This window comes from Pelophylax lessonae (assembly GCF_965119305.1).
Source record: "Pelophylax lessonae genome assembly, chromosome: 4".
In the NCBI taxonomy this organism is placed as follows: domain Eukaryota; kingdom Metazoa; phylum Chordata; class Amphibia; order Anura; family Ranidae; genus Pelophylax; species Pelophylax lessonae.
Window position 1 is genome coordinate 134,840,263 of NC_138771.1, and position 1,153,433 is coordinate 135,993,695.

At 44.4% G+C, this 1,153,433-nt stretch overlaps 5 protein-coding genes across 11 annotated transcripts in view; 2 read left to right on the forward strand and 3 right to left on the reverse strand.

The window, feature by feature from the left end:
* Nucleotides 1–9,720, reverse strand: part of NR2E3 (nuclear receptor subfamily 2 group E member 3) — a 13,853-nt gene extending 4,133 nt beyond the window's left edge. Inside the window, exons 1-7 of the mRNA XM_082256589.1 lie at nucleotides 9,365–9,720; nucleotides 7,450–7,600; nucleotides 5,496–5,599; nucleotides 5,147–5,395; nucleotides 3,086–3,267; nucleotides 2,566–2,806; nucleotides 2,353–2,458 (exon numbers count right to left, since the gene is read on the reverse strand). Coding sequence (XP_082112715.1) covers nucleotides 2,353–2,458; nucleotides 2,566–2,806; nucleotides 3,086–3,267; nucleotides 5,147–5,395; nucleotides 5,496–5,599; nucleotides 7,450–7,600; nucleotides 9,365–9,419 — 1,088 coding nt within the window. The 5' untranslated portion in view covers nucleotides 9,420–9,720. The remainder of the gene's footprint in view (nucleotides 1–2,352; nucleotides 2,459–2,565; nucleotides 2,807–3,085; nucleotides 3,268–5,146; nucleotides 5,396–5,495; nucleotides 5,600–7,449; nucleotides 7,601–9,364) is intronic.
* A 112,114-nt stretch (nucleotides 9,721–121,834) lies between these two features.
* Nucleotides 121,835–677,187, reverse strand: VPS13C (vacuolar protein sorting 13 homolog C). 5 transcript variants are annotated; one of them, XM_082257055.1, is made up of 86 exons: nucleotides 677,007–677,184; nucleotides 676,699–676,818; nucleotides 652,065–652,108; nucleotides 648,567–648,609; nucleotides 646,518–646,613; nucleotides 622,244–622,345; nucleotides 622,058–622,120; nucleotides 602,490–602,552; nucleotides 600,381–600,490; nucleotides 596,513–596,572; nucleotides 596,103–596,162; nucleotides 595,782–595,862; nucleotides 565,693–565,738; nucleotides 555,156–555,283; nucleotides 541,183–541,289; nucleotides 537,853–538,024; nucleotides 528,722–528,784; nucleotides 513,730–513,874; nucleotides 512,272–512,366; nucleotides 508,446–508,588; nucleotides 496,769–496,961; nucleotides 494,247–494,361; nucleotides 491,327–491,463; nucleotides 474,484–474,610; nucleotides 464,567–464,684; nucleotides 463,806–463,941; nucleotides 463,101–463,191; nucleotides 459,727–459,887; nucleotides 459,481–459,637; nucleotides 445,276–445,355; nucleotides 440,043–440,102; nucleotides 436,729–436,879; nucleotides 432,171–432,287; nucleotides 431,062–431,165; nucleotides 430,467–430,634; nucleotides 395,997–396,298; nucleotides 387,853–388,000; nucleotides 383,149–383,257; nucleotides 382,799–382,935; nucleotides 380,807–380,957; nucleotides 380,603–380,682; nucleotides 379,760–379,819; nucleotides 371,307–371,475; nucleotides 371,028–371,144; nucleotides 369,339–369,442; nucleotides 355,935–356,102; nucleotides 351,855–352,159; nucleotides 345,757–345,904; nucleotides 333,164–333,311; nucleotides 327,708–327,835; nucleotides 304,173–304,342; nucleotides 303,220–303,464; nucleotides 286,044–286,273; nucleotides 283,136–283,228; nucleotides 282,679–283,044; nucleotides 279,377–279,466; nucleotides 279,039–279,194; nucleotides 278,424–278,688; nucleotides 278,105–278,265; nucleotides 272,952–273,073; nucleotides 270,541–270,838; nucleotides 267,621–268,010; nucleotides 266,657–266,761; nucleotides 256,107–256,271; nucleotides 255,789–255,917; nucleotides 255,560–255,693; nucleotides 255,335–255,461; nucleotides 248,127–248,362; nucleotides 241,349–241,490; nucleotides 241,135–241,269; nucleotides 238,597–238,678; nucleotides 237,309–237,378; nucleotides 231,121–231,232; nucleotides 221,175–221,288; nucleotides 220,168–220,307; nucleotides 217,478–217,559; nucleotides 217,047–217,160; nucleotides 215,172–215,247; nucleotides 207,836–207,999; nucleotides 176,932–176,977; nucleotides 175,176–175,299; nucleotides 167,788–167,902; nucleotides 146,583–146,671; nucleotides 145,882–146,005; nucleotides 123,969–124,058; nucleotides 121,835–122,564 (listed from the first exon to the last, which is right to left on the reverse strand). In XM_082257055.1, the coding sequence occupies exons 2-86, from the start codon at nucleotides 676,793–676,795 to the stop codon at nucleotides 122,466–122,468; spliced, it is 11,307 nt and encodes a 3,768-aa protein (XP_082113181.1). In that variant the 5' UTR covers nucleotides 676,796–676,818; nucleotides 677,007–677,184; the 3' UTR covers nucleotides 121,835–122,465. The 5 variants fall into 5 exon arrangements, with proteins under 5 accessions (XP_082113181.1, XP_082113182.1, XP_082113183.1 ...); XM_082257056.1 differs by lacking the exon at nucleotides 622,058–622,120; XM_082257057.1 differs by lacking the exons at nucleotides 602,490–602,552; nucleotides 622,058–622,120 and having other exon boundaries at nucleotides 677,007–677,183.
* Nucleotides 677,188–739,482: 62,295 nt separating this feature from the next.
* On the forward strand, nucleotides 739,483–748,487 carry LOC309555203 (C2 calcium-dependent domain-containing protein 4C-like; the record flags this gene model as incomplete). The annotated part of the gene is made up of 2 exons (XM_082257074.1): nucleotides 739,483–739,582; nucleotides 747,266–748,487. Exon 2 carries the CDS (start codon nucleotides 747,336–747,338, stop codon nucleotides 748,485–748,487), a length of 1,152 nt encoding a protein of 383 aa, XP_082113200.1. The 5' UTR covers nucleotides 739,483–739,582; nucleotides 747,266–747,335.
* A 190,064-nt stretch (nucleotides 748,488–938,551) lies between these two features.
* Nucleotides 938,552–940,174, reverse strand: LOC309554017 (C2 calcium-dependent domain-containing protein 4C-like). The gene is made up of 2 exons (XM_082255537.1): nucleotides 940,090–940,174; nucleotides 938,552–939,824 (listed from the first exon to the last, which is right to left on the reverse strand). The coding sequence occupies exon 2, from the start codon at nucleotides 939,794–939,796 to the stop codon at nucleotides 938,588–938,590; it is 1,209 nt and encodes a 402-aa protein (XP_082111663.1). The 5' UTR covers nucleotides 939,797–939,824; nucleotides 940,090–940,174; the 3' UTR covers nucleotides 938,552–938,587.
* Nucleotides 940,175–1,049,922: 109,748 nt separating this feature from the next.
* Nucleotides 1,049,923–1,153,433, forward strand: part of TLN2 (talin 2) — a 477,844-nt gene continuing 374,333 nt past the window's right edge. The window contains exon 1 of one of the 3 annotated variants that reach the window (XM_082253081.1): nucleotides 1,049,923–1,049,994. The gene's annotated coding sequence lies outside the window, so the exon portion shown is untranslated. The remainder of the gene's footprint in view (nucleotides 1,049,995–1,153,433) is intronic. The other 2 variants (XM_082253079.1, XM_082253080.1) reach the window with 2 other exon arrangements.

Consider the following 1,153,433-nt stretch of genomic DNA (forward strand, 5'->3'; position numbering starts at 1 on the left):
GAAGACTTCTGAAAGAGGTAAGTATAGAAAAAGAGCAAAACATGTGACAGGTGGAGAGTGGGAGCCAGAGAGAATACATAAGGTATGTAAAGAGTAGAGGGTGGGGTATTTCTGGGGATCACAGTAAGGAGCCATAGGGGTTGATTTACTAAAGGCAAATATTCTGTGCACTGCAGGTGCTCTAGATCTGAAGGGAACAAGCAAGGAAAATAAAAAAAAATTGCTTGCACTTGATTGGATAATAAAAATCAGTAGAGGTTTCTCTCATTTCAGAGATTCCCCTCAGATGTAGCACAACTACATTTGCAGTGCACATACTATTTGCCTTTAGTAAATCAACCCCAGTGTATTTATCCCATAGTTTGAGAAAGTGTTGATCAAAGTCTGCAGTGAGGTAGTTATCCACCCAATGGATCCTGATTATTTTGAATTTCAGCATTGTAGCAATCAATTTAACAGTCATCTTTTTGCTATGTTTGTTTGGCATGGATGCATGGTTTGTATTTCTTGGGTGTGTAGAGTTGAAGATTTCCATCCTCTCATAATTGTTTTGTCACCATGAATAAAGCCATTGTTAGCTAAATTAGGAATTGAGATCCTTTTGATGGGAGCATCCCGGTTTTATCATTTGGTACACGCTGATCAAAAGCTTACAGACCACGGAGCATGTCCTCCATATATGGTAGAAGATGCCAAGTTTATTACAGCCACAAAAAAAACATTTAGACGAGGCTTCAGATACAAATTTAATTATGCAAGAACTGACTTCCATAATGTAATCATGAACAAGCAGAAATACTGTTTGTTATTTTAAATTTTCCTTGCACGTTATCTGCAAAATTAATCTTCATCACATTTGCTAGGCTAAGGCAAAATTCCCTTGTAAAAGTGAACAGCCTTTTTGTCTTTAGTAAATCAACCCCCCGGAATATGAAGGAAAACAACTACTGCTGTGTTTTTTCTTTAGAAACCTTATAGTGCTTGGCGAATCCTTTGTCATAATGCTACCTTAAAGTGATAATAAAACCACATTTTTGCTGTAAAGTTAAATGCTGACAGCGGGACTTGTGTGCTGCCGCTGTCTTTTTTTACAATTTTTCTCTTCTGTGCTTGCTCCTCATTGTCCCATGGGTGCACTGCCTTACTTCAGTTATGTGTGTAACCCCTCTGCCGGCTGGGACCCATGCAATCCTGATGGATTTTCCACTTTAAGCGTACTCGTATTTTGAAATACAAGCTTATGTGCAGCGGCTGCTCATACCTCACATACAGGCAGCACAAAAAAACAAGAACAAAAGTCAAAGTATGGGAGCCACTGTCAATCAGCACTGTAAAGAGGAGGAGAGGCTTGGCCTGTGTGTGCGGTGCTGGGAATGGCTGCACAAAAGCTTATGGTTTAAAATGGGAACATGCAGAAAGTGGACACTCTAGCGGGACTCCATAGGTCCAAAGAAAGCACAGGGGTTATACGCATACCTGTAGTTGAGCAAGAACAGAGGATTAAAAAAAAAAAAAGTAAGCGAGTTCCCTTTCAACTATGTTCCACACACATTAGGGGGCGCACATACAGCAAAGTAATCAGTGGGAGAATCACCGGTATTTATGAATTGCAAAAATCTCAGAAAATGTTAAAAACGTGACAGCAACTACAAGCTACTTAGTAGCTGAAGCCAGGTTTTTAAAGTTTTCTGAGAAATAAAAAAAATAAAAATAAAAAGCATTAGCATGTAAATCCTGCTGTAATCTTATTATTCAAATAAAAATGGCTTTAATATCACTTTAGTTAAATGTTTATTTGTAAAACAAACTATATAAAACACAAAAGGGCAGTCTAAAAACATAAATGATATACAAAATGTATGATATAAACAATTACCCCTCTTAGAGTCGGTTCACACTAGCGCGACTTGTCAGCCTGACAAGTCGCGCTCCCTCGCGGTCCATTGAACGCTACAGGACCCCTTCTAATAGGAGCGACACAAGTCGCTCCGACTTAGAAAAAGGGTCCTGTACTACTTCGGGGCGACCTCGGAGCGACTTGCATAGACTTCCATTATGTGAAGTCCCTGCAAGTCGCTCCGAAGTTGTGGTGCATGGTAATGCACAAGTCGCCCCCGAAGTAGTAAGGAGTCGTGTCGCCTCAGTGTGAACCGGATCTTAGAGCTGAATTGTTTTATGGTAAAGCTAAAAACAGCCTAATTACTGGCTGGGAGGAAACATCTTTTTGCAGCTTTCTGCATATGTGACTTTTTACATCATATTATAAACAAATGTGATCAATAATTGTGTACATGGCAAATGTGCTAGCTAGACATTATTTACAAATTAAGTTGTTGGTGAATGTTTAGTTACCTGACTGGCTGGTTGGGATAATGGTTTCTAGTATGTTGAGCCAACATCATTTGAGACTGATCTTGAAGGTTTTCCACTTGTTCGGGGTCTTTAAGGCCTCTGGTCTCTGAAATACAGCAAGATGTACATTTTAATAAAAGAGATTATGCTAAATGCATACAATACGTACATTTCAGTGTTTGACTTGAGTGTTTGTCAGAATTCATAACCTACCTGGTTTAAAGAGGAGCACTGCTTTCATGCAAGCAAATTCTGTTGGGTCAACACTTAGCGATTTAAAACGACTGATTGTTTCTTGAAGGATTCGTACATCCAGACTGGAGGAGATAGCTTTTCCATGAACACTGGAAGATAAGTCTGGCACAGACAGCAAGGGGCAGCTGTCAAGTGGCATAGACCACTGGATGGCACAGAGAAGAAATAGTTCACTCCATGCTTCTTCTAGAAGGATGACCTACATGATGAACACAAAGAAAAGGTGATCAAGTCTTCCGCAAAGCTGGATTCACAAAACATAGTAGTACAAGCATGATGGTTTTATTGAAAAAAAGGTCTACGCAAACATGGGCACTTTGGCAAAAATGGCACTCTCCTGAGTATTAAGTTACACGGTGAAATTTAAATACTGTACTCCTGCTCTGAATAATCAGCCCATACCGTTCTTTGAGGTAGCCAAAATCTCCCTAAGTCAGCACACAATTGTAGCTTTTTCATTAGCCGTTTCTGATCTCACCTGGTCTCTAAATGGAAGGTTGGAGAAGACTGGCAGGTTCTTTGCCCATTTCACTGCCATGAAAAGGAGTCGGGCAGAGGTCTCATACACCCCTTCTGGACTGGATGTGATAAAGGCAGACATCTGAAAATCATTAGGTGTGCGTTCTGGCTCATTACTTGTAACATCTATGTTCTCATCGGCTGGAAGAAAAAAAAAGGTATCAGCACTTTTTATCATTGAGACGAGTTGGCAATAAACTGAGTTGTCAGTAATTGAAAATTGATTGCATAGCAATTCTGTGACCATAAAAAGGCTCTTGATCAAGCAGCTTCATTTATGGGACTGGTTTACTAATGGCTGAATCGAAGTGAAGTAAACCAGTGTATATTTTAAGCATCCATGAAAAAGAAGAGAAGCTGTAATTCCTAATACACATTTTTATTTTTTTTTCAATATTAACTTCACACTTTTGAAAATCAAATCTTTTGAGTTCCTTATTTATATGGGTTGTGCATGGAAAATATAAAACAAAACTCTGTGAGAAATTCAAATAAACATTATGGTCAGAGGTATGCTTCACACATTAGTGCCTGTCTTTTTATTCTCCCCACCTGTCAGTCACTAGTCTTATGGCCCCTACACACGACCCGAAAATCGGATGACAGATTTTGTTTTTGATCGGATGACAGGTTTTTGTTTGCATGCTAGTCGCATATCGAAAATGGAGAGGTTACTAAAGTTATGAAAATTCTCGTATGACAGAATAAAAAATCAGAAGTGATATAATGTGAACTACATTTGTATTGTACATTCGGACAACAACTGTACTGATTAAACGAATATCGTACGAGAAAAATGTTCATGCTTGTCCAATCGGATAATATTGGATAACCTGTCGTGATCGGCTCTCAACAGCTGTGTACAAACAATCAGATTATCATACAATCGCATCGAGAGCTGTATTTTTTATCCTATTTTCGGATCGTGTGTACGGGTCTTGATGAGAAAATCGAAAGTAAAATTTTAAAAGACGAGCGATCGGCTGATTATCTGATAATCATTATGGCCTGTGCATACGATCCCAAAATGAGACGAAAAATACCGGTTTCGAATCGATCGTACGATAATCGGATCGTTAGTACAGAGCTTTCGAGGGGCGATCACAACAGTTCATCTGATATTATCCAATCAGATAAGCGCAAATTTTTTTCTTGTACTGTACTAGATTGTACAATTTTCGTTTAATCAGTACAGTTGTCCAAAAATACATTACAAATATATTTACAATTTTTTATTCTGGGTTACAAGAATTGTCGTAACTTTAGTAACCTCTCCATTTTTGATAAGCGGCTAGCATGCAAACAAAAACGGACGATCTGTCGTCCGATTTTTGGATCGTGAGCCATTAGTATAGTGCTTTCAACAGCCGAATCCAATTTTTGGATGACAAAAATTTGTAACAGATGTGAACACAAAATCCGATTTTCGTTTAATTATTACAGTTTTGGTCCAAACAAAATCGTAAGAGAAAGACAACGCATGCTTGGAAACTAAAGAATACATTACAAAACAATTCAACACATTACATCACTTCCGAAGTTGTGTTCTGTCATACGAGAATTTTTGTAAGTTGAGTAACCTCTTCTCTTTTCATATGAGACTAGCATGCAACAAAAAGGACAATTAGTTGTCCAATAATCTCATCATGTGTAGGAGGATTTAAACCCTATTGCCCAGGGAAAGGTACGAGGAAACAAGGCTGCCATCACATAGAAAGCAGCAGGGATCAGATCACACACAGTCTATTCCTTCTTTGTTTTTGTCATAGCATAACATTAGTTCAATCTTCTTATGTAAAACCATTTAAAATGATTTTCTGCATTTTCAGTAGTTTATAAATTCTCTTTCTTCTAGTCCTAGCATTAGAATTATAATCCCAAGTTGAATACCTGAAAGGAAAAAATCATCTCTGAACTATAACATTATATGACCTTACTACTGAGAGTGGTCTTGGATTTATGAATAAGGTAATATGCTTGGATGAATATGTATCTCTATCCACAATTAAAGGACCCATACCTTCTTCTGGCTCCAGTTTGGCGCAAGTCTCTGCGGTCATCAAGCTAGCCATGAATCGGTGGTTATGGGGTGGACTGAGGGTTCCTGATATGTGATTGGGGACAGGGGTTCGTAAGTTGTTCACTGGTGGACAGGACGGAGGAGGCTCTCGGGTGGTTGCCAAGTGTTCAGAGCGGCTGTCTGTCTCTAACTCAATACTATCCAGTCGAATCTGTGCTGTGCTGCGAGGCTGACGCTCATTCTGTACAGCTGAAGATAAAAGAAAAAAATCACATAGTTCTATCACCGATCCTACAGAGCGGTCATATATTATAGGCCAACTACCTAAGAAAGCAGGCAAAAAGCTTACCATCCTTGTTCATGCCCGTCTGAAGGCATTTTTTTAACCTGCAAGCCTGGCACTGATTTCTATGTGCTTTATCCACTGGACACATCCCTGTCCCAGCCTGGCATCTGGAGCATACACACAAAGTAAACAAAATGGCTGTTTTTTAAAATATATTCTTTATTTGTTGATTTAAAAAAAAAACACCTATGTTGTAGCTGTATTAGTTTTTCTTTTTTTCCTTTTATTTTCACCTGGTGATCCTGCCAGTAAGTCTGTTGTTTTTGTTTTCAACATCCTTTTAACAGACCAAGCTGTCCAGAAACTGTAGCAGTTAGAGGGTTGATCAAACTATTTGATACTGACAGGTGTGCTTACAATGGTAAGCATTTAATAATTTATTTAAAACGTTTATCCAAAAATGAAAAAAAAAAAAAAACTGTTGGTGTATCTGCTCATAAAATGTTAGCTGAGTTTGGCTTTAATTTGTTAGTCAGGTCCATCTAAATCTGCTAGTGCATCTAACACCACCCTCTCCCCAGATTGACAATTCTGCGGTCTAAAGGTGTCTGCATTGCTCCTCCATCCAAGACAGGAAGTGTATTACTGGCCGGATAGCAAGGTGAAAAAAAGACCACAAAAAGAAAATGAATGCAGTCACCACATTAAAGGATTAATAAACTGCAATACACTACTTTTTTGTTTTTGGCCTTAATACTGCTTTAATAATATGAAGTCATCTCAATGTGCATAAAGTGCCTCTGTGCATATTACTTTACATTGAAAGGCATCTTCCTTTCCTGTACATTTGAGACAGCATTGAACAATCCACAAAACTTTAAAGCTTATGATGCACCCAGCACTAAGAGCCCTTTCACACTGAGGCACATTTCAAGCACTTTGCCACAAAAAAATCACCTGAAAAGCTCACGAAAACCTATTCCCATTAAAATCAATGATTACTTGCACACTGGGGCGGTGCGCTGGTGGGGCAGTGCAAAAATCTTGCAAGCAGCATCTTTGGAGCATGTTTGGAGCCCTAAAAAAAAGCGTCTCAAAAACGCCCCTCTCCATTAAAATGAATAGGAAGCGCCTGAAAAGTGCCGCAAAAGTGCTCAACGTTTTATGGGCATTTCAAGCACCTCAGTGTGAAAGGGATCCATCAGTAATGCATAACCCTGCAGCAAATGACAACTGAATACTTTCTTGTGTAGTAATCATCATACCCTATTAAACAATGTATTAATAACTAGAATACTAGGTCAGAGTAAGAAAAAAAAAGGCTTTTTTTAATGCAATATTTTTTAAGCATAAAAAGGTCTTAAGAAATCTAAATAATAGATTGCATGCTTGCTTCCCTTAAAACGTAGCCCCTGGACAGGCCAAATAGCGTATCCCTAAGGCATCAAATACACTTTTTTTTTTTTTTTTGCAAATGCACACTATTTACTAAGTTCAGTTAAGTCAGAAAGAAATCAAAGATTTGTGAATGAGATATAAAAGTAAGTAAAGTATGCAATTTTTTATGCATTTTCTTTATTTCCCCAAACTGCCCAGGGTATGCATGACATTGTGCTAACCGATACTTCTGTACAATATTCCCCCCAATACTAACAAAGGGACTCCAATGTTTTGGGCTCAGAATCAGAATTTAATCTTGCATATTATATGAGGTGGATATACAACAAGTCACTATATGCAAAATGTACATGTCCTTAATTAGTTAGACACGATTCTTGGTGAGCTCATTGTAACAATCAACACCATTTATTGGTGCACGTCGCCATTTTAGGGTGTATTGTTCAGCAATCATTTCAATCTTTTGCTCTTTATTTAAATATAATTTACTGAATATGAAGTTAAAGAATTGACATCTTATTATGTACAACCCTTATTAATGTTTAATTATACAATCGTTAGATCGTAACTCCAAAATGAACAGAATTTCAAGAATTCAAAGTTCTAAGAATGGACCTACCGGTAGATAAGCTTTCTGCGGACACTTCTTTTAAAGAAACCACTGCAGCCGTTGCAAGCAAAGATGCCGTAGTGCTTTCCGCTGCTGCTGTCACCACATACTCTGCACAGCAGAGCTGGGCTCGGAGCTGGACCTGACACAGGACTTGGAACTGGAAGGAAAAACAAAGAGTTAAGCTGGATACACACTATACAACTTTTGTTGTTTTATTTCCTTTAGATTTACCTTGAACGATGTAGTGTAAAGGCCCATACACACGATAAGAAAATCTGAAGGGAAATTTTGTCCGACGACCGATCTGCCGATTTTCGGCTTGTTAGTATGGTGCTTTCGACAGCCAACTCAGACTTTTCGGCCGACAAAATCCTGATGTGCAGGCTATATAATTTTTGTCGTCCGTCAAAACAACGTCCGATTTTCATCTCATTAGTACAGATTTCGAGGGAAAAAAATCTTAAGAGCAAGACTGGGCATGCTCAGAGACGAAAGAACACATACAAAGCAATCCAACACATGACATCACTTCTGAAGTAGAATTCTGTCGTACAGGAAAATTCGTATGAAAATAACCTCTTCACTTTCCACATCAGACTAGCATGCCACAAAAAACGGACGACAGATCGTTCGATAATCTGATCGTGTGTACGGGGCTTAAGGGTCTGCCTGATTGCACACACATTGGAATTGTTTAGGTTTGACCTCATATTATATGGTTTTGGTAAATCTAAAGGAAAAAATCCAAAGAAATTTGTATAGTGTATTTTTGTTAAACGCTTTAAAAAAAATAAGACCCATAGGCAATTTTAGCTGCATTTGATTTTTTCTAGCTTTTCTGCTGGGGAATTGACACATGTATACATCAGTAAAAAAAAAAATGTTCACCACTTTGTATAAACATAATCAGTATGATGCTGTAAAAATAATTCTCCCAATGTATTTCTTATAAGAAAAAATTCACCAATGCATTTTATAGAGATACAGTAGCTAAGAGTTTTGAACTAATGTTCATTAAAATTACAAGACACATGTTTTTTCTTCATGCAGTAAAAGAGGCACACAATAACATTTTCTCAGTATAAGTAATAGAAATGCTAAATGTACCTACAGAATATATAGTATCTGCAATTGCGCAGCCAAAAATGAGGTTCTTTGAAAACTATGTACAGGTTTATCAGTTTGATTGCTTTTTTATAATTGCTACTAAGATGATATGTAGATATACATATTAATAATGCCTTTTTCTACCCGTATCTTTAAATGAGACTGTTTTTTTATCTCAATAAATGTACAAAGGAGGTGGACAATGTATTTTACTGTTTTGTATACAATGTATTTTATTGTATAAAAAACAGTTATCCATGCATGTAACCAGGTGTGTTCCCAATAAAAAAACAAAATAATCAATAAATAATACAAAGGGGCTACAGCAAAGTAAGCATAACCTATAGTGTAATAAAAAAATAATACAGTAACTTCAGGCATCCCTGCCCTCTTTAATTACTAACCTGCACCATGCGGTAGAAATGGAGATATAAGTGTTAAGGTCCTAAGAAGCTTCCTTATATACAACACTTGAAATACTAAAGAGGTGTAACCACTTATTAACCCTTACATAGCAAACTCTTGTTTAAAAAAACAGGGATTCTTAGTTTGCATATATTACAATACATATTCAAGGTGTCAAACTGCGTCAAAGTGATCCCTCTTTTCCCATTTCCTAATTTATCTTGCAGATTGCCTGCCTCTTATGTGTTAAAAAACATATATGTGGTTTTTAAATCAGTTAAAATATATGTTTAGCTATAAAGGTATGTGTATTTGTTTTTTTTTATAAATCTTCATTGAAAACAAATTCTTTGCAAAAACATGGATGGAATAAGATAGATGGAGTAAGAGTTTAATAACTGTGGCTTACCTGACTGGCTTTCTTCTGCGCTGGTACTAAGAATGGATCCAGTGGGTGAACTCATATCACCTTAACTTTCTAGAGTATTTCCTCAGATGATTCTCCTCTTATCAGGTTCTAAGCTTCTTTCAGAGGTGTGAACAGTCTGTCAATTTGACATGTGAGCCCTGTTTCGCTAAATTAGTTAATATATTGATTGAGGCAGCTGATATGTTGTATCATACTAGGATAGATCCAAAAATCAGATGATTCTGCAGGGAGGTGAAGCTCTACAGAATGGAGAGCTTTATTATTCTCTTGGTCTTGTCTCCGTTCAGGAGTTTTCGTAGGGCCTGGAGATTAGCTCCTAACGCTGTGTAAGCAGATGCCTCTTGTCATCCTCTTAATCTTTACTGTCTATGAGAAGGTGGAGCAGCCACATATCTTTATGGAGAAGAAGCATGGAGCCTATTCTGTTATGTGAAGGTTTGGTATTGAAGTTAGTCAGAAGATCTCTGACAGACTCCTACCGATCTTTGTCTGTTAACCTCATATCATTCCAAATGCTAATATTTTGCACAACATAAACTATTGCATGTTATTTACCTATTAAAATGAGAGGGGCTGCTAGGAGGTCATTTATCAGATAACTACACCGTATTTAAAAAAAATGGTAATAAACTATATAATTGCAATACACATCATTTTGTTATGTGAACATTTTCGAAATCACGTTTTCATTTCAATCTGCATCCAGCAATGACTTTTTAAAGTGTATCTGTGGTTAAAATTTCTTATATATATATATATATATATATATATATATATATATATATATATATATATCTTATATATTAATATATAGTTATATTCACATTCACATTTTATTTCAATTATTTCTAGCCTACTCCTATTAATCAGCCTTGAAGCTTGTAAAATTACTTTGTAAAGATCCCCACACATTTACTTTTTACATTTACTTGAATTCTGTGATATGTATTCACTATGCCCAGTGAGTAGGTACTGTTGTGTCACACATTTTACAGAGCCTGCCTTCTGAACTACAGAGGTGCTGAGAGGAGGAGTTACAGGAATCACTGCGTGCAGACAGAAATGTACTATGGGATATATAGTCTTTAAATACATTAAAAGTAAAGCTGCAAATCATGCAGGGGTTCGGGAAGTTGTGGAAAGAGACAGCCTGCAGACAGGCATGAAAAGAAATTTAAAAAATCAAACAAAGATAACCATGGAAGCATTAGAAAATCTATGTATGTAGTAGGCCCCAGAGATCTAATTCCCTGCTTTTGAAATAGGCGCTGTGCTTTTTCCAGAGATCTGGACAATGGTTGAGAAGAAATTGTAGGCACCTCCAGCGTATCCTCAATTTGTTACCCCAGGTAAGATATTCTCAAACGGTACTGGACCTCTGGAGACAAGTTGTGGTTATCTCTTTTTACAACACTTGAACTGATTCCCATTTAGCATTCTGTGGAGAAGTTAGTACAACGGCCTATCATGTCAAATTAACACCTCAACGTAAGAATCAAAGTTTGCTAAGATCCATGAAATGTACACAAGTGAGGAAAAAAAGGATTACTTTTTTTTCCTCAACAGACACAGAATTACATTTCAAACACATTAATAATTAATACTTCAGATGATGAAATGCAAAAAATAAATTGAGCAGACTCAATGGACCACTTAGTCTTTTTTTCTGCCGTCACTTTTCTATGTTTCTAAATGCAGTTGTGTTAGAATTACACAGATAAATAAAAGATAAATATATTATCCTCAGTCACTACCCTGTCAATTTCTGTTTACTGAAGTTAACAAGAGGCCCTCAGCAGTACACAGAAAACCACAAGTACAAGTACCGCAAGTACACATAAAATATGTGTATAAAGTAAAGTCTACCTCATACAAATTATTTCATTCAAATGTATGTAACTATATGGAAAACAACTGCACAACTCTACAGCAATTAAGGCTCGCTATAAATAACTTTTGCAATGCTATGGTTCTCAAAACGCTTGCACAATTATTTTTAGGTGCTTCTCTGAACTGCTTTAGGGGATGAGAAGAGGCTGGTTAATTCAAACACATTTAGTGAGATTGCCCTAATGTGTCTAACATCTTATCTATGCAGTAGTAAAGGAATATGGAGAAACCCAAACTGTAAGAAGGCCTTCTTGGACTACAAAAGGAGGAATGTAATAACATTCAAATTCAAACTCTAATCTAAACCACAGCTAAGCCTTGGAGATCATCTATACCTACGATAATAGAGGTCAACAAAATTGACAATGGTACCTAACAAACAAAAAAATTGTCATAAGTAATTTTTCATTATTATTTTCATTATTTCATGAAAAAAATTCAAGGAAGTTTGGTCACCTTGGATCAAGAAATTTATGTCTTGCAATATATAACAAATTCCTTCATCCTCTGCTTACATACATACTACTCTCCTTCTGAATGTTTGCTATTTTACTATACTCCTATTTCCTGATTTTTTTGCAATTCTTTATTTAGACATTGTGCATTTACATAAGATTGTGCCATTACTACAATGAACAAGAGCTCCACAAAGAACGAGCAATAGCTTGCAAAAGCACAACCTGGAGGTAATTTTCCAGTATCCAATAACACTAGACAAGGTACATAATGTCTACATAAGAGACTTGTAAAATACCAAACAAATTAGCTGGAAATGAGGGGTAATGATCCCAAAATACACAATGTATGAGTCTGAACATTTTACTGTGGTAAACCACCTCGTTCTCTTAAACCATGGGAACAGGAAAATATTGTCAAAACAGATGCCAAGGGAGAACAAAAAAAAGTGGGGGGGGGGGGCGGACCCTAAGCAGCATCAACAGAGAGGTAAAAAAAGGGGGGAAGGAGGGGGAAGTGTGAAGGGGGGCTAAGGGAAGGAGAAGGGAACGCGCAGACAAACCCGGAAGCAGATCCAGGGGTGGGAGTGACGAAGAAGCACTCCCATTCTCTTATATGCTTTTTTTTTTTATTTTTGTTCTCAATTTTTGTTTGGTATAATATGCCATGTTTACATACAATGAATGTCTATGATACATTGAAATGTAGCTGCATGTCTGCTTCCTATGGGGAATGTAAGATGCACTCCCTGATCATTCCAATTGTTAAAGATAAATATGGTCTCTGTTAGAAATATTGTAATATTTTTTATACTTTTAAGATTTAAAAATAAAATCTTTGATATTGAGGAATTATTAACACCAGTATAATATGACAGTTTCTAAGAAATACAACATTATAAAGAAACTAATAATTTTAGCATTCAATATCCAACAAGTGATATGGCTACCATCTCCCTCCTATGATTTTTATAATCTCTCTGGAAGCCTCTCTAACTCAATAAAGCCATCCAAAACATTACTAGGCTTGTTAATCACTTGCAGGCTTTAGTCCCCTAAAAAACTTCAACAAAGTACAGAGGTCATAGGTCCTATGCCCGTCTCTTTCATCATACTTAAGCTTCCCCTGCCAATTATGCCAAAACCTTTTCAACCTTTTTTTTTTTTTTTTCATTTTTGTTTTTGCTGGGTTAAAAATGGAAAAATGCATTTATTAATTTTGAAATAATTTTTCAATGTTTTGTACCACATTTGTTATGTTGGTGTCATTCCCTTTTTATGAGGATACAGAACAGCAATATTCAAATATTTGCACTCTATAAATAATATTAGGAATATAATAGCAGGCATTAAACTTATTGTAGGTCCAGCAGCTATAGAGCATAGTGCTGCATATTTGTTAAACAGAAGTACGCACACAGGCATTTTCCCCTGCCCTGCAATGCAAACTATCACTGACAAGGCTAAACAGCAGTGGACATTTAATAATCAAGCAATCAAATTGAGAGGAACAGTTTACATTTTAGTTTATTAGACAGCCTTGAAGAACTATTTTACCCTGGAGGAACCCTTGGAAAAAATGTAATGTCTTAGGAAATACTTGCATAAAAACATATTTTTTAACAGCTTTTTGTACATTAGCATGACCAGTGAGTTGTAGATATACGTAGTAATCAAATGATATTTGTAAATGTCATTTTGAGTGGAGAATGATATGTTTTTTGAATCTGTTTATTTTGACAAAATCATTAGTCAACTCTTTTTCTTTGGTTCCCCCTCTTCCACCAAATCTAGTCTTCCAAAAAGTCAGTAGCGTAGTAAGATACAATGTCAGTTTTTCTTTTTGTAATTACTTGCTTGATCATTTATTTACCTTATCCAAGTAGTTATACATTCTTTTTTATTTTTATTCAATCTTTATAAACAGAAAGTGCCCCCGAAGGGGGTTAAACATAAACATGAAAGGTAGATATAACTCAGATTAGATCTGGCCATCATGTCGGTTAGCTTTTTATACCAAGTGCTTCCACTTAACATCAAAAACCTGTAAATGGCTGAGTCTATATTACCTTGATGGTGAGATAACCAAGCTTTCCAATGGGAATTACATTTTTATGAGAGTATTTTCTGTAAGCTATCAGAAATATTTACTCTTTATGAATGACTTTTTGATTTTCTATTACATCTGTAGAGTTTGTTTGCCTGTTTCAGTTCGTTGCATGTAAGAGAAATTTCAGGATCAGGATGACATCATTCTACGATCCTCCTCTTTCTACAATTCAGCTTTTATCAATCCTTGGCCTGTGAACCAAATTATTATATTTTAGCTGTGCACTACCACTGCAAGGGTTTGAAGACGTTTAACAAGACTACCACGGCTGCTCGGCCACCAATTTATACATTTTCATTGACAGAAAGAGCAGTGAAGCACAACCATTGTGTTGCGCTACAAAGCAAGAAGCAGAGTCTACACATGCCCTGAGCAAATATGACTGTCCACATAGCTACACATACAAAATTTGAACATACTTTGATATGATTATTTACATCAATGTAATCACTGGTACAAGTTAACCTAAAAAATTAAAAGATAATAGTTAGATAGGTTGAAAAAGACACAAGTCGATCTAGTTACACAAATAGAAAAAATACATGGAAAACCTTTTTATACAGAACCCTATACCCACAGTTAATGCAGATGTAGTCCACTTAGATCCTTCTCAACCCTAGATGTATTCCCTGTAGAACATATGTTGAGTCCATGTTTTTAGCCTCCAAGTGCATACCTTTACATTTACCAACATTAAACCTTATTTGTAACATAGTTGTCTAATAAAACAGTGCTTAAGGATCTGCTTGCAAGTTGGAGACATTCTATATGAATGTTATTCCACTGCTAGCTTGGTGTCATCTGCAAAGACTGAAATAGTATTTTTTTTAATCCATAACACAATATCATTTATAAATTCATTAAAAAGTAAGGGTCCCAACACTGAACCTAAGGCCATTCAGAGTGTAAATCATTAATCACTACTCTCTGAATATGGTATTTTAGCAATCTTTCTATCCATTTGCAAACTGCATTTTCTAAGCCTATAGACCTTAACTGACACCTTAGCCATGCGTGGGGAACTGTGGCAAACATTTTTTGAAAATTTCAAGTATATATCCACAGCCACTGGTTTTTGCTTTCTTTCTCATGAAAAGAAAGCAGATTTGTTTCACAGACTTTCGTGAATCCATGCTGACAATTGCTTATAATATTGTTTTGTAACAAATACTCTTCTGTGTGTTTCTTTTTATCAAACTTTCAAGTATTTTTTCCAAACTTAGAAGTTACAATAACTGGTCTGTTGTTATTTGGTAAAGATTGATCCTTTTTAACAATAAGCATCACATCAGCCTTGCGCTAATCTAATAATACTATACCAGTCAATAAAAATCTCTAAAAATGAGAAACAATGGCTTTTAAATGACAGAGCTCAGCTCTTTGTGGACATGTCGGTGTAAGCCATGTGGTTCAGGTGCTTTATTCACCTTTATTTTGTCTAAATGCTTCTGGCCCATATCACTTTTCAGCCATTGTGGTCTTTTGGCGCTATGTCACAACTATCCCCATTATGTCCTTGAGCTGCCCCATTTTCCTTTGTATACATAGACCAGAGGAAAGCATTTAATACATTCGTTTCTCTTTATCCCAGGTCACAAAGTCTGAATTATCTTAACATTAGAAGTAGGGTTGCCACCTCATTCTTTTAAACCCAAACACATATGAATTACACTGGTTTGGAGGCTAATTTAATGCATATGAGGCACCAAGTGAGTTTAAATACCACCTTAGTCAGTATTTCACCTTATCTTTATATTTAATATGTGTTTGGTTTTAAAGGGATGAGGTGGCAACCCGATATAAAAGGCCTACATTCTCAGACCTGATCATTTTACAAGTAATTTATTTAAAACATATTTGGGGGTTTGTCTAAGGCTGGGTTTATACAACAAAAGGAATGACCGCACTTCCGATGAGTTTCAAAAAGGAGTGTCTTTATTCCACATCAATCGGCAAATACAGATACACACTGTGAGTGCAGGACAATCGGTGGACGCGTTTCACGACTGGATATGTCGCTTATTCATCACCAAGTTCACTCTGGATGTGCATCGGCCATATATACACCCCATACATACAGCTGGCAACAATTGGAGTCATCAAACTAGTTGTTCCTCCCCTTGGTCAGCTGTTGGGAATCTATAGCTAGATTGCACAGACAGAGTGATCCCAACAAATCCAAACTTCAAAACACTTGTGCAAAAAACATTTTACATATATAAATGTCAATCAAAATGAATATCCATAGTGGTAAGTGCTCAAGTAAAGAAAAATAGAAAAACATCAATAATAAAAACATATTCAGTGTATGTGTACGTTTATCATATATATAATAAAAAGAGAATGTATGTGTATATGAGGTATGAATAAAAAGAATATGTATTGAAGACCTTGTGAATAGCCATAAAATAAAAGTAAATTAAAAAAGTATAAAGTGATAATAATATATTGTTGTAAATAATAATAATGATGATAATGTGACGTGTCACAAGAAAATTCTTGATGTTTAAAGAAGCCGTTTAACCGGCCAAGAAGAAACATATGTAGTGTATTAAAAAACGGAGCAATATAATTATAAAATATATAAAAAGTATATGAAAAATATAGAGAGCTCCGGTCATTCCTTTTGTTGTATGAAGCTATCCTGGATTACGGATCCGACCGGCACCTGATTCCAGCCTCACCTAGAGCGGTCTTCCCTGTTTGGATTCTGCTTAAGGCTGGGTTTATACATGTCTGGCTGCCGTTTTCAGTTCGGTGCGTTTTTGTTCACCAGTTCAGGTGTGAATCAGCGCCAAATTTTTCCCTGAATTCGCACCTGAATCGGACACAAAAACACACAGGACCTTTTTCAAAACCACACTGCCCCGAACATGTGTGAACCGCCTCCATTGAAAGCTGATCATATTCACATGGTATTCAAATTGGATGTGGGTAAAAATGCATCCAATTCGCATACATGTGAAGACAGCCTTGCTCTCTTTAGAAGTATAAAACTTGTTGTTTTATACTTTACATTTTTATTACCTTGATTTCCTCTTAACATATTTTGTTATATTCTTTGTAACTTTCAAATGATGATAGTGTTCCTTCATTTTACATTTTTAAAAGCCCTTTTCTTATTCTTTATGACTATTCTAACTTTGGATGTGTGCCACATAGGTTAATATTCATTCTGTATACTATATTGTATATATTCATAGTTAACAAAAAAACAAAAACAAAATCCAACCATTATTTGGAAGGTTTTTTTTTTTTGTTTTTTTTAGCATTACTACATTTTAGGCTGCATTTGTTATGTTAGATAAAGCTGACCTTACTACTGGTAAAGGTAGATTCTGTAACTCTTTCTTATTTTCTTCATGACACATTTACCGCTGTTCATAAAATGTTACATCATTGGTAATTAGAACATGAGGCGATAGCTGTATTTTTGTTTTGGTTTATTTACAAAAAACAAGAAGAGTTCTTTTTAATTAATGGTATGTTGTTCTTTTTCACATAGTGACAGCTGTAGGGTCAGACAATAAATGTAGGTAATTAGAAAAATCCTTCAATAATCCATTTATCTAGAAATTATAGACCCAGCAGAAAACACACAAGACAATTAGCTGACAAATGTGTTCAAAGCTCAGGAATCATGCAGCAGATGGTGGGTTTAAAGAATGGGCACAGTGACTGAGGGGCTTTTTTACCTTGTGTGACCTCAGTATGGATTTCTACTTACTACTTTTATCTCTGGTAAGAAAACCATTATTTTGAGCCTAAATGATTACATACCATACATTTCTAAAAACAAAAACAAAAAATAAAAGTGATGTTCAGATGTGCAAAGAAATAGGGTAGTTTCTACATACCCTAACTAATGTTTGGCGATTCGAATGGTTTGATTTACTCAAGTAGAAGAGAATGTTCATTTTACAAAGTAAGTTTTCACAAAATTGGGCGAAGCTAAGTGAAAATTTACTTTTCAAAGAATAATGTGCAAGGAAAATTAAAAAAAAGTATTTCGCACATGATTGGACAAAGTCCGCACAGCCTTAACCTATTTGTTAGCCTAAGGGAAAATTCAATTTGCAAAGAGAACATGCTCTAGTGCATTAGTGTGAACACAAACTTTCCAGGTTTTTTCAAGGCGCAAGGTACAGTTATCAGAAATCTTTCAGGCTTATACTTGGGGTAAACTAAATCTAAGGTTCCTAGGTTGCTACAGTTTGCCCCTTCCACTTTGCTTTTTGCCCTGAGAAAATGAACATGTCTGTCAGTGTGTTTTCTACACTGTTTGCGGTTAGAGGTTGTTTCCACTGAGAATACGAATCTTTCTGCTTTATAAAATATAGAATGATACGTCACTAACCATAGCTATGTAGCAGTTTACTTTCACAAGTCTGCATAGTATCTTTTGTCTTCAAGGAGGAAATTGGGAGATGAATATGTACATATGTAAAGGATATGCATACTGTACAGTTATCCTATTAGGTATAAAGATACCAAACACATTAACAAACTAGAGTTGAAGGTCAATAAAAAAATTCTAAACTCCTAAGCACTCCTTGTATGTACTGCTGGCCCTCACCCCCACGGTGAAGGGATCAGAAAGGAGTGTGTTCAGAGCCAACGCTGTTGTAAATCCCATAATCCTCTGCTAATACGTTTACACATTGCATTAAAGTGAGACGCAAGCAATTACTGTATGAGCAACAACAGCACAGACCAGGACCCCTCCCAGCATCAGTAATTATAAGTCTTATATACTGATAGGATAAATTGGCTAAGTCAGGATACTTCTCTCAACTCTGTGCTGCGCTTAACAATAGGAGATCACAGTGTAGCTGCAAGTCAGAAATATAAAAAAAATATATACTTTTTTTGTGTTTTGTTTCCAGTGCTAGATGTAAACATACAGTATCTCACAAAAGTGAGTACACCCCTCACAACATGGGTTCCATTAGCTGAATGTTTGCCCCAGCACATTTTGTCACTGCCTTTGATTAAAAAAAAAAAAATCCTGACAATTCACAATAAAGGCTTTTTGAGTTCTTAATCTGCTGAAAGAGAAAAAAAAACTACTAGATATTAATATATGCCATGCTGACTTAGCAATGCATCTGAATTCTACTAGATAACATTAAAACTTGATTGGTACACTTTTATTAAGAGCAATATGTTCCTGGAAATTATTTCAAAATACGGATAACAATGAGTTTAGGTAAGTAGAATGGATGAAAGGGACCGTTCAATCATAGTAAATAAAGCCGTGGCCAAAAGTTTTGAGAATGACACAAATAATAATTTTCACAAAGGCTGCTCATTCATTGTTTTTAGATCTTTTTGTCAGATTTTACTATGGTATAAGAAGTATATTATGAAGTATAATTACACGCATTTCATAAGTGTCAAGGGCTTTTATTGACAATTACATTAAGTTTAGGCAAAGAGTCGATATTTGCAGTGTTGACCTTTTTTTTTTTTTCCAAGACCTCTACAATTTGACCTGGCATGCTGTCAATCAACCTCTGGACAACATCCTAACTGATGGCAGCCCATTCTTGCATAATCAATGCTTTGAATTTTGTCGGAATTTGTGGGGTTTCTTTTGTTCACCCGCCTCTTGAGGATTGCCCACAAGTTCTCAATGGGATTAAGGTCTGGGGAGCCACTTAGTTTTCACCTTTGCTTTATGGCAAGGTGCTACATCATGCTGGAAAAGGCATTGTTCCTCACCCAACTGTTCTTGGATGGTTGGGAGAAGTTGCTCTCGGAGGATGTTTTTGTACCATTCAAGCAACCCCACACATGAATGGTCTCAGGGCGCTTTACTGTTGGCATGACACAGGACTGATGGTAGCGCTCACCTTTTCTTCTCCCGACAATGTTTTTTCTGGATGCCCCAAACAATCTGAAAGTCATCAGAGTAAATGATTTTACCCCAGTCCTCAGCTGACCAATCCCTGTACCTTTTGCAGAATATCAGTCTGTCCCTGATGTTTTTGCTGGATAGAAGTGGCTTCTTTGCTGCCCTTCTTGATGCCAGGTCATCCTCCAAAAGTCTTCGCTTCACTGTTCGTGCAGATGCCGGCTTCCATTCCTGAGCAAGCTCTGCACTGGTGGTGCCCCGATCCTGCAGCTGATTAAACTATTAGAGACGGTCCTGGCACTTGCTGGACTTTCTTGGGCACCCTTCCCAGATGTCTCAAGTCTGCTGGTTCCCAGAGGTTAGCCACTTCCATTTATTCCAACTTTCGCACTATTTAAAATCACTACCATCCGCCCCTCCGTATGACCGCCGTCCGACAGATTTCGAACAGGAATGCAGTCTAAAGGGACCTGCTTAAACATTCTCTCTCCTTTTCATATAAATCTTTGCTTGCAGAAACCTCTCACCCACCATTGGGTTTTTTGGAGGTAGAAGAGATCTAAATATAGAGTTGTCTGCTAAGGACCACTCTAAAGTCCTCTCCTTGTCCTACAAATCCTCTATCAGTAATAAGTACCAGGAATCTGGACACAAAATTATGACTAGATGGTACCGCGCTCCTGCTATCTTGCACTGAATATACCCAGATTTTTCAGATAGATGTTAGCGTGATACTGAAAAGGAGATATGCTACAAATATTTTGGTCATGCTCTGCCCTCCAACTCTTTTGGAAACAAGTCCACAATGCTGTCCAAATATTTTCAGACACCCATGTTCCTTATATGCCTAATTTTTTCCTTCTACACAATACCTTGATGATCGTTAGGGTGTATAGGAAATCAGTAGTCCAATATTTGGTCAACATGGCCAGTTCATACATCCCCTCCCTATGGAAAACCGCAGCAGTGTCCACCCTGTCCCAGTTGTTTCCGTAGGGTCCAGGACACCTGATACATGAAAAGTTTTACTAGCGGGGGACTGAAAAGAGGACAGAAGAGGAATTTAACAAGATGTGGTTCTGCTGGCTACAGTACTCTTGCACTTCTGAATTCAGTTCATATTGGTGAGCCATTCGCTTGATCTATCCACGTAAAGCCCTAGAGGGAATGAGTTAGTGAGCTTGCCGTCAGGACTGACCTGGTTGTGTGAGGGGTGGCCCCCTGATATTACTGGGGCTATTTCTGCTACAGTGGTGCTGGCTTGGAGGGGGGGAGCTTGTTTAGATGTGATTCTACTTGTTCTCATACTTACTTCCCACCTTACCCCTTAACCTCAGCCTCCCTTGCTACTCCCCACTTTTTCCCCTTTCTCTGGTGATCCACCACAATGGCATGGTACACCCTGGCAAAGACAAGAGAATTGTATGCCTAGTGATCTTGTCTTTGAACTCCGTTGCTTTGTTGTAAGGGTCCCGGGGCCCAATGCTGGTTGTTGCTACATCCTGATTTCTTTTTGCCCCCAATATAGGGTGTTTTATTACTTGGCTATTTTTGTTATATTTGTTTTTTCTCTGGTATGTCAATTTTTGTTTGGCTAAAAAATATTGAAATATTGTTTTGTAAATAATGAATGCAAAAAAAAACGCACACACACTTTGCACAGAAAGGTATTTGTGGGTAGATGTTACATTACAGATTATTAAAACTATATATTGAAACTTTAACCTCTCCCCAGCCCTGAGCCCCATGTTCCCTATCTTAGGTTCTCCCAAACTCCAGGAAGGCCCCTCAGACCCTGCTAAAGCATACATCCTAGCCATGTGGAAACAGAGAACTTCCCCCTCAAAATTACGATGCTTTGACAGAATTAGGGAGAAACAGGTTGACCCATGAGGAGAATGGGCTACTGGAGCAGAAGACCCATGCTGGTTTACCCTCCTGTCAGCTAAGAAAAAGAAAACAAGCCTACACAGAGCTTCAATGACATCTGGAATGCACTTTATTGCACTTCTAATATGGCAGTTTTATTGTCAGCTTGTCTACAGAAAATGTCAATGGGATAGATAGTAAGTAAGACAGTAGTAATGATCAATAAAGACCAACAGCTCTTTCTTAAGTCAATTTTGTTTTTTTCAAAGTTATTTCTGTTTTTTTTTTTTATATAAGAACGAAGTCAATTCCCAGCTTTCTTTTGCTTTTTGCTTTTTTTTATCTCTTCCACAGCTGCAGCTTGGCTAATTCCAGAAAAGTTCCATTCATCCAAATGGGACTGTACTCTGTAAATTCTGTCACGCCCTGCAGGTATTTAGTTTATTCCATATCTTTTGTATGGGGTTATATGTCACATATATTTTATGTGGTTTACCGAAAACCTGAGCTTCAAGAGCCAATGGGACAGACTCTCCCTGCACCAGGTAGAGCATCATGGCTTCAGAAGAGCTACTACTAACAGCCTCCTGCTCTACTCCTGCATGCAGTGCACCTATCAAGTGCTGAAGTTGTGCGGGCAAGTAATATAACCAGGGGTTCAGTAAGGCCAAGCCACAGTCATCTTTAGGGCATTGCAGATGCTCTAAGTTTATTCCAAATCAAGGTATGGAATAGAGACTTAACCACCCTGAAAGTCTTCAGAGGAATCATCATTGGGGAATTATGGAGAAAATAGAACAGTTGGGGCATAAGAATTATTTTAATTAGATTTTTTTTACCAGCCACTGACAAATGGAGAGAGTTCCATGTTTTAATACATTAATGAAACCTTTGTAATTTTCAGGGAGATATTAAGCTGGCAGCAACCCCAGATACAGGATGTCACCTGGACTGTCCCCCTGGTGGGTGCTCTCAGCATCTATTAGCATTAGAGCCGATTTTGTCCAGTTTATCTTAAGGCCAGAGTTTTTGTTCCAAATTCTGTGATAGTTACCATAGTCTCTTTCAGATAAACATCTGTGTTTCCAAGTAGAATAATTGTGTCATCCACGTATAGCATCACTTTTTCCTGTCTAGAAACATAATAGAAACCAGTGATGTTCGGATTAACCCTAATTCCAATTGCCAGTGGTTCTATGGTTAGGGCAAACAGCAAGGGTGACAGTGGGCACCCTTGCCTTGTGCCCCTACCCAAGGTAAAAGTGTGGGACAGTTTACCTGATGCCCTAATGGCCACCTGTGGATGACATTACAATAGTTTAACCCAGGAGATATAGGTCCCTCCAAAGCCAAACTGTTTAAGCACCGCCCATAGATATCACCACTCAATGCTATTAAAGGCCTTTATAGCATCTAGTGGGAACAAGGCCCTGTGCCCTATATAATCAGCCAGGGATTGCATATTAAGAAACAACCTTCTAAAATTGATCACAGTGGATTTATTGGGCAAAATTCCAGCTTGATCAGAGTGCACAATAGATTTAATAACCCCGTTCAGTCTAATTGCCAATACCTTCACTAGGAGCTTAATGTCACTCTGTAAGAGTGAGATAGGTCTATATGATCCCGGGTCAACCAGGTCTTTCCCAGGTTTTCAAATTAAAACAATATTGGCCATGGACATAGAGGGAGGTAAAGATTCTTGTTCCCGGGCTGCATTAAATACCTTCAGTAATTGTGGCAATAGGACCTCAGCATACTGTTTATATATCTCCATGGGAAGGCCATCCTCCCCAGGTGCCTTATAGTTAAGAAATGCAGCAAGTGCTACCTGCAACTTCTCCAATGTAAGCAGAAAGTCTAATTCCCTCCTTTGAATAGAAGCAAGTTGTGGAAATGTAATTCCATTGAAATATTCTTCTAGTGCTGAAGAAGTATACCCAGAGGTGGGGGAAGTACAGCGTTTCATAAAATACCACTAGTTCTTGCATTAGTTGATCTGGGGAGTGCTATATGCGGCCCGTCTGGTCTCTAATTGCTCCAATAGCAGGGGAGCGCCAGAAAAGGATCATTTACTCAACTGAGCAACTGAAATCTTGATTTACTATTCTTTAAAGTGAAATTCAGGTGTTGGTAACATATGCTGGCCAAAATCACTTTTGAACATTTGTAATTTTAAATGGTGAATTATTGATTGCTATGGAAGACAATATATTGAATTTGCCCTCTGTACTGTCCCAAGAAAACATTACAACTAAAGCAAGAAATGAGGATGAATGAGATCACATCCAAGCACAAGAATATACCTGCATTCAAAGTCTTTTTATAACAACTAGAACAATGTATACTCCAGACTAAGAAGCAACATTTAGGCCTCATGTACACAGGGCATTTTTACAGATGCTTTTAAGAGCGTTAGGCTTTTTTTTTTATTTAATGCCCCTCTATGTTATTCTATGGCCTCATGCACACACAGGCTTTTAGAAGCTGTAAGTTGCGTAGGCGTTTTTAAGCTGTAAAAAAACCCAGGGCCAGCGCGTTCTGGAGCAGCAGCATTAAGCTGTAAAAACGTTTGAGGCTGCTAAAGACTGCATACAGCGTTAGACCACGTCAGACTTTTTTAAACTGTAGTAGTTGGATTTAAGGTTGGAATATAGAATAGGGCAGAGAAAGGCTGCTAAACGCTAACGCTGGTAAACGTGGCTAAAACGTGCATTAACGCCAGAATACAAAACGCTTCTAAAAGCAAGTTTTTACAGCTGCTTTTTCCTGGCGTCAGAACTGGCTTTGCAGCTTGTTTTTTCAAATGCCCTGTGTGCATGAGGCCTTACAGTAGCAGAATCTAGTGGATATTCAAGTTAATATGTTACTGCCTCAGTGCTCAGGTACACAGGCCTATTGAAAATACAATTTTTTATGATCACTGCCAGAAAAATACAGCTTAAACAACAAAAGCATGCAATGGCGTGCAAAGTACTTGCGTTTATGTACGTAAACATGTATACAGCTTTTATAAGCCTAAGAATTCTTTTTTATTTTTTTAATAACTAGAAAGGATTTACTCGCAGATAGACACCAAAATACTCATCTTAGAATGCAGAATTTGATTACTTGAGTTTCTGTCCTTGAATGCTGATCTATATTATGGAGCTAAACACTACTATGTGTATGGACATATTGGGGTTGATCAAATAAAACTGAAGCGTGCAAAATCTGGTGCAGCTCTGCTTAGAAACCAGTCAGCTTCAATTTTTTTTTTTGTCAAATCTTAATTGAACAAGCTGAAATTAGAAGCTGGGAAGCCGTTTGGCTAACATGCACAGCTGCACCAGATTTTGTACTCTCCATTTTTAGTAAATCAACCCCTCAATTGAGATTCATAGAAAATGCTGTACAGATCTGATCTTTTTGCATCCATGTGCATAAACCCTTATCAACGTACTGTTGAACATGCCTAAAGAGAAGGTGGCAACTAGTTAGGTGTATAAAAATGACACAGATGCACAACCTGGTGTTAGCCCCTTGAGTAGTAAGGCAGTTAAAGTGGACGATCTCTCTTGGAGAGTGATAACATTATAAATTATAAATTTAAGTTTAAATTAAAGGCAAAACTTTGTTTTAATGGTGATGGGTTAGAATCACAGTCAGGTTTTTAAAGCCACCTGTGGCTTATTTTGCCAATGTTTTGGCAAAAAAATAATTTTATTACAATTCTTAAAGAATACAAAGTGTTCCTTCTGATCAGTAAATGCCACACTAAAGACCTTGTTGACATTTGTCATGTCAGTTCAAAATTGTTCTACACTTTTTTTTCTGAGGAGAACATGTTCAACAGTACAGGAGAAAAGATTCCGCGCTAAGGTTGAATGACGGCTGCGGCCTTCCTCAAATATAAACAAAGGTTATACACAAACAGAAAAAAGGGACTAATCAGGTGTATAAAAATGACAAAACTATAAATGAATAAATAAATTCCAATGGTGATGGAATAAATATGAAATGTATAAAATATATGGCTTTTTATACACTTCGTTTCTGACGCTTCTGATGACATCTGATGACAAAACGCGTAGAGCACCATTACGTCACTTCCGGTCTTGGGAACGCATTGCATTCCTGCAACTTTGTTTATTGTGCCTGATGTCTCGTCATGCTATGTGAGTACTTCTATTTATTTATCAATAAAATCTTTTACCACGGATTTACACTATATGGTCCCTCCCGGTTTGTGTTTACTTGGGGAACATATTACATCCTGAGGACCCTTGATGCGTGAGATCTAGCCCGAATATAGGATATCCTATCCAGGTATTGGGGTTTCCCACTCATAGGAGGACCCAAGATGGATCTTTATTAAGGCGAGATACCCCTACAGGGGTTACTTGTTCTGGTGAGTGCATATTATAGCAAGAAGGAACACGGGCACTTCTTTATCTCACCATCCCACCCAGCGCTGCCAGGGATCAACACCTAGATGGACTTTCCACTTGATTGCACGGCTATATTTAAGCACGGACTTTTTATTGCATCTTTTTACCTGATTGTTTTATATATTGCCACTTGTTTCAGCACTTTTTTAAGATATATGATATATCACTGCCAATTTATCTCCTTTTCATTTATCTGATCATCACTTTGCACAGAATCATTTTATTATTGTCACTTTATGAGTGATTTTCCACGCATTTACCTATTACATTTGTGGTGCAAATTATTGTTCTTTATATATCACTGTCATTTCATTCAACCTTCAATTATTCTCACATCACTTTGCACAGAGTTACTTTATTATTGTCACTTCATGAGTGATTTTTCACATATTTATTAATTTATGGTATAAGTTATTGGTTTCATTATCTGCTATTTGTATGGTCACAGCTATATATTTTATACACTTCATATTTATTCCATCACCATTGGAATTTATTTATTCATTTATAGTTTTGTCATTTTTATACACCTGATTAGTTGCCACCTTCTCCTTAGCCAGCGCCAATATCCCTCCTCCCCCCCCCCTTTTTCCTGTTTCTGTGTATAACCTTTGGTTATATTTGAGGAAGGCCGCAGCCATCATTCAACCTTAGCGCGGAATCTTTTCTCCTGTACTGTTGAACATCTTCTCCTCAGAAAAAAAGTGTAGAACAATTTTGAACTGACATTTCAAATGTCAACAAGGTCTTTAGTGTGGCATTTACTGATCAGAAGGAACACTTTGTATTCTTTAAGAATTGTAATAAAATTAGTTTTTTGCCAAAACATTGGCAAAATAAGCCAAAGGTGGCTATAAAAACCTGACTGTGATTATAACCCATCACCATTATAACAAAGTTTTGCCTTTAATTTAAACTTAAATTAAAAAAAAAAAATAGTCAGTTAAATAATTATTGCATAAAACATTTATAATGATATCACTCTCCAAGAGAGATCATCCACTTTAACTCCCTTACTACTCAAGGGACTGACACCTGGTTGTGCATCTGATTGGTATGAGACAGTTAAACACCTCCAAAAGCCCATAAATATGGGTCTATACATTGAGAGAAACTTTTACCAGCTATAACTTTACTAATAGAAAAAATACTTTTTAGCCTAACATTGCAATGCCCTCATACCAAGCCTGGATGCAATATATAGGAGGTTGGGCTTAGCACAGTGGGCAGGATTTAGATAATTAAGGGGCCAATTTATAACCGAACTAAAGATCTGCTATGTTATAAGGAGCACTTAGAAATCTTAATTGTGCCAAACAGCAACCTGAAAAAAAACTGATCTTTTGCACTCTGCCTGCTTTTTGGGCACAAATTAACAATGATACAAACAGTTCACATTGCAATTCAATAGGCAGTGTGTGGTTCCCTTTAGGTATAATAGGGTAAAAACTGACACTACTGACACTAACTGTTATTTTGATATATTTTATTATTATTTTTATTATGTTTATTGTGCATAAAACACAAATGACATGTAGGTGTCAAGCCCCCAGTATAACCCGGATTTAATGCTTGTTTAGTCTAGGGTGGGAGGTAATAGAAAGAATTGCATACCTTAATCCTTGATCCTGCGGGCTTCCTTTCTACTTGTTCTACTAATCTGGTAGTGAAGACCGGTTCCAAGAAGCTCCTCTCCAGTTGTGTCCTTGTGCATCTTGCAACGCCATTGTGTACAGTGTAGAACCAGCATCACTATAGCCACAGTAGATTTTTTTTTTTAAGCCAACCAGAGTTCAGCTTCAAATTATTTTGCAGAAGCATACAACAAAATCTTCATGCAAAAACATTTTTAAAAAAAAGTGTCTTCTCAACCTTACCAATATCCCTGTCTTAGCCATTTGTCTTTTACCTTTTCTATGGACTCTGAAATAATTGTTTGTATACAGCAGTGGTACCCATACTGTGGTCCTTTGCTTTCCTTTATCTGGCCCTTGGGGGACTGTTCCTTCCACTGACAGCAATGATGGGGCAATTTTCCTTCCACAAACACCAACTATGGGGTACTATTCCTTCCACTGACATCAACAATGGAGAACTATTTCTCCCACTGACACCAAAGATAGGGCACTATTCCCACTAATATCAATGATGGGACACTTGGTCCTCCAACTGACCACAGACACTATGTAATCTTTTTACTCCCATGGACAACCAAGCCTGAGACATTGTCCACTCCCACTGAGGCTGGAGCATTTTCTACTCCTACTAGCCACAGGCTGCCCGCCCTAAAATATAAAGGACAATAAACTGGTCCTTTCGTGTAGAAAGTTTAGAGACCCCTAGCATAGAGCCATACATACAGTATATGTGCCCTCTAACTGAAAAATAAAAAAGTTAATCATGAATATTCAACATTTGAGATTATGGCACCTATCTCTTTGTCCCTTAACAATTTCATAAGACGCTGTGTCTCTCAAGTTCTTTAACATAGGCCAATGCAGAGGGCAAAATTAATTTGATTTTGTATTAAAACAAGAACAGTAGCTCAAAGTAGTTTCACTCATTATTTTTGTACATATAATACAAAAATTTGATAAGACTTTTAAAAATTATGTCTTTATACTCTATCATCTGTGTATTTTATTTATCCTGACAGATTTTTGTGTCCTAAGATATTTGGCAATTGGATAAAAATGTCCACACTCAAATGTATATGAAGGCGCTGTCTTGTACAAGACTCTGGCTAATTCATTTCCTCCCTTATTTCAGAATCTTCTACAGTGAGTTGAAGCATTAATGGAGAACAATTATTAGTCAGTCTTGGAAACAAGGATTTAGAAACACATCTCAGGATTTGCAAAAGCATCCCCCCACTTGACAGTTATCAATGAGATTATCAACTACAGTGCTCAGTATTAATGACAACAACCCCTTTGAAAAGTAAGATTTTACTCAATAGCTCAAAAAAAACAAGAGAAATTTCCAAAATGTTGATAAAAATGATATAGAACATTTATTTAGCTTGTTACGTGAAAGTAAGGTTAATGATATAACATATTACAAAATATCCAGTTTTACTCAAATTAGTTGATGCAAAATTGAATACAGCCCACAAAAAAAAAAAACTACTACATCTAGAATTTTGTATGGCCTCCATGATTTGTAAGGACAGCACCAAGTCTTCACATGGAATGAACAAGTTGCCAACATAACGCAACATCCATCTTATTCCATTCTTCAAGAACAACCTCTTTTAAAGCCTGGATGCTGGATGGAGAGTGATGCTCAACTTGTCTCTTCAGAATTCCCCACAGTTGTCCAATTGGGTTAAAATCAGGAGACATACTTGGCCACTGAACCACTTTCATCCTGAAAGGCAACAGTGACTGTGTGTTTTAGATCATGTTGAAAAAGTCCAAGATGACCAAGGGCACGTAGTGTTGGTAGCATCTTCTCTTTCAATATAGAGCAGTACATCTGTGAATTCATGATACCATCAATGAAATGCAGCTCCCTGACACCAGCAGCACTCATGCAGCCCCACAGAAGGACACTGCCACCACGTTTCACTGTAGGCACCATGCATTTTTCTTTGTACTCCCCACCTTTGCGACGCCATACAGTTTTAAAGCCATCAGTTCCAAAAAAAATTCTCTTGGTCTCATCACTCCAGGGTACAGAATCCAGTAGTCTTATTTTTTCAACATGGGCCCTGGCATATTCTAGGTAGGCTTTTTTTTGCATGGGGTTTAGGTGAGGCTTCCTTCGTGGACGACACCCATGCATGCCAGTCCTCTGCAGTGTATGCCGTATTGTGTCACAGGAAACAATCACCCCAATTTGGCTTTCTACTTCTTTAGCTAACTACAGTGAACTTGCATGGTGATTTTCTTCAACCCAACTCATCAGAAGACGCTCCTATCGAGGTGTTAACTTCTGTGGAAGGCCTGGGTGTTTCTGTCAGATGGTTGCACTTACATCTTTGTTAAATTTCTGGATCATTTTTGATTTTTTTTTATTCTGAAAGGTAAGCAAAGCTTTGCTGATCTTCTTTTAGCCTTCACCTTGCTTGTGTAAAAAAATGATTTTATTTTTTCTCAGGCCTTGTAACATTTCTATTCCATGAGGTGCCATTGATGACAGCATGAAATGGGAAGGGGTTTTCTTTGCAAAATTGTTACTAAACCCAGGACCCTGCATTCACTATATCTGGTCTCCCACAGTACACAGAACACGGAAATGCAATAGTAATCATCATAGTTGGTTCTGATCTAATCTTGGGAGCGGCACCACTCCTCCACTTCTCCTCTTCATATTCACCCACAGAAAGGGCTTCCCTTTGGTTACATTCTTTCTTTGGACTCAAGGACTGGCTATCACACTTTCTTTAAAAGCTGATATGTATTTTGAGCACTCAATCTATATATATATTGATTGTGATTAACAATTTTTGTGGTGCTGTACCCCTTTTGTTCTCTTTACTGTCTGGATTTGAATCATGTCCTAGGTACTGGCAGCCTATTCTGCTCATCATTTATTTAGCCTACTATTCATTTAAGTGTGCTCTCAGCCTATTTGGCATATAATTTATACAAGTGTGTGACTGAGCGCGGTTATTTGATTTTTAGATATCAAAGTCTACCCTTGGGCCCCCTTCCACACGCCGGCTCAATGGAGAATCTGTTTACTGATCCCCACTAAGAGGGCAGATGGTTGGTCTGTGTCCACTCCCCTTATGCAGAACAGACACAATGCGCTCTCCTCTATGGGTGGTAGGATGTAAACAAACCGCCGATAGGTTTACATCCGACTGCCATCCAATCTGTTATATGGATGGGGAACAGATCCCCATGGAGAACAGATCCCCATCCATCTGTTTTTAGCGGATTGGATGTAGGCAGGTGTAAACGGACATAAGTCGCTTACACGCCGCTCCACAGAGGAAAAACGAGGATCCAATTGGGTCTGCCTTACTATGTTTTTTATGTTTTTTTTGGGGGGGGGGGGAAGGTCATGTTTTTTGTTTGTTTTTTTTACAAGCACAATTTTATTTTTCTTTATATTTTTTTAAATTTTTACAGATTTTTTTTTTTTTTTACAGGCACAATTTTATTATATATACATATATATATATATATATATATATATATATATATAGTGATATTTGGGGTGATAGCTCCAAGGGATCACGTGCACAAGCCGGGTAAACTTAAACAAGATGTGGTTTATTTTCTTCCATAACAGAAATAAGGCTTCCAGCTGCAAACAGTTCAGAAAATAGGCATAACGCTTAACTTCAGCATAAATGGTAACTTATAATATAATACCGGCTTTTGGCAGGGGATTTACCCCCAGGTATGTCGTCCCAAGCAGCAGCTTGTCTCCAGCCACCATGCAGCACACAAACACACTTGTTTTAGCAGCTCAGTCTCCCAGGTGTATGTCCAGCTCCTACTCTCCACACCCACTGACACTACTTCCTGTCTTTAAGAGCTGGTCTCTCTGGGAGACAGCTTAACCCTTGCCTTCCTGTGATCCCATACTTCCCTTAAAGGGACCATAGCCCAAATATTGGTGCAATGTAAGACCCATCCAGGACCCTCTATGACCTCCACAATATATATATATATATATATATATATATATATATATATATATATATATAAATGGATTTTTGTAAAATCTTACCGTAAAATCCTTTTCTCTTAGCTCATTGACAGACGTAGTCCTTGGTGATACAGCACCTTCGGGTTATGTTGCCTCCACAGGAGTAGGACTAGACAGGAAATAAAATGCTCTGGCCACACCCTATGGGCAGTCCTAGAGGGTATATCCTCTCTCTCTCTGCCTTAGCAAATCAGTTATGTCATAAAAGCAGTCTTTAGAGAATTTAACCCAACCCAACTCAAAAAAACAGAGGGGCGGGTACTACGTCTGTCAATGAGCTAAGAGAAAAGGATTTTACGGTAAGATTTTACAAAAATCCATTTTTCTCTATCGCTCATTGACAGACGTAGTCCTCGGTGATACAGCACCTTCGGGAAGTCCCAGAGCAGTATCACAAATGAGGGGTGGGAAAATGGAAATCAAATCCAAATCTAGAAGGCCCAACCGGTGCCAACTAGAAGTTTACAATGCTCATCCTTAATGATGAGACTCAACAAAAAAATTTTCAAACAGAAAAAAACCCTCGAGGTAGACCAACAGTCTCCTCAAATTGCGGCCTGCAAAACCTTGTGGCCAAATGAGGCATCCGCCGATGCCATCACATCAATTTTATAAAATTTTGTAAAGGTATGTACCGACGACCAGGTGGCCGCTTTACATACCTGGACCACTGACGCCTGATGGCGAAAGGCCCAGGAAGTACTGAGCGCTCGAGTGAAGTGCGCCCTAACAGGGAACGGAGGATTCCAACCCTTAATAGAATAAGCCTGTACCACCGTCTGACTGATCCATGTAGATATGGTCGCGGCAGACACAGGCAACCCCCTTCAAGGGCTATCCGTGATCACAAAAAGTGAGTCCGTCTTACGAAAACCACTTTAGGAAGGAAGGATGGATTCGGAAGAAGAACCACCTTATCCCTATGAACCACCAGATCTGGGGAACGACAGGATAATGCGGCCAGTTCTGACACCCTGCGTAGAGAAGTAATGGCCACCAAGAAGGCCACCTTCTGGGAATGTAAGCAAGGGAATCTCCCTAATATCTTCAAAGAGAAGTTTCTGAAGAACCGACCACACTAAATTAAGATACCAGGCAGTAAGGGTGCGCGCACTGGCGGAGCCAGATGTCGCACCCCCTGGATGAAATTCCGCACCAAGGAATGATTAGCCAAAGGTTTCTTGAAAGAAGATTGCTAACGCCGAAAACCTGACCCTTGATCGTGCTCAAGGATAGTTTCTGCTCAACCCCTTGTTGCAGACAGACCAAAATTCGGGTCACCGAATAGGTATGTGGGGAAAATCCAATAGATTCACACCATGCAATATAAGACTTCCATGTGCTGGAAGTCGCTTTCCTTGCTTTAACTGGAGGTAGGAATAACTGAAGCTGACACTCCCTTGTCCTTCAGTACCTGGGTCTCAATGGCCAGGCCATTAAGCCAGCGACTGTAAAGCAAGATGGAAGATCGGTCCCTGAGACCGCAAATCCTCCCTGAGAGGAAGTCTCCAAGGAGCGTCCGCGACTAGCCTCGCCAAGTCGGCGTACCAGGCTTGACGAGGTCAATCCAGAATTTCCAGAATAACTGGAATTCCCTCCACCTCTATCCTGCGAAGAAGTTCCCGCAGCAACTTGAGAGGATGGAAGGCATGCCGTAGCTGATACTGCCCCCACGGGGCGATCAGCGTTTCTGCTGCGTCCGCTAGAGGATCGTGGCGTGAGCTACAAACCTCCGCACCTTCCCGTTAGGCCAAGGTGCCAACAGATCCACATCCGGGATGTCCCAATGAAGGGACAGCTAGGGAAAAAACCTCTGGATGAAGAGGCCATATGCGATTGGATCCGAATCGGGCTGCTCTAGAGCTGCTCGATCCAGTAAATCAGACAAAATCTGATCGCTCTCAATTCCGATACCCTTATTGGTAATCTGGATACTATCGGAAGAAATGACTTCCCCTGGTTGAGCATCGGAGACTTCCTGGTCCGCTCGCTCAACCGGATCCGATTGTCCAGGGAATCGGAATTCTGATTCCATTAAAAAAGAATCTCCTTCAGGAGAATTCGGTTATGAGACTGGGTATACGGTACTGCCTCTAAGAAGGCCCACCATCAGTCCCAGCCAATTGACGGACAGCAACATCCGAATCGTTGACTGAACCTTCTGGAGTTTCCCAGCAAGGAGAAACTCTCTTGCCCAGGATGTATCCAACCTTAGGCCCAGATAGTTCAGTCTCCTGGTGGGAACCAGGGATGATCTTTGGGAAAGCGAAAAAACGCTGATGTCCTGCGATGATGGGGATATAAAGATAGGCATCCTATATGTCTATGGACGCCAGGAAATCTCTTTTATGCAGGGAGGCCACCACTGTACGGATGGACTCTATTTCTTCCCAAGTCCAGATTTGGACGCACCTTGCCCTCTTTCCTGGGCATTGTGAATAGGTTCGAATAGAACCCCTGAAACCGTTCAATGTTAGAAGGGCAGAATCGCACCGGTGGAAGTGATCGAAACTCGATCCTGTGTCCTCCAGAAACCGGTGAAGACATCCCCCCCCCCACCCCAGAGATGGGTAGGGGCGCATCAGGCTATATTCTTCAGGCTTGGCTGAGCCGGACTCTTTGTTTACCCGACCAGCGCCCTTTGAAACCCCTCTAAAGGGGCTTTGGAGGGTTTTGCCTTATCGCCCGCCCTCGCGGAACGAACAACTCTATATGAGCAGAAAAGGAAGGTCCTCGTTAGTTACGAGGTCTTTTTATCCTAACAGTCTGTGGCAAGACAGCAGGTGGTACCGTCTATCCTATAAAGATGAATTCCTCAAACGGATAGCACCTAGCCATGCGTTTGGAAATAACAGGGGTTCGTTTCAAAACGACCCCATTTGGGTAAAGGAAAATCCTTCGCCCTTTTGGTAGGCTAACAAGTACCAAAGGAATCTCAGTCTCAGCTACCTCTGCCGGTGTAACCTCAAGACTAAAGGTTTCCCGGACGGACACAACTAGTGCATGCACCACTCTTGTGCTATGGCGGAGGCAGAAACGTGCTCCTCACTGCTGAGGAGATATTACCTGAGACAACAGCCCCCTAAGAGGGACCTGCAACTGCATTGACCAGTTCCGAATCCGTATCTGAAGTATCTGATAAACAATAGGGGTAGGCGGGGGTCGCTACTTGACCCCCGTCCCTGACAGGCCACCTCCACCCGGGATACCAAAGACTCCAAAATTGCCGATAATGCATTAAAAACAAGTGGGGTACTGGAGCGTCCTGCGGCCACCTTGAGGGGATCAGGTGGGGATACCTATGCGGCAGGGTCAATGATTATACAAGACACTTGCCAGCGACAAAAAATGACAAAGTAAAAAAAAAAAAAAACTTTTTTTTTTTTTTTTGTGTCCCCCAGTCGCAACAGCGCCCCTCAGTGTTACCTGCCTTTTTGGACCCCACAGAGAGAGAGACAGACCCCAAGGCTCATCCCTGATGCACAGAAGTTTTCATCAGCTTGCTCAGTGCTTGTCTTGTTACAGACAGGAAGTCTTTGGCCCTATTTCCTGGGTAAAAGAGGCGGCTCCGCCCCTTAACACGCCTGCCAGCTCCTCCCCCTGGCTCCATGAGGTGTTTGAGTCACCTCAAACATGGCCGCCCCCATGCTGGAGACACGAGGCTACACCAAAATGGCGGCCTCGTGCGATCTACCAGACAATGGCGGCGGCCTGCACAGAATAGCGGCATGTCTGTAGAAGGATCTCGGCCTCACAACCCTTCACCCTCATGGTGGTCAGCGTGGTCGGAGGTACCGGACCCTAGCGGGCCGTATGCGGTCCGCTGCTTAGCTGGAGGAATGATCTGGAATGCAGTATACATGTATAGACATCGCCCTGTGGCTACTGACAGGTAGGATACCTTATACTATCACAGTAAAGTTCTAGTACTGCCACTGACTACAATCCTTTACACATCTTTACAATTAGATTGTCAGCTCCCAAACCAAGCCTCCTGGCTTCTTGTACACAAAAATCACACTCAATTAGGGGGATCTGTGACATGTTATAGGATAGAGGGGAACCCATCCTTACCATTACAGAGAGGGGCCCGCGTTCACCACAAGACCCGTCAGGGGGAAAGGGGGAACATACTACTCACCATACCGGAACCAGGCGGGCGCCAACTCCTGACAGTACCCCTCTCCACCGGGGTGGGAGGGCTGTCGACCAATACGGGCGCCGTGACTCATGGTCTTTGGCGTTTCAGCGAGACGTTTAACTCGCAGGGTCAGTCCCCGTCCAGTGGAACTATGTCGCGGCCGACCCAGCGCGGAGCTAGGGCCTGCACGCGCTCGTAGGCTGAACTGGGGTGACCACTGGATCTCAACATCCAGCCCGTCGCCCAGTTCAGCTTTCTTGCTTGAAGATCTCACAGGAACACTGGAGAAAAAAAGCTGTCTTAAAAAATTATTTTCTAAGAAAAAAATCCTGCCAGGACCGAAGATCCCAGCAAGGTATCTAGGTCCTTACTCCTGACTAGACAGAAAAAAACTGATTTGCTAAGGCAGAGAGAGAGAGAGAGGATATACCCTCTGGGACTGCCCCTAGGGTGTGGCCAGAGCATTTTATTTCCTGTCTAGTCCTACTCCTGTGGAGGCAACATAACCCGAAGGTGCTGTATCACCGAGGACTACGTCTGTCAATGAGCGATAGAGAAATTTATTTTTTTCAAGGGGGGAGGGGTTTGGAGAGAGATCAAGGGTCTGAACAGACCCCTAATGTCTCTTTTTTGAAGCAGACGAAGGGGCTCGAGACAGTCCCTTTCTCTGCAGCCTGAGCAGCACTGTAATGAATGAGACAGGAATCTGCATAGAGACTCTTGTTCATTCACAAACTGAAATATAGTAAATAGTGTTTACTATATTTCAGTAATGAATAGACAGAAGTGATCGGTACCGATCGCTCTGTTCATTGAAGAAATAAATGTGATTAAGCAAATGGAAGAGCACAAAAAGCCGCACAACCGGTTGAAGATGCAAAAAGTTAAAATCCAAATTTATTTTGCAGGCAAAAAGATAAAATCATCCAAGATGAAACCAAAACAGTCGGAGACATGGGGGGGAAAAGGGGAGCACGGCGGTTGACGCGTTTCACGGAGTCTTCCGCTTAGTCGTAGTTTATCTTTTTGCCTGCAAAATAAATTTGGATTTTAACTTTTTGCATCTTCAACCGGTTGTGCGGCTTTTTGTGCTCTTCCATTTGCTGCTATCAGGACTGCGGATCCGTGCCTGCACCTGGGTTGGATGTGTTTGGAACTATCCCCTCACTTGAGCGGTTCTTTTCCCTCTTGACCGTTTGTTAAATAAATGTGATTACAAGCCCCTCCGCTCTGCATCCTCACACTCACCGATCTCCTGGGCAGCAGCTGCAGCCGGCAGGATGGGGTGCAGGGAGAGCCGGTCTGCAGCGCTGCATTTACAGGGCCCAGGGGAACGGTGAGGGGGGCGATTCTGTGGGGGGGGGGAGGTCACAGTGGGGGGGCTCTTTTTTTTTACATTAAAAAAGGAGGCTGGTAAACACATTATCAGACACCCCCCCCCCCACCTCCATCCAGACGGTCACCGATTCCTCCAGGAAGCAGCTTCAGCCTGCGGGAGGAGGTGGAGGGAGAGCCGGTCAGCAGCACTGCATGTACGGGGTGGGGGGGGGTCACAGTAGGGGATATACACCTTTTTTTTTACAATTGTGGCTTGAATTAATGCAATTATTGGCAGAAAGCTGACAATTGCATCCAGGCACAGTGATCGGTGCTGGTGGATGGAGGGAGGGGGTAAGCAGCTCCTATTAGGGGTGGCAGGTGTGCTGGGGAGGGGGTGACAGTGGCAGAGGAAGGTGGGGGAGGCATTTTAGCGGCCAGGGCAGCATGTTGACTGGAGGAACAGAGAGCATTAGGAGATAGGTAGGCAGGGGCAGTGGGGGGGGGGGGGGCATCCGTACGGCCCTGGCCAGCTGCAAGCAGTTCTGTAGGTCCATACGCATACGGATCTGTCAGGGAAAGGGTTAAGCAATGCCCTTTTATAATCAACTGTCTGATGGACACCTGTTTAATAAATAATTATATTCAACTGCAGTTGCTAGTTAATTAGGATTTTGTTGTCTAAAATTTACGTGCTTTTAAAAGTGTTTTTTATTGGCGTTAATGTACGTTTTAGTCGCGTTTAGCAGCCTTTCTCTGCCCTCTTCTTTTTTCCAACTACTACAGCCTAAAACATCTGTTGAAGCCTAACGCTGTATGCAGTCTTTAGCAGCGTCAGGCGTTTTTACAGCTTAACCACTTAAGCCCCGGAAGATTTTACCCCCATTCCGACCAGGGGGTATTTTGCGATTCGGCACTGCGTGACTTTAACGGAGAATTGCGCGGTCGTGCGACGCTGTACCTAAACGAATTTGGCGTCCTTTTTTTCCCACAAACAGAGCTTTCTTTTGGCGGTATTTGATCACCTGTGCGATTTTTTGATCACGCGCTATAAACAAAAAAAGAGCGTCCATTTTGCAAAAATAGCAATATTTTTCCCTTTTTTTTATATGAAATTCCCCCCAAAAAAAATGTAAAAATCAAAATTTTTTAAAATTTTCGGCCAATTTGTTTTATGCTACCTATGTTTGGTAAAAAAAATCGCAAAAAGCGTATTTTGATTGGTTTGCGCAAAAGTTATTGCGTTTACTAACTAAGGGAAAGATTTTTGTCATTTTTGTTGTTTTTTTTTTTAACGCGTAATGGCGGCGATCTGCGATTTTTTTTGCGGTACTGCGACATTGCGGCGGACAGATCGGACCCTTGACTGACATTTTTGACACTTTTGGGGTTACCAGTGACATTTCTACAGTAATCAGTGCTATATATATGCACTGTTACTGTAAAAATACACTGGTAGTGAAGGGGTTAACTTTATTTGAGAGGGAGGGGCTGTGTGTGTCCCTAGGGGCGTGATTCTAACTGTGATTGGCTGGGGCTTCAGCTGTATGCAGAGTGATCAACGGATCTACATAGTAGATCCAGATGATCAGCTCTCATACAGCGAGGAGAATGACAGGCAGCTTGTTTACACAAGCTGCCTGACTTTCTCCCTCTCCCCCGCCGATCGCAGAGTGGCCGGCGGACATCGGGTCCGCCGGTCACACGCGCGGGGGGGTCCGTGACCACTCGGGAGCGGGAGCGCGCCTCCGGGGGCGCGCGCTCGCTCCCTAGACCCTCACAAGCTAGTGACGTAGCCCTACGTCACTTTGCCTGTGAGGGGCTGACCGCCGACGTAGATAGTCGTGCGGCGGTCGGCAAGTGGTTAACGCTGCTGCTCCAGAACGCACTGGCCCTGTTTTTTTTTTTTTTTTTTTTTTTTTTTTTTTTTTTACAGCTTAAAAACGCCTATGCCACTTACAGCTCCTAAAAGCCTGTGTGCATGAGGCATAGAATAACATGGAGGGGCGTTTTTAAGCTGCAAACAAAAACGTCTGACGCTCCTAAAAGCAGCTGTAAAAATGCCCTGTGTGCATGAGGCCTTAGCCTTGCTCCTAAGACTTTCATTGGGGTGTATTTATTTTTGCAACATGGTCTTGAATTAATTTGTTTAAAAAAACATTTTTTTGTGTGTGCAAATGAACAAATCTTGGTTGCAATCAATGGCCCACATTTGTGTGAGTATTTTGTAGTATAGTGTCCCATAGAAAATGTTGATTCTGAAAGGAAAATAAAAGTTTTCTGTTAAATCTGTTGGGGTGTACTCATTTATGCTGAGCGCTGTGCCATTTTTCTGGCACACTTCTGTCTGACATGATGAAAAAGTATTAACTGCTTGCCGAAGGCCCGCCGCAGTTTTACGGTGGCAGTCTGGCGCTCCCAGGCAAAGCGTCGTACATGTACGGCGCTCGCCTGGGAGGAGCTAGGGGGGATCGCGCGCCACCCAAGGCGCGCTCCTGCCCCCGCTCATCAGCTGGGGAGCCAGCGCGTGTGCCCGGCAGCTCCGATGGCCGCCGGCCACTCATGATCTCCCGCACCAGTGAGAGAAGGACAGACGGCTGATGTAAACACAGCCGTCTGTCATTCTCAATGAAGTAATGACAGAGGCTATGTGATCCTGCTGTATAGGATCGCATGTCTATGTGATTATTTCACAAGCCACGCCCCCTGACAGTTAGAATCACGCCCCTAGGGACACATTTAACTCCTTGATCACCAGTAAAGTTAACCACTTCCCTGCCAGTGTCATTTTTACAGTAACAGTGCATATTTATAGCACTGATTACTGTAATAATGTTACTGGTACCCCAAAAAGTGTCAAAAATGTCAGTTAGTGGTCCGATGCGTCCACCGCAATCCCGCAAAAAAAAATCGCAGATCGCCGCCATTACTAGTAAAAAAAAAAACAATAAAAATTATATAAATCTTTCCCGTAGTTAGTAAATGCAATAACTTTTGCGCAAACCAATCAAAATACGCTTATTGCAATTTTTTTTACCAAAAATATGTAGCAGAAGACAAACTGGCCTAAAATGTTAAAAAAATGTTGAATTTTACAATTTTTTTTGAGAATTTCATATAAAAAAATGTGAAAAATATTGTTATTTTTTCAAAATTGTCGCTCTTTTTTTGTTTATAGCGCAAAAAAATCGGATTTTTGTAAGATCTTACCGTAAAATCCTTTTCTCTTAGCTCATTGACAGACGTAGTCTTCTTGATTCACAAGAACTGGGTTATGTTGTCTCCGCAGGAGTAGGACTAGGCAGAAAAGAAAAAACGTTCTGGCTCCACCCTAGGGGCAGTCCCAGAGGGTATATCCTCCCTCTCTCTGCTACAAGGCATCAGTTCTGTCACAAAGCAGCAACAGAGAATTTAACCCAACCCAACTCAATGATAGAGGGGCGGGTACTACGTCTGTCAATGAGCTAAGAGAAAAGGATTTTACGGTAAGATCTTACAAAAATCCGATTTTCTCTGTCGCTCATTGACAGACGTAGTCTTCTTGATTCACAAGAACTGGGACATCTAGAAGCAGTGCCACAAATGAGGGGTGGGATTGACAGAAATCAAAATCCAATCTAGAAGGCCCAACCGGTGCCAAACTAGAAGTTTTAAAGGCTCATTATAAACAAAGAATGAGACTCAAATAAAAATTCCAACGGAAAAAAACCCTCGAGGTAGACCACTGGTCTCCTCAAATGGCGGCCTGCAAAACCTTGCGGCCAAACGAGGCATCAGACGATGCCATTACATCAACTTTATAATGTTTTGTAAAGGTATGCACCGACGACCAGGTAGCCGCCTTGCACACCTGGACCACTGACGCCTGATGGCGAAAAGCCCATGACGCACTAAGTGCCCGAGTGGAGTGCGCCTTAACAGGGAACGGGGGCTCCCGACCCTTAATAGAATAAGCCTGTACCACCGTCTGTCTGATCCATTTGGAAATAGTCGCGGCAGATGCAGGCAACCCCTTTTTGGGTCCATCCGGGATCACAAAAAGTGAATCCGTCTTGCGAAACGAGTCTGTCGTTTTCAAGTATACCCTGATCGCCCGGACCACATCCAAGGAGTGTAAAGCAAACTCCCGAGGATGACTGGGCTTAGTACACAGGGAAGGTAATACAATTTCTTCATTCAGATGAAATTCTGAAACCACTTTTGGTAGGAAGGATGGGTTCGGACGAAGAACCACCTTATCTCTATGAACCACCAGATATAGGGAACGACAAGATAAAGCGGCCAGTTCTGACACCCTGCGTGCAGAAGTAATAGCCACCAAGAAGGCCACCTTCTGGGACAATGTAGGTAGAGGAATCTCCCTAATATCTTCAAAGGGAGGTTTCTGAAGAACCGACAATACTAAATTAAGATCCCAGGGTGGTAACGGCGCGCGCACTGGCGGAGCCAGATGTCGCACCCCCTGGATGAAATTCCGCACCAAGGAATGAGTAGCCAAAGGCTTCTGAAAGAAGATAGCTAATGCTGAGACCTGACCCTTGAGAGTACTCAAGGCCAGTTTCTGCTCAACCCCTTGTTGCAGAAAAGCTAATATTCGACTAACCGAATAAGACCGTGGACGGAACCCCAGAGGTTCACACCATGCAATGTAGGACTTCCATGTGCGATGATAAATCTTTCTGGAAGTCGCTTTCCTTGCTTTAACTAGAGTAGGAATAACTGAAGCTGACAATCCCTTGTCCTTCAGCACCTGGGTCTCAATAGCCAGGCCGTTAAAGCCAGCGATCGTAAAGCAGGATGGAAGATCGGTCCCTGAGACAGTAGGTCCTCCCTGAGAGGAAGTCTCCACGGGACGTCCGCCACCAGTCTGACCAAGTCGGCGTACCAAGCTCGGCGAGGCCAGTCCGGAGCTACCAGGATTACTGGAATTCCTTCCTCCTCTATCCTGCGAAGAAGTCTTGGCAGTAACCCGAGAGAAGGGAAGGCATACATTAGCTGGTATTGCCCCCACGGGGCGATCAGTGCGTCTGCGGTCTCTGCTAGAGGATCGAGGGAGCGAGCCACGAATCTCTGTACTTTCCTGTTGAATCGTGATGCCAACAGATCCACATCCGGGGTGCCCCAACGTAGGCACAACTGGTGGAAAACTTCTGGATGGAGGGACCATTCCCCCTGATCCAGAGTCTGACGGCTGAGATAATCTGCCTGCCAATTTTCCACCCCCGGAATGAACACCGCAGAGATCGCTGGAACAAATCGTTCCGCCCAGCGAAGAATGCAAGCCACTTCCTTGGCCGCTCGGACACTCTTGGTGCCCCCCTGGTGATTGACATAAGCCACGGCCGTGGCATTGTCCGACTGGATCCGAACCGGGCTGCCCTGGAGCTGCTCGGTCCAGTGAATCAGACAAAGTCTGATCGCTCTCAGTTCCAATACATTTATCGGCAACCTGGATTCTTCCGGGGACCAAAGTCCCTGGACAGATAACTGACCGAGAATTCCTCCCCAATCCGGATAGACTGGCATCCGTGGTCACTATCGTCCAATATATTGGCAGAAATGACTTTGCCTGGCTGAGCATCGGAGACCGAAGCCACCAGACCAGAGACTCTCTGGTCTGTTTGCTCAATCGGATCCGATTGTCCAGGGATTCCGGATTCCGATTCCATCTGAGAAGAATCTCTTGCTGAAGAATTCGGGTATGGGACTGGGCAAATGTGACTGCTTCGAAGGAAGCCACCATCAATCCCAGAACCCTCATGCAAGTTCGAAGAGAAGACCAGCTGTTGGATAGTAACAACTGGACTGCTGATTGAATCTTCCGGAGTTTCCCAAACGGAAGGAAAACTCTTGTCCTGACTGTGTCTAGAATTAGACCCAGATATTCGAGCCTCTGGGTGGGAACCAGAAATGACTTTTGCTGGTTCACCAGCCACCCGAATTCCTGTAAAGAAATTATAGTAATTTCTATGTTTTGTAGCAGGGTCTGAGGAGACTCTGCATGAAGCAGGAGATCGTCTAGGTAACCTAGAATCGATATGCCTCTTTGGCGCAGTAGTGCCAACATTGGGGCCAACACCTTCGTGAAGACCCGAGGAGCCGTGGCGAGACCGAAAGGTAACACCACAAACTGATAGTGGTTCTCTCTTACGGAAAAGCGTAGAAACCGCTGATGTCCTGCGAAAATGGGAATGTGAAGATAGGCGTCCTTGATGTCTATGGACGCTAGGACATCCCCTGGATGCAGGAAGGCTGCTACTGTGCGAATGGATTCCATCTTGAATTTTCTTATGTCGAGAAAGGAATTGAGTGCCCTTAAGTTCAGAATTGGACGCACTTTGCCCTCTTTCCTGGGTATTGTAAATAGGTTTGAATAAAACCCCTGAAAACGTTCTGTCCAAGGAACGTGGACTACCACTCCTTGTTGTAGTAAATCCGTGACTGCTCTCCGCAGATCTTCTAGACGATCCGGGGATAGTCGGATATTGGAAGGGAAGAATCGCGCCGGTGGGAGAGATCGAAACTCGATCTTGTACCCTGACCTTATGACTTCGCAAACCCACTTGTCCGGGATTCTGGAAAGCCATGGATCCGGGAACCGGCGAAGACGTCCCCCCACCCCAGTTATGGGTGGGGGCGCACCTTCAGGCTTTGGACGATTTATCTTCAGGTCTGGAGGGGGCAGGCTTTTGCTTGCCCGACCAACATCCCCTGAAGCCTCCTGAAGGAGCTTTGGAGGACTTAATTTTTTCACCCGCGGGACGAAAAAACTTTTTGTGAGCAGAGAAAGAAGGCCCTCGTCTTTGACGAGGTCCTTTACCTTTAACATTTTGCGGTAAAAAGGTGCTCTTTCCTCCCGTGAGATCCTTAAGGATCTCATCTAAGTTGGCTCCAAATAGACGCTCTCCTAAAAAGGGGATATTAGCCAATGCTTTTTTGGAACCTTGGTCGGCTAACCAACCTTTTAGCCACAGTGTACGCCTGAGAACCACTGCTGAAACTGATGCTCGAGCCAATAATGGAGTGGCGTCTAACGCCGCATCACACACAAACTGTAACCCCTGTATCATTTGTTCCAACAAATCTGATACCGCCTGAGGGACCTCTTCTAAGTCCCGGCGTAACCACTTGGTCCATTCAGTTACAGTCTGCGAAACCAGTCCAATAGCAATTATTGGTCTGAAAGCTGATCCAATCAAGGAAAACATGGTGCGAGACATAGCTTCTATCTTGCGATCCACTGGATCTTTAAAAGACGGAGCGTCTTCTAAAGGAATAACCGTGGCTTTATTCAATCTAGCAATTGGTGAATCCACCACAGGTGGTTCTGTCCATTTCTTAATGAGGGTTTCCTCAAACGGATAACGCCTGTTAATGCGTTTAGAAATAGCAGAAGTGCGTTTTGGCAGACTCCATTCTTCTTTGATTGGATTGCCAAAACATTTGGGCAATGGAAAAACCTTCGCTACTTTGATGCGTTTTTTAGTCCCAAAGGGGATTTCAGTTTCAGCTATTTCCGACGGAATACCCTGTAATCTTAAGGTTTCTTGAACAGATACAATGAGTGCGTTTACCAACGCTTCCTCTCGGGCTATGGCTGATGCCGAAACATCCTCCTCACTGTCTGAAAAGACAGTACCCGAGACACCAATCCCAGATGAAGTACCTGCAACTGCAGAAATAGGCTCAGATTCTGAATCCGAAGTTTCAGATAATAAGGGGTTAGGCGGGGGTCGCTTTCTTGCGCCCTGTCCCTGACAAGCCACTTCCACCCGGGACACAAAAGTTTCCATAATAGCTGACAATGATTCAACCGTCAGTGGGGTGCTGGAGGATCCTGCAGACACCTCGAGGGGATCCGGTGGAGATACATGAGTGGCAGGGTCCATGTTAATTCAGGACACCTCTGCCAGAAAAAACAAACTTTTTCTTTTTTTTTTTTTTTAAATAAAAAATACCTCTTTTTTTTTTTTTTATGTGTATCCCCCAAGCGCAATAGCGCCCCTCAGAGTACCTGCTTCTCGATCCCCACAGAGAGAGAGAGGGACCCTCAAGGCTCACCACCCGATGCAGAGAAGTTTCCAACCAACTGCAGTCAGCGTCTGTCTTTTACAGACTGGAAAGAGCTGTGTTCGTTTTCCCGGGTAGAAGGACGTGGCTCCGCCCCCTGTGTACGCCTTCCGGCGTTCCCAGCTCTCCACGAGGTAGCTGGGCTCATCAAACATGGCCGCCCCCATACGGGAGACAATAGACTCCAAAAACAAGGCGGCCGGCGTGACCTGAGGACATTCATGCACCCGGTCTACGGCAAAATGGCGGCGGACTGCCGAAATCGTTTTTCCCAGCACATCCACCTGCATCTCTGCTAAATGGCGGTTTATCGATCTGCAGGAAGTACACTACAATTAAGGTAGGATTATACCTCCTATGTCTGCTGTAATACTACAGTCTGCTGGGTAGAGTGTTAGCTCTCAAACCAAGTCCACTTCCCACCAAACACATGCTGTATTTACAAGGGGGACTTTTAGTGTCAGACAGATACTGACCATGTATGGAGGGGCCCATAATTCATACTGCCTCATAACGAGGAAAAAAGGGAACGTTTACTCACCATACCGAACCGACAGGCACCCTCTCTTCACAATACCCTCTCCACCGGGGTGGGGGGTTGTGGACCACTCCGGACGCCTCGACTCTCTGGTTCCTGGCGTCCAAGCGAGACTTTTAACTCGCAAGGTCAGTCCCTCCAATGGGACTCCGTCGCGGCCGACCCAGCGCGGAGCTCTGGTCTGCACGCGCTCTTAGGCAGAAACCGGGGTGACCACTGGATCTCAACATCCAGCCCGTCGCCCGGCCCCGCATACTTACTTTAATGTGTCGCGGCCTGACCAAGCGCAATGCAATGGTCTGCGCGCGCTCGTAGGCCGGCTGGGGTGACCACTAGTGTCGCCCAGTCCGGCGTATTTGCTTGAAGATCTCACAGGAAAAAACACTGGAGAAAAACTACCTAAAAAATATTTTTTCTAAAAAAAAAAATCTTGCCAGGACCAGAGATCCCAGCAAGGAACTTAGGTCCTTACTCCTGACTAGACAGAAAAAAACTGATGCCTTGTAGCAGAGAGAGGGAGGATATACTCTCTGGGACTGCCCCTAGGGTGGAGCCAGAACGTTTTTTCTTTTCTGCCTAGTCCTACTCCTGCGGAGACAACATAACCCAGTTCTTGTGAATCAAGAAGACTACGCCTGTCAATGAGCGACAGAGAAAATAAAAATTGTACAGGTGATCAAATACCACCAAAAGAAAGCTCTGTTTGTGGGGAAAAAAAAAGACGTCAATTTAGTTTGGGTACAGCGCCGCACAACCTCGCAATTGTCTGTTAAAATCACGCAGTGCCGAATCGCAAAATAGGGCCTGGTCTTTGAACAGCAAAATCCTCCGGGGCTAAAGTGGTTAATCAAAGACATTTTAACCACTTGCCGACTGCCCCACATAGATTTACTGCGGCAGGGAGGCTCGGCTGCGCATAATCACATAGTTCTACGTGATTATGTGTACGCAGTTAGACACAGTGGGAGCTAGACAGCGGGAGGAGCGGGCGCCGCTGGCCTCCCGCGATCTCTGGCGAAACTGACAGGAGAGGCACCTGCCTATGTAAACAAGGCAGGCGGCTCTTCCGTTAGACAGGTACAATGGGATCCTATGTCTCAGCTAAGCTGAAACACCGATCTCTGTGTGCCTGTCACAGAGCCCCCCCCCCCACAGTTAGTAAGCACAAATAGACTCACACTTAACCCCTTGATCACCCCCAGTATTAACCCCTTCCCTGCCAGTGTCATTTATACAGTAACAGTGCATATTATTTAGCACTGATCACTGTATTGGTGTTGCTGGTCCCCAAAAAGTGTCACTTAGTGTCAGATTTGTCAACCACAATGTCACAGTCTCACTAAAAATCGATGATCGCCGCCATTACTAATAAAAACAAAAACAAAAAAAAAAGTCCAAAAATCTATCCCATAGTTTGTAAACGCTATAACTTTTGTGCAAACCAATTAATACAGGCTTTTTGGGATTTTTTTTTTACCAAAAATATGTAGCAGAATACAAATTGGCCTAAACTGATAATAAAAATGTGATTTTTAAAAATTTTTTATTGGGAATGTTTTATAGCAGAAAGTAAAAAATATTGTGTTTTTTCAAAAAAAAAATTTTCTTTATAGCGCAAAATCTAAAAATCGCAGGTGTCAACAGCGTCCAGGTACCTTTCCCCTTCCCCCCATATATATATATATATATATATATATATGTGTTTTTTTTTCTCATTCCTCTCCACCTCATTCTCAACACTCTCTAACTCCACTCTTTCCTACTCACACCTCTCAACTTTCAGAGACTAAAATCCTATTTTAAAAATGTTGCTAGGTATGCAACGACGGAAGTGACTCAGTGTAAAGAACGGCAATGCCGGTGTTTTGTTACCGCTTCTCTTTTTTGTCAGCTGGGTCTTTGTTGATAGCTCCAATATAGATTCTACCTATGGTTATAACGAACATCTGAAATGAAGGAGAGTAACTGTGCTAAAGGCAATTTTGTGAATGCTGTGACTTTTGAATTGAGCCTGTTGTTCAGACGCTGTTGTTCCTGCTTGATGGTATTACTATTCTGTTATGTGATATTGCATACCTTTGAATAAAAAAAATAAATAAATAAATTGCAGAGGTGATCAAATAGCACCAAAAGAAAGCTCTATTTGTGGGGGAAAAAGGACAGCAATTGTATTTGGGTACAGCGTTGCATGATTGCGCAATTGTTAAAATAACGCAGTGCCGAATCTCAAAAAATGGCCTGGTCATTAAGGGGGTAAAACCTTCGGGAGCGGAAGTGCTTAATTGACAATAAAAAGGTGTACTGGTGACATTTTCAAATCAACTTTAAGAGCCGGTTCACACTGGGGCGACTCAAAGTCTCCCCGACTTTGAGCCGCCCCGTGCAACACGACTTCATCACGGCTTGCAAACGACTTCTATAACAGAAGTCAATGCAAGCCACTCCGATGTCACCTCCGAAGTAGTGCAGGAACCCTTTTCTAAGTCGGAGCAACAAGTGCACAGATGGGGTTCAGTCTACGAGAGGTGGCAGCCTTCTCTTTTGCAGGACTTTTAACATTTTAAATGGCTAATAGGTCAGCTTTAAAAAGCGAAAGAACCTACGCTCATTTACAGCACACTGCCTCTCAAACATAGATGCACTTTAACACATATTAAACAGCAACAGCATGTATTCTTCATTCTTTTTTTTTTTCAAATGAAAACGTTTTTGGGGCAGACTGCTTCAGGTTTCAAGTCATCGAGGAAGATAGCTGTGCAAATTTGATTGAGACTCTTTTACAGGAGAACAAAAGTATCAAAGTTGTTCAATTAAAAAAAAAAAAAAAAAAATCAGACAAAGTATGGATATTTTAAAAATCCCTTTTATTGAAACATTTCTGGAGTTATAATAGGCCAGACACAAGTGTGGGATTATCATTTGTCTGACATATGGTCCAACGTAAACTAAACAACAAGCTGACGTCTTGCAACAAAATGATGTTGGAACGTCAGTGTACGCAGCGTGAGAGGTTGGTAGGAGATATAAGCCTTTTCATGACAGCTGGGCAGTTTAGCCTGTTACTTGCACTGGAGTGTGGTGTCTATAATTCAACCTCATGTCATTCTCCATCTGATCTGGATTACTATCACCTGTCAGGTAAGTGTGACTGAGAGCTCAGAGAATCAGGGAACAATCCTCACAATGAAGACACTTTACCATCACACCAGTCTCACAGAGGGACAAATTATATATTTTTTTTAAGAAAAGCAGATAGAGCTTGAAGAAACCCTTATACTAGAATTATAAGGCAAAGCCACATCATTGTGACAAGTCACATGCAAGTAAAAAAGATCAATATAGGAAGTTTCCCAATAAGGGTTTGATTTTATAAAACGAGAAGACTAGCTATAATAGACAGAAATACAAATATTTTGGGAATAAGTCGATAAAGGGGAGGAAAACAAGAAAAATGGAAAAAACACACCCTTTGCCATCTAAGAATCATAATTATTGGACCTATTAGGTTTACTTGGTGATCATTTACATACTGAATAACAAGAAGATTTGTATTTTACACAGACATTGCTACACCAGTTTACTGAAAAGGGAACAATAAAATAAGAACTGATAGATTACCAACACATTTTTTACCCAATAATACTACCCAAACTCATAAACAGAAGAGAATAAAAAAAAAAAAAATCCTGTCTCAACTTTTTTTTTTTTTTCAGTAATAAAAAACAGTAAAAAATACAATCGTCATGACTGGTACAACATTCCTATAAACTGAGTAGAATAAAAATAACATTTAGATTTGGCACAGCATTGCGTTTTTTGTCTTTAGTAACTAGCTAGATCAAACGTACAGACAACGATACATTTTCAACACTGCAAGTATGTATCAATCAGAGCATAATACAAAAGCCATGCATGGAAAACCTATGCACACAATAACAAGTAGTCACCCCAAAATGTACAGCAGATTTTATGACAGCTAGCACACAATCCTGACCTAGATCTCTGACAGCCACCATCTGTGGACAGTCACCATCTTCCTGCCCTCAGCAGATTTCTGACGCTCAGACAGCTGAGGCTGTCAGATCTGTGTCTCTCATCCCTATGATGGGGCTTAGCTACTCCCGGTTGATTTAGAACATCCAAAGCTGATCAAAGCTATAGCACTGTTTTCTTATCCTCATGAACACTGCAACTTGCTAAAAGAAACCCATACTATAAGATTACTTTAGATAATGTGATTTATTTACAGAATGAATACATATAACACACCCAAATTTAAATAAGATTTTGGTATAAATTGGCATATACAGTATATCACGTTGTAAATTGCTGCGCAAACTGTTGACACTATATAAAACCTGTATAATAATGATAACAATAATAATAATATAGCTTTGTGAAATGTATAACAAAGTGGCCAACCCTGGCAATTGTATAAAACTTGATATACAGATGCATTCAAAAAATTTGAATATCATCAAAAAGTTAATTTATTTCAGTAATTCAATTCAAAAAGTGAAACTCATATTCTATAGATTCAATGCACACAGAGTATAAGTACAGTATAGTATGTACTTAATACTTAATCGGGGCTCCTTTTGCATGAATCACTGCATCAATGCGGCGTGGCTTGGAGGCGATCAGCATGTGGCACTGCTGAGGTGTTATGGAAGCTCAGGTTGCTTTGATAGCGGCCTTCAGCTCATCTGCATTGTTGGGTCTGGTGTCTCTCATCTTCCTCTTGACAATACCCCACAGAGTCTCTATGGGGTTTAGGTCAGGCGAGTTTGCTGGCCAATCAAGCACAGTGATACCATGATCATTAAACCAGGTAATGATACTTTTGGCAGTGTGGACAGGTGCCAAGTCCTGTTGGAAAATGAAATCAGCATCTCCATAAAGCTGGTCAGGAGAGGGAAGCATGAAGTGCTCCAGAATTTACTGGAAGAGGGCTGCACTGACTTTGGACTTGATAAAACACAGTGGACCAACACCGGCAGATGGCATGACATCACTGACTGTGGAAACTTCACACTGGACCTCATGCAACATTAATTTGATTGGAAAAGAGGACTTTGGACCACTGAGCAAAATCTCCCTGAAATTCTTCAGATGGTTTTATCAAGTCCTAAGTCAATGCAGCCCTCTATCAGGAAAATTCTAGAGCATTTCAAGCTTCCCTCTTGCTGACCAGCTTTATGGAGATACTGATTTTCTTTTCCAGCAGGATTTGGCACCTGCCCACACTGCCAAATTACCAATACCTGAATAAAACGATCATTGTATCACTGTGCTTAAATGGCCAGTAAACTAGCCTGACGTAAACCCCATAGAGAATCTGTGGGGTATTGTCAAGAGGAAGATGAAAGACACCAGACCCAACAATGCAGACGAGCTGAAGGCCGCTATCAAAGCAACCCGAGCTTCCATAACACCTCAGCAGTGCCACATGCTGATCTCCTCAAAGACACGCCGCACTGATGCAGTATTTCATACAAAAGGAGCCCCGATTAAGTAATAAGTACATCCTATACTGTACGTGGACATACTTTTCAGTAAGCCAACATTTCTGTAATAAAAATCCTTTTTTTTTAAAATTGGTCTTAAGTAGTATTCTAATTTTCTGAGATACTGATTTCTTGGGTTTTCACTAGCTGTAAGCCACGAACATTAAAATTAAAAGAAGGAAATGCTTGAAATATATAACTCTGTGTGTAATTCATCTATATAATATATGAGTTTCACTTTTTGAATTGAATTATTGAAATAATTAGACTTTTTGATGATATTCAAACTTTTTGAGATGCACCTGTATATTTGCAATTAAACAGAGGATTGCTAAAATGACAGGTAAATGTAGACACGCTAATATGTCCAGTCGGCATGGAATACATCTAATCTAGGCAGCTGCTAACCAATGAATAATACTTGTACTCTTTATTCTATTTAATTCTAATGCTAATAAAGCTCTAGTGCAGCCTTTTTCATACTTTTAACTACAGAGGAAAGCCTGATATAGTTTTCAGGTATAAAGCTGGCCATACATTAAACAATTTTCTTATTCAATTTACTTTAGATTTACCTTCAACTTTATAGTGTAATTGCCTGTCTGATTGCACACAAATTGAAAGTATATAGGTTTGACCTCATATTATTTGGTTTTGGTAAATCTTAAGGAAAATTGTACAAGAACATTGTATAATGTATGGCCAGCCTAAAGCAGGGTAGACACATTCATATTTATTTTTTTAGTTCATCCAGTGGGTTGCATTAAAACAAATACCCACAGATCCCCGCCTTAAGACATAGAGATCTTTTCTACTGCACTATTGTATTCCGACAGGCAGGACTCCAGAATACACAGATAAGTGCTGCAGCCACTGGCTGCAAGCACTGATCGAATGCTGGTTTCCCCAGCATGACCTTTCGATAGAAGCCAATCATTAGACCAGCTTCTGCAGAACACAGAGGAGTACACCCGTACCAAAAGTTGGCCGGTTCCTGCTTGACTTTTGGGACGTTTTTACCTTAAGAGAACCCCTTCTAAAGTTATTTCATCTTAAGCTCATGGTACATTGGCATGAAAAGTAAACTCTATATATAACTATTTAAACAATAAAGAATGTGATGTACCTAGAGAAGCTAACTCAGAGAGGGTTTTCCTAACAATTATTGTGCTATATGACAAAATAATTTTTTGGAGTAATCAAAATATAATAATAATAATAATAATGGCTAAAAAAAAGAAATGCAGAACAATTTTATTGTGCTTTTCATTTACTTTAGTGGTCAGTCCTATTGAGGGACATGATTCTAAAAATAACTGCCAAACAAGAGGATTGAACATTAAAATACAGAAAACTGTAGGCCAATGCTAGGGGCTATAAACACACCTACATCCATCGTGCTCAGTTAATAGCAAGCAGTACCAGGGGCAATGACCACAAACACAGAGGGGTTGTACCTGTGTCCATCAATGGATTTTGAAGAAGATATTTTATGTTGAGTACAAAGACCTCAATCTTCTATCTTCCGTTGTTGAGGGACACAACTCTAAAGACAACTGGGATGCCCAAAACAGAAGGGTGGGTAACACAGTACTCAAGCTAACAGGCCCAATAAGAACAAGGAACTGTGGCTAACATTGGGAACTTTTGAACAGAAGACCATGTGGTAGCTGTAGAGATTGGGGACACAAAGGTCTAATGCCGAAATGTCCAAGAAGTGCTCATATCCCTAGTGGAGTGAACTCACACAGGTAAGGAGGGAACCATGTCCTCCAAACCCTGTTTCCTTTGAAAGCCTGTTGGATATATGAAGGGTTAGGCCTCGTACACACGCAATGAATTTCCGCCGACCAGTCGTCTGTCTTTTGTCCAGAGTGGTGTCTGTTGGTTGGAATGTGCTCTAGACTGCACACGAATTGTCCCGCACGACAGAATTCTACTTCAGAAGTGATGTCATGTGTTGGATTGCTTTCTTTGTGTTCTTTCATCTCTGAGCATGCCTAGTCTTGCCCATAAGATTTTTCCCCATCAAAATCTGTACTAATGAGACGAAAATCGGACGTGTTTTGACGGTCGACAAAAATTATATAGCCTGCACACCAGGATTTTTTCGGCCAAAAAGTCAGAGTCGGTTGTCGGAAGCATCATACTAACAAGCCAAAAATCGGCAGATCGGTCGTCGGACGAAAATTCCCGGCCGAATTTCCACTCGTGTGTACGGGACTTAAAAGCCCCTAAGGCTGGCCTACAGTTTTTCAAATTCTAGTTAACACAGTGAAAATGTTCAACAAATATCTTTCTGACAGCACTAAGGTAAATCGACAAGCTGATAGGGAAGTATACAGACAGTGGCAGTATGTTTCCATATTGTCTTTCATGTATGTTTAATTCATGTTTATGTGGGGTTCAATACTGAGTTGGCCCACCCTTTACAGCTATAACAGCTTTAACTCTTCTGGGAAGGTTCACAAGGTTTAGAAGTGTGTCTTTGAGAATGTTTGACCATTCTTCCAGAAGTGCATTGCTGAGATCAGGCACTGATGTTGGACGAGAAGGCCTGTCTCACAGACTCAGCTCTAATTCATCCCAAATGTGTACTATCGGGTTGAGGTCAGGCCTTCTTGCAGGCCAGTCAAGTTTCTCCACCCCAAACTCGCTTATCTATTTCTTTATGGACTTTGCTTTGTGCACTGGTCCAAATAATTTGGTGGAGGGAGGATTATGGTGTGAGGTTGTTTTTCAGGGGTTGGGCTTGGCCCCTTAGTTCCAGTGAAGGGAACTCTTAAGGCGTCAGAACACCAAGACATTTTGGACAACTTCATCCTCACAATTTTGTGGGAATAGTTTGGGGATGGCCCCTTCCTGTTCCAACATTACTGTGCACCAGTGCACAAAGCAAGGTCCATAAAGACATGGATGAGTGAGTTTGGGGTGGAGGAACTTGACTTGCCTGCACAGAGTCCTGACCTCAACCCGATAGAACACCTTTGGGATGAATTAAAGCAGAGACTGCGAGCCAGGCCTTCACATTCAACATCAGTGCCTGACCTCACAAATGCGCTTCTAGAAGAATGGTCAAAAATTCCCATAGACACACTCCTAAACCTTGTGGACAGCCTTCCTAGAAGAGTTGAAGCTGTTATAGCTGCAAAGGGTGGGCCAACTCAATATTGAACCGTACGGACTAAAACTGGGATGCCATTAAAGTTCATGTGCGTGTAAAGGGAGGCGTCCCAATACTTTTGATAATATAGCATATGACTGATGACTAGATGGGTGTGTGAGGATCAACTACACAAGCATATTGATGCATAAGATATAAGATTTCCATTCTCCTGTGGGTGGCAGTTTAAGCCAAAAGTCTTTACAAATATGTGTACCTCGATGAACAATAGAGAAATACCCTTTTACATTGGTGGTTAGTGCAGAAATGCATTCTTGTATTGATGGCAAGTGGAGAAAATGCACCTTACATTGCTGACTGGCTGGAGAGCGGTGCTTCCCTTACAGTGGTGATCAGAATAAAAGGACTTACACCAAACCCATTTCAAATCTACCAATATTCCTAAACTGAGCAACAGACGATTTCCCACGGTCTACCATGGTTGCTTCTCTGAATCGAAGTCCAGAGGCGTTAGTATCCTGATTGCTAGCCGGACTCCGTGGTCTTTTTTGGATTCATGGAGCGATGACTCGGGTCGAGTTCTATTTGTCAAAGGTCGTCTTGGCTCTGTGCTCGTCACTTTGGCGAACTTATACTTACCTAACTCTGACCAGGTGTCGTTCCTTGAACTGATGTCCTCTAAATTACATGACTTTATGGAGGGACAGGTGCTGTTGGGTGGCGACTTTAATCTAGCCTTGGATCCAGAACTTGATGCCTCCCGAGGTACCTCCCACATCTCCTATGCGGCGTTACGGCGTATTAAGGAGACCTTTCATGCTTTTCGGCTGGTGGATGTATGGCGGGCTATGCATCCGACGGACAGAGATTACACTTTCTACTCTCCTCCACATGACTCCTACTTGCGCATCGACTATTTTATGTTGCCCCAGGCCCTGCTGAGCAGGACGGTGTTGGCTTCGATAGGCAACATCAAGGTCTCGGACCACGCTCCGGTGGTCCTTGATCTGGATTTGAGGACCCCCGAGCAACACCAATGGCAATGGCGGCTCAAAGACAGTCTCTTGCAAGACCCTTCCATCCTGTCTGAGCTACGCTTAGAACTGGGTGGGTTCTTTGCTTCTAACGCCCTCCCGGATAGTCCCCCTTTGATGGTATGGGAGGCCCACAAAAGCTACATGCGGGGAATTCTGATTAAAATCGGCTCGCGCCGCAAAAGAGAAAGGGTCCGCCAAATGCAGGATCTTCTCTCGCGCATCGGTAAGCTGGAAGCTGCTCATAAGAGGTCTTTAGCACTGGCTGCCCTACAGGAGCTGACGGTCCTCCGTGAGCAACTGCGATCTCTGACCCTCTTTAAAGCGAAGGCCTCTCTCTCCAAATGCAAACGTATCGAGCATGGGGACAAATGTGGTAAGATTTTGGCGCATGCGCTTCGTCAACAGAGGGCGCAGACATTTATCCCTGCGGTGCTTTCCCCTTCCCAACAAAAGGTCCAGGCTATGGAGCATATAGCAGAGGTGTTTCGCCGCTACTATGCCTCCCTGTACAATCTATCCTCGGACTCTTCGGCCTCTACTCAGGATGCTCTTCGGACACGCATTCAGGAGTATATTCGCGCATCGGGCCTCCCGAGTCTCCCAACGGAAGCCTTGGAGCAGTTAGATGAACCGCTTCGGCCAACCGAACTTTCCTGCGCGTTGGCGGGGACTCAAAGGGGTAAAGCCCCAGGTCCTGATGGCTATTCACTCTCATATTATAAGTGCTTTGAGGATGTCCTCTCCCCTGACTTCCTGGCTGCCTATAATGCGGCGGGTCTGGGTGCAGATTTTCCATTGGACTCTCTCTCCGAGCTCATATCACGGTGATAGCAAAGGAAGGCAAGGATCCTCTTCTTTGCCAGAATTACCGTCCTATCTCGCTCCTCAATATCGATCTGAAGCTTTTTACGAAAATTTTAGCATCACGTCTAGCCCCCTTTCTCCCACAGTTGATACATGACAATCAGGTAGGCTTCATACCCTCTCGGGAGGCTCGCGATAACACCACAAAGGCGATTGATCTCCTTCACCTGGCTTGTTCCTGGGGGACCCCAATGCTGCTTCTCTCGACGGACGCCGAAAAGGCGTTCGATCGAGTGAATTGGCACTTCCTCCTGGAAACCATGGAGCATATAGGCTTAGGACAGCGTATGATGGCTTGGATCCGGGCGATTTACTCGCGACTGTCTGCTTGTGTTAAGGTTAATGGTTTCCTCTCTGATCCGTTGGAGATCAGGAACGGTACGAGACAGGGTTGCCCTCTCTCCCCCCTGATTTTTGTGTTGACCCTCAAGCCCTTCCTGCGCTTCATCAGAGCAAGTCCCGATGTCACGTGCCTACCACTTTCAGCGTCGCTCACCCCTAAGGTGGCGGCCTATGCGGACGATCTCCTCTTCTTCCTTACTAAGCCGCTGATCTCCTTACCGAATCTTATGCGGGAGTTTAAGGTGTTTGAAACCTTGTCCTCGTACAAAATCAACTTCCAAAAATCGGAGGCCCTCCCGGTAGCGATGCCACCCGCTATGTCGCAGCTTCTCAAAAGCGATTTTCCTTTCAAGTGGAGCTCCTCCCATATCACATACTTGGGCATATCCCTCCCCAACTGCCCCAAACGCATCTTCGAATGCAATTTTCCTCCTCTTCTTGCCCGCCTATGGAAAGACCTGGACGGTTGGCAGACAGGCCTGTTTTCCTGGTTTGGGCGCTGTAACATTATTAAAATGACTGTCATGCCCCGTTTACTTTATGTGCTTCAGGCCCTCCCGATAGTTATTCCTTTGCCCTTTCTCCGTACGGTGAACGGGGCGTTTCGCAAATTCCTGTGGACTCGAGGCCCCCCCGGTTGGCATTGAAACTTCTTCACATGCCCAAGCTCAGCGGCGGAATGGCTTTCCCAGATGCCACCATGTATTCTGCTGCATGCCATCTGGCCAGGATTCTGGACTGGCATCTGCATGGCTCATTGAAACAGTGGGTGCGGATCGAACAGCTTTGCGGGGGATCTCCCCCGGAGTCTCTACTGTGGGGATCATCCCCCCTATCACAAAAATGTTGCTCATGTTGCATAATCCTCAGGGTGCCACATCCCAAAAATGCAAAATCAAACCAAAAGGGGTTCCCCTTGGGTGGGACTTTAAAGGCACCAAAACATATGACAAAAAAGATATATAAAAAGAGAAAACTTTATTCAATATTACAGAAATATAAAAACAGTAGGCAAGCTATAAATTACTCCACATAGAACAGTGAAACTTAGACCACTTGACCCCGGGTTTGACCCGACGCGTTTCGGAGTGTAAACTGGACTCCTTCCTCAGGGGTGCCCTTGGAGGGTGGTCTGTAGGTAGTTAACATATAATAATTACTTATCACATATTCCAAAGGATATACAATACATTGAAAGTCAATTTCTATGATAAACTTACACGGTTCACTGGAGTGGGAGATATGGGTTGCCTGCCTGGTATTTAAAAGCAAATGGTCAGCATGCCAACGTTGTCCACTAGGGGTGCCATCTGGTTATCCTAGAAAGTCTAGGGATCTTAAATGAACTCCTGAATACACGTTATCAGCAATTGCCCGCTGTCTAGTCTCAAGGAGAGGCTAGATGGGAGTAGCTGAAACCTGGTCACAGCAATTCTGCCGAACAAAAAAATTCAAGCAGTTATTCAAAATGTAGGATAAAACAAAAAAATAAATAGTAATTAGATGCCCCCCAGAAAGGAATAGCTCAGAACCTCTATGGAAAATGACAGCCACCAGTTTATAGGATAAAAAGCAAATTATGTGGGAATAAATGCTGGATTTATAGTGTCAATAGCAAAGAAAAAAACCCCATGTATTGGGGAGGTTTTTAGCATTATCACACATGCAACATAAAAATGTAGCTTAATCCAATGCAATTTGATGTACTTAATGCCAGTATCCCGAGGCTGTCATCACAGAGTGAGCTGGGCATGATTGTGCTGAATAGCAGATGTAATTGCTTACCTATAGCCACGATAGTACAAATGTCTCTGGTGGGTGTTGGTGCTTAAGAAGTCCTGTGTGTCCGGCGAGGGAGCAGGCAGCTCTCATGTCGGACCAACAGGGCTTAAAAAGCAGCGCCATCAGCTGAAACGATCATCAGCTGTGTGGCGCCGCTTGCTCAGCTGATTGCCTATTAGGTTCCCTGGAGCCCATCAGCCGAGCGCGCCCCCAACCGGAAGTGATCCAGCGGAAGCGCGGATGGCCGGTGCGTTCCACCGGCACGGAATATACTCTGTCTGTGTGGAACACAAACAGAGTGTGATGAGCATGCGCCGCCGATTTCAATGAGAGATCAGGATGAAAATGTGCATGTCATTCAAGCGGGCGCCACTAGGTGGCGTCCGCTGTTACCGTGTCGGGTTACTCCCAAAGCAATTCTAGAGGGACAGAAAGGGTTCTCTCTAGGAAACAACTGCTGAACGTGTAAAGAAGTATCTGAAGGAAAAAGAGAAACATACATTCTGTGTCTATAATGAAAAACAAAACTTAGATTGCACTGAACTTTCTATTGTCCAGGGTTGCATAATCCTATATAGATAGGCATGTATGCAAAATATATGAATGTATAGAAGTAATCAGAATGAATTGTAGAGACTTATCCTCTAATGTGGCAACGTATAGCATACTGTCCCAATGATGTCAAATGCAGGAATGTCTAGGCAGAATGCAGATGATGGACCACAAATCATAAAATATAATAATCAAAATAATATTATAATAGGGAAATGATAGGGTGGGGAAAGGGGGAAGGAACACAAGGGTAGGATAAAAAACAATGGAAGGGGGGGGACAGGGAGAAGATGGAATGGGAAAGGAGGGGACATAAGGGGACGGCCCACTTATTAAGCCAGTTGTGATTCCAGTCTGGTATATACCAGATTTGTCAGAGCATGTGCTAATGATAATCCCATCAAGGGCCTATTTTTCCATGCCTCCAGAGGCAAAACCCTCAAGAAATGGTCTAAAGGATATTTGATCGTTTAATCCTGGTGGTTCAGTTGCTTTTAATCGATATATCCATCGTAACTCCATTTGGAGGAGGGACTTATTCCAGTCCCCTCCCCTGGGGTTAGGATGTATTCTGTCTAGGATCAGGAATTTGATTTTGGGGATTCTATCTGGATGAACCAAGGCAGCATGGCGTCCTAATGGGAGATCAGGGTCACGTGTTGTGATACTTTTTATATGTCTGCATGCGCGTTTTGTGAATTCCAATTTGGTCTTGCCAACATAAAAACAACCGCACCCACAGAGGAGCAAATATACCACTCCGTGGGTTCGGCAGTTGGCAAAATGTTGTGGTCTGAAGACCTGTCCATTCGGTAGTATTGGGTTTTTGGCCGTGTACATGTATCTGCAGTACTTACATGTCCCACACATATATGTCCCTTTAAATTTACAGTGTTCTTTTCCTTTATTGGCTACAAACTCGCTTTGCACTAGTTGATCTCTAAGAGCAGGCACTTTTTTATAGGTCAGTTGGGGATATGCCGACACATGCTTGCCCACGATGGGGTCGAGGGAAAGCATGTGCCAATATCTCGTTATAATTTTCTTGATTTCAGGATGTTGTTCTGAGTATTTTGTAATAATTCTCAGGCTATTGTCAGTAGGCTTAGAGGTCCTAGGAATCAACAATTGTGCTCTGTCACTAGCCAGTGCTTTTTTGTATGCTTTTTTCAAAGTAGATTTCGTATAGCCTCTGGATAAGAGTCTGCATCGCAGATCATCCGCAGCTTTTTGAAAACTAATAGGGTCAGTGCAGTTGCGTCTGGCCCGCAGATATTGGCCGTAAGGGATTGAACGCACCAAATTTTGTGGGTGGAAGCTCGAGGCGTGGAGTATGGTGTTTCCAGCAGTGGGCTTTCGGTAAAGCCCACTGTGGAGAACACCATCCTCGCCCTTGTAGACCTCCACATCTAGGAAGGTGACGTGGTGTGTATCGCAGTTCATGGTAAAGTTAAGATTAAATTCGTTTTTGTTCATCCTGTCCATCCATTTTTCCAAAAGGTCCACTGGTCCATGCCAAAGCATGAACACATCATCGATGTATCGGGCCCACATAATAATGTGGTCCGTGTACATCGATGTACTGTCATCATGCAAGAGAGCGTGTTCCCACTCCCCCAGGTACAGATTGGCGTAGGATGGGGCACAACATGTGCCCATCGCTACGCCCTGCACCTGGAGGTAGTGGGAACCATTGAATGTGAACACGTTGTGTGTTAGTATGAATTGTAGGATGGACAGGATGAACTCACCGTAGGCATCAAAACTTTGTCCTTGTGTTAACGTGCGTCTTATCGCTGCAAGGCCCTGATCGTGCGGAATAGAGCTGTATAGTGCCTCGACGTCTATTGTAACCAATAGACAATTGTCGGGGACAGCCACATGTTGTATTTTTTGCAGAAAATGTATTGTGTCTCGCACGTAGGATGGTAACGCGACTACAAATGGTTTTAGAAATGTATCCACTAATTTACTGGCGTTATCTGACACCGAACCTCTCCCCGAGATAATAGGGCGCCCTGGTGGATTAGTGGCGTCCTTGTGTATCTTGGGGAGGGCCTTTACCGAAAGCCCACTGCTGGAAACACCATACTCCACGCCTCGAGCTTCCACCCACAAAATTTGGTGCGTTCAATCCCTTACGGCCAATATCTGCGGGCCAGACGCAACTGCACTGACCCTATTAGTTTTCAAAAAGCTGCGGACGATCTGCGATGCAGACTCTTATCCAGAGGCTATACGAAATCTACTTTGAAAAAAGCATACAAAAAAGCACTGGCTAGTGACAGAGCACAATTGTTGATTCCTAGGACCTCTAAGCCTACTGACAATAGCCTGAGAATTATTACAAAATACTCAGAACAACATCCTGAAATCAAGAAAATTATAACGAGATATTGGCACATGCTTTCCCTCGACCCCATCGTGGGCAAGCATGTGTCGGCATATCCCCAACTGACCTATAAAAAAGTGCCTGCTCTTAGAGATCAACTAGTGCAAAGCGAGTTTGTAGCCAATAAAGGAAAAGAACACTGTAAATTTAAAGGGACATATATGTGTGGGACATGTAAGTACTGCAGATACATGTACACGGCCAAAAACCCAATACTACCGAATGGACAGGTCTTCAGACCACAACATTTTGCCAACTGCCGCACCCACGGAGTGGTATATTTGCTCCTCTGAGGGTGCGTTTGTTTTTATGTTGGCAAGACCAAATTGGAATTCACAAAACGCGCATGCAGACATATAAAAAGTATCACAACACGTGACCCTGATCTCCCATTAGGACGCCATGCTGCCTTGGTTCATCCAGATAGAATCCCCAAAATCAAATTCCTGATCCTAGACAGAATACATCCTAACCCCAGGGGAGGGGACTGGAATAAGTCCCTCCTCCAAATGGAGTTACGATGGATATATCGATTAAAAGCAACTGAACCACCAGGATTAAACGATCAAATATCCTTTAGACCATTTCTTGAGGGTTTTGCCTCTGGAGGCATGGAAAAATAGGCCCTTGATGGGATTATCATTAGCACATGCTCTGACAAATCTGGTATATACCAGACTGGAATCACAACTGGCTTAATAAGTGGGCCGTCCCCTTATGTCCCCTCCTTTCCCATTCCATCTTCTCCCTGTCCCCCCCCTTCCATTGTTTTTTATCCTACCCTTGTGTTCCTTCCCCCTTTCCCCACCCTATCATTTCCCTATTATAATATTATTTTGATTATTATATTTTATGATTTGTGGTCCATCATCTGCATTCTGCCTAGACATTCCTGCATTTGACATCATTGGGACAGTATGCTATACGTTGCCACATTAGAGGATAAGTCTCTACAATTCATTCTGATTACTTCTATACATTCATATATTTTGCATACATGCCTATCTATATAGGATTATGCAACCCTGGACAATAGAGAGTTCAGTGCAATCTAAGTTTTGTTTTTCATTATAGACACAGAATGTATGTTTCTCTTTTTCCTTCAGATACTTCTTTACACGTTCAGCAGTTGTTTCCTAGAGAGAACCCTTTCTGTCCCTCTAGAATTGCTTTGGGAGTAACCCGGCACGGTAACAGCGGACGCCACCTAGTGGCGCCCGCTTGAATGACATGCACATTTTCATCCCGATCTCTCATTGAAATCGGCGGCGCATGCTCATCACACTCTGTGTTCCACACAGACAGAGTATATTCCGTGCCGGTGGAACGCACCGGCCATCCGCGCTTCCGCTGGATCACTTCCGGTTGGGGGCGTGCTCGGGTGATGGGCTCCAGGGAACCTAATAGGCAATCAGCTGAGCAAGCGGCGCCACACAGCTGATGATCGTTTCAGCTGATGGCGCTGCTTTTTAAGCCCTGTTGGTCCGACATGAGAGCTGCCTGCTCCCTCGCCGGACACACAGGACTTCTTAAGCGCCAACACCCACCAGAGACATTTGTACTATCGTGGCTATAGGTAAGCAATTACATCTGCTATTCAGCACAATCATGCCCAGCTCACTCTGTGATGACAGCCTCGGGATACTGGCATTAAGTACATCAAATTGCATTGGATTAAGCTACATTTTTATGTTGCATGTGTGATAATGCTAAAAACCTCCCCAATACATGGGGTTTTTTTCTTTGCTATTGACACTATAAATCCAGCATTTATTCCCACATAATTTGCTTTTTATCCTATAAACTGGTGGCTGTCATTTTCCATAGAGGTTCTGAGCTATTCCTTTCTGGGGGGCATCTAATTACTATTTATTTTTTTGTTTTATCCTACATTTTGAATAACTGCTTGAATTTTTTTGTTCGGCAGAATTGCTGTGACCAGATTTCAGCTACTCCCATCTAGCCTCTCCTTGAGACTAGACAGCGGGCAATTGCTGATAACGTGTATTCAGGAGTTCATTTAAGATCCCTAGACTTTCTAGGATAACCAGATGGCACCCCTAGTGGACAACGTTGGCATGGTGACCATTTGCTTTTAAATACCAGGCAGGCAGCCCATATCTCCCACTCCAGTGAACCGTGTAAGTTTATGATAGAAATTGACTTTCAATGTATTGTATATCCTTTGGAATATGTGATAAGTAATTATTATATGTTAACTACCTACAGACCACCCTCCAAGGGCACCCCTGAGGAAGGAGTCCAGTTTACACTCCGAAACGCGTCGGGTCAAACCCGGGGGTCAAGTGGTCTAAGTTTCACTGTTCTATGTGGAGTAATTTATAGCTTGCCTACTGTTTTTATATTTCTGTAATATTGAATAAAGTTTTCTCTTTTTATATATCTTTTTGTCATATGTTTTGGTGCCTTTAAAGTCCCACCCAAGGGGAACCCCTTTTGGTTTGATCCCCCCTATCAGGGGAGGTCTTGGATCACGCAACTGTTGGGGCCACGTTGCAACTGGGCCGTAAGCTCTGTAAGGAGGGCCTCATCACGTCTTTGCCGTCCCCTTTGCTCCCGATCATGGGAAACCCGGATTTCTCCCCGGGCCTCCATGACCCGGCCTTCCGTAGGCTGCAGGCCAACTGGGTCTACCAGGCCAGACATTTTCTCAGCGGGGACTGTTGGATGTCTCGCCAGATGCTATTATCGAGTGACGTGTTTGCCGCCCTGTCGTTCTGGCAGAAGGTACAACTTGCCCATTTTCTCCAATCGTTACCGCCGGCGAACTCGTTTGCCAGACGCCTCACGCCGTTTGAAGAGTTGTGAGCATCGGATGCTCCGGTTGCGCCATGCTATTTCCCTGCTGTATCGTATCGTGACATCACCCGGACAGTCTTCCAGGCCCCCCTATATTTCTCTATGGGAACGTGATTTGGGTATTTCCCTTTCGGACTATCAGGTGGAACGTATCCTTTTCTTCACCTACAAAACCTCCACATGCTCTAAATACCAGAAGATGGGTTATAAGCTCTTGACCAGGTGGTATTATACCCCGGTTAAACTTCGCAGGATGTTCCCCTCCTGTTCGGATCTTTGCTGGCGATGTGGTGTGGAGGTGGGTTCCCTTCTCCACATCTTTTGGTCTTGCAAAAAATTACAATCTTTTTGGTCGGAGGTCCTCCGTATTATCCAAAAATTTACAGACCACACCCTTACCCTGCAACCAGCCCTATTCCTTCTTCACCATCACAGCTTCCCAAGGGCGTCTTATCGGAAGTCGATCTTGCCGATACTGCTGACAGCGGCCAAGAGCTGTATTCCTCTCCTATGGAAGCAATCCCGCCCTCCTACTGTGGCGATGTGGCTGCATAAAGTAGCGTTTATTAATGAGATGGAGGACTTGCTGGCGGCCGATCGGGGCACTAGGGAAGGGTTCCTCAAGCGTTGGTTTTACTGGCATGAGTTCAGCTCGACCACAGAATACCGGGACCTTGTCGCATAGCTGACTCGCTCACACTGGATGGCCTTCTCCCCTGATCGCCTTTTCATGTGTTTGTCCTGTCTTCCCTCTCCCCCCTCCCCTCCTCCCGGTCTTCCCCCTCTTCCAAAGTGGCACTTCCTGCTCTTTGCTCTATCCTTCCTCTACCTGTTTTTTCTTTTTTTTTTTTTTTCTCTCTTCTTTCTCTTTTTTTTTTTTATTAAAAATTTCTCCCGTTCTTGTAAGGCATACATGACACTACGACCTCTTGTGGTTTCTCGGATTGGTGACCCCGTCAGATGCCCTCCGCACTCCGGTATGCCGGCCATGTGACAGATGCCGGTAGGAGTGTGGGTCTATCTGGGGACCTACCGTCCTGAGACATACTTTGATGCATTGTATATTTTCATTTCTCACATACGGCTATGTCTATATGATTTACGCCTCATGTTACGCTGTTTTCTTGTTACTCGGCTGTATTTCAATTCACTGCCTTAGTTGACTTGTATGCCTTTATCTCCTCAATAAACATTGAATTTGAAAAAAAAAAAGGACCCTTAACCCTTACACCCTTAAAATGGTGGTCAGTGGTAGAACATGTCTTTTATCATCGTGGTGAGTAGAAGAAAGGTGCTCCTATACAAGTGGTCAGTAGAAACAACAACTCATTACCTTTATGGTCAGGATGGTACCAACATACAGTGATGGTCAGTGGAAAGAATTCCATGGAACATCGGTGGTCAGTGGGAAGAATGCCAAAGTACACTGTAGTAGTCTGTGAGAACAACGCCTATTCCACATTGGTGGTTAGTGGGAAGAAAGCCCCTTATAAATTGGTCTCAGAGTTTACTTACTTGAGACAACAGATAATCAACTATTCTGGCTGCTGGCTGACACTGATGCCTGTGCTATGCTGACACCATCAAATAGAAGATTATTCTGTCACTGCTCCCTGTTTAAGGAACCACAAATGAAAAAGAAAAAAAATTAAAATGATTAAGTCCTTGCAATTATGTTAGCAATGGTATCTTCAAGGGGCCTGTATAAGTGTTCATATCAGGGATAGCAGGAATAACACAAGAGGATGGTGCAGTCAAATACATTTTTCAAATACTGTAAATCAATATTGTTTTATATTGTACAAGTGTGCTTATGGGCATGGGTTGCAGCTGTTACTCCACAGCGTGTCTAGGGTTGTGCCTCTTCATTGTTGTAAGTTAGAATTATTTTTACATTGACAGTAGTAAATATATATACACATACAGTATCTCACAAAAGTGAGTACACCCCTCGCATATTTTAAAATATTTTATTATATCTTTTCATGTGACAGCACTAAAGAAATTACACATTGCTACAATGTAAAGTAGTGAATGTACAGCTTGTATAACAGTGTAAATTAGCTGTCCCCTCAAAAAAACTCAACACACAGCCATTAATGTCTAAACCGCTGGCAACAAAAGTGAGTACACCCCTAAGTGGAAATGTCCAAACTGGGCCCAAAGTGTCAATATTTTGTGTGGCCACCATTATTTTCCAGCACTGCCTTAACCCTCTTGGGCATGGAGTTAACAAGAGCTTCACAGGTTGCCACTGGAGTCCTCTTCCACTCCTCTATGACGACATCACAGAGTTGGTAGATGTTAGAGACCTTGCGCTCTTCCACTATCCATTTGAGAATGCCCCACAGATGCTCAATAGGGTTCACGTCTGGAGACATGCTTGGCCAGTTCATTACCTTTACCCTCAGCTTCTTTAGCAAGGCAGTGGTCATCTTGGAGTTGTGTTTGGGGTCGTTATCATGTTGGAATACTCCGAATGGAGGGGATCATGCTCTGCTTCAGTATGTCATAGTACATGTTGGCATTCATGGTTCCCTCAATGAACTGTAGCTCCCCGGTGCCGGCAGCAACCATGCAGCCCCAGGCCATGAAACTCCCACCACCATGCTTGACTGTAGAGCAAGACACACTTGTCTTTGTACTCCTCACATGGTTGCCGCCACACACGCTTGACACCATCTAAACTAAAAAGGTTAATTTGGTCTCATCAGACCACAGGACTTAGTTCCAGTAATCCATGACCTTAGTCTGTTTGTCTTCAGCATACTGGGGGCTTTCTTGTGCAACATCTTTAGAAGAGGCTTCCTTCTGGGACGGCAGCCATGCAGACCAATTTGATGCAGTGTGTGGCGTATGGTCTGAGCACTGACAGGCTGACCCCCCACCCTTTCAACCTCTGCAGCAATGCTAGCAGCATTCATACATCTATTTCTCAAAGACATGCTCTGGATATGATGCTGAGCATGTGCACTCAACTCCTTTGGTTGACCATGGCAAGGCCTGTTCTGAGTGGAACCTGTCCTGTTAAACCACTGTATGGTCTTGGCCACCATGCTACAGCTCAGTTTCAGGGTCTTGGCAATCTTCTTATAGCCTAGGCCATCTTTATGTAGAGCGAGAATTCATTTTTTTTCAGATTCTCAGAGAGTTCTTTGCCATGAGGTGCCCTGTTGAACTTCCAGTGACCAGTATGAGGGAGTGAGAGCAATAACACCAAATTTACCACACCTGCTCCCCATTCACACCCGAGACATTGTAACATTAACAAGCCACATGACACTGGAGAGGGAAAATGGCTAATTGGGCCCAATTTAGACATTTTGACTTAGGGGTGTACTCACTTTGGTTGCCAGCGGTTTAGACAATAATGACTGTGTGTTGAGTTATTTTGAGGGGACAGCAAATTTACACTGTTATACAAGCTTTACACTCACTACTTTACATTGTAGCAAAGTGTAATTTGTTCAGTGTTGTCACATGAAAAGATATAATAAAATATGTGAAGGGTGAACTCACTTTTGGGAGATACTGTACATATACAGTATCTCAGAAAAGTGAATACACCCCCACATTTTTGTAAATATTTTATTATATCTTTTCATGTGACAACACTGAAGAAATTACACTTTGCTACAATGTAAAGTAGTGAATGCACAGGTTGTATAACAGTGTAAATTTGATGTCCCCTCAAAATACTCTCTGAGGATCTGAAAAAAAAAAAAAAGAATTGTTGCTCTACATAAAGATGGCCTAGGCTATAAGAAGATTGGCAAGACCCTGAAACTGAGCTGCAGCACGGTGGCCAAGACCATACAACGGTTTAACAGGACATGTTCCACTCAGAACACTGCATCAAATTGGTCTGCGTGGCTGTTGTCCCAGAAGGAAGCCTCTTCAAAAGATGATGCACAAGAAAGCCCACAAACACTTTGCTTAAGACAAGCAGACTAAGGACATGGGTTACTGGAACCATGTCCTGTGGTCTGATGAAACCAAGATAAACTTATTTGGTTCAGATGGTGTCAAGGGTGTGTGGCGGCAACCAGGTGAGGAGTACAAAGACAAGTGTGTCTTTCCTACAGTCAAGCATGGTGGGGGGAGTGTCATGGTCTGGGGCTGCCTGAGTGCTGCCAGCAATTGGAAGCTACAGTTCATTGAGGGAGCATGAATGCCAACATGTGCTGTGACATATTGAAGCAGAGCATGATTTCCTCCCTTCAGAGACTAGGCAGCAGGGCAGTATTCCAACATGATAATGACCCCAAGCACACCTCCAAGAGGACCACTGCCTTGCTAAAGAAGCTGAGGCTAAAGGTGATGGACTGACCGAGCATGTCTCCAGACCTAAATCCGATTGAACATCTGTGGAGCATCTTCAAATGGAAGGTGAAGGAGCGCAACACCTCTAACATCCACCAGTTCCGTGATGTCGTCATTGAGGAGTAGAAGAGGACACCAGTGGCAACCTGTGAAGCTCTGGTAAACTCCATGCCCAAGAAGGTTAAGGCAGTGCTGGAAAATAATGATGGCCACACAAAATATTAAAACTTTGGGCCCAGTTTGGACATTTCCACTTAGGGGTGTACACATTTTGTTGCCAGCGGTTTAGACATTAATGGCTGTGTGTTGAGTTATTTTGAGGGGACAGAAAATTTACACTGTTATACAAGCTGTACACTCACTATAATAAAATAAGATATAATAAAATATTTACAAAAATGTGAGGGTGTACTCACTCTTGTGAAATACTGTGCGTGTGTGTATATATATATATATATATATATATATATATATATATCTAAAAAATATATATTATAAAAAAATTAATTTGCATATTATTTTTCTTTTTTTTCCCATATCTACACATTAAATCACAGTTATTTCAAAAGTGAAGAAAATGCTGCCCAATACATTATATACATTTTCTACACACTTTGGAGTCAAATATGTAAAACATTCTAGATTACGGATTGCTTGTATAACAGGTTTCTAATTTGTTCAAAAATCAAGTTTAAATCAGATGACTCATTCATTAGTTTGAAAAGGTTTATGTGATTCCGCGCTTAGGATGGAGGGTATATAAGTAAAGAATGACACCACACCTGGCTGCTGCCCACTTCAGAAAATGCAACCCTAAAAGGGGAGCATTTAAATATATGGAAAGAAGAAAGGAAGTGATTGGCGCTGCCTAGTGGGGTTTTATATAAAAGTCTATGCAATATAATTTATATTCAGACCTGTATATAACATACTAAAATCATATACCAAATGGCAAAACTGTGTAAAATCAGAGTAGGTCTATGTGCAAAAACCAAACATAAAGTAAAAGCCTTTTAAAATTAAATCAGCAAATACATACAATGTGTGCAATGTGCAGAAAAGTGCAATAGTGAATATCAGGAGTGAAGTGATAAGTATTAAATATCGATTAAATAATATCCAATAAAAACTTAGCAACCATGAAATAACAATCAATAGATATAATCATAAAAATCCTAATAAATATAAGTGAAATTAATATATATATATATATATATATATATATATATATATAACTGCCAATGAATAAATGTGTGCAAAAGTGCAAGGGTGAAAAATATCCCTTCTTATAAATAGCTGTGCAAAAATGGCAGTATAAAAGGTAAAAAAGTGTCCATATAGATTATCAAATGAATAAATCCAAACACATGTGCAATCTCGGTGATTTCAGATCCAGAAAGAGTCCTAAATAAGTATAGTCCGTATATGGTGGTGAAGGTGCTCTTTTTTCTAAGCCCAAAGTGTAGTGGGTGGGCCGAAGGAAAAGTGTTCCCCTGAGCCTGGGGTCCTGCGCTTACCAGATTCCCTTACCCCTACAGGGGTAAACAGCGGGTCGATTTTTAGGGGATCGCTCCCACACACTGGCAATCAGGATCTCCCCAGACCTCGATTTCTCTCCTTTGTTGGTATTCAGATGTCAGCTCAATAAGTATATTAAACTCCAGTGCAGTACCCGGGTATGTGGAAGAAAAGGGAAGGAGCCTCCGATAGTTGTAGTATTGTTTTTTAAAAGCTTTATTATTGAAAAAGACATGTACTCACATAATAGTAAAATCCAATGTATGCCCGTCTGGCATAGGAGCCGCAACCTCCTCTCTCGCGGTGCACGCTTGGGAGTAGCGTGTGTGCCAACCGCCGGATGTGCGTTCCAAGCCTCGGGTTCAGTAGACGGAAATGACGTGGTCACACTCTCAAGTGTAGTATTGTTTTTTAAAAGCTTTATTATTGAAAAAGACATGTACTCACATAATAGTAAAATCCAATGTATGCCCGTCTGGCATAGGAGCCGCAACCTCCTCTCTCGCGGTGCACGCTTGGGAGTAGCGTGTGTGCCAACCGCCGGATGTGCGTTCCAAGCCTCGGATTCAGTAGACGGAAATGACGTGGTCACGCTCAGCGTGACCACGTCATTTCCGTCTACTGAACCCGAGGCTTGGAACGCACATCCGGCGGTTGGCACACACGCTACTCCCAAGCGTGCACCGCGAGAGAGGAGGTTGCGGCTCCTATGCCAGACGGGCATACATTGGATTTTACTATTATGTGAGTACATGTCTTTTTCAATAATAAAGCTTTTAAAAAACAATACTACACTATCGGAGGCTCCTTCCCTTTTCTTCCACATACCCGGGTACTGCACTGGAGTTTAATATACTTATTGAGCTGACATCTGAATACCAACAAAGGAGAGAAATCGAGGTCTGGGGAGATCCTGATTGCCAGTGTGTGGGAGCGATCCCCTAAAAATCGACCCGCTGTTTACCCCTGTAGGGGTAAGGGAATCTGGTAAGCGCAGGACCCCAGGCTCAGGGGAACACTTTTCCTTCGGCCCACCCACTACACTTTGGGCTTAGAAAAAAAGAGCACCTTAACCACCATACACGGACTATACTTATTTAGGACTCTTTCTGGATCTGAAATCACCGAGATTGCACATGTGTTTGGATTTATTCATTTGATAATCTATATGGACACTTTTTTACCTTTTATACTGCCATTTTTGCACAGCTATTTATAAGAAGGGATTTTTTTCACCCTTGCACTTTTGCACACATTTATTCATTGGCAGTTATATATATATATATATATTAATTTCACTTATATTTATTAGGATTTTTATGATTATATCTATTGATTGTTATTTCATGGTTGCTAAGTTATTATTGGATATTATTTAATCGATATTTAATACTTATCACTTCACTCCTGATATTCACTATTGCACTTTCCTGCACATTGCACACATTGTATGTATTTGCTGATTTAATTTTAAAAGGCTTTTACTTTATGTTTGGTTTTTGCACATAGACCTACTCTGATTTTACACAGTTTTGCCATTTGGTATATGATTTTAGTATGTTATATACAGGTCTGAATATAAATTATATTGCATAGACTTTTATATAAAACCCCACTAGGCAGCGCCAATCACTTCCTTTCTTCTTTCCATTCATTAGTTTATGCCTAAACAAATGGATTGATGTAATTTATTAATCACCTGTAGCGCAGCAGGCAGAAATGTAAGTGCCTTGTGAAAAGGACAGGTCAGAATATAGAGCTAAGGTGCAATAAAGTGGAAGGTGTAAGCAGTGGGCAGGTCTAAGCTTTGCCTTCCATCTGTTATACAGCCAATAATCAGCCAAAAGATTTAATCTTATCAGCAGTCAGGATGAGGGATTGCAGAGATGGTGTTATCGTCTCACTGAGCCGTCACTCTTACATAACTGCTCCCCCCGCACAGTGGGAAGGTTCTAGTTATTTAATATCCGAGTATTTGATAGGTTAGGTTACTATCAGTTCAAGTTTTTACATTCCTGTTACACTTTTTCACATATTACATTTTTTATAAAAAAATTATATATATTTTAGCAATAGCATAACTGAGAGTTTTTAAATTTACTAATATTATTTGGTTTGTAATGATACCCAAACACAAAGAAATTCAATCTGCACAAGAGATCAATTGTGTTAAGTCTTCTGCATTCTTATAAAGCTGCAATAATTTATACCATGTATCTACATGGATCATATCAGTCTCTAGGTATTGGGAGATTTAAAGCTCAATTCCAGACAAACAGTTAAAGCTTATGTTTAGTCAAATGTTGTTTTTTAAATCAGCACAAGGGACAGTACTATCATTGAGTGTGTCCCTTATGCTTGTCTCCTGGCTCCTATTTTAATTGAAATCCAAAGCACCCCCCAGCTGTAATCTTCCAGTGCAAAGAACCCTGTAGATGGATATAGATAGAGGCACGCTCAGTACAAAATTTCATCATACTGGAGGGTATGTTTAAGAATTTAATTGAAGTTCACATGTCAGAGATCAAGCCAACACGCTTTAGGGGAAAATGCCTCCCCCTTCATCATGGCTGTAATGGTGGAAATGAATGGAAAGAACCTGGGACAGCGGTGCATCTAATGCCCCATACACACGTGCAGATTATCTGCAGACTTTTGTCTGCAGACTTACCTTTTCTATGTAGTGCAAGGGCCTGCCGGATTGCATACAAATTGAAAGTGTTTAGATTTGACCTCATATTATATGGTTTTGGTAAGTCTGCAGACAAAAGTCTGCAGATAATCTGCACGTGTGTATGGGGCATTAGTGTGAGGACCGTTAGAAGCTGTCTGCTTGCAGACTGGAGACATGGAAATGACTTGTCACAGGCACTCATCACAAATGCAGACACTGCCCTCCCCTTTTTTCATTCATAGAAGCTGTATTATAGCTTCCATGAATGAAAAGTGATCTATAAATGTATGATTGGAGGACAGGCAGATGAATGAAAGGTCTACAAAGTGGACCTGCACATGTGAACTGTCTCAACTGCCAAAGGATGTGTAATTCTTTTTTTTTTCACGATTTTTGAGATTTAAACACCTTTTCCAAACAGCACAGTCTAGGTTAAGAAATATAGTGGGGTCACATTACAGCCTTCTGAGTGAACAATAAAGGAGCAGCAACTTACTGATAAATCACACTTTCTATTTCCCCCGGTAAACATGAATATGACATGGACTTGCTCATTTGCAAGACTGGGATTTTTCCTTTTAAAACTGATCTAAGTGTAAATTTGTGCTGTTGGCAGTTAGTGATGGGCTTGATTTTTGAGTCAAACGTAAGTTTGACTCGAATATCGGGTGTTCTTGTCTTTGCCGAACACACGAACATCCGGGGCGCTCGGCGGCAAGTTTGCCCGCCGATGAGCACCCCATAATGCACTGCGCAATTGCAGTGCATTAAGTGCTTGTGATTGGCCAAAGCATGTATCTGACCTGTATGCCTTGGCCAATCACAGCACAATATCCTGTCAGAGCCATGATTGGCCAAAGGCAGGGGGCCTTTAGCCAATCATCGCTCAGGGGCTAAGTCCTCGCCCCACACTATATAAGGCTGCTACTTACACGGTAGCCATGTATAGTGTGTGAGAATAAAGATTAGGCAGGTAGTTAGTGGATAGTGTGTTGAGATAGATTAGTGCAGTCAGTGTAGTGTACAGGCATACCCCACTTTTAAAATGGATAGATATGTTGTAGTCCTGGGTCCCTGTCACTTATAATTCGTGAGCAGTGCCATGCCAAGCTGACCAATATTTCCCATAGATGCCAATGAGCACTGTAAGCTGAAAATTGGTCTATGCAGGAAGGGGGTGAAAGTGCCCTGTATTTAGGTGGTAAGGGGAACCCTATAACAGAATAAAAAAAAAAAAACGGCATTGGGCCCCCCCCCCAAAATCTATATCAGGCCCTTTGGGTCTGGTAAAGATTTTAAGAGGGACTCCATGCCAAAATTAAATAAAAAAACGGCGTAGGGACCCCTTCAGAATCCATATCAGACCCTTATATGAGCATGCAGCCTGGCAGGTCAGGATAGGGGAGGGATGAGCAAGCACCCCCCCCTCCTGACCCATGGCAGGCTACTTGCCCTTAACATGGGGAGGGGTGCTTTGGAGTGCACCCCAAAGCATCTTGTCCGCATGTTGATGGGGATAAGGGCCTCTTCCCGACAACCCTGGGCTGTGGTTGTGGGGATCTGCGGGTGGGGGGCTTATTGGAATCTGGAAGCCCCCTTTAACAAGGGGGCCCCCAGATCTCGCCCCCCCATGTGAATAGGTATTGTGTATATCGTACCCCTACCCATTCACCAAAAAATGTAAGAAAAGAAAAACCACATAAGACAGTTTTTGACAAGTCCTTTATTAACCACTTAAGCCCCGGAGGATTTGGCTGCTCAAAGACCAGACCCCTTTTTTCAACTGCGTGACTTTAACTGACAATTGCGCAGTCATGCAATGCTGTACCCAAACGAAATGTACGTCCTTTTTTTGGTGGTATTTGATCACCTCTGCGCTTTTTATTTTTTGCGATAAGAATAAAAAAAGAGCGAAAATTGGGAAAAAATTACATTTTCAACTTTGTCTTTTAAAAAATATCCAATATACTCAATTTATGTCATATATTTTGGCCAAAATGTATTTAGCTACATGTTGTTGACAAAAAAATCTCAATGAGCGCATTTTTATTGGTTTGCGCAAAAGTTATAGCGTCTACAAACTATAAAAATATATATAAATACTGGAATTTATGCAGCTTTTACTTTCTGACTGCCTATCTCATTTCATGAAGTGCTAAAATACCTGGGCAGTACAACCCCCCCCCCCCCCAAATTACCACTTTTTGGAAAGTAGACATCCTAAGGAATTTCCTGAGAGGCATGTTGAGGTCAATGAAAATTTCATTTTTTTGTCACAGGTGTTTGAAAAATTATAAAAAAAAAATGTTTTTTTTGTTTTACACAAAGTTGTCATTGAAATGATATATTGCTCACAAATGCCATGTAATTGCACCACAAAATATATTCTGCTGCTTCTCCTGAGTACAGGGATACCACATATGTGAGACTTTTTGGGAGCCTAGCTGTGTACGGGACCCCGAAAACCAATCACCACCATCAGAATTTCAAAGGGCGTACATTTTTCATTGCATTTTCTCACTACCTATAATGGTTTAGGCGGCCCTGAAATGTCAAGATACCACAACCCCCCCAAATGACCCCATTTTGGAAAGTAGACACCCCAAGCTGTTTGCTGAGAGGCATGGTGAGTCCATGGAGTATTTTATATTTTGCCACAAGTTTTGGGAAAATTAAAATTGTTTTTTAAAAATTGTTTTAACACAAAGCTGTCACTAAAAGATACATTTCTTACACATGACATGGATATATGTGGAATGACACCCCAAAATTAATTCTGCTGCTTCTCCTGAGTATGGGGATACCCCATGTGTGAGACTTTTTGGGATCCTAGCTGTGTACGGGACCCCGAAAATCAATCACCATCTTCAGGTTTTCTAATGGCGTAAATTTTTGATTTTACTCCTCACTACCCATCACAGTTTCGGAGGCCCTGAAATTTTAAGATGGCACAAAACCCCCCAAATGACCCCATTTTGGAAAGTAGACACCCCAAGCCATTTGCTGAGAGGCATGGTGAGTCCAGGGAATATTTCATATTTTGCCACAAATTTCAGGAAAATTTAATTTTTTTTTTTTTTTAACACAAAGATGTCACTAAAAGATAAATTGCTCATACATGCCATGGGTATATGTGGAATGACACCCCAAAATACATTCTGCTGCTTTTCCTGAGCACAGGGATACCACATGTGTGAGACTTTTTTGGAGCCTAGCTGTGTACGGGACCCCGAAAACCAATTACCACTTTCAGGTTTTCTAATGGCGTAAATTGTGCATTTCACCTCCGCACTACCTGTCACAGTTTCGGAGGCCCTAAAATTTCAAGATAGCACAAACCCCCCCCAAATGACCCCATTTTGAAAAGTAGACACCCCAAGCTATTTGCTGAGAGGCATAGTGAGTCCATGAAATATTTTATATTTTGCCACAAGTTCTGCGAAAATTATTATTTTTTTTTTTGTTTTGTTTTTTTTACACAAAGTTGTCACTAAATGATATGTTGCTCACACATGCCATGGGTATATGTGAAATGACACCCCAAAATACATTCTGTTGCTTCTCCTGAGTACAGGGATACCCCATGTGTGAGACTTTTTTGCAGTCTAGCCGAGTACAGGACCCCGAAAACCAATCACCACTTTCAGGCTTTCCAAGGGCATAAATTGTTGATTTCACTCCTGACTACCTATCACATTTTCGGAGGCCATGAAATGCCAAGACAACACAACCCCCCCCCCCCAAATTACCCCTTTTTGGAAAGTAGACACCCTAAGCTATTTGCAGAGAGGCATGTTGAGTGTTTTGCAGATCTCACTTGTTGTCACAAAGTTTTGGAAATTGAAAAAAGAAAAAAAATGCATTTTCCTGTTTTTTCTTAATTTTCCAAAATAAATGAGAGCTGCAAAATACTCACCATGCCTCTCAGCAAATAGCTTGGAGTGTCTACTTTGCAAAATGGGGTCATTTTGGGGGGGTCTTGTGCCATCTTGGCATTTCATGGCCTCCAAAAGTGTGATAGGTAGTAAGGAGTGAAATCAACAATTTACGCCCTTAGAAAGCCTGAAGGCAGTGATTGGTTTTCGGGGTCCTGTACGTGGCTAGACTGCCAAAAAGTCTCACATATGGGGTATCCCTGTACTCAGGAGAAGCAACAGGATATATTTTGGGGTGTCAATCCACATATACCCATGGAATGTGTGAGCAATATATCATTTAGTGACAACTTTGTGTAAAAAAAAAAAAAAAAAAAAAAAGTAATAATTTTTCCGAAACTTGTGGCAAAATATAAAATATTCCATGGACTCACCATGCCTCTCAGCAAATAGCTTAGAGTGTCTACTTTGCAAAATGGGGTCATTTGGGGGGGTTTGTGCCATCTTGAAATTTCAGGGCCTCTGAAACTGTGACAGGTAGTGCAGATGTAAAATAAGCAATTTACGCCATTAGAAAACCTGAAGGTGGGGATTGGTTTTCGGAGTCCCGTACACAGCTAGGCTCCCAAAAAGTCTCACACATGTGGTATCCCTGTACTCAGGAGAAGCAGCAGAATGTATTTTGGGGTGTCATTTCACATATACCCATGGCATGCATGAGCAATATATCATTTAGTGACAACTTTATGTAAAAAAAAACAAACAAAAAAAAAAACACCTTCACGAAAACTTAGGGCAAAATATAAAATACTCCATGGACTCAATATGCCTCTGAGCAAATAGCTTTGGGTGTCTACTTTTCATAAAGGGATAATTTGGGGGGTGTTTGAACTGTCCTGGCATTTTATGCTCAAGCTTAGCCACACATCACCCACTCTTCTAACCACTTGAAAACCAAGCCTTTTCTGTGACTTTTTGTTTACATGAAAAAATATATATTTTTTTACTAGAAAATTACTTTGAACTCCCAAACATTATATATTTCTTTAAAGCAGAGGCCCTACAGAACAAAATGGTGGATGTTGTAAATTTTTTTGTCACACGGTATTTGTGCACAGATTTTCCAAGCGCAATTTCTGCAAACAAATACTTTTTTTTAAAATTTAATGCATAAATACACTATATAATTCCAAATTGTTTGGTAAAATGTAAAAGATTATCTTATGCCGAGTAGATAGATACCAAACAGGACATGCTTTAAAAACTGCGCACGCCTGTGCAGCGGCAGCAAACTACGTACATCTTTAAAAGTCTTTACAGATTACCACTTTAGACTTACAGAGGAGGTCTACTGCAAGAATTACTGCCCTCGACCTGGTGTTCGCGGCGATACCTCACATGCATGATGCAATTGTGGTTTACATATGACACTAGGCCTTTGCGCACAAGCACGGGGGGACAGGGGGGGGGCTTGATTTTTTTTATTTATTTTGCTTTTTTATGTTATTTTGACACCTTTCCTTTCATTTTTTTTTAAAATCATTTTTATTGTTATCACAGTGAATTTAAATATCCCCTATGATAGCAATCAGTAGTGACAGGTACTCTTCTTTTAAAAAATTGGGGTCTTTTAGACTCTAGATCTCTCCTCTGACCTTAACGCATCTGACCACACCAAAATTGGTGTGATAAAATGCTTTCCCAATTTCCCAATGGCGCTGTTTATTTCTGGCAAAACAGAAGTCATGAAATGCACGTAGCTTCCGGTATCTTAGGCCATAGAGATGATTGGAGCCATTCTCGTCTCCAATCAGCTCTATGGTTAGATAATTGAACCACCGGCTACACTCTCGGGTTAACTGGTGGGACAGGAGAGCCCCAGAAAAACCCCGGAAGGCGGGAGTCCCCCTCCCACTGCATGTAAAAGCAGTCTAGCGGCCAATTATCCACTAGGATTGCTTTTACATGTAAGCCTCCCGCTGGCTGTAAAAAACGATACAAAGATGATGCATAAATCTGCAGGCATCATCCTGGTATAACCACTCAAAGTCCAGCAACGTACCAGTACATTGCTGGTTCTTGTTTGGCATATAGTGTAGGTTTTTTTTTTTCATGCAGCCTGTGGGCTGAATGAAAAAAAGAGAACCTAACAGAAATCACCACAGGAAAATTGTGTAGTATACACACCATTAACCGCTCAACATCCAAACCCACTTATTTATTGGTGGGTATACATGACAATATTCCACGTATACCTAAAGGTATTTTAACTGCAGTGGTGAAATCAACCTACCACAGCTGCTGCCATCAGAGGTATCCATATATGCTGAGCGCAAACGCTGTTTGTGTCAGAATATATAAAATCAGTGTGGCAGCCGACGGGTACCTGCAAGGGAAACAGGTTAACAAAAGAATGAAAAACAAAGTACAGTAGAAGTACAGTAGGAAGAGTAGAAGAACATAAAAATAACTGACACGACAACTGTTTTGGGCTTTTTTTTTTATATTTTTTTTTTAACACTTTTTTTTGTGAACTGCAATTTTCCAGCTTAGGGTCTCTCAAAATGTCGATAGCCATCGAACATCTCTTGAGACCCTGTGTTTGTGTGCCCTACACTATGTTGTGCTGTACCCTACACTAATACTTCACTAGTGTATGGTAGCGTTGGTCAGGACAGGTGGGAAAATAATAACGGGTGTCACGCCTAAATCCACGTCTGCTACAGACACGACATCTTCTTTGGGGGCGTCTTTGGGTAGGGGTACTCGGGAGAATATGTGAAAAATGTCTCTCATGCAGCCGGCTCACTGCATCTGGAAGGGAAAGTTGGGCAGGAACACCTCCTGGGTACAGGTAGGCATTGATGATCGCTTCCTGGAATTCTAGGAAGGATCCGGTTCGTCCTGGCGCCCTGTATAGGACAAAGGCGTTCAACATAGCCAATTGGAATAAATAGACACTTTTTTGTACCAGCGTCTGACTTTACGGGCAACTAAATACGGCACAAAAGCTAGTTGTTAAGGTCCACCCCTCCCATATTAAGGTTGTAGTCGTGGACACAGAGGGGTTTCTCCATAACGCCAGTTGCCGTAGGAATTTGGATCGTCGTGTCTGCATGAAGGGAGGACAGAACGAAAACATCCCGTGTATCCCTCCACTTCACTGCAAGCAATTCATCCGTTTTCAAGCAGGCTCTCCCCCCCCCGACTAAGATTGGAATTTACAAGCCGGCAATTAGGTCGCACGGTGCCACATGCGCCAATCTGTAATTCAAGAAGGTGACTAAAAAGTTGTCCACGTACAAATGGTACCCCTTTCCGGATAAGGGTGAAACCAAGTCCCAAACTATCTTGCCGCTGCTCTCTATGTAGTCTGGGCAGTTGGGGGGCTCCACAGAGCTCTCTATGTAGTCTGGGCAGTTGGGGGGCTCCACAGAGCTATCTTTTCCCTCGTAGACCCGGAAACTAACTGTATAGCCTGTGGCCCTGTCACACAGCTTGTACAGTTTGACCCCGTATCTGGCACGCTTGTGGGGAGGTACTGTTTCATAGCAAGGCGGCCAGTAAACTTAATCAGGGACTCGTCAACGCAGACAACTTGTTCAGGGGTAAACAAGGCTGCAAACCACTGATTGAAGTGGTCTATGAGGGGCCGAATTTTGTGGAGCCGATCACATTCAGGGTCTCCCCGAGGACGACAGATTTCATTGTAGTTGAAATGCATAAATCGCAGAATTTGCTCATATCTCGCCCTGGATATGGAGGCAGAGTACACACGCATATGGTGAATTGGGCTAGTGGACCAACATAGCCGCAATTCATTCTTTTTGGTTATGCCCATGTTGAGGGAAAGGCCCAGAAAGATTTTAAAATCAGGAACCGTTAAAGGTTTCCAGGCGAATGGTCTGGCAAGTGGCAAATTTGGGTTGGCGGCGATGAATTGTTGTGCATATAAATTTGATTGATCCACAATAGATCTGAAAAGATCTTCCTTGAAAAACTCAGGGGCGTAAAACCAGTTGTTTCCACGTGGATTCCAGGTTGGGCAGTGAATGGGGGATGTACTGGCGGTGTTGTATCAGTGTGTTGCCAATTGGGATATGCCAGCGCATCAGGGAGGGCACTATGGGCTCTACGGGCCTGTCTTCTAATACACGGTGGCTGTGGGCCACTACTTGTGCTAGCCACCGCAGCAGCTTCAACTGCACTTATGGGACTCGCCACGTCACCAAGTGTTACTGCAGTGCTGGTTGTACTAGGTCCACGGTGTACTAGGCCGCTGGCGCTTGCCAGGCCACAAGAAGGATGAGCGGCACTAGTACCGACACTCTGCTCCATACGAGCACGCTGCGATCTCTGCATCTCAGCAACTCCAGAATGGGGTCGGGTACGCCTGGGTTTAACAGGGACCCATCCGTCGTCAGAGCTGTCTGTCAGGGAGCCGCTGCTCTCTTCAGGTTCGTATACTGACCCTGATTCTGCCAGTGAGGCTTCCCCATCGCTCTCATCTGACATGGTCAGTATACTGTAAGCCTCTGCACTACTGTACCAACGTTTGGACATTTTAGTAACTAAATTTACCGGTACAGTAGTGTGACTCACAGGTAAAAAAAAGCACCTGGTTGTCAAGGACTATTTCAACCGCTACCAAAAAAAAACTGCTAATGCTAGCAGGGATCAGGCCTGACTCTGCTAACACAGCGGTTTTGTGTGCTGTGTTTTTTTGTAAGTGACAATAATCTATTGATTACTTCACTTGCCTGGGTGGGGTGGGGTGGTCTGGGCGGAGGGGTTAAACGCAGGTGCTGGCAGGAATCCGTGCTGATCATGCAAACACCGTGTTTTGGGAACCCTAAACTATGGGGATTCTTTCATGCTAGTATAGTTCTGATCAGATCAGATATTGATCTGTTCGAACACTATACTAGTAATGGTGGAAGTGTGTGTGTGTGTGTGAGTAAATCAAGGGGTTATTTCTGACTATGCGCCGGGGATCTGCACTATCTTAGACTGACGCTAACACTAACACTAACTAATGTCACCTGTGTCACTAATAATAGTGATCACAAAAAAACTGTACACTATAAAAGTGACACTGTGACAGGGCAATGAAGGGGTTAACTGGGGGTGATCAGGGCGGATCAGGTGGTAAAATCTTTATTGGGGGGGTGGCGGGGACCCTAAACCTACTTGCGTCAGAAAATAATTCGCTAGCGCTAACTCAAGTCATAATCACACTAATACAAAAATACAGTAAACCACTATATTACCTGTGTATAGTGTGCAATGTGACAGGGGGGGAGGGGTTAACTGGGGGTGATCGGGGGGATCAGGGGGTTAAATCTTTATTGGGGGGTGGCAGTATCCCAAGTATAAAAGGAAGGGGCCGCAAGTGCTAAACCTGGTCACAAGTCACACTTATACGGGTATATAGGAAAATGCTATATACTGTATACAGCGTGTGTTGTGACAGGGGGTGTAGGGGTGATCAGGGGGTTAAATCTTTATTGGGGGGGTGGCGGGCACCCTAAACCTCCTTGGGACGGAAACTAACTCGCTACCGCTAACCCAAGTCCCAATCACACTAATACAAAATACAGTAATACACTATATTACCTGTTTATTAGTGTGCAATGTGACAGGGGAAGGGGTTAACTGGGGGTGATCAGGGGGGGATCAGCAGGTTAAATCTTTATTGGGGGGGTGGCGGGTATCCTAAGTGTAAAAGGAAGGGCCGCAAGCGCTAAACCTGCTCACAAGTCACACTTATACAGGTATATAGGAAACTGCTATATACAGTATACAGTGTGTGTTGTGACAGGGGGTGTAGGGGTTAACTGGGGGGGGACCCTAAACCTACTTGCGTCAGAAAATAATTCGCTAGCGCTAACTCAAGTCATAATCACACTAATACAAAAATACAGTAAACCACTATATTACCTGTGTATAGTGTGCAATGTGACAGGGGGGGAGGGGTTAACTGGGGGTGATCGGGGGGATCAGGGGGTTAAATCTTTATTGGGGGGTGGCAGTATCCCAAGTATAAAAGGAAGGGGCCGCAAGTGCTAAACCTGGTCACAAGTCACACTTATACGGGTATATAGGAAAATGCTATATACTGTATACAGCGTGTGTTGTGACAGGGGGTGTAGGGGTGATCAGGGGGTTAAATCTTTATTGGGGGGGTGGCGGGCACCCTAAACCTCCTTGGGACAGAAACTAACTCGCTACCGCTAACCCAAGTCCCAATCACACTAATACAAAATACAGTAATACACTATATTACCTGTTTATTAGTGTGCAATGTGACAGGGGAAGGGGTTAACTGGGGGTGATCAGGGGGGGATCAGCAGGTTAAATCTTTATTGGGGGGGTGGCGGGTATCCTAAGTGTAAAAGGAAGGGCCGCAAGCGCTAAACCTGCTCACAAGTCACACTTATACAGGTATATAGGAAACTGCTATATACAGTATACAGTGTGTGTTGTGACAGGGGGTGTAGGGGTTAACTGGGGGGGGGGGCGATCGGGGGTTAAATGTGCCTAAGTGTGTGTGAGTGTGCTGGTGCAGTACTCACAGTTTAGATCCGCTCTCTCCACTCAATGAATCCAAAAAGGATCGGACGGACGGATTATTGGGTGGGGCTGGGGAAGACCCAGCTGTCATGGTACACGTGGGTAACAATGCCATAGGTAGAGGAAGATGGAGAGTCCTAAATGATTTCAGGGACTTAGGCACTAAGTTGAGGAGTAGGACCTCCAAGGTAGTATTTTCAGAAATAGTACCTGTACCTCGAGCCACACCAGAGAGGCAGCGGGAGATTAGGGAAGTTAACAAGTGGCTGAGGAGCTGGTGTAGTAAGGAGGGTTTTGGGTTCCTGGAGAACTGGGCCGACTTCTCAGTCAGCCACCAGCTCTATGGTAGGGACGGATTGCACCTAAATGGGGAGGGTGCAGCCGTACTGGGTGAGAAGATGGGCGAAAAGTTAGAGGGGCTTTTAAACTAGGTGATGGGGGGAGGGTACAGATGTAGAATTAGCCAGTGGAAAGCAAGATTCAGAGGGCACAAATGGGGACATTAGCAGTAGGGTGTTCGGAGCTCCTCAACCCAGGGTGGGTATGGGGAAAATCACAAGAGCAGCCTAAAAACATCAAATGAGGATATATGTAAACGGCCAAAATTACGAGGTTTGTATACCAATGCCAGAAGCCTGGCCAACAAGATGGGAGAGCTGTTTGAGGAGGACTTAGATTTTGTAGGTATAACAGAGACTTGGTTCGACAACTCTCATGATTGGATGGCGACCATTCAGGGGTATTCCCTTTATCGCAGAGATAGAGAAGATAAAAAAGGGGGAGGGGTATGTCTGTATATTAAGAACAGTGTACAGGTAAATATGAGGGATGATATTAATAATGGAGCTATGGACGAGGCAGAATCCCTATGGGTAGAACTTCAAAGGGAAGGCACTGTGGGGAAGGGAATATTGGGCATATGCTATAGGCCCCCCAACCTGAGGGAGGAGGGGGAGGCGGACCTCCTTTTACAGATAGGATTGGCAGCAAGGATGGGAAATGTCATTATAATGGGGGACTTTAATTATCCAGATTTAGACTGGGCAGAAGGAACCGCACACTCAGCCAAGGCTCGGCAGTTCCTAAATGTTTTGCAGGACAATTTCATGGGTCAGATGGTGAATGCACCGACAAGAAATAATGCGGTACTTGACCTACTGATTACCAAAAATACAGACCTGCTCACGGATATAGAAATACGGGGCAACTTAGGAAACAGTGACCATAGGTCAATTCGTTTCAGTATTAAACATAGTAATAGGAAATATAAGGGTAATATAAGGACACTGAATTTCAAAAGAGCCAATTTCCCCAAACTGCGCTCTCTGCTAGAAAATATCAAATGGGACAGAACCCTGGGAACAAAGAACACGGAGGGAAAATGGGAGTGTTTCAAGAGCATTCTAAACAAAGGGATTGACCAGTGCATTTCAAAGAGAAATACATTTAAAAGAGCAAAACTAAACCCTGGGTGGCTAAACTCCAACTTAAAAATGCATATTAATGCTAAAGAAAAGGCCTTAAAAAAATACAAGCCTGAGGGGTCATTGGCAGCATTCAGGCATTACAAAGAGTGTAATAAGAAATGTAAAGGCGAAATCAGGGCGGCTAAAATAGAACACGAGAGATATATAGCGGAAGAGAGTAAAAAGAACCCCAAAAAATTCTTTAAGTATATAAATAGTAAGAAAGCGAGGCCAGAACACATTGGCCCCATAAAAGACGACAAGGGAGATTTGGCCACAGAGGACAGGGAAAAGGCGGTAGAGTTAAATAATTTCTTCTCTTCAGTCTTTACAAAAGAATCGGGGGGGGGGGCTACACTAACCCAGCTTGTAAGGCCAAACTAAATAATACACCTCAGGAAGTACCGCCATGGCTAACAGAAGATAGACTTAGAACTAAACTAGAGAAACTTAAAATAAATAAATCACCGGGACCGGATGGCTTGCACCCGAGGGTTCTTAAAGAGCTCAGCCAGGTGATTGCCAGACCATTATTCATGATTTTAAGGATAGTTTACAGACGGGTATGGTGCCAGCTGATTGGAAAAAAGCCAACGTGGTACCAATATTTAAAAAAGGGCCGAGATATATCCCGGGTAACTATAGGCCGGTCAGTTGAACATCAGTAGTCTGCAAGATTTTGGAGGGGATGTTAAGGGACTACATACAAGACTTTAGTAATGAAAATGGTATTATTAGTAGTAATCCGCATGGATTCGTGAAAAATCGTTCTTGCCAAACCAATCTATTAACCTTCTATGATGAAGTGAGCTGCCACCTAGATAAAGGTAAGCCTGTGGATGTGGTGTATCTGAACTTTGCAAAGGCCTTTGACACCGTTCCCCACGAACGCTTACTGTTCAAACTAAGGAAGGTAGGTATGGACCATAAGGTGAGTACCTGGATAGAGAACTGGCTCCAGGGGAGAGTGCAAAGGGTGGGGATTAATAGGGAGTTCTCGGATTCGGCGGGTGTGGAAAGTGGGTTCCCCCAGGGTTCTGTCCTGGGACCAATCCTGTTTAATCTATTCATAAATGATCTAGAGGAGGGGATATCTAGTACAATCTCAGTATTTGCGGATGATACTAAACTAAGCATGCCAATATCTTCTATGCAGGATGTGGAAACCTTACAAGCGGACCTGAACAAAATAATGGGGTGGACAACTACATGGCAGATGAGGTTTAATGTTGAAAAATGTAAAGTAATGCACTTGGGTGCCAGAAACCAAGCTACTCACTAGGGGGGGGGGGGGGACCTCTGGGTGAATCTAAGATGGATAAGGACCTGGGGGTACTGGTAGACAACAGGCTTGGAAGTGGCATGCAATGCCAAGCCGCTGCAAGCAAAGCCAACAGAATACTGGGATGTATAAAAAAGGGGATTCACTCCAGAAATAAAGAGATTATTCTCCCACTCTACAAGACTCTGGTCCAGCCACATCTGGAGTATGCTGTCCAGTCCTCAGGAAGGATGTGCTGGAACTGGAAAGAGTCCAGAGAAGGGCAACAAAAAAGGGGAATGGAGGACATCAGCTATGAGGAAAGACTACAAGCACTGAACTTATTCTCTCTGGAGAAGAGACAATTGAGGGGGGATATGATATCAATGTACAAATACTGTGCTGGCGACCCTAGCATAAGGAACAAACTATTCAGAGAAAGGGAATACAATAAGACACGTGGCCGCTCACTAAAACTAGAGGAAAGGCGGTTTAACCTTAAAGTACGTAGGGGGTTCTTTACTGTCAGAGCAGTAAGGATGTGGAATTCTCTTCCGCAAACAGTCGTATCAGCAGGGAGCATCGATAGTTTCAAAAAACTATTAGATGGGCACCTTAGGGACCACAACATACAGGGGTATACAATGTACGGTTAACAGCAAACACACACACACATCATAGGTTGAACTGGATGGACTGATGTCTTTTTTACACAGGCACAAGTCAGTATCTGATTGGGCAGGACCGATTAACAGGTCCAGGCCAAAAATCTTCGGCCTGGACCTGATGACTGATTGGTTCTGAACCCAATCAGATCATCAGCCAGGCTTGGGGCACGCGGGAGCGCGCCCCAGAGCGGCAGTAGCGAGCGACGTACCAATACGTCGCTTTGCCTGTAGGGGGCTGACTGCCGCAGTATATAGTTGTGCGGCAGTCGGCAAGTGGTTAAAAAGAAAAAAAAAATAATGTCCCTCGATGTAAAGTAATTGTCAGTAATGGCGGTGATCTGCAATTTTTTTGCGGGACTGACATTGCGGCGGACAGATCGGACCCCTAACTGACATTTTTGACACTTTTGATGCACTATGCACTGTTACTGTAAAAATGACACTGGCAGGGAAGGGGTTAACAATATTGGTGATCAAGGGGTTAAATGTGACCCTAGGGGCGTGATTCTAACTGTCAGGGGCCGTGGCTTGTTAGATCATCACAGAGACATGCGATCCTATATAGCAGGATCACATAGCCTCTGTGATCATCTAAGGGAGAATGACAGACGGCTGTGTTTACATCAGCCGCCTGTCTTTCTCTCTCAGCTGCAGGAGATTGCGAGTGGCCGGCGATCATCGTCACCCCCAGTCACACGCACTGGCCCCCAGCTGATGAGCATGGGCGGGAGCGCGCTGCCTGCGGCGCACGCTCGCCCCTTAGTCTCCTGAGCAAGCGACGTTATATTGCATCGCTTTGCCCAGGCGCGGCTACCTGCCGCAGTAAAACTTCGGTGGGCGGTCGTTACGTGGTTAACAGAGTTCGCTGGAAATTTTTCCCTGTTCGAGATGTTCTGGTGCGAACAGAATCACTATTGGCGGTTCCTCTGTTTCATGTTTTCCCTAATGCCCATGTTTTAAGCTGCGGTTCATTCTGGGTGTTGAAATGTGAACGTAAAGCTGCAACCACTGCTTTAGAAGATGACTATTGCCAAGAGTAGGTCCCTTTTGAAATTGAATGTGTTTCGTGATGGAGATTATGCTAAAGTTTGAATTTACGTGGATACAAAAATGTTTACTTTATGCTCCTAAATTAATTTAAAAACATTTTTTTGGGCTAGAAGTTATGGTACATTATGATTAACATTGCACTATCATTACACTAAACATTCACTTTGTTGTGTTTTTGTAGGCAACCTGGTCACTGTACAAAATATTCTAAGTAAGCCATACCTGCAAAAGAAGAGAGACCATACTCCCTTTTCCTGCTGCAAGGGTCACCATACTCTGTACCAAGGATGGGCTCTAACATTGGGTCTTCATGTGTTTGATGAACACACGAACAAACGGGGCGCTCGGTGGGAAGTTCGCCCACTGATCTTGCAGTGCATTGATTGCAGCTGATTGGCCAAAACATGCACCTGACCTGTATGCTTTGGCCAATCACAGCACAATGTACTGTGAGAGTCATGATTGGCCTAAGGCAGGGTGTCTTTGGCCAATCATGGCTCAGGGGCTAAGTCCACGCCCCACACTATATAAGGCTGCTTATACAGTAGTTGTATGTAGTCTCTAAGTGGAGATTAGGCACGATAGTTAGTGGATTGTGTGTTTAGTCAGTTTGGTGTAGTGGTGCCACTGAAGTGTTGATGTATACAACTTGACTTTATCGATCATTTTTTTACAGCATCAGGTTCCGCTGCTGCATTATTAGTACTCCCCCTTCTGTGTCACAGGTGCTATTCCTTCTGAGTCAGCAGTGGTTTTCTTTTTTTTGGCACAGTAGCACTAATAATATTTAGTTCATAATTGCTGTTCCCCCTTTTGTGTCGCAGATGCTCCTCTTTCTGCGTCAGCAGTGCTTTCCCTATTTTTTTTTGGTGCAGCAGCACTAATATTATTTAGGGTATAATTGCTGTCCCCCCTTCTGCGTCGCAGGAGTTCCTCTTTCTGTGTCAGCAGTGGTTTCCATTTTCTTTTTTTTTTGCCACGGCAGCACTAATAATATTTAGGGCATAATTGCTGTTCCTATAAACAATTTTGCTGCGCCAAGTGAAAGAACATATATAAATAAATGTGCTTAGATCAGAAAGCAACTCAATGCTAATAAATCAACTCTCATAACAGTGATGATCAGTGGTAATTGCAGTCCCAATCGTGAAAAATTAAAAGTGAACAATAAATCCAATGAAGCAATCAATCTTCATCTGTGATCAAACAATATAGTGCTGCATGCTTCACTCCAGTGCTCCCAGTGGCTACTGCAAGATAAGCAGCTCACCTTAGGACGAGACTCATAAGAGTCATACACGCTTTGGGATGTAATAGATAGATGTATGGATAACAGCCTGGTGTCCCTTCTTTCACCTCCTCTTTCTGCGTCAGCAGTGCTTTCCCTATTTTTTTTTTTGGTGCAGCAGCACTAATATTATTTAGGGTATAATTGCTGTCCCTCCTTTTGCGTCACAGGAGTTCCTCTTTCTGTGTCAGCAGTGGTTTCCATTTTCTTTTTTTTTTGCCACGGCAGCACTAATAATATTTAGAGCATAATTGTTGTCCCCCCCTACTACATCGCAGGTGTTCCTCTTTCCTCTGTCAGCAGTGCTTTCCTTATTTTTATTTTTTTTTTTTGGTGCAGCAGCACTAATAACATTTAGGGCATACTTGGTGTTCCCCATTCTGCATTTCCTTTTTTTCTGCTTTTTTAAAATTAAATTTTAATATACACATATATATATATATATATATATATATATATATATATATTTTTTTTTTCTTCCGCAGCAGCACTAAAAATATTTAGGTCATAATTGCTGTTTCTTCATTCTGCATTGCAGGCATTCACCCATCTTTTTTGTTTGGACTGTCTTAATTTTTTTTACACTTTTTTTATTTTATTTTTTTTGCAGCAGCAGCAGTAAAAAAAAAATTCTCCACAGTTGCTGCACCCTTATTTTTATTATTAAAAAAAAAACTATAATAAAACGATTTATAGTGCACCAAGCACAAAATTATTGCACCCAAGCACCAAATTCCCTTCACACACTCTATATCAAAAAGTTATAAAAATCCCCCCGAAAAAATAAAAAACAATAATAGAAAGGTTAATAGTGCACCAAGCACATAAGTATTGCATCCAAGCATCATATTTTCCATATCACATCCTATCTCAAGCCTTCTCAAAAACCTGCACTGAGAGGGATGATGGTATAGTGATGGGCGCCACAGGTACTTGCACCCAATCTGCTAGCAGTACACCCTCTATTGATTTCACCAGGCAAGTTTTGCTACCCCAGTTGCTGAACCATAAATAAAAATAGTGTCCCAGCCATCCACATGGTCAGCGTCTAAATGCTAATTTGGCCAAATTGCTAGCACTACAACTGCTGCCTTTTTATCTGGTAGACTCTGCCCCCTTTCGTGAATTTGCGCAATGTGCTAAACTACAGTGGCAGGTTCCAAAAATAAATGTATTTTCACGTAAGGCCATTCCAACTCTGTACCATGATGTGGAGGGCAATGTTTTGGCCTTGCTAGACAGGGCGGTCAGCAGCAAGGTTCACATTACTGCTGACTTGTGGTACAGCAGGCATGGTCAGGGACATTACATTTTCTTCACGGCGCACTGGGTAACTCTGCTGGCAGCTGAAAAAGATGCAGGACAGGGTTCAGTGCTGGAGCTTATTCCGCCACCACGCCTCCAAAGAGCTGGTGGTGATTCTGACACATCTGTCCGCTCCACCCCCTCCTCCTCTTCTTCTATGGCCTCTTCTGCTGAATTGTCCTCTGAACCAATTAAGCGTTCAAGGGGCTACACAAGCAGTCAGGCTAAAAGATGCCATGCTGTGGAGCCACACCACTACAGAGATTCTGTCAGCTCTGCAGTAGCAGGCTCAGAGGTGGTTGACACCATAGCAGCTTGAGCCAGGAATGGTTGTATGCCACAATCGCACCAACCTTCTCTCCGCCGTCTTACAGAGACACTTGACACATGTTCCATGCTTGGCACATGTCCTGAATTTGGTAGTGCTGCGTTTCTTGAACAGTTACCTGGGCTTACAAGATGTTCTGAGGCAGGCCAGAAAAGTCTTTGGCCATTCCGGCGGTCATACAATGCCAGTGCTTGGCTGACTGACATTCAATGGCAATTCAACCTGCCCACCAACCGCTTCATTTGTGACCTGCCCACCAGGTGGAACTCAACATTGGCAATGCTGAAGTGGCTGCACACTCAGCAGAGGGTCATCAATGAGTACCTGTGTGAGTATGGCACAAGGACAGACTCAGGGGAGCTTGGCTTCTTTTCGCCACGCCAATGGCTGCTGATAAAGGATGCATGCACTGTCCTGTCACCATTTGAGGCCGCAAGGATGGGGAGCCACAAAAATGCATGCATCAGTGACACTACCCCTCTAGTTTTCCTGCTGCAGCACATGCTTAGTGGAATCCTGGACAGGGCACTTGAGGCAGAACAGTGGGAGGAAGAGGAGGACTTCCTTTCCTCTCAAGGAGCCCTTTATGCAGATACCATTCCTGCTGGGCCGCAAAACACACAGGAGGAAGAGGAGGATTGTGGCAGCATGGATGTAGAGGTTCCCCCCAAAGCATCTTGGGCCTCTTCCACACAATCCTGGGCTGTGGTTGTTGGGGTCTGCAGGTTGGGGCTTATTGGAATCTAGAAGCCTCTTTTACCAAGGCCCCAGATCACAGTGTCCCATGACATCAGAAGGGGCGGTGCCACCAGGTGGCCCCGCCCCTTGCCTATATAAGAACTGTCAAAGCGGAGAGGAGGCAGATGGTGGGAGCATGTTAAGGGGACCCAGGACTATGACATGGTAGATTACCTAGGCAAGCTGGCCGGCCACAAAATAGGATATGTTGTAATCCTGGGTCCCCTCTCGGTGCTCCTGGTATCCCTGTCACTTATGGTTCGGGAGCAGTGCTATCAAGCTGGCCAAGATTTCCCATAGACGCCAATGTTAGACGGGGCGCAGTGCCATATCAAGCTGGCCAACATTTCCCATAGACGCCAATGTTAGACAGGGAGTAGTGCCATGTCAAACTGACCAAGTTTTCCAATAGACGCCAATGTTAAAAACCAGGAGTAGTGCCATGCAAAGCAGACCAAGCTGTGTCCGTACTCACGAGTGTATATAAAGTGAGTGTACGTAAAACGGGGTATGCCTGTAAAGGACTTGTCAAAAACGGTTTCCTGTGTTTCTTACATTTTGACACTTTTTTTGGTGAATGGGTTGGGGTACGACGTACCCAATACCCATTCACATAAGGGGGGCTGGGATCTGGGGACCCTCTTGTCGAAGGGGGTGCTTAAGGGTGGGGGGGCAGAGTCCCCCCTGCCCCAAAGCACCTACCCCCCATGTACAGGGCATGTGGCCTTTTACGGTTCAGGAGGGGGGGGGGGTGCGCTCGCTCATCCCCTCCCTTTTCCTGACCTGCATGCTCAGAAGGGTCTGGTATGGATTTTGGGGGGGACCTTACGTTGTTTTTTTCGAAATTTTGGCATGGTATTGGACTATGGAACGGGGTACTCCACGCCGCTTTTTTTATTTATTTTTTTTACCTGTATTGCTGGGAGCCGACAATACATTACAGCCGTGAGCAAGTTTAAATTACATTTTTTCCTTTAGAAATGTCAGCATTGCTGCAGCCGGCTCTATACATTGTACAGATGCGTCACTTTACAGGCAGACCAAGGGGACCCCCCAGGCACGATATTTAAAGGAGTTTTTCATTTTTATTGTTTCACTTTAAGCATCATTAAAATCACTGCTCCTTTCAAAACGATTGTTTTAAAAAAAAAATGTTTGCATTGATACATGGCCCCTAGGCAGGGCTGTCTTTAACGTGGGGCAAAAGGGGCAGCAGCACAGGGCCAAGTCATAGTTGGGGGGCCCAAAGCAACTTCCCTTGAGCCCACGCTGCCCGCAAATATTTTTCCTGTGTAGCAAGTGCAGCCGATTCCCCCGCTTGCTCTCAAGTCCGGTTGATACAAGCGGGCCCACTGTGAGTGTGACAGGGGAGAGGCAAGATGTGGGCTGCATGTGCCGGAGCCTGCTCCTTCAGCTTCTCCCGCTGTTAGCACCAGAGCGACTGTTACAGGAAGTGAGGCAGAGCGGCTCAGTATTCCCTGCTCGTGCCTGTCCCTTCTCTGGTCAGTAGCGCTAAGATAAAAGACCCAGAGCAGGCTGTGAGGATTGTTCTCCTTCACCCTTCTCCTGTTAGCAGTGGAGGGGGGTGGATTAATAAAGCAGCGGCTGGACCAGAGCAGCTTACAGAGGGGGACACTGAGTTACAGGAATCAGAGAGAAGCAATGTGCAGTAACCTATAGCAACCAATCAGTGAGTGGTAAAATGTGCATTAATCTCTAGCAACCCAATTAGTGAGCGGTAATGGTGTGCAGTAACCTCTGGCAACCCAATCAGTGAGCGGTAATGCGTGCAGTAATCTCCAGCAACCCAATCAGTGAGCGGTAATGCATAGTTGCCAACATTTAAAAAAGTTTTCCAGGGACTCTTTGCAGCACAGCTATCAATTACCACACCCACTTCCCTGAAGCTCCACCCACTCTGCATAATTAACCTCGCCTACTTATCAGATTATAAAGTCTACTCACTATAGAGAGAATTACAGGAAATTAAAAGGGGAATTTCAAACTTAAGGCCACAGTAGCAGAGTTGGAATAATTCTCCCATTCAGCTGCACTACTTCCGCGTAACATTTATAGGCAGCCTGATTAACAGGCATTTCCAGGGACAATATAAATTACCTAGGACAGGCTCCTATTTGCAGGGACTGTCCCAGGAAAAAAGGGTCTAAAAAAAAGGACAGTCTAGCAACCCAATCAGTGAGCGGTAATGGTGTGCACAAATCTCTAGCAACCCAATCAGTGAGCAGTAATGGTGTGCAGTAATCTCTGGCAACCCAATCAGCGAGCGGTAATGGTGTGCGGTAACCTTTAGCAACCAATCAGTGAGCGGTAATGGTGTGCTGTAATTTCTAGCAACCCACTCAGTGAGCGGTAATGGTGTGCAGTAACCTCTAGCAACCGACCAGTGAGTGGTAATGATGTGCAGTAACCCATAGCAACCAGCCAGTGAGTGGTAATGATGTGCAGTAACCTCTAGCAACCAATCAGTAAACGATAATGATGTGCAAAGCAGTATGTGAGATACAATCCCTGCTATCCTTCACTTTTTAAATACTGTGTCAATATTTCAGTATACTCAATAATTATATAAAATTGCTGCTGTACACTCCTAGTGATTCAACCACATTACAAATGTAGCACCCTCCTAGGTAGGTGCTAGAAAGTGAGTATAATTTTGGCTCTGTCTGCCTATCAGAGGAGCAGCAGGTATCTCTTGTAGCAGCTCAGAGAATGGAAAAAAATAGTTAAGATGGTTACTTGTTCTATGGTTATGAGTTACTTGTGCATTATACTTTGATTCCTTACGATGAATGGTAAAGTTAAGGTTGGTTATATACAGACTGTCTTTCTCTTTTTTTTTTCCATGTCTGACCTACTTGCTCTGTCCTACTTTGGAATGTCATGTACCTTACCTGTGTGTGTGTGAATACTTTTTTAAACTGCGATTACTATACAGTGAGTAGATCTTGTTTTTATTAGACTAAAACTTTTAAATATACTACACAATGGGGGTTTTTTACTACTCTTCCATGTGTGAGCTGTGATACCATAGGAAGCCGTTAGGATAAGCGAGGAAGACCAGAGGGACCTCCTTACTGCAAATAAGGCTATATACCCCTGCAGGGGTAAGGATATGTGGTGAGTGCTTGACCATAGGGGGATAGCACCTGTACGAGCCTTCTATGCACTAAGGAAAGAAACAAGGCAGCACAAGTCACTTTAGCCATTGGTGTATACCTGCAATTACTACAAGGTCACAGGGAAAGACCCAGTTTTATGGATTGTGAACTGCTACAAGCACGGCCACGAAATTTGAAATAAGCACCTTAATATTTATGGACTTGTTAGGAGTGTCACAACTATCATTTCATGTGATTATATGCATTGACACTTTGTATTGCTTTTGTTGCACTATTTTTTCACAATAAGTTATAAGTTGAGCCAACCAAAAGGGTCACTCACTCTCAGCACTTTAGTAATTTATTTATATATTTGTGGATTCCACAATTCCCACCTTAATAGATCACGCACTATTGATTTATCCACAAAAAAGTGTGCCCATTTATAATATCATTTATTTGTACATCACTCCCTCTAGTGGTGGTAAAGGGAAAATCTAATATCAGCACGGTCTGTTTGCACATATTATTTATTGCACTTCTGGCACCTTATTGATCATACATTATTGATTGAAACTGTTTACATTGTTTTAATGATTTTTTTTTACTGAGTTTACACACCAGGAATACACCCCCTTTTTTGAGCACTTTATATATATAACATGTTCTCATTGAAACAAATTTACTGACCCACAGTAGCGCCTACCCCATACGCCCTTTATTATTATCCAGATTTCCCTATTGGGAAATACAGGGGTGGCAGCAAACTCTTATGATTTCTCTTTTCAACACATGGTGATACATATTCCTCACATATACCAACGCCTTTTTTAACAACTTTACATACATTTTCCAGTGCGCGGGGTATTTTTCAGTTATTTCTCTTTGGCGTTTTGAATGCTTTTAAGTGCAGAGGAGGGGGTTTGGGGTCTTTTAAACCCCCAGATCCCTCCACAAGAGTACCTGTCAAATAAAAAAAAATGTTTTTAAATGTACGAAAATATCGGCACATATCGGCCGATACCGATATGCAATGGCCAAAATATCGGTAACGAAAAACCGATATCGGTCGATCATTAATTTGGACGACATCTTGATTTACTCGGACTCCATTGAATCACACTACCTGGATGTCAGACGGGTGCTGCAACGGTTGCGCGAGAATGGGCTTTTCTGTAAGTTTGAGAAATATGAATTCCACCTGTCTCAGGTTGCCTTCTTGGGCTACATCATTTCTGCTGAGGGGTTCTCTATGGACCCTCAGAAGGTTTTGGCTGTTCTACAGTGGCCTTGCCCTAGTGTTCTCTGTTCCATTCAGCGTTTCCTTGGGTTTGCCAACTATTATCAGAAATTTATCAGGAACTTTTCCTCTTTGGCCAAACCTATCTGAGATCTGACCAAGAGGGGCAGCGATCCCCACAATTGGATGCCTGCTGCTATCCAAGTTTTCGAGGCCCTCAAGTCTGCTTTCGCTTCGGCTCCCATTCTGTCTCATCCCAATCCTGATTTGCCCTTTGTCCTAAAGGTGGATGCGTTTGAGACGGGAGTAGGACCTGTAACGGACCGTTTCAGCAGACAAGGGGTTAAAATCCGTTTAGGCGATATGCCCCTTTCTGAGAGACAGGCACAGCTACTTGCAGGAGATCAAACTCCCGAACTGCATACAAAATAGCACTCCAACCTGGAACCTCACGAATAGCTGCTAGCAGACGAACAGGAGAAGCATACATCAGCTTACATTCCTAGCAATCAGTCTACAGCAGCATACAGTGAATCCCCCCAAGAACGAGACAAAGCTCCGTGTGGAAGGTCAAGCAGTGGTATATTTATTGAGGGCTACCTGCCCCCGTATTTATACAGGTCTCCCACCTGGTGGACACTCCCTTAGGGGACCAAATGGAAGACTGTAACACAAACAGACATGTATCACATTACAGACTCCCAGAAGCAAAACATCCCCACAATGCATCCTGGCTTCCTCCCTTAGTAGACAGCCAGGTGAGCTCATTAACATGTTTATCAATAGTCTCAGTTAATCAGTAGACATTCCTCAGGAGGGGGCTGCTGGAAACCACCCCCCCCTCTCTCTGCAGCTAAAGCTAGTTTTCACAGCGAGACTCCATTACACACATGGGGACCAAAATACAGTATTATGCTTTAAAATATATAAAGTTACTTTTTATACATTAAACATAGACATGTCACATATCCCCAGATAGCTCAGGTCTGAGTGCACATTATTAGGTGAATGGCACTCAGACCCCACGAATACAGTTTAATCGCCACGGAGCCAAAGTCTTTTAAAACCTGGTCCATAGTCCAAAGGCAGCAGGCGGGCAACCAGGCTCCTCCAATGCAATGTGGCGAGGTTGGTCTCGTCACATCTCTCCCCCTTTCCAAAAAGACTAACAGGGTACCTGACCTCCTGCCGGTCAGTGCCCTCGTTAGTCCAGCAGCCCACCCACAAAGCAGAAAAAACAGTACAGCCCACCCACAATAAATGGTCACTACACCTGGGTAGAGGAGAAACTTGTCCATGTCCAGGTGCCTCACCACGGCTGTGTAGGGGACTGGTAGGCTGCCTTGGTGGGTTGCTGAGTGCGCAGAGACCAGCGGTACTCTGTCCTGGTGCCAGCACTACCACCGGAGTAGTCTGGTTGGGGCCTGGTTGCTGGAGACGGACTGTCTCCCCCTTAGGTGCATAGCTCTGCTGCGGAATGGGGAGACCGGTTGTCTCCCCCTTGCATACACAGCTCTGTCGTGGGGGGGTAGGACCGCCCATCCATACCCCCTGTGTGGTAAGTGCAGAGACCACGGTCCCATCTGCACCGGTGGGGGGCTTACAGTCTCCCCCTGGTACATTAAGCTGCCGCTGGGGAGAGGGGGTAACAAGCTCCTCTCCCGATAGAACACTCTGCCCATCACTGATCCGCCGCTGGGGAGAGGTGGTAACAATCTCCTCTCCCATACATACTTCCAGTCTTTGCGGAGGGAGACCGACTGTCTCTCCTCCCAACACAGAGTCCTGCTGCTGGGGAAAGGAGACTGGGCTCTCTATTCCCTGCTGGATACTCTGCTGCTGGGGACTGGAGACTGGGCTCCCAATTCCCAAAAAATCACACTGCCGCTGGGGAGGGAGGACACTGCTCTCCTCTCCCTGCACTTCACACTGCCTTCCTGGCATATCACTTTGCTGCTGGGGGGCAGGAACAACTACCTCTGCCCCCTGTAACTCAGCCTGCCGCTGGGGAGGGAGGACGCTGCTCTCCTCTCCCTGCACTTTACACTGCCGCTGGGGAATGGAGACTGGGCTCCCAATTCCCTGCAGGACCGGTGGAGAGACCTCGGTCCCATCTCTACCGGCCACCTGGGGTTCTTCCCAGTAAAACTTTACCATCTCGTCCCCTCTGAATGGGTCTGGCTCTGGGTCTGTCCTGCTGCTCTCCTGCTGAGCCTTCTCATAGTATTGGAACACCTGCTGGTAGCCCTGTTCTAGCTCCATCTCCCGGGTCACCAGGTGGACCAGGTCTTGCTCAATTTCGTGAGCGTCGTCCCAGTCATACCTGCTCTCCCTCCACTCCAAGAGATCATTGAACCGGGCTTGTGTAGGGCTCCCAAATTCCAGCTCTGAAAGACTCCCATAACAAGCCAGGACCATCAAACTCCTCTCCCTCTGGCTTGTCATGCTCGGCTGTCCAGGGCAGGTACTGTGCAACACACCACCAGAGCGCCTGGTAGGCATCCTCCAGCCACATCTCCTGCCATACCCGGAGCTCCAATTCTTTTACCCATTCCTCCCGGGGCTGCTCCCCCAGGAAGGGCATCCGCAGGGCTACTCGCTTCTGCAACCGCTGGTCTTCCTTGGGGAGTCTCTCACCCCGCTGGTACTCCACAATGCCCAGTGCCTGGTACCAGATGCCTTTACGGACTGCATCTCGGTCATCCATGGCACCCTCATCAAACTCCACTGCTGGTTCCATGCTGGTGCTGTCAAGGTCGCTGTACTGGGACATGCGTTGCCCTCAATTGTAAAATCCAGAGCAATGGTGTCTCCTGTAGCTGTCCTTCTGGCTGTAGGAACGATCATGCCGCTTGCCACCAAATGTAACGGACCGTTTCAGCAGACAAGGGGTTAAAATCCGTTTAGGCGATATGCCCCTTTCTGAGAGACAGGCACAGCTACTTGCAGGAGATCAAACTCCCGAACTGCATACAAAATAGCACTCCAACCTGGAACCTCACGAATAGCTGCTAGCAGACGAACAGGAGAAGCATACATCAGCTTACATTCCTAGCAATCAGTCTACAGCAGCATACAGTGAATCCCCCCAAGAACGAGACAAAGCTCCCTGTGGAAGGTCAAGCAGTGGTATATTTATTGAGGGCTACCTGCCCCCGTATTTATACAGGTCTCCCACCTGGTGGACACTCCCTTAGGGGACCAAATGGAAGACTGTAACACAAACAGACATGTATCACATTACAGACTCCCAGAAGCAAAACATCCCCACAATGCATCCTGGAAACCACCCCCCCCCTCTCTCTGCAGCTAAAGCTAGTTTTCACAGCGAGACTCCATTACACACATGGGGACCAAAATACAGTATTATGCTTTAAAATATATAAAGTTACTTTTTATACATTAAACATAGACATGTCACATATATCCAGATAGCTCAGGTCTGAGTGCACATTATTAGGTGAATGGCACTCAGACCCCACGAATACAGTTTAATCGCCATGGAGCCAAAGTCTTTTAAAACCTGGTCCATAGTCCAAAGGCAGCAGGCGGGCAACCAGGCTCCTCCAATGCAATGTGGCGAGGTTGGTCTCGTCACAGGACCCTTACTTCCTTGTGAGTTCTACTCCAGGAAGCTGTCTCCAGCTGAATGCAACTACAACAGAGTTCTTGGCCCATTATCCTGGCTCTCAAGGAGTGGAGACACTTGCTCGAAGGTTCTGTGGTTCCAGTTCTCATTCTCACCGATCAGAAGATTCTGACGTATCTCTCGGAGGCCAAGAGGCTCACACCCCGTCAGGCCAGATGGGCCTTATTCTTGTCTCGTTTTAACTATGTGGTCTCCCATTTGCCCGTCTCCAAGAATTTTCCTATTTGCCCGGCTCCAAGGCTGATGCCTTGTCTCGCCAGTATTCCGAGTTGTCCATGGAGGACTCCGTGCCAACACCGGTCATACCTTCAGGTCATATCTTGGCTGCTATCCGCACCAACTTAACCTCTCCTCTTGGGGAACAGATCTTGGCTGCCCAACCTGTTGCTCCCACTGAGAGACCTGCTGTCAAATGTTTTGTAAGAAAACAACAAAAGAAGGGCGCACCGACCTTGTGCATTACCACTTAAAAGTTTATTAAAAGCAAAGAAGGGTAGCGTACAATATACTCACAAACGTAGCATATGAACAAGCATATAGGAAATGGGCACCGCTCGCTTCCAGGATACTTCTCTACTGCTGGATAGCGTGATGGCGTCCTCAAAACCTGATGTGGCTTACGCGTTTCAAGGGAGGACCCTCTTCCTCAGAGCCAAAATAGTGGCGATTTTGGCTCTGAGGAAGAGGGTCCTCCCTCGAAACGCGTAAGCCACATCAGGTTTTGAGGACGCCACCACGCTATCCAGCAGTAGAGAAGTGTCCTGGAAGCGAGCGGTGCCCATTTCCTATATGCTTGTTCATATGCTACGTTTGTGAGTATATTGTACGCTACCTTTCTTTGCTTTTAATAAACTTTTAAGTGGTAATGCACAAGGTCGGTGCGCCCTTCTCTTGTTGTTTTCTTGTAGTGCCTTTTGGATACCCTTGGTCCTGAGGGGGCAGCAAGACCACTTCATTTGTGTCATAAAACCGCCTAGAAGATTCACCTTCCTGCATACCACTCAAGCGCAGGAGAGATATTGTTGTCAAATGTTTTGTACCTGAGGAGTTGCACATCAGACCGCTGCGCACGTACCACAATTCCAAGACTGCCGGTCACCCTGGTAAGAACCAGATGTCCTGGGCTATTTCCCATCAGTTCTGGTGGCCATCTCTCCGCACTGATTTTGCTGTGTACGTGGCTGCTTGTTCAGTCTGTGCCCAGAACAAATCTCCACGGCACCTTCCCTTGGGCCTACTGCATCCTATTCCCAATGGGGAGCATTCCTGGTTTCACCTGACCATGGATTTTGAGGAACTTCCCGCATCTCGAGGTTACACGGTTATCCTCATGGTTGTCGACCGGTTTTTCAAAATGTGCCACTGTGTTCCTTTTAAGCATCTGCCTACCGTTTAGGAGCTTGCCTGGGTGTTTGCCAGGGAGGTTTTTCGCTTACATGGGTTGCCTAAGGAGATTGTTTCGGACAGTGGGAGTCAGTTTGTCTCTAGGTTCTGGCACGCCTTTTGCTCCCAGTTGGGTATTAGACTCTCCTTCTCCTCGGCCTACCATCCCCAGTCCAATGGTGCTGCTGAACGTTCCAACCAAGCTCTGGAGCAATTTCTCCGCTGCTATATCGCTGAACATCAGGACAATCGGGTTAATCTGCTACCCTGGGCAGAGTTTGCCAGGAACTCTGCCGCCAACTCTTCTTCCGGAATTTCACCATTCATGGCCAATTATGGGTTCCAACCGGCTGTGTTGCCCGAGTCGTTCTCGCCACAGAACATTCCAGCTGTGGAGGATCACCTTTGTGCCCTCAATTCGTCTTGGGTGCAGATTCAAGAGTCTTTACGGGTATCTGCACAGGGTCAGAAGCTCCAGGCAGACCGGAGACGTTTATCTGCTCCTTTGAACCAGGTCGGGGAGAGGGTGTGGTTGTCGGCCTGTAATCTCAAACTCAAGGTGCCCTCTCCAAAACTGCCACCTTGTTTTGTTGGTCCTTTTCGCATCCTCCATAAGGTGAACCCGGTGTCCTATGCCCTTCATCTTCCTCCTGGCATGCGTATCTCTAATGTCTTTCACGTGTCATTTTTGAAGCCACTGGTTTTGCAATCACTATACTTCACTTCCTCGCCCTCATCCCATTCCTGTGGGCAATCATGAGGAGTAAGTATGAGCTTACCAACATCTTGGATTCTCGTCTGTTCCGAGGTCAGGTTGAATACCTGGTTCACTGGAAAGGTTATGGTCCTGAGGAGTGCTCCTGGGTTCCCTCCACTGATGTTCATGCTCCCGCATTTCTCCGCGCTATGTTCTCTTTCCTCAGAAACCGTTTTTTTGCTCCGCGGAGGAGGGGCCATTGAGAAGAGGGTACTGTCAAGGTCTTACCTTGCCTTCCTGTTGGCAGCTATCTTGGACATGTGCAGACTGCTGTCTCTTATAAACTCTGTTTGCATCAATTGTCTGCTGCCTGGGCGTCGCTCTGTGATGATGTTGCACACCTATTTATATCACCTGATGGTTTTCAGACCTTGCCCTTGCGTTTGTGCTCCAAGGTGCATCACTGCTAGCAGTCCTCTGGTCTCTGTGGTTTCTCCGTGCATGACTTGGCTGACGACCTTCCTGGCTCTGGATTCTGCATCGGCAGACGACCCCGCATCAGACGACGACCTGGCTTCGGCTGACTACCCGCTTCTGGACTCTATCCGGCTTGGATGACTACCAGCTTCCAGATTCAACCCCGGCTGTTCTTGATTTTGCTCCTCTCTATTGCTGTGCGATTGTTGCATAAATAAATCGCTTTATTTTACTTGCATCTTCGTGTGATCTGGTTTCCTGGCACTCTGACAGCAAGCAAGTCCAGAAGATAGGCTTGGTATGTGCATGTGTGCGCGCACACGTTCGTGAACGAATTCGCACATGTGCACAATTGTGTGCGCGATGAACTGGCACTGCAGAAGTGATATTGGTCTTTTGATTATAAATTTTAGCACCTGTGCAATGTGCACCAGCATAAGCACGAATCTGCACTGGCCTTTTGGTGGTAGAAATCCAGTTTGCCTTAACGTGGTCTTAGAGGAACTTTGAATTGTGCTTTGAATTTTCGCCTGAATCCCTCTACTACATTGAGTTGTCTGAGTTGCTCTACCTGTGAGTACATAAGCTGCCCTCGTGGGGGTTGCTACGATAACTGTATCTCCTCCGAGACAAACTTTTCCTCTTTGATCTTTCTTTCTTCCCCTCCCCCTTTTATTTCTCACTGAGTTGGTCACATGATGGATACCCTATGTTTCGTGTCTCTCAATGCCAAGGGACTCAATACACCAGAGAAGAGAAGTACGCTTCTACCCAACCTGAAACTACAAGGGGCAGACGCAGCATTTCTCCAGGAAAAACATTTTAGAGATGACTGCCTTCCCTTGCTTAGAAACAGGTATTATCCTTTGACTTACAATGCTACGAATACCTTTGCTAAGTCCAAGAGAATTTCTATTTTGATTTCTAGTAAGGTTCCATGGAAGTGTTTGGGTACTCTTGTGGATGCCTGGAGTTGTTTCTTGTTCCTTAACCACTTAACCCCCGGAAGATTTTACCCCCTTCCTGACCAGGCCCTATTTTGCGATTCGGCACTGCGTGAATTTAAGGGAAAATTGTGCGGTCGTGCGATGCTGTACCTAAACTAAATTGACGTCCTTTTTTTTCCCACAAACAGCTTTCTTTTGGTGGCATTTGATCACCTGTGCGATTTTTACTTTTTGCGCTATAAACAAAAAAACAAGCGTAAATTTTGCAAAAATAACAATATTTTTCACATTTTATTATATGAAATTCACAAAAAAAAATGTAAAAATCAAAATTTTTTAACATTTTAGGCCAATTTGTTTTCTGCTACATATGTTTGGTAAAAAAAAAAAAATCACAATAAGCGTATTTTGATTGGTTTGCGCAAAAGCTATTGAGTTTACTAACTAAGGGAAAGATTTTTGTCATTTTTGTTGTTTTTTTTTTTTTTTAACGTGTAATGGCGGCGATCTGCGTTTTTTTTTTTTGCGGGACTGTGACATTGCGGCGGACAGATCGGACCCTTGACTGACATTTTTGACACTTTTGGGGGTACCAGTGTCATTACTACAGTAATCAGTGCTATACATATGCACTGTTACTGTAACAATGACACTGGCAGGGAAAGGGTTAACTTTATTGGTGATGCAGGGGTTAAGTGTGTCCCTAGGGGCGTGATTCTAACTGTAAAGGGATGTGGCAGGTGGTGTAACAGCAGAGACATACGATCCTACATAGCAAGACCATATGATCTCTGTTCTTACACGGGAGAATGACAGGCGGCTTTGTTTACATCAGCCGCCTGCCTTTCTCCCTCTGCACCGGACGATCGCGAGTGACCGGCGGACATCGCGTCCGATGGTCACACGTGCGGGGCCTCACAGGCTAGCGACGTAGTCCTACGTCGCTTTGCCTGTGAGGGGCTGACTGTCGCAGTAAATATACTGTGGGCGGTCGTCAAGTGGTTAACCACTTCAACACAGGGCACTTATACCCCCTTCCTGCCCAGACCAATTTTCAGCTTTCAGTGCTCTCACACTTTGAATGATTATTACTCGGTCATGCCACACTGTACCTAAACAAAATTTTTAGCATTTATTCCCACTTTCTTTTGTGGTATTTAATCACTGCTGTTTTTTTTTTATTTTTTGCGATACAAGCAAAAAAAAAAAAAAAACCGAAAGTTTTGAAAAAAAAAAAAAATACTTTTTTTTAGTTTATATTATAAAATTGTGCTGATAGGTAATTTTTCCTCATACATTTGGACCAATATTTATACTGCTATATATCTCTGGTGAAAATAGCCAAAGTTATGCCCAGTACACACGATCCGAAAATCGGACGACGTTCCGTCCGTTTTTTTTTGTTTGCTAGCAACTCTCAATAATATTCGCAAACGGGAGAGGTTACTTACGATACGAATTTTCTCGGACGATGATTCTTAGCTTCCGATATGCTTAACCATGCTGTAACGTGTGAGGGGAAATGATGTCATGTGCGTGTGACCCCTCTAGCCACGCCTTGGGCGCCTTCGTGACGAGCTGTTCGGATTTTTCGTGTCTGGCCAGGTTTATTCTCTCGTTTCCTCGCACGTTCTGTCTGATAACTGCAAATATGGAGGATTCCAGCCTTCTAGTTGATATGCTCGGTGTTCTGGCTATCCAGAATGTTCTCAAGCAGAAGAAACAGAGAAGGCGAAGATCGTGGAGTAAAGAATGGCTCCTCAACCGTTCAAAGTACTCCCACATGCAACTCATCCGTGAGATTCAGGAAAGCAACCCAGATGATTTTCGGAATTATTTGCGAATGGATGATGAGTGCTTCCAGCATCTCCTGTCATCTGTCACTCCCCGGATACAGAAACAGGACACAGCCATGCGTGAGGCCATCAGTGCAGAAAAAAGGCTGATAGCCACCCTGCGGTATCTGGCAACAGGGCGAAACTTGCAGGACTTAATATTTATGACTGGAATATCCCCGCAGGCCCTTGGCAAGATCATCCCTGAGACCTGCAAGGTGCTAATCTCTGCTCTACAGAATGAATACATAAAGGTAATTTTTCTAATTACTCTCAGCTATTACCAATACCAACTGCAATTGTCTAAAATAATACTTGTTAACTGTTGTCTGTCTGTAGTGCACAGATTTATTTTATTTTTTTTTTTTTACAGTTTCCCAAGAACACAGATGAATGGTTGGAGGTGGCCAAAAATTTCCATGAGATGTGGAACTTCCCAAACTGTGGAGGTGCAATAGATGGGAAGCATGTTCGCATTACCCCACCTGCCAACTCTGGATAATTTTATTACAACTATAAGGGATTCTTCAGCATTGTCATGATGGCAGTTGTTAATGCAAACTATGAATTCTTATATTTAGACATTGGTACAAATGGGCGCCACTCAGATGCCAGTATTATCGAGCATACCGAATTCTATAGGCGTCTCCATACCGAATTCTATAGGCGCCTCCAGAATGAGACACTTAGGGCCTGATTCATAGTACGGCGAATTGGCGTTTCGGCGGGATTTTGCGAACCGGCGAATTTTTAAGTCTGAAATTGGTATTCAAAGAACGGCGGGCGGAAAATAACGCCAACTGTGAGATTCATTAAGATCAACTAATGTCAGGACTGGACTTAAAAACAGTCCAGCTAAAAGGTGGACTAATTTTTTCAAAATCACAAAATATGGCAGGAAAAAAATAAAAAATGTGTGGGAAAGATGTGTTATATGATTTTGAGCTAAACTGCTTTTAAACTGTGTGAAAATGTTAAGTAGAAAAAAAGATATTAATAAAAGTGTAAATTGCAAAAATAGCTCCAGAGTCAATTTCTGGCAGATAGCTCATGTGAGCATGCTCCAAACCAAAAACTAGGCTGAAAATAAAGTTTTTGAAAACGTTAGTGGGAGTTTTATTGAATTTGCGGCAAATACCGCCGCAAATTCGCGGTAAAAAGGCGCTATTCCGGCGCTAATAAATGTTTTTTTTTTTTTAATTTTTATTTTTTTACATTTTTTTTTTGCACATATCTATGTATGTCTATATATATATATATATATATATAGATATATATGAATCACAAAAATATATATATATATATATATATATCTATACATAAATATATATATATATATATATATATGTGTGTGTGTATGTATATATATATATATATATATATATATATATATATATAAACACACACACATATATATATATATATATATATATATAGATACCCAAAAAATAATTATATGTATATATATATATATATATATATATATATGTGTTTTTTATTTATTGATTTGCCTATGTGTATATATATATATATATATATATATATATATATATATATATGAAAAGGAACACTAACACGGCTCCTCCCCGAAAATTAAACATTGTATATGTGTGAAATTAATATATTTTTGGGTTGGTTAGATATAGAAAGTAACAATAATATATGTTTTTTTGCATATGTATATATATATATATATGCAAAAAACAATATATTATTGTTACTTCCTATATCTAACCAACCCCAAAAATATATTAATTTCACACATATACAATGTTTCATTTTTGGGGAGAAGCCGTATTAGTGTTGCTTGTCATATATAACAACATACAGTTGTAGGTAGTTCAGGGATTCGAACACCCAAATACACTGTTGCAAGGCAGCGGTGCTAACCACTTAACTACCTAAAGCTAATGACATTTTTTTCAAAGCATGTGTGATTTGTACTTTAAAAAAAAAAAAAAAAAAATTATATATATATATATATATATATTCTATTTAGACCCAATTCAAGCTCAAATAATTTTTATTTATTAAAATTTTTTGATGGACTAATTTAATCAAACTATATTAATCTTTAGAGCCCATTCACATTAGCGCGACTTGTCAGGCGACTTGTCAGCCTGACAAGTCGCGGTATGTCACGATCCATTGAGTAGTACAGGACCCGTTCTAATAGGAGCGACACAAGTCACTCCGACTTAGAAAAAAGGTCCTGTACTACTTTGGGGCGACCTCGGAGCGACTTGCATAGACTTCCAGTATGTGAAGTCTCTGCAAGTCGCGGTGCACAGCGGTGCACGCGACTTCACAGGTCACCCCCCGAAGACGTGTCACCTCAATGTGAATGGGCTCTTAAGGTGCCAGTGCATGTATGCTTGGTATAAAGATGACAAGAAACAAAAAAAAAAAAAAAACCTCAGAGACCACAATTCCCAAATAATTAACCTAGTTTAGTAAAACTGTATATAATCAACAAATTTTTAAAAATAATCCTGCATGCTGGAAATTATATATAGGTGTTTAAAACATTTATTTCTGTGAAAAATTAGTATTTTAAACTTAAATTGATAGGCTAAGAAACTATCAGTGGCATATATTATGAAATAAATGTAACAAAGTGATTATGTTTGTGTAAATTGTGTTTTGCAAAAATGTTGCAAATATGTATTGAGCTTGAGCTTGATTAAATAAACTGACCAAAATATCCAAGTGGTTAGCACAGCTGCCTTGCAACAATGTATTTGGGTGTTCAAATCCCTGAACTACCTACAACTGTCTGTTGTTATATATGACAAGCAACACCCCAAAATAAAACATTGTATATGTGTGAAATTATTATATTTGTTGAGTGGGGAGCCATATTAGTGTTGCTTCCTATATAGAGCCACATTACACTCTGAAAAATAGCAGTGTTTGAGCTTGCAAATCTGAGAATTTGCAAATTGATTGAACATATGCAGTGCAACCCCAGATCTCAGAATTCAACAACCCCAAAAAAGATATATAGATATATATATAAAAAAATACTACATCAAGTCAACACACATAGGAAATGCTTTCAATAATCTCAGAATGAGCACAAAGTGGCTTTTTCATTTAGACTAATGGGCCATACACACTATAAGATTTTCTGAAGTTTTTTTCCTTTAGACTTACCAAAACCAGATAATATGAGGTCAAACCTAAACACTTTCAATTTGTATGCAATCTGGCAGGCCCTTGCACTACATAGAAAAGGTAAATCTGAAGGAAAAAGTCTTCAGAAAACCTTATAGTGTGTATGGCCATACATGATCCAATTTTCTTACAATTTTCTGTCCAATTTTCTTGAAATTTACCTTCAAGTATGTAGTACAAAGGCCTGCCTAATTGGATACAATTGAATAGATACAAGTGAAAGTGTTGTTTAGCTTTGACATCACATTATGTGGTTTGTGGTTAATCTATCAGAAAATTGTACAACAAAAATTGAACATGTATGGCCATACACACTATAAGATTTTCCGAAGACTTTTTCCTTCAGATTTACCTTTTCTATGTAGTGCAAGGGCCTGCCAGATTGCATACAAATTGAAAGTGTTTAGGTTTGACCTCATATTATCTGGTTTTGGTAAATCTAAAGGAAAAAGTCTTCAGAAAATCTTAAGCTCCGTACACACGTACTGATCGTCGGCCGAACGATCGGCTGTCTTTTGTCCAGGGCTGTCCTGTCTGTTGAAAACTGCAAAAGACTGCACACGAATTTTGTCGACCAAAAACAACGACTGCAGAAGTGATGTCATGTGATGGTTAACTTTCCCTGTGTTTTTTCTTTTCTGAGCATGCCCAGTCTTGCAAATCAGCCGATTGTCGGCCGAATTCTGTACTGACTGGCGAACAATCGGCCGTTCTGGTGTTGGCCAACAAAAATTTTAATGCCTGCACGACAGATTCTGTTCGGCCGAAAATGCGCTGTCGGAAGCATCATACTAACAAGCCTACAATCGGCCGATCGGTCGTCGGCCGAATATTTACGGCCGAAGATCGGTACGTGTGTACGAGGCATTATAGTGTGTATGGCCCATTAAGCTGGCCATACATGTTCAACTTTTGTTGTACAATTTTCTGGTAGATCTACCACAAACCACATAATGTGAGGTCAAAGCTAAAAAAACACATTCACTTGTATTCAATTAGGCAGGCCTTTGTACTACATACTTGAAGGTAAATTTCAAGAAAATTGGACAAAAAATTGTAAGAAAATTGGAACATGTATGGCCAAGCCTTAAGCCTCGTACACACGTTCCCGATTGTCGGCCGTAAATATTCGGCCGACGACCGATCGGCCGATTGTAGGCTTGTTAGTATGATGCTTCCGACAGCCGACATCGCATTTTCGGCCGAACAGAATCGGCCGATTGTTCGCAAGTCAGTACAGAATTCGGCCGACAATCAGCAGATTTGCAAGACTGAGCATGCTCAGAAAAGAAAAAACACACGAAAAGTTAACCATCACATGACATCACTTCTGCAGTCGTCTGTTGTTGGCCGACAAAATTCGTGTGCAGTCTTTTGCAGTTTTCAACAGACAGGACAGCCCTGGACAAAAGACGGCCGATCGGTCGGCCGACGATCGGTACGTGTGTACGAGGCATTAGTCTAAATGAAAAAGCCACTTTGTGCTCATGCTGAGATTATTGAAAGCATTTCTTATGTGTGTTGACTTGTAAGAAACTTGGATCATGGATGGCCAGCCAAACACTCATTCATTAGTGAACTGGTGATTTTGGTTTAGGAACCAACAGACCCAATTAATTACTTTGCTGGGCGTTTCCTATACTGGGTGGGTGTAGTTTAACCAAGGTTATATAAAGGGATGTATGAGATCATATCATTTGGCCTGTGGAAGGGCCACAGGTCTTTATGTCCGAATTTGCTTTTGGGGGTGGGGGGGGGTTTGCTGGCATGCCTAAAGATCCATATTGCAGTAAGTGTATTCTGTTGGATGAATACTTTTCATGCTCTAACTGTTTGGTATAGTTTTTGCAAAGTGTGTCTTTATGTACTCTATACATGTTTTTTTTTTTTTATTTTCATGCCTCTGTAGCTGTATCTTCTACTGATTTGATGGTATTTAAATGAAAAGGCAGGCTCATGCAAACAATTAACATAAAAGTATGTTGGGTATGTTTTATGCTTAATACTAAGGTGTCTACAACTTATTTTGCTTGACTTTTGGATATTGTAAGCTCTATCTATCCATCATATGTTGTATCTTTGCACTGTAATTTGAATAAAAATTACTTGATTTGGGGGTTTTGGGGGGGGATTGCACATTTCACATGCTTGCGTGATTACTGATGTTTTATACATGTTCAATAAAGCTTATTCATTTGTACACAGCTCCTGGTTTTTTGTTTTCTTTTCTTCATATTTGTCTAGATGTAATTCAGATATCTTTTGTGTCTATTGAATGTAATCCATTTCTTGTATTTTTTGTGTGTGTGCAATGGTAGTACAGTATGAACTTGGGTAGGGTTTCTACCTTTACTCCAGCGAAGTGTGTGCGCGGGGGGGGGGGGGGGGTGGTGTGTGTGCGGGGGGGGTGGTGTGTGTGTGTGTGTGGGGGGTGGTGTGTGTGTGTGTGGGGGGGGGTGGTGTGTGGGGGGGGTGGTGTGTGTGTGTGTGTGGGGGTGGTGTGTGTGTGGGGGTGGTGTGTGTGTGTGGGTGGTGTGTGTGTGTGTGTGTGTGGGGGGGGGGGGTGGTGTGTGTGTGGGGGGGGGGGGGGGGTGGTGTGTGTGTGTGGGGGGGGGGGGGTGGTGTGTGTGTGTGTGGGGGGGGGGTGGTGTGTGTGTGTGTGTGTGTGTGGGGGGGGGGGTGGTGTGTGTGTGTGTGTGTGTGTGTGGGGGGGGGGTGGTGTGTGTGGGGGGGGGGCTAAATTGTAAGAAAAAATTAAAGTGTTTATGTATATATTTAGCTAAAAATATATAAATTAAGGAATAATACAAAATTTCCATTCAGTCGCTGTGGATGAATGTAACCAAAACATTTAATAAAAAAATCACTAAAAATGATTACTAAATAAAAGATTGCTACAGCGCTCACTCACCTTTTTAGTTGGCTTAGGTCAGTGATGATGAACCTTGGCAACACAGGTGTTTTGTAACATTTTCCATGATGCTCACCTACACTGCAGAGTACATGAGCATTTTGGGAAATGTAGGGCAAAAACATCTTGGGGGGGGGGGGGGGGTTAATGGTTACCATCACTGGCCTAGGTAAAACATTTCCAATACATTTTAGTTGTCTGTGTGCGCCATTTTTAAAATAAAGCAAAATCTCTTTACAATAAATTGCAAATGGCACATTGGCGTTCGCCCTGGACCAGAAATGACACCAAATTGGCTTGCACACATTCCAGCAAGTGGTCACAATCAACTGGCTAATCATGGTGAGGGCCACTTTCAGCTGTGAAGAAATGGCATTCATATGCAAAGTAAGTGTGTGTGTGTGTGTGTGTGTGTGTGTGTGTGGGGGGGGGGGTCTGTGCTTGTAATCAGAGCATTGATTACCAGTGCAGACCCTTGGGGGATGCCACTAGAGCCACCAGGGATGCCCACCCATGCCACCATTGATGCCAATCAGTGCTCAGGGAACCTGTTAGTGCCCTCCTCATCAGTGCTGCCCATCATTACCATCTTTCAGTGCTGCCCACCAGTGCCAATCATTGCCCATCAGTGCCACCTGTCAATGCTGCATATCAGTGCCACCTATCTATCTATCAGTGCTGCATATTAGTGTCTCATCAGTGCCTGCCAGCGCAGCCTCATCAATGCTCGTCAGTGCAACAAAAAACATATTGATTTACCAAATTTTATTACATAAACAAAAACACATTATTTTAGGGGTCAAACATTTAGGTCTTCTTTTTGCCAATAGAAAAAAAACCTTGCAGTGATCAAATACCACCAAAAGAAAGCACTATTTTTTATGAAAATACTGTCATACATTTGTGTTAGGTACAGGGTTGCATGACCGCACAATTGTCATTCAAAATGCAACAGTATAAAAAGCTGAAAATTGGCCTGGGCAGGAAGGGGTGTAACTGCCCTGTAAGGAAGTGGTTAACTATTGAAACATGGGAATAAATATTCCAGGGGTAATCATGCTCAGCTCAATGGTTTAGTGGTTAGTGTTCCTGGCTATAAACACTGAGAGCATGAGTTCAAATCCCAAGTGTGCCATCACCTTCTTAAATTTTAGACAGCTATAAATAAATACTGAAACTTGGCAAATGCATAATTGCACCCTGCACATATGCATGTTTGTTTCTTGAATATACAAGGCCATTGACATGCAATTTTAGGTGATGTAGCCAATGTATTACTATGTGGCCAAAAAAAATTATGGCACACAGGGTGTTATCATGGTTTGGCCTTGAACTCATGACCTAGCAATCTTTGGCTGTGAGCTTAGCCCACTACACCAAAGTGCTTGAATACAATCAGACATGCCTGAAAGTTTCAGATGAATAAAGAATGAAGACTGCTAATTAGACAGCTGTGTAGTCTGCTATTAGAAAATCTAAAGGTTAAAACACATGAGATACATAACTATACCTTAAAATTAAAATAAACCATGATAAATGACATTGCTGTGTAATAGTGATTCAGAATAGACAAATTTCCTTTTATGAAAAACACAAAGGGAATTTGGCTAACTCCAAACTCAAATTCAGCCTAAGTTAACTCCAAACCCGAATTCAGTCTAAGTTAACTCCAACTCCGAATTCATTAAAGCATCTAGTTGATGGTTTAACTCCAGCCACTTACCTAATTAGGATGCAATGAGTTTAGGCTGGAGTTATTTCTCGAGAAGTGAGCAGCTCTACTCCAAACTTATACTGAATTAGGCCCTTAATTTGCCAAGCAATGCTCAGAATGTGGAAGGTCTGAATTTTGTTTTCATAGCAGACGATGCCTTTGCGTTAGGAGAACATCTACTGAAGCCTACTGAAGATCTACTGAATTATAATTTTATAATTATAGGAACCTGACAATTGAATCCCTACAATTCCTTTAGCACCACCAACACTCAAAAGAAAAAAAAGGGGTAGCGTGGAGGATGCCACATCATCCTTCTTAACAAAAGCAACGTCGGCTCTAGAACGTAAGCCAGATGACCATGATGGATTTGGAATCATAACAGCCAACAAATTGCAGAAAATGACAGATGAACAACGCAATTTGGCAGAGAGTTTACTGCTTCAAGTCCTACATAGGGGTGTTAGTGGTCAATTGTGTGCAAAAACACATTTGTCCGACGATCAGGTCACTACATCACCACCAATACCAACACGAAAGTGGGGGGTGTCATGGCGCTCTTCTAATATCCCAAGGTGGTACAAGGAATGTGGGTGGATGGGAGGGGGGGGGGGGTTATGGGGCTGCGTGGGGGGGAACAAAGTTTGGTACTGTAGGGAAGCTATAGTCCGCGGCAGCCGGCTGAAGCGTGGAGAAGCCCTGAGAGATGCAAGAAAGGAGAGAGCGGCGCCAGCTTAGTATAGTACAAGTTTATTTAACACTGTTAAAATTGGTGACTCACTGTCCGAGGTTGGGTGAGACCGGTACACAAAGACTGTTAGGGTCATCCATCTTCCTCTTCCAGGATAGTGGTCATAGGAGAAGGTGGTGAGGTTCCAGAGGTATAGCCGAGCCGCTGTGGGGCTGCTAGTTGTCACTGGCCGCGGCGGAGCATGCACAACAGGGCTCCGGCTGCCGACTTCTGATCCCTGATGACATCACTTCCTGGCAGGAGAAAAATAGGGGTTGCACGCGTTCAGAGCATCCGAACTGATCGCCTGACGAAGGAGCACGGATGCTCTGAACGCGTGCAACCCCTATTTTTCTCCTGCCAGGAAGTGATGTCATCAGGGATCAGAAGTCGGCAGCCGGAGCCCTGTTGTGCATGCTCCGCCGCGGCCAGTGACAACTAGCAGCCCCACAGCGGCTCGGCTATACCTCTGGAACCTCACCACCTTCTTCTATGACCACTATCCTGGAAGAGGAAGATGGATGACCCTAACAGTCTTTGTGTACCGGTCTCACCCAACCTCGGACAGTGAGTCACCAATTTTAACAGTGTTAAATAAACTTGTACTATACTAAGCTGGCGCCGCTCTCTCCTTTCTTGCACCAATACCACCACCACAGCCATTGCAACCATTTTCTCCAACCATGCCATCCCATCCCATCAGCAGGCACCAAGTTGGCAATACCCACACTTGGAAAGGCAACATTCCACCTGGTCGCAAGACTACAGTTTTACACAATTGTAATGTTTTGGGTTGTATTTGCCAGAGTTTTGCTGTAATGCACTTTAATGCACATTGTTTGATATGTTGTTTATTCAGTTACATGCTGATTTGTTAAATTTGTTAAATTTTATTCAATAATAAATAAATTGTTTTGTTAATAAAGATGCCTGCTTCTTTAGAAATAACTTTGTATTTTTCAGTACTGACACACCATAGAACATACAACATCATTAACAAACATCTTTAACATAGAGGTATCAACCATACCATTTATATATATCTATATATTATATATATATATTTATATAATATATATTACATATAGTATAAATGTATATATATATATATAATGTAATAATATAAAATATAATATAGTATATATATAGTTGTGTATATATATATATATATATATATATATATATATACACACACACACACATATGTGTGTGTGTGTATATTTTTTTATATGTTCATTTATTTATATATCATTTTCTTTTTTGCACAAATTTCCATCTATAACTTTTTTAGCGTTTACAACTTGGATTGCTTTTCAAAGAACAGAAAACATCCTATTTTAATCATATTAAATATATATATAATTTAAACAATTTTTCTTCTTCCCCTGGTTTACTTCCGGGTCATTCTTTCGTTTCCGCACATGCGCAGTCTACTGCTCACCATTTTTTTCGGACGAACAACATACTGATAATACGATTATCGTACGATGTGTTATAATACGATCAAAATTTTTATGCTTGCACGACCGGATAATATCAGGCGAACTGTCATGATCGCCTCTTGTAAGCTGTGTACTAACGATCAGATTATCGTCCGATCTTTTCACAAGCGTTATTTTTTCCCCGATTTTCGGATCGTGTGTACGGGCCATTAGTGTATATTATTTAGTCTGTGTGAAAGTTATAGAGTCTACAAGCTATGGTGCCAATTATTGAAATTTGATCACACCTGATGTACTGACTGCCTCTCTCATTTCCCGAGGCCCTGAAATGTCAGCACAGTACAAACACCCCCCAAATGACACCTTTTTGGAAAGTAGACAATCCAAGGTATTTAGTAAGAGGCATGGTGAGTTTTTTGAAGTTGTCATTTTTTCCTACAATTCTTGGGAAAATGAAGCAATATATATTTATTTTTACACAAAATTGTCATATTAACAATGTATTTCTCACACACAGCATATACTTGCAATTACACCCCAAAATACCTTCTGCTACTTCTCCTGAGTATAGCAATATCACACGTGTGAGACTTTTAGCGCCGGTTCACATTTGTGCGATCACAGAGATCGCATGTAATTCAGAGCGCACTGCTCCTATCTCTGTGCGGTGCAAATTCAACCATACAGTTTGTATGGCTGAATTCGCACTGCAATCGCACCTAACTCACACAGGACCCTTTTTTTGGTCCGCAGCAGAATCGGATCGCATGTTGGTTCACACTAATGCGATCCGATTCTGTGCAAACTTTCAGATCGCACTGCGATATGTGATCTGATCTGGGGGTGTCGTTACATTTTAATTGACACCCCCAGCGTATCGCATATGGAAGTGTGAACTGCCAGGGGTGCGGATGCGATGCGGGAACACGCTGTATATTTGCAGCATTCCTGCATTGCAGAAATGTAAACCGGGACTTACACAGCCTATCCACAAACAGAGGCCGAACATCCAAGTAGCACTAGGCGTTGTAGGAGCATAAATTACACATATCATTTCATGACAACCTATCACACTTTTGAAGGCCCTGGAGCACCAGGATAATGGAAATGCCCACAAAATGACCCCATTTTGGAAAGCAAACACTCCAACATATTTTCCATGAGGCATTTTGAGTCTTTTAAACCTTTCATTTTTTCCACAAGTTTTTGGAAAACGTCAAAAGAAAATGAAACCATTATATTTTTTTTACACAAAGTTGTCAATTTATATGATATTTCTAACACATTGCATGTACATAGCAAAAATGACACCCCAAAATATGTGTATGGTGATACCACATGTGTGAGACTTTTACACAGCCTGGCCATACCTTCAGACACCTTGAGTCACCTTCAGACGTTCTAGAAGCATAAATTATACATTTAATTTCCTGACAACCTATTGCATTTTTGAAGGCCCTTCATGTTTCTAACACATTGCGTGTACAATTACACACTAAAATAAATTCCGCTGAGCAAAGGGTAAACAAAAGATTACCTGTGGTTTTAGTAGTGCAGTGATCCACAGAGGAGAGCATCAATGTAGCAGGCAGGGATCTGGTCAGCGACAGCAAAAGCAATCATCCAGGCAGCAGGCAGGAATACTGTCCATAGTCAGTACAGGCAGCAGGCAGAGATACTGTCAGCACAGCCAAATCATTGGTCCAGGTAGCAGGCAGAGATGTGGCCCATAAAGTCCTGGGTCATTACAGGCAGCGATATGGTCAGCACAGCCAAAGTATTGGTCCATGCAGCAGGAAGACCATTAAGCTTAGGTCCTCTGTCAGGAAAGAATGGGGATAGGGGTAGAGGCTTCTCCCACCCAAATCTCTTTGAAGCCTCCGGACTCCAGACCCTGTTGTGGGAACACAGAAAACCAGAAACTAGCATTCTCTACTCAGAACACTATTCTAAAGCCCCTCACATATGCGAGACCCCTGTGCACTAAAGTAGAAGGGCAAAAGTTCAGTCCAAGTGGCAGGCAAAAAGCGTAGTCAATTACCAGGCCGAGGTCGGTGCACGTGGAAGTCAGAAACGTGGTTTAAAACGGCAGGCAAATGCATCGTCGGTAAACAGGCCAGGGTCAGTTAACACGGAATTTAGAAACGTGGTAGCAGGCAAATGATCCACACAGGTATTTGAAACAGGGAAATGGCAGTCTGGTAAAAATAAGGGGAATTAATATCTTACGGATGTGTAATAAATTCTGAAGCATTCTCCGATGCATAGGTCAGGTTGGAAGGGACATTGGGGACAATGATTACTAGTGTCTCTTAACTCCTCCTCTGCTACACACACATTTCTTTTGGCGTCTTCTTCCCGATTCTGTGGGGGAAATGTTGCTCATAAAGTCGACTCACACGATCAGAGCGAATTCTTACTGGGGCGGGTCCTTGTTGGTAAATCAGGGCAGTGACGATATCTTCAATATATTTGAGGTAGGTTATGGGTTGGCCTTCTGTTGACTTCTGATAGCAGATATACGAATTAAACATGGCCATATGAAAGAGATGAAATGCAACTTTTATATACCAGTAATGGGACTTTCGGGTTAATAAATATGGTTGTAGCATCTGATAGTTTAAATCCAACGCCAAGGGACTCAATACTCATGGGCACATTCAGGCTTTACAATGGGGCCGCATCTTCTGTGAATCTCCACCAACGTGTCATTGTGGATGGTGGACATGACAAACATCTTTCTTGTCCCTCCACTTCATGGTCAACACTTCCTCACTTCTAAAAAATGCTGACCCCCCCCCCCTTTGGAGCCTTTTTGTGACTAAATTTTGTGGGAAGCCTTTCCTTTTTTTTCTGGAGGTACCACAGGCCAAGGTTTTTTCACGGAGAGAGAGAGAGAGAGCCAAGCGCCGATCTAAGTGTAGCACAGCAGTAATTTATTGACACACAATAAAAATGTTACTCACAAGAGGTCCATAAAAGCAGGCATCGGTAAAAGGTTTTTTCACAGTACAGGTGACGAAAAAAGGGCAAACTGGTGTAATAGTTGTCCACATATATAGGATATCCTTTTTTGAACAGGGTGTATGGCAGGACCCAGACAATTTTCCCACTGGTTCCGATATATGTTGGGCATTCAGGGGACTGAAGCTGGGAGTCTTTGCCTTCATAGATGCAAAAGGCGTGCACATATCCAGTGGCTTTATTGCAAAGTTTGTTTAGTTTCAACCCATACCTGGATCTCTTACTGGGAATATACTGGTTGAATTGCTGCCGGCCAGTAAAGAGGATAAAGGTTTCGTCTATACAAATATTTTGGTCTGGGCCATACACTTCAGAAAATCATTTGGCAAAAGAATTAGGGGGTATATTTTATACAATTTATTGTGGTTGGGAAGGGGGGGCGTGTGGTGCACAATAATGTGTACAAGTAACAGTAAAATAGATATCACTCACTGATCCCTGTGTGAGGAGAAGAAGCTGGGAGTAATGGCTCCTTTGTTGACTGTTGTGACCGGCTGTGATTGGACACAGCCGATCACGTGGTAAACAGCCAATTTCATTGGCTGTTTACCATAATAGGGGATGGGCTGTGTCTGAGATACGCGTCATCCATGATCATCCAGTGCGCGGCCCAAGGGGCACTCATTAGCGGCGCATCCTGCTGGGCGTCATATGATGCCCAGTCAGGATAACTTAACCACTTTGCGGGCCATCATATTGCTATATGACGAGCAGGAAGTGGTTAAAGGTACAATTAGTGGTGTCAAAGTAACTCTGGCCACTATCTATGCTCCTCCTCAGAAACGCTCTGGATAAACTCATGGAATTTGCTGAGGTGCAGTTGATCCTGGGTGGCGAGCTTAACGTCCCTCCGATACCCAGCGTACACACCTCTTTGGGTTCTTCTTCGATCCTCCCTGTATCACATTAGCGCATCTTTAAATCTCTTCAAGGAGCATAGCTAGTCGACCTATGGAGGCTGCTCCACTCAGGAGAGAGACTACACTTCTTGGAAGCCGGGAAGACAATTTTGGAAGATGGGTTTCTGACCTTCTCTATAAGGCTAAAGCAGCATTGCAAAGGGGTAGAAAGCACTTTTTTTTATTTTGGCAACAAATGTGGCAAGGTTCTTGCTAGATCCCTCCGCGACCACCACTCAACCACATATGTTTTGCAGATATCTTGCCCAGATGGAGGGAAAGCCACTCTTCCCAAATAAATCGTCCAGTCATTCCATTACTTTTATTCTTCTCTCCACAATTTAAATCTGGAACCTCCCTCCCAACCTAGAATTAATGACTACTTGGCGACCTCTGGAATGCCGCGCATTCCATCCCCTGTGCGGCATTAATTGGAAGCCCCAATCATGCTGGAGGAATTGCAAGCAGCAGTAAGTTCAGCCAAGATCAGTAAAGCTCCGGGCCCTGATAGCTTTACAGTACAATATTATAAACTCCTATCACCTACTCTGGGTCCCTACTTGGTCAAAATGCTAAACAAGCTAGAGGATTCGGCTTCCTTCCATACAGAGTCTTGGAAAGCTCTCATCTCAGTCATCCCTAAAGAAGGCAAAGACCCAATGCAATGCAGAAGTTACAGGCCATTCTCTCTGCTAAATGCTGATCTGAAGTTCTTTACCAAGATACTGGCCTCCCATCTTCTACAGCATCTACCCTCCATTTGGACCAAGTAGTATTCATCCCGACACGGGAAGCAAAAGATAACACTAATAAAGTCGTTAACCTAATCCATTGCGAATCTTGTACTCCATGTGTATTTTTGGGAACGGATGCAGAGAAAGCCTTAATGTTTGGCGTCCTGAGACATATCGACTTAGGGGACAACATGCTCCGCTGGATCTCGAGTATTTACTCTTTACCAATGGCGCAGGTTAAGGTGAACGGTGTCTCGTCATCCCCCTTCCCAATCACAAATGGGACTAGGCAGGGTAGTCCATTGTCACCCTCTTTGCTCTTTCCTTAGAGCCTTTCCTCTGTACTGTTTGGTTGATCCCTGACATACAAAGATTGTGCGTTGGAAGGTCTCAACATAAGGTCTTGGCTTATGCAGATGACATGCTTTTCTCTTTGACCAGTCCTTTAATCTCCCTCCAAAACCATGTTCAAAGAATTCGAACTATACGGGTCTCTCTCATTCTAAAATCAACGTTTCAAAATCTGAGGCTATGGATGTGAACGTCCCTTTTCTGCTCTGGTCATTGCAGCTCAGCTTTAAATTTAGATGGACAGACCGAGCCTTGAAATACCTGGGGACCTTTATCCCTGCTGACTTCTCCAGCACCTTCGACCTTAACTTTCCTCCCCCTTTACGCAATGTGCGCGCTTACTTGGAACCGTGTAACTCGGGATTACATTCCTGCTATGGAAGATGCAATATTGTAAAAATGAGTGTGCTACCCAAGTTTTCATACTTCTTTCAGGCTCTAACTATAGCTATTCCTAAGGGATATTTTAAGCTGGCCCATGTCCTTTTCACCAGGTTTATTTGGGCTCAAAGACCCAAGGATCAGAAGATCCTTGTTGTCCCTCCCAAAACAATTTGGGGGGCCTCGAAGTCCCAGATCTTTACAAATATTAAGCAGCACACTTGGGATGTCTTATTGATTGGTGCTGTCACCGTGATGTCAAACTTTGGCTTTGTATAGAGCAAGACCAGAGTTGGGTGTTGCTGCATAGATTCCCTTGGTGTTTTGAGGATTTTCCCCCACCTCTCAAAAAACAACCGCTTAAAGGGACCATGACCCGCCAGTGCTTTCAGCTTATCTCTACAGGTAGGTGGTCCCCTTTGGAGTCTCCACTGTCCGTCATACTGGGCAATCCTTGATTCACTCCAGGTCTGTGTGTGGGACCTTTTAACCCATTCAGGGCCTTCAGACCTTCAGAGTCAGGGCATTATCAAGCTTCACATTTTGCCATATTGGGGACTTGGCCCTCGTTACAGACCCTAAAAAGATTGTGGTGGCCCTTTACGTCTTGATATCTGAAGAGCTTCGCAGTTACACCATTTCCTACAGACTCTTCCAGCCCCCGACAATATTCGCAGCAACATGACTACACTTGAAGTGTACTGCTCTGAGAGTGGCACATTTCCTCATGCCCTTTTCGGAAATGTACATCCTTTTAGTAACTCCACATGATGATTTTCTTTCCCCCCCCCTACTTGGCAAAATGGGAATCAGACCTGGGTAGAACATTCTCAAAGGCACAACGTTCCAATATTACCCGATTTGCTTTGGAATCCTCAATCTGCACAAAAGTGCATAAAACCAATTTCAGGAACTCTACCCGGTGGTATCCTACCTCTTCTCTCCTTCATAAATACTTCCCGACCACCTATGCTCTATATTGGCGATGTCAGGAGGAACATGGGACATTGCTACATATCTTCTGGTCCCGTAACAAGTTGGGAAGTTTCTGGAAGGAGGTCTGTATGATTTTTCAAAAATTTACTGACTACAGAGTCCCCGAGGATCCAGCGCTTTTCCTATTGCACGCTTCCACAATCCCCGCCAAGGTCTCAAAGAAATCTATTCTTCGACACCTTCTGAATAGGGCCAAGTCTTGCATTCCCCCTGGAGGACCTGGTTTTGACCGTCCGTCAGAAACGAGTGGCCTACACATACACCTGGATATTATGGAACATGTTTATCTATTCTGAGAAAGTGAAGGCTCTCATTGAGGTGACTTCTACTGGCTGATGGTGTTCTCACATCTCACTGCAGATTGACTAACTCAGAATCCACTTTTCAAACCTCCCACCCAAATAACCCTCCCTTTTTTTTCTCTTCCCTGTTTTCAGATATCTGTAAAAATTGGGCAGTTTTCCAATCACTTAAAGAGTTTTCTTGGAAGCTTCCCTGTTTTGGGATTACTTCCCAAAATTAAATTATAACACGCCAGCCTGTTAGCACTTGGGGATGTTTCCCCCTACTCCCTTTACTGGTCCCAGGTTATCATTACAGTTGGTATCTTTCAGGACCTGTATTTCTTTTTTTTTTATGGTTGGTTCCGGTCCTCTTTTTTGTACTGTTTGACATGAATCAGTAACAATTGTGACTCACTGTCATAAGATCCTTTGTATATTTCCTATTTTGCATGTGTATGTATACTTGGAATCTGCCTTTCTCATGTTTTTTCAATAAATGTAAAAAAAAAAAAAAAAAAATATGAAAAATGTGAAAAGTATGGCTTAGATGACACTGGTGACAAAAAATAATAGCTGGAGTAGGCGACAAGAATATTGTGGCTGAAATTACTATAAAATTATGTTCTGTATGTTTGCATTCCTGACTTAAGCCCCTCCAAAAAAGCATATTATGGGTACATGTGCTATTGTTTACAACAGTGGACCTCACAAAACGGTGCTACTAACTGCCATGTCTAGGGACATACAGACCATCATTACTTTAATGTCAAATAGTAATCACATTTGAACTCTTTCACCATTCAGCCAAGTTATAGATTATACAGTACGTAGTGGTAGCTGTGGAGAACAGAGGATTTATGTGACCCATAACACTAAGGAGGTCAGCCTAGCAACACAGGAAAAAAAAAAGACTTTATGTTTAATCAAATGCAATTTCTTTATTATGGCAGTGCTTTCTCCATTAAAACAAAAAACTGAACCAATCTGAATATCAAAATACATTAATGAACCATCTTCGACTTTCAAATCATAGTACAAAGTGAGCGCTAAATGAAACAATCCACAATGCAAATGTACATATAGACACAGCCTGTCATAACAGTGCAAATTGTCAAGAGGACAATCTCTCCGAAAAGAGATTCATATATACCATGTCAGTGGTAAGAGTAAGACAGCATATGTAACAACATGCGTTATGGAAAATATTCTGAATTATATGTTTCTAATATGAAAAATTACTAACAATAAAACACTGTATGTTAGTTGCTGAATTGCTTGATAAACCTCTCAGACGTTTGCCTCACTAATGTGTGTTGCTGATGAGTATCGCATGCTTCATCTAAAGCTTTGAGGACTTCCTGAAACAAAAAGCCAAGAAAAAAATAGTCACTGACAACTTTGTAAAACAATTTCACAGGTTGAATAAAATACCAAGAAGATGTATGCAGCAAAAAGGCATAAGCAGAGGGACTAAATTGGTTATAGCAACAACATTTTTAAAAATAAAAACAAGGTATACAGCGCTTGACACAGTGATCTCAATCTCAGCAAAAGCTTAAGATAAAGGTGAGTCCATACAAACTATATGTAATTCCATAAATCACTTAGTAATAAAAGTCCATATAGAAAAAAGGAGTCCAAGAGGAATTCCCGCAGACCAGGTGGTAATTAAAGAGATAAAGCCTCCACCAAACACCAATAAGTGTGGCCTCTTACCAGAGTTGAATGATCCCCATTACAGGGATCTCAGTACTCCTTACAGGAAATCCTTATGACCCCCAATGGATACACAGATGAAAGGTTCTTCTTCAACAGGTTACAGCCTTAATGATCTTAAATTGTATTTCCTCTCACAGAAAAAGGTAACAACCCGAGTGTCATAGAAATGAGAAAGGAAAAATCCTCATGGTGTAGTATGTTACACTATGTACTTTATTAGGTATTGAGCAAAAAACACACTCACATTTTGAGCAGACAATTCGGGCATCAAGGATCAATCCTGTGGAGGAATCATGGATGGATTGTGTGGTAGCTGCACCCGCTCGGCTATCTTGCTTCTAACTGGAATCAAAAAAGCATTTTTGCTTATTTCTTTTTGCTCTATACCTAATAAAGTACATAGTGTAACATACTACACCATGAGGATTTTTCCTTTCTCATTTCTATGACATCCAGGTTGTTACCTTTTTTTGTGAGAGGAAATACAATTTAAGATCATTAAGGCTGTAACCTGTTGGAGAAGAACATTTCATCTGTGTATCCATTGGGGGTCATAAGGATTTCCTGTAAGGCGTGCTGAGATCCCTGTAATGGGGATCATTCAACTCTGGTAAGAGGCCACACTTATTGGTGTTTGGTGGAGGCTTTATCTCTTTAATTACCACCTGGTCTGCGGGAATTCCTCTTGGACTCCTTTTTTCTATATGGACTTTCATTACTAAGTGATTTATGAAATTACATATAGTTTGTATGGACTCACCTTTATCTTAAGCTTTTGCTGAGATTGAGATCACTGTGTCAAGCGCTGTATACCTTGTTTTTATTTTCTTATAGTTGAGGTTTTACAACTGTTTATACTAGCAGCTGATACTTTATCTTTGTAACCCTATCTATCAAGCGCAGTGTAATTTGTTTTTTAACAACATTTTTGAGTCAAACTCACTTGAGTAAACTGAAAAAAAGGTCAGGCAAGAGTCAGGCTAAGAATGTGTATGTGTGCTGGAATGCATCAGCGACAAGCATATAATTAAGTAGCTATGTACCTGGGCAGTCGCACTATTTTGGAGCATAATCCTTCTTTGAACTTCCTGACTCCTGTTTTCCTTTTTCTGAAAGACATTTATACTCTTGTCCTGTGAAAAGAAGGATAGGCAATGAGCCAAGCTATTGGTGCAGATTGTTATTTAAAGTGATTGTAAATGATCACCTTGTAGAACAACCCAATCCGTTTAAAATAGAAATGAAAAGCAAAGAAAAGCAAAATATTTTTGTATGGATATAAAAATGTATTATAAATACCTTTTTTTTTTAGAAGTTATCACATTCCCTCTGTTCTCAGCTGCATAAGAGCTAGGGCAGGAGAAACAGCAATACACTGAGCGGGGGCATGTTAGGACAAGTCTGATCATTGGAAGAGAGTGCACTGAGTGCGCTCCTGCTTTGTGTGGTCAGTTTTTAATAGGAAAGCAAGGGGACTAGCAGGAACACCAGGGATTTCACATAAAGGAAGCAATACAAAGAGAACAGAATACTTTCTCATACAAGTATATGGTACAGCAAACACATATCAGGAATATGACGTTTTGGGGTAACAAACGCTTTCGGTGGAGACTAAATAGAATTTGTTGTTGGTACCCAGTAATGACATTGGGATTCAGAGATCTTTACAATGTAGTAGAGACATGCAATAATGCTTCTTAGACATTTATGGAAGTTTGTAATCTGTAACTAGTAACATTACGCACATGCCAAATTATTACAGATAAGCAAGGATTTATAGGTTAGCCATGAGGGCCAATGCAGTGAAAGGCTAAACAGCAACACAAATATATTTAAACAGAACCTCGCTAAATCAGTTACTCTACTTGGCCAAAACACCTGACCTATATGAGCCTGCTGGACATCCCAATCCTAAACCTTTATAAGCTTGTTGGACATCCTATTCCCAAACCATAGGGAGCTATAACAGCCTCCACTCTTCTGGAAAGGCTATCCACAAGATTTTGGGAGTATCTGGGGAGATTTGTGCTCATTCAGCAAACAGAGCATTTCTAAAGTTAGAGGCTCATGTTGGATGAGAAGACCTGCCTTACAATCATTGTTACACCCTCCCGGGGGTTGCAGCCAGACAAACTGACTGCCAGCTGTCAGATAGAAGCAAGCTGGCAGCCCCCTCCCCAGCCATGTAACCTGGGCTCCACTGGAGGAACATTGGTTTCCTTCTTCTTGCTGACCTGGTAGCATCTTTCTCTTTCTTCAGCCTTTATGACTGGAAAATAATCTAATGCAGTCCAATATGGAGGACAGGTGAGACATCCGGGGTCTTTTAAACCCTGGATGTCTCATTAACGAGAACCTGGCTCAAAAAAAAAAAAAAACATCAAATGGGGGACTTTTTGTCCCTAATTTAAAAAAAAAAAAAGTTTTAACTTGTAAGCAAATAAAGTTACATCCCTCCAAAAGTTTTGAGGCCCCCCCCCCTACAAAACAAAGATGCATCGGGGGCGCCTAAGCATGAAAATTTTGCGCTGCACATGTTACATATCTTTGCACACGACAGAGTGAGCAATAATTCTAGCACCAGAGGCCCTGGTTAACTCTAAACTGATAACCTGCAGGGGCTTTTTAAAGTGTTGCCTATGGAAAATATGGGGCTCTGCAGTTTGTCGCTGTTTCATGGGTGCAGACAATTTTAAAGCTCGACATGTTGGGTATCTATTTTCTTAACGCAACCTTATCTTTTATAGTTTTCCTAAAAATTGGATAATGTATTGCGTTTGTGTGCCCTAAAATGAACTTTAGGGTATTTTGTTACTGGAATTTTGCATCTCTAAACGCTAATATCGTGTAACGTATAAAAATTGGAACTACCACCATTTTATTCTCTAAGGTGTCTGCTTTCAGATAATATATATTTTGGGGTTTATGACTTGCAATTACATTGAACAAAATTATAAACGCAAAACTTTTGTTTTTGCCCCCATTTTTCATGAGCTGAACTCAAAGATCTAAGACTTTTTCTATGTACACAAAAAGCCTATTTCTATCAAATATTGTTCACAAATCTGTCTAAATCTGTGTTAGTGAGCACTTCTCCTTTGCAGAGATAATCCATCCACCTCATAGGTGTGGCATATCAAGATGTTGATTAGACAGCATGATTATTGCACAGGTGTGTCTTAAGTTGGCCACAATAAAAAGCCCCTTTCAAAATGTGCAGTTTTATCACACAGCACAATGGCATAGATGTCGCACGTTTTGATGGAGCGTGCAATTGGCATGCTGACTGCAGGAATGTCCACCAGAGCTGTTGCCCAAGAATTGAATGTTCATTTCTCTACCATAAGTCGTCTTCAAAGCAATTTCAGAGAACTTGGAAGTACATTCAACCGGCCTCACAACTGCAGACCACGTGTAACCACATCAGCCCAGGACCTCCACATCCAGCGTGTCTTCACCTCCAAGATCGTCTGAGACCAGCCAACTGGACAGCCACTTCAACAATCGGTTTGCATAGCCAAAGAATTTCTGAACAAACAGTCAGAAACCGTCTCAGGGAAGCTCATCTGCATGCTCGTCGTCCTCATCGGGGTCTCGACCTGACTTCAGGGAAGCTCATCTGCATGCTCGTAGTCCTCATCTGGGTCTTGACCTGACTGCAGTTCGTTGTCGTAACCGACTTGAGTGGGCAAATGCTCACATTCGCTGGCGTCTGGCACTTTGGAGAGGTGTTCTCTTCACGGATGAATCCCGGTTTCAGTTCAGCTCATGAAAAATGGGGGCAAAAACAAGTGTTGGGTTTATAATTTTGTTCAGTATAGTTTCTGTCTGAATATAAATTCAGACCAATTTTTGGTTATTGGGAGATTAAGATGTATCCGAATCCCACAATTTCAACAGTAATGGATTTTGTTGAAATGTGTTTAGTTTAATTTCGTATTTTCCTTATCTAATGAATTTTTACATTTTCAGAACAATTCGAAATTGGTCAAAAATGTATCTACAATCTGAATTCTATTTGAAGAATAGCTGGTTGCTAAGGAGCGGGCCAGCAAGCTGGCCGCTGTGTCCTTAACAACTGATGACTCATCAGCTGTTACCGGGGTTCCCTGAAGCCTGAACCTTTGAGAAAGCCCATTGGGCGCAATGCATGAGGTGGGTGGTGATGTAATCGCGCTGGGCGGAGCTGTGAACGCCGAGAATGATACTGAGATAACCGGATTTTTGTCTTACCGTAAAATCCTTTTCTCTGAGGTTCACTGACAAGACACAGCTTCAAGTCTTCAGACCATTGGGCTTATGTTCTTGCTCTCTAGGAGTAGGATTAGGCGGAAACTTTTTTGGTTATGCCCCGGGGCTGTCCCAGAGGGTATACCATCACTTCCTGCTGTAGGACTTCCAGTTTGTAACAAACAGTGTCAGAAGAACAAAAAACTCAACCCCAAATGAAGGGCGGGTGCTGTATCTGTCAGTGAAAAGGATTTTACGGTAAGACAAAAATCCAGTTTTCTCTTTCGTTCACTGACCGTCTTCAGACCATTGGGATGTCCCAAAGCAGTGCAACATGAGGAGTGGGAAAAAAACACAGCAAACACAGAATTTCCAGAAAGGCTAAACATAGCCAATCAGGTAACAGCAGCAGCTCAACTAGGAACAACTGGAGTTCACCACCAGAATTTTTTCTTACCCTCAACAAGTGGAAGCCTCCGCAACCGCAGTCTGCAAAACTTTGTGGCCAAACACCGCACCCGAAGAAGCAAGTACATCCACTTTATAACATTTTGTGAATGTGTGTACACCTGAACCACTGAAGCCTGATGACGGAAGGCCCATGAGGCACTAAGCGCCTTTGTAGAATGCGCTTTAACAGAGAAAGGAGGAACCTGACTCTTAATGGAGTAGGCCTGCTGCACCGTCTGCCTGATCTACTTGGAATTGGTCACAGCAGATGTCCCTTACGAGGTCCATCCGTAAGAACAAAAAAAGAATTGGATTTCCTAATCGGTTTAGTCACTATCAGGTAAACCTGAATCACTCTTACCACAGCTAAGGAATATAAGGCAATTTCCTTAGGATGTTTAGGCTTAGGATACAAGGACGGTAGCACAATGTCCTCATTTAAATGAAACCCTGAGACAACCTTAGGAAGGAACGCCTGACAGGGTCATAACACCACTTTGTCCCTATGAATCACCAAGGTGACAGACAGGACAACGCAGCCAACTCCGACACGCGGAAGTAATAGCTGCTAAGAAAGCCACCTTCTGCGACAGAGTGAGCAGAGGAATTTCTCGAATATATTCAAAGGGAGGCCTTTGAAGCACAGACAGAACCAAACTGAGATCCCACGGATCGCACCGGAGGAGCCAGATGGCGAACTCCCTGCACAAAAGTGTGAACCAAGGACTTTGCCGCCAACGGCCTTGGGAAAAAAAATAGCCAAGGCGGAAATCTGGCCTTGATGGTGCCCAGAGCCAAATTTACTTTGGCTACAAGTGACTGTAGGGCTGCCATCATGGCTGCCAGGGCAGACTCAGACCCAGAGGGTCCCGCAGCTTCCAGGAGTGGATCGGGTGGTGAAACGAGCTTCCCAGGCTCCATAACCATAAGGGGTTGAGCGGAACCGCTGCTCAGCAAAGAAATTTTTTATTTTTTTTTTAAACAGGAGGCCCCTACCCCGTGCACCGCTGTGGCACTACAAGAAGCAGTGCACCGGTGGTGCTGTATACAGCAAGGAAGGATAGTGTACCCCCAGAGACTCATGATTGTAGTTCACACAGGAACCAAAATAATAAAGAAAAGTAACAAATTCCATTTAAATAGGAAAAAATACGAAGACTGCAGATTCAAGGAGAGAGCCAGGTCCTTACTCGTGAACTGGGCAGAAAAAACTGGAAGTCCTACAGCAGGAAGTGATGGTATACCCTCTGGGACTGCCCCAGAGGCGTAACAAAAAAGGTTTCTGCCTAGACCTACTCCTAGAGAGCAAGAGCAAGAGCATAAGCCCAATTGTCTGAAGACTTTAAGCTGTGTCTGTCAGTGAACGAAAGAGAAACGCCATTTTTTTTTTTACTTCTGAAATGTGAGTGTATTTTATATGGAAATAACTGGGTTTTTGACTTACCGTAAAATCCTTTTCTCTTAGGTTCATTGACGGACGCAGTCCTCTGATGCATATCAGTAGGGTAATACCACCCCCTACAGGAGTAGGACACAAGGCAGAACATTTCTGGCTACACCTATGGGCAGTCCCTGGGGGTATACCCTTTCTCTTCCTGCATAGGATGTCAGTTTTGTATCAAAGCAGTGTCAGAGAAAAACACACCAACCCACTCAAAAAATTAGAGGGGCGGGTACTGCATCCGTCAATGAACCTAAGAGAAAAGGATTTTACGGTAAGTCAAAAAATCAGTTTTCTGAAGCAGTGCCATAAAATGAGGGGTGGGAACCAGAACAAAGAGAAAACAGTCCCCCAAGGCCAATATGGCCAACCAGGCAACACAGGACACCTCAGAACAATCAGATGAGGTCCACCTGAAAACAAACAGAAAAAACACCCTCAAGGAAGGCCAAGAGGCCCCCTAAACCGCAGCCTGCAAAACCTTGGAGCCAAAGGAGGCATCCGCAGATGCCATCACATCCACCTTATAAAATTTGGTAAAGGTGTGAACAGACGACCAAGTCACCGCCTTGCAGTGGCGTAGCGTGGGTTGTCAGCGCCCGGGGCAATGCAAGTAATTTGCGCCCCCTACACAAACCTACTAGACCACTACACTGACACCTACACTGACCTAGCTGACCACTACAGAGACCTACCTTATTTCTACACTAACCTACCTGATTACTATACTGACACCTACACAGACCTACCTGACCACTACACGGAGCTGCCTAATTACTATACTGACCACTACACTGACCTACCTGACACCTTCACTGAACCCCCTACACTGACACCTTCACTGACCCCCCCGCCCTACACTGACCACTACACTCACCCCCCCTACACTGACTCCTTCACTGACCCTCCCTACACTGACCCCCCATACACTAACACCTACACTGACCCCCCATACACTGACATCTACACTGACCCCCCTACACTGACACCTACACTGACCCCCCCATACACTAACACCTATACTGACCCCCCTCTACATTGACCCCCTCATACACTGACACCCCCCTACACTGACACATACACTGACCCCCCTACACTTATCCCCCTATACTGACACCGACACTGACCCCCATACGCTGAGCCCCCCATACATTGACCCCTTTACACTGACCCCCCTACACTGACACCGACACTGACCCCCCCCACAATCTCACACTGACCTCCCCTACACTGACCCCCCCCCCCATACACTGACACCTATACTGACCCCCCCATACACTGACACCTACACTGACATCCCCATACACTGACCCCTACACTGACCCCCCCCATACACTGACACCTACACTGAGACCTATACTGACCCCCCCATACACTGACACCCTCTACACTGAGACCTATACTGACCCCCCCCCATACACTGACACCCCCATACACTGACACCTACACTGACATCCCCCCTACACTGACCCCCCCATACACTGACACCTACACTGAGACCTATACTGACCCCCCCATACACTGACACCCCCTACACTGAGACCTATACTGACCCCACCCATACACTGACACCTACACTGAGACCTATACTGACCCCCCCATACACTGACACCTACACTGACATCCCCCCTACACTGACCTCCCCATATACTGACACCTATACTGACCGCCCCCCCCATACACTGACACCTACACTGAGACCTATACTGACCCCCCCCCATACACTGACACCTACACTGACCCCCCCTATACACTGACACCTATACTGACCCCCCCATACACTGACACCTACACTGTGACCTATACTGACCCCCCCCCATACACTGACACCCCCCATACACTGACATCCCCCCTACACTGACACCTACACTGACACCCCCCCTACACTGACACCCCCCCCCCATACACTGACACCTACACTGAGACCTATACTGACCCCCCCCTATACTGACACCTATACTGACACCCCCTACACTGACCCCACCTCACCCCCTCCCATGTCCACTTTACTGGGCCCCCCGGGGGCAGGCAGCACATCACTTACCTTGTTTTGTGTCCAAACACTGGCGACTCGAGAAGGCGATCCGGAGTGGAGGGAACAGCGTGTCGGCGGCCGGCCCGGATAGCAGGGGGAGACTCCAGAAGCAGTGCTGCACACGCACAAGACTGTCATCTTCACCCACGAGTCCGACCAGCCCCGCCCCGCCCCCTGGCCGCACGTAATACCTTCAGCGGTCCGCCACTCTTCCTGCACCAAGCAGCAGTCACAGAGCCAAGAAGAGAAGTGCGGGCGGGCGGGCCGCTGGACGGGACATCATCAAAATAAAGGGACACTATGATCCCGCGGATGGCGGGCGTGGGATGCGCCCCCTACATTTTGCGCCCGGTGCGAGTGGCCCCCTCAGCACCCCCCACGCTACGCCACTGCCGCCTTGCACACCTGAAGCACAGACGCCTGATGGCGAAAAGCCCAAGAAGCACTAAGCACCCGAGTAGAGTGCGCCTTGACAGGGAAGGGCGGAACTTGACCTCTAATGGAATAAGCATGCACCACTGTCTGTCTGATCCATCTGGAAATAGTCGCAGCAGATGCAGGCAGCCCCTTCTTTGGGCCATCCGTGAGCACAGAGTCAGACTCGCAAAAAGACTCAGTAGATGCCAAATACACCTTGAGCGCCTGTCCTAACATCTTAGGACACAAGGAAGGTAACACAATGTCCTCATTTAAGTGAAAACTGGAAACCACCTTCGGCAGGAAGGATGGATACGGCCGAAGTACCACCCTGTCCCTGTGAGCCGCCAGATAGGGAGAACGACAGGACAGCGCCGCCAGTTCCGCGCGCAGAAGTAATAGCCACCAAGAAGGCCACCTTCCGAGATGAGGTAAGCAGGGGGACCTCCCGAATATTCACAAAGGGAGGCCTCTGGAGAACCAACAGCATCAAATTAAGATCCCATGGTGGTAGCGGAGGTCGCACCGGAGGTACCAAGTGTCACACCCCCTGGATGAAACTATGCACCAGGGAATGTGCGGCCAATGGCCTCTGAAAGAAAATAGCCAAGGCCGAGACCTGACCCTTGATAGTACTCAAGGCCAACTTTTGATCAACTCCCCGTTGAAGGAAAGCCAAGATCCGAGCCATCGAAAAGGAGCGAGGGTGGGTCCCAAGGGACTCACACCATGCAATGTACGACTGACACGTACGATGATAAATCTTCCTGGAAGTCGCCTTCCTCGCTTTTAGAAGAGTGGGAATCACTGAAGCAGATAAACGCCTGTCCTTCAGCACCTGGCTTTCGACAGCCAAGCTGTCAAAGCCAGTGACTGTAAAGCAAGGTGGAAGATTGGCCCCTGAGACAGCAGATCCACCCTGAGAGGAAGTCTCCATGGGGCGTCTGCGACAAGCTTGACCAGGTCAGCGTACCAGGCGTGACAAGGCCAGTCCGGAGCCACAAGAATGATCGGAATCCCTTCCGCCTCTATCTTGCGAAGAAGTCTCGGCAGCAACTTGAGAGGAGGAAAGGCATATATCAGCCGGTACTGGCACCAGGGGGCCACCAGCGCATCTTCTAGAGGGTCCCGGAAGCGGGCCACAAACCTATGTACCTTCCTGTTGATTTGAGATGCCAACAGACCCATGTCCAGAGTGCCCCAGTGAAGGCACAACGGTTGAAACATCTCCGGATGCAGGGACCACTCCCCTGCATCCAAGGCCTGGTGGCTGAGGTAATCCGCCTGACAAATTTTCCACTCTCGGAATGTTGACCACGAAGAGAGCCGGAACATGGCGCTCCGCCCAACGTAGAATGTCCTCCACTTCCAGGGCCGCAATTACACTCTTGGTGCCCCCTTGGTGATTGACGTAAGCCACGCCGTGGCATTGTCCAATTGAATGCGCACGGGACAACCCTTCAGACGATCGGTCCAGTGCGTCAGGCAAAGCCGGATCGCTCTCAGCTATAGGACATTGATCGGCAATCGAGATTCCTCCAGGGACCAGACTCCCTGAGCCGAGTCCTGATTGAGGATGACCACCCACCCGGAAAGACTCCGTGGTGACAACTGTCCAGTATATAGGGAGAAAGGATTTCCCTGACTGAAGCATCGGGGACCGAAGCCACCAGACCAGAGACTCTCTGGTCCCGTGGCTTAACCCAATCCGAGAATCCAGAGAATTCGGGTGTTTGTTTCACTTGAGAAGAATTTCCCTTTGAAGAACCCTCGTGTGGAACTGAGCAAAGGGGACCGCCTCAAAGAAGGACACCATCAGTCCCAGTACTCTCATACAGGTCCGAAGGGACGGCCGGTCATTGGACATCAACAAACAAACTGCTGACTGGATCTTCTGGAGAAAGAAATACCCTGGCAGAGGACGAGTCCAAGGTCAGGCCAAGATTGACCAGTCCCATGGAAGGGGTCAGAGACTACTTTTGAAGGTTCGCTATCCAACCGAACTCCTCCAGAGTACGCATGGTGACCCCCAAGTTTTCCCTCAGCAACGCAGGGGGACTCCGCACAAAGAATCAGATCGTCCAGGTAGCCCAGGACCGATATCCCCGGCTGTCGCAACAGTGCCAGGACCAGTGCAACACCTTTGTGAAGACCCGAGGAGCCAAGGCGAGACCAAAGGGTAACACCACAAACTAATAGTGATCTTCTCCCACGGCAAAATGGAGAAACCGTTGGTGAGCAGCACAGATTGGAATGTGAAGGTAGGCATCCTTGATGTCTATTGAGGCCAGGAAGTCCCCCCTGTAGGGAGGCCACCACCGTGCGAGTAGTTTCCATCTTGAACTTTTGAGCACGCACAAACACATTCAGTGCCTTTATGTCCAGATCGGCCGCACCTTGCCCTCCTTCTTGGGAACCGTGAACAGGTTGGAATAAAACCTGTGAAAGTGTTCCATGTGCGGAACAGACACTATCACTCCTTGCTGGAGCAAGTCCTGCACTGCCCCATAGAGGGCTTGCAAGCGATCCGGGGATAGGCGGACATTGGAAGGGAAAAACCTGACCGGAGGAACGGATCGAAACTCGATCTTGTATCCGGACCGCACAACCTCCCGGACCCATTTGTCTGGGATCAAGGCCAGCCACACGTCCGAGAACCGGCAAAGGCGTCCCCCCACCCCAATCACGAGTGAGGGCGCACCTTCAGGCCGACGGGGCCTTGTCCGGAGGTCTGGCGGAACCGGACTTCTGTTTCCCAGCCCAGGGACGCTTGGGAGCACCCGAGGGAGCCTTGAAGGGCTTAGTCTGCCCCCCCCCCCCGAGGGATGAGAATACTTTCTGTGAGCCGAAAAGGACGGACCCCGCCTACGGCAAGAGTCCCTACCCCTGGAAGCCTGCGGGAGAAAGGTACTCTTACCCCCCGTAACACCTTTAATAATGTCGTCCAGGGTAGCCCCAAACAGACGGTCCCCCTGAAAGGGGAGTTCCGTCAAGGCCTTCTTAGGAGCCTGATCCGCAGACCAACACTTCAGCCAGAGCATACGCCTCATGACCACCACCGATAACGACAGACGACCCAAAAGGGAAGCAATGTCCAGCGCAGCATCGCAAGCATACTGCAGCGCCTGCTTCATCTGGTCCAATAGTTACCCAAATTCAGGAGGGACAGGCTGGTCCTCCACGTCACGGCGTAGCATCTTCGCCCATTCAGTCACTGTTTGGGTGACAATGGCCGAAACAATGGCAGGCTTTAGCGCAGTCCCCGCCATAGTGTACATGTTGTGGGCCACAGCCTCCACCTTCCTATCCACTGGGTCCTTAAAGGACGGGGAATCTTCCACCGGAATCACGGTAGCTTTGTTAAGTCTGGAGACCGGGGGATCCACCTTAGGAAGCCCGACCACTTCTTCACCAGATACTCCTCAAAAGGATAGTGCCTGGTAAACCGCCTAGACACCCCGGGAGAACGTGTCCGCCGCTCCCATTCTTTGGCGAGTAGGCCAGCAAAATAAGTGGGGAAGGGAAAATACTTTTCTACCCTCGGAGGCTTATGGGCGCCAAAGGCAACCCGCGCTCCAGGAGTGACGACAGCCGCATCACCCAATTTTAGGGTTTCACGCACCGAAACAACCAGTGCGTCCACCCACGCCTTATTCTGCGCAGCAGAAGAGGCAGAAAGTTCATCCTCACTATCAGAGGAGGTACCTCGCGGGGTACCCTACCCGGCCCGGCCACCCGCGTCTGCGGTGACTGGGTCAGACTCAGTCTGAAACATTAGAGGAGGCAGGGGTGGGGGGGTCATTTCATTTCATCAGTGGACAGTTGTGACCTGGAGGGCCCTTTGGGTCATTGCAGTGGAGCCTGTGCTGGTTTACTTTGGACACCTTTTTCTCCCCTTGCGGGTGTGGAGCCATTCCTCCATAGGTGCTCCTTGTGACCACCACGTGGACACGGCTTGTGTGGGGGAGACGGGACACACTCTGTGAAGCTACAGAACCACTCGGATACAGGGGGGCTCATTTTGCCCTGTAGGTTATACCACGCCAAGCGGCCCTGTATACATCTCCCTAAATCCCTTTCTCCATTGGTGCAACTCAAGTGGGCCTCATATATGTTTGGCATTGATACGGCTATACAGATATTTACCCTATTATATATTTTTTTACCCATTGCTGCAAGGATCTATGCATAGGCATCTTGCCGTTTGGATGTTGATGTGGTGATCGCATGGTTGTGTATATTTTCCCTGAAGAAGGAATTTTCCAAATTCCGAAACATGTTGGATACACTTACCTGTCTCAAGAACCTCTGATCTGCATTCCTCACCAGGATACGTGTAATATCCATTGAACGTGTTTACATCATCATGTTCCTTTACATTTTATTCTAGTGTTATATATGTGATTTGTGATTTTAAATGGATCAATAAATGTTTACTTTTTACCTACTCTTTTTCATTTTCTTTACTACCTCTATTATCTCCAGCCTGGTTCATACAAATTCCCCAGGGACATTGTTTTCTGTTTCTTGCATGAATTAGTTTGGGGAAGGGACCTTTGGCTGGTTTGGCATATCCCTGCATCAATTTTTTATCTTTTGTATCTGGGGCCTCTGTGAGGGGATCAGGTGGGGACACATGGTCTGAGGGGTCCATATTGCACTAATAGGACCCGCCAGCAAACTTTAAGAAAAATGACAGAAATTTAATTTTTTTTGTATGAAAAGGGAATGTGCCCATAGCGCTACAGCGCCCCCCGGAGGCAAGGCCCGCAGAGAAAGAGAGAATAAGCCCCCAGAAACTCACTGTCCTTGGAAAGCAGCAATCCTCAGGAGGTCTGCACGTGTCAGCGGTGGCTCAGAAAGGGAAATCCAAGCCAGAAGCTTCCCAGGCTGATGAGAGGGGCTCCTTCCCTGAAAAAAACGCCTCCAGGCACACCCATGGGCCATCCCAGCAAAAATCCACTGCAAAATGGCCCGAAAACCACCCCACCAAGATGGCCGCTGCCATAACTGCAGACAAAGGCTACAACAAAAATGCGGCCAGCGCGGAAATCGGACACCCCCACAGAGACCCCAAGCCAGCCCTACTACCTCATTCAGCCCTGGAGGGCCCGACCGAGGCCCCCCCTGCACCAGCGACCGAGCACCACAAACGGAGCACCCCCCGGCCCCCCATGCGGCCTGCACACCAGGCTCCAGCCTCAGGTAGGCCCAGAACAGTCCCCCAGCTGGGGGAGGGGGTAGAGGGGGCAAGGAGGAGGGTCATAACAGGACAGATGAAAAACCCAGGAGTGAGAGGCGCCATCGCATGATAGGACCCCACGCCACCAGAGTAGGGGGGCTGTTGGCCAAATAGGAACGCTGTGACATAAGCCTAGACCCTGTGGTGTGTGTCCTGGTGAGATGTTTAACTTGCGGTGCCAGTCTCCATCCAGTGGGACTATGTAGCGGCCGACCAAGCGCGGAGCCCAGACCAGCATAATTGCTTGAAGATCTCACAGGAAAAACTTTCCGGAGAAAAACTAGCTAAAAAAAAATCAACATAAAAAAGTACTCCCATGCCAGGACCAAAAATCCCAGCAAGGAACTAGGTCCTTACTTCTGACTAGGCAAATTAAAACGGACATCCTATGCAGGAAGATAGAGGGTATACCCCCAGGGACTGCCCATAGGCGTAGCCAAAAATTCTTTCTGCCTAGTGTCCTACTCCTGTAGGGGGCGGTATTACCCTGATATGCATCAGAGGACTGCGTCCGTCAATTGAACGATAGAGAAAACTACTTTTTATTATCGATCTGCACTATGGTCTTTCCCTCTTGCCTCCTAAATGAATGACATAATGCTGAGATCTGCAAACTAGGACTGAACAGCCAGTGGAAGCAGTGCCACCTAAACACTGCAAAAGCGCACATTGACCTCCTGTAGTTAGTGAGGTCTGTGTAAGCAGGTGAGAGGACACCCATGGGTGGGGTGGGGTGAAGGGCACAGTGATGATCAGAGTCAAATACTCAAGATTTTTTGGTGTATGGGACTGCACTATTCACAGAGACTGGATTTATCTTATTTTATGGACTTTGTTGAAAGACCACAATCCGCACGTTCCTGTAGAGATGGCTGTAAATATAAGTGGGTGCCGAAGTGACCACTGGCTGGAAATATGATTATTCAGATAGAGAGATGTCACCAGCACAAAAATGGGTCCAAAGATTTATTCAGCAATCGCATCATTACAGCAAATTGCAACGTTTCGGAGCCATGCAGGACCCCTTCATCAGGCATGTGTCTGATGAAGGGGTCCCTGTGTAGCTCTGAAACGTTGTGATTTGCTGTATTGATGTGATCGCTGAATAAAGATTCTGACCCATTTTTGGAGAACTTGGTGTGCTGGTGACATCTCTCTATTTTTGTTGAAAGATGGACTCACTTTGATTGAATATATTTATTTCTTATATATATTGTATACTTTTATAGAAATTGATGATTTATGCACTTTATTAATTGAAAATTGTATGCACTGGATTTATTGAAGGAGAGTGCTGCACCCTTATGAGATATTAAACAAAACAATTGCTGGCAAAAAAAAATAAAAAATTAGAAAAAAAAAAAAAATGATCCAGACACAGTGTGATTGCTCGGAGTTCCAAGACACTGATCGGTAGTCTGGACTCTTCCAGAGTCCAGATCCCCTGAGCAGAATGCTTGCCGAGGACTCCTTCCCAGCTGGACAGGCTGGCATCTGTGGTGACCACTGCCTAATACAAGGGGAGGAAGGATTTTCCCAGCCAAAGACCCCGAGAACGAAACCACCATATCAAGGACTCCCTTGTTCCCCGCTCGCAGAAGCAGATCGTCCAAGTAGCCCACTACCGTGATGCCCCGTTGGCGTAGCAAGGCTTGCCTCGTTGGCGTAGCAAGGCTAGCACTGGGGCTAACACTTTTGTAAAGACCCAAGGAGCAGAGGTGAGACCAAAGGGTACACCACAAACTGATAATGCTCTGATAATAATCTCCCACAGCAAAGCAGAGAAAACATTGGTGACTGGCACATCATGCAATGTGAAGGTAGGCATCCTTGATATCAGCACAAAGCAGTTTAGCGCCTTGAGGTCCAGGATTGGACACACTTTGCCTTCCTTCCTGGAGACTGTGAACAGGTTTGCGTAAAAACCCTGAAAACGTTCCGAAGTCGGAACTGGGACAATCACTCCTTGAAGCAACAGGTCTTGTACCTCCCCTAACAGGCTCTGCAAGCGGTCTGGGGACAGGCGCAAGTTGGAAGGAAAAACCTTGCCGGGGGACAAGAGTAAAACTCGATCTTGTAGCCGGACCGAATGATTTTGTGGACCCACTTGTCTTGCACTAGGGTAGTCCATGTGTCAGAAAACTAGCGAAGATGTTCCCTTACCCCGATATGGCTGAGGGTGTACCTTCATGCTGAAGGAGCCGGGTCTGAAGAAACCTGATCTTGGCTTGCCAGACCAGGTTCGTTTGGATCCTCCTGAAGAGGCCCTGAAAGGCTTCGAGCCCTTGTCAGTCGAACATGAGGGATGAAAAAACTCCTTAAGAGCTGAAAAGGAAGGCGCACGTCCGTCTAAGACGAAGTTCGTAGCCCTTAGTAGCCTGCGGAAGGAAAGTACTCTTCCCCCCTGTGAGACGTTTAATGATGTTATCCAGGGTAGATCCAAACAGGCGATCTCCTTGGAAAGAAAGATCAATCAAGGTTTGATTTTTTGAAGTCTAATCCGCAGACCAGCACTTGAGCCAAAAGACACACCAAAGGACCACTGCCAAAACAAAGAGGCGAGCCATCAGGGGAGCCGCATCCACAGAGGAATCACAGATAAACTGCAGCACCAGGACCAGCTGGTCCGCCAGCTTGGCAAATTCAGAGGGAAGCTGTTCCCCTCCAGGTCATGGCGTAAGAGCTTAACCCACTCGGTCAGAAAAGCGATGGTGAATACTGGCATCTTTGCCGAACCAGCCAGAGTGTACATATGGCGGGCCACAGCCTCCGCCTTTCGGTCAGCCGGATCCTTAAAGGCCAGGGACTCTTCAACCAGAAACATGGTTGAGTTGTTTAATCTGGAACCCGGAGGGTGGCACAGTCCACTTCTTAAGAAGGGACTCCTCATAGGGGTAACACCTAGTAAAGAGTAGCTCGTCTGCAGTTAAAGGAGCATCCAGTCCCTCCGCTTCCCGGGCAGAGAGCGCCGGCAAGTCGCAGGTGTCCAGGAAGTCCTCCACCACTTGTTGGGGGGCCGACACCTTAGAGGAGTATAGGTCCGAGTAAAACTCTCGCAGGGCCCTAGAGATCTCAGGAGTGGAACTCAGCAGGACACCCGAAGGGTCCCTCAGAGCGGTAATAAACGCCGCCGGCTGTTGGGAACGAACCAACATAGCCAGCACATGACCAGTACTCTCTCCCTCCTCAAAATGTTTCTGCTGTAGGAAAAAACGCTCGTTTTCAGCCCGCTGTAAAGCCACCGTCTTAGAGAGGGACTGGGCTGCCAGCCAGGAGCATTGAGACTCCTCCGAAGGGTCAGTAACATAAGCCGCCTCCGCCTTAGTCACCTCTTCCAGTACGGTGTTTTCCCATGCCTTAGAAGGTTTAATGTTATTTATCAGGTAACTAAACTGCCCTCGCAGGAAGGCCTTTGCAGAATCCCACACCACCCCCAGTTCAGCCGTTACCAAATTAGTTGTCAGAAAGGAAGTTAGTAAATCAGGTATGGGGTCAGGACTAGGAAAAAGCGTGAGCCAGAAAGGGTTCAGTTTCCATAGGGTGAGGGGAGGGTGGTAACCAGCGCTATGGATAAGAACTACCAGGCTCGTGGGGTATTTAGATTGCAGCCACCAACCGTCCCCTAAGAAAAATCTTAGGGGCTGATATAAGTTGTGGGGATAGGAAGTTGGAAACGGAGCTACCTAGCGCATGTGCAAAAATGCCGGTGAGATAAAAGAGGAAAGTGCTCTAGTGCGTGAAATACAGTGAAAACATAAATCTTAAGCCTAGTGAAAGATACCCAAAGACTGGCTAAAAGTGTGGACAATTTGAGTCCAAAATTATAAGGAGTAAAGTAATATAGTGTGATTTAAAATGGTTCCAATAAATATGGTATAGTAGTGACAAATAGTAAATGTGCAAAAAGCTGATTCCAATCAATAGATGGTAAAAACAGTGCTTGAGTATGGCAAGCAATGAGAATTACTAGTGCATAAAAATTACTAGTGCATACAAATAGTAAATGTGCAATGAGCTGATTCCAATCAATAAATGATAAAGACAGTGCTTAAATATTGCAAGCAATGTGAGTTACTTGTGCATACCTGCTATAGGGTGTAATTCCAATCTGACCACCAGAGGTCGCACTTACCCCTTGGTAACAAATGGAGTTTTTTTCTCTCTCTCAAACCTTTTTCCCCAGTCCGTCCTTACGGACCGAAGGGTCCCACCTGGGTGTAAAAAGGAGGAGAAAAAAAGGACCTCTTAGTGTAGAATATACAGCAGGGTTTATTGGGGGCTAGTAGTAACTCACGCTTGGATGCAGCAGATCGTGTCAGACGTTTGCAGGCTGTGCCGAGGAAGCTTCCGCGTTCCAAACTGGGACTAGCTGCGGACCGGAAGTGACGTGGGGTTCCGCCCTACGTACGTTTCGTCATAGGACGTCTACGGGAGCACTAGTAATTCTCATTGCTTGCCATACTCAAGCACTGTTTTTACATCTATTGATTGGAATCAGCTTTTTGCACATTTACTATTTGTCACTACTATACCATATTTATTGGAACCATTTTAAATCACACTATATTACTTTACTCCTTATAATTTTGGACTCAAATTTTCCACACTTTTAGCCAGTGTTTGGGTATCTTTCACTAGGCTTAAGATTTATGTTTTCACTGTATTTCACGCACTAGAGCACTTTCCTCTTTTATCTCACCCGCATTTTTGCACATGCGCTAGGTAGCGCCGTTTCCAACTTCCTATCCTCAGTTTCCATAGGGGTCTCCCCGACCTAGACGGCAGGGACAGGCTGATTCGGAGCGGAGCATGATCCGAAACCAATCTCGGCCCATACTCAGCCCCAACAACCAGAGGCAAGAGGGCCGGATTGCCAAACCCCAAATCAATGCGGGAGAGGCCAGACCGTGCAGCCGAGTAGCAAGAGTATACCCGGTCACCCGGATGCCCCATCCGCCAAACATCCGTCAGTCCCAACTCCCCCATCAACCGAGCAAAGGGAGACCCATTACCGGTCGACTGAGGGGGCCCGGAGCGAGGGGTGAACCTGTCCCAGTAGGGGTCCAGGGTGGCGTTGAAGTCACCAATTACCAGCAGAGGGACCGCCGGATGGCCAGCAATCCTCTCCGCCAGCAACCCAATCACCCCAGCCGAAAATGGAGAAGGCACATACACTGTAATTATTGCACATGACAGACCCCCCAATAGAACACACCCACATCACAAATCTACCCTCCGGATCAGCATAGGCCGATGAGCAGGCAAAATTAACCCCCCGCCTTATCAACAGACTCACACCTCTAGAATACCTAGAGAAACTAGAATGGTACTGATGGGGATACCAGCCAGGGGCCACACTGGGGGGGGGGGGGGATCAGCAGCTAGGTGGGTCTCCTGTAAGCAATCCTGTAAGCAAACCACGTCCGCTTTCAGTCTTTTCAGGTTTCGGTGGACAGCAGTTCTCTTCAATGGGTTGTTCAGGCCACGCACATTCCAGGAAACAATGCATAAAGTATCAGCCATTATAGAGCCAGGGGCAGGACGGACATGAAAGGATTTTAGAGTAACGGAACTCACCGCATCCTAGGACAGCAAAAAGGGGCAAAAAGGCACGTTCAAAAGAGGGGGGCATCAACCAGGCACTGCGAATAGTGAGGGGCAGTCCAAGTCTCCAGCAGGCACAGACAGGGTTCCAGGCATCAGGGCAGGAGGCCCATCCCGGGACAGCAAGGTTGCAACAGTCATCTCCAGTGGTGAGGAAGGGGGTGTAGATTGGGAAAAACAGGGGTGTCAAGGGGTAACAGTCAACAGAAGGTCTGGGATCCTCAGAGCGCCCACCGCCAACATGGCTTAGTGAGCATCGGTCATCAGCAAAGTCCGTCCAACCAGGAACCATAGGGGGGAGAACGGTGGGAGACGCAGCTGTCATAGCATTCTCCACAAGAACAGCATTCAAAACCCAACAAAGGTGGTAACTGTAGTCCGTGTATATAGGGCAGCTTCCACTCATAGAGGGGTATTGCAGGAACCACCCGATCATCAGCTGCAAAAACAGGTCGCAGCTAGGCCCCAGGTCAGACTTCAAGGAGCCCCCGGCCGCGGAGACCGGTCAGGGCGCTGCACCCTTCCCTCCACCTCCACCCATTGTGCCGCAGCCGCCGGGCTATCAAAGAATTTCACTCCATCCCGCGCCACCACTCGCAGCTTAGCAGGGTAAAGCATAGCGTATTGCAAGTTCAACTCTCTCAACCTCCTCTTTACCTCCCCAAACTTCGCTCTCTGCCTCTGCACCTCCGCCGAGTAGTCTTGGAAAAGAGAGATTTTGGAGTTGTCCATCACCAGCTTGTCTTGTAGGCCACGGGCCTAGGTCAGGATAGCATCCCTGTCTTTGTAATTAGGCAATTTAAAGATGAAAGTGCGGGGCGGTGCTCCAGGAGGGAGGGGGCGCATGGGGACTCGGTGCGCTCTTTCCACTGAGAACATGGGAGTGAAAGAGTCCTGCCCAAAAGTTTCCAGCAGCCATTTTCCAATAAATGTAACAGGGTTCTTCCCCTCAGCCCGCTCCGGAATGCCAATAGCCCTCACATTGTTACGTCTCATCCGATTCTCAAGGTCCTCCAACCTGGCTGCCTGCTGAGCAGCCAGGAGCGCAGTATTTTTAACCTCCCTCTGAAGGGGGTGTAAATCATCCTCAATGGAGCTGACCCTGCCTTCCACGGCCGCAGTACGTTCCCTGAGCTTCTGCATGTCGTGTCTTATAAAAGTGATTTCAGTCTTAGCTCCCTTCAGCTCCACAGTGAGAGCCGCAATGGAGGTGTTGCAGGTTGTAACTGCGGCCATTATGTCCCTCAGGGTGGGTTCAGCATCAATCACAGGGGGGGAGACTGGGGGTTACCTGCAGTGTCCCAGGCAGAGAGTTGTGCAGAAATGTCCCCCAGCGGGGCTGTGTCATCGGCATCCGACTGAGGAGGAGAGGATGCAGCAGGAGTGGTCCCCACACTGGGAGCAGATTTCGTGGCAGGCTTTGAGAAGAGCTTCTGGGCAGCTTCCTTATGGGAAGGCTTCTGAGTGCCTCGCTGCGGCTGGGCGCCATCTTGGGCCTGGCGGTCCGGAGCATGGCGGCCTGTCGTCTGCCGAGATGACATGTTGCAGTGGACAGAATGACTCATCGGGTAGTCCAGGTGCTCCGGGGATCACAGAGGAGCGGGTGCCGAGAAAAAAACACTTATGCCGCTCAGGATGGCTTGTGTGTGCCAAAGGGTACCTGCGCCTTCGTCACAGTTTCATCTTCAGGGTCTCATGCACAGATACAATCAGTGCAGCCACCAGCGCCTTTTCGTACACGGTCGCAGAAGTGGAGGAATCATCCTCACTATCAGAGGATTACAGGCGCGTGGTTGCAGACCCAGCAGGGTGACCCACGTCTGTGGCAGCCGAATAAGATTCAGGATCTGATGAGACAGATGAGGCAGGGGAAGGAAAGGGGGGGGGGGGTGGGCACTTTTTGCCAGCCCGTCGCCCGCAAGCAACCTCCATCCGGGACACAAGAGACTCCAGGACCACCGATGGTTGGGACCAGGAGGGGCCCCGCAGCCTCAGAAAAGGGAATCAGGTGGGGGAAATGTGCTCCAAATACTCCATGACTCACCAGGGGGACCCTACAAAAAAGTGTAAAACACTGCTAAGGGACAACCCCCATCGTGCTGGCAGGACCAAGCAATCCTCAGCAGAGAGGGAGCGGACCCACCAGACTCACCACCCGCAGAGACATGCACCTGCAGCCACCAAGATAATCTGCATTACATGTGCAGCGATCAGGAAGTAAAATGATCCAGAAGTCAGCACAAAGGGATGAGGAGGGGCTCCCACCACTGAAATCGCCGCCCACAGGGCTCCACTGTCATGGCCGCTGCTATTTTCAAGTAAACCACAGCAAAATGGCCGCCAGACTACACAAACATGGCCACCGTGTATAGAACACAAACAGGATACAACAAAATGGCGGCCCCACAAGGCATACAGGGACCCAGGCCTTAAGGACTAATCCAGGCAGGACGAGGGCCCCTGGCAGGAGCCCCCACCAGGTACAAACCCCCCGCAAAGCCGATCGTCCGGTCACCGGCGGCGCACCCCCCCCTCCGCCCCAATCGCCAGTCAGTGCCTGCCCCCACTCCAGAAAAGTGGCCAGACCACCCAAAATAGCCCCAGCGTATGTGGAAGGCGGGGCAGGATAAGGGACTTGGTGGGGGGGTGCCTGCAGTTAGGAGGGGAACCTGGCAAGCCAGGAGGAAAGCTTGCCAGGTTCCCCTCAGCTTTGTTCCCCAGTTGTATGTGACCTCACGAGGCGTTTAACTCGCAGGCCAGCCCCCGTCCAGTGGGGCCATGTCACGGCGGACCTAGCGCAGAGCAGAGGTCTGCGTCCGCTCGTTGGCTAGACTTGGGTGACCACTGGATCTAGATTATCTAGCCCGTTGCCCAGTCCGGCAATTGATTGTAGATCTCACAGAAAAAAATCCAGGAAGAAAAAATGTTCTATCTAAAAAATGTTTCCAGGACCAAAGATTCCAGCAAGGAACTAGATCCTTACACCTGATTAGGCAGAAAAAACTATAGTTCGCTATAGCAGAGAGAGGGATTATACCCCCCTAGGACTGCCAGAATTTTTCTGCCTTTTTTCCTACTTCTGTAGGGGGCAGTAAAACCTAATGGTATGAATACCAGGAGCTGTGTCCATCAATGAGTGAAAGAGAAATACTTTTTTTAAGGCACTGTATATACACAAGTGCGCCTGATCTTCTTGTTTGGGGTGCACACCCTAATGCAGTAGGCTGCACACACCTATGGTTCCTGTTTTTGGACAGAGAACTTGTGTGACACGAGAAATTGCATCGCATGATTGCAAATCTTGCATAATGTATGAAGGACAGAGCATGAAAAACACATTTTAAAAAGGAAGTGAACAGTTGTCAAAACTAGCACTTTGTGGTGAGTATCAACATTCAAGAAAGATTGCATTAACTGCATGCTATTGGTATTTACACTTTGCACAACACATCACCTGCCTGGCTGCATTTTTATCTAGAAATGTTTCTACTTGCATATTCCACTGCCAAATACCCAAACAAGTGAACAGTTCTGTACCTTGACTGATAAAGTCAGTGCATTCTCCTCCACTTTGGGTGGACAGATGAACTCCTCAAAGGAGTAATCCCAATCTATGCTCCTATGACCCAAGATCTCCATTTCCTTCACAGACATGATCCGCCTATTCAAGAAAAATTAATTAGTTTAGAAAGATAATTGCATTGGTCACAGCTTCAGCCTTCAATTAGATCCATATGGTAAATTCAGTAGATATTAGGCACACATCTGCCTGCAAGTTGTATTTCAATAATAAAGTAAAACTGCCATAGACCAGAAAAAATGCATTATTTTACAGCCATTATAGTACATGTGCACATACCTAAACATCACTTGTGTCCGGTAGGAGAGTGCTTCAACTGAGAGGCAGGATGAGCCAATGTCTGACTGGCATTTGTCTGGTTAAAAGCAGTTGTACACTATTTTATCTTAGACCTTATTTATACTAGATGTGATAACCGTAGCTTTCCTTGATTTGGGGGGACTTTACTCACTCCCACCCTGACTGTAGGTAGATATCAACATTGTGTAATGCATTCACAGCTTTTAGAGCAGACACGTTTGCACTGCCAAAGTGTCTGGTTTCAGGCAACATAGCCAATGGCATAACAATAGCCATAGCAGCCCATGTATATTCATTGTCCAATGAATATACTTACCGCAGGCTTAATTCAAATATGTCAACCGAAGATGAAACAAACCTGTTGGTGACGACAAGGTTCGCTTTTCTATTATCAAGAGGGCAGGAGAATCTGTAAATTTCTCCATCCAACTTTTTGATGTTTGAGTTCTAGAATATAAAAAAAGATAATATTCATGTGTCAACATTATTCCTCTATCAAACTGCAACATATTCTTTTTATAAATTTCCAAAATCTATGAATATGCCCATTTATGTGGTTTTTATATTAAAATGATAAAAGTATTATGTATTAATAGTTCATTACATGTACGACTGGCATATCTTTTATAGTTAATCACGTCAAAATGTTATTGAGAGGATGCCCATATAGAAATATACATTTCTAGCATAAAAAAAACAGGCGATGGATTAAAGAATGAGGTCTGAATTGACCAGTCAAAATTGCAGGCTGTATGTGACTTGAAGACATTTGCCTTAAAGAAACAAGCTGCCACTACATTTTTTATAAAATCCCAAGGCTGTGATAATCGCCTTTAAACTTAAGTAACTAGTGGCCTAGAGACGTAGACTTCACTGGCATTCAAGCTAGTAAAATCTGAGACCAACTAACAATTTCTGTTAAGACTGGATCTCTTAAGGTTTATTGCACAATAACTCCATACAATAGCTCAAAAAACAATTCCGCACATTGGAATAATAATTTTCTGTATTCCAAAAGACAATTGCTTTGCAGGCTTGCATACATTCACTAGCTAATAAACTAACGTACTCAGAGAGCAAAGAATTTTCCACTGAAAGAAAGGATCCTCATATCTTTATAACAAAAAAAATACGGAAATTTTCAGTTACATACAGCAAGAACTATCCTGTCACTACATAAGAAGACAAGCACTTTCTAAACGGCCTCCCATCTTAAAAAGAGAGGATTTTCCACCTAAAAAAAACTAGAACACAATTTTCAAATATGCATCATCTCCTTTAGGACAAACCTGACACCTTTAAATAAATCCAAACTCCTAACAGGAAGGCACAACCTAAATCTCTTGTTAACACATCACACCAAAAATTAGTCCAGATATAAAAACACAGAAATATTATTTGAAAGGATATAAACCAATAAGAGCCAGGGCCTGATGAATTAATTGTTCCATACTACAATGTTGTATAAGAACCCCTAACCCCGCTACTTGTAGACACTGGTTCAAATATAAACCCACCTCTCATATCAATATAGAAATAAAAATACTAGCCATGATCATAGCGGCCATATTAAACTCAATCAAACGTCTATAGTTAAACACCAAGTAGGGTTCATCGTGACCTTACAGGCTAGTAATTTTAGAAGATGAACTGTGCTTACACATATAGCCAAAAAGTATGCATATTCCATTGATGCGTTTTTTTTTTATAGATATTAAAAACGCATTTGATTCTCTTTCCTGGCAATACCCATTTGATGTGCTATGTAAATGGAATTTTTCTAAATTTGAACTCCTCTCTTTACCAATATTCAAAGCATTTGTGAGATAATCTGGTTTTAAGTCCGCTTCATTTAACATCTTATTCAACACTAGTCTGGGTTTCCCTTCATCCACCTATTATTTGTGCTTGAAATAAAGCTTCTGGTTCAACTGATAACCAACCCCAATATTCAGGGTCTTGAATTAGTGGGCCCATCCCAGAGGTTGTGTCTTTTTGCAGGCGATGCTCAACTCTTTTTGGCAAACCCCCTTATCTTGCTCCCAAACAGGTTACTATCTTCCCCAACCTGCCCAGCCTAGCATACTGTATAATAAAGAATTGAAGGCACTTCCTCCCTCCCCCAAACTCTCAACATGTTAGGACAACTGAGATTCAACAGACTACTGACAAACTGTAATATTTGGGTATATACTTGCCTGATTCCAATGACAAAATAATTTTTCACAAACTACCTGGCCATGTACAGTATCACAGTACTGGCCATAGACAGTATCTATAGTATTCCCTCCCTTGTCTAAGCTGCATTACTCATCTACAGCTCTCCTCTCCAGAGTCCTTCAGACACTGGATTTACTGCAGCAATACATACAGATACAAATTCTGTTCTTCTATTCTAAAACTATTCCAATGTTTTAGAGACATACACAGACTTCCTGCCTCTGAATGTTTCTAATATCTTTAGATCAGGAATTCTATCCTTATCCACAACTACCTTTCATTTCATTGCTACTTTTCTCACTTTTTCTCTTTACTCCTATTTTCTCTGTCTTTTTCAAACTAGCTTGTATATACCACCAAGGTCTTTGCCATAAATCATTCACCAACTGTAAATTCCCTTCTGGTTGCTCTCTACATTAACATTTAAGTGTCAGGTAAGAGGACAGCTGCTTGGATAATCTGCTTTGTACTCTGTCTGCTGGTATTCAAGCCTTATTGCACTTGATCTTGTAAAAGAAAAAGGTTGTAGCGGAAACCCCAAATAAATATATAATTGAAATGAAAGGAAAAAAAAAAGGCACATTATTCACCTCCTATTGATATTGATTGGACATAGTTGCACGGTACCGGCACAATGCACAGCATTTTACAGGATGTTCACAGACATGCTTTCTTGCCTCAGAGTAAAGCATTAAGCCTCCACCAAAACCATGCAAGCATGTATACTCACTGGGGCCCGTGTGAATAGACACCAGGTGCAATCGCAGAACAAAGCAGGAAAAGAAAAGTATTTAGAGAATGAATACTGCAATATCAGACACACAGACTGCTTGCTTTAATGTAGAGTACAACCTGGAGGAATTTAAGCTTCATATCTATATTAATGTCACAAAAGAAGCCTTAAATCATGATTTAGAAAATGCATTTATTGCTCACACCAGAGACAAAAAAATTCACAATAATTGTAAAATCAATTACCATACAGAAAACTTTATTATAGTACATTGCTACATTAAAGGCCTTAGGGGTCCTATTTATAAAAGCCAAAAATATACTGTTTATCAGATTGTTATATTGTTTTAGTCAGTTTTGCCTATTAAAGCAAACCTGACAATTGCTCCACTTACTTTTCCTATACATAGGGGAAAATTATTCGATCCCCTGCAGCTTTTATAAGTTTGCCCACTTACAAAGAAATAGTCTATAATTTGAATCATAGGTGTATTTTAAAGACACATGATACAAATGTTATAAATGGAGTTGCAGTTCAGTAAAATAAGTATTTGATCCCCTAGCAAAACATGACTTAGTACTTGGTGGATAAACCCTTGTTATCAAGCACAGAGGTAATAAGTTTCTTGCAGTTGGTTACCAAGTTTTTACACATCTCAGCAGGGATTTTGTTCCAAACTTCTTGTCGCTTGGCAACTCAAAGTTTCAGCTCCTTCCATACATTTTGTATGGGATTAAGATCTGGAGACTGGCTGGGCCACTCCATGACCTTAATGAGCTTCTTTTGGAGCCACTCCTTTGTTGCCTTGGCAGTATGATTTGGGTCATTGTCATGCTGGAAGACCCATCCACAACCCATCTTCAATGTTCTGGCTGAGGGAAGAAGATTCTCATCCAAGGTTTTAAATATGTGGCACTATCGATTGGCCCCTCAATGCTACAAAGTCGGCCTGTACCTGTAGCAGAGAAAACAGCTCCACAGCATAATGTTTCCACCCCCGTGTCTGACTGTAGGGATGGTGTTCTTCGGGTCATAGTCAGCATTTTCCTCCCTCCAAACAAGGTTAGTCAAGTTAATGTCAAAGGACTCAATTTTGATTTTATCTGACCAAAGTTCTTTCTCCCAATCCTTCTCTGAATCATTTAGATGTTCATTGGCTAACTTCAGATAGGCCTGTACATGTACCTTCTTGAGGAGGGGGACCTTGCGGGTGCTGCAGGATTTAAATCCATGGCATTATATTGTGTTACCAATGGCTTGTTTGGGGACTGTGATCCCAACTGCCTTGAGATCATTCACAAGCTCCTCCCACGTAGTTGTGGCCTGATCCATCACTTTTCTCATGATCATTCCTAGCCCATGAGGCCTAATCTTGCATGGAGCTCCAGATCAAGGATGATTGATGGTTATTCTGTATTTCTTCTATTTGCGAATAATTGCTTTAGCAGTTGTCTCCTCACCAAGCTTCTTGCTGGTGGTCTTGTAGCCCATTACAGCTTTGTACAGGTCTACAATCTTGTCCTATGACAGTTCTTTGGTCATGATGGTGAGGTTTGAATGGAAGAGAGATTCTGTAGACAGGGGTCTTCTATACACATAACGAGTTGTCCTTAGGAGCACCTTCTTTAATTGAGAGGACTAAGCTGTGTACCACATGAGTACATACTATAGCTAGTCTGTGGGAGCCAAAATTCTTGTTGTTTGGTAGGGGATCAAATCCTTATTTTACTCATGGAACTGCAACTCAATTTATAACATTGGTATCATTGATTTGATTTTTGGTTGATATTCTGTATTTATCAATTTAAATACTCCTATGATAAAAATTATAGACCCTTCCTTTCTTTGTAAGTGGGTAAACTTAGAAAATCTACAGGGGATCAAATAAATATTTTCCCCACTGTAAATCCAGGGAAAGCCCTCTATAGACAGACAATGCAAATTTATAGACACTTTCCCTCATTTATATTACCCCAATGGCCTGTGTAGATGGATTTGTGTTGATGTCATCAGTTTAAGACCCTTCTGAGAAAATCCATAATTCATGGACAGGGTGCATTCGACTTGAAATTGATCTCCTTCTGGCATGCATTTGATCTGCTTTAGGTGCTGCACTTCCAAAGACTTGTATGGGAATGCAAAATTCATTTGAAGAGAACAAAAGTCCATTGACACAGGCCAACTGTAAACAATAACTTTCAGGGAAAATCATTGAAGAGACCTGCCCCAAGATGGAGCAAATTATTTTACGTCTAACAGTTCTTACAATATTTTTTAAATGTCAGTCTTACAACATTTGCTTTTTAGATATTTTTCAATGAAAATTTTCTATGAAAAAAATTATCAATAAACAGGGCAAAACAAGATTCAATTATTTCATAGATTTTTTTTATAAATAGGCCCCTAACTTTTGGTTACAAATTCAATTAAAAAAAAAAAAAAGTTAACTTAAAAATGGTTATAATAAAAAATATCACATTCTAAAAAATGCATGATCTTAAAACAAATAATACATGTAATCATAGTATTCACTCTACTGATCTCTTTCACAGATCTTTATTCATATTTTACTCCATATTTACTAGCAGACTAGCTTATCAGCAAATGTGACAGAATGTGTTGGGATAAACTAAAAGGGATTATCAGTAATGTTTAATGTGATATGAAACCACAATATTTTATTGTAAACGTAGGTTCCTTAACCTCTTTACGGCCGCCCGCCGCAGATGTACTGCGGCAGGCAGTCGCTCCAGCGCGAATCGTCAGCGGGGAAGCCGATGCAGCGGACAGGCGGCTCTGAATGCCGCCTGACACCCGCGATCGTTCCCCGCAAACACAGCTGACCGTTCTCCCTAGAATTATCATAGAGCTCCTGTGATCCTTCTATATAGGCTTACAGGTCTCTATGGTCATTCCACAAGCCACACCCCCCCACAGTATAATCACTCCCCTGGGCTCACATTTAACCCCTTGATCACACACAATGTTAACCCCTTCTCTGCCAGTGTCATTATTACAGCAACAGTGAATATTTTCTAGCACTGATTACTGTAGTAATGTCACTGGTCCCCCCAAAAGTGTCAAAAATGTCAGTCAGGGGTCCGATATGTCCGCTGCAATGTCGCAGTCCTGAAAAAAAATCGCAGATCGCTGACATTACTTAAAAAAAAAAAACACATAAATCTTTCCCTTAGTTAGTAGACGCAATAACTTTTGCGCAAACCAATCAAAATACGCTTATTGCAATTTTTTTTACCAAAAATATGTAGCAGAAAACAAATTGGCCTAAAATGTTAAAAAAAAATTAGATTTTTAAATTTTTTTGGGTATGTTATATAGCAGAACGTGAAAAATATTGATTTTTTCAGAATTGTCGCTCTTATTTTGTATATAGCCCAAAAAAACAGTAGAGGTGATCAAATACAACCAAAAGAAAGCTCTATTTGTGGGAAAAAAAGGACGTAAATTTAGTTTGGGTACAGCGTCGCACGACTGCGCAATTGTCAGTTAAAGTCACGCATTGCCAAGTTGAAAAAAGTGGCCTGGTCATTAAGGGGGCAAATCCTTCCGGTCTTAAAGTAATTAACAATAGCAATGACTGGGAATCACATCACAGCCACATTCAGCCTTGATGGGTATACAGTTCATGAGAATGCGGGGTCATATCACCCAGGTGTATGTTGCAGACAGACGCTTGTGAGAACCTTCACCACATATAGCCTCTTACCAGAGAGAGACGGGGCATACACGGTAAGTAGTTAGAGGACTACTTCGCCTGTATCCAGCAAGTCAGCTCCGGTACGAATCCAATCATCCGGTGTTCACCAATATAAAGGATGTGCTGGCACTTTAAGGACCCGCTCTCAGAGTGTATGCTTGATCCGCCGTGCAATTCCTTCTCAGTGCAAAAAAACAATAGTGTGCCACCTAGATGTGCTCCACCCCCTAGGTGGCACACTATTGTTTTTTTGCACTGAGAAGGAATTGCACGGCGGATCAAGCATACACTCTGAGAGCGGGTCCTTAAAGTGCCAGCACATCCTTTATATTGGTGAACACCGGATGATTGGATTCGTACCGGAGCTGACTTGCTGGATACAGGCGAAGTAGTCCTCTAACTACTTACCGTGTATGCCCCGTCTCTCTCTGGTAAGAGGCTATATGTGGTGAAGGTTCTCACAAGCGTCTGTCTGCAACATACACCTGGGTGATATGACCCCGCATTCTCATGAACTGTATACCCATCAAGGCTGAATGTGGCTGTGATGTGATTCCCAGTCATTGCTGTTTTTCTTCTATGGGATTTATTTACTGTTCTATTAAGCGCGACTCCTTTCATATCAATTTTTGTATACATCCAGCTGTATGAGTTCGCTGCTATAAGGGCGCGGGTTTTATATGTATATTTTAATTAACAATAAGCTTAATCAGTAAGCCTAACCTGCTGTTTCCAAGCTCTTCCTTTATATTCTTTCTTTGTTTAAGCCACTTCCGCTGGTCTCCTCTCCAGTGTCCCCATACCACACCGATCTGAGGGGGGCACCTGTGCGTGCACGCTCCCAGGCTTAGGATTACACCAGCATCCTAACACTAACTGAGCCTGTATACACAACGACCCTGGGGTTGGTGGGACACTGCAGCTGAGAGGCAGGGAATGGGCATGCCTGGGAAGAAGCACTGTTAACTTTCTTTCTGCATGTGACGGGGAGTCTGCTTGTCCTCGTGTTAGCTGGCCTAAAAATGAAGAGGAGTGCATGTGCATTAGCGCAAATTGTGATGAGACATGCAGTCCCAAAAATTGTTCACGTGTACCCAGGAGCGCGCTCTGCTGGTTGTAAGCTCATTTAAAAAGAGCAAGGATCCCTGATAAGCTGGATAATAACGGTTAGTAATATACGATGAAAGGCATATTGTTTTTGATATTTTCGATCACGATGGATGTAACTAATCGATGTACTTAATGAAAAAGGAAGTTTTAGAACTACTTTAAGCTTTGGTCATGTGATATTAAAAATTAAATACACTGAATACTATAAAAACATGTACTAACAGCAAAAAGTCATCAAAATATATTACTTATAGCAACGTTTTTTCTTTTAAGTGCTTGGTGAATACAATTATAGATTTGAAACAAGAATAACTGGTCCTTTATTTGCATATAAACATTCATTAGTTTAAATAACAGAATATGAAATATTTAAAAGTATCAATATTATAATAATCATATATAATCATATAGACATGCTAAAGTCTTATTTTATCATATTTTGGTACACTTATATAAGCAAGGGTTTTAATAGTAAGAACATAATATTATTACACAAAACTACAAATAATATCTAAAAATTTCCATGAACTTATAAAATGTCTGTGCTTTAAAACAAATGTCATTGTTATTGTGCATTTGACAGTTGCGTATATAAACACATATTGTATAAACTCATCAAGGTTCATTATACAATGTCTGAAATTTTGTTACAAGCAGGGACGAGCTACAACAGATCACTTTACCCACTGCAAGTATTCAGCATATTAGTTAAAGTTAAACTCTGAGAAAGTAAAAATCCTTCCTTGGAATGAAGCTGCCCCTACACTACAAGGGTTAACTGCTCGTTTAGATCTAAGTGACCTAGAAAAATTTTGATTTTTGTTTTACATTAAAATCCTTTTCTCTGATGTTCATTAACAGACACAGCTCCTGATCTTCTTGACCATTGGGTTATGCTGGCCCCTACAGGAGGAGGACACTAGGCAGGAAAAACTTTACCACGCCTATGGGGCAGTCCCAGGGGGTATACTCCCACTTCCTGCTATTGGTATTCAGTTTTGTTGCAAGCAGTGTCAGAAGAAATATAACCCAACTCAACAGAGGGGTGCAGTGTCAGAAGAAATATAACCCAACTCAACAGAGGGTGGGTGCTGTGTCCGTCAATGAAGAACAGAGAAAAGGATTTTACGTCAAGACAAAAATCCAATTTTCTCTTTCGTTCATTGACGAACATCGCTCCAGACCCTCTTGACCATTGGGACGTCCCAAAGCAGTGTCAAACATGAGAGGTGGGAAAAAACACAGCAGAAAAAATTCCCAAAAAGGCTAAACCTAGCCAACCAGGTAACAAGAGCTCAACCAGGAACAACTGGAGCTCACCTGAAAAATACACTCTCAAAGGGGACTAGTCCTCTCAAACAGCAACCTACAAAACCTTGCAGCCAAAGGCAGATGCCAACTCACCCACTTTGTAAAATTTTGTGAAACTGTGCACAGACGACTAGGTGGCCACCTTGCAAACCTGCATCATGGACACCTGATGACAAAAAGCCCAAGAGGCACTAAGCGCCCTTGTAGAATGCACCTAAAAAGGGAAAGGATGATACTGACCCTTAATGATATAGGCCTGCACCACGGCCTGCCTGATCCATCTGGAAATGGTCGCAGCAGACGCAGCCAGCCCTTTTCGAGGTCAATCCGTAAAGAACAAATAGGTAGTCCAATTTCCTAAACTACTAATTCACCACCAGATACACCCCGATTGCCCAAACCACATCCAAAGAATGTAAGGCGATCTCCTTAGGGTGTTTAGGCTTAGGACACAAGGAAGGCAATACAATGTCGTCATTTAAATAGAAACCAGAAATGACCGTAGGAAGGAACGACTGAGAGGGACGAAGTACCAGTTAGTCTCTGTGGACCACCAGATAAGGTGAACGACAAGACAGTGCAGCCAACTCCGACACCCTGCCTGCATAAGTAATAGCCACCAAGGCGGCTACCTTCAGTGTCAAAATGAGCAGAGGAATCTCACGAAAGTTTACAAAAGGAGGTTTTTAAAAGAACCGACAGCAAAAAGTTGAGGTCCTACGGAGGCAACGGAGACCTCACCAGGAGAGCCAAGTGGCGGACCCCCTGAATAAAAGTATGAATCAAGGAGTGCGTAGCCAACAGGCATTGGAAGAAAACCGCCAAGGCTGAAACTTGGCCCTTGATGGTTCCCAAGGCCAAGTGTTGATCTACCCCTTTTTGGAGGAACTCCAAAATTCTAGCCACTGAAAAGGGACAGGGGGAAAGCCCCCGAGCCTCACACCACGCAACGTACGCCTTCCAGACGCAATGATAAATCTTCCTAAAAGTAGATTATTTAGCTTTTAACAGCATGGGAATCAGTGATTCCGACACCACTGTATCCCTCAGCACCTGGATTTCAATAGCCACACCGTTAAAGCCAGCGACTGTAAAGATCGGTTCTTGAGCCAGAAGAACTTCTCTGAGAGGCAGTCTCTAAGGGATGTCGGCGACCAGCCGTACCAGGTCTAAGTATCAAGACTGGCAAGGCCATTCTGGGTCTTTGCAGAAGTCTTTGCAGAAGTTTTAGAGGGGGAAAGGCGTATATCAGATGATACTGGTCCCAAGGGGCCACCAGAGCGCCTGTGGCGTCGGCCAGAGGAACCCGAGACCTTTCTTCAAACCTCTGTACTTTCCTGTTAAGACGAGAGGCCAACAGGACCACTTTGGGAGTTCCCTATCGGAGACACAGTTGATGAAACGCCTCCAGGTGAAGAGACCATTCTCACTGGTCCAACACCTGTCGACTGAGGTAGTCTGCCTGCCAATTTTCCACCCCTGGAATATGCACAGCACTCAATACCGCTCTGTCCCTCACCCGCTCCATCTCCCACACACTTGCCCTAAGTGACACCCGGGTGATACCGCTCTGTCCGGCATACGATCTCGGAGGTCACGTGGTCAAGTTTCCTCATGGCTCACTAGCATCTGCTAGTGAGCCATAAGGGGAAAAAAACAGTCAAATAGTTTTAGAAGGAAAGGAAAACGTATAAAACAGAAAAAAAACATTCTCCAAAAGAAGAAGGAGTCCATCACCAAAGAACTCTAGCCTCACAGAGCAGGCAGGTTTATATGGATACACTCGAGGACAGTCCCGGCAAAGCTTTTTTGGCAGTGTCCAATCACCCGCACTGTTGCTCCATATAACCCATGGTTCAAGGACCAATTGCTATGTCCTGTAATGTATGATTAAAACAATATTTACCTGATCCCCCTCTAATGCAGACTCCTCTGCACTGCAAGATGGCACCCTGCAGCCTCTTCCCTACTATGCTCTGGCGGTCAGATGCCCCCGATGTAAACAAGCCCTAAAATGGGCATGAGGACACTGAGGAATAGCCCACTGCTAAAGCATAGGTGAGCATTGTCTGCTATGGGAGTGTTGGATCTGAATAGTTAAATAGTATTTACTTTCCCCTGGACCTAAACAGGCCACGCAAGGGGCATCCCTACTGCAAGGGAGAACTTTTACTTTTCGGGGCTTTGGGCTTAAAGAAATACTATGAAATCACAGATTTACACAGATCCAGATGATTCAATTCACCTTTCTCACCTAATACTTTTGATTTGCGTATTTTTAGCGGCAAGACAAATCTGGCATTGGCCATAGACAAGTAGATTTATCAATCAATCTGACACAAGCTGCGATAGGTATTCATCCTCCCAAAATTAGTAGAACATAAATATAATTATTATTATTATTATTGGGTCTAGTCTGTTTTTACGTGAAAACATCTCAGCAGTGCCAGGTTTTTTTGGGATGCTGGAAGATTTTGTTTCTATTTGTTACCCAGACATAAACACCTGAACTTTGTCTTATTGCCTGAAAAATCAGCATGTTTACATGTTTTACAATTGGGCTTCACACAGCAGAGACAATATTGTGCTGGCTGAGTAACTTTTTTGAAAGGCCTGGATGTTCAGAGAGTTACAGAAGGGTGAGCAATACAGATGTCATAATATAAAATATGCACATTAGCTAATCACCTAACCTGCATCTACCAGCTGTGTCTGGCCACCATTTACTAAATATTTGGTTGATCACAACTGCAGTCTTTCTTCTGCCTACAAACACTAACATTCTTAGCCAAATATATTTACATTACTGTTAAGAATCTGCAAATGTAGTTACTATTGTGCTTACATAAAATTAGCTATAAATGTGCTTCAAGAAAAGGGTTTGAACTGGAAAAATAACATCTGTCATCAAAGCCTGATATTCATGTTTCTGTGATTTAACATATCACAGCACAAATAAGGTAACTGATCATTTTTACTGTACATGGCTGGTTGGTCTGCCTTGCACCGCAGCTGTTTTAAAAACTATATTTTTAAATATCATAAAAGGAAACCGACCTGTAGGTTACCCATCAACCATTATTTAATGTACAATTACCAAGCTCATCCAAATGGGAATAGAAAGATGCCTTAAATAAAGAATTATCATATACTGTATAGACCTATTATCAAAATTAAAATATTGCAAAATATAAAAATATTTAACGTTATCAAAGTAGCCAGACGATGCAAGCATAATTATGAAACCAGGCCACAGACAGCACAAAACCAGCTCAAAGTAGATATTGTGTCAGGTAGGTATCGCCCGTCATTATCTTATGTATGACATGTGTGGACATGTAGAATTTCTTGCTAATACGTTGACATGATGTGCATTCTACAGATTAAGGTTAGCTTCCTCAGACACAGTTATCCAAATGCACAAAAAACTCTAGGAACTAACTAAAGGACTTTCTCTGTACCATTAAGATAAAACATAAAAAAAAAAAAAAAAAAGGATTGTACAAAGCTTAAAATTATGTCTATAGCCTGAAATTAGACAAATTTATTCATATGTTTCTGTATTAGTATTGAAAGATTTTTTCGTTTATCCACCTTGCTGCAGCGGGGTGGATGAACAAAAAATTTTTTAAGAGTAATACAGAAACTATTGAATATATTTGTCAATTTGTGTTGATTATTTGTATATTTTCATGCTAAAGACACAATTTTAAACTTTGTACAATAAACATTTTTTTGATGTTTTATCTTAAAAGGTACCAGAAAGACCTTTATTTAGTTCCTAGGTTTTTTGTGCAGTATGTTGTCAGAATGTGGAACTGGACACAGATTATCCAAATGTAGAGGGTTCCCTTAAAAAAAAAAAAAGGATTGTACAAAGCTTAAAATTATGTCTATAGCCTGAAATTATACAAATATTCAACACAAATTGACAAATTTATTCATATGTTTCTGTATTAGTATTGAAAGATTTTTTCGTTTATCCACCTTGCTGCAGCGGGGTGGATGAACAAAAAAATTTTCAAGAGTAATACAGAAACTATTGAATATATTTGTCAATTTGTGTTGATTATTTGTATATTTTCATGCTAAAGACACAATTTTAAACTTTGTACAATAAACATTTTTTTGATGTTTTATCCTAAAAGGTACCAGAAAGACCTTTATTTAGTTCCTAGGGTTTTTTGTGCAGTATGTTGTCAGAATGTGGAACTGGACACAGATTATCCAAATGTAGAGGGTTACCTTAAAAAAAAAAAAAAAAAAAGGATTGTACAAAGCTTAAAATTATGTCTATAGCCTGAAATTATATAAATATTCAACACAAATTGACAAATTTATTCATATGTTTCTGTATTAGTATTGAAAGATTTTTTCGTTTATCCACCTTGCTGCAGCGGGGTGGATGAACAAAAAAATTTTCAAGAGTAATACAGAAACTATTGAATATATTTGTCAATTTGTGTTGATTATTTGTATATTTTCATGCTAAAGACACAATTTTAAACTTTGTACAATAAACATTTTTTTGATGTTTTATCCTAAAAGGTACCAGAAAGACCTTTATTTAGTTCCTAGGGTTTTTTTGTGCAGTATGTTGTCAGAATGTGGAACTGGACACAGATTATCCAAATGTAGAGGGTTACCTTAAAAAAAAAAAAAAAAGGATTGTACAAAGCTTAAAATTATGTCTATAGCCTGAAATTATACAAATATTCAACACAAATTGACAAATTTATTCATATGTTTCTGTATTAGTATTGAAAGATTTTTTCGTTTATCCACCTTGCTGCAGCGGGGTGGATGAACAAAAAAATTTTCAAGAGTAATACAGAAACTATTGAATATATTTGTCAATTTGTGTTGATTATTTGTATATTTTCATGCTAAAGACACAATTTTAAACTTTGTACAATAAACATTTTTTTGATGTTTTATCCTAAAAGGTACCAGAAAGACCTTTATTTAGTTCCTAGGGTTTTTTTGTGCAGTATGTTGTCAGAATGTGGAACTGGACACAGATTATCCAAATGTAGAGGGTTCCCTTATTGGCCCCTCCTCCCCCTTGTCATACACCTTAATAATGTGTGTTGTTTGAGGGTGCTGACGGGGGCTATTTAGTGGGAAGATGTCAGCAGGCATGTCTCTCCTGCAGTCCTCTCTGGGACTAACTACAACTTGCCTGCCAAATTGGAGGCTTTTGTCCGTGCATATTCATTCTTCTACCATTTGGTAAATATCTTTTCCCCTTATGGGAACTGTGATCTACCTGGGATAGACATTATCATGATGAAATTGTTGGGGCTATTTTGGAGGGTTTGCATATGCCTTTGTGTGTATGAACTGCCATCTTGACTCCCTTGTAACTATTTTTCCCTTCCTACTGTACTAATGCAGCATGAATCAATCTGGGGGCATGCAGGGACAGGATCTGTGAGAGGTGCACGACTGCTTTCAACAACTAATATATAAGCACTTAGTTGTTTGTAAGTACTAACCTATAATAAAAGGTTCAGATGCTATTCAGATATGTACACCTTTATTGGTTTATTATATTTTTGTGTATGATTTCTTTATATACGTTGTGTTTGAAGAAGCGAACTTTGATCTGCAAAAAATCCCTCCTCAGATCCCCTTAGGTCAGTTTACATAGGAAAATGATTGGTGACACTTACCGAAGATGGAAGGACAATATTTATTTGAAAATAAGTATTGGGAGGGGGTTTTAAGCTTTATGTGACCTGGATTTATAATCATGCTTGACCAATGCGATGACAAATCTTCTAATATCACAAATAATTCAGTGATATTAAAAATAGGATGAATTGTTGAGAGATTTGATAATAGGTGTATCTAGGATAATTTGTGATTTAAAAATTAACTACAGGGATGCTGACACCTCCACTAGTCTCCTAGTAAAATATCAACGAGAGAGTAACATCATTTAATCTATATAAATTTAGACAGTGCACCACCCATAAAATGATATGCAATTTTGGCTTGAGACCATTAAGACACAATATGTGCAGTCAAGAAAACATCTTTTCTTTTACCAAACAATTTCAGTTAATTTTAACAATGTTGCTTGTGCATGTACTGCCTCCCCCCCCCCCCCCCCCCCAAGGATGTAAAACCTGAGAAGTTCTTATAGGATAGCCCAAATATTAACAACCTGTATACCCATGAACTGAAGTATATATTTTTCCATGCTGTTACCCTGTATATCAAATTGGTTCTATATAATGGGAGTAAAAACAAAACCACCTGAGTTGGAGTATGGTCCTGTCAAACATTCCTGAATTCTAGATCTATGTTGAACTCCCAGTGGATTGTGCAAAGTTCAGACCTTTTCCTCTTTAATAACAAAGGAAGGCCTCTACCCTTATTTTTCACTAGCTACTACTAAGTTGATGACTACATTTTGCACAATACAATTATAACATATAGCTTACAGATACGCTAAAATTCCATTATCCCTTACTGCTACTCAAAATGTTTGTGAACCTATTGGAATGACTTGGATTTCTGCATGAGAGGCTCCTAAAATTAAATCTGATCTTCATGTAAGTCATGGTAATAATGACAGACTTCTTTAACAAACATGCACAACAATTTTGAAAAGAGGGTAATTGGATTTGAGAACTCCTATTAATGATATGAACGTATGTGTGATTTGATGGTTTGCCTTATGGAACGAGCAAACAAAATTAGAAGTGTTACATGCCCCAATCAAAATAATTTTCATGGGACCTCAGAAGAATAAAGGGGTGCATAAGACTGGAAAAGGAAAACAAGCATTTCTTTAAGCCTCAATGTTCATCGGTCCATAGTAATTGTCTACAAATTGAGGCAATATATTACTGTCACTACTCTCCCTCAGAAGTCACAATCCAGACCTCAACCAGATTGTTCTTTGTTAGGAATTCCAGAAATGATCAAAGAATGGATAAAGTTTTATAAGGAGGAATAGGTGACTTATTGGCAGCTACACAAAATGTTTGGTTATTGCTGATAAAGTTAAAGAACTAAAAATACAAAGAGTAAATAATAGAGAGTTAACATACTTTTTTATGCATAAATGTGAATGTTAAACAATAAGGTAAGGGTATTAAAGAGCTTTTGTGTTATTAGCTGCAGATATCCAGACAATTCCAACATATTCACATGCATTTTCTTTCAACAGTGTGAATGTACATATAAGTGTTTTTTTTTTTTTTTTTTTCACTTGTTATTGTTTAAAATGTGAACTAAACATTGAGACACTAAACATGGGTATACACCCATAGCTTTTTTTTTGTTAATCCAGCGGGTGATGTGGATGCAGGGATCTCTCCTGCTGAGCTATTGTATTCTGACAAAGGGCACTCGCCTCCTGCCATAACACACTGGTCAGTGCTCGCAGCCACTGGCTGTGAGTGCCGATTGAATGCTGGATTTTTAGCACAACTGTCTGACAGAAGCATGTCGTTAGAGCAGCTTCTGTTGAACAGAGAAGATTACACATATACCAAAAGCCTGCCGGATCCTGCTGAACCAGCCAACGCTATGTACGTGTGTAACTGGCTTAACTCTCATGGACACTCTACAGAAACACATGGGAGAATTAATTACACCCAATTCTTACATTCTAGTCTGAATTACACCCAATTCTTACATCCTGGTCTGAATTACACCCAATTCTTACATCTTAGTCTGAATTACACCCAATCCTTGCATCCTGGTCTGAATTACACCCAATCCTTGCATCCTGGTCTTATGTCCTTGAATCTTTAGATGTGCTTTTTTTAAAGTGATGTCAGAGGCTATACTCATTCCCATATCCCCATGGAAGAAACTGAAGTACAAAACAATAAAAAACCCCTAAGCTTTTTTTAAAGCATACTATTTAAAAGAGGTAAAGTCAGAAAAATCGAAGATCAAAAGAGCTACAGTTATAGGCAAAACATACCATCCAAAACATTCTGTCCAGGCACAAATAGGAATATCTATACTCAAAGAATATACCAACAAGGCACGCACATTTGACACCAGAATAATTATAATCAATACAAGACTTTGAAAATCAGAATTTCACCTGTAATACATAACTACATATGTGTAGCAGCAATTGCTTTAGATGACACAAATGATTAATACAGTACATATAAAGTATATAATGCAATGGGATCATATACTAAAAGCATCTATGCTGGAAAGAGTCTAAAGGAGGTTACATTGTGCATATGGAAGAAGCCATGGGTTAATGAAGTGCTTAAGACCAATGGGTCCTGGTTCTTAGCGTGAAATCCATCCTAAACATGAACAGAATGGAACTGTGGAAATTAGAATGAAGATAAGGAAAAAAGTAATTTACTCTCCTTCATTCCAGTTATTGCTGCATATGTGAAAAAAGAAAGAAAGAAGATAGACAACAAAGTTAGACATTTTTTTTTTTAGCTTACTCACTTCTTGGTATAAGTCTCCTTCACATACAGACATTATACTAAATATTGTGTAAAGCACAGAGCCACCACTGGGCCAATATGCATCTAAAGGTCTACTAGAATCAAACAGAACCAATTTAAAATTATTTCTTAATATTATATCTACAGGCGTTATAACACAGTGTCAGAAATAGTTAAAGCTGGACTCTGGGATAAGGAAATGTGTAAACACAAGCGGCTGGTATTTTTCTTTCAATATTGGTGTGCCTTGTGTATTTATTTCAGATCTGTGCAGTAATCCAATGTGAAATGTTGCCTCTATGCAGGAGCTTCCTGTAATGAAGACACTGCTCCTCTCTCTCTCTCCTTGTGGAGGGTGATTGGTCTTGTATCTGCCCCCCCCCTCCTTCTGTAGTAGGCGGGGCCTATTGGGTCTCTTCCACAGCTCTGCTATCTGCAAGGGCTATGCACAGTGATAATGTCACCATTACGTTTACAATTGAATGTCTAGGTTTGCAAAGGCAGTTGGTGCACACAGATTTAAAGCATAACTCCACTTTTGTTGAGAGAAAAACATTGCCCTCTGGGTGATTTGTGTACATTGCAAGGATTATAACAACCTTTGTTGCAGATTCCTACCTTTTGCCCCATCTCACTGCATTTTTAGAAAATTACAGCGGCTGCAGATTGGAAAGGAAAGGTACATTTTTAATAACATTCAATTACAATATGACTTGTGTCGCAATTGTATACGCTATATTATATTTTTTATTTATTTGCTTTTTTTCCCCCCCACGAAAGTGGAGTTACCCTTTGGATTAATCTTTCCATGCCCAGATTTCAGCTTTGATGTTAAATAATGCGTTGGCTGTACCGGTGGTGCCGATTCTGGATCCCTATCACTTCAGCCTCCCTGCATCACTACGGTTTCCTGTACTGATGTAGGGTCAAGTAGGATAGGCCACAGAGCACAGATGGGGAACAGGCTTCCGACACATTAAGGCATGGAACTGTTGGATGAAGAAGACTCATCACACTTTGAGAGGGAGCAAAGATTAGCACTGCAGGTAGGTATCAACAATGTTCTTTTACAGGCACTGTGTTAATTTATTTGGAGGAGACAGGGTCACCTTAATAAAACCCAGACCAGAGCAATTGCTAAATAATGTTGGAATAGGATATCCTTCAAAAACAATACTTTTTGTTTTCAGCTACACTGCACATGGCATACCAGAGAGCTAAACCAAATAAATACACTAAGGTTGGGCTGTAGAGTTGGAAAACCCCAAAACGTTAAAACCTAGCTCCAGTTTTACCAAGCATATTATAATCTTATAAATGAGCAAAAGTAAACCCTAGAGAAAAAGGAAGCTCCAAATACTATCTGCCCTCTTTCCCCCAGGAAGAATTCTTCCTGTTCCTGCTACAAGCTAAAATGGGACAAGAAAGAACTCATAACTGAGAAAGTGGTAGGCAATTTAAACTCTTACTGTTCCTGTAACCTTGCAGGTAGTTGGGTCTGCACTCTAGATGTGCTATTGTAGAATATTAACAAAATTCACTAATAGCAATTGCTCAGACTCTGGAATAAAGGGCATGTATAATGTATTTCTCACAAGTACAGATTTGTTCTTGTGAGATGTGTACATGCTTTGTTTTTCTTTACAGCAATTTTGGACATTACTCTTACATTTTTTAAAGCCATTCTATACTTTTTAGACATGTGAACAGCGGAAACATTTGTTTAGTTTAAAACAGATTTGTTATGTTACTAATTTAGTTTTGTTAATTCATTTTTGAATTTAGTTTAGTTTTGTTTAATCTAGTTTAGTTTAAATTTAGTTCTGTTTATTAATTTTCTAACGAATTCCAAATTTTCAGATCAATTTGAATTTGGATCACTTGAATAATTATCGACCGATCCAAATTCTGTGTGAAGAATAGCTGGTTGTTAGGGAGCGGGCCGGGAAGCCGGCCACTACGTCCTTAACATCCGATGACTCATCAGCTCTCAGTGGGCTTCCCCGAAGAGAGTTGAAATGTAAACAAAATAATGCTGACAATAGAAAGGTCAGAAAGATACAGCATGCTCTGGTATAGATTTTTTTTGGGGGGGGGGGGCTGGCACCCAGAAGAGTAGATTTTGGCACCAGCGAGGTGCTAATTATGCTCTAATTCAACCTTCCTTAGTAACTCCTGCTGAGATATCAGCCACACAGGCAGTTACCTGCATTTTACTAAAAGAGTACACGGACTGAAAGAATTGCATTGTGACAAGGAACAGTAACGCACAACCCCTGTACGGAACTTTTCAGCACAATGCAGAGCTTGATAATGTTATGAGCTGGCTCTATGTACATATAGAATTACAAACTACACATAGAATCAAGGTTATATAAATAAATGAAAAATAACTCACATTGACACACTTTATTAACACCAAGCTGATCTCCCTTTACATGCATATGTGAAAAAGATTGAAAAGACTATACATTCCCTTTAAACTTGAAATAAGTAAATGTATCATAAAATAAAAGACTCTGGAATTAAATCAATTCTAAATATATGAACCAGGACACCATTTTGCACACATGGACAATTTAACAAATTCTTACAATGACCGATTTTAGAAAAAGTAAATACATCTTTGCCACAAATTCCAATCTAGCTGAGCAACAGCATTATAAATAAACATAACTGTCTAGATATTATTGGAGAATACTGAAACCCCAAGTTATGTGAGGTTTACATAAGGATAGCAGCTGACACAATTTTAAATCCCATTAAAAAACGCATAGGTTGTATGTAGTTGCAATGTTTTATTAAAGTGAAACTCTAGCTAAAACTGTTTGTACAGAATCCAGAAACCTCAGTTTTTTTTTCTGTAGTCTCCTCTGAGGTGTTTTCCCATATCCTCCTATTGGAGCAAGGCAAATCTCCCCAATGGTGTAGAGATAGTAAATATAATCATAACATTTCTAACCTTTCCCAAGTTGCTAATTGTGAGCTGTACTAAAGGCTACCTAGCAAACAGACAGACACAGGTTTGCGATCTAGCCATTAATGGATCAGACGGGACGGGACCGGTTGTGATGGTTTGTTTTTGCCCATGTACAGACAGAAGTTGCTGTTAAAATTTACTATGAGTATGTCATTAAAATGACAAATCAACAAAAAAACACATTCTCTCTAAGGCCTAGTTCACACTTGTGTGATTTCAGATGCGACTTGAGGCTCACAGGATTGCATTACAATGGAAATCACATTGGTTTCAATAGTGCGCATTCCCATCAATGCAGCACAGCACCATTTTGGAAAATTGTATTGTGTGATTCCAGAGGGATTTTAGCCACATAGAGTAGAATCAAGTCGTACTACACAAATCAAACCATATAAAAGGCTACCAATAAAAACTGGTGGCATGGTGTGGACACCACAGGGAATATTTGGAATTATACATGGGCTCTCACTTTGCCTTAGTCCCTGGTTTTTATTGATAATGTTCTCCTCAGAAATTTGTGATACCAACGTTAATACTTGTTAAAGCTTTAGGCCCCTTTCACACAGGCGGACCGTTCAGATCCGCCTGTCCGTTTTTTTGGCGGATCTGAACGGATGCCCCATGCATCTCAATGGGGCATCGGATGTCAGCGGAGACATGTCCGCTGACATCCAACCCGTCAAACCTGGACGGATGGAAACCCTATTTTCCATCCGTCCAGCAGAGGGGATGGGATCGGATGAGAACGAACAGACGGTCCGTTCCCATCCGATTCCCCCATAGAGAACAGCGAGGACCTGATAGCTCTGTCTGCCCACACAGCGCGGAGACAGAGCTGCCATCCGCCTGCTCAGCGGGGGATTGGCGGATCGATCCCCCCGCTTAGAAAAATGGAGTCCGCCGACGGACTCCCCTGTGTGAAAGGGGCCTTGTTTATGATAGAAGTGCATCAGAATTCCTGATATTAGGACAGACAAACAGATACATGACAGACACAAATCTAAAGCCTACTACTGCCAACAGAATCTGTACGGTTTATGAACCTACCTCAAATAAGTTCAGACCCTGAGCTTCATGTTGATTGTATGGTCGAATTATTCCATCTTCATGAATGAAACGAGGCGGTCGAAGAGGAGTTACATCTTCAGTAGATTCTGCTACTCTGAAGGTATACGGGAAAAAGAGACATATGAAAACACTTTACTAAGATATTAGCCAATTGTTTCTGTTATGCAAGTAAAGCTGGCCATAAACATATAGCAAAAAATTGCTACACAGCACAAATGGGCGAATCTTCCACTTGCAGCTACTGTATCAGGACAGCAGTCCCTGCCAGCTGTTAGAATACCCGAACAACACATGCACCTTAAAAAATGCAGGCGCTGTTTAGCTGACAATTTTCAACACAACTTCTGATTTTTAAATCAAGGGATGTTGGGTTAATCAGGAAGCGGATGAAATTAGCTCTGTGTATGGCCAGCTTTAGTTGCCTACCTGATATAAAAGCAATCAAAATTTGTTTTATTATATGAACCTTAAAAAACAGACAGCATGTGTAAAAAGTATCCTTCTTCTAAGACAGTGGTCTCCAAATTGTGGCCTGTGAGCTGGATACAGCACTTGGGGAACTTTTCCTTCCACTGAAACATGGCACTATTCCTCACACTGACACCAACAATGGGGCATATTTTCTTTCACTGACGCCAAAGCTGAGGCATACTTCCTCTCACTAACACCAAAGATGGGGCACTTATCCTCCCCCACTGACACAAACAATGAGGCACCACTCCTTTTTATGACACCAACTGTGGATCATTATTCCAACTTACAACAATGATGGGGCATAATTTCTCCCACTGACACCAAAGATGAGGCATTATTTCTTCCACTGATGCGAACAATGTTCTACTATTCCTCTCACTAATACCTATCATGGGGCGCTATTCCTCATCCTCCTGACCAAAGGCATTAGGTAGTTTTTTTTTTTTTTTTTTACTCCCATTGACCACCAAGCCTGAGGCATTGAATACTCCCCACTGATGCTGAAGCATTTTCTAATCCCACTGGCCACAGTCCGGCCCTCTTAATGTCTGAAGGACAATAAATTAGCCCTTTATACAGTACGTTTGGAGACCCTGTTGTAAGAGATATTATTATAAATTATATTAAAAGAAAAGCACAGGCTTTGCAAAAAAGAGAAAAAAGATTATGCTCACCTAGGTGGATGCAGTATCGATATGATGCTGCATCTGTCCCCTTCCAACTCTGCAGTGAGAAGTGATCAAAGACAACGATCGCTCAGTTCTCCCTCTCTGCTTTGAGCAGAGAGTTGTGACTGTCAGTCAGCAGCTCTCTGCTCTCCCCTCCAGTGCTCACTGGAACGCTGGGCTGGCTCAGGCTCTCTCAGATGGCGGAGAGGCTGAGCCAGGTGCTGGTCCAGGCTTCTTAATGGATCCCGACCATATGGTCGGGATCTTTTCAGAGCCTTGACTGACACTGTGATGTCAACCGACAGTAGGCTTTAACAGGAGTACAGAACGAACTGCACTCCTGTTAACAAGAGAAATACAGTCAAACAAGTATTTGGCTGTACTTTTCCTTTAAGGGTTACTTCACTTTTATTGACTATTGCCAAAAACATCCTCAAACATTACTGCGTACTCTGTACTTTAGCATGCACAGCTCTGTTTTTATAAAAGAATGCTTACTTTTCCACTTGCTTATTTCACTCCTCTCCACTCTCCATTCTGCAGATGGCAGGACATACAGAGCATTGGATTTTCAGAAACTCACGAGCACTCCTTGCTTCATTCCCCACCCATGCATACGCAGTCTGCTTTCTAATCCTTTTCACAAAACGCTGAGCTTCGAAAGAGAGTGGACTGCATATGTGTGGGTAGAGAACACAGCCAAGTACAATTGATTACTTTTCGGGCTTGCGCATCCAATGCTCGATACGTACTGCTATCTGCAGGACAGATAGGAGAGGACATTAAAATGAGCATCTGAAATTTTTGTACTGATCATAAAATCCTTTTCTCTGAAGTTCATCGACAAGACGCAGCTCCATATCTTCTTAGACCATTGGATTATGCTCCTCCAATCAGGAATAGGACACTAGGCAGGAAAAAGCTTTACCACGCCTATTGGGGCTGTCCCTGCAGGCATATTCCCACACACACTGCTACAGCAGCCAGTTTCATTGCAAGCAATGTTTAGAAGACAAAAACACCCCACACACTCAGAAGCAGAGGGCCAGGTGCTGTGTCTGTCGATGAACTTCAGAGAAAAGGATTTGACGGTAAGTACAAAAATCCAGTTTTCTCCATCGTTCATCGACAGACGCAGCTCCATATCTTCTTAGACCATTGGGATGTCCCAAAGCAGTATTTCCATGAGGGGTGGGAAGACAACGCAAAAAAGAACGTAACTTCTCAAAGGCTAAACCTAGCCAACCAGGAAATATGGAGCTCAACCAGGAACAACTGGAGTTCACCTAGCAAAAACATACACCTCCAAAGAGAACAAAAAAGATTTGCTTTAAAAAGCAGCCTGCAAAACCTTGCAGCCAAAGGAGGCATCCGAAGATGCCAACACATCAACTTTGTAGAATTTCGTGAACGCATGCACAGACGACCAAGTTGCCGCTTTGCAAACTTGCATCACTGACGCCTGATGGCGAAAAGCCCAAGAGGCACTCAGCACTCTAGTAAAATGGGCCTTCACTGGGAAAGGAAGAACCGTCTGTCTGATCCACCTGGAAATGGTCGGAGCAGACGCAGCCAATCCCTTACGAGGGACAAAAAGAGTATCTGAAAGACTCAGTAACCGCCAGGTAAACCCTGATTGCTCAAACCACATCCAAATAATGCAAGGCAATTTCCTTAGGATGCTTGGTCTTGGGACAGAGTGAAGGAAGCACAATAGAGTACCTCTTTAGCTCTGTGGACCACCAAATAAGGTGAACGGCAGGACAAAGCCGCCAATTCAGACACTCTGTAAGCAGAAGTGATAACCACCAAAAAGGCAACCTTCTGAGACAATGAAGGCAGAGGAATCTCCCGAATGTTTTCCAAAGGAGGCTTTTGCAGAACAGATAATACCAGATTTAGATCCCACTGAGGTAGCGGGGATCGCCTCAGAAGAGCCATATGGCGCACTCCCTGAATGAATTTACGAATCAAGGCATGCGTAGCTAAGGGGAGTTGAAAATATATCACCAAGGCCAACACTTGGCCTTTGATAGTGCCCAAAGCCAGCTGCTGTTCAGCCCCTTTCTGCAGAAAGCCAAAAACCCTAGCAAATTTCCCTATTATTGCTAAGACCGAAGTCCCAGCAGGGAACTAGGTCCCATTCCTAAACTAGGCAGAAACAAACTGGCTGCTGTAGGGGTGGGGTTATGCCTGCAGGGAGAGCCCCCATAGGCTTGGTAAAGCTTTTTCCTGCCTAGTGTCCTATTCCTGATTGGAGGAGCATAACCCAATGGTCTAAGAAGATATAGAGCTGTGTCTGTCGATAAACGATAGAGAAAGTAAGCATTCTTCTACAAAACAAAGCACTGTGTAATATACTGAGGTTGCTGTAATTAATCATAAGAATGTTTTTGGTAAGTCAGTAAAAGTTAACTAACCCTTTATATAACCTAAGTCATAGATTATTGACCACACAGAATTGGCTGTAGCTAAATTCTAGACACTGATAAGTAAATTTTTGATCCGTATTATTAAAATCCCAGCTTTTTTCCCAACAATATTTCCAAACACTTATTAACAATTGCTTCCAAAGCATTCTGCTAAAAATCTGGTTGAGAATAAAGATTCCAGGATGTTAGGACATGATAATTGCCATTCTAAGGAATTCTAATGAAAAAAACATCATTATCTAAGTCTTCCAATTATGTTGTTTTTGTAAGTGTTTAAAAGGAATAATATAGACATTTAAAAGAAAAGCTGTTATAAGACATAAAAGGGTCTGCCTTTGCTAGGGGATTTCTGGCTAGCTAGTCTCAGGATTCCTAACTTTATCAGAACGCCTGATCTACATACTTGTTCCAAGTATTAAAACCAAAGGGTCAGCATGAGAACCAGGAAACTAGCATTTTCAAAAAGAGAACAGCAAAGTCAGCCCCTGAATTTCTCACTGGGCAGAGTTTTGTTAAGTCCATATACCTCACACCTAAAACTGGATGAAAAGCTTACAGTTATTTGGGAACTTTACCCATACCAACTTGATAAAAAAATAATGTTCTTTAGCAAGGACCATACATTCCATGCTATCAAAATTAGTGTGTGCTGTAAATTGTCTCCAGCATTGCTCCTGTTTCTTTTCTTGCTGGAGGCTGAGTATTTTGTTGAAGCCCAGAGCCCCTGAACAGCAGTAAATCATAAAGCGGAATTAAACCCATCGATTTAATGGTTTTAAAAAAACAATTATATTCCCAGAATGTTGGGATTGCTAACTGTCACATTTGCTTGTGTCCTCAACCATACTTGTCAATGGTCAAATGGCTGGTGGCATAACTGATCACATGTGCAAGCACACCATGGCAGTTGCAGATCAAACAGAAACATCTTCCTTGACTGCACAGGATAGGAGGCTTTAATTCCGCTTTAGGGCTGTCAGCAGATCGGCCTCTACAAACTCAGCAGTGCCTGAAAATGGAGAGCAACCAAGCTTGTGCAAAGCAGGGTGAGACAGTGTATTACTGGATTTTAAACAGTATAGACACTTCTTTTTAATGTTTTACATAGATATACCTGCAAAAGGGGCCAGCCTAAAATGATCTAGCAGGACTTAATTTTCTGATTAAAGTTCCACTTTAAAGAATTTCCATATACCACAGCCTCTGAGATTTATGGGCGTTACAATAATTACACATTCTTCAACACTTTGCATTTATTTGCTTTGGAGATTTTTAAAACACTTATCAGACTCTCTCACACGACAAAGAAAAAGCTTTACAGAAAGGAGTAATTTTAAACAAGCTTTTGACAGGCAGATGTACATCCATTAGACAAACACAAACCAAATGTTACTAGGCATCTGCTTAATAAAGCTTACAATCTACACAAAATATCCAGGACATGAGAAACACACACACAGAGGGCATGCTGAAAGCTGGTGGTGTAGAAGTCTTTTAGTTTTGTAATTCACTGATGACTTGAGGGCACATAATAAACATACTGGCACTGAAGATGGAAGAATAATAAGCCAAGAAGGGTCATAGTAAACGTCTCTGAGCCAGAAAAATCTCAGTGATTACTTAGAATTTGAAGAATCAAGGAAGAGATTCCCAAAGAAGAAAAGTCCTGCAAATAGAATCTTGACAAAGCAAGAATTATATATGGCTCTGAGGGTTGAATATATAACATACTTTATAAAATGTATTGGATATTAAACACATTGCTAATAGAAAGGAGCTGTGGGGAGGCAAATGACCAAGCAGCAGCGTTGCCAATGAGCCGAAGCTGGAATATTATCAGCTATCAGTGAGGTTGTGAATAGAAATGGGGACCAAGTTGGTCAGAGCATAGTTGGTACGCCAGGTATGGAAGAATGCAGGACTAGAAGAGGGGACTGTGCTATAGCTGCAAAAAAACTGAAATCAGCAAGCAGGTGAATTAGTGGCACAAGATCTAAGACTGATCCAGGAACTAGTGATGAAATACAAGTGAGGGAGAAAATGTCTGATCTATAAGGTTAACATTTAAACTTGCAGAAGCTTGACCTAGCCACATTCTTTTTATGTCTAAACAAATAGCATAGCGAATCAATGTGAATTTACAAATGTGGGAAAAAAAGAAAACCCTTTCACTAAATTTAAATGTGGTGGCTGCATTAGTTTTATTTTTTAAGGCTTTTTTCTCCTCTATTTTTACCTGGTAATCTGGCCCGTAAAACACCTCCTGTATTAGGGTGTCTCCACTCTGGAGGAAGGAGCACAGGAGGCACCTTTGGACAACAGCATTGTTAGTCTTGGGGGGAGGGGAGCGTTAGATATACTAGCAGATGTAGATACACTAGCAAATTGAAGCTGAACTCCCAACTAACACGCTAAAAGCAGTTTAGCTAATTGGGTTGTAATCTGGTACACATTAGTGTTGCACCTCAATCCCTATTCAGCACTACGCAACATGATATATTTTGACCATGGGATTTTAAATGCGGTACATCACTAAATAAACAAATCAGTTTAACATAAAATTTCAATGTATTAACCACTTGCCACCCCCACTCCTGCAGATATACTGTGGGGGGGGGGAAGCACGTGCAGGCACACACACACGCACATTATTGAGCCTGCTGCTGTTTAGGAGCACACTGTGGACACAATAGCTTTCTATTCAGGTAAAACTTGCTTACTGTTGTGATCTGTGACTGGCTCAAAGCAATCACATGGTACCTGGCTACCTGTACCATGTGTTTAGCTTGGCCAATCAGATCACAATCAAAAGCAAGAAAAAAACCTTAAATCCTTACTATGCAAGGAAGACCATAGCTATGAGATGGACACAACACAGTCCCACTTCTAAAGTATGTATGGCTAAATTTGCAAAAGTATGAACAACAAGGATAGACAACCTATCCAGAGGAACAACTAAACACTGACTGATACCATCTGATTTATACAACTGGTCGAACGTACTGCTAGTCTTTTCCACCGGTATAAACAAGTAGACTGAATACATTTGACTGTACCTAAAAGTATTTCAGTAGTGACACACTTGGCCTCATATTGGTCTAGCTATTGAGGAGGGCAAAATGGTTTTATGGTTTAAAACCTGCAGAACCAGGGAATAAGGATTAATTAACTAGGACCCTAGGATATGAGGGCCTTGTACATCATTTCATAAATCTTGTCTTACAAATTAAACATACATTTGTTTGCTGTGGGTACCTTCAGTAAAAGGGACTGACTAAACTATTCAGCTTTAAAACAGGCCAAAGGCAAGTCAGCAAACATCAGTGGAGGTCTTTGGGCAGAAACAAGCAATCACTGGGGTCGAAAAAGAAAAACTGATCAGGTGGTAGGTGCATGCTAGGACAGGTCAGTGTTAAGTGATATTTTGAGTAGCAAAAGCATGATCAATGCTAATTCAGCCATATTGTAAATGAGCAAACAGATTAAATGTAGGGGGTAAAGCTTTTGCAACCAAATGAAGCACATGAGGCATGCAGAAGCAACAAACAAATACTTGCTAATCTACAAAGAACACAAATTAGATGTACATGTGACTACCCCAACATGTTTTTTTTTCTTCTCTCCAAATTAATTATTGTCGTTTGTTAACGAGACTGCCAAGCCTGAAGAAGCAGCTCTTGAACAGAGTAGCTCAAGACACATATTATCATGTCTCTTTATTCTAGACTCATCGCTGTCCTGACAGTAAAATCAGTGGTAGTTGTGCTTCTCCTTTTCTATGGAACATTCATACCTCTGAATCCCTTGGAAGGTGCTGCTTGCCATGTCAATGATTCCACCAGTAGGCCTTGCCACAACACCCACAAGGCCCTTTCCAATTCCTTTGAAGAACCCAGCAGCGCCTTCTTTTTTGGCTCCTGTACAAAAAAAAGTAAAACAAATATGTACACTTCATCACTCTTTACCATTATATAAAAAAGCCATAGATAAGCACATGCAGGTTACTATGTATGTATAGAGCTATCTAGTACTACAATTATGGATTTTAAGATTTTCAATAACAACATTAGTCATATTTAGTATGTTTTTTTTTTGGGATTGATGAAAGCGGAAAAGGGCAAAGTTGATCTAAATCCAACATTTTTTCTAGTTTCGTATACAGTGATTAAGGAATAGAATAGTGACAGATTTTTATTGACATCCAGAATAAAAAATTCTAAATCCCTATTTGTCTCCTGAACTTAAATAGGGGGGAATCTTCCAATGGGATCACTTGTTCTGGTAACAACTGTTTAAAATGACATTTTCCTATCTTTGGAGAGAACTCTTTTTAAATCCTGTTGCATTTGCAAGGCAGTAAATGAAGAAAAATCTCCAAATGGGACAGATGGCAAAAAATACATCTGTAAGGCTGAGTTCACATCTGTGCAGTGTGCTTTTTTTGTGTTGTGTTTTCCTGCACGTTTTACTTGCTTTTCAGGTGTGCTGCCATTAAACTCTATTACAATGTGTATTTTATGAAAGTTCATCAAAGGTGCAGCATGCAGGACTTCGCTTTGCTTTCATGAAAATGCTAGTTCTAATAGCGTTAAATGGCAGTGCACCTAGAAAGTGTAAAACGTGCAAAAATGCGACGCAAAAAACACTGTTACAGAAAGAAAGAGAAAATGTCACCAAGGACACAGACAACTAGAAGATTATTGGGAAAGCAGAAATATGACTGTGTGTCTACCCGGCCACCTGAAGCCAACATCGCCACCCCCTCTAAAGCCCCCCCTATTCCTATTTCTAGCAAGTCCGGTAAAGTCGTGGGAACTTCCTTTTCTTTCTCAGGTGCACTGCGTAATTTGCCAACATTGGTCAGTCCTGGAGTACCGGGTGACTGGGTGAATTTCTGCTCGTATTGCCTACCAAAAGTGGAAGAAGGTACCTATCAAAACCAGGTACCCGCTTCCCCTCCCAAAAAACAATGTTCCAACTGTTAAGAGGGTGGGGGGAGGGGGAAAACAAGTGGAACTTCTCCTTTTGGTTGAAGTTCTGCTTTAAGGTCTAATGAAGGTCCTGAAATGTTTGTTTATACACCTGGAAATGCTTTATATAGATGTAATTTAACTTTATTTGCTCTTTAACAACTCTCTTTTATGCCAGATTTTTTTTTTTCCTGTACAAATAAAATAAAGCAATTAATGAACTCTCAATTTCTGACAGGAAGCCACAACTTGATCAATAGATTAGAATAAACCATTCGAAAATGACTTGGCTTCAAAACATTTCTTATCTGTAGCATGCATATAGCAAACATTCCTAAACTCTACAGAGCATTATAGCATGTAAATGATCTTCCTTCCCAAATCGGCTAGAGCCATCTGTTTGCCATAAAGAATATCTCTATCTCCCGCAGTAATGTGAACTATTCACCCAATGCTGCTAACAGAGCTGCCATGCAGTCATGTCAAATAAGCAGTTATGGAAAAGACAATTTGAATACATTCTAATCTCCAGGAACAACGTGGGAGACATACCAGTGTGTGGATCCAGAATGTACCTACCTTCTACCGGCTTGGTAATTATGCCAGTCACTCCACCGACAACACCCTGAAAGAAAAAGTAAAAGATTTCTAAAGATAAAACAATAGGTTAAAAAAAAACTGTTACTTTACCATTATATTGTATAATTAGGAATTTAAATGTAATGAGATTGAGTCTCTGATAGATAAAGTCCTGACATTCTCTAGAATGAATCATATATTTGTACTCAGGACAGATGTCTGTGCATGCCAAACATTGATTGGCATCTTTTAACCATTCCTTTTTAGTTTCAGATATACAGTGGGTACGGAAAGTATTCAGACCCCCTTAAATTTTTCACTCTTTGTTATATTGCAGCCGTTTGCTAAAATCATTTAGGTTCATTCTTCTTCCTCATGAATGTACACATAGCACCCCATACTGACAGAAAAACACAGAATTGTTGACATTGTTGCAGATTTATTAAAAAAAGAAAAACTGAAATATCACATGGTCCTAAGTATTCAGACCCTTTGCTCAGTATTTAGTAGAAGCCCCCTTTTGATCTAATACAGCCAGGAGTCTTTTTGGGAAAGATGCAACAAGTCTTTCACACCTGGATTTGGGGATCCTCTGCCATTCCTCCTTGCAGATCCTCTCCAGTTCTGTCAGGTTGGATGGTAAACGTTGGTGGACAGCCATTTTTAGCTCTCTCCAGAGATGCTCAATTGGGTTTAAGTCAGGGCTCTGGCTGGGCCATTCAAGAACAGTCACGGAGTTGTTGTGAAGCCACTCCTTCGTTATTTTAGCTGTGTGCTTAGGGTCATTGTCTTGTTGGAAGGTAAACCTTTGGCCCAGTCTGAGGTCCAGAGCACTCTGGAGAAGGTTTTTGTCCAGGATATCCCTGTACTTGGCCGCATTCATCTTTCCCTCGATTGCAACCAGTCGTCCTGTCCCTGCAGCTGAAAAACACCCCCACAGCATGATGCTGCCACCACCATGCTTCACTGTTGGGACTGTATTGGACAAATGATGAGCAGTGCCTGGTTTTCTCCACACATACCGCTTAGAATTAAGGCCAAAAAGTTCTATTTTGGTCTCATCAGACCAGAGAATCTTATTTCTCACCATCTTGGAGTCCTTCAGGTGTTTTTTAGCAAACTCCATGCAGGCTTTCATGTGTCTTACACTGAGGAGAGGCTTCCGTCGGGCCACTCTGCCATAAAGCCCCGACTGGTGGAGGGCTGCAGTGATGGTTGACTTTCTACAACTTTCTCCCATCTCCTGACTGCATCTCTGGAGCTCAGCCACAGTGATCTTTGGGTTCTTCTTTACCTCTCTCACCAAGGCTCTTCTCCCCCGATAGCTCAGTTTGGCCGGAAGGCCAGCTCTAGGAAGGGTTCTGGTCATCCCAAACGTCTTCCATTTGAGGATTATGGAGGCCACTGTGCTCTTAGGAACCTTAAGTGCAGCAGAAATCATTTTGTAACCTTGGCCTAGATCTGTGCCTTGCCACAATTCTGTCTCTGAGCTCTTCAGGCAGTTCCTTTGACCTCATGATTCTCATTTGCTCTGACATGCATTGTGATCTGGAAGGTCTTATATAGACAGGTGTGTGGCTTTCCTAATCAAGTCCAATCAGTATAATCAAACACAGCTGGACTCAAATGAAGGTGTAGAACCATCTCAAGTATGATCAGAAGAAATGGAAAGCACCTGAGTTAAATATATGAGTGTCACAGCAAAGGGTCTGAATACTTAGGACCATGTGATATTTCAGTTTTTCTTTTTTAATAAATCTGCAACAATGTCAACAATTCTGTGTTTTTCCGTCAATATGGGGAGCTGTGTGTACATTCATGAGGAAGAAGAATGAACTTAAATGATTTTAGCAAATGGCTGCAATATAACAAAGAGTGAAAAATTTAAGGGGGTCTGAATACTTTCCGTACCCACTGTAGGTTGTTTAAAGGTGAACTCTGGGTATGGTTACAAGCACATGGGTATGAATGGGGGGTGACAAGCGCTATGGAGTGATGGAGACAAATGTATATAGGTGTAGAAGCTGCCACCAACCAGCCCCTAAAAAATTAGGAGCCAACAATGTTTGGGAAAAAAGGAGAGGTTGGAAATGGCACTACCTGGTATTATAGATGTGCCAAGATGCTACAAAGTGATCTTATTATAAAACATGTCTCACCATTTATATGTTTTATAATAAGATCACTTTGTAGCATCTTGGCACATCTATAATACCAGGTAGCACCGTTTCCAACCTCTGCTTTTTTCCCAAACATGGTTACAAGCACCCCTTCCTAGGGCCCCTTGGAAACTGAACGTCTTTTGGCTGCAACTTTTTCCCGCTCATGATCAAGTAGTTACACAGATACAGCATTTTTTTTTTTTAATCTAACCCCCTGCTAGGGAATGAGTTGATGTGTAGGGAGGCATTCAAAGCTTCCCTACAGGGAGTTTTTATAGCGGAAATAAATGCCATAAAGCAATCTTCCTCTGAATTTATATTACAGTCTAAAAGCTAGGTGCAACAGCTAGAGTTGCTCTATGTGACTACCTCACAGGATTCCACGAGGGAGGCATGGATGTTGGCCCAGGACTTGCTGGACAGGCTGAGAGCCTCCGTCCCGGAACATTAACAGTTCTTTTCCAAAATGGCATTCTACTAGGAGGGGGAGAAAACAGGCCATTTATTGGCTAGGACAGCTCGCTCACACCAGGCTTCTCCTGCCATAGGTGCACTTCGTGCTTCAGATGGTCATATACTAAGTTGCCCTGATCTTATTGCAGCTGAGCTAAACAGGTACTACAAATCCCTTTACCAATCGCAGTGTCACTATTCCCTGGATGAGTAAATACTTCCTACATTGTCTCAGGCTCAGAGCTCCAAACTTGATTCCCCGATGACCTTGGATGAGGTGCAGAGGGCTGCTTGCCTCCTTCCCAGCGTCCAAGGCCCCCAGTGATGATGGTATCCCAGTAGTACACTAGATATAGGGAATGTATTTTACCACGCCTCCAAAAAGTCTTAAATGCCGCATAAGACGCCAAGTTTCTCCCAGAATCTATGTCCAGGGATAATATTGTTCTGCTTCTGAAACCGGGTAAGGACCCACTGGAACCAGGGGCCTACAGACGGATATCATTATTGCAGAGTGATGTTAAAATCCTGGCAAAGATACTTGCCCAATGAATTAATGAGGTAATTCTGTCCATTATACACACAGTTCAAGCGGGTTTTATGCCCCACAAGCCCACATCCCTGTGGAGGTTTCTTCTTTACAAACACCCACTGGCAACATGGGACAAAGGGTGCTACTATCACTGGACACTAATAAAGCGCTCAATAGCGTAGAATGGAAGTATTTATGGGAAGTGCTGACCAAATTTGGCTTTGGAGAGGGGTTTCTTTTGTGGGTGCAGCTTCTGTTCAATGCTTCCAGGGCCACTATAAGATATGCTGATAGGGTTTTTTTCTGTCTTTAGGCTGGGATGGGGTACTAGACAGGGGTGTCCTGTTTCCCCCCTGCTGTTTGCGGTTGCCAAAGAACCAATGGTTGCCTGATCCACTGATTTCTGGATTCCGCTATGGTGATTTCCATGAGAAGCTCACGTTGTATGTGGACGACAAGCTGATCTTTCTGGGTGACACTAATGTGTCTCTGGAGGCCGCCATGGCTATGATTTCCATATTTGGATATTTCTCTGGCCTGCCATAAATTGGACAAAATCTGCTCCTTTTCTATTAGAGGGAGGCGAGGGCCAGATAGTCTCAACAATCTGTCCCGTCCCCACCATATCCTCTTTTAAATACCTGGGGGTACATGTTACCGCTAATCTGCTTGATTATAGTCGCCTTAACGTACACCTCTTATTGTCCAGATTTAGGGATAGGGTCAATATTTGGAGTAAGTAGACGGTAGAACCAACTTAATTAAGATGATTTTAATGCCCCAACTGCTCGATTCAATGCATAATTCGCCCGTGGTGATTCCTTTGAAAACATTCAGAATAGTCAATACGATTTTCCAGGAGAGGTTCTCCCTTCCCTCGCACATGAAGTTCTACTACCTTCAAACACAGCATACCTTTAGGGCTCAGGGGAAGGGGCTTGTGTGGACCCTATTGCAAACCCCTATTTTGCATTTAATTTCCTTGGTCACTCATGCCAAGGGCTCTATTTCCCAGTGTTAATGTATGTTGCTGAGTACACATTTGGATGGCCACCCATCCAATGCCCGGAGGCAATGGTAGGAAGACCTGGGTCAACTGTGTGTAATGCAAAGAAAAGAAAAGCGCTTCTAAGTGCAGTATTTATTAGAAGATCAAGCAAGCAGACAAGTTAACACTCACAAGATATGCTGTATAAAAGGGGCTCATCAGGAAACTAAAAGCCTGGTACCAGTTAACCTCCAGAAGCTTCCTCTATCCGAAGCTGTGTCAGCTGTGATGCCACGGGGGGCGGGAGAATGGTCGACAAGTCCGTGTCTTATGGGTACAGTTCGAGGTGGACCAGCTTGGAACGCAGTGCCGCTCGGCGTAGGACGTCACCAGGTAGAGGGGGAGAACCATAATGTGTTTCAGAGCATGCGCGCTCCTTTGTCAAGTGATCACTTGACAAAGGAGCGCGCATGCTCTCTAGGAGCTTTGCGCATGCTCTGAAATGCATTGTTCTCCCCCTCTTCCTGGTGACATCACACACTGAGCCGTGCTGCGTTCCAAGCTTGTCCTCCCCGAGCTGTACCTGGAAGATGCAGACTTGCCGGCCCTTCTCCCGTCCCCCGTGGCATCACAGCTGACACAGCCTTGGACAAAGGAAGCTTCTGGGGGACAACTGTTACCGGGCTTTTAACCCCCTGATGAGCCAATTTTTCTTGCATATCTTGTGAGTGTTCACTTGTCTGCTTGCTTGCTCTCCTAATAAATACTGCACTTAGAGGCACTTTTCTTTTCTTTACATAGTACCTACAGAGCTTCACTCTTCAGAAGAGCTTCCTTTGCCCTTAGTGCATAACGCTGATCTTCAGCACACTGACAAGTGTCGCCCACCTTTTCCAATGGACTTATTTTTATGGACTAATTTAGTTTTGTTCTGATCGTTGTAATCCCTTGTGCGCCAATAACATACCCTTCCTGGGTTAACTGTCTGGAGACCAATGGGAAGAAGCTTCACAGGCGGTGGTTACTAGCTCCCTAATCTCTTCACAAAAACTATCCAGGCTCAATATAATCTTAACATCCCTTTACACTCCTGCTCGCCTTCACAGCATGGGTGTACTGGCCGACACGATTTGCTATCAGCGCAAATGAGATAGGGGTGTGATCTTATTCATCTCCTCTGGGGATGTTCCAAATTACACCACTACTGGTCGACAGTTATGGGTACCCTTAACAGGGTGTTCCAAACACAGGTACCCTTGGAGCCTAAATGTGGTCTACTGGGCACCCTAAGTGACGACAACACTGAAGAAATTACACTTTGCTACAATGTAAAGTAGTGAGTGTACAGCTTGTATAACAGTGTAAAATTTGCTGTCCCCTCAAAATAACTCCACACACAGCCATTAATGTCTAAACCGCTGGCAACAAAAGTGAGTACACCCCTAAATGAAAATGTCCAAATTGGGCCCAAAGTGTCAATATTTTGTGTGGCCACCATTATTTTTCAGCACTGCCTGTATCCTTTTGGGCATGGAGTTCACTAGAACTTCACAGGTTGCCACTGGAGTCCACTTCCACTCTCCTCCATGACGACATCACGGAGCTGGAGAGACCTTGCGCTCTCCCACCTTCCCTTTGAGGATGCCCTACAGATGCTCAATAGGGTTTAGGTCTGGAGACATGCTTGGTAAGTTCATCACCTTCACCCTCAGCTTCTTTAGCAAAGCATTCTGCTAAGTCTGCTTGTCTTCAGCAAACTGTTTGCAGGATTTATTGTGCATCATCTGTAGAAGAGGCTTCCTTTTGGGACGACAGCCATGCAGACCAATTTGATGCAGTGTGCGGCGTATAGTCTGAGCACTGACAGGCTGACCCCCCCACCCCTTCAACCTCTGCAGCAATGCTGGCAGCACTCATATGTCTATTTTCCAAAGACAAAATCTGGATATGACGCTGAGCATGTGCACTCAACCTCTTTGGTCGACCATAGCGAGGCTTGTTCTGAGTGGAACCTGTCCTGTTCAACCGCTGTATGGTCTTGGCCACCACGCTGCAGCTCAGTTTCATGGTCTTGGCAATCCTCTTATAGCCTAGGCCATCTTTATGTCGAGCAAAAATGATTTTCCTTCAGATCCTCAGAGAGAGCAATGACACCAAATTAAACACACCTGCGACCTTGTAACACTAATGGATCACATGACCCAGGGGAGGGAAAATGGCTAATTGTGCCCGATTAGGACATTGTCACTTGGGGTGTACTCACTTTTGTTGCCAGCGGTTTAGACATTAATGGCTGTGTGTTGAGTTATTTTGAGGGGACAGGAAATTTACACTGTTATACAAGCTGTACACTCACTACTTTACATTGTAGCAAAGTGTAATTTCTTCAGTGTTGTCACATGAAAAGCTATGATAAAATATTTACAAAAATATGAGGGGTGTACTCACTTTTTTGAGATACTGTATATCAACATAGGGGATGTCCTAGAAAATTTGAAAGATTATGGGCACCATGGTTGGATACCAAGGGTTTTAGTCTGTGCAAACTTGTACAGACGCATCTTTTGCAGCGTCCTGGTAGCCCAACATGATCCCCATATGTTCTTCAACATCCCTCGTGGTTGGTTATTTCGATCTGATTAAAATGTTATACCCAGTTTACACTAAATTGTGGGCTGGAAGCGGTTTTCATTGTACCTATTGATGATATATATATTTTTTTTCTTTTCTTCTTTCTCTCTATGTCAATGCCAGATGTAATGCTGGGGTGGAAAGTGTATTTTTCCCTTACAATGCTTTGTACCAATCTGTAATGCTATCGGACTGTGTTTGTACTGAACCTTTTCCTTTTTATATGGAATATAAAGAACCTGTTTGTTTAGAAAAAAAATAAAAAAAGGAGAACTCTGGATCAAACAATAAAAGACAAGAAAGCTGAATTCATATAACTGCAAAACCTACAGGTAGATTACTACAATAATGCTGAAAAATACTATATTTGTGTTACCTAAATCTGCATTCTGCGTTACTTTGTGGCTGGTTGATTTGAATTTTGTCAGGCTGGTAGGTTTAGATTTAAAGGTGGTAAATCACAGGCTAATGATAACGCATACCACAATTCCCAGGAGCTAAGGCTACACTGTGTAATATATAAATGGATTTTTGTAAAATCTTACCGTAAAATCCTTTTCTCTTAGCTCATTGACAGACGTAGTCCTCGGTGATACAGCACCTTCGGGTTATGTTGCCTCCACAGGAGCAGGACTAGACAGGAAATTAAAATGCTCTGGCCACACCCTAGGGGCAGTCCCAGAGGGTATATCCTCTCTCTCTCTGCCTCAGCAAATCAGTTATGTCAAAAAGCAGTCTTTAGAGATTTTAACCCAACCCAACTCCAAAACAGAGGGGCGGGGACTACGTCTGTCAATGAGCTAAGAGAAAAGGATTTTACGGTAAGATTTTACAAAAATCCATTTTTCTCTATCGCTCATTGACAGACGTAGTCCTCGGTGATACAGCACCTTCGGGACGTCCCAGAGCAGTATCACAAATGAGGGGTGGGAAAATGGAAATCAAATCCCAATCTAGAAGGCCCAACCGGTGCCAACTAGAAGTTTACAATGCTCATCCTTAATGATGAGACTCAACAAAAAAGAAATTTTTCAAACAGGAAAAAAACTCTCGAGGTAGACCACCGGTCTCCTCAAATTGCGGCCTGCAAAACCTTGCGGCCAAATGAGGCATCCGCCGATGCCGTCACATCAATTTTATAGAATTTTGTAAAGGTATGTACCGACGACCAGGTGGCCGCCTTACATACCTGGACCACTGACGCCTGATGGCGAAAGGCCCAGGAAGTACTGAGCGCTCGAGTGGAGTGCGCCCTAACAGGGAACGGAGGACTCTGACCCTTAATAGAATAAGCCTGTACCACCGTCTGTCTAATCCATTTGGCAATGGTCGCGGCAGATGCAGGCAAACCCTTTCTGGGGCCATCCGTGATCACAAAAAGTGAATCCGTCTTACGGAATGATTCCGTAGCTTTCAGGTATACTCTGATTGCCCGAACCACATCCAAGGAATGCAACGCATGTTCCCGATGATGCTTGGGCTGAGGACACAAGGAAGGTAGTACAATATCTTCATTCAGATAAAAATCTGAAACCACCTTAGGAAGAAAGGATGGCTTAGGATGAAGTACTACCTTATCCCTATGAATCACTAGGTATGGGGACTGGCATGATAATGCAGCCAGTTCTGACACCCTGCGAGCAGAAGTGATAGCCACCAAGAAGGCCACCTTCTGGGATAAAGTAAACAAGGGAATCTCCCTGATGTTTTCAAAGGGAGGTTTCTGTAGAACCGACAGAACTAAATTAAGATCCCAGGGCGGTAAGGGCGCGCGGACTGGTGGAGCCAGGTGCCGCACCCCCTGGATGAAATTCCGCACCAAGGACTTGGTAGCTAAAGGTTTCTGAAAGAAGATTGCTAATGCTGAAACTTGACCCTTGATGGTGCTCAAGGCTAGCTTCTGCTCAACCCCTTGTTGCAAAAAAGCCAATATTCGAGTCACCGAATAGGTACGTGGAGGAAATCCTAAAGATTCGCACCACGCAATATAAGTCTTCCATGTGTGATAATAGACCTTGCTGGAAGTCGCTTTCCTTGCTTTAATAAGGGTAGGAATGACTGAAGCTGACAAACCTCTGTCCTTCAGTACTTGGGTCTCAATGGCCAGGCCATTAAAACCAGCGACTGTAAAGCACGATGGTAAATTGGTCCTTGAGACCACAGACACTCCCTGAGACGAAGTTCCCACGGAACGTCTGCGACTAGCCTGTCCAAGTCGGCCAGGCCGGCTTGACGAGGCCAGCCTAGAATTTCTAGGACCACTGGTGCTGACTGGATCTGAACCAGGCGTCCCTAGAGCTATCTGGCCCCGACCATCCGAGAAAGTCTGGTCGTTTTCTGTTCCCACACATTTTTTAGATACCTGATTGCTATCAGGAAGGGTGATCTTTTCTGGTTGAACCTCAGGGACCGAAGTCACCCGGCTAGAGGCTTCTTGGCCTGTCTGGTCAACCAGATCCGATTCCTGTGGGGAATTGAGACTAATCTTAGGAAAAGGTAAAGGAAAAGATCTATTCAGGGAACGGTGACTACCGCTCCCTGTAGTACTTAAATGTTGGAAGGGAAGAATCGCACCGGTAGTAGTAGTTGATGCTCGATCTAATGTCCTGAATACCGGTGAAAACGTCCCCCCACCCTCAAACCGGGTGGGGGTGCACCTTCAGGCTGTGTACTCCTTTGCTTCGGGTTTGGCTGAGTTGGTCCTCTGTTTGTCCGACCAGCCTTTCTTGAACCCTCCTGGAGGAGTCTTGCCTTTCCCGCTTGTTCCAGCCGGGCGTGCGAACCCTTTATGGGCGGTAAAGAAAGGTCCTCGCTTGTTGCGAGGTCCCTTAGCTTTAGCAGCCTGTGGCAAAAAAGTGCTCTTGCCCCCAGTGGCATCCTTAATGATTTCATCTAGGGTGGCCCCAAATAGACGATTCCCCTGAAAGGGGAGATTCGTCAAGGTCTTTTTGGAACCTAGGTCAGCTGACCAGCATTTTAACCACAGCACACGTCTGAGGATTACTGCTGACATAGATGCATGCCCTAATAGGGGAGTAGTGTCCAAGGCTGCGTCACAGATAAACTGTAGCCCTTGTATAATCTGTTCCATCAAATCAGATGTTTCCTGGGGAATATCTTTTCCCCTAAGGTCTTGGCGTACCAATCTCGCCCATTCCGTAAGTGTCTGGGAAACTAGACCAATAACAATTACTGGTCTAAATGCTGACCCTATCAGAGAGAAGATGGTGCGGGACTCTGCTTCCATCTTTCGATCCACCGGATCCTTAAAGGACGAAGTGTCCTCCACTGGGATAACCGTGGCTTTATTCAGCCTGGAAATAGGTGGATCCACCACTGGTGGTACCGTCCATTTCTTAATGATGGATTCCTCAAACGGATAGCGTCTAGCAATACGCTTGGAAATAGTAAAGGTACGTTTAGAATGCTCCCATTCTCCTTTAATCTTATTACCAAAACACTTGGGTACAGGAAAAACCTTCACCGTTTTGATGGGCTTGTTAGTACCAAAAGGAATCTCTGTATCAGTTGCTTCTGCCGGTAAAACCTCAAGTTTTAAGGTTTCCTGCACTGCCACAACTAGTGCGTCCACCAATGCTTCTTCCTGAATTATAGCGGGAGAAGAAACTTCCTCCTCACTGTCTGAGGGAGCTTTACCTGAGGTAACAGCCCTTGCAGAGGGACCTGCAACTGCAGTGACCATCTCTGAATCTGAGTCAGAGGTGTCAGATAATATAGGGGTAGGCGGGGGTCGTTTCCTTGACCCTCGTCCCTGACAGGCCGCCTCCACCCGAGCCACCATAGACTCCAAAATTGCTGTAAATGCCTCTACACTCTGTGCACCGGCGGGTCCCGTGGCCCCCTCGAGGGAAACAGGTGGGGGAATTTGTGTGGCAGGGTCCATGATTATTCCAGTAACTTCCCGGATAATATAATTCAAAAATAAAAAACTTTTTTTTTTTTTTTTCACAGACCCCCAGCGCCACAAAAGCCCCTTAGTGTTACCTGCTAGGGATCCCTATCTATCGAGAGAGAGAGAGAGAGAGAGATAGACCCCCAGGCTCACCACTTGATGCTCATAGTTTAACTGCAACAGGTTACAGCGCTGTCTTGACAAACAGGAAGTCTTTTGGCTGGCTGCCCAGGAAGAAAGGAGGCGGCTCCGCCCCTCTGCACGCCTTCCGGCGCCTCCCCTAGCTCCACGAGGTGTTTGGATCACCTCAAACATGGCCGCCCCCATGCTGGAGACACGAGGCTACGCCAAAATGGCGGCTCGTGCAATCCAGCAAAAAAAATGGCGGCGGCCTGTACCGAATAGCGGTGTGCTGCAGGGCACACAACACTATCTCTGCATGGGGATTTTTGGCTTGGTTGGCGGTACCGGCCCTGGCGGACCTCATGGCCGTTCGGAAGGCCTGCTATAGCTGGAGATTTGACTAGGAAGGCAGTCTACATGTCCGTGGCTTCTGACTGGTAGGTACCTTATTCTTATCAAAGTAAGATTCCCAGACTGCCACTGATTACAATCTTTTAAACATGTATACAATTAGATTGTTAGCTCCCAAACCAAGCCTCCTGGCTTTTTGCACATAAAATCACACTCAAAGTAGGGGGATCTGTGCCATGTTATAGGATAGAGGGGGACTCTATCTTACCATACAGAGAGGGGCCCGCGTTCACCACAAGACCCGTCAGGGGGAAAAGGGGGAACATACTACTCACCATACCGGAACCAGGCGGGCACCAACTCCTGACAGTACCCCTCTCCACCGGGGCGGGAGGGCTGTCGACCAATATGGACGCCGTGACTCATGGTCTTTGGCGTTTCAGCGAGACGTTTAACTCGCGGGGTCAGTCCCTTAATGGGACTTTGTCGTGGCCGACCCAGCGCGGAGCTATGGCCTGCACGCGCTCGTAGGCTGAACTGGGGTGACCACCGGATCTCAACATCCAGCCCGTCGCCCAGTTCAGCTTTCTTGCTTGAAGATCTCACAGGAACACTGGAGAAAAAAGCTGTCTAAAAAATCTTTTTAAGAAAAAAAAAAAAAAAAAAAATCTTGCCAGGACCGAAGATCCCAGCAAGGTATCTAGGTCCTTACTCCTAACTAGACAGAAAATAACTGATTTGCTGAGGCAGAGAGAGAGAGGATATACCCTCTGGGACTGCCCCTAGGGTGTGGCCAGAGCATTTCAATTTCCTGTCTAGTCCTGCTCCTGTGGAGGCAACATAACCCGAAGGTGCTGTATCACCGAGGACTACGTCTGTCAATGAGCGATAGAGAAATATATATATATATATATATATATATAGATATGGCCACAGTTTGTGGAGGCAACTAGCATTATGGTAGGGGTGTCAATCCAATAAGGGCAGACATGAAGGTGCACATAACTAAATTTGCTGACATTCAAAAGAAATATACTTACCAGTAAGCATCCCAATGAATAATAGTTTTTCCACTGAACCTTGAATTTAAATTGATATGTATTCCACCATTCGTGGCAATACCAGTTCTATAAGCTTAACATTTCAGTCTGTCTCCTAAAGAACATGAGAATTCTGAGAAAGCTTTCAACATCTCTGCATCAAAACTAAAATGCAGTGCGATAATCAGCGTGGACCAACTTCTACTGATATGGGAACAGGGGGTCCCCAAACATTGGGTGTGTCACTGCATACAATTGTTAGTATAGATGCATCACTGATAAAAGCAGGCCCACCTGCCTGCCTTTGTACATTTATAAAGGTCAGTTTGCATGCTCAGGATAGAAAAAAATCAGATAAAACACTTTCAATGTGGGGAAGAGACCAGAATAAGTAGTTTCAGTGTCTCAAGTTTACCTAAGAAAATGTGTCTGGCTAGATGAATGCAACTTTATAAATAAAAAATATATTATAAATGGAAAAACTACAGCTGCACACACCTATTGTAACATACTGTAGATTTAGATACAAGCTTTGTTTGTGAACATAAAAGGATTAGAGTGCTGTATGGCAGTGGTTACTTCTGCTTAAATATTCACATCCTCACGAGGGCACTACCGTTACATAAATAAAAACGGCCACTACAGAACAATAGAAGGATCTTCTCTAACAGACTTTCTCAACCTTTTCCATGCAGGGGAACCCTTGAAATAACTTTCTAGATTTAGCGAACCCCTGCTAAAAATTTCTATATCTACAGCTCATTATACATTAGTGTGATGGTCAGTGGGAAAAATGACCCCTTTACAGATAACTAAAAAGATCAATGGGGTCAGTGGGAAATTGCTCATTGCTCAAGGAACCCCTAGAAAACTCTGGAGGAACCTTGGTTGAGAAACCCTGGTCTATAATATGCCCTTTTAAATGTTAATAACATTGCCTATAAGCCTATAGCAGAAAACAAAATGATTCATAGCAATTACAAATGAACAAATAAAATATAACTTCTTGTCAGGGGAGGAAGGCTGATTGTAGTGGATACAGATAAAAAATACATTAGGAATAAAATGAAGACTGGGAGCAAAAAAGAAAACCGGTAATTCTGATTTCTGTGGTTGTGCTAATCTGAGATGCCACCAAAACCTGTACATAATTTAGCATTTGTTAGAAATGTACATTTTATGAACATCTGTTCATAGCATGAATAGCTAACTGTCTCCACACAAATTCCAAGTTATATTAGCATGTTAACTAAAGCCAAAGGAGGAATATAATTAAATGGCTCTATTACCATTATTTTGTTACGGTAAGTCAAGGCTTTTTAAACATTTAGCAGTGAAATCACTAAGAGGTCTAACATGCAAACAAGCATTTGCCTAGAAATATTTCTATTACTGTACTGCTAACAGGTAGGTGTCCTGTGACAGCCCATTGGAGCTTTAAAGTGAACTTTAAACAATGTAATAGGCACCTCTAGCGGTCTCAATGCCATCTTTTAATTCGTAAAGAACTTTGGGGTCCCTGAATAACACTGTCTATTGCACAAACAGCAACCAGCTTCCATGGTTGCTGGGTCTGGCCCACCTCATCCGGGCAAGAATGGACTAGGCTAGGGGGTCAGAACAAAAAAAGATATGTTGGGCTGATAGCTCTTAAAGTAGATAACTTAACCATTTAGATATAGACCAGAAGGGGACCCACAGTGAATGACACATGCTGGAAATTATACAGCTGCTTGCTCACAATCCAGACTTGCAATTGTCTGTCAGAGGGAAGTCTTCCATCACCAACTTCCTTTGCGGCTCTGAAATTTCATGTGAATGATTTCCAGCAACTGCAAAGGAGACTGCTAATGGAAAATGCAAGGGTATTATTATTATACAAGATTTGTAAAGCACCAATAGTTTATGCAGCGCTTTACAACAAGTAAGTACAGTAGGAATCAGAGAGCCCTGCATGTTCGAGCTTACTAAGAATTGGGTATACAATAAACCATGTCCTTTAGGAACACCCACCTTTCACCATACCCTACCACCATATACCTCCTAGACAAAAGTTCCCATCTCTGCTCTGCTTCCATGCTCCATTACTGTCATCACTGTGATAAGCAACCAGTGAGACACTAGAGGGAGGCCTGAGCCACAAACCACAGAAGTTAGTCACGGTTTGCAGATTAGAGTACATTGCCATTTTGGTGATTGCAGGGCTCCACCTGATCTAACAAACAGAATAGAATTCTTTCCCATTGGTTTCAAGTTATGTTCTGTGCGTCGCTCCTATAGGTTTAAACAATGTAATCTTATGTCTTTGTTTTACAGTGGTGCTAAGAGTTCGATCTCTTAAAAAAAAAGATGCTAAACACAAGGAAAAAATAAATGTCCTACTCAATTCAGAGGTTTCAATTGAACCTGATTTTGCTAAAAAAAAAAAAAAAAAAAAAAAAAAAGCTAGTTTATGATGAGGTATGGGATGACCATTTCACTTAAATACTTTAGATTATTGCAATTTTTTTTAGAAAGATTTAGTAAAATAAAGTACAATGATGTTAAACAATATACAGCAGCGGAAACACCGGCATATTTGTCTACACAGGTAAACTTTCTTTTAAGTGCCGGTTCACACTTCCGCGTGTGCGGCGATCGCATGTAATATCGGAGCGCACTGCTCCTTCATTACATGCGATCGGATGTGCAGTGCGAATTCAGCCATACACTTTGTATGGCTAAATTCGCACTGCACCTGCACAAAAGTCGCCATGAGGCATTTTTTCAGCCGCATCAGGATCGGATCGCACAGTGCTTCACACTTGTGCGATTCGATCCTGTGCGAACTGTCAGATCGCACTGCGATATGCGATCAAACTGGGGGTGTCGTTAACATTTCATTGACACCCCCAGCGTATCGCATATGGCAGTGTGAACTGCCAGATGTGCGTTTGCGATGCGGGAACAGGCTGCGAATTCGCAGCCTTCCCGCATCGCACAAGTGTGACCCGGCACTTAAGGTCTAATGCACACTGCAGCTTAAAAAAAGCTCAGTATAGCATTTTTCACTGAGTTAAAATATAACCCATTATTTGTAATGTGCCTATACACACAAGCGCATAAACAAGCGCCGCGCATTCTTCAGTAAAAAAAAAAAAAAAAAAGGAAAATATGCCTTTTTGATCAGTAATTTACATCTCAAGTGCACGAATGCGTGCAAATGTGCGCAGGCGGGAATACAGTTGTTCAAAACAACAAATGTTAATATTTTACAAGGGTTCCATATTCAAGGTAAATAAACGGCTGGAGAAAAACTGCAGATAGCTTAACACACCACTCTCTTGAGCAGGGAGAAGCAAATACAGTACAAAGAAAAGGTGCCAAAATGTGCATTTGCATATTGTACAACATAAGAACAAGTCAAAATTGCACATACGTGCAGATAAATACAAAACAAAACTCCGGAAATTATGTCTGAAAAAGTAGAAGCTCAAAAAGGAGTATTGTGTGCAAGAGGCCTTATGATGCCTCCTTTCATCATGATTCTTTGCTCCTGGATTCTTTTTTGCATGATTATTTGGCTTCTGGATTCTGACTCCCTGGTACTACACAAAACTAATATACAGTATAAAAACTTCAATGTTCAAAATATAGATTATGTAGATTTGGGGTTATAAAACCCCAAATCAGAGTTATGCTACCAAAACAGAAATGAAAACTGCAGTACTGTTTCACTGAGGTTGAATTGTAAATCATTCCATTGGAAGTTTTATCAGGTCCACAGGGGACCAAAAGCTGACAGATGAGGGTAAACAAAGCAGCAAATTTGTAATCCAGTAAAAGATAGCAGAATTTGGTCATTTAGATCTGTAACAGTTTCTGTCTAGAGTCTAGACAATTTGAACAGCATGCAAGTGTAAAGTGGAGTAACATGAGAGAAAACGTGAGTTGTTTTTCTCAGTGGAACAGATTATTATTAAAATAAAAGAGATTAATTTCATGTCATTATAAAAGTGCTATTTTAAAAAGGAACTGCTGGATTAGACAGGATAAACAACATATCACTAGCAATAGATCATGTGATATAGAGAATAGAAGTTCCCCATTTCCAGTCATGTGGCTGAAACATGATATATAAGTAATAATGCAATCTACATTTTGAAATAATACATTCGCCTATAACTGGAATGAAGCTTGGATCATTGTGTCCAACAAGCAGTAATGGGTTTGACGGCTCAGCAGGCTTTTAGTTAAATACCAGCCTATAATCCCTTACTGCATATAATTTATCATAGTATACAAAAAAATATTGTTTTTTTATGCTAGTTCCTGACAAAGTAAATATTTCCTGTCAACACACTTAAACAGCACAATGGCAGGAGATCACATCCCAGATGCTCCTTCAGTTCATTAGATAGATATGCTAGTACATTTGCAGTGAAAAACTGAAAAATGGCATTGTTGACCCCCTTGTTGACCGTAATTACTGTGTAATAATGAGCTGAATCAATCAACAATAAGCAAAATTTAAAAGTTCACTTTAATGATGGATTCTGATCTAAAAAAATCTGTTACTTGAAAGTTTATGTAAAACCAAAATCTATTTGTTAATATGTTTGGCATCATGCCTCAGTACTTACAATGTTCTTAAGCCATACCCAATGAGCGTATGCATATATACGGACTCACAAACTGGGTCTTTATTCATGGGGCTGCATATATGCATATGTGTGTTTATGCTGTGTACGTGCTGCACAGTGTACTCCCTACACAAAGATACGGCTCTGAAAAAGAGCCCTGCACCTCATACTAATGATCGAAAACTGGGAATTCCCATTAGAGACACCCTGTATCTATTTTTCCGCTAGAGTAGAAAAATGTAAATAAAGTAGCGTGTGGAAAAATAAATCAATAAATCAATAAAAGTATAAAAAAATACAACTAAAAATTTGGTCTAGGTCATTGTCAGAGTCAAAGGTCAAGGTCATTGTATTTTAGGTGGGAGTAAAAAAAAAATTTACTTACCGTAAAATTCCATTTCTCTGAATTCGACGTACACAGCGCTCCATAAATCATAACTAGTGGGTTATATTGTCTCCTCCAGGAGTAGGACTAGGCAGAACAAAAAACACCTGGCTACACCAATGGGCCATCCTCAGCTGGTATATAACCCCCTTCTCTGCTCTAGGTAATCAGTTTAGTAGCATTATTAGAAGTATCAGAACTCCATAGAGGGGTGGGTGCTGTGTCCGTCGACGGTAAGTACAAAAATCCCTTTTTCTCTTTTGTTCATCGACAGACACAGCGCTCCATAAATCATAACTACTGGGACGTCCAAAAGCAGTGACAAAAGAAAAATGAGGGGTGGGGAATAAAACCCAAGGCTAAACATAAGAGCCCTTAACCAGGACACAGGAACCCCATCTGAAAAATAAAAGTTTAAAGATAAACACCCTTCAAGAGGGAACAGCCGAAGAAGCGGCCAGCCCTTTCCTTGGTCTGTCCGTAAACATAAAAAGCGAGTCTCACCTCCGAAAGCACTCCATAGCTGCCAGATACACCCGAATCACACGAACCACATCCAAGGTGGGCAAAGCAAATTCCCTGGGATGAGTCAGCTTGGGACACAAGGAAGGCAAAACAATGTCCTCATTCAAATGGAAGTCAGAGAAAACTTAGGGCAGGAATGATGGACAGGGACGAAGAATCAATTTATCCACATGGACCACTAAATAAGGACTGCGACAGGATAATGCCAATTCCGATACCCTGTGGGCCCAGGTAATAGCCACCAAGAATGTCATCTTCTGGGAAAACATAGGCAAGGGAATCTCCCAAATATTCTCAAAGGGAGGTTTCTGGAGAACCGAAAGTACTAAATTTAAATCCCATGGCGGCAAGGGAGACCTTTCAGGTGGATCCACATGTCGAACCTCCTGAATGTAGGCACAAACTAATAAGTGCATGGCTAGGGGTCGCTGAATGAAGAATGCCAGGACAGATACCTGGCCCTTGATGGTACTCAAGGCCAACTTCTGATCAAAGACTTGTTGAAGAAAGATCCGAGCCACAGAAAAGGATCGAGGATGAGTGCCAATCGACTCACACCAAGAAATGTACGCTTTCCACGTACAATGGCATATCTTGCTAGAAGATGACTTCCTCGCCTTCACCATAGTAGGGATCACTGACAGACAGACAGACCTCTATCCCTCAGTACCTGGCTTTCAATAGTGAAGCCATTAAAACCAGCGACTGTAAAGCAGGATGGTAGATCAGCCCTTGGGACAACTGGTCATCTGTGAGAGGAAGCCCCCAAGGGACGTTTATGGCTACCAGACTGAATGGAAGATCCTCGCCACTGATTGCGGAAGAAGCCTGAGCAGAGGATAACATTGGCCTTCCCCTGGTCCTTGGACGCCTGCGGCGTCTGCCGGAGGAACCCGTGATCTCGCCACGAACCTCGGTATCCTCTTGTGGAGACGGACTGGCTAAAAGAGCTGCATGTAGGACTGTGCAAACAGAACATTCTTGAAGGTGGATACCACTAGACTCAGAACCTGTATGCAAAATGGGAGAGAGAACTATCTGTGTGACAGCAGCTGGTCAATCACAGCCTGTGGTTCCTGAAGTTTGTCCAGAGGAAGGACCACCCTGGTCAGAATTAGAATCAGACCTAGGTAAATGAATTCCCTGGACAGGGATAGGGGGGGCCTTAGTTAGTTCAGACATCACCCGAACCTTTGCAGGAATTAAATCCGCACAAGGAGACTCAGGACCTAAAAAACCTGAAAAGGACAAGCTTTGTCCCCCTTTCTGGGTACCCCCAAAAGAATCATTTCGTGGATCCCCTTAACGCTGACGAAGGAGGTCCAGGAGGCTGGAAACCAGCAAAGATGTCCCCCGACCTGGGTGAGGGCAGACCTTCATGCTGAAGGGGCCTTGTCTGCGGGTCCGGAGAAGCTAGCTCTAGGCTTACCAGTTCAAGGATGCTTGGAACCTCTCGGGGAAGAATTGAAAGATCTATTTCCCTTATTCTCCGTCCCAGAAGCACATAATTTTCTATGTGCTGAGAAGGAGGGCCCCTGTCTGCGACTAGGCTCCTTCCCTTTCCTGGACTATGGCAGGAAGGTACTCTTCTCCCCCGTGCTACCCTTAATGATGTCATCCAGGGTAGCCCCGAACAGACCATCGTCTTGAAAGGGCAGATCAATGAGAGCTTTCTTAGAGGCTTGGTCTGTGGACCAATTTTTAAGCTACAGCATGCACCTAATCACCACCGCTGAAACAGAAAGTTTGGACAGCACAGGAGCTGTAACCAAAGCTGCATCACAAATAAACTGCAACCCATGGGCCAACTGGTCTGCTAAATCAACATAAGCAACAGGGATCTGCTCACCCCCCAGGCCCTGGCACAAAAGCTTTGCCCATTCAGTTAAGGTCTGAACCACCTGGGCTGAGGTGAAGACTAACCGCAATGTCGAACCAGCCAGAGTAAACATGCTGCGTGCCACAGCCTACGCTTTCCTGTCAGCTGGGTCCTTAAAAGGACCAGGATTCCTCTACTGGGATTATGGTAGCTTTGTTTAACCTGGAAAGGGGAGGGTTCACCACTGGTGGACTAGTCCACCTACCGATCGGAGGAGAGCCGAGAACTCGAACCCAGTATCACCATGGACACCATCCCTGTTCATATGTCCCGGGCACAGGAAGAGAAAACTGAGACGGAAGAGGAGGAGCTTTGACATCCCCACGAGGCTTCAGTCGTCTCCAGCGTCTCCCGGACTAAAGAAAAATGGCCCTTGTGACATCATTGGCTACACAAACATGGCCACCAGCTGGAGACCAGCCAGACTAAGGAAAAATGGTCGCCATCAGCTACAGATGCTGAAGCACGCCGCCAGGATTTTTCCTGTGCCCTCTGCAATGCTGCACCTTCTGCAAGGGGACCCCTCCCTGAAGGTAGGACACACGTTAAGGGAGACTCCGCTGCACACTCTGCCCCGGTCTCTGCACTGGGACCCCCCTGCACTATACCCACACTGCAAACAGTAGGGCATACACCTAGGGGTCTCCTACACTGGGACCCCTCCAGACTACCAGGGCAGGATGTTCACTATCCCAGGACCCTTACAGAGTGGGGATAGCGGGGGAGACCCCAGGGGTCTCTGCTTCATCCTCTGCCCTTTGACCCCCACTAGACTCCAGGTCCAGACAGGGGGAAAGAGAGTGAGGGAAGCCCAGCTCACTGAGGGATTTAGCGATGGGAGGAGGGAACCCGCAGGCACAGGCAAGTCCAACACCCCTGGAGGTTACCCGCGTCCACCCCAAAAAACTGCCAAAAGGGGAAAGCAATAACTGTGCAGCAGAGAATGAAGTTCCGCTTTAAGATTTGTTTTACCCTTCTTTAAATCATCAAATCAAATAAAAAATCATTTTACGTGAATCTGTTGCAAAGTTTATTACCTGGAGGTCCTACCACTGACATTTCCTGTTGCAGACTGACAATACTAACAGTGGCGTAGCGTGGGGTGAGGCAGCCGGGGCAGTGGCCCCGGGCACAAAGCCAAGAGGGGCACTAAAAAGTGTTCCGAGTGAGTGCTCACTGAGTCTCAGCCTGTCATTCCTAGTTGTGTGTGTGTGTGCTCTTCCCCTGTTCGATCGTTGCTCTCCACTCAGCCTGGCTCATTGCCAGCAATGGGTGTCTTGTCACTGTGGTTGGCCAAACTGCCTGTCTTGCTATTTGTGACAGTTCTCACCACTGTGCCAGGCCTCGCTCGCTTCGGGTTTTGTCTGACTGATGTCTCTCCTGTCACGCCTGGCATGGGAGAATGGGAGGCAGTGGGTGTGCTGGGCTGGTCGGACAGTGCACCAGTGGTCGGGGAGGAGGGCGGGGGAGTGCACTGGATCATGATGGACGGAGCCTGCTGACTGGAGCAGTAGCACGCAGCACTGCAGACAAGGACAGGCAGCCGCAGGCCCATGGTGGTAGGGCCCACAGCTGCCAGCGCATGCTCTGGGGGGGATTCATGCGGTGGAATGGATCATGGATGGAAGATGCCTGGATGGAGGGAGCACTGTAGATGAGCGGAGGCTGGCTGGGCGGCCCACAGCCTACCACAATGCGAAGAGGAGGGGGGGTTGATCAGTGGCATGTAGTGGTTGGATGTGGAGTGCTGCAGACTAGAAGAGGCTGGCCCACGGTGGCTGTCCCACAAAGCTGAGCAGCCACCACAATGCTCTGTGGGGGGGGGCTGGGGGGGGTTTTGGCAGTGTGTGGTAGTCATGGATGGAGGCCTGGATGGATGTGGAGCTTTGCAGACTACAAGAGGCTGGCCCAGGCCCATAGCGGCTTTATCACACAGCTGAACCGTCCACCATAATGCTCTGTGAGGGGGGGGGGGGGGGTTGGTTGTTGGCGTGTGGTGGAGATGGATGAATGGACATGGAGCACTGCAGACTAGGAGAGGCTGGCCCAGCCCCCCCGTGGCTTTACTACACAGCTGAGCTATCCACCACAATGCTCTGTGGGGGAGGGGTTGGTTGGTGGTGTTTGGTGGAGATGGATGGAAGGATGTGGAGCACTGCAGACTAGGACAGGCTGGCCTAGGCCCACCGTGACTTGGCCACACAGCTAAGCTGTCCACCACAATGCTCTGAGAGGGGGGCTTGGTTGGCAGTGTGTGATGGAGATGGATGAATGGATGTGGAGCACTGCATACTAGGAGAGGCTGGTCCAGGTCCCCGGTGGATTTCCCACACAGCTGAGTCCTCCACCACAATTCTCTGTTAGAGGGGTTGCTTGGCAGTGTGTGGTGGAGATGGATGGATAGATGTGGAGCACTGTAGACTAGGAGAGGTTGGCCAAGGCCCACAGTGGCTTTACCACACAGCTGAGGTAGAGATGGATGGATGTGGGGCACTGCAGACGAAGTACGAAGTGAGTACTGTGTGTCTGACGAGTGGAGGCAGACAACTAGCTAAGGGTAATCATGATGGGAGCAGGCAGCTACTTGCTTGGCTCCCACTGCCTCGCTGTCTGGGCCCCAACAACTGACCCCTTGGTCTCCCATTCATTTCTCCTTGTTCAACGCCCGTCACAGCTTGGGAGACAAAAAGAGCCCTATCGCTATCACCCACAGCCAGCTGTCTGCCACCGCACCATCAGACAAACAGAGCATTGTGGGGGGCAGCCTCCCCTCGTCTGCTAGCTGTTCCATCACCCTGGTCCATCCAGGGAGGGGGGGCTAGGTGGTCAGCGGTGTGGTGGAGCAGCCACCAAACCAGGAGAGGCCGCCCACCAGAATGCTCTGTAGGTCTGATGGTGTGGGCCTTTTTCCCCACAGAATGAAGCGGCACATGAAACCCTAGTCAGACGAAGGCTACTGGGACTACAGTGTGTGCACCCTCAAGAACAGTGCCGAGGCCTTCAAGTGCCTAATGTGGGATCATGTGCGTACGTGGACTTCCACTCGGTGAGTTTCTCTCTCATTTACCCTGCCATCATCTTCCTGCACCTCCTGGGGAACACACTATCCCTCAGGGCTGACATTGTGGTAGGTATGCTTTGGCAACCAACCAGGTAGGTGTGTATGGGGACAAGGCTGGCCGTCTAGGGAGGGGGGCAGTTGGCAGTGTGGTGGAGCAACCGGAGAGAAGCCTTGTTGTGTGCTCTGTGTGTCTTGCCCACGGACTGAAGCCCTTTGAGTCTACAAGTAATATTAGATGCTAAGAAGTGCTAAAAGTCCACGGATTAAGCCTGGTACACTCTGCTAGTTTTATTTTCCATTCAATTCAGTGAGCTGAACGAAAAAAAAAAACTGACAGTTCAGGAGGAGCTTTTGTACTAACAATCCGATGTTAGTACAACAATGTCCCCTGCTGAGATATTGTGATCTGACAGGGGGACGCCTGCACCCCAGCCAGAACACTCAGGTCAGTGCTCTCAGCCATTGGCTGAAAGCGCTGATCTGGAGCCGGTTGGCAGGCCTTTTTCAATTATGCCACTTCGACATAACCCGGCTAAACGTCAGGCTTCTGTCCTACTGGCTGCAGTACACATGGGCCGAATGTCGGGCGGTTTCTATTGAACTGACCATTGCCGCCCGACATTCGGCCCTTGTGTACGGGGTTTTAGGGGGCACAAACTTACACTACGCCAATAAATACTAAGTCACTGCCTTGAAATTAGCAGCAATGTTTTTGCCCTGCCATGCGCACATCTTCAGTTGATCACAGGGCTGTCTTTAAAGCGGACCTCCACCCAAAAATGGAACTTCCGCTATTTTTGCATCCTCGCCCCCTCCGGTGCCACATTTGGCACCTTTCACAGGGGAATGGGTACCGTTTTTGACAGGGACCCCTTCCCCTCTTCTGGGACACCACACCGCGGCCGGCCGGCCATCCCGGAAGTTCGGCCCCCTCCTCCTTCCCCCGCCGCTGAGCCAATAGGAATGTGCAGCACGCTTCGCGCATGCATAGTAGGGACCTGGCCGTGAAGCCACAAGGCTTCACTGCTGGGTTCCCATACCGGCAATGGCGGCGGCAGCACCCGACATCGCTGGACTCCAGGACGGGTAAGTGCCGAAAACGCTGGACTCCAGGACAGGTAAGTGTCCTAATATTAAGAGTCAGCAGCTACAGTATGAGTAGCTGATGACTTTTAATTTTTGGAGGGGAAGGCGGAACTCCACATTAAGGTCTGAAGAAGGCATGCCCAGACTTGATAGACAACCAATTGACAAACTGAAGTGCAAACCACAGGCTGACAACACTTTACATATACAAACTTTGCATGCACTTTAGGTCCTACATTACCTGTTTATTCTCTAATACCCCTCATAAAAATTTACAGAATAAATGGATTTTTGTAAGATCTTACCGTAAAATCCTTTTCTCTTAAGCTCATTGACAGACGTAGTCTTCTTGATTCTCAAGAGCTGGGTTATGTTGTCTCCGCAGGAGTAGGACTAGGCAGAAAGACAAAACGTTCTGGCTCCACCTTAGGGGCAGTCCCTGAGGGTATATCCTCCCTCTCTCTGCTACAGGGAATCAGTTCTGTTCTAAAGCAGTAACAGAGAATTTAACCCAACCCAACTCAATGATAGAGGGGCGGGTACTACGTCTGTCAATGAGCTTAAGAGAAAAGGATTTTACGGTAAGATCTTACAAAAATCCATTTTTCTCTATCGCTCATTGACAGACGTAGTCTTCTTGATTCTCAAGAGCTGGGACATCCAGAAGCAGTGCCACAAATGAGGGGTGGGATTGACAAAAATCAAAATCCAATCTAGAAGGCCCAACCGGTGCCAAACTAGAAGTTTTAAAGGCTCATTATAAACAAAGAATGAGACTCAAAAGAAAAATTTCCAACGGAAAAAAACCCTCGAGGCAGACCACTGGTCTCCTCAAATGGCGGCCTGCAAAACCTTGCGGCCAAACACGGCATCAGACGATGCCATTACATCAACTTTATAATGTTTTGTAAAGGTATGCACCGACGACCAGGTAGCCGCCTTGCACACCTGGACCACTGACGCCTGATGGCGAAAGGCCCATGACGCACTAAGCGCCTGAGTGGAGTGCGCCTTAACAGGGAACGGGGGCTCCCGACCCTTAATAGAATAAGCCTGTACCACCGTCTGTCTGATCCATTTGGAAATGGTCGCGGCAGATGCAGGCAACCCCTTTTTGGGTCCATCCGGAATCACAAAAAGTGAATCCGTCTTGCGAAACGAGTCTGTCGTTTTTAAGTATACCCTGATCGCCCGGACCACATCCAAGGAGTGTAAAGCAAACTCCCGAGGATGACTGGGCTTAGGACACAGGGAAGGTAATACAATTTCTTCATTCAGATGAAATTCTGAAACCACTTTTGGTAGGAAGGATGGATTCGGACGAAGAACCACCTTATCTCTATGAACCACCAGATATGGGGAACGACAAGATAATGCGGCCAGTTCTGACACCCTGCGTGCAGAAGTAATAGCCACCAAGAAGGCCACCTTCTGGGACAACGTAGGTAGAGGAATCTCCCTAATATCTTCAAAGGGAGGTTTCTGAAGAACCGACAATACTAAATTAAGATTCCAGGGTGGTAACGGCGCGCGCACTGGCGGAGCCAGATGTCGCACCCCCTGGATGAAATTCCGCACCAAGGAATGAGTAGCCAAAGGCTTCTGAAAGAAGATAGCTAATGCTGAGACCTGACCCTTGATAGTACTCAAGGCCAGTTTCTGCTCAACCCCTTGTTGCAGAAAAGCTAATATTCGACTAACCGAATAAGACCGTGGACGGAACCCCAGAGGTTCACACCATGCAATGTAGGACTTCCATGTGCGATGATAAATCTTTCTGGAAGTCGCTTTCCTTGCTTCAACTAGAGTAGGAATAACTGAAGCTGACAAACCTTTGTCCTTCAGCACCTGGGTCTCAATAGCCAGGCCGTTAAAGCCAGCGATCGTAAAGCAGGATGGAAGATCGGTCCCTGAGACAGTAGGTCCTCCCTGAGAGGAAGTCTCCACGGGACGTCCGCCACCAGTCTGACCACGTCGGCGTACCAAGCTCGACGAGGCCAGTCCGGAGCTACCAGAATTACTGGAATTCCTTCCTCCTCTATCCTGCGAAGAAGTCTTGGCAGTAACCCGAGAGGAGGGAAGGCATATATTAGCTGGTATTGCCCCCACGGGGCGATCAGTGCGTCTGCGGTCTCTGCTAGAGGATCGCGGGAGCGAGCCACGAATCTCTGTACTTTCCTGTTGAATCGTGATGCCAACAGATCCACATCCGGGGTGCCCCACCGTAGGCACAACTGGTGGAAAACTTCTGGATGGAGGGACCATTCCCCCTGATCCAGAGTCTGACGGCTGAGATAATCTGCCTGCCAATTCTCCACCCCCGGAATGAACACCGCAGAGATAGCTGGAACAAATCGTTCCGCCCAGCGAAGAATGCAAGCCGCTTCTTTGGCCGCTCGAACACTCTTGGTGCCCCCCTGGTGATTGACATAAGCCACGGCCGTGGCATTGTCCGACTGGATCCGAACCGGGCTGCCCTGGAGCTGCTCGGTCCAGTGAATCAGACAAAGTCTGATCGCTCTCAGTTCCAATACATTTATCGGCCACCTGGATTCTTCCAGGGACCAAAGTCCCTGGACAGATAACTGACCGAGAATTCCTCCCCATCCGGATAGACTGGCATCCGTGGTCACTATCGTCCAATATATTGGCAGAAATGACTTTCCCTGGCTGAGCATCGGAGACCGAAGCCACCAGACCAGAGGCTCTCTGGTCTGTTTGCTCAATCGGATCTGATTGTCCAGGGATTCCGGATTCCGATTCCATCTGAGAAGAATCTCTTGCTGAAGAATTCGGGTATGGGACTGGGCAAATGGGACTGCTTCGAAGGAAGCCACCATCAACCCCAGAACCCTCATGCAAGTTCGAAGAGAAGACCAGCTGTTGGATAGTAACAACTGGACTGCTAATTGAATCTTCCGGAGTTTCCCTACCGGAAGAAAAACTCTTGTCCTGACTGTGTCTAGAATTAGACCCAGATATTCGAGCCTCTGGGTGGGAACCAGAAATGACTTTTGCTGGTTCACCAGCCACCCGAATTCCTGTAAAGAAATTATAGTAATTTCTATGTTGTGTAGCAAGGTCTGAGGAGACTCTGCATGAAGCAGAAGATCGTCTAGGTAACCAAGAATCGATATGCCTCTTTGGCGCAGTAGTGCCAACATTGGGGCCAACACCTTCGTGAAGACCCGAGGAGCCGTGGCGAGACCGAAAGGTAACGCCACAAACTGATAGTGGTTCTCTTCTACGTAAAAGCGTAGAAACCGCTGATGTCCTGCGAAAATGGGAATGTGAAGATATGCGTCCTTGATGTCTATGGGCGCTAGGACATCCCCTGGATGCAGGAAGGCTGCTACTGTGCGAATGGACTCCATTCTGAATTTTCTTATGTTGACAAAAGAATTGAGTGCCCTTAAGTCCAGAATTGGACGCACTTTGCCCTCTTTCCTGGGTATTGTAAATAGGTTTGAATAAAACCCCTGAAAACGTTCTGTCCAAGGAACGTGGACTACCACTCCTTGTTGTAGTAAATCCGTGACTGCTCTCCGCAGATCTTCTAAACGATCCGGGGATAGTCGAATATTGGAAGGGAAGAATCGCGCCGGTGGGAGAGATCGAAACTCGATCTTGTACCCTGACCTTATGACTTCGCAAACCCACTTGTCCGGGATTCTGGAAAGCCATGGATCCGGGAACCGGCGAAGACGTCCCCCCACCCCAGTTATGGGTGGGGGCGCACCTTCAGGCTTTGGACGATTTATCTTCAGGTCCGGAGGGGGCGGGCTTTTGCTTGCCCGACCAACGTCCCCTGAAGCCTCCTGAAGGAGCTTTGGAGGACTTAATTCTTTCACCCGCGGGACGAAAAAACCTCTTGTGAGCAGAAAAAGAAGGCCCTCGTTTTTGACGAGTTCCTTTACCTTTAACATTTTGCGGTAAAAAGGTGCTCTTTCCACCCGTGAGATCCTTAATGATCTCATCTAAGTTGGCTCCAAATAGACGCTCTCCTAAAAAGGGGATATTAGCCAATGCTTTTTTGGAACCTTGGTCGGCTAACCAACCTTTTAGCCACAGTGTACGCCTGAGAACCACCGCTGAGACTGATGCTCGCGCCAATAATGGAGTGGCGTCTAACGCCGCATCACACACAAACTGTAACCCCTGTATCATTTGTTCCAACAAATCTGATACCGCCTGAGGGACCTCTTCTAAGTCCCGGCGTAACCACTTGGTCCATTCCGTTACATATCGGGACTGTGGACCTCGCGCTTATGGGATGTGTGGTATTATCCTATTAAGTGTTTAAAAATTAGCTGCCTGCTGCAATAAAAGTGCTAGTGCTTTGAATGAGTGAGGGTCAGTGATTGCAGCGCTGCTATTTAAATATATAAATAAGTGTTCATAAAACAATTTTTAGAAAATGGTGATTAAACCATTCATGTAAACCATCAATAAAGTGCTATTCGGTGCAATTATTGTGCAAAATACCAAAAAATATTAAAAATAAAAATTAAAATATAAAGTGCAGATATTACAATGTAAAACTCCAAAAATGCAAACTGAGTGTAAACAGTCCATAAAACAGTTCTTTGCGGTAACAGAAGCAGGATGCTTGATCTTGCAACTTCGGGGTCTCCCCCTTAGGGTATCTACTTACCACTATGTGGTGTTTTTAAAGCAGATTAAAGTGGAGTGAGCTGTTGTTTCTTGCAAAGCTGTTTGGACTATGTTGGAAGCGATCCTTCTTCTTTAAGCGGTATTCTCAGGTGTCCTCATGAAATAAAGAATTGCTCATTACAGCAACTAGCCCGGGATCCCTAGGAATCTACTAGATCCTCTTGATTGGTGACTGTGACTTTGATTTTGGATTTCTGCAGCAATGGACTGGGGATTTTCCAGCTGCACTTGCTTCTAAGGACTGTCACCTTATCACTTCAGGAGCATGCGAAACCATCAATTACAGCCTGCGAAACCAGACCAATAGCAATTATTGGTCTGAAAGCTGATCCAATCAAGGTAAACATGGTGCGAGACATAGCTTCTATCTTGCGATCCACTGGATCTTTAAAAGACGGAGCGTCTTCTAGAGGAATAACCGTGGCTTTATTCAATCTAGCAATTGGTGAATCCACCACAGGTGGTTCTGTCCATTTCTTAATGAGGGTTTCCTCAAACGGATAACGCCTGTTAATGCGTTTAGAAATAGCAGAAGTGCGTTTTGGCAGACTCCATTCTTCTTTGATTGGATTGCCAAAACATTTGGGCAATGGAAAAACCTTCGCCACTTTGATGCGTTTTTTAGTCCCAAAAGGGATTTCAGTTTCAGCTATTTCCGACGGAATACCCTGTAATCTTAAGGTTTCTTGAACAGATACAATGAGTGCGTTTACCAACGCTTCCTCTTTGGCTATGGCTGATGCCGAAACATCCTCCTCACTGTCTGAAGAGACAGTACACGAGACACCAATCCCAGATGAGGTACCTGCAACTGCAGAAATAGGCTCAGAGTCCGAATCCGAGGTTTCAGATAATAAGGGGTTAGGCGGGGGTCGCTTTCTTGCGCCCTGTCCCTGACAAGCCACTTCCACCCGGGACACAAAAGTTTCCATAATAGCTGACAATGATTCAATCGTCAGTGGGGTGCTGGAGGATCCTGCAGACCCCTCGAGGGGATCCGGAGGAGATACATGAGTGGCAGGGTCCATGTTAATTCAGGACACCTTTGCCAGAAAAAACAAAAAAACTTTTTTTTTTTTTTTTTATGTGTCTCCCCCTAGCGCAATAGCGCCCCTCAGAGTACCTGCTTCTCGATCCCCACAGAGAGAGAGAGGGACCCCCAAGGCTCACCAACCGATGCAGTGAAGTTTCCAACCAACTGCAGTCAGCGTCTGTCTTTTACAGACTGGAAGGAGCTGTTGCTTTTTCCCGGGTAGAAGGACGTGGCTCCGCCCCCTGTGTACGCCTTCCGGCGTTCCCAGCTCTCCACGAGGTAGCTGGGCTCATGAAACATGGCCGCCCCCATACAAGAGACATTAGACTCCAAAAACATGGCGGCCGGCGTGACCTGAGGACATACATGCACCTGGTCTACGGCAAAATGGCGGCGGACCGCCGAGATCGTTTTTCCCAGCACATCCACCTGCATCTCTGCTAAGTGGCGATTTATTGATCTACAGGAGATACACTACAAATAAGGTAGGATTATACCTCCTATGTCTGCTGTAATGCTACAGTCTGCTGGGTAGAGTGTTAGCTCTCAAACCAAGTCCACTTCCCACAAACACATACTGTATTTACAAGGGGGACTTTTAGTGTCAGATATATACTGACCATGTATGGAGGGGCCCATAATTCATACTGCCTCATAACGAGGAAAGAAAAAAGGGAACGTTTACTCACCATACCGAACCGACAGGCACCCTCTCTTCACAATACCCTCTCCACCGGGGTGGGGGGTTGTGGACCACTCCGGACGCCTCGACTCTCTGGTTCCTGGCGTCCAAGCGAGACTTTTAACTCGCAAGGTCAGTCCCTCCACTGGGACTCCGTCGCGGCCGACCCAGCGCGGAGCTCTGGTCTGCACGCGCTCGTAGGCAGAAACCGGGGTGACCACTGGATCTCAACATCCAGCCCGGCCCCGCATACTTACTTGAATGTGTCACGGCCGACCAAGCGCAATGCAATGGTCTGCGCGCGCTCGTAGGCCGGCTGGGGTGACCACTAGTGTCGCCCAGTCTGGCGTTTTTGCTTGAAGATCTCACAGGAAAAAAACACTGGAGAAAAACTACCTAAAAAATATTTTTTCTAAAGAAAAAATCTTGCCAGGACCAAAAAGATCCCAGCAAGGAACTTAGGTCCTTACTCCTGACTAGACAGAAAAAAACTGATTCCCTGTAGCAGAGAGAGGGAGGATATACCCTCAGGGACTGCCCCTAAGGTGGAGCCAGAACGTTTTGTCTTTCTGCCTAGTCCTACTCCTGCGGAGACAACATAACCCAGCTCTTGAGAATCAAGAAGACTACGTCTGTCAATGAGCGATAGAGAAAAATAAACTAGCTAAAAAACAAAAAACAAAAAAAAAAACAATATATTTTTTCTTCTATTCAACGTAAGGACATGGAGTCTTTGAAGTTCCAAGTAATCTGAACAGACTTACCCGCAAAAATCCTTTACCTCCCTTGGCAAGACTTTCTCCAAAGTCTTTGGGTTGTCTACCCATCTCTTCCCTCCGCTTTTGCTGATACTCTTTATCCATGGTGATGGCTGCCAAACCCTTCCCCACAGATCCTGTAATTCGTGACACCACTCCAGCTGCTCCCCCTGTGTGCAGAGAAGATAGGGTGCCATCAAGTCGGACAATCGAATATATTTGATCACTTATATGAATGACTTAATTCTCAAACCAGCCCGCCCCAATCATAAGGAGTAATATTTCACATTTGGTTACATGACCCAACATTTTGTAATTATATACATGTCTATATAAATAAACAAGTAAGGAAAAGTGTGAAAGCATATCCTAAACCAAATAGAAAACTTAAAGAGTAACTCCACTTTGTTGAGAAAAAACATTGCCCTCTGCTTGATCTATGTACATTGCAAGGATTTCATCAAACTTTGTTTCAGATTCCTACATTTTCTTAATCTGAAGAAATAGATATTTGTTTGTCTGTGTCCATGTGGAAAGTGAATTTTTATGAGAGTGGTTTTGTAATTATCAATCAGCTGCTGCACCTGCAGGGCTCCAATGAGGAAAATTGCAGGGTCTGCATCCCTTTAGACGTGACTTACCTTTGGGAGTAGCCCACCAAAAATGCCATTTTTGGTGCAGGGGATGCTCAATATTGAATTTGTATCTTAGTGCAGACTTCTGGGAGAATCAGTCAGCCAATCACTCAAGCAGGAAATGACAAATCTCAGGGGGCATTCTGTACACCATCTGTATACAGAATGCCTCCAGGTAGCCATATTTCATTGCATTTTACAGAGAATGACAGTGCTGCAGATTGAAAAAGAAAGGTCATTTTAATAGCATTTAATTACAATATAACTTGTGTTGCAATTGTACACGCTACATTATATATTTTCATTTTCTAATTTTTTTCCCCACAAAAGTGGAATTATCCTTTAACATAAAAAATAGATTTAAAAAAAAATACAACTGCTTCTTGGACAGCACAGTTTTTTTTTATCTTTTATTTTTTTACAAACTAAAAAACAAAACAAAAACAAACAAAAGAACTGGGTTATACTGCCACCTAAGGCCTCTTTCACACGGAGCGGACCGTATTGCGATCCGCTCCGGCACTTTTTTTTTTTACGGACAAGTGTCATCTGGTCCGTATGTCCGCATATCATCCCATCCGTTTGCGGATGATATACGGACATAATGTATGTCTATGGGATTGCGGATGTCAGCGAATGACACCGCTGACATCCGATTTTGCGTCCTTTCCGTTTTTTAAACGGAAGAAAAAATAGGGTTCTGTTCCGTTCTATAAAACGGAACAGAACTGAAAGGACGCAAATCGGATGTCAGCGGATGGTCATCCGCTGACATCCGCAATCTCATGGACATGCATTATGTCCGTATATCACCCGCAAACGGATGGGGTGATATACGGACATACAGAACGCCCGTGTGAAAGAGGCCTAAAAGAGGATTTGAACACTGGCAAACAAAAAGCAGTGACCAGCTTGGAAGAACCCTTCCCACTCCCAGCATACCTGGGACAAACAAGGAGTAACAAGAGCAATAACTAACAGAGAAGGATGGGGCTTGTGGCCTATGTGATTTTTTCGGAGAGTACAAAAATCCAGTGTTCTTTCTTGTTCATTTAATGACATGGGATTTAGAGGCAACTGAGACTTCCAAAAACAGTCAAACTAAGAAGTGGCAACACTGCAAACAAAACACTAACAGGCACAACTATAAAATAATCTAGGGACTGTCTAGAACACCTCTGAAGGGATGCCATGTTTGGCATAACATTAGCAGTACCTGCAGGGACTCCCTCAAGAGCCAGGCAGTCTTGGGACAGGTGCTCTGAGGAGGCGGGGCTCTGATTTCATCCAGTGGAGCTTGGCAAAAGGGAAATCTCCGATACCTGTGCTATATCTAAGGTGAGGTCAGCTGCGAGGGGCTGTGCAGAATATGATGGGGGGCTGTGCAGATTAACCACTTCCCACCCAAGGACGCACCTGTACATTCTTGGGTTTCAGTGGTTACATTGGGATGATGCCTCTACCCACAGGCATTATCCCCGTACTATTGTTTGCAGCCGGCGACTCTCTACAATGCAGAAGTTATCCAAGTGGCTAATTAGCCACTCAATCACTTCTGAGGGTGGCAGAAGGGAGTCCCACCCACCTCCCGGCCGGCGGCAATGGCTGCCCTGTACAGAGAGAGAGGAAATTACATTTTTTCCCTCTCTCTGTAACCCTGGAAACTGTATTCGTCACTTCCAGTTTCGCCGCTTTGTTTAACTGGCCACCAGCGGCCAGAAAAGCAGCCGATCGGACCGATCTCAGTCTGATCAGTTGCATGGGGGGGGGGGGGGGGGGGAGGGGAAGGAGAGCTTTAGGGTAGAATAGATCCTAAATCTCCTGTCATGGCCCATGCTGTCACAAGGGATGTTGTTTATCCCTTGTGATATCAATAAAGTTTGTAGAATTTTTTTTTTGTGTAAAAACTGTATTTTTGACTTACCGTAAAATCCTTTTCTCGGACGTTTACTGACAAACACAGCTCCATAGTCTCCTTAATCATTGGGTTATGGTGCCCCCTACAGGAGTAGGACACTAGGCAGGAAAAAACTTAACCACGCCTATGAGTCAGTCCCTGAGGGCATACACCCACTCACTCTGCTATAGGATTCAGTTTTATTGCAAGCAGTGTCAGAAGAAAAAAAACTCCAACCCACTCAGAAATAGAGGGGCGGGTGCTGCGTCTGTCAATGAACTTCAGAGAAAAGGATTTTACGGTAAGTCAAAAATCCAGTTTTCCCTATCGTTCATTGAAAGACGCAGCTCCATATTCTTCTTAACCATTGGGACATCCCATGAGGGGTGGGAAAACAACGCAGAAAAAAAAAATAATTTCCAAAGGCTACACTTGGCCCACCAGGTAACATGGAGCTCCATCAGGAACAATTGGAGCTCACCTAAGAAACAACATATCCCTTTAAAGAGAGAAAAATAAATATTTTAAACAGCAGCCTGTAGAACCTTGCGGCCAAAAGAAGCATCCAAGGATGCCAGCACATCTACTTTGTAGAATTTTGTGAACGTGTGCACAGACGACCAAGTTGCCACCTTGGGACTAAAAGCCCAAGAGGCACTCAGCACCTTAGTAGAATGCGCCTTCATTCTACTAAGAATGACCCTGGAACCTGACCCTTAAGTGGATATGCCTATACCACCGTCTGCCTGATTCATCTGGATATGGTTGCAGCAGATGCAGCCAATCCCTTCCGAGATCCTTCTGTGAGGACAAAGTGTGTCTGACTTCCTGAAACACTTAGTAACTGCCAGGTAAACCCTAATTACCCCAACAACATCCAAAGAATGCAAGGCAATTAGCTTGGGATGCTTGGGCTTAGGACAGAGTGAAGGCAGCACATTGTCTTCATTCAAATGAAAATCAGAAACCACCTTAGGAGGAAGAAACGACTGATTAGGTAGAAGTACCACTTTATCTCTGTGGTCCACCAGATAAGGTGAACGGGTAGGATCGTACCACCAATTTAGACACTCTGCGAGCAGAGGTAATAGCCACCAAAAAGGCTACCTTCTGTGACAGTGTAAGCAGAGGAATCTCCCTAATATTGGCCTTTAATATCCCTCTTTGGAGAAAAAACAAAATCCTGGCCACTGAAAACGAGCGTGGACACCTTAAGCAGTTCACACCATGAGATGTACGATTTCCATGTACGATAATAAATCTTCCTGGAGGTAGATTTTCTAGCCCTAAACAGTGTAGGAATCACGGAGTAAGAGACCCCTTTCCTTCAATACCTGGCTTTCAACAGCCACGCCGCTAAAGCCAGCGACTGTAAAGCAGGATGGAAGATTGGCCCTTGAGACAGCAGACCTTCCCTGAGGGGAATTCTCCAAGGAGCATCAGCGACCAACCTTACCAGATCTGCGTATCAAGACCGGCGATGCCAGTCTGGGGCTACCAGAAAGTTCGGAATCCCTTCCACCTTTATTCTGCGCAGAAGCCTCAGCAGAAGTTTCAGCAGAGGAAACACATAGATCAGCCGATACTAACCCCAAGGGGCCACCGGTGCGTCCAGTGATTCAAGCAAGCATTATTGCTCTGAGTTCCAGAATATTGATTGAAAGTCTGGACACACAGCTTTTTAGGTACTCCCCCACCCCAGCCGGACAGGCTGGCATCCGTGGTTACCACAGTCCAATACAATGGAAGGAAGGACTTGCCCTGACGCAGGGCCAAGCAACGGAGCCACCACAGAAGAGTACTTCTTGTGTTTAGATTCAACCGAATAAGATTTTTCAAAGATTTTGGATCCTTGTTCCACTTGACAACAATATCTCTTTGCAGAGGTCTCGCGTGGAACTGAGCAAACGGAACCGCCTCGAAGATAGACACCATGAGGCCTAGAGCTCACATGCAGGTCCGCAATGAGGACAGAGTGCTGGATAACAGCAACTGAATCGCCCTCTGCAACTTTTGCAGCTTTTCCGGGGTAAGAAACAACCTCGCAGAGTCCAGAGTGAGACCCAGATACACCAATTTGGAGACTAGGACCAGAGCAGATCTTCTGAAATTGATGGTCCAACAGAATTTTTGCAGAGTCCGTCCAGTGATGGACAGATCACCCACCAGAACTGAGTGGGAGTCTGCTAAGAGGAGATCGTCCAGGTACTCTAGTACCGCAATCCCCTGCTGTCACAGTAATGCCAATACCGGAGTCAACACGTTGGTGAAGACCCCCTCAGCCTAAAACCACCGCAGGAACTCCAAAGGACATCCCTGCCCCAGTCACTAACCCCCTGGGGGCCGGGAACTTGCTCAAAGACCCCCGTATTCGATCCGGACAGCCTTGTCAGCAACAACCACATCCACCCCCCTTACTGAAGTGGCAAAGCCAGCTCCTACCTCACCCCGAGAAGGGGGGGGGGGCGGACGTTGGAGTAGGTTGGGCCCAAAAGACCACCGTGACTGTTAGAGGGGCTGGGGGGAATGGAAAGGAACCTGAGGATCCAATCATCCCAAGGAGGGACCCACGTCCACCCCGAGGGACCACAAAGGGGGGGGGGCACTACTTCGCACACCATTGACCAGACGGGCAGACCACCTCCCCATCTTGGAATAGGGGGTGCTGACGGCCAAGGGGTATGCTGCGATTTAGGCCGAACTAGGTCAAGTGTGTCCCGGTGAGGTGTTTCACTCGTGGGCCAGCCCCCGTCCATTGGGGCTCTGTCGTGGCGAGGCCTAGCGCGGAGCTGTGACCTGCACACGCCCTCTGGCCAGACTGGGAGACCTTATGGATCAATACAATATCCAGTCCGACGCCCAGTATGGCACATAATTAGCTAAAATATATATATATATATGTGTAAAATAACTAAACAAATTCCCACTAAACAAACCCGAGAAGCTTACCAGAGTGAAGTCCCCCCTAACCCCTTATTGAGTTCAGTATTTAGTATTATTTTATAGTAAACCAATGTTGAAGGTAGAAGTTCCCGGGAACCCATTAGACTATCCCATTGCTTCAACTGTTCCCATGTGTCTAAGATATTAGAATCCACTCATGCTCCATTTATGGGTTTTCAGCCACACAGTGTCAGAAGAAACCACCCATCTATACTATATTTTCTAAATTTCTTTGGGCATCCTCTAGCCTCATATGTCATCTCATATAGTGTGATATCAGAGTTAACTAGTTTTTTCCAAGCTAATAATTCAAGAGTAGGAGTACGTATCCAATTTATCGGTATCAATTTTCTGACATAAAAGTATAAGAGCTTCAAGAAAAGCTTAGTTGCCGTATCCATTGTTTCATCTTCCAAAACCCCCAAAAGACACACCAGAGGACAGCATATATTTGGTAGATCAAAGGTATCGAAAATAAATTCGATAACTTTTGACCATAAGGGCCTAATCCTGGGACACTTCCACACCATGTCTATAAATGATTCCCTGCCGGTTTGAAATTTAGGACACCTATCTGTATCCCTTTTTCCCCATTTTCAAGAGGCACTGTGGTGTTTAATACATTTGATGCAAGTACCTTATCTGTATCATTTTGTCCCTAGATGGAATAACAGTGCCTACATAACTCTCAAGGACTTCAGACCACATTTCCATCAGATCAGGCACTGCATCCATCCACCGTTTTGGTCTCAGATTTAAGTGTTACTATGGCCAGTGGAGACACAAACCGCAATAAACTGACAGGTGTTTCATCTTTCCCTACTCTAGAAATAATTGTCTCAAGGTGACCAGGTCTTTATTCTAGCTACAAAAATGCCAAACCTACTCTAAGGGTACCTGCACATGGTACTGATGTTTTTTTTTAAGAAAACATTTATTGGTTTTTCAAGATTTTAACAACATAGTACAAAAGGGTAACAGTTACAATGAACTAATACACTGGGTTGGTCACCCACAAGCAACTGATGAAACTATACCCATGTAAACGAAAATTATCACCAGAACATGAGGGGGGGGGGTTTAGGAGGGGGGGGAGAGTCATGCAGATACGTGGGACGTATCAGGAGATTATTTTAGTAGGACCACCGACTGAAGCCCCTCTCGGCGACAGAAGGGGGGGGTGAAACAGGGAGAAACAGTGAACAGGAGAGATAAGAAGAAGTGGAGTAATAGGTAAACCTGGTGTAGATCACCAGCTGACATTGGCAGATGACTGCTGTATGGAGGAAAAGGAAGTTAGGGAGAGGAAGGGGGAAGGGGAGAGGAGAAAGGGGTATTGGTCCGAGTGATATGTGACCTAGCAGATATCATAACCTAGACCCAGTAAGCATTGCATTTTAAAGTAACAGACAATATAACATACTCGACAGGAACTTGGATGAGACTATAGACAGGGGGAATGATGGGAAGGATAGTACTGATGTTTTAACATCAGTATTTGTGGCCACAATTTCTTGTGTTTATTCTGCATGTATTTGCACGTGTGCACATACACGAGTGAGATGGAAGAGATTTTCAACCTCTTCAAATTAGCATTTTGTGTGCATAGTACATGCGTACAAATACTGGCCCAGCAACCTAAATCTTTTTGGTTACTGATCTTTACGCAACACATGTTTATGTGCCTGAGTGTACAGGCACATTAAAAACAATAATTTGCATTTAGATCAGCAAAAAAAGAAATGCTTGTATGAATAAAAACACTGAATTTTTAGGAAGCAAAGCGCAAGAGGCCTAAGAGTTGTGAATTCAAAATTACATAAAACATATGTCCACATATCTGCACAAGAAACAAACTGGAGCTTACCAACAGTGTGCCCAAGAAGACTCCTCACACCGATGGCTAAGCCTTCTGCAAACTCCTCTGGGCCCTGCACTGCTCCCTACAATCAAAGGCAAATATAGAGCAGTTAGTTTAGTAGATCAGGCAAAGCATTAGAGGGCTTAATATAGTGCTGAAACACAATATGTAAAAAAAAAAAGGATAAGAAGGAATATGCCTATACTTCCGTTAATAATCTTACCAGCATTAACATATGAGCATAACTAAATATTAAATGTTTCCAGCATAAAATAGATTTAAAGGATACATTCTCCCTAAGAAACATGGGTGTTTTTAAAGCAGCAGCCCTGCACCCCCCCACTATCCCTGATTGTGACAGCAGGTGGGCAATTCTCTCACCACAGACCCTGTCACAAGTGTAGTAAAAAAGAGGATGGCTGTGCAGGACTCCACCCACACAGCTGCATCATCCATTCAGTACTGTGAATTAATGAACTACAAGTCCGGTCTGTCACCACGGCAAATAGCTTGCAGTTCTCAAACTGCAAGGGCGCTGGTGAGCGCCCTTGTAGTTCATCGATTCTTCCTGCCCTCCAGTAACTGTGTCTGTACAGAAGGTATGAGCAGACAGCTGTACTGAGAGTCTGCCAGAACCTGCTGATTGCAGGTGCAATGCTCTGCAAGCTCATAAGGAAAGTTAAGTTTTTACCTGCAAAAAAATGTTTTTTTTTTTTACACAAAGGTAAACTTAGCCTTTAACCACTTCAGCCCCGGAAGGTTTTACCCCCTTAATAGCAGCCATTTTTTTGCGATATGGCACTGCATTACTTTAACTGACAATTGCGCAATCGTGCAACGCTGTACATAAATATTTAAGTAATTTTTTTCCCACAAATAGAGCTCTCTTTTGGTGGTATTTGATCACCTCCGCGGTTTTTATTTTTTGCGCTATAAACAAAAAAAGAGTGACAATTTTGAAAAAAAAAAAAATATATATATTTTTTACTTTCTGCTATAAAATATCAAATAAAAAAATATAAAAAAACTAATTACTTCATCAACTTAGGCAAATATGTATTCTGCTGCATATTTTTGGTAAAAAAAAAAACCCCCCAATGAGCGTACAACATTGATTGGTTTGCGCAAAAGTTATCGCTTCTACAAACTACGTGATATTTTTATGGAATTTTTTTTTTTCTACTAGTAATGAAGGCGATCAGCAAATTCCAGCGGAACAGCGACAATGCGGCGGACAAATGGGACACTGACACTTTTGATACTTTTTGGGGACCAGTGATCAGTGCTAGAAAAATATGCACTGTTACTGTACTAATGACACTGGCAGGGAAGGGGTAACATCAGGGGCAATTAAAGGGTTAAATGTGTTCCCTGGGAGTGACTTCTAACTGTATAGGGGAGGTGCTGACTGAGGGAAGCCAGAGAGGAACACATGATCTCTGTCTTCCACCCCGTCAGAGAGGCAATCTGCCTTGTTTACATAAGCAGACCGCCGTTCTGTGTCTCTCGGGAACGATCACGGGTGGCTGGCGGTCATCGGGTCTGCCGGACCCGCTAATTGGTTCCCCCTCTAGCCAATTAGTGCGCAATTGCGCATCCGGCAGGGTACGCCCCCTGGAGCCCCTGCACGAAATGACTTACACGTATGTCATTTCGTACAGGGGAGCCGACTCTCTGCAATAAAAGTACGTTAAGTGGTAGGCAAGTGATTAAAACAGAGTCAGCAGGTGCCTGCTGATCGTCGGTGCAATTTTCTGCAGGCTTCTAAAGAAAAAAAATTCACATTTGTTTAACTGCAAAAATATGCATTCATTTCCTTTTTTATTTTTATTTTTTTTACAAAAGTGAACTTCGCTTTTGAAAAAGATTGATCAAACTTACCTGAAAAGGCTCATAAAAAAAAGCCTCCACACCTTCTGAGAGCCCGCGAATCAAGCCAAAGGGATTTCCTAAGACATCCAAGCCCAGGACAAGGACGTACAGCTGCTTCAAGAACTACAAAGGATAAGAAGGCATTAACCAGAGACATTAGGAGAACCTGTGCACTTTTTAACAAAATGAAAAGACTTGCATTTATGCCACATGTTCAACTTAATACGTTGGGTTAACTTAACAGATTCCATATAAAAAATACGTAACAACCAGAGTTAAAGAAATATGGTTTTGCAAGACCATCACCATTGGTAAAATACCTCCTCAGCGACAATATCTGTAAACATACATTCTGTTCGTATACCACCACTGTTATAAATTTATAATAGCGCCAATGAAGCACATTTAGAGAAATATTGACAGCAAAGTTTGCAGATTACCTGCTCGCTATAATGCCTGACAACAAGATTCCTCAGTTGGTCCTGCTTGTAGAACTGGTACCTCACTTCAAAACAAGCCAACCTATAAAGAAGTATAGAAAAACAAACCCGGAATAAATTATTTAGGTTCTAATAAAAACCTATACAGTATCTCACAAAAGTTAGTACACCCCTGGATGGAGGTGGGTTGGGGGAAGTTTGGGCTGCTCCCTCCCACCTGTCTCCTATCCACCCATTAGCAGCCATGTGCTCCCAGAGTGGAGACACTCAAATTTAAAAGTGTTAGGGACTGCAGATAAAACAGGGTGCCGTGTCGTGGCTCTGCAGCTTACACATGCGTTTGCAAATGCGTGTCAACTAAACCTCTGTTCTTTATTTATATCGAGACAGGTCTACTTGGTTGGTGGCAGACTGGAGGGTGAGTACATCAGACTGGGGGCTGGCTGGCTTCCATGCACCTCTTTTAATCCTTTACAATTTGTTTTTTTATATATTTTATTATATATTTTCATGTGACAACACTGAAGAAATGACACTTTGCTACAATGTAAAGTAGTGAGTGTACAGCTTGTATAACAGTGTCAATTTGCTGCCCCCTCAAAATAACTCAACACGCAGCCATTAATGTCTAAACCGCTGGAAACAAAAGTGAGTACACCCCTAAGCGAGAATGTCCAAATTGGGCCCCAATGTGTCAATATTTTGAGTGGCCACCATTATTGTTCAGCACTGCCTTAATCCTCTTGGGCATGGAGTTCACCAGAGCTTCACAGGTTGCCACTGGAGTCCTCTTCCACTTCTCCATGACGACATCACAGAGCTGGTGGATGTTAGAGACCCTGCACTCCTCCACCTTCCATTTGAGGATGCTCCACAGATGCCCAATAGGGTTTAGGTCTGGAGACATGCTAGGTCAGTCCATCACCTTTACCCTCATCTTCTTTAGCAAGGCAGTGGTAGACTTGGAGGTGTGTTTGGGGTTATGTTGGAATACTGCCCTGCAGCCCAGTCTCCAAAGGAAGGGGATCATGCTCTGCTTCAGTATGTCACAGTATATGTTGGCATTCATGGTTCCCTCAATGAACTGTAGCTCCCCAGTCCCGGCAGCACGCATGCAGCCCCAGACTATGACACTTCCACCACCACGCTTGACTGTAGGCAAGACATACTTGTCTTTGTACTCTTCACCTGGTTGCCGCCACACACACTTGACACCATCTGAACCAACTAAGTTTATCTTGGTCTCATCAGACCACAGGACATGGTTCCAGTAATACATGTCCTTAGTCTGCTTGTCTTCAGCAAACTGTTTGCAGGCTTTCTTGTGCATCATCTTTAGAAGAGGCTTCCTTCTGGAACGACAGCCATGCAGACCAATTTGATGCAGTTTGCGGCGTATGGTCTAAGCACCCCCCCCTCCCTACCCCTTCAACCTCAGCAGCAATGCTGGCAGCACTCATATGTCTATTTCCCAAAGACAACCTCTGGATTTGGCCCTGAGCATGTGCACTAAACTTCTTTGGTCGACCATGGCGAGGCCTGGTAAACCGCTGTATGGTCTTGGCCACCGTGCTGCAGCTCAGTTTCAGGGTCTTGGCAATCTTCTTATAGCCTAGGCCATCTTTATGTAGAGCAACAATTCCTTTTTTTTTTTTTTTTTTAAGATCCTCAGAGAGTTCTTTGCCATGAGGTGCCATGTTGACATGTTGAACTTCCACCTGCTCCCTAATCACACCTGAGACCTTGTAACACTAACGGTGGACAATTTCACTTTGGTGTTGTAACGGACACCCCAACACACACTGTGTTTGTGGGCTTCTGTCAGTATACGGCTTCCTCCAGTCTGGACATATATAGAGATTCCAGCCTCCCCACATACAAAAACTAGAACTTAGCTTGTATGTTTCTGAAAACAACTAACTTTATTGAAACACAGGCACAAACAGATATACACTGTGGGACAACCCCCCTCCCCCTTAGCAGCCAATCCACATATACATCCCATAATAAGTTTATCTTAAGGCAGACAGAACAACAATAGAAGAACAATGGGATGCAGGTACTTAACAATAGCAAACCCCACCCCACTAGCAAGGGTCTCCTGCAATATTCTAGCAATCTGAATAGTCAAATTGTTCATCTTCATATATTTCCTGAGGGACACTGTCCAGAAATATTATTGTCCCAAGTGAAAGAGGCCCTCACTCTTTCAGCACAAATCACACATATAGAACCCAGGATAACCGGGGTAACACCAAATCCGGTGTGGTTGTACAGCGAGTCTTGGTCACCCTGTGCCCCTAATAGACACAGGGTGACTAACACATAAGAGGGGCTGGGGAAGCTGGACAAGGAGTCTCCCAACCTCCCTAAAGCAATCCGGGTTCCACAAACCCCCCAACCAAAGTGACTCCCGTCACAAGGGTGTACTCACTTTTGTTGCCAGCAGCTTAGACATTAATGGCTGTGTGTTGAGTTATTTTGAGGGGACAGCAAATTCACACTGTTATACAAGCTGTACACTCACTACTTTACATTGTAGCAAAATGTAATTTCTTCAGTGTTGTCACATGAAAAGATATAAAATATTTATAAAAATGTGAGGGCTGTTCTCACTTTTGTGAGATACTGTACATGATGAAGGAAGTGATACAGGATATATATTCTGGAAGAACAAAGGAAAGTTTTACTTGAAAATGAGATCATCTACATCTGTGAGAGTGGCTCCGATGCTTTTTAGAAGGAGGTTGACTGAGCTGATGGCAACAATTTCACGTTCCTCCTTGTTTGATTCTTCTCCTCCTGCTCCCAATGAGAGGCTGAGGTGTAACTAGAGATGAAGAGCAAAGGATAATTCCAACATCATGTGACAGATGCATGTTATTTTTGTGCAAGTTCTAGTAATGTAACAAGCAGACGGTATAATAAAAAAAAAAAAAAGTTGAATAACGTCTTTGGCTTTATTAGTAGGTCATTTACATATCTCCCAAAGGATGTTGCCTAGAGAGGACTAGTCGTTACTGCTCATCTCCACCATCACAAGAGTGAGCTTTTTCTGTGATCCAAAAACCCTCACATGCCTTCTGTCCCCCCTGATCCAGTAGCCCTGAGCTCAGCATTTGAGAGCTCACTTCTGTGATGGAGAAGGTGAGCACTAACGACTAGGCCTCACTTAGCAAAACCCTAGCAACGTCCTGGGAGCATTCCAGTCAGGTTTGCGGTACGTAAATGGCTTACACCAATAGCAAGGGCATTATTCAACTTTGGTCAGAGCTGCACAGTTTGTTGTTATCTACAGATGACCCTTATCTGCATAGGCAGTTTTTGGTAAAGGTTAACTAACTCTTTTAATATTACTGAAGAGACACCACTATTGGTTTGTGAAGGTGAGCAATTGTGCCCATCTATAAAATAATGTAAAGCCTCGACTGGTCCCTATTTATTGCTATTTCATATATATGCAAGTACCATGTATTAAATTTGCTTATTTTAAGGATTATTTACATGTTATGTACTATAAACTGTTAAATACCACAGTGTGAATAAAACATTTTTAGGGACTCAGAACAAATACTGTATGAAACCTACACAAGAATTGTATAATATATTTTTATAATTTGTATCTCAAAATGTGGTCATAAAGCCAACAAACTTGGTTTCACCGTGAGTTATATTATTATATATTATATTCTGATACCTTCACAGGAGAAATATGGAAGTGTTCAAAGAAGCTCAGGGTGGTGATATCTGTCAGAGAAGATTCCATCAGCTCTGTGTTCAGAGAATCTAAATCCTTCTGGATTATCTTTGTCTGTACCAAAAGAAAAAAAAAAAAAGAAAAGTGAATGAGGTATACTGATGAATAACTAAGTTAAATCATCTCATAAAGTGTATCTCTAGCCAAAACCTATTTTTTAGATATGGATGCATTTTTTTTGCTGTCTATGTCCTCTTAAGGAGTAGTAAGAAAATGGCAGGAGGTAAGGAAAAGTCTCCACTGAGGAGGCAGACAGCAATAAATAGCTAACAGCAGTCCTAACTAAATTAAGTCTTTTTACTACAATGCTATAGATATGCATGGGAGATTTACCCATTACTTCCTCCTCAGGTAACAACTTTGCCCATTGAACAAAAGGCAAACTTTGTATGTGCAGTATACAACTTAGTCCCAAACTGATGTGCTCTGCCTCTTTTTTGAATCAGGTAATTAATTTGATTTTCATTTTACAACAGCTTATACAGAAACACGCTTCTGCAGAATGAATAGAAGCATCACAAAGATTTGCAAATAGAAATAAAATACAAAGTACAAAGAGAACATACAATTTTGAGATTGTGCAATAACAGATATAAGAGACCTTGAACTCTAACAAATATCACACAGCGAAAAGCACTACTCAAGTATCGGTCAATATTTCAAATTAAGGAGTCAAACAGTGCATCATTGTCAGACAGAATGACATTTAACTTCTTAGCCCACTGGCAGAGCAACCACCTAGCTCCCCATATCAGCTCCTAAGGACATTAAAGAATGATTGGATAAGTTAGAATCCAGCCATCGGGACAATGTCAAATTTTTTTACGCCAGTCCCCTTTTTTCTAAGTTAACTCCTCCCTCCGTATAATAATCACATCAACCCATTGATTACATGTAGATAAAGCAGGTGGGATCAATTTCTGCAAAATTAGTTAACGAGCTAAATATAAAGATCTCGTCCACATCAATTGTATGTCAGGCAGAAAAATATCTTCCAGAACTACTGAAGGAGAGCAACTTTCGGGTCAAATTTACTGCGTGGAGCAGATTGTATTTAGGGTAGTAAACATAAACATTTCCCAATATCAGTGAAGCTTAGGGCAATGCCATAACATGTGAATGAGGGTACCCGTAACACATCTGAAATATTGTGGGGACTTCGCCCATCCCCAAGAGTGCAATTTATGTGGCATGTAGTGTACTCTGGGGCAGACGTTGTGAAGAGGATAAAGAAACCAGTGTTAAGGTTTCTATAGCCTGAGCCCACCCTTCATCATACTGACAAGGTGATTAAAGCGGAGTTCCGGGCACAAAATCGACCTAATAGATTTTGTGCCCATCCGCTGGATCTTCTTCACCTGAAAAGGAATTGGATAGTTAGGTATATTTTTTTTTTTACTCACCTTGTAATTCTTGAAAATACTCACCTATTCTGCACTTCCTCCCTCTGTGCCGCGGCTCCGCCGTCACTTCCTGTCTTGCGATGATTCCTGGGAGCTGAACGTCATCGCTCCCAGGAATCAATGCGACGGCACCGGCCCCGCTCGTCACTTCCGAGTGACGAGAAGGGCCGGTGCAGGCGCATTCTGGGAGAAGACGACACGGAAGAGGACACAGAAGAGGATCGCGCTGGCTTCAGCTGCCCACAACAAAGATGGCAACGCTGGAGAAGAAATTTTATAAGTGAGTATTTCTTCTTGCAGGTAAGTGCGAACCGGGACAGATCAGAGGCTAGCGATTGTGGAATGTACTAACCCTGACTGTCCCGGGGGTATGTTTAGTGAAAAAACATTTTCGTGCCCGGAACTCCGCTTTAATGCATTCATTTGGAGTGAAATATACCTGGTTGATCCTGCCTTCAGCTGTCCCTCCCATCTTCTCTGTGTCCCCACTGCAGACTGACATTTTGAAGACCAGCTGTTGTCATCTCTTAAGCATGCTATAGTTACAGTTCCCTCATAAGCCCTTTTTTTCCTCCTTTTTATTATCTGTGCAGCCCATGTGACCATAGAGTCATACATGTGGAATTCTACACTGTGGTAAATGACACTACCCTCCCTCCCTCCCTCCTCCTCAATGTCCTCCTATTGCTAGACACAATGGGGGCGGGATATAGTATGCTCTTTAATTGCCGTCACTAAGAAACTCCCATAAAAACATTAGTTTTAATATAAATCCGTATTAAATCTATCAGATGTAATTGCTAATACCTGTAAGGCAAAAAAAGTGCCTTGGATGCAGATGCCATCTGAACAAAGTGAAAGCTAGTGTCAGAGTCACTAAGGGAAACCAGCAGTGAAGCCTTCTGGTGAATGCACTTTGTGAATGGTCTTGCAGTCTTCTGGGACCTGTGTGTGTCCCAGAAGGCTTTGGGTGGAAGGAGGAGGAGCCAAAGAGAGGGTGCAAACAAGCGGAAATTCCCCTTTTGGGTGGAGCTGCAATTTAGGCTGCAATAGGTAGTGGATAGGGTGCCGATGCCGTGATGCTTCCAGCCCACAGCAAAGTTGACCCAACTTATAGCGAAGTCATCCAAGAACACTACGCGTTCATGTCACCGAGGAAGCCCTGCAAACGCCCCGCAAACTGGTGCAATGGGATGTGCATTAATATAGTGTAGGCAGAGTCAAAGGTGATTGACACTAGCTTTCACTTTGTTCAGATGGCATCTGCATCCAAGGCACTTTTTTTTTGCCTTACAGGTATTAGCAATTACATCTGATAGTTTTAATATAAATCTGTATTAAATCTAACGTTTTTATGGGAGTTTCTTAGTGACGCAATCAACAAGCATACTATATTCCGTCCCCATTGTGTTTAACAATAGGAGGACATTGAGGAGGAGGGAGGGAGGGTAGTGTAATTTACCACGGTGTAGAATTCCACATGTATGACTCTATGGTCACATGGGCTGTACAGATAATAAAAATGGAAGAAAGAAAGGGCTTAGGAACGGAAACTATAGCATGCTCAAGAGATGACAACAGCTGGTCTTCAAAATCTCAGTCTGCAGTGGGGACACAGAGAAGATGGGAGGGACAGCTGAAGGCAGGATCAACAGGGTATATTTCACTCTACACAAAATGAATGCATTATGAACACTCTGCTACATAGCAGGTAATCAGAGTTTTACAAAGTCTGGGATTAATGACACTATAACCACTTGCCGACCAGCCGCCGTAGTTTTACTGCGGCAGGTCAACTCTGTCCCGCGAAACGGTGTACATGTATGTCGCTAAGTGTAACAGTTAGTGTGGATGCACGTACGCACCGATTGACTAGAGGGGGAGCCAATCAGCGGGTCCGGTGCCCGCGATGTCCGCCGGGCACCCGCGATCGCTCCCCATGGAGACAGAACAGCGGTCTGCTGATGTAAACATGGCAGATCACTGTTCTGTGAGAGATGAACACAGGGATCCTGTGTTCCTCCTATTTAGAAACACAGGTTTGTGTGTTCATCCAGTGAGCCCATTCCCCAAACAGTTAGAAAGCACCCCCTAGGGACACATTTAACCCTTTGATTGCCCCTGGCGTTAACCCCTTCCCTGCAGGTGTCATTAGTACAGTAACCGTGCATATTTTTAGCACTGATTACTGTAGTAATGTCACTGGTCCCCCCAAAAGTGACAAAAATGTCAGTTAGGTGTCCGATCTATCCACCGCAATATTGCAGTCCCGCTAAAATTCGCTGATGGCCATTACTAGTAAAAAAAAAAATAAATAAATAAAAATTACATAAATCTTTCCCCTAGTTTGTAGCCGCGATAACTTTTGCGCAAACCAATCAATATACACCTTTTGGGATTTTTGTGACCAAAAATATGTAGCAGAATACATATTTGCCTAAAATGATGAAAAAAAAATGGATTTTTGTAAAATCTTACCGTAAAATCCTTTTCTCTTAGCTCATCGACAGACGTAGTCCTCGGTGATACACCACCTTCGGGTTATGTTACCTCCGCAGGAGCAGGACTAGACAGGAAATTAAAAAGCTCTGGCCACACCCTAGGGGCAGTCCCAGAGGGTATATCCTCTCTCTCTCTGCCTCAGCAAATCAGTTATGTGAAAAAGCAGTGCTTAGAGAATTTAACCCAACCCAACTCCAAAACAGAGGGGCGGGGACTACGTCTGTCGACGAGCTAAGAGAAAAGGATTTTACGGTAAGATTTTACAAAAATCCATTTTTCTCTAGCGCTCATCGACAGACGTAGTCCTCGGTGATACACCACCTTCGGGACGTCCCAGAGCAGTATCACAACTGAGGGGTGGGAAAATGGAAATCAAATCCCAATCTAGAAGGCCCAACCGGTGCCAACTAGAAGTTTACAATGCTCATCCTTAATGATGAGACTCAACAAAAAAAGAGAAAACAATTTTTTTTTTTTTCAAACAGAAAAAAACCCTCGAGGTAGACCACCGGTCTCCTCAAATTGCGGCCTGCAAAACCTTGCGGCCAAATGAGGCATCCGCCGATGCCGTCACATCAATTTTATAGAATTTTGTAAAGGTATGTACCGACGACCAGGTGGCCGCCTTACATACCTGGACCACTGACGCCTGATGGCGAAAGGCCCAGGAAGTACTGAGCGCTCGAGTGGAGTGCGCCCTAACAGGGAACGGAGGACTCTGACCCTTAATAGAATAAGCCTGTACCACCGTCTGTCTAATCCATTTGGCAATGGTCGCGGCAGATGCAGGCAAACCCTTTCTGGGGCCATCCGTGATCACAAAAAGTGAATCCGTCTTACGGAATGATTCCGTAGCTTTCAGGTATACCCTGATTGCCCGAACCACATCTAAGGAATGCAACGCATGTTCCCGATGATGCTTGGGCTGAGGACACAAGGAAGGTAGTACAATATCTTCATTCAGATGAAAATCTGAAACCACCTTAGGAAGAAAAGATGGCTTAGGATGAAGTACTACCTTATCCCTATGAATCACTAGGTATGGGGACTGGCATGATAATGCAGCCAGTTCTGACACCCTGCGAGCAGAAGTGATAGCCACCAAGAAGGCCACCTTCTGGGATAAAGTCAGCAAGGGAATCTCCCTGATGTTTTCAAAGGGAGGTTTCTGTAGAACCGACAAAACCAAATTAAGATCCCAGGGCGGTAAGGGCGCGCGGACTGGTGGAGCCAGGTGCCGCACCCCCTGGATGAAATTCCGCACCAAGGACTTGGTAGCTAAAGGTTTCTGAAAGAAGATTGCTAATGCTGAAACTTGACCCTTGATGGTGCTCAAGGCTAGCTTCTGCTCAACCCCTTGTTGCAAAAAGGCCAATATTCGAGTCACCGAATAGGTACGTGGAGGAAATCCTAAAGATTCGCACCATGCAATATAAGTCTTCCATGTGTGATAATAGACCTTGCTGGAAGTCGCTTTCCTTGCTTTAATAAGGGTAGGAATGACTGAAGTAGACAAACCTCTGTCCTTCAGTACTTGGGTCTCAATGGCCAGGCCATTAAAACCAGCGACTGTAAAGCACGATGGTAAATTGGTCCTTGAGACCACAGACACTCCCTGAGACGAAGTTCCCACGGAACGTCTGCGACTAGCATGTCCAAGTCGGCCAGGCCGGCTTGACGAGGCCAGCCTAGAATTTCTAGGACCACTGGCACTGATTGGATCTGAACCAGGCGTCCCTAGAGGTATCTGGCCCCGACCATCCGAGAAAGTCTGGTCGTTTTCTGTTCCCACACATTTATCAGATACCCGATTGTTATCAGGAAGGGTGATCTTTTCTGGTTGAACCTCAGGGACCGAAGTCACCCGACTAGAGGCTTCTTGGCCTGTCTGGTCAACCAGATCCGATTCCTGTGAGGTATAGGGACTAATCTTAGGAAAAGGTAAAGGAAAAGATCTATTCAGGGAACGGTAACTACCGCTTCCTGTAGTACTTAAATGTTGGAAGGGAAGAATCGCACCGGTAGTAGTGGTTGATGCTCGATCTAATGTCCTGAATACCGGTGAAAACGTCCCCCCACCCTGAAACCGGGTGGGGGCGCACCTTCAGGCTGTGTACTCCTTTGCTTCGGGTATGGCTGGGTTGGTCCTCTGTTTGTCCGACCAGCCCTTCTTGAACCCTCCTGGAGGAGTCTTGCCTTTCCCGCTTGTTTCAGCCGGGCGCCCTTTATGGGCGGTAAAGAAAGGTCCTCGCTTGTTGCGAGGTCCCTTAGCTTTAGCAGCCTGTGGCAAAAAAGTGCTCTTGCCCCCAGTGGCATCCTTAATGATTTCATCTAGGTTGGCCCCAAATAGACGATTCCCCTGAAAGGGGAGATTTGTCAAGGTCTTTTTGGAACCTAGGTCAGCTGACCAGCATTTTAACCATAGCACACGTCTGAGGATGACCGCTGACATAGATGCATGCCCTAATAAGGGAGAAGTGTCCAAGGCTGCGTCACAGATAAACTGTAGCCCTTGTATAATCTGTTCCATCAAATCAGATGTCTCCTGGGGAATATCTTTTCCCCTAAGGTCTTGGCGTACCATTCTCACCCATTCCGTAAGTGTCTGGGAAACTAGACCAATAACAATTACTGGTCTAAATGCTGACCCTATCAGAGAGAAGATGGTGCGGGACTCTGCTTCCATCTTTCGATCCACCGGATCCTTAAAGGACGAAGTGTCCTCCACTGGGATAACCGTGGCTTTATTCAGCCTGGAAATAGGTGGATCCACCACTGGTGGTACCGTCCATTTCTTAATGATGGATTCCTCAAACGGATAGCGTCTAGCAATACGCTTGGAAATAGTAAAGGTACGTTTAGAATGCTCCCATTCTCCTTTAATCTTATTACCAAAACACTTGGGTACAGGAAAAACCTTCACCGTTTTGATGGGCTTGTTAGTACCAAAAGGAATCTCTGTTTCAGTTGCCTCTGCCGGTAAAGCCTCAAGTTTTAAGGTTTCCTGCACTGCCACAACTAGTGCGTCCACCAATGCTTCTTCCTGAATTATAGCGGGAGAAGAAACGTCCTCCTCACTGTCTGAGGGAGCTTTACCTGAGGTAACAGCCCTTGCAGAGGGACCTGCAACTGCAGTGACCATCTCTGAATCTGAGTCAGAGGTGTCAGATAGTATAGGGGTAGGCGGGGGTTGCTTCCTTGACCCCCGTCCCTGACAGGCCGCCTCCACCCGAGCCACCATAGACTCCAAAATTGCTGTAAATGCCTCTACACTCTGTGCACCGGTGGGTCCCGTGGCCCCCTCGAGGGAAACAGGTGGGGGAATATGTGTGGCAGGGTCCATGATAACTCCAGTTACTTCCTGGATAATATAATTCAAAAATAAAACTTTTTTTTTTTTTTTTTTTTTTTCGACCCCCAGCGCCACAAAAACCCCTTAGTGTTACCTGCTAGGGATCCCTATCGATCGAGAGAGAGAGATAGACCCCCAGGCTCACCACTTGATGCTCAGAGTTTAACTGCAACAGGTTACAGCGCTGTCTTAACAAACAGGAAGTCTTTTGGCTGGCTGCCCAGGAAGAAAGGAGGCGGCTCCGCCCCTCTGTACGCCTTCCGGCGCCTCCCCCAAGCTCCACGAGGTGTTAGGATCACCTCAAACATGGCCGCCCCCATGCTGGAGACACGAGGCTACGCCAAAATGGCGGCTCGTGCGATCCAGCAAAAAAAATGGCGGCGGCCCGTACTGAATAGCGGTGTGCTGCAGGGCATACAACACTCTCACTGCATGGGGATATGGCGTGGTTGGCGGTACCGGCCCTGGCGGACCGCATGGCCGTTCGGGAGGCCTGCTAATAGCTGGAGATCTGATTAGGAAGGCAGTCTACATGTCCGTGGCTTCTGACTGGTAGGTAGCTTATTCTTAACCCATAAGATTCCCAGAATGCCACAGATTACATCTTTAAAACATGTATACAATTAGATTGTTAGCTCCCAAACCAAGCCTCCTGGCTTTTTGCACACATAAAATCACACTCAAAGTAGGAGGATCTGTGTCATGTTGTAGGATAGAAAGGGACTCTATCTTACCATACAGAGAGGGGCCCGCGTTCACCACAAAACCCGTCAGGGGGAAAGGGGGAACATACTACTCACCATACCGGAACCAGGCGGGCACCAACTCCTGACAGTACCCCTCTCCACCGGGGCGGGAGGGCTGTCGACCGATACGGACGCCGTGACTCATGGTCTTTGGCTTTTCGGCGAGACGTTTAACTCGCGTGGACAGTCCTTTAATGGGACTTTGTCGCGGCCGACCCAGCGCGGAGCTATGGCCTGCACGCGCTCGTAGGCTGAACTGGGGTGACCACCGGATCTCAACATCCAGCCCGTCGCCCAGTTCAGCTTTCTTGCTTGAAGATCTCACAGGAACACTGGAGAAAAAAACTGTCTAAAAAAATCCTTTAAGAAAAAATTCTTGCCAGGACCTAAGATCCCAGCAAGGTGTCTAGGTCCTTACTCCTAACTAGACAGAAAATAACTGATTTGCTGAGGCAGAGAGAGAGAGGATATACCCTCTGGGACTGCCCCTAGGGTGTGGCCAGAGCTTTTTAATTTCCTGTCTAGTCCTGCTCCTGCAGAGGTAACATAACCCGAAGGTGGTGTATCACCGAGGACTACGTCTGTCGATGAGCGCTAGAGAAATTAGATTTAAAATTTTTTTTTATTGGGAATGATTTATAGCAGAAAGTTTTTTTTTCAGAATTGTCAATTTTTTTTGTTTATAACGCAAAGGATAGAAATCGCAGAGGTGATCAAATACCACCAAAAGAAAGCTCTATTTGTGGGGAAAAAGGGGTACAGCATTGCGAGACCGTGAAATTGTCAGTTAACATATCGCAGTGCTGTAGCGCAAAAAACGGCCTGGTCGTTAGGGAGGTAAAACCTTCCAATACAAAGAAGTAACAATACGCTTCCCTTATTTGCTCCCTTTTGGGCTGTTAAATAAACCATTTAATTAATTTTGTTTTATCTGTTTAAACACAGAACAAGAACCATTAATCTTGTCAGAAATTCAAAGCTGTCTTGTGTCCAGTTTCAGCGCAAGCCCTCCTAGTTTCTATCGTGGAGTTCAAAAAACGTACTCCCTTTTCTGTGGAGATGAGAAGGGGAAAGGTTCAGTAGTTCTGCAGAGGACAATTAGGCAGGGATAACTGTATTCATTGTAATATCAGTCCATATAAAAGGCATGTGTTTTCTGTCCACAACAGAATGTCACGAACTGTGTGCATTTCTGACAGATCAGTTGGTATTTTCCTGTACTTGCAAGGTCTTTAAATGGGTAAACCAAGGGAAGAGGTGCATGTATTGTGGATGCACTGCATACAGTATGCATTTTTTATTTTGCATAGACATTATGTACATTTTAAAAGGATTCTGCCAGAACAGAAATATACGTTTTCTGTGAAAACAGAAATATACATTTTCATTGCCGACTTATTTTTTAAGGTGCAAGCTCTTGGGATGTCATCTTTAATATTGTTACTAGCACAGAATAAATGTGTAAGGCAAGTGTCTTGACCCTTTATGGCTGAATGCAATGCTTTGCTAATGGCTTTGCACTTTTTTATATCTCAACACTGGTTCCCAGGTTCAAAATCAAACTTTTATCTAGACTTTTTCAACAGCACTTAAGGTGGCTATAGGTGGATCGCAATTCACGCAGTTCAGCAGGGACTGGACGAATTTTGATTCAAGTGTGGCCGCTCCTGTTGAACCAACTGACTTCTGTTCAATCGCCCAGTTGGATTAAAGGCGCTCAAACAGTGGCTGCGGCACTGACGTGTATTCTGAGAGCGGGGAAGTCTTCCCACTGTCAGAATACAAGAGTGCAACAGGGAGGATTTAAAAAATTGAGTCATCTATGGCCAGGTATATTTTTGCAACCCCACCTCCCCCTCACACCCAACACACACACAACTTACGCGTTGTTTCTCCACCTCAGGAGGAGTGGCTGGAGTAAACAGCCCCATGATTGCAGCAAGGAAACCCTGGTCAATCTTTAAAGCCATACACTGGATCAGAACCATGAAGTACCTACACAGAAGAGAAGCAGGTGACATAGGCAATTAACTATAAATAGTTATTAAGAGCAATTCAATAAATAATAGAATGTAAATGCTTACTAAAGCCTCATACACACGATCAGAATATAGGACAATTTTTTTTCAGAACGTTTGTTGCCTGCTAGTCTGATATCGAAAGTGAAGAGATTACCTTTATATGAAAATTCTCGTACAACAGAATTCAACTTCAGAAGTGATGTCATGTGATTGTTTTGTATGTATTTTTATTTGTTTCCGAGCATGCATAGCCTTGCTCTTACGATTTTCGGACGAAAACTGCACCAATTAATCGAAAATCAGACGTTGTGTTCACGCACAATAAAAATTATATAGACTGCACATTCAGTTTTTGTCGTCCAAAAATTCATAATCGGCTGTCGAAAGCACCATACTAGCGATCTGAAAATCGGCAGGTCGTTCATCAGACAAAATTTTACTTTCGATTTTCTTATCATGGCTACGGGCCTTAAGAGTTTTTCAAAAGTAGAGAAAACTATGCAAGTAAAGCATTCAGTACAGCTCCACTTAGACATTCAAACGGTTTATAGGAAAAAAGCGAGTTTTACAGAGCCGATAAATCTAAAAAATATATTTATTCAACAAGGCAAGGCAGGGAGCACCAATGACTGTTTCGATGTCATACTTTTTTTTTTGAAGAGAAGAGGAAGACGCTTTGTGAAACATTTTTGTGCATTGATAGGGCATGGAGCACAAAAAACGGTGTGTGTGATAGTAATGCACTGTGTATGTCTGCTATAACTAGGATAGTTACCTTCATGAGCTCTCTTCTGTATTGTCTGGATTATGCAAGGTGTACATGTGCTACAAATATATACAGTATCTAAATGCGTTGAGGTTTTATCATTATAAGCATCTGACTCTTTATTACTTTCAAACAGACAGTATTAATTTTGAGGTCAAATTTAGATTTATTTTTAGTCACAGTCTTTTGACTAAAATGCCATTTTAGTTTTAGTCATCTAAATGGTTTTTGTTTTAGTTGTATTTTAGGCAACTGAAGTCTTCAAGACATTTTAGCCGACTAAAATCGAATGGGTTTAGTTAAATTGTAATGCATTGTTTAAGCATTTCTCTAGAATTTCCAAACTCAATATATACTCCTGGAGTAAAAATCTAAAAAGATATCTTTTATGATATTACATTTTGAACATGCACTACAGACACAGATTTAGCCGTTGTGATATATAACATCCTAATAAATAAAACCAAGTTTCATAAACAAACAAAAATACTGCTTTTTGACAAACAGAAGTGCAAAAAAAAAAAAAAATGTATATATACATATACAGTGGGTACGGAAAGTATTCAGACCCCCTTAAATTTTTCACTCTTTGTTATATTGCAGCCATTTGATAAAATCATTTAAGTTCATTCTTCTTCCTCATGAATGTACACATAGCACCCCATACTGACAGAAAAACACAGAATTGTTGACATTGTTGCAGATTTATTAAAAAAGAAAAACTGAAATATCACATGGTCCTAAGTATTCAGACCCTTTGCTGTGACACTCATATATTTAACTCAGGTGCTTTCCATTTCTTCTGATCATCCTTGAGATGGTTCTACACCTTCATTTGAGTCCAGCTGTGTTTGATTATACTGATTGGACTTGATTAGGAAAGCCACAAAACCTGTCTATATAAGACCTTCCAGATCACAATGCATGTCAGAGCAAATGAGAATCATGAGGTCAAAGGAACTGCCTGAAGAGCTCAGAGACAGAATTGTGGCAAGGCACAGATCTGGCCAAGGTTACAAAAAGATTTCTGCTGCACTTAAGGTTCCTAAGAGCACAGTGGCCTCCATAATCCTCAAATAGAAGATGTTTGGGACGACCAGAACCCTTCCTAGAGCTGCCTGTCCGGCCAAACTGAGCTATCGGGGGAGAAGAGCCTTGGTGAGAGAGGTAAAGAAGAACCCAAAGATCACTGTGGCTGAGCCCCAGAGATGCAGTCAGGAGATGGGAGAAAGTTGTAGAAAGTCAACCATCACTGCAGCCCTCCACCAGTTGGGGCTTTATGGCAGAGTGGCCCGACGGAAGCCTCTCCTCGGTGTAAGACACATGAAAGCCCGCATGGAGTTTGCTAAAAAACACCTGAAGGACTCCAAGATGGCGAGAAATAAGATTCTCTGGTCTGATGAGACCAAAATAGAACTTTTTGGCCTTAATTCTAAGCGGTATGTGTGGAGAAAACCAGGCACTGCTCATCACCTGTCCAATACAGTCCCAACAGTGAAGCATGGTGGTGGCAGCATCATGCTGTGGGGGTGTTTTTCAGCTGCAGGGACAGGACGACTGGTTGCAATCAAGGGAAAGATGAATGCGGCCAAGTACAGGGATATCCTGGACAAAAACCTTCTCCAGAGTGCTCTGGACCTCAGACTGTGCCAAAGGTTTACCTTCCAAGAAGACAATGACCCTAAGCACACAGCTAAACTAACGAAGGAGTGGCTTCACAACAACTCTGTGACTGTTCTTGAATGGCCCAGCCAGAGCCCTGACTTAAACCCAATTGAGCATCTCTGGAGAGACCTAAAAATGGCTGTCCACCAACGTTTACCATCCAACCTGACAGAACTGGAGAGGATCTGCAAGGAGGAATGGCAGAGGATCCCCAAATCCAGGTGTGAAAGACTTGTTGCATCTTTCCCAAAAAGACTCCTGGCTGTATTAGATCAAAAGGGGGCTTCTACTAAATACTGAGCAAAGGGTCTGAATACTTAGGACCATGTGATATGTCAGTTTTTCTTTTTTAATAAATCTGCAACAATGTCAACAATTCTGTGTTTTTCTGTCAGTATGGGGTGCTATGTGTACATTCATGAGGAAGAAGAATGAACTTAAATGATTTTAGCAAATGGCTGCAATATAACAAAGAGTGAAAAATTTAAGGGGGTCTGAATACTTTCCGTACCCACTGTATATATATATATATAAAAAAAACTGTAAACTGCAATGCCATTGCACACACTGTATTACCAAAACATATTACCAACATTAAGTATTAAAAAAAATAATTTAAAAAAATTATGAAAAGCCTTTTCTTAATTTTTTTTTTCTTTCAGCAGCCTAGTGGATGCCCCCTACCTATTCTTATGTGGTTGTGCAGTGTTAATTTTGACGGCACATTTCAATTTTGTTTTAGTCATGGTCTTTGGCTAAAATGGCATTTTAGTTTTTAGTTGTATTTTTGTGATCTGAGATTTTTTTTTTCAGTTTTAGTCGTATTTTAGTTAACAGTGTTAATTTAGTTGATGAAAATATTTTCGTCAACGCTGCTAACACAGTCTAAATGCTGATGCTTATTGAGAGTGCAATATATTTAAAGCAAACCTATACGTATCCAAATATTACTAAAAACTGTACCTGGCAGAAACCTTTAGATGCCCACAAGTAGCGTAAACATTCTTTGAGAACTTTCTGAGAACTCCAACACCTGGGTTGCTCTCTTATGCAAATAATGACTTGACCTGTGAAGTATGTGCTTTAGCTAGCAGCCTCATAACTCCCAGGCATTGTTTTTGGACATTTAATGTGATGAACACCCCAGTCATCCAAAGTGAGGTACAGGGGGCAGGACATAAAGCCTTACTAGATGAAGTGCTTCAGTTTTTAGACATCCCAGGTTAATCTTTGCAGTCCCCCCCATGTCTGCGGTTACATCATTATTCAGCTTTTAAACACCTGGGATGAGGTGATTGTATATTAGTATTAGGGCTCTTTCACACGGGCGTTCCGTATGTCCGTTTTTCATCCCATCCGTTTGCGGATGAAAAACGGACATAATGTATCTCTATGTAAATACCAATGTCAGAGGATGACCACCCGCTGACATCCGTTTTTCATCCGTTCAGTTCAGTTCCGTTTTTTTGAACGGAAGAGAACCCTATTTTTTCTTCCGTTCAAAAAACGGAATGGACGCAAAAACGGATGCCAGTGGTGTCATCTGCTGACATCCGTACTTACATAGAGATACATTATGTCCGTTTTTCATCCGCAAACGGATGGGATGAAAAACGGACATACGGACCGGATGACACAAGTGTCATCCGTGTCCGTTTCAAAAAAAAAAAAAAAAAGGAACTGATTGGGCATAAAAAACTGAACGCCCGTGTGAAAGAGCCCTTAGGTGTATTAGTGGACTTGTGATAGAAACAATTGAGTACTGTCCCCGTTCCTTTTTTTATTTGCACTAACATACAATTTTTCAGGACAAGCTTTCTGGGGAGGGCCCTTCCTGAAGAAGGGGACATAACCCGTAAGCTTGTCGTTAAAAAAAAAAAAAAAAAGAACCATGTACAGTATTCAATTGTTTGTTTCTAAACATCTGGGAGAGTACAGACACACCTTAAATTTTTTTTCCTGATTTAGCTGTACTGTTTTACCCAACCATAGTGAACTCTGCACTAATGCAATAAAATAACATATAAAGAATATCAAGAAAAACAATATAAACCAACCTAAAATATCACTGTGAAGATATCTGCTTCCACTAGTACCCATAAACAGATAATTATAACTATATAAAATATATAACTGTATACATAAATAAATGTGTAGCACTATCCCTTTATGATTTCTGAATAGAATACACATATAATAATAAATGCAATGCAAACAAACTCAGTGCAAATTGTGTCGAAACACAATCTCAATATAAACCTAAAGCGGGGGTTCCAACCAAAAGTGGAACTTCCGCATAGGTATCCCTGACATGCCACATTTGGCATGTCATTTTTGGGGGGGTTACCCACTCCCACTTCCGCTCAGGCCACCTAGGCGGCTCAAGAGGAAGTTCTCCTTTCCCTCTCCCTCCCTTTAATCTCATGGGACATGTCACAGAAAAAGAATTTCCAGTGTTAATATGCAGTCACACCCCTTTAGCACCTGATGGATAATATACATGTACAAGCTATTGAGATTTGAGCACAGGTATTTCTTATTTATATTACCAAATCCATGCAGACAATTTATAGCAATCCCACTGCACTCCTTTTTTTCTTTGCATGGCTCTTTACAGATTAAGTTGCTCTAAAATTAGCACCATTTTTACAGCTTAAAAATAGAGAGATTGACAGATTGTTTCCAACATTAAATTGCTGAATTACATAAGGGCTTTGGTACTGATCACTCACTGTGTTCATTCATAACTGAAACATAGTAAACTATGTTTACTATGCTTAAGTTAGTGAAGGAACAGGAGAAACTGGGAAATTCACGTCCTCAGTCTCTTTCTCTGTCTGAAAAGTGAGACATCGACGGTCTGCTTGGACCCCTGATATTTCAAGTCCCTCCCCCAAACAGCTTTGAAAAAAAATTGTAAAAAATAAAACATTGTCAAAAATAACTAAAAAATTGTAAAACTAATAAAACTTTTTTTTTGTAAAAAAGTAATTTAAAAAAAGTTAAAACAAAGTACCAGACACTTCAAAGGTGACACTGAATTGATCGCCTGAAGGACTCTTGGACAGACATACTTTTGATACCTTACTCTTCTCTTCTCTTTCCTCTCCGTCTTCGCTTGTTTTATTGTCTCTATATACCCCTTATTATTCTCATCCCCTTATTATGGATGGTCACAAGCGCTCTTTAATATTAGCATATTTTCATGTAAGCAGACAGTAACAGACTTGTAGGCCTAGGTTATTCCTCTTCACTTCAGGGAATGCTCATGTTACAGTGTATGCATTTCCTCAAATAAAAGGCCAAACATAGCATAACCCCATAAATTATTCTCCCACCCTATGCAAGTTTCATTAAAAAATATGTATTCAGGGGAACCAGGAACCTTTTTTCCCTAAAGACATAATTTCTGACAAAAAGTCAGGGTGGTGGATTTAAGATTAAATTGATTGTTTGATTTTGCATGAAGTTGGTTTGCATTGCATATATTATTGTATGTGTATAACGTTACATTCACTATTCCTAAAGGGATAGCACTACACATTTGTTCATGTATAGGTGTAGTATTTTGTTTATGAAACATAGAAATTTTATACCCTGAACAAAATAAATGACTTACTTAAACTGCTTGACTTTGCTGAATTCATTAAACCTGGTAATAATGCTAACATCAATAAAAGGCTTAGGTTCTAAAAGACAAAAAAGTCAGGAAATTAGTTTTTCTTATCTTAACAAAACATTATTAATTACATGAACTGCTTATTCCACTGTGCTGTGTTGTTGGAGTATTAAAAAAAAAAAAAAAAAACTAGGATATTTATTTAGGAATACACTATTCATATAACAAATATCAATTCAAATTTTTGGAGATGTGGCCTTGGGCAACCTAATACATTTACCATGTAGGAGTCTATAACCGGTAAGGTACAGGAGAAATATAATGCCCGTGACATCACAATCCTATATGGAATTAATTTAAATAATGTCCATAAACACCGGTGTTTTCACACGTGTGCACTTTTGTGAATCACTCTTCAGAAAGAATCCTCTGTAAAAAGTGTCAACATTGATGTGCCTATGATCCGCCACCGGTAAAAATACCTACTCACCGGAGGCAAGCATATATCTTGTATAAGAGGGTCACACACAAGTTCTCCACTGAAACCTCAGCAATAAGGCCACATTGAGTCGATGTACTGGGACACTTGTATCTCCTCGATACCTCACATTAAAAAAGGACAAGAATAGAAAAGCCTCCATAGTGTGATACCGTACGTTTATTAAAAAATATTGAAGTTAAAACACTTACATTGTGCAACAATATTTTTTTAATAAACGTACGGTATCACACTATGGAGGCTTCTCTATTCTTGCCCTTTTAATGTGAGGTATCAAGGAGATAAATGTGGAGATACAATAAATGTGGAGATACGCATGCACAGTAGGGAACCGCCCGTGAAGCTGCAAGGCTTCACTGCCGGGTTCCCATACCGGCAATGGCGGCAGCAGCACCCAACAGGCGATGGAAACATCGGCTGCGGTGCCGACATCGCTGGACTTCAGGACAGGTAAGTGTACTAATATTAAAAGTCAGCAGCTACAGTATGTGTAGCTGCTGACTTAATTTTTTGAGGGGGAGGCTGGAACACTGCTTTAAGTTACAAGAACATAATTTTGCCCAAAGCCCTGATTCAAAGATATAGAAATTTTTCAGAACTTAATAAATCATTTGCACAACCTCAGGACCATTATTTGTTTGATTGTAACAACATTATTTTGTAATGAGTCTAATTTAACAAATACATTTTAACATTATTTTATATAATAATGGTTGCATTACAATGGTTAAGATTCACAGATGAAAGCATAAAAATACATTTGACAAATAGACACATAAAGGTCTTTACCAGAGTCCAGGGCAATGGATTTTGGAGGTGCTACTGGGTGAAAGACTGCAGGGAACATTGAACCAGGAAGCTGGTTATCCACCTAACAAAGTAAACACAACAGTAAGTTCTATAAATTCTCACTATCATAGCAAAATTGTCCATCACTTCCTGCCAACCAAGTACATCTGTAAATTAAAAGCTTTATTAAATAGAGTGCAAAGAGAAATGTCATCTAATTTCTACCCGAGCCAGGCTCATAAAATATCTGTTTGTTATGAATCACTGCTCAAAATTAAATTTTCAATTACTCTACCTCTGAATTAGCTTTTTCTCTTAGTGAAAGAACTGGATAACCTGTTCTAACAGAAATTGTGTGGAATGTGTGCAATTTTGCAACCTGCATTAAATTTCCCTGATCAGACAATCGCATGTGGGGAAAGATGGAATAAAACCATTTGTACGTGTTTATGTTAAAACTTTTTTTTTCCTTTATAATATATTGTGTTGGTACTGGAAAAATTCATATAATGAAGCTGAGCATATAAAATGTAAAAAGCCAATGATTTATTAGAAATGAACATAAGCATAAAATTAATAATAGCTACAACTACTGTACACTTAAAATCGGAACTTCACTCTCGCTCAATCAGCATTGACTATTTTAATCCTTATGCTGCTGGCATTAGCAAATATACATATTTACTTGTTTTAACATAATTTTTACTCTTTTTTTCTACATTTCTGGGCAAAAGATATCTCACACATCCCAGGAGTCTTCAGGAGGGGTTTTCTCAGCTAAGCACATCCTCCTGCATGCATGCCTGAGCTAAAGGCAGATGGATTCTAGGAAGTAAATGCTGCATGAATCATCTGCTCTTACTCAAGATGGCCCTGGCCAGAAATGCTGGGGGGAGTGTTTTTCAAAGTGATTTCTCAGCATAATAAGGCATGGAAACCTTGATTGATGACTTTGTTTTGAATTTTGAAAATTAATTAAATTGTTTTGGTGCTCAGATGCAGTGTAACTCAGCTTTAACAACAGCATCTAGATATGAGTTTAAAAAAATAACATTGTGTACAAAACCATGCTGGATTCACCTAAAGGGCAAGATGTTTGTACACCTCCTTTGTACACTTAAAATCGGAACTTCACTCTCGCTCAATCAGCATTGACTATTTTAATCCTTATGCTGCTGGCATTAGCAAATATACATATTTACTTGTTTTAACATAATTTTTACTCTTTTTTTCTACATTTCTGGGCAAAAGATATCTCACACATCCCAGGAGTTTTCAGGAGGGGTTTTCTCAGCTAAGCACATCCTCCTGCATGCATGCCTGAGCTAAAGGCAGATGTATTCTAGGAAGTAAATGCTGCATGAATCATCTGCTCTTACTCAAAATGGCCCTGGCCAGAAATGCTACTCAGCTTTAACAACAGCATCTAGATAGGAGTTTAAAAAAATAACATTGTGTACAAAACCATGCTGGATTCACCTAAAGGGCAAGATGTTTGTACACCTCCTTTGCTTTAAAACACATAGGTAAAACCAAAACCCTTGAATTCTGCAGTATGATCTCATACATCCATAAACAACATGACTAAGTACTCCTACTTATTAGGGATACCTTATTCTCTTGTGAAGAATTAAGAGAATTATGAATTGTATACGGTAATAACAGAATTGCACAGGAAAGCAGTTTGCATTCCTGTTTGATGCCTGCAGTGCAATCTGGCAGCCTATTCATTTGAATGGGCTGCAAATTGCTCCAGGCTGCACAAAAAGTAGTGCATGCGCTACTTTTAAAAAACTCACCAAACCAAATTGCATGGTACTGCGGCACCATGCGATCTGGTGCCTGCAAGCACACTGCGTTTTGTGATCTGTGTTTGGGGTACCGTTAACAATGCAAAGGCACCCACAGCAAAACACAAAGGCAGTTCATTTCAAATGCAGTGTGGGAAACGCATCTTTCTCGTATAGTGTTCTGGTTTGAACCGGCCCTTAAAGTAGATGTAAAGGTTAGTTTTTTTTTTTTAAATAACAAACATGTTATATGTACCTGCTCTGTGCAAGAGTTTTGCACAGAGCAGCCCTGATCCTCCTCTTCTGGGGTGCCCCAGGTGTTGCTTCTGGCTCCTCCTATGCATCGGATGCCCCCACTGAAAGCTACTTTCCATGGGGGCACCCGTGCGGGCGCACTCACGAGTCCCGCTGCTGTGTCCATTGGCACAGGCAGCAGGACTCGGCCCCCTGTCACTGGATTTGACAGAAGTGGAGGCCAATGGCTCCTGCTGCTATTAATCTATCCAATGAGGACCCTGGACAGCGGTTAGAGCTGCTGGGCTTGTGCTCGTCGCTGGAACATTCGGGTTCAGGTAGGAATAACGGGGGGTCTAGGGGCAGCTACAACTAAGGTGAAAAACCTTGAGGCTTTACAAATCCTTTAAGCATTTTCATTATCAAGTTTGCACTTACACCTTTAATTGGTGCTCCTTTTAGAGAAATTGTTACTTTTTTACTCCGATTCCAGGATAGTATATAAAATCTGTACCTGCAGCCAGTATAGTTGGGCTCGTAAACTTCTTTGGTGTGGTGACTGCTTGAATTCTACTCGAATTCCAGATAGGAAACTTCTTCTTATCTTGTAATTAAATGGCAAACGCATTTCCATGGCACTGAAACTGACCTAAAGATGCATGAAAAGTATAAGTAAACTGATGAAAGGATAGAATATGTGTGCTATGCTTTATTAACTTTAGACTCACCTCAAAATTATTGTCAATTTTAGTCCATCTGCTTTGCTCTCCTGTAAGATATTTCTCATAGGCTTGTTCAAGTTGTAAGATATGTTTCTGGTTAAATGGCTTCCACTTCTGTTTTGGCATGTGCTCCCAGATGATACCTGAACTGCAAAACCAAAGCAGCGAACAAAAATGTTTAAAACATACCAAAATGCATGCAGAAAATGTATAGCAGTCCCAAAGCACTCCTTTTTTTCTTTGCATGACTCTTTACAGATTTAGTGGCTCTAAAATTAGCATCATTTTTACAGTTAAAAAATATAGAGATATTCAGATTGTTTCCTACATTGAATTTCTGAATTATAGAAGGGCTTTGGTACTGATCACTTACTGTGTTCATTCTTATTGAAACATAGTAAACTGTGTTTACTTTGCTTAAGTTTGTGAATGAACAGGAGTAACTGGGGAAATCATGTCCTCAGTCTCTTTCTCGGTCTGGTCTGCTTAGACCCCTGATATTTCACCAAATTCTCTCCCCCAAACAGCTTTAAAAAAAAATTGTAAAAAATAAAACTGTCTAAAATAACTAAAAAAAATGTAAAACGAATACAATTTTTTTTGAGTAAAAATGTAATAAAAAAAAAAAAAGGTAAAAAAAGTACAGGACACTTAAAAGGAGGCACTGGATTGAGCGCCTGATGGACTCTTGGACAGACATACTTTCGATACCTTACTCTTCTCTTACCTCTCCATCTTCGCATGTTTTGTCTTCAAATAGTTTGATGCATTTTTGATTCTGTTGTCGGACCGCTAGTAGTGACTCAAGGTTACTGTCTAGGCTCTATATGTGACAAGATATCTTAACCACTTCAGCCCCGGAAGATTTTACCCTCTTCCTTACCAGACCCTATTTTGCAATTCGGCACTGCAGTACTTTAATGGACAATTGCGCGGTCGTGCGAAAGCTGTACCCCAGGGGTATTGAATTAAAATTCAGAGGTCCGATTAGTAAAATTTTCTTCCAGCAGAGGTCCAGATTGCATTTTTGTGTGATGACTCGGATTCTTTACATCACAACCCAGGTGTGCAGGCACGACAGTCCATTTATTTGAATGGGCTGCTGTGTCTGCGTATTCTGCTGGGGAAAAAGCCCTGGCACCTTTTTAAAAATGCAGTCGCATGGAAACTGCATGGTGTGTTTGCATGCTATTTTCATGTGCGGGAAACCACATCTTGGTTTTTATTGGGTTTAAGACTCAATGGTACCCCTGCACGTTTTCTGTGCAGCTGCTTATCCCCCTTCACATCACCACCCCCACACACAGTACTGTCCCCCTTCACATCCCCACACACAGCACTGTCCCCCTTCAAATCACCACCCCCCACACACAGCACTGTCCCCTTTCACATCACCACACACAGAACTGTCTCCCTTCACATCACAACCCCCCCCACACACAGCGCTGTTCCCCTTCACATGAACCCCCACACACAGCGCTGTCCCCCTTTACATCACCACCCACAGCACTGTCCCCCTTCACATCACCACCCACAGCACTGTCCCCCTTCACATCATCACCCACCACACACAGCACTGTCCCCCTTCACATCACCACCCCCCCCCCCCCACACACAGCACTGTCCCCCTTCACATCACCACCCCCCACACACAGCACTGTCCCTCTTCACATCACCACCCACCACACACAGCACTGTCCCCCTTCACATCACTCCCCCCCCCCCCCACACACACAGCACTGTCCCCCTTCACATCACCACCCCCCCACACACATCACTGTCCCTCTTCACATCACCACCCACCACACACAGCACTGTCCCCCTTCACATCATCAACCCCCACACAAAGCACTGTCCCCCTTCACATCACCACCCCCCACACACAGCACTGTCCCCCTTCACATCACCACCCCCACACACATCACTGTCCCTCTTCACATCACCACCCACCACACACAGCACTGACCCCCTTCACATCACCACCACCCCCACACACACACAACCCGGCACCCTTCACATATCACCCCCCCCCCAGCACTGCCCCCTTCACATATCACCCCCCCCCCACAGCACTGCCCCTTTCACAACCTCCAACCCACAGCACTGCCTCCCTTCACATATCACTCCTGCAGCACTGCCCCCTTTACCTACCCCCACAGCACTGCCCACCTAATATCCCTGCCTCAGCACTGCCCCCCCCCCCACAGCACTGCCCCCTTCACATATCCCCCCAACAGCACTGTCCCTCTCACATCCCCAAAACAGCACTATCCCTCTCACATCTCCCTCACAACACTGCCCACTTCACATATCACCCCCAAAGCACTGCCCCTTTCACATCCCCCTCACAGCACTGTCCTCATTTACAACACCCCTCCTCCCCCCCACAAACCACTGCCCCCTTAACATATCACCCCCACAGCACTGCCCCTTTCACCCCCCCCCTGCAACAGCACTGTCCCCCTTTGCATCAGCCCCCCCCCCACACACATACACAGCACTGCCATGTTAACACACACCCCCATAGCACTGCCCCATTCACCCCCCCCACAGCACTGTTTCTTTCACCCCCCACAGCACTGTCCCCCTTTACATCCCCCCCCCTTCCCCCAAACACACACACCACTACCCTCTTAACATATCACCCCCACAGCACTGCCCCCTTCACCTCCCCCCCACAGCACTGCCCCCTTCAAATCATCCCCACAGCATTGCTCCCCTTTACATGAATCCCCAAACACCGTACTACCCTCCTGTACATGACCCCTGCTACCCCCTCCTGTACATGACCCCTGCTCCCCATCCTTCACAAGTTCACAGCCATGTCCTCCCTTCACTCTCCTACCTTACACAGAGCGGAGAGCAGGAGGCGGGACAATCTTGAACCAAAGGCAGAGGAACAGCAGCACTGCATTGAGAGAGGCACCTGACTGTGTGACTCCCAGTCAATCACCTCCCGCCTCCCATCAGCCAATCACCTCCAACGTGAAAAGTTAATTCAGGCACCTGCCTCTCTCCAATCCAATGCCGGTCCCGTCCCAGTCCAGAACCTTCCTGCCTCCGGCCGTCCGCCCTGCTCTGCTAATGACAGCGGCAGAGGCTGGGAAGAAAAGCAGCTGCCAAATGGACCGCTGTTTAGTGATGCCCGCTGTACCTAAACAAAATTGACGTCCTTTTTTAACCCACAAATAGAGCTTTCTTTCGGTGGTATTTGATCACCTGTGCGATTTTTTTTGCGCTATAAACAAAAAAAGAGCGAAACTTTTGAAAAAAAAAAAAACAATATTTTTCACATTCTGCTATAAAACATTCCCAAAAAATTAAAAATCAAAATGTTTTAACATTTTAGGCCAATTTGTTTTCTGCTACATATTTTTTGGGGAAAAAAAAAAAAAAAATCGCAATAAGCGTATTTTGATTGGTTTGCTCAAAAGTTATCGCGTCTACTAACTATGGGAAAGACTGGTCATTTTTATTCATTTTTTTTTAACTAGTAATGACGGCGATCTGCGATTTTTTGCGGGACTGCAACATTGCGGCGGACAGATCAGACCCCTAACTGACATTTTTGACACTTTTGGGGGGACCAGTGACATTACTACAGTAATCAGTGCTATAAATATGCACTGTTACTGTAATAATGCCATTGGCAGGGATGGGGTTAACCCTGTGGGTGATCAAGGGGTTAAATGTGACCCTAGGGAAATGATTCTAACTCTATGGGGGTTGGGCTTCTGAAATGATCACAGAGACATGCGATCCTATATAGCAGGATCACATGAGCTCTGTGATCATCCCAGGGAGAAGGACGGTCAGCTGTGTTTACAACAGCCGACCGTCCTCTCTCAGCGGGGAGCGATCGCGGGTGTCAGGCAGCAATCGGAGCCGCCTGACACACGCATCGGCTTCCCCACTGACGAGCAGGGGTGGGAGCACGCCACCAGCGGTGCGCGCTCGCCCCCCTAGACTCCCCAGAGCGAGCGCCTTACATGTACGGCGATTTGCCTGGGAGCGGCTCCCTGGCGCAGTATAGCTGTTAAAGAAAATTATACAGATTTCAATATATTATCTGATGATCCTATGGTGGATGTGCACACCTATTGGTTAGAGCCTCTGTGGTTTCTATATACTGTATGCTATAGTTTGTTTTGAACCATTATTATCACCTGCCCAGGTGGTTGGGTGGGCAGGTGTAGTCCTACTCGAACCCTCTGCCAGGTCTACAATGTTGTTCTGTCTCGTAGACTGTTGATTGGCCTTACCGTAGAATATGGCCTGTTCTACACTACAGCAATTGACCCTTAATTGTTTACCACCTTTGCAATGTTTTATACAACTACTGCTGGTCTTTTCTTTGGACTTTGATTAAAGAAATGGCGCCGGCTACAGCAAAATGGCTGCCATACGCAACAACCATGAGGCTACCAGGGACCCCGGATATCAGCCACTGTGGAGAGGGGGGGGATCGGGTACAGGACAACCATCAGCAGCCAGTGCTCCCCCTTACCCCAGCTGTGAAGCCCATCTGCCGATGGCATGCCCCCCACCACAAGTACAGTGCAGCACACCATTCCCTGCCATTTACCAACCCATCACGCTACCCTGGGGAAGGAGGAGTACTTGCAGGTCCGACCATCCCAGAGAGGGGCCTACGTCCACCCCAAACCCATCCAGGGGGAGAGGGGTGACAGCTACTTACCAAACCAGGAACCAGGCGGGCACCACTCCAGACAGAACCTTCTCACCATTGAAATTGGGAGAACTGTCAGCTAGGAGGAACACTGCGATTCAGGCAGCGACCCGGTCGTATGTGACCTAATGAGGCGTTTAACTTGCAGGCCAGCCTCCATCCAGTGGGGCTATGTCGCGGCCGATAGAGCGCGGATCTCTGGTCTGCGCGCACTCGCTGGCCAGACTTGGGGGACCACTGGATCTAGATATCCAGTCTGTCGCCCAGTCCAGCAGCTGATTGTAGATCTCACAGGAAAAAAACAGGAGAAAAAATGCCATGCAAAAAGAAAAAAATGCCAGAACTCGAGGTTCCGGTAGGGAACTAGGTCCTTACTCCTGACTAGGCAGAAAAAAACTGAAGGCCTATAGCAGAGAGGGGGATGTATAGCAGCTAGGACTGCCCATAGGCGTAGCCAAGTCTTTTTTATGCCTAGTGTCCTACTCCTATACGGGGAAAACTAAACCCGTGGTTCTGAATAATGAAGAGCAGTGTCCGTCAATGAACGAAAAACATGGTTTTGATATTTTCGGGGGCGGGGGGATGTAGGGTAGGCTGTTGTTGGCAAGTTCTTAAAGCGCCAATATTTGGAACTACTGAAATTTGTCACTGGCGTTGGCAATGTTACCAAAACCTGCATAAATGCTTGCCTGAATTAGACACAGGTAGTTCTAAAGGAAATTAGCATCAGGAAAGTTTTCTCAAGGCTTTATTAAAATCACCTCACTGTATCTCTACTGCAAAATGGAGTTCTTCCCTTCCTTCCTGTAATCTTCTTTACATTATACACAGAGCTGTGCGTGCACAGCTAAGTGTGAAATTCAAGCATTAGAAGATATCACCCCTGCGCATGTGTGGGAGTTACATAATTCCAATACATAAACATATAGTGTGGGGATGTGACAACAAGCCAAAAGGCTATGGTAATATCCTGGGGGTCATCACTCCAAAAACTGACAAGGGAAAGAGAATGAAGAAAAAAGGGGCCACCAGGTGAATATCCAAAAAGTATAAAACTCACATTTTTTATTGTTACACAATGATTAAAAAGATCACAAAGTCATATAAAAGTTACATAAAACAGATCACAAAACACGTTATCCTTATAGGTCTATGCATTTCATGGGTTCTTCTTGAGGACTACACCCAGGGAAATGCATATATTATTTACTTATCACAAGAACAGGGTGGACTGGCTATACCGTCTTGGGCTGTGAAAATAGCAAGGATGAACCACTGAATCCAAGAAGAACTTTCAAATACTGAGATACAGGTATATCACACATTACAAGGTTTCCAATATCTTGAGCCAGTATAAAGACAAATACATATATTTCAAACAGGTTAAATCTGCCACAACATCAACATTATATACTAGGAGGTTTCTTTCCACCAGTTCTTCTCGTCATAAAAAAAACATAAAGGAAGGGGGCCAAAACTAGCATCTCAAGATATAATCTTCAACATGAAATTCTGTAATCAGCACGTCCTATTGTTCCCCAATATGCTCCTGCAAGCCAACCACTGGCATGAATCATGATCACCAAAACTAAATACCCAAGATGGCATAGCCAGTCCACCCTATTGTTTTGATATTGAATATACGTATTCTCTTGGATCTAGTCCTGAAGGGCAGACAACCCACAAAACACTTGGACATTTAAGAATAAAGCATTTTGTGATATGTTTAAGATGTAATTGATATAGGACTGTTATATTTTTAATCATTGTGTAACAATAAAATATGTGAGTTTTATACTTTTGGATATTCACCTGTGGTCATCCTTGAAATCTTTTTTTTTTTCGTCAATCTATTTCCCTTGGAGTTGCGTAATTCCACAACGGCCAATCAAGACAGCTGCACACCTTATACCTAGAAGAAGCTAGAGAGAAGAAGTTGGATGGCGGAGATAGCATCACTGGAGCAGAGTTGAGCATATGCAGACTTTATGTCCACTTTAAGTCAAAGAACAGCCCCAAAACAGTTATTTTCTTATCACTTACATTTTTTTTTGGGGGGGGTAGAAACTTCCTACCCGTATAGGACAAAGTTACCTTGTAATTCCTATGTAAGAAATTTCTTGCTTGCTCTCATTATTGATAAGGGAAAGGCCCAAACTGTGGATGGAAATATTTATTTCTTGATCTGGCTGCTCCATTTCCTCAGCTTGACGTGCTTTGGTCACCAAAGCCACATCTTCTGTAAAAAGCAAAATCCGCTGGCGCCCATCGAGGAATGACACCCAGTGTATCTGAGTATCCTGGTTAAAAGCAAACTGACCACTTTCATCCTGAAAAGTAAATATAAAAATTCTGAATGGCATTATCAAGTACACTTTAACTAGCTTATAAAAGATACTAAATCAAAAAATGAACCTCCAGACAAGACTTTTTTTTACCCAGTTTTAGGGTTAGAGTCTCTGCCAAGTTTCTACTGCTATTTATATTAAGGCTGGGAACAATTCCCTCCACCCCCTATCTTCGTAATCACAAAGGAATTGCACAAAATCTGTCCAACAGGGAAACAGACAGCATCAAAAACCTGGCAGAGGATTGAACTTTTGCTCAAAAGAACTTAAAACCAAAAAGAAAAAATGACTGGAGTTCAACTTTAAGTATAAATAAAAGAAAAACTTTTTTTAGTTTTGGAAAGAGTGAAGAAGGATTAGACGATCTAAAGCGATATACTGCATTCACGATAATGCCCTTGGACTGGTATAAGAAATGTTGTCTGCAGTGATTTCCTTGAAAACATATATACAACTTCACCTAATAATGTGCTCACATTTACTGCTTAGGATATAAAGACTAAAATAAAAAGCGGTGACTGTGGTTCTGTCATAGTGATACATGGCTATTGTTTCTGTGCTTTAAATGTTTTTATATATATGTCTGGGGTGTGGACGTCACTGATTTCCCTAGGTATCGGTCGCCTAATAAAGTATATATATATATATATATATATATATATATACATACATACACACACAGTATCTCACAAAAGTGAGTACAACCCTCCCATTTTTGTAAATCTTTTATTATAATTTTTCATGTGACAGCACTGAAGAAATGACACTTTGCTACAGTGTAAAGAGCTTGTATAACAGTGTAAACTTGCTGTCCCCTCAAAATAACTCAACACACAGCCATTAATATCTAAACCGCTGGTAACAAAAGTGAGTATACCCCTAAGTAAAAATGTCCTCATTGGGCCCAAAGTGTCAATATTTTGTGTGGCCACAATTATTTTCCAGTACTGCCTTAACCCTCTTGGGCATGGAGTTCACCAGAGCTTCACAGGTTGCCACTGTAGTCCTCTTCCACTCCTCCATGATGACATCACGGAGTTGGTGGATGTAAGAGACCTTGCACTCCTCCACCTTCCGTTTGAGGATGCCCCACAGATGCTCAATAGAGTTTAGGTCTGGAGACATGCTTGGCCAGTCCATCACCTTTACCCTCAGCTTTTTAGCAAGGCAGTGGTTGTCTTGGAGGTGTGTTTGGGGTCGTTATGTTGGAATACTGCCCTGGGGCCCAGTCTCTGAGGTGAGGGGGTCCTGCTCTGCTCCTGTTGCTCCCCAGTGCTTGCAGCACTCATGCAGCCCCAGACCATGACACTTCCACCACCATGCTTGACAGTAGGCAAGACACACTTGTCTTTGTACTCCTCACCTGGTTGCCGCCACACACGCTTGACACCATCTGAACCAGACAAGTTTATCTTGGTCTCATCAGACCACAGGACATGGTTCCAGTGCCCAGCCGCAATTACACTGATCCTCAGCCCGGCAGATGCCCAAAGGAAGAGTGGGGGGCTTCAGCTACAAGCACTGGGGCCAGCCCCCAACAGCGGCACCTGACTCAGCCGCATTGCCTAGTAGGCCGCAAGCCACGGCCTAAATTTTTGTGGGCACCCGGCTGCCAGGACGCGAGCCCCAGGAGAGTCAACCACCCAGGGCAGCAGAGGGGAAGGTGGATGCCCAAACGGAGGCAATGGCTTCAGCCATCCTCACAGGGGCTGCCTCACATAGGTTCCTAAATGTTTGGCCGGATCCAGCCACGTGAGTCAAGTATCCGCGTATGGTAAAAACATTCGCTCCCCAGCTCAACAACCGCCGCAGGGAGCCCAGAGGACATCCCTGCCCTAGTCACCAACCCCCAGGTGGCAGGGAACCCTGCTCAACCTCCTTGTTGCACACCCGAGAAAAAATGGATTTTTGTAAGATCTTACCGTAAAATCCTTTTCTCTTAAGCTCATTGACAGACGTAGTCCTCCTTGATTAATATCAACTCGGGTTATACTGCCCTCTACAGGAGTAGGACTAGACAGGAAAGAAAACGTTCTGGCCACACCTTAGGGGCAGTCCCAGAGGGTATATCCTCTCACTTCCTGCTACAGGATATCAGTTATGTCACAAAGCAGTGTCAGAGAATTTAACCCAACCCAACTCAAAAACAGAGGGGCGGGTACTACGTCTGTCAATGAGCTTAAGAGAAAAGGATTTTATGGTAAGATCTTACAAAAATCAATTTTTCTCTGTCGCTCATTGACAGACGTAGTCCTCCTTGATTAATATCAACTCGGGACGTCCCAAAGCAGTGCCACAAATGAGGGGTGGGATAACAGAAATCAAAATCCAGAAGGCCCAACCAGAGCCAACCAAAAGCATCAAGGACTCATCGAGCAAAAAGATGAGACCCAAGTGAAAAAACCCAACAAACCCTCGAGGTAGACCAACGGTCTCCTCAAATTGCGGCCTGCAAAACCTTGCGGCCAAATGAGGCATCCAACGATACCATCACATCAACTTTATAACATTTTGTAAAGGCATGAACCGACGATCAAGTAATCGCCTTGAAAACCTGGACCCCTGACGCCTGATGGTGGAATGCCCAGGAAACACTAAGCGCCCGAATAGAGTGCGCTTTAAACAGGGAATGGGGGATCCCGCCCCTTAATAGAATAAGCCTGTACCACCGTCTGTCTGATCCATCTAGACATGGTCGCGGCAGAAACAGGCAGCCCCTTTCTAGGGTCATCCGTGATCACGAAAAGTGAATCCATTTTACGAAACGAGTTCGTAGTAGTCAAGTGTACCCTGATTGTCCGAACCACATCCAAGGAGTGTAAAGCAAACTCCTAAGGATGGCTAGGCTTAGGACACAGGGAAGGTAACACAATATTCTCATTCAGATGAAACTCTGAAACCACTTTAGGAAGAAAGGATGAATTCGGACGAAGAACCACCTTATCCCTATGAACCACCAGATATGGGGAACAACAAGATAATGCGGCCGGTTCTGACACCCTGCGTGCAGAAGTAATGGCCACCAAGAAGGCCACCTTCTGGGATAATGTAAGCAAGAGAATCTCCCTGATATTTTCAAAGGGAGGTTTCTGAAAAACCAACAATACCAAATTAAGATCCCAGGGTGGTAAGGGCGCACGCAATGGCGGAGCCAAGTGCCGCACCCCCTGGATGAAATTCCGCACCAAGGAATGAGTAGCCAGAGGCTTCTGGAAGAAGATTGCTAACGCTGAAACCTGACCCTTGATAGTGCTCAAGGATAGTTTCTGCTCAACCCCCTTTTGCAGAAAAGCCAAGATTCGGGTCACCGAATAGGTACGTGGGGGAAAACCCAACGATTCACACCACGCAATATAAGCCTTCAATGTGCGACAATAGACCTTGCTGGAAGTCGCTTTCCTTGCTTTAATTAGAGTAGGAATAACTGAAGCTGACAATCCTCTGTCCTTCAGTACCTGGGTCTCAATGGCCAGGCCGTTAAAGCCAGCGACTGTAAAGCACGATGGAAGATCGGTCCTTGAGACCGCAGATCCTCCCTGAGAAGAAGTCTCCAAGGAGCGTCCGCGACTAGTCTGCCCAAGTCCAGGTTACCAGGATATCTGGAGTTCCCTCCACCTCTATCCTGCGGAGAAATCTCAGCAGTAACTTAAGAGGGGGGAAGTCATACAGTAGCTGATACTGCCCCTATGGGGTGCTCAGCGCGTCTGCTGCGTCCGCTAGAGGATCGCGGGCACGAGCCCTGTTGAGCCGACATGCCAACAGATCCATATCCGGGGTGCCCCAATGAAGGGACAGCCGTTGAAATACCTCTGGATGAAGAGACTATTCCTCTTGATCCAGAATCTGACGGCTGAGATAATCTGCCTGTCCCCCGCAAAGCTTTTTAAGCGACCCGGGGATGTCGAATATTGGAAGGGAAGTGATCGAAACTCGATCTTGTATCCCGACCGTATGACCTCGCGAACCCCTTTATCCGGGATTCTGGAAATCCCTGGATCCGGAAACCGGTGAAGACATCCCCCCACCCTAGAGATGGGTGGGGGCCCATTCTGTCAATCCAACGGGATAACAGTGGCTTTATTTAGTCTGGAAATCGGTGAGTCCACTATTGGTGGTACCGTCCATCTTATAATGAGGGATACCTCAAACTGATAGCGCCTGCAATGCGTTTGAAAATAGCAGGGGTTCGTTTTCGGACGACCCCATTTAGGCAAGGGAAACTCTTCGCCATTTTGGTAGGCTTGCTAGTACCAAAAAAAGGAATATCAGTCTCAGCTACCTCTGCCGGTGTAATCTCAAGATTTAAGGTTTTCCGGCCAGACACAACTAGTGCCTCCACCAACGCTTCTTGTGCTATGGCGGAGGCAGAAGCGTCGTCCTTACTGTCTGAGGAGACCGTACCTGAGACAATAACCCCCGAAAAGGGGCTGCAATGACCAGCTCAGAATCCGTATCTGAAGTATCAGATGAAATAGGGGTAGGCGGGGGTCGCTTTTCTTGACCCCCGTCCCTGACAGGCTACCTCCACCCGGGATACCAAAGACTCCAAAACTGCTGATAATGCATCATCACAAGTGAGGTACTGGAGGGTCCGGCGGCCACCTCGAGGGGATCAGGTGGGGATACATGTGTGGCAGGGCTCATGATTAACAAGACACTTGCCAGCAAACACAAAAAAATTGCAAGAAAAAACATTTTTCTTTTTACTTAGTCCCCCAGCGCAATAGCGCCCCTCAGTGTACCTGCTTGGACCCCTCAGAGAGAGAGAGAGAGAGAGAGAGAGAGAGAGAGAGAGAGAGAGACCCCACGGCTCACCTGATGCACAGAAGTTTCTTATCAACCTGCTTCCAGCACTGTCTGTTACAGACAGGAAGTCTTTGGCTTGCTTTCCCGGGCCGAGGAGGCGGCTCCGCCCCTTTACACGCCTTCCGGCGCCTCCCAATTACTCCTCGAGGTGTTTGGTCACCTCAAACATGGCCGCCCCCATGCTGGAGACACGAGGCTACGCCAATATGGCGGCCTCGTGCGATCTGCAGGAAAATGGCGGCGGCCTGTGGAGGATGGCGGCGGCTTGAGCAAAGTAGCAGCGGCCTGCGGGACTGTGCGCTCGGCCTGTGCGCTCGGCCTGTGCGGCCTGCGGGAGTGTGCGCTCGGCCTGTGCGGCCTGCGGGAGTGTGCGCTCGGCCTGTGCGGCCTGCGGGAGTGTGCGCTTGGCCTGTGCGGCCTGCGGGAGTGTGCGCTCGGCCTGTGCGGCCTGCGGGAGGTAGTCCTCGGCCTGTGGAGGTGACCGGCTTTATGGAAGGATGGCGACCTGCGGATGCAGTAATCCAGGCATAGGCATCGGCCTGTATACACCTTATGTCAGGTAGGATACCTCTATACCTTAATAGTAATGCCTCTTAGCAGTCTGCCACTGACTTCAGTCATCTCCCTTATAGTGTCATATAGTGACTATAGATAGTCCGCTCCCAAACCAAGCTTTTAAGGGGGGGGTCAATGACACCTGCTAGGATCACGTCCATCCATCCCAGAGAGGGGCCCGCGTCCACCAACAAACCCGACAGGGGGAGAGGGGGAACATTTTACTCACCATACCGGAACCAGGCGGGCGCCCACTCCTGACAGAACCCCTCTCCACCGGGGTGGGGGGGCTGTCGACCAATACGGACGCCGTGACTCAGTTTGCAACTGGTCATTGGCGTCCAGGCGAGACGTTTAACTCGCAGGGTCAGTCCCCGTCCAGTGGGACTATGTCGCGGCAGACCCAGCGCGGAGCTAGGGCCTGCATGCGCTCGTAGGCTGAACTGGGGTGACCACTGGATCTCAACATCCAGCCCGTCGCCCAGTTTCAGCGTACTTGCTTGAAGATCTCACAGGAACACTGGAGAAGAAAAGCTGCCTAAAAAAGTATTTCTAAAAAATCTTGCCAGGACCAAAGATCCCAGCAAGGAACTTAGGTCCTTACTCCTAACTAGAGAGAAAAAAAAACTGATATCCTGTAGCAGGAAGTGAGAGGATATACCCTCTGGGACTGCCCCTAAGGTGTGGCCAGAACGTTTTCTTTCCTGTCTAGTCCTACTCCTGTAGAGGGCAGTATAACCCGAGTTGATATTAATCAAGGAGGACTACGTCTGTCAATGAGCGACAGAGAAAAAACGGTCAGCAGCAACTACAACCAACCCTCCTTAAGAGCATGTGGCAAAGCCAGCTGGGGGGAAGGGAGGGGAAAAAGGGGGTCCGACCATCCCAGGGAGGGGTCCACATCTACCCCAAAACCCTGGGATAGTGGGGGGTGCTGTCAACCAGGAGAAAAACACTTCGGCTCAGGCCAAAGCCAGTTCTTTGCATCCTCGTGAGACATTTAACTCGCAGGCCAGCCCCCGTTCAGTGGGGCTATGTCAGGGCCGACCTAGCGCAGAGCTGCGGTCTGCATGCGCTCACTGGCCGGGCTAGGGGGACCCTAAGGATCTTCATTATCCAGTTCGTCGCCCAGTCCGGCACTAGATTGTAGTTCTCACAGGAACAAAATAATAAGAGAAAAAAAAAATTCCATTTAAATTGAAAAAAATTGCCAGGTCCTTACTCCTGACTAGGCAAAAAAAAAAAAAAAAAACTAAGTGTCTATAGCTGAGAGTGGGAGTATACCCCCTGGGACTGCCCATAGGCGTAGTCAAGCTTTTTCCTGCCTAGTGTCCTACCCCTGTAGGGGGCCGTATAACCCAATGGTTAAGAAGAATCAGGAGCTGTGTCTGCCAATGAACGAAGGAGAAAACATGACTATTTAATGATTCAATACCCAAATATAACAAAATATACAGACTATTTTGTGTCTTCAAACTTCTATCAGAACAGCTTTACATTTTACAAACAAAACAATGGCAGCAATGTACTAGGTTTTTCACAGTAACTGTGTTTAATTTGGTAAGTTTACGGAATTCACATTAAACTGCTAACCTTTAATAAGTCAAGCTCGCCCTTGGTATGGCTGTATGTCCATGTCAGCTTTTTTGTTCCTGTTGGATCTTCCCAGGCAAACAATCTTGCTTCCCCAGGGCAAAGCTCCTTCTCCTCTTCTGTACCACTGCATGGGGAATACTATCTTAATAAACGTTTACAATACAAACAGCAGAAATTGTATTTAAACAGAACTGAAATTACTGTAATAATTTAATAGCCTACCTCTGGCCATATGTCAACTTAGACCGAGGCGTATGGTTCATGATCAGAGCAGGAGCAGCTCCTTCATAGTAATCGGAGAATCTAATCACTATAGAGTGATCGGCTATGTTGACATCTGCCATAAGTCCTGTATTCTGTAAATAAGGGCAAGCCATTGGTAAGATGAGCAATAAAGTAACTGAAATACACAAATACTTTTTTCTTTAGGATAAAGAAGACCTGAACTCACCATCTTCTCCAGGCTGAGCAGTGAGCCATTGTCCTGCTTATTAAAAAAGAAAGGCTTGGATACCGTCTCACAGCCAATGACTCTGACACACATCTTTCCAGAGATATTTTCTGGCCAGAATGGTATACACTGGAAAACAGAATAAAATATTGGTGTTGCATTTACTATTAACTAGAGGGTTTTTTTTATTATTTTAATTAAAATAAATGTCTAAACTGGTGTTCAGAAATTCTAAACCAAAAGTAAAGGATGTATATTGGGTGCATTATAAATTCATAAATGAGGCCTACACTTAAAAAAAAAAAAAAATCATTATACCTCAGATGACCCAATGTAATGCCACTTGAGTTCTGGCAAAGAACCATCAGCTTCAATTTCCCCCACCTCGAGCTCCAGTGTGCAGTTATTCACAAGAGTATAGAACGGTGTCAAAGTAACAATCCTTGTTAGGTTAAAGCTACTCATTTTAATGTTTACTCCAACCTTAAAAACAAGAAACACAAAATATTTTGTAAGAAAAGTATATATAATTTACTCGATACAATTTTCACTCCATGCATTATAAAGAAAAATACACAGTCACTACCAACAAACGTTAGCAGGATAGCATTTTACACACTTTCTTCTCCATCTCTGTCCTCTTTATCAAGATAGAATATTCTATGCAGTTATAAGCACACATCATAGAGCCTTATATCTAGTCAAACATTTATTTTTTGCACTCAAGACTTTTGATGTTTGTATACTTTATAAACAGAATGCAATTTATGAATCCAGATAACCAATTTTCTTGTAGATTACTACGTGTACATCTAGTGCAAACCTCATATTGGTCAGATTTTTTCAAAGCTCAAAAAAACAAATTGTGTTCTTTATATACACGCGGAAAATTATAGGGTGATCCTCGTATGGGCAAGTGCAAAAGGCCTAGTTTACCACAAAGTCGGACAAATTTTCTCCCTACAGCTAATAGGAAATGTTATGGGGGGAATGGGGAGGAGGTAAGTCTGTGTGGGGAGGCAAAGGGGAGGAGAGCTCCACAAAGGACATTTAAACCTTAGTTGAAACTAATCTTCAACCCCTCCCCCCTTAAGTCTGTTACATAGTCGTAAAGTTTTTTTTTTTTTATTGCCACAGTACAAGTACCTTTAAGTGGTAATCCCTCCCACTTCCTTAATTACCAGCTAGCCGAGAATGTCTGCCTGCACGGTTTCTACCAATTCTCCTCGTCTGTAGCCTCCTGAAACCCAGGTGGTTGCAGGACCAGCCTTTCTGTACTGCCCTGGTCTTGCACCTGCACAGTGGGGAGTCGGCTGTGAGACATCAGGAATTCACAGCTCCCAAATCCAAGATGAGGGTGCCAGAGATCAGAAGCCCTGGCTATAGTAGGTGAAATCCCTCTTTAACAAAGGATATTGCCTGAACAAATACACAAACAATGAAAAAGTAGGAATTTTGACAAACCATTACATAAAGTGAAGGCCACAGGAATAAATTCTTAGATTATGGGTTGTATGTCACTACTTTCAGATCATTGGACACTAGCAAAAGCTTTGCTGGGATTGTCCCCCAGTGTATCCATACAGCTCCATCAACTCAGTTTGTTAGCAAGCAGTAAGGAGATCATAGCGAAAGGAGGCGAGGGACCTGTGTCCTGTATTTTAGGAATTTACAGGCACATCAAAATTCCTAATATCTTAATCCTATAATACAGGACCCAGGAGTCAATGCTTAGACCATGGGATGTCCCCCAGCAATGTGGTGGGCAAAAAATTAGCCAAAACAGCAGCAATAGGCCCACAGGAAAAAAAGGTTCAACAAACCCGAACAGACAGGTGACAGCAGAAACAACATTTGGCTGAAGCACACATCAGCAGAGAATCACCTGGCAACAAATAGTTTTGAAAAGATGAACAGAAGATCAGGTGGTGGCCCTGCAACCTGTGTAATAAACCCTCACAAAAAACACAGATGCTTGATGCTTAAAAAGCCTAAGAATTCTGACATTTTCTTGTAAATGGATTCAGGTAGGGAAGGATGACTTGTTACCTGAGGGGCTTAGATAAAACAGCAAAAAAAAAACACCCAGACAGGTTGAAGAGAAAGGAGGGAATCTCATTGATAGGACACCTTGCAGGAACACAGAGAACATAAACAAACCAGAACAGAAACAAATCCCAGAGGGAAGACTTGGTAGGCAGCAATCGGTGACAGTCCTGACCCAACCCATAAGGCAAAGCGAAAATCGTGTGACATGCCTACAAGGCATAACATAAGGAAGAGAATGAAATTCTCACAAAAGGCGATAGGATGAGCACCAGGGATGCCAGAAAGACTGCCTCTCAGGAAATTTAGTCCCCAAGAAAATAGGGGGTGACGAGGTAGAACCACAGCTGTAAGAGGCAGCAAAAAGCAAAAAGAAGGACTTTTAACGCTTTTGATGTCACCAATGTAGGGCATATGGCAGCACAAAACCACTAACAGCTGGCCAGGTCAGTATGCCTTACTTTCACTGGATTTCCCACTTCACTATTAGCTCATGGTTGCTTATATCAGAATGATATATTGTATGTGTGCCCATACTAGGTAAAGCCTTGCCTGATTTCATAAAGAAAAAGCTAAATATATAAAAAAGAATAACTTTCCTAAGTAAATGAATAACTATGATCAGTGACTGTCAAGCCGATGATCAGAGCAGTTTATTTAAAAAATTACCCCACCACACCCCAGGCTTCGCAGGGGATCTTCAATAACAACAACATTTTTACCATTTAGATTTCTCATAAACATATCAAAATTTAAATTAGGAAGTACCTCTAAAATCATCTAAAATCATTATTAAGCTTGCCAGGCATATCTCCACGCAAACATTTAATGTGATGAAGGATAAAATCCTGGTATTCCAGCTCATACAAGGTTGGCTGGAATAGCATAGCAATTATCAAATGAACACCTACTAGTGATGAGCTGTTTAGCAACTAGGTGCAATAGAGCATCTAAAGATTCAAACATTCAAGCAACAGGATGTAAAGATGAATGACTCGGGGGGCGTGGTCTGGACATGGCCGGCTGAGGACGTCTTTCTGCTGAGCTCCGTGCCTTTCCTCCCCAGCCCGACTACAATCAGCCTTGGCAGTGAGATATGCGGACGTCCAAGAAGAGGAAAACCAAGGGGACCTCTGGAGGAGCCGGGACATCGACGAAGTCGCGTCCCTCGGGGGAGATACAGCGCTTTTTTGTGGCTTCCCAACCCTCTTCTCCCGTGGGCAATATGGCGGCGGTGGAGAGCCCTGGGCCTTCTGGCGGGAACGACATGGCGGCCTCCCCTGCGTCCTCAGCAGACACAGCTCTGACCACTCCTGCAGCCTTCCGCCCGTTGCCGACCGGCATGGTTCCATCGCTGGGCATGGACGAGGAATTGCGGACTATTTTACGTTCCCTGCCTAGCACGCGGGACATTGAATCTATTGTCGGCCGCCTGGAGGCCGCGCACCGGCGGGAGGTGCAACAAGTGCGGAAGGAGGTGCAACAGGTGGCGGACAGGGTGTCCTCCGGAGAAGCGGCGTTGTCCGCTATGGACGCTCGCCTTCTGGCTGTGGAGCGGACCCAGGCAGCACACAGGGACACTGCTATGGCCATGCAACTTCACATGGAGGACATGGAGGACCGCAGTCGGCGGAACAATGTCCGCCTTAAAGGGATTCCTGAAGCTACAGGACTGGAGGACTTGGCGGCATCCGTGACGGCGATCCTTGGCATTCTGTTGGGTGACTCTCTCCCCCCAAACCTGGAGTTCGATCGAATCCACCGGGCCCTGGGCCCCCGGTCACCGGATCCGGAACGCCCACGGGACGTTGTGTGCCGTTTCCACCGTTATTCGCACCGGGAGCTGGTGATACGGAAGGCCTGGGAGGCGCGCACAGTGGACTTTGATGGAGCACAGATCCGGATCCTCCCGGACCTCTCGAGGGCCACATTGTACCGGAGGGCGCTGCTTCGCCCTGTCCTGGACCTGACTCGCAGGGAGGGAGCCACCTACCGATGGGGATACCCGCTAGCCCTGACTGTCCGGAAGTCTAACACCTCATTCACCTTACGCTCCCCCTCGGACTTACCAGCCCTCTTTGCCTTCCTGGGGGTGCAGCCGGTGCAGGTCCCGGACTGGCTGGTACTCCTCCCGCGCCCGTCGGATCGCCGGGGCAGGAGCCCCGCTGGCGGTGATGCACCTCTTCCTCCTCGACCACAGCGACAGCGGCAGCGCTCGAGTGCCTCGGTGGCTCCCAGGGAGGACTGAGCTTCTTCCACTACGGAACTGTGAGCTGTGTGAGTACTTATCCCCCCCCCGGTTTGGCCCCTACCCCCTCCATCCCTTCCACGTGCTGCTGGTGCCCGACCTGCATTGACTTCCCACTGCCCCACTGGTGCTGTTTACCCGCCCCCCTCTCCGGTTTACCCACGAGGCGTTTTTTGCCCGAGCGCCCGCGCTGACCCCACCGCCTCAGGATGGCCTCCCCTGCCATGAACTGCCGGAGCCCCGTGGCGTGTGGTGCGCTCCGCGAGCCGGTTGTAGCGGGAGCCTGGGGGTATCCCATCCCCCTCATCTGGACTGTTCTACCGCTGCCTGCTCTGGCCCTCCCGCCGCCTCGTGACCCTGGGCTGAAGTCCTCTGTGGGGGGGGTTCCCGTGGGATCCCGGGACCCCTTCACCTGCGATGGATAATGTCTCTGATGGACGGGGGGGGGTGGCGGGTGGGGGAGCTGGGTGCTGGGATGGGGTCCGGGGTCCGCGCGGCGGCCGCGGGCTGCGCAGTTTTACTCAGGGTTCCTGGTTGTGGGGGGACTGTGGACGTATGCTTTACTCGGCTAGGCGGGGTGGGGAGTGTGGGGAGGGCGGGGGGAGATGGTGGACTTTGGTGGACGCTGGGTCTTTACGGGTCTGTGGATTGTGGGGGGGGGGGAGGGGGGATGCTATTGTTACTGTTCCTTATACTGCAATTTAGAGTTTACATTTAAGTTTTGGTTTTTTGCTGCTGATTTGAATGTCTGTGGTCCTGGAGCGGCCCTCTGGGATGCCTTGTCTCGGGGCGGTCTCCGGGGTCTCTCCATGTGCTGCTTATCAGAGGCCTCCATGACGGCCCCCTTGACTGTTTTACTGCCTCTGTCTCCCTCTCCACGCTGCCATCTCCTGGTAATGGGCTGGGTGGGGGCCGGAGACAGCGGTTCGAACCGTGCCTGATCTACCCACTTCCCCCCACAGGCCTGCACTTGTGTACCCCTACGGGTCTCTGAGTGCCTGGTGGCTTAGCTGCCTTTAGCTAGAGGGGGGTGGTACTTACCCCGACCCCTCTCTCTTTTCGTTTCCTCTCTTTCTCTTATCTGTCTGTCTCTCGTTGTCTTTTTCTATTGTCGGATCCATCTCCTCCCTGACCCCCCCCCCCCCGCTCCCTTGGTGTTGTTCCCTCTTTCTCTTTCCCCTTGCCATGGACGAGCTCACTGTGGTCTCCCTTAATGCCAAGGGGCTCAATGTCCCGGAGAAGCGCAAGGTCCTCCTGAACGACCTGCATCGCCGGCGGGCTGATATCGCGTTTCTCCAGGAGACGCACTTTCGTACAGACCGTATTCAGAGACTGACTAATAGATTCTACCCTAATTCATATCATTCCACGCATGCGGCTGCCAAGTCGAGGGGGGTGTCCATTCTTGTGGCTGCCAGGGTGCCCTGGACCTGCCAGGACTCCCTGCTGGACCCCAATGGTCGCTATGTGTTCTTGCGAGGTACTGTTGGGGAGACTGTGGTGACGCTCGCGAGCGTCTATGCACCGAACGACGGACAGGACGTGTTCATCGCCCGGGTCCTCAAACGACTGGCCTCCTTCCAGATGGGACAGTTGATCTTGGGCGGCGACTTCAACGTCCCGCTGTCCCCGGGGTTGGATACCTCCTCCGGCAGCTCTTCGGTGTCCCACGCTGCCCGGAAGCGGATTCTTCGTGCTCTTCATGATTCGCAACTTGTCGACGTATGGAGGATGCAGCACAGTGGGGAGCGGGACTACTCCTTCTTCTCGCCACCCCACAGGCTGTACTCCAGAATCGACTATTTCCTGATCCCGCATGGACAGCTTCACGCGGTGATAAACTCCACGATCGACACGATGATCTTCTCCGACCACGCACCAATCTCACTTGTATATAAACTATCTGAAGGGACACGGGGTAGGACGCGCTTCTGGCGTCTAAGTGACTCCCTCCTCAACAACGAGGAAGTCCGGACGGACGTCCTGAAGGAACTTACTGAGTTCTTTCGCACCAACACAGCGGAAGACTGCGACAGGGGGATTATATGGGAGGCCCATAAAGCGGTCATTCGCGGGGTGTTTATGAAGCATGGGGCTCGGCTCAAGAAGCAGAGATCGCAACAGTTACAGCGCCTCTTGGAGGCGATCCACAAATTGGAAACCTCCCATAAGCAACGTCTGGACAGGACGGAGGAACAGGAACTATTTGTACTACGTCGTCAGGCGCAGGACCTTATGTTTTCCAGGGCCAGGGCGGATCTCCAGAGGGCGCGCCATGCCTTTTACATGGAGGGGAACAAATGCGGGAGGCTGCTGGCAGCCTCGGTCAAGGCGCAAAGACTTGCGTCTTACGTACCCCGTATTCAGCCTCCGTCGGGGGGTGCGGCTACGTTGCCCGAGCAGATCGCGGGCGAATTTCGGAACTTCTATGCCTCCCTGTACAACCTCCCGGACCGTGGGGGAGCCTCGCCCGTTGTGGAGGACTACCTGGCCTCGGTGGACCTCCCGTCCCTGGGGGCTGAGGCCAGAGAGGAGCTGGAGGCCCCTATCACCTTGCTGGAGCTTCAGGCGGCGGTGGGCGCGTTGCAGGCTGGGAAGGCCCCGGGTCCTGATGGCTTTACCCTGCCTTACTACTCCACTTACATGGACGTACTTGGGCCTCACTGGGTGACTTGGCTCAATTCGCTGGGCAGAGGGGAGTCGTCCTTCCCCCCCGACACGCTTAGAGTTCATATTTCAGTTTTGCCCAAGGACGGAAAGGACCCCTCTTGCTGTGGCAGCTACAGGCCCATTTCTCTGCTGAATGTGGATCTGAAGGTGTTTACAAAAATTCTGGCCAATCGCCTCAGCCAACATATGCCGCATTTGGTCCATTTGGATCAAGTGGGCTTTATTCCCTCTCGGGAGGCGAGGGACAACACCTCCAAGGTCCTGAGCCTTATCCACGCAGCCCAGACGTCAGGCACACCCTGCGTTCTACTTAATACGGACGCGGAGAAAGCATTTGACCGCGTCAACTGGCGGTTCATGCTTTCCACATTGAGGGCAATGGGCTTCGGTGACAAGTTGATGTCTTGGATAGGGCACATTTACTCCTGCCCATCGGCCCAAGTGAAGTGCAACGGGATACTTTCTAGCCCTTTCCACATTTCAAATGGCACCCGGCAGGGCTGTCCCCTGTCCCCGTTGCTGTTCGCGCTCTCTCTAGAGCCGCTCTTGGGCAGAGTACGGGCCAATCCGGACATCTCGGGCATTCGGATTGGGGACTTGGAGTGTAAGGTGTCGGCCTACGCCGACGATCTGCTCTTCTCCATTTCGAACCCGGCGATCTCGGCACCCAACCTAATGAGGGAACTGGACCTGTACGGCCAGTGCTCCAATATGAAGGTGAACTTTCACAAATCCGAGGCTTTGGGGGTGGGCGTCCCGGCCCCCCTACTGACGCACTTGTCCTCTACGCTGCCCTTCAAGTGGACTCGGGGTGCCCTGACATACCTTGGGACCCAGATTTCATCGGATTTGTCCAAGATATACGAGTTGAACTTCCCTCCCCTCCTGGCCCGTATTCGTGGCCTGCTCCAGACCTGGAATGTCGGTCTTCATTCCTGGTTCGGACGGTGCAATTTAATAAAAATGATGATTCTCCCTAAGATCTTGTACCTACTGCACGCTTTGCCGGTGCGGATCCCGACCTCTCTCTTTACTCAAACCCACAGTGTATTTTTGAAATTCATCTGGGCTCAGGGGAGGCCTAGGATGTCTCGTGCCCAGCTGACTTTACCGAAACACTCGGGGGGCCTGGCCCTTCCGGACGTTGCTAAATATCATCTTGCGGTCCACCTAGGCCGGCTGATTGACTGGAGGAGACATAGCGAAGGCAAATTGTGGGTGCAGTTGGAGCGGGGGCAGTCGGTCGCTTCCCTGGAGGGTCTGCCATGGATCAGGGGGGACCTGCCACGGGACCTTCGAGAACACCCGACGATAGGCGTGACGCTTGCGACAGTTCGTCGCGCTTTATCCCACCCCTCCATTTCCACACAGACGTCCCCGCTTTACCCGGTTCTGGGGAACCCGGAGTTCTCCCCGGGGCTGAAGGAAGCGGCATTTCGCGGACTGATGTCCCGGGGCGTTTCCCAAGCCACTCACTTCCTCAGGGGGTCTCGGTGGCCAACTATAGAGGAGCTGATGTCGCCTAGCGGCCCCTTTGTGCTGGGGTTCTGGCATGCAGCCCAAGTACACCACTATCTTCGCTCCCTGCCGGATCCATCTTCTTTCTCCAGAGATCTCACTCCGTTTGAGGAATACTGCGTGGGGAGCGGGAACCTACCGGGCACGCTGTCTAAATCGTACAGCCTGCTGATCTCCCCGGGGGAAGACTATGTCCTGCCGGGGCTGGCCAAGTGGGAACGGGATCTACGGCTGCACCTTACTCCGGCGCAGCGCCTCAAGGTGTATACCCTGGCTTTGAAGACTCCGACCTGCGCGAAATTGCAGGAGTTAAATTATAAAATTCTCACCCGGTGGTATCGGGTCCCCTCTCTTTTGGGCAGATTCTACCCCGGCACGTCGAACCTCTGCTGGCGGTGCCAGGGTGAAGTAGGCACCATGCTCCATGTCTTTTGGTCCTGTCCTCGAATACGCCCCTTCTGGCGGGACGTCCGGGCCCTTTTGGGGGAATTGTCGGATCGGGAGATCCCGGATACCCCGGAATTCTTCCTGCTCCAGGTTTCCCCCATGCCTATCTCGAAGTGCAAAAAATCAATTATCCCCCATGTTCTGAGCGCCGCGAAGGCTTGCATTCCGGTACTTTGGAAGACGACAGGAGTGCCGACTATTGGGGACTGTATGCGCAGGATGGAGGATATAAACAGGATGGAGGACCTCACCCTCACGAGGCAGCATCGCAGGGAACGATATACTCAGATTTGGGGTTTCTGGAATGCCTTTGTGCTATCCGACAAGGGCAGGTCTCTGATTTGCGGTTGATTATTGCTCCGGGTGTGCCCGTGGGTTCGTCCATGCGGGGAGTTTCCCCTTCTGGCCCTCTCACCCCCCTTCCCCCCCCCTTTGTCCTTTTTCTCGTCCTCTTTCCTCCATTATCCCTTCTTGTGGTATTTGTTTGTGGTCCCGTCTGGGACCCCGTTCTCTTTCTCTTTTTCCTTTTCTTTCTCTTAGAAAAAAGTAGGGAGCGGCGGTTGGGAACGGTTCTTCCTTTCTCATATAATACGGTTTCCTCGCATAGTTGTGTGGGGCCTGGTCATTCATGGCTTAGGGTGGAGGTGCCCGCACCTTCCCCGAATCTAGGGTTGGTTATTGGATTATATCGGGTCATCCTGTGTATTTCGATGTGATGTTATTGTTCACCTATCTGTGTTATGCCATTTCAGTTACAAATATCTGTATGGAACGTGTTTCAGCTTGTTTCTCAACTGTGGTTCCTTTTCTAAAATAAAATATTTGAAAAAAAAAAAAAAGATGAATGACTCATTAGCTGCATAGTGTGCAAGGGGGATTAGTATACATAGGCACATTTCATCTATGCATTTTATATAGCACATGTATTAAGATCACACTCCTGGGATTACGTTAACGCTTGTGCACAAAAGACACCAGTATAAACAGAATCAGAATGGGCGATTATACTGTATACCCCAGTAATAACAGATGCCTGGTACTGATGTGGAAAAGAGGACCGCAAAACTTAAATTTGTAAATGCTAAAAGAACATTACTTGCAAGACCAAATAAAGAAAAACAATAAATAGGGAAAAAGCACAAAAAAAACAGATTATCCCATAACCTGTGCCTTCAAAACTGCGTGTATGGTTAGCACTGCAGTGTGTCTTGTAGGATAAAGGATATAATGTAGTGTGTAATACATATCCAAGTAATGATCCAACAAGGCACAAATAGCCAAGACAGAAACCCTGTCTTACCTTGTTCACGTAACAGGTCCAGGCTACGCCAATCATGGTGAGCATACATTGGAAGGGGTCTTTCAGAGTCAGGATAGTATAGGAATGGGCTACAGCCCTGGAATTGTATGGCACCCTGTGGCTAACTACACTTGTTGCACCACATGACAAAGTGACTGCCTAATGCAGGATCCAGTGCCTAAAAGAAACATTAAAGGCTGGCCCTGGGTAGAATTTCCCAGGTATACACTGGGGGTAAATGATTCGGAAACTGCTAGAGAGCGCTAAGACAATAAGCAGTCAGGTCTTGATAGAGGTCAGTCTAAGGGGAAATAAAAACAATAATTTCTCCAACAGGAGTAGGGGGTCCATTATCTAAGGACTCTAGCAAACAATTGGGGCCTCAAGAAGTGGGAAGGATTATAAGGATACACTCAGGGGCAGTCCCAGCAAAGCTTTTGCCAGTGTCCATTCACCTGTAGGTAGCAGCAAATGACCCATGATATAAGAATCCATTTGTGTGTCCTGTACTGTACGATTAAGATAAAACCACTTACAGCTCTTTAAATCAGATTAATATGAATATTTAAACACTTCATCCAGTGAGCATGCAGAAAAAGGGAGACCAGGAGAGTTTTCCTGGTCCTAATAACAACTCACCAAATATTCCATTTTGCCAGCAGGGCATTTAACACATCCATAACTTCCAACTGTGTCTAGAGAAAATGCAGATGACCAGGAACTTGTGGAAATACACAGTTGTATCTGTTTCAGAATCAAAATAGTAAGATTAGCAACTATAAAAGGGTTCTTCATAACAGAAAATTATCTCTACCCCCCCCCTCCCCGTGTTTATCCCCCCCGTGTTTATTAACAGTAAGGTATCCCTGTCTTTACTAACCAAATGTTGCCATAATAAGAAAGTGTTAATCATTATTTACCTACTGAACCCAGTTTGATTGACACATAAGCTTTTTAAACTTTAGTCACTATGGCCCGGCCCCATTTAGACCATACATTGCATTGGTCCACTCCCTTGTCAAACATTAAGGCCCTGTTCACGCTGGGGCGACGCTACTTTGCAGGGCGACCTCATAGGTCGCGGCGCGCTGCTCACCCCGCGACCTGACAGGTCGCCCCAGTGTGAATGGGGGCTAATGCATGTCAGTAAGGCAGCACAATATTTTTGAATAGTTAGGAAGCACATTATTTTTTAATAGTTACGCAGCACAAAAAAAAAAAAAAACACACAAAGCACAGAAATTATTATTTTTTTTTTTTTTTTTTTTTAAGCGTGGGTGCGCTGCCTGTTACTGTAACAGCATGTTTGGGTTCTATTCAGCATAAAGAACTGCACAACAGTTTGTTTTATTACTGCATATTATTGCACCACAAACATTGCAAATGGGCACATACAATGGCACGCAGGTTGTTCGGTTAATTAAATTGTATTACAAAAATAGACTCTTATGATATGATTAGAAGAATAACTTTACGAACTTCTAAAATCCATTTTATACTCCCTAGAGAGAATATAATGTACAAAAGTATTTTTTCATTAGTAAAAACAAGAGCCAGTTATTAACGGACAAGCCTTTTTATCACATACACTACTTTGTAGTACCTTGTTCTTGCTGAATATGTTCTTTTTCTTGAATGAGAAAAGAATGACATCTCTGTAGTCTGATGGATGTTTAACATGAATGTCTTCTGCTTTGTATTGCAGGATACGAGATGTCTTATTGATGATCCAGTAGGGGCTAAACACAGAAAGCACCATGCGGTTCCCCACCCGTTTCAAGTGTACAGAAAGGTCTACAGCCATAACTTCAGCAGTGTCCGCAGTGAAACTCACAGCGAAAAACTCAGGAAGATTTTCATGGACTCTGAAATATCCATTCCAATTTCTGCCCTGGTACTTGATTAAGGAAAGCTCCATAATTTCACCACTGATACGTGAATGAAGGACATCACAGGAGCTTCCTTCTGGCAGCATGTGGGCATCTGCAGTTCCCTGAAAAAAGATGTTATCAATGAATAATTACATGAATAAGTACATTATCGCTACACAATCAACCTATTTTTTTCTGAATTTTATTACGCATCATGGAGAGATAGTATTTTTTGGTACTCGCCATAAAATCCATTAATTTCTAATAGAGTGGTATAAATAAAACCCAACCAAAACCTTCATTAGGGCTCATTCACACAGATTACTGTGACTGATTTCTGTTTGCATTGGCTAAATGTTAGTTGCCACTGCGGCACAAAGAAAACAATTGTTTTCTATGTGCCTGTTCACACAGCAATGCAGTCCAGATGTCTGGTGCAGTGAGCTGTGGTAAAATGCAAACAAGTAGCATTTTATCACAGAAAACAGGTAGGCACCACGCCACTGCACAGCAGCTCAATGCACTGTGCTAGCATGTATAGACATGAGTGGAGTGTCACTTTTTGTGCTTCAAATAAAGTTTAAATAAATTAAAAAATAGTGTGATGTGCTATAACATGCATTATACCTCCCCCTTGCCAGTATTAACTCCAGCTGGAGAATGACAACTGACTGCACACTAAAATGGAGCATTTAACATGTGGGCAATGTGAACAAGCCCTTAGCAATCATTTCAACAAGGAAACAGGTTGCAGTTAAAACCTGTAAGAGAAACACAGCCCTTCTTGATTCTCTCCAAGATTAGAAAAAAATAAGCTTTCGATGAAGTTCTACTTTAGGAGATTTGTAGGACTGTCCATAGCTTTGATGGATGGCAATATTATAATTAATAGGTTTCACGTTTTTTTTCAGGAATGCATATATATTTTACTGGTCCTAGACCAAGGGAAAAGATTAAAGTAATTCCAATTGAGTGATATTTAGTTTGCTGTAGCACTGTGTATCATTAAGTTAATCTCAATATAAAAGTGAGTGGGCATCATTAATTCAACCCCGTTTACATCCCTAGCAGGAATGAAATAATTCCATATTTTATAGCCCTGAAGTGGGAAGTTTTTTTTATCATGTTGTAAAGCATTGCGCAAACTGTTGGCGCTATATAACAATAATACTCTTCTTATTTGACTGGAAATACTACACTCTCTTGAAGTCATACTGGCTTAATTTAACGTTTGCTCGAAATAATACTGTTGGCAGTTTTGTAGCTCTCCATCAGGTTTAATCAGTTTTGATAGAGGACTGAAAAAAAACTTTCAGCCATCACTGTGAAGTTTTAAACAAATTTTGCACTACAATTTTAAATGACTGATTGAAGCAGGTAAAAAAAGTTGTAGGTTGCAGATTGATGGAATTGAAAGCTGATGGAAAACTCTGAAACTCAATTTAATTGCAAAGAATCTTGCCATCATTACACTGGCCTTCAATCTTTCACAAATCTTTGAATAAAATTTGAGCTCATTATCACTCCTTTAAGTACTATATATTACCTCTTAAGGTGGCCATAGACGAACCATGTAAGGGCAGGCTGAATGTACCTATGTTGATCGATTAATCTATGGCCGACCTTAATGAAGTATCATTGGAAAGGATTGTAGGTGTTAATTATACCTCTGCACTGTCTTTTCCAAGGTACAGCGTTCTTAAAGCCTTATGTTTCTTAAGCAGACAGTTTCAGTCCCCATGTGTTTTCTGAATGTACTTAGTCGCTGTACTAAGAGTCTATGACCCATTAAGTAACGGATATATATTATGTGTAGGGACCAGAAGCAGCCAGGTGATGGTACTACTGTGCTCTCATTAGTTTCAGAAGGCTATGTCTTGAAAAAGACAGCATAGAGGTAAGTATAAGGGCTCATTCAGACCGGTGATTAAGCTTGTCCTTTACGCAGAGCTGCTGGCAGGCAGCCCATAGAAGTGGATGCACGTTCAGCACCAGAACCGGCACAATTGCAAGTCAAAGTTTAACATTTGAGCAGGAGCTCCAAGGTGGATGTGCACACATCTGCCAGAGGCTCTGTATGGCTTTAAAGTGATTGTAAAGTCTTGTTTTATTTTTCTATTACAATAAAAAAAAATGTTGCACTTACCTCCTCTGTGCAGTGGTTTTGCATAGGGCAGCCCAGATCCTCTTCTTCTCGGTCCCTCTTTGGTGGTCCTGAACCCTCCCTCTTGAGTGCCCTCACAGCAAGCAGCATGCTACTGGGGCCCCTGAGCTTAGCTGCAGCTCCGTGTATCCATTCAGACACGGAGCTGCCATTCGGCCCCGCCACCCTCTATCTTGATCGGCTGAGTTTGAATGACAGCAGCGGGAGCCAATGGTGTCGCTGCTGTGTCTCAGCCAATCAGGACAATCATTGACATCAATTGGATACAGAGAGGGGGCTCAGGTAAGTATTAGGGGGGCTGAGGGGAGCAGTTGCACACAGAAGGTTTTTTATATTAATGCATAAAATGCATTAGGATTAAAAACCTTCTGACTTTACAACCCCTTTAATGCCCATCTGAATGAGCCCTAAGCAACAATCTACACATAAGTATGACAGTCCTTTCCAATGATTGCTTTAACAAGCCAAACTTGTTTGTGTATACTCACTTCTAGAAGATATCTCAGGGAATAAGGCAGAAGGTTCTTGATGGTCAGTGATGGATAGAGATGAATAATGTAGGCTGGATCCCAGTCTCTCTCACCATTACTGGTGATGGAGTTGATTTCATCAGGAACAGCAGTACAGTTCACTATAAATGGCAAGAAGTTTATCTGGGTTGCTGGACACTGAAGGGTGCATTGAACCTCACTGCTCCTGTGAAGCATTTCCTTCCACATGATGTAACTAGTGGACTCTTTAAACTGCCCATCCAGAACACCTGTCGGCTTCAAGAATAGCTGGCACCTAACAAGGATACAAAAGTGGACAGAAAGATAAAATGATGCAAAAGCTTATTAAGGGCACGGTAGGTTCTTATAAAAAGGGCATAAAGATATTTAAATGGTTTACTATTACACAGAATTAAACTAGACATTAGTCTGAGAGTAGAACACCAGGAAACACGGGTAATGTATATATGAGCAGGTGTCAAAACAATATCCAACTGCAATTTCAGAGAAATATGCTTCCCTGGCTGAAAACATCCTATTGATTTTTTTCCATGTCTAACAGACCATTAGATACAGAAAAGCATGTAGCACTCTCGTGTGGCTCTTCCTGCTCCACCCACCATTACAGACAAGCTAGAGTCAAGGAAAAATTATGAACCAGATATCCCTTTGTCTCCTACTGACAATCTCATTTGCTACAAGAAATTTCTAGCGAGGTCTCATCTCCAGCACAAAAAACATAGAAAAGTCATAGTAAAAAAGCTGGTAGGCCTTCCAACCCTATTCCTCCCACAAAGACCTAGGTACATGTAAGTTGTTAATGATAAAAATTAAGCAACATCAGAATGAACTATCAGCAAAACTAGATGAGTCATTTAAACTGCAACCGATCAACATGTTCTAACTGGAGCTTCCACAGTCACCTATCACTTCTAGTTAGTTCTGCCAGTCTGTCACTATATTTGATTCACAGATTTAGGGTCCATGCCTACTGGACTAAAAAAAAAAAAACAAAAAAAAAAAAACACCATTTCTTTTGGAAGAGTTCTTTTTTCACAGGCGTTTAGGAGCGTTTAAGAGCATTTACAGTTTTTTCTGCCAAAAAACTCCTCTCAAAAACTACCTCTAAACGGTGAAGTGGCTGTAAACCCTTAATGCCTTGAATGGGCCATGTCAATCATATGCAATCACTAAACATCTCTGTATGTCGCAAAAACTAAAAATCGCTGTTTTTTTTTTCTACTTTTTTTAGGTAGTAGTTCTCCCTGTCACATGACCACAATCCCCCTGCATTCCCAAAAAGGCAGGTCGGTGGGCATTCACATTCTCTTCTAGCTCGGACATGCCTCCCTCACAAGAAGGGGAAGTGGGAGGCTGGACTGAGACAGAGTACAGCTGAATGGCTAGGGAGAACAGGAACTAACACCAGTGGGCATGTCGATTTTCTTCTAGATCCAGCATGTCTGCATCACAAGAAGAGGAAGTAGAAGGCAGGACTGAGAGGGGCAAAACGGAGATGGCTGGCTGGGGAGAACAGGGACCGACAACAGTACAAGGAAGTATTAGTAAGCAGCCACACTTGGCTGCACATATTAGTCGTTGTCGGAATGAGAGAGGAGGGCTCCTGAATGGCTGGATAAGATAGGTTTTTCTAAACAGGTCATTTCTAAAACTAAAAAGTGAACAATACAAAAGCGAATGTTATGAATCATAGAAATCTAAGATAATACAAGATAGATTATCATTTTACATGGAATTCTACTTTAAAATATGCCTCTAAATGTCCTAATGTGCATGTAACACTGTGCTGCTTCTATAGGCAAAGCTCCTGTAGAAACAGCATTTTTTATGTCCAATATGCGCAGACTCTTAAAATCTGGACATTTGTTATAAATGCAAAAAGTAACACATAAAAAAATGAACGTTTTTTGCAACTAGCATATATATATATAAAATAATTGAACCTTGAAATATAATTAAAGAATACAGACATAAAAGCCGGCCATAGATGGAGCAGTCTTCTTTTCTACAACCACGGGATCCCCGATTTTCCCATCAACACAGTTAGTGTTGATGGGGGAATTCCTCCCGTGGAGCCATTGTGTTCTTCTGGGAGAATGCTGTCCCCCCCAGGAGAACACAGTGATTATTGCTAATGGCCACAATAGCCACATGTTAAATACAACAGGCTGGTTGTAACCAAGTTGATCGATCGATCGACCGATCTGCTGAACTGGCCAAGATCAGAACTGTCTATGGCTGGCTTAAGACTAATTTAGTGCAACTTATTTTTTTTTTTTCTTCCAGCTAAGATTTTGATATAAACTTAGAAAATGAAGAACACTGTAAGAATGGACCAAAGGTTAAAAATTTTCACTGCTGATGGGATAAAAAAAAAAAAAAAATACCTGTAAGAATGTAGAGGTACATGGAACTCTTCATCTGGTTTACATATACCAACTGGCTCCAGTAGCTTGGCATTTGGCACAAACTTATACACAGTAAAAGGCACTGAGAAATGATTCATGATCTGAAATTACATTATTATTTTATTATCTTTTCATAGTAATGTAGGCTACAAAACAACAAAATCCCCCTCTCATGACAGCATGAGAAAATACAGTAGTAAAAATGGATTTTTGTAAAATCTTACCGTAAAATCCTTTTCTCTTAGCTCATTGACAGACGTAGTCCTCGGTGATACACCACCTTCGGGTTATGTTGCCTCCACAGGAGCAGGACTAGACAGGAAATTAAAAAGCTCTGGCCACACCCTAGGGGCAGTCCCAGAGGGTATATCCTCTCTCTCTCTGCCTCAGCAAATCAGTTATGTGAAAAAGCAGTCTTTAGAGATTTTAACCCAACCCAACTCAAAAACAGAGGGGCGGGGACTACGTCTGTCAATGAGCTAAGAGAAAAGGATTTTACGGTAAGATTTTACAAAAATCCATTTTTCTCTAGCGCTCATTGACAGACGTAGTCCTCGGTGATACACCACCTTCGGGACGTCCCAGAGCAGTATCACAAATGAGGGGTGGGAAAATGGAAATCAAATCCCAATCTAGAAGGCCCAACCGGTGCCAACTAGAAGTTTACAATGCTCATCCTTAATGATGAGACTCAACAAAAAAGAGAAATTTTTTTTTTTTTTTTTCAAACAGAAAAAAAAACCCTCGAGGTAGACCACCGGTCTCCTCAAATTGCGGCCTGCAAAACCTTGCGGCCAAATGAGGCATCCGCCGATGCCGTCACATCAATTTTATAGAATTTTGTAAAGGTATGTACCGACGACCAGGTGGCCGCCTTACATACCTGGACCACTGACGCCTGATGGCGAAAGGCCCAGGAAGTACTGAGCGCTCGAGTGGAGTGCGCCCTAACAGGGAACGGAGGACTCTGACCCTTAATAGAATAAGCCTGTACCACCGTTTGTCTAATCCATTTGGCAATGGTCGCGGCAGATGCAGGCAAACCCTTTCTGGGGCCATCCGTGATCACAAAAAGTGAATCCGTCTTACGGAATGATTCCGTAGCTTTCAGGTATACCCTGATTGCCCGAACCACATCTAAGGAATGCAACGCATGTTCCCGATGATGCTTGGGCTGAGGACACAAGGAAGGTAGTACAATATCTTCATTCAGATGAAAATCTGAAACCACCTTAGGAAGAAAAGATGGCTTAGGATGAAGTACTACCTTATCCCTATGAATCACTAGGTATGGGGACTGGCATGATAATGCAGCCAGTTCTGACACCCTGCGAGCAGAAGTAATAGCCACCAAGAAGGTTACCTTCTGGGATAAAGTAAGCAAGGGAATCTCCCTGATGTTTTCAAAGGGAGGTTTCTGTAGAACCGACAAAACCAAATTAAGATCCCAGGGCGGTAAGGGCGCGCGGACTGGAGGAGCCAGGTGCCGCACCCCCTGGATGAAATTCCGCACCAAGGACTTGGTAGCTAAAGGTTTCTGAAAGAAGATTGCTAAAGCTGAAACTTGACCCTTGATGGTGCTCAAGGCTAGCTTCTGCTCAACCCCTTGTTGCAAAAAGGCCAATATTCGAGTCACCGAATAGGTATGTGGAGGAAATCCTAAAGATTCGCACCACGCAATATAAGTCTTCCATGTGTGATAATAGACCTTGCTGGAAGTCGCTTTCCTTGCTTTAATAAGGGTAGGAATGACTGAAGTAGACAAACCTCTGTCCTTCAGTACTTGGGTCTCAATGGCCAGGCCATTAAACCCAGCGACTGTAAAGCATGATGGTAAATTGGTCCTTGAGACCACAGACACTCCCTGAGACGAAGTTCCCACGGAACGTCTGCGACTAGCATGTCCAAGTCGGCCAGGCCGGCTTGAGGAGGCCAGCCTAGAATTTCTAGGACCACTGGCGCTGATAGAATCTGAACCAGGCGTCCCTAGAGGTATCTGGCCCCGACCATCCGAGAAAGTCTGGTCGTTTTCTGTTCCCACACATTTATCAGATACCTGATTGTTATCAGGAAGGGTGATCTTTTCTGGTTGAACCTCAGGGACCGAAGTCACCCGACTAGAGGCTACTTGGCCTATCTGGTCAACCAGATCCGATTCCTGTGAGGTATAGGGACTAATCTTAGGAAAAGGTAAAGGAAAAGATCTATTCAGGGAACGGTAACTACCGCTTCCTGTAGTACTTAAATGTTGGAAGGGAAGAATCGCACCGGTAGTAGTGGTTGAAGCTCGATCTAATGTCCTGAATACCGGTGAAAACGTCCCCCCACCCTGAAACCGGGTGGGGGCGCACCTTCAGGCTGTGTACTCCTTTGCTTCGGGTTCGGCTGGGTTGGTCCTCTGCTTGTCCGACCAGCCCTTCTTGAACCCTCCTGGAGGAGTCTTGCCTTTCCCGCTAGTACCAGCCGGGCGCCCTTTATGGGCGGTAAAGAAAGGTCCTCGCTTGTTGCGAGGTCCCTTAGCTTTAGCAGCCTGTGGCAAAAAAGTGCTCTTGCCCCCAGTGGCATCCTTGATGATTTCATCTAGGTTGGCCCCAAATAGACGATTCCCCTGAAAAGGGAGATTTGTCAAGGTCTTTTTGGAACCTAGGTCAGCTGACCAGCATTTTAACCACAGCACACGTCTGAGGATAACCGCTGACATAGATGCATGCCCTAATAAGGGAGTAGTGTCCAAGGCTGCGTCACAGATAAACTGTAGCCCTTGTATAATCTGTTCCATCAAATCAGATGTCTCCTGGGGAATATCTTTTCCCCTAAGGTCTTGGTGTACCATTTTCACCCATTCCGTAAGTGTCTGGGAAACTAGACCAATAACAATTACTGGTCTAAATGCTGACCCTATCAGAGAGAAGATGGTGCGGGACTCTGCTTCCATCTTTCGATCCACCGGATCCTTAAAGGATGAAGTGTCCTCCACTGGGATAACCGTGGCTTTATTCAGCCTGGAAATAGGTGGATCCACCACTGGTGGTACCGTCCATTTCTTAATGATGGATTCCTCAAACGGATAGCGTCTAGCAATACGCTTGGAAATAGTAAAGGTACATTTAGAATGCTCCCATTCTCCTTTAATCTGATTACCGAAACATTTGGGTACAGGAAAAACCTTCACCGTTTTGATGGGCTTATTAGTACCAAAAGGAATCTCTGTTTCAGTTGCCTCTGCCGGTAAAGCCTCAAGTTTTAAGGTTTCCTGCACTGCCACAACTAGTGCGTCCACCAATGCTTCTTCCTGAATTATAGCAGGAGAAGAAGCGTCCTCCTCACTGTCTGAGGGGGCTTTACCTGGGATAACAGCCTTTGCAGAGGAACCTGCAACTGCAGTGACCATCTCTGAATCAGAGTCAGAGGTGTCAGATAGTATAGGGGTAGGCGGGGGTCGCTTCCTTGACCCCCGTCCCTGACAGGCCGCCTCCACCCGAGCCACCATAGACTCCAAAATTGCTGTAAATGACTCTACACTCTGTGCACCGGCGGGTCCCGTGGCCCCCTCGAGGGAAACAGGTGGGGGAATATGTGTGGCAGGGTCCATGATAATTCCAGTCACTTCCTGGATAATATAATTCAAAAATAAAAAACTTTTTTTTTTTTTTTCAGACCCCCAGCGCCACAAAAAGCCCCTTAGTGTTACCTGCTAGGGATCCCTATCGATCGAGAGAGAGAGAGAGAGAGATAGACCCCCAGGCTCACCACTTGATGCTCAGAGTTTAACTGCAACAGGTTACAGCGCTGTCTTGACAAACAGGAAGTCTTTTGGCTGGCTGCCCAGGAAGAAAGGAGGCGGCTCCGCCCCTCTGCACGCCTTCCGGCGCCTCCCCTAGCTCCACGAGGTGTTTGGATCACCTCAAACATGGCCGCCCCCATGCTGGAGACACGAGGCTACGCCAAAATGGCGGCTCGTGCGATCCAGCAAAAAAAAAAATGGCGGCGGCCTGTACTGAATAGCGGTGTGCTGCAGGGCACACAACACTCTCTCTGCATGGGGATTTGGCGTGGTTGGCGGTACCGGCCCTGGCGGACCGCATGGCCATTCGGGAGGCCTGCTAATAGCTGGAGATCTGATTAGGAAGGCAGTCTACATGTCCGTGGCTTCTGACTGGTAGGTAGCTTATTCTTATCACCGTAAGATTCCCAGAATGCCACAGATTATAATCTTTTTAACATGTATACAATTAGATTGTTAGCTCCCAAACCAAGCCTCCTGGCTTTTTGCACATAAAATCACACTCAAAGTAGGAGGATCTGTGTCATTTATAGGATAGAGAGGGACTCTATCTTACCATACAGAGAGGGGCCCGCGTTCACCACAAGACCCGTCAGGGGAAAAGGGGGAACATACTACTCACCATACCGGAACCAGGCGGGCACCAACTCCTGACAGTACCCCTCTCCACCGGGGCGGGAGGGCTGTCGACCGATATGGACGCCGTGACTCATGGTCTTTGGCGTTTCAGCGAGACGTTTAACTCGCGGGGTCAGTCCTTTAATGGGACTTTGTCGCGGCCGACCCAGCGCGGAGCTATGGCCTGCACGCGCTCGTAGGCTGAACTGGGGTGACCACCGGATCTCAACATCCAGCCCGTCGCCCAGTTCAGCTTTCTTGCTTGAAGATCTCACAGGAACACTGGAGAAAAAAAGCTGTCTAAAAAATCCTTTAAGAAAAAAATCTTGCCAGGACCTAAGATCCCAGCAAGGTATCTAGGTCCTTACTCCTAACTAGACAGAAAATAACTGATTTGCTGAGGCAGAGAGAGAGAGGATATACCCTCTGGGACTGCCCCTAGGGTGTGGCCAGAGCTTTTTAATTTCCTGTCTAGTCCTGCTCCTGTGGAGGCAACATAACCCGAAGGTGGTGTATCACCGAGGACTACGTCTGTCAATGAGCGCTAGAGAAAGAAGTATTAATGCAAAAAAATCCAGTGATACTAAATCTTTCACTGGTACTCAAAAGTATAGTTTAAATAAATAGGTCTACTAAAACTTCATAGCATACATAAGGCTGGCCCACAGGGATAGCACAAATATAACAAAACAACATTATTTTAAGCCAAAGAAAGAAAAATGTAATTCACCTGCAGAGGAGATCTAATAAATAGTACTTTGTTCCCTTCACTGGCATCAATTTGGACAACAAGAGAAACCGAATTCTCCTCTGAGGGACTGCGCACATTATAAAGGCGTCGAGCTGGCTTTGTGACTGGGACGTTTGTCACCTCAGTATATCCTTGAGGTACTAGAAGGAAAAGTGAATGACAACTTATAAAGATCCATATTCAGATTCAGGCATTTCTAAAACTCTATTCTCAATGATCTGATATCCTATTTGTACATGAATAGAGGAAGAAAATAGGTGTATATCTTGATATTTTCCAATGGGATTACAGCAATTACCTATGCCAAGCGTTAGTAGGCTACTTTCTTGCCGACGTAGGGCCGACAATTTACCACGATGCAAAGGCTGTACTTCAGAAAATTCAAGCTCCAGTGACTGCCCTTGATTAACATTGTGAACATTATTGTGTGTTGATGAGCCAAACTGCCGTAAATTTCGGCCATGCTGTAGTACAAGAGGGACACCCAGTGCATTTATGATGATCAAAGGGGCTTTGTCCTTCAGAGAATAGTCAAAAGTTGAAGCGGTACCTTCAGAGAAAGCCTAGGGAAGAGAACATAAGTTCACAAATGTAAAACGCCAGACCTTTGAGTAGAATTAAACATTCCTAATTACAGTTAATTCAGATTTGTGCGAAACACCTACTGTGAAATATTAAAAAATAGCAATTATCAATATCATCTCATCAATATCATCTCTCTATATTTTTTGAAGTTCTGGAAAAACAACCATAAAAAAAAGCAAATCTCTCCAATCTGTATAATGCACGGACTGAAAGTCTTATCAAGACCATTGTCATAGTGCACTTTAAGCCATGCTATACAATAGATTTACCACCAGAAATATATGCTAACTTATGAAACCCACTGTAAAATTTTAGTCTTCACACTTACCTTTGACAAGTTACTGAACACTCCCAGAGTACATTTAGAGACTGTGATGTTCATGGTATCTTTAGAAGTAATATTAATAGCAGATTGAGGCTCAGGGACCACTATGAAATCGTCTCCTGGGAGAAGACCTTTGTCCTGAACAGGGTTGTTTTTCATCTGCAATCAAAAAGAAACATATTGCAGTATTTATTATACTACACGCCATACGTTCAGTTCATAAATATTAGCAAAATCCATAAAAAGCTAAACCAGACGTGAAAAAAAAAAAAAGACAAATCATACTTTCACAACATTAGAAAAACTACTAGACATTGCATTATAATTTAGTAGTCTCTAACCTCAAATTTCAGACTCCAGCGCCGATTTCCACTGTCAACTCGTTCAATCAAGGGCTCCCACACGGCATACATTTCATTGTAGTAATGAACCTGTAAAGATGTGTGGCATCAAAACAGTTGTAACACACTGCAAATATTGGTGCGCTTATGGGATGTCTTCATGAACAGATGTTCATAGGCTTGTTTTTCTATTGAAGATGTTGGCCAAACCTATTCAAGGGAACCTTTAGCTGCACAAGCCATTAAGGGTGCATTCAAACCTGCATTCTTTTCATTGATAAGGGTGCATTCAAACCCAAAAATACACCCTGCCTGCGATTAGATGCAAAAACACCAGTGGGGGTTCCCGCGATAATTTGCCCCATTAAAAGCAATGGGGGGGGGCGTGGCCTGGCACGGTAAGACGTGAGTAGCTGGAGCTCTGTCGGATACACATCCTTCACTTTACATCCTAAACCCCCACAGCGCCAGAACGCACCTTGACTTCCACCAGGACACTGCAGGCACCCGCCGGCCATGTCACCGCTGAAAAAATCCTCCGAAGCAGCAGCAAAACTGGAAAAATTCCGCCGCCAGGCCGGAGAGGCCTCTATTCTAGATGGCACCGAACCAGGCACAGAACAGGCACTGCAGCGGGAGCAGATACGGCGGTAGTGCTTGAGGCTATCTCTACATGCCAGGCCACCCTAACGTTAAAAATAGACGAGGTGAAGGTGGACATTTCACTCATACGCCAGGACATGAAGCAGCTGCGAGAGAGGGTCAGAGAGGCAGAACGTAGGATAGGTGGCGTGAAGTACTCCCTGCCACCCCTGCAGCATTCTACAGACAGGCTTCAGCAACAGGTCACACTTATTCTGCAGAAACAGGACGACATGGAGAATCGCCTGCGACGCTGCAACCTGAGATTCATTGGTCTCCCCGAGGGCTCTGATCCCAATACCTACCTTGAGCAGCTACTAATCCACACCTATGGCAGGGAGTCCTTCTCTCCTACATTCGTGGTGGAGAGGGCCCACAGGCTATCGGGCCGCCCGCCACCACAGGGAGCGCCCCCAAGAACATTTATTGCAAAATTTCTGAACTTTCAGGACCGTGACGCCATCTTGCGATTGGCGAGAGAGAAGGGTAATATTCCCATTGGTAATAGCAGAGTAGCTATTTTCCCGGATTTCTCAGCTGACGTCCAACGGAGGCGCAAGAGCTTCACTGAGGCCAAACGAAGACTCCGGATAAAAAACATCTCAAGTACGCCATGATGTACCCCGCAAGATTAGGTGTAGAAGGGGAAGACCGCGTTAATTTCTTTGAGGATCCTGAAGCACTGATCACCTGGTTGGAGCATCTAGAGGCCGTGGCTGACTTACCTGCAGTGAACTTAACCGATGACAAGGCCGCCTCTGCTCCTTCAGATGAGTACTGTGTCCTGTTGGCCCTGTTGTTTCACTACTTGTCAGCGCCTTTCCCTTTTCTTGTTGCCCTCCCTGTACCACACTTCCCCTTCTCCCTGGTCTGCCATTATCCTGCTGGCCTGGTGATGGTGCTGTGTACTGTCGGACTATGGATCCTCTTCATACTGGTGCCTTTTCCCACACATTCCTGGCTTGCTGTGGGGGCACACCTCTGCTGGACCCGACGGAGGGACTAGGCCCAGCTGAGAGCCATCTCTGAGTCTGAGATATGCTCTACTCATGGCATGTCACCCAGCGATTTTTCGCCTCCGACACCAGCTTGGGTCAGGTGTCAGGTCCCTGTGATGTTTTTGTTTCCCCTTTTTTCTTTATTTCTTGAATTTTTTCCCCATGTTTTTTATGTGTGGCCCACTGTGCTGACCTTCTTTTTGAGCCCTGTTGGGCTGATGCAGTCTTCCACTGTGCGGCCTTCCTCCCTTCCCTTCCAGTTTTTTACCACAGGGACTTTTTTTCAGGGTTTTTCGGGAACCTATGCCCACACAAGTTGGGGTTGGTGCAGGGCGGGGTGGCGGGGATATGGTTTTCTGGACTGTGCTCTTTTCTTGTTTTTTTCATGCAACCGAACTATATTGTACTGCCGATGTATGTTTGGGCTTCGTGGGCAATGGTAATATGCTTAGTGTTCAGTTCTACTGTTATTACATTTGCGCTTTGTCCTGTGCTGAGATGAGACCCGAGATCCCTATGCTACACAAGCTTCCATTTACACCCCTGCATAGATGGCCGCTCTAAAACTCATGATTTGGAATGCCCGAGGCTCAGGGATAAGGTTAAACGCTCTGCAGCCTTTACCAACCTTAAAAAGCACCGGGCGGATATCCTTGTCTCGGTTGAAACCCACCTTAACGGCCGCTTGCACCTAGCACTTAAGAGCCCCTGGATTGGCTGCGTGTATCATTCTGTGTATACCTCCCATTCCAGGGGAGTGGTGATATTGGTGGCCAAGTCTGTCCACTTTCACCTCCTGGATTCTCGGGTCGACTCTCAGGGCCGGTTTATATTTTTACATGCACTGCTGTTTGGAGAACTCTGGTTGATACTGGCCTTTTATGTCCCCCCTCCTTTTTCTATGTCTTTGATCACTGAGGGCCTATCATACATGTCACACAACCCGGCGGTTCTAGCCGTCTGGTTGGGAGACTTCAAAAGCAATGGGAGGATGCCAGCTCACACAGCTAATCACTCATGCAGCAAACACATGCAAGTGATCGGCCCTGGGCACAGAGTGTCTGCATCCAGGGTTGATCACTCGCATGCACTTGGTGCTTGAGAGGTTTCATGCGAATGGGCAAGAATAGCTGCGAGAAGTCTCTCATTGCTTTCAATGGGGCTGCTTACTCACAGCTAATCACGGGAACCACTGCTCGGGATCTCGCATCTAATTGCAGGAAGGATGCATTTGCAGGCGTGAACGCATTCTAAATCTTTTGGCTAATGGGAGGTTTAACTGCCTATTCACAGTGACCTCATTAGAATGAGTTTACTGTGAACAAAAAGTAACTCTCTCAGTAGCAAATTCGATTTTATCGCCAATGTAGTCCTGTTTCCTGTATCCAGTCTACTGTACCTAATTAGTTGGTCTGATTGATTCCATTGCGACTAAAGATAAACATTACTTTAATCATGGACAATGTATTGTAGTGCCACTAAAATAAAAATGTTAACGTATACACCCTAGTGCCTCAATCTCTTTTGGTACTAGTATGTCTACACATAAAGAACTTACCGTCTACATCATTTACAAAGAAATATAAATAAAACAGAACTGTTATATTTAAAAAATTTGTAAAAATTGATATCAATAACAGAAATGGGCAATTGTCAGGATACCTCTAAGGTGGTGTCAGCAGTCACGTTCATAAGCGATGTCCAATTTTTTACAGTTCCAGTGAATGTAGATTCTACCAAAAGCAAGGGCACAGTACGGTGACCCAGACCACATTCAAGTGTCACCTGCACAGACTTCACTTGAATACTAAAGCTCTCTAGCTTCTTTGAGCATTCTGTGTTCTGAAAGCATTCCGTAACCTCATCAGCTGACTCCACCCCCAAAAACCAGCTATTGCAGCTTTCTGTTGTCCTTGTGTCCCAAATGTTCTTGTGTTCAACCACATTTTCTTTGCTTTCATCCTCCTTGGGCTTTGGTTTCAAAACAGCCATGATGGTCAACACAGTATTGAGAATTATAGGTGAGATCTGGGAGAAAGAAAAACTTATGATTACTTATTTTTTTTATTGGTGGTATCCCCTGCCAATGTGTTACTTTGTTCTGGCAACAACGATTTACCTTAATAATGACTTCTTCCACAGTAAGATTAGCATTCTGGCTACCAGTTTCATCAGTTGTGCTTTCCAAATGCAAGGAACATGGCTGTACAACCTATGTAATAAAACATTTTACCAATGTTACAGGTATTTCACTGGGGAAAGATGATGTACATAGGGATAGAAATTAAATCCAAACACAACAAATTCCATGTAAACAGTCATAGAACATCAATTTGGCATTTGAGAATATTTTGTTTCAATGTGCTGCAAATATGTTAGGTTCAAGTTATGATTACAGTCAAAATTAAGATTAGGATAATTTTTAAAAATCTTGTGTTCACAAGTTTTTTTTTTTTTTCAAGGTTGTGTTATTATTATTTTAGGCTTTACTACATATTTTAGAGATAATTCTGTAAAGATTTCAAGAACTAAAACACACACATACATACAACTTAGCAGTATAATATACTCGATAATGTAGCATTCATTCAATGAAGGAGAAAATAAAATAAAAAGAGGAAAACATTTAAAAATAAGAGATCTAAGGAAGAAAAATAATAGGAAAGGATTAGAAAGTATAGCTGGTGTTAAGCTCAAATAGAGATAACAGTAGTGGACAGGATAAACACATTAGCCGATGTGCAACTTGCACCCAGGGTGTCCAAATCTTTACAAACTTTTTATAAATATTAGTTAATATACTGGGTAACTTCCTAATTATGAATCTGCAAGTTTGTTGGTTACTGTGGTTAAATCACACAACAACATGAATTTTTAACCTTTCTAGTAGGGTCATGGCTTTTGATTTTCTTGACAATGAGTGGCTATCTAGTCTTCATTGTTAATTCAATTCACAGACAATACTAAAACTGGATATACACAGTTTTATATAAACTATATACACCAGTTGACCAAAAAAAAAAAATGATTCCACCATCCACACAAGTGAAGTGGATGGAGGAATCCTTACCACTGTGAAATAATATTCTGGCAGCTTGGACTCTCAGAATACACTGATTAGCGGGGCTTCAGCTTCTGAAGAAAGTTTTCAAGTGTGAACGTTTAGCAGAACATATAAAAAAAACAAGGCAATGGTCATGGGACGCAAATCATTCTAATGCATAATTGTTTATTATGGAGTTTGTAATAAATCATTATTTGTACTTAAGTTACATCTATCTAGTGACCTACCTCATTTAAATTCCCAAGACCATTGCCTTGTTTATCTAACTCTATACGCAGTATCTCACAAAAGTGAGTACGCCCCTCACATTTTTGCAAATATTTTAATCTATCTTTTCATGTGACAACACTGAAGAAATTACACTTTGCTACAATGTAAAGTAGTGAGTATACAGCTTGTATAACAGTGTAAATGTACTGTCCCCTCAAAATAACAACACACAGCCATTAATGTCTAAACCTCATACTGGTCACTGGAAGTTCCACATGGCACTTCATGGCAAAGAACTGAAAAAAAGAATTGTTGCTCAATATAAAGATGGCCTAGGCTATAAGAAGAGTGAGACCCTGAAACTGAGCTGCAGCACGGTGGCCAAGACCATACAGCGGTTTAACAGGACAGGTTCAACTCAGAACCGGCCTCGCCATGGTCGACTAAAGAAGTTGAGTGAACATGCTCAGTGTCAAACCCAGAGGTTGTCTTTAGGAAATAAGACGTATGAGTGCTGCCAGCATTGCTGCAGCGGACGAAGGGGTGGGGAGTCAGCCTGTCAGTGCCCAGGCCATACACTACATCAAAATTGGTCTGCATGGCTGTCATCCCAGAATGAAGCCTCTCCTGAAGAAGATGCACAAGAAGACCCACAAACAGTTTGCTGAAAACAAGCAGACTAAGGAGATGGATTTACTGGAAACATGTCCTGTGCTCTAATGAGACCAAGATAAAATTATTTCGTTCAGATGGTGTCAAGCGTGTGGCGGCAACCAGGTGAGGAGTATAAAGACAAGTGTGTCTTGCCTACAGTTAAGCTTGGTGGTGGGAGTGTCATGGTCTGGGGCTGCGTGAGTGCTGCCAGCACTGGGGAGCTACATTTCATTGAGGGAACCATAAATGCCAACATATTCTGTGACATTCTGAAGCAGAGCATGATCCCCTCCCTTCGGAGACTGGGCCGCAGGGCAGTATTCCAACATGATAACGACCCCAAACACACCTCCAAGACAACCACTGCCTTGCTAAAAAAGTTGAGGGTAAAGGTGATGGACTGGCCAAGCATGTCTCCAGACCTAAACCCTATTGAGCATCTGTGGGGCATCCTCAAACGGAAGGTGAAGGAGCGCAATGTCTCTAACAACCACCAGCTCCGTGATGTCGTCATGGAGGAGTGGAAGGGGACTCCAGTGGCAACCAGCGAAGCTCTGGTGAACTCCATGCCCAAGAGGGTTAAGGCAGTGCTGGAAAATAATGGTGGCCACACAAAATACTGACACTTTGGGCCCAGTTTGGACATTTCCACTTAGGGGTGTACTCACTTTTGTTGCCAGTGGTGTAGACATTAATGGCTATGTGTTGAATTATTTTGAGGAGGCATGAAATTTACACTGTTATACAAGCTGTACACTCACTACTTTACATTGTAGCAAAGTGTAATTTCCTCATAGTTGTCACATGAAAAGATATAAAACAATATTTACAAAAAATGTGAGGGGTGTACTTACTTTTTGTGAGATACCATATATGTGGAGGTAGATCACTGTGTATGCCTCAGATCATTTACCTTTGTCAATGTTTAACAGATGTCGACTGTAAGATCGAATTTTGTGGAACAAAGAGGCCACACAGATCAAAATTCAGCAAATTCCTGCTGAACCAGTCGAATTTTGATCCGTCTCTATCGACCCTTAGTCTTTTTGAAGATAAGGTACCTCAAGTTGAACAGTCAAGACCAAGAAAATATTCATACCGTAGTGATGTTATTGCCTCTCAGTTCTCTGAGAAATGGACAGGCTAGAACTTTGAATTCTTTCACAATGCCAGTTACTTTTTTCTCTGAGTTCACATCAGAAAGTAAGAAATTGCCCTGGAAGGATACAGCTAAGGCAGGGGCATCTGCTTTTGTTAAGCTGGCCACAAATACTATTTCAGGATCCATGATCAATGCTTTCACTTTTAAGTTCTGGGAGGCTGCCTGTTCTAAAAAAAAAAAAGAACAAAGTTTTAAATTGCAGGATACATATATAGAAAACATATACATAAGCTTATGAAAAGTTTTTTTTTGAAAACCATATTTTCAGTGAATACACTTAAGCCGGACAGATTGATGTGAAGTTTAACAGAGTACTATTTATGTGCCAAATTTGACAGAAACAAATTAAAACATATGGCATACATGAAGTTCATCCACTAGTTTTATTAGGTTACAGGATACAAAAAAAAAAAAAAAAAACTTTAGCCCAAATCCAACAAGTTTTGTTAAAAATAATTCCCTAGTGTTGTCATTGCACAGGATGCAATACCTTAATACTAAAATGTTCACAGTAGCGTGAATGTTCAATACAACATACATACATAGTGCAGCAGTTTGTGGTATGTGTTTGTTCACACCGTAGAGAATTGCAATGTTACATTGGCAGTCAGTGGAGAATTGAACAAAACAGTGGCATTCAATGCAACAGTGTGTTGGTACTAGGGATAGACCGATTATCGCCCCCCGAAACTTGCCAAAATTTTTGTGACGTCATTCTGCCTTCTTTCTCCCTCGCCTTGGAAAGCCTTGTTTGGAGTTGGGACTAGTCTCGCGGGAGTGTATCACAGCCATTCACTCACCCTCAGCAGCCCGGTGCCAGCCAGCCACCCACATCCACAGGCCCTGTACCAGCCAGCCAGCCACAGGCACTGTACCAAAGAGCCAGCCAGCCACCTACAGGCCCTGTACCAGCCAGCCACCTACAGGCCCTGTACCAGCCAGCCACCCACAGGCCCTGTACCAGCCAGCCACCCACAGGCCCTGTACCAGCCAGCCACTCACAGCGCCTGTGCCAGCCAGCCACCCACCACATGTTGCCAGACAGCCAGCCACCCACAGACAAGGTGCCAGACAGCCAGCCACCCACAGGCCCTGTACCAGCCAGCCACAGGCAGTGTACCAGCCAGCCGTCCAAAGGCCCTGTACCAGCCAGCCAGCCACCCACAGCCCCTGTGCCAGCCATCCACCTACCACAGGGTGCCAGCCAGCCATCCACCAAAGGGGGCCAGACAGCCAGCCACCTAGTCACCACAGGGTGCCAGCCAGCCACCCACCCACCACAGGGTGCCAGCAAGCCAGCCATTAAGCATTAAACAAAAATTAAACACGTTCAGTACCAAATTTGTGTCAAAAATGTTAATTTTTCAAAACTTTTACACAAAATTTCAGCCCATATCGGCCGATACCGATATGCAAAAACATATCAGTCTATCCCTAGTTGGTACAGTGAAAAAAGCACTGATGCAGTGGTGGTCAATGAAGCAGTTCACAGATAGGGGCAGTTATTAGAGAAGTACAAGGCTGCAGTGGTTGCCAGTGGAGAGCAATGAGGAGGGTATGATAGAAGGTAGTATGGAAAAGCTAGGAATGCTGAAGGGTATAAGAGGGAGCATTATGTGCAGGATGGGACTGTAGAGGGCATAATGGTGAGCAGTATGTGCAGGAGAGAAGTGTGCACTATCATGAGACATTTGTGGATGCTGCTACTATTATTATTTGAGTATGCACCCCTGCACCCAGCCACTGAAAGCAGTAGCAGGAATTAGAATCTTCCTGCCACTACAACTCACACTGGCCGGTGTAAATGTAGCCTAAAAGGTTTTTGTTTGTCTTTTTTTTTTTTTTTTTTTTGGAAGCAGGCACATTCAAAGTAGAAAAGCCACTGGAACTATGCCTGCTCTCCGTGTGGAAGTAGTGGTCTCTTTGCAGAGGTTGGAATTATGGGTCTCCAACCAGCAAATTAGAAAGCTCTATATCAAACTCAGCAGAAGTGCATCTCAGACCTCTAAATACCACGGTCTTGATGCAGAGAATGAGGGTTCTTCTCTGCAGCGTGCTGGCAGGGGCAGGCTTTTCTACTCAGAACGTGGCTGCTTTCTATAGAAAACAAGCTAAATGGTAAGTAATGGAAAGCCATTACACTACATATCAGTAATTGCTTTTCATTTTGTAAATGTTGCACGCATATTATTCTAGGATATTAACCAGAGTAAAATTAGTAAAGTCAATTGAAGTGTCTATTCTTAGTCTATTTGTCTTTTGTATTACTAATTTCCTTAGCAATAAAACAATGTATGCAAAAGGTACATGAATCAACAGGAGAATTTACTAAAACCTGTCTATGTACAAGACAGAACAATCTTCTTTCCTCAGACATTTATGAAATTTTAAGCCTAATAGATTTTCAAAGTGCAAGAAAAGCATAACAAATTATTCTTAAAACTGTTCCCTTCCTATACCTCCTATCTATCCTGTATATTCTGTAAAAAATAAGATCTGTATACCTACCTATTTTTAACCACTTGCTGACCAGCCTCCGTACTTATGCTGCGGCAAGTCGGCTCTTTCCGGCAAAACGACGTACCTGTACGTCGTGTCGCGGGACAGTTAGTGGGGGCGCATGCACGCGCTGATTGGCCACAGGGAGAGCCATTTAGCAGGTCCGAAGGACGTGATGTCCACCGGGCACCCGCGATCACTCCCCGTGGAGACAGAACCTCGGTCTGCCGATGTCAACATGGCAGACCGCTGTTCTGTCAGCGATGAACACAGGGATCCTGTGCTCCTCCTATTTAGGAACTCAGGTCTCTGTGTTCCTCCGGCAAGTCCACCCCCTACACAATTAAAAAGCACCCCCTAGGGACACATTTAACCCTTTGATCGCCCCTGGTGTTAACCCCTTCCCTGCCAGTGCCATTAGTACAGTAAAAGTGCATATTTTTAGCACTGATTACTGTAGTAATGTCACTGGTCCCCCAAAATTTTTTCAAAAATGTCAGTTAGGTGTCTGATCTGTCCGCCAAAATGTCGCAGTCTCGCTAAAAATTGCTGATTGCCGCCATTACAAGTAAAAAAAAAAAAAAAAAAAAAATTGACAAATCTTTCCCCTAGTTTGTAGACATAATAACTTTTGCTCAAACCAATCAATATACACTTATTGGGATTTATTTTACCAAAACTATGTAGCAGATAACATATTGGCCTAAAATGATGAAAAAATTAGATTTTTTAATTTTTTTTTTACTGGGAATGTTTTATGGCATAAAGTAGAAAATATTGTTTTTTTTTTCCAGAATTGTTACTCTTTTTTGTTTTATAGCGCAAAAAATTTAAAATCGCACAGATGATCAAATACCACCAAAAGAAAGCTCTATTTGTGGAAAAAAAAGAACAATTTTTTTTTGGGTACAGCGTCGCATGACCACGCAATTGTCAGTTAAAGTAACACAGTGCAGTATTGCAAAAAATGGCCTGGTCATTATGGGGTTAAAACCTTCCGGTCCAGAAGCGGTAGTAAACCCTTTTTTGAAACTTAGGTACAGTAAATAACTTGCACTGTTTAGGAGATATTTACACTGCATGCAGCCAGTGCCATCCCTTCAGTGCTCCGTGCCATGATCCCCGATGTCATTGTGGCTCCGCCAATCAGATGCCCAGGGCACGGGAACCTGGAAGAAAGACCGGGTGAAGATGGAAGCCCTGTCAGTGATGACCGCTGGGGGGCTTTGATCAAAGGTAAGTATTTCATAATGTGCTAATTTGCAATGCTTGACAGACCTCCCACATTGTAAAGGAAACAATGGAAAAAAACAGCCCTTAAAGAGATTGCAATGGTAAAAGTAAAAAAAAAAAAATATATATACATATATATATATATATATATATATATATATATATACTTACCTGCTCTGTGCAATGGAGTTGCACAGAGGGCCTGCGAACCTCCTCTTATCAGGTCCCTCCTCTCTGTCCAGTGCCTCCATGGGAAGTCGCTTCCCATGGATGCACTCATGGGTGCTCGCTCTCAAGCCCTTCTGCTGCATCCATTGACACAAACAGAAAAACTCGCCCCCCATCACTGGCTTTGATTGGCTCCTGTGCAAAGCCAGTAAAAAGTGATTAGGGAAAAATGTTTAGGCTTTAGAACCACTTTAAATTAAAACTATTTTATTGTGGTTGCTTAATACTTTAAAAGGTCTTTCTCGGTTTCAAACTTTGGCTTGGAGCAATACAATGAATGACTAAGTATTCGTATAAAAAGGTAGAAAGCAGCCTTCATCTTTTAACAATATACATCTATTTGGGCATCTATACTCTGCTTTTTGATATTGTAAAGCAAGACACTCAAACAAGCTTTGCTAATTGGGTAAAATATTTTTCCCCTTACTTTTGTTCCATGGTAACAAGAAAATGTTAACACTACTCGCTGGAGGCAAAGGATATTTCTAGAGGTCATGTAGGTATAAAGAAGTCAGGTAAATAAACACTAATTTCCAAATTTATTTATTTTTTTATCCAAAATATGCCACCAAGATTCTTTGTTTCTAAAGAATGCACATATACAGAGGCTGTTTCAGCAAAATGTGATATATACATTAAAGTGGATGTTTAAAAATTATTTACATTAAAAACCTTAAGAAATCAGCATTTAGGGTCAAAGAATCCTGGATGTATATTTTTTCATTAAATCCTGGATTAACAGTGGCAGTTCTACTAAAATGTTATGACAGCTGAATAAAAGGGGTAAAAATGATATATCACCACCACTGCAATTCTGATAGGAAATAGAGTTTTGAATAAAAATTTTTTTATAGAAACAACATTGTGCCTAACTGCTAAAAAAAAAAAAAACTAAAATGATCAATTTCAAAGGTTTTGGTGATTGTTAAAAGCCATTTATTTTGTACCAAAGCAGTCACATGGTTTTTATGTTAAGTTACAGTATTTATGGTTTTGATTAAACAGGCTTTAGGTGCAATAAAAAGAACATTCCATACTGTCATTTTATTTCCCTTAAATATTGAAACGCTCCAGTTTCAGTCTGAAGAGAATAATGCTATATTTCTTACTGAGTGGCTTTCAGAGTATATGTGCCATGTATCAATCCAATGTTGTGAATTAATGACGAAATAGGGTTACTAGGTTTCATAAAGCAGGTACGGAAAAGGCTGTTCTGTTCCTCAGAAGCCCTAATTAAATCTGCCATGGAGTGCTTGACATCAGGAGTATTATTACAGGAAGTAGCTAGGTCACTAATTATTGTTTACTATAATGAAACACCGTCGCATGAGCAGGAAATAGAGGAAGCCGTATACAAGCTTGATGTTTATTAAAATGGTCCATAAAAGAGAGACATCTGCTACCTTCAGAAAGCCAATCACCTATGTCGCTAGACCAACTCTACACCTACATCTTGTTTGCAATGGTTTGCTGCAACTACACACGATCTAAACATTTTTCATGTGCAGAACTCAACATTTCCAAAATTCTTTGAATGCATAAGGTGTCAGGCCTACTGATGAACAGTGAGAAAAGGTGGTTGATAATTTGAAAGGAGGAGGAACAGAAGGATCAAAGCACACCACTGTAATGGGGAAGATAACTGGGTCAATTAATTAGAATTTGTGTGTGGACTTAGTGTGGACAGTAGTAGAAATGGACAGACTGAAAATAGTTAGAAACTGTTTGGCAGCTGGCGAATACAATTCCTACACATTATGAAAGAATAGATCAGTTTTGCCTCATTAGTTAACTCCTAAGCATTATCACTTTCCAATATGGTGTAATGAAACAAGCGTTCTTTTGTGCCTGGGATTCCTAGTGCTGTGTACAGCTACCCATTGAGACGAACAGTTATAGGCAGTTGTACACAGCACCAGGAACCCCAGGGGTCTCCCATGCATTTGACAGCGCAGGTATGGGGATTTCAGATTTCAGGGTGTCTGTGCATGAACGGGAAACCCTGATGTGTGCATATGTGCTACAGGTCTCTATTGGGGCCCAAGGACCAAGCAGAGCCATTCATCATATCTGCACACTGGCTGGATTTTCATATAGAACAGTGCTGGGGGAGGGGGGTAGGGCAAAAGTTAAGGGAGACAAAGTTCCTCTTTAAGGAGCATGAGAATTCAGTGCTGGTTAATGAGAAGCTATCCAGTACCCTCAATGCCTCAAAAGCCACATGTCTTAACATATCGGAGCCATGGCTTACCTATAAATTTCCATTTTGAACTCTTCTAGTCTAGAGTTATTAATAGTAGAGATCAACCGATTATCGGCAACGCCGATATATCGAGGGCCGATATGCATTTTCCCCAATATATCGGAATCGGCTTTTGGATTTACCAATATTGCCGATATTCGTGACGTCATCGCGTATGTTGTGCCACGCGGCTCCCCGCACTGGACAGCTCTTAGGCCGCCTCCTTACAGTGTCTTTTACCCGCCGCTGCGACACTGGAGTCTGCATGCGGCACAGGCGGTCGGTCGCTCGAGTCGGGACAGTTCTTCTACATCTAGTGAGTGCAGTGACCAACAGTCTGACACATGTTCTGTATTTTGTTCTGTGATAATTGATAACAGTGACCAACAAAACACACTCTCTCTTACACACGTTCTGTATCGGTTCTGTAACACAGCCACCACCCACAGCTGCCCGGTGCCAGCCAGCAACCCAGTCCACAGTGTAGTGTGCCAGCTACATGCCCTGCCTGAGTCCTCCTCCTGACTGTACCAGCTCTCCAGCCACAGGCCCTGGGCCTATACGTGCCAGGCCAGCCACCACACAGGATGCCAGCCAGCAAAAAAAAGGGTGCATGCCAGTCAGCCAGCCAGCCACAAAAGGGTGCAAGCCAGCCACCAAAGCTTGATGACAGCCAGCCAGCCACAAAAGGGTGCAAGTCAGCCATGAAAGGGTGCCAGACAGTCATCCACCCACCCGAGGGTGCATGCCAGCCACCCACCCACAACACAGGGTGCCAGTTAGCCAGCCACCCACCACAGGGTGCCAGCCAGGCAGCCACCCACCACAGGGTGCAAGCCAGCCACCCACCCACCACACAGGGTGCCAGCGAGACAGTCACTACAGGGTGCCAGCCAGACAGCCACCCACCACACGGTGCTTGCCAGCTAGACAGCCACCCACAACAGGGTGCCAGCCAGCCACCCACCACAGGGGGCCAGCCATCCACCCACCACAGGGTGCCAGCCAGCCATCCACCCACCACAGGGTGCCAGCCAGCCATCCACCCACCACAGGGTGCCAGCCAGCCATCCACCCACCACAGGGTGCCAGCCAGCCACCCACCCACCACACGGTGCCAGCCAGACACCCACCCACAACAGGGTGCCAGCCAGCCACCCCAGGGCGCCAGCCAGCCATTTTGTGTAAGCCTAAATTAGTGTCTGACTCTTTCTTGTTCCAATGAAGATGGATGGAGATAGAAAAATTAAAAGTGTGGTCTGGGAGTATTTCTCTTCTCCATCGCCAAGAAAATCAGTAGCACTGTGCAACAAATGCAAAAACATTGTGAACATGGGATCAATAACTGCAAAAACCAAAAATACGTCTAATCTTTGGGAACATCTAAGAGTTCATCATCTTGAATTGTATAATGGTTTGAGTCACCAAACCCAAACACATGAATTGTATAATGCAGCACAGAAAAAAACAAAATGAATCACAGGGTGAATCATCCCTATCCCAGGCAACAATAACAGATATGTTTCAGAAAAAAAAAAACAGGTGGCTAAAATCTGATGGAATATCACAACTGCTGGACAGAGTAATCACTGAGATGATGGTCACTGATAACCATCCATTTACAATAGTGTCTGACTCTGGATTTAAAGAGGAAGTAAACCCTCCTCTACAACTTGTACCTATAGGTAAGCCTATAATAAGGCTTACCTATAGGTACTGTAAATATCTCCTAAACATGTACCGTTTAGGAGATATTTACCTTAGAAGCATCCAGTGACGTCACTGGCGCAGGCGCACTGAAGGAACGGCCGCTCGTGCCGTTCCTTCAGAACTCCGTGCCGTGACTGTCGGCTCCTGCGCGCGTGCGCGGGAGTGACGTCACCGCGGCTCCGGCCAATCAGATGGCCGGATGCCGCGATCCCGGAAGACGGGCGACTAGACATGTCGCCCGTCATCCAGCTAAGCAGACGGCACGGCGGGGGCTCGTTCTAAGGTAAGTATTTCATAATGAGCTAGTATGCATCGCATACTAGCTCATTATGTGTTTCTCTTGCAGGGTAAGTAAGAAAAAAGAAAATAAAAAAAGAGTTTACAACCTCTTTAAGCGGTTGATGTCCATACTTGAACCAAGGTACACACTGAAGAATGACAAGTTTTTCTAACTGAAATGCTGGTCAGGACAAACAATCACTAATGAGTCTTACATGCCACTACATTGACAGTGGATGGACAAGAAGGCATTTGGTGTTGAATACAAAAGTGATGCAAGGATCCCACACTAGGGAGTACATTAAAGAAAAGTTTCTAGGCATGGTAGAAGAATGGGGAATCAGCAAAGACCGAGTGATGCTTGTGCTGCGAGACAGTGGAGCGAACATTGTTAAAGGTATGAGACTTGCTGAAGTGTCAGACCTCAGTTGCATGGCACACACCCTCCAACTGGTGGTAAATGATGGTCTGTCACACCAGAAAGCTTTGATGGACATTATTACGATGCTGAAGAAGTGCGCAGGCCATTTCCACCATTCTGTTCTCGCCAAGCAGCGACTGAGGTGCATTCAGGAAGACCTTGGCTTACCCAAAAACAACCTGACACAGGCTGTTCCAACACGATGGAAATGATTGCAACAGATGGTTATGAACAATTGTTTCCTTGACTTTGTCCCGGGTTAATCTACTCCCACTTTGTTCTAACCTGTCACGAGTTGTGGCGAGAAACCCAGTGGGATAGTACCTTGGTCTGTAATCACACCTGCCTGTAAATGGGACTAGATCTTGACTTCCATCTCCCCCACAAAATAGTTTCCCCCCCCCTATTGGTTTCTCATCTTATGCTTTTGCCATACACCACCCCCCCTCCTTTTTTTCACCAACTCTTCCATTAACCACATTGGCGGGTCGATCCCCCTCCAAGGGCAGGCCATGCTCTCATTATAGACCTATCTTTCCTCTTTCCCTTACTCCCCCTGCTATTCTGGGGAACCAGTTAAGTCCCTTTTGCTTCTGGTTAAAATGTTGGATGGCATTGCAACATCTAGAATACATTTTTATTTCCTGGAGGTTGTAATCACTTTGTGACAATGTATAGTGGTTTCTGCATCAAACGTTTTCATAAGTTATACTACCTATGAGATCTGCAATACGTTCTTCCTGCTGAGCATGATTTGTACTACAACTCGGTGTTTGATGTATGAGATGTAGCCCTTTCTTAAATTAAAAAAAGTCAAAAGGGAACAAAAATTGGAAAAATAAAAGACAAGTATTAACCACTTAAGCCCCGGAAGATTTTACCCCCTTCCTGACCAGGGGGTATTTTGCGATTCGGCACTGCGTGACTTTAATGGACAATTACGCGGTCGTGTGATGCCGTACCTAAACGAATTTGACGTCCTTTTTTCCCCACAAACAGAGCTTTCTTTTGATGGTATTTGATCACCCGTGCGATTTTTTGATCATGCGCTATAAACAAAATAAGAGCGTCAATTTTGCAAAAATAACAATATGAAATTCCCCCCCAAAAAAATGTAAAAATCAAAATTTTTTAACATTTTCGGCCAATTTGTTTTATGCTACATATGTTTGGTAAAAAAAAAAAAAATTGCAAAAAGCGTATTTTAATTGGTTTGCGCAAAAGTTATCGCGTTTACTAACAAAGGGAAAGATTTTTGTCATTTTTGTTGTTTTTTTTTTTTTTAACGCGTAATGGCGGCGATCTGCGTTTTTTTTTTGCGGTACTGCGACATTGGGGCGGACCTATCGGACCCTTGACTGACATTTTTGACACTTTTGGGGTTACCAGTGACATTACTGCAGTAATCAGTGCTATACATATGCACTGTTACTGTAAAAATACACTGGTAGTGAAGGGGTTAACTTTATTTGAGAGGGACGGGCTGTGTGTGTCCCTAGGGGCGTGATTCTAACTGTGATTGGCTGTGGCTTGTGCTGTAGGAACAATGATCAACGGTCCTACATAGTAGAACCATATGATCAGTGTTTCTACACAGGGGAGAATGACAGGCGGCTTGTTTACACTAGCCGCCTGACTTTCTCCCTCTGCAGCGACGATCGCAGAGTGACCGGCGGACATCAGGTTCGCCGGTCACACGCGCGGGGGGGTCCGTGACCGCGCGGGAGCTCCCCAGAGCCTCACAGGCTAGTGACGTTTATTTACGTCACTTTGCCTGTGAGGGGCTGACCACCGCAGTATACAGGGGGTACGGAAAGTATTCAGACCCCCTTAAATTTTTCACTCTTTGTTATATTGCAGCCATTTGCTAAAATCATTTAAGTTCATTCTTCTTCCTCATGAATGTACACATAGCACCCCATACTGACAGAAAAACACAGAATTGTTGACATTGTTGCAGATTTATTAAAAAAGAAAAACTGAAATATCACATGGTCCTAAGTATTTAGACCCTTTGCTGTGATACTCATATATTTAACTCAGGTGCTTTCCATTTCTTCTGATCATCCTTGAGATGGTTCTACACCTTCATTTGAGTTCAGCTGTGTTTGATTATACTGATTGGACGATTAGGAAAGCCACACACCTGTCTATATAAGACCTTCCAGATCACAATGCATGTCAGAGCAAATGAGAATCAGGAGGTCAAAGGAACTGCCTGAAGAGCTCAGAGACAGAATTGTGACAAGGCACAGATCTGGCCAAGGTTACAAAAAGATTTCTGCTGCACTTAAGGTTCCTAAGAGCACAGTGGCCTCCATAATCCTCAAATGGAAGACGTTTGGGACAACCAGAACCCTTCCTAGAGCTGGCCGTCCGGCCAAACTGAGCTATCGGGGGAGAAGAGCCTTGGTGAGAGAGGTAAAGAAGAACCCAAAGATCACTGTGGCTGAGCTCCAGAGATGCAGTCAGGAGATGGGAGAAAGTTGTAGAAAGTCAACCATCACTGCAGCCCTCCACCAGTCGGGGCTTTATGGCAGAGTGGCCCGACGGAAGCCTCTCCTCAGTGTAAGACACATGAAAGCCCGCATGGAGTTTGCTAAAAAACACCTGAAGGACTCCAAGATGGTGAGAAATAAGATTCTCTGGTCTGATGAGACCAAAATAGAACTTTTTGGCCTTAATTCTAAGCGGTATGTGTGGAGAAAACCAGGCACTGCTCATCACCTGTCCAATACAGTCCCAACCGTGAAGCATGGTGGTGGCAGCATCATGCTGTGGGGGTGTTTTTCAGCTGCAGGGACAGGACGACTGGTTGCAATCGAGGGAAAGATGAATGCGGCCAAGTACAGGGATATCCTGGACAAAAACCTTCTCCAGAGTGCTCTGGACCTCAGACTGGGCCGAAGGTTTACCTTCCAACAAGACAATGACCCTAAGCACACAGCTAAAATAACAAAGGAGTGGCTTCACAACAACTCCGTGACTGTTCTTGAATGGCCCAGCCAGAGCCCTGACTTAAACCCAATTGAGCATCTCTGGAGAGACCTAAAAATGGCTGTCCACCAAGGTTTACCATCCAACCTGACAGAACTGGAGAGGATCTGCAAGGAGGAATGGCAGAGGATCCCCAAATCCAGGTGTGAAAGACTTGTTGCATCTTTCCCAAAAAGACTCCTGGCTGTATTAGATCAAAAGGGGGCTTCTACTAAATACTGAGCAAAGGGTCTGAATACTTAGGACCATGTGATATTTCAGTTTTTCTTTTTTAATAAATCTGCAACAATGTCAACAATTCTGTGTTTTTCTGTCAGTATGGGGTGCTATGTGTACATTCATGAGGAAGAAGAATGAACTTAAATGGTTTTAGCAAATGGCTGCAATATAACAAAGAGTGAAAAATTTAAGGGGGTCTGAATACTTTCCGTACCCACTGTATCTACTTGCGGCGGTCAGCAAGTGGTTAAAGTGGTTGGAAAGGCAGAAGTTTTATTTTTATCTTAATGCATTCTATGCATTAGGATAAAAAAAACCTTCTGTTGCACCGGCCCCCCTACATTTTCAGTAAATATTATCATCAAAAGATTCTGAGAATCTGGAGAAAATCGGTATGCTCGAGGGACAAGGCCGAAACACAATATTGGATTCCCATGATCTTGGGGCCCTCAAACAGCACTTCTTTAAAAAACAGGCATGATTCTGTGATGGACATCATTGCATGGGCTCAGTACTTCCAAAATAAACTGTCTGTGAACACAATTCACCAAGCCACCCAAAAATGCTAGTTAAAGTGGTTCTAAAGGCGGAAGGCTTTTTTTCTTAATGCAGATCAGCTCAGGAGCCCCTAAAGCACGCTGCTTGCTGTGGCGGCATTTAACAGGAGGGAGGGGCCTGGAGCACCGAAGAGGGACCCGAGAAGAGGAGGATCGGGCTGTTCTGTGCAACACCACTACACAGAGTAGGTAAGTATGACATCCTCCTGAGGAAGACAGGTGACCCTGTGTCAACACGTGTAGGGGAGGGGCAAGGACTGTGAAGGCAGCCAGAGTACTCATTTACCTGGATATGTTATAATAAAGTTAATTTTTAAATGTTAGAAGCAATTTTTCAGCTCTTTTCTCATATGTATGTCACCACATTATCATCAACTGACTGGGGGATCATTACACGGGGGAGAGCAGAGCTGCCAGGAGATTTACAACTATTGGATTGAACCCAGGGGAGGTTCACAGGCGCATTCTGACCCAGCCTATATGTGGGGTCACACTTTTTGAGGTGAGCATATACATAGGGGGGGGGGGGTGAGCACGAGTGAGGTGGCACATCACTTTAATTTTGGAGCACATCGGTTTTTGAACACAATATTGGATTGAAGGTATGGATTGTGTCATGCCGGAATAATCACAGCACAAGGGGAAATATATGAACTGTGGATTATACCACAATTGGCACTGCATGTTGTTAATACAAATTGGACTTTTATTTGGATGTTGTATTTACTTTATTTGTTGTATATATTAACGTATTATTTGTTGGAACATTTTAGGACAGCAAAAGGAATGTAGCGCAGCAGGTATATATTTTTTTTTAAAAGGTGTTTATGAATTTTCAACCAACAACACAGAATACAGGTACAGACAATGCCAGTAAGAAAATTATATATATATATATATATATATATATATATATATATATATATATATATATATATATATATATAACAGGCAATGAAAATATACCAGGTCAATGGAAGGCACAGAATAAACATGACAAGAAGGCCAACAGGGCCCAGGGGGAGGAAGGAAGGGAAGGGAACGGGGAGGAAAAAGGGAGGGGCACATAGCGTTATTTCCCCAAAATGCCAAACAGCGGCTTTGGAGCACACCAGCAGAGCACCATAAGGGAGCCCCACCCTAGGATGGATAAAAAGGGGGGGGGGGAACAACAGAACAAGACAACAACACAAACAAGGACACATGACCACACACACACACCCCCAACACTCACACTAACACAACCACTCACACACACCTCCCTCTACCCTCAAGTACCCACCCCCACGGGGGGGAGGGAGCAGGTAATACACAATATGTTAACCAGATAATCCCTCAGTACACCCGGGACCACAACAGTCTCAGTCAGCAGTCAAGCTCGAGGGCAGAGGGACATCTGCCCAGAACGAATCCTCCACATCAAGCCAAGGCTGCCAAATTTTAGTAAACTTATCAGGACACCCTCTACTCTTATAGATCAGTTTATAGAGTGGTATATCACCTCGTACTAAAACATAGAATTGTTGCATGGTAGGCGGTTCAACACTTTTCCAATGTAGTAAAATAAGCTACCTGGCATAGAACAGTAGGATACGGAGCAAGATCCTAGGACGCACACCATGTATGATATCATTCAACACACCCAACAGGCCCACCTCAGGCGTGTGTGGGACTGGTAAATGTAATTTATCATTAAAGAAAGCAAAAGTAACCGTTAATATGGGGACAGGACCAAAACATGTGGAGGAGGTCTGCTGCGGGACAGCCGCACCTAGAGCAGGCAGCGCCCGGGGCAACCCCCATACGGACCAACTTTTGAGGTGTGTAATGTAGATGGTGAATGAATTTAAACTGTATCAATCTGTGGTTGGAACTAATAAGGTCCTGGAAGCACACCTCTGAGGCCTCGTCCCATACCTCCTCCGACAGCTCAGGAAGGAGTGCGACCCATTTGCACATGGCCAATTTAAGTGGGTCGGCACCCGCCGCCTGCAACCTCGAGTAAAATGTAGTGACCAGTTTATTTATCTCTGGAATAGACAATAGCTTCTCTATTGGGGATTCCTCGAGCTCTAGGGTCAACCCAGCAAATTGCGTACGGGCGGCGTGGCAACAAGTATTTAAAAAAGAAACGGTTGCTCACACCGTGGCAGACCTTCAGGTCATCAAAAGAAACAAAGACAGTTGACCGAAAGACATGGGAGACATGAGTCACTCCAAGTCCAGACCACCAGCCCGAGTCCGGATGACCGTAGAGCTCCGGGAAGTTGGGATTTTCCCACAATGGGGCATTAGGAGACACCACCGGTGCATCCCACAGCATCGTGTTGCCAGCATGCTAGGCCAGCCACCCAACCTCCACAGGAGAGGCGCAAGAGCAGCGCCTGGGGACCGACCTGTGCAGAGCATCTAGAGCCTGCATTCTGGAGCCATGCAAGGCCCATACAAGGGTAGTGGAGGAGTTCCCAGGAGAGTCACCAAGCCAGCCATACAAATTAGGTAAGCTGTGATGCAAGAAAATATTTGTGGAGATCCGGACATGCCAGGCCCCCTTGAAATTTGGAGGCCTGGAGAGAGGATAGAGCTATGCGAGGGCGGGAGCCCTGCCAAAAAAAGGAAGTGAGGGTGGAATCTATTTTATGGAATAAACGTTTGGGCGGAAAAACAGGGGAAGCACGAAAAACGTAAAGGAAAACAGGGGAAGCACGAAAAACGTAAAGGAATTTAGGTAAGTAAATCATCTTAAAAATATTAATCCTACCAATGAGATTCAGTGGCAACGAAGACCAGGTGCGCAGCTGAACCTCCATATGCGAAATTATAGGCTGGACATTCAGGGGGCTGTAAGTTTGGAGGTCAGAGTGCACCTGAATCCCAAGGTATTTAAAGGTGGGAGACAGGCGGATTCCAAAGCGCTGCAAAAAGCTAAAGTCTGTGGGCGGGCCAAGCGGAAAAGCCACAGATTTATCCCAACCCACTCTAAGGCCAGACACCCCACCGAACGCAGCAGGTACAGGTCCTTCTCAAAAAATTAGCATATTGTGATAAAGTTCATCATTTTCTGTAATGTACTGATAAACATTAGACTTTCATATATTTTAGATTCATTACACACAACTGAAGTAGTGCAAGCCTTTTATTGTTTTAATATTGATGATTTTGGCATACAGCTCATGAAAACCCAAAATTCCTATCTCAAAACATTTGCATATAATGAAAAGGTTCTCTAAACGAGCTATTAACCTAATCATCTGAATCATCTAATTAACTCTAAACACCTGCAAAAGATTCCTGAGACTTTTAAAAACTCCCAGCCTGGTTCATTACTCAAAACCGCAATCATGGGTAAGACTGCCGACCTGACTGCTGTCCAGAAGGCCATCATTGACACCCTCAAGCAAGAGGGTAAGACACAGAAAGAAATTTCTGAACGTATAGGCTGTTCCCAGAGTGCTGTATCAAGGCACCTCAGTGGGAAGTCTGTGGGAAGGAAAAAGTGTGGCAGAAAACGCTGCACAACGAGAAGAGGTGACCGGACCCTGAGGAAGATTGTGGAGAAGGACCGATTCCAGATCTTGGGGGACCTGCGGAAGCAGTGGACTGAGTCTGGAGTAGAAACATCTAGAGCCACCGTGTACAGGCGTGTGCAGGAAATGGGCTACAGGTGCCGCATTCCCCAGGTCAAGCCACTTTTGAACCAGAAACAGCGGCAGAAGCGCCTGACCTGGGCTACAGAGAAGCAGCACTGGACTGTTGCTCAGTGGTCCAAAGTACTTTTTTTGGATGAAAGCAAATTTTGCATGTCATTCGGAAATCAAGGTGCCAGAGTCTGGAGGAAGACTGGGGAGAGGGAATTGCCAAAATGCCTGAAGTCCAGTGTCAAGTACCCACAGTCAGTGATGGTCTGGGGTGCCATGTCAGCTGCTGGTGTTGGTCCACTGTGTTTTATCAAGGGCAGGGTCAATGCAGCTAGCTATCAGGAGATTTTGGAGCACTTCATGCTTCCATCTGCTGAAAAGCTTTATGGAGATTAAGATTTCATTTTTCAGCACGACCTGGTAAAACCACTGGTAAATGGTTTACTGACCATGGTATTACTGTGCTCAATTGGCTTGCCAACTCTCCTGACCTGAACCCCATAGAGAATCTGTGGGATGTTGTGAAGAGAAAGTTGAGAGACGCAAGACCCAACACTCTGGATGAGCTCAAGGCCGCTATTGAAGCATCCTAGGCCTCCAAAACACTTCAGCAGTGCCACAGGCTGATTGCCTCCATGCCACGCCGCATTGAAGCAGTCATTTCTGCAAAAGGATTCCCGACCAAGTATTAAGTGCATAACTGAACATATAATATTTATTAGGTTGACTTTTTTTGTATTAAAAACACTTTTTTTTTTATTGGTCGGATGAAATATGCTAATATTTTGAGATAGGAATTTTGGTTTTTCATGAGCTGTATGCCAAAATCATCAATATTAAAACAATAAAAGGCTTGCACTACTTCAGTTGTGTGTACTGAATCTAAAATATATGAAAGTCTAATGTTTATCAGTACATTACAGAAAATAATGAACTTTATCACAATATGATAATTTTTTGAGAAGGACCTGTATATTTAATAGGTAAATATAACATTTGTTATTTTTAACGGAAAAAAATTAGACATTAGTATCACTTTAAATAAAATTACATTCTGCACTTCTTCACAATTGATGGTCATAAAACATACCTCCTTTCTCTGTTTTCGTCTTGGCAGGAGTGGATTGTTTGAGTTGGCTGTGAAAATGTTTATCTGTGGTTGGAGACTGAGGCATAGCCTTAACGAAGAAATCACCAACAGTCATCAAGAATTCCACACTGGCACAAACATACAGCTTCTCCATGATGGCGGAGATTGAGCGGTCCTGATGATTTTGTTTGTAGCCTATATCAATCATATTGCGTGAGCTGCAGGAATCTTTTTGGTCAATCATTCTAGGAAAGAAAATATTGTTTTTACATGACTGCCCAGCCACAAGAAAGTATATAAAGAAAATAAACTTCATTGGTACAGCATTTTACGACTGTCTTTTGAAGTCTTAGCGCCGGTTCACACTGCAGCGACGCTACTTCGCACCGCGACCTCCGAGGTCGCGGTGCGAGCAGCGCGCCGCGACCTCGGAGCGGCCGCCACGGACTTCATAACATAAAGTCTATGGCGGTCGCCTCCGGGTCGCCCCAAAGAAGCTCCGGACCCTTTTTCTAGGTCGGAGCGACTTGTGTCGCTCCTATTAGAACGGGTCCGCAGCTTCCCTATGGGAGGCGACCTGCGGCGACCTGTGAGGCGACCAGGTCGCCTCACAGGTCGCCCTAGTGTGAACCGGCACTAAAAGCATAAATTTAGCTTGTGTTATGTTATCCTCTGGGAAAACACACTAGATCCATGGATATATAGTGTTCTATAATCTACTGTATATAGTTGAAATGCACATATGTTTACTTTCACCGTAATATCTGTATGTCACTATGATCTACTCAGGTGACTCTATGCACTACCAAATTTAGTTGGCATTGCCTGGTCAGCTTTGTTTACTCTGTAAAAAGCAGAAGCGATCCTTCAAGGATTGTGAAAGAACTGTTGAGTTAATAAACTACATTGACTAAAGGCAACCTTTGTTGGAACGAAGGATGAGAATGACAAACCTAGATGTGGCTTTGGTAACATCTTCCCTAAGGTCATCAAGAGTGCAAGTCTTGAGACAAATGGAAAAGTCCAATGAACTATCAGCACACATAATTCCTGAGGAGGACAGACATTGGAGTCTCAGTTCTCCCAGGCGCAGATTTTCTTGATGCAGCCATTCGGAAGCGACCTGCCACAAAGCACAAAAAATAGACATTAACAGAAAGGTAAAATAGCAACACTAAGTCTATGGAGTACAAGTTTTAACAGAGATGCAAGCAGTAAGACAGACTGTAATTATTCAATACATAATATTACAGTAAAAAAGTGATTAAGCAGGGCTGTAGCTCAATGGCGAAGACCCAATCAAAGTCGCATTCAACTCTGATCAGGTCCCCATGCAAAAACCCGGAAGTGATGTCATGACGCCAGAAGTAAAAAAGACAGCATTCAGAACAGCCAAACTTGGCATTTTGAATGCTATAAGGTGCAGAGGAAGGGTTTGGGGTCTTTTAGACCCCCAGATCCCTCAAGAGTACCTGTGAAGTAATAAAAAAAAAAAAGTTTAAATGTATAAAAATATCGACCGATAACGATATGCATTGGCCAAAATATTGGTATCGGCAACAAAAAGGTGATATCGGTCGATCACTACTGCAGACCATCCAGGGATATCAGTTCAAGGATTCCCAGAGGCACAGCACCCTCATGACGGTCTCCAACAGCAATATTATGGTGAAAAATCAGACTGAGACAGCCTTCAGTGACCATCAAAACACTGAGCAAGATAGTGGTGGAGCATGTGCATTTATATTCCAGCTGGGATCAAAGCACTCAGGGCACGCTGGCCAATCCGCAGCACTGAAGCAAATTGCTCCTATGGACTCACAGGCTGAAAACTCTCTCTCATCTGGCCTAAATTGCTTTCAGACTCTAGGCGGAAGTAAACAAGGCTGAAACACAGTCAGAACATACACTTCTCCAGATCATAGACACTATTGACTATAGACTACTTTAAAACCCCTCTGACTACATAAGATTAAAGCCATACACAGAGACTTTTCTCTCCTTAACCACTTGCCGACCGCCGCACGACTATCTACGTCGGCGGTCAGCCCCTCACAGGCAAACTAACGTAGGGCTACGTTGCTTGCTTGTGAGGGTCTAGGGAGCGAGCGCGCGCCCCCGGAGGCGCGCTCCCGCGTGGTCACGGACCCCCCCGCGCGTGTGACCAGCGGACCCGATGTCCGCCGGCCACTCGGCGATCGGCGGGGGAGAGGGAGAATGTCAGGCAGCTTGTGTAAACAAGCTGCCTGTCAATCTCCTCGCTGCAAAGACACTGATCACATGGATCTACTATGTAGATCCGTTGATCAGTGTCCTTACAGCTGAAGCCACAGCCAATCACAGTAGAAAGCACACCCCTAGGGACACACACAGCCCCTCCCTCCCAAATAAAGTTAACCCCTTCACTACCAGTGTATTTTTACAGTAACAGTGCATATATATAGCACTGATTACTGTAGAAATGTCACTGGTAACCCCAAAAGTGTCAAAAATGTCAGTCAAGGGTCCGATCTGTCCGCCGCAATGTCGCAGTACCGCAAAAAAAAAATCGCAGATCGCCGCCATTACGCGTTAAAAAAAAAAAACAACAAAAATGACAAAAATCTTTCCCTTTGTTAGTAAACGCGATAACTTTTGCGCAAACCAATCAAAATACGCTTTTTGCGATTTTTTTTACCAAACATAGGTAGCATAAAACAAATTGGCCGAAAATGTTAAAAAATTTTGATTTTTACATTTTTTTGGGGGGGAATTTCATATAAAAAAATGTGAAAAAACGGAATTTTTGTAAAATCTTACCTGTAAAATTCCTTTCTCTGAGTCCTCCGACAGTCGCCGCCTCTTCATATTCGTCACATATGGGGTATTAGACTTTGCTCCGAAGGAGTAGCTAGGCAACAGAATATGTTAACAATAAAGCTTTAACATATCCCACCCTCAAGGGGTGGTCCCCTCAGTCAATACCCTCCTACTTCCTGCAACCATATCTCAGTTTTAGTGGAATAGCAGTAGAGTATACATTCAAACCCCAAAGAGGGGCGGGGGCGGCGACTGTCGGAGGACTCAGAGAAAGGAATTTTACAGGTAAGATTTTACAAAAATTCCGTTTTCTCTTACGTCCTCCGACAGTCGCCGCCTCTTCATATTCGTCACATATGGGGACGTCCCAAAGCAGTGCAAACATGAGGGGTGGGAAACGCATCCGCGCCGAAAGGCAACGCAGTCTCCACATCAAAGAAAGGAACCTTACCAAAGGAAGGAAACCAGCTGGGCAACAGCAAAAATAAGTGCTCAACAGGAGCAACAACCCAGGAAAAGACAAAAAAACCAGGGGATACAAAAAACTATCCCAACAGCCAGGAGTCCCCAACAAGGGACCCTATGGAACAGCCGCACTAAGAACCTTGCGGCCAAAGGAAGCATCCGCCGATGCCTGAACATCTACTTTGTAGAATTTTGTGAAAGTGTGTACGGTCGACCAAGTCGCCGCCTTACACACCTGGGCTACAGAAGCCCCATGACGGCAGGCCCAAGACGTACTCAGTGATCTAGTAGAGTGCGCCTTCACAGGCACAGGGGGAACCTTCCCCTGCAAGGCATAGGCCTGTTCAATGGTCTGCCTGATCCATTTGGCAATGGTAGAGGCGGAAGCCGCCATGCCCTTCCGAGGACCCTCTGGAAGAACAAACAAGGAGTCAGTCTTACGAAAAGACTCAGTCGATTTAAGGTAAACCCTTATCGCCCGAACAACATCCAGAGAGTGCAATCTCACCTCCTTCGGATGTTTAGGCTTCGTGCACAACGAAGGCAAAACAATATCCTCGTTAAGATGGAATTCCGAAACTCGTTTCGGTAGAAAAGAAGGATTAGGTCGCAAGACCACCTTATCCAAATGAACAACCAGGTACGGAGACTTGCAGGACAAAGCCGCCAGTTCCGACACTCTGCGAGCCGAAGTGATCGCCACCAAAAAGGCGACCTTTTTGGACAACATAGACAACGAGATCTCCCTGATCTGTTCAAAAGGAGCACGTTGTAACACAGATAGAACTAGATTCAAGTCCCAAGGGGGCAAAGGATCCCTCCTAGGAGGAACCAGATGCCGCACACCCTGAATAAAAGTGCCAACCAAGGAGTTGGAAGCCACGGGACGTTGAAACAGAACGGCCAGCGCCGACACCTGACCCTTAATCGTAGCCAGCGCCAAACGCTGATCGACACCCGTCTGAAGGAAAGACAGCACACGGGAAACCGAGTACGTGCGGGGTGAAAACCCCCTGGACTCACACCAGGCAAAATAGGCCTTCCAAGTACGGTAATAAACCTTCCCCGAGGAAGACTTCCTCGCGTTGATCAAAGTATGAACGACCTCTGGAGAGAGACCCTTCTCCTTCAGGACCTCGGTCTCAACAGCCAGGCCGTCAAAGCCAGCGACTGTAAAGCAGGATGGTAAATCGGTCCTTGAGACAGTAGATTGTCTCGAAGAGGCAGACGCCAAGGAGCGTCGACCGCCAGATTCACGAGGTCTGCGTACCAGGACCGGCGAGGCCAGTCCGGTGCCACAAGAATCACCGTGCTGCGTTCCGAGTGCAACCTGCGAAGGAACCTGGACAGCAACTGAATCGGTGGAAACGCGTACATCAGCCTGTACTGATGCCACGGGGCCACTAACGCGTCCGACGCGTCTGCCCGAGGGTCGCGCGTCCTTGCCACGAACCTCTTCACCTTGTAGTTGAGGCGAGACGCGAACAGGTCCACATCTGGAAGACCCCACTTCGCGCACAACATCTGGAAGACAGCCGGGTGGAGAGACCATTCCCCCTGATCCAGGGTCTGGCGACTCAGATAGTCCGCCTGCCAGTTCTCCACTCCCGGAATGTGAACCGCCGTCAACGCCGGGACATGAGTCTCGGCCCAAGACAGAATGTCGGCCACTTCTCGAGCCGCTCGGGCACTCCTGGTGCCCCCTTGGTGGTTGATGTAGGCCACCGCCGTGGCATTGTCCGTCTGCACCCGAACCGGGCAGCCCTGCAGCCGGTCCGTCCAGCGATGAAGACAGAGCCTTATCGCACGCAATTCCAGAATGTTGATCGGAAGGGAAGACTCCCCCTCCGACCAGGTCCCCTGGGCGGACAGAACGCCCAGAACACCACCCCAGCCCGACAGGCTGGCATCCGTGGTGATTATCGTCCACGAGATCGGACGAAACGACTTGCCCCCGGACACCAACGGGGACTGGAGCCACCACAGAAGGTTTTCCCTGGTGCGATGACTCAACGAGATCTGAAGATCCAGAGATTGAGGTCGCCCGTCCCACCTGGACAGGATCTCCGCTTGGAGACCCCGCGTGTGAAACTGCGCGAAAGGAATCGCCTCGAAGGCCGAGACCATCAATCCCAGACATCTCATACCCGTCCGCAGAGACGAGTGTGGAACGTCCCTGAGGGACCTGACTTCCTCCTGAAGAGTCCTGAGTTTGTCTTCCGGCAGGAAGACCTTCGCCTGCACCGAGTCCAGTATCATTCCCAGATAGGGGAGACGAACCGACGGACTCAGTGTCGACTTTGGAACATTTATCGTCCAACCGAACTCCTGCAGAGTTTGCATTGTGACAGACAGGTCCTTCTCCAGACCCTGGCTGGTCGCAGACCGAACCAGAATGTCGTCCAGATACCCCAGGACAGAAATGCCCTGGGCTCTCAATAATGCCAGAACCGGTGCAAGCACCTTGGTGAAGACCCGCGGAGCCGAGGCGAGCCCAAAGGGCAACGCCACAAACTGGTAGTGATCCTCCGCAATGGCAAATCGAAGGTACTTCTGATGACCCTCGAATATGGGGATGTGAAGGTACGCATCCTTCAAATCGATGGAGGCCATGAATTCCCCCGGAACCAGGGCAGCCACCACCGAGCGCAGGGATTCCATGCGGAACTTGCGAACTCGCACAGAGCGGTTCAGAGCTTTCAAGTCCAGAATCGGACGAACCTTGCCCTCCTTCCTGGGCACGGTGAACAGATTGGAATAAAACCCCCGAAATCTGTCCCGATGAGGCACCGGAACCACCACTCCCTGAGCCCTCAGGTCCCGCACCGCCAGGTGCAGATCCCGCAGGCGCTCTGGAGACAGTTGAAGATTTGAGGGAAAAAATCTGCTCTCCGGCCGAGAGAGAAACTCGATCTTGTAACCAGATCGAACGATTTCCAGAACCCATCTGTCCCTCACACGGGCCAACCAGGGCTGAAGAAAACCGAGCAAGCGTCCCCCCACCCCAAAACTGGGTGAGGGCGCCCCTTCAGGCCGAACTGTTATGGGCCGCAGGTCCGGATTGACCGGACTTCTGTTTCCCAGACCAGGGCTTCTTCTGAGAGCCTTGGCCCTTGAACGGTTTGCCCTTGTAGTGCGGCCGAAAGGCACGAAAGGACCCCTGAGGGGGCCGAAAATGAGCATGCTTCTTCCCAGAAGCCCCCTTAGCCTTGGGGAAATGGGGCAAGAGAGTGCTCTTACCCCCGGTAATCCCCTTAATCAACACATCCAGGGACTCCCCAAAAAGGCGAGACCCATCATAAGGCAGATTGGCTAAGGTTTTACGTGAAGATTGGTCCACCGACCAACATTTCAACCAAACCAGGCGGCGAGACAACACCGCCACACTGTGCACACGCGCGGCCAACGGAATCAGGTCCAGGTCCGCATCACACAGATACATGACACCCTGGTGGATCTGATCCACCATATCCAGGGTCGCCGCCGAGGCCGAATCGGCCACTAGGACGCGCCTAAGCATCTGCGTCCAACTTGCGATCGCCTGGGCCGCCATGAGAGAAGCAAACAGAGCCTTAAGCATAGAACCCGTAACAGAATAAGTATGACGGGCAAGAGACTCCAGTCTCCTATCCGTGGCATCACGGAAAACAGGGGATCCCTCTGCAGGGATCGCAGTGGCTTTGTTCAAAACCGCAATAGCATGATCCACTGGCGGAGGCACACACCACCGTTCATCAGTGGCAGGCGAGAAAGGATAACGCAGCTTAAATTTACTTGGTACCGCAAAAGGCTTGCGCAAATCGCGCCATTGGTCCTTAACAGCGCGCTGAAAATCAGCATTGCAGGGAAAAACCTGCGGCGTCCTGCGTTTTCTCTGCGTCCCATAAGCCGCCAAGGCAGCTGGGGGACACACCTCGTCCTGCAAACGTAGCGTCTGCTTAATGGAAGCAATCAACTCATCCATGATTGCAAGCTCATCAGGCGAGCCAGGGGGAGAATTATCAACCCCCTCAACTTCAGCCTCTACCTCAGACCCCACTAGATCAAGAGAGGAGCGGGACCCCGATAGGGGGGTCCCCGCCAGAACAGCCCCATCACCCTCACCCTCAGAATCAGAGGACAGAGCAACTCTGGGCCGTTTAGTAGATTGAGCAGCCACCAGCATTTGCACCTGTGCAGCAAGGCCAGCCACAATAGTGGCTAAATCCCCCCCTGGGGGGGAAACAGCGGTCCCCTGGCTTTCCACCAATACTGTGGGAAACTTGCCCTCCTGAGAATCCATTGCCCCTGTATGCCAGACAACCAAGGGTTAACTGCCCCCTTACAGCAAGCGCGGCAAGCGCAGCCCACCGCACCACACTCAGGCACAATGAGACCCCCACAGGGAATATACAGACTGAATACAGGCAATGGAACACAGGAATAGAAGGATAAAACCTGAGGAGACTCCGCTGCTGCTGCTGCCTCGATCGGTGCTTCCAGGAGAGAGGAAGTGATGCTGCCAGGGCGCTCTATGTAAGCCTATGGAGGCTACAAGAAAATGGCCGCCGTGCATGTAAACCATGCGGCCGGAGCGGGCGCCGGTAAAATGGCGTCGTTTGGCGCCGAAATCGCCGCTCCACAGTGCATAAAATCACACACAATATTATCCCATTATATGGATACATGTTAGATCGCCGCAGCGATCGCTGTATATGCCCCAACATGCCATTAAAAACATGCCCCACAGCACACAGCTCCTCACACTGCCCAGCCTGACATACTCAGTGTCATACAGCTCCCCCCCCCCCTTGCAGCCCACAGCATGCAGCCGAGAGATAGGGAGACAAGCAGTGTGATTAAAGGCAGGTTACACAGTCCCAGACTGAGACCCCCCCCAGACAGACAGGTCCCCACATAGATACACTTACCTCACATGGCGTGGGGAACCCGCACAGGCGAACAAGCCGCTGCACATGAGGCAGGGAGAGTCGCAATTCAAGACGCACACAATGGCGGTTCAGAAACCGCACAGCGTCCGGTGAGGTAGCCACCTCACCAATCATCCCTGCACCGAACAGGGATGGGTCGTTCACTGTGCCAGGAGCGTTACCTGGCTGAACGCTCGATGGCAGACTGGGAAGCCACTGACCCACGACCTGCGACCAGGGGGATCAGCCCGAGACCCAGTCCGCATGATCCTCTTCGTCCGAAGAACTAACTAATGCTGACAAAAATAACAGCTAAGTAAAGGTAGAGAGAAAACTCAAACAAAATATCAAAAAGAAGAAAGATTCTGGGACAAAAAGTCCCAGCACAGAGAGAGCCAGCCACTCCTGACAAGCTAGACATTAAAACTGAGATATGGTTGCAGGAAGTAGGAGGGTATTGACTGAGGGGACCACCCCTTGAGGGTGGGATATGTTAAAGCTTTATTGTTAACATATTCTGTTGCCTAGCTACTCCTTCGGAGCAAAGTCTAATACCCCATATGTGACGAATATGAAGAGGCGGCGACTGTCGGAGGACGTAAGAGAAATATTATTTTTGCAAAATTGATGCTCTTTTTTTGTTTATAGCGCGTGATCAAAAAATCGCACAGGTGATCAAATACCACCAAAAGAAAGCTCTGTTTGTGGGGAAAAAAGGACGCCAAATTCGTTTAGGTACAGCGTCGCACGACCGCGCAATTGTCCGTTAAAGTCACGCAGTGCCGAATCGCAAAATACCCCCTGGTCGGAATGGGGGTAAAATCTTCCGGGGCTTAAGTGGTTAAACAAGACATCCAGGCCCTCAGAGGACATTTCCTGGCTGAAGAAGAGTGAATTAGCATTCTTGAACATACTGTTTCTTCTCTCATTGCATTCTCTAGGGAGTTCACAAAAGAAACGGCTATTAAGCTTAAACTGGGTGATCTTGGAAATAGGCAGAGTAGCAATAGCCTATATTTTGTGATCTTTCCTGAAAAATCAGAGTACACCTCTCATGTAGGTATTCTGCTACAACATCTTTGAGACAGCTTGTCTGATTTAAACGCATTTTCTGCATTTATCATGAAAGGCCCACTGTACATACCTCAGACAGCCACCACCAGGGGCTCCCCCTACGCCTTTAATTGCAAAATTGCACATTTTAAAGCATCCTACCTAAATGGGAACACCAACTCAAATGGGAACTGAGTGGAGATCTGGCCTTAGCTTTCTGCAGAGGTCCAGAAACAGAGGGTGTCTTTCACTGGTGAAGGGAGTTCAATATACTATCTTATTCCCAGACAAACTGTGTGTGATCAATGACAGCAAGCCACCCTTTTTTAACGACCCCATGAAAAGTTTCAGTCTGGCTGGATGACTGATTTGGCTCAGTACTCCACAGATGCCACCCATGAGGATCCAGATAAAAAATGTTTTAAAAGTAGAAAGAAATGCAAACTGACATTTAAATATTGATTCCCCTTTTCTTGCCATGGCCCTTCGTCAGACATCACTGCATAAAAACCTTTTTTTTTCTTTCGTTTTTTTCAAAACTCCAGGTCCCCTCAGTTTCTGTAACGGCTGCTGTGGCTGGTGGGAGGAGACTCTTCTCCATCTCAACAACAGAGGAATGAATGCTGGAGGGTGATGTCACTGCCCTATCTGATCCACCCAACTATACAGAGAGGACACGTAGCTTTGCAGTAACATGATCGGATGTAAAACACACAAAAAAAAAAAATTATATTTACATAGTGATTTGTGAATGCAGGGCCACTGGGAGAAAAGGAGAATGAATATTTAAATGCTGGTTTGTAGTTCGCATTAACTGCTATATTAATTCACACTCTTTTTTTCACAGTTTTCAGAGGGCAGTCTCATTGTCATGTAAACATGGGCCCGATGGAAAGCCTCCTAATAGAGACTTCAATTAGTACTTAAATGAGGTCCCTCGTTCTCCTACAGCATAACCCTGTTCCTCCTGAACACCCTTTTATTGTCTCCAGTGGCACCCTGAGATTCTCAACGTTCAAATAGACTAAAAGGGTTCAGGAAGTTGGGTGTCATTCCCAGTGACCCTGCTAAAGAATGACTAAATGCAGTCATTATGGCACTTTGTACTTCTGAACCTGGGTTTTTCCTATTTTTTAAATTTGTATCTTTCATCCTGTACTTTACCTGGATGTTTAATTGGTCAATCTTTCTGGGTATTTTTCCTCATTACCTGTGCACTTCTGCAGCTGGATTTAAGTTGATTTTTACCTAATATGCAATTATCAGCTAATATTGCTACCTATAGCAAATCGACACATGTCCGTTTACATCCCCTGCTACATAGAGGGTAATGGATGTTCTGCTCGGGCCTGCCTAAATAAATTGACAGGTGGACACCATCGGTGTGAAATGGCCTTTAATGGTCTGGCCACTGTTTTGATTGAATGCTGACTCTTTTAGAGGCCAAAGAAGCCAAGCAGTGTGAGATGGCAAAACTGCATTATTAAACACAAATGCACTTGAAAGTGTTTTTTTAAGGAGGAGCCTGAAGAAGCATACAAGACAGCATATAGACAAGCTAGAAACAGTCATAAGTGGCAGTTGGAATCTCATAAATGGAAAAAATGAAAATGCTCTGAAGGCAGAATGATAGTATAGAGGGTGCTATGGAACTGCAAAGCTTTGGATGATTACAGATAACTGGCTGTGTGAAATCCACATAAAAAGAGAATGTAATATTTGCAAATCTCATTAACCCATATTTCATTCACAACAGAAAATGTATCAAATGTTTAAAGTGAGAAAATGTACCATTTTAGGGGGAACAAAATGCAAGATCTTCCCTGAAAAACACATTGTCTAGCTGGGAGAATATATGCTGCAGATTTTGTAAGTTAGCTCACTTACAAAGAAATGAATGGTCTATAATTTTTATCATTAGGTGTATTTTAAATGAGAGAGAATATTAACCATAAATACAGAAAAAACACAGAATACAAATGTTAATAACGAAGTTGCAGTTCAGTGAGTAAAATAAGTATTGGACTCCCAAGCAAAACTTGACTTAATACTTGGTGTTAAAACCCTTGTCGGCAAGCACAGAGGTAAGATGTTTTTTGTAATTGGCTACCAGGTTTGCACACATCTCATCTCTTTACAGATCTGCCTTAAGGTTTCTTGCCTGTCGCTTGGCAGCTCAAATTTTCAGCTCCCTCCATACATTATCTATAGGATTGAGGTCTGGACACTGGCTAAGCCACTCAATGACCTTAATGTGCTTCTTCTTGAGCCATTTCTTTGTTGCTTTGGCGGTATGTTTTGGGTCATTGTTATGGTGGAAAACCCATCCATGACTTATCTTCAGTTTTCTGACGGAGGAAAGAAGGTTCTTATCCAAGATTTTACAATACATGGTCCCATCCATTGACCCCTCAACGTGGCAAAGTCGGACTGTACCTTTGGCAGAGAAACAGCCCCAAAGCATCATGTTTCCACCTCCGTGCTTGACTGTAAGGATGGTGTTCTTAGGGTCATATAGTCAGCATTTTTCCTCATCCAAACAAGGCGAGTAAAATGAATGCCAAACCATGTGATAGATGCCGGCGGAGGTGGGACCCCGCCGTCCAGGGTTTGCAACTTTGTTTTGCTTCTTTATACCCGTCTGCTGCTCTACTGTATGCCATGCTGGTCATTTGACCTATATCTGTCTACACTGTCTATTGTAGCATTTGTTTAACTCGTTTTACTCAATTGTTAGATATCCATGGCGTATCCTATGTTCTTGGTACCCTCTCTGTAATTGTACTGTTCAGCCAGCAATTTATTGGTTATTGGCGACTGTATTGTATGTCTTTCTTATACAAATAAAGAATTTATAACTGAATGCCAAAGAGCTAAATGTTGGTCTCATCTGACCACAGCACTTTCTCCCAATCCTTCTCTGAATCAAAATTTAGGTCTTTGGCATTAACTCGACTTGCTGTGTTTGGAGGAGGAAAAATGCTGACTATGACCCTAAGAAAAACCATCCCTACAGTCAAGCACAGAGGTGGAAACATTTTGCTTTGGGGATGTTTTTCTGCTAAAGGTACAGGCTGACTTTGCTGCATTGAGGGGCCGATGGACAGGGCCCTGTATGGTAAAATCTTAGATGAGAACCTTCATGGGTCGTGGATGGATCTTCCAGCATGAGAATGACCCAAAACATACCGCCAAAAGGAGTGGCTCAAGAAGAAGCACATTGAGGTCATGGAGTGGCCTAGCCAATCTTGTTTTAAAATTTCAAATTAACCCATGTATTTCAGATTATTCATATTAATTTGCATATGTTAATACAATTATTATTATCATCAATTATTAAGATATTTATTATTAGTATTATCATAGTAGTAGTGGAATTATCATCAATATTATTATTATTCAATATTAAAGCAATAGTTATTAGTCTTTAGTAATGTATACTATATTTCATAATATAGAAATCTATATGTAAAAGTTGAACTGTAGATGACCTCTCTGCTTCATACTGGTATTTTTTATTATAAGACAGTCACAAGTTTACTGGGTAAAAGCTTACTAGTATAAAAGGTCAGACAGTTTCAGACATTGGTGTCTGAAACTGCAGATGTCCATTGTTTTTTTATTTATGGTAATTACATTGACGTAGGTTTTGACAACCAATCATATTGTATCACATGTAATTCTATGGTCAAAGATTGTTATAAGAAGGCCTGCATGCCTTTCATTTTTTGAACAAATAATACATTTATTCGCAGCTGCAGCTGTTATTAAACCTCCGTTCTTTTTTGGAAATGTATTGCCTGGTCTTTATCTCAAGACTTTAATCCTATAGAAAATGTATGGAGAGAGCTAAAACTTTGCGTTGCCAAGTGACAGCCAAGAAACCTTAAGGATTTAGAGAAGATCTGTAAAGAAGAGCGGACCAAAATCCCTCCTGAGATGTGTGCAAACCTGGTCACCAACTACAAGAAACATCTTACCTCTATGCATGCCGACTAAGGTTTCAACACCAAGCACTAAATCATGTTTTTCCTGGGGATCAAATACTTATTTTACTCACTGAACTGCAATTTAATTTATAACATTTGTATCATGCTTTTTCCTGGATTTTTAATTGATAATTCTGTCCCTATCTTTTAAAATACACCTATGATAAAAACTGCATTTTTGTACTTTACTGTAAAATCCTTTTCTCTGAAGTTCAATCGACAGACGCAGCTCCATATCTTCTTTAGAGCACTGGGTTATGCTCCTCCCATCAGGAATAGAACACTAGGCAGGAAAAAGCTTTACCATGCCTATGGGGGCTGTCCCTGCAAGCATAACCCCACACACTCTGCTATAGCATCTATTTTAGTTGCAAGCAGTGTTTAGAAGACAAAAACCCCATTTCATTCATAAGTAGAGGAGCGGGTGCTGCGTCTGTCGAACTTCAGAGAAAAGGATTTTACGGTTAGTACAAAAATCCAAATTTCTCGATCGTTCATCGACAGACGCAGCTCCATATCTTCTTTAGACCATTGGGATGTCCCAAAGCAGTATTTTCATGAGGGATGGGAGGACAACGCAAAGAAGAACGTAACTCCCCAAAGGCAAAACGTAGCCAACCAGGAAATATTGAGCTCAACCAGGAACAACTGGAGCTCACCTAGCAAAAACATACACCCTCAAAGAGAACAAAAATTATTCTCTTTAAACCGCAGCCTGCAAAACCTTGCGGCCATAGGAGGCATCCGAAGATGCCAACACATGAACTTTGTCGAATTTTGTGAACGTATGCACAAATGACCAAGTTGCAGCTTTGCAAACTGGCATCATTGACACCGGATGGAGAAAAACCCAAGAGGCACTCAGCGCTCTAGTAGAATGCACTTTCACAGGGAACGGAGGAACCCGACCCTTCAGCGAATAAGCCTGAACAACCGTCTGCCTGATCCATCTGGATATGGTAGCAGCAGATGCAGCCAAACCCTTACGAGGTCCCTCAGTAACCTGACTATACGTGATTACCTGTCTGAGGAGGATTGATTAGGAGGATCTATTAAGAGTGAATCACCAACCTGCATATTGGATATACTCTATATAAAACAAGCTGAACTGCTGGTTTATAATCTTACTAGCCACTCTATCTGGTGAGTAAGTTTGGGGTGATTGGTGGAAGCAGCACATAGGGTGTCTTTTGGCGCACACCTTCCGTTGAAGATTTGTCACTAGATATCTATTTGCACTTTTTTTTGCACTTTATTGGACTTTTCTTGGAACTTTTTTATGATCACTAATAATTTATATTAATAATTTATATTTATGAATTTTATGTACGATTATTGCACTGAATTGATCACCGATATTAATTGTAGATAATTTACACAGAGTGTTTGTATATATCTGTACATATATTTTGCATAGTAATTTTTTGCACATTGCAGATGGTATGAATATTTGATCGCTATTCATCTAGCGGTGTCATATGTATACTGTAGAAGCTATGTAGATTTAGTCACTATATCAGCACTGTGCACTTTTTGTATCAAAAATATTTTTAGGTGATATAGAGATATATATATATATATATATATATATATATATATATATATATATATATATATATATATATATAGTAAAAACGTACAGTATTTTTGCGCTGATTTTTTTTTACCTGCATCCTTTTGCAGTCAATTAGGAGCAATTATAGGCTAGAAATAGTTTTTTAATAGTTACAGCCTTAAATTGTCCCGGCGCTGGATCACATTATTTTTTCCATTTTCCTTGTCGCTCTTCTGAGCACAATATGGAGAAAGAGAGGGAAAGTGGTATAACATGACAATAAAGCCATCAAATAGGTCCCTATGAGTTATGAACACAGTAGCGAGAAGCCAAAACAACAGCCAGGGTTCTGCCGCATCCTCTCCCACACTTCACTTGTGGCATAGTGTCTCTTGTATACCTTACTGGCAGATAAAAAAAGAACAGCTTTCTACTTTGCAAGAGAATTTTAACCACTTCAAGACCATGCCTATTTTTGATATTTGTTGTTTAGAAGTTAAAATCAGCATTTTTTGCTATAAAATTACTTAGAACCCAGCAAACAATATAAATATTTTTTAGCAGAGAGCCTAGAGAATATAATGGCGGTCGTTGCAATATTTTATGTAAAGTAAGTCAATTTTTTTTTTGATTCTGTGAAAGATGATGTTATGAGTAAATAGATACCCAATATGTCACGCTTTAAAAATGCGCACGCTCGTGGAATAGCGACAAACTATAGTACTTAAAAATCTCCATAGGCGACGCTTTAAAACATTTTACTGGTTAAATGTTACAGAGGAGGCCTTGTGCTGGAAATATTGCTCTCGCTCTAACGATCGCAGTGATACCTCACATGTATGATTTGAACACTGTCTACATTTGCGGGCATGACTTACGTATGCGATTTCTTTGGCGCGCGAGCACAGAGGGATAGGGTGCTCTAAAGAATGTTTTTTTTTCTTATTTATTTTTTACCGTGTTCCTTTAAAAAAAAAATTCTGATCACTTTTATTGTTGGCACAAGGAATGTAAACATCCCTTGTGACAGTAATAGGTAGTAACAGGGACCCTTTATGGAGGGATCTTGGGTCTAAAAGATCCCAAACCCCTCCTCTGCATTCCAAATTTTTTAAAACTGGCGGCGTTGGCTGCAGAGTAAGCCGTAAGTGACGTTGCATCGGTTGATATCACAAGATAGGGTTACTACTGCATCGGTTGATATCACAAGAAAGCCAACCGTTCGCTTTAAAAAACAGTACCGGTGTAATGCCTGCACCTCCAGGCATCACCCCCCTAAGCAAAATGATGTACAGTTATGTGATTTTGTGGCAAGTAGTTAAATTAGCTTTGGCCCAGACAAGATGGTGGTGCTTTTTAATCATGTTCAGTTATGGCTTTTTTTTTTTTTTAGCATGATAGAACTTTAAAGTGATATTAAAGTCTTGTTTTTTTTTTTTGTTTAAAAATAACAAACATGTTATACTTACCTACTCTATGTAATGGTTTTGCACAGAGCAGCCCAGATCCTCTTCGCCGACACCCCTGGCCCCTCCCTCCTGCTAAGTGCCTCCACAGCAAGCAGGTTTCTATGGGGGCACCCGAGCCGAGAACGCTGCTCTGTGTGTCCATTCAGACACGGAGCTGCAGCTCAACCCCTAACCCTCACTCTCTTCATTGGCTCACTGACTTTGACTGACAGCAGCGGGAGTCAATGGCGCCCACTGCTATGTCTCAGCCAATGAGGAGGGAAAGTTCCGGACAGTCAAGGCTCTCGTGCAAAATCACTGGATCGAGATGGGGCTCAGATAAATATTAGTATTAGAAATTAATGCATTAAGATAAAAAAGCCTTCTGCCTTTAGAACCACTTTAACTTTCATTTTTGGATGGCATGGCGAACTGTGTTCACAGACAGTAAATTTTGGAAGTATTTGCAATGATCTCCCATCACAGAATCATGCCCGTTTTAAAAGCAGTGCTGTCTGAGGGCCCAAAGACCATGGGCATCCGATATTGCATTTCGGCCTTGTCCCTTGAGCCCAGAGATTTCTCCAAATTCTCAGATTCTTTTGATGATATGTACTGTAGATGATGATATACCAGTATTTAAAGTCTTTGCAATTTTAAGTTGAGGAATAATATTCTGAAATTGTTCAAAAATTTAGACACAGCCTTTGACAGATTGGTGAACCTCTGCCGATCTTTACTTCTGAGACACTCTGATTCTCTAAGATGCTCTTTTTATACCCAATCGTGTTATTGACCTGTTGCTAATTAGCATAATGTTCTTCCAGCTCTTCCTAGTAAGTACAACTTACTTTGCCACTTTTTTTTTTTTTTTTTAGTCTTGTCCCAACTTTTCTGAGACGTGTTGCTGCCATCAATTTCAAAATTACCTTATTTTTTTTTCTTAACCACTTGCCACGGACCCCCCCCCCCCCCCCCGCGCGTGTGACCGGCGGACCCGATGTCTGCCGCTCACTCTGCGATCGGCGGGGGAGAGGGAGAAAGTCAGGCAGCTTGTGTATACAAGCTGCCTGTCATTCTCCCCTGTGTAGAAACACCAAAAGTGTCAAAAATGTCAGTCAAGGGTCCGATCTGTCCGCCGCAATGTCGCAGTACCGCAAAAAAAAAAAAATCGCAGATCGCCGCCATTACGCGTTAAAAAAAAAACAACAAAAATGACAAAAATCTTTCCCTTTGTTAGTAAACGCAATAACTTTTGCGCAAACCAATCAAAATACGCTTTTTGCGATTTTGTTTACCAACCATAGGTAGCATAATACAAATTGGCCGAAAATAAAAAATTGATTTTTACTTTTTCTTTTTGGGGAATGTGAAAAAATCGGATTTTTGTAAGATCTTACCGTAAAATCCTTTTCTCTTAGCTCATTGACAGACGTAGTCTTCTTGATTCACAAGAACTGGGTTATGTTGTCTCCACAGGAGTAGGACTAGGCAGAAAAGAAAAAACGTTCTGGCTCCACCCTAGGGGCAGTCCCAGAGGGTATATCCTCCCTCTCTCTGCTACAAGGCATCAGTTCTGTCACAAAGCAGCAACAGAGAATTTAACCCAACCCACTCAATGATAGAGGGGCGGGTACTACGTCTGTCAATGAGCTAAGAGAAAAGGATTTTACGGTAAGATCTTACAAAAATCCGATTTTCTCTGTCGCTCATTGACAGACGTAGTCTTCTTGATTCACAAGAACTGGGACATCCAGAAGCAGTGCCACAAATGAGGGGTGGGATTGACAGAAATCAAAATCCAATCTAGAAGGCCCAACCGGTGCCAAACTAGAAGTTTTAAAGGCTCATTATAAACAAAGAATGAGACTCAAATAAAAATTCCAACGGAAAAAAAACCCTCGAGGTAGACCACTGGTCTCCTCAAATGGCGGCCTGCAAAACCTTGCGGCCAAACGAGGCATCAGACGATGCCATTACATCAACTTTATAATGTTTTGTAAAGGTATGCACCGACGACCAGGTAGCCGCCTTGCACACCTGGACCACTGACGCCTGATGGCGAAAGGCCCATGACGCACTAAGTGCCCGAGTGGAGTGCGCCTTAAGAGGGAACGGGGGCTCCCGACCCTTAATAGAATAAGCCTGTACCACCGTCTGTCTGATCCATTTGGAAATAGTCGCGGCAGATGCAGGCAACCCCTTTTTGGGTCCATCCGGGACCACAAAAAGTGAATCCGTCTTGCGAAACGAGTCTGTCGTTTTCAAGTATACCCTGATCGCCCGGACCACATCCAAGGAGTGCAAAGCAAACTCCCGAGGATGACTGGGCTTAGGACACAGGGAAGGTAATACAATTTCTTCATGAAATTCTGAAACCACTTTTGGTAGGAAGGATGGATTCGGACGAAGAACCACCTTATCTCTATGAACCACCAGATATGGGGAACGACAAGATAATGCGGCCAGTTCTGACACCCTGCGTGCAGAAGTGATAGCCACCAAGAAGGCCACCTTCTGGGACAACGTAGGTAGAGGAATCTCCCTAATATCTTCAAAGGGAGGTTTCTGAAGAACTGACAATACTAAATTAAGATCCGAGGGTGGTTACGGCGTGCGCACTGGCGGAGCCAGATGTCGCACCCCCTGGATGAAATTCCGCACCAAGGATTGAGTAGCCAAAGGCTTCTGAAAGAAGATAGCTAAGGCTGAGACCTGACCCTTGATAGTACTCAAGGCCAGTTTCTGCTCAACCCCTTGTTGCAGAAAAGCTAATATTCGACTAACCGAATAAGACCGTGGACGGAACCCCAGAGGTTCACACCATGCAATGTAGGACTTCCATGTGCGATGATAAATCTTTCTGGAAGTCGCTTTCCTTGCTGTAACTAGAGTAGGAATAACTGAAGCTGACAATCCCTTGTCCTTCAGCACCTGGGTCTCAATAGCCAGGCCATTAAAGCCAGCGATCGTAAAGCAGGATGGAAGATCGGTCCCTGAGACAGTAGGTCGTCCCTGAGAGGAAGTCTCCACGGGACGTCCGCCACCAGTCTGACCAAGTCGGCGTACCACGCTCGGCGAGGCCAGTCCGGAGCTACCAGGATTACTGGAATTCCTTCCTCCTCTATCCTGCGAAGAAGTCTTGGCAGTAACCCGAGAGGAGGGAAGACATACATTAGCTGGTATTGCCCCCACGGGGCGATCAGTGCGTCTGCGGTCTCTGCTAGAGGATCGCGGGAGCGAGCCACGAATCTCTGTACTTTCCTGTTGAATCGTGATGCCAACAGATCCACATCCGGGGTGCCCCAACGTAGGCACAACTGGTGGAAAACTTCTGGATGGAGGGACCATTCCCCCTCATCCAGAGTCTGACGGCTGAGATAATCTGCCTGCCAATTTTCCACCCCCGGAATGAACACCGCAGAGATCGCTGGAACATATCGTTCCGCCCAGCGAAGAATGCAAGCCACTTCCTTGGCCGCTCGGACACTCTTGGTGCCCCCCTGGTGATTGACATAAGCCACGGCCGTGGCGTTGTCCGACTGGATCCGAACCGGGCTGCCCTGGAGCTGCTCGGTCCAGTGAATCAGACAAAGTCTGATCGCTCTCAGTTCCAATACATTTATCGGCAACCTGGATTCTTCCGGGGACCAAAGTCCCTGGACAGATAACTGACCGAGAATTCCTCCCCATCCGGATAGGCTGGCATCCGTGGTCACTATCGTCCAATATATTGGCAGAAATGACTTTCCCTGGCTGAGCATCGGAGACCGAAGCCACCAGACCAGAGACTCTCTCCAGGGATTCCGGATTCCATCTGAGAAGAATCTCTTGCTGAAGAATTCGGGTATGGGACTGGGCAAATGGGACTGCTTCGAAGGAAGCCACCATCAACCCCAGAACCCTCATGCAAGTTCGAAGAGAAGACCGGCTGTTGGATAGTAACAACTGGACTGCTGATTGAATCTTCCGGAGTTTCCCTACCGAAAGGAAAACTCTTGTCCTGACTGTGTCTAGAATTAGACCCAGATATTCGAGCCTCTGGGTGGGAACCAGAAATGACTTTTGCTGGTTCACCAGCCACCTGAATTCCTGTAAAGAAATTATAGTAATTTCTAAGTTTTGTAGCAGGGTCTGAGGAGACTCTGCATGAAGCAGGAGATCGTCTAGGTAACCTAGAATCGATATGCCTCTTTGGCGCAGTAGTGCCAACATTGGGGCCAACACCTTCGTGAAGACCCGAGGAGCCGTGGCGAGACCGAAAGGTAACGCCACAAACTGATAGTGGTTCTCTTCTACGGAAAAGCGTAGAAACCGCTGATGTCCTGCGAAAATGGGAATGTGAAGATAGGCGTCCTTGATGTCTATGGACGCTAGGACATCCCCTGGATGCAGGAAGGCTGCTACTGTGCGAATGGATTCCATCTTGAATTTTCTTATGTTGAGAAAGGAATTGAGTGCCCTTAAGTCCAGAATTGGACGCACTTTGCCCTCTTTCCTGGGTATTGTAAATAGGTTTGAATAAAACCCCTGAAAACGTTCTGTCCAAGGAACGTGGACTACCACTCCTTGTTGTAGTAAATTCGTGACTGCTCTCCGCAGATCTTCTAGACGATCCGGGTATAGTCGGATATTGGAAGGGAAGAATCGCGCCGGTGGGAGAGATCGAAACTCGATCTTGTACCCTGACCTTATGACTTCGCAAACCCACTTGTCCGGGATTCTGGAAAGCCATGGATCCGGGAACCGGCGAAGACGTCCCCCCACCCCAGTTATGGGTGGGGGCGCACCTTCAGGCTTTGGACGATTTATCTTCAGGTCTGGAGGGGGCGGGCTTTTGCTTGCCCGACCAACGTCCCCTGAAGCCTCCTGAAGGAGCTTTGGAGGACTTAATTTTTTCACCCGCGGGACGAAAAAACTTTTTGTGAGCAGAGAAAGAAGGCCCTCGTCTTTGACTAGGTCCTTTACCTTTAACATTTTGCGGTAAAAAGGTGCTCTTTCCTCCCGTGAGATCCTTAATGATCTCATCTAAGTTGGCTCCAAATAGACGCTCTCCTAAAAAGGGGATATTAGCCAATGCTTTTTTGGAACCTTGGTCGGCTAACCAACCTTTTAGCCACAGTGTACGCCTGAGAACCACTGCTGAAACTGATGCTCGCGCCAATAATGGAGTGGCGTCTAACGCCGCATCACACACAAACTGTAACCCCTGTATCATTTGTTCCAACAAATCTGATACCGCCTGAGGGACTTCTTCTAAGTCCCGGCGCAACCACTTGGTCCATTCAGTTACAGTCTGCGAAACCAGTCCAATAGCAATTATTGGTCTGAAAGCTGATCCAATCAAGGAAAACATGGTGCGAGACATAGCTTCTATCTTGCGATCCACTGGATCTTTAAAAGACGGGGCATCTTCTAAAGGAATAATCGTGGCTTTATTCAATCTAGCAATTGGTGAATCCACCACAGGTGGTTCTGTCCATTTCTTAATGAGGGTTTCCTCAAACGGATAACGCCTGTTAATGCGTTTAGAAATAGCAGAAGTGCGTTTTGGCAGACTCCATTCTTCTTTGATTGGACTGCCAAAACATTTGGGCAATGGAAAAACCTTCGCTACTTTGATGCGTTTTTTAGTCCCAAAGGGGATTTCAGTTTCAGCTATTTCCGACGGAATACCCTGTAATCTTAAGGTTTCTTGAACAGATACAATGAGTGCGTTTACCAACGCTTCCTCTCGGGCTATGGCTGATGCCGAAACATCCTCCTCACTGTCTGAAGAGACAGTACCCGAAACACCAATCCCAGATGAAGTACCTGCAACTGCAGAAATAGGCTCAGATTCTGAATCCGAAGTTTCAGATAATAAGGGGTTAGGCGGGGGTCGCTTTCTTGCGCCCTGTCCCTGACAAGCCACTTCCACCCGGGACACAAAAGTTTCCATAATAGCTGACAATGATTCAACCGTCAGTGGGGTGCTGGAGGATCCTGCAGACACCCCGAGGGGATCCGGTGGAGATACATGAGTGGCAGGGTCCATGTTAATTCAGGACACCTCTGCCAGAAAAAACAAAAACTTTTTTTTTTTTTTTTTTTTATGTGTATCCCCCTAGCGCAATAGCGCCCCTCAGAGTACCTGCTTCACGATCCCCACAGAGAGAGAGAGGGACCCTCAAGGCTCACCACCCGATGCAGAGAAGTTTCCAACCAACTGCAGTCAGCGTCTGTCTTTTACAGACTGGAAAGAGCTGTGTTAGTTTTCCCGGGTAGAAGGACGTGGCTCCGCCCCCTGTGTACGCCTTCCGGCGTTCCCAGCTCTCCACGAGGTAGCTGGTCTCATCAAACATGGCCGCCCCCATACAGGAGACAATAGACTCCAAAAACATGGCGGCCGGCGTGACCTGAGGACATTCATGCACCCGGTCTACGGCAAAATGGCGGCGGACTGCCAAAATCGTTTTTCCCAGCACATCCACCTGCATCTCTGCTAAATGGCGGTTTATCGATCTGCAGGAGGTACACTACAATTAAGGTAGGATTATACCTCCTATGTCTGCTGTAATACTACAGTCTGCTGGGTAGAGTGTTAGCTCTCAAACCAAGTCCACTTCCCACCAAACACATGCTGTATTTACAAGGGGGACTTTTAGTGTCAGACAGATACTGACCATGTATGGAGGGGCCCATAATTCATACTGCCTCATAACGAGGAAAAAAGGAAACGTTTACTCACCATACCGAACCGACAGGCACCCTCTCTTCACAATACCCTCTCCACCGGGGTGGGGGGTTGTGGACCACTCCGGACGCCTCGACTCTCTGGTTCCTGGCGTCCAAGCGAGACTTTTAACTCGCAAGGTCAGTCCCTCCAATGGGACTCCGTCGCGGCCGACCCAGCGCGGAGCTCTGGTCTGCACGCGCTCGTAGGCAGAAACCGGGGTGACCACTGGATCTCAACATCCAGCCCGTCGCCCGGCCCCGCATACTTACTTGAATGTGTCGCGGCCGACCAAGCGCAATGCAATGGTCTGCGCGCGCTCGTAGGCCGGCTGGGGTGACCACTAGTGTCGCCCAGTCCGGCGTATTTGCTTGAAGATCTCACAGGAAAAAACACTGGAGAAAAACTACCTAAAAAATATTTTTTCTAAAAAAAAAAATCTTGCCAGGACCAGAGATCCCAGCAAGGAACTTAGGGCCTTACTCCTGACTAGACAGAAAAAAACTGATGCCTTGTAGCAGAGAGAGGGAGGATATACCCTCTGGGACTGCCCCTAGGGTGGAGCCAGAACGTTTTTTCTTTTCTGCCTAGTTCTACTCCTGCGGAGACAACATAACCCAGTTCTTGTGAATCAAGAAGACTACGTCTGTCAATGAGCGACAGAGAAATATTGTTATTTTTGCAAAATTGACGCTCTTTTTTTGTTTATAGCGCGTGATCAAAAAATCGCACAGGTGATCAAATACCACCAAAAGAAAGCTCTGTTTGTGGGAAAAAAAGGACGTCAAATTGGTTTAGGTACAGCGTCGCACGACCGCGCAATTGTCCGTTAAAGTCACGCAGTGCCGAATTGCAAAATACCCCCTGGTCAGGAAGGGGGTAAAATCTTCCGGGGCTTAAGTGGTTAAAATTGTACATTTTCTCAATTTAAACATCGGACATCTTTTCTATTTTCTATTATGAATAAAAATATGGTTTTATAAGATTTAAAAATCATTGCATTCCGTTTTTATGTAGATTTTACACAGGCTCTGAACTTTTTTGGAATTGGGGTTGTACAAAGCCTTCTAAAACTCTGCCCACAGGTATATCACCAACCTGTTCTGGAATATCACCCATACCATCTACTTTGTTTTTACCAAGATCTCCTGCTCTCTCTAGCTTCCTCGTGATCTTCTACCGTGTTGCCTCCAGGCCTTTTCCAGAGACTCCCAACCCCTATCTGTCTGGCTATCTCCTAATCTGCCTGCCTTTAAACTGATCCCTAAAAACGTATCTCTTCAGGGAAGTATATCCCACCTCCACCTAAAAACTGTATTTCTACCCTCTCCATCAGTTCATCCCTCAGTGGTTACCTTTTTGTACTTCTTGCCCCTCCCATTTAGAACAGAATAGTAAGCTCCACAAGCAGGGCCTTCCCAAATATTTTGTATTGAATTGTTTCGCAACTGTTGCTTCTTCCTTCCCTCCATTTTGTAAGGCTGCACAAACTGTTAGCAGTATATAAATTCTGTACAGTACAGTAATAATACCACACACTACAGGTATACCCACCTTACTAGTGTCATTGTTGTACAGCATGACAGAAAGGGATTCAAAATTAAAGCTAAATTTCAGCATGATATCTGGAGTCTCATCACTGGAACTTTGGGGTGACTCAGAAAATGTAAGGTCTACATCATCTAAAGAGGAAAAGAAACTCATGTCAGAAAGACAATGCAAAAAAGTGCTTTACATTAAACGATTTTAAAGTGGAGTTCCATCCTGTTTTACAACTTAAAAGTTTTAGTTCGGGCTGTCCCTTCTCAACAACAATTGGGCATTTTTTTTTTTTTTGGTGTTTCTTACCTTATTTTTTGGGCATTCTAATGTTCACTTCCTCCTTCCTCCCCCCTCCTCGGCCGTGGCCGCCGTCATCACTTACTGTTCTGCATTGCCTCATGGGAGCCGTTTGTAATCACTCCCAGAAGGCAATGGGCGGCCGTCCTCTCCTCATATCGTGTTTTTTCCAAACCGGAAATGACGCATGAGAGGCAGAGTCAAGCGCTTCCGGCGCCATCTTTAAGAAGGGAAACACTGCTATTTTTGCCAGTGTTACCCTATCATCCTCAATAGCAGAGTGGGAGTCAGATCGTTGCAGATCAGATCGGCGCTTTTCACATCAAATAATACTTTACACTTTTTTTGTCAGTCGGTGAATGCACTGTTGGGCACATTGGTGGACACTATAATTTTGGCACTGTGATAAACAGTGTAATTTTGAGCACTATGCTGGAAACTGTAATTTGTGCACTGTGGTTGATGGCACTGTCGTTGATGGCACTGTCATTTTGGCGGCACTGTGATGGGGGCAAAAATGTAATGGCACTGTTATTTTTGCAGCACTGTGATGGCACTGTCATTTGGGCAGCAATGATTTTTGCAGCACTGCGGTGGCACTGTCATTTGGGCAGCAATGTAATGGCACTGTTATTTTTGCAGCACTGTGGTGGCACTGTGATTTGGGCAGCAATGTAATGGCACTGTTATTTTTGCAGCACTGTGTGGCACTGTGATTTGGTCAGCAATGTAATGGCACTGTTACTTTTGCAGCACTGCGGTGGCACTGTGATTTGGGCAGCAATGTAACGGCACTGTGATTTTTGCAGCACTGTGATGGCACTGTGATTTGGGCAGCAATGTAACGGCACTGTGATTTTTGCAGCACTGTGATGGCACTGTGATTTGGGCAGCAATGTAACGTCACTGTGATTTTTGCAGCACTGTGATGGCACTGTGATTTGGGCAGCAATGTATTGGCACTGTGATTTGGGCAGCACTGCGGTGGCACTGTGATTTTATTTTTGCAGCACTGTGGTGGCACTGTGATTTGGGCAGCAATGTAACGGCACTGTTATTTTTGCAGCACTGTGGTGGCTCTTTGATTTTTGCAGCACTGTGATTTGGGCAGCAATGTAATGGCACTGTGATTTTTGCAGCACTGTGATGGCTCTGTGATTTTTGCAGCACTGTGGTGGCACTGTGATTTGGGCAGCAATGTAATGGCACTGTGATTTTTGCAGCACTGTGATGGCTCTGTGATTTTTGCAGCACTGTAATTTGGGCAGCAATGTAATGGCACTGTTATTTTTGCAGCACTGTGGTGGCACTGTGATTTGGGCAGCAATTTAATGGCAGTGTGATTTTTGCAGCACTGCGGTGGCCCTGTGATTTGGGCACACATCACCATACACACATATACCATGTGCTGACCCCATTACAGTGTGACATCCATCCATCAACAGTGCTGACCCCATAACAGTGTGACATGCATCCATCCATCCAAAGTGCTGACCCTATAACAGTGTGAAATGCATGCATCCATCCATCCATGCATGAATGAATGCACAGTGCTGACCCCATCACAGTGTGACATCCATCCATCAACAGTGCTGACCCCATCACAGTGTGACATGCATCCATCCATGCACAGTGCTGACCCCATTACAGTGTGACATCCATCCATTAACAGTGCTGACCCCATAACAGTGTGACATGCATCCATCCATGCAAAGTGCTGACCCTATAACAGTGTGAAATGCATCCATCCATCCATGCATGAATGCACAGTGCTGACCCCATTGCAGTGTGACATCCATCCATCAATGCACATTGCAGACACCATCACTGTCCTGCCCCCATCACTGTGTTACATCGATCCAGTCATACTTCTACAATCCTGCCCCAAATCAAAGGGTGCCATCACAGTGTTGCTGCCACAATAACCATGCTGCCCCCATTCATAGTGCTGCCATCCATCTGTTACATTAAAGTTCCCCATCAGCCAGACAAGAGCTTTCTTGCCGTAATAGCTGGCAGTGTGTTTCTATCTGACTCTCTCTCTCTCTCTCTCTTGTGTCTTCCTGGAGGCGTGGGAAGGGATATAGAGGGCGGTAACTTCCTCCTGAGCCGACGTCTCTACCTGTACTATGCCTAAAGCATAGTACTGCCCATGTGCGGGATTGCCTTCTGCATTCTGGGTAGCCAGAATGAACAGCAAGCAGAAAGAAGGTCACTAAGTCTTACACTGCGGCTTCAGATGCCCTTAGTAAAGATGACAACGCACAGGTAGCAGTTTTAAAAGTAAGATTTTCACGAAACAAATACACTGTTCAAATCATAAATATGCAAATAGCGGTTTTGTCAATGTATTAATATTAATGGGCTATTTTTGTTAAATAAAAATATTCTGAGGGTGGAACTCCGCTTTAAAGTATTTTTTTTTTGTACTATAAAATTATATACATAGAGTCCTTAGAGGGACACAGGAAATTTAAAACTGTTAGTTGTAGTACTGCTTACAGGAGAGGTAGAAACTGCCAAAAGACATTGTAGGCCATCCCGCCTACTACCAGCATGCCTCAGTTCTGTGGCAAAAGACTTATCAAGAGCATGGTCATAAATTCAGAGGGGTGGGACCTATGTCCCACTTTGAAAACCAAGAAAAAGATTTTACAGTAAGTACAAAAAAAAACTGGATTTTTGACTTACCTTAAAATACTTTTCTCTGAAGTTCATTGACAGAAGTAGCTTCATATTCTTCTTGACCATTGGGTTATGCTGCCCCCTACAGGAGTAGAACACTAGGCAGGAAAAATCTTTAGCACGCCTATGGGGCAGTCCCTGCATCCATACACCCACTCACTCTACTATAGAATTCAGTTTTGTTGCAAGCAGTGTTTAGAAGAAAAAACTCCATCCCACTCAGAAATAGAACGGCGGGTGCTGCGTCTAATGAACTTCAGAGAAAAGGATATTTTGGTAAGTCAAAAATCAATTTTTTTTCTATTGTTCATTGACAGACGCAGCTCCATATTCTTCATGACCATTGGGACGTCCCAAAGCAGTATTTGCATGAGGGGTGGGAAAACAACACAGAAAAAAAAAACGTAATTCCCCAAAGGCTAAACTTAGCCAACCAGTAGACATGGAGCTCTACCAGGAACAACTGGAGCTCACCTAGAAAAAACATACAGCCACAAAGAGGATATTTTCTCTTTTAAACAGGAGCCTGCAAAACCTTGCGGCCAAAAGAAAATAAATAAATAAAAGTCAGATGACCTCTAGACTGAAGAGTTGAGTCTGAAAGTGGATGGTTAGAAATTTCTCCTGGGGAAGAAAAGCTCAAGTGTAAGCTGTGTTTAGGACACATGATCTAAATGAACCTTCGCAAACTCTGGATGGTCAAAGCCGCGTTGTTATCATGAGGTGGTCTAGATATCCCACAATGGGAATGCCCAGAGAGCATTGTAATATCAGAACAGGGGCTAGCACTTTGGTAAACACTCACAGTGTAGAAGATAAGCCGAACAGCAGTGCCAAAACTGGAAGTGCATATGACCCACATTATAAGTGTAGCACTACCCCCTTGAGGGCTGCTGGTTGATGGGTGTTCATCAGCACTCCTTTGACCCTGTGAACTGTCCAACCCACCTGACACTCTAGGTTCCGACATTATGAGTATACCTTTAACAACACACTGACACAAAATAAATGAAGTTTTGCTATTTACTGAAAGGATAAACAGGTATAACTATCAGTCAGTCAAATCTCACCTAAACTGGTGAAATTCAGCAAGACTGATATAAAGAAATAGCAAACAAAGAATGACAGTATCAATGCACAGTAATAACACAATATTCTGAGATTAGAAACAGTTAACTGTTGCCCTATGCAATACTGCTGCTACTATTAACTTAGAGGAAAGAACTTGGAGCTGTTCTAATGCTGTTAATGTTCTAACTAGCACTACTATAACACATATCAAGTGTGTTCCCCTTAAGATGTGACCAGTATCAACACCCTTCCCCTAGCAAGGCCTTGCTCAGTCTTCACCTGCAGTTGGAGCTCTTATCACAGTCCAATGTGATATTTGTAATCCCAAGGAAAATGATAAGTGCAATACTATCTGCGGTCAGTGTGTTGATGGGAAAAAGGTTATACTTGCAGTTAGGATTCCACATGTCCAGAAGCTGTTTAGCAGGGAATGATGCACCTGCACCGGAAGTGACGAGCGGGGCCGGTGCAGGCGCATTGACTCCTGGGAGCGATGACGTTCAGCTCCCAGGAGTCAATGGAAGCAGGAAGAGACAGCGAGGGCCGCGGCCGCAGAGGGAGGAAGTGGAAGGAAGGTAAGTATATTTTCTTTAAAAACAAGGTAAGTAAACCAAAAAAAAATTGTGATTATTCAATTCTTTTTCAGGTTACTTAGAGCAAGCGGATGGCAAAATTTCCTTTTGAGGCTGGAACTCCACTTTAATACAACTAAAGTAAGTTTGTTTAGCTAATGTTTCAAAAAATGATATAGCTAAATGTTAGAGTTGTGGATGCATGCCTAAATTCAATAAGACTGGGTTTGTATCCCAAGATTACTCATGCAACTAAAATAAAGCAACATAGCACCATTCATGAATTACAGGTAAGAAGCACAGTTAAAATATTAATGTAAATGTCCAGGCATTACCAAAATGTATCCCCAAATACCCAGTAAAGCATGTCCCAGCTTTATTTTTCTTTTAAAAGTCTTTTTCTTTTCAAAGGCTTTAACACTATATCACTTGACTAAATTCTTGCATGGGCAACTGCTCAGTTTGTAAAGATACAGACACTCCTTCATAATTACATCTCCCAAGAGCCCTTTCCCTATACACAATGTTTTGGCAGGCCGTTGGGTGTCATGGAAGTGCCACATGGAATGGGATAGAGAAGGGTGTTAGTTCCCTAGTCAAGCAGGCAAGGCTGAAAACACTGGTTGGGATTCTGGTGCAGCAAGCACTGTGCTGTCAACCCAAATAGGATCTTAAAAGCACACTGGCAGATAAATAAGTATTTTCTACACTTGCAGCATTTTCAAAAATTAAAACATGAGGATATGTGGATTTACTGCAGAGATAAACTGAGCAGGCACATTTTAAAATCAAACTTTCCCTTGTGCTTCATTATATGAATATTTGTTCTAGAATTTAATTTACCTCTTTGTTCACTGAATGTACTTGCTTCCTTTACTGCCTTTGCATCCTCTCCAGATTTGTGAGCTGTATTTTGAAGTAATGGTTTTTCTGACAGGTTTTCAAATAGGACATTCATAAGAACAGTAAGATCATCTTGGCTCAAAGCAATCTGGAAGAAAAACAAACAAACCATCTGTAAAGGTGTCTATGCATGTTTTCAAGTACTTACAAAATCGTACTGACGGTAAATAGTAGTAGCTGCACTGCGTCAAAGTTCTGTATACAAAAAAAGATCTGCAAAAAAAATACCAGGCTGGAAAAATTCCTAAAGTTTTAATTTTTAAAACGTATCTACAGTCAAAATGTAAAATCATTCACTTTTAAATTGTACTTCAATTATTTCTAGACTATTCCTATTACTCTGGATGTTTATGAAGTTTGCAAATACTCTGTGAAGTTCCCCGTATATTTACTTCCTTGAATTCTGTGACACATATTCACTGTCCCCTGTTGATAAGCACTGCTGTGTCACAGAATTCACAAGCCTATCTTCTGAACTAAAGAGGTGCTGATAGGAGGAGTATCAGGAGGTTGAGGCAGTGCAGGGATCAGACAGCAAGTTACCATGGGATATGTAGTCCTTATAAACTGAAAGTAAACAGCAGAGGAGAAACTTCAAAGCATGCAGGGAATACAGGAAGTTGGGAAATAGGTGCATCCAAGCTACTACCTCCTATGCAATGTCTGGTGAGTGTCAGGGTGCCAGGAAACCAGACCACACGGGGATACAGGTAAAAGCAGTTTATTGGAGGAAACAATAATAAAAGCACAGCAAGAGTGAGGGAGTGTGAGCAGGAACAAGCCGGGGTCAAGTCCAGAAGCAGATAGTCTGCCGATACCGGGCTGTCTGCCGATGCCGGGTCGTGAGCCAGGAGAGACGTCTGCTGATGCCAGGACGAGAGCCAGGAGAGTAATCAACCAAGCCAGGTCATACACGGAGAACAGAAGACTGCTAGCAGAGATGCTGCACCTTGGAGCACAAACAAGGGCAAGGACTGCAACCCATCAGGTGATAGATATAGTCAGGTGTGCATCATCATCACTGTGCTACGCCCAGGCAGCAGGCTAGTGATGGTGCAATCAGAGTCTATAAGAGGCTGCAGTCTGCACATGTCCAAGATAGCTGCCAACAGGAGGGCAATGTAAGACCTTGACAGTGAGCCTCAAACACACAGCAGCTAGCCTGTGAGGTCTCTGTACACCTCCATGTAATCCATACAAAAAAGGAGAAAGGCTGGTGCTATGGACGTCGGCTAAAACATTGTTTATTTTAGCATATGAACAACAGCCAAATAAAAAGCCAACGCATTTCAGCCATTAGGCCTTAATCATGGCTAACACATTAGTGACACAAAACAGCCTAAATGGTGTAGACTAAATCACATGGTTAACCCCAAAGGTCACATGACCCAAAAAAGGAGTGGTGGCAAATATCAAAACATACAAGAACACTATAAGCATACAATTTGACTGAATGTATATAAAATCATGTATCGCAAAGATAAAAGAGGAACAGCATTAAGTATACTGAAAAAGTATTTACCTCCAGATATCGGTTTCTATTTAACCACTTGCTGACCAGCCGCCGTACATATACTGTGACAGATTCCCACGAAACAACGTACCCGTAAGTCGCTTCGCAGCAGCGCTAATGGGGCTCATTGGCCAGGGGGGGAAGCTGATCTGCGAGGCCGGCGGCTGTGAACACAGGGCTCCTGTGTTCCTCCTATTTAGGAACACACGTCACTGTGTTCATTCCATAAGTCCACCCCCCACACAGTTAGAAAGCACCCCCTAGGGACACATTTAACCCTTTGATCGCCCCCTGGTGTTAACCCCTTCCCTGCCAGTCATTAGTAAAGAAACAGTTCATATTTTTAGCACTGATTACTGTAGTAATGTCACTGGTCCCCCCAAAAGTGTCAAAAATGTCAGTTAGGTGTCCGATCTGTCCGCCGCAATGTTGCAGTCCGGCTAAAAATAAATAAAAATGACATAAATAGCCTAGTTTGTAGACGCGATAACTTTTGCGCCAACCAATCAATACTCTTATTGGGATTTTTTTTTTACCAAAAATATGCAGCAGAATACAAAATTGGCCCAAAATGATGAAAAAATTAGATTTTTTAAATTTTTTTATTGGGAAGGTTATATAACAGAAAGTGGAAAATAATTTTTTTTTTTTTCCAGATTTGTCGCTCTTTTTTTGTTTATAGCACAAAAAATAAAAATCGCACAGGTGATCAAATACCACCAAAAGAAAGCTTTATTTGTGGGGAAAAAAAGGACATCAATTTTTTTTTTTTTTGGTACAGAGCTGCAGGACCACCCAATTGTCAGTTAAAGTAACAGTGCCGGATAGCAAAAAAAAAGGCCTGGTCATTAAGGGGGAAAACCTTCCAGTCCAGAAGTGGTAAATGTCTTGTGTGTGTTGGATGGTGAGCCTAGCTTCTACTTATTAAAAAGTTTGTCGTTTATGTGATACCACACAACACATTTATTATGTGTCTATTCAATATTGGTGCACTAGTTTTGGGTTTATGCATTGTTTTATTATATTTGTGTTCTAGACCCTCTGGCGGTCATATGTTTCATGATGATACTTTTGAATTGAGCAGTGTGGGAACATTTTAAATGTCAGCAGCCGCATTGGCTTTTTACCTTATCGTTTTTACCAATGGAGTATAGGGAGAGTGGGGCTAAATAAATCTAAACAAATCTAAATTTGTGTATACCAACCAAAATACTTAAATATGATGCAAAACCGGCAAAAACAAAATTATAAGCATATATATATTATATATATATATATATATATATATATATATATATATATACACACACATACATACATATAATTTCAGATTCAAATCCACATCCCATCTATGGTGAAGGCCAAGAGGGATGTGGGTCTGTAATCTGAAAATCCAGTAGACCTCGTGCTCTAAAAATCTATGATACCTATCACCACCCCGCGTTGCCGGCAATACTCTCTCAAAGATGGCATATATAGGTGCAAAAAAATAAATAAAAAATCAGAAATGGAAGATGTTGAGTGACACAGTAAACAAGTTTGAATCCACATAACATATACAGCTTTAGCAGAAGAATCTGCAGCTAGCAAACTTCTCTCATGTAAGGAATGATTCATCTACTTGGGGACTGTTGAGTATATTCTCTATATACTCTAAGCCTGAGAGTGTTCTCTACACAATCCTGTCACTGATGATGGTTAAACAGTATTCCAGCACATGAGAATTACCAGGGGATTGATGTGAGGACTCAGAGTATCGTCCGTCCTTACCTACCCTGTGAATATACACCAACCCATTGGCGTACACCAAACTGAGTCCACTCACTCTGGAAAGCCTCCTAGGTGATTGGTGGAGGATTTCTTCACAATATCTCCCTATCTTTACTCATTTGGAGCACGATTTGAAGATTTGTTCATTCACATTCACTGTGATACACAGACTTTTTTTATTTTAGTATAAGTTATGTGAATTCAAACTTGTTTACTGTGTCAATCAACATCTTCCATTTTTTGATTTTTTTTTGCACCTATATATGCTATCTTCGGATATATAGTTTTACATATGTTAATCATTTATTAGCGCTGCACGTATTATTATTATCGTTTGTACTAGTTCGGTGTTGTGCTGGCTGCTTATTTAAGACATTAGCGCGGTATTATACAAACTTCTTGGTTCTCAGGCCAAACAAAAGTGGGACTTTTAAGACGATTATATGCAATTTTTACATAAATGCGATTCTAGCAATTTATGCGATTTTTATATAAAATAATTTAAGGTATTTTCAAGAGATTTGTACATAAAGTGGTGCTACAATTGGGCTAAGGGCCCAAAAGTGAGGTGATAAAGTAAGAAGTGACACGTGTGAAAATGGTGACTTCAGAATGGCCTACGTGTTTCGGCTGTGTGCATAAAAAAACAAATGTAAGCCTTTTGCATAATACGTTTCACTACAACTATGGAATATAGATACATATAGACTAATAATTATATATGATTGTATTTATATATATATATATGGTGAATCCTTGACAAAGGCACAAAGCCGAAAGGCGTAGGATTAGATGCCCTCTGTACATACTAAATCTAAACAAAGCATGGATTACCTACATGGAGCAGTTTCTTCTGGCTCTAGTAAACTCACCTACAAGGATGGCCTCAATAGTGTGGGCTGGATGACAACTACTGGCCAGCAAAGCAGTGTTCCCCGCAGTGGGTTTACAAAAAGTTTTAGTGGAAATTTGGACAATGGGATCACCTTCCAAGGTGGCATCAAGGAAATCTATGACTCTGTTGGGACAATTACCAGTAAACTTTAAATTAAGATCATTGGCATTTATGAGGTGCAAAAATGGCGTGATACCAAACGTAGCGTTATCCTTAACCCAAATGATAAGCAGTTCATCAATGAATCTGCCATAGCAAAAAAAAAATTGCTATGAAAAGGATTTAGATGGGAAAAAATAGAAAATTCCTCCTACCAACCCATATAAATATTTGCCAGGGAAGGAGAAAACCTGGCACCCATCAATGCACCACAGAATTGCAAGTAATAGGTATTGTCAAAAATAAAAAAGTTGTTGGTCAAAACAAAATCTATGCATCTTAGAAGATAGTCCTGAAGTTCTAATGCATACGGACTATACTTCTGGAGGTGATATTTTACAGCTTCCAACCCCAGTGAGTGAGGTATGGAGGAATACAATGCAGTGACATCCAAAGTTATCCAGACTAAATCATCCATCCAGTTGCATTTTGAATTTCATGTAAGACATGTCCTGTGTCGCGGATGTAACCTGGGAGCCTCTGGACGAGAGGTTGAAGGTGAAAATCAACCCACTTACCAAGGCGCTCTAAGAGAGAGCCAATGCCAGCCACAATGGGACGCCCCTGTATAGGGACTTGGGATTTGTGTAGTTTAGACAAATGATGGAAAGCAACAGTGATGGGGTTATGTACCTTTAAAAAATACAGTGGTCTTCACATTCAAAAGTCCCATTTGCTGACCTTCATCAATAAAACTAAACAAAGACATTTTGAAGGTTTCTGTGGGATTGTATCTAAGGGGGGCGATGTGCATTGGCAACACTTAATTGTCTCAAAACTTCAGTGCAATATTGTTCAGCGCTGAGCACCACCACTGCACCACCCTTATCAGCCTCCCTAATGGCCACATTTAATATTCTCTTGCAAATGTTAAATGGCATTGAACTCTTCCCTACTCAGGTTGGGTCTATGGGGGTTGCCAGTATGTGTTTTCAAAACACTGAGTTCTCTTAATTATTTCTTGGAATGCTTCAACTCCTAAGCCTCTCGCATGGACAGGGTAAATATTTTTATCCCCTTTCTCCACATTACTACTCCTTACACCATACATTCCTTGTGAGGATTCTAAATAAAGCTGATCCAAGGTCAATCTAGTGGATAAATCCTGAAAAGAAGTAAAACTATTGCTATAAGAGCTATATGAAAAACACCCCCTCATCTTGCCTAAATTCTATTGTAGTATCTGTCTCGCTGCTACCATCCTCACTGTCATTAAAGACATTTTTTTTAATAATATATTTCTAATGAATTTATTGACATTGAGAAGGGTAGAAAAGACATTGAAGTAAAAAGTTGGGGCCAAAGACAGGCCCTTGATAGCAAGGAAATATCAAAATCAGCAAGAGGAAAATCTGACAGATTGATAACGTTTGTAGCCGGCGAAATCTGACTGTTTATGGTGATTTCCTGTGGGTCTTCTTCCGAATGGGGTACCTTTTTACTTCTCCTGCCCCCTTCTGTGTCTTTTTTTTTTCTTTTGTGTTTTGCTGACCGTGGATGCTTGAAGTAACTTAGGGATGGATCGTTTGATGTTTCATTGGCACCATCATCCCGTGAAAAAAACAGAGCTTACTGAGCTTCTCGGATCTGGAGTAGACTCAGCTCCCCCAGCAACTGATATTTCTGATGGAGAATCTGATATATCAGGTGAGCTGAAACTGACACTGTTATGGGATGCATCACGTCTGCGTTTCCACCTTTCATTTCTGTTTTTTAAAATCGAACGTGGAGTGCGGAATATATCCTGATCCCACCGCCCCCATTCATAAACCACATCCCATCTGGTAATATTTCACGTCTCTAAGGTATTTGGATCTTTTTGTATTTATTATAGAGTTTACAGGAAGTTATGTAGAGATGACCAGCAGACAGCAGGAAACATAAAAGGAGATTTTTCAAGTAAGCCTATGTTGGATTGTCAAAAATAACTACTGTTTGCATTATTACAATGCTGATGTTACAAAATGTTGTGAACATAAATTTCAATTTTTTTGTTATTAAATTGCAAAGCTCGTCTTAGGATAAGGCATCTTGTTATATACAAACACTTTTCACATAAGATTGTCAAAATAAAAGTTGTTGTAGTGGTGTTGTACTATAAAAACCTCTTCCAATTCAAAAATTATAATTTTATATGAAAAAAATGTCAAGGACCATGACCAGTAGTAATTGCATAAAACATATACCCTGGAAAAACTCCAAAGACATGCTGGTAGGTTAATTGGATCCTGTATAAAAAAAAAAAAAAAACTTGGCCCTACTGTGTATGTATGTGAGTTAGGGACCTTAAATTGTAAGCTACTTGAGGGTAGGGACTGATGTGAATGTGCAATGTATATGTAAAGTGCTACGTAAATTGACAGCGCTATACAAGTACCGACTGGCGTAGACCGATATTGCGAAAGTGTCTCACATGCATTCTAAAAGTAGCACAGCGTGTTCCAAATTTATGTATCAGTCTAGAACTTGTACTTGAATTCGAGGCATACTGTGCCGCTTTTAGAATGCATACGAGACAATTTCACATAATCTGCCTCTGAACATCAAAAGAAAGTTGGCTTTAATTAGTTCCACTTTCATAAGGTGCAACTGTTGGTATTTTATTTTGAATTTGGCACAGGTGTTGCTCCACAAAGTAGAAGTGGAGCAGATTAGAACTACCTGAATTTGGTGTTGGAAAAAAAACTATCACAGATGTTTTTTGAAATGGGTAACTAGAGCAATTAAACGCCAGAAAAGTGGCGTAGCAACTTTATTGAATTCCTTCCATACTGGAGTATGTGCATATGGAAGGAACGTTTACTTTTTGAGCACCAAGCATAAAATCAACAAAGTTTATTCATAACATAGGCCTCTTTCACATGGCTGCTCCGGTTTTTTGCTCCGCTGCGGGACTTTTTTTTTTTCCACGGAGCGGATGACACGTGTGTCATCCGCTCCGTATGTCCGCATATCATCCCATCCGTTTGCAGATGATATACGGACATAATGTTAGTCTATGGGCATTGCGGATGTCAGCGGATGACACCGCTGACATCCGATTTTGCTTCCTTTCCGTTTTTTGAACGGAGGAAAATTAGGGTTCTGTTCCCTTCCAAAAAACGGAACAGAACTGAAAGGAAGAAAATCGGATGTCAGCAGATGGTCATCGGCAATCCCATTGGCATTCATTATGTCCGTAAATCATCCGCAAAAAATAGGATGATTTGCGGACATATGGAACGCCCGTGTGAAAGGGCCCATAGTTTACAAGTATAACTATAAAAACAAACAAAAATCAATCAGATTATTATAGTTGATGTCTGACCAACCCAACTCTGGTGACTGGACTAAGGCCAGCTGATAGGCCAGAAACCTAGGATGATCCCCAGCAGAGTTGGTAAAGTTTAGCATAACAGTTTGGAGATCGACATGTTCTGCGATAATTAGCTTCTACAGGATAGCACAAAACATATCAGCTGGCCTTAGTCCAGCTACCAGAGTTAGGTTGGTCAGATATCAACTATAATAGTCTGATTGATTTTTGTGTGTTTTTATAATTATGCTTGTAATTTATGTTATGAAAAAACCTTGTTGATTTTATACTTGGTACCTGAAAAGTTTATGTCCTTTCCATATGCCAATGTTTTTCTTTATGCACCCACAGCACTACCCTGTGAAGGTGTAATTGTCGTTCAAAATTCCTCTTATACTGAACAGAAACCACCGTAAAAATGCACAAAAATCATAACATGTTTTGCCAGCACTTCATGAAAGTAAAAACAAATGTTTTACCACAAAGTGAAAACCATTGGCATGTCTCAAGAAAAGAAAGGCCAGATAAAACTTTATCAGAAAACATCTTAAAAAAAAAAAAATCTGCCCAGTTATAAAGCAATATATTTTGATAAGCAAAACTAAGATCAACATGTACCAGAATGATGGGAAGAAAACAGCATGGAGAAGAGAAGAAATCACTTATAATCTGAAACATACCACATCATCTGTAAAATGTGACGAAGTTGTTTTTCCTTACACATAAATGTATCACCTTAAAGTGTCTCTCCTCTCTCCCTCAACTCTTTAAGATTGGAGTACACAGGTCAATTCCACTCTGCATAAAGAGTGGCATATCTTGCAACAAAAGATATCCCTTGGCAAATTTGATTGTTAACTTTTTGATATACTTTGTGTCCTGCATGCGCCTATAATTTCTTATCTGCTGAAGTCACTGCGCTTGTGTAACTGGTAGGCACGATTCTGACAATAGTCAACTGTACTTAAGGCATGTTATAGTTCTGACTAATTCTTAATTCTTCTTGGTTGAGACAGTGGTACTTTTTCCTTAAATATTTTTGAGATATCTTATTTTGTTACTCTTACCCCTTTTCTTTTGTAAGAAGTGGGGAGTGAGAAGTGTTTTGTATAATTTTAGGATATATTGCTCATTATAACTATCTTATTTCCATCCCTGAACTAAATGTATTTACGGTAAAACATTCTTTTGACTCCAAGCACTGCTCACCGCCTAAATTCTGTGGGAATATATGCTACTTTCTTTACTATGTATTTTATGTTCCCTCTTTTCTTGTTTTTTCTTGTGTTTTTCGTAAAACTAAAAAACCCTTTAAAAATGTGATTGAGGCAGTGCTATGGCTTGGGCATTGTATTGTAGCCAGTAGAACTAGGTCATTAGAGTTTTCTATTGATGTGACGGCTTACAGAAGAAGCCGGATGCATTGCGAAGTGTATAGAGCAGGTTTTCTCAAACTACGGCCCTCCAGCTGTCGAAGAACTACACATCCCATGAGGCATTGTAAAACTCTGACATTCACAGACATGACTAGGCATGATGGGAATTGTAGTTTCTGAACAACTTGAGGGCCATAGTTTGAAGACCCCTGGTATAGAGTCATACAATTTGCTTAGATTCAGCCAAATGCTGCAAAACTGTTAGTACAGGCACAATGGTACAAATTGACAATGACCCAAATATGCTACAAAAGCAACCCAAACCCTTTGGATGGCATTATCAAATGGCAGAGTTTGTCACCCAACCACATCCTGAGAGCACATTTCATTTTCGGAAGGCAAAACTGGGGGCGGAAAGCCCTACTAACAGGTAGCAACTGAATACTGCTACAATAAAGGCCTGGCAAAGCATTGCCATTGTCATGGAAGAAGCCCAGCATTTGGTGTTGTTCATAGGTTACAGGCATCAGACAGTCACAAACTCTAAAGGATTTTCAACAATATATTAAAAGTGATCATTAGATTTTCAAATATGTTTGTTAATACAGTTACATTTGAGCCCTGAAATAAAGGGGGCTATGTTTAAAAATGGCTGTAATTTCTACAAATGATTAATGCCATATTTATCAACAAAGGAAAGCCACTGGACCATATACAAACTTGCTCACCCGGCGCTCAACCTAAAACCTAACTAAAACTAAGCAGCTGCTATAGGATAAAACAAAATGTAAAAGGGTGTATACTAAAAGTGCTAGAGCATAAAAGCTAATAATAGGCCCTCGGTTGAAGTCATTTGCTGACGAAACGAGTTAGGACGTGGTCACGCGGTCACGTAGGAAGCTGACGTCAGACGCCATACCCGGAGGCTCGAGGCTGGGTACCGAGCAGCGAGCCACCACGACGGGGAACGGCTACAGGAAGCAGGTTTTCCTTTTTTCACTCTACGCTGATACGTATACACGTCTGTAAGTGCAATGTGTGAGGGATTTGTATGTGTGGGGAAATAAAGTTTGTTATACAGGATTATGCTATGTGACCTCATTACGGATGCTATGCTAAGGAGATCATCTGGTAGACACCTACTTTTCCTGACCCTACACCAACTTTTCCTGACCCTGGTCAACTATCCTGCTTTTGGAGGTCGGGAGGTTGAATCCATTTGATTTGGCGCTCTTACAGTTTGTATCTGGTGAGTTCCCAATCTTAAGGGTGCACACGGTGGTGAGGTGGAGGTCTCCTGTACACTCGGTTGGTGACGAGTTCTTGAGGATTCACAGTCTTGGGATTTACATCCTTTGGATAACACTGGGACTTTATTCATGAACTTTATTGTTTCTCCTGCACATATATTTTATGTACTTATTTATTGATTTGCAGTTCATATAAGTTGTGGACTTTTTTAGCGCTGCTAGTGTGTCGGTTTAGTGGGAGCTTTTATGCTCTAACACTTTTAGTATACACCCTTTTACATAATGCCATATTTATGTTAAACTGCTTAACTTAAAATCCACTATGGTATCTTTACTCGTTCACACTATCTGCACACTAATCTGGAGCAGCATAGTGTGTGGGGAGCTGTCCATTTTGGCTGCAGTGAGGGAACGGTGTGCTGCATGTGTTACCACAAAGAGTTTCCTTGTTCCCAGTGCAGAATTTTTACAGCTGGTCTGGGTTTTCAGAAAGCAGGGGGTGAGGAGCTGAAGTTACACTCTGCAGAGCTCAGTGGGAGTGGACTGGAAAGAAGGGACACACACCACCTTACACCGCTCAAAGGAGCGGAGCTGAGGCTGTCAATCACAGGCTGTGCACTGAAGCGCCCTCCTGTGTCACCTTTTTACCTATAGGTGTCAGGAAAATCTGTCAAAAGTAGCTTATGTAGATTGCAGAAGAACAAGGCAGCAAACATAAATGACACCTAATGCTCTGGACTGAGATAAGTACTCATAACAGAGGAATAAGCTTTGCTCATATTTCATGTCAAAGGTTTACAACCAATTTAAAGTGTTACAAATAACAAACATGTCTAAAATTAGCTGCTCTGTGCAATGGTTTTGCACAGAGCAGCCCTGATCCTCCTCTTCTGCTCAGGTGCCTCCACAGAAAGCTGCTTCCAATGGGAGCACCTGTGCATGCTCACTCCCGAGTCCCGCTGCTGCATCAATTGACACAGATAGCCCTGCCCCCAGCTCCTGATTTACATTGGCAGCCGGGAGACAGCAGGAGGGAGACATCGGCAAGAGTCGCTACTCTTGTGCACGTCGCTGGATCAGATCGGGCTCAGGTAAGAATAAGGGGGGGGGGGGAGGTCCAGCACAAAAGGTTCTTCACCTTAATGCAGGGCTCAACAAACCCCAGGCGCCAGGTCCCATTGGCAACTAGAATTAGCGGCCTGGCGCCTGGGCTACACTGCGTGGACTAAGATGCCACACCGGCCGGTAATTGAGGCCACGGCTTTGCGGCCTGCTGTAGAGAAACGCTTCCATAGGGGAACTGGCGCCCTCTTGTGGTGGCTGGGGATGCAACAAGCAGTCACTGGCGGCACTGAGGGGTTCCCCTGCATGTTTTCACTGCTCAAAAAGGTTGAGGGCTTGATCTGGCGCCTTGCCCTGACCGGTGAGTAGACAGGGAGTGTGGGGCAGCTGGTCGGAACAGCTTCAGTTCCATTTACAACCCCACAAAGATGGAAACCGTTTTTTTATTTTATTTTTTTCCATTAAAATTCATTTTTTATTCTCTCCGTCATGCCACACAGCCGAAGGCCCCTTTCACATGGGCTGTATGATCAGGTCCGCCTGTCAGTTTTTTAGGCAGACCTGACCGGACCCTCCAGTTTCCTCTTTGGAGTAGCAGATGTCCTCTGACAACCACTGCCATCCGGATGGCGGTCCTACTTTCCCTCCATCCGACAGGACGAATCAGATTGAAATGGATAGGCATTCCATTTCCATCCGACTGCCCCATAGAGGAGAGCGGGACTGTGTCCATGTTCGCGATGCATACCGGAGCGGACAAGACCTGCCATCCACCTGCCCAGCGGGGATTAGCGGAGGAGCACGTGTGAAAGGGGCCTAAGGTGGCATGAAATACAGGTTACTGCACTGTCCTTCCCTAGTTAGCCACTGCCCATCACACCAACAAGCCAAGCAAACACGGGCCAAATGCCGGGCAACACAAGCCGGTTCATTAAAAACTGGCTGCCATTCGGCCCGTGTGTATGGCAGACAGTCTGAAAAAAGTCAGCCATTCAGCATGCGTGAAAAAAAAACTGGCTCCTAACTTTTTTAGCTGGCTCCTAGGATTCAAGCAAATTTGTCAAGCCCTGCCTTAATGCATAGAATGCATTAAGATGAAAAGTATTCTAAACACAGCAATAAAAATAGAAACATTTTTACATGAACAAACTGCAACTTATTAATGCCACATAACGCTAACACCATGTTACAAATTTACATTAGGCTACCATACCTGCATTGGTTTTAAATCTCCATCAATTTGAATGGCTGGTATCTGGGAATACCAAGAAGAAGAAATATTCCTTTGTACAGATACAATTAGATTTACAGGTTGCAATATCTCTAGCTCTGGCTGCGGGGACCCATTCTGAAGTGCTGTCCTGCAGAGATATAACACAGTTCAAGCAGGTCTACTTAATATATATGTATATATAATGTAATAAATTAAATCTATATTATCTTTTCAGTGAGTTAAACATTTAGAGTAACTGTACATTTCATAATTTTCAAAAATGTAGATTCTTCTTCTAGTGCCAAACACTGTGACTAGATATTAAACAATGTAGAGTGTCCACAATAAGTCCCAATAGTCCAAAAGAGATGAGAAGTAGTGGAGACCAATTCCCAATATCAGAGCCGTGCGGATGAAAAGGAGCCAACAACAGAATGTAATTGAATGATCGGTAGCAAGGGCGTACCCCTGAGCGGAGTGCTGTGACTGTGGATTGCTAGCAGAGGAATCGCACATCTCTCAAAGTGCAGCGATCCCCATTGCCTTCCATGTGTAGTAATGACTAAGGATTGCCCACCACAGCCTACTGGATCCGTTTTTCCCGAGAGATCCCTCTCAGTGGATTACTAATGGGACTCTCCATGAGCTGATCGTGCACTGCCTGTGTTCCCAAGGTGAATTGACTATTGCTGAGATCAGTACTCTATCTGGTGGTACGATTTGAGCCTTCATTGCCCTTAAACCATGATCTGTTGAGACACTGGGAATCGATGAGTTATACCGTTGGCACTGTCTGTCATTGATGGCCCAATTTGAGTTTATTGCATCGCCCATATCCATCTAATATCTGGTAAGCAGTTGGCATATTTCCACGCTTGGGTGTTGGCTCCTTTTCATCCGCACGGCTCTGATATTGGGAATTGGTCTCCACTACTTCTCATCTCTTTTGGACTATTGGGACTTATTGTGGACACTCTACATTGTTTAATATCTAGTCACAGTGTTTGGCGCTACTACACCTTTTATATATGCCTATATGATTTGTAATCTATCATTTAGTTGGCTGCCTTCACATTTATCTTCAGGATCCTCAATATTATTTAATTTCTTGTTGTCCGAGCGCAGATTCTTTTCCCCTTTTTTATATCTTCTTCTAGTGGCTCTCTCTATTGTTGCAGAATAACTGCTAAGATAAAACTATTTACCCATATGCATTTTACTAAAAATGGTAAAACATGAGCTTCACTTCTAATTGTTAGCCTTTCTATGGACACCCTAAACAGACTGATAGTGTCAGTGAAAGACAGAGAAACAACCAAAACCAACAGTGCCTTGTAAAAGTATTCATACCCCTTGAAATTTTGCATATTTTGTCATGTTACAACCAAAAACATAAATATATTTTATTGGGATTTTATGCGATAGACCAAAACAAAATAGCAAATAATTGTGAAGTGGAAGGAAAATGATAAACTGCAATTACATTTGCAAGTCTTTTTGGGTATGTCTCTACCAGCTTTGCAAAATATCTAACCCATTCCATTGTAGCTCTGTCTGTATGTTAAGGATTGTTGTCCTGCTGGAAGGTGAACCTCCGCCCAGTCTCAAGTCTTTTGCAGACTCTAACAGGTTTTCTTCTAAGATTGCCCTGTATTTGGCTCCATCCATCTTCGCACCAACTCTGAACAGCTGCCCTGTCCCTGCTAAAGAAAAGCATTGCCACAACATGATGCTGTCACAACCATGTTTTATGGTGGGGATGGTGTGTTCAGGGTGATGTGCAGTGTTAGTTTTCTGCCACACAGAGTTTTGCTTGTAGGCCAAAAAGTAAAATTTAGGTCTCATCTGACCAAAGCACCTTCTTTCCCGTTTGATGTTTCCCCCCACATGGCTTCAAGCAAACTGCAAACTGGACTTATGGCTTTCTTTCAACAATAGCTTTCTTCTTGCCACTCTTCCATAAAGGCCAGATTTGTGGAGTGCACCACTAATAGTTGTCCTGTAGACAAATTCTCCTACCTGAGCTGTGGATCTCTGCAGCTCCTCCAGAGTTATCATGGGCCTCTTGGTTGCTTCTCTGAATAATGCTCTCCTTGCCCAGCCTGCCAGTTTAGGTGGACGGCCATGTCTTGGTAGGTTTACAAGTGTGCCATACTCTTTCCATGTTCAGGTGATGGACTGAACACTGCTCTGTCAGATGTTCAAAGCTTGGGATATTTTTCTATAACCTAACCCTGCTTTAAACACAACTCTCCACAACTTCATCCCTGCCATGTCTGGTGTGTGTTCCTTGGCCTTCATGATGCTGTTTGTTTACTAAGGTTCTCTAACAAACCTCTGAGGGCTTCACACAGAACAGCTGTATTAATACTGAGATTAAATTACACACAGTTGGACTATTTACTAATTAGGTGACTTCTGAAGGCAATAGGTTCCATATATTTTAGTTAGTGGTATCAGAGTAAAGGGGGCTGAATGCAAACTTTTCACACTTTTCACATATTTGTAAAAAGATTTTGAAAACAATTTATAATTTTCCTTCCACTTCCCAATTTATGTGCCACTTTGTGTTGGTGTATCACATAAAACCCAATAACATACATTTATGTTTTTGGTTGTAACATGACAAAATATGGAAAATGTCAAAGGTTATGAAAGGCACTGTACAGGCAGTGCAGAATTATTAGGCAAATGAGTATTTTTGAGGATTAATTTTATTATTGAACAACAACCATGTTCTCAATGAACCCAAAAAACTCATTAATATCAAAGCTGACTATTTTTGGAAGTAGTTTTTAGTTTGTTTTTAGTTTTAGCCATTTTAGGGGGATATTTGTGTGTGCAGGTGACTATTACTGTGCATAATTATTAGGCAACTTAACAAAAATCAAATATACAGTATACCCATTTCAATTATTTATTTTTACCAGTGAAACCAAAATAACATCTCAACATTCACAAATCTAAATTTCTGACATTCAAAAACAAAACAAAAATAAATTAGTGACCAATGTAGCCACCTTTCTTTGCAAGGACACTCAAAAGCCTGCCATCCATGGATTCTGTCAGTGTTTTGATCTGTTCACCATCAACATTGCGTGCAGCAGCAACCACAGCCTCCCAGACACTGTTCAGAGAGGTGTACTGTTTTCCCTCCTTGTAAATCTCACATTTGATGATGGACCACAGGTTCTCAATGGGGTTCAGATCAGGTGAACAAGGAGGCCATGTCATTAGCTTTTCTACTTTTATACCCTTTCTTGCCAGCCACGCTGTGGAGTACTTGGACGCGTGTGATGGAGCATTGTCCTGCATGAAAATCATGTTTTTCTTGAAGGATGCAGACTTCTTCCTGTACCACTGCTTGAAGAAGGTGTCTTCCAGAAACTGGCAGTAGGACTGGGAGTTGAGCTTGACTCCATCCTCAACCCGAAAAGGCCCCACAAGCTCATCTTTGATGATACCAGCCCAAACCAGTACTCCACCTCCACCTTGTTGGCGTCTGAGTCGGACTGGAGCTCTCTGCCCTTTACCAATCCAGCCACGGGCCCATCCATCTGGCCCATCAAGACTCACTCTCATTTCATCAGTCCATAAAACCTTTGAAAAATCAGTCTTGAGATATTTCTTGGCCCAGTCTTGACGTTTCAGCTTGTGTGTCTTGTTCAGTGGTGGTCGTCTTTCAGCCTTTCTTACCTTGGCCATGTCTCTGAGTATTGCACACCTTGTGCTTTTGGGCACTCCAGTGATGTTGCAGCTCTGAAATATGGCCAAACTGGTGGCAAGTGGCATCTTGGCAGCTGCACGCTTGACTTTTCTCAGTTCATGGGCTGTTATTTTGCGCCTTGGTTTTTCCACACGCTTCTTGCGACCCTGTTGACTATTTTGAATGAAATGCTTGATTGTTAGATGATCACGCTTCAGAAGCTTTGCAATTTTAAGAGTGCTGCATCCCTCTGCAAGATATCTCACTATTTTTGACTTTTCTGAGCCTGTCAAGTCCTTCTTTTGACCCATTTTGCCCAAGGAAAGGAAGTTGCCTAATAATTCTGCACACCTGATATAGGGTGTTGATGTCATTAGACCACACCCCTTCTCATTACAGAGATGCACATCACCTTATAGACTTAATTGGTAGTAGGCTTTCGAGCCTATACAGCTTGGAGTAAGACAACATGCATAAAGAGGATGATGTGGTCAAAATACTCATTTGCCTAAAAATTCTGCACTCCCTGTATATACATTAAGAGAAAATATACTGGCCCCCCATGATCCTATATGATTACATCCCAACAGGTGGTAATAACCTTAATTGATAATTAGTTCACAGTAAAACAGTATTAAAAGGCAAAAACAAACAATTATATTGCAGTTTACAAGTTCCTAAATGTGGTGGCTGCATTATTTTTCCATTTTTTTAGGTTTTTGCCCGAGCCCGGCAAAACATTTGAATGGGCTGTCATACCCTCCTGAAACAGAGGGAGAAGGTCACTGCGCAATTTCTGGAATCGCAGCACGCATGGGAACTGCAAGTGCAGTGCGTTTCCCAGTGTGAGTGTGATGTCCTTAGGACTAATCCAGCGCATTTTTATGTGCAGGTGGTTGCACACCCACAGTGGGAATCATTCACACATGTGAACCTAGCTTTAGGCTTTTTTCCACCTTTGATTTCACCTATTGATCTGGCCTGTAAGTTTTTTTTTTTTTTACAATTCTCTTTAACAGACCAGATTGTCCAGCAAAAGCGGCAATTAAAGGGTTGAGACAAACCATTTAACACCGACAGGTGAGCTTGCAATGGTCAACTTTTATTAATTTATGTAAAACCTTTATTCCAAAAGGAAGAAAAAAGCTTTAACTGCTTAAAACATGTTATTAGAAGTTCAGCTTTGTTTGTCAAGTCAATATAAATCTGCTGGAACATATAACACTACCCTTACCCCACTGACAATGCTGCTGTCTAAAGGTGTCTCTGTTTCTCCTCCTCCCAGAGTGGAGACACCCTAAAATAGCAAAGTATGTTACTGGCAGGATCACCAGGTAAAAATAAAGGGGAGAAAAAAGTTTAAAAAAAGAAAACAAAGGATAGATTTATGGCTGGAATACACGGGCCGAATATCGCCCGATCATTCGACCACCGACTTATGAAAAAGTGTTCGTTGGTCGAAAACGTTGCCAACATACACAGGCCGAATATCGCCTGACCACCGACCATCGAAACAGTGCATGCGTGATGATGTTCTACAGATTTTAAATGAATGACCTTAACACCAACGTATAGAATATCGTTCGTTGGCAAACGAGACGACAGAATTTTTCGTTTTTTTCAAACGGGATTTTTCGTTCACAATATCGATATCGGTCACTGATGGCTGCGCATTAACGAGTAGAATATCGGCTGAACCTTCACTGAACGGAAATTTTCGGCCGATTTTCTTATTGTGTATTCCGGCCATTAGACTTGCTTATGAAGCCCAATCGGCACTCGGATCGTGCTCCAGAGGTTACTGACAGGCGATGAGGAAAAAATGCAGAACAGCCTCACCCTCTGTTTTAACCAAATCTTTTTGCTGACAAAGGAGCCGCAACCGCACGCATTGCATGTGGTTGCGAAGCGCTTGCGCTGCTTTCCCACTGACTTGAATGTGTAACATTTGGCGAGCTTACCGCCCACCAATTGCTACAAGTCGGGTCAACTTTGCCGTGGGTGTGAAGCCTCACATCTACCTACCTATCCTTTTCAATCTGCAGTGCTGTAATGGTCTGTAAAATGCAATGCAACATAGCTGCATGGAGGCAATCTGTACACAGAATGTGTACAGAACGCCCCTCAGAAACATAATTTTCTGCTTGTATGATTGGCTAATTTTCCCAGAAGTCTGCACTAAGATATAAATAAGAATTATGAAACTACTCCCATTAGATTTACTTTCCACATGGGCACAAACACACAAAACAAATGATTTATCAAGAATAACAAAAGGTAGGAATCTGCAACAAAGTTTGTTAAACCCAATGGGAAATGTTTTTTTTTTTTTTAATAAAAGTGGAGTCACTCTGTAAGGATTAGTAAGCTGCAACGTATAGTATAATCAGACCTTAATAATTTCAGCTCTGTCAGGTGGATATCCATCTTATCAATGACCGGCGGAAGAGGACAACTGACATCCTGAACGAGGGTGAACTTGTTTCGGACTCTTATTAAGCCTAAATCTGCAATAATGACATTGTTGGAGACTGAAGATTGTGGTATATGGATAACTGGGGCTTTCAAGTCTATGTCCATTGCAAGGCGGAAGCTTTTCTGTGACAAATCCTTCATGCTTGATGCAGCAATTTCCGCAGCTTGAGCTGTTGCTGTGCTAACAGCCTCTTTAGCTGTTTGGAATGTGTTAAAGAAATTCTGTGAACAAAACATACAAAAAAATTAACACTAAAACATTACTTGGCCTATTTAAAACATACAGAAATTGGGGACAGCAACCAATTCGATATCAGCTTCCACTAACTAAACACATTAAGCTGTTTAAATGCTATTGTTTTGCAGTCTAAATCCTGTAATCGTTAAATTGGAACTACAGTCCAGCATCTAAAGACACTTTTCCTGGTTTTGTATTAATGTTTCCTGGGTTAGCATGCTGGACAGCGGTGATAATGTGGGTTTTTTGTCCAATGAGGCAGCTGACATTAAAAGCGGAATTGCTGCACCAGGAGGAAGAAATGATTGATCAGAAACATCATCAGTTTGACTAAAAAGTTGCTTTTTCCCAAAAATATTTAAGATTTACCTATCAAGTGCTTGATAGTCCTATCAAGATCAAAATCAACCCCCCTTTTACATCACCACTGCAACAAGATGACAAAGACACAAAACGTGTCTCAAATTAGCAACCAATAATCCAGAAACGTGTATACCACGGGTAGGCAACCTCATAGAGGTGGACATCTACTTGAACAACATGGGAGAGATCAAAGATCACCGAGCACAGTGTTGCCTCCTCACACCTGATTTAAAACTTCTAACTGCCATACTACAATGCACAGCAATCATAGGTTTAAATCAGGTGGTGAGCAGGCAACATATCGCCTCTTCACAACCTGTCAAACACACTCAGATCGCTTTTCAGAGGCGCAGCAGTGCCTGCTGCACTTGTGAATAATCCCTTACTGTTTTGAGCCCTCCTATAAGGCTACTTTCACACTTATGTGCTGTGGTTTACCTGCACCGCAGGTGCAGAACAGTGCGTCTGTAACTTTCCTGGGCTAGCTGCACTTAGCCATAGACTTCTATTATATCCTGCATGTGTTGCACTTTCTGAAAGAACACCAAAACTTCCGCATTCAGAAAGTGCACCAACATGCAGGATTTAATAGAAGTGTACGGCTAAGTGTAGCGAACCCGCAGGAAATCTGCAGGTACACTGCACTGCACCCACGGTGTGGGTAAAACGCAGCACATCAGTGTGAAAGCAGTACTATATTATTATGCCCCATGTATTGCTACTACTGACCTGAAGTTCTCTTCTTTCTTGCTCCTGGCACCACTTTGGAGACCACTAGCCGGGATAAGGCGTGGAGTGCATTTACTAACACTCCGCATGGGACAGGAGCCAGCACTACAGAGGAGGCATCGGCTTATGCAGCTCTTGCTCCCTACTACAACCCCAACTTTACAAGTAGTTCCTCTGCATTGCACTTTCTTTGATGCCCTAGAATGCTGGGTCAGCAAGCCCTGACCGCGATCTACCAGTCACCTGTCTGCGATCTTCTGGTAGATCGTGATCCACAGGTCGCTGACCACCCGGTATATACTATTTGGCTATTAGAATATTATTAAACCAATATTATCTAATGCTTTATTTTGATGTCTATGACTGAGCATAACGTCTAACATTTAGACTAGATACCAACGTAACACTTAGCAAAGTGTAGTCACACAACCTCGATCATTTATAACATTTTATGACACCCCCCCCCCCCATATGTATAGCAGAACTGAAAAACGTGACCATGCAACTGTGCCTCTCAGTTTACATAAAGTTACATCACATGAACATGATTATATACATGGAGTTGGGTCCTACACATCCTATTCATGCTACAATGCAGTCTGAAAGCCACAGGAGAATTTAATTGAAAGCTGAATTTAAGGCACATAAAAGATACCAATACATTTGTTGGTTGCTTACATTGTTTTATATGCATTTAGTATAAGTATCCAAAGTGGTCTTTATGGCTTGGTATACATATATGTGGTTTACCCACAGCTGCGTTTTCAGAAAATGCGGGCGCAGGGAAACTGCATAGCTTTTATAGTTTCCAGTGCGTAGGGGTGCCATTCGGATTAAATGGTACCCATACGCATCTCCTGAGTGGCAGCACATTTTTCTCTGTGGGTGGTTGCAGGTGCAGGAACAGGTGCAGTCCCGCAGATGCAACACAAGAGTGAACCATTTCCTTTCTGCACCAATGCATTCAGACTAGAACAGCCAGCCCAAGCTGTCAATTATACTCTATGCAGCGGTGTTATCTACTTGCAGTGAGTCGGATACTATCTTTATTTTTGTTGCAAGGCTGTACTTTGTGAAGGGTTAGGTTATTGTTTGTTCCTAATAAAATTTGAGGGGTTAAAAAAATAAATAAAAAAATAAAAACAAGGGAAGGGGAGGTGCGGGGGGGGGAGGTTTGTTGGGTGCTGTACTTTCTGTTTATTGTAATATATTTGGTGTAATATTGTTTTATTGGCCTGCACTTCGGTCTGTATGATTCCTGGAAATAATTAGTTTTTTTTTTATTATTTCCTCTGCTGCACTTCTTTCCCTGTATCGGATTTGTTAATTTGTTATTTGTGTTTTTGTGTTCTATTAATAAAATACCTTTAAAAAAAAATATACTCTATTGCATGGTGTAGCTCAGACAGACACACAGAGCTGGTTGACAGCAGGAGACACTCAATAGTGTGCTGAATGTGTGTCCTGAACAAGCTGTAAGGCTTAAGCCTGGATGAACTAAAACATACACATTATGCATTTTATATATGTATTTTAACTTGCATTCAGCTTCTGGTCTGGTGCTCAGCTTTAAATTGTATTGATTGTTAAAGATCACCTTGTAAAACAACCCATTCAGTTTCAAAATAGAAACGAAAGTCACTCATAGGATTAATGGTGGCTTCTTGGTCCCTAACTTACAAGCCGATTATACGGCAGCAAACATTCCCCCATTGTCTCACCTTCATGAAACCTACCAACTGCCATTATGAGCCACTAGTGACCTGGTAGATTCTCACCCTATCCCCTTTCCTCTTGACTCTTCTTCTACTTTCTAGCTTTCCCTTCAGTTCTCCTTTTATGTATTACAGCCTACCAGGCCGCCGAGCAAGGTTCTGGTGAGGATGGTTACAATGACCTCATGTTTTCATTAGTAGATTATGTACTCCTTTACATAAATATTCACTTTCAACTAGTTGCACTGCCTTGTGTCCTCCATTAATAAGTTTTGGTGCTTAGGTTATAATTCACCATTCATCACAGTCTGGATATCAAGCTTTCTCCGTCAAGAACTCAGGACTTAAATCAGTACGACATACTGCATTAGGAAATTACGTAATTTTATTTTTGCGTCCCTCTGTTGGGAGCCCTTCCTTACGCCATATTTGAATTAACCATCTCATTGTTGAACTAATTTGTAAAATTTTTATTTGCAATAAAATTCTTTTGTAAAAAGAAATTAAAGTCAAACATTTTTTTTATAAATATAAAAAAACATTAGAAATACCCCCCCCCCTCTTCACATTCCCTCTGTTCTCAGCTGCATAAAAGCTGGAGGGAGGAGAAGCAGCAGCACATTGAGCTTCCCAGTGAATGGCTGTGCAGCGGGGGCACGTCAGGACAAGTCTGTACATTGAAGGAGAGACCACTGAGTTCCCAGCATAGCTAGAGAACTGACCACAGTGTGCTCTCCTGCTTAGTATGGTCAGTTTTAGTAGGAAAGCAGAGGGACTGGCAGAAAACCAAGGATTTCACATAAAAGAAGCAATACAATGAGAACAGGATACTTTGTCATACAAGTAAATGGTATAGCAGGCACATATCAGGAATATAAATTGTTGGTGTAACAAACGCTTTAAATCTGGATATTGAACCAATATACTTAATTAGAGCACAAGGAATACTCACCAAGAGGGACATGAGGAACTTATATAAACACACAATGTGTATACAGCCCACCCTCAGTAAGACCTTGCCATCTACTGCAGACATATCTGTGTAAGCAGCACCTTCTGTAGCATCTGGGAACAACGTCATTTGTAAGCTGAATACTTCTTCTCCCAATATGTAGACAGCCTATGAAGGCCAAATGATAATGTTTAGGCTATTTAACAATAGAACATAAGTACCACAAAAACACACATGTTCAACATGTATATCAGCACAAGTGACCAGCTCCCTTGCCACTCAGGTCATGAGTTTTAAGGGTAACTATACTTTCATGGGAAAAAAAAAATGGATTTTTGTAAAATCTTACCGTAAAATCCTTTTCTCTTAGCTCATTGACAGACGTAGTCCTCGGTGATACAGCACCTTCGGGTTATGTTGCCTCCACAGGAGCAGGACTAGACAGGAAATTAAAAAGCTCTGGCCACACCCTAGGGGCAGTCCCAGAGGGTATATCCTCTCTCTCTCTGCCTCAGCAAATCAGTTATGTCAAAAAGCAGTCTTTAGAGATTTTAACCCAACCCAACTCAAAAAACAGAGGGGCGGGGACTACGTCTGTCAATGAGCTAAGAGAAAAGGATTTTACGGTAAGATTTTACAAAAATCCATTTTTCTCTATCGCTCATTGACAGACGTAGTCCTCGGTGATACAGCACCTTCGGGACGTCCCAGAGCAGTATCACAAATGAGGGGTGGGAAAATGAAAATCAAATCCCAATCTAGAAGGCCCAACCGGTGCCAACTAGAAGTTTACAATGCTCATCCTTAATGATGAGACTCAACAAAAAAGAGAAAATTTTTTTTTTTTTTTTTTTTCAAACAGAAAAAAAAAACCTTCGAGGTAGACCACCGGTCTCCTCAAATTGCGGCCTGCAAAACCTTGCGGCCAAATGAGGCATCCGCCGATGCCGTCACATCAATTTTATAGAATTTTGTAAAGGTATGTACCGACGACCAGGTGGCCGCCTTACATACCTGGACCACTGACGCCTGATGGCGAAAGGCCCAGGAAGTACTGAGCGCTCGAGTGGAGTGCGCCCTAACAGGGAACGGAGGACTCTGACCCTTAATAGAATAAGCCTGTACCACCGTCTGTCTAATCCATTTGGCAATGGTCGCGGCAGATGCAGGCAAACCCTTTCTGGGGCCATCCGTGATCACAAAAAGTGAATCCGTCTTACGGAATGATTCCGTAGCTTTCAGGTATACCCTGATTGCCCGAACCACATCTAAGGAATGCAACGCATGTTCCCGATGATGCTTGGGCTGAGGACACAAGGAAGGTAGTACAATATCTTCATTCAGATGAAAATCTGAAACCACCTTAGGAAGAAAAGATGGCTTAGGATGAAGTACTACCTTATCCCTATGAATCACTAGGTATGGGGACTGGCATGATAATGCAGCCAGTTCTGACACCCTGCGAGCAGAAGTGATAGCCACCAAGAAGGCCACCTTCTGGGATAAAGTAAGCAAGGGAATCTCCCTGATGTTTTCAAAAGGAGGTTTCTGTAGAACCGACAAAACCAAATTAAGATCCCAGGGCGGTAAGGGCGCGCGGACTGGTGGAGCCAGGTGCCGCACCCCCTGGATGAAATTCCGCACCAAGGACTTGGTAGCTAAAGGTTTCTGAAAGAAGATTGCTAATGCTGAAACTTGACCCTTGATGGTGCTCAAGGCTAGCTTCTGCTCAACCCCTTGTTGCAAAAAAGCCAATATTCGAGTCACCGAATAGGTACGTGGAGGAATACCTAAAGATTCGCACCACGCAATATAAGTCTTCCATGTGTGATAATAGACCTTGCTGGAAGTCGCTTTCCTTGCTTTAATAAGGGTAGGAATGACTGAAGTAGACAAACCTCTGTCCTTCAGTACTTGGGTCTCAATGGCCAGGCCATTAAAACCAGCGACTGTAAAGCACAATGGTAAATTGGTCCTTGAGACCACAGACACTCCCTGAGACGAAGTTCCCACGGAACGTCTGCGACTAGCATGTCCAAGTCGGCCAGGCCGGCTTGACGAGGCCAGCCTAGAATTTCTAGGACCACTGGCGCTGATTGGATCTGAACCAGGCGTCCCTAGAGGTATCTGGCCCCGACCATCCGAGAAAGTCTGGTCGTTTTCTGTTCCCACACATTTATCAGATACCTGATTGTTATCAGGAAGGGTGATCTTTTCTGGTTGAACCTCAGGGACCGAAGTCACCCGACTAGAGGCTTCTTGGCCTGTCTGGTCAACCAGATCCGATTCCTGTGAGGCATAGGGACTAATCTTAGGAAAAGGTAAAGGAAAAGATCTATTCAGGGAACGGTAACTACCGCTTCCTGTAGTACTTAAATGTTGGAAGGGAAGAATCGCACCGGTAGTAGTGGTTGATGCTCGATCTAATGTCCTGAATACCGGTGAAAACGTCCCCCCACCCTGAAACCGGGTGGGGGCGCACCTTCAGGCTGTGTACTCCTTTGCTTCGGGTTTGGCTGGGTTGGTCCTCTGTTTGTCCGACCAGCCCTTCTTGAACCCTCCTGGAGGAGTCTTGCCTTTCCCGCTTGTTCCAGCCGGGCGCCCTTTATGGGCGGTAAAGAAAGGTCCTCGCTTGTTGCGAGGTCCCTTAGCTTTAGCAGCCTGTGGCAAAAAAGTGCTCTTGCCCCCAGTGGCATCCTTGATGATTTCATCTAGGGTGGCCCCAAATAGACGATTCCCCTGAAAGGGGAGATTTGTCAAGGTCTTTTTGGAACCTAGGTCAGCTGACCAGCATTTTAACCACAGCACACGTCTGAGGATAACCGCTGACATAGATGCATGCCCTAATAGAGGAGTAGTGTCCAAGGCTGCGTCACAGATAAACTGTAGCCCTTGTATAATCTGTTCCATCAAATCAGATGTCTCCTGGGGAATATCTTTTACCCTAAGGTCTTGGCGTACCATTCTCGCCCATTCCGTAAGTGTCTGGGAAACTAGACCAATAACAATTACTGGTCTAAATGCTGACCCTATCAGAGAGAAGATGGTGCGGGACTCTGCTTCCATCTTTCGATCCACCGGATCCTTAAAGGACGAAGTGTCCTCCACTGGGATAACCGTGGCTTTATTCAGCCTGGAAATAGGTGGATCCACCACTGGTGGTACCGTCCATTTCTTAATGATGGATTCCTCAAACGGATAGCGTCTAGCAATACGCTTGGAAATAGTAAAGGTACGTTTAGAATGCTCCCATTCTCCTTTAATCTTATTACCAAAACACTTGGGTACAGGAAAAACCTTCACCGTCTTGATGGGCTTGTTAGTACCAAAAGGAATCTCTGTTTCAGTTGCCTCTGCCGGTAAAACCTCACGTTTTAAGGTTTCCTGCACTGCCACAACTAGTGCGTCCACCAATGCTTCTTCCTGAATTATAGCGGGAGAAGAAACGTCCTCCTCACTGTCTGAGGGAGCTTTACCTGAGGTAACAGCCCTTGCAGAGGGACCTGCAACTGCAGTGACCATCTCTGAATCTGAATCAGAGGTGTCAGATAGTATAGGGGTAGGCGGGGGTCGCTTCCTTGACCCCCGTCCCTGACAGGCCGCCTCCACCCGAGCCACCATAGACTCCAAAATTGCTGTAAATGCCTCTACACTCTGTGCACCGGCGGGTCCAGTGGCCCCCTCGAGGGAAACAGGTGGGGGAATATGTGTGGCAGGGTCTATGATAATTCCAGTCACTTCCTGGATAATATAATTCAAAAATAAAAAACTTTTTTTTTTTTTTTTTTCAGACCCCCAGCGTCACAAAAGCCCCTTAGTGTTACCTGCTAGGGATCCCTATCGATCGAGAGAGAGAGAGATAGACCCCCAGGCTCACCACTTGATGCTCAGAGTTTAACTGCAACAGGTTACAGCGCTGTCTTGACAAACAGGAAGTCTTTTGGCTGGCTGCCCAGGAAGAAAGGAGGCGGCTCCGCCCCTCTGCACGCCTTCCGGCGCCTCCCCTAGCTCCACGAGGTGTTTGGATCACCTCAAACATGGCCGCCCCCATGCTGGAGACACGAGGCTACGCCAAAATGGCGGCTCGTGCAATCCAGCATAAAAAAAAATGGCGGCGGCCTGTACTGAATAGCGGTGTGCTGCAGGGCACACAACACTCTCTCTGCATGGGGATTTGGCGTGGTTGGCGGTACCGGCCCTGGCGGACCGCATGGCCGTTCGGGAGGCCTGCTTATAGCTGGAGATCTGATTTAGGAAGGCAGTCTACATGTCCGTGGCTTCTGACTGGTAGGTACCTTATTCTTATCACAGTAAGATTCCCAGAATGCCACTGATTACAATCTTTTAAACATGTATACAATTAGATTGTTAGCTCCCAAACCAAGCCTCCTGGCTTTTTTGCACATAAAATCACACTCAAAGTAGGGGGATCTGTGTCATGTTATAGGATAGAGGGGGACTCTATCTTACCATACAGAGAGGGGCCCGCGTTCACCACAAGACCCGTCAGGGGAAAAGGGGGAACATACTACTCACCATACCGGAACCAGGCGGGCACCAACTCCTGACAGTACCCCTCTCCACCGGGGCGGGAGGGCTGTCGACCGATATGGACGCCGTGACTCATGGTCTTTGGCGTTTCAGCGAGACGTTTAACTTGCGGGGTCAGTCCCTTAATGGGACTTTGTCGCGGCCGACCCAGCGCGGAGCTATGGCCTGCCTCGTAGGCTGAACTGGGGTGACCACCGGATCTCAACATCCAGCCCGTCGCCCAGTTCAGCTTTCTTGCTTGAAGATCTCACAGGAACACTGGAGAAAAAAAGCTGTCTAAAAAATCTTTTAAGAAAAAAATCTTGCCAGGACCGAAGATCCCAGCAAGGTATCTAGGTCCTTACTCCTAACTAGACAGAAAATAACTGATTTGCTGAGGCAGAGAGAGAGAGGATATACCCTCTGGGACTGCCCCTAGGGTGTGGCCAGAGCTTTTTAATTTCCTGTCTAGTCCTGCTCCTGTGGAGGCAACATAACCCGAAGGTGCTGTATCACGAGGACTACGTCTGTCAATGAGCGATAGAGAAAATAATAATATAGCATATCCAATTGTGGCAAAAGTCATATTATTATATAAAACAATATTAAAAATTACAATTCCTTTTCAATTTGCAGTGCTGCAATTTTCTGTAAAATACATTGCAGTATGGCAAACTGGAGGCATTCTGTACACAGATGGCATACACCACACACCCTAGAAAGGTTATTTCCTGCTTGTGTGACTGGCTCAGTGCTTTTCCCAGAAGTCTGCAATAAGATGCAAATTAGATTTTGGGCATCCTTGCATACTCTGCAGCAAAAATGCACCCTAGAGCTTACCTTACACAGCAGTTTCTTCTCAGGGTTTCACTGGCTGAACAGGGCAGCAGGGGAACTTAAGCATCAGCAGCAAGAAAGTAGGCTAACAAGTAAACCGTTACTTTACCCTGAATAGACGAAGTATGCACGTTATGGCATGCATCAACATGTGCGGTGTTAAGACAATAATTGTCTACCAACGCATCACAACAGATTAAAAATAAAAAAAAACACACATGACCCTTTTTAATATTACAGAGCACTAAAAAGACAAGCTATATTGTGGTGCGCTGCAGTGCATTGGGCTCCACTATACAATGCACGTTTTTTGGCAGGCAATTAAGCTGGAGCACCATTTGAAGATTTCTCCACTTTTAAATACGGACTATTATTTCTGATACACATAATACCTGGGATTACATTGTGCAATATATTTATCAATATCTTTGTCATATGACATCACTAATGGTCATTTGCACTGGTCACCTTTAATTTTTTATAGTTCTACTAGTTTTTACACTCTTCAACTCCCACCTAGCACTGATCACTTCATAATTATCTAGGTTTTCAACTTCCAACTGCACAGAGCACCAGCCACTATTATATTATATATTACACTGATTTTTTGGATTTATCCTTTATCAGCACAATTTATATTTATTTATATATATGTTATGTGATCAATATTTATTCGATTGCATTATTTATCACTCAGTCACCTTACTAGGCCAGCCACTGGGCCTAGATCACATCACTCAATCACTTTATCTATACATGTATGGAATGCTTAGAGTACATGTTTATATTTATTGATTTATATTGGTCAATTTTATATGTATGAATCACTCAGAGTTTATGGTTTATAATTTTATTGATTTGTATTACATGTCTTTTGATTTATATCATTGATAGAGTTGCACTATCAGTCAACACATATTTATTATATTTTCCAGCTATATTTCCAGGCAGCGCCACTTCCCTTCCCCTTTAGTTTTTATTCTTTTGATATAACCGTCGGTTTTATTTAAGGGAGGCTGCAGCATATTTTCCCATCCCTTTACCCATAGCGCAGGACTTCTTCACGTTTTTACTCTGATGACAGGTACTCGCATACTCGGAGAACAGGTACCCAGAGTACCCGAGTACCCGTCTCCAGCCCATCAGGGCACCCAAGTACATATCTGCAGCCCAATAGAGTATCCGAGTACCTGTCACCAGCCCATCAAAGTACTCGAGTACCTGTCTCCAGCCCAGAGTACTCGAGTACCTGTCTCCAGCCCAGAGTACCCGAGTACCTGTCTCCAGCCCAGAGTATCCGAGTACCTGTCTCCAGCCCAGAGTATCCGAGTACCTGTCACCAGCCCATCAAAGTACCCGAGTACCTGTCACCAGCCCATCAAAGTACCCGAGTACCTGTCTCCAGCCCAGAGTACCCGAGTACCTGTCTCCAGCCCAGAGTACCCGAGTACCTGTCTCCAGCCCAGAGTACCCGAGTACCTGTCTCCAGCCCAGAGTACCCGAGTACCTGTCTCCAGCCCAGAGTACCCGAGTACCTGTCTCCAACCCAGAGTACCCGAGTACCTGTCTCCAGCCCAGAGTACCCGAGTACCTGTCTCCAGCCCAGAGTACCCGAGTACCTGTCTCCAGCCCAGAGTACCCGAGTACCTGTCTCCAGCCCAGAGTACCCGAGTACCTGTCTCCAGCCCAGAGTACCCGAGTACCTGTCTCCAGCCCAGAGTACCCGAGTACCTGTCTCCAGCCCAGAGTACCTGTCTCCAGCCCAGAGTACCTGTCTCCAGCCCAGAGTACCCGAGTACCTGTCTCCAGCCCAGAGTACCCGAGTACCTGTCTCCAGCCCAGAGTACCCGAGTACCTGTCTCCAGCCCAGAGTACCCGAGTACCTGTCTCCAGCCCAGAGTACCCGAGTACCTGTCTCCAGCCCAGAGTACCCGAGTACCTCTCTGAAGCCGATCAGTGTACCTAAGTACCTGTCTGCAGCTCATCAGAGTATCTATCTGCAGCCCATGCCTCATAGATTATGTGTTGGGGTCATTTTGTGGGTAATTCCATTGTCTTGGTGCTCCAGGGCCTTCAACAGTGTGATAGGTTATTAGGAAATTATATGAGTAATTTATGCTCCAGAACACCTGACGGTGCTCCTTGCATGTTGGGCCTCTGTATGTGGCCAGGCTGTGTAAAAGTCTCAAACACGTGGTATCGCCATACTTGGGAGGAGTAGCAGAATGTATTTTGGGGTGTAATTGCAAGTATGCACATACTGTGTGTGAGTATTCTCTTGTTATTTTGACAAAAATTAACACTTCAAAAAACTCACCATGCCTCTTACTGAATACCCTGGACTGTCTACTTTCTAAAAAGGGGTCATTTGGGGGTATTTGTACTGTCCTGACATTTCAGGGCCTCAAGGAATGAGATATGCTGTTGGTACATCAGGTGTGATCAATTTTGAATGATTGGCACCATAGCTTGTAGACTCTATTGTTAACTTCATGTACAAGAGATATAGTTGTTTAATATACTGCCATCTTGTGGTCATTTCGGTTACTGCATCTTTTTCAGTATTCCCTCCTATTCTATGATGTATTTCCCCTTCCTGTCTAGTTTGGTAGAATTTCCTTTTCCTGTTTAGTTTTGTGTGGAGGTGAATTAAAGGACGGATTGATGAACCACGTCGTGTCTGTGGATTATTTACATGGTAGCAGAGGATGGTTTCCAACTATAGAGTACCGCCTAAGTTTGACGAAGCCAGACCATACGAGTGCTGGAAGAATGAAATTAGTATTTGGAAACTTGTTACGGATCTGGACAAGAAGAAGCAGGCACTCGCGGTTGTGTTGGGGCTTGAGGGGCGAGCCAGAGAGACCGCTTTGGAGATACCTGCGAGCGATCTAAACGAGGACAATGGGATGGAAACTTTGATAGCTAAGCTGGACTCTGTATTTTTGAGAGAAGAAAAAGACCGCGCTTATGAAGCGTACTCTCATTTCGACTCGATTTCTAAAGACAGCGAGGTGTCCATGACAGACTACATCATAGACTTTGAGCAGAGATACAACCGCATGAAGAGGTACACCATGACCTTGCCTGATGCTGTGTTAGCATTTAAACTACTGGACACGGCTTGTCTTGAAGAAAAGAGTAGGCAACTAGCACTTACAGCGTGCACGGATTTAACATTTGCATCCATGAAGTCAGCGTTAAAACGCATTTTCGGAGGAAAAACCAGTGGAGTGAGCGGAGGCAGTGAGACTCAAGATGCAGCGTTTTTCACGGAGCAGAGGCCACCGGGTAAATTCAAACGGAACAACAGCCAGTCACAGAGCAGACAGTGGCAACCACAGCAAGGTACTAACCCACTCGACAAATATGGTAAGCGATCAAAATGCGCAATTTGTCAGAGCACATACCATTGGGCCAAAGACTGTCCTCATCGGAGAAATGAAGTAAAGCTAGCAGAAGATGAAAATGTTGAGGAATGTAACATTACACTGTTTACAAAAGTTATGACGGACTCTGAGATTTTCCTAACTGAATCACTGGGATCAGCTATCATTGACACAGCATGCACACGTACTGTCTGTGGTGAAAAGTGGCTGGATAGTTACATGAAAGACCTGAGCCAAAGCCAAATAAACAAACTGATGCAAACAGAATCTTCAAGCTGCAGACCTTTCAGATTTGGTGATGGTCAGGTGGTACACTCCAACAGAAAGGTAAAGCTTCCCGCTAAGATCGGACCAACAAAATATCACATTGAAACGGAAGTTGTTCCTGTTGATATCCCTTTACTGCTGAGCAAAATGGCTCTAAAGAGAGCGGGAACTGTCTTAGACATGGAGAATGACAAAGTTGTCATGTTCAAGCAACCAGTGCCTCTTGAGCTCACTAGTTCGGGACACTACTGTGTTGACATTAGAGATGGTAATACTGAAGTGGACACCAATGTAAGTGAAGTCCTTGTCATCACAGCAGCGATGTCTACAAAAGAGAAGCATAAAGTCCTTTTGAAGCTTCACAAACAGTTTGGCCATGCCTCTGCAGACCGGCTGCAAAGGCTTATCCTCAGCTCTGGAAATACTGACAAAGACTGTCCAGTTATTCTGCAAGAGATCATCCGTGACTGTGAGGTATGTCAAAGATACAGCAGGACCAAGCCCAGGCCTGCTGTCGGTTTGCCTTTAGCCTCAGAGTATAATGAGACGGTGGCAATGGACTTACATGAGCTGGAACCTGGCATATGGTACCTCCACATCATCGACCATTTCACACGCTTCAGCGCTGGAAACATTGTGAGAACAAAGAAAGCATCTGAGATCGTCAACTCTTTCATTCACTCGTGGATAAGTGTTCATGGTGCCCCAAAACGGATATACACTGACAACGGTGGTGAGTTCAATAATGAGGAGATAAGAGAGATGGCAGAAAAATTCAACATCGAGATGAAGACTACAGCGGCATACAGTCCTTGGAGCAACGGGCTGCTGGAGAGACACAACATGACTCTGACTGAGATCCTCCTGAAGGTGAAAAGGGAAAATGGGTGTGGCTGGCAGATTGCTCTAGACTGGGCTTTAATGGCCAAAAACAGTATGATCAATGTGCATGGTTATAGTTCACACCAGCTGGTGTTTGGTCACAGTCCTAATCTTCCCTCCATTTTGGTTAATAAACTGCCTGCTCTAGAAGGCACTTCTATGAGTACTAGAGTAGGACAGCACCTAGCAGCATTACATGCTTCCAGAAGAGCATTCACAGAGGTGGAATGCTCAGAAAGAATAAAAAGAGCTTTACGAAAGCAGCTCAGGCCTACAGATGAAAAGTATGAGACAGGAGACCGAGTGTACTACAAACGAGCAGACAGTACGGAGTGGAAAGGTCCAGCTGTAGTTATCGGTCAAGATGGCTCTGTAGTGTTTGTCAGACATGGTGGTATACTTGTCAGAGCACACCAGTCCAGGCTGAATAAAGTTAATGCACAGGATGAGGATACACCTGTACTACCTGATATCACTGAAAATAGTAAAGAAAAAGAAAATGTAATCCACACTGATGGGTCAGAGAATTCAGATGATGAAATGAGTGCCAATAGCGAAGTGCAAATCCCTGAAAACACAGAAACTGACGATAGAGAAGATGTGAGACAAACTACTACTACTAATACAGGGGGTTCCACGGGTGTCCAACTGAGAAAAGGTCAGACAGTGACATTTACAAACAGAGATGATGGTGCTAAACACACTGCCAGAGTCTTAGGCAGAGCAGGGAAAGCAAGAGGGCAATATAGAAACTGGTACAATGTGCAGTATCTAGAACCAAATGGCAGCGAGGGTCAAAAGGAAGCTTTAGACATGTCACAAGTTGACGATCTTCTCACTGGGTGTGAAAACACCGATGGCGATGTACTTATCACCAAAGACATTTCTTTTGATGCTGCTAAACAACAAGAGATTGAAAACTGGCAAATTAATAATGTTTACGAAGTAGTCACAGACAAAGGTCAAAAATGTATCTCCACTAGATGGGTCTGTACGTTAAAGGAAACTTCTAGTGGTGTTGTTCCCAAAGCCCGTCTTGTGGCGAGAGGTTTTGAAGAGGCCAATATGCATGAACTACAGAAAGATTCTCCCACATGTGCATCAGAGTCACTCAGGCTGCTGTTAGCTGTTATTTGTCAAAACAAATGGCAAGTGAACTCTATGGATATTAAGTCTGCTTTTTTACAGGGAATGGAGCTCTCAAGAGACATTTACATTCGTCCCCCACCAGAAGCGAGCGTGGACAATGTGTTGTGGAAACTAAAGAAATGTGTGTATGGACTTGCAGATGCTTCCCTCTACTGGTACAACAAGGTCAAAGAACTCATGCTGAACAGTGGGGGTAAAATGTCACGGGTTGATCCTGCAGTGTTTTATTGGCAGAATGAGCAGTCTGAGGTAACAGGAGTACTGGCATGCCATGTGGATGATTTTTTTTGGGCAGGTTCAGAGCATTTTGTAACCAATGTCATCCCTGTGCTTAAATCTGCATTTCACGTGGGTCGTGAAGAGTGTGAGAGTTTTTCATATGTGGGGATGAACATTGCTACTGTGGGTGGTGTAGTGCAGGTGCATCAGCACAGTTATATTGAAAACCTACAACCAATTCATTTGCAGGCAACACGTGCTGTACAGAGAGAGGCCCCACTGAATGAGAAAGAAAGAGAACAACTCAGATCCAAAATAGGACAGGTTCTGTGGGTTGCTAAACAAACAAGACCAGATGTTATGTTTGACACATGTAGCCTAGCATCCAACATTAAGAATGCTACTGTTCAGTCCATACATGAAGTGAACAAATTGATCCGTAAACTAAAATCCGAGAAGGTAACACTTAAGTTTCAATACTTGGGTAACAGTGAGGATTTGAGTTTGGTAGTATTCAGTGATGCTTCACTGGGCAATCTTCCAGATGGAGGTACACAGGGTGGGGCTCTAATTGCTCTCATGGAAAAATCAGGAAAGTTCTCTCCACTGTTTTGGCAATCTAAAAAAATTAGACGTGTGGTAAGAAGCACACTGGCAGGAGAAACCCTTGCCATGTCTGATGGTATTGACAATGCTATGTTCTTGGCTATGCTCTACTCTGAACTCACTACTGGTAAAGCTGATCTTAATGCTCTTCCTCTTATCTGTGTTACTGATAACCATTCCCTGTTTGACGCTCTTAAGTCAACAAAACAGGTCACAGAGAAGAGACTTAGATTAGAAATAAGTGGTGTCAAAGAGCTCATACATGCTAATAAAATCAAAGAAGTGCGTTGGTCAACAGCCAAGTCGCAACTTGCTGACTGTTTGACGAAAAAAGGTGCTTCCTCTCTTATGCTTCTTAAAGCGCTGTATGAGGGTGTATGGAAACTGTAAAATCTGGTCCATTGAGCATATATCTTGGTATTTTTTTGTTTGCTTAAATACACACACTTACTTGAATGCTACTGTGTTCTGAAAATCGTTTTTAGGTGACAATGTTTTATGTCAAACTCACCCATTCTTTTATCTTAAGAAGAGAGTGAGATTGTTAACTTCATGTACAAGAGATATAGTTGTTTAATATACTGCCATCTTGTGGTCATTTCGGTTACTGCATCTTTTTCAGTATTCCCTCCTACTCTATGATGTATTTCCCCTTCCTGTCTAGTTTGGTAGAATTTCCTTTTCCTGTTTAGTTTTGTGTTGAGGTGAATTAAAGGACGGATTGATGAACCACGTCGTGTCTGTGGATTATTTACATCTATAACTTTCACAAAAAGAGCTAGCATTGGGCTTCATGTATCTGGTAAGTTAATGTAGCAGCTGACTTTTTAGTTTACCAATGCTGGTAAAGTTGCCCTTTAAAAGTCAAAGTTGCTGGCAAGTTGGACCACATGCTAACTTCTTTTTTTTTTTATTGGCTTTTCGGGAACTCCAGTGGTAAGAAATACACATCAGATTTGTATCTTTTGTCCAACTGTTACAGACATTACAAACCTAGAATGACCAGGGAACCTATGCACAAGAGAGTCATACCTATATAGCCATATAGCATAGCGGGTGCACTCAAATTACTCTGGGGAACTTTTGCCACTGAACTTGCAGTGAGATTTAAGAAGCCAGCAAGGAATTCAGCCCACTTGTGTCCACCAAAAATGAAGCAATTTTTGGATGGAGGTGGTTAGTAAACTGAAAATATATAGTCTTTTCAGAAAATACATATGTTGAATATTTTAAATGTTTACTAAGGGGTAGTTTGATATGACTTTTATATTTTAAATATGTATTAGAAAGGCAGCGTTAAGCTGATCACATTTACATGTATATCTAATAAAAATAAATAAAAAAAAAAAAAACATACACACGATGTAATACTAATGCAGGCTTACACCAGCAAAAACAGTATTATAAATGATACCCACCCGCAGAAAAACTTATTTTAGAAATCATGCTAATTGTGTGCCTGTCAGAGAGCTTACAATTTACAAATATGACCTTCAGGTAACATTTCTTAAAGATCTTTTTTTACCTTACGATGGATTGTTTTTGGATCCACATTGATGACTACAATATCTCGAAGACGGGCATAGAGATCCTTCTTACTAGCTTGCACAGCATAGGATGCATCCATGCCTAAGAGCAAATTAAATCAATTTGAGCAATAACAACAATTTGTGCCATATGTTCAATATGTGCAATATGTAATACCTTAGCCTCCATGTATGATCAGGTCTTATTTCAATGACTTCCAGAGGCTTACACAACACAGTGAGCAATTATTACTACATTGTATTGTAGACTAAAAAAATAAGTTACTTTATTGTGTTACACAATGCAATTATTGTGACATTTCATGGTGATGGCCTTTAAAGGCACATATTTTAATATTAAATATAATGTGATTCGATTTTGCCTAATTATACAGAATATTTAAAAATGCTTTGCAAGCAGTTCAATCAGCAATGCTAAGGTGCAAAGCGCTTTAAACTTGGGTGTGTCAGTTAAAAGAAATAATAATGTGTAAGTTAAATATAACTGAGACCAAGAAGATTTTACTTTGTACTAAAGATCGACCGATTATCGGCAATGCCTATATGCACTTTCCCAGATATATCGGAATCGGCCCCTGAGGTTATCGATATTGACGATATTTCGGGAAAGTGCTTGTACCGGAGTGATGCCTGCAGCTAGAGGCATCACCCCGGTACCAGCCTCCATAGCCGACGGTCGGCTCGTCCGGGTCTCCCATCCCCCAGGGAGACCTACCTGCACGGCCGCCGAAGAGAAGACCCGATCAAAGCTGCATTCGGCTCTGATCGGGTCTCCATGTAAAAAACCCGGAAGTGATGACTTCCGGGTACCTGGCCGCACATAAGAAAAAATGCAATCATTCAAAACAGCCAAATTTGGCATTTTGAATGCTTAACGTTCAGAGGAGGGGTTTGGGGTCTTAGACCCCCATATCCCTCCACCAGGGAACCAGTGGAAACATTTTTTTTAAAATGTCCGAAAATATCGGCCGATACCGATATCCGATGACCAAAATATCGGTATCGGCTATTAAAAAACGATATCGGTCGATCACTACTTTGTACTGCAGTTAAAAGATACACTTTGCCTGGTCACATACTGGTTAATACACTTTGCACAATGTTTTTTGCAATATTACACAAGCATTTACTTGTTTGAACCCAATAATCTTCAGACTGCCAAACAACCTGGGGCTGTACAACCTCCCTCTGGATGCTGGTAGCAAGATTAATACCTGGGCTGGTCTACAGTTTTTGGATAAGAAAGAAATATGTTTTTGGGGAAAAAAATTCTAAAATCCTTTGTTTCAACAGTACAGCCAGATTAACAAAAGGCATTAGTGAACTGGATCATCCACAAGCAAAGATTATGTTTATCTGGTTTGGCTACATGTAGGATTCATATGATGCCGATATTCTGTTGTAATAGAAACATTTCTAAGAAATCAGTGAACTTTTTGAATTAACACCAATGCCCATAGAAATAGAGCTGGGTTTGTTTTAAAGTGTTTTTTTACTGCTTGTTTAGAATATGAAAATACATTAGTCTGGGTACAGGTTCACTTTAGGAAACATATTTTAGCTTTGTACTAAGGAACATACTGCAGTGTTCACTGTCCAGCAAACAACTCTGACCTAAAAATACCCATGTTTATACATTTACTACTAGGCAGCTGTTAAGGACGTACCTTGGATCCTAATATCAGCAATGTTACACGTTTCATCACAAATAAAAACATTAAATGCATTTAATGTGGCTGAAAGCTTCATGTCAAAAATATCTTCCTCTGTTGAACCAGGAACAGCTGAAAACACAATTCCATCCATGTTACTTCAGTTCTTTCACTTATGTGATCTACAATAAATATCTAGATAAAGTAGTATATTTCTCCTGTAAGAAAATGAATATAAGACCCCAGTTACTTTTTTCCCAGCCCTACCACATACTGCTATAGTACCAGACGTACCAATATCAGGCTTAGTGCTGATAGTCTTCTGTCTTCCCAAGCTTGACTTTAATTCCTTGGTTCTCTCAGCCACACTGGCCTCACCAGATGGGATGGCAGCAGACAAAAAATTCAATAAGGAAAGCAAGGCTTGAGTGTGAAGAGTTAAGTCAAGTGAAGTCATGGAAGCCTGTCAAAGCACAGTAATATATATATGAGCAACTGCTGCACATTCAGATACCTTACTTCAATGATACAAATATGAATTTCAAAAATGCAAGATGTTTGTACTAAACCTCTAAACCCTCAATAACTAGACAATTTATGTAATGTGCAAATTATCCCAACCCAAGAACATCAAGTTTAAAGAAAAGCTGACTGGGCAAGATTTTCAAGAGAACTATTTGAATGAGTGGAGATAGTCACCACATAATTGATCACCACATAATTTATAACCTATGAAAAGAAAAGTCTACTATGAATATTTAAAAAAAAAAAAAAAATGTGATTTTTTTACTCACAGTAAAATCTAGTTCTCTGAGTTCATCGATGAACACGGAGCTCCATAAATCATAACTAATGGGTTATATCGCCTCCTCCAGGAGTAGGACTAGGCAGAACTAAAAAGAGAATTGGCTACGCCCATGGACTGCCCTCAGCTGGTATATAACCCCCCTCTCTGTTCTAGGTATTCAGTTTAGTAGCAAGCAGTATTAGAAGTATCAAAACTCCTTAGAGGGGTGGGTGCTGTGTCCATCGATGAACTCTGAGAAATGGATTTTACAGTGAGTAAAAAATCCCATTTTCTCTGAGTTCATCGACGGACACAGCGCTCCATAATTAATAACTACTGGGATGGCCAAAAGCAGTGCCAAAAGGAAAATGAGGGGAGGGGAAAATAACACAAGGCTAAACACAAGTGCCCTTAACCAGGACACAGGAGCCTTGTTTGAAAATAAAAATGTAAAGAAAAACACCCCTCAAGAGGGAACAGACCCTCTTAAACTGCAGCCTGCAAAACTTTGCAGCCAAAAGAAGCATCCTCAGATGCCAAAATAACGGAATTTTTGTAAAATCTTACCTGTAAAATTCCTTTCTCTGAGTCCTCCGACAGTCGCCGCCCACTTCATATTCATCACCAATGGGGTTATGTCCTCTATTCCGTAGGAGTAGCTAGGCAATAGAATATGTTAGTACAAAGACTTTTAACATATCCCACCCCCAGGGGGTGGTCCCCTCAGTACATAACCCTCCACTTCCTGTATCCAACTCAGTTTCAGTGGAATAGCAGTAGAGAGTACATCAAAACCCCAAAAGAGGGGCGGGGGCGGCGACTGTCGGAGGACTCAGAGAAAGGAATTTTACAGGTAAGATTTTACAAAAATTCCGTTTTCTCTTACGTCCTCCGACAGTCGCCGCCCACTTCATATTCATCACCAATGGGGATGTCCCAAAGCAGTGTAAACATGAGGGGTGGGAAGAACGCAGCCGCGCCCAAGGCAACGCCGTCTCCCCATCAGAGAAAGGAACCATACCAAAGGAAGGAAACCAGTTGGGCATAAGAACAAAACACTCGCTCAACAGGAGCAAGAAAACCCAGGGAAAAAACAAATATCCCAAAAAGCCAAAGAACCCGTAACAAGGGCTCTAGGGAACTGCCGCACTAAGAACCTTGCGGCCAAGGGAAGCATCAGCCGATGCCTGAACATCTACTCTGTAGAATATCGTGAAAGTGTGTACGGTCGACCAAGTCGCCGCCTTACACACCTGGGCCACAGAGGCCCCATGACGACAGGCCCAAGACGTACTCAGAGATCTGGTAGAGTGCGCTTTCACAGGTACAGGGGGAACTTTCCCCTTCAAAGCATAGGCCTGATCAATGGTCTGTCTGATCCATTTGGCGATTGTAGAAGCCGACGCCGCCATGCCCTTCCGAGGACCTTCCGGAAGGACAAACAAGGCATCCGACTTGCGAAAAGACTCAGTCGATTTGAGATAGACTCCAATCGCCCGGACAACATCCAAGGAGTGAAGCAACACCTCCGTCGGATGCTTCGGCTTCGCGCAAAGCGAAGGTAGGACAATGTCCTCATTGAGATGAAAGTCCGAAACCCTTTTTGGAAGAAAAGAAGGGTTAGGTCGCAAGACCACCTTGTCCAAATGCACAACCAGATACGGAGACTTGCAGGACAAGGCTGCCAGCCCCGACACTCGACGAGCCGAGGTGATAGCCACCAAAAAGGCGACCTTCTTGGATAACAAAGACAGCGAGATCTCCCTGATCCTTTCAAAAGGAGCACGCTGCAATACTGATAGAACTAGATTCAAGTCCCAAGGGGGAAGAGGGTCCCTCCTAGGAGGGATCAGATGACGTACCCCCTGCACAAAAGTGCTAACCAAAGAATCAGATGCCACAGGCCGTTGAAAAAGAACGGCCAAAGCAGACACCTGACCCTTGATCGTGGCCAGCGCCAGACGCTGGTCAACACCCGTCTGAAGGAAGGGCAACACCCTAGACACCGAATAAGTGTCAGGAGAGAAACCCCTGGATTCGCACCAGGCAAAATACGCCTTCCAAGTACGGTAATAAACCTTCCCCGAGGAAGACTTCCTCGCATTTATTAAGGTGTGAATGACCTCAGGGAAAGACCCCTGTTCTTCAGGACCTCGGTTTCAACAGCCAGGCCGTCAAAGCCAGCGACTGTAAAGCAGGATGGAAGATCGGTCCTTGCGACAGAAGATCTTCTCGAAGAGGCAGACGCCACGGGGCGTCGATTGCCAGATTTACGAGGTCTGCGTACCAGGACCGGCGAGGCCAGTCCGGTGCCACAAGAATCACCGTGGTCGGTTCCGCGAAGGAACCTGGACAGCAATTGAATCGGTGGGAACGCATACATCAGTTGGTACTGATGCCACGGGGCAACCAACGCGTCCGACGCGTCTGCCCGAGGATCGCGCTTCCTTGCCACGAACCGTGGTACTTTGTTGTTCAGACGAGACGCGAACAGGTCTACCTCCGGAAGACCCCACCTCGCGCACAACATCTGGAAGACAGCCGGGTGAAGGGACCATTCCCCCTGGTCCAGGGTCTGGCGGCTCAGATAATCCGCCTGCCAAATTTCCACCCCCGGAATGTGAACTGCCGATATTGCCGGGACATGCGTCGCGGCCCAAGACAGAATCGCGGCCACTTCTCGAGCCGCCCGGGCACTCCTGGTGCCCCCTTGGTGATTGATGTAAGCCACCGCCGTGGCATTGTCCGTCTGCACCCGAACCGGGTAGCCGTGAAGATTGTCCGTCCAACGACGAAGACAGAGGAGTATCGCTCGCAGTTCCAGAACGTTGATCGGAAGGGAGGATTCCTCCGTCGACCAAACACCCTGGGCGGACAGAACGCCCAGAACACCACCCCAGCCCGACAGGCTGGCGTCCGTGGTGATCACCGTCCACGAAAGGGGACGAAAAGACTTGCCCCCCGATACTGAGGGGGATTGAAGCCACCACAGAAGATCCCTTCTGGTCTGAGAACTCAATGACATCTGGAGATCCAGAGACTGCGGACGCCCGTCCCACTTGGACAATATCTCCGCTTGGAGATCCCGTGTGTGAAACTGGGCGAAGGGAATCGCCTCGAAAGCCGAGACCATCAATCCCAGACACCGCATGCACGTCCGAATGGACGAAGATGGAACGTCCCTGAGGGACCTGACTGCCTCCTGAAGAGCTGCGAGTTTTTCTTCCGGCAGGAAGACCTTCGCCTGGACAGAGTCCAGAATCATACCCAGGTAAGAAATCCGAACCGATGGGCACAATGTCGACTTTGGAAAATTGATCGTCCAACCAAACTCCTGCAGAGTCTGCAACGTGACGGACAGATCCTTCTCCAGACTCTGGCTGGTCGCAGACCGAACCAGAATATCGTCCAGATACCCCAGAACCGAAATGCCCTGGGCCCTCAACAAAGCCAGAACCGGTGCCAGCACTTTGGTGAACACCCTCGGAGCCGAGGCGAGACCAAAAGGCAACGCCACAAATTGGTAATGATCTTCCGCTATGGCGAATCGAAGGTACCTCTGGTGACCCTCGAAAATCGGGATTAGAAGATACGCATCCTTCAAGTCTATGGAAGCCATGAACTCCCCCGGAACCAGGGCAGCCACCACCGACCGCAGGGATTCCATGCGGAACTTGCGCACCCGCACAAAGCGGTTCAGCGCCTTCAAGTCCAGAATCGGACGCACCTTGCCCTCCTTCCTGGGCACGGTGAGCAGATTGGAATAGAATCCTTGAAATCTGTCCCGATGAGGCACCGGGACCACCACTCCCTGAGCCCTCAGGTCCTGCACCGCTAGATGCAGGTCCCGCAAACGCTCCGGGGATAACAGAAGACTTGAGGGAAAAAATCTGCTCTCCGGCCGAGAGAGAAACTCGATCTAGTAGCCAGATCGAACGATTTCCTGTGAATTGGGTGAGGGCGCCCCTTCAGGCCGCACTGTTGTGGGCCGCAGAACCGGATTGGCCGGACTTTTGCTTACCTGCCCACGGCTTCTTGCGGGAGCCATGACCCTTGGACGGCTTGCCCCAAAGTGTGACCGAAAGGCACGAAAGGACCCCTGAGGGGGCCGAAAGAAAGCATTCTTTTTTCCAGGAGCCGTCTTAGTCTTGTGGGATTGAGGTAAGAGCGTGCTCTTACCCCCCGTGACCCCTTTAATTAGGGCATCCAGGGATTCGCCAAAAAGGCGAGAACCATCAAAAGGCAGATTGGCCAAGGTCTTACGTGAAGATTGATCCACAGACCAACACTTCAACCAAACCAGGCGGCGAGATAACACCGCCACACTGTGTACACGTGCAGCCAACGGAACCATATCCAGGTCCGCATCACACAAATACATGACACCCTGGTGGATTTGATCCACCATATCCAAAGTCGCCTGGGGGGCAGAATCAGCCACCAGGACACGCCTAAGCACCTGCGTCCAGCTCGCGACCGCCTGGGCCGCCATAAGTGAAGCAAATAAAGCTTTCAACATAGAACCCATAATAGAATAGGTACGACGGGCAAGGGACTCCATCCTCTTGTCCGTGGCATCCCGGAACACCGGGGTGTCTTCAGCAGGAATCGCAGTGGACTTGTTCAAAACTGCTAACGCATGGTCCACCGGAGGTGGGACACACCAACGCCCATCAGTAGCGGGCGTAAAAGGATAGCGCAGCTTAAACCTACTTGGTACAGCAAAAGGTTTGCGTATATTACGCCATCGTTCTTTCACAGCGCGCTGAAAATCATCAGTGCATGGAAACATCTGCGATGATTTGCGCCTTTTCTGCGTCCCATAAGCCGCCAAGGCAGCTGGAGGACATGTTTCCTCCTCCAAACGCAGAGTTAGCTTGATAGAAGCAACCAATTCATCCATGAGTGCAAGCTCTTCAGACGAGCCAGGGGGAGAATTATCAACCCCCTCTACCTCAGCCTCCATTTCTGACCCTATAAGGTCCAGGGAGGAACGAGACCCCGATAAGGAGATCTCTGCCACAGCAGCCCCAGTACCATCACCCTCTGAATCAGAGGAAATTGAAACTCTGGGCCTTTTAGAGGATTGAGCAGCCACCAGCATTTGCACCTGAGTCGCAAGGCTAGCCACAATCGCAGCCAAATCCCCCCCGGGAGGGGAAACCGCAGTCCCCTGGCTTCCCACTAAATTGGCAGGAAACTAGCATTCCTGAGAATCCATGCCCCTGTAGTAGCAAAAATAAATGGGTGACCGCCCCTTTAAGAGAGCGCTGCGATCGTAGCCCACTCACACTAAGCACCCCACACAAGGGACCCCCACAGGGACAAGTATACCAAGGCAGGATACAGGGAATAGAGAGAAATGAACCTGGAGAGATCGGTGCTGCTGCTGCTGCCTGCGGTGCTCCTGAAGGAAAGGAAGTGCTGGCATACAGGGCGCTCTATTAAAGCCTATGGAGGCTACAAGAAAATGGCCGCCATGCATGTAAAACATGCGGCCGGAGCGATCGCAGCCAAAATGGCGCCGATTTGGCGCCGAAACCGCCGCTCCCACACCCCATGAGGGTGAAGTAAAACACACCATCTGCCCAAAAAAGGAACATGGTAAACCGCCGCAGCGGCGCTGTAATGTGCCCCAAGCATGAGAAACTCAAGCCCCACAGCACACAGCCGTTCACACAGACAGACACAGAGTGCAGCCAGCCCCCCCTCCTGCAGCCCACAGCATGCAATGTAAGAGATAGGGAAAACGTAATAGTGTGAACACAGGGCAAGGTACACAGTCCCAGACTGACACCCCCCAGACAGACAGGTCCCCACATAAATGCACTTACCTCTTACATGGCGTGGGGGACCCGCACAGGCGAACAAACCGCTGCACATGAGGCAGGGAGAGTCGCATCCAGGATGCATCAGAAGGTGGGTTGAGAAACCGCACAGCGTCCGGTGAGGTAGCCACCTCACCTAGCATCCCTGCACGGAACAGGGATGGGTCGTTCAGATAACTCAGGAGCGATACCTGACTGAATGCTCAATGGCGGGCTGAGAAACCACTGACCCACAGCCTGCTACCAGGGGGGTCAGCCCGAGACGCAGCCCGCATGATCCTCTTCTTCCGAAGAACTAACTAACGCTGGTAAAATAACAGCTAACAAGAAAGAGAGAAAAAAACTCAAATAAAATCCAAAGAAAGGAAAGAGAGCTGAGACAAGGTGCCCCAGCACAGAAACTTCCAGCTACTCCTGACAGCTAGACAAATGAAACTGAGTTGGATACAGGAAGTGGAGGGTTATGTACTGAGGGGACCACCCCCTGGGGGTGGGATATGTTAAAAGTCTTTGTACTAACATATTCTATTGCCTAGCTACTCCTACGGAATAGAGGGCGGCGACTGTCGGAGGACGTAAGAGAAATCAACTTTGTAGAATTTGGTGAAAGCATGCACCAACGACAAGTGGCCCCCATGCAAACCTGAAATATTGACGCTTGACGACGAAAGGCCCAAGAAGCACTCAGCGCCCATGACAGGGAAAGGAGGAACCTGACCTTTAAATGAATAGGCCTGAGTCACCATCTGTCTGATCCATGTAGAGATGGTAGCCGAAGAAACAGCCAGCCCTTTTCTTGATGCTTGTGAAACCACAAAGAGCGAGTCTGACCATCGAAAAGGACTCCGTAGCTGCCAGATGCACCGAATCACCAGAACCACATCCAATGTATGGAAAGCAAATTCCTTCGGATGAGCAGGCTTGGGACACAAGAAAGGCAACACAATGTCCTCAATCAAATGGAAGTGAGAGACCACTTTCGACAGGAGTGACGGACAGGGACGAAGAACCACTTTATCTCTATGGATCACTAAATAGGGAGCACGACAGGATAGTGCCGCCAACTTTGATACCCTGCAGGCGGAGGTAATAGCCACCAAGAACGCCACCTTCTGGGACAACGTAGGCAAGGGAATCTCCTGAATATTCTCAAATGGAGGTTTCTAGAGAACCGAGAGTACTACATTTAAATCCCATGGCGGCAAAAGAGACCATGCAGGTGGAGCCATATATTGCACCCCCTGAATGAAGGTACAAACTGAAGAGTGCATGGCTAGGGGTCGCTGAAAGATGATTGCCAGGGCAGACACCAAGTCCTTGATGGTACTCAAGGCCAATTTCTGCTCAACACAGAAAAGGAGCAATGATGAGCGCCAATTGTCTCACACAAAGAAATATGCGCTCAATGATAACAGCAAATACAAACCTGACAGTGGTTATAAGCCTTTGCCACTGTCCAAAATTAGAAAAACAAAACGTTTAACTGGAGTTGTGATTTAATAATATATTGAAGAACTAACATTTACTGTGTAGAGCCAGATTAGTAGAGCATGTAACTAAGGGCCAAATTGGAAAATCCAGTGTACAAAAAATGAAAAACTTTCTGCAATATTAGATTCCTAATATTATATTTGGAATTTTAAACACACAAGACAGGACACAGTGCCCATTCAGAATGAAAAGAGGTGCAAGAAACTCTCGCATTCTGTGAGAGTCTCCCAAACCACATTCCACATGCACTGCGTGTGCGATCTGCTCTAGGTGTCAATATATTCCTAATGACACCCCAAACACAGAGCGCTTGCCTGTATCAGATCACATGGTACTGCAGTACTATGTGATCTAGTTGATGTGTGTTTTAAAAGTTGTGCATGCACTACTTTTTTTGTGTGATCCAATGTAATTTCAGACCATTCGACTGAATGGGCTGGCTGAAAATTCACATCGCACTAAATCGCACAGGAATGCGGAGCACATTTCTGTGTGATTCCAGTGTGGCACTAAAATTTGATGGAGTTAAAGAATTGCAATAAGTTTCAAAATCTTTTTTTAAAAAATCAAATTAATTTGAAGTTTCACACTAGTTGACAAAATAAAATAATAAAAAAAAAAAAAAAGTTGCATTTACTTACACTCAAGCGCTGAACAGTATTGTTGTGGATGGTTTTAAAACCTGGTCCATTACGATCAGCCTAGGGATAGAATAGCACGAATTTAGATAACCAAGAATAAAAATGTTTAGGGGTATAAAATAAAACAAACTGAACATTAATCGGTTGCAAAGCCACGGTAAAAGTCTAAATAGAGTTTGCCATTGGTTTTGTGTCAGTTATAACACAGCCTCTGCGGGGGGGAGGGGGGGAACCATGAAGATGGAAACCATAAAGGCAAATCATCACAGTCTCCTCCGACTTCAATCCCCATATTCATTCATAAATCCCACCCAGTAAAATCCAACAGTACAAGCATTACAAAAGCCAGCATATAATAGTTAACACATGAGAAACGAATAAAACCATTACCAGTACCAAAAACACTCACCTTCCTAACACCTATACTAAGTAACCTGTGTAATAAAGATGTATATACTTACCAATTTTAAGGCTATTCCAGTCAGGTCACTTGATCTCCCCTGTGACAGCCAGCACCGGCTGCAGGGCAAAGGAGAGAGCTCTTGACAATGGCTGGATATGCCTGGGAGTTATGACGTCACCCATAGGTTCCTATGGCTCATTTGTTGTCAATGCTCCCTCCTCTCCCCTGCAATGTCCACAGCTGAAAAAGCCAGAGCACATAACTAGGCTGGAGCAGGCTGAAAATAGGAAATTATAGGCATCTTTCTTACACAGATTAGCTAGAATATGTGTTAGAAGGGGGGGGGGGGAGCGTTTTTAAGACTGAAATGCACAAACTGTGCTATATAATTCCTATATAAGAATAACAGGTTTCCACCCAAGCAGAGATGACCAACAAACCTTCACATATTCCATTTTTAGAAGGTGTTCTTTGTTATCACCAGAGGAGTTAACAAGAAGCAGTGGTCCTCCAGCCGGACCTACATTGTTACACAAAAAAAAATAAAAAAAATGAGTAAATACACAAATTTAATTCAACACATAAAATGGGCATCTTAATTAATCATCCTGTAATAGAAAAACAGTAAGTGTTTAAAAACTCACCCTTGAAGTCACTGCAAGTCATACTGATCTTTCGAAGATATACTGTTGCTGTCATTTCATGAATCCCTACTCTTGTCTCTGCTCCAAGCTGTGAAATCTGGACAACATGCAGAGGGGAACCTCTTGATTGCCTCATCAACTGTACAATAACCTTGAGAGAGAGCACACAAGTTAAAGTGATTGTAAAGTATTTCATTTTTTGCAATTAAAGTAACAAACATGTTTTGCCCAGAGCAGTCCCAAACCTCCTCTTGTGGTGAGCCCCCATAGCAAGCCACTTGCTATAGGGGCACAACTGTGGGCTTGCTCCCGAGCTTCGTTGCCTGTGTCCATAGACACACACAGCATTGCACCATCCCCTGGTCCATCCTCACAGCATTTGATTGACACTAGCAGAAGCTAATGGCTCCTGCTGCTGCCTCAGTCACTGTGAGAAGAAGAGAGGGGAGAGAAGACTGCAGACGGCCACAGCGCTGACAGGCTCAGGTGAGGTGGAGGGGAGGCAATAGTTCGTGGGGTGTTTTTACTTTAATGCAGGGAATGCATTAAGGTAAAAAACATCCAGCCTTTTGAACCACTTTAATTGTACACACCAAACAAGCAAACTTATACAGTAATATATTTTGGGTAATGTATTCACTAAATACATTGTGATTCTTAGAACTCCAAATAGTCCCAGATTTCATGGGATTGTGCTGAGATTTCAAAATCCTGACATCCTGTGGATCCAGGCCATATCCTGCCACAGGCTAGTTGCTGGAACAATGATTCCTGCACCCAGCTTCAGCTCTGGTGAGCGGAGAGATCGTCTGATGACATAAACAATCCAATCCCGGCAAAGGGAGGCAGCAGAAAGCTCTTGGTAGATATGACCAGACCATTTCTCTTGTGAAGACAGTAGGCCATAATGTAATGTGAGATACAGGGCGTGACAGTGCAACATGGGGAAATAGACAGTGCCAGGGTTACCAAAGTGACAACTGATTGTGCGGGGCACACTAAACTCACAAATACTGTATAATCCAGGGATATCGGTGGACCACTGTGGCTGTACAGAAGGAGGAAAGTGTACTTAGAACTGTTTGGCCTGACAGCCATCATTCAGATTCACTTTCATTCTGTTAACTGTGGTTTTCCAATGCACATTTCCTTCTAACAATTGGCTGTGAAGCAGTATAGACTGTCAGTACTGACACTGATGCTTAAGAATTACAAGAAGAGTAAAAGCTTAATAGCGCAACATCAGAAGGCCAGAGAGCTGTAGAGTGGCATACAGGGAAGACAGGATTTAAAGAAAACTATATGGGGGTTGATAGAGGTAGAATAGGGACATTAGGAGATGAAAAAGTTAACAATGTGCTGTCAGGAGAACCTAGGGTTTTATAGTAGGAGAAAGGAAAGGATAATGACAGTTATAAAGAGGTAGTAGAAAGAGATAAGAAAGGGTGGGGTTAATGGGGAAGTTATGGAAAGGTGTATGAAGAAAAGAGTTAAACTGGCAGTTATACAAAGCTTGTACAGGGTTAAAGAGGTAGGAAGGGGTTAATTGAGCACTTAAGAGGTACTGGAAGGGTGTGGGTAAGAAAGGGGCTAATGGGGCAGCTATTCACCGACAGTGACTATATATCCTTTAGGCCACGCCAAATATTCAGTGCAATTAGGCCACAATCACTAGAGATGGGCTCAGGCATGTTAGGGATCCTAGTCCCAACCCATCTGCCCAATCCCACCATGAAGCCGACACTGCACACTGCTAATCACAGGCAGTGAGGCATTTCCCGGTCTGTAGCTGCACAGACTGGGAAATGTCTCAACAACCCACCAGGCAGGTGGGTTGGGACTAGGATCCCGAACACGCCTAAGCCCATTTTGAACAATCACTTTCCACAATGGTGTGCCAAGCAAACTGAAGGTTTGCTCCTTTCCAGGTTGTCTCTCTTCTTCACTTCTTATATTATGAAAAAAAAGTTAAGGCATAACATCATAAATTACCTTTTTAATTTCAAAATTAAGCAGAAGATTAAGTGCAGTGGATGATTTCACTGCTCCAAGCTCCAATGACGACTCGTTAGAATGTTTCAAACTAGTCACAGAAGCTTGCAAATCATCCCGTGTAGATTTCACAATCTCTGCAAAAAGATAATCATGCATCTATCAAAGTTTACACGGACAACAGAATTCGCAATTATTATGGAGAAATTATGTTTCCATTACAGTCAGAATGTATGAAAACATACCTGCAGCACATAACGGTATCCAATGTTCATTACTAATCAAGCAGAAATTTACCTACCCAACAGTTGCTCCCCCTTATCCAAACCCAGAGCATCATTCAAACATACCACTTTGGACAGGAGCTCGTTCTAGGTCTGCAGTACTTTCTCCACCTTCGCCAAGGTTTTCCACAAGTACACTAAACAGAACATTCAAATCTTCCTGGCTTAAACAAACCTAATGAACAACAAGAAATATTTTATTTATCGTATGTTTTTCTAATCAGAAAGATATTCCTCCAAATATGCTTCATTATTGTACCATATGCTTAAGCAGGGCTATGTAGGCACTGGTGTTTCCCATGCATAACATAGCAGCTAGAGTCACCCAACCAAGAACACATAGGGATTGATTTACTAAAACTGGAGAGTGCAAAATCTGTTGGCGCTCTGCATAAAAACCAATCAGTCTCTAAGTTTTTTTGTGTCAAAGCTTAACTGAACAAGCTGAAGTTAGAAGCGGATTGGCTACCATGCACAGATGCACGATATTTTGCATTCTCCAGTTTTAGTAAATCAACACCATAGTGAACAAATGTAAGTCAGCAGGTAACACACCTGCTTGCCCTCACACAGCTCATTTGCTGTTAGAAAGCACAAAGCTGCCTACACTATACAAATCTGATCCCAGCCACTATTGTGTTCTTGCTGGGTGTCCAGTGTGTGCATGTGCTTTTAACGAGGACTGGGCTCCCTCCAGGCAAACCTTCCCTTTATATACCCACTGATATTAATGCTCCAACTTGGAGACTCTCAAAAATATAGAGTTTGAACCGCAGTATACAGAGGAGCCTTAGGCTCTGTGAGCTCTGCCAGCATTTCCCGTCAGCAGTACCAGCCAGTAGTACCCACCAGCAGTACATAGAGCAGTACCAGCCGTACTAGCCAACAGTAACCGCCAGCAGTACCCGCAAGCAGTAACAGCCAGCAGTAACAGCCAGCAGTAACAGCCAGCAGTAACAGCCAGCAGTAACAGCCAGCAGTAACAGCCAGCAGTAAAGTAACATGTGCTAGGGATGCAACTAGCCCCCAGCACATAATTGTAAACATGCCAGCATGTGCAGTGTGTCTGACTCCTACCACCATGACCACTTCAAATCACTGAAGTGGTCATGGTGGCTGGAATGTTCCTTTAATATCTCTCAGAAGAAGTAAATAAAGTACACAGGGGTCGAATACAGGGCAACATCAGCCGGTTCAATAAAAACTGTCCGCCATTCGGCCTGTGTGTATGGCAGCCGGTCTGACAGAAGCCGGACATTCGTCATGCAGGAAAAAAAACTGGCTCCTAACTTTTTTTAGCTGGGTCCTTGATTTCAAGCAAATTTGTCAAGCCCTGATTAAGATAAATCAACACAGCAGAGCTGAAAAAAAGATGTCCATCATTCTTAGGTAGTAGTAAAAAAGTCCTGCTGGCAAGTAAGAAAGTTTATTCTGGGCTGGCCTACATTTTTTTTTTCACCACTGTCCAATCCTCCCATAGGTGGCAGTATAGCCCCCAGGTCAAAGACTACCTGTGTCCATCAATGGAGGGCGATGGGGGGTTATTAGGGGACAACAGGTTTTAAGGGAATTTTAAGAAATATTTGTTATACTGCCACCTACAGAAACTAGCCAGTAAAGCCCCTCTCACTCCTGTCCTGCTTACGTTTTGTGCATAAGCAGAAGTGATCATAAGAAAGAGGGGTGGGACCTGTGTACTTTAAACTTCAAGAAAATAATCAGATTTTATTTAGAGATATTTATTTTTGCATTTAGAAAACCTGCCATGCAGGGCGGAACAGACATTAATCCAAGGAAGAGAAAAGGAGTGGCATCTCAGAAGCAAAAGAAACAAACCGTATCCACAAAAGACTTCCAGTACATTAGACATAACAGTGCCCCAATATTGCAGATTACGACCAGATAGGATTAGTTTAAAAACTCAGAAAGCCACTTGGAGGTTTAGGAAAGAGTAGGGCAAATATAATCTTTTAAAGAGTATGTATGCCAGTGTAAGTCAGAATATGAGCAGCTTGCAATATAGGTTTATATATTATTTAAAGATAAGTGCAACAATGCTTCTTCCTTGGTTAGTAAAAGTGCAAACTCACCAGAAATAAGTGCTGCTAAATTATTACCTGCGAAATGGCAAAAAAACCCTTCATTCAAAAATTGTGATCCACTCCTTTCACTCTGTGGTAGAAGTGCGCACTCACCCCTTAACTTCATGCTGCTAAATTATAGGTGGCGAGACAGCATATGAAGCTTTGCAGGTAAGAGCAGAAATCACTTCTCTCCTCAACTGGGTACAACAGTCAGAACACACTGGTCCACATGAGGAAAAGTAATCGACCTAAACAAGGGTAAATTTCAAACTATAAGATCGTATCCTTTGGGTCAGCTACTTTTTCCCATTGTGGACAAGTGTGGTAACACTGCCCCCAGTGGAGGAGAGGGGAATGGATTTCTGAGCTTACCTGCTCTATTATAGCACATTGATGTCATTTATACACAAAGCACTATTTATTGTTAAATTATATTTAAGATATTTTTGAGCACTGCATATTATTTTGACACATATAATCTATTCATTGAGGCCATATGGCATCAAACTTTTGCATGGAATTCGTAAGGTAGTAAGTTTGCTTTTCATAAGAAATAAATCTATTAGGACCCGTTATCCATTAAGAAACAGTGGGTAAAACATTATAAAGGGACACAGAGACATATGGGATGTCCAAAAGCAATCCAACTGAGGGACAGGTAACAAAGCAAACAAAAGATTAACAAGCCCACAAAAACAGAGCTAAATTGGGGCTACTTGCAGCTCCAAGAGCTGCCTGAAGGACCTTGTATCAACAGAGGCCTGAACATCTACCTAGTAAAACTTAGCAAATGTATAAACCTAGTACCTGAGAAACATCTGAAAATCTCAAAAGGCATATCCTGATCCAGTGGAGCATAACTTGACAGGAAGAAGTGGGACCTTGTCCTTGAGACTTTAAACATCTGCTACTTGAATAATGGAAGAGAGTCAGGAAGTCTTTGGGCTGGCATCTGTCATAAGATTTTTCCATAATGATAGAAAGAAGGGTTTACCCAACACCAGTGCTGGATTTGTGACCTTCCAGGCCAGGGATAACCTGGTCGTGGATGCCAGGTGCCCATGATTGTCCAGAGTATGTGCCTTCTTGTCCTACAAAGACAGAATGTTGAGTTGCAATGGTGGTGGCTTGGTTGGAATTGGGTGAAGGGGACTCCATCAGGCACCATCAGGCCCAGAACTCCCATGCAAAAGCAGAGTTGGACAGCTATGGGAACAGAGTCAGCAGTCTGTCTTATGGAGGTAAATCCCTACAACAATATCTGGAAGGAGACTTGCATCCTCCAAGCAATGTATTGGTAGCACTGCTCACTTTTGGAGTTCAGGATCTAACAAAATCTCTGGAGAGCTTGAACAGTTCTTTGGATATTGACAGATAAGGCATGCGCCTTTCAATAGGAGGCTGTCCAGATACCCTATTATGGGTATGCCCTGCGGGTGTATTAGGACTAGCACCTTGTTAAAAACTTGAGGTGCAGTGGACACACTAAAAAGAAGAGCAATGAATATGCAGTGTTGCTTGCCCAAAGTAAAATACAGGTAGATGCCCTGGAAAGATAAAGACATGCAAATGCAAACCTTTGATGTCCACTGAAGCCAGAAACAAACTGGAGTGAAACAATGACTGACTGGGTATATTTTATATAGAACTTTCTTATTTGAACAAAAACAAATGTCAAAATCATGTTCCACAGAGTGCTTGTGCCCCCATATATTGTGTCATAGCACATGATACCAAAGTGTCAGCCTCACAAGTGAATAACAGGAGACCAAGAGTAGACTTCCAGGTGTGTGCAAAACTTTAAAAGAATGTTTAAGCATCAGCCCCTCGGGATGCCTATGGTAATGGAGAGTCTACAAAGTATTAACTCCTGGGAGAGAGAAAACTAGGAGGCAGTACACATGTCAAGCGCCACAGGAAAGAGGGCCAAAGTCCTCGTTTCTTACTGCAACGGTGGTCTGGAGAGAAACCTGTGGCTAACAGAAACTGCAGTAAGGTACCAGAACCACTAGTTGGAAACAACTGTGGGAATGTCACATGCCAGATAGTCTTTGCCCCTCTGGTGAGCATACTCCAAAGGAGTCTTTGGGGAGAATATTACACCAGATGGGTGTATCATGGTCCTGGACCTGCAAAGCATTCTGTGGCTAACAGTACACTGAGTGTCTGGAGAGTGCCACACGCAGAGTCCAGTGCCAAAAGGTCATATTGCAGGCAAATCCTGCATCTTCATCATGGTGGGGTCCAGGTATAGCCTTAAAAGGCAGTGACAATGATTATCCAATCCAGAAAACTGGAAAGGGAGCTCTCTTGGGTCTGTAGTCAACAAATAATATTGACTAAAGGAAAAAAATGTCTTTATAAAAAATTTTTTTCGCTTTTCTCTGGGAAGGAAGGATGTCTATTCTTCTAGGACACTAGCAATAAACTAAATCATGCTGGGAGAGGGATGGGTTATACTGGTCGACTAAATTTGTTGTCAGTGCCCAAATCTCCTGTAGGTGGCAGTATAGCCCATAGGTCTCAGAATTCCTTCTGACCCGGTGTTTCGTCATGAACATTAACGCAGGTGAATAAGTGTAAACATATGACATCAAAACACATGCATTTACATTTTATGTAAATGTTCCACATATTACCCAAAACAATTTGTGACAAAGTACACCACATGTAAATGAACACTCACATCCATGGAATTAAGGTGACCTTTTACTTCTAAGACAGGAATCTGTTGGTACCATGATGCGGCAAGATTTCGATTAACTGCTAAACTCAGGTTGATAGGATAGAGCATCTGTATATCAGACTGCGATGGAGTGCTGCTCAACACTGTTCTGCAGAGAAGTAGAAAAATAATATTTTTAAAGGGGAATCATAACAAGGGAGTCAGTGTTTTGTGTTTTTTAGTTTGTTTTAAGTTCAAAAGTATTGAAACAGTTGTTTCTATATATATATATATATATATATATATATATCGGAATTTTTGTAAAATCTTACCTGTAAAATTCCTTTCTCTGAGTCCTCCGACAGTCGCCGCCCCTTCATATTCATCACCAATGGGTTATGTCCTCTTATCCGTAGGAGTAGCTAGGCAATAGAATATGTTAGTACAAAAGACTTTTAACATATCCCCACCCCCAGGGGGTGGTCCCCTCAGTACATAACCCTCCACTTCCTGTAACCAAACCAGTTTCAGTGAAATAGCAGTAGAGAGTACATGAAAAACCCCAAAAGAGGGGCGGGGGCGGCGACTGTCGGAGGACTCAGAGAAAGGAATTTTACAGGTAAGATTTTACAAAAATTCCGATTTCTCTTACGTCCTCCGACAGTCGCCGCCCCTTCATATTCATCACCAATGGGATGTCCCCAAGCAGTGTAAACATGAGGGGTGGGAAGAACGCAGCCGCGCCCAAGGCAACGCCGTCTCCCCATCAGAGAAAGGAACCTTACCAAAGGAAGGAACCCAGTTGGGCATAAGAACAAAAACACTCGCTCAACAGGAGCAAGAAAACCCAGGGAAAAAACAAATGTCCCAAACAGTCAAAGAACCCGTAACAAGGGCTCTAGGGAACTGCCGCACCGAGAACCTTGCGGCCAAAGGAAGCATCAGCCGATGCCTTAACATCTACTCTGTAGAATTTTGTGAAAGTGTGAACGGTCGACCAAGTCGCCGCCTTACACACCTGGGCCACAGAGGCCCCATGACGACAGGCCCAAGACGTACTCAGAGATCTGGTAGAGTGCGCCTCCACAGGTACAGGGGGAACTTTCCCCTTCAAAGCATAGGCCTGATCAATGGTCTGTCTGATCCATTTGGCGATGGTAGAAGCCGACGCCGCCATGCCCTTCCGAGGACCTGCCGGAAGAACAAACAAGGCATCCGACTTGCGAAAAGACTCAGTCGATTTCAAGTAGACTCTAATCGCCCGGACAACATCCAAGGAGTGAAGCAGCACCTCCGTCGGATGCTTAGGCTTCGCGCAGAGCGAAGGTAGGACAATGTCCTCATTGAGATGAAAGTCCAAAACCCTTTTTGGAAGAAAAGAAGGGTTAGGTCGCAAGACCACCTCGTCCAAATGCACAACCAGATACGGAGACTTGCAGGACAAGGCTGCCAGCTCCGACACTCGACGAGCCGAGGTGATAGCCACCAAAAAGGCGACCTTCTTGGATAACAAAGACAGCGAGATTTCCCTGATCCTTTCAAAAGGAGCACGCTGCAATACAGACAGGACTAGATTCAAGTCCCAAGGGGGCAGAGGGTCCCTTCTAGGGGGGATCAGATGACGTACCCCCTGCACAAAAGTGCTAACCAAAGCGTTAGGTGCCACAGGACGTTGAAACAGAACGGCCAAAGCGGACACCTGACCCTTGATCGTAACCAGCGCCAAACGCTGTTCAACACCCGTCTGAAGGAAGGGCAACACCCTAGACACTGATTAAGTGGTAGGAGAGAAACCCCTGGATTCGCACCAGGCAAAACATGCCTACCAAGTACGGTAGTAAACCTTCCCCGAGGAAGACCTCCTCGCAGTGATCAAGGTGTGAATGACCTCAGGGGAAAGACCCCTGGTCTTCAGGACCTCGGTTTCAACAGCCAGGCCGTCAAAGCCAGCGACTGTAAAGCAGGATGGAAGATCGGTCCTTGCGACAGAAGATCTTCTCGAAGAGGCAGACGCCACGGGACGTCGATTGCCAGATTTACGAGGTCTGCGTACAAGGACCGGCAAGGCCAGTCCGGTGCCACAAGAATCACCGCAGTTGGTTCCGAGTGCAACCTGCGAAGGAACCTGGACAGTAATTGAACCGGTGGAAACGCATACATCAGTCGGTACTGATGCCACGGGGCAACCAACGCGTCCGACGCGTCTGCCCGAGGATCGCGCGTCCTTGCCACGAACCGTGGAACTTTGTTGTGCAGACGAGATGCGAACAGGTCTACCTCCGGAAGACCCCACTTCGCGCACAACATCTGGAAGACATCCGGGTGAAGGGACCATTCCCCCTGGTCCAGGGTCTGGCGGCTCAGATAATCCGCCTGCCAATATTCCACTCCCGGAATGTGAACAGCTGATATTGTCGGGACATGCGTCACGGCCCAAGACAGAATCGCGGCCACTTCTCGAGCCGCCTGGGCACTCCTGGTGCCCCCTTGGTGATTGACGTAAGCCACCGCCGTGGCATTGTCCGCCTGCACCCTGACCGGACAGCCGTGAAGACTGTCCGTCCCACGACGAAGACAGAGGAGTACCGCTCGCAGTTCCAGAACGTTGATCGGAAGGGAGGATTCCTCCTGCGACCAAACACCCTGGGCGGACAGAACGCCCAGAACACCACCCCAGCCCGACAGGCTGGCGTCCGTGGTGATCACCGTCCATGAAAGGGGACGAAAAGACTTGCCCCCCGACACTGAGGGGGACCGAAGCCACCACAGAAGATCCCTTCTGGTCTGAGAACGCAAGGATATCTGAAGATCCAGAGAGTGCGGTCGCCCGTCCCACTTGGACAATATCTCCGCTTGGAGACCCCGAGTGTGAAACTGAGCGAAGGGAATCGCCTCGAAAACCGAGACCACCAATCCCAGACACCGCATGCACGTCCGAATGGACGAGAACTGATTGTCCCTGAGGGACCTGACTCCCTCCCGAAGAGCCCTGAGTTTGTCGTCCGGTAGGAAGACCTTCGCCTGGACAGAGTCCAGAATCATTCCCAGATACGGGAGGCGGACCGACGGGCACAATGTTGATTTTGGGAAATTGATCGTCCAACCAAACTCTTGCAGAGTCTGCAACGTGACGGACAGATCCTTCACCAGACCTTGGTTGGTCGCAGACCGAACCAAAATATCGTCCAGACATCCCAGGACCGATATGCCCTGGGCTCTCAACAAGGCCAGAACCGGTGCCAGCACATTGGTGAACACCCTCGGAGCCGAGGCGAGACCGAAAGGCAAAGCCACAAATTGGTAATGATCCTCCGCTATGGCGAATCAAAGGTACCTCTGGTGACCCTCGAAAATAGGGATGTGAAGATACGCATCCTTCAAGTCGATGGAAGCCATGAATTCCCCCGGAACCAGGGCAGCCACCACAGACCGCAGGGATTCCATGCGGAACTTGCGCACCCGCACAAAGCGGTTCAGCACCTTCAAGTCCAGAATCGGACGTACCTTGCCCTCATTCCTGGACACGGTGAACAGATTGGAATAGAACCCCCGAAATCTGTCCCGATGAGGTACCGGGACCACCACACCCTGAGCCCTCAGGTCCTGCACCGCTAGGCGCAGGTCCCGCAAACGCTCCGGGGATAACAGAAGATTTGAGGGAAAAAATCTGCTCATCGGCCGAGAGAGAAACTCGATCTTGTAGCCAGATCGAACGAGTTTCTGAACCCACCTGTCCCGAACCCGGGACAGCCATGGCCGAGAGAAACCGAGCAAGCGTCCCCCCACCCCAGACTCGGGTGAGGGCGCCCCTTCAGGCCGCACTGTTGTGGGCCGCAGAACCGGATTGGCCGGACTTTTGCTTACCTGCCCACGGCTCCTTCTTACCAGGAGCCGCCTTGGGCTTGTGGGATTGAGGCAAGAGCGTGCTCTTACCACCCGTGACTCACTTAATTAGTGCATCTAAGGATTCGCCAAAAAGGCGAGAACCATCATAAGGCAGATTGGCCAAGGTCTTACGGGAAGATTGAACCACAGACCAACACTTCAACCAAACCAGGCGGCGATTTAACACCGCCACACTGTGTACACGTGCAGCCAACGGAACCATATCCAGGTCCGCATCACACAAGTACATGACACCCTGGTGGATTTTATCCACCATATCCAAAGTCGCCTGGGGGGCAGACTCAGCCACCAGGACCCGCCTAAGCACCTGCGTCCAGCTCGCGACCGCCTGGGTCGCCATAAGAGAAGCGAATAAAGCTTTTAACATAGAACCCATAATATAATAGGTGTGACGGGCAAGAGATTCCATTCTCTTGTCCGTGGCATCCCGGAACACCGGGGTGTCTGCAGCCGGAATCGCAGTGGATTTGTTTAAAACAGCTATCGCATGATCCACCGGCGGTGGAATACACCAGCGCTCATCAGTAGCAGGCGTAAAGGGATAGCGTAGCATAAAACTACTAGGTACAGCAAATGGCTTGCGTATATTACGCCACTGTTCTTTTACAGCGTTTTGAATCAGCAGTGCAGGGGTACACCTGCGACGTTTTGCGCCTTTTCTGCGTCCCATCAGCCGCCAAGGCAGCTGGAGGACATGATTCCTCCTCTAACCGCAGTGTTTGCTTGATAGAAGCAACCAATTCATCCATGAGTGCAAGCTCTTCAGACGAGCCAGGGGGAGAATTATCAACCCCCTCCACCTCAGCCTCCATATCTGACCCGACAAGGTCCAGGGAGGAACGGGACCCCGAAAAGGAGACCCCAGCCACAGCAGCCCCAGTACCATCGCCCTCTGAATCAGAGGAAATTGAAACAATGGGCCTTTGTGGATTGAGCAGCCACCAGCATTTGCACCTGAGTCGCAAGGCTAGCCACAATCGCAGCCAAATCCCCCCCATGGGGGGAGAGTACAGACCCCTGGCTCCCCACTAAAGTTGTAGGAAAATTGTTTTCCTGAGAATCCATGCCCCTGTAGCAGTAAAATAAATGGGTGACCGCCCCTTTAAGAGAGCGCTGCGATCGTAGCCCACTGCACACAAACACCCCACACAAGGGACCCCCACAGGGACAATTAAACCAAGGCAGGATACAGGGAATAGAGGGAAATGAACCTGGATATCGCTGCTGCTGCTTGCGGTGCTCCTGAATGCTGGTATACAGGGCGCTCCATTAAAGCCTATGGAGGCTACAAGAAAATGGCCGCCATGCATGTAAAACATGCGGCCGGAGCGATCGCAGCCAAAATGGCGCCGTTTGGCGCCGAAACTGCCGCTCCCACACCCCATGAGGGTGAAGTAAAAGAAACATCCTAATTGCCCAGCAAAAGGAAACATGTTAAACTGCCGCAGCGGCGCTGTAATGTGCCCCAAGCATGAGAAAACTCAAGCCCCACAGCACACAGCCGTTCACATACAAACTGACACAGAGTGCAGCACAACCCCCCCTCCTGCAGCCCACAGCATGCAACATGAGGGATAGGGAGACAGTAATAATGTGAACACAGGGTAAGGTAACACAGTCCCAGACTGACACCCCCCAGACAGACAGGTCCCCACATACCTACACTTACCTCTAACATGGCGTGGGGAACCCGCACAGGCGAACAAACCGCTGAACATAAGGCAGGGAGAGTCGCATCCAGGACGCATCAGGAGGTGGGTTGAGAAACCGCACAGCGTCCGGTGAGGTAGCCACCTCACCTGGCATCCCTGCACGACACAGGGATGGGTCGTTCAGAAAACTCAGGAGCGATACCTGACTGAACGCTCGATGGCGGGCTGAGAAACCACTGACCCACAGCCTGCGACCAGGGAGGTCAGCCCGAGACGCAGCCCGCATGATCCTCTTCTTCCGAAGAACTAACGCTGATAAAATAACAGCTAACAAGAAAGAGAGAGAAAAAACTCAAACAAAATCCAAAGAAAGGAAAGAGAGCTGGGACAAGGTGTCCCAGCACAGAAACATCCAGCCACTCCTAACAGCTAGACAAATGAAACTGGTTTGGTTACAGGAAGTGGAGGGTTATGTACTGAGGGGACCACCCCCTGGGGGTGGGGATATGTTAAAAGTCTTTTGTACTAACATATTCTATTGCCTAGCTACTCCTACGGATAAGAGGACATAACCCATTGGTGATGAATATGAAGGGGCGGCGACTGTCGGAGGACGTAAGAGAAATATATATATACATACATACACACACACACACACACACACACTTTTTGTTTTACAAATAAACATTGAATACATGATAAAGGATTTCCAGAGCACTATGGGTTACCTAAAGAGACAGCATACCAGACACCACTTGCTTCCTGCCCCATTTGACTAACTTCCATCTAAGCTGTCCAATATGGGAGGAGTTTGTTGAGTATATAATATGTAGTTTGAACTACTGAGTCCAAACAGCAGGTCCCAACAGGATGCACATAAATGGAGATAAAGATTTAAAAAAAGAAGGATAATCTTTCACGTTCTGGTCGAAAACTACATACAATTTAAATGTAATATTACCCATTTACTAGATTTAATTATATTTTGCCTATACCACAATAAAAAAACACAATGCATTCCCTTTCAAAAAAACACAGGATAAAGGGTTAGCCTGTGGATTTTTGCTGCCTGTTCCATATACTGCTACTGGGGAAGGGAATGGCTTTATGTAAATGGCCCTGCACCTCGTTGTGGAAGATCAGGGATGGCATGTATTTTTGCTGGTCAGCGCATGATTCTGGTTGGAGAAATCACCAGGGTACCGGATAATGTTGCTGGCAGGGTGCTCTATGAGGTCACAGTAGTGATCCACCTGAGGGGGGTTGTGTCCCTGAAAGCCCTTTGAGGCATGCCTGCTGTGATTGCTGAAGATTGCACTAAAATAGCCCTATGGCCCAAACTGGCAAGTACCTTTTTGGAAGTCTCCATAGGTGGTTGTAATCATTAGTCTGCGTTCATTTAATGCAGATGCCCTTTAGGGGGTATGCTGCTGGTGGTGGTGTGGCTGCATCAATGCAGCCTATACTGGGGAGTGCAACTGTGTCTGCACAGTGGACAAGCTGCTCACTGCTAAACAGATTGTTACAAGGGTGTAGTGGTGTTCAAAGGGGGCAAGTTTGGCAGCACCCCTGGACACCTGAAGCATACGTGGAAGCACTCTCCAGGTCCTACTTGACACCCCTCTGCACAGGCTCAGCAGCACTGGGAGTGGTGTATTCCTCTGCTAGGCACAATTTATTAAGAAAAAAGTATCCCTGTATAGACACAGGAAAAAAGAGGCTATCTCGTTGACAAATTCTTGGCAATGGGATATATGTGTAAGAAAATATTATAATTTTATTAATCACAATAGATACATATCTGAACAAAATGTTACTCCAGATAGGAATTATCAGAACCACATCTGCTGGTGCATGTTACCACGCTAACATAAAAAAAAAAAAAAAAAAAAAAAAAGTACAATTTATTACCTATTAAGGGTATTAACTACTTGGATAAGATAATATTCAGTATTTACATTTGAGTACTTGAATAATCGTTTTCTATAAAGAATCAGTTCATAAACACATTAAATAGAACTGAAGATTAAATAAACAAGGTAGGCCCATGTCCTGGGGATTTCTGTCTATTGGATCAATCTCCAGGTCTCCCTAAATGAGTATTGAACTGACACTGGTTACGAGAAGCCCTAATACATTTGACTATTCTGATACACTGTATGACCACTGCAAAACGTTATGTATAGTACAAAGGATTATTATCAGAATCTTTAGTGTAATGCGGTTTCCATTGACTGATGTGTAATAAACAAAAATGTAGAAATGGGTGCAAGGCATTCCAAAGACTTCAGTTTCCTAGATAAACGTTATTGAGCAATGCAGTTAAGTTTAAAACGTAAGCAAAATCTTAAACTACTTAGGAGTTGTGCCCTTTTACACTGGATAACCCAAATGTTTATTATTGATTTCACACACCTGGTTTGCTGGGCAGAACTGAGCATTATGGGGGAGATGTCTTGCCAAAGAAGGCTCCCAGTGATATAACTAGCAAACATGTTATTTAACTTCCATACAATCATGCCAAACTCTCCTTTTAAGATGGCAGATGTTTAAAAACAAACTGCACTTTTCTTTTAGGGTAACCTTTCTGCTAAATGATGCACTTACCTTGATAACTTGAACTCAGTCAAGCTGATGGTCATGCAATCTACAACTGGGGCAAGTTCTTTATCCGAAGATATCAGTTTAAATTGATTCTGTATTTTGATTAACCCCAGATCTGCCACTATGGCATTATTGGACACAGAAGACTGAGGGATAACTATCACTGGAGCTTTAAGATGAATATCCATATGTAACCGAAAACTCCTCTCTGCCAGGTCCTTCACACTTGTGGCTGCGCGGTGTGCTGCATGTGCTGTGGCTGCACTCAACCTCTCTTTTGCAGCTTGAAAGTTATTTAGGAATCCCTGTCAAAAAGTAAATAATTAAGGACACATCACTATGCATCTAATAAACTTCAAGAAGGCAAGATGCAACATTGGAGACTGCACATAAACCTTATATACTTTTCATTACTAAAAGCAGGAATATGCAATAGTAACACTCATCAGATAAAATTATAGCGGGCAAATCATCATTTGGAAAGGCATATTCCCAGTCTTTTTGGCTACAGCTATCTTCCACGTTTTAAATACATTAGCAGACAGTGTCTCTCACTATTAAAACCTTTTGTATATTTTAACATCAATTTGTACTCTTTCACAGCAGATTACACTGGAGAGAGCCTAGCAAATCACCTTTACTCCATAACCACTTTAAAATTAAAAGCCAAGCAAGGATATTATCTGGATAATAAGATTATTCAGAAAAAAAACTAGCAGTCCTTTCCTTTTCTCGACAGACTACAACAGCCGCATTAGTGTTCCAATCGTCACACAACATAGTACTTAATTTATTTAAAGCATACAGATTGAATTTTATCATGGTCACTTGAAGTTTTCTATAACAGATAAATCTGAGACCTAATTTCTGAAATCTTGAAGGCTGTAAGACCTTTAAGCTGTTTTCGTTTTTTTTTAATGCCCATGAAAAATAAAGGCCGATATCTTGTTTGATAGACTCTCTTGAGCAATTACTATTTTATGTTTTTTGCATAATCTTGTTTTACTGGATTTTATCAGGTCAAAGGTCAATAAACATATTTTATTAACAAGAAACCATTTGGTAAATTAGCTCAATCATAGAAGCAGTTCATTGAGGTTACAAATGTGACTGTATCAGTGAGGGAGGAATGGGTGGTTTTTGATGAGAAGAAGGGATTATTTAGTGTGGGAAGCATCATTTCTTATTTCCTGTATGTAATAAGCATTGTTAATATTTTTGTATATATCTGAGCTGGAGAAGTAATACAGAATAAAGGGGTAAGGTGGGGAAGTTGACATATTTGGTAAGTAGGGTAATCATTGGATAAACATAAAAGAAAGAAAATGATTTCGAGGACAGGACTAAATGGTGGGATATGGAAGGAGGAATGGGTGGAGGGCAAGGGGAAGAAGTGCCCCCCTGCTGTCTCAACCACAGCCAGTCAGTAGCTGTGCAGCATAAATGACATGGATAAGATATTACAGAACTCTTTGGAGCTTCTGAAGACTGCCCGTGTAGCACATGCCAGCGTGTACAGTTCAGTTTTATCAAGTGCCTCAGCGGTCAGAGGTTTGAGGCACATGATGGAATCCAACTCTGTGACCTACTTGGCAACTGAGGTTATGTGTTGAGATTGCCAATGATGGGGGATGAAAGCTCTTGCTACTGTGAGGAAGTAGCAGATTGTCTTACTTTTGTATCCGACACCGCCAGAAATTATCTGTGAGGTAGGGACAAAGAATGTGGAGGGTAGTGTGGCATTTATTTATTTATTTTTTTTTAAGTGCTTTACTGGCTATGGTTACGGATTACATGAACAGGTCCAGAAAATTGCAAGTGCTGTGCTCCATGATTCTGTCTTGGGGCCAATGCTGTTCAATTAGTTTATTAGTGATATAGAGGTTGGAATTAGGAGCTCAATCTCAATGTTTGCTGCTGATAACAAATTATAGGATATAGAGCTCTAAAGACGTCACCGGATGTGACGAAACATGTTAGCTGGGACTGCATAGCGAGGTCACGTCAAGTTTGTGTGGTTTGGAAGCCGGAACCGGAAGTCGGAGGCCGTTCCGAGAGGACGTGCAGCCCGTACCGTACCGCTGACCACCAATGCAAATGATTGGAGAATCTTTTTAGGCTGTTAGGCCTATTTAGGGTCAATAAACGCACGTTTTTACTGCACTATCTGGAGCATTTTTCTTTTCCCTATGCATAAAACTGGACCCTGAGGGATTGTCGCCAGCCCAGGGGATACTGTGAGGAGACCCGTCTGAGCCCAGGGGGCTCATTAAGCTTGATTGGTTCTGGTGCCATAAGGCATTCAGAACCCACCCTATCTGGTAAGTGACCCAACTACATTATTTATTTGGAACAAGGAATATCTGAACCCTATATATCAAATCTGAACACAAGCACCTTATATGAATTTTGGACATTTATTGGAAGGACACTATTACTATATCATTTTAATTATCATCTGATGGGATAATTATAAGAGTTTTTGCACGTTTTAGTATTGAATCATTGTATTTATTTTTTACCACTTGTGTTAATTTACACTATTGCACTTTATTAACCATTTGAGTATTGTCATATATTTGAGCAAGCGCTGTACTTTTGGTCTTTTGACCAAATACTCACCAACACTATTGCACCAATTCATACAGCAGCTGCTATTTCACATATTTATTTATTTATTTATCAACACTAAATTGCACGATATCACTTTATCCAACCCTTTCCAAAGGCGCATGGAAATACACTTGTATTTTTTTTGCAAAATTATAGGATATGTAATAAAAAGAAGACAGCGCTAGCAAAAATGATACATACCAGAATTCATATACTCAAAACAAATCTACATAAAGTGCACAGTGCTCGAAAGCATATAGGTGAAATCCTTTGCAGTGAAATGCAAGTGCACAAGTGCTTATAATTAATCAATAATACATAAAAATAAAGTCCAAATCTTTTGCAGCTAAATGTTCAAAATTCTTAAGAGTGCTGGTAATGCTTTAGTGCTGGGGTGCTGAGATACATGAAATCCGTGCTGGGTGCCTTAGATCCCTCCAAGTGCCGCACTCCCCAGATATGGTGGACCCCTATTATGAGGTCAAACAAGTTTGAAATATGAACGATCACCCGGGACCACAGACCACTCCAGAACTGCCTTATCCTCTTGTTGTAATTCGGGGTCAGCACCGGACACCGTTGGACTCAAGTGAAAAGGAGTGGACCACATAGTGAAGCCAGTTTCGATAAGGGTTTTTTAATAGTATTAAATCTACTTACAACAGAGATGTAATATATTGCATGTAGAGGAAGGAACCAGGCTGGAAGCCGCAATGTACAGTGACTTCCGGGAAAGCTCGCGTGTGGGAGGGCAAAACGCGTCAACGCATTTCCGGTGCAGTAGAACCAGCTGAAGTCACTTTCTGGTCCCGTGGAACGCACGAGCGAGCGTTCCCGGAAGTCACTGTACATTGCGGCGTCCAGTGTATAGAGAAGAGAGGTGCCTCTAAGTGTATCAATATGGTTACATTTAACCTCCCTGGCGGTATTCCCAAGTGTGGCTCGGGGTCAATATACAGTGTCAAAAGCCTTAACCCCGAGTCACATTCGGGATTACCCCACAATCACACTTACCTTCCACTACGATCCCCGCCGTCCTCCCGCCATCCTCTCACTGTGTGCCCTGGCCGATGCCGGCACTTGTCTTCCTGTTACCTTCCCTGTGAACGCCGCGACGCAGGGGGGGTTTAACGGCGGGAATTTCAAAAAAAGTAAATAAAACAAATGACATGATACAGTGTGATCTGTTAGGATTACAACTTGGCATCAAGCCATTTCACCACAGCTTTTCACCTAGAGGCTTTTCCAGCGCCCTGCCTGTACTATTGCATTTCTTTGTGCCTGGAAAATTGAGAACGTCCAAGGCGTTCTTTTAGCTCAAAAGCGCTTTTAGACAAATTGGAAAACACCAGCAGTGAATCGGAAATATTTTAAGAACTGAGCGATAGTGATTAGTGGGAAAATTCGTCATCAGGTACTGAAAGTTGACGACCGCTATGATTCCGCAACTGAGCTCAGCGATGTAAGAACATGCTCTATTGACTGCGGTACAGATCAGGCAGCACCCCCAATATTCTCATTTACTGGAGCACCTGGTATGAAAGTTGAAGTTGACTATGACAACCCCTTGGCATACCTACAATTATTTCTGACTGATAAAGTTACTGAAAAAATAGTTACCGAGATAAACTGGTACAAAGAGCAACAAGTGACTACGCATCAGAAGTTTGCAAGATGCAGAAAGTAGGAACCAGTGACCAAAGATAACATTTGGAAATTTCTGGGCCTAATAATTCTTCAGGGAGTGGTGGGGAAACCCCTGCAGAAGTGGTATTGGAAACCAATACATTACTTGCCACTCCATTCTTTGGCACGGTCCTGTCAGAGTACAGATTCTCCCTCATAATGAAATATCTCCACTTCGAAAACAATGAAGAATTTGATGAAACTACTCATCCTGCATCAAAACTAAAGAAAATTTGGGAAGAATATCAAATGATTCTACAGAATTTCCAACGGAGCTTTGTGCCAGAAAGAGACATCAGCAAAGATGAAAGTCGAATGGCCTACAAGGGAAGGCTCAGCTGGGTGCAATACATTGCATCAAAGAAGGCATGATTTGGCGTCAAATCCTACATGCTATGCGAATCGTCAACTGGCTACATTAGGAATTCAGCTGATATACACTGGAAAAGGAACAAAGTTCAATCAAAAGTACAGCAATTAATGGAATGGCAACATCTTCTGTTCTTTCACTAATTGAGCCATTGCTAAATCAGGGCTATTGTGTAACAACTGACAACTTTTTTTTTTCAAATTCTTTATTAAACAGAACAATAAATACAAAGTGCGTACAGACAAAATAGGTGTACATCAAGATTTGGCAAATTGGACACAATAATACAGAACATGAATTGACCACATAGGGCAGGGGTACTCAAATGTAAACTTGAAAGGTCCACTTACAAATTTTCCATTCAGTCCGAGGTCCGGAAAAGTGACCGTCAAATTCCAAATACAGAACGCCAACAACAAAAAAAGGCATTCCCCAAAACTTGCCCCTATCCAATGCAGAGTGACCAACGTGCGTGCCCCCATTAATGCAGAGCGACCATATGCGTGCCCCCATTAATGCAGAGCGACCAGTGACCCATGCCTCCATTAATGCAGAGCGACCATGTGCGTGCCCCCATTAATGCAGATTGACCAGTGTGCGTGCCCCCATCAATGCAGATTGACCAGTGTGCGTGCCCCCATCAATGCAGATTGACCAGTGTGCGTGCCCCCATTAATGCAGATTGACCAGTGTGCGTGCCCCCATTAATGCAGATTGACCAGTGTGCGTACCCCCATAAATGAAGAGTGACCAGTGTACATGCCCCCATTAATGAAGAATGACCAGTGTGCATGCCCCCATTAATGAAGAGTGACCAGTGACCCATGCCCCCATTAATGAAGAGTGACCAGTGCGGATTAGAGCAACATATGATTATAAAAAGTCAAGTCATCAGCGGGGGGGGGGGGGGGGCAGAATGGAGAGGATCGGAGTGGCTGTGTCTTACACTGGCAGCGCTGCATGATTACAAAAAGCCGAGTTCTTCTGCTTACCCGACGGAGAGGATGTCCTACAAAGTCCCGCCTCCTGGACACCAGCTCCTATGATAGACATCACCAGTGTTCTGTCTATCATAGGTAAGAGCCGGCCCAGGTGGCGGGACTTTGTAGGACATTCTCTCCGCCGGGTAAGCAGAAGAACTCGGCTTTTTGTAATCATGCAGCGCTGCCAGCGTAAGACACAGCCACTCCGATCCTCTCCATTCTGCCCCCCCCCCCCCCGCTGATGACAGAAGGAAGGAGACCGCTTCGGCGGTCCAGATTTAAGTCCGTGTGGGTCCGGAGGCGGCCCGGAGTCCGCCTATTGAGGACCCCGGGCCCTTGAGAAAGGAGTAGCGCCCCCCGCGAGCTCTCCCCGCCCCCCAGTGCGGGCAAGGACAGCCCCGAGAGACTAACCATACTTAGGTATCATGAATAACAGCATCGACAGGCAACATTGAAAGGAGAATGTGGAGTAACCCAAATAATACGTGAGGTACGCACATCGCCATAGTTAAACAGTTCCAGGATTTTCAAGGAAGTAACAGAGGGAGAGGCGTAAAGAGCCACAAAGGATAAGATAAAACTACCGACAAAGGAAAGGAGGGGGAAGAGACTCCAGGAGGTGAGAGCACCTGGGAGTAGGGAGGAGGGAGTAGGGAGGAGGGAGAAAGGCTAAAGTGGGGGGGAGAAGGAAAGGATAGGAGAAGGGATGAAAGAGAAGAGGGGGAGCAGGAGCATCCTGCGCGGGTGACCCCTCGCCCGGTTATCCCATCAATCAAGCCGGGGGAGTGCTGAGAGCCTGACCTTCGTTGGAGAGAATGAACGCGTTCCAGCAGGCCCAGGTTTTAGAATACTGCTCCCTTCTACCCTGTGCAGTGAGTACCATGTCCTCCAAGTCATTTATCCACTTCACTCTCCGGAGCCACAGGGAGATGGTTGGCGGGGAAGTGGACTTCCAGCAATGGCCAATACACGACTTCGCAACATCAGTAAGGTGTCGAAGTACGGAACGTTTGTAACGTCTCGGGGCAATACCCGAGCAGCGGAGAAGGAAAAAGGCCGGGTCATCCGGAATGGTGCGGTCAGTCATTGTCTGGGAGATCCTTCGCACCTCGGTCCAAAAGTCCCGGAGTACAGGGCAGCTCCAGAAGATGTGGGACAGAGTGCCCCTTTCCCCCTGGCATCTCCAAAATCTGACCCAGGAAAAATACGACTGAGCCGTGCTGGAATATAGTACCAATGGGTGAGGATCTTATAATTAGATTCCTGAATGCGCGTGCATATAGAGGACTTAAAGGAGAACCTGACCATGTTACGGTGTTGGGGCTCGGAGAACACCCTGTGAAGTTCTTGTTCCCATTTCAGAATTCCCGCAGGACAAAGTCATCGGGGGGGAGAGAGTAGGGCAAAGATTTGAGAAAGGGTATGCGGAAGGGGGCCTGAGGCATTCAGAAGGCACTCGAAAGGTGTCCGGTCCCTCAAGAACGGAGATGGTGGTCCCAGTTCCCGGAGGAAATGGAGGAGCTGGAGAGCCGGCCAGCGAGATAGTCTGAACCTACCAGACTGAGATTTAAAGTGAGAAAGGGACGGCCACGCATCCCCCACCAGAAAGTGGGAAACCTGGAATGTACCCTCCAGCAGGAGGTCCCCAAATCTACCCCTCTCGCACCCGGGCTGAAACCGTGGATTCCCCAAGATTGGGAGCAATGGAGACTGACCATCCGACAACCCCTTGCTGACCACCAGCGCCGAGCACGAACGGAGTGTCGGCCCGACCGTAGGATGCAGCCTAGCCGAGGTCAGGAGGTCCCGAGAAAGTAGCGGTGCTCTGGGCAGATACCGAGAAAACAGGGACATCTCCAATTGCACAATCAAACTTCAGATCAGCGTGACGGGCCCAGTCCACCCACCGCGTCAGCATAGCCGCTTGATGATAGCATCGGGGATCCGGGAGCGCCACCCCCCCATATAGTTTAGGCAGGACCAGGAAGGGGCGTGCCATCCGCTGCCTCCTGTTCGCCCACACAAAAGACGTAAAAAATAGAGTCAACCTTCCGAAAGGATGCTGGGATGGAGACCGGAACCGCCTGGAGCATGTATAGAAGTTTAGGCAGAATCGTCATCTTCAAGATGTTATAGCGGCCGAACCATGAGTGGAGTCCCGAGGCCCACTTCTCAAGGAGGGAGCGGATCACAGCCAGTAGGGGCGGGAAGTTGAGACGGAATAGGTCTGTCGGGTCCGGGGACAGCCAGGTGCCCAAATAGCGCAATCCCTCCGATGCCCACCTAAAGGGAAAGGAATGCGAGAGCGAGTCCCTCAAGGCCGGGGAAAGCGCAACTCCCATGATCTCGGACTTAGAGAAATTGATTTTCAGATTAGAAAGCGCACCAAAGGAATCAAATTCCCTCAAGAGGCAGGGTAAAGAGATCAGGGGTTGCGCAAGAGAGAACAAGAGATCATCGGCATAGGCCGAAATTTTATAGGTAGAGTCTCCCACTGAGATCCCCGAGATATCCGGATTCGAGCGAATCCTCGCCAGAAAGGGTTCCAGGGATAACGCAAAAAGCAGGGGCGAGAGTGGGCACCCCTGGCGAGTACCATTAAGAATACGAAACGGGTCAGAGAGGACCCCGTTCGCCTTTACCCTCGCCCCCAGATTAGTATAAACACTCGCTATCCAGGACTGCATCTGCTGACCAAGTCCAAATCGGCGGAGGACCTCAAACAGATAAGGCCAGCTCACCCTATCGAACACCTTTTCCGCGTCCGTACTCCGGAAGATCACAACTGACAACTTTTATACATCTCCTGAACTTTATGAGGTTCTACTGCAAAACAAAACCAATGCCTATGGAACCGTAAGGGCTAACCGGCGTCACATGCTGCCAATGTTTGGAAAAAAGAAGCTCAAGACAGGAGAAATGGTTGCCTGGCAGAAATGCAAAATTATGGCATTGCGGTGGCGGGACAAGAAAGATGTGTGCCAAATGAGTACAGTGCATAACACCTCCACTGTTATGGTACGCATGAAAGGTGGGAAAGAAGTCATGAAGCCACAAGCAACGCTGTATCTTGGCCTAGGCCAACTAGGCCTAGGGCGGCAATTTGCAGGGGGGTGCTTCCCCGCGCGAAAAAAAAAACAGCTTGCTCCCGAACAAAATATTCCCTTAGTCCGGCCTAGGGCAGCACAAAAGCTAAATACACCACTGGCCACAAGTAGTGATAGACTACACCACCATGAGAGGTGTCGGCAGAGCCGACGAAGCAATGAAATTCTACCCAGCAATGAGGAAACAGCAAAAGAAGTACTATAAGAAGATCTTCAGACATCTTCTTGAGCAATGCTTGTGGAAGGCCTACATTCTGCTAAAAAAAAGAAAAAAAAAAAAGCCTGTGGTTCATTCAGAATTCATTTGAAAAGTTGCCGAACATATCTTTCTGAATCACCAAATACCATCAATGACTGTGAATAGATCTGGACGTCGTGCTGTTGGCATTGTCAACCTGGAACTCCTGACTAGTCGACTAATAACTTTATCCACCAACTGAGAAAAAGTCAGCACCTACAAGGATGTGCGTGGTTTGTTGCTCGAAGAGAGATGACAGTGGAAGGTAAATTAGAAAGGAAACCAGATTCTATTGTCCCGATTATGACGTCAAACTTTGTGCAGTCCCATGTTTCAAAATCTTTCATACCCGAGATTTTTACTAAACCACTATTACAGTGACTAGTTTTATCGCACCCCTTGTTTGTACACATTACATTGCTTTCGATTTGATTATATTATTCAATATTTTTTTTTTTTTAATTTAATAAATTATATTGATTGATATTATTGAATAATATTGAATAAAATGCATTATTATTATATTATAATTATTTTAGTGTTTCAAACTACCATAGTAGTCTATGGTCCACCATAGACCAAAGAGGATGGTCTATGTGGACAGCTTTAACCCGGATGCCTGCATACTACGATGTGCCCGTTTTAATCATCAACCATGTGAGTTGCTAAATTTTGGACCTTCAATAAAGGTAACCATATTGCTACACTGAGAGGCACTACTCTTCTCTTTTATACTTTGTAGCTCCTGCTGGAATTTGCTTCTAATCCCCCTGTGGAGAGGACCATTTGTGGATGTTCATTTTATAGTTACACAGCCAATCACATTGCGATAATCTTTTTATATGGACAAAATGAAAGATTTATGAATAAATGGTTGTGGAACAAATCCTTGGAGTTTCTATTATTTCTTATGGGGAAATTCGCTTTAATATAAGAGTGCTTGGATTACAAGCATGTTTCCAGAACTAATTATGTTCGCAATCCAAGGTTTTACTGTATTTTAAATAGCTACTTGCAGCATTTTCCTTTCATAAATAATATTTATCTCCCTCCTTGCATGGCAAAGCCATCAACTCTACTGGGAGATTCTAATTATTGTCTCTGCTGGACCAGCTAATCCATCCCTCCAATTCCCTCGCTACATTACCTTTTATGTACACAGTGAAAAAAAGTGAATACTATAGAGCAGGGGGTGTCAAACTCCATTTCATCATGGGCCGCATTGGCATTTTGGTTGCTATGAAATGACCGATTATATCTGTAAGACTAGATGTCCAGAGCACACCACCTTCAGAAGTCAAGGGTCCACCACCCTCCCTTTTAGCACAGTGCACCCCCTTACATTGTTCTGCTTCCAGAAAGATGCTGGGGGCGAAGCTGGGAAGCAGAAAGTGCAGGGTCTGGAGGAGAAGCAGAGGAGGGCTGGAGTCAGCTGCCAGAGTCTGCTGAGACCACAGGAGGCAGAGAGGGGTGCTGCAGCAGCAGCACAGAGAGGTGCAGGATCTGTAGGAGGAGTTCTGTCCTCCTCTCTTTTGCCAACTACTAAGACAAGGTGGGGCCGGAGATGAGAGGGGTGCAGGAGAGGTGCGAGGGCCACATAAAATGGCCTGGCAAGTCAGATTTAGCCCCCGGGCCTTGTGTTTGACACATGTGCTATAGAGGGTCACTTGAGTTACAGATGCTGGTTAACCTGACACAACAACCACCAGCAGTCTCAGTGCTTTTGGATGTCTATACAGGACAGGGGTTTATGGGTAAATAACATAATATTATATGGGCACATATGTTCTGCATGAGAAGATTTTTGTTGAAATGGTCTGGCGACAGGATCTCTTTAGAGGACAGCTCCTTTGATTCTTCAACTGAAGTTTGTCAAGCTGGGTGGTGCAAACAGGGTCAGCCACAGCATGAATTTAGTCCAATTCAGCAGCAATAGGATGACATTTAAGCTGTGCATAGCAGGCTTTACTTAACTGGGTGAACTAAAGACTAATTGTCAATAAAGTATGTTGGGTGTTTCTATGTAGTTAAGAATCAAATTAATAATGAAAGGCATTTTTTTTTTATTTTTGAAAGATAACATGTCATACCTACCTGCTCTTTGCAGTGGTTTTGCACAGAGTAGCCCCGATTCGCCTTTTCTCAGGTACCCTGCAGGCGCTCCTGGCCCCTCCCTCCTGCCGAGTGCCTCCATAGCAAGCAGGCTCACTTCCGATCCGCTGCTTTGTGTGTCCATTCAAACATGGTGTGACTCCGCCTCGCCCTCGCATTGGCTCTCTGGCTGTAATTTACAGTAGCGGGAGCCTAAGGCTCCCGATGCTCTTTAGGCCAAAGAGGAAGAAACAAGGGAGAGCCGCTGCTCTCGTGTACATCGATGGATCAAGATAGAGGTCTGTACTGGAGGGGCTGCTGCACACCAAACGTTTTTTTACCTTCAGGTGTAGAATGCATGAAGGTAAAAAGCCTTGAGCCTTTAACAACCACATTAACTTGTGAAATACTTGAGACTATTAAATATTTGTGAAAATCGACAAATACCCATAGAAAGGCAAAGTCCTATCAGGGTTAAAGACATTATACTACATAAGCCATTGTGTCAACATAAGTAATTGCTACTTGAAACAGAAGAATGCTAGAAGTAGAGGTCAGAATGCAAGAGAAAGCACAGAGGGTAAAAAAAAGGTAACCAAGATATGTTTAAATACTGTAAGATTAAATAAGAATTATAACAATTTTTTACATTAGTTTCTCATGGGACAATGTAGATGACCCATCTTCCTAGGTGTCCTAAAATACTAGCTGCGATGTCGAAGAGGGTGCCTCCCTTGGCGAACAGGCACTCCACACCATAACTAGCAAGGAGATGGCTGCTTTGATAGCAAGCACCTGTTTCCGGCTCCCAGCACTTGGCAAGGTCCAGCATGACCAATGCAGAGTACTGTGATGTGTGTTAGCCTTACCTTCCTCTGCATTGTTTGTTCCAATGTGTGCTAAAAAGCTAAGCAGCCGTCTCCTTCCTGGCTGCAATGTTTGGTGGCTAGTCTTTTAGGGCACCTAGAGAAATGGGGTGAAGTACATGTACTCTAACTCATCAATAACTAAAAAAAAAAAAAAAAAATAGTGATAATTCCTCTTTAAATTCTATTTTAAAAGCTATTTTTGATGGAGAAAAGAAATGCTTCCTCCAAAAACGGTTCTATTTACGTTGAACAAACTAAAATTTGCATTATATGCCTCGGTTTTAATAACCTTATCTTTCATTGTTTAAATTTATTTTATCAGTGTCAGTTGGGACTAATTTAGAGCAATGTTATCAAAAGGTAACATTTCCATGTTAACAAAAAAGCTGATATCGTCACTAAACAGCGGCCATCTTCAAACAACAGGGTGAATCAGTGCGGAAGATAGGTGAAGCAAGCAGCTCATAGTGCACTGTTCTGGAAAAAGAAGCCCACGAACACAATATAACTGATGACATAACAAATTAGCTTCACTTCGCTCACAAATGCGTACACATTGTCTACTATAATGCACTATACGTAATCACAATGAAGAACTAATTTTTTAAAAGGATTGTGGAAAAAGGTACGTTCAAGAGGAAAAATTAAGTCTCAATGTTCTAATGAAAAATAAATTAAAAATACTGCAGTGTAGGAGTGCCAGTTTCTAATTAAAGCATCTTCAGTGAGAAGCGATTTCTGCTATTTCAAACTACCTTCAAATTTAGCATTTCAACTGCAAACAGTTATACTACAGTCTAAAATACTGGACATGAGGTTAGGAGTGCATAGACAAAATTCTGAAATCACTTGGAGGGTCATAGGTAATATTTATTGAGCAGAAACATTAGATCGAGCCAACACATTTGTGGGGGATAGAACCCCCCATCCAAAAATGTATTTAAAGTTGTACTTAACTACTTATCGCCTTTATAAATGTCACTACAGAAATCCCCCTGGGAAGGCCACAGTGCCAATTAATAGCTATGAATCGAGCTGTCCTCAGGTGGCTCAGTTCACAGGCACTGTGTACAGAGCTGATCCAAGCGCCTCTCTACCATGTGATGGCCCATCACAGTGATCACCAATATTAACAGTGTTTACATTAGTAAGCCCACCCCTCCTTCTCATAACAGAAGGAGTGGGGGGGGGGTTAGAAAGTGAGGAACTACTGTGGTAACTGCAGCAGCTGTATATCTAATTTCCATTTCGTCCCTTCAGTGACCAATAACCCCTTCACCTCTTATTCTGCACATTTGTACATTAACCCCTTCATCTCTATCCTCCCACTGTATTTGACCTGTACATTAACCCTTTCTCCTTCTGTATAGAACCTGTACATATAATGTATGCAGTGCACCAAAACCAAGCTCCATGTTTAAAGTGGAACCAGTGGCGTACCAATGGGGGGGGCGGGCCGCCCCGGGTGCCACGCTCTGGGGGGTGTCAGCCGGTGTCCTGCCCGGTGTGTTCAGACAGATCCCGCAGTGTGAAGGCAGCTGCAGTGGCAGCTCCTTCAGTCCGTGCTGCTAGCGGGGGGCGGGGGGGGCTGCGGAGCCGCGGCGGGAATACGGGGGCGGAGCCTCGGCGGGAATACGGGGGCGGAGCCACGGCGGGAATAAGGAGGCGGGGCCTTGGCGGGAAGAAGGGGGCGGAGCCTTGGCGGGAAGAAGGTGAGTGCCCATTGCCCAGGTGTGTGTGCTGGATAGGAGGGGGATGGGGCTGCTGCATATAGAGGAGTTCATCTTTCTCTATTCTTCCTGCAGCTTCCTGCTGAATAACTGATTCTCCTCCTCTCCCTCCTGCAGGAAGAATAGGGAAAGATCAATTCATCTATATGCAGCTGACCCATCCCCCTCCTATACAACTTCTTTTGCTGGCCCCCCTCCAGTGCTCCTAATCTCCCCCCCTCGGTGCTCTTAGCCCCCCCAGTGCACTAGACCCCCCCCCTGTTCTTTAGCCCCCCCATGCTCTTCAGCTCCCCACAGTGCTTTCTCCCGCCCCCAAGTGCTCCCTGTCCCCCCCAGTGCTCTCCACCCCCCTGGTTTTCCCTGCCCACCCCCCAAGTGCTCCCTGTCCCCCCCAGTGCTCTCCACCCCCCTGATTTTACCCTGCTTGCCCCCCAAGTACTCCCTGTACCCCCCAGTGCTCTCCACCCTCCTGATTTTCCCTGCCCACCCCCCCCCCCCAAGTGCTCCCTGTCCCCCCCAGTGCTCTCCACCCCCTGGTTTTCCCTGCTCGCCCCCCAAGTGCTCCCTGTCCCCCCCAGTGCTCTCCACCCCCTGCACCTTCCAACCCCCCTACAATGCTTTCCAAACCCCCTCTTAATTCTCTCCAGCCCCCCCCCCCCACCGTGCCCTTCAGCTCCTCCAGTGCTCCCTGCTTCGTCTGTGCTCTCCGGCCCCCCTAGTGCTCTTCTATCTTCTATCATGTCCTCAGTCTCTGAGCATCTCCTGTATCATGTCTGTAGTCTCTGACCATCTACTGTATCATGTCTGTAGTCTCTGACCATCTCCTGTATCATGTCTGTAGTCTCTGACCATCTACTGTATCATGTCCTCAGTCTCTGACCATCTACTGTATCCTGTCTGCAGTCTCTGACCATCTCCTGTATCATGTCCGCAGTCTCTGACCATCTCTTGTATCATGTCTGCAGTCTCTGACCATCTACTGTATCCTGTCTGCAGTCTCTGACCATCTACTGTATCCTGTCTGCAGTCTCTGACCATATCCTGTATCATGTCCGCAGTCTCTGACCATCTCTTGTATCATGTCTGCAGTCTCTGACCATCTCCTGTATCATGTCCTCAGTCTCTGACCATCTACTGTATCGTGTCCTCAGTCTCTTACTATCACCTGTATCATGTCTGCAGTCTCTGACCATCTACTGTATCATGTCTGCAGTCTCTGACCATCTCCTGTATCATGTCTGTAGTCTCTGACTATCTACTGTATCATGTCTTCAGTCTCTGATCATCTACTGTATCATGTCCTCAGTCTCTGACCATCTCCTGTATCATGTCTGCAGTCTCTGGCCATCTTCTGTATCATGTCTGCAGTCTCTGACCATCTCCTGTATTACGGCTGCAGTCTCTGACCATCTACTGTATCATGTCCTCAGTCTCTGACCATCTACTGTATCATGTCCTCAGTCTCTGACCATCTACTGTATCATGTCTGCAGTCTTTGAGCATCTCCTGTATCATGTCTGCAGTCTCTGACCATCTGTTGTATTATGTCTGCAGTCTCTGAGCATCTCCTGTATCATGTCTGCAGTCTCTGACCATCTACTGTATCATGTCTGCAGTCTCTGACCATCTCTTGTATCATGTCAGCAGTCTCTGACCATCTCCTGTATCATGTCTGCAGTCCTGACCATCTACTGTATCATGTCTGTAGTCTCTGACCATCTCCTGTATCATGTCTGTAGTCTCTGACCATCTACTGTATCATGTCCTCAGTCTCTGACCATCTACTGTATCCTGTCCGCAGTCTCTGGCCATCTACTGTATCCTGTCTGCAGTCTCTGACCATCTCCTGTATCATGTCCGCAGTCTCTGACCATCTCTTGTATCATGTCTGCAGTCTCTGACCATCTACTGTATCCTGTCTGAAGTCTCTGACCATCTACTGTATCCTGTCTGCAGTCTCTGACCATCTACTGTATCATGTCCGCAGTCTCTGACCATCTCTTGTATCATGTCTGCAGTCTCTGACCATCTCCTGTATCATGTCCTCAGTCTCTGACCATCTACTGTATCATGTCCTCAGTCTCTGACTATCTCCTGTATCATGTCTGCAGTCTCTGACCATCTCCTGTATCATGTCTGCAGTCTCTGACCATCTCCTGTATCATGTCTGTAGTCTCTGACTATCTACTGTATCATGTCTTCAGTCTCTGATCATCTACTGTATCATGTCCTCAGTCTCTGACCATCTCCTGTATCATGTCTGCAGTCTCTGGCCATCTTCTGTATCATGTCCTCAGTCTCTGACTATCTCCTGTATCATGTCTGCAGTCTCTGACCATCTCCTGTATCATGTCCTCAGTCTCTGACTATCTCCTGTATCATGTCTGCAGTCTCTGACCATCTCCTGTATCATGTCTGCAGTCTCTGACCATCTCCTGTATCATGTCTGTAGTCTCTGACTATCTACTGTATCATGTCTTCAGTCTCTGATCATCTACTGTATCATGTCCTCAGTCTCTGACCATCTCCTGTATCATGTCTGCAGTCTCTGGCCATCTTCTGTATCATGTCTGCAGTCTCTGACCATCTCCTGTATCATGTCCTCAGTCTCTGACCATCTCTTGTATCATGTCTGCCGGCTCTGACCATCTCCTGTATCATGTCCTCAGTCTCTGACCATCTACTGTATCATGTCTGCAGTCTCTGAGCATCTCCTGTATCATGTCTGCAGTCTCTGACCATCTGTTGTCTTATGTCTGCAGTCTCTGAGCATCTCCTGTATCATGTCTGCAGTCTCTGACCATCTCTTGTATCATGTCTTCAGTCTCTGACCATCTCCTGTATCATGTCTTCAGTCTCTGACCATCTCCTGTATCATGCCCTTAGTCTCTGACCATCTCCTGTATCATGTCTGCAGTCTCTGAATATCTCCTTTAGCAAGTCTCCAATCTCTTACTCAAACTTAAACACATTGCTAATAATATTAGCTATCTATTTATGCTGAAGGTAGGACTGTGCAGGGGAGGCAGAGAGTGCAAAAGGGGGAACTGTTATTAGAGAGACAGAGGGCAGACTGCAAGGGGCACTGTGATGGGGGGGCTGTGAAATTTGTGCAAAAAATATTCTTGAACACATTACAATTTTTTGTGGGTGTTTTTACATTTTAAAGTTGGGGGGGTGCCAGATATAGGATCCGCCCCGGGTGCCAAATGCTCTAGGTACGCCACTGAGTGGAACTAAAGTCATGCTGTAAAAAACTGCGAGCAGGAAGGTTGTTATTGCAAGAGAGCTATGCACTGTCCCTTTTGCAATAAAATGCCCCCCCCCCCGCCTGCTCGCTGTATCCTCCGGCACTGTAAATTGAGTTGTGCATGCGCAGCTCAGCATACAGTGCTGGGACGACCACGTTCTGTGCATGCACAGGAGTGACGTCATCCCTCGCTGGCCAAGAAAGAGGCCTGAAGACCAGCGCACAGAAGAAGATGCCATTGCTGGCGTAGGATTGTTGGACAGGTAAGTATAGAGACTTGAGTTCTGCTTTACATCCCTCAAAACCAGCATGTTTCTTTATTTCCAAAAATTGTGGCAAAAAATTAGGTCATTTTGGGGGTGCTTTCTTTCCAAAAAACTGAATTTTTGTAAAATCTTACCGTAAAATTTCTTTCTCTGAGTCCTCCGACAGTCGCCGCCCACTCACAAGTCTTCACCAATGGGTATTGACCTTTGCTCCGTAGGAGTAGCTAGGCAACAAGAATTATTAATACAAAGCTTTTAACATAGACACACCCCTAGGGGCTGTCCCCTCAGTCAATACCTCCCTGCACCAGCATTCCCAACTCAGTTTGGTAGCATAGCAGTAAGAGTACACAAAAACCCCAAAAGAGGGGCGGGGGGCGGCGACTGTCGGAGGACTCAGAGAAAGGAATTTTACGGTAAGATTTTACAAAAATTCCGTTTTCTCTTACGTCCTCCGACAGTCGCCGCCCACTCACAAGTCTTCACCAATGGGATGTCCCAAAGCAGTGTAGACCTGAGGGGTGGGAGACGCAACCATAGAAAGGCAACGCAGTACCCACATCAGAGAAAGGAACCTTACCAGAGAACCAACTGGGCAACAGGAAAGAAAAACGTGCTTAACAGGAGCAACAACCCAGGAAAACAAGTAACCCAGGGGTAAAACACCCCAACAACCAAGGGCCCATGAAAACAAGGGTCCCTAGGAGACTGCCGCACTGAGAACTTTACGGCCAAAGGAGGCATCAGCCGATGCCTGAACATCCACCTTATAGAATTTTGAGAAGGTGTGAACGGACGACCAAGTCGCCGCATTACACACCTGGGCCACAGAGGCCTGATGACGGTAAGCCCAAGACGTACTCAAAGACCTGGTAGAGTGCACCTTCACAGGGAAGGGAGGAACCTTCCCCTTCAAGGCATAGGCTTGTTCAATGATCTGTCTGATCCATTTGGCGATGGTCGCAGCCGACGCCGCCATGCCCTTCCGAGGTCCCTCAGGAAGGACAAAGAGGGAATCCAACTTGCGAAAAGATTTAGTGGATGACAGGTAAACTCTGATCGCCCGGACAACATCCAAGGAATGCAAGGCAACCTCCTTCGGATGCTTAGGCTTCGCGCAGAGCGAAGGCAAGACAATGTCTTCATTCAGGTGAAATTCCGATATCCTTTTCGGAAGAAAATATGGGTAGGCCGCAGGACCACCTTATCCTTGCGGACCACCAGGTAGGGAGAATTGCAGGACAAAGCTGCCAGCTCCGACACCCTGTGAGCTGAAGTGATCGCCACCAAAAAGGCAACCTTCTTGGACAATAGAGACAACGAGATCTCCCTGATCTTTTCAAAGGGAGCCTGTTGTAACACGGACAGAACCAAGTTCAAGTCCCATGGAGGTACAGGTTCCCTCCTAGGAGGGGCCAAATGTCGCACCCCCTGAACAAAGGTGCTAACCAATGAATTAGACGCCACAGGGCGTTGAAAGAGAACGGCCAGCGCAGAAATCTGACCCTTAATCGTGGCCAACGCCAAACGCTGGTCCACGCCCGTTTGAAGGAAAGCCAACACCCTCGACACCGAGTATGAGCGAGGGGAATACCCCCTGGACTCACACCAGGCAAAATACGCTTTCCAAGTACGGTAGTAAATCTTCCCCGAAGAGGCTTTTCTAGCCTTGATCAAAGTGGGAATGACCTCAGGGGAGAGACCCCTATCCTTCAGGACCTGGCTTTCAACAGCCAGGCCGTTAAAGCCAGCGACTGTAAAGCAGGATGGAATATCGGCCCTCGAGACAGGAGATCTTCTCGAAGTGGCAGACGCCACGGAGCGTCGACCGCCAGATTTACGAGGTCTGCGTATCAGGACCGGCGAGGCCAGTCCGGCGCTACCAGAATCACCGTGTGCGGTTCCGAGGCTAACCTGCGAAGAAGCCTGGACAGCAGCTGAATCGGTGGAAAGGCATACATCAGACGATACTGATGCCAGGGCGCCACTAACGCGTCTGCCCGAGGATCGCGCGTCCTTGCCACGAATCCCTTTCCACCTTGTTGTTCAGACGAGACGCGAACAGGTCCCAGGCGAACAGGCCCAGAACACCACCCCAGCCCGACAGGCTGGCATCCGTGGTAAGTACCGTCCACGACAATGGACGAAAAGACTTGCCCCCCGACACCGTCGGGGACTGGAGCCACCACAGAAGATCCCTTCTGGTGTCGTGGCTCAACGAGATCCGCAGATCCAGAGATTGCGGCCGCCCGTCCCACTCGGTCAGAATCTCCGCCTGGAGACCCCGCATGTGAAACTGGGCAAAAGGGATCACCTCGAAAGACGAGACCATTAGACCTAGACATCTCATGCATGTCCGGAGAGACGAGTGCCGGTTGTCCCTGAGGGACCTGACCTCGTCCTTTAGAGTCCGAAGCTTGTCCTCCGGCAGGAAGACCTTCGCTTGGACAGAGTCCAGAATCATTCCCAGGTAGGGAAGGCGAACCGAAGGACACAGAGTCGACTTCGGAATGTTTATGGTCCAACCGAACTCCTGCAGAGTCCGCATCAAGGTGGACAGGTCGGTCACCAGGCTCTGACTGGCGTTTGACCGTATCAGGATATCGTCCAGATACCCCAAGACAGCAATGCCCTGTGCTCGCAACAGGGCCAGAACCGGCGCCAGCACTTTGGTAAAAACCCGCGGAGCCGAAGCGAGACCGAAAGGTAACGCTACGATTTGGTAGTGATCCTCCGCAATGGCGAATCGAAGGTACCTCTGGTGACCCTCGAAAATGGGAATGTGTAGGTACGCATCCTTCAGATCGATGGAGGCCATGAATTCCCCCGGACTCAGGGCAGCCACCACTGAGCGCAGGGATTCCATGCGAAACTTGCGAACCTGCACAAAGCGGTTCAGAGCTTTCAAGTCCAGAATCGGACGCACTTTGCCCTCCTTTCTGGGCACAGTGAACAGATTGGAGTAAAACCCCCGAAATCTGTCCCGATGAGGCACCGGGACCACCACCCCCTGGGCCCGCAGGTCCCGCACCGCCAGGTGCAAATCCTGCAAGCGCTTCGGAGACAGCTGAAGATTCGAGGGAAAAAATCTGCCCGCCGGCCGAGAGAGAAATTCGATTTTGTAACCAGATCGAACGATTTCCTGAACCCACCTGTCCCGAACGCGGGCCAGCCAAGGTTGTAGGAAACCGCGCAGACGTCCCCCCACCCCAGAAACGGGTGAGGGCGCCCCTTCAGGCGGAAGTGGTATGGGAAGACGAACCGGACTGGCCGGACTTCTGCTTCCCTGCCCACGGCTTCTTATGGGAGCCTTGGCCCTTGAAGGGCTTGCCCTTTGGACTGCGACCGAAAGGCACGAAAGGACCCCTGAGAGGGCCTAGACGAGGAATTCCGCTTTCCACGGAAAGACTTCTGCTTGAAAGACTGGGGCAGGAGAGTACTCTTGCCTCCCGTAACCCCTTTTATCAGGGTATCCAAAGCTTCGCCAAAAAGGCGAGACCCCGCGTAGGGAAAATCCGCCAGCGTCTTGCGAGAAGATTGGTCGACCGACCAATTCTTCAGCCAAATCAGACGACGGTTCAGTACCGCCACGCTGGACAGGCGCGCAGCCAAGGGAGCTAAATTCAAGTCCGCATCACACAAGTACATGACACCCTGATGGATCTGGTCCACCATAGCCAACATGGTAGGCGGAGCGGAATCAGCCGCCAAGGTGCGCCTGAGCATCTTGGTCCAATCAGCCACAGCCTGTGCCGCCATAATGGAAGCAAAAATAGGCTTCAGCATAGAACCAGCCACCATATAAGCATGACGGGCAAGAGACTCTATTCTCCTGTCCGTAGGGTCCCGGAAAACCGGGGTATCCTCGGAGGGCACCGCAGTAGCTTTGTTCAAAACGGCTACCGCGTGATCCACCGGAGGCGCCACACACCAACGCTCCTCGGTGGCAGGCGCAAACGGATAAAGTAATTTAAACTCATTTGGCACAGTAAAAGGCTTCTTTAAATTGCGCCACTGTTCATTAACCGTATGGTGAAATTCAGCAGGGCAGGGAAAAACCTGCGCTGATTTGCGAGCCCTCTGTGTTCCGAAAGCAGACATCCTAGCAGGAGGAGTAGGCTCATCCTCCAGGTGCAAGGTGTCCTTTATGGAAGCAATCAGCTCATTCATGAGTGCAAGCTCTTCAGGCGAGCCAGGGGGAGAAACATCAACCCCCACCACCTCAGGCTCTCCCTCAGGCTCCACAAGGTCCAAAGATGAGCGGGACCCTGAGAAGGGTACGCCAGCCACATCGCCCTCTGAATCAGAGGAAATGGATAACCTTGCCCTTTTTGCGGATCGTTCAGCCAGCAGCATCTGCACCTGAGACACCAAGGAAGATACTACAGTGGTCAGATCGGCCCCTTCGGAGGGTGCAGCAGCCCCCTGGTCCCCCACCAGGGCGGGAGGAAACTTGCTATCCTGAGAATCCATGCCCCAGTACAGAGAAAAAATAAAGGTACTGGCCCTTTAAAACCACGGCGAGCGCAGCCCACCGCACACTGCTGTATGCACTGACCCCGCAGGGATAGACAATACTGAGCAAGGAATGACAGGACAGAAAGGTAAAAACCTGGAGAGAGCACACCAGACTGCTGCCACTGATCGCTGTTCCCGGGGAAAGAGGAAGTGATGCAATGCTGACTGATTGATATAGCCTATGGAAGGCTCCAGCAAAATGGCCGCTCGGCAGAGGGAAAAGACTACAATAAAATGGCGCCGCCATGTGCATGAGTAGTATCGCCCGCCAAAATGGCGGCGAATGGCACCAAAACGCGGCGCTGCATAGAGACAGGGCCGGTCACAGTATATAGGCAAATAAAATGGCGGATCACCACCGCACACACACACACACACATGTCTGCACACAAACTGCACCCAGAGCATAATAAACAGCAGAGCAGGATGGCCCCCCCTCGCAGCCCACAGGGACCTGACAGGGAGCCCGCAGTTACACAGACATGGAGGGTAATACACAGCCACAGACTGACACCCATACAGAAGGTCCCCACACAGAAGGTGCTTACCGTACCAGATGGCGTGGGGAGCCGTCTCCAGCGACAAACCGCTATCAGGGCAGACAGGGAGTGCCGCAGCCAGGACGCTCGTGGACCGCAGTCATGGCGTCCAGTGAGGTAGCCACCTCACAGGCAGCATCCCTGCAGCGAACAGGGTAAAACCTAAGCTGAACGCTCGATGGCAGGCTGGGGATCCATCTGGCTCTCAGCCCTGGGATGCAGGGCGGCCAGTCCGAGACCCAGCTCCGCATGATGATTCTTCATCAGAAGATCCCTAAACTAAGGCTGACAAAATAACAGCTAGCAAGGAAAAGAGAAAAATACTTGAAATAAAATCAAAGAAAGGGTAGAAGGCTGAGACTGAGCCCCAGCACAGGATAGCCAGCTACTCCTAATCTAGGCAAAGTCAAACTGAGTTGGGAATGCTGGTGCAGGGAGGTATTGACTGAGGGGACAGCCCCTAGGGGTGTGTCTATGTTAAAAGCTTTGTATTAACAATTCTTGTTGCCTAGCTACTCCTACGGAGAAAAGGTCAATACCCATTGGTGAAGACTTGTGAGTGGGCGGCGACTGTCGGAGGACGTAAGAGAAAAGGATAATTTTCTGGGTTGACCTGGCATTTTTATATATAGTCAGGTTGAAAAAAAAATACACTACTCCATCCAGTTCAACCAATAAAACCCAGCAGCTCCCGCTCTCCATCCAATGCTGCTGTGCCTCTGCCTTCAGTTCAGGTTTGTCCCACCTCCTGCTCTCTGCAAGGTAGGTGAATGAAGAGAGGAAAGGACATGGCCGTGAACTTGTGAAGGATGAGGAGCGGGGGTGATGTAAAGGAGGATGTGCTGTGTGTGTATGGGGGGGGGGGGGAGGTTGTGTACAGGAGGGCAGTCCATGTTTGGGGGGGCATCATGTACAGGAGGGCAGTGCTGTGTGTGTTGGGGGGTCATGTATAGTAGGGGGGCAGTGCTGTGTGTGTGGGGGGGGGTCATGTAAAGGGAAGCAGTGCTGTGGGGGGGGGGGTTGTAAAAGGGGTAGTGCTGCGGGTGTAATATGTGAAGGGGAAAGTTCTGTGTGTATGGAGGGTGATATAAAAGGGGGACAGCGCTGTGGGATGAATGTGAAAGGAGAAGAGCTGTAGGGGTGAAATGTGAAGGGGTAGGGGCAGTTCTGTGGTGGAGAAGATATTAAGGGGGCATGCAGCCGCACACAAAATTAGGTGCTGAACAGAAAACTTGCAGGGGTACCACTGACTCTTAAACGCGCTGAAATACATGGTGCGGTTTCCTGCATATGGAAATTGCATGGTACAAACACACCATGTGGTTTCCATAAAGGGGTTCATTTTTAAAAAGGTGCAAGGACCTTTCTCCCAGCAGAAAACACAGGCACAGCAGCCCATTCAAGTGAACGGGCTGCAGTGCCTGCACACCTGGGCTGTGATGTAAAGAATCTGAGTCATAGCCCAAAAATCCAATTTGGACATCTGCTGGAAGAAAATTTTACTAATCTGACCTCTATGAATTTTAATTCAAACCCCCGATACATACCCTCCTATACCCACAGCTGACCTGGATGTAGGTTAAAAAAATAAAAAATATGATCCAATTCACTGCAGTAGGGGAAAACATTGATCCCCATGAGGCAATGGGATATTCCCTGGATCAACTTCCCCTGTCGTTATTGCTTCTAAATGTTAATATCCAGTTCTATTTTGTGCATTTGAGAATGCATCCAGCTCTTTTTTAAAACAATCTACTGAGTTGGCCAGAACTAGTTATTGAGGAAGTGTATTCAATATTTTCACAGCTCTTACTGGAAGAAGCCTTTATGTATGTAAAGGTTAAATATCTTTTACTTTTCTAGCAAAAACTCTTCCATATGGTACTTTAAACTCTCAAGTATCTTCTGACTATAGAAGTTAAAGTGAATGTAAAGTCTCGTTTAAAAAAAAAAAAAACATGTTATACTTACCTCCTCTGTGCAGTTGGTTTTGCACAGAGTAGCCCAGATCCTCCTCTTCTTGGGTTCCTCGTTCCTGCTCCTGGCCCCTCCCTCTTGTCGAATGCCCCAACAGCAAGCGGCATGCTATGGGGGCATCCGAGCTGAGCTGCAGCTCCTTGTTTCCAGACATGGAGCTGCCATTTGGCTCCGCCCCCCTATCCTGATTGGCTCACTGACTTTGAGTGACAGCCACGGGAGCCGATGGCGCTGCAGCTGTATCTTAGTCAATAAGAAGGGAGAGTCCCAGGACTGCCGAGGGTTTTGTGGACATCGCTGAATAAAGATGGGGCACAGGTAAGTATTAGGGGTTCTGGGGTGGCTGCTACACACAGAAGGCTTTTTATTTAAATGCATAGAATGCATTAAGAGAAAAAACCTTCTGACTTTACAACTCCTTTAACTTAACTGTAGTAACTTCATAAAGACTCCCTTTTCAAATATAAGCACCCAATTGACCTTATGCCAACCCAGTGGTCCAATGCCTGTCATTAAAGAGTCTCGAAACAATGGTTCAGATATAACAAAGCTCAGCTTTTTGAGTCGCCTTGGGTGTAAATCAGCTGCCAGCTGCTTTATTCCCCTTTCTTTTTTATAAAGGTTTCTGTACCATGTTAATTTTGAGCCATTGTGGACCACTTGGGGTTATGTAAATACCATCCCCATTAAGGATTTGAGCTTGGGGGTGTGGCCGGGCAGCCAACGTGCAAGAAAGCTAATCTTCTTACTGCCGCCACAACTCAGACCTCTCACAGTGACTTTCTACAGCTCCATCTGCTCCTTCTCACCTGCTCTCCGTCCTAATCTATCCTGCAGCAGCACCCGAGCATGAGAGCCATAACGAGGAGGAATAAGAGGAATAAGGAGGGAGCCGATGGGCCAGATCAGAGTGTGGTTATGATTAAGTGATTTTTATCGTGAAACGCGTCAACCCGACACGTCTGTCCGTGTATTGCACTGTCTGTCTGCTGTATTAATGGAGAATAAAGGAGTTCTATTGATTTTTATTCAACATATCTGAGTGCGGTCTTTCTCTTTTTGGATGTCTATATGCTTGGATGGCGGATCTGACCTGCACCGAGTGCTGAACTTGCACCTGAGCGGCTTCTCTCCTTGTTTTTGCCAGATCAGAGTGGCCAAGATGGAGTCTACCTGCTCCCTCCTCGTACTCAACCAATGGACAGAAGCAGGGATGCAGCTGCCAAACGGAACACTTTCGCTCATGTGCCTGCTGAGGAGAACGCAACCACTTATGCATCTACCTAAGCCGCCACTTCTATCGATGGTGAGCTGCTGCAATCTGGTGAGTCTGCCTCAGATATACACGCTGCAGCCCATGGGGATGAGAGGGACTCCCAGTCTACTGTAATGGAGGGAGACTCGGCTGCCCAGACACCAGCTCTCTTGAAAGATTCCACACTAGAGCCCACACTTAAAGATGTATTCCTGGCTGTGCAAAATTGTACTCTTCACTGATGACACTCACTACCCAGTTCCAGCATCTAAGGGAAAATATGTCGCTTATTCACCACAATGTACAGAAAGAACACTAACGCACCTCGCACAGAGGATGAGCTGGGCCCAGCTAAGAGATATTGCTGCTACCAATTTAGTTGTTCAACGTCACGCTAACTGTATGGATGATATGGAAAACAGATTGCGGAAGAAAAACATCAGAATTCTGGGTCTGCCTGAGAAAAGGATGAAATCAAACTGCATATATTGAGCAATGGTTTCTTGATACCGTTGAATGGAAGAACTTTACACTTTTTTTACTCCCTCCAGGGAATCATCCTCGTCTCTTTATCCTAAAGTTACTTCATTGCAAAGATCGTGATAACGTTCTTGCCATGGCTCACATCAAATGCAATGTTGTACCCAGCTAAGCTGTGTGTAGAGGCAAAATGGGGAACTCACTTTTTTGATACCTCCAAGAGTGCTGCTCATTGGCTGGATCGCAATGAACACCACCTTCCAAGATCTCGTACCCCTTCCTGAGGTTTAGTTGCTCTCTTTATAACAGCTACTCCATCTGGGTAAGAAGCCTGCTCAAAAATGTTAAAAGGTGGTAAATGTACCCAAACTGTTTGTTTCTATTGTCTACACGTTTGCTGGATGCAGTTAATCTGGGGTAATTGTTTACAGAAGGCCTTGGCGAAGCCCAAATCCAAAAACAACTACACCATTTGCACATCAGATTTCTGTGCTCGGTCTTAGAGACCTTTGGAGAATATGTAATCCCTCTACTACACAGTATTCCTGTTGCTCTAGTTCTTATCAATTCCTTTCAAGGATAGAAAAAGCGTTGGGCACAGATTCTATAATGCTATGTATAACAGATGTTACATATCATGCCAGAGTATTGTTGGACCACTCTCCCCTAGTCACTAGCATTCATATTTCACAGCCCTATAAACGCCCCTCCTGGAAAGTCAATCCTTTTTGGTTATGTGTGCTCCTTCGGGCTGACGCCATTAATGGGTTGCTTGCAGAATTTTTCACAATAACAAGTCATCTGCCTCATCTATTATTGTATTTGGGGGCCATGAAGGCATACTTAAGAGGGTTGCTAATTATAGAGATTTGTGTGTACAAGAAATCTACTAGGGAATGGGAGCGCTTCCTGGCTGATGAAGTCTGTAGAACTGAAGAGCAACACTTGTATGCTCCCTCCCCGCAGGCCCTCCATTCTTGGAAGCATGCCCCATCAAAACTTGCATGACAAGGCAGAAATTAAGCAATTTTTTTAACCAATGCCAGTATTTTGCGTATTGTGAAAATACAGGGCACCTGCTAGCTTCTATTGCCAGCTCTCAAAATCAACCTCATTGCTTCTATTACCAATACTTCAGGTATATATACTCATGATCCTGTTGAGATATCTGGGGTCTTCCAATCTTTTTACAGCAACTTATACTGCAGTAAAGTGCAGTATCCTTGACAAAAACTGACAATTTTTAAGCCCCCTTCAGTTGCCATTTTTCACGGTGATGGACAGGAAGCTTCTGAACTCTCCCATTACTCTTGAAGAACTGAGTGCGGTGGTGGGTGAGGCCCCTACTAATAAAGCATCAGGCTTGGATGGCCTACTGCCTAAAAAATATAAACCATTTAGGGAAATTTTGATACCGGAACTGATAGCAGTTCTTTGTTCTCCCGTAACCAGGAAAGTATATTATATGCTCAGAAACCTACTGTCCTATCTCCCTTTTAAATTCTGATGTCAAGTTGGTAGCCAAAGTTCTAGCTAATATACTCAGTTTGGTCATGCAGAAACTGGTGCATCCTGATCAATCAAGGTTTATGCTAACCAGATCAACAGCAATTAAACTTCTGCCGGGTCTTCCTTAATCAACAGTTGGCATCTGACAATATAGGTGACAGGGCCATAATATCATTTGACGCAGCTAAAGTGTTTGATAGTGTGGAATGGACCTATCTTTGGTAGGTTTAGAACGGATATGGTTTGGGATAGTTTTATAGGATGAGTGAAGTAGTCATATTCTGCTCCCCTGGCTACAATGCTGAATAATGGTTCCCACTCTGTCCCATTTTCTCACGCCAGGGATGCCACCCTCTCCTCTTAGCACTGGTGATTGAACCGTATTCGTCAATCAGAGTCCATTGTTGGCTTTCGAAGGGGAGATAGGGAGGACAAATTAGCTCTTCATGCGGATGACACATTATTTATGAGTGATAGAGTTTTGTCCCTCTCCACCCTTATGTCCACTATCAACATATTTGGGTCCTTTTCTGGACTAGTCATTTGGATAAGTCAGTCCTTCTTCCACTAGACTCCCAGCTTGTATTGCTTTCCCATTGTGCTAGTCAGATCCCAAGGTGGAAGATTCTTTACAATTTAATTGAAAACCCTTATTGGATAAACTTAAACTTCAGAGTAGGACATGGAGTAAGCTCACTTTATTTATAGTAGGTCAGACCTAACTAAAATGATTTGGGCCCCACAATTACTCTATGTCATGCATAACTCGCCAGTATATATTCATTTGCAATGGATTAAAAAATAGATTCCTTTTTTAGAGTCTTATTTCGAAAAGGTAAAAATCCTAGAATCTACTTGCCTATCCTGAAATTACCCAAAGATGAAAGGGGCCTTTCCGTTTCCTCTGTAAAACTTTTTTTTCTAGCAGCTCAACTGCAGCACTTTTTAGGTTGGGAAGTTATAAATGATAGAGAGACCTCATTCAGGGTATTTTGTTGTCTAGTTCATGTAAATACTCTGATAGCTCAACTAGAGGCAGGGGGATTTTGGAAAGATTCCCTTTACGCCACCTTAATCCTTATATCCAAGATATGGAATGAGATGAGGTGCATTATGAGATATGATTGGATTATGCAGCATTTACCTATCTGGGAGGGGGGGGGGGGGTTGGGAGAACTGCAGAAGTTACAGGCCTTTGAAGGATGGCATTCCAGGATCCAATTACTGCACCAACTATATACTAATGATCAACTGAAATAATTTTAAGATTTACAGCAGGAATTTGGTATACCCGCTCGGGGATACTCAGTTTCTTCAGCTCCATCATGCCCTCTCAGCACAAGCCAAGCGGGCTAATTTTCCACTCCACTTATGGACCAGTTAGCGTCTACTACAGACAGGAGGGGTCTCATTTCTTTCCTTTATAGATTATTGTTGAATAATTCCCTTGGTAACATACAGCTCCCTGGTAGGACAGACTGGGCTAAAGATATGGATTAATTGAATGGGAAAACCTGGCAGGCTATTTTGAAACAGGTCCTTCTGGTATCTATATCACTGAACCAACGCTGATCTCAACTTTTTGTCATACATAGAGCGAAAAGGACACCGCTTAAAGTATATCAATGGTGCCATAGACAAGAGTCCGGAATGTCCTAGATGTGAAGGTTCTCCTGCAGACCTTTTTCATATGCTCTGGAAATGCCCCAAGTTAATACGCTATTGGCAGAGTATTATTGTTACCAGTAATCAGGCTTTTCAGTCTGTTACACAATGATCCATTGACATGTGTACTAGGTTTCTTAGACAAGGAATTATTTACTCAAGTTCGGTCCTCTTATCTTTTTGTAAAATTGAAAAACGTAAAGTTATTTTGGAAAAAAAAAAAAAGGGATTTGAACTTCCCCATTTTCCTTTGTATACACAGAGCTGAAGTTATGTTATAAATCTGCTTTCTTTATATCCCCAGTAACATACTTTAAATGATCTAGGAAAGGGTCTACATGTTTAGACCTGACCGTTTTACTGTTAATGTACAGTATTTGAAGAATCTTTGGGGGTCTGCCCTAGTCACTTTTGAAACCGGCCATTCGTTTTCACTGTTTGCGGCCTTGAATTGCATTTTATTTTTATATTCTTTGTAACTTTTAAATGACGAAAGTGTTCTTATATTTTTAGATTTTTTAAATGTTTTTTTTTATTATTTTTTATAGCTACTTTAACTGGACATAAGCCATATATTTTTTTTTTTTGCCTTTTAAACGTAATGCCCATGCAAATACATTTTGCAGTGTCTTTGCATATAGTCGATTTGAAGCATTCCTATTTCTGTTCTGTGTTCTTTAATTACAACATTCCTTCTGGGTCTAAGGCTGGATACACACTATACAACTTTTGTTAGATTTCCTTTAGATTTACCTTCATCTATGTAGTGCAAGTGCCTGCCTGATAGCATACAAATTGAAAGTGTTTAGGTTTGACCTTGTATTATAAGGTTTTGGTAAATCGAAAGGAAAAAATCTAAAGAAAATTGTATGGTGTGTATCCAGCTTAAAACGTGCACAGCAGCCATCAGCCATGGAAATTCTGTTCTTATGTTTGTAGTTTTCAGAAACTCCACTGGTCCAGCTAGTGGAAGCTAACAATTTTCATGCTAAATGAAAATTTTCTACATTTCAGCTGATACATAGATTGCGGGAGAAGGTACTATATATCACATGGCATTAAGGGTTCACCAAACACATGGCCATATGGGATAATTTGAACTTCTGTGAGCTGAACAAGTTAACAGGGTTTGATGGCTGGAAAAGAGCTGTTATTACTTTTCTTCATCAGTTGTACGATAAAGATGTCCTTTTGCCTTTTAATACTCTTAAAGAGCGTTATCAAATTTCTAACAATAACTTCTTCCAATATCTGCAATGACACCATGCTCTACAGAGTCAAGACTTCAGTTTCACAGCTGCAATATAATACCTCTACAGTTTTATCCATGAATATTTCTACATCCTGTACAAAAAGGGGGTTAATAGGAGACATATACTCTGCTTTACAGACTGCCATTAGAGCTCAGACACAGATCAACAGTTTTTTTACATGGCAAGGGGAATTGGATTCTCTGGATGATGAGGAATGGACTCCTGCCGAAGGTTTCTGGCTCACCCTCCAAGCCTCCGACTCAGTTGCTTATTGTTTATAGAGCCCACTACACCCAGCAGAAACTTTATACATGGGGAAAGTCTACATAGCATGCAGTAACAACAAAAGAAGAAAAAGGTACCTGCCCGCTCTAATTACTGGGTAATATCACACCAATATAGTATGAGATACCGACTTGGTATTGGTGGTGCGTCCCCCTTCAGACTCATGTAACAAGGAAAGGGAATGACCCAAAAGAGAAAGGAGTTCTATAGAGGAGGAACGGGGCATGGCAACCGCGGTATATACTCAAAAATTCCTTTATTAATGCAAAACTGAAAAATTAAACACACATCAAAAATACACTAAAAGAGCAGACTAAACACAGGGTAAAAAAAAAACATTGTCTCTAAAAAGCACCTATCCCCAACATATACCTGCAACCAAAGTTACAAAGTAATGTAATGCACAGGAACACATGGAATAAATATAGAATGATCTGGCTATACCAAGTTGAAGGTAACTTTGGCGGAGTCAGCTGTACACCAACTGTACAATCACACCGAAGACATCTGCGCTTGTATTTACCATTGATTTAACACATGTAAGTGGCAATATCAGAACAGTGCTCAGACTAAATAATTGTGCACATAGAGGAGCCCCTACAATACCACAAAATGTTGGGTGCACAATTAGTGCCTAATTTATGCCAATTGACCAGGTACGCATATGTAACGGGGAGAATGTGCAGAGACTATTTACATTAAGGAGTCCGGAATACCTGGAGATCCCTTTATGGATACTTGAAACTCAGTGACGCATGGTAACTTCCTGGTATCCACATGCTGGTTTGTGTTGATCTCTCTCCCTGCGAACTATTTGCCCTACAAGCCTCGAGCTGCATCGCCCCAAGGAACTGACTCTCCGCTGGTGACTCTCACCCCCCAGGACACGCGAGTACCCCGCAGCCAGATTTAACTTTATCCTGCAATACACGGCAGTCACTCGCCTGCGGTGGTGACTCCGGTATCCATCCCACCATACTGAGATCTCTCCTGTTTCTCATGATTCAGTTGATTACACGTACCTTCCCGGATCTGCGTCTGGACATCAGTGCATCTGACTATATGACTTGCTTCTACTGTACCACATACTGCAACGTTTTGTGCTAAGAGGAGTGTCTGCTCATTGCACCAGTTATCCATCTGTACCTGACAGGAGTGAGGATTGCCTTTTTTCCCTTGCTTCCAACAGTGCACTTTCAATGATCATCACCTGATTAGGATGCCTATGGACCTACACTTTAGGGCAGGGGTCTTCAAACTATGGCCCTCCAGTTGTTCAGGAACTACAATTCCCATCGTGCCTAGTCATGGCTGTGAATGTCAGAGTTTTACAATGCCTCATGGGATGTGTCAGGGGGTAATAACCCAGGGACCCCGCCCCCCCCGGGCGTGTCAAAGCCTTTGGCTCTACCTGGTCACTCCTAGTGGGAGAGGCTTATTACCCATGTGTCTATGATTTAAAGCAGCAGCTATGTCCGTCGGTGGACGAAAGAAAAAATAATTTTTTTAACAAAGGTTCCCTTTAAAATAAAAAAGACAAGCTAAGACCGAAGTCCCAGCCGGGAACCAGGTCCTACTTCTAAACTAGGCAGAAAAAAACTGAATCCTATAGCAGAGTGAGTGGGTGTATGCCTGCAGGGACTGCCCCATAGGCGTGGTAAAGATTTTTCCTGCCTAGTGTCCTACTCCTGTAGGGGGCAGCATAACTCAATGGTCAAGAAGAATAGGGAGCTGCGTCTGTCAATGAACGATAGAGAAACAGTGTTGCTGCTCTGTAATTTTCTCTCCTTCCCCCTGTGTGCCTTCAAATTTTTAATAAAAAGCTTTTCAGCTGGCACATTTTCTGTATGCAGATGCCTAGTCTCCAACGAGACCCAATGACTGTGTTAGGCTGTCGCTGACATGCCCCCTGGGCTTCAGGGGGTTGTAATCACTGCTGTTGGGTCCTATGTGATGCACAAAACCTCCAAAGAGCCAGTTTAATCTGCATGAGAAAGCTACTGCAGTGCCTACTCCCTCTGCACACTAAATCATACTTGGATCCCAGGAACAGCAACAAGCAAGTGAATTTTAGGTTGCTGTGTTTCTCGATATGTGTGAATGCAGTGTTTATTCTCAGTACAGATGACTTGCTGTTTTCCTTATTGTACTAAGTAATGTGTGCTGGATTATCTACCTATTCAGGAATAGTAAGGAGTATGGATGTGATGCTAAGACTGGTTTTCGTGCAGAGTAATCTGGGCTGTAAATACATGTAACACATAGCATCTGGTTTACACTCTTATAATGTTAACATTTAGGTAAAGCTGTGTGTATTAGTTTAGATAGACATGATGTCTGCTAAATGTCATTAACTTATGTGGGTGTTACTGCAGAGATACTCAACATAAATGTGCTTTTCTGTTAGGCCGCACTACCCACGGTCAGTTTGGAAAATACCTTTTTTCCAGGTTCACCGAGATCCGCTCACTGACAGAATTTGCAAGCAACGTATGATGGAGCGCTCTCCATTAGGTCTGCATAATAAACTGCATTTAATTGGCAGATGTTCTAATTACATCACTAGAACTATATATGTACCATGACCTATACCAGTGATGGCCAACCTTGGCACCCCAGATGTTTTAGAACTACATTTCCCATGATGCTCAACTACACTGCAGAGTGCATGAGCATGATGGGAAATGTAGTTCCAAAACATCTGGGTGCCAGAGTTCGCCATCACTGACCTATACAAATGTAAAAGTTTTTAAATTTATTATAAAAATTAAATAAATTGGAGTTGTACAGAGACAAATGACACAATCTCAGGGCCAGTTCACACCACATGAAGTCCAGTGTGTTTTTTCTGCATCTAAAGCACATGGAAAGCAGGTTAAAAGGGTTTCCAATGGCATAGTTCACACCAGTGTGGTCAGTTCCAGGGTGTTCCAGTTCCAGAAAAAAAAGTAGAACATGCTGCATTTTTTCCTGCACTGGAACGCGGTAAAACGTATCAAAAAATGCACCGGGATGCAACAAAAACGCATCAAAAACGCACCGGACCCCAGTACAGTGAAATAAAAACAGGAGAAAAGAAGAAAAAAAAAGAATCTGGAATGCATCCAGAAATGCATCAAAAACGTACATGCGGAAATGCATCAGGAACGGATCTGGAGAGTTTTTGTGGTGTGAACCAGCCCTAAAAGAGGGAGCTAATTAGGGCCTCTGTAGGTATTGCTTTACTATTGCCTATTGGAGTGCATGTGGGAAACCATATTGACAGAACAAATTTGTACTAACACTAACCACATACATATCTTCTTTTCGCATACTAGTTCGTTCAATCCCACTGAAATCTATGCAAAATCAGTGGCTGACCGATGCCCTGGGACTTAAACACAGCTTGAAAAACTCTAAACTACAGTAAAGTCAATCACCTGTACGCACTCCATTATGGGACATACATAGAGTGCCAGGTAGAAGCATGATTTAAAACTTATGAGTATGGGGCTGTATGTTACCTTTCCCTCCTATTCCCAAGATGCAGGCTCAAGTGTGAGCTGCCCATTGCAAAAACACTGTGACATGAAGGAGAGAAGGCAGCAATTTTTGAGCTTACACAAAAAATTAGACCCACAGGTCCAGCAGACAGTGTGTCAGCAAAGAATGGTAAAGGTAGAAGTATACATGTGCGTGTAGTAAAAGTTAAAGTTAAAGTGAATAAAATTAGATAGAAGATTTTAAAATCTTGGACTGAAATTTGATCAGCAAACATTGTAAACTATATATATAAGTAGCATTACTTACCAAAAGCGATACAAGGAACTTGTTAAGAAAAACAATCTTCATACAACCAACTCGCAGGGACACATTTCCGTCCACTTTAGACACATCCTTATAGGCTTCTCCTTGTGTGGCATCAGGATATAGTGTCAAATTGAAGTTGAAAACCTCTTCTTCCATAATACAAACAGCCTAACACAAAAACAAAAGAACTTATGATCACATATACAGTATTTAAACTGGGGTAGTAACAGTGCATTCCTTCTCACTTCTATTAACCAAGGTCTTCTTAATCCATGCAGCCAGGTAGTATAAAAGCCCAAAAAATATCACAGCATGCCCTTTAACAGCTTTAAACCTTCCTTTTGAATTAGAACACATGGCCTTTGGCTCCTGCAACAGGCTTTTGGCTTCTGGATCCTAAATCTATCTTCAATGTATCTAATGACAAAGCTGTTAAGGTCTAATAAAATAATTATGACCCAGTGTGCCTCTGGCTGGGCTCCATGTTGCGTCCTCTAGTACTTTTCTTTTATTTGCTTGCCTGCATCAGTTTCTTACTCTATATATAAAGTAAAAAAGGGCTATAATCCTGCACAAGGTCCCATGCAAAAATAACCTTCTTATGGATGGTTTGTGGGTTGACATCATTGACAAGAATATCTTTCAGCCTCGCAAAAATGTCTATCTTGCTAGATTCCAAGAAAATGGAGGAGTCAAGTCCTGAAAAAAGAAGATTTGTTCTATTAAAAACAGCATACTATCAAGTTGTATTCAACATCTCAGTGTTTAAGAAAAAAAGTAAAAACTCACAATTAAAAGAACAGATTATTTATATATGCACTTTGATAATGATTGGAAAGTTTTAGGACTCATTCAGATGGGCACTGGCATCTGTGTTTGTTTTCACATCTGCATCCACCTTGAGCTGCATGCAGGCAACCTACAGACGTGGATGTAGATACAGTGGCTGCATGGACACAGCCACATGTCAAAATTTAAGAGGCATGCAGGAGTGGGTGCATGGTCCTAAAAACAGTGTGTCAGTGCTTGTCTGAATGAGGTCTTATATTCAAAACATGTATTGGGTCACAACGACCCAGGACAACGACCCAGGCCCCTTTCACACAGACAGGCAGATCTGAACGGTCACCCCATGCATCTCTATGGGGCATCGGATGTCAGCGGAGACATGTCCGCTGACATCCGATCCGTCAGATCTGGACAGATGTAAACCCTATTTTCCATTCGTCCAGCAGATCGGATGAGAACGGACAGACGGTCCGTTCCCATCCGATTCCCCCATAGAGATGCATGGGGACCTGACAGCTGTGTCTCGGCACACAGCGCAGAGAACAGCTGTCATCCTTCTGCTCAGCGGGGGATCGGCAGATCGATCCATCGCTGAAAACAAAGTTCCAGGTGTGAAAGAGCCCTTTGTCCTGAAAAAGAGAGAAGATTGTCCTGCTAAAATACATGTTAAGCCAATTGAACATATTCAGGTTTAACAACAATGGGACCAAATTTGCCATCTTTTGCTAAATATATATTGATCAGGAGAACTGACTATAAACTGTACAAAGTCCAATTATCGGCAAATTAGATCTGCAACTAGTTCAGCTGATAACTGTTCTACGTAATGGGTATCTTTATTTTATGTAAGCCACATAAGTCAGCCAAAATGTTACTATATAATCGGTATTGCCCACAGACTTCTTGCACACATACCCAGTATCTTGATTTCAGCAATATGACTGTTCTCATCCCACACATTCATGCTAAAGGAATTCAACTTTGCAAACACCTTGAAGGCTATCAAGTCCTTATCTTTGGAGGTCTTTGTTGCTGAAGAAAAAAAAAAAATTGTATAAATTAATTTGATCCAACTGCGTCATAAACATTTGTTCAACTCCAAAGTAGCTGATATAACAAACTAATCAACAGACAACTCTTCCACACCCAACATGTTGCTATAATCTATGATAAGGTTTTAGCCCATTTGCTATTAGTAATAGATAAAGCAAGTCTACAGAAAAATTGCTAAATAAATTGTGTAACTTTTGTTATTAAATTTCTGTCATAAGACTCGCATAGTAAAGTATTGAATGCTATCAACTATCATTTTGGTGCAGCAGTATGATACATGAGGGATGCTCAACCTGAAAAGTTCTGTGAACAAAAAAAAAGGATGATATCAGGCTCTCTTGTCTTTACAATTATACCTGAGAGAAACATTGCTCATTACTGTGAAGTTCCCCCTGTATGCTGCATGGTACTTTCATAGAAATTATTTTTTTTACATAAACTGTATATCCTGAAGTAAAAAAAAAAAAAAAAAAAAATCTAATCTACTTTAAATGCATTTCACTGAAAGTAACCAACTTTCCAAGGTGGGTGCGACTTACACTTTATTACCAAAAGTATTGGGGCGCCTGCCTTTACACACACATGAACTTTAATGGCATCCCAGTCTTTTATGGCTGGAATACGCGATAAGAAAATCGGCCGAAAATTTCCGTTCAGCGAGCGATCAGCCGATATTCTACTCGTTAATGCCCAGCCATCAATGAGCGATATCAATATTGTGAACGAAAAATACCGTTTGAAAAACACGGAAAATTCTGTCGTCTCGTTTGCGAAAGAACGATATTCTATACGTTGGTGTTGAGGTTGTTCAGTTTAAAACTGTATAACCTCATCACGCATGCCCGAAAATATTTTCCCGACGAACACTGTTTCGATGGTCGGCGGGCAACGGTTGGGCCATATTCGGACCGTGTATGTTGGCAACGTTTTCGACCAACAAATACTTATTCAAAAGTCGGTGGTCGAATGATCGGGCGATATTCTAATCGTGTATTCACACCATTAGTCTGTAGTGTTCAGTATTGAGTTGACCCACCCTATGCAGCTATAACAGTTTCAAATCTTCTGGGAAGGCTGTCCACAAGGTTTATGAGTGTGTTTTTGGGAATGTTTGAATTGAGGTGCAGGAATTGAGGTGATGTGAGGTGTGATGGTGCAGGAATTGGGGTGATCTGAGGGGTAAAATGCAGGTTTCAGGATGATCTGAGGGCAAGGGTGCAGGTATTGGGGTGACCTGAGGGGTGAAGGTGCAGGTATTGGGGTGATCTGAGGAGTGAAGGTGCAGGTATTGGAGTGAAGGTGCCGGAATCGGGGTGATCTGAAGTGTGTGTGTAGGACCCACTGATAATGGGGTACTTTGACGCAGTGGTGGGCTTGACCACGATATGGCCATATGGTGGGACTAAATCCCCATTTTTATTTATGGATTGTCTCCATATTTGATAGTCATTTCTTTTGCATGTGTGCGCTATTCTTTTTTAATATACATGTTGCTTGGTCCATAGCTGCACTGGCTTTAGATATACATGTTCAGGGTTTGCTCCCCCAATTTTTTGCTTGTTTAAGTGTGTGTGTATGCCTGTTGTAATCTACAAAAAATAAAAATAAAACATAAATAGATCACAGTGGTCGGGGACATATCCAGAAGGATTAAGGCTGCTTGCGGGGCAGAGGGGGTTAAAATACACCTTCGCCTGAGTAGAGAAAAATCCTTGCACCAACTCTTTATGGGTCAACTCGTCATCTTTTGCAGGATTGACCTGCAAGGCAGTACCAATAGTCAGTTGATCTGGAAAACTGCAAACGTAGCCCTCTTGACATTGCAATTAACAAAGAATATTCAATAAAGAACAAATGTCTCGATAAAAAGGAAAAAATGGTTTTCTTTTCTCTGGGGAGAAAAAAAGTTGATTCTGCTAGGATTCTAGCAAAAAAATGTAAGCAAGACTGGAGTTGGAGATGTTAAGCCAGGGCTTGACAAATTTGGCTGAAATCTAGGAGCCAGCTAAAAAAGTTAGGAGCCAGTTTTTTTTTTTTTTTAACTAACAACCAAGCTTTATTTAATAAAACGGATACTAAATTTACACATAAATACGACTAGAACCCCACTCTCCTCTATAGCGCAATTGGATGGAAACTGACTGTCTGTCTCTTTCCATCCGATGCCATCTGATCCAATCCACGGGATGGATAGAAAATAGAACCACCACCCGTCTGTTTTTGGCGGACAGGATCAGATGGCGGCAGATTACTGCTCCATAGAGGAGAATGAAGGGTCCGATCAGGTCTGCCTGAAAAACTGACAGGCGGACCTGATCAGACAGCCTGTGTGAAAGGGGCCTTCGGCTGTGGCATGGCGATGAGGAAAAAAAAAAAAAAAAGTATTATTATATATATATAAATAAATAATTTTTTTTAATAATAATAATAATTGAAAAAAAAAAATGTTTTTTTTACTTTTTTTTAATAATTAAAAAAAAAGAAAACAATTATAATTATTTTTTTTTTTTTTTTAATTTAAAAAATAAATTAATAAAAATAACCACTCTCCCTGTCCACTCTCCTTTAAGCAAAGGTAAGTGGACAGGGAGATGAAGCCTGCAAAAACTTCCCTCTCATTTCCTCTTGGGAAGGAGATGAGAATGCATTGAGAACAGGCAGTGGAAAGTCATTACTCCCGGCCACCACAAGAGGGCGCCAGTTCCCCATTGGAAGCCTCTCTCATCTCACAGAAGGCCGAAAAGCCGGGGCCTCAATTTTCGGACGGCGCGGAAGTCCGTGCACTCGGGGAGGAGGTGGGGGCGCAAAAGGGACAGGACACCTCCTGCAGGGCACCCTAGGCGCCAGGTCGCTAATGTGACCTGGCGCCCGGGGTTTGTCGAGCCCTGTGTTAAGCTAACAGTCTTTTTTTATTGCCAGTGTCCAATTCTCCTGTATAAGGTGGCAAAATTCTTTCTACCCAGCGTTCCCTTATGAACGATTAACAAAAGGTGCTGGCAAAAAAAAGGTGTTAGTCTTCAACACAGCAGTGCTGAAGAGCCAGAAGTGAAGCCAGAGGAGAGTCTAGTCTTTGCATGAAGTAGCCATTGACACCATCTTCGACCTGATCATAATGAATTAAAGCGGGCACTAAGACTTTTTGCACATGAAATGGGGGACTACATTGTGTACACTGTGCTGTATGTTCCATATACAGGACTGCTGAACTTGGCACAGTGTTGTATATTATATAGTCTGGACTACTGCACTCTATACACTGAGCTGTACATTGCATACTTCTGGTCACATCTAAGTTTTACATGTCACACTACACAATTATTTTATCTGTACCATGATGCTGTGTGGCAGATCACTAAATCAACGTGTGCTGTTTTGCATTTTACACACACAGCACACCTGTCTGCTACATTCTCCAAGTCGTGCTGTATAATACAGACTCTGGACTACTGCACTCTATAGATGCACTCCGAGTCTGTATGCTGTTCTGTATGTGACAAGCTTGGGACAGCTGCATTCTTTAGGTTGTGCCCCACATTTAATACTTCAGGGTGCTGTTCTTGGTGTGCTGTGTATAACATACTCCTGACCAATGTAATCTGTATGCCATGCTGGACGATGTATATTCCAAACCACTGGTTTCTGTATGCCAAACTATATTTTATATACTCCAGACTGATGCATTTTGTAAAATGTGCTGTAAGTTAGATACCAAGAACTGATGTACTCTACATACTCCTGGCCTTTGGGTTCTATGCACATTACACAGAATGGGCTACTGTGTTGTGCATGATGTGCAGTATATTACATGCTCTGGTCCACTGCAATATTAATGCAATGCTATATACCCTAAACTCCTGCAAATTGTCTTTTGCGCTGTATAATACTTTACCCAGACTTCTGAATCCTGTCCCATGTTCCTACCATTAGGAATCTTTACATAAATGTTAAATGTTACACTGTTGAAAAGGAATTCACATTACACAGAATGGGCTACTGTGTTGTGCATGCTGTGCAGTATATTACATGCTCTGGTCCACTGCAATATTAATGCAATGCTATATACCCTAAACTCCTGCAAATTGTCTTTTGCGCTGTATAATACTTTACCCAGACTTCTGAATCCTGTCCCATGTTCCTACCATTAGGAATCTTTACATAAATGTTAAATGTTACACTGTTAAATATTAAAATTTGTAAAACATAAAAGTCCATGACAATAAAAGGAAAAAAAAACGTGGTTTGAAAGATGAATGTTCCATGATAAAATGGCCCATGTCACTAAAGGAGGAGTTAAACAGATCAGCTCCCACACTGACTACACAATGTTGTTTCACATTCAGCAGTAGGAGGAAGAGCGATAAGGTTTACGCCACATCAGACCTGGTTTCCACAATGAACCAATATTTGTCTTGGGTTTTACCTTTCTTGACAAAAGTGTCTTTGTTCTGTTGCTTCTGTGCAGAGGCTGGTTCTGCCTTATCAGGGATGCTTGGAATGGCTTCTGTTATGAAGCTGATAGCAGACAGCAGTGCCTGAGAGTGCAGCAGGAGCTCCATAGATGAAAAGGCCACCTGTTGGAAACAGAGACAGGTTTATGTGCATCTTTCTAGAAACCAGCACTCCACGCAAAGTATAATTCATGACTACATGTCCCCTGCGGAAAATTAAATCAGTGAATGCCTTTCACAAATCACCTATTAAAGCCTCAATATAGAAAGAAGTCGTGACATCCAGAGAACTAGGAAATTTACATAAGGCAGGATTAGGAGATAAAAGCCAGCTCTGCTAAACATTCCCATTACTAGCTATATTACAGACATAAGGATGGGTTAACTTAAGCTGGCCAAGAAGGATCAAAATTAAGAATGTCCAGGAGGGACCCGGTGAATTTTAATCCACGTATGTCTGTGCCTGTTCAAAAGAAGTTAATCGGTAGATCGACATCTGTCAAACGGAAATGTTGAAAAACGTTTCTTGATCAGTGGCTGCAGCCATTGATCAACGTTTTCTGACTGCAGAAGTTCCAAAGGGAAATATTACTCTATCCACCTCGCTTGAGTGGATAGCGGAATCTGTTCATTCTATTTTTGATCATCCAGCTTGCTGATCAAAAAAAAAAAAAAAGTCATCTACTGGGCAGCTTAAGATAGAGGAGTTATTTTATTTATTTTTTTTTGCCATCCTCATAGATGGCGATTAAAACTTCCAGTTTTCACTTCACTGAAGTTAGTGATTACCTGTCTGCTAATACTTGTAATTTTACATTTAATTTTTTTTCATGCACTATGCAAATTTTACTACATGGTCCTGTTGGCACCCACCCACTTGACATCCTTTCAGTGAAAAATGGAAGGAGACAGGCAGAAAATGTTGGACTGAACAGTGGTTGCATACAGATTCTAAAACATATGTTGTGCTACTACCCTAATTATTTAGTTTAGTAGGAAATCAATCAGATTCAGCTGCTGTTCAGGTATTCTGACAGCCACTGGTACCAGCTGTCAAAATACAATGGAAACAGATAGAGATTCATTCATCTGCATTGTACAGTAAACATCTGGGGAAAAAAATAGTGTATGGGAAGTTTAAGAATGGTCAGGGCTGCACTGGCCATTTCCTCATACTAAAGCTGGCCACAGATGGATCGAAATTTGTCAGATTCAGCAGGAACCGGGCAAATTTCTATTTATGTGTGGTATTTACTATTCAACAGAATTTTATTGTTAAACTGATCAGTGTATTCTGACAGCGGATTCTGCTAGCAGTCACCTGAACAGACTACACAGCTACCACGGAGATTCTTAACAGCTCAATTCTCTTACTAAAATCGATAGCAATTTAATTACTAGGTTTAGTCAATAAACACTAAACAAATGGCTTCCTATGCAGCAGGGTATACCAAAAGCACGCAGTAGCGATAAATATCACATGTTGACACAATGCTCCATTAATGTATAACTGATCAGTACAAGATGATGCTGCATGCGGTTTGTGTAGTCTGTTCCATAGGGAACAATTTGCTTGATTGCTACACCTCAATTGCTAGCAAATTTAATAGCAGGATTAGAATACTAAAAATCTTCTGTGTAGTTTTAGCTTATTCAAAATACTTCCAGCATAAGTTAATGCTCCTGATGGCAGGATATTAAAACCACTATGTAGCTCTAGCCTTAAGAAAGTTATGCATCTTTGTGAATTGAGATTTAAAGTATAACTAAAGGCAAAACTTTGTTTTTAGCTTTGGATAGAGTGGAGAGGGGTTAGAACATGTGTCCGTTTTTATTGCTGTCTGTGCCCCCGTTAAGGAGATTCCCCCTCTTTATTGGTCCTATTTACTATTATTATTAAAAATGAAAGTAAGAAGCAAATCCCAAATTTTGGGTTGTCCGCAAAAAAAGTAATAGTATGGAAATCTTCCAATGGGGACACTAGTTCTAGTGACCTAGGGGTCCCCAAGGAATTACCTTAATTTGCAGGGATTTCCTTTCACTTCCCATTTGGCTATGGTACAGGAAATGAAGCGAAATCTCCGCAATGGGACACAGATGGCGAAAAAAAGATCCGGCAGGGGTTATAACTTTCTCCTACTCTTATCTAAAATGAAAAAAAAAGTTTTGCCTATAGTTCTACTTTACCACAGTGACAACAATCAATGGTCATCAGTGACACCAATCAGTGATGCCAGTCAGTGCCTGCTCATCTGTGCTGCCCATCAGTGCCACCTATCAGTGTGGCTTATTAGTGCCTCCCTTTATCAGTGCCATCTAACCTGTGCCCTTCAGTGCCACCTCATCAGTGCAGCCTACCAGTGCCCATCAGTGCCGCCTTATAAGTGTACAGCAGTAAAGGAGAACAATTACTTATTTACAAAATTTATGACAAAAACAAAGAACAACTCTTTTTCTTTTTTTTTTTTAGTCAACATAGGTGTTAGGAGTGGGGAGGGGTATTCTTAAGGCTTGTTAGGTTAAAGCTGGAATTCCACTTTAACCTTCAGGTTATAGTATTGCCTACAGGAGGATTGGAAACTGGCAAACAAAAACCTGTGGGCCTGCCCAGGATCACCCTTCCTAATACCAGCATGCCTTCATTTTTTGCTAGTGTCCTAGTAGAATGGATGGCTTTTATTCAGCTAAGCACTGTTAAAACTAACCCAAATTTTCTTCTTTGATTTTTTTCTCTCCAAACAAGACTCTTGTCTACATTGCAGTTGGAGCGTTGACTCCTGGACTGCAGCTATAAATCACAGTCATCTATTGGTGTATTGTGTCCATAGCCCGCTCGATTGGGCATTGCAGGGATAATCCTGGAAGTGAGCCTTGGACACTGTGTTCCACCTGGCAATTTCCAGACTTCATCCTGATAAAAGTAAGCTTCAGAGTGCTTTCCAAGTCCAGGCTGGCAATGCTTTAGCACTCGCTCTATATCCAAATACTTTTTTTTCTGAAGGGCCTACCTCATTTGGATTGGTTACAGGTTGCCTTTATGTATTCCTTATTCCCGACAGTTTCTGCCACAGTGGAGTTAACACTGGAACTGAGCACTGACATCATGTTCTAGTGTTGAGCACAAGCTCTCTTTCCCACCATAAGGCATAGATGAAGCACCTCACTGCTGCTGTTCCTGCTTGCAAGAGCCATATTTAACCCAAAGGTTTAAAATTCCTGTGTATCTCCATGAACAAGAAAGAAATCAAGATTAAAACAGAATTGTGTGTATTTCACAGTTTTGTACCTTTAGGGTCTGTTCAGTGTTCTCAAAAGTAGTTTGAAAATCTGGACCACTTTTGTCAGCCTGGGAAAAATAAAAATAAAGAAAAAAAATAAAAAAGAAGGTTACCCTTGCTATGTGCATACAAAATAATAATAAAAAAAAAATGACGGAAAACTGGATTTTTGACTTACCGTAAAATCCTTTTCTCTGAAGTTCATTGATGGACGCAGCACCATATTCTTCTTAACCATTGGGTTATGCTGAACCCTAGAGGAGTAGGACACTAGGCAGGAAAAAACTTTACCACGCCTATGGGGCAGTCTCTGAGGGCATACACCCACTCACTCTGCTATAGGATTCAGTTTTGTTGCAAGCAGTGTCAGAAGTAAAAAAAACCCAACCCACTGAGAAATAGAGGGGCAGGTGCTGCATCGGTCAATGAACTTCAGAGAAAAGGATTTTACAGTAAGTCAAAGATCCAGTTTTCTCTATAGTTCATTGACAGACACAGCTCCATATTCTTCTTAACCATTGGGACATCCTAAAGCAGTATTTGCATGAGGGGTGGGAAAACAACGCAGAAAAGAACATAATTCCTATAGGCTAAACTTAGCCAACCAGGTAACATTGAGCTCAAACAGGAACAACTGGAGCTCACCTAAGAAACAACATACAACATATCCCTTCAAAGAAAGAAAAACATTTTCTTTTAAAACAGCAGCCTGCAAAACTTTGCAGCCAAAAGAAGCATCTGAGGATGCCAATACATCTACTTTGTAGAATTTTGTGAACGTGTGCACAGACGACCAAGCTGCCACCTTGCAAACTTGTGTTGCTGACGCCTAAAGGCGAAAAGCCCAAGAGGCACTCGGCGCCCTAGTAGAATGCTCCTTAACAGGGAAAGGTGGAACCTGAACCTTAATTGAATAAGCCCGTACCACCGGCTGCCTGATCCATCTGGATATGGTCACAGCAGATGCAGCCAAACCCTTCCGAGGTCCTTCTGAGAGGACAAAGAGTCTGATTTCCTGAAAGACTCAGTAACCGCCTAATCCTAATTGCTCGAACCACTTTAAAAGAATGCAAGGCAATTTCCTTGGGATGCTTGGGCTTAGGACAGAGGGAAGGAAGCACAATGTCTTCATTCAAATTGAAATCAGAAACCACCTTAGGAAGAAACAACTGATTTGATCGAAGTACCTCTATGTTTGTGGACCACCAGATAAGGAGAACGGCAGGATAGTGGCGCCAATTCAGACACTCTGCGAGCAGAGGTAATAGCCACCAAGAAGGCTACCTTCTGTGACAGTGTAAGCAGAGGAATCTCCCTGATGTTTTCAAAGAGAGGTTTTTGAATAACAGACAGTACAAAATTAAGGTCCCAAGGAGCTAACGGGGACCGTATCGGAGGAGCAATATGGCGAACTCCTTGAATAAAAGTGCGAATCAAGGAATGCGTAGCTAAAGGGCGTTGGAAAAACACAGCCAAAGCTGACACCTGGCCTTTAATAGTACCCAAGGCCAACCACTGTTCAATTCCTCTTTGGAGAAAAGCCAAAATCCTGGCCACTGAAAAGGAGCGTGGATGCACCTTAAGCGATTCACACCATGAGATGTAGGATTTCCACGTACAATGATAAATCTTCGGGGAGGTAGATTTTCTAGCCTTCAACAGTGTAGGAATAACTGAGCCAGAAAGACCCCTCTCCTTTAATACCTGGTTTTCAACAGCCATGCCGATAAAGCCAGCGACTGTAAAGGAGGATGGAAGATCGGCCCTTGAGACAGCAGATCTGACCTGAGAGGAAATCTCCAAGGAGCATTGGCGACCGACCTTACCAGATCTGCATACCAGGACCAGCAAGGCCAGTCTGGGGCCACCAGAATGACCAGAACCCCTTCCACCTCTATTCTGCGCAGAAGCCTCGGCAGAAGTTTCAGTGGAGGAAAGGCATAGATACAGCCGATACTGACCCCAAGGAGCCACCAGTGCGTCTGTGGCGTCAGTCAGAGGATCCCGAGACCTGGCTACAAACCTCTGTACCTTCTTGTTGAGTCAAGAGGCTAACAGATCTACAACAGGTGTCTCCCACTGGACACAGAGTAGATGAAACACTCTTGGTGTAGGGACCATTACCCCTGATCCAACACCTGACGAGTCAGGTAATCCGCCTGCCAGTTCTCCACTCTGGGAATATACATGGCAGAGAGGTCTGTAACAAAATTTTCTGCCCACTTTAGGATCTCGGCCAACTCACGGATTGACATAAGCCACAGACGTGGCATTGTCTGATTGAATCTGAACTGGACAACCCTGTAGGCGACTTGTTCAGTGACTCAAGCAAAGCTTTATCGCTCTGAGCTCCAGAATATTGATCAGGAGTCTGGACTCTTCCAGAGTCCAGGTCCCCTGGACACAAAGCTTTCCAAGTACTCCTCCCCAGCCGGACAGGCTGGCATTCATGGTTACCACGATCCAATACAATGGAAGGAAGGACTTGCTCTGAGGGCCAAGGATCAGAGCCACCACAGAAGAGCACTTCTCGTGTTTTGACTCAACCAAATCAGATTGTCCAAGTATTTTGGATCCTTGTTCCACTTGACAAGAATTGCCCTTTGCAAACGTCTCGTGTGGAACTGAGCAAACAGAACTGCCTCGAAGGTAGACACCATCAGGCCTAGAGCTCTTATACAGGTCTGCAAGGAGTGCTGGATAACAGCAATCAAATCCGAAGTCCAGAGTCAGTCCCAGATAAACCAATTCGGAGGTTGGGACCAGAGAAGATTTTCTGAAATTGATGGTCCAACCGAACTCTTGCAGAGTCCGTACAGTGATTGACAGATCACCCACCAGAACAGAGTGGGAGTCTGCCCTTAAGAGCAGATTGTAGCCTAGTACCACAGTCAACACATTGGTGAAGACCCTGGGGGCAGAGGCGAGACCAAAGCGTAACGCCACAAATTGATAATGTTCCTCTCCTACCGCTAAGCAAAGAAAACACTGGTGTCCAGCGTAAAATAGGGATGTGCAGATATGTGTCCTTGATATCGATAGAGGCCAAAAAGTCCCCTTGGTGTAGGGACACCACTACTGTGCAAATGGACTCCATTCAAAACCCCTGTACCCGCACAAAGTGATTAAGAGCCTTGAGGTCCAGAATTGGACACACTTTTCCTTCTTTCCTGGGAACAGTTAACAGGTTTGAATAAAACCCTTGAAAGGGTTCATGAGAGGGTACCGGCACAATCACCCTTTGCGACAGCAGATCTGGTCTCGCCTCTCGTAGATCCCTTAACTGATCTGAAGATAGGTGTAAATTGAACGATAAAAGGGGGTACCTTTGCCGCTTTAGGGGATCTGTAGGCCCCGAGGGGACCGACGCCCCCATGTTAAAAGTTTTCTGCGCCGATACAATGAGAGCATCCACCAGCACCCTTGCACTCGCATGTGCAGTAAAAAAGAGGAATCATCCTCACCGTAGAGCACCCAAAATGAGTGGATGCAGACCCAGTAGAGTCGCTGTATGCTAAGCTCACCCTGAGAACATAACAAGCAGGGGAGGTCGCCGACCACAGTCCCGCAAGGAGACGCTGGCTAAAGTTCCACAAAAGGACCCCTATTAGACCTAAGGGTCACCCCCCCCCCTAAAGGACATAACCCCCTATAAAGGGGAAGAGGAGGCCCACCAAGACGCAGACGTGCAGGCAGAGTACCCCCATGGTGCCCCCCGGTTCAAGGGCGGTGCCAGGTAGTCATTATGTCCAACCCCCTGGGGGGGGGATACGAGGCCTACATTTTTTGCCCGATTCGGCCACGTGAGGCGATCCGTCAGCATCCGCCGGTCAGCTTGTTCAGGCTCCCGAACAGCTTAGTAAGCTCCTCGGACAGCTTGGCCAGGTACCCGGACAGCCTCAATTCTCGGCCTGATTCGGCCGTGTGGAGCTTGCATGCGTCGGCAATACCGTCTGCTCTGGTTAGCTCGGTCAGGCACTCGGTCAGCTTGGTCAGGTACCTGAACAGCCACAAATAGGCCGCAAAGCCACGTACTAAATTTTTGGCCTGATCCTGCCACATGAGGAGCAGACCCGCAGATGAAAAGACATACACTCCCCCCCAAGGACTAAACCAACCACAGGGAGCCCAAAGGACATCCCTCATCCATGGCCCAGTCACTAACCCCCAGGGGGCTGGGAACTTGCTGAAAGACTCCCGTGTGCGATCCGGAGAGCCCCGTCTGCAACACCTGCATCCCCCCCCCCCCACTTACTGGAGCAAGTGGGAAAGCCAGCTCCTACCTAATCCCGGGAGGGGGGCGTGGGAGTAGGTTGAGGCCAAAAGACCAATCTGGACAGCCCGGTCAGCAACAACCGCATCCACACATCCCCCTCACACTTACTGGAGCAAGTGGAAAAGCCAGCTCCTACCTAATCCTGGGAGGAGGGGCATGGGAGTAGGTTGAGGCCAAAAGACCACTATGGAAGGGAACCCGGGGGTCCAACTATCCCAAGGAGGGGCCCAAGTCTATCCCAAGACCGCAAGAGCTGCTATGGGGGTGGGGGGGGGGGTGGGACACTAGTCACCATACCAACGACAATTAGGTGGGCGCCACTCCGGACAGACTACCTTTCCATTCGAGGTGGGGGTGCCAGGGGCCAAGGGGCACGCTGCGACTCAGGCCGAACCAGGTCGTGTGCGTTCGGGTGAGGTGTTTTACTCGCGGGCCAGCCCCGTCCATTGGGGCTCTGTCATGGCGAGGCCTAGCGCGGGCTATAACATGCACACGCTCGCTGGCCAGACTGGGAGACCTTAAAAATCTAGAATATCCAGTCCAAAACCCAGTCTGACTGTTGATTGCTGTTCTCTCAGGAACATAACTAGCGAAAAAATAAAGTTTTAACAAAAGGTTCCCTTTCAAATAAAAAAAACATGCTAAGACCGAAGTCCCAGCAGGGAACTAGGTCCTACTCCTAAACTAGACAGAAACAAACTAAATCCTATAGCAGAGTGAGTGGGTGTATGCCCTCAGGGACTGCCCCATAGGCGTGGTAAAGTTCTTTCCTGCCTAGTGTCCTACTCCTGTAGGGGGTAGCATAACCCAATGGTTAAGAAAAATATGGAGCTGCGTCTGTCAATGAACGATAGAGAAATATTTCATTTGAAGTACTTCAATTTTCAGAGACTAATTCAACTGCAGATGGATGTACATGCGCCAAGTTCCATTAAAGAAGAAGATGAAGGACAACAATATCTTACCTTAATATACTCCACTTTCAAGAGATCTAGCCCTTCTTTATCTGAAGAGTTTATAAGATGAAAAGGCTGTGTGCGGAGACCTAAATAATGATAAAGTATGGTTATGTCAATCACCTTGTTATGGTTAAAGCATAACTAAATGCAAATTTATTTATTTTTCATGTTTTGGATAGAGTGGAGATGGATTAAAACAGTGTTTCTCAACCTTTTTTGCAGTCACACAGTACACTTTAAAATTATGCACAATCTCAAGGCACCCCATTTTAAAATGTAAATAAATAAACTAATTGTTTTAAATAAGGCATCAACATCCATAAACATAGGACACCCAATGTTCTAGTGTTTTTTTTCTTCCAAAAAAAATACACCTTTGCACACTGGTACTGACTGGTATTCCAATTTTTCTCTTCCCACTCAGTTTTTCTCCATCATTCAGCTAATGTGACCCCAGTGCTGAGAGAGAGGGGCAGAGCAGGGGCAAACAGGGATGCTGCGCAGGCGCTCGACGTCTTCCTATTCAACCAATGTCATTGATTGTTAAGACACTGGCAGCTGGAAGGTTGTAATGATGCACAATGAAAATCTGTGGCTTTGTGTAACTAAAAGGCAGGCATTATCCAACTGCTAGCCTGTATACAATTGTGCGAAATAACTGGATTTTTGTCTTACCGTAAAATCCTTTTCTCTGAGTTCATTGACGGACGCAGTCTCTGATCTTCATATCAGTAGGGTTATACTTCCCCCTACAGGAGTAGGACACTAGGCAGAAAAAAGTCCTGGCTACGCCTATGAGCAGTCCCAGGGGGTATAACCTCTCTGCCCCCTATCTATCCATTAGCTTTCATGTGCTTCCACTGTGAAGACTCTCATAAATTTACTAGAGTTAGGACTGCAGTAATACAGGGTGCCGTGGAGTGGCCCTGCAGCTTACACATGCGCTTGCAAATGTGTGATAACTAAACCCCTGTTTTGGCGCAAACTGTTAAGACAGGTTAATTTGGTTGGTAAACAAACTGGTTAGCAAATTGAACTGGGAATTTTTATTTATTGTTGGTCTCATGTGCATTGCCCTTCCATGTGTTCTTTGCTATGAAGGCCAGTTATAGGTGGGGGCAGAGGCCATTTCCTTTGGTATACCCTCTCTCCCTGCTATAGGATCTCAGTATCAAAGCAGTGTCAGAGAAAATAACACCAACCAAACTCAAATAGAGGGGCGGGTACTGCGCCTGTCAATGAACTCAGAGAAAAGGATTTTACGGTAAGACAAAAATCCAATTTTCTCTATTGTTTATTGATGGATGCAGACTTTGATCTTCATATCAGTAGGGATGTCCCAAAGCAGTGCCATAAAAATGAGGGGTGGGAACAGCATAAAAATAATTCCCCAACGCTTAACTATAGCTAACCAGGCAACATAGGACTCATCAGAACAACAAGATAAGACCCACCTGAAAAAAAACATTAAACACCCTCAAGGGAGACTAGAACACCCTAAAACAGCAGCCTGCAAAACTTTGTGGCCAAAGAGGCATCAGCAGATGCCAGCACATCTGTAAAAGTATGAACAGACGACCAGGTAGCCACTTTGCAAACCTGAAGCAAAGATGCCTGATGGCGAAAAGCCCAGGAAGCACTAAGCGCCTGAGTAAAATGCGGAACAGGACCCTTAATTGGATAAGCCTGCACAACTGTCTGTCTGATCCACTTGGAAATAGTCGCAGGCAGCCCTTTCTTTGGGCCATCCGTGAGCACAAAGAGCGAATCTGACTTTCGAAAAGACTCAGAAGTTGCCAAGTACACCCTGAGTGCCCGAACCACATCCAAAGTATGTAATGCAATTTCCTTAGACTGTTTAGGCTTAGGACACAAAGAGGGTAAGACGGTGTCCTCATTTAAGTGAAAACTGGAAACCACCTTCGGAAAGAAGGACGGAGCCAGACAAAGTACCACTTTATCCCTGTGAACCACCAGATAAGGAGAACGACAGGACGTCGCCAGTTCCGACACAGTGCACGCAGAAGTAATAGCCACCAAGAAGGCCACCTTCTTGGATAGGGTAAGCAGAGGAATCTCCCAAATACTTTCAAAAGGAGGTTTCTGGAGAACCGACAGCACCAAATTAAGGTCCCAAGGTGCCAACGGATGTTGCACCAGAGGTGCCAAGTGTCGCACCCCCTGGATAAAACTACGCACCAGGGAATGGGCGGCTAGTGGCCTTTGGAAGAAAATTGCCAAGGCCGAAACCTGACCCTTGAAAGTACTCAAGGCTGTTGATCAATTCCCTGTTGAAGGAAAGCCAAGATCCGAGCCACCGAGTAAGAGCGAGGGGGAACCCCAAGAGACTCACAACACGCAATATTCGACTTCCATGTACGATGATAGATCTTCCTAGAAGTCGCTTTCCTCGCTTTAAGCAGAGTAAAAATCACTGAAGCAGACAAACCCGTCCTTCAGCACCTGGCTTTCAACAGCCAAGCCGTCAAAGCCAGCGACTGTAAAGCAGGATGGAAGATTGGCCCTTGAGACAGTTGATCCTCCCCGAGAGGATGTCTCCAAGGAGCATATGCGACTAGCCTGACCAGGTCGGCGTACCAAGCTCGGCGAGGTCAGTCCAGAGCCACAAGAATGACCGGAATCCCTTCCACCTCGATCCTGCGAAGAAGTCTCGGCAGAAACTTGAGAGGAGGAAAGGCATACATCAGCTGATACTGACCCCATGGGGCCACCAGCACGTCTGCGGCGTCTTCCAGAGGGTCCCGGGAGCTGGCACTTTTCTGTTGATCCAAGACACCAACAGATCTACATCTGGAGTGCCCCAATGAAGGCACAACTGCTAAAACACCTACGGATGGAGAGACCATTACCCTTGATCCAAGGTCTGTCGACTGAGGAAATCCGCCTGTCAATTTTCCACTCCTGGAATGTGAACAGTGGAGAGAGCTGGAACAAAGCGCTCCGCCCATCGGAGGATGCCGACCACTTCCAAGGCCGCAAGAACACTTTTGGTGCCCCCTTGGTGATTGACATAAGCCACTGCCGTGGCATTGTCCGATTGAATGCGCACTCCCGAAGGTACTCGGTCCAGTGGACTAGGCAAAGCCTGATCGCGCTCAGCTCCAGTACATTTATCAGTAACCTGGGTTCTTCCACGGACCAGACTCCTTGAGCAGAAAACCTGCCGAGAACCCCTCCCCACCCGGACAGACTGGCGTCCGTGGTGACAATTGTACAATATATGGGAAGGAAGGATTTCCCTTGTTTGAGCATCGGGGACCGAAGCCACCAGATCAGGGACTCCCTGGTCACCTGGCTCAGCTGGATCCGAATGTCCATGGAATTTGGATTTTTGTTCCATTTGAAAAGGATTTCCTTCTGGAGGATTCTCGTGTGGAATTGAGCAAAGGGGACCGCCTTGAAGGACGACACCATCGGTCCTAGAACTCTCATACAGGTCCAAAGGGATGACCATTTGCTGGACAGCAACAGCTGAATTGTAGTCTTTAGTTTTGGAGTTTTTCCGGAGGAGGAAACACCCTGGCTGCGGACGAGTCCAAAGTCAGACCCAGATAGTCCAGTCTTATGGAAGAAACCAGGGACGACTTCTGAAAGTTCAGAATCCACCCAAACTCCTCCAGAGTTCTCATGGTGATCTCCAAATTTGTCACCAGCACCGTGGGAGACTCCGCACGGAGAAGCAGATCGTCCAGGTAACCCAGGACAGATATCCCCCTCTGACGTAACAGTACCAGGACCGGAGCCAACACCTTTGTGAAGACCCAAGGAGCACAGGCGAGACCAAAGGGTAACGCCACAAACTGATAGCGATCCTCTCCCACGGCAAAACGCAGAAACCGTTGATGTCCTGCACATATTGAGTGAAGGTAGGCATCTTTGATGTCTATGGAGGCCAGGAAATCTCCCTGATGTAGGGAAGCCACCACTGTGCGAATGGATTCCATCTTGAATTTTTGAACTCTCATGAAGCAATTCAGTGTCTTCAGGTCCAGGATTGGACGCACCTTGCCTTCCTTCCTGGGGACTGTAAACAGGCTTGATTAAAAGCCTTGAAAACAATCCACACATGGAACCAGAACTATTACTCCCTGTTGTACCAGGGTCCTGTAGAGCCCCAAAGAGTGTCTGTAAGCGATCCAGGGACAGTCTCACATTGGAAGGGAATAACCTTACCGGTGGAATGGATTGAAACTCGATCTTGTACCTGGACTGTATGACCTCGTGAACCCATTTGTCTTGTATCTAGGATAACCACAGGCCCGGGACCAGCAAAGACGCCCCCACCCCAGATACGGGTGAGGGCGCACCTTCAGGCCGAAGGGGCCTTGTCCTCAGGTCTGGAGAAACTTGATTTTTGTTTGCCAGACCAGGGTCCCTTGGAACCACCCAAAGGGGGCCTTGAAGGACTTTGCCTTTTCAACTGACCCTGACGGATGAAAAAACTTCTTATGTGCTGAAATGGAGGGCCCCCGTCTGCGACGAGGGTCCTTACCCTTATTAGCCTGTGGGAGAAAAGTACTCTTAACCCCTGTGAGACCTTTGATCATGTCATCCAGGGTAGCTCCAAACAGGCAATCTCATTGAAAAGGCAGATCAGTCAAGGCCTTCTTTGAGGTCTGATCAGCAAGCCAAAAATTTTAGCAAAAGTATACGCCGGGGGACCACTGCCGAAACCGACAGTCGGCCCAAAATGGGAGGAGCATCCAGCGCGGCATCGCAAACAAATTGCAGCCCCTGCACCAGCTGGTCCAACAGCTCCTCAAAGGCAGGAGGAAGAGGTTTCCCCCCCAGGTCACGGAGTAGTAACTTAGCCCATTCAGTCAATGTTTGCAAGACAAGGGCAACTGTAAACAACGGTCTTAGTGCAGACCCTGCCAGGGAGCACATATTGCGGGCCACATACTCCGCCTTCCTATCCGCCGGATCCTTAAAAAACTGGGAATCCTCGACTGGGATCACTGAAGCTTTATTCAGTCTTGAGACTGGAGGGTCCACGTATGTGGCGCAGTCCCCTTCTTTATAAGGGACTCCTCAAAGGGATAGCATCTAGCAATCCGCTTAGGCACCACAGGGGAACGCTTTGGGCGGTCCCATTCTTTTTTGAGCATGTTGTCAAAATACACGGGAAAGGGAAAAACCTTTGCCATGCTGGATGGCCTGTGAGTGCCAAAACGGAATCTGCGCCCCACTCGCAGTTGCAGCTGCGTCCTCCATTTTAGGGTCTCACACACAGATACAACCAGTGCGTCCACCAGCGCCTTTTCTTGCGCGGTGGCAGAGGTAGAGAGGTCATCCTCACTGTCAGAGGAGACAGGGCGTGAGGTAGTAGACCCGGCAGGGAGACCCGCTTCTGCGGTGGCTGAATCAGACTCAGAATCTGACACATCAGATGTGACAGGGGTAGGCGAAGGCGTTTTTTGGCACCTCGCCCTTTAAAGGCCAAATCCACCCGGGACACAAACAATTCCAGGACCACAGAAAGTGCATCTATGGACATCTGGGATCCAGAGGGCCCTGCGGCCTCCTTGAGGTCGTCAGGTGGGGACACTTGTTCTGCAGGGTCCATGTTGCACCAGGGGAACCCGTCAGCCAAAAGTTGAGAAAAAAAACATAAAAAAAGCAGAGAGCGAGAGAGAGAGAGAAAGAGAGAGAGAGAAAGAGACCCCCCCCAGACTCACCACCCTACACCAATGATGCAACAGGAGGCCCAGAACGTATGCACAGCACGTGTTTGCAATGATCTTGATCCAGAAAGAAGATCTGAGGATCAGAACTAGGGTATAGGGAGGGGCTCCACCAAGAAAAAACGCCTCCAGGAACTCCCAAAAACATGGCTGCTAGTGATTTCTTACTTGAAATCCACCGCAAATTGGCCGCCGAGTGCACCTATATGGCCGCCGAATCTTGAAGAGCACATAGGCTACAAGAAAATGGGGGCCTGCGGAGCTACTGAGGACCCTTGTGGGGACCCCCCAGCCTCCTGGACAGGACCAACAGGAAGGGGACCCTGGGAGTGACAGTTAAACCCCCCCCCCCCCCCCGCACAATCGCTCGCCCGGCGCCGCACCCCACCACCCCCAACTGCGGCTTGACGCTCAGTCCGAGCCCCAGGGAGTAGTTAAAACCATCCCACAGCCCCAGTAGTGAGGGGGGCAGGTAGGTGGGGGGTGCGCGACAGGACAGAGGGGAACCTGGGGTTGTGAGGGTCCGACTGTCCTAGGGAGGGGACCGCGTCGACTCCAAAATCCACCAGGGGAAGGGAGGGGGGACATTTGCTCACCATACGAGGAAAAGGCGGGCGCCATCTTCTGACAGAACCCCTCTCCGCCGAGGTGGGGGAGCTGTTGGCCAACAGGAATGCTGCGACTCGGGCCTAGGTCTGGTCGTATGTGACCTGGCGAGACGCTTAACTCGTGGGGCCAGTCCCCGTTCAGTGGGACTATGTCGGGGCCGACCTAGTGCAGAACTGGGGTCTGCACCCGCTCGCTGGCCGGCTTGGGTGACCACTGGATCTATATAACCAGCCCGTCGCCCAGATCCAGCGTAGCTGCTTGTAGATCTCACAGGAAAAAGCGAACTAGAAAAAGAACCAAAAAAAAAAAAAAAACTGCCAGGACCAGAGATCCCAGCAAGAAACTAGGTCCTTACTCCTGAGCAGGCAGATTAAAACTGACACCCTATAGCAGGGAGAGAGGGTATACCCCCTGGGACTGCCCATAGGCGTAGCCAGAACTTTTTTCTGCCTAGTGTCCTACTCCTGTAGGGGGCAGTATAACCCTACTGATATGAAGATGAGAGACTGTGTTCGTCAATGAACGATAGAGAAACAAAGATTATTATTGGAGTTTGTTACAAATCTCCCAGTATTAATGAGGTGGTGGAGACTCAGCTCCTGGCACAGATAGAAATGGCTGCAAGGGCTGGGACAGTGATAATAATGGGGGATTTTAACTACCCAGTCATTGACTGGAGTAATGGCACTGCTGAAACTGTTAAAGGGCAAAAATGTATAAACCTATTACAAGACAATTTTATGGTACAGTTTATTGAGGCCCCGACTAGAAATGATGCTTTGTTAGACCTGGTAATCTCAAACCATGCAGAGCTTAACATTAATGTTCATATAAAAACATCTGGGTAGCAGTGACCATAACATCATTTCATTTAATGTTAGCTATAAGCAAAAAATGCATACAGGAAATATAAAAACACTTAACTTTCAGAGAGCAAATTTTCCAAGGATGAAGGCTGCTCTCCAGGACTTAGACTGGGAGGGAATATTGGCATAGATGAACACAGAACAGAAATGGGAATTTTTTTAAAAAGACTGTATGCAAACTCACTGCAAAGTATATTCCCATGGGCAATAAGTTTAAAAGGCTAAAAATAAAACCTATGTGGCTCACGGCCAAAGGTAAAAGAGCTATAAATAATAAGAAAAGAGCTTGTAAAAAATATAAAAATGAAGGAACACTATCATTGTTTAATTGTTCTAAAGAATAGAACAGAAAATGTAAAAAGAAAATCAACGACGCAAAAATTCAAAATGAACGACAGATTGCAAAAGATAGTAGGACAAACCCCAAAAAATTATTTAAATATATTAATAGTAAAAAGGTTAGCATGTAGGCCCTTTACAAAATAATCAGGAGTTGGTGATTGGGGACAAAGAGAAGGCAAATGTATTAAATACTTTCTACAGCTCTGTGCATACAAAGGACCATGGGGGAGCTCATGACCATAATGAGGATGTATTGACACAGCCCCAAACGATCCACAATGGCTGAAAAAAGATATGGTCCACAAATATTTAGACAGAATAAAGATGGATAAAACACCTGGACCAGATGGCATCCACCCACGCATCCTAAAACAATTGAGCGCTGTAATTTCACACCCTTTGTTTCAAATTTTTAGGGACTCGTTAAGGACTGGAATAGTACCACTGGATTGGCATAGGGGCAATGTGGTGCCTATATTTAAAAAGGATCAGTCTTTGACAAGTAACTATAGACCTGTTCGTTTAACTTCTATAGTCTGAAAGATACTGGAGAGTTTATTAAAAGATCACATAGATGAGTTCTTGCTGGAAAAAATATAATTTTTGTAAGAAGTCCTCTGACAGACGCAGCCACTTCATAGTTTCCTCACAAATGGGTAATGCGCCTTCTACAGGAGTAAGACTAGGCAGTGAAACTATTAGAAAAACCTTTCACTAGACACACCCTTAGGGGCTGTCCCCTCAGACATTACCCCAGACACATTGTGATTACAAATCCGTTTCATAGCAAGCAGTGAAGGAAAAAGACAACCAACCCCAAAATAGAGGGGCGGGGGCTGCATCTGTCAGAGGACTAAGAGAAAAGAATTTTACTGTAAGTTCTTACAAAAATTCTATTTTCTCTTATGTCCTCTGACAGAAGCAGCCACTTCATAGTTTCCTCACAAATGGGATATCCCAAAGCAATGTAGGCATGAGGGGTGGGAAGAATGCAACCAACAATATGGTAACGATCCATCAAGGCAAGAAAACAACGTAGCCAACAGGGCAACAGGAACTCAACCAACTGGAGCTAATCCCAAAACGAAAATTCACCCCATGAAGAGAAGACCATGTTTCTTCAGCAAACAGCAGCTTGCAAAAATTTGCGGCCAAAGGAAGCATCCGAGGATGGCATCAAATCAATCTTATAGAATTTTGTAAACGTGTGCACAGACCACCATTTCGCCGCTTTACACACTTGAGCAACCGAAGCCTGATGGCGAAAAGCCCATGAGGCACTCAGAGCTCTAGTAGAATGCACCTTCACAGGGAAAGGAGGCACCTGACCCTTTAGTGAATAGGCCTGAACCATTTTGAAATGGTTGCAGCAGACGCAGCCGAGCCCTTACAAGGTCCCTCAGGAAGGACAAACAGGGAATCAGACGTCCGAAAACATTCCGTGGCCGACAGGTAAACCCTGATCGCCCGAAACACATGCAGCAAATGCAGAGCAAATTCATTGGGATGCTTGGGCTTCACGCAAAGCGAAGGCAAAATAATGACTTTATTAAGGTGGAAGAAAAGATTGGTTGGGCCGTAGAACCACCTTATCAATATGAACGACCAGATAAGGCGAACGGCAAGACAGAGCCACCAACTCAGAAACCCTGCGAGCAGAGGTGACAGCCACCAGAAAAGCAACTTTCTGAGACAGCAAAAGCAGAACAATATCTCTGAGATTCGCAAAGAGAGGCTGTTGCAGAACGGACAAAACCATATTCAGATCCCACGGCGGCAAAGGGGAGCTCCTCGGAGGATCCCTGAATAAAGGTGTGAATCAGAGAATTTGTCGCCAAGGGACGTTGAAAGTAAATGGCCAAGGCTGACACCTGATCTTTAATCGTGACCAAGGCCAAATGCTGCTCCACACCTTTCTGCAAGAAAGCCTAGACACTCGCCACCGAAAAAGAGCAAGGATGCAACCCTTGCAACTCGCACCAGGCAATGCACGCCTTCCAGGTACGATGGTAAATCTTCCTGGAAGTAGCCTTCCAAGCTGTCAACAATGTAGGAATCACAGCATCAGAGAGAACTCTGTCTCTCAACACCTGGCCTTCAACAGCCAAGCTGTTAAAGCCAGAGACCGTAAAGCAGGATGGAAAATTGGCCCTTGAGCCAGCAGATCTTCCCGCAGAGGCAGCCGCCAGGGAGGATCTTCGTGAGGTCTGCATACCAAGACCGACTAGGCCACTCTGGGGCCACCAGAATCACCTACAGCTTTTCCAACGCCAATCTGCGGAGGAACTTCAACAGCATTTGAATCGGGGGAAAGGCGTAAATCAGCCAATATCGGTGCCAAGGCACCACTAAAGCGCCTGTGGCATCTGCTAGAGGATCTTGAGCCCTGGCCACAAACCTGTCCACCTTTCTGTTGAGACTAGACACGAACAGATCCATGTCCGGTGCCCCCCCCCCCCGGGCACATAGGAGACGAAACACCCCCAGATGCAGGGACCATTCCCCCTGATCCAAGGATTGACGACTCAGGTAGTCCATCTGCCAGTTCTCCACTCCAGGAATGTGAACAGCGGAGAGAGCTGGAATGTGCGCCTCCACCCAAGTAAGAATTTCGGCCACTTCCTTGGCAGCTCGGGTACTCCTGGTGCTCCCTTGGTGATTGATGTAAGCCACAGCCGTGGCATTGTCGGTTTGAACCCGAACTGGGTGACCGTGCAGCCGAGATGCCCAATGGAGCAGGCAGAGTTTGATTGCCCTGAGCTCCAGGACTTTTATCCGCAAGGAAGAATCCTCCCTTGACCATGTCCCTTGGGCACAAAGAGTGCCCAGTACTCCACCCCAGCCCGTCAGGCTGGCATCTGTGGTTATCACCGTCCACAACAGCGGTAGAAAAGATTTGCCCTGGTTCAGGTGACAGAAGCCACCACGAAAGCTCCGACCTCGTGAGGCTGCTTAAACAAACCATCCTGTCCAAGGACCAAGGGTCCTTGTTCCATTTGGCAAGAATCTCTGCTTGCAGAGTTCTTGTGTGAAACTGGGCAAACGGGATCGCCTCAAAGGCCAACACCATCAGCCCCAGGGACCTCATGCAGGCCCGCAGGGAGGAGAGATCGCTGTCCCTGAGGGCCCTGATCTCGCCCTGCAAGTTCTGAAGTTTTTCCTCTGGAAGAAAAACCTTTGCTTGAGCGGAGTCCAAGACCATGCCCACATAATTCAGATGTACTGACGGGGTCAGTGCCGACTTCTGGATGTTGATGGTCCACCCAAACTCCCTGAGCGTCTGAACCGTGACCGTCAGATCGCCCGACAGAGTGGCACATGAACTTGCTCGTAGCAGGAGATCGTCCAGATAACTGAGGACCGCAATCCCCTTCTTGGGCAGTAGAGCCAGCACTGGGGCCAGAACCTTGGCGAAGACCCTGGGAGCCAAAGCTAGACCAAAGGGTAATGCCACAAATTGAAAATGCTCCGACCGGACGGATTCCATCCGAAACTTCTGCACCTGTACAAAGTGGTTCAGAGATTTGAGGTCCAGATTTGGACGCACCTTGCCCTCCTTCCCAGGCACCGTGAACAGGTTTGAGTAGAAGCCTCGAAACCTGTCCTGTTGAAGAACTGGGACAAAAACACCCTGTGCGAGAAGATCTTGCACAGCCCCCCTTGAGATCCTTTAAACTATCCAGGGACAGGCAGAGATTTGACGGAAAGAACCTGTCTGCTGGACAAGATCGAAATTCGGTCTTGTATCCTGTACGAATCAGTTTGTGAACCCAATTGTCCTGAATCAGAGACGTCCAGGGTTCCTGAAATTAACGCAGACGTCCCCCCACCCCTGAGCCGAGTAAGGGCGTCCCTTGATGTGGAGTTAGACTTGGCCCCAGCACCGGACTGACCGGCCTTGGGCTTACCTGACCGAGCCTTCTAAGTCATGCTGGAGGCTTTGAACGATTTACACTTTTCCTGTGCCCCTGAGGCACGAAAAAGCCCCCGGTGAGCCTTGAAGGAGGGACACCGCTTACCGCGGGGTGCCTTACCTTTCGCAGACTGGGGGTAGAAGAGTACTCTTACCACCTGTGAGACCCTTGATTAGCTCATCCAAGAAGTCACCAAAAGGCCCCCTGATGAGGACACGCAAGAGCCCTGTGTCGATATGCATGGGGGAGGGTCCATACGTCGGAGTGTGAGTACAGCTGAGAGCATTTTCACAGCTCACTGAGTGGATAAACCAGAACAGTTGGAGACCCCTGCCTGAGCTTCTGGGCCACTATTTGCAAAATAGCCATTATAGTGTGGTGCACTGCAAGCACCAATTAAATCTAAGTGCAAAACGTTTATTTTTAATTAAGTCTGTTTACAAGACGTTACTTGCACCATGTATATCTTTCTTCCTATCCATGTGAGCCATCCGTGAGGGATAGAAGCACCCTGACCGCATTTAAGAAAAAGCAACCCATATCCATATCTATTGGATTGAGCACAAGGCCATTACTGACCAAGGTTAAGTGCGAGGTCACAGGCATAAGAGATTGGAGGTGAAATCAAGTTTGCTCACGACCATATTTGAGCACTGGTGATTGGGATTTAACCTCCATACAGAGGAGCATACTTTGTTTGGACACTTATAATTTGGATACCAGGCATAAGGAATTGGACACCAATTCACTACGTTGCATGATTTATATGTGTTTGAATATTCATTGTACAGTTATATTGCATATAGAGAAGTATTAACCACTTAAGCCCCGGAGGATTTGGCTGCTAAACGACCAGAGGGTATTTTGCGATTCGGCACTGCGTGACTTTAACGGACAATTGCGCGGTCGTGCGACGCTGTACCTAAACGAATTTGGCGTCCTTTTTTTCCCACAAACAGAGCTTTCTTTTGGCGGTATTTGATCACCTGTGCGATTTTTTGATCACGCGCTATAAACAAAAAAAGAGCGTAAATTTTGCAAAAATAGCAATATTTTTCCCTTTTTTTTATATGAAATTCCCCCCCAAAAAAATGAAAAAAATCAAAATTTTTTAATATTTTCGGCCAATTTGTTTTATGCTACCTATGTTTGGTAAAAAAAATCGCAAAAAGCGTATTTTGATTGGTTTGCGCAAAAGTTATTGCGTTTACTAACAAAGGGAAAGATTTTTGTCATTTTTGTTGTTTTTTATTTTAACGCGTAATGGCGGCGATCTGCGATTTTTTTTGCGGTACTGCGACATTGCGGCAGACAGATCGGACCCTTGACTGACATTTTTGACACTTTTGGGGTTACCAGTGACATTTCTACAGTAATCAGTGCTATATATATGCACTGTTACTGTAAAAATACACTGGTAGTGAAGGGGTTAACTTTATTTGAGAGGGAGGGGCTGTGTGTGTCCCTAGGGGCGTGATTCTAACTGTGATTGGCTGTGGCTTCAACTGTATGCAGAGTGATCAATGGATCTACATAGTAGATCCATGTGATCATCTCTCATACAGAGAGGAGAATGACAGGCAGCTTGTTTACACAAGCTGCCTGACTTTCTCCCTCTCCCCCGCCGATCGCAGAGTGGCCGGCGGCGATCGGGTCCGCCGGTCACACGCGCGGGGGGGTCCGTGACCACGCGGGAGCGGGAGCGCGCCTCCGGCGGCGCGCGCTCGCTCCCTAAACCCTCACAGGCGAGCGACGTAGACCTACGTCACTTTGCCTGTGAGGGGCTGACCGCCGCCGTAGATAGTCGTGCGGCGGTCTGCAAGTGGTTAATTGTGTTTAAATTGGATTTAATCAGTGCACAACTGTTAATATATAGATATATACACATATATATTTTTTCTACACAGAGTGATACAAATTTTTCACTACAAATTCATTATTTGTTTAAATTAATTTATTATTAATATAAGCTACACAGGTTTGCGCAGCACATATTTATATTAGGTCACTAGATTGCTTTAAAAAAGGCCTTCTTTCCTAGGTGTACATAATATAAATGGGTACCAATATTTATAGGTAAAGTTGATCCAGGGAATATCCGATTGCCTCTCGGGGGATCATAAAGGACTTTTTTTTTTCCTGCTGTATCATGTATGGTTTTTTTTCACCTTCCTCTGGATCAACTACGGGTATAGGATTGTGTATATGGGATTGTATGGTTGGGTTTGCTTTACTTTTTTTTTTTTTTTTTTTTTTTTATTGGTTGATCCAGATGGACATGTGTCTTTTTCCAACCTAACTATGTAACTATGTAACCTTGACATGCCTCATCAGGCTTTTTGGTTTGAGTACAGCACTAACTTGTCAGTAGTATCTAAGATTTAAAGGGTGGATCAAGTCAAACCTCTCAAGCCCTAAAAGAAATCTTTTTAAGTCCTACAATCAATAGAATAAGCTAAACAGACATCATAGTCATCAGCAATGATATTGCGCTGTTCCAAAATAAAGAGGGATTACAGTAAGCAAAAAGGGGCAAGCAGAATTATATATAAATCAGAATTCTGCAAACAGCCTTACTAAAATTATCATGAAAATATTATTTAAAAAAATATATATTATGGACATTAATATTCACAGTATTAAGTATGAAACATATGAGAAGCAGGCAAACATGAACATTAAGCAATGCATTCAATGTAACATTGGAAGAGTATTACCCTGAAAAAACATTATTTTCACATTTCAATTAATATGATAATGTGTAGTTTGCTTTACCTAGAACATCATAGTAGTCCAGACTAATTGTTTTTAGATAGGCCACAGCTTGAAGATTGTAGGTCTTAACACAAGCATCAGTACCCAATTGCTGTATACTGAACACCAAGACTGTGGTCTCCTCTTTCTGTTGTTGTTTGGTCAATTCCAAAATAACCTAGAGAGTCAAAGAACCATATGGTTTAGAGGACCACTACAACACATTTAATAATACATGTATGAAGAGAATTGTGTACATTAACTTACTTCTTTAACTTCAAATTTTAGGTGCAGATCTGTCAGTTCCTCAGGAGTAGACTCTGCTGCAGGTTTGGAATCATCCTTAGGTGAGGGCTTTTTTAGAACAGGGTTAGGTCTCACAAAGGAAGGCTGAACATCTTTAGTGTCAAAGAACTCTTCATCCGAGTCTGGAATATACAGTAAGCACACAAAATAGTAGAACGTGTATGGCAAAAATGACTGTTTCATTAGCAAAATCTGCACAAAAAGCCTGGCTGTCTCTGGCTTCAATAAGTTTAGCAAAACTGACCCAGAATAAGCATGCTGCAAAATCAAGTGAGGTTAGAGTTCTGAAACCGCTAAACTGCAAACTCATTCAGCACTTGCGATTCAGAAAGTACTTGAGGTGATTAAAACTGTATTAGTGCACTTGCAACAAGAACAACTGAGTACTGTCCGTGACACTTTTTCTTTGTACTAACGCCCACATTTTTAGGACAAGCTTTTGGGGTGTGTCCCCATTCTCCAAGGTTCAAGCAGTACTAATACACAAAGTTTGATTAGAATGTTAAGTAGGACACTGATAAAAAAAAAAGTGAAAAAAAGAGAAAAACACAAACGTGTACAAAGCAATAGTTAGCAATTCATGGGATTAGCTCAATCTGTTCTATGCCTTTCGGATTCTTTCATCCCTACCTTCTTGAAGGCTAGGATTTTGACTACTTGTAAAGCCTTCCATCACACCTTAAGGTGAAGATAAAGCTGAAATAACCTCAATGGGTCCATATTAATGCACTTGTTGGATGCATTGTGATTTTGTTAGTAATATTTACAGTTTTTTCACTTATCTTTTTATATCACCTGGTTATTGAAGTTTTTTTTCTGTGAAATGAGTTTAGTGAGAGCAGTGCAGCAGTACATATTTTGTTAATTATTACACCTGAAGGATCCATTTTGTATGGTGCATGTCAAGGAACTTTCACCCTAGAAATTACTGTGGGATGTATCCTTTCCTTTCTTTAGTCTGGTCCAAAAACTGCCCTTAAGAACCCATTAAGGAACATTTAAATCTCAGCCTTGTTTTTAAGAGACCTGCAGCCTCTCATTCTTGCCTTTGTTCAGGCTTTATTCAAGCCTCTTCTGGTGCCAGTTTCAGGTGTAAGGTGCTGAAAGCCGCTGCTCTCCGCATCTGTTCAGCACTTCGTGAACTGTTATGTGGGCCAGTTTTACAATCCCCCCTCATCTCTGTAATTGTTAGTTCGGCCATACACATTGCAAATACACGGTTCCCATCTCTGTCGGGAGAAGACAGTGATTATGACTAGAGGCTATAGCAGCCACTAGCGATAATCGTAAGACAATCCAGCAGGCTGGTTGTGCACAAGTTGATTGATCATCTTGGTACATTCAGCCTGCCCATTAACGATTTGAATCTGCTGAACCGGCCGAAGATCAAATCATGTATGGCCGACCTTACTCACTTTCTCCCTACCAGAATGTGCACTGTGAAGGCCAAAGGGTCACTGGACGACAAACCTGTCTAGTATTTGTTGAATATGGACAACAGAAGGAGCACATTGAGTGTTCCCCCATCTGTGGCGAAAGGGTTGAAACCCCTTCCGGATAGACAGCCCTTCCCCTGAAACCAGATGCTGATGAATAAGAAACCATAACTGAGATGTGGACATCAGATGGGCCAGACCATGAAGTTATATCCAAGACAGATTTAGGTGTGCTTCCCTTAGGAGATGCAACTCATAATTCTGGCCATGTTGGACAAATGGCAGATTACCATTCTGGTGCTGAAGTTAAGTCAAGCTATTCCTCCACAGTCATAGACTGTTCTCACAATGAATGCTAGCCTGTTGTGCTTGACACCTTCTTGGTGCAGGGGTTGGTTGTCAGAAGACACAACTCCTAGTGCCACCTTTATGGTTGACGTAAACGTTAGCTGAGGGATTGTCCAACTGTATTCTTGTCAGGTGTCCAGCACTAAATTGACAACAAAATTCCACCATGTTCTAGAATGTTGATTTGAAGGTAGGCCTTCTGACAACCAAGTGACCTGCACTGAGAAGGTGCTCCTCAGGTAAATACCCCCATTATGCATTTATCACTGAACTTATATACCTATGATACACACAATAAAAATAATTTGATTAAAAATACCTTCTGTAATTTAATGTTGTTTTATAAATTATATTATATATATATATATATAGGTGCTAGGTAAATTATAGTGGGGCCTTGCCTGCTTAACAGCAGGGCCATATTGTTCAGTTAGGCTGACATGAGCTCCCAGGTGTGCTAGTTGTGCTGGGGAGTCTCCCACTGTATCCCAATGAGGGCTCTCATTGGGCAGTGGAGGAAACCTGGCCAATAGCCCACCAGGGCTTGTATCCATCCTGAAAGGGCAGATTCTGCCACACAGCATTCTGGGAGGGGGTATAAGTCTGTGGGGCGCGCATGTCAGATTGTCTTTGGCGGGAAGCAGAGTCACAGGAGGGAGGCGACGGCTGTCTCTCCTCCTGTCAAGAGGAATCGGGTATCCCAGGCGGCTTGCCTGAGGGGGATACAGGGCTGAGCTGAGCTGCAGAGAAGGATCCAGTGTGCTGAGGACAAGCAGAGCTGTTGGGGGATGAGTTTTAGGAAAGCATTCTGAGTTGTGAGTACTGCAAACTGCCCCTGGGGTCTGCCTAAGACAGGGGACCACTCCGGAGAAGGTCAGAGGGATCCTGGAGCTAGCTAGCCGGGCAGCGGTGACAGTAAAGGGGGTGCCAGAGTTAACCCTGAAGAGTAAAGGGGGTGCCAGCGGTTGGGCCCTGAAGTGTGAAGTGTTGCAGCAGTAATTGCAAGTGGCTACCTCAGTCAGGGAGGACTGGAGGAGCAGTGAAAAAGGACTTTTGAGCTAACTGGAGTGTCAGAAGTCAGTTTCACAAGCGCCAGTAAGCGTTGGTTGGCATTCAGCCGGCGTCAAGTCAGCGCTAGAAGGCATTTTTTCTTATGTGTACCATTCTTGTAACTAGTTGAGCCAGAGGAGTATCCCCCTCATTCCCTTCTCCCATCCAAGTTCCTAAAATAAAACTAAAAACCAAAGATGCCGGACTGATCATTGTCTCAGTATTCACACTTGGGCAACGAGCTTAAATGTGCTGTTGGTGTTAACGGTAACCATGGCAGACCCATATCCAGCACTGATGCTGGAAATACAGATTCATACATATATATATATATATATATACATATATATATATATATATATATATATATATATAGTGGAAAAGGGTGTGGGTAATAAAGTTTAAATGTAAAATGTAGGTCAGCACACAGCAGCAAAAGAAAACAACCTAATCCTTAGGAGGTAATCATGCATAACAAGCATAAATGCAATATGTTACTACCTGATGAGTCCTCTTCCATAAAAAGAGACTTTGCAATTTCTTGTTTTAAGAGTCTTTCTGGTCTTCTGGACAAAATTGGGACAGCAGAGATCTGGATTTTTCAGAGACAAACAAATCCCTATTAGTAGTTCACTAAACATAGGAGTTTCAACACACAAATGCATAAATGATGTGTTTCATTGTCTCTGTATTATTTGCTTTTTTTAATGTACACTTCAATTGACTAAAGACGTTCCTGTATGCTGGTGAATCTAATACACACTTGAGCTCCTCCTCTTCTGTGTCTGTCCCCATAGCAAGCTGTTTGCTATGGTGGCAGATGTCTGGACTCACTTCAGAGCTAGGCCATACCTATCCCAGCTTTGTACTCATCCCTAAAGTCCTTCAGAGGGTCATAATTTCCGTATTCTACATTAAAGATAACCAAAATACCAAACAGAGTGAAAGCAAACTGAAATAAATGACCCAGTGAATTTAAGCTGCATCTGAACTCTAAAATAGCAGTTCTGGATGCATGGTTGGCTACAGGGGCAGAAGACAGATCTCCATGGCTCCACAAACTATCTAAAATTAAATCATAGGTTTTTTTTTTGGGCTTTGTGACAGAAGTGAAAACAATTACATTTTATTTTAAGAAGTAATTATTGTGCTTAGTGTATTAACTGTTTCAGTGTCAAATACTCAATCCTGTAGAAACATATTTACCCTCTTCTCTTTTGTAGCTGGAGTGACAGCATGCTGCTGAGGCAGAGGGATGCTGTTAACAAGGTCAAACACTCCTTGGAGTTTGTGGTCAGAGGCCTTGAGGCGCAACAACGGTAACTCTCCAGACACTTTAAACCTACAACAAAAATTATCTCAGCCTAAAGCATTTGGCAAAGCTCTCAGTATTGCATTTGAGCAAGAAAAACAAAATGTAAAACACCATGTAAAATAGTTCAATGTGCTCATGTTTTTATATACAAAACATTTTCCAAGCCAAAGATATTAAAAGCAATTAGTGCTGCTGACCTCAGTGCTTACCATCTTTGTTTTTCCTTTCTTTACCATCATGCTTTTCTTTTACACCTTTGCTTTGCTTCGCATTCCTCTCTTGTAAAAACTCTTCCCTAGGTCCTGTCCCCCTAAAAAGTCCTATAGAGACACCTTTGCATGTGCACTCCCAGCTGGCATTTACATGCATCCCCAGAAACAGAACCTATGCAGTCCTTTCTTATTAGTGCACGAGCAAGCAGTACTGTGCTATCAGGAGTAAGCAGTGGTGTACAATTAGTAATGTGTTTGCAAATACTGCATTTGAGCTTACACATTTCAGAAAACAATTTAACAAAATATTCTGGGTCTTAATGTTTGGTTACAGCAAACTGGTGACAGAAAGAACACAGTAGATTAATCAAACAGTGGGTTTGGTACAAAGATTTATACAGAAGAAAAAACAAACGGCCAAAACTGCACAAGGATCTCACCTTGGCATTCTGCTGTCTCGCTCTACCATGGCCTTTCCAAGCTGCAAATCAATGTCCAGAGGCTGCAAAAGGTGGAGAGATGAGGAATTCATAGCCCGGGCCTTCTTCCAGTCCTCACCTACACTCATGCAAAAAAAAACAAAAATAAATTTTAAAAATGTCTGCTAATCATTCTATTTTGGATAATTTCATTCAGCCAATCACCCCTGCAAGAAAACAAATAAAAAAAAATATATGAGCACTTAGGACTGTGTGTTCAGTGCATTATAACCATTGCAGTATGTGAAAAAAGTATTTATTTATTCATTTATTAAAGTTTCTGAAAGAACGGTGTGTGCTGCACAGCAACCAGATTCTAAATATTTTTAAAAGAAGTCATATGTTACTAAGGAAAAACTGATTTTTCTTTCAGATACTTTGATAAATGAAGCCCAGTCCTAATAAAATTTGCTCTTTAATTTCGGTAAAGAAAGTAAGTGGAACATGCTTACAGTTGTGGCTTTTCACCAACATTGTCTGTTTTAAAACAGTTTACTCCAATAATATATCCCAGTGATGCTGATGAAAACAACAAATATGACAATGACGTCTAGCAATTTAGCAAAGAAGTCAAAGTATCAAAGTATACCTGCTGACTGAACAAATATAAAAAAACAGAAATGGAAAATGCCATGTTCAATCTCTGCTACTACTTGTAAAACATGTAAAAAGCTGTAAAAAAGGAATCAAACTAGAATCAGATTAAACATTTTAATTGGGTTTTCCATTTTCATTATAAAGTAGATATAAAGCAAGAGGATTGGTGTACCTTTCCTGAACATCAGCAGTAATCCAGTGTGGATTCTCATGAATTAACTGTTCCAGGGCTTTGGATGTGCCGTTCCAATGCTTTCATGGTGCTCAAGCAGCCTCAGAACTGCTTTTACATTATTTAAAGCTAGTGACTAAAGAAGGTCACCCCCTGCCATTAAAGGGCTCTTACCCTAAAATATCCAAATAGTTTTATAAATGAAAGGTGGTACGAAGCAAAGGGCTCTTGAGATAATCAAAGGGTAATCCGCAGCAGATATACTATGTTTATAGCATATAACTAGAAGACACCACCTTTTAAAGTCAATGACCGCTAAGAATTTAAATAGATCATGGAAAATTAGCCTTAGATGGGACTTTGTAGGCACTGAATATGTACTACAGCTATATAAAAAAACATTTTATTTAGGTTACAAAATGAAAAACATTTTAAGCACAAACAATACATGGAATGTGCAGTGGTAATTGCACCAATGTATACAATATACATAGACCAATGTTTTTTTTTAACCCGACGTGTTTCAATGCTTTCACAGCTCGTTCCTCAGGGTGCGATAGGCGTCAATCTTCTACAAATATAAGTGTATGCATTGGACAATCATAAAAAGGTTCCCCCTCGAAAAGTGTCAGCCATTTGGAAGGTCCACCGGTGTGCTGGACACCGTCCTGGTGACATGGTAGCTTTGAGTCCATTATGGACTGATACGCTTTTCAGATTTTTGTGTTTGTGAGTATATCTCTTTCTACTTCATTTTAATAAAACTCGATTTGGGTAATGCACAAGGTCAGAGCACCCTCTTTTTGTTCTTTTCATAGGTGTTTCTATTGGGTTTCCCCTGACCCTAGGAGGGCAGCAAAATCTGTGCTAATACCCGGAGCCATAGAGACTCACCGCCGCCACATCTCTTTTGAGCACAGGAGTATTTGTTAGTCTGTTAATTATAATAGACAGACAGAGGCAGGTGAGCCTGGAAGGAGCTCACCCCTCAAAGGCACAGGGGCGCACTGGACACCCAGCATATAGCACAATAACAGCAAAGGTGACCAGTGTGTCCCCTCACCAGTATTGCCAGCAGCAGGCTGGCTGGCAAGTTGAGCCGGGAATTTTATGTGGTTTTGCTTTACATGTGTTGCCCTTCCATGTGCTCCTTGCTGTAAAGGCGAGTTATAGGTAGGGGCAGTGGGCATTTGTTTGTACTGTTGGAATACTGGTGATCCACAGCAACTTTTATATTTCCTCTATGAGGCGGTTTATTTGCTGATTACTTTGTTATTACTTAAGATAAAGTAATACATACAGGAGATTTCTGGGGGGACAAACTAGGCTTTCGTTGGCAATAATGTCTTGCAAAAACTATTTTCCATGTAGTCCACAGCCCAAACAGAAAAAAAAAAAAGTTTTTTCCCATTTTACCAGTGTTCGTTTTAAAAAGAAGAAAAGTGTTCTGTCCAAGCTCTTCTGTAGAAGCAAAAAGAAACTGTCAATGTTTAAAAATGAAAACGCAGTTGTTGGCCAAGGAAAAAAGGAGTGCAATAAATGACACACCATTTGGAAGAAACTAGTGGGACCCTGGTACACCCATCTACAATTCAGAGAAGTCTGGTCAGAGGTGGGCTTCATTGAAGGCCATCAGCTGAAAAGCCAAAATCCAAGCAACTTGCCTATGCACACAAGAACTCAGCGTGTGGAGTAATGGAAGCAGGTGCACTGGACTGAGAAATCTAAATTTGGAACATCTGGCTGTAACAGTAGGCAGATTGTTCACTGAAGGTCTGGACTGGAGAGTGGTAAAAGAATAAGAGGCTGCAGGGCCTGCAATTCTGCACATGGAATTGGGGATATGGTCAGAATTAATGGTCTCCTCAACCCTAAAAATGCAGATGCAGGGAGATACAATTTCATCATGTAATACCATTAGGCAAGCTTCTGATCTATCCAAAATTAATCTGGCAGAAGAACGACACAATACCTACAGCCAAAGTCATAAAGAACTATCTCCAGTAAAATTAAAAAGGAGTTCTAAGATAGTATAGTCCCGATTTCAACATCATTGGGTCTGTCTGAGATCACATGATGAGAGACATGCAACTGGATAGTTCTCCTAAATGTTTTGTACAACATACAAGCCAAATTCCTTAAACCGAGTGCAAGTGAACCCAGGAGAAATTATGCAGGCTTAGCCTAGGTTCATATTTGAGCTTCAGCATTTTCAGTCTTGAGTGTTTTTGTAATAGCCAATAAAAAACGATTCACTAGTAGAAGGAAAAAACGTGCATTTTCAGACACTGCCATTTAAGTTTGCCTTAAAGACATGCTGGTAGGTTAATTTGCTTCTGTCTAAATTTCCCTAGTATGTGTACGTGTATGTGCAGCCTCTCCAAATGGCGTCAGAGTGACCAAACGCCTAGGGTATAGTATAGCATCATAGTGTCACTTCCGGTTTTCGTCTGTGGAATGCACCGGCGAACTCGGCCTTCCTGCTTCATCGAGGAGGAACTGCTTTTACTTTACTGTTCGTGTATGCTTTATTAATAAATGTGATAATATTACACTATGGAGGATTCTCTTTATTCATGAGGGGCTAACACCACCGTAAGGAAAATTAGGGGAGTGGAGCCGACAGAGCGGGGTTTCTTGAGGATCTGATCCTTAAAGAGGCTTACCAACCTCCACTGGAGACAGGGAATTAACCCCTGAAAGGCTGTTTTCCCCTATAAGGGAACTTCAATCTGGTGAGTGTATCCCCAAAAGGGGTCACGAGTGAGCGCACGGGGAACCTGTCACAGCACAAGGGATTTATTTTGGGATTTCATTTAAGATCACGATTATACTGCAGCACTTTGATGAACTTTATGGCACCTTGAAGATTTTATGTCACTTAGCACCAGCTTATGGACTTTTCAGTGATTTAACAAGCACGGACACTTTAAAAGGGACCTCCACGCTTCTTAGGGGTTTCTATTTAGGTTTTTTGGATGTTGTATATGAACTTTTGAATTTTACCACGGGTAACATTTATTGTATTTATGGCATAAGCTGACACCTTATTTGCACCAGCACTTTAAGCAATTTTGTCACTTTTTATATTTAATTGGTTTCTCACTTGTATTAAGGTTTGACTTATAATAACACCATATTGCACCTTCTGAGTGGATGCCACTGCCTGTGGTAATTTTAGGGAAATCAGCAGCCATGTTTATTGATTTCATCTAGGCAGCGCCAATACTCACTTACACAGTAGCACGTTCAGACACAGCCAGAGAATGCAAGGCAACAGAATGCCTAGGCTTAGGACACAGGGAAGGCAACACCATGTCTTCATTCAGATGGAAACCAGAAAACCTTAGGAAGGAACGACTGACAAGGACGAAGCACCGCTTTATTTCCGTGAACCACCAAGTAAGGTGAACGACAATACAAAGCTGCCAGCTCCGACACCTTACGTGCAGAAGAAAAAGCCACCAAGAAGGCTACCTTCTGGGACAACGTAAGCAGAGTAATCTCACAAATGTTTTTCAATGGTGGTTACTAAAGAACCGACAGCACCAAGGTGAGATCCCACGAGGGCAATGGAGAACGCATTAGGGGAGCCAATTGGCGAACCCCCTGAACAAAGGTGCGAACCAAAGAATGTGTAGCCAAAGGACATTGAAAGAAAACCGCCAAGGCAGAACCTGGTCCTTGATGGTACCCGAGGCCAGACGCTGCTCAACACCTCGTTGGAGGAAAGCCAAACCCTGAGTCACCGAGAAGGAGCGGGGGTAAACCCAAGAGATTCACACCCGCTAAGTACGCTCCTCAAACGCAAAGATAAATCTTCCTAGAAGTAGATTTACTAGCCTGCAGCAGCGTGGGAATCACAGATTCAGACAACCCACTATCCTTCAGCACAAGGCTTTTGACAGCCAAGCCGTTAAGCCAGCAACTGTAAGGCAAGATGGAAGATTGGCTAACAGATCTCCTCTAAGAGGAAGTCACCAAGGAGCATCGGCGACCAACCGTATCAGATCTGCGCACCAACACCGGCAAGGCCAGTCTGGAGCAACTAGGATGGCCGTAACCCCTTCTGCCTCAAACCTACGCAGGAATCTTGGCAGAAGTTCTAGAAGAGAAAAGGCACCAGTGTGCCTGTGGCATTGGCCAGAAGATCCTGAGACCGTGCCACCAACCTAAGCAACCCCCTGTTGAGAGGAGAGACAAACAGGACCACCTCGGAAGTTCCCCACCAGAGACTCATCAAATGAAACACCTCCAGAGGAAATGTTCGGTATATCGATCGGTAGTCTGGATTCTTCCAGAGTCCAGACCCCCTGAGCCCAATCCGTGCCTAATACGCCACCCTACTTGGACAGGCTGTCTTCTGTGGTGACCACCGTCCAGTACAGGGGAAGGAAGATTTTCCCTGTCAAAGCACAGGAGAGCGAGGCCACCTAATCAGAGACCCTCTCATACCCCGGCTCAACAGGATCAGATTGTCTAGAGACTGTGGATTCTTGCCCCACATGGAAAGAATCTCTCTTTGCAGAGGTCTCATGAGGAACTGTGCAAACAGAACTGCCTCAAAGGTAGACACCATCAGACCTAGCACCTGCATGCCAGTCGTGAAAGACGACCAACAGCTGGACAACAGGAGCCAAATTTATCCTGCAGATTTTGGAGCTTGTCCCATTGGAGCAAACCCAGATAGTTCCACTAGGTGGAAGGAACCAGAGCCAATACCTGGAAATTAAATTTACAAACGAACTCCTGCAGAGTCTGCACAGTAATCTCCCGGTAGTCCGTAAGAGCAGTCGGAGACTCTGCTCGCAGAAGATCATCCGGATACTCCAGTACCGCAATCCCCCGCTGGCGCAACAATGCCAACACTGGGGCCAACACTTTGTGAAGACCCGAGGAGCAGAGGCAAGACCTCTTGACAATGCTCCTCACCCATGGCAAGCGGAGGAGGCTGCCATATCAGATTATTAGGGTAAGCGTCCTTGATATCGGTAGTGGCCAGAAGATCCCCCTGATGTAGGGATGCCACTACTGTACGAATAGACTCCATTCAGAACATCTGTACCCGCGGGTGAAGCGGTTCAGAGCTTTGAGGTCCAATATTGGACGTACCTCGCTTTCCATCCTGGGATCTGTAAACATGCTTGAATAAAACCCATGAAAAAAATGTTCCGATTATGAGACCGGAAAAATCGCCCCTTGTAGTAGCAAGTCTTGCATCGCACTGAAGAGACCTCACAGGCGGTCTGGGGATAAACGCAGGTAGGAAGGAAAAAACCTTTATGGAGGACAAGCCCAAAACTCGATCTTGTAGCCAGACAGAATGAGCTTGTGGACCCACTTGTCTTGACTCCGAGAGGTCAACGGGTCCAGAAGGACCCGCTCTCAGCTTACCAGACCAGGTCCTTACAGACTTAGATCCCTTGTTTTGAAATCCTGCTTAACGATATCATCCAGGGAGGATCCAAACAGGTGATCCCCACAAATGGAAGATCAGATAAGGCCTTCCTGGAAGTCTGGGAAGTCTGGGCCACAAACCAGCATTTCAGCCATATCCTGTGCTGAAGGACCACTGTTGTCACGGACAGCCTAGAGACTAAGGGAGCCGCATCCAGAGAGACATCACAGACAAACTGCAACCCCTGGACCAACTGTCTGCCAGCTCCGCAAAGGCAGGGAAAAGCTGTCCCCCCTCCACATTCTGACGCAAAAGCTTTGCCCACTCCAATAAAGTCTGGGACACCAATGCTATGGTGAACACCACCCTAAGGACCGAACCGGCCACAGTAAACATGTGGCGGACCAAAGTCTTGGCTCTCCTGTCAAAATTTTTTAAAAAACAGAGACTCCTCCAATGGAATTAGGGTGGATTTATGCAGCCTGGAGAGTGGAACTGCCCAATTTATTCAACAGAGACTATTCAAGGGATACCATCTATCAAAGCGCTTAGGCACCGGCATATAGTGTTTAGGACCACCGACAATTTTGTCACAGTAGGAGGGAAAATCTTTGCCGCTTTAGAGGATCTGCGGGCACCAAGGGGACCGCCGTCTTTGACGCAGCAGCAGCTGCATCCCCCATGTTTAAAATGTCTCACACCGATACAATCAGTGCATCCACCAGTGCCTTTTCATACGAATATGCAGTAAACGAGGAATCATCCTCCCTATCGGAGCACTCGAAGTGCGTTGACGCAGACCTGGTAGGGTCGCTATATACTAAGCTCACCCTGAAAACATAACAAGCAGGTGAGGCCATCGACCTCAGTCCCACAAGGAAAAGCCAGCCAAAGGTCCACAAAAGGACCACCTATTAGACCCCGAAAAAAAAAACAAAGGGTCCCCCTCCATAAGAGGACATAGCCCCTTTGAGGGGTTGGGGGCCACAGTGACTGTTTAGAGGGGCTGGGGGGGATGGAGGGGAACCCAGGAGTCTGACCATTCCAGGGAGGGGCCCACGTCCACCCTAAAAGACCCCCAAGGGAGAGGGGGGGCACTACTTACCACACCATGGAACCGGGTGGGCACCACTCCAAGCAGACCACCGCACCATCTTGGAATGGGGGTGCTGCGGGCCAGAGGTATGCTGCTACTCAGGTCATGATCAGGTCCAAGCATCCTCGCGAAACGTTTAACTCGCCAGCCAGCCTCCATCCAGTGGGGCTATGTTGCGGCCGACCTAGCGCAGAGCAGAGATCAAGTCCATTTGAAATAAAGCTATGACTAGGATTATCCCCCCTCCACTGTCATGATAATAATGGGTTAAATATAGGACAGCTCACATTTAAAAAAGCATGGCATGAATGTACACTTCACAGAGAGGGATGAAGGGTGCAGTGTCCCCGGGGTCTATGTCTGAAGAAGAAACAAGATTCCGCCAATCCACCGCATCACGTTGTCTCTCAGCTGATGTCAATACCTGTATTGGCGCCATTTGCTTTCCAAGCTGGCTCTGCCACAGCCGATGGCTTCCCCTCCGGTCCCGGCTACCTTAGCAATCCCGCCACAATACCGATGCCAGCATCCCGGGGACACCCTTGATCCCAGCATCTACACAAATGTGAGCTGATCATTTTTACTATGCAGACATCCCAACCTGCAAAAATGTATTTAAAAGGGAGATGGCACTCCGCGCTCCCTCCCCCCACCAATTTAACAAAACTAGAGGATGATTTTTTTTATTTTTCTTTACTTACCGTAAAATTCATTTCTCCAAGTCCACCGACGAACGTAGCTGCTGCTTTAAATCATAGATGGATGGGTAATAAGCCCCTCCCACTAGGAGTGACCAGGTAGAGCCAAAGGCTTTGACACGCCCAAGGGGGCGGGGTCCCTGGGTTATTACCCCTGGCCTCACCGTTGCATCTTCAGTTTAGTTGCAAGCAGTGAATAATAACCAAAACCCAACTCTTCAGAGAAAAGAGGGCTGGGAGCTATGTCCGTCGGTAGACTCAGAGAAATAGATTTTACGTTAAGTAAAAAATCAAATTTTTTCTTTCGTCCACCGATGGATGTAGCTGCTGCTTTAAATCATAGAGGGTGAATTCTGAAGAAGCGATAGAACCAAATTAAGGTCCCAAGGAGGTAACGGAGACCTCCTGGGGGGAGCCAAATGGCGAACCCCCTGAAGAGACATAAGAATCAATGAGTGCGTAGCCAAAGGGCATTGGAAGTACACAGCCAAGGCCAAGATCTGACACTTAACAGTGCCCAACGCCAATGTTGGTCAACCCCTTTCTGTAGAAAGGTCAGGATCCTGCTGATAGCAAAGGATCTAGGATGCAGCTTCAGCGATTCGCACCAAGCAATGTACGCTTTCCACGCACGATGATAAATCTTCAGAGAAGTGGACTTCCTAGCCTTGAGTAAGGTAGGGATCACAGAATCGGACAGACCCTTGTCCTTTTAACACCTTGCTCTCAACAGCCAAGCCGTTAAAACCAGCGACTGTAAAGCAGGATGGAAGATCAGACCCTGAGATAGAAGAAGTGTCCACAGACCTGCAACCTTCAGCCGAATCACATCAGCGTACCAGGATCTCCAGGGCCAATCGGGAGCCACCAGAATTACCGGAATCCCCTCCAACTTTATCCTGCATAGATGGCGAGATAAAAGTTTCAGCGGAGGAAACACAAATTAGCCCATACTGGCTCCAGGGAGCAACCAGGGCGTCTACTGCGTCGGTCAGAGGATCTCTGGACCGAGCCACAAACTTTGAAACGTTCCTGTTTTCTCCTAAGACCAGGCAGCTAAAATTGAAGATGCAACGGTGAGGCCAGGATTAATAACCCAGGGACCCCGCCCCCTGGGCATGTCAAAGCCTTTGGCTCTACCTGGTCACTCCTAGTGGGAGGGGCTTATTACCCATCCGTCTGATTTAAAGCAGCAGCTACATCTGTCGATGGACGAAAGAGAAATGGGGGATTGGGATCGCAGGGGGGGGGGGTGATTTGAGATTGCGATCATATGAATAATCGTGCAGCTCTACTCATAGGGATCCCCATAAGTAAGCTCCAGTGGGTGGAGGAAAACGCATTGGGGCGTGGCCTGACAGGGGTCAAGGCTGAGACTGTCACTTGTCTACACACAACAGGTCTTGTTCTGATGTGTTGGCTCCCAGGATCTTCACTTCTTATCAGTTATTGTTTGGAGCATGTGAAGGGCTCCCTCCCAGCCAGCACTCACAGCAGCAGGCACAGGACTACAATTCCTAGCAGTATGAGCGACTCACACACATACCATGGGTTTGAACTAGCGCCAGCTGACAGATAACCCCACAGTGCTTGCAGATTTTTGGCTGCAGACACTGCTTGGCCAACAATTTTTGGAGCGGCTCCTTTAACAAAAGTTGATTGAATAATTCTTATTTATCGAGCCATTAAGGACATCTACAGAATTTCCAACAGTGTATGACCAGCTTGTAAAAGCCTTGCTGAAACTGAAAAGATAAGCAAAGGAACAGGCAGGTGCGTTATACATTTGGGGAGGGGGGGGGGTTAATACAGGTTTTCTCTAGGGCATATACTATATTCTGGCAGAGGATTCACACCAGAGAAAAAAGAAAAAAGTACAAAATACTTCTGTTAAGCTTCTGTTTATTTCATTAGTACCTGAGGTTCCAAACAGCATTTGCACTTTCTTGATCTGAATATGAAACTTATCATAGGCCTTATCCATCAGCTCCTCTAGAGATGAGGTACCCACAGACTGGTGTGATCCTTGATTAATGCTGTTTAGCTGTGAGATAAAGAAAGACGTTTAGAAACCAACTCATTCCTCCTTGAGAGCGGCACATTGGTTAGCACTGTAGCCATAAGGCCTCATGCACATAGACAGTGAGAGGCTAAAAATATGCTGGGTGTATAATTCCAGCATTTCCCAGTGACCGGGAAGTCACAGGTGCCACACACACAGCCTGCCATATGGCTTTGGCATGCTTTGGCATCCATACTCTTGTAAATGTATTTAACAAATGCATAACCCGTGCATGCATGGGTAAATGCAGATGCACAGAAAGCAAGTACAACCGCATACACGACACCTGCAGCATTTACACCCAGCATATTTTCAGGCTCTCACCATTTTTGTGCATGAGGCCTAGCTGTCAAAAACAAAGACAGGTTCACTAAATACCAAGTAACACATGCACTAGTGTGTGCATTTAAACTGTAGGATTTCAGAATTAAAGATCCACTGCAAAAGAATATATAATATACCTGCACTATTTATTTTACATTACTTTCACAAATTATAAGGAAACAAGGACAAAATAAAGAAGCAGAAACTAACATTTCTATAATAATACAGTAACAGTTTCTGCATGTCATATTATTTGCTTCTTTGGATCTGTACTCTGTAGTTATCAGACAGTATAGTAAATGACAGTATAAAATGCCTGTAAAATTGAAATAGGTTTACAATAGGGGTCTTATAACACAGTTCAATATTTTCTTTTGTTGCTTTTCATGTTATCTTTGCTGGAGTAGATTTCAATAGAGTTACCACTATAATCTAAAATAATTGGACTTCAATTCAAGTGACTTTTCAACAATCCCGGCACTGACGTGGATCATGCAGAAGCATGATATTATTTGACTGTTCATGCGTCAGCAAGAAGAGAAGGAATGTACCACACTCCTGCTAGGTACTTGGCAGACCTCCCTCTACCAGTAAACTTACTTACACACTAAAGAGTTGACTTAAAGGATAGCTGCAGAAATAAAGAATTTTTGCGGACCAAAAAGGCAAACTACCGTATGTGCAAAAATACCTATTACAGCAAAAATATTGGTTTAGAGCTGGTCATCCTACAGTAAGAGGTTTTAGTTTCTGCACTGTATCTCCGCTCTTTTCACTACTGCCTATCCTTTTGTGCCTATGGAATAAGGAGAAACGAACCCTGTGATATGCTGGTTACCACTGAAAATTTTACAAAAAGCTTACATAATTCAATATCAATGCTTGACGTGGGAAGTAGTAAGGAAAATCGAGGTACACGGTAACCGAAGCATTTAGATGTCACAGGCAACTGAGTCTAGTTTTTTCTATTGTTTACACTGTATACACTAAATAGTTTGCATACTGAATCCACCAATTTGTACTATAAGTGCAGTCATCCTTTAAATAATCCAGTGCCTACCTATAAATTATTTTTTTTTACGTCCATTGAGAGACACATGAATTTAGATACAGTAGGACTTTAATTCTGCTGCTTACATGAGGATTTGACACTGGCAAACTGAAAAATTGTAAACCAGTCCCCATATAACCCTTCATCTGCCCAACATGGCTTAGTTTATTGCTAGTGTTATAGGACGACAGACATCTTTTCTACAGCTCTGCTTTCAATCAAAATTTCTTCCTACATCGCTGCTTGATTCGGTCTCTTTTTTTATCTAGGTTGGTCTTTCCTAAGCCTGACTTTGTAGTGCTGTACCAAGAAACCACTGGATTAGACATACAGGGCCAGCCCGGAATGTAACGTTCAGGCACTGGGCTTTGCATTGTGGCACTTTACAAACCAATCTTTACAGGTAGAAGTTAGTCACAGAGCATTTTCCAGGCCCAGACCCATGGTACTGCTTCGGCACTTGACCCGGTCTCTAGAACTCCATTTTAAGCAAGGCAATTTACACTGATACATTGGAAACTACTTTTACCACCCTAGCCCAAAGCTGATGATACAGGATGGTAAGCCATTTGATGAAGTTGGAACCAAAGCCAAACCTATGGAGACATTGCCAAAGGTAGTGCCACTCCACAGCATCAAATGCCTTGGCGGCGTCGAGCGTCACTTCCACCCTGGAACCTACACAGTCGTGGGGTGCCTGAAGATTCATAAACAGACATCTAGTATTAAAGGCTGTGTTCTTAGCGGGCATGAAGCCAGTCTGGTCGGGATGGATGAGGGAAAGGATCACCTTGTTAAGGCGCAGGGCCAAGATCTTGGCCAAAATCTTGATATAACTTGGAGCAAGGAGATAGGCCTATAGGATTCCGGGAGGCGGGGATCTTTCCCCGTTTAAGGGATCAAAACAATTAATGCCTCACGCATGGATTCTGGCAGGGCACTGCGAGCAAATGCAGCCTCACACACACCGAGCAATCTGGGAGCCAGTACATCAGAGAAATGGGAGTAAAACTCCACCGGCAGGCCGTCAGTCCCGGGAGCGCTGGCCTTCGCAAACTGGGAGACAGCCGTGACCACCTCAACTGATATAGGGGCTTCCAGCATTGCGACCTGTGACGGGGTCAATGTGGGGAACTCGAACTAATCCAACAGGCTGGCGAGGTCAGGAGGATCATATTGCACCTTAGAGGTATACACCTCACTGAAGTAGGAAGCAAACGACTCAGCCACGGCGACGGGTCGGTCGAGTCCCCCAGCAGCGACGGATGGAGGGATATGACCACAGGAGGTCTAGCATCCATATGAGCCAGATAAGCCAGTAGCTTGCCCGGCTTCTCTCCGTGTTCAAACGCCCATTATCGTCTAAAAAAACAACTTACGATTGGCTTGCTCACAGGAGAGAAGATCAAAGGCCCTCAACTGGAGCTTAAGTTGAGCTAACAGGTCCTGGGTCGGGGATTGTGCGTACCTATTTTCCAAGTGAGTCAATTGTTGCTCGGCCCGCCGCAGGTCGGCCCGCGACGCCCTTTTAAATTTAGAAATATGGGTGGACAGGAGCAATCGGCATGTTCCTTGAAGGTCTCCCAAACAGCCGAGGGGGCAGAAGAGTCAGTATTAGAGCTAAAGAAGAAATTCCATTCCCTAGTCAAGGAGTCAAGGTCCAGTACAGCCGTGAGCCAAAATGGGTTTAGGTGCCAGTGCCGCAGTGGAGGGTCTGTAAATGGGGACAATTCGATCCAATACGGGGTGTGGTCAGACAGCAGACGGGGTCCAAAGCGGGCGCAACGCAGTCTGGGAGAAATAACTTGAGAGATCCATATAGAATAAATCCTGGACATAGTAGAGTGGGTCGCCGAGTAGCAGGAGTAAGCCCGAGTCGTGGGATACAGAGGTCTCCAGGAGTCCAACAATTTAAAGCTACTAAGGAGTCTACAGAAGCGTGTGTCATGGTTAGGGTAGTCATGTGTCGTGGGCGGACCCGTCCTGTGCAAACTGGGGTTGGAGACCATGTCGAAGTCCCCCATTCAGACAGCTGGGACAGAGGGGAACCTGTCATGAATGTCAGCCCCTCACTCAAGAGCGAAGCACTGAATGGAGAAGGCACATACCATACCAACGATAAGATTGAATGCCCACTGATCCAGCCACATATAGAGATATACCTGCCCTGGGGGTCCGTCACCACCTCCTGAGTATCAAAGGCCACTGATTTGGGTATGAGCAACGTAACTCCCCTGGAATACGTGGAATGAGAGGCATGAAAGGACTAGCCTACCCACAGACGGCGCAGAGCGCCCAATAAATGGTCCTCTGCATGAGTCTCCACCAAGGCAATAATATCCGCCCGCTGTTCCTTCAGGTAGGAAAAAACAACGGTCCTCTAAATTGTTACGCAGGCCACGCACGTTCCAGGTGAGCAATTTCAACTGTGCCATATCAGTCGATAGGTGGCAGTGTGGAGGAGGAGGGCATCAGGACGCCCCAGAACAAGCAATACCCCCACTTGCTGCATAGCAAAGAACCTATAGTAACATTGTAAAACAGCAGTAAAGGATAATGTACCAGTCACAATGAGGAGAAGTAAATGCACAGTACAAGACTCATAAAAAACAGCCCTAACCCCCCACCCAGCCCAACACAAACCCCTACACGTGTGGGCATGAGTCCCAAACCAAGTAACAAAAACAGTAGAGGAAAAATGTGGATCCAGTTGCCAACAGAAAGCTAGGTAAGGCAAATTGCAAGGCCACGCTTAGCGGGACAGGGCATCCACAGGCAGTGGTGATAGCAAAAAAGTTGAAGATCGGGGGTGAACAGTCTCCGAAGAAGGGTCCCAGTTATGGGATACAGTAGTAAGCGAGCACACAATGAAAAACAAAACAGTGTCCAGTGTGAGCTAATAGGCCTCCTGGCCAGTGATCGGGTAAGTGGAAAGAAAATTAACGATAGCTGTCACTCAATCCAGGGAACAGGAACTGCACAGAAATTTACCTACAGGTGGAAAAGGTGCATGGAACAGAGGTCCCCTGGGTCCCAAAGTGTCAGGAAGGAAGCGGGTCCCCACAAAAAACCCAATATCAGAGGCAGGATAATAGTACAGCAGGGTCCAAGCAGCCCAAGGCACGTAGTGGGGGGGAAAGCAGGACAGTGCCACCATTGTCAGTTCTCACGGGAGATGATCCAGCCCGGCCACAGCAGAATCCGGGTCCTCAAAGAAATGGACTCTGTCCTCGCTGACAACCCACAACCGGGCCGGAGTATTTCTAATTGACCCTAAGGCGCTTCTTGACCTCCGTGAAACGGCTGCGCAGCAGCTGGACTTCTGCGGAGAAGTCTGGGATGGCCAGCACATAATGGTTCTCCATTATGTGGCAGGGATGGTGCCCTCTGCACCCTCCGGTAAGCCAATGAAGCGGAGGTTATTGCACCGAGCGCGATTCTCCAGATCGTCCTGTTTATGCAAGAGGTATTCAATGTCGCGGGAGGCTTGCTCCACCTCGTTCCTAACCGGGGGGATATCATCCTCCACACGGGTAAGGCGATCCTCCGCCTCTGACACGCGGCCCCATAGCTTCTGGAGATCCTGTCTGAGAAGGGATATGTCCATCTTCACCTCCTCCAATTTAGAGGTGAGTGAAGCTTTGCAATCGGTGATGGCCTCCAATATCTTGTACTGATCGAATGGTGGCGTGGCTGGGGCGGGAGAGGAAGACGGGAAGCCGCCATCTTGGGCCTGCAGGCCCCCCACCTGGCGCCGGAATCTGTCCAGTTTCGCCACCGCTTCTGAGGTTTTCCGGGCGGCGACATGTTCCCTGGAGGCACCGGAGCTTCAGCCATGAGTAGCGGGGGAAGTGTAGCTCGATATAGCGAGTGCAGGATGGTGTGAACGGATGAAAAACGGAAGAGCTCCGTTCACGCACGTCTGCTCACATACAGCTTCATGCCCCGCCCCCCGATTGGGAACTACCTTACTATTTCCCCCATAGGCCTCCTTCAAATTAGCGGACACCACCAGTTTCACCACAGTAAGTGCATATACTAAGGGGCCGAGTGCTGAAGTCATCTCTGGGGTGGAGTGTCCTGCATGCAAACTCTCTTTTCCACCATTCATCCCAGAAGCACCATCCCATTGCTGATCCTGCAAAGCACTACGTGGAACTTTAATCTGTTGCCACTGTAGCTGCCTGGGTTTTTAATACCAGAGGTATTGCCTTACACTTTGGGCCTTGTTGCATTACCACTATGTGGAACCTGGTGCCCTATAGGTTCTAGAGTCTTCATCATCAGAACTTCTGCAGCTCTGCTAGATGGGGCCAAGTCTCCTCACCTGTCACCAAGGACCTCCATATCCAATTGGGACTTTTTGCCCGACAACTCTTGATGAATACGGATTTTAGAGCCTCTAAATGAGCTCCAGAACCATCCCCTGCAGAGTCTGACTCTTCTAAGCCCTTAGATCAGGTCAAGCCACTAGACATAAGCAATTAATTTCAGTACAAATCAAAATTCTGACAAATGTTTGATTTAGAGATTCGGATGTATCCGAATGACAATAGTAACAAATCTCAACGAAAGGGGAAAACCACTGACAGCTGATGAGTCATCAGTTAAGGATGCAGCAGCCAGCTTCCCGACCCGCTCCTTAACAACCAGCTGTTCTTCACACAGAATTCGGATCGTCCGATCATTTTTTGACCAATCAGAACCATTACGAAAATTTGGAATTTGTTAGAAAATGAATAAACAAAAAGAAACAAATTGAATTCTGAAACAAATCAACTAAACAAAATGAATAACATATCAAATCTATCTGAAACTTAACTAAACAAATTTTCCATTCTGCACATGTCTACAAATCACTGGTCTTTGTGACCATCGCTGACTCAGATTCTGAGTCACTACAGTCTATTTCTGAAGACACCATTTCTGAGGCACTGTAGTCTCCTGCTGTCACCTAAGAATTGCAAGGATTCATTGAAGCAGTGTGCACTACCCTGAACTTGCTGAATCAGCCTGCTGTTTGCAATTTTACGATTTATAGAGTTCTTACAGCTGCAAAAACCTCTCATTACACATGCTATTCAAGTTATTCCCCTATGCCGACTGCAAGAACCCTAATGGGTCCTGCGCTTAATTTGGCATGTGCTGGAATGGTTCCCCTTTGAGAGGGAAACTGTTGGATGGTGGTCTATTCCCACTGTGGCTCCATTGGTGACCCACCTTAACAGGCAACACCACTAGACAGATGGCAAGCTCACCTTTAAGGTTTCTACTGACAAGTAGCTAGAATTCCTCCCTAAATTCGTTTTAATTGGCTGGTTCTGCCCTCCATCAAAAGGATCTCTTCACCATCATAGTGAACCCTTGTTTCATGAAGCATCTGGATTAGAAATCTGGAAACGTATGCGTCAGTTGTGATGACTCATTACTTAGCATAGGTCACGTATGATGAGTCTGATGTCCATACAAATGTATTAGTGCAGGGACGCTGATGCCATAAGGACCATCAGACTCACTTGGCCCTCAAGGGAAGTCATCTTTTTGGCTTTGCACTAATGCCACAGAAGGCCATAGTTACATAGTTAACCTGGTTGAAAAAATACACAAGAGTGTACTCCTGACTCAACAAAGAAGGCTCAGGGGAGGTCTCAACGCCCACAAACACCTTAAGGCTTGAACTCAAAGGTCAGAAAATGACTTGCAAAATCCTTCTGAGTATGCCTTCACTTCTACAAGTGGGGTCTGTAGAAGTCCAGTCCAGCAAATGGAATGCTCAGCCAGTAATACCTTATTATATCTTACATCTTTATTCAGAAAAATAGCCAACAGACCAGCAAAGATGAACCTCCACTCTCCAGATTTATTAAGGTTCCATTTACAAAGTGCATAAATGTACAGTGCAAGAAAAAGTGCAAAAAATGCAAAAATAGAATTTTTGTAAGAACTTACCGTAAAATTATTTTCTCTGAGTCCTCCGACAGTCGCCGCCCACTCATACAGTCTTCACTACTGGGATGTCCCAAAGCAGTGTAGATGTGAGGGGTGGGAAACGTAACCATCTCAAAGGCAACGCAGCACCCAAATCAGAGAAAAGAACCTTATCTGAACCAGAAAGGTAACACACTGGGTAACAGGAAAGCTCAACAGGAGCGAACAAACCCAGGAAAGCAAAAAAAACAGGGAAAAAAACCCCAACAGGAGGGGACAGGCTAAAAAACGACATGTCTCTCCTAAGGCACTGCCACACTCAGAACTTTGCGGCCAAAGGAGGCATCTGCCGACGCCAAAGCATCAAGTTTGTAAAATTTTGTAAAGGTGTGCACTGACGACCAGGTCGCCGCTTTGCACACCTGGGACACCGACGCCTGATGGCGGAAGGCCCAAGACGGACTCACTGCTCTGGTAGAGTGCGCCGTGACAGGGAAGGGCGGAGCCCGTTCCCTAAGCGAATAAGCTTGACCAATCGTCCGTCTGATCCATTTAGAAATGGTTGCCGCAGACACAGCCATACCCTTCCGAGATCCCTCAGGAAGGACAAAAAGAGAATCCGACTTTCTGAAGGATTCAGTAGACGACAGGTAAACCCTGATCGCCTGGACCACATCCAAGGAATGCAAGGCAAACTCCTTAGGATGCTTAGGATTCGCACACAGCGAAGGCAAGACAATTTCCTCATTGAGATGGAAATCAGACACCACCTTTGGAAGGAAAGATTGAGGAGGTCGCAAGACCACCTTATCCCTATGAACAACCAGGTAGGGAGAGCGGCAAGATAGGGCCACCAACTCCTACACTCTGCGAGCAGATGTGATTGCCACCAGAAAAGCGACTTTCCATGACAGCGCAGGCAGAGGAATCTCCCGAATGTTCTCAAATGGAGGACGTTGCAAAACAGACAAAACCAAGTTCAAGTCCCAAGGAGGCAAGGGTGCCCTCCAAGTGGGAGAAAGATGACGCACCCCTTGAATAAAGGTGCGGATCAAGGAGTGACGCTAAAGGGCACTGGAAAAGAATGGCCAGCGCAGATAACTGACCCTTGATAGTCGTCAGTGCAAGACGCTGGTCCACACCAGATTGCAGAAAGGCCAACACCCTCGCCACCGAAAAGGAGCGAGGATGGAAACCCTGCGATTCGCACCAGGCTAAATAGGCCTTCCAGGTATGATCATAAATCTTACCGGACGAGGCCTTCCTTGCCTTGAGTAAGGTAGGAATGACCGCCGACGAGAGACCCCGATCTCTCAAGACCTGGCTTTCAACAGACATGCCGTTAAAGCCAGCGACTTTTTAAGCAGGATGGAAGATCAGCCCCTGAGACAGCAGATCATCCTGTAGTGGGAGCCGCCAAGGAGGCTCGACTACCAGTTGCATGATGTCCGCGTACCAAGACCGGCGCAGCTAGTCTGGGGCCACTAGAATCACCAACCTCGGTTCTGAGACCAACCTGCGAAGGAACCTGGACAACAACTGAATCGGGGGGGGAAGTCATAAATCAGGCGATACCGATTCCAGGGCACCACCAGCGCGTCCGAGGCGTCTGCCAGAGGATCGCGTGTTCTTGCCACGAACCTTCCCACCTTGTTGTTTAGACGAGATGTGAACAGATCCACGTCCAGGGATCCCCATCGCGCACACAGCATCTGAAACACCTCCGGGTGTAGAGACCATTCTCCCTGGTTCAGGGTCTGACGGCTCAGATAGTCGGCCTGCCAGTTCTCCACACCTGGAATGTGAACTGCCGAATGCGCCAAGACCTGCGTCTCGGCCCAAGACAGAATCTCGGCCACTTCCTTGGCCGCCTGGGCACTCCTGGTGCCCCCTTGGTGATTGATGTAATCCACCGCAGTTGCGTTGTCCGCCTGCACACGCACAGGGCGGCCCCGAAGCCAATCCGACCAATGGAGCAAACATAGTCTGATCGCTCTCAGTTCCAAGACATTGATCGGTAGAGAGGATTCCTCCTCCGACCAAGTGCCCTGGGCAGACAAATTGCCCAGAAAGCCACAGGCTGGCGTCCGTGGTGATCACCGTCCATAACGGCCGGAAGAATTTCCCTTTTGTCAGAGCTGGAGACTGGAGCCACTACAGAAGATCCGCTCTGACTTGGTGGCTCAAAGATATCCTCCTGTCCAAGGACTGAGGATGCCTGTTCCACCTGGCCAGAATCTCCGCTTGCAGAGATCGTGTGTGGAACTGTGCAAATGGTACCGCCTCGAAGGCTGACACCATCAATCCCAGGGACCGCATGCAGGTTCTGAGCGATGAGGATTCCTTGTCCCTGAGGGACCTGACCTCGTTCTGTAGAGTCCGGAGTTTGTCCTCCGGCAGAAGACTTTCGCCTCCGCAGGGACCATGAGGGACACACGGGAACCATACAGACAGTAATGAAGGGGGATAACACAGACTCCAAATAGACTGCCATCCCCATAACAGAGGCCCCACATACACCCCCCGACAGAAAATGCCATAGACAGAGGGGTAGCATGGTACTCACCGATCCAGCGAAAACGTGGGTGCCACTCTGTGGCAAAGGCTGAGACTGCAGCCCCAGCCAAGGGAAGCCTGCCTACTCCTAACTAGGTAAAAGACAAACTGAATTGGGAATGCTGCTAGCAGGGGGGTATTGGACCAGAGGGACAGCCCCCTATAGGTGTGTCTATGCAAAATTTTTGTGAATGTTTCTAACAAAATCTTCTGCCTAGCTTACTCCTGTGGATAAGACCAATACCCAGTAGTGAAGACTGTATAAGTGGGCGGTGACTGTCAGAGGACGTAAGAGAAAGTAAACATGTCCACCAACATTGCGAGGCCTCATTTCTCAAGTTGAAAGTCATATCAACATTTGCTTATCCACAAATATACACCAATCATCTATAACATTATGATCACCCACCTAATATTGATTAGGTCAAACTTTTACTACCAAAACAACCTTGACCCATCAAGGCATGGACTTTAAAGTAACTTCCACATGAATGGCAAGACCCAAGACTTCCTAGTGAAACATTGCCCAAAGCATCATCCTGCCCTTGCTAGTTTGCCTTCTCTAAATAGTGCCTCCTAGTGCCATCTTTTCCCCAAGAAACAACACACACACATACTCCACATCCACATGAAGTAAAAAGAAAACGTGATTCATCAGACCAGGCCACCTTTCTCCATTGCTCCATGATACAGTTCTGTCCATTGTAAGCACTTTTGTCTGTGGACAAGGGTCATCAATGGGCACCCTGACTGGTCTGCAGCTAAGCAGCCCCATATGCAACAAACTGCAATGCACTGTGTGCTCCGTTTGGCTAGAGGGGGGGGGGGGGGGAGGGCAATCGATCGCTCCCCATGGAGACAGAACGGCAGTCTGCCGATGTAAACATGGCAGAGCGCTGTTCTGTCAGTAATGAGCACAGAGATCCTGTGTTCCTCCTGTTTAGGAACATAAGTCATTGTGGTCATGCAGTGAGCCCATCCCCCCGAACAGTTAGAAAGCACCCCCTAGGCACAGTGTTAACCCTTTGATCGCCCCTGGTGTAAACCCCTTCCCTGCCAGTGTCATTAGTACAGTAAAAGTGCATATTTATAGCACCGATTACTGTAGTAATCTCACTGGTCCCCCTAAAGTGCCAAAAATGTCAGCTGTCCGATCTGTCCGCGGCAATATCGCAGTCACGCTAAAAAAAAAAAAAAAAAAAAAAAAAAAAAAAAATCGCTGATTGCCACTATTACTAGTAAAAAAAAAAAAAATGAAATCTCTCCCCTGGTTTGCAGACGCAATAACTTTTATGCAAATCAATCAATTTACATTTTTTTTTACCAGAAATATTTAGCAGAATACATATTGGCCTAAAATGATGAAAAAATTAGATTTTTACATTTTTTTATTGGAAAGGTTTTATAGCAGAATTTTTTTTTTTTTTTTTTTTTTTTTTTTCAGAATTGTCTTTTTGTTTATAGCGCAAAAAATAAAAATCGCAGATGTGATTTGTGTGCACATGTGTATATGATCACTAAGCCCAGATTTCCAGGGAATATTATAAGGAATAGATCTGTGTACTTAGGATATTTATTAGCATTTGTTTGAACATAATACATTTTTTCATATACAGTAAAACCTTGGATTGCGAGCATAATTCGTTCCGGAAGCATGCTTGTAATCCAAAGCACTCTTATATCAAAGCGAATTTCCCCATAGGAAATAATGGAAACTCAGATGATTCGTTCCACAACCATTTATTCATGAATCCTTAAATTTATAGTCCATATAAAAAGATTTTAGCATTGCGATAGGTTGTGTAACCATAAAATATCCATCCACAAATAGCCGCTTCCACAAGGGGATTGGAAGCAAAATCCAGCAGGAGCTACAGGGTATCAAAGAGAAGAGAGGCGCCTCTAAGTGTAGCAATATGGTTCCATTTAATGAAGGTACAACATTTAGAAACTCACGTGGTTGATGTATAAAACAGGCACATCTAAGTATGCAGGCATAAAGCTGTCCACATAGACCATCTTCTGCACCGCCGGCTGCTAGTCTGTAATCCTGACCAGGAAGACCACCCTGCAATAAAGCGATCTGAAAGCGAGGGGCAGCATGGAAAGGATGACGTAGATGACGGTGCGGAGGATGGTCTATGTGGACAGCTTTACCCCGGATGCCGGCATACTTAGATGTGCCTATTTTATTAATCAACCATGTGAGTTGCTAAATGTTGTACCTTCATTAAATGTAACCATATTGCTACACTTAGTAGAGGCGCCTCTCTTCTCTTTTACAAGTGACTTGAGGCTACTTGTATATCAAGACATCGCTTGTATATCAAGTCAAAATTTATTTGAAAATTTTGCTTGTCTTGCAAAGCGCTCTTAAACCAAGTTACTCTCAAACCAAGGTTTTACTGTATTCACTTTTAATAGTAGGTGTTTACCATTAACAGTGGTGCAGCAGTTTCTCTCATTGCAGTTTATTATCTCACATAACAGCGCATAAGTAATAATAAAATGTCTAGTATACTTTGCTTCGCGAGTTTGTTTGCCTGGCTGGGGATTTTGTCATGGAATACTATCCCCTTATGCCCAAACACCAAGCAACGTTTAAAATCTTTTAGAAGCCGCCTCCCTTGCATCTGTTCTAAACATAAAAGAGCATCACACTTACACTACTCCTTTATTAAGATAATCCTATCTTTATTTCACATGTGACATAATTAAAAAGCTGGTATCGTAGGTCTGGGCAGCAGAAGCAGGTGGAAAGTGTTGGAAAGGAATCTTACGTGGCTTTCTGTGCCCTGCCAGACTACAACTTCCAAGTGCCCCTGGGCTACACAGTCATTATAAGCCAGTTCTTAGGAGCTGTTATACTGCTGGTGGGAGGCCAAGTACATGACGAAAGATGAGCAGAGAACTCCCCTGTGATCTCTTCAGCAAAGTTCAAGACAAATAAATAAAACCTCCTGCTCGGGCAACACCTCAGATGACTGGAAGCTGGAGGACTCTTTTCTGTGGATTGAGGAGCAGAGATCAGAGAGGGTGGAGAAAGGTAGGCTTAGTTTTGGCAAAAACACTACTCTGCTGTCCTGATATAATGTGCAATGTCCTGTAACTGGCTGCTGCTTATCAACACGGGACACTAAAAGCTCTTGTGAAAGGCAATAGTGGTATGGCTAAGAACTAAACTTACCTTTTTCCACCTGCTCTAGCACTTAAGATTTCTGCAATATCCTTATAAACACTGGCTGAGGTCTCCTCCTTGCACACCAAGAACCAGTTTAAAAGTTCAGTTTTATCCCTAAAGGTTAGGGGTGCAAGCTCTAGGGCCATACTATGTGGACCAGCTGGTTTTTCATGTTTTTGTTCTAGGTCCCATCTTGGGAACCGTTCTCTCTGGGGGCCATCTCTAATTTTATTTAGACCATGTTAGGTCAGTTTTTTCTCCACTTGAGAATTTATTGCTGTTTCATCTGTTTTTGTCGGTTCTGGTTGCTCAGCTTTTTCGCTGGTTCAGGTTTAGTGCTTCCTTCCATTTTAAGTCATTCCCAAACTAGGTTTACTATGCTTTAGTCTGTATAGGGTGCCTCCTGTTCATTCATTCAGTGCAGCGGAGGCTGCAGAGAAAGGGACTGGGGAATTTATGTATTCAGTTTTTTTCTTTGTTTCAAAAGCGAGACATCAAGGGTCTGTTTAGACCCATGATAATTCAGATAATTCACCAAATCCCCTGCTCACTACAGCATTGTAAAAATAAAAATGTAATAAATAATTTAGTAATTGTACAAAAAAAAAAAAGAAAAAAAAAGAAAATAATTTAAGAATTAACTGCTCATTTACACGGGTTCCCTGACCCATACAGTGTTATGGCACTTTTCCACTGCAAGTACCGGCTCGGCTCTACTCTGCCCTGTTTGGTTTTCCACTGCATGGTACCGCATGGTACGGTGTTGGAACAGTTCGGTATGGTTTGCTTTTCCACTAAAGTAGTACTAAAGTAAGTGGGTGGGATAACAATGATTCTCTGACCAATCAGTGGCTAGTAGTGACAAACAGTCAAGGCTGCATGCAAAGGATTGTGGGATATGGTACCGGTACGGCCCTGTTGGAACCACAACTGAGGTGGTACTGTTTAAGCGAGCCGTACCGTTCAGTTCCATGTAGTGGAAAAGTGCCGCCGTACCGTACCGAACCGTTCCTACACCGTACCATGCGGTACCAGCAGTGGAAAAGCACAAAAGCGAGCCAAACTGTTCGGTTCCATGCAGTGGAAAAGCGCCATTAATGAGCATTTTTTGTGTGGCTGGATCTGCCTATTTCTCTATGGGGAGACTCAGGGGCTGTGTGAACACAACCGCAGGTCTTGTTATGACAGGTGTGCAGGTGCAGATGACTGGCCCCAAATTCACACTGTCTGTGTTCGAGGCTGTACACCTATACCCACACGTTCAAGGCGAGGTTCAAGGCTATACACCTACACTTCAGCCACACTAAAAAAAAAAAAAAAAAATATTGATTCACACTGTACAGCCCACAGTACCCATGTGAATAAGCCCCCCCCCCCCGACCTCATTTACACACAGATTTATTAACTCGGGTGAGGGCCCTGTGATTACTTTTCCAAAGGTTTTTATTGAAAAGAGATTCAGACAAACAATGAAGTACTTCATTGTACAAATAAATGTCAAAAGGTGTTACAATGGGGATTATCAAAGCCATCGTATTCTGATCATACCACGACTTAACCAGATTATAGTAACTGTCCACAACCATTTCCCAGAGGTGCAAGAGGGAAACATGCTAAAAGCAAGAAGTGCAGTGGTTGGGGTGGTCCATTCACTCTAGGCATAGTGATAATAATACTAGCACATACGACAATTCAGGACTATTATTAATATATGGCTTCTGTAAAATGGGACCAGCATTGCCAATGCTAAACTGGAGAACACCACATCTCCATGTATAAACTGGACTAAAAGTAGCCCCATAGCCCACATCAAATGGCACATAAAGAGAGAGAAGTTATAAATTGTAGAAAAAGGTGGAAAAAAGAAAAGAAAGGGATGACAGAGAAGAAAAAGAAAGATGATTTACAGCCGATCACAATGCTCCAGACCTCTGACACCCCCCCACCTTTCCCCAAGGGGACTGGAGGTATCTAATCCAGAGGTCCAAACCTTTTTCAAAACGATGTTGGGGCCCCGTGATTTCTAGCAGTAGCCCTGATTACCAAATTCCTTTTTCAAAGTGCAGGTGAATGTTAAAAATAGCTGGTGCTTCTTGCCTAAAACACTAAATAAATTAAAAATTGAGAGGCATTCATAGCGCTGGACCGAGATCAGGCTCAGATGAGTGTTGTGGGGGGTGGGCTGGGGGATCTGTTGCGTGTAAAAGATTTTTTTTACCTCATAATGCATTAAGGTAAACAACTTTGCACCTTTACAGCTACAGTCATTCTTTCCCTGCTAGCCAAAGATGAGCAGAAAAAGTACAGACTATCGAAGGCATTAAAACAAGCTCACCACCATTTACATTTTCCCTGAGCCAAATTTGAGACTAGCCTGGTATTTGCCTTTCCTTATGTTCAATGGTCATATTCAGTTAAATACTCTTAGCAGTAGGATATTTCTTGTTGTCTAGGTCAAAGGCAATGGTGAGAAAATCAATATTCTGAATAACCCATTTGGTGCATTTAGCAACAATGGTCCAGTATGTAAAGGTGGAAGACTTGCATGATTTCTTCTATATACGGTGTTGGAAGAGGTATTTTGCAAAGATGGTTGCAAAGGATATAATGACCAATCCAAAAATAACAGGAATTACCGTTTATATGTCTGTATACATCAAGGCATCGGACCTTTTTTGTGCTGGAACCCACTTAAACAGTACAAAATGTGTAAATAGTAAGAGACTATTAGCAATGTTACATAACATGACATGTTTACATGACCCCAAGGGCATCAAAGGAGATACACGTTCATACACAAAACATACAGAGTGATCTAAACAAAGTGATCCTTTACCTCCTTTTACTAAAAAAACACATCAGCACGCAGCTCTTCATGAAGATATAAAATCATCTTACAACAATTAGGTAAATTAAACATTGTAGCAGTTTACTTAACTTCAATGTGTTCCTTTTTCCTGGTTTCTTGAGGCACTGTGATGTAATACTGGCATCAAAGCTGCCACCTGGGAAGGCTACATCACCAGTGCCTTTAAGGGACATCTTGTCTCTAGACTGAGATTTTGAAAGATCTTGGGTAAAGGCCTTTTTAAGTTGTTATTGTTTATATATAAGCTTAGGCAATGGGAGGTTCAGGTAATATAATTGCGCTTTCCTTTCAGTAGCCATGGCAAAGGATGAACAATAACTAAATTGCCAGATCTTATATTGCACATGTTATCAGTGGGCTGACACAAGGAGCAAAGAAGAAGCAGCCAGCCATCGTTATTTGAAAAAATGTTAAATACCAGAAGGTGAAATTTTTTTTTTTCAGAATTGTCGCTTTTTTTGTTTATAGCGCAAAAACTAAAAATCACAGAAGTGATCAAATACCACCAAAATAAAGCTCTATTTGTGGGGAAAAAAAAGGAAAAATTTTATTTGGGTACAGCGTCGCACGACCATACAATTGTCTGTTAAAGTAACGAAGTGCCGAATAGAAAAAAATGGCCTGGTCATTAAGGGGGCAAATCCTTCCGGTCCAGAAGTGGTTAATAGCTAGTCAATTCTAAAGATCAAAAAAAGAAGGGTTGTGTAATACCTCCGATGTTCAGGAGTTACTGTAGCTGACATAACTAAAGGATTTATTAGCGATTATGATGAATATGGTAATGTGTACCTGAAAGCTACCAAAATCCACAATAACGACATCGGTCTTCTCAGAATAGAAGCCAAATTTTGGAAGCAGCAAAAAGGATGGCTGAAGATTAATCTGCAAGTCAAGAACTTTTCGGGTTTCAATCATATGGGTGAGTCCTGTATGGCACAATAAAAGTAAAATGTAAAACAAGTAAAGGCTATTTAAAGTTTAAATTGCTTATAATTTGCCTTCCTTGGTTTCTTTCTTCTTCTCATCAACACGGTAATGAAATGTTTGAAACAAACCTATATATTTTTATTACATACCATATTTTAGACCCAGTAACATCATCACTTCACATTATCTCTGCTTCTCTGTGCAATGTAGGCACATCATGGCTGATGGGAGGTGTCAGCAGGGTGCTGTACATGGTTTCCTGAAAACATTACATCACCCCACCCATAGTTGTTACTCTTAAGAGCCCTCAGTTCTGATACATTTGCATGCAGACCTCTCTAGGTAATGGCCACAGGTGATGAGCCCTCCTGATTTAAAAGAACTGAAATCAATGAATGAAAGGTTTGGACCAGGGAAATTCAGGCTGGGAAGGAACAGGCTAGATCAGGCATGTCCAACCTGCGGGCCAGAACTGCAGGCAATGCGGCCCACTGCCCCCTGGCATCTTCTTTTTTTTTTTTTGCTGGGGAGGAAGAAAGTTGAGTCAGGGGCACGGCCACAGCAGTTTCCAACTAACTGTAAAAGATAATAAAACGTGCAGCGCTAATAAACAATTGCATATAAATAAACATAAGCAATCATAAGTGTCCAAATAAAGTCCATGGTGATGTATCCATAACAAAAATTCCCAGTGTCTATTGAAGTGAAGGAAATGATGTCCAAAATATTACAATAGGTGATTGTATTGCACGTGAATTCCCAACACCGACAGGAGATGTTATAATGAGCTCACCAGAAGTAGAGGACCTAGAGTACTATACAGTACCTAGATCATGGGTGTCCAATCTTTTGGCTTCTCTGGGCCACATTGAGTGTAGAAAAATTTTCTCGGGCCGCATATAAAATATATACTATAGTCAAGATATATAAGTGCTAAAACGCTGCCGCTGCCTTCCCGTGCCGCCGCGCCCCGTTCCCCAGCACTAATTTAACGCAACTAGAGGATGATCAAATGAAATGGAATCAGTATACAGAGGTTTACTTCTGAGAGATATTAAAGGAACACTCTAACCACCATGACCACTTCAGTGATTTGAAGTGGTCATGTGGTAGGAGTCAGAAACACTGCACATGCTGGGATATTTACAGTTATGTGCTGGGGGCTAGCTACACCCTTAGCACATGTAACTTAGGCAGCCAGAAAAGGTCATGTCCTTATTCATACATGTATGAACAAGGACATGACATATTATGACAAAACACAACTAGTTATTAAAAAAAGATATTGCAACAATTTACACACGCTAATGCACATACCTTTTCTACTTATTTTGCAGACTGCTGGCGGGCACTGCTGGTGGGTACTGCTGGAGGAAGCAGCGGCTGCAGTAGAGAGCAGAGCCGCTGCTTCCTGTATTGCTCCTATCACAGGCGGAGGAGGGGTGTATTTCATATAACTTCCCCTGTGACAAAGCCGGAACTAGACAGGAAGCAGCGGCTCTGTCACTGACTGCAGACATCCTAAGTCTCCAGCAGCAGCCGGGAGATCGCACGGCGCCTGCAGTCTAGTGCGTGCCCATCCAATGCAGCCTAAACATTGCCCATCCGATGCAGCTTCACCAGTGCGTGCCCATCCAATGCAGCCTCACCAGTGCATGCCCATCCAATGCAGCCTCGCCAGTGCAAGCCCATCCAATGCAGCCTCACCAGTGCGTGTCCCTCCAATGCAGTCTGCAATGAAGAGAGAGGAGAGCCGCTGAATTACACAGAGCGGGAACTCCAGCTTACCCAGCACCGCTGTCATACAAAGTCCTGCCTCCTGGACCGGCTCCTATGATAGACGTCATCAATGTGCTGTCTATCATAGGAGCCGGTTCAGGAGGCGGGGCTTTGTATGACAGCGGCCGGGTAATCAGGAGATCCCCGCTCTGTTTGTAAACCTGGCGGCGCTTGCCCCCCCCTCCTCCCCTCCAAGGCAGCCTCTTCCTACAGTTAGTTGGAAGCCGCTGTGGCCGTGCCCCCAACTCAACTTCCTTCCTCCCCAGCAAAATAAAAATCAAAAAATTGTCAGGGGGCAGTGGGCCGCATTGCCTGCAGTTCCGGGCCACATTGCCTGCAGTTCCGGCCCGCAGGTTGGACATGCCTGCTCTAAACGGTCCCCTGTTTAGTGTACATGCAGCATGAATTACTTACCTTGTGACTTTCTTGTCCAGCGCGGCCATCTGCGGTTTGGGCAGCTAAAGCCCCAGTGTTCCTCTTCCTGGATTTTGCAAGTCCCAAAATGCTATACCCTCGTCACTTCCGGGGCAGGTGCGTCATCCCACAGCTGGTTCCGCGTCATTGCGCATGCCCAGAAGCTGTTCTCCATCCATCGGTAGAGAATTACGCCCCTGCACCGGAAGTGACGAGGGACACCGGGATTGATGACTCCTGGGATTGATGACACTCATCTCCCAGGAGTCAATGTAAAGCAGGAAATGACATCGGCGGCCACGGCCGCATAAGGAGGAAGTGCAGTGATTTTTCATTAAAAATAAGGTAAGCGAACCAAAAAAAAAAAAAGATCCAATTCGTTTTTAGAATGTGATAATCTTATGTATGATAGGAAGTTGAAAATGTGGCCGGAACTCTGCTTTAAAAGTTTTTTTTTTTTTTTTGCCTTCCTCTGTGTCATCTTTAGATTTGGGTTTTTTTGTTTTTTGGTTGAACTGAATGAATACATCTTTTACAATAAAAAACTTGTAAGAGAGTACAAGTAGGGTAGTAAGTAGTAAAGGTTTACTGGCAGCTGTTCTTTCTTTGATCTCCTCCAGTTTTGACAATGTTGCAGATGTGAGTTGTTCTAAATCCATTCCTCTGTGAGTCTGGAAAAAGTCTACAAGTGCATTTATGGTAACCTATAAAACACAACATAAATGTGAAAATAATATATTCCAGTAGAACAGCCTCAAATACATATAGATAAAGACAGCCACAGAGGATTAGCACTTTATAAGGGGTCACTAAACTACCATAACAATTAGCTGTTTTAGAGTACACACAGTAGTTGTCCAAAAGGCAGGAGAGAATGCTCGGAAATGACGCAATGTGATCTTAGCTGTACCAGCTGTCAACTATTCCAGCTGTAGGTTTAAATCTAGATCTAAAAATCCTTGACAATATTGAACTGAATACATTTATGTTTGCAAAGCAGAGGTAATCTGTTTTAAAATGGTTGTTAAGCCACTATATAATGGTGGTACGTACGGTTCAGTTCAGTACGGTACGGTTCGGAACGGTACACATTGCGTTTCCACTGCCAATAGTACCCTTTCATGATAGGTGTGGTGTAGCAGGAAAGCTGTGATAGACGATTCTCTGTCAACCAATCAAAGTTCTGCAGAGTGTAGCTCCACCCTGTTGGTACGGTACTAATGTGCTTGGTACCCCAACGAAAGGGTACCAAAAAGTGGTACGGTACGGTTCGGAATTAGGGTACCAATTATAATGGAAATGGCATAAATAGCGTACCGTACCGAACCGTACCAGAAAGCTCAGTGGAAGCGAGCCATTATATTTATACCACCCCATACAACGATATGTGACCCAGTGCCTGTGCTGTATTAAAAAAATAAAATGCAGATTCTACCTTATATCAGAGCGTCTCCCAGGGCTCACATAACTCCTCCCCCCGGCTCTCTCCTCCCCCCGGCTGACCGCTATAAGCGGGAGGGGCCGATAACTTCCGCTGACATCAGCCGGGAGGAGGGGAGGGGAGGAGCATAGAGCTGAGGAGTCATCTGAGTGCTGGGAGATGCTCTGAGATAAGATAGAAATCTGCATAGTTTTATACAGCACAGGCACAGGGATACATATTGTTATATAACTGATGGGATGGTATAACTATAATATAGTTATTTTATAGCAGCAGGAGCAGAGGGGTGGGCAGTGTCTCAAGCTGACAGGCAGGGAGGAGAGAGGGAAGAGGACAGGGAGAGTAGAGAGGAGAACTGCGGATGTTGTCGGCACGTAAACTGACCACAGTGTCAGGGCTCAGCAGCCATGATAAACCGTGGTCAGTTTACAGGGAGACCTGGGGAGGGTAAAACCCGGCAGGATCAGTCAGGTATTTCAGGTTATACAGGGGGCCAAATTACACAGCACAAGCACTGTGCTGTTATTTATGCTTTAGGGAACAGGATCTATTTTTTTTTTTAGGGTAACAAACACTTAACTATTTAAAACTAAAACACTATAAAAAAAAGTACAATGTGCCATGTAACCAAATAATCATGGTCATATGCAGGTATATGGGTAAAGGTGCATACTCAATTATGACAAAGACAAAAGGGGCCAACAAAAAAATAAAGGTAGAAAAACAAGGGGTAGGGAAGTGCGAGATGTGTAAGAGAAAGGGGATGCTCAGCCAGGGGGGCGACTAAAGAGTAATCTGGCTTCAGTCAGTTGTAGTAAAAGAAGGGGCAAGAGGTGGAGGAAGAAAAAGCAACCCAGATGCTTCAGGTGTTAGGCTGGCCATACTTGAGTCGTTTAACTAGCAGGTTGAATAAAATAAAATTACTCCATTCCCCTATCCACACACTCTGTGTGGATGGGGAATCCCTCTTGCTGCGATATTGTTTTCTGACAGCGGAGAGACTGCCCCACCATCAAAATACATGGATTAGCACCGCTGGCTATAGCTGGCATCGCTGATCGAGAGACAATGTTTCAATAGGCCGATTGTGCACAAGATGATCAATAGATGGGCTTGTGTATTGCCTATACATTGATTGAAATTCGGCTGGTACCTGCTGCTGTCATTCAAATCAGCCAAGGAAGGAGCGGGGGGCTGGGCCAAGCCAGGCTGGGTGTGTCTGCGAACACACCCACCCTGGCTCGGGAGCACGCTTGTGCAACTGCCCCAATAGCAGCCGGCTTGCTACAGACACCCGAAGAGGCACGAGGACCTTGGAAGAGGAGGTAAGGAGCCACTCTGGGCTTTAGACTGCTTAAATGCCTGGGCCACAATGATGTTATTCCCACATATGCACACGCGCAGCATTAAAGATTGGGGACGTAATAGGTCACTGAGGTAGCGCATGTGTGGCTCAGTGCTATTGACAGCTGACAGGCAGGGGGAAGCATACCGATAGGGTCTCTTCTTTCAAAGATGCACTGCCTGTCAGAAACTTTTCAAAAAACAAAGTTTACTAGCTCTTTAACAAACCAAAAAGGAAGCAAATTAGAGAAGTACATTGTTAAGGTTTACAAACACTTTAATACAAGACATTAAACAACTTGAGGTTTTTAGTTGTATTTACTTACAGCATCATAAATAATCTCCACAGGCTGGGACTGAAGTATCAGGACTTGATCAGCAGTGCTATTTTCAGGGTTAGTTTCATACTGAATTTTAAGGAGAGATGACTCCTTGGAACCAATACTGCTTACAAGTGACGGAACAATATTTTGTTGCTTGAGGCCAGTCACATACCAATGGTCCAACTTCGCATCAACCCTAAAAGATGTATTGAAGGTTATAGTAACTAATAAAGTGCAAAGACTAGTATACTGATATATTATGTATCGGAGTTCATCTGGAACAAGTTTGACAACTTAACAACAAGATGCAATTCTAAAATACAGGGGATTTACCACACACAGTATCTCGCAAAATTGAGTACACCCCTCACATTTTTGTAAATATTTTATTATTTGTTTTCATGTGACAACACTGAAGAAATGACACTTTGTTAGAATGTAGTAGTTGAAGTAGAAGTAGTGAGTGTACAGCTTGTATAACAGTGTAAATTTGCTGTCCCCTCAAAATACCTCAACACACAGCAATTAATGTCTAAACCGCTGGCAACAAAAGTGAGTACACCCCTAAGAGAAAATGTCCAATTTGGGCACAAAGTGTCAATATTTTGTGTGGCCACCATTATTTTCCAGCACTGCCTTAACCCTCTTGGGCATACAGTTCACCAGAGCTTCACAGATTGTCACAGGAGTCCTCTTCCACTGCTCCATGATTTTACGGAGCTGGTGGATGTTAGAGATCTTGCGCTCATCCACCTAACATTTGAGGATGCCCCACAGATGCTCAATAGGGTTTAGGTCTGGAGACATGCTTGGCCAGTCCATCACCTTTACCCTCAGCTTCTTTAGCAAGGCAGTGGCCATCTTCGAGATGTGTTTGGGGTCATTATGTTGGAATATGGCCCTGCGGCCCAGTCCTTCGAAGGGAGGGGATCATGCTCTGCTTCAGTATGTCACAGTAAATATTGGCATTCATGGATCCCTCAATTAACTGTAGTTCCCCAGTGTCGGCAGCACTCATGCAGCCCTGGTTCATGACACTCCCACCATCATGCTCGAATGTAGGCAAAGACAAACTTGTCTTTGTACTTCTCACCTGGTTGCAGCCACACACACTTGACACCATCTGAACCAAATAAGTTTATCTTGGTCTCATCAGACCACAGGACATGGTTCCAGTAATTCCAGTAATTCATGTCTTTAGTCTGCTTGTCTTCAGCAAACTGTTTGCGGGCTTTCTTGTGCATCATCTTTAGAAGAGGCTTCTTTCTGGGACGACAGCAATGCAGATCAATATGCTGCAGTGTGCGGAGTATAGTCTGAGCGCTGACCCCCCACCCCTTTTACCTCTGCAGCAACGCTGGCAGCACTTATATATCAATTTCCCAAAGACAACCTCTGGATATGGTGCTGAGCACACGTGCACTCAACTTCTTTGGCTGACCATGGCGATGCCTGTTCTGAGTGGAACCTGTTCTGTTTAACAGCTGTTTGGTCTTGGCCAACTTGCAGCTCAGTTTCAGGGTCTTGGCAATATTCTTCTAGCCTAGGCCATCTTTATGTCGAGCAACAATTCTTTTTTTCAGATCCTTAGAGAGAGTGCTTTGCCATGTGATGCCATGTTGAACTTCCAGTGACCATTATGAGACAGTTATAACACCAAATCTAACACACCTGCTCCCCATTCACACCTGAGACCTTGTAACACTAACGAGTCACATGACCCTGGGGAGGGAAAATTGCAAATTGGGCCCAATTTGGACATTTTCATTTAGGGGTGTATTCACTTTAGTTGCCAGTGGTTTAGACATTAATGGCTGTGTGTTGAGTTATTTTGACTGTTATACAAGCTGTACATTCACTACTTTACATTGCAGTAAAGTGTTATTTCTTCAGTGTTGTCACATGAAAACAAATGAACTGTTTACAAAAAATGTGAGGAGGAGTGTACTCACTTTTGTGAGATACTGTACATGAGCAGATGAGTTTAAGAAAAGGCATGTAAATATTAAATAATTAATGCTACCCTCCCAACATGGTTTCCTTCAATTTATTTTCCAACAAATTAACATTCAGAAGTTTTAAAAATTACAAACATGATTTGTTTGTGGCTTAAAATATATGCCTGAAATAATGTTTTACTAGCCACATACATTACAATCTTGTTTTACAATCTATTATTATTGTAATTTGTATAGGTTCCCATAAAATCCAGTCAATCCTTATGAGACTGTATAAAATAATAAATGAAATTTGATTGTTTTTAATAGATTTATATATCCTGTAGATTATAAAGATAACCACACACACGATTTTACGATCCATTTATAAAATATTTTACTTTAAGATATCTTTAGCAAATCCAGTAGATTGTACAACCAGAATGTAACATGGGTAGTGGGATACTATAGATACACAGCAGCTAGAATTCTGACAAATTGTACACTGGACCCAACTGTCCCTCATTTGACACTCGCTTTGGGACAGTCTCTCATTTGACACTCAATCCTGAGTCTCTCTCTCAGGAATGATTGACCCTGTTCAACCATTCCTCTGGATCAACTGTGGGTATAGGATTGTGTATATGGGATTGTATGGTTGTTTTGTTTTTTTTGGTTGAACTAGATGGACTTGTGTCTCTTTTCAACCTAACTATTGTAACCAAATAAGGCACTAGGTAAAATATGTTCCCAATCCTTCAGGTTCCAGGTTTGCAATACCATTGGCAGAGTATTCATTAGACATATGCTTGAAGTTCCAGTAAATAAAAATCACTTTTACAGCGTTCACCCTTCCTTTCCGGCACCACCCACTGCTGTTCCCAAGCTCTACAGTTCCATCGGGGAGCCGGGACCGCTATAAGCTGTCAGGTAGGGATGGGCTCCCTGCTCAGGCGTGTTCAGGTCCTAGTCCCAACCCACCTGAGTAATCCTGCCAGGAAGCCGTCACTGCACATCGCCAATCATAGGCAGTGAGGCATTTCGCATGCAGTGACTAGGCTGCTCATGCACGGCGGTGTGCAGTGATGGGTTCTTGGTGGGGTTGCTGAGGTGGGTTGGGACTAGGATCCGAACACGCCTGAGCCCATCCCTACTGTCAGGTCAGTTACCCATAGAGGAGATGGATGAAAATCCATTTCAAGTATCTCCTCTGTGATGAATGAAGCTGGAAGAATTTTGTCACTTCCGGTTTCAGAGCTGTTTACCTGACCATTAGAGCAAGGGAAGCATCTGATCAAACAGATCTGCGTTTGTTCAGATGCTTTGAAGGGCAGGACAGATATCAGGTGTCTCAATAAAGATTCCCTGTCACTGCCCAAAGCTATCACAAGCGGTCTTGTTCACCTGTTGCGAAAGCAATAAACTTTAATTAAAAAAGAAATAAATGTAAATATTGTTAGAAAAAAAAATGTAGATAAAATATAAATAATTTACATTTTTTTTTTTGAAGTTTCCCCGGTGCTCATGCGTAAATACAAGTGCGCACATAGGCCCTGCATGAATTTGTAAAAAGGGATTTTTGTAAAATCTTACCTTAAAATCCTTTTCTCTTAAGCTCATTGACAGACGTAGTCCTCCTTGATTAATATCAACTCGGGTTATACTGCCCTCTACAGGAGTAGGACTAGACAGGAAAGAAAACATTCTGGCCACACCCTAGGGGCAGTCCCAGAGGGTATATCCTCTCACTTCCTGCTACAGCAAATCAGTTATGTCACAAAGCAGTGTTTAGAGAATTTAACCCAACCCAACTCAAAAACAGAGGGGCGGGTACTACGTCTGTCAATGAGCTTAAGAGAAAAGGATTTTACGGTAAGATTTTACAAAAATCCATTTTTCTCTGTCGCTCATTGACAGACGTAGTCCTCCTTGATTAATATCAACTCGGGACGTCCCAAAGCAGTGCCACAAATGAGGGGTGGGATAACAGAAATCAAAATCCAGAAGGCCCAACCGGAGCCAACCAGAAGCATCAAGGACTCATCGAGCAAAAAGATGAGACCCAAGTGAAAAAACCCAACAAACCCTCGAGGTAGACCAACGGTCTCCTCAAATTGCGGCCTGCAAAACCTTGCGGCCAAATGAGGCATCCGACGATGCCATCACATCAACTTTATAAAATTTTGTAAAGGTATGAACAGACGATCAAGTAATCGCCTTGAAAACCTGGACCCCTGACGCCTGATGGTGGAAGGCCCAGGAAACACTAAGCGCCCGAATAGAGTGTGCTTTAACAGGGAACGGAAGATGGCTTCAGATGAAGAACTACCTTATCCCTATGAATCCCCAGATATGGGGAATGACACAATAATGCAGCCAGTTCTGACACCCTGCGTGCAGAAGTGATAGCCACCAAGAAGGCCACCTTCTGGGATAATGTAAGCAAGGGAATCTCCCTGATATTTTCAAAGGGAGGTTTCTGAAGAACCGACAACACCAAATTAAGATCCCAGGGTGGTAAGGGCGCGCGCACTGGCGAAGCCAAGTGCTGCACCCCCTGGATGAAATTCCGCACCAAGGAATGAGTAGCCAGAGGCTTCTGGAAGAAGATTGCTAACGCTGAAACCTGACCCTTGATAGTGCTCAAGGATAGTTTCTGCTCAACCCCCTTTTGCAGAAAAAAACAAGATTCGGGTCACCGAATAGGTACGTGGGGGAAAACTCCTACTATTCACACCACGCAATATAAGCCTTCCATGTGCGATAATAGACTTTGCTGGAAGTCGCTTTCCTTGCTTTAGAGTAGGAATAACTGAAGCGGACAATCCTCTGTCCTTCAGTACCTGGGTCTCAATGGCCAGGCCGTTAAAGCCAGCGACTGTAAAGCACGATGGAAGATCGGTCCTTGCGACCGCAGATCTTCCCTGAGAAGAAGTCTCCAAGGAGCGTCCGCAACTAGTCTTGCTCAAGTCGGCGTACCCGGCTTGACGAGGCTAGCCCGGAATTACCAGGATAACTGGAGTTCCCTCCACCTCTATCCTGCGGAGAAATCTCAGCAGTAACTTGAGAGGGGGGAAGACATACAGTAGCTGATACTTCCCCTACGGGGCGCTCAGCGCGTCTGCTGCGTCCACTAGAGGATCGCGGGTGCGAGCCCTGTTGAGCCAACCTGCCAACAGGTCCATATCCGGGGTGCCCCAATGAAGGGACAGCTGGTGAAATACCTCTGGATGAAGAGACTATTCCTCTTGATCCAGAATCTGACGGCTGAAATAATCTGCCTGTCCACCCCCGTGATAAATATCACGGAGAGAACTGGAACAACTGTTCCCCCAATAAGAATGTTGGCCACTTCTATGGCCGCCAGAGCACTCTTGGTGCCCCTTGGTGATCGACATAAGTCATGACCGTGGCATAGTCCGATTGGATCCGAACCGGACTGCCCTGGAGCTGCTCGGTCCAGTAAATCAGACAAAGTCTGATCGCTCTCAGTTCCAACACATTTACCTGGAATTTATCAGAAGAAATGACTTCCCCCTGGCTGAGCATCGGAGATCAAAGCCACCAGACCAGAGCCTCCCTGGTCCGCTCGCTCAATCGGACCCGATTGTCCAGGGAATCGGGATCCCGATCCCATATTAGAAGAATCTCCTCTTGGAGAATTCGGGTATGAGGCTGGGCAAACGGTACTGCCTCTAAGGAGGCGACCATCACTCCCAGCCAGTTGACGGATAGCAACATCCGAATCATTGACTGAATCTTCTGGAGTTTCTCCGCATGGAGAAAACACTCTTGCCAAGGATGTATCCAAAATTAGGCCCAGATAGTTCAGTCTCCTGGTGGGAACCAGGGATGATCTTTGGGAAAAGCAAAGAAAAACGCTGATGTCCTGTGAAGATGGGGATATGAAGATAGGCATCCTAAATGTCTATGGACGCCAAAAAATCCCCCTGATGCAGGGAGGCCACCACTGTTCGGATGGACTCCATCTTTCCCAAGTCCAGAATTGGACGCACCTTGCCCTTTTTCCTGGGCATTGTGAACAGGTTCGACTAGAACTCCTCCAAGGAATGGGAACTACCACTGCTTGTTGCATCAAGCTGTCCCCCGCAAAGCTTTTTAAGCGACCCGGGGATGTCGAATATTTGGAAGGGAAGAATCGCACCGGTGGAAGTGATCGAAACTCGATCTTGTATCCCGACCGTATGACCTCGCGAACCCCTTTATCCGGGATTCTGGAAAGCCATGGATCCGGAAACCGGTGAAGACGTCCCCCCACCCTAGAGATGGGTGGGGCCCATTCTGTCAATCCAACGGGATAACAGTGGCTTTATTTAGTCTGGAAATCGGTGGGTCCACTATTGGTGGTACCGTCCATCTTTGTAATGAGGGATTCCTCAAAATGATAGCACCTAGCAATGCGTTTGGAAATAGCAGGGGCTCGTTTATGGACGACCCCATTTGGGCAAGGGAAACCCTTCACCATTTTGGTAGGCTTGCTAGTACCAAAAAAGGAATACGAGTCTCAGCTACCTCTGCCGGTGTAACCTCAAGATTTAAGGTTTCCCGGACAGACACAACTAGTGCTTCCACCAACGCTTCTTGTGCTATGGCGGAGGCAGAAGCGTCCTCCTCACTGTCTGAGGAGACCGTACCTGAGACAACAACCCCAGAAAAGGGACTGCAATGACCAGCTCAGAATCCGTATCTGAAGTATCAGATGACATAGGGGTAGGCGGCGGTCGCTCTTCTTGACCCCCGTCCCTGACAGGCTACCTCCACCCGGAATACCAAAGACTCCAAAACTGCTGATAATGCATCATCACAAGTGGGGTACTGGAGGGTCCTGCGGCCACCCCAAGGGGATCAGGTGGGGATACATGTGTGGCAGGGTTCATGTAACAAGACACTTGCCAGCAAACACAAAAAAATGAATTGCAAGAAAAAAACATTTTTTTTTTTTCTACTTAGACCCCCAGCGCAATAGCGCCCCTCAGTCTACCTGCTTGGACCCCTCAGAAAGAGAGAGAGAGAGACCCCAAGCTCACCTGATGCACAGAAGTTTCTTATCAACTTGCTTCCAGCACTGTCTGTTACAGACAGGAAGTCTTTGGCTTGCTTTCCCGGGCCAAGGAGGCGGCTCTGCCCCTTTACACGCCTTCAGGCGCCTCCCAATTACTCCACGAGGTGTTTGGTCACCTCAAACATGGCCGCCCCCATGCTGGAGACACGAGGCTACGCCAATATGGCGGCCTCGTGCGATCTGCAGGAAAATGGCGGTGGCCTGTGTAGGATAGCGGCGGCTTGCAAGCTAGCAGTGGCCTGAGGGAGGTGTGCATTCGGCCTGTGCGGCCTGCGGGAGTGCCTCGGCCTGCGGGAGATGTCCTCGGCCTGCGGGAGGCTGTGCGGCCTGTGGAAGTGACAGGCTTTCTGGAGGGATGGCGATCTGTGGCTGCAGTAACTCAGGCATAGGCATCGGCCTGTGTACACACTATGACAGGTAGGATACCTCTATACCTCAATAGTAATGCCTTTTAGTAGTCTGCCACTGACTTCAGTCACACTTACAGTCATATAGTGACTTTAGATAGTCAGCTCCCAAACCAAGCCTCCTGGTTTCTATTCACAAAATCACACTCAAATTGGGGGATCTGTGACCTGTTATAGGATAGAGGGGAGACCCAGAAACTGAGTGTCCGACCATCCCAGAGAGGGGCCCGCGTCCCCAACAAACCCGACAGGGGGAGAGGGGGAACATTCTACTCACCATACCGGAACCAGGCGGGCGCCAACTCCTGACAGAACCCCTCTCCACCGGAGTGGGGGGGCTGTCAACCAATGTGGACGCCGTGACTCTGCTGGTCATTGGCGTCCAGGCGAGACGTTTAACTCGCAGGGTCAGTCCCCGTCCAGTGGGACTATGTCGCGGCCGACCCAGCAAGGAGCTATGGCCTGCACGCGCTCGTAGGCTGAACTGGGGTGACCACTGGATCTAAACATCCAGCCCGTCGCCCAGTTTCAGCGTGCTTGCTTGAAGATCTCCCAGGAACACTGGAGAAAAAAAGCTGTCTAAAAAAGTATTTCTAAAACAAAATCCTGCCAGGACCGAAGATCCTAGCAAGGAATTTAGGTCCTTACTCCTAACCAGACAGAAAAAAACTGATTTGCTGTAGCAGGAAGTGAGAGGATATACCCTCTGGGACTGCCCCTAGGGTGTGGCCAGAACGTTTTCTTCCCTGTCTAGTCCTACTCCTGTAGAGGGCAGTATAACCCGAGTTGATATTAATCAAGGAGGACTACATCTGTCAATGAGCGCACAGAGAAATGATGATTGCATCACACATGGGGGTATTGTCACAAACATCGGAGTAAGAGCAATACAACCTCAATTCCCAAAAAGATTGGGATGCTGTGTAAAATCTATATAAAAACAATTTGCAAATTTCATAAAGTCATTATTGATTTGATGGCAGCAACACAGATCTCAAAAAAGTTAGGACAGGGCAACAAAAAGTTGACAAAGTAAGTGATACTAACAGGGAAGAGCTGTCAAAATATTTTGCAACTAATTAGGCTACTTGGCAACAGGTCAGTAACCTGATTAGGTATAAAAAAAAAAAAAAAAAAAGGGCATCTTAGAGAGTCAGAGTGTCTCATAAAAAAAGATGGACCAAGGTTCCTCAATCTGTGAAAAGCTACATTTACACATTTTCTGAAAAATGTTCCTTGACGAAAAAAAAAAAAAATGCAAATATATCATCATCTACAGTATATATGCAGCACTGCCGAATGCTTCCTCTTTCGCATTCCCCTGGGTTACCGTTAGCAACTGCATGCATGAACTTAACACTTTACTTTCCGGCTCAGTCAAAGAACAGTATAGGGGTTTTGGTTGTTTTATTATAAATAGGGATGGGAGAAGGAAAGAGTGGGATTCTCCTGAACTTGAACTATTCACAATCCTGAGGACTTCTATCTGAAGATGCAGCCAGGCTGCGAATTTCACCTTGCCACTAGATGAATTGTAGATACTGAGTCTCTGAACAAAAGACTTGGTTGCACACTATCTTCAGGGTATTCGCCTAGAACCCCCTTTCACTCCACAAGCAGACACCCGTCCTCTGACTACTCTACTCCGGGGTGGCCCCCCTCCTGGTCAGGCCTTTAGACACAATCCCCTGTACTAAGGATACTGTTTTTCCAGGTTCTCCAGTGTCTCAACCCCTCTAGTCAGCTCTCCTGGACCTCTGGGCTCAGCTCCTTCCTTCTGGCTCAGCAGGCCGACTGCCTGCGACCATACACCCACTGCTGCAGAAGAGGAGGCCCCCTCCACCCTCCTTCTGGGACTCTGCTCACCAGCCAAAGACCCCGAGCACATGTGCTCCTGCATTTTATACCACACCCCAGAATGCACAGAGACTACCAGCCTGTGCCAATCACTGGGGCTGTATCAAAGCCTGTGTAACCGGTAACCATTGGACAGGTTTCCTCCACTGTCCAACATACCTCCCTATTTGACCAGTGAGGACACTCCCCAGACCAGATGAATTACACACTGAGCACCATGAGCAGACCTAACTCATAGATCCTGCTCCCTGTTAAGCAAAGAGCCATATAGATTTTGCCTGCTGTTCCTCTGATAGGCAGACAGAGCCAAAACTATACACACTACCTAGGAGGGTGCTACACATATCATCAAAAGATTCAGAGAAACTGAATATGGGCATTGCATCCTCTGGACCAGGGCTTCTCAACCAGGATTCCTTCAGAGGTTGCTAGGGATAGCTTAAGAAATGTGCAATTTTTGACTCTCAGATAAATTCCCACTAACTCCAGTGGGAACTGCTAAAGTGGGTAATTCTTCCCACTGGCCATAACACTAAGGTATCGTGAGTTGTAGACATAGTAGGTTTTAGCAGGTGTTCCCTGAGACCGTAATGTTATTTCAAGGGTTCCTCTGTGTTAAAAAAAATGTTGAGAAAGGCTGCACTGGACTAAAGAGGAGAGGGACCTTCCTGCTTGTTATCAGTGCTTAGTTCAAAAGTATCTCTGATGGTGTGGGGGTGCATTAGTGAGTATGAAATGGAGAAGCTTGCACATTTGGCAAGGCACCATTAATGCTCAAAGATATATCCAGGTTTTAGAGCAGCATACGTTGGAGAAAATATTTATGGGATTCCCTGCAGATTGTGTAAGCGTGCACACTTACAAAGAAATTAAGGGTTTATAATTTTTATCATAGGAGTATTTTAAATGATAGAGACAGAATACGGACCAAAAATCCAGAAAAAAAAAAACATGATACAAATGTTATAAATTGAGATGCGACCTCGCAAGCCGTTTACCTCGCAGACCAGCCTCCGTCCAGTGGGGCTATGTCGCGGCCGACCTAGCGCGGAGCTGAGGTCTGCGGGCACTTGCTGGCCAGACTGGGGTGACCACTGGAGATAGATTATCTAGCACGTAGTCCAGTCCGGCAGTTGATTGTAGATCTTGCAGGAAAAACCACGAGAAAAGAAAGTTCTATAGAAAAGGAAAAAATCGCCAGGACCAGAGATCCCAGCAAGGAACTAGGTGCTTACTCCTGATTAGGCAGAAAAAACCTGAGTACTTATAGCAGAGGGAGGGAGTATACCCCCTGGTACTTCCCATAGGCGTAGCCAGATTCTTTTTCTGCCTAGAATCCTACTCCTGTAGGGGGCAGTATAACTGAATGGTTATGAAGATCAGGAGCTGTGCCTGTCAATAAATGAAAGAGAAATGCAGATTTTCATATGTATATGAAAATTGTCAAAACTGTCCCAGGTGGCAATCGGTAAAGCATGGAGTTCAGGGGTTAAGATTAAGTATCGCAGAGAGTTCGGGTGTCAAGATTTAGTAAACCAGACATTGCAGTGGTCAGGATTAAGTAATGCACGGGGTCCAGAGGCCAGGATTAGGTACCACACACAGTTCAGGGGTCAGGATTAAATAAAGCAGAGAATTCAGGGGTCGGGATTAACAGAGTTTAGGGTCAGGATCAAGGAACACAGGAGTTTAGTAATGCACAGTTTAGTGTTTAGGATTGTATTAACCAGTTTGGTTTATAAGTTTGGGTGGTACAAACGCCTTCCTAAGCCTCAGCTTCACTCTTACTGGCTAGCCTACGGACTTCTGATTTGTAAATGCACCTATCCTGTCTACAATCTGTCTGCACCTTTCTGCCTTTATCTACACACACTTGAGCCCGCCATTGGCCCGGCAGGACACCCTCATCCTCTGGTGTTTACTAACAAATGCAACTCATCATCTGCTCAGATGTCATCCCAAGTCAGCTGTGCAGGAGCAGACGAGGAATTTTTTGCGATTGGTTGGGATGCTGTATAGCAGCCAATATCAGCAACAATTGGAAGAATAGTAGGCAGAGAATGTTTGAGCAGGTAAGTTGGTCCGGATCACGCAGTATTGAAGTCTAATGTGTGGAATGACATTTGTGCAATGTCATTTGGGTTGGAGCCTGCACTGCAAAGGACTACTGTGCCTGGCTCCTGGGTACAAATTTGGTGACAGACCTCATACAATGGGGACTGTCCCCAGTAAAGAGGGACAAATGGAAACCTTAAGTTAAGAGCATTTGGGGTTATTCCACACCAAAGTTGGCACAATGTGGAATTTCATTTATACCATGAAGCACTTTCATATCAATTGACCCATGAAGGCATTTATGTCCACAAAAAAAAAAAAAAAAAAAATACAATACTCACTTCAGAGCCTGTGCGCCTGGTCTCTGGGAGATTTTTGTGCTGAGATCAATTATCTGAATTTTCAGTGTCTCTGGTGCATTGTCATCCTCTCGGATAGTTATAGATGTGCTGAGAAGCTTGAAACCCAGTATGTGAGCAACGTACTAGAAATAAAACAAATAATAAAAATTATTTAACAGACCAAAGGACCACCAATTTTTAAAAACTGTAGTTTTTTATTATTAGGTACTTTTTGGCAGCTATCTGCAATTCTCCATTGAGGTTAAAGTGTACCTTCATAGAGCCTGGTTCAGTGTCCTGTATTTTCTGCTTGGATTGGATCAAATTTTGAAAATTTACACATTTGCATTTAATACTCTAAACAACATCTCACAGACTCTCAGAAATGCCACTGTAGGGTATACAACAAACCAACAGAAGGTTCACAAGGTGTGCTAAACAATGGCTTGTAAAAAGTGGATTACAAGTATACACTGATTCAACCCAAAATAAAAATCATTGAATGATCGCATACAAGCTTGGTATAATCATATAAACATTGGTAATAACATCTTAATTTAACCCAACTACAAAAATGTATTACAGTACATTGCAACTTACCAATTTTTAGGTATGGTAACTGCATTCTTTTTTTTTTTAGTCTTTTTTCTTTTATTTTTAGCTGCCAGTAAGTCTGTTGTTTTTCAATTACCTTTAACAGGCCAGGGTGTCCAGCAAAAGTCGCAGTTGGAATATTAAGACAAGCAATTTAAAATGGATGCATAAAATGATCAGGTTTTATTTGTTTTTCTAAAACTTATATCCCAAAAGAAAAAAAAAAACTTGCTGTAACTGCTTATAAAGTGTTAGTAAGTATAAAGCTTAAATATGTTAGTCAAGTGTATCTAAATCTGCTAATGTGAAGCCTTCCCTGTATGCCTCCCCTGGGTTGTGTTTCTCCTCCTCCTCCTCCCTCTTTATTCCATACCCCCCCCAACCTTCCTTCTCTACTTCTTATATTTTATGTTGATTCCTTTGCACTTTATGCAAAAAATATTTAAATAATCATAGATTGAAAATAAATCTGCAAGTGCATCTAACACTACCCTCTCCCCAGATTGACAATGCTGCTGTTCAAAGGTCTCTCCATTGTTCTCCCATCCAGAGTTGAGACACTCCAAGACAGGAAGCGTGTTGCTAGCCATATCGCCAGGTAAAAATAAAAGAAAAAAAAAGCATAAGAAAGCCAATTAATGCAGCGTCCACATTTTAGGATTGGTAAGATGCAATATATTTCAGATTTTAGGTTTAATAGTGCTTTAGTATTATTACACACATGACAAAGTTGCCAAGTTGCCTGTGTCACATCATGTTTGTATACCCTTTGTGAACATTTATTCTAAAACTGTCATAATAAAATGGCCCAAGACCACATATAGAAATCTTACTTCCTGTTTTTTTTTTTTTTTTTACCTCACAGCCAATAAAGTCTCATGTCCCGTCAGAAATACAAATCTTTGGAGGCAAGGCCAGGGGAAAGGCAGACTCCTTAACATCAAACGACCAGTAGACCACCAGTCTAGTCTGGTTGTTTCATACGTTTAGCAAAAAGACATACTGAGGTGCAATCATTAACATGCAGGAAGTGTGGACAACTTTTTACACCCAGTAGAAAATATAAATTATACTGTAAAGCTATTCATTTCTTAAAATACCACTTGTAAGAACCTCAATCGTCTATGATCTAAAATTCAAAGGCATAATCGTTCTTTTTATTATTGTGAAGTGACGGCTTTTAAGTTGTGGCATGGTGAGCAAACAGTGCTTTGACATCTTATGAGGCATGTCTCCCACTAAGGATCAAGAGTCCATCAGCAAAACACTTAATATTACAGTAAACAGAAATGTTATAGGAGGAAAGGATACATTTTACATAATTAAGTTTAAAAAAAATTATATCAGTTTCATAATGTGGCTTATGTTGGCGGTTTAATTCATATTTATGGATAAATGTGCAAAATACTCAGCAGATGTTTAAAAAAAAAAAAAAAAGATATGAAGGCGATTACCACAATACAGATATTTTCTAACACATATTCTCCCTCCTGTAATCCTATAGAAGAAAAACAACCAAACACAGTTTTGCTTCTAATTTTAGCAAATAAAGCAGAAGTCTGTACAATGACAGTGTGTAAATATCAACCTTCTGGATTTCTGTGCATGTGTAGGCAGCAGAGTGGATAGAAACAATGCTGGGTAAAACTTATGGGTCATTAAAGCCTAACTCCAGGAGTTAAAAAACCCATTGCAAGGATGGATTTTTGGATTAAGGAGCTGGACTTCAAATGTAGTACTAAAATAAAGCTCATATCCAGGAAATAAATAAATGTGCAGGTATACTATGGGTTAAGTCCAAGGAGGTGCATGTCACCTTCTGGACTTAACTTTATAACACACAGCACAGCTATGTCCATCCCTCCCTTCTGTTGCCCATTTACAGACACCTTTGTATTTTGTGAATGGGTTCACATAATAGAAAGGCCTCTGTGATTGGGCAAGAGGAGGGGAGGGATGGGCATAGCAGCTGCATCGACCCTGCACTTGAAGGAGCTGAGACAAGAGCGCCCAGTGTTGGAACTCTGGAAACCATCTTCCTGGTGCTGCATAAATCTGTCACATGTATATAAAGAGATAAGTCCATAATGTGGCATGCACCTTCTTGGATTTAACTCATAGTAAGCCTAGATAGTTCAGCTTTAATTGTAAAATATACACATACTGCCTGATAATTTTACTCACATCCATTGTACTTTGCAGTGCCTGCCTTTCATTCCCAGCTAACAGAACTTCAATTCTTTCACACTAAACAGATCTGCTTTGTACTGCAGATTTTCACCCCTTTACATGATGAGAAATACTTGAGCCCATGAAGGGACTTATGTTTGGGTTGAAAACTGCAGTAAAAAAGTAACAAAGCACATTTGTAAAGGCAAGTCTATGGTCGAGGGATTAACAAGGGGGACACTCCATTCAAATGAATACACAATGTGCATTCACTAAAAAAGCAATTTAAAGTGGAGTTCCAGCCATTTACTCACCTGTCCAACGGTCCAGCGATGCGGCCGCCGGAAGCCTCGATCCTCTCCCTCGGCGCCGGCATCACTGCTGTGGGCACCCGGCTGTAACAGTTTGCGGCTTCACAGCCGGGTACCCACTGATTGGCCGGCAATCTTCTGGGACCTCTGACGTGTCCCAGAAGATTGCAGGGAGGGAGGGGGAGAGGAGAACTTCCGCTCAGGGCGCCGCGGCGCTCCGAGCGGAAGTGGGAGCGGGTACCTGTCAAAACTAGGTACCCGCTCCCCCCCCCAAAAAATGACATGCCAAATGTGGCATGTCGGGGGGTCAGGACTCCCTAAAGCGGAAGTTCCACTTTTGGGTGGAACTCCGCTTTAACACAGTACTGCCTGATGGATAAATATAAACAAAGTCTTCCCCTGAAATGATTGCGAGGCAGGCACAAAAGACATGGCTTGGGACATAAAAAGCATATGGGGAAAAAGGATACTATGGAAGCAAATATGGATGGACATTGGAACTAAAATATAGAAATGTATGTAATATCACTAGAGGAAAGGGTGGTAGAGGTGGATCTCTATTAGTGGATGGGTAAACAATGTAATACCAGTACTCAACTGGTAGCAAATGTGTGATTGTTCCTAGTAGTGATGCTCACCTGCAACCCTTAATGCATCATTCCTCATATGAACACAGCTTGTTTAAATACATTTCAGCATCCATTATCTATTAGGCATTTCCAAAGGTGCTCATTAGCATTAGAATCACTTACGTTTTTAGGCAAAGTAAGATTGTAGGAGCTTTCACTGTACCCAATAGCAGTAAATAGCTTTTTTTTTTCCTCTGGAGTCATAAGGTCATCAATTTCTGGAACACAATGTGACATAGTACATTCTCACATAAATACTTTTAGGCCTGCATTGAAAATGATCAGATCTAAATTTAAACCTACTATAGGGTGCACACCTGCTCTGCGAATTCTTTGCTCATAACTTATGTTTTCCCCCCTAGTCCAGCTGCATCACTATAAATCAGTGTTTCTCAACAGGGGAGTCTTCAGGGGTTCAGTGGCAATAGCCCAATATGAGTGATCGTCTGTTAGCTCCTGTGCGGAGGCAGAGAGCACTGTAAAATATGGTGTGCTCTCTGCATCTTACCAGCAAAACAGAAAGCTGGCCACCTGACCGCGTCCTACAAACCGATTTCATCATCGCATGCTAAGGACTTACTGGTAAGAGTACAGAGAGGAGCAGAGAGTGGGGGAGGTGCAGGCTGAGCTCTCTGCCCCTTGTATACACAAGACTTTACAGAGCTCTCTGCCTCATGTAGCACAGAAGCTAACAGAGGATCGCTCAAATTCGAATGTAGAGGAAGAAGAGTAGTTTGGAAGGGGGGAGGGACAGAGAACACAACCCACACCCCCTTCCTGGCTCTCTCCCCCTCGCTGCTGCTGTCACTACTGTAGGGACAGAATTTGTGCTAGGTAGAGGGGAGATTAAAAAGGGGAGGTGTTGGGTGTTGCTAGGTGGGGGAATTTTGGGGGGTTTTGCTGGGAAGGATTGTGCTGGCAGGGTGATTTGGGTGATGGTTTGTGCTGGCAGGGCAATTTGTGTGGGGAGGTGTGTGCTGGCAGGGTGAATTGGGTGGGTGGGGGGCTGGGTGGTGCTGGGAGAGTGATTTGGGTGTGTGTATGCGTGTGTGTGGGGGTGGGGGGTGTTGTTCTAGGAGGCTTGGAGGGTTGTGCTGGGAGTTGTGCTCGGAGTGGTTGTGCCCCTGGTGTGAACGAGCTCTTAGACTGGTGTGCCCTGCGCTAGTGCGCGATTCTAAAAAGTGCCTTGGGTGAAAAATATTGAAAAACACCGCTATAAACAATGCTGCTATAATGCAGGTCAAGCTGCCTTTTTCCCACTCTACCAGCAGTCTTTTCTCCTCCCACCACTCACTAATATGTCGAGCTGTCTCCCCTTATTCGAAGATTTTCCCTTTTCATAAAGGTCAATAATAGGTAATGAAGACAGGAAAAAGGTAGCACTCATCAACTAATCAAATACTATTTTATCACTATACTGGATTCAGAAAGATGCAAGATGATTTCTATGGCTTACAACATTTGTCACATTGTTCACTGCATTATCAAAAATAGGGCAACATGTGAACCATATTTCTAGTGCCCATTCAGAAATCCTCATATAGTTTTCGTTTTTTGCAAACCACAAAATAAAATAGTTACTTTCTGGAACAGAAAGTTCATCAGAGTCTTCTTTCTTAGAGGATGTATCCTTTCTCCCCCATAATCCTCCAAACCAGCCTCCACTTTTCTTCTCTCCACTTTGGGCAGCCTTCTTTGCTAGTACCTTTTGTCCTGACCTTACTACCTGAAAATAAAGGGTATGATTGATTAAACAAATCACAAAGGAACAAAAAAACTGAAAACAAATTTTACATACAGAACATTTACATTAAGGCTCCTTTCACATGGGCAATGCACCGATCCCCGTTGAGCATGCAGATGACAGCTCCGTCTCCGCTCTGTGTGCAGAGATGGAGCTATCAGATCCCCGCTCTCCTCTATGGGGCGATTTGATAAGAACGGGCCACCTGTCCTTTCTCATCTGATCCTATCCAATCCGATCCTCCAGACCGATGGAAAATAGGGTTTCCATCCCTCCGGATTTCGCGGATAGCAGCGGGCATCAGCGGAGAGGTCTCCGCTGACATCCGCTGCTCCATAGGGCTGCATGGAGCATCCGATCCGGTCCGTCAGAAAAACTGACAGGCAGATCGGATCGGAAAGCCCGTGTAAAAGGTGTCTAACAATTTAGCAGGCAGATGAGGAAAACACCAAGTCCTAAAGAGTAATTAAATCCTTGTCATTAAAAGCCATCGGTATATGCTAAATTGCATGCTGTTCATAATTACTCAGTCACTGTGAAATTTGTCTTCTGTATTCTGCAAAAACCTGGTTGATTCTGCTGCTTGCTATCTTCACCTTCTGTCTATGTCCCCAATGCAGTTGGGGATTTTGCAGAGCAGTGTTGGCCGCTAATACACATGCTCAGTTTTGGTGTATTTCTACCCCGAGCATTTCCTCCCCATCACATCTAAGCAGCATGCGTGACTATAGAGAAACACATGTCGGCGTATGCACAATGGTAAAAGACAGGCCATTCCCTTCCTCCTCCTCCATGACTACTAAAGAGCTAAACACAAAGAGGGTGGTATATTAAATCTTGACTGGTGGAGGCTTCATCTCCCTGCTATTCTAAGACACAGGACAGAGGGGCCTGACACAACCTGTGACTGGCAGGTATCCACCCACACCAGATTACTGCCAAAAAATAATAAAGATTTGATTTCAAATATTTATATACTGTGGATATACAAGTCTAAACACCCCTGTTAAATGTCACGTTTCTGTGATATACAAAAATGAGACAAAGCTAAATAATTTTAGAACTTTTTCCACCTTTAATGTGACCTATAAACAGTACAACTCAACTGAACAACAAACTGAAATCTTTTAGGTGGAGGGAAGTAAAAAAAAAAAAAAATGAAAATATTATGAATGCATAAGTGTGCACACCCTTTAACTAATACTTTGCTTAAGCACCTTTTGATTTTATTACAGCACTCAGTCTTTTTAGGTATGAGTCTATCAGCATGGCACATCTGGACTTAGCAATATTGCCCACAAAATCACACCAAATCTGTCAGATTGCGAGGAGCCCTCTTTGGATCCCCCAAGAGATTTTCAATCTGATTCAGGTCTGGGCTCTGGCTGGGCCATTTCAAAACTTAAATCTACTTGTGAAGCCATTTCTTTGGTGATTTGGCTGTATTCTTTGGGTTGTTGCCATGTTGAAAGATGAAGTTCCTCTTTAAGTTCAGCTTTCTAGCAGAAGCCTGAAGGTTTTGTGCCAACATTAACTGGTATTTGGAACTGTGCATATTTCCTTCTACCTTGACTAATGCCCCTGTTCCAGCTTAAGAAAAACACCTGAAAGCAATTCTGCCACCACCATGTTTCACTGAGGGTATGGTGTTCTTTAGGTGATGTGCAGAGTATTTTTTGCACCAAACAAATCTTCTGGAATTATGCCCAAAAAGTTCAACCATGGTTTCATCAGACCATAACACATTGTCCCACATGCTTTTGGGAGACTTCAGGTGTGTTTTTGTAAAATTTAGCTAGGCTTGGATGTTTTTCTTTGTAAGAAAAGGCTTCTGTCTTGCCATTCTACCCCATAGTCCAGACATATGAAGAATACAGGAGATTGTTGTCACATGTACCACACAGCCAGTACTTGCCAGATATTCCTACCGCTCCTTTAATGTTGCTGTAAGCCTCTTTGCAGCTTCCTGGACCAGTTTTCTTCAGGCCTTTTAAAAGTTTTGGAGGGACGTCCAGTTCTTAGTAATGTCACTGTTGTGCCATATTTTCTCCACTTGATAATGACTGTCTTTACTATGTTCTATGGTATATCTAATGCCTTGGAAATTCTTTTGTACCCTTCTCCTGACTGATATCTTTTAACAATGAGATCCCTCTGATGCTTCGGAAGCTGTCTGCGGACCATGGCTTTTGCTGTAGGATGGGACTAGGAAAATGTCAGGAAAGACCTACTAGAACAGCTTAACTTTATTTGGTGTTAATCAGGGGCACTTCTGGACCATAAGGTTTTACCCCCTTAATGACCAGGCCATGTTTTGAGATACGGCGTTACTTTAAATGACAATTGTGCGGTCATGCGGCGCTGTACCCAAATAAAATTGATGTGCTTTTTTCCCCACAAATAGAGCTTTCTTTTCGCTGTATTTGATCACCTCTGCAACTTTTATTTTAGGCGCTATAAAAACAAAAAAAAAAGCGACAATTCTTAAAAAACAAAAAAACGGAATTTTTGTAAAATCTTACCTGTAAAATTCCTTTCTCTGAGTCCTCCGACAGTCGCCGCCTCTTCATATTCGTCACATATGGGGTATTAGACTTTGCTCCGAAGGAGTAGCTAGGCAACAGAATATGTTAACAATAAAGCTTTAACATATCCCACCCTCAAGGGGTGGTCCCCTCAGTCAATACCCTCCTACTTCCTGCAACCATATCTCAGTTTTAGTGGAATAGCAGTAGAGTATACAGTCAAACCCCAAAAGAGGGGCGGGGGCGGCGACTGTCGGAGGACTCAGAGAAAGGAATTTTACAGGTAAGATTTTACAAAAATTCCGTTTTCTCTTACGTCCTCCGACAGTCGCCGCCTCTTCATATTCGTCACATATGGGGACGTCCCAAAGCAGTGCAAACATGAGGGGTGGGAAACGCATCCGCGCCGAAAGGCAACGCAGTCTCCACATCAAAGAAAGGAACCTTACCAAAGGAAGGAAACCAGCTGGGCAACAGCAAAAATAAGTGCTCAACAGGAGCAACAACCCAGGAAAAGACAAAAAACCAGGGGATACAAAACTTATCCCAACAGCCAGGAGTCCCCAACAAGGGACCCTAGGGAACAGCCGCACTAAGAACCTTGCGGCCAAAGGAAGCATCCGCCGATGCCTGAACATCTACTTTGTAGAATTTTGTGAAAGTGTGTACGGTCGACCAAGTCGCCGCCTTACACACCTGGGCTACAGAAGCCCCATGACGACAGGCCCAAGACGTACTCAGAGATCTAGTAGAGTGCGCCTTCACAGGCACAGGGGGAACCTTCCCCTGCAAGGCATAGGCCTGTTCAATGGTCTGCCTGATCCATTTGGCAATGGTAGAGGCGGAAGCCGCCATGCCCTTCCGAGGACCCTCTGGAAGAACAAACAAGGAGTCCGTCTTTCGAAAAGACTCAGTCGATTTAAGGTAAACCCTAATCGCCCGAACAACATCCAGAGAATGTAGTCTCACCTCCTTTGGATGTTTAGGCTTCGTGCACAACGAAGGCAAAACAATATCCTCGTTAAGATGGAATTCCGAAACTCGTTTCGGCAGAAAAGAAGGATTAGGTCGCAAGACCACCTTATCCAAATGAACAACCAGGTACGGAGACTTGCAGGACAAAGCCGCCAGTTCCGACACTCTGCGAGCCGAAGTGATCGCCACCAAAAAGGCGACCTTTTTGGACAACATAGACAACGATATCTCCCTGATCTGTTCAAAAGGAGCACGTTGTAACACAGACAGGACTAGATTCAAGTCCCAAGGGGGCAAAGGATCCCTCCTAGGAGGAACCAGATGCCGCACACCCTGGATAAAAGTGCCAACCAAGGAGTTGGAAGCCACGGGACGTTGAAACAGAACGGCCAGCGCAGACACCTGACCCTTTATCGTAGCCAGCGCCAAACGCTGATCGACACCCGTCTGAAGGAAAGACAGCACACGGGAAACCGAGTACGTGCGGGGTGAAAACCCCCTGGACTCACACCAGGCAAAATAGGCCTTCCAAGTACGGTAATAAACCTTTCCCGAGGAAGACTTCCTCGCGTTGATCAAGGTATGAACAACCTCTGGAGAGAGACCCTTCTCCTTCAGGACCTCGGTCTCAACAGCCAGGCCGTCAAAGCCAGCGACTGTAAAGCAGGATGGTAAATCGGTCCTTGAGACAGTAGATCGTCCCGAAGAGGCAGACGCCAGGGGGCGTCGACCGCCAGATTCACGAGGTCTGCGTACCAGGACCGGCGAGGCCAGTCCGGTGCCACAAGAATCACCGTGCTGCGTTCCGAGTGTAACCTGCGAAGGAACCGGGACAGCAACTGAATCGGTGGAAACGCGTACATCAGCCTGTACTGATGCCACGGGGCCACTAACGCGTCCGACGCGTCTGCCCGAGGGTCGCGCGTCCTTGCCACGAACCTCTTCACCTTGTAGTTGAGGCGAGACGCGAACAGGTCCACATCTGGAAGACCCCACTTCGCGCACAACATCTGGAAGACAGCCGGGTGGAGAGACCATTCCCCCTGATCCAGGGTCTGGCGACTCAGATAGTCCGCCTGCCAGTTCTCCACTCCCGGAATGTGAACCGCCGTTATCGCCGGGACATGAGTCTCGGCCCAAGACAGAATGTCGGCCACTTCTCGAGCCGCTCGGGCACTCCTGGTGCCCCCTTGGTGGTTGATGTAGGCCACCGCCGTGGCATTGTCCGTCTGCACCCGAACCGGGCAGCCCTGCAGCCGGTCCGTCCAGCGATGAAGACAGAGCCTTATCGCACGCAATTCCAGAATGTTGATCGGGGGGGAAGACTCCCCCTCCGACCAGGTCCCCTGGGCGGACAGAACGCCCAGAACACCCCCCCAGCCCGACAGGCTGGCATCCGTGGTGATTATCGTCCACGAGATCGGACGAAACGACTTGCCCCCGGACACCAACGGGGACTGGAGCCACCACAGAAGGTTTTCCCTGGTGCGATGACTCAACGAGATCTGAAGATCCAGAGATTGAGGTCGCCCGTCCCACTTGGACAAGATCTCCGCCTGGAGACCCCGCGTGTGACTGCGCGAAAGGAATCGCCTCGAAAGCCGAGACCATCAATCCCAGACATCTCATACACGTCCGCAGAGACGAGTTCGGGACGTCCCTGAGGAACCTGACTTCCTCCTGAAGAGTCCTGAGTTTGTCTTCCGGCAGGAAGACCTTCGCCAGCACCGAGTCCAGTATCATTCCCAGATAGGGAAGACGAACCGACGGACTCAGTGTCGACTTTGGAACATTTATCGTCCAACCGAACTCCTGCAGAGTTTGCATCGTGACAGACAGGTCCTGCTCCAGACCCTGACTGGTCGCAGACCGAATCAGAATGTCGTCCAGATACCCCAGGACAGAAATGCCCTGGGCTCTCAATAATGCCAGAACCGGTGCAAGCACTTTGGTGAAGACCCGCGGAGCCGAGGCGAGCCCAAAGGGCAACGCCACGAACTGGTAGTGATCCTCCGCAATGGCAAATCGAAGGTATCTCTGATGACCCTCGAATATGGGGATGTGAAGATACGCATCCTTCAAATCGATGGAGGCCATGAATTCCCCCGGAACCAGGGCAGCCACCACCGAGCGCAGGGATTCCATGCGGAACTTGCGAACCCGCACAGAGCGGTTCAGAGCTTTCAAGTCCAGAATTGGACGAACCTTGCCCTCCTTTCTGGGCACGGTGAACAGATTGGAATAAAACCCCCGAAATCTGTCCCGATGAGGCACCGGAACCACCACTCCCTGAGCCCTCAGGTCCCGCACCGCCAGGTGCAGATCCCGCAGGCGCTCTGGAGACAGTTGTAGAATTGAGGGAAAAAATCTGCTCTCTGGCCGAGAGAGAAACTCGATCTTGTAACCAGATCGAACGATTTCCAGAACCCATCTGTCCCGCACACGGGCCAACCAGGGCTGAAGAAAACCGAGCAAGCGTCCCCCCACCCCAAAACTGGGTGAGGGCGCCCCTTCAGGCCGAACTGTTATGGGCCGCAGGTCCGGATTGGCCGGACTTCTGTTTCCCAGACCAGGGTTTCTTCTGAGAGCCCTGGCCCTTGAACGGTTTGCCCTTGTAGTGCGGCCGAAAGGCACGAAAGGACCCCTGAGGGGGCCGAAAATGAGCATGCTTCTTCCCAGAAGCCCCCTTAGCCTTGGGGAAATGGGGCAAGAGAGTGCTCTTACCCCCGGTAATCCCCTTAATCAACACATCCAGGGACTCCCCAAAAAGGCGAGACCCATCATAAGGCAGATTGGCTAAGGTTTTACGTGAAGATTGGTCCACCGACCAACATTTCAACCAAACCAGGCGGCGAGACAACACCGCCACGCTGTGCACACGCGCGGCCAACGGAATCAGGTCCAGGTCCGCATCACACAGATACATGACACCCTGGTGGATCTGATCCACCATATCCAGGGTCGCCGCCGAGGCCGAATCGGCCACTAGGACGCGCCTAAGCATCTGCGTCCAACTTGCGATCGCCTGGGCCGCCATGAGAGAAGCAAACAGAGCCTTAAGCATAGAACCCGTAACAGAATAAGTATGACGGGCAAGAGACTCCAGTCTCCTATCCGTGGCATCACGGAAAACAGGGGATCCCTCTGCAGGGATCGCAGTGGCTTTGTTCAAAACCGCAATAGCATGATCCACTGGCGGAGGCACACACCACCGTTCATCAGTGGCAGGCGAGAAAGGATAACGCAGCTTAAATTTACTTGGTACCGCAAAAGGCTTGCGCAAATCGCGCCATTGGTCCTTAACAGCGCGCTGAAAATCAGCATTGCAGGGAAAAACCTGCGGCGTCCTGCGTTTTCTCTGCGTCCCATAAGCCGCCAAGGCAGCTGGGGGACACACCTCGTCCCATACTATGGATACATGTTAGATCGCCGCAGCGATCGCTGTATATGCCCCAACATGCCATTAAAAACATGCCCCACAGCACACAGCTCCTCACACTGCCCAGCCTGACATACTCAGTGTCATACAGCTCCCCCCCCCCTTGCAGCCCACAGCATGCAGCCGAGATATAGGGAGACAAGCAGTGTGATTAAAGGCAGGTTACACAGTCCCAGACTGAGACCCCCCCCAGACAGACAGGTCCCCACATAGATACACTTACCTCACATGGCGTGGGGAACCCGCACAGGCGAACAAGCCGCTGCACATGAGGCAGGGAGAGTCGCAATTCAAGACGCACACAATGGCGGTTCAGAAACCGCACAGCGTCCGGTGAGGTAGCCACCTCACCAATCATCCCTGCACCGAACAGGGATGGGTCGTTCACCGTGCCAGGAGCGTTACCTGGCTGAACGCTCGATGGCAGACTGGGAAGCCACTGACCCACGACCTGCGACCAGGGGGATCAGCCCGAGACCCAGTCCGCATGATCCTCTTCGTCCGAAGAACTAACTAATGCTGACAAAAATAACAGCTAAGTAAAGGTAGAGAGAAAACTCAAACAAAATATCAAAAAGAAGAAAGAGTCTGGGACAAAAAGTCCCAGCACAGAGAGAGCCAGCCACTCCTGACAAGCTAGACATTAAAACTGAGATATGGTTGCAGGAAGTAGGAGGGTATTGACTGAGGGGACCACCCCTTGAGGGTGGGATATGTTAAAGCTTTATTGTTAACATATTCTGTTGCCTAGCTACTCCTTCGGAGCAAAGTCTAATACCCCATATGTGACGAATATGAAGAGGCGGCGACTGTCGGAGGACGTAAGAGAAAACATTTTTTTTTTTTACTTTCTGCTAAAACACAGCCAATAAAAAAAATTAAAAAAATTTAATTTTTTCATCATTTTAGGCCACTATGTATTCTGCTACATATTTTTGGTAAAAGAAATCCCAATAAGCGTATATTGATTGGTTTGAACAAAAGTTATCGCGTCTACAAACTAGGAGATAGATTTATGACATTTTTATTTATTTTTTTTTCTACTAGTAATGAAGGCGATGTAGTTTTTAGCGGGACTGCGACATTGCGGCAGACAGATCGGACACCTGAAACTTTTGAGGGGACCAGTGACATTAATAAATGTAATCAGTGCTAAAAATATGCACTGTTACTGTACTGATGACACTGGTAGGGAAGGGGTTAACACCAGGGGCGAACAGAGGGTTAAGTGTGTCCCTAGGGGGTGCTTGTTAACTGTGTGGGGGATGGACTGACTGGATAAACAGAGATCTGTATCCTGCATAGCAGGAACACAGGTTCCCTGTGGTCATCTGTGATGTTCTGTCTATATGGGGAGTGATCACAGGTGGCCAGCGAACGTGACCCACTGATTGGCTCCCCCTCTGGCGCGTGCCCACTTGCTATTACACAAAACAACGTACAGGTATGTTGTTATGCGTAAAAGAGCAGCAGCTGGTTGGCAAGTGGTTAAATGATGGCAGGTGCATACTGACTCCTATTTAACATGAGTTTGAATGTGATCGCTTAATACCGGACACAGCTACACCCCCAGTTATAAGAAAGTGTACAAATGTATGCAACCATATTATTTGTTTTATAATTTTACACACCCGGCCCCCTAAAAAAAGATTTCAGATTGTTTTTTAATTGAGTAGTAGTACAGTGTATAAGTCACATTAAAAGGTGGAAAAAGTTCTGAAATGATTTGGCTTTGTCGCATTTTTTTTACATCACAGAAACTTGACATTTTAACAGGGGAGTGTAGACTTTATATCCACTTTATATTTTAATTAAAATAATTACAGTGCCATCCTCCACATATAGAAGAGAAGGAACAATGTAAATTAAACAGTGTGCGTTTAGTATCACTTTAATACTTTATTTTACTCTTGAAGCTTTTTAACATTGTTAAAGTGCCTATAAAGCAATTATTGTACTGGTTTATTTGCAGGAATTTGTCCTGCACGTCTTTGTAAAACTCAGGGATGAAAAGGATTTTTTCATAGACTCTCAAATCAGGGGGTGGAGAGCTGCAATTACACGTTGTACAAGAGCTCTTAAATCAGAAAAAAACCCTTGAAAGAACTTGGTGAGGATAGCTCCGAGTGCTGATTGGAGGGAGGGGACACACTTCCCTTCACAAAACACAGAGGAACAAAGCTGAGGCTGTTAATCAGCTGGAGCTCCCTTCCCTGTCACCATTTTTCTCTTGGGGGGTCAGAAAATTTTGTCAGAATACCATGCAGATAACAAAGGAAATAAACAGCAAAGAAAAATTACACTTAGGGCTCTTTCACACGGGCGGTCCGATCAGATCCGCCTGTCAGTTTTTTAGGCGGATCTGATCGGATCCTCCATGCAGTTCTATGGGGCAGCGGATGTCAGCGGAGACATCTCCGCTGACACCCGCTGCCATCCGTATCCGATCCTGTCCGTGAAATCTGGACGGATGGAAACCCTATTTTTCCATCCGTTCAGTGATCGGATCGGAAAGGATGAGAGCGGACAGGCGGTCTGCTCTCATCCGATCCCCCATAGAGGACAGCGGGGGCTGAGACACCTCCCTCTCCGCTCTGCAAGCGATCGCGGATCGATCCCCGCTGAGCAACACGGATCCGCCTACGGAGGCGGACCGTGTGAAAGAGGCCTTAGTCCTTTGAACAAGGCAAGTAAACACTATAGAAATATGTGCTCATATGTTTGCAGGAAAAAAAAATGTGCATTATTTTTTTCCCCTCAGGAATCTGCAAAGCATTGCACCCCTGAAGAATTGATCAGGGGTGCAATGTCAGGTTCCTGCAGGCAAGCCCTGCAGCTTTCCAGCCACACTTCCGTTACCAGCTGACTGCTTACAAGCTGCAGGGCTTGTGAATGAACTACAAGAGCGCTTATCAGTGTCCTTGCAGTTAATTGAGAACTTTAGACCGCCAGCCGCCATGGCACAGATCTCAATGGTACAGATCGCTGTAAATGAATGGCACAGCTGTGTGTTTCAATTTGTGACAGCTGCTGGGGAGAAAACTCCCCGCGGGCTGTCACAGGTGGGGGGGAATCACAGGGGTGTGGGAGTTCAGGTCTGGAGCATGTTACATTATACCCAAAGTATGGGTGTAATGTGTAACATGCTCTGAGAGGTTAACTTAAGCTGGCCATACACTAGCTGAAAAATTGTTTAAACTATTTTTCGAAAAAGAAAAATCGGCCGTAAGAGCAGACGATCGTGCTATCATGTAATGACCGAATTTTGAACGATAAATCGTTCAATATACATAAATGAATCCGTTTTTCGTTCAGTTTGTCACATATAACTAGTACAAACAGTTTGGGCGAGAAATACAGTAACCTTTCAATTTATCGTTCGTTCGGTAGAATTTTCTAAACTGTTCCTTCAATTTTTCGGCTCTGAAAAGTTAAAACCGATTTTCTTTTTGTGCCCATTAACTGGACGAAAAACAAACGAATAGACCAAATGACAGATTATTGAATGATTTTTCGGCTAGTGTATGGCCAGCATTATACATTAAGTCATTTCAAATTTGCCAGAAAGCCAATGTTAACAAAAAATTGGCAACACGGTCTGATTGCATAATATATGTACTTTGTTTACTACATTTACCAATAACTAAGATGTGTTAGGGCCTTTCTAAACAAGTCATTCAAATCCTATTTACTTGGTAAGTCTTCACCCTATATAGAGGCCTATAAATCTGAAGGGGATGGATAGTGTGGAATCACAGGACTGATTTGACTCATGGATGAAAAGATGAATTTTCACTGGCACTGTGTGCCACTTCTATAACTATTTGAAATATTTGCAGTAATTATCATCTAATGGTGTAATAGGACTTTTTATGGCTGTTTTTTTTTTTTTTGTATTTGTGTATAACTTTTTTACCATGAGCAATATAAGATTCCATTTCTGTTTGGGTGAATATTCACTGTAAAATAACTTATGCACAATTTTGATATATTTTTAGCACAGCACATACCTTTTATATTTTCATTTACATCAGAATAAACTACCCATGTACCATCATCATCATCACAGCTGAACAGCCCCATTCATATACCAGCCAAGTAAAACTATCAGACTGCATCTTCTCTTGCAGATGGGGACGTGTCCAACATAGGGTACTAATGCATCTCTGAACACTGTTAGAAATTAAATGATGGCTCAACAATGTGAGTATTTCCTATATTTCAAGTAGTAATTGTACTGTGGTACTGCAACTCAAATATAACAAGGAGTAACCAAGACTCTCAAGAATATGCTACAGCCACATAAAAAAAATGTAAATCACTGATGAATAAATAACATTATTATATTATATTTTTTATTATTATTATTATAATAATGTTATTTGTTCATTAGTGATTTACATTTTTTTTATGTGGCTGTAGCATATTCTTGGGAGTCTTGGTTATATACAGTATATATATAAAGCTATAAGAGAACAAGGCACAGCGGCTCTTGATTGATTGCTCAAGCAAACCATATATACATTGGATTGAAACAATCCAAGGCTTCTCTATATCTAATGATCCATGGGTTGTGCTATTCCACTGTACAGACGAACCAGCAGGCCGAGAGAAGCGCTCCATCACATCATACCACACCTCCTACATGCTGCAAAATCACTTATCCCCCGCCATTGGAAGCACTATTCCCACCATCCAACAATGTCTGCAAGTGGTGGATTAAATCTACCACATGGAAGACCTTACATTTGAACACAGGGACTTAGCCCCTACTGCGCATAAGATATGGGCCTGCTGGATCGCCTTCACCTTTTCCCTGCTTTCTCTGAAATTATGTCTCAAATAATTTGATAGGACTTTTTGCAATTCAGGTTTGCAGTCCAGATCTTCGGTCTTATTTCTTATATGACTAATGTAGGAGCCCCTAAACCTGATACCCTCCCCCTCCTCTCCCCCCTCCCCTTCGCTGCCTCTACCTCCTATCTCTTTTATTTTACTCTCTATTTCTCTCCTTTAAGGCTGCATTCCTTTGGGTTGCCAAATCTCTACCCCAGAAATGGGCACTGATCAAGGGAACATGAAGCTCCGACCAGGACAGGATGCATTTGACTTTAGTCGCTGCCTCACTCCTGCTGCAAGCCATAGATGTAGCATTGCTCCAGTGAATCAGAACAAGATGGCCAGTCAGAAGCAATGAAAGGCAAATACCTTTCACCTTCAGGATGCTGATTGGAAGTTTGGAGTTTTCCAGACACCAACAACCTCGAACAGAAAGATGTTCCAAAACTGGTCCCCAACTCAGAAGCTAGCATCCATACGGACAATCTTTCAATGTAAAGGAAGGAAAAATTTGAACTCTAACCATGCAAGGGACAGAAGCCACTATGGCAGGGACACCTTGGTTTGAGAATGTAACTCGATCATTTTATCCAAAGAATGACTGGGCTTGTCCCAAACCATGAGGATTTTCCATTGTATTGTTTTGCAGTGGAATTGAGAAAATGGAACTGCTCTGAAGGTAGCTACCATTAATCCAAGAACTCGCATGCAGCAGAGCCTTTTCAGACAGACCAAAAATAGAAAATACCCAGTGATCGCCCTTCCGTTTGGAAATGGATAAGTTGCTTGCACGCAAAAAAGGTGTATTTACATTTATAAAGCATATACTAATCACTTAGGACTCACAGACTCAGAGCAGGCTACCAAGAGTTAAAGCAGAAGAGACTGTAGACAGAGGCAGGAAATAGAAGTCTAGAGACTTTAAGAGCTTATGAAAATGCTATAAAGTAGCGAAGGAGAATAGATGTGATCTTTGCAAAGTGCGAAAAGGAAGTGGCTGCTGTGCACGTGCTGTACAATTGACAGAATAGCAGATCATGTCCAAGAAATTGCCAGAAAATGCTTTCCTCTATATACAAACCAAATAAAGGAAGACTAACTAGGAAACGGCTGGCTCAAGCATGTGCAGAAACAAGAACCTATGTCATCAAGACCATAGTGTCCCAGCTGTAGTATGCAAATTGTGGGGAACTTCAAAGGCCACAGGCAACATGAGAAAAACACTGCTCAAATGCCAGCACAGATACTTTGTATACTGTATAAGGGAAGTGTCAGAACATCCAGCCATCCCCCTGAAAATGTCCTTTTGGATGAAACGTATTGGAAGCGGAGCCTGTCCTGACTTCATCATGCCTGCCGGGGTTGGCGGTAGCGGCATTTTACACATGTGATATCTTTCTATTTTAAAGTGATTGTAGCATTAAAAAAAAAAAACATCCTTTAAGACATGAGATATAGCACAGTGCTTTTGCCATGTCAATTGTCCCTTTCTCTGTTACCTGGTTGATCCTGCCTGTTCCTGTCTTCCCCTCTGGGTACTGACCACACTTATAATGGTTGCTGATCCCTGATAGTGTGGTCAGATTACGTGCCTCTATCATCCAGGCTGTGTATTCAGCATCTCTCCTTCCCCCTCTCCCTGTCATTTCTGTAGTCTGTGATGGGCTAATGTCCTCCATCTGCTAGTGTGCATACGCCAGAGGGTTATTTCAGCTCCTCCAACTGCAATACTTAGATCGAGAAGGAGAGCAGAGGGAGGACATGTGACCACACAGCAGAGTTGGGCAAAGAAGGTATGTAGCTAAAACAGAGGCTAAAAGAATATAATAGAAGTGATTTTACAACCTATTTAATGTGAATAGACATCCAATACATTCATTTGAATAAATATGCAGTATGTTTTGCATACTGGAGAAGCATCCAGGATTCAAAATATCCAGCATGAATTACTGAAATCCAACTAGTGCTTGTTGGCTTAATGGAGAGACTGCCATGATTTTAAATGTACGGCATCAAACAGCTAATTCAAGTGAAAAATCCATCAAAAAGGAAGGAGACAACCCTTCTCCAGAGCACACCAAGTGCAACTGGCATGGTGTGGGATGGGAGGAGTTGCAGCCTTAAAGGGTAGGCCTTCAGCTTTTATATGCCTAGGGTCAATTTCTTCTGTAGGACATTGGTTATTATTATCAAGCCGTATCCTCTCAATAAACAGTAGAGAAGGTGCACAGTCAATGTGCTTTATGTCCTTTAAGTTTCTTTAAAGGTTGAAGGTCAAATTTAAAACAGTGCTAGCAAATCTGATATAACAACAGTAAATTATTGTGAACAATCAAATTTTGAAATAGTAAAATTATAAATAATGAATATAAATTTAATATATAAGTCCATTAGAGGTGAATGAAATCCAAAAAAGTGCTCGAGTGCAGATAGTCTATTCAAAAGGTGCTCAAGGTGACTGGCAAACCCTCTTGGTTCCCTACTCACCACAATGATAGATCTTAATCGCTTTAATCTATCATTGTGGTGAGTAGGGAAGCAAGAGGGTTTGCCAGTCACCTTGAGCACCTTTTGAATAGACTATCTGCACTCGAGCACTTTTTTGGATTTCATTCACCTCTAATGGACTTATATATTAAATTTATATTCATTTTTTATAATTTTACTATTTAAAAATGTGATTGTTCACAATAATTTACTGTTATATCAGATTTGCTAGCGCTGTTTTAAATTTGACCTTCTATTTTTATCTAAGATTTACTTGGAGACACAGCAGATGCATATATTCTACATTCACCTATTTACAATTTAGATATTTTCTCACTCTATACCATAAGCGCGGGTTTTAATTTCATATTTACACATTCTTTAAAGGCTGTAATGCAGAAGTATCTTATAAATGTATAATGTGGGAATGTCAAATTGTAAAGTAATTTGCCAAAATATTCAAAAACAAGGACTTGGCTGTACTGGTAAAAATACAACAGTCTCACTTTATATATGACGCACACATTTTATCAGCACAAAATATAGCAAAAATATAATTTTTACCTCTGCTTGAGCTTGCTGCCTGCATAGGATTATATTAAACACATCAAGTTTGTTTTCCAAAGCCTGCAAGGTTAAAAAAAAAAGGGTTATATAGCACAATGTTAAGATCTGTGTTCACAATCCTTCACAAACACATACAGGTGTATTAAAAAGCCGAATCCCAGTGCCCTGGGCTGGCCGTGTGTGCGTCTGTGTATGTATGTATATTTTATATATATATATATATATATATATATATATATATATATATATATATATATATATATATATATATATACACACACACATACACAGTATCTCACAAGAGTACACCCCTCACATTTTTGTAAATATTTTATTATATGTTTTCATGTGACAACACTGAAGAAGTGACACTTTGCTACAACGTAAAGGAGTGTACAGTTTGTATAACAGTGTAAATTTGCTGTCCCCTCAAAATAACTCAACACACCGCCATTAATGTCTAAACCACTGGCAACAAAAGTGAGTACACCCCTAAGTGAAAATGTCCAAATTTGGCCCAAATAGCCTTTTTTCCCACCCAGGTGTCATGTGAATAGTTAGTGTAACAAGGTCTCAGGTGTGAATGGGGAGCAGGTGTGTTAATCTTGGTGTTATCACTCTTACACTCTCAGACTGGACACTGGAAGTTCAACATGGCACCTCATGCAAAGAACTCTCTGAGGATCTGAAAAAAAGAATTGTTGCTCTACATTAAGATGGCCTAGGCTACAAGAAGATTGCCAAGACCCTGAAACGGAGCTGAAGCACGGTGGCCAAGACCATACAGCGGTTTAACAGGACAGATTCCACTCAGAACAGGCCTCGACATGGTCGACCAAAGCAGATGAGTGCACTGGCTCAGCGTCATATCCAGAGGTTGACTTTGGGAAATAGACGTACGAGTGCTGCCAGCATTGCTGCAGAGTTTGAAAGGGTGGGGGGTCACCCTGTGAGTGCTCAGACCAAATGCCGCACACTGCATCAAATTGGTCTGCATGGATGTCGTCCCAGAAGGAAGCCTTTTCTAAAGATGATGAACAAGAAAGCCCGCAAACAGTTTGCTGAAGACAAGCAGACTAACGACATGGATTACTGGAACCATGCCCTGTGTTTTGATGAGACCAAGATAAACTTATTTGGTTCAGATGGTGTCAAGCATGTGTGGCAGCAACCAGGTGAGGATATCAAAGACAAGTGTGTCTTGCCTACAGTCAAGCATGGTGGTGGGAGTGTCAAGGTCTGGGGCTGCATGAGTGCTGCCAGCACTGGGGAGCTACAGTTCATTGGGGGAACCATGAATGCCAACGTGTACTGTGACATACTGAAGCAGACCATGATCCCCTCCCTTCGAACACTGGCCGCAGGGCAGTATTTCAACATAATAACGACCCCAAACACAACTCCAAAGGAACTGAGGGTAAAGGTGATAGACTGGCCAAGCATGTCTCCAGACCTATATATACACATACACACTGTATCTCACAAAAGTGAGTACACCCATTACATTTTTGCAAATATTTCATTATATCTTTTCATGTTACAACACTGAAGAAATTATACTAAACCGCTGGCAAAAAAGTGAGTACACCCCTATGTCAAAATTTCCAAATTGGGCCCAAGTATCAATATTTTCCAGCTCTGCCTTAACTCTCTGTGGAATGGAGTTCACCAGAGCTTCCCAGTTTGCCACTGGAGTCCTTTTCCACTCCTCCATGAAGACATCACGGAGCTGGCGGATGTTAAGAGACCTTGCACTCCTCCACCTTCCGTTTGAGGATGCCCCACAGATGCTCAATAGGGTTTAGGTCTGGTGACATGCTTGGCCAGTCCATCACCTTTACCCTCCGCTTCTTTACCAAGGCAGTGATCATCTTGGAGATGTGTTTGGGGTCATTGTGTTGGAATATACTGTGCTGCACTCCAGTATCCGAAGGGAGGGGATCATGCTCTGCTTCAGCACGCCACAGTACATGTTGGCATTCATGGTTCCCTCAATGAACCGTAGCTCCCTAGTGCCGGCAGCACTCATGCAGCCCCAGACCATGACACTCCCACCACCATGCTTGACTGTAGGCAAGACACACTTGTCTTTATACTCCTCAGCAGGTTGACGCCACTCATGCTTGACACCATTTGTCTTCAGCAAACTGTTTGCAGGCTTTCTTGTGCTTTATCCTTAGAAGAGGCTTCCATCAGGGAAGACAGCCATGGAGACCAATGTGATGCAGTGTGCGGCGTATGGTCTGACCACTCACAGGCTGACCCCCCCACCCCTTCAACCTCTGCAGCAATGCTGGCAGCACTCACGTGTCTATTTCCCAAAGACATCCTCTGGATAGGACGCTGAGCAAGTGCACTCAACTGCTTTGGTAAACCATGGTGAGGCCTGTTCTGAGTGGAACCTGTCCTGTTAAATCGCTGCATGGTCTTGGCCACCATGCTGCAGCTCAGTTTCAGGGTCTTGGCAATCTTCCTATAGCCTAGGCCATCTTTATGTAGAGCAACAGATTTTTTTTTTTTTCAGATTCTCAGAGAGTTCAGATTCTTAGAGAGTTCTTTGCCATGAGGTGCCATGTTGAACTTCCAATGACCAGTATGAGAGAGTGAGAGAGATAACACCAAATTTAACAAACCTGCTCCCCATTCACACCTGAGACCTTGTAACACTAACGAGTCACATGACACCGGGGAGGGAAAAAGGTTAATTGGGCCCAATTTGGACATTTTCATTTAAGCGTGTACTCCCTTTTGCTGCCAGTGGTTTAGATAATATTGCTTTGTGTGGAGTTATTTTGAGGGGACAGCGAATTTACACTGTTCTACAAGTTGTACACTCACTACTCTACATTGTAGCAAAGTGTAATTTCTTCAGTGTTGTCACATGAAAAAAATATAATAAGATATTTACAAAAATGTGAGGAGTGTACTCACTTTTGTGATATACTGTGTGTGTGTGTGTGTATATATATATATATATATATATATATATATATATAAATATAAATATAAATATATACATATACACACACACACACACACGCGGCCAGCCCAGGGCGCTGGGATTCGGCTTTCTAGATGTACCGGTCTTCTGTCCCCAGGGTTGCGATAAGGCAGTACAGCCCTACTGTATCAGGCAACTGCCCTGTTGGTTCAAAATAATGGGATTTTTCTATCTACCGTAAAATCAATTTCTCTGATTTCATCGATGGACACATAACTAATGGGTTATATTGCATCCTCCAGGAGCAGGACTAGGCAGAACAAAAACACCTGGCTACTCCCATGGGCCGTCCTCAGCTGGTATATAACCCCCTCTCTGCTCTAGGTAATCCATTTTGTAGCAAGCAATTATAGAAGTATCAGAACTCCATAGAGGGGTGGGTGCTGTGTCCGTCGATGGACTCAGAGAAATGGATTTTATGGTAAGTACAAAAATCAAATTTTCTCTTTCGTTCATGGACGGACACAGCGCTCCATAAATCATAAATAGTGGGACGTCCAAAAGCAGTGCCAAAAGGAAAATGAGGTGTGGGGAAAACAACCCAAGGCTGAACATAAGAGCCCTTAACCAGGACACAGGAGCCCCATTTGAAAAATAAAGGTTTAAAGAAAAAAACACCCCTTGAGAGGAAACAGCCCCTGCAAAACTTAGCGACCAAAAGAAGCATCCGCAGATGCCACAGTATCTACCTTATAGAATTTCGTGAAGGTATGCATGGACAACCAAGTGGCTGCCTTAAACTTGCAATAATAAAGCATGATGATGGAAGGCCCAAGAAGCAGTCAGCGCCCGAGTAGAATGCGCCGTGATAGGGAAAGGTCGAACCTGATCTTTAATGGAATAAGCCTCAGTCATCGTGTGTCTGATCCATCTGTAGATGATAGCCGATGAAGCAGCCAGCCCTTTTCTTGGTCTGTCCATAACCACAAAAAGAGAGTATGACCTCCGAAAAGACTCAGTAGCTGCCAGATATACCCGAATTGCATGAACTACATCCAAGGTTTGCAAAGCATATTCCTTGGGATTAGCTGGCTTGGTACACAAGGAAGGCAACACAATCTCCTTGTTCCTATGGAAGTCAGACAACTTTGGGCAGGATTGACGAACAGGAACGAATAACCACTTTATCCTTATGGACCACCAAATAGGGACTGCGACAGGATAATGCCACCAATTCTAATACCCTGCAGGCTGAGGTAATAGCGACCAAGAATGTCCCCTTCTGGGATAATGTAGGCAAGGGAATCTCCCGAATATTCTCAAATGGATGTTTCTGGAGAACCGAAAGTGCTAAAATTTAAATCCCATGGGGACAAAAGTAACCGTACAAGTGGAGCAACATATCGAATCCCCTTAATGAAGGTACAAACTTAAGAGTGTGTAACTAGGGGTCGTTGAAATAAGATTGCCAAGGCAGACGCCTGGCCATTGATGGTATTCAAGGCCAACTTCTGATCAACGTTGAAGAAAGGTTAAGATCCAAGCCACAGAAAAGGATCGAGGATGAGCGCCAATCGACTCACACCAAGAAATGTACGCTTTTCACGTAGGATGCTATATCTTGCTGGAAGACGACTTCCCCGCCTTCACCATAGTACGGATCACTGATCCAGACAAACCTCTATCCCTCAGTACCTGGCTTTCAAAAGCTAAAAAAAAAGTGTATTTCACTTGCGCCAATGAATAATTAAAAAAAGAATAAGTAAAGTAGTGGTAATGAGCAGCTGCTTTGGACATATGCTAGGTGTGTGAAATAGTAAGTATGACTAATACACGCTTCCCATAGCGTTTGCTATATGAAAAAATAGGTGTACTAGTGATTAAAATAAATATAAAATGTGCACCATACATGTACTGAATTATAAATCCTCTGCAACTGACAATTAGAAAAAGTGCATGATGCATTTAAACAATCCATAACAATAAGGTGCAGATCAGTATTACATAAAACTCCATGGACTAAAACCATAAACATATATTATAAAGTGTTGGATAGTGTCTGTGTAGTTATATTAAAGTGCTTAAACATATACAAAGTGCTTCTTGTGCTCAAAAGTAGGAAACAAGTAGGTCATCCACCAATGTTCTTCCTAATGGGTAAATGGAGATCAGATAGAAAATCACCCCAAAAGTAAAAGTGAGAGATGAAATTCCTAACTCACCAGATGAAGTTGATCTTGCTTGCCTTATAGCAACGAGATCAAGACAGGCTTGAATGGCTCACTATAGCCAAATAAATGATATCCCTCAAGTGGCAACCCAACTGGTTCCTTACTTAATACGGGTTGTGTATGGTCTTACATAACTTTAGTGATAATACAAAAAGAAACCAGGCTCCTCATAGTGAATTCCATTTAAAATGGTTTATTGACCCATCATGGGCTATGGCAAAAAATGATTCCAAAAAAGTAAGCAGTGTACAAAATACAGTTAATTTTGCGGTGGTATCCCCGTTATAGCGTCCGAAGCCGGTCCGAAAGAGCCAAGCACGCAGCCACTTCTGGTTTGCGTTCCAACTTACGGCCGATGAGGTCACCGCGTGTGTTCCAAGCAGTCCGGCTTCGGACGTTATAGCTGGGATACCACCGTTTAATATAACTACACGGACACTATGCAGCACTTTATAATACATGTTTATGGTTTTAGTCAATGGAGTTTATGTAATATTGATCTGCACTTTAATGTTATGGTTTGTTTACATGCATCATGCGCTTTATCGAAATGTTAATTGCAGTGAATTTATAATTCCGTACATATATGGTGCAAATTTGAGGTTTATTTTAATCACTAGGGCACCTATTTTTTCATATAGCAAGCGCTATGGGAAGTGTGTATTAGTCACACTTATTATTTCAATAGCTAAGCCATTAAAACCAGTGACTGTGAAGCAGGATGGCGGCTCAGCCCTTGAGATAACTAGTCTTCTCTGAGAGGAAGCACCCAAGGGACATTTACAGCCACCAGGATGATTGGAAGATCCTCGCTCTTGATTCCTCGCAGGAACTGCGGAAGAAGCCTTAGCCGAGGATGATACTGGCCTTACTGTAGCCCTCGGATGCCTGCAGCATCTGTCAGAGGACCCCGTGACCCTGTCACGAACTTCGGTATCCTTTTGTGCAGCCAAACCTGCTAAAGGAGCTGCATGTAGGGCTGTGCAAACCGAACTGTCTGAAGGTGGATACCAGCAGACTCAAAACCTGTAAGCAAATCGGGAGAGAGAACTGTCTATGTGAAAGCAGCCGGTGAACCACGGCCTGTGGTACTTGAAATTTGTCCAGAGGAAGGACCCCCTAGACAGGGATAGGGGGGACGTTAGGTAGTTCAGACATCACCTGAGCCAGGAATCCTCAAACTACGGCCCTCCAGCTGTTGCAGAACTACACATCCCATCGGGCATTGTAAAACTGATATTCACAGACATGACTAGGCATGATGGGAATTGTAGTTCTTTAACAACTGGAGGGCCATAGTTTGAAGTCCCCTGACCTGAACCTTTGCAGGAATTAAATCCGCACAAGGAGACTCCGGACCTAAAAGGGACAAGTTTTGTCCCTCTTTCTGGGTACCCCCGAAAGAAACATTTAGCGGATCTCCTTGACGCTCACCAAAGAAGTCCACAGGGCCGGAAACCAGCGAAGATGTCCCCCCACCCTAATAATGGGTGAGGGCAGACCTTAACGCTGAAGGAGTCTTGTTTGCTGGTCCAGCGAAGCTAGCTCTAGGCTTAACCAACCAAGGTTGCTTGGAACCCCCCGGGGAAGATTTAAAAGATCTATTTCCCTTGTTCCATGTCGCAGAAGCACAAAATCATTTTCTATGGGCTGAGAAGGAGGGCCCCCCATCTGCGACAAGGCTCCTTCCCTTTTCTTGACTGTTGCAGGAATGTACTCCCCCCCCCCCCCCCGTGATACCTTAAATTACGTCATCCAGGGTAGCCTCAAACAAGCATTCGCCTTAAAAGGGCAGATCAATGAGAGCTTTCTTAGAGGCTTGGTCTGTTTACCAATTCTTAAGCCACAGCACACGCCTAATCACCACCGCTGAAACAACGTTTGTACAGCACAGAAGCTGTATCCAAAGCTGCATCATAAATAAACTACAGCCCATGGACCAACTGGTCCGCTAGATCAAAATAAACAGCAGAGACCTACTCACCCCCCCCCCTCCCCCCAGTCCCTGGCTCAAAAGCTGGCCCATTCAGTTAGGGTCTGAGACACCAGACTGAAGCAAAGACTGGCAGCTACTGTATGCCGAACCAGCCATAGTAAATATGCTGCGTGCCACACCCTTGCTTTTATGTCAGCCGGGTCCTTCAAGGATGGGGATTCCTCTACTGGGATCATGGTTGCTTTATTCAACCTGAAAACAGGAGGGTCCACTACTGGTGGACTAGCCCACTTTTTTTAAAAGTGACTCCTCAAAAGGGTAACGTACAGCAAATCGTTTGGGGACCACAAAGGTTAATTTTGGATGTTCCCAATTCCTTACAGGTAAACCTGTCAAAATCAGAAACATAAGGAAACACCTTTGGAGTACGATGTGACTTGGGCGTACCAAACGACACAGCAATGCCCGTGGCTACATCAGACATTTATAATGTCTCATGCACTGCAGTGATGAGAGCGTCTACCAGCCTTTTTTATTTGCTGCTGAGACCATGGAGGAATTATGATCAATATCAGATGGATCAGGGGGTGTGATAATAAATCCCCCTGGACGGGCCACGTCCACGGCGGCATCAGATGAGACAGCCTGAGTAGGGGTAGGATGCTTCCTCATGGGCCTTTGCCCACACTTCCACCCCGGACACAGGAGGTTTCAGTTGTCTCCAGCATCTCCCAGACTAAGGGTAAATGGCCCCTGTGACATCATACGACTACACAAACATGGCTGCCAACCGGTGACCAGCCAGACTAAGGGAAAATGGTCACCATCAGCTACAAACACTGAAGCATGCTGCCAGGATCTTTCCTGCACCCTCTGCAATGTTGCACCTTCTGCAAGGGGACCCCCCCAAAGGGAGGACACACATTTAGGGGAGACATTGCTGCTCATTCTGCATTGGTCTCTGCACTGGGACCCCCCTGCACTATACCCACACTGCAAACAGCAGGGCATGCACCTATGGGTCTCCTACACTGGAACCCTTTCAGACTAACAGGGCGGGACACACAATATCCCAGGACCCTTACAGAGTGAGGATAGCGAGGGGGACCCCCACCAGACTCCAAGTCCAGACAGGGGGGAAAAAGAGTGGGGAAAGCCCAGCTCAATGAGGGATTTAAAGATGGGAGGAGGAAACCTGCAGGCAGACCCGACTGTCCCTGCCCCGTGTCCCCCCCCCCCAAAGAAAAAGGGGAGGGGGGGTTGTACTTACCCTTTCATGGTGTGGGTAAAGCTCCAGACAGAACTTCTCACCACCGAAGTAGGGGAGCTGTCGGCCAATAGACCGTTGCAACTCATACCCAAGACCGGTCGTATGCGACCCTGCGAGACGTTTAACTTGCGCGCAAGCCTCTGTCCGTGAGGCTATTGTCACGGCCGACCGAGCTCGTAACTGCAGTCTGCACGCGCTCACTGGCTGGGCTGGGGGGACTGCCTAGTCCTACTGGAGGAGGCAATAAAAACCACTAGTTTTGATTTATGGAGGGCTGTGTCCGTCGATGAACGAAAGAGAAATACTATTTACGTATTTGTATTAAGTTCCTGAAGTTTCTCCTGATAGGTTTTAACCCCCAGACCTTTCATAATGATTGATGCCCGTCTCTGGACTCCAGAAATGGACACGGTATTCTAAACAAAGCCTAATTAAAGATCTACAGTATATGGGGGAATCTGGTCCTCCTTCCTGCTGATGTTTCAAGTGATATATCCTAGAATTCTATTTGCTTTTCTCACTGCTTGCATACACGGTTTTCTCTTTTTGCAATAATCTGAAATAAGTACCCCCAAATTACAATTTCAACAATTAAACCTAGAAAAAAGATTAAATCAGGACTGAAAATGTACATGCAAAATAGACATCTTCCAAATTATGAGGTATAACAGTGCTATCTTGGTAGCATGTGTTCAACTAGGCTTGCCAAATAACTGTATTTTTGAGGCCACAGTAATGCACACTGGTTACCTGCAGTTGCTTTAGAGTTTCCTCAGGAACCTTGGTCTGGGTCAGCTTGACCTTGTAAACACTTTTATAGGCTTTTAGGTTTTCCCTGTGTTGCTCTATGTTGTTCCAGGTCCACATATTTGCCTTTCGTCTAATATTAACTTCCAGAATGCTGGTTATGGCATAGTTCCACCTGCATAGAGAACCAAGTATATTAGGGAGAAGGTTGCCTCAATGCAATTAGTATTTAGCATAGCAAAGTGAAATAGAATCTGGACCCTACATTTTAAATCTCTTACAAATATACACATGTGAAGGTTAAATATTTAAAATATTAAAATATGCACACAAACGCACATCACAGGTAACATAAAACGTCACCTAAAGTGAGATTGTAAATTCTCTCTTTTTTTTTTTTTTTTAGTTAAAAATGATGTTATACATACATGCTCGGTAAAGTGGTTTTGCAGCCCAGATCCTCTTCTTCTTGGGTCCCTCTTCGGTGTTCCTGGCCCCTCCCTCCTGTTGAGTACCCCCACAGCAAGCAGCTTGCCATGGGGGCACCCGAGCCGAGCCACAGCTCTGTGTCTATTCAGACATGGAGCTGAGACCCGGCCCTGCCCCCTTTCTCTCCTCATTGGCTGACTGACTTTGATTGGCAGCAAGGGGAGCCAATTGTCTCAGCCAACGAAGGAGTGGCGGGAGGAGGGGGGGAGTCGGGAGTCCCGGGCACCTGAGACACTCCTGCAACATTGCCGGATCTAGATGGGGCTCAGGTAAGTATTAGAGGGGCTGAGGGGGACTGCTACACACAGAAGGCTTTTTATCTGAAAGAATAGAATGTATTAAGATAAAAAACATTCTACCTTTACAACAACTTTAAAGTAGATTTAAAGGCAAAACATTTTTTTACAGTTTTGGATAGAGGAGAGAGGGATTAGGACACCTAGTGTGCTCAACGTTAGGAAGATTCACTCTCTGCATTTGTCCTGTTTACCATCATCATCGATGGTGAAAATAAAAGAATATCCCAACCTGTGGGGCCCTAATGGATTCTCTTAATTTGCAGAGATTTCCTTTCATTTCCTGTTTTGGCTATGGGACAGGAAGTGAAGGTAAAACTCCCCAAAGGGACACAGATGGTTAAAAAAAGTTATCAGAATATCGGACAGGTTTCATAACCCTCTCTTACTTAATCCGAAATTGGAAGGAAAAAAAAAAAAAAGAAAAAAAAACAGTTTTGCCTATGGTTCTACTTTAATCACAACCCAACAAGACCACTGAATAAATAATAAAACTACATTCTAGAGATAATTTCAAGGTACCAAAAATACAGTTTACTCTTGTAACTGCACCCTGTTACCATTTTTTAAATCTTTACTCCCAAAAGCACTGCTTGATGATTGGCCAAGCCATGGCACTGATCGCCACAGGTTTGCACCCTGAAAGATGGCTCTGGTGAAAATGTGTCTGTGTGTAAAATTCCCTTTTAATTATTCTCCTATGATGACCATTTTAGGAGTCTCTCTTCCCCACAGCTCCCCTTCAAGTATTACACTTGCCTGTTCCCACTCCTTCAAATGTTTACAGACAACCACACAACCTTTAAAATTTGTTCCAACCAGGCTTTTTTTTTTCTCCACTTGTGTGCCCAATCTCCATTCATTCGTATAGGAAGACTACTGTATGTCTCTTTGATTCAAAACAATGAATGACCATACCTTATGGAATGAAGGACAGTGCTGTTTTTAAAGTTTTGAGGCTGTCAAGTCAATTTATTAAAAGGAGATGTACAACCAAAGCTTGTTTGGCTGTACATCTCCTATGGATCACAGGAGTGCAGTTCGTTCTGCACTCCTGTGACCCATTTTCAGCAGAGAGCGGTCTGAATTCTCTCTCTGCTGGCATCACAGATGTCGGTCTAGGAATCGTGTCATCACAACGATGGAGTCAGGATCCACCAGATGCTTGGACTGACACCCGACTCAGCCTCTCAGCGAGCTGCTGAGTGTCTGACATGGCCGCTCCGCCCCCCTCCACAGGCCAGCGCTCCAGTGAATGAGGAGAGGGCAGAGTGCCTTTGTTAGTCAGCAGCTCTCTGCTCACTTAGCTGTCAGAACCAAGCGATCAGAGGTGTTTGATTGCTCTTAGTGTAGAGGTGCCGGGGGACAGATGCAGCATTGATCTGATGCTGCATTCACCTAGGTAAGTATAACTGGGGGGAAAAAAAGAGAAGCCCATACTTCTTTTTTAAAGCTACAACTTATGTTTTTGGGTTTAGCTACGCTTTAAAAGAGAAGTATGGGCTTCTCTTTTTTTTTTTTCCCCAGCTATGCTTACCTAGGTGAATGCAGCATCGGATCAATGCTGCATCTGTCCCCCAGCATCTGTCCTCCTTAGATGTTAGTTTTATGCTTTTTTCCCACCTCGTGATTTGGCCATTAGCACACTCCATGTCTTAAGGTGGCTTTTCTATCTATCTATGGAGAAGAAACAGAGGCCCCCTAGGACAGTAGAGATAAATAGACTAGTAGATTTAGGTGGGCTTTACATACTTGTGATTAACAAAGTGAAGCCTAACTCCAGCTAATAATTTAAGCAGTTACAGAAACTTTTTTTTTTTTTTTTTCAACCCTCTAACTTTCATTTTTGCTGTACAGTGTAGTGTCTTAAAAGAAGCCAAAAAATAACCAGGATCAACTAGTAAAAAAACGAAGGAAGCCCATAGATGGATCTTGTGTTTTTTTTCCGGAAAAAAAAAAAAAAAAAAAACCTGATTCCTCTGTCCACACACTCCGTGTGGATGGGGGATTGCTCCCTGCTGAGCTATAGTATTCTAAAAGCGAGGATACTTTCCAGCCATCAAAAATACAATGATCAGAGTTGCAGGCTACAGCCTGCAACACTGATTGAGCAGGGCAAATCTGAGAGGGTAGTTGTACAGAAGTCGATCAGTACCCTACACAAAAAAAGGATCGAAATTCGGCTGGTACCTGCTGGACCATTTTAGATTATTGGAAAAATAAAAATAAATAAGAGACTACTTTGTTAATGCTACTGTACATTATATAGGTAATTTTTTCTTTGATGCCAATTATTATTGTTGCGTTTACATGCATAAATATTGTCAGGTAACAGTATCACAACCATTATACATTTCTAGCTTTTAACATACTTTTTTCCATTTAGATTGACATGTTACAGAAATGAAAAACCTCCTTCATATACTGCAATCATTTCATTTTTTTATATTTTACAGTACTTGTGTAATCCAACAAGTAGAGGAAGACCAATTGTATGTTGTTAGGACTGGTATAATATAGGAAAGAACAAAAACAAGTGCCTATGTACCATTTTCGGCAGTCTTCTTTTAGCGTTACCGCTGGTCTGTATTTCCGGTATGGAACATTCCTCACCATATAATCCACAGACTCCAACAAGTCAATCATACTGAGGTACTGCAAAAAAAGGTTTGTGGCCATAAATAGGCAAAATACATATAAAATAATGATCATAAACAAGGAATATTTAGTGCTTAAATAAAGAGGGAGCACTTTAGAGCAATAACGTGATTTTGGTAATTACCGTAAAATCTTTTTTCTCTTTCGTTCGACAGACACAGCGCTCCATAAATCATAACTAGAAGGTTATATTGCCTCCTCCAGGAGTAGGACTAGGCAGAACAACAGACACCTGGCTAAACCCATGGGCTTTCCTCAGCTGGTACATAAACACCCTCTCTGCTCTAGGTAATCAGTTTAGTAACAAGCATTTTTAGAAGTATCAGAACTCCATAGAGGGGTGGGTGCTGTGTCCGTCGAACTCAGAGAAATAGATGTTACGGTAAGTACAGAAATCCCCTTTTCTCTTTCCTTCGACAGACACAGAGCTCCATAAATCATAACTACTGCAACGTCCAAAAGCAGTGTCAAAAGGAAAATGAGGGGTGGGGAAAATAACCCAAGGCTAAACATAACAGCCCTCAACAAGGACACAGGAGCCCCATCTAAAAAAAATGGATTTTTGTAAAATCTTACCGTAAAATCCTTTTCTCTTAGCTCATTGACAGACGTAGTCCTCGGTGATACACCACCTTCGGGTTATGTTGCCTCCACAGGAGCAGGACTAGACAGGAAATTAAAAAGCTCTGGCCACACCCCAGGGGCAGTCCCAGAGGGTATATCCTCTCCCTCTCTGCCTCAGCAAATCAGTTATGTGAAAAAGCAGTCTTTAGAGATTTTAACCCAACTCAAAAAAACAGAGGGGCGGGGACTACGTCTGTCAATGAGCTAAGAGAAAAGGATTTTACGGTAAGATTTTACAAAAATCCATTTTTCTCTAGCGCTCATTGACAGACGTAGTCCTCGGTGATACACCACCTTCGGGACGTCCCAGAGCAGTATCACAACTGAGGGGTGGGAAAATGGAAATCAAATCCCAATCTAGAAGGCCCAACCGGTGCCAACTAGAAGTTTACAATGCTCATCCTTAATGATGAGACTCAACAAAAAAAGAGAAAACAAATTTTTTTATTTTTTTTTTTCAAACAGAAAAAAACCCTCGAGGTAGACCACCGGTCTCCTCAAATTGCGGCCTGCAAAACCTTGCGGCCAAATGAGGCATCCGCCGATGCCGTCACATCAATTTTATAGAATTTTGTAAAGGTATGTACTGACGACCAGGTGGCCGCCTTACATACCTGGACCACTGACGCCTGATGGCGAAAGGCCCAGGAAGTACTGAGCGCTCGAGTGGAGTGCGCCCTAACAGGGAACGGAGGACTCTGACCCTTAATAGAATAAGCCTGTACCACCGTTTGTCTAATCCATTTGGCAATGGTCGCGGCAGATGCAGGCAAACCCTTTCTGGGGCCATCCGTGATCACAAAAAGTGAATCCGTCTTACGGAATGATTCCGTAGCTTTCAGGTATACCCTGATTGCCCGAACCACATCTAAGGAATGCAACGCATGTTCCCGATGATGCTTGGGCTGAGGACACAAGGAAGGTAGTACAACATCTTCATTCAGATGAAAATCTGAAACCACCTTGGGAAGAAAAGATGGCTTAGGATGAAGTACTACCTTATCCCTATGAATCACTAGGTATGGGGACTGGCATGATAATGCAGCCAGTTCTGACACCCTGCGAGCAGAAGTAATAGCCACCAAGAAGGCCACCTTCTGGGATAAAGTAAGCAAGGGAATCTCCCTGATGTTTTCAAAGGGAGGTTTCTGTAGAACCGACAAAACCAAATTAAGATCCCAAGGCGGTAAGGGCGCGCGGACTGGAGGAGCCAGGTGCCGCACCCCCTGGATGAAATTCCGCACCAAGGATTTGGTAGCTAAAGGCTTCTGAAAGAAGATTGCTAATGCTGAAACTTGACCCTTGATGGTGCTCAAGGCTAGCTTCTGCTCAACCCCCTGTTGCAAAAAGGCCAATATTCGAGACACCGAATAGGTACGTGGAGGAAATCCTAAAGATTCGCACCACGCAATATAAGTTTTCCATGTGTGATAATAGACTTTGCTGGAATATACAAGAAAAAGAAGGTGCCATGCCTAAACTGGCCAATGTACCCAGCAAGCCAACACCACATCCCTATTGATACATAGAACAGAAAAAAAGATAAAATGGTATCACTATCCCTGCGGACTCTATTTGTGCCCCAGAGTGACCGCTATAGGTGGGCGTGAACCAAGATGATGGGATTTTAAGGGTGAGGCTTGTAAGGGTATATGTTTAAGATAAATAATTCAAAAACAAGATAAAATAATGATTTTTATTACAAATTCATAAAAACAGTCACATACAGTGATACATCTTGATATCGCAAAGATACTTAAATGTATATAGAACCATTGAAAGGTGCTAGGGGTCACTCGTGTCCAACATGTTTCGCCGAGAGGCTTCTTCTGGGACAATACAGGAATGGTGACCTCTACTGGTTCTAAGTATGAATAACATACAGTCAGTTTACAAAAATATACCAAGTTAATTACAATCAAATATAGAAATTGCAATATAATAGGGCTCACCACAAGTTGTATCTAGAGCAAAGCAGCCATATCAGCGTCCGTGTATCAGGGATCATAACGATCCATCCAATAGCGGGTAATAACCCTGAACTACAAAGTCCAGCCAGACCTGATCCCGCTACTTTAACAGGAACCGGACCGAGCTCGGTCGAACGGGAATAAATCTGAAAGAACCAGCATTCCATAAAGGAAAAAGCTAGTTACTAAAAATTCCACATAATACTGAAATCAAGTGTATATAGGTACATTACCCACGTTCTCCAATAGTAGGGCAATAGCAGTGAAAAAATCATGCTTAGGTTGTGAAAGAAAACAGAGAGCTACATAGAGTGATAAGGCAAAGAAATAAGAGGGGTTAATGAAGCCAGGGGTGCATAGACACCATGTGAGGGATCTAGATGTAACATATAGTTATAGACCAGGTGCAGACCAATGGTAACCAACGGTTAAAAATGTGCAAAGTTACTGGGAGTGAACTAGAGGAGGTGTCCGATGAGAATCTACCCAAAGAGTGAGTATTTAGAGGAGAAGGTGGAAACACATGTAACCAGCAGAAACTGTGAAAGATAAATGCCATTATTGCCGTACAAATGGGAGATCGTTGTAGCGAAACTTACCTCATATGCTCCGGTTGATGGTAACAGACAGCCGCGCCACTAGTCGTGGCCTGTCTGTGCCAAGTTCCGCTCGGCGTTATAAGCGCGGTCCCACCGGAAGTGATGAGGTACCTCATGACCTCCGACTGGTCACTTCCGGTGCGGGCGCCATCTAGCGGTCCCAATCAGAGCTGCACCGCAACGAAGAGGTACAGATGAGTGGGAACGCTGTACATCCGCTATCAAAAGAGAACGGACTCGGGGAAAGAATGTGGGAGGAGAAGAGTAGTGTAAATCTCAACAATCCCACCCCCGGCTTGGCGCCCGAGCCCCTGTCAAAAAAGAGATAAGCAGGAAAAGAGCCGGCACATTGGATTTAGTCGCGATCTGATCCTATATTGATACACGGACTCCGATCTCATAAAGCTACAAAAATAAGAGGGAAACAAAAAAAAAAAGAGAAAAATATAAATATCATAAGGGAATATATATAAATACTTCACAGCACATGACCAACATGTGCTGTGATTAATTAGTCATAAGAAACATATGATTATTGACATGGAAGGTATACAATAGTATCCTATCCTAAGTTCTGGCATCACAATGGATTCCTGTGATGTTAATACAGTATTACGGTTTGTCTAAATGCTGAATCAATAGGTACATGGACAATATAGACAATACAAAGCATAATCACATAAGGAGTTTCAGGAAGAACAGAGGGTGGGGAGTGTTTTTATTAGTCTTATGGTTACATATATGTAGTGGGCAATAATGCAGTCCTAGGTTCATTCCAAAAAGGGTTTAAATGATAAGGCCGTATTTAAACCTGGTGGCCTAGTGGCCTGTAATTTATAGATCCACTTTACTTCTGCCTTGAGAATTGCATTATCATAGTTACCCCCTCTGGGATTCTTCTTAACTGCTTCTAATACAATAAATTTAATACTAATCTAATACTAATGATGAAACAATCCAGGGATTCCCTTTAGGGACCCCTCTTCCCACGCAACTGGTAGACGAAAGAAAAGGACCCATAGACACCTTTGTAATAAGAGGACAAGCAATAAATCTGGAATAGGACACACACACAGTGATACCCCTGTTTTGGCCCCTGCAGCACTCTTGCATGCAGGGATCAAGGATGGACTATCAAATTCCACTCAACAACCAACATACAATCAAGGGGAGAAAAAGAATCCTCTTGATATTATCAATCTTTCCTCCCGATCACTCTCACAAACCGAAAAAGAAGTTCTACAACTAGGCCTAAGTTTCTGTCCAGATCAACAAATAAATAAATTTGAAGTGGTCAAAGACCTTCATTTATTTGCAAGGAATTTGACATATAAATATATCTTTGACAAAAACAAAGGCCAAAACAATATACGGGACGAGGATCTATACAAAGGATTCAAGGCCCAAGATTTTAGAAATCTCAAAACAATGATGCAGTTAATCGAGGAAAATAAACAACATCCAGACTATTCATCGTCTGATTCCTCTTCTGATGATGAGGAGGAATCACGCGATGAAATAAATAAATTCAAATCCAGATCAACACGTTTTCCCAATCTCCAAACTTGCCCAGCTATCTGGGCTTTTGTGAAGCACACCCAGAAGGAGATCGACAGATTGGAGGCCCCCCTACCTGGGGCCTCTAACCTGTCGGCCCCCCAAAGGACTGCTTTAGATGACCTTGTCCATGACGACCTCGTTGTCATTAAACCCTCGGATAAGGGTGGCAACGTGGTCGTCATGGACAGGCATCAGTACGAGACCATGTGTCTCGATATTCTAAAAAATGAAGAATGGTATAGACCAGTGTCTATCGAGGAAGTTGATATCATGAAGGGTAAATTCAAATCTATAATCTTCAATGCCCTACAGTCTCATGTGATTAACCAAGAACTGTATGACTATTTAAACGTTAAATGGCCAATCTTGCCAACGTTTTATGCGTTACCCAAAGTACATAAAAGCCTTGAAACACCTCCAGGGCGCCCAATTGTTTCAGGTATCGGCTCTATCACTGAACCTTCCAGTAGGTTCGTTGATGACCAATTACGCCCACATGTCATGGGCCTACCCTCATACCTCAGGGATACTTTAGAGCTCCTGAGAGTTCTGGAGGGTCTCAGTGTCCCTGGTGGCTCTCTTTTGGTCACCCTTGACATTGAGGCCCTCTATTCTAGTATCCCCCACAACAGAGGTATTGAGGTTATCACCACCTTTGTTAAGGAACAGACCCATCGCACTTGGGCGTTGGCAGATTTTACACTTCAACTACTGAATCATATTCTCAGATCCAATATCTTTGTATTCGGCGAAACCACTTACCTCCAGGTACAGGGGGTAGCGATGGGGACTGCTTGTGCCCCATCGTATGCCAACCTGTGCCTGGGGGGGTGGGAAAGGGAGCTATTCGCCAATGATGGCGCTTCGATGTACCTGCGCCACCTAGCGTTGTGGCGCAGGTACATCGACGACGTCATCGTTGTATGGACGGGCTCGGTGTCCACCCTTCTGGAATTTATAGATTTCATATCTTACAATAACTATAATCTAAAATTCACTGTTCAATATGATACCCAAAAAATAGCCTTCCTTGATACTACAATATATCTTACACCTGAGGGCAATATTTACACTTCCCTATACCGTAAAAATACGGCAGGAAACACTATACTTCATTATACTAGTAGTCACCCGCGATCCCTAATACGCAGTATCCCGTATTCACAATATCTTAGAATACGACGCAACTGCTTTCTGGATGATGACTATAAACAAGAAGCTAAGGCCCTACAGCAAAGGCTTTTGGTCCGTGGCTACAGCAAAAAATTACTTAAAAAAGCCTATCAAAGAGCCAATCTCCAACCACGAGATAGGCTTATTTTTGGGTCACGTCAGACTAAACCTTCAAATACTACTAAACTAGTTACCAAATACAGCTCCCAACATCAAACCATACGTAAAATCTTGGATAACAATTGGCACTTCTTAGCAGACGATATTACGGTCTCAAAATACATTAAACCCTACCCAGAGATAGTTTATCGTAAATCTGCCTCACTTAGAGACAAACTTGTACACAGTCATTACAAACTAAAGAAGGATGAAGATTACCATGGAGCAATGGGGGGCTATGGTACTTATAAATGTGGCCAATGCTCAGAATGCCCCTGGGTAAAAGAGGGGTACACCTCCCCTCTACCTCGGGGAGGAACTTTGAGACCTAGGTTTAGGGCTACTTGCCTTACTGAGGGTGTTGTTTATTTAGCTACATGCCTCTGTGGGGCGTTTTATGTAGGGAAAACAATTAGACCCTTTGCGAAACGCATCCAAGACCATCTGTATTATATGGACACTGGACTTATGTCTACACCCATCTGCAGGCATATAGGCCTAAATCATAATTTCGACCCCCATTTTATTAAATTTATTGTATTAGAAGCAGTTAAGAAGAATCCCAGAGGGGGTAACTATGATAATGCAATTCTCAAGGCAGAAGTAAAGTGGATCTATAAATTACAGGCCACTAGGCCACCAGGTTTAAATACGGCCTTATCATTTAAACCCTTTTTGGAATGAACCTAGGACTGCATTATTGCCCACTACATATATGTAACCATAAGACTAATAAAAACACTCCCCACCCTCTGTTCTTCCTGAAACTCCTTATGTGATTATGCTTTGTATTGTCTATATTGTCCATGTACCTATTGATTCAGCATTTAGACAAACCGTAATACTGTATTAACATCACAGGAATCCATTGTGATGCCAGAACTTAGGATAGGATACTATTGTATACCTTCCATGTCAATAATCCTATGTTTCTTATGACTAATTAATCACAGCACATGTTGGTCATGTGCTGTGAAGTATTTATATATATTCCCTTATGATATTTATATTTTTCTCTTTTTTTTTTTTGTTTCCCTCTTATTTTTGTAGCTTTATGAGATCGGAGTCCGTGTATCAATATAGGATCAGATCGCGACTAAATCCAATGTGCCGGCTCTTTTCCTGCTTATCTCTTTTTTGACAGGGGCTCGGGCGCCAAGCCGGGGGTGGGATTGTTGAGATTTACACTACTCTTCTCCTCCCACATTCTTTCCCCGAGTCCGTTCTCTTTTGATAGCGGATGTACAGCGTTCCCACTCATCTGTACCTCTTCGTTGCGGTGCAGCTCTGATTGGGACCGCTAGATGGCGCCCGCACCGGAAGTGACCAGTCGGAGGTCATGAGGTACCTCATCACTTCCGGTGGGACCGCGCTTATAACGCCGAGCGGAACTTGGCACAGACAGGCCACGACTAGTGGCGCGGCTGTCTGTTACCAATCAACCGGAGCATATGAGGTAAGTTTCGCTACAACGATCTCCCATTTGTACGGCAATAATGGCATTTATCTTTCACAGTTTCTGCTGGTTACATGTGTTTCCACCTTCTCCTCTAAATACTCACTCTTTGGGTAGATTCTCATCGGACACCTCCTCTAGTTCACTCCCAGTAACTTTGCACATTTTTAACCGTTGGTTACCATTGGTCTGCACCTGGTCTATAACTATATGTTACATCTAGATCCCTCACATGGTGTCTATGCACCCCTGGCTTCATTAACCCCTCTTATTTCTTTGCCTTATCACTCTATGTAGCTCTCTGTTTTCTTTCACAACCTAAGCATGATTTTTTCACTGCTATTGCCCTACTATTGGAGAACGTGGGTAATGTACCTATATACACTTGATTTCAGTATTATGTGGAATTTTTAGTAACTAGCTTTTTCCTTTATGGAATGCTGGTTCTTTCAGATTTATTCCCGTTCGACCGAGCTCGGTCCGGTTCCTGTTAAAGTAGCGGGATCAGGTCTGGCTGGACTTTGTAGTTCAGGGTTATTACCCGCTATTGGATGGATCATTATGATCCCTGATACACGGACGCTGATATGGCTGCTTTGCTCTAGATACAACTTGTGGTGAGCCCTATTATATTGCAATTTCTATATTTGATTGTAATTAACTTGGTATATTTTTGTAAACTGACTGTATGTTATTCATACTTAGAACCAGTAGAGGTCACCATTCCTGTATTGTCCCAGAAGAAGCCTCTCGGCGAAACATGTTGGACACGAGTGACCCCTAGCACCTTTCAATGGTTCTATATACATTTAAGTATCTTTGCGATATCAAGATGTATCACTGTATGTGACTGTTTTTATGAATTTGTAATAAAAATCATTATTTTATCTTGTTTTTGAATTATTTATCTTAAACATATACCCTTACAAGCCTCACCCTTAAAATCCCATCATCTTGGTTCACGCCCACCTATAGCGGTCACTCTGGGGCACAAATAGAGTCCGCAGGGATAGTGATACCATTTTATCTTTTTTTCTGTTCCCAGACTTTGCTGGAAGTCGCTTTCCTTGCTTTAATAAGGGTAGGAATGACTGAAGCTGACAAACCTCTGTCCTTCAGTACTTGGGTCTCAATGGCCAGGCCATTAAACCCAGCGACTGTAAAGCATGATGGTAAATTGGTCCTTGAGACCACAGACACTCCCTGAGACGAAGTTCCCACGGAACGTCTACGACTAACATGTCCAAGTCGGCCAGGCCGTCTTGAGGAGGCCAGCCTAGAATTTCTAGGACCACTGGCGCTGATTGGATCTGAACCAGGCGTCCCTAGAGGTATCTGGCCCCGACCATCCGAGAAAGTCTGGTCGTTTTCTGTTCCCACACATTTATCAGATACCTGATAGTTATCAGGAAAGGTGATCTTTTCTGGTTGAACCTCAGGGACCGAAGTCACCCGACTAGAGGCTACTTGGCCTATCTGGTCAACCAGATCCGATTCCTGTGAGGTATCGGAACTAATCTTAGGAAAAGTTTAAGGAAAAGATCTATTCAGGGAACGGTAATTACCGCTTCCTGTTGGAAGGGAAGAATCGCACCGGTAGTAGAGGTTGATGCTCGATCTAATGTCCTGAATACCGGTAAAAACGTCCCCCCACCCTGAAACCGGGTGGGGGCGCACCTTCAGGCTGTGTACTCCTTTGCTTCGGGTTTGGCTGGGTTGGTCCTTTGCTTGTCCGACCAGCCCTTCTTGAACCCTCCTGGAGGAGTCTTGCCTTTCCCGCTAGTACCAGCCGGGCGCCCTTTATGGGCGGTAAAGAAAGGTCCTCGCTTGTTGCGAGGTCCCTTAGCTTTAGCAGCCTGTGGCAAAAAAGTGCTCTTGCCCCCAGTGGCATCCTTAATGATTTCATCTAGGTTGGCCCCAAATAGACGATTCCCCTGAAAAGGGAGATTTGTCAAGGTCTTCTTGGAACCTAGGTCAGCTGACCAGCATTTTAACCACAGCACACGTCTGAGGATCACCGCTGTCTTAGATGCATGCCCTAATAAGGGAGTAGTGTCCAAGGCTGCGTCACAGATAAACTGTAGCCCTTGTATAATCTGTTCCATCAAATCAGATGTCTCCTGGGGAATATCTTTTCCCCTAAGATCTTGGCGTACCATCTTCGCCCATTCCGTAAGTGTCTGGGAAACTAGACCAATAACAATTACTGGTCTAAAAGCTGACCCTATCAGAGAGAAGATGGTGCGGGACTCTGCTTCCATCTTTCGATCCACCGGATCCTTAAAGGACGAAGTGTCCTCCACTGGAATAACCGTGGCTTTATTCAGCCTGGAAATAGGCGGATCCACGACTGGTGGTACCGTCCATTTCTTAATGATGGATTCCTCAAACGGATAGCGTCTAGCAATACGCTTGGAAATAGTAAAAGTACGTTTAGAATGCTCCCATTCTCCTTTAATCTGATTACCGAAACATTTAGGTACAGGAAAAGCCTTCATCGTCTTGATGGGCTTATTAGTACCAAAAGGAATCTCTGTTTCAGTTGCCTCTGCCGGTAAAGCCTCAAGTTTTAAGGTTTCCTGCACTGCCACAACTAGTGCGTCCACCAATGCTTCTTCCTGAATAATAGCAGGAGAAGAAGCGTCCTCCTCACTGTCTGAGGGGGCTTTACCTGGGATAACAGCCCTTGCAGAGGAACCTGCAACTGCCGTGACCATCTCTGAATCAGAGTCAGAGGTGTCAGATAGTATAAGGGTAGGCGGGGGTCGCTTCCTTGACCCCCGTCCCTGACAGGCCGCCTCCACCCGAGCCACCATAGACTCCAAAATTGCTGTAAATGACTCTATACTCTGTGCACCGGCGGGTCCCGTGGCCCCCTCGAGGGAAACAGGTGGGGGAATATGTGTGGCAGGGTCCATGATAACTCCAGTTACTTCCTGGATAATATAATTCAAAAATAAAACTTTTCTTTTTTTTTTTTTTTTCGACTCCCAGCGCCACAAAAGCCCCTTAGTGTTACCTGCTAGGGATCCCTATCGATCGAGAGAGAGAGAGATAGACCCCCAGGCTCACCACTTGATGCTCAGAGTTTAACTGCAACAGGTTACAGCGCTGTCTTAACAAACAGGAAGTCTTTTGGCTGGCTGCCCAGGAAGAAAGGAGGCGGCTCCGCCCCTCTGTACGCCTTCCGGCGCCTCCCCCAAGCTCCACGAGGTGTTTGGATCACCTCAAACATGGCCGCCCCCATGCTGGAGACACGAGGCTACGCCAAAATGGCGGCTCGTGCGATCCAGCAAAAAAAAAATGGCGGCGGCCCGTACTGAATAGCGGTGTGCTGCAGGGCACACAACACTCTCACTGCATGGGGATATGGCGTGGTTGGCGGTACCGGCCCTGGCGGACCGCATGGCCGTTCGGGAGGCCTGCTAATAGCTGGAGATCTGATTAGGAAGGCAGTCTACATGTCCGTGGCTTCTGACTGGTAGGTAGCTTATTCTTAACCCATAAGATTCCCAGAATGCCACAGATTACATCTTTAAAACATGTATACAATTAGATTGTTAGCTCCCAAACCAAGCCTCCTGGCTTTTTGCACACATAAAATCACACTCAAAGTAGGAGGATCTGTGTCATGTTGTAGGATAGAAAGGGACTCTATCTTACCATACAGAGAGGGGCCCGCGTTCACCACAAAACCCGTCAGGGGGAAAGGGGGAACATACTACTCACCATACCGGAACCAGGCGGGCACCAACTCCTGACAGTACCCCTCTCCACCGGGGCGGGAGGGCTGTCGACCGATACGGACGCCGTGACTCATGGTCTTTGGCGTTTCAGCGAGACGTTTAACTCGCGTGGACAGTCCTTTAATGGGACTTTGTCGCGGCCGACCCAGCGCGGAGCTATGGCCTGCACGCGCTCGTAGGCTGAACTGGGGTGACCACCGGATCTCAACATCCAGCCCGTCGCCCAGTTCAGCTTTCTTGCTTGAAGATCTCACAGGAACACTGGAGAAAAAAGCTGTCTAAAAAAATCCTTTAAGAAAAAATTCTTGCCAGGACCTAAGATCCCAGCAAGGTGTCTAGGTCCTTACTCCTAACTAGACAGAAAATAACTGATTTGCTGAGGCAGAGAGAGAGAGGATATACCCTCTGGGACTGCCCCTGGGGTGTGGCCAGAGCTTTTTAATTTCCTGTCTAGTCCTGCTCCTGTGGAGGCAACATAACCCGAAGGTGGTGTATCACCGAGGACTACGTCTGTCAATGAGCGCTAGAGAAATAAAGGTTTAAAGAAAAAAAAACATCCCTCAAGAGGGAACAGCCCCTCAAACTGCAGCCTGCAAAACTTTGCAGCCAAAAGAAGCATCCGTAGATGACAAAGTATCTACCACATAGAATTTTGTGAAGGTATGTACGGAAAACCAAATGGCCGCCTTGCAAACCTGTGATATTGAAGCCTGATGACAGATCCCTGGAGGTTACCTGCGCCCCCCTCCAAAGAAAAATGGGAGGGGGGGATCTGTACATACCCTTCTATGGTGCAGGTAACCCTCCAGACAGAACTCCTCACCACCGAAGTAGGGGAGCTGTCGGCAAAGGGACCCCTGCAACTCAGACACAAGCCCGGTCATTTGCAACCCTGCGAGATGGTAAACTCGTGGGCCTGCCTCTGTCCATGAGGCTATTGTCGCGGCCCACCTAGCGCGTAGCTGCAGCCTGCACGCGCTCGCTGGCTGGGCTGGGGGGGACCGCTGAATCTGGATTATCCAGCCCATCGCTCGGCAGTTGATTGTAGATCTCCCGAGAGAAAAAAAACAAAAAAAAGGATGTAAGGAAGGAGAAAGTTGCTAGGACCAGAGATCACAGCTGGGAGCCTAGGTCCTTACTCCTGACTAGACAGATTAAAACTTTTTACCTAGAGCAGAGAGGAGGGTTATATAACAGCTGAGGACAGCCAATCGGCGTAGTCAGGTGTTTTTTGTTCAGCCTAGTCCTACTCCTGGAGGAGGCAATATAACCCACTAGTTATGGTTTATGGAGCGCTGTGTCCGCCGATGAACGAAAGAGAAATACTCTTTATTTGTATGCTAAACTTAGAACAAAACCGTACAGGTCTCAGGGTGATTTGGATCCTTTTTTCACTGAAATCACATCTGCAACCCCAAACAACATTCTAAAATTAATATCATATTATTGTTAAAAATGAATGAAACCTTAATAGAGGATCTGCCTGGTTTACTGTGAGTGCTCGATGCACAGATTAGAGTGATCAGATCTGTTAAACTGCTCACACCATCTGTGATTCTCTGCCTTCTCCCATTGCTCAAAATATTGAGAGTCTCAGGCTTGACCAGCTGCTTAGCGGTCATGCGAGTCTCAATTCTTAGTGATGTGTGCTAGAAGGGAGATGGTAACTTTCACTTTCTACCACAAGAATAAATGTGGTAGGAACCCACCATCCACACTACATTCTCTGACAGCTCTATCTCCACTGTCCACACTACATTCACTACTAGCACTGTAATGGCCAGGAATCATCAACTGGTCAAATGAGGAATGCACAGTAACTTGGAGTTAACTAAATAAATGCAGAGTAGGATTAACATTGCATACTGGATAAAAAAAACAAAAAGCGGTGCTTACAGTACATACAAAAGTGTAACAACTACAGAAGCCACTTGGAGCAGTGTACAACTGGCAGCCCAATACATTAGTGTCTTTGTGGAAGCTTTGTAGAGATAGGTTACAAAAAAGAATTATTAAGACAGTATTTCAAGTAATAAATTACAAACAGCTGCTTGTGTCTCCCTTGGAACAAACACCTCTCTCACAGCAAGGGGAGAAGAGGTGGGGTGAGGCTATTGTGGATTTTCATGGTACCATACAAAGGCTTGACATATTCATTGGATAAAATTAGACTTTATTCAAAAACATAATACAATTAAAAAAAAACTACATATCTAAAACATACAGACATTCCTTTCAGTCAATTCAGTCATTTTCAGCAAATACCATCTGAATGTTGGACGCTCGATATATTTCGTGCTTTTTCAGGAGCTTATAGGACAGTATTATAGAGCAGTAGACACATTTAATGCTGTAATGTAGGATAATAACAATGGTTAAGTTGAATTGTACATAAATTTGTGAAGCTGTGATTTAATTGTGGTGCAAACTCATGCATGCTTTCTTACCCAAGGCGGGGCCACAGGGCAAATGTCTGTGGGTGGTATCTGGTAGGTGTTTTATACAGGGCAGTACCTAGGTGGTTAAATATGTCCAACCTACCTACTTCTTCATTATCACACTGTATTATTACCTACCTGTGGTTTAGTTAGTTCTATTGCAACATGTTGAACTTCCATGTTCCAGTCTAACTTTGGTGTCTGTAGTTCTATCTCTGCATTAGGGTTGATGTAAAGCTTCGCTGATGCAGAAACTGGCTTAAAGACTTAAAATACAAAAATAAAGATTTGGTCAAAATGTATTCACAAACTATATATCCAACAATAAAAAAAAAAAATTACTACTGGCATAAAATAAATCAGAAAGTTGCATGTGTTTCCACTGAAATTACAAATAAATATATTTATTATAAACATTTTTTTTTATAGTGTAAGTAGGGTGTTAGAACCTCTTTTAGGGTATTTTTAAGCTAGTGTCTCCATTTAGAAAATGTATTTTTCCTTCATTGTCCAGTGACACCCACCCCCGGGATAGGAAAAGCTGGGTACACAAAGATCGAAATTCCTGCTGAACCGGCCAAATTTCAATCTGTGTGCGGTCTTCCCTGTTCAACAGACGCCAATCATGGTTACGGCTTCTTATGAACAGTCCGGCTAGAAAACCTTTAATGGCTGCAGTCGCTGATTAGTGTATTCTGACAGCAGAGGAGTCTCTTGCTTACGTGGATGCAGGAATCTGTAATTTATTTTTTGTTTAGCCGCCTTCTTAAACCAAAAAAAAAAAAAAACTATTAGTACGTACCCAGCTAAACTTTTAATTTGGAACACATACTGCAATAAACCAGAATGATATTCTAACCTTCACCAAACTACTAAAAATGTGGGTTTTGCAGATTGTATCCAGTTAAAGTGGTTGTAAACCCACTTTAAAGATTTTTACCTATAGGTAAGCCTTTATTAAGGCTTATTTTTAGGTGTTGTAAATATCTCCTAAACATGCACCGTTTAGGAGATAGTTACAATGCATGCAGCCGATGACGTCATCGGCGCATGCGCTCTGAAGGAACGGCCGTGCCGTTCCTTCAGAGCCCTGTGCCATGAATGGCGTCTCCCGCACGCATGCGCGGGAGTGATGTAATCGCGCCTCCGGCCAATCAGATGGCCGGAGGACACGAACCAGGACGGCCGAACATGTCAGCCGTCCTGTCACTGAGCGGATGGCACTGCGGCTGCTTCGTTTTAATGTAAGTACTTCATAATGAGCTAGTATGCGACGCATACTAGCTCATTATGCCTTTGTCTTTACAGGTTTTTTTTTTGTTCTCATTTTTTTTCAGAGGGTTTACTTCCTCTTTAAGAATACAACTTGCCTAATTAAGAATACAAATGCCTTACTGTGGAGACAATCTTTTCAATAGGGTTACATTAGTTCTACTGAAGGCTCAGAGAGACCAACTTGCAGGTAAAAGCACAGAAGAATCAAGCACTTTAAATTAGGGATAGACCAATTATCGGGGGCAGATATGCACTTTCCCCTATATATCAGTATCGGCCCCAGAACTGGCCTATATTGTCAATATTTTTGTGACACCATCCTGCCTTCTTAGGCCGCCTCCCTCGCCTTGGACAGCCTCGTCTGGAGTCGGGACTAGTCTCGCGGGAGTGTATTACAGCCATACACCCACCCACAGCAGCCCGGTGCCAGCCAGCCACCCACATCCACAGGCCCTGAACCAGCCAGCCAGCCACAGGCACTGTACCAGCGAGCCAGCCAGCCAGCCACCCACAGGCCCTGTACCAGCCACCCACAGGCCCTGTACCAGCCAGCAAGCCACCCACCCATAGGCCCTGTACCAACAAGCCCCCCCACAGCCCCTGTGCCAGCCACCCACCCACAACAGGGTGCCAGACAGCCAGCCACCCACCCACCACAGGGTGCCAGACAGCCAGCCACCCACCACAGGGTGCCAGACAGCCAGCCACCCACCCACCACAGGGTGCCAGCCAGCCAGCCAGCCACCCACAGACAGGGTGCCAGACAGCCAGCCACCCACAGACAGGGTGCCAGACAGCCAGCCACCCACAGACAGGGTGCCAGACAGCCAGCCACCCACAGACCGGGTGCCAGACAGCCAGCCACCCACAGACAGGGTGCCAGACAGCCACAGGCACTCTACCAGCCAGCAGTCCACAGGCCCTGTACCAGCCATCCACCCACCCACAGACCCTGTGCCAACCATCCACCTACCACAGGGTGCCAGCCAGCCATTAGGCATTAAACAAAAATTAACATGTTCAGTACCAGATTTGTGTCAAAAATTGTCTTTATTTTTCAAAACTTTAAATGTTCAAAATATCGGCCCATATCGGCCGATACCGATACGCTGTGACCAAAATATCGGTATCGGCCCTGAAAAAAGCATATTGGCCTATCCCTACTTTAAATGCTTGCTTGCAGCGTTTCTCCGTTCCACAAAAAAATTTATTTTTAACGACATGCAATGTGCTCTTTTTGTTACTGGCAAAGTTGACTACTTCAGAGTTTTTTATAGCACAGCCTCCTTTGTACTTTATAGCTCTCTCCTTTCCTTTGATTGTCTAAAAACTGTGTTAGTAGTTCTTCTGCTCCTCCTTTCACCTCCCCATATAAACATTTATGGAGCAGCCTGGGGAGGGACAAAGGAGTATATTATAGAGCGGAGGTCAGCAACCTGTCACAGGCAAGTGACAGTAATTTGCATTGCTGCTTGGTTGACCCTCTCTTGGCAAGACAGGGATGTCAGCGTTCCATCTTAACTTGAAGGCCTCATACACACAGGGCGTTTTTGCAGCTGCTTTTAGGAGCGTCAGCTCTGTTTTTTTTTGCAGCCTAAAAACGCCCCTCCGTGTTATCTTATAGCCTCATGCCCACACCGACGTTTTGAAGCTTTAAGTGGCATAGGCGTTTTCAAGCTGCAAAAAAAAAAACCCAGGGTCAGTGCATTCTGAGAACTGGCGTTAGAGATGTAAAAACGTCTGACGCTGCTAAAGGCTGCTTAACGTTGCTTAAACAGCGTTAGGCCACGTCATACGCTTTTTTTTTTTTATGTAAAAATCTATGGTTCCATATGGGAGCCCATTGATTTGAATGGAAGTCGCATCCAAGTCGGATCAGGATGATCCGACTTGTGGTGCGACTTGCGCTCTGAGGATCTTGAGGGGGAACTCTACACCAAAATGGGAAAAAAAAACAGCGTGGGGGTTCCCCCCAGGTTCCAAACCAGGCCCTTCGGATCTGGTATTGATTTTAAGGGGAACCCCACTCAAAAAATGGCATGCAGTCCCCCCCAAAATCCATACTAGACCCTTATCTAAGCATGCAGCCTGGCAGGTCAGGAAAGGTGAGAGGATGAGTGAGCAGCCCCACTCCCTACTGGACCATACCAGGCCACACGCTCTCAACATGGGGGGTGGGTACTTTGGAGCAAGGGGGGCTCTGCACCCCCCACCCCAAAGCACCTTGTCCCCATATTAATGAGGAGAAGGTCGTCTTCCCAACAACCCTGGGTGGTGGTTGTGGGGGTATGCGGGGGGGGGGGCTTATCGGAATCTGGACACCCCCTGTAACAAGGGGGCCCTCCAGATCCCGGACCCTCCCCCGATGTGAATGAGTATAGGAGTATTGTACCCCTACCCATTCACCCCAAAAAAGGCTGTGTAGTGTAAATAATGACAAGAGACGGTTTAAAGAAGTCCTTTATTAGAAATTTTCCTTCGATCTTCTCCCTCCTGTGATTATGCCGGCTCCGCTCTTTGTGGCTTCTTATATAGCCATGGGAGCATGGCCACCTGGTGACTTTACACAGAGACCCCGTCCCCTTGTGTCGTCACCTTCCAGGTTACTAGATCCGACACCCGATGAAAGCGGATTCTGCCTTCGTTCGGGTCGCTGGCCAGCCAGCGGACATGCCAGCTGGTCGCTCAGGCCTCCTGGTGGGGCAGAAGAGCCCGTAAGTGGACGGTACAACCTCTAGAAGCCAAGGTCGCATATTTGCATACAGTCGGCATAAAGGGGTTAAAGTAGTTGCAAAGCCTTAAGGTTTTTCACCTTAATGCATTCTTTGCATTCTATGCATTAAGAAATACCTTCTGTGCTGCAGCTCCCCCCCCCCTCCCCCAACCCACCCCTTTTTCTTACCTGAGCCCGATCTGATCCAGCAATCTGCATGAGCGCAGCGGCTCTCTCCTCATTGGACAGAATGATAGCAGCAGGAGCCATTGGCTCCTGCTGCTGTCAATCAAAAGCTGTTACACGGGAGCGGGGGGCAGGGCTGAGTCCCGCTGACTGTGGAAAGCAGCTTTCCATGGAGGCACCCAATGAAGAGGGGCCTGGAGGGCCAGCAGGGGACCCCAGAAAAAGAGGATCGGGGATTCTCTGTGCAAAATGATTGCACAGAGCAATTAAGTATAGGCATATTTGTTATTCTTATTTAAAAAAAAAAAAAAAAAAAAAAACCACGTGTACAACCACTTTAAGTCATGGAAACAAAATAAACATTTTGAGGGTACTTTTAGATTATGAACAGATAATCGGATTTTTGTAAGATCTTACCGTAAACTCCTTTTCTCTTAAGCTCATTGACAGACGTAGTCTTCTTGATTCACAAGAACTGGGTTATGTTGTCTCCGCAGGAGCAGGACTAGGCAGAAAGAAAAAACGTTCTGGCTCCACCTTAGGGGCAGTCCCTGAGGGTATATCCTCCCTCTCTCTGCTACAAGGCATCAGTTCTGTCACAAAGCAGCAACAGAGAATTTAACCCAACCCAAGTCAATGATAGAGGGGCGGGTACTACGTCTGTCAATGAGCTTAAGAGAAAAGGATTTTACGGTAAGATCTTACAAAAATCCGATTTTCTCTGTCGCTCATTGACAGACGTAGTCTTCTTGATTCACAAGAACTGGGACATCCAGAAGCAGTGCCACAAATGAGGGGTGGGATTGACCGAAATCAAAATCCAATCTAGAAGGCCCAACCGGTGCCAAACTAGAAGTTTTAAAGGCTCATTATAAACAAAGAATGAGACTCAAATGAAAATTTCCAACGGAAAAAAACCCTCGAGGCAGACCACTGGTCTCCTCAAATGGCGGCCTGCAAAACCTTGCGGCCAAACGAGGCATCAGACGATGCCATTACATCAACTTTATAATGTTTTGTAAAGGTATGCACCGACGACCAGGTAGCCGCCTTGCACACCTGGACCACTGACGCCTGATGGCGAAAGGCCCATGACGCACTAAGTGCCCGAGTGGAGTGCGCCTTAACAGGGAACGGGGGCTCCCGACCCTTAATAGAATAAGCCTGTACCACCGTCTGTCTGATCCATCTGGAAATAGTCGCGGCAGATGCAGGCAACCCCTTTTTGGGTCCATCCGGGATCACAAAAAGTGAATCCGTCTTGTGAAACGAGTCTGTCGTTTTCAAGTATACCCTGATCGCCCGGACCACATCCAAGGAGTGTAAAGCAAACTCCCGAGGATGACTGGGCTTAGGACACAGGGAAGGTAATACAATTTCTTCATTCAGATGAAATTCTGAAACCACTTTTGGTAGGAAGGATGGGTTCGGACGAAGAACCACCTTATCTCTATGAACCACCAGATATGGGGAACGACAAGATAAAGCGGCCAGTTCTGACACCCTGCGTGCAGAAGTAATAGCCACCAAGAAGGCCACCTTCTGGGACAACGTAGGTAGAGGAATCTCCCTAATATCTTCAAAGGGAGGTTTCTGAAGAACCGACAATACTAAATTAAGATCCCAGGGTGGTAACGGCGCACGCACTGGCGGAGCCAGATGTCGCACCCCCTGGATAAAATTCCGCACCAAGGAATGAGTAGCCAAAGGCTTCTGAAAAAAGATAGCTAATGCTGAGACCTGACCCTTGATAGTACTCAAGGCCAGTTTCTGCTCAACCCCTTGTTGCAGAAAAGCTAATATTCGACTAACCGAATAAGACCGTGGGCGGAACCCCAACGGTTCACACCATGCAATGTAGGACTTCCATGTGCGATGATAAATCTTTCTGGAAGTCGCTTTCCTTGCTTTAACTAGAGTAGGAATAACTGAAGCTGACAATCCTTTGTCCTTCAGCACCTGGGTCTCAATAGCCAGGCCGTTAAAGCCAGCGATCGTAAAGCAGGATGGAAGATCGGTCCCTGAGACAGTAGGTCCTCCCTGAGAGGAAGTCTTCACGGGACGTCCGCCACCAGTCTGACCACGTCGGCGTACCAAGCTCGGCGAGGCCAGTCCGGAGCTACCAGGATTACTGGAATTCTTTCCTCCTCTATCCTGCGAGGAAGTCTTGGCAGTAACCCGAGAGGAGGGAAGGCATACATTAGCTGGTATTGCCCCCACGGGGCGATCAGTGCGTCTGCGGTCTCTGCTAGAGGATCGCGGGAGCGAGCCACGAATCTCTGTACTTTCCTGTTGAATCGTGATGCCAACAGATCCACATCCGGGGTGCCCCAACGTAGGCACAACTGGTGGAAAACTTCTGGATGGAGGGACCATTCCCCCTGATCCAGAGTCTGACGGCTGAGATAATCTGCCTGCCAATTCTCCACCCCCGTAATGAACACCGCAGAGATAGCTGGAACAAATCGTTCTGCCCAGCGAAGAATGCAAACCACTTCTTTGGCCGCTCGGACACTCTTGGTGCCCCCCTGGTGATTGACATAAGCCACGGCCGTGGCGTTGTCCGACTGGATCCGAACCGGGCTGCCCTGGAGCTGCTCGGTCCAATGAATCAGACAAAGTCTGATCGCTCTCAGTTCCAATACATTTATCGGCAACCTGGGTTCTTCCAGGGACCAAAGTCCCTGGACAGATAACTGACCGAGAATTCCTCCCCATCTGCATAGACTGGCATCCGTGGTCACTATCGTCCAATATATGGGCAGAAATGACTTTCCCTGGCTGAGCATCGGAGACCGAAGCCACCAGACCAAAGACTCTCTGGTCTGTTTGCTCAATCGGATCCGATTGTCCAGGGATTCCGGATTCCGATTCCATCTGAGAAGAATCTCTTGCTGAAGAATTCGGGTATGGGACTGGGCAAATGGGACTGCTTCGAAGGAAGCCACCATCAACCCCAGAACCCTCATGCAAGTTCGAAGAGAAGACCAGCTGTTGGATAGTAACAACTGGACTGCTGATTGAATCTTCCGGAGTTTCCCTACCGGAAGGAAAACTCTTGACCTGACTGTGTCTAGAATTAGACCCAGATATTCGAGCCTCTGGGTGGGAACCAGAAAAGACTTTTGCTGGTTCACCAGCCACCCGAATTCCTGTAAAGAAATTATAGTAATATAGTACTATATTCTGTAGTAGGGTCTGAGGAGACTCTGCATGAAGCAGGAGATCGTCTAGGTAACTTAGAATCGATATGCCTCTTTGGCGCAGTAGTGCCAACATTGGGGCCAACACCTTCGTGAAGACCCGAGGAGCCGTGGCGAGACCGAAAGGTAACGCCACAAACTGATAGTGGTTCTCTTCTACGGAAAAGCGTAGAAACCGCTGATGTCCTGCGAAAATGGGAATGTGGAGATAGGCGTCCTTGATGTCTATGGACGCTAGGACATCCCCTGGATGCAGGAAGGCTGCTACTGTGCGAATGGATTCCATCTTGAATTTCCTTATGTTGAGAAAGGAATTGAGTGCCCTTAAGTCCAGAATTGGACGCACTTTGCCCTCTTTCCTGGGTATTGTAAATAGGTTTGAATAAAACCCTTGAAAACGTTCTGTCCAAGGAACGTGGACTACCACTCCTTGTTGTAGTAAATCCGTGACTGCTCTCCGCAGATCTTCTAAACGATCCGGGGATAGTCGGATATTGGAAGGGAAGAATCGCGCCGGTGGGAGAGATCGAAACTCGATCTTGTACCCTGAACTTATGACTTCGCAAACCCACTTGTCCGGGATTCTGGAAAGCCATGGATCCGGGAACCGGCGAAGACGTCCCCCCACCCCAATTATGGGTGGGGGCGCACCTTCAGGCTTTGGACGATTTATCTTCAGGTCTGGAGGGGGCGGGCTTTTGCTTGCCCGACCAACGTCCCCTGAAGCCTCCTGAAGGAGCATTGGAGGACTTAATTTTTTCACCCGCGGGACGAAAAAACTTTTTGTGAGCAGAGAAAGAAGGCCCTCGTCTTTGACGAGTTCCTTTACCCTTAACATTTTGCGGTAAAAAGGTGCTCTTTCCACCCGTGAGATCCTTAATGATCTCATCTAAGTTGGCTCCAAATAGACGTTCTCCTGAAAAGGGGATATTAGCCAATGCTTTTTTGGAACCTTGGTCGGCTAACCAACCTTTTATCCACAGTGTACGCCTGAGAACCACTGCTGAAACTGATGCTCGCGCCAATAATGGAGTGGCGTCTAACGCCGCATCACACACAAACTGTAACCCCTGTATCATTTGTTCCAACAAATCTGATACCGCCTGAGGGACCTCTTCTAAGTCCCGGCGTAACCACTTGGTCCATTCAGTTACAGTCTGCGAAACCAGACCAATAGCAATTATTGGTCTGAAAGCTGATCCAATCAAGGAAAACTTGGTGCGAGACATAGCTTCTATCTTGCGATCCACTGGATCTTTAAAAGACGGAGCGTCTTCTAAAGGAATAACCGTGGCTTTATTCAATCTAGCAATTGGTGAATCCACCACAGGTGGTTCTGTCCATTTCTTAATGAGGGTTTCCTCAAACGGATAACGCCTGTTAATGCGTTTAGAAATAGCAGAAGTGCGTTTTGGCAGACTCCATTCTTCTTTGATTGGATTGCCAAAACATTTGGGCAATGGAAAAACCTTCGCCACTTTCATGCGTTTTTTAGTCCCAAAAGGGATTTCAGTTTCAGCTATTTCCGACGGAATACCCTGTAATCTTAAGGTTTCTTGAACAGATACAATGAGTGCGTTTACCAACGCTTCCTCTCGGGCTATGGCTGATGCCGAAACATCCTCCTCACTGTCTGAAGAGACAGTACCCGAGACACCAATCCCAGATGAAGTACCTGCAACTGCAGAAATAGGCTCAGAGTCTGAATCCGAAGTTTCAGATAATAAGGGGTTAGGCGGGGGTCGCTTTCTTGCGCCCTGTCCCTGACAAGCCACTTCCACCCGGGACACAAAAGTTTCCATAATAGCTGACAATGATTCAACCGTCAGTGGGGTGCTGGAGGATCCTGCAGACACCTCGAGGGGATCCGGTGGAGATACATGAGTGGCAGGGTCCATGTTAATTCAGGACACCTCTGCCAGAAAAAACAACTTTTTTTTTTTTTTTTTAAATCAAAAAAATACCTCTTTTTTTTTTTTTTTTTTATGTGTCTCCCCCTAACGCAATAGCGCCCCTCAGAGTACCTGCTTCTCGATCCCCACAGAGAGAGAGAGGGACCCCCAAGGCTCACCACCCGATGCAGAGAAGTTTCCAACCAACTGCAGTCAGCGTCTGTCTTTTACAGACTGGAAAGAGCTGTGTTTGTTTTCCCGGGTAGAAGGACGTGGCTCCGCCCCCTGTGTACGCCTTCCGGCGTTCCCAGCTCTCCACGAGGTAGCTGGGCTCATCAAACATGGCCGCCCCCATACAGGAGACAATAGACTCCAAAAACATGGCGGCCGGCGTGACCTGAGGACATACATGCACCTGGTCTACGGCAAAATGGCGGAGGACCGCCGAAATAGTTTTTCCCAGCACATCCACCTGCATCTCTGCTAAGTGGCGGTTTATCGATCTGCAGAAGGTACACTACAATTAAGGTAGGATTATACCTCCTATGTCTGCTGTAATACTACAGTCTGCTGGGTAGAGTGTTAGCTCTCAAACCAAGTCCACTTCCCACCAAACACATACTGTATTTACAAGGGGGACTTTTAGTGTCAGATATATACTGACCATGTATGGAGGGGCCCATAATTCATACTGCCTCATAACGAGGAAAAAAAGGGAACGTTTACTCACCATACCGAACCGACAGGCACCCTCTCTTCACAATACCCTCTCCACCGGGGTGGGGGGTTGTGGACCACTCCGGACGCCTCGACTCTCTGGTTCCTGGCGTCCAAGCGAGACTTTTAACTCGCAAGGTCAGTCCCTCCAATGGGACTCCGTCGCGGCCGACCCAGCGCGGAGCTCTGGTCTGCACGCGCTCGTAGGCAGAAACCGGGGTGACCACTGGATCTCAACATCCAGCCCGTCGCCCGGCCCCGCATACTTACTTGAATGTGTCGCGGCCGACCAAGCGCAATGCAATGGTCTGCGCGCGCTCGTAGGCCGGCTGGGGTGACCACTAGTGTCGCCCAGTCCGGCGTATTTGCTTGAAGATCTCACAGGAAAAAAACACTGGAGAAAACTGCCTAAAAAATATTTTTTCTAAGAAAAAATCTTGCCAGGACCCAAAAGATCCCAGCAAGGAACTTCGGTCCTTACTCCTGACTAGACAGAAAAAAACTGATGCCTTGTAGCAGAGAGAGGGAGGATATACCCTCAGGGACTGCCCCTAAGGTGGAGCCAGAACGTTTTTTCTTTCTGCCTAGTCCTGCTCCTGCGGAGACAACATAATCCAGTTCTTGTGAATCAAGAAGACTACGTCTGTCAATGAGCGACAGAGAAATTACAATTTGTAAATGTTACTTACTGTACTGATGAGAGTTTGTGGGTATGACACCGGATTTCAATTCAGCCTGAAAAATAAGCACATAACTCATAGTGTGTTCAACATAACAGTTTTATTTAAGTTTAGCAAAAATAGATCACATACCGTATTAGCCTTTGTTTAAAGTAAAACAATGTTTGGCAAACATTTATACAGGTAATAAATATACCAATGCGCCAGACATAAGCAGGTTTCCTGGACCAATGCCAAAGATACCTGAATGAGATGTACCAAATACAGGTGCATCTCATAAAATTAGAATATCATCAAAAATGTCAATTTATTTCAGTAATTCAATTTAAAAAGTGAAACTCATATCTTATATAGATGCATTACACGCAGAGAGATATATTTCAAGCATGTCTTTCTTTTAATTTTGAGAATTATAGCTTACAGCTAGTGAAAACCCAAAAAGGTTATATCTCAGAAAATTAGAATATTACATAAGACCAAAAAAAAAAAAAAAAAACAAGATTTTAAATATAGAAATGTTAGCTTACTGAAAAGTATGTCCATGTACAGTATTAAATGCACTCAATACTTGGTTTGGGCTCCTTTTGCAATAATTACTGCATCAGTGCGGCGTGGCATGGAGGAGATCACCTGTGGCACTGCTGAGGTGTTTTGGAAGCCTAGGTTTCTTTGATTGTGGCTTTCAGCTCATCTACATTGTTGGGTCTGGTGGCTCTCATCTTCCTCTTGACAATATCCCACAGATTCTCTATGGGGTTTAGGTCAGGAGATTTTGCTAGCCAATCAAGCACAGTGATACCATTATCATTAAAGGAGATGTTCAGCCAAAGCTCGTTTGGCTGTACATCTCTTATGGATCACAGGAGTGCAGTTCGTTCTGCATTTCTGTGCCCCGTTTTCAGCAAAGAGCGGGCTGAAGTCCGCTCTCTGCTGACGTCATAGAAGACTGCATCGGACCGATGCTGCATCTACCTAGGTAAGTATGAAAAGGGGGGGTGGAATATCCCATACATCTCTTTTAAACTAGGTATCTGTAATTTTGGCAGTGTGGGCAGGTGTCAAGACCTCCTGGAAAATGAAATCAGCATCTACATAAAGCTGGTCAGGAGAGGGAAGCCTGAAGTGTTCTAGAATTTCCTGATAGAGGGCTGCGCTGACTTTGGACCTGATAAAACACAGTGGACCAACACCAGCAGATGACATGGCTCCTCAAATCATCACTGACTGGAAACTTCACAATGGACCTCATGAAACTTGGATTCTGTGCCTCTCCACTCTTCCTCCAGACTCTGGGGCCTTTCCAAATGAAATGCGACATTTTCCAGTCTATAAAGATTTGGGGAGCCATGTCATCTGCTGGTGTTGGTCCACTGTGTTTTATCCAAAGTCAGCGTAGCCCTCTACCAGGAAATTCTAGAGCACTCCATGCTTCCCTCTGCTGACCAGCTTTATGGAGATGCTGATTTCATTTTCCAGCAGGACTTGCCACCTGCCCACACTGCCAGAAGTACCAATACCTGGTTTAATGATCATGGTATCACCGTGTTTGATTGGCCAACAAACTGGCCTGACCTAAACCCCATAGAGAATCTGTGGGGTATTGTCAAGAGGAAGATGAGAGACACCAGACCCAACAATGCAGATGAGCTGAAAGCCACTATCAAAGAAACCTGGGCTTCCATAACACCTCAGCAGTGCCACAGGCCGATTGCCTCCATGCCATGCCACACTGATCCAGTAATTCATGCAAAAGGAGCTCCGACCAAGTGTTGAGTGCATTCTACTGTAATTATACGTTTCAGAAAGACAACATTTCTGTATTAAAAATCTTTTTTTTTTTTTTTTTTTATTGCTCTTATGTAATATTCTTGTTTTCTGAGATACTGAACTTGGGGTTTTTACTAGCTGTAAGCCATAATCATCAAAATTAAAATAAAGAAGTGCTTGAAATATATCACTGTGTGTGTGTGTAACACATCTATATAAAATATGAGTTTCACTTTTCGAATTGAATTTACTGAAATAAAATTACCCTTTTTGACGATATTCTAAATTTATGAGATTCACCTGTATATTATGACACCCAAAGGGGAAATATTTGGCTACCATGCCTTACAGGATATTCGTCCATTGTATCTGGTAAAAACACAATGCAATAGTTGTTGAATGTATCCATCGATGGATATCAAAACATAAGAAAAACATTGATGGAATTACAAACACAATGAGGCTGATTTTCTAACCTGAGAATGTTCACATAAAGAAGAGAAGAATTATCAAATAGTGAAATGTAAATTCTTCTTTTTTCATCTGCATATGATTCAATCACTGAAGTAAAGCTATACTTTTTTGTGTGAGATTTTCAACTCCTTTAGTAAATGGCAATGTGCTGCTTTTTCATTTTAGACGCATACATACAACATGCTCCAGACCCAGTAATGGGTCAGTGCCAACAGGAAATTTACTGGATAAACACATTTTCACATATCTGACGCAAGTTCCACCAGAGTAAATAAATACTGGCACCAGCACGGAAAACAGACAAGCTTTATAGGAAACAACAGGAAGACCACACATTACTATTTATTAAGAATCTAATACAGTTATCAAGATCAGCTAGCAATTCCAGGTACAGTCTTCTTGGAAATTCCTGATAATACTACCGGTAGTAAGAACAAAACATAATTATTGACATTTGTATGAACAAACTTTTCACATGTAATCTACAGGTAAGAATTTAAGCCTTCAAGCTCAACAATATAATCTGTCTATTCTGTTTAAAGTGATTGTAAAGCTTTATTTATTTTTTTTTCAATAAAATAATAAAAATGTTATACTTACCTGCAGAGTGGCCGCATCCTACTCTTCTCGGGTCCTACTCTTCTCGGCGCTCCTTGCTGTGGGGGCACCAGAGCCGAGTGGCTGCTCTGTTTGTCCATTCACACACAGAGCTGTGGCTTGTCCCGGCCCCTCTGTCTCCTGATTGGCCCACTGGCTGTGATTGACTGCAGCAGAAGTCAATGGCCAATCAGAAGTGCAAGTCCTTGGAGAGGCAAGGCTCTCGTGGACATTGCTGGATCGAGAAGGGTGCTCAGGTAAGTATTTGGGGGGAGGGGGGGGGGGCTGCTGCACACCTTCATGCAGGGTAGAAAACCTAGTGCCTCTACAACCACTTTAACAGCAGCTACTCAGATTACTACTTTATATCCACATTACTTCCTTCTCTAAGTAACAATGAATACATCCTGACTGCCAATCAATATAACACAGGAGCAGCCCCCCCTCCACGTTTTCGAATCACGTAACTTGGTCCAGACTGAATCAGAGATACATACAGGGACAGACAATTAGGGTAAAACACACTAACTACCTTTTACACCAAATTCTGGGACTGTCACACCTGCTTCAGTGTAAGGATTTTTTTTATCATAGAAAGAAAGCACCATCAAATTATAATGACTTGGTGGCTGGAAGTGTGATTGCCATCATCCCTAGTAAGTCATAAAGAACATACTGGGATCCTCATAATAGGGGATTTTTTAGCTAATCCAAACTAGTTTGTATAAAAAAATTGAATTTTTATTGATGAAATATATTTCAGAAAAGGACAAAACAATTGAAGGATAAAAGCACAAAATATACTTGTATGGTATCAACATGGATAATAGAGAAAAAAATGTTAAAAATGAAATCAGATGGCAAAATGGTGTTCCCAAGCTGAGCTGAAAATTCCAAAAGGATAGACAGCTAGAATGTAGTCACAGCAGGAGCTTAGAACTGGATGCCAGCTGTCACTGACAGCCAGCAGGGCCAAAAAAAGCTCTGGGAAACAAACAGCTGCTGTCTTGCACCATTTTAAAACCGAGCCCATGACTCAAGTAGTTAAGCCCCGAAGCAAGTCTAGAGCTAAAGTTTGAGGCCGGGTTCACATCTGTGCGGCAGTGGTTTCCAGCCTGGGGTCCGGTGTGTTCCTGTTCACCGGTTCTGGTGCGATTCAGGTTCGAGTTTTTGCCCAAATTCGTACCTAAACTGGACCCAAAAACGCGGCCATCCCTGAAATGTGTGAACCGGCTCCATTGAGAGCCGATCACACTCGCATGTCATACGAATTAGATGCGGTGAAAACCCAGCCTAACTGCTGGAAGCACTCTGGAGCCAGAGCTAGCAAAATATGGTGCACCACCACCACTTTTAGCCAGGAGAGGAAAGTATGCATAACAAATACCTTTCAGAAATAATAACAGTTTTCCTTTCTCAATTGTGCTGTGCTTCTGCTGCAATTGAAGTTGAGGACCTAGCCTAGCACTAGGGGACTTGTCTAGCAAGAAAACTACTATATACATTTACAAACACAGTCGCAGGGAAAAAAAAGTTCTCACATACGAAGTTCAAGTTGTATTCAGCTCCTTGCTTGGAGAATAGATTTTAAATATCCCCTACAAAGCAGCAATTAGACTATAAGTGACACATTATAAATGGCCAGCCCAAGAGGACTGCACAGTGCTCTCCACCTCATATGTATCAAGCATCAGGAGCAGTGATATGTTGTGATCAGGTAGAAAAACACAGGAAATTGCAAAAACAATGGTGTTAACCTGCTGGCTGATTTTCTAATGAATGACTTATTCGGGGCCAGGGGGAGTTGTAAACATTAACAATGTGAAAGCAGTAGCGGGGGCAGCACAGAATGACCTCAGCCTTCAGTTAGTAATTTTGAATGAATGATTGTACACAGTTGGTATTTCAACTTGTATGCTCCTGTATGAGTTGAGACAACTTTTTATGTAGGAAAACTCAAAGCTTCAAATAATAGAGATTTTAAGAACACTGCCAATTACTTTCCTTGCCCAATTTTATTAAAACAAAGTTCAATTAACTTCCAGGAAAACCAACGAGTTTCCTCGCATGGGATTTTCAGCATTTGCATCCAAAGAAATACACATTCAGCCTCCAGGCTTATATAACTCGAGAGAGAGACACACACACACATACTATACATACTGTATACGGTATATATATTTTACGATTTGTATAAAACCTTCAGGCCTCATGCACACTGGACATTTTTTACAGCTGATGTTTTTGGCACCAGATGTTTTTTTCTGCAGCCAGTAAACTCCCTAGCATGTTATCCTATCTGTCCATGCACACACAGGCTGTTAGCAGCAGTTTTTGACAGGGGTGGCTGGAAAAAAACCCAAAGCTAGTGGGTTTTGAGAGGAGTTTTTCAGCTGTAAAAAAATGCAGATAAAAGCTTAAAAACTCTGAAAATGCCAAAAACCGCGGCTATTCTGCGTATATCAACGTTTTTGAGCCATAAGCTTTTGAGGGAGTATAGTTTTGCTAAAAAAAAAAAAAAGGCTACTGCAAAAATAACTGAAAAACTCCTTCTACAGGTTTCTACTGACATTTTGATAATGTCCAGTGTTCATGAGGCCTTAATTTTAACAGTACACACCTGCTGGTCATTAGTAATACAGACTGTCATGCTTCACCTAAACACCTTGCAGCCATAAGGGCTCTTTCACACAGTATGTCCGTCGGGCGGACTCCGTTTTTCTCAGCGGGGGATCGATCCGCTGATCCCCCTCTGAGCAGGAGAATGACAGCTGTTCTCCACACTGTGTGCGGATATACAGCTGTCAGAGCCCCATACATCTCTATGGGGGAATCGGATGGGAAAGGACCATTGGTCCGTTCTCATCCGATCCCATCCAATCCGCTGGACGGATGGCAAATAGGGTTTCCATCCGTCCAGATTTGACGGATCGGATGTCAGCGGACATGTCTCCGCTGACATCCGATGCCCCATAGGGATGCAAGGGGGGTCCGTTCTGATCCGCTAAAAAAACGTACAGGCGGATCTTAACGGTCCGCCTGTGTGAAAGAGCCCTAAGGAGTGTTAAGAGAGACATCTCAACATTTTAGTCAGTGCTGGACTAGAGGGGCTGCAGTTTGTCTCACTATTCTTCTGTCTGTCACCTGCAATTGATCTACTGGTTTTGGACCATTTTTCTCTAGTCTTTCTCTACCTTTAATTATTTGACTATGGCCGGAAGCTAAGGAGTTTAGGTCTCACTGTACCTGGGCTCTTAGTTCAAAAGTCAATGTATGCACAAAAATACAGACAGATTGACATGTCCAAACACAGATACACAATTTATCGTCCGATTAAATATTATCTTCCTCACTGGGCAGATGACTACTTGCTTTAAAAGAAACAGAACTAAAGTACATATAGATCCATTATGCGAAGTTTCTAAGATACATATGAAAACAGGTGCCTTTTATTACAGGTTGATAAGGGTAGCCTGACATTATATCATGCAGGAGTTATTATGCTGACAGAAGGCAGACAGGTATTACAATAACTTGCACAGCAATATGGCAGATTGTGCTCAGGAGGAATAAAGTAGTTGCATTTTTAGGGGCAGCCCAACATCACATTCTACTGAGATAAGATGCTGGTACACATGACTTCAAATAAGCTCCTCTGAAGGAAACAAACTATATTTTTTACTAAATGTCCCAAAAGTATTTCAGAATTGTACAACCCAATTCCAAAAAAGTTGGGACACTGTTCAAATTGTGAGTAATAAAGGAATGGACTAATTTACAAATCTCATAAACTTCTATTTTATTCACAAGCTAATATAGATAACATATCAAATGTTGAAAGTGAGACATTTTGAAATGTCATGCCAAACATTGGCTCGTTTTGGATTTCATGAGAGCTACACATTCCAAAAAAGTTGGGACAGGTAGCAATAAGAGGCCAGAAAAGTTAAATGTACATATAATGAACAGCTGAAGGACCAATTTGCAACTTATTAGGTCAATTGGAAACATGATTGGGTATAAAAAGAGCCTCTTGGAGTGGCAGTGTCTCTCAGAAGTCAAGATGGGCAGAGGATCACCAATTCCCCGAATGCTGCGGCGAAAAATAGTGGAGCAATATCAGAAAGAAGTTTCTCAGAGAAAAATTGCAGAGTTTGAAGTTATCATCATCTATAGTGCATAATATCATCCAAAGATTCAGAGAATCTGGAGCAATCTCTGTGCGTAAGGATCAAGGCTGGAAAAACCATACTGGATGCCCGTGATCTTCGGGCCCTTAAACGGCACTGCATCACATACAGGAATGCTACTGTAATGGAAATCACAACATGGGCTCAGGAATACTTCCAGAAAACATTGAGGGTGAACACAATCCACCGTGACATTCACCGCTGCCGGCTAAAAATCTATAGGCCAAAAAAGAAGCCACGTCTAAACATGATCATAGAAGCGCAGGCGTTTTCTCTGGGCTAAGGCTCATTTAAAATGGACTGTGGCAAAGTGGAAAACTGTTCTGTGGTCAGAGTCAGACGAATCAAAATTTGAAGTTCTTTTTGGAAAACTGGTACGCCATGTCATCCAGACTTAAGAGGACAAGGACAACCCAAGTTGTTATCAGCGCTCAGTTCAGAAGCCTGCATCTCTGAGGGTATGGGGTTGCATGAGTGCGTGTGGCATGGGCAGCTTACACATCTGGAAAGGCCCATCAATTCTGAAAGGTATATGCGAAGTTCTAGAACAACATATGCTCCCATCTAGACGTCGTCTCTTTCAGGGAAGACCTTGCATTTTCCAACATGACAATGCCAGACCACATACTGGATCAATTACAACATCATGGCTGCGTAGAAGAAGGATCCGGGTACTGAAATGGCCAGCCTGCAGTCACCCATAGAAAACATTTGGTGCATCATAAAGAGGAATATGCGACAAAGACAACCTAAGACAGTTGAGCAACTAGAAGCCTGTATTAGACAAGAATGGGACAACATTCCTATTCCTAAACTTGAGCAACTTGTCTCCTCAGTCCCCCGACATTTGCAGACTCATAAAAAGAAGAGAGGATGCCACACAGTGGTAAACATGGCCTTGTCCCAACTTTTTTGAGATGTGTGTTGATGCCATGAAATTTAAAATCAACTTATTTTTCCCTTAAAATTATACATTTTCTCAGTTTAAACATTTCATATGTCATCTACGCTGTATTCTGAACAAAATATTAAAATTTGAAACTTCCACATCATTGCATTCTGTTTTTATTCACAATTTGTACAGTGTCCCAACTTTTTTTGGAATCGGGCTTGTACACAACTGGTGAAGACTCAATAATGAACAGTAACTTAAGTGTCCGCATCCACATTTAACAAAAAGACAGCATGGGATTTCAATGGATTAGCATCGTTGTCGGAGTTTGAATCGCTCCAATGACACTTTCTACTGTACAGGGAGTTAGAATATTCCCCTTTTTACTCAGATTTCTTAGCACAGTCCAAAACATAGTGGTTTTTTACAACTAAGTTGGCCCAAGTATGTGTATTAAAGGTCTCTACTCGCATTAACTGTGAGCTACTTTGGCAGGAAGCAACTGATGTAAATGGTTCTATATACTCGTACTATGAAATATGTTGGCACTACATAAATATGAGAAATACATAATGTACACAATCTAGCTGAACGAGAGAAACACTCTGTTGAACATACAGAAATGTGTTCATCTTCACTTCATGATAGACAACGAAGGCAAAAGCAACAGACAGACATGCCACACTGACAAGTCCTTGCCTTGGAAAAATATTCATACCCCTTGAAATTTTCCACATTTTGTCATGTTACAACCAAAAACGTAAAACTGGATTTGTGTCTTACCGTAAAATCCTTTTCTCGGAGGTTCACTGACAGACATAGCTTCAAATCTTCAGACCATTAGGATGTCCCAAAGCAGTGCAACATGAGGGGTGGGAAAAACACTGCAAACACAGAATTCCCAACAAAGCGAAACAAAGCCAACCAGGTAACAGGAGCTCTACTAGGAACAACTGGAGCTCACCACCCGAAAAAATTCTCACCCTCAAGAAGCGGAAGCTTCCGCAACTGCAGCCTACAAAACTTTGCGGCCAAACGCTGTATCCGAAGATGCAAGTACATCCACCTTATAAAATTTTGTGAATGTGTGTACAGACGACCAAGTAGCTGCCTTGCACACCTGAAACACTGACCCATGACGGAAGGCCCAGGAGGCAGTAAGCGCCCTGGTAGGATGTGCTTTACCAGGGCAAGGAGGAACCTGACCCTTAATGGAGTAGGCCTGCACCACTGTCTGCCTGATGCACTTGGAAATGGTCGCAGAAGATGCGGCCTGCCCCTTACAAGGTCCATCCGTAAGAACAAACAATCGGATTTCCTAATCGTTTAAGTCACCGCCAGATAAATCCGAATCACTCTTACCACATCTAAGGAATGTAAGGCAATTTCCTTAGGATGTTTAGGCTTAGGACATAAGGACGGTAGAACAATGTCTTCATTCTATTGAAACCCCAAGACAACCTTAGGAAGGAACGCCTGACAGGGTCGTAACACCACTTTGTCCCAATGAATCACCAAGTGGGATGACCAACAGGACAACGCAGCCAACTGACATGCGACGTGCAGAAGTAATAGCTACGAAGAAAGCCACCTTATGTGAAAGAGTGATCAGAGGAATTTCTCAAATATTTTCAAGGGAGGCCTTTGAAGCATCGACAGAACCAAATTGAAATCCCACGGAGGTACCAGGGATCGCACCAGAGGAGCCAGATGGCGAACTCCCTGCACAAAAAAGGGTGAACCCAGGACTTCGCTGCCAATGGCCTTTGGAAAAAATAGCCAAGGCGGAAATTTGGCCCTTGATGGTGCCCAGAGCCAAACGTTGATCTACACCCAATTGTAGAAACTCCAACACAGCGAGACACAGAAAAGGAGCGGGGAAAACCCCCCCGTGACTCACACAAAGTAATGTACACCTTCCAAACTCGACAGCCCTCTGTCTTTCAGCACGTGGCTTTCAATAGACACGCCGTTAAAGCGAGCGACCGTAAAGCAGGATGGAAGAGTGGTCCCTGAGACAGAAAATCTTCCCGAGAGGAATTTTCCAAGGGACATCTGCTACCAGCCTTACCAGGCCTGCGTACCAGGACTGGTGAGGCCAGTCTGGTGCCAACAGAATTCCTTCTACCTCGATTCTGCATAGCAGTCTCAACAGAAGTTGAATTGGAGGAAATGCGTAAATCAGACGATACTAACCCCAAGGGGCCACCAGAGCATCTGCGGCGTCGGCCAGAGGATCCCGAGACCTTGACACGAACCTCTGCATCTTTCTGTTGAGACGTGAATCCAGCAGATCCACATCCGGGGTCCCCCACTGAAGACACAGTTGATAGAAAACCTCTGGGTGAAGAGACCATTCTTCCGGATCCAAGGTTCTCCCGACTGAGATAGTCTGCTTGCCAATTCTCTACCCCCGGAATGTGCACAGCAGAGAGGGCCGGAAAACATATTGTTCTTCCGACCTCAAGATGCCGGCCACTTTCCAGGCCTCGATGATTGACATACGCCACAGCCATAGCATTGTCAGATTGTATCCGCACAGGGATACTATCCCCCCCCCCCCTGCAGACAGACTGACTATCTGTCCACTGAGACAGAAAGTCTGATCGCCCAATTTTCCAGGATGTTGATCGGCGACCTGGAGTTCTCCCGAGTCCAGACATCTTGGGCCGAACACACTCCCAAGACACCTCCCCATCTGGACAGACCGGCATCCGTGGTGATTACAGTCCAATACAGGGGAAGAAAAGATTTTCCTAGACGTAGGGCCCGGGAGCAGAGCCACATTAGGAGAGACTCCCTCGAACCCCGAATCAACAATCAGAATGTCCAATGACAGTGGATCCTTGTTCCATTTGCTCAGAATCTCCATTTGCAAAGGTCTGGTGTGGAAATGCGCAAACGGAACTGCTTCGAAGGTGGAGACCATCAGACCCAGCACTTGCATGCAAGTCCTGAGTGACAAATCGATGGTTGGATAACAAGAGCCTAACAGCCTCCTGTAGCTGCAGAAGTTTTGTCTGAGGAAGAAACACCCGGGCTGACGCTGAGTCCAGCGTTAGACCCTAGTAGTCCAGCTTTGTGGACAGAGACCGTGCCAATTTCTGAAAATTCAGTGTCCACCCCAACTCCTACAGAGTTCGCACAGTAACGTCAAAGTCTGCTTCTAGAGCAGAGGAAGACTCTGCATGCAGAAGCAGATCGTCCAGGTAACCCAGTACTGCGATCACCTTCTGCCGTAACAAGGTCAACACTGGGGCCAAAACCTTTGTGAACACTTGAGGAGCTGAAACGAGACCGAAGGGTAATGCCCCAAATTGAAAGAGCTCCTCGCCAAAGGCAAAACGAAGAAAACGCTGATGCCCGACATATATTGGAATATGAAGGTAAGCGTACTTGAGATCGATAGAAGCCATCAGATCTCCTTGATGAAGGAAAGCTACTACTGTGCGGACGGACTCCATCTGAAATTTCTGAACCCGCACAAAGTGGTTCAGAGCCTTGAGATCCAAGATCGGATGAACCTTGCCTTCCTTCCTGGGAACTGTGAACAGATTTGAATTAAAACCTTGGAAACACTCCGACTCTGGAACTGGCACAATAACTCCTTGTGCTAACAGGTCCTGCACTGTTCCGTAGAGGCCCTGTAGCCACTCTGGAGACAGGCAAAAGTTGTAAGGAAGGGAGGCAAGGACCGAAACGCAATCTTGTAACCGAACCGAATCAGTTTGTGGACCTATTTGTCATGAATGAACAAAGTCCACGGAACCGGAAAGAAGCGAAGACATCCCCCACCCCAGATGCGGGTGAGGGCGCCCCGTCAGGCTGGGGAAGGCATGTCTGCGGAAACCAAAAGGGCCCGTTTTGGACTTACCACCCGTAACTTTGGAGCCTCCCGCAAAGTTACGGGTGGATCTCGAGCCCTTTTCCTGCAATCCAGATGGACGAAGGGGCCGCTTTTGAGACGAACAGAAGGGGCCCCATCTTATGGCGAGGTTTCTTGCCCTTAGCAGCCTGTAGAAGCAAAGTACTCTTGCCTCCTCGTAATAATACCTTAATAGTACCCTTAATAATCTCTTCCATAAAGGCAGCGAACAAACGGTCACCTACAAAAGGAAGATCAGTCAGCATCTTTTAAGAAGCCTGGTCAGCCGACCAGTACTTCAACCAGATCATGCAGCGAAGGATCACCGCCGTTACTGAAACCCTGCCGGCCAAAGGGGCCGCATCCAGGGATGCATCACAAATATACAGTAACCCTTGGATCAACTGATCCGACCAGCTCAGAAGAATGTTGATTCCCCTCCAAAACCTGGCGCAAAACCTTAGCCCATTCCATTATGGTCTGGGAAACCAAGGTGGTAGCAAATTCTGGTCTTAAAATTGAACCAGCCACAGTGAAAAGGTACCAGACCAGAGCCTCTGCTCTTTTGTCCGTGGGGTCCTTAAAAGACAGGGAATCTTCCACCAGAAAAAGTGTGGTCTTATTCAGCCTGGGAACCTGATAGTCCACCGATGGTGGAAACATCAGTTTCTTAAGAGAAGACTCCTCAAAGGGATATCTTGTAGCAAAATGCTTCCGTATTCCAACCATGCGTTTCGGGGAACCCCACTGACTAGTGACAATCTATAATCAAAATAGGCAGGAAAAGGAAAAATCTTATTCACCTTGGAAGATTTGCGGGTGCCAAATTGCACCGGTGTAGCCGACTCAGCAGTAGCCGAGTCCTCCAACTTTAAAGTTTCCCGCACTGATACAATCCGGGCCTCCACCAGCGCTTTTTCATGCGCGGCTGCAGAGGCCGGCGACTTATCCTCACAATTAGAGCACTCAGCGTGCGTGGACGACGACCCAGTGGACTGATTCTTGTCCGCGGCAGCCAAATCCACCTCAGAATCTGGGGAAGCAGAGGATACAGGTGAAGGCGAGTGGCGCTTCTTGCCAGGTCTCCTTTGCAGGGCAATATCTACTTGAGCTACTAGTGACTGCAGGGCTGCCGTCATGGCTGCAAGGGCAGACTGAGACCCAAAGGGTGCTGCAGCTTACAGGAGTGGATCAGGTGGTGAAACAAGCTCTCCAGGCTCCATGACCATAGAGGGTTAAGCAGAACCGCGCTGCTCAGCTGAGAACAAATAAAAAATAAAATGGGAGGCCCCTCCCCCCTGTGCACCACTGGGGCACTACAAGAAGCAACGCACCTGCGGAGCTATATACAGCAAGGAAGGATAGTGTACCCCCAGAGACTCACCACCCGAGCTGGAAGCACCAAAACGATCTGCCACACTGCTAGAAAGAGGAAGAGGAAACGCTGACCTGACACTAGAGGCCCCCACAGCCCCAGCACTGTCTCTGACTACAGGAAAATGGCTGCCAATGCAAAACCAAAAACATAGCCACTGAACTACAGAAACATGGCCACCGAACCGCTGCACAGGACCCTGGACCATACTGGATCACAGGGAAAAAAATTTACAGACCCCAGGAGGGAACCCCCTAGGGACCCACCCTGCAGCACCCAGGTACAGACACCCCTAAAAGGGACCGACAGCGGTACAACCCACCGCTCCTCCAGCCCAGCACCATGTAGCCCCCCCTACCCAATTTCACCCATGCCCCCAAACAGGGTCGGGGGGGCAAGGGGGAGGAAGAACACAAGGGGGCCAACCATCCTCAGGGGGGGCCCACGATTACCCCAACAATTCCGCCGGAAAGGAGGTGGGAGACACTACTCATCATACCACAGTCACCAGGCGGGCACCACTCCCAGCAGACCCCTGCACCATCTTGGAATGGGGGTGCTGCGGCCTGAGGTACGTTGCGACTCTGGCCGTGACTGCTGTTGTGACCAGTGCTATGCAACCTCGCAAGGTGTTTCACTCGTGGGTCAGCCCCCGTTCAGTGGGGTATGTCACTACCAACTTAGCACGAGCTAGTAGTTGGGTTGTGATCACAGGCCGGACTGGGAAGACCGTAAGGATCTAGAATATCCAGTGCATCACCCAGTCCTGTCCGGGTGTTGATTGTAGTTCACACAGGAACAAAATTAATTAAAAAAAAGTAAAAAAAATTTCATTTAACCACTTTCAGACTGGAGAATTTGGCTGCTCAATGACAAGGCCCTATTTTGCGATTTGGCACTGTGTGACTTTAACGGACAATTGCGCGGTCGTGCTACGCTGTACCCAAATTAAATTGACGTCCTTTTTTTCCCACAGAGCTTTCTTTTGGTGGTATTTGATCACCTGTGCGATTTTTATTTTTTGCTCTATAAACAAAAAAAGAGCGACAATTTTGAAAAAATAACAATATTTTTCACATTTTTTTTATATGAAATTCTCAAAAAAAAAAAAATGTCAACATTTAACATTTTAGGCCATTTTGTTTTCTGCTACATATTTTTGGTAAAAAAGTAAAAAAAAAAAAAAAAAAAATCGCAATAAGTGTATTTTGATTGGTTTGCACAAAAGTTATTGCGTTTACTAACTACAGGAAAGACTTATGTCATTTTTATTGTTTTTTTTACTAGTAATGGCGGCAATCTGCGATTTTTTTTGCGGGACTGCGACATTGCGGCGGACAGATCGGACCCCTAACTGACATTGACACTTTTGGGGTGTACCAGTGACATTACTACAGTAATCAGTGCTATAAATATGCACGGTTACGGTCAACATGACACTGGCAGGGAAGGGGTTAACTTCATTGGTGATCAAGGGGTTAAGTGTGACCCTAGGGGCGCAATTCTGACAAGGGGCGTGGCTTGTTAGATCATCACAGAGACATGCGATCCTATACAGCAGGATCACATAGTCATAGCCTCCGTGATGATCTAAGGGAGAATGACAGATGGCTGTGTTTACATCAGCCGTCTGTCTTTCTCCCTCAGCTGCTGGAGATCGCGAGTGGCTGGCGGCCACCGGAGCCGCCGGGCACACGCGCTGGCTCCCCAGCTGACAAGTGGGGGCGGGAGCACGCCTACGGCGGCGCGCGATCGCCCCCTAGCTCCACCCAGACTAGCGCCGTACATGTACGACGCTTTGCCTGGGAGAGCCGACCTGCCGCCGTATAACTGCAGCGGCTGGTCGGCAAGTGGTTAAATAGGAAAAAAATGCCAGAACCGCATATCCCAGCAGAGAGCCAGGTCCTTACTCCTGACTAGGCAGAAAAAACTGGGGTCCTACAGCAGGAAGTGATGGTATACCCTCTGGTATTGCCCCAAGGGCATAACCAAAAAGGTTTCCACCTAGTCCTACTCCTAGAGAGCAAGAACATAAGCCCAAGGTCTGAAGACTTTAAGCTGTGTCTGTCAAAGAACAAAAGAGAAATGTATTTTATTGGGATTTTATGTGATAGACCAACACAAAGTGGCACATAATTGTGAAGTGGAAGGAAAATGATAAATAGTTTTCAATTTTATAAATAAATATCTTAAAAAGTGTGGCGTGCATTTGTATTCAGCCCCCTTTACTCTGATACCCCCAACTAAAATCTAGTGGAACCAATTGTCTTCAGAAGTCACCTAATTACAGTTGTAAATAGAGTCCACCTGTGTGAATTAGATTTCAGTATAAATACAGCTATTCTGTGAAGCCCGCAGAGGTTTTTTAGAGAAGGTTAAAGAACAAACAGCATCATGAAGGCCAAGGAACACACCAAACAGGTCAGGGATAAAGTTGTGGAGAAGTTTAAAGCAGGGTTAGGTTATAAAAAAATCTCAAGCTTTAAATAGCTCACAGAGCACTTTTCAATAGGGATGCACCGAAATGAAATTCTTGGCCGAAGCCGAATAATAATAAAATGCTTGGCCGAAGGCCGAATACCGAACGCGGTGTTTCGCATTTTTTAACATAAAATATGCCCATTAGCGTGCCCCTTAACATAAAATATGCCCATCAGAGTGCCCCTTAACATAAAATATGCTCATCAGAGTGCCCCTTAACATAAAATATGCTCATCAGCATGTCCCTTAGCATAAAATAAGGGGCACGCTGATGGGCTCATTTTATGTTAGGGGGCACTCTGATGGGCACATTTTATGTTAGGGGGCACTCTGATGGGCACATTTTATGTCAAGGGGCACGCTGATGGGCACATTTTATGTCAGGGGGCACGCTGATGGGCACATTTTATGTCAGGGGGCACTCTGATGGGCAAAACAAAACATTTAAATCAGCATTTCTCTTAACATAAAACATGCCCATTAGCGTGCCCCTTAAAATGAAATATGCCCATCAGAATGCCCCTTAACATAAAATATGCTCATCAGCATGTCCCTTAGCATAAAATAAGGGGCACGCTGATGGCCACATTTTATGTCAAGGGGCACTTTATAGGGCACTGTGGCAACAACATATGGCAGTCTGCACACTAATGCTTGTGCAGCTGCCAGCAACTGTATTCTTCTCTCCCAAATGTGCTCAGCTGCACATCACATACCTCTATAACTGCAGCCAGAGCAAAATGCCGCGAACAGGGGGGGCGGGGCGTGGACCAAGTGTGAAGGAGCCGCCAGTCAGGAGCAGGGGGCGGGACGCGCGCGTGACGTCACACCCCCCTACGCGGCCGGACAGGACACCAGCGGGAAGGGAGCCGCGGTCAGGGCGGAAGCTACAGAGAATGCATATCAGAGGGTTACTGCAGAGGACATAATAGAGGACCGCGAGCCGCAATGAGGTGAGAGACATTATTCGGCTTAAATTATTCGGCCTTTTGATTTATTCGGCCGAACACCGAAAGTGCCATTTTCCCTATTTTCGGCCGAATAATGTTCGGCCGCCGATTATTCGGTGCATCCCTACTTTTCAATCCATCGACCAAAAATGGAAAGAATATGGCACAACTGCAAACCTACCAAGACCTGGCCATCCACCTAAACTGACAGGCCGGGCAGGGATAGCATTAATCAGGCAAGCAGCCAAGAGGCCCATGGTAACTCTGGAGGAGTTGCAGAGATCCAAAGCACAGGTGGGAGTATCTGTCCACAGGACAACTATTAGTTGTACACTCCATAGATCAGGCCTTTATAGAAGAGTGAAGAAAGCCATTGTTAAAAGTACTCCCTAAGAAGTCCCGTTTGCAGGTTGTGAGAAGCCATGTGGGGGACACAGCAAGCACGTGGAAGAAGGTGCTCTTGTCAGATGAGACCAAATTAAAAATTATGCCCTAAAAGCAAAACGCTATGTGTGGTGGAAAATGAACACTGCACATCACCCAGAAGACCACCATGCCCACCGAGAAATATGAAAACCTGCTATGGTGGGATTTGTAAAGCCCTAGAGAATTTCCCCTTTCTCCCCCTGCCTATACCTATACCCCCCCCCCCCGGGTCTCTTGCCTCTCTTTCTCTAGCTTTGTCCCACACTCTTTTCGCCCTCTCTCTCCCTCTCTTCACTCTCACCTCTTTCTCTAGCTACACACCCCCACTCCCCCAACTCTCATCCAGACTTGTGAAGGATTGTACAGTGTTTTATGTTACTTACTCCCGCACTAAAACATGTTGGAGTCTAGTCTCAACCAAAGTGTTCAACGTTTCGACAGTTGCTGATTTTAATGAAATTCTTCTGACATATCACACAGGATCCTTATGCTGCCAGAAGGAAGACAGATATTACAATAACTTGCACAGCAATATGGCAGATTGTTCTCAGGAGGAATAACGCAGTTGCAATTTTAAAGGCAGCCCAACATCACAGGTCCCTAGATTCTTTCACATGGACGAAGTGATATCATTCTTATAGATCGATCCAATTGACTTCAGTACAATTAGCCTGTTTTTTTTCCGTATTGTTTTCCGAGAACCTTTTGCTGTCAGAATACAATAAGGCAGAGGGAGGGATTCCCTCATCAACACAGTCAGTGTTTTGAGCAATTTTCTTTCCTTTAACCTGTGAACAAAGAAAAGGAAATTGCATAATGTATAGCCAGCCTTAGTCATGCTCCCATTTTTGGTGGTAATCAGCGACTTATAGTGGGACTGCGATATTGCGGTGGACAAATCGAACACTTGACACTTAACACTTTTTGAGTGCCAGTGACACTAATACAGTGATCAGTCCAAAAAAATATTCACTATCACTGTACTAATGACACTGGCAAGGAAGGGGTTAACATGGGCGATTAAAGGGTTAAATGTATGCCTAAGTTGTGCTTACTAACTGTGGGAGAGGTGCTTTTACTAGAGGAAGGCAAATATCAGCGTTCCTGCTTAGCAAAAACGCAGGATCAGTACCTTCCCCTCTGACAGAACGGCGGTCTGCCTTGTTTACATAGGCAGACTGCCATTCTTCTTTCCTGAACGACCAGGGGGTCCTGGGGGACCCGCTGTGTCCGATCACAGTGGGAGCGGGTCGCCGGCTGTGCATGCGTTCCAGACCCAGAAGTGTCAGTTCACGTACTAGGTTAGTTTTTATTTTTTGCTACATAAAACCAACAAAATCCCGAAACTTTTTTCTGTTAAAAAAAAAAAAGTTGCAAACAAATAATCTTTATTCATAAAATTTAAGCCACAATGAATATTGATACATTTAATTGGTAAAAAGAACCCAAAACAGTGTATATTATTTAGTCTGTGTGAAAGTTATTGAGTCTACAAGCTATGGTGTATATTTGAAAATTGATCAGTCCTGATGTACTACTGACGTCTCATTTCTTGAGGCCCTAAAATGCCAGGACCGTACAAATACCCCCTAAATGACCCCTTTTTGGAAAGTAGACAGTCCAATGTATTTAGTAAAAGGCATGGTGAGTTTTTTGGAGTATTACATTTTTTTTAAAAACAGTTTACTTTTTTTTTTTACACATACGGTCATCAGAGTAGTACAATGTCACAATAGTGACACTGTACTACTCTGAGTGGGAGGTGATCAGGGATTTTTTTTTTTTCCTTTAACACAGTTTTCCTTACATATATTCTTTTGATCACTAGGATTAGTCTGAACACTGTGTGACTGCGTGAGTATTGAGCACTGTGAACCACTGTGTCCGATGTGTCCAATGTGATTGTGCCGATGCGCGCCCCACTGTACATGTGTTAAACATACCAGTACATTGCTCAGCCTGCAGCTGCTGCCCACCAGCAGTAAATATACTGTGGGCAGGCAGTAAGTCTTTACATGTTGATTGTCTTAATAGTTTGTCATGTTTCAAGTTGTCAGTAAAAAAAAAAAAAAAATGCAAAGGTAAACAATAGGACAATCACGCTTCACTAATCGGACCTTATTAGAGGTTAATCAGATAAATAAATCAAAGTGTAAGAAATATGTAAATCCACTCATATAGTCCTTAGAGTAGAAGATTTTCTTAAGTTGCAGGTTTATGAACTTGCTTACTGATGAAATGGATTAACATAATATATGTATTTAATTGTTTGAGCACCTGCAATTTCTATCAGCAGTATATATTTTTTGGAAGTTTTTTTTTTTTACTTTTTTGAACATTTGCACTTTATATGAAAATATTCACTAGCATTGATTAACTTTTGATGTATTTAAGACATATACTGTAAATAAATGTTTGGATTTACATATTTCTTACACTTTATGATTTATTTGATTAACATATGATAGGGTCCAATTAGTGAAGCATGGTTGCCCTATTGATTATCATTGCAAAATTTTTAAATAATTTATAGCAAAAAAAAAAAAAAAGAAAAATGCAGCTTGTCAGTAAATTTTCTAGGTTTTGTCAGTAAAAAAGAAAAGTTGAGGGGTTGGCAACACTGATCCCTGGGCTGGTAACTGTCTGTATATTAGGAGTCAGCAGCTACATTGTGTCTGGTGAGTTTTCATTTTTTATATATTTTTTTAGAAATCATAGCTATGTGTGTTTTTAAACTTGTAGTGGGTAGCCGTTCCTATTGACTGTAGTAGTGGCGCGCACACAAAAAATGCAGTGAATCAGCCATTTGTTACCACCACAGCTTTTAATGTGCACTGGAAAGGAAATTAAGGGGTAACTAAGAGGAAAGTAAGATGCACACACAATCATAGAACTTCACTTTCAATACAAAACTCAAATGCCCCCCCCCCACCCCCCTAGTTTCACGTTGGAATCAGGTCAACAGGATCATGTCAGCTGATTTATGGAAATTATTATGTAGTATATTTACAATGTACACTGCTCTAAAAAATGAAAGGAACACTTTTTAATCAGAGTACAGCATCAAGTCAATTAAACTCCTGGGACATTGATCTGGTCAGTAAAGTAGCAGAGGGGGTTGTTAATCAGTTTCAGCTGCTTTGGTGTCAATGAAATTACCAACAGGTGCACTAGATGGGCAACAACAAGATGACCTCCAAAACAGGAATGGTGTTACAGGTGTAGGCCGCTGATTTTTTTTTCCCTACTCATCTTTTCTTACTGTTTTTCACTAGTTTTGCATTTGGCTAGGATCAATGTCACTACTGGTAGCATGAGGCGATACCTGGACCCTATAAAGGAGGATAACCTCAGTTTACATACAAATGGTATACAAGAAGATTAACAATTAAACAACAATTAAGAAAATACTTCACATCAGGAGATTCCTGCTGACGGATACCCAAATATACAAGGTGCCGGCCAACCGGGTAAACTGATGTCGTAATTGATTTTTCACCGTACAGTAATACAAGTTTTGCTTGAGCAAATTAAGAAAATACTTCACATCAGGAGATTCCTGCTGACAGATACCCAAATATACAAGGTGCCGGCCAACCGGGTCAACTGATGTCGCAATTGATTTTTCACCGTACAGTAATACAAGTTTTGCTTGAGCACAACTTGAGGTCCTGACGTCCTCTAGTGGGCCCTGTGCTCACTGCCTGGCACTGTGAAGCACAATTGGCATTTGCCATTGAACACCAGAATTGGCAGGTCCACCGCTGGCACCCTGTGCTTTTCACAAATGAGAGCAGATTCACCCTGACCCAATGTGACAGACGTAAAAGGGTCTGGAGAAACCATGGAGAACGGCATGCTGCCTATAACATTGTTTAGCATGACCAGTTTGGTGGTGGGTCAGTGATGGTCTGGGGAGGTATATCCATGAAAGGACGCACAGACCTCTGCAGGCTAGACAATGGCACCCTGACTGCCATTAGGTACCAGGATGAAATCCTTGGACCCATTGTCAGACCCTATATTGGTGCAGTGGGCCCTGGGTTCATTCTGGTGCATGACAATGCCCGGCCTCATGGGGCGAGAGTATGCAGCTAAATCCTGGAGGATGAAGAAATAGATACCACTGAATGGCCCCCGTGCTCACCTGACCTAAATCCAATAGAACATCTCTAGGACATGATGTTTCTGTCTATCGGAAACCATAAGGTTGCACCTCAGTCTGTTAAGAAGCTCAGTGATGCCCTGGTCCAGAACAGGGAGGAAATACCCCAGGACACCATCCGTCGTCTCATTAGGAGCATGCCCCGACGTTGTTAGGCATTCATACAAGCACGTTGGGGGCCATACAAACTACTGAGGACCATTTTGAGTTGCAGCAATGAAATTTCAGCAAAATGGACTAGCCAGCCTGCTGCATAATTTTTTCACTTTGATTTTCAGGATGTTTTTAAATTCAACCCTCTCTGTAGGTTGATAATTTAAGTTTCCATCAAACGATGTGGCATCCTTTTGTTCCTAACACATTACTCAGTCCATATCAGTATAGATATCCAGCATGATATTTTTCTCCATTGAGATATGATATGTTTTCAAAGTGTTCCTTAGTTTTTTTGAGCAGGGTAGAGCAGGGTAAAATTTATAAGTGATGGTATTCATTTATGAACTGGCATTCTTCTACTAAACTATTCTTTTTTATTCCTCAGGCCTTTACGTTCACAAATTTATTTAGTGACCTGCTGACTAAGAAAGCATCACCCATTAGAGTGCTTGATACTGTATAAAATTGTATCTATCAGCATAGGCATATTCTGTTAAAAGTGTAACCTAAGTAAAAAAAAGAAAAAGGCAAAAAAAAGAAAAAATCAAATAAGCCTCCAGTTTCAGTTCTCAACAGTTCCTCCGGTTTCTTTAAAGTTCTGTATATATTTAGTCCCCTTAGAATTGTTCAAGAGATCTCTTTCTGCATTTGTATTCCGTATGCCTATATCTACAATTCATCTCCTTTTGTAGCTACCTATTTAGATGCACGAAGAGCAGAGACTAAAAGTGTAAGTGATGACGAGTGATGAACCAGAGTGAAAGGACACATTCCTAGCATCCCCTCAAGAGCATGTTCCTTCACTTGATGGAGGAGTATGCTTTCAGTTGTGCTGTGTGGATCAGTTGCTTGATTACTGTTCCTGAAGCAGGTTGAGCAGAATGTAATCAAGCAACTCCTGGGCAGACTAAACAGCTAAAGTCTATGTCATGCAGTGGCCAGCTTGCACTCTGGAATAATTACATCTAAAAAGGGAGCCAAGGGATGAGTTTTTCACTTTGGCTCAGATGAAACAGCAGTACAGTGACTGGAGATACTGGAAGGAACCATGGGAGATATAGTTTTGCAATCAGCAGTAAGCATATACATCGCCCCCTGTGGCTGTTTTGAAGAGCCAGAAATACTAAAAGCAGCAGCTGCAGCTACAGGGATGGACCGAGGATAAGCACACATTTTCCAAAAAAATGTAAACAATACTAAGAGTGTTTTAAGGTAGTGATTCTTTAATAAAACTCAACGTAATGAATTTGACTTTTTTCCCCCTTAATATATATATATATATATATATATATATATAATTTTTTTTTTTTTTTTTATAGTATTCACAATTGAAGAATTAAAGGGGTTATATACACACACACACACATACACACACACATACATACATACATACATACATACATACATACACACATACATACACAGTATATACACACAGTATATATATATATATATATATATATATATATATATATATATATATAAAATATTATATTATAAAACGTGAGCAAAAAAATGTTTGGATGTTCTATACTGACAACCCAAAAGGCTATAAAAAATCCTATTTTTTAGCAGACTGACGATAGGCTTTATTCACACAACCATGCAGACCATTATCTCCTTGCTGTGGGTCATGCTTATGCGTCTAGGGAATGAAAGGTGTTCCGCCAAGCCAGTATGTCAAAATCAATGACAGCCCCAGAGACAGATCGGCTGCATAGATCTTCATGCACATGCCAGTGTTTACATCCATACAGGGAAAGATGCACAGCTCTACACAAATAATCCATACAGCCACTGAATTTCTCTGATTGTCAGTTTTGAGACTAGCTGCATAAACACCTGTCATTTCCCAGGGACATGACCCTCTGCACAGGTTCAGGTCTATGTGCCCATGTGAATGGGGCCAGAAGCTCTGTGGAAAATCCACAACAATCACTCAGTTGGAAAATATAGCAAAGTTGCTAAGCTTCCTGCTTATGTAAAAATTACTGACACAGATCCTCCTTGCCATAATATTTCTATTCACAGGCAAGGACTTTGCTATAAGGAAAGGATGGAGGCTGGAAGAAAACAATAGCGGCATACCATGGTTTACATCACGCAGTAGAGTCTATCCCAGATTCCTGTAACATCCAGGCAAACAGGTGATGCAAAGTTAAAATACACCTACGTTTAACTTTTTACCTGCCACAGAATGTTGTCTTCAGTCACACTGTAAACATACATATTTGTGTCAAACAATGCACAACCAGGAGAGTGCTGCACTATTTCCTGGTCTAGATTTACTACTTTTGTTTCAATTTCACAATTTCCTGGATTACCTCCCTGCTAACTGTACAGAGAGGATGATTTTCCTGCCTGGGTCTGCAGTGTGTCAGATGTGTTTAAATCACAATTTGACTGCACAGAGTTTCAAATCCATAGTCAGTTAAATTGAAAATATAAATATATCAACTGTGTATTTAAATATTTGCTTTGAATTCCACATTAGTAGGATTTTGCATCTTGTTTAATGGAAATCTTAGATTAGGTAAATTAGTAAAAATGTATCAAAGAGGAATATATATTTGTGGGATATGGCAATGTAACCAGCTATTCACAACAGAAGAAGTGGCCAATATCTAAGCTTACCAGGTTTTTGGATTACAGCAAAGTCAGGGGAGAAGGCTGCAGAGGCTGAAGGTACTCCCTGGCACCTTATGGTATTCATTATATTTGCAAAGGGGATTGGTCTGGTAAGCAGAAGCAGAAGAAAATCAACTTCACTCTGGTCTTGAAGTTGATATGCGTGTGGGAGGTGGGTCTACTTGTGCATACATATGTTTTATAATGGCAATTTATGCTCAGCCACATTTCACTCAAGCAGAATGGCCTAGCAGTTTTGAACATTGCCGTTGGGTAGTTGTTTCTAGTGGCCAGCTGTGGATGGTCCCTGGGGTCCTTTGTGTGTTGGATGGATGGGCGGACTGGATGCCTTTCAGCTATCGTAGGCCTGTGGAAATAGCTAATTTTGGGCTCTGGTTAAGATTTGTTGGTAGTAAGAAAATATCAGAATTGCCCCGATGAAGCTTGTGTAAATCAATTGAAACGCATTGGGGCCTTCTCGGCAGGGTTAATTCTTGTGAAAATAACTACAGATGATATGAACAATTGTAATACCCAGCCTGTGGATGCATAGGGGTTTTGTAAATATCACCAAAAAACATACTAAAGCTTTGCATGTTTATTTATGCTGCGTTTTAATATTTTGTAAAAATAGAATGCACAATTTTACACAATATCTGTTCGTTTGACTACCTTAAAGTCCCATGTGATAAAGAATTTTTTGTTTTTTTTGCAACACTAAGGACGTGCCAGCAAATTTCTCTATATTGATGTACCCACTTGATTAAGCAATCAAGAGCATACAACAGTTTTAAACAATTAAAGTAGGTTTCGTTATTATATGGACAGCTTCCTAGCACCTTATATACAATAAAGGTTACACATTAAACTACAGTGATTACATAGTTATTAGGCTAATATGTTCAACAGTAACACCTGATTACACACGGCTAAGATCATGCAGTTCATATATGCTTAAGGTGTGGTTGGGAAAAAGTGGATGGTTAATATCAGTTAAGGTATTGAACATAGCAACAGATATACTTGCTGCAGTTATTCATACAACATCCCATTTAAATTGTGCAGGTGACTGAATTCAGCAGAAAATCTTGCAAAGGAAAAGGTAGACAGACACACTTTGGGGGAATTTACTAAATCTAAAGCAGACTGCATCTGGAGCAACTGTTACCTTACAAAAACATTGTATTGTTACCAGTTATGTAATGTAATTAAAGCGTAAATAAACTTTTTATACATGGTCTTCTGCCATAAAGTAGGATCTTTGTACTTACTGTAAAATAATTTTCCCCGAATCTATCGAAGAACACAGCATTATGGTAATAAGCAACCAAGGGTTATACTGCTGTCTTCAGGAGAAAGTCACACAGGAATCCAGCCACCTGGCAACTGCTCAGTTGTACTGGGCAGTCCAACGAGGAAAGCAGCATATGAGATGAGAGAGCAGTGTTCCTCAACTGATTCAGAGAAAAAGACTGAGGGACTCTGCTTTAAGGCAGATGCATTGAACTTGTAAAAAAAAAAAAAAAAAAAAAAAAAAAAAAAAAAGAGTGCACAGAGGACCAGTTTGCAGCCTTACAAATCTGAGACACAGAAGCCCGATGACAAAAATTCTAAAAAGTACTCAATGTACTGATGTAGTGGGCTTTAACAGAAAAAAGAGGCACTTCAGCTTGCAACTCATTGGCATGCACAACAATCTGTCAAGTCAGTTTAGAAATAATGCAATTTTAAAGGGTAAGTTCACCTTTCATGTTACATCCACATTCAGGGTGTAACATGTAACTGTAGCACCTGCCCCCAAACCCCCATTGTGACAGTGAGCGTGGATATTCTCCCCCTGATGTACAAGCAGACAGCTTACACTGATATTCTATAGGAGTCCCGCAAGGCACCTATCAGCAGATGCTTTCCAGGCTCCTAAAAAAAAGTTAAAAGGCACATTTTTTTTTACCGACAAAAAAAATTGAGCATTTATTTTATTTTTGGAAAAGTGAACTTTACTTTTTCTTTTATGCCAGAGAACATCTTTTAGGACATTCTGGAATAATAAAACAGAGAATAATAAAACAGAGAATGAGTCTAAATAAAGTAGAAGACAGGTTTCCTTTGGGTTGAATCGTCGCTGGATGCAATCAAAATTAAGAGCAGAGACAGCTTTGGGCAAAAAAGGAGATCCTTGGTGTCAAAACAACTTTTGTCTTTAAATTATCAAAATGGTCCTGTATGGAGACCCTTTTGATTTTTCACAGAAAACCTTCTAGCCACAAAAAAGTCTACCTTAGGGGATAACATAAAGGAAAAGTCCTGAATGGATTCCAATAGGGAATGTAACGCTAACAGTACTAAGTTTAAATCCTGTGGTTGAAGTAAGGACTGAACAGGGTGAACAATGTGTGCAAACCCTTCTCTGAGAGTATGAATTAGTTCAAAAGGGAAGACACCAGACCCTTGACAGTGCGAAAAGCACTGAAAAATGTACGTGGGGAAACCTCTAAAGTCTAACATCTGCAAAAATAAGACTTTCACAAACAATGATAAAGCTTGCGGGAAGTAGAATTACATTTTTAAAGCATGGTCAGGATATCAGGATTTACAATGCCCCTGTCACTCTGAAACTAAGTTTTAACATTAAAACGTCAAAGGCCAAATCCAATGATTCAGAAGCAAGGTAGATGATCAGTCCTTGGGATTACAGATCTGACCAACCTGGTAGAGGCCATGGAGCACCAGCTAACAAACTAATGATGATGATGGCCTGACACACTCTGCAAGGCCAATTCGGAGCTATGAGACTGACTAGAATGCTCTGGTGTTTCTTTCCTTCAAAGTAAACAAGGTAAGAGCTTCAGCAGAGGGAAGGCATGCATCAAAGCACAGTGATCCCATTGCACTACCAGGGTGTCCGCTGCATTCGCCGTCACATCTGGTCCTGGAGAAAGACTGGATTTTTGTAAGAACTTACCGTAAAATCCTTTTCTTTGAATTTCAGCGACAGACGCAGCTCCATCTTCCTTACTAGTAGGGTTATGCTCCTCCCATCAGGAATAGGCACTAGGCAGGCAGAAAGCTTAACCACACCTATGGAGGCTGTCCCTGCAGGCATAACCCCTCACACACAGGGGCGGGTGCTGCATCTGTCGAAGAACTTCAGAGAAAAGGATGTTACAGTAAGTTCTTACAAAAAAAAAAAAAGTTTTCTCTATCGTTCATTGACAGACGCATCTCCATCTTCATTACTAGTAGGGATGTCCCAAAGCAGTATATTCATGAGGGGTGGAAAGACAATGCAAAAAACTAGCGCAAGTCCCCCAAAGGCTTAATGTAGCCAATCAAGTAACATGGAGCTCAACCAGGAACAACCGGAGCTCTCACAGAACAAAATTACACCCTCAAAAAGAAACTAAAGACAAGTTCTCTTTTAAAACTGCAGCCTGCAAAACCTTGCGGCCAAAAGAAGCATCCGCGGATGCCAACACATCTACTTTGTAGAATCTTGTAAACTTATGCACGGACGGCCAAGTTGCCGCCTTGCACACTTGCAGCACCAACGCCTGATGGCAAAATGCCCAAAAGGCACTCAGCGCATTCGTAGAATGCGCCTTCACTGGGAAAAGAGGAACCTGACCCTTCCGTGAATAAGCATGAACTACCGTCTGCCTGATCCATCTGGATATGGTCGCCACAGACGCAGCCAATCCCTTAGGAGATCCTTCGGTAACGATAAAAATGGCATCTGATTTTCTAAAAGACTTTGTGGTCTCCAGATAGACCCTGATCGCACCAGCCACATCCAAAGAGTGCAACGCAAATTCCTTATAATGTTTGGGCTTAGGGCAGAGTGAAGGCAATACAATGCCTTCATTCAGATGAAAATCAGAAAACAAACTTAGGAAGAAACGACTGATTAGGTCGAAGTACCACTTTATCTCTGTTTATCACCAGATCAGGTGAGTGGCAGGACAACGCGGCCAGTTCCGAAACTCTGTGAGTGGAAGTGATAGCCACCAAGAAGGCAAACTTCTGGGACAACTAAAGCAGAGAAATCTCCCGAATGTTCTCAAAAGGAGGCTTTTGAGGAACAGATAATACCAGATTGAGGTCCCGCGGAGGAGCCATATGGCGCACTCCCTAAGTGAAAGTACGAATCAATGCATGTGTAGCTAATGGGCGTTGGAAATTTACAGCCAAAGCCAAGACTTTGCCTTTGATTGTGCCCAAAGCCAACCGCTGTTCAACTCCTTTCTGCAGAAAGGACAAAATCCTAGCTATAGAAAACAAGCGAGGATGCACCTTCAGCGATTCACACCATGAGAGGTATGACTTCCACATACAATGATAAATCTTCCTGGAAGTCGACTTTCTAGCCTGCAAGAGCATAGTAATCACAGAGTCAGAAAGAACCCTATCCCTCAACACCTGGCTGTCAACAGCCATGCCGTTCATGCCAGCGACTGTAAAGCAGGATGGAAGATCGGGCCTTGAGACAGCAGATCTTCCTTGAGAGGAATTCTCCAAGGAGTATCAGCGACCAGCCTTATTAGTTACCCGTATCAAGACCAGGCAGACCAGTCCGGAACCACCAGAATGACCGGAATGCATTCCACCTCTTTATTGCGCAGAAGCCGGGGCAGAAGTTTTAATGGGGGAAATGCATAAATCAGCCAATACCGACCCCAAGGAGCCACCAGTACGTCTGTGGCGTCGGCCAGAGGATCTCAAGACCTGGCTACGACCCTCTCTATTAGTCCTGTTTTCCATTATCACTGAAAGTAAAGTAGTCCACAAAACAGGAAAAGAGGATATATCTTCCAAAAAGAACACTAGTTCTGGTGACTCTGTTGAGAACCAGGGATTCCTCACATTAGAATGATTTTCTCCCACTTCCTGTTTGGCTCTGGGACAGGAAGTGAAAGGAAACCTCCCCAATGGGACACAGAAAATAAGCCTTATGGGGTTATAAACCTCCCTTACTCTATCCCTATTTGAAAAGTTCCCCTCAACCCTCATCCTGCTGGCAACTTTAATTTGGATTCTCCATCACTTTCTGTTTTAAGCAGAATAGGTGAACCAACCTAGAGGGGACACAGGCAGCAATACTTGACAGGGGTTTTAATTTTACTAGATTCAATGTTTAAAAAAAAAAAGGTTTGGGCTATAGATACACTTTATTCCATCTGTAATTCATATCTGCCATGTATTGTAGATGATAAATTGGACAATGAGAGCTAGTGTAATGGGCAAAGTGACTGTCATAGTTCCCAAAAGATATATAAAAACCTGGTGAGTTATTCAGTCATGAAAGAAGAAAATGGCCGCACACCACCACGGAATCCAATGAAGAAAAGTTCCTTTATTCACATAAGTGGTACAAGGTACAGCAGGGTAGGACAGTAGACGCGTTTCACACGACTGCTACGTGCTTGTTCACTGGTAGGGAACAAGCACGTAGCAGTGGTTTAAAAACGCGTCTACTGTCCTACCCTGCTGTACCTTGTACCACTTATGTGAATAAAGGAACTTTTCTTCATTGGATTCTGTGGTGGTGTGCGACCATTTTCTTCTATCATGCTTCTCCTGGTGGCGAGCCGAGGTTCAGCACTCACCTTGAATCGTGGACTTTGACTAGCCTGAGTGGTGTTATCTCTCTTCCTTGAGTTATTCAGTCAGCCAGAGTCTATATAGGTTTTGTTTAAACAGACCCACTTGACAACAAAAGGAACAGTAAGCATAACCCAAGAGATAATCCAGCCCCGATCACGCTTCTCCAGTGCTTGCATTGCAATAGTGCACGTTACCGCAACGCACATTGCATGCATTAGTGCATTGCAGAGTCATTCATTGACACCTCAACGCATTAATCCAACACACCTCTGATACACATGAATTTCAGTGCACTACAACACTATTTGTTGTGGTGTGCTGCATGCTGGTTGTTTTTTCCCAATTCTGCCTTGTTGGAAGCCCATTCATTTAAGCAGGCTGACTTAATCCAGCAGATCAAAGAGTAAATACTTCTACTGTCATCAACAAAAATGCTTGCATAAGGCTGGAATAATCCGAGAGACAAGCACACAAAGAAAAACTTCAACACAGCTCTACAGTTATATGTCTCGACAGAATAAGCTTATTTACCAGGATAGTCTCCACAGAAAGGTGGTAATACATTTTGCTGTTCACATTCCAGTAGGTACTGAAGCTATCCAGACAGACCAACTATAGAAGATGGAAGAAGATGGCACAATTATAGTATTTATATAGTATTTATTACTATAGTACATGCACAGATACCTAATGCAACACAAACCTATATTAAGGGTTTACACACACTTTTAAATTATTTGACAATGATACATTAAAGACACAAAAACATAACTCCTACATTCAGAATAAGTAATAACTAGTGTTATAATTAGCAATGTAGACATATGTTTTATTGTTAATCAGGACTTTTACCTTATGTATAGTTTTAGTTGCTTCATTTAGTATACATGGTGTCCAGGACTCATTGGCGGTCTGTCACAAGGCAAAAAGAGAAAGACAAATAACCACATGAAAACTTACTACACAAATAATAATTGCAATAATACTTTGAGGAAGATTGAATCAGCTAAATTAAGAAAATTGGAAACATGCTTAGGTCAAGTAGAATGAGGCTCATAAAACCACACTGCTTTAGTAGCCGCTCTATATCATTGAAACATTTTCCCTATAACAGCCAGCACATATGTTTTTAAAGCAGGAGCGAATATCCTACTATGGTAAACTCAGCATAACATATCTAAAGTGCTGGTAAAATGCTCAGTTATGATCAAAAATGGTTACATCTCTCAGCCACATTATAACAAATAACAAGCATAAGATACCTGAAGGCTCAGCTCAGCCAGTGTTATTCCTACAGATACTGGAAGATTGGCATCGCTAATCTGTGAATACGAGAACATGTTAAAAGGATGCAATGGCCTCATGTGTTGTTGTTTGACATGTAAAACTAAAATCTACACAAAAAATGTGGAGAAATTGTATGTTCAAGCTACTGGATAATGGGGCAGGATGTATTTCTGTGAATTGTTTTATGCCTTTTTTATTTAATATAGTTAGGGATCAAACAATAAAATAGGGCAGTAAGTAATACATATTGCATAAGTTTATCCAGTAGCCTTCTACCCAGCCAGAAACTTCAGCTTTAGGACAGTACTTAAACAGATTGTAAAAGGCAAAACATTTTTTGTTTTTAAACAAACATGTCATACTTGACTGCTCTGTGTAATGGTTTTGCATCCTCCTCTTCTGGGGTCCCCTGCCGATGCAAATGGCTCCTCCCCACTTCCGAGTGCTCCCAAAGCAAGCCTCTTGCTATGGGGGCACTTGTGTGGGCTGGACCCTCGCTCTCTCCTCACAGGCTGTTAAACGCCTCTATGTCCAGTGAGAAGAGAGAGAGACAGACAGAAGGAGAAAGAGAAAGAGAAAGACTCAGGTAAGTATTTAGGGTGGCTGAACACAGGTTTGTTTTGCCTTAATGCAAAGAATGCATGAAGGCTAAAAACCTTCTGTCTTTGCATCCACTTTACCACTGCTGGACCAGAAGGATTTTTACCCTTATTAACCAGGCCATTTTTTTTTTTTTTTTTTTGCGATACGGCACTGCCCTATTTAACTGACAATTGCGAGGTCATGCAACGCTGTACCCAAACAAAATTGATGTCCTTCTTTTCCCCACAAATAAAGCTTTCTTTTGGTGGTATTTGATTTTATTTTTTGTGCTATAAACAAAAAAAATAGCGACAATTCTGAAAAAAATAAAAATACATTTTTACTTTCTGCTACATAACATTCCCAATAAAGAAAAATGAAAAATCTATTTTTTTCATCATTTTAGGCCAATTTGTATTCTGCTACATGTTTTTTGGTAAAAAAAAGAAAAAATCCAAATAAGTGTATATTGATTGGTTTGCCCAAAAGTTATCACGTCTACAAACCAGGGGAAAACTTTGTGTCATTTTTATTTATTTTTATTTTTTACTAGTAATGACGGCGATTAGCGATTTTTAGCAGGACTGTGACATTGCAGTAGACAGATTGGACACTTTTGAGGAGACCAGTGACATTACTACAGTAATCGGCGCTAAAAATATGCACTGTTACTGTACTAATGACACTGGCAGGGAAGGAGTTAAAACGAGGGGAGATCAAAGGGTTAAATGTGTCCCTAGGGGGTGCTTTCCGAATGGGGGGGGTAGGGCTTGCCGCATGAACACAGAGACCCGAGTTCCCAAATAAGAGGAAAACAGGATCCCTGTGTTCATAACTGACAGAACAGTGGTCTTCTGTGTTTACAACAGCAGACCGCAGTTCTATCTCCACGGGGAGCGAGCGCGGGAGCCCAGCGGCAATCGCGGCCGCCAGACCTGCTGATTGGCTCCCCCTGTGGCCAATGGTCCTGCGAAGCGACGTACAGGTGGCTGGTGGCAGGCGGCAAGCGATTAAAACGATAGTAAAGGTTTTTATTTATTTATTTTTTAAATTTAAAAAAATGTAGGTTATACTTAACTGCGCAACAATATTGCACAGAGCGGTCCCTTATCTCCTCTTTGGCGGTACTCTGCCGGCACTGTTCACTCCTTCCTTCGAGTGCTCCATTAGCAATCTGGATGCTATGGGGGCACCCAAGCCCATCCATAGACACATACAAGCCACTCCAGCACTCCAACTTCACAGGAGTTTAACAGCAACAGAAGCCCATGACTCCCACTGCTCTCAGTGTCTCCTGTGAATCCAGGCAGTGAGAAGAGCAGCACTGCTCCTGACAGCCAGGACAGCACTGGATCAGTGAGAGGAGTCAGGTAAATGTTCAGGGATGAGGGTGGGTAGGATAAGTAGTGGGGGGGAGGGGAGTTACCTTAAAGAAAAAATGCATTAAGTTAAAAAATCATTAGGGCTTTAGAACCACGCGAATAGCTCAATATGAGTGAATAGGTTCGAGCAGTGACTTATCACAGTGAATCATCCCTTACCACACAGATTCGTCGGAGGTCTTAATCTGAATTGCTGTACTGTCAAAACTTCGTATGTATGAATGTTTATTTGGAAAACAATATCTATCCATATACAGTACACACCAATTTGAAAAACTGCCAAAAAGTATAGGTTAGGTTTTATGAAGTTCAACACACATGACTGTCAGAAGATGCACTATTTGCATGTAAACTAGTAAGATTACATATACTAGTATATAATAGGGACTGATGTTCACTCTATTTCTATTGGTTTCAGGGCACTAATACTATTCTCAAAACAGAATTTGTTGTTTTTTTTCATTCTCTTTTGATGGATATGCTTATGCAGACAACAAAATACATTAGTCAGCTAACAACTGTTGTGTAATATCAACTAGTTTTACTTATGGGAGGGAATTGTATTGTTGTTTTTATGTGTGTGGGCTTAAAGAACACCTAGGAATACAACATAAGAATGTGTGACGTGTGACAAAGGACAAAACAGTCACATGGCAGACCTGTTTTCACAGTGGCTACTTATTTTAGGACACAGCTTAAACTAATTTACTTCTTGTTCTCGCCCTTGTTTTTTTGATGGCCCTATCATTATGACCTAAAGTATCACTGTTGCAGTCCATCATCCTTAGTCATCATTTTTTTTCTGTGTTTTTTTTTGCAATAATGAAATGTCAATTCAATGTGTTAAGATAAAAAGCCTTCTGTGTACAGCAGCTCAACCCAGCCCCTCTAATACTTACCTGAGCACCATCTCTATCCAGCGATGTCCATGAGTGCCTCGCCTGTCCAGGACTCTCCTTCCTGATTGGCTAAGACACAATCAAACTCAGTTAGCCAATCAAAAGAGAGCGGGCGGGGCCGGCAAGTTGCTCCGTGTCTGAATGGATACACGGAGTTGCAGCTCGGCTCAGGTGTCCCCATAGCAAGCTGCATGCTGTGCGGGCACTCAACAGGAGGGAGGTGCCAGGAGCTCCAGCCAGGGACCCGAGAAGGGGAGGATCCGGGCTGCCCTGTGCAAAAACAACTGCACAGAGCTGGTAAGTAAAAAAAAAAAAAAACACACAAGACTTAAAATCACTTTTTTCTTCCTATAGTCGATCATTTGGTTCTTTTTTATAGCAATAGCCCTCTTAATTTGTGCCTCTCAGCCCATAACAAAATGATGCTACATATCACCCCAAACGAATACACATTAGGGGATAACTTGTGAAACACAACAGCAGGTCAAGCAGACAACACAATGTAACACATGAGCCTTTGTATCTGGTGTATCTTTACATTTACTCAATGCTCTTTTACATTTTCAAGCGAGGGGGAAGAAGTCGGCCTCAGCCCTAAAACAGGTATAGTAAAACAATGTAAATATGTAAATATTTAGGCTTGATTGGTCATTGGCCTACCATCTCAGGGTACAATATTTTGCTCATACATTTTTTTTTTCTATATTGTTGTGTAAGCCAGTGTGTCATGACACGATTTATTTGGAAGACTGTTATTGAAATGTTTCTACCTCTTTAAAACAATAAAATAAGATTGAATCAAAAACCTTATGTGTAAGAATCTAGCAGAGTTACATGAGTAAATAATTTCTATATTTTAATTAGTTGTACCACACAACACCATGTTTATTCTGTATTGTCTTCATTCTAAATAATTACAAAGGCATCTGAGTGATAACTTTTGACAAACCTGCATATATCATATGATCTAGGATACTCACATCATCTTCATATCGGATATGAATGTTTGTAATTTTGACTTGCAGATTCTTGATAACCTGTGCTGCCAGTTTTTCTAGAAACGTGTCTTTTTTTTCCTCCTTGGGTTTGTCTTCAAAAATAAAAATGAAACAACAACACACTCACATGTTAACAGGTAGATTCATTCCAAAGATCTTTTTTTTTTTTTTTTAAGTGCACTTCGATTTGTTTTATACTTGATGGGTGGAGTTGGATGTTATTTTGTAAGAGTCAACAAAAATGATATACTTATTTATCAGCACGCATAGTGAGCTTGACATCTTTAAAGGTATTCAAAAACTCAAAACTAAAAAATTATGTGGTGGCTGTATTAGTTGTTTCTTTTAAGGTTTTTTGCTTTCACTTGCTAATCCTGCAAAATGCACACTTCTTGTCCCTCACTCCTCCACTGTATCTATGGGGGGGAGCCATGGTTGTCCCACCACGGCTGCTCTTCTGATATGGACAACAAACCTGTCCATAACTCTTCATCACAATTACAGGGAGGACAGGGCAAATGGTGGTTTATAGAAGACAGCTAGTAAAGAAAATATTGTTCTGTGCAGCTAACAGGAAGGACACTGCATTTTCCTGCAAGATCAACAGATATTTTCTGTATTTGCTGAAAATGTTCTTGGCTTAAAAAAACACACAAAGGCAGCCAGCACATCTAAGGACTGTAAACTGAAATAAGTTTCACATTTGAAATTGGGTTTAGTAATCCTTTAAAACAAACATGTGATTAAACAACATAAGCTTAGATTGTAAGCTCCAACGAGCAGGGTCCTTCGATTCCTACTGTATTAAAGTGTATTGTATTTGTACTGTCTACCCTCAAGTAAAGCGCTGCGTAAACTGTCAGCGCTATATAAATACTATATAATAATAATAATAAGCAAGGGTTACTTTTAGTTAAATTCACATGTTAAAATAATCAGTAGATCAAAAGCTATAGGTAGCTCAAGTTAAAACAAACTGTCATGCAATGAATTCATGCAATTATAACAGATTGGGCTCAGAGTATTTAATCTTGTAATCTGCATTAGAAAAAATGGACAGTGGGTGATACAAGCAAAGACTTTGCTTACTTTTTTTCCATTAGTTAATAAAAAAATATAAAAAAAAAACAAAAAAAACACACACGCTTAAAAAAGCACATAACCGCAAACAAAAATCTTGGCCATTCAACTTAAATATAAATATATAGAATCCATTTAAATATCTCTAGTTGTATTTACATGCGATCCTGCACCCCCACCCCCCCAACACACCATATATTTGAGCACCTTTATGGGCAACTCAAATAGAGCAGTGGTTCTCAAATCCGGTCCTCGGGACCCACCAACAGGCCAGGTTTGCAAGATAACTAAATTACATCACAGGTGATCTCATTTGTTTCTCAGTGATTGCAGTATTCTAGTCTGCATCCCCCAAGGTAATACTTAAAATCTGGCCTGTTAGTGGGTCCCGAGGACCGGATTTGAGAACCACTGAAATAGAGCAAACTCCATTCAAAATAGATAATGCAACAATTAGGCTTTTACTGTGTCTCAGAAACTCCGATGGTGAGAGCATTCTGACATGATTAGTACCGGTCCCCCAATTTCAGAAGGTCATAGATTGTCAGATTCTCCAATTAAATGTGTTACTTCAGTTTGTGGAAAATCCAACAGGGAAGTACAATCCCATCATTTGGCTTTTAATGGCTGCGACAGTTGGACAAAACTAAAGTTCTGGTGGGGCTAGTGTTTGGGTGATTATAAAACTGAACAGCAATCACACAAGAAAAATGTTAGTCTAGAATGGAGTTGGCCTTTAATTCTATTTTTATCTGGAGGTGAAAACAAGTTAGTAAGCAAAATCTAATCCTAAACACATTTTTGACCTTTCCTGCACTAAATTCATGACCAGACTTTAATTACATTTTACATGCTATACGAATAAACTTGCATCTATTGGGTTCTCTCACAATTTTTGGGTTTATTTAGCATGCAATGTACGAATTTTCACTAAAATCCAGAAATGCCATGCTTTCCGGTACCAAACATTAGCTTCCTCAAGCATGCTTACAAAAGAATATGCTTACCCACCTTTTTTGCTACCATGAACCTTAAAACGGTTCTTAAAATGTTTGTGCTTTTTACGTTTTGGTCCTTCACATTGCATGCATTAGTATGAGAAAAGGATAAAAATGGTGTTAGTAAAGACTGACTTAGTATTCTTGGTTGAAGGGAACCAAATAATATAGATACATACATATTCATTTACAGTTAAAATATAAATAAATGCAAAGCATGTGAACAATTAAGTTAACAAACTGAACAGTAACATAGGCAAAGCAGAACTCCAAGCAAATATTTGATTTAAAAAAAATCCTGTATGCAGTACAATAATCTTCACACTAACCTAAGTACTATGAATACCCTGCTCAAAAAAATTAAAGGAACACTTTAATCAGAGTAGAACATCAAGTCAATTAAAACTCCTGGGATATTGATCTGGTCAGTTAAGTAGCAGAGGGGGTTGTTAATCAGTTTCAGCTGCTTTGGTGTTTATGAAATTAACAACAGGTGCACTAGATGGGCAGCAATGAAATGACCTCCAAAACCAGAATGGTTTTACAGGTGATAGCCACTGACATTTAATTCCCTAGTCATCTTTTCTGACTGTTTTTCACTAGTTCTGCATTTGGCTAGGGTCAGGGTCACTACTGGTAGCATGAGACCCAATAGGAGGTTGCACAAGCGGTCCAACTCTTCCAGGAAGGCACATCAATACATGCCATTGCCAGAAGGTTTGCCCTCTCTCAGCACAGTCTCAAGTGCATGGAGGATATTCCAGAAGACAGGCAGTTACTCTAGGAGAGCTAGACAGTGCCATATAAGATCCTTAACCCATCAGAACTGGTATATGCCCCCTTGTGCAAGCAGGAACAACATGAGCACTGTCAGAGCCCTACAAAATGATCTCCAGCAGGCCACTGGTGTGAATGTCTCCGACCAATCAGAAACAGACTTCATGAGGGCGGCCTGGAGGTCCCGATGTCCTCTAGTTGGCCCTGTGCTCCCTGCCTGACACTGTGGGGCTCGATTGGCATTTTCTATTGAACACCAGAATTGACAGGTCCACCACTGGCGCTTTGAGCTTTTCACAGATGAAAGGGGGTTCACCCTGAGCACTTGACAGACATGAAAGGGTCTGGAGAAGCCGTGGAGAATGTTATGCTGCCTGTCACATTGCTCTGCATGACCGATTTGGTTTGGTGGTGGGTCAGTGATGGTCTGGGGAGGTATATCCATGGAGGGACACACAGACCTCTACAGGCTAGACAATGGCACCCTGACTACTATTAGGTATTGGGATGAAATCCTTGGACTCATTGTCAGACCCTACGCTGGTGCTGGGTTCCTCCTGATGCACGACAATGCCCGGGCTCATATGGTGAGAGCATGCAGCTGGTTCCTGAAGGATGAAGGAATACAACTGAATGGCCCCCACGTTCGCCTGGCCTAAATGCGATAGTACACATCTGGGACATTATGTTTCGGTCCATCCGACGCCACCAGCTTGCACCTCAGTCTGTTCAGAAGCAGAGTGATGCCCTGGTCCAGTCAGGGAGGAAATACCCAAGGACACCATCCGTCATCTCATTAGGAGCATGCCCAGATGTTGTTAGGCATGCATGCAAGCACGTGGGGGCCATAAATACTACGGAGTACTATTTTGAGTTGCTGCAATAAAATTTCAGCAAAATGGACTAGCCTGCTGCATATTTTTTTCACTTTGATTTTTGGGGTATGTCTTTGAATTCAGCCCTTTGTAGGTTGATAAATTTAAATTTCCATCACACGATGTGGCATCTATTCATTCCTAACACATTACCCAGTCCATATCAGTATAGATATCCAGCATGATATTTTACCCATTGATATCAGATGGGCTTTCAAAGTGTTCCTTTAATTTTTTTGAGCAGCGTACTTCTGAAATCCCCTGCACAGCAGCAATAAAAGTGCAAGAGGGATGTCAGGTGCTCTGAGCCAATAACAACTCTTTATTGCTCATCAGGTTGGCGGTGGTTAATGGATCAACCAAGCAGTTCACAGCCATTTTTTCCTAATGTCATGTATCAGATGGGCAAGTAGCACTACCATAGTTTCATTAGAGAAAGGGTGTTGAACCATACATAGAAAAGATACCTGCTGCTCCAGTGTAAGGCAGAAGATGCATAAGGGACATATAAATCAGGCCTTGAGATTATGCCTTTAGCCTGGACTCCAATTACATAGAACCCTTATCGCCAAGAAGGGGCACTCCCATGTCACTGTACCACTGGATCCTGTATGACTTTTTTTTTTTTTACTCATGGAATACATGAGTAGATGAAGATGCAGCACATGCATGATTAACAGCTCAATTTCTTTTCTTCACAGAAATTTTTTGCCATCACAAAAACTTTCCAAAATGTCAAAGAATATCTAACAAGAAGTTCTGACATAACACTGTGATCATAAGGTGTCAAACAGTATCCCAATCATACCTAGTGGAAGTTGTGCTGCTTGCAATTATCGCTTTGTGCATGGTAACCCCTATGGTCACATTTCAAAGATTAAAAACAAAAAAAATGGAAAAGGCTCCCAAAAATAAACAATACATATACGATCGCGGTTGCATAATACTAGCAGATAATAAATCATAAAAGTACATTAACGGAGTAAAATAGAAGTAAAACCTTGCTAACAACATACATTTAGTTGGGCCCAGTGTGCCTGAATGACAGCAGCAAGGGTATTAGAACTAGATTTGCAAATAGTGGGAAATTGTATTCATATATTTGTTTGACAGGGCATATTTGGACCACTGTAAAAAATTTACTTGGCATTACAGGCTATACTAGGTTTACTCCTATCTGATTCACTGATCTCCTTCATGACCTTGGGAAGCTGAAGTGGTTTTGTAGCTGGGCCAGGATGGGCATTCTGACAATCTCTCATCAATGTGATAATAGCATTTTTAAATCATCTTCAAATCAGACATGCCTTCTTGGCCCAGAACGACTCAGTTTTTCAATTACAGATACTTTGTTATTTGATAGAATTTTTAAGGCACAAGATTCAAAGGGGCTTTTTTTCTGAGATTTATGTACAACTTCTATCCCCATTTTTTCGGACATCCAGCTCCTTGCAGACAGAAAAGGGAGCAGGAGCTTTCCTTTTCTTTTTGTGGTTGATATGTTAGGTTTACGTGTGGACATATTGTTTGTAAAAATGTTTTTTACTAAATAAAATTGGACTTAAAAATAAATAAAATAAATCTGCCTGAAGCACAGACTAACATTTTGGTTTAGTTGAGTTACATATAGTCCTGACCAAAAATAATGGCACCCCTGCATTTCTGTCAGCTAATGTACCACTTCGCTCAGAAAAATTGTTGCAATTACAGATGTTTAGGCATTCTCAAGTTTATTTCTTTTGTTTGTATTGGTGTGACACAAAAAAAGTGGCAAAACAAAAGCCAATTCTGACAAATTCCATGCAAAACTCCAAAAACAGACTGCACAAAATTATTCACACCTTCTCAAAATTGCAAGAAATAATTACATTCCAAGTTTGTGAAGCTTCTGTAATTAAACTCACCTGTATCAATTAATAGGTGCCGATAATATAGAAATCACACCGGCAAAAGAGGAGTGGTCCAAAATTCCAGTAGAGAGGTATAAGAAACTCGATTACAGGAAATTTTTGATTTCAATAATATTTTGCAAGGGGGTATGCTTCCAAATAAATTGAAGTTGACAATTTGTTGTGCAGTTAATTTTTGGAGTTCTTCCTGGAATGTGTCAGATTTAGCTTTTTGTTTCTCACCAATACAAATAAAAGAAATAAACATGCCTACACATTTTTAACTGCCACAATTTTCTGGGTAAAGTGATGCATTATCTGACAGAAATGCAGGGGGGGGGGGGGGCACCATAGAATAAAAAATGGTTAAATATAATTAAACACTATTTATTGTAATTAATTGTATGGTGTGGATTTTTGGTTCGATGTTTGGTTTGATTCCATCCAGGCAGTGATATAAAGTATTTTTTAAATATCTTGTACAATATTTATAAAGATGCACTTTAGAGGATACTTACAAAAATTAATGTACATGTTTTTATACAAAAACATATTTAATAATGTTTTGCTACATACAGTCTGAACACAACGCAAATAGGATTAATTTTTAATGTAGCCCACACAACATAGGACAATCTGACCCTACACTAGATTATTTTGTCAGAGTGAGAGCTATATGCTTCTAGCTGATATTAAAAACAAAAAACTCTTCAAGTGCTAAATGAGACCAGGTGGTCTAATTTTCAAAATTTTGCTGTTTCATCTAGTGGTCATAATGCAGTATATTCCTGATTGTGGCATTTCAGGAAGGTACTGCATTGTGGCCACTAAATGAAGCTGAGGATAATAGAAAATATGCTTATAAGACACATTATAGATGATATACAATAATATAAAAGGCGCAATCAGCGCAAACAAATATTCTTATTAAATTTAAAGGTATGTTGCTAGCTAGACACTAAAGGATAATCACATCCCCTCAAGATAAACTCATAACAATAAAAGTGCAATGCAATAATCACAAAAATACAGTCCAAAACAAGAAATAAAGTCCAGATTAAATTCCAAAATAGAACCACAGAGCCCAGAATACAGCTGATGCATCCATGGGAGAAGATTATCCGATAATGGAGTACAGTAAACACCCGCTCCATCCCGGTTCAGTTTTTGCGGTCCCAGTATATTGCGTTTTTTTGTAATGTAATTTTACTATATAAATCATTAAAAATGAAATATTTTTGTGTTTTTCATAGCTCTTGCTTTGTCTCTCAGTATCTTTTGTGTGATTAAATAAGTTTCTATTGTTTTAAAAGTGTGTTTAAAGACCTTAAAATGCTTTTACACGTACAGTGACAGTAAAAAAAACATGCCTACAATGCATTTTAATAGGTTTTTTCTATTTCGTGGATTTTCACTTTTCGCGTCTGGGTCCGGAACGTAACCCCCGCAATGGAGGGGGGTTTACTGTATATGTGACAATCCCTCCACAACCAGGTAAGCTGCTTGCTTATCACAGCTGATGGACCCCTGAACTAACAGGAGGTCAACTGCACATGTCTCCACTGGGATAGAGTATATAGCCCAGCAACAATCCAGGTACTCCGATAGATCCAAAGTACATGTGGGTGAGAAAAACGAAGTGCTCTCTGCTAGTTTGAAACTGCAGTTTTATTTAAATATAACACACTCACATGTATTGCGAAAATACAAGGCTTGAGGTACTAACAATGCTCAGTAATAGCTCTGTGGAAGCTGGATAGCAGTTGGAGCTACACAGTCACCAGAAGCATAATATAGGACGCTTGCTGTCATGGAGATTGAAGAACACCAGAAACAACGGCTGCAAACCTACATCTCATCAGGGGCAGGCAGGCTCTGAGGAAGAGGCAGGTCCTCGAAACGCCAGTCGCTGCAAAGGACTTTGTTACTGTGACTTGACATCATCATTGATATGCCTTATTAATGTCTCAGTTTGTGAGTATATATCCTTATTTTTAATAAAGCTGTTTTTATCTGGAGGTAATGCGCTAGGCGGTGTACCCTCTGTTTTTTTTCTTGTTCACCGGAAGCATAATATAGGACGCTTGCTGCCAAGAAGATTGTAGAACGCCAGAAACAACGGCTGCAAAAAACTACATCTCATCCCCACAGGGGACACAGACAGCAAATCAATGAGTTATAATAACTTAATTAGAAACAAACAAAAAAATGTCCTTATAAAAGGAATATGTGAAGGCAGGGGCCAAACAGATAATAGCCTCAGACACCATATTATGAAATACATAGAACATCAGAAAAAAATTAAAATAATAAAAAACCCACGGCCATCCATCACAATATTACCCATTAAATTAGGATATAAACGAATCAAATAAAAATTAACATACAAAAAAACATCAATATTACGTATCAGGGGTTAAAACCAGTTAAGTCAAATGATCTTATTATGGTTTGGGAGGGGGAAATGGTTGGTCTTGAAACATTCATGGCTTATCTGAATAGTAATAATAAAAATTTAAAACTTCACTTAGAATGCAGATACCTAATGTATGACATTCCTTGATTTAGAGATATTTAAACAAGTGATATCTTCAGGACACGTAATTATTTTAAACCAACTGATAGAAACGAGTACAGCCCCTTGGATAATTGTTACCACAGAACATGGCTGTGCCACTTTCCTAAGGGACAGTTTGTTCGTTTGAGGATAGAAATTGTGCCTTGGAATCTGATTATTAGGCCCAATACCAAATCCTGACCGAGGTTCTTACAGAAGGGCTACCAGAAATAAGTGATTCAGAAAAAGATCCAAAATATTGGGAATAGTGACAGAAAAATGTTGGTTTCTGATTCCAAGAACAAAAAGGACAGTAAACATGAATATAAGATCGTATTAGTAATATACAATAAAAAATGTGAGAAAATAATCATTAAACATTGGGATGTTTTGAGGAAGGATAGCATTCTAAGTACTGTTCTCCCCACTCACCACCAATTCATTTAAGAGACGAGCCCCTACTTTAAGGGATGTTATAGCGCCGGGGGTCACTGAACCCCCCTGTAGTGAAGGAGATTAGATTATATTATCTTTCTTTCTGGGTTTAATGCATGCGGACGCTGCTCTGCTTGCAGGCAGTCTAAGAGTAATATCAAGAAATAAAAAAGGAATTCTCCTCCTTTGCTACCCTGTTTCCCTGAAAATAAGCCCTACCCTGAAAATAAGACCTAGCATTAATTTTGGGGATGGCTGCAATATAAGCCCTACCCCAAAAATAAGCCCTAGTTAAAGTCGTTCTAAAAAGATTTAATCCATTTTGTAAAAAGATTATATAATGTGCAGTGTATCTCCTTTTGTAACTTTATTGTGGAAAATAGATTTACAGCGCGCTGGGCGCTCATATGACCTGAGGTAGATCTCCTATCCTCGCGGTTTACATCAGTGGCCCCTCACTCTGCAGTGCTAAAAGCGGGGAAGAAGAGCTCCGGTGGGTCATGTGAGCACCATATGGCACTGTAAATAAGGTATTTTCTAATATAAAGTTACAAAAAGAGACACACTGTACACTCTATAATCTTTTTACAAAACAGATTATATAATTTTATAATGCCTTTAATCAAGGTTTATTTTTGGGATTACTGAATGTCCTAATGCTGACTACTGAGAAGAAAGAGGACGCAGGAACTTTTTAAAAAATTTTATTGTTTTATTCCAGGTTTTTTAGAACAAAGAGAGGGGTAAATGACAATACAAGCACTGTGCTGTCTATCATGCCTTAAAGAATCAGGATTTTTTTTTTGTTAGGGTTACAACCACTTTAAGATTGTCATGGTGACATGACTGTTTTTGAATAAATGTTAATTATTGTACATGCCATAAATAAATAAGACATCCCCTGAAAATAAGCCATAGTGTGTTTTTTGTAGCCAAAATTAATAGAAGACCCGGTCTTATTTTTGGGGAAACACGGTACTAATAAAAAATACCCGATTAATGATCTGATAACTTGTGGCACTATGGGGTGGTTTGTATGCTGGAGTGCGATTGTGGACTCCAGTATGTTGGGAGGTCCTCCATCAGTGTGCAGGCAGGCATATCAATAACATCAAGAAGGGACTTAGGTACCATAGTGTTTCCAAATACTTTAGAAATTACAATAATAGGGATCCAAGCTGTTTGAGGTTTTGGGGGATTGGAAGGGTTAAGGAGCACTGGAGGGAGGGTAATTTTATCGGTCATTTGAGCCAAAGAGAGTTCTTTTGGATTTCCTAAACTAAAGTTATGACACCAGAAGGGTTACATATAGAATTTGACTTATACTGTTTTATCTCAGATAAGTAATATTGATGTTTTTTTATATGTTAATTTTTAGTTGATTCATTTGTATCCCAATTTAATGTGTAATGTTGTAATGGATGGCCGCAGGTATATTATTATTTTTCTGATGTTCTATGTATTATGTATTAATCTGTTTGTTACCTGCCTTCACAGATATATTTATAAGGATATAAATATATAACAAAATATTATAATCTATTGGTTTGCTGTCCGTGTCCCCTGTGGGGATGAGATGTAGTTCTGCAGCCATTGTTTCCAGCATTCTACGATTCCCATGGCAGCCAGCATCCTATATTTTTCTTCGGGTGAGTTTGTAGCTACACCTTGTTGACGAAGTCCCGTTGGACGTAACGCGTATGGGGAGAGGAGCCACTGCCAACCAGTTTCCATGGAGCTATTAACAAGCATTGTATTTTCGGAATATACATGTGTGTGTTACTTTTAAATAAAATCAATCATTTTCAAACTAGCGAAGAGCACTTAAGAGTTTTTCTCATCCACATGTATTTTTGGATCTATGGGAGTACCTGGATTGTCGCTGGTTTCTATACTCAATTCCAGTGAGGACATGTGCAGTTTATCTCCTGTTAGTTCAGGGGTCCATCAGTTGTGGTAAGCAAGCAATTTACCTGATGGTGGAGGGATTGTCACATATGCTCTGACATTGGATAATCTTCTCATGTGGATGCCTCAGCTGTATTCTGGGCTCTGTGGTTCTACTTTGGAATTTACTCTGTACTTTATTTCTTGTTTTGCACTGTTTTCTTTTTATTATTGCACTGCACTTTTGTTATGACATTACATAGATTACTTATGATGGCTTTGGGAATACTCAGACATTTACAGAGCGATTATTCTTATAAAGAGATCCCAAGGAGTCTTCATAAACTTCTAATGGTTCTGTTTTCTATTATGTCACAAGCAGTGGGTATAAGAATGCTAACTGTTAATCCAAATTTTAGTACATAGAGTTGAAAAGATAATGTGTACAGACTGTATCCTAGGGAAGCTAATTCTAGGGTGAGGTGCTGACAAGTAGGCACTAAACAATGAATTATTCTCTGGCTAAGTAAAAGTTCAGTAGGAACACATACGAGACTATATAGGCAATACCACAATTAATTGTTCCACTTTGGAGGTTCTTTAATATATAAAAAAGTATTGGACCAAGTATAAGACACCAGTCCTCTAATATATAAAAGTGAAAGTCAATACCAATATTAATATGAAAAGGGCAACTATAGCAGAGAGGGGATTTCTAAAGTCGGCCATAGATGGTTCGAATCTCTTGCTGGGAGAGCACAATAGCTCCATGGGAGGGATTCCCCCATTAACACTGACTGTGTTGATAGGGGAATCAAGCAATTTTAGGAAAACTGAATCATCTATTGCCTGCCATAAGAGGAAGTTCTATGGAGCCAGTAAGTTTTCAGATTGCCTTCTACTGTTTTTTCCCAGGGTGCAATAAGAGCCATTTACGACTCTAGTGAAAATAAACATGTTTGTGTGCATGAATACTTGGCAGCAGATAATTACCAGCCACCATATTTTTTTTTTTTTACCTTCATATGCTATTTAAAGTGTATGGTCATTCAACCAAGTGACAAAGGAATCCCATATGACGTTAGCACCCACCTGCACTACTTACAACCCTTTTCTATGCTCAAACAATGACGTTGCCTAAACACAGATCTAGAACACATTACATCATGAACAGGGATATTTTTCAGCGTCCTAATGTTGCATTAGAGAAGGAAAGGGATAACTGTAAACCAAAAGGTTTGCCAAAAGGAACATAAAAAAAAAACACATAGTGACAATGTTATAAAGGAAATTAAGGCAGAGTCAGGAAAATGTAAATGCAACTATAGGGAAATAATCCAAATGCATTGCCACTGATTGAATGATCACAAACAATGCAAACAAAGTGAAGGCATGAGCCAAATGCTTTGCATAAGAGGAACAGCAGCAGGAAAACAGTATATTTTATATGTACCAAAGTTATACACGGTCTATCACATAGCAAACATACAGTAAGTTTACAGGGTATAATAATGTAGAAAGACATATAAAGAGTATGCTATGTGTGACAGCCAGATATTACCTGGCATATATCAATACTATGCCTGCTGTTTGACAGACAGCATGTGTATATCTACTGTATATAACATACTATATGATGTAGCAGAGTCACAGTCCACAGAATACATTTGCTTTGCTTTATGCAACCTTACACAATATGACTGTAGCCTATGTGACACAACAGATTCCCTGGGGGGAATTTATTAAAACTGGAAGCTTCTATCTTTAGCTTGTTCAGATTGGTTCACTTCTTGCTTTTTGTTTCTGGTGCAATGCGTTTTAGGTGACTTACCACTGAATACTATAGAACATGCAATTTGAAGAAAGCATATCAAAAGATGCAGCACGCAGAACTCTTTAACCTGCTGCACATAAAACACACAGGTAAGAAGGGGGCCTTAAGCTTTGAAAATGAAAGCGATTAGCTGACTGGTTGAAATGCACAGCTGTTCCAGATTCTGGTTGGTCCAGTTTTGATCAATTCCTCTCTGGGCTCTCTCACAGAGGCAGCCAAGGCCAGTAGAAACAGGTGGCTGAGCATCGGTTTGGCCACCAACCCAAATCCTAAAATTACAGCCCAACAGGATTTTCACACACCACAGCCATGGCATTTATAACTTAGACTGCAGAGTTTGACAAGCTGCAATGCCTATTAAATTTGCCCATTGGGATTAATAGGGCAGTGCCGCAACCACATGCAATGCACACGATTGTGGCATGGTACTGCAGCATTTACAGAGATACAGTGCCTTGCGAAAGTATTCGGCCCCCTTGAACTTTGCGACCTTTTGCCACATTTCAGTCTTCAAACATAAAGATATGAAACTGTAATTTTTTGTGAAGAATCAACAACAAGTGGGACACAATCATGAAGTGAACGAAATTTATTGGCTATTTCAAACTTTAACAAATAAAAAACTGAAAAATTGGGCATGCAAAATTATTCAGCCCCTTTACTTTCAGTGCAGCAAACTCTCTCCAGAAGTTCAGTGAGGATCTCTGAATGATCCAATGTTGACCTAAATGACTAATGATGATAAATAGAATCCACCGGTGTGTAATCAAGCCTCCGTATAAATGTACCTGCACTGTGATAGTCTCAGAGGTCCGTTTAAAGCGCAGAGAGCATCATGAAGAACAAGGAACACACCAGGCAGGTCCGAGATACTGTTGTGGAGAAGTTTAAAGCCGGATTTGGATACAGAAAGATTTCCCAAGCTTTAAACATCCCAAAGAGCACTGTGCAAACGATAATATTGAAATGGAAGGCGTATCAGACCACTGCAAATCTACGAAGACCTGGCCGTCCCTCTAAACTTTCAGCTCATACAAGGAGAAGACTGATCAGAGATGCAGCCAAGAGGCCCATGATCACTCTGGATGAACTGCAGAGATTTACAGCTGAGGTGGGAGACAAATCAGGCCTTTATGGAAGAGTGGCAAGAAGAAAGCCATTTCTTAAAGATATCCATAAAAAGTGTCGTTTAAAGTTTGCCACAAGCCACCTGGGAGACACACCAAACATGTGGAAGAAGGTGCTCTGGTCAGATGAAACCAAAATCTAACTTTTTGGCAACAATGCAAAACATTATGTTTGGCCTAAAAACAACACAGCTCATCACCCTGAACACACCATCCCCACTGTCAAACATGGTGGAGGCAGCATCATGGTTTGGGCCTGCTTTTCTTCAGCAGGGACAGAGAAGATGGTTAAAATTGATGGGAAGATGGATGGAGCCAAATACAGGACCATTCTGGAAGAAAAACTGATGGAGTCTGCAAAAGACCTGAGACTGGGAAGGAGATTTGTCTTCCAACAAGACAATGATCCAAAACATAAAGCAAAATCTACAATGGAATGGTTCACAAATAAACATAGCCAGGTGTTAGAATGGCCAAATCAAAGTCCAGACCTGAATCCAATCGAGAATCTGTGGAAAGAACTGAAAACTGCTGTTCACAAAAGCTCTCCATCCAACCTCACTGAGCTCGAGCTGTTTTGCAAGGAAGAATGGGCAAAAATTTCAGTCTCTCGATGTGCAAAACTGATATAGACATACCCCAAGCGACTTACAGCTGTAATCGCAGCAAAAGGTGGCGCTACAAAGTATTAACTTAAGGGGGCTGAATAATTTTGCACGCCCAATTTTTCAGTTTTTTATTTGATAAAAAAGTTTGAAATATCCAATAAATTTCGTTCCATTTCATGATTGTGTCCCACTTGTTGTTGATTCTTCACAAAAAATTACAGTTTTATATCTTTATGTTTGAAGCCTGAAATGTGGCAAAAGGTCGCAAAGTTCAAGGGGGCTGAATACTTTCGCAAGGCACTGTAAATCAGGTGGCAAGGATGCAATATAACCTCTCCTCACCACCTGTCAAACGTCCTCTGAAAAGCAAACTGAAAATGGACTTCTTTTCAGAGGGTGCCACAAGTGAAAAAGAGCCCGTTGTTTTCAAAACACTCTTACCTTCAGTTTTTGCTATTAAGCTGGCTTCATTTATAACAGTGTATTCAGATGTGAGGACACAAACTAAAGCTCGTAGGAACTGGAAGAATTTGGATTCATCTACTGCCATTCCTAGTCAAGGGCTTGACCTAGTGATTGACTCCTCTCAAAAACGGGAGTATTGGAAAATTTGTGTTGAATCAGTGCATGCGGCCAATCGGCTGCACTGGTGATCAGTGTATGCTGACAGCGGAGGAGACTCTGCTGTCAGAATACAGTAGCGCAGCGGGGAGGAATCCCTTATCTACCTGAAATATGTTAATGGGCAAATCTGTTTAGTTTCTTTCGATCAGCCAGAAAAACGGATGTCTGTATGCCAACCATAAGACTTCACTTTTATGGAGAATGAATTGCTGCCACTTTCTCCTCTCCTGCAAAAGCACATGAAGTAAATGTGACGTTATGTGGAAATTTGTGACTACAAGAGTTGTGTTCACAATACCTCCAAAAATGGCCTCACTTTTCATGTTCCATTTCTCACTAAGGCTACATGCATGTGGGTGGTCTGCGCCGTTGACATCAAATTCTGGCATTTTCAGCTGCCCAGAATAAACAGGTGCAGCATCCACCCCCATTTCCAGCAGCTTGTCAAAACCTTGGTTAGGCTGAAAAATGCTGCAACTGGAAGCTTTATTGAGCAATACTCACATTCAAGACCGAATGTATTTAGGGACCCAAGCTCCTAATGCAGAATTCCTGCGTTCAGAGCATCCCCCCCTAAACACATATGGCCTAAACACAAGTACCACTTAAACAATGTCCAGCTATCACGTATTTTAGCTGGTGAGATTTTGATAGAATGTCTAGATGTATACAACAAATTTTAAATCCTCACTACTATCTTTCTGTGCACCATCCACTGTGTTGCTTTGACTCCTGTGTTTGCCTAAGCACTCTGCAATTTCTTCCACTTTTCTTTTTCTCCTTCTTACTATACTTTGCTTGCTATGCTTCATACTTGTGTATGCTTTTCTCTCTTCAGGCTTTTACTGCTTCTCTCCCATTTTGGGGGGGGGGGGGGGGGGGGAGTTCACAAACTGCTGGAAGCAAGCAGTCCTGCATTACTTAGGCTATGGTATAAGGAGCATGTCTCTAGGAAGAAGACATTCATATTGTTCTCTAGATGTGCATTCTGCTTTCCACAACTAGCTTGGTGAAATCACATGAGAGAAGAGGGGTGGGAATGGCTTAGGCCTGGTACACACCATTAGAATATCGGACAAATAATTGTTTGTTTGTTTTTTTGCATGCTAGTCTCATATTGAAAATGAAGAAGTTACGAAAGAGGACAATTCACGTACAACAGAATACAACTTCGGAAGCAATGTAATGTGTTTTATTGTATTTTACTTCCGATCATGCGTGGTCTTGGTTGTCTAATTTTTTTTTTGGACTAATACTGTACTGATTTAATAACTTCAATACTGAGCACTTTCACCCCCTTCCTGCCTTCATTCAGTTTTGAATGATCAACATGTATAAATACATAAGGGGTCCATATAGTGAACTTGGTGTTGAGTTGTTCACTTTAAGGTCAACACAGAGGACAAGGGGGCATTCTTTACATCTAGAGGAAAACAGATTTTGTCTCCAAATACGGAAAGGTTTCTTCACCATAAGAATAATATTTCCTTCGCCTTTGAGAATGTCCTGAGTGGGACGAAACGTCAGGCACGCCCGCATGCTGTCACGCTGATCCTGGCTCCCTATTTTTTTATGCGCATTCATATGGGTGGATTTGTGAGTTGCCATTTGTATGTTTTTTTGTTAATCATTAAAGAGTAGTTTACTATGCCATCTGAGTTTTCCTCTTTATTTTGAGGTATATGGTACAATAAGGTTGTTTCTTTGCACCGGTTACCGTTTGGATATTGGAGGTCTGCCTATCTCAGGGGGATTCCATTGGATCAGACCTGCCCATCCCAGGGGGATTCCATTGGATACCTTTACTACATGCTCCATTTGACCTACCTTAACCGGAGGTCATGATGTTCTGGTAGACACCCCTTCTATCTGGTGCACGTGGTGATAATTTCCAGCTTTATTGATCCCATCCTCTGGTGTTGGACTGTTTGGCCTTTATCTTTGAATGTTTTATCGTCTGCATTTGTGGGACCTTCTATCAAACTGAAATTCTCAGCATTTGTGATTAATTTGTTGGCGCTGTACTTTACATTTATGTTTATGTTTTCTTCACCATAAGAGCTGTGAAAATGTGGAATAGACTCCCTCCAAGAGGTGGTTCTGGCTAGCTCACTAGATTGCTTTAAAAAAGGCCTGGATTCTTTCCTAGGTGTACATAATATAAATGGGTACTAAAAAAAAATTTTTAGGTCAAGTTGATCCAGGGAATATCCGATTGCCTCTCGGGGGATCAGGAAGGATTTTTTTCCCCTGCTGTAGCAAATTGGATCATGCTTTGCTGGGGTATATTTTCGCCTTCCTCTGGATCAACTGCGGGTATAGGATTATGTATATGGGATTGTATGTTAGGGTTTTCAATACTGTTGTTTTTTTTGTTTTTATGGTTGAACCGGATGGACTTGTTTCAACCTGACTAACTATGTAACTATGTAACAATTGCGCAGTGATGCAATGCTGTACCCAAACTACATTTTTATAATTTTTTTGAGACATATAGAGCTTTTTTTGGGTGGTATTTGGCCATCACTGAGTTTATTTTTTGCTAAACAAAAAAAAAGAATTTTGAAAAAAAAAAAAAAAGTTTCTTAGTTTCGGTTACAAAATGTTGTAAATAAGTAAATTTTCTCCTTCACTGGTGTGTGCTGTTAGGCTGCACTGATGAGGCGGCACTAATATGCAGCACTAATAGGCAGCCTTCATGGGCACTGATAAGGGGCACCGATAGATGGCACTGATTGGCATCACTGATTAGGCTGCATTGCACCACTTATCGGCTCTCCTCTACTCACGCCCTCTAAGCGCGAGTAGGGGAATGCTGATAATTGGCACTTCCTATTTACACTGTGATCAGCTGTTAGGCTCTTTAATACGTGATCAACTAAGTCATAGTTTCTTTACCGTGATCTGAGATGCGGTGTGTCCGGGCGACACGTTGCACCACCGTTCGCTGCAATGTGCTCCCACGGGGCGCACACAGTGGCTTGTTCTGAAGGACGTCATATGACGTCCAGTCAGGACAATGGAGCACCCACCCGGCCGTCATTCTGCTATAGGCCGGGCAGGAATGTGTTAACGAAAATCATACCTTCTGGCATCGTACAAGAAAACTTTTCAGGTTTGTCCCTTCAAATGAACGGTCATGATCAGCTTTCTTACCAACAATCAGATTATCGCACGATCGCTTTAAAAGCGGTATTTTTCGTCTGATTTTATGATCATGTGTACTAGATTTTTGCAAGACTTATGCAGGGGACCATTTGTTTCAGTAGTTAGCAGTCTGTTTCTTCAGTGATATTAGTTCAGAGAGGTTTAGAAGCCATCAGTCATGGCTGGTAGCACTGAAGACAAACAGATGTGTAGCAAATGTGCCCTTGTTGTTCTCAGTCCGGTCTCCAGTTAGTGAAGACTGCAGAAAAGCAAGATGCATATGATGAGAACATTGGCCTTGAAATGTAATAGCAGGTTTTAAAGCACAGGCCAACAAAATCAAGGGAATATACTCGCTTAGCATCCATAGAAATAGTAAAAAAAAAAAAAAAAAAGTATTTTTTTCAGTTTTAAAAGTATAGTTATCCTTTAACCATTTGCCTACTAGGCCTATTTTTGACATTTGGTGTTTACAAGCTAAAATCAGTTGTTTTTGCTAGAAAACTACTTAGAATCCCCCAAACATTATATATTTTTTTTTAGCAGAGACCCTAGAGAATAAAATGGAGATTATTGCAATATTTTTTTATCACACCGTATTTGCGCAGCGGTCTTCCAAACGCAATTGTTTTGGAAAAAAATCACTTTTTTGAATTAAAAAATAAGAATCCAGTAAAGTTAGCCCAATTTTTTTCCATAATGTGAAAGATAATATTATGCCGAGTAAATAGATACCCAACATATCATGCTTCAAAATTGCGCACGCTCACGGAATGGCGACAAACTTTGGTACTTAAAAATCCCCATAGGCGACATTTTAAAAATTTCTACAGGTTGCCATCTTAGAGTTACAGAGGAGGTCTAGGGCTCAAATTATTGCTCTTGCTCTAACGATCGCGGCGATACCTCACATGTGTGGTTTGAACACCGTTTACATATGTGGGCGGGGTTTCCGTATGCGTTGGCTTCTGCGCGCGAGCTAACGGGGAAAGGGCGCTTTAATTTTTTTTTTTTTACTATTTATTTTATTTATTATTTTTTATTTTTACACCGTTTTTAAAAAAAAAAAATTGATCATTTTTATTTCTATTACAAGGAATGTAAACATTCCTTGTAAAAGAAATAGGCATGACAGGACCTCTTTTTTGTGAGATCTGGGGTCAAAAAATCCTCAGATCTCACAAGTACACTAATAAAGATAGAAAACAAAAAAAAAAAAAAAAATGACCAAAAAAAATAAAAAAAAAAAGGGACCTTTAAGCCTGTCTGTGAGGATCCGGGACCCGATCGTTTTCCCCGCTGCTGGCGGGTCCGGTAAGCAGAGAAAAGGACCGGGAAGTGGCACGAGGGGGGGCACCTCTTCCACCATCCCGGAGGGTGATCCCGCTGCGGACCACCCTTATCGGAAAGCCGCGATCGCCTGCAGTTTAAAAAAATACCAGGGTTATGGCAGCTATCTGCTGCCATAACACCGGTAATTAAGTTTAAACTCAGGACGTATATATACAGTGGCCGATAGGGAGGTGGTTAAAATCTGCTTCAGTCCTGTATGCTGCTATACCTTTTGACCACACTCGAGGAAAAACAGTAGGGACAAGTTTACAAAGCTGCACAACTCTGTTCAGCCCCGTTAGAATCTAGACAAAAATGGCTTCAGCTCTTGAAGGCAAGCCTGCAACCAACAATGCTGGAGTCACTGGGACTGTTATGTTAGCACTTGGAGCAGTGCTTTCAATTTGGTCTAGGGTCATAAGGACAAATATAACAAATTTAGGCGTAATAAGCACAACCGCAATTAAACATTTCAGATTATTGCTGTGACATCAAAATCCTAACCAGTATTAAAATAATGACCTTCAGCCCCGCTTGGAGGGTTCCTGTGGTTTCCTCTCAGAGAACAAATGGCCTTTGTTGGGCCGTGGGCGGATGACGTTAAAGTCAGTTGTGGTAAACTCCTGAAGAATGGTAAAGCTGCTGACTTTTGAGACTTTAAAGTCCGACATGGAGGTTCCCATATGGATTTTTGGAGGTACAGGCAGCTCCACCACTTTTTTGAAGTCCATGTCCGCTCAATAGGGGATATTTCCTCCTCTTGAACGCCTTTTTATAGCAGAGGAGCCAATACTACATATGGTCTCTGAACTATATCAACTGTTGGGTTCTGTCACCTCAGAAGCTAAACCCGCGTATATACAGGTCTTGGAAAAGCACTTAGGGCTTGAGTTTACTGCGGCTCAGCTGAGCCACCTGTACCAGCTTACTCATTCAAGCTCTATTGATTCCAAGGCACAGGAAACAAACTAAGATTTTGTCATGCCGGTACCGGGTGCCCTCTGATCTAGCACAAATTTATCCATGTACTTCTGAGCAATGCTGGAGAGGCTGTGGCCGCTAAGGTACGCCATTACATAAGTGGTGGGACTGCCCTGTGATTAAGCCCTTTTGGGCTGACATTAAGTCTAAGATGATAGACATCCTGGGCCTTGGTATCCCTCTTTCCCCTGTTCATTTCCTCTTGCATATCCCTCCTATGCTGATTGGTCAGTATAACAAAAGCGCATTGTCCCATCTACTGAACACGGCAAAGCATTTGCTCCCAATCTATTGGAAGCGAGCGCAGGTTCCTGGCCGAGAGGAGTGGATTCGCAAAGGTTAATGAAATAAGGGAAGCTGAGGATTGGATAGCGCCTTGTAAAAGGTAACCATAACGGCTTCTCCAGCATTTAATCATCTAGGATGGACTACATTTGTGACCCAAGATAGGTGTCGTCCTGTTTGGATTTGGCATTGCTGGAATTGGCAGACCATCTCTTGGACAATGTATCCAGCCTCAGCAGCAGTGAGACAAAGGTCACTTTTTGTGGTAGACATGACTCTTCCCATTTCTATGCAATTTTCTTCCCTATAGGATGTTGGGCTTGGTGTGAACTAGTGCACTGGTTGTGAGAACTAAGGTTTGTTCCAGCTCCTCCTTTTTCCTTCTCTTTCTCCTCTTTTCTTTAAACAAATGAATATGTTTCGCTTGTTTTTGGAATCTGGTTTAAGTACTACCTCATAACGCACTAACATGACAGGCAGTCCTAGTGTTTTGCCACTGACGGGGAGGCCTTTTCTCCTGAGAGTGGCACTGCTTCCCCACTTCAGTGTTTCTTTTAGGCCTCAGGGTGGCGCTGGTGGTGTGCAGGGGGGGGGGCTTAGATGGAGGCACATTTCATCAACCCCCCGGCCAACGGGGCCACTCTGTAGTTCATTTAGCACTTCCATTAGGTCCTATTGTCAAGATTTCTGCTATTTATGTATCTACACACTAGTTGGTGACAGATTCAAGGGGGCTATCCCCAATTCCTTGAGGGGAGATTCCCATTATTACTGCTATACAACTGTTGTGCTTCCTTTTATTCTTGTTTACTACTTGTACTTCACATTCTTTACGTTTCCCTGAAACTTGTGTTTTCTGCATTATTGAAAATGTTGATGTGACATGTTACTTTGTCTAAAATAAAGATTATAAATCAAATAATGACATTTATATGCAATGGCACTGTAAATTTCTTAGATCCTGTGTGTGAAACTACTTCTGTTCCGCTTAACTATGTCATAAAGGAGCAGAACTAAACCAGTAAATGAGGTGAGCAATGTCTTTGCTACATAATAGCTGCTAAATTATTGTGAGAGAGTGAAAGACAGAGATAAAGAGCGATATGAGAAAGCAAGAATGGAAAAATTAAAAAAATAAATAATGCGCTTTCATACCCAATGAGTAAAAGGTGTCATGGAAGTATATTATGCATGTAGGTTATGACAGAGTAATCTATACGCACCAGACTTTTTATTACTATACACAACGCTCTGTAAGTCGTAGCAGTCTCCAAGAATGCCCTCATCTGGTGGCCAGCATTAAACAAAAATTGAAAATTGAACAAGAGATCCAATTTTACCTAAAGTCAGTGATGATATTCCAGGAATCAGACAATGAGTTAGGTGCATTGGAGTAATAGGAGGTCTACCTTTTTCAGAAGCTTTCAGCAGAGCTTCTTCAATCCTTTGTAGCTCACGTTGTTTTGCCTCTTGTAGATTTCGCTCTTCCTTCTCTGCATAATATTTTATGCCTGAGATAAATGAAATAATAAAGGTCTACTTAGGTTTAAATATAAAAGTGCAATTACAGGTTAAATAAAGTACAATATCAATAATACATCATTGCACTGACATGTTGGATAATGTATGCTGCAAATATATTTAAAGTTGAATTCCAGGCAAAATGCTAAACACACATTAACCACTTAAGCCCCGGAAGATTTTACCCCCTTCCTGACCAGGGGGTATTTTGCGATTCGGCACTGCGTGACTTTAACGGACAATTGCGCGGTCGTGCGACGCTGTACCTAAACGAATTTGACGTCATTTTTTTCCCACAAACAGAGCTTTCTTTTGGTGGTTTTTGATCACCTGTGCGTTTTTTTGATCATGCGCTATAAACAAAAAAAGAGCGTAATTTTTGCAAAAATAGCAATATTTTTCACATTTTTTTTAATGAGATTCCCAAAAAAAAAAAAAAAAGTAAAAATCAAAATTTTTTAACATTTTCGGCCAATTTGTTTTATCCTACCTATGTTTGGTAAAAAAAAAAAATCGCAAAAAGCGTATTTTGATTGGTTTGCGCAAAAGTTATCGCGTTTACTAACAAAGGGAAAGATTTTTGTCATTTTTGTTGGTTTTTTTTTAAAGCGTTATGGCGGCGATCTGCGATTTTTTTTGCGGGACTGCGACATTTGGGCGGACAGATCGGACCATTGACTGACATTTTTGACACTTTTTTTTACCAGTGACATTTCTGCAATAATCAGTGCTATACATATGCACTGTTACTGTAAAATTACACTGGCAGTGAAGGGGTTAACTTTTTTGAGAGGGAGGGGCTGTGTGTGTCCCTAGGGGCGTGATTCTAACTGTGATTGGCTGTGGCTTGGGCTGTAGGAACAATGATCAACGGTCCTACATAGAAGAACCGTGTGATCAGTGTTTCTACACAGGGGAGAATGACAGGCGGCTTGTTTACACTAGCCGCCTGACTTTCTCCCTCTGCAGCGGCGATCGCAGAGTGACCGGCGGACATCGGGTCCACCGGTCACACGCGCGGGGGGGTCCGTGACCACGCGGGAGCGGGCCTCCGGGGGCGCGCGCTCGCTCCCTAGACCCTCACAGGCTAGCGACGTAGATCTACGTCACTTTGCCTGTGAGGGGCTGACTGCCGACGTAAATCGTCGTTAGGCAGTCGGCAAGTGGTTAAAGTGGTCGGCAAGTGGTATATGTGTACGGTTTCCTCTGCCAAATGTTATATTATTATTATTATTATTATTATCATAATATATTATGTTATATTATTTTTTTCAGCCACCTTTCTGATAGCCAAATCATTGTCAAACAGCCAGACCTCAGCTTTCCCCGTTGCAGTAGGAAAAAAGCCTTCCTCACCAGGAGAAGGCAGTGATTATCGTTAGCGGCCTTTATATAAAATGGAAAGTAAATCAAGCAGGCTACTTGTGCCCAAGTTGATCGATCAACTTGGTACATTCAACCAGCCCAATAATAGTTCGATTCTCAGCCAGCTCCTGCTGAACCGGCCGAGAAAATACATGTAAATATCACTTTCATGCCTTTTTGCATGTACCTAAAAGTCTAAGGCAAGCCATAGATGATTTGACTGTCTTTACTTCCACGACAAGAGGAAGAGAGGAAAATCTCTTGATTCCCCTATCAACAGTGTTTATAGAGAAATCACTCCCTCAGCTCTATGGTGTTCTGTCGGCAGAACACAATGATTACTGCTAGCAGCTATATCTGCCGGCAGTAATCGCATTTAAAAAAATCCAACAGGCTGGTTGTACCCAAGTTGATTGATGGTTCAATTTGGGTACAACCAGCCTGCCCACCGATGGATCAGATCTCGGCCAATCCCTGCTGAACCATCTAAGATTTGATCTATGTCCGGCTTAAGATTTTCTGCTTAAAAAAAGCTATATTGAAACTGTAATGTGGGTAAACATCTAAATATGCAGATGAAATTCATATAAGGGAGTCGTTTTCATTGCCAAAGGATTTTCTTTTATTTCTGAACAACCAGTTCGGAGTTCTCCACAGCCCCATCACACAGAAAATTCAGAAAGAGAACTCTTAAGCCCCGTACACACGCACAGATTGTTGGCCGACCGATCGGCCGTCTTTTGTCCAGTGTTGTTTGTTGGTTGAAATGTGCTCTAGACTTGTACTGGACTTTTGTTGGCCAACAAAAACCAACTTCAGAAGTGATGTCATGTGATGGTTGACTTTCCGTGTGTTTTCTCTTCTCTGAGCATGCCCAGTCTTGCTCATCTGATTTTTGTCTGCCGAAATCTGTACTGACTGAGGAACAATCGGCCGTTCTGTTGTTGGCCAACAAAAATTTTATAGACAAGAAATGGAACAAGTGGCGCACGCTGTTAGCACTACATAAAAACGATAGTCCATATAGTAGCACATCAAGGCTATGATAAAGTCTTAAGGTGAGATTAGGAAGTAGTCTGGATGCTCAGGGCCAGCCTGTTGGGGAGCAGAAGCGATCTCCAAACATGCAACAAACAAAAGAGAAAACAGGCGCCTCTGAGTTAAGACTGCGATTTAATATGGCAAACAAGTAATAAAAACTTACATCAAGGTAAGTATAAGCAGACAAGATGGGTCCTTCCGGTGTCCATGTGGAGGCTGGGGCTTGGAGTCATCACTGTGGGTCTGTAATCCTCTCCTCTCTTCCTCTTCCTGTCCAGCAGGAAGTGGAGGGTGTCACAGCAGTGAGATGGAGGCTTGGACAGCAGGGTGAAACCGCAGTGAGATGGAGGCTTGGGCCGCACGTTGGCCGTGATGCTTGTCCACAGGATCTTCCGGCGTAATGACTGACGCGTTTCCGAGCATGCGCACTGTGGGGGGAAAACAGCGCGCGCTCCTTTTTCAAAGTCGGATGTAAAAGGGAAAGAGAAGGACCAATTTATGTGTTCCGGGACAATGCCCTCTGGTGGTAAAGTTATAAAATTACTATCAAAGTAAACATGACTCTACGTTATAGCTGTCTGAGGAACAATGCCCTCTGGTGGTGAAGTTATTAAATTACTATCAAAGTTCATGACTCGACGTTATGGCTGTATGAGGAACAAGGGTCCCTCTAAAGGTCAAACCAGTAAGAAATAAAAATAAACAATAATAGATATGTGATACAATGCATGAAGAGAATAGTGCCATAGACAAAATTAGAGAGAAAAAAAAAAAAAAAACATGAGATGAAATGAGAAAGAAATGATAAATGTGGAAATAAAATAAATATGAATAAAAATAAAATATAAAATTTATACATACATGTACCAATATATCAGAGCCGGTACAAGGGCGGGGCAGAAGGGGCGGGTGCCCTGGGCGCTAACATTTACTGGAGAGAGGGGGGGCGCAACTACTGGAAAACTAGTTCTTTCATACACTGTGCTGACTGTGAGTAAGTGTAAATTAATGCTGGCCGCCAGCCGCTATCTGCCTGCTGTGCCGAGTGCAGGAGGAGCGCACTCGGCACAGCCTGAAGCCGTCTGTTCTTCTACTTCTTCTGTCAGGGAGAAAACACCCCCCCCCCCCCCTGACAGGCGCTCTGTAGTCTGTCCCGGCCGTCGCCGTGACGTCACGCACTGACGCTTCTGCTGAAGCCTTCAGCCACTACCTCGAGGAACTGGAAGAGAGGAGAAAGCAGAAAAGAAAAGCACATCCACAGCCTGGCACTGTCTGCCTGTCTCTGTCTGCAGCAGCAGCGTGAGTGAAGCCTGCCTGCCCTGGTGAAGTGAACCATTCAGATGGGGGGGTCTGTCTGGCTGAGTCTAGAGCAGGTAAACTCTTCAGAAGTTCAGATTAGTGTGAAGGGGGGGGGGGGGTCTCTCTGGCTTAGAGCAGATAAACCCTTTAGATTAGTGGGGGAAACTAATCTAAAGAGTTTACCTGCTCTGAGCCAGAGAGACCCCCCCCCCAGCTCAGGGGGGGGGGGGGGGGGGTTCTGGGTGGGGGGGGGGGTCTGTGTGGCTGAGAGCAGGTTAGCTCTTTAGATTAGTGGGGGGGGGTTCTGGCTGAGGGGGGGGGGGTCTCTCTGACTCAGAGCAGGTAAACTCTTTAGATGGGGTGGGTTCTGGCTGAGATTAGGGTGGGGTCTGTCTGAGATGAGGTCAACTATTTAGATTAGGGTGGGATGGGGGGGGGGGCTCTGTCGGGCTGAGAGCAGGTCAATTATTATTTAGTGCAGCTACTCACTGACCTTTAACCACTTGCCGTCTGCTCACTCGAGCACTACTGCGGCAAAGTGATTCGTTATCGTCTGGCGACGTAGACCTACGTCGGCAGACACTCCCCTTTCTCGGCGGCGTGCTCCCGCTGTATTCAGTCACAGCAGGAGTCGGGCCAGGGGAGGAGCGGCGGCGATCGCCGCTGCTCTTCCCCGATCGTCGGGGAATCAAGTCTGGAGATCCGCCCGCTTGTGTAACCAAAGCGGGCGGATCTCCTAAGTGACAGGCAGGGTCAGATTGCAGGGTTCAGCATAGCTCAACATGCAATCTGTCCCTGTGTCACTCAGTCACCTCCCCCCACACACGTTAGTAAGCACCAGGCATACATTAACCCCTCCCTCTCCAATAAAGTTAACTCCTTCCCTGCCAGTGTAATTTTACAGTAACAGTGCATATGTATAGCACTGATTACTGCAGTAATGTCACTGGTACCCCCAAAAGTGTCAAAAATGTCAGTCAAGGGTCTGATATGTCCGCCGCAATGTCGCAGTCCCGCAAAAAAATTGCAGATCGCTGCCATTACTCGTTAAAAAAAAAAACAAAAAAAAACACCAAAAATGACAGAAATCTTTCCCTTAGTTAGTAAACGCAATAACTTTTGCGCAAACCAATCAAAATATGCTTATTGTGATTTTTTTTTTTTTACCAAAAATATGTAGCAGAAAACAAATTGGCCTAAAATGTTAAAATATTTAGATTTTTTTAATTCTTTTTATTGGGAATGTTATATAGCAGAATGTGAAAAATATATATATATTTTTTTTCAGAATTGTCGCTATTTTTTTGTTTATAGCGCAAAAACATTTAATTGCACAGGTGATCAAATACCACCAAAAGAAAGCTCTGTTTGTGGGAAAAAAAATACATCAATTTAGTTTATGTACAGTGTCGCACGACCGCGCAATTGTCCGTTAAAGTAATGCAGTGCCGAATCGCACAAAATGGCCTGGTTATTAAGGGGGAAAATACTTCGGGTCCAGAACGAACTGTTTAATTCACACTGACACTGGTGCCACTAATGCAGCAGTGACTAGGGGCAATACAATAATTCTCTCAAGCTGCATTTTTACAAATTAAGTCAAACAGAGCCGTGGGGGGGGGGGGGGGTAGATGTGGCAGAGTGAGGGGTTAAAATATTGCTTCTACAAACTTCAATGTTGGGGTTTCCTTTTGCAAACATTTCCATCAATGCTGGGGAATATTATTGCATCTGCTGACATCAATGCTGGGAGGTACTGTTAGTGGAGCAAAGGGGCTTATTTTACTCCTACTTGCTCTTCAGTCAGTCCTCAACATTTTAACTTTAAGGGTCCTTTCACACAGGTGATCCGATCAGATCCGTCTGTCAGTTTTTTTAGGCGGATCTGATCGGATCCTCCATGCATCTCTATGGAGCAACGGATGTCAGCGGAGACACCTCCACTGACACCCGCTGCCATCCGTATCCGATCCTGTCCGTGAAATCTGGATGGGTGGATGGATCTGGATGGAAACCCTATTTTACATCCATCCAGGGGCCGCTCTCATCCTATTCCCCATAGAAAGCAGTGGGGCTCTGACACCTCCCTCTCCACACACAGTGCGGAGACGGAGCTGTCATCCCCCAGCTCATCGGGGATCGGCGGATCGATCCCCGCTGAGCAGCACGGATCCGCCTACGGAGGCGGACCGTGTGAAAGAGACCTAACCCATGAAGGTTGAACAGGTTTAAAATAAAACTGTGGGAGCACTGGAAATACTAAGGGGGGAGCTAAAGAAGGTAGCTGCCAGCATAAGATGTCAATGTCATCTTTCAAATAAAATAGTTTATATATTTTTTTCTTTTAGTCAAATGCATTCAGCATTTCCTGAACAGAAGTCCAGAAAGGGTTACTGACTGCAGCATCACAAAAACAAGTAAAGTAAGTTTAGTAAATGTATTGTACGGATATATTGTACTACAGTAAAAAGTACCGTATATACACGAGTATAAGCCGAGTTCCCCTCGGCTTATACTCAAGTCAAGGAAAAAAAAAATTCCCTGTCCGCTCCGACGGGCTTAAGCTTTAAAAATGGCGCCGCCCGTCGCATACATGTCACCGCGCACGCGCCGCCGCTCGTGTAATTTCAGCTATTCCCGGCCTCTCCCGAGCGGCGGCGGGAGAGGCCGGGAATAGCCGAAAGTATACGAGCGGCGGCGCATGCGCAATGACGTGTCGGCGCCGGGTGGCGCCATTTTTAAAATGAAGGTGCCTCTGGAACAGGTAAGTGAAACAGCTTCACTACCTGCCATTATGCAGGGCTGCGGGCACACTACAAGGGATGAAGTGCTGCGGGCATGGTCCACCTGTACCATGCCCACAGCACTGCATCTCCTGTAGTATGCCCACAACCCCGGATCCTCTTGTACCATGCCAGTACCCTGCATTCTCCTGCACCATGCCAGTACCCTGCATTCTCCTGCACCATGCCAGTACCCTGCATTCTCCTGCACCATGCCAGTACCCTGCATTCTCCTGCACCATGCCAGTCACCCTGCATTCTCCTGTACCATGCCCGCTGCCCTGCATTCTCCTGCACCATGCCAGTACCCTGCATTCTCCTGCACCATGCCAGTCACCCTGCATTCTCCTGTACCATGCCCGCCGCCCTGCATTCTCACCCTAGGCTTATACTCGAGTCAATGATTTTTCCCATCTTTTTGTGGTAAAAGTAGGGGTCTCGGCTTATACTCGGGTCGGCTTATACTCGAGTATATACGGTACTGTAGAATTTTTAGGAGTTGTTTTTACACCATCAAGTTGGTGATCTTAGGGTCCTTTCATATGGTCCGCACCCGCCGACGGAGTCGTTCTGCTCAGGGGAGGATCGATCCCCGCTAAGCAGGCGGATGACAGCTCCGTCTCCCCTCTGTGTGCAGAGACGGAGCTGTCAGATCCCCACTGTCCTCTATGGGGGAATCGGATGAGTCTGAGAATGGATTGTTTTCAGCAACTTTACAGAAATATTTATTAAGTATGAATATTTTGTATTGGAGCACTGGCTACCTCAAGAAGGATTACAGTTGAAAGTTATATATGTTTCAGTGAGAAATATTAATGTAATCCCTTAATTTTGCACTTTTACGTATTAATAGTTTGTATTGATGGTCCTTTTTTTTGTTGAAGGCCATGTATGTTGGTGGAGAAATGTTTTTTGTTTGTTCTTTTTTTGCACTTTTCATATTTATATGAATAATTTATACTGGAGAACTGGCTACATCAGGAAGTATATTTGACAGTTACCGGTATATGTTTCAGTGAGAAATATTAGTGCAATACCTTGATTTTGCACTTTTATATAATAATATTTTGCATTGAAGGTTCCTTTTTTGCTGAAGGCCATGTATGTTGTTTGATAAAGGTTTGTTCTTTTTTGCACTTTTCATATTATAGTTTGTATTGATGGTCCTTTTTTGTTGAAGGCCATGTATGTTGGTTGAGAAGTTTGTGATACTTTTTGTTTTTGCATTTTGTGAATATTTGGTATTGTGGCACTACCTCACACAAAATTAATGCAAAACCGAAAACTTTAGTATGTTCGCATGGGCCCTGACAGAAAAAACAGTTAACAGGCCTTTCTATAAGCACTTTAAGTGCCTCCAATAAAAATACATATAATTAAAATGTGTGAGTGAACCCTGTTTCTATCGCATTAAACCTAATTGAATTTGTATTGTTTTAAGTATTTTCTTGTTTTGAAACTACATTGATTCTTATATTACACCCAGGACGGGATTGGGGACCCGGGGGGGGGGGGGGGGGGGGCGCAGTTTTCCATCTTCGCCCTGGGCACCGAATGACATTGTCCCAGCCCTGCAATATATACTATAAGAATTTTACATTATCACATGCAGATATGTATGTGTGTGTATGTATATATGTATATATGTGTATATGTATATATGTATATATATATATATATATATATATATATATATATATATATGTATGTATATATGTGTAAATTTTTTTTTTTTTTTTTTTTTTTTTTAATAGTATATTCAGTCTCAGTTAATGATATGCATACATCATATACAATTCTTTATTTTGTTTACTTTTGTTTTTATTTTTCATTTTCAATTTCCCATTTTTTATTTTTATTTTAATTTACTTTTTATATTTTATTTTTATTCATATTTATTTTATTTCCACATTTATCATTTCTTTCTCATTTCATCTCATGTTTTTTTTTTTTTTTTTCTCTCTAATTTTGTCTATGGCACTATTCTCTTCATGCATTGTATCACATATCTATTATTGTTTATTTTTATTTCTTACTGGTTTGACCTTTAAGGCCCGTACACACGTACCGATCGTCGGCATACAAACGTCGGTGGACGAAGGATCTGCCGATTGTACGCGTGTTAGTATGGTGCCTCCGACAGATGTCTGCGCACAATCCGCGGACAAAAGTCTTTCTTGCAAACATGAAAATATTTGTATGCCGACACCAGAACGGACGATTGTTCGCCTGTCAGTACACAATTCGGCCGACAGACCGCAGATTTGCAAGACTGGGCATGCTCAGAAAATAGAAAACACAGGGAAAGTTAACCATTACATGACATCACTTCTGCAGTCGGCGGACAAAATTCTTGTGCTGTCCTTGTGCTGTCTTTGCACTTTTCAGCAGACACCGACATCCCGGGGAGAAAAGAGGAACATTTGTAAGCCGACCATCGGTACGTGTGTACGGGGCTTTAGAGGGACCCTTGTTCCTCATACAGCCATAACGTCGAGTCATGAACTTTGATAGTAATTTAATAACTTCACCACCAGAGGGCATTGTTCCTCAGACAGCTATAACGTAGAGTCATGTTTACTTTGATAGTAATTTTATAACTTTACCACCAGAGGGCATTGTCCCGGAACACATAAATTGGTCCTTCTCTTTCCCTTTTACATCCGACTTTGAAAAAGGAGCGTGCGCTGTTTTCCCCCCACAGTGCGCATGCTCGGAAATGCGTCAGTCATTACGCCGGAAGATCCTGTGGACAAGCATCACGGCCAACGTGCGGCCCAAGCCTCCATCTCACTGCGGTTTCACCCTGCTGTCCAAGCCTCCATCTCACTGCTGTGACACCCTCTACTTCCTGCTGGACAGGAAGAGGAAGAGAGGAGAGGATTACAGACCCACAGTGATGACTCCAAGCCCCAGCCTCCACATGGACACCGGAAGGACCCATCTTGTCTGCTTATACTTACCTTGATGTAAGTTTTTATTACTTGTTTGCCATATTAAATCGCAGTCTTAACAAAAATTTTATAGCATGCAGACCAGATTTTTTTCGGCCTAAAAGTCGCAGTTGTTTGTCAGAAGCATCATACTAACAAGCCTACAATCGGCCGATCGGACGTTGGCCGACAATTTACGGCCAACAATCTGTGCGTGTGTACGGGGCTTTAGCCTGAATACAGAGTGAAAGAGCAGCAGCACACTGATGAGCGCATCTATTTTCATTCTGTAAGCACATGTAAATGCAGCACACTTTATTAGTTACCACAGCAGTTCCTCCCTCACCCAAAGTGTTGCTTTACAAGGAAATGCAAGAGGCTTACACCAAGTCAAACAAAGATATTAACGCACATTTAATATGAATGAATACAGAGTAGCATTTATTTCTTTGTCGTCGGCCTGGAGTGGAGCCTTAATATACTCGCATAATGGCTTGGAAAATTGCAAAGATGAGCATTTAAAATTAAATGAATTAAAGGATTAAAACATTTCTGCCTGGTCATTGTAAATATATATCCATCAGTTACAGATTTCAGTACTGAGATGTAAATTGTACATTTTAGTTAGGGTATGCAAATATTATTTTCTCACATAAAATATATCAGATATCATTCCATTTTCAGGAAATCAAATTCAGCCAGCATTAAATGTACTTTACTGGAAATGCACCTGAAAATACTCAAGGTAAGCGGAGTGCAGTATGCTGTTGTCTTTCATTCAGCTTTACTGGAGCATTTTAACCACTTCCATACAGAGCAGTTAGACCCTCTTCCTTCCCAGACCAATTTTCAGCTTTCAGCACTCTCACACTTTGAACGACATTGCTCAGTCATGCTACACTGTAACCAAACAAAATTTTTATCATTTTTGTCACACAAATAGAGCTTTCTTTTGGTGGGAGTTGATCACAACTGGGTTTTTTTTTTCCCGTGATATGTAAACATTCCTTGTAATAGAAATAGGCATGACAGGACCTCTTTTTTGTGAGATCTGGGGTCAAAAAGTCCTCAGATCTCACAAGTACACTAAAAGATAGAAAAAAAAAAAATAATAATTATATATAAAAAAAAAAAAAAAAGGGACCTTTAAACCGGTTGCTAGGCAATGATGTTTGCCATAGCTCCGGTCCTCCAAGACCATAGAGTCAAGTGAGGGCAAGCTTGCCCTCACTTGACATCCTGTCTGTGAGGTTCCGGGACCGAATCGTTTTCCCCGCTGCCGGCGGGTCCGGAAAGCGGGGGAAAAGGGCCGGAACGCGGCGGTAGGGGGGGCACCTCTTCCGCCATCCCGGAAGGGTGATCCCACTGTGATTCCACCGCTGGGACCACCCTTATCGGAAAGCCAACCGTTTAAAAAAATACCAGGGTTATGGCAGCTATCTGCTGCCATAACAACGGTATTTAGGTTTAAACGGAGGACGTATATAAACCTTTTTGGACTTGGACATGGTAGCTGTATGAAGGGTGACAGGTACTCGGGTACTTTGCTGGGCAGGTGACAGGCAGGTGGCAGGTACTCGGGTACTCCGATAGGCAGGTGACAGGTACTCGGGTACTCTGATGGGCAGGTGACAGGCAGGTGATAGGTACTGATGGGTACTGATGAGTAGTACTGATACTGATAGGTGACACAGATACTGTACTGATGGGTACTGATGATCAGTACTGATAGGTGATATGTACTGATGGGTACTGATGAGTAGTGATGGGTACTGATGAGCAGACGGCAAGTACTCGGGTACTTCAGGCGTCAGGTACTCTGATGAGCAGGTGGAAGGTACTCGGGTACTCTGATGGGTAGGTGACAGGTACTCGGGTACTCTGATGGGTAGGTCTATTGGCTGTTTACCTTGATCAGGGATGGGCTATGTCCAAGGGAGGAGCCTCATCCCTGATCGCTGCGCGCCCCCGGGGGCGCGCAGTAGCAGCTAGAACGGGCGGGCGTCATATGACGGCCGCCCGGAACGGAAAAGCCATCCTGCCGGCGTCATATTACTATACGCCGGTATGGATGTGGTTAAGGTGTAAAGTAGGGATGAGCAATCCTGTCAGGAAGCTGTCACTGCACACCACCAATCATAGGCAGTGAGGCATTTCCCGGCCCGCAGCTGCATATACACACACCATGACTAGGTTGCTCATAATTGGCAGTTTGCAGTCACGGTTTCCTGGCGCGATTGCTCAAGTGGGTTGGGACTAGGATCTGAACACGCCTGAGCTCATCCCTAGTGTAAAGCTAGCAGGATTCCTTAGGTGCCCTTTCATAATGATACATATTTTCAGCATTTTTTACCTTAAAAGAAAAATGCAAGAAAAAGGTGTCCCATTAAATCCTATGGGACTCTTCACACCATTGCGTTACGGGTGTGGTGCGCTTTGAAAAGTCCTGCATGCTACATCTTGGGTGCACTTTTGAAAACCGCACCAAAAACACAGCTCCTCATTAACCACTTTAGCCCCGAAAGATATTGCTGCTCAATGACCAGGCCACTTTTTTCAACTTGGCACTGCGCGAATTTAACTGACAATTGCGCTGTCATGCAATGCTGTACCCAAACTAAATTTATGTCCTTTGTTTCCCCACAAATAGAGCTTTCTTTTGGTGGTATTTGATCACCTCTGCGATTTTTACATTTTTTAAAAAGAAAAGCGACAATTTTGAAAAAAAAAAAAAAAAAACAAACAATATTTTTTACATTCTGAGATATATATATATATATATATATATATATATACACACATACACATACATTCCCAAAAAAAAATTAAAAATCAAATTTAACATTTTAGGCCAATTTGTTTTCTGCTAGATATTTTTGGTAAAAAAAATAAATAAATCGCAATAAGCGTATTTTGATTGGTTTGCACAAAAGTTATTGCGTTTACTAACTACGGGAAATATTTATGTCATTTTTATTGTTTTTTTTTTACTAGTAATGGCAACGATGTGCGATTTTTTGCAGGACTGTGACATTGCGGCGGACAGATCGGACTCCTCACTGACACTTTTGGCACTTTTGGAGGGACCAGTGACATTACTACAGTAATCAGTGCTATAAATATGTACGGTTACTGTAATAATGACACTGGCAGGGAAGGGGTTAAGACTGTTGTTGATCAAGGGGTTAAATGTATGCCTCATGCTTACTGACGTGGGGGGTGGGGGGGGTTCTGTGACACAGAGAGATCGCAGGTTCAGCTATGCTGAATCCTGTGATCTCTCCCTGTCTGTCACAGAGAAGATCCGCCTGCTTTGTTTACACTAGCAGGCAAATCATCTCACACTTTCCCCGACAATCGGGGAAGAGAGGCGGCTATCGCCTCCTCTCCTCCTACGGCCCGACTTCCACTGTGTCTACTCCGGGCCGACTCCCACTGTGTCTAAACACAGCGGGAGCGAGCCTCCGGCGGGGCGCGCGTGCCACCGAGACCACTAGGAGCCACTGTGCTGCAGTAGCAGCACAGTGAGTGGTCGGCAAGTAGTTAAAATCACAGTGAAACCACACCGTGTTTTGCATTTTTGGTGCGTTTTTGAGACAGATATACATTTTTTTACAGGTGCAAGCAAGCCAAAAACGTGGCAAAATTGGGGTAAAAATGCAAACGATTTTTCTACAGAGCAGTGTAAAAGGGCCCGTAGGTTCATGAAAGCTTACAATTTCTGCTGGCAAAGGATAATATCAGAAACAACTAAGGGCCCGTCCACACCAGTGCATTTTATGTGCTAAAAACGCGGGATGGTTTCAGGCTAAAAGCTTTCATAATCTACAAAGCCATTCACATTAGTTGCATTAGAGAACCGTGCATGCACTTTTAAAAAACTTGCATTCCACATCTTTTGCGTGTTTTAATAAAACATGTTAAATTATAGTCAATGGTAATGCATTAAAAACACAATATAGGTGTTCATTTGTGGGTTTTTAAAATCAAATGTCCATATTTCCCACATGACTGGAGGAACAACACGCATGTAAAGCGCGTTGCACTAAATTTTAACATAATGCTTTAAAAAGGTGCTAAAGACATGTGTTTTATTAGCTGGAACTATATATGTTGGTAAAAAATAAAAAGGCACACCTTTTTTTGCAGGCGTTATCCTAAAAAATAATAAAAACACTGGCTTTTGGAGAACTAAGGACCTTCCACAAACTTGTAATAGCTAAATACGCGCAACAAGAAGCCTTAGTACTCTGAAAACTTGTACTTTAGGATTTTTTTTTACTTAAGTTATAAAAACTTGTCACTCTGGCAATCGTTTACCTTCCTAATACATTAGTATTTTGTATGCCATTATGTAGATTCTGAAGCACCCCGTCATATTTAGCAGTTTAATTTTTGTACACATTAATTTCTAAATGCTACTCTGTCAACTGACTGTATGGAGAGGTGCTGAGGTTTAAAAGGATTATTCCTAACACTTTTATAATTAAAAAATAACAGGAGAAAGATAAAGAAAAGCAGGGAGTTAGTAGTACTAGTCTACTTAAATAAATCTAAAAAACGCATTTAATGTAGGTTACCTCAACAGTCCAGAGACATTAATAATTTGATTAACAAATACCTAAAATAAAATAGGCTTTTTATGGTTTCTGTAGAGACAGAATTAGTCATATGATCCACCCAGTCCATTTCATATTCTTTTGCCAAATGTTTTTTAATTGACACAAGATGTGAGTCATACATCACAAGCAACTAAAGGCTGCTACAGGGTGCTGAAGTTTTAAAGCTCTTACCAAAGTAAAAAAAGATTTAATGTACTCCTTGAGGCTAGTCCTTAAAGTTGAACTCCAGTTAAGATGAACTAAAGTTTTCCCTCTCCCCAGGGGGACGCGACAAGGGTGCCCAATCTTGCCTCTCCTATATGCTCTGGCTATTGAGCCACTGGCTATTGCTATAAGAGACCACCCTGACATACACGGACTCTGCTCTGGGACTCATCTGGCCAAGATCGGTCTATTTGCAGATGACATGGTCCGGTACCTTGCTGACTCTGGCCCTTCCCTATTAACGGCACTGCAAGTTATAACATGCTTTGGTAAGTTTTCGGGTCTCACAATTAAATGGGACAAATCAGATTCTCCACCTTGATGTATTCCCCCCCTCGGCCGCACAGGCGGCACTGCCACTGACTCGAGTCGCCATGTTTAAACACCTTGGGGTACTGGTCACGCGTTCTTTGTCTGATTATATCCCACTAAACATTGAACCCCTTTATGACCTTGATAAGCTCAAAACGCAGGCCTGGGCGAGACTCCCCTTGGGGGTTACGGGACGGGTGGCTTTGATCAAAATGATCCTTCTACCTAAAATTCTATACGCGCTATGGCATTCCCCAATTTACATTTCCTTTAGATACTTTATGATCCTAGACCGACTGCTCAGGACGTTTATGTGGGGTACTTGTCGACACAAGCTGGCGTGGCGACACACTCAGAAACCTACGAAATTGGGGGGGGACTGGCTGTGCCCGATTTTGAAGCCTATTACCATTGAGGCCCAACTTTCACATTTATTTCATGTGGATAAACTCGACCATTGTAGGTATCTCGCGCTGGCGTGTAATTTTTTGGGTGCCCAGTGCCCACACCCGTTTTGTGACATCCTACGCGGAGAGGGCAGATTCCCCGGCCCCTCCAACTGTGGCAGCACCTCGGCCAATTTTAGGAGTGTGTGGGATATTGCACTGTCTAGGACTGATAGCCCGACAATACATGCTATGACTCCCTTGTGGTATAACAGACATCTCCCAGAGTTGCTTAAAGTCCCTGACACTGGCTTGTGGATAGCTCACAGGATCTATTTCCTATCTCACGTTTTACACACTGGCGCCATCAAAACATTTGCCCAACCTTAGGAAGAATTTAATTTACCCAATCACATGCTCTTTCGGTACATGCAAACCAGACATGGTCAGGACTCGCATAAGCTTATTTCTATTTTATATGCTTTTCTTACTACTAATGCCACCTCTAGTTTAGGTTACAGTATCAAAGATCCTTGGGTGAGCGACACTGGAGACTTGGATGATGATGAGTGGAGTGATGCCCTGGAGGCCCGCACGTTGGTCTCTCCAAAGGCCTCAGATAGGTGTACATTACTCATAGGACCTATCTCTCCCTTGACAGACTGGCTAGATTTGACCCATCCCGGGACTCCACCTGCCCCAGATGCCTTCTTGAGGTTGGTACCTTTGGTCATTTACTCTGGCACTGTCCTCGTATCCAGAGCTTTTGGGCGCAGGTGGTACAGTTCCTCCACGACCGAATGGGCACTCCTGTGACACTAGACTGCAACTATGTCTTTTGGGGATACTCCCTGATAGTGACATGGACAAGTACAGAGTCAGATTCCTCCATGAAACATTGTTCTGTGCCCGGAAGTTAATTGCCCGTATGTGGATTCAATCGTCCCCACCCACGTTAGCCGCCTGGATTGGGGATATTAATAACTCTCTCTCCCTTACAAGAAAATGATCTAAATTAGGGGTTGCCCATGCCGTTATCATAAAATATGGGACAGGTGGCTCCAGGCCTAGTCCACATGCACACCTTGATTGCTCAATGAGACTTTGACTATTATCTGCTGGCCCGTACTGGCAGAGTCCCGGTAAGCAGTGTCCCAACCTGTCCTGCTGCAGTTCCCACGTGGTTTTACTCCATTGTTGTATTTTACATACATTTTTATTGTTTCTCTCTTACATAATGATTTCAGTGTATTTTGTTTACTCCTACACATTTGCTGACTGCCTTGCTTGTATTGTTACAAGCTTGTATTGTTAAAGATGAACCACAGTTATGCTTTTTATTGCATAGTTATAGCTTGATCCAGTTTGAACCAATATAAGTACACATATACCATGCCTGTGGGACCACCATGGAAGTGGAAAATCATTCTAGTAGCCGCCACTACTACAGTGATTACCGCAGTCTTCCAGGTTCTGTGTTGAGCAGCTGCACTTCTGCATAGTGAATACGAGTTGCTTATTCTGGGCAGATGCCATCGACAGAAAGCTTTGTATTTATTTAAAAATGATTGCAAGGTGTTCTCAGATTAGACAAGGTGGGGATTGTGACATCACCATGCCCCCTTCCCCTTCATTCAAAGTATTAACAGCTTTAATACTGGGCACTTTCACCCAATTCCTGCCCAGGCCAATTTATCTTCTTCACTTATGTGTGCTTATGAGGCTGCACTGATAAGATGCGTTGATGGGCATTGATGAGGTGGCACTTGTGGGGCTGCACTGATGATCAGTGCCCTGATTAGAAGTGTAAACAATGTACTGACAGCCTTGCCGGTCATCAGCAATTCTTTCCTCACACAGACAGAACATGATAACCAGCAAGTCTGCCAATAACCAGCAAGTCTGTTTACATGTGATCAGCTGTGATTGGACACAGCTGATTACATGGTAAAAGGGACTTTTGACTGTTTACCGCAATTTGTGATCAGCTGTGTCCAACAGACACCACTTTCACAGAGTGTCCCCAATGCACGCCCCAGGGTCAGACTCCCTCCAGGAACTGGAGGACCACGCTGTCGCCGTTTTTTTGCTGTAGTGCGGGGGAGAAGTAGGTAATACTTAGGGCCTGTGTCAATGGATTTCGGGCTTATGTCGAAGCTATTCGTTTGAGACACTTCTGAGATCAGTCAGAATTCACTGATAGGTGCTTTTAACCTGCAGTTCACCTCCTACTGAAATGCATTTGACCTGCAAATTTTGCATTCTTTTCTAGACTTATATAGGAATGCAAAAGCCAACGAAAGCAAACAAAAGCTCGCTGACATAGGGCCTAAAGCTAGTCAGTCAACTAAAGTAGAAGAGGGGCAGCACAGTAAACTTGGCCATGAAGAAAGAAGAATACATTCAGAATACCATTTTGGATCTATTGTGGTCACATTTCCCCTCTTAGCTTAAACTGTTTCTGATGGCAATTATTAGTTAATGTTTAGAGTCTAACTTTGAATTTCAATTTTCATGGTCATGTCCCTAATCCTCTCGTTTGAGAAAGTAAAAAACAATTGGGGTTCTTTAAACATGTATGCGGTGTTGCAAAATTTACCAGAAATGTATATTTGACAGTATTTAGTGATTTCTTTTTCGTAATCTGCATACTATACACATTCTGACTCCACTGTTTATCTGGTTTTCTAGTCTAGAAATAAGTCTTTTATAAGTACGAAAAACATCTAAATGGGGTTAATTTTTTAGCAGATTTTATTATAGTTCTCCAATTTCCTCTTGTAGATTAATGACACAAAACAAAATTGTTTTGAGGACTGTGTGTTGGTATGACTATTTGATTTTAGTCTGTTTTGGAGCTGGGACCACGTGAATGGTTTCATGCGTGTTCACTTGTGAAGCTATGTGTCATATGTTAGCAGTATATAAACTATATATAGATAGATATTACTATAAAATGGTTTCTCATATTCATTACAGTATAGTGCTGTAGAGGAAAGGATGAATTTAACACCCAGTTAAGCGATCCAAAGAGCCTTGGAATTGCTACCATTCCTGAAAAAAGCTAGTAGCTTGGCTGTCATGGGGACTTTCTGGCTTCAGGAATTTTAAGTGACTGGCTAACCAAGAACAAGTAAAGCTGATCAGGCGTTTTACCTGCTGGATATTTTACAAAATAAATAGGAAGAAAGTAGGACTTCAAAGGATGCACTGGTAATCCCATAAGGAAACACAAGTACTCAGCAGATAAAAAATAGGAAATTTATTGTGACAACATGGTAAAAAATATTTTATATTAAAACCATATTATATAGAAAAAAATGTATGATAAATTCAATACAGTATCTCCCCAAACAAGGTAGGTACAGTATCTCGCAAAAGTGAGTACACCCCTCCCATTTTTGTAAATATTTTATTATATCTTTTCATGTGACAACACTGAAGAAATTACACTTTACTACAATGTAAAGTAGTGAGTGTACAGCTTGTATAACAGTGTAAATTTGCTGACCCCTCAAAATAACACACACAGCCATTATTGTCTAAACCGCTGGCAACAAAAGTGAGTACACCCCTAAGTGAAAATGTCCAAATTGGGCCCAATTAGCCATTTTCCCTCTGGTGTCATGTGACTCGTTAGTGTTACAAGGTCTGAGGTGTGAATGGGGAGCAGGAGTGTTAAATTTGGTGTTCTCTCTCACCATCTCATACTGGTCTCTGGAAGTTCAACATGGCACCTCATGGCAAAGAACTCTCTGAAAAAAAAAAATTGTTGCTCTACGGAAAGGTGGCCTAGGCTATAAGAAGATTGTCAAAATCCTAAAACTGAGCTGCAGCACGGTGGCCAAGACCATACAGAGGTTTAACAGGACAGGTTCCACTTAGAACAGACCTCGCCATGGTCGGCCAAAGAAGTTGAATGCACGTGCTCAGCATCATATTCAGAGGTTGTCTTTGGGAAATAGACGTACGAGTGCTGCCAGCATTGCTGCAGAGGTTGAAAGGGTGGAGGGTCAGCCTGTGAGTGCTCAGTCCATATGGCACACACTGCATCAAATTGGTCTGCATGGCTGTCATCCAAAGTAACAGGTTCCTTTACTATACAGTGGGTACGGAAAGTATTCAGACCCCCTTACATTTTTCACTCTTTGTTATATTGCAGCCATTTGCTAAAATCATTTAAGTTCATTCTTCTTCCTCATGAATGTACACATAGCACACCATACTGACAGAAAAACACAGAATTGTTGACATTGTTGCAGATTTATTAAAAAAGAAAAACTGAAATATCACATGGTCCTAAGTATTCAGACCCTTTGCTGTGACACTCATATATTTAACTCAGGTGCTTTCCATTTCTTCTGATCATCCTTGAGATGGTTCTACACCTTCATTTGAGTCCAGCTGTGTTTGATTATACTGATTGGACTTGATTAGGAAAGCCACACACCTGTCTATATAAGACCTTCCAGATCACAATGCATGTCAGAGCAAATGAGAATCATGAGGTCAAAGGAACTGCCTGAAGAGCTCAGAGACAGAATTGTGGCAAGGCACAGATCTGGCCAAGGTTACAAAAAGATTTCTGCTGCACTTAAGGTTCCTAAGAGCACAGTGGCCTCCATAATCCTCAAATGGAAGACGTTTGGGACAACCAGAACCCTTCCTAGAGCTGGCCGTCCGGCCAAACTGAGCTATCGGGGGAGAAGAGCCTTGGTGAGAGAGGTAAAGAAGAACCCAAAGATCACTGTGGCTGAGCTCCAGAGATGCAGTCAGGAGATGGGAGAAAGTTGTAGAAAGTCAACCATCACTGCAGCCCTCCATCAGTCGGGGCTTTATGGCAGAGTGGCCCGACGGAAGCCTCTCCTCAATGTAAGACACATAAAAGCCCGCACAAATCTGCAACAATGTCAACAATTCTGTGTTTTTCTGTCAGTATGGGGTGTACATTCATGAGGAAGAGGAATGAACTTAAATGATTTTAGCAAATGGCTGCAATATAACAAAGAGTGAAAAATTTAAGGGGGTCTGAATACTTTCCGTACCCACTGTATATACCTACCTCGTTTGGGGAGATACTGTATTGTATTAATCATACATTTTTTCTATACGATATGGTTTTAATATAAAATATTTTTTTACCATGTTGTCACAATAAATTTCTTATTTTATACCCGCTAAGTATTTCCTTATGGGATTGCTGGTGGCTACCTTTAAAGTCCTACTTTCTTCCTATTTCTTTTGTCAAGTACTTTTTGGATGTAGTGCCACATATTTCTGAGTCAAGTCTCAAATCTGCTATATACTCTGCTGGATATTTTGTTCTGGCTCACTCAAAGCGTTTTCGTCTGGTGGTAAGCATGGCAGCCCATGAATTAGCATTTTCAGAAAAAAAAAATTATCAAAGGCCACGTACAGTGCATCCGGAAAGTACAGTACTAACATCGCCTCACTTTTTCAACATTTTGTTATGTTAATGAAAAACGTCACCAGAGCGCTCTGGACCTCAGACTAGGTCAAAGTTGATCTTCCAACAGGACAACGGCTCAAAGCACACAGCCAAGAAAAACAAAGGAGTGGCTATGGGACAACTCTCCGAATGTCCTTGAGTGGCCCAGGCAGAGCCCAGACTTGAACCTGATTGAACAGCTCTAGATACATCTGAAAATGGCTGTGCTTCTTATCCAACCTGATAGAGCTTAAGAGGTCCTGCAAGGAAGAATGGGAGAAACTGCCCAAAAATAGGTGTGCCAAGCTTGTAGCATTATACTCAAAGGTGCTTCAACAAAGTATTGTGCAAAGGCTGTGATACTTCTAGACACGTGATTTTTTTATTTTTATTAAATTTGCAAAGATTTCTAACAAACTTCTTTCACATTGTCAATACGGGGTATTGTTTGTAGAATTTTGAGGAAAATAATTAATTTAATCAATTTTGGAATAAGTTTGCAACATAACAAAATGTTGAAAAAGAGAAGCGCTGTGAATACTTTCTGGATGCACGGTTTATAGCTTTCATGACAAGCTTCCTTACGACATATTTGTTTCCTGATTTGTGGGACTTTAAATTCCTGAACCTTACTGCAGTCCAAGTCCTTTTATACATATTTGCCCATTTGCTTCTTGCCTACAGTCTTGGTGTGTAATGCAACCTTTTTTTCTGAAATGTAAAGTGTCCATGCTCAGGTAAATTATGAACAGCAAAAGTTGTTTTAAAATAACCCTCATTGGCCTAAGTAGGGCCAAGATTCCAAGAATATATTCTGTGATACTGACTGGAATGCAAGATTGAGGGCCACGCTAATGTGTTCTGCTCGTAAATCATCATTTCCATTTTCTCAGAGAGATGTGGGCAGAATCTGCCTAGACTGCTGGTAGGAGATGAGAAAAAAAAAGGAGAAGTGGGACGGGGGGGGGGGGGTGGGACGGGGGGGGAGGTGACATGGAATGTGATCTGCACTCCTGTTGCCCACTTTACTGAATTGTTGTGAAGGCTTGTCCCCTTTCTCCATGTAAATAAGAGTAAGGGTCCTTTCACACGGCCGCTCCGTGTGAAAGGTCCGCTGCGGGACTTTTTTTTTTTTCCACGGAGCGGATGACATTTCTGTCATCCGCTCCGTGTGCCTGCATATCATCCCATCCGTTTGCGGATGATATGCGGACATAATGTAAGCATATGGCACTGCGGATGTCAGCGGATGACACCGCTGACATCCGATTTTCCTTTCTTTCCGTTTTTTACACGGAAGAAGAAATAGAGTTCTGTTCCATTCGAAAAAACGGAACAGAACTGAAAGGAGGAAAATCGTATGTCAGCGGATGGTATTCCACTGACATCCGCAGTACCATTCACTTACATTATGTCCGCAAATCATCCGCAAACGGATGGGATGATTTGCGGACACACGGAGCGGCCGTGTGAAAGGACCCTAACAAACATATTTTTAACCACAACAATTGGACATATATTGTCGAGCCATCGCTAAGGTAACAACTTCTGTGATCCATCAGCTTATAAGCATTTGACTAGATGTCAGATATTTCAATAGATTTTTGTGGAGTAAAAAAATAGCACGGCCATAGGATAGCAGAGATTAAAGTTTCTGGAATTAGCACAGGACAGGACATTATTCCCACCAGCAGGCAAGATGTATTTACTAACCACACTGACCTCTCTTACTCTAAAGTTAGGTTTAAAGGAAATCTATCCATGTGTGGAGAATACCATAAAAATCTCCATGTGTGGAGAATACCATTTGGCTTCCTGCTGGAATGCACTCTAGGCTCTGCGTTAATATAACACTGACAATGTAGACAAACAGGTTCAGCTTCTCTGTTTTTGTAGATATAGAATTGCATCGTAATCATGAGTGTCTTCCTAAGTATTTATTGTGAAACAGATTAAAAAAGCCTTGTACACACCACTCAGCTTAGGTGGGAGCCGCTGTACTAACAATCTGATGTTAGTACAGCAATCTCCCTTGCTGTGCTACTGTGTCCTGACATTAGCTTCAAACCCCCCCCCCACAGGACACTCTAGCTCTGGTCAGTGCTCTAAACGGGCTGATCGGGAGCCAGTCGGCAGACCTTTTTCAGTCATAAGCCTTCGACAGAAGCTGGGAGCACAGCCGGCTTATGTCGGACTGGCTGCTATGCCAAATGTCGGGCGGTTTCTACTGAACCAGCCGATGCTGGCCAACATTCGGTCCGTGTGTACTAGGCTTAAGCCACTTCCTGTTCCCACACTGAAGTCAACTAACTGAAATCAGGAGAAGGCACACACTACTCAGCACAGCATACCCACAGATGTAACTCCAGTACTGTGCTTTTGTTATCAGTCTCTAACCATTGTAAATTAAAGCATTACCATGCAGCCTTACTTTGTTTTAGACATTTTACTGAGCACTTATATCCACTGTGCATCTGTGCAGCCCACAGTAACGGCAAATTCCCTGTTTATCGTATAATAACCATCTTCATTTGGTGTACATTACCCTTCACTGTGCAACTATTATTCAGCATATATTACCCAAGTGTGTCCAACCTATTCAATATACACAACTCCCAGTTTGTCTTGATGCTTTATGTTAGGCGACCCGCACTAGGGATATCCAAGCACTGGTTTACCACATTACAGCAGAACTGCTGTCAACTGTACCCTTCAAACTATGGCATCCTAATCTCTGTCCTGTTTATGCACTAAACAAAAAGTAGTTCCCCTAGTTAATATATTTGCCAAGGTCTAAATCACCCAACACTGGATTACTTTCATCACAACAATCCTGCCAGGCCCAGGGGAGGCTTAAAATTATTTTTGCTTACTAAGAGATTCCCTTAAAATGGTAGTGCATACTAGCACAATATGGCAATCCAATACGGGGGGGGGGGGGGGCAGTATGTTTAGGAATCGAAAATAAACATTTATACTCACCTAGAAGGCTGCGGCACCAATCCCACCTGCATCTGTCTCCCAATGCTTCTAGACCAAGAATTGAATGATGTCAGCCAACATCAGACATTAGCCTGCTGTCAGCTGAAAACAGATCACAGGAGAGCAGAATGAAATGCACTCCTGTGACCCACAGGAGAAGTAGAGCCAAAAGAGCTTTGGCCTTTAATAACTTCACTACCATCAAACTTAACTGTTTTGCATGCGCAGATGCGCCACAAAGTTGCAGCATAGTAACACAGTGCCTCCTGGGATAGCTGTGATGTAGAAATCCCAGGAGGCAGAGTGGGCTGGCATAGACAAGAAGCCAGGGAGTGCTGCCTGACAACACAAAAATAAAAATTTGAAATACTTTTTTTTAGCATTTGTGTAAAAATGAGGAGTAAAATAAGGAAATCTTGTTTTAGCCCCTATTAACATTGGCGCGATTTGACACGAAATTTTACAGGTCAAATCGCAGCCTATTGCTGGCAACAGAACCGTCGCAATCGGTACAACGTCAACTTTGTGGCGCCGCACTGATTTCCAAAATTAGTTCCTGCACTACCTTTGGCGACTTCAAGGGTGACATCAATAGACATCTGTGCCCGCACAGATGTCTTCCAAGTCGCCCCTGAATTCGGACTAAAATGCGGCTTTTAAATCGTGCGAGTTCAGATGAAGTTGCATGATTTCAAAGCCGTGTTCAGTGTGAATGAGTGCTCAATGAGTTAAGTTCCGCCTTAATCTTATAGCTTGACTATATCGTTATTCAAAAGGCATACTCACTAGCTCCAGGTACCACCAAGAGATATAAACCTTCAAGCTTAGCGACCACTGCATCACCATATAAATTCTTCCAAGGGATTTTCAGAGTAAGTTTCTCTGTTAAACAAAAATATATCATCAGGCAATTTATATAGGAAAAGAAGGAGAAAGTGTGCATAGCAAGACTCTCGCTATCCTACTGTATCTTGTCTTTGCCATATATTTCAATAGAACTCTATGCACTTGTCATTAAAAATATTTTACGCATTTGTACTGCCTAGATTACTCCCCTTGTTTCATTGTATTGTGTCACTGGAGATTATAGTGCTACATAAATTATTATGGCTAAAAGCCCCATATGGTATGAGGGGTTTAAATCATACAGGAGTTCTGAAATCTATAGTTTATTTCTGAACAGGCAACTAACATCTGTTCCAGAAAATCACGTCAGCCCATCGATAGTTAACATGCAGATCACCCTATCTTTTCTACCAATCGCCAACTTCTGATGAAAAGATCAAACTGCGATTTTCAAAGCTTGCGTATATGAACATCTGTGTGTGACTTTGATATTTGTCTAATAAAGGGTTCACTGATTTTATGCACTTAACACACAATCCAAAGAGAGAATGCTACAACCATGGCAACTAAGCACCATTTTTGGAAGGTGAGGGAAGAAATTATTCAAGAGGTTGCCTGGGATTTGTTTTAGGCCATCTTTTAATCAATTAAAGCAGCTGGAAGACAAATACCTTAAGAATAATATTAAGTTATTAATGAAAAACTTGCGTAAGTAAAATAGACAATGGGTTTACGGTGAATTTAAAATGAAAGCTAAGCATAATTAGGGACAGCCACACCGATTTGAAGCACCTATAATCTGAAATACTCAGAAAAGGTATTTTTAGATACAGCACCAGTAAAGGGAAACTCCACAAATGTTTTTCAGTGGATATATTCCTGTAACTCGCCCTTGTGCCCTAAATAGCTTACACAAAGCACAATTTACTGTCAATGTCAGAAATTACTCAGTGACATAAAATGATCCCTGCCCAATCCCTCTCATAAAGGTCAGATTAGGAAACAAATTCCATCTGCCTGTGGAAAAAAGTGCAGTACAACACTAAAAAAGAAAAATTTCCCAAATGACAATTAAGCCAAGTTTACACTTAAAGTGGTTGTAAACCCTCTCATATACCCAGTGAAGTGAATAATCTCAGGTGATGCACAGAGATTAAACAAATCCTCCTACATAGGTTGCGCTTGTTTATCAGGAGTCTTCTATTCCCTACACTCCTTCAGAAGGGCATAATCGTATTAAAATCCTTCTCCATCTGTAAGTATAACAGAGGAGGGGATGAAGACCTGCAGTTACAGTGGAAAGGCACATAGAACCCACCCCCCAACCCCTTCCCACAGCATGCAGGAGCAAAGGAAGAATATAGAGCTGTGTTCTGAATAGACATAGTTCCCTCTCCGACACAAATTTTATCTCATGTGTCAGGAAAACTTCTCAGAAGTGACTCATGCTGATAACAGAGGAACGAAGCACCAGAGAGAAACAACACTTGCAGCTTTGGAGAGAGACAAGAAAACACTACAGATATACTGTGTGCGCTTTGTTTAGATTTCATGACTGAGGTATTGGTATTGCACAGACCGGCTGCCTGAACCTCCTTTTCTCGGGTACCCCCCCCCCAGCACTCCTGGCTCCTCCTGGTCTCGATGGGCCCTTATAGGAAGCTGCTCCCTACAGGGGTCTACCTGCCGGCTTGCTCCCAAGCCGTGCTGTGTGCATCAAGTGACATACACAGTGCCACTTGGCTCCCCCCTCCCCCAATCCCTTGTCACAGGATTTGAATGACAGCAGTGGGAGCCATTGGCTGTTAAAGGAGGAAGAGAGGAGAGCAAGGCTACCAGCGGCACTGGATCAAGTAGTGTCAGGCAAGTGTTCGCAGAGAATGCATTAAGGTAGAAAACTTTTATGCCTTTACAACCACTTTAAAATAAAAAGGCCAAAAATGACAGTTTAACATAAAGCTACAACTTCACTAAATATAAAATACGCACCAATTAAACCGGCTTTTACTTTAAAGGGCACATCAAGTTCACTCTGAAAGGGAAAACCGTATTATTTGATATGAACTATAACAAAAGGTTAAAATTAGCATTTTCATTTATTAAAACAAACGCACATCAAGTCAACTTTTGTCTTGTCCAGCTTTCAGTCCCTCATAATTTCCTTCTTTTACATAATACAACTTCTTACTCTTGCTTTTAGGGTACATGACTCCCCCTTTCTCCTCCAATTACAAGTTTCATCTTAAAAATACCTACCTGCCTTCTGAAAGATGTTTACTCCAAGTCAGATCAGCTGCTTACTATAGTATTTGTAGTATTTCTATTTCTCTCCCCTGGCCAGGGGGGGGGGGTTGTGCAGGATAGAAGCACCAAATAGGAGCCTCTGCCTGTGCAAACAATAGCCTTTGCCTTGCACAGAACGTGCCCTGGAGAAACACAAATGTCAGAGAAGCAGCAGGTCAGGACCAAACACAACTACAGTGCATTGCGAAAGTATTCGGCCCCCTTCAACTTTTCGACCTTTTGCCACATTTCAGGCATCAAACATAAAGATATACAAGTGGGACACAACCATGAAGTGGAACGAAATTTATTGCCTATTTCAAACTTTTTTTAACAAATAAAAAAAACGGAAAAATTGGGCGTGCAAAATTATTCAGCCCCCTTAAGTTAATACTTTGCAGCGCCACCTTTTGCTGCGATTACAGCTGTAAGTTGCTTGGGGTATGTCTCGATCAGTTTTGCACATCGAGAGACTGAAATTTTTTCCCCATTCCTCCTTGCAAAACAGCTCGAGCTCAGTGAGGTTGGATGGAAAGCGTTACTGAGTAGCAGTTTTCAGTTCTTTCCACAGATTCTCGATTGGATTCAGGTCTGGACTTTTACCTGGCCATTCTAACACCTGGATATGTTTATTTGTGAACCATTCCATTGTAGATTTTGCTTTATGTTTTGGATCATTGTCTTGTTGGAAGACAAATCTCCGTCCCAGTCTCAGGTCTTTTGCAGACTCCATCAGGTTTTCTTCTAGAATGGTCCTGTATTTGGCTCCATCCATCTTCCCATCAATTTTAACCATTTTCCCTGTCCCTGCTGAAGAAAAGCAGGCCCAAACCATGATGCTGCCACCACCATGTTTGACAGTGGGGATTGTGTGTTCAGGGTGATGAGCTGTGTTGCTTTTACGCCAAACATAACGTTTTGCATTGTTGCCAAAAAGTTTGATTTTGGATTCATCTGACCAGAGCACCTTCTTCCACATGTTTGGTGTGTCTGCCAGGTGGCTTGTGGCAAACTTTAAACGACACTTTTTATGGATATCTTTAAGAAATGGCTTTCTTCTTGCCACTCTTCCATAAAGGCCAGATTTGTGCAGTATACGACTGATTGTTGTCCTATGGACAGAGTCTCCCACCTCAGCTGTAGATATCTGCAGTTCATCCAGAGTGATCATGGGCCTCTTGGCTGCATCTCTGATCAGTCTTCTCCTTGTATGAGCTGAAAGTTTAGAGGGACGGCCAGGTCTTCATAGATTTGCAGTGGTCTGATACTCATTCCATTTCAATATTATCGCTTGCACTGTGCTCCTTGGGATGTTTAAAGGTTGGGAAATCTTTTTGTATCCAAATCCGGCTTTAAACTTCTCCACAACAGTATCTCGGGCCTGCCTGTTGTGTTCCTTGTTCTTCATGATGCTCTCTGCGCTTTAAACGGACCTCTGAGACTATCACAGTGCAGGTGCATTTATACAGAGACTTGATTACACACAGGTGGATTCTATTTATGATCATTAGTCATTTAAGTCAACATTGGATCATTCAGAGATCCTCACTGAACTTCTGCAGAGAGTTTGCTGCACTGAAAGTAAAGGGGCTGAATAATTTTGCACGCCCAATTTTTCAGTTTTTTATTTGTTAACAAAGTTTGAAATATCCAATAAATTTCGTTCCACTTCATGACTGTGTCCCACTTGTTGTTGATTCTTCACAAAAAAATTACAGTTTTATATCTTTATGTTTGAAGCCTGAAATGTGGCAAAAGGTCACTGTATCTCTAGAACACTGGAAAATATTTAGGGTTCCAACTTTTATGCTTTTAATTTAAGTATTTCTAAACCCAAAAACAAAAATGTCATATGTTGCAGCTTACCCATCCTTGGTAGCTGAATTTTCATATGAGGATCCTACACTAATATACTAATAATACACCTCCTGTCCATTTATGACTAAACTCAATTCTCAATTGCATCTACCGAGGCAGGAATAGTTTTTAAACAGACAAGACTTAAGGCTCGGTTCACACAGCTGCAATGGTAGACATCGCATGTGATTCGGAGCGCACTGCTCTAAAAAAAAATCACATGTGATGTCTGTGTGATGCGAATTCAGCCATACAGATAGTATGGCTGAATTCGCATCTGATTCAGCACAAACACGCACAGGACCCTTTTTTGGGTCCGCAGCAGAATCAGATCGCATGGTGGTTCACACCTATGCGATCAGATTCATGTCCGAATGTCAGATCACACTGCGATATGTGAACTGATCTGGGGGTGTCGTTAACTTTGAATTGACATCCCCAGCGATTCGCATATGGCAGTGTGAACTGCCTGTGCTGGGAATGCGATGCAGGAAGATTTGCAGGGATCCCGCATTGCATAAGTGTGACTTAAACATGCCTGCCATTGTTCACATGCATTAAATGGCAGATAGATGGGATCATTAGTTTACACAACAATAAAATTATCTATTCCAGCTCACAGGACGTGACAAAAACACTGCAATTTTGGCAAGATCCACAGATATTTTCTGTACTAGATGAAAATGTTTATGGCCTAAGCCCCCGTTCACACTGGGGCGACCTGTGAGGCGACCTGGTCGCCTCACAGGTCGCCGTTGGTCGCCTGCCATACAGAAGCTATGGACTCGTTCTAATAGGAGCGACACAAGTCGCTCCGACTTAGAAAAAGGGTCCGGCGCTTCTTTGGGGCGACCCGGAGCGACCTGCATAGATTTCAATGTTATGAAGTCCGTGTCGGCCGCTCCGGGGTCGCGGGGCGAGCAGCGCGCCGCGACCTGTGAGGTCGCCCGGCAAAGTCGGGTCGCTGCAATGTGAACGGGGCCTAAAAGAAAAAAAAAAAAAAAAGAAAAACAAAGCAGCCACAATATTCGGTAAACTGCAACAACTGTATTGTAATGTAAGCAAAATAAACATTTCTTTCCATTTCAACCTAAACATAATCAAGGTATGCAGGTAGCTGCCATATTGCTTGCACTGTTAAGCTCTGGACAATACCTTGTTATATTATTAATAATGGAAATTAATTGCATAAGCTTGACATTTTACTACATTACTTTACAGTAAGTAGTGCTATGTGTACTTGTATGATGGAGAATAAATGTATGTTGCTTTTCAAAATAAATCGATAAATTAAACTGGGCAGTAACATGTAACTTGGAAAATCAAAATAACTCCAAACTAACACACCAGTGCATTTTCTCGAATCCTCAGGTTCTCAAGTGACACATTTCCTAGAAGAAAAAAAATAAAAAAGGATTTCAATACACAACTTAGACAAAAGAAAGCAAACAGTATAAAGTTGGCCACACATGAAATTTGGCCGGTTCAGTAGGGAATCATTTGATCATATTCTGTATAAGGTACATGCTAAAAAATCACTTGATCATCATATTCTAACAGCAGCAGGTCCCACTGTCAAATTACAAAATCTTGGCTGGGGGAGGGGAGTTAGGGGGAGGGGATTCCTCTATCCACCTTTTCATTTGTGTGGATGGAGGAATCTTTTTTTTTTTCATTTAGCCCACCAGCTAACAACAACAAAAATTATAACAGTCTATGGCCAGCTTAAAGCAGACTTTCAGTAATTTTTTAATCTTTCCATCTATTAAATCTTCTGTCCTGTTGTTTTAACTTTGGATAGTAAAGTTCTGGCAGTAAATACCTTATACAGCCCACTTCCTCTTTCTTGTCTGATAATTAGCCTAGGCTAATGACATCATGCACAGCTCTCTTCCTCTCACTCTTGTGAGAGTTTGCCAGCAAGTAATGAGGAGTGAGTAATAGGAGAGCAAATGAGAGCCACAGAGCAGGGGGGGGTTGTATGAGGGCGGAGATAATAGGAGACTGCATAGATCCATGAGTATTCATCAATAGAGGAGAAACGTACAGGCAAGCAGTGGTGTGTGTGTGTCTATTTATGTGTGTGTGTGTGTGTGTGTGTGTGTGTGTAAATCCAGGAAGTGAACAGCAGCAGCTTCAGCTGCCCACAGTTAAAATGGCTGCAACCAGACATGGTGGAGGGAGGATTTCTGCAGCATATTTGGCAAGTACAGAATCCCAGTATATACAAAAAAATATGTAAAGTGGTTGGAGGGAAGCTTCAGAATGGCAAATATGTTTTTATTACAAATTATGTGAGTAGATTGAAGATTTCTCAGGTTTGTCAAGTTAATTGGGACAAATCAGTCTCGCTTCCCTTGGACCCTCTGGAGGCAAATTTACTACTGGAGACCTGAAAGATTGTATTAACATGTCTTATTACATTTCATATATATTTCAGCTTATGCCCATTCCATGATGAAATATGGGCCCTTGCATTTACTTAGTAACGAGCTAGACTGACACCCATTCATCCACCTTGGACAGCAGCCAGCTGTATTTTGCATTTAGACGACATGTTAAACCACCTCTCCATTCATTCATTTGAACACTTGACAGTTGGATATTTTGCATTTAGATTAGAAGACATTTTGCATAGAGATTGCTGACGCCACCCATAAACAATTGACAATTGCTTACATTAACACAGACAAGCTGAACACAGACGGACCGACTCTACAACAAAACACCTCATATTGACACAAATGCATAGGGAAACAAAAGCCTTTCATGTACTGTTCTGTCTGATATGTGCTAACAGTTAATTTGACTGATGAATTGTAAACCAGTTTGGATCAGTTTTTCCCGCTCAAAACATGCCTTAAATATGAGCTACACTTGCAATAAAATCAGTTGTGACTGCGCTAAGTTTGAGTGCTATGTGTCGTCATAACTCCCGGCCGGACGAGAGGGAATTCACTATCTAGGGGGGTTGGCAACTGCAGGGCTGTATATCATCGTGATTGCCTCCTGACGAGAATTGAGCTAACAAGACCTCTCAAATTAAACTAGTTGATACTTTCAAGTATTTGGGGTTGATTGTGTCCCAGAACTCAGCCATGTATTGGGACTTTAACCTAGTCCAATTTCTGGCTAAATTTAAATCTGAATGCACTAAATCGGGGATCTCCAAACTACGGCCTTCCAGCTGTTGAGGAACAACACGTCCCATGAGGCATTGTAATACTCTGACATTCACATACATGACTAGGCATGACTAGGAATGAGGCAAATTGTAGTTCCTAAACAATAGTTTGGAGACCCCTGCACTAAATTATGCAAATTTCCTTTCAGGTACAGGTCATTCCAAGCTTATTATTATTATTATTATTATACAGGATTTATATAGTGCCAACAGTTTGCGCAACGCTTTACAATGTGAGGGAAGACAATAAAGTTACAATACAATTCAAAACAGGAGGAACTAGAGGGCCCTGCACAATTGCTTTATGAAAAAAATGCAGTACCACACCCCAGAAAGTACTTCCCAGCCTCACAACGTCTGCTGTCTCATGGTTCCAACCATGGTTATTTTATCAACTGTAGGCAGGAACATTCACCTTACAGCAGAACCAGCACGCTATCTTTTTCATCAAAACAGGTAACGGCAAACACAACACTAGGCTGTGAGGGCATTTCTTTGTATACTTCTCTGTGGCATGACAAAGAAAGAATAAACTACAAGGCTTTAGATTTTGGTACAAGCAGAGCATACTGTACATGACGTACAATAAATATACGTGCGCCACACCATTAAAAAGAACTAGACTCTTCAGAGTGAATATGATCTTCCGAATCACAGATCCTTCCAATATTTGCAAATACTTGCATTGGTGGCTCACATATTAAAGGTACAACAAAATCCAATAATACAAACACTAGCATAGGCTGGTTCTAGAAAGGGACTTATTTTCCAACTCTGTTGCTTTGCTGGGGTTTTTCGTCTTTCTCTGGATCAACTGCGGGTATAGGATTGTATGGTTGGGTTTTCTTTACTGTTTTTTGTTTTTTATTGATTGAGCCAGATGGACTTGTGTCTTTTTTTCAACCTAACTATGTACTATTGGCTGTTATATAGTAAAACACATACACAAACTAACATACCAGCTAAAGCAGGGTGGGAAGAATTTTTGGGACATTACTTGAGTACTTATGGCCACAGCCTACATTAACACAGCTTTTTATTTTGCAAAGGACTTATCCCACACCTGGGTTATATTTATGGCATCATAGACACACCCCTGATTGTCCAGGGTGTGACAGAGAACCAGCAGACCTCATCCATATGCTATGGGGATACCCTAAATTACACAGCTATTGGCGAAAGGTTGTCAATTTTATATCCTCAATTTAGCAAGTTAGTGTACCACTTGACCCTAAAACATGTTTGCTAAATATGGTAGATTACACAGTTATTTCAACAGATGCACAGGTTCCCAATATTGCACTGCTGTATGTAGCTCATAAAATCATAGCACAAAAAAAATGACTTCCTCCCAATCCCATCCCGCTGTTCCAGACTGGAAATCTCAGGTTAACAATTAACTATCCCATGAAAAAAAAATAGTATTTCAACACAGAAAATATCTGAGGAAATTTGAAAAGCTGTGGAATCCCTACTTGGAGGTACCAGGTCTGGCTCCAAATGCACTAATAGCACATCCTTTGTTCTTATATTTGCCCTGATAGGGCCTTTTGTGTTTATGTTAACAGAGGAATTCAGATGAGCAACATAATCTAGGGCAGCCTTTTTCAACCAGGGTGCCCAGGCAAAATGCCTAAGAATGTATCAAAATATGTATACAAGCCGGCAGGTGGATGAAGCCTACCTTTAAGTTATACAAAGCCACAGGTTTTAATTATGCACCATTAGGACTTTGACACCGGCATCCTAACAACCAATGAGGTCATCAGTTCATAATGGAGGATGTCTGTCGCCTCCATAGCATCCGTGTTTGACCCTCCTGTGCCCCTCTCCCTCACTGGGGTCACATTAGCTGACTGATGGGACATATGTATAATGTAGAATTGACTGATGAGAGAAATTGAGGGACAAGAGAAACATAAAAATACTAGTCAATACCAGTGTGCAAAAGTGTGTTTGCTTTGGAAGAATAAATCACCCCTAAAGTTGAGTGTCCTAGGTGTGTGGATGTTGCTGCATTATGCAAAACTATCACAATAGTTTTTATGTTTTAGAATGGGTTGCCTCGAGACTGTGAATTTAAAGGTTGCCTTGACTAAAAAAAAAAAAAAAAAAAAAAAGTTGAGAAATACTGATCTAGGGTATATCCTATTGTTAGACTTGTGGAAGATTGAAAGGAGATACGGTTTATTGAGGGTCCAAGGTCCTTCTAGTGGGCCCTGTGCTCACTGCCCAGCACCGTGGAGCTCGATTGGCATTTGCCATTGAACACCGGAATTGGCAGGGCTGTCACTGGCGCCCTGTGCTTTTCCCAGAACAGATTGGGTTCACCCTGAGCACATGTGACAGAAGTGAAAGGGTCTGGAGAAGCCATGCAGAACATTATACTGCCTGTAACATCGTTCAGGATGACCGGTTTGTGGTGGGTCAGTGATGGTCTGGGGAGGAATATCCATGTAGGGACGCACAGACCTCTACAGGCTAGACAATGGCACCCTGACTGCCATTAGGTATCGGGATGAAATCCTTGGACCCATTGTCAGACCCTACGCTGGTGCAGTGGGTCCTGGGTTCCTCCTGGTGAGCGACAATGCCCGTCCTCATGGTGAGAGTATGCAGCCAGTTTCAGGAGGATGAAGGAATCAATACCATTGAATGGCCCATGCTCATCTGAACTAAATCCAATAGAACACCTCTGAGACATTATGTTACGGTCCATCCGATGCTGCCAGGTTGCACCTCAGTCTGTTCAGGAGTTTAGTGATGCCCTGGTCCAGATCTGGGAGGAAATACCCCAGGACACCCTCCACCATACTTTTAGAAACATGCCCTGACGTTTGTCAGGCATGCATACAAGCACGTGGGGCCCATACTACTGAGTACCATTTTGAGTTGCAGCAATGAAATTTCAGCAAAATGGACGAGCCTGCTGCATCTTTTTTCACTTTGATTTTCGGGGCGTCTTTGAATTCAGCCCTCTGAAGGATGATAATTTTCATTTCCAACAAACGATGTGCATCCTTTTATTCCTAACACATTACCCAGTCCATATCAGTATAGATATCCAGCATGATATTTCTGCCCATTGACATATATGTTTTTTTTTTAAAGTGTTCCTTTAACTTTTTAGAGCAGTGTACATGCCATGTCTTGTTTTTTGTATTACTGAAAACTGCGCAATAGTTGAAGAAAAAAAAAAAAAACTTGTGGGTAAAAACAAACTAAGCCTGCCACTACATAACAAATAAATAGGGTGCTTGGCTCACAGCCTTGCAAACACCCGGTACTTCCGGTATGAAGGCACAGGTTAACAGCTTCCCTCCTGAAGTGTTCAATGCCAAAGCAGCCAACAGGTGAATCGGAGCAATATCACACAGGGTGAAGCTTGATCAGCCCTGTATAAGGTAAGACTTTTCTGGGATGAAAACACTGGGACACATGTGGCTGCACTAATGGGTGCTGATAAGGCTGCTCCAATGTGGCTGCACTGATGGGTGCTGATGAGGCTGCTCTGATGAGGTTGTGCTGCTGGGTGCTGAAGAGCCTGCACTGCTGGGCCCTTGAAAAGGGTTAACTATGACTATAAATATTGTTTTAGCTTACCCTATCTTCACTGGAAGAAAACATTAGCATGTGGCACCGTGAGAGCTAGTAAGAAGGGCTTCCCGCAAAGGCTTGTTAATACAGCACTACAACAAGGGGAGTTGTAAACAAAAAACTGACCTAAGTCAGCGCTCACTGACTCACAGTGGAAGGTAAATGCAAAGACCATATGTGCAAAAAACACACAAGCATACATAAACATATCATAATGGTAAGGCCAAAAATTCTAAAGGAAGAGGGGGAAAAAAATGTATATATAACAAACAAGTCAAGGTGGGAGTGCAAAAACCTCATCTATGAACGAAGTCCTTCCACAGTCCGGAAAAAAATCAGTGTGGATGATTCATTTTTAACTTAACACAAGTGTCACATTTGTTGAACAATTTTTTGTACAATAATTTGTGTATAGTTCATAGACAGGGCTTTTTCTCCCTTTTGATCTCAATGATACTGTTTTTATTGTGGCTAATTACAGTCATTGTTCACTTAATGGGCTTCCCTGCCTGTGTTTCCTATATAAGTGTTTCCAGTGGAAGGGCAGGCCTGCCTGATGAAGGAGGAGGTCCTCCAAAACGACGTTGCGGCCTGCCCTCCACACTCTATCCAGCTCTCTGGTTCCTGTCAGACTCCGTGGAGGAACTGACAGGTCGCTGACATCACATCCGGTTCCGGGTCACTGCTTTCATCGACCCTGCTGTACACAGACATTTGCAAGGCTGCCCATCCAGGGAGCCTGCGCCACCTACAGCAGCAACCGGCACCTGTATCATAGACACTGCCACACAGCACAGGATCGTTCAGCAGGTCCCCGGAACATTCTTCCCTCTGACCATCACACTGTATCATGAGTTGTAATTAATAGTTATAGCATCGTTGGCTGGGGTTCCCTGGGATCGGAACAGTATTTCAAGGGGTCCTCTGTGTTGAAAAAGGCTGCCCTAGAGAATAAAATGGGGATTGTTGCAATTTTTTGTTTCATGCCACATGGTAACTTTCAGCGTTTTTTTTTTTTAAACACATTTTTTTGGAAAAAATTAAAGTCGTGAATTTCAGTGCATGCAAACACAATAGAACACCCAATTTTGACAAAATATATTATGTTACATCAAGTAAATAGATACCTAATATGTCATGCTGGAAAATAGCGTATGCCCACAGAATGGCGGTAAACTACGGTACCTAAAAATCCCCATAGGGGATGCTTCAAAAGCCGTTACAGGTTGCCAGTTTAGAGCAACACAGGAAGTCTGGAGGCTCTCACTCTGACATTCTCGGCAATACTTCACGTGTGGTGCGATCACCGTTTACATATGCGTGCAGGCCTTACGTATGTGTTCGCATTTGCACATGAGCATGGGGGGACGGGCGCTTTAAAATTTATTTTTTATTTACTTTATTTCAAACTTTTTTTTACATTATCCCTTTAATTTTTTTGTTTATCAGCTTTATTGCTATTACAAGGGATGAACAACATTCCTTGTGATGTCGAAAAGCATGAAGTATCCTCTTTATGGAGAGACCTGGGGTCTATTAGACCCCTGATGTCTCCCCCGGCCTCCAAAGCATTAAACCGTGATTTGATTTAAGATAGCTTTTGACTCCAGGGGTTTGGTGGTTTCTGGAAGGCCTCTGATTCTAATGTTAGAAAATTTACTTTGGTTTTCATAGTCACCGAATTCCAATAAAATAAGCATTTTATTTTGAGATCCTGTCTGTAGGAGTGCTCTTTCAGTAATTCCAGGGCCTCTGTTCTATGATCCAGTTGCATGGTGTCAGCTTTAAGAGAATTTAGTTCCTGTGTAAATAATTATTTCATTGCTCTAAGGAACTGTTGCGGGTCAGGCTTGGTTGGGGAGGGCTTTTACATCCTTCTGTCCCAATTTGATTTTAGTTTACTGGCAGCAGGAAGACAGTGGGTGCTGGGAGAATTAGGGATATGGAACTGACCTACAGGGCCCTCTGCTCCATGTGGGCCCTATGCTCCATGTGATCTTCTACTGTGTCTGAGCTTTAAGCAGGCTCAATAGGGATGTACACTGGCCATAGCTGCCATCGTAAGTGCAGCCTAAACATGTTTTTTCTACTTTACAGCTCCTATTTGTTCTATTTGCACAACATTGTTTCTCCTCTTTTCTGGCATCTCTGGTGTGTCCCTGTGAAAATGTGTTCCCCTGTGGTGTTATTGTGGTAGATAAAGCTGGAGCTCCAAGGATCTGCTGCTTTACAGCTCATGGCCAGAACACACCCACCTCATCACAAGAGATTGTGTTCCTCAATTTTTACAGCTGTTTGCAGCCACAATCTAAGACGAACCTATCTAACCCTGTAAAGCAAAACTCGCTATACATACCTTTTCTGAAGCCGATCCGATCCCACGCTGAGCTGTCAACAGCGGATTCTTGGTGGAGGCGGGGGTACAGAAGAGGCCGCGACAATGGAAGCCCCATAGTAAGGTTATGGGTGACGTCACTTCCTAGACATTTCACAGCTGTTGTTGGCTGTGTCCTGCACAATGCTTCCTGCGCTGGAGACCGGACTGGACCAGATTCAGAAAAGGTCTGTAGTGCGAGTTTTGCTTTACAGGGTTAGATAGGTTAGTCTCAGATTGTGCCTGCAAGTAGATTTAGAGATTTTCGATTTAGGCTGGAATTCCCCTTTAATCTTATGGGTAAATGGTGAATTGGAACTAGAGACCTAGATTCCAAAAGGGCATCTTACCACTCAGAGATTTTCCAGAAAAGAAAGCAGCCAAACTAATAGTATAGACCAAAGATAAATATTTTCTTTGTTGAAAAGAAAAGTCCAAGGCGTAGTGCGATAACAGAAGGTACAGGCAAGATTTCTGATTTTGTGCCATGGATGAAAGCTGACCTGCCTATAAAGCAACCTAGGGAATACTCCCACATCTGCTTGAAAAATTGCAAAAATATTCTTCCTACTAACAAACATTTAACAAATACCGCCATGTAAATCCATCACGCAATCACCAGCCGTTTAACATAAAAAAGAAACTTTACAATCACATACTTTTACTGATAAAGCATTACTGTGTCTATTTCACTGAATAAACATTTTTACAGTTGACATAGTGGAAAGAAGAAAGACCGGAATGGCATGTCCTGCACAAAGCCAGTTTAGAATATGTCATTAAACAGAGAGAGAAAGTGCTATACAAAGGGATTAGCTGTAATTGTCACTCCCAAATTATTTATAAACACATTTTGTGTCCCCTTAGGTAACCTCCTGACTGCAGCTAGAAAAGAATCCGTACTGCTTGATCAGTTGCATGTTTTGAAATACCCGTTTAGGCACAATAATAAACTAAATTTGTCTGATAGTACCAACAGATGCCAATGCTGACAATCATTTATAGAGACGGTCTATTTTAATATCAAAGCAGATACTTATCTGGGTATACAATGTTACTGTATACTAATAGAGAAAGCGTACTTTTTAATCCCAGATTTGTGAAATACCTGTATTCTTGGCTCAAACTTGTGCGTTTTCAGATGCGACTTGGGTCACACGGAATTGAAGGACAATGGAAATCACATCCGTTCACATCAATGCAATGCAACAATGTGAATTTGGTGATCTGTAGTACAGGTGCTACTTTGGTTCAATGCAGCGTGATTTTGTGCCCCATAGACTTTAATGGAAACACACCAAAAATGCATGTACATGCGTTACATGCCTTTTTGGAAGAAGTTTATAGAGTCTTCTCCTAGAAAAAAAATGCATCAGCATGAAAAACATTTCAAAATCACACTGAAATTTGGAGTTGCAGGTGCACTAGTGTGAACCTAGTCTTAGACGCACTGTTTGGAAATAAAGTAATGGGCCACAGTTTATTAAGCCTGTAGTGGAAAAAGTTTGCTGCAGAAAATCTCTTTACTATGTGCCAGGGACAGCAAATGAAATATTACACACAGTTCAGTTTGATTAAACCAGGGGTGGGGAACCTATGTTTCGGGGGCTGTATGCAGCCCGCAAAGTCATTTGGTCCGGCCCCCTGTGCAGCTGAGTCTGTGTCTCTCTCAGCTGATCTGTCAGAATGGAGCAGATGCTTCCTGTATAGTTCCTTCTCCGTTATGACAGTCTGAGTGAGTCACAGGCGGAGTGATATCAAATGCACTCCGCCTGTGACCAATACAAGAAACATCACCTCTTCCTCCAGCGTGGCGCTGCTACACTTTTCCTAGCCAGCATTTCCCTCCAGCAGCACACACAGCAGTACCAGCCAGAGCCAGCAGTACCAGCCAGAGCCAGCAGTACCAGCAGTACCAGTCAGAGCCAGCAGTACCAGCCAGAACCAGCAGTACCCACAGCAGTACCAGCGAGGGCCAGCAGTACCCACAGCAGTACCAGCCAGAGCCAGCAGTACCAGCCAGAGCCAGCAAAACTCACAGCAGAACCAGCAGTACTCACAGCAGAACCAGCAGTACCCACAGCAGTACCAGCCAGAACCAGCAGTACCCACAGCGGTACCAGCCAGAGCCAGCAGTACTCACAACAGTACCAGCAAGAGCCAGCAGTACTCACAACAGTACCAGCCAGAGCCAGCAGTACCCACAACAGTACCAGCCAGAGCCAGCAGTACCCACAACAGTACCAGCCAGAGCCAGCAGTACCCACAACAGTACCAGCCAGAGCCAGCAGTACCCACAGAAGTACAAGCCAGAGCCAGCAGTACCCATAGCAGAACCAGCGGTACCCACAGCGGTACCAGCCAGAGCCAGCAGTACCTACAGCAGTACCAGCCAGAGCCAGCAGTACCCACAGCAGAACCAGCAGAACCCATAGCAGTACCAGCCAGAGCCAGCAGTAACCACAGCAGTACCAGCCAAAGCCAGTAGTACCAGCCAGAGCCAGCAATACCCACAGCAGAACCAGCCAGAGCCAGCAGTACCAGCCAGAGCCAGCAATACCCACAGCAGAACCAGCCAGAGCCAGCAGTACCAGCCAGAGCCAGCAATACCCACAGCAGAACCAGCCAGAGCCAGCAGTACCGGCCAGAGCCAGCAGTACCGGCCAGAGCCAGCAGTACCGGCCAGAGCCAGCAGTACCGGCCAGAGCCAGCAGTACCGGCCAGAGCCAGCAGTACCGGCCAGAGCCAGCAGTACCAGCCAGCAGTACCCACAGCACAGTATAAGCCAGCAGTACCAGCCTGAGCCAGCAGTACCCACAGCAGTACCAGCCAGCTATACCCACCAGCATTACCAACCAGCAGTTCTTTTCAAAACTTACCACCACAAAAAGTCGACTGCGCTCCAGACTGACCGACGCAAACCTGGTAAACCAGTTGTGAGTAGCAACATCATCAATACCAGCTAACATCACACACCTCACCAAAGAGAAGCAGTTGCAGCCATCACATTAGGGGTGAGTTAATTAAATGTTTGACCGAATATAACAGGCTAATTTTTAAGTTGATAATTTTGAACAGCCCCCGAATGATTTTATAAATACCCAAATGGCCCTTGGCAGAAAAAAGGTTCCCCACCCCTGGATTAAACAGTGACTCTCATCCTTCATAAACACAGGAAACATACACACCTGCCAAAAAGTCCTTTTTTAACCAACATCACAAGCAAGTTGCAGCTCATAGTGGAAACAACTCTGTCCCCACAAGCATTTTAAAGTGACAACAGTCGCTTTAAAAGGTGATTTCTGTGCTCCCCCTATATCACCCTAACCACCCCCCCCCCCCCAAAAAAAGCCCTTTTTTTACTCATTTAACCACTTATGACCACTCACGTTGCTGCTACTGCAGGGAGGTGGCAGCCCCGGGTCTGGTGACGTAGACCTACGTCGCTGGATTCCCTGATGTCTCGGCGGCGCGCGCGCTGCCAGAGGCTCTCTCCTGCTGCGTTTAGATTTTTTGTAGCAGAAAACAAATTGGTCTAAAATGTTTAAAAAAGTTTGATTTGTAAATTTTTGGGGGGAATGTTATATATATCAGAATTTTAAAAATATTGTTTTTTTTTTTTCAAAATTTTCGCTCTCTTTTTCAAAAATTTAAAATCGCACAGGTGATCAAATACCACCAAAAGAAAGCTCTATTTGTGGGGGGAAAAAAAAAGACAAATTTAATTTGGGTACAGCATCACACGACTACGCAATTGTCTGTAAAAGTAACGCACTGCACTAGCCTGCATGGTAAAAAGCTGCATTTTACCATACAGGCTAGTGTAAAAGTAGCCTGGGTTTCCTCTCTTCCTCTGTTTACAGAGGGCAGGGTCCTTATTTGGGTGCTCATGTCATTGCCTGCACGAAGTGAACATTTCCTATTGGCTAACCCAGCAGCGGACAATGTACTTTCAGGATTCAGAAGAGGAGTCTGCAGCAGAGTTGTCAATGTAAGGGGAATGTAGTAAAATGACCGGCATGGGTATATCTGCAGCACCACCAGGAAATAGCGTCAGCAAGGGACCCAGACAATAGACTTAGGTGAATATAATGTATCTTTCTTTAAATATTTAAAAAAAAAAAACTGTGCATGGGGGGTTTTGGGGGGCTGCTAAGTGGGTTTATTATTTGCCAGGAGATGAGCTTGAAACAAACAATACGAATTCTATTGTGCATAAAATTATATTGATGCTGAAAGATGAAGACTACTGGCTATCAACACACTTAGGGGAAAGAAGGTCATCTTTTAGCACACAGTATGTAGGCAAAGAACAACACTCCAGTTGGAGTCGCACATGTGCATTAAATCCCCATTTGGGGGGGGGGGGGGTGTATTTCATTTTGATCAGACAAGGCAGGCAAGTTAAATTACTTTATATGAAAATAAGAATCTTGTAAAATAAAAATCACATTAGGACAAAGAGGAAGCCTAGCTGGCTAAAAGGTTATTAACCACTTCCATACCACAGTACGTCATAGGACGCCATGGGCTATAGGTGGGAATATCTGAATGATGCCTGCAGCTGCTGGAATTTTTTTCCGCCGGCGATTCCCTGCACCATAAGATTAATAATAGTGGGTGTTAAGCCAAGTTCTTACAGGCGGCAGGAGGGGACACCTCCCCCGCGCTCCTACTGGCTTGCCCGTGCGATCAGCAACCCGGAGAAGTAATTGGCTGCCGTCGGAAGTACACCATAGAGACTGCCGATGACTAGATGGTCCCCGACAGTCTCTATCACTCCCGGAGGCCCAGGCATGTGATGACGTCACAGTCGACCTGGCAGTTGTCAATACTGCCAAGATCTCGGCTCTATAGCCAAGATCTTTTTTTTTTATTTTAGGCTTTCCAGTCTGTAGGAGAGATCTGAGGTCTTATTGACCCCTGATCTCCCCATAAAGAGGACCTGTCATCATTCACTATTCATATTATAAGGGATGTTTACATTCCTTATAATAGGAATAAAAGTGATCAAAAAAAAAAAAAATTAAAGAAACGTGTAAAAATAAAAAAAATAAAATATACAATAAGAAAAAAAAAAATAAAAAATTAAAGTGCCCCTGTCCCTGGGTGCTCGCACGCAGAAGCAAACGCAAGCGTAGGTCGCGGCCACATCTGTAACTCTAAACTGGTAACCTGTAAAAAAATTTAAAGCGTTGCCTATGGAGATTTTTTAGGTACCGAATTTTGGTGTCATTCCACGAGTGTGCGCAATTTTAAAGCGTGACATTTTAGGTATAATTAACATCATCTTTCACATTATAAAAAAAAAATTGTGCTAACTTAGTGTTTTATTTTTTTTTTTTTAATTCTTAAAACTGTTTTTTTTTTTTTTAAAAAATCATGTTTGAAAAATATTTGCGCAAACACCATGTGACATAAAAAGTTGCAATGCCATTTTATTCCCTAGGGTCTCTGCTAAAAATATATATATATGTTTGGGGATTCTGAGTAAATTTCTATCAAAAAAAAAAATTATGATTTTTACATGTAGGAGCGGAGTGGCCCGGTATGGAAGTGGTTAATAAGCATCTTGTGATGTTTTTTCTAAAGCAGAGCTTTTACTTCTATATACCTAAATAGAAATATAGGTGCACCTAAGAATGTTATCAGTGCCCCTCAGCCAAATCACCAGGCAAACTAAAAAAAGTCCCCAATTATCAGAAGTCCCACCTAAAAACTCCCCCAATCACTTACTGATAAGATGGGTGGCATGCTGTACTGAGGTCAGTCCTGGGAAGTGGGACCTCATGGGATTTTCCTGACATATAAGGGGCATAAGAAAAGCCAGGCTCCTATTCCAGGCACTGTGCTGAGTGTGACAGTTCCCCTGTCCCATGAGAAGTACCTCTGAGCGGAGAAGCCTTTATGAAGTACAGCTTGGCCTATCCACTATAGTTGATGGCACTAAACAATGGGGGTCTAGGAGTACTGTACACAGTGCTTACAAAGTGTGCGGAGTGACCGGGCTTTTTCTGGCACTTTTTGTTTACAAGTTTAAATCAGTATTTTTTGCTAAAAAATTACTTATACTGTAAAACCCAAACCTTACACATTTTTTTTTTTAGCAGAGACCCCAGGGAATATAATAGTGATCTTTCCAAATGTTTTATATCACACGGTATTTGTGCAGTGGTTTTTCAAACGCAATTTTTTTTTTTTTTTTGGGGGAAAAAAAAACACTTTAATGAATTAAGAAATAAAAACACAATAAATACCCCAACTTTTTTTGTAAAATGTAAAAAATAATATTACGCCAAGTAAATAGATACCAATAATATCAAACTTTAAAATTGCGCACGCTCATGAAAGGGTGGGAAAGTACGGTACTTAAAAAATTCCAAGCGACGCATTAAACACCTTTACAGGTTACCTGTTTAGAGTTACATAGGAGGACTTGCGCTAGATTTATTGCTCTTTCGCTAACATATGCGGTAATACCTCACATGTGTGGTGTGAACAGCATGTACAGAGCAAGCACGGAGGGGTGGGGGCACTTCATTTTTTTTTTTTGTTCCTATTTTACATTGATCCTTTTTTTTTTTTAAATTACAGATTCTCTTTATGGAGAAATCTGGGGTCAAAAAGACCCCAAATCTCTCCTTTACCTTTAAAAAAAGATAAAGGAAAAAAAGAAAAAAATTTGTTTACTTCCACCCTGGACCGGAAGCGAGGCCATTCCATTTTTTGTTTTAGTTTTTATCATAACATTTTGAAAATAAAATATTTTTTTACTTGAATTTATACTGCTATATATCTTTGGTAAAAATTACCCAAATTATTGGAAATTATTTAGTCTGTGCGAGTTATAGAGTCTACAAGCTATGGTGCCAAACATTGAAAATTGATCCCACCTGATGTACCAACGGCCTCTCTAATTTCTTGAGGCCCTGAAATGCCAGGACAGTACAAATACCCCTCAAAAAGACCCCTTTTTGAAAAGTAGACATTCCAGGGTTTTAATAAGAGGCATTGTGAGTTTTTTGAAGTTGTAATTTTTTCCCACAATTCTTGGGAAAATGAAGAAAAAAATAAAATTAACACAAAATTGTCATAATAACAAGTTATTACTCACACACAGTATATGCATACTTGCAATTACACCCCAAAATACATTCTGCTACTCCACCTGAGTATGGCAATACCACGTGTGAGACTTTTACACAGCCTGGCCACATACAGAGGCCCAACATGCAAGGAGCACCAACAGTGTTCTAGGAGCATAAATTACACATAATTTCCTAATGACCTAACACAGTTTTGAAGGCCCTGGAGCACCAGGACAATCAAATTACCCCCAACGTATATTCTACGAGGCATATTTACACAAAGTTGTCAATTTATAAGATATTTCTAACACATAGCAACAATTACACCCCAAAATACATTCTGCTACTCCTCCGGAGTATGGCGATACCACATGTGTGAGACTTTTACACAGCCTGGCCACATACAGAGGCCTAACATCCAAGTAGCACCTTCAGGTGTTCTAGGAGCATAAATTACACACATCATTTTCATTACAATCTATCACACTTTTGAAGGTTCTAGAGCACTAGGACAATGAAAATGTCCACAAAATTATGCCATTTTGTAAAGCAAACACACCAACACATAATCTATGTGGCATGGGCTGCAGAGAGGTACACGGGTACTCTGATGGGCTGCAGAGAGGTACTCTTTATTGATGGGCAATCAGTGTGTTTTGGTGTGCACTGTAAGCGGTAACTAGCTGTTACCGCAATCTCCACCTCACACAGGATCGGTGTGCAGAGGAGAGCCCGGGAACAGCTAGTTACCGTGGCTTGTTTACCGGGTGTGACTGGATAGAGCCGGTCACGTGGTTAATAGCCAATTTCATTGGCTCTTTACCCTGATTTGGGATGGGCTGTGTCAGAGTGACACTCTCCATCCCCAATCGCCACTCTGCGTGCCCCTGGGGGCATGCACAAGGACAGTGCATGTGGCCAGCTGTGATTGGATGCAGCTGGTCACATGGTAAAGAGCCATTTTTATTTGATTTGCTCTCGTTTTTACACTGATCAGGGATGGGCTGTGTCCTGAGGGACATGCCTCATTCCCGATTGCACGCCCCCGGGGGCGCGGGAGAGTGGCAAGAACGGGTGGACATCATGTGATGTCCACTCGGAGGGAGGAGACATTCCAGCCGGCATCATTTCCCTATATGCTGGTAGGGAAGTGGTTAAGGGAAGGGGGGTATTAGGAGAAACGCTATGTCAGATCCAAGCCTCCTCGATGTTGGCTCTTAAAGTGGTGCTAAAGGCAGGTTTTTTATTTTTTTTTTACTTAACCACTTGACCTCTGGAGGATTATACCCCCTTCATGACCAGGGCATTTTTGTATTTGATCACTAATGGGTTTGTTCTTTGCTATATAAACAAAATGGCAAAAAAAAAAAAAAACATTCTTAGTTTCAGTTATAAAATTTTCTTTGGTGAAAATAACCCAAATCAGTGTATATTATTTAGTCTGTGTAAAAGTTATAGAGCCTACTTACTATGGTATACATTTGAAAATCGATCAATCCTGAAGTATTGACAGCCTATTTCCCTCATTCCTTGAGGCCCTAAATTAGGCATAGGCAAGGATTTACAATGTTTTACAGATTACCAGTTTAGAGTCACAGAGGAGGTCTAGCGCTGGAATTATTGCTCTCGCTCATATGATTGCAGCGATACCTCACATGCCACCTACCTGCCTTTTCTTCAAAATGCTGAGGTCTGAATACAGCCTTAGGCTCGGTTTACACTGCTGTGATGAGATTTACAGTGCGAATATGAAGTGTGACCTTGGGGCGACATTTCATATTCTATTGGGCCAAGTTGCACTGTAAATCACACCAAAGTCGCACAAGAACCTTTTCCAAATTCACACCATGCTGAGTCGCATAGATGAGAACTCGCGTTATTCAAAATAATGGGGGTTATTTACTAAAACTGGAGAGTGCAAAATCTGGTTCATCTCTGCAAGGAAACCAATTGGCTTCCATGATTTATTGCCAAAGCTTAAAGCGTTGGTTACCCCAACACTTCATATTCCTGATATGTGCCTGCTGTACCATGTACTTGTAGACTTGCCACGATTCTGTCGGCGATTTCAAAGCGCCGAGGTGTAAATGACAAATCACAGAATGCACATTTAAGATTGCCATGTCAGTCTTTCGCGATAAATCGCTCTACAATCGTGGCAACCCGCATCGCGTGAAGCATGTCACCAAAAGTAGCTCTGAAACTAAATTTGGGCGACAAGCGTCACGCAATGCGGGTTGCATCGTTAACTATTGTTCGGCAGAACCGCACTGCGGTTTTATTATTATTATATAGCGCCAACAGTTTACGCAGCACTTTCACAATCTAAGAGGGAAAACGTTTTAGGTGACATTCAAATAAATGGCATCTCAAAGGTGTGTTCTGCAATTTGTCATTCACATCTCGGAGTGTTAAAATCGTGGGCAGAATAGCGGCAAATCTGCCCGCAATTTAAAACGCTGTGAATGCTACCTAAAAGAGAGGTGTGAGTGAAACAAGAGGTAATAAGTAGAGATGGGCTCGGGTGTGTTGGGAGTGCCATGTACCCGATCCCGCTAGGAAGCAGACACAGCACTCAGCTAATTACAAGAACTGAGACATTTCCCGATCTGAAAGGTGTCATTGCCTGTGATTAGCGGAGTGCAGAGTTGGCTTATTGGCGGGATCAGGCACATGGCAACTCCAACACGCCCGAGCCCATCTTTAGTAATGACTAATGGAGGAAAAAAGTTCAGGTGTTAGGTTGCCAGTGTGCGTCGGGGCCTCATGCACCCACACGTCTGTCAAACTGGGCACAGCGTCTGTGTAGGTGCAGCTGTTGTGTCCCAGTTGAAATGAATGGGATTAACTGAGCATCTCCATACAGGCAAAACACAGGGCACACACGCTGCACCGCACCCATGTGAATGAGGCCTAAGAAGAATTATTCAGTATGATCAACAAGGTTTTATACCCTCCATACAGGGCAACAGAAGAAGGCATGGCCAATGTCATTGCAGAATGAGGATGGGGGGGGGGGGGGGGGGGGGTTATATTATCACTATGAGGATGGGGGGGGTGATATTATCACTATGAGGATGGGGGGGGGGGGGGGGTGATATTATCACTATGAGGATGGGGGGGGGTGATATTATCACTATGAGGATGGGGGGGGTCATATTATCACTATGAGGATGGGGGGGGTCATATTATCACTATCACTATGAGGATGGGGGGGGGGGGGTGATATTATCACTATGAGGATGGGGGGGGTGATATTATCACTATGAGAATGGGGGGGGGTGATATTATCACTATGAGGATGGGGGGGGGTGATATTATCACTATGAGGATGGGGGGGTGATATTATCACTATGAGGATGGGGGGGGGGGTGATATTATCACTATGAGAATGGGGGGGGGGTGATATTATCACTATGAGAATGGGGGGGGGGGTGATATTATCACTATGAGGATGGGGGGGGGGTGATATTATCACTATGAGGATGGGGGGGGGTGATATTATCACTATGAGGATGGGGGGGGGTGATATTATCACTATGAGGATGGGGGGGGTCATATTATCACTATGAGGATGGGGGGGTCATATTATCACTATGAGGATGGGGGGGGGGATATCACTATCACTATGAGGATGGGGGGGGGTGATATTATCACTATGAGGATGGGGGGGGGGTGATATTATCACTATGAGGATGGGGGGGGTGATATTATCACTATGAGAATGGGGGGGGTGATATTATCACTATGAGGATGGGGGGGGGTGATATTATCACTATGAGGATGGGGGGGGGTGATATTATCACTATGAAGATGGGGGGGGGGGTGATATTATCACTATGAAAATGGGGGGGAGGGGTGATATTATCACTATGAGAATGGGGGGGGGGTGATATTATCACTATGAGAATGGGGGGGGGGGTGATATTATCACTATGAGAATAGGGGGGGGGTAATATTATCACTATGAGGATGGGGGGGGGGTGATATCACTATGAGGATGGGGGGGGTGATATTATCACTATGAGGATGGGGGGGTGATATCACTATGAGGATGGGGGGGTGATATTATCACTATGAGGATGGGGGGGGGGTGATATTATCACCATGAGGATGGGGGGGGGTGATATTATCACTATGAGGATGGGGGGGTGATATTATCACTATGAGTATGGGGGGGTGATATTATCACTATGAGGATGGGGGGGTGATATTATCACTATGAAGATGGGGGGGGGGGTGATATTATCACTATGAGGATGGGGGGGGGTGATATTATCACTATGAGGATGGGGGGGGGTGATATTATCACTATGAGGATGGGGGGGGGTGATATTATCACTATGAGGATGCGGGGGGGGGGGTGATATTATCACTATGAGGATGCGGGGGGGTGATATTATCACTATGAGGATGGGGGGGGGGTGATATTATCACTAGGAGGATGGGGGGGGTGATATTATCACTATGAGGATGGGGGGGGGGTGATATTATCACTATGAGGATGGGGGGGGGGTGATATTATCACTATGAGGATGGGGTGGCGACAGTGGCGTACCAATGGGGGGGGGGGGGCCCGCCCCGGGTGCCACTCACTGGGGGGTGTCAGCCGGTGTCATGCCCGGTGTGTTCAGACAGATCCCGCAGTGTGAAGGCAGCTGCAGTGGCAGCTCCTTCAGTCCGTGCTGCTAGCGGGGGGCGGATCCGTGGCGGGAATAAGGGGGCGGAGCGGTGGCATGGATAAGGGGTGGAGCCTCGGCGGGAGGAAGGGGGCGGAGCCTCGGCGGGAGGAAGGGGGCGGAGCCTCGGCGGGAAGAAGGTGAGTGCCCATTGCCCAAGTGTGTGCGCTGGATAGGAGGGGGATGGGGCTGCTGCATATAGAGGAATTCATCTTTCTCTATTCTTCCTGCAGCTGCCTGCTGAATAACTGATTCTCCTCCTCTCCCTCCTGCAGGAAGAATAGGGAAAGATCAATTCATCTATATGCAGCTGACCCATCCCCCTCCTATACAACTTCTTTTGCTGGCCCCCCCAGTGTTCTTAACCCCCTCCAGTGCTCCTAATCCCCCCCCTCAGTGATCTCCACCCCCCTGGTTTTCCCTGCCCGCCCCCCCAGTGCTCCCTGTCCCCCCCAGTGCTCTCCACCCCCCTGATTTTCCCTGCCCACCCCCCCAAGTGTTCCCTGCCCCCCCAGTGCTCTCCACCCCCCCTGATTTTCCCTGCCAGCTCCCCAAGTGCTCCCTGTCCCCCCAATGCTCTCCACCCCCCTGATTTTCCCTGCCCACCCCCCCAAGTGCTCCCTGCCCCCCCCCCCCAGTGCTCTCCACCCCCCTGGTTTTCCCTGCTCGCCCCACAAGTGCTCCCTGTCCCCCCCAGTGCTCTCCACCCCCTGCACCTTCCAACCCCCCTACAATGCTTTCCAAACCCCCTCTTAATTCTCTCCAGTCACCCCCCCCCCCCCCCGTGCCCTTGAGCTCCTCCAGTGCTCTCTGCGTCGTCTGTGCTCTCCGGCCCCCCTAGTGCTCTTCTATCATGTCCTCAGTCTCTGACCATCTCCTGTATCATGTCTTCAGTCTCTGACCAGCTACTGTATCATGTCTGCAGTCTCTGACCATATCCTGTATCATGTCTGCTGTCTCTGACCATCTCCTGTATCAGGTCTGCTGTCTCTGACCATCTCCTGTATCAGGTCTGCTGTCTCTGACCATCTACTGTATCATGTCCTCAGTCTCTGACCATCTACTGTATCATGTCTTCAGTCTCTGACCATCTACTGTATCATGTCTTCAGTCTCTGACCATCTCCTGTATCATGTCTGCAGTCTCTGACCATCTCCTGTATCATGTCTGCAGTCTCTGACCATCTCCTGTATCATGTCTGCAGTCTCTGACCATCTCCTGTATCATGTCTGCAGTCTCTGGCCATCTTCTGCATCATGTCTGCAGTCTCTGACCATCTCCTGTATCACGTCTGCCGTCTCTGACCATCTACTGTATCATGTCCTCAGTCTCTGACCATCTACTGTATCATGTCCTCAGTCTCTGACCATCTACTGTATCATGTCCTCAGTCTCTGACCATCTACTGTATCATGTCTGCAGTCTCTGACCATCTCCTGTATCACGTCTGCAGTTTCTGACCATCTCCTGTATCACGTCTGCAGTTTCTAACCATCTCCTGTATCACGTCTGCAGTCTCTGACCATCTCCTGTATCACGTCTGCAGTCTCTGACCATCTACTGTATCACGTCTGCAGTCTCTGACCATCTACTGTATCATGTCCTCAGTCTCTGACCATCTCCTGTATCATGTCTGCAGTCTCTGACCATCTCCTGTATCATGTTCTCAGTCTCTGACCATCTCCTGTATCATGTCTGCAGTCTCTGACCATCTCCTGTATCATGTCTGCAGTCTCTGGCCATCTTCTGCATCATGTCTGCAGTCTCTGACCATCTCCTGTATCACGTCTGCCGTCTCTGACCATCTACTGTATCATGTCCTCAGTCTCTGACCATCTACTGTATCATGTCCTCAGTCTCTGACCATCTACTGTATCATGTCCTCAGTCTCTGACCATCTACTGTATCATGTCTGCAGTCTCTGACCATCTCCTGTATCACGTCTGCAGTTTCTGACCATCTCCTGTATCACGTCTGCAGTTTCTAACCATCTCCTGTATCACGTCTGCAGTCTCTGACCATCTCCTGTATCACGTCTGCAGTCTCTGACCATCTACTGTATCACGTCTGCAGTCTCTGACCATCTACTGTATCATGTCCTCAGTCTCTGACCATCTCCTGTATCATGTCTGCAGTCTCTGACCATCTCCTGTATCATGTTCTCAGTCTCTGACCATCTCCTGTATCATGTCTGCAGTCTCTGACCATCTCCTGTATCATGTCTGCAGTCTCTGGCCATCTTCTGCATCATGTCTGCAGTCTCTGACCATCTCCTGTATCACGTCTGCCGTCTCTGACCATCTACTGTATCATGTCCTCAGTCTCTGACCATCTACTGTATCATGTCCTCAGTCTCTGACCATCTACTGTATCATGTCTGCAGTCTCTGACCATCTACTGTATCATGTCTGCAGTCTCTGACCATCTCCTGTATCACGTCTGCAGTTTCTAACCATCTCCTGTATCACGTCTGCAGTCTCTGACCATCTCCTGTATCACGTCTGCAGTCTCTGACCATCTCCTGTATCACGTCTGCCGTCTCTGACCATCTACTGTATCATGTCCTCAGTCTCTGACCATCTACTGTATCATGTCCTCAGTCTCTGACCATCTACTGTATCATGTCTGCAGTCTCTGACCATCTACTGTATCATGTCTGCAGTCTCTGACCATCTCCTGTATCACGTCTGCAGTTTCTAACCATCTCCTGTATCACGTCTGCAGTCTCTGACCATCTCCTGTATCACGTCTGCAGTCTCTGACCATCTACTGTATCACGTCTGCAGTCTCTGACCATCTACTGTATCATGTCCTCAGTCTCTGACCATCTCCTGTATCATGTCTGCAGTCTCTGACCATCTCCTGTATCATGTTCTCAGTCTCTGACCATCTCCTGTATCATGTCTGCAGTCTCTGACCATCTCCTGTATCATGTCTGCAGTCTCTGGCCATCTTCTGCATCATGTCTGCAGTCTCTGACCATCTCCTGTATCACGTCTGCCGTCTCTGACCATCTACTGTATCATGTCCTCAGTCTCTGACCATCTACTGTATCATGTCCTCAGTCTCTGACCATCTACTGTATCATGTCCTCAGTCTCTGACCATCTACTGTATCATGTCTGCAGTCTCTGACCATCTCCTGTATCACGTCTGCAGTTTCTGACCATCTCCTGTATCACGTCTGCAGTTTCTAACCATCTCCTGTATCACGTCTGCAGTCTCTGACCATCTCCTGTATCACGTCTGCAGTCTCTGACCATCTACTGTATCACGTCTGCAGTCTCTGACCATCTACTGTATCATGTCCTCAGTCTCTGACCATCTCCTGTATCATGTCTGCAGTCTCTGACCATCTCCTGTATCATGTTCTCAGTCTCTGACCATCTCCTGTATCATGTCTGCAGTCTCTGACCATCTCCTGTATCATGTCTGCAGTCTCTGGCCATCTTCTGCATCATGTCTGCAGTCTCTGACCATCTCCTGTATCACGTCTGCCGTCTCTGACCATCTACTGTATCATCTCCTCAGTCTCTGACCATCTACTGTATCATGTCTGCAGTCTCTGACCATCTCCTGTATCATGTCTGCAGTCTCTGACCATCTCTTGTATCATGTCTGCAGTCTCTGACCATCTCTTGTATCATGTCTGCAGTCTCTGACCATCTCCTGTATCATGTCTGCAGTCTCTGACCATCTCCTGTATCATGTCTGTAGTCTCTGAATATCTCCTTTAGCAAGTCTCCAATCTCTTACTCAAACTTAAACACAATGCTAATATTAGCTATCTATCTATGCTGAAGGTAGGACTGTGCAGGGGAGGCAGAGAGTGCAAAAGGGGGAACTGTGATTAGAGAGACGGAGGGCAGACTGCAAGGGGCACTGTGATGGGGGGCTGTGAAATTTGTGCAAAACATATTCTTGAAAACATTACAATTTTTTGTGGGTGTTTTTACATTTTAAAGTTGGGGGGGTGCCAGATATAGGATCCGCCCCGGGTGAAAAATGCTCTAGGTACGCCACTGGGGGGTGATATTATCCCTATGAGGATGGGGGGGTGATATTATCCCTATGAGGATAGGGGGGGGGGGTGATATTATCCCTATGAGGATAGGGGGGGGTGATATTATCCCTATGAGGATGAGGGGGGGGGTGATATTATCCCTATGAGGATAGGGGGGGGTGATATTATCCCTATGAGGATAGGGGGGGGGTGATATTATCCCTATGAGGATGAGGGGGGGGGTGATATTATCACTATGAGGATGGGGGGGGTGATATAATCCCTATGAGGATGGGGGGGGTGATATAATCCCTATGAGGATGGGGGGGGTGATATTATCCCTATGAGGATGGGGGGGGGGGTGATATTATCCCTATGAGGATGGGGGGGGTGGTATTATCCCTATGAGGATGGGGGGGGTGATATTATCCCTATGAGGATGGGGGGGTGATATTATCCCTATGAGGATGGGGGGGGTGATATTATTATGAGGATAGGGGGGGGTGATATTATCCCTATGAGGATGGGGGGGGGTGATATTATCACTATGAGGATGGGGGGGGTGATATTATCACTATGAGGATGGGGAGGGGGTGATATTATCACTATGAGGATGGGGGGGTGATATTATCACTATGAGGATGGGGGGGGTGATATTATCACTATGAGGATGGGGGGGGTGATATTATCACTATGAGGATGGGGGGGGTGATATAATCCCTATGAGGATGGGGGGGGGGGTGATATAATCCCTATGAGGATGGGGGGGGTGATATTATCCCTATGAGGATGGGGGGGGTGATATTATTATGAGGATAGGGGGGGGGTGATATTATCCCTATGAGGATGGGGGGGGGGGTGATATTATCACTATGAGGATGGGGGGGGTGATATTATCACTATGAGGATGGGGGGGGGGGGGTGATATTATCACTATGAGGATGGGGGGGTGATATTATCACTATGAGGATGGGGGGGTGATATTATTATGAGGATAGGGGGGGGGTGATATAATCACTATGACGACAATGGATATCATCTATGACGTGTCATCTTACCCCCCCAGATCCCCAGCTTCAGCTGGGACCTGTCCAGGTTCTCCACATAATCGCCCAGGAATCTGTTGAGCAGATCTGCCACCACCGACTCCAACATCCTCCGAGCGATGTCCGCACAGTCTGTAAGAGAAGGAGAGGAGAGCTCAGCCACAGTAATCAGACATCCCTGTGTGCACTGCTATGTACTAACATATGACGGCGTGTCACCTCACGGTCACACTCTGCTTATCTACTAAGGCCTGTGAGGTGAAGCCGGTGTGGCCGCCATGACTCGGCCTGTGCAGTGTAATAATAAGGAGCCCGGGTACCCGTGTATGTTGAGCTGTCACTCGTAGTTCAGGGCCATCACTACCCGGCAATGCTCCTGTCTGTTTGTGTCACGGGACCGGTCAGGTGACCAAGAAGCGCCGCTGTCCGGCGTTCATGTGATACGGGGGCGCGCCCAGGCTGATAGTGAAGGAGGAAGGGAGGGAGGTGTGTGTAGACGGAGCTGATAACGTTCTAGGTGTTTCCTCTCTGCTGATATTCAGCCCGTGTCTGCCCTCCTATATACACAACCCGCTTTTCTTATAGTTTTATCAGCATGCGCCATGTAAATATATCCCACAGAGGGGTGTCAGGGAGCCCGCCTAAGGAGAGCTGTGGTGGGAGGGGCTGACTCCGCCCATTGTGAGGACTGAGCTGTATAGGTAAAGCACGTGTATGGTGGGTGCAGGCACTGTCACTGAGGAGGGGGGCATAGGTTTTACTGTTTACCCTTACAGTATGGGTAGAATTAATGACTCCGGTCCGAGGGTCCCGCATTTCTCTGTGTGGGTGGTTGCGGCTGCCGGTATTTTTGCAGGTGGCACCACCTGCGCAGATGTGAACCAAGCCTTAGATCTAAATCCGCAGTGTTCCCCTTTATACCTGAATCTGTACAGTTTCCCTTTACATCTGAATCTGCAGTTTCACCTTTACATCTGAAGCTGCAGAGTTCCCCCTTTACATCTGAATATGCAGAGTTTCCCTTTACATCTGATTCTGCAGAGTTCCCCCTTTACATCTGAAGCTGCATAGTTCCCCCTTTACATCTGAATCTGCAGAGTTTTCCTTTACATCTGAATCTGCAGAGTTTCCCTTTACATCTGAATGCGCAGAGTTCCCCCTTTACATCTGAATCCGTAGAGTTTCCCTTTACATCTAAATCCGCAGAGTTTCCCTTTACATCTGAATCCATAGAATTCCCCCTTTATATTTGAATCTGTAGAAATCCCCCTTTACATTTGAATCTGTAGAGTTCCCCCTTTACATCTGAATCCACAGAGTTCCCCCTTTACATCTGAATCCTCAGAGTTCCCCCTTTAAATCTGAATCCACAGAGTTCACCTTTACATTTCCATAGAGTTTCCTTTTACATATGAATCCTCAGAGTTCCCCCTTTAAATTTGAATCCACAGAGTTCAGCTTTACATCTGAATCTGCAGAGTTTCCCTTTACATCTAATTGCACAGAGTTCCCTTTTTACTTTTGAATCCGTACTGTTTCCCTTTACAGTATGGGTAGGATTAATAACACCGGTCCGAGGGTCCCGCATTTCTCTGTGTGGGTGGTTGCGGCTGCCGGTATTTTTGCAGGTGGCACCACCTGCGCAGATGTGAACCAAGCCTTAGATCTAAATCCGCAGTGTTCCCCTTTATGCCTGAATCTGTACAGTTTCCCTTTACATCTGAATCTGCAGTTTCACCTTTACATCTGAAGCAGCAGAGTTCTCCCTTTACATCTGAATCTGCAGAGTTTCCCTTTACATCTGAATCTGCAGTTTCACCTTTACATCTGAAGCTGCAGAGTTCCCCCTTTACATCTGAATCTGCAGAGTTTCCCTTTACATCTGAATGCGCAGAGTTTCCCTTTACATCTGAATCCGCAGAGTTTCCCTTTATATCTGAATCCGTAGAATTCCCCCTTTATATTTGAATCTGTAGAATTTCCCCTTTACATTTGAATCTGTAGAGTTCCCCCTTTACATCTGAATCCACAGAGTTCCCCCTTTACATCTGAATCCACAGAGTTCCCCCTTTACATCTGAATCCGCAGAGTTCCCCTTTACATCTGAATCTACAGAGTTGCCCCTTTCAATATGAATCTGTAGAGTTCCCCCTTTACATCTGAATCCGCAGAGTTCCCCCTTTACATCTGAATCCACAGAGTTCGCCCTTTACATCTGAATCCACAGAGTTCCGCTTTACATCCGAATTGCGCAGAGTTCCCCCTTTACATATGAATCTGGAGAGTTTCCCTTTACATCTGAATCTGCAGTTTCACCTTTACATCTGAAGCTGCAGAGTTCCCCCTTTAAATCTGAATCTGCAGAGTTTCCCTTTACATCTGAATCCGCAGAGTTTCCCTTTACATCTGAATCCACAGAGTTTCCCTGTACATCTGAATCCGTAGAATTCCCCCTTTATATTTGAATCTGTAGAATTCCCCCTTTACATCTGAATCCACAGAGTTCCCCCTTTACATCTGAATCTGCAGAGTTCCCCTTTACATCTGAATCTACAGAGTTCCCCCTTTCCATATGAATCTGTAGAGTTCCCCTTTACATATGAATCTGTAGAGTTCCCCCTTTACATCTGAATCCGTAGAGTTTCCCTTTACATCTAAATCCGCAGAGTTTCCCTTTACATCTGAATCCATAGAATTCCCCCTTTATATTTGAATCTGTAGAAATCCCCCTTTACATTTGAATCTGTAGAGTTCCCCCTTTACATCTGAATCCACAGAGTTCCCCCTTTACATCTGAATCCTCAGAGTTCCCCCTTTAAATCTGAATCCACAGAGTTCACCTTTACATTTCCATAGAGTTTCCTTTTACATATGAATCCTCAGAGTTCCCCCTTTAAATTTGAATCCACAGAGTTCAGCTTTACATCTGAATCTGCAGAGTTTCCCTTTACATCTAATTGCACAGAGTTCCCTTTTTACTTTTGAATCCGTACTGTTTCCCTTTACAGTATGGGTAGGATTAATAACACCGGTCCGAGGGTCCCGCATTTCTCTGTGTGGGTGGTTGCGGCTGCCGGTATTTTTGCAGGTGGCACCACCTGCGCAGATGTGAACCAAGCCTTAGATCTAAATCCGCAGTGTTCCCCTTTATGCCTGAATCTGTACAGTTTCCCTTTACATCTGAATCTGCAGTTTCACCTTTACATCTGAAGCAGCAGAGTTCTCCCTTTACATCTGAATCTGCAGAGTTTCCCTTTACATCTGAATCTGCAGTTTCACCTTTACATCTGAAGCTGCAGAGTTCCCCCTTTACATCTGAATCTGCAGAGTTTCCCTTTACATCTGAATGCGCAGAGTTTCCCTTTACATCTGAATCCGCAGAGTTTCCCTTTATATCTGAATCCGTAGAATTCCCCCTTTATATTTGAATCTGTAGAATTTCCCCTTTACATTTGAATCTGTAGAGTTCCCCCTTTACATCTGAATCCACAGAGTTCCCCCTTTACATCTGAATCCACAGAGTTCCCCCTTTACATCTGAATCCGCAGAGTTCCCCTTTACATCTGAATCTACAGAGTTGCCCCTTTCAATATGAATCTGTAGAGTTCCCCCTTTACATCTGAATCCGCAGAGTTCCCCCTTTACATCTGAATCCACAGAGTTCGCCCTTTACATCTGAATCCACAGAGTTCCGCTTTACATCCGAATTGCGCAGAGTTCCCCCTTTACATATGAATCTGGAGAGTTTCCCTTTACATCTGAATCTGCAGTTTCACCTTTACATCTGAAGCTGCAGAGTTCCCCCTTTAAATCTGAATCTGCAGAGTTTCCCTTTACATCTGAATCTGCAGAGTTTCCCTTTACATCTGAATCCACAGAGTTTCCCTGTACATCTGAATCCGTAGAATTCCCCCTTTATATTTGAATCTGTAGAATTCCCCCTTTACATCTGAATCCACAGAGTTCCCCCTTTACATCTGAATCTGCAGAGTTCCCCTTTACATCTGAATCTACAGAGTTCCCCCTTTCCATATGAATCTGTAGAGTTCCCCTTTACATATGAATCTGTAGAGTTCCCCCTTTACATCTGAATCCGTAGAGTTTCCCTTTACATCTAAATCCGCAGAGTTTCCCTTTACATCTGAATCCATAGAATTCCCCCTTTATATTTGAATCTGTAGAAATCCCCCTTTACATTTGAATCTGTAGAGTTCCCCCTTTACATCTGAATCCACAGAGTTCCCCCTTTACATCTGAATCCTCAGAGTTCCCCCTTTAAATCTGAATCCACAGAGTTCACCTTTACATTTCCATAGAGTTTCCTTTTACATATGAATCCTCAGAGTTCCCCCTTTAAATTTGAATCCACAGAGTTCAGCTTTACATCTGAATCTGCAGAGTTTCCCTTTACATCTAATTGCACAGAGTTCCCTTTTTACTTTTGAATCCGTACTGTTTCCCTTTACAGTATGGGTAGGATTAATAACACCGGTCCGAGGGTCCCGCATTTCTCTGTGTGGGTGGTTGCGGCTGCCGGTATTTTTGCAGGTGGCACCACCTGCGCAGATGTGAACCAAGCCTTAGATCTAAATCCGCAGTGTTCCCCTTTATGCCTGAATCTGTACAGTTTCCCTTTACATCTGAATCTGCAGTTTCACCTTTACATCTGAAGCAGCAGAGTTCTCCCTTTACATCTGAATCTGCAGAGTTTCCCTTTACATCTGAATCTGCAGTTTCACCTTTACATCTGAAGCTGCAGAGTTCCCCCTTTACATCTGAATCTGCAGAGTTTCCCTTTACATCTGAATGCGCAGAGTTTCCCTTTACATCTGAATCCGCAGAGTTTCCCTTTATATCTGAATCCGTAGAATTCCCCCTTTATATTTGAATCTGTAGAATTTCCCCTTTACATTTGAATCTGTAGAGTTCCCCCTTTACATCTGAATCCACAGAGTTCCCCCTTTACATCTGAATCCACAGAGTTCCCCCTTTACATCTGAATCCGCAGAGTTCCCCTTTACATCTGAATCTACAGAGTTGCCCCTTTCAATATGAATCTGTAGAGTTCCCCCTTTACATCTGAATCCGCAGAGTTCCCCCTTTACATCTGAATCCACAGAGTTCGCCCTTTACATCTGAATCCACAGAGTTCCGCTTTACATCCGAATTGCGCAGAGTTCCCCCTTTACATATGAATCTGGAGAGTTTCCCTTTACATCTGAATCTGCAGTTTCACCTTTACATCTGAAGCTGCAGAGTTCCCCCTTTAAATCTGAATCTGCAGAGTTTCCCTTTACATCTGAATCCGCAGAGTTTCCCTTTACATCTGAATCCACAGAGTTTCCCTGTACATCTGAATCCGTAGAATTCCCCCTTTATATTTGAATCTGTAGAATTCCCCCTTTACATCTGAATCCACAGAGTTCCCCCTTTACATCTGAATCTGCAGAGTTCCCCTTTACATCTGAATCTACAGAGTTCCCCCTTTCCATATAAATCTGTAGAGTTCCCCTTTACATATGAATCTGTAGAGTTTCCCTTTACATCTGAATCCGCAGAGTTCCCCCTTTACATCTGAATCCGCAGAGTTCCCCCTTTACATCTGAATCCGCAGAGTTCCCCTTTACATCTGAATCCACAGAGTTCCCCCTTTACATCTGAATCCACAGAGTTCCCCCTTTACATCTGAACCCACAGAATTCCCCTTTACATCTGAATTGCGCAGAGTTCCCCCTGTTCATATGAATCTGCAGAGTTCCCCCTTTAAATCTGAATCCACAGAGTTCACCTTTACATCTCCATAGAGTTTCCTTTTACATATGAATCCTCAGAGTTCCACCTTTAAATCTGAATCCACAGAGTTCACCTTTACATCTCCATAGAGTTTCCTTTTACATATGAATCCTCAGAATTCCCCCTTTAAATCTTAATCCACAGAGTTCACCTTTACATCTGAATCTGCAGAGTTTCCCTTTACATCTGAATGCACAGAGTTCCCTTTTTACTTTTGAATCCGTACTGTTTCCCTTTACAGTATGGGTAGGATTAATGACACCGGTCCGAGAGTCCCGCATTTCTCTGTGTGGGTGGTTGCGGCTGCCGGTATTTTTGCAGGTGGCACCACCTGCGCAGATGTGAACCAAGCCTTAGATCTAAATCCGCAATGTTCCCCTTTATACCTGAATCTGTACAGTTTCCCTTTACATCTGAATCTGCATTTTCACCTTTACATCTGAAGCTGCAGAGTTCCCCCTTTACATCTGAATCTGCAGAGTTTCCCTTTACATCTGAATCTGCAGTTTCACCTTTACATCTGAAGCAGCAGAGTTCCCCTTTACATCTGAATCTGCAGAGTTTCCCTTTACTTCTGAATCCGCAGAGTTTCCCTTTACATCTGAATCCGTAGAATTCCCCCTTTATATTTGAATCTGTAGAATTCCCCCTTTACATTTGAATCCGCAGAGTTCCCCCTTTACATCTGAATCTGCAGAGTTCCCCTTTACATCTGAATCCGCAGAGTTCCCCCTTTACATCTGAATCCACAGAGTTCCCCTTTACATCTGAATTGCGCAGAGTTCCCCCTTTACGTATGAATCTGCAGAGTTCCCCCTTTTTATCTGAATCCATAGAGTTTCCTCTTTACATCTCCATAGAGTTTCCCTTTACATATAATTCCTTAGAGTTCCACCTTTAATTCTAAATCCACAGAGTTCACCTTTACATCTCCATAGAGTTTCCTTTTACATATGAATCCTCAGAGTTCCCCCTTTAAATCTGAATCCACAGAGTTCACCTTTACTTCTCCGTAGAGTGTCCTTTTACATATGAATCCTCAGAGTTCCCCCTTTAAATCTGAATCCACAGAGTTCAGCTTTACATCTGAATCCACAGAGTTCCCCCTTTACATCTGAATCCACAGAGTTCCCCCTTTACATCTGAATCCACAGAGTTCCCCCTTTACATCTGAATCCACAGAATTCCCCTTTACATCTGAATTGCGCAGAGTTCCCCCTGTACATATGAATCTGCAGAGTTCCCCCTTTAATTCTGAATCCACAGAGTTCACCTTTACATCTCCATAGAGTTTCCTTTTACATATGAATCCTCAGAGTTCCACCTTTAAATCTGAATCCACAGAGTTCACCTTTACATCTCCATAGAGTTTCCTTTTACATATGAATCCTCAGAGTTCCCCCTTTAAATCTGAATCCACAGAGCTCACCTTTACATCTGAATCTGCAGAGTTTCCCTTTACATCTGAATGCACAGAGTTCCCTTTTTACTTTTGAATCCGTACTGTTTCCCTTTACAGTATGGGTAGGATTACTGACACCGGTCCGAGGGTCCCGCATTTCTCTGTGTGGGTGGTTGGGGCTGCCAGTATTTTTGCCGGTGGCACCACCTGCGCAGATGTGAACCAAGCCTTAGATCTAAATCCGCAGTGTTCCCCTTCATGCCTGAATCTGTACATTACATACATTACAATACATACATTACATACATTACAATACATTACATATGAATCCTCAGAGTTCCCCCTTTAAATTTGAATCCACAGAGTTCAGCTTTACATCTGAATCTGCAGAGTTTCCCTTTACATCTAATTGCACAGAGTTCCCTTTTTACTTTTGAATCCGTACTGTTTCCCTTTACAGTATGGGTAGGATTAATAACACCGGTCCGAGGGTCCCGCATTTCTCTGTGTGGGTGGTTGCGGCTGCCGGTATTTTTGCAGGTGGCACCACCTGCGCAGATGTGAACCAAGCCTTAGATCTAAATCCGCAGTGTTCCCCTTTACATCTGAATCTGCAGAGTTTCCCTTTACATCTGAAGCTGCAGAGTTCCCCCTTTACATCTGAATCTGCAGAGTTTCCCTTTACATCTGAATCTGAAGTTTCACCTTTACATCTGAAGCTGCAGAGTTTCCCTTTACATCTGAATCCGCAGAGTTTCCATTTACATCTGAATCCGCAGAGTTTCCCTTTACATCTGAATCCGTAGAATTCCCCCTTTATATTTGAATCTGTAGAATTCCCCCTTTACATTTGAATCTGTAGAGTTCCCCCTTTACATCTGAATCCACAGAGTTCCCCCTTTACATCTGAATCCGCAGAGTTCCCCCTTTACATCTGAATCCGCAGAGTTCCCCTTTACATCTGAATCTGCAGAGTTCCCCCTTTACATCTGAATCCACAGAGTTCCCCTTTACATCTGAATTGCGCAGAGTTCCCCCTTTACATATGAATCTGCAGAGTTCCCCCTTTACATCTGAATCCACAGAGTTCCCCTTTACATCTGAATTGCGCAGAGTTCCCCCTTTACATATGAATCTGCAGAGTTACCCCTTTACATCTGAATCCATAGAGTTTCCTCTTTACATCTCCATAGAGTTTCCCTTTACATATAATTCCTTAGAGTTGCCCCTTTAAATCTGAATCCACAGAGTTCACCTTTACATCTCCATAGAGTGTCCTTTTACATATGAATCCTCAGAGTTCCCCCTTTAAATCTGAATCCACAGAGTTCAGCTTTAAATCTGAATCTGCAGAGTTTCCCTTTACATCTGATTGCACAGAGTTCCCTTTTTACTTTTGAATCCGTACTGTTTCCCTTCACAGTATGGGTAGGATTAATAACACCGGTCCGAGGGTCCCGCATTTCGCTGTGTGGGTGGTTGCGGCTGCCGGTATTTTTGCAGGTGGCACCACCTGCGCAGATGTGAACCAAGCCTTTGTAATGCTCCTGCGTTTCATGTATGGTGTGGATTTTCAGCTGCAGAAATATTCCACTTCAGTAGTCATGTAAGAGAGATGCTGAGATACCATTCCCAACCTCAATGACTCATCATGTGTGGAAGGTCTTAATTCAGCTAGTAAATACACACACTCAACAAGCTGGTTCCTAGAGTGACTTTATGTATGTAGTAACACAGTGATGAAGATTTAAGAGACAGGTTGAGTGGAGGTGGTAGGTGACAGACACTTGAAGGTAAGACAGTAGCAGATGGATGCAGGTAGGTTTAGCAATCATGTATGGTAGCAGATGACAGAGTAGCAGGTGGACATACAAGAGAGATCAACCCAGTGCAGGAATAAGCAGCAGTAGTCTTAAGAGCTAGCAATCTAGATATGCAGATGTGATAAATAGTCTTTACTATGCAGAGCTAGATAGTGTAAGCTTAGTATAAGTTTATAGAGGGTTCCCCTGCGGGGTACTTAGCACTAATAGCAATACAGCCGAAGGTTGGTTCAGGAGGAGCGGATGATCCGGAAGCGGGATGCAGGGATCAGCGCAGCGAGGTTCCGTCAGCGAGGTATGCTTGCAAGCACGAAAGCTTCAAGCCAAGTTAGCATCCAGGTAAGGGTGTTTGAACGAACACATGTGAGTGAGAAACGGCGATTTAAATAGCCATCTAGTCCGGCGCTGAGTGATGACAGCTTCAGTCTTAAAGGTGTATGCGCACCTTTCCAAAAGAGAATGGTGGGGCGCATACACTTGTGAAAAGAGTAGGGTTGAGCGGACACCTAGATGTCCGTGTTCGACGGGTTCGGCCGAACTTTAAAAAAAAGTCCGGGTCCGTGTCCCGGACTTTTACCGAACTTTTCCCGGACACCGAACCCCATTGAAGTCAATGGGGACCCGAACTTTAAGGCACTAAAATGGCTCTAAAACACCAAAGGAAAGGGCTAGAGTGCTGCAAATGGCAGCAAAACATAATTAAGAGCATGGCAAGTGCTCTGCAAACAAATGTGGATAGGGAAATAACTTAAAACAACAAAAAAAAAACAGAAAAATAAAACAATGTTCTTCTTCATCTCTGAAGGACGAGGGCCATATGGAGTAGGAGGGAGGTTGAGGTGGTGGTGGATGTGGCGGTGACATAGGCGTGCGCACAGGGTGTGCTGGGTGTGCCTGGGCACACCCTAATCACCTAGGGCACATAGCATTGCCAGTGAGGAGATGGGAAAGATCTCCCTGGGACCTGCCCTGCTCTATTTCTCCTTGCCTACAGGTACATGGCCCCGATACATTACTCTCCCTGCTGGCAAACACATGCATGTGTATTTCAACTTTGGGGTGCACACCTTAATGCAATAGGCTGCGCACACCTATGGGCGGTGTAGGTGGAAGCGGCGGTGGAGGAGGACCAGGGCCGGATTAACAGCATCATGGGCTTGGTGCTGAGGATTTTGAAGGGCCTTAAGGGCCGTGCCTTGCCATGCACCCAGAGGAGGAAGGGTGCAGCCATGCATGCCTAATTCAACATGGGATGCTGTCTCTGAAGCCCATAAACACATCCATGCATCGCCAACTGTCCCTCCTTGTCCGGCCTTCACGCTGTGTGGGGAGGTTCTGAGGGTGCTGCCTGGGGAAGCGAGCATAGAAGCCAGACTTCTGTGTTTACAAGTGACAGAAGAGCGGTAACAGTGAATATGGCCAACCCGGGGCCTATATAAAAGGTAGGGGCCTGGAGCTGCAGCTCCAATAGCCCCTACATTAATCTGGCCCTGAGGAGGAGGACGAGGTAGCCAACACTGCTTCTTTTCAAAAATTTTAAATGAGGGTACACCCCAAAAGAGTGAGAAAGAGCAAAAATGGAACAATGGGTGGGTAAGGTCGGTATCCATTGCTATTCTGCATAAGGTACGGAAAAGTCCCGTGGGATCCATGCCTGGTTCATTTTAATGAACGTGAGCTTGTCCACATTGTCTCTGGACAGGCGGCTGCGCTTGTCTGTTATAACGCCCCCAGCCGTGCTAAATACCCGTTCAGATAATACACTGGCTGCAGGGCACGCCAGCACCTCCAAGGCGTAAAGGGCAAGCTCAGGCCATGTGCCCAATGTGGAGACCCAGAAGTTGAAGGGGGCAGACCCGTCATTCACTACATGTAGGCGTGTGCACACATACTGCTCCACCATGTTGGTAAAATGCTGCCTCCTGCTAAGACGTTCCATCTGAGCTGCTGGTGCTGCTGTTTGTTGTGGCGTGCTGACAAAGCTTTTCCACATTTCGGCCATGCTAACCCTGCCTTCTGAGGTGCTGGCGGTGCCCTGGTTGCGTTGGCGACCTCCTCCTCCTCCTCCTCTGCCTTGTGCTTCCACTGTGGCCCCGCTGTCAGATGGGAATGCCAGCAGCATGGCGTCTACCAGCGTGCGCTTGTACTCGCGCATCTTGCGATCGCGCTCCAGTGAGTGAATTAAGGACGGTACGTTGTCCTTGTAACGGGGATCCAGCAGCGTGGCCACCCAGTAATCAGCACAAGTTAGAATGTGGGCAACTCGGCGGTCGTTGTGGAGACACTGCAGCATGTAATCGCTCATGTGTGCCAGGCTGCCCAGAGGCAACGAAAGGCTGTCCTCTGTGGGAGGTGTATCGTCCGTGTCCTCTGTATCCCCCCAGCCACGCACCAGTGATGGCCATGAGCTGGCCTGGGTGCCACCCTGCTGTGAACATGGTTCCATCTCCTCCTCCAGCTCCTCCTCCTCCTCATCCTCCTCATCCTCCAGAACTGTGCCCCTGCTGGACAATTGCGTCCCTGGCGTTTGCGTGTGCAGGAACCCACCCTCGGAGCCCCTTGCGAATGACTGCCCTGAAAGCCTTGGAAATGTTACCTCTTCATCCTCCTCCTCATCCTGTGCCACATCCTCTTCCATCATCGCCCGAATTGTTTTTTCAAGGAGGCATAGAAGTGGGATAGTTAAGCTGAGAACGGCGTCATTGCCACTGGCCATGTTGGTGGAGTACTCAAAACAGCGCAACAAGGCACACAGGTCTCGCATGGAGGCCCAGTTATTGGTGGTGAAGTGGTGCTGTTCCGCAGAGCGACTCACGCGTGCGTGCTGCAGCTGAAACTCCACTATGGCCTGCTGCTGCTCGCACAGTCTTTCCAGCATGTGCAAGGTGGAGTTCCACCTTGTGGGCACGTCACATATGAGGCGGTGAGCGGGAAGGCCGAAGTTACGCTGCAGCGCTGCCAGGCGAGCAGCAGCAGGGTGAGAACGCCGAAAGTGCGCACAAACGGCCCGCACTTTCTGCAGCAGCTCTGACATATCGGGGTAGTTTTTAAGGAACCTCTGCACCACCAAATTCAGCACATGCGCCAGGCAAGGGATGTGCGTCAAACCGGCTAGGCCCAGAGCTGCTATGAGATTTCGCCCGTTATCGCACACCACCAGGCCGGGCTTGAGGCTCGCTGGCAGCAACCACTCATTTGTCTGCTGTTCCATGCTCCTCCACAACTCCTGCGCGGTGTGTGGTTTGTCCCCCAAACAGGCAAGTTGTAAAACTGCCTGCTGTCGTTTACCCCTGGCCGTGCTGAAGTTGGTGGTGAAGGTGTTACGCTGTCCGGATGAGGAGGCGGTAGAGGATGAGGAAGCGGAGTAGGAGGAGTTAGGAACAGGAGGCAAACTGAAGCGCCCTGCAATCCTCGGTGGTGGAAGGACATGCGCCAAATTGCTATCCGCCTCAGGCCCATCCGCCACTGCATTTACCCAGTGTGCCGTTAGGGAGATATAACGCCCCTGACCGTGCTTACTGGTCCACGTATCCGTAGTTAGGTGGACCTTGGCACAGATGGTGTTGCGCAGTGCACACCTGATATTTTCCCCCACTTGGTTGTGCAGGGAAGGGATGGCTTGCCTGGAAAAGTAGTGGCGGCTGGGCACGACGTACTGTGGGACAGCCACCGACATAAGGTTTTTAAAACTGTGCGTCTCCACCAGACGGAATGACAGCATTTCAAAGGCCAATAATTTTGAAATGCTGGCATTCAGGGCCAGGGATCGCGGGTGGGTAGGGGGGTACTTCCTCTTCCTCTCAAGTGTTTGGGAGATGGAAAGCTGAACGCTTCCACGGGACATTGTGGAGATGGTTGTTGGTGACCCAGGTGGTGGTGTTGCTGACAGATCGTCTGTTTGCGGGGTGGCAGGTGCCGGTATCACTACAGATGTGGCTGGAGCGGCCGAGACTGCAGCAGAAGAGGAAGCAGGATGAGCCAGAGACGTTTCTTGGTTTTGAAGGTGTGTACTCCACTGCAGCTCGTGCTTTGCACTTAGATGCCTGATCATGCAGGTTGTGCTCAGGTTGAGAAGGTTTATGCCTCGCTTCAAGCTCTGATTGCACAGGGTGCAAACCACTCGTGTCCTGTCATCAGCACATTTTCTAAAGAACTTCCACGCTAGAGAACTCCTTTGAGCTGACTTTGGTGCGCTCGTTCCCTTGCTGCGTTGGGCAGTAGCGGGCGTAGTGTCTAGGGCACGGCCGCTCCGCTTCTGCACCCTGCTCCCTCTTCTGCTGTGCTGGTGGCTCTGTGCGACCACCGCCTCTTCCTCCAAACTACTCAGGTCACCTGCATGACGTTCATTCCATGTGGGGTCGAGGACCTCATCGTCCTCCACATCATCTTCCACCCAGTCTTCACCCCTGCCCTCCTTGTCGGTCTCCACAATGCTGAACGCCGCAGCAGTTGGCACCTGCGTTTCGTCATCATCGGAGACGTGCTGCGATGATCCTTGCATGTACTCATCTTGAGAAATAAGTGGTTGGGCATCGCTGCACTCAATCTCTTCCACTTCTGGGGCAGGGCTAGGTGGATGGCCCTGGGAAACCCTGCTGACAGAGTCCTCAAAAAGAATAAGAGACTGCTGTATGGCTTGGGGCTCAGACTGCTGGCCTGATTTGCAAGGGGGTGAGGTGAAAGACGGTTGGACATTGGCTGCAGGTGCCAACTCTGACCTTTCTGCAGTAGACTGGGTGGGAGACAATGTGAAGGAACTGGAGGCACTGTCAGCAGCAAACCAATCTACTATCGCCTCAACTTGTTCTGGCCTCATCACTTCTAGGGGCGTTTGATGCCCTACCAAATACTGATGCAGGTTCTGTCGCCTACTCACACTTGAGGAAGGTGTTTCACTTGTGCGTGTAGCTGGCACAGATCGACCACGTCCTCTCCTTGCAACAGGAGCTCTACCAGCAGCACCACGACCCAGGCCACGGCCCTTATTTGACGGTCTCCTCATATTTCTGTAATTTAAGATCTTGCCCTAGAAAGGTTTTTATTGAATAGCGGAATAGGAAATATGATCCAAAAAAGTGTATGTATCTCGCACGTACAAAACCACACTAGGCCCCAATTACTATTGTTTCTACCCCTAAAAGGATGGATGAGGAGTAGGAGGAGTATGGAACAGACAGCACCCTCAAATCTTCAGAAGTATGAGATGAACCCCAAAAACTTGGAAAGGTGGATCTCACACGTACCGACACAGACTATCCCGCAATTCAATTGATCCTCAAAGGTTTTTATTGAATAGCGGAATAGGAAATATGATCAAAAAAAGTGTATGTATCTCGCACGTACACAACCCCCCTCATCCCCAATTACTATTGTTTGTACCCCTAAAAGGATGGATGAGGAGTAGGAGGAGGAGTATGGAACAGGCAGCACCCTCAAATCTTCAGAAGTATGAGATGAACCCCAAAAACTTGGAAAGGTGGATCTCACACGTACCGACACAGACTATCCCGCAATTCAATTGATCCTCAAAGGTTTTTATTGAATAGCGGAATAGGAAATATGATCAAAAAAAGTGTATGTATCTCGCACGTACACAACCACACTAGGCCCCAATTACTATTGTTTGTACCCCTAAAAGGATGGTTGAGCAGTAGGAGCAGGAGTATGGAACAGGCAGCACCCTCAAATCTTCAGAAGTATGAGATGAACCCCAACAACTTGGAAAGGTGGATCTCACACGTACCGACACAGACTATCTCGCAATTGAATTGATCCCCAAAGGTTTTAATTGAATAGCGGAATAGAAAATATGATCAAAAAGAAAGTGTATGTATCTCGCACGTACACCACCACACTAGGCCCCAACTACTATTGTTTGTACCCCGAAAAGGATGGTTGAGCAGTAGGAGGAGGAGTATGGAACAGGCAGCACCCTCAAATCTTCAGAAGTATGAGATGAACCCCAAAAACTTGGAAAGGTGGATCTCTCTCACACGTACCAACACAGACTATCCCCCAATTTAACTGATCCCCAAAGGTTTTTGATTAAATAGCGGAATAGAAAATATGATCCAAAAAAAGTGTATGTATATCACACGTACACAACCACACTAGGCCCCAATTACTATTGTTTGTACCCCTAAAAGGCTAGATGAGGAGTAGGGGGGGTATGGAACAGGCAGCACCCTCAAACCTTCAGAAGTATGAGATGAACCCCAACAACTTGGAAAGGTGGATCTCTCTCACACGTACCAACACAGACTATCCCCCAATTTAACTGATCCCCAAAGGTTTTTGATTAAATAGCGGAATAGAAAATATGATCCAAAAAAAGTGTATGTATATCACACGTACACAACCACACTGGGCCCCAATTACTATTGTTTGTACCCCTAAAAGGCTAGATGAGGAGTAGGGGGAGTATGGAACAGGCAGCACCCTCAAACCTTCAGAAGTATGAGATGAACCCCAACAACTTGGAAAGGTGGATCTCTCTCACACGTACCAACACAGACTATCCCCCAATTTAACTGATCCCCAAAGGTTTTTGATTAAATAGCGGAATAGAAAATATGATCCAAAAAAAGTGTATGTATATCACACGTACACAACCACACTAGGCCCCAATTACTATTGTTTGTACCCCTAAAAGGCTAGATGAGGAGTAGGGGGGGTATGGAACAGGCAGCACCCTCAAATCTTCAGAAGTATGAGATGAACCCCAAAAACTTGGAAAGGTGGATCTCTCTCACACGTACCAACACAGACTATCCCCCAATTTAACTGATCCCCAAAGGTTTTTGATTAAATAGCGGAATAGAAAATATGATCCAAAAAAAGTGTTGGTATATCACACGTACACAACCACACTAGGCCCCAATTACTATTGTTTGTACCCCTAAAAGGCTAGATGAGGAGTAGGGGGAGTATGGAACAGGCAGCACCCTCAAACCTTCAGAAGTATGAGATGAACCCCAACAACTTGGAAAGGTGGATCTCTCTCACACGTACCAACACAGACTATCCCCCAATTTAACTGATCCCCAAAGGTTTTTGATTAAATAGCGGAATAGAAAATATGATCCAAAAAAAGTGTATGTATATCACACGTACACAACCACACTGGGCCCCAATTACTATTGTTTGTACCCCTAAAAGGCTAGATGAGGAGTAGGGGGAGTATGGAACAGGCAGCACCCTCAAACCTTCAGAAGTATGAGATGAACCCCAACAACTTGGAAAGGTGGATCTCTCTCACACGTACCAACACAGACTATCCCCCAATTTAACTGATCCCCAAAGGTTTTTGATTAAATAGCGGAATAGAAAATATGATCCAAAAAAAGTGTATGTATATCACACGTACACAACCACACTAGGCCCCAATTACTATTGTTTGTACCCCTAAAAGGCTAGATGAGGAGTAGGGGGGGTATGGAACAGGCAGCACCCTCAAATCTTCAGAAGTATGAGATGAACCCCAAAAACTTGGAAAGGTGGATCTCTCTCACACGTACCAACACAGACTATCCCCCAATTTAACTGATCCCCAAAGGTTTTTGATTAAATAGCGGAATAGAAAATATGATCCAAAAAAAGTGTATGTATATCACACGTACACAACCACACTAGGCCCCAATTACTATTGTTTGTACCCCTAAAAGGCTAGATGAGGAGTAGGGGGGGTATGGAACAGGCAGCACCCTCAAACCTTCAGAAGTATGAGATGAACCCCAACAACTTGGAAAGGTGGATCTCTCTCACACGTACTAACACAGACTATCCCCCAATTTAACTGATCCCCAAAGGTTTTTGATTAAATAGCGGAATAGAAAATATGATCCAAAAAAAGTGTATGTATATCACACGTACACAACCACACTGGGCCCCAATTACTATTGTTTGTACCCCTAAAAGGCTAGATGAGGAGTAGGGGGAGTATGGAACAGGCAGCACCCTCAAACCTTCAGAAGTATGAGATGAACCCCAACAACTTGGAAAGGTGGATCTCTCTCACACGTACCAACACAGACTATCCCCCAATTTAACTGATCCCCAAAGGTTTTTGATTAAATAGCGGAATAGAAAATATGATCCAAAAAAAGTGTATGTATATCACACGTACACAACCACACTAGGCCCCAATTACTATTGTTTGTACCCCTAAAAGGCTAGATGAGGAGTAGGGGGGGTATGGAACAGGCAGCACCCTCAAACCTTCAGAAGTATGAGATGAACCCCAACAACTTGGAAAGGTGGATCTCTCTCACACGTACCAACACAGACTATCCCCCAATTTAACTGATCCCCAAAGGTTTTTGATTAAATAGCGGAATAGAAAATATGATCCAAAAAAAGTGTATGTATATCACACGTACACAACCACACTAGGCCCCAATTACTATTGTTTGTACCCCTAAAAGGCTAGATGAGGAGTAGGGGGGGTATGGAACAGGCAGCACCCTCAAATCTTCAGAAGTATGAGATGAACCCCAAAAACTTGGAAAGGTGGATCTCTCTCACACGTACCAACACAGACTATCCCCCAATTTAACTGATCCCCAAAGGTTTTTGATTAAATAGCGGAATAGAAAATATGATCCAAAAAAAGTGTATGTATATCACACGTACACAACCACACTAGGCCCCAATTACTATTGTTTGTACCCCTAAAAGGCTAGATGAGGAGTAGGGGGGGTATGGAACAGGCAGCACCCTCAAACCTTCAGAAGTATGAGATGAACCCCAACAACTTGGAAAGGTGGATCTCTCTCACACGTACCAACACAGACTATCCCCCAATTTAACTGATCCCCAAAGGTTTTTGATTAAATAGCGGAATAGAAAATATGATCCAAAAAAAGTGTATGTATATCACACGTACACAACCACACTAGGCCCCAATTACTATTGTTTGTACCCCTAAAAGGCTAGATGAGGAGTAGGGGGGGTATGGAACAGGCAGCACCCTCAAACCTTCAGAAGTATGAGATGAACCCCAACAACTTGGAAAGGTGGATCTCTCTCACACGTACCAACACAGACTATCCCCCAATTTAACTGATCCCCAAAGGTTTTTGATTAAATAGCGGAATAGAAAATATGATCCAAAAAAAAGTGTATGTATATCACACGTACACAACCACACTGGGCCCCAATTACTATTGTTTGTACCCCTAAAAGGCTAGATGAGGAGTAGGGGGAGTATGGAACAGGCAGCACCCTCAAACCTTCAGAAGTATGAGATGAACCCCAACAACTTGGAAAGGTGGATCTCTCTCACACGTACCAACACAGACTATCCCCCAATTTAACTGATCCCCAAAGGTTTTTGATTAAATAGCGGAATAGAAAATATGATCCAAAAAAAGTGTATGTATATCACACGTACACAACCACACTAGGCCCCAATTACTATTGTTTGTACCCCTAAAAGGCTAGATGAGGAGTAGGGGGGGTATGGAACAGGCAGCACCCTCAAACCTTCAGAAGTATGAGATGAACCCCAACAACTTGGAAAGGTGGATCTCTCTCACACGTACCAACACAGACTATCCCCCAATTTAACTGATCCCCAAAGGTTTTTGATTAAATAGCGGAATAGAAAATATGATCCAAAAAAAGTGTATGTATATCACACGTACACAACCACACTAGGCCCCAATTACTATTGTTTGTACCCCTAAAAGGCTAGGAGTAGGGGGAGTATGGAACAGGCAGCACCCTCAAACCTTCAGAAGTATGAGATGAACCCCAACAACTTGGAAAGGTGGATCTCTCTCACACGTACCAACACAGACTATCCCCCAATTTAACTGATCCCCAAAGGTTTTTGATTAAATAGCGGAATAGAAAATATGATCCAAAAAAAGTGTATGTATATCACACGTACACAACCACACTAGGCCCCAATTACTATTGTTTGTACCCCTAAAAGGCTAGATGAGGAGTAGGGGGGGTATGGAACAGGCAGCACCCTCAAATCTTCAGAAGTATGAGATGAACCCCAAAAACTTGGAAAGGTGGATCTCTCTCACACGTACCAACACAGACTATCCCCCAATTTAATTGATCCCCAAAGGTTTTTGATTAAATAGCGGAATAGAAAATATGATCCAAAAAAAGTGTATGTATATCACACGTACACAACCACACTAGGCCCCAATTACTATTGTTTGTACCCCTAAAAGGCTAGATGAGGAGTAGGGGGGGTATGGAACAGGCAGCACCCTCAAATCTTCAGAAGTATGAGATGAACCCCAAAAACTTGGAAAGGTGGATCTCTCTCACACGTACCAACACAGACTATCCCCCAATTTAACTGATCCCCAAAGGTTTTTGATTAAATAGCGGAATAGAAAATATGATCCAAAAAAAGTGTATGTATATCACACGTACACAACCACACTAGGCCCCAATTACTATTGTTTGTACCCCTAAAAGGCTAGATGAGGAGTAGGGGGAGTATGGAACAGGCAGCACCCTCAAACCTTCAGAAGTATGAGATGAACCCCAACAACTTGGAAAGGTGGATCTCTCTCACACGTACCAACACAGACTATCCCCCAATTTAACTGATCCCCAAAGGTTTTTGATTAAATAGCGGAATAGAAAATATGATCCAAAAAAAGTGTATGTATATCACACGTACACAACCACACTGGGCCCCAATTACTATTGTTTGTACCCCTAAAAGGCTAGATGAGGAGTAGGGGGAGTATGGAACAGGCAGCACCCTCAAACCTTCAGAAGTATGAGATGAACCCCAACAACTTGGAAAGGTGGATCTCTCTCACACGTACCAACACAGACTATCCCCCAATTTAACTGATCCCCAAAGGTTTTTGATTAAATCGCGGAATAGAAAATATGATCCAAAAAAAGTGTATGTATATCACACGTACACAACCACACTAGGCCCCAATTACTATTGTTTGTACCCCTAAAAGGCTAGATGAGGAGTAGGGGGGGTATGGAACAGGCAGCACCCTCAAACCTTCAGAAGTATGAGATGAACCCCAACAACTTGGAAAGGTGGATCTCTCTCACACGTACCAACACAGACTATCCCCCAATTTAACTGATCCCCAAAGGTTTTTGATTAAATAGCGGAATAGAAAATATGATCCAAAAAAAGTGTATGTATATCACACGTACACAACCACACTAGGCCCCAATTACTATTGTTTGTACCCCTAAAAGGCTAGGAGTAGGGGGAGTATGGAACAGGCAGCACCCTCAAACCTTCAGAAGTATGAGATGAACCCCAACAACTTGGAAAGGTGGATTTCTCTCACACGTACCAACACAGACTATCCCCCAATTTAACTGATCCCCAAAGGTTTTTGATTAAATAGCGGAATAGAAAATATGATCCAAAAAAAGTGTATGTATATCACACGTACACAACCACACTAGGCCCCAATTACTATTGTTTGTACCCCTAAAAGGCTAGATGAGGAGTAGGGGGGGTATGGAACAGGCAGCACCCTCAAATCTTCAGAAGTATGAGATGAACCCCAAAAACTTGGAAAGGTGGATCTCTCTCACACGTACCAACACAGACTATCCCCCAATTTAACTGATCCCCAAAGGTTTTTGATTAAATAGCGGAATAGAAAATATGATCCAAAAAAAGTGTATGTATATCACACGTACACAACCACACTAGGCCCCAATTACTATTGTTTGTACCCCTAAAAGGCTAGATGAGGAGTAGGGGGGGTATGGAACAGGCAGCACCCTCAAACCTTCAGAAGTATGAGATGAACCCCAACAACTTGGAAAGGTGGATCTCTCTCACACGTACCAACACAGACTATCCCCCAATTTAACTGATCCCCAAAGGTTTTTGATTAAATAGCGGAATAGAAAATATGATCCAAAAAAAGTGTATGTATATCACACGTACACAACCACACTAGGCCCCAATTACTATTGTTTGTACCCCTAAAAGGCTAGATGAGGAGTAGGGGGGGTATGGAACAGGCAGCACCCTCAAACCTTCAGAAGTATGAGATGAACCCCAACAACTTGGAAAGGTGGATCTCTCTCACACGTACCAACACAGACTATCCCCCAATTTAACTGATCCCCAAAGGTTTTTGATTAAATAGCGGAATAGAAAATATGATCCAAAAAAAGTGTATGTATATCACACGTACACAACCACACTAGGCCCCAATTACTATTGTTTGTACCCCTAAAAGGCTAGATGAGGAGTAGGGGGGGTATGGAACAGGCAGCACCCTCAAATCTTCAGAAGTATGAGATGAACCCCAAAAACTTGGAAAGGTGGATCTCTCTCACACGTACCAACACAGACTATCCCCCAATTTAACTGATCCACAAAGGTTTTTGATTAAATAGCGGAATAGAAAATATGATCCAAAAAAAGTGTATGTATATCACACGTACACAACCACACTAGGCCCCAATTACTATTGTTTGTACCCCTAAAAGGCTAGATGAGGAGTAGGGGGGGTATGGAACAGGCAGCACCCTCAAACCTTCAGAAGTATGAGATGAACCCCAACAACTTGGAAAGGTGGATCTCTCTCACACGTACCAACACAGACTATCCCCCAATTTAACTGATCCCCAAAGGTTTTTGATTAAATAGCGGAATAGAAAATATGATCCAAAAAAAGTGTATGTATATCACACGTACACAACCACACTAGGCCCCAATTACTATTGTTTGTACCCCTAAAAGGCTAGATGAGGAGTAGGGGGGGTATGGAACAGGCAGCACCCTCAAATCTTCAGAAGTATGAGATGAACCCCAAAAACTTGGAAAGGTGGATCTCTCTCACACGTACCAACACAGACTATCCCCCAATTTAACTGATCCCCAAAGGTTTTTGATTAAATAGCGGAATAGAAAATATGATCCAAAAAAAGTGTATGTATATCACACGTACACAACCACACTAGGCCCCAATTACTATTGTTTGTACCCCTAAAAGGCTAGATGAGGAGTAGGGGGGGTATGGAACAGGCAGCACCCTCAAACCTTCAGAAGTATGAGATGAACCCCAACAACTTGGAAAGGTGGATCTCTCTCACACGTACCAACACAGACTATCCCCCAATTTAACTGATCCCCAAAGGTTTTTGATTAAATAGCGGAATAGAAAATATGATCCAAAAAAAGTGTATGTATATCACACGTACACAACCACACTGGGCCCCAATTACTATTGTTTGTACCCCTAAAAGGCTAGATGAGGAGTAGGGGGAGTATGGAACAGGCAGCACCCTCAAACCTTCAGAAGTATGAGATGAACCCCAACAACTTGGAAAGGTGGATCTCTCTCACACGTACCAACACAGACTATCCCCCAATTTAACTGATCCCCAAAGGTTTTTGATTAAATAGCGGAATAGAAAATATGATCCAAAAAAAGTGTATGTATATCACACGTACACAACCACACTAGGCCCCAATTACTATTGTTTGTACCCCTAAAAGGCTAGATGAGGAGTAGGGGGGGTATGGAACAGGCAGCACCCTCAAACCTTCAGAAGTATGAGATGAACCCCAACAACTTGGAAAGGTGGATCTCTCTCACACGTACCAACACAGACTATCCCCCAATTTAACTGATCCCCAAAGGTTTTTGATTAAATAGCGGAATAGAAAATATGATCCAAAAAAAGTGTATGTATATCACACGTACACAACCACACTAGGCCCCAATTACTATTGTTTGTACCCCTAAAAGGCTAGATGAGGAGTAGGGGGGGTATGGAACAGGCAGCACCCTCAAATCTTCAGAAGTATGAGATGAACCCCAAAAACTTGGAAAGGTGGATCTCTCTCACACGTACCAACACAGACTATCCCCCAATTTAACTGATCCCCAAAGGTTTTTGATTAAATAGCGGAATAGAAAATATGATCCAAAAAAAGTGTATGTATATCACACGTACACAACCACACTAGGCCCCAATTACTATTGTTTGTACCCCTAAAAGGCTAGATGAGGAGTAGGGGGGGTATGGAACAGGCAGCACCCTCAAACCTTCAGAAGTATGAGATGAACCCCAACAACTTGGAAAGGTGGATCTCTCTCACACGTACCAACACAGACTATCCCCCAATTTAACTGATCCCCAAAGGTTTTTGATTAAATAGCGGAATAGAAAATATGATCCAAAAAAAGTGTATGTATATCACACGTACACAACCACACTAGGCCCCAATTACTATTGTTTGTACCCCTAAAAGGCTAGATGAGGAGTAGGGGGGGTATGGAACAGGCAGCACCCTCAAACCTTCAGAAGTATGAGATGAACCCCAACAACTTGGAAAGGTGGATCTCTCTCACACGTACCAACACAGACTATCCCCCAATTTAACTGATCCCCAAAGGTTTTTGATTAAATAGCGGAATAGAAAATATGATCCAAAAAAAGTGTATGTATATCACACGTACACAACCACACTGGGCCCCAATTACTATTGTTTGTACCCCTAAAAGGCTAGATGAGGAGTAGGGGGAGTATGGAACAGGCAGCACCCTCAAACCTTCAGAAGTATGAGATGAACCCCAACAACTTGGAAAGGTGGATCTCTCTCACACGTACCAACACAGACTATCCCCCAATTTAACTGATCCCCAAAGGTTTTTGATTAAATAGCGGAATAGAAAATATGATCCAAAAAAAGTGTATGTATATCACACGTACACAACCACACTAGGCCCCAATTACTATTGTTTGTACCCCTAAAAGGCTAGATGAGGAGTAGGGGGAGTATGGAACAGGCAGCACCCTCAAACCTTCAGAAGTATGAGATGAACCCCAACAACTTGGAAAGGTGGATCTCTCTCACACGTACCAACACAGACTATCCCCCAATTTAACTGATCCCCAAAGGTTTTTGATTAAATAGCGGAATAGAAAATATGATCCAAAAAAAGTGTATGTATATCACACGTACACAACCACACTAGGCCCCAATTACTATTGTTTGTACCCCTAAAAGGCTAGGAGTAGGGGGAGTATGGAACAGGCAGCACCCTCAAACCTTCAGAAGTATGAGATGAACCCCAACAACTTGGAAAGGTGGATCTCTCTCACACGTACCAACACAGACTATCCCCCAATTTAACTGATCCCCAAAGGTTTTTGATTAAATAGCGGAATAGAAAATATGATCCAAAAAAAGTGTATGTATATCACACGTACACAACCACACTAGGCCCCAATTACTATTGTTTGTACCCCTAAAAGGCTAGATGAGGAGTAGGGGGGGTATGGAACAGGCAGCACCCTCAAATCTTCAGAAGTATGAGATGAACCCCAAAAACTTGGAAAGGTGGATCTCTCTCACACGTACCAACACAGACTATCCCCCAATTTAACTGATCCCCAAAGGTTTTTGATTAAATAGCGGAATAGAAAATATGATCCAAAAAAAGTGTATGTATATCACACGTACACAACCACACTAGGCCCCAATTACTATTGTTTGTACCCCTAAAAGGCTAGATGAGGAGTAGGGGGGGTATGGAACAGGCAGCACCCTCAAATCTTCAGAAGTATGAGATGAACCCCAAAAACTTGGAAAGGTGGATCTCTCTCACACGTACCAACACAGACTATCCCCCAATTTAACTGATCCCCAAAGGTTTTTGATTAAATAGCGGAATAGAAAATATGATCCAAAAAAAGTGTATGTATATCACACGTACACAACCACACTAGGCCCCAATTACTATTGTTTGTACCCCTAAAAGGCTAGATGAGGAGTAGGGGGGGTATGGAACAGGCAGCACCCTCAAACCTTCAGAAGTATGAGATGAACCCCAACAACTTGGAAAGGTGGATCTCTCTCACACGTACCAACACAGACTATCCCACAATTTAACTGATCCCCAAAGGTTTTTGATTAAATAGCGGAATAGAAAATATGATCCAAAAAAAGTGTATGTATATCACACGTACACAACCACACTAGGCCCCAATTACTATTGTTTGTACCCCTAAAAGGCTAGATGAGGAGTAGGGGGGGTATGGAACAGGCAGCACCCTCAAATCTTCAGAAGTATGAGATGAACCCCAAAAACTTGGAAAGGTGGATCTCTCTCACACGTACCAACACAGACTATCCCCCAATTTAACTGATCCCCAAAGGTTTTTGATTAAATAGCGGAATAGAAAATATGATCCAAAAAAAGTGTATGTATATCACACGTACACAACCACACTAGGCCCCAATTACTATTGTTTGTACCCCTAAAAGGCTAGATGAGGAGTAGGGGGGGTATGGAACAGGCAGCACCCTCAAACCTTCAGAAGTATGAGATGAACCCCAACAACTTGGAAAGGTGGATCTCTCTCACACGTACCAACACAGACTATCCCCCAATTTAACTGATCCCCAAAGGTTTTTGATTAAATAGCGGAATAGAAAATATGATCCAAAAAAAGTGTATGTATATCACACGTACACAACCACACTGGGCCCCAATTACTATTGTTTGTACCCCTAAAAGGCTAGATGAGGAGTAGGGGGAGTATGGAACAGGCAGCACCCTCAAACCTTCAGAAGTATGAGATGAACCCCAACAACTTGGAAAGGTGGATCTCTCTCACACGTACCAACACAGACTATCCCCCAATTTAACTGATCCCCAAAGGTTTTTGATTAAATAGCGGAATAGAAAATATGATCCAAAAAAAGTGTATGTATATCACACGTACACAACCACACTAGGCCCCAATTACTATTGTTTGTACCCCTAAAAGGCTAGATGAGGAGTAGGGGGGGTATGGAACAGGCAGCACCCTCAAACCTTCAGAAGTATGAGATGAACCCCAACAACTTGGAAAGGTGGATCTCTCTCACACGTACCAACACAGACTATCCCCCAATTTAACTGATCCCCAAAGGTTTTTGATTAAATAGCGGAATAGAAAATATGATCCAAAAAAAGTGTATGTATATCACACGTACACAACCACACTAGGCCCCAATTACTATTGTTTGTACCCCTAAAAGGCTAGATGAGGAGTAGGGGGGGTATGGAACAGGCAGCACCCTCAAATCTTCAGAAGTATGAGATGAACCCCAAAAACTTGGAAAGGTGGATCTCTCTCACACGTACCAACACAGACTATCCCCCAATTTAACTGATCCCCAAAGGTTTTTGATTAAATAGCGGAATAGAAAATATGATCCAAAAAAAGTGTATGTATATCACACGTACACAACCACACTAGGCCCCAATTACTATTGTTTGTACCCCTAAAAGGCTAGATGAGGAGTAGGGGGGGTATGGAACAGGCAGCACCCTCAAACCTTCAGAAGTATGAGATGAACCCCAACAACTTGGAAAGGTGGATCTCTCTCACACGTACCAACACAGACTATCCCCCAATTTAACTGATCCCCAAAGGTTTTTGATTAAATAGCGGAATAGAAAATATGATCCAAAAAAAGTGTATGTATATCACACGTACACAACCACACTGGGCCCCAATTACTATTGTTTGTACCCCTAAAAGGCTAGATGAGGAGTAGGGGGAGTATGGAACAGGCAGCACCCTCAAACCTTCAGAAGTATGAGATGAACCCCAACAACTTGGAAAGGTGGATCTCTCTCACACGTACCAACACAGACTATCCCCCAATTTAACTGATCCCCAAAGGTTTTTGATTAAATAGCGGAATAGAAAATATGATCCAAAAAAAGTGTATGTATATCACACGTACACAACCACACTAGGCCCCAATTACTATTGTTTGTACCCCTAAAAGGCTAGATGAGGAGTAGGGGGGGTATGGAACAGGCAGCACCCTCAAACCTTCAGAAGTATGAGATGAACCCCAACAACTTGGAAAGGTGGATCTCTCTCACACGTACCAACACAGACTATCCCCCAATTTAACTGATCCCCAAAGGTTTTTGATTAAATAGCGGAATAGAAAATATGATCCAAAAAAAGTGTATGTATATCACACGTACACAACCACACTAGGCCCCAATTACTATTGTTTGTACCCCTAAAAGGCTAGGAGTAGGGGGAGTATGGAACAGGCAGCACCCTCAAACCTTCAGAAGTATGAGATGAACCCCAACAACTTGGAAAGGTGGATCTCTCTCACACGTACCAACACAGACTATCCCCCAATTTAACTGATCCCCAAAGGTTTTTGATTAAATAGCGGAATAGAAAATATGATCCAAAAAAAGTGTATGTATATCACACGTACACAACCACACTAGGCCCCAATTACTATTGTTTGTACCCCTAAAAGGCTAGATGAGGAGTAGGGGGGGTATGGAACAGGCAGCACCCTCAAATCTTCAGAAGTATGAGATGAACCCCAAAAACTTGGAAAGGTGGATCTCTCTCACACGTACCAACACAGACTATCCCCCAATTTAACTGATCCCCAAAGGTTTTTGATTAAATAGCGGAATAGAAAATATGATCCAAAAAAAGTGTATGTATATCACACGTACACAACCACACTAGGCCCCAATTACTATTGTTTGTACCCCTAAAAGGCTAGATGAGGAGTAGGGGGGGTATGGAACAGGCAGCACCCTCAAATCTTCAGAAGTATGAGATGAACCCCAAAAACTTGGAAAGGTGGATCTCTCTCACACGTACCAACACAGACTATCCCCCAATTTAACTGATCCCCAAAGGTTTTTGATTAAATAGCGGAATAGAAAATATGATCCAAAAAAAGTGTATGTATATCACACGTACACAACCACACTAGGCCCTAATTACTATTGTTTGTACCCCTAAAAGGCTAGATGAGGAGTAGGGGGAGTATGGAACAGGCAGCACCCTCAAACCTTCAGAAGTATGAGATGAACCCCAACAACTTGGAAAGGTGGATCTCTCTCACACGTACCAACACAGACTATCCCCCAATTTAACTGATCCCCAAAGGTTTTTGATTAAATAGCGGAATAGAAAATATGATCCAAAAAAAGTGTATGTATATCACACGTACACAACCACACTGGGCCCCAATTACTATTGTTTGTACCCCTAAAAGGCTAGATGAGGAGTAGGGGGAGTATGGAACAGGCAGCACCCTCAAACCTTCAGAAGTATGAGATGAACCCCAACAACTTGGAAAGGTGGATCTCTCTCACACGTACCAACACAGACTATCCCCCAATTTAACTGATCCCCAAAGGTTTTTGATTAAATCGCGGAATAGAAAATATGATCCAAAAATGTGTATGTATATCACACGTACACAACCACACTAGGCCCCAATTACTATTGTTTGTACCCCTAAAAGGCTAGATGAGGAGTAGGGGGGGTATGGAACAGGCAGCACCCTCAAACCTTCAGAAGTATGAGATGAACCCCAACAACTTGGAAAGGTGGATCTCTCTCACACGTACCAACACAGACTATCCCCCAATTTAACTGATCCCCAAAGGTTTTTGATTAAATAGCGGAATAGAAAATATGATCCAAAAAAAGTGTATGTATATCACACGTACACAACCACACTAGGCCCCAATTACTATTGTTTGTACCCCTAAAAGGCTAGGAGTAGGGGGAGTATGGAACAGGCAGCACCCTCAAACCTTCAGAAGTATGAGATGAACCCCAACAACTTGGAAAGGTGGATCTCTCTCACACGTACCAACACAGACTATCCCCCAATTTAACTGATCCCCAAAGGTTTTTGATTAAATAGCGGAATAGAAAATATGATCCAAAAAAAGTGTATGTATATCACACGTACACAACCACACTAGGCCCCAATTACTATTGTTTGTACCCCTAAAAGGCTAGATGAGGAATAGGGGGGGTATGGAACAGGCAGCACCCTCAAATCTTCAGAAGTATGAGATGAACCCCAAAAACTTGGAAAGGTGGATCTCTCTCACACGTACCAACACAGACTATCCCCCAATTTAACTGATCCCCAAAGGTTTTTGATTAAATAGCGGAATAGAAAATATGATCCAAAAAAAGTGTATGTATATCACACGTACACAACCACACTAGGCCCCAATTACTATTGTTTGTACCCCTAAAAGGCTAGATGAGGAGTAGGGGGGGTATGGAACAGGCAGCACCCTCAAACCTTCAGAAGTATGAGATGAACCCCAACAACTTGGAAAGGTGGATCTCTCTCACACGTACCAACACAGACTATCCCCCAATTTAACTGATCCCCAAAGGTTTTTGATTAAATAGCGGAATAGAAAATATGATCCAAAAAAAGTGTATGTATATCACACGTACACAACCACACTAGGCCCCAATTACTATTGTTTGTACCCCTAAAAGGCTAGATGAGGAGTAGGGGGGGTATGGAACAGGCAGCACCCTCAAACCTTCAGAAGTATGAGATGAACCCCAACAACTTGGAAAGGTGGATCTCTCTCACACGTACCAACACAGACTATCCCCCAATTTAACTGATCCCCAAAGGTTTTTGATTAAATAGCGGAATAGAAAATATGATCCAAAAAAAGTGTATGTATATCACACGTACACAACCACACTAGGCCCCAATTACTATTGTTTGTACCCCTAAAAGGCTAGATGAGGAGTAGGGGGGGTATGGAACAGGCAGCACCCTCAAATCTTCAGAAGTATGAGATGAACCCCAAAAACTTGGAAAGGTGGATCTCTCTCACACGTACCAACACAGACTATCCCCCAATTTAACTGATCCCCAAAGGTTTTTGATTAAATAGCGGAATAGAAAATATGATCCAAAAAAAGTGTATGTATATCACACGTACACAACCACACTAGGCCCCAATTACTATTGTTTGTACCCCTAAAAGGCTAGATGAGGAGTAGGGGGGGTATGGAACAGGCAGCACCCTCAAACCTTCAGAAGTATGAGATGAACCCCAACAACTTGGAAAGGTGGATCTCTCTCACACGTACCAACACAGACTATCCCCCAATTTAACTGATCCCCAAAGGTTTTTGATTAAATAGCGGAATAGAAAATATGATCCAAAAAAAGTGTATGTATATCACACGTACACAACCACACTAGGCCCCAATTACTATTGTTTGTACCCCTAAAAGGCTAGATGAGGAGTAGGGGGGGTATGGAACAGGCAGCACCCTCAAACCTTCAGAAGTATGAGATGAACCCCAACAACTTGGAAAGGTGGATCTCTCTCACACGTACCAACACAGACTATCCCCCAATTTAACTGATCCCCAAAGGTTTTTGATTAAATAGCGGAATAGAAAATATGATCCAAAAAAAGTGTATGTATATCACACGTACACAACCACACTGGGCCCCAATTACTATTGTTTGTACCCCTAAAAGGCTAGATGAGGAGTAGGGGGAGTATGGAACAGGCAGCACCCTCAAACCTTCAGAAGTATGAGATGAACCCCAACAACTTGGAAAGGTGGATCTCTCTCACACGTACCAACACAGACTATCCCCCAATTTAACTGATCCCCAAAGGTTTTTGATTAAATAGCGGAATAGAAAATATGATCCAAAAAAAGTGTATGTATATCACACGTACACAACCACACTGGGCCCCAATTACTATTGTTTGTACCCCTAAAAGGCTAGATGAGGAGTAGGGGGAGTATGGAACAGGCAGCACCCTCAAACCTTCAGAAGTATGAGATGAACCCCAACAACTTGGAAAGGTGGATCTCTCTCACACGTACCAACACAGACTATCCCCCAATTTAACTGATCCCCAAAGGTTTTTGATTAAATAGCGGAATAGAAAATATGATCCAAAAAAAGTGTATGTATATCACACGTACACAACCACACTAGGCCCCAATTACTATTGTTTGTACCCCTAAAAGGCTAGATGAGGAGTAGGGGGGGTATGGAACAGGCAGCACCCTCAAACCTTCAGAAGTATGAGATGAACCCCAACAACTTGGAAAGGTGGATCTCTCTCACACGTACCAACACAGACTATCCCCCAATTTAACTGATCCCCAAAGGTTTTTGATTAAATAGCGGAATAGAAAATATGATCCAAAAAAAGTGTATGTATATCACACGTACACAACCACACTAGGCCCCAATTACTATTGTTTGTACCCCTAAAAGGCTAGGAGTAGGGGGAGTATGGAACAGGCAGCACCCTCAAACCTTCAGAAGTATGAGATGAACCCCAACAACTTGGAAAGGTGGATCTCTCTCACACGTACCAACACAGACTATCCCCCAATTTAACTGATCCCCAAAGGTTTTTGATTAAATAGCGGAATAGAAAATATGATCCAAAAAAAGTGTATGTATATCACACGTACACAACCACACTAGGCCCCAATTACTATTGTTTGTACCCCTAAAAGGCTAGATGAGGAGTAGGGGGAGTATGGAACAGGCAGCACCCTCAAATCTTCAGAAGTATGAGATTGTGTTCACTGTACCCCACAAAGATTGAGTTCACTGCACCCCACAATGATTGTGTTCACTGCACCCCACAAAGATTGTGTTCACTGCACCTCACAAAGATTGTGTTCACTGTACCCCCCAAAGATTGTGTTCACTGCACCCCACAAAGATTCTGTTCACTGTACCCCACAAAGATTGTGTTCACTGCACCCTAAAAGGATGTTGTTCACTGCACCCCACAAAGATTGTGTTCACTGCACCCTAAAAGGATGTTGTTCACTGCACCCCAAAAAGATTGTGTTCACTGTACCCCCCCAAAGATTGTGTTCACTGCACCCCACAAAGATTGTGTTCACTGCACCCCAAAAAGATTGTGTTCACTGTACCCCCCAAAGATTGTGTTCACTGCACCCCAAAAAGATTGTGTTCACTGTACCCCCCAAAGATTGTGTTCACTGCACCCCACAAAGATTCTGTTCACTGTACCCCACAAAGATTGTGTTCACTGCACCCCAAAAAGATTGTGTTCACTGTACCCCCCCAAAGATTGTGTTCACTGCACCCCACAAAGATTCTGTTCACTGCACCCCACAAAGGATTTTGTTCACTGCACCCCAAAAAGATTGTGTTCACTGCACCCCAAAAAGGATTTTGATCACTGCACCCCAAAAAGGATGTTGTTCACTGCACCCCAAAAATGATTTTGTTCACTCCACCCCAAAAAGATTGTGTTCACTGCACCCCACAAAGATTGTGTTCACTGCACCCCAAAAAGATTGTGTTCACTGTACCCCCCAAAGATTGTGTTCACTGCACCCCACAAAGATTCTGTTCACTGTACCCCACAAAGATTGTGTTCACTGCACCCCAAAAAGATTGTGTTCACTGCACCCCAAAAAGGATGTTGTTCACTGCACCCCAAAAAGGATGTTGTTCACTCCACCCCAAAAAGATTGTGTTCACTGCACCCCACAAAGATTGTGTTCACTGCACCCCAAAAAGATTGTGTTCACTGCACCCCAAAAATGATTTTGTTCACTGCACCCCAAAAAGGATTTTGTTCACTGCACCCCAAAAAGGATGTTGTTCACTCCACCCCAAAAAGATTGTGTTCACTGCACCCCAAAAAGATTGTGTTCACTGCACCCCACAAAGGATTTTGTTCACTGCACCCCAAAAAGATTGTGTTCACTGCACCCCAAAAAGGATGTTGTTCACTGCACCCCAAAAAGGATTTTGTTCACTGCACCCCAAAAAGATTGTGTTCACTGCACCCCACAAAGGATTTTGTTCACTGCACCCCACAAAGATTGTGTTCACTGCACACCAAAAAGGATTGTGTTCACTGCACCCCAAAAAGATTTTGTTCACTGCACCCCAAAAAGATTGTGTTCACTGCAGCCCAAAAAGATTGTGTTCACTGCAGCCCAAAAAGATTGTGTTCACTGCAGCCCAAAAAGATTGTGTTCACTGCAGCCCAAAAAGATTGTGTTCACTGCAGCTCACACACAGAAAAATGGATGTGGATCACTGACACCTGCCTATCTCCAATCCCACACCACACAGCAATATCGATTGTAGTTTGTAGAACACAGTTTCCCTAAAATTCAGCAGACTCTGTCCCTAACAGGATTGAGAAGAGATCGTAGATCAGGATTGAGTGCAGATTCACCCCACCCCCCACACAGCAATATCGATTGTAGTTTGTAGAAGACACTGACCCTATAATTCAGCAGACTCTATCCCTAAAATGCCTACAACTCGCCCTGCCTAAACACTCCGACCTGTCCCTCAATTCTATCCGGACACAAATGGTTTTTTCCTGCCTATCTTTCCCTAATCAGCAGCCAGCACATTGATGTGTGCTCTGTCCCTTAGCTAAGCAGCAGAATGACGCTGCTGCGGCGGCTGCCTCGAACTTATAAAGACTTGGTCACATGCTTCAGACGGCCAATCACAGCTACTAAGACATTTGCAGGCATGGCTGGGATGGCTTAAGGCACACCAGTTAAACGATTGTTGATTGGCTGTTGAAAGCCCGCCATGAAAAGAGCGCCAAAGCATGCAAAACCCGGAAATAAAACGACCGAACACGGATTTTTACCCGAACATACAGTAAAGTGTCCGTGTCCGTGTTCGGGTAAAAAAAATCCAATTATTCGGTACGAACACGAATAATACAGTCCGTGTTCGCTCAACACTAGAAAAGAGTAATTTAGGGTACCAAAGGTACCTGAACATTACAGCCTTAGATCTAAATCCGCAGTGTTCCCCTTTATACCTGAATCTGTACAGTTTCCCTTTACATCTGAATCTGCAGTTTCACCTTTACATCTGAAGCAGCAGAGTTCCCCCTTTACATCTGAATCTGCAGAGTTTCCCTTTACATCTGAATCTGCAGTTTCACCTTTACATCTGAAGCTGCAGAGTTCCCCCTTTACATCTGAATCTGCAGAATTTCCCTTTACATCTGAATCTGCAGAGTTCCCCTTTACATCTGAATCCGCAGAGTTCCCCCTTTACATCTGAATCCACAGAGTTCCCCTTTACATCTGAATTGCGCAGAGTTCCCCCTTTACATATGAATCTGCAGAGTTCCCCCTTTACATCTGAATCCATAGAGTTTCCTCTTTACATCTCCATAGAGTTTCCCTTTACATATAATTCCTTAGAGTTCCACCTTTAATTCTAAATCCACAGAGTTCACCTTTACATCTCCATAGAGTTTCCTTTTACATATGAATCCTCAGAGTTCCCCCTTTAAATCTGAATCCACAGAGTTCACCTTTACTTCTCCGTAGAGTGTCCTTTTACATATGAATCCTCAGAGTTCCCCCTTTAAATCTGAATCCACAGAGTTCAGCTTTACATCTGAATCCGCAGAGTTCCCCTTTACATCTGAATCCACAGAGTTCCCCCTTTACATCTGAATCCACAGAGTTCCCCCTTTACATCTGAATCCACAGAATTCCCCTTTACATCTGAATTGCGCAGAGTTCCCCCTGTACATATGAATCTGCAGAGTTCCCCCTTTAAATCTGAATCCACAGAGTTCACCTTTACATCTCCATAGAGTTTCCTTTTACATATGAATCCTCAGAGTTCCACCTTTAAATCTGAATCCACAGAGTTCACCTTTACATCTCCATAGAGTTTCCTTTTACATATGAATCCTCAGAGTTCCCCCTTTAAATCTGAATCCACAGAGCTCACCTTTACATCTGAATCCGCAGAGTTCCCCCTTTGCATCTGAATCCGCAGAGTTCCCCTTTACATCTGAATCCGCAGAGTTCCCCCTTTACATCTGAATCCACAGAGTTCCCCTTTACATCTGAATTGCGCAGAGTTCCCCCTTTACATATGAATCTGCAGAGTTTCCCTTTACATCTGAATGCACAGAGTTCCCTTTTTACGTTTGAATCCGTACTGTTTCCCTTTACAGTATGGGTAGGATTAATGACACCGGTCCGAGGGTCCCGCATTTCTCTGTGTGGGTGGTTGCGGCTGCCAGTATTTTTGCCGGTGGCACCACCTGCGCAGATGTGAACCAAGCCTTAGATCTAAATCCGCAGTGTTCCCCTTTATACCTGAATCTGTACAGTTTCCCTTTACATCTGAATCTTCATTTTTACCTTTACATCTGAAGCTGCAGAGTTCCCCCTTTACATCTGAATCTGCAGAGTTTCCCTTTACATCTGAATCTGAAGTTTCACCTTTACATCTGAAGCTGCAGAGTTTCCCTTTACATCTGAATCCGCAGAGTTTCCCTTTACATCTGAATCCGCAGAGTTTCCCTTTACATCTGAATCCGTAGAATTCCCCCTTTATATTTGAATCTGTAGAATTCCCCCTTTACATTTGAATCTGTAGAGTTCCCCCTTTACATCTGAATCCACAGAGTTCCCCCTTTACATCTGAATCCGCAGAGTTCCCCCTTTGCATCTGAATCCGCAGAGTTCCCCTTTACATCTGAATCCGCAGAGTTCCCCCTTTACATCTGAATCCACAGAGTTCCCCTTTACATCTGAATTGCGCAGAGTTCCCCCTTTACATATGAATCTGCAGAGTTCCCCCTTTACATCTGAATCCATAGAGTTTCCTCTTTACATCTCCATAGAGTTTCCCTTTACATATAATTCCTTAGAGTTGCCCCTTTAAATCTGAATCCACAGAGTTCACCTTTACATCTCCATAGAGTGTCCTTTTACATATGAATCCTCAGAGTTCCCCCTTTAAATCTGAATCCACAGAGTTCAGCTTTAAATCTGAATCTGCAGAGTTTCCCTTTACATCTGATTGCACAGAGTTCCCTTTTTACTTTTGAATCCGTACTGTTTCCCTTCACAGTATGGGTAGGATTAATAACACCGGTCCAAGGGTCCCGCATTTCGCTGTGTGGGTGGTTGCGGCTGCCGGTATTTTTGCAGGTGGCACCACCTGCGCAGATGTGAACCAAGCCTTAGATCTAAATCCGCAGTGTTCCCCTTTATACCTGAATCTGTACAGTTTCCCTTTACATCTGAATCTGCAGTTTCACCTTTACATCTGAAGCAGCAGAGTTCCCCCTTTACATCTGAATCTGCAGAGTTTCCCTTTACATCTGAATCTGCAGTTTCACCTTTACATCTGAAGCTGCAGAGTTCCCCCTTTACATCTGAATCTGCAGAATTTCCCTTTACATCTGAATCTGCAGAGTTTCCCTTTACATCTGAATCCACAGAGTTTCCCTTTACATGTGAATCCGCAGAGTTTCCCTTTACATCTGAATCCGTAGAATTCCCCCTTTATATTTGAATCTGTAGAATTCCCCCTTTACATTTGAATCTGTAGAGTCCCCCCCTTACATCTGAAAACACAGAGTTCCCCCTTTACATCTGAATCCGCAGAGTTCCCCCTTTACATCTGAATCCGCAGAGTTCCCCCTTTACATCTGAATCCGCAGAGTTCCCCTTTACATCTGAATCTACAGAGTTCCCCCTTTCAATATGAATCTGTAGAGTTCCCCTTTACATATGAATCTGTAGGGTTTCCCTTTACATCTGAATCCGCAGAGTTCCCCCTTTACATCTGAATCCGCAGAGTTCCCCTTTACATCTGAATCCACAGAGTTCCCCCTTTACATCTGAATCCACAGAGTTCCCCTTTACATCTGAATTGCGCAGAGTTCCCCCTTTACATATGAATCTGCAGAGTTTCCCTTTACATCTGAATCTGCAGTTTCACCTTTACATCTGAAGCTGCAGAGTTCCCCCTTTACACCTGAATCTGCAGAGTTTCCCTTTGCATCTGAATCCGCAGAATTCCCTTTACATCTGAATCCCCAGAGTTTCCCTTTACATCTGAATCCGTAGAATTCCCCCTTTATATTTGAATCTGTAGAATTCCCGCTTTACATCTGAATCCACAGAGTTCCCCCTATACATCTGAATCCGCAGAGTTCCCCTTTACATCTGAATCTACAGAGTTCCCCCTTTCCATATGAATCTGTAGAGTTCCTCCTTTCCATATGAATCTGTAGAGTTCCCCTTTACATATGAATCTGTAGAGTTTCCCTTTACATCTGAATCCGCAGAGTTCCCCCTTTACATCTAAATCCGCAGAGTTCCCCCTTTATATCTGAATCCACAGAGTTCCCCCTTTTACATCTGAATCCACAGAGTTCCCCCTTTACATCTGAATTGCGCAGAGTTTCCCCTGTACATATGAATCTGCAGAGTTCCCCCTTTAAATCTGAATCCACAGAGTTCACCTTTACATCTCCATAGAGTTTCCTTTTACATATGAATCCTCAGAGTTCCACCTTTAAATCTGAATCCACAGAGTTCACCTTTACATCTCCACAGAGTTTCCTTTTACATATGAATCCTCAGAGTTCCCCCTTTAAATCTGAATCCACAGAGTTCACCTTTACATCTGAATCTGCAGAGTTTCCCTTTACATCTGAATGCACAGAGTTCCCTTTTTACTTTTGAATCCGTACTGTTTCCCTTTACAGTATGGGTAGGATTAATGACACCGGTCCGAGGGTCCCGCATTTCGTTGTGTGGGTGGTTGCGGCTGCCGGTATTTTTGCAGGTGGCACCACCCGCGCAGATGTGAACCAAGCCTTACATCTAAATCCGCAGTGTTCCCCTTTATACCTGAATCTGCAGAGTTCCCCTTTACATCTGGATCTGCAGAGTTCCCCTTTACATCTGAATCCACAGAGTTCCCTTACCCTGAAAGGGGAGAACTCTGGGGACTCTGATTTGAAGTGACATTAAAGGTTTCGTAAAAAAGTCATACTATACTGCTCTGTGCAGAGCATCCCAGATCCTCCTCTTTTCGGTTCCCCAGGCTCCTCCTGTCTCCTCCTCTTCAGCCAGTGCCCCCAAGCAAGCTGATTAGTCTGGGCACACTGGTGCATGCTCGCTCTCCAGCCCAGTTCTATGCTTCCATAAGACACACAGAGTCGCATCTAGGCCTGCCCCCCACATTCTCCTTACTGGCTGTGATTGACAGTAGCAGGAGTCAATGGTTCCCGCTGCTGTCTCATCCAATGAGAAATCAGAGATCTGCACATCGCTGGATCAAGAGGGAGCTCAAGTGATTAGTAGGGGGGGGGGGGGCTGCTGCACAAAGAAGGTTTTTTACCTTCATGCATAGAATGTATATGTTGTAAAAAACCTTGAGTCTTTAAAACAACTTTAACACTGGGAACTCTGATGTAACGTGGGATTCAGATGTAAGGGGGGCACTGCAAACTCCTGTGTAAAGGGAACTCTGACGTAAGGTGGTCTCTGGTAACCAGAGCCCCCACTTACATAATAGTTGCCTGCATTTCCCTTAAATCAGGGTTCCCAGAGCTCTTCCTACATCAGAGTCTGGAGAGGTCCCCCTTTACATCTGAACCTGCAGAGGTCCCCCCTACACCTGAGTCTGCAGTATTTCCACCTACACTGTAAGGGGGAGCTCTGTGGAGTCCAATGTAAAGGGAGACTCTGATGTAAAAGCACCCTTTACATTAGTGTACTGATTCAGAGGGAGGGGGGGGAACTTCAGTCACAGATGGGGGGGGTGGTCAGCTCACCCAGGCACTGATCAGGCTGCATTGATGGGCACTGGTGAGGCTGCATTGATGGGCACTGATGAGGCTGCATTGATGGGCACTGATCAGGCTTGAAGGATGGGTACTGGTGAGACTGCATTGATGGGCACTGGAGAGATCGCATTGATGGGCACTGGAGAGGCTGCTTTAATGGGCACTGGTGAGACTGTGCTGATGGGCACTAGTGAGGCTGCATTGATGTGCACTGCTAAGGCTGCTTTGATGGGCACTGATCAGGCTGCAATAATGGGCACTGATCAGGTTGCATTGATGGGCACTGATCAGGCTGCATTAATGGACAATGATGAGGCTGCATTGATGGGCACTGGTGAGGCTGCATTGATGGGCACTGGTGAGGCTGCATTGATGGGCTCTGATCAGGCTGCATTGATGGGCTCTGATGAGACTGCTCTGATGGGCACTGGTGTGGCTGCATTGATGGGCACTGGTGTGGCTGCATTGATGGGCACTGATCAGGCTGCATTGATGGGCACTGATTAGGCTGCATTAATGGGCACTGATGAGGCTGCATTGATGGGCACTGATGAGGCAGCACTGATGAGGCTGCATTGATGGGCACTGATGAGGCTACACTGATGGGCACTGATAAGGTACACTGATACACTGATATGCTGCATTGATGGGCACTGATAACGTTGTTATTAACCACTTAAGCCCCGGAGGATTTGGCTGCTCAAAGACCAGGCCCTATTTTGCGATTCGGCACTGCGTGTCTGTAACGGACAATTGCGCGGTCGTGCGACGCTGTACCCAAATGAAATTGACGTCCTTTTTTTCCCACAGAGCTTTATTTTGGTGGTATTTGATCACCTGTGCGATTTTTACTTTTTGCGCTATAGACAAAAAAAGAGCGACAATTTTGAAAAAATAACAATATTTTTCCAATTTTTTTATATGGAATTCTCAAAAAAAATTTAAAAATCAAAATTTTTTAACATTTTAGGCCAATTTATTTTCTGCTACATATTTTTGGTTAAAAAAATCGCAATAAGCCTATTTTGATTGGTTTGCGCAAAAGTTATTGCGTTTTACTAACTACGGGAAAGATTTGTCATTTTTATTGTTTTTTTTTTAACTAGTAATGGCAGCGATCTGCCATTTTTTTATTTGTGGAACTGCGACATTGCGGCGGACAGATGGGACCCTTGACTGACATTTTTGACACTTTTGGGGGTACCAGTGACATTACTACAGTAATCAGTGCTATAAATATGCACTGTTACTGTAAATAGGACACTGGCGGGGAAGGGGTTAACTTTATTGGTGATTAAGGGGTAGAGTGTGTCCCTAGGGGCGTGATTCTAACTGTCAGGGGGCATGGCTTGTTAGATCATCACAGAGACATACGATCCTACATAGCAGGATCGCATAGCCTCAGTGATGATCTAAGGGAGAATGACAGACGGCTGTACATTAGCATCACATCACTTTACATCAGCCGTCTGTCTTTCTCCCTCAACTGTGGGAGATCGCGATTGGCGACGGACATCGGAGCCGCCGGTCACAGGCGCGGGGATGTCAGGGAACGAGCGGGGGCCCCTAGAGGCTCGTGGGCGAGTGACGTACCCATACGTCACTTTGCCCAGGAGAGGCTGACTGCCGCCGTATATAGTCGTGCGGCAGTCGGAAAGTGGTTGTGGTAATTTTTATTTTTGTAACCTAATTCTGCATGAAACATTTAACAGTGTCATTTCATGAGAAAAAGTATGAGGACGTGTTTAGGGATGCAATTAGGGGCGGGGTATGGGTTGGGTGGGGCAACTGGTGGTGAGTAACTCTTAAGGCCTGGGTAGCAGCTCAGGACATAACATTTTGAGTCCTGATGTAACAGACACTCTTGGCTTACAATTTCAGCCATCAACCCTGCCTGGGAGCAACAGTTCAGGCTGAATAATGTGTCCGGGTTTCAGGCAGTCTGAAACCCAGGCATATGATCCAAAACCAGGACTCTCTGGGGGAATCGCAGACAGGTGGCAACTAGAGATGGGCCGAACTTTCGGAAACCGAATAACGAACCCTATTGAAGTCTATGGGACTGGAACTGGAAAAAACAAAAGTGCCCATTTTGAAGGCTTATATGCAAGTAATTGGACATACAATGGTTATGGGGTCTGGGCACTGCCCTGGAGGACATGTATCAATGAAAAAAAAAATAGTAAAAACATTTTTTTTTAAAGAGCAGTGATTTACTAATGCCTAAAGTGAAACCATAAAAATGAAAAATAACAATAAAAATGAAAAATTCCTTTAAATATAGTGCCTAGGGGGTCCGCTTCGTCTGCCTGTAATGTGGCACATCTGTACAGTGTATAGAACCTGCTGCAGCAATAATGACATTTATAGTTGTGATCATAAGTTTACATACCCTGGCAGAATTTATGATTTCTTGAATAACACAAAAACTTTTCTTTCACTCATGGTTAGTGTTTGGCTGAAGCCATTTATTATCAATCAACTGTGTTTACACTAAATCATAATTTATTAATTTATAAAATTAATTTTAAATCATAATGACAACAGAAACTACCCAAATGACCCTGATCAAAAGTTTACATACCCCAGTTCTTAATACCGTGTATTGCCCCATTTAACATTAATGACAGCTTGAAGTCTTTTGTGGTATTTGTGGATGAGGCTCTTTGTCTTCTCAGATGGTAAAGCTGTCCATTCTTCCTGGCAAAAAGCCTCCAGTCCCTGTAAATTCTTGGGCTGTCTTGCATGAATTGCACGTTTGAAATCTCCCCAGAGTGGCTCATTGATATTGAGGTCAGGAGACTGAGATGGCCACTCCAGAACCTTCACTTTATTCTGCTGTAGCCAATGACAGGTCAACTTAGCCTTGTGTTTAGGATCATTGTCATGTTGGAATGTCCAAGTAAGTCCCATGCGCAGCTTCTGGGCTGATGAATGCAAATTTTCCTCCAGTATTTTTTGATAACATACTGCATTCATCTTGCCATCAATTCTGACCAAATTTCCTGTGCCTTTTGTAGCTCACACATCAGCGATCCACCTCCGTGTTTCACAGTAGGAATGGTGTACCTTTCATCATAGGCCTTCTTGACTCCTCTCCAAATGTAGCGTTTATGGTTGTGGCCAAAAAGCTCAATTTTGGTCTCCTCACTGGAAATTACTTCCAGTGCCAGAAGGTTTGAGGCTTGTCTCTGTGCTGTTTGGCATATTGTAAGCAGGATACTTTGTGGCATTTGCGTAGCAATGGCTTTCTTCTGGCGACTCGACCATGTAGCCCATCTTTCTTCAAGTGCCTCCTTATTGTGCATCTTAAAACAGTCACACTACATGTTTTCAGAGAGTCCTGTATTTCACCTGAAGTTATATGTGGGTTTTTATTTGCACCCGAAACAATTTTCCTGGCAGTTGTGGTTGAAATTTTAGTTGGTCTACCTGACCATTGTTTGGTTTCAACAGAACCCCCTCATTTCCCACTTCTTGCTTAGAGTTTGAACACTGCTGATTGGCATTCTCAATTCCTTGGATATCTTTTTATATTCCTTTCCTGTTTTATACAGTGCAACTACCTTTTCCCGCAGATCCTTTGACAATTCCTTTGCTTTCCCCATGACTCAGAAAGCAGAAACGTCAGTGCAGCACTGGATGAAAGATGCAAGGGTCTGTCAGGAGTCCAGAAATTTTATATATAGAAATATAGAAAATTTTATATACACACACACTAATTACAAGCAAACAGATCACAGATGAGGATGGTTACCTTTAATAGCCATTCAAATCCCTTTGTGTCAACTTGTGTGCATGTTATCAGGCCAAAATCACCAGGGTGTGTAAACTTTTGCTTAGGGTCATTTGGGTAGTTTCTGTTGTCATTATGATTTAAAAAGATTAAACACAGGTGATTGATAATAAATGGCTTCAGCCAAACACTAACCATGAGTGAAAGAAACGTTTTTGTGTTATCATTTATATTCTCTGAAAAATGGCAAAGAAATCATAAATTCTACCAGGGTATGTAAACTTATGAGCACAACTGTATAAAGCCAAAAAATTACATTTTCCATTCAAGCTCTCTTTATTTTATAAACAACTGCTTGCACATGCAGCAGAGGACTGTCAGCTACTACCTGTGTGAATATGGCACATTTAGGCTCAAGGATGCCTGTTATTTAAAATATGTAACAAAGATGTGAAAATGTGTACGTGGATGCACTATAATCAATGGAAAGTAGTGTTTGGTGCACTTTAACTTGAGTACTCACTACATAGACACACTCCACTGACACACTACTATATACTGCAGTAAAACTGCACTGAAATATACAGCGTTAAATGTGCAGTCACGCACTGAAATATACAGCGTTAAATGTACAGTAGCGCACTGAAATATACTGCATTAAATGTGCAGTAACGAATTTAAATATACAGCGTTAAACGTGCACTAACACACTGAACTGTAATGTGTTAAACGTGCAGTAACGCACTGAAATATACTTTGTTAAATGGGCATCAACGCACTAAAGTATACTGCGTTAAATGTGCAGTAACGCGCAGAAATATACTTTGTTAAACGTGCACTAACGCACTGAATTATACATCGTTAAATGTGCAGGAATGCACTAAATATACTTTGTTAAATGTGCACTAATGCACTAAAATGTACTGCATTAAACGTGCAGTATTGCGCTGAAATATACAGCATTAAATATGCTGTAATTCACTGAAATATACTGTGTTATATGTGCAGTAACGCACTGATACATACTTCATTAAACATGTAGTAACACACTGAACTATACTGCGTTAAATGTGCAGCAACACACTAAAATATTGTAACGCTCCTGCGTTTTATAGTAAGCTGGATTTACAGCTGCAGAATCTCCACTCAGTAGTCATGTAGAGATGTGTTGAATTACCAGATCCAACTCTCCAGACTCATCACTGTGGACCCGCCTGCTTCAGCATATACACACACTCAATAAGATGTTCCTGGAGTGATAGGATGTATATGACAGTATAGAGGTGATGTGCTGAAGGGACAGGGGTGAGCAGTGATAGCAATGATAAGCACTTGATAGTAATGTTCAGGAGAGTAGTAGACGGTAATAGGTAGGATGCAGATAGGTTAGTAATCATGTATGGTAATAGGTGGTAAGGACAGCAGATGATATACAGGAGAGACTAACCCAGTGCAAGGATAGATAGTAGTAGACTCAAGAGCTAGCAATCTATGTAACAGTGCAGATGATAGAATTAGTAATGCATAGATAGTAACAGTCCTTAATGTGCAGAAGTAGATAGTGTAAGTTTGTTATGGAGGAATCCCCTGTGGGGTACTTATCACTAGTAAGGTTAGTAAGTAGAGGGGTCCGTTAGTGAGGGAGTGATCCGGTAGCGAGATACGGGATCAGTATCGAGGTTCCGGTCTGTTCCAGGTAAAGAGAATAGCTGGAGGCTCCGGCAGCATAAGACAAGGCTTGTAAGCATGCGGTTAGATCAGGTAGCAAGATACAAGCCGGCGATTGAAATAGCCGCTCAGAGCGGCGCTCAGTGATGATGTCATACGGCTTAAAGGTATATGCGTTCCACCTAACTAAAAAGGTGGGACGCAATATGAAAAGGAAAATGGGCAATAAGGGTACCAAAGGTACCAGAATCTTACAAATATACAGAGTTAAACATGCAGTAATGCACTGAAGTATACTGCGTTAAACATGCAGTAACGCATTGAAATATACTTTGTTAAACATACACTAATGTACTGAAATATACTGCATTAAACTTGCAGTAACAAACTAAAATATACAGAATTAAATGTGCAGTAACACACTGAAATATACTGCATTAAATATGCACTAATACACTGAAATATACAGCGTTAAACGTGCAATAACTCACTGAAATATACATCGTTAAACGTGCACTAACACACTGAAATATACTGCATTAAACTTGCAGTAACGCACTGACATATACAGCGTTAAATGTGCAGTAACGCACTGAAATATGCTGCATTACACATGCAGTAACGCACTGAAATATATATTGGTAAATGTGCAATAACACACATAAATATAATTTGGTAAACGCGCACTAAGACACTGAAATATACAGTGGTAAACATGCAGTAATGCACTAAAATATACACAATTAAACATGCAGTAAAGCACTGAAATTTATTTAGTTAAACATGCAGTAACGCACTGAAATATTTTTACAAGTTACCTGTTTAGCATTACAGAGGAGGTCTAGAGCCAGAATTATTGCTCTTGCTTTAATGATCGTGGCCATATCTCTTATTTGTGGTATGAACACCGTTTACATATGCGGGGGCGACTTACGTATGCTTTTGCTTCTGATTTTTTTCTTATTTATTTTACTTTTTATTTTTACACTGTCGCTCTTATTTTTTTTTTTTATAGCTTTTATTCCTATTACAAGGAATGTAAACATCCTTAAAAAAAGAATGAGAGGTCCTCTTGACTGAGAGATCTGGGGTCAAAAAAGACCCCAGATTTCCCATTTACCTTTTAAAAGCAAAAGGAAAATAGAAAATTGTTTGACAGACTTTAAAAAAAAATATATTCTTTATGCCCGAGAACCGGAAGTGATGTTAGAGGTTGCTCCGGTTCTCCAAGGGCATAGAGGCAACTGGGGGCCATCTTGCCCTCACTCAGCTTTCTGGCTAGCCATCGGCCTTATTGGATCGCTTCCGGGCTTACCAACGGCTCCGGTAAACCTGGAAACGATTGGGAAGCAGAGCGAGGAGGGAGGCACTGCTCTCGCCACCTCTAAAAGTGATCCCGCGGTGAATGCGCCACTGGGATCACTTTTATCAGAGACTGAATTACCCACAGAAAAAAGTAATGACGTATATATCAGTGGTGGAACTTCCAGGGTTGCAGCAGTCACGCTTGCGGCTGGACCCTGGAGTTCTGCCACTGTAGGGGGCCTGCCCGTCTGTTCTGTCACTGTGGAAAGATGGGGGGGGGGGGTTTGCCCGCCACTGAGGGGAGGCTAAGCACTGTCACTGCGGACCGCCCGCCAATCCTCTCTGCCCATTGCTGCAGAGAGAATCTATGTGGGGAGGCAGAAACTGAAGGACAAAGTCAGCTGACCAGCTAACGACCAATAGAGTTAAGGGGGAGGAGCTCTGCGAGGAGACCCCATTGTAGCAGAGCCATCACTGGAGGCAAGTGAAGAGATATACTGACGGGGAATCCATTGACTGAAAAAGAGAGTGAGTAATTGCCAGTGCATCTGATTCCATCCTCCACCACTGCTGCCTCTAACTGATCCCATCCCCCCCCCCCCCCCCCCCACTGTAATGTGGACACAGGAAAAGCTGTAGCTAATGGCCATGTTGTTCAGTAATCATAGGTCAGCCATGACAGTCTTGCAGAACAGTTACACATTGCAGCAGTGATCTTACCCCCTCCCAAACCTTTAGCACACTTCAAAAGAGCTGTTATCTCAAATCAGAGACATCAGAAACCAACGCATAGGCCTGCGCAGAGCTGTAAACAGCTAATTGAGTCCTGGCAGGATGTCTGTTTCTGCTGACCAGGCCTATCATAAAAGTATGACCAAATCCATTAGGAATACATAGCATACCATGGGGATCATAAAAGGCAATCAGAGACCTCTAACCAATTCAAAACTTACCAAATCCACACAAGATTCATAAACTCAGACAGGATCATGACACATTAATAATCTAATATAATAAAGTCTAAGTGCCTCTTCGTCCAATCCCTGTGTCCGTGGGATTGCGCTACTGCGCATGTGCCCCATGGACAGCCGTTGGGACTTGGAGCGCAGAGACTTCGGGCGGCCGGTGTTCTAAAATTTCATTTCATTCATTAGTGAAGAATGGTGACCGCCCAGTGTGTGAGCTTAGCCCCTCCTCCTCCCCGTACACCACACACCTTCCTGTCATTGTATCACCGAGGAGAAGGCAACTCTGTCCCACCTCAGCCCCGCCTCCTCTCAGTCAGCTGTTCGTAATTCCGGACCCACGTCACTTCCAGTGACGCTACGTCACAACCAGCTGGTGCGACAGCTGGTGCGAGCCCCGGTGCGCATGCGCACAAGATATTTTCCAGGTCCGATGAAATTTTAAATTCAGGTTAATTCCAGGTTACGAACAGCTGACTGAGGTGGGGCTGAGGTGGGATGGAGTTGCCTTCTCCTGGGTGATACAATGACAGGAAGTTGTGTGGTGTACGGGGAGGAGGAGGGGCTGAGCTCACACACTGGGCGGTCACCATTCTTCACTAATCACACATTTCTACTGATTGTTAGCTCATGTGACCACTCTGCTTTATTTCATGGCCTCTGACCATTCATCCCAAACCCTGCAGATGGGAACAACCCAGATGTGACCAGCAGGGGCGCTTTATGTCAGGGGAGGAAGAGGGTGCAGAGTATTGGGGGTGGAGGGACAGAGTGAGATGTAATTGGGTACAGAGAGAGCATATTGGGGAATGAGGTGTAATAGGAGGGGCAGGGGGTGTAAAGTTTTGTATTGGTGTAATGGGGTGCAGAGAAGTGAGGTAATGGGGGTGAAAAGTGTTGTATTGGGGGTTCAGAGTGTTGGGGTATTGGAGATACAGAGAGGTGGAGTAATGGGGGTGCAGAGTGTTGGAGATGCAGAGAGGTGGAGTAATGGGGGTGCAGAGAGGTGGAGTAATGGGGGTGAAAAGTGTTGTAGTGGGGGATGCAGGGGGTTCTGAGTGTTGGGGTATTGGAGATGCAGAGAGGTGGAGTAATGGGGGTGCAGAGTATTGGAAATGCACAGGTGTGGAGTAATGGGGTCGCTGAGTATTGGAGATGCAGAGAGGTGGAGTAATGGGGGTGCAGAGAGGTGGAGATGCAGAGAGGTAGAGTAATAGGGATGCAGGGAGGTGGAGTAATGGGGGTGCAGAGTGTTGGAGATGCAGAGAGGTGGAGTAATGGGGGTGCAGAGTGTTGGAGAAGCGGAAAGGTGGAGTAATGGGGGTGCAGAGACCCCCATTACTCCACCTCTCTGCTATTCAAATACTCTGCACCCCCATTACTCCACCTTTCCACTTCTCCAACACTCTGCACCCCCATTACTCCACCTCTCTGCACCCCAATTACTCCACCTCCACCCCAATTACTCCACTGCATCCCTATTACTCTACCTCTCTGAATCTCCACCTTTCTGCATCTCCAACACTCTGCACCTCCATTACTCCACCTCTCTGCATCTCCAACACTCTGCACCTCCATTACTCTACCTCTCTGCATCTCCAATACTCTGCACCCCCATTACTCCACTTCTCTGCTATTCCAATACTCTGCACCCCCATTACTCCACCTTTCTGCTTCTCCAACACTCTGCACCCCCATTACTCCACCTCTCTGCATCTCCAACACTCTGCACCCCCATTACTCCACCTCTCTGTATCTCCAACACTCTGCACCCCCATTACTCCACCTTTCTGCACTCTGCACCCCCATTACTCCACCTCTCTGCATCTCCAACACTCTGCACCTCCATTACTCCACCTATCTATATCCCCAACAGAGCACATATGTTCTAGCGCCCGTTAATTTAACGGGCTTAATGTCTAGTAAGTATATATTTGAATGGCTAATGTCATACTGAACGAATCAAGGTCAAACATGAATAAGCTAGCGCATATAGAAGGGAAGATAGCTATCAGATATCCTCTGGATGACAAGTTTATCTGAGCTACCCTGTGTTTGGTATCCCTGGAAGCGAAATGAATTGCTGAACAATAATCTATCAGTTTCAATAATGCAACAGGTACATATTGGAAAATATGAATAGTGGTAAAATCTGCGTGTAAGGGTGGGACATGATATTGTCATAAACCCAGGACAGCCATTGGACACTCCTTAGACGTTTTATTAGTCACGGGCATCTTTCAACACCCATTTGATCCCAGAGAAAAAGGGAGATGTCAAGACAGTTGCGAGCTCTCATGTACCATCAAACCAGAAACATCTGCCATGTTTGAGAACCAATAACACCTGGCTCATCGACCGAACTCTGTTCAACCCAAGGACATCGCACAAGTATTCTCCTTCTCGCTCTGTTTTATTTCTCTGTTGCTGAATTATAACCTTATTTCTTTGAAAATACCTTTTTCTGTAAATATTTTATTTGCACCAATTTTGACCTTTTTATTAATAAACCCTTATTTTGAAAAGTGTTATCCTTGTCCCTAAGCTCTTAATACAAGCTAAAAAAAGAACCTGTATCTTAAAAAAGTGCTGCTGAACAATAAATCTCTGAAATATACCTGTCTGTGGTGACAGCGTGTGTTACAGAGGTTTATCCATAAACAGTGGCGGCTGGTGCTCCATGGGCCGGGGGGGGGCTTAAGACGGACCACGCCATACCCCCCAAGACCACACCAGCTTGCACAGCATACCCCCCCCCCCCCAGGTCACCGTGAACATGTGGATGGCAGGCAGGCAGCGGCGGCGGCTTCTCCTCAATCTCCTGAGTTGCCTCCCTCCTCCTCGTTGGCTAATTGCATGGCTTCTCCTTTTAGCCAATCAGGAAATGGGTCTCAGGAAGGGATGGGCCAGAAGGAGGATCCGTGTGACAATAGGGAATATTCATTCGCTATTGTCACACAACTGGGTAAGCTCGGGGCGCAGAGCCCACCCTTTTGTGAAGCCTATTAGAGCCTCTGGCTCTAATCACGTGCTTCAAGAAAAAAATGGACGGGCTGCCACTGTCCTTAAATCATATTTGATATTACTAAAATTACGAGTTCCTCCTGCTTGGTCCAAAAAAAAAAAAGGTGTGGTGGCAGTTAAAGGGTTATTACTTAATTAGCCCAGTAACAATGGCTCTAAGGCAGTGGTTCTTAACCTGGGTTCGATCGAACCCCAGGGGTTCGGCGGGTCAGTCTCGAGGGTTCGGCACACCCTCCGCTAGTACCATTTCGCTGTCAGGGACTATTTCTCCAGTATCGGGCATGTCCTGCCGCTCCCGCTCCACGCCGTCATCATGAAAATACATAACATCCAGTGGCGTAGCGTGGGGGGTGCAGGGGGGGCTGGCCACACCGGGTGTAACATCTGGGGGGGGCGCATCCGCTCCGCAGTGTCATGTCACTCACTCTGTCATGATAGGCTGGCCGACGCCGCCCGCTGAGTCTGCTCGCACTCGCAGCTCTCTGCCCCTGGCTCACTCTCACTGCTGGCTGTGCAGCTCGGCTCCCGGCCGAATCCGATCCAGCCGGAGCCGGCTTCGCCCACTGTGGAGTGGTGGGCGGGGGGGACAGGCCAGGCGTGCAGTGCTGAGAGGGACTGTCTGGGGGAGGGACTAACCCGTGCAGCGGCCGCCCAGCGCAGCGCGGGAGAGAACCACCAGGCCAGGCAGCCGCAGCAGCAGAAGAAGCCGGCCAGAGAGCCAGTGAGCCAGTGGTGACAGTGGTGCTGCAGCCTGCAGGAGGAAAACCTAGCCTTTGATCGGGAGTCGGGACACAGGTGAAAAAAAGGTAGGACTGGAGTATGGCTGTACTAGTCTAGTGACTGACTGTCTGACTGACTGTGTGAGAACACTGAGAAGACTATGTAAAGGGGATCTATTTTATGGGGAACCTGGCCTGCTGTAAGGGGGGAGATCTAAATGGGGGACGGGACCTCACCTCACCCTGGCCTGCTGTAAGGGGGGATCTATATGGGGGACATGATCCCTCCTTACAGTAGGCCAGGGTGAGGTTAGATCCCCCCCCCCCTACAGCAGGCCAGGGTGAGGTTAGGTCACTCTGGGGTCCCCCATATAGACCCCCCCCTATGTAAGATTCTGGTACCTTTGGTACCCTTATTGCCCATTTTCCTTTTCATATTGCGTCCCACCTTTTTAGTTAGGTGGAACGCATATACCTTTAAGCCGTATGACATCATCACTGAGCGCCGCTCTGAGCGGCTATTTCAATCGCCGGCTTTCTCTCTCAGGTTGTTCGTTCAAACCGCATGCTTACAAGCTTTGTCTTATGCTGCCGGAGCCTCCAGCTATTCTCTTTACCTGGAACAGACCGGAACCTCGATACTGATCCCGTATCTCGCTACCGGATCACTCCCTCACTACCGGACCCCTCTACTTACTAACCTTACTAGTGATAAGTACCCCACAGGGGATTCCTCCATAACAAACTTACACTATCTACTTCTGCACATTAAGGACTGTTACTATCTATGCATTACTAATTCTATCATCTGCACTGTTACATAGATTGCTAGCTCTTGAGTCTACTACTATCTATCCTTGCACTGGGTTAGTCTCTCCTGTATATCATCTGCTGTCCTTACCACCTATTACCATACATGATTACTAACCTATCTGCATCCTACCTATTACCGTCTACTACTCTCCTGAACATTACTATCAAGTGCTTATCATTGCTATCACTGCTCACCCCTGTCCCTTCAGCACATCACCTCTATACTGTCATATACATCCTATCACTCCAGGAACATCTTATTGAGTGTGTGTATATCTGTATGCTGAAGCAGGCGGGTCCACAGTGATGAGTCTGGAGAGTTGGATCTGGTAATTCAACACATCTCTACATGACTACTGAGTGGAGATTCTGCAGCTGTAAATCCAGCTTACTATAAAACGCAGGAGCGTTACAATATTTCAGTGTGTTGCTGCACATTTAAAGCAGTATAGTTCAGTGTTTTACTACATGTTTAATGAAGTATGTATCAGTGCGTTACTGCACATATTACAGAGTATATTTCAGTGAATTGAAAATTGACACTACAAAACCAGCTGGTCTACTCTGCAGTCTACCAATACCCCAGGTTCCATGGGAAGTTGTGTCCTTAGACTTTATAGTAGAATTACCACCTTCCAAAGGATTTAATACCATTCTAGTGTCAGTGGACCATCTGACAAAGATGGCACATTTAATTTCTATTCGCAGACTACCTTCATCTAAGCAAACAGCGGAATTACTAATTACATAGTTACATAGTAGGTGAGGTTGAATAAAGACAATAGTCCATCCAGTTCAACCTGTGTAGGTGTGTGTGGCTGTAATCATCTCACATAACCCTGAATGTTCTGATCCTTGAGATGTAAGTCTAAGAGTCTTTTGAAAGCCACCATACTACCCGCAGAAACCACCTCTTGTGGTAGAGAATTCCACAATCTTGTAGCCCTAACAGTAAAGAACCCCCCACGTTGCCTGAGGTTAAAACGCTTCTCCTCTAATCGCATTGTATGCCCTCGAGTCCTCATGCAATCCCTTCGAATGAACAGCTTTTTTTCTAAGCTGGGATCCCCATTAAGATATTTATAAATTGCTATCATGTCCCCCCTCAGACGTCTCTTCTCCAGTGAGAATAAATCAAGCGATTGTAGATGCTCTTCATAGTCAAGGTCCTCCAATCCCCTAATTAGTTTAGTTGCCCTTCTCTGGACTCTCTCCAGCTCCAACACATCCCTCCTGAGGACTGGCGACCAGAACTGGACAGAATACTCCAGATGCGGTCGGACCAGAGTTTTATAAAGTGGAAGGATTATAGTCTTATCTCTGGAATACATCCCTTTCTTTATGCATGCTAATATTCTGCTGGCTTTGGCAGCTGTCGCTTGACATTGCATGCTGTTGCCTAATCTATCATCAACCAAGACTCCCAGATCCTTCTCCATTTTTGATTCCCCCAGGGGTTCCCCTCCTAAAGTGTATTGTGCTTTTATGTTTTTAGTCCCCAAGTGCAAAACCTTACACTTCTCCACGTTAAACCTCATTTGCCATGTCGTTGCCCACTCTGTAATTTTGTCCAGGTCATTCTGTAGGATATCTGCTTCATGCTGTGCAGTTATTGCCCTGGCCAATTTTGTGTCATCTGCAAAAACTGATAACGCACTACTGATCCCGTCCTCAATGCTGTTTATGAATAAATTGAACAAGGTTGGTCCCAGGACTGAGCCCTGGGGCACCCCACTTACAACCTCAGACCAGTCTGAGTATGCGCTGTTTATTACCACCCTTTGGACACGCCCTTTTAAGCCAATTCCGTATCCAAGAGCAAACTCTGCGGTCGATGCCTGCAGACCTTATTTTATAAATTAAGCGCTTGTGGGGAACTGTATCAAACGCCTTAGCGAAATCCAAGTACACCACATCCACTGGTCTCCCCCTATCTAGCTCACAGCTTACCTCCTCGTAGAATGCTAAGAGATTGGTTTGACAAGAACTCCCATTTGTAAACCCGTGCTGATTACTGCTGATGATGTTGTTGTCTTTAGCAAACTCTACGATATAGTACCTTATCATCCCCTCCAGAAGTTTACATACTATTGATGTCAAACTGACAGGCCTATAATTTCCCGGGATATGCCTCTGGCCCTTTTTGAATATCGGAATCACGTTAGCTTTCTTCCAATCCCCTGGTACATCTCCTGTCCTAATACTGTCAGCAAAGATCAGGAACAGTGGTCTGGATATAACCTTACTGAGTTCCTTGAGTACTCTCGGATGTACGCCATCCGGGCCTGGTGATTTGTTTGTGTTAAGTTTATCCAGCCTTTCCCTGATTTCACCCTCTGTTAGCCATAGTGGCAAGTCCTGTGTATTACTACTAACCATACAGTCATGGTCAGTGTACCCCTCCGTTTCCTGTGTAAATACTGACGAGAAAAAAGCATTCAGCACGGTTGCTTTTTCAGTGTCCTCTGTAACCATCCCCCCATCATCGCTAATTATGTGTGCAATATGCTCTGCCCTAGTTTTTTTGCTGTTGATATATTTAAAGAATTTCTTTGGGTTTTTTTTACTATCCTCCGCTATTTGTCTCTCAAAGTTGATTTTAGCCATCTTGATTTCGTGTTTACTTTTCTTATTTGCCTCCTTGTATTGCTCGAAAGCTGATACTGAACATGTGTTCAAGTTACATGGAATTCCAAAGACTCTTTTATCCGACCGTGGTTCACAGTTCATCTCCAAGTTTTGGCAAGCTCTATGTCACATACTACGGATTGAGCGAAAGCTCACTTCTCCTTACCACCCTCAGACCAACGGACAGACTGAAAGAGTCAACCAGTGCATTGAACAATATCTACGTTGCTACACCTCATACCTACAGGATGATTGGGTGGACCTCCTCCCTCTGGCGGAATTTGCTTATAACAACGCAACCCACAGTACTACTAAGCAAAGTCCGTTCTACTTAAACTATGGGTTTCATCCCACACTTCTTCCACCACGCATCCTACCATCAAGTAACCCAGTAGCCTCGGATTATCTTACCCAAATAAAAGACTCTCTGGGTTTACTTAATACCACCATCTCACACGCTCACAGTCAACAAAAAAGGTACTATGACCTTCGTAGAAGACCTTCTCCTCAATATGCTATTGGGGACCTCGTTTGGCTATCGACGAAAAATTTAAGGTTAAAGATCCCTAGCAAAAAGCTTGGACCTTTATTTCTGGGACCCTTCCCAATTAAGAAACTCATTGGAAAAGCTGCAGTACAACTCACTTTACCGGCAGATCTCAGAATACATCCCATCTTTCATGTGTCGCTACTGAAACCACATGTTCCTAACCAAGGAATAAGGCCTACCATCTTGCCTCCACCTCCAATACAAGTTGAAGGCGGAGAAGAATTTGAGATTAGGGAGATTTTGGATTCTCGTATCCACAGAGGAAGACTCCAATATCTCATAAGATGGAAGAACTATGGACCCCAAGACGACACCTGGTTGGATACTTCTGATGTTCACGCACCTAGGCTTATACGAAGGTTTCACTCTAAATACCCGGAGAAACCAGTGCTATAGGCCTTCCGGAGCTGGCCTTAAGGAGGGGGGGGGTACTGTAAGATTCTGGTACCTTTGGTACCCTTATTGCCCATTTTCCTTTTCATATTGCGTCCCACCTTTTTAGTTAGGTGGAACGCATATACCTTTAAGCCGTATGACATCATCACTGAGCGCCGCTCTGAGCGGCTATTTCAATCGCCGGCTTTCTCTCTCAGGTTGTTCGTTCAAACCGCATGCTTACAAGCCTTGTCTTATGCTGCCGGAGCCTCCAGCTATTCTCTTTACCTGGAACAGACCGGAACCTCAATACTGATCCCGTATCTCGCTACCGGATCACTCCCTCACTACCGGACCCCTCTACTTACTAACCTTACTAGTGATAAGTACCCCACAGGGGATTCCTCCATAACAAACTTACACTATCTACTTCTGCACATTAAGGACTGTTACTATCTATGCATTACTAATTCTATCATCTGCACTGTTACATAGATTGCTAGCTCTTGAGTCTACTACCATCTATCCTTGCACTGGGTTAGTCTCTCCTGTATATCATCTGCTGTCCTTACCACCTATTACTATACATGATTACTAACCTATCTGCATCCTACCTATTACCGTCTACTACTCTCCTGAACATTACTATCAAGTGCTTATCATTGCTATCACTGCTCACCCCTGTCCCTTCAGCACATCACCTCTATACTGTCATATACATCCTATCACTCCAGGAACATCTTATTGAATGTGTGTATATCTGTATGCTGAAGCAGGCGGGTCCACAGTGATGAGTCTGGAGAGTTGGATCTGGTAATTCAACACATCTCTACATGACTACTGAGTGGAGATTCTGCAGCTGCAAATCCAGCTTACTATAAAACGCAGGAGCGTTACACCCTACAGCAGGCCAGGGTCCGGACCTCACCTCACCCTGTCCTGCTGTAAGGGGGGAGATCTATATGGGGGACGGGACCTCACCTCACCCTGGCCTGCTGTAAGGGGGAATCTATATGGGGGATCTGGGATCTATATGGGGGATCTCACCCTGGCCTGCTGTAAGGGGGGATCTATATGGGGGACCAGGTCCCCCATATAGATCCCCCTTACAGCAGGGTGAGGTGAGGTCCCGTCCCCCATATAGATCTCCCCCCTTACAGACGGCCAGGGTGAGGTCCCGTCCCCCATATAGATCCCCCCTTACAGCAGGCCAGGGTGAGGTGAGGTGAGGTCCGAGGTCCCCATATAGATCCCCCCCCTTACAGCAGGCCAGGGTGAGGAGAGGTCCCCCATATAGATCCCCCCTTACAGCAGGCCAGGGTGTGGAGAGGTCCCCCATATAGATCTCCCCCTTACAGCAGGCCAGGGTGAGGTGAGGTCCGGGTTCCCCCATATAGATCCCCCTCACCCTGGCCTACTGTAAAGGGGGTGATCTATATGGGGAACTGGACCTCACCTCACCCTGGTCTGCTGTAAGGGGGGATGCTGGACATAAAAACAAAGAAAAGGAACAGACTTTGTTGCGAAAGTGACATGAGAGTGGCACTTGCCAAGATAAAGCCGTGCATTTCTGAACTGGTCTCTGAAAGACAACAGCAGAAGTCACACTAATTTGCAGTAAATATTCATTATTATGTTTTTGTTTTTGTGTGAAAATCATGTTTTAATGGTTTTGTTCTTTGTTCTTAATGGTTTTGTTAATTTTGTGCACCTATGTATAAATATATACCTAAAATAATATATACCTATGTTTTGAATTTGAAAAAATCATATTTTATTTTTCCAATTAAGAAGGGTTCGGTGAATGCGCATATGAAACTGGTGGGGTTCAGTACCTCCAACAAGGTTAAGAACCACTGCTCTAAGGGCTCTGGCATCTAGATTGTGTATCCGCGAGCTGGAAAATCTTTGTGCAGGGTGCAGCTGAGAGTGGCATTGTCACGTAAGTGTCAGCACGGTGTCCGATTGGCCAGTCCTTTGTCATGAGTTAGTGACGAGGGCGGGGATCTGATACCTGTGTCCGTCACATATTGGCTGTCAGGGTAAGTGGTATAGTTTGGCATTAGAGCATTCAGTGAATTGTTAGGAATTAGCTCTGCATTGAAGGATTGTAACCTTTGTGGAAACAGTCCTTAGAGACAAGGCGGTGTATATTTTTTGTTTTTCAGAGACATACAGCAACAGCTACTTCCTACAGCTCCTTCCTATCTCTGCTTTCTGTTCTATCTTTTCTACTTGCAAACATGCCTGGATTGTCAGAATAGCACTGACTTTCCCCAGGTGCAGGATTCCCTACAACGCATCATGGAGACGGATCCTGTAGTGTACCTGCAGTTTCTTGAGCACCAGGCAGAGAGAGAGGCTGCAAAATGCCAGGCTGCGGCTGAGAGAGAGGCTGCTCAGAGGGAGGCTGATCGCCGGCAAGAACTGGAGATGGCTAGGCTCAGAACCTCGGATCCCTAGAGCATAGGGACGCCTCTCTGCCTGTGAGTCAGGCAGCCAAATTTCTAGTTATGGAAAAGGACAGTGACATTGACGTGTATCTACTGTCGTTTGAAAAACTTTGCCATCAGTACCATCTGCCCCAACCACATTGGGCCCAATACCTGACATCAGGACTGCGAGGCAAGGCCCTGGATGCATATGTCGAATTGCCAGCGGAGCAGGATGACAAATATGATGCCATAAAGGCTGTGATCATCCAAAAGTATCAGTTAACCCCAAAAGTGTACCGGAAGCGATTTAGGTCCCTGCAAAGGAGCCTGGGGACTGGATGTAGCAAGTGGCTTACACACCACATTCTGGCAGTGGACCAAAGGCTTAAAAGCCAATTCTTTTGAGTCCCTGGAAGATCTTATGGTTCAACTTTTGCACATATGTCCTGCAGACGTCAGAAAGTTTGTGTTGGAGCGGAAGCCAGCCTCTGTCAAAGCAGCAGCAGAACTGGCAGATACCTATATCAACTCTCGGGTATCTGACTATCGCAAGGCTCCTCTGAATGGCTTGAAATCATCCATGGCAACCCTTCCTCCGTCTGCAAACCAAGCTCAGACCAAACTCAGCGGCCAGCACCTGCAGTTCCTCCCTACACCTGCTCCCACTGATCCCATCCACCACTGCCACTGATCTCACCACCACCACTGCCACTGATCCTACCCCCCTCACCACAACCCTTTTTTTCTTTTTTTGGGTCAGCGGTAGCATTGACGTGAGGGTCCTGATTGACGATGGATCTAAGTCGGGGGACAATGTTTTTTTTTAATAAAGGAATTGTCAAAAACTGTCTCTGTGTTTTTATTACTTTTAGACACTTTTTTGGTGAATATGTAGGGGTACTATGTACCCCATACTCATTAACCTGGGGGGGTGGGACCTTCATCCAGATATCAATAGGCCCCCCACCCGCAGACCCCCACAACCACCATCCAGGGTTGTCTGGAAGAGGCTCTTGTCCCCATCAATATGGGGATAAGGTGCTTTGGGCAGGGGGGCAGAGCCCCCCCTGCTCCAAACCCCCCCACCTATGTTGAGGGCACATACATATCGGTATCGGCCGATATGGGCTGATATTTTGTACATTTAAAGTTTTGAAAAATAAAGACAATTTTTGACACAAATCTGGTACTGAACATGTTAATTTTTGTTTAATGCTTAACGGCTGGCTTGCTGGCACCCTGTGGTGGGTGGCTGGATTGCTGGCACCCTGTGGTGGGTGGGTGGCTGGCTGGCACCCTGTGGTGTGTGGGTGGCTGTCTGGCACCCTGTGGTGGGTACCTGGCTGCCTGGCATCCTGTGGTGGGTGGGTGGCTGGCACCCTGTTGAGGGTGGGTGGCCGACACAGGGGCTTTGGGTGGCTGGCTGGTACAGTGCCTGTGGCTGGCTGGTACAGTGCCTGTGGCTGGCTGGTACAGGGCCTGTGGGTGGCTGGCTGGCTGGCACCCTGTCTGTGGGTGGCTGGCTGTCTGGCACCCTGTGGTAGGTGGCTGGCCTGCTGGCACCCTGTGGTGGGTGGCTGTCTGGCACAGGGGCTGTGGGTGGCTGGCTTGTACAGGGCCTGTGGGTGGCTGGCTGGTACAATGCCTGTGCCTGGCTGGCTGGTACAGGGCATGTGGGTGGCTGGCTGGCTGGCTCGCTAGTACAGTGCCTGTGGCTGGCTGGTACAGGGCCTGTGGATGTGGGTGGCTGGCATCGGGCTGCTGTGGGTGGGTGTATGGTTGTGATACACTCCAGACTCCAGACGAGGCTGTCCAAGGCAATGGAGGCGGCCTAAGAAGGCAGAATGACGTCACAAAAATATCGGCAGTATCGCCCAGTTTCGGGGCCGATACCGATATATCGGGGAAAGTGCATATCGGCCCCCGATATATCGGCCTTGCCCTAATTTTAACTACCTGTGTTTAGAATTATTACTTTATATACAGTAGTTGTTGGGACAGTGTGCTATCTGAATTACTATCATCCCCATTGTAAAAGATTTGAAAATGCCCTACCAAAATAAAAGCTATTCGGAACCCTGAGCTTGCTGTATTCTAATAGATTATGAGAAATCTGTGTTTTTCCATTCTCCCAAATTGCAAGCTCAGACGTGATTCGCATTGGCTCATATTTGTTCTGAGCTCTCCTTCTCTTTAAATGTGGTACCAAGCTGATTAAGCACCTTCCACCTTCCCATCACACGGTTGTTAAGGTGACTGATGAGGTTGCTTTCATGAGCAAAGTACAGGTTTTCAGCTGCAACAGATTTCATTTCCTTCAAGGTGCAGTGTCAGGCAACTGCAAGAACCAGAAATAAATCTCCACATTTATAATGCAAATATCTAGTGCAGGTTGTGCTTATTATACATCCTATAGATAAGAGGAATGTATTAGGGTAGATTTAGACGTGCATCCAAATCTACCTTTATTCTGAAGCCTGATCTGCATTTTGATTGCACTTTAGAAGCTACTGACAGATGACACCCCCCACTTGCAGGTCTAAATGAAGCCATATAAATGAGCTTCCACTGCATATACATGAGTAATGTAACCAGGGCTTTTTTTCTCAGACAATAGGTGCAGGAACTCCCTCTTTCCGAGTTACACTTTGTCTCAACCCACTACCCACCTCCTGCACCGTTCCTTAGTTCCACCCAGTACCCACCTCCCAGTACTGCCCCTTTTAGAGAATACAGAACCAAGTAACAATTGTGGTACTAAGTAATTTGTATGAAATTTGTTAATGAGAACAAGAAAAGCAGTACAATAGATCCCATGCAGCCAGCAACAATAGATCCCCACAGCAACAATGGACCACCTGCGACAAAATATCCCCTCCATTAGCAGCAAAAGATCCCCAGCAGAAATAACAGATCTCCCTGCAGCCAGTATCAATTGACTCTCCAGCAGCCAGAAACAATAGACCCCCCAGAAACAATGTATCACCCAGTAACAATAGACTCCCAAGCAGCAACAACAGATTTCCCTGCATCCAGTATTATTAGATCCCTCCCAGCAACAAAAGCCCCACCCCTAAAAAACAGTAGATCCCCCACCAGCAAAAATAGACCTCCCTACCAACAATAAGCTTCACCGCCCACAAAAATAGATCCCCTCCAGCAACAATAGATCCCCCAGCAGCTAGCATCATTAGACCCTAAACACCTTGCCATTACATACATTCAGTTTTGGAGGTGCCGGAACTGGGTCCCCCACTTTCCCGCTAGAAAAAAGCTCTGATTGTAACACACTTTCTATGATCCCTTGCCTACTTTTCTTTTGCCTAATTCACACTTGTGATTAGGGCTATAGTGCTAATTCTAGATTCCAAATTCAGAAGATTCCTGCGGCCAGAATGACAGATATAGTTACATAGTTACATAGTTAGTGAGGTTGAAAAAAGACGCCAGTCCATCCAGTTCAACCTATGATGAGTGTGTGTTGTATGTCAATAGAACATTGCATACCCCTTTTATGTTGTGGTCGTTAAGGTGCCCATGTAATAGTTTTTTGAAACTATCAATGCCCCCTGCTGATACCACTGCTTGTGGAAGAGAATTCCACATCCTTACCGCTGTGACGGTATAGAACCCTTTACGCAGTTTAAGGTTAAACTGTTTCTCTTCTATTTTAGTGAACGGCCGCGTGTCTTTTTAAATTTGCTTTCGCTGAATAGTTTGTTCCCTATGTTAGGGTCTCCAGTATGGTATTTGTACAAGGGATAGTCCGATTATCATCAAGGCCGATATGCACTTTCCCCGATATATCGGTATCAGCCCCGGAACTGGGCGATATTGCCGATATTTTTGTGATGTCATTCTGCCTTCTTAGGCCACCTCCCTCGCCTTGGACAGCCTTGTCTGTAGTCTAGACTAGTCTCACGGGAGTGTATCACAGTCATACACCCACCCACAACAGCCCAGTGCCAGCCAGCCACCGACATCCATAGGCCCTGTACCAGCCAGCCACAGGCACTGTACCAGCCAGCCAGCCACCCACAGGCCCTGTACCAGCCAGCCACCCACAGGCCCTGTACCTGCCAGCCACAGGCACTGTACCAGCCAGCCAGCCACCCACCACAGGGTGCCAGCCAGCCACCCACCACAGGATGCCAGCCAGCCAGCCACCCACAGACAGGGTGCCAGACAGCCAGCCACCCACAGACAGGGTGCCAGACAGCCAGCCACCCACAGGCCCTGTACCAGCCACCCACAGGCCCTGTACCAGCCAGCCAGAGGCACTGCACCAGCCAGCCGCCCACAGGCCCTGTGCCGGCCACCCACCTACCACAGGGTGCCAGCTACCCACCACAGGGTGCCAGCCAGCCACCCATCACAGGGTGCCATTCAGCCGCCCTCACAGGGTGCCAGACAGACAGCCACCCACCACAGGGTGCCAGCCAGCCACCCACCACAGGGTGCCAGACAGCCAGCCACCCACCACAGGGTGCCAGCCAGCCATCCACCACAGGGTGCCAGCCAGCCAGCCGCCTCCCACAGGGTGCCAGCCAGCCAGCCACCAACCACAGGGTGCCAGCCAGCCAGCCACCCACCACAGGGTGCCAGCAAGCCAGCCATTAAGCATTAAACAAAAATTAACATGTTCAGTACCAGATGTGTGTCAAAAATTGTCTTTATTTTTCAAAACTTTAAATGTACAAAATATCGGCCCATATCGGCTGATACCGATACGTTGTGACCAAAATATCGGTATCGGCCCTGAAAAAAACATATCGGTCTATCACTAATTTGTACATTGATATCATATTCCCTCTCAAGAGAGGATGAGTTCAATGCTTGTAGTCTTTCCTCATAGCTGAAGTCCTCCATTCCTTTATAAGCTTTGTTGCCCTTTTCTGAACTCTCTCCAGTTCCAGCACATCCTTCCCGAGGACCAGTGCCCAGAACTTGCATTCATATTATTGGCATCCAAATGCATTACCTCACATTTTCCAAAATTAAACCTCATTTTCTATGTACTTGCCCACCCCATTAATTTGTTCTGGTCTTCTTGTAAGGTTTCCACATCCTGCATAGAAGTTTTTGCCCTGTTTAGCTTAGTATCGTCCCCAAATACTGAAACTGAGCTGTTTATCCCATCCTCTAGTCTAGATAGTTTATGAGTAAATTAAACAGGATTGATCCCAGGACAGATCCATGCAAATGTTTGCAAATTGCTGTAACTGTTCAGCCTATACAAAGCAATAACAGGCTGATGGGCCCACAGCTTTCTATAAATGCTCAGATGTGAACAGATTTCCTTCTACTACCTGTGGTTAGGCACAGATGCAGAACATTTGTCCCTAACTGAAGCTAATCAGTGGAAGGGCCGGATCACACCAAAATTACACAGGAATGTGATCCGCGTTCCTATGTGATTCCTGTGTGTTCCTTTGCAGTGCGATTTGGTAGCCCATTCATTTGAGTAGGCTGCAAATTGCATTGGATCACACAAAAAGTAGTGAATGCCTGACTCTTTGAAAAACACGTAGCACCAAATTGCATGGTAATATGTTTTCAGTCTGCGTTTGGGGTGCCTTTAACAATGTATTGGCACCCGCAGTAGATTGCAAAGGCAGTGCATTTTGAACGCGGTGTAGGAAACATGGACAGAACATGCCTTTCCAGCACCACATTCTAGTGTAAACTCTCTTGAAGACCATTTGCACTCGAACATCTGCAGACAGGTGCAGGTGTCGTCAGCCTGTTATTGCATAGACTGAGGCTATTCGCAAACACCTGTCATTCCGGCCGCAGGAATCCTTTGATTCTTAGCACCGAATTTCGCACTATAGCCCCATTCACAAGTGTGAATGGGGCTTTACTGATTTATTGATTAAGGTAGATCAATTAAAATAAGAATAAATCATACAATTTTAACAACAGAATAAAAAAAAATCTTGCGTTTGAGAAATGTTGGCTGCAAAAATCACGATGCAATGTTGTCCATGACATAGTGGAGTGTATTTAAAGCTTTCAGGTACAGAAGAGGTTAATATGAGAGATGTGGCAATGCGATGGTGCTACATGAGGGGTTGTGGTTACATATGCTAATGTTTCTCTATCCTATTGGTCACAGGTTGACTTCTAGCTATTAATAAGGGAACATAAGCCCTTCCTGGAGACTGACCTCACCTCTTATCCTGATACCTGCATCATGGCACCAACAGGCTGCAGTCAACTGGACAGGTGGGTTTTTATAAATCAATCCTTTCTTTATAGTGTTTATCTTTCATTAATACTTTTATTTTTTGATCAGTGACCAAATATTAGCTACACTAAGCTGTTCTTCACAGGTACTCTTTTTTTGTAAGGTACGTATATGCAGAATAAAAGGACATTCAGTTTTACAGTACTGCTCCCGATTGAGCAAACTTACAAAGGTTGCCAAGTATTAGGGTTCCTCAATACAGCTGGCAACCATCCATCCCAGTCTTTAGAATTTTGCACATGTATTAAAGAAGTGACGTAGGATGTTGACCTTCACTGAGTTTAATTCATGCAGGAATTCTTTTTTGTCCAGTTGCGGTTTTTATCTCATTTCCAAAGTATGTTGCGCTAAGCTATTGATGCTACTGAGTGAATAAATAAATAAATCAGAAATCTAGAATTGCACACACCTATTTTACAGGGCATTCTATTGTATTATTAGAATATGTACAGAATTATATACAACTACATGTCATTGACTTATTTGCAGAGATATATATATATATATATATATATATATATATATATATATATATATATATATATATATATATATATATATATATATATATATATATATATATATATATATATATATATATATATATATATTAGAATTACTTACTGAATGCTCCCAAAATGACGGGGACATCCTGATGCTGAGAAAAAAAATAGGAATGAGTAATATGCTCTTTCTTATCTTTTGATTTTACTGCATCCATTACCGGCAGCTGACTCTGCACATTAAGCAGCTTCTACCTTTTGGCTCCCTGGTAACCAATGGACAGATGTACTGTATGCTTTATATATTACCTCATACAACTAGCCATCTCAGACTTAAACAGGTATTCCACTTTCAATCGTTGCTTTTCCCAAACTGTTGTACATGTTAGCAAATGTAACTGCATCAAGAATGAAGTGCAGTGCAGAGGCCTACTGTTACCATCATCAGTATGTCCTTGCAGTGCATCTTTATGACCCTTTCTATAAAAAAAAAAAAAAAAAAAGTTGCTCACCACAGCAGCCTAGCTGATTAATTCCATTTGGGTAAGAAGTTATCTGGTGCTAAAGGAGAAGTACAGCTAAAGCTTGTTTAGTTGTACTTCTCCTGTGGATCACAGGAGTGCAGTTCGTTCTGAACTGTTGTGACCCGTTTTCAGCAGACCCCGAGCTGAAGCCCGCTGTCGGCTAACGTCACAGAGCCAGTCCAGGCTCGGGCAAGATCGTGATAATGTAGTCAGGATCTGCCCACATGCCTGGACCGTCACCCAGCTCAGCCTCTCAGCAAGCCGCTGATAGCCTGAGATGGCCACTCCTGCCCCCTCCACAGCCCAGCGCTCCAATGAGCGCGAGGGGGGCAGAGCAGAGAGCTGTGAGAACCCAGCGATCGGTGGTGTTTGATCACTCAGTTCTCAGTGTAGAGGCGCAGAGGGACAGATGCAGCATCAGAGTGATGCTGCATCCACCTAGGTAAGTATGATTCTAAAAAAAAAAAAAACATTCATCTCTTTTAGGTTATCTAAGCGCATAAGCATATAAGAATGTTGTTCCTTATATAGCAGCCCCTTTCCTTCAAATTCACAGAAGCCACAACTACATATGAACTATTCAGACAGGCAATTAGGCCTCTTCTCCATGCAAAGTCGCTGGCAGATGCATGAGCATCCTCCTTGAAGCTACATGCAGGCAGCCCATAGAAGTGGATGCACACACATCACCAGCACAGACAAAATTCATGTCAAAGTTTGACATGCGGGCAGAAGCAGGTGCACGGATCAAGATGCGAAGGCTCTGATCCTCTCCTGTAATTTTAAAGTAAACCTAACATTTTGTACATTTAGGGCAAAGTAACAGGATGATCTGATCTTTATACCCCTGAAATTAAAAATGAACAGAATATATCCTTCTATAGTGTGTACTTGCTTCAATCAAAGGCACTGAGTGTGATTTCTCTCTGCAATCTCCTTCCTATCCTGCTATCTGCATGAGTCATTCCTGAAAGACTGCAAATCAAGGGGGGCAGAGAATGGAAGCTCCAGCACTCAGTCTAGGGTTGACATCCTCAGTTGTGCGTGTTTCTCCATGAGTTTGTGTAAAGGGGGGTGTCTCTTCCCTCCACTATGGTCTCAGATGGCACTCAGCTCTCTTTTCTGAGTTTTGCAGTATGTGACATCAGATCTCCGTCAGCTGCCTTTGGAAGCTCCGAAATGCTGTGCAAATTCTGGACCTAAAGTGATTGTAAAGTCTCTTTTTTTAAATTAAAAAAAAAAAAAACATGTTATACTTACCTGCTCTGTTGCAGCGGATTTGCACAGAGCAGCCCAGATTCTCCTCTTCTTGAGTCCCTCTTTGGCTCTCCTGGCCCCTCCCTCCTGTTGGGTGCCCCCACAGCAAGCGGCTTGCTATGGGGGCACCTGAGCCGAGTCACAGCTCGTGTGTCCATTCAGACAGGGAGCTGCAGCTCGGCCCTGTTCCCTTTCTATTTTCATTGGCTGACTGACTTTGATTTACAGCAGCATTAGCCAATGGCGCCACGCTGCTGTCTCAGCCAATCAGGAGGGGAGTGCCAAACAGCCGAGACATTCCTACAACATCGCTGGAGCTAACGGGACCTCCAGTAAGCATTAGGGGGGCTGAGGGGGGGCTGCTGCACACAGACTGCTTTTTATTTGAATTCAAAAAATGCATTAGGATGAGAAACCTTCTGACTTTACAACTCCTTTAAAACGGATGTACAGAAGATAGGGCCGCAGATAAACAGGTAACACTTATGTAGGAGGATTTGTTTCTTCTCTGTTTATCACCCGAGGCCTTGTAAGGGTTTACGACCATTTTAAGTATTGGTACCAGGGGAGGTGATCTATTTCTCAAGTTATTCCAACAGAGTCTAAGGAGTGTTTCATAAATCTTCAAGTAAAATAAAAAAAACCCACTATAATAATATGCTACTGTATATTACACCGTGAAAGCTAAATTTGGCACATAGCATTGTTAACCCGATATAGGGTTTACGTTGATTTTGTGAGAAGAGCAAAAGCTAGCTCTCTCTAGGGACAACTTGTTCTTGTTATGCAGCTTTCCTCCTTCGTGTAACGCACTTTGTAAAATACTTACCATCAAATCTAGTCTGAAGAGCTTCACTGTAGTGCATATTGCCCTGCCCAGCATTGCACAGCCTCTTATTGAGGCTGCATTCACACCATCTGCAGAGACGTGCGTTTTTCTGTACCTGTGCAAAGGCACAAAGAAAACAATTGTAACTGCAAAGGTACAAAGAAAACAATTGTTCTCTATGTGCCCTATTCTCACCAAAACACTGGTATTATCAAGTGTAGTATGTGGTCATATCTGTGTCCAGGAGGGGTGCTATGCCATTATTCTTGTCTTATCGGGGGGCTGGAATGGCTGGCTATATAGTATCGCTGCTGGTATGATGGGGGCCCCAGGGCACCCACAGGCAGTTGGGGCACAGGAGTAATTCCCCCAGGAAAACTGTATGGGTCCAGTTCCTCCTGATTTAAATAGATCTAACTTGTCTGGCCATGGGCTGGGAAGGCAGAGAGTCTGCGGTGTCTGTGCCTCCTGGGAGTGGTCTTCCTAGGGGTGCTCTTAGTAACACTTGTGTGTGGGACCCCTCGATGTGAATAGGTACATGGTCACGGCACTAAAAGCTTTTTCTGCACTGCGCCTTCATGGACCAGGCCTTCTAGGTAAGTCCGAGCAATGATTGCTACTAGGCCTCTGGGCTTAGCCAGTGCACATTGTAAGGCCACTTTATTTATTTTAATTTATTTTTCTCCTCACGTTTATCACCTTCACTTTTGTGTGTGTTTTTCTCACTGGATGGAAGGTGTTAGTCCACGGGCCTAGGGGGAGGATGTTTGGCCAACAGATTCCTTCCTCCCCTGAACCTGGGTGGGGGGGGGGGCTCTCTTCGGGAGAACCCCTCGACCTAGTACTCAGTGGTCGGCTTCTGCTGGCCATGAGGAGAGGAGTCGGACAGTCCTTCTGGCTTGGTGGATGAAGTCATACCCTTGTCCCTGTCAGCCTTGTGCCCTGGGGGTTCATGGAAAGGTCCTACTCTTTCGGGGAGTGAATAAAAGCACACCCTTAAGAGAGAAGTATGGATTTTTTTTATTTTAGAATCATACTAATTGATGCTGCATCTGTCCTCTCTGGCTCTAAAGATGAGAACCGAGCGATCAAACACTTCCGATCGCTCGGTTCTCAGAGCTCCCTGAGCAGAGAGCTGGTGACTGTTAGTCACCACTGTCTGCTCTGCCCCTCCAGCATTCATTGGAGCTCTGGGCTGTGGAGGGGGTGGGGAGTGGCTGGCTCAGGCTCTTAGCAACTCGCAGAGAAGCTGGGCCGGGTGCTGGTACAGGCATGTGGGTGGATCCCGTCCATGTAGTCGCGATCTGTCCCAAGCATGGACTGGCTATTTGATGTCAGCCGACAGCGGGCTTCAGCCCGCTATCTGCTGAAAACGGGTCACAGGAGTGCGGAACGAACTGCAAGTACAACCACTACATTTAATGGTTTTTCGTTTTTCGTTTTCAGCACCATCGCAAATTCAAGGAATAAAAACTAGTATCATGTGCATATTTTTTCTCTGCAGAAAATGTGTATGCCGTTTCCTGCACAGACAAAAAACACATGATATCAGGATTGTGGTGTGAACAGGGCACATATATGTAGCACCCTCCTAGGTAGGTGCTAGAGAGTGAGTATAGTTTTGGCTCTGTCTGCCTATCAGAGGAGCAGCAGGCAAATTCCATATTGCTTTCTGCTTAACAGAGAGCAGGATCTGTGAGTACGGTCTGCTCATGGTGCTCAGTATGTGATTCATCTGGTCTAGGGGAGTGTTTCACACTGGTCCAATAGGGAGGCATATTGGACAGTGGAGAAAACCTGACCAATGGGTACACAGGTTTTGATAAAGCCCCAGTGATTGGCACAGACTGCTGTCTCGGTGCATTTTGGGGTGTGGTATAAAAGCCAGGAGCACATGTGCTCGGGGTCTTTGGCTGGTGAGCAGAGTCCCAGAAGGGGGTGGCGGCTGCCTCCTCTTCTGCAGTGGTTGGTGTATGGTCACAGGCAGTCGGTCTGGTGAGCCAGAAGGAAGGAGCTGAACCCAGAGGTCCAGGAGAGCTGACTAGAGGGCTTGAGACACTGGAGAACCTGGAAAAACAGTATCGTGAGTATAGGGGATCGTGTCAAAGGGCCTGAGCAGGAAGGGGGCCACCCCGGAGTAGAGTAGTCAGAGGACGGGTGTCAGCTGGTAGAGTGAAAGGGGGTGCTAATCGAGTACTCTGAAGATAAGTGCTAAGCAAGTGTATATTCAGGAACTTTACCTCATATTCATCTAGTGGCAAGGTGAAACTGCGGCCTAGCTGCATCCGCAGATAGAAGTCCTCAACATTGTGAATAGTTCAAGTTTTGGAGTATCCCACTCTTCCCTTCTCCTATCCCTATTTATAATAAAACAACAAAAACAACCAAAACCCCTAGACTGTTCATTGACTGAGCCGGAAAATTAAAGTGTTAAGTTCTGCATGCAGTTACTAAAGGTAACCCAGGGGGATCCGAAAAGTGAACAATCCTGCAGTCCTTTAGGGGGCAGTGCTACATATAAAAACAATAGTTTTTTTTTTTTTTTTATTGTACCCTTGCATGTTATGTATTATTGCACCGAAGAAAAAAACTCGCGTCACGTGACAGCAGGCTGTTTTGGCTTTGGGTCTATCAATGTTTAATCAAGGGTGGAACAAAAGTTATTACATATAAATGCTAAACTAGCTTGATGAGTGAAATACAGTATCTGTCAGTGTTCATCTTCACTTGTTTTTTTAACACCAAGGAAAAGTAGGTTTGGATGGAGTATAAGAAGATTCATTGTTTGCAGTCTCTGTCCCAATGCAGAAATTTCCCTTGACTTTCTGCCCTGGAGCTTCAACAGAAAGTAAGAGGAAATCTTCCGAAAGTGAAGGGAATTCCCATCTCAGATCCTCATCAATGAAATATTTGTCCCCATTTTGGTTTTCCCCTCACTTTTTATTTTGATGACAATAGTCAGTAAAATATATGGAAAGGGTTAATTTACCCAGCAGGGACACAGCAATGAAAGGTTGACAGGGGTTTTTATTCTTCCATACTCTATCCCAGTGGTCTCCAAACTGCAGACCAGGGGTCTGATGTGACTCTTTGCTTGCTTTTATCCGGCCCTTGGTGCATTATTCCCTCCACTGTCAGCAACAGTAGGGCATAGTTCCTGCCACTGAAATCGACAACAGGGCACTATTCCTACTCCCACTGATACCAACAATGGGGCACTATTCCTCCTCCCACTGACGCCAACAATGGGGCACTATTCCTCCTCCCACTGACACCAACAATGGGGCACTTGTCCTCCTCCCACTGACACCAACAATGGGGCACTATTCCTCCTCCCACTGATACCAACAATGGTACATTATTCCCTCCACTGTCAGCAACAGTAGGGCATAATTCCTGCCACTGAAATCGACAACAGGGCACTATTCCTCCTCCCACTGATACCAACAATGGGGCACTTGTCCTCCTCCTACTGATACCAACAATGGGGCACTTGTCCTCATCCCACTGACACCAACAATGGGGCACTATTCCTCCTCCCACTGATACCAACAATGGGGCACTTGTCCTCCTCCCACTGACACCAACAATGGGGCACTATTCCTTTCCCTAATACCAAAGAGGGTTTACTCCTATTAACACCAGGACATTTTCTATTACCACTGACCCCGAGCCGACCCCCCCCCCCCTAAAGGTTGAAGGACAGTAAACTGGCCCTTTGTTTAGAAAGTTTGGAGACCCCTGCTCTATCCAAAAAGACCAAAAAAGGAGGTAAAATGTACAGTATACATCTGTCTGATCTATGGAGAATCATGCAGTCCTAATACACAAATTTTCTGATCTTCTACATCTACATATTGGGCTTATCTTTATGCATACATTGATGAGAAATTGAAACAATGCTGTTTGCAAATGCATTAGGTTTGGTAATCAGTTCAATGAGTATTAGGCAACACAGACACATTTTTCAAAAAGTGGTTTTAAAGGCAGCAGGTTTTTCACTCTAATGCATTCTGCACATTAATGTGTGTTCTGCACATTAAGGTGAAAACCTTCTGGGTGCAGCTCCCCCACAGTCCCCCTTACTTACCTGATATTGATCCAGTGATGTGCATGAGAGCAGCGGCTCTCTCAGGTCTCTCTCCTTATTGGCTCACAGAGCAATGGGAGCCATTGGCTACTGGTGCTGTCAATCATAGCCAGTGGGACAATGAAGAAAGAGAGGGGGCGGGGCCAAACTGTTCTGTGTGTGTGCCCATGGCTCAGGAGTGAGGCTGCTTGAGTGCCCCCATAGCAAAAGGCTTGCTATAGGAGGCACTCAGCAGGGGGGAGGAGCCAGGACTTCCAGAGGGGGACCCAAATAGAAGAGATATGGGGCTGCTCTGTGCAAAACCATTGCACAGAGCAGGTAAGTATACCATGTTTGTTATTTTTTTAAAAATGACAACCTTTAGAATCATTTTAAGTTTTACAAGTAAAAATAAGGTCCAGTATAATTTTTGTGCACCATTTTAATCGGTAATTTCTTGTTTTTTTTTTTTTCTTCAGCATGTCCACACTCTTTCTGCTTTGTACATGTCACTGAATGGTTTTTGGCTGTTAAACTTTTGCGAAGACAATGGTTGGAAAACAAACACAGAGACATCATCCTAATACGTTCACAAATGTTTTAACACCAGAAAGAATACCTGAATTTTGCATACCTCCCAGGCATCAAAGCCAGAAAGACCTTAAAGTAAGTCTCCATTATCTGTCCATCCCTGACCTCAGTAGCTCAGTATTTGAAGCAATAAAGCCTTGCTCCTTTGATACACATATTATCCAAGTGGATAGTGTTGACGAATTTCTTGAAGAAGATAATACTAATGCTGATCCTCAATCACAGGCTGCTCTGTCCTTACCCCATCTTCTTAAAGCGCCTACCTGCTATGGGTTTTGCACCTTGTTGGAAAGTCCCAACACAAGAAGAAAAGAGTCTCTGTTTCACAATGATCCTGCTAATCCACCCATTCTGCTACCTCGATCTCGATCTAATACCATTTCCTGCAGAGAAGCAACTTCACAGAATAAGTTCACCACAAAACCAAGGCCTCTGCGACGTTCTGGCACTTTAGATAGTGATACAACTTCATCCACTGAGTCATCACCTTTAAGCTCTCCTCTTCTTTACAGATCCCTCCCTATGTCCCTGTTAAAAGCTTTTAACCAAGAAAAAATCTTCTCAAGGGCTTTGAAGGTTAGATGCAAGTCTTCTTTCAGGAATAACTCAGTGTCCACTGATGAAGACAGCTCAGCAGACAGCAGCCCATGTGTCACCCGAAGACCTTCCCAAGAGTGGACACTGCACCCTCCTACATATTCACCCACCGGCCTGTTAACTCCGAAGCAGTTCCCTATGGATAAAACTTTAACCTTGGACACAGGAGGAATATTGCGTTTGTCCACTGAATATAGAGCTGAAAGCCTAAGGCTCCGTATCCGACTTGTAAGTGCCGAGGGACTTTACAGAGAGTCTGTAGATTCCAAACACATTAATTGCAGTATTTCCTTATCAATTGTACCTGGAAAAAACCAAAAGCAAAGAAGCACCTTGATCAGAGGAAGCCGAAACCCAATCTTCAATGAAGATTTCTATTTTGAGGGCCTTGAAGCCAATGATCTTCTCCAGAAAACATTGAAAATTAAAGCTATAAACAAGGGATCTGGTGTACGAAGAGAAACTATCCTAGGGAGAATCAAACTTCATCTTCTCAGTGTTCTAGTGCTCTAAGACATGTACTTAATCTATTTGGTTGGTACTGAATCATTTGGAATTAAAAGCAAATAAAGCAATATATTTCATACATTGATAGTGTGTGCATTTGTGTTCTGTTTCCACAGGCCTCATGTACATGGGCAAAAAAAAAAAATCACTACTTTTAGAGGTATTTTCTGCCTCTGAGTGCAGCTGTGTGTTAACCAATGTGCCCACCCACATTGTGGTATTTAGATTTGTACACAGACAGCTGGACTCTGCCCCTCCCTCCGCTCCCATGTATTAACACTCTTCAGTTTCAGTAAATCAACACCTTTGTCCTATGCTAAGACCCTCGGCATCATCTGAATGCAATGCCAGAATCCAGGATAAATTAGGGGTTATTTTTATATTCTATGGATATACATATTTGAACATCCTAATAAGAAACAAAAGTTAATTAGTTGCCATCCATCCAATGGAAATACTCTGAACATGAAAATAAAATGTTTCAGCCTAACAAAGAATTAATTTGGCATAAAAAAACAAAAAACAAACAAAGTATTTCTCCTTTAGTGCCGGTTCACATTATTGCGGCTTGGGAGACCGCATGTAATTCGGAGTGCACTGCTCCTTCATTACATGCGATCTCATGTGCGGATGCGAGTTCAGCCATACACTTTGTATGGCTGAATTCGCACTGTATCCGCACCAAACACACACAGGAGGCTTTTTTTGAGCCGCAGTAGAATCGGATCGCACAGTGGTTCACACTTGTGCGATCCGATACTGTGCGTACTGTCAGATCGCACTGCGATATGCGATCAAACTGGGGGTGTCGTTAACATTTAATTGACACCCCCTGCGTATCGCATATGGCAAAGTGAACTGCCAGAGGTGCGGATGCGATGCGGGAACACGCTGCATATTCGCAGTGTTCCCGCATCGCACAAGTGTGAACTAGCACATACTGTACTAAACATTGTACAAAATGTTGGAAACTCACATTTTATGTTATAACTAGTTTATTCTGAACTTCAGTTCTGAAGATGAATGGATGTATTTCACAAAAGTGCAAAATACAGCAGCTATGCAGCAATCCATTCACCACGATGTTCAGTATATAAAAGGAAACATTTTTACAGCTATGTTGATGACAGTTATCTTGGTCAACTGTAGAACAGACTGATTACTATCAGTACAGTGGATGACACCACATGTCAACCCACAGCAGCACAACACATCCTGCTGCAGTGCAGAGACATGAACTTCAAAAAAAAGAAAGAAAAAAAATATCTAGAAAGAAAAACCAAGTAAAACACACATTGAACGTCCCCCTGCCAGAGCTAACAATAGCCCACACTGTTTCACGGTGAGCCTAGTGTAAACTTAGCCATAGGTTTAAGGCCCGTACACACGTAGCGATTGTCGGCCGTAAATATTCGTCCGCCGAACGATCGGCCGATTGTTGGCTTGTTAGTATGATGCTTCCGACAACCGACTCCGACTTTTCGGCCGAACAGAATCGGGTGTGCAGGCTATAAAATTTTTGTTGGCCGTCACCAGAACGGCCGATTGTTCGCCAGTCAGTACAGAATTCGGCCGACTAACAGCAGATGAGCAAGACTGGGCATGCTCAGAGAAGAAAAAACACACGGAAAGTTAACCATCACATGACATCACTTCTGCAGTCGGCTGTTGTTGGCCGACAAAATTCGTGTGCAGTCTTTAGCACTTTTCAACCGACAGGACAGCACCGGACAAAAGACGGCCGATCGTTCAGCCGACATTCGGTACGTGTGTACGGGGCTTAAGTGCTTATGGACGATTGTGTGCTCTCAGGTGCATTTAAGATCAGCTCAAAACACATCTGAGATCATTCATGGAATCTTCACAGGTACATCTGACCTGCAATTTGTCACCATATTACCATCTCACCTGGTCATATGGGTCATAGGGGCTTATATAGGGGCATATAAAATAATTAATGTGACTTTCAGCAAACAATTAATGAGTGGAGAATCAATCACTGTCATGGAAAATACACATACAAGGAAAATTCACCTTGGGGGTGTTCAGCCTTGAGCCAGGAAAATCAAGGAAAGCCAGGAAAATCATTTGGTGGCCAGCTGCGCACGCCACGAAAGATTGTGGGTGTGGCAAAATAACCTATACAGTTGGTGGGATTTAAAACTTGAGTCTACTCTATGTGTAAGACTGGGTTCGTACTGCTGTGCAGAGCGGCTCAAAGCAGGGGTCCAGTAAATCTTCTGTTTCAGGGACGAATCGGGCCCAAATTTTTTGCTGGATTCGGACCTGAAATGGAACCAGAAGATGCACGGGACTCTTCTGCGAACCACTCTGCAGCCGTCCTGGAGCTGTGTGAACCGGTTCCATTGAGAGCCGGTCACAGTCTCCTGACATGCGGATAGGATGCAGGGAAACCTGCATCCAATTCGCATTAGTGTGAACCCAGCCTAAACGATAACATATGCTACAGTCCTTGTTCCCCAAAAATATTCTTTAATTATTGTGCCATAAGTGAATGCCAAAAAGACACTTAGAAACCTCAGAGCAACCATTTTTAACCACTTGACCACCGGAGGATTTTGCTGTCTTCCGTCCAGGCCACTTTTTGCGATTCGGCGCTGTGCGACTTTAACTGACAATTGCGCGGTCGTGCGACGCCGTACCCAAACGAAATTTACGTCCTTTTTTTCCCACAAACAGAGCTTTCTTTTGGTGGTATTTGATCACCTGTGCGATTTTTACTTTTTGCGCTATAAACAAAAAAAGAGCGTTTATTTTGAAAAAATAACAATATTTTTAACATTTTTTTATATGAAATTCCCCCCCAAAAAAATGTAAAAATCAATTTTTTTTTAAATTTTTGGCCAATTTGTTTTCTGCTACCTATGTTTGGTAAAAAAAAATCGTAATAAGCGTATTTTGATTGGTTTGCGCAAAAGTTATTGCGTTTACTAACAAAGGGAAAGATGTCTGTCATTTTTGGTGTTTTTTTTTAACGCGTAATGGCGGTGATCTGCGATTTTTTTTTTGCGGGACTGCGACATTGCGGCGGACAGATTGGACCGTTGACTGACATTTTTGACACTTTTGGGGGTACCAGTGACATTACTACAGTAATCAGTGCTATAAATATGCACTGTTACTGTAAAAATGGCACTGGCAGTGAAGGGGTTAATTTTATTGGAGAGGGAGGGGTTAATGTATGCCTGGTGCTTACTGACGTGTGTGGGGGGAGGTGACTGAGTGACAGAAGGACAGATCGGATGTTCAGCTATGCTGAACACTCCGATCTGTCAATCCCTGTCACTATGGAGATCCGCCCGCTCTGTTTACACAGGCGGGCGGATCTCCTCACTCGATTCCCCGACGATCGGGGCAGAGCAGCGGCGATCGCCGCTGCTCCTCCCCTGGCCCGACTCCCGCTGTGAATGAAAACAGCGGGAGCGCGCCTCCGGCGGCACGCGAGCGCCGCCTACAGGGGGAGGAGTCCAGCGACGTAGGTCTACGTCGCTGGACGGGAACGAGCCACTTTGCCGCAGTACGCTCCATGTGAGCGGTCGGCAAGTGGTTAAAGTGGAAGTAAACTTCCATCACATAATTTTACTTATAGGTAAGCCTATAATAAGGCTTGTCTAAAGGTAGTGTAAATATCTCCTAAACGGGCATCGTTTAGGAGATATTTACTGTACATGCAGCCAGTGACATCACTGGCGCATGCACTCTGAAGGAACGGCCACCCGTACCATTCCTTAAGAGCCCTGTGCCATGGACGGCAGCTCCTGCACTCATGAGTGGGAGTGAGAACCCAGAATCAGGAAGGGTGAAAATAGGAGCGGCTGCAGCTCTGACACCTTGGCTCTGGAAAAGCTTTGTTTATACAGTGAAGAGGTCAGGTGTTCATGTTACACAAAGTGCAGGGGTCAGATGTCCAAAGTGTGTAGGTGTCAGGAGTGAGTAACCCAGGGAGCAAAGGCATCAGGATTGTGTAATGCACAAAGCACAAGGGTCATGAGCGCAGTATGCACAGTGTATAGGGATCAAGTAGGGTGCAGGTGTCAGGGCTGTGTAAGACCCAGAGAAGTAGGGTTGGGAGTGTATAAGACATGGTGTTGTGGTGTCAGGAATGCCTAACACACTAAGTGCAGGGGTCAAGAGTGTATAACACATGAAGTGCAGGGGTCAGGGTATGCTATGTACTGTATGTCACATACACTATTTAGAACTTAATTGGGGCACGGGGAAAATATCAGTGTTTGCGCCAAGTTCATGTACCTGTCACAGACAGGTACATGAATCTGTCTGTGTCTGCATGAGGCAAGGAATGCCCACACTGGAGTGTGGTAACTCCTGCCCTCCCATCCTAGCCACTGTGTCCACCACACTGACAGGCACATGGCCAAACAAATGTTTTATGGAGGCCTCTGGCATGGAGTGGGGCACAATATGGTGGAGGGTTTTTCCTCAGCAGGAGAGATAGTGTTCTAGCAAAGAACGGGAGTAGGGCAGGGACTTTTGCTTTTGGCGCCAATTCATGTCATTCCCAAAGCTCTTCTTACATGCTGTCAATCAAAAGTTAAGTGGACCTGATGGAGAGTCTTCTGAGTGACAGCTGAATGGGGACAGGGATACAATACTGTGAGGGAAGCAGTCACATATATGACAGCTTCCCAGCACAAACATGGCCTGCTCTGAGTACTGGCTTACCTCTTTACATCAGCTCAGAATTGATCTTAATTACCATCAGTTTCCTGATAATTCTTTAAGAATTTGATGCTGCCATAGCGACAGAATCTTAGTGGCAGTAGTAAGAACTATCTAAATTTGCCACAGGTGTCAGTAATGATATTGACACCAGTGCAAACTACCACCAGAAATGTGCCATCATGACTTTTCTGAATTTCCCTGAGAGTGTATTAGTCAAAAGAGTGTAATGCACCGGTCAGTAGACAGAGTACAACAAAAAATGATCTCCGTCCCCAAGCCAAAATCCTCCTCAGTTCAGATAGCCCCCTTCCCCCCACTAGTACAAATCCCCCCAGTACAGATCTCATCCCTTCCACTAGTAGATTGCAACCCCTTCATGAAACCCACAAAGTGAAGGAAAGTCCTCCCTTGGCTGGGTGATGTGACTGGAGATGAGGGAGAGATAAGAGAAGCCTTCGTAGCTCTTAAATGCAGCTACCTGTCTCTGAGGTATGGCAGGAGGCAGTATCTATGCCTGCAAGTGTTTCAAGTGCGTTTCAATTGTTAGCAATAGCTGCTACACTGCTGATGCTGTGGGGGTAGTTTGGATGCCTGTATCCCCCCTTATCTATGCCCCTGTCTGTTTCCCATCACTTCCTGTTTCTGGAGCTTTGGATAGATCTCCTTTGTGAACATACAGACAACAATAATGTGAAAAGTATATATTGCTATAAAGTAAACCGCACTCTCAAACACTGTTTAATACGTGCTAATAGGTATATTGTCCATCAACACCAGTGTACTTAAAATAATGACGTATTCGTGAAAATTCCAACTCCTTCAAAGAACCATGAGCTGTGATGAGTGATCTTCCACCACCGGTAAATGAAATACCTACTCACCAGAAGTAAAATTTTATTTGCATATCCAACCAATGAGGTCTCCCCCGCGCCAATAGATATTCTCCGCTAGTGCCACTATTCCAGTTAGACTCCAGGATTTATGCCATAGTATGTAAAGAACAAAGGGCCCTTCATAGTATAGTATTTTCCATTTATTTAATAGCGCATAGTGAATTAAAAACACTTACAAAATTGTATAAAGCAAGGAAGCTATACATACAGCAGGGACGCCGTTTCGCACTCCACCTGCATTCCAAGTAGAGGAAGAGGTGTCAGGTTGTATTTACCCTACGCGAGTTTCGTCAGAACGCCCAACGTCATCAGGGGACACGTTGCCCTTCTCTATTTATACAGACACTGATCCAGGATATCCAATCTCCTGCAATCCTCATACAGCTTATTAAAAAACAGTATCAAACAACCGCCGGATTAAATTACTAATTCAGTAGACCAATCTACTGCCCATTATAACTGGTAATTATACTGATAAATATAATAAAATGAACCTCACTCGGCTCCCTCTATAGGAAGCCAAGCGTAAATGCACCTAAGGCATATTACTTTGAGCATCTCAAAGAGATTCTTCAATTATAATATTATTAACACCACCTGGGGGGGGGGGTTGTGATTAACTCATCACCAGTGAGAAGTGTCAGGAATGAGAGTGCTGGTCAGAGATCGGCCCCCACCCCGAAGGGACCCGCATCAAACCTGGGGTGTGCAGCTGGAGGTGGTGCTAAAGGTGGTTACTATGGGCACAATGGCCCCTCGAGACCATCTGGTGGTAATTAGTTACATAGTTACATAGTTACATAGTTAGTGAGGTTGAAAAAAGACATCCGTCCATCCAGTTCAACCTATGATGTGTGTGTGTGTTTGCTGTTAACCGTACATTGTATACCCCTGTATGTTGTGGTCTCTAAGGTGCCCATCTAATAGTTTTTTGAAACTATCAATGCTTCCTGCTGATACGACTGCTTGTGGAAGAGAATTCTACATCCTTACCGCTCTTACAGTGAAGAACCCCTTACGCATTTTAAGATTAAACCGCCTTTCCTCTAGTTTTAGTGAGTGGCCACGTGTCTTATTGTATACCCTTACTCTGAATAGTTTGTTCCTTATGCTAGGGTCGCCAGTACAGTATTTGTACATTGATATCATATCCCCCCTCAATCGTCTCTTCTCCAGAGAGAATAGGTTCAGTGCTTGTAGTCTTTCCTCATAGCTGATGTCCTCCATTCCCCTAATTATTTTTGTTGCCCTTCTCTGGACTCTTTCCAATTCCAGCACATCCTTCCTGAGGACGGGTGCCCAGAACTGGACAGCATACCCTAGATGTGGCCGGACCAGAGTCTTGTAGAGTGGGAGAATAATCTCTTTATTTCTGGAGTGAATCCCCTTTTTTATACATCCCAGTATTCTGTTGGCTTTGCTTGCAGCGGCTTGGCATTGCATGCCACTGCCAAGCCTGTTGTCTACCAGTACCCCCAAGTCTTTTTCCATCCTAGACTCACCCAGAGGTTCCCCCCCTAGTGAGTAGCTTGCTTTCTGGTTTCTGGCCCCCAAGTGCATTACTTTACATTTTTCAACATTAAACCTTATCTGCCATGTAGTTGCCCACCCCGTTATTTTGTTCAGGTCCGCTTGTAAGGTTTCCACATCCTGCCCAGAAGATATTGGCATGCTTAGTTTAGTATCATCCGCAAATACTGAGATTGTACTAGATATCCCCTCCTCTAGATCATTTATGAATAAATTAAACAGGATTGGTCCCAGGACCGAACCCTGGGGGACCCCACTTTCCACACCTGCCCAATCCGAGTACTCCCCATTAATCATCACCCTCTGGACTCTCCCCTGGAGCCAGTTCTCTATCCAGGTACTCACCTTATGGTCCATACCTACCTTCCTTAGTATGTACAGTAAGCGTTTGTAGGGAACGGTGTCAAAAGCCTTTGCAAAGTCCAGATACACCACATCCACAGGCTTACCTTTATCTAGGTGGCAGCTCACTTCATCATAGAAGGTTAATAGATTGGTTTGGCAAGAACGATTTTTCATGAATCCATGCTGATTACTACTAATAATACCATTTTCATTACTAAAGTCTTGTATGTGGTCCCTTAACATCCCCTCCAAAATCTTGCAGACTACAGATGTTAGGCTGACCGGCCTATAGTTACCCGGGATACACCTCGGCCCCTTTTTAAATATTGGTACCACGTTGGCTTTTTTCCAATCAGCTGGCACCATACCCGTCTGTAAACTATCCTTAAAGATCAAAAATAATGGTTTGGCAATCACCTGGCTGAGCTCTTTAAGAACCCTGGGGTGCAAGCCATCTGGTCCCGGTGATTTATTTATGTTAAGTTTCTCTAGTTTTGTTTTAAGTCTATCTTCTGTTAGCCATGGTGGCACTTCCTGAGGTGTGTTGTTTAGTTCGGCCTTACAAGCTGGGTTAGTGTAGCCCCCGATTCTTTTGTGAAGACTGAAGAGAAGAAATTATTTAACACTTCCGCCTTTTCTCTGTCCTCATTGGCCATATTTCTTTTGTCATCTTTTATGGGGCCAATGTGTTCTGGCCTTGCTTTCTTACTGTTTATATACTTAAAGAACTTCTTGGGGTTCTTTTTACTCTCCTCCGCTATATGTCTCTAGTGTTCTATTTTAGCTGCCCTGATTTCGTTTTTACATTTCTTATTACACTCTTTGTAATGCTTAAATGCTGCCAATGACCCCTCGGTCTTGTATTTTTTGAAGGCCTTTTCTTTAGCACTAATATGCATATTTATGTTGGAGTTTAGCCACCCAGGGTTTAGTTTTGCTCCTTTAAATTTATTTCTCTTTGGAATGCACTGGTCAATCCCCTTGTTAAGTATGCTCTTGAAGCACTCCCATTTTTCCTCCGTGTTCTTTGTTCGCAGGGTTCTATCCCAATTGATATTTTCTAGCAGCGAGCACAGTTTTGGGAAATTGGCTCTTTTGAAATTCAGTGTCCTTATATTACCCCTCTGCTTCCTATAACTGTAATTAATACTCAAACTTATTAACCCATGGTCACTGTTTCCTAAGTTTCCCCGTATTTCTATATCCGTGAGCAGGTCTGCATTGTTGGTAATCAGTAGGTCAAGTACTGCATTGTTTCTTGTCGGTGCATTCACCATCTGACCCATGAAATTATCCTGCAAAACATTTAGGAACTGCCTAGTCTTGGCTGAGTGTGCGGTTCCTTCTGCCCAGTCTACTGTATATCAGGATAATTAAAGTCCCCCATTATAATGACATTTCCCATCCTTGCTGCCAATCCTATCTGTAAAATGAGGTCCACCTCCCCCTCCTCCCTCTGGTTGGGGGGCCTATAGCATATGCCCAATATTACCTTCCCACCGTGCCTTCCCTTTGAAGCTCTACCCATAGGGATTCTGCCTCGTCCTTAGCTCCATTATTAATATCATCCCTCATATTTACCTGTACACTGTTCTTAATATACAGACATACCCCTCCCCCTTTTTTACCTTCTCTATCTCTGCGATAAAGGGAATACCCCTGAATGGTCGCCATCCAGTCATGGGAGCTGTCAAACCAAGTCTCAGTTATCCCCACAAAATCTAAGTCCTCCTCAAACATCAGCAGCTCCAGCTCTCCCATCTTGTTGGCCAGGCTTCTGGCATTGGTATACAAACCTCTTAATTTTGACCGGTTACATATATCCTCATTTGATGTTTTTAGACTGCTCTCTTGATTTTTCCCCATACCCACCCTGGGTATAGGATCTCCGAACACCCTACCGCTAATGCCCCCATTTCTGCCCTCTGAAACTTGCTTTCCACTGGCTAATTCTACATCTGTACCCTCCCCCCCATCACCTAGTTTAAAAGCCCCTCTAACCAATTAAACCATGACACCCAGGAGTTTCCCTAGGGGTGATGAAGAGGGATCAGAATATTACCAGAATAGTACCCACCTATAATCATTTTCAACCCATGTATCAATTAACCAATTTCAAATGACGTCGGACGCTCTGACGAAACACGCGTAGGGAAAATACAACGTGACACGTCACTTTCATACTTGGAACGCAGGTGGAACGCGGAACGGCGTTCCCTGCTGTATAAATAGATTCCTTGCTTTATACTATCTTGTAAGTGTTTTTAATTCACAATGCGCTATTAAATAAATGGAAAATACTATACTATGAAGGGCCCTTTGTTTTTTTCATTCTATGGCATAAATCCTGGTGTCTAACTGGAATAGTGGCACTAGCTGAGAATATCTATTGGCGCGGGGGAGACCTCATTGGTTGGATATGCAAATAAAATGTAACTTCTGGTGAGTAGGTATTTCTTACCAGTGGTGGAAGATCACTCATCACAGCTCACGGTTCTTTGGAGGAGTTGGAATTTTCACAAATAGGTCACTATCTTAAGTACACTGGTGTTGATGGACAATATACCTATTAGCACGATTTAAACAGTGTTTGAGAATGCGGTTTACTTTATAGCAATATATACTTTTCACATAATTTTGCCTATCATGGCTTTCAAACCTGCTGCTTCATTTTTTTAATAATATTGCTATACAAATTTGATTCACATTAATTAACTCACTGGTATTTTTTAATAATCATGTTTTTTTTTACTTAAATTGACATTAATTTTGTTTAATTTAATTTTAATTTAATTGTGTTTTATTATATTATATTGTTTTTGCTCACTTTGCACTAATAAGATTTCACTGTGATTGTTTGATTAATCCAGGGTGCGCAGGTATAAAGTATTGGTTTATAAAAAGACAGCAATAATGACCTGGAAGAAAGTCTCTAAAGTTTTTCGAGAGTTCCATGTTTAAAAAATGTTCTTGTTCCTACAAGGAAAAAAGTTGTTGCAATAGACCAAGAATTCTACACTTATGAGTTAGAATTTAAAGTGGAAGAAAAGCCTAACTGTATCTATTCTTAAAAAATATTTCAAATTAAAGCCTTCAAAAAACACTCTGTTTTATTTAGCCAACATGACCCCCTTTAGAGCAGGCCAGGCCAGGGTCCCCCATATAGATACCCCCTTTAGAGCGGGCCAGGGAAGGTCGCCCATATGGATCCCCCTTTGGAGCAGACCAGGGCAGGTCCCCCATAGATCCCTCTTTGGAGCAGACCAGGGCAGGTCCCCCATAGATCCCTCTTTAGAGCAGGCCAGGGCAGGTCCCCCATAGATCCCCCTTTAGAGCAGGCCAGGGCAGGTCCCCAATATAGATCCCCCTTAGAGCAGGCTAGGGTGAGGTCCCCCATATAGATCCCCCTTAGAGCAGGCCAGGCTGGGCCGGGGCAGGTCCCCATAGAATAGATCCCCTTTTACTTAGTCTTCTTACTACTCTTACCTTTTTTTTACTGGTATATAGAATATCCCCAGTCCCACAGAGAGATCACTCCTCACTCCTTGCAAGGTATAACACATGAAGTGCAGGGGTCAGGGTACCCTGCAAGGACTGCTCACGGTGTCCAGTGTCTGTGTGTGGACACCTTTCCAATCCCTGGCCATGATGTCATCTATAGGCTCTCATGGCACACCTTATGTTGGTTCATTCTCCTCTACCCTGCAGTAGCAGCTCACTAACATTGTCAAGTGACTGGACCGGAGTATATATAAAAAGAGAGAAAAAATACAGACCTTTTTTATACAGGTTGGACAAAATAGGTAGGAGGAAGGGATGGGAACATTTTTAAAAGCCAGGTGTTCTTCCACTTAATACACCGACAAACTTTTATGTTGCCAGTCTAGTGACAACTGTAGATGTATTGTAACTGTCTGGAAATATACAAATGTAAATTCTGCATAAAAAATAAATAAATATAAATATATTTATATATATATATATATATATATATATATATATATAAAAGAAAATGTCTCAACAATTTTCACCCAAGCCTGTGTTCATAGATGTATGAGGGAATAAAGAGATACACATACACACATGCAGAGGGAATATCCGGTGTAAACTGAATATAATATACTCTGTGATTTAATTCCGATGATTTACTAAATCAACCTCTGCTTTTTTTTTTTTTTGGTATTGCAATTGCTTAGTTGACCTGTAGGTGTCTTACCATCATTGAAGTATGAACATGCAAACTTCTGTTTCCACATCACACTTGTATAAATAGATTTTCTGGGATAGTCGTTCAAAAAAATTAATAATTTATTTTTTATTTATTTTTAATGTTTTGGAAACCTTTGTTTTTTTTTTTTTTTTTTAAGCAATATTTTGTGTTACGATTTGTTAGCATATTCTTCTTTTGTGTAACAACTTCTTAGTAGCAGTTGAAAAAAAACTATAGTGTATCTATAGTAAGTATAGACTTACAATTGATATTGTATTGTTTTTTTTTTTTTTAGGTTTTCTGTTCAGTATTTTGATGATACACATTATGCAAATCAGTGGTTGTCAAATAACAAGGTATAGTGTAGTTCAACTGCAGTCCCTGACAACACCACACATAATATTCAATATTAGTAATGCTAGAGGGGATTGCTAGAGACTTCAGGCTTAGGCCTCTTTCACACGGTCCGCCTCCGTAGGCGGATCCGTGTTGCTCAGCGGGGATCGATCCGCGATCCCCGCTGAGCCGGCGGATGACAGCTCCGTCTCCGCTTGCAGAGCGGAGAGGGAGGTGTCTCAGCCCCCGCTGCCCTCTATGGGGGATCGGATGAGAGCGGACCGCCTGTCCGCTCTCATCCGATCACTGAACGGATGGAAAAATAGGGTTTCCATCCATCCAGATTTCACGGACAGGATCGGATACGGATGGCAGCGGGTGTCAGCGGAGGTGTCTCCGCTGACATCCGCTGCCCCATAGAGCTGCATGGAGGATCCAATCAGATCCGCCTAAAAAACTGACAGGCGGATCTGATCGGATCGCCCGTGTGAAAGGGCCCTTACTGTGGTTTCCCTTTCCTGTTCCTATTTTGCTACAAAGTAGTGGAATCACAGGACATGGTCGGTAACCCGAAATCTGACACTTCTGGAAGAGTCGGATTTTGAAGATACTTTCAGCAGAGGCTTCAGAATGGAGATCAGAGATGTAGGCATCGAGGAACTGATTATTAAATACAGTATATTCTGTGAAGAGGCACATGTTTTACTATTTTTATTTTAGTAACAGAAGAACTGTTACGTCAAAAGAAAAAAAACCTTATAATTGTAATTCTGGGTTCCTTTGGGTGCAAAGACTGAAGGGAATGGATCAATTAGTTGTATATTGTGTTCCTTATCATTTCTGGCAGGTAATATACAAAGTAAAAACTCATACAGTAGTCCCATTTGCTTTCAGAAAAAAAAAAAAAGGAAAACCCTCCTGAACTCTGACATGATTTTGTCAGTATGCAAAAGAATGTTTTGTGCACATAATATCACTGCATGTTACTTGACCTATGTGACTGACTGTATCCATTTCTGGCCTAGGCCAAAATGATGTCATATATCTCAGGAGTCTTCCTTGCCTTTTTGTTCTTTCATCTGGAGGAGGGGCTTTCTCAGCTAAACATACCTACCTGACTGCTTGCCTGAGCTAAGAGCAGATGGAATCCAGGAAGTAAATGCTACATGAATCCTTTGCCCTTACTCAAGATAGCCATGGCTAGAAATTCTAGGGGGGTGTATATCAAAGTAATTTCCCAACAAAATAAAGCATGGAGACATGGATAGATGGGCAAATTTGCTTTGAATGTTAAAAATGAATTAAATAGCGTTTTCAGTTTATGGTGCTCAGAAAAAGCTTAGTTCCTCATTAAAACCTACACTGAGAAAAATATGGAGTCTGCCTTAAGCCAGGTACACACAATTTATTTTTTTTTGTGCAGAAAACTGTGCCAGAACACTACATCCAGCGCTCTCTGCCATTGGCAGAGAGTGCTGATCAGGAGTCGGTCGAATGCTGGTTTCTATCGGACAGACCGACATACACATGGGCTGAATGTCGGCAGTTTTCTTTTTTTTAACTGGCTGTTGTCTCCCGACATTATGCCCAGGTGTGCAGGGCTTTAGTCTGACAATAGTAGTTGCCTGGTTGTTCCATTCAGGGCTCAGACACAGTTTTTTTGCAAAGTCCACCCCCCACTGATACTTAACTGAAAACTGTACAAAGTAGTTTAGAGTATCGGGGACATACTGTATATACTCCTCCCATGCAAGGCTCAGGCCTAGCATTCAACCTCAGCACCGCCACAAAGGGAGTGACATGGTAGCTGCCCCTAGTGTCCGACACAAGATAGCTGCAATGAATAAAGGATCAGCAGGGGAGGGCTGTCAAGGTATCAGTGGGTCAGGGAGTGGGGCATTTGCAAATACACTGTCACTGTCTCTTTTCAGAGTGTTTATATTGACCCAGAACAAGCATGTATGCAGGTCTATTTTATCTACTGCAGACAGCACTCAATCACAGCATCAGTGCAGAGGGAGAGAAAGTCAAGGGGAACATGGTTCCTCTATGGTTTTCTGGGTCGCTGGGGCAGAAATCTGGTTGAATGCTGACAGCCTATGTGACACTGGTGGCCATCTTGGGATTGGCAGAGTCTGTTTAAGACCCTAGCTTCTCAGTTTAGCTTGCATTTAGTGTGCAGGTAGTGTAGGGACAGGTTACCAATCTGTCAGGGACAGCAATAGCAGCAGGGAAAAGTTCCAGATGAGTAGGGAAAGACTAGGGATCTGCCACTCCCCCTGGAAACCTCCCTGCCTGGGCTCGAACACCCTAGGCCGCATTCCATTCTCAAGACCAACAATTTCAGTTCAGCTGAGATCTGCTCTGCTTTGCTACTGTCAGGGTGCCAGGAAACCAGACCACACAGGAATGCAGGTAAAATGAAGCAGTTTATTGGAGGAACAACAATAATAATTGCACAGCAACAGTGAGGAAATGAGAGCAGGAACAAGCCAGGGTCAAGTCCAGGAGCAGGTAGTACTCCAAGCCGGGGTCGGATCCAGAAGTTGGTAGTCTGTCAAAGCTGGGTCTAGAGCGAGGAGAATAGTCAGCCAAGCCAGGTTATGCACGGAGGACCACAGAGAACAAAAGACTGCTAGCAGAGATGCACCTTTGAGCACAAACAAAAAGCAGACATCCCAACCTGCAAAAACTCATTTCAGGGAGGTGGCACTCCGCTCCGCTGAATCTCCCCGCGCGTGCCGCCGCACTCTTCCCGAGCTACCGCGCCCCCCCCGCACTAATTTAACACAACTAAAGGATGATCAAATGAAATGGAATTAGTATACAGAGGAGGTTTACCAAAAAAAAAAAAAAAAAGTTTTGAATTTAGCTATGTACTTTACAGTGCATCTCTAGGTAATGGGTAATTCCCCTCCCTTCAGGAAAAGCCCAGTGACTTCCTGTTGGCTTTCTGGTAGTGGAATAATGGGTATATTTCCCCAGAGGCACATAGACCACAAAAAATTACTATGGCAGAAGTTTTATTCCTTCATCAAAATGTAAAAGAAGAATGTCTACAGGTACAATTTACCATAGGTCCACATGTTCCAGAAGCAGTGAGGAGAAGCTTCCAGAAGCCCCCTGTGCTCTCAGTACACATCAGTGAAGGGGTTGCTATGGACAACTGCTGTAGTGCTGAATATTTTTATCTCCTGTTATTTTGAAGTACATGGCTCACTGTCAGGAGTAGAGAGAAAGCTGCTGCTTCCTCTGTATCCCTCCTCCTCTCACAGGCAGAAGTAGCTGCTGTGTCTCACTGCACGGAACTGCCCAGGATGACTCACAGAGTGAGTGAGTCACACTGACAGCTCAGCTGATTCTACTCAGCTTCACAGCTTGGATGACTCACAGACTGAGTCATACTCTCACTGACAGCTCAGCTGCTTCCACTCGGCTTCACAGCTTGCCGGGATATCTCCCTGAGCTCGCGGGTGTCCGTGAGCTCAGGGCAGAAAACGGGAGTCTCCCGCGATTTGCGGGAGACTTGAGATGTCTGAAAAAGCAATGATTGCAACCCTGCAGGTGATAGATATAGTCAGGTGTGTGCAATCATCAATGTGCGATGCCCAGGCAGGAGGAAGTGATGATGCAGTCAGTGTCTATAAGAGGCAGCAGTCGGCACATGGCCAAGATGGCTGCCAACAGGAGGAAAAGGTAAGACCTTGACAGCTACATTCTGCTGTTCACCTGTGAGTGTTCACAGTCAGGCTGCCTTCTGCTGGGCTTGTTGTGAATTGTTATATTCTGAATACAATACAAGTTATTTCTATTGCAACTGGACTGTACCGCACTGCAGCCTCCCACAAGCACACAGATTACAAAATGCACAGTGAAGTCAGAACACCGGATCACCATACTTGCTAAATGCCAGTGACCTGAGAAAGCTCAGAATCCCCTGGATCAGCATGGCAACAGAGGATCCCGAGAGGTTAACAAAGGGTAGTATAGCTCTCCTTTTATTCCTTTGCAAATGATGTGGACAAGCGTTAAATTCACTCTTCATTTTTCCTCCTATGCTGCCATAAGATTTTTCTTTAACAGCTGCACTGAACATTTGTTTTTTCTCCAACTACTCTAGACAGTTTTTCCCACTAATCCTTTTAAATTGCCGCAAAGTTTTTCTTAGAAACCCAGTGGAGCTCTGCTAACTTGCGAGTCAGTATTAATTCTCTGTTTAATTTGGAAGTTCTTTGTTTAATTTGGAAGTCGCTCCGATTTACACACATCACTCCCATTGCAATTTTGGCACTTCCTGTATCATGTGCCTGCTAAATGGAATGTGAAGGAGTGTCGTAGCTTTGCTGGGGTCTTCTTTGTGTTCAGGGCCGGTGCAAGGATGTTTATCTACTACATAGGTGGAGGTGCCTTTGATGTCCCCACTCCCACCCCATCTTCCAGCCACCCCCTCACCTACGCAGCAAACTCCCGCCAACCCCCTCCCCTCCACAATATGTCTATCACAGCTGACCGTAAAGAAGAACTTAATTAAAACCAGTAACTTTTGAGAAAATGAACAACATAATGTATAGAGTGCAAGAGTCAGGAATCCCATCATAGATCATAGTCCCCAGATTTTCCCCTTAAAGTGGTTGTAACCCTAAAAAAAAAAAAGATCCTGTTCCCTTATAGCAGGTTAAACAGCACAGTGCTTGTGCTGTCCAACCTGCCCCTCTGTATGCTGTAAAAAAACCTGTCTGATCCTGCCATTTCCAGTGTCCCCCTCTGTGTAAAGACCACGGTAATTATGGCTGCTGAGTGCTGAGCCCTGATTACCGTGTTCAGTTTACGGGTCTCCATGATCTGCCGGATATACAAATCTAAAGCAGCTACTGCATTTGCATCCACTTTTATAGGCTTTCTGCATGCAGCTCCAAGATGGACACTCAGCAGACAGCAGCTCTGTGTGGAGAATAAGACTCGATACTGTACCTGTCTGAATGAGCTCTTTCATCAGAATCTGCAGTGTTCCCTTTTAAACTGTAAGGGGGAACTCTGATAAAAGGGGGCCCCCGGGCAACATGATTTAGGGGGGAGTGCTGGCAACCCTGATGTAAAAGGTCTTTGATGACAGAACCCCCTTACACCAGAGTTCCTCTTTACACCATAATTTAATAAGTGTCCTCCTCACTCCCCCCTTTGTAATGTTCCGGTACCTTTGGTACCCTAAATTACACTTTCCACAAGTGTATGCGCCCTACCATTTACTTTTGGAAAGGTGCGCATACACCTTTAAGACTGGAGCTGTCATCACTCAGCGCCGGACTAGATGGCTATTTAAGGCGTCGGTTCTCACTCACATGTGTTCGTTCAAACACCCTTATCTGGATGCTAACCTTGCTTGAAGCTTCCATGCTTGCAAGCTTACTTCGCTGACGGAACCTCGCTGCGCTGATCCCTGTATCCCGCTACTGGATCATCCGCCTCTCCTGAACCACCCTTCGGCTGTATCGCTAATAGTGCTAAGTACCCCGCAGGGGAATTCTCTATAAACTTATACTAAGCTTACACTATCTAGCTCTGCATAGTAGAGACTGTTTATCACATCTGCATAAACTAGATTGCTAGCTCTTGAGACTACTGCTACTTTTCTGCACTGGGTTGATCTCTTTTGGATGTCCACCTGCTATTCTGTCATCTGCTATCATACAACATTGCTAAACCTTCCTGCATCCATCTGCTACTGTCTCACCTTCAAGTGTCTATCACCTACCACCTCCACTCAACCTATCCCTCAACCTTCATCATTGTGTTACCACATGCATAAAGTCACTCTAAGAACCAGCTTGCTAATTGTGTGTATTTACTGGCTGAAATAAGACCTTCCACACATGATGAGTCATTGAGGTTGGGAATGGTATCTCAGCATATCTCTTACATGGCTACTGACGTGGAACTATTTCTGCAGCTGAAAATCCACACCATATAAAAACGCAGGAGCGTTACAGATTGAACAAACCTAAAAATGGATTCAGCAGAAATAGTTCCAGAAATAACCACTCAGGTGACACAATTAAAACAGCAAGTATCTGCGTTAATACACGCACTTGCTGAATTAAAAGAAGACAATCAGGCTCTGTCGCAGCAGGTAATTAGACTGACACAACTTACCTCTGCTCAGTCCCCTGAACCCAAGATAAATCCCCCTTTGGTATTTACAGGCGATCGCAAAAAATTTCGCAAATTTAAAAACGCATGTGAGTTACTTTTTTTGCTAAAACCTCGTACCTACCTTACTGATCACATTAAGGTTTGTACTATTATTTCTTACCTATCAAGCGATCCTCGAGCCTGGGCAGATTCTCTTTTTGAGAAAGCTTGTCAACTCCTATGCCTTGTTCCTGGCAGAGCTCACTAGCCTATATGATGACCCCAATAGGCAGAGTACTGCTGATCTTCAGTTAAGATCCTTGAAACAAGGAAGGAGGCCTGTGGAAGACTTTGTCGCAGAGTTCAAGAGATGGACCCTTGATTCAGAATGGAATGATGCATCTCTGAAAACCCAATTTAGGCTTGGCCTATCAGAAGCCGTTAAGGACGAGCTCGCACGAGCGGATCTGCCAAAAACCCTGGATGCATTAATACAACTCAGTATTACCATAGATAGAAGACTACGAGAAAGAAAGGCTGAAAAGATGGGAATGCCATTATCCGTTTCCTCTCGGAGTCTGGCCGTTCCTATGGAGGTAGGAACCATTTGCCCACCGCTATCAACTATGGAAAAAGCCAAAAGACGAAATGAAAATCTCTGCTTGTACTGTGCATCCCCGGATCACAAGATAAACGTCTGTCCCCTAGTCAACAAAAAGAAGGGTGAGTGTTCACATGTCTCTCTAGGAGGATTGACAACTTCATTCACTAACCCCTACATTTCTGTTTTTTTGACATTACAGTGGGACCAGAACAGGATTACTACTAAGGCCATGATTGACACAGGATCTTGTGGAAATTATATGGATATATGTTTTGCTGCTTTAAATAAAATTCCTATTATTTCTAAACTCAAACCTGTCTCAGTAAGTCTTATTACCGGTGTTCCGTTATCCTCTGGTCTGATCACCGATCAGACACAAGCACTTCTAGTCACTATTAACAAGTCTCATAGGGAGACTTCTACCTTCGATTTAATACCATCACCCCACTTTCCCATTGTGTTGGGACTTCCCTGGTTGCACACACACCAACCAACCATAGATTGGAAGAAACGGTCCTTGACCTTGCCTTCTTGTTATTGCGAGGAAACGTGTAACCTCCCGTTTTCCGGGAAGATTCTGTCTGTGGTGACAGATGAGATTGCACCACTATGTTATCAGGATCTTTCTGAGGTTTTTCTTGAGAAAAATGCTCAAGCATTACCTGCTCATCGAGACTATGATTGTAGCATTGATCTACTCCCAAATAGCAAATTGCCGTTCGGTCATGTTTATCCTCTTTCACAGGATGAACTTGCCCATCTCAAAACCTATTTGGATGAGAACTTGGAAAAAGGTTTTATTAGACCTTCCACTTCTTCCACAGCAGCAGGACTCTTTTTTGTTCGCAATAAAGATTCAAGTCTCAGACCTATCATCGACTACAGGAAATTGAATGCTATCACAATAAAAGATCGCTATCCTCTACCGCTTATCCCTGAGCTCATTGAGCAGGTGCGTGGAGCTACCTATTTTTCAAAATTAGACCTGAAAGGAGCATACAATCTCATTCGAATCCGTGATGGACACGAGTGGAAGACTGCGTTCAGAACTAGATACGGATTGTTCGAATATCTTGTGATGCCATTCGGCCTATGCAATGCCCCTGCAGTTTTCCAACGATTTATAAACGATATTTTTAAAGACTTACTAGATGTCTGTGTTATGGTATATCTGGACGATATACTTATATATTCACGGACCCTGTCTGAACACATAAGACATGTAAGACTTGTATTATCGAGATTGCTTGCACATAATCTTTATGTGAAGCTGAAGAAATGCTTGTTCCATAAAGATGAGGTACTCTTTCTAGGCTACATCATATCCAAAACAGGAATCGAGATGGACATGAGTAAAATATCCTGCATTCAGGATTGGCCTACACCAACTACACGCAAGGCGCTACAGCGATTCCTGGGATTTTCAAATTTCTACAGGAAGTTCATAAAAAACTTTTCTGCTATTGTGAGACCCCTCACACAGCTCCCTAGCATAAAAATACCATTTAAATGGTCAGAAGAAGCAAATAAGGCTTTCCACTTGTTAAAAACAAGGTTTACTTCCGCTCCCATATTACGCCATCCAGACCCATCCCTCCAATACATTCTGGAGGTAGATGCGTCAAACCTGGCAGTAGGAGCAATACTCTCCCAACGACCTACCCCCACTTCACCACTTCATCCAGTCGCCTTTTTTTCTAAATCCCTGAGCAGTCCCGAGATAAATTACCCCGTGGGTGAGAAGGAACTGCTTGCTATAAAATTGGCTCTGGAGAATTGGCGACATTTACTCGAAGGCACCCAATTACCAATAATTATATACACGGACCATAAAAACCTCCAATATCTTCAGACTAGCAAAACTCTCTCGCATCGACAGGTACGATGGTCACTATTCTTTCTAAGGTTTAACTTCCTAGTGACCTACACACCTGCAGATAAGAACAAAAAGGCGGATGCACTATCACGACTAACTGAAGAAAACTACTTTGAAATTCCTTCCGTTCCTATAATACCTCACAAACGCATTATTGGAGTTGTCCGTTCCTTGAAGGAAGAGGTTCTGCATGGTATAAGGTTGGATTCACCCCCACCACAACTAACTACCGATGCAGAAGGCTTCCTCTACTACAACGACAAACTTTACATACCACCTACCCTACGCACCAAGATCTTGGAATTATCGCATGATGTGCCTATGGCAGGACATATGGGTATGACAAAGACTTTCAATTTGATTTCTCGGCAATTCTGGTGGCCTGACATGAAAACATCTATACTAAAATTCGTCTCTTCATGCAATGTCTGTGCCAGGTCCAAAATTGACACTACGAGACCATCCGGTCTACTATGCAGTCTACCAATACCCCAAACTCCATGGGAGGTTCTGTCATTGGACTTCATCGTAGAATTGCCTCCTTCCAAAGGATTTAATACCATCTTGGTGTCAGTGGACCATCTGACAAAGATGGCACATTTCATTGCTATTCGCAGACTACCTTCGTCCAAACAAACGGCAGAACTCCTGATGAAACATGTCTTCAGATTACATGGTATCCCAAAAACTCTTTTGTCTGACCGTGGATCCCAATTTATTTCTAAATTCTGGCAAGAACTATGTCACATACTACGGATTGAGCGGAAGCTCACTTCTCCTTACCATCCGCAGACCAACGGACAGACTGAAAGAGTCAACCAATGCATCGAGCAGTATTTACGTTGTTACACTTCTTACCAACAGGATGATTGGTTGGATCTTCTCCCCCTGGCAGAATTTGCCTACAACAACGCAACTCACAGTACAACCAAGCAGAGTCCGTTCTACTTGAACTATGGGTTCCATCCCTCTATTCTCCCTCCATGCATCCTTCCTTCAAATAACCCAGTAGCCTCAGACTATCTTTCCCAAATAAAGGATTCTCTGGGTTTACTAAATACTACCATTGCACACGCTCACAGTCAACAAAAGAAGTACTATGATCTTCGTAGAAGACCTTCTCCACAGTATACTATCGGGGACCTCGTTTGGCTCTCAACAAAAAACTTGAGACTGAAGATCCCTAGCAAAAAGCTTGGACCTCTGTTCTTGGGACCTTTCCCAATCAAGAAACTTATTGGAAAAGCTGCAGTGCAGCTTGCATTGCCAATGGACCTAAAAATCCATCCCATTTTCCATGTGTCGCTACTAAAACCCCATGTTCCGGACCAAGGAATAAGGCCTAATATTCCACCTCCCCCTCCTGTACAAGTTGAAGGTGGAGAAGAATACGAGATAAAAGAGATTCTGGATTCTCGTATCTACAGAAGAAGACTTCAGTACTTGGTTAGATGGAAGAACTATGGGCCCCAAGACGACACCTGGCTAAACACCTCTGACATACATGCCCCTAGATTAATCCGCAATTTTCATGCGAGATACCCAGACAAACCAGCTCCAGAGGCCTTCAGGAGCAGGCCTTAAGGGGGGGGTATTGTAATGTTCCGGTACCTTTGGTACCCTAAATTACACTTTCCACAAGTGTATGCGCCCTACCATTTACTTTTGGAAAGGTGCGCATACACCTTTAAGACTGGAGCTGTCATCACTCAGCGCCGGACTAGATGGCTATTTAAGGCGTCGGTTCTCACTCACATGTGTTCGTTCAAACACCCTTATCTGGATGCTAACCTTGCTTGAAGCTTCCATGCTTGCAAGCTTACTTCGCTGACGGAACCTCGCTGCGCTGATCCCTGTATCCCGCTACTGGATCATCACCTGCCTCTCCTGAACCACCCTTCGGCTGTATCGCTAATAGTGCTAAGTACCCCGCAGGGGAATTCTCTATAAACTTATACTAAGCTTACACTATCTAGCTCTGCATAGTAGAGACTGTTTATCACATCTGCATAAACTAGATTGCTAGCTCTTGAGACTACTGCTACTTTTCTGCACTGGGTTGATCTCTTTTGTATGTCCACCTGCTATTCTGTCATCTGCTATCATACAACATTGCTAAACCTTCCTGCATCCATCTGCTACTGTCTCACCTTCAAGTGTCTATCACCTACCACCTCCACTCAACCTATCCCTCAACCTTCATCATTGTGTTACCACATGCATAAAGTCACTCTAAGAACCAGCTTGCTAATTGTATGTATTTACTGGCTGAAATAAGACCTTCCACACATGATGAGTCATTGAGGTTGGGAATGGTATCTCAGCATATCTCTTACATGGCTACTGACGTGGAACTATTTCTGCAGCTGAAAATCCACACCATATAAAAACGCAGGAGCGTTACACCCTTACCCTAGGGTTCCTAGTTTCACTTCCTTTCTAAATTGTTGTCCATTCCATGCATGCAGCCTGTTGGGCACTGTGGGCAGGTTCATGCAGGCTGTTTGTCCTTCCTCCTCCTGCCCCTCTTCTTCAAAATACAAGAAACGGGTGCCAAGCGATTGACCTCACATGCACCCTTCTACACCCGTCATGCTACCTGAATCGAGCTCAGCTGTCTAACAATTAGCCAGTTCTGGAACTACACATGTGCAGAGCTGGAATGAAGCCGGAAAATTTACAGGCGCTCTTGTCTGTCCACAGACATTTCGGTTTGGTTTACATATCTGCGGTGCGGGACACCGCATGTAATTATATGCGGTGTTAGTACGGGGTGATTTGAGCCGTTCATTTGTATAGCTCAAATCACAAACAAATCCACACCAAAAAAGGTGCAGGACCCTTTTTTTTCCCGGCACTCTAATCGAATCACATGGGTGTGTAGCACCCTACAGGTAGGTGCTAGGTAAAAGTATAGTGGGCCTTGGCTGCCTAACAGCAGGGCCATGATTTCAGCTGGCTGTCATGTCTCCCAGGTGTGGCTGCTGAGAGGGGAGTCTCCCCACTGGCTCCATGAGAGGATTCTCATTGGACAGTGGAGGAAACCCAATCAGAGACACACTCAGGCCTGTATCTACCCCAGAAGGCAGATTCTGCCGCAGAGGATTCTGGGAGTGGGTATAAAATCTGAGGGAACGCATGACACAGCGTCTTCGGCGGGAAGCAGAGTCTCTCCTCCACGGCTGTCTCTCCTCCTGTCAGAGGAGTGTCTCGGGTGGCGGCCTGGGAATCCAAAGAGTGTGGAGCTGAGCTGCAGAGGGGATCCGGTGTGCCAAGAACCAGCGGAGAGAGAGAGGGCTCCAGTTTCAGGAAAGCCTACAAAGGTCGTGAGTACTGTGGACTGCCCCTGGGGGTCTGCCTAGTGTCAGAGGGGACAACTCCGGAGAAGGTTCTAGGGATCCAGGAGTCAGCTAGTGTAAAGGGGGTGCCTAGTCAGAGGACCCTGAATTGTTAGAGGGGGTACCTAGTCAGAGGACCCTGAAGTGTAAAGGGGGTACCAGTGGTTGGGCCCTGAAGAGTCAGTGTACAGTGTGCAGTGAACAGAGTTAAGAGTTGCAGCAGCACAAGTAGTGACAAGGAGCTACCTCAGCCAGTGAAGGGTTGTAGGGAGCTGTCCAGTGACTTTTGAGCTAAATCGAGTATCAGGAGTCAAGAATTTTACAGTCCTGGAGCTTCTGAGCCAACAAACAAGTTAAAGTCAAGGTTCCAGCACTAATTCAGTCAAGCAGCATTTGAAGCGTCAGGAAGCGCTGGTCGGCATTCAGCTGGCGCCAAGACAGCATTAGTGAGCATTTTTGTACAAAGTTCCAGTTAAGCCTAGAACAGCCAGAGGAGTATCCCACTCCTTCCCTTCTCCCATCCCCTAAATACCATAAAACAAAACAAACCAAAGATGCCGGAATGGTCATTGTCTCAGTTCTCACACCTGGGTTCACAACTTAAATGTGTTGGAAGTGTTACCGGTACTGATGGCGGACCCACCTCAGGCCCCAGGCCTGGAAATATTGCTACAGGTGTAAACACTTATGCGATCCGATCCTGTCAATCGCACTGCATTTTGCAAATTGTTTTGGGTTGTCATTACTTAACACTGACACCCTATGCGATTTGCATGAACACCATGTGGTTTCAATGCAGTGAGGGAAATGCACAGGATTCGCTGCGTTTCCCACAAAATGCACTTTTTTTTAATAAACTGTTTATCTGGGTTTAGCAACCCAGACTGACTGTCCCTATGTTTCCTGCTCCAACTGCCCCGTCTCCCTGCTCCAACTGCCCCGTCTCACTGCTCTGTCTGTCCCCGTCTCCCTGCTCTGTCTGTCCCCGTCTCCCTGCTCTGTCTCCGTCTCCCTGCTCTGTCTGTCTCCGTCTCCCTGCTCTGTCTGTCTCCGTCTCCCTGCTCTGTCTGTCTCCGTCTCCCTGCTCTGTCTGTCCCCGTCTCCCTGCTCTGTCTGTCCCCGTCTCCCTGCTCTGTCTGTCCCCGTCTCCCTGCTCTGTCTGTCCCCGTCTCCCTGCTCTGTCTGTCTCCGTCTCCCTGCTCTGTCTGTCCCCGTCTCCCTGCTCTGTCTGTCCCCGTCTCCCTGCTCTGTCTGTCCCCGTCTCCCTGCTCTGTCTGTCCCCGTCTCCCTGCTCTGTCTGTCCCCGTCTCCCGGCTCTGTCTGTCCCCTTCTCCCTGCTCTGTCTGTCCCCATCTCCCTGATCTGTCTGTCCCCTTCTCCCTGCTCTGTAGCCGCACTCTTCTTCAACCACCATGTCTTCTGTTTTCTCCCCATCTACTTTGCTCTGTCCACATCTCACCAACTACCATGTTTTCTGTTTTCTCCCCATCTCCTTTGCTCTGTCTCAATGTACTCTTCTCTGACTGCCCCCATTTGTCTATGTCACCTTCTCTGTCCCTATTACAGTATGTCCTCATGTTTTCATCTTTCCTGTGGGATCTATAATGTACAGTCAGTGGGCTGTATAATCAGAACTATCTAAGCACTTTGCCCTACCTTACACTGTGGCTGTGAAATCCCCAGTGTTGGGGGTAACTAGTTACAAAGTAACTGATTACAGTAACTACATTACTTTTTTTGGTAACTAAGTAAAGTAACTAGTTACAATACTAATATTGGTAACTACACTACTTTACTAGGCTATAGGAAGTAACTACACTACTTTACTAGACTATAGGAACGCGCTTTCCTGCGTTACCCAAGCCGTGCGATACAATCATTATTTCGAAGAATAGAGAGGGATGAAGTTTATGACTTTTTGTTGCACTTTATGTTTTATTCTGTTTTTTCAGGTTTTGTTCTCATGTTTCCCAAAGCCTGTGTTTATACAATAAACTCTATGCAGAAAGAGTGTCATGTATCTTCTTCTACACGGTCAATTAAGAAAGAGGAAAGTAAAGTAATAAGCAGTGAAGTTACTTTTCAAATGCAGTAACTAGTAAAGTAATCTCATTACAATTTACAGAAGTAACTAGTAACTAGTAACTAGTTACATTTTTTGAGTAACTACCCCAACACTGGAAATCCCTATGTACCATTCCCGCTCCTGTGCCTCCTGCCCCCTCCCCCTGGTCTCGGCTCCTGCCCCTCATGTCACACACGCATCCAGCTCAGCGGCGAGTGTCTGCAGGCTGGAATGGTGCCTCCGCAGGCTCTGATACCGTGGGAGGTGGGAGGGAATTGCTTTTCATTGCAGGAGTTGGAAGGAGAGAAGCGGGTGGTGGAGGTAGGTCAGGTGTTCGGAAAGAGAGTTTGCTCTGGGAAAGACGAGGGCCGGGATCCAGGGAAAGCAGTTGATAGTTACTGTTGGGAGACAGCGGTTGTAGTACACTGAACCTGAGGCTGTGCTGGCCTACACTGTGTGCTTTGCCTGACCTGAGCTGGGAAAAGCTGTGTGTGAGCAGAGCCAACACCAGCATAAGCGTATCTTAAAGAAACCCCTAGCTTTAGCGCCCCCCTATCATGGCACCCTTAGGCAGCAGCCTATGTTGCCTTATGCTGGCGCCAGCCCTGTTTGTGTTTAAGGACAAATTCAGTATTTTAAAAAAACAGCACCCGCTAAGTACACTAAGGTTAAAGCGGAGTTTCAGCTGAATTTTTTTTTTTCTTTTAAAAACACCCCTAGTGTAGTTAGAGCTTGTGCATTTACACAAAGTTATCCTGTAAACTGTCCCGTTTTGTTTTTTGTGCAACATGTCTCACTTATTTTATTCTTCTCCTGTACAGCGCGGCCATCTGCAGTCTGGGTATCTGAAGCTGCACTGTTCTTCCAGGATTCCGTGCATGCTGGCTACCCAGCATGCGCCTCCCGTTCTTGCACATGTGCAGTGCATCACCGTGAGTCCCACAGCCTTCTGCGAGCCGGCGATGCCCATTGACTCCTGGGATTGATAACACTCATCTCCCAGGAGCAAATGCAAAGTAGGAAATTATGTAGGTGGCGGCGGCGCAATAAGAAGGAAGTGAAGAGATTTTTCAGCAAAAATAAGGTAAAGGAACCGAAAATAAAAAAAAGTCAAATCGTTTTTAGCATGTAAAAAAGTTATGCATGATGGGAAGTGTAAAATGTGGCGGCCGGAAGTTTATTTTAAAAAAAAAGTATTAATGACATCACTTAATGACATCACTTACATGTGTAGCACCCTCCCAGGTAGGTGCTAGGAAAAAGCATATATGTGGCCCTGTCTGCTTATCAGGGGGGCCTGATCATTTAGTTAGGCTGTCACATGTTTCCCGGTGTGATCTGTTGAGTCTGGGGATTCTCCCCACTGTCTCCAATGAGGGCTCGTATTGGACAGTGGAGGAAACCTAGCCAATAGCACACCAGGGCTTATAGCTGTCTCAGTGGGCGGAGTTTGCCGCAATGCACCCTAGGATGAGTTAGAAGTCTGAGGGGAGCATGTGACAGGGCATCTTTGGCGGGAAGCAGAGTCCCAGAAGGAGGCTGACGGCTGTCTCTCCTCCTGTCAGAACTAGAGAAGGTGTCCTGGGCAGTCGGCCTAGAGGACGAAGGTTGAGCTTGGTTGCAGGGAGGGATCCAGAGTGCTGTGGACTGTACAAAACTATAGACAGAAGAAAGTGGGGTTTTGAAGGCCCAAATGACATAGGCAGGATATGCCACCGGAGAGAAATAAATAGGATATGTTTCCCCCTATAAGAAGAACACCTGTGACTACTGAATATAATATTTTCTGCTAACTCCTCCTTGCTTATGTGACCATGAGATTACCTGGGTGCCTGGGAATACCACCCACATAATCACCTGCCTAATCCATCGTACACATTCTAACAAAAAGGAAATTATATATCCTCTCTCCATGGTGGCGTCTGAATAATCACATACTAGTGCATTTGGATCTATACGATATAATAAAGCAAAATATATATATCATATAGGAGCTTATAGATACCCTCATAGTACATGCACAAGTACGCCTTATAAGGTAGTTACTACTCTAACTTGGATATACGGTCCAAGTCCACTATACAACTGCAATCCGTGAACTTTTGCTAGCCTTACGGGTCCGCACCACTTGGGAACACTAGCTGGTTCTCTGGTCTCTTAAGCCTTGAAGAAGCGAAGTCAAGCGAAACGTGTTGGCTGTACAGGGACCATATCCATCTTTTTTTGACTGAGATCCCACCATCCGGTTACCTACCTTGTGTTCTCCAATTTTATTTTTATATCTGTTATATGTATGTGTGTCCTTTAGGCATGATGTTTCATGCTTTTTATGCAAACCAAGTTATTAATAAATATGTATTTTAACTTTATTATTGTGTGGCGTTGGATAATTTGACCACCTCATTTGGGCCTTCAAAACCCCACTTTCTTCTGTCTATAGTTTTGTACATTACATAGGGGTGTGGCCCATCCTTTACGGCAAATTTGTTTTGAACAGTGCTGTGGACTGATTGGAGCTGCTGGGCAGAAGTTTCGGGGAAAAACAGTGTTGTGAGTATTTGAAACCGCCTAGAATAGGGGACCACTCCAGAAGGTCAAAGGGATCCGGGAGCCAGCTAACCAGTATAGAAGGCTTAGAGAAAGGGGGTGCCAGTGTCTAAGCCCTGAATATAAGAGAGAGAAAGGGGGCCCCAGTGCTGGCCCTGAAGTGTTCAGCAGCGCAGCAGAATATACATGTAGCTACCTCAGCAAGGAGTGCTTGAGGGAGCTTAAAGAGGACTTCTTCATTCAGGAAAGCAGTCAGAAGTCAGTTCAGCTTTAACAGGCAGCGTTAATAAGCGTTGAACGACATCCAGCCAGCATCAAGTCGGCACCAATCGGCATTTTTCAATTGTCCATAGCAATTTGTGCATAGTTGAGCCAAAGGAGTATCCCACTCCTCCCTTCTCCTATCCAAGTTACCAAATAAATACAAAACCCCAAAGATACTGGACTGGTCATTGTCTCAGTGCTCACACTTGGAGAAACATGCTTAAATGTGCTGTTGTTGCTAGCAGTAACTCAGGGCCCATATCCAGCAAAACGTCTGGGAATTGTGCTACACCTGTAAAGAAGTATGTCCCACATTGTGCAGGCAGCTGGATCCTGAAGAAATCTTTACTGCAGGGATGCCTGTCCTCTTCCTGTGTCTGAACTTCTGGCGCTACTATAGTTAACGAGTCTTCAGGTAGAACAGATGGTCCGATGCAGACAAGCCCCCTACTTCCTTCTCCATTGAGAAGTTCTTTCATTGAATACACTGCTTGTAACATGAACTGTGGAAGAGAATCCTGTGACTGATCAGACAAAGAAGTATTGCACCAGAGGTTATCCAAGTTCATTTCTATGATGGATGAAATTAGCTGGGATCTAACTGAGGGTGTTTTCCTTTTCCATTCGCTTGTCACCTTATCCCCTTGTTTATTTCCCTCTTTGTAACTATAATGTGTGGATATCCCTATTTGTAATTAGAATCAATGCAGATCCTTTTTTAAATGAAGCCAACCCTTACTGTAGGATCCAGTTGTCCATTAGAATCAGGGAACCCCAAACAGAGCACATTCTACACATAGGGCATCGGTAGGGTTTGCCACCTCATCCCTTTAAACCAGGACACACATTAATTACACAGGTTCTGTGGCTGATTAAGGTGGTATTTAAAATCAGAACCTGTGTAATTAATATTTGTCCTGGTTTAAAGGGATGATGTGGCAACCCTAGGCATCGGGGGGATGAAAACAGAGGGTAGCAGGAGAGCAGAGTGTTATATGCAGAAGAACCTTTATCTGCAAGCAAACGAAGAGTAATGGTGTCAGTAGTGTGATAAGTTGGTATTAAAAAGTCTTCTTTTACACTCAGAACTTTTGAAATTTAAAGTACAAGTAAAGGCAAAACGTTTTTTTTTAGTTTTGGACAGAGAGATTAGAAAGCCTGTCAGTTTTTATTGCTGTCTGTGTTCCCGTTAAGGAGATTCACCTTCTCTATTTGTCTTGTTTACCATCATTATTGAAAGTGAGAGAAATTCCCAAATTTTGGGTTGTCCCCAGAAAAGTAATAGAGGGGAAATCATCGAATGGGGACCGCATGGTCCCCAACGAATTCCCTTAATTTGCAGGGATTTCCGCTCACTTCCTGTTTGGCTATGGACAGAAAGTTAAGGTAAATTTCCACAACGGGACACAGATGGTGAAAACAAATGTACCTGGGGTTATAACCCTCCCTTGTTTTATCCAAAATGCAAAAGAAAAGTTTTGCCAATCATTCTACTTTAACTTACAGTGGATGGAAACAGTTTTACATTTTGAAGTGGCAACAGTTTTATTAGCAGCATTTTAAAAATTCACTTTATGCTTTTGAATAACTGGCTGGGAATAAACTGATTTCATATAGTTGCCTGGAGTTATCATTTAAAAACTAACTTTTAACAATTTATTATTATACAGTGCCTTGCGAAAGTATTCAGCCCCCTTGAACTTTGCAAACTTTTGCCACATTTCAGGCTTCAAACATAAAGATATAAAACTGTAATTTTTTTGTGAAGAATCAACAAGTGGGACACAATCATGAAGTGGAACTAAATTTATTGGATATTTCAAACTTTTTTAAGAAATAAAAAACAAAAAAATTGGGTGTGCAAAATTATTAAGCCCCCTTAAGTTAATACTTTGTAGCGCCACCATTTGCTGCGATTACAGCTGTAAGTCGCTTGGGGTATGTCTCTATCAGTTTTGCACATCGAGAAACTGAAATTTTTGCCCATTCCTCCTTGCAAAACAGCTCGAGCTCAGTGAGGTTGGATGGAGAGCGTTTGTGAACAGCAGTTTTCAGTTCTTTCCACAGATTCTCGATTGGATTCAGGTCTGGAATTTGACTTGGCCATTCTAACACCTGGATATGTTTATTTGTGAACCATTCCATTGTAGATTTTGCTTTATGTTTTGGATCAGTGTCTTGTTGGAAGACAAATCTCCGTCCCAGTCTCAGGTCTTTTGCAGACTCCATCAGGTTTTCTTCCAGAATGGTCCTGTATTTGGCTCCATCCATCTTCCCATCAATTTTAACCATCTTCCCTGTCCCTGCTGAAGAAAAGCAGGCCCAAACCATGATGCTGCCACCACCATGTTTGACAGTGGGGATGGTGTGTTCAGGGTAATGAGCTGTGTTGCTTTTATGCCAAACATAACGTTTTGCATTGTTACCAAAAAGATCGATTTTGGTTTCATCTGACCAGAGCACCTTCTTCCACATGTTTGGTGTGTCTCCCAGGTGGCCTGTGGCAAACTTTAAACGACACTTTTTATGGATATCTTTAAAAAAATTGGTTTTCTTGTCACTCTTCCATAAAGGCCAGATTTGTGCAGTATACGACTGATTGTTGTCCTATGGACAGAGTCTCCCACCTCAGCTGTAGATCTCTGCAGTTCATCCAGAGTGATCATGGGCCTCTTGGCTGCATCTCTGATCAGTCTTCTCCTTGTATGAGCTGAAAGTTTAGAGGGACGGCCAGGTCTTCGTAGATTTGCAGTGGTCTGATACTCCTTCCATTTCAATATCGCTTGCACAATGCTCCTTGGGATGTTTAAAGCTTGGGAAATCTTTTTGTATCCAAATCCGACTTTAAACTTCTCCACAACAGTATCTCAGACCTGCCTGGTGTGTTTCTTGCTCTTCATGATGCTCTCTGCGCTTTAAACGGACCTCTGAGACTATCACAGTGCAGGTGCATTTATACGGAGACTTGAAAAGTATAGTATAGTGAGTCCTGCGCTGTCTAAACTAGAGCGATAAAGGGATAGAAAGGAGACCCCAGATGCTGCTAGTACCGGAACTGGTGACCAAACAGTGAAATATATGTAAATGGTGGGGGGTACTGCGCTTCTGGGTAGGTGAACAATAATAAATAATAAATAAATAAATAAATAAATAAAAAAAAAAAGCTTGAACACCCTGAGGGGAGAAGGAGAAGCACCCCACTTTTTGTAGCACGGTGTTTGGTGAAGGAGTAGCATCTGTGGACTCATACTTATTCACTTGCACACATTTTCTCAGTTGTTGGACTTTATTTACACCCAGACCGCGATTTAGTTTCTGTGAAGCACAGAAGACACTGTGGTTTAATATATATGCACCTGAGCACTTTATTTATCACTAAAGAATGATTAACACAAGTGTTTTTTAGGTTATTGCTTTTTTACCTTTGTTCACTATGAATACGAATTTTATTTATATGGATTAACACAAGTGTTTTTTAGGTTATTGCTTTTTTACCTTTGTTCACTATGAATACGAATTTTATTTATATGGTTTAGTTCCCCTTTGTATATACTGTGATAGTCACACACACCAGGTATAGTTTATTTATTTATTTATTTATTTATTATTTATTATTGTTCACCTACCCAGAAGCGCAGTACCCCCCACCATTTACATATACGGAGACTTGATTACACACAGGTGGATTCTATTTATCATTATTAGTCATTTAGGTCAACATTGGATCATTCAGAGATCCTCACTGAACTTCTGGAGAGAGTTTGCTGCACTGAAAGTAAAGGGGCTGAATAATTTTGAACGCCCAATTTTTCGGTTTTTTATTTGTTAACAAAGTTTGAAATATCCAATAAATTTCGTTCCACTTCATGATTGAGTCCCACTTGTTGTTGATTCTTCACAAAAAATTAGTTTTATATCTTTATGTTTGAAGCCTGAAATGTGGCAAAAGGTCACAAAGTTCAAGGGGGCCGAATACTTTCGCAAGGCACTGTAAAATGTACGCAAGCCCTAACAATGGACTTCACCTATGAAGGTCCTCCTAGGCCTCCTCATGACTTTGTCATATGACATGTCAGAGCGCCAGAGCCAAGAAGGAGCATGGAGGAGGTTCCTACCGCCCTGCACTACACTGATCAGAAGTCTGACAGGCTGCCAGGTGATGGTTTGATCCTAGGGCAGCTCCAACTTGGCAACACCCTGAGGTGAACTGCCCCTCCTCCCCCAAACCATCTTCCCCACCCCATCCCGCTACACCTTTGCATGATAGAGTTCAGATTAACAGATCCTCATATAATAGCTACCCTGAAATTTGAAAGACGAAAGAATGTTTAGCTGATTGTGGTATCTCCCCACTGTAAAAACAATGTAATTTCCATTTAGCCTTGAGTTCTTCTTTACAGTCATTTGCAAGATTTCCTTCAATAATACTGAAACACTGTAGTGATTCCAGCTGATCATTCATGGTTTCTGTGCCATGGTGCCATATGTGTTGACTAAACCAATGGACAAAATTAGATAACATAGAAAAAACAAGTTGACAAATGTGCAGAAATATGAAAAAAGGAAATGCAAACCACAAACAGAACATAGACAAAGGGAAAAAGATGCATTTTGAACTTTACAAAAATAAATAAAAGAATAGCATAGCCTGCGTGACTCACTCAATAAACTAACGTGCGATAATCATCTGCTTGGAAACAGGATACACAACAATTAGTTTATTATTTGGCAGGTAAATCCCAGGAAGCAAATAAAAAAAAGCATCATAATTTAGAGCCCATACCTTGTATATTTTTGGGGAGAAGTCAATTGAAAATCATCCTACATGCAGAATGGGCTTCTGAGTTACTAAAGCTGGATACACACTATCCAACTTTTGTGGTTAGATTTTCTTCAGGGCCTGCCAGATTGCATACAAATTGAAAGTGTTTAGGTTTGACCTCATTATATGGTTTTGGTAAGTCTAAAGGAAAAAGTCTTCAGAAAATCTTAGTGTGTATGGCCCATTACACTCAGACAGCACATGGGGCGCTAAAAAAATTCTGCACTTCATTGCTCTTTATAGTAGACCAATTTACCCACTTCTGGACCAAGCCTTTTTCTGACAATTGTTGTTTTACAAGTTAAAATCAGTATTTTTTGCTAGAAAATGATTTAGAACCCCCAAACATTATATATATTACAGCTGTAATCGCAGCAAAAAGTGGCGCTACAAAGAATTAACTTAAGGGGGCTGAATAATTTTGCACGCCCAATTTTTCAGTTTATTTGTTAACAAAGTTTGAAATATCCAATAAATTTCGTTCCACTTCATGATTGTGTCCCACTTGTTGTTGATTCTTCACAAAAAATTAAAATTTTATATCTTTATGTTTGAAGCCTGAAATGTGGCAAAAGGTCGCAAAGTTCAAGGGGGCCGAATACTTTCGCAAGGCACTGTATTATGCTGGAGAGTCAAAAATAGAAAGTGCACCACATCTCTTGTGATAAATTCAACATACAAGTAGGTTACACTTTTTTTAAATAAAAAATATGAAAACAGAAAAGTTAGCCCAACTTTATTTCGATAATGTGAAAGATAATGTTATGCTGAGTAAACTGATACCTAACATGTCATGCTTCAAAAATGCATACGCTCGTCGAATGGCAACAAACATTGGTACTTCCATCTTCCAAATCGCCATAGGCGACGCTTTAAATTTTTTTACAGCCTTCCAGTTTGGAGTAACAGAGAAGGTTTATTGCTAGAATTATTGCTCTCACTCTAACGATCAGGGCAATACCTCACATGTGTGGTTGGAACAACATTTACATACTTGGGCGCGACTTGCATATGTGTTCGCTTCTGCGCGCAAGCTCGGAGGAACAGGTCGTATTACATTTTTTTTCTTATTTATTTAACTTTTTATTTTTACACTATTCCTTTGAAAAAAAAAATTTTGATTACTTTTATTCCTATTACAAGGAATGTAAACATCCCTTATAATAGAAATAAGCAGGACAGGTCCTCTTAAATGTGAGATCTGGGGTCAAAAAGACCTCAGATCTCACATCTACCCTTAAAAGCAATAATAAAATTATTATTTTTTTTGCAAAAAAAAACAAAAATAGGTTCTTTAGTGCTGGTTCACACATATGCGTTGTCAGACATCGCATGTGATTCACAGCGCACTGCTTTGCAAATCGCATGCGATGTCTGTGCATTGCGAATTCAGCTATACAGATTGTAGCACAGGACCCTTTTTTTGGTCTGCACCAGAAACGGATCGCATGGGTGTTCACACCTATGCGATCCGATTCATACCCGAAATAACAGCTCTCACTGCTATATGCAAACTGATCTGGGGGTGTTGGTAACTTTGTATTGACACCCCCAGCGATTCACATATGGCAGTGTGAACTGCCTGCAAGTTGAGTGCGATGCGGGAACCCGCAGTGGATTCGCAGGGTTCTTGCATCGCAAATGTGTGAACTGGCACTTAAGGCCGTTGGGCAGAAGCGACATCTGATGTTCCTCCAATCCACTAAGGCCATAGAGTTGCATACCTCCCAACATTTGAACTTCGGAATAAGGAACACTGAAAGAAGAACAAAACCTGCGGCGCGCCGCGGCAAACTGTGGGTGTGGCCAATCGCTTAGCAGTGGGAAGGGCTTAAGGGATAGGGTAAACAAAATCCAGACTTCCTAGTATTCATAAAATATGCTTTGATTGCTCAGCCTACCTTAAAGAAGAACTTAATTAAAATAGTCAGAGACTGCATAGCAACCAGCAACTGTTGAGACAATGAAGACTTTGGTGAGAAGTATATAATGTACAATATTGTGTATACAGTGCAGGAGAGTGTAATGTACAAAATGCAGGAGACAGGAGTATGTAATGTACAGAATGCAGGGGTCGGACTCTGCACCATCCACCCCCCCCCCAGCTCTATACACCCCAAATGCCCACCCAGCTCCATCCACCCCCCCCCATCCACCCCAAATGCCCCCAGCAGCTCTATCCACCTCAAATGCCCACCCTAGCTCCATCCACCCCAAATGCCCACCCTAGCACTATCTATCCCAAACACCCATCCAACCTCCAAACACTCCAAATGCCCACCCCAGCCGCATTCACCCAATATGCCAACCCCAGCTCCATCCACCCCAAATGCCCCCCCAGCTCCATCCACCCCAAAATGCCCACCCCAGCTCCGTCCACACCAAATGCCCACCCCAGCTTCTTTCACCCCCCATCCACCCCAAATGCCCCCAGCAGCCCCATCCACCCCAAATTCCCCCCAGTTCCATCCACCCCCATGGCCCCCTAGCTCCATCCACCTCAAATGCTCCCCCAAGCTCCATCCAGCCCCCATGCTCCCCCCCAGCTCCATCTACCCCAAATGCCCCCCAGCTCCATCCACCCCCATGCCCCCCCAGCTCCATCCACCCCCAAATGCCCCTCCCCCAGATCCATCCAGCCCCCATGCCCCCCCAGCTCCATCCACCCCCCAAGCTCCATCCACCCCCCATGCTTCCCCCCAGCTCCATCCACCCCCAAATGCCCCCCCAGCTCTATCCGACCCTCATGCGCCCCCAGATCCATTCACCCCAAATGCCCTCAAAGCTCAATTCACCCCAAATGCCCCCCAGCTCCATCCACCGCCCATGCCCCCCCAGCTCCATCTACCCACCTCAGCTCCATCTACCCCCCCATGCCCCCTCAGCTCCATCTACCCTCCCATGCCCCCCTCAGCTCCATCTACCCCTCCATGCCCCCCTCAGCTCCATCTACCCTCCTATGCCCCCCTCAGCTCCATCTACCCCTCATGCCCCCCCTCAGCTCCATCTAACCCCCCATGCCCCCTCTCAGCTCCATCTAACCCCCCATGCCCCCTCTCAGCTCCATCTACCTCTCCAGCTCCATCTACCCCCCATGCCCCCCCTCGGTTCCATCTACCCCCCATGCCCCCCTCAGCTCCATATAACCCCCCATGCCCCCTCTCAGCTCCATCTAACCCCCCATGCCCCCTCTCAGCTCCATATAACCCCCCATGCCCCCTCTCAGGTCCATCTAACCCCCCATGCCCCCTCTCAGCTCCATCTACCTCTCCAGCTCCATCTACCCCCCATGCCCCCCTCAGCTCCATCTACCCCCCATGCCCCCCTCAGCTCCATATAACCCCCCATGCCCCCTCTCAGCTCCATCTAACCCCCCATGCCCCCTCTCAGCTCCATATAACCCCCATGCCCCCTCTCAGCTCCATATAACCCCCATGCCCCCTCTCAGCTCCATCTACCTCTCCAGCTCCATCTAACCCCCATGGCCCCTCTCAGCTCCATCTACCTCTCCAGCTCAATCTAACCCCCCATGCCCCCCCTCAGCTCCATCTAACCCCCCATGCCCCCTCTCAGCTCCATCTACCTCTCCAGCTCCATCTATCCCCCATGCCCCCCCCTCAGCTCCATTTACCCCCCCCCCAGCAAGTAAGTATAGTAGTTAAAATCAGACCTCAGATCAGCCGCGTCTTGCCCCCCTCAGCTCCATCTACCCCCCATGCCCCCCCTCAGCTCCATCTAACCCCCCATGCCCCCTCTCAGCTCCATCTACCTCTCCAGCTCCATCTACCCCCCATGCCCCCCCCTCAGTTCCATCTACCCCCCATGCCCCCCTCAGCTCCATATAACCCCCCATGCCCCCTCTCGGCTCCATCTAACCCCCCATGCCCCCTCTCAGCTCCATATAACCCCCCATGCCCCCTCTCAGCTCCATCTAACCCCCCATGCCCCCTCTCAGCTCCATCTACCTCTCCAGCTCCATCTACCCCCCATGCCCCCCCTCAGCTCCATCTACCCCCCATGCCCCCCTCAGCTCCATATAGCCCCCCATGCCCCCTCTCAGCTCCATCTAACCCCCCATGCCCCCTCTCAGCTCCATATAACCCCCATGCCCCCTCTCAGCTCCATCTACCTCTCCAGCTCCATCTAACCCCCCATGCCCCCCCTCAGCTCCATCTAACCCCCCATGCCCCCTCTCAGCTCCATCTACCTCTCCAGCTCCATCTACCCCCCATGCCCCCCCTCAGCTCCATTTACCCCCCCCCCAGCAAGTAAGTATAGTAGTTAAAATCAGACCTCAGATCAGCCGCGTCTTGCCCCCTTCAGCTCCATCTACCCCCCATGCCCCCCCTCAGCTCCATCTAACCCCCCATGCCCCCTCTCAGCTCCATCTACCTCTCCAGCTCCATCTACCCCCCATGCCCCCCCTCAGTTCCATCTACCCCCCATGCCCCCCTCAGCTCCATATAACCCCCCATGCCCCCTCTCGGCTCCATCTAACCCCCCATGCCCCCTCTCAGCTCCATATAACCCCCCATGCCCCCTCTCAGCTCCATCTAACCCCCCATGCCCCCTCTCAGCTCCATCTACCTCTCCAGCTCCATCTACCCCCCATGCCCCCCCTCAGCTCCATCTACCCCCCATGCCCCCCTCAGCTCCATATAGTCCCCCATGCCCCCTCTCAGCTCCATCTAACCCCCCATGCCCCCTCTCAGCTCCATATAACCCCCATGCCCCCTCTCAGCTCCATCTACCTCTCCAGCTCCATCTAGCCCCCATGCCCCCTCTCAGCTCCATCTACCTCTCCAGCTCAATCTAACCCCCCATGCCCCCCCTCAGCTCCATCTAACCCCTCATGCCCCCTCTCAGCTCCATCTACCTCTCCAGCTCCATCTACCCCCCATGCCCCCCCCTCAGCTCCATTTACCCCCCCCAGTAAATAAGTATAGTAGTTAAAATCAGACCTCAGATCAGCCGCGTCTTGCAGAGTGGTGTGCTGCTCCTTGGCTCCTCCTCTGTGTACATGAAAACACAGGAAGGAGGAGGGGCGGGTTCAGTGCACTCCACTCTGCACTGTGTCAGAGGCAGCCGGGGACTGAGACCGGCTGACGTGTTGCTCGCGGCGTGCGGGAACCAAGCCACCCGCGCCACCGTGAGCATTCCGGGACTCTGCCCTGATCGCGGGACATGGACCATTTTCCGGGACGATCCCGGCGAATCCGGGACGGTTGGGAGGTATGGGGGCCATCTTGTCCAGCACCAGATAGGACTGGATTGTTTTCCCCGCTACCGACTGCTCCAGTAAGCAGGGAAAACTACCAGGAAGCAGTGGGAGGGAGGGGGGCACCTCTCCCGCCGCCCATAAAAGTAATCCTGCGGCAAATCCACCACTGGGATGACTTTTATGTGAAAGAGGACCACCGGCCGTGTAGAAAAATACCAGGGTTATGGCAGCTATCTGTTTAACCCCTTCATGCCTTATCCTTTTTCTGACACTAGTTGCTTATAAGTTAAAATCAGTATTTTTTGCTAGAAAATTACTTAGAACCCCCAAACATTATATATATATATATATATATATATATATATATATATATATATATATATATACATATAATTTTTTTTTTTTAGAGAGACCCTAGAGAAATAAATGGTGATCGTTGCAATATTTTATGTCACACTGTATTTGCTCAGCGGTCTTTCAAATTAAATTTTTTTTTACATTTGTGGGCGCAACTTACATATGCATTTGCTTCTGTGCCCGACCATGGAGAGATGGGGCGCTTAATATTTTTTTCCTTATTTATTCATTTTTTACACTGTCCCTTTTATCCCTCCTTCGCACTTGAAAGCATTCAACATGCCAAGTTTGGCTGTCTTAAATACTGGCATTTTTTTTTTTTTAAATCTGGCGTCTTTAAGGGCTCTTTCACAGGGACGTTCCGTATGTCCGTAAATCACCCCAATCCGTTTGCGGGTGATTTACGGACATAATAAATGTCTTTGGGATTGCGGATCCGATTTTCGTCCTTTCAGTTCTGTTCCGTTTTTTGGAACGGAACAGAACCCTATTTTTGTTCAGTTTAAAAACGGAACGGATTCAAAATGCCCATAGACATACATTATGTCCGTATATCATCCGCAAACTGATGGGATGATATGCGGACATACGGAGCGGATGACACAAGTGTCATCTGTGTCCGTGAAAAAAAAGTGCCGGAGCGGATAGCTGAAAGAGCCCTTAGTCTTTAGTAAACCGAAAGTGATGTGATGACATCGGTTCCCGGGTTACTAGATCCTAATACCCGATCAAAGCTGATTCAGAGTTTCTTGGGGTCTCCGGCCAGCCAGGCAGACATGCCAGCTGGTCACTCAGGCCTCCCGTTAGGACGGGAGGGGGGGGTGGACGTCCCCTCCCACTGCTTGTGATAACAGCCAAGTGGCTGATTAGTCACATTGGTTGTTACAAGAAAACCGACCGTCTGCTCTAGAAAACTGTAGCAGAGTGATGACTGCAGCTGCAGGCATCACCCCGGTACAACACCTTAAAGACAAAGGCCGCATATTTGCATTTTGTCGGCGTCAAAGGGTTAAAATATCCAAATGATCATTCACAATACATCTGGAAATCCCTGTATCTGGAAGCAGAACACTGCTTTAATTGTTTTCACAAATGTATATCAGAAAAAAAAAAAAAAAACTGATGGCTTTGTACCCTGACCCCCATGCATGATCCCATCAAACTGGCAGGGAACCTATTAGCCACTTGACCTTCGCAAGATTTACCCCCCTTCATGACCAGGCAAATTACGATACGCCACTACATTATTTTAACTGACAATTGCACGGTCGTGCGGCATTGTACCCAAAAAAAATGTATGTCTTTTTTTCCCACAAATTGAGATTTATTTTGGTGGTATTTGATAACCTCTGCGTTTTTCTTTTTTTTGAGCTATTAACAAAAAAAGACTGACAATTTTGAAAAAAAAACAAAAAAAAAAAAACTATATTTTTTACTTTGCTATAAAACATAGCCAATAAAAACATTGAAAAAATGTAATTTCTTCAACAGTTTAGGCCAATATGTATTCTGCTACATATTTTTGGTTAAAAAATCCCAATAAGCGTATATTGATTGGTTTGTGCAAAAGATATAGCGTCTACATACTATGGGATATTTTTATTTATTTACTAGTAATGGCGGCGATCAGCAACTTTTAGCAGGCAGCGATATTGCCGTGGACATTCTGACACTGACACTTTTTGGGGACCAGTGACACTAATACAGTGATCAGTGCTAAAATAATGCACTATTACTGTACTAATGACACTGTCTGAAAAGGGGTCAACAGGGGCAATCAAAGGGTTAACTGTGTGCCTAGCCAGTGTTTTACTACACTATGGGAGATGCTTTTACTAGGGGAAGAGATAGAATTTATTCCCTGCTTTGCAGGGACATAAATTCCATCATTTCCTCCTGTCAAAACGGCGGTCTGCCTTGTTTACATAGTCAGATCACAGTTTTTTCTCTGCCTGACGATCGGCAGGTGGCAGAGGACATTGGGTACTGGTTACTGGCTGATTGGAAGTGAGCCGCTGGCAAAGCGCATGCGTGCCCCCTACCTGGAAGTGTCAGACCACATATACAGTATATACGTGATCCAGGTGCCGCCCTGTAGAAATGAAACTGCTATAGGGCGGACCTAAAGTGGTTAATTGGATACAGCCCAAGGTTCATTTAGTGTCGGTTCACACTATAGCGATGACAGACATTGCATTTGATTTGCACCGCACTGCTATGCAAATCATATCGCATTCAGACCAAAGTCGTGCAGGACCCTTTTTTTTTGGTCCCCACCAGATTCGGATCGCATGGGTGTTCACACATATGCAATCTGATTCCTGTCCGAATTGACAGTTCGCATATGCAAACTAATCTGGGGGTGTCATTAACTTTGTTTTGACACTCCCAGCAGTACGCATATGGCAGTGTGAATTGCCTGCAAGTCCGGTGCGATGCGGGAACCCACAGTGGATTCGCAGGGTTCCCGCATTTCGCCAGTGTGAACCGGCCCTGAATCCACTGCTGCAATTGTGGGGAGGGGGGACTTGTACACATTTTGACAATACATTTCAGATACTTTGTTGTGGGGAAGCTTTACCCTAAAAATAATTTCAGTTTGCTGAACAAAAAAGAAAAACTTTGGCAGATCAATCCATAATTGAAATATTTCTGTAGCGTTCACCCCCGAAGGAGCCGCTTGATGTTTTGGGTCACCTGTTTATGTAAAATAGTGAATAAAACTGCGCTAACACAGAAAAAACAATACCACAGCGGTGAAACAAAGTAGAATAGCTGCTGACACTCCAACCAACAGTGATGGTATCCAAATGGTATATATACAGGGAGTGCAGAATTATTAGGCAAATGAGTATTTTTGAGGATTCATTTTATTATTGAACAACAACCATGTTCTCAATGAACCCAAAAAACTCATTAATATCAAAGCTGACTATTTTTGGAAGTAGTTTTTAGTTTGTTTTTAGTTTTAGCTATTTTAGGGGGATATCTGTGTGTGCAGATGACTATTACTGTGCATAATTATTAGGCAACTTAACAAAAATCAAATATACAGTATACCCATTTCAATTATTTATTTTTACCAGTGAAACCAATCTAACATCTCAACATTCACAAATATACATTTCTGACATTCAAAAACAAAACAAAAACAAATCAGTGACCAATATAGCCACCTTTCTTTGCAAGGACACTCAAAAGCCTGCCATCCATGGATTCTGTCAGTGTTTTGATCTGTTCACCATCAACATTGCGTGCAGCAGCAACCACAGCCTCCCAGACACTGTTCAGAGAGGTATACTGTTTTCGCTCCTTGTAAATCTCACATTTGATGATGGACCACAGGTTCTCAATGGGGTTTAGATCAGGTGAACAAGGAGGCCATGTCATTAGCTTTTCTTCTTTTATACCCTTTCTTGCCAGCCACGCTGTGGAGTACTTGGACGCGTGTGATGGAGCATTGTCCTGCATGAAAATCATGTTTTTCTTGAAGGATGCAGACTTCTTCCTGTACCACTGCTTGAAGAAGGTGTCTTCCAGAAACTGGCCGTAGGACTGGGAGTTGAGCTTGACTCCATCCTCAACCCGAAAAGGCCCCACAAGCTCATCTTTGATGATACCAGCCCAAACCAGTACTCCACCTCCACCTTGCTGGCGTCTGAGTCGGACTGGAGCTCTCTGCCCTTTACCAATCCAGCCACGGGCCCATCCATCTGGCCCATCAAGACTCACTCTCATTTCATCAGTCCATAAAACCTTTGAAAAATCAGTCTTGAGATTCTTGGCCCAGTCTTGACGTTTCAGCTTGCACACCTTGTGCTTTTGGGCACTCCAGTGATGTTGCAGCTCTGAAATATGGCCAAACTGGTGGCAAGTGGCATCTTGGCAGCTGCACGCTTGACTTTTCTCAGTTCATGGGCTGTTATTTTGCGCCTTGGTTTTTCCACACGCTTCTTGCGACCCTGTTGACTATTTTGAATGAAATGCTTGATTGTTCGATGATCATGCTTCAGAAGCTTTGCAATTTTAAGAGTGCTGCATCCCTCTGCAAGATATCTCACTATTTTTGACTTTTCTGAGCCTGTCAAGTCCTTCTTTTGACCCATTTTGCCCAAGGAAAGGAAGTTGCCTAATAATTATGCACACCTGATATAGGGTGTTGATGTCATTAGACCACACCCCTTCTCATTACAGAGATGCACATCACCTAATATGCTTAATTGGTAGTAGGCTTTCGAGCCTATACAGCTTGGAGTAAGACAACATGCATAAAGAGGATGATGTGGTCAAAATACTCATTTGCCTAATAATTCTGCACTCCCTGTATATATATATATATATATATATATATATATAGTGCACAAATAAATATACACATATATATATGCATGATTATTCAAAAATAATTATTCAAGAAAGAACAAAAAAAGTCCAATAAGTCCATTAAGGTGAAAATTGTGACCTAAAAGAGAAGAAAAATCCCACACAGGAAAATGTTGACTTGAAAGGGTGATAGATCCCACACCACAAGAATACAAATGTGCTCACCAGATGGTATGGACCCAAAATACTGTACAGCAAATGGGTCATACGGGCTGAATGTATAGATGTCCTCGGTACAGAATAATAGGAACCTCTATAGCGTCACAATTTTCACCTGTTTATGTGCCTACAACTCTGCAAACAACTCCAAACACAGGGGCAAACTTACTAAAACTAGTGCACTCAGCATCTGGTGCAGCTGTGCATGGTAGCCGATCATCTTCTAATTTCAGCTTGTTCAATTAGACTTTGACAACAAAACCTGGAAGCTGATTGGTTTCAGTGCAGAGCTACACCAGATTTTTCACTCTCCAGTTTTAGTAAATCGACTCCACAATGACAAACCTGTCTGAGTGGGGAATCTTTACTTTAGATATCTGTATATACACCCCAATGGCTTAAGGTGCATAGACACGAGAAGGGACACAGCAACTAGTTAAAGAATATGTAAACCCAACATTTCATATTCCTGATGTAGCAGCAAACAGTTTTTGGAAACCAGAAATTTAGTCCGGACGCAAACTTTAGGAAAACAAACCTTTTTATTCGCTAGCAAAGAAGACTTGGCAACAACTCAAGTCAGTTTGCCAAGTGCCCAAATAAGCGTGTACATCACATATACTGTATAACAGTAGTTACGTCACAGATACAGATTTTACTAACTATTTTGGCAAGCAATACAGATGTTCCCTTTAACTTTTTATCTATGGCAATTAACATTCCCGGTTTCACACTTATCTGTATTTTTGTTAATTACAAGGAGAACAGAGAGAAAGAGATATTGGGAGAGAAGGGGGGTTTAAACTGTGAAGTTAGACTGTTTCTGTCTTTGTAGTACTACAGGGATCGTTAGAATCAACCATTTTGTTTTGCTAATTCACCATTTTAGAAGGCTTTCCAGGTGATGCCACAATCCCCCTTTTGATGCTATCGTAGCGAGACTTTGAGCGCAGACTAAGCATCACATAGCATCATTGCAAAACACTGAATTCAGAGGGGAAACCTCTGGGACATGGGAAGGAGTTATGGTAGTTTTGGTTTGTACCAGGGAGCTAATAGTTGGTACTTCCACTTGGCCATTACATGGGCCGCTGCTTTCCTCTCTACAGTGGCTCAATGAAACCTCGAATCATCCTGGACACAAGGGGAATTAGGCAAGAAAGGAAAATGCAGGCGGTCAGTATTGCCTTTGCTACACCTAACATGGCTTTTAGCCCATTTGCATTTGGGAACCAATCCCCAAGCCAACTGCCAGCATCAAACCCATCCCAGGTCTGTACGGGTATGTCAGCTAGCTTTCTTATCCTGTCAGTAATCTCTTTGATTGCTTTCCCATGGTCATCAATCTTCAGACAGCAATTACTTACATTAAACATACCACACACCTCTCCCTCCGCAGATAGCAGGTAGTCTAAAGCAAAACTATTCTGTTAAATATCAGTACGCAGCTTAGTTCCTTTGGGGCATACTTTAGTAGTTTTGATACACGGGCCACATAAAGAAATTACACTTTGCTACAATGTAAAGTAGTTAGTGTACATTTTGTATAGCAGTGTAAATTTGCTGTCCTCTCAAAATAACCAGACACACAGCCATTAATGTCTAAACTGCTTGCAACAAAGTGAGTACACCCCCTAAGTGAAATTGTCCAAAATGGGCCCAATTAGCCATTTTCCCTCCCCGTTGTCATGTGACACGTTAGTGTTACAAGGTCTCAGGTGTGAATGGGGAGTAGGTGTGTTAAATTTGGAGTTATCGCTCTCACTCCCTCATACTGGTCACTAGAAGCTCAACATGCTACCTCATGGCAAAGAACTCTCTGAGGATCTGAAAAAAAGAATTGATGCTCTACATAAAGATGGCCTAGGCTATAAGAAGATTGCCAAGACCTTGAAACTGAGCTTCAGCATGGTGGCCAAGACCATACAGCAGTTTAACAGAACAGGTTCCACTCAGAACAGACCTCATCTTGGTCAACCAAAGAAGTTGAGTGCACGTGCTCAGCATCATATCCAGAGGTTGTCTTTGGGAAATAGACATATGAGTGCTGCCAGCATTGCTGCAGAGGTTGAAGGGGTGGGGAGTCAGCCTGTCAGTGCACAGACCATACGCCACACACTGCATCAAATTGGTCTGCATGGCTGTCGTCCCAGAAGGAAGCCTTTTCTAAAGATGATGCACAAGGAAGCCCGCAAACAGTTTGCTGAAGACAAGCAAACTAAGGACATGGATTACTGGAACCATGCCCTATGGTCTGATGAAACCAAGATAAACGTATTTGGTTCAGATGGTGTCAAGCGTGTGTGGCGGCAACCCGGTGATGAGTACAAAGACAAGTGTGTCTCGCCTATAGTCAAGCATGGTGGTAGTGTCATGGTCTGGGGCTGCATGAGTGCTGCCGGCACTGGGGAGCTACAGTTCATTGAGGGAACCAGGAATGCCAACATGTACAGTGACATACTGAAGAAGAGCATGATCCCTTAGCTTTGGAGAATGGGCTGCAGGGCAGTACTCCAACATAATGACCCCAAGACGACCACTGCCTTGCTAAAGAAGTGTCTCGAAGTGTGAGGGATGTGCTCACTTTTGTGAGATACTGTATATACAGTATATACCACAATAACAGTTCAAAAATCAGTAGTATGCTTCTCTATTTTTCTCTGGTCAGCTCATTGGGGTTCAACTGTTATGGAAGAGCGCTCAAAGTAATGTCCCTTTAAGAACTGATGCAAGTACTGCCATAGTATTCCTTACAAACAATGCTCACTTCTCTGTGTCAGCAGAGGGATTTCCTTCTGCTCACTGACATAGTGTACCCCACTCAGAGTCCCTCCTGAAGCACAGTCCTTTTCCTGCCAAATCTGCACATGGGGCTATACATATATGTCCAGCATGCGACACATATTAGATATATTCTTTGAGATGGGACAGTAAGGCTCTGAAATGGAGCATAAATACAAATATATGTGTTTTTTGTTTTAATGTTTTAAAGTTTTAAACAATTTGCCAAAAATACAGTTGTGGGCCTTTGATGGTAAATTCAAGAAAGATTCCGCAACATAAGTTTACTGAAGGAAACATGCAACAGATGCGTACAGGATAGGGACATGAAACATATACATGTCTAAATATACCATTATAAGACAACCAAAGATAGGTAAATGAAAAGCTAAGAAGGGGGTGTTTTAGGTCGATGAGTAGGAATTAAGTAGGCCACAGCCAGGTGCCCACTTTAAGCTGTGCCAAGGTATAACAAAACATAACCCTCATATTTCAATATGACCCATCATAAAAGCCAAGAAGTCATATTACCATCATGGGAAGAGAAGATAGAAAAGGAAAAGAGAGGAAGAAGAAAAAAGCTAGAGAAGAGAGAATAGTCTGTCCCTGAATGCCGAACCCAACCACCAGAGAAAATGTTATTAAAAGGAGGATTGTAAATAACTTGTCCACAGATTCCAGACCCTCTCAAACCTTGCGGAAGTTGTACTTAAAATGCTACCCATCTTGTCATTGATCAATATCCATGATAGTTTGCGGTTCATCATCACCAAATCCACTACCAAATGCTTCCGGGCACCCGTCATAATCATATATCAAGGTCTGAGATTTTCTGACATTGACTAGTGCAACCTTAGGGATTTTATTGACATTCACCATGGTCACCAAGTAGATAAGGGCATGTACTCTTGTGCAGTAGTGTCTAACCTTAGGGCACGTCTACCACGTGTAGAATATCATTCCCACCTGCCCACACTCGCGGAAACAGAGTGAGGAGAAACCAGTTACTAAGTACCAACGAGAAAATACCTTATAACCCGCCTCCACAAGGGAAACATTCAAGATACTTTTGTGGAGTCTAGTAGACCAGTCCCTCCAGCCCTCTTCCTCTATTTCTGATCCTATGCTTTGTTTCCAATCTATCATGAACGGGAGTTTACTGGGGGTGGTGACAAACAGCTTATACAGCTCTGGGATGCCTTGCCTCTGGTCCTCACCATTAAAGCATCAACTTTCAAAAGCTGTCTGTGTGGTGATATCATTGGTATTCCATTCTACTGAGCTTAGACAATGAAGAATTTAATGTAAATGGTATTGCTCAGTCAGGCATCTCGAACTGTTGGAAGTTTGAGGCAGGTTCTATACCCCTATGGTTAAGTGATCTATACAATAGAGGCCCTTATTCAGCCACTATTGAAATTCTCGTGGATGCAGGCCAGGAGGGAAATCTGGATTATTAAAAATTGTCTCTACTGGTGAGTATGTATGTTTGAGCGAGACTAATTTGCAGGGAGAGTACCATAAATGTAATAAATGGGACAAAATAGGACAAAATAGGACAAAGAATAGCCTTCGGATACTTGGTGGGTACCCACATCACAAGATCTATAGGTGGGGGAGCACAAGCCCGGGCCTCCAGAGCTATCCAGTCTGGTTTATAAAATTTAGAGTATAGTTAGTTCAGTTGAGTTAACTGAGCAGCATTTCCTGAGGTCCAAAACCAAAGGTCCACATTAGTGATGAGCCGAACACCCCCCTGTTTGGTTCACACCAGAACATCTGGAACAGGGGAAATGTTCTAGTGAACATGCGAACTCCATGTCTATGGGACACGAACATGAAAATGCAAAAGTCCTAATTTAAAAGGCTTAAATGCAAGTTATTGACCCAAAAAAGTGTATGGGGACCTGGGGGACATGAATCAATGCAAAAAAACATTTTTTAAAACAATTGTTTTTACAGGAGCAGTGATTTTAATAATGCTTAAAGTGAAACTATAAAAATGAAAAATTCCTTTAAATATCATGCCTGGGAACCCCCTAATGTGCCTGTAAAGTGGCGCATTTGTGTGATGTTTGTAGCCTGCTGCAGCAATACTGACATTTCTAAAGGAAAAAATTTAATTTAAACTTGCTCGCGGCTGTAATGTATTGTCGGCTCCCAGTAATACAGATTAAAAAAATGGCACGGGTTCCCCCCCCCCCCCAAGATCCATACCAGACCCCTCTGGTCTGGTATGGATTTTACAGTGAACCCCACGCCAAAATTTAAAAAAAACAGCTTGGGGTTCCCCCTGAAATCCATACGAGACCCTTATTCGAGCACACAGCCTGGCTGGCCAGGATGGGGGTGGGAGGCGAGCGAGCGCCCCCCCCCTTTCTGAACCATACTAGGCCACATACCTGGTGGGTGCTTTGAGGCAGGGGGGCTCTGCCCCCACACCCCAAAGCACCTTGCCCCCATGTTGATGGGGACAGGGGTCTCTTCACTACCCATGGATATCGGGTAAATCGTACCCCTAACCATTCACCAAAAAAGTGTACAAAAAAATAAAGACAAAAGCCAGTTTTGGACAAGTCCTTTATTAAAAAATAAAACAATAATGTCCGCCGAAGATCAGTCGCCTGCCCACCCGAAAAATATAAAAAAAAAAAAAGAAGCTCCTACTTCTCCGGACGCTTCCTGCGATATGAGCTGTTTTGATTTTGACAGCTCTTTTATAGGGACCTGACGTCACGAGCCACCCACAATACACTGCTCAGGTGTAGTGAATGAATTAAATGACATCAGTAATTTATTCACTGTACCTGAGCAGTGCATTGTGGGGCGGCTTGTGACGTCAGATCCCTATAAAAGAGCTGTCAAAATCACAACCGTTCATAGCACAGGAAGCGTCCTTAGAAGCAAGAGCTTCTTTTTTTTTTTTTCTATTTTTTGGGCGGTAGGGCGACTGATCATCGGGGGACACAATTTTTTTAATTTTTAATAAAGGACTTTTCCAAAACTGGCTTTTGTCTTTATTTTTTTCGTACACTTTTTTGGTGAACGGGTAGGGGTACGATGTACGATGTATCCGATATCCATTCACATAGGGGGGCGGGATCTGGGGGCCCACTTGTTAAAGGGGGCTTCCAGATTCCTATAAGCCTCCCCCCGCAGACCCCCACAACCACAGTCAACGGTTGTCGAGAAGAGACCCCTGTCCCCATTAACATGGGGCAAGGTGTTTTGGGGTGGGGGGGTGCCCCACAGCACCCACCCCCATGTTGAGGGCATGTGGCCTGGTATGGTTCAGGAGGGGGGAGGCGCTCGCTCGATATATATATATATATATATATATATATATAGGCTGAGCCTCGAAACGTGTCAGCCGTCATCTTAACAGGATTATGGACTAATACATGGACAATTCCTGATACTGGAGCAAATGAGCTTGATATGATTATTTTCCACCTATGTTTGTGAGTAGCCATTTTATATGTTACTTTAATAAAAAGCCTATTATTGAAGATAATGCGCTAGGTCGGTGCGCCCTTTTTTTGTTTCTTTTTGCCGCAAAAAAAATCACAGATCGCCGCCATTACTTTTAAAAAAAAAAAAAAACCAATAAAAATGACATAACTCTTTCTCGTAGTTATTAAACGCAATAACTTTTGCGCAAACCAATCAAAATACGCTTATTTTGTTTATAGCGCAAAAAATAAAAATCGCACAGGTGATCAAATACAACCAAAAGAAAGCTCTGTTTGTGAGAAAAAGGACATTAATTTTGTTTAGGTACAGCGTCGCACGACCGCGCAATTGTCCGTTAAAGTCACGCAGTGCCGAATCGCAAAATAGGCCCTGGTGTTTGAGCAGCCAAATCCTCTGGGGCTAAAGTGGTTAAACCCACAACCTCGTAATTTCAAGCCTGGTATTCTACCAGCTATGCCACCATCAAGCACGCTTAGGCTGAACACACTTTCCCTGCCTAACTAACTCCTATCTCACCCTACACACAGTGGATGAGATAAAAATTAGGGAGAGTGTGGTCAGCTTAGGCAGGCTTAACGATGGCGTAGGTGGTAGAATAGCACTTGCAATGAGATGCCTGTGGGCTCGAATCCCCCAGCCAGCAGGTGATTTATTGGAATCGGAGGTCAGAGTCTATGATAATGCAGGAACTTGAAGTTCCTGCGAAAAAGCACTTTTGTTCGTCATTCGACGAACAAGCGAACAGCCAATGTTCGAGTTGAACTCGAAGCTCATCCATAGTCCACATGAATCACGCAAATAAAGTGCAATCATTTTTTTTCTGAAACCCAAGAAGATCAATAACATGGACAGCCACAGGCAAAATTCAAAAATTATAAAGGATTTTTGCTAGCACCTTCTTAAAAGCAGCAAGTCTGCCTATTCAGGATAAGGAAACAGAGGAGGACCGCATCGCATAGTAGGTGCCCAAAAAGGGACAAATAATTTCCCTTAGAGAGCCTTGCTATAACAGAGGTCAGCTTAATTCCCTAATACAGCAAAGAGCCTGACTGCCAAATAAAGCTATATTGGCTTTTCAAAATCCACAAGAAATCCTTGTTTAGGTTTATGTTGAGAACTTCTATCTTTACCCAATTTACAGCTAGGTCCAAGATACATCACAATCTTTCAAGCAGGTCCATAAAGGACGGAAGGGAGGTGTGCGGAAAGGTGAGAACTAAGAGCAGATTGTCAGAAACAAAGCACATTTGTGCTGTTTGTCACCACCTTCGTAAAATTATGTTTTAATGGAGAAGAAACCATGTGCACATTTTTAAATACTGTATATAAATATGGTATGTTCTGCATATTTGAATAGTCAATAGGTATGAATCCTCTGATTTACCTCGATAAACAAAACAGTGGATTCTGTCCATAGAATTAGATAGTTAAAACCGATGTGATTCCTTACACAAAAATCGTAGGTGTTTTACTTTATTCTTGAGCAGCCTTTCCAAACCTTTTAAAGGTGAACGAACCCTTGAAATACCTTTGCAGGATCAAAAAACCCCTGTTAATAATTACTATATCTTCAAATCACCATACATTAGTGTGATAGTTCTTGGGGAGAATACCCTTTACATTTGGGGTCATTTGGAACATTTCTCCTTAACAGATAGATAAAATGATCATTGGTGTCAGTGAGTAATTATCTGAAACGCAGAAATTGCTCTCTGCTCAAGAAACCTCCAACAACCTCTATAGGAACCCTATGGCTTTATTTTGAATATTATTTTGATATTCATAAAACACTGTGAACTAATGGCCATCATCCCAATTATATGAGACAAAACACATAAAAAAAGGAAAAAAACAGGACTTTCAAGGCCAAGAAAGGAGGGATGATTCCAAAACACCGTGAACTACTGGCCATCATCCCAATTATATAAGACAAAACACATAGAAAAACGAAAAAAAGCGGGACTTTCAAGGGTAAAAAAGTAGGGATGATCACAAAACACCATGAACTAATGGCCATCATCCCAATTATATAAGACAAAACATACAGAAAGGAAAAAAGCAGGTCTTTCAAGGCCAAAAAAGATTTATGTAGTGCCACTGTTCTGTTAGGGTTCTAGGTTAAATTTAGTTTTTGTCTTAAAGAGGTTGTAAACCCTCTTGTATAACTTTTACCTATAGGTAAGCCTATATTAAGGCTTACCTATAGGTGCTATAAATATCTCCCAAACTTGCACCGTTTAGGAGATATTTACAGCGCAAACTGCCGATGACGTCATCGGCGCAGGCACTCTGAGGGAACGGCCACCCGTGCCGTTCCTTCAGAGCTCAGTGCCGTGAACGGCGGCTCCCGCGCGCATGCGCGGGAGTGATGTAATCGCGCCTCCGGCCAATCAGATGGCCGGAGGACGCGAACCCGGAAGCGGGACGGCAGGACATGTCGCCGTCCTGTCGCTGAGGTGGCGGCACGGCGGGGGCTTCGTTTTAAGGTAAGTACTACATAATGAGCTAGTATGCGATGCATACTAGCTCATTATGCCTCTCTCTTTACAGGGCTTTTTTTTCTCGTTTTTTTTTTTTTACTTTACTTCCTCTTTAACTGTAGCAAGTGGGGCAGTGATTGATTGTTTTGGTTTTTTAAGGTTTTTTTGAGCTGAGAGTTTTTCTCCCACCTGCCTCTAAATGAGATTTCCATAGTATAGAGCAGGGATCCTCAAACTACGGCCCTCCAGCTGTTGCAGAACTACACATCCCATGAGGCATTGTAAAACTCTGACATTCATAGACATGACTAGGCATGATGGGAATTGTAGTTCCTGAACAACTGGAGGGCCATAGTTTGAAGACCCCTGGTATAGAGCATGGAGATTTAAATGATCAGTGTGAAAATCCATTATGCCTCAGCCAATCTCTGGAAGGAGGCGTCCACAAGGTGGCTGGAGGATCGTATATGTTTAGGAAGCCTTGCAAAAGTGTTCTTTTCCCTCTAGGGAGGGTTTCAGGTCTCTTGGGGAGACAAGAAATTGCAGTCTTGGCCTGAGCAGCTGATGGGTGGAGGGCCTGGAGCAGATTGCCAATGGATGTTTGTGTCACGGAACCATGAACCAGACGTACAACAACAGATAAGTGAAAATAAGAAGGCTTTATTGAAAATCAAGCTGTAAAGCAAAAGTCCAAACGGATGGCAAAACCGAAGCAGAGTCTTTGCGAAGCCAGAGGTCAGGAGCCAGGAGGGTAGTCAGACGAAGCCGGGATCAGGAACCAGCAGGGTAGTCAGACAAAGCCAGGATCAGGAACCAGCAGGGTAGTCAGACGAAGCCAGGATCAGGAACCAGCAGGGTAATCAGACGAAGCCAGGATCAGGAACCAGAAGCAGCAGCAGTCTTAGAAGCATGTGAACACAGGAGGACCAAGCAAGGAACTGAAGCCACAGACCTCCTATATATATGAGCTAGGCATCCAGCTCCTCCCAGTGGGAAGGAGGAGCCGCAGAGTGGGAGGCTACAAGAAACCCAGAAACCAAGATGGCCGCCAGCACATGTCAAACGAAGGAGAACAGCAAGAAGGTAAGACCATGACAGTACCTCCCCCTCAAGGGCCCCTCCTCCGCGGGGTAAAGAACGGTTTCTGAGGGAAGCGTGCGTGGAAGGCAAGGAGCAAGGCAGGAGCATGGACATCTGCGGAGGGAACCCAGGAACGCTCCTCTGGACCATAACCACGCCAATGAACCAAAAACTGCACCCGACCGCGGACCAGGCGTGAGTCCAGGATATTGCTCACCTCATACTCCTCACGATTGCCCACTTGGACCGGACGAGGCAGAGGAACCGAGGAAGTGAAACGATTACACACCAGTGGCTTCAACAGGGAGACATGAAACACGTTGGAGATCCGCATGCCAGGAGGAAGCGCAAGGGCATAGGCTACCGGGTTTACCCTGCGAAGCACTCGGAAGGGACCAACAAAGCGAGGCGCCAGCTTGGCAGTGGGCACTCGAAGGTTGAGGTTGCGGGTGGACAACCATACACGGTCTCTGGCCTGGTAGGAAGGAACAGGCGCTCGTCTGCGATCAGCCTGGAGTTTCTGGCGCTGCGCAGAGACCTCAAGGGACTTCTGGATCTGTACCCAAGAAGCACGTAGGACGGAAAGGTGATCCTCCACAGCCGGAATATCCTGGGGAGAGAATACCTCCGGTAACACGGCAGGTTGGAACCCATAATTGGCCATGAAGGGAGACGTCCCAGAGGAAGAGTTCACCGCCGTGTTCCTGGCAAACTCAGCCCAAGGCAGGAGGTCAACCCAATTGTCTTGGTGATCGGAGACATAGCAACGAAGGAATTGCTCCAAGGCCTGATTGGATCGTTCTGCGGCCCCATTGGACTGAGGGTGGTAGGCCGAGGAGAAGGAGAGATGAATCCCCAACTGGGAGCAAAAGGCGCGCCAGAACCTGGACACAAACTGACTCCCCAGATCCGACACAATCTCCTTGGGCAAACCGTGCAACCGGAAAACCTCCCTGGCAAAAATCGTGGCCAACTCCTGTGCAGAGGGTAACTTCTTGAGAGGAACACAGTGGCACATTTTGGAAAACCGATCCACAATCATGAGAATGACCGTATGGCCTCGGGATGCAGGGAGGTCCACAATGAAATCCATCCCCAGGTGTGACCATGGGCGCTCCCCGGTGGCTATGGGTTGCAGAAGGCCCAACGGAAGGTGCCGAGGGGACTTACTCTGGGCACAAACGGAGCATGCCGCTACATATGCGGCGATGTCGGAACGTAGGGAAGGCCACCAGAACAGACGTGAAACAGCCCAGGACAGCTGATTCTTACCAGGATGCCCCGCGGTCTTGGAGTTATGGTAGGTTCGCAACAACCGAGTGCACAACTCCTCAGGCACAAAACATCTGCCGTTGGGTCTCCCAGAGGGAGCACCAGATTGAGCCGCCAAAATCTGCTCACCCAGGGGAGAGGTCAGGCTGGTGCGAATGGCGGCCAGGATCTGATTCGGAGGTATGACCGAAGTCGGAATCGACTCCTCCCTGGACAGGTCGGAGTACTGCCGTGATAAGGCATCCGCCCTGATGTTCTTGGAACCGGGTAGGTAGGAGACCACGTAATTAAAACGTGACAAGAACAGAGCCCATCTGGCCTGACGTGGTGTCAATCTCTTGGCCTCAGAAAGGTAGGTCAGATTCTTGTGGTCCGTCAGGATGAGGACCGGAACCACCGAACCCTCGAGCAAGTGCCTCCATTCTTTAAGGGCCTGCACGATGGCCAATAACTCCCTGTCACCAATCTGATAGTTGCACTCCGCGGAAGACAGTTTCCGGGAGTAAAACCCACAAGGAAGCAGAGGACCCTCTGGTGTTCTACGCTGAGACAGAAGGGCGCCTACTCCCGTCTCAGACGCGTCCACCTCGAGGACAAAGGGCAACCCAGGGTTGGGATGCGACAGAATCGGAGCCGACACAAAGGCGGACTTTAGAGCCTCAAAAGCTCGGATGGCCTCGAGCGGCCAGACCTGGGAATTACTGCCCTTCCTGGTCAGATCCGTGAGAGGCTTGGCTAGCATGGAAAAGTCCCTGATGAACTTCCGATAATAATTGGCGAAGCCCAAAAAGCGCTGCAGGGAGCGAAGACCACTGGGCTGGGGCCACTGTAAGACAGCCGAAACCTTCTCAGGATCCATGGAGAACCCCCTCAGCGGAAATTATGTAACCTAAGAAGGTTACCTGGGATCGGTGAAATTCGCATTTCTCAAGCTTACCGAACAGCTTGTTCTCTCGTAACCGTTGCAACACTCGTCTGACATCCAGAATGTGGGTCTCCATGGATTCAGAATATACCAAGATGTCATCCAAATAGACCACCACACACTGCTGCAACAGGTCACGGAAAACATCGTTGATGAATTCCTGAAAGACTGCGGGCGCATTGCACAACCCAAAGGGCATAACCAAGGATTCATAATGACCGGTCCTGGTGTTAAACGCGGTCTTCCACTCATCGCCCGCCTTGATCCTTACGAGGTTATATGCCGCCCTCAGGTCGAGTTTGGTAAAGACCGTGGCCCCTTTAAGGCGATCGAACAGCTCGGAAATCAAGGGTATCGGGTAAGCGTTCTTGATCGTGATGCGATTGAGACCCCTGTAATCGATGCAAGGCCTCAACTCACCGCCCTTCTTTTTCACAAAGAAAAATCCAGCCCCTGCCGGGGACGAGGATTTGCGAATGTGTCCGCGTGAAAGCGCCTCCTTCACATACTCCTCCATGGCCTCATTCTCCGCTACCGACAGTGGATAGACCTTGCCACGAGGAGGAACGGCGCCAGGTTATAACTCGATGGCACAATCGTATGGGCGGTGCGGAGGTAGGACAACCGCGCGCACCTTATCGAATACATCCCGGTACTCCTCGTATTCAGGAGGCAACAGAGAGTCCGAGGAAGTACACAGCAACTTGACAGGCCCATGGATGCAACTAGCCCCACACTGTGGTGACCACGAGAGGATCTCGGCCGATCTCCAATCGAAAGTCGGATTGTGCTTCTGGAGCCAGGGGTACCCCAAGACCACCGAGTAGTGTGGAGACGAAATAACCTGGAAGCAGACCGACTCTCTGTGAACGGCACCAATGGCTATCCCCACTGGAAGGGTCTCATGAGTCACGTGTGGCGGCAGAAGGGGTCTGCCGTCTATCGCCTCAAGAGCCAGTGGAGAACCTCGGGCCTGCAGAGGAATGGAATTGGCGGCAGCGAACACACTATCAATGAACAAACCACCAGCACCAGAGTCCACCAACGCCTGGGTCGTCACTGAGCCCCCGACCCAGGAGAGGACAACAGTGATCAGTGGTTTGTCAACACGGGAAACCGGGGACGAGGAGACTCCACCCAAGATCTGCCCCCGACAGGATCTCAGGTGCGAGCGTTTCCCGGACGGTTCGGACATGCCAACCGAAAATGCCCACCGAGACCACAGTACATGCATCGGCCCTCGCGTCTCCGGAGTACCCTCTCCCCCTCGGACAGGCGAGCAAAGCCCAGCTGCATGGGTTCATCCCCAGCCAAGTCATCCCCAGGAGGCGTGGGAGGAGAGGGAGGCACGGGTGGGACAGCAAAGGTAGGCGCCAATCTGTTAGGAGGCCTCCGCAGACTCTCCTTAAAGGAAGGTCTCTCCCTGAGTCTGGTGTCAATCAAAATCAGGAAAGAAATAAGAGACTCGAGCTCCACTGGTAGGTCCTTAGCTGCAACCTCATCCTTCAAGGCATCCGAGAGACCATGAGAGAAAGCAGCGACCAGAGCCTCATTATTCCAGCCCACCTCTGCTGCCAGGGTACGAAACTCAATGGCGTATTCAGCTACGGATCGTGAACCCTGTCTGATGGACATAAGGAGCTTCGCAGCAGAGGCAGCACGAGCCGGCACATCGAATACCCTCCGAAGAGAAGCAACAAAACCGGAAAACTCGGCAACCACCGGATTGTTGTTCTCCCATAACGGGCTGGCCCAGGCCAAGGCCTTGTCCGAGAGCAGCGAAATTAAGAAGCCCACCTTTGATCTCTCAGTAGGAAAGGCATGTGGCAGCAACTCGAAATAAATGCCCACCTGGTTGAGGAAACCTCGGCACTGAGTTGGCTCTCCCCCAAAGCGCTGTGGAAGGGGGGCAGAACCGGTCATCCCCCGAAACACCGCAGGCGCAACAACAGGTGTCGGGGTAGACTCTGGCGCAACAACCGGAGCGGCAGTAGGAGCGGGCCCAGGAGCGACAACCGACCCATCGGCAACGGGAGCGAAATGAGCCGTGCGTTCAAGCAGGATTTGCAACGCCACGGCGAATTGACCCAACAGGTGATCCTGCTGATCAAGTCTGGCAACCAGCGTGGGTAGCGAGGATGGCCCTGTACCGTCAGAATTCATGGCTTGGTCCTAATGTCACGGAACCATGAACCAGACGTACAACAACAGATAAGTGAAAATAAGAAGGCTTTATTGAAAATCAAGCTGTAAAGCAAAAGTCCAAACGGATGGCAAAACCGAAGCAGAGTCTTTGCGAAGCCAGAGGTCAGGAGCCAGGAGGGTAGTCAGACGAAGCCGGGATCAGGAACCAGCAGGGTAGTCAGACGAAGCCAGGATCAGGAACCAGCAGGGTAGTCAGACGAAGCCAGGATCAGGAACCAGCAGGGTAATCAGACAAAGCCAGGATCAGGAACCAGAAGCAGCAGCAGTCTTAGAAGCATGTGAACACAGGAGGACCAAGCAAGGAACTGAAGCCACAGACCTCCTATATATATGAGCTAGGCATCCAGCTCCTCCCAGTGGGAAGGAGGAGCCGCAGAGTGGGAGGCTACAAGAAACCCAGAAACCAAGATGGCCGCCAGCACATGTCAAACGAAGGAGAACAGCAAGAAGGTAAGACCATGACAGTTTGTTGGAGAGCACCGCTCTGAAGTCTTGGTTTAGAGAAGGATCTTGTTATCTCCCTCACTGAGGATCTACTTTTGGATGCTGTGTGACAGACAACTGCTGGGGCACTGTGAGTAAAGACCTTGCTGGGGACTGTTATTCTGCCAACTTCCTGACATGCATCAAATCACACTACTCATTGAGTGTATTGCTAGGTATCCATCACAACCTGCAAAGAATATAGCACAGTTTTAGTAAAGCGTGACTGAAGATTTCTTGGAAAGAAGTACCAGCATAGCATACATACTATAAATAGCAGTTCTGCTAGGTGATAGCATGGGCATGAGCCAGTAAGTGTTTTCCTGAGCTAATGTAACTGTCTTCATTCTGCGAAAAACCTATAATTGAAGCTTAGTGAGCAAAAATTTCAGAAAACACAGGCATCTGTTGTTTGTTGGGCTTCTGAAACTTACCCAGCCTTTTCATGAAAGTGTACCTTGTGTAGGGATCTTTTGCCCTCTTCTGTTAGCTGCTAATATCACAGTGTTATGTATAATTATGTATTAACACTTTCTATCTTGGGGAAGAGCTTTGAAAACCTGTGAAGGAGGAAATGAAGAGAGTGAAAGAAGTGAGCCACATGACCAAACAAACACAAAGGGGCAGCTACCCATGGCTTCTTGAGTACATTTCTGACAGACGAATCTCTGTCCTATTTTTTTTATCTCATCACATGCACAGTGCCAGATAGGTATATCTTTGCTACTGTATGTGTGTAATGGTTACATTCCAGTATATTAGTAGGTGAACCTGTTTATTGCCCTAGAGTTTATATGCAGCTCCTGTTGTTTAAATTAACCCTGTTCCTTCTGGTCTGGGATTCTTTAGCTAATTTTAGCTCAGGGCTCAATACCAACATAGGCTAGAGCCAGGTTAGGCATCTGACAGCCACTTCTGGTAGTTAAAGGTCTGGTTGCTGGTCAGATTAGAAACTACTAGGGAGGGACTAAAGTGGAGAGTGGATAGGCTGACTTTGAGTTCCAGTGATACATTATGGTTTGTGCTGGTGAGAAGCTGCATTCCAAGCTGATTGGACAATGGTTGAAGGATCTCCTCATCATTGATAGTTTCTTTAGGGCTCCTACACAAAGGTAAAAGTTGTATAGGACTGGTTGCTAATTATAATCCCAAATAGGAAGTGATAGTACTTATATAGGTATTCATCCTATTAGTAAACAGGATGGCAGATCTGAGTCTCTGAAAGAGTTCGGGGACTAGAGGAAGAGGATAACGGTTTTTAATAGTAACTTTATTTAAATCCCTATAATCGATGCAGGGTCGGAGGGTGTGATCCTTCTTCTCTACGAAGAACATACCTGCCCCTGCTGGAGAGGTAGAGGGACGGATGAACCCCTTCTTCAGACTTTCGTCTACATAGTCCTTTAAGACGTCCAGCTCACGTTCAGAAAGTGGATAAATCCGGCCGAACGGGATTTCGGCTCCTGGGAGCAAGTCGATGGGGCAGTCATATGGACGGTGGGGGGGCAAGGTCTCTGCTCCCCGTTTGCTGAATACGTCCAGGAAATCATGGTATGCTTTGGGCACCACAGAACATACATCAGGTTCGGATTCAAGACAGAACAGAGTCTTGGGGAATTCAGGAGGAGCGGGTAGACGGGAATTCTTGCAGTAAAGAGATGGGAACTGGATGGTGCCTGTGATCCAATTGACTTGCGGGTTATGTGCTTGCAACCACGGTAATCCCAGGATAATGGGAAATAAGGGGGATGTGATAACATCCAGGCTAATCAGTTACTTATGGCCGGAGGAGGAGACCATAGGAAGGGGAAACGTTTCTTGGGTCATGGGCCCGGATTTGATGTGGGAGCCATCAGCCAGGAAGATTGTGAGGTCCTGAGTCTTGAGCCGGAGAGGTACGCCATGTTGCAGGGCGAACGAGCGATCAATGAAACAACGGCAGGCTCCCGAGTCAATGATTGCGGTAACTGGGACAGGTCCTTCCGGAAGCTGTAATGACACAGGAAAGGCTAGATGGGAGGAACTGGCAACAGATGCCACACAACTGGATAGTGAGGCCGGCATGAACTTATGGTATTTTGCCGGGCAGGAGCGCACATAGTGGCCAGCTTCACCGCAATACAGGCACAGGTTACCCAACTGGCGACGGCGTCTCTCCTCTGGCGACAAAGCAGGCCGTATGATCCCAAGTTGTATAGGTTCAGGCGTATCTGAGGCGACTCCAGCGGGAGCAGGGTTGGTAGGAGCTGACCCTGCGGAAGAAAAGTATGCAGGAGGAGCAACTCGTGGTAGTGTCCAAGCTGGTCTGAACTGCTGCGGAGATCGTTCTGCTCTGCGCTCCCGTAGCCGCCGGTCGATTTGAATGGACTGGGAAATCAAATCTTCCAAGGCGTCGGGGACACCTACCCGCGCCAGCTCATCCTTCAGTCCTTCCGACAAGCCGAGACAGAACTGATACCGGAGTGCTGCTTCGTTCCAGGACGTATCGGAACTGAGGCGGCGGAAGTCAGTGACGTAGTCTTCTACGGGCCTGCGACCCTGCTGAAGAACATGAAGCGCAGCTTCTGCGGTGGAGGATCGCTGCGGGTCATCATAGAGCTGTGCCATGGCCTCAAAAAATGACCGTAAGGAGTTTAAATGGGGGCTGCCCTCTTCAAGGAGCCGATGAGCCCAGGACTGGGGTTCGCCTAGGAGCAGGGAGATAACAAACCCCACCTTGGTGGTCTCCAAAGAAAAGGTTTGAGGTTGCATGGAGAAATACAGCTGGTAGGCATTGCGAAAGGCACGGAATTTACCGCGATCCCTGGAATATTTTTCGGGAGCAGGAACTCGAGGTTCTGGTGGCAGCATCACTACGGTAGGGCCAGAGGCAGGTCCAGAGGGTGCTGCAGCAGGAGAGGAAGCAGATAATACAGGAGGATCCCCCTGAAGTGTCGTAGAGCGCAGCCGTTCCTCTAGCTGTGTGTAGCCGTCTTGAAGCGACTTTACGGTTTGAGACAGGGCTGCGAGGTGTTGGCAGATCTCTTCCAATGGTGAGGCTTCTCTTGCAGGCTCCGTCATGGCTGTCTTGTACTGTTAGGGATACAAGTGGTAGCCTGATGGCAGAGGAAGGCCCCATGTGTGCCAGAGGGCGGAGCTTAGACTGGAACCCCCAAGGTAAGTGACACAGGCTAACCTGAGGTGCAGAATCTAAGTATCCACCGGTTTTCGCCAGAGCCTCTAGTGGTGAGGATGGATTTTGCTGCGTGTGGATACCAGGTCGCAGTCCTCAGGGTCGCCCCACCAAGGGAGAAGCCGGTCAAGATCCGAAGGCAGATAAGCAGACAAGGGAGATCCGAGAGAATGGTCAAACAAGCCGGGGGTCAGGACGGGCAGCAGGTCAACAAGGTCAGGAACAAGCCAAAGGTCAAAACAGATATCAAACAGGTAACAGGAAGCAGGCTTCAGGAACACAGGAAGAGCTGCAGACAAGACAGCAAAGACACAGTGCTTCTGAGCTGTTTAAATAAGGCAGCCTGTTTGCCAATTACTGCAATTAGTCTGCTCTAGGTTAACCCTTTAGATTGCAGATTCATGACAGCACATCAGTGTGCTCAGGAAGCATTCCTAACACCTGTTCAAAAGGCCCATTAGTATTCAGCTTGGTTATTTGAAGAAATGGATACACAATATACTTCCCTGTGCAGGGCCGAACGGAGGAATCATTGTACCATCATCAATATAGATCACTATGCATTTCGCCCGAGGCTTCTTCAGGGGATACTATTGGTACTAAAGCAAAAAAGAAAAACATTGAGTGCCTGGTCCTGTCAGAGTGCTAGGAAACCAGACCACACGGGGATGCAGGTAAAATAAAGAAGTTTATTGGAGCAAACAACAATAAACGCACAGCAAGAATGGGGAAGTGGGAGCGGGAAGAAGCTAGGGTCAAGTCCAGAAGTGGGTAGTCATCCAAGCAGGGATAGTGTCCAGAAGCGGGTAGTCTGCCAATACCAGGTCATCTGTAGATGCCGGGCCATCTGCCGATGCCGGGTTGAGAGCCAGGAGAGTCGTCAGCAAAGCCAGGTCATACACAGAGGAACACGGAGAACTGAAGACTGCTAGCAGAGATGACCTTGGAGCACAAACAAAAGGGCAAGGACTGCAACCCATCAGGTGATAGATATAGTCAGGTGTGCATCATCATCACTGTGCGACGTCCAGGCAGCAGGCAAGTTATGATGCAATCAGAGTCTATTAGAGGCAGTAGTCTGCACACATAGGCGGCTCTCTAATTAGGCAAATTAGGCGGTCGCCTAAGGCCTCGCACCTACAGGGGCCTCGTGGCCAGTGGCCGAGCGACAACATTTAGAAGGGCGCTGTCAGGGAAATCTCCCAAGTAAAAGATTGTTTTAAATCCTCGGATATAAAAGTTGCAGTAGTGTGCTGCATTCCCTTCACTGCGGCTGCCAGTTGTCTGTTGTCTGCTGACACTTATACTGCCTTCTCTGCCTGGGGATTGGCTGTCTGATCATGTAATCCTAAGATGTGGAGGAAACGGTGGGCGTGTACCTGCATCAGTAGGAAGTGACTGCCCGGTCAACTCACTCTGCTATCATCGGTTGTTGCTCTGGGAGGAGAGCCCTGCCCTGGCCCAGGAACATACAGGTAACCAGGCCCCGACTTGTCACTCTGCAGGCTGGTCATAGATTTGTGGTGTCTACTGCGCAAAGGGGGTGAGTAGCCCCAGGGAAGTTGGAAGAGTCTTAGAATGGTTGGTGGAGGAGGAGGAGAAGAAGAAGGCCATGGGTGGCTGGGGGAGGAGAGGGTGGTTGGAAGAGAAGGAGAGGGTCCCTGGGTGGCTAGGGGAAAAGGATAGGGTCCCTGGGTGGCTGTAAGAGAAGGAGAGGGTCCCTGGGTGGCTAGGGGAAAAGGATAGGGTCCCTCCTTGGTGGCTAGGGGAAAAGGAGAGGGCCCCTGGGTGGCTAGGGAAAAGGAGAGGGCCCCTGGGTGGCTAGGGGAAAAGGAGTGGGCCCCTGGGTGGCTATGGGAAGAGGAAAGGGCCCCTGGGTGGCTGAAGGAGAAGGAGAGGGCACCTGGGTGGCTAAGGGAGGAGAGGGCCCCTGGGTGGCTGAAGAAGAAGGAGAGGGCTCCTGGGTGGCTGGAGGAGAAGGAGAGAGCCCCTGGGTGGCTGGAGAAGGAGAGGGCCCTTGGGTGGTTGGGGGAGAAGGAGATGGCCCCTGGGTGGCTGTGGGGAGAAGGAGAGGGCCTCTGGGTGGCTGTGGGGAGAAGGAGAGGGCCCCTGGGTGGCTGTGGGGAGAAGGAGAGGGCCCCTGGGTGGCTGTGGGGAGAAGGAGAGGGCCCCTGGATGGCTGTGGGAGGAGGAGAGGGCCCCTGGGTGGCTGGGGGAGAAGGAAAGGGCCCCTGGGTGGCTGGAGGAGAAGGCGAGGGACCCTGGGTGGCTGGAGGAGGAGAAGGAGAGGGACCCTGGATGGCTGGAGGAGGAGAAGGAGAGGGACCCTGGGTGGCTGGAGGAGAAGAAGGAGAGGGCCCCTGGGTGGCTGGAGGAGAAGAAGGAGAGGGCCCCTGGGTGGCTGGAGGAAAAGGAGAGGGGCCCCTGGGTGGCTGGGGAAGAAGGAGAGGGCCCCTGGGTGGCTGGGGGAGGAGGAGAGGAGCCCCCCCCCCGTGACGCCAGAGTCAGTTGCCAGGGAAGAGAGTGAAGCTGAGCCAGTCCTGCATATCTGACATCAAAGACAAACATGGTGGAAGAGAAAGAGAGGGTCCCTGGGTGGCTAGGGGAAAAGGATAGGGTCCCTGGGTGGCTGGAAGAGAAGGAGAGGGTCCCTGGGTGGCTAGGGGAAAAGGATAGGGTCCCTCCTTGGTGGCTAGGGGAAAAGGAGAGGGCCTCTGGGTGGCTAGGGAAAAGGAGAGGGCCCCTGGGTGGCTAGGGGAAAAGGAGTGGGCCCCTGGGTGGCTATGGGAAGAGGAAAGGGCCCCTGGGTGGCTGAAGGAGAAGGAGAGGGCACCTGGGTGGCTAAGGGAGGAGAGGGCCCCTGGGTGGCTGAAGGAGAAGGAGAGGGCCCCTGGGTGGCTGGAGGAGAAGGAGAGGGCCCCTGGGTGGCTGGAGAAGGAGAGGGCCCTTGGGTGGTTGGGGGAGAAGGAGATGGCCCCTGGGTGGCTGTGGGGAGAAGGAGAGGGCCTCTGGGTGGCTGTGGGGAGAAGGAGAGGGCCCCTGGGTGGCTGTGGGGAGAAGGAGAGGGCCCCTGGATGGCTGTGGGAGGAGGAGAGGGCCACTGGGTGGCTGGGGGAGAAGGAAAGGGCCCCTGGGTGGCTGGAGGAGAAGGCGAGGGACCCTGGGTGGCTGGAGGAGGAGAAGGAGAGGGACCCTGGATGGCTGGAGGAGGAGAAGGAGAGGGACCCTGGGTGGCTGGAGGAGAAGAAGGAGAGGGCCCCTGGGTGGCTGGAGGAGAAGAAGGAGAGGGCCCCTGGGTGGCTGGAGGAAAAGGAGAGGGGCCCCTGGGTGGCTGGGGAAGAAGGAGAGGGCCCCTGGGTGGCTGGGGGAGGAGGAGAGGAGCCCCCCCCCGTGACGCCAGAGTCAGTTGCCAGGGAAGAGAGTGAAGCTGAGCCAGTCCTGCATATCTGACATCAAAGACAAACATGGTGGAGCTGGAGCCCTTTGCCCTACACAATGACAGCACCCGAGGTGGAAAGTGAGGGGTAGTGGGGCTGTGACATTAAGCCCGGAGTTGAGAAACACTGCCCTAGACTGTGGCGGACTGAGGAAGGGAAGTGTAAGGGGGTTTTTGGAAACTCTGATGCAAGGGGGAGCTTTGGTGACCACAGAGTTCCCTTTTACACCAGAATCTCCAGCTTTCCCCCTCAAATCAGGGTTCCCAAAACTCTCCTTACATCAGAGTCTCCAGCATTTCCCCTTAAATCGGGGTTCCCAGAACTCCCCTTACTTCAGAGTCCCCTTGATTCCCCCTAAATCAGGGTTCCCAGAACTCCTCTTACATCAGAGTCTTCAGAGTTCCCTCTTACAGTGTAAGGGGGAAACTCTGGAGACTCTGATGTAAAGGGGGCTCTGTGAAATTTGATTTAAGAGGGGGACTCTAATGTTAAGAGGAATTCTGTGGACTCTGATGTAAGGAGGAGATGCTGGGGGGAATCTGATTTAAAGGAGAACTCTTATGTAAGGGGGGACATTGAACTCTGATGTAAGGAGGGACTCAGGGAATCATGACCTATAGGGAAATGCTGGGGACTGTGATGTAAGAGCAGACATATATACATACATACCTGAAGTTTAATGATCTTTGATTAAAAAAGAATTGGTTAGAGAAAATTCTAGAAACTGGGAATTCATAGTACAAAGGTTAAGGCTCTTAATACAGTTGTGTTCAAAATTATTCAACCCCCACTGAAATTGATTGTTTTGGCCAGTCTGACATTGATTTTGATCATTCAGATATCCTGCTTGCAATTAAATCAAAGAGGCACGTGTAGGTCAGACAAATATAACATAACATTTATAAAGAAATAACCACAAATGTCTTTTCTGTGCTCACATCATTATCAGTTTTATTCAACCCCCAAGTGACATTCAATCTTAGTACTTAGTACAACATCCTTTTACAGTTATAACAGCTTTTAAACGTGAAGCAGAGCTTGACACAAGTGTCTTGCAGCGATCTACGGGTATCTTCGCCCATTCGTCATGGGCAAAAGCCTCCAGTTCAGTCACATTCTTAGGCTTGTGCACTGCAACTGCTTTCTTTAAGTCCCACCAGAGGTTCTCAATCGGATTTAAGTCTGGTGATTGTGATGGCCACTCCAAAATGTCCCAGCCTTTAATCTGCAACCATGCTCTAGTGGACTTGGAGGTATGCTTGGTATTATTGTCCTGTTGAAAGGTCCAACGTCTCCCAAGCCTCAGGTTTGTGACGGACTGCATCACATTGTCATCCAATATCTCCTGGTACTGAAGAGAATTCATGGTACCTTGCACACGCTGAAGCTTCCCCGTACCTGCAGAAGCAAAACAGCCCCAAAGCATGATTGACCCCCCGCCATGCTTTACAGTAGGCAAGGTGTTCTTTTCTTCATAGGCCTTGTTCTTCCTCATCCAAACATAGCGTTGATCCATGGGCCCAAACAGTTCTAATTTTGTTTCATCAGTCCACAGAACACTATCCCAAAACTTCTGTGGTTTGTCCACATGACTTTTGGCATACTGCAGTCGACTCTTCTTATTCTTTGGAGACAGCAAGGGGGTGCGCCTGGGAGTTCTGGCATGGAGGCCTTAATTACGCAGTGTGTGCCGTATTGTCTGAGCAGAAACTTCTGTACCCACATCTGACAAATCTTTTCTCAGTTCCTCAGCAGTCACACAGGGACTTTTCTCCACTCTACGCTTCAGGTAGCGCACATCAGTCGGAGTCAGCATCTTCTTTCTGCCACGACCAGGTAGTGTTTCAACAGTGCCCTTTGCCTTGAATTTGTGAATGATGCTTCCTGTGGTGTCTCTTGGTATGTTTAACATCTTTGCAATCTTCTTATAGCCATTGCCCTTCCTGTGAAGAGTAATCACCTCTTCTCTTGTCTTCCTGGACCATTCTCTTGACTTCACCATATTTGTAACCACACCAGTAAATGTCTAGAAGGAGCTGAGTATCACAGTCATTTTAAAGCTGCCTAATTGGTGCTTATTAGGCTTTATTGCTGCTCCCTGACATCCACAGGTGTTTTCAATACCTGATTGAAAACACTTCAATGAACCTCTGTTCTTCAGAGTGGTAGTCTTTAAGGGGTTGAATAATTGTGTCAATGAAGAATTCACAAAAGAAACATTTACTACTGTATTACAAAACCAATTGATGTCATTTTAGTTGCATATGGTTCTTTAAGAAGTCCTTGTAGGATTTCATTCTGAATACAATTACAAATGTACACTAAATTCCCTAAAACCCTTTACAGCATTGGGGGTTGAATAATTTTGAACACAACTGTATATGCAATTTATACAGTTAATTTTTATCGCTTGAATTATTTTTCCCATTGTGGGCGTGAGTGGGGCCTCGTGTCCAAGTTTTGCCTTAGGCCTCACAAAGCCTAGAGCCGCCTCTGTCTGCACATGTCCAAGATAGCTGCTAACAGGAGGACAAGGTAAGACTTTGACAGGTCCACAGCGTTATGAGTAGAAGGGTTACATACAACCAGCCCTGGGAGGAGTAGGCATTGGAAATAATGCAGCTAGAGAGGGTTCACCCTTGGACAGAGCCTACATTTGTAAGGGCAAGTAATAGATGAGCTTCAAATTTGTAGTTGAGGTAAGACTGTGCCGTCTCAAATGGACAGATGCCGATCCTGACTGTAAAGAGCTTCCTCACAGGGGATGGATGAGATGTCCACTCATTTTGTTTTTCATACTCTTTGATGTGGAGCCATACATTACAGGTTATGTCTCTATATTTCTCCTACACAAAAGTGCCACATTGCAATCATCCTCAAGGACCCATAACTGAATTTTGCTGCAATGGTCTTTTGAAAGTATCTTTATTAATAAGTATTTATACCTAGGTATAAGTGTACAAATCCACTAGGACTCTTTTTGGGTCCTTTATTGACAATACCTGTTTGTACATTGGATGTAAGTACTATTAATAAAAAAAAAATCTAATATAACACTTGTATATTTGTATTTCCATACTGGTGTGCCTTTACTGTATACACCTATGGTTAATGTTATATTCTGGTTGCAGTAGATCCAGTAGTGCTACCAATCACTTTGGATAGATTACTGCTTAACTTTGGTTTACAGAGGCCCTGGCTTGGGTAGAGGCACTGCCAACTTTATTATCAATCCCTCTCTCCACCACTTAGCGAAGGTTCTTGTTCTCTTATTTACCTACAGTTTTAGCGCAATATCCTGTTTGTGAATGACCATTCTCATAACTCCCCAAAAAAGGGCTAAAGTTCCATGCATGGCTCCATGTGTCGGGGATGGACAAGCAACTGATTTTTTAACCACTTGCCTACTGGGCACTTAAACCCCTTTCCTGCCCAGGCCAACTTTCACACATGGAATGACAACTGCACGGTCATGCAACACTGTACCCAAATTAAATTTTTATCATTTTTTTTTTTCAAACAAATAGAGCTTTCTTTTGGTGGTATTTAATCACTACTGGGGTGTTTATTTTTTGCTGAACAAAAAAAAAGACCGAAAATTTTGAAAAAAAACAAAACTGTTTTTATAGTTTGTTATACAATTTTGCAAACAGGTAATTTTTCTCCCTCCTTGATGGGCACTAATAGGCTACACTGATGGGCACTGATAAGGTGACACTGGTGGGCACTGATAGGTGGCACTAATGGGTGGCATTGCTGGGCGGCCCTGAAGAGCACTGGTAGGTGGCACTGAAGGGCACTAATAGGTGGCACTGATGGGCACTAATAGGTGACACTGATAGTTGGCACTGATGGGCAATGATAGGCACTGGTAGGTGACACTGATAGGCAGCAACGATGATGGGTACTGGTGGGCATTGATAGGTGGCACTTGTTGGGCAATGATAGGTGGCACTGGTGGGCACTGATAGGTGGCACTGACCTGCACTAGTAGGTGGCGCTGGTGGGCACTGGTAGGGGGTACGGAGGCACACATGCTCCTTTCCTCTTCAGGGCTGATGTTCCTCTGACAGCAGCTGGCGATCGTTTTTTTTTCTCCTCACGCTGACAGCTGTTGTTTATATCACGTGATCAGCTGTCATTGGCTAACAGCTGATTACGTGGTAAGGGGCCGGGACCTTATTCAGATCTGTGATCAGTCTCATGGACTCTCTAATCACAGAGTGAGCCGCGCACGCTCCGCAGAGAGAGTACATGGACGCCCTCCTGGCAATTAAGGTCCGCGCTGTAGCCATCTTTCGGCTATAGCGCGGGTGGTAGGAGGTTAAAAGGAGGTCAGCAATCGCTGCCTAAAGGTTTGTCTTGATACAGTTGTGCTTTAAAGAACTCAAGTCAGCAAAGGAAAACCTATTTTTAGGCAGGTATAATGGCTATTGCTTAGATCTGCTGTTGTAATTGCAGCAGAAATAATTGGTTACTGCCTGTGATACTTTTTCTATTGACCCTAACATCCTTTTTTCAGGACAAGCTTTCGGAGCCTATAAGACAATCTCTAGGAGAAAAAGAAAAAAAAAACAAATATACATACATAGCAATGGTAAGTAAATGTGGATAGTTATTGAGTAAAGGCAGGGAGAAGGCTATAGACTTATTGCACTAAAACAGGGTATACACGACAGATTACCGTATCAACAAGTGAGGTTGCTGCAAGGATCTCTCCTGCTGAGTTACTGTATTCTGATGGGTCAACTTCCTCTGCTCCCTCCAGAATACACAAAGCAGTGCTTGCAGCCATTGGCTACAAGCACTGATCAATGCTGGTTTTCCAGCAGGACTGTTTGACAGAAGTCGGGCATTGGGACCGGATGAGTTTTTAGTATGCATGTACCAGGCTTAACTATCAAAGTTTATAGTGGTTCTAAAGGCAGAAGGTCTTTTTTGTACCTTAATGCATTAAGGTAAAAAAACTTTTGCATGCAGCCCCCCCCCCCCCCCCCCCCACAAAAAAAAAAAAACCTGTCTGAGCCGATCTGGATCATTTTTGAGTCCGTTGTCTAAAGTTTTTCTTTTTCAGTTTTTCAGTTTTTCTTTGATTTTGTTGATGTGCTTGACAACCTGATTCTGGCCTGCTGTGTACCAGGAATTGCACAGGAATTGTGTTCCTTACAAATTTATGGGCTATAATTGCACTGCAACACACCAAAAGTAATGCATACACTACTTTAGAAATGCACTGCAACTGTACTTCTGTGCCGTGAAATCTGGTGTAGGCAAACACACTGCATTTGTGATCTGCGTTTGGGGCGTTGTTAGCATTACATTGACACATGCTGCAGATTGCAACTGCAGTGCATTATGAACGCAGTATAGGAATTGCGCATGGAATGCAGGTTTCCAGCACTGCATTCTGGTGTGAACGGGCCTCAATAGATAAAGAATGTGATTAAACCCTCTTTATTATCTTTGAAAAACAAACTTCTAGGAATTATATGAATGTTGACTTGTAATGTGTTTTGTTTAGAGAACAAGTGTCATAAATTAGGTATTTGTTCTATTATGTCATGTTAGTGTATTGACACAGGATGTGGTAAAAGGTCGGAGCCTGATGTGCGATGTCACCAAGAGATAACATGATTTCCCCTTATCTAAAATTGATTTTTAAAAATGACACTAGTTCATTAGAGAAACCTTCTATGATGCAAGGGACAGACAGTGGTGGAACAATATACTTTTGTAACAATGGAAAAGACTGCAAAATAAACAAATACACACTATAATAATTAGCAAAAGCCAGAGAAAAGAGTTTAGAAAATATAAGCAAAGTGATGGGGTGAGGTTTAACTTGCAATGCAGCAAAACATGCAAGGTCCAGCACCAAAGGTACAAACAATGCTTTTATTGTAACCTTAGGGAGGTTTTGGGAAACCCCCACATTACATACATTCCCACCACTCAGCCATTGCAGGTTTGAAGGAAATTACCTGAGATTTGCAGAAGGCAATAATACCATCCAATATATCCATCTGCTCCCCACCAGAGCAGATCTTGTTCGATAGCAGCCAATATGAAAGGTGCACACCCTAAAGGCAGTCTTGGAGCTCATATCAGACCTACAAGACCCAGCCAGAAAATTAGAGGAGGTGGAGAGAGAATGTAGGCAGGTGCTGTCAGGGATCCACTGCTATACACAGGCGCACTGGTGCCGCAAACCGGCAAACGCCTATACGCATGCGTGTACGAAGAGGCGCCTTGAATAGCTAGAGGCTACCTTAGTATAGCTAGAGGCTACCTCAGTATGGTTCCAGGCTACCTCAGTATAGCTAGAGGCTACCTCAGTGTGGTTCGAGGCTACCTCAGTATAGCTCGAGGCTACCAAATTGGCCTATTTAAACACACTGTCACTACAGGAAGTTGCTGTGTTATCTTCAGCAATTCCTTGTGATCCGTGTTCCTGTGTACCTGTTGTTCCTGATTATTTGACCCGGCTTCCTCTTGTCTTTGCTACTTGCTGCCCCCCCTGACCTTTGGCTCGTCTGACTACTCTCTTGGTTAACCCTTGTCTGCTTCTCTGCTTCTGGACCAGAACCTGCGCTCTGCCTGGCTGGGTGATCCTGGGGACCGCGACCTGGTGCTAGCTTGCAGCGTAGTCCAACCCCACCATTAGGGGCCATGGTGAAAACCAGCTAACACTTAGACTCCGCACCTCAGGTGAACCTGTGTCCTTATCAGAGTACTTACCTTGGTGTCCATACGGCATCCAGCTCTGCTACCACGGCCTTCTCATCAGGTGAGAGTTCTCTCTATTAGTCAGGCTCCACCTGCCATCCTGACAGGTGCAGTCTGCTTTCTCCACTTCAGGTGGCTCTCATCTGCAGCAGCACTGCAGTTGGAGAGGGAATCAAGAGAAACATAGTTCGTCTATGGTTTTCTGGGTCACTGAGAAAGCACTTAGTTGGCTGCTGTTTCGTGTGGCTCTGGTGGACATCTTGGGTCAGGCATACCTGAAGACAAGACAACAGAGCTGCTCACCTGCAGGAACTGTGGTGTGGCACTGGAACTCAGAGCCAGCCTGTGTAGTCTGTGCTTTAGCCCATCACTAGTAGTTTCTAATCGAACATTAATCCGGACCTCTAACCACCAAAACTATTGGAAGATAGGAAAATTTGCATAATATTCTCTGCTTCATATCTGGGTGAAAATACAGCAGCAGAAGCAGTCCTTGCATGTATAAGGCCATTTGGTTCAGTTATCTGTCTCTCCTACACCTATTAATACCACTTTATATATTATTTTTTTATTATTATTATGTCAGGCATTTATATATGTAGCACTTTACATTTATATCAGTCTAACACTGGTGCTCATAGGAGAACAATGCTAGACATTCTTTTATCCGGGGTAGTGGACCGTATCTTTTTTTTATGTCTCACTTTTGAGACAGAGAAAGGAACTGAAGGCAAATACCCCAGTCACTTTCTCTGCAGTTTCAGTTGCACTTGACTGTGTGCTGAGCGGCTTCCTGTTCATTCACAAGGTTTTAAGGTTTTTCACCCTAATGCATTCTATGAATTAAAGTGAAAAACCTTCTGCAGATCCCCCCCCCCACCCCCAGCAGGACAGGGTCATCCAGCACCCAGGGCAAGGATGCAGGCTTGCGCCCCCCTCCCTCACTATTATTACATACCCTAGAATGGGTGTACAACTCTGCTTTCTTTCTATAGCCCATTTGCTTCACCGCGCCCAGGGCAACTTCTCCTCCTGCCCACACCTTGTCCCAGCCCTGCCCCCAGCTTCTCTTTTTTTAACCTGAACCCAGTTCGATCCAGCAATGTGCATGAGAGCAGTGCCTCTCGATGCTGTCTCCCCACTTCCTAGGCAGATTGATAACAGCGGGAGCAATTCTGCTGGATCTGCGCCCACTCCTTTCAGCTATGACGTTTCTCAGCCTTAGTTGGCGGCTCCCTGTCTTGTTCCTCAATGGTGCATAAGGTGGCTTGCATGGTAATACAGGATTGACTTCTATATCCTCCCGATTAGCGTTTATGTCCTCCCCTGGGTGCTCCACTGGGAACCGGGACAGGACATCGGCATACCTATTGAGTTTCCCTGGCTGATAGTGGATTTTGATTTTGAATCAGGCATACGGGCCGCCCACCTCTGCTCCAAGGCCCCCAACTTAGTGGTTTCAATGAAACAATCTCTTTTGGGGTAGGGAAAAGTCTTTGAAGGGAATATCCAGTTGCTCTAGTAGAGACTTGCACTGGGTTTTGTCCTAGGAGGCCATAGGCACCCACAGAGGGCCACTCATTGCTTCTACCTCTGGTTGGTCCTCAGAGATGCAGTGGCGAGGCACCGCATAGAGATCAGCTAGGATGGCGTGTCTGGGCAGTGGTATTGGTGGGGTTCCCTGGTTGACAAGTTGTACCAGGACTCTTCCTCATTTGACCTTGGATAGGGTTCAGCCCACAAGCCATTCTTCTGATGTCACCTGATCCTTGTGGGGTTTGACCATGACGGTGGCCCCCTTACACTTCTTGTAAGGGTGCTATGAGTAGCTTTTGCTTGGGGGCTGACTGACTCTACTTTCTCCAGTTTCTAGGTTGCTTTGCACTGGGCTTCATAGGTGTAGAGCACTCGTAGGCCTAAGTGTTCATATTTGTCCTAAGTGCGGGGTAAGTCCACGTCCTTCAAGACGTTCAGAAAGATCCAGACCTGATACAGGTACTATGCTATCTCTCTTGGAGATACAAGCCCATCTCCTGAGAATGTCAGTAGCTGTCCCCTGTCACTCGGGTTATTCTGAGACAGTGGGACTGACTGGAATCACAGAACAAATTGCTCTAATGCCAGGCACGTAACCCCTCCGAGCAGCCGGATATTCTCCAAATGATGGTCCCCAAGTCGCATATCCTATGGATCTGCCAAGTGTTTCACAGAACAGGTGGCCATTTCAGGGTGAATCAGACTGAAGCCCTGGTTCGAACTGGGTGCACAAGACTTGTCAGGAGTTTAAAAGTTGTGCCATACACAAAGGCTCCCTCCAAAAAAAATAAAAAAAACATGCCCATAACAGTTTTTTGAATTGGTAACCGAGGACTTCCTGACAATCTCCAGCGCGCCCTCAGGCTATCAGTATTCGCTGTCTTTGTCAACCATTTTACCAAATTTGTGGTTTTAGTGCTCACTAAGGAGCAAACCGCTTTCACCATGGCCACCTTTTTCTAGGAGCATGTTGTTCAACTGTACGGCTCCCCGAAGTGGATCCTGTCTGACTAAGGCCTGAACTTTGAATCCATAATCATGAGCGAACTCTGTAGTGTGAGTGGAATCTGTAAATCTCACACCACCCCTTACCCTCAAGGCAATGGCGCCTGTGAGCAATTCAATCACACTGTGATGCGAATGTTTGGACAGTACAGCTAAATAACTATGGAACTCCTGTTGGGGACATCTGAACACCTCCCACCCAGAACACCTGGTTCTTGGGAACAGATGGAAAAGGTCAAACAGTGGGTGTTGGACACTCAGCCGCAAGGGGAGCCCTCTCCTCACTTCAGCCTCCAGCCCAGTATGTGACACCATTCCTAAATTAAGTGCCGAGGACAGGAAGCTGCCTGTGGGAGCCATCTTGACTGCTGGCAAGCTCTTCCTGACAGGGAGGCATTTGACGTTGCTGATTCTTCCCCGGTGTTTGAAGCTCCAAGTGACTCGTACCTGTCGCCCCTTGTGATTGAGCCTCCCGCCTATCATATCTCCGAGCCTGGCAACATTACAGTTGAGAGCCTCGGAGGCCCATTCACCCCATCCAGTACCACTGACAGTACTGACACGTCCGAGGATTCAACCTAGGAACCATGTGAGGAGAAGACATACTGGAAGCCCTGCTACCTTAGGCCCCTGAGTCACTGTCTGCAGCTGAACCTTTACCAAGTGACTCAACAGAGAATCAAGGAATCCGGCGCCCTTTTCGGTCCAACCGTGGGCAGTTCCCTGCAAGATATTCTGACTATGTTTGAATTGTTGATTGTTCTTCTGTAATTATGCTTTGATTGTGCTTTTATTGCCCGTAGTATTGTTGTTTCCATGTTCCATGTTGTTGCGATGTCGAGGCCAGCAGCTGTAAACCATTTTAAGACTGGAAGGATTTGCCCCTCTAATGACCAGGCCCTATTTTGCGATTCGGCACTGCGTTATTTTAACGGACAATTGCGCAGTCGTGCGACGCTGTACCAAAACAAAATTTACGTCCTTTTTTTTTCACAAATAGAGCTTTGTTTTGGTGGTATTTGATCACCTGTGCAAATTTTTATTTTTTGCGTTATAAACAAAAAAAGAGCGACAATTTTGAAAAAAAATATATATATTTTTTTAGATTCTGCTATATAACATTCCCCAAAAAAATTAAAAAATTAAAATTTTTTAACATTTTTGGCCAATTTGTTTTCTGCTACATATTTTTGGTAAAAATGGCAATAAGCATATTTTGATTGGTTTGTGCAAAAGTTATCGCGTCTACTAACTACGGGAAAGATTTATGTCATTTTTATTGTTTTTTTTTTTACTAGTAATGGCGACGATCTGCGATTTTTAGCGGGACTGCGACATTGCGGCGGACAGATCTGACCCAAAAACTGACATTTTTGAGACTTTTGGGGGTACCAGTGACATTACTATAGTAATCAGTGCTAAAAATATGCACTGTTACTGTATAGAAGGATCACATGAGCTTTGGGATCATTTCAGGGAGAAGGATGGTCGGCTGTGTTTACAACAAGCGACCATCCTTCTCTCTCTGGGGGGGAGCGATCACGGGTGTCAGGCGGCAATCGGAGCCACCTGATTCATGCCTCAGCTTCCCTGCTGACGATCAGGGGCTCGCCCCCTAGCTCCTCCCAGGCGAGCAACGTAGACCTACGTCATTGTACTTGTACGAGCCAGCCTGCCGCAGTAAATAAAACATAAGCGGTCGGTAACTGGTTAAAGAGGGAAGGAATGCAGGCAGGTGCAGTCTGCTTTCTCCACTGCAGGTTGTGTTCGTCCACAGTGGCACTACAGTTGAAGAGGAAGTCGAGAGGAATATAGTTTTTCTTTGATTTCCTGGGTCACTGGGAAAGCACCTAAACTGCTGCTGCCACCTCATGTGACTCATGCTATCTTGTGTCAGACCAGTGGCGCAACAACCAGGGTTGCAACAGTCGCACTTGCGACTGGGCCATGATGTTCTGCCACTGTGGGGGGGGGGGGCAACTTGCCCCTGCCTGCTGCTTATTCCACTGTGGGGGGCGTCGCCAATCAGTTATTCAACTGTGTGAGGGCTTGCTGCTGTTGAAGACATTGATGGGAGTCGGCAGAGCACTTACTGCCATACTCACACAGCAGATTGCCCACCCAGCTTCACCCAATGCTGCAGACAGATGCCATGGCCAGGAGGCAGGTACACCACCACCAGCACTGCTGCCTCTGACTGAATTCCGCCACCGCTGCCTCTGACTGAACCCCACCACTGCTGCCTCTCACTGAACCTCCCCACCCCATCACCGCTGCCTGTGACTTAACCCCCAATCACAACCACTGCTTCCTCTGACTGCCCCCCCCACCACAACCACCGCTGCCTGTGACTGAACCCCCCCCCCCCCATCACCACCACTGCTTCCTCTGATTGACCCCCTCCATAACCACCACTGCTTTTTCTGATTGACCCCCCCATCACCAGCACCGTTGCCTCTGACTGAACCCCAACACCGCTGCCTCTGACTGAACCTCCCCACCCCCGTTACCACTGCCCGTGACTGAACCCCCAATCACCACTGCCACCACTGCCCTGATGTCATCCCTATCCCACCACTGCCACTGATGTCATCCCTATCACACCACCACTGATGTCATTCCATCCCACCACTGCCACTAATGTCATCCCTATCCCACCACTACCACTGCCACTCATGTCATCCCTATCCCACCACACTACTGATTAAGCCTAATGAATGGGCACGCATGCCCCAAACTTGCGCTCCTCCTGCTTTCTCAACTGTCGGATGTGACGTCACCCTTGCCTTGGCACTGACCCGGGCACCGCGGAAACACCAACGCTGACCGAAAGACACTGACAGCCATCAGCACATCGTCAAAGCAGCATCCATCCATCACTAGCCTAGAGAGACTTTGCAGATGACCTGTTCTACTTACCATGCTGGCATATCGTTTTACCTTTGTGAGTGTGGAAATTATTTTTACCCTCATTAAACCCTTTATGCTACACTTAGTTAGCGCTGCTTTTTTGCTTTCTCCTTTCATGTAGAGCCTCTCCTCACTCCTGCCTGCAGCCACTAAGTACAGCCTCGCTTATTTGGATTATTACCACCATTGTCATCCGACCCCGATCTTGGACTTTCCTACCACCTGCTGCATCCTTAACAGTGGTCCAAGTATATACCTGCAGCCCTGTCCACACTAGTAGAGCTCCATAATATTGCTGTTTGTCAGTAGATGCCTAAACCCTGTCTGTGCCCCAGAGTTACCAAATCAGATAACATGAATACAACTTGTAAGAGTTCAATTATTCAAGTGGGATGGCATTCAGAGCATGCGTAGTGGCTCTTTGGACACTGTGAGGGCGGCTTTTTTTTCTCAGAGAACAGGTGCAGAAACTCCCCCTTTTTGAGTCACCCCTTTTCTCCACCCCTACCCACCTCTGATCATCGTTTCTTTGTTCCACCCCTTACCCACCTCCCATTACTGCCCTTTTAGAGAATACAGAACCAAGTATCATTTTGTAGTGATAAGTAAATTGTATAGAATTCGTTAATGATAACATGAAAAGCAGTAAAATAAATCCCCTGTAGCCAGTAACAATAAAGGCCCCCTCCTGCAACAATAGATCCCTCCAACAACAATGGAGCACCCGAAACAAAATCTTCCCAGCAACAACAATAGACCCCCCACCAGCAACAACAGATCCCTCCACAGTCAGCATCAATACACTCTCCAGCAGCCAGCAAAATATACCCTCCCTCAACAGTAGATCTCATCTAACAATAACTGACCTCCCCCCCAGCAAAATAAGACCCACCCCCAGCAACAATAGGTCCTCAACCAGCAACAATATGCCCCCTGCAAAAATAGATCCCCTCCAGCTAGAATAGATCCCACAGCAGCCAGCATCAATAGAACATACAGCACACCCTAGCGTCTCTTACTATTACATACAGTCAGTGCTGGAGGTGCCAGGATTGCATTTCCCCCCCATGTCCTCGTTAAAAAATCCCTGGCTGTTCACTACACTACCAAAATGGTGTCCTTTTAAAACCTTCTTCATCTTTGGGAATATGAAAAAGTCACAAGGAGCCAAGTCAGAGCTGTAGAGTGGATGGGGAAGCATCGTGTTTTGTTTTTTAGTCAAAAACTCTGAGAGCCAAAGCGCTGTGACTGTTATAAAAAAGAATGTCTTGACTCTGACAGGGCTGGAATGCAACTGATCAGTGTTCTAACGTATACCTGGAACCCCACTCCAAGTGACCTTGGCCAGCTTCTCCCTTCACAGAGCCCTGACATAGGAACTTCATTCTCATTATATTCAGAACACCTCCTATATACTTATGGTTAATGTTATATTCTGGCTGCATTCATTCTTCTCCAAATTACTTTGATTATATTACTCATTAATTTCCCAGGAAGAGGTCCTGTCCTGGGTGGTGAAACTGCCATTTTTATTATCAAACCCACTTTTCCACTTAGCGAAGGTTCTGATTTTCTTATTTACCTACAGGTTCAGTGCAATATCTTGTTTGGTGAGGGCCTTTTCTCATAACCTCTCCAATAGAGAGCTACTTAGGTTTATTTGGTTTATCGTCAGTCCACCTCTAACTGAAGGTTAAATGGTTTTATGAAAGGCTGCCCTATGACTGATGAGATCCCCATCAACATTTTGCTATGGGGTCTTGTGATTTCTAGTTGTGCCCCTGATTATTGCCCAATCTCTAATACAGAGAGGCCTACAAAGGAGATTTGGTGGTGGATATAGGAAGACCTATTTACACATATTTTCAAACTTGACAAAGACAGGGGTTAACCTAGGGGGGTGAGGGGGCATTTGTGGGGTGGGGGGCCATCACGCCTATGCACATTGGGGTACCTCTTTTCTCGTGTAAGTGCACATCAAAGCCTGGGACTTTGGTCATGTGAAGTCAACATTAAGGCGGAACCCTGGCTTAGAGATGAGACATAAAGTGTGCACTTGTGTTACATACAGAATCCCTCTGTGAGCGTTCTTTCCCATGTCACTACACACTTTCACCTGATAAATGTTGCATTTAGGAGGGACACAGCTGGGCCTATGTCCTCTCCACCAGTCAAGCATATTTCTGCCACCTCACTCCCAATGACAGAATGGGGTTTCACCGTGCACTTCACGTGTACACTTATTAACTCCTTCTCTCTCCCGTACTATACAGCTGAATGCATGGGGTCTCTGTACAGCGAATTCGGTCCCAGTTACTTTTTGGGGGAAGTGGCTGCTAGGGAGGGAGGCAGAATACCAAACCCTCTCACTTCTTGAGGACCTATCACCTGAGCCTAGTATCGCTCCTCGCTGTCTGGCTGTTATTCATACTCACTAGCTCATGGTTACCCGTGGCAACCATTCTCCTATTCTGACTCTCCTGCCCAGCTTACCCTTTTGGTGGCCGCCTTCTTATCCCCCATCCCCATGCATGCTGTACAGACCCTATTCTTTTGATACGCTATGTACCAGAAGAGGATATGCACCCTTTGAATAACTTCAGACCAGGCTTAAAGTGGAAGTTCAGCCAAAAACTTTCTAGCACTAAATCTACTCTCAGCCACATTCTAAAACTAATCTATCTAATCCTGTAAAGAAAAAAATCATCATACATACCTTTTCTGAAACCGATCCGGTCTCCCAGCGGCAGATGCTGTGTGCAGCATACAACCAACAATGGCTGGTAAATGCCTGTGAAGTCACATCACTCCTAGATTTACTATGAGCCTTCTGCTATCAGATGCCTCTCCTGCACACTCCAACACACTGAAGCCGCCACTGACATGTCAGCATGGGACCGGACTAGAGCAGCTGCAGACCAGGTAAGTACATTGATTTCTTCTTTACAGAGCTAGATAGATTAGGTTTAGAATGTGGCTGCGAGTAGGTTTTGTCTGAACTTCTACTTTAAAGCGGAGTTCCACCCAAAAGTGGAACTTCCGCTTTAGGGAGTCCTGACCCCCCGACATGCCACATTTGGCATGTCATTTTTTGGGGGGGGGAGCGGGTACCTAGTTTTGACAGGTACCCGCTCCCACTTCCGCTCGGAGCGCCGCGGCGCCCTGAGCGGAAGTTCTCCTCTCCCCCTCCCTCCCTGCAATCTTCTGGGACACGTCAGAGGTCCCAGAAGATTGCCGGCCAATCACGGCACGCAGCGCGACTCGCGCATGCGCAGTGGGTACCCGGCTGTGAAGCCGCAAACTGTAACAGCCGGGTGCCCACAGCAGTGATGCCGGCGCCGAGGGAGAGGATCGAGGCTTCCGGCGGCCGCATCGCTGGACCGTTGGACAGGTGAGTAAATGGCTGGAACTCCGCTTTAAGAACAGTTAAAGCTTTACTTGAAGGCTGCGATACAGTTCACAAACATTTAAGTTAACAGTTCACAAACATTTAAGTTACCTAGCTAACTAGTTCTCAGCTGCCCAGGCAGGTAGATTCCCTTAGGGTGGTGATCAAGGGTGGCTCTGGGTTATATCCTCTTCTGGACTAGATCTTCTTCTCTTTCCCACGTGGTTTCACTCGCTCCCTGAGCCCAACCTTCCCCCTAATTTACAGGCTGGACAGGGTGGAGGGCAGAACCCAAAAAGCCCCGGAAAATGGCAGACCCAAAGATAACCCTTCCCCACTTGGGCAGTCTATACTTCCTATAAGCAACCCACCATGTAGGCAACTGCCTACACACTGCCTTTTCCAAATAAATCTCACAATATATATCTATTTCCCAATTTTGTATTCACCATAATTAGGACACGTTGAATGGCAGAAAGCAGGCACAAACTTTCCTTACCAACAGGCCCAGACTGGCCATAGGGCACACAGGGCACTTGCCGATTCAGAGATAAATTAAGTACGGCTCCCTGTGAGCCTGGATAGAAGGAACTGAACTGCGGAGTGACTGCATATAGAAAAATCAATCTATTTTTCTCCTGCAGCCTCTGAAAACCTGCTTCTCCTCCTCTCCCTCCCGCAGGCATTCAGAGGCTGCAGGAAGTGAAATGAATTCTTCTATATCCAGAAGCCCCCACCACTCCTCCTATCCAGCTTCTTTCTGCTGCCCCCCCCATGCTCTCAGCCCCCCCAGTGCTCTCCACCCTCCCGTGCTCTCTGCCCCCCCCATGCTCTCTGCTTCCCCATACCCATGCTCTCCGGCTTCCCTTGTGCTCTCTGGCCCCCCTCACCTCAGGATGGAGAGTGGTGAAGGGCTGGTAAATATGTCATGGGCTGCTCAGTCTAAAGTGCCCAATCTATTTTTTGTCCCAGTCTGGGCCTGCTTGCCAATGTGATAGTTAAATAATTGAAAAAAAAATTATAACCATTTTCTGTGTATGTGTTTTTTTGTAGAGCTCTACTTCACTTTGAATACTGCTGATTAATCAGCAGGGAGATCCCTTCTGTTCTTTTTCAGCACATTTTGCTCCTGTACATAAAACAATGGCTGGCAGTGAACACCCGATGACACAGTAAACTAATTCGCTCTGCGCAGCAACCTCCATTGCTTCATACAACAAAAAGATTCTTTCATTTGAAAGCTTTTATAACACAAAGTGTGGGAGGATGGAGTAATTAATACGTATTTACATTGAGGCTTACAAGTAAATTCTGGTAACTCTCTAAAAGCAGTTTTTATTAATCAGTATGATTAGAAAAACAGTGTTTTACAAATCTTTGTATTAATACTCAAAAAAAATAAAAAAGCCTGATACAAACATTTCAACATACGGTATATGTCATATAAGAGTAAAATTGTAAAAAATTCCATAATGTCCTAACAATATATTCCAGCTAGCATGTACAGGGCCGTAGATACATTTTTTTCCTAGAGGGGTTCAGCTTTGAGTACCCAGAAGACAATAATTAGCATGCCTGCCAAGTTGTGACAAATTGTGGTGTATATACAGTGTATACAGTACCCCCAGCAGGCTGTTAGTGAAGCAAATAGTAAAATTGGAGTAAGGCTTCAATGTCTGGTTTCTAAATAGGTGAGTCGGTAAGGCTGTTTTACAGAGGGGCTCTTCTTTATATTTAGGGCTGATCTGCTGGCTAATTGGGGTGTCCAAAACATGTACAGAAAGAGCTACTTTGCCTCTGTGGGCCCCCAGTCTTTGCTACTGCTTCCAGGTGGTTTTCCCTGAACAGATAATGTATCCCCTGGCTTGCACTCCTCATTCATGGCTCACCCTGTTTTGTACACGGCACTCTCTGCTCTTTGCTGCTGCACCTCTCTCCATCCAGCTTCTCTTGTACTGCAGGCTGCTTGCACCCCAGTCTCTGCTGGCTCTCTCTACATGATCGTACTCGTGGGTCCCATCAATAACTTTTACTTTCCAAAAATGCCCCCCCCCCCCCCCCCATGCATTTTCTCTTTACCACTGGGTGGTGCCAAATCAGGCTGCCGATGCAGTGAATCCGTTATCCTCCCCACTATCCTATCAGCAGAATGGAGGGAAGGATACACTATTGTCTCCTTTGGATTTTGAGCGCTGTGTTGCCTACTTCTCTTGCAGGTTGTATGGCAGATTTGACATAACCGGATTGACACCATGAGCATGAGGGTCTGCCTTTGCCAACTCTAGCTCCATCAGCAGGACGCTTAGATTTTGGAGCTTCTAGTGCACCTTGTTGGTTATTTTTGCAAAGATTTGAAGCCTCCTAAATAAAGCCTTTTCTATAGCTTAAGAGCTACCATAAGTTTGCTCTAGCCTGGAAATGCAGCAGCAGGGCCTGCATCTGAGTAGGCCACATGTCTCAAGATGATCCACAGATTCTGGCCCTAGCCACTTAACAAGTAGATCAAGTTCCTCCTTGGCAGTAAGGTTGAGAACAGCAATTTTAGCTTTAAAGATTGATCTCCTGGTCCTGTAGATCTCTGGACAGTTGTTGAACCTTGAGAGACTGATATTAATGACCTCACAAAAAATCATATACCTGGCGAAGTAAGACGGATCTGATTTGTCATTCTTTGGAGCTGAAGTAGCTTGAGAAACCCCTTGGGTGTGTCAGTTCCCTGGTGTATAAATGTGAGGTATACCAGGATAAAATGATGTTGCAAGAGCGTTAAGCTATGGTTTAGTCTCTAAAGCTTCTGCTGGCTGTATCTTGAACAGTGGCCTGTCACTGGAAGTCACCTTGTTGATAATAGGTGTGGATGTCCTTTGCTATGTAAACACATCTGAGTGGCAGATTTGAAGTGGCACAGCAATTTGCAGCTGAGAGGTCTCAGTATTGAGGATCAGAATATTGCTGCTAGTAGGCACTACAAGAGACAGCTCTGTATCATTGCAAATATTGTGCTTTAAGACATATTCAGTGATGCGTTCAGCCGGATCTTCTTGTTCTGCTGCTGGGATAAAACAACCTGGATTGTTACTTTCTCCAATAGCTTCTTCAAAGACTTTCATTCTAGCCAGGGCAGCTGCTTTTTCCTTTTCCATTTGGAGAATGTTTATTTGAGCTTACATTTGAGCTTGCATTTCTGCCTCCTTTGCTTTCCTCTCTGCTTCCTTTGCTTTGATCTCTGACTCGATTTTTGTTTCTTTCGCTTTCCCCTCTGCTTCTATTTCAGCTTCTTTTGCTTTACTCTCTGTTTCCTTTGCCTTCATTTGAGCTTCCATCCCATGCTTCTTTTTTAACAATGGAGTTTCGAATGTAGTTGCCTCTGCAATTGCCCCAGCTCTTATATATTGTCACTTAGATATGGTTCAAACAGCCACGGGAGGCGCTCAGACTTTGCCAGGAGACTTCCTGGTGACTTGAGTTCTACTTTGAGGCACAAGTCTGATAGAAGTTGCCTTGAAGTAGTACAGGATCTAACTGCCCTGTGCAAAACCACCGCACAGCGGATTTAAGAATAACATGATTGTTGTTTTAATAAAAAAAAAAAAAAGAAGACTTTACAATAACTTTAAGGTAAAAACCCTTGAGGCTTTAGAACCACTTTAACCACTTGCGGACCGCCCACAGTATATTTACTGCGGCAGTCAGCCTCTCCTGGGCAAACCGACGTAGTACTACGTTGCGCACCCAGGAGCCTGTAGGGGGCGAGCGCCCGTCGCCGGAGGCGTGCTCCCGCCCCCGCTCGTTCACGGCCATCCCCGTGCGTGTGACCGGTGGCTCCGATGTCCGCCGGCCACTCGCGATCTCCCACTGGAGAGAGAGAGAAAGGCCTGTCATTCTCCCTGGTGTAACTGCAGAGACTACACGATCCTGCTATGTAGGATTGAATGTCTCTTTGGTTACATCACAAGCCACGCCCCTTGACAGTTATAATCACGTCCCTAGGGACACACTTAACCCCTTGATCACTAATAAAGTTAACCCCTTCCCTGTCAGTGTAATTTTTACAGTAACACTGCATATGTATAGCACTGATTACTGTAATAATGTCACTGGTACCCCCAAAAGTGTCAAAAATGTTAGTCAGGGGTCCGATCTGTCCGCTGCAATGTCGCAGTCCCGCAAAAAAAAAATTGCAGATCGCCGCCATTAGTAGAAAAAAAAAATAACAATAAAAATTACATAAATCTTTCCCTTAGTTAGTAAACGCTATAACTTTTGCGCAAACCAATCAAAATACGCTTATTGCGATTTTTTTTTTACTAAAAATATGTAGCAGAAAACAAATTGGCCTAAAATGTTAAAAAATTTAGATTTTTACATTTTTTTTGGGGAATGTCATATAAAAAAATGTGAAAAATATTGTTACTTTTTCAAAATTGATGCTATTTTTTTGTTTATAGCGCAAAAAATAAAAATTGCACAGGTGATCAAATACCACCAAAAGAAAGCACTGTTTGTGGGAAAAAAAGGACATCAATTTCAATTGGGTACAGTGTTGCACGACCGCGCAATTGTCCGAATCGCAAAATAGGCCCTGGTCTTTGAGCAGCCAAATCCTCTGGGGCTTAAGTGGTTAATTGCAGATATACACCTAAAGAAGGCTGTTGTAATTCTACTCATTTTTGACTAGTCTGGTTTTAGTTGTTGAGATAGTGACTATCCCTCTCTGAGACCTCTATGCCTGGCCTAAATATAACAGACACTCACCTTGGGCCATCTTTGTCAGATAGCCAAACTCACCAAACACTTCTAATCTCCAAACTTTCCTAATGGCATTTAAAAGTGATGAGTGGCTAATGTCATACCTACTGCCACAGTCCCACAGATCCCTAGCACTGTCCCACAACTCCCCTGCCTGCCATCACAGTTCTTTACAGTGGTGCAGGGCAAGAGAAAAGTGAGTGTACTCTGTCTCTGTAACTTTTATCCATTCATAAGTTCTGGAACTGCAGCCAATCCCAAGGTTTTGATACTGTCATGTGACAATGTTAGCTCTTTCCTGATTGGTTGCAGTTCTAAAACTTCTGAATGGATACTAGTTAGAATGACAGAGTACACTCACTAAACAGATGACTGGTGCTGAATAAGCACAACTTTACATTATTCACACCAAGCATTTGTTACTAGTATCCCTGATACTGTACATGTACACACATATCAGGAAATGCACTGTTCTCTGTCACTCAGGGTCTGTATGTACACGTGGCAGAATTTTTTTTTATTATTAGCAGTGGCGGAAGTATCAGAGTCGCAGCAGTCGCCATTGTGACTGGGCCCTGGAGTTCCGCCACCGTGGGGGGGGGGGGGTGGCCTGCCCATTCCTATTCGTCCATCCGTCCGTTCGTTCGTCCATCTGCCTTGTAGGGGGTGTGGCCAGTCACAGAGGGGGGGCAGAACTGACCACTGGAGTGTCTGAAGTTTGGAGAGCCCCGCCTATCTTCTCCAGAGAGACAGAGAAGCAGTGTATGGAGGGGGAGGTGGACACTGAAAAAAAAAATGTCAGTTGACCAGCTGACGCCAATAGAGTGAAGGGGGAGGAGCTCTCCCCTCTGCAGGGAGACCTCATGACACAGAGGAATCCCTGGAGGCGCGTGTATACAGAGGGGGAATCCACTGACTTTCTAGTGAAACTGATCCCAACTCCCACCACCCCTGTCTTAGTATGTTGAGGCCTTAAGAGTTCCCTTCACTGGAACTAAGGGGCCAAGCCCAACCCCTGAAAAACAACCCCACACCATAATCCCCCCTCCACCAAATGATTGTTGGGGTGTAGTAATTTGACTGACCTGCACAACAGAGTCCTGACCTCAACCCCATAGAACACCTTTGGAAATAATTAAAGCGGAGATTTCGAGCCAGGCCTTCTCATTCAACATTAGTGCCTGACCTAACAAATGCGCTTTTGGAAGAATTACCATAGGCACACTCCTAAACCTTGTGGACAGCCTTCCCAGAAGAGTTGAAGCTGTTATAGCTGCAAAGGGTGGGCCAACTCAATATTGAACCCTACGGACTAAGAATGGGATGCCATTAAAGGCAGGCGTCCCAATAATTTTGGTAACAGTATTTATTCCAATTTAGTTCCCAAATGCTGGAAAAAGAGTTCAGATGAATGAGTTCCAAGAAAGGGACACATTTAGTTATGGGTCTTGTACTATACACAGTTCTGTGACCTTGCTGCAAATGTATGCGATCTACAGTAATACATGTTTGGAGCTATACCAGACACCCAGGCAGTTTCCTAAATGTTATTCATAAGCAATTCCTGGGTCTAGTTGTTATCTGAAAATGGTTACACATACAGCAAGCCGTCCAAAGAATGATACTGTTGTGTATGACATAATTAAAGGAACTGTATAAGAGCTGAAAAATCAGTTTAAATACATATATCTTACCAAATTATATATTTCGTATTCTGTTCAGTCACATTGTATACATTTAGGGTGACACTGCAGTTTCCTCCTGCAGCTTTGTAGCTTCATGAGTTGCCTGCCTTCTAACTTGCCTATAAATGAACGTAAACAGATTGGTGAACAGTGGCGGAGCTAGACTTTTAAAACAGGGGTGGCAAGGTATTATTTTGGGGGGTCAATATACGAAGTGTTCAATTACACTACAAATAAGTTATTTTCCACAAAATGTATATAGATTAAATTCAGTATACAGAGGGGGTTTACTAAAAAAAAAAAAAAAAGTTTTGAATTTAGCTATGTACTTTACAGTGCATCTCTAGGTAATGGGTAATTCCCCTCCCTTCAGGAAAAGCCTAGTGACTTCCTGTTGGTTTTCTGGTAGTGGAATAATGGGTACATTTCCCCAGAGGCACATAGACCACAAAAATGACTATGGCAGAAGTTTTATTCCTTCATCAAAATGTAAAAGAAGAATGTCTACAGGTACACTTTACCATAGGTCCACATGTTCGAGAAGCAGTGAGGAGAAGCTTCCATAAGCCCCCTGTGCTCTCAGTACACATCAGTGAAGGGGTTGCTACTGACAACCGCTGTAGACAGCGCTGACAATTTTTATCTCCTGTTATTTTTTTTCCTATCATTTATTTCTGTGCTAAAGCAGATGTTTTAGAAAGCGCAGTTAGTGTGGGACATAGAGGAATCAATCTGCATGTACCTAGCATACATACTGTTACATGTGGTCTTGTGGCGCCAACTGCTGCAGTGAAGTACGAGGCTCACTGTCAGGAGTAGAGAGAAAGCTGCTGCTTCCTCTGTATCCCTCCTCCTCTCACAGGCAGAGTGCATTTGATATCACTCCGCCTGTGAGCCGGGACTACAAAGGAAGTAGCGGCTCTGTCTCACTGCACGGAGCTGCTGAGGATTACTCACAGAGTGAGTGAGTCACACTGACAGCTCAGCTGCTTCCACTCGGCTTCGCAGCTTGCCGGGATATCGCCCTGAGCTTGCGGGTGTCAGTGAGCTCAGGGCAGAAAACGGGAGTCTCCCACGATTTGCGGGAGACTTGAGATGTCTGGTGTAATGTTTTCAGCGGGGTGGCAACAGGGGTGGCAAGGACTTTGTCTGGGGTGGCAATTGTCACCCCCAGCAGTGGCGTCACTAGGGTGGCCCCACCAAAATTAGTCTGTGCCCCACCATGTGCCCCCCCAATTAATTATGAGCAAATACACTGATCATCTTCCCCTCCCTCAGCCTTTGCAGTGATGTCCAGGGCTCGGTGCTTAGTTTTCTCTGCTGTAAACATACTGCATCCCCAGCCTCCCTTTAGCCATGTGTCTTCAGATAACTGTGCAGCCCAAGCGCAGTAGTGAGAAGAGGAGGGGAGGAGAGCCGGGACAAAACCCCTCCTCCCTTCTCCTTTCCCCGGGTAATCTGAAATGTCTGTCTGCTGTTTCTCCTCGGCTCTGTTCCCCTCCCCATGAGGCCGCCTGCACCTGTAGTGGAGCCTGTAGAACAGGCAGAATTCTGAATGTCCCGTCTGGTGCTGCAGCCCAGAAGAAGAAGGCAAACTATGTGTGCAAGGTCTGAGAACACCGGGAACCATGACACCAGGGGTGGCTGGAGATCACAGGAGCATTGGGAGAGTGACTTAAATGACCTCCTGGCCAGCAAAGGACACAAAAGAACAGCTGCATGGTGCTGGTGAGGACTCCATGTTCTAAACATACTGCCCACAGCCTGCCCACTGCTGAAGAGAGGAGAGCCCAAATGAGATGGACGATGAAGCCAAGAAGAGGTAAGGATCAGGATGCATCCAATTTACATCAAGCTGTCTGTGTGGGGGATGGGAGGGGAGGAAGGGAGTGTGAGTAGGGCAGGAAGTAGGAATCAGGTAGGTCAGTGTGTGTGTGTCAGGTAGGTCAGTGTGTGTGCGTCAGGTAGGTCAGTGTAAGCGTCAGGTAGGTCAGTGTGTGCGTCAGGTAGGCAGGGGGGGGGGGCAGGTAGGTCAGTGTGTGTGTGTGTGTCAGGTAGGTCAGTGTGTGTGTGTCAGGGAGGTCAGTGTGTGTGTGTCAGGTAGGTCAGTGTGTGTGTGTCAGGGAGGTCAGTGTGTGTATGTGTGTCAGGGAGGTCAGTGTGTGTGTGTCAGGTAGGTCAGTGTGTGTGTGTGTCAGGGAGGTCAGTGTGTGTGTGTGTCAGGGAGGTCAGTGTGTGTGTGTGTCAGGTAGGTCAGTGTGTGGGTGTGTCAGGGAGGTCAGTGTGTGTGTGTGTCAGGTAGGTCAGTGTGTGTGTGTGTCAGGTAGGTCAGTGTGTGTGTGTGTCAGGTAGGTCAGTGTGTGTGTGTCAGGTAGGTCAGTGTGTGGGTGTGTCAGGGAGGTCAGTGTGTGTGTGTGTCAGGTAGGTCAGTGTATGTGTGTCAGGTAGGTCAGTGTGTGTGTGTCAGGTAGGTCAGTGTGTGTGTGTCAGGTAGGTCAGTGTGTGTGTGTCAGGTAGGTCAGTGTGTGTGTGTCAGGTAGGTCAGTGTGTGTGTGTGTCAGGTAGGTCAGTGTGTGTGTGTCAGGTAGGTCAGTGTGTGTGTGTCAGGGAGGTAAGTGTGTGTGTGTGTCAGGTAGGTCAGTGTGTGGGTGTGTCAGGGAGGTCAGTGTGTGTGTGTCAGGTAGGTCAGTGTGTGTGTGTGTCAGGTAGGTCAGTGTGTGTGTGTCAGGTAGGTCAGTGTGTGTGTGTCAGGTAGGTCAGTGTGTGTGTGTCAGGTAGGTCAGTGTGTGTGTGTCAGGTAGGTCAGTGTGTGTGTGTGTCAGGTAGGTCAGTGTGTGTGTGTGTCAGGTAGGTCAGTGTGTGTGTGTCAGGTAGGTCAGTGTGTGTGTGTCAGGGAGGTCAGTGTGTGTGTGTGTCAGGTAGGTCAGTGTATGTGTGTCAGGTAGGTCAGTGTGTGTGTGTCAGGTAGGTCAGTGTATGTGTGTCAGGTAGGTCATTGTGTGTGTGTCAGGGAGGTCAGTGTGTGTGTGTGTGTGTGTCAGGGAGGTCAGTGTGTGTGTGTGTCAGGTAGGTCAGTGTGTGTGTGTGTGTCAGGGAGGTCAGTGTGTGTGTGTCAGGTAGGTCAGTGTATGTGTGTCAGGTAGGTCAGTGTGTGTGTGTCAGGTAGGTCAGTGTGTGTGTGTCAAGTAGGTCAGTGTGTGTGTGTGTGTGTCAGGTAGGTCAGTGTGTGTGTGTCAGGTAGGTCAGTGTGTGTGTGTCAGGTAGGTCAGTGTGTGTGTGTGTGTCAGGTAGGTCAGTGTGTGTGTGTGTGTCAGGTAGGTCAGTGTGTGTGTGTCAGGTAGGTCAGTGTGTGTGTGTGTCAGGTAGGTCAGTGTGTGTGTGTCAGGTAGGTCAGTGTGTGTGTGTGTCAGGTAGGTCAGTGTGTGTGTGTCAGGGAGGTCAGTGTGTGTGTGTGTCAGGTAGGTCAGTGTGTGGGTGTGTCAGGGAGGTCAGTGTGTGTGTGTGTCAGGTAGGTCAGTGTGTGTGTGTCAGGTAGGTCAGTGTGTGTGTGTCAGGTAGGTCAGTGTATGTGTGTCAGGGAGGTCATTGTGTGTGTGTCAGGGAGGTCAGTGTGTGTGTGTGTGTCAGGGAGGTCAGTGTGTGTGTGTGTCAGGGAGGTCAGTGTGTGTGTGTGTCAGGTAGGTCAGTGTGTGTGTGTGTCAGGGAGGTCAGTGTGTGTGTGTCAGGTAGGTCAGTGTATGTGTGTCAGGTAGGTCAGTGTGTGTGTGTCAGGTAGGTCAGTGTGTGTGTGTCAAGTAGGTCAGTGTGTGTGTGTGTGTCAGGTAGGTCAGTGTGTGTGTGTCAGGTAGGTCAGTGTGTGTGTGTCAGGTAGGTCAGTGTGTGTGTGTCAGGTAGGTCAGTGTGTGTGTGTGTGTGTCAGGGAGGTCAGTGTGTGTGTGTGTCAGGTAGGTCAGTGTGTGTGTGTGTGTCAGGTAGGTCAGTGTGTGTGTGTGTCAGGTAGGTCAGTGTGTGTGTGTGTGTCAGGGAGGTCAGTGTGTGTGTGTCAGGTAGGTCAGTGTATGTGTGTCAGGTAGGTCAGTGTGTGTGTGTCAGGGAGGTCAGTGTGTGTGTGTGTGTCAGGTAGGTCAGTGTGTGTGTCAGGTAGGTCAGTATAAGAGTGGGGTAAGTCAGTGTAGTGGTTTTGGTAGGTCATTGTAGAGACAGGTAGGTCATATGCGTTACATGGGCAGGGCAAAGGGGGTGGAGTTAAGGGCATAGCCAGGGGGGCGGCAAAATGAGGTTTCGCCTAGGGTGTCAAAAATCCTTGCACCGGCCCTGTGCACAGCGGAGCGGCATTACGTCAGGGAGAGTGCGTGGCACGCATCTGCACACCAAGCACCAGCACGCCCGAAAGCGCACGTGGGAGTGGCGTGACCGACCGACCAACCGGATGTACGTGTCAGACTCAGCACAGCAGTCATGCTGTCCACACTGGGTGTCTGGCTTGTTGGGACTCGGGGACCGGGATGGGACGCCGGGACGGTCGGGACCAGACGGTGAGGCGGCCGCGGTGGAGTGAGGCGGAGACTGAGGAGTGAGGAGCCGAGCCAGGCCAGCAGCCAGCCAGCCAGCAGCAGCAGTAGGACACGAGGAGCAGCCGCAGGCCGGCATCGGCTTAGAGGTGGCACTGGCAGCCTCAGCCTCAGCCTGCCTGGGATGTGAGTAACTAGAGCAGTGAGACTGAGTCCACTCACTGCCCAGCCATTTGTAATAATGCATCATACCACCCTCACACGCACACCCAACAATTGTCAATGTGGAGGGACAGTGCTTGACATGCCAAGCTGACAGAATTTTACAGCTGAACAATGCTGTAAAATTCTGTCAGCATACTCAGCATGTCAGCCCAAATTGTCATTTTCAGGGGTATGAGGGTGGTATGAGATGCAAATGTGCAATGGACTCACATTGAGTCCACTGCACATTTGCATCTCATACCACCCTCATCCCTAAAAATGACAATGTGGGCTGACATGCTGACCGAATTTATTGAACTGCTCCACTAGTGTGAGTGCCACCTCTAAAACTGATGTCCCCGGGCCTGCTCCTTGTGTGCTGGCTCGCTGTGCCTGGTTCCATTGCTGCGTACTGCTGCCTCGCCTTACAGGTGACTCCGCTAATGCTGCCGGCATGCTCTGGGCCTTTAAATATATAGACATGAAATATTCGTGACTGATGCCCATTGTCAGGAATATTTCATGTTTATGTCTTTATTTGGCCAATTTTTCACAAATGTTTCATGTTTTATGCTATTGAAGGCCCAGAGTGTGTGGATGACATCAGTGGAGTCACCGGTAAGGCGAGGAAGCAGCACGCAGCAGAGTAGCCAGACACAGCCAGCACGCAAGGAGCAGGCCCGGGGACATCGGTTTTAGAGGTGCCAGGTAAGTGGAGCAGTGAGTCCACTGCACATTTCCTTTCTCGTACCACCCTCACGCCCCTGAAAATGACAATGTGGACTGATCCGCTGACAGAACTTTACAGTTGAACATGGCAAACATGTATAATACATGTCCGTAAGTTTGCTCTGTCCAGCTGTAAAATTCTGTCAGCATGTCAGTCCACATTGTCATTTAATGTTTATGTTTTTAATATCCATTGTCAGGAATGCTTATCTCCGGGGAATTCACAGGGGCTGGGATAGTGTTAGTGGGGAGTGGGGCAGTAGTTGGTGGAATGGGAGTCTGTCAGTAAGGGGGGGGGGCAGTAGTTAGTGGGATGCGGGGCAATAGTTGGTGGGGTGGGAGTCTGTCAGTGAGGGGTAGGGCAGTAGTTGGTGGGGTGGGGGGTCTGTCAGTGAGGGGTGGAGCAGTAGTTGGTGGGGTGGGGGGTCTGTCAGTGAGTGATGGGTCAGTAGTTGGTGGGGGTCTGTCAGTGAGTGATGGGTCAGTAGTTGGAGGGGGTCTGTCAGTGAGTGATGGGTCAGTAGTTGGTGGGGGTCTGTCAGTGAGTGATGGGTCAGTAGTTGGTGGGGGTCTGTCAGTGAGTGATGGGTCAGTAGTTGGTGTGTTGGGGGGTCTGTCAGTGAGTGATGGGTCAGTAGTTGGTGGGGGTCTGTCAGTGAGTGATGGGTCAGTAGTTGGTGGGGGTCTGTCAGTGAGTGATGGGTCAGTAGTTGGTGGGGGTCTGTCAGTGAGTGATGGGTCAGTAGTTTGTGGGGTGGGGGTCTGTCAGTGAGTGATGGGTCAGTAGTTGGTGGGGTGGGGGGTCTGTCAGTGAGTGATGGGTCAGTAGTTGGTGGGGTGGGGGTCTGTCAGTGAGTGATGGGTCAGTAGTTGGTGGGGTGGGGGGTCTGTCAGTGAGTGATGGGTCAGTAGTTGGTGGGGTGGGGGGTCTGTCAGTGAGTGATGGGTCAGTAGTTGGTGGGGTGGGGGGTCTGTCAGTGAGTGATGGGTCAGTAGTTGGTGGAGGTCTGTCAGTGAGTGATGGGTCAGTAGTTGGTGGGGGTCTGTCAGTGAGTGATGGGTCAGTAGTTGGTGGGGTGGGGGGTCTGTCAGTGAGTGATGGGTCAGTAGTTGGTGGGGGTCTGTCAGTGAGGGGCGGGGCAGTAGTTGGTGGCACCCGTGAAACGTTGACGCTCATGTGTATTGTATTTTCAACAAATAAAACAAAGTGAATTTGTAACAAGGCCTCTGGAGTGCATTCTATTATAGATAGAGTATATATATATATATATATATATATATTGCGTTTTTATAGTTGGCCCCCCTAATTTTGTCCCTGCCCCCCCAAATATGAAAGCTGGAGACGCCACTGACCCCCAGCTAGCCCTCTGGCTCCGTCACTGTTGGTGAAGTCTTTCTGTATGCCCCCTCTTGTAAGCTGCCTCCTACTCCTGCTCCTATTGCCTTAACACATGTTGGATTTGGGCCCTTTTCACACTTTTGCACCTGCTTTATGTGCAATCTGCTGTGGTGCCTTTAACCTCCCTGGCGGTATGATTATGTCCAGATTTCTGTGCTAAAAGCAGTACATTCTTTTGCACGTAAATCTGCTGTTTTACATTTTAAAACTCATTTTCTCCTGCGATCCCCCGCCATCCTCATCCGCTGTCCTCCCCCGCTGTCCTCCCGTTGTCCTCTTGCTGTGTGCTCGGCCGATGCTGGCACCTGTCTTCCGGTTCCCTTCCCTGCTTCTGACGCAGGGGGGTGGAACCGGCGGCAATTTAAAAAATGTAAATACACAAATGACATGATACAAAGCTGTGATCCTAACGGATTACACTGTATCATGCCATTTCACCACAGGATTGCACCTGGTGACTTTTCCAGTACCCTGCCTGTGCTTTTCCAGTTCTTTGTGCCTGGATAATTGAGAACGACCATGGTGTCCAAAAAGCGCAAAAGCGCTTTTAGACGAACTGGAAAACAGCGACAACGGAACTGAGTTACTTGAAGAACTGAGCCATAGCGATTCGTGGGAAAATTCGTCATCAGGTACAGAAAGTGACGACAGCGATGATTCTGATGTATCTTTCTGGCACATTCTGAAAAATTCTGAAGAATCATTTGATATACTTCCCAAATTCCACAAGCTATGTGCCAGAAAGAGACATCAGAATCGTCACTTTCCGTACCTGATGGCGAATTTTCCCACTAATCGCTATCGCTCAGTTCTTCAAGTAACTTTGTTTCGCTGTCGCTGTTTTCCAGTTCGTCTAAAAGCGCTTTTGCGCAAAAACCCGCTTTTTGAATGCCATGGTCGTTCAAATTTTTTCAGGCACAAAGCACTGGAAAAGCACAGGCAGGGCACTGGAAAAGTATCCAGGTGAAATCCTGTGGTGAAATGGCATGATACAGTGTAATCTGTTAGGATCACAGCTTTGTTTAATGTCATTTAGTGTATTTACACTTCTGAATTTGCCGCCGGTTCCACCCCCCTGGGTCGCAACGCTCGCAGGGAGGTAACCGGAAGGCAAGTGCCGACTATCGGCCGTGCACAGAGCAGGGAGAGACAGTGAGGACGGCGGGCGGATCGCAAGGAAGGTGAGTAACATTGCGGGGTAATCCCGAATGTGGGTCGGGGTTACCGCTTTTGGTACTGAAAATTAACCCCGAGCCACACTCGGGAATACCGCCAAGGAGGTTAATTGTAATTAGTAAAACACAATGCACCACAGAGAACCACAGAACATGCATAGCTCCAAACTGTCCCTGATTTCGAGGGCCTGTCCCTGATTTGGAACAAAGTCCCTCTGTCCTCCTTATTTGTCCCTCATTTTGGTCTGATCTATATAGTTGTATTAAAAATGCACTATTTTTCTTTCAAAAAGTGTTTCCCAGTGCTAAACCTTCTATCCAATTTCTAAATTGCTGCATTTGTAAATTCCAAAGGCCAATATAAAGGAATAGTAGTGGTAAAAAAAAAAAGGATTTGTGGGTTTAACTATTTTTTTTTACTTTTAATAACTCTCCTTTAACTATTTGCGCTCCAGAAGGTTTACCCCCCTTCATGACCAGGCCATTTTTTGCAATACAGAACTGCGTTATTTTAACTGACAATTGCGCGGTCGTGCAAAACTGTACTCAAAATTGATGTCCTTTTTTCCCTCAAATAGAGCTTTCTTTTGGTGGTATTTGATCACCTGTGCGATTTTTATTTTTTGTGCTATAAACAAAAAACAGCCAGACAATTAATAAAAAAAACACTATTTCTTACTTTCTGCTATAAAACATATCCAATAAAAAAAAATGTCGGGGGGTGTGGCCTATGCCTACATACATTTGATAATAGGTGTCCATAGTTGAGACTATTAGTCGCGGTAACATCGTGCAAACAAAATCGCGGGTCGCATGACGCCCCAAAGAAGCTCTTGTACCTTTTTTGGGCGTCATGCGATCCGCGATTTTGTTTGCGCGATGTTACTGCGATTCGGCAGGCAGAAATCGCGGCAACATCGCACAGCGTTTGGGGAGCCATTGCAAATCAACGACAACGCACAGGCATCCCGCGATTTGCAATGATTTCCGGATCGCGGGCAGAACCGCGGTGATTTTGCCCGCGGTCCGCTACGCTAACATGTGAACGTAGCCTTAAGCTTTACTCACTCTACTTTATTTTTTTTTGTCTGTGCCTTGTTAAAGATATTTCTCATATCTTTCGGTCCTAAGAAGAGTAATCCAACTGAGTACTCAAATATCATTGCTGGGGGGGGTAACAAGAGATGACTGTCAAAACCAAAGGGTGGTGCCAGTAGGGTTGCCACCACATCCCTTAAAACCAGGACACATATGAATTACACAGGTTCTGTGGCTGATTAAGGTGGTAAATAAACTTACTCAGTGCCTTATGTGCATTATATTAGCTTCAGAACCTGTGTAATTCATATGTGTCCTGGTTTAAAGGGATGAGGTGGCAACCCTAGGGTAGGGACATAGCTGGGGAATGGTTAGGTTAGGCCAAAATTGGATGCTCAGATCCTATGAGTACAACAGGTCAAAAGTAGGTGTCAGCAGTCCAGGCAGATTGAGAACAGACACAATGAGACATCAAACATGCTGGGAGACATAACCAAGAATACATGAACAGGAACTTGGCAATGGTATTGTAACTAGGAACACCCTAAGGACAAAATAGCAAGAACCAGAAGAAACGAGTACAGGATTACAAATAAACAGGAAAACAGCCTCACATACTCTTGTGACAGTGTTGCACATATGCTGAAAGTATGGTCAATAATTCCAATGTGTGAAGGGGTCGGACCGGGTGAAACCAGAATTATTTTGATTGAAAACGTTTCTGCAATGATAAGACATGAGGTATGACTTTTTATTCTGAGGGACACAGCAACTGCTATTCTGTTTATACATACTATTACATAACTATATATATATCAATATCAACATTCTGATATACAGGAATAACGTCCTCATAGAAAATAATAACCAATCAAACATGTGCTGATATGTTGTTACTTCTCGTGTATCACAGTGGTCTCATAAAACAATCTAATATAACAGTGATGGCGAACCCATGGCACGAGTGCCACAGCTGGCACGCAGAGCCCTCTCTGTGGGCACGCGAGGAAGAAGAGCACACACCACTGACTGGCTAACCTTTACAAGGTTAGCAGCTTTGTGGGGGTGCAATAGCGAACAGGACATGTAGAAGTAAGCAAAAAGGGGGTCTTTGGGATGCAGAGGTGAGTAGCTGGGTTGGGGTGCATTTACATATGCAGCATCCCTGGTTGCTCTTCTGAGAAGCAATCCACGGTGGATCAATTTTCAGACGGCAGTTGGCTGGGAGGCAATGTATCACATTCCCACCCTCTGGCACTTTGAAACAGATAAGTTGGTTTTGTGTTGTAGTTTGGGCCCTCGGGCTCGAAAAGGTTTGCCATCACTGTAATATAAGATATAAAAACATAACATTATAATAACCACATTCCTGGTACACTGTAGTCATGTGATGCGACAGTGTGACCCACTAACATTTGTGCAGTATGTCATTCAATCACACAGTAGTGACAGGAGCCTTTACTTATCTCAGGGATGTAAATTAAATCAATTTTGCCCTGTTTATAACCCTAAATATACTCCTTACCTGCAATGATTATGCAGCGTCCCACTCAGGACACGTGGGAACTGCAAATGTATTATTTCTTTGTCATCGCTGTATTGCATGTCATTTTGCATTTGACACCTGTTTAATCCCTGTTCATAGGCTGGTCAAGCGTGCTTCATACTTCCCACCACAAGATGGGGATAGCACCACTTTGGGATATCTATCCCAGCTCAGGTTTATCTGTGGTCAGTGTTCAGTTCAGGAAGTGAGTGTACAGGAGAGAAGCACAATGTAGAGGTTAGTGAAGGTCAGTCCTAAGAAGGGACAAATTGGAACTGCTCAAATCAAAGGGTAAAAGCCACCAAACGGCAGCAAGACCTTTGAGAATAAAGGTGAAGGATTTCCTTAGCCACTGGCAACCTCACCAAATTTCACTGGATTCTAAAGGGACCAGGAACAAGTAAGCATTATACTGAACCACAGCCTGAGTCAAGACCTACCAAAACCTATTAACAGTGGATCAGCAGAATTCCTCTATTTACCCAGAGACTGTATTCTATCTGGATGTTTGTACTGCAATCAAAACCAGTCACAGTAAAAGTTGTGAGTTGTATCCTACCACTGTCTACCTCATTCTTCACTATTGTTATTACAACTGGTTGTACCACCATTAACGGTACTGGCGTCACGACAAATACCATCAAGGGACCCAGCCACCACAAGCACTCTAAACACCCCTGTCATCACGGGCACCTCAACCACCATCTTGGCTGGCGTTTCCCTATCACAGAGCGTGCCCCGGAGGATTTCGTGCTGTCTTCCTCTTCACTGTGCGACCAGCCCAGGGAGGCTTTCTGCTAACCGTGAGTAAACCAATGAACTGTATTATTGCTGTCTCTCATCGGCCCACCGTGCACCTCACGTGTCGCCCCTGCGGTTCTGGCTTGTCGCATAAAAATTTGGCGTCACGAACAGGATATTAACCCCTGCGCCTTATCTAAAAGACTGTTGCATCAGAATAAGCCCCTTTGCTTTATTGAGAGACTGTTTACTTATTGCACACTGTGTGGGGCCACAGAACTGTTTAAACTGTTTCAAAGTCGCATGGAAGTGATTTCCCAGTTATCAGCATAAAAATCGCAGCATCCAAAGTGAGAAAATCAGACGTTTGTGTGTCAACAAAACTGCTTGCTGTATTTGAATTGACTGTTTCTATTCACTTAAAATGGCTGCCGGAGGCCTTCTTGTTTAAAAATTTCTGCGCCATCACTGTGGATAAGTTAGTGACACTCCCTGAAGAGCGGGAAATTTTGGTGCCACCCATTTATGCAAAATTGTCCGGCCAGCCTGCCTTACCTTTGCTGTGTCAATCCTGGGAGGAGAGTGTGACAAGCGCACGCCCCAGAAGTCGCAAGACTTCACATGCGAGCAAAAGAAGAGAAAATAATCGCATTGCTTGCCGTCCGAGCAGTAATCGCAACCTGTCAGCTGCCTCTACTAACTATAAGTAGCACTAATAGCAGGAACGCTGCCAGAGACCCAAAATCAACATTGCTGCAGCATTGTATTCAGCTGGAATAAAATTCTTAAAGGGACATACACCCGCAAGACAGCGGTTGCCCATAGCAACGCCGCACGAAAATTGTCTAAAAACGCATTTGACTTACCTAACTAGAATTCACCTGCTGTTACCATGTCTGTGCAGGAAGATGACGTGCAGCCTGACCTCGGCGGACCCCCTGCATCAGCCACAGTCGGTCCCAGTACAATACCAACCGCTGCAGCACCAAGCTTAATGCCTTTAACCATGCCTTATTATTTTGGGGCCCCCTGGTTCCCACGATATTCTGGAGAAATTCATACTTTAAGGGACTTTAAAGAAAAAATTCTTGCTGTGTTCAGATTGTACCCTGTATCCTCAGAGCAACAGATGGAGATTCTTCTTGCGCAATTGGAAGGAGCTGCGCTCAGAGAAGTGAAATCTTGGCCGAGCTCAGAGAGAAAGACCATGGAGCAGATTTTTGAACGTCTCTACACCACCTTTGAACCCAGAACCATGTCAGAGGTCAAGATGAGGTTCTTCAGCAAGAAACAGCAATCTGGTGAGTCACTCAGAGACTTTGCATTATCTTTGCAGGAATCCCTTAGAGCTGTTATCCAAGTAGACCCCCGTGAGGCAGAGAATCAGGACAAAACCCTGAAAGAACAATTTATTGAAGGCGTCAATACAGACAATCTAAAGAGCCAACTAAGAATGTTAGCCGCCCAACATCCAAGAGCTACCTTCTTAGATTTCAAAGAATTAGCTATCAGCATACTTGGAAAAAGCCCACCAACAGAACCTGTTAGATCTGTTGAAGTGCCTGTATCACAGCTGGTTACCCCTGCAAAGTCTTTACCTATAGTCAGTCAGGCAACCCAAGCTCCAGTTCCTGACACAGTTGCTGCTTTGACTGAGCAAGTCCATTTCCTGACTAAAAGTCTGGAGAAAGTCCACCAAAAGTTGGAACAATGGGAGAAACCATTAATGCTAGAGGATGAGAAACCTGTGTCCAGAAGACTCTTCCCCTCTAATTATAGAGAGACTGATTCCAGAAATTCTGGCGGACGCCCCCCTGACCGCACTAGTACCCCTAAGCGGCCTATCTGCACATACTGTCACAAGCCAGGCCATACAGAAGCAACCTGCTGGCAGTTAAACAGGGAAACCCCCGAGGCCAAGGACCACCCCTCAGGAGTTAAACCAATAGGTCCAGAAGATCCCCACTGGTTGCCAAGATACGTTGGATCCCGTCCAGAAGTGGCACTTCAAATAAATGGAGTTCCTTTTATTGCCCTAGTTGACACCGGATCCCAAGTCACCACTATCCAACAAGCAGCCTTTGAAAAATACTGGGATCAAAATCAGCTTACCCAGCCTCCAGAATCCTGGCTGAGTCTCATAGCCAGTAATGGCAAACCCGTACTAGTCCATGGTTATTGGGAACCTACCATTCAAGTAGGAGGAACTACACTACCTCGACAAGGCCTTATTGTGGTACGAGTCAGAGACAATAACAACAACCCACCAATTGTCCTAGGAATGAATGTCCTCAGGAACTGTTATGTTGAGATGCTAGAAGCCTTGCACCAGTTAGTGCCTACTGCCTCTCCTGATTCTAAGAAGGTGATTCAACAAACCATCCGTGTACTAAATGCGCAACAGAGATTCGCCAACGAAAAAGGAGAAATTTGCTGTGCCCGCATCCGAGATAAGCAACCTGTGATCCTCAAACCCAACACCGAAACTCTTCTGTGGTGCCGAGCTGTAGTCGGAATTCAAGGTCAAGACTACCAAGCCCTGGTAGAGCCTGTTGTTTTGGAAGACTATCCTCTAGTTAGAGCTGCAAGAAGCCTAGTAACCGTCTCTGAAGGTAAAGTGCCTATTCGACTCCTAAACTTGAGTGATAGCAGTGTAACACTAACAAAACACCGTCCTATCGCACAGCTAATCCAAGTCACTTTTCAAGATGTCATCAGTGTGGCTACAGCTACCACAGAAGAAATTACCAAGAGACAGAACCCACAGGACCAAAATGTAAACACATCCTGGTGGAAAGAACTTCATGTGGGAGATGCTTCCACACCAGCAAACCAAATTGAGGGAGTACTAAAAATTGTGAAGGAGCTTCACCGTGCCTTCAGTAAGCATTCTACAGACTATGGAGAAGTGGATATCATCAAGCACTCCATCCCTACAGGTTCACACCCACCGATCAAGGAAAGATATCGGCCTATACCACCAACTATGTACCAATCCGTAAAGCAAATGATCCAAGAGATGAAGGATTCCAATGTCATTAGAGACAGCCATAGTCCATGGGCTGCACCTCTAGTTCTTGTCCGTAAAAAGGATGGTAATATCAGATTCTGTGTGGATTACAGAAAAATTAACCAAATCACCCACAAGGATGCTTACCCTTTACCACGAATAGAGGAATCTTTGACAGCTTTAGGATCTTCAGCCTACTTCTCTACCCTTGATTTAACCAGTGGATACTGGCAAGTACCAATGGCACCTGAAGATCGTGAGAAGACTGCATTTACCACCCCTATGGGCCTATTTGAGTTCAACTGCATGCCTTTTGGACTTTGCAATGCGCCCGGAACTTTTCAAAGATTAATGGAGCGTTGTTTAGGACACAAAAATTTTGAAACCGTCCTGTTGTACTTAGACGATGTCATCATCTACTCCAAATCTTATGAAGATCACTTGAAACATTTGGCCGAAGTTTTTCAAGTCCTCATTAAACATGGACTCAAAGTCAAACCATCTAAGTGCTATCTACTGAAGTCAGAAGTCAAATACTTAGGGCATATTGTAAGCTCTGAAGGTGTTAAACCGGATCCAGAGAAGATAGCCGCAGTTCGAAATTGGCCTACTCCTACTACAGTGAAAGAAGTGAGGAGTTTTCTCAGTTTCGCAGGATACTACAGACGCTTTATTCCTCATTTTGCCCAAATTGCGGGGCCAATACTAGAACTTCTGAGAGGACATCCTAAGAGGTACCAAAAGTCTCCAATACCAGTTGAATGGAACACAGAAAGAGAAATTGCCTTCCAGCTCCTGAAGAAGAAGTTAACAGAACCACCAATCCTAGGCTATCCAGATTACCAGCAGCCATTTCATCTTTACACAGATGCTAGTAAGAAAGGTCTGGGAGCTGTATTGTCACAAGTACAACAAGGTAAAGAAAGAGTTATTTCCTACGCTAGTAGATCTCTTAGAGGTGCTGAAAGAAACGACCAAAACTATAGTTCCTTCAAATTGGAATTCCTCGCACTCGTGTGGGCTGTTACAGAAAAATTTAAAGATTACCTTGCCGCAACACCATTTGTGGCCTTCACAGATAACAACCCGCTAGCACATCTTAATACCGCTAAGTTGGGAGCATTGGAACAAAGATGGGCCTCACGCCTAGCTAACTACGATTTCACCATAAAATACAGAACAGGAAAAGCAAATGAAAATGCGGATGCATTATCCCGTCTGCCTACCCAAGAAGACCCTACTACACAGGAAGATGTTTGGGAAGAGGTAGAAATGCCAGCTTTTTACAAAAATTTTGCCCAACAAGACATTATCACCATCAAAGGAAGAAAAGTTCTTAACCTTCAACAACAAGTGGATCCAAGATCCCAAGTGGACAAAGAAAGGTGGATCAAGCTGCAAAATGAGAGCAGAGTGTTGGGAGAACTGCAAGATTTCTTCACCAGCGGAAGAACACCTGAAAGAATTCGCAGAAGAAATGCTGATCCAGAATTGTCAAAACTTTGGAGACACAGAAAACATCTCTTCCTACAGAAGGGCCTACTATTAAGAAGAACTTTAGACCCAATTACCTGGGATCGTCTATACCAAATCTTAATACCACGCCGAGATGCAAGAATCATTCTTGAGATGTATCATGATCAATCGGGACACTTTGGTGTGCAGAAGACAGAAGCTACCATCCGTAGGAGATTCTACTGGATTGGGATGAGAGGAGACATTGAAAAGTGGTGTCGAGAATGTTCCACCTGTGCTGTTGGAAGAAATGAAAAACATGACCAAAAAGCACCCTTACATCCCATTGTAAGCCGAACACCGCTAGAAATAGTTGCAATTGACCATGTGAAGCTGGAACCAAGTCGCTCAGGTTACACATACGCCATGACCATCATTGATCATTATACCAAATTTGTTGTAGCCGTACCTGTCAAGGACTTGACTGCTAAGACAACTGCAGATGCCTTCTGGAAACATTTCCTATTGCCATATGGATGCCCAGAAAGAATCCTTACAGATCAGGGATCTGCCTTTGAGTCGCAACTCTTCAAAGAACTGTGTACACTTCACAATTGCCAGAAAATCAGGACCACAGCCTACCACCCCCAAGGGAATGGACTTTGTGAGAAAATGAACCAAACTTTAATTGAGATGTTAAGAGCAGTACCACCTGCTACAAGAAGTGATTGGCCTACTCTATTGCCTCAATTGATGTACACCTACAATAACACCATTCACTGTTCTACTGGATATACACCTTACTATCTCATGTTTGGCCGACAAGGTAAACTACCTGCTGACCATACTTTGGGCGTACAAGTGCCTGATGCAATCAACCCTCTACCAAAGACTGATTGGGTGAGTGAACACCAAAGACGTCTAATTGATGCACAAGAAATTGTTCAACATCGCATGGAACATGCTCATGAAAAGCAACAAAGAGATTATAACCAATCTGCCAAAGCAGAACCTCTCAAAATTGGTGACCATGTATGGTTAAAAAACGACCATCGCACCAGCAAGTTAGATAGCAAATGGGAGAGAGAACCTTACACCATTACAGCTATTCTCAATCCAGAGACTCATACTTATGAGATCACTAAAGAAAACAAATCACGTGTAGTACATCGCAATCGCCTTAAGTTATGTCTCAAGGAAAGTACTCAAGAAGAAACTCTTCAAGAAGAAACTGTCCAAGAGGAAACTCAATCCATAGAACCAGAGCCTACAAAATCATCTGATTCAGGGAATCCACTACAGTCTTTTGGAAAAGCATTATTAGACTCTGATCCTTTACAGTGGTTCCTTACACCATGGCTCAATATCTTAGTGCCTGCCAAGACCAATACAACCGCACTTCAACCAGAGGAGCTATCTCAAGAAGTGTCTACTACAGCTCAAGAGACACCAAGTTCCCTTGAAACAAGACCTGTAGAAACTCAGCCGCTACGAAGATCCGACAGGACTACAAGAGGACAACCACCTGTCCGTTTTAAGGATTTCCTACACCAGCAGCCGAGAAGACAACTACCAACCCTGCCATCTCATCGTTGAATGCATCCTTACATCATCTGAAGTTCCAGAGTGAGAAGAAGACTTACTTGTGATATGTTCATTTCCTTTAAAGGACTTTTTAAAAGGACTACTTACCTACTGTTTTGCAACGTTCAAGCCTGCACCCGGAGATAGACTTTCATGTACCTGAGCCTCCGTGATATTCATCTGTTGACATTTTCCTGTGCCCAGGGAACGGACTCATACCCTGTGAGCCTCCTGAGATGTTATTTTTGTTTTGTTTTCCTTTTTCCATCTCATCGTGGACTATTCTGGTTTTGCCATACATCACCAGTCTTCAGAGGAAAAGCTACACCCCTTTTTGTCACCTTTTGACACATTTCGTTGTTGCCTGAGATATGTTTGCCTAACCCATTTTACTTGCAGATACAAGAAGTACAAGAATGGGGTTATATTGTTATTTCCTATGCATGCATGCTTTTCCCTTTCTCTTATATCTTACAGGAAGACACAACATCGAGTCAAAAATGTGTCGAGGTCGACACACGTTTTACCATGGGGGTATGCAGCGTCCCACTCAGGACACGTGGGAACTGCAAATGTATTATTTCTTTGTCATCGCTGTATTGCATGTCATTTTGCATTTGACACCTGTTTAATCCCTGTTCATAGGCTGGTCAAGCGTGCTTCATACTTCCCACCACAAGATGGGGATAGCACCACTTTGGGATATCTATCCCAGCTCAGGTTTATCTGTGGTCAGTGTTCAGTTCAGGAAGTGAGTGTACAGGAGAGAAGCACAATGTAGAGGTTAGTGAAGGTCAGTCCTAAGAAGGGACAAATTGGAACTGCTCAAATCAAAGGGTAAAAGCCACCAAACGGCAGCAAGACCTTTGAGAATAAAGGTGAAGGATTTCCTTAGCCACTGGCAACCTCACCAAATTTCACTGGATTCTAAAGGGACCAGGAACAAGTAAGCATTATACTGAACCACAGCCTGAGTCAAGACCTACCAAAACCTATTAACAGTGGATCAGCAGAATTCCTCTATTTACCCAGAGACTGTATTCTATCTGGATGTTTGTACTGCAATCAAAACCAGTCACAGTAAAAGTTGTGAGTTGTATCCTACCACTGTCTACCTCATTCTTCACTATTGTTATTACAACTGGTTGTACCACCATTAACGGTACTGGCGTCACGACAAATACCATCAAGGGACCCAGCCACCACAAGCACTCTAAACACCCCTGTCATCACGGGCACCTCAACCACCATCTTGGCTGGCGTTTCCCTATCACAGAGCGTGCCCCGGAGGATTTCGTGCTGTCTTCCTCTTCACTGTGCGACCAGCCCAGGGAGGCTTTCTGCTAACCGTGAGTAAACCAATGAACTGTATTATTGCTGTCTCTCATCGGCCCACCGTGCACCTCACGTGTCGCCCCTGCGGTTCTGGCTTGTCGCAATAAGACATGAGGTATGACTTTTTATTTTGAGTGACACAGCAACTGCTATTCTGTTCCCCCAGGAACAAAAGGTCTAACTTTTAGTTCCTCCCATGCCTTGCTTGCAGTTGAACTGTGTGCTGCCATCTACTGGTGATTTCATAGAAATGCCATAAAACGGAAATGTGTTTTTTTTTATGGGGTACCTGACATCCCTTACAACAGAAATTTGAATGCTACAATGAAATAGCGTATGGAGTCGTGATCTCCTGTTATAGGTGGCCACACTCTTCAATATCCATACAGGAGCTCCAGATTAAACTTCTTCAGCATGACTGCTAATAAAACTGTCTCTTCATCAATTTGCTGTGAACTGCAATAAAGGTTTATGGAACTGCAGTAGGTTGGTGTCCCTTGTCTCCTCTGTAATAATTTCAATTCCAATTCCTATTTTAAAAAAAAGTTTAGAAAGTTCAAACTGGAGAGCATAAATGTCCACGTGCACACGCTCTATTACAGTATGCACACATTTATTATGCCTGGAGATGAGTGGTGTATTTTGGTTTTGTGCTGCCCTAGGCAAGACTAAAATTGGGCGCCCCCCTATCCCCCCCCCCTCCTATGTAAATTTGCCCCACTTCTTCTTTTTTAACTGATGTGGCTCCCTCCAAAATTTAAGGACTACAAGTCCCAGCATGAACCCCTGAGATCTCATGAAGTGGGGGGGGGGTGAAGGAGAGAGAGAGGGGGGTGGGTGAGGGGGGATGAGAGAGAGAGAGAGGGTGAGGGAGGGGCGTGGGGGTAAGAATGAGAGAGGAGGGGGTGAGAGAGGGAGGTGGTATAAGAGAGAGAGAAAGGGGGGTGAGAGAGAGAGAGAGGGAGAGAGAGAGAGGGGGGATGAGAGCGAGAGAGAGGGGGGTGAGAGAGAGGGGGGAATAAGGGAGGTGGCTCTAGCAACCAGTGGCTAATAGAGTCTCAGGTGGAGGGTGGGTGGCTTTTTTGCTGCCCCCCTGCAAAGTGCCGCCCTAGGCCTGGGCCTTGTTGGCCTAGGCCAAAATACAGCACTGCTGGAGACCATGTTATTAATGCAATGATGAAAAATAGAGCCTTAAAAAAATGATCCAGCTTTGACTGGGGGAGAAGCTCACATTTCATGACACAAGGTCAATGGCATATGTATTCTTGGGTACTTTGGTCACAGAGAGTGTGATGGTTTTTGTATGACAGTGTACTGCAATACCGTGCACGTCTCCTGATCTTTATCATAAAGAAGATGAAGCATTTGTTTTCCAGTTCCAGATGAACTCTAATTACTTCAACTGGCAGGAACAGGTCTGCAAACTAGCCCTAAATCCACTTATATCAGTGTGTGTATGTGATAGACTGCATGTCTTTCTCAGTCACAGGCACTTCTTTATCAGGAATTAGCTGCTTCACACAAAAGCTCCCACGCCTGAAGAGATCAAGCAGATTTTATGCAGAGAATAAATTCTATGTTTTAGGTCATTTGTGAAATAAATTAGTATTTACTGTCAGACTAAGCCCTGGTTCACACCAGTGCGGCTTTGAAAATGCGCTACTTCAGTGCGATTTGAACTCCGCAGATCAGTGTGATTTGCATCAGCGCTTTCATTGCTGTTTGCAACTTCGTTTAACAGAAGTCAATGCAAGTCGCAATGAAACTGCAAGAAAGTAGTGCAGGAACCTGTCTCAAAGTCACTGCGGCTTGAGTCACAACAATTTGAACAGTTCCATTGCCAAAAATAGGGTGCACCTTCTCTTGTGTTTTTTGAACTGTAAAAATTGTATGACAAATCGCACTGGGGTGAACCAGGGCTTAAGTTCAGCCATTTCTGTCTGTCTGTCTATGTATCTATCTATTTATCTGTATTTTTCGTTTATTCATTCTTTAAAGCAGAATTCCAGGTTTCTATCAAATATTAAATAATTGGCCCAAATGAACAAATGCACTGGATGTTCTGTAACACACAGTAGTATCATTAGCCACATACAGTAAGAGGTGTGCGGTCAGGCAGCAGTATGGGCACTTCCCTTCTGCTGCAAGAATTAACTACTTCCTGCCCACGCTATAGATGACAGATGGCTACAGCGCGGGCTTAGTTTGCCATGGGGAGGGGGGTGTCCTCTTGTGATCCTGCAGCTGATCACAGATCGGGTTAAAGGGCCAATCACAGGGGCCCTTTACCACATGATCAAATGTGTCTAATAAAAATTGATCACAGGATGAAAACACAAGCCGGTTATCGGCTTTTCTTTGCTCACGCTGACAAGCTGTGGCTTGTGTTAAAGAGACATCAGCACTGATAATTATGGCACTGATTATCAGTGTTCTAATTATCAGTGCAGTCCCATCAGTTCCCACCAGTGCTGCCAATCAGTGCCCACTAGTGCTGCCATTCAGTGCTCATCAGTGCCATGCATCAGTGCCCATTATTGCCTTCTCATCAGTGTCTCTTATCAGTGCTGCCTATTAGTGCCCATCAGTGCTGCCCACCAGTACCAATCAGTGCCATTTAGTTCCACCTCTTAGTGCCACCTATCAGTGCCCATCAGTGCCGGCTATCAGTGCTGCCTGTCAGTGCAACCTCTCAGTGCCCTTTACTGGTGCCAATCAGTGCCTATCAGTGCCGCATCATCAGTGCCACCTCATCAATACCCATCAGTGCAGCCTATTAGTGCCACCTACTTGTGCCTATTAGTGCCCATCAGAGCCCCCTATTAGTGCATATCAGTGCCCATCAGTGCTGGCTATCAATGCTGCCTATTAGTGCCACCTCTGTGCCAACTCATCAGTGCCTATCAGTGCAGCCTATCAGTGCAGCCTCTTCAGCCGACATCAGTGAAGGAGAAAAATGACCAAATTTGCAAACTATACAAAATTGGGTTTTGTTTTTTTTTCAAAATTTTTGATTTTTTTCAATTGTTCAGCAAAAAATAAAAAACCCAGTTATGATTAAATACTACCAAAAGAATTGTCTATTTGTGTGAAAAAAATGATAAAAATTCCATATGGTACAGTGTTGCACGACCGCGCAATTGTCATTCAAAGTGCGGCAGTGCTGAAAGCTGAAAATTGGCCTGGGCAGGAAGATGAAAATGCCCAGTAGGCAATTGGTTGCTCCCTTGCCATTCAAGAGAATCTTTGTATTTTTAGCAACGTATACAAGGTTTCTTCTGATTGGCTAAGGTGGAGAGGGGAGCAGGGGAGGTCACGATTTCTACCTCAGGGGAAGCCTTTTATTCATTGAAAAAAAATACAAGGCTTCTTCTGAATGACAGATAAGTACTCAACCTAAGTCTATTATTTCCAGCAGCAGATGGGAAGTTGTTTGTACCGCTGCGGGAACATAACACCACTTGCTGAATGTAACTAATGACACTATATAGTATATTACAGCATACACAGTGGCTGCACTGTTTAGTAATGAAAATAGTCATTTAGACCAGCTTGACCCAAAGGAATTATTTAAAGCATATTGAAACCTGGAATTCAAACTTAAAGCTGAATACCAGGCAGATATGAAAGACAAATGTATCTATTTATGTGTTTTATTTATAGATCATTAAATATTTTTTTTAATTTGACAAGATATCAGTATCTTACAATTGCACATGTTACAAAGCTGAGATTGATAGAGGGAGATGCAGCACATAGAGCCAATATGCTGTGATGTAGTGTTCAAGCGATTACAAGGTGCCTGCTGATAGGAGGAGAGCACAGAGCAAAAGAGAGAGAGATGTGTCGCTTATCTTGTAACTATTCACTCACAGCTTGAGCGAGAGTCAAGACCTGCAAGTGTTACTTAACCACTTTACCACCGGAGGATTTTGCTGTCTTACGTCCAGGCCACTTTTTCGATTCGGCGCTGTGCGACTTTAACTGACAATTGCGCGGTCGTGCGACGCCGTACCCAAACAAAATTTACGTCCTTTTTTTCCCACAAACAGAGCTTTCTTTTGGTGGTATTTGATCACCTGTGCGATTGTTACTTTTTGCGCTATAAACAAAAAAACAGCGTTTATTTTGAAAAAATAACAATATTTTTAACATTTTTTTATATGAAATTCCCCCCAAAAAAAAATGTAAAAATCATTTTTTTTTAATTTTTGGCCAATTTGTTTTCTGCTACATATGTTTGGTAAAAAAAAAAATCATGATAAGCGTATTTTGATTGGTTTGTGCAAAAGTTATTGCGTTTACTAACTAAGGGAAAGATTTCTGTCATTTTTGGTGTTTTTTTTTGTAACGGGTAATGGCGGCGATCTGCGATTTTTTTTTTTGCAGGACTGCGATATTGCGGCGGACAGATCGGACCCTTGACTGACATTTTTGACACTTTTGGGGGTACCAGTGACATTACTGCAGTAATCAGTTCTATATATATGCACTGTTACTCTAAAAATGACACTGGCAGGGAAGGGGTTAATTTTATTGGAGAGGGAGGGGTTAATGTATGCCTGGTGCTTACTAACGTGTGGGGGGGGAGGTGACTGAGTGACACAGGGACAGATCGGATGTTCAGCTATGCTGAACCCTGCAATCTGACCCTGCCTGTCACTTAGGAAATCTGCCCGCTCTGTTTACACAAGCAGGCGGATCTCCTCACTCGATTCCCTGACGATCGGGGAAGAGCAGTGGCGATCACCGCCTCTCCTCCCCTGGCCCGACTCCCGCTGTGACCGAAAACAGTGGGAGCGCGCCTACAGGGGGAGGAGTCCAGCGACGTAGGTCTACGTCGCTGGACGATAACAAGCCACATTGCTGCAGTAGCAGCAATGTGAGCAGTGGGAAAGTGGTTAAAGTGGAGCTCCACCCAAAAGGTGAAGCTCCGCTTAGCTGCCTCTTCCCCTCTCCGGTGCCACATTTGTCATTTTTCGGGAGGGGGGAGCGGGTGCCTGGTTTTGACAGGTGTCCGCTCCCACTTCTGGGTGATCTTGCTGCGGCAAGATCACCTGGAAGTTTGCCCCCCCTCTTTCTCCTGCCGCTGGGCCATTCACAAAGCGCAGCATGATTTGTGCATGCGCAGTAGGGTCAAGACTTTACTGCCGGTTTCCCTTACCAGCGGCGGCAGCACCCGAGAGCCAATGGAAAACACAGCTGGGGTAAAGACACCGCAGGGTCCCTGGACAGGTAAGTGTCCTAATATTAAAAGTCAGCAGCTACAGGATTTGTTCTGAAGGAGCCTGAAACTCCTCTTTAACTTCAGCAAAAAAAAAACAAATCAGGCCTCCTGTCCTGCCAGACAGGGATATGCTGTAAAGTAGAGCTGTGAAAATCTCAGAACTGGATGGATAGAAATATACATCCTTTGGCAGGTAAAATGGCTTCAATATACAATATGTAATCAATGTGTGTAGTTAGCTGTTTACCTGTAGTTCAGCACTCCATTCACTGTATGATTTTTGTCCAGATGATGATAATAAATAGTGATGTTTTCTTTGTATCACAGACTGTACTGTTTATGTGTATAGCAGACACTGCTTATGCTATTTTAATCACTTAACCACTTGCCTACAGTGCACTTTCACCCCCTTCCTGCCCAGGCCAATTTTCAGCTTTCAGCGCTCTCACACTTTGAATGACAATTGCGCGGTCGTGCAACACTGTACCCATATGAAATTTTTATCATTTTTTCACACAAATAGAGCTTTCTTTTGGTGGTATTTAATCATCTCTGGTTTTTTTTATTTCTTACAAAAAAAAAAGAAAAATACAGAAAATTTTGAAAATACATTTTTCTCCTTCACTGATGTGCGCTGATGAGGCGGCACTGATAGGCTGCACTGATGGGCACTGATGAAGTGGCACTTATGGGCGCTGATGAGGTGGCACTTATGGGCACTGATGAGGTGGCACTGATGAGGAGGTACTAATATGCCGCACTGATAGGCACTGATAGGTGGCACTGATATGCAGCACTGATAAGCACTGATAGGTGGCACTGATTGGCACTGATGGGCACTTACAGGCAGCACTGATGGACACTGATGGACGGCACTGATGGACACTGATGGGCAGCACCATCAGTGCCCACAATCAGTGCCCATAGTGCTGCCAGCCAGTGCCCATCAGTGCCTAGATGAGCAGGCACTGATGGGCACTGACTGGCAGCACTATGGGCACTGATTGTGGGCACTGATGGTGGGCACTGTGGGCACTGATGCTGGGCAGTAACCGGCACTTTATTTACATTTTGTGTTATCAGGGCACTGATGATCAGTGCCCTGATTACTTGTTTTTGTCTCCCCTGTGAGGAAGAGCCGCTGATCGGCTCTCCTTACCTCACACACTGACAGTGTGAGGCGAGGAGAGCCGAATAACGGCACTTCCTCATTTACATGGGACCGGCTGTGATTGGACACAGCCGATCACATGGGTAAAGAGTCATGTCATTGACTCTTTACCGAGATCGGGATCGCGGCGTGTCCTAGCAACACGGCGCGGTCATGATCGCCGCTCCGCGTGCCCCCGGGGGCGCTAGAGAGAGGATGTTCTGGTGCGCCGTCATATGACGGCGTCCCAGGATAATAGCTACACCGCTCCGCCGTCATTTGACGTGGGCGGGTAGTACGTTTTTAAAGACCGCCCCACGTACATACAGTATCTCACAAAAGTGAGTACACCGCTTACATTTTTGTAAATATTTTATTATATCTTTTCATGTGACAAAACTGAAGAGATGACACTTTGCTACAATGTAAAGTAGTGAGTATACAGCTTGTATAACAGTGTAAAGTTTCTGTCCCCTCAAAATAACTCAACACACAGCCATTAATGTCTAAACCGCTGGCAACAAGAGTGAGTACAACCCTAAGTAGAAATGTCCAAATTGGGCCCAAAGTGTCAATCGTTTGTGAGCCCACCATTATTTTCCAGCACTGCCTTAACCCTCTTGGGCATGGAGTTCACCAGAGCTTCACAGGTTGCCACTGGAGTCATCTTCCACGCCTCCATTACGACATCACAGAGCTGGTGGATGTTAGAGACCTTGCGCTCCTTCACCTTCCGTTTGAGGATGCCCCACAGATGCTCAATAGGGTTTAGGTCTGGAGACATGCATGGCCAGTCCATTACTTTTACCACCAGCTTCTTTACCAAAGCAGTGGTCGTCTTGGAGGTTTGTTTGGGGTCGTTATCATGTTGGATGATGGCGGCCCAGTCTCCAAAAGAAGGGGATCATGATCTGCTTCATTATGTTACAGTAATAAGTTTATCTTGGTCTCATCAGACCACAGGACATGGTTTCAGTAATCCATGTCCTTAGTCTGCTTGTCTTCAGCAAACTGTTTGCAGGCTTTCTTTTGCATCATCTTTAGAAGAGGCCATCTTCTGGGATGACAGCCATGCAGACCAATTTGATGCAGTGTGCGGTGCATGGTCTGAGCACTGACAGGCTGACCCCCCCACCCCTTCAACCTCTGCAGCAATGCTGGCAGCACCCATACGTCTATTTCCCAAAGACAACCTCTGGATATGACGCTGAGCACGTGCACTCAACTTTGGCCGACCATTGCAAGGCCTGTTCTGAGTGTTAAAACGCTGTATGGTCTTGGCCACCATGCCGCAGCTCAGTTTCAGGGTCTTAGCAATCTTCTTATAGCCTAGGCCATAGGTAGAGCAACAATTCTTTTTTCAGATTGTCAGAGAGTTCTTTGCCATGAGGTGCCATGTTGAACTTCCAGTGACCAGTATGAGAGAGTGAGAGCGATAACACCATATTTACGCACCAGCCCCCCATTCACACCTAAGACCGTGTAACACTAACGAGTCACATGACACCAGGGAAGGAAATTGGCTAATTGGGCCCAATCTGGACATTTTCACTTAGGGGTGTACTCACTTTTGTTGCCAGCGGTTTAGACATTAATGGCTGTGTGTTGAGTTATTTTGAGGGGACATCAAATCTACACTGTTATACAAGCTGTACACTCACTACTTTACATTGTAGCAAAGTGTCATTTCTTCAGTGTAGTCATATGAAAAGATATAATAAAATATTTATGTAGCACCCTCCTAGGTAGGTGCTAGGAAAACGCATTTGGTGGCTCCTTTCTGCTTATCAGGAGAGCCTGATCTTTTAGTTTAGCCTGTCACATGTTTCCAGGTGTGATTTATTGGGTCTAAGGGAGTCTCCCCACTGTATCCAATAAGGGAGCTTGTTGGACAGTGGAGGAAACCTAACCAGTAGCACACCAGGTTTTATGGCTGTCTCAGTGGGTGGGAATTGCTGCAATGCATCCTGGGATTGGCTATAAATCCGGAGGGAGCATGTGACAGGGTGTCTTTGGCGGGAAGCAGAGTCCCAGGAGGAGGCAGATGGATGGTCTCTCCTCCTGCAGGTGTGAGGAAGGTGGTTCAGTCAGTCGGCCTATTGAACCGGATGTGGATCTGAGCTGCAGAGGATCCAGAGTGCTGACAAGTGGAGCTGCTGGCAGAATCATCTTGGGAAAAACAGTATTGTGAGTACCAAGAGACCTGCCTAAGGGTCTGCCTAGGAGAGGGGACCACTCCAGAGAAGTCAGGGGATCAAGGAGCCAGCTCACACAGGGAGTGTATCAGCAGTGGCGGCTGGTGCTCAAAATTTTTGGGGGGGGCGCAAAAAGAAAAATGTAATAGGTATTGCTTCGCGCCAAAAAATGCAGTAAAAAAATTGCGTGACTTTGAAGCTGTGCCCCCTTCAATGCAATGAACACTGTGCTGTGCCCCCTTCAATGCAATAAACACTGTGCTGTGCCCCCACAATGCAGAGTTCAGCGTGCATGCCCCTTTCAATTCAGAGCGCCACAGCATTGTCCCCAATCACTGCAGAGCGCCACAGCATTGTCCCCAATGATTGCAGAGTGCCCACAGCATTGTACCCCAATAAATGCAGAGTGCCCACAGCATTGTACCCCAATGATTGCAGAGTGCCACAGCATTGTACCCCAATAAATGCAGAGTGCCCACAGCATTGTACCCCAATGATTGCAGAGTGCCACAGCATTGTATCCCAATAAATGCAGAGTGCCCACAGCATTGTCCCCCAATAAATGCAGAGTGCCCACAGCATTGTCCCCCAATAAATGTAGAGTGCCCACAGCATTGTCCCCCAATCAATGCAGAGTGCCCACAGCATTGTACCCCAATAAATGCAGAGTGCCCACAGCATTGTCCCCCAATAAATGCAGAGTGCCCACAGCATTGTCCCCCAATAAATGTAGAGTGCCCACAGCATTGTCCCCCAATCAATGCAGAGTGCCCACAGCATTGTACCCCAATAAATGCAGAGTGCCACAGCAATGTACCCCAATAAATGCAGAGTGCAGCGTGCGTGCTCCCTTCAATTTAATGCACTTACCTGGCGGCGGCGGCGGGTTCTTCCCTCCTCGATCCAGTCCGTCCTCTCTGCGGCGGGAAGGAGAGCGGCTTCTCCCTCGTCCTCTAAGCGGCGGTGACGGTGAGTGACTGACTCACGCACCGGCACCGCCCCCATTGTGACGTCAGGGATCGGATGTCCTGGATGATGATTGGTCCAGGCTGGAGACTGGACCAATCACAGCCAGGATATCCGAAAGTGGGGGTGTCCAATCGCAAGGACTTGCGATCGGGTTACGCCTCCAGAAGGCTGCCGATCGGCGCCTCTTCTGGGACGTAACCCCCCCCCCCCCCCCCCTAGCCACCACTTCCCTTACAAAGGCCGGCGAACCCAATTTTTTTTTTGAAAAAACTTTATTTGTTCGCTGTCATTTTTTTTTTTTTTTATATTTTTTTTTAGGGGTAGGGGGGCGGCGCCCTGGCGCCCGCTATGCACGGGCCGCCACTGTGTATCAGTAAAGGGGGTGCCGGGTAGTTGACCCTGAAGATTGGGAACAAAGGGGGTGCCAGGAAGGGCCTTGAAGTTGTTCTGCAGTACAGTACAGTTTACCTCAGGATACAGTTTACCTCAGGAAGCTCATTCAAATATACTTCACAGCTTAGGGCAAAGTGAAACAGCGGCCTAACCGTGACTAGCGTTACTCAGCGTAACTCAGCGTTACTCAGCATTTTCAAGTTGTCCCAGCCTATTGTACACAGTGTATAAAGTTGGAGTATCCCACTCATTCCCTTTTGCTGTCCAAGTTCCAAATAAAAACACAAAAACCAAAGCTACTGGACTGTTTCCTGACTGAGCTAACACACTTGGGAAAATGTCAAACTGTCATGTTGCTAATGGTAACCCAGGGGAACCCGTAATCAGCAGCTCCCAAGGGAGTAGTGCTACATTTACAAAAATGTGATGGGTGTACTCACTTTTGTGAGATACTGTATATTGCGTCAGGGCGGCCCTTAAGCGCAAAATCACGTACATATATATGTGATTTTGTTTTAGGGCTCTAGGGGACACGCGTGCGCCACTGGAGCCGCACTCCCACTGTGATTAGACACCGCGGGAACTAGTCCAAGGGTCGGCCGCCGGCCACCCGTGATTGTGAAGAAGAATGACAGAACAGCCATCTGCCTGTTGTATATAAGGCAGACAGCTGTACTGTCAGACAGAAAGGGAGAGATTGTGTGTTCCTACTAATCAGGAACACAGATCTTTCTCTTCCTGCAGTCAGTCCAGTCCCCCTACAGTTAGAGAGCACTCCCTAGGAGCACACTTAACCTCTTGATCGCCCCTGATGTTAACCCCTTCCCTGCCAGTGTCATTTATACAGTAACAGTGCATATTATTTAGCACTGATCACTGTATTGGTGTCCCTGGTCCCCAAAAAGTGTTACTTAGTGTCAGATTTGTCCGCAGCAATGTCATAGTCCCGTTAAAATTTGCTGATTGCCCCCATTACTAATAAAAACAATTAAAAAAAAAGTCCAGTCTATCCTATAGTTTGTAAACACTATGCTACTCTCCAGGCCCTCAGGACGACCCCCTGAGGCCGCATGGCACCTCTACAGATGAAGAGACGAAAGACCTCGAGCACATGTGCTCCTGGCTTTTATACAGTATCCCAACATGCACCAAGGCGACTTCCCCTCTGCCAATCATCAGGACTGTATCAAAAGCCTGTGCACCCATTCGTCAGGTTTCCTCCCACTGTCCAACATGCCTACCTATTGGACAGCATGAGTTGCATCCTGAGCACAGATCCTGCTCTCTGGTAAGCGGAGAACAATATAGATATACCTGCAGACCCTCTGGTGAGCAGACAGAGCTCAAACTATACTTTCTCATTAGAACCTACCTAGGAGGGTGCTACATAAAGAAGAGCCCCTCTGTAAACAGCCTTACTGACTCACCTATTTAGAGACCAGACATTGAAGCCTAACTCCAATTTTATTAACAATGTTTTGATGCTTTTATGGGTATTTTTTTGTAAAAAAAAAAGATAAATTGTTGATTTTGTGAAATGTATTTATTTTTGACAGTGTATTTGTTAGCCAGGTTAGGAAAAATAAAGCAAAAGCTTAGGGTACTAAAGGTTGTACACTTATAGGTGCCAGTGATAGAATTCTAGCCCTGCTTTAAAGTGACAATAAACTTTTATTTCAAAATAAAAACATGTTATTCAAGTATGTATTTTAACTACCTTCTATTGCTCTTAGACTCCTCCATATCCCCAAATTCTTTTTCTTTGCTGCTGTGATCCAGTGTCCTCTTAGAGGGTTGCTACGTTTATTCTCCATTGTGGCCAATAAGAGGGAACATATGTAGGTCCAATAATGTACACTATTTTGCCATAAGTATTGGGGTGCCTTTACACGCACATGAACTTTAATGGCATCCCAGTCTTAGTCTGTAGGGTTCAATATTGAGTTATAGATGATTGGTAAAAAGGCGCTGGTGATCTTTTTGTGATGTTAAAAAATATTTTCCATACAAAACATAAATAGTGTATATATAAATAATCAATAGTAAAGTGCCGGTGCTATCCTCTACTTATATAGACCTCTTAATCGACTCCTTTTTTCCGAGTATCCTGCTCCTTTTCTTTTTGTGCGTTACTTGTACATGAATCAGTACATTCCGCATGTATAAAGACACACAAAAAATGCCAAAAATAGTGTAATATTGTTTGCTTTAATGAAAGATATAAAAAACATATAGTTGGCTTCTTACATTTCGGTGTGCCCTCCTGGCACTGGGCAATTGGGCAGAAAGTGGTTTGCGGGCATTAGGATGACACATTATCCGAGGATCTGCAGCTCCCTCCCGTGACTCGGAAAAAAGGAATCGATTAAGAGGTCTGATCCACCCAGATAAAGGGATCACAGGCGTTGGGGGTCCTTGCGACCTGCTTCATTTTGGTAAGAGGCAACGAGTGACACACCCCACCACCTGGAGCACTACAGATCCAAGCAATTAAACCTGCACGGAAAAAAAATTTTTGCATGAATTGTCTTGGACTATTTAATTATTTAAGCACTTTCCACTTATTTTAGCATGGTACTAGTAGGCACATATATTTATTGTATTATATATATATATTTATTATGTGTATGCACTAATTAAGCACTTGGATTAGCTAAAAGTTTTTTTGCACAAGCAAAGGATAGCACTTGCACTTTACTAATCGGATATATTGATTTTATATGCACTATTATGGTATATTAATGTATTATGTGACTACACTGGCAAGCACTTGAATAATTTAATTTAATTTTTCTATATAAGTAGAGGATAGCACCGGCACTTTACTATTGATTATTTATATATACACTATTTATGTTTTGTATGGAAAATATTTTGAATATTTTTTAACATCACAAAAAGATCACCAGCGCCTTTTTACCAATCATCTATACCTATTTATTGTTTTTTAACAATTAAAAGGGCAGCAGGTTTTAATATCTTTTTATTAGGGCTAGGCGCCTTCGCCATATTTTTTTATTTATTCAATATTGAATTGGCCCACCCTTTGCAGCTATAACAGCTTCAACTTCTGGGAAGGCTGTCCACAAGGTTTAGGAGTGTGTCTTTGTGAATGATCTTCCAGAAGCGCATTTGTGAGGTCAAGCATTGATGTTGGACGAGAAGGCCTGGCTCACAGTCTCTGCTCTAATTCATCCGAAAGGTGTTCTATCGGGTTGAGGTCAGGACTGTGCAGGCCAGTCAAGTTCCTCCCCCCCAAACTCGCTCATCCGTGTCTTTATGGACCTTGTTTTGTGCACTTGTCCAAATCATTTGGTGGATGGGGGTTTATGGTGTGGGGTTGTTTTTCAGGGGTTGGTCTTGGCTCCTTAGTTCCAGTGAAGGGAACTCTTAAGGTGTCAGCATACCAAGACATTTTGGATACTTTCATGCTCCCAACTTTGTAGGAACAGTTTGGGTATTACCCCTTCTTGTTCCAAAATGACTGGGCACCAGTGCACAAAGCAAGGTCCCGAAAGAACCCCTTTGGGATGAATTAAAGCAGAGACTGCGAGCCAGGCCTTCTGGACCAGCATCAGTGCCTGACCTCACAAATGTGCTTCTGGAATAATGGCCAAACATTCCCATAGACACACTCCTAAACCTTGTGGACAGACTTCCCAGAAGAGTTGAAGCTGTTATAGCTGCAAAGGGTGGGCCAACTCAATAATGAACCCTATGGACTAAGACTGGGATGACCGTAAAATTCCTGTGCGTGTAAAAGGTAGGTGTCCCAATACTTTTGACAATATAGTGAACCTCTGTTGGCTATTCTGAAGTCTAAATAAATGCATCTCTTTGGATGAACCAAGTTGCTGCTGGAATATTTCACTTTTGGATAGGGGGGTTTTTCATTTCATAACGGCTAGCGAAATATTGCCCCAACATCAATAATTATAATAATTAGCACGCCTCATCCCTACTATATGACAGTAACATAGCCACCCTCTCTTGCTTGTTCCTGCGGTGGCCTATGGACTATGGGATTTGTAGTGTGCATAGAGCAGTGCACATTATCGCAACTACTGCGCCCTGCTTGTTCCAAACAAACAGAAGTGAGGGGGAGATGCGGAGGTTCTGGTGCTCACAGTGGATAGTAAAAGAAGGCAGAAAAACATCGTAGGATACAATTTTGAAAAAATAAATTATAGGACTAATAAGTAGTGGTTGTGTATGAATTGTGCATGTGTCACTTAATAATACATTTTTATTGTCTCATGAAATAAAAGATCAATACCCAGATTTTTTTTACACAAATTTAATCAAAAATGATGAAATCAATAACTTGATTATGACTGCACTATGATACAAATGCGTTATGATCCATATTGTGATATAAAAGCAACAGAACATTTCTTGCATAAATCCATGTTAGCTAAGTTAAAAAAATAAGCCAATTTAAAGAACTTTTGGCTGACTCACAAATAAAGAACTGCTTTCTTTTAATAAAAGTTTTTGACCTAATTACCAACACAATAGCTCACAACAAGATTTGTGTTAATTAGCCAAAGTAAACATAAAATAAGTAGGGCAGAAGAAATAGGTTGGTACCAAATCTGGGTTAATTAGATTTTTTTCTGGTAAACAATGTAATTAACCGTACACAAAGTGATGTAGGGCATTCGATTTGGTTAGTCCCAGGTGAACATGATAATTGAAGAGGTAATACTACTGTTATGTCAATGGCTCTATTAACAAATGTGAACATGTACTGTACATGCTGCTTCCTAAATCCACGCATATTATTCAGCAATTACATTTTGGAAGATTCAGTCAGCATAACATTTTTTTGCGTTGTTGATGATTTGATTCTGCAGTACATTCAGGAAAATAGATCTGCTCACAATCTGAAACTGTACACCTAAAATCCTATGCAATCGGAAAGCACCATACACTTTCAACTTTAAAAGGCTTGTCAGAAAAATCCACAAACCTGGAAGGTGCAATGAGAAATCATTCCCTGGAAATAATGATCATTCACCAAAAATATGAAATAAGGGCATTTAGGTTTTTTTATTGATTAACCTCCCTGGCGATATAATTCTTTCCGATTTTAGGTGCTGAAAGCGGTACCATTATTTTGCATGTAATTCTTAAGAATGAGCAGCCCAAACCAACTATTTACATATGATTTTTTTTTTTTACTGTGCGTTCTTCTTTATAACATTTCGGGCTTGAAACACAAAATCATAAATTATAATATAATAAATGACTATAAATAAGTTAAAGTATGTATGTATGTATATATATTGTGGGAGATTAGCTCGGTGGCGGGTATGGATGACCCCTTGGGGGGGTTCGTTACACAGGGAGACAGCCGAGAAGGGGTTGCAAACAACAGTTTGGTTTATTCTTGCAGTTTACTTCACTCAAGTGCAAGCCTCAAAAACATCAAAATAAAAATAAAACACAAAATAAATCCTTGCCATTGTGGGCGGCTACCTTCTCACACACAGGAACCTATCTAATGAAGTCTGTCCCCAACCTACTGTTGGGCAAACTTTGCTGATCCTACAGCAGACACTCAATAGTCCATGTTTTTCTTCACACAACAAATGTCCATTGAACATGTCCCTTTTCCTCTTCACATTGACCATGTCCCTTTGCTTGTCTCTTCACATAGCAAACAGTTCATTTATTTCTTCCACATAGAAATAGTTCATTTTCTCACCTTGAGAAGTCTTCAGACTTTATTAATTTCCCCTTCACACAGGAAATGTCCATTGGTTTCTTTTCACATAGAAACGATCCTTGAGTAGTCTTCACACTTGTTACCCTCCTCAGCGCACATCGCTTCAGGAGGTCTTCCCCTCCTATGCTCACACAGCTTCAGGGGGCACCCATCTGATTGTCCTCCGCTACCCACACGGCGTCAGGAGGCAGCAATCCTTCTCCCAGGCTCTCACAGCGTCGGGAGGCACACATCTGACTGTCCTCCTCTCCCCAGCCCACACGGCGTCAAGAGGCAGCAATCCTTATACTTCCTTTGGAAAAATTATAGAGGCCTTAACTTCCTCATTCCGAACAGCTGAAGGCCTTTCAACTTCCTTAAGCCGTCCTGCTGCCTTTGCAGCCGACACCCTATAGTAATTGGTGAATTTTCTAAACCAGGTGGAAATGTATCTCCTGTCTGTGACTACATCCACAGATTTACCTGACTTCCTGTCACAATATATATATATATATATATATATATATATATATATATATATACACACACACACGTATACATATATTATGTAATATATATATATATATATATACACACACACACGAGTGTGTGTGTGTGTGTATATATATATATATATATATATATATATATATATATACATAAAAAGTACAGTAAAACTGCAGGAAAGGGCACTGGGGGGCAAACTAATGTGAATTTATTTTATTTTGTAATGTATCAGTGTGTTTGGTGTGTTTTATTGTTTGAATTTGCCGCCGGTTCCACCCCCCTGCGAGCGTCACGTCGCAGGAGACGGGAGCCGGGGCACAGAGCATCGGGAGGAAGATCTGGCCGCCGCACACTGCCAGGATACATCGCTGGATCTCGGGGACAAGGTGAGTACCCTCTCTTACAGGATCCAGCGATCTTCCTAGCGGTACCCTGAGTGTGGCTAGGGGTTACTGCTTTTGGCACTGAAATTAAACCCCGAGCCACACTCGGGAATACCGCTAGGGAGGTTAAATAAAATAAGGCACAGACAAAGTACAGCATTATTGTTACATAGTTACATAGTTACATAGTTAGTGAGGCTGAAAAAAGACACAAGTCCATCCAGTTCAACCTATGTGTGTGTGTTTGCTTTTAACCGTACATTGTATACCCCTGTATGTTGTGGTCTTTAAGGTGTCCATCCAATAGTTTTTTGAAACTATCAATGCTCCCCGCTGATACGACTGCTTGCGGAAGAGAATTCCACATCCTTACCGCTCTTACAGTGAAGAACCCCTTACGCACTTTAAGGTTAAACCGCCTTTCCTCTAGTTTTAGTGAGTGGCCACGTGTCTTATTGTATTCCCTTACTCTAAATAGTTTGTTCCTTATGCTCGGGTCGCCAGTACAGTATTTGTACATTGATATCATATCCCCCCTCAAGCGTCTCTTCTCCAGAGAGAATAGGTTCAGTGCTTGTAGTCTTTCCTCATAGCCGATGTCCTCCATTCCCCTAATTATTTTTGTTGCCCTTCTCTGGACTTTCTCCAGTTCCAGCACATCCTTCCTGAGGACCGGTGCCCAGAACTGGACAGCATACTCCAGATGTGGCCGGACCAGAGTCTTGTAGAGTGGAAGAATAATCTCTTTATTTCTGGAGTGAATCCCCTTTTTTATACAACCCAGTATTCTGTTGGCTTTGCTTGCAGCGGCTTGGCATTGCATGCCACTTCCAAGCCTGTTGTCTACCAGTACCCCCAGGTCCCTTTCCATCCTAGACTCACCCAGAGGTTCCCCCCCTAGTGAGTAGCTTGCTTTCTGGTTTCTGGCCCCCAAGTGCATTACTTTACATTTTTCTACATTAAATCTCATCTGCCATGTAGTTGCCCACCCCGTTATTTTGTTCAGGTCTGCTTGCAAGATTTCCACATCCTGCATAGAAGATATTGGCATGCCTAATTTAGTATCATCTGCAAATACTGAGATTGTGGATACAATAGTTATGAACAAGGCAGATTGGTTTGAAGATCACATAAACCATATAAGGCCTCATGTAAACTGTTGCTCCTAAACTCAAATTTTGCTTGCCAAAGCCCCTGAACTCAACTTAATAAAAGCCTATGAGGTTGATTTACTAAAACTGGAGATTTCAAAATCTGGTGCAGCTGTGTATGGTAGCCAATGAGCTTCTGTTCGTTCTTTTAAGCTTTGACAAAAAAGAAAAATGGAAGCTGTTTGGTTTCCAGGCAGATCAGCTCCAGATTTTGCACTGTCTAGTTTAAGTAAATTAAACCCATTGTTTCCTTGCACACACAGGGGTTGATTTACTAAAGGCATATGGACTGTGCATTTTGCAAAGTGCAGAAGCACTCTGCAAGTGCAGCTGCACCAGAGTTTAATAAATGTGCAGAAGCTCTGCTTACTTTCATCATCCAATCACATGCAAGCAAAAATGCTGTTTTTTTTTTTATTTTCCTTGCACATGATTGGGTACTCTTTGCAAAGTGAAGTTTACCTCATTTACTAAGCTCTGAAGCAACTACACTTGCAGAGTGCAACTGCACTGTGCAAAGTGCACAGTCCTTTTGCCTTTAGTAAATCAACCCCACTGGCTTTTACCAGAGTTTAGGAGCAGCAGAGTTTAGAGGCAGCCAAAGTTCCTATCCTGAAGGCAGAAGAAACACGTTCAGGAGAGGAGCTTTTGGACATAAAAAACGCTAAACGCTCATAAACATGTCTAGGCACGTTTAGCAATTCAGAGTTTATTCATTTCAATGGCCAGAATAAAATAATATTCTGGCCAATTAAATAAGTAAACTCACAAACACCAAATGCTCCTAAACTCTACTAAACTCATTGTTATTATACAAGATTTATATAGCGCCAACAGTTTGCGCAGCGCTTTACAGTGTGGCGAAGACAATACAGTTACAGTACAATTCAATACAGGAGGAATCAGATGGCCCTGCTCGTTAGAGCTTACAATCTAGAAGGGAGGGTCAAGTGAAACAAAAGGCAGTAACCAAGGGGGATGGGCAGATGGATAAAATGGAGGTAGAGTTGTTAGGTGTGGGTAGGATAAGCTTCACTGAAGAGGAGGGTTTTCAGAGATCGCCTAAAAGCTAATAGAGTAGGAGATAATCGGACAGATTAGGGTAAGGAGTTCCATAGGATGGGAGAGGCTCTGGAAAAAGTCCTGGAGGCGAGCATGGGAGAAGGGGACAAGGGAGCTAGAGAGCAGGAGGTTTTGAGAGGAACGAAGAGAGCGATTTGGTTGGTATTTTGAGACGAGGCTGGTGATGTAGTTGGGGGCTAAGCTGTGGATGGCTTTGTAAGATGTTGTAAGTATTTTGAATTTAATTCGTTGGGTGAGCGGAAGCCAGTGGAAGCTTGACAGAGAGGAGCAGCGGACACTGAGCGATTGGTAAGGTGGATGAGTCTGGCGGCAGCATTCATGATGGATTGAAGGGGGGATAGCCTGTGTAGGGGTAAGCCAATGAGAAGGGAATTGCAGTAGTCGAGGCACGAGATGACCAGGGAGTGAACTAGGAGCTTTGTTGTGTAAACTCATCTAAACTTGTTTGAAAAAAATTAAGCTTAGGTGAATTTTTAACCACTTGCCTACTGGGCACTTAAACCTCCTTCCTGCCTAGGCCAATTTCCAGCTTTCAGCGCTGTCCCACTTTGAATGACAATTGCATGGATATGCAAAATTGTACCAAAATGAAAATTTTATCATTTTTTTCAAACAAATAGAGCTTTCTTTTGGTGGTATTTAATCACTACTGGGATTTTTATTTTTTGCTGGACAAACAGAAAAAGACCGAAAATTTTGAAAAAAACTAAACAGTTTTTATAGTTGTGATAACATTTTGCAAACAGGTAATTTTTCTCCTTCATTGATGTGCGCTGATGAGGCGGCACTGATGGGCCCTGATAGGCTGCACTTTTGGGCACTGATAGGCTGCACTGTTGGGCATTAATAGGCGACACTGATGGGCACTGATAAGGCGGCACTGATAAGGCAGAACTGATGGGTGGCACTGATGGGCGGCACTGAAGCGCACTGGTAGGGCACTAATAGGCAGCACCAGGGCCATCTTACTGAATGGGCATGCTGGGCAGTTGCCTGGGGGCCCCAATTGTCCCGAGGGGGCCCCACCTGTCCAGCGACCCAGCCTCAGCCAAGCATTAATCCCGATTCCCGTGTGCATCCCGCCGCGGAACTGGGCTGTGGAGGAGGAGCTCACAACTGCAGAAATGCCTATCCGCCTCCACGGGAACAGGCACTCACAGGACAGCCAAGTCTGACTCCCATCCGTGTGTGTGTTCACCAGGCCCAGCCGCTGAACTTGGAAGCAGTAATTAGCCTGGCACTGCTTTACCAATAAATATAGCCTTATTGATAATTTGCATTTTTATTCTCGTGGGTGATTGTGTAGGCAGGGCCCCAATGCACTGCATTGCCCGGGGCCCTTTAATGCTCTTAAGATGGCACTGGACAGCACAGATGGGCACTAATAGGTGGCACTTATGATGATAAGCACTGGTAGGTGACACTTATGATGGGGCACTGATTGGCACTGATAGGTGGCACTGGTGAGCACTGATATGTGGCCCTGGTAGGTGGTGCTGATGGACACTGGTGGGCACTGGCAGGTGGCGCTGGTGGGCACTGGTAGGTGGCGCTGGTGGAAACTGGTGGGCACTTGTGGGCACTGGTAGGTGGCACTGGTGGGCACAATTTGCCCTCTCATCTTCGGGACAGATGTCCCTCTGACAGCAGCCAGCGATCATTTTTTTTTGCTTCTCACACTGACAGTGTGAGGATAAAAAAACAGCTGATCGCCGGCTGCTGTTTACTTCACATGATCAGCTGTCATTGGCTGACAGCTGATCACGTGATAAGGGGGTGGGACTCTCTCGGACTCGCTGATCACAGAGTGACCTGGGCGCTCTACGCAGGGAGCAAGCAGGCCGCTCATGCACGGGAGGATGTCAATGTATGCCCTCCCGGCAATTAAGGTCCGCGCTGTAGCCCTCTTTCTGCTATAGCGTGGGCGGCAAGTAGTTAATGCTGATTTTTCCTGTCAGGAAAAATAGCTTTTACAATTACCAGTGTGCATGAAAACATTGCACCAAATTACCCTGTCATGTGTACATAACAAAGAAACAAAAAGGTTATGGAGCACCCTAGCTAGTGTGCTAGGTTTTAATAGGTTTGTTAGTGTAGGACAGACATCACTAAATGGCAGACCGTGGTCTGCATCCATACCAAGTCACTGTTCCATCTGGACCGGCTGTGGTTCCACCATTTAGCAGCTCAATGAGTGGCCCTCACTGCTGTCATCCTCATCAAGCCAACAGTAGAACAGCTCCATATAGACAGCGGAAGGCATATCAATATAGAGCTGACATCAGAGGAAGTACAGCTCTGGATGGAGGCTGGAACTGCCAAATTAACTTTTCAAGTTAACTAGCAGGTGATGGGTTGCTAGCAACCAATCACAAGCCGGTTACCAGGAAAAGTTGTGCAGCTTCCGCCCTCCTTCTGAAGCTGTCCTGCTTTCAGTGTCATCCTCCTGCTGTCCATGCGGAGCTGTGCTGTTGTCGATGTCAGAATCCCATCTCCTGATGTCCATGTGGAGCTGTCCTGCCAACCTCTGTCCATGGGGAGCTGTCCTGCCACCTGCCGTCCATGCCGAGCTGTGATTTTGCAGATGTCAGCCCCCTGCCTCCCGCCATCCATGTGGAGCTGTCCTCTTGCCTCCCGATGTCACCTGTAGATTTATTTGCCTCCTAAATTCCCCACTGTGTAGGTAGGATATTAGACAGAGCTATGGCACTGCTGGACTGAAGGATGTGGGGAAAGTCAAGGATGATGTGAAGAAGGCCCAAGGACAGGAATCTGGAGGAGGGGGAGTTGAGGACTGGAATGTGAAGGGGGGTGGGGTGAGGACAGGAATGTGATGGGGAAGGGGAGGACAGGGATGGAAAGGGGGGATATGAATGTAAAAGGGTAGGAGGGGAGATGAAGACAGGAATATAAAGGGGGGGGGGGGATGAAGACAGGAATGTAAAAGAGTAGTAGCGGAGGGGATGTGAGGACAGGCATTTAAAGGAGGGCTGAGAACAAGAAAAGAATGGAAAGGGGGTGAGGACAGGAATGTGATGGAGAAGGGGGGTGATATTAATGGGGAAGTGATGTAAGGGTTGAAGTTGAAGACACTGCTGTAAAGGCGGGACTGTAATGTAAAGGGAACAGAACTGTGATGTGAAGGGGGCTGTGATGTGGGGGGTTGTATTGTGAAGGATCTGAGACTAGGTTTCTATCTTGCTACCTGTGTTCTGCATGTAGGCATCGCATTCATTTCAATGGGCTGTCTTACATGCAGAAATGCAGAAAAAGAAGTCCCCAACTCTTTTTTTTTAAATTGCACTGCACCAAGCAGGTTTGGCGCTTACAAAAATGTGCTGTTTGCTGATGTTTCAAGGTGCAAGGTAAGATTCAAACAAAGCGATTTGGACCTCTGCTAAAAGAAATTTCAGTGACAGGGCCTCCAGGAATTTTAATTCAATACCCCTGGTGAAGAATTGGCTTGGCTGAGAACCAGGACTGGGTTGAATCTGGGTCAGGATTGAGTGACTCAGGAAGGCTGGATGACTCAGCAAGCAGCCCCTTTGCTAACTCCCCCCCCCCATTTCTGGAACCTTGGAGAAGCTTTCAGAAGTAGATGGTTGAGTCTAGGAGGAGCTGCTTGTCATATTTGTAAGGTCCTTCACCAATCCCCAGCAAGGGGGCTGGAAGGGGCCTGTTTACCTCTTAGAGGTGCATGGGTCGTGCCAGCCGGGGCAGTCAGGTGGAAGATGGAGAAGGAGTGCTGAGGAGGGTGTCAATAGCCCTTAAGGGTGCCCCCTAGTCTATAATTAGGTGACCTCCGGCCTGGGGCTTGGGTGCTGGAGGGACCCTCTACAACACACAGAAGAAATTCTTCCTGGAAGCACGGGAGAAAGGAGAGGACAGCGGGAGCAGGCCAGCACATCCAGGAGTCTCCAGAGAAGTCCGCCGGGTGAGCTGGTAAGAGAGCAGACTGGGAGGGCTGTGGAGAAGTAGCCAGAGGGCTAGTGAAAAGGGGCAGCGGCATCCAGGTGGGCTGGCAATGCTTGAAGAGGGGGTGCTGAGATTAGTAGCCACAGGGGATGTAAGCTGAACACTGAACTTTGCTACACAACCAAGGGGCCTGGATCCTTGCCTGTAAAGGGCTTTTGCTTTAAAATCTGACTAAAATCTACCAGTTTGACAGCTGGAGTTCTGCAAGCAATTGTGCTAGAGGAAGTGAGGACTGTATATAGTCCATTCTTTCAGTAGCGAGTGCAAAATCTGGTGCAGCTCTGCATAGAAACCAATCAGCTTCCAGTTTTTTTTTTGTCAAAGCTTAACTGAACAAGTTGAAGTTAGAAGCTGATTTGGCTACCATGCACAGATGCCCCAGATTTTGTACTTTCCAGTTTTAGTAAACTGAAGCCACATAGTGGCATGAACGCTACCATCCACTGCTGTCACATGCTTATTACCGCACTTTACCGCAACTCAAACTTTTGAGTTTAGTCTTAAAGTAGTAAATAGCACATGATTATCTTCTAAAATAAAAATATAAATATAAGTTATTTGCCATGTTGAGCTGAAAATAACTATGTTGCATATTTACAAATGTTTTTGCAGATAATGCATTTTTAAAAGTGGTTGTAACGTCTCCACGATAAACTCCCATGATAGGTTCTTCTGATTGGGCAATAGTAATGGCAGTGTGTTTTTTTTCAGCAATATAATTTCTAAATAAACAACAACTCACCCTAGCTCCACCGCACTGTGAGAAGATAAAGACCTAAGTGTCGGTGCTCAAGCTGAACGTCCAAACCAAATGTTATATGAATAAAGCCGGCACATGAAAATGTATCTTCCAAGTAAAATTCTTTATTCCAGCATGGATAGCGGTGGCATGACAAATGCTGACGCGTTTCGGTTGTACGCCTTCCTCATAGCCTCATATGAGAGGATGGCGTACAGCCGAAACGCGTCAGAATTTGTTATGTTGTCACTGCTATCCATGCTGGAAAAAAGAATTTCACATGGAAGAAGCATTTTCTTGTGCCAGCTTTATTCATATAACATAATCTCTAAATGCCTTTTCCCGGCAGTGCTTCTGTACAGTCACATGGTTTTCTCAGGTCTTACTCCCTAGCGGAGAGACCCCCAGTGGGAGGGGCTCACATTCCTCTGCTATTTTAATGGTATGCAACGGTATGTAGGCATAGGAAATACCCCCTGCCACGCCCCCTTAAAGGTGAATTATACAAAAAAAATATTAAACCCATTAGTGCTTTTTTTTTACCCCTAGTAATCCTTAATACTGGCATTTGAAATTTACCAATGCAGCAATTTAGAAATTAGATGAAAGGTTTAGCACTGGGAAACACTTTTACAAAGATAAACAGTGCATTTTATATACAACTATAGGGATCAGACCAAAATGAGGGTCAAATGAGGAAGAAAGAGGGACAGAGGGACTTTTTTTCAACATCAGAGACAGTTGGGAGCTATGCTTTAAGTGGGGTACACACTAGCAGAAAATCTGCCAAAAATTCCCGTCCGAGGTAAAATCGTACGATTTTCGGCTAGTGTGTACACAACTTTCAGCAGCCGATACCGACATTTTTAACTAAAAAAACGGAGGGACAAACACCAAAATTTTTATCGTCCGTCCCCAGCACGACCAATTTTCATTTAATGTGTATGCAGTACGTCCGCAAAAACTCGGATACGAAAGACCGAGCATGATCTGAAGTTGCTAACGACCCGGAAGTCTAGAAACGAACGTCCCCCAAAAAAAAAAATCGGACGAGAACATTATGCACTGTCAACTAAAAACGGTTATGACCGCTGAGCATGAGAGAGAAAATCGGAGGATATTTCGTCCGATTTTCGTCAAGTGTGTACGAGCCTTTAGTTTCAGTTTTAGGAGGGGAAGGGAGAGGATTGGCTTTACACAGACCATGGAAATGACAGGAAGGAAGGGGGAGAGAGGGAGATACAGATGCTGCAGAGAGAGCAGGATGATGGCAAGCCAGTTTACTGACAGGAACACAGGAATAGGCAGAATCAATAAGGTATTGTACAACATGGCAAAAAGTAAATAACATTGCAACAAATGACTAGCACAACAATTTGGAGAGAAGGAAGGATTGAAGAAAGGAAGGATCAAAGATAGGAAGAAAGGATCAATTGAAACAAGCAAGGATTGATCAAACGAAGGATCAATTGATCCAAGGAAGAATTTGTTGATGGAAAGATCGGGATGGAAAGTATGATCGCAGGTATATTGAAAAAGAAGGATCAACGGATCGATCAAAGGATTGGTTGATCGATTGCAGGAAGGATTGGTTGACTGATCCAAGGAAGGACCGGTCGATCGAAAGAAGGATCAAAGGATTGGTCGATCGAAAGGAGGATCAAAGGACCATTCAAATGAAGGAAGGATTGAGAATAGAAGGAAGGATCTATTGAAGGAAGCAAGGATCTAAGGAAGAAAGGATCGATTGAATGAAGGATAACTTCATAGGAGGATATGGTCAGAGGCGTATATGACTCTGTATTGGAGTCTGGTATTTGAGGTGAGCAGGCATTGCACCTGGAGGTGGTGGATCACCAGAAGCAATGTGAAGATACAGTATCTCACAAAAGTGAGTACACCCCTCACATTTTTGTAAATATTTTATTATATCTTTTCATGTGACAACATGAAGAAATTACACTTTTCTACAATGTAAAGTAGTGAGTGTACAGCTTGTATAACAGCGTAAATGTGCTGTCCCCTCAAAATAACTCAACACACTGCCATTAATGTCAAAATCGCTGGCAACAGAAATGAGTACACCCCTAAGTAAAAATGTAATAATTGGACCCAAAGTGTCAATATTTTGTGTGGCCACCATTATTTTCCAGCACTGCCTTAACCAGAGCTTCACAGGTTGCCACTGGAGTCCTCTTCCACTCCTCCATGACTACATTATGGAGCTGATGGCTGTTAGAGACCTTGCGTTCCTCCATCTTCGGCTTGAGGATGCCCCACGGATGCTCAATAGGGTTTAGGTCTGGAGACATGCTTGGCCAGTCCATCACCTTTACCCTCAGCTTCTTTAGCAAGGCAGTGGTTGTTTTGAAAGGCGCGTTTGGGCTAGTTATCATGTTGGAATATTGCCCTGCAGCCCAGTCTTCGCAGGGAGGGGATCATACTCTGCTTTAGTATGTCACAGTACATGTTGACATTCATGGTTCCCTTAATGAACTGCAGTTCCCCAGTACCGGCAGCACTCATGCAGCCCCAGACCATGACACTCCCACCACCGTGCTTGCCTGTAGGCAAGACACACTTGTCTTTGTACTCCTCACCTGGTTGCTGCCACACACGCTTGACACCATCTGAACCAAATAAGTTTATCTTGGTCTCATCAGACCACAGGACATGGTTCCAGTAATCCATGTCCTTAGTCTGCTTGTCTTCAGCAAACAGTTTGCAGGCTTTCTTGTGCATCATCTTTAGAAGAGGCTTCCTTCTGGGACGACAGCCATGTGGACCAATTTGATGCAGTATACGGCGTATGGTCTGAGCACTGACAGGCTGACCCCCCACCCCTTCAACCTCTGCAGCAATGCTAGCAGCACTCATACGTCTATTTCCCAAAGACAACCTCTGTATATGACACTGAGCACATGCACTTAACTTCTTTGGTCGACCATGGTGAGGCCTGTTCTGAGTGGAACCTGTCCTGGTAAACCGCTGTATGGTCTTGCCATCGTACTGCAGCTCAGTTTCAGGGTCTTGGCAATCTTCTTAATGCCTAAGCCTTTATGTAGAGCAACAGTTATTTTTTTCAGATCCTTAGAGAGTTCTTTGCCATGAGGTGCCATGTTGAACTTAAAGTGACCAGTATGAGAGAGTAAGAGCAATAACACCATATTTAACACACCTGCTCTCCATTCACACCTGAGACCTTGTAACACTAATGAGTCACATGACACCGGGGAGGAAAAATGGCTAGTTGGGCCCAGTTTGGACATTTTCACTTAGGGGTGCACTCACTTTTGTTGCCAGTGGTTTAGACATTAATGGCTGTGTGTTGAGTTATTTTGAGGGGACAGCAAATTTACACTGTTATACAAGCTGTACATTCACTACTTTACATTGTAGCAAAGTGTAATTTCTTCAGTGTTGTCACATGAAAAGATATAATAAAATATTTACAAAAATGTGAGAGGTGTACTCACTTTTGTGAGATACTGTATATGAACTGTCACTTATTCACCGCACAGTGGTTTCATTGTATATATGGAACTCTTCAGATTTATTTAGATTTTTGTTCACATTATTATTTATGCATTTTGATCATGAGTTCTGCAGAGAGTAATTTGATCAATGAGTATAGTTTACATTCATATTTCATTGTGCTACACTTATGTCATGCACTATAGCTTTAATTTTGTTTAATGTGTGTATAACGTACATTTATACCTTATTGTACTGCGCTTATTTTTTGTTGTAATAATCAATAATCCACTTTGGTGGTGAAGAACCACCCTGGCTGTGATGCATTTATGCACTGTTTTTATATTACACTGTGCTTGCCCACCATTAGTGCAATACTGCTGTCACCTTCTCAGTTTGACCCAAACTCATTTAGCTCGATAGCGCTTTTCCCTTTAAGATTGGGTTTCTGAGTTCTTCTGCATGCCTCCTTCACCACCACTGAAAATTTTGGAAAGTCAATCCATTGCAATACTGGGCCATGACAATGAATACTGCATGTTGTACCCAAAAGAGAATAATACTAATAGTGCTCACTGTGTTTGAAATTTTATTTTGTTATAATATGTGAAATACCACTCAAATAGAGCCTGTATGTATGTTTAAGAAAGCAGTATCTGTGCACCTCTCCAAAAAATGGCATGCCACACACTCCCGCTTGTGGCGTGAGGTCACGGCTCCTCTCTCCCTTATAGTTTATTACTGGGGTTGTGGATGGTCGCACAGTGGATTATGCCTATGTATTGCATTTTGAAATTACCACTTTTACTCTCCATCAAAAACACATTGACAGGGTGACAATATTAGGGAGACAGTGACAGGACATTGTTACCCGTACCTCTGAATGTTCTCATATATTAAAAAGGGACACCTTTTAGCACACAGCATGTGAGCAAAGGACACATCCCTACTTTGGGCCCTGGTGACATGGACCACAAAGATCTAATATGCAGAATATGATTGGCTGAACCACACAGGTGCTTTTTTGATATCTACTTTTCCGTCATATTGGCTTTTCATTTAAAGCGGTGCTCCACCCAAAAGGGGAAGCTCCACTTGTTTTCCACCTCCCCCCCCCCCCTCTGCTGCCACATTTGCCACCTTTCGGGGGGAGGGGGAAGTGGGTACCTGGTTTTGACAGGTACCCACTCCCACTTCCGGCTGACTTTTGACTTTGCCGCAGTAAACTCAGCAAGAAACTAGGCCCTCCCCCCCCCCCCCGTGCGCATGCACAGTAGAGAACTGGCTGTGTAGCAAGTCTTCACTGCTGGTTTCCCTTACCCTAGACGAGTCGGTAGTACCCAAAAGAGGCTATTGAAAAATAGGCTTGGGTGAAGAAACCGCTGGATTTGTGGACAGGTACAGTAAGTGTCCTAATATTGAAAATCAGCAGCTACAGTAGTTGTAGCTGCTGACTTTTAATTTTTTTCTGAAGGAGCCTGGAGCCCTGCTCTAACAAATGCAGTATTATAAAGGATGGACAAAAAGTTTTGTGCAGCATAACACTTTTTAGGCTGCATGAGGAACAGAGGAATTTGGCCTCAAACAACAGACAGTCCCTGAAAATGTGGAAATGCTGGGTGTGTTGTTCACCTTTAACAGAAAATGCCTGAGCTTTAACCTTCATGGAAGGAACACCAGGATTATTTTAAGCAAATATGCGTATTACAATGTTAAAGCTAATATATGACATTTAGGTTTACATATACTGTAACTTAAGAGTGTGCATAACGTGACCAGCTAGGTCTGTTACTGTTAATGTGGTCCAAGTAAAAATCTATGCGAATGGTGGTATAAGATAAAAGAGATAAAGGTTGACCACTTTTCAAGGATGTACCAGATAAAATATGCATTTATTGAAATCTTCACATAAAAGATTTGTATGGATCACAGCTCCAACTCATGGACAGAGGACAGTTAACATGTTTCAAGTAATACATTTTAAAAAAAACAGTGTAAGGCAACATTTCAGCACATCATTAATAAGTAGTTCAAAGTCCTATAAATCTATGTGCTACCATACACATCTAATATAAATAATATGATTTCAAATGTAGAAATAAAAATTTAATTATTATAATAAATCTTCAGAGAGGAATATATATGTGAAAATATTCTTATGGCTCCAAAGCACCCCTTGTCTCTATTCATGGAAAGTGCATTAATCACCAGGTGAAGGACCTGCTCACGTCCATATAATATTTTTAACACACATTTCACACACAGAAATGTGCTTAATCATAACTGGCATACACTGGTTGAAAGGCAGCTTAAATTATCAATAGACAGCTGTCCCCAATCAGGAATTCAAGTTCTCCCACTGACTAGATTGAATTAAATTTTAAAAAGAAAGCCAATGGCAGATAAATTCACTTGCAAAAACAAACTGCACAAATTGCACAAATTACACAAAACAAAATAACAATTGAATAAAAATCACTAAATATAAAGAAATAAATGTGAATCGAATTTCAGTCTCATCCAATTAATAGGTTGTACATCACATTATAAATATTTATATAAATGTTTTCTCATATTCAACAAAAATTTGATTTAACTCAACCCCATAGTAATATGGAAAAAAGGAGAACATGGGCAAAAAAAAGTAAGAGAAGTGGTGTCATATAAACTAGGTAGAAGGGAAAAAACATGAAAAAGAAAACAGAAAATCAACATTAATCATAAAAATGGGTAACATTCCATTCAAAGTTCAAACCTTCAGGGATGCGGGTTAGTAAACTGAAAATCCAAAAAGCTTCCCTCCCGCACAGCATTTGGAACAAATCACCTCCCCGAATAGGAGTCTTCACTTTTTCTATTATCTGCATACTCACTACTGATAGATCCCCTAAATGCATAGATAATAAATGTATAGCTACATTAGTAGACCAATTATTTCAAATATCGCTAAGATGTTTGCAAAGTCTATCCTTGATTCTCCTGCTGAGGTTCGGCAAACCCTGCATGCGATCAAAAAGATTATGTACCTAGTATTGCAATTAAAGAAATGTTTGATCCTAAAGGTTCTGCCATTGCTGGACGAACAAAATTCGTCACCCAACAGCATGTGGGAACAAGACATATAGTCTAAAATTCTGCATCTGAAGTTTCTTTTAACCACTTTACCACCAGAGGATTTTGCTGTCTTACGTCTGGGCCACTTTTTGCGATTCGGCACTGTGAGACTTTGACAATTGCGCGGTCATGCAATGCCGTACCCAAATGAAATTTATGTCCTTTTTTTCCCACAAACAGAGCTTTCTTTTGGTGGTACTTGATCACCTGTGCGATTTTTACTTTTTGCGCTATAAACAAAAAAAGAGCGACAATTTTGAAAAAAATAACAATATTTTTCACATTTTTTTATATGAAATCCCCCCCCCCCCCCAAAAAGGAAAAATCAAAATTTTTTATCATTTTAGGCCAATTTGTTTTCTACTACATATTTTTGGTAAAGAAAAATCGCAATAAGCGTATTTTGATTGGTTTGCGCAAAAGTTGTTGCGTTTACTAACTAAGGGAAAGATTTATGTCGTTTTTGGTGTTTTTATTTTTAACGAGTAATGGCGACGATCTGTGATTTTTTTGCGGGACTGCAACATTGAGGCGGAAAGATCGGACCCTTGACTGACATTTTTGACACTTTTGGGGTTACCAGTGACATTACTACAGTAATCAGTGCTATAAATATGCACTGTTACTGTAAAAATGACACTGACAGGGTAGGGGTTAATTTTATTGGAGAGAGAGGGGTTAATGTATGCCTGGTGCTTACTGACATGTGTGGGTGGAGGGGACTGTGTGACACAGGGACAGATCGCAGGTTCAGCTATGCTGAACCCTGCAATCTGACCCTGCCTGTCACTTAGGAGATCCGCCCACTTTGTTTAAAAAAGCGGGTGGATCTCCAGACTCGATTCCCCGATGATCGGGGAAGAGCAGCGGCAATCGCCGCTGCTCCTCCCCTGGCCCGACTCCCGCTGTGACTGAATACAGCGGGAGCGAGCCTCCGGCGGCGCCGAGAAGCGGGAGTGTCTGGCGACGTAGGTCTACGTCGTCAGACCTACAAGAGCCACTTTGTCGCAGTAGAGCTCTAGTGAGCAGCGGCAAAGTGGTTAAAAAGAAGCCAGGTGGTAGACAGGATTGGCACAGGCTGAAAAAAAAAACTAGGTAACAAAATAGTACCCAAGGAGCAAGCTTTCCTTTTCCTAGAATGTTGACACCCTCACTCAAAATGTCAGAGCAAGTTTGATCGTTGTAAAGAATAGATAAATATTTGTTGCTAATTTGTTTAAATTCTAGGCTATAAGGCAACTCTAAAGGCAGCACTTTTATTTCTTTTGATGGAGTTTTTATCTTCTTAGTTAACAATTCTGATCTGTCTTTATTTTTAACAATGGGGTAGGTTCTATCCAGAGTCCCCTAGGATAACCTCTCTCAAAAAAAATGCTAATATAATGCGATGGACTCTTGTTCAAAATCAAATGTATGACTACAAAAACTGGCCAACAGGTAGTCCTCTAATAATGGTAAGTCTAGGATGAATAGACAAGGCAATTATTGGCTGTTTCCTGCAAGGGGATTCCTGTATAATTGTAAGGCCACTTTACCTTCATGGTGGAGTGAGACATAGAAGACAAACAGCCATTTTTCCTGGCTCTAATTACTCTAAACTAACTAAATGTAAAAACATAGTTTTCATGGATGACCACACTTAATACATTATTGCTCTTTTTGCTGCCTTATTAAATAAGCCAGTAATATTTTTGGTTATTTTGCTAAGATTTTATCATTGCAAATGATTGGTAGCACCTACAATACAAAGTCATCCCCAATCCTTTAAACTGCTTTTTAAACAATAGCACACCCTATTTAAACAACTTGTATATAATACATGTATATAATGATATAACCAGTCTATTGTTTAGCTCCTAGCTTAGTTATCACTAGACTGTGCCCTGGGCAGTTTCCAGCATGTTACAGGATTGTGAAGTAATGCATTGCACCATTGACACTTACAGAGCTCAATGTATATACAGTAAACAGGATTTCCAAATACACTAAGATAGCATGGAAATTTAGACGCAGCTATTTCTGTCAAAGGTGCTTATCCTGTTTTTTTGCTACTTTGTGAGGTCCTGATGACACAAGCATGTGCATATTGGGTTTAATGAATAAGTTCATCTCTTAGAAAAAATAATAAATGCACATTTTTTTTTTTGCAGGAAAAAAAATGTGTATTTATATATTTTTTTCTTTTGTAAAGCATTGCACCAGCGATAGTGCAATGCAGGTCTGTCAGTATATCTGTGTACCCGTAGCATCATTGTAAGAGACAATGGCCGTAGGAAATCAATGAACTACCAGGGCTCTCCACAAAGAGAACTTCAAGCTGACAACTGCAAAGGATGTTGAGGCTTGTAGTTCATTCACACACAGTTCATTCACAACTTGAGTACAACCAGTCTGTCAAATTCATAACCACTAGTACTTATCACTATGTCCTCCCGGACATTTGTCTCATAACCAAAACAAGAAGCGAGAGGAAATCACTGGAAAGCGAGGGAATCCTTGGATCTTCAGAACTAGGGTCTCTAATGGAAGATTTCTTCTCTATTTTTGGTCTGGTGACAACCCAACATTTGCTAATAAATGTAAAAATACCTATGCGCTATTATGTGTGAATAGTTGTAAAGGGGAAAAGCAGAAGAAAAAACAAAGTGCATGGAAATGCAGATGCACAAGTGTAACCCAAGCCTTTGGGGCGCTCACCTGGGCATATAGTGCAACGTGAGGAGTTAGCCGCAGGGTGCTTAAAACAGTGTGATGTGTGTTTTAATTGGATTTAACCAGGAACAGCTACAACCATTTATAGTGAACTCAAACGCTAAGAAAAGAAGTGAAAAAAGTGTGAATGGTGCCCTTATTCTATTCCCTTTATAATATCAAAACATACCAAAAACAGAAAATATGGTTGAAAACCTGTACAAAAATACAAAAGAAACGTGTCCAATCAACATAAAGTCCAAGAATATGCACACTGTGCTTAAATATTCAAATTAGCAAATATTCCTTCCAGAGTGGGCTGTTACTGATGACTGTGTACAAAGACGACTAATAAACACTAAACAGTTCTTATATAGAACTCATATTATCACGTACCTGGAGATGAGCCTGACACTGTAAAGAAGGCCTCCCTTGCGCCTCCGACTCGGGACCCCTGATAGTGCAAACAGGGGACAACGGAGTTAGAGTAGCACGAGCGCCTGGAGTTTTGCTTGAAGCGGACGATGGCTACTGGTGCAGGTTGCCAGGGAAGTCCGATGAGCAGGGTGTTGTGCAGGCAGCAGGTGCTGGAAGCAGGGTTTCCTGGATAACAGGAGGAGCTTCCCAGGCAGGATGGACGGATCTGGGAATGACAGAAGCGTAGTAAGACAAGCCGGGTTAGGAGCCAATCGGTAACGTATAAACCAGTAGGAGCAGACAGGAAGAGTGGTCACGGGACAAGCCAAGGTCGGTGCAGGTGGAGATCAGAGAATCGTCAGGACAAGCCGGGTCTGGAACTAGGAACAAAGGGCAGGTAACAGGTATCCAAGGCTGAAGACAAAGCAGCACTAAACCTGTGTGCTGATCCAGCTTAAATAGTGCTCTTCCTTGATTAGAAGGGTGGAGCCAGGATTAGCCTGTGGGTTTAACTCATCCTCTGCCAGAGCCTTCTTGACACATATAGATCTTTTCAATATCTGATATATATATATATCTCTTCAATATCTGTGAAGCTTGTCCCCAGTTTACTCCGGGTCTCGGGATCACTTATCCATCTGCAGGGTTTTGATTCGCAATCTTTGCCTCCAAATTAGTAGAATTTGCTCAAAGTATAGGGAAAAATAGCGCAATATTGCTGATAAACACAGCATTTGAGCTAAAAATCTATCTGCTCACATTTAGTCAAGTAAAAACATGCATGAAACAGTCAGAACAAGGGGAATCGCCCCCTCACTGCACTTCCGCGTATCGAAGTCACCGAAAATGATGTCACTGGCTCCGCCAGATGTGTTGCGTCATTGGTCACGTGACTTCTTCATTTGTGGTCAAATTCCCAAGGTGAGGGCCCATTTCACCTGAAGGTGTGGAGCAGGACTTTTTTTCTTTCAGCTATTAGATCTATATTAGAACTGTTTAACAGTCGTCTTTGGGCGCAGTCAAAAGTAACAGCCCACTTTGGAAGTAATATTTGCTAATTTAATTTTTTAAGCATGGTGTGCACATTCTTGGACTTTATGTTGATTGGACATGTTTCTTTTTTTTCTAAGGTTTTCAAACCTATTTTCTGATTTTGGTGTGTTTTGATTTTATAAGGGGAAAAGAAAAAGCACACCATTCACACTTTTTCACCTTTTTTAACCCAACATTTGGATTTTTCCTTTACTTTTACTCTCAGTCATAACAGTAAACATAACAAATAGAGAGGGCAAATCTACCTAACTGGGACACAGACAGCAATAAAAACCTGTGTTAAAAATCCATCCAGTACCAGACCAATATGTTTCCTTCTTTAGTCGGGAGTGCATGGCCCATGGTGACACCGCTAACAACCATTCGATAAAGATGCCAGCTAATACAAGAACCAAACATCCAGTTGAGAATCTGGTGAAGCTGTGCATGGTAGCCAATCAGCTTCTAACTTCAGCTTGTTCAGTTAAGTTTTGACAATAAAACCTGGAAGCTGATTGGTTTCTATGCAAAGCTTCACCAGATTTTGCACTCTCTAGTTTTAGTAAATCCCCCCAAAGTGTTAAACCCTAAAGCCATTTTATTAAATAAAAACAAACTAATTTACAGATTACTTATGTTCTCTTACTCCAGCCAGCTGCTGTCACACCCCAGGTTCAGGAAGTCATTTTTCGAGTATTTCCATGTGTGTGTATGCATGCCTCTATATGTATTATCTCATTGTGGAGTTCATCAACGTAAACCCACTTCACGATTTTGTATAAGTTTGATATGTGCTGTGGTATATATAGGGGGGGGGGGGGGGCTTTCATTTATGTATGTGATTTGATATGCTGTACTTATAACACTGAACTATATTTATGGGGTATTTTTAGTAGATGTGCATGTTGGGTTCCTTAACAGTAGAGAAGCTTGACATTGTGTAAAACTGTGGAAATTTTGCATTTAATTTGGAAATCAAGGTCCCAGAGTCTGGAGGAAGAGTGGAGAGGCACAGAAACCAAGTTGAATGAGGTCCATTGTGACGTTTCCACAGTCAGTGATGATTTGGGGAGCCATGTCATCTGCTGGTGTTGGCCCACTGTGTTTTATCAAGTCCAAAGCCAGCGCAGCCCTCTACCAGAAAATTCTATGGCACTTCTTGCTCCCCACTGTTGACCAGCTTTACGGAGATTTAATTTTCCAGCAGGACCTGGCACCTGCCCACACTGCCAAAAGTACCAATACCTGATTTAATGATATATCACTGTGCTTGATTGGCCAGCAAACTTGCCTGACCTAAACCCTATAGAGCAGGGCTTCCCAAACTTTTTTGAGCCAAGACCCAATTCTGAATACAGTTATTTTTCGGGACTCACTTGCTTGTAATTGAATATTGTAAAGAGCTACAGAATTTGTTGGCGCTATATAAATGCAAATAATAATAATGCACATTTTAATGGGAGGGGGATGTTATTAAAATAATCAATTTACTACTTTTCAATTTATTATTGAATACACTTGCCAGATGTTCTAAGTGAGGGGTCAGAACCTGTGGCATGTGTGGCATATAAGCGTTGTTGTAAGTAATCAGCACCCTCATAGACAGTATAAGGCAGGCAGAGGACAGAAATCAACCACCCCAGGACAGTGATCAGCAGGCTATATGGCACTCACCCTCCTTCCTCCCAGTGGTCCACAGTGAAGGTAAAGCCCCTGTTTTCCCTCTCCAGGGCCCAGCACACCTCACCCAGAGTCTCCATGATGAGAAGTTCTATGCTGGTCTTGGTGTTCTGGCTCTTCTCCTTCAGATCCTATACTGGGGTCAAAGAAGCTGCCATGAACTCATGACACCGCTGGGCCACCTGGTCCTCCTATGACACTGAGGCTGCTGTCTCTGCCCGCTATAGCTAAGAGAATCCCACCGCCACTCTAGCTACCACTGCTGCCACCAGCTGGACCGAGGAGCTGGCTCCGCACCCCATGAACGTATCCTACATAACAGCCCACATACGTACTCACTGATGCAAGTATCCTCCTTGCGGGAAATGCAGAGCAGTCTCCGTAAACTGCATAGGTGGGGTCCTGAATCCATCGCGATTTGACTGTTGTGGCTCTCTGTAATTTGCGTGGGCTCGCACAGCACAATTTAAGCGGGCCCGCTCTCAGTGATTTCCGGCTCAGCTCGACCCACTCAAACGCAGCTCACGATCCACCAGTGGGTCCCGACCCACAGTTTGGGAACCCCTGCTACAAAGAATCTGTGGGCTATTGTCAAGAGGAAGACGAGAGATACCAGACCCAACAATGCAGATGAGCTGAAGGCCGCTAACAAAGCAACAGAATTTTGGGTTTTAATTCATAATCATCAAATTTAAAAGAAAGAAATGTTTGAAATATATCACTCTGTTTGTAACACATCTATATAAAATATATGAGTTTCACTTCTTGAACTGAATTACTTAAATAAATTAACTTTTTTATTATTTTTTAATTTTATGAGATGCACATGTGTATGCCCCATTCCTCTCTCTGTAGTGTGTAACTGGAGTCCTGTTCTATGACTGAAAAAATTCTTCCTCCATTTAGGAGAAAAGACACTGGTAGGGGGTGTGGCTTAGCAATGGAGGAGTGAGGATGCACCTCGTGGAACTCTGCACGGGCCGGGACAGGAATCACCGCACACAGCTTACCGATCAGCACAATCTTACATGCCCGGTGACTGGAACATCCCACTGAGGACAGGGGAGGCCAGGAGTTGGGACATCTCCCACTATTTCCTCCACCAGCAGCTGTTTCTCTACCCGGTCACACAGCCCAAGATGGCGCCGCGGCGCTCCAGCTCTGCTGGCCAGGTGGCCAAGAAGGTAACTGCTGCACAGGTGACCCCTCCGGGAGACAATACACCACACAATAACAGGGCAGACTCTCCGATCATATCCGCCCGCAATTCCCCAGAATCTTGTACCGCGCTACGGACTGTGTTATCAAATTACTTTACCACCAACAGTGACTCGGTAGACAATCCACTTGGCGGTGAGAGGGTTACTAATACATATAGGATCACAACTAAAACGCGAGTGCTCTAGGCTCACTGACATATATTTGGCAAAGTTGCAGTTGCTGGAGGGTGCTCCTAAAGCTACTCTGGCGTGCTCCACTTACCATGGTTCTGTTCAAAGTCTGTGAGGAATTGCGGTCACTTCTATTTCACAAGACAAAACAGAAATTGGCATGGGCACGACAAACTATGTTTGAATTCTCCAATAAGCCTGGAACATTGCTAGCCCGTGCCCTTTGGGGACCCCATACCAGGACTTTTATCTCTTCTATTACGACCGTTGGAGGAAGGAAGTTGACCACCTCGAGTGGTATGGCAGCAGAATTTTGCTTCTTTTTTCAGGAGCTTTATGGTATTGGAAAGGTACTAATTCAGCATCGCCTCATCTGACCTTAGCATCTATTCAGTCCTATATAACATCATCAGGTATGCCGTCCTTGTCGACCAAGGCGAGGAGGGAGCTTGAGGAACCTATCACGGTTGAGGAACTGGGACTTGCACTAGCAAACTCCAAACCCAAGAAGGCCCCAGGGCCGGATGGTTTCACCCCGACTTATTACAAGACATTTATGAACTCCTTTCTCCCCACTTGGTTTTTGCCCTTAACGTGATCAAGGATGGTCAACCCATGCCAGTTGACTCTCTTAGAGCGCATATCTCTCTGATTCCCAAGGAGGGTAAGGACCCCTCCCAGTGTGATAACTACCGTCCCATTACGCTCCTGAACATGGATCTTAAATTGTTTGCAAGAATTTCTCCAACATATTCCCCATCTGATTCACAGTGACCAAGCGGGGTTTTGTCCCTCTCAGGGAAAATCGTGACAATACCATCTAGGTCCTCAACCTAATTCGTGCAGCCAGATCCACCCGATCTCCCCTTCTCCTGCTAACCACGGATGCGGAGAAGGCTTTCGATAGAGTCAACTGGCAGTTCATTCGGGCTATTCTGACTCATATAGGGCTGGGATTCTCCGCGATGTCCTGGATACTTTCCCTTTATTCCCGTCCCTCTGCAGCAGTTAAAGTAAATGATTGGCGTTCTGACTTTTTTGAGATCATGAACGGAACCCATCAGGGATTTCTTCTCTGATCTTCATTCTCACCCTGGAGCCTTTTCTGTGCACTATCCGGAAATCACATGCTATCGAAAGAAATCCGGAATCCACAAGGTCACTGCCTTCGCAGATGATGTGATCTTTTTCTTGACTAATACCCTAACATCTCTTTCCCAACTTAATGCAAGCCCTTCAACGCTACGGTGCATTGTCGTTTTTTCAGATCAATTTCACTAAGTCTTTTGCCCTTCCCATCTCCCTAGATTGCACCACAATGGAGGGACTCCGGGCTGTTTGCTCGTTCCAGCTAGCAACAGACTATTCGATACCTTGGAGTGAATCCTGGGGCCTTGTATGCAACAAATTTTGCGCCCCTTCTTTCGCAAATTAAAAATGTCCTTACCCACTGGCACTCTTTCACCCTTACATGGTTTGGTAGGTGCAGCTCTCTTAAAATGACTATCCTTCCCAAAATTTTGTACTTTATGCAGGCCCTCCCTGTGTGTCTCCCATCCCTCTTTTTTAAACGCTTGGATGCCCTGTTTCGGGAGTTAGTTTGGTCGCATCGAAGACCACGTCAACTCCAGCTCCTTTATCTACCAAAGTGTAGGGGGGGGGGGGGTCTGGGACTGCTGAATGTAAAGGTCTACTTTCGAGCAGCTCATTTAACCAGACCGATCGACTGATATTGTAATGCCGAGGCCAAAAGATGGGTGGCCATGGAAATAGAGGACTCTGGCAACACGGCGAAAAGCTGGCCATGGACTATGCTACCTATCCCAAAGGAATTAAGTAGCCACTCCACTTTGGGCAGCACGCTTACGGTCGTTAGGGAGGCTTTCCTCCATACTGTGGTCTCCCCTCATCCTTCACCAATGGTGCCAGTCTTGGGCAACCCAGATCTTCTCCCTGGCCTTGAGGGTACACAGTTCCTTAGTTTGATCACAGAGGGCCAACTAGACATTTGGGACTTTCTTGGGAATGATGGGAAACTTTCCATGTAAATTTTGTCTAGGGTGGCCAATCCCCCACTGAACTTCTGGAGCAGTCTTCAACTCTGACACTTTCTCCGTAAATGTCTCTGTCCTCCAGGTATATTTCACCAATTGACAGAAATAGAGCGCATATGCCATAGAAGAGAACCGATCCGCCATAGCCTCCCCATCACTTATGCTGCCTTAGTCCGCCTGCCCGCAGATTTTTCCCCTCTATTCCTGGCACCCTGGGAGTCTGACCTAAACACCAAATTTACGGAAGCCCGAAAAGAAAAGATCCTCCATTTTGCACAAAAATTAGTAATCACCACTAAGTTACAAGAAATGGGCTACAAGATCCTTACGAGGTAGGATAGGGTGCCCTCAATTTTACATCTTTTTTCCCCCACAAGTCTCAGACAAATGTTGGCGTTGTGATCACGATCGGGGGACCTTGCACCGTATCTTTTGGGAGTGTCCACAAATTAAACCATTCTGGCGAACAGTGACTGACACCATCAAACACTTAACCAAACTAGACTTAGTAGATGACCCTGCGGCATGCCTGCTCCATCTCTCTCAAAGGCCCATCAAAAAATGTAAGGCATCCCTGACTATCCAGCCCTTAAACAAGGCTAAGGCATATATATCCCTTTGCTGGAGATCAACTGTTTCACCCAGGAGGTCTTTTTAGTTGTCCAAAGTTAATGAACTCAGGGACATGGAAGATATGTCAGCCCCTCTATACAACCATGATGGCCTCTTCCATGAAAAATGGGGACCATGGCAATACTTTACCCTTACTGATGACTACCTACGGGAAGTTTCTCAACCTGGCTGAGGGACGGGGAGACACGGGGGCTGGGTCCGGGGAGCCTTCACACATTTTTCCCTGTCTCTTTCACCCCTCTCCCTCTTTCCTTTGCATTTCTTTCTCTCTTTTCTTCATACCCTGTGCATTATCACTAGAAAATCCTCTTTGAATATCATATACAGTACCTAAGTGACTTGAGATCTTTATGATCACTACGCCTCTAATTTTATAACCTATATTGACCAATACGTCTTTTTCTAAAGACATATTTACCTCTTATTGTGAAGGGGTTCTGCCCACCGGCCAACTTAATAATTCCTCAATTGGTTGTCAATTGTCATGTTTATTGTTCTTGTAAATGGCATCTCTGTGAGGTAAACACTATCAAACTCTATACTTCCTATACAATTATATTGTTTGTTTCCGCCAAATCTTCATGCTCTGTGGTCAATCGGAGATGTTATCCTTAACATTGTGTGCTATGTACCGTGTCATCTTATGTTCTGCCATTTCACTTGTATGTATTGCAACCTTTGACTAAATAAAGAAATTACAAAAAAAAAAAAAAAAGACACTGGTAGCTGGAATTGTGAGGATGCTAGGTCTTGCCATGTGGCCTTGCCATGCTTCTTTTCCCTAGGGGAACATGAACCCGGTAGTGTGTTTCCCCCAAGAGTATGTGATACAGGAGATGATGAGATACTTTATTTGCAACCTATCACTGTATTGTGACATTTGCAAATTATAACTAAAATATATTTTTATTTGTGAAGCATTACTTCATCTAACCATGTTCAAACTTGTGCCTAATCTGTCATTGCATGATTTTTTTAATGCTTGTTTTCAGTAGCACTATAGAATAAGTTGTGTGCAAGGGAATGAAGTGAGTATTGCACAGAGCATAGACAATGGGACAGACAGCTCTCTCCAACATGGTGGGGTCACTACCCATAAGGAAGGAAAAGAAAAGACTTCGTGTGTACCCTAATGCATTGTGGCTAGGTGCTCATTATTGGCTAATATCTTTCACTTAACATTATTACCATCTGGGGCAGTGGTATCCTCTAGGGGCACTCCAGAGGTTAAAGAGGGGCCCGCACCCCATAAGCCCTCAGAGAATGCACTTTCAGAAACAAACCAGCAGTGGCTGGTGCCAGATTTATTTTTCGACAAGTTCTTATTGAAGCAAATTGGCCATATACAAGCAAGATCAATGAGTTAAAGTACAAAAAGCACAGAGCAACCAACTTAGTGTCAATCATGCATTAAATCAGTAATGATTTCACAATCAATAATATTTAACTGTGAACATTGCTTATATATATATATATATTGTGAGGAATTAGCTCGGTGGTAGGCGTGGATGACCCCTTTGGGGGTGCGTTTTCACAGAGAGATAGCCGAGCAGTGGTTGCAAACAACACTGATTTATTCATGCAATTTACTTCAGACAATTGCAAGCCTCAAAACAGCCAAAATAAAATAAAACAGAAAATAAATCCTTGCCACTGTGGGCGGCTACCTTCTCACACACTGGAACCTATCTAATGAAGTCTGTCCCCAACCTACTGTTGGGCAGACTTGGCTGGTCATACAGCAGACTCTCAATAGTCCATGTTTTATCTCTCCACCACAGCACATGTTCATTTAAACTGCCCCTTTGTTTTTCTCTTTGCTTGGCAAACATTCCTTTATTTCTTCCACATAGAAATAGTTTGTTTATTTACCTTGAGAAGTCTTCACAACTGGTTACCCTCCTTAGCGCACATCACTTCAGGGGGTCTTCTCCCATGCTCACCAGCTTGTCGGGAGGCACTCATCTGTCTGTCCTCCTCTCCCAGCCCACACGGCGACAGGAGGCAGCAATCCATTAGACTTCCTTTGGACAAATTATAGAGGCCTTCATTTCCTCATTCTGAACAGCTGAAGGCCTTTCAACTTCCTTAGACAGTTCTGGCTACCTCTGCAGCCGACACCCTATAGTAATTGGTGATTTGTCTAACCCAGGTGGAAGTGTAGCTCCTGTCTGTGACTACATTCACAGATTTACCTGACTTCCTGTCACAATATATATATATATATATATATTGTGAGGGATTAGCTCGGTGGTAGGCGTGGATGACCCCTTGGGGGGTGCGTTTTCACAAGAAGATAGCCGAGAAGTGCTTGCAAACAACAGTTTGGTTTATTATTGCATTTTTCTTCACCAGACTGCAAGCGTCAAAACCAGCAAAATAAAATAAAAGACAAAATAAAACCTTGCCTCTGTGGGCGGCTACCTTCTCACACTGGGACCTACCTAAGAGTCTGTCCCCAACCTACTGTTGGGCAGACTTTCTTATCCTACAGCGGATACTCAACAGTTCATGTTTTATCTCTTCACAATGAGAATGTCTCTCTTGCTTGTCTCTTCACATGGCAAACATTCCTTTATTTCTTCCACACGTAATTCATCTACCACATTGCTCAAAGTGGTGAGCTCATACACAGTACTCAGTAATTTAGCCTCTCTTTCACTTTTCTCGTTGTCGCTGAGAGACAATGTCGTTTTCAGAGCAACATTCTGTTCCTGCGCCCCCTGCAGGTCTATTTTTGTAGCTTCCAAACACTGAAGACTTTTTTCCAGCTGATTACGCAACTCCAACATTTCCCACATACGTTGCTCCTGCAAAGTCTCAACTTTAATTTCCTTCTCCATAAGGATGGTATCTTTCTCCTTTATAGTGTCTTGACGTTTTTGCAACTCGACCAAAAGAAGAGCAGTGGTTTCTTCCCACTGGGACACATGAGACTTGAGTAGTTCATTAGTTTCCTGCAAGTTTTTATGCTCCATCTTAAGCAATTCCAAGGCTTGTTCCTTTTCTTCCATTTTCCGTTGCAAGGCATCCAACTCAGCCCTGCACACATACTCGGTTTCCTCCAAACCGATGGCCTCCATTGGCTGCTGGCGTCTCTGTTTCCAGCCTGCCATGCTCTCTTGGTGAGCCTTTTGTTGAGCTGCAAAGTTCTGCTGTTTCAGCATCTCCCCCACTTTGAGTTTACTTTTCATCTGAGCACACTGCGTCTCCATAGCAGTTTCATCAGTGTTGCTAGGGACAACAACCTTCCTCTTTAGTAGACTCTCTTTGGGCATGGATGGGGCTCGTTCAGATGGTAACATCCCCTCCATCCATAGAATCCGGTCTCTCATTTCATCTATCTTTGCATTTTTCAGGCGTTTTGATCGCCCCATGTTTAGTCACTCCACAAAAAATTGTTTCAAAGTCCAGCAAAACTTTTAAGACCACTGTCTCTTTAAAACTTAGTAGTTTTTTCTCTCTCTTGCAGGATCTCCTTTCCTGTACACACAGTTTGTGCAGTCCCTTGCACCAGACGCAGTTCATCAAAAATTTTGAGACCGCTGTCTCTTTAAAACAGGTTTTTTTCTCTTTCAGGATCTTCTCTCCTGCACACATAGATTGTGCAATCTCGTGCACCAGACAAAGTTCATCAAACATATGCACTTCTTTGCAGGGATCTCTGCTTCTGCCCATTGCATACCTCCACCATATGTGAGGGATTAGCTCGGTGGTAGGCGTGGATGACCCCTTGGGGGGTGCGTTTTCACAAGAAGATAGCCGAGAAGTGCTTGCAAACAACAGTTTGGTTTATTAATGCATTTTTCTTCACCAGACTGCAAGCGTCAAAACCAGCAAAATAAAATAAAAGACAAAATAAATCCTTGCCTCTGTGGGCGGCTACCTTCTCACACTGGGACCTACCTAAGAGTCTGTCCCCAACCTACTGTTGGGCAGACTTTCTTATCCTACAGCGGATACTCAACAGTCCATGTTTTATCTCTTCACAATGAGAATGTCTCTCTTGCTTGTCTCTTCACATGGCAAACATTCCTTTATTTCTTCCACATAAAAATAGTTTGTTTTCTCACCTTTGAGAAGTCTTCACAACTGGTTAATTTCCCCTTCACACAGGAAATGTCCATTGGTTTCTTTTCACCTAGAAACGATCCAAGACCTCACTTCACGTAGTCTTCACACTTGTTACCCTCCTCAGCTTCACATCGCTTTAGGAGGTCTTCCCCATGCTCACACAGCTTTCAGGGGGCACACGTCTGTCTGTCCTCCTCTCCCAGCCCACACGGCGACAAGAGGCAGCAGTCCTTCTCCCAGGCTTCCTCAGCTTCGGGAGGCACACATCTGTCTGTCCTCCTCTCCCAGCCCACACGGCGACAGGAGGCAGCAGTCCTTCTCCCATGCCCACACAGCGTCGGGAGGCACACGTCTGTCTGTCTGTCCTCCTCTCCCAGCCCACACGGCGACAGGAGGCAGCAATCCATAGCCTTCCTCTGGACAAATTATAGAGGCCTTCATTTCCTCATTCCGAACAGCTGAAGGCCTTTCAACTCCTTTACACCTTCCTGCTGCCTTTGGCAGCCGACACCCTATAGTAATTGGTGAACTTTCCAAACCAGGTGGGAATGTGTCTCCTCTCTGTGACTACTTCCCCAGATTTACCTGACTTCCTGTCACAATATATATATATATATATATATGTATATATATATATATATATATATATATATATATATATCCAATAAATAACATACAAGTGCCCAAGCTGCAAAATATTCTGGATGTCCAGGACCCTTTTCAAATGCAGACTGTGGCCACCTCGGAGCTGTTGTCGCCGCCTTGGAGGCAACCATGTTTTTGGTTACTAGCAGGTGGACTGACAATGTACACTCATTATAGCATGTACAGGAGTGTATACTGTTCTGTGAAAACATCAAGTTGTCAAAATCTCCAATTATTCATGATGTACAGTCCCCGGAAGTGACGTGATTGCAGTTCTCAGCAAGTTAGAGTTTTCGGCAGAACACCCGTCACACTCTCCTGTCCAACACAGGTCACACTCTTCCTGTCACAACCCTTCTGCCTTACTTTTTTTTTTAAAGACAGTTTTATTCTTACTAATGTGCCCTTTTTATCTTAGTATTTTGCCACGCAGGTTTAGCTTCTGTGCAAATTCACAGCGAATTCACTACGTATTCAGCACCGCATCGACATCACAATCCATCCATGTGAACCGATTGGGGAGTGTATGTTAACGACATTCCGCAATTGGAGGGCTGGCAGACTATTAGCATGCCTTAAAAAGGGATTTACTCAAGGAATACAACTATAATTATACCACATTTCAAAACGTGGGTTAGGCTACATCTTGAGTGTGCCATCCCTGTTTTGGTCACCAATCCTCAGGTTGGATGTCCTGAAACTGGAGAGAGTGCAGAGATAGACAACAAAGCTAATAATTACCTAAGTTCTCTAAAAAAGACACACAACCACATAATGAAGTTGGACGGGAGGTGGTTCAGTCTTAAACTGCATAAGAGGTTCTTTACTATGGAAGAGGTAGCTCCCTTACACAGTTTGTGGTGTCAGTGGGGAGTGTAGCTAAATTAAAAAAAAAAAACATTAGATGTGTTTCTTCATTATTTACTGTTTTGAATTTATTTTATTTATTTATTTATTTATTAATTTGTAAAGAGGAACTTTTTATTTAATGTCATTACTTTCAGTGGCTGGTAGAAGAAATTGGTTATTTATGGGCACTGGTTACAATTGGCATTGAGTACTGCTTGCTAAACAATATAGAAATTTTACAGCACCCCATGTGTATATACATGACTAAAGCAAAAAGGATGGGAGTTGTCTTCTCCATCAGGAGGGCGATGTCTGTGTCCATAGGAATGAACCTTTTGTTGTTGGTCAATGGATGTGCGTCCGCTTACATTAGTGGTCCGTGGAAGAATGCCACCTTGCATTCCTAATCAGTAGAGACGTGCCCCATACAATAGTGGTCAGTGGAGAAGTTCCTCCATACATTAGTGGTCAGTGGAGAAGTGCCCCTAAACAAGGGTGGTCAGTAAAGAAGTACCCCCTTAGATTGATGGTCAGTAGAGAAGTACCCCCTTACAATGGTGATCAGTGGGGCAAGTGATCTCTTAAGTAATGGTTAATAACATGACAATTGGCCCTTACATTGATGAACAATGGAAAGAATGTCTCCTTATTTTGGGAGGGAAAAGAAGTGATGGTGCTCTGCTTGTTTTGCTAAGAGATGTCAGCACTGGAACTATGCCTTGGATGGAGCTCTAAACTGCCTGCATGATTACCCAACTTATTGCCTGTATCTGAGGAAAACTGCTCCCATTACCCCACCTTTGGTATGCCACTGAGAACAAATAAAATAAATATACCAGGCAAAATGTGCCAAAAGCCTGGTACACATGAGCCGAATGTCGGGCGACAACTGATGGTTTAATAGAAACCGGCCAACATTCGGCCTGTGTGTACTGGAGTTGGTCCGACAGAAGCTGGCCATTCAGCCGGCTTCTGTGGAAGGGGCATGACCGAAAGAGATCTGCTGATCGGCTCCCAATCAGTGCCAATGGCACGCAGACTGGAGTGTTCTGGCAGGGGGGCTGTCCCCCTGTCAGCACAAAATAAAACAGCAGGGAAGATCGATTTACTAACATCAGATGGTTAGCACATCGGATCCTGCAGAGCTCTCATTCTTTTTTTTTGTTCAGCCCTGCTGAATTGAACAAAAAGATAAAATAAATTACTAGTGAGTACTAGGCATAAGCAATACCTTAAAAAATCGACCTTTTGTCTTTTTCCAGAGAGATATAGTGCACTTCCTATCAGGCAACTGTGTCAGGGAACTCCTGTGCCTTGAGCTTCATGGCTGCATATCTATAGTGTGAGATCATCTAAGGCACTGCTGCCACTGACTGCTAGTCTCTTAAGATTTGGAGGGAGATTTAGTATTATCTTTACTTTATTGCTAATTGTTCGTATTGCTAGGTGATGGCAAACCTTGGCACTCCAGATGTTTTGGAACTACATTTCCCATGATGCTCATGCACTCTGCAGTGTAGTTGAGCATCATGGGAAATGCGGTTCCAAAACATCTGGGGTGCCAAGGTTTGCCATCACTGTTTAAAAGGAGAACACATATAAGTGAATAATACATAAGACATACAGAGCATCCTAAATACATTAGGTGCACAGGTGATTAAAAAGAATACACAAAAGGTCATGAATGTTCAAATCTAATGATTGTTCATCCAGATCCAGGTGTCAATAGGATAAATTTGCTGAAGTCATCTAGCAAGGCAGAGTTATATGATGTCAACTAACCAACATTTTGCACTGCTTGCATGTTATGTGTTATTCCTAATCACATTTTAAATAAGAATCATATTATGTGGATCATTTCTATTCTTGTATGTTGATGTGTCAGTTGCAAGACATTGTAAAAAAAATGGACTGCAGTAAAATTCCTCGCACTGTTTAGTTGCAAACCCAAAAAAGTGCTGTAAGCACAGATAATCTTCTCTAAGGCTCTATTCACACCAATGCGTTTTTAATGCTTTTTGCAGAAATGCAGGACATTTTTTAACATTCGTTCCCATTGAACACGTTTACATCAGTGCATTTTTGTGCCTCTGCATTTTTAGGGTCACAGACTTTTTTAAATGCAAAACAATGTTTTTTTTTTTTTTTTGCTTTTTTTGGTTTAATAGACTTTAATGAATAAGCTGCAGAAAAGCATATAGTGCATTTTTACTGCGTTTTTACCGCTATTTTGCATTTTTAAATCTGCCCAACAACAAATGTTCCACAAAAAAAAGCATAAAGAACGCAAAACGCAAATCGCAGTAAAAGCATGGCAAAATAGCATTAAAAAACCCAGTGGAAAGCACAGCAAAAAGCACTACAGAAACGTTCAAATGAAACATGCATTGGATTGGTGCGAATCGAGCCTAAGGGGGTCCAACTAAAAGTGGAGTTAAATAACCCTAGGAGGGGAAACAATCACATCACTCAGTGATGTATGCACTTTGAAAAGTGAACACAGACAATATCTTGTGCCTGCCACAAATCTGCAGCATTACTTTTATTTCTTAAAGAGGAACTGCAGTCTGCTCACATAATTTGTAATAAAAGCATATTTGCCATTCTGAAGCTTCCCTCCGCCCACTTATATTATATATTATATTATATTATATTAAATTATTATATGCATATTATTTCATATGTACTGTGATTCTGTACTTGCCAAATATGCTGCAGTAATATCCCTCCACTAAATCTGGCTGCAGCCATTTTAACTGTGGGCAGCTGAAGCTGCTGTCTTTTCATTTCCTGGAGAAACACAGACACACATACACATATATACACATACAGACACACACACACATACATATACAGACACGCACACACACACACATACATATACAGACACGCACACACACACACATACATATACAGACACGCACACACACACACACATTTACAGACAGACACACTCACACCACTGCTTGCCTGCACATTTCTACTCTCTTGTTGAATACTCAAAAATCTCTGCAATCTCCTGTTATCTCTGCCCTCATCCAGCCCCCTCCCGCTCTGCATCTCTCCTTGGCTCTCCTTTGACTCATCCCTTCTCCCTTGCTGGCAAACTCTCACGAGAGTGAGAGGGAGCTTTGCATGACATTAGCCTAGGCCAGTGATGGCGAACCTTGGCACCCCAGATGTTTTGGAACTACATTTCCCATGATGCTCATGCTTTCTGCAGTGTAGTTGACCATCATGGGAAATGTAGTTCCAAAACATCTGGGGTGCCAAGGTTCGCCATCACTGGCCTAGGCTTATTACCAGACAAGGAAGAGGAAGTGGACTGTATAAGGTATTTACTGGCAGAAAAAAATGTTTTTCTATCCAAAGTTAAAACAACAAGAGTAGAAGATTTAAGAGATGGAAAGATGAAAAAAATTACTGAAGGTCCACTTTAAGTCTGACCACAGAGTGACTTAAACATCCACTTTGAAGTGGTGCACAGTAAAAATATAGAGTGGAGCTTTCTTATCGCAGTGATTGCTCATATTAACTGAAAAATGTCACAAATAGAAATAAATGTGAGACACGTGTCCTTTTCTTATGAATGTAACCTACAGACGCATCATCTGGGGCACCAGGATACAGTGTAAATATGGGAATTATTTTAATTTTCCACATTGTGTTTACCATAACCTTTATATGCCCTGGTTGGCAGATTTCCCGTCTTTAAAGAGAAGGTCATAGATGTGTTTGCTAACAAAGCTTATGGGCTGTTTGCCAGTTACAGCTGCAGCCCACACTTGTCGTTGTCTAGCTGCAATGGCCTTGAATCATATGACATACTGTATTTTTAATTTTAGCCAACGTATGGGGAGAGTTTCCTGCTATATAATAACTTATTGTAAAATAATTATCATTGTCATTATATGATGTGTTTCTGCACCAATTGATAGGAGCTGTAATTTAACATGTGTTAACATTCTAAGTGTAGCTTGGGCACATAGTAAGATTACATTTTCCTTGATTTAATTCCATTATCACCTAAAATGATCTTTGTGAATATACAGATGGCTGGTAAACCCCAAACTTTATTGAGCAAGTGGGATAGTGAGGCTGAACACAATGTCACCTAATTTTCGACAAACTTCAAATGTTAGTAACATGATAGTCAGATCAAAATCCTCTTTCTGTGCTAAACAGCCATGGAAGGCCACACATTTGAAAAAAAAACTACAGTCCAAGCTAGAAATAATACAAGGATATCATAAACATCTGCTAGGCACGGTCTTCAAATGACATCTGATAAGGCGCTGTAGAAAATGACAGTCAAGTTATAAGAAATGCTCATCTGTGAGTTTGGGATATTGACTTATACAGTAGTTGAAATCTCATACATCTGAACATTTAACTAAACTCCACAACAGTAAAATCAGTCTGTATATGCAGTAAAGCATGCTTGTTATACTCACTGTGGAACCAAAGGGGTTAATCATTATGGGTTTCCTCCCTGACAGAACAGTGGTCTCCCTTCTTTACACAGGCATAGACTGCCGTTCTGTCATTCCTCTGAACAATCGGAGGGTCCCGGGAACCATCGCGTGATTGGACACAGAGGGAGCAGCGCTCCGGCGGCACACTCCCCGCGATCCTGTGCACACAATCACGTGTTTTTGTGCAGCCGGCCCACTCTGCCGCAGTATATATGCAGCAGGCAGTCCAGAAGTGGTTAACCAGTGCTCGGCCAGACACTAATACAAGTCACAAGACTGCTATAGACTGCTGATGAGAAAAGGTATTTAGCAGTTTATATTTACTAAAATAATTGCATTTCCATGTTCTGTGTACTGTGGGAGACCAGATATAGTGAATGCCGGGTCCTGGGTATAGTAACATTTTAAAATTTCAACTACCATTCATATTCCATGACTGCTACCTCCCAGCTCCTTCCATCTTCCTTATCAGCTTCAGTCATCGAGTCTAGCTACATGACCTTCAGCTCCTGAAATTGTTACGTTGACTCCTAGCTCCTTCCAGCACTTACTGGCTGCTGTCCTGTACTATTCCTGTGTTCCTTGTCAGCTGCAGGGTAAAGAGTCTGGTCACATGACTCCCCCAGTTCTGGTTTTGCTCCATGGCACAGGAGGTGTCTTCTTTAAAATGCCTCAGCCACCCTGAAGAAGTTCACACTGCGTGGAATTGCAGGAAGGCTTCTAGTTGGATAATTTTTGTTCCTTAATCATGCAGTAAATTTGTTTAACTTTTCCCTTATGTTTGGATAATGTTGGGTCATGTCCTCTGGGACCATTCCTTTCATCGAGTGTTTCCTGATTGTATTTCTATCATTTCATTTTTACACCCATTCATTATCTATATACTGTATTTTCCCATCGATTATGGTAGATTCTCCTCTCTTCTATTAAAAAACAATCATTTCATTGTGTGCACTGATGACTATTGAGTTCGCCCCATTGCTATTGATTAACCCTCTTTTCTGATTTTCCACCTGATTTTCTTCCCGTTTCTTCTCTTTTTACTTACAACTTCGCCCATCACTCTCAACCATGGTATTATTCTTTTTCGAAAGGTCTTTTGCCTATAAGTTAGGATGTACCATTTGCAATATAAATGTTTTTTGTTCTTTCTCTTTTTGTATAAATGTTTTTTGTATGTGGTATGGGAACTTATGTACTGTACTGCTGTCTTCCATGTATTTTTAAAAAGCATTCTTGATTAAAGAGTTATTTGACCTAAAATGCATCAGCATGTGGCTCTGTGTTTATGATTGTGTTTAGGCTTTAGGAATTTAAGGTTAGGCTCTAAGAATAAAATACTTTTCTTTTTCATCTTTTGTTGCATCTCAGTGCTGCTGATCTCTGCTTCAGCCTTTTGCAACCATTTCCAGCCTACATCCAGCCTCAGGGTGGGTTTCCTAATGGTAACCACAGAGGGCCATGCCTGCATAATATTTAATGAAATGAGCACTTGTAGTTCCCTGTGTGCCAGAGTGACAATGCAGTAACACAAAAAGGAACAAAACATTGTCAATCTGCAAATTAAGTGCATGAGCAAGGACCTTGTTTTTTTTATTTTTTTATTTCTTTTTTATTTTCTCACTTTCCAGGGAGAACAATACATGAATAAATCATGACAGTCTAACATATGATCTAACACAGTGCAACATACTGTATTACAACAATAAAACTATGTTCACTAAGAAGGAGTAATTATTGCTCTCCTATTTTATTTGCACTGTTTTTTGGGCATTTTTGAAAGGTTATATATTATTTATTGCAAGTTATCAATGTTGATGGTCAAAATTTCTTAAAGGAGACTTTTTACATAGGCAATGGGGGTAGAGTGGGGGTCTATGGTGAGGGGCACAAGGTGAGGGATTAGGAAAAGGGATTGAGAAATGAGGCGAAAAGAAAATAAATATGTTAGGCTAAAGGGAAGAGGGCGGTTATCAGTATTTAACCATGTGTAGTAGAGCAGTGTGAATTAGAGAAGTATAAGTAGTTTATGGAGATCGTGTCATCCTGGGCTCAGGTGTCGTTTCTATTCTTCATGTGAATGTTATAATTTTCTCCAGTAAAACCATGACCTCTCAAACTTCATTCAATTTTAATGAAAGATGCTAATTTATAAATGCTGAAAATGAATTTCCTAAATATGATAAAGCTTAGATACGATTTTACCAATTGGGCTGCTACATATATTTTAGGCTCCAGAGCATATCTTCCAAAACAATGATCAGTAGCCAGTCAATTTCTCCTTATCGTGAAACTACAACTCTTAAAATGACACGACAAGTTGGAGCATGCAACCTTTGGAAATCTTCAAGCTGTGTATTATTTCTCTACAGTGAGGGGCAGTCTTGGATTACTAGGGCATTGCACCCAGCTTTCCCTCATTTGAAGTTGTTGTGTCTCCTTTGGAACCAAATCTCTCTATGTGTCTTCACCTTATTTGCCCCCTTTTGCTTTAATATATAGACCGCTATAACAAATGTATTGTTTAAACATCAAAAGTGTTATATTACGCTAAGCTTTTCACCCTTCTATATTCTTGCACTTTCTATTCTGGCAAAGCTATATAAAGGAAAAGATGTGGTGGAAAATAGCATTTGGGTCCAACCAATATTTTTTTGTTCTACTTTGGATGTGTTCTTTGATTACACACTTAGTGCTAAAAGTAACAATGTTCCCATTATTAAACAGGGTGCCTGATCTACCGATCAAGATATTATGTTCTGCAGTTGAGGAAGTAGATGTGTATTGTAGATGCACTGGAACCATTAAGTTAACAAGTATAGGTAGCACAATTCCTGAGGTTTGAAGGCAACTCTCTGTGAACAAAAGAAAACGTTTGCAGGGTAATGTAAAGGGTAAAAGTAAAAAGCCAATGTATTTTGGGAGCTCACAGATCACCCTTCATTGGGGCTTGTATGCTGGCAATGATGCACAATAAAATGGGCAAATAATTAAGGTAAATGAAGAATAAGTAGTCACAGCAGTGTTGGGGTAGTTACTCAAAAAATGTAACTAGTTACTAGTTATTTCTGTAAATTGTAACGAGATTACTTTACTAGTTACTGCATTTGAAAAGTAACTTCACTACTTATTACTTTACTTTCCTCTTTCTTAATTGACCGTGTAGAAGAAGATACATGACACTCTTTCTGAATAGAGTTTATTGTATAAACACAGGCTTTGGGAAACATGAGAACAAAACCTGAAAAAACAGAATAAAAAATAAAGTGCAACAAAAAGTCATAAACTTCATCCCTCTCTATTCTTCGAAATAACGATTGTATCGCACGGCTTGGGTAACGCAGGAAAGCGCCTTCCTATAGCCTAGTAAAGTAGTGTAGTTACCTCCTATAGCCTCGTAAAGTAGTGTAGTTACCAATATTAGTATTGTAACTAGTTACGTTACTTCGTTACCAAAAAAAGTAATGTAGTTACTGTAATCAGTTACTTTGTAACTCGTTACCCCCAACACTGAGTCACAGCATGCCTGGATTAACCTAATGAGCGTAGCACTTTCATTCTTCTCATATTTGGCAAATGTTCTTCCATTTAGGAGTTCTTAATAAAGTAAAGTGACTACACTGAGAGAGGACAGTATGCCTATCAGGTCCAGTTCTCTGTGCATGAGGAGTCAAAATGCAGTCAAATCCCAGAGGAAGAGATAAGAGGCCTTTCAAACAGTGAGACCAATAAGTGAAGGTCAGAGCGTGTCTGCAAATACTGGGGTCGAGTATTAGACACCGACACCTAGAGAGCACACTGAATGTTGCAGGATAATGTGTGTGTGATGTTTCCTCCCTAATAGAAACTCATTGTTTATAGGGGACTTGTAGTTTGTAAGCAATCTTACTATCATTTTTTTTGCATAACTTCCCTGACTTAAAAATCCACTTGTGGGTGGGGACACTGCTCCCATTCACTTCAACTGTGTCCCTCCAGGCTTAACATTGAAGTTTCCTTCAGGAGAATTTAATAGTCTTTACCTTGCTTATACAGTTCATTGTGCTGCAAGAATCTCCAACTTCTTATACCATGTAAAGTTACTTACTGTGTTGCAGTACTTGGCTTCTGGAAGAACAAAGAAGACATGTTTGCTGAATCAAAACTCGGTAATCAACATCAATCTGAGCTAACATGGATCAAGCCACATACCTAATCTGCAATTACAAAATCAAAGTTTTTTTAGAAGGCCAGCTGATGTCACCACTAGTATAACCATATCCTTAAAAAACACAATTTGGGTATCTTGGTAGAGTATACATATTGGTAACATGCATGCACATTTCTTGACCAGTAGCTCTTCTGTCTGTTCAATTTCTCCTGTATTTTCAAGAAAAGCAAAGACAGTCAAAAGAGTGCCTGAAGCTTTCCATTGTCTGTTCATTATGGTACCTGGGATTATTTGTTCATATTGCCTCATTCAGCAATGTCCCTGATTGCACTTCAGAATGCACTTCAGAAATCATAAGAACATTTCAGTTGATTAAAATGCTGATGTAACTTCTAGTACTCACAACCTTTATTTGAAGTAACAAGCTCTGCTCTTGGCAACATCAAAGCTTTCTTAGAATTGACTTGTATTCAAAGCCACATCCGTCCTATCACATGTAGGATATCAGATACAGAACAGGTCAATGCCAACCAACCACATGTTTCTATAAACAACTTCTTATCATTAGGTGATTACATGAGCTGAAAAAAGCCAAATATTGGAGACATCACTAAGATGTGGAAACACAAACAACACATTTTACTACAAGAACTTACACCAACTTACACCAACTTTTCAAAGATAAATAAAATTATCATTTTGTTTGCTGAGTCAAGTTTATGACATTGTCACCGGAGTAGAATTTTTTTAAACATTTAAGTAAACAGACTACAACAAATCCCTATTATTCTTTAAAAAAATATATTTTCTCAGGAAAATCTAAAGCTCCCCCTACATGGATCAAAATTCATCTGGTTCTGAAGGGACCAGCTGAATTTTTATCCATGTATGGTATAGCTGGTTGTACATAGGCATTCTAGCTGAAAACACTCATCATTGTATTCTTCTGATGGTGAGGGCCCCCCAGTCTGCAGAATACAATAGCTCAGCTGCAATGACTCTACATCGAATGTGTGGATGATAGAATCGGTTCACTTTTTTTTCTTTGTTCAACCCACTGATTGACGGAAAAAAAAAAGGAATCATGTATGGCCTGCCAAAATATTTTTTTAATGAATAGATAATGGAGTAAATGAGGGTCTTTCATATCTACCTGTTCTTATAGTGCAAATTTGTGCTAGTAAAGAAAACATGGCACCCGGCCATCAATCACCTCACCCAACATCCTCATCCCCCATAACTCCTTCTACACCTAATACTTCAGTACTTCTTGCTTCACACTATAGAAAAACTCTAATAGCCACTGTTGGCTATGTCCAGAATCAGCTGTACACTTATATCAAAGAAGAAACACACCAAATAAATAATCAAGAGTTTATTGAGTTTAAATTACATCTACTGGTCATTTGAGATATTAAAGCAATGTAAGTTTGCTACATTTTCCTCGGCAGCCTGATGTAGCTCACTTCTTCGACTCATTTGCTTGTGTGCAGTGTTAAATTTGTGACTAAAATATTTTCGTCAACTAATTTAACACTATTATAGTCGACTAAAATACGACTAAAAGTAAAACCATTTAGATTACTAAAATATGACTAAAACTAAAATGGCATTTAGTCAAAAGACTATGACTGAAACAAAATCGAAATTTTCTGCCAAAATGAACACTCCTCTGCTGGCTATTTCTAAATCAGCAACACAGAGCCTGTAATAATAGCACATTAAAGTTTAAACATGTATTGCACCACCACATAAGTAAGGGGCATCTACTAAGCTGCTGAAAGGAAAAAATTAAGAAAAATGCTTTTCATATATTTTTTCTTGATATTTAATGTTGGTAATATATTTAGATAATATGTGCAATGACATTGCAGCCAATAGAGTTTACAGTTTTTTGTTTTTTGTTTTGGTATGTTAAAGTTGCACTTCTGTTTGTCAAAAAGCAATATTTTTGTTTGTTTATGTTGTGCGTGTTCAAACCTTAATACCATAAATAAAAACATATTATTCGATTTTTACTCCAGGAGTATATAATGAGTTTGAAAATTCTAGAGAAATGTTTTAAAAAAGCATTACAATTTACCTAAACCCATTTGATTTCAAGTTGACTAAAATGTAAGAGATTTTAGTCGATTAAAATGTACTGGAGATTTTAGTTGACTAAAATGAAAACAATTCAGATGACTAAAATACGACTAAAATTAAAATAGCCTTTTTATTTTATATATTACTTTTTATTGAAGTTCAGACAGTAAAACAGGGTACAATAACTTAGTACGGAACAGAAACTGTAGTAAGAAAAACAATTCAGTACATGAAGAATTCCTGAGTTACACCAAGAGGCATACATCTGAGCTTCGTAACATGTCCAAGAAGGTATACAACAACCAAACAGATTTACCTTTATAACAGAAGGGGTTGGCGAGAGGTGATTGGGGGAGACACAAAGGGTGGTAAAGGAAGAGAGAGGGTTGGAGAGTAGGTCCAGGATGCTAGGGGGGTAGGTTAGTAGAGCAGGGCCCTATCATAAAAGGGGGGAGGTTAGGGAGAGCCTAGGCTCGGTTAAGCCAGTAGAGGAGGGGGGGGTCAAATAGCATGATCAGGCAATACTAGACATATACATCAAGATGGAATCATATGTGAGAGACCCCTAAATGGTTATGATTAGCTATAACAGTAAAGTAGTGGTTGGGGTTTCTCAGGCCATAAGGTAATGACTGGAGGTGAAGGTCAGAGTTCCATGTCGCTGATGTTAGGAGGTGGAAGCATCCATGAAAACGTGCCATTTTTTAAGGAACAGATCAGGACGTGGTAGTTTGGATTGATAAAATAGCCTTTTAATCAAAAGACTAAAATATGACTAAAACTAAAAAAGCATTTTAGTCAAAAGACTAATGTTGTGCAATCTTTTCCTCTCAGGTACAGATACCTGACACCTATTAGTCAGTGATACCAAATCAGATATGTAGCTACATAGAGATCAACAAGAATCAGTAAGTTTGAATCAAAGTGATCTGAATTTTATTGTTCCGCGTTTGAGAATAAATATGCAATATGATGTATATGAAATAGGTTGTATCAAAGATATCGTTTGGCCAGTCAAAGGTTATTAGAAACTTCAGCAAGCTCAGAGTTAAAAGTTAATAGCCCAGTGTTTGCAAATTTTGGAGGGGATCTCCCATCAAAGATATATATGTCTTGTGGTCATGATTTCTAGACGACCATCTGTTCACGTCCACACAGTTCCTTATTTTCAAATTCAGACTATTCCAGCAGTCATCAGATTTATTTATTGCTTTTGCAAGTTTGCATAAAACATAAAGAGATAGAAAACAAGAAATTCATTAATATTAGCAAAGCCATTTTGTTCTAAGCAGCCATCTTGCCACCTCACTAAAATATGACTAAAACTAAAATGGCATTTTAGTCAAAAGACTATGACAAAAACTAAATCGAAATTTGCTGCCAAAATTAACACTGCTTGTGTGTTTAAATTTTATCTTTAGCTACTGAACTCTATAAACAATTGTGTTTTTACAACAGGTAGTAAAAGAAATGCAAAAAGATAAAAAGGTTCTGAAAGTTTCAACTTCTGGCTCTTGAAAATACAAACTATTCATAAACAATATTCCTTATTTACCTGGCCTAATACAAAAAGAACTACCATTTTTAAAATATATATTTTTTTATCCTAATAAACAAATAAAATATGTACAAAACCTTCCCTGCTGAGTTCCAGCCTTCATAAAAAGGTGTACCTGTAATTAGGCTGGGCTTGCAGGTGCTACTTGCAAGTCTCTTCATTTTGTGTCTTCTGTGCTGCTGAATATGTGCCTTGAAATTTGCACTAAAGTCTGTAGCTGTTGCATAACGTCCGGTGTTGCTGACGCACAGTGTCATTCAGCTCCTTCCCTTGCAGCCAGACTGTCAGTAACACACCTCCTGAACTTTGTCATCACACCACCAGCATTCAGGTTACTGGCCATGGCCTGCATGGTTGAATGGGCATTCCTTGCTAAAATCCTGGAGTTGGGCTTTAACGTTTACTGAAACAGGGTACAAAACATACGAATAAGATGTGTTTGATCCTGGATTTCCACTTTATTGCATACATTTTTAGTAGCTTTTAGAATAGTAAAAGATGGATCCTAAGGCTGGCCATAAATTATAATTATTTTTGTACAGTTTTCCTTTAGATTTACCAAAACCATATTATAGGAGGTCAAACCTTAACACTTTCAGCTTGCAATCAGACTAGCTCTTGTACTACATAGTTGAAGATAAATCTAAAGGAAATCTAACAAGAAAATTGTATAATGTATGGCAATAAGGCTAGATAAACATGGCATACATTTTGTCTGTTTAGCGTGAGTAGGGGAAATCTACAAGTATTTGGCTAGCATAAGTTTGCTATGTATAGGTTGATTGTAAATTAATTTGTAAGGGATATTATAAAATTGAATGTTCTGCTGTAAAAATTACGGTCATGTCATATAAATGTATTAGAAAAAATATTGTATCCATTTACATGTTATACTTATGCAAGACAATGAAGTGAGTAACATTGTCCAAAGCTTAAGGGCTGTATGTGTCATCTCCAAGCTTTTCTGAGCAAACCAATTTAGAAAAGGCCTTTACTGCAGGTCTTAATTACATATTGTATGAGGCTCATGCTGAGCAAACAGTGAGAGGAGAAGTGGTATACCTACCCTGGACTGGCGTCACTATATCTGAGTTATTGTTTTATTGAATCATGTGCCAGATGCAAAATGCAGTTAACCCTTTAGCTATTTTGCAGAAGATCAACAGCAAGAAGCAGCGATTAGAGCGATTAGGTTGGTATTTTGAGACTAGGCTAGTGATGTAGTTGGGGGCTAAGTTGTGGATGGCTTTGTAAGATGTTGTTAGTATTTTGAATTTGATTTGTTGGGTGAACAGAAGCCAGTGGAGGGCTTGACAGGGAGGAGTGGCGGACACAGAGCGATTGGTAAGATGGATGAGTCTGGGGGCAGCATTCATGATGGATTGAAGGGGGGGATAGCCTGTGTAGGGTAAGCCAATGAGAAGGGAATTGCAGTCGAGGCGCGAGATGACTAGGGAGTGAACTAGGAGCTTTGTTGTGTCTTTGGTTAGAAAGGGGCGTATTTTGGAGATGTTGCGGAGGTTAAGGCGGCAAGATTTGGACAGCAATTGGATGTGGGGCTTGAAGGAGAGTTCAGAGTCCAGGACAACACCTAGGACCCTGGCATGCGGGGATGGGCTGATAGTAATTCCATCGATATTGACAGAGAGATCAGGGGAAGGGGCACGTGGTGGAGGAAACATTATTAGCTCGGTTTTGGAGGGATTGAGTTTGAGGAAGTGATGAGACATTGTAATTCTTTGTCTGTTCCTCTTTTCATCTATGCTGTTTTGTAGCAATAAATATTTGAAGAGTATCCAATTGTCAAGGTCTTACATTGCCTTCCTGTTTGCAGCCATCTTGGACATGTGCAAACTGCTGTCTCTTATAAACTCTGTTTGCATCATCACTTATCTGCTGTCTGGGCATCCCTCAGTGATGATGTTGCACACCTGGCTATAGATATCACCTGATGGCTTTCAGACCTTGCCCTTGCGTTTGTGCTCCAAGGTGCATCACTGCTAGCAGTCCTCTGGTCTCTGTGGTTTCTCCGTGCATGATTTGACTTGGCTGACGACCTTCCTGGCCCTGGATTCCACATCGGCAGACTAACCCGCATCAGACGATAACCCGACTTCGGCAGACTATCCCCTTCTTGACTCTATCTCGGCTTGGATGACTACCTGTTCCTGGACTCGATCCTGGCTTTGATGACTACCCGCTTCCGAACTTGACCCCGGCTGTTCTTGATTTTGCTCCTCTCTCTTGCTGTTCGATTATTATTGTTGCATAAATAAATCGCTTTATTTTACTTGCATCTTCGTGTGGTCTGATTTCCTGGCACCCTGACACCAATCTCCCCTGCAAGACATGGGGAAAAAGCACTACTTTCCCTTGACACTGCCAAAGCCTTTGGTAACATCAAATAGAAATACAAGTGAGAGTTACATCAAAAATTGCAGATAGATCTGAAATGTATTAAATGGGTACAGATTATATACTATACTATATATAACTCTCTATCCTCCTATACCACTGGGGACCAGTACTAAACAAGGCTGTCTGCTCTCACCTTTATTATCTGCACTGGCAATTGAGATCCTTGCTGCAACTATTAGGCCCCTTTCACAGCAGCGGACTGATCAGGTCCGCCTGTCCATTTTGAAGGCTGACCTGATTGGACCACCCATTGTTCTCTTTGGAGCGGCGAGTGCCAGCAGGCATATGTCCACTGACACCTGTCGGCATCCAATATGATCCGGTCTGCTAAAAACAGATGGATGGGGATATGTTCGCATTCCATCCAGCGGATCGGATGACAGTTGGATGGAAATGGACAGACAGTCCGTTTCCATCCGACTGCCCTATAAAGAACAGCAGGCTCTGTCCTTGTCCACTCTGCATAGCAGAGCAGACATGGACCTGTCATCCGCCTGCTCATTGGAGATCAGTGGAGAGATCTCCCGCTGAGCAGGTAGATTCTGCTCTGTCTGAAAGAGGCCTTAGGCAAAGTTCTAATACAAGACAAGAAGAGAGGCAGCACCGAATAAGAGTTGTAGTATGAGACTTTAATAGCCATAATAAGTAAACGACTCACAAGACAATGATATGTAAGCGCTCGTCAAAAGAATAAGAGTCCCCGCTGTGTAAGACCGGATGGCCGACAATCCTAATCAAGGAGACCAGATGGATCCTTCGACTGTGTGGGTGGATAGCAACATTTCCTGGAGCTGGTCCGAGGTTCCTGAGTGGAGCCAACATCTTAGGCGTCACAAGCGATAGGCGTAGCACGTGTTCAGAGCATGCGTGTGCCTTGGTCAGGTCATGGGGGGGGGGCCATGGTTAAAGGTGGAATTTATATGCAGCCAAATCAGCAAGGTACACCAGATAGTGCATAATATAATCATGGAGAGACAAACCCCCCACTAACTATTATCAATGGACAAGCACTGGAACATAAATTAAATACACAAGGAGGGAATTATTAGTACTAAAAGTGCTGGCATACTTACAAACAGATGAGTGTAGATCCTGTATAAATGAATAAATTAGTAAAAAGTAAGAAATAAAAACGAATTATAATACAAACCACTAAAATAAATTTAATGAGGATTTTAAAAAACCTTAGGAAAAGAAACCTTTTTCTGTGTGTGCTTGGGACCAAGATAATGGGGGTGGAGGGATGGTGGTAAACCTCCAACAGAGGAAAGGGAAAATGAAGATAATCTGTCAAAGGATGTATTTATTAATTTATTGTTTTGTGTTCGGGACCAAAGTAGGTAAGAAGGATCAAAGTACAGAGGATTTAGATGGGTCCAGATTTAGATGGGGGTCAAAGAACACTATAGATCTCCAAGTCTTCATTCATACCTTCTGGTGACACGGTATCTAACATGTAAATCCAGTAGGTCTCTCTAGCGCACAAACGCGTGAATCTTTTGGCTGTGGGCAGACTCTGAGGGATGGCTTCCACAACTCAGAACACTGAATTTGTCTTTACCCTACCCCATAAACCTTCAGTGTTCCCCGACCCTTTTCCTGAGGGTGCAGATGGTCCGACCGACATAGAGCTGCATGGACATGACAAACAGTATATGACATATTCATATACTTTAGAGATTTAGAGTTTAGAGATTGAATTTTGAAGGTGAGGATCCTCCATCAATATAGGCCAGTGTTTCTGCATGATACGTTCCATGTTTCTAAACTTGGATGGAAATTGAATAATGAATCTCATGGATTGCATGGATGATTCTGGTTGGAACTTGGTACTGTTGTGGGGGATCCCAGTGAGGTATAGCTTGTAAGCATCATGGACAAGTGGGCTAGGGTAGCCTATTTCCTAGAAATGTTCGTGTCGTCAATTGACCATATTCAGCATAGTCTGCATCCCGAGTGCAGTTACGCCTAAGGCGATTGAATTGGCTTTTATGGATGTTATCCTTCCATTTGGGATGGTGACAACTGTGGTAATATAGGTACTAGCAGACCGCGGTAGGTTTGTTGAAGTTACAGGCATGGATGGTATTACCCTCAAAGCACAGTGTCAGGGAATCCCTGTGAGATGTCTAGGGCGTGGCCGTGCGCAGGCTATTCCCAGAACAATGACTAATTGGTGTGGCTCCAGACGGCTATTTAAAGGAAGTTCAATCCTGTTTCCTTTGCTGACTGATCTTCAGCTGTTTCCTGTGACCTGATGATACCTGTATGCTTCCCTGTTGCTGACCTGGCGTGTTCTGAACTTGGACTTGGATTCTGCTTCTGCTTCTCTGCTAAACCTGACCCGGCTCTGTCCCTGACTTTGGCTCTGCTTACGATTTGGTACCCTGCTGCACCGCCTGTTGATGACCCTGGCTTTCCTACTACTCTGACTCTGTCTCAAACCTTGTCTCTCAGAGCTACCCGAGTGCTTGCCTGGCTATCTGCTGCACCTGTTCCATACATCATTGCATGTTCCAGTTTCCGGGATCCGGACAAGCAGCCTATCCTAATCCATCAACAACCACAGGCACACATGTCCCTCCTGGCCCTTGACACCCTCTGTCTCACCTTCAGTGGGGTCTGGGCAGGAGATATAAGAGAGGCCGACCTCGTCAACTCAGACTCCTCCCAGGTACGTGACACACAGTTATAAGTCCAAGAAAGCCAGTATGTCAGCATCATAACCCGATGTAAAAGAAAGACCCATATTGTTATTGTTACAATGGGATATAAATAGATCAATGGATGAGGGGGGACCATCCCATATAATTGCAGTGTCATCTATGTAACAACCATAAAAAATTATATATGTCCAGATTTATTGTTGTTCCCACAGACCTATACTATTACTCATATAGATGGTCAAGTTATATTAAAAATGGTATTGCTCCTAGCAAATACAAGTCTACTGCTATCCAAATCAGCCCCAACTGAAGTTCTTTAACATCAGAGGCACGTTTCAATGCAGAAAGCCTTGCAGCCTCACTTGTAAATTTGTTCCACATGGCAAAAAAGAATTCTCAACAAAAGGAAAAACTTACCAGATTCCCATCTCCTCTGAATATGTCATATAATGTTTGTCATGTCATGACACTTTTCTGAGTTTCACAATGAATCCACGGAGGGTCTCAAGGTATGGGTTGTGGAAGCCATCCCTCGGAGTCTGCCCCCAGCTGAAAGATTCAAGCGATTGTGCGCTAGATAGACCTACTGGACATTAGATATATCTACATGTTACATACCTTGTCGCCAGGAGGTATGAATGAAGACTTGGAGATCCATAGTGTTCTTTGACCTCCATCTAACTCTGGACCCATCAAAATCCGATGTACTTTAATCCTTCTTACCTACTTTGGTCCCAAAAACAAAACAATAAATTAATAAATACATCCTTTGCCAGATTAGCTTCATTTTCCCTTTCCTCTGTTGGAGGGTTACCACCATTATCTTGGTCCCAAGCACACACAGCAAAAGGTTCCTTTTCCTAAGGTTTTTTTTTTAAATTATCATTAAATTTATTTTAGTGGTTTGTATTATAACTCGTTTTTAATTCTTATGTTTTAATAATTTATTCATTTGTACAGGACCCATAAGGTCCTTTTATTTTAACTTATATGAAAATACTAGTCTGTTTGTAAGTATGACAGCACCTTTAGTACTAATAATTCTCTCCTTGTGTATTTAATTTATGTTCCAATGCTTGTCTATTGATATTAGTTAGTGGGGGATTTGTCTCTCCATGATTAATTAAGCACCGTCTGGTGTACTTAGCTAATTTCGCTGCATCTAAATTCCACCTTCAAACATGCCACCCCATGGCCTGAAGAAGGAGCTTGCATGCTCCGAACACCTGCCCAGCCTATCGCTTGTGACGCCTGGGATGTTGGCCCCACCCAGGAACCTAAGACCAGCTCCAGGAAATGTTGCTATCCACCCACACAGCTGAAGGCTCCATCTGGCCTCCCTGACTAGGATTGCCCACCATCCGGTCCTACACAGTGGGGACTCTTATTTTTTTGACAAGCGCTTACATATCATTTTCTTGTGAGTTTTTTACTTATTATGGCTATTAAAGTGTCATACTTGCTACTCTTAGATAGTGCTTCCTCTCTTCTTGTCTTCCCTGCAGAGTCACTTCTAGCTCTTCTACAGCGGCTGCCACTAAGCTAGCACATTTGACTCTCCTTCTACGTGACTGTTTGTTGTTGTTTTTATTCATCCAGTTATTGGGATAGATAGCTTTTAGTGTGTTGGATATCCTCCCTTTTTGCTAAAGTTCTAATACAAGACTCCAAAGTATTAATAAAATATTACATAAAAACAACTTTATTGAGACCTACATCATGGGCCTCTTGGCTGCATCTCTGATCAGTCTTCTCCTTGTATGAGCTGAAAGTTTAGAGGGACGGCCAGGTCTTCGTAGATTTGCAGTGGTCTGATACTCCTTCCATTTCAATATTATCGCTTGCACAGTACTCCTTGGGATGTTTAAAGCTTGGGAAATCTTTTTGTATCCAAATCCAGTTTTAAACGTCTCCACAACAGTATCTCGGACCTGCCTGGTGTGTTCCTTGTTCTTCATGATGCTCTCTGCGCTTTAAACGGACCTCTGAGACTATCACAGTGCAGGTGCATTTATACAGAGACTTGATTACACACAGGTGGATTCTATTTATCATCATTAGTCATTTAGGTCAAAATTGGATCATTCAGAGATCCTCACTGAACTTCTGGAGAGAGTTTGCTGCACTGAAAGTAAAGGGGCTGAATAATTTTGCACACCCAATTTTTCAGTTTTTTATTTGTTAACAAAGTTTGAAATATCCAATACATTTCGTATCCACTTCATGATTGTGTCCCACTTGTTGTTGATTCTTCACAAAAAAATTACAGTTTTATATCTTTATGTTTGAAGCCTGAAATGTGGCAAAAGGTCGAAAAGTTCAAGGGGGCCGAATACTTTCGCAAGGCACTGTATTTGGAGAATATGAGTCATAGAGTTGTAGTTGATCTGTTCCCCCTATACAGTATGGATTTTGAAAAAAACAAACACTCATACTCCCCTCCATGCTGCAGGATTGGTGTAATGCTGCAGTTATCCCATGCCGGTTGTAAGAAGTGAGTGATCAAATGACCACAGATTGTTCAGCTCTTCACGGCAGCTGCTAGCGTGCAATAGCCCAGTATAGGTTGACTCTGGGTCAGAGGGGGAGCAAAAGTAGGTGCAATCCTGTGACCCAGAAGAGAAGTATAGCCAAACAAGGTTTCTCATTGATCCATAATATATGGTATTTGAAGTCAATAACTTGCTTAATTCTTTCATTTTCAAGCATTCGTTTTAATTATTTTTAAATGTTTTTTCTGTAATGTTTATGCAAAAGCAATTGTGAAGCTGTTTTGTCATTTTTATGTTCTTGTTGTTTTATATTTCCAGGCCTAATCATCTCTCTCAGGTATGGTGCCTGTGGGAACCATTCACGGGACCAGATTGTATGTGGTATATAGATGTTTTCCCAAATACTGTATGCGATCCTGAAAATGTAATTTCACTATTGCTTTATCCGGTATTTTACCACATAAAGCAAAAATGCTCATTCCAGTAAACTATTTTTTTTACAATTCTAACTACACCACTTGCAATTTACAATTTTCAATGCTGATGGCCCCTGGTCTTTCAGTGCTGCTTCCATGAACTTCTGGTCTTCCCAGTGAACAATGCAGTCCTGGGTCAGTCTGTTATTGGGAGGAAGGAGCAGGGGAGTGCCCTGCAATCCTAAGCTATAGGGCTGTGTGTTTCTATTGAAACACACAGTGTAGGGAGACAGAGCTCTAGTTCCTGAATGCAAAGGTATCCCCATAAAACACTGCATGAGAAAGGAACCACCATAAAACAAGAAACCTGGTGCAGTGGTCATGGTACCAGCTTAAACCGGAACATAAATAAAGATAAGGAATCTGCATACTCGGTAAGTGATTAAATCAACTGATGACATTTCTTAAAAACTGTGGTTTTAATATCACCATAATGAAGGTGAAAGCATAAAAAAAAATCATTGGCTTAAGTGAGAGGAAATTGGTATCCTGGCTGAATAATGAAGATGTCATTACTTCATGTTGGCTTCCCATATAAAGCGTGAGCTGGTGCAATTAACAGTGGCACGTGACTTGTCACGTGAAAGTGTTTACCTTGCACTAAAAATACTTATATTAACAAGGATGTGCTTTCACTGGGGTAAATAATGTCACATTTCCGTTTGTTGTCAGTGTTTTAGAGCAAATCCCTATAAAAAGCAGTTGTGATAGTGATTTCCCATTTTTACTTGCTTGCTGTTTTATGCTTCCAGGTCTAAAATTAATTTACCGATGTGTAGATTTGGCCATGGCCTCTATGTATTGTAATAAGCAATCTTGTATGAGACAGTAATCATTTAAAAGATAAACCACTTGGAAAGCCCATTCTCAGTCTGAGCATGCTGATAGATTTGCATTGAGTGAGACAATGAGCAAACATGACTGTTTCCATGTCTATATACTGTATATTTAAAAAAAAAATAAACTTGTAAGAAGGCTGTGACATCCTTTTCATGTATTCATGATTATTGACATCAATGTGATCACATTTACAGTCATATAAAAAAAAATATACTTTTTTACATTTCCAATACAGTATTTATTTTTACAATATGTAGTTGCTTGCTGCTTTTTAATGTTGATTTTACATTATCAGTGTCTCAAGAGGGGAAATCTTCCCAGTATTAGTTTGGCCCCAAGGATACAAGGTACCCAAGCTGTAACCCTTTATCTTGTTCCTACAATACACTGACTAAGGCTGTTTTAAGGGGTTCCTTCATAGTTTGGCCATGCCCCCCCCCCCACTGTAGTATAGCACCAGAGGCCCATTGAGTGGAGAAAAGCTTTGAAGTACCACATTTTTACATTTTTGAAGTACACCACCTGTTCTGGAGACATGCAGGCCTGTTATGTGATCACTCAGTAGAGTTTTGCTGTCCTGGGGGGTTAGGGAGACATGGGTTTGGGACAAAACGTCAATGCTCTGATTCTGCTACTGATTTTGATCTTGAGTATTTGCAGATGTTGCAAACAACACAAAAAAAGCCACTCAGGCGAGGCAATGGCACCCAGGTGCTGGTCGGATCCGCCGTCCAGTGACCAGAAATCCAAAGAGAAAGTGTAACCGCACTCAGAGGTAGATAAACTTGAAGTGTTTATTCCCATTTGTTGAAAACAACAGTGCATCGAACAGACCTTTGGGTTATGAGTAAGTGACCCATAGAGTCGTGAAACGCGTTAACCGTGTCCATGTCTGTTCGATGCACTGTTGTTTTCAATGAATGGGAATAAACACTTCAAGTTTATCTACCTCTGAGTGCGGTCACACTTTCTCTTTGGATATCTATTTACAGATGTTTACCATCTAGTGGTTCAAGTTCTAAACTTACCTAGTATGTTTCACAGGCATTCACCCAGGCCATCTGGTGGTAGCGCTTACTATTACCCAGAAAATTTCCAGCAAAACCTGTCTCAGGTGTGATATGATCCGGCCGGCAGGTGGTGCTGTGGAGCAGAGGAGCAGAGCGCGGGATCAGAGGCTGACAGGGCGTGCAAGAGAGAGGAGTGTGTGAGGAGTGTGTGTGTGACCGACAGCGTGTGAGTGTGTGAGCAACCCCCCCAGGAGAGCAGCGGCGGGGAGCGGCGCTCGAACCCCCCCCCCAGAAGCGAGCGGCGAGCGGGCGGCGAGCGGGTCGGTAACCCCCCCCCCCTCTCTTGTTGCGGGTGGCGAGCGGTGCAGTAAATCCCCCCTTTTGCGGCGGGCGGCGAGTGGTGCGGAACCCCCCCCCCAGACAGAGAGGGAGCAGAGGAGACTAGCGGAGCAAAGGCTGACTGGGAAGTGACAGAGGGAGGCGGGTGCAGAGCGGAGACTGACCGTCTGAGGGAAAAAAAAAAAACAGCCAGGAACTGCCAGTGACAGGCTTAAAGGGACACACACTATGTAAGTAAGACTGGTGACTGAGATTGTACACTGACTGAGGGTGTAGTGTAGTACCTGAGTATCTCTGAGTACCTATTACTACCTGAGTGTCTGGGAGTACCTATTACTACCTGAGTATCTGTGAGTACCTATTACTACCTGAGTGTTTGTGAGTACCTATTACTACCTGAGTGTCTGTGAGTACCTATTACTACCTGAGTGTCTGGGAGTACCTATTACTACCTGAGTGTCTGTGAGTACCTATTACTACCTGAGTGTCTGGGAGTACCTATTACTACCTGAGTGTCTGGGAGTACCTATTACTACCTGAGTGTCTGGGAGTACCTATTACTACCTGAGTGCGACTGACCGGGCTGTGTGTCGGCGAGTGTTGTGCCACTGACAGTGTTGTGCCACTGACAGTGTTGTGCGACTGACAGTGTTGTGCGACTGACAGAGCTGTGCGACTGACCGGGCTGTGCGACTGACAGTGTTGTGCGACTGACAGTGTTGTGCGACTGACAGTGTTGTGCGACTGACCGGGCTGTGCGACTGAATTGGGCTGTGAGACTGTGAGTGTGGTGCGACTGAACCGGGCTGTGAGACTGGGAGTGTTGTGCGACTGACCGGGCTGTGAGATTGTGAGTGTTGTGCAACTGAGTGTCAAGTGAGTGAAGCGGAGTACCAGAGGGTGAGAAGGTAGAGTTAGGAAGCCAGGAAATAGCCACATAGGATAGACTTAAATTACTGAATCCCCATTAGACTAGATTAGTAGGTACAATGCCTGGCGGGTGTGGAGATGCGACTCGGTGTACATCTTGTGATATGTATGCGTTCCTCAGACATGTGATCGCGGGCGAATACAAATGCGCAAGATGTAAGCACGTTGCTTCCCTGGAAGCTCAGGTCCTGAATCTAGGGAAGCAGCTGGCAACACTGAGACGAATGTCCATACCGGAGGAGAGCCGGGATCGTACCAGTCAGGTGCAGACAGGGGTCTGCACAGAGGTGGGCGGAGTATTGGAGGTGCAGGCATCGGAGCAGAGTAGAGGGGTGACAGTTAGGAGGGGTAGAAGGGGACAAGGCAAGGAGGCTGATCCTGGGCTGGAGCACCCCAATAAATTTGCCCCGTTGCGTGATGTTGGGGAAACCAGTCAGGGACCAGCATTGCTGGTGCAGAGCGACGCCCCTAGCTGCCAGGGGAAGAACTCCTCCAGTGAGGCTGGGAGAAAGGGAAAGGAAAGACAGGTTCTGGTGGTAGGGGACTCAATTATTAGAAGGACAGACAGTGTAATCTGTGACAAAGACCGTGTGTGCCGAACAGTCTGTTGTTTGCCGGGCGCTCGGGTTCGGCACATTGCGGATCGGGTGGACAGATTATTGGGTGGGGCTTGGGAAGACCCAGCTGTCATGGTACACGTGGGTAACAATGACATAGGCAGAGGAAGATGGAGAGTCCTAAACGATTTCAGGGACTTAGGCGCTAAGTTGAGGAGAAGGACCTCCAAGGTAGTATTTTCCGAAATACTACCTGTACCTCGAGCCACACCAGAGAGGCAGCGGGAGATTAGGGAAGTTAACGAGTGGCTGAGGAGCTGGTGTAGTAAGGAGGGTTTCGGGTTCCTGGAGAACTGGGCCGACTTCTCAGTCGGCCACCGGCTCTATGGTAGGGACGGATTGCACCTAAATGGGGTGGGTGCAGCCGTACTGGGTGAGAGGATGGCCACAAAGTTAGAGGGGCTTTTAAACTAGGGAATGGGGGGGAGGGTACAGATGTAGAATTAGCCAGTGGAAAGCAAGATTCAGAGGGCAGAAATGGGGGCATTAGCGGTAGGGTGTTTGGAGCTGGGTGGGTATGGGGAAAAACCACAAGAGCAGCCTAAAAACATCAAATGAGGATATTTGTAACCGGTCAAAATTACGAGGTTTGTATACCAATGCCAGAAGCCTGGCCAACAAGATGGGAGAGCTGGAGCTGCTGATGTTTGAGGAGGACTTAGATTTTGTGGGGATAACTGAGACTTGGTTTGACAGCTCTCATGACTGGATGGCGACCATTCAGGGGTATTCCCTTTATCGCAGAGATAGAGAAGGTAAAAAAGGGGGAGGGGTATGTTTGTATATTAAGAACAGTATACAGGTAAATATGAGGGATGATATTAATAATGGAGCTAAGGACGAGGCAGAATTCCTATGGGTAGAGCTTCAAAGGGAAGGCACGGTGGGGAAGGTAATATTGGGCGTATGCTATAGGCCCCCCACCAGAGGGAGGAGGGGGAGGTGGACCTCATTTTACAGATAGGATTGGCAGCAAGGATGGGAAATGTCATTATAATGTGGGACTTTAATTATCCTAATATAGACTGGGCAGAAGGAACCGCACACTCAGCCAAGGCTCGGCAGTTCCTAAATGTTTTGCAGGACAATTTCATGGGTCAGATGGTGAATGCACCGACAAGAAACAATGCGGTACTTGACCTACTGATTACTAACAATGCAGACCTGCTCACGGATATAGAAATACAGGAGAACTTAGGAAACAGTGACCATAGGTCAATAAGTTTCAGTATTAATTACAGTAATAGGAAGCACAAGGGTAATATTAAGACGCTGAATTTCAAAAGAGCCAATTTCCCAAAACTGCGCTCACTGCTAGAAAATATCAATTTGGATAGAACCCTGGGAACAAAGAACACGGAGGAAAAATGGGAGTGCTTCAAAAGCATACTTAACAAGGGGATTGGCCAGTGCATTCCAAAGGGAAATAAATTTAAAAGAGCAAAGCTAAATCCTGGGTGGCTAAACTCCAACATAAAAATGTATATTAGTGCTAAAGAAAAGGCCTTCAAAAAATACAAGACTGAGGGGTCATTGGCAGCATTTAAGCATTACAAAGAGTGTAGTAAGAAATGTAAAGATGAAATCAGGGCGGCTAAAATAGAACACGAGAGACATATAGCGGAGGAGAGTAAAAAGAACCCCAAGAAGTTTTTTAAGTATATAAACAGTAAGAAAGCGAGGCCAGAACACATTGGCCCCATAAAAGATGACAAAGGAAATATGGCCACTGAGGACAGAGAAAAGGCGGAAGTGTTAAATAATTTCTTCTCTTCAGTCTTCACAAAAGAATCGGGGGGCTACACAAACCTAGCTTGTAAGGCCGAACTAAACAACACACCTCAGGAAATACCGCCATGGCTAACTGTCAGGAAGGTCCTGCCAGGAGACAAGTTGGCAATCGCAGGAAAGGCCCTGCCCCTTGAATTTCCCAAAGCTAATTGGCTAATTGCCAAATGTGAAAGCCCCAGCATGTGAATTGAGTGTGCTGCGCACCTGATGACAGTTAAGCATCAAGAGGCCTATTTAAGCTAGATCTGCTCCCAGGATCAGTGCTGTCTCGTCTACTGCGTTCCGTGCCAGTCCTGCTTCCTGTTACCTGTGTTGCTCCTGAGATCTTGACCCGGCTTGCCTTTGACTACTCCAGTTCTCTGCCTGCACCGACCCCGGCTTGTCCTTTGACCATTCTCCAGTCTCTCCACTTGTACCTGATCTGATCTCTCTGTGTATGACCCGGCTTGTCTGACTCTGCTTACCTTCCAGTATACCTCGAGGCTCTCTAGCTGCTGCATTGATCCAACTACTCCCAGGACACCTGCCTCCGTCTGGAACTCTACGCTACCAGCAGTCCTGCAGCCTGCACGTCCACCGGCACTCGTGCGACTCTGCACTCTGCGCTTCCTGTTTACTCTATCAGGGGCTCTGAGTCAGAGGTGTAAGAGAGGCCTTCCTCCGCACATTCAGGCTCTACCTACCAGGTACGTGACAGTACGAGACAGCCATGTCTGAGCCTGAGCGGGGAACCTCTCCCCTGGATGAATTATGCCTACACCTGGCCGGCCTCACACAGGCCTTCAAGAGCCTGCAGGAAGGTTATACACGGTTGGAGGAACGTGTTCAGACGCTGTCAACACCATCCACAGCTTCTAATGCTGCGTCCTCACCTTCTGCTGGGAACTCTGCACCATCCACAGTTGTGATGCTCCCCCCGGAGCCCAGAGTACCTACCCCCGAAAGATTCTCGGGTGATCGCAGCAAGTTCAGGGCTTTCTGCACCGCTTGCGAACTTTATTTTGCCTTACAGCCCCGCACCTTCTCTCTGGAGACCACGAAAGTTGGGTTTGTCATCTCCCTGCTGCAGGGGGAACCCCAAGCATGGGCTCATCGTCTTCTAGAGCAGAAAGCCTCTTCACTGGACACCCTGTCCTCTTTCTTCAGCGACATGGCCCAGATCTATGAAGACCCTCAGCGAAATACCACTGCAGAAGCCGCACTTCATTCCCTCCAGCAAGGCCACAGAGCGGTCGAGGAATATGTTTCCGATTTCAGGCGTTGGAGTACAGACACAAATTGGAATGATGCGGCACTCCGCTACCAGTTCCGCATGGGCCTTTCAGAAGCCCTAAAGGATGAGCTAGCCAGAGTTGGGGTCCCACACTCGCTGGACGATCTCATAAAGTTATCCATCCAGATTGATCGGAGATTGAGAGAACGCAGGGCGGAGAGATCTGCCGGACCATATCGTCCCGTGTGGATGTTGCCTCGTGTAGCCAACTCACCAGGCCCGGCTTCTTTTGAACCCTCAGCACCTGCTCAGGATGTGCCTGAACCCATGCAGCTTGGCCTACTCCGTCCTTCGCTTACCAACGAGGAACGACAACGCAGGCGACAAGAACAATCTGTGCCTTTACTGTGGGGAACCAGGCCACTATGTGAGAAATTGCCCAGCCAAACTCCGTAAGTGGTTGTCTATCTCTTCTCCCAAGTCCCCAGCCCTGCCAAACAGTTCTTCTCATCTGGTTCTCTCTCTTCTGTTACAGCTTCCAGGAGGAACTATTCAAGTACCGGCTATAATTGATTCCGAGGCCTGCAGCTGCTTCATAGACTTATCCTTTGCCGCTGTACACCGGATACCCTTACAGTCCAAGGCCCGGAAGCTTTCTGTTCATCTGGATAAGGACTGCAGAAAGTATGTGGAGACATGCAACACTTTGGTCCTGTTACCCTTGTTTCGGGCACAAGCATGGGGTCTGCTTCAACCACTGCCAATCCCGGACAGACCATGGAGAATGATCTCAATGGATTTCATCGTGGAACTCCCTCCTTCAGAAGGGTACACAACCATTTATGTAGTCGTTGATCGGCTGTCCAAAATGGCACATTTTCTTCCTATGAAAGGCACACCATCTGCTCTAGAGACAGCACGGATTTTTATCAAGGAGATAGTGAGGCTCCATGGAATCCCAGCTAACATTGTATCTGATCGAGGGGTTCAATTCACCTCAAGGTTTTGGAAAGCCCTCTCAAGAACCCTGGAAATTGACCTATCCTTCTCTTCGGCCTATCACCCCCAAACTAATGGCCAGACGGAAAGGACCAACCAAACCCTGGAGCAATACCTGCGCTGCTTTTCTTCCTTTTCCCAAGATGACTGGATATCATTACTTCCTCTAGCTGAATTTGCCTACAACAATTCCAACCACTCTGCTACCAAACAATCCCCATTCTTTGCCAACTATGGCTTCCACCCATCCTTTCTACCCAGCACTATCACGGAAAGCTCTGTACCAGCTGTGCTAGAAACCGTAACCTTCCTGGAAACCAACAACAAGCTACTACAGGAAACAATAGCCAAGGCACAGGAGTACAACAAAAGAATGTTTGATAGGAAAAAGCGTGGCGAATTAATTCTGGAACCTGGCGATCAAGTGTGGTTATCCACCACCAACTTAAAATTAGCATGTCCATCAAGGAAACTGGGACCTAAGTTTGTGGGGCCATTCCCTGTAAAGAGAAGGATCAATAATGTGGCTTACGAATTGGAATTACCAGCCTCCTTTAGGATCCACCCGGTCTTTCATGTGACCCTTCTGAAACCTGCCTCTCCCAACCCCTTCCCAGAACGAAACTCTGGCCCACCCGAGCCAACAATAGTAGGGGGAGAAGAGGAATATGAAATTGAGGCAATTATGGACTGCAGGAAAAGAGGTAACCAAATCCAGTTCCTGATCAAATGGAAGGGATATGGCCCTGAGGACAATTCTTGGGAACCCGAAAATAACATCCACGCCAGAAGACTCCTTCAGACGTTTAAACGGTCCCATCCTGATAAGATGGCCGAGTTGGGCATCCAGAGGCTGCCCATTGGGAGGGGGCCATGTCAGGAAGGTCCTGCCAGGAGACAAGTTGGCAATCGCAGGCAAGGCCCTGCCCCTTGAATTTCCCAAAGCTAATTGGCTAATTGCCAAATGTGAAAGCCCCAGCATGTGAATTGAGTGTGCTGCGCACCTGATGACAGTTAAGCATCAAGAGGCCTATTTAAGCTAGATCTGCTCCCAGGATCAGTGCTGTCTCGTCTACAGCGTTCCGTGCCAGTCCTGCTTCCTGTTACCTGTGTTGCTCCTGAGATCTTGACCCGGCTTGCCTTTGACTACTCCAGTTCTCTGCCTGCACCGACCCCGGCTTGTCCTTTGACCATTCTCCAGTCTCTCCACTTGTACCTGATCTGATCTCTCTGTGTATGACCCGGCTTGTCTGACTCTGCTTACCTTCCAGTATACCTCGAGGCTCTCTAGCTGCTGCATTGATCCAACTACTCCCAGGACACCTGCCTCCGTCTGGAACTCTACGCTACCAGCAGTCCTGCAGTCTGCACGTCCACCGGCACTCGTGCGACTCTGCACTCTGCGCTTCCTGTTTACTCTATCAGGGGCTCTGAGTCAGAGGTGTAAGAGAGGCCTTCCTCCGCACATTCAGGCTCTACCTACCAGGTACGTGACACTAACAGAAGATAGACTTAAAACTAAACTAGAGAAACTTAACATAAATAAATCACCGGGACCGGATGGTTTGCACCCGAGGGTTCTGAAAGAGCTCAGCCAGGTGATTGCCAGACCATTATTCTTGATCTTTAAGGATAGTTTACAGACGGGTATGGTGCCAGCTGATTGGAAAAAAGCCAACGTGGTACCAATATTTAAAAAGGGGCCGAGATGTATCCCGGGTAACTATAGGCCGGTCAGCCTAACATCTGTAGTCTGCAAGATTTTGGAGGGGATGTTAAGGGACCACATACAAGACTTTAGTAATGAAAACTGTATTATTAGTAGTAATCAGCATGGATTCATGAAAAATCGTTCTTGCCAAACCAATCTTCTAACCTTCTACGATGAAGTGAGCTGCCACCTAGATAAAGGTAAGCCGGTGGATGTGGTGTATCTGGACTTTGCAAAGGCCTTTGACACCGTTCCCCACAAACGCTTACTGTACAAACTAAGGAAGGTAGGTATGGACCATAGGGTGAGTACCTGGATAGAGAACTGGCTCCAGGGGAGAGTCCAGAGGGTGGTGATTAATGGGGAGTACTCGGATTGGGCGGGTGTGGAAAGTGGGGTCCCCCAGGGTTCTGTCCTGGGACCAATCCTGTTTAAGTTATTCATAAATTATCTAGAGGAGGGGATATCTAGTACAATCTCAGTATTTGCGGATGATACTAAACTAAGCATGCCAATATCTTCTATGCAGGTTGTGGAAACCTTACAAGCGGACCTGAACAAAATAACGGGGTGGGCAACTACATGGCAGATGAGGTTTAATGTTGAAAAATGTAAAGTAATGCACTTGGGGGCCAGAAACCAGAAAGCAAGCTACTCACTAGGGGGGGAACCTCTGGGTGAGTCTAGGATGGAAAGGGACCTGGGGGTACTGGTAGACAACAGGCTTGGCAGTGGCATGCAATGCCAAGCCGCTGCAAGCAAAGCCAACAGAATACTGGGATGTATAAAAAAGGGGATTCACTCCAGAAATAAAGAGATTATTCTCCCGCTCTACAAGACTCTGGTCCAGCCACATTTGGAGTATGCTGTCCAGTTCTGGGCACCGGTCCTCAGGAAGGATGTGCTGGAATTGGAAAGAGTCCAGAGAAGGGCAACAAAAATAATTAGGGGAATGGAGGACATCAGCTATGAGGAAAGACTACAAGCACTGAACTTATTCTCTCTGGAGAAGAGACGATTGAGGGGGGATATGATATCAATGTACAAATACTGTACTGGCGACCCTAGCATAAGGAACAAACTATTCAGAGTAAGAGAATACAATAAGACACGTGGCCATTCACTAAAACTAGAGGAAAGGCGGTTTAACCTTAAAATGCGTAAGGGGTTCTTCACTGTAAGAGCGGTAAGGATGTGGAATTCTCTTCCACAAGCAGTCGTATCAGCTGGGAGCATTGATAGTTTCAAAAAACTATTAGATGGGCACCTTGGAGACCACAACATACAGGGGTACACAATGTACGGTTAAAAGCAAACACACACACATCATAGGTTGAACTGGATGGACTGATGTCTTTTTTCAACCTCACTAACTATGTAACTATGTAACTATGTAACTATGTTATTGCCTTAAGTACTATATAAGGGTCCTTTCACACAAGCGTCGTCAAAACAACAAGGCATAAAAACTGAATACTTTTAAATCATTCTTCAGTTCAGTTTACATCACTATATATTTGCTTTTCACATGCCTGTTTATTAATTGTTGAACGGAAAAGTCATAGGCAGAAAAAAGTATCAACAAAAAAATATATTTTCCTGCCTAAAGGCTGGCTTAGACACAAGAACTTGAATGGACAACATCTGTTCACATTTGTTTCATGTCTGCAAAAACAAAAAAAGAGGCAAACCTTTTACATTGTTTTCTGCAAACTCAAATGGACTTGGATGTCAGCAGATAATTATATCTGTTCACTTACAAACATACACTATGGTTCAGTCTGAATCCATCTGAAAAACTGACAGGTGGATCTAGACAGAAAGCCTTTTCTAAAGGGCCCTAAGGAAGCTCTTAGCTCAAGCAAGATGACTACATATAAAACTAGTTCCTGTCCCTGTTCCTAGGGGCCTGTTCCTGTGACTTCGCTCCTGATCCATTTTCTGATTCCATTGACAACTTGGCTTGTCACTGACAATGATTCCTGCTGCCTTTACCAACCTCCAACTATTCTTGATATTCTCTGTTTGCTGTAAGTCTCCGTCTTCTTACTTTTCTGACCACAATCTCATCTCACATTTCTGTACTTCATTTTACACCTGACAGATGTTGCTAGTCTGAGTGTATCCAAGGGACACAACCTGGAAGTTTTCCTGCAGCAAACCCTAGGCTTCTTAGATCCTGTGGTGACACAAAGTAACTCTCAGGTTTGATGCCCACATGGAGAGATCCCTATGATGAAAGCTCCTGGATAAGATAACAGGCTTCCTGTGATGAATAATGGGACCATTGGGCGAAAGCGGTCTATGAAGAAGATGGGGGTTGCATCTTGGACACCTGCATTTAGACAGCACTCAGGGAGCATGCTTTGATTCTTTGGTCATGCAAAGTACCTCTCAAGTATTATGCTCACATGAAGAGTCTCTGTGGAGATGAGTCCTGGAGAAGATGAAAGGCTTCCTGTGATGTGTTATGAGAAAATTGGGTGAAAGCTGGTCTATGAGGAAGATGGGGTTGCATCTTGGACACCCACATTAAGACAGCACTTAGGGAGCATGCTTTCATTTTGTAGTGACTCAAAGTATCTCTCAGGTATTATGCTCACATGAAGAGTCTCTATGGAGAAGACTCCTGGAGAAGATAGGAGGCTTCCTGTCATAAGTAATGGGACCATTGGGTGAAAGCTGGTCTATAAAGAAGATAAGGATTGCATCTTGGACACCCCCATTCAGACAGCACTCAGGGAGCATGCTTTGATTCTTTGGTCACGCAAAGTACCTCTCAAGTATTATGCTCACATGAAGAGTCTCTATGGAGATGAGTCCTGGAAAAGATGAAAGGCTTCCTGTGATGTGTAATGAGAAAATTGGGGGAAAGCTGGTCTATGAGGAAGATGGGGGCTGCATCTTGGACACCCACATTCAGACAGCACTTAGGGAGCATACTTTCATTTTGTAGTGACTCAAAGTATCTCTCAGGTATTATGCTCACATGAAGAGTCTCTATGGAGAAGACTCCTGGAAAAGATAAGAGGCTTCCCGTGATAAGTAATGGGTCCATTGGGTGTAAGCTGGTCTAAAAAGAAGATGGGGATTGCATCTTGGACACCCCCATTCAGACAGCACTCAAAGGACGCAAAGTACCTCTCATGTATTATGCTCACATGAAGAGTCTCTATGGAGAAGACTTCTGGAGAAGATGAGAGGCTTCCCGTGATGAGTAACGAGACCATTGGTCCAGCTGGTCTATGAAGAAGAGGGAAATATGACCAGACACCTCTGATGCTGGCACATATGGGTGAAAAGAATAGTGATTGATCAAAATGATCTAACACGGTACAGACTGATGCAGTCTTTTAGTGCCTAAAGCCATCAGAATGATTTCCTAATCCGCCTTCATTCAGTGCCAATCGTTTCCTATCCCTTGCCACATGGGTTCTGTGGCTGAATAAAACCAGATACGTTTTTACTGAATCACTTAATGGAATCAATATAAGTAAAATATTTCTGAACTTAACCAGGATAATTTGTCAACTCTTTCACTCACTGGAATTGCACATATGGTATTCCTTATGTGCAATTCTACTTTTACCTACTTGAAAGCAAATTTCAACAAAAGCACTGTGGATGTCTCATATTTAGGTAACATAAGAAAGAATATAAAAAAAATATATTGGCTTAAGTGAGAGGAAATGGGTATCTCGACTGTATAATGACAGTGTCATTATTTCACGTTGGGTTATTGTACAAAACGTGACCTGGTGTAATTAACAGGGGCACGTGCTTAATCATATGAAAGTGTTTACATTGTGTTAAAAATATTTGTATTATAAGGACGTTCCTTCACTGGGGTAAATAACGTCACATGTTCATTTGGTGGCACGGTACATAGTTACATAGTTAGTCTGGTTGAAAAAAGACCCAAGTCCATTGTGTTCAACCCACAGAGAAAAAAAAATGGCATTCAGTCATGGTAGTGTTTTTTTTTTAACTTGTGCATGGTTGCTTCCCTAATCGACTGCCTTCTGTACCTGTTTTATACTTTGCCTGTTATTTGAAGTTTATGTTCTGTTGTACTTTGTTGCATGCCTTTAAAGCGTAACTCCACTTTTGTTGAGAAAAAAACACTCCCCTCGGGGTGATCTATGCAAATTACAAGGATATTAACAAACTTTGTTGCAGATTCTTACCTTTTGTTATTCTGAAGAAATCATTGTTTGTTCCTCTGTGCCTCCGTGCTGTGTAGGTCAAATGGGAGTGGTTTCATAATTATCAATCAGCTGAGGCAGCTGCAGGGCTCTAAAGAGGAAAGTTTCTGGGCCTGCATCCCTTTAGACGTGTTCCTATTGGGATTAAATCATCAAAAATGACATTTGTGTTGCAGGGGATGCCTGAAATCTGACTTGAATCTTAGGCGGACTTCTGGGAAAATTGGTGAGCCAATCACACAAGCAGTAAATGATGTTTCTGGGGTGTGGTCAATACACATTCTGTGTACAGAAAAGCTCCACGTAGCCATATTGCATTGCATTTTCAGAAATTTACAGTAGCTGCATATTGAAAAGGAAAGGCAATTTTTAATAATATTCATTTACAATATGATTTAGTTCGCAATCGTATACGCTATATTGTTTTTTCTTTATTTTCTATTTTTTTCCCCCACGAAAGTGGAGTTACCCTTTGAATAAAACATTTTTAAAAATGGCATGGTTATAGGGAAAAACACAATAAGAAGAAAACCAAGTGCTAGAAAAAGTTCAAAGTGCAGGTAAACCCCAACGATTAGCTTCTTTTTCTGGCTCCCTTTTGGTCTGTTAAATACACCAACATATAACTGAGTAGCCTAGAATGGCAGTGCTGTTCCTCTATAGATACAGTATGGTTAGTGAGCATTGTCACCCTGGGACAGAAGGTGTGTTATTGGTAGGATCACCAAGTAAAATTGAAGGCTACAAATCCTGAAAAAAAAAAAAAAAAAGAAAACCAATGCAGCCACCAGATCTAAGGACAGATATGTTGCAATTTATTATATCTTTGTTCTGTGTCTTCGTCTGGAGGGATTAGTATGATACAGTATACATTTGAATTGTGGCTAAAGTTATAGAACAGCAAGGGGACACAGTAGGTCACTTTAAATACAGTAAACCCCCGCTCCATCGCGGTTCAGTTTTTGCAGTCCCCGTATATTGCGTTTTTTTTTTGTAATGTTATTTTACTATATAAATCATTAAAGATGAAATATTTTTGTGTTTTCCATAGCTCTTGCTATGTCTCTCAGTATCTTTTATGTGTTTAAATGAGTTTCTATTGTTTTAAAAGTGTGTTTAAAGACCTTAATGCTTTTACATGTACAGTGATAGTAAAAAAAACATGCCTACAATGCATTTTAATAGGGTTTTTCTATTTCCTGGATTTTCACTTTTCGTGGCTGGGTCCGGAACGTAACCCCCGCAATGGAGGGGGGTTTACTGTATTTGTTCCAGGACAGTATGCCAGGTAAGTTAGGATATTGATCAGTTGTTCCTAATTCCTAATTTTATAAATACCAAAACCTGCATTAAACCAGAAGTGAACTATTGAAAAGACCCACATTTAGGTCAAATAGAACATTCATTTGATTTTCTGAGCTTTTGTGGGGTCAACTCAACACTTGTTTTCGCCTATAGTGACAAGAAAATGTAAAGGAGCAGGAGGAAAGCTTTTCTCGAATGATCAAATTTCTAAGACCTCATGCACACTGGGCATTTAGCCCCGGTGAAGGATACTCCGGGGTTTAGGTGCAGATGGAAGGCTCTTGGGGTTCTCGAATTTAATCAGTCTTGGGTGCAGTCACAGGTGTAAATGCATCCTTAAAACGGAATTTCACCCAAAAGGGGAAGTTCTGCTTGTATGCATTACCCCCCCCCCCCCCCCCCACTGTCACATTTTTCACTTTTTTTGGGGGGGCTGGATTCTGGTTTTGACAGGTATCCATTCCCGTTTCTGGTTAGGTGGGCCGCAGTGATTTGAGCCAGAAGTTCAGCCTCCCCTCCTTCCCCTGCAGCCCCCTGTGACACACTACAGGTCCCAGAAGACTGCGGGACCATTCACAAAGTGCAGTGCAGCGCAGCTCCCGTATGCGCATTAGGAGCCTGGCTGTGAAGCTGCAAGACTTCTTTACTGGTTTTCCTTACTTAAAATGCTGATGCCTGAACCCAAAGTTTATTGAAGTATCGGCTTGGGTGAGGACTTTGCTTGATCCCTGGACAGGTAAGTGTCCAGTGTTTGTAGCTTCATTTGGGGGGGGGGGGTTCTCATTAAACTCTATGAGAGGCTGACAGCTGCTACAGCTGGATGAGTCTGGATAGTGCACCAAGCGGTACTAACATTTAGGGGAGTATGTCTCCAGGTATGAGTGCCCAGAATGTAAGCAGACATTATTATTATCATTATTGGTCAAATCATGCAACTCTTGGCCGACAACACTGGGTTTAGCGCCTCTATGGGGTTGCACAAAGACTATTTCAATAACCACGCTAGCCATAGTCTTAGTAGTAAGAAGCAGCAGAATTGTATACTTACTAAGAGGCTGACAGCTGATATAGCTGGACGGGTCTGGACAGTGCACCAAGCGGTACTAACATTTAGGGGAATATATCTCCAGGTATGAGTGCCCAGAATGTAAGCAGACATTATTATTATTATCATTATTGGTCAAATCATGCAACTCTTGGCCAACAACACCGGGTTTAGTACCTCCTATGGGGTTGCACAAAGACTATTTCAATAACCGCGCTAGCCATAGTCTTAGGAGCAAGAAGCGGCAGAATTTCATACTCACTGTATACAATGGTACATTGTTATCCTCTCAGAAATGGTAACTTACGTATGATTATATTTACACATACAGATATTTGCGTTGAATGCTGGTATTTGGTGTTTGGTTTGGTGTTTAGGCGATATAATTTACCATCAACAATTGTAGCCCAAGCTGATAAACCTAAGTTTATCTCATCAAGTATTATTATGTCAATGTAAAGATACTTTTTCGACAAAGCTTTATTGATATGTCTGCAAAGGTATGACTTGATCCAGGTATAAGCCCTTTATACATAGTGGCTTCAGATATGTGTAGATGACATGTTGTATGTGCTTAAATTGCGTAAAATGCAATAAAAAATATTTAAATGAAAATCACTGCATTATACTTTTTAGTAGTCAAGACTTGAGAACATTCATCTACTTTATATCAAGGAAACCTGCACTGAAGGAATATAGAGGCTGGTATTGCTGACCTCTCCTAAAAATAGTAGTTTCCTGGCTGTCATGTTAAACCACTGGCTTCAGAACTGATCCACTGATACAAAACAATTAACTGATTTGAACTTTTTGATTTTATTATGACTTTCCTGATCTACACAATTGTTCTGGGTCAGTCTATCAAAGTATTGGAAGAGCTAGCAAAGCCACTATCTTTATATATATATATATATATATTTAAAGATAGTGGCTTTGCTAACTCTTCCAATATTTTGATAGACTGATATATATATATATATAAAAGAAATGGTCACAGCCCCCCTATGCACACTATGCTCACTGCAGGATTACTTTAATTGTGTCACCTTTGACATATGTGATGTGTGAAGGCTTCCTAGGCACTTGGTTTTTGTTTTGAGTCTGGTTGATAAGGGTTAATATAGCGTTACTAAGTGATTGTGTCCATGCCGCCTCCTCGTGAATATGGATGATACGCGTGGAAGGAAAATCCAGACTGCAGTTTATTATTAGGCAGGAAAATAACATAGTGAGCTTCACCTCTGTCAATATTTACTTCCCGCTTATAAATCTTACGCCACAGACACACACACAGGAGCTAACGCAGATTTACGAGGCCTGCCACATGAATAATCTTCATGTGTCGTGCATTGACTACCTTTTTTGTTTCCATATAATGCAAAACCAACATAACTGCAACATCAGAGATAATGTACACCACCAACAGATGTTAAAGCATGCTGCTGAAAGAAATTGTTTTTTAAATAGTTTATTAGTTAAAACATACAAAAATAGATGATATTCTTTACAGGTTGTCTTCATGTAATATATTCATTCTGACACATCTTTAGAGATTTTTACATTAAATGGATAATAAAAAATAAAATGTAAAGACATATAATAATATTAAAAAAATAAATAAATATACAAACATACATTTTACAAGATTATTGATGTGCAAATATTACTTCCCAATTACAGGCTGGCACAGTTACATACATGTACATGTTTTTTTTCAGCATGTTGGCTCTATAAATAATTATAGTAGCATAGTATAAGCAGGCAAGCCAAGGGCAACAGGGCTATCAAACACTTTTTATTAGCAGCTGGAACAAGTGTATAGTTAGAACGAGCAAGGTCATCTACAAAATGAAAATGACTCTTAAATGGGCTTAGCCCAGCTATGCCTCTTCAGCTGTACTGAAACTATAGGGCCAAGCCTGCACATGGCAAGGCTTGCTGGGTTATGTGGTTAATCTACAGCTGCAGAGCCACAAATTGCTCATCCAAAAACAGAACACTACACTGCCAGCAAAATACATATGGAGATTACCTTTGTTTTTGACCATGAATACAAAAGTAACAAATGACGTAGATGTTGATACACCAATATTTAGCAGATAATTCATAAGACTGAATAACACTTGTAGAAGGTGACTCTCCTTTAAAATAGTAGTTCATACTAAGCACCAACCTACCCGCACATGTAAAAATGCCAGGCTACAAGTGTTATTTATAGCCCTAAATTTGACATCTTTAAACACTACATTGTTAAATAAATGATATAAGTTAAATTAGTACCCTTTATGAGATCTTTTAAAAGGACTCAATAAATATTTAGGATAAATGTCCATTTTTTTTACTGCCTAAGTCAGTTAACAGCAATAATGAATTTGTTCGTAGCTTGGGTTAAAAATGCCTTGAAGTGTTAAATATTGTTTCTTTTCTTTACAGGGATAAGATGCTAAGTAAAGGAAGTTCACTTTGGCCCAAGACACAGTCTCTCTTTATTCCAAACGCTTTGTTGATGGCTTTAATCTTAAGGCAGCAGCTGTGAAGTTTTGTGGGTGGCAAGTTCTCAAAGAAAAAGTCCTCATTAAAGATTGGGTTCCTGCTCCTTCTTATAACAGTGCTTCGCTGCTTCTGCTGCTTCCCAGGAGTAATAGAGAGTGCCACAAAGCAATTTATTGTTTTTGGGTCAGTATGCACATTGTAAAGTCCTTCTATGCTGATGAGTCGAACACGTAGCCTCTGTGCTGCATCACAATATTCTGTAGATAAACGTAGAGAAGCCCCATTCTCAAGCAACACTGTGTTTTCGGCTACAAAGCTACCTCTTGAATACAGAAGATCCATTGGAAACACAGAATCCATCATCCCATCAGAAACTCTACGAATGATATTTGGGCTGCTGTCTGTGGAGCTGCACTCATCAGCTGATAGTGAGTTGTTTCTGGATAGCCTTCCTTTTTTCTTCAATGCTCTAGAAAACAGCCTGTCCTGACTGATGGCTTTTAGTAAAGAGGAACCCCGTGGTAGAGATCTCTGAAGCAGAGGGGAACTAAATGGAGAAGAGTCTGTTGAAGAGGACGTTTCGCTGTCCAAGGTTCCAGAACGACTTAGTGTCCTTAGCTTTAATGCCTTGAAGCTGCCATAAGATGTTGTCCTTTGACAAGTGGTGGTTAGAGAGCGAGGTCTTTGTAACAGAATTGAAAGGCTGGCAGGGTCATCATGGAAAAGAGATTCTTTCCTTCTGGTGTTGGGGCTTTCCAGCAAGGTGCAGAATCCATAGGAAGTATGGGCCTTAGGAAGATGTGGTAGGGACAAAGCTGCTTGTGCCTGAGGATCTGCATTTGTATTTTCATCCTCCATAGGCTCATCTGCACTGTCCACTTGTATGATATGTGTCTCTGGTGCATTAAAGGCTCCATAAGTAGCTCTTCTAAGGTCTGGTACAGACCTGTAAAGTGACTTCAGTCTTACTCCTCTTTGAGTTGAAAGTAGTGGAGGAATACAAAACTCTGGAATTCTGTCCGGGGTTAGGACATTGAGACAAGGTATAGGACGCTGCTTTTTATCCATGACTGCCCCTTTCATTGTCAGGTCAGACACTTGTCCGTGCATGTCAGGTACCTTCAACTTGTCCAACAACCACATATGTCCAGGTATGAGAAATACAATGATCCTGTAATAATAAGATACAATTAGGAATGGCAAGCTTTGTACAGCAATTCGTAATATGACATACACTGTTTAAAATTCAATAGATGAAGTCAAATGTGAAACAGCAGAACTGGATACAGAATTTTCTATATAGAGAAGTTATTTAGGTATTGCTATTTTAGATTATGATAAATTCACAGTTTAAAAAATATAATAACATACAGTAGTTACTTGCTAAACAGTCTGCTACTATTTTCTAAATAAACTGTTAATGTGGAAGTAATTACCTGCTGCAATGATGAAGTCACTCAAAAACAGCTCCTGTACGATTTAGTTCTGGATAACAAAGAAATCTGTGCTGTTGTAGCCTCAAGCATTCAGTGAGCTCTGCTGCCTTCCTCACCGGCTTTTATAGCTGAATTGGGTTTGTTCCAACAAATCAGCAGCAAGTGGGTGGCGTAGCTCTTCTACTGGAAAGGGACACAAGGAAATGTAGTGACACAACAGAGCTTTGTGATACAAACAGCACACACACCATCAGGTCTTTAATAACAACAGACGTTTCCTGCACTTGTTAAAATATGGCAAGTGAGAAAAATGACTACCTTGTTCCAGTATGAACATATGATGAATCCTTTACAAATGCCAATCTATTTATCCATTCAGTGTCTCTTAAGAAAAAAAAACAGTGTATAGAAGGCAACACCAGTAGATAGATCTTAATCTAGAAGATAAAAGTTTATAGAGGTGGCGAGACTAGTTTCTGTATTGTATAGTATAATGTCAGCGGCAATGTCTGGATATAAGCTCAGGAATTAGTGATTTGTGTCATTAGAAGGGCATAACTTGCCTCAAATGGGGCAAATTATAGACGAGTTGTTTTTTTCAGGTGAAGGAAAAAAAAAAAGAACAGATTTCTTCATCCACACAAACGAGGTGGATGTAGTGTAGGCAGGTTGATGTGCCTATGTAAGCTGCTGGCCCAAGCTGGGGAATGGGTTAACCACTTAAGCCCCAGCCCTATTTCGGACACTTTTTGTTTACAAGTTAAAACCAGTATTTTTTCCTAGAAAACTACTTAGAACCCCCAAACATTATATATATATATATTTTTTTAGCAAAGACTCTGGAGAATAAAATGTCGGTCATTGCAAAATTTTTTGTCACGCGGTATTTGCGCAGCGGTCTTTAAAACCCCATTTTTTTGGAAAAAATCTGAAAAATCACATTTCACTGCATTTAAAAAATACTAAACAGTAAAGTTAGCCCATTTTTTTTGTATATTGTGAAAGATGATGTCACGCCGAGTAAATAGATACCCAACATGTTACAGTTTAAAATTGCGCCCCCCCCCCGTGGGATGATGACAAACTACGGTCAATAGAGATCTCAATCTGCTCTTTTGTGTAGTGTAGCTCTTTTTTTTTAATTATTGCCCACGCTCTGACGGTTGCGGCGATACCTCACATGTGGGGTTTGAACAGCGATTTCATTCGCGGCTCGACTTGCGTATACTTCTTTTTTTGTGCGCGAGCTAGCGGTGACGGGGGCGGCTAAATTTTTTATTTTTTTTTCCTATTTATTTTTTCTTTTTTTTAAACTTTATTACAGTTTTTTTTAAAAAAAAAAATCTGATCACTTTTATTGCTGTCACAAGCAATGTAAACATCCCTTGTGACACCAATATGTAGTGACAGGTACACTTTATGGAGGGATCGAGGGTCTAAAAGACCCTAGACCCCTCCACTACACTTCCCTGTATGCAAAACGCTGAAAACGGCATTTTTGCATACAGACGTTTTTCAAATCTGCCGCCTTTTGCAGCACAGTAACCCAGAATTGACGTCATGGACGCCGCCTCCGGGTTACGTCATCGGAGACCCGATCAATGCCGTTTCCGGCATTCATCGGGACTCCATCCAGCCGGCGGACGTGCCGGCTGGGTGCTCGGGGCTCCCGGTGGGACGGGAGCCCCGAGCAAAGCCACGGAAGGCGGTGGAGGGGGGGGGACTTCCCCTCCCGCCCCCCGGGTAACGATCGAGCGGCTCCCGAGCCGCATCGGTCATTACCGACGGAAAGCCGACCGTCGGCTTCAAACCACGGTACCGGGATGATGCCTCTAACTAGAGGCATCATCCCGGTATAACCCTGCAAAGTGTACCGACGTACCGGTACGTTAGAATGCGGTAAGTGGTTAAAGCAGAGCTCCAGCCCTCCACCCCCCCCCACCAAAAAATTAAAAGTCAGCAGCTACAAATACTATAGCTGCTGACTTTTAATATTAGGATTCTTACCTGTCCAGGAATCCCATGATGTCAGCACCCCAGCCAATCAATGTACTCACGGGTGCTGCCACCGCTGTTTCTTGCAAGGGAAACCGACAGTAAAGCCTTGCGGCTTCACAGCCGGTTCCCATCTGGGCATGTCCAAAGCGTGCTGCGCTTTGTGAATGGCCTGGTGACTGGGAAAGAAGGAGGGGCCAAACTTCCGCGTGACTTAGACGCAGCAAATTCACCCAGAAGTGGGAGCGTGTACCTGTTAAAAACAGGTACCGGCTCCCCCCGAAAGGTGCCAAATGTGGCAGCTGAGGGGAGGAGGCAGCAAACAAGCTGAGCTTTTCCTTTTCGATGGAGCTCCGCTTTAGGTGTTTCTTGCTTAGTTCCCATGCTTTTGGACCTAGCCAGCCCACCTGTGCTATAAAAAGGGGGGGAAGGTTCAAAAAAGGTGGATTGCCATGGGTCCAAGTGAGTTCCAGCATCACCTGTGAGCACATTTCTGGCGCTACCGAAGAAACCGCTGTTTTCAGAAAGAGATCCAAGTCATGGACAATGGTGTTACATAATCTCACCTCATGGAGGTATGCCTGGGCCATTACTATTAAACTGTTATGCTGCATCTCTGCAGTAAAATTACTTTAAATGTCCTGAGCCTGGTCTAAAGTTATTCAAAGGGGTGCATGTTAGTTCCGGCATATCCATAAGAACCTGGGTCTGGAAAGCACTACGGGTTAAAAAGTAACACTGTTATACTGATCAGTGGCTGCAGCCTTATTGACATAAGTTTTACAATTAGTCCATTCCATTAAAAACGATCTATTGATCAACAATGTCGAACAGAGATGGCCAAACAGTGATCAAACTTCAGTTGGTCCCTGCTGAACTGGCTGAATTTTGATCCGTTTATGACCAGCTCCTGACTTAGTACAGTGAGGGCATTATAACAATTGCATGGAGTAATACCAATGTGAGCCACAATAATGTTAGGCAGGCCATACATGGTTCAAATCTTGGCCGGTTCAGCAGGAACCGGCCAAGATTCAAACCGTGTATAGGCAGGCTGAATGTACCAAATTGATTGATCGATTAACTTTGGTATAACCAGCATGCCAGGTCTTACCAACGATTATTGCTAGCGGCTGCTAAAGCCACTAGCAATAATCACTGTCTTCTCCCGGCAGGGACGGCTTCCCCCACCCTTCCCTGCCCGGAGACACCCGTGGTTGCAGGAAAGAAATTCACTCAGTGTATTGTCGGCCTTACTTTACGTGCATGCTAATGACATCTTCTATACTAGCTTGTGTTGGGGAAGCTTCTACGTACTGACCAAAAGTGTAAAGAGACACTGCAAACCCGCCCCCCCCCCCCCATAATCCCCTCCCTTGTTTATCTTCAAAACACATAATTTAAGTAAAAAGTGCATCTCCTAATGATGATATATATAAATATAATGCTCATAGATAATAAAACCATAAGAATCAGTATCCTATGCAAAGAGATGAAAGAACATGGCTCGGGTGCATTAAACCAAAACAGTCCTGGTATTAGACAGTCTCTGTAATGGAAAAAAGGAAGTGATGATAGGAAGCAGCTCCTACTGTAGAGTAATGATCCACCACGTGATGTTATTGACCGGGGTACTCTTACCAGATAAGGTGGACCTTCAAATTAATGAAAGGTCAATCAGGCATAAGCAGTAGGGGTCAGCTTAGCAGATACCAATCATCCACCTCCATAGACTCTTAAGATCGGAATGGAAGTAAACTTATAAGATGTAAACCATCCCCTGCTCCTCCACAAGTGCCAGGTAAGGTGAATCTCGTGAAAAATGAAGGGGAGTCCAATAGTGTAATACGTCCAAAAACCAGCTTTATTGGAAAATAATAGACAGGTACTCACATATTGCTTGAATGAATACAGCATGGAATTTCCAAAATGGCCGCGGCGGAAGCGTGCTTACGTGCGTCATACGATTTTCCCAGAAGTCTTTCCTCAGAGTCCTGCAGGTGCAGCAGCTGGTTGATAATTATGAAACCATTTCCATTAGACTCACTCAGAACATAGGCAGGTTATTGCTGGTCTGCAGCCATCTGCAGATGCTACAGTACCTAGGAGCACTTCAGAGCTGGGTCTAATTTTCGGACTAGAGCCTCCTGGAACGGAACCGCAAGGTGACGTGTCTTGCCAGCAGGGCCGGACTGGGAATAAAAACCAGCCCTGGAAATAATTTCATACCAGCCCCAGTGGCGTAGCGTGAGTTGTCAGCACCCAAGGCAAGTAAATTTGCGCCCATAACCAGCGGACATTTAGTGCTTTCTGGGTCCCTACCACTCATACAGAATTAAAACCCCTTATGGTACACTTTAGGATTTACTACCCCTTCTCTTTGTTCTCGTTTCTTTCCCTTTTATCTCTCTCTCTATCCTAATTTCTTGTTACCCCCCCCCCCCATCTCTCTCTATCCAGCTTTCTTGTTCTCTTATTCTTTCTCTCCCTTTTTCTTTGTTCATCCCCCACTTTTCCTCTCTCTTTTTATTTCTTCTCTTACTCCTTGTTGGGGGGGGGGGGGCTGTGAGAGTGGCACAGGCTCCAGGGACAGCCCAGCTGGGAGGCCACAGGCTCTAGAAACAATCCAGCTGACCCCCTCCCCGCTATCTAATGCACTGCTGACCCCCCTCCCCGCTATCTAATACACTGGTGACCCCCCCCCCCTTCATGCTATCTAATAGGCTGCTGACCACCACTCCCCACTATCTAATACGCTGCTGGCCCCCCTCCCCACTATCTAATACGCTGCTGGCCTACCTCCCCGCTATCTAATACACTGCTGACCCCCCCTCCCTGCTATCCAATATGCTAAATGACCCCCCCTCCCCGCTATATAATACACTGCTGACCCCCTCCCCGCTATCTAATACGCTGCTGACCCCCCCTCCCTGCTATCCAATATGCTAATGACCCCCCTCCCCGCTATATAATACACTGCTGACCCCCTCCCCGCTATCGAATACGCTGCTGACCCCCCTCCCTGCTATCTAATACACTAATGTGACCCCCCCTCCCCGCTATATAATACACTGCTGACCCCCTCCCCGCTATCTAATACGCTGCTGGCCCTCCTCCCCGCTATCTAATACGCTGCTGGCCCCCCTCCCCGCTATCTAATACACTGCTGACCCCCCTCCCCACTATCTAATACGCTGCTGGCCCCCCTCCCCGCTATCTAATACACTGGTGACCCCCCCTTCATGCTATCTAATAGGCTGCTGACCACCACTCCCCACTATCTAATACGCTGCTGGCCCCCCTTCCCACTATCTAATACGCTGCTGGACCCCCTCCCTGTTATCTAATACACTGGTGACCCCTCCCACTATCTAATACACTGCTGACCCCCCCGGCCCCCTCCCCCTAATAAAATGCTGTTCCCCTCCTCCTAATACAATGCGAACCCCCCTCCCCCTAATACAATCCTGATCCCCCTCCCCCTAAATTTGGGGGGGGGGGATCAGCATTGTATTAGGGGGAGGGGGGCCCCGGGGGGGGGTGGCACGGCAGATAAGCATTGTATGAGGGGGGGCAAGTCAGGCCAGCATTGTATTCCCCTAATAGGGGGGGAGGGAGGTTAGCAGTGGGCCCTACCCTAATATGCTGATTGATTCCCCCCCCCCCCAAAATGTGCAGCAGAGGACGAGGTGCAGAGGACAAGGTGCAGAGGTCAGAGGATGAGGTCAGAGGATGAGGTCAGAGGATGAGGTCCAACCCCCCCCCCCCGACCCACCAGCCCATTTACTCTTTCTGAGGATAATCCGCACGCCAGCCGCTCATCTGGCTCTCTCTGCTGCCACTGTCTGTGTGTCTGACTCTCTGACCTAAGGCAGGCTGCTCACCTCATCATCATGATTCAATCACATGGCTGGCGCGGCGCGTGTCTGTCATGTTGTCACGTGTTGTAGTGGCGGCCGCGTTGCACGTCATCAGTGTGGAGGGAGGGATCATCGTCGGCACGCCTCCCTCCACTCACTCAGCCACCACTCATTTACCCGCCGCGCCAGCCGCTGAGCCGCTCCGCCCCCGTCGGCGTTGTGACATAATGCCGCTCATATCGGCTGACGTCACGCGTGACGGAGGTAATATCGGACGGACCGTCACAGGCAGCCCCAATGTTTAAAGCGGCGCTGCGGCTGCGCCGGCCATTAAAGCGGCGCTGCGGCTGTGCCGGCCCTTAAAGCGGCCCCAGGGCCGGCGGCCCACCGGGAAACATCCCGGTATCCCGGTAGGCCAGTCCGGCCCTGCTTGCCAGCTGTATTAATGATGCATTCACCATCAGAAAAGACTGCAGCAGGTTGACCTTTAGCTTTTTCAGGGTATACAGTTTGACAACCTGTTTATATAGGCCTTTTTCTCTGACCCCTTGCATTTTTCCTGAATTAACTACTCCTGTTGTTCAGTGAAAGGAAGTACTTTCGAACCTTGTGGAGAGTTTCTTCCACTTCACTCCAGGCAATTGCGTCCTTAACTGCACTTGCAAAAGACTCTATTGGGCAATCATCAAAGCCTGAGGTCCCTGTAATGGCTTCTTCTTCCTACAAGCTTTCCAGTTTGGACACCACCTACTGGCTCTGGTTGGAAGTGCTAGGCAATTCAGCCACAGACTAGGAAGTACAGGCTTCATGTATCAACTCCTTTGCCGATTCTTTAATCAAGGCAGCTACTTTCCAGACATTCCCTTCTTTGTCAGTTGTCACTTCCTCCAAGTGGACTTGACATACTAGCTTGTCAGGCAATGACTTTCAACTACAAACGCAGCAACTATTAGGGCTGGTAACTTGTGATGTTTGTAAACAGGGAGCAATGATAATGAGTGGTGAGATGGTGACCTTGATCAACATTGCCTGGATGTCTGCTCTTAGATGGCAACTTGTCTTGACCTTTAGAGGGCTTCCTCCATCTTGAGGTCCTTACAGGGCTGTAGATATTGGCTCTTTTTCTCAATCTTCACTACATACCTTCCCTATACCGTAAAAGCTATTGGTGGTCTGACTGGGCAGCGTTCCCCATAGAAACAGAGCAAAGCAGAAGACTGAAATGAAAAACAGCATGACATAGCGATCCCAAAGCAAACATTGAGAAGGGGATAGGAATAGCCAATGCTGTAAACAGCACAGTGATCCTAGAGCAAGACTGAGAAGGAGAAAGCAAAAGCCCAGGTGAATGCCATAAAGAGCACAGTGATCCCAGAGCAACACTGAGAAGGAGATAGGAAAAGTTCAGGTAAATGCATAAAAAGATAAAACATACCTGCAAACAATGACCACATAAGCATCCAGCATGCATGAGTATAGAGCTACACCATGTGTTGCCCAAAAATGCCATAAAACCATTTAAATTTTGCCATTAGTAATGATATCAGTGCCTGAGCATGCTCAGATTGCCATCTTGGAAAAGGGCTAGCCAGGAAACAGGCCACAGGGGCCGCATCACTTCCTGCCTTTCTTGCTCAGAGTGTACTTTCACTGCTGCAGCCATCTTGGAAATGGCAAACGCCCACAAAAAAAGAGAAAAGAGGTCAAAAGCGAATGGAAAGCAAAGGGAAAGCACTGTCACTTACGTCAAAGCTTGTTTAAAGCTTTCTATGACAGGCCTGCTCCGCCAGAATGGGACTCCAATCATATAGCTCATGCAGAGGCTGTACAGGAAGGATTTCCACACAGGAGAGGCTGAACTATGCCCCCCAGACCACCAGGATGGGGCCTCCAATCATATAGCTAATTTAGAGACTATACAGGAAGAACTTTCTTCCAGGAGAGGCTGAACCTGGCTGGGACGACAAACGGTAAGGGATACCTCATGACTCCGGTCCTGGCCAGGTTAGAACAAAAAGGAGAAAGCTGCGAGCAGGTCTGTCTTTGATTTATAGTTAACCAGTCCCATCAGGTTGTGGGGGCAGAGCCACAACCCATTGTATGCTGCTATGATGCGCCAGGAAAAGACGCTAGAGAACACCAGCAATAATGAGAAGCAAAGAAGATGTTTTTTTACAAGTTTAGTTAAATTTTGAGGCTTGTGGTGATAACTCTGAGGTTGTAGCTCAGAGGCTAGGTTAGGCTTAGGGGTCAGGGCAGGGCCGGTGCTTCCACTAGGCAAACTAGGCAGCCGCCTAGGGCACATTGCCACCTAGGGGCGCAGCCACGAGTCAGCACTAACTCTCCGTCATGAATGATCCTTGTGAGCTGAGGGGAGGGGCGGCAGTGGGGGAAGAAGAAAGGACAGAGGAAGATGCCAGTTGTCTGGGGCAGTGGCAGAACTACCAGGCCCTGGCTTTCCACCATTGTTGGGGGAGCCCCAAGGGGCAGGAAAGGAGCCCACCGGAGTGCTACCTGCATAATGATCCTCTTCGTCTGGAGCTGAGCGGCCTAATCCCTGGGCGGGAAGTGACTCTCTAATCTGAGCTGGTGGGCAGCCGTTCATTTCCCTGGGTCGATATTAAGCAGGGAGTGGAGGAGAGCTGAACCTGAGCTCGGCACTGGAGGCAACGGAATGGTCTGAGGATGTTGATGATGAAGGAGGTGCGGAGCTCTCTGACTGCTGCTTCTCCCTCCACCAGGAGCCGGTTGGAGCTGTGGTGAGCACTGTGGTCCAGGAGAGGAGCATCCTGGGAGAAGGAATAAGCGGGATCATGGTGAAGGAGGGCAAAGTGCAGGCCACTCTCTTGATACTGCCCAGTAAGTGTCCCCAGAACAGGGAATCAGGGTCCCTGGGTGTGACATGGAGTATCCCTGGTGTGAAAGAGAATTGCGGTCACAAGGTATGCCATGGGGAATCGGAGTCACCAGGTGTAACATGGGGGAGAGGGGGTCACAAGTGTAACAGGGGTTCGGGGTCACCAGGTGTGCCATGAGGAATTGGGATCCCTGGGTGTGCCATGGGGGATTGAGGTCCCCAGGTGTGACATGGAGGAACATCAGGGTCCCCAGGTGTGACATGGAGGAACATCAGGGTCCCCAGGTGTGACATGGAGGAACATCAGGGTCCCCAGGTGTGACATGGAGGAATATCAGGGACCCCTGATGTGACAGAGGAACATTGGGATCACTGAGTATGACAGCATTACATGGAGGAACCATCAGATCAGGGTCACTGGATATGACATAGAGCAGTTTTTAACCCCTTCCCTTTTGGGGGGGGGGGGTTTGGGGGGCACAAGTAGCTGATCTTGCCTAGGGCGTAAAACAGTCTAGCACCGGCCCTGGGTCAGGGGTGTACAAAATCACTTTTAGAATTGTTATAGGCACTAAAGCCTAGATATCTACCTACAATTAAAGCAAATAAAGAAGAAAGTACAATCATCAAACCAATATCTTAGGGAAAAGTGCAATATATCTTTGTCCTAAAAATGTGTCCTTGCTGTACAGATCCACCATTGAACAAAAAGAAACATCCAATACTAGAACACTGCCTGCTCTACTACCCTGGGTGTACTAGTAAGTAAGGAACTTCTCTGAAAATAGCTGTCAGTGGGACAGGAAGTGAGATAACTGGTACTAAATTAGTATTTGGGGATATCTACTTTTGGAACTGGCGCCTTGATGAAAACTGTTAAACATGTCATTTACCTTAAGTTTGAGGATATTTCCTCCCATTTTTTGTTATGTTTCAAGAACAGAAAGTGGGGGAAATCTCCCCAAAGGGGACATGGAGAGCAAGAGCCACCCAGCGGGTATTTTAAATTCTTTGCTGTGAATCAAATGTCAAAACTGAAATAGACAGACAGACAGATGTGCATGATTCAATTTTGCTGAATCCAGATTTTGGAATTTTGACATACTGCTAATATCAGGATCCAAAAATGTTGTACATTTCAGAGCAAATATCCTAATTTTTAAAATAATTTCAGTGTAACTAAATTATTTTAGGGCTCATGCACACTGCAGCTCAAAAAAAAAAAAAAAAAGAAAAAGCTGCTTTTACAGTCATTTAAACTTACTGTATATTTTAGCTTGAATAAGCTTGTGCTTGTTGTGCTCCTTTGCAGGTTTTTATTGAGCTTCTTTGAGCTTTTTTGAGCACATGCATTTTTTTTTTACAAACCTTCCCCTGAGCTAATTTTTCATATTTTCTGTCTATTTTTGAGCTTTTTTGCACTTTTCCACACTTTTTCGCATATTTTTTGGACACTTAGGCATTTTTTCTACTCAAAAACTCCTCTCAAAAATGCAAGTATGGTGGGGGGGGGGGGGGTTTCTGCTTGTTAGCGTGCATGGACACATTGGCTAACATGGACGGAGCTTTCCAGACAGTAAAAATGAGAGCTCAAAAAAGGTCAAAAGTCTGTAGGAGCAGCTTCTTTGAGCGTCTTTGAGTTGTAGTGTGCTGAGCCCTAAGAGTTGGGTCCTACCTATTTTCACTTGCTTTATCACCATGACATTTTGCTGCCTTTTGTCAAAAAAATTGCAATCAATAGCCAAGCATGATCCATGATATTATATTAGACTGCCACCTGCAGACAGCAGAGAGAAATGTTTTGTAGTCTAATTTTCACATTCATCGGCTACGATTCACACTCTTTCATTGATTTGCAAAGAATATTACGGAGACTGAATATCAGAAAATGCAAATTAATTTCCAGTAAATACGTGAGAATTGGGACAAATAGGAATCACTAAAAGCTTGAAATCAGTTACAATCTGTTTTATTTTCATTTAAGCACATGTATTGGTAGTAACAAAAATGATTCCAATCTTAAAGTGTTTACTGTAGCAATAAAACATTGCTCTTACCTGTCCCCTATTTGGAGAAACTGTCTCTTTTGGACAACCTGATCCCTCTACATCTCAGGTTCACTCTTGCATACTAAATAAAAAAACAATAATACACCCATCTTATTGTCATTGCTGTTAAAAATAATTAATAATGGATTATCATTAAAACATATTTGTAATTATAATAAAGCACATCTTAGATTGTGAGCTCTAACGAGCATGACCCTCTGATTCCTGCTGTATTTAATAGTATTGTAACTGTACTGTCTGTCCTAATGTTGTAAAGTACTGCTCAAACTGTTGTCACTTTATAAATCCTGTATAGTAATAATATTATCATTATGATTATTAATAATAATAATAATAATAATAATGTGTAAGTCAGCAAGAGGTTTAGCATAAAGCTAGACAAACTATGTGTGTTAGGCAGTGCCCTCTAGTGGTATTAAATCAATTCTGATCTATATACCGGTATATATATTTTTTTTAATGTGTTGCAGTAAAAAAAAAAAAAAAAAGGCAGTTATGACTAATGTGAATCCTGAGGGCAAATGCAAAAAAGCTGAAAATGAAAATGCAGTGGAACTTAAAAAAATTAAAAATAAAAGAAAAAAAACAATAAAAACAAATCTCTAAAAAAATAATCCATACACATCCACTACTTAATGGCTCTTTAATCTATGTTTCCTGAAATTGTTTCTTACTGTGTTTTTCTGCCTACTTTTAACATCCTTCATAAGCTCCTGAATATCACATTTTCTCCCTCATGTCTGTTTGTTTGGAATAAGCAAGCAGTGCATGTTAGTTATGGTCATGTGCACTGCTTTATCCCATAGTCCATCTTGGGAGCGAGCAAGAGAGAGTGGTTATGTACCTCAGGCATCCCAACCTGTAAAAACTCATTTCAGGGAGATGGCAAACTCATTTCAGGGAGGTGGCACTCCATGCCGCCGCCACACCCTTCCCGCGCCGCCGCGTTCCCCCCAGCCGCACTAATTTAACACAACTAGAAGATGATCAAATTAAAAAAAATCAGCATACAGAGGTTTACTTCTTCTTAGAGATAATAAAGGAACACTCTAACCACCATGACCACTTCAGTGATTTGTAGTGCTCAAGGTGGTAGGAGTCAGAAACACTGCAGATGCTGGGATATTTACAGTTACAGTATGTGCTGGGGGTTAGTTGCACCCCTAGCACATATGACTTAGGCAACCAGAAAATGTCATGTGCTTATTCATACATGTATGAACATGGACATGACATATTATGACAAAATGCAACTTGTTATTAAAAAACATATTACAAACAATTCACACACACTAATGCACATACCTTTTCTACTTATTTTGCAGACTGCTGGCGGGTACAGCTGGTGCGGTTACTGCTGGTGGGTACTGCTGGCAGTTACTGCTGGCGGTTACTGCTGGTGGGTAATGCTGGCGGTTACTGCTGGCGGGTAATGCTGGTGGTTACTGCTGGTAGGTAGTGCTGGCCGTTACTGCTGGCAGTTACTTCTGGCGGTTACTACTGGCTGGTAATGCTGGTGGTTCCTGCTGGCAGGTAATGCTGGTGGGTACTGCTGGCACTGCTGGCGGGTAATGCTGGTCATGCGGGTACTGCTGGAGGAAGCAGCGGCTGCAGTATAGAGCAGAGCTGCTGCTTCCTGTATGGCTCCTGACACAGGCGGAGTGCATTTCATATCACTCCGCCTGTAACAGAGCCGGAACTATACAGGAAGCAGCGGCTCTGTCACTGACTGCAGACATCCTAAGTCTCCCGCGGCAGCCGGAAGATTGCACGGCACTTGTGGGTGTCCGTGAGACGTCAGCCAAAGGTGGGAGACTCCTGCAAGTCGCAGGAGACTTGGGATGTCTGCGTACCTACATACAGTGGGACCATGGAGAACAAATGTAGCCCCCTTCTAAAAAAAAACTCAGATCACAGCAGCACAAAAAAAAAAAAGAGAGAAAAAAAAAAGAATTTGGAGATAACTGAGAATCATAAAAAAGGAACTTTTCTGAGTTAAGAATACATACTTTAATTTAATTGTTTTAACCAGAGTGTGGTGTCACTTTAACACTGAGATATTGAACTCGATTTGCTATTTTTCTTTATTTATTTATTATCATATATGTGTACGTGATTGTGCATCAAATGAACCAGTAAACTGTTTGACCATGGAATTAGCAACCACAGTCACTGAACCTGGACTGCTTTGTACACATTATACATCAGTTGAATGATTACAATTGCTATGCACGCAAATACTTGTGCACACATGCAAGCTTACAAATCAAGTGTACCTTGATCTTTGTTTCTTTTCATTTATTTTTGTAAATCAGGCCAGTTATGTCACTAATCCTAAATTCCATGCTACTTTTTATTTATCATTTACATCTTTACTTACATCAGGGCCATCTTAAGAGCCTTATAGGCCCCTGGGCAATTCATTGCTCTGGGGCCCCCTGCGGAGCAGCGATAGCCCGGCGGCTAATGGGAGGGGCGTCTGGAGGAAGAGGGCGGGGCGGAGAGGAGTCCGGAGGAGGTGAGCGAGGACATGCATTCATCATGGCAAGAGAGCACAACTACCTGACCTGGAGTATATACCTTACTATATACATATTACAGGGACCAATATATACTACAAGAGAGTACAACTAGGCTGGAGTATATACCTTACTATATACATATTACAGGGAACACTATATACTACAAGAGACTCTTGTAGTATATAGTGTTCCCTGTAATATGTATATAGTAAGGTACATACTCCAGCCTAGTTGTACTCTCTTGTAGTATATATTGGTCCCTGTAATATGTATATAGTAAGGTATATACTCCAGGTAGTAGTTGTACTCTCTTGTAGTATATAGTGTTCCCTGTAATATGTATATAGACTATATAGACATTACAGGGAACACTATATACTACAAGAGAGTACAACTACTACCTGGAGTATATACCTTACTATATACATATTACAGGGACCAATATATAGTAAGGTATATCCTCCAGGTAGTTGTCTCTTGTGTCGATGAAGAGAGAGAGAGAGAGAGAGAGTGTGAAAAAAAAAAGAAAATCAAGCAGCCTGGCAGCTGGGCTGGCTGCCTTACCTTTCACAACGGCTGCACATGAAGAGAGAAGTTGGGTGGAGGCGGAGCCAGTCTTCTAGGCACGTAGAGGAGGACAAGCCGACGAGGAGGATCCTCCTCCGCTGTGCATCATGGGTCTGCTCTGCTAACGTCACTGGTTGCTAGATTCAAATCGGCCTGGCCTTAGCAACCAGTGTGCAGTACAGACTCGAGCCACCGGCGGACAACAACGGGAGGGGGGGCAGGGCCCGGCGGACAACGGGGGGGCCCTAGACCACCAGGTAATCTGGATTCTGGCCTCAGGCCTGTTGACAGTAATTGCCACCATGTGTGTGGGGCCCCTTGGCAAGTGGGGCCCCCGGGCAACCGCCGGGCATGCCCATTGGAAAAGACGGCCCTGACTTACATTTCATAGTGGGAATACAAAAGGACACTGTGTAATTTTACTTCAAATTTTAAATTGACCACTGTAACATTTGATGTAAGCTTTACCATTTTTGCATGCTCTTTGCTTCTTTTCTTCAGGCCTTAATTTCATTAAAAGATAAGTCCCCAGAGAGTATATGACTCTATGCAGATAACAGCACTTGCTATATTAAAAACCTTGGTAAAAAAAGTTTATGAAAATGCACAATAACAGTGTGACATTAAAGTGAAATCGTACAATAATATAAGTAATATAAAAAGTGCACCAAACAAACATTATGAGTGCCAACAAAGGTGTATATTGTGCCTGAAATGTGCACATAAATGTCCAGTGACGACAGAATAAAAACAAAACAGCAACTTCCAAACTCCAAACAGGAGGACAGTTCACTCTTCCTGTCGTGAAAGATAGTGCATCCCTGGAGTGGGTTATTCAGCCAGATAGAAGTGACACCCTGTGTGAAAAGTGAGTGTAGAAATTCCCACTCACCAGATGATGTGGATCATCCTTGCCTTACGGCAATAGGATAAAATAGGCTTTAATGGTCTCCTTGACCAAGGAATACAGACTTCAGCTTGTCTTCCGATCCCCCTTCTCCTCCGTGGCTTAAGACTTCAAAAGAACTGTGATTGATGGGGTACAAAAATGGACAGCAGACTCCTCATAGCATAAAATTGTTTGATAAATGTATTACAAGCTCATAAAAGCAGATTGAGCATACAAACAAATGCTAAAAATAGCAAAAAGGTTCCCCTTTGTAACTCCCTGTGCTTCCCGGTGGGAGCCGTATGAGCCAAACCAAGTGGATATCGGTGTGCATTCCACCTACAAGAAGTTAGTGTTACAACGTGTGTTCCAACTTGATGCATTTCGTCATCAGTGTGACGTCTTCAGAAGTTGTCATGTTAATGACGAAACGCGTCAAGTTGGAACGCACGTTGTAACACCAACTTCCTGTAGGTGGAACGTACGCCGATATCCGGTTGGTTCGGCTCATACGGCTCCCACCGGGAAGCGCAAGGAGTTACAAAGGGGAACCTTTTTGCTATTTTTAGCATTTGCCTGTATGCTCAATCTGCTTTTATGAGCTTGTAATAAATTTATCAGACAATTTTACGCTATGAGGAGTCCGCTGTCCATTTTTGTACCCCATCAATCTCAGTTCTTTTGAAGCCTTCAGCCATGGTGGAGAAGGCGGATCGGAGGACAAGCTGAAGACCGTATTCCTTGGTCAAGGAGACCATTAAAGCCTATTTGATCCTATTGCCGTAAGGCAAGGATGATCCACATCGTCTGGTGAGTGGGAATTTCTACACTCACTTTTCACACAGGGTGTCACTTCTATCTGGCTGAATTACCCTACTCCAAGGATGAACTATCTTTCATGACAGGAAGAGTGAACTGTCCTGTTTGGAGTTTGGAAGTTGCTGTTTTGTTTTTATTTTGTCGTCACTGGACATTTATGTGCACGTTTCAGGCACAATATACACTTATGTTGGCACTCATAATGTTTGTTTGGTGCACTTTTTATATTATTGTATGATTTCACTTTAATGTCACACTGTTATTGTGCATTTTCATAAACTTTTTTCACTGAGGTTTTTAATATAGCAAGCAAGTGCTGTTATCTGCATAGAATAATATACTCTCTGCAGACTTGCCTTCATTGTTCCACTGGTAGGTTTGTGACAGCAGCTGCCTTTTTTTATATTTTGTTTATTAATTTAAGTTAGTTTGGTGCAAGTGGGTTTACATTTTAACACTTAATTTCATTAGTTTGAATTTATTTGTTGTCTGGAAGGCAAAACCAACAGATTCTAACTCTGACAAATTGATGCACGAGGCCCATTTAGAGTCTAGTCCTAGCAGACTAAAAACATATACTGGGAGTAAGGTCTGGCACAAACGAAAACAGTCAAAGGAAAAAAAAAAAAAAAAACTGACATTGCCGTACCAACACAAGCAAGGTTGGTTGATTTTGGACTCCCCACACCAATAGAAAACACTGATAAGCCATTAGCTGCAAGCGATAATCGGATGTTGGTTTTCCAGCATGTCCCTTCAACAAAAGCCATTCATTAAACTGGCTTTTGTCGGACAGACTGCTGTACACACTGACTGAAAGTCATCCGGTTCTCGGACAGTGTGTACCTAGCTTACAGCAGGGTATACACATTCAGTACACACCAGCTGGTTAAATGAAAAAAAAGATGGCAGGTGCTCCACATCAACACAAATGATGTGGATACAGGGATATCTCCTGCTGAGCTATTGTATTCTGACTATAAGGACCACCCCCCCTTTCAGAATAAACTGACCAACGCTGCTGCCATTGGCTGTATGTCCTGATCCAATGCTAGTCTTCCAGCATAACCGTTGGACAGCTTCTGTTAAACAGTCAGCAGTAGTATACATTGACCGAAAATCATACACAGAGCGTATGCCGTGGTTGCAGGAAGAAGTTTGTTTGATTACCCCATCAACACAGTGTTGACAAGGGAATCCCTCCCGCCATCGTGTTCTCCCGGGAAGGGGGGGGGGGGGCAGCCACTCCCGGAGGGAGAATGCAGTGGTTTTTGCTAGCAGCTATAAAAGCAGCTAGCGATAATCGCATGTAACATTCAGCAGGGTGGTTGAACCCAAGTTGATCGATCAATCAACTTGTGTATATTCAGCCTGCCCATACATGGTTTGTATCTCAGCAGGATCCTTTTTGGAACCGACTGAGATTTGAATCGTCTATAACCGGCCCTACTGTGTTGAACTAATATGCATGATGCAGAACATGCATATGTAAAGAGCAAACATCCACTACGATACTTTTACTAGGGTAAGAAACAAAGAGGAAAAAGAAGCAGCACCAGTTTGGGAACTGTGCAGTGAGAAGAAAACCTCGCCTTTTTTACTATGGTCATAGACCTAAATCTGTCAGATACATGCCCCCTTAAGGTTTACATGTTTATACCAGTTTTTATTCTTCAACATGCTGTTTATACTGTGCTTTTAACAGTTTTATTGCAGTTGCATACCATCATAATTTCTTTTTTTTGTATTCAACCACTTGTTCCAATAAATTCTTCAGAATAGTCTACACCCAGGTTTGCTTATTGGAGGATATTAAGTCATATCTGCATGTCAAACAATCCATTCCAAAAGGCCACAAGGTAATGTGTGATGAGGACAGAACAATAGTTGTGTAGAATCCACCGTGAAATCTTTGTGTCTGGAATGGAAAATCGCTACAGTGAGAAGGGTATGAGCTAATACTGTATATAGCGAAGGGGATGAAAACAGGATAATGTGCACCAAGTTTCTCCTTCATAACAAATTTAGCATGCCTCATTTTTTTAAAGAAATAGGCCCACACATTGCACTATCTTCGGTTAGGGGGCAAGGTCCTTTTTAACCCAAGCCATAGGTTATGCCCTTTTTGCGGCCTCCCCTGCTGAAGCACTCAAGGCTAATTATAATTATCTTAGTGATTGTAAAGTCTCGTTTTTTTTACATAAGAAACATGTTATACTTAAGGCTCGTACACACTTGACGAAAATCGGACGAAATATCCTCCGATTTTTCTCTCTCATGCTCAGCGTTTTTAGTTGACAGTGCATAATGTTCACAAAATTTCTCATCCGATTTTTAATTTTTTTGGGATATTTGTACCTAGACTTCGGGGTCGTCAGCAACTTCAGATCATGCGCGTTCTTTCGTATCCGATTTTTCACGGACATACTGCATACACATTAAGCGAAAATTGGTCGTGCTGGGGACGGACGATAAAAATTTTGGTGTTTGTCCCTCCGTTTTTTTTCGCTGAAAATGTCGGCATCAGCTGCTGAAAGTTGTGTACGATTTTACCTTGGATGGGAATTTTCCACAGATTTTCTACTAGTGTGTACCCCACTTTACCTCCTCTGTGCAGTTGGTTTTGCAAAGAGGAGCCCAGATCCTCCTCTTCTTGAGTCCCTTGTTCCTGCTCCTGGCCCCTCCCTCCTGTTCGAGTGCCCCCACAGCAAGCAGCTTGCTATGAGGGCACCTGAGCTGAGCTGCAGCTCCATGTGTCCATTCAGACACAGAGCTGTGGTTTGCCCCCCCCCCCCCCCCGTCTTCTGATTGGCTAACTGACTTTGATTGACAGCCACGGGAGCCAAAAGGCACCAGTGCTGTGTGTCAGCCAATCAGGAGTGGGAGACCTGGACGGCCGAGGTTTAGGCAAGTATTAGGGGTGCTAGGGAGGCTGCTTCACACAGAAGGCTTTTTATTTTAGATAAAAAACCTTCATGACTTCAATTCCTTTAACTTTGCCCTGTCACCGATTGCTCCTCTCAAGTATGGCAGCTTGGACAAGAGAAGTAAATACACAGAAAAAAAATACTGTGATATTTCATATGGTGACATTCTTTTTGCATATGGTTACAGTGTCTTTGCAATGTGACTATAGCTTCTCTGCACATGGCCAGAAAGTTTTTTTGCTCTGTTTTGACCATTTATTAAACCTTTATGACAAAATAGTGTGGTGCTGTTTAATCAAAAACAAGCTCCAAAACTATACTATTTACCATTTTGCTGCCACCTATGTATAACAGCGGCCTCTCGGTAGTGGGACTCCCCCTGCATGACTCCCTATGGAACAATGGAGCCCAGGACACCCATAGTGTATCTCACTCAGTAAAGGGGAGGGAGGCAAGTAAACATTTGTTTCTGTTTGCTGATCCCCTCTAACTAGAATGAACATGGAAGTGACGTGTATTATGTCACTTGTGGATTTAACTGTCACTTTCCCTGGCCTCTGTAGCCAGGGAAGCTAAAAAAGAGCTTCATGTGCATTCCATTAGTTTCAGTGGAAGGCAGGTGAGACATCAGGGGTCTATTAGACCCCTAATGTTCCATTAGGGGAACCTGCCATAGCAAAATGCTATCACATAAAGGACCTTTGGTACCTTATGTGATAAAAATAAAGTTAAGTAAAAAAAGTGTAAAATATTAGTTACCTCCGAAAACTTTAAAAACCCCTTCCAATGAATTTTGAACTCTTCCCCTTTCCTTTACGTAGAAAGATTTTGGGGTGCCAACATGGATTGTGCCATACATATTATATATCACCATGCATGCCAGAGTGAGAGCAATAATTCTAGGTCCATTATCCATGGTTAACTCTAAAATGATGACTTGTAAGGGCTCATTTACACTTTAACTTTTGACTTTAACACACATTAAAGCGCCTACGGCTTCAACATGCTTTTTTGATGTGTTTTGATACTTCAGTGATACTTTTTTGATGCTTTATTGAAACTTGGCAAATGCCCTGTAAGTGCTGATTTTCTTTTTCTGTTTTAAAGGGGCCCAGTAGAACCCTAGCTCAGTAGTACCCCCTTTCAGCATATCCCCAGCTCATTAGTACCCTTGTTCAGCAAATCCCTAGTTTATTAATATCCTTGTTCAGCAGATCCCCTGCTCAGTAGTACCCCCAGCTCTACTAATGTCCCAGTTAGTAGTACCCCCCAACTTTGCTGATCCCCTGCTCAGTAGTAAGCCCCAGCTCTGCTGATTCCCCACTCAGTAATAACCCCCAGCTCTGCTGCTCCTCTGGTCTGCTGATCTTCCTCTCTCTCTGGTCCCCGCTCACCTCCCGCTATATTGCTCCCATGCTGCTCACCATGTGTGACATTTGCTAGTTTATTCTGCTGTGGTCTCCCAGCTCTGCTGATCTTCTGCTGCTCAGTGCTCTCTCTGTGGTCCCCACCCACCTTCTGCTATAGCGTTCTCATGTTGCACACCACTTGTGCCATCTGCTAGCTGCTCCACTCAAGTCCGGACCCTGCTCACCTTCCTGCTTCTCCATGCTGCACACCACATGTGATTTCTGCACCAGACACCTCAAGAATATATGCACATGAACCAGAAGTGACAGTGCTTCCTGGGATATCTCATACCTGCAATTACTCCAAACCAAAGCAAAGCTAAATCTGAATAAAAGCCCTTCAAAAGCTTTAGGTGTTGTAAGCGAGCTTTGTCATAGGCTTTAGAGACACTTTGAAGCCCCTAGAAAGTGATATGGGGTATAAATTTTAAATCAAAGCAGAGAAAACACAACAGTATGAACAGGACTGTAAGGTAACCATTTTATTTAATGACAGAAGCTTTAATTGGCATTCAGAGTTCTTTAAAAAAGCATGTCCAATACCACATTGTGAAGCAAGTGTAAACGAGCCCTAAGGGCTTTTAAAACATCACCTATGGAAAATTTCACGTACCGAAGTTTGTCATCATTTCATGAGTACACACAATTTTAGGCTTGACGTGTTTGATATTTACTCAGCGCAACCTCATCTTTTTTATTTGATGAAAAATTTGTAATATTATGTACCGTACACTATATTATCAAAAGTATTGGGACGCCTGCCTTTCCACACACATAAACTTTAATGACATCCCAGTCTTAGTACGTAGGATTCAATATTGAGTTGGCCCACCCTTTGCAGCTATAACAGCTTCAACTCTTCTGGGAAGGCTGTCCACAAAGTTTAGGAGCGTGTCTATGGGAATGTTTCACCATTCTTCCAGAAGCACATTTGTGAGGTCAGGCACTGATGTGAAGGAGAAAGCCTGGCTTGCATTCTGCTCTCTAATTTATCCCAAAGGTGTTCTATCGGGTTGAGGTCCAGACTCTGTGCAGGCCATTCAAGTTCCTCCACCACAAACTCGCTCATCCATGTCTTTATGAACCTTGCTTTGTGCACTGATCCAAATCATTTGGTGGAAAGGGGATTATGGTGTGGGGTTGCTTTTTAGGGGCTGGGCTTGGTCCCTTAGTTCCAGTGAAGGGAACTCTTAAGGCGACAGCATACCAAGACATTTTGGAAAATGTCATGCTCCCAGTTTTGTGGGAACAGCATGGGGTTGGCCCCTTCCTGTTCCAACATGACTGCACACCAGTACACAAAGCAAGGTGCATAAAGACATGGATGAGCGAGTTTGGGGTGGAGGAACTTGACTGGCCTGCACAGAGCCCTGACATTAACCTGATAGAACACCTTTGGGATGAATTAGAGCGGAGACTGAAAGCCAGTCCTTCACTCCAACATCAGTGCCTGACCTCACAATTGTGAATCTTGGAAGAATGGTCATACACTCCCATAGATACGCTCCAAAACCATGTGGACAGCCTTCCTAGAAGAGTTGAAGCTGTTATTGCTGCAAAGGCTTGGCCAACTCAATATTGAACCCTACGGACTAAGACTGGGATGCCATTAAAATTCTGAAAATGGCTGTGCACCGACACTCCCCATCCAACCTGATGGAGCTTGAGAGGTCCTGCAAAGGAGAATAAGAGAAACTGCCCAAAAAGAGGTGTACCAAGCTTGTGGCATCATATTTAAAAAGACTTGAGACTGTAATTGGTGCCAAAGGTGCTTCAACAAAAGTATTGAGCAAAGGCTGTGAATACTTATGTAGATGTAGCACCCTCCGATGTAGGTGCTAGAGAGAGAGTATAGTTTTAAGCTCTGTCTGCTTACCAGAGGGGCTGCAGGTAAATCTATATTGTTCTCTGCCTACCAGAGAGCAGGATCTGTTAGTAAGGTCTGAACATTGTGCTTAGAATGTGATTAATTCAGTCTAGAGAGTGTTTCACACTGGTTCAATAGGGAAGCATGTTGGACAGTGGGAGGAAACCTAACCAATAGGTGCATAGGCTTTTGATACAGTCCTGATGGTTGGCAGAAGTCAGGTCACCTCGGTGCATGCTGGGATACTGTATATAAGTCAGCAGCACATGTGCTTGGGGTCTTTCATTGGAAAGCAGAGTCCTGTAGGGATGGGCAGCTGCCTCCTCCTCTGTAGAGGTGCCATGCGGTCGCAGGAGGTCGTCCTGAGGGCCAGAGGAGCAGTTGAGAGGAGCTGAACCCAGAGGTCCAGGGAAGCTGACTGAGAGGGGAGACACTGGAAGTCCTGTTTCTGCAGTATCGTGAGTACAGGAACGTGTGTCAAGGGGCCTGACCTGAGGGGGGCCACCCCTGCTCCTAGGATAGTAAGTTGAAAGGGGATGCTGGTGAGAGTGTCCTGAAGATAAGATAAGGTTCATTAAGTCAGCTTTTTAGAGAGTAACAGACTTGACCCCATCCATACTTGTGGCGGTGTGGATTGACAGCCTGACTGTTTCTGATCACTAAAGAAGTTCTGAAGATAGAAGTCCTCATCTATGTGAATAGTTCAATTGGAGTATCCCAATGTTTCCTTCTCCAATCCCAATTACCAAAAAACAACAAAAAACCAACACTCCTAGACTGTTTATTTCTGGGAAGAGCCAACAGGAGCAAGGAGGGATCCAGGATCTGTATCTGCTTAGAACCATGTGTTGGTAACCAGGGGAGCCTGCAGAGTTTATATCCAGCAGTGCTACATACATGTGATTTGTTTTCCTTTTTTAATTTTAATAAATTTGCCAAGATTTCAAACAAACTTCTTTTATAATTATCATTATGGAGTATTGTTTGTAGAATTTTGAGGAAAATTATGAATTTACTTCATTTTTAAATAAGGCAGTAACATAACAAAATGTGCAAAAAGTGAACGCTGTAAATACTTTCCAGATGAACTATGTGAATACTTTCCAGATGCGCTGTACTGTATATATGTAAAGTTACTTTGTATCAGACCCTCCGGGCTGAATTTGGGCTACCTAATACCTTGTTCTTCCAATACTTGCAGTTGCGGCACGCCATTACAGCGCAGACCAGGGATTCCCCGTGGGGCTTGTGTAACCCGTCATTCTCATTAGCCTAGTGAATTCTACAGTGAAAAAGGGACACATTTCCTCCTTATACTCTTCCTTTATGGAGCAGGTATCGAGAACCATGACGTATGGCTGCAGGACTGTCTGGGCGGACGAGCTGGGGCCAATAACGTCGGAAGAGTGGACAGGTATACTTGACAATGTGCTCAAGGTATCCCTGTCAGCTGCACAGCGACTCACACAACTATTCATACTGCACCGCACCTATCGAACTCCTCAACGACTGCATAGCTGGGGCAGGAGGGACTCCCCATTCTGTCCTTGCTGCAAGATACATGAGGGCACGCTACTGCACATGCTTTGGAGGTGTCCAAAGCTACACCGTTACTGGACTGAAGTACTTGGCTCCATTAACACTATCTGGGGGCTGAAGCTCCCTCAGGAACCGAAACTTTGCATCCTGGGTTGGTTAGATGAAGAATTGTATACCCCGGGGGTGTTTGTGGCAGTCCTTCAGACTCTATTTCTCGCCCGCAAATTGATAGTGTGGAGGTGGATCTCTCCGTCTGCTCCCACTCATGTGGAGTGGACGGATGAGGTTAAATCTCTGTTGGCCAGGGAACATTTAACCTATTTGCACAGAGGGAGCCCCATGAAGTTTGAGCGCATTTGGGGACCATGGCTGGATGTGCCGGGACTGGCTCCTCCTCACCTGGTCGCTAATAGATTCCTGGGGGTGTGGCTTTTTCAGCCCCTTGAGTCTGTTGTTGCCATTATTAGTCATTTTAGGACAGAGCCTGGGCGGTTATGTAATGAGAATGGGAGGACCGGTATACATAATTCTTCTTGCCCTGGGGGGCAGTGGGGTTGTCCGTGGGGGGGACTGGCATGTGTCCTCCCCTTGTGCTTGGAGATTGCATCACCTGCTACTATCTCTCTCTTTTTTTTTATTCTTTCTCTATGTTTCTATTTTTTTTTTTCTCCTCCCATCCAGCTTTGATTCCCATTGAGGCAGGGCCGGTTTCACAGATGCTTCGCTGGTTGCAGATCCGACTAAAGGCACTGATACATGCACTGGTGTGCTCTCCTTGAACCTAGGGGCATCCCTAATTTAGAGGTGATTCTGGTCTCATTCATACCTGCTTCCCCTGGGTTTGGGGTCTATATGCCTGTGTTTCATCCAGTGTCATTTACTGTTATGTGTTATTACCACCCAGCTATGATTTACTGTGTTGGATGTATTTCTCTCTTTTCGTTTTTCTGTTGTTTGTAATGAAAAAGTTTTTCTAATAAAAATTATCTGATTTAAAAAAAAAAAAGTTACTTTGTATATGGTGTCAACATCTACCTATGAGTGACTTGCATAAGGATTCAATGCCCATTAGCTAGCAGATCTAGTCTACATGGAAAACGTACCTTCGTATGAAAGCATATATATTTACTTTAAAGTGAATTGGGGGTGAATTAGATTATAATGGGGCAGACAGGTCAGACAGGGGTCAGCCCCTATTGGTGGGTGGAATGGGGAAAGATGGGGTGAGAGCTATTGCATAGAATAAGAAGGTTCCCATGTTAAAAACAACCATTGGGAATGGTACTATTTGTACCAAAATAAAAAATATGCAAAATAAGTGTGCAAAATGTGACAATGAATTAAAGTGTTTGTTCACCAATGCAAGAAGTCTGCCAAGCAAAATAGGTGAGTTGGAAGCTCTGGTGCAAGAGGAGAACTATGATTTAATTGGTATTGCTGAATCTTGGCTTCATTCTTCACATGACTGGGAAAATAATATTCCGGGCTATGCTCTCTTTCGGAAAGGCAGGGTAAAACTGAGGGGTAGTGGTATCTGTCTGTATGTGAGAAGTGATCTCAAATTGAGTGTGAAAGAGGACCTAGTTGATGGAGAGTGTGATGAGTCTGAAGCAGTATGGGTGGAAATGTACATGGGTGTGCATAATACAAAGATTATCATTGGAGTTTGTTAAGGACCTCCCAGTATTAATGAGCAGGTGGAGACTCAGCTCCTTGCACAGATAGAAAGGGCTGCAAGGGCTGGTACAGTGATAATAATGGGGACTTTTAATTACCCAGACATTGACTGGAGTAATGGCACTGCTGGAACAATTAAAGGGCAACATTTTATAAACCTATTACAAGACAATTTTATGGTACAGTTTATTGAGGCCCCGACTAGAAATTATGCTCTGTGGGACCTGGTAATCTCAAACCATGCAGAGCTTATTTCTAATGTTCATATAAAAGAAAATCTGGGTAGCAGTGACCATATTATGATTTCATTTAATGTTAGCTGTAAGCAACAAACGCATAATGGAAATATAAAAACACTTAACTTTAAGAGAGCAAATTTTCCAAGAAGGAGGGCTGCTCTCCAGGATTTAGACTGTGAGGGAATATTGGCATTGATGATCCCAGAACAGAAATGGGAACTCTTCAAAAAGACTGTATGCAAACTCACTGCAAAGTATATTCACATGGGCTTAAAATAAAACCTATGTGGCTCACAGCCGAAGTTAAAAAAGCTATAAATAATAAGAAAAGAGCTTTTAAAAAATATAAAAATGAATGAACACTATCATTGTTTAATTGTTACAAAGAATATAACAGAATATGTAAAAAGGAAATCAAAATTCAAAATGAACAACAGATTGCAAAAGATAGTAGGACAAACCCCCAAAAATTCTTCAAATATATTAATAGTAAAAAGGTCAGATCTGAGCATGTAGGCTCTTTACAAAATAATCTGGAATGGGTGACTGGGGACAAAGAGAAGGCACATATATTAAATACTTTCTTCAGCTCTGTGTATACAAAGGAGCATGAGGGAGCTCATGACCATAATGAGGATTGTATTGACACAGCCCCATATGATCCACAATGGCTCAAAAGTGATATGGTCCAGAAATATTTAGACAGAATAAAGGTGGATAAAGTGCATGGACCAGATGGCATCCACCCACACATCGTAAAATAATTGAGCTCTGTCATTTCAAATACTTTGTTTCTAATTTTTAGGGACTCGTTAAGGACTGGAATAGTACCACTGGTGTGGCGTAGGGCCAATGTGATGCCTATCTATAAAAAGGGATCAAAGTCTTTGCCAAGTAACTATAGACCTGTTAGTTTAACTTCTATAGTCAGGAAGATACTGGAGAGTTTAATAAAAGACCACATAGATGAGTTCTTGCTGGAACAAAATATTTTAAGCAACAGACAGCATGGATTCATGGTGGACAGAAGTTGTTAAACAAACCTGATTTCTTTTTATAAGGAGGTAAGTAAAACCTTGGATAGAGGGGTGGCTGTGGATGTAGTATACTTGGATTTTGAAAAAGCGTTTGACACAGTTCCCCACACACTGCTAATGTGTAAGGTAAAGTCTACAGGCTTGGAAAGATCACTTTGTAAATGGATAGAAAACCGGCTAAGAGATAGAATTCAGAGAGTAGTAGCTAATGATTCATACTCTGAATGGTCTAAGGTAAACAGTGGTGTACCCCAAGGTTCAGTGTTGGGCCCCTTACTTTTTCATATCTTTATAAATGATGTAGGGTCTGGGAATAAAAGTGCCATTTTAGTCTTTGAGGATGACACCAAGCTTTGCAGTGGAATAACTTCCTTACAGGATGTCTCCAACTTAAAAGCCAACCTCAATGCACTGTTTCATTGGGCAACTTTGTGGCAAATGAGGTTTAATGTTAATAAATGTAAAGTTATGCACTTGGGGGCTAACATTATGCATGCATCGTACATACTAGGGGGAGAAGAACTGGGGGAATCCATAGCGGAGAAGGATCTGGGTGTTCTGGTAGATCATAAGCTTAATAATAACATGCAATGCCAAGCTGCGGTTTCCAAAGCAAACAAAATCCTTTCTTGTATTAACAGAGGCATGGACTCCAGAGAGAGAGAGATATCATTTTGCCCCTGTACAAATCATTAGTAAGACCTCATCTGGAATATGCAGTTCAGTTCCAGTTCTCAAAAAGGATATTGGGGAACTGGAGAAAGTGCAGTGAAGGGCAGCCAAACTGATAAGAGGCATGGATGAGCTCAGCTATGAGGAAAGTTTAGGGGAACTGAATGTATTCTCTCTTGAGAAGAGGAGATTAAGGGGGGATATGATCAACATGTATAAATACATAGGGGGTCCATATAGTGAACTTGGTGTTGAGTTATTCAATTCAAAATCATTACAGAGGACAAGGGGGCACTCTTTATGTCTAGAGGAAAAGTGATTTTGTCACCAAATACGGAAAGGTTTCTTTACAGTAAGAGCTGTGAAAATGTGAAATAGACTCCTTCCAGAGATGGCTCTGGCCAGCTCACTAGATTGCTTTAAAAAAGGCCTGGATTCTTTCCTAAGTATATATAATATAACTGGGTACTAATATTTATAGGTAAAGGTGATCCAGGAAATATCCGATTGCCTGGGGGATCAGGAAGGAATTTTTTCCCCTCTGCTGTTTTAAATTGGATCATGCTTTGCTGGGGTTTTTCGGCTTTCTCTGTATCAACTGCGGGTAAAGCATTGCGAATTTGGGATTGTATGGTTGTGTTTTCTTTACTATTTTTTGTTTTTTTATTGGTTGTGCCGGATGGACTGAAATTGAAGTTGTTTAATAAACTGAAAATGGGCTAAAACTCTACATTTTGAAAAAAGGTAAATGTGTGTGGACTGCCCCCACCACAGGGTTTGTCCTATTTAACTCATTTTGAAAATTAGTTGGAGAGGGCAGAGATCTACGATTAAGCCCAATCCAGATGAAATGCATCAGTGGGGCAGGGACTGTTCAGAACTCCGTGGTTTTGGAATAAACTGAAAAGTTGACGTCATCAGAGCGTGGCCTTGATTTTCATATTTTTACATACCAGAATTCAGCTAAAAAAATTGGGACTTGGTGGTATGGTATCCCAAGACTACATTAACTACCTCAATACTGGGCACTTAAACCCCCTTCCTTCCCAGACCAATTTTCAGCTTTTAGCGCTGTTGCATTTTTAATGACAATTGCGCGGTCATGCAAGATTGTACCTAAACCAAATTTGTGTCATTTTTTCCCCACAAATAGAGCTTTCTTTTGATGGTATTTGATCACCGCCAGGTTTTTTCTTTTTTGGTGCACAAATAAAAAAAGACCGAAAAGTTTGAAAAAAAAAAAAGTTTTTTTGTTTAGGCCATAGGTCAGCAACCCGCGGCTCCGGAGCCGCATGCGGCTCTTTTGAACCTTTGCTGCGGCTCCGGGGCGGACGCTAGCGAGGGGAGGAGGCGCACTGTGCGCCCCGACACCTCCCACTGTAGTGCTATCCTGGCTGTGAGGTCGCGTGGGGGGCGGTGCGTGCGTTAGTCACGCACCGTCCCGACGTTACCTTCCCACCCACTGTCAGAGAGGAGGGCAGCGGCGCGCATGCAGTTCGAAGAAGACGTCCGTCCAGACTCCCGTCAGCAGCAGCACGCCAGGCACCAGTGTGAGGTAAGTGAAGTGATGCCTCGGGGGGGGGGCACAAACTGCTTTGAAGGGGGCACGCACGCACGCTGGTCTCTGCATTGAAAGGGGGCATGTATGCTGGTCACTACATTGAAAGGGGCATGTATGCTGGTCACTACATTGTAAGGGGGCATGTATGCTGGTCACTACATTGTAAGGGGGCATGTATGCTGGTCACTACATTGAAAGGGGCATGTATTCTGGTCACTACATTGAAAGGGGCATGTATGCTGGTCACTACATTGAAAGGGGCATGTATGCTGGTCACTACATTGAAAGGGGCATGTATGCTGGTCACTACATTGAAAGGGGCATGTATGCTGGTCACAACATTGAAAGGGGCATGTATGCTGGTCACAACATTGAAAGGGGCATGCATGCTGGTCACTGCATTGAAAGTGGCATGTATGCTGATCTCTGCATTGAAAGGGGCATGTACGCTGATCTCTACATTGAAGGGGGCATGCACGCTGGTCACTGCATTGAAAGGGGCATGTACGCTGGTCTCTGCATTGGGGTATGATCATTGGGCATAGCAAAATTTGCTATGGGGCCCTGTGATTTCTAATTACGTCCCTGTTTTCGACCCCCCCGGTTGTTTTTGTAAGTTTTGCGGCTCCCAGTTTTTTTTTTCCTTCGGAAACGGGTCCAAGTGGCTCTTTATGTCTTAAAGGTTGCAGACCCCTGGTTTAGGTTATAACATTTTGTAAACAGATACGTTTTTTCCTGCACTGATGAGCACTGATGACGCCGCACTGACAGGCACTGATGAGGAGACACTAATGGGGTGGCACTGATATGCAGCACTGATGGGCAATGATAGGTAGCACTGATATGCAGCACTGATGGGCACTGATATGTGGCACTGATAGATAGCACTGATATGCAGCATTGGTGGGCACTGATAGGCAGCGCTGATGGGCACTGATAGGCAGCACTGATGGGGACTGATCGGCGGCAATGATGGGCACTGATAGGCAGCACTGATGGGCACTGATAGGTGGCACTGATGGGCGGCACTGATCGGCACTGATGGGGGGCACTGATGGGCACTGATAGGCAGCACTGGTGGGCAATAATGGGCACTGGTGGGCAGCACTGATAGATGGCAATAACGGGCACTGGTGGGCAGCACTGATAGATGGCATTGGTGGGCAGCACTGATAGGGGGGCACCACTGGCAGGCTCTCTGAGCCCTGTTTGCCATCCCTGGTGGCCATGGTGGGCATCCCTGGTGGTCATAGGTGGGCATCCCTGGTGGCTCTAGTGGCACCCCCTCCCCCCCCCAGGGCTGCACTGGTAATCAATGTTCTGATTACCAGCACAGACCCCCCTGTGATCAGTGAGTAATTAGAAATACTCACTGATCCCCTCGGCTGCAGCACCGACCCTCTCCTCTTCTCCTCACTGACAGGATCTGTCAGGAGGAGAAGAGATCGAAGCCGTTACAACGGCTGTATTTATATAACATGACGGCTGTGATTGGACACAGCCGTCATGTGATCAGGAGGGCCTAAACACAGGGCCCTCCTGCCGCATCTTGTCGCTCTGTGTCCGAGGGACACAGGCACATCGAGATCGCGCCGCTGCGCGTGCCCGCGGCGGCGCGATCTCGCTCCTTCTGAAGGACGTTCCAGAACATCCGATCAGAAGGACGAGACTCCCACCCGGCCGTATATGTACAATGGCCCGGGTGGGAGGTGGTTAAACACCATTTATCCCAGAGACCTGTTGGAGATGTGGATATATGCTGGAGAACATACTACTCGTCTTCTGGTCCTGTGATTTACTGGGACAGGTGCACTTGTTCAAAAGATTATGGATTGCTCATTTAGCTCCCTCCTCGAAAGGTTGCTAGGATGATTGGTAAATGTAGTTCTTTATGGCTTCCCTATAATCATTGAAGGAGCTTTTGATTTCTGATGGCTTTTCTAGATCCCCCAAGCTGCAGGTTTGATTGCTTACCCCTGCATTCTGGAGGGATTGGGATTTACAGAACATAGGGGGCTTGGAGCGTCAAATGGGCAGCTTGAATATTCAGCCAATCCCTGGGGATGTGTGACCTGGTAGGTGGCAGGAAAGAACATAAATAGTTTGGGACCTGGAACAGCCTGCTGGAGAAGCTCCACAACCTCAAGGGCTCTGCCCCTTTGAGGCAGTTTTGCAAGAGTTTGCTGATGTTCATCAAGGTCCCAGCTGTGGCAGGGCTGAGGGGCCTATTCCTAATCATCTTTGAAGCTAACCAAGCAGTCTCACCTAAGGATTTAGTCTGCAGGACTCACTGGAGAGTGCTGGGTGGAACCTGGAAAGTGTGTAGCTGTTCTGTGGCACTGTGAGAATTAACTCCTCCCTCATTGAAGAGTTTCTGGTGGAAGCTAGGAACTGAGCAGTTGTCCCGAGACATAGTGATGGCTGGAGGAAACTAGGGGAGTTCATAATCCAAGTGACTGTGTGTTACTCTTAAGGATAAGTTCTTAACAGCTCTTACAGGGTATCAGTCCTGGCCATTCCTTTTAACCCTTGGCATAAAGACTGTTCAGAGAAGCCTAACCTAGTCTAGAGTGTCCTCCTGTTACTGTTCAGTATGCCTTAAGTATCCCATACTGCCCTCACCTCACTCTCATCCCAAGATCTACAAGCAATAATCCTTAAAAAGACAACCCCTAGACTGTTCATTGGAGTGAATGGGCTGTTGCTTGTGTGACTGGTGGCCTCTGTGTCAGTGAATGAACCAGGTAAAATCAGGGGCTCCTATGTGGGCAGCACTACACTCAGTACAGAATACTCCTGCATTTTTAATTTTACACCATAATACAATCACTATCAAAGCTTACAAAAATTCAGTTATGAGACATCCATTTAAAGTGGATCCATTGAGGACAATAAACTTATGAAGGACCTGACAAGCGCCTTGAACAGAGCTGATGAAAAGTTTAAATCTACCTGGTATTACTGGAATAAATACTCCTTCATGGAGCAGTTCAAACAGATTATAGTGGGATGAACCCTATTCCCATGCTCCCTTTAAAGCTGTTTTCTGACCCGTTCTGTTCAAGATTTTCTTTCTCTTATCTCTACTCCTCCCTCTCATTCTCTTTTCTGACTTTCTTCAAGCAGGAAGTCCATAACCTTTTCCTGTCTAGGATATTGTCTGCTGTCCCTAGTTTCCCTTAGCCACCAACATTCTCTTGTTTGTTTTACCAACTAGCCGTCCTTAGGCCCCTATCCCTATTGCTCAATTGAGTCCCCCCTCTATGCTTCTGACTTTCTCTGCCTTTGAATGTTGGGAAAATGGTGACCTTTTCCTATACTTATGTCACCTTGATACCTCACCTGTGACATGAGTTCCTATTCAGCCTTTGGGTCACCAGATTTTTGACACAAAGGTACAACTAACATTTTTGATGATGGTATTCTACATGTTAGTTTTACATTGTGACATTCTATTATAATGTAAAAATAATTAAAAAAAATAAATAAAAAAAGAAATCCCAAGACATTTTTTAGATAAGTTAACAGTAAAAAAGCGAGGTCAGAGCGCATTGCCCAAAGGAGGTAAGTATAACATGTTTGTCATTTTTTTTTTTTTTATTGAGACTTTACAATCACTTTAACACAAATAAATCACCAGGACCGGATGGCTTACACCCGAGAGTCCTCAAAGTCTAGGTTATAGCTAGACTATTATTCCTAACCTTTGTGGACAGCATATTGACAGGAATGGTACCAGATGTTTGGAGAAAAGCCCATGTGCTACCAATATTCAAAAAAGGGTAGAGACATATATCTGGAAACTACAGGCCTGTCAGTCTAACATTGATAGTATGCAAACTATTGGAGGGGATGATAAGGGAGTAAGTCACATTCAGTTGGACTAGTTTGGTTATGTCGTTATTTTACATCTTTGGCTCTGATGAGTGTTTGGAACACACACCAGCATTTACTGTATATCCACAGAGATTGTACATTCACCTGAAACCAGTCACTATGCAGTGTGTCAGGGCAGATGTTGATTCTAGTTCTAGTTACATAATCCCATACCTTGGTGTCAGGAAATCTGCATAGGTGTTAATCTTTCCGTTTACATGTCTGAAGATATAGATTGTTGTCAAATCACTGGGGTATAGATAACAAATTAACAATTTACTTGTTTTGATTGTGTGTTACATGTCAAGGATGGGGGTGACTTGTATATTGGAGTACACAGGAAATATACCCACATAGATCAATATATCAGCCTTTTGACCCCCACCATCCACTGGAACATAAACTGGGGATTATTAGAAATGTACAAAACTGCGCTGGGGTGGTAACAACAAACACAAAGTCTAAAGACAATGAATAGACATCTCAGGAGTGCTTTGACAGTGTATGGCTACCCAATAGGGATTTTGCTAAAACGTCCACAAACTCAAACAAAAACACGAGAAGCAGAACTCTCGGACACTGGGAAAGAAACTTGCACACCCATAGGACCCAATGCCCAAACACACAAATTAGGTAACTTGATATATACAGTGCAGTGTAATGAGGAATTCACACACCTGTACATTAGGGAAAAAAACATCTTCCCAACAAATGAACAACCCAACATAGAAGGGCGTTTAATGTTGATTGCCTTCAACATTAAATGCTATTTTAACATCTCTACCCATCACAAATTGAAAATGTAAGAGTTAACACCTATGCAGACTTCCTGACACTAAAGGATGGGTTTGTGTAATTAGCACAGGGTGGTTCCACAACTTTCACAACTCTCATACAATCAGCAACTGTCTTGACATATTCAATGATGGCTACACTAAGGTGATTGTGCTACTTGCTAGAATATACAGTATCTCACAAAAGTGAGTACACCCCTCACATTTTTGTCAATATTTTATTATATCTTTTCATGTGGCAACACTGAAGAAATTACACTTTGCTACAATGTAAAGTAGTGAGTATACAGCTTATATAACAGTGTACATTTGCTGTCCTCTCACAATAACTCAACACACAGTCATTAATGTCTAAACCACTGGTAACAAAAGTGATTTTAACATGCCTAAGTTAAAATGTCCAAATTGGGCCCAATAAGCAATTTCCCACACAACCATTAATGTCTAAACCACTGGTAACAAAAGGGATCTTAACATCCCTAAGTTAAAATGTCCAAATTGGGCCCAATAAGCTATTTACCTCCCCGGTGCCAGGTGACTCAATAGTGTTAAGAGGGCTCAGGAGTGAATGGGGAGCAAATGTGTTAAATTTGGTTTTATCTCTCTCACTCTCTCATACTGGTCACTAGAAGTTCAACATGACACCTCATGGCAAAGAACTCTCTGAAGAGCTGAAAAAAAAGAATTGTTGCTCTACATAAAGATGGCAAAGGCTATAAGAAGATTGCCAAGACCCTGAAACTGAGCTGCAGCACAGTGGTCAAGACCATACAGCAGTTTAACAGGATGACAGGTTTCACTCAGAACAGGCCTCGCCATGGTCAACCAACGAAGTTGAGTGCACGTACTCAGCGTCATATCCAGAGGTTGTCTTTGGGAAATAGATGTATGAGTGCTGGCAGCATTGCTGCAGAGGTTGAAAGGGTGGGGGGTCATCCTGTCAGAAGCCTCTTCTAAAGATGATGTACAAGAAAGCCCACAAACAGTTTGCTGAAGACAAGCAGACTAAGGACATAGATTACTGGAACCATGGCCTGTGGTCTGATGAGACCAAGATAAACTTATTTGGTTCAGATGGTGTCAAGCGTGTGTGGCAGGAACCAGGTGAGGAGTACAAAGACAAGTGTGTCTTTCCTACAGTCAAGCATGGTGGTGAGAGTGTCATGGTCTGGGGCTACATGAGTGCTGCTGGCATTGTGGAGCTACAGTTCCTTGAGGGAACCATGAATGCCAACATATACTGTGACATATTGAAGCAAAGCATGATCCCCTCCCTTCAGAGATTAGGCCGCAGGGCAGTATTCCAACATGATAACAACCCCAAACACACCTCCAAGATGACCACTGCCTTGCTAAAGAAGCTGAGGGTAAATGTGATGGACTGGCCAAGCATGTCTTCAAACCCTATTGATCATCTGTGGGGCATCCTCAAACAGAAGGTGGATGAGCGCAAGGTCTCTAACATCCACCAGCTCCTTGATGTCCTCATGGAGGAGTGGAAGAGGACTCCAGTGAAAACCTGTGAAGCTCTGGTAAACTCCATACCAACCCCAAGAGGGTTATGGCAGTGCTGGAAAACAATGGTGCCCACACAAAATATTGACACTTTGAGCCCAATTTGGACATTTTCAGTTAGGGATGTACTCACTTTTGTTGCCAGCAGTTTAGACAATAATTGCTGTGTGTTGAGTTATTTTGAGGGGACAGCAAATTTACACTGTTATACAATCTGTACACTCACTACTTTACATTGTAGCTAAGTGTAATTTCTTCAGTGTTGTCACGTGAAAAGGTATAATAAAAGATTTACAAAAATGTGAGGGGTGTACTCACTTTTGTGAGATACTGTATATGCTGGTGTATGTTACTAAAACTCATTAGAGTTAAAGAAGTGGCCTTGTCTTTAACATTACAGCACAAGTCCAGTGGAATGTAAGTACAGTAAACCCCCCTCCATTGCGGGGGTTACGTTCCGGACCCAGCCGCGAAAAGTGAAAATCCGCGAAATAGAAAAACCCTATTAAAATGCATTGTAGGCATGTTTTTTTTTACTGTCACTGTACGTGTAAAAGCATTTTAAGGTCTTTAAACACACTTTTAAAACAATAGCATCTAATTTAAACACATAAAAGATACTGAGAGACATAGCAAGAGCTATAGAAAACACAAAAATATTTCATTTTTAATGATTTATATAGTAAAATAACATTACAAAAAAAAACGCAATATACCGGGACCGCAAAAACTGAACCGCGATGGAGCGGGGGTTTACTGTATACCTATAACTAGCTATGCCAAATAGTTTGTAATTATGTTCCGTAAGTATACCTATAACTAGCTATGCCAAATAGTTTGTAATTATGTTCCTCAAACCTTGTATCCAGACAACTCTGCCTGACAATACAATCAGGTCTGCCACATCCACCTTAATAGCACCCTAGCCTGGTCAAGAGCACATCCAGCCTGTTGACTAGACAACAATTAGGTTATCCCACTGCTCATTATTTACTTATATTAGGTGTTTGTACAGCCTGAACAATTACACACCACGATACATGCTGTACAATATAATCAGTCACTGTCTTCACAAACGTACAATCTATGTCTCTACTCTACATATAAACATGAGGGCCTATTTAGGCAGAAGCCAATGAACCTACCATTTTATCCTTGGAATGTGGAAGGAAACCAGAGTACCCAAAGAAACCCATGCAAGCACAGAGAGAAAATGCAAACTCCATACAGATTGTGTCCTGGCAGGGTTGAAACCAATGATCCCAATGCTGCAAAAGCAGACGTGCTAATCATTAACCGCTTGCGGACTGCTCACAGTATATTTACTGCGGTAGTCAGCCCCTCACAGGCAGTCACGGACCCCCCCGCACGTGTGACCGGCGGACCCGATGTCCGCCGGTCACTCGGCGATCGTCGGGGGAGAGGGAGAAAGTCAGGCGGCTTGTGTAAACAAGCCACCTGTCATTCGCCTCGGTGTAAAAACACTGATCACACGGTTCTACAATGTAGAACCGTTGATCAGTGTCCCTACAGCTAAAGACACAGCCAATCACAGTAAGAATCACGCCCCTAGGGACACACACAGCCCCTCCCTCTCAAATAAAGTTAACCCCTTCACTACCAGTGTATTTTTACAGTAATAGTGCATATGTATAGGACTGATTACTGTAGAAATGTCACTGGTAACCCCAAAAGTGTCAAAAATGTCAGTCAAGGGTCCGATCTGTCCGCCGCAATGTCGCAGTACCGCAAAAAAAATCGCAGATCGCCGCCATTACGTGTTAAAAAAAACAACAAAAATGACAAAAATCTTTCCCTTTGTTAGTAAACGCGATAACTTTTGCGCAAACCAATAAAAATACGCTTTTTGCGATTTTTTTTACCAAACATAGGTAGCATAAAACAAATTGGCCGAAAATGTTAAAAAATTTTGATTTTTTTTGGGGAATTTCATATAAAAAAAAATGTGAAAAATATTGACGCTCTTTTTTTGTTTATAGCGCGTGATCAAAAAATCGCACAGGTGATCAAATACCACCAAAAGAAAGCTCTGTTTGTGGGGAAAAAAAGGACGTCAAATTCGTTTAGGTACAGCATCGCATGACCGCGCAATTGTCCGTTAAAATCACGCAGTGCCGAATCGCAAAATACCCCCTGGTCGTTTAGCAGCCAAATCCTCCGGGGCTTAAGTGGTTAAGCCACTGTACTGCCCATTATTCTGCTCTCTCCTACTGTTCTGTGAAGGATGACATAGACTGATACCAAGATATTTTCCAGGTACTTGTATTCTATGCATTTAAAAATACATTTAATAATTTATTAAATACATAATTGAGTTAACCTGGTGCTTTTTATAGCTGCCTGGAATTTAGCTTGAAAAACAGATTGATTATCATATTAAATCAAATCCCAAGAAGTTATAAATGTACATAAAATGCATACTTCCTTAACAAAATCAATATTTATGAGGTGGACAAGATCTAATCTGGATGGGAAACGTGATCGATGTGATATGTCTGGATTTTGCAAAAGCTTTTTATACTTGTCCTTATAAAAGTTTGGTACAGGGTTTCATCATGTAAGGATGAAGAAAGAGTGTATATATCTGGTTAAAGAAACACTGTCAGCTTGCTGAAATTGGAAAAAAAATGTAATTGTTCAAAAACATCCGCAATCTATTTATACTCATTTTCCACTTTATCCTTTATTGCAGCCAACACTAAAACTCCCAGTGTTGGGCCTCATTCACACTACGCATAGCGGGAACTTGTATTGCCGCTTGCGATTTTGTTAGCACGATTCTCAAGAAACATGTGTCATGCATAGCCAACTTAATTGGCTGTCCAATGTGCAATTGCCACTTCGAAGAAGCTCAGGGGCCACATTTTTTTGCTCTGAGCCAGGAGTGATTTTGCACTTGCAGTTTCCTGCAATTCCCACGGCTTTGGTTGTATATCTTTGGTTCTGTATTGCACAACTTCAGGCTGCCCTGTACTTTCTCCTGTTTATTTAGTACAGATTCTGACTGTCACACGACTCCTGGCTCCACTAAGCACAAACAGCGTGGCATGCTCCTGGTTGTCCAGCACAACTCCTGGCTTGTAAGATGAACCACCCCACAGTCACTTCTCCACTGTGTAGCAGGATCAACTACTCACTCAGTCCCAGAATAGTGAAGCTTCCTCACACTTGTCCTCCTGGCTGTTATCCAGACTCTGACCCAGGCTCTCCCTCTCTGTGGTAGGGCCCCCAGCTAAGCCTAGTTGGGACCAGGGCCATCTTACCGAATGGGCACGCCGGGCAGTTGCCCGGGGGGCCCACTTACCTGGGGGGCCCCACCTGCCCAGCGCAGCAGCCCCAGCCAAGCATTGCTCCTGATTCCCGTGTGCATCCCGCTGCCGAACTTAGCAGGTGGCAAGCACCTGTTGGCCTTGCACTGCTGTCAGGCCACTTGGGCCGTGGAGGCCACAACAGGAATGCTGGTCCGCCTCCACAGGAACAGGCACACACAGGACAGTCAAGTCTGACTCCTGTCCGTGTGTGTGTTCACCGGACCCAGCCGCCCAACTTGGAAGCTGTCGTTAGCCTGGCACTGCTGTACCAATAAATATCGCCTTATCGATAATTTGCATTTTTATTCTCGTGGGTGATTGTGTAGGCCGGGCCCCAGTGCATTGCATTGCCCGGGGGCCTATAATGCTCTTAAGATGGTACTGGCTGGGACCATGATATCTTCCACAAATAAGGACTTCTAAGGCTACTCCTTGTAACGCTCCTGCGTTTTATGTATAATGTGGATTTACAGCTGCAGAAATATTCCACTTCAGTAGTCATGTAGAGAAACGCTGAGACACCAATCCCAACTCCCAAGACTCATCATGTGTGGATAGTCTCAATTCAGCAAGTAAATACACACACTCAATAAGATGTTCCTAGAGTGACTTATATGTATAGTAATATAGTGATGATAGGCTGAAGAGACAGGTTGGGTAGAGATGGTAGATGACAGACACTTGAAAGGAATGTTCTTGAAAGTAAGATAGTAGCAGATGGGATGCAGATAGGTTTAGCAATCATGTATGGTAGCAGATGATAGAGTAGCAGGTGAACATACAGGATAGACCAACCCAGTGCAAGAGCAGATGGTATTAGGCTCAAGAGCTAGCAATCTTAGTTAATGCAGATTTAGTAATAGTCCTTAGTATGCAGAGCTAGATAGTGTAAGCTTTAGTATGAAGGTTATAGAGGTTTCCCCTGTGGGGTACTTATCACTAGTAGCAATGTAGTAGAGGAGAGGTTCGGCAAGAGCGGATGATCCGGTAACGGGATACAGGGATCAGCAGCGTGGTTCCGATAGCGAGGTATGCTTGCAAGCATGAGAGCTTCAAGGCAGATTATGAGGCGTTGAACGAACATGTGAGTGAGACCGCCGGAGGTTGAAATAGCCGCTCCAGCGGAGCTCAGTGATGACAGCATCGGTCTTAAAGGTGTATGCGCACCTTACCAAAAGAGAATGGTGGGGCGCATACACTTAGGAAAAGTGGAATTAGGGTACCAAAGGTACCAGAACATTACACTCCTCTGTCTCTTTGCCTCAGAATGTTAATAGGCTCTTCAACCAACTACTGGACACACCTCCACCTGCCTGTTCTGCTCTCCCTCCCACTATACTTACAGAACTGCCTATAAGACACTGAGCAGCCATAATCAACCCCTTTGAACTAGGAGGGGGCTACATCAAGTATACCTGATACTGCCTAAAATGGTTTCAAATCACCCATGTGTGAACAGGGCCTTAAGGTGACCCAGCACAGGGTCACTTTTTATGTGAAAGTATTCATGTAAAAGAGGAATAAAAGAATATACTTACCTTTCTGGTAGCCCATTTGTTGAAAATCTGCCTCTTTGCTGCTCTCCAACATTTGCAAGTATTTAACTGGTCGAGTGATTTGAATACCTGCTTCACCAACCATTTGCTGTGGCTCCTTCTGCTGACTCATATGTACAGTGGAACCTGGAATTCTGGAATATTTGTATCAGCTAGTGAACAACAAAGAGGCTGTGTTTCAACAAACGGGCTGCCAGAATGGTAAGTGTATTTCCCTATGATTTTTTAGGAATATGTATGAACATGAAAACAGCCATGTTTACTTATTACATATACAAGTACTACTTCCTGCTTTTCAGTACTACACAATAGGGTTGATTTACTGAAAGCAAATAAACTGTGCAATTTGCATATTGCAGTTGCACTCACCTTCCCTAGAGCCTAATGAATGTGGTGAAGGGGTTGATTTATTAAAACTGCAGATTGCAAAATCTACATCAACATTGGGGCAACATTAGCTAAGTGATGGAGAAAAACCGAGGGAGAAGAGAGGGGACAGTTGCAATCTGCTTTCTGAGGCCCTAAAGTAGAACTCAATGGCAGACAGTATTTTTAAGGGGTCCTCCCAGAAAGGGAGATCCCTGTTGCACTCCCAGTTCCTGGATTCTAGGATGTAAGATAAGACAGGAATTACAATTGCATCCCTGCAGGATCCCTTGGAGGCATTCCAGGTCCGAGGACAAAGAGCCACCCCATTGGAAATGGAGTACTTTGGTAGCAAGGTCTAAACATCTAACCTGTAAACATTTTAAAGCTTCGCCCATGGAGATTTTTACGTACTGAAGTTTGGTGCCATTTCACAAGTGTGCGCAATTTTAAAATGTGACATGTTAGGTATCTATTAACGCAGCGTAACATCATCTTTCACGTTATACAAAAAAATCAGGCTAACCTTAGTGGTTTTTTGCTAATTGCGTTCGAAAAATTGCTGCACAAATACTGTGTGACGTAAAAAGCTGCAATGACCACCGTTTTATTCCCTAGGGTGTCTGCTAAAAAAATATATATAATGTTTGGGGGTTTTGAGTAATTTTCTAGTAAAAAAAAATTATGATTTTTACATGTAGAAGAGAAGTGTCAGAATGGCAGATGAGGTTTAATGTTGAAAAATGTAAAATAATGCACCAGGGCATCAGTAATGCGAAAGCAAGCTACTCTCTGGGGGGAAAACCTCTGGGTGAGTCTAGGATGGAAAAGGACCTGGGGGTACTGGTAGACAACAGGCTTGGCAGTGGCATGCAATGCCAAGCCGCTGCAAGCAAAGCCAACAGAATACTGGGATGTATAAAAAAGGGGATTCACTCCAGAAATAAAGAGATTATTCTCCCTCTCTACAAGACTCTGGTCCGGCCACATCTGGAGTATGCTGTCCAGTTCTGGGCACCGGTCCTCATGAAGGATGTGCTGGAACTGGAGAGAGTCCAGAGAAGGGCAATAAAAATAATTAGGGGAATGGAGGACATCAGCTATGAGGAAAGACTACAAGCACTGAACTTATTCTCCCTGGAGAAGAGACGATTGAGGGGGGATATGATAACAATGTACAAATACTGTACTGGCGACCCTAGCATAAAGAACAAACTTTTCAGAGAAAGGGAATACAATAAGACACGTGGCCACTCACTAAAACTAGAGGAAAAACGGTTTAAGCTAAAAATACGTAAGGGGTTCTTTACTGTCAGAGCAGTGGGGATGTGGAATTCTCTTCCACAAGCAGTCGTATCAGCAGGGAGCATTGATAGTTTCAAAAAACGATTAGATGGGCACCTTAAAGACCACAAAATACAGGGGTATACAATGTATGATTAACAGCAAACACACACACATCATAGGTTGAACTGGATGGACTGATGTCTTTTTTCAACCTCACAAACTATGTAACTATGTGACCTGAGTGGCAAGTGGTTAGTTACCATAAGTAATATACAAATAATTATTATATATTGTTTTTAGGGCAATTTATTATATTTAAAAAAAACTGTACTCAAGCAGGTGGCTGAACAGACAAATTACTGAAGTTTGAAGTTATAATTTCAAACCAATATTTTCACAGTAAATAGATAAACAATAAATTATTTTGTTATAAAGTATAGCATAATAATATATTATTTTGCTTGATTAAAAAAGTACCTTTTCAGCAGCAGCAGATTCTCCCTCTTAACTGTGTGTGAAAAACATGGGATTATGTTTTTTCCTTGATGTTAAGAGGGTTGGGATGGAAGGGAGCATTTGTCTTTTAGACACATGCCCCCTTCTATGACACTGCAGTGAGAGGAGCGCCTCCACTGCAGCATTTTTAATCGACACCTTGGACCAATGGTACTTTACCATTGGTCCAACGGTCCAAGCTGTCCATTGAGCTCAGTGCCTCTGACAAGAAATCAGAGGGACTGTGAGCTCATCCTTTCAGTCTGCTGCAAACAGATTCTGACAGGCTGTGCATGGAGCCCCTTATCTCCAGAACCATGGGTGCTAGGAGCCCCTATTATGACAGGTGGTGGAGTAGAACCTCAGGTACCGGCTCCACAAAGTTGGGGTCTCTGTAACCCCAGGTCGCCAAGCGACAACCCTCGAAGTGCGATTGTTTTTTTATATTTATTTATATTAATGGCAGGTGAGGCTCTGCCTCCTCTGACTGCACATCCCTGATTGGATAGCATCACAAGACACCTGCATTGAAGCACACTGCAACGCATGGTTATTCCCTGCCATGCATTGGTGTGTTGCATTGCAGAAAATAGAGCATCCACATGTTTTAGTGTATTCTGAAGCTTTGAGAGCAAATAAATGGGTTGCCTTAACCACTTCCGGACCGCCTGCCGCAGTTTTACGTCGGTACTTTGACGTTAAATACCGGTGTTATCAGGGCAGCCATCAGAAATTGTGGGGCCCCTTACACAGCTTTAGGCCTGGGCCCCCCCCCCCCCCTGGACCTGACCACCAACATTCAGCAGGACCTGCCCATGGGCCATCCCACCAAATCCACCCACTAGCCATAACAGTGAGTCCTTCAGTGCACACTTTTATTTTAACACTTACAGTGTAATATATGAAAATGAAAATTCTATTCCAAGTCATCAGTGCTATCAAGATTTAACAGTAAGGAATTATATTTTGTCCAAAAATATCCAAATTCAGCAGCTGTACACACTAAACCCCCCCTCACCTGTGTATGCACTCAGCCCCCCTCACATGTGTATGCACTCAGCCCCCCCTCACACGTTTACGCTCTCAGCCCCCCTCACATGTGTACGCACTCAGCCCCCCCTCACATGTGTACACACTCAGCCCCCCTCACATGTGTATGCACTCAGCCCCCCCTCACACGTTTACGCTCTCAGCCCCCCTCACACGTTTACGCTCTCAGCCCCCCTCACACATTTACGCACTCAGCCCCCCCTCACATGTGTACGCTCTCAGCCCCCCTCACACGTGTACGCTCTCAGCCCCCCTCACACGTTTACGCTCTCAGCCACCCTGACACGTTTACGCTCTCAGCCCCCTCACACATTTACGCACTCAGCCCCCCCCTCACATGTGTACGCACTCAGCCCCCCCTCACATGTGTACGCTCTCAGCCCCCCCTCACATGTGTACGCACTCAGCCCCCCTCACATGTGTACGCACTCAGCCCCCCCTCACACGTTTACGCTCTCAGCCCCCCCTCACATGTGTACGCTCTCAGCCCCCTCACACATTTACGCACTCAGCCCCCCCTCACATGTGTACGCACTCAGCCCCCCTCACACGTGTACGCACTCAGCCCCCCTCACACGTGTACGCTCTCAGCCCCCCTCACACATTTACGCACTCAGCCCCCCCTCACATGTGTACGCTCTCAGCCCCCCTGATACGTGTACGCTCTCAGCCCCCCTGATACGTGTACGCTCTCAGCCCCCCTCACGCGTTTACGCTCTCAGCCCCCCTCACGCGTTTACGCTCTCAGCCCCCCCTCACACATGTACGCACTCAGCCCCCCCTCACACATGTACGCACTCAGCCCCCCCTCACATGTGTATGCACTCAGCCCCCCCTCACATGTGTATATATTTCACACACACATGTACAGACACGTACACACACACAGTCACGTGTACACACACATGTACACTCACAGATATATACACACACAGACATGTACGCACACGCACACAGTCATGTGTACACACACATGTATACTCAAAGATATATACACACACAGACAACATGTACACACACATGTACACTCACAGACATGTACACACACACACACACACACAGACATGTACGCACAGTCACGTGTACACACACACACACGTACACTCACAGATACAGATATATACTCACACACACAGACATGTAAGCACACGCACACACAGTCACATGTACACTCACAGATATATACACACACAGATAAATACACACACAGACATGTACACTCACAGACTGAGACACCCACCCACCCCCATGTACACACACACACGTACACACACACACAAACATGTACAGACACACACAGTCACAGATATGTGTACACACACATGTACATACAGAGACACACATGTACACAACCACCCCCTTTTCAGTTGTACATAGCCCTTACTTGTAAGGTGGTCTTCCCATCCCCCGCTCTTGTTTCCCCCATGTGTCTGTGACACAGAGAGGAGCTGCAGTCCAGGATACTGACGAGGAGTGCGAATGCAGGAAGTAGCCAGAGGTGGCAGCAAAGAGCCCGATGTGAGCTCTCAGCTCAATGACACAGACGCAGCAGCTTCCGACTCACACTCAAAGCCAGGGCAGTGACAGTCATGGAGCACCGCTGCATCCACCCCCGTCTTTTCCCATCCTCGTCGGGCCCCTTACAAACAGTATTATCTCATATCATCCCCCCCCCCCAGGCGGGGGGAGGGGGGGGGGGGTCGGGTGCGGGGGGGGTCCTGTAAAGTTCGGAAAATTTTTTTATTTTAAAGTGTAAGGGAAGCAGTCCCTGCCGCCGGGCCCCTCTAGAGGCTTGGGCCCCTTACATCAGTACTGCCTGTACCCCCCTGATGGCGGCCCTGGGTGTTATGGCAGCAGATAAGGATCAGTTGTATAACTCAGTCTTTTACTTCAATTCAACAGGAGACAATGTTGCTCTGAAGGACAGATCTCAGGACCAGGGACAACAAGCACCTATCAAGGAGGCTTTGGAAGTGTATGTTTTCTAATTACTTTTTATTAATATAAAAGTTATTGTACAGGTACACAATTTTCATTGGTATCTAACATGTTGAGCTGAGTGGACAGTGCAAATTTCTGCAAGCAACAAATGTGCAATCATCCTAAACATTGCACTAGCTGCTGGTGAAATATAAAATCTGATCAATTGCTCAGGGTAACTGCACTACCAACAGTATTGATACTGAAAGGTTGTATTAATATGCCTTATGATTTTTCAGATATATATTTCGGTTTGTGCCCATTCTGTGATGAAGTGTAGGCCCTTGTATTTACATATTAACGAGCTGGCACTGACAGCCATTCATCCACCTTGGTCAGCAGACAGCTATGTTTTGCATTTAGACGACATGTAAACACCTGTTCATTCATTCATTGGGACACTTGACAAAGTTAAGTCTGCGCATGGAAATTACGGACAAACCCATAAACAATTGACAATTGCTTACATTAACACATGACAACGAAATGCAGACAGGGCGACTGTCATAGGACACACATTCAGATTCGGGAACGCCTTAGATTGACATACAGATGCATGGCAAAAGCAAAGGCCCTTTCATGTATTGTTCTGTCTGATATGTAATTCGACTGATGAACTGTAAAACCGGTTTGGAGCAGTCTTTTCCTGCTCAACAAATATGCTTTAAATATGAGCTTCACATTCAATAAAGTTAGTTGTGACTGCACGAAGTTTGAGTACGATGTGTCGTCATAACTCCCAGCTGGTTGGAGGGGAAATCCATCTATTGGGAGGGTAGTAACTGAAGGGCTGTAATATCATCGTGATTGCCTCCTGACGAGAATTGAGTACTCTTCCATTTTTTTCACTAATGAGAACCCACAGATCCTAGTGGCATTCTAGTGAGTATGTTTATCACGAGAACTTCAGTCCAAACAATTAGCTGTAAAGAATTGGGGGAAATGAGTAGAGAATGTTACTTACCTGAGTGGCCCTGGTCCAGCAGTTGGTGGATCCTGCTTGTCCGTACTGAAGATAAACGTTCCTCAAAGAAATATAGAAGGAAGTACAGTAGATTATTGATCTTCTATGGCTAGGATCTACGGGCTTTCTAAACAAAGCCTATAAAGTCTGTTATGTAGACTTTAGGTTGGCCAGGTTGTGGCCATTGGGATAGGAAAATGTCCCAACATCAGTGGTAAGTAAACAATGCCTCAGGCTTGGTGGTGAGTCGGAGTAAAAAAAAGTAGGAGAAGAAAATGTGCCCCATCATTGGTATTATTAGGAGAATAGTTCCTCATTATTGGTGTAAGTGGGAGGAATAGTGCCCCATTGTTACCGTCAGTGGCAGAAATGATGCCCCAGTTTTGGTGTCCGGTGGGTGAATAGTACTATGTAGCAGTTGGAGGAATAGCATCACATCATTGATGTCAGTGCCCCATTGTTGGTGTCTATGGCAGGAATGGGTCCCAGTGTTGGTACCAGTGGCAGGAATAATGCCCCATCACTGGTGTCAGTGGCAGGACCTATGCCCAAGTGTTGGTGTTCAGTGCGGAAAAATAGTGCCCCATCGATGGCATTAAAGGAAGGGAAAGTGGCTTATTGTTGGTGTTAGTGGCAGGAATTGTGCCCCACTTTTGGTGTTCAGTTGGAGGAATATCTGGCCCCAAGCACCAGATAAAGGCTAGCAAACTGCCAAACTTGGCCCCTGAGCCACAGTTTGGAGATGTTCAATGGCAAAAAGTAAATGTGAAAAGGTTATCATATTTGGAATCTACATTTAGGCAAAAATACCACCCACACCAATTATCCACTGGATTATCCTGTGGCTATATATACAGTGCCTTGCGAAAGTATTCGGCCCCCTTGAACTTTTTGACCTTTTGCCACATTTCAGGCTTCAAACATAAAGAAATAAAACTGCAATTTTTTGTGACGAATCAACAAGTGGGACAAAATCATGAAGTGGAATGAAATTTATTGGATATTTCAAACTTTTTTAACTAATAAAAAACTCAAAAATTGGGAGTGCAAAATTATTCAACCCCCTTAAGTTAATACTTTGTAGCGGCACCTTTTGCTGCGATTACAGCTGTAAGCCGCTTGGGGTATGTCTCTATCAGTTTTGCACATCGAGAGACTGAAATGTTTGCCCATTCCTCCTTGCAAAACAGCTCAAGCTCAGTGAGGTTGGATGGAGAGCGTTTGTGAACAGCAGTTTTCAGTTCTTTCCACAGATTCTCGATTGGATTCAGGTCTGGACTTTGACTTGGCCATTCTAACACCTGGATATGTTTATTTGTGAACCATTCCATTGTAGATTTTGCTTTATGTTTTGGATCATTGTCTTGTTGGAAGAAAAATCTCCGTCCCAGTCTCAGATCTTTTGCAGACTCCATCAGGTTTTCTTCCAGAAAGGTCCTGTATTTGGCTCCATCCATCTTCCCATCAATTTTAACCATCTTCCCTGTCCCTGCTGAAGAAAAGCAGGCCCAAACCATGATGCTGCCACCACCATGTTTGACAGTGAGGATGGTGTGTTCAGGGGGATGAGCTGTGTTGCTTTTATGCCAAACATAACGTTTTGCATTGTTGCCAAAAAGTTCAATTTTGGTTTCATCTGACCAGAGTACCTTCTTCCACATGTTTGGTGTGTCTCTCAGGTGGCTTGTGGCAAACTTTAAACTACACTTTTTATGGATATCTTTAAGAAATGGCTTTTTTCTTGCCACTCTTCCAAAACGGCCAGATTTGTGCAGTATACGACTAATTGTTGTCCTATGGACAGAGTCTCCCACCTCAGCTGTAGATCTCTGCAGTTCATCCAGAGTGATCATGGGCCTCTTGGCTGCATCTCTGATCAGTCTTCTCCTTGTATGAGCTGAAAGTTTAGAGGGACGGCCTGGTCTTCGTAGATTTGCAGTGGTCTGATACTCCTACACCCAATTTTTCCGTTTTTTTGTCAACAAAGATTGAAATATCCAATAAATTTCGTTCCACTTCATGATTGTGTCCCACTTGTTGTTGATTCTTCACAAAAAATTACAGTTTTATATCTTTATGTTTGAAGCCTAAAATGTGGCAAAAGGTCACAAAGTTCAAGGGGGCCGAATACTTTAGCAAGGCACTGTATATATATTAGGAGAATAGAGATCTTTTTTTGTTTCTCCTTCAATAGATTCTATGCAGCAGAAATCATCCTTGGACTCCAGCAACTCCAAAAAAAAGGCTTTATCCATCAGTAAGTCAATGTTTTTTATTCTAGTGCTGTCCACAAATAGTTCTTACATTAGATTTGATCTGTTAAAAGCCTAACTCCGCTTTATATGTCCTTTTGGGACAAACTGGCCCAAACAAACTCTTTACTGTGCTAGTAGGTGTACTGGCTGGCCATGCTGTATTAGGTGTATTAAGCCTCAGCTACATAGAGAAAATAGCGCTGTGTTCTGACAGTGGAAAGAGAACGTCCAGTCCCACTCCTGGAAAAAAATACAGTCAGGCTGAGTGCTGCTCAGCCATTAATAAGAAGCTTTGTATTCTAGGAATGAATACAAAGCTTTCTCTGAACATAACACTGTATACTGTATGTAGCTGAGGCCTAATTCTTACAGATAATATAGCGCACCCAGCAAACGCACCTGTCAATGCAGCAAAGAGTTTTTTGGACCAGTCTGAGCCAAACAAACCATTGAAAAGGGACATTGGAATTAGCTTCTAATCAACAAGATTTACCAACAAAAGCGGTTGTATCCTCAAAAGAAAAAAAAAATGAAAAACCCTGCAGGACAAAGGAATAATAAGCTAGTATGCATCGCATACTAGCTCATTATGAAATACTTACCTTAGAACGAAGCCCCGACATGTTCGCCCGGACACCACTGAGGCAACTGACATCTTCCCTCTGCTTCTCTTCAGGACTGTGAGTGGCCAGAGCCGCGATGACGTAACTCCCGCGCATGCGAGCAGGAGTTTACTTTCTGGCAAGGAGCCAGCAAGGGGCTCTGAAGCTCCGCTGGACCTTCAGAGCGCATTCACCACTGGTGTCAGCGGCTGCATGCAGGGCGAATATCTCCTAAACCATGCAGGTTTAGGAGATATTAAATTTACCTACAGGTAAGCCTTATTATAGGCTTACCTGTAGGTAAAAGTTAAAAAGTGGAGTATACTACCGCTTTAAATAAATTTATATCCAATGCAGTAGGTCCTCCAGCTACAAAGTGGTTTGAAGTGATGTGATTCTAAAACATCGTCTGAAAAAAAAAAATTTGAATTATTTGTAGCTAAGTGTCACGTACCTGGTCCTGAAGCCGAAATGCCGAGAGGGCTCTCCTTGAGGCTGAGTGCTTGGTGTCCCTGAAGGTGGTAACAGGAAGCACGAAGCCCAAAGTAGCAGGGATTGCCAGCTGTGCCCCAGATGAGGGTTGATGGTAGGAATATATCTCTGCAGGTGAACACCAGAGGAGGTGAGCACTAGGACCCAGGAGTGCTGTGGTAGTTGCAGACTGCACACGGCTGGAAGTAGTTTGTAATGGAGAGTGCAGCTGGCAGGATCAACAGGTAAGTACTGGAAGCAGGTTATGCAGGCTGGGTACAGCAGGTGGGCACCAAGGCAGATCACAGCAGACAAGGCACAGCCAAAGGCGTAGTCGGGGACAGAAGCAGAGGTCAGTAAGCCAGAGGTCAGCAGATCAGATAGCAGAGTCGTGGTTAGGCAAGCCGGGGTCATACACAGGGCAGATGACAAGAGAAGATCCGTGAACAATCCGAGGTCAGAGCTGGGAGCGAGACAAGAGGAATCCAAGAACAAGCCGGGTTGTCAACAGGTGATCAGAAGCAGCAACAAACACAGGAAGCAGGAAACAGGAAACAGGAAGCTGAAGACCAGTCAGCAATGTTCATGTGCCACAGATATCCTTTTAAAGGCCAGAGGGTGCTGGGATTGGACATCCACTTTGTGGGCCAGCACGCACACGTCTTCGCCCTAGCGGACGTGCGTTTGCAATACGTGCGTGCGTATTCATGCGGCTAGTTCCCTGACACTAAGATAAGGTAATATATACTTATGTGTCCCCATGCCAAAATTAAGGCTGTGTTGTCACCGCTGTGATAACATGCCAGAATTTGTATGTTATCGTAAAAAGTAAAAACAAAAGTTGGTGCACTGCCGTGGTATTTTTTTTTAATGGCACCCTAAAGCACCCTGCTAGTGCATGTGAATTACAGCACACAACTATGCATGGAAATGCATTTCCATGCATTATGGTGGGCTGTGTTATAAAAACCTTTTTTTGGTATGTTTTACTGCGTTAGGCAGCCCATTGAAATAAATGGGCTGCCTGGCCCTTAATGCGATGCAGGCAGTGGCGGCTGGTGCTCAAATTTTTGGGGGGGCACAAAAAGAAAAATGTAATAGGTATTGCTTCGCGGCAAAAAACGCGGTAAAAAATTGCGTGACTTTGAAGTCACACAAGTGTGAAAGGGGCCTTCAGTAATCAAGGAACAGAGCCTTATTACTGTAGCCACAACTCATGGCACATTAGTATGGTGTTATTTGTCAACAGTACTCTATACAATGGTAATCAGTGAGAAGAGTGCTCTATACATCTATACACTGCTCATAAACAGTGTACAGATAGCAGCGCACACAGCCAGCACAGAACTACAGGTCCCACCAGTCCTAGTGTACAGATAGCAGCACACAGCCAGTAGAGGACTACAAGTCCCAGCCGCTCTAAGCTGCTCCTTTAAACCTCTCCTGACAGCAGCACGCATCAGCAGTCCCATACCTGCCAACTGTCCCGTTTTTTCCCGGGACAATCTCGGCAAATAGGAGCCTGTCCCGGGCAATTTACACTGTCCCTGTTAATCAGGGACAGACTTGTATAAAGTACTCGAAATTTCTACTTGAGTAAAAGTACAAGTGCTCGATCAAAAAGTTACTTAAGTAGAAGTGGAAGTGCTCGCAGAAAAAGTTACTTAAGTGGAAGTACTAAAGTATTCAACATTTTTTTTACTTAAGTATTGCAAGTAGTTTTTTCAAAAAAATTGCTACTTAAGTACTAAAAGTAAAAAGTACCAGTAGTTTTGAAAAAAAATTTCTACTCAAGTACTGAAAGTGGAAGTACTGTGTTATGTAGTTATTAAAGAAAGAAGTCAAAAGTTTGAACATCATATTGGTTTTTATTATTTCAAATGATTTATTCAAATGATTAACCTAAAGGACAATCACAATTCCTTAGGCTGTAACTTTTTATAAACAAAAAACAGATAAAGTATGTCCCTCCCTTCCCCTTTTAAAGCATCCCTCCTTCTCTTCCCTGCCTGTTTTTTTTTTCTCCACAGCTTATTGGTGCGCAAAATCATATATAAACCAATGTGATATACAACAATATATTCCAATAATGACATAAAGGAAGAGTGTATGAAATCTAAGTCAAATAAAAAGTTCAAAATATTGTGAATCTTCAAATCTTTCTTGCACTTCATTTGACTTTTCTTTTTTATGATCACTACAAACTTAGCCCCCCTTACATTAGAGACCCCCCTTACATCAGAGACCCCCCAACGGAGCCCCCCTTACAACAGAAACCTCCCAACGGAGCCCCCTTACAACAGAAACCCCCCACAGAGACCCCACTTACATCAGAGACCCCCCACACAGAGCACCCTTACAGCAGAGACCCCCCAGCCCCCACAAAGAGCCCCCTTTACATCAGAGACCCCAACACAGAGCCCCCTTACATCAGAGACCATCCCCACACAAAGCCCCCTTACTTTAGAGACCCCTCACACAAAGCCCCCCTTACATCAGAGACCCCAATACAGAGCCCCCTTACATCAGAGACCATCCCCACAGAGCCACCCTTACATCAGAGCCCCCCCATAGAGCCCCCCACAGAGCTCCCCTTACATCAGAGCCCCTCCACACAGAGCTCCCCTTACATCAGAGCCCCCCACATCAGAGCCCTCCCACACAGAGTCCCCCCACACAGAGCCCCCTTACATCAGAGACCCCCACACAGAGCCCCCTTACACCAGAGACCCCCCAAACAGAGCCCCCTTACATCAGAGACCCCCACACATCAGAGACCCCCCACACAGAGCCCCCTTACATCAGAGACCCCCCACACAGAGCCCCCTTACACCAGAGACCCCAGGCCCCCACACAGAGACCCCTTACATCAAAGACCCCCCACACAGCGCCCCCTTACATCAGAGACCCCCCACACAGCGCCCCCTTACATCAGAGACCCCCACACAGAGCCCCCTTACATCAGAGACCCCCACACAGAGCCCCCCTTACATCAGAAACCCCAATTACATCAGAGACCCCCCACACAGAGGAGCCCCCTTACATCAGAGACCCCCAAACAGAGCCCCCTTACATCAGAGACCCCCCCACACCAAAGACCCCCCCACACAAAGCCCCCTTTACATCAGAGACCCCCCACAAAGAGCCCCCCCTTACATTTGATGCAGGAGAGAGTTTACTTACCTTAGTATGGAGGCTTACCATGAGAAGAAGGGGCGGGAGGAGGAGGAGAAGGGGCGGGAGGAGGGGGAGCCGACGATCTCTCCTCTGGCGTCCCTGGCCTGGAGAGGAGGGGATCTGTCAGTGGTGGGCACTGGCGGCGGATCTGAGGCTGAGTTGTGTGTGATACACAGCTCAGCCCTGCAGCTATAGAAGACACAGGCACAGCCGCACAGTGGGAGGTAAGCGGCGGCCGTGGCCTGTGTTAACCCTCTCCATGCCGCGGTTGCCGCTTACCTCCCACTGTGCGGCCTGATCATGTGCGAGCTGCGATGGCCGCACGGCGCCCCTTTTGCCCATGGCGCCCTTTGCGGCCGCACAGCTCGCACACCCCAAAGGCCGGCCCTGCTCCCAACCAAGGAGAGTCACAAGCGTACATAGACCTTTTTTCTGGTAAGAGGCTGATTTTGTTTTTTTCACTGGAAGTTAAAAGCACAGGTTTTGCAATTTTGTTTCACTGGATCTATTTGGATATTATTTTGCAATTACCTTCATCTGCCGGGTAAGGGGGAAATCCACAAGGTGGCGTGAGTCTGCACCTATTTGGAATAGGTCCTGTTTGATTCCTGCACCTTTGAAAATATATTCATCTTGTTTTGTCACATATTTCAAGATTCACAATATTTTGGACTTTCATTTCATACACTGTTCCATTATTGGAATATATTGTATATTGGTTTATATACGATTTAGTGCACCATATTTAATTTATCAAAGATTCATTTATTTTTGTCCTGGTTGCAGCTTTTTTACATATCAGCATCAGCAGCCAGCAGCGCACCCTTAATATTCACATTTATTTCTCCACAGCTTATTCCCTGCAGTGTGCATAAAGCAGTCATTTTTGGAAGTTACGCATTTTCTTTTCATCCTCAACTTGTTAGGGCAACTAAAAGATCTCAAAGGCCAGTAGGCCACATTCAAGTATTTCTTATGTAACAACAAAAGTGATTAGAGCAAAACATTGAGCTTAAACAAAAGCAGATCAAATATGCCCCTTTAAAGCATCCCTACCCTCTCTTCCCTGCTTGTGTTTTTTTTTTTCTCCACAGCTTATTCCCTTCTTAAATATATTTATATGACTGCTTAATGCATACCAGTTTAAGTTAGAAATCTTTGGTTTATCCTCAAAAGTAGTTGGTTTTCAAAATTGGAACTAGTCAGTCTCGCTCTTCTAGGGCTAAAGACTAATCCTGCGATACTAAAAAGCCTCTCGCAGGCTGCTGATGCTGGAAGGGGTGTGTTTAACTTAACAGACAACTTGCACACAGCTGGAAAAGACTTGAGCAAGTCCATGTTATCTGCTGAACATGACAAGTACGCATCTAGCTGTTTGGCACTGTCTTGTGCCTTCGAACCCTGCATGCCAGAAAAGAAGTCGTCTTCATCAGATGAGCTGGACCTGTTGACCTCTGTACAGTGCAACGAGGGGTCTTCAATACTTCGTTTGATATATTCCATTCCTGAAATATAAGAGTGTGTTAGCTTAGCTAGCTGTTCATTTTATTCAATTGTATATGGTAGAAAATTAGACTATTAGTCAAAATAATGAAATCAAAGTGCTGACAACAAACAAAGCATCTCAACTTGTCTGCATCAAGTGGTCTTCGCGCACTCCTCCTCATGAATTGGTTGTATGAAGTTAGGCCTAAAGGGTTTTGCAAGTAATTGCAGAGAAGTACTAAAGCAGAATACATGAAGGATCTTTGGTTATGGGGTTTCTTGCTTAAGTTTGATTTATATAGAATTATTGTGGAACTTATACAATAATAAGAGTTTCAACCCATGAAAGTAAACACAGATTTGACATGATGACATTGTCAGTAAATGATTTTAATGGAAATAATAGTGACGACTTTATAATTCAAATAATTCCCTTAAACAAAAAGCCTTTTGCAGCATTTACAGCCTGGCAGACCTTAGACAGGAAGGCTTGGCTGCCAATGCCATGATACTGCTATGCTAAAGAGGAAGTCTCCCATACTACCACATCATTTCTCACTCTAACATCATAATGCCCTGGTATGTTTGCAATATCTTCTATGCAGGACAAGCTCATGTGTGTTTGTTTCCATATAAAAAAAAAATTAAAAGTAATCCCCAATATTTGAGCGGTACTGGTGTATGGTATGTGTGAATTTGTGATTGCACAAAAAATACACAATAATGCAACCATACTACACTATATATCTTACCTATTTTGATTGTCTCATCCTCCTGTGTCCAATTTGTCCTGAATTTTGGAAGCAGAATAGCAGCGGCCACCAGCTCTGGGTCTTCCATCATAGGGCCAAAGCAATTCTGAATGCCCACCTGCAAGGCATCCACAAGCGGCTTGCAATACTTCAGAGGCATCTTGATCCTGTTCAGCTTGATTTTCAGGAGCTTGACGGTTGGGAGCAGCCACCCCATCTGGACATTGGTTTCAGCTTGCAAAATGTTGGTTGCTTGGGCGACTGGAGACATGACAGCAGAATACTCAGACAAGAATGCGAGTTCAGCTGGATTAAACCTATGAAGAAGACAAGAACATATAAACAATAAGAAACAAAAAACAGCATTGCTACATGATTGGATGTGGTGATTATCATGCAATGAATTTGGTACATCGTTCAATGTTAATCATTCAATTAAATGTTGTACAAGTAGACAATATGGACCAGAATTGAGTTTGAACAGAAAGAGTACCATAAAACATTTTTAAACTTACATTGGAACCTTCAAATCTGTGCAGAAAACTCTCATTGTTGCCTCTCCCTTTTCTTTCACTATCCTGAGCAGTCTCTCCACAGCCATGAAGACAGAGTTCCACCTTGTTGCATTTGGTCGCACGAGCTGGAGGGAGCAAGCATCTTCCACAATTTCAGCTGCTGTTGAGGATCTTGAACACTTATTCCAAAGTGCATTGCACTTGGCAAATGTTGAGTAGTATAATTTCTTGTACGCGTCATTGGACACTGCTTTGCTGGTATCGGCAGTGGCTATTAGGTTAAGAATGTGGCATGCACACCGCTGGTGCTTTGGGAGCTGGAACTCAAAACCATCATCCTCATCCAAAAGTGAAGATACATCGACAAACTCGACCTCCTCCTCATCTTTGTCTGCTTCTTCCTCCTCCTCCTCCTCCACCTCAACTAGAGGACCAGCATTTCCATCTTCACCGAAGAGTTTGAAGGCTTTAATGAAGTTGGAGCCATTGTCCGTGGTTGTTCTGACTATCTTCCCTCGAATGTCATACTCAGCATGGATATCATTAAGTGCATTTGCCAGAAGGTCGAAAGTGTGAGAGCCTCTTAATCTTTTACAGGCCAGGGCCACTGAGCACCTTTTTAAACTTTCGGGGTCCAGCTGTAATGTTCTGGTACCTCTGGTACCCTTATTCCACTTTCCACTTCAGTGTTTGCGTCCCACCATTCTCTTCTGGTAGGTGCGCATACACCTTTAAGACCGATGCTGTCATCACTGAGCGCCGCAGAGCGGCTATTTCAACCGCCGGCGTTCTCACTCACATGTTCGTTCAACCGTCATGGTTGGATCGTCCCTGTCTGAAGTCGGCATGCCAGATGTTACTCGCTCCTGTATCTCGCTACCTGAACTTGTTCCATATCTGATCCTGTGTCTCGCCACCCGATCACTCCCGGCATGCTGCTTTCACCCTTCACTCTTCAACCTGCCATGAAGCTCATATGCTTACAAGCGTACCTCGCTGTCGGAACCTCGCTGCTGATCCCTGTATCCCGCTACCGGATCACTCGCTCATACCGAACCTCTCTACTACTGCTTGCTATTAGTGATAAGTACCCCGCAGGGGAATCCTCCATAACCTTCCTACTAAGCTTACACTATCTAGCTCTGCATATTAAGGACTGTAACTATCATCTGCACTGTTGTTTTAGATTGCTAGCTCTTGAGCCTACTAACATCTATCCTTGCACTGGGTTAGTCTCTCCTGTATGTCATCTGCTGTCCTACCACCTACTACCATACATGATTGCTAACCTATCTGCATCCTACCTGTTACCATCTATACTCTCATGAACATTTCTCTCAAGTGCTGTTCACCTATTTGTCACTGTTCATACCTGTCTCTTCAACTCATCACCACTATACTGCTATATACATCTATCACTCCAGGAACATCTTATTGAGTGTGTATATTTGTATGCTGAATCAGACAGACCACAGTGATGAGTCTTGGGAGTTGGAATTGGTATTTCAACGTATCTCTACATGACTACTGAGTGGAGTTTTTCTGCAGCTGCAAATCCATCTTGTTTCAGAAAACGCAGGAGCGTTACAGATTGAACGAACCCAAAATGGATTCAGCAGATTTACCCACTCAAGTGACACAATTAAAACAACAAGTGACTGCGTTAATACACGCTCTTACTGAATTAAAAGAAGACAATCAGGCTCTGAAGCAGCAGGTAACCCGTCTATCACAACTTGCCGCTGCTCAGCCCCCTGAACCCAAAATAAATCCTCCTCTAGTGTTTACAGGTGATCGCAAAAAATTTAGTGAATTCAAAAACGCCTGTCAGTTACTTTTTTTGCTAAAACCTCGTACCTACCTTACTGATCATATCAAAGTCTGTACTATTATTTCATACCTAACGGGTGATCCACGTGCCTGGGCAGACTCTCTTTTTGAGAAAAATGATCAGCTTCTCAACTCCTATGCTTTATTCCTAGCGGAACTCGCTAGTCTATATGATGACCCCAATAGGCAGAGTACTGCCGATATTCAATTGAGGTCCTTGAAACAAGGTAGGAGACCTGTAGAAGACTTTGTAGCAGAGTTCAAAAGATGGACCCTTGATTCAGGGTGGAATGATACATCTCTGAGAACTCAATTTAGACTCGGCCTATCAGAAGCCGTTAAAGACGAGCTCGCCCGAGCGGATTTACCGGACACCCTGGATGCCTTGATACAACTCAGTATCAACATAGACAGGAGGCTGCGAGAAAGAAAGGCTGAAAAAATGGGAATACCATTGTCCAGTCCTTCTCGGATTTCGGCCGTTGACCCTACTCCTATGGAGGTAGGAACCATACGCCCACCTTTATCAACTGCTGAAAGAGCCAGGAGACGATCCAGTAATCTTTGCTTGTACTGCGCATCCCCGGATCACATGATAAGCGTCTGTCCCCTTGTCCGCAAAAAAGAGGGTGAGTGTTCACATGTCCTCCTAGGGGGATTGACAACTTCATTTACTAACCCTTATCTTTTTGTTCGTTTGACATTGCAGTGGGACCAGACTAGGATTACCACTAAAGCCATGATCGACACAGGATCTTGCGGAAATTATATCGATATACGTTTTGCTACTTTAAATAAAGTATCTATTATTTCAAAACCTAAGCCTGTCTCTGTGAGTCTTATTAACGGTATTCCGTTATCTTCTGGCCCAATCACTAATCAGACACAAGCACTCCTAGTCACCACTAACGAGTCTCATACGGAGACCACTACCTTCGACCTATTGTCTTCGCCCCACTTTCCCATTGTTTTGGGACTTCCCTGGTTACACACACATCAACCAACCATAGATTGGAAGAAACGGACCCTAACCTTCCTCTCTTACTATTGCGAGAGTACGTGTAACCTCCCGTCTTATGGAAAGATCCTGTCTGTGGTGTCAGATGAGATTGCACCACTATGCTATCAGGATCTGTCCGAAGTTTTTCTTGAGAAAAATGCTCAAATACTGCCTCCCCATAGGGATTATGATTGTACTATTGATCTACTCCCTAATTCTAAATTGCCTTTTGGTCATGTTTATCCTCTTTCGCAGGATGAACTTTCCCATCTCAAGGCATACTTGGATGAGAATTTGACAAAAGGTTTTATTAGACCTTCCACTTCTTCCACAGCTGCAGGACTTTTTTTTGTCCGCAATAAAGACTCAAGTCTCAGGCCTATTATCGACTATAGGCAATTGAACGCCATTACAGTAAAAGATCGTTATCCTTTACCGCTTATCCCTGAACTCATTGAACAAGTGCGTGGAGCTACCTACTTTTCAAAATTGGACCTGAAAGGAGCATACAATCTGATCCGAATCCGTGATGGAGATGAGTGGAAGACGGCATTCAGAACCAGATACGGATTGTTCGAATATCTTGTAATGCCATTTGGGCTATGTAACGCTCCCGCAGCCTTTCAACGATTCATAAACGATATCCTTAGAGACTTACTTGATGTCTGTGTTGTGGTATATCTGGACGATATACTTATTTATTCACGATCCTTGTCTGAACATATAAAACATGTAAGACTTGTGTTATCCAGTTTACTCACACACAATCTATACGTGAAACTAAAAAAATGCTTATTTCATAAAGAAGAAGTATTATTCCTAGGATACATCATATCCAAAACAGGAATCAAGATGGATATGAGTAAGATATCCTGTATTCAGGATTGGCCTATACCAACCACCCGCAAAGCACTACAGCGATTCCTTGGATTTTCAAACTTCTATAGGAAGTTCATCAAGAACTTCTCTGCCATTGTGAGACCTCTCACACAACTCACAAGTATTAAGAAACCATTTAAATGGTCAGATGAAGCAAATGAAGCTTTTCGCTTGTTAAAAACAAGCTTTACCTCTGCTCCCATACGACGCCATCCAGACCCATCCCTCCAATACATTCTGGAATTAGATGCGTCAAATATGGCAGTAGGAGCAGTACTCTCCCAACGACCAACGAATACTTCACCACTCCATCCAGTCGCCTTCTTCTCTAAATCTCTAAGCAGCCCAGAGGTGAATGACCCAGTGGGTGAAAAGGAACTGCTTGCTATAAAACTGGCTCTGGAGAATTGGCGACATCTACTTGAAGGCACCCGATTACCAATACTCATATATACAGATCATAAAAATCTTCAATATCTTCAGACTAACAAAACCCTCTCCCACCGGCAGGTACGATGGTCACTATTCTTCCTAAGATTTAACTTCCTAGTGACCTACACACCTGCAGACAAGAATAAAAAAGCGGATGCGCTATCACGATTAACTGAAGATAATTGCTCCGAAATCCCTTCCGTTCCTATAATACCCTACAAGCGTATTATTGGGGTTGTCCGTTCCTTGAAGGAAGAGATTCTGCACAGTATAGGTTTGGATTCACCTCCACCACAACTAACTGCTGATGCAGAAGGCTTCCTCTACTACAACGACAAACTCTACATACCCACTACTATGCGCACCAAGATCTTGGAATTGTCACATGATGTGCCTATGGCAGGACATATGGGTATGACAAAGACCCTTAATTTGCTTACCAGGCAGTTTTGGTGGCCTGATATGAAGACATCTATACATAAATTTGTCTCTTCATGCAACGTCTGTGCCAGGTCCAAAATTGACACTACAAAACCATCCGGTCTACTATGCAGTCTACCAATACCCCAGACTCCATGGGAAGTTGTGTCCTTGGACTTTATAGTAGAACTACCACCTTCCAAAGGATTTAATACCATTTTAGTGTCAGTGGACCATCTGACAAAGATGGCACATTTCGTTGCTATTCGCAGACTACCTTCGTCCAAACAAACAGCGGAACTACTGATGAAACATGTCTTTAAGTTACATGGTATTCCAAAAACTCTTTTGTCTGACCGTGGATCACAATTCATCTCCAAGTTTTGGCAAGAACTATGCCACATACTACGAATTGAGCGAAAGCTCACTTCTCCCTACCATCCTCAGACCAACGGACAGACTGAAAGAGTCAACCAGTGCATCGAGCAATATTTACGTTGCTATACATCATACCTACAGGATGATTGGGTGGATCTCCTCCCTCTGGCAGAATTTGCCTACAACAACGCAACCCACAGTACGACCAAACAGAGTCTGTTCTACTTGAACTATGGGTTTCATCCCACTATTCTTCCACCACGCATCCTTCCATCAAGTAACCCAGTAGCCTCAGACTATCTTACCCAAATAAAAGACTGTCTGGGTTTACTTAATACTACCATCTCACACGCTCATAGTCAACAAAAGAAGTACTATGATCTTCGTAGAAGACCTTCTCCTCAGTATACTATTGGGGACCTCGTTTGGCTATCAACAAAAAACTTAAGATTAAAGATCCCTAGCAAAAAGCTTGGGCCTCTATTCTTGGGACCCTTCCCAATCAGGAAACTTATTGGAAAAGCTGCAGTACAGCTCACATTACCAACAGACCTCAAGATACATCCCATCTTCCATGTGTCGCTACTGAAGCCCCATGTTCCTGACCAAGGAATAAGGCCTACCATCCCACCTCCACCTCCTGTACAAGTTGAAGGCGGAGAAGAATATGAGATAAAGGAGATTCTGGATTCTCGTATCCACAGAAGAAGACTCCAATATCTAGTACGATGGAAGAACTATGGGCCCCAAGACGACACCTGGCTGGATACCTCTGATATACATGCCCCTAGGCTGATTCGCAATTTTCACGCGAAATACCCGGAAAAAACAGTTCTAGAGGCCTTCCGGAGCCGGCCTTAAGGGGGGGGTACTGTAATGTTCTGGTACCTCTGGTACCCTTATTCCACTTTCCACTTCAGTGTATGCGTCCCACCATTCTCTTCTGGTAGGTGCGCATACACCTTTAAGACCAATGCTGTCATCACTGAGCGCCGCAGATTGGCTATTTCAACCGCCGGCGTTCTCACTCACATGTTCGTTCAACCGTCATGGTTGGATCGTCCCTGTCTGAAGTCGGCATGCCAGATGTTACTCGCTCCTGTATCTCGCTACCTGAACTTGTTCCATATCTGATCCTGTGTCTCACCACCCGATCACTCCCGGCATGCTGCTTTCACCCTTCACTCTTCAACCTGCCTTGAAGCTCATATGCTGACAAGCGTACCTCGCTGTCGGAACCTCGCTGCTGATCCCTGTATCCCGCTACCGGATCACTCGCTCATACCGAACCTCTCTACTACTGCTTGCTATTAGTGATAAGTACCCCGCAGGGGAATCCTCCATAACCTTCCTACTAAGCTTACACTATCTAGCTCTGCATATTAAGGACTGTAACTATCATCTGCACTGTTGTTTTAGATTGCTAGCTCTTGAGCCTACTAACATCTATCCTTGCACTGGGTTAGTCTCTCCTGTATGTCATCTGCTGTCCTACCACCTACTACCATACATGATTGCTAACCTATCTGCATCCTACCTGTTACCATCTATACTCTCATGAACATTTCTCTCAAGTGCTGTTCACCTATTTGTCACTGTTCATACCTGTCTCTTCAACTCATCACCACTATACTGCTATATACATCTATCACTCCAGGAACATCTTATTGAGTGTGTATATTTGTATGCTGAATCAAACAGACCACAGTGATGAGTCTTGGGAGTTGGAATTGGTATTTCAACGTATCTCTACATGACTACTGAGTGGAGTTTTTCTGCAGCTGCAAATCCATCTTGTTTCAGAAAACGCAGGAGTGTTACACCAGCCAGTGAGCTGTGACCCCAATGAAACTACGCCGCCTGGCTGACCAGCAGTCAGTGGTTGTCGCGATGTGGTCAACAGTTTGCATGGCCTCAATAATCTTGATCTTCATCTGTTTGGCAGCATCATCAATCATAGATGTGAGTGTGATTCTTGTCATTATTTTGGTATTTGGTACCAGGTCTAACACAAAATCGCAGAAAAGCTGCTTGCTCTACAATGTTGAAAGGCTGAAGTCCTCGGACAACATAGGTACTTCATGATTGCCTTGTCAATGGATCTCTGAGGTATCTAGCTCCAGCTACCCATTAATGTCGGCTGCTTGATGGAAGGGGAGGGAATCACAGTCTTCTTCTTTCGCTTTGCAGATGTGAGTTCCTCGCATCTATTCAAGTGGCAGTCATGCTTGCTCTGAAAAGAGACCAAAAAATATATAGTTTTACCTTCACAGAATTATAAAGTTTTACGTGACTGAGCAACATTATAGGTGAGTGTATAACCCACACTATTAATAAAAAGCAAAAATAATTCAATTAAAGTCAGTTATACTTATCCACCATAATTCTATATACAAAAAACTAAGCAAGAAACCCCCATAAGCAAAGATCCTTCATGGATTCTGCTTTAGTACTTCTCTGCATTCTTGCTGCAAAACCATGTAGGCCTAACACTTGATACAACAAGCATGGTTCATGATGAGAAACATGAGTGCGCGAAGAAGACCACTTGAGATGCATGCAGACAAGTTGAGATGCTTTGTTTGTTTTCAGTCAGCAGCACTTTGATTTCATCACCAAAAGTTTATTTTGACTAATAGTCTAATTTTCTACCATATAATTGAATAAAATTAACAGCTAGCCAACTTGCTTTGTACTTTTTTTCCTGTTTTCACCTCACTCCAGTCCAGTCTAAACTAGACTAAAATATTTTTTAGGGAATTTTTCTACACATTGTCATATATAATTTTATAAATAACCTGAAATTACTGCAGTACACCAAGATTAAATCCTAGTACTAATTGGGGTGTCATAATGACAAATACCCAATAAAGAAGTACCTAGGTCCTAAAATCAATTGTAGAAAGGAAAAGGGAGGAGGCGGCATGAGGACTTTCTGGGTAAACTAAGGCTACATTATGTTAAAAAATCATATAAGTTAATTTGGTCACTCTCACTCACAACAATATATTAAGAAAGTTCAGAAAGAGTAAGACACAAACAAGGCGTCTAAAAACAACACATATATGAAGGAATACTCTCATGATACCACAAAGACACAGTGCCTAATGTGTAGATTTCTTGCCCAACATGTTTCGCGGTATCTTGTCCTCTTCGTATAGGGGTCTTATGTTAACCACTTGACCACCGGCCACTGTGCTGCTACTGCGGCACAGTGGCTCGTTCCCGTCCAGCGACGTAGACCTACGTCGCTGGACTCCTCCCCCTGTAGGCGGCGCTCGCGTGCCGCCGGAGGCGCGCTCCCGCTGTTTTCATTCACAGCGGGAGTCGGGCCAGGGGAGGAGCAGCGGCGATCGCCGCTGCTCTTACCCGATCGTCGGGGATCGAGTCTGGAGATCCGCCCGCTGTGTGTAAACACAGCGGGCGGATCTCCATAGTGACAGGGAGTGACAGATCGGACTGTTCAGCATAGCTGGACATCCGATCTGTCCTTCTGTCACACAGTCACCTCCCCCCCCACACGTCAGTAAGCACTAGGCATACATTAACCCCTCCCTCTCCAATAAAATTAACCCCTTCACTGCCAGTGTCATTTTTACAGTAACAGTGCATATATATAGCACTGATTACTGCAGTAATGTCACTGGTACCCCCAAAAGTGTCAAAAATGTCAGTCAAGGGTCCGATCTGTCCGCCGCAATGTCGCAGTCCCGCAAAAAAAATCGCAGATCACCGCCATTACGCGTTAAAAAAAAAAACACCAAAAATGACAGAAATCTTTCCCTTAGTTTGTAAACGCAATAACTTTTGCGCAAACCAATCAAAATACGCTTATTGTGATTTTTTTTTACCAAACATAGGTAGCAGAAAACAAATTGGCCAAAAATTTTAAAAAAAATTGATTTTTACATATTTTTTGGGGGGAATTTCATATAAAAAAATGTTAAAAATATTGTTATTTTTTCAAAATAAACGCTCTTTTTTTGTTTATAGCGCAAAAAATAAAAATCGCACAGGTGATCAAATACCACCAAAAGAAAGCTCTGTTTGTGGGAAAAAAAGGACGTAAATTTCGTTTGGGTACGGCGTCGCACGACCGCGCAATTGTCAGTTAAAGTCGCACAGCGCCGAATCGCAAAAAGTGGCCTGGACGGAAGACAGCAAAATCCTCCGGTGGTAAAGTGATTAACAGAGAGTTCCTAAACATCTAAAGAGAAAGCTTGCATTCAAATAAATCTATCAAAGAAATAGATAAGTTAGAAAAATAATATAAGAACAATATATCAAAAAGCCACTCACCAAAAGAAGGTCAGAGAGGTAATGTAAGGCATCAAGCATAGCAATGCTATGCTTGACGCCTTTACATTACCTCTCTGTCCTTCTTTTGGTCAGTGGCTTTTTGATATATTGTTCTTATATTATTTTTCTAACTTATCTATTTCTTTGATAGATAGATTTATTTATAGCAGCAATAACATGACATCATTTATACATACATAGCTGGTGATGACATTCCTGCGAAGGAAGGTGGCCCCACGACGACGACTTAGCCAAGAAGATGGTCCAGGGGAAGGAGGAGGAGGCAACCACCAAAACTGAGCGGAAACGCCTCCCAGACGGACATGGGAGTCCTATGTTGGAGTAAGAAATGGACAAATGGTACAGTCAGTAAGTAACTAAGCATAGTATTGGAAAAGTGTTATTAAATATGCATTTAATCTATACAAAACAATATATATTAAAATGTGCAGTGCTGCACAGTCTGCACTCTGCAGACATCAAACAATTGTAAAATTAAAAGGGATATAAGGACCAGGACCAGGAGAGAGAGAACTTTCCTCCATATTGTAAAAATAAATAGAAAGATATGTTCATCATGATCATTATGTTTGCCTTGCATCCCTTGCTAAACAAAAGCAGGTGCAAGCAGAAAAATATATGTATATATATATATTATTTTTACACACACAGTAAAAGTACTGTTATATAATAATAATATCAGCAGACAGTCCAGTCAGCAGCACTCAGTCAGACTCAGGCTCAGCACACTGCAGACAAAGAGAGTAAGAGACTCACCAGGGCAGGGAAGGAAGGAGGGATGGTAAAGAGCCAAAGAGGTGCCTCAAAAAAAAACTGGTCAATTAGAAAAGGAAGACCAGCAGCAGGTCACAAACAGAAACACACACTGTGGAAGCCACGGACGGCCCGGACGGGACCACATGGTCAGATTACCATGCTGGGCTTGCTGCAAAGAAAAGAGAGTCATATAAAAGTTAAATGAGCCACAAGAAAGAGAGTGCCTGACATCATGATAGGATAGCAAGAGTGTGGACCCCGTCACCCCGAATGCATTTTTTACCAAGTAGTTTAACCTCCGTCCCGTCCTGGGCCGTCCGTGGAGCCTGCTGTGCAAAGTAGTGTCTGTGTAGTCGTGGCCGAGGCTGGCTGACCGGCATCTGCCGACATTTTATAGGACTCCTGTCCGGCCGCTCACGCCCATCGGCGTGTGACGCGGCCGGACCCGGACCCATAATGCGCATGCGCAGATGGCTAGCGCAGCTGACTGTGTCTGTACGACGGCAGGCGGGGAGGCAGATGATGGACATCTCCACACCCCCCGCCCGGCCAATCAGCACCCGGAAATTCGGAATGGAGAGCCATTCCGGCCGGGTTATTATGGTTATGGGGCGCATCTGACCAGTCACACTCACCAGCGCTGCGTAACGTAACCATATAGCGGCCATGATGGAAAGGGGAAACAAGACACAAGACAGTACTTAACTTAATAACTTACTTTACACATATATTTTTCTGCTTGCACCTGTTTTGTTTAACAAGGGATGAGCAACTGCAAATAGAGGCAAATGAATTGAATATGAATATCATGAACATATCTTTCTATTTTGGAGGAAAGTTCTCTTTCTCTCCTGGTCCTGGACTGGTCCTATGATCCCTTAACATTACAAATTTGATACACTTTATATGTGTATTAATTAAATGCAACACATTTCCAATATTATGCTTTAGTTACTGTACCATTTCTTACTCCAACATAGGACCATCAAGCTATGTAATGATGACAGTATAAATAAAATAAATGATGTTATGTTATGCTATGCTATGCTTTACTTTACATTACCAGGCTGAGCGGCTCTGACCTTCTTTTTGGTCAGTTGCTTTTTGATATATTGCTCTCTTATATTATTTTTCTAACTTATCTATATTTCTTTGATAGATCTTTGCTTTGAATGCAAGCTCTCTGTTTAGATGTTTAGGAAGGACGTAGGAGGAACAAAGTCTCTGTTAACATGATAAGACCCCTTGGCCCTTACGAAGCGGAAGCGGAGAAGATACCGCGAAACATGTTGGGCAATAGGCAGCAACAGGGCAAGAAATCTACACATAGGCACTGTGTGTCCCTTTGTGGTAGTCATGATGAAAGTATTCCATTCCTTCATTTATCTGTGTTGTTTTTAGACGCCTTGTTGTTTGTGTCTTATTATATGAACTTTTTTAATGTGACCAAAAAAAACTTATATGATTTTTTTAACATAATGTAAGATTAAATCTTACTGGATGGGTCAAAAACACGATTCAACGCTGCGTCATAGCCTTTATGAAATTTATCACAGCTAGTTAACACGTTAACGTTAAGCATGTCGCTAACTTGCTAATCGCTACGCTAAAGGTCTTACAGTTACAGCTGATAGCTCAAGCTGGTGTGATTTTGATATTTGTAAAAAATTGTAACTTACCTTGATATGTTTCTTCAAATTCGACGGTGAATTTTTGAAGGCCAGTATTTCACAACCTTTCGGGCGGCAGAGTAAGCACCTCATTCTATATGACTTATCTTTCACACCGACATATGAGAACATCGACTCTAAGTAGGGCCAGGGGTGGTCTCCTTCCTGAGCTTCCTCACTCTCACAGCCAGGCAGATCACTTGAAGTTGAAGGGCCAGGGGTGGAAGGTGGTGTTGGTTCGTCCATCTTTTCAGCTGAGGCAGAACGAACATCACGGAATCCGCGGATTGATTTGATTCGCTCAATTGATGATGATGTGCCAGGCCAGCTTCATCAAACCTACAATGCTTAAAGTGAAAAATGCATCAAAAACTACTAACAAAGTGGCTGTGCTAAAAATGCTAATAAAGTGCCTGCAAATGCAATTATATAATATATATATTCTTCTTGTATTCAAAATCAGATTAATCTCCCACAGTATCAAAAATAAAGTGACATGTCTGTGCTAAATGCAGTGCAAATTATTCCCGCCATTTCCCACAATGTAAATTTAATTCATATAAAATATATATGACAATACCACAATAAAATAAGTTGTGATTGTGAATAAGTTAGGTGCAAGTTTAAGTGTAAACTAAAATGTGTAAACAGTAAGGACAGGTGCGTGGTGCTGCCAGAGTATAATTAGTGGTCTGTGCACATCTCAAAAAGTGCTAAACGTATAATAAACTCAAATCAACCAGTGTGTGTCAATTTTATAACAATAAATATGTGATTAGATATCTGATAACTGTAGAAGAAAAAGCCATCATTGAATCACACACAAATTGAATCACACACAAAAAATGTATTATTTTTTAAATGCCTCCACTACACTTCCCTGTATGCAAAACGCTGAAAACAGCGTTTTTGCATACAGCCGTTTTTTAAATTTGCCGCCTTTTGCAGCACACTAACCCGGACCCTCTTAATCCTTTTTTTTTAAACTATTATTATTATTATTCAGGATTTCTATAGTGCCAGCGGTTTACGTAGCGCTTTACAATATTAGAGGGAGACAATACATTTACAATACAAATACAGATCAGTTTAAAAAAATTAAAATTAAAATAAAAAAATTGAAAAAAATTGAAAAAAAAAAAAATTGAAAAAAATAAAAAATAAAAAATAAAATTGAAAAAAAATTGAAAAAAAAAAAATTGAAAGAAAAAAAATTGAAAGAAAAAAAAATCGAAAGAAAAGAAAAAAAATTAAAAAAAATTGAAAAAAAAATTGAAAAAAAAAAAAATTGAAAAAAAAAAAAAACAAATTGAAAGAAAAAAAAAATTGAAAAAAAAATCAAATAAAAAAATTTGAAATTTAAATAAAAATTAAAAATTTAAATTAAAATAAAATTTCAATGTAATTAAAAATTAAAATTTAATTTAAAAAATTAAAATTAAAATTAAACAAAATTAAATTAAACAAAATCTTAAATTTTAAAATTAAATTTTAATTTTAAATTTAAATTTAATTTAATTTAATTTAATTTAATTTAATTTTAAAAAATTAAAATTTTAATTTAAATTAAAAATTAAAACTTTAAATTAAAATAAAATTTAAATTTAATTAAAAATTAAAATTTAATTTTAAAAAATTAAAATTAAAATTAAATTAAAAAAATTGAAAAAAATTGAATTGAAAAAAAATGGAAAAAAATTGGAAAAAAAATTAAAAAAAATTGAAACAAAAAAAAAAATTGAAAATAAAAATAAAAAAATTAAATAAAAAAATTAATCACACACAAACAAGCCATGCCTACAGGTAAAGTGTAAATGGGGCAGCAGCTATGACCATAGCTAAGTACAATTTTCTCCAGGAGAGGGAAGGTAAAATTGGAGGAAAGTTGTAAAATTGTAAATAAAGAAAATAATACCATATTGGAAAAAAAATACGGGCAGTACTGCATAAGAAAAGAGGTATTGAAAATATAATAATAATTTTAGAAATAAGGGCGAGGGGGGAGGGGGGGACTCTTGGCCTCTTCCGGCTACTCCCCCATTTAGGTAGGCATACAAGTGGCACCCAAAGTGCCGTGTGTATAAAGGATAGAAATCCTTCCCATGGAAGGGACCAGGAGAGTGGGAAATGTCAGTCCAGACTCCTCTGGGAACTAATCCGGGATAGGGGGGGAGGGGGGTGGTAGAGTGTAAAGAGGGGGGGGGGCTTGTGTGGGTTTTTTTTTTCCTTTTTCCCAGAGATGGAGGATATAAAACTCATTTCCCTTAACCACTACCCATCCGCGCTACAGCCTATATACGGCTGCAGCGCGGACTCGAATTTTCGGGAGGCCGTTTTTAAACGGCCTCCCAGTGACACGCCCCCAGCGCGCTCCCGCGAGCGCGCTGCGGGGAAAATCTGTATCGGCCGTGTCCCTTGGACACGGCCGATCACAGATCGTGGTGAATGGCCAATCACAGCGGCCATTCACCACGTGATCTGGCCGTCCAATGAGCGATGATCTCATATGTAAACATATGAGATCATCTCTCATCGCCGGCGCTCCTTCCTCACACGGAGCCTGCAGTGTGAGGAAGGAGGGGGAGCCTCACAGCGCCGGGGACACACAGCAATGTAATCAGGGCACCGATCACCAGTGCCCTGATTACAAGAGGTAAAAACACACACACAGTGCCCCCCCATCAGTGCCCACAGTGCCCGCCATCAGTGCCCCCCATCAATGCCCACAATCAGTGCCCATAGTGCTGCTAGTCAGTGCCCATCAGTGCCTGCTCATCTAGGCACTGATGAGCACTGACTGGCAGCACTATGGGCACTGAGTGTGGGCACTGATGGTGCTGCCCATCAGTGCCGCTCATGAGTGCCACCCGTCAGTGTCCAGTGCCATCCGCCAGTGCCCATCAGTGCCGCCTATCAGTGCCCATCAGTGCCGCCCGTCAGTGCCGCCTCTCAGTGCCCAGCAGTGCCACCTGTCAGTGCCAAGCAGTGCCACCTCTCAGTGCCCAGCAGTGCCGCCAATCAGTGCCCAGCAGTGCCGCCTATCAGTGCCCAGCAGTGCCGCCTATCAGTGCTCATCAGTGCCGACTCTCAGTGCCGCCTATCAGTGCCGCCTATCAGTGCTCATCAGTGAGGCATATTAGTACCTCCTCATCAGTGCCCATAAGTGCCACCTCATCAGTGCCCATAAGTGCTACCTCATCAGTGCCCATCAGTGCAGCCCATCAGTGCCCATCAGTGCCGCCTCATCAGCGCACATCAGTGAAGGAGAAAAATTTATTATCAAAATTTACTCGCAGAAAATAAGAAAAAACTTTTTTTTTTTCAAAATTTTTTGTCTTTATTCTTTTTTTTTGTAAAAAATAAAAAACCCAGAGATGATTAAATACCACCAAAAGAAAGCTCTATTTGTGTGAAAAAAATGATAAAAATTTCAAATGGGTACAGTGTAGCATGACCGCGCAATTGTCATTCAAAGTGTGACAGCGCTGAAAGCTGAAAATTGGCCTGGATGGGAAGGGTGTTTAAGTGCACAGAAGGCAAGTAGTTAATGTGAAAGGATTAAATATTCCTGAGAAGAGGCAGATTTTATTAAATGAATTAAAACGAGTAAAAACTAATGTTGCATTCATCCAAGAAACTCACTTTAAAACAGATAAATTACAATATCTTAACAACAGAGTCTTTCCTTTTGTTTACCATTCAACCAATTTACAAACTAAGTCACGTAGAGTGTCGATACTTATAGCTAATAATGTCCCTTGGACTTATCAAGAAAGTGTAAGTGACATTAACGATAGATTTCTATTCTTAAACAGGGCCGGCGCTCCCGCTAGGCGAACTAGGCAGCGGCCTAGGGCGCACTCCCTCCTAGGGGCGCACTGCCACTGAGTCAGATTGTGTCACTTACTCTTCAGTGACCCATTGCACCATCTGGAATGAATGGATCATCTTTATCCGGATCGGACCGGACCGCATCTGATCTGTATTTGTATTGTAAATGTAATGTCTCCCTCTAATATTGTAAAGCGCTACGTAAACTGCTGGCACTATAGAAATCCTGAATAATAATAATAATAATAATAGTTTTAAAAAAAGGATTAAGAGGGTCCGGGTTAGTGTGCTGCAAAAGGCGGCAAATTTAAAAAACGGCTGTATGCAAAAACGCTGTTTTCAGCGTTTTGCATACAGGGAAGTGTAGTGGAGGGGTCTAGGGTCTTTTAGACCCTCGATCCCTCCATAAAGAGTACCTGTCACTACATATTGGTGTCACAAGGGATGTTTACATTGCTTGTGACAACAATAAAAGTGATCAGATTTATTTATTTTTTTAAAACTGTAATAAAGTTAAAAAAAAAATAAAATAAATGGGAAATAAAAAAATTTAGCCGCCCCCCCCCCCGTCACGGTTAGCTCGCGCACAAAAAAAACGTATACGGAAGTCGAGCCGCAAATGAAATCCCTGTTCGAACCACACATGTGAGGCATCACCGCGATTGCCAGAGCGTGGGCAATAATTTAAAAAATAGAGCTACACTCTAACTCTCAACTGGTAACCATTAAAAAAATTTAAAGCGTCACCTATTGAGATCTCTATTGACCGTAGTTTGTCGCCATCCCATGAGGGGGGCGCAATTTTAAACCGTAACAAATACCGCTGCGCAAATACCGCGTGACAAAAAATATTGCAATGACCGACATTTTATTCTCCAGAGTCTTTGCTAAAAAAATATATATAATGTTTGGGGGTTCTAAGTAGTTTTCTAGGAAAAAAATGGTTTTAACTTGTGAACAAAGTGGTCAAAATGATCATAGCTAAGTACAATGCCTTTTCACTGTGCAGATCATGGTCATAAAAGACAACAGGATGTTTTGTACCAGGTAAAGCTGCACTAGTACGCTGGTTCTATGGTAGGGAAACCGTTTACCATTAGGGGAGCCCCGGGTTCGAATCCTGGCTAGTGCAAGTCAAAATATTTTTTTTTTTATCAAGTTCCAGATAGCAGTTTGTGGCTGATAACTGTAGAAGAAAAAGCCATCATTGAATCACACACAAATTGAATCACACACCAAAAATTTATTATTTTTTAAATGCCTCCACTACACTTCCCTGTATGCAAAACGCTGAAAACAGCGTTTTTGCATACAGCCGTTTTTTAAATTTGCCGCCTTTTGCAGAACACTAACCCCGGACCCTCTTAATCCTTTTTTTTAAACTATTATTATTATTATTATTATTCAGGATTTCTATAGTGCCAGCAGTTTACGTAGCGCTTTACAATATTAGAGGGAGACAATACATTTACAATACAAATACAGATCAGTTTAAAAAATTAAAAGTAAAATTAAAAAATTGAAAAAAAAAAAATTGAAAAAAAAAAAAAAAATTGAAAAAAATTGAAAAAAAAAAATTGAAAGAAAAAAAAAGTTGAAAAAAAATTGAAAGAAAATAAAAAAAATGAAAAAAAATTGAAAAAAAAAATTGAAAAAAAAATAAAAAAAAATTGAAATTTAAATAAAAATTAAAAATTTTAATTAAAATAAAATTTCAATTTAATTAAAAATTAAAATTTAATTTTAAAAAATAAAAACAACAAAAACATCTACCCCTAGACTGATCATACTCAGCCATTCTGCATGCAGTTGGTACAGGTAACCCAGGGGAATCCAGAAGTGTCAATCACCAGCAGTCCTCTAGGGGGCAGTGCTACACATGCATCAAAGCACATGATAACAAAGTACCATGCACTTTGGTGCAGCGCTCCTTTTGTGTGTTTTTGCGTATATAGGCCAGCCTTTTGAATTAAAACGTAACATGCAAAATCACAGAAAAAAAGCATGCACCTTCTGTTTCACCTGCATAGGTGTGAATCACCCAACAAACCATCCTCTCTGTACCTCCCAAGGCCTCCTCCTCTCTAGTCCCCTTGTCACCTCCTCCCATGCTCACCTCCTGGACTTCTCTAGTTCACCGTTACAGAAAAAATGTAAAGGCGGATTAACACCAGGACTTTTTTTAACCACTTGCCAACCAGCTGCTGTAGTTATACTGAGGCAGGTTGGCTCTGTCCCGCGAAATGACGTGCCTGTACGTCGCTTCGCAGAACTGCTAGTGGGGGCGCGCTCGTGTGCCCATTCGCCATAGGTGGAGCCGATCAGCGGGTCCAGCAGCCACAATTCCTGCCGGCCACCCCCGATCACTCCCCAGAGAGACAGAACGTCAGTGTGACATTGTAAACAGGGCACACCGCTGTTCTGTCAGTGATGGGCACAGGGTTCCTGTGTTCCTCGTATTTAGGAACACAGATCTCTGTGTTCATGCAGTAAATACATCCCCCCACAGTTAGAAAGCACCCCCTAGGCACACATTTAACCCTTTGATCGCCCCTGGTGTTAACCCCTACCCTGCCAGTGTCATTAGTACAGTAACAGTGCATATTTTTAGCACTGATTACTGTAGGAATGTCACTGCCCCCCCCCCCCTGTTTTGTTTTTACAGAATACAACATATTCTTTGAATGGAGGAGAGGTAGGTGAATGACATGATCCTCTCCTCCATTCATAGAACATGTTGTATTCTGTGAAAGCAATACAAGGGCAATTCTGAATATAGGGAAGAACTGAAAGGGCCAGGAAGCCATCTAAACTTCTTTAATGTATTGCAATGTTAAAGTCAAGAAAGTTAACCCCCACAGCACCAGACAGTCAGGTCTGTGAAGAGGACCTGTCATCACTGCACGGAACATTTCTACACTTTAGAGTAATCAGCAGAAAGTGGAATACACTTTAGTAGAGGTAATACGTAATATCACTGAATCTATGTCCCAGCAAAAAATATTAACTAAACTTCAAGTTTAACCAATAAATTCATTTTTACAATCCTAAAGAAAACTCCAGGAAACTGGAACAGTAGAAAATCCCTAGACTTCAACAATGTTTTTCTTTTATCAAAGTAGACTATTGTCAGGGACAAAAGATCTATTACACGAACGGTACATAATAAGCTCTAAATCCAAATATTAAGCCCCCTTGTATTTGGGGCTGTCCAGATGCAGTGCGACTGTCCTGGCGCTTTTGTGCGCTAAGCAAGGAAAGGTTCAGCTTCCAGCCCCCCTTACTTAAAGCGTAACTCCACTTTTGTTGGAAAAAAAACATTGGGTGATCTATGTACATTGAAAGGATTTTAACAAATTTAATTGCAGATTCCTACTTTTTGTTATTCTGAAGAAATCATTGTTTGTTCCTCTGTGCTGAGTGGGTCAAATGGGAGTGGTTTCATAATTACCTATCAGCTGTGGCAGCTGCAGAGCTCTAATGAGGGAAGCTGCTGGGCCTGCATCCCTTTAGATGTGTTTCTATTTGGAGTATCTCACCAAAAATGAAATTTTTGTTGCAGGGGATTCCAGAAATCTGACTTGTATCTTAGGCAGACTTCTGGGAAAATCCGTGAGCCAACCACACAAGCAGGAAATTATGTTTCTGGGGTGTGGTCAGTACACATTCTGTGTACAGAACAACTCCAGGTAGCCATATTCCATTGCATTTTCAGAAAATGACAACAGCTGCAGATTAAAAGGAAATGTAATTTTTAATAACATTCAATTACAATATGATTTGTGTCGCAATTTGTATACGCAATTGTATATGTGTCGCAATTTGTATACGCAATAGTATGCGCAATTGTATACGCTATATTGTTTTTTCTTTATTTACTAATTGTATTCCCCACGAAAATGGAGTTTATCTCAAAGATTGACCTTACTGAACTGGGCAAATTTTTAACTGTGTTTGGGCAGATTAGTATTACTATTGATCAACTTCTGTACATCCGCCCTGTTAGATTTTTGCCATGTGATCAATGCTGCTGGCTGTAGCAGGTAGCACAGATTACTGTATTGTGATCAGTGTATTCTCTCTGCTGTCAGAATACAATAGTTTAGCAGGGAGGATTCCTCCATTCACTTCGAAAGTGTGCATGGGGGAAATGAGTCATTTTTTTTTCCCGTTTAAAACTGATGGTTAAATGAAAAAAATGAATCTTCTATGATTAGCTGTAGGCTGGTCATACACGGTTCGAATCTCAACCAGTTCAGCAGGAATGGGCCGAGATTCAAACCGTTAATAGGAAAGGTAAATGAGCCAAGTTAATCGATCGATCAACTTGGGTACAACCAACCTGCTGGATTCTCTTGAGTTTATCGCTAGCGGCTGCTATAGCCACTAGCGATAATCACTGTCTTCTCCCGATAGGGACAGCTTCCCTCACCCGCTTTGCCCCCCACCCACCCCCACCTGGAGAAGACAATTGCTCATTGCCCTGCCAGCACTGTCTGTGTCGTTGGGGAATCCTGCCAATTTCTTTCCTGCAACCAAATTTGCACCGTGTATGGCTTGCCTAAGTTTCTGAATGCAAAAACCCTAAATACCGGTACCACTTGGTACAGCGTTCAGCGCTTTCCAGACGCAGCCTGCCAATGACATCGATAGGCTGCCTGCAGAGGGGCTGGACACTGCATTTGACCTTACTGGGAACACTATAACACAGGCTAATCTCCAATCCCAGTGGACGCCTGTTGAGGAGAAACGTGTGTCAGTACCCGCATTGTCACTCCGCAAGGTCCTCGCTGCAGGCGGTCGTGCACACTTGTAACACGCTGGATTTTCTTGTCTTTTATGTAAGTGGGAATTTTTATCTACAATAAATAGATTATAAAGGGTAATGCACCATCTAGCCTTTATTTTATCCACATGCCAATCGATATTATATGGAATACACCGAGGATCCATAGGAGACAGGGTGAATACATGCCATTTGCATCACCTTATTTGAAAGCTCCTGCATTATTATTGTGTCCTGACCAAGCCAACCATTTTGGACTGTCCCTTTTTGTGTGAAGATTCCCCTATATTGGGTCATTCTCTCTGCTATGTATGCTGATCATTAAAGCGGATTTCCGGCCACAGAATCGTTTTTTTTTTTATAAATACTTCCCTAACAGTGATCCACCGCCCTTCATACATCAGCTAATCCAGTTTTATACAGTTTAATAATAGATTGGCAATCAGACAATCTTACTTTATAAAATGTGTGCAGAGCGCCGCCATCTTTGTCCGGGTCACCCGAAGCCGCTGTATGCAAATGTCTGCCCTGCTTCCTGGTTGTAGATGGAGGAGGCCGGTGAATGCAGCGCGAAATCTCGCGCATGCCCAGTACTATGCGATCGGCATAGTATGTGTTTCCATAGGGACACCGTCCATGGTGCCGTCCGCGCTGGGCTACGCCTATCATCGGGTCATTTACTGTTTGGAAATAACGCGATGAGAGGAGCGGCCGGCCGCCTACGTCACTGCCCATTGCATCCTGGGAGTGATGAGTAAGAGCTCCCAGGACGCCTTGCGGGACAGGAAGTGACAGCCGCGGAGGGAGGAAGGGGAAAGAAAGGTGAGTATATTGTCTTCTGAAACAAGCTAAGTAAAAAAAAAAAATCAGGAATATCCAATTCATTTACAGGTGAAAATAAGGAAGCGGATGTCACAAAATCTAATGTAACGATTTTGTGGCAGGAACTCCGCTTTAAGCCGCTTTCTGGTAAGCAGCCACCTGTATTTAGTGTGTGGACACCTGGGGTTGCATGCAGCACCGCATATTGCATGGAGTGTGAAGTCTACAAGGTCTCTAGATCAATGTTGCCGTGAGATTCAATTCAACAAGGACTCTAAATCCCCGTACACACGATCAGATTATCGAACGATCTGTCGTCCGTTTTTTGTGGCATGCTAGTCTCATGTGAAAAGTGAAGAGGTTATTTTCATATGAATTTTCCCGTATGACAGAATTCTACTTCAGAAGTGATGTCATGTGCTGGATTGTTTTGTATGTGTTCTTTCGTCTCTGAGTATGCCTAGTCTTGCTCTTAAGATTTTTTTTCCATGGAAATCTGTACTATTGAGACGAAAATCAGACGTTGTTTTGACGGACGACAAAAATGATATAGCCTACACATCAGGATTTTGTCGGCCGAAAAAGCGGAGTCAGCTGTCCAAAGTACCATACTAACAATCCGAAAATCTGCAGATCGGTCGTCGGACGAAATTTCCCTTCAGATTTTCTTATCGTGTGTACGGGCCTTAAGACTGTTTTATTAAATAGACATTTTCATTTTGCACATTTTCCCTGAAGGGTTATGAATTCTGATACCTTTTAATATTATTGTATTCACTGGTGCACTAGCACTTCAGCACTTAGCACTTTTTCTTTTGTTCATTTGCACAAAGTTTGATTACTGATGCAATATTACATTTAATTTTATGGATTTCTGTTCTTTATTAAAGTTGAATGTTTTTACTTTCCTTATTTTGATTTCCTTATTACATATTTCAATTGTGAATATATTTTTTTAGAGCGCACTAGCACTTATACACTTTATTTCTTTCTACCCCAAGTTCAGGGAGTTCTACTTGCTGCTCCTCAATCTGAGTTAGCGCATCCCAACCTTTTACATATACACTAAAACACAGAGTGGGCCATGCTGCAGCTGGATGGCCCAGTGTGTTATATAAACTTTAGCATATTAATTTAATTCTAGAAATTGAAAGAAAGATACCTTGTGATCCTGCCATAAGGGCACTTCCTGTTATAAGGTGTTTTGTAACAACTGTCTCCCAAATGTGTTCCTAAGCTGTCACCCTGTCACCATGCCCCTAGTAAAGGATAGCTTCAGAATGGGTAATTAGCTGAATGATCAGAGAGTAATGCTGGCCATACACTATATGAAAAATCATTCAAACTCATTTTCAAAAAACGAACACTGGTGCCATCATGTAATGACCCAATTTTGATCGATAAATCGTTCAATGGACATAAAATAATCTGTTTTTTGTTCATTTTGTCACATTTGCCTGGTGCAAACAGTTTGGACAAGAAACACATTTACCTTTTAATTTATCGTTCGTTCGGCAGAATTTTTTATACTGTTCCTTCGACGATTTTTCAACTCTGAAAACGAACGAACAGACCAAATGACAGATTTTTGAACGATTTTTTGGCTAGTGTATGGCCAGTATAACTGTAACTTGCAGTATACTAAACAGGTGCAAAGTTAGAAGTAATAATGTATGGCAAGCTAAGGATAGCAAAAAAGCAACATTCATACATTGCAGAATAATGAAAGCTGCACAAACATGGGATTCTTCGCAGCAGTGTCTTTGTGACTCAATCAAGGAAACAGGTGGCTGCATACCATAGCCACTATAACCTCCACACCTGCTTTTTAACTTGACATAGAAGGACAATTTTTAAAGGTGTAGAACATGGGTGTCCAACCTTTTGGCTTCTCTGGGCCACATTGAGTGTAGAGAAATTTTTTCAGGCCGCATATAAAATATATACTATAGTTAAGGTATATAAGTAATAAAATGCCCCCACTCACACTAATTTAACACAACTAGAGGATGATCAAATGAAATGGAATCATTATACAGGGGAACACTCTAACCACCATGACCACTTCAGTGATTTGATAATTGTTGAGATGGTTAGAGGTTGTGGACATGGTACAGGAGATGGTCAGAGGCTGCGGTCATGGTACAGGAGCTGGTCAGAGGCTGCGTTCATGGTACAGGAGCTGGTCAGAGGCTGCGGTCATGGTACAGGAGCTGGTCAGAGGATGCGGTCATGGCACAGGAGCTGGTCAGAGGCTGCTATCATGGCACAGGAGCTGGTCAGAGGCTGGGGTCATAGTACAGGAGCTGGTCAGAGGCTGGGGTCATGGTACAGGAGCTGGTCAGAGGCTGGGGTCATGGTACAGGAGCTGGTCAGAGGCTGCGGTCATGGTACAGGAGTTGGTAGGAGGCTGCGGTCATGGCACAGGAGCTGGTCAGAGGCTGCGGTCATGGCACAGGAGCTGGTCAGAGGCTGCGGTCATGGTACAGGAGCTGGTCAGAGGCTGGGGTCATGGTACAGGAGCTGGTTTGAGGCTGGGGTCATGGTACAGGAGCTGGTCAGAGGCTGGGGTCATGGTACAGGAGCTAGTCAGAGGATGGGGTCATGGTACAGGAGCTGGTCAGAGGCTGCGGTCATGGTACAGGAGTTGGTCAGAGGCTGCGGTCATGGCACAGGAGCTGGTCAGAGGCTGCGGTCATGGCACAGGAGCTGGTCAGAGGCTGCGGTCATAGCACAGGAGCTGGTCAGAGGCTGCGGTCATGGCACAGGAGCTGGTCAGAGGCTGGGGTCATGGTACAAGAGCTGGTCAGAGACCGTGGTCATGGCAAAGGAGCTGGTCAGAGGCTGCGGTCATGGTACAAGAGCTGGTCAGAGGCTGCGGTCATGGTAAAAGAGCTGGTCAGAGACTGCAGTCATGGTACAGGAGCTGGTCAGAGGCTGCGGTCATGGTACAGGAGCTGGTCAGAGGCTGTGGTCATGGCACAGGAGCTGGTCAGAGTCTGCGGTCATGGCACAGGAGCTGGTCAGAGGCTGCTATCATGGCACAGGAGCTGGTCAGAGGCTGGGGTCATAGTACAGGAGCTGGTCAGAGGCTGGGGTCATGGTACAGGAGGGGGTCAGAGGCTGCAGACATGGTACAGGAGGGGGTCAGAGGCTGCGGTCATGGTACAGGAGGGGGTCAGAGGCTGCGGTCATGGTACAGGAGGGGGGTCAGAGACTGCGGTCATGGTACAGGAGGGGGGTCAGAGGCTGCGGTCATGGTACAGGAGGGGGGTCAGAGGCTGGGATCATGGTACAGGAGGGGGGTCAGAGGCTGCAGTCATGGTACAGGAGGGGGATCAGAGGCTGCGGTCATGGTACAGGAGGGGGGTCAGAGGCTGCGGTCATGGTACAAGACGGGGGTCAGAGGCTGCGGTCATGGCACAGGAGCTGGTCAGAGGCTGCGGTCATGGCACAGGAGCTGGTCAGAGGCTGCGGTCATGGCACAGGAGCTGGTCAGAGGCTGCGGTCATGGCACAGGAGCTGGTCAGAGGCTGGGGTCATGGTACAAGAGCTGGTCAGAGACCGCGGTCATGGCAAAGGAGCTGGTCAAAGACTGCAGTCATGGTAGAGGAGCTGGTCAGAGGCTGTGGTCATGGTACAGGAGCTGGTCAGAGGCTGTGGTCATGGCACAGGAGCTGGTCAGAGTCTGCGGTCATGGCACAGGAGCTGGTCAGAGGCTGCTATCATGGCACAGGAGCTGGTCAGAGGCTGGGGTCATAGTACAGGAGCTGGTCAGAGGCTGGGGTCATGGTACAGGAGGGGGTCAGAGGCTGCAGACATGGTACAGGAGGGGGTCAGAGGCTGCGGTCAAGGTACAGGAGGGGGTCAGAGGCTGCGGTCATGGTACAGGAGGGGGGTCAGAGACTGCGGTCATGGTACAGGAGGGGGGTCAGAGGCTGCGGTCATGGTACAGGAGGGGGGTCAGAGGCTGGGATCATGGTACAGGAGGGGGGGTCAGAGGCTGCAGTCATGGTACAGGAGGGGGGTCAGAGGCTGCGGTCATGGTACAGGAGGGGGGTCAGAGGCTGCGGTCATGGTACAGAAGGGGGGTCAGAGGCTGCGGTCATGGTACAAGACGGGGGTCAGAGGCTGCGGTCATGGCACAGGAGCTGGTCAGAGGCTGCGGTCATGGCACAGGAGCTGGTTAGAGGCTGCGGTCATGGCACAGGAGCTGGTCAGAGGCTGCGGTCATGGTACAGGAGCTGGTTTGAGGCTGCGGTCATGGTACAGGAGCTGGTCAGAGGCTGCGGTCATGGTACAGGAGCTGGTCAGAGGCTGCGGTCATGGTACAGGAGCCGGTCAGAGGCTGCGGTCATGGCACAGGAGCTGGTCAGAGGCTGCGGTCATGGCACAGGAGCTGGTCAGAGGCTGCGGTCATGGTACAGGAGCTGGTCAGAGGCTGCGGTCATGGCACAGGAGCTGGTCAGAGGCTGCGGTCATGGTACAAGAGCGGGGTCAGAGGCTGCGGTCATGGTACAAGAGGGGGGGTCAGAGGCTGCGGTCATGGTACAAGAGGGGGGTCAGAGGCTGCGGTCATGGCACAGGAGCTGGTCAGAGGCTGCGGTCATGGTACAAGAGGGGGGTCAGAGGCTGCGGTCATGGTACAAGAGGGGGGTCAGAGGCTGCGATCATGGTACAAAAGGGGGTCAGAGGCTGCGGTCATGGTACAAGAGGGGGGTCAGAGGCTGCGGTCATGGTACAAGAGGGGGGTCAGAGGCTGCGGTCATGGCACAGGAGCTGGTCAGAGGCTGCGGTCATGGTACAAGGGGGGGTCAGAGGTTGCGGTCATGGTACAAGAGGGGGGTCAGAGGCTGCGGTCATGGTACAAGAGGGGGGTCAGAGGCTGCGGTCATGGCACAGGAGCTGGTCAGAGGCTGCGGTCATGGTACAAGAGGGGGGTCAGAGGCTGCGGTCATGGTACAAAAGGGGGGTCAGAGGCTGCGGTCATGGCACAGGAGCTGGTCAGAGGCTGCATAGACATGGTAGTTTCCTCCTATGTCCCCCTTACCTCTAAACATCAGGGTCCTTCTGTGCTGTCCCCTTTTCATGGCACAGGAGCTGGTCAGAGGCTGCTATCATGGCACAGGAGCTGGTCAGAGGCTGGGGTCATAGTACAGGAGCTGGTCAGAGGCTGGGGTCATGGTACAGGAGGGGGTCAGAGGCTGCAGACATGGTACAGGAGGGGGTCAGAGGCTGCGGTCATGGTACAGGAGGGGGTCAGAGGCTGCGGTCATGGTACAGGAGGGGGGTCAGAGACTGCGGTCATGGTACAGGAGGGGGGTCAGAGGCTGCGGTCATGGTACAAGAGGGGGGTCAGAGGCTGCGGTCATGGTACAAAAGGGGGGTCAGAGGCTGCGGTCATGGCACAGGAGCTGGTCAGAGGCTGCATAGACATGGTAGTTTCCTCCTATGTCCCCCTTACCTCTAAACATCAGGGTCCTTCTGTGCTGTCCCCTTTTCATGGCACAGGAGCTGGTCAGAGGCTGCTATCATGGCACAGGAGCTGGTCAGAGGCTGGGGTCATAGTACAGGAGCTGGTCAGAGGCTGGGGTCATGGTACAGGAGGGGGTCAGAGGCTGCAGACATGGTACAGGAGGGGGTCAGAGGCTGCGGTCATGGTACAGGAGGGGGTCAGAGGCTGCGGTCATGGTACAGGAGGGGGGTCAGAGACTGCGGTCATGGTACAGGAGGGGGGTCAGAGGCTGCGGTCATGGTACAGGAGGGGGGTCAGAGGCTGGGATCATGGTACAGGAGGGGGGTCAGAGGCTGCGGTCATGGTACAGGAGCTGGTCAGAGGCTGCGGTCATGGCACAGGAGCTAGTCAGAGGCTGCGGTCATGGCACAGGAGCTGGTCAGAGGCTGCGGTCATGGTACAGGAGCTGGTCAGAGGCTGCGGTCATGGCACAGGAGCTGGTCAGAGGCTGCGGTCATGGTACAAGAGCGGGGTCAGAGGCTGCGGTCATGGTACAAGAGGGGGGTCAGAGGCTGCGGTCATGGTACAAGAGGGGGGTCAGAGGGCTGCGGTCATGGCACAGGAGCTGGTCAGAGGCTGCGGTCATGGTACAAAAGGGGGTCAGAGGCTGCGGTCATGGCACAGGAGCTGGTCAGAGGCTGCGGTCATGGTACAAGGGGGGGTCAGAGGTTGCGGTCATGGTACAAGAGCGGGGTCAGAGGCTGCGGTCATGGTACAAGAGGGGGGTCAGAGGCTGCGGTCATGGTACAAGAGGGGGATCAGAGGCTGCGATCATGGTACAAAAGGGGGTCAGAGGCTGCGGTCATGGTACAAGAGGGGGGTCAGAGGCTGCGGTCATGGTACAAGAGGGGGGTCAGAGGCTGCGGTCATGGCACAGGAGCTGGTCAGAGGCTGCGGTCATGGTACAAGAGGGGGGTCAGAGGCTGCGGTCATGGTACAAAAGGGGGGTCAGAGGCTGCGGTCATGGCACAGGAGCTGGTCAGAGGCTGCATAGACATGGTAGTTTCCTCCTATGTCCCCCTTACCTCTAAACATCAGGGTCCTTCTGTGCTGTCCCCTTTTCATGGCACAGGAGCTGGTCAGAGGCTGCTATCATAGCACAGGAGCTGGTCAGAGGCTGGGGTCATAGTACAGGAGCTGGTCAGAGGCCTGGGTCATGGTACAGGAGGGGGTCAGAGGCTGCAGACATGGTACAGGAGGGGGTCAGAGGCTGCGGTCATGGTACAGGAGGGGGGTCAGAGGCTGCGGTCATGGTACAGGAGGGGGGTCAGAGGCTGGGATCATGGTACAGGAGGGGGGTCAGAGGCTGCGGTCATGGTACAGGAGGGGGGTCAGAGGCTGCGGTCATGGTACAAGACGGGGGTCAGAGGCTGCGGTCATGGCACAGGAGCTGGTCAGAGGCTGCGGTCATGGCACAGGAGCTGGTTAGAGGCTGCGGTCATGGCACAGGAGCTGGTCAGAGGCTGCGGTCATGGCACAGGAGCTGGTTTGAGGCTGCGGTCATGGTACAGGAGCTGGTCAGAGGCTGCTGTCATGGTACAGGAGCTGGTCAGAGGCTGCGGTCATGGTACAGGAGCTGGTCAGAGGCTGCGGTCATGGCACAGGAGCTGGTCATAGGCTGCGGTCATGGCACAGGAGCTGGTCAGAGGCTGCGGTCATTGTACAGGAGCTGGTCAGAGGCTGCGGTCATGGCACAGGAGCTGGTCAGAGGCTATGGTCATGGTACAAGAGCGGGGTCAGAGGCTGCGGTCATGGTACAAGAGGGGGGTCAGAGGCTGCGGTCATGGTACAAGAGGGGGGTCAGAGGCTGCGGTCATGGTACAGGAGCTGGTCAGAGGCTGCGGTCATGGTACAAGAGGGGGGTCAGAGGCTGCGGTCATGGTACAAGAGGGGGGTCAGAGGCTGCGATCATGGTACAAAAGGGGGTCAGAGGCTGCGGTCATGGTACAAGAGGGGGGTCAGAGGCTGCGGTCATGGTACAAGAGGGGGGTCAGATGCAGCGGTCATGGCACAGGAGCTGGTCAGAGGCTGCGGTCATGGTACAAGGGGGAGTCAGAGGCTGCGGTCATGGTACAAGAGGGGGGGTCAGAGACTGCGGTCATGGTACAAGAGGGGGGTCAGAGGCTGCGGTCATGGCACAGGAGCTGGTCAGAGGCTGCGGTCATGGTACAAGAGCAGGGTCAGAGGCTGCGGTCAGGGTACAAGAGGGGGGTCAGAGGCTGCGGTCATGGTAAAAGAGGGGGGTCAGAGGCTGCGGTCATGGTACAGGAGCTGGTCAGAGGCTTCGGTCATGGTACAAGAGGGGGGTCAGAGGCTGCGGTCATGGTACAAGAGGGGGGTCAGAGGCTGCGATCATGGTACAAAAGGGGGTCAGAGGCTGCGGTCATGGTACAAGAGGGGGGTCAGAGGCTGCGGTCATGGTACAAGAGGGGGGTCAGATGCTGCGGTCATGGCACAGGAGCTGGTCAGAGGCTGCGGTCATGGTACAAGGGGGGGTCAGAGGCTGCGGTCATGGTACAAGAGGGGGGTCAGAGGCTGCGGTCATGGTACAAGAGGGGGGTCAGAGGCTGCGGTCATGGCACAGGAGCTGGTCAGAGGCTGCGGTCATGGTACAAGAGGGGGGTCAGAGGCTGCGGTCATGGTACAAAAGGGGGGTCAGAGGCTGCGGTCATGGCACAGGAGCTGGTCAGAGGCTGCATAGACATGGTAGTTTCCTCCTATGTCCCCCTTACCTCTAAACATCAGGGTCCTTCTGTGCTGTCCCCTTTTCACCCCTCCACAGGCACATCACTGTGTCCTCCGACCTCTGCCCCCTTTATGGCTGCAATATTGTCCCTCTCACTCAGATGAGTGTCTGTCTTCCTCGCTGCGAGTCAGTCCTCCTTCTCTGCTGTGGCGGTGACCACCGAAAACGATTGAGTGCATTTCATTTAAAAATGGCGCCATTACGCAACTGCGCATGCGCCTGCCCGGCCGTGCTTCTACAAGCAGGCATCGGAAACGGCGCATGCGCACTTACAATGTCGGCCCGCCGATCATCTTTTTTACGGGCACCGCTACCTGTAACAGGCATTTACGGGCAGCCCGGAAATTAACGAGCGGATGGCAACACTGCGGGAGACTGCCTGGAGTTCCGCGGCCGGTGGGCCGCATGCGGCCCGCGGGTTGGACATGCCTGGTGTAGAATGAAGCAAAAAGTGGGTGTGGTCACTAAAAAGTGAGAATAACAATATGGGTCTACCAATGCACGTTTATTAATGGCATGGTAGACAAGTGGTTAAACCAAGCTCACAGCTGCTGCTGTTAGCCCCCTTGTGATGGCAATAAAGTAAAAAAAAAAAAAAGAACATTTAAAAAAGTGTAAAAAATAACGAAAAATCATTAAGAAAAGCAATAAAAAAATACATAAAAAGGGTGTAGGATGAGCATGCATATGTAAAGATCAATTGTGGCACGCATGTGAAAGTATCATAACAAATGTCAGCATGAGAGCAAATATTTTAGGCCCATAATTTATTGTCAACTCTAAATTGATAATCTGTAAAGGCTTTTAAATTGTTGCCTATGAAGAATTTTGGGTGCCATAGTTTTTCTACAATTCCACGAGTGCAATTTTATGGCTGGATATATTTTCTATCTATTTATTTGACCCAGCCCCATTTACTAAAAAATTGGGTAAAGTCTTGTGTTTATTTGCACTAAAATTCATTTTAGTGTATTTTTCCCTAAAAATACCCTTTTGATAAATAACTGTGCAAATATCGTGCGGCATATTAAACTGTTTTTACCATTTTTTTCTCTAGGGTCTCTACTTTCAAAAAATATATACTTTTTTGGGGGGTTGCGGTAGTTTATAGCAAAAAATTATAATTTTAACGTGTGCAAAAATTAAAAATAAAAAACTGCCCCGGTAAACGTGGTTAAAGATAAACCTGCAGTAGCTTTGATAAGAATTCCAATTGCCACTGGAAAATCAATCATAATAAGGACACAAAGCCATCCAAGAATTTATTGTTCATTAATAAATTATTTATGTATTTGTTTAGCTAGCTACAACTTTTAGTACAGTCTATTTATAGTGCAACAAACCAACAGCTCCTGCACAGAATGGAGTGATAAACACCAATTACACTGCAAACACATTTGGTTTCAAATTTTTAGAAAACATCATTTGACACTGACCTTTCTGCTAATTACTATGACGCCTACTCATTGTATACTCACTGTATACTCACTGTATACTCAGCACACATATGCCTCTGCCTCTTTACCCAGAAAATATGCTTAAATTAATGTGCCACAAGCAGGATTGTAACAGACACCTCAGCGCAAAAACCTCACCACAATAATTTTGCGGCCCTTAAGCGCAAAATCACTTACCTGTACGTGATTTTGTAGAAAGGCTCTAGGAGGCGCATGAGCGCCACCGGAGCTGCGCTCCTGCTGTGATTGAATACAGCACGAGCCACTGAGCGGATCCGGCGGCCTCGATGGCTGCTGGCCACCCGCGATTGTTCAGGAGAATGCCAGAAGGGGGGGTCTGCCTATTTAAACAAGGCAGACCTCCATTCTGTCAGACAGGAAGAGAGAGATCTTGTGTTCCTACTAATCAGGAACACAGATCTCTCTCTTTTTGCAGTCAGTCCATTTTCCCCATACTTAGAAAGCACTCCCTAGGAGCACACATTGAACCCTTTGATCACCCTGATGTTAACCCCTTCCCTGCCAGTGTCATTAGTACAGTGACAGTGCACATTTTTTAGCACTGATCACTGTATTAGTGTCACTGGTCTCCAAAAAAGTGTCAGTTAGTGTCCGATTTGTCCACCACAATGTCCTGCAATAAGTCGCTGATTGCTGCCATAACTAGTAAAAAAAAAAAAATAAATAAAAATTCTGTAAATCTATCCCATAGTTTGTAGACACATATAACTTTTGCGCAAACCAATCAATATAAGCTTTTTGGGATTTTTTTTTTAAATCAAGAACATGTAGCAGAATACATATTGGCCTAAATTGATGAAGAAATTAGATTTTCTAAATTTTTTTTTCTTTGGGAATGTTTTATAGCAAAATTAAGAATTATTGTTTTTCTGGGGGTTTTTTTCAAAATTGTCGGTCATTTTTTTGTTTATAGCGCAAAAAATAAAAATTGTAGAGGTGATCAAATACCACCAAAAGAAAGCTCTATTTGTAGAGGGAAAAAAATAACATCCATTTTATTTGGGTACAGCGTCACACGACCGTGCAATTGTCATGTAAAATAACGCAGTGCTGTATCGCAAAAAATGGCCTGGTTAGGAAGAGGGGGTAAATCTTCTGGGGGGGGCAAGTGGTTAATAGTTAGGGTCTATTCACAGCGGTGGCACTGGAAATGCTAGCCAACCCAGTCCTACCACACCTGGTGCAAATAGACCCTTATGCCTAGTAGACACGATGAGATTATCAGACGAATGATCGCCGTTTTTTTCTAATGCTAATCTCATATTGAAAATAAAGAGTTTACTAAAAATATGAAAAATCTCGTACGACAGAAAAAAAAAAAACGGAAGTGACGTAATGTGTTGTAGTGTATTTGTACTGTATTTTCGAACGACAACTGTACTGATTAAAAAAAAATTGTAGGATCTGGTATCGTACGAGAAAATATTTGTGCTTGTCCGATTGGATAATATTGGATGAACTGTCATGATTGGCTCTCGAAAGCTGTGTACTTATGGGAGAAACCCTCAGATTAGAGAAATATATCTACCAACATAGAGGTCAGCCCCGTAAATTTGATAACTTATGGGGTCTCTGGTTAGACACCCCTGGCTTAAGTCCACTAGAATTAGTAATGGACAGACTACTCATAGGTTCAGCCTGATTCCCTTAACCTGTGAATACAAGCATAAACATTCCACTGGAAGCAGAGGCGGGAGGTCCTGTCCCAGAATAGTCAGACTGAGGTGGTAATTGCTTGGTTATGTACGCAGACATGCTGTATCACTCTTCTCAGAACTGTGTTTATTCATGGTTATCTACAGAATTATCTATGACTACTTATTATCTCTGTAGCACTGTCTCAGGAATATTCTATTTGCGTTGTTTATTTGTACTGTGTTTTATTCTTTCAATAAAACTTTTATTTTTGATAAAAAAAAAAAAAAAAAGAAGGCCCTGTACTAACGTTTAGATTATCGCACGATAGCTTCGAAAGCGGTATTTTTTTGTACGGTTTTCTGATTATGTGTACAGGGCCTAAGTGTCATTGTTATGCATCTGCAAAAATTTTATTTTTGTCTTACCGTAAAATCCTTTTCTCTGATGCTCATTGACGGACACAGCTCCAGAATCTTCTTGACCATTGGATTATGCTGCCCCCTACAGGAGTAGGACACTAGGCAGGAAAAAACGTTACTACGCCTATGGCGCAGTGTCATTGTTAAGCATCTGCAAAAATTTTATTTTTGTCTTACCGTAAAATCTTTTTCTCTGATGTTCATTGACGGACACAGCTCCAAAATCTTCTTGACCATTGGATTATGCTGCCCCCTACAGGAGTAGGACACTAGGCAGGAAAAAACTTTACCACGCCTATGGGGCAGTGCCAGGGGATATACTCCCACTTCCTGCTATAGGCACTCAGTTTTGTTGCAAGCAGTGTCAGAAGAAATATAACCCAACTCAATAGAGGGGTGGGTGCTGTGTCCGTCACTGAACATCAGAGAAAAGGATTTTACGGTGAGACAAAAATCCAATTTTCTCTTTAGTTAATTGACGGACACAACTCCAGAATCTTCTTGACCATTGGAACATCCCAAACAGGGGAGGACTGGGAAGGGGGGCAGGGTGGCAATTGCCCCCTGGGCCGCTCTGATGCTGGGTAAAAAGGCTGCACTCAGGGCTGGGTTAATGTAGGGGCCAGACACTGTAAACAGCTGCTGGTTGCCACTACGCAATATTATATTTGCAGAGCTGCAGTGGAGCGGTATGAATGTGCCGAGTACGCTCCTGCACCCGGCCGGCACAATACTAACAGTCACTTCCCTGTCAGGCAGAGTGATCTCTGCCCGACAGGAGCTTCCTAGGCCCCGCCTGGCGTGATGTCATGTATTTTTGTTAAACCTCCTTTGTCGCTAATAACATTAAATTAGGTTACCACATTGCATCATGTTTGTCTTGCTTCATAAGGATAGTTTACAGACGGGTATGGTGCCAGCTGATTGGAAAAAAGCCAACGTGGTACCAATATTTAAAAAGGAGCCGAGATGCATCCCGGGTAACTATAGGCCGGTCAGCCTAACATCAGTAGTCTGCAAAATTTTGGAGGGGATGTTAAGGGACCACATACAAGACTTTAGTAATGAAAATGGTATTATAAGTAGTAATCAGCATGGATTCATGAAAAATCGTTCTTGCCAAACCATATATCTATTCATACATCTATCTATCTATATATCATACATCTATTAACCTTCTACGATGAAGTGAGCTGCCACCTAGATAAGGGAAAGCCTGTGGATGTGGTGTATCTGGACTTTGCAAAGGCCTTTGACACCGTTCCCCACAAACGCTTACTGTACAAACTAAGGAAGGTAGGTATGGACCATAAGGTGAGTACCTGGATAGAGAACTGGCTCCAGGGGAGAGTCCAGAGGGTGGAGATTAATGGGGAGTACTCGGATTGGGCGGGTGTGGAAAGTGGGGTTCCCCAGGGTTCTGTCCTGGGACCAATCCTGTTTAATTTATTCATAAATGATCTAGAGGAGGGGATATCTAGTACAATCTCAGTATTTGCAGATGATACTAAACTAGGCATGCCAATATCTTCTATGCAGGATGTGGAAACCTTGCAAGCGGACCTGAACAAAATAACGGGGTGGGCAGCTACATGGCAGATGAGGTTTAATGTTGAAAAATGTAAAGTAATGCACCTGGGGGCCATAAACCAGAAAGCAAGCTACTCACTAGGGGGGGAACCTCTGGGTGAGTCTAAGATGGAAAAGGACTTGGGGGTACTGGTAGACAACAGGCTTGGCAGTGGCTTGCAATGCCAAGCCGCTGCAAGCAAAGCCAACAGAATACTGGGATGTATAAAAAAGGGGATTCACTCCAGAAATAAAGAGATTATTCTCCCGCTCTACAAGACTCTGGTCCGGCCACATCTGGAGTATGCTGTCCAGTTCTGGGCACCGGTCCTCAGGAAGGATGTGCTGGAACTGGAGAAAGTCCAGAGAAGGGCAACAAAAATGATTAGGGGAATGGAGGACATCAGCTATGAGGATAGGCTACAAGCACTGAACCTATTCTCTCTGGAGAAGAGACGATTGAGGGGGGATATGATATCAATGTACAAATACTGTACTGGCGACCCTAGCATAAGGAACAAACTATTCAGAGAAAGGAGATACAATAAGACACGTGGCCACTCACTAAAACTAGAGGAAAGGCGGTTTAACCTTAAAGTGCGTAAGGGGTTCTTCACTGTAAGAGCGGTAAGGATGTGGAATTCTCTTCCACAAGCAGTCGTATCAGCAGGAAGCATTGATAGTTTCAAAAAACTAGTAGATGGGCACCTTAGAGACAACAACATACAGGGGTATACGATGTACGGTTAAAAGCAAACACACACACACACATCATAGGTTGAACTGGATGGACTGATGTCTTTTTTCAACCTCACTAACTATGTAACTATGTAACTATGTAACATCAATCTCAGTTATAAAACCAGGTGGGCATGGATGGTGAGCTGATTTGATGGTTCAATGGGCCACTTGACTGGACTTGCCCCCTAGGCCTAAGGCTGCCAGCCCTCCCCTGATCCCAAAGCAGTGTCAAACATGAGGGATGGGAAAAAAACATAGCGGAAAATTCCCCAAAGGCTAAAATTAGCCAACCAGGTAACATGGAGCTTAACCAGGAACAACTGGAGCTCACCTGAAAAACATACTACATCAAAGACAACTAATCCTCTCAAACAGCAGCCTGCAGCCAAAAGCAGCATTCACAGATGCCAGCACAAAATTTTGTGAAAGTATGCACAGACGACCAGGTAGCCGCCTTGCAAACCTGCATCAGAGACACCTGATGGTGGAAGGCCCAGGAGGCACTAAGCGCCTGGGTAGAATGTGCCCTAACAGGGAAAGGAGGAACCTGACCCTTGATTGAATAGGCCTGCACCACCATCTGTCTGATCCATCTGGAAATGGTCGCACCAGACTTTTATTCAGTATACTTGTGTTTATGTTGTTTAAAATAACATGTTGGGTTTTCTTGATTCACAAGTTAGTTATATGCAGAGCACAGGCACCATCTACTGTTCTTTTTTCGTATAGCTTCACTTGTTCTGCAATAATTGTAACCTCAGAATGTATTAAATAAAGTTGTTAGGAACTAGAGCATTCTGGGTAGGATTTCTACAGGAAATGAATCAGCCACCATTTTGAGAAGATACAGCAGGGCAGCTAGACATGTTTTTCTCAATCTCTCGCCATCACCCTTAATAGAGCTTAAAAAGTGAGTTCTTGTCATCCCATCTTGTATTACAGATCATTGTTTCTTTATTGTATGTAATTTTGTACTGATTAATGTTTGTTTTTATCAATTTGTAGTTTCACCTGGCTTGTTCTAAAAAATTTGAGATCAAAGAAATATGGTATCTGAAGTTTATGGAGCAGGAAGGTTTATCTCTCTGTCCTAGAGACAGAACAGCAGCCAACCCCTTGCGATGTCCATCCGTAACGACAAAGAGTGAGTCTGATTTCCTAAATGACTCACCAGGTACATCCTGATCCCCCGAACCACATTCAGAGAATGCAAGGCAATCTCCCTAGGATGCTTAGGCTTAGGACACAGGGAAGGCAACACAATGTCTTCATTTGGAAACCAGAGAAAACCTTAGGAATAGGGTTGAGCGGACACCTAGATGTCCGTGTTCGACGGGTTCGGCCGAACTTTAAAAAAAAGTCCGGGTCCGTGTTCCGGACTTTTACCGAACTTTTCCCGGACACCGAACCCCATTGAAGTCAATGGGGACCCGAACTTTAAGGCACTAAAATGGCTCTAAAACACCAATGGAAAGGGCTAGAGTGCTGCAAATGGCAGCAAAACGTAGTTAAGAGCATGGCAAGTGCTCTGCAAACAAATGTGGATAGGGAAATAACTTAAAATAACAAAAAAAAAACAGAAAAATAAAACAATGTTCTTCATCTCTGAAGGACGAGGCCCATATGGAGTAGGAGGGAGGTTGAGGTGGTGGTGGATGTGGCGGTGTCATAGGCGTGCGCACAGGGTGTGCCTGGTGTACCTGGGCACACCCTAATCACCTAGGGCACATAGCATTATCGCTCTGTTTGCCCTTGAGGAGATGGGAAAGATCTCCCTCGCACCTGCTCTGCTCTATTTCTCTTTGCCAGCAGGGAGAGTAATGTATCGGGGCAATGTACATGTAGGCAAACACATGCATGTGTATTTCAACTTTGGGGTGCACACCCTAATGCAATAGGCTGCGCACACCTATGGGCGGTGTAGGTGGAAGCGGCGGTGGAGGAGGACCAGGGCCGGATTAAGAGCATCATGGTCTTGGTGCTGAGGATTTTGAAGGGCCTTAAGGGCCGTGCCTTGGCATGCACCCAGAGGAGGAAGGGTGCAGCCATGCATGCCTAATTCAACATGGGATGCTGTCTCTGAAGCCCATAAACACATCCATGCATCGGCAACTGTCCCTCCTTGTCCGGCCTTCGCGCTGTGTGGGGAGGTTCTGAGGGTGCTGCCTGGGGAAGCGAGCATAGAAGCCAGACTTCTGTGTTTACAAGTGACAGAAGAGCGGTCACAGTGAATATGGCCAACCCGGGGCCTATATAAAAGGTAGGGGCCTGCATGGAGCTGCAGCTCCAATAGCCCCTACATTAATCTGGCCCTGAGGAGGAGGACGAGGTAGCCAACACTGCTTCTTTTCACAAATTTTAAATGAGGGTACACCCCAAAAGAGTGAGAAAGAGCAAAAATGGAACAATGGCTGGGTAAGGTCGGTATCCATTGCTATTCTGCACAAGGTACGGAAAAGTCCCGTGGGATCCATGCCTGGTTCATTTTAATGAACGTGAGCTTGTCCACATTGTCTCTGGACAGGCGGCTGCGCTTGTCTGTTATAACACCCCCAGCCGTGCTAAATACCCGTTCAGATAATACACTGGCTGCAGGGCACGCCAGCACCTCCAAGCGTAAAGGGCAAGCTCAGGCCATGTGCCCAATTTGGAGACCCGGAAGTTGAAGGGGGCAGACCCCTCATTCACTACATGTAGGCGTGTGCACACATACTGCTCCACCATGTTGGTAAAATGCTGCCTCCTGCTAAGACGTTCCATCTGAGCTGCTGGTGCTGCTGTTTGTTGTGGCGTGCTGACAAAGCTTTTCCACATTTCGGCCATGCTAACCCTGCCTTCTGAGGTGCTGGCGGTGCCCTGGTTGAGTTGGCGACCTCCTCCTCCTCTGCCTTGTGCTTCCACTGTGGCCCCGCTGTCAGATGGGAATGCCAGCAGCATCGCGTCTACCAGCGTGCGCTTGTACTCGCGCATCTTGCGATCGCGCTCCAGTGAGTGAATTAAGGACGGTACGTTGTCCTTGTAACGGGGATCCAGCAGCGTGGCCACCCAGTAATCAGCACAAGTTAGAATGTGGGCAACTCGGCGGTCGTTGTGGAGACACTGCAGCATGTAATCGCTCATGTGTGCCAGGCTGCCCAGAGGCGACGAAAGGCTGTCCTCTGTGGGAGGTGTATCGTCCGTGTCCTCTGTATCCCCCCAGCCACGCACCAGTGATGGCCATGAGCTGGCCTGGGTGCCACCCTGCTGTGAACATGGTTCCATCTCCTCCTCCAGCTCCTTCTCCTCCTCATCCTCCAGAACTGTGCCCCTGCTGGACAATTGTGTCCCTGGCGTTTGTGTGTGCAGGAACCCACCCTCGGAGCCCCTTGCGAATGACTGCCCTGAAAGCCTTGGAAATGTTACCTCTTCATCCTCCTCCTCCTCCTCATCCTGTGCCACATCCTCTTCCATCATCGCCCGAATTGTTTTTTCAAGGAGGCATAGAAGTGGGATAGTTAAGCTGAGAACGGCGTCATTGCCACTGGCCATGTTGGTGGAGTACTCAAAACAGCGCAACAAGGCACACAGGTCTCGCATGGAGGCCCAGTTATTGGTGGTGAAGTGGTGCTGTTCCGCAGAGCGACTCACGCGTGCGTGGTGCAGCTGAAACTCCACTATGGCCTGCTGCTGCTCGCACAGTCTTTCCAGCATGTGCAAGGTGGAGTTCCACCTTGTGGGCACGTCACATATGAGGCGGTGAGCGGGAAGGCCGAAGTTACGCTGCAGCGCTGCCAGGCGAGCAGCAGCAGGGTGAGAACGCCGAAAGTGCGCACAAACGGCCCGCACTTTCTGCAGCAGCTCTGACATATCGGGGTAGTTTTTAAGGAACCTCTGCACCACCAAATTCAGCACATGCGCCAGGCAAGGGATGTGCGTCAAACCGGCTAGGCCCAGAGCTGCTATGAGATTTCTCCCGTTATCGCACACCACCAGGCCGGGCTTGAGGCTCGCTGGCAGCAACCACTCATTTGTCTGCTGTTCCATGCTCCTCCACAACTCCTGCGCGGTGTGTGGTTTGTCCCCCAAACAGGCAAGTTGTAAAACTGCCTGCTGTCGTTTACCCCTGGCCGTGCTGAAGTTGGTGGTGAAGGTGTTACGCTGTCCGGATGAGGAGGCGGTAGAGGATGAGGAAGCGGAGTAGGAGGAGTTAGGAACAGGAGGCAAACTGAAGCGCCCTGCAATCCTCGGTGGTGGAAGGACATGCGCCAAATTGCTATCCGCCTCAGGCCCATCCGCCACTGCATTTACCCAGTGTGCCGTTAGGGAGATATAACGCCCCTGACCGTGCTTACTGGTCCACGTATCGGTAGTTAGGTGGACCTTGGCACAGATGGCGTTGCGCAGTGCACACCTGATTTTTTCCCCCACTTGGTTGTGCAGGGAAGGGATGGCTTGCCTGGAAAAGTAGTGGCGGCTGGGCACGACGTACTGTGGGACAGCCACCGACATAAGGTTTTTAAAACTGTGCGTCTCCACCAGACGGAATGACAGCATTTCAAAGGCCAATAATTTTGAAATGCTGGCATTCAGGGCCAGGGATCGCGGGTGGGTAGGGGGGTACTTCCTCTTCCTCTCAAGTGTTTGGGAGATGGAAAGCTGAACGCTTCCACGGGACATTGTGGAGATGGTTGTTGGTGACCCAGGTGGTGGTGTTGCTGACAGATCGTCTGTTTGCGGGGTGGCAGGTGCCGGTATCACTACAGATGTGGCTGGAGCGGCCGAGACTGCAGCAGAAGAGGAAGCAGGATGAGCCAGAGACGTTTCTTGGTTTTGAAGGTGTGTACTCCACTGCAGCTCGTGCTTTGCACTTAGATGCCTGATCATGCAGGTTATGCTCAGGTTGAGAAGGTTTATGCCTCGCTTCAAGCTCTGATTGCACAGGGTGCAAACCACTCGTGTCCTGTCATCAGCACATTTTCTAAAGAACTTCCACGCTAGAGAACTCCTTTGAGCTGACTTTGGTGCGCTCGTTCCCTTGCTGCGTTGGGCAGTAGCGGGCGTAGTGTCTAGGGCACGGCCGCTCCGCTTCTGCACCCTGCTCCCTCTTCTGCTGTGCTGGTGGCTCTGTGCGACCACCGCCTCTTCCTCCAAACTACTCAGGTCACCTGCATGACGTTCATTCCATGTGGGGTCGAGGACCTCATCGTCCTCCACATCATCTTCCACCCAGTCTTCACCCCTGCCCTCCTTGTCGGTCTCCACAATGCTGAACGCCGCAGCAGTTGGCACCTGCGTTTCGTCATCATCGGAGACGTGCTGCGATGATCCTTGCATGTACTCATCTTGAGAAATAAGTGGTTGGGCATCGCTGCACTCAATCTCTTCCACTTCTGGGGCAGGACTAGGTGGATGGCCCTGGTAAACCCTGCTGACAGAGTCATCAAAAAGAAGAAGAGACTGCTGTATGGCTTGGGGCTCAGACTGCTTGCCTGATTTGCAAGGGGGTGAGGTGAAAGACGGTTGGACATCGGCTGCAGGTGCCAACTGTGACCTTTCTGCAGTAGACTGGGTGGGAGACAATGTGAAGGAACTAGAGGCACTGTCAGCAGCAAACCAATGTACTATCGCCTCCACTTGTTCTGGCCTCATCACTTCTAGGGGCGTATGATGCCCTACCAAATACTGATGCAGGTTCTGTCGCCTACTCACACTTGAGGAAGGTGTTTCACTTGTGCGTGTAGCTGGCACAGATCGACCACGTCCTCTCCTTGCAACAGGAGCTCTAGCAGCAGCACCACCACGACCCAGGCCACGGCCCCTATTTGACGCTCTCCTCATATTTCTGAAATTTAAGATCTTGCCCTAGAAAGGTCTTTATTGAATAGCGGAACAAAAGAACAACAGTATCGCACGGGTGTATCTCACAGTCAAATATGCAAACTATGCCGCAATTTAATGTTTTTTACACCAAAAGGGTGTGTATTGAATAGCGGAATAGGATAAAAAACTGTGTATCTCACACGTACAAACACAGACTAGGCCCGATTAAATTTTTTCCTACCCTAAAGGGAGGATGAGGAAGAGGAGTATGGAACAGGCAGCACCCTCAAATCTTCAGAAGTATGAGATGAACCCCAAAAACTTGGAAAGGTGGATCTCACACGTACCGACACAGACTATTCCGCAATTTAATTGAGCCACAAAGGTTTTTATTGAATAGCGGAATAGGAAATATGATCAAAAAAAAGTGTATGTTTTTCACACGTACAGAAGCACACTAGGCCCCAATTACTATTGTTTGTACACCTAAAAGGATGGATGAGGAGGAGGAGGAGGAGGAGTATAGAACAGGCAGCACCCTCAAAGCTTCAGAAGTATGAGATGAACCCCAAAAACTTGGAAAGGTGGATCTCACACGTACCGACACAGACTATTCCGCAATTTAATTGAGCCCCAAAGGTTTTTATTGAATAGCGGAATAGGAAATATGATCAAAAAAAAGTGTATGTTTTTCACACGTACAGAAGCACACTAGGCCCCAATTACTATTGTTTGTACACCTAAAAGGATGGATGAGGAAGAGGAGGAGGAGGAGTATAGAACAGGCAGCACCCTCAAAGCTTCAGAAGTATGAGATGAACCCCAAAAACTTGGAAAGGTGGATCTCACACGTACCGACACAGACTATTCCGCAATTTAATTGAGCCCCAAAGGTTTTTATTGAATAACGGAATAGGAAATATGATCAAAAAAAGTGTATGTTTTTCACACGTACAGAAGCACACTAGGCCCCAATTACTATTGTTTGTACACCTAAAAGGATGGATGAGGAGGAGGAGGAGTATAGAACAGGCAGCACCCTCAAAGCTTCAGAAGTATGAGATGAACCCCAAAAACTTGGAAAGGTGGATCTCACACGTACCGACACAGACTATTCCGCAATTTAATTGAGCCCCAAAGGTTTTTATTGAATAGCGGAATAGGAAATATGATCAAAAAAAAGTGTATGTTTTTCACACGTACAGAAGCACACTAGGCCCCAATTACTATTGTTTGTACACCTAAAAGGATGGATGAGGAGGAGGAGGAGGAGGAGTATAGAACAGGCAGCACCCTCAAAGCTTCAGAAGTATGAGATGAACCCCAAAAACTTGGAAAGGTGGATCTCACACGTACCGACACAGACTATTCCGCAATTTAATTGAGCCCCAAAGGTTTTTATTGAATAGCGGAATAGGAAATATGATCAAAAAAAAGTGTATGTTTTTCACACGTACAGAAGCACACTAGGCCCCAATTACTATTGTTTGTACACCTAAAAGGATGGATGAGGAGGAGGAGGAGGAGGAGTATAGAACAGGCAGCACCCTCAAAGCTTCAGAAGTATGAGATGAACCCCAAAAACTTGGAAAGGTGGATCTCACACGTACCGACACAGACTATTCCGCAATTTAATTGAGCCCCAAAGGTTTTTATTGAATAGCGGAATAGGAAATATGATCAAAAAAAAGTGTATGTTTTTCACACGTACAGAAGCACACTAGGCCCCAATTACTATTGTTTGTACACCTAAAAGGATGGATGAGGAGGAGGAGGAGGAGGAGTATAGAACAGGCAGCACCCTCAAAGCTTCAGAAGTATGAGATGAACCCCAAAAACTTGGAAAGGTGGATCTCACACGTACCGACACAGACTATTCCGCAATTTAATTGAGCCCCAAAGGTTTTTATTGAATAACGGAATAGGAAATATGATCAAAAAAAGTGTATGTTTTTCACACGTACAGAAGCACACTAGGCCCCAATTACTATTGTTTGTACACCTAAAAGGATGGATGAGGAGGAGGAGGAGTATAGAACAGGCAGCACCCTCAAAGCTTCAGAAGTATGAGATGAACCCCAAAAACTTGGAAAGGTGGATCTCACACGTACCGACACAGACTATTCCGCAATTTAATTGAGCCCCAAAGGTTTTTATCGAATAGCGGAATAGGAAATATGATCAAAAAAAAGTGTATGTTTTTCACACGTACAGAAGCACACTAGGCCCCAATTACTATTGTTTGTACACCTAAAAGGATGGATGAGGAAGAGGAGGAGGAGGAGTATAGAACAGGCAGCACCCTCAAAGCTTCAGAAGTATGAGATGAACCCCAAAAACTTGGAAAGGTGGATCTCACACGTACCGACACAGACTATTCCGCAATTTAATTGAGCCCCAAAGGTTTTTATTGAATAGCGGAATAGGAAATATGATCAAAAAAAGTGTATGTTTTTCACACGTACAGAAGCACACTAGGCCCCAATTACTATTGTTTGTACACCTAAAAGGATGGATGAGGAAGAGGAGGAGGAGGAGTATAGAACAGGCAGCACCCTCGAAGCTTCAGAAGTATGAGATGAACCCCAAAAACTTGGAAAGGTGGATCTCACACGTACCGACACAGACTATTCCGCAATTTAATTGAGCCCCAAAGGTTCTTATTGAATAACGGAATAGGAAATATGATCAAAAAAAGTGTATGTTTTTCACACGTACAGAAGCACACTAGGCCCCAATTACTATTGTTTGTACACCTAAAAGGATGGATGAGGAGGAGGAGGAGGAGTATAGAACAGGCAGCACCCTCAAAGCTTCAGAAGTATGAGATTGTGTTCACTGTACCCCACAAAGATTGTGTTCACTGTACCCCACAAAGATTGTGTTCACTGTACCCCACAAAGGTTTTGTTCACTGCACCCCACAAAGATTGTGTTCACTGTACCCCACAAAGGTTTTGTTCACTGCACCCCACAAAGATTGTGTTCACTGTACCCCACAAAGATTGTGTTCACTGCACCCCAAAAGGATTGTCTTCTCTGCACCCCACAAAGATTGTGTTTACTGTACCCCACAAAGGTTTTGTTCACTGTACCCCACAAAGATTGTGTTCACTGCACTCCAAAAGGATTGTCTTCACTGCACCCCACAAAGATTGTGTTCACTGTACCCCACAAAGGTTTTGTTCACTGCACCCCACAAAGATTGTGTTCACTGTACCCCACAAAGGTTTTGTTCACTGCACCCCACAAAGATTGTGTTCACTGTACCCCCCAAAGATTTTGTTCACTGCACCCCACAAGGATTGTTTGTCTTCACTGCACCCCACAAGGATTGTCTTCACTGCACCCCACAAGGATTGTCTTCACTGCACCCCACAAAGATTGTGTTCACTGCACCCCACAAAGGTTTTGTTCACTGCACCCCACAAAGATTGTGTTCACTGCACCCCACAAAGATTGTGTTCACTGTACCCCACAAAGATTGTGTTCACTGCACCCCAAAAGGATTGTCTTCTCTGCACCCCACAAAGATTGTGTTCACTGTACCCCACAAAGGTTTTGTTCACTGCACCCCACAAAGATTGTGCTCACTGTACCCCACAAAGGTTTTGTTCACTGCACCCCACAAAGATTGTGTTCACTGTACCCCACAAAGATTGTGTTCACTGTACCCCACAAAGGTTTTGTTCACTGCACCCCACAAAGATTGTGTTCACTGTACCCCACAAAGGTTGTGTTCACTGCACCCCACAAAGATTGTGTTCACTGCACCCCACAAAGATTGTGTTCACTGTACCCCACAAAGGTTTTGTTCACTGCACCCCACAAAGGTTTTGTTCACTGCACCCCACAAAGATTGTGTTCACTGTACCCCACAAAGATTGTGTTCACTGCACTCCAAAAGGATTGTCTTCACTGCACCCCACAAAGATTGTGTTCACTGTACCCCACAAAGGTTTTGTTCACTGCACCCCACAAAGATTGTGTTCACTGTACCCCCCAAAGATTTTGTTCACTGCACCCCACAAGGATTGTCTTCACTGCACCCCACAAGGATTGTCTTCACTGCACCCCACAAAGATTGTGTTCACTGTACCCCACAAAGATTTTGTTCACTGCACCCCACAAAGATTGTGTTCACTGTACCCCACAAAGATTTTGTTCACTGCACTCCAAAAGGATTGTCTTCACTGCACCCCACAAAGATTGTGTTCACTGTACCCCACAAAGGTTTTGTTCACTGCACCCCACAAAGATTGTGTTCACTGTACCCCACAAAGATTGTGTTCACTGCACTCCAAAAGGATTGTCTTCACTGCACCCCACAAAGATTGTGTTCACTGTACCCCACAAAGGTTTTGTTCACTGCACCCCACAAAGGTTTTGTTCACTGCACCCCACAAAGATTGTGTTCACTGTACCCCCCAAAGATTTTGTTCACTGCACCCCACAAGGATTGTCTTCACTGCACCCCACAAGGATTGTCTTCACTGCACCCCACAAAGATTGTGTTCACTGTGCCCCACAAAGATTTTGTTCACTGCACCCCACAAAGATTGTGTTCACTGTACCCCACAAAGATTTTGTTCACTGCACTCCAAAAGGATTGTCTTCACTGCACCCCACAAAGATTGTGTTCACTGTACCCCACAAAGGTTTTGTTCACTGCACCCCACAAAGATTGTGTTCACTGTACCCCACAAAGGTTTTGTTCACTGCACCCCACAAAGATTGTGTTCACTGTACCCCACAAAGATTGTGTTCACTGTACCCCACAAAGGTTTTGTTCACTGCACCCCACAAAGATTGTGTTCACTGTCCCCCACAAAGGTTGTGTTCACTGCACCCCACAAAGGTTTTGTTCACTGCACCCCACAAAGATTGTGTTCACTGCACCCCACAAAGATTGTGTTCACTGTACCCCACAAAGGTTTTGTTCACTGCACCCCACAAAGATTGTGTTCACTGTACCCCACAAAGATTGTGTTCACTGCACTCCAAAAGGATTGTCTTCACTGCACCCCACAAAGATTGTGTTCACTGTACCCCACAAAGGTTTTGTTCACTGCACCCCACAAAGATTGTGTTCACTGTACCCCACAAAGGTTTTGTTCACTGCACCCCACAAAGATTGTGTTCACTGTACCCCCCAAAGATTTTGTTCACTGCACCCCACAAGGATTGTCTTCACTGCACCCCACAAGGATTGTCTTCACTGCACCCCACAAAGATTGTGTTCACTGCACCCCACAAAGGTTTTGTTCACTGCACCCCACAAAGATTGTGTTCACTGTACCCCCCCAAAGATTTTGTTCACTGCACCCCACAAGGATTGTCTTCTCTGCACCCCACAAAGATTGTGTTCACTGTACCCCCCAAAGATTTTGTTCACTGCACCCCACAAGGATTGTCTTCACTGCACCCCACAAGGATTGTCTTCACTGCACCCCACAAAGATTGTGTTCACTGTACCCCCACAAAGGTTTTGTTCACTGCACCCCACAAAGATTTTGTTCACTGCACTCCAAAAGGATTGTGTTCACTGCACCCCAAAAAGATTGTGTTCACTGCAGCCCACACACAGAAAAATGGATGTGGATCACTGACACCTGCCTATCTCCTATCCCACACCACACAGCAATATCGATTGTAGTTTGTAGAACACACTTTCCCTAAAATTCAGCAGACTCTGTCCCTAACAGGATTGAGAAGAGATCGTAGATCAGGAGAACTAAGTGCAGACCCCACCTCACACAGCAATATCGATTGTAGTTTGTAGAACACACTGACCCTATAATTCAGCAGACTCTATCCCTAAAATGCCTACAACTCGCCCTGCCTAAACACTCCGACCTGTCCCTCAATTCTATCCGGACACAAATGTTTTTTTCCTGCCTATCTTTCCCTAATCAGCAGCCAGCACGTTGATGTGTGCTCTGTCCCTGATCTAAGCAGCATAATGACGCCGCTGCGGCTGCCTCGAACTTATAAAGACTTGGTCACATGCTTCAGACGGCCAATCACAGCTACTGAGACATTTGCAGGCATGGCTGGGATGGCTTAAGGCACACCAGTTAAACGATTGTTGATTGGCTGTTGAAAGCCCGCCATGAAAAGAGCGCCAAAGCATGCAAAACCCGGAAATAAAACGACCGAACACGGATTTTTACCCGAATATACAGTAAAGTGTCCGTGTTCGTGTTCGGGTAACAAAAATCCAATTATTCGGTACGAACACGAATAATACAGTCCGTGTTCGCTCAACACTACTTAGGAAGGAACGACTGACAAGGGCGAAGCACCACTTTAACTCTGTGAACCACCAAGTAAGGTGAACGACAAGACAAATCAGCCAGCTCCGACACCCTGCGTGCAGAAGTAATACCCACCAAGAAGGCTACCTTCTGGGACAATGTAAGCAGAGGAATCTCGCAATTTTTTTTCGGTTTCTGAAGAACTAACAGAACCAAGCTGAGATCCCACGGGAGCAACGGAGACCGCACTGGGGGAACCAAGTGGCGAAACCCCTGAACAAGGGTGCGAACCAAAGTATGCGTAGCCAAAGAATGTTAAAAGAAAATCGCCAAGGGCGAAACCTGGCACTTGATGGTACCCAAGGCCAGGCGCTATTCCACACCTCTTTAGAGGAACACCAAAATTCGAGCCACCGAAAAGGAACGGGGGGGGGGGGGACCCCCCAGAGATTCACACCACGCAATGTATGACTTCCAGGCATGATGATAAATCTTCCTAGAGGTAGATTTTCTAGCTTTTAACAGCGTGGGGATTACCGAGTCAGACAACCCTCTATCCTTCAGCACCTGGCTTTAAACGGCCAAGCCGTTAAAGCCAGCCACTGTAAAGCAGGATGGAAGATCGGCCCCTGAGCCAATAGGTCTTCTCTGAGAGGGAGTTTCCAAGGGACATCGAATACCAGCCAAACTAGATCCGCGTACCAAGACTGGCGAGGCCAGTCTGGTGCCACTAGGATGACCAGAATTCTATTTGCCTCGATCCTTCGCAGAAATCTCGGCAGAAGTTTTAGAGGGTGAAAAGCGTATATCAGACGATACTGGCCCCAAGTGGCCACCAGTGCATCTGTAGCATCTGCCAGAGGATCCCGAGACCTTGCCACAAACCTCTGAACCTCCTGTTGAGATGAGAGGCCAACAGGTTCACCTCGGGTCTTCCGCACCGGAGATACAGCTGATGAAACACTCGGGATGAAGGGAGCATTCCCCCTGGTCCAATGCCTGTCAACTGAGGTAATTGGCCTGCCAATTCCCCCCCCCCCCCTGGACTATGCACAGCAGACAGGGCTGGAAAGAAACCTTCTGTCCACCATAGAATGCTAGCTAGTTCCCGAGCCACTAGGACCCTTTTTGTGCCCCCTTGGTGATTGACATATGCCATGGCCTTGTCCCATTTAATTTGTACTGGACACCCCTGAAGATGAACTGTCCAATGGGCCAGACAAAGTCTGATCGCCCAAAGTTCCAGTATAATGATTGGTAGTCTGGACACCTCCAGAGTTCAAACCCAGTGAGCCCAATCTGTGCCCAAGACACCTCCCCACCCGGACAGGGTGGCATCCAGGGTGACCACCGTCCAGTACAGGGGAAGGATTTTCCCTGTCAAAGCCACGGAAAGCGAAGCCACCAAATCAGGGACCCACTCATACCCCGGCTCAAGAGAATCAGATTGTCTAGAGACTGTGGATTCTTGTCTCACTTGGCAAGAATCTCTCTCTGCAGAGGTCTCGTGTGGAATTGTGCAAACGGAACCGCCTCGAAGGTAGGCACTATCAGGTCCAGCACCCTTATGCAAGTCCTGAGAGATGACCGACTCCTGGACAACAGAAGTCGAATTGCATCCTGCAGCTTCTGGAGCTTGTCCAGCAGAAGAAACACCCTGGCTGAGGCCGAATCTAGGGTCAGACCCAGATAGTCCAACTTGGTGGACGGAACCAGAGCAGACTTCTGGAAATTCAATGTACAACCGAACTGCTGCACAGTCTGCACAGTGATATCCAGGTTGTCCTTTAGAGCAGTCGGAGACTCTGCTCGTAGAAGATCGTGCAGGTATCCCAGTACCGCAATCCTCCGGTATTGCAACAATGCTAACACCAGGGTCAACACTTTTGTGAATACCCGAGGAGGCGAGACAAAGGCCAGAAGATCCCCTTTATGAAGGGATGCCACTACCATTCAAATGGACTCCATCCAGAACTTCTGAACCCGAACAAAGCGGTTCAGGGCTTTGAGATCAAGGATAGGACGAACCTTGCCTTCCTTCCTGGGAACTTTAAACAGGTTTAAATAAAATCCCCAAAAACTTTGCGAGTTTGGAACTGGTACAATCACCCTTTGCAGTAGCAGGTCTTGTACTGCCCCGAAGAAACCACGCAAGCGGTCTAGGGACAAACGCAGGTTGGAAGGAAAAAACCTCTCTGGAGGATAAGACTGAAACTCGATCTAGTAGCCGGACCGAATCAGCTCATGGACCCACCTGTCTTGAATCAGGGAGGTCCACGGGTCAGGAAAGAAGTGAAGACGTCCCCCCACCCCAAATATGGGTGAGGGCACCCCTTCAGGCAGAAGAGGGCTTGTCTGCGGGCCTGGAATGATTTGCTCTAAGCTTAACGGGCCAGGGCCTTTGGAACGTCTGGAGGATGACCTAATGGATTTGGACCCTTTGTCTTGAGATCCTGAGGAACAAAACGGCTGCTTATGAGCCGAGAAAAAAGGACAACGTCTGCGACAAGACTCTTTGCCCCTGGAAGCCTGTGGGAGGAGAGTACTCTTCCCACCTGTAAGTCCCTTAATGATTTCATCCAGGAAAGACCCGAACAAGCGATCCCCCACAAAGGGGGAGATCCGATAAGGCCTTCTTGGAAGCTTGGTCCGCAGACCAGCATTCCAGCCATATCATGCGCCAAAGGACCACTGCTGTCACGGACAGCCTAGAAACTAAGGGAGCCACATCTAGAGAGGCATCACAGATAAACTGCAACCCCTGGACCAACTGGTCCACCAGCTCCGCAAAGGCAGGGGGAAGTTGTTCCCCTCTAGATCCTGGCACAAAAGCTTTGCCCACACCGTCAAGGTCTGGGACACCAAGGCTATGGTGAACACTGGCCTAAGTACTGAATCGGCCATAGTAAATGTATCGGACCAAGGTCTCTGCAGAGGTCTCGTGTGAAATTGTGCAAACGGAACCGCCTCGAAGGTAGGCACTATCAGGTCCAGCACCCTTATTCAAGTCCTGAGAGATGACCGACTTCTGGACAACAGAAGTCGAATTGCATCCTGCAGCTTCTGGAGCTTGTCCAGCAGAAGAAACACCCTGGCTGAAGCCGAGTCTAGGGTCAGACCCAGATAGTCCAACTTGGTGGACGGAACCAGAGCAGACTTCTGGAAATTCAATGTCCAACCGAACTGCTGCACAGTCCGCACAGTGATATCCAGGTTGTCCTTTAGAGCAGTCGGAGACTCTGCTCGTAGAAGATTGTGCAGGTATCCCAGTACCGCAATCCTCCGGTATCGCAACAATGCTAACACCAGGGTCAACACTTTTGTGAATACTCGAGGAGCTGAGGCGAGACAAAGGGTAACGCCACGAATTGATAATGCTCCTCGCCCACGGCGAGGAGCATTATCAATTCATCCAGGAAAGACCCGAACAAGCGATCCCCCACAAAGGGGGAGATCCGATAAGGCCTTCTTGGAAGCTTGGTCCGCAGACCAGCATTCCAGCCATATCATGCCCCGAAGGACCATTGCTGTCACGGACAGCCTAGAAACTAAGGGAGCCACATCCAGAGAGGCATCACAGATAAACTGCAACCCCTGGACCAACTGGTCCACCAGCTCCGCAAAGGCAGGGGGAAGCTGTTCCCCTCTAGATCCTGGCACAAAAGCTTTGCCCACACCGTCAAGGTCTGGGACACCAAGGCTATGGTGAACCCCGGCCTAAGTACTGAATCGGCCATAGTAAATGTGTCGGACCAAGGTCTCTGCTCTCCTATCAAAAGGGTCTTTAAAAGCCGGAGACTCCGCTACTGGAATTAGAGTGGATTTATTCAGCCTGAAAACCTAAGAATCCACCACAGATGGGACTGTCCACTTTTTTAACAGGGACTCTTCAAAGGGATACCGTCAAGTGAAACGCTTAGGTACCGCCACATTGCGTTTAGGGCAATCCCACTGACTCGCAACAATTTTGTCAAAATAGGCGGGAAAAGGAAAAACCTTTGTCGCTTTTGAGGATTTTCGGGTACCGAAGGTGACCGGCGCCTCCATCGCAGCTGCATTCTCCATATTTTAGGATTCCCGGACCGATACAATTAATGCATCCACCAGCGCTTTTTCATGCGTGGCTGTAGTAGAAGAGGACAAAGCTTTGCCACTTTTGAGGATTTTCAGGTACCGAAGGTGACCAGTGCCTCCGCCGCAGCTGCATCCTCCATTTTTAAAGTTTCCCGCACCGATACAATCAACACATCCACCAGCGCTTCTTCATGCGCAGCTGTAGTAGAAGAGGAATCATCCTCACTATCAGAGCACTCAGGGTGCATGGATGCAGACCCAGTAGGGAAACTAATGGGCCATACACACTATAAGATTTTCTGAAGACTTTTTCGTTTAGATTTACCAAATCCATATAATATGAGTTCAAACCTAAACACTTTCAATTTGTATGCAATCTGGTAGGCCCTTGCACTACATAGAAAAGGTAAATCTGAAGGAAAAAGTCTTCAGAAAATCTTATAGTGTGTATGGCCCTTATCACCCACGATGGCCAGATCGGACTCAGAATCTGAGGAGACAGAGGAAGCAGGTGAAGGCGTTGGGCGCTTTTTTCTGGTCCCTTTATGCAGAACCATATCAACCTTAGATACTTAGGACTCCAGGGCAGCCGCCATTGCAGGCAAGGTGGACTGGGACCCAGAAGGGTCTGCAGCCTCTAAGAGAGGGGTCAGGTTTTGAAATATGCTTCAGGGACTCCATGGTTAACCAGGGGAATCACACAATCACACAGGCAAAAATGAGAAACATGCCAGATGCTACACACCATGCGGTGATCAGAGAGAAAGAGGAATTCCAGGAGTCAGCACTAGAGGTCCACCACCACAATCACCACCCATAAGGCTCCAAAAACATGACTGCCACTCTATTCAATGGGAAACCACAAGAAAATGGCCACCGGACTACACAAACATGGCCACTAATATATACAGCCAGCCATCCACAACAAAATAGTGGCTCCGAACGGCTCCCGGGACCTGTAGGGAACCCCAGGAGACATTTGGACAGTAAAGAAGGGCCCTGGCGGCCCCACCAAGACAACTCCCCTCAAAAACCACGCATTCAGCTGCCGGTGGCACGCCCCCCGGCCCCTATCGCCCGCTCGACACCCCCCAAAAACGCACCTGGACAGGTATGGCCACCCCCTGGGGGGAAAGGAGGGTTAAGCTAGGTGTGGGTAGATGGAGGGTGGTTTACAAGGGACCCCGATATATGGAGGGATGCTGTGTGGGAAGAAAGGGAACCCGGGGGTCCGACCATCCCAGGGAGGGGCCCACGTCCACCCCAAAAGGCCATCAGGGAAAGGGGGGGACACTACTTACCATACCATGGAATCGGGTGTGCACCGCTCCGGGCAGACCACTGAACCATCTGAATAGGGCAGCTGCAGGCCAGGAGGCTCGCTGGGACTCAGGCCGGGACCAGGTCATATCTGTCCTCGTGAGACGTTTACCTCGCAGGCCAGCCCCCGTCCAGTGGGGTTATGTCACAGCTGTCCTAGCGCAGAGCTGAGGCCTGCACGCGCTCGCTGGCCAGACTGGGGAGACAATAAGGATCTAGAATATCCAGTGCGTCTCCTAGTCCAGCAGTTGATTGTAGTTCTCACAGGACCAGAAAATAATAAAAGAGGAAAAAATTCAGTTTAACCACATAACGACCGCCCACCGCACATATACTGCGGCAGGCAGCCGCTGCTGGGCAAGGTGACGTAGGGGTACGTCACTCACTCCCACCTCTGCTCGTTCCCTGGGAGCTAGCGCAAGTGACCGGCGGCTCCGATGTCTGCCGGTCACTCGCAATCTCCCGCTGCAGAGGGAGAAAGACAGACGGCTGATGTAAACACAGCCATCTGTCATTCTCCCTGATGTAAGCACAGAGGCTATACGATCCTTCTATGTAGGATCGTATGTCTCTGTGATTACATCACAAGCCACACCCCCCACAGTTAGAATCACGCCCCTGCGGACACACTTAAAGAGGTTGTAAACTCATTTTTTTTTTTCTTTTTGACCCTGCAAGAGAAACACATAATGAGCTAGTATGCATCGCATACTAGCTCATTATGAAATACTTACCTTAGAACGAGCCCCCGCCGTGCCGTCCGCTTACCTGTATGACGGGCAACATGTTCAGTCGCCCGTCTTCCGGGATCGCGGCATCCGGCCATCTGATTGGCCGGAGCCGCGGTGACGTCACTCCTGCGCACGTGTGCGGGAGCCGACAGTCACGGCACGGGGCTCTGAACAAACGGCACTAGCGGCCGTTCCTTCAGAGCGCATGCGCCAGTGACGTCACTGGATGCATGTAAGGTAAATATCTCCTAAACGGTACGTGTTTAGGAGATATTTACAGTACCTATAGGTAAGCCTTATCATAGGCTTACCTATAGGTACAAGTGTCATAGGAGGGTTTACTTCCTCTTTAACCCCTTGATCACCAATAAAGTTAACCCCTTCCCTGCCAGTGTCATTTTGACAGTAACAGTGCATATTTATAGCACTGATTACTGTAGTAATGTCACTGGTACTCCCAAAAGTGTCAAAAATGTCAGTCAGGCCTCCGATCTGTCCGCCGCAATGTCGCAGTCCTGCAAAAAAAATCGCAGATCACTGCCATTACTAGTAAAAAATAAAAACAATAAAAATGATATAAATCTTTCCCATAGTTAGTAAACACAATAACTTTTGCGCAAACAAATCAAAATACGATTTACTTTTTTTTTGAGAATTTCATATAAAGAAATGGGAAAAATATTGTTATTTTTTCAGAATTGTCGCTCTTTTTTTGTTTATAGCGCCAAAAATAAAAATCGCACAGGTGATCAAATATCACCAATAGAAAGCTCTATTTGTGGGAAAAAAAGGATGTAAATTTTGTTTGGGTACGGCGTTGCACGACTGCGCAATTGTCCGTTAAAGTCACGCAGTGCCGAATCGCAAAATAGGGCCTGGTCTTTGAGCAGCCAAATCTTCCGGGGCTTAAGTGGTTAAAAAAGAAAAATGTTAGGACCAAAGATCCCAGCAAGGAACAAAGTCCTGACTATGCAGAAAAAACTGAATGTCTATAGCAGGAAGTGGGAGTATATCCCCTGGGACTGCCCCATAGGTGAGGTAAAGTTTTTCCTGCCTAGTGTCTCACTCCTGTAGGAGGCAACATAACCCAATGGTCAAGAAGGTTCTGTAGCTGTGTCCTTCAATGAAGGAAAGAGAAAGGGTGTTTTTGTGTAATGTGGTAATGTGTGCTCCTGCAATGCACAAGTGTGAACCTAGCCCCTGCAATGGGTGCTAAATCCCAGTTCCATCATATTTCATCCTCCTCAAAGCCTGACAGAGCAATCTGTGTGTGTGATACAGATTCAGTAAGAAATCACTACACATCTCAGCGCCAGCCACAAGATGGCGCTCAGTGCCACACCAGTGAGACCCCCCCAGTGCCCGCCAATGATGCAGCTGCGTGATATGACCATCGTGTTCTCCCCTCAACTCCTCCTCTCCAGCGCATGCGCAGCTTGTAGTCCGGGGGGTCGGGCAGCGCTTCGGGCGGAGAGGCAGCAGGGGATGGAGAGGGAGTGACCCGGGGTCCGGCAGGGGTAAGTGGGGATGTGTGCGGGGGGACAGCGCTGGAAGTGTCAGGTCACCATACCGGGTGCTTGGTGTAGAGGAATGTGTGATAAGGATGTATAGAGAGAGCTGGTCCCATGTGTGGAGAAGGAGGAGGGAGCCGAACATGCATGGTTATGGGATGGGGGTATGGAGAGTGGAGGCTCAATGGATATGTATAGGTGTATATCTCTATGGATGTGTAGGGGGGGGGTGTATATGTCTATTCATGGATGTGTAGGGGGGGTGTATATGTCTATCCATGGATGTGTGGGGGGGGGGTGTATATATATATCTATGGATGTGTAGGGGGGGGGGTGTATATCTCCATCCATGGATGTGTGGGGGGGGGTGTATATCTCTATCCGTGGATGTGTAGGGGGGGGGGTGTATATCTCCATCCATGGATGTGTGGGGGGGGTGTATATATCTCTATCCGTGGATGTGTAGGGGGGGGGTGTATATCTCTATCCGTGGATGTGTAGGGGGGGTGTATATCTCTATCCGTGGATGTGTAGGGGGGGTGTAAATCTCTATCCGTGGATGTGTAAGGAGGGGGGGTGTATATCTCCATCCATGGATGTGTAGGGGGGGTGTATATCTCTATCCGTGGATGTGTAGGGGGGGGGGGTGTATATCTCCATCCATGGATGTGTGGGGGGGGTGTATATCTCTATCCGTGGATGTGTAGGGGGGGGTGTATATCTCTATCCGTGGATGTGTAGGGGGGGGTGTATATCTCTATCCGTGGATGTGTAGGGGGGGTGTATATCTCTATCCGTGGATGTGTAGGGGGGGTGTATATCTCTATCCGTGGATGTGTAGGGGGGGTGTAAATCTCTATCCGTGGATGTGTAAGGAGGGGGGGTGTATATCTCTATCCGTGGATGTGTAAGGAGGGGGGGTGTATATCTCTATCCGTGGATGTGTAGGGGGGGGTGTATATCTCCATCCGTGGATGTGTAAGGAGGGGGGGTGTATATCTCCATCCATGGATGTGTAGGGGGGGTGTATATCTCCATCCATGGATGTGTAGGGGGGGTGTATATCTCTATCCGTGGATGTGTAGGGGGGGGGGTGTATATCTCCATCCATGGATGTGTAGGGGGGGGTGTATATCTCTATCCGTGGATGTGTAGGGGGGGTGTATATCTCTATCCGTCGATGTGTAGGGGGGGTGTATATCTCTATCCGTGGATGTGTAGGGGGGGTGTATATCTCTATCCGTGGATGTGTAAGGGGGGGTGTATATCTCTATCCGTGGATGTGTAAGGGGGGGTGTATATCTCTATCCGTGGATGTGTAAGGGGGGGGGGTGTATATCTCTATCCGTGGATGTGTAAGGGGGGGGGGTGTATATCTCTATCCGTGGATGTGTAAGGGGGGGGGGGTGTATATCTCTATCCGTGGATGTGTAGGGGGGGGGGTGTATATCTCTATCCATGGATTTGTAGAGGTGGGCACTGTGCTGTGATTGGCAGGAGCCTTCTCCATTTACACCCCCCAGAATGTCCCAATCCCCTATTGGCTGCATTCCAAATCTCTGCTCCTCCACACGTCCAGGGCTCCGTTGCCGGGACAGAGAGGTGTGCGGGGCCAGAGACGACGTACGTTGGCGATATGGAGGAGGTTCTAGAAATAGTGACAGGTATATTTAGTATGATTTGGATATGACGGTCGCATGGCTACAATAAAGATCTCCTCTGATTGGACAGAACACAAGCGCCCATTGAGGCGTGCGCTCCACTACACCACTGAGGGCTCATTCACATGGCTGCGCATTGCGATGTTTGTGACGTGGTAATGTTCTGGTGTGCAATTTACAATACATGCATGTTCATAAAGGTGAACCTAACCTTTTAACATGTCAAAGATTATTATTTTTTATTTTTTTTTTGTATTGCATGTATTTAAATAGCGCTGACAATTTACGCAGCACTTTACATATTGTACATTCACATCAGTCCCTGCCCACAAAGAGCTTACAATCTAAGCTCCCTACCTCACATGCTAGGGACAACGTAGACAGGAGCCAGTTAGCCTACCAGCATGTGTTTGGAGTGTGGGAGGAAACTGGAATACCCAGAGGAATTCCACACAAGCACAGGAAGAGTATGCAAACTCCATGCAGACGGAGTCCTGGCTGGCATTCACATAGAAAGTCTGTTTTGTAGCAAATGATTTGGGAGTGTGCATAAGGACTTGTGTTATTTCAGCTCCTCTTTTATTTTTGGAGGAAATTCAATAGTTGTTTGGAATGTGTTCACACCTGTGAGATTTTTCATGGAACATTGTATGACCAGAGGAAGCCCATTATTGTCTATGGGGCAATTGGAAATGCTTTTCACATCACTCCGGTGTGGATGGGATCTAAAAGAAGTGCCTGCTCCTATTGGACCCCTGAGACACCTGAGCTAATGAGTGTTTCCTGAAATGCTTCAGCACTTAACACTGGGATTGCCATCATATTCAGTGCCACCGATTCACACCTGAGCGCCCCTCGCTTGAAGCTTGTCGCACGAAAAAGTACATTGTGGTTTTTGGCCCTTTCAGAATTCAGTAGGAGTGCCTGAGAAAGGCATAAGAATACAGATGTGGGGTTGAAGAAAACAGAATTACAGACTCTTCTGCATTAAAGCTTGTACATGCGTATTTTTATTTGCTTCTGTTGAAGTCTACACCCAAAATCGCACCATTCTGCACTGCAGGAAAGGGGATAGATGTGAGCAGGTGCCATAGAACAGAATGAGAAATGGTTTGTCATGTATTATTGTGTTTCAGCACAGGTGTGACATAGCAAGACTCTTCCGTGTTTATAGATCTGGTTGCTTCTGATAATATGTGGGAAATTACTATTACACTGGCTTGGAGTTGGGGATGAGCTTAGATTTGGGGGGCTGAATCAGGAAGGAAACTTTTACTCCCACCCAGTGCCGCAGCTCATTTACACTTTCAGCTGTGGGATGGTAAAAACTCGCAGCTCTGCTGTGTTTTACCCACTCCTTAAGCTGCAAAGGCAGTGGTTAGGCGGATACAATTGCTGCGGTTATTTTACGTTGTGGCAGGAACTAAAGGTATTCCCCCTGTTGTGTAGAGCGGACGCTAAGTTCCCCTTCGCACCAGCAGACGGATCGGCGGATGCCAGCAGACGTGCCCACTGACACTCACCAGCATTTGATCCGGTCTGCTAAAAACAGACGAAAGGGGATCGGTCCTGTGGATCCGATTGGTTGACAGTCAGGTGGAACCAGGCAAACAGTCTGTTTCCATCTCAACTCCTCGTAGAGAACAGTGGCCTATGTCCGTATCCTCACCGCTGTCATCCGTCTGCTCAGTAGAGATCAGTAGAGAGATTCACTCCCCCGCTGAGCAGACAGATCTGCTTGACAGAGTCCATCCCATCTGAAAGGGGCCTTAGGCTTGCTGAACATGACCCATTCAAGTAAAATGTAAAAGGGTTAAAACAGGTGGTTAGAAGGTGACTTTATCGCCTCATCCATGCCTGTCGACTACCCTCTGATAAGTAATTCAGGTGTAGATCACTTTTCAGAGCTGAGGCCATCTTTGATGCAAGTATAGATGAGTCCTAACTGCATCCAGGGCGTTTGCTGTGCTACAGCTGCATGTACACAAAGGGGTGGGGCTGCTCATGACATCATTGGCTTGACATGGGCGTGTTTTGCCAGTGTTGTTGAGCAAATCAGTGGAAATGAGATATTGGAGCTATGATGGAAATAATGGCCTGAACCCATGTCTTCATGGCTGCTCCCACATTGCAAGGGTTAAATGCTCATTTAGGTCTAAGTGGCCAAAAAAGCCATGTGTGCGCTCCTCCTCTCCAGCAATGGATTGTCCCTTGGCATCCTCATGTCTAGTACAGAGCTGTAGGCTCTTCATCGCACCTTTTGATGCCGTGGGCCCACCAGAGGGTAGGAGAGAAGAAATTGTGACGATTGGTGCCACAGTCCGGAGTGAACATGAGGGAACTTTTTGCGGCCCCCTAGATATAAATGCACATTTAACCCTTGTAGTGCAGGGGCAGCCCAACTGCAGGGGAAAAGGTTTCATATCCCTGAAGTTCAGCTTATACTGGATGTTGGAGTTTTTTTTGTTGATAAATGACCTTCATTACTAGCATATGGTAACAATATCTGTGCCACGCTTTAGTAAGACCTGTCTCAGTGATGCTATACTATGTCTGTCCCTGGTAGTTCAGCCAGTTGTGGCCCCTCTCTGTGGCCCTCCAAAGTAGGATAAAGCTTTGTTCGGTCGTTTAGTTATCATAGGGTGATGTAAAGTAGATTTAAACCACAACTGGAAGATATTTGGTGTGCTAAAGCACTGTCAATCACTAACTAATACCATGATTAATTCTTCAAGAAAGTCGATTTTTTTTTTTTGTTTTTTTTTCTGTCTCATTGCTGCGGGTTTTCTGCTGCCCTTTTGCAACTACTTCTGTCTGTCCAATCTCTGTGCATGAACTATAATAGCAGTCGTATGGCGTTACATAGGACAGGTTTCCTAATCCTGAAAACGGTGCCTCATATCTGAGCAGATTTTTTTTTTTTTTTTTAATATATTTTTAAGAAGTTGTAAAGTCAGAAGGTTTTTTTTTTTATCTTAATGCATTAGGATAAAAAGCCTTCTGTGTGCAGCAGCCTTCCTAATACTTACCTGAGCTCTATCTTGCTCCAGCGGTGTCCAGGAGCCCCTTGGCCATCTAGGACTCTCCCTCCTGATTGGCTGAGGCACAGTAGTGGCACCATTGGCTCCCACTGCTGTCAATCAAAGTCAGTTAGCCAATCGGAAAAGAGAGGGAGCGGGGTTGAACAGCAGCTGTGTGTCTAAATAACCACACAGAGCTGCAGCTCGGCTCGGGTGCCCCCATAGGAAGCTGCTTGCTGTGGGGGCACTCAATAGGCGGGAGGGGCCAGGAGCAGCGAAGAGGGACCCGAGAAGAGGAGGATCCGTGCCACTGTGCAAAACCAACCAACTTTAAAATCACTTAAAGTTCCTTATTTAGGACTTCATATACAGTATGTGCACATAAGTTATACAGTAGATTCATAAGGAATGCCAAGATATAGAAAGTTTAAAGCTTGAACCGGACATGCAAATTTTTTTTTATTTTCAGTATTCTATTTTTTATGAGTGGTTGCCGTGAGAACAGGTTACAGTGTTTCAGTTTAATCCTCTGCTCACACCGGTGCAACTTGTCATGCGGTTTGACAGGTCCAAGTTTCAACCTATTCTCTGCAATGGAATCGTTCAAATTGGTGCAAAGCCAACTTTGCCGTGCCGCACTGAAAAGCTCAAGCTCGCCAGAATAATGTATTAGAGTTCAGACAAACCATTAAACACTGCCAGGGGTGCTTACAATGATCTGTTTTTATGTAAAACTTTTCAAAAGAAAAAAAACTTTACTGTAACTGCTTATAAAGTATTAGCTGAAGTTTGGCATCAATTTGTTGTCTCGAAATCTGCTAGAATATCTAACACTCCCCTCCCCCCCCCAGACTGACAATGCTGCTGTCCAGAGGTGCACCCTGTGCTCTTACATCCAGAGTGGTGTCTGTATAATACTGGAAGGGTTTAACTGGTCAGATCACCAGGTGAAAACAGAGGAAAAAAACAAATGCAGCCACCACATCTAGTGGTTGGTAAGCTGCAATATATTCCGTTTTTTGTTTTTGAGTTTAATCTCGCTTTAAAGAGGAAGTAAACCCTCCTCAGGAAGTTGTACCTATAGGTAAGCCTATATTAAGGCTTACCTATAGGTACTGTAAATATCTCCTAAACATTTATCGTTTAGGAGATATTTACCTTTAATGCAGCCAGTGACGTCACTGGCGCATGCGCTCTGAAGGAACGGCAGATCGTGCCGTTCCTTCAGAGCCCCGTGCCGTGACCGTCGGCTCCCGCGCGCGTGCGCGGGAGTGACGTCACCGCGGCTCCGGCCAATCAGATGGCCGGATGCCGCGATCCCGGAAGACGGGCGACTATACATGTCGCCCGTCATACAGGTAAGCGGACGGCACGGCGGGGGCTCGTTCTAAGGTAAGTATTTCATAATGAGCTAGTATGCGATGCATACTAGCTCATTATGGGTTTCTCTTTCAGGTTGTAAAGAAGAGGAAAAAAACATTTCTTGGTGTACAACCTCTTTAAGGTAAGGATGGATTCCTCCTCTGGCTTTAAGAGGTGTTCTCTAACTTTCCAAGTGGGGAATGGGGGGGGGGGGGGTGCTTAGATATGCATTAAACGCAATCATCCAGCTCCACCAGCACAAAGTACTGTTTATTTGGAACTCTCCAGGCTAACCCCTTCATGCATACTTAGTGCCCTGATTTATCGTTTTATGAGCCCCTCCCCCACACACAGCACCACAGGATCCCATCTGGATGATTCCAGCAGTCAGGTGTCCCTGTGGATTCCAGATGTGCAGAGCCTGGCTCTGGCCAGTGCAGTCCTGGTATTAGCAGAGCACTCGGCTTGTTTAGATAACCTTATGATTCTGGCCTTGTGTGCCGAGTGTAGACCTCATGGGCACCAGATTACATCTTCCGTTTTATGGACTCTTTGATCGAATGCTTCTGTTCTCTGCCTTGGAGTACTTTTAGAGACAATATAGTTCTTAGCTCAGCACATGGGAACTAATCATTTCTACATTGTTGTTTATATGGTCAACTTTTTTTGTTAGTGTTACTAAACCATCTGTTTTTTTTTTTTTTTTTTTTTTGTTAAATTAAAATAACAAACATGTCAATACTTACCTGCGCTGTGAAACGCTTTTGCATAGAGCAGCTCTGATCTTCCCCTTCTGGGGGTGCCCCTGCATAAAGCCACTTTCCATAGGGGTACCTGTGCGTGCTCGCTCCTGAGCCACCCTGCGTCTATTGACACAGAGTGGGCAGTTCGGCCCAGCCCCCGCTCCTGTGTCACAGCATTTGTTTGACAGCAGGGGGAGACAGTGGTGAGAGCCGCTGCTCTCGTGCACCTCGCTGGATCTGGCTTGGGTAACAAAAGAGGGGGGGCTGAGGGGGAGCTGCAGCACAGAAGGTTTTTTCACCTAAATGCATATGGATTAAGGGGAAAAACCTTAGTGTTACTAAACCCAGGACCCTGCATTCACGTTATCTGGTCTTCCACAGTACATAGAGCATGGAAATGCAACAGTTTTAGTAAATATATAAACTGCTAAATGCCTTTTCTCATCAGCAGTATATTGAAGTCTTGGGACTTCTATCAGTTCCTGGTGAAGTTTGTAGGAGGAGTTTTCATACCGCACTGAGCTGTCCTATGAGGCTACAGGGCTCCTGACCCTCTGTCTGGACAGTGCTGATTGGCCCTGTGCTAATCACATGCACTCTCCCAAGAAAATAAAAAAACCTCTCTAGCAATACACACCAAACTGAACATGTGCAGCCTGACTCCAAGGCGCTGTCTTATCCGGACATGTTCTGGAGTCAATAGGAGGAGGATCTGTGTATACAGGATCAAACAGCCTTTTTACACAATGCAGAGAGATTAACCCCTTAGGTTCCACAGTGAGTATAACAATCATGTTTTACTGCATATACAGACTGATTTTACTGTTGTGGGTTTAGTAACACTTTAAGGCTTTAGAACCACTTTAAATTTGGATATGCCAGCCTAACATTTTGGTGGATTGCAAGCAGAGGGATCTTTGTACACAGCGCATCTGTTTTCATATTATCCTGTAGTGTCCGGCTTTCAGAGGAGATTGTAACACCAAACAATATCCATATTTTTTTAAAATGTTCCATCCATACACCTTCACTACTTAATGGCTTTTATTTATGAAGATATTTCTTAGGCTCCATGCACACTAGGCTTAAAAAAAGGACCATTCCCTTGGCAGAAAAAAAAGCTCAAATAGAGCGTTTTTTTGTACATAGTTTAGGAGAGTTTTGCATTTTTTTTTTTCTGCCAGAAAGCTCCAATCAGAAACACAAACCGGAAGGTTTTTTTTTTCCCTGCCTCTCAACGTTGAGCTTAAAATATGCCTCTAAGGCCTCTTTCACACGGCCGCTCCGCTGTTTTTCTCCGCTGCGGGACTTTTTTTTTTTTTTTCACGGAGCGGATGACATTTGTGTCATCCGCTCCGTATGTCTGCATATCATCCCATCCGTTTGCGGATGATATGCGGACATAATGTAAGTCTATGGGCATTGCGGATGTCAGCGGATGACACCGCTGACATCCGATTTTCCTTCCTTTCCGTTTTTTGATCGGAGGAAAAATAGGGTTCTGTTCCGTTCCAAAAAACGGAATAGACCTGAAAGGAAGAAAATCGGATGTCAGCGGATGGTATTCCGCTGACATCCGCAATGCCATAGACTTACATTATGTCCGCAAATTATCCGCAAAAAAATAGGATTATTTGCGGACATAAGGAGCGCCCGTGTGAAAGGACCCTATGGCTTGATGTACACAGGACATTTGAGAACCTCTACTGAACGCTGCAACTTGACAGCTAGTAACTGAGTTAAAAATGTCTGTTTTGCCACGTTTACATGGCGCGTTTATGTGCGATTAGCAGCGCTTACATTTAGCAACATTTTTACATTGTCGTATATGGGGTAGGTACCTCAGGCCTAAAAAGGTATGGGGGACTTTATGGGCAATGTGACAAGAAGTAAGACGAAAATGCAAATAGTAAAAGGGGGGGTTGTTTACTGTATAATTGTCATTTTATATACAGTACAAAACATAAGTGAGGGGTTGTAGACCCCTGAGTGTAAGGAGGTGATGAAGTAAAGGAGTGACAATTGTGAAAATAGTGACTTTATATATGGGAAGCTTCTCTCAGAGGCTAGAAGGTTTGCCTCTGTGTTGCGTCCCGACGCATTTCGGCTCAATCCTGGAGCCTTTTTCAAGGGTTTAAAGAGGTTGTAAACCCTCTTGTATAGCTTTTACCTATAGGTAAGCCTATATTAAGGCTTACCTATAGGTGCTATAAATATCTCCCAAACTTGCACCGTTTAGGAGATATTTACAGCGCAAACTGCCGATGACGTCATCGGCGCAGGCGCTCTGAGGGAACGGCCACCCGTGCCGTTCCTTCAGAGCTCAGTGCCGTGAACAGCGGCTCCCGCGCGCATGCGCGGGAGTGATGTAATCGCGCCTCCGGCCAATCAGATGGCCGGAGGACGCGAACCCGGAAGCGGGACGGCAGGACATGTCGCCGTCCTGTCGCTGAGGTGGCGGCACGGCGGGGGCTTCGTTTTAAGGTAAGTACTACATAATGAGCTAGTATGCGATGCATACTAGCTCATTATGCCTTTCTCTTTACAGGGCTTTTTTTTTCTCGGATTTTTTTTTTGACTTTACTTCCTCTTTAAGTCACATTAGTTTCTGTAATGATCATATGAATAATCTTAGTTATCAATTGGTGAATACCATTGGTTGATAAAACAAACTATGGTATTTCCGAAAAACAGTAATTCATACATTCTTGTTTTGCCAAGGGTGGTGATGTTGATCCCTTCAAAACAGTGAGAGCGCGAGCCATGTGACCTGCAAAGTATTGACTGGGTTCAATGGGATATATTTGTCTTGGAAGGTAGTATGTGTATTGAATGGGGTTGAACTTACGGACTGTGTCGCAGGTTCTAGGCACCCCTGATAGCTGGATAGAACTTCGGGTGGTCCCATCCGGGTGGTGCTCTGATGTCTGTTGTATTATACTCAAGATTAGAGTTTTGTGTGTCCAGCCTAGAGTAGCGGTATATAATTTGTATTTAGAAATGTTCACTTTTAGAATTCTAAATACAAATTATATACCGCTACTCTAGGCTGGACACACAAAACTCTAATCTTGAGTATAATACAACAGACATCAGAGCACCACCCGGATGGGACCACCCGACGTTCTATCCAGCTATCAGGGGTGCCTAGAACCTCTGACACAGTCCGTAAGTTCAACCCCATTCAATACACATACTACCTTCCAAGACAAATATATCCCATTGAACCCAGTCAATACTTTGCAGGTCACATGGCTCGCGCTCTCGCTGTTTTGAAGGGATCAACATCACCACCCTTGGCAAAACAAGAATGTATGTATTACTGTTTTTCGGAAATACCATAGTTTGTTTTATCAACCAATGGTATTCACCAATTGATAACTAAGTTTATTCATATGATCATTACAGAAACTAATGTGACTTAAACCCTTGAAAAAGGCTCCAGGATTGAGCCGAAACGCGTCGGGACGCAACACAGAGGCAAACCTTCTAGCCTCTGAGAGAAGCTTCCCATATATAAAGTCACTATTTTCACAATTGTCACTCCTTCTTTACTTCATCACCTCCTTACACTCAGGGGTCTACAACCCCTCACTTATAATGTTTTGTACTGTATATAAAATGACAATTATACAGTAAACAACCCCCCCTTTTACTATTTGCATTTTCGTCTTACTTCTTGTCACATTGCCCATAAAGTCCCCCATACCTTTTTAGGCCTGAGGTACCTACCCTATATACGACTACGCTAGGGACGGTGGCAAACCCCATACTATCCAATAGGCAGATAGGGATCAAAAAACCCCCAGAACATTTTTACATTGTAAAATGCTCAGAAATGTATCCCCATTGAAAACGCTTATAAAGGAAATGCTTATAGATTCGATTTACTGCGTTAAAGACGCGTTTGCACTCTGTTAAAAGCATTTTGCGTTTCAAATGAACTTCTGTCCTGAATGCAATTTTTTGCTTTTGCTCAACTGCCTCTAAACAACTATAAGTCTCAGTGTACATGGACAGATAAGATAACATGGAGGCGAGTTCAGGGGCTGCTGAAAAAACGATCAACTGCTCCTAAACGTCCGTTTATCAGCAGCAGTGTACATAGGGCCTTATTGTTCTAATGTCCATGGACACACAGGGTAGCATTGAGCTACAACACCACTCCTGTTGTAGCAGCAATTTTTAATCCAGTGTGCATGGAGCCTTACCGTGTTTTCCTGTCTCCAAGGAATATTCTTTGTGAGTTCCCGAACCTCTCCTTTTCCCTTTCACTTCCATAGGTTGGAAATGAGCAGTGCAAATAAGTTGTGGTCCTGTACACCGCTCTATGCACATTATACATCTCATAGTCCATTTTGGGATTAAGAAAAAGGGTGGCTTTGCTCCTACTTACAGCTGTGCCATGGAAAAGGAATTTAGCCACACTCTGACAGAAAGTTGGATCAGAGCTGCAAAAGAAAAAGGGATTTAGAGGAGGCTGAGAACAATAGACAGTGCCTTTTTATTTAGGAAACTTTACTTGAGTAGAATATTTTTTTTACCGTCACTTTAGGGCAGGGATCCTCAAACTACGGCCCTCCAGCTGTTGCGGAACTACTCATCCCATGAGGCATTGCAAAACTCTGACATTCACAGACATGATTAGGCATGATGGGCATTGTAGTTTGATGGGAATTGTAGTTTGTAGACCCCTGCTTTAGGGGAATAAAGTTGACCATATTTACAAAGTGAGTTGGAGAAATCCATACAGCCCCCATCTTTTCTAAACAATGTGGATAAACGAATGTCCCGCTTCTGGCTAATGTATTATGACAGCCGGCACCAACGCCTCTCAGAATAACTAAACAATGACTGAAGTTGATCAAATACAGTCACTGTTTGGCTGACTTTTTTCCAGCAGGCCCTTTCGATTTCTCAAGTTTGTTGAGCTTGGTGGTGTTGGCAGGGCCACCTGCAGCTCTAGATTCAGCTGCTTTACAGAAATTGGCTAAAATTCGAGCCAAGTATGGCCAGTTTTAAGCCCGGTACACATTATTCGCTTTTTTTTTTAACCAATCTGGCTGAATGAAAAAAAAACTGACAGATTGCTGTACGAACACAAGCGATGTTAGTACAGCAATTTCTCCTGCTGTGTTGTGTTCTGACAGGAGGACAGCCCCTCCACCAGGACACACTGATCAATGCTGGTTTCAAACATGCCTGTTAGACAGAAGCCAGTCGTGAGATCAGCTTCTCTCGGACAAGAAGTTGTCCACACGGGCTGAAATTCAGCCGGGTTCCTGGCGAACCAACCGATTTTTGGCACACGTGTGTACCTGGGATAGGGCTTGCCATACACAGATTGGGCAGAAGATTTGGACTACAGTTGCTATATGTACGAAAGCTATCGCTGACAAGTTATGTAGATGGGAGATAATGATCCAAACAAAGTTTACATCTTGTTTGAAAGTTTTTCTTTGCATTGATACATTTGTGAAAAATGTTCAGTTGCAAACAGGGCGGCTCCAATATAAGTCTTTGTTCACATGGGTTGATGACAATCATGCCCCATACAGGGCTGTGTTTTCTGGCACAGGGATGGACAGGTGTTGGATGCATCCCCCGTGTTCCAATGTTCTCTGTTGCGGCAAACAGCTGCGTAGACACAGCCGCTATGTCCCCATTTGATGTGGGTGTGGGTCCCTAAACTCATGCTGTGTGCTTTTTGGGACATTGACACCCACATGTCTTATTGGGACACAGAAGCTGTGTCCGTGCAGCTATGTGCCCCAATAGAGAACAATGGAATGCTGGCAAGGGGATGCATGCAATACCTGTGCAGTCCTATGTTTAGAAAATACAGCCCTACGCAGGGTACATGCCATTGCTCCATGTGAACAGGGCCTAAAGGGTATCTGCATACTACTGTTGAAAGTGCTTCATTTAGTACCTTATTTCTTAAACAATCTATTTTTCTGTCACAGTTATGGTAGACTCATGTTGAATTGTCTTTCTAATCTTTTTCTGCATTGATGGTCTGTGTTCTTTTGCTGACACTTGCACAGTTATCATCATCCCTTGTGCTAAGGTGCCATACAAAAGCACACGTACATACTGTCAATTTGATTGTAAAGAAACAGTCTTAAATACATAAACCTCGAGGGGAATATACAAAGGCTGGAGCAGACAAACTGAAGCAGCTGTGCATGGCAACCAGTCAGCTTCTAGCTTTTTTTTTTTCAAAGCTTAAAGTGGAGCTTCACCTAAAAGGGGGGGTTTCACTTTAAGCACTTCTCCCCCCTCCCCGGCCTTATTTGGCATGTCATTTTATTTTTGGGGGGGGGTACCTACTTTTGACAGGTACCCGCTCCCACTTCTGCTCTGATCGCCCACTTCTGTCACAGGTCCCAGAAGACTCTTGGAATGTCTTGGAAATCATCTTATAGCCTAGGCCATCTTGATGGGGATCAGCAATTCTTTTTTTTTTTCAGATTGTCAGAGTTCTTTGCCATGAGGTGCCATGTTGAACTTCCAGTGAGTGAGAGCGATAACACCAAATTGAACACACCTGCTCCCCATTCACACCTGAGACCTTGTAACACCGAGTCACATGACAATGGGGAGGGAAAATGGCTAATTGGGCCCAATTTAGACATTTTTACTTAGTTTACTCACTTTTGTTGCCAGCGGTTTAGACATTAATGGCTGTGTGTTGAGTTATTTTAAGGGGCAGAAAATTTACACTATTGTAAAAGCTTTTATAATACATTGTAGCAGTGTGTCATTTCTTCAGTGTTGTCACATGAAAAGATATAATAACATTTTTACAAAAATGTGAGGGGTGTACTCATTTTTGTGAGATACTGTATATGTCTGTGGCTAGATTTTATATAATCCAGAGTGAACTGTGCTCACCTTCTCATGTGGCCAAGAGAACATGTGTAATCATGGTGAACAGGTTTGTAGAAAAAAACAAACATCCGAGGCAGACCAGACACTTACAGGCTTTTTAGTTAAAGAGGTTGTACACCGAGAGAAAAAAAATTTCTCTTCTTTACATCCTGAAAGAGAAACCCATAATGAGCTAGTATGCATCGCATACTAGCTCATTATGAAATACTTACCTTAGAACGAGCCCCCGCCGTGCCGTCTGCTTACCTGTATGATGGGCGACATGTATAGTCGCCCGTCTTCCGGGATCGCGGCATCCGGCCATCTGATTGGCCGGAGCCGCGGTGACGTCACTCCCGCGCACGCGCGCGGGAGCCGACGGTCACGGCACGGGGCTCTGAAGGAACGGCACGATCTGCCGTTCCTTCAGAGCGCATGCGCCAGTGACGTCACTGGCTGCATTAAAGGTAAATATCTCCTAAACGGTGCATGTTTAGGAGATATTTACAGTACCTATAGGTAAGCCTTAATATAGGCTTACCTATATGTACAACTTCCTGAGGAGGGTTTACTTCCTCTTTAAGATATTTTCTATGCAGAGTAGCGGTGTCACTGTTGAATAGAATAAAATGGCTTCTAAAGCAGGCCATAGATGGATCTAATCTCAGCAGGTTCAGCGGGGACCTCCCTAGATTCGATTCATCCATGGGCAGCCTGAATGTACGGAAACCTATCCATGGATCGACTTTAGTACAGTCAGCCTGTTGGATCTATTTTTAATCGAGTGATTGTTGTGTTCTGCCGGCCATAAAATTGCATAATCTATGGCCAGCTTATAGCGGTAGTAAACACTGCATGGTGGTGTACCTACAAGTACTGTATGCCTATAATAAAGCTTACCTTTAGGTACAAGGTATATCTCCTACACACTTATACTTATTGTTTAGGAGATATTCACTATTTCTGCAGCCAGGTTGATGTCCCCTGCTCATGCGCTCTGAATAGATGACATATGGAGTGTGCCATCCATTCAGAGTGCTGTCACGAATGTGGCCTCTATGCACATGTGCAGAAGTGACATTGAGTCTTGGCCATTCAAACGGCTGGAGTCCATGAACCCGGAGGAAGACCAGGTGAAGCCTTATCAGCGGTGATAGCACTCTGCTGGTGGGCTTCGGTTTAAGGTAAGTCTTTCATAATGTGCTAGTGAATACTAACACATTATGACATTGACTTACAGGGGGAAGTTTTTTTTTTCATATTTTACTGCTTTTACTACTGCTTTAAATGTGACCTTTTGAATGCAGTGTAGGTCATTCATATGGAAAGGCTCACCTTGATTAAGGACTGAGTAAATACACCATCAGGCAATTGTGCTTCAAAAAATAGTGCCTGCAGGGCTGGATAGATGTAAGGAGTATATTCCATAAGAATGGTAATTATTAAATATCTGATTTCAATACAACTTTCATAAGTAACTGTATGTGTTAGACTTAAGCTGGATACACACTATACAATTTTCCTTTTTAGATTTTTTTTTCCTTTTTAGATTTACCAAAACAATATAATATGAGGTCAAACCTAAACCCTTTTAATTTGTATGCAATCAGGCAGGCCCTTGCACTACATAGTTGAAGGTAAAGCCCCGTACACACGCACAGATTGTTGGCCGACCGATCGGCCGTCTTTTGTCCAGTGTTTGTTGGTTGAAATGTGCTCTAGACTTGCACTGGACTTTTGTTGGCCAACAAAAACCAACTTCAGAAGTGATGTCATGTGATGGTTGACTTTCCGTGTGTTTTTTCTTCTCTGAGCATGCCCAGTCTTGCTCATCTGATTTTTGTCTGCTGAAATCTGTACTGACTGAGGAACAATCGGCAGTTCTGTTGTTGGCCAACAAAAATTTTATAGCATGCACACCAGATTTTTTTTCGGCCAAAAATTTGCCTACAATCGGACGTTGGCCGACAATTTACGGCCAACAATCTGTGCGTGTGTACGGGGCTTTAATCTAAAGGAAATCAAACAACAAACGTTGTATAGTGTGTATCCAGCTTTAGAGTGTCCCTCTCGCTCCCTCTTCAGGTGTCACCTGGTGTTATATGGCACTGTGTTTTTCTTTATTGGCTAGTTGTAAGATACAAGCTTTCAGGACTCCTTGGGCATTGTATAATCCCTCAGGAAGGAACCCAATAGAAAGTTTGCGTATTTTATAACTTGGTCAATAAAAAGTATCCCTTTAACTCCCAACTTTCTGCATTAATTGATGACTAACATGGTACAAGACGTTATTACTGCTGTTTGTTAGAAATTGTTACATTTGTTTAGAATTTCCCATAGAATTATGTCCTTAGTATATTTTAAGTCTCCATTCACGCTAATATGACTTGTCAGGCGACTTGTCAGCCTGACAAGTCATGGTCCGTTGTGTGGTACGGTAACCGTTCTAATAGGAGCGACACAAGTCGCTCTGACTTAGAAAAAGGTTCCTGTACTACTTCGGGGCGACCTGGAGCGACTTGCATAGACATTCATTCTTTGAAGTCCGTGCAAGTCGTGCCGAAGTCGCGGTGCACGCGACTTCACAGGTCGCCCCCGAAGTCGTGCCGCTTCAGTGTGAATGCGGTATTAGTCACAAGTTGTTGGACTGAGCTCTTTAGCTGGGCTTATAAAAGGGGAGAGCGTAGGAAGGACTTCACCAGTACGGTGATGGCTAGACTGGATAAGATGGCACAGTAATCTGTACAGTTTTTACTCATCATTGCCAACTGGGTATTTAGTGCGGAAGACCACAAGAATGACTGAACAGAATTCGATATTTTGGCAGTGTAAACCGTTCACAAGTGTTCATTTTATTGTTTGGCTGGAGGTTTATTATATACACACAAAGACAAATAATGAAACGGTGACTAAACAAAGTAACAAATAGTTTAATTTTTTACAACTTTTAATTTTTTTTTTTTATTTTTCCATTTTCATAGATAATTTAAAGAACACCTGTAAGTAAACAAAACAGGCTAATGTTGCTGCTAATTTGTGAAAATGCTGGTTACCTTTAATAGATAAGTATGCAGGAGAAGCCTGGAGTTCCATGCTTTAAACAGCTGGATCAGCTTGAAGGTTTAAGAAAGCATGCATTTCTAAAGATCCGTTCACTCCCCCCTGTAAATTCAGTATAGAGCAGACATACATTGGTACTGAGTTCAGCCTCTGCCTGAAATCTTCAGAACGAATCAGACCAGTGAAATTCTTCTAGATAACTGGGTACATGTTACAGTTTTAAAATCTCCACCTTTTTTATTCTACTTGAAATAAAAACGTAACTGGCCCAAACTAGATCTCGAAGTCAAAAGCTGCATGAATGGGTTTCTTTCTTATAAATGAGAAACTATTCAGTACGCTCAACAATTTGCACTCCAAATTCCAGAAATCCATGGAATCCATGAATACATTATTGCTGGCCCACTCTCAATTTTTCTATCTTATGTTACTTATCATTGGAGAATATGGAACCCCTTACTCCAAACCCCAGGGGTACATTCCACCTTATGAATCCCACCTCTCCGCTGATCTCATCCATTTTAAACATTCTGGAATCCAAAGGGCTGCCTCCACTTTTACTATCTTTTCAAATTTTTTTTTATGCTACCTCTAACGCATATATATATATAATATATATATATATATATAGTTGTGAACGCATTACCCCCGTGATAGGAAATTCTTAGTATTACATAAAACATTACAATATTGCATTTATTTATATAAACTTGAATTCAGTATTGAAACAAAATCATCGACTGCCATAACATTTGAAAAAAAATCTATAGAATGGTATGCACAGTTCTTACCGAGCTCCAGCGTTTCTCTGTGGAGAGAGGATAACCTTCCAGAGGAACAACTATCTCTGCAGCACTCCACCAATCAGGCCTGTATGGTAGAATAGCCAGATGGAAGCCACTGCTCAGTAAAAGGCACATGGCAGCCCATCTGGAAGTTGCCAAAAGGCACCTGAAGGACTCTCAAAACATGAAAAACAAAATGCTCTGGTGTCATGTCTGGAGGAAACCAGGCACCCATCATCACCTGGCCAATACCATCCCTACAGTGAAGCATGGTGGTGGCAGCATCATGCTGTGGGAATGTTTTTAACAGCAGGAACTGGGAGACTAGTCAGGGTCCAGGAGAGATGAATGCAGCAATGTACAGAGACATCCTTGATGAAGACCAGCTCCAAAGTATTCTGGGCCTCAGATTGAGGCGAAGGTTCATCTTCCAACAGGACAACGACCGTCAGCACACAGCCAAGATAACAAAGGATTGGCTACAGGGCAACTCTGTCAATGTCCTTGAGTGGCCCAGACTTAAACTGCTTGAACATCTCTGGAGAGATCTGAAAATGGCTGTGCACTGACACTTCCCATTCAACCTGATGAAGCTTGAGAAGTCCTGCAAAGAAGAAGGGGAGAAACTGCCCAAAAATAGGTGTGCCAAGCTTGTAGCATCATACTCAAAAAGACTTGAGGCTGTAATTGGTGCCAAAGGTGCTTCAACAAAGTATTGAGCAAAGGCTGTGAATACTAAATGTACATGGGATTTTTTTTCTGTTTTTTTTATTTTTAATTTGAAAAGATTTCAAACAAACTTCTTTCACATTCTCATTATGGAGTATTGTTTGTATAGGAAAATAATAAATTGAATTAATTTTGAAATAAGGCTGTAACATAAAAAATTGTGGAAAAGGTGAAGCGCTGTGAATACTTTCCGGATGCAGTGTGTGTGTTGGCAGGATGAACCAGTGGGAGCCTAGTAGGGGATTGACACTCCACAAGTGTCAGCTTCTTAAGAGTTCACAGGTGATTGTTTCTCTTCATTCGTGTCATTCACAGTGGTGGAGGCATTTCTTTTCTGCAGGAGCCACATTTATTGATTATGTGTATTATATTATTGCTTTTTGAAAAATAGAAGAATTGCTTTCTTGTCAAATCCCCACTGCCCAAACAAAATTGGTTGCAACAAAAAAAGTAAAGATGTTACAAAAAAAAAAAATGCAAGAAGTATCAGTCCCGGCTTCCTGAAGGCACCGATGTCACTACTTCTCCCAAGTACCTCCCAGGAAAACTCCAAATCCTGGATCAGGTGGTGTAGTGAAAGGTTAAAAACCCCTGTCTGGTTTTTTATATCACATTGGGGAGATTTGCTGCCCTGTAGACACAATAAGTGAAGGTGAATTTCTCCTTTATGGTCCTTTCACACGCCCGGCGTTTTTTTTCTCAGCAGGGATTGATCCGCTGATCCCCACTGAGCAGGCAGATGACAGGTCCGTCTCTGCTCACTGTGCAGAGGCAGACCTGCCAAATCCACGACCTGTCTTTTTTCATCCGATCCGATCCTCCAGACGGATCACAAATAGTGTTTCCATCCATCTGGATTTCACGAACCGGATCGGATCGGAGAGCAGCGGGTGTTAGCAGACATGTCTCCGCTGACATCTGCCGCTCCAGTGGGTTGCATGGAGCATCCGATCAGGTCTGCCTGAAAAACTGACAGGCAGACGTGATCTGAAAGCCCGTGTGAAAGGGGCCAAAGTAAGGAAAATCCTCTTCGACATCTGTCAGAGCAGCAAGTGTGCAGATTGGTCCATTTTCATGCTTTGGATTAAAATGAATACTGCAGTAGGTTTACTCATTATAAACACATTAGATTGTAAGCTAAAATAGTAAAATAACTTGATGTAGTTTTATTCAGAGGAGATTTTACTGCACTATTGATTTAACTTGGTAAAGTTGAAGTCATGCACATGTGATGTAGTGTGGTTTAATATTTCCTGCATGTAGAACTGATTACATGAATGTCTTATATTGTAGGTGTTTGATTTACCAATTGTGGTAATTGGCTTGTGAACATCTCGACCTTTTCCTCTTTAGCATTCATGCATGCTTTCATCTAAGTGTGTGTCCAGCAAGTCTGGTTTAGTGTGAAAGGTGAGAGGAAGAAATATTTTACATCTGAGTGGTTGCCTATTTTTGTCCCAGCTGGGTGTCCTGTGTTTAAGCGTTTGAAATAAGCTGACCCACTTGGCGTCCAGAGCCATGACCATTATCTGTATGTCAAATCACAACAAAGAGACACAAATCAGTTGGCAAATAGCCCATTGGTGTGAGATGTGAAAGGGCGGTGAGATGTGGAGTTTCAACAAATTGCATGTTTTGCATTTTTTTTTTTTTTTTCTCTGTTTGAAGTGTCACAAAAAAAAATTCAGTTAACATATGTGCATTGCAAAGTGTTGCGATGCAGTTTAGTGCCTTGCAACGCGCTACACAAAAATGCATCCTACCATAATTTTTTTTTTTTTTCATAGCATACGAACGCATCACATTGTTGTAAACTAAAACACAGGACACAAAGCAAATTGCCTTCTCTCTGGGTTGGGACTGCATTGTTCAGTGCTGCAAATATTGCAGCCATGTACAGATATAATTAGAAGTTATAGGCATTGTGTTGTAAATGATGCATATTGATAGAAAAGGTGATTGTTTGCAGCTTACCAGCCATTAGATGTGGTGGCTGCACTTTTTTTTTTTTTAGGCTTTTTCCCCTCTGTTTCCACCTGGTGATCTGACTAGTAACACACCTCCTGTCTTTAGAGTGTCCCCACTGAATGAAGGAGCACAGGGGGCACCTTTGGACAGCAACAATGTTAGTCTGGGGGCAGTGGATTGTTAGACGAGCTAGCAGATTTAGATAGACTTACAAATTGAAACCAAACTCCAATGCTCACACTGCAGTTAAACAAGCAGTTACAGTGACAGTCGTTTTTACTTTTGGAAACAAGGTTTTACATGAATAAATAAAAGCTGATTATTGTAATCACCTCTGTCAGTGTTAAATGTTTTTCTTATCCCTGTAAACTGATACATCTGGAAGAGAGCTTGTTCTGTTTAACCACTTGCCACTCAGATTTACTGCGGCAGGACGGCTCAGCTGTGCATAATCGCATAGATTATGTGCACGTGGAATCTGGAGCCCTGCTCCTGCTGTAATTAGACACAGCGGGAGCCAGACCACGGGAGGAGTGGGCTCGATCACCGCCAGCCTCCCTCAATCTTCAGCTAGAATGACAGAAGAGCCGTCTGCCTATGTAAACAAAGCAGATGGGTCTACTGTCAGAGAGGCAGCGAAGATCATGTGATTCAGTTTAGCTGAATCGCCAATCTCTGTCCAACCATCCCCTCATACAGTTAGTAAGCACAAAAGGGAACACATTTAACCCCTTGATCACCCTTAGTGTTAACCCCTTCCCTGCCAGTGTCATTTATACAGTAACAGTGCATATTTAACACTGATTACTTTATTGTCACTGGTCCCCAAAAAATATCCAAAATGTCAGGTGTCCAATCTGTCTGCCGCAATGTCGCAGTCCCGATAAAAATCGCTGATCACCGCCATTACTAATAAAAAAATTAATAAAAAGTCTATAAATCTATTCCGTTGTTTGGAAACGCTATAACTTTTGCGCAAACCAATTAATTTACGTTTTTTTTTTTTTGTTTTTACCAAAATATGTAGCGGAATACAAATTGGCCTAAAATGATAAAAAATTTATTGGGAATATTTTTTATAGCAGAAATGAAAAAAATATTATTTTTTTTTTTTTCAAAATTGTTGCTTTTTTTTTTTTTTTGTTTATAGCGCAAAATCTAAAAATCGCAGAGGTGATCAAATACCACCAAAAGAAAGCTCTTTTTGTGGGAGAAAAAGGACATAAATTGTATTTGGGTACAACATCGTACGATCGCGCAATTGTCAGTTAAGGCAAAGCAGTGCCGAATCGCAGAAAATGGCCTGGTCATTAAGGGGGTAAAAGCTACCAGAGGTGAAGTGGATAAAAATACTTAATAAAAAAAAGATCACCAGACGAAAATAAAGGAAAAAAAAACATATAAAATATAGAAAACCAATGCATCCAGCCATAGATGGTGTGTATTTCTTTCCTTCAACCCGAAGAAATTTGCACGATTCCCCCCTCAACACACAACGCTGACAGGGGAATCCCTCATGCCAAGACCCTGATTATTGCTAGTGGCTATAGCAGATTCGAGCAGCCTAAGATTGTGATATTAGCAGTGTAACAGTATTTGGGACATTGTCATCTTATTGGTATACTTCCTTTGTGTAATCAACTGTGTAGAAAAACGAATAAAACACATTTTTTGGTTTCTGCTAGACTTTGATTTTTCCATTTTCACATAAAATCACAGCTTAAAATGACATGCGCTGCCTGTTCTATCATCCTAATACTCGGCTGTTTTTTTGGTTAGCTAAGCGAAGTTACTTCTGAGGCCGGTTCTGTATTGTTTTCACTAGACCCTAAGAAAAGTTTGTATTTTTTTATGACCCAACGGGTTTTAACATGTAAGTTTTCTTTCATAGCTGCAGCGTTGTTACCAGCACTGTGTCTTTAATCAGAGATGAGGTCACATTTCTAAGTTCTAGTTGGATTCCATTTATCAGGAAGCTGTAATTGCAGAGAGAGCATGGTTCCTGTTAGATTGGAGCATAGCTCATTAATTATTCACAAATGCAGCACTTAGAGCTGCTAACTGATTGGCAGACACAGCAGAGGGTAAACTGGAGACAGATTTATTGTGCTTGCCCCTACTTTATATCCATTTACCCAACGAATGAGTTAAACTATGGAAGAAAAATGTTATTTGTTTATTGCATTCCTTTTTTCAGCCATGGCAGCTGCCTTACAGTAACATCTGTGCCCAAAATTTAGGAAAGGAAAAAAATTGTCTTCCTATTTTGGAAACATTAACCCAAGTGAAATATGTTTGTGAGTCCGACTCTACAAACTGTTTAAAAATGTCAAATATGTGTATTAGCAAAAAAAAAAAAAGTTGGGAGAAACTAGAGGTGACCAGACATGTGGGGGCAGTCCAGCCACCCATAGCATGCCCATGTAGATCACTGGAGCGTGGGAATGTATGCTTGGAGAGGGTGGCATGTAACTGCACACATCAGTACTTATAAAGCTTGAAGCAGGGTTCCCCCCCCCCCCCCCAGCAAAAAATCAAGTCAGCAGCTACACATACTGCAGCTGTTGACTTTTAATATTAGGACACTTACCTGTCCTGGAATCCAGCGATCTCGGCACCCCTGCCGATGTTTCCATTGGCTCTCAGGCGCTACCGCCTTCATTGTCTTGCGGCTTCACAGCCGGTTCCCTTCTGGGCATGTGCGAAGCGCGCTGTACTTCCTGAAGGAGGAGGGGGGCCGAACTTCCGAGTAATTGCGCTGCTACTCGATCTCCCAGAAGTGGGGAAGGGTACCTGTCAAAAACAGCTACCTGCTCCACCTCCCCTGAAAGATGCCAAATATGGCACTGGAGGGGGGGGGGGGGGGGGGGGAGTCAGATAAGCTGAGCAGGGTTCGTATGGTCCTGGAAATCCTGAAAAAGTTTTGGAATTTTGTAGATGACACTTTCCAGGCCTGGAAAGGTCATGGAAACTTAGGAAACACACTAAGGTTTTGGAAAAGTCATGGAATTATTTACTGTGGAGGAGCGGGGAGCAGATGCTTAATTATTTTAATTATTTTTTCTCTTACGTCCTCCGACAGTCGCCGCCTCTTCATATTCGTCACATATGGGGTATTAGACTTTGCTCCGAAGGAGTAGCTAGGCAACAGAATGTTAATAAAGCTTTTAACATATCCAACATATCCCACCCTCAAGGGGTGGTCCCCTCAGTCAATACCCTCCTACTTCCTGCAACCATATCTCAGTTTTAATGTCTAGCTTGTCAGGAGTGGCTGGCTCTCTCTGTGCTGGGACTTTATGTCCCAGACTCTTTCTTCTTTTTAATATTTTGTTTTGAGTTTTTCTCTCTACCTTTACTTAGCTGTTGTTTTATCAGCGTTAGTTAGTTCTTCGGACGAAGAGGATCATGCGGACTGGGTCTCGGGCTGATCCCCCTGGTCGCAGGTCGTGGGTCAGTGGCTTCCCAGTCTGCCATCGAGCGTTCAGCCAGGTAACGCTCCTGGCATAGTGAACGACCCATCCCTGTTCGGTGCAGGGATGCTTGGTGAGGTGGCTACCTCACTGGACGCTGTGCGGTTTCTTAACCCACGTTCGGAGCGTCTTGTATGCGACTCTCCCTGCCTCATGTGTAGCGGCTTGTTCGCCTGTGCGGGTCCCCCACACCGTGGTGAGGTAAGTGTATTTATGTGGGGACCTGTCTGTCTGGAGGGGTGTCAGTCTGGGACTGTGTAACCTGTCTCTATGCACACTGTTTGTCTCCCTATCTCTCGGCTGCATGCTGTGGGCTGCAAGGGGGGGGGGGGGGAGTTGTGTGGCACTATGGGTGTCAGCATGATCAGTGTGGAAAGCTGTGTGCTGTGGGGCATGTTTTATGGCATGTTTGGGCACTTACAGCGATCGCTGCGGCGATCGGTTCTGTTTTTTTACATACAGACATGTGTGCATTACTGCACTGTGGAGCGACGGTTTCGGCGCCAAAAGACGCCATTTTGCCTGCCCTCGCTCCGGCCGCATGTTTTACATGCATGGCGGCCATTTTCTTGTAGCCTCCATAGGTTTACATAGAGCGCCCTAGCAGCATCACTTCCTCTTCCCAGGAACACCGATCGAGGCAGCAGCAGCGGCGAGGGTCTCCTCAGGTTTTATCCTTCTGTTTCTTGCCATCCATTGCCTGTGTTCAGTTTACATATCCCTGTGGGGGGTCTCATTGTGCTTAGTGTGACGCGGTGGGCTGCGCTTGCCGCGCTTGCTGAAAGGGGCAGTTAACCCTTGGTTGTCTGGCATTACAGGGGCAATGGATTCTCAGGAGGGCAAATTTCCTACAGTATTGGTGGAAAGCCAGGGGACCGCTGCTTCCCCCCCAGGGGGGGATTTAGCCACTATTGTGGCTGGCCTTGCTGCTCAGGTGCAAATGCTGGTGGCTGCTCAATCTACCAAAAGGCCCAGAGTTGTGCTCTCCTCTGATTCTGAGGGTGAAGGTGATGGGGCTGTTCTAGCTGGGGCTTCCCTATCGGGGTCCCGCTCCTCTCTTGATCTAGTGGGGTCTGAGGTGGAGGCTGAAGTTGAGGGGGTTGATAATTCTCCCCCTGGCTCGCCTGAAGAGCTTGCAATCATGGATGAGTTGATTGCTTCTATTAAGCAAACGCTACGTTTGCAGGACGAAGTGTGTCCCCCCGCTGCCTTGGCGGCTTATGGGACGCAGAGGAAACGCAGGACGCCACAGATTTTCCCCTGCAATGCTGATTTTCAGCGCGCTGTTAATGATCAATGGCGCGATCTGCGCAAACCTTTTGCGGTACCAAGTGGATTCAAGCTGCGTTATCCTTTTTCACCTGCCACTGATGACAGGTGGTGCGTGCCTCCACCAGTGGATCATGCGATTGCGGTTTTGAACAAGGCCACTGCGATTCCTGCAGAGGGTTCACCCATTTTCCGTGATGCCACAGATAGGAGACTGGAGTCTCTGGCCCGTCATACGTATTCTGTTACGGGTTCTATGCTTAAAGCTCTGTTTGCTTCTCTCATGGCGGCCCAGGCGATCGCAAGTTGGACGCAGATGCTTAGGCGCGTCTTGGTGGCCGACTCGGCCTCGCCGGCGACCCTGGATATGGTGGATCAGATCCACCAGGGTGTCATGTATCTGTGTGATGCGGACCTGGACCTGATTCCGTTGGCTGCACGGGTGCACAGTGTGGCGGTGTTGTCTCGCCGCCTGGTTTGGTTAAAATGTTGGTCGGTGGACCAATCTTCGCGTAAGACCTTAGCCAATCTGCCTTATGATGGGTCTCGCCTTTTTGGGGAGTCCCTGGATGTGTTGATTAAGGGAATCACCGGGGGTAAGAGCACTCTCTTGCCCCATTTCCCCAAGGCTAAGGGGGCTTCTGGGAAGAAGCATGCTAATTTTCGGCCCCCTCAGGGGTCCTTTCGTGCCTTTCGGCCGCACTACAAGGGCAAGCCGTTCAAAGGTCAAGGCTCTCAGAAGAAGCCCTGGTCTGGTAAGCAGAAGTCCGGCCAATCCGGACCTGCAGCCCATAACAGTTCGGCCTGAAGGGGCGCCCTCACCCAGTTTTGGGGTGGGGGGACGCTTGCTCGGTTTTCTTCAGCCCTGGTTGGCCCGTGTGCGGGACAGATGGGTTCAGGAAATCATTCAGTCTGGTTACAAGATCGAGTTTCTCTCTCGGCCGGAGAGCAGATTTTTTCCTTCAAATCTTCAACTGTCTCCGGAGCGCCTGCGGGACCTACACCTGGCGGTGCAGGACCTGAGGGCTCTGGAGTGGTGGTTCCGGTGCCTCATCGGGACAGATTTCGGGGGTTTTATTCAAACCTGTTCACCGTGCCCAGGAAGGAGGGCAAGGTTCGTCCGATTCTGGACTTGAAGGCTCTGAACTGCTCTGTGCGGGTTCGCAAGTTCCGCATGGAATCCCTGCGGTCGGTGGTGGCTGCCCTGGTTCCGGGGGAATTCATGGCCTCCATCGATTTGAAGGATGCGTATCTTCACATCCCCATCTTCGAGGGTCACCAGAGGTACCTTCGATTTGCCATTGCGGAGGATCACTACCAGTTCGTGGCGTTGCCTTTTGGCCTCGCCTCGGCTCCGCGGGTCTTCACCAAGGTGCTTGCACCGGTTCTGGCATTATTGAGGGCCCAGGGCATTTCTGTCCTGGGGTATCTGGACGACATTCTGGTTCGGTCTGCGACCAGCCAGGGTCTGGAGCAGGACCTGTCTGTCACGATGCAAACTCTGCAGGAGTTTGGTTGGACGATAAATTTTCCAAAGTCGGCACTGAGTCCGTCTGTTCGTCTTCCCTACCTGGGAATGATTTTGGACTCGGTGCAGACGAAGGTCTTCCTGCCGGACGACAAACTCAGAACTCTTCAGGAGGAAGTCAGGTCCCTCCGGGATGTTCCGCAATCGTCTCTACGGACGTGCATGAGATGTCTGGGATTGATGGTCTCGGCCTTCGAGGCGATTCCCTTCGCCCAGTTTCACACGCGGGGTCTCCAAGCGGAGATCCTGTCCAAGTGGGACGGGCGACCTCAATCTCTGGATCTTCAGATCTCGTTGAGTCATCGCACCAGAAAAGACCTTCTGTGGTGGCTCCAGTCCCCGATGGTGTCCGGGGGCAAGTCGTTTCGTCCTATCTCGTGGACGGTAATCACCACGGATGCCAGCCTGTCGGGCTGGGGTGGTGTTCTGGGCGTTCTGTCCGCCCAGGGAACTTGGTCGGAGGGGGAGTCCTCCCTTCCGATCAACATTCTGGAATTGCGTGCGATAAGTCTCTGTCTTCGTCGCTGGACGGACCGGCTGCAGGGCTGCCCGGTTCGGGTGCAGACGGACAATGCCACGGCGGTGGCCTACATCAACCACCAAGGGGGCACCAGGAGTGCCCGAGCGGCTCGGGAAGTGGCCGACATTCTGTCTTGGGCCGAGACTCATGTCCCGGCGATAACGGCGGTTCACATTCCGGGGGTGGAGAACTGGCAGGCGGACTATCTGAGTCGCCAGACCCTGGATCAGGGGGAATGGTCTCTCCACCCGGCTGTCTTCCAGATGTTGTGCGCGAAGTGGGGTCTTCCAGATGTGGACCTGTTCGCGTCACGTCTCAACAACAAGGTGAGGAGGTTCGTGGCACGGACGCGCGACCCTCGGGCAGACGCGTCGGACGCGTTAGTGGCCCCGTGGCATCAGTACAGACTGATGTATGCGTTTCCACCGATCCAGTTGCTGTCCAGGTTCCTTCGCAGGTTTCAATCGGAACGCAACACGGTGATTCTTGTGGCACCGGACTGGCCTCGCCGGTCCTGGTACGCAGACCTCGTGAATCTGGCGGTCGACGCCCCGTGGCGTCTGCCTCTTCGAGACGATCTACTGTCTCAAGGACCGATATACCATCCTGCTTTACAGTCGCTGGCTTTGACGGCCTGGCTGTTGAAACCGAGGTCCTGAAGGAGAGGGGTCTCTCTCCGGAGGTCGTTCATACTTTAATCAACGCGAGGAAGTCTTCCTCTGGGAAGGTTTACTACCGTACTTGGAAGGCCTATTTTGCCTGGTGTGAGTCCAGGGGGTTTTCACCCCGCACGTACTCGGTTTCCCGTGTGCTGTCTTTCCTTCAAGCGGGTGTTGATCAGCGCTTGGCGCTGGCTACGATAAAGGGTCAGGTGTCTGCTTTGGCCGTTCTGTTTCAACGTCCCGTGGCATCCAACCTTTTGGTTGGCACCTTTGTTCAGGGTGTGCGGCATCTGGTTCCTCCTAGGAGGGATCCTCTGCCCCCTTGGGACTTGAATCTCGTGCTATCTGTGTTACAACGTGCTCCTTTTGAACAGATCAGGGAGATCTCGTTGTCTATGTTATCCAAAAAGGTCGCCTTTTTGGTGGCGATCACTTCGGCTCGCAGAGTGTCGGAACTGGCGGCTTTGTCCTGCAAGTCTCCGTACTTGGTTATTCATTTGGATAAGGTGGTCTTGCGACCTACTCCTTCCTTTCTTCCGAAACGTGTTTCGGAATTCCATCTTAATGAGGACATTGTCTTGCCTTCGTTGTGCACGAAGCCTAAACATCCACAGGAGGTGAGATTGCACTCTTTGGATGTTGTTCGGGCGATCAGGGTTTACCTTCGATCGACTGAGTCTTTTCGTAAAACGGACTCCTTGTTTGTTCTTCCAGAGGGTCCTCGGAAGGGCATGGCGGCTTCGGCCTCTACCATCGCTAAATGGATCAGACAGACCATTGAAAAGGCCTATGCCTTGCAGGGGAAGGTTCCCCCTGTGCCTGTGAAGGCGCACTCTACTAGATCTCTGAGTACGTCTTGGGCCTGTCGTCATGGGGCTTCTGTAGCCCAGGTGTGTAAGGCGGCGACTTGGTCGACCGTGCACACTTTCACAAAATTCTACAAAGTAGATGTTCGGGCATCGGCGGATGCTTCCTTTGGCCGCAAGGTTCTTAGTGCGGCTGTTCCCTAGGGTCCCTTGTTGGGGACTCCTGGCTGTTGGGATAAGTTTTGTATCCCCTGGTTTTTGCCTTTTCCTGGGTTGTTGCTCCTGTTGAGCACTTGTTTTTTGCGGTTGCCCAGCTGGTTTCCTTCCTTTGGTAAGGTTCCTTTCTTGATGTGGAAACTGCGTTGCCTTTCGGCGCGGATGTGTTTCCCACCCCTCATGTTTGCACTGCTTTGGGACGTCCCCATATGTGACGAATATGAAGAGGCGGCGACTGTCGGAGGACGTAAGAGAAAACGGAATTTTTGTAAAATCTTACCTGTAAAATTCCTTTCTCTGAGTCCTCCGACAGTCGCCGCCCCCACCCCTCTTTTGGGGTTTGGTTGTATACTCTACTGCTATTCCACTAAAACTGAGATATGGTTGCAGGAAGTAGGAGGGTATTGACTGAGGGGACCACCCCTTGAGGGTGGGATATGTTGGATATGTTAAAAGCTTTATTAACATATTCTGTTGCCTAGCTACTCCTTCGGAGCAAAGTCTAATACCCCATATGTGACGAATATGAAGAGGCGGCGACTGTCGGAGGACTCAGAGAAAGGAATTTTACAGGTAAGATTTTACAAAAATTCCGTTATTCCCTAATGTTATTTTATTGCCAGTGCCACATACTATTTATTTTGCCTTCCGGTCTGCACTGTCACTGGCCAGCAGCAGCCGAGGAGATGATCGTGAACCAATCGGGCATCGGGGAGGGCTGGCCGCGGTTTGCCTGGAGACAATGTGACTGGCCAGCAGCAGCAATAACAGCCGGGAGATAACAAACCAATCACAGGCACCGGAAGCGTCACTGGAGGGCGGGCCAGCCGCATGAATGTGATGATGACGCGGAAGGGGGCGGTAACCGTTTCGGTTACCGCGTCATCACGTTCATGCGGCCGGCCCGCCCGCCCTCCAGTGACGCTTCCGCTGCCTGTGATTGGTTTGTTATCTCCCGGCTGTTATTGCTGCTGCTGGCCAGTCACAGTGTCTCCAGGCAAACCGCGGCCGGCCCTCCCCGCTGCCTGATTGGTTCACGATCATCTCCTCGGCTGCTGCTGGCCAGTGACTGACAGTAAGGGCAAACTGCGGACCCGGAAGGACACCTACCTGTACCAGTGCTATACGCTGAATGTAAAAATGCCCCCCCTCAATGCTCTTTAGCCCCCCCCCAGTGTTCTAAAGCCCCCCCCCCCGGTGCTTTTCATCTCCCCCCAGTGTTCTAAAGCCCCCCCCCCCGGTGCTTTTCATCTCCCCCCATGCTCCCTGGCTCCCCCCTCAGTGATTTCCAGTTCCCCCCAGACAGTTCTCTCCAGTCCCCCCCCTCTCCCCCTGTGCTCTCCATCCCCCTGGTTTTTCATTCTCCCCCCCCCCCCCGCCTTCCAACCCCCCTGCAATGCTTTCCAAACCCCCCCTTAATTCTCTCCAGTTTCCCCTCCCCCCCTTGCCCTTTAGCTCCTCCAGTGCTCTCTGCTTCCCCTGTGCTCTTCTATCATGTCCACAGCCTCTGACCACCTCCTGTATCATGTCCGCAGCCTCTGACCACCTCCTGTATCATGTCCGCAGCCTCTGACCACCTCCTGTATCATGTCCGCAGCCTCTGACCACCTCCTGTATCATGTCCGCAGCCTCTGACCACCTCCTGTATCATGTCCGCAGCCTCTGACCACCTCCTGTATCATGTCCGCAGCCTCTGACCACCTCCTGTATCATGTCCGCAGCCTCTGACCACCTCCTGTATCATGTCCGCAGCCTCTGACCACCTCCTGTATCATGTCCGCAGCCTCTGACCACCTCCTGTATCATGTCTGCAGTCTCTGACCTTCTCTTGTATCATGTCCGCAGCCTCTGACCACCTCCTGTATCATGTCTGCAGTCTCTGACCTTCTCTTGTATCATGTCCGCAGCCTCTGACCTTCTCCTGTATCATGTCCGCAGCCTCTGACCTTCTCCTGTATCATGTCCACTAAATGTACAGTGTGTGTCGTAAAACGTTTGACATTTCGAACATGGGAGAGGCAGCACTGTCTAGCCATGCTAAAGGTGCAAAGCACCAGTCTGCAGCTGCGTGCTTGACAGCTTCCAATCCGATCGCTGGCTTTTTCACCCGTGCGCCTGAAGTGACACCGGCTCCCAGCTGCGGCAGCGGTGCTTCCATCTCATCCACTGTAAAACAAGGGACCATTTTGAGTCACGCTGTATCCAGAAACGAAACCTTAACTGCAGAGGTACTGTACACTACAAAGATTGTCATTTTATTTTAGTAAAAATATGCTGGGTGTGACATGAGTTTTCTTCTTATTTAAGATGTGTACATAAACATTTCATGAAACATTAGGTCATGAATATTTACGTGAAGTCATGGAATTTTATTGGTGAAAATGTGTATGAACCCTGGCTGAGCTTCCACTTTTGAGTGTAACTCCTGCTTTTAATTGCTATTCTTTAATAGCAATATTTCAATGTTCTGTGCCTGTTCTGTAGCTGAACATTGACATTAGCATAATGGCAAAGGCTAGCTGAAAATGGTTGGATGTGACAATGATCTTTTCATGCCATTGGTGATCTTGATGGATAACTACTTCAGAATTGTTCTCCTTTAAAGCAGAGCTCCATCCAAAAGTCAGATAAAAGATAAAATACCAAAACCACTTGGCTGCAGTGTTCACCTTCTATCCATAATTTGAATGTTTCCCCCGCAGTGTTTTTTTTAGGTCTGATGCCCAACAACATTTAACCTGCTAACTCTGAGCCCAGGTCATCCTGACTTCACCCCAGTCAGTTATTGGACAGTGAAATGGAAAGCAATACATTGATGAGCGGCTCTTTGTCTCTCTAGTTTCTCTTTCTATCAGAATGTGTCCTGTCAGCAAAGGAACTGATTGGCTACTTGTGCTGCTTCTTCCTCTCATACTCTAGCTCTGCTATACAGAGATTGGAAGAGGCTTTTATACCAAGTCAGTCAGATCTAGGGACTTACACTGCTTGCATTCAAAAATAAATGTAAATGTGTCCATTACAGAACTGAATTCATTGTGTTTTTTAGATCTGCCTAGAGTTTAGCTGTTAAGCTTTTAATATTCTTTCCTATAAAAGAGAACCCTCCTGTGAGGGATGAGCTGATGGAGAGGATAGAAGTACAGGTTTGGGAGGAGGCAAAATTGGCATCTCCGCGATGAGATGATAGGTTGGCATCCTTTCCATAGCCATGAAAAGAGTTTGAAGCACCCATGCATGGAAGAAACAAAGCCCAGCTTGGGGACTTTTGAAGTAATGCCTGTGTGACTGTCTGTGGACTGCCTAGAAAGGGTCTCAGAGAAGGGTAAACAGAATTATAATTATAACTAAAAGTATAGTGCCTAAAGGTGATAGAACAGAGCCTTTGGAGACACTGCACGTGCTCAGTTTGGTGTGGAATTGCTAGAGTTTTTTATTTTTATTTTTTTATTCTTTGGAGGGTGCATGCGATCAGCAAAGGGCCAATCAGCAGAGGCGTAACTAGAACCTTTAAGGCCCCGGGGCAACAAAGCATGAAGGGACCCTCCGGACCCCTGTCCGGGGCCCTTCCCTTCAAGCCTGGGGCTCTTTCCACTGATCCTGGGGCCCTTTAGTCTCGTTGCAGGGCCCTTTATCACAACTTCTGCAGTGGACCCCCTTCCTGCCATCTTGGGGCCTCCCAACGGTGGTGGAATGCCAGGGCCCGGTCGCAAGTGGGACCTTTGCGATCCTGGAAGTTCACCCACTGGTGTCAGTAGTTTTGTATTTTTTGGTATTTTAATTTCATTTTTTTACAATGTCACTGACTATAACTGTCCATTCAGAAAAGGAAGGAGCTGGCAAATTAAATATTTACCGACCCCCCCCCCCCCCCCCTCCTGGTTCTCTATTATGACACAGTCCCTGCAGCAGCCGGCAGGAGAGGGAAGGTAGCACAGTGTGGGGGGGGGGGGGGGGGGGACAGCAGAACACAAGTGAACTGGATAGGATGAGTGGCGGGGCAGCATACAGAGGAACCAATCTCCTCCATTTTCCTCCTGCAGCTACAGGAGGAAATAGGAGGACAGTGATTTCTCTACATGCCGTCCCTCCTATCCATGTGTACAGGGGAGCCGCACAGGCCCCCTGGGGCATGGGGCTCGATTTCAATTGTGACCCCCCCCCCCCGCAACCCCTGTAGTTACGCCCCTGTCAATCAGCACTGTCCAGACAGATGGTCAGGGGTCCTACAGCTGGATAGGACAGTCAGAGTAGAAGGAAACCTACTACAAGCTTTACCCGACACTAATAGAAGCCACAAGACTGCTATATACTGCTGAGAAAAGGTATTTAGCCATTTATATTGACTAAAACTATTGCATTTCCATGTTTCAGTGTACTGTGCGAGACCAGATATAGTGAATGCAGGGTTAGTAACACTTTAAAGTATAACTCATGTTTGCATGCATAGTGAGAAGACCGTCACCTTATTCAGTCAAGAAGGGCCAGAAGAGGTCTGTCTGTGGGTGGCTGCAGACACATCCAACCAGCAGCTCTCAGTGAAAACAGGTGATTATATATTGTTAAAAAAAAATCTGTCCACCTATTTGTTCCTATTGATAAATGGATGCTGACAAATCTTCTCTGCTTGCTTTGCCCTCTCCATCTCAATGAACCTGTATAATTGGCAGAAGCAAGCTTACAATTTTATAAAGTGCTCTGCAGGTCTGAAAATACACTGCTCAAAAAAATGTAAAGAAACACTTTTTAATCATAGTATAGCATCATGTCAATTAAACCCCTGGGATATTGATTTGATCAGTGAAGTAGCAGAGGGGGGTTTATAATCATTTTCAACTTCTTTGTTATTAAAGAAATTACAATGGGGGCACTAGATGAGCAACAATGAGGCAACCTCCAAAACAGGAATAGTTTTAACAGGTGAAGGCCACTGAAATTTTTGTATTTGGCTAGGGTCGGTGTCACTACTGTTAGCATGAGGCGATACCTGGACCCTATGGAGGTTGCACAGGCATTCCAACTCCTCCAGGATGGCACATCAATACGTTCCATTGCCAGAAGGTTTGCTACGTCTCCCACCGCAGTCTCAAGAGCATGGAGGTTCCAGGAGACAGGTAGTTACTCTAGGAGAGCTGGACAGGGCTGTAGAGGGTCCTTAACCCATCAGCAGGAACAGTATCTGCTCCTTTGTGGATAAGCACTGCCAGAGCCCTACAAAATAACCTCCAGCAGGCTATTGGTGTGAATGTCTCTGACCCAACAATCGGAAACAAACTTTGTTGGGGTGGCTTGAGGGCCCGACATCCTTATGAGCCCTGTGCTCACTTCCCCGCATCAGGGAGCTCTATTAGCATTTGCCTTTGAACACAAGAATTGGTTGGTCCACCACTGGTGCCCTGTGCTTTTATAGATGAGAGCAGGTTCACCCTGAGCACATGTGACAGATGTAAAAGGGTCTGGAGAAGGCATGGAGAACAATCCGAAACAGACTTCATGAGGGTGTCCTGAGGGCCCCATGTCCTCTCGTGGGCCCTATGCTTACTGCCCGGCACTGTGGAGCTCAATTGGCATTTCCCATTGAACACTAGAATTTGCAGGTCTACCACTGGTGCCCTGTGCTTTTTATAGATGAGAGCAGGTTCACCCTGAGCACATGTGACAGACATGAAAGGGTCTGGAGAAGCCATGGAGAAAGTTATGCATCATTCAGCGTGACCAGTTTGGTGGTGGGTCATGATGGTCTGGGGAGGCATATCCATGGAGGGATGTACATACCTCTACAGGCTAGACAATGGCATCCTGACTGCCATTAGGTATTATTGTCAGACCCTATGCTGGTGCAGGGGGTCCTGGGTTCCTACTGTGCACAACAATGCCCAGCCTTATGTGGTGAGAATATGCAGCCAATTCCTGGAGGATGAAGGATTAGATACCATTAAATGGCCCCTCACGCTCGCCTGAACTCAATTCAATAGAACACCTCTGGGACATTGGTTCAATTCATCCGACGCCGCCAGATTGCACCTCAGACTGTTCAGAAGCTCAGTGATGCTCTGGTCCAGATGTGGGAGGAAATAACCCAGGACACCATCCACCTTCTCATTCGGAGCATGCTCTGGCGTTGTCAGGCATGCATACAAGCAGGTGGGGGGGCATACAATCTACTGAGTACCATTTTGAGTTGCTGCAATAAAATTTCAGCAAAAAGAACAAGCCTGCTGCATCATTTTTTTTTTTTTCACTTTGATTTTTGGGGTGTCTTTTAAATTCAGCCCTCTGTAGGTTGATAATTTTCATTTCCATCAAATGATGTGGCATCCTTTTGTTCCTCACACATTACCCAGTCCATATCAGTATAGATATCCAGCATTATCTTTTTCCCCATTGAGATCTAATGTGTTTTCAAAGTGTTCCTTGAATTTTTTTGAGCAGTGTATTTTAGCAGTCTAGTAGTAACCACCCTATGAAATGTGTAGTCAGCAAGTGTGTTTGGTGCTCCTTAGGGTCGTTAATTATAGTTAATCACCTTGCACTGTAAAGAATGCGTATTCAATCTGCTTGCATGAATGCATCCATTTTCCAAAACTTGTCATGACATTTAATACCTCATTTAGTTAGGATAACACGAGAGAAGGTATGTATTGTTTAATTGTATACAATAATTTATGGCTGGACTTTGGCATATGTGTATCTTGTAGCAGTCAGAAGTTGGTATTTCATTTTTGGGTTGGCATGTGTTAAAAATGAAAAGGCTTATCAAAAAGCTGCATGTTTTATGCGCAGTGACAATTTGATCCTAGTTCTGCTCTCAATTAATACTGTTGTTACAGGTACTCCTTACAGATCATGTCGTTTTCTAATTCCCGAACAAAGATATAGACCTCGTCGGCGCAAACTGTAACCTTCCAACTGTAGAGGAAAAAAAAAAAGTTTTATATACATTATAATATTTTTTAGCTTGAGTGTATATAGTAGTTCCTTCTTAGAAACCTATTCCCTTTTCTACCCTGCCTTCTGTAGTACGGTGGGTGATGCCACTATCCTGCCAATGAAACCCTGATCCATGTCTCACTAGATGGTGCAGTACAGTGCTGGGAGTGTCATGTCAGTGAGATTTGGTCTATATTACATTTCCCAGATCCCACTGGAAGGAGGTACTTTCTAGGTACTTTTTTGTCTAGTACTCTTTAGAGTGTATCTAAATTCCTTTTCTTTTTATATTGAGTTAGGGTTTTTATTGCTGTCTGTGATGGTGGCCAATAGAGCTGGATAAAATGAGAATCACCATTTTTTTGCTTAGAATAAAGATCACCATTCTCAGCGTAACATCTTTCTCATTATACAGAAAAATTGGGCAATTTTTCCAGTTTAGTTTTTTTTAAAATTCAATAAAGTGTATTTCTTCCCAAAAAAATGAGTTTGAAAGACCGTTGAGCAATTAGTGTGTTATAAAAGATTGCACGATTGCCATTTTATTCTCTAGGATCTCTGCTAAAAAAAAATGTATAATGTTTGGGGGTTCTAAGTAATTTTCTAGCAAAAAATACAGATTTTAACTTGTAAGCAACAAATGTCAGAAAAAGGCTTAGTTTTTAAGAGGTTAAACTGTCCTCATTTATAGACGGAAGTTCATTCCTTTGATCTAAAAGAACAAAATGATACATTGTAAAACATTGTTTTTTATAGTTATCCCGCAGCCTTAACAATGTTGATAAACATTTGTCAGAGGTGTGCGAGTGAGCAGAGAACAGCTCTGCACTGTATGAATCAAGGAAATGCCATTTTAAAGAGGAAGTAAACCCTCCTCTGCAACTTTTACCTATAAGTAAGCCTATGATAAGGCTTACCTATAGGTACTGTAAATATCTCCTAAACATGTACTGTTTAGGGGATATTTACCTTACATGCAGCCAGTGACATCACTGGCGCATGCGCTCTGAAGGAACGGCCGCTGGTGCCGTTCCTTCAGAGCCCCGTTCTGTGACCGTCGGCTCCCACGCACGTGCACGGGAGTGACATCACCGCGGCTCCGGCCAATCAGATGGCCGGATGCCGCGATCCCGGAAGACTGGACATGTCGCCCATCATACAGGTAAGCGGGCAGCACAGCGGGGGCTCGTTCTAAGGTAAGTATTTCATAATGAGCTAGTATGCAATGCATATTAGCTCATTATGTGTTTCTATTTCAGGTTGAAAAAAAAAAAAAATTATTTATTTTTTTTACGATTAGTCGTGCGGCTCTACTGGCTGACAATAACTGTGATTTAAAGTTAAGAAAAATCAAATTTTTTATCAATTTTCCAGAACGGCAATCGAATAGGTGATTACTTCTACTGGAAACATGAACCCCCTCATCTCTTAGTTTAAGCTTGTGCTTCCTAGTTGCTTTTCCTGTCCTCACTAGATAGGCATCGGGTCAGTGGTTCTTCTTTGGGGATTCATTCCTGAAGCCCCCTGGCTTGTGAGCCCTCTCCTCCTGCACCCCTTATGGTTTGAGTGTGTTCTGTAGTATGTTCCGGTGTTCTAAAATTTCGTCGGACCCATGAAAATTCCAGACCCTCGTCACTTCCGGTGAGGCTACGTCATAACCCAGCTGATGCGAGCCCCGGTGCGCATGCGCACAAGGCATTTTCAAGGTCCGATGAAATTCTAAGACTTACGAACAGCTGACTGAGAGGAGGAGGGGCTGAGGTGGGACGCACACACCGCTGCGGGATAATGTTACAACACCGCCGCGTCATCGAGCAAGGAACATGTTGCAGAGCTGACTTAGAGGAGGCGGGAAGGAATTGAATACTCGTACTATATAGTAATGATAAAAAATGTTTAGTATTTCTTATTACTTTTTTTTATCATTACTATATAGTATGAGTATTCACTTCCTTCCTGCCTCCTCTAAGTCAGCTCTGCAACATGTTCCTTTGCGGCGGTGTTGTAACATTATCCCGCAGCGGTGTGTGCGCGTCCCACCTCAGCCCCTCCTCCTCTGTCAGCTGTTCCTAAGTCTTAGAATTTCATCGGACCTTGAAAATGCCTTGTGCGCATGCGCACCGGGGCTCGCTGCAGCTGGTGGTGACGGAACGTCCCCGGAAGTGACGAGGGTCCGGAATTTTCACAGGTCCGACTAAATTTTAGAACACCGGCAGTGAGTCTTGGTGCTTGTGGCCTAGTGGGCAGAGCCCCTCTGGAAAGTGTGAAAAGTGACATGTGGCCCAGGGCTCAGTTCAGGTTTGTTGCAGCTTCAATTCCAGTGCCATGGGGATGACTTTCTTAGCCCCCGTTCACATGCAGGCGACGCTACTTCGCACCGCGACCTCGGAGCGGCCGCCACGGACTTCATAACATTGAAGTCTATGGCGGTCGCCTCCTGGTCGCCCCAAAGAAGCTCCGGACCCTTTTCTCTTACGTCCTCCGACAGTCGCCGCCTCTTCATATTCGTCACAATGGGGGTAATTGACTTCCGCTTCATAGGAGTAGCTAGGCAACAGAATATGTTAATATTAAAGCTTTTAACATATCCCACCCCCAGGGGGTGGTCCCCTCAGGCAATTACCTCCCTGCTTCCTGAATTCCTCTCCAGTTTCATTGTCTAGCTTGTCAGGAGTGGCTGGAGGTTTCTGTGCTGGGACATTCTGTCTCAACCTTTCTTTCTTTTTTGGATTTTATTTGAGTTTTTTCTCTCTCTTTACTTAGCTGTTTCTTTTTGTCAGCATTAGTTAGTTCTTCTGATGAAGAGGATCATGCGGGCTGGGTCTCGGGCTGATCCCCCCTGGTCGCAGGTTGTGGGTCAGTGGCTTCCCAGCCTGCCTTCGAGCGTTCAGTCAGGTAATGCTCCTGGCACAATGAACGACCCATCCCTGTTCGCTGCAGGGATGCTATGGTGAGGTGGCTACCTCACTGGACACTGGACGGTTTCTCAACCCCAGTTTTTTCTGCGTCCTGGATGCGACTCTCCGTCACATGTGCAGTGGCTTGTTCGCCTGTGCGGGTTCCCCACGCCATGCATGGAGGTAAGTGTACTTTTCTGTGGGGACCTGTCTATGTGGTGGGTGTCAGTCTGGGACTGTGTAACCTGCATGCCTGTTCATACTGCTGGGCTCCCTGTCTGACCTAATGCTGCTGTGGGCTGCAAGGAGGGGGGCTGCTGTACACTGCTCAGTGTTACTGGTATGAAGATATGTGTGACAGGCTGTATGTGTATGGGGCATGTTTTTATTACATGTTAGTGCATACATGCGGCGGCCGCTACGGCGGCCCGCCTTTTTTATTTGGCAGACTGTGATGTATGAAGCATGCTGTTATTACATGTGTTGGTGCATGCATGCGGCGGCCGCTACGGCGGTCCGCCATTTTTTTATTATAACTGCAGTGCTTGGCCGTCTTTATGAGACAGAAGCGGGGTCTTTTGGCGCCAAACGCCGCCATTTTGGCGGCGATCGCTCGGGCCACATGTCAGCGCTGCATGCTCTGTCTTTACTTTTTGTCCCTCACCGGCGGCCATTTTTGTGGAGCCTCAATAGGCTTATAGGAGCGATCTGCAATTGCATCCCTTCCTTTCCTGAGCTACAGCGATCGGTGCAGCAGCTAAGTGGTCTCTCCAGGTTTAATTTCTTTCTCCCTGTATTCCTTGCCTAAGTTTCTGTATTATCCCTGTGGGGGTCAGTGTGTGCTTGTGTTGCGGTGGGCTGCGCTGTTAAAGGGGCAGTACTCCCTTTTTTCGTTAACACACTTTTTTTGTTGTGGGCATGGATTCTCAGGAAAGCAAATTTCCTCTCACTTTGGTGGGGGGCCAGGGGACTGCTGCTGCCTCCCACGAAGGGAGTGATTTGGCTACTGTTGTGGCTAACCTTGCTGCTCAGGTGCACATGCTTGTGGCTGCTCAATCCACAAAAAGGCCCAGGGTCTCACCTTCCTCTGATTCAGAGGGTGATGGTGATGGGGCTGCTATAGCGGGGGTTTCCCTATTGGGGTCCCGTTCGTCCCTGGACCTGTTGGGGTCCGAGGTGGAGGCTGAGATTGAAGGGGTTGATAATTCTCCCCCTGGCTCATCTGAAGAGCTTGCACTCATGGATAGCCTGGTTACTCCTATCAAACAAACACTGCGTTTGCAGGATGAGCCTTGTGCTCCTACTGCTTTGGCCTCTTATGGGACGCAGCGAAGACCCAAATTTTTGCAGGTTTTTCCTTGCACTGGGGATTTTCAGCGCGCTGTTAGAGAACAATGGCGCACTATTAAGAAACCTTTTGCTGTGCCAAGCAGGTTCAAGCTGCGTTATCCTTTCTCACCCGCTACTGATGAGCGTTGGTGTGTGCCGCCTCCAGTGGATCACGCAGTGGCGGTTTTGAATAAGTCCACTGCGATTCCGACTGAGGATACCCCGGTGTTCCGGGATGCCACGGATAGGAGGCTGGAATCACCTGCCCGTCTTACTTATTCGATTACCGGCTCCATGCTACAGGCTATTTTTGCCTCTCTTATGGCAGCTCAGGCTGTCGCGGATTGGACGCAGGTGCTTCGGCGCGTCCTGGTAGCTGACTCCGCATCACAGGAGACACTGGCTATGGTGGCTCAAATCCACCAGGGTGTCATGTATTTGTGTGATGCGGACTTGGATTTAGTCCTGTTGGCTGCACGTGTGCACAGCATGGCGGTGTTGTCACGCCGCTTGCTTTGGCTGAAATGTTGGTCTGTGGACCAATCTTCACGCAAAACCTTGGCTAATCTACCGTTTACGGGATCTCGCCTTTTTGGCGGCCCCTTTGGATGCCCTGATTAAAGGGATCTCGGGTGGTAAGAGCACGCTCTTGCCACAAACCCACAAGGCTAAGGTTCCCCAGGGTAAGAAGTATGCTTCCTTTCGGCCCTCTCGGGTCTTTTCGTGCCTTTCGGTCACACTATGAGGGCAAGCCTTTCAAAGGTCAAGGCTCCCACAAGAAGCCGGGACGGGTGAGCAACAGTCTGGTCAGTCTGTCTCCACTGCCCGGAACAATGCGGCCTGAAGGGGCGCCCTCACCCAGTTCTGGGGTGGGGGGACGTTTGCTATTCTGGACTTAAAGGCTCTGGACCGCTTTGTGCGGGTTCGCGAGTTCCGCATGGAATCCCTGCGGTCGGTGGTGGCTGCCCTGGTTCCGGGGGAATACATGGCCTCCATCGACTTGAAGGATGCGTACCTTCATATTCCAATTTTCGAAGGTCACCAGAGGTACCTTCGATTCGCCATTGCGGAGGATTATTACCAATTCGTGGCGCTACCCTTTGATCTCGCTTCGGCTCCACGGGTGTGTTCACCAAGGTGCTTGCACCGGTGTTGGCCTTGTTGAGAGCCCAAGGCATCTCTGTCCTAGGATATCTGGACGACATTCTGGTTCGGTCTTCGACCAGCCAGGGTCTGGCGAAGGACCTGTCTGTCACGATGCAAACTCTGCAAGAGTTCGGTTGGACGATAAATTTTTCAAAATCAACACTGTGTCCATCGGTTCGTCTTCCCTACCTGGGAATGATTCTGGACTCGGTCCAGGCGAGGGTCTTCCTGCTGGACGACAAAATCAGGTCTCTTCAGGAAGCAGTCAGGTCCCTCAGGAACGCTCCGTGCTCGTCACTCCGGACGTGCATGCGATGTTTGGGATTGATGGTCTCGGCCTTCGAGGCGATTCCTTTCGCCCAGTTTTACACGTGGGGCCTCCAAGCGGAGATCCTGACCAGGTGGGACAGGCGACCACAGTCTCTGGATCTCCAGATTTCATTGAGTCTTCGCACCAGAAGGGGTCTTCTGCGGTGGCTCCGGTCCTCAACGGTGTCGGGGGGCAAGTCCTTTTGTCCTCTCTCATGGACGGTCGTCACTACGGATGCCAGCCTGTCAGGCTGGAGTGGTGTTCTGGGTGTTCTGTCCGCCCAGGGGACTTGGTCGGAGGGAGAGTCCTCCCTCCCGATCACCATTCTGGAATTGCGGGCGATAAATCTCTGCCTGCGTCGTTGGACTGACAGGCTGCAGGGCCGTCCGGTTCGGGTGCAGACAGACAATGCCACGGCGGTGGCTTACATCAACCACCAAGGGGGCACCAGGAGTGCCCGAGCGGCTCGGGAAGTAGCCGACATTCTGTCTTGGGCCGAGACGCACGTCCCTGCGATAACGGCGGTTCACATTCCGGGGGTGGAGAACTGGCAGGCGGATTTTCTGAGTCGTCAGTCTCTGGACCAGGGAGAGTGGTCCCTTCACCCGGATGTATTCCAGATGTTGTGCGCGAAGTGGGGTCTTCCGGATGTGGACCTGTTCGCGTCTCGTCTGAACGACAAGGTAAGAAGGTTCGTGGCAAGAACGCGCGATCCTTGGGCAGACGCGTCAGACGCGTTGGTAGCTCTGTGGCATCAGTACCGACTGATGTATGCATTTCCACCGATTCAACTGCTGTCCAGGTTCCTTCGCAGGTTGAACTCGGAACCCCACACGGTGATTCTTGTGGCGCCGGTCCTGGTGCGCGGACCTCGTAAATCTGGTCATCGACGCTCCATGGCGTCTACCTCTTCGAGAGGATCTTCTGTCTCAAGGACCAATATTCCATCCTGCTTTACAGTCGCTGGCTTTGACGGCCTGGCCGTTGCAACCGAGGTCCTGAAGGATAGGGGTCTCTCCCCTGGGGTCATTCACACTTTGATCAACGCGAGGAAGTCTTCCTCGGGGAAGGTCTGTTACCGTACTTGGAAGGCCTATTTTGCCTGGTGTGAGTCCAGGGGGTGTTCCCCTCGCGCATACTCGGTGTCTTGGGTATTGGCCTTCCTTCAATCGGGTGCTGACCAGCGTTTGGCGCTGGCTACGATCGAGGGTCAGATTTCCTAGCTGGCCGTGATTTTTCAGCGTCCTGTTGCGTCTAACTCCTTGGTTAGCACTTTTGTTCAAGGGGTGCGACACCTGGTTCCTCCTAGGAGGGAACCTCTGCCTCCTTGGGACTTGAACCTTGTTCTGTCTGTATTACAACGTGCTCCATTTGAAAAGATCAGGGAGATCTCGTTGTCTTTGTTGTTCAAACAGGTTGCCTTTTTGGTGGCGATCGCTTCGGCTCGCAGGGTGTCGGAGCTGGCTGCTCTGTCCTGCAGGTCTCCGTATTTGGTCATTCACTTGGATAAGGTGGTCTTGCGACCTAACCCTTCCTTCCTTCCGAAGAGGATTTTGGAATTTCACCTCAATGAGGACATTGTCTTGCCTTCGCTCTGTGCGAGGCCTAAACATCCGAGGGAGGTGGATTTGCACTTCTTGGATGTTGTTCGGGCGATTCGGGTTTACCTAAAGTCGACTGAATCTTTTCGCAAGACGGATGCCTTGTTTGTTCTGCCGGAAGGTCCTCGGCAGGGGATGGCGGCGTCGGCTTCCGCCATCGCCAAATGGCTCAGACAGACCATTGAACAGGCCTATGCTCTGAAGGGGAAAGTTCCTCCCATGCCTGTGAAGGCGCATTCTACCAGGTCTCTGAGTACGTCTTGGGCCTGTCGTCATCGGGCTTCTGTGGCCCAGGTGTGTAAGGCGGCGACTTGGTCGTCCGTTCACACCTTCTCGAAGCTCTACAAAGTGGGTGTTCAGGCATCGGCAGATGCTTCCTTTGGCCGCAAGGTTCTTTGTGCGGCAGTTCCTTAGGGTCCTTTGTTTCTTTGGACCCCTGGTTGTTTTGGGATATGTTTTTTATCCCTAGGTTGTTTGCTTTTTTCCTGGGTTGTTGCTCCTGTTGAGCAAGTTTTTTCATGCTGCCCAGCTGGTTTCCTTCCTTTGGTAAGGTTCCTTTCTCTGATGGGAGGCTGCGGTGCCTTAGGCGCGATTACGTTTCCCACCCCTCATGTTTACACTGCTTTGGGACGTCCCCATTGTGACGAATATGAAGAGGCGGCGACTGTCGGAGGACGTAAGAGAAAACTGAATTTTTGTAAAATCTTACCTGTAAAATTCCTTTCTCTGAGTCCTCCGACAGTCGCCGCCCCCGCCCCTCTTTTGGGTTTTTTTTGGTATACTCTACTGCTATTCTACGGAAACTGGAGAGGAATTCAGGAAGCAGGGAGGTAATTGCCTGAGGGGACCACCCCCTGGGGGGTGGGATATGTTAAAAGCTTTAATATTAACACATTCTGTTGCCTAGCTACTCCTATGAAGCGGAAGTCAATTACCCCCATTGTGATGAATATGAAGAGGCGGCGACTGTCGGAGGACTCAGAGAAAGGAATTTTACAGGTAAGATTTTACAAAAATTCAGTTTTTCTAAGTCGGAGCGACTTGTGTCGTTACTATTAGAACGGGTCCGCAGTTTCCCTATGGGAGGCGACCTACGGCGACCTGTGAGGCGACCAGGTCGCCTCACAGGTCGCCTTAGTGTGAACGGGAGCTAACAGTCGCGGCAGAAAATTGAACTGCATGTTGCTAACAAATGGGACGTGTTGATGGTGGGCCTACTCACCAGCAGGGTGACAGGAAGGTACAAACACACCTTGTGCAAGTCACTCTTGAGGCATCAATGTCCTGTCCATGGATTGGGATTTCAGTCGGGCTAAGTCTGTCCAAGTGCAAGCTCGTTCTGATCGCTTCTTCTTGGCCCAAAAGAATGGCTTTTCAGATCTTCACAGGAGTCTGTCCAGTCCTCCTGGCCTCTGCCAATAAGAATACACCTTCACGAAGGACAAGTGGTGCATTGCAGGCAAGAATTTGTGCATTTGATAGCCTGAATCTTGAGCTGCAGATGATAAAAGCAAAAGGTTGTTCTAGCAGAGTAAATAACACTCTCATTAAAGGAAAGTAATTGAATGTTGCAGAGTGCAAATACCTCCTTCTTCTTTAAGTGCCGGTTCACACTAGGTCGCTCCGACTTAGGGGGTGACCTGTGAAGTCCCGTGCAGCGCGACTTCGGTGCGACTTGCACGGACTTCATAAAATGTCAATGCAAGTCGCCTCCAGGTTGCCCCGAAGTAGTACAGGACCCTTTTTCTAAGTCGGAGCGACTTGTGTCGCTCCTATTAGAATCAGTCCTGTACTACTCAATGACCGCAACAGTGCACGACTTGCCAGGCTGACCAAGTCGCCTGACAAGTCGTATTGGTGTGAACCGGCACTTAGCGCCCATTCAGACTGGCGCGACACGACTTGCTGGGGCGACCTGTGAAGTCGCGGTGCACAGACCTCGGCGCGACTTGCAGGGACTTCATATAATTGAAGTCAATGCAAGTCGCCTCCAGATCGCCCCAAAGTAGTACAGGACCCTTTTTCTAAGTTGGAGCGACTTGTGTCGCTCCTATTAGAACGGGTCCTGTACTATTCAATGGTGAGCGACCGACCGCGACTTGTCAGGCGCTAGTGTGAATGGACCCTTAAGGTATATTCTGCCAGATCTTTGGCAACATTGTGAGCAGAAATGGCAGAAACATCAACTGGGAAATTTTGCCATATGGCTGTTTTGTCAGGATATCTTTATCAAACACTGTAGAGCAGGGGTCCTTTTCCAACAAGATCTAGCAATAAGCATTAAAGTATAACTAAAGGCAACATTTTTTGTTTTTAATTTTGGATAAAGTGGAGAGGGATTAGAAAATATGTCAGGTTTTTACTGCTACTTCTGCCCCCTATTAGGGAGTTTCACTCTCTCTATTTAACCTGTTTACTATTATCATTGGAAAAAAAAAAGTAAAAGAAAATTCCAATTTTTCGGTTGTCCCCAGGAGAGCAATAGAGGATAAATCTTCCAATGGGTTCCCCAGGAGATTACCTTAATTTGTGGTCATTTCCTCTCACTTCCTGTTTTGGCTACAGGACAGGAAGTAAATCTGGATACAGATGGCAAAAATAAACCTTAATCGCTTACCGACCACCCGCCGCAGTTGTACCTCGGTACTTTGACGCTAAATACCGGGGTTATGGCAGCAGATAGCTGCCATAACCCCGGTATTTTTTAAATTGGTGGGCGATCAGCTTTCAGGTAAGGGTGGTCCCAGCGGAGGATTCGCCACGGCATCACCCTTACAGACGTTTTCCCCACCTACCGGACCTGCTGGCAGTGGGGAAAACGATCCAGCCGTTGCTGAGCAACCGGCATAAAGAGCCAAGTGTTTTTTTTTTTTTTTGTGTCTTGTGAGATCTGAGGACTTTTTGACCCCAGATCTCACAATAAAGAGGTCTTGTCATGGCTATTTCTATTACAAGGAATGTTTACATTCCATGTAATGGGGATAAAAATGATCACATTTTTATTTTTTATTTTTTTTAAATCAAAAATAATATAGGGGGAAAAAAAACTTAAAGCGCCCTGTCCCGTTAGCTCGCATGCAGAAGTGAACGCATACGCAAGTCCCGCCCACATATGTAAACGGTTTTCAAACCACACATGTGAGGTATCGCCGCAATCTCCTCTGTAACTCTAAGTTGGTAACCTATAGGAATTTTTAAAGTGTTGCCTATGGGGATTTTTAAGTACCAAAGTTTGTCGCCATTCCCCGAGCGTGCGCAATTTTGAAGCATGACATGTTGGGCATCTATTTACTCGGCATAACATTATCTTTCACATTATGGAAAAAAAAATTGGGCTAACTTTACTGTTTTCTTATTTTTTTTTTTAATTCAAAAAAGTGAATTTTTAAAAAAAAAAAATGCGTTTGGAAGACCGCTGCGCAAATATGGTGTGCTAAAAAATATAGCAACGATCTCCATTTTATTCTGTAGGGTCTCTGAAAAAAAATATATATAATGTTTGGGGGTTCTAAGTAGTTTTCTAGCAAAAAAACTGATTTTAGCTTGTAAACACCAAGTGTCAAAAATAGCCCTGGTGGGTAAGTGGTTAAAGGGGTTATGACCCTCCCTCACTCTATCCTCAATGGAGAAAAAAAAAAAAGTTTCACTTGACAGTCTTACAGCCAGCAGGCCCACTCTAATGCCCCGTACACACGTACCGATCGTCGGCCGTAAATATTCGGCCGACGACCGATCGGCCGATTTTCGGCTTGTTAGTATGATGCTTCCGACAGCCGATAGCGCATTTTCGGCCGAACAGAATCTGTCGTGCAAGCATTAAAATTTTTGTTGGCCAACACCAGAACGGACGATTGTTCGCCAGTCAGTACAGATTTCGGCTGACAGACAGATTTGCAAGACTGGGCATGCTCAGAAAAGAAAAAAGACCAGGAAAGTTAACCATCACATGACATCACTTCTGCAGTCGGCTGTTGTTGGCCGACAAAATTCGTGTGCAGTCTTTTCAGTTTTCAACAGACACGACAGCCCTGGACAAAAGACGGCCGATCGTTCGGCCGACGATCGGAACGTGTGTACGAGGCTTTAGGTAGGCTTGTATTGCTTGCTTCTGCTCCCAGGTTGCTGTCTTGGAAGATCATTCGTAAAATTCCCTGTTAGACCTACCGGTAAAAGCATTTCCTGGAATCTTCCAAAACAGCAAGCCTACCTCCCCCCACCCTGTTTTTCTGTGGTTATTTAAAAAAAAAAAAAAAGTTTTGTCCCTTGTGCACTGATGGACATAGTCTTCTTTTATCTCAACTGCCCGACAGTGGGGGCGGAATGGACTTGTCACTATTCTGCTTGAGGTTTTATGTAGGAGGAGGAACCAATCACGCCTTAGGTTGCTGTTCGGTAAGATTTCTAAAAACATATCTGGTATTCCTATAGTGCATAGTGTAGTATCAGTTAAAGAGGAAGTACACTCTTCAAAAAATGTTTTCTTTTTTCCCCCCCTGCAAAGTGAATGCATAATGTGCTAGTATGCATCACATACTAGCACATTATGTGACACTTGCCTGCAACTAAGCCATCTTCCTTCCGGGTCTGCGGACTCCGGCTATATTACTGGCCGGAGCCGCGTGACGTCACTCCCGTGCATGCGCACGGGAGGCGCCAGGCACAGGTGGCCGTTTCTTCAGAGCGCATGCGCTGATGATGTAATCGGCTGCATGCAATGTAAATATCTCCTAAACGGTGCATGTTTAGGAGATATTTACAGCACCTATAGGTAAGCTTTATTTTAGACTTACCTATAGGTAAAAGTCATCAAAGTGGGTTTACAACCACTTTAACACAGCTATCATAGGGAAACCTTGAATTTCACTTATCATGTAACTTGGGGTCTCGCAAGTCTGATCCCATGTCGCAGCAGTGTGAACTGAGCCTTAAGCCTAGTACACAGTAGTTGGGGTTTTTTTTTCGTTCAGCCCAGCAGGGCTAAAAGAAGAGAAAAAAAACTGCTCAGGAGGAGCCATTGTACTAAATATCTGATGTTAGTACAGCGAAATCCCCCACTGTTCTATTGTGTTTTGATAGGGAGACGGCCCTCCGCCAGAACACTCTGGTCAGCTCTCTTATGATGGCCATACATGCACAGAATTTCGGCCCGAAAATGGTAGTTTTAGGAAAGATCTTTTGAAAATCGGGCCGTTAGTGAACACAAGTTTACTAACAATTTCGAACATGTGCCCGGCTAATGTCGATGGATCCATAGCGAAAACTTTTATCATTTCAACAAAGGTTTATACGTGTATGGTAAAATTGAAACGAAAATAATCTGACTCGTATTGCGCATGTTATCGAACGATCATTATGATCATGAAAAGGATTATGTAAAAGAGTTTATTCTGTCAGTTAGTGGCCAATTTGCTTTCGACCGACCGAATAATCGTTCAGTCTGCAAACGGCCGAAATTCTGTGCGTGTATGGCCATTGGCTGAAAGCGCTGATCGGGAGCTGATTGGTGGAGCTTTTTTGGTCATGCCCTTTTGACAGAAGACTTCTGTCTGACAGACTCCAGTACACATGGGCCGAATGGTTTCTATTGAACTGGTCGATGCTTTAAGAGGCTTTGGTCTCGCATTGAAATTTTGGGAAAGCGCTCTTAAGTCTTGAGTGGATCCTGGGAATAGATTTACTATATTACTGTATTACATTTAGTGCCGGTTCACACTAACGCGGCACGACTTCGGGGGCGACCTGTGAAGTCGCGTGCACCACAACTTCGGCGCGACTTGCACGGACTTCGTATAATGAATGTCTATGCAAGCCGCTCCAATGTCGCCCCGAAGTAGTACAGGAACCTTTTTCTAAGTCGGAGCCACTTGAGTCGCTCCTATTAGAACGGTTCCCGTAGCACACAATGGCCCGCGACTTGTCAGGCTGATCAGTCGCCTGACAAGTCGCGGTAGTGTGAATGGAGTCTTACTGTACTAGTATTTGCTAAAAGACACTAGCTTATCGCTGAATAATTTATTAGTATGGTAAGACTAGTTGGATTAAACCTTTTCCTGTTAGCTGTTGTCAAATGGAGACATTTATCCGCTTTTTTTTTTTTTTTTTTTTTGTCCATCTTATTATTTAGCTTATTAGTTAAAAATAAAAAAAACTCCACTTTCATTTGCCAACTTTGCCTGTATTGTCACTTTTTCAACTTTCCATTTTATTAAAAATGCAAACAGAAAAGACGAAATATTTGAAAGTAGCAGCATGAATATTTTGTGATTTATGTACCACTTAATCCTGAAGAGTTAATATGAGGGCATTTCCATACTGAAATGAGTTCATATCGGAGTGTAAACTGCTACAACTTCCTGTTCATGCTGCTGGTTAACCACCTCAGAGGCCAGGAACAAATCTGTTATCTTGAGGTTAACCGAGAGTAATCTGTAAAGCCATTCACATGTGCCCTAGAGGGAGATTTTTCTATTAGTAGAATTTATAAAAAGATACTTCAATATACTGTTGTTGTGTTTTTTTTTTATTTTTTTTTATTTTAATATAGGCAGGTAAGTATTCCTTGTGTAAACAATATTAAGGGGGTTGGTTCATGGACTGGCCTATATATATATATATAGATAGATATATAGATAGATAGATAGATAGATAGATAGATAGATAGATAGATAGATAGATAGAGAGAAAAAATCACTATCAAAAGTATCTGGATAAGGTACCTATTGATCCCAATATGCAAGATCTGAAAAAAATCAGGAGGGTGTGAATTGGGTGGACCCAAAATTGTGGATCCTGGACCAGTTCACAAGAAAAGGGTGATCAAATATAGGTACCGCAGATATACAGTAATGATAACAGAGGTGCTAAGAAATATATTCCTTGTGTGTCTGCCGGTTCTAATTCTGGATAAGTATGGGTTTGTTTTAATGTCTGTGTTTTTATTGTATTGATATATTAGTGCTTTATTGTACAGTATATGGTTATCAGTCTCTGTAGCTAAGTAACTTACCCTTAAGCTGGATACACACTACACAATTTTCTTTAGATTTTCTCCTTTAGAAACCATATAATATGAGGTCAAACCTAAAGACTTTTAACTGGTATGCAATCAGGCAGACCATTGCACAATATGTGCTCAATAAAGTGCTATAAATATTCCAGTTATAATATTAAACAAATAAAGTGCTATATTGTGCTAAAAATAAGGTGCTATATCGTGCTATCACATCAAATAAATACAATTGCATATATATTGTAAACTTATATTCTCTCCTCATTAAATTATGCATCAAAAGTGTCCAGTGCTCTATGTGATGAATAAATAATCACTCAATCTTTATGGTATAAAGTGCATGTGCAGATGGTCCCGGCAGTCTCTATTACTCCCAGAGGCCCGGGCGCGATGTGATTACGATGATGAAACCTTTTTTTTTTTTTTTCAGGCCTTTCTGTCATTCACTGATCCTATTACAAGGGATGTTTACATTCCTTGTAATAGGAATAAAAGTGATCAAAAAAATAAAAATTAAATGGAAAGTGTAAAAATAAAATAAACAATAAAAAAAATGTAGTGTCCCCGTTAGCTCGGCCACATATGTAAACGTCTCGGCCACATATGTAAACGGCGTTCAATCCATACATGTGAGGTATCGCCACGAACGTTAGAGTGAGAACTATAATTCTAGCCCAAGACCTCTACTGTAACTCTAACTCTAAACTGGTAACCTGTAAAAAAAATTGAAAGCGTCGCCTATAGAGATTTTTAAGTACCGAAGTTTGGCATCATTCCACGAGTGTGCACAGTTTTAAAGCGTGACATGTTTGGTATCTTTTTACTCGGGGTAACATCTTTCACATTATACAAAAAAATCGGGCTAACTTTAGTGTGGTGTTATACTTACCTGCCCTGTGAAGTGGTTTTGCACAGGGCACTTTGCTGCTCCTAGCTCCTCTCTTCAGTCCAGTGCTCCCAAAGCAAGCAGCTTGCTATGGGGGCACCCTAGCCGAGCTGCAGCTCCGTGTGTCCATTCAGACACGGAGCTGCGGTTTGGCCCTGCCCTCTCTCTCCTGGTTGGCTGACTGACTTTGACAGCCATGGGAGCCAATGGCGCCACTGCTGTCTCAGCCAATCAGGAGGGAGAGTCCCAGGCAGCCAAGGGACTAGTGGACATCGCTAGACAGAGCTGTAAAAAAACGAAATATGGTCTGCCACACATTATCGAGTTGCCTCCATCCCTAATCTATATGTAGAAAAAGAGCGAACCAAAATGGGACTATAAATGAGGCAAATATAAAAAAAATTTTTGTTCATGATTGGAAACACATATAGATACCTTTGATAAACCTTTATATAAATATAGACAAATACAAAAAAAGCATACAGTAAAATAAAAAATTCATATTGAAAACGTAGGTACATGGTTACAGGATCTAAAATAGGATGGTGGCTGGGTGCCACCATCCCCTTTGCGCCGGGGTGACCGTCTGCACCTCAGCCCCGGGGGAGACCATGCCTGTGATGCCTTCACTTTCCCCTCCCTGTTTGGGTTTCTTTTCTCTCTAGACAAATTGACCTTTGAGATAATTAAGGTAAAGATTTTTGTACAGATTCTCAATTTGATATTTTTTCAATCTTTTTTGATGTTCTGGTGCAGCAATGTATAAATCCCTTTCCCCCTTTTTTAGATACATTATATGTATCCAATGCTCCTGATGAATGGACGGAGGTCCAAGAAACGCGTCGAGCCTACATACAACTCAGATACGTTATTTTAATCGATTCAACCAGACTATGCATTTTTGACAAAGACTGTATATTGGAATACTTTTATCCCCAGAGATCCTATTTTAGATCGTGTAACCATGTACCTATGTTTTCAATATGAAGACAGAGCTGTAGTTTATGTAAGTATTAGGGGGTGCTGGGGAGGCTGCTGCACACAGAATGCTTTTTATCTTAAGGCATAGAATGCCTTAAGATAAAAAAACCTTCTGCCTTTACAACTCCTTCAACTGTTTACCAAAACAGTTACATTAAGGCTGGCCATACACTATACAATTTTCTTATTCAATTTCCTTTAGATTTACCTTAAACTATGTAGTGCAAGGGCATGCCTGATTGAATACAAATTGAAAGTGTTTAGGTTTGACCCTATATTACATGGTTTTGGTAAATCTAAAGGAAGGTTGAACAAGAAAATTGTATAGTGTATGGCCAGCCTTAAGACATGCCATATACCTTTCAGTTGCTTGTGTTCTCAACTGATCAGTCAAGCTAGTAAATGGTTACGGTACTGTTATAATGTTCAAATGTGGTGCACCATGGCAACTGCAGGGCAAATAGACTAATGCTTGCCATACACTATACGGAAAATCGGATGAAATTCAGTCATTTGGACAGTTAGGTCTTTTTTCGGCAAGTTAATGGACACAAATTGGTAATCGGTTGTGAAGTTGTTCGGAGTTGAAAAAATGAAGGATAAGTTTGGAAATTTTCTGCTGAATAAACGATAAATTGAAAGCTTAATGTGCTTCTCGTCCGAACTGTTTGCACAAGGTAAATGTGAAAAACTAACAAAAAACGGGTTCATTTATGTCAATTGAACGATTTTTCAGTCATTACATTAAGGCACTATTGTTTGCTCTCCCGGCGAGTGTTCGTTTTTTTCGAAAATGCGTTTGAACTTTTTTTGTACAGTGTATGGCCAGCATAAGATGGCGTCTTCCTTGGCTGTAAAGGATAGTTTAGTTACTCTTTAAGCTGGTCCGTTTTCTGGATGTCCATGTTGCTGCATGTGTGAGATGGACAGTTCCCATTGGCTGGCCAGCAGGGGGGTTCTCTCAGCATCCAGAGCAGCACTGATATCAAACAGAGTGAAGTGACCAGTAATGGGACCAGCCAGCGAGGCCTATTGTGCAGAGCTAGGGTAGCGGTCCCTGCAGGCAGAAGCAGCATCAGTGAGAACATGGACAGAGGGATTTAGAGGATTATAATTGGCTTCACCGGGTAAGGAAAACTTAGCACCTTGCTGGATAGGTTAGAAGGTTTAGATCAGGCATGTCCAACCTGCGGCCCAGAACCGCAGGCAATGCGGCCCACTGTGCCCTGACAATTTTTAATTTTTTTTTGCTGGGGAGGAAGGAAGTTGGGTCAGGGGGCACGGCCACAGCGGCTTTCAACTAACTGTAGTCAGAAGCTGCCTCGGAAGGGATCATCCTATAGTTGTGTTAAATTAGTGCTGGGGGGGGGGGGGCGGCAGCGCGGGAAGGGCGCAACTGCGTTTTATTACTTGTATACCTTAACTATAGTATATATTTTATATGCGGCCCGAGAAAATTTCTCTACACTCAATGTGGCCCAGAGAAGCCAAAAGGTTGGACACCCATTGTTTAGATGGATGGGGAAAAAATATGATTTTGCTTGAAGTTGGACTTTAAGGTCCCTATCATTATCGATGCAGCAAAGGGGGCAGGCAAGAGGGACAAGCCCTTTAATTGACTTCAGGTCTGGTTTATATATTGGATGAGGTTAAATAGGGGCTCTACGTTAATGTTAATAATAATGTCCTCCTCCAGCTGTGGACTGTGCTAGCTGGATGCTCCAGGCTTCTTCACTGAGCTGACACGCTATAGTTTGCTAAGTATACAGTGTCCTTTTTTTTTTTTTTTCTAATGGCCATAACTGAAAAGCCATGAACTTGCATGCCTGCATAAAAATAGCATATGGAGAAAAGGATGTGCATACACAAAACTACAAGTTGTGGTTAAACTGTAAATATCATGAATTGTAGGATCCAAATGTTGCATTTAAGGACAGGCTACAATGTTTGCCCAGCAAACTTTATCACTTTTGCAGCAAGCTATGATGTAATTCTGTCACTGCTTCCTTTTCAGTCCACCAGGCTGTGCAGCAAAGTTCACTTTTTTCATTGCAGCTGATTGTGATGTAAACCACTGCTGCTATGTGAATAGAACTCAATGAAATGTCACTTGTGACATTAAAGTACCGTTTTTCATATATATATATATATATATATATATATATATATATATATATATATATATATATATATATATTGGTGATCGACCAATTATTGGCAAAGCTGATTATTGAAAAGTGCCGATATCAACTTTTCCCGATATATCAGTATCTGCACCAGAGCTGGCTGATATTACCGATATTTTCGTGACGTTATTCTGCCTTCTTAGACCGCCTCCCTCGCCTTGGACAGACTTGTCTGGAGATGGGACTAGTCTCGCGGGAGTGTATCACAGCCATGCCGCCCACAGGCCCTGTGCCTGCCAGCCATGCCGCCCACAGGCCCTGTGCCTGCCAGCCAGCCGCCCACAGGCCCTGTGCCTGCCAGCCAGCCGCCCACAGGCCCTGTGCCTGCCAGCCAGCCGCCCACAGGCCCTGTGCCTGCTAGCCAGTCGGTATCGGCTCTGAACAAAACCATATCGATCTATCCCTAATAAAATAAATAACAATATATATTATTATTTCAGGTTCTTATATAGCGCTGTCAATTTACGCAGCGCTTTACATATACGTTGCACATTTATATATATTTATATATATATATATATATATATATATATATATATATATATATAAATATATAAATGTGCAACGTATATGTAAGGCGCTGCGTAAATTGACAGCGCTATACAAGAACCTGAAATAATAATTATATATATATATTATATAAAATATATATTTTTTTCCTGTTTCAGAGGGATTAGGACAGCTATGAGTCTTAAACAGATCCCCTGCTGACCAACATGAACTGTGTAAAAAGGAACCTTAGTTTGTATGCAAGGCAAAACCTTTTTATTTATTTTTTTTACTTGCTGAAAATTAAATTCTTGGTATATGTTAGGTGTGAAATACAGATAACCGTGCAAGTGATATGGTAAGTGATAGTTGTAAGAATGTGGCATGCACATATGTATTGTTTTAACTTTATTCAAACTCTCTAAACTGGATTAAATTGCTCTGTAATGCCTAGGGATATCGAGGACCTCTCTGACCTTGTAATTAGCTTGAACAAAGGTGTGCTCATGTTTGTTCACATATGGCAAAAACACTGTTTATTTGAAGGGATAGCAGGCCTTATCTGAGAAACTGCAAATCTACAAGGCAGTCTGCCAATTAGCTATTCAATAGGGTATTTTGTGAGCAGGACATTTGGCACTTAGATACATAGTTTTCTTTAAATTATAGAACATGGGTTTTCTGTAGATTTTTTTAATACAGAAATTTATACATTTTAACTGGAAATCTCAAACCCCATGAGCTTTAATGTGTTGTAGCCTATACTCTGTGTGACTGAATAATATGTGGCTTAATTTATGGTTTTCTGACTGCTACTGGCAGCGCAAATGATTCATAGGCATTTAGTATGGTGTAAACTGGTATGGAGAAGTTGGGTATTTGCAACCAAAATGTGTTTCTGATTTATGCATGGAGAGAAAAAGAAATTGAATGTATGGAATCATGCAAAAAATGTTGTAGAAGCAGAACTGTATGCAGGATAGTTTAAATGGAGAGCACCGTGATTGCTCTCCTGTCTTCAATCTGTTGGAGGTTGATACAGATATGACTGCCAGGCCCTGTTATAAGAACCACATGTCTGACAAGAGGAAGAATTGTAAACCTAATCTGAAACAGATAGGAATGTACTGACATATTTCTGCATCCTTGTCCATTCTGAAGGGTGAGGAGAAGGAAAATGGCTGATGCAGTTGGACTGTAATGATATCACTGAATCCAGCTGCGGTTTAAAGATGGAATAGACTTTAAAAATAAGGAGCAACTAGCAGCCCGGCTTCGCCTGTTCATACTTATGCGGTTTCCTGTGGTACAACACATGAGGTTTACCACAAGACATTAAAAAATTATTTCTTATGGAGCCAAATTACTGCTTATTTAGCTGAAATGTGTTGCAGCTCAAAACAGAACCCATATCCAGAAGGGAGATGCCACTGGGTAAAGGCAATATATTGGAACATTCCAGCTGTCTTAAGAACACTAGAAACTGTGCTATATATGCAATTGGCGGCCACAGAACAAGACGGGTACACGGCTATTACCTAAACCGTTGTTCACTGAGCAAACCTCAAATGTTCTTTCTGGTTCTTCATGTGCAGGCGCTTGTAAAGTAGTATTGTTCAGATGGAATTGCCAGCTACCTAGCTCCCTTCTGCAGGGTCAAACAAATAATGCTCACAGCAGCAGTAGAATGCTAGACCAGCCTAGACCAGTTTTTCTCAAACTTTTTATACTACAGGAACCCTTGAAATATTCTTCAAGTCTTGGGGGGAACCCCTGCTAAAATCGGTTCATTGGAAATGTGTTGAAAATATGCCAATCTTAAGCCCTGTACACACGCAACGATTATCGGCCGACCGATCGTCCGTCTTTTGTCCAGTGTTTTGTTGGTTGGAATGTGCCTAGACTGCTTACAAATTTTCTCGCCCAACAAAATTCTACTTCAGAAGTGATGTCATGTATTGGGTTGCTTTATTTGTGTTCTTTCTTCACTGAGCATGCCCAGACTTGCTCATCAGATTTTTCCCTGTCGAAATCTGTACTGACTGCACGAAAATCGTCCGTTGTGTTGACGGCCAACAAAAATGTTATAGTCTGCATACCAGATTTTTTTCGGCCGAAAAGTCGGAGTTGGTTGTCGGAAGCATCATACTAACAAGCCGAAAATCGGCAGATTAGTCGTCGGACGAAAATTCCCTGCCAATTTTCGACGCGTGTGTACGGGGCTTTAGACTTTCAAAAAGATCTGCTAATTGACGTTGACCCCAGAACAATGCGAGCACCATTAAATGTGAGGGAAAACAGCAACAACTCAAGGAACTCTAGGGTTTCTTGAAACCCTGGTTGAGAACAGTTGGCCTAAGTTGGGAGGGTATGAAATGTATTTCATGTACAGTATATGAATTTTATGTGTATGTCTTGGAAACTTTAACATTAGTATCTTTCCTTTTTCAAGCCTGTCATTTCATCATACGCCACAACGTTTCTTCTTTAAAAATTCTGAATTCAAAGCTGCCCTGAGTCTCCTGTATATTGCTTAATTTCCATAGTGGAGGTTAGGCTCTACTCATCCCACAATGCGGTGTCAGGTGCCTGAGCGAAGGTGCCTACTCATATGCAAATAGCAACTTGGAGAAAAATATTTGCATATTCATATTTGTAGGTCTGATGCTTGAATTTCTGCAGCTTCTGGTGGAATGTTCTGTCCATTTATTCTGTCAGCTATCTGGTGCTCTTAACTTTATCTTCCAGCCACATAGGTTTATTTAATTGTAGGGTCCAAACCATGCCCCTGAAAATGGTGATATCACATGTCATCCTTACTGGTGCTGATACTCCACTGATGTTCGATGTTTGTGAGAGGGGCGATAACAGGACCTTTCTGAGACTGGCAAGATGAGAGGCTGCTGGTGACAGCAGTAAACTGGAATTGGCATTATATATTTAGACTTAATATTTTTTTGCACTAAGCCTGGAATTAGACTTTATTAAAACACATAAACAATTGAGTACTGTCCGTGATACTTTTTTTTATAATTGCACTAGCATACAATTTTTCAGGACAAGCTTTCGGGGTATGTCCCCTTCATCAAGATCCAAGCAGTACTGATTCACAAAATGTTTAGCAGAATGGTAAAAAAACACACAATCTCTAAGCCAAAGGAAAAAAAAAAATACCCCGAAAGCTTGTCCTGAAAAATTGTATAAAAGTGCAAATAAAAAGGATCACGGACAGTTCTCAATTGTCTGTCGCAAGTGCACTAATACGGCTACAATGACCTCAAGCATTAAAACACATACATAGTATTACTAATCGGTGCTTCATTCAAGACTTCACATATCCACCTCCACTGACCACAGTGTCTGGATTTAGCTTGTTGGATCAGTTTGCAACGAGCAGCCTGCCATACCATCTACAAAAAAGTCCCTTTTAGACAGGCTGCAAACAGGATCGCCTGGAACGTCTGATGCGTACTAGCACTTGTTTGCATCTTAGATGAGTTCTAAAGTAAAGTTAACAGTCAATACTAAACTTCGGCGCGTCGTGTTCTTTTGTTTGCAGTAGAGACTTCAATAACACAACATATCTGTAATGCATGGCACACTAATATTTTCTATTAGTGCAGAAAGTTTGGGTTTAGGTGATGACTCTTATTGGTTTACTTGCTTAATTAGCCAATAAAGGTTATCACTTGAATTGCAACTTTCTGCATTAATCGATGGCTAATGTGCTTTGACTCTACTATTGCTATGACAGATACAGTGGGTAAAATAAGTATTGAACACGTCACCATTTTTCTAGGTAAATATTTCTAAAGGTGCTATTTACATGAAAATGTCACTACATGTCAGTAACCACATATACAATCCATACATACTTAGAAACCAAAACAAATAGGTTCAGAAATTAAAGGAGTTGTAAAGTCAGAAGCTTTTTTTTTATCCTAATGCATTCTATGCATTAAGATAAAATAAAATAAACTTCTGTGTGCAGCAGCCCCCTTAGTACTTACCTGAGGTCCCTCTCTGTCCAGTGATGTCCACGAGTGTCTCAACCATCTGAGATTCTCCCTCCTGATTGGCTGAAATACAGCAGCTGCACCACTGGCTGCTGCTGTCAGTCAGCTAGCTAATCGGAAGAGAGAGGGGGTGGGGCCGGGTTAGGGCTGTGTGTCTGAATGGACTCAGGGAAGTGTGACTCGGCTCAGGTGCCCCCATAGTAAGCTGCTTACTGTGTGGGCACTGAACAGGAGAGAGGGTCTAGGATCACAGAAGGGGGGCTCAAGAAGAGGAGGATCTGAGCTGCTCTGTGCAAATCCACTGTAACACAGCAGGAAAGTAGAACATGTTTGTTGTTTTTATAGGAAAAAGAGACTTTACAATCCCTTCAAGTTGTGTAATAACTATGTAATGACACACGGAAAAAGTATTGAACACACTAACTGAAATGTATTTAATACTTCGTACAAAATGCTTTGTTGGTAATGAACTCTTCAAGACTCCTCCTGTATGAAGAAACTAGTTGCATGCATTTTTTCTGGTGTGATTTTTGACCCATTCTTCTACAAAAACAGCCTTCAAATCTTGAAGGTTCCATGGGCCTTATCTATGAACTCTGATCTGTAGTTCTTTCCATAGATTCTCTAATTTATTCAAGTCAGGTGATTGGCTGGGCCATTCTAGCAGCTTTATTTACTTTCTTTGAAACCATTTGAGAGTTTCTTTGGCTTTGTGTTTGGGATAATTGTCTTGCTGAAATGTCCGCCCTCGTTTCATCTTCATCATCCTGGTAGATGGCAGCTAGATTTTTATCTAGAATGTCTTGGTACATTTTTCTATTCATCCTTTCTTTAATAACCTGAAGTTTGCCAATACTGTATGCTGAAATACAGCCCCACACTATGATGTTCCCAGCTCCAAACTTCACTGTTGGTATGGTGTTTTTGGGGTGATGTGCAGTGCTATTTGACCTCCAAACATGGTGTGTATGATGATGTCCAAAGAGTTAAATTTTGGTCTCATCTGACCAGACTATATTCTTCCAGTATTTCACAGGCTTTTCTAAATGTTCTGCAGCAAACTTTAAATAAGCTTCAGAATGCTTTTTCTTCAGCAATGGAGTCTTGCTTGGTGAGCGTGCATACAGGCCATGGCAGTTGAGTGCAATAATTATTCTTTTTAAAACCATTGGACCTCCTAATTCCAGGTCTTTCTTTAGCTCTCCACAAGTGATCCTTGGCTTTTGGACACACCTTCTGATAATTCCTTAAATTCCTCTGTCAGAAATCCTGTGAGGAGCACCTGGTCATGACCGATTTATGGTAAAATGATGTGCTTTACAGTTGTAGGTTATGGCTCCAACAGTGCTCACTGGAGCATTTAGAAGTTTAGAAATTCTTCTGTAACCAATGCCATCAGTATGTTTTGCCACAATAAGTTTGCGAAGGTCTTGAGAGAGCTCTTAGCTTTTATCCATCATGAGATATTTCTTGTGTGACACCTTGGTAATGAGACACCTTTTTAAAGGCCATCAGTTGAGACTGAACCTGCTGATATTAATGTGTACTGACAAGGGCAGGGTTGCTTTTTATAATTGCTGATGTCTTGGCTTTCTTTGCCTTTTTGCATCTCCTTTTCTTTGTGTGTTCAATACTTCTTCCCTGTTTCACTCCATTTTATTACAAATAACCTAATTTCTGAACCTATTTGTTTTGGTTTCTTTGTAAGTATAGATTACATGGGTTGTTACCGACGTGGTGAAAATTTTCATGTCAATCGCACCTTTTAGAAATATATTTACCTAGAAAAATTATGATGTGTTCAATACTTATTTTACCCGCTGTATATGATTTAGCATCTCAAGCTTATAATGTACTGACACAGACATTTGCAAGTAGATTCCATCGAGTTACTTTAGGTGGCTCTTTTCTTAAGGTAGGAGGCTTTACAGCACCAAGTCAGGTCAATGTGGATGCATTCCACTGAGAAGCATTACTGATTTTGGGTACATTCTCGTTAAACACAAATTAGGGCACATTATTATTTTTTGGATGGAATAAGGAAGGGTTATAACCCCTGTCAGTTTTGCCATCTTTGTCCAATTGGGCAGATTTCCCTCTACTTCCTGTCCCAAAGCCAAAACAGGAAGGAAAGGAAATCACTCCAAAATCACCAGAAGGAAGATTGGAAGATTTCCCTTCTTACACTGTCAACCCAAAATTTGCATCTTTTTACTTTTCATTTTTGATAAAGGGCAAGCAAGAAAAATAGGGTACAGACAGCAGTAGAAAACTTGGCAGGTGTTCTAATCCCTCTCCACCCATTGCAAAAAATAAAAGTCTTTAGTGACACATTAGGTAGTTGTTAGCAACTTTGAATTTGTCAATTTTTTCCACACTTCAGAAAGTAAATTACTTGTGTAGATGTCAGAAAATTACATTTCTAAATAGATATATCAAAATATTTTTTTATACAATGCTTAGTTTAACCACTTTACCACCGGAGGATTTTCCTGCTAAAAGACCAGGGGTTATTTTGCGATTTTTTACTGCGTGACTTTAACGGACAATCGCGCGGTCGTGCGACACTGTACCTAAACGAATTTCACGTCCTTTTTTTCCCACAAACAGAGCTTTCTTTTGGTGGTATTTGATCACCTGTGCGATTTTTTGATCACGCGCTATAAACAAAAAAAGAGCGTAATTTTTGCAAAAACAACAATATTTTTCACTTTTTTTTTATATGAAATTCCCCCAAAAAAAAATGTAAAAATCAAAATTTTTTAAAATTTTCGGCCAATTTGTTTTACGCTACCTATGTTTGGTAAAAAAAATCGCAAAAAGCGTATTTTGATTGGTTTGCGCAAAAGTTATCGCGTTTACTAACAAAGGGAAAGATTTTTGTCATTTTTGGTGTTTTTTTTTTTAACGAGTAATGGCGGCGATCTGCGATTTTTTTTGCGGTACTGCGACATTGCGGCGGACAGATCGGACCCTTGACTGACATTTTTGACACTTTTGGGGGTACCAGTGACATTACTGCAGTAATCAGTGCTATATATATGCACTGTTACTGCAAAAATGACACTGGCAGGGAAGGGGTTAACAGTATTGGACAGGGAGGGGTTAAGTGTGTCCTAGGGGCGTGATTCTAACTGTGTAGGGACAGGTCTACTAGTGTAAAAACAAAGATCAACAGTTCTACATAGTAGAACTGTTTGATCTTCACTTTTACACAGGGAGAACTGACAGGTGGCTTGTTTACACAAGCCGCTCTGTCTTTCTCCCGCTGTAGCGGCGATCGTAGTGTGACCGGCGGACATCGGGTCCGCCAGTCACACTCCCGCACTCCTCCGTGAACGAGCCTCGGCGGGCGCGCGCCTCGGCGGGCGCGCGCCCGCCCGCTATTGGCTCTGGAAGGAGTGACAGGCGAGCGACGTAGACCTACGTCACTCTGCCTGGCCGGGGCCGACTGCCGCAGTAAATATACTGTGCGCAGTCGGCAAGCGGTTAACATTGAGGCCCTGAAGCCTGCTCCTTACCCTTCTTCTACCCACATACCTCTTTGTGTCCTCTGACATCTCTGGGCACACCTCTCCTCCTCTCTTCCCCTTCCTTTTACTTTTTTCCACTTCTCCTTCCCTTTCTTGCCTCTTTCTGACCCCCAACTATAGGTGTGTGCAGCCTATTGCATTAGGGTATGCACCCCAAAGCTCAAATACACGTGTGTGTGTGTGTGTGTTTGTGTGTGTCTACATATATATGGCCCCGGAACATTGATCTTCTTACTGACACGGTGAAAGAAGTGCTTAAACCCAGTAAGAGGGAGATCTTTTCCATCTCTCTGCCTGCACACAGAGCGGCGATGATAATGCACACAAGGTGGTTAGGGTCTGCCAAGGCACACCCTGGCTCACACCTATGCCCCCGAACCTTCCTGCCAGTTTGTTTTATTCCTCTATCACACCCTTCTCTTTTCTTCTCTCTCCCTTTCTCTTTACTTTCTCCTGTTCAATTCTCACAGTTCCCTCAATCTGGAGCGCTATGCATGTAGGATTTTGTTATAACTGTAATGAAAATACAGCGCAATCTCAACTCCTCTGTGTATAACCAACATTGTTCCTACATAAAAAAGATCTTTTTGTATCGTAAGGATCGATACAAAGTGACTAAATACAAAAAACTCCAAGTGAAATAAACATACAATGTATCTATTACAACATGTTCAAAGGAACAAAGTCTTCGGGGATATTCAATCAATCAAATAAATAAACAAATGAATCCTGCCACCTCTGTAAGGAATCATCAATTTAACCAGTCCAAAGGATCAATGGATAATCCTGCCACCTACGTTTTGAAATAATCGACTCAAAAACAGGTGCTCAAAAAGACTCCTCCACCAGTGATTTTTAGCAGCTCATCTCCAGCTTTGACTCTGGTTTCACCAAATTTAAGGAACGTTGTTCCCCATTAGGGATGGTCAAACTCTGGATGGATCTGTTACTGCTCTATATTTTTCAGCATGGTCTCTTTGGATGCATCTTGTACTTGGTGATACATTTCCCCCATTGTGTACTTCATGATGGAGAATTTATTTTCTGTAAACATCTGATCACTGCCGGCATGCATTTTGCTCCCATGTCATGTGTGTACACAGAGCTTTTAGGCTCATTCTGTCGTTCTCTTTTATTTTCAAAGGGTGTACATAAAGATAGGTGGTTTGGCTTATGCATGATAAAAACTGGGAGTTTATGGATGCCCGGGAGGTACAGGTGCTTGAGCAGCCTGTCAAAATTAGCGTTGGGCTGGATGCTTTTCTGAGCTGTACACAGGATTAGGGATGTATGCAGGTAATCTGTGTTCGGAACATGCTTCCCTGAACACATACAGCTCTAAACACCCCCTGGGCAACCAAAACCTGTGTGCGTGAGCTTAAACTTTTTGTACAGTTTCAAGTAAATTTAGAACTAATTTGAGTCTCTGAAAGTGCAAGTTACTGTTGTTTCCATTGGACGTATGTCTCCAGTACTCTTCTCTTCTTTTTTTTCCCCTCCCTCCCTTTATCTATGAGGTCATTTAATTCTTTAATCTTTAGTGCTCTCATGGGATCGGATACCCCTTTCGCTGGAAAGCAGCACAACCCACCCAGTGATGAGGAGAGTGATACACATGTGTTCTTAATTAAAGAGGTCATGACTTGTGAGGATACTTGTATAGTCAGTCCAACATGTGTGATAATATAGTAACCATGGAAATGACCAGTCTGCAGGGTGTATTTCCATTATTTTAGTTTTGAAGAGCGGAATGGCATTTAATAATCTGTAAATGTGAAAAAAAATTAATACCAACTGTGAGAAGCTTATAAAGCAGCTACTTGACAAATGTAATCAATAATAAACTGTGTGTGTATATATTATATGTATATGTGTGTGTATGTATATATAGATATAGATAGATAGATATATAGATATAGAGAGATATTGATCTTGTCAGTTAAGTAGCAGAGGGGGTTGTTAATCAGTTTCACAGTTTCAGCTGCTTTGGTGTTAGTGCCGGTTCACACTGGGGCGACCTGTGAGGCGACCTGGTCGCCTCACAGGTCGCCGCAGGTCGCCTCCCATAGGGAAGCTGCGGACCTGTTCTAATAGGAGCGACACAAGTCGCTCCGACCTAGAAAAAGGGTCCGGAGCTTCTTTGGGGCGACCAGGAGGCGACCGCCATAGACTTCAATGTTATGAAGTCCGTGGCGGCCGTTCCGAGGTCGCGGCACGCTGCTCGCACCGCGATCTCGGAGGTCGCCCCTGCAAGTAGCGTCGCGGTAATGTGAACCGGTGCTCAATGGATAAACGGGAAGGAGACCCTGCGCTAAGTGTATGACAAAAACAAATAATTTACTCTTAAAATGATAGCGGCTAAACACAGGACCTATAGAAAGCCAAACCGAATGTATATCAAAATAGTGTAGCGCTAAAAATAACCACAATTAAATAGTTAAATACCACATAAGTCACAAAAAACTAGTGCGGTGATATAGACAAGGAAGAACAAAGTCCATAAGGGTCATGAGTCCTGGAATTGGATAATATATGGAGAGTAGTAATCCAAAGGTTGATTCCCAGAAGATGGTGAGGCAGGAGGAAAACACCCGTAAAAAGGTAATGTAAGATGGCTGCTTACCAGAATAAATGGGCCCCCAACTTAATGGACAGGCCACACAGGCTTGGTAAATAATTCAGCATAAACTCTTGCCTCCACAACCATAAGGACACGGATATGGATTAGTGCACTGGTGCCAATCTCAGCTTCCACAAGTTGAAACGATATGCTCCTATATCACTCCAATATAAAGTGCCAAACACATGGGAAGGAGAATAAAAGGAAACCATAGCGTAATCCAACATAAGATGATCAAAGTATTTATTAAAGGTTACACTTACACAGATGTAGACAAATGCAGGCAGATAGTAGTAAAACCGCGGCGTCCCCCGGGAATAGATCGAGCCGGCGTTCAAAGGGGCGTGGCGAGCGTGGTGTCCGGTATCGGTACTGGTGTTAATGACATTAACAGGTGCACTAGATGGGTAACAATGAGATGGCCTCCGAAACAGGAATGGTTTTACAGGTGGGGGACACTGATATTTTTTTCCCCTACTTATCTTTTCTGACTGTTTTTCACTAGTTTTGCATTTGGCTAGGGTCAGTGTCACTACTGGTAGTTTGAGGCGATACCTGGACCCTATAGAGTTTTTACAGGCAGTCCATCTCCTCCAGGATGGTACATCAATGCGTGCTATTGCCAGAAGGTTTGCTGTGTCTCCCAGCACAGTCTCAGGAGAATGGAGGAGATGATTCTAGGAGAGCTGGATCGGGCTGTATAACATCCTTAACCCATCAGCAGGACCGGTATCTGCTCCTTTATGTAAGGACGAACAGGATGAGCCCTGCCAGAGCCCTACAAAATTCAGCAGGCTATTGGTGTGAATGTCTCTGACCAAACAATCAGAAATAGACATCATTAGGGTGGCCTCAGGGCCCGACATCCTCTTGTGAGCCCTGTGCGCACTTCCATGCACCAGGGAGCTTGATTGGCATTTGCCTTTGAACACCAGCATTGTTAGGGCCGCCACTGGTGCCCTGTGCTTTTACAGATGAGAGCAGATTAACCCTGAGCACATGTGACAGATGTAAAAGGGTCTGGAGAAGGTGTGGAGAACGTTGTGCTGCCTGTAACCTCATTCATCATGACTGGTTTGGTGGTGGGTCAGCGATGGGCTGTGGAGGCATATCCATGGAGGGACGTACAGACCTCTACAGGCTAGACAATGGCATCCTGACTGCCATTGGGTATCGGATGAAATTCTTGGAACCTTTGCCAGACCCTACGCTGGTGCAATGGGTTCGGAGTTCCTCCTGGTACATGACAATGCCCGGCCTTAAGTGGCGAGAGTATGCAGCCAGTTCCTGGAGGATAAAGGAATTAATACCATTCAATGGCCCCCTACCTTCACCGGACCAAAAATCCAATTGAACACCTCTGGGGCATTATGTTTTGGTCTATCTAAAGCCACCTGGTGGCATCTCAGTCTGTTCAGGAGCTCAGTGATGCCCTAGTCAAGATCTGGGAGGAAAAACCCCTGGTACACCATCTGTCGTCTCATTAGGAGCATGCCCTGCCGTTGTCAGGCATGCATGCGAGCACTTGGGGGCCATACAAACTACTGAGTACCATTTTGAGTTGCTGCAATGATATTTCAGCAAAATGGACTAGCCTGCTGCATAATTTTTTTTTTTTTTTCACTTTGATTTTTAGGGTGTCTTTGATTTCAACCATCTGTAGGTTGATAATTTTCAATTCTATCAAACAATGTTCCTAAAACATTACCCTGTCCATATCAGTATAGGTTATCCAGCATGAGATTTTTCCCCATTGAGATCTGATGTGTTTTCAAGGTGTTCCTTTTAATTTTTTTTGAGTAGTGTATAGACGCACTATATTGTCAAAAGTATTCGGACACCTGCCTTTACACGTACATGAACTTTAATTGCATCCCAGTCTTAGTTTGCAGGGTTCAGAATTGAGTTGGCCCATGCTTTGCAGCTCTAACCTCTTCAAATCTTCTGGGAAGGCTGTGCACAAAGTTTAGGAGTGTGTCTATGAGAATGTTTGACCATTCTTCCAGAAGCGCATTTGTGAGGTCAGGCACGGTTGTGGACGAGAAGGCCTGGTTTGCATTTGCTGCTCTAATTCATCCCAAAGGTGTTCTATTGGGTTGGTGTCCGGACTCTGTGCAGGCCAGTCAAGTTCCTCCACCCTGAACTCGCTCATCCATGTCTTTTATGGACCTTGCTTTGTACTCTGGTGCGCCGTCATGTGGAACAGGAGGGGGCCATCCCCAAACTGTTCTTACAAAGTTGGGAGCATGAAATTGTCCAAAATGCCTTGGTATTCTGACGCCTTAAGAGTTCCCTTCACTGGAACTTGGGAGCCAAATTCCACACCATAATCCCTCCCCCCCCCCCCTCCACCAAATGATTTGGACCAGTGCACAAAGCAAAGAACAAGAAAAAAACCCTAATTTTGGTACTTTCAATGCACTTAGAAATTCACAAAAAGTAATATAACATAAGTACATTTTATTGTAAAGAAAATCAAAAACATAAATATGAATAAATCATTAAAAAAATTTTCACAAGCAGTGTATGCCAGTTATACAGAATGTTGATCAGAAAAAGAGATCACTGCGATTGGAACCCGATGCATTTCGAAGTAAAATGACTTCTTTTTCATCGGTAAATCTCTGGTTGGTTACTCTTCTACAATTTTAGTGCATAAATATGAGATTAATACAAATCTTCTCAAATAAAAAAAAATACATAATGATTTATATACAATTAATATTGTCATAGAAGCTTCAGCACTTACATTCACTGCATGACTGAGAAATTGACACTGCTGCTTTGTTTTTAAAGCAGGAGTGTCAATTTCTCAGTCATGCAGTGAATGTAAGTGCTGAAGCGTCTATGACAATATTAATTGTATATATATCATTATATATGTGTGTATATATATATATATATATATATATATATATATATATATATATATATATATATATATATATATATATATATATATATATATATTTTTATTATTATTTTTATTATTATTATTAGATTTTTTTTTTTTTTTCGAAAATAAAATATTTGTATTAATCTCATATTTATGCACTTAAATTGTAGAAGAGTAACCAGAGATTTACCCTTGAAAAAGAAGTCATTTTACTTCGAAATGCATCGGGTTCCAATCGCTGTGATCTCTTTTTCTGATCAACATTCTGTATTACTGGCATACACTGCTTGTGAAATTTTTTTAAATGATTTATTCATATTTTTTTTTGATTTTTCTTTACAATAAAATTGACTTATGTTATATTGCTTTTTGTGAATTTCTAAGTGCCTTGAAAGTCCCAACATTAGGGGATTTTTATTGTTCTTTACTGACATTAGGGTTGTGGCACGCATCTCAGGGACCCCAATGAGAGCAATCTCTCTCAGTGCACAAAGCAAGGTCCATTAAAGACATGGATGAGCAAGTTTGGGGTGAAAGAACTTGTCTGGCCTGCACAGAGCCCTGACTTCAACCCGATGGAACATCTTTTAGGATGAATTGGAGTGGAGAATGCGAGGCAGGCCTTCTCCAACATCAGTGCCTGAATTCACAAATGTGCTTCTGGTCAAACATTCCTGTGAACACAGTCCTAAACCTTGTGGACAGCCTTCCCAGAAGAGTTGAGACTGTTATAGCTGCAAAGGGTGGGCCAACTCGATATTGAACCCTACGGACTAAGACTGGGATGCCATTAAAGTTCATGTGCGTGTGTAAAGGCCGGCATCCCAATACTTTTGACAATATAGTGTGTATGTGTGTGTGTATATATGTGATATATATATATATATATATATATATATTTATATATATATTTATATATATATATATTTATATATATATATATATATTTATATATATATATATTTATATATATATATATTTATATTTATATATATATATATTTATATTTATATATATATATATATATATATATTTATATATATATATATATATTTATATATATATTTATATATATATATATATATATATATATATTTATATATATATATATATTTATATATATATTTATATATATATATATATATATATATTTATATATATATATATATTTATATATATATATATATTTATATATATATATATTAATATGGGGTTCAAGTCAAGCCGGGACTTTTATTTGTAAAGGTTTAAAAAGGGATGCTTGCATGGCGGTACTACACGCAGTAGTATGTGGCAAGTGTTGCTGGCCAGTCCTAAAGACCATTAATCCAGATGGAAGACAGCAGTGTTAGTGCGTGCATGGAACAGCATGCGGTGATGACATTTCTTGTGAACGAGGGCGTAAGACCTGTGGATGTCTACAGAAGTCTTCAAGCACAGTACAGTGATGAGAGACGCTCAACTGCAGTAAGATATATTTGAATTGTGTAAATGTTTCATAGATGGCTGTACCTCTGTCAGTGACAATCCCAACCGTGGAGCTTCTCAGCCCACAGCAGTCAATCCTCTGAACATTCAGCACATGGAATGCCTGTTTCTGGATAATTGACGCATATCGGGAAATTGCAGAAACGATACTTTGTGAGAATGGTGAACACTATCATTCACCAACAATTGCTTTTTCGAAAAGTTAGTGCACACTGAGTACCAAGGCATAAGGATAAGTGTACAAATGTAGCAGGGGAGTATGTCGAAAAATCAATAGTTGACCCGAACGCCCCTCCTATATATACAGTTGTAAGCAAAGGTTTGCATACCCTTCCAGAAATTAGTAATCCATGTACCATTTTGAAAGAAAACCTAAGTGAGCAGGCACAACACATCTATTTCTTATGAGATTCATATTAACTGTAGGTCATTAGACTGACCCAATCGTAAAACAAAACATGTCAACAAGTAAACAAATGAAATGGCCCCTGTTCAAAAGCCTGCATACCCTTCGTTCTAAATATTGTGCATTGCCCACTTAAGCATCAATGACCGTGGTTAGTCTTTTGTAATAGTTGTCTGTGAGGCACCAAATTCTTTCAGGTGGTATAGCTGCCCCTTCATCTTAGCAAAATGCCTCCATGTCATGCAAGGATCTCCTCAATGATATTAAGGTAAGGAGACTGTGATGGACACTTCAGAACCTTCCCAATTTTCTGCTGTAACTACTGGAGGGTCAACTGGGCCTTGTGTTTAGATTCATTGTCGTACTTGAAAATCGAAGAGCATCCAATGCAGCTTTCATGCAGAAAAATGCTAATTGTCTGCCAGTTATTTCTGATAAGCTGCATTCATCTTGCAATCGATTTTCACAAGATTCCCTGTGCCTATAGAGCGCACACATTTCCTACCCCCCCCCCAATATTAGTAAGCCACCACCATTCTTCACAGTGGAAGTGGCATTCTTCCTCTCCAAACGTAGCCCTTGTGGTTGTGACCATAAAGCTCTGTTTTGGTCTCGTCACTCCAGATTAGTGTGCCAGAAGCTGAGGCGTGTCAAGGAGTTTTTGGGCATATTGTAACTGGGCTTTTTTATGACATTGGTGCAGTAAAGAGTTCTTTGTGGCAGCTTGACTGTGAAGCTCATTTTTGTTCAAGCATCCGGTGTATTGTGCTTCTCTAAACAATCACACCGTGGGTTTTTCTTTGTATTCTGAACAATTCTTCTGGTCCATCTGACCTTGGCTTGGTATCAAGAGATCCCCGAATTTTGCAATTTAAAATAAGCAAGTGAACTATACTGACTGCCATATTGAAGGCTTTAGTAATATCCTCTTCCATCTTTATAAAGTTCCATTACCTTTTTATGCATGTCTTCTGACAGTTCTTTTCTGCTGCCCATGGCTCAGCATCTGGCCTGCTCATTGCATCCCCTTGAGAGTGAACAAACTCATTGCCTTTTTATACACAGACCCTAATTGTAATTTAAAAAGTCACATATGTGGGAAATTCACTTTTAATTGCCATTTTAACCTTTGTGTGTTTGTACCAAGGCCAAACTTTCCAAGGGATGTAAACTTTTGATCAGGAAAATTTGGGTGATTTTATGTTCTGATTTAAAAAGGCGCAAATTGTCTATATGATAATAAATGGATTAATATTACTATCCTTAAAGCGGAGTTCCACCCTGAAAAAAGTTTTTAGCTAAAAATACCCCCGGGACAGTCAGTGCTGGTGAATTTATAGCTCTGAACTGTCCCCTGTTTCGCTTACCTTTTAGAAGAAATGCTTACCTTGAAAATATCTTGTCCAGCGTTGCTATCTCAGGTGTGGGCAGCTGAAGCCAGAGCGTCCTCTTTGGTGTCCTCTTCGTTGATGTCGGAGTCCCAGAATGCCCTGCACCGGCCCTGCTCGTCACTTCCGGTGCAAGCGCTTCATCCCTGCACAGCTTCTGGGCATGCCCAGAAGCTGTTCAGCAGGGAATGACGCTCCTGCCCCGGAAGTGACGAGCAGGGCCGGTGCAGGCGCATTGACTCCTTGGATCGATGACGTTCATCTCCCAGGAGTCAATGCAAGGAGGAAGTGACGGCGCGGGCCGTTGCCACAGAGGAAGAAAGGTAAGTATTTTTTCTTTAAAAACAAGGTAAGTGAATAAAAAAAAATGTAATTATCCAATTGTTTTTAAGGTAAATTAAAGCAAGCGGACCGTGAAAAGTTAATTTTGAGTGGTCCGCGTTAAATAAGACAGCTTTTTGGCATGGTCAGTCATATTTTCAATCTTAATGCCAAAATTTCATGATTTCTTCCAGGATATGCAAACTTTAGAGCACATCTGTATACATTTATTTATGCACAGCAACTATTTTCATACGTTTTTGGCTAGCATTAGTACACGTGGTTCTCTTGTCATGCAGAATGAGGGGGATTAAACCTAAGTAGCCTTAATGTCCCCCAGGTTTAAGCTGGAATTCTACTTTAAATTTAAAAAACAGACTGGCTTTGACACATTGGTTGTAGTTATGGTATATGATATTCTTTATAGCCCAGACATTCTGACATCCCACCTGTCTCCTTGACTAATCCATTATTTGATTCTGAGCAGATGCATGCAGATTCTCACAAACTTGTGGATACTTTTATAGCTGATTTTGGTGCTTAATGAAGGGCATTTTGGACATTCTGTAAGCGAAATTGCCTTTGTATGGATGACAGAAATAAATGTATGTGGCTGGTGTTGAGCTTTTTTCCAAATATGTAAGTTTATTTTTCCTGATCTTTCTTCTGGGGGGAAAAGGGTCTTGTTGCAAGTTTTGGGCTGCCCCACCCCCTGCCTTTTGTCAAGGTTGCTAGCCGATTACAGTATTTTGTTTTTTTGTAGAACCATGCTTATTTCCATGTATTTTCCCTTAACTGTATTTGTGAGTTCCCTTAGTTAATATATTGTTGGAAATGTGGAGAGAAGAGGAAAAAAAAAAGTTTAATATATTGCTTGCTTTCACTATTGTGTGTTTGTGTATGCTGTTTGTCAGATGAATCAGGTGGATTAGGTTCCGTCTTTTCCTTTCCTCTAAGTAACCTCTCCACTTGTCTCTTCCTTTTGGAATCCCCCTGCACTCAGATCTGTGTATTTGTGCTCGGGGCATAATCTTTATAATTTTTCTAGTGTTAGTAAATTTAACATAATGTTACTTGAGCTACTTTGACATGGATGGCTTGAGGCAACTGGATTTCAGTGTTCAGATGCTCCCAAATACCGCCTAAAGATGCAGCAGTGCTATGGCTACACACTAACTGGCTAACTGCGGCCAGAACCACTGCCCCCAGACGCAAATTGCATCCAGAGCTGGCCAGAGGCCCTATTCATATACTCGGAAAGTAGTGAAGGTGCTGGCCAATAATTTGGGTACAAGTCTGCCTGCAGCCGTAGCTGTATGTGCAAAGTGTGCATGGGGCTGAAGTTTCTTTGCCGGCAAGAATCCTTGCTTCTTTACATTGGACATTGTAATCACTCATCTAAATGTAGCCTATTTGATAATTTTTTAATAGCACTTATTGTCAATTATTTTACCATTATCTTATGTATTACCATTATCTTATGTATGACTCAGGTGTTCGCTATAGTGCATAAGCCAAAGAAAAATGCTAGGGTCTAAACTGGTAACGCAAACTGCTGTCACTTACCCAGATACAGAACCAAATCGCAATCCAAAAAAGAGTGCAGCGCTAAAATAGTTACAGTATATCCCCTAAATCCACATGAATTAAATTGAAATAAAAGTTAAAAAGTAACATTTTCTCTATCATTCATTGACGGACGCAGTCCTCTGATGCATATCAGTAGGGTAATACCGCCCCCTACAGGGGTATGACACTAAGCAGAAAGAATTTCTGGCTACGCCTATGTGCAGTCCCTGGGGGTATACCATCTCTCCCTGCATAGGATGTCAGTTTTAATCCGTCTAGTCAGGAGTAAGGACCGTCACCTAGTTCATTGCTGGGATCTTTGGTCCTGGCATAGTCCCTGGGGGTATACCATCTCTCTTCCTGCATAGGATGTCAGTTTTAATCTGTCTAGTCAGGAGTAAGGACCTAGTTCCTTGCTGGGATCTTTGGTCCTGGCATAGAAGTAATTTTTTTTATGTCGTTTTATTTTAGCTAGTCTTCTTTTTTTTCCTCCGGATCATTTTTCCTGTGAGATCTAGCAATTATGCTGGGCTGGGCGACAGACTGGACCCCCATATCCAGTGGTCACCCCAGTCTGGCCAGCGAGCGCGTGCAGGCTTTAGCTCTGCGCTGGGTCAGCCGCGACATACTCCTGCTGGACGGGGACTGGCCCCGCAAGTTAAACACCTCGCCATTACGCACACGACAGGGTCTAGGCCGATGTCGCAGCATTCCTATTTGGCCGACAGTTCCCTACTCCGGTGGTGGGGGATCCTGTCATGAGATGGCGCCCGCCTGTGTTCCCGGTATGGTGAGTAAACGTCCCCCCCCCCTCCTTCCCTGGCGGATTTTGGGGTGGATGTGGGCCCTCTCTCTGGCATGGTCGGACCCTCACACTCCAGGGTTCCCTCTGTCCCTCCTCCCCCCCCCCCCACCCCACCTGCCACCCTACATGGGGGACTGGGCCTACCTGAGGCTGGGGCCTAGTGTGCAGGCCGCATGGGGGGCCGGGGGGTGTGCTCGGTCGAAGGGGGTGGGGCCTTGATCGTGCCCTCCAGGGCTGGATGCTGCAGGAGGCTGGCAGGGGGGTCCTGTTGCCACGCTGGGCCGCCATTTTGTTGTAGCCTTGTCTGCATTTGTGGCAGTGGCCATCTTGTGGGGTGGTTTTCGGCCATTTTGCGGTGGATTTTTTGCTGGGAAGGCACGTGGGTGTGCCTGGAGGCATTTTTTTGGGGGAGGAGCCTCTCTTCAGCCCGGGAAGCTTCTGGCTCGGATTTCCTTTCATGAGTCCCCGCTGACACGTGCAGACCTCCTAGAAGTTTGCTGCATTCCAAGGACAGTGAGTTGCTGGGGGCTTATTCTCTTTCTCTGCGGGGATCCGTAGCGCGGGCCTGACCTCCGGGGGGCGCTGTGGGGATGTTCCCTTTTCATACACTAAAAAAAATTTGTCATTTTTAAGTTTGCTTGTGGGTCCTATTAGTGCAATATGGACCCCTCTGACCATGTGTCCCCACCTGATCCCCATACAGGGGGCCACAGGGCCCTCCGGGTCGCAACTGTCCACTGATGCGATTCCAGCAGTCCTGGAAGCTTTTGTGTCCTGGGTGGAGGTGGCCTTTAGAGGGCGGGGTGCGCAGAATCGACCCCCTCTGATGTCTCGGATTCTGAGTCTGACCCAGCCATCGCAGACGCGGGTAACCCGGCTGGGTTGGGTACCCCACGCTGTGCCTCCTCAGATAGTGAGAATGAGCTTTCTGCCTCTTCTGCTGCGCAGGATAAGGCGCGGGTGGACGCACTGTTTGTTTTGGTGCGCAAAACCCTAAAATTGGAGGATGCGGCTGTCGTCGCTCCTGGGGCGCTGGTTGCATTCAGCATCCATAAGCCTCCGAGGGTGGAAAAGTCTTTTCCCTTCCCGACTTATTTTGCTGGTCTGCTCGCCAAAGATTGGGAGCGGCGGACACGTTCTCCTTGGGTGTCTAGGGGGTTTACCAGCACTACCCGATACAGCTTTGCCTAACGCACTGGACCGACTGTCTGAAGGGTTGTCCCGTGTGCATTCAATCGGACAATGCCATGGCCGTGACTTACGTCAGTCACCAAGAGTGTCCTTGCGGCCCTGGAAATGGCGGACGTTCTACGTTTGGCGGAGCGCCATGTTCCAGCTCTCTCCGTGGTACACATTCTGGGAGTGGAAAATTGGCAGGTGGATTAAGTCAGCCACCAGGCCTTGGATGAAGGGGAGTGGTCCCGGCATCCGGAGGTGTTTCACCAGTTGTGCCTTCGCTAGGGCACTCCGGACGTGGATCTGTTGGCGTCTCGAATCAACAGGCAGGTACAGAGGTTTGTGGCCCGCTCCCAATACCCTCTGGCAGATGCCGTAGATGCGCTGGTGGCCACCTGGGGCCAGTACCGGCTGATGTATGCCTTTTCTCCTCTCTAGTTGCTGCTTAGACTTCTTCGCAGGATAGAGGCGGAAAGGATTCCGGTCATTCTTGTGGCTCCAGACTGGCTTTGTCGCACTTGTTACGCCGACCTGGTCAGGCTTGTCGCAGATGCCCCGTGAAGACTTCCTCTCAGGGAGGATCTGCTCTCTCAGGGGCCAATCTTCCATCCTGCTTTACGGTCGCTGGCTTTGACGGCTTGGCTGTTGAAAGCCAGGTGCTGAAGGACAGGGGTTTATCTGCTTCAGTGATTCCCACTCAGCTAAAAGCGAGGAAGGGCGACTTCCAGGAAGATTTATCATCGTACGTGGAAGTCGTACATTGCGTGGTGTGAGTCCCTTGAGACCCACCCTTGCTCCTAATTGGTGGCTCGGATCTTGGCTTTCCTTCAACGGGTAATTGGTAAAAAGTTGGCCTTGAGTACTATCAAGGGTCAGGTCTCGGCCTTGGCTATTTTCTTCCAGAGGTCATTGGCCGTCCATTCCCTGATGCGTAGTTTCATCCAGGGGGTGCAACACTTGGTACTTCCAGTGCGACCTCCGCTACCGCCATGGGATCTTAATTTGGTGCTGTCGGTTCTCTGGAGGCCTCCCTTTGAGAATATTCAGGAGGCCCCTCTGCTTACCTTGTTTCAGAAGGTGGCCTCCTTGGTGACGATCACTTCTGCGTGCAGGGTGTCGGAACTGGCGGCGCTGTCCTGTCATTCTCCCTATCTGGTGGTCCACCAGGACAAGGTGGTACTTCGACCGGATCCGTCTTTTCTGCCGAAGGTGGTCTCCAATTTTCACCTGAATGAGAACATCATGTTACCTTCCTTGTGCTCTAAGCCTAAACATCCTAAGGAATGCTCTGCATACCCTGGATGTTTGGGCGATCAGGGTGTATTTGGCGTCTACCGAGTCTTTTCGCAAGTCTGACTCGCTCTTTGTGCTCATGGATGGCCCAAAGAAAGGGCTCTCTGCATCTGCTGCGACTATTTTCAGATGGATCAGGCAGACAGTGGTGCAGGCTTATTCCATTAAGGGTTAAGTTCCACCTTTCCTTAGTGCTTCCTGGGCCTTTCGCTATCAGTCGTCTGTGTGCTTCAGGTGTGCAAGGCGGTGACTTGGTCGTCTGTTCACACCTTTTACCAAATTTTATCAGGTGGATGTGGGGGCATCTGCGGATGCCTCCTTTGGCCGCAAGGTTTTGCAGGCCGCGGTTTAGGGGGCCCCTTGGCCTTCTTGAGGGTGTTCTTCTGTTTGTTTTCAGGTGGACCTCATCTGGTTGGTCTAATGAGTCCTGTGTTGCCTGGTTGGCCATGTTGGCCGTAGGCTGTTTTTTCTTTGTTCTGCTGTTGCCACGCCTCATTTTAGTGCTGCTTTGGGACGTCCCTACTGATATGCATCATAGGACTGCGTCTGTCAATGAACGATAGACAAAACTGTATTTTTGACTTGCCGTAAAATCCTTTTCTCTTGGGTTAATTGACAGATGCAGTACCCGCCCCTCTAATTTTTTGAGTGGGTTGGTGTGTTTTTCTCTGACACTGCTTTGATACAAAACTGACATCCTATGCAGTAAGAGAGAGGGTATACCCCCAGGGACTGCCCACAGGCGTATCCAGAAATTCTTTCTGCCTAGTGTCCTACTCCTGTAGGGGACGGTATTAGCCTACTGATATGCATCGGAGGACTACGTCTGTCAATGAACCTAAGAGAAAAGGATTTTGCGGTAAGTCAAAAATCCAGTTACTCAAACTCCAGGTTCATTTATGACAAAACGTGTAGGGCAGAGACGGAACACATGCCAACCATGCATGTGCGATCGGCCACGGCCATCTTGGATTTTGGCATGTGGAAGTTTATATTGATTTAGAAGCGCTGGATTATTTCCTTCTATTGTAAGTGCATATTCCGAATAAATACCTTTTTTCAACTAATCTACACTATGGAAAGTCTCTCTTCTTTTTTATGATGTTTACACGCTGTTCTTGGCCACATTTATGAGTGCGGTCTGCTGGGGAAGTCTGTGAAGGCAGCATTGTTTGTAGCTACAGGCTGGGATATTGCTAAGATGGTGTGACAGACCCGTGAGGATTATATCACACTCTATTTGACCACTGCTTCACGTGGGTGAACATAACACTACCTCTCTGATCCATGCCTGCTGTTAGTACCTTTTGTTCTTTGGAAAGATCACCTTTTCCCTCTGGTCTTCTTTGGGACATAAGCTGTACATAACCCAGGTAATTTTGTCAACAGATGGATACATTGATATGTTGTGATGACAGCCACTTTTCATAGCTATTCTGCTATGGGTGCAATAATTGTGAGAAGACTGCTGCAGCAGAATAACAGCTTGGGTAGCGTAACCACAAAAGAACAAAAATATTAAGAAATTGCAGCTTACCAGTCCTTGGATATGGTGGCTGCATTCGTTTTCTAGTTTTGGGGATTTTTTTTTTTCCTTTTTAATTTTCAATTAATGATCCTGCCACTGAATGCAACCCATTCAAGTGACAGGAGCCACACCAGAACAGTTACATTTAAGAAAAAAAAAAAATCTCTGTGCATGTAACAATGAGATATAATTTAACCCCTCTCAGTCTTTTAAGGTGGTTCAGATACCGCGGGGCGGGGTTTATGATCATTTGACTGCCGTTATTGGCTGTCAATGCGGACACATAATCGGAAAGCCATGATTGCAAGTAGCGATCAAGAGCTTTCGGTTAGTTGCCAGGAGTGTGCAGGGCACATGCTCTCGGCACAGCTGTGTTTGCAATCTGGTACGCATATATGCAGCCGCTTGGCACCAAGGCCCACCCGCCAAGAGGCCACATAATGACCAAAAGATAGTTTTCATGCATTCCACCAACCACATCTGTGGGTTTTTTTTTTTTCAAAAGTTAAAAGCTGAATTCCAGGTATGGTTTGTATTGTATAGTTCTATTGGTCCACCTTGGTATGTGTATTCTATACCTGTAGTATTCTTGTGGAAACTGGAAATTGCTCTTGTGGCCAGTGAGTTATTCCGGGTCCCATGCTGTGCAGCTGCCCTGCTACTTAGTAACCACATGGACTCACTCTCTCGGGCACATTTGCAGAGAACACCTTGCATTTTTCTCAGTGAATGCAAAGCATTCTCTGATTGGGTAAGGTAGTTTGTGCTTTCACTGTCCTGCCTCTCCACCTCATCTAAACATAGAATGCTTTGCATTCATTGAACAAAAAGGCAAGGTGTTCTCTAATTTGCAGCCTTGCTGAGTGAGCTCTGTAGTGTTAACATACAACAGGGCAGCTGCTCAGCATGGGACCAAGAAGGTTGCAGCAATTATTTCAGTAGTTGTGATGACTACAGTGATTTTTAAAGTTCCACAGGTATGGAACATGCATATTTACATCGTCAAGGCTGCACCAATGCAAGAGCTGTGACAATGTGGAAAACACACCCTCAACAGCTGGTTCTGTCCAGTTGAGTAGATTGCTTTAAAAAGGGCCTAGACACTTTCCTAAATGTACATAATCTAACTGGATACTAACATTTATCCTTTGTTCACATTGAACGCGGCTTTGAAATCGTGTGACTTTATCTTAAATTGCACGCTTTCAAAGCCGCATTTAAAGCGGAGTTCCGGGCACAAAAACTTTTTTTTTTTGTGCCCCTCCGCTAGGTAGAGCTCACCTGAAAAGGAATTGGATAGTTATTTTTATTTTTTTTGTTTACTCACCTTTTTATTGAAGATCGTAAATACTCACCTCTGACTGCTTCCTCCCTCGGAGCCGCGGCTCACCCCGTCACTTCCTGCCTCGCGATGATTCCTGGGAGCTAAACGTCATGGCTCCCAGGAATCAATGCGATGGCACCGGCCCCCGCTCATCATTTCCAGGGCGACGCCGCATTCCCCTGCTAAACAGCTTCTGGGCATGCCCAGAAGCTGTTTAGGAATGCGGCGCCGCACCGGAAGTGACGAGAGGGGCCGGTGCAGTGCATTCTGGGACACGAAGACGCGGAAGAAGACAGAGAAGAGGACCGCGCCGGCTTCAGCTGCCCACAACAGAGATGGAAACGCTGTGGAAGAAATTTTCTAAGTAAGTATTTCTTCTAAAAGGTAAGTGCGAACCGGGACAGATCAGAGGCTAGCCATTGTGGAATGTGCTAGCCCTGACTGTCCCGGGGGTATGTTCAGCAAAAAATCATTTCTGTGCCCGGAACTCCGCTTTAAGTTACACCTGAAGTCGTACTCAAAAGACATCTGTGCGGCCTCATGCACAGATGTATATTGAAGTCGCACCCAAATCGCAAAAAGTAGTGCAGGAACTACTTTTAAAAATCAGTGTGGCGCCGCAAAGTCAAATGGAATGGTGCCTTTGCCGATAATAGGCTGTGACTTGTCATGTGATTGGACCTGTCATTTGATTGGACCTGTCAAATCGAATGACAAATCGCTCTAATACCAACGAGGACTTATGAAAAAGTTGATCCAAGATTCATCCGATTGCCTCTTGGGGGATCAGGAAGGAATTTTTTTTTTCCCTGCTGAAACAAATTGGATCATGCTTTGTTGGTTTTTTTTTTTTTCCTGCCTCTGGATCAACTGTGGGTATGGGATTGTGTATATAAGATTGTAAAACATTTTTTTGTTTTTGTTTTCCCCTTTTTATTGGTTAAACTAGATGGACTTGGTCTTTTAGTGGGCCTAATTATGTAACTAGGGCATATAAATCTTCAGAAATATTTAAAAAACAAATGAGCACAGAGCGAGACGTGTCAATTAACAAATGTGGTACAGTTTTGTGAGAATACAGTATATAGCTCTATTTTTGTGGGGAAAAAAAATATAAATTTTGTTTGGGTACAGCGTTGCATGCACGCACAATTACCAGTAAAATTAACTCGGTGGTAAATAGCATAAAATGGCCTGGTCATGAAGGAGATGAAACCTTCCTGAGCTGAAGTGATTAAAATCAAAGTTCACCTTTTAGAAAAAATAAAAATAAATGCACAAATGTTAGCAAAAAAAAGTGCATTTATTTTTTTTCTGATGTGTCTGTGGAGCATTGCACCCATGATCTGTAGATTGCGTGTGCCATGTAAGGCTCCTGCAGACACTGCCTCCAGCTTGCCTACCCATACCTCCATACAAAGCTGGAGGAAGTGTCAATGAGAGGGCGTCCTGGTAATTCATTAAGAACTACAAGCCAATTGCTGCAGTACAGGATGGGACTTGTAGTTCATTTATTCATAGATGGCTGTGGATAAATGATGCAGCTGCGTCAGTGAAATGGCTGTATTTTAGGAAGGATAGTGGCACGTCCTTTATCTTGAAATCTGCATGCTGTGCCTGAAAATTTTCGGGAATACATCTTCCAATTTAGGGGCATGTCTCTGTGATCCTCCTGCCAAAAGACTATTTACTTTCTAAATTCTTTACCTTACCTACTCGTGATAATTACCTTTTGTGGTTTTCACATATAGGGCTTTAACAATGGTAAATTCTCATCTTTCACGGTGCAGCAAAGCTCTCATTGTTGGGACTTGACTAAAATCTGTTCTGTAAATACAATGAATAGGAGATATAGATAAACATTTCTTTGTGGTATGTCTGTGTTTGAGTGGGTTTCTCTATGAGGCAGTTCCAGTGCACTCGGAGTTACAATTACTAGATGATCCTCTGGGCTAATCAGCTGGTTTACTTGATTTATCATGAAACATTTTTTTTACTGCTCAAAGAATGTTTGTTCCTATACCAGAAGTCTTTCATGTAGATATTTTATTGGATTTTTGAACATTCCTGCTTAGTGTAAATAGAACATTTAAATGGATTGGAGCGTTTAGCTAACATGCTCTTCCCCATTAAAGCGGAGTTCCACCCAAAAGTAGAACTTCTGCTCTTTTGTTCCCCCCCCCCCCTCTGGGGCCACATTTGGCACCTTTTAGGGGGGAGGGGGGGAACGGGTACCTGTTTTTGACAGGTACCCTTCCCCACTTGCGGTATACAGCTCCGGACCTGGGAAGCTTGGCCCCCTCCTCCGCCGCCGAGCCATTAGGAATGCGCAGCGCGCTTCGCGCATGCGCAGTAGGGACCCGCCTGTGAAGCCGCAAGGCTTCACTACCGGATTCCCTTACTGGCAATGGCAGCCGCAGCACCCGACAGCCAATGGAAACATTGGCTGCGGTGCTGACATCGCTGGACTCCAGGACAGGTAAGTGTTCTAATGTTGAAAGTCAGCAGCTACAGTATGTGTAGCTGCTGACTTTTAATTTTTGGAGGGGTGGCTGGAACACCGCTTTAATATGTTAACCTTCTTATAGTATCTATACTATACTTATATCTTATAGTATATATCTTATAACCTTCACCTACACAGGTTGAACTAGATGGACTATTGTCTTTATTCAACCTCACCTACTATGTAACTATAGTATGTGTTTGAGCATTACCTTACCCTTTTAATTTTTATTGCACCTGTAACCAAGATAACTCGATTTTTGCACTCTGTGCACATTGCTTTTATTTTGCAAATTTAAATCATGCTGTGTAGTGGTTGGTCTTTTTTTCATAAGTGGGGTGTTGCATTTAAAGAGATGCTGTCCTGCTGCTTGAGTGATAAGTGCAGGCACCTAGATTTTCAATGTCCAATACAAAACATGAATTGGAGTAATACAATACACTTCAAAAAATGGCTACAGTACCAGTTATATGAATGACTTAGAAATAAAATGCAAGGTTTTCACTGATGCATTGATCATAAATCCTAATGGCCACTGATGTTAAAGCGTAACTCCACTTTTGTTGCGAAAACAACATTCCCCTCTGGATGATCTTTGTAGATTGCAAAGATTTTGTGCTGAGTGGGTCAAAAGGGAGTAGTTTCATAATTATGTCAGCTGTGGCATCTGCAGGGCTCTGAGGAAAGCTGCTGGGCCTGCATTTAGACGTATTGCTTTTGGAAGTTTCTCGCCAAAAATAAATAGCCAGAAATCTGACTTGAAACTTAGGCAGACTTGTGGGAAATTTGATGAGCCAATCACACAAGCAGGAAATGTTTCTGGGGTGTGGTCAGTACACGTTTTGTGTACAGAACAGCTCCAGGTAGCCATATTGCATTGCATTTTCAGAAAATTATAGCAGCTGCAGATTGAAAAGGAAAGGTCATTTTTAATAACATTCAGTTACAATCAATGTTCGCTTTTAAGGTGCGCGCATGCGCAGTCTAATTGACGGTCCCGCGCAGCACAAATTCAGACCGCGCAGCCGTAGACGACGTGAAACGACGGTAGTGAGCAGTCCCCCCCCCCCCCCCCCCCCGAGCCGGGCCCGCCCATTGTGTGACAATAGCGAATGAAAATTTGCTATTGTCACACGGATCCTCCCTCTGGCCAACCAGGGAGCGGGTCCTCCTCCTGTGGCATTGTGCTGTGTGATAAACTAAAACGGTTATGAACGCTAGCGTTCATAACAACTAAAAACGGTTATGAACGCTAAGCAAGAGAGAGAATATTTAGTACGGAGGATATTTAGTACGATTTAGTGAGAATATTTAGTACGGAGGATATTTAGTACGATTTTCTTCAAATGTGTAAGAGCCTTAAGGCACACCTGTGCAATAATCATGCTGTGTCTAATCAGCATCTTGATATTCCACACCTGTGAGGTGGATGGATTATCTCGGCAAAGGAGAAGTGCTCACTAACACAGATTTAGACAGATTTGTGAACAATATTTAAGAGAAATGGGCCTTTTGTGTACATAGAAAAAGTCTTGGATCTTTGAATTCAGCTCATGAAAAATGGGGGCAAAAACAAAGTGTTGCGTTTTTATAGTTCAGTGTAATTTAATTACGTTATATAAATATATAATATAATTGTATTCAACTTTTTATTTAATAGCATGAATTTATTTAGCACAAAAGCTAAAGAAAAATTTATCCCTTAAAATTCTATGTATGTTCCAACACACTGGTTCATTGCGCTTCCTTTTTGGTGTTAAGTTTTGCTTGCTGCATTTTTTGTCAGTTAAAAAAAAAATGCATTAAATATAGGGATGCACCGAAATCCCATTTCGGCCGATAATGGGTTAAAAATGCCGAACGTAGCAGGTTTAAAAAGTCCCGCCTCTGGCCGGCCGCCCGCCTCTGGCCGGCCGCCCGCCTCTCAATGATGTCCCTACTACTATGATCTGTTCATGAATGAAGTGACATACCGGGCGGGAGGGCGGGCGAGCGGCCGCTAATATGGTAGCTGTAACTATGTTAACTTCACTTCCCTGTCAGCTGGGGACGATGTGCATGAATGAACTGACACACGAGGCGGGAGGGCAGGGGGGAGCTGCCGCTAATAGCTATAACTATGTGAGCCTTCACTTCCCTGTCATGCGGGTATCTCCTCTGGCAGGGAAGTGAAGCGCTCACATAGTTATAGCTATTAGCGGCCGCTCCCCCCGCCCTCCCGCCCGGTGTCAGGTCAGTTCATTCATGCTCATCGTCTCCCGCTGACAGGGAAGTGAAGCTCACATAGTTACAGCTACCGTATTAGCGGCCGCTCACCCGCCCTCCCGCCCGGTATGTCACTTCATTCATACACAGATCGTAGTAGTAGTGACATCACCAGGAGGCGGCCGGCCAGAGGCGGGTCTTTTGAATGAAGGGCATCGGAGGAGCACTCAGCAGAGTGACACTACAGTAAGGAGATTGAACCGTTGGGATGGGGAGGGACGCTGAGGCAGTGGGGGGGGGGGGGGGGTTAGCTGAGGCAGCTTACCAATGGTATTAGTATTATGCAGCATGAGGGGGTTAATGTATTGTCACTGCTGGTCACTGATGCATTAGTGACCGACAAGTGGCAGTTAATGAACCCCTTTGTGCTGCATTAGTGCAACCAGTGTTAATTAACACTAATACTGGTTGCACTAATGCAGCACAAAGGGGTTAATTAACTGCCACTGGTCGGTCACTAATAGATGACCAGCAGTGGCAATACATTAACCCCCCTCATGCTGCATAATAGAAATACCATTGGTAATTTAACCACTTGCCAACCCATCACAGTACATATATTGTGACAGGGTGGCAGCGATAGGTGTACGTCACTACCGGTTTTTGGTGTATGCCCCTCTTCTATCTATTTTAAAATTATTTTTTAAAGTCATTTTAGGTTTTGGTTTTCGGCCAAGGGCATCCTGCATTTTCGGTTTCGGCCCAAAATTTTCATTTCGGTGCATCCCACATTAAATATGCACTCTCCCCCGTTGAAATGCATTGAACATGCGGCAAGAACGGCAATACACACCTTCATTATGTTTTTGATGCAGATTTTGAGTCACATGACCTATGAAAAACACACCATAAGCACAGTAAAATGTGGTTTCGGAGCCATTATCGGCACCTTTTTTGCTTTATCAGCAAAATGCCGAAAACACAATTTTTCCCCCATATGTTTCCGCAGCCAAAATTTCAATGCATCTTCTGTACTACAGACCATTTGTTGTCCTCCCCCCTGCCATGAGTATCTTGTCGGGTGAACTATCATTGCTAAAGGAAACATGGCAGTTCTTTTGGAATTTCATAATGGGTGTGTACATGTCACCAAGAAATGGTGAAAAATAGGGCAGCAAATGTTTAAGATAATTTTCAAAACTGTATTGGATCTGTTGATGGGAAACCTATCAAGATAAAGATGCAGTCAAATATGGATCCAGATATTTGAACTATAAGAAATTTATATTGTATTTTTGGCAATTGTAGATGGTAACTGTAGGTTTTTTGGCAGTGGATGTGGTTTTATGAGGCAGCACTGCAGACAGTTGTGCCTTCCGCGCTTCTGAACTATGGCAGAAAGTAATAAAAGGAACCTTTTGACATCCCTTCTAGCAGTTGTATTCCAGGGACCGTCTTCTTGATTCCACATTTTTGAATGAGGCATTCCCATCATGCAAAGTGTGATACGCCCTTTCCAGGGCCGGTGCTCCGGTGTTCCTAAAGACGCCTATAACAAGCACACTGAATGGTAGAGCAACAAATGGGCAGTACTGCATGCAAACATCAGTGTGGACAAAGAAATGGTTGATATAGAAAAAGCTTGGGGTGTGCTGCAGAACAAGGTCAGGGAAGCAAATGGGTTAGTTTTTGAGGATTTGTTAAATAGTGGATTAAACCAGGTCAAATGACGAATTGTTCACTGATCATAATATTGTGATCGAACTCCTAACTGAAGATTTCTATTCTGAGGAAGGAGCTTTTTCTTGGCAGCTTACCAAAATACCGTATAGTTTTTCTTCTCGTTTGTGTAATTCATTGAGTTTGAGCAATGAAAATGTTCCTTTTCCATCATTTTTTTTTTTTCTAAGAGCCAAATACCCCAGTCTCCTAAGCTATTTGAAATATAAACACTAAAAAAGGGTCAGCTTTTTGACATTCAAAAGGGCAAAGTGAGTTTTCGCAATGAAGGTCCACACTTTAACTTTTTTTTAACACGCTATTGAGTGAGATAACCAGCCAGATCTTAACCTAACTGGTTGTTATTGGTTGATAATTGACCCCTAATTCTGCAGTCTGAATAGTATAGCTCTTTGTATTTGTGTTCATGCACTGTTCTCTCTAAGATTCACTTGATCCATGTAATGTGTGCTTGGATTATCTTCTCTGTGCCTGGCTGTATTTATAGCAAGGCTGAGTTTATAAAGTGCATGGTTCAGTACTAGTAACTGGGGTCAGTGCAGGAGAAATGTTATTCAGATACTGTATCTCTGAATGTTCCATTGCAAGAGTTCCCTTTGCATATAAATTCTAAATTGGCTCAGCTAGAAGCCTTGTGTACAGAAATGGATTATACAAGAGTAGAACGTGGACATCTTTTCTGTAAGCTTGGTAAAATGGCATGCTTTTGCTAAGCCTGGCTATGAAAATCAGCTGTGACTCTTAGAGTGAATGCAGGCTCCTGGGTTTAGTAACACTTTATCTGGTCTCCCACAGTACACAGAACAAGGAAATTCAATATTTTTATTAAATATAAACTGCTAAATACCTTTTCTCATCAGCAGTCTATAGTAGTCTTGTGACTTCTATCCGTGTCTGGTTAAAGCTTGCAGGAGGAGTTTTTATTCTCCCCTGTCTGACCTATGAGGCTGCAGGACCCCTGATCCTCTGTCTGGACAGTGCTGATTGGCCTTGTACTGATCACATGCACTCTCCCAAGAGTATAAAAAAGCATTCAAACAATACACAAAAATTGAGCATGTCCAAAGTGCCCACATGGCTCTGTGCCATCAGGAGATGGTTTGGGGACTGTGGAAGAAGGGGAGGATCAGAGAAGATAGGATCAAATGGCCTTTTTACACAATGCAGAGGGTTAACCTCTTAGGTTCCACAGTGAGTATAACAAGCATGCTTTACTACATATACACACTGATTTTACGGTTGTGAGTTTAGTAACACTTTTAGGTATTTGTCATAAAAGAAAAAATTCAAGAAAGTTTGCTATGCCTAGTGGAGCTGTAAGCGAATGCAGAATGTCAGATAGATTTTTTGCTGCTTTTTCCCAATAGTTCTCCACTCAAAACCATTTTGCACAAGTAGATCAGATAGATAATAGGATTAAGATTTCTAAATCAAATATGATTTTTTAGTGCCGGTTCACACTGGGGCGACCTGTGAGGCGACCTGGTCGCCTCACAGGTCGCCGCAGGTCGCCTCCCATAGGGAAGCTGCGGACCCGTTCTAATAGGAGCGACACAAGTCGCTCCGACCTAGAAAAAGGGTCCGGAGCTTCTTTGGGGCGACCAGGAGGCGACCGCCATAGACTTCAATGTTATGAAGTCCGTGGCGGCCGCTCCGAGGTCGCGGCGCACTGCTCGCACCGCGATCTCGGAGGTCGCCCCTGCAAGTAGCGTCGCGGTAATGTGAACCGGCGCTTATTGAAATGTGGAACGTTCCCTTTGTAAATATTTGGCTACATTGGTATAATGTAATGCCACTGGCATAGTTTATGAAAACACATAGAGGGTATTTGTATCTGGCTCAGTAGGTTAATTATAATTACTTTGCTCCTTTGAGTTGGAGTTAAGGTTTAACTTTAGTGATTCCTTGAGTGCACGCTATGCTGCTCAACAATTGGGCATTTTCAATTTTTTTCAGGGGTCCCTTACCTTAATTTCAGGGCATTTTTGATTGTACTTCCTCCTTCTCCCCCGTCGGCCACCGACATCACTTCTGCCTTTGCATTGCATCCTGGGAGCTGTTTGTCATCACTCCCAGGAGGCTGGAATCAGGAAGAAGGACAGAGCAGATTACACTGCGGCTTCAGATGCCCACATCCAAGATGGCCGCGCTCAGACAGCGTTTTTAAAAGTAAGATTTTGACTAAAATCCAACACTGTACACCTTGTAAGTATGAGAATAGCGGTTCTGTAAAGGGCGATGGATTAGTATTTTAGGGGTATTTTTAGTTAAAAAGGTATTTGAGGCCGGAACTCCGCTTTAAGTCTAAGGGAGGAAAACGTTGTACTACTACTACTATCTTGCTTCAACATGCTCCCTCAATCTGTGCAAATAGTGGAAAAGTAGTTCCAAAACATCTGGGCTGCCAATGTTTGCCATCACTGACCTAGTACATTATGTGAGCATGGGGAGAGATCCTCCACAAACCCTACATTTTATGTGTGCATGGGGAGGGACTATCTGCAACCCAGTACATTATGTGAGAGACCGTCCAAAACCTTACATTTTATGTGCGCATGAGGAGGGACTAACCACAACCTAGAGCATTGGAGGGAAGAGGAGAGTGCTGAAGCCTGCCAGAGCAAGGAATTAAGATAAATGCTAAACTTTATTCATCTACCCCTAGACTTAAAGTAGAAGTATAGGCAATACATTTTTTTTCTATTTTGTTTAGAGTAAAGGGAGGGATATAACACCTGTAAGGTTTAATAGTGCCATCGTTGGCCCATTGGGGGAGATATCCCTTTGCTTCCTGTCCCATAGCCAAATAGGAAGTGAGAGAAAATCTCTGCAAATTAAGGGAGTCTTTTGGGGACCCCCAGGTCACCAGAACTAGTGTCCCCATTAGAAGATTTCCCCTCTTACTTTTCTGGGGACAACCCAAAGTTTGGGATTTTCGGTTACTTTCCCTTTCAATGATAATGGTAAACAGGACAAATAGAGGGTGAATCGCCATAATGGGGACACAGGCAACAATAAAAACTGACAGGTATTCTAAACCATTTCCCCTCCTATCCAACGCTAAAATAAACTATTTGCCTTTAGTTATACTTTAACATTTAGCCCTTGTAGTGTAATTCCTGGAGTTGGGCTGTAAATCTTTCTAGAAAGAAAATAAGAGCAGCGCCAATAAGGTAAAAGTGGAACAAACGTCTCAAATAATGCAGTCCACAAATGTTCAATATGTAAAGTAAGGAAGAAACCAGAAGAAAGTCCTGGATACTAGTGCTGAAGTCAGGAGCAATAAAACACCCAGTCGTGGTGACCATCCAAACTGCTTACCAGATAATGGGTAAATTAGGCATAAATCACTCTCAAAGGATCCACACAGGGAACCCGAATGATGGACTGGAATTTGATCAGACCGGGACCTTTGGAACTCCCATAGGAACGAATATGGGTGTAATGGGCACCTCAAAAGATGGAAGGGAACAATAGTGTAGACTGCACAAAAATATTTATTGAGATAAGAGTGGTACTCACATTCTTGCAAAAGTGACATGGCATATCTTTAAAAACCACGGTATAACATAGCGTGCTGAACGTCTGTGTCGCCTTACGCGTGTCGTCAAAGAGTTGACATCAGAGGCGGAGCTTGCAAAGACGTCAGCACGCATAAAAAGGTCTCGGCCGGAAATGACAAGAGGGGAAATGTCCGCTAATGCGTTCCATTCAGCCGGCTCCGCAAACCGGAAACTCTCAGGGTGAGACTACAACAGTAGACAACCCAAGACTCCGGAAGAAGAGCCAAACAACAATGGGACACAAATTATTGGCCTCACAGTAAATATTATGCATTAACATATAAAATTAAGTGGCATTATATAAAATAATACATGTAAGCATATATATTAAATCTAACATATGTGTGTGCAAAACCGGAAGTCCAAGGTCGGCAAGGACAGGATAATAAAAACTGACACAGGGGACACCGGAAATAGCACCACCAATAACAAGTAATAAATACACAAGTAATAAATATTATAAAAAATGCTCATAAAAAAGCCTTAAAAAACAATAATATGTTCCAGTGCAATATAAATATTAATCCACTTAACCAAAAACAATGGCATAAAAAGTCAATGATCAGCTATTATTGATGTGGCAATTGTTAACATATTGGACATTTGTGGACTGCATTATATGGGACGTTTGTTCCACTTTTACCTTATTGGCGCTGCTCTTATTTTCTTTTTATGCTTATGAGTTTGTAATCTACTTACCTAGCTGGCGGCATTGACCAACTTTTTGCCCTTAATTTGTCTGAGCGCAGATATCCAACTCCTTGTATTTGTAAATCTTTCTAACCTTTGGTGCATTCGCACCCCCCATGATTAGCTACAGGAAGCAGCCTCATTGAAAGCAATGGGAGACTGCTTGCTCCCTCATCTAATTGCAGCCACTCGCATGTAATTTGCTCATGCAGCAATCACCTGCGAGTGATTGGTCCTGGACACAGAGTGCTTGCAAAAAGTTTTGCCTGGACATCAAAGAGGAAGTCTTTTAAAAATGTAAAGTCTGCAGCTAAAAATACTGTAGCTGCTGACTTTTAAAGTGGTAGTAATTATTTTTTATTTTTTCCTACAGGTTTGCTTATAATAAAGCTTACCTGTAAGTTAAATGAATATCTCGTAAACGTTTACTGTTAGGGCTCTTTCACACGGGCGATCCGATCAGATCCGCCTGTCAGTTTTTTAGGTGGATCTGATCGGATCCTCCATGCAGCTCTATGGGGCAGCGGGTGTCAGCGGAGACACCTCCGCTGACACCCGCTGCCATCCGTATCCGATCCTGTGCTTGAAATCTGGACGGATGGAAACCCTATTTTTCCATCCGTTCAGTAATCGGAGCGGATCGGATCTGATGAGAGCGGACAAGCGGTCCGCTCTCATCCGATCCCCCATAGAGGGCAGCGGGGGCTGAGACACCTCCCTCTCCGCTCTGCAAGCGGAGACGGAGTTGTCATCCGCCCGGCTCAGCGGGGATCGCGGATAGATCCCCGCTGAGCAACACGGATCCGCCTACGGAGCGGACCGTGTGAAAGAGCCCTTAAGGAGATATTCTAGTGCGCAGCAGCCGGTGACTTCACTGGCGAATGCACTCTGAGGGAACGGCATACTCGTGCCGTTCCTTCAGAGCTCTGTGCCGTGTGCCGCGGAAGGGACGTCATCGAGACTTTCCATTCAAGCAGCCACAAACCCAGAAGGAAGCATCTGCAGCCTAGACAGCTCGCCACTGGAGGTCTTCAGTTCAAAGTAAGTCCTTCATAATGTTCTAGTATGCGATGCATACCAACACATCATGCCGTTACCTTGCAGGGAAAGTTTTCCCTCAACCTTTACTACTCCTTTAAAAACTAGGAATTTACTAGCCCATGGATCCCCGCAGGGAATTCTTCTCACAGCTTTGCATCCCTGGCGCCATAATTTTGATAAATTAGTCAGTTCTCTACTGCGCATGCTCAGGATTAGGCGGTGAAGGGAGACTGGTTCTGCAGCTTCCTCGGACATGTGACGTATCGCAAGAAAGCCGTGGGTGGGGAAAAATTCAGGACAAGCAATGGTTTTGGAATTTAAAACAAGGAGCTGGAACCGACCAAAAAAAAAAAAAACAGTACTCGCCCCTCTCCCCCTAAAAATCAGTTTTTGCGTGAAGTTCCACTTTAACTATATGTATTCTGATTTGGAGTGTGAATTTTATATATGATAGCCCTTAGATGCCAATACATTCTTAACCATACCATACAGTATTGTTTCATTTTGCGTTACAGCTACTGGTTCTGTGCACTGGAAATGGCATGTAAGTAGATATTTTTAGGATGGAGAAGGAAATATTGTGTGCATAGTCTGAGCCTTGTGTAAACAGCTGGGATTTCCCTTTTTTCTTGAGGTTACCTGCTTTTATCCTGAATCAAATACTTTCTGTAAAAGATTAACGTGATGTGTGTAATATTCCGGAATCAAAGACTCCACCCTAGTACAATTATGCTTCTAAATGGAACCAAGAAGCCTTGTTTGTTAATCATTTTTTGGGATCCTAAGTTAGATGAGCATCTTTAATTTGGTGTGGCAGTATTATTGCAGCCATGGAATCTGCTGATGACTTGGCTGCAGTAGATGTAATTCCGATTTCCAGCACACAGGGAGAAGGTTGGGTGGAAAATGACTCTTTTCTGCTGTTGCATTTGTTCCTAGTGTATCATCTAGCAGAATTTCTCAAAAAAAATGTCATATACTGTTGTTCCCCACCCATCTACTTTGTTGGACTTCATTGCTGCTCATCAATCTTTTTGCTTATACAATACACATACAAAGTGAAGCATCACGCTTTTTTTTTTTTTTTTTTTGGTATAGTGACTTTAGGTTTGATCTTCCTTACCTCATTCATGAGTCAGGCGGAATCGATCAGTTGTGGATATTTTTTAACTGATTGATGACAAATGTCCCCATGTGTAATACTATCTCTCACCCACAGGTGGTTTATTGTGCTTTTGACATCATGTATTTAAAGAGGGCTGCCGCATATACAAATATCCAATTGACAATGTGGTTGTGGGGGGGAAGGGCAACAATGTGTTGCTGACCTCACTCACAAAAAGACCTGTGAGTGGTCAAGAGAAATGATTACATCCTGTGTGTGGTCTCTGGTATACAGGACTATAAAGAGTCCATAGCATGAGGAATACTTTGGAGCTGTGGAAAGACCAAGCATGCAGCCAGGATTTCCTAATGTCCTGTTCCTCCAGCTATCCAGTGTAAGCTGTTGGCATTTAACTACCAGAGGGAAGTAGCATTTGATATTTTGGGATATTGAGAATAGGAGTGTATGGTTAAGTCGTGGTATTTTGTGTAATGTTTATGGTATATTTTATGTGTAAGGAACTTTATGTATTTTGATGTCAGTAAAGTTTACGTTTTTTTTGTTTTAGGCTTTTTATCAAAACTGCTCTTGGTGTGTCCATTTTAAATATTCACTAGATATTTCAGTGGCTGTCCAGTATACCTTCATTATAGATTTTTGTTGTTCCCACATTTGATACACTGATTTATGCCGAACAGTCTGCTTTACATCACTGGAGCGCCTTCCATTATTATAACCACCCCAAAATTGATTCTACAAGACCTCTAAACCCTTCTACTTTTTATAGTGATTGAACTTTCTCTTTAGGCTAAATGTACACGGGACGTTTGCAAAACTCCTTTGGAATGAAGCTGGAATTTAACAGCTATTTAAAAGACGTTTAAAACGTCCGCTGTGTCGCGTTTGCATGCCGCGTTTAGCGGGCGTTTGCGCTCAGATCCGTTTTTGGAGGTCAAAAAATGATTCCCCTTTTAAACAGTAAAAACGCAAGCGCTAAACGTGGGTGACCGCGTTTGGTCGCGTTTGACGTTTGAAACAGTAAACAGTAACAGTATACACACGTTCTGAACATCCTGAACACAAATGATTGCTTTCCAAAAAACGACACTGAACTCAACTGCCTCTAAATGACTGTAAACGACTCAGTGTACATGGACAGATAAGATAACATAGAGGAGGGTTCAGGGGCTGCTGAAAAAAACGCCCAACTGCTCCTAAACGTCCGTTTATCAGCAGCAGTGTACATGAGGCCTTAAAGTGTAACTGACAAGACTTCTTTTTTTTTTTCTCATAAGTTTTGGATAGAGTGGAGCGGGAATACAACACCTGTCAGGTTTTTTTGCCACTACTGTGTGAATGCCTCACAGTTGCAGGGTGCAGCCTGTTTTGTGTTAATGTATCCGGTTAGATGGCTGTACTGGACGCCAAACGCTACAGAAGGTTTAATATCTGCTGCAGCTGTGAAACAAAGTATGGCAGCCATGGCAAGTGTTCAGCCCTTTGGCTGCATGCCTCTAGTTAGATTGGTGGACAGGGGACGGCACAACTGTGTCTCAACTGTCTGCATTTATCACACCCTGGCTGCACCTATGACTAAGCCCTTAAGCCTAGTACACACCTGTGCGCTCTGAAGTTAGCATAGTGATCTCCACCGCTGAGCTGCTGTGTACTGACGGGGACAGTCCCCCGCCAGAACCCTCCGATCCGCACTTTCTGCCATTAGCTGAGAGCTCTGATCGGGAGTCGGTCGGCTGCTGGTTTACCTGCATGCACATCTGATAGAAGGCGGCCAAATAGCAAATGTATCCCGACATTCGGCCCCTGTGTACCCGGCTTTACTGTAAATAACAATTACATCAAAAGCAAAATACATTGTTGATTTTATTCCTTGCAACAAAACAAACAGGCTGAACAAGGTCAGAACAGAATAAAAATGCTTTGCTAAGTACAGTGATGGAACTTTAGGCATCTCTCGCACTCCTAAAGGGGTTATCTACTAGTATGAGCTCATTCAAACACAGGACATACACTTGTGCTCAAAAGTTTGCATACCTTGGAAGAAATCATGACCTTTTGGCATTATTTGAAATATGACTGATCGCGCCAAAAACTGTCTTTTATGTAAAGTATAACTAAATGTTAAACATTTTTTTAGTTTTGAATAGAGTGGAGAGGTATTATAAACACTGTCCGTTTTTACTGCAGTCTGTACCCCCGTTAAGGCGATTGACCCTCTCCATTTGTCCTGTTTACCGCTATCATTGAAAGTAAAAGAAAATCCTAAATTTGAGTTGTCCCCAGAAAAGTAATAGAGGGGAAATCTTCCAAAGGGGACACTAGTTCTGGTCACCTGGGGGGGGGGGTACCCCACGGTACAGTGCCTTGCGAAAGTATTCGGCCCCCTTGAACTTTTCAAACTTTTGCCACATTTCAGGCTTCAAACATAAAGATATAAAACTGTAATTTTTTGTGAAGAATCAACAAGTGGGACACAATCATGAAGTGGAACGAAATTTATTGGATATTTCAAACTTTTTTAACAAATAAACTGAAAATTTGGCATGCAAAATTATTCGGCCCCCTTAAGTTAATACTTTGTAGCGCCACCTTTTGCTGCGATTACAGCTGTAAGTCGCTTGGGGTATGTCTCTATCAGTTTTACACATCGAGAGACATGAAATGTTTGCCCATTCCTCCTTGCAAAACCGCTCGAGCTCAGTGAGGTTGGATGGAGAGCGTTTGTGAACAGCAGTTTTCAGTTCTTTCCACAGATTCTCGATTGGATTCAGGTCTGGACTTTGACTTGGCCATTCTAACACCTGGATATGTTTATTTGTGAACCATTCCATTGCAGATTTTGCTTTATGTTTTGGATCATTGTCTTGTTGGAAGACAAATCTCCGTCCCAGTCTCAGGTCTTTTGCAGACTCCATCAGGTTTTCTTCCAGAATGGTCCTGTTTTTTGGCTCCATCCATCTTCCCATCAATTTTAACCATCTTCCCTGTGCCTGCTGAAGAAAAGCAGGCCCAAACCATGATGCTGCCACCACCATGTTTGACAATGGGGATGGTGTGTTCAGGGTGATGAGCCGTGTTGCTTTTACGCCAAACATAACGTTTTGCATTGTTGCCAAAAAGTTCGATTTTGGTTTCATCTGACCAGAGCACCTTCTTCCACATGTTTGGTGTGTCTCCCAGGTGGCTTGTGGCAAACTTCAAACTACACTTTTTATGGATATCTTTAAGAAATGGCTTTCTTCTTGCCACTCTTCCATAAAGGCCAGATTTGTGCAGTATACGACTGATTGTTGTCCTATGGACAGAGTCTCCCACCTCAGCTGTAGATCTCTGCAGTTCATCCAGAGTGATCATGGGCCTCTTGGCTGCATCTCTGATCAGTCTTCTCCTTGTATGAGCTGAAAGTTTAGAGGGACGGCCAGGTCTTTGTAGATTTGCAGTGGTCTGATACTCCTTCCATTTCAATATTATCGCTTGCACAGTGCTCCTTGGGATGTTTTAAAGCTTGGGAAATCTTTTTGTATCAAAATCCGGCTTTAAACTTCTTCAACAGTATCTCGGACCTGCCTGGTGTGTTCCTTGTTCTTTTATGATGCTCTCTGCGCTTTAAACGGACCTCTGAGACTATCGCAGTGCAGGTGCATTTATACGGAGACTTGATTACACACAGGTGGATTCTATTTATCATCATTAGTCATTTAGGTCAACATTAGATCATTCAGAGATCCTCACTGAACTTCTGGGGGAGAGTTTGCTGCACTGAAAGTAAAGGGGCTGAATAATTTTGCACGCCCAATTTTTCAGTTTTTTATTTGTTAACAAAGTTCGAAATCTCCAATAAATTTCGTTCCACTTCATGATTGTGTCCCGCTTGTTGATTCTTCACAAAAAATTACAGTTTTATGTATTTATGTTTGATGCCTGAAATGTGGCAAAAGTTAAAGGGGGCCGAATACTTTCGCAAGGCACTGTATTCCCTTAATTTGCAGGGATTTTCTCTCACATCCTCTTTTGGCTATGGGACGGGAAGTGAAGGGAAATCTCCTCATTGGGACAGAGATGGTGAAAAATAATCTGTCAGGGGCTATAAACCCTCCTTTACTCTATCCAAAATGTCCTACAGTTCTTTAAATATGCCGCCTCTTAAAGTGTTACTAAATCCACAACAGTAAAATACGTATGTGCAGTAAAGCATGCTTGTTATACTGTTGTTGAACCTAAGGGGTAATCCTCCGCATTCTGTAAAAAGACTGTTTGATCCTGGCTTCTTTCATCCTCCCCTCCTGCCATTGTCCCCTGATAATTTCCTGATAGCTGTCTATAGAGTCAGGCTGCACATGCTCAGTTTGGTGTGTTTATTGCTAGAGAGGTTTTTTTTTCTTTTTCTTTTTTTTTTCTTTGGGAGAGTGCATGTGATCAGCACAGGGCCAATCAGCACTGTCCAGACAGAGGGACCGGGGGCTTGCAGTCTCATAGGACAGTCAGAAAACTCCTACAAGCTTTAACCAGTGCTTGGCTGGACACTGATACAAGTCAGAAGATTGCTCTAACTGCTGATGAGAAAAGGCATTTAGCAGTTAATATTTACGAAAAAAAATTGCATTTCCATGCACTGTGTGCTGTGAGAGACCAGATATACTGAATGCAGGGTCCTGGGTTTAGTAACACATTCATTTTCACCTGTTTAGAATTTGCTTCCGCCTTTTTCTCTCTATACTACCAGGTGTCTCCATATTCTGACAGGTTCGGCAGGAGACACCTGTACATGTGCATTCCAGGCAGCTTGGCATGTAAACAAATGACAGCCCCACTTTCTCCCTGGGAAAGTAATTGACAGCGGTTCCGGCAACAGTGAAGGGCAAGGCATGTGAGCTAGTTCTAAGGCTGTTTAGGTTAAAACTTTTCAGCTTTCTTACAGGGATGAGTCTTTAGCCTCATGTAATCTATTACAGCTTGTTTTATTTATTTATTTTTTTAAATGTTTTTTTTTTAATCCTTTCGTGATACGGACCATTTACTTCTAAAATACATGTGCACTAGCGCAATTATGGATGGGAATGTGGTTTCAAAAGCTGTGATCATGTGATACCTGAGAGAATGCTTCTCAGACAGAAGTTGTTAAAATCTTCTTTGAATATATTGCCGCATGCAGTTGAGATAAGGTACAAATATATGCACATATTTGTAATGACATTTTATGGCTTTGCTATTGATTTATCTCTAGGATATAGTTCATGTAAGTTATTAAGCTTTAGGACAGTGGCCCGAGGCCTTGATGTGACCCTTTTCTTGAGTTTATCCTGCTTTTGAGGAGTTATTCCCGCCTTTACTGACGCCAACAGGGGGAAATTCCTGCCACTGACACCAACAGTAAGGCACTATTCCTCCCACTGACACCAACAATCTGGCACTATTCCCAATACCAAAGACGGGGCATGGTTTACTTTCACTGGGCACAGTCCGGCCCCCCCTAAAGTCTGAACTATAGTAAACTGGCCCTTTGTTTAAAAAGTCTGGAGACCCCTTGCTTTAGGACAACTTTAGGTTGGCCATACAAGCTTCGAATTTCAGGCAATTTGTGCTGGATCGGATGAAATTTGCTCGGTTTGGCCCTCTCTGCAGCACAATTATCGACAAAAAAACAATTTTTCAACCTACTTTTGTTAAGAGTCGAATGTAAAATGAACAGTACCTGTATCCAGTTAACAGCGGCAGATAGCTGCCGTAACCCCAGAATCTTTATAAGCGGCAGGTGGCCTTCTTTAACATAAGGGTGGTCCCAGCAGTGGATTTGCCGCGGGGATCACCTTTATGGGTGGTGGGAGAGGTGCCCTCCCGCCGCTTCCTGGTTTTTTTCCCTGCTTACCGGAGCCGTCGGTAGCAGGGAAATCTATCCGGTCCTTTCCCCCTCCTAGGCAGGAAGTCGAGGGAGGGCAAGATGGCCCCCACTCGACTCTATGGCCTTGGAGGACCGGAGTGGCGTCATGCATCGCTTCCAAGCAACGGCTTTAACCACTTAAGCCCCGGAGCATTTGGCTGCTAAAGGACCAGGGGTTTTTTTGCGATTTTTTACTGCGTGACTTTAACGGACAATTGCGCGGTCGTGCGACGCTGTACCTAAACGAATTTGACGTCCTTTTTTTCCCACAAACAGAGCTTTCTTTTGGTGGTATTTGATCACCTGTGCGATTTTTTGATCACGCGCTATAAACAAAAAAAGAGCGTAAATTTTGCAAAAATAACAATATTTTTCACATTTTTTTATATGAAATTCCCCAAAAAAAAAAGTAAAAATCAAAATTTTTTAACATTTTTAGGCCAATTTGTTTTATGCTACCTATGTTTGGTAAAAAAAAATCGCAAAAAGCGTATTTTGATTGGTTTGCGCAAAAGTTATCGCGTTTACTAACAAAGGGAAAGATTTTTGTCATTTTTGGTGTTTTTTTTTTTTAACGCGTAATGGCAGCGATCTGCGATTTTTTTTTCGGTACTGCGACATTGCGGCGGACAGATCGGACCCTTGACTGACATTTTTGACACTTTTGGGGGTACCAGTGACATTACTGCAGTAATCAGTGCTATACATATGCACTGTTACTGCAAAAATGACACTGGCAGGGAAGGGGTTAACTTTATTGGACAGGGAGGGGTTAAGTGTGTCCTAGGGGCGTGATTCTAACTGTGTAGGGACATTCCTATTGGTGTAAAAGCAAAGATCAACCGTTCTACATAGTAGAACGGACAGATCTTCACTTTTACACAGGGAGAACTGACAGGCAGCTTGTTTACACAAGCTGCTCTGTCTTTCTCCCTTCACAGGAGCGATCGCAGTGTGACTGGCGGACATCGAGTCCGCCGGTCACACGCACTGACTTGTCTGTGAACGAGCCGCGGCGCGCCAGCCCGCGATAGGCTCGCAAGTCAGTGACAGGCGAGTGACGTACCGATATGTCACTCTGCCTGGCCGGGGCTGACCGCCGCAGTATATAGTCGTGCGGCGGTCGGCAACCGGTTAAAGAGCCTATTTTTTTTCATCATGGGGGAAAAAAAAACAACTTGATTTTTTTCTTTTTTAGTGTAGATGTGAGGTCTTTTTGACCCCAGATCTCACATTAAAGAGGACCTGTCCTGCTTATTTCTATTACAAGGGATGTTTACATTCCTTGTAATAGGAATAAAAGTGATCAAAAAATGTTTTTTTAAAAGGACAGTGGAAAAATAAAAAATAAAATCGGAAATTAAAGTGCCCCATCTCAGTTAGCTCGCATGCAGAAGCAAACGCATACGCAAGTCGCGCCCACATATGTAAACAGTGTTCAAACCACACATGTGAGGTATCGCTGCGATCGTTGGAGCGAGAGCAATAATTTGAGCTCTACACTTCCTCTAACTGTGAACTGGTAACCTGTATAAAGTTTTAAAGTGTCGTTATGGAGATTTTTAAGTACCAATGTTTGTCGCTATTCCAGGAGCGTGCGCAATTTTGAAGCAGGACATGTTTGGTATCTATTTACTCGGCATAACCTTATCTTTCACATTTTAGAAAAAATTGTCTATCCTTACTGTTTTTTATTTTTTAATTAAAATACATTTTTTCCCCCCCCCTCAAAAAAATCGCGTTTGTAAGACCGCTGCGCAAATACGGTGTGATGAAAAAATATTGCAAAAATCTCCATTTTATTCTCTAGGGTTTCTGCTAGAAAAAAATATATGTTTGGGGGTAAGCAAAAAAAAAAAAAAAACTGATTTTAACCTGTGAACAACGTGTCAGAAATAGGCCTGGTCCTAAAGTGGGCATTTACAGTTTTTACTTCATTGATTACTAGAGCAGAATATACTCCACGTGGTTTATTGTAAACACTTTTTTTTTTCTTTCTTTCTTTACTTTTCTTGTGATTTATTATGTTTACAATTCTTGATTTTAAATTCAAAGGCTTCATTCATTCATATTTTTAATCTTATCTGGCATTTCCTGCATTTTGAATGCGTTTCTCTGGCATCCATTTGTTTAAACAAGATGTAACAGTGTGATTCTGTAACACACCTTACAAGATAATCATATTTGCAGACGTTGATACATCATTTGGACTGTTAAAGTGCAATGTATAACTGAATGCCAAAACTCATTTTCAGGGATGTCCATAGTCTGTGGATGGTAGAGCTGTTAACCAGATCCAAATGAGGGAACATTGACCCTGTAATGTCTGCATTCCCCAATCTCGGGATACTAAATTTAATTAAGGATTGTTCCATTACATGACACAGGCAATACCGAGTACTAGTTTGTGTGAAAAACAGATGTTTGTATCCATAAATGGATCCTATATTTCCAGTGAGCACATATGTTGGATTATTATGGCGATCATTTAATAGCGCTTAACATTTTTTCACTTTTACAATTTAAATGCTTGTGCTTCTATATTTTTGTTATTTTAAAAATGGAGGTCTGGGAGTCAACCACTAGTGTGAACTAATTTGCTCCTATTTAGTGTCTCTACATAAGAACCATTACTTAATGCAGTATTAAACCCAAAACCAAAAAGGAGATGTAAGGGGTTAATAAAAAAAAAAACTTGCGTACTTGCTTCAATGCTGTAGTATAGGTGTGATGCTGTAGCTGCCCTATTTTGGCTTTTAAGTGGTTGTTAACCAACTTATACAATTTTATATAATCCTCTTTGTAGCCTGATTATTCGTTCTCCTGTCTTTGTTTTATAAAAATGCAGCCTTTACTGTATTTTAGAGTGGCTCCAGGCGATCACGTGACCGGCCGGCTCTTTCCTGGTCTGTCAGATGCAGGGGGTGGGGCTGAGATTATCTTGCTGACATGAGGCGGATAGGAGGAGGAGAGAAAGAGCCAGCTGGTCACGTGATCGTCGAGAGCCGCTCTGAAATATGGTAAGATAGGAGCACTTGCAATCAGGCTACACAGAGGATTATAGTGGCAATAAATGTTTTAAAAGCAGCAGGAAGGGAGGGCACAGGAGCTTGACACAGGAGCAGACAGGCGAGGAAGGGAGAGGAGGACAGAGCTGCGGATGACGGATGCACGTTCACTGAAGAGAGGGGAAAAGAGCTACTTCAGAGTGCACAGCACTAGACCTTTAAGCCCCGTACACACGCGTCAAAAATTCGGCTGGGAATTTTCGTCCGACACCCATCTGCCGATTTTCGGCTTGTTAGTATGATGCTTCCGACAACCAACTCCGACTTTTCGGCCAAAAAAAAAATCTGGTGTGCAGGCTATAAAATTTTTGTTGGCCGTCAACACAACGGACGATTTTCGCGCAGTCAGTACAGATTTCTACAGGGAAAAATCTGTTGAGCAAGTCTGGGCATGCTCAGTGAAGAAAGAACACAAAGAAAGGAAACCAACACATGACATCACTTCTGAAGTAGAATTCTGTTGGGCGAGAAAATTAGTGTGCAGTCTAGGCACATTCCAACCAACAAAACACAACTCTGGACAAAAGACGGATGATCGGTCGGCCGATGATCGTTGCGTGTGTATGGGGCTTTAGACTAGAACAGCCTTGTTCAACCAGGGTGCCTTGAGGATTCTTCAGGGGTGCCTCAGCAAAATGGCTAAAGATTACCCAAAAGTTGTATACAAGGCAGTGGGTGGATGAAGCCTGCCTTTTAGTTACACAAAGCCACAGGTTTCCTTTGTGCACCATTATGACCTTCTAGCTGCCGATCGGCTAACGACCAATGACCTCATCAGTTGATAAGGAAGATGTCAGTTGCTTGTATAGCATGCTTGTTTGACCCTTCCCTGTCTCTCTCCATCAGTTTTAGGGTCACATTAGCTGGGTGATGGAGAAAAACTGAAGAAGAGAAACATTGGAATACTAGTCAGTACCCACTTGCACCTCTAACATTGGGTGTCCCACATGTGTGGATGTTGTTGCATTATGTAAAGCTATTAGAATAGTTTTTACATTTTAGGATGGGGTGCCTCAAGACTTTCCATAATTTTAAAGGGTGCCTTTAAACCAGTTTAAATCTGCTCCCCCCCCCCCCCCCAAAGACTGACAATGCTGCTGTCCAATTGTACCCCTTGTGCGCCTTCACCCAGAATGGAGCCACTCTACAGGAGGTGTTACTGGCCAGATCACCAGGTGAAAACAAAAGGAACAAAACCTAAAAGAAAACAAATGCAGCCACCACATCTAATGGTTGGTAAGCTGCAATATATAAAATTTTTGGTTTTGGGTTTAATACAACTTTAAGGCATTATCGGACTTTGCTGACTTTTTTCTATTTAGCTCAGCCAGTTCTACACATTTATGTCTCTAGGGAAGCACCGGCTGATTTGTAAAGAAACTAGTATGATCAATAAATGTTTTCAAACCTGTCCTATAGTTTGCATCTCTCTGCAGAAAGGTCAGCTGTCTACATTTACCATAGATATGACATGGTTACCAGGCTGAGAATCTCTTGTACTTGGTACAATGTGACAACCTGGTGTTTGGTTTGTACTGACTGTTGTTATTATCTTTTTGTAGTTCTTGCACATTCCATAGTGTTAGGTTTTAGTATAACAGAAGTGTGCTACCAACCCCCCTTTAAAAAGCCTGTATTAATGTTGTCATTGTTGGATGGAGAAGGTGCCTGAGATTGTTTTGTTGGTGGAACAATTTGGGTCCTAATATATTTTGCAATGCTGTGATATCGGATACTTGTTGAAATAATACCCATTTGCCTTTTACTATGAGAAGTGACATCTGCTTTTTCAGTTTTCTATGTACTATCACAGCCTATTACCAAATGTTTGTTGTCCAGTGTACTACATAAATGTTTCCCTGGAGACACATCTAATGGAATGTACATTTTTTTCACTAGCACCCCCTTCTCTTGTAGCCCCGCAGACTTCCATTAAAGAATCCTTCCAGGATTTGATTTGGGAAGATTTTGTGAAGAAAGCATTTCAATTCAAAGGGGGCAAGCAGTAAGCGCTGTATATTTTTCAACAGATTAATATCCGGTTTGAGCAGAGCCAAGTGCTATTTCCAAATGCAGCTTGTGTTTGCTGGTATCTCTTTAGCGGCACCACTCTCAGATTGCAAATCTTTTTTTGGCTTTGTGTCTCAGGCCCAACATTTTACCTCTAGTGCCTAATGTCTGGCTTTCCAGACTGGCTGGCATGTTCTTCTGTATCAACCTAAATCTAAATCAAAAGCTCTTTTCAATAAAATGATTTTTCTTTTAATCGATCATCTTTTGTTATCTTATCCTTCTAATTTGCAATTTGAGGGTGCTCATTTTAAAGCTGATGTTTAATATGCTTATATTTTACCTTCCCTGTTTTCTCCCTTCTGTCCTCAACATTCTAATGACATTTAATGAAACCTTTCTATTTTCATTACCTAACTTATTTTAGTCTGAGTGTTTTTGTCGTCATATGGTCTCTGTACTTCTCAATTCGAGCCAGCCAGACATGGCTGGTGTGAAAAATCTGTAGGGTGCTGTACACAGGAATTACTGATACCTGATGAACCGCAGGGAATGCTGGAAATCACTCCTTTATTCAACCAGAGAATACCTTTTAGTCAGTGAAACAGTTATTATTATTATTATACAGGATTTATATAGCGCCAACAGTTTACGCAGCGCTTTACAATGTGAGGGAAGACAATACAGTTACAATACAATTCAAAACAGGAGGAACTAGAGGGCCCTGCTCGTTAGAGCTTACAATCTAGAAGGGACAAGGTGTTCTATGAATGGCAGTGGTGCCAAGCATGTGCCCGCCTGTGATCAGTGTGAAGTGAGGCA

Excerpts from the sequence above, each read along its gene's own strand:
- VPS13C (XM_082257055.1), bottom strand. The coding sequence starts at position 676,795 with ATGTTGGAGTCGGTGGTGGCAGATCTGCTCAACAGATTCCTGGGCGAT. Across the intron at positions 380,683-380,806 it reads GACTTGCAGTGACTTCAAGG|GTCCGGCTGGAGGACCACTG; the intron begins GTGAGTTTTTAA and ends GTAACAATGTAG. Across the intron at positions 238,679-241,134 it reads CCCAACTATACTGGCTGCAG|GTGGATAACCAGCTTCCTGG; the intron begins GTACAGATTTTA and ends TTACTTTGTTAG.
- LOC309554017 (XM_082255537.1), bottom strand. The coding sequence starts at position 939,796 with ATGTGGTTGTTGGACAAGTTGAAGGTACCTGACATGCACGGACAAGTG.